This window comes from Ischnura elegans, chromosome 4, assembly GCF_921293095.1.
Source record: "Ischnura elegans chromosome 4, ioIscEleg1.1, whole genome shotgun sequence".
NCBI lineage: Eukaryota > Metazoa > Arthropoda > Insecta > Odonata > Coenagrionidae > Ischnura > Ischnura elegans.
Window position 1 is genome coordinate 107,391,179 of NC_060249.1, and position 1,153,433 is coordinate 108,544,611.

General features: G+C 39.6%; 13 protein-coding genes across 21 annotated transcripts; 4 read left to right on the forward strand and 9 right to left on the reverse strand.

Annotated features, from left to right (window-relative positions):
* Positions 1-15,172: 15,172 nt before the first annotated feature.
* LOC124157865 (mitochondrial inner membrane protease ATP23 homolog) lies at positions 15,173-31,341 on the forward strand. The gene is made up of 7 exons (XM_046532918.1): positions 15,173-15,684; positions 15,769-15,814; positions 15,905-15,986; positions 16,111-16,335; positions 16,430-16,587; positions 23,922-24,044; positions 31,112-31,341. The coding sequence occupies exons 1-6, from the start codon at positions 15,375-15,377 to the stop codon at positions 23,965-23,967; spliced, it is 867 nt and encodes a 288-aa protein (XP_046388874.1). The 5' UTR covers positions 15,173-15,374; the 3' UTR covers positions 23,968-24,044; positions 31,112-31,341.
* Positions 31,342-40,186: 8,845 nt separating this feature from the next.
* On the reverse strand, positions 40,187-58,671 carry LOC124157866 (serine/threonine-protein phosphatase 2A catalytic subunit beta isoform-like). The gene is made up of 6 exons (XM_046532919.1): positions 58,340-58,671; positions 54,139-54,348; positions 52,870-53,133; positions 52,326-52,498; positions 44,312-44,419; positions 40,187-43,292 (listed from the first exon to the last, which is right to left on the reverse strand). Exons 1-6 carry the CDS (start codon positions 58,457-58,459, stop codon positions 43,220-43,222), a joined length of 948 nt encoding a protein of 315 aa, XP_046388875.1. The 5' UTR covers positions 58,460-58,671; the 3' UTR covers positions 40,187-43,219.
* A 3,926-nt stretch (positions 58,672-62,597) lies between these two features.
* LOC124157867 (polycomb protein EED) lies at positions 62,598-73,136 on the forward strand. Of its 3 annotated transcripts, none has more exons than XM_046532920.1 (8): positions 62,598-62,860; positions 63,252-63,394; positions 63,523-63,694; positions 64,074-64,209; positions 66,300-66,463; positions 67,584-67,823; positions 70,735-70,887; positions 72,405-73,136. In XM_046532920.1, the coding sequence occupies exons 1-8, from the start codon at positions 62,762-62,764 to the stop codon at positions 72,603-72,605; spliced, it is 1,308 nt and encodes a 435-aa protein (XP_046388876.1). In that variant the 5' UTR covers positions 62,598-62,761; the 3' UTR covers positions 72,606-73,136. The 3 variants fall into 3 exon arrangements, with proteins under 3 accessions (XP_046388876.1, XP_046388877.1, XP_046388878.1); XM_046532921.1 differs by having other exon boundaries at positions 62,774-62,921; XM_046532922.1 differs by lacking the exon at positions 62,598-62,860 and adding an exon at positions 62,928-63,156.
* Positions 73,137-75,558: 2,422 nt separating this feature from the next.
* LOC124157868 (endoribonuclease Dicer-like) lies at positions 75,559-234,765 on the reverse strand. Of its 3 annotated transcripts, none has more exons than XM_046532925.1 (32): positions 234,386-234,765; positions 228,929-228,961; positions 228,697-228,812; positions 221,556-221,733; positions 219,785-219,910; positions 218,941-219,116; positions 204,603-204,731; positions 198,596-198,756; positions 195,107-195,233; positions 173,668-173,914; positions 170,703-170,827; positions 165,988-166,228; positions 147,423-147,568; positions 145,010-145,193; positions 143,255-143,476; positions 142,505-142,684; positions 139,662-139,881; positions 138,216-138,382; positions 134,437-134,615; positions 126,325-126,581; positions 121,286-121,377; positions 113,248-113,443; positions 108,788-108,935; positions 98,115-98,337; positions 97,432-97,887; positions 86,800-86,970; positions 86,541-86,696; positions 85,227-85,431; positions 83,656-83,876; positions 80,422-80,590; positions 79,641-79,713; positions 75,559-75,936 (listed from the first exon to the last, which is right to left on the reverse strand). In XM_046532925.1, the coding sequence occupies exons 1-32, from the start codon at positions 234,419-234,421 to the stop codon at positions 75,717-75,719; spliced, it is 5,580 nt and encodes a 1,859-aa protein (XP_046388881.1). In that variant the 5' UTR covers positions 234,422-234,765; the 3' UTR covers positions 75,559-75,716. The 3 variants fall into 3 exon arrangements, with proteins under 3 accessions (XP_046388881.1, XP_046388880.1, XP_046388882.1); XM_046532924.1 differs by having other exon boundaries at positions 113,248-113,446; XM_046532926.1 differs by lacking the exons at positions 86,541-86,696; positions 86,800-86,970 and having other exon boundaries at positions 113,248-113,446; positions 234,386-234,764.
* Positions 234,766-238,960: 4,195 nt separating this feature from the next.
* On the reverse strand, positions 238,961-274,950 carry LOC124157869 (ankyrin repeat and LEM domain-containing protein 2). Its single transcript, XM_046532927.1, has 14 exons — positions 274,359-274,950; positions 273,915-274,144; positions 273,473-273,604; positions 270,381-270,508; positions 267,881-268,133; positions 267,440-267,595; positions 263,641-263,891; positions 262,915-263,059; positions 257,868-258,484; positions 255,600-255,849; positions 248,334-248,520; positions 247,026-247,176; positions 241,971-242,105; positions 238,961-239,732 (listed from the first exon to the last, which is right to left on the reverse strand). Exons 1-14 carry the CDS (start codon positions 274,699-274,701, stop codon positions 239,648-239,650), a joined length of 3,063 nt encoding a protein of 1,020 aa, XP_046388883.1. The 5' UTR covers positions 274,702-274,950; the 3' UTR covers positions 238,961-239,647.
* A 2,197-nt stretch (positions 274,951-277,147) lies between these two features.
* Positions 277,148-288,560, reverse strand: LOC124157871 (ATP synthase subunit s, mitochondrial). Its single transcript, XM_046532929.1, has 6 exons — positions 288,465-288,560; positions 283,763-283,820; positions 283,415-283,515; positions 281,434-281,639; positions 278,806-278,968; positions 277,148-277,375 (listed from the first exon to the last, which is right to left on the reverse strand). Exons 2-6 carry the CDS (start codon positions 283,778-283,780, stop codon positions 277,234-277,236), a joined length of 630 nt encoding a protein of 209 aa, XP_046388885.1. The 5' UTR covers positions 283,781-283,820; positions 288,465-288,560; the 3' UTR covers positions 277,148-277,233.
* A 3,950-nt stretch (positions 288,561-292,510) lies between these two features.
* Positions 292,511-297,835, forward strand: LOC124157870 (ras-related protein Rab-4B). The gene is made up of 6 exons (XM_046532928.1): positions 292,511-292,854; positions 292,952-293,032; positions 293,233-293,347; positions 293,601-293,818; positions 296,338-296,433; positions 297,514-297,835. Exons 1-6 carry the CDS (start codon positions 292,839-292,841, stop codon positions 297,636-297,638), a joined length of 651 nt encoding a protein of 216 aa, XP_046388884.1. The 5' UTR covers positions 292,511-292,838; the 3' UTR covers positions 297,639-297,835.
* A 7,563-nt stretch (positions 297,836-305,398) lies between these two features.
* LOC124157872 (delta(14)-sterol reductase TM7SF2) lies at positions 305,399-319,752 on the reverse strand. Of its 4 annotated transcripts, none has more exons than XM_046532930.1 (9): positions 319,656-319,752; positions 318,525-318,957; positions 318,121-318,354; positions 317,771-317,951; positions 316,688-316,998; positions 315,037-315,284; positions 314,825-314,952; positions 309,037-309,159; positions 305,399-306,825 (listed from the first exon to the last, which is right to left on the reverse strand). In XM_046532930.1, exons 2-9 carry the CDS (start codon positions 318,915-318,917, stop codon positions 306,665-306,667), a joined length of 1,779 nt encoding a protein of 592 aa, XP_046388886.1. In that variant the 5' UTR covers positions 318,918-318,957; positions 319,656-319,752; the 3' UTR covers positions 305,399-306,664. The 4 variants fall into 4 exon arrangements, with proteins under 4 accessions (XP_046388886.1, XP_046388887.1, XP_046388890.1 ...); XM_046532931.1 differs by lacking the exon at positions 319,656-319,752 and adding an exon at positions 319,538-319,638; XM_046532934.1 differs by lacking the exon at positions 319,656-319,752 and adding an exon at positions 319,449-319,504.
* A 2,236-nt stretch (positions 319,753-321,988) lies between these two features.
* On the reverse strand, positions 321,989-341,293 carry LOC124157873 (5'-AMP-activated protein kinase subunit beta-1). 2 transcript variants are annotated; one of them, XM_046532935.1, is made up of 7 exons: positions 341,209-341,293; positions 340,676-340,867; positions 339,664-339,827; positions 335,570-335,663; positions 328,518-328,635; positions 324,077-324,186; positions 321,989-322,710 (listed from the first exon to the last, which is right to left on the reverse strand). In XM_046532935.1, exons 2-7 carry the CDS (start codon positions 340,847-340,849, stop codon positions 322,564-322,566), a joined length of 807 nt encoding a protein of 268 aa, XP_046388891.1. In that variant the 5' UTR covers positions 340,850-340,867; positions 341,209-341,293; the 3' UTR covers positions 321,989-322,563. The 2 variants fall into 2 exon arrangements, with proteins under 2 accessions (XP_046388891.1, XP_046388892.1); XM_046532936.1 differs by having other exon boundaries at positions 340,676-340,856; positions 341,209-341,252.
* A 4,198-nt stretch (positions 341,294-345,491) lies between these two features.
* Positions 345,492-916,929, reverse strand: LOC124157874 (cadherin-related tumor suppressor). The gene is made up of 12 exons (XM_046532937.1): positions 909,861-916,929; positions 559,383-559,700; positions 532,659-532,892; positions 514,945-515,146; positions 509,454-509,641; positions 493,343-494,297; positions 370,203-370,383; positions 367,687-367,940; positions 356,141-361,070; positions 349,706-350,459; positions 349,022-349,298; positions 345,492-348,312 (listed from the first exon to the last, which is right to left on the reverse strand). Exons 1-12 carry the CDS (start codon positions 915,315-915,317, stop codon positions 346,163-346,165), a joined length of 15,900 nt encoding a protein of 5,299 aa, XP_046388893.1. The 5' UTR covers positions 915,318-916,929; the 3' UTR covers positions 345,492-346,162.
* A 39,755-nt stretch (positions 916,930-956,684) lies between these two features.
* LOC124157875 (ribonucleoside-diphosphate reductase large subunit) lies at positions 956,685-979,791 on the reverse strand. Its single transcript, XM_046532938.1, has 14 exons — positions 979,647-979,791; positions 979,437-979,525; positions 979,150-979,327; positions 978,899-979,059; positions 978,066-978,268; positions 977,368-977,593; positions 973,967-974,208; positions 969,774-969,975; positions 965,527-965,676; positions 965,225-965,446; positions 964,918-965,130; positions 964,570-964,665; positions 960,746-960,934; positions 956,685-957,572 (listed from the first exon to the last, which is right to left on the reverse strand). Exons 1-14 carry the CDS (start codon positions 979,684-979,686, stop codon positions 957,378-957,380), a joined length of 2,406 nt encoding a protein of 801 aa, XP_046388894.1. The 5' UTR covers positions 979,687-979,791; the 3' UTR covers positions 956,685-957,377.
* Positions 979,792-980,075: 284 nt separating this feature from the next.
* On the forward strand, positions 980,076-990,563 carry LOC124157876 (E3 ubiquitin-protein ligase RNF14-like). Its single transcript, XM_046532939.1, has 6 exons — positions 980,076-980,802; positions 980,890-981,026; positions 986,604-987,257; positions 987,374-987,602; positions 987,714-987,886; positions 990,146-990,563. Exons 1-6 carry the CDS (start codon positions 980,640-980,642, stop codon positions 990,350-990,352), a joined length of 1,563 nt encoding a protein of 520 aa, XP_046388895.1. The 5' UTR covers positions 980,076-980,639; the 3' UTR covers positions 990,353-990,563.
* Positions 990,564-997,171: 6,608 nt separating this feature from the next.
* Positions 997,172-1,006,146, reverse strand: LOC124157877 (splicing factor 45). Its single transcript, XM_046532940.1, has 6 exons — positions 1,005,925-1,006,146; positions 1,005,372-1,005,694; positions 1,004,066-1,004,375; positions 1,001,922-1,002,230; positions 999,013-999,187; positions 997,172-997,314 (listed from the first exon to the last, which is right to left on the reverse strand). Exons 1-6 carry the CDS (start codon positions 1,006,042-1,006,044, stop codon positions 997,217-997,219), a joined length of 1,335 nt encoding a protein of 444 aa, XP_046388896.1. The 5' UTR covers positions 1,006,045-1,006,146; the 3' UTR covers positions 997,172-997,216.
* Positions 1,006,147-1,153,433: the final 147,287 nt, after the last annotated feature.

Below are 1,153,433 nucleotides of genomic sequence, written 5' to 3' on the forward strand. Positions count from 1 at the left end.
AATGTAGTAGGTGTGTGACAGACCTGATTAAAATGCGTTGAGGAAAGGCATTGCTAGAATGCCAGGGATGGAACAAATGCCCTATGCAAGGAAAGGCTCAGATGATTTTCCAGCATTTATATCACTTTCACAATGGAAAAGATTAATGTATATTATGAAGATGAGACCTCATTGTTTAACATCATATGATGAATGGGAGCTTATAGAGTGAGCCTATTTGAAAGGGTTAGAATGGAGTACCCCATCTCTGGTGCATGCTACAGGCATCAAGAGGTCCTCCAGAACCCAATAGAACTCAGCAAACACCAGATAACATTCATTAGCCAAAGCTCTCTATGATTTGTGATGAGACAAGATCAAAGACTCCCCCGCCAAGTAATCAGATATATAGGTAACCTATTTTTCACCAATGGCGTGTGAAAGAATGTTGAAATTGTAAAACTCCTTCATGACTGCTGAAGTTTTTCTCATCCATGTCATATTCTCCGTCACTATTTTGGTCTCACTCAGGGGTGGATGCAGGGTTTCTTTTTGGGGGGGGTCACAACGATACTTCGTAATACAAAACGAACGCAATGATAATGTGACCGTATTAAAAATCTTGCATATTAAATGCGATGGTGGTTGGCGTAACATGGTGAAACTCCTTCATGATGCAAAAAGGTTAAGAAAAGACTTGGCTGTTCCACAAAATAAAATATATTTGCGACCGGTTTCGATACAGCGTATCATCATCTGGCCAAATGATGATACGCTGTATCGAAACCGGTCGCAAATATATTTTATTTTGTGAAACAGCCAAGTCTTTTCTTAACCTTTGTGCATCTTGCATATTTTTTAAGGGTGTGGCGGGGAAGGTGTCCCCCCCCTCCTTGATCAGCCTATGGTTTCAGTGACATTCATAATGCCTCTGTGATATACAAAGCTACAGGAGGAGTGCTGTGGTTTAAACCATCCCAAGATGTTGGAGAGGTAAGGATGTAAGTATACCTCCTTCAAATGAATCATTCTGAAATGTACCTCCACATATAAACCACCCCCTCCTCTAACCAAATGAAACTTTGAAAAAATTCCATTGCATACTTCTAAAGGTACTTCAATGAATATCTTGATCTGCCGAACAAGTTACATGAAACACGCATTACAATTCATTAATGGCATCTATCCTTTCATAAGTATATATGCTATTCATAAGCATTTAATTTTGTTTGATGAAATAACAAAAGACAAAGAAACTATTTTTCATGCAAGGATGATAAAGTTTCATGTTCACAACTTAGGTATTAACATCAGTAATATCATATTTTTTACTTAGAATTTCATACCATATGAAATACATAAATTTTCACCAAATGATACCTAATCTCGATGGAAATGATGTAACTGGATACATCACTTTTGGCGTTATAAATGTTTCATTTAAGTAAAAATATATCACTAGTGATATCTCTTTATTTAAAATTACATAAAAAGGATACCATTATGCTAACTTGGTCAATCTATCGATGAACCATGTTCTGTTTCTCACCCTAGCCCCACTGCCTGATACACCTGACTCCAATATGGTTTTCAGCATCCTCACGCCTCTAACTGAATGCTCCAATAGACTCTCCCTGTCTCCTTATTTCTTTTAGTAGTTCCTTTCCTTTTCCACCATGTCTAGAACATTTTTATTTTTTTACTCATCGTTAAACTTACATTCACTATTCATCTCCATCAATATCATAGTGTGTCAGGTAGCGAGATCTAAAATAGTTCAAATTTCCCCTAATTTGATTGGGAGACACAATATTACGATCTCCAATCAGTACAGGCAGGTACAGAAAAAACTCAAGGGGGGGGCTAAAAACATCTTCAGCTACCTTTACTTTTTTTGTAACAAAAAAAATCAAGTTATATGCAAAGTTTGAGAAAGTTTTATTTAACCTGATTACACGCATATATACAATACAATGCCATCTAATTATATAAAAAAGTTACAATAGTAGTTCTGCAATGTTCCACAATGCAAGGGGGGATGCGCCCCTCATATAAATGTATCCGCCACTGCCTCCAACTCACTCCCCACAAAATCGACCCCCCCCCCCCTCCCCCCAAACTCTTTCCTGGCAATAGTCATCTCCTCCATTCACTCATGGCTCAATAATTTGCATTGCTACTTTTGCAGGTCCAATCGTTAAGTTAATGATGGGATCGCTTAATAATAGAGCTGGGTGGTACGTGAGTACTTTTATGTGTTGTATCGTTAGACTGTACTGTAAATTGCCATTCCAATATTTTACTATATAATTCCTTACTAACTTCAAATTTGAAAATCAGATAATATAAATCGAATAAGCCTTGTTGGTGGATAAAGGGGCTGAATAGCCATTTGTACGCACTGCTCTTGGGTGAGAAAGACAGTCGATTATTTGGTACAACCATAGAAGTTTCTCTATATCATCATTGTCGCTGCAATTCCCCATTGCCATTGCCACTTACACAATTATAACCATGGTATCACAAAAATTAGATTAAAATAGCTATATTTAAAGCTAACGAGCCCATTCTGTGCATTGCTACTTAAAATATCACTAAAATATTCCAGAAGATATCTTGAAAAGTGATGAAACTGTAACAACTTTCCCGCCGCAAACCGTGCATCTTTTCGCTTCGGGTGCGTTCCGAATTTCCGTTCCACAGAGTACGACAGTACGAGTTTCGTTTGGCAATATAGTTTGACGAATCACCACACTATATTATAGCGTGATGGTCGTATTTGCCGCGCGTAGTTCGATCTAAAATAGTAGAAATACTCTGATGGTGAGCAAGTATGTGGCCGATCGAAGAGAACGGACAAAAGTAACACAAATAAAATCATAGAAACACATAAAAAAAGACACTCACAAAGAATCAACCAGACGTTTCAGCGGGTTGACCCGCTATCCTCAGTGTCGAAGGCGATATATATGATTAGAATGAATAAACAAATGCACATGTTAGGTCATTTATCAAACTAATATGTTAGTTCACTTTGAATGATAGACATAATTTTCATAAAAAATTATTATCACTTTGATTACAATATGTATATTTAATATCATATGTTCTTTATTTATCCACTCAAATGGAAGTGATTACACAAAGTTGTGCTAATAAGTGACTCTACCTACAAAACTTGTATAGATAACTACACAGCTGTTGCCAAACGGCTAAGATAAGAAAAGGGGATGCCTTGCCTTTTCGTATATCCCAGCAACATCGAGTAAGCTAATTTATGAATACACGGTATGTAAATTTAGCGGGTTTTCAACATGAGAGTAATGAATATTGTAACGCTAAGATTGACGTTGTTTTTGAAGATGATGGTATCTAGTTGGAAGTTATTCCTACTGTTGGTCTTGTTTCGTTGATGATTTGTATTTTAATCATACGTTTTATCATAATTACTAAGTGTACGGTAAAAGTAAGTAATATAAAGTAAACATACATGGAATTAAATGGTAGTTCTATAGGCCAGAATCTGCGAAGGTTGGTAATGATAATTTTCAAGGTGTTTGTTAGAAGGTTATCATTTTGAGGAAAGAAATTTACTCTACTAGTTAGTTTTAATAATAGTGCTAATTTATTAGAGTAAATTGTACGTAGAATTGTATTGTCATTATAATAATTTTAAAGTATTGTCATTAAAATAATTTCTTGGAAGAGAAAAAAATGAAAACCTAGCTACTATAAAGGTATGAGAGCAATTATGGTTGTACCAAATAATCCACTGACTTTCTCACCCAAGAGCAGTGCCTACAAATGGCTATATTCAGCTCCTTTAGTCACCAACAAGGCTTATCTTAGCCGTTTGGTTATCTCTACAAGTTTTTTAGGCAGCTGGAATCACTTATTAGCACAACTTTGTGTAATCATTCCATTTGGGTGGATAAATAAAGAACATATGATATTACATAATATATTGTAATCAAAGTGATAATATTTTTTTATGAAAATTATGTGTATAAATTCAAAGCGAACTAACATATTATGTAATAATAATATTTTTATTCCACATTATGGTACATGAAATGGTTAATGTCGCTCTCGTGGGGACTACCGATGGTCAGTCGCCCTAATGAGGGTTCACCCTCGACTCCGAGCCTAATCCGACCCTTTCCCGGGGTCCGAGCTCGCGACGGATGGACCCAAAACACCGGGAGGGCCCCCACCCATGTGGGCCACGTGTAGTACAATTTTGATTTTATAGTTCCTCTCGTGCTATCAACAATTTATTGCCTTTATCGTCTTCTTGATGACACCAGAAATACGGTCCTTTTTTGATCGTCTTTCTACGATGATTTTCAAGAATTTTGTCCAATGTGCGCTAAAAGTCCCCTTTTGACTTGGCAACGGCGCAGCCATCATCTGTGGGGTGAGGTGAGAAAGCCCTATCGGGCCCAAAGCGTCCGACAGCCAAGAATGCCAAACTGTGCCCTGACCTTGGATTTGGAAAATTTTATGCTTACTAACTTGAATGTAGGTGGAGATTTTAACATAATTTATATGGAATGGGAGACTTTCAGCTTTATTCGTGTCCTGGCGTGTTTGGATATAATGAGCAGAAGCCTCGACATTTGGTCTACTTTACATTCTTCGATTTCATTTTCATTATGAATTAATAGTCTCTGGTTTACGTTTAGTACCTAAATTAACGGTCACACTTGGTCGTATAAGGAGATTTTTAGTTTCCTTGCCTTGCAATCAGGGATGCCGACTTAGGAAAAATATTGGGGGGGCCCAAACCAGGGATATTGCCCGAGGAAATTTTATAAGTATTTTTATAGAGTTTTATATTTTTTAAGCATTATAGAAGACTCATATGATCAACATTAGAACAGTGATAACTTTAATCTCGATATCTGGACACTCCGGGGAAAATCAAAAGGCTGACACATTTTTTTCTCACACCCATACCGAATTTTTGAGGGGTCTCGGGCCCCCTCAGGCCCCATGGAGTCGGCACAACTGCTTGCAGTATTACGAATGTGATATGATCCTATTTCTGAATTTTTGCTTTGTGTAGCTGCAACCGACAGGTTTTGATTTCAGTCGGGATCTTCCCTCTCGATCTGTTGATAATTCCAAATAAACTAGTAAGGTTACTCTTCAGTCTCTGCAAGGTAAAGAGAAGTAAATGAACAAGTTATAATCCTTCTTTTTCATAAATAGGTGGAAATCAACTATATTACCACATGGCATCCGGGACGCATATCATTTGGCCAGAGATGATATTTTCCAAGATAAGGAAAAAGCATTCATGAAGTAATTTTTATCCGTATCCACAGCTACCCACGCTTTTTGAATGTACTTACTGGGCTTTCTCAGAATGAATGACGAAAATGGATAACGGGTTTTAGTGGTGAAAAGTAATTGTTACGTAGGGCCCCAAAATTTAGAATACACTACAAAGTCATGTAATCTATTTGTTCTGATCCTTGACAATGCCCGTCACCTCAGAGCTGATGCAGCCCAATAGCTCCTTCAGCAATTTCAATGGGACGTTTTCGAGCACCCGTTCAATGTCGACATAGCGCCGTGTGACTTCATATTTACGCTGAAATGAAGAATTGGCTAGGAGGGAAGCGTTTTCAAACGGGCGATGAGCTTCAAGGGAAAGGCAAAATTCGCAGCAAGTCATTGGCGGCAACAACCTATGAAAAAGTATAGTAAAGCTCGTCCACAGGCTCGATATATCCTTAATAGCCGAGACGATTCTGTCGACAGGATACCACAATTTTACTCAACATTTAGCTATGAAATAATTTTTAATCAATCACTTCGTCTTCTGTTCAGGAACCATTGGAGGTTGAAAACATACGGGCCCTAGTAAATCCTCGGGTCCAGACGAAATCCCTTCTCGCTTGTATAAAGAACTAGCCACAGAAATTTCCCTCTACTTGCAGTCAATATTCAGTAAATCCAACAAGGAACACGAAGTACCTAATAACTGGAAAATTGCCTAAGTTAAGTAGTATATGATTCCTTATTGCACGCGGGAAAAACATCTAAAATATTTCGGTTTTGCAGTTAATTTCTCAAACCTTATCCTTGTGATCGTTTATACCATAATAAATTTTCACGCTCATGTATCTCCAGGTTTGTGAACAACTTTTAAAATCCGTATTATTGGCCAAAGTAGGATCAAAATTACGTTTATTTGGAAGCTGTATCAATTAAAATACGAATGGGGTACCACAGAGGCGTAACTATGGGGAGATGAGCGGATGTATCCCCTCAAAGCTTCAGAGAAATCAAAAAATTATTAAAAATTTTGTTTGGATTGGATACATAATAACTGCCTCTGTTTAAAAATAAATTATAAGCGCCAAAATGATGAAAATGCTTTTTCAGGCATGTAATTTTTCAAATATTTTCCTGAACTCCCCATTTCATGGGAGGGGGGGGGGTTACCCCCACTAATCTTCCTCATCCTCCTGCAAAGTATATCTCTAGTTACTCCGCTGGGGTCCCCCAGATGGACCCCATTTGGTAACCAACGTTCTAGACAGAATGTCTGACTGTTTTGAAAATGTTTGAATGTGTAACTGAATCTTTATTAATTAATTATTAATATATATATATATTAATTCTTTTACATAACTAATTTAATTAAACAATTGATACTATTAGGCATTATTATTTTTGTGTCCTGTCATCAAGATTGGGATTTTGGCGATTTTCATGAGTAACATCTAAATCTACATCTACATAATACTCTGCGAGCCACCTCTAGGGTGTTTGGCAGGTGGTGATCAATCACCAGCATGCAGCACGCATTTGGACTCCTACATGCACACCACACCGTCCAAAAAACGTCCCGTATAATAACAAACTATAAGTACTACTATATGCTGTTAGAAATAGAATATAGAATAGAAATTCAGAAACATGCATTAAGTTTTACATAGGTTAGTAGGCTACTCTACAAGTCATGCAATCTATTTACGAGTTCTATTGCTGCCATTATAATCTCTTATTGATCGTGGAAAAAATGACATTCGAAATCTGTCTGTTCTGCAATCTATCTCTCTTATTTTATTTATATGATCTGATCTTCCGTAGTACGTTGGCGTCCGCAATCTATGGTTAACTTCGTCAGAAAAGACACTGCTCTTGAATTTATCTAAAAGGTTTAGTCTATTTTTCAATCTACGGTCCGACAGAGATTCCCATCCGAGTTTATCTAAGAGGTAAGTTACCCTAAAAAGACTATCGTAACGACCTTTCACATACCTGGCAGCTCTTCTTTGCACGCGTTCTAACTCGGTTATTAAGCCTTTTTCATGAGGGTCCCAAACACTGGCAGCGTATTCCAAATGTGGTCTAACGAGGGAAAAGTAGCTAATTGCTCTCACTTTGTCGTCACACTTTCCTAATATTCTTTTAACAAACCCCATTTTACGATTAGCTTGACCGGTTATTTCTCGAATAGATAGATCATTATTGAGTCTAACCCCAGAATTTCACGGATTCAACTGCCTTTAACTGGGTGCCCCAAATGATATAGTTACGCTCTAGGGAGTTATTCTTCTTCCAGAAATTCACTACGACGCATTTTTCCAAATTTAATTCTAACTGCCAAGAATCGCACCAAGCTTGGATAGCAGCAAGGTCATTCGTTAGTTCATCCATATCTTTGCTGCAACGGATTTCTCTGTAAACTACAGCGTCGTCTGCAAATAATCGCAACTTACTCTGCACTACTTCGCCAATGTCGTTTATATAAAGAAGGAATAGGAGTGGGCCAATGACACTACCCTGTGGAACGCCAGAAGTGACTCTAACCTCATTGGAGACTGCACCGTCTAATACTACTCTTTGGACGCGGTCGCTCAAAAATTCTCTAAACCAAGAAATGACATCTTCGTCTAGACCATAAGATTTCAGTTTTATTATTAACTTTCCGTGAGGTAATTTATCAAATGCGTTTTTTAAATCAAGAAAAATCGCGTCTACTGAAATGTTGTCTTCCCCGGAGACTAAAATACCGTGGGCGAAAAGCGCTAACTGAGTTTCGCACGATCTGCTTTTCCTGAATCCATGTTGAGTTCCCGTTAATAAGTTTTGCGCGTCTAGGTGTTTCATTACCGAGCTGACTACGATGTGTTCAAGGACTTTCCAAGAGATGGACGTTAAAGATATCGGGCTGTCATTAGATGGCTGTTCCTTGTCTCCACTTTTAAACATTGGCGTTACATTAGCAATTTTCCAGTCATTAGGTACTTCGTGTTGCTTGATGGATTTACTGAATATTAACTGCAAGTAGGGGGCAATTTCTGAGGTTAGTTCTTTATATACGCGAGAAGGGATTTCGTCTGGACCAGGTGATTTATTTGGACTAAGCGATTTCAATATATTTTCTATTCCGAGCGTACTAATGTCAATAGCTGGCATCTTATGTATACTGGGATTGTCATCGGTCTCGGGTGAGTTTTCAGAAGGCTCCGTAAACACGCTCTTAAAGTAGGAATTTAATAAATTGGCTTTATCGTAACTGCTTGTCAACACATCTCCTTTGTCGTTTCTCAGCGAATATACGGTAGATCGTTTACCTTGAACTTCCCTAGCATATGATCAAAATGCTTTTGGGTTATCCTGTAACTGCTCTACTAGTGTTTTTCTTTTAAAATTCGTGAACGCATTCCTGAACGCTTCCTTCGTGGCGGCTTTAGTCAACCTATATTTTTTAATTATTAGCTCGCGTTCATTAGCGGATAAATCCGTGCTGACTTTTTTCATTTTAGCATGACACGCTCTCTGTCGCCTCAATGATTTTCTCACTTCCGCGTCGTACCATTTCGGTTCGCTGCCTTCTTTTACTATTTTACTAGGGATGTAGGTATTTATTCCCGAAGTTACGAGCGAAAGAAAAGCTTTCCAAGTATTCTCTACATTTAACTTTAATACTGATTCTTGAAACTCGGGGAAAGCATTTTTCAGATGACTCTTAAACCCATCAAAATCAGCTCTTTTAAAAATGAAAACTTTACGCTCTTTTTTAAAGTTTACAGCGGTATTTAGAGAAATTTTGCAGTTACTACCCGATGGTCACTTATTCCTTCGACAGTGCCAACGTTTACTACCTGATGTGGTATATTTGTCGCTAATAAATCAAGAATATTTTCTCCTCTGTTTGGTGCGGATACTATTTGAAACAATGATATAGATGTAAAAGTTTGTATTAAAGCCTCTCAGATCTATTTATCCCTCCCACCAGGAATGAAGCTATAAGTCTCCCAATCTATAGAAGGTACGTTGAAATCTCCACCCACAATCAAGTTTCTTGTAGGATACTTGGATGCTATGCTGTTTATTTGATTTTGAAAATCCAACATTGACGTTATGTGTGTGTAACATGTGATCAAGAAAATTTTTATCATGGGGTTGTGTTTACTTATCCTACTGTCAGTCGTCTCACACTGTGTGAATGTTCTTAGAGTAATATTACAATTATCGCACGGTCCTCTGTCCTGTTTTACGTTCCTTCACTGGTGATCTTTAGTACATGTCGTCCGTTCATAAAATCCGTACATTTTCCCGGTGAAATACTGTTTCGTCGTATCGGACTACGCAAAATTGGTGAAATATGTAAAATATATATCTGTGATTGAGAGTTCGTGTTCTTCACAGTGGTAGTTCTCTGCTCGTTTCAGCTATATCCCTTATTACAGTGGTAATTCACAGTCAAAATAGTAGACTCGATTTTTCTTGATTTCAAAATAGCATTTGATAAAGTACACCACGGGAAGTTAATAATAAAACTGAAATCTTATGGCCTAGATGATCTGATGATGATGTCATTTCCTGGATAAGAGAGCTTTTGAACGACCGCGTCCAAAGAGTAGTATTAGATGGTGTAGTCTTCAATAAGGTTGAGGTCATTTCTGGCGTCCCCAGGGTGGCGTCCCCAGGGTGGTGTCATTGGCCCACTCATATGCCTTCTTTACATGAACGACACTGGCGAAGTAGTACACAGTAGGCTACGATTATTTTCGGACGACTCGGTAGTAATAGACTGCAAATCAGAGATATTGAAATCGTTATTCTTCCCTCGTACTATCAACAATAGCAATGGTGTCTCAATTACTAGAATTATTCGCGTCACTCCCTCGGACGACTCTCTGCATGTTTTGTTTTTCTTTTTAGATTTACACTTACTGGAGTTTCGTCTTCACTGCTGCATGTTGAAGATTAGTCGCCCCCTGCCAAACACAATGGTGCTAGGTGTAGATCTAGAATTTACTAATAGGTTGACTTGTTGTGTATCCTACTGACTTATGAATTCCTTAATTCATGTTTCAGAAATTTTCCTTTTTTTAAGGCCGCTTAACACGGTGAATTTTATTTCGTAAGATCATTCTAATGATCTTTCGAATGACCATTATTAACCGTGTGTAACGGAAATTTCCTGCGATCGAATGATCATTTGAGGAAAATTTTAGGCCTGTTCTAATTTGCTTCTACATCTACATCTACATTATACCCTGCGAGCCACCTATAGGGTGTTTGGCAGGGGGTGATCAATCACCAACATGCAGCATGCAAGAGGACCGCCACATGCACACCACACAGTCAAAGAAATATTACGCACACTAGAAAAATATACATGCTTATTCATTAAAAAATTGCTAATGGTTAGTAATTCCTAGAGCAAATACATGCAAGGTTAGAACTACGAAAAACATGCAATGGGTGATCCTAGCGAGCGTTGCCATTAATGCTTTCAATTGAGACAACATTGCTATCCTTAATAGCACGAGGGAAGAATGACATTTTAAATCTCTCTGTTTTGCAGTCTATTTATTTTATTTTTTTCTCATGATCGCGTCTACTATAGTACGATGGTAAACGAAGTATATGCTTCACGTCGTCTGAGAAAATATTATCTTCGAGTTTCCTAAGTAAGTTAAGCCTATACTTCGATCTACGCTCCTGTAAAGATTCCCATCCTAACTCGTTTAACATACTTGAAACGCTGCACTTTTTGTCGTAACAACTCATCACAAATCTGGCCGCCCTGCGCTGTACTCGATTAATTTCACCTGTTAGTCCTACCTCGTAAGGGTCCCACACGCTAGGAGCATATTCCAAGTGAGGCCTCACTAGAGTCAGGTAGCTTATTTCTTTCACCTTTTTTGGGCATTTACCGAGAATTCTTTTTACAAATCCAAGTTTACGGTTGCTTGAATGATTTCCGTGAATGATATGAGCGCACGGCGTCCACCTTGCCGTTGGCATACACCTCGGAATTTTAAGATCATATTTAAAATTTTGGAAGCAAAGTAACCATATGAAAAGCTCAAATAATAATATGTACTTTGAGAGAACATAAATTCACAAACATCAATTGTCTAAAATGGGTAATTCGGAAATGACATTCGGGATATTCAATGAATAAAAACGTCGTTTTTCTCCTCGATTGCTTAAATATTTTGTGTAATTTACAATTATTAAAATATATTACATGAGATGAGCGCTGAAGTTTGGGTTGAGAGCCCCAATTAATGACAAAATCTCTGTTTATTCGGTGAACACAGTAGAACGAAAATGAGCCGTTACGTTATCTTGGCTCCCCTATGAAATCACAATATTGCCTATCTCTCATCATTGAAGGTAAACATAAGAATTAAATTTCAAGCATTTCCCAATTTGCTTGAATGATTCCGTGAATAATATAAATGATATGGTCATTTGAAGAGTAAGTTTCCTTGTGATCATGTTCTAGAGTGCACTATCTTGAAGCAGAATGATCGTTGCCCTTCAGCGAAAACAACTTATTTTAACTTATGTACTTCGTTACGAGTTCACAAAACGCACGATTTATGAAAGTGGTTTTCCGCTATCAATTCGTACCGTTCTAATCTCTACTTAGTACGTCATAACCCACCGAAAGACGAATGAATTTAATTCGAATGATCTTTCCAATGAAAATTCACCGTGTAAAGCGGCCTTTATGCCTTCTCATCTTGTCTGTATGAGCAGTTGGCAAGTTTTTCCTTTGCATGAATGTGGACGTATTTGTTAGCGTGCAATTTTCAATTCTTTGCAACTTTCCAATTCCCAGGTCAGAACAGGGTTTGCCATTGTTGAGCGTCGAGCGAGAGGGCTTTCCTATCCCACCCCAAAGTTGATGGCTGCGCCGTTGCCAAGTCAAAAGGGGACTTTTAGCGCACATTGGACAAAATTCTTGAAAATCATCGTAGAAAGACGATCAAAAAAGGACCGTATTTCTGGTGTCATCAAGAAGACGATAAAGGCAATAAATTGTTGATAGCACGAGAGGAACTATAAAATCAAAATTGTACTACACGTGGCCCACATGGGTGGGGGCCCTCCCGGTGTTTTGGGTCCATCCGTCGCGAGCTCGGACCCCGGGAAAGGGTCGGATTAGGCTCGGAGTCGAGGGTGAACCCTCATTAGGGCGACTGACCATCGGTAGTCCCCACGAGAGCGACATTAACCCATGAAATTATAACAGCTTACTCCAGCATGAGTTTTTACAAGGTGGAATAAAGGCACCCCTGTGGTAAGGACCAGTGTTGGGGGTGCCACCTCTTAAATTAACAAGTTAACAAATTGAAAGCGGGCTGGAGCGGCCAAAACAAAAGAATATGCCATAACTAATGAGTCAAAGTTCGCTTTTCTTTAACGTGTGTTCCTTTGAGAATATTGTGAAAGATTGAAACATAAAAATAAATGAAAACATAAATACATTAATTATCATGATATATAGAAATATTCCATACACTGTACAGAAATCAGACTAATAACATACAATGTTAAAATATGTACAAAGATAATATTTACAAGTACTCTTCAATATATTGTCTATGGAGAACAACCATATTTTCAATTCACGTAAAAACAACGTGAAGGACTTTATAGAGGTGATATGAAATGGTAGGAGGTTATACATCTTAGTAGCACAATATAAATAAGACCTTCTAAAAGCTTCATTATTCGGTTTTGGAATAGGTAGGTACTCTATTCCATGGGCTCAAGCCATGATAGGAAATATTTACATAGCCAGTGACATTTCTGCCTCTGATAGAAAACATGCGTAGGACTCTATAAACATGTAATTATTTAACACAATTTTTATTATAAACATATAATGTCAGGGGTAAAGGGTATAATTTCAGGGTATTAAAAGGGGTAAAATACCCAGTAATTTAAATAATGGATAAGAAGCGTCATCTCTTTTTGCACCCATTATCATTCCTATTACCTATTTTCTTTTGTGAAAATAAAACTGGATTTAGATTCGAGATATATGTTCCTCCCCAACAGCAAAGACCATACTGCAGTTTTGAATTAACTAGTGAGTAGTATACATTTTTTAGCACAGGTAAATTACATATCTGTCTTATGTAATAGAATTTCCTTAGTGCTGTATTCATGTAATTTTTTAAATTTTGTAAATGATTTTTCCAATTTAAATTCTCATCATTAACAAGACCCAAATACTTTACATTACTAACTTGATTGATTTGTACTATCTTTTCTATCTCTTAAGCTGAATCAAATAAATTTAGTTTTTTCACTCAGCGTAAGTTTATTAACAGAAAACCAATACTTTATCTTGTATAAGTCGCTTTGCATATATGTTCTTTAACAGTTTCTGCACAGATAATCTTTAGATAGAAGGCAGCTGGCACACTTATAGTACAAGCCTGTGGCGCAGCGAGGGGAGGGTTTTGGGGGTTAAACCCCTCCCCCCCCCCCCCAGAGCTCAGAGAAATGCTTAACTTTAATCCATTTTACTTAAATGGATTGATATTACTAATAGAATAGTGTAACGATTAATAAAATATCCCTCAGAAAACCGTAAAACTCACCATTTTGAGCCATTTATTTTAAAATTCCGCAATTTATTAATCTCGCACCTGCTGCTTATCCTGGTGGGTATTCCACACCCCCAAACACCTCGGTATTAGTTGCACCTAAACCCTCCCAGCCTTAATTCCTGGCTGCGCCCCTGATACAAACAACCAATAGAATATTTTCTGTCTCTTAAGCTGAATCAAATAAATTTAGTTTTTTCACTCAGCGTAAGTTTATTAACAGAAAACCAATACTTTAGCTTGTATAAGTCGCTTTGCATATATGTTCTTTAACAGTTGGCAGAATTTTTGCAGAATAAGACAAGGCTGTGTCATCAGCAAAACAGGTAAGTTCCCCATTGAATAGTCCTGCAGTACATAAACTGTTGACATATACTAAGAATAGAATAGGTCCGAGTACTGAACCTTGTGGGACACCATAAAGAATAGTTTCAGGTAAACTATAGCAATCTTTAAATTTTACCAACTGTGTCCTTCCACTCAAGTAGCTACAAAACCAATTTTGAGCTACGCCTCTTACTCCTGCTTCCTTTAGCCTACATAACAAAATATCATCATCCAGTGAATCAAAGACCTTTTTGATGTCAACAAATATGCCTGAAATGCATGCTCCTTTATTTAGCCCATTAAATGATTCAGAGCAAAATTTAAGCAGAGAGTCTTCAGTAGATTTTCCTTCCACAAAACCGAATTGGTTATTTGATAAATAGCTATTTCTGGAAAAGAAACTCAATAAACATTTTTTGACAACCTTTTCTATGGTTTTTGAAAACACCGGCAGCAAAGAAATCGGTCTGTAATCAGTTCGACTGCCCTTTTTGGGAATTGGTATTACAACAGCAATTTTCATACCCTCGGCACAGTCTAAACATATGTTCAGACTGTGCCCTCGGGAAACTCACCCGAACTAAAACTCAGATTTATTACTAATTACAGGAGCTCATATTTCACTAACATATTTTAAAGTAAAGGCTGAAACTCCATCAAATCCGGGCGTTTTTATTTTTTTGATGACATTATTTACCTCAAAAGCAAAGTTGGGTAATGCAATGATTTCACGCAATGTAGTTCTCGCCCTTGGGAAGCGGAGCACCAGCCTAGCACGTCCGACGACTGAACCATAACTATTAGTTTGATAAATGATCCAACATGTGCATTTTTTTTATTCATTCTAATCATATATATTACTTACAATCAGAGTATTTTTACTATTTTAGATCGAACTACGCGCGGCGAATACGACCGTCGCGCCATTGATGTAGTGCGGTCATTCGTCAAACTATAATATATGACAGTTGCTCAACGAAACTCGTACTCACAGTGAAGCGAAAGAGTGCATGGGTTGTGGCTGGAAAGTTGTAGCAGTTTCGTCACTTTTCAAGATAGCTTCTGGAATATTTTAGTGGTATTTTAAGTAGCAATGCACCGAATAGGCTCGTAAGCTTTAAATTTAGCTATTTTAATCTAAATTTTTGTGGTATCACGGTTATCATTGTCTAAATCGGAATGGGGAAGAGCAGCGACAGTGATGATGTTGAAAAACTTCTAGGCATTGATAATTCTTCAGCCCCAAAGACATATAATGAAGTTCCGCCTGTAAATAATGAAACAGCTTCCTCCAAAGAAAAAATTTCCGATAATTCTTCCGTGAAAAGTGAGAGAGTTGAGGAAAAACAGTGGGGTTATGACCTTTACCCGGAGAGGAGAGGACAGAAGTACCAGCCTAGCTGGATGAGCATATTTTTTCGTGGCGAAGGAAGAGAAAATGTAGATAAAATTAAATGCGAAAGGAGAGCGTATTCGTGTGTAAAAAATAGTTGAGTACAGACTTTTAACAGAAGGTATCTGATATGAATACAGTATCCTCTTCCTGAAATAATTTGCATTGCTATTGTTGCAGGTCCAATCGTTAAGTTAATGATGGGAGCACTTAATAGAGCTGGGTGGTACGTGAGTACTTTTATGTGTTGTATCATTAGACTGCACTGTAAATTGTCATTCCAATATTTTACTAATATATTTCATAATTCATACAGCCCTATTGATATCCGGCGTCACATCGCGTGTGAGGTGTGCGATGTTTCCGTTAGTGGTGGATATGATCCATTACTCAATCAGGTACTTTCTTCCGTATTAATTGGATTATTTAAGGATGAAATCAAGAACGTGTAGTTATGTGAGGAAATAAGCCGTTGTTACTTGAATTCCGCGTCATGAAACATTTTTTCCTTTAATACTGCAGGTGGTGATATGCCAGAATGTTGCGCGTTCTGAAGGCATGGTCCAAAGTGTTTTAACCCATGAAATGATACATATGTTTGATTGGTGTACTAGGAATTTCGATTTTACCAACATAGACCATTTAGCCTGCAGTGAAGTAAGAGCTGCTAATCTTACACACTGTTCATTCTTAAGTGCCTGGACGCAAGGGGATGCCTCTCCTTTTCGTATATCCCAGCAACATCGAGTAGGCTAATTTATCTTTCTGAATTTCATCTTGGCTGTTCCGTATGAATTTGATGTATTAATTTTTAGAGTAATTACATCACATCATCTTGCAGGAGTGTGTGATGACAAAGGCTGTGCAGTCAGTTCTAGCAGTGCGAAAAGTGAGTGAATCTGAAGCAGTGGCTGCTGTGGATCGAGTGTTCAACCGTTGTTATGCTGACATGGAGCCTATAGGACGGCGGTGTAGAAGAAATTCCACAGATATGCAGAGGCAAGAATTTGGTTACTTATAGTTATGTGGAATCCACTTATTAATCTTCATTTAGCTTTTTCATAAGAGAAGGGATATTCAGTAAGAGCAAAAAGTCTTGAGCAAGGGTAAGGGCTAAAAAGAAAAACTCTCAGGAGAAAATAAAACTCGAAGCTTTCAAAGTTGTAACTTCTTTCTCGGCCAAAGAGAGAATGGGGAGCAGGAAGGGAGTGCTTTGGAAAAGGGAGGGGGGAGGTCTTTGGGGGGAGAGGGTTGGCTTGAGATGTTCAACCCATGGAAGCTATTGGCTTGCATAGGCCGAATGCACACCAATTCGAGGTTGTGGAGATTGAGGGCGGAGTCAATGGTGGGGAGAGTGGCAATAACTGATACATTGAAACATTCATTGAAGAGGGAGTCTTGAGAAAAAGAATGTGTGGGAATTGGGAGAGATGTGTGGGGAGATGACTGACAGCAGGTGTGGTGATTATTTCTGAGGTTGAGGGGGGTGGTGCATTGACCTGCATAGAAAGCGGGGCAGAAGTTGCAATGAAGGAAGTAAATGATATTGGTGTAAGTACAGGTGGTTGAGGGAAATATCGGGAGGCATATTAGTTAGGGGAGGAGAGAGGCTGGAGGTGGAGAGGATATCTTGCCGGTTTTACATCTTGGATGGTTGCATGGTAAGGGTAGAGTGGTGGTGACTGACTACTGACTTCGATTTTTGAATAGGGTGGGTGGCTTTAAAAATAGTGCATTGATTAGGTGGTCTCTTATAGGTGATCCGTGGAGTAGTAGGGAAAATCTGGGAGATGGATTTGTGGTTGGAAAGAGTGGGGTATATACAAGTCCTTCAGGATATCATTCCAAGAGAGTTCCAAGAAATTAAGTATTGAGCAAAGATGGGGAGCAATTTTATCTGTGCGGGGTTTATTAAAAATGTACAGTTTTTTCCTTATTTATTAATTAAAAGTTTTTTGGTGTGCCCACAGCGGGTAAGAAAGATGTGTAGTTTGGAGAGGAACATACAACTGTTGTAGTGGAGGTATTGCTACTTGCTAGTAGCTTTGATGTGAACCAATGTTTTGAATTTGTTATTGTCAGAAAGGCGCATGTCCACATCTAAGAAAGTGATGTTAGTGTTGGAGATAGAAGAAGTGACAGAAACAGAAATCAACGAAAGCAGATGTGCACTCTAGGAGTGTTTTGGGAGGAAACTATGGGGCGGCCTGGGTTATTTGCTTTATCAATTTTAGGAAGGATATAGATAGATGGTGTGAGACAGTGAAAGAAGGGAAACGTCCGAATGGCTTAGGCCATCGGAGGGACCTTTTGTTTTTAGTAGGGTGTTCAATTCCCTATGGACATCATAATTAGGGTCTGATGAGAGAGGGGAGTAGGAGGAGGAGTATCCTAATAGTCAGCTGCACTCCATGGTATTGTCGCTATTGTCTAGTACAACAACCGTGGAACCTTTATCGGCTGAGTTAATCACTATATTTGGGTTTTTTTGGAGTTTCCTGATTGCAGCAGACTCTTAAGGGGGTGGGTTAAGAGAGGGTAGAAAAGAATCACTCGAGACCCTGGAAAGGAGACAGTTGATGAAAGTTTTGAGTGGGTGGTGGGGTGGAAGAGGTTTGTGCTGGCGGGAGGAAGGGAAGCAGAGTTTGTGAAGAGCATCGTGAATACCTTAGGGTGCATATTGTTTTGCGTGGGGATTCCAGAAAACCTTCCAATGTAGGTTTCGGCAAAAATTCAAAATGTCCTTGAGGACAGTTATGGGGTTTAACCCTATGTGTTGAGGAGAAGGAGAGCCTCTAGTTGAGGACAGAAACTTTAGCAGGGCTGAGCTCCAATGGGTGCGGTAATTAGGGTGATTTGGGTTAGGAGTGCATCAAGGTCTGGTAGAGAGTTTGGGGTCTGCTATGTGCCGCGGCGGAGGTGGGGATGGAGGGGGGAGTTTGAAAAGAGCATCCAAGTTTGGTTTGACACCTATGAGGGGGGGCTGTGGGGTGCTGAGAGAAGCTGGGGGAAGGAAAGGCCCTCATGGAAATGGGAAATGCAAAGGGAGAGAGTGTAGCGATTTCTCACGTTTCCTCTCAAGAGAGAGGTGCGCAGTGACTAGAATTGTGTTAACTTCCTTGAGAAGGTTAGGTGCGCAAAGAGAAATTAATTTTATGAGGGAGACCAGGGAGTTATAATGTTGATTAACTAGCCTTTGATATTGTGTGATGGTGAATCGGCATAGGGAAATCGAGTATTGATATTGATTGAGGGGGGATTTCATCTCAAATCAGGCAGAGGGGTGTCAGGTGACCACCACCGATTTCTCTGAAATTTATATATGTGAAAGCAGTATCCTTATGATGAATAATGATGACTTTATCTCTGCTCAGAACTGAACCGTCATAAAGTTACCGTCCTTTGAACATTGCAGTGTCAGGCCTCAGAGTAAAAAATGAAAAATCACATAAATGCTGATTACTAAGGAACCATGGCCCGTAAAGCAGTGGTTATTGTTTTATTTTGAAGAGAATTCATAAATGCACATTATGGCATAACTTTCAAGTCATTTGAAGCAATTATAAATAAATAGGACTTGTTTAAACAATAAAAATTAGTCATTATTTAACAATTTATTACTGAAAAAGGCCACCTTTAATTTTCTTTATAATTTCTCAGCGGGTAGTTTAAATGTTCTGCTTTCAATAAAAAAAATAAAAAAGGTAGTATTTTTATACTTTTTGTTTTAAGGCATGTCAAAGTTAGGCATGTTTTCGACTCTTTTACACCAAGATTGCATACCTTCAAGGGGGAAAAAAATGCAGTTTCATTCTACTTAGCATTCATAACAGCAAAGAGTTCATATCTGAATGATTGGTTATATCTATTGACTGAAAGCAAGTTCAATCTTGTTTACTTCCATGGCATCCAATGTGTGCAAACACCCACTGCTACTGGCTGGAAACGGTGAATGAGTTGCAATTTGCACAGAGTATTTTTCAATGGCACTTCACATAAGTCTTTCTTCTACTTTGGGCCATGTGGAACATTTCGATGGACCATGTGGATGCATAAATGAGACACTAATGTCATTCTCTTCTAAAGACACTGCAGTGATTTTTGACAGTTATACCCAATGTTAGGTCTTCTGCATATGAAAATTCCCGTCGGCTACACCTGACGTTCTGTGGAGTGGTGGACTGTTTTAACGCATACGACTAGACATCGGCTATAGCCGATGCAAGGGAAGTGACCACTGAGGTAGTAATTGTAGTCTTTGGGGTCACTCCTCAGCAATTAAGTCTGAACCTGCTGCTCATTTATGATCATCCTAACCGCAGGAATCTGTTGAGAAGTGGTTATATTGTCATTAGTTTTTTCAATGATATATTTTGTTGAATACTACGATTTTTTAATACTTTGAAATTAATTCTTCGATATGTTATGTGCATCAGCAATTTTTAAGCAAAATTTTAGTGTTAAAAATAACGTACTTCTGGATTTATAGCCTTATTACCTTGTATTGACTAATTTCGTTGTTATCAACACTAGATACCCGTTTAAAATACCACAATGCTTAAAAAAATATCAGTAATTCTTTTATAAGAGAAAAATATTGCATCTCAAATACAATATTTGGTCGAAAAAAACACTGGTAATGTAATCAGTTGAATGTGAATTCGTGCTATGATAGGGTTTGAGGGAATTGTCTAGTGGCTGGGGTAATGGGCGGGTTCCCCGCAGTGTTGGGTCCCTAACCTGAGGGAAAAAAATAGCAGGGTAACTCCACCCCTAAAAAGAGTTCCATACAGAGAGGTTTAAAATATTCTCATGCTACGAGTATGAGTAGCATGAGAATATTTTAAATATTTTACAGCACTCTTAGCACCGAAAACGTTTTCCAATTTTAGGCACTGCTTTAATTAAACAGCCAGTGCTGTAGGTTTTGTATCTATTCATGCTGAAAAAATGTGTGATAATCCATTGAAGGATGGAAGCTAATGGATGGGGGAAGATGCATCCCGCTTAGTTGGGCTCCAAGGATGGGCCCTTGTAAATGTATGTACTCCTCCTGAGAGCTACGTACAGTGAAGTAAAAATGTTCCTTAGGTGCCTATTGATGGGAAAGCATTTTCCTGGGCATGGGTCTGGTGTTTAAGGGTTAATATGTTTAAATTTATCATATTATTACTACAGAAAGGTATTTTTCTGTCATTCCTTATATGCTCTGTTAACACTGCAGCTACATTGATGATTGTGGTATCATTTTAAACGTCTAAACACTGACTTTTGATGAAAAGTACAATCTCAAGCTCAAATCACCGATTAAATTGACTTCAAAGATTCGATTTTTCAATTTTGATTACTTGCTCAAACTATATAGACTCCACACATTCTTTTATACTGAACTGAAAAAAAAACTTTAAAAACACTTTTATCCATGACTAAACCAAAGAAACGTAACGTAAGCAAGCAAAAATATAAAATAAAAGAAGAAAAATCTAAGAAGTATGAAGAATGTTAAATGTTCTCTAAAAGAGACATCATATGTAAGGAACTTAAAAGTTAATTTTTATCGTGAATGAGTAAAAATATCGTGTTGAAAGTGTTCAAGAATTATTATCAATGAGTATTGACTACAAATGTGAAAATATAAAGAAATACACAGTAGCATTTTCTAGAGTTTGCACTTTCCGTGATATTTATCTTTGTGTTAAATAAATTCATAACCCCAAAGTTTCAGGAAACAACATTGTTACTTCTAATATTGCCTTTAAAGAAGTTGTGTAAATAAGTGCCATTAGTCCGTCAATTCCGCGACACGCGAAATATCGCGAAATCGGTGAATAAAAACGAAATTTCGCGTTTTTTGCTATTTTAGGTGAATTAGCAAAAAAATCACATCTAATGAGTCTAATCTATTAAAGCCCATTGTTTAATGCTGCCGACGTTCATTTTCTCTATCTCACTACGATTCCAAAGGTCAATTGGCTCGTTTAGTCTCGTGCTGAACGCATCCGCATGATATCGTGCACTGAAGTGATTTCTTCACCAGAATTTGTCGTTAAATTTATCACAGCCTCTCTCTTCGATTCCCATGTATCAATCCCGAAATATTTAGAATGAGGCGCTTTCTCACCTGAAGAAAGAAATTTAACGCGGCCACGGAAGAGCAGAAGTACAAGCTCACCCCCCCGGTACGCATCAATGCCGAGAAGTAATTCCGGTGACTCACCGCGATGCATTAGACAGCGTTATTGGAAAACTTGTTGCAGGAAAACCTTGAGTGCGGGTCTAATGTAACAATTTCATAGACTTAAATATGGCCACTGGTTGGGTTGGGTTGGGTTGGGCCGCTGTTCACGGCATGGCCCACAGTATGGCAGAGAGTCGTCTCGTCTGAGAGCAGCCTTGATTTCACGGCGTCATGACGTGAATGGCGGCCGGGGAAAAGTCGTTTTGTCAGAAAGCGGCCTCAATGTAGCACTGCCTGTATTTCACACATTAGATGGCGTACCGCCGGGCCGGATTGAAATGGGCGCCGTGGTGACAGAGATGGCCGTCAACGGCGCCGTGCCATCAACTGCGCGATTCGATTCATTTAAAGACATCCATAGACACGTATGGTTATTTGAAAGCATGAAGCGCTAGCAGTTGAGGAAGGGAAAGAAGGCACGGAAAGGATAGGAGCGGGGGTTCTCCTTGTTACCGAACAGATCGTCGGATATTCGACTCTCCACTGAGCTAAAATGCAAAAGAAAAATCATTTCGACATTGGCCAAATCTAACATCTAATTCTTCAGGTGAGAAAGCATCTCATTCTAGATGTTACAGGATCTATAAATGGGAAATAATTTTTCAAGTTTCTTTGAATCCGATTATGTTTTGTTAAGTGTGCTTCTTTCTCTGCCTTTCCTGACCGATTGGGAACAGCTGTTATCAAAACTAAGCGATTTTGTTGTATGTAGTTCCTGTCCTACCTTCTCTAAACGCCTGGGTGAGGGGTATAGAAAGGGAACCTACGACATGAAACATTTCGGCCAATTTGTAAGTTATACAGTACCATGGTTACACCTTAGCTACCCAGCACTCAATTTGAAAACACCATCGTGAGTGGTTGTGTTTTGCGGTTGGACTGTTTTACATCAAACAAAGGAAAGGAATTTTAAAAGCTAGTGATACCGAGTATTACTGTGCAAAGTTTGTAATAAAAGATTTGAATTTGAAAGATGTGATACATTGTTAAAGTACATCAGTAGCGATATACATAAATGTGCGACGGGACGAACGGAACCCGCAAAACGACACCTATCATTTGAACACACTGGCACTCAGTCAAAGAAAGCAAAGGAGGAGCTTGTGGTTGATACTACTGAAGCATTTTTAACGGCTTTATTTTGTTTAGAGAAACTTGACAATCCAAAAATTCTGGAATGGCTCTCGAAGTATACACATATGAGGTAGTGGGAATTTGCCGTTTGCTGATCATATTCACCAAGACTGCATACTTGAACCATTCATATACCTTGAACCATTTCTTTCATTTAGTTTTATCAGAAATTTTGTGCAATCGAAATTGTGTTAAATGTTATGTAAAATGCTTAATAAACGTATAAATATTAATGAAATGTGTACCATAAAATAATAAAACGCCTATAAATGTGGGAAAATTGTAGCATTATAATAACACCGCCAAGATTTTCTATAACACAGAAATCACATGGTTTTAAAACGAATTTTAGCAAAAAATAAAACCACTTTCACGGACCTCTAGCCATTAGTCATTAACAGGCATCATGATTGTTCCTATTGGTACCAAACTTTCTTGCCTGTATTTTATTCACATGTTTTGTATATTTTTGCAAGAAAATAACATAAAAAACCCTAGGTTGGGCAGAATCACAGAACACACTAAAAAAAGATAAAAAACACTCACTGGTACAAGAAAATAAGTGTAAAGGAAGTGCTTTATTACACACCTCTCGTAAAAACCCATTTACACCATTTCCTTAACATACTTTTTCCCTGATAGAATGAAAGCGCAAAATTTTTGCACAGATTATCTAGTTATCATCTTAATATTTTAATTTTTAATTTGTGATCATGATTTAACCCAATATGTTAGCAGAACATATTACATCAAAAATTACCAGAACAAATATCCATCATGGTTCTTTTTACTTAATAAAATGTAGTGAAAGGTAATTCCATGTGCTTCATACATTCTTGTGCTATTTCAGTTGACAACATCTTTCATTGAGTTGTTCTGAATTTGATTCATTTAATGTAAATAAATTGTATTTACCTCCTTGAACTTTTAAATATGCTCATTATATGATTTTTCACTCCAGGGCTTATGTCGAAGGAGTTCATCTGTTTGGCTACCATGATGATTAGAGTTTCTGCTTCCAGCCTCTATCTGGATTCCCTTTTGACTTTACTCAAGAGAAATGGATGATAGCATTATTCCAAAGGTAAACCATTCCTCCTTGTTGAAAATTGTGTCTAAAGTTGGGATCTGAATTTATAGCTGTGATTGTATCCTTTTGAAGCCATTTGTTTGAGATTCCATTGAATGTATGAATTTCAGATTCTAAATATGGTTGTAATCGTCTATTATCTTCCTATCTGTCAATATCTCATAAAGAGAAGCTTTTAGTAGTGCTGAAATGAAGCATTTTCTGAATGCATTTCAATGAAGCATATACATACATGCATATGGACAACAGAGTGGGAGGGGAATAGTGAAGGGGATTATGGGTGCAATTTGGAAAAAAGAAGGGAATGACAGTCAGTATTAGCGAGGTGGATTTGCTCAAATTCAGAGTAATAGGGTAGTTTCATATTATTTTTTTATTGCCTAAATCGAAAGATTATTACTCCTGGAGTACGTATTTCACGCTTTTAGATTTTTAAATGACGACATCTATTTTTCGCAATTAAATGAAAAGTGAAAATTTTCAAGCGCGCGAAAACGAGACGCGCAAGTATGAATGCCGGGAAATCTCTCTCGGTGTGGCGTATTTCTGGTTCCCGTTGCCATCCTGTGAGGTGACCTTGAGGCGAGTTGAGCGCTGATACGACGCAGGCTGCTAGCGGGTAGCTGAGTACCCTGCTGGCTGGTAGCGCTTGGCTTAAATAAGGATTATTAATACCTTATCAAATGAAGAAAACTTTCCGACCTTAGCCAGTTTTAATAAGTGATTATTAAGACATGTTTCCCTGAGCTATGCGCCTCATGCATGCATTGGTAACCTCAGACGATGTATAACTCCTATCTTCTCGTATAGAAACTAGGTCCCTGTGACATCACGTGGAGTGGCATCGCATGGGTGCCAATCTGGCCCTTTTCAAATGAGGATAAAAATGGACCATTGCCATTCGTCTAAACCGATATTTCTAAAACGAAATAATTTGTATATTATGAATACAGTAATGGTGGGTAACGAATCGCAATCAATGCCTTTCGTTTTATTTGATGAAGGAGACTACCCTATTGCCATTTAATGATGGTGGTTGTGTCCATTTCCCTGTAGTGGCAAAGCTTTTGGAATCTCAGGGCCGGTTTCATCAACAAAAATCAACGCTTGATCTTGGATCAAGTAAAAATTAATCTCCAATCATACTGATTGAGTTTCACCAGCGACAATCAGCACTAATCGGGGATCAACACCCTTGATCAAGTTGATCATAGATTTTCTTTGATCAAATCATGATCAACCAAGATGGCCGAGGTATTGTCATCATTTGACGTGGAGTTGGAAATAATTATTGATTATTTCATCTTATGTGCTCACCAGAGGACCCTGGAAGTTAACACGTATGATATATATGAAGAAAAGCAGTTTTTAATTAAATTTAGATTATCCATGCCTGTTGTTGATTTTGTCTTAGAGCGTATTCATAACAGGATAGACAGAAGAAACAGAAGGAATCATCCAATATCACTCTTGAAACAACTTTAAATAGCTCAGAGATTCTACATAATGGGAAGCTTTCAATTAAATTAAGTAGCTTGAACACACGGTATGTAAATTTAGCAGGTTTTCAACACGAGAGTAATGAATATTGTAAGGCTAAGATTGACGTTTTTTTGAAGATGATGGTATCTAGTTGGAAGGTATAAATGAATACAGTAATGGTGGGTAACGAATCGCAATTTTACTACTGTTGGTCTTGTTTTGTTGATGATTTGTATTTTAATCATACATTTTATTGTAATTACTCAGTGTACGGTAACAGTAAGTTATATAAAGTAAACATACATGGAATTAAATGGTAGTTCTATAGGCCAGAATCTGCTAAGGTTTGTAATGATAAATTTCAAGGTTTTTGTTAGAAGGTTATTATTTTCAGGAAAGAAATTTACTCTACTAGTTAGTTTTAATAATAGTGCTAATTTATTAGAGTAAATTGTTCATAAAATTGTATGTTGGGTATGATACTGGTCACGCCAAATGTTCCATGTAAGTACATAAATTAGCCTTGATTTCATAATAAGCATTTGGCACCTCAGCTTATATAAGGAGTTCACTTTCATATTTTTGTTTCGTGCATGTAAATCAAGTGTAATGACCGGATAAATCAAAACCATTGAAAAGGTGCCTTTAAAATTATGTGTTCCTTCCTTCGCTTAATCGATGTTGGCATTGCGTTTCGGTGATAATTGAGATTTTACACTTTAATTTGTAACTTAACTGGGTGAAGGTAATATAATCCTAGCTGATTGTGTGAATAGTGGCAAAAGATAAAAATCATACATGATTTTTATGTTACTAGGGAAACCGAAGATTTTGGTATTAAGATGAGGTTCTGCTATATTGTGGTACAACAAATCCTGGGTAGATTTTATTAATTAATGGACAAGGGATCAGAAATAATGAATGATGTAGTATTATTTATACACATCTCATGTCATATATATTACACACCCTCATTTGTTAGTCAAATTCAGCTAGGTGATCTCTGTAGACAACTTTGCTGCGCAGGAGTTGTAACAAACCTGTAATAGTGGTTTTAAATTGTATCCTAAAGATAATTAATGCATAGTAGTGTATTATAAAATATCTTTCTTGAATAAGGTGATGTAGGTGAAGGGGTCACATAACCCAGTGTTATGAAAAAAGTTATAATGCTGAAAGTGATTTCAAGGTGAAAATTATTGGTAATATCTTAAACAAGTGATACAGTCCTGCTAAATGCTAAACTGTTGAATACTCAGCATTGTAATAATTATGTTAAGGTGTAAAATCATAACAATCAACAGTTTCATTGCATACATTACTTTAAAACCATTCACAGTTGTGGTATAACCTAAGATGCAAAGAGAATGCAAAGTAAATTAGAGGCATTTTTTTACCATAATTTTCAATGAAGTATAATCAACGATACTAAATTGGTTTTGGGTAATGTCTACTGGTGTTGGATGTACATATATCACATTTTAGTTTACATGAATAGGGTAGTTTCCTTCATCAACGAAAACGAAAAGGCATTAATTGCGATTTGTTACCCACCATTAGTGTGTTCATAATATACAAATTATTTGGTTTTAGAAATACTGCTTTAGATGAATGGCAATGGTCAATTTTTATCCTCATTTGAAAAAGGCCAGATTGGCACCCATGCGATGCCACTCCACGTGACGTCACAGGGACCTAGTTTGTATACGAAAAGATAGTTTTACATCGTCTGAGATTACCAATGCATGCATGAGGCACAAAGCTCAGGGAAACATGTCTTATTGTTAATAATCACTTATTAAAACTGGCTAAGGTCAGAAAGTTTTCTTTGTTTGATAAGGTATTAATAATCCTTATTTAAGCCAAGCGCTACCAGCTAGCAGGGTACTCTGCTACCTGCTAGCATCCTGTGTCTTTTCAGCGCTCAAAGTCTCGCCCCAAGGTCACCTCACTTGCGGCAGCGGGAACCAGAACGACGTCACACGGGGCTTTCCTGGCATTCATACTTAGCCATCGCGTTTTCGGGTGCTTGAAAATTTTCACTTTTCATTTAATCGCGAAAAATAGATATCGTCTTTTAAAAATCTAAAAGCGTGGAATACGTACTCCAGGAGTAACAATCTTTCGATTTAGGCAATAAAAAATAATAGGAAACCACCCTATTGACAGATAGTATAACTTGGGATCTAGATTAGGATCAGCCAATAGGACAACTTCTTACCAATCTATGAGAAAAATAATGCTATGCGATTGCTGATCAAGTGATTTTGATTCTTGATCTAGGATCAAATGTTGGTGAAACAGATGCGAGATTTGAACTCGGATCAGGGAATTTATGCCGATCAACTGATCGTCAATCAGAGAGAGGTTGGTGAAACTGGCCCTCAGTGTTTATGTTAGCCCATTGGTACCTTAAAAGTAATACATGTCCTTGATCCGAATGTTTGTAACTTTATGATGATGTGCATATTTCTCTTCAAAAAGACCACCGTCATCAAAGGTTTGAGGTTGATAAAAATCATGATTTCAAAAATCATTTTTATGGATTTTGATATTTACATCAGATTTGTTAAGCATATTTGAATAGGATTCTTATGATATATCTCCCTGTAACTCTTTCAGCAAACACTGCTGACTACTATGCTCTGTATTAATCGCCATTAATGTATGCCGTAGAATTTCATAGTCATTTTTGCTTTTGGTGGTGGTTTGAATCAATATTTTACCTTTTAATTCTGAAGACATTGTATTATTGGAATTCTTTTAAATGGTCCCCACATTTGTAATTTTATTCTATAAATGTATTTGAAGCATAAAACTGCATAAGATATGATATGGTTTGAAATAATTCGATCCAAAGGTAATATTGAAAAGTGTTCCGTGCAATTATTGTTGGAGTAGCGTGAGAATTATTGGATGATGTATCGGTCACACCTCCCCTGCCTCCTATCCCCTTTGACCACCATCAGTTTGCAGCAACAATTATCATGTTCAAGTTTACAAAATTAATACATTTTTCACACTTACAATGGGAGACCATGTACCTTGCTCCGCCTTTTTCAATGCCGTATTTTTTATGGCCTTCAGAATGGTGAACATATCTCTGAACTAGTAGTGGTTCTGTTGAATGGGCCTTAGTTTGGCTGTAATTAATTAATTTTCATGCTGTATTTTTCACCAGCCATGTATGATTCCAAAATTTTGCACTAATCAGTAGACGGGTCAGGTGGGGTTGTGGTAGCGTACGTGATTCCCACCCAGGGGGCCAGGGTTCGGGTCTTCATCATGGCAGTTTATTTTGTTGTCTTCATTGTGATCATACCGCATCAAGTTTTTTATTAATTTTAGTTGCAGCAAGCATAGACATGAGACAATTTTTTTATCATCATAATGGCGTTTAGGTATTTAAGCAGTGCCATTTCAATCGCGGAGAAATGAAAGCTATACTTGCTACTCTCCTCAAAAACATAGCAAAAGATCAACGGGGGATTATAACAGTGGCTTTTTTGTAGAAGAAATGACATTTATTGGTGGGCCTCTTGTTATTATATTGGAAGGGCTACGGAATATTTTGGGAAGTGGCGAGCACAAGACACATTTGGCATGATTGCTGCTTTTAACCATCTAGTGTGCGCGACTGCGACCAGGCAAATGGCTTTCTTTGCCCATGATATATACATAATATTTTAGCGCAGACCAACCCTTGCTAGTGTAGTCGTATCTCCACATTTGAAATGACACTGCTTAAATACCTAAACGCAATTATGATGATAAAAAAATTGACTCATGCAGCAGTTGACCTCCAGAAATGAGGAACTTCAAAGCAGGTAGGCAGAAAAAGGGAAGGGTGAAACACGATTCTATTATTCTCCTGTAACTTGATATTTTCTTTTGAAGCTTTTAAATTATGGTCTTCGTAAGACGAACCCTGCGCAAGCTGGGGCCTTTTGTTTGATTTCGGAGAAGAGGAAAGCATCAGAGGAGGGGCCGAGGGCTGATGGATGGAGGGGGTAGCGGATTTTGGGAATTGTGCTACATAGTTACTATCCCACGGCATTGAGGTTCTTCTGGTGGGGGTTTTCGGATTTTTTCACCCGATCATTTTCAGTTCCCCATGTCGAACTCTTTTTACCGCTTTAATCCGTGAATTTGATGTAGTTGGTCAACTTGCCTAAAACTTTGCTGCATGCACTAAACGAATAGAGTTCTCTACATTTTTCCGAGACAACTACCAACGACGTGCGTGCGACAGTGTATGGTGTGAAATTCAAAGTATTCGAGTATTTGCGGATACTACTCGCACATCTCCAATAAAAACCTTTCGGCCGCATTCTGCAGCTTTCTTCTTTTTTGGAAGTAGAATTAGAACTGTCCTCTTAAAATCATCTGGCCAATACCCCTCCTCACAGATCCTGGGTACTATTTTGAAAAAGCTTCTTCCTGGCTTCCCTGAATTCTTCAAAAGCTCACAAAGAATATTGTTTTCCCCATCTTTCCTTTCATATCCTAGAGGGCTCTCTAAATTTCCACATCCCATGCCCGAAATCCTCATCCACCACTCTTAACCTCTCTATACATATTCAATCTCACTTCCTTGTTTCCACTCCTATACAGTCCCTCCACGTATTTCTTCCAAAAACTGATAGCCCACACAAAATGCCCTATGCTTGCCTTCTTTAGCGACCTGATTATAACTTCATGTAGCCATACAGCATGCCAACTTCTTACTTTTTTCTAAAATGTATTCATTTGTTCTTACTGTCTTTCCACAAAGCCTCTCCTGCCTTCCTGCTATCCCGCAATAGTCTATTTTTTTATTTTCATATGCATACATCCTTTTGCCTTTATTTTTGTACATGTTCTTCCATTTTCCTCATCATTTCGTCTGTTACCCATGTTTCCATAAGTCCTCTACTCTCTATATATGCATTCAACTTCTCTGTCACTTTCACTGTTCCTCTGTTCAGTTTTAATTTTATCCAACCCTTTCTCTAATATCTGCATATCTTTAGTCTCCTTGGTACTAATCTCCATTAATACCTTGTATTCCCTTCTCTTAGTCCCCTTCAGAGCTGCTGAGTTTCATTTCCTCAACTTTCTCATTTTCCTATGAACCTGCATCTGCTGCAGGGCAACTGCTTGAGTTTTTCATGCTTTCCTAAACTTTTGTCTTTCCATGATGTTCCTATCTGATAGTTCCCCATACCCCCTGGACCATTGTGTACCTATACCGGTAGTCATGTTTGAATTAAGTTTTCAAGGTGAATTGAGCATTCATCCTGCAAAATTCTACTGCCTTCTCCCCCAGTTTTTCTCATTCCTCTTTCATTCCCTCCCCTCCTTTATCATACGGAAGTGTTCTTGCCCCCCATCAGCACTTAAGTTTTCTTAACCAGGATATCCCTTATTATTTCCTCAAGGTGTTCATACACATCATCTATCTCCCCCTTCCTATGGTTGCTTGAGGCCATGAAATTGTATGCTTGTGTAAAATTACTGTCTGACACAATGACCTACATACTTCATTGGCTTTTTTTTATTTTTTGGTGGTTACATGTATGTTTCCTCTCTCTTTACAGGATATTCATGAGTGGCTAGCAGAATTGCTGTGAGTTAATTGATTGTGGATCCTACATAGGTTTGTGCTGTGATAGCGAATTTGTTGTAGTGAAGGAAAGTATAGCTAAGAAAGTACTTTGAGAGACACCAAAGTAACCAGTGTAATATTGCCTCTCTGGGGTAAAATTTCGTGGCTTGAAGGTGTAGTGACATTTTTAAGCAGTTCAAATAAAGCTCATATATAGGGAGACTGTGTCATTGTATTTATATGGCTAATTTTATTTAGCTGTCACTGCTCTTTTCAAGGTGTAAAATGTTCAGAACCTGAATTGTTTTTCATAGTCTCTATTCATAGCACCCTTTCTCTTGGGCTAAAACCTTGTCGCGGTGGAAAGGCTTGCACAAGGAAATAATTAGAGAAACTCGGGGTAAGAAAAATCTGGTAGTGATGGAGGACTGGAATGCTTCAGTCAGGGAAGGGAGGGATGGAAACGAAGAAGGAGATTTTGGATTAGGAATTCGGAACAACGGGGCAGAGATAGCAGAATTTTGCAGGAGATTGCCTTTTCCATGCTTAAATCTCTTAAATCTAACCTACAACTTGAACAACATTGGCTTGGCCTCCTCCCCCCCCCCCCCCCCAGTTTTGATCCTGGGTACGCCCTTGTAAAGAAGCCGTTGATAATGTAGAACATGATTAGAGAAATGGAGGAGAGGAGGAAGTGGAAGAACATTGACACAGAACAGGGCAAAAGAATGTATAGACAAATTAATAATCGATTATGGCGTGAAACTAAGAGAGCAAGGGAGACTTGGTGGAAAAGACAGTGTGAAGAAATGGAAAAGTTTCGGAAGGAAGGAGAGGTAGCCATGTTGTACACCAAATTTAAGTCGCTATCGGGCAGCAAAAAAGGCATGCCATGTCTAAAATTAAGACTAAAGATGGAAGGTTGCAAGCCGAGCAAGAAGAGATACAGAGTAGATGGAAGGAATATGAGCAGGATCAATATGATGGAAGGAATAGGCCAGAGTGATTGACTTTAAAGGATGGAAGTGAAGTGGAGGAGGATAATCCTGGGCTGGGGATCTTGGATGCAGAAATCGAGAAATTGATATGAAGGCTTGGAAAGCAGTGGGCGTGGACAATATCCCATGTGAGCTCCTGAAGAATGTAGAGGGATAGTAAGAGAAGGTTTTTCGAGCTAGTACGCAGGATCTATGAGGAGGGGTGTTGCCGGAGGAGTATGGAAGACGGTTCTAATTCCGCTACCGAAAAAGAAGAAAGCTGTTGAATGCGGAGGTATAGGACTATTAGCCTAGTATCACACGCGGCGAAAGTGGTACTGAGGATATTGAACAGACGAATGGAGGCGAGGGCAGATGAGTATCTCGGCGATGATCAGTTTGGTTTTAGAAAAGGGAAGTCAACTGGTGACACAATAGCGATAATGAGGTCCCTGGTGGAGAGGAAGCTAGAATATTACCAGGACGTGTATGCCTGCTTTGTGGATGTTGAAAAGGCATTTAATAGAGTGAACTGGGTAAAGTTAATGGATATTATCAAGAAAATAAGTGAGATTAGAGGGATAGGCAACTGATTTGTTGTGCGAAAAATCCACAGAGGAAAAGTCGTTTGCCTTGACCAGGATTCTATCCTGGATCCCCCGCTTTCCGGACGAGGGCTTTAGCCAGTTAAGCTACTGAGGCGTCATTCTCCCCTGTGGAAATTTGTGCATTGCGGGTGACTCCCATAAAAGTTAATGCCGTGGCTAGTCCCGGTAGATGTACTTAAATCAGTCAAGAGCGACCGCCTCTATGTGGTCAAAGTTTGGGCTTTGCTCCCCGGCTGTGGCACTGTGCGCAGGATTTTGACTGCTCATGGCATCATATGTTCAGCAGTCCATACCACCTTGTCGAATATAGTCCTCAACTTTCCACAACTAGTTCACAAAACCACTAACCCTCTCCCTTGGCCCATGAAGCTGGCATTTTTGTCCTCTTCAAGACCACACAGACCATAAATCATTTGATTTTAAGGAAAATGTCAAGTTAAACTAGAAAAATGGAAACGTGTTTCATCCCTCCCCTTCACCAACTCACCTTTTTCAGCCTAACTGCCCCAATGCTTCTCTTCTGGATGCCACTTGCTAGGTAAAGATGTCTAAAATGATGCCACTGCTAATATGATAAAAAAAAGATGATGATAAAAAAAAGATGCCACTTGCTAGGTGGGCCAAAGATGTCTAAAATTAGCATTAGGCAATTTGATGACATGCACAAGATTCAGAAAAGATTGAGACCAAACACGACGCATTTCTGACAGTATACATATTTAAATTGTTTTACCTATTATTGATTGACACAAAGCATTCTAGTCACACCAAGGCTACACCACTAGTCAACAATCCAAAAAGCACTTTTTTCAATGAAACAAGCATGATATGAGCTTACTCAAACAAGACGAGACGTATTGGAAATGTAAATGCATATTTACTTCTAATCGTGCGGCTTTGCCTTGAAAGCAATGACATCACAAAATTTCAAAATTGGATTCATTCATCCCTTGACTCCCTCATAGCTTAAAAGACAGAGGCTTCCCCTGCACCAACTCACTACTGGTGACATTATGTTGTTCTAAACATTGTTTGTTGGGTTGTAGATTCACTGATACAATTTAATTTACTAATATGCATATTGATAAAAGTCTTCCTCGGCATAGAAACATTTTTATTTTGATAAGGATTACTCTGGGTATGCCATGTGAGTACACTGAGGTATGATTGTATCATGAGGAAGTGCAAAATCCACCTCACCACTACTGAATTGTTAATGAAACTCAAGTCAGTTTACAATGATAAAGTGACAAAAATTGGGGAAAGTGTGTAAGGAAAATTTGAATTTAGTCAAAAATTTCTCTAAAGATAGAACCCCACTTTCATGTTTAAATGCAAGGGCAACAATTGATAATCCTAATGCTGTCGAGTATCCACCAAGCCCAATGTCTTCATCATCAACAATTTCATCAGTGTCATCCTTGAAATTTGTAAAATTGGTAAATGCTGAGTAAAAAAGTTTTCCAATGCTTCGTGTGCCACCAACTTTAAGCCAATTCATTAATGCCAAATAAAGTTAAGTTCATGAGATAGTTGGCCAAAATGTATCACCAAGCTGATTGCTGAAATGATGTGTATTGGTGGCCTACCATACTATACTATGAGAGGGCCTTCAGCGCCACTGGCTTATTACAAAATAATTCTAAGTGTAACCGTTTAGATCCTGAGTGTGTAAAGATATTAGTGTTATATAAAAATAACTTGAAAGTTTATAAAAATGTTTTGTAATCAGTAACAACATTAAAATATGTTAGACAATTGAAATAGCATTCCTTCGATTTTATGTACTGAGAGGAAACTTGAATAACAATGTACATACTTTGTTTTATAGCAGGAAATTATAAATGCATTAGGATCCGATAATAACCGAAGATCTGACGTCAAGGATCCTGGACCTGTCCATTCCTTGGAAGGAAGTGAATTTAAATATTGTGAGTTTATTAGTTTGCGAAAAAATAATGTTTTAATCCTCACCATTGAACAGAATATTGTTTTTTATTGGTAGAATAGGATGCAACACTCAAAATTAGAAATTGAATTTCATTATTTTAAACCAAAAAGATATGAATGAAAAACACACACGCCAAATTTCAGAGCTCAAATTCGATTTTTAACCGAGATAAGTAGCTTTAAAAGTCCACTAGGAGCTTTGGCCACGCCCACGACGCGAAACGTATTTCTATTGGCTGACGCCGTGTGACGTGTGAACCTCATGAATGCCGCGGGAGTAACGCTTGAAGAAGCCGTAAACACATTGGGTTCGTGGAAATAGTGGCCAAAAGTGTATCATCATGGTGAAAAAAAAAACGTTAATTTTGTTCTGGCTGATTATCGAAATGTACTGACATTATCAACTGAGGCTTGATGAACAATTTTTTTGTCTTAAAACGAATCATTTCATTGAAATGAAACTTCTTAAGATGAAATGTTTAAAGTTTTGATAGAGACAGTAATCACGGCAATTATAGTGGATGCTTTAATTTGTGGACATACCATCGTAAATTCCTTTACTTATTAATGGTTTTTAGTTTCCGGAAGTAAATTATAAAATAAATTTTAAAAATGTCCTATAGTTATAGCTGATTTCTTGCTCTCTGAAGTGAGGAAGTTTGGGGTTCTCTCCGTTTCTTTTAGGATTATCATTCAAATTTCGTTGGAACAGCATTTTCAAAGCAGAGGCCTCACTTTGTTCAGCTGTGCTCCTGATAATTCTTCAAGTCAGTTTCGTTCTATAAAAAATAGTAAGCAGTTGTCATCAAAATGATAGAGTAACTCAGAGATAGGGATTTTTACATGAAAATATCCGTAAGTTCACTTATATTTACATCAGAGTTACACGTACAGTCACTTTCAAAAGTTTAAGGGCAAGGTTTGTGGCACCACTTCTGCTTCTCAAGAAAATTTAGTATCCTGTACTACTTTCGTAGTTTTCTGCTGAACTCCACTAACATTCCACTTGTGAGTGAATATATATTTGCACTCAAAGGGATAAATTATTTTATACTGCAAATTTATCATTCCGCTTCTGTTTATGCAGGATGTAATGATTATTTTGTATGCATTTACTGCATGCTTGAACCGGTTTTCACCCTTACTTTTTATAATACGTACTTTTTGAGTAATTTTATGTTACCAAGGCGGCCAAGTGGCCATCGATTTGAACTGTGCTAGTAAAGGTTGAGGTATCGGGACTGTCTTTCATAATTTTTTCAGCTTTTTCTCTCGTTTTCTTTCTTATTTTCAGGTTTTTTGTATTCGTAATTTCGCTGTCATTGCTAATACGCTTTCATTGAAGCTTATGCAAATTTTTTAAATTAAGAAAAAAATGGTTGATAAAATCATGACGTCGGCATTAACGTACAGTTTGAAGTCTAGCGAGAGGAGTCACACATTACATTGTATAATTTGACTATTATTCTTTTTCGATTGATGATAGTTCAAACTATTTGCTAGTATTCATTCAGTGCGCATTTGCCTTTGGTTTCTCGGTTTTGCTGTAAGATTAGAAAAGTTAAAAAGAAAGAAAAGTTATTATTTACTATTTGTGCATCTATTTATAAACCTGGGGGCACCGAGACTCAAATGTGCTTATTTCTGCTTGTTGTGGGTAACACGATATCGTAGTATTTCCTGGAGTACAAATTTGTGATTATGATGCATTACTTAGTACTATTTGACTCATCACCAGGTTAGCGTCGAAGACCCTTTTGCGTTACAGTTGTTGGCTTTTAATGCGTAAGATAGAAACAAAGAGTGAAAACCGGGGCAAATAAGTAGTAGATGCACACGAAATAATCATTAAATTCAACATAAATTTAAACACAAAATTTAAAAACAACATAATTGCATTTAAAAAGTAAAATTTCCCGTTGAGCGTGTATGTATTTAAGCACATACGATCTTTTGCGATGTGTGGCCAAAGACAACAAAAGGAGTATGGAAACTAAATCTCATTGAGAAGCAGAAAAGACTTACATTAAAATGGCCCTCACAAATTCTATAACAGCCCATCTCTGAAGGAATATGCTGTCTCCGTGCAGCGTCGTACCACCGCCTTCCTCGGTCTGGATCGTTTGGCACAAAAAAATACTTATCTTGTGTTTAACGAGAGGTAGATTCACATTAGGCACACAACAGTAAACGTAAGGTTTCCTCCCACTCATTTAAAATTCTCCGTTTCATCTACCATTTATTTATACTCAAAATAACGCCTGCGATAATGCACTCCTTATGCAAGCAATGCAGACATCATGAGGTTCACACGTCATCAACATGGAGTCGCCCGAGAAATACGTTTTTGGCGCGGAATTCAAGTTGAAACTTCAAACTCTTCTAGGGGCGAAATTATTCAGCGCTCAATGGTAAAATTTGGTGAGAGGCTTTCCTACACCCATTGCTTTATAAATCAAGCATAATATTCAGTAGTGTAATCCCTTCTATTATTTTTAATATGTTTTGTGCTTTTGCTAAATTGTTTGAATCTTCAAGGCTGGATTTACACCTCCTGGAGATCCTGGGTGGGTGCAATGGCATCCACTGTAGATATGCCTGTGTATATGGACTTCCAACTCGCTTTGAATTCCTCCTTCCTCCTCAGTGTCTGGAAGGGGTTGTAGGCGAGAGGAAGTCAATTTGATGAGGTCTATGATCTTGTCTCAAAGGGGATGCTAGCAGAAAGGGATGGGGAAAATTAGAAAAAAAATGGAGGTGATAAAATGATGAAAGCAGGAAGTTTATAAAGAGGACAGAGACAGGACGAGGGTTGTTCAACAAGTCTTTAGAAAAAGGTATGAAAACAAATTATTTTGGGTCAATTTTTTTATATTTTTCATTTTAGTCTCCTTTTAGCTATAAAATTTTGTAAGCATGTTAAGCCGCCAAAAAAATTGAATTTCGGTATGTCTTCAAAATAGGTATTAGTCTGAGTGATGACCTCCTTAGATGTAAAACTTTGTCCGTCAAGCCATTTCTTCAAGTTTTGAGATAAGAAAAAGTCATGGAGGCCAAATCTGGTGGATACGGTGAACTCTGTAATGATTGAAACTATTTTTCCGTGATTTTGGCTATTGCAACCAAACTGGTGTGTGCAACTGCTCATTGTCTTGTTTAAGGAAGGAAACTTCTGTTTCAAATAAGGACGCTTTTCTTGATTTCCACCATCAACCAGTCCAGTAACGATGCATAGTACTCTCCTGTTATTGTTTTTCCCTTTTCCTAGTAACCCATGTGGATTATTCCACATACATCCCAAAATATTGTTGCCATGATCTGACCGGCCCATTTCACCATCTTCACCTGCTTTGGAGCCCGTTCATCTTCAAAATTCCATTGTCTTACCTGTTATTTTGTCTCTTTAGTGTATTGATGAATCCATATCATCCAAAGCTATGTATTGACACAGGAAATCCCCAGGATTACGAAGGATAAGAGCCAAAGCAGTGTCTGAGTTGACAACATGATTGCGTTCATTCTCCACTGTGAGCAACTGCGGAAGCGATTATCGCAATATTTTTTCACACCCAAATTTTCTTGCAAAATTAAAGCAATTGTGCATTGCAAAGTGTCTGTGGCCTTAACTATACCGTGCACTTTGATTAATTTATCACTTCAAACTGTGCCGAGGATTTTTTCAATCATTTCGGGGTTAGACACTTCCACAGGTCATCCGGAACGATGTTCATCTTCATGGATGTAAGGCCTATGTTGGTGGTTGTTTTCGGGAATTGCTGCGTGGGTAACATTTTCTTACTTGACGTTTCACTTCTACTGGGAGCGTTCTCAAGAGAATGGGAAGGAAGCCGTTCTCGTCCTGAGCTTATATAGGTTTCGTTAACCATTTATTGACCTGATTTTGAATTTTCATGGAAGGCGATAGCCATTGGTCATTAGATTGTGCCAGGAACCCTCTCCATATGTGGCTGAGGTTATATCCATCCTCCCCATTGAAGTTGTTTGGCCTTTTCGCTATCTCGACGGATTCATTTATGAGACGCGGATGATATTCTTCTGTCTTCGCCAATACCCACGTAGGGTTAAACATTATTTTATGCCCAGGGCTGGAGGCGTAATGTTCAGCGACCACAGATGCGTCCCAATGATGTAGATGCACGAATGTACTGATAAAGAAAGAGTTTGATTGTCTCCATCATCTTCCACACAGGTAGCATAGGGGCCAGTACATATTGTTTCACTTGTGCCCTCACATTTCATCCTATTTCTCTGTGGGTAATTCATTTTATTACATTCAATGCTTTTGTTGAAAGAAATCCTTCATCGCCGAAACACAGGCAGTTTAATAAATATTGCAAAGTGCTTAAAATTATATTTGTATTATTTGGGCTGTGTTCAGCTTCCTATTGACCTTTGGATGATTCTGATATCATGCTCTATATCTCTCATAACTCAAAGGAAAACCCTCTCCAAAACTCATCATTCTACTTCAGTTTGTTCAGAGGATGAATGCTTTGGCTGTAGGAGGGGGTTCACGAGGACAGGGTTTCTATTGCTGAAATCCTGCTTGGACCTCTTGGCGAAGGTAAAATAGCCAAGTTGTATCTGATCAAGTCATAATTTGCAAAACCTGATCAAGTCAAATCGACTCTCAATAGACATGGAACGAATTAGCAATATGCGAAGTTCAATTTCAGAAAATTAAGGAGGCAGCTGATCCTGTCTTGTAAACCTACTGAGGTGTGGATAATTTTTGCTGCTACTGTTTTCTTAACTTTTTTGTTGATAAAACTTTTATACCTCTTCGGGTATACCTTATGTCTGGTATACACTGTTTGTGGAATTATATCTTTAGATGTGTAATACCTTAGAGTAGTAACATGAAAGTCATGGTATCAGAGCCATCAACTCAAACATATTTCTTACCGTTATGTATGTACCTATTGAGTATTGGCCTGACTTCAATACGGGGTTTAAACTCTCACCCCCTTGTACAGTTTATGATTCTCAAAAGAAAATTCTTTTGGTTGCTAATTCCATGGGGGAAATATCTTTTTCCAAATACTTAATGAGCATTTTCATGTGCACCAGCATTGCTTGTGATGGTATGATTTCAAACTTCATGTAAGAAAGATTGCATCCCAATATTTAACATCATCTCCAACACAAAGATAGCCTGGATGTGCACTCAAAAATACTGAAACCAGCAGCTGCTGACAACAATGGCATTTGCAGAGTTCTTCACCAGCTGCACTAACTGGTGTCATGTTGGTTATCATATGAAAGCTACCATTTGAATAAATTGTTCCCAACCCCAGCAAAGCCAGTGAATGTAAATATGGTCCTAGGGGCAAAGTACCATTGCAATTAAATAATTTATCGGTCCATCCAGTCTCCATCACACTCCTATCTCATCACAACGATATTACCTCCCCTCCATCCTTCCCGCCCCTTGCTGTTCATACACAGCTCCTTCTTGGCTAGCAGAATTATCCATGGATCATATCTTCAAAAATAAAAAAATTACGAGAATAATGGTGATGATAGATGTATTTTCCTAAGTCCAGTATGTAGTTCATTTTAAAGCAATGTAAAATAGAATAATGAAATTAACTAAACATTAGAAAGTACATACAATAATTCATCATAAAGCACATACTTGAGAAGTGGAAATCCTAATATGTACATATGAATGCATATTCACCCAAATAAATAGAACATACTATTAAAAGAGGAATCCCTCCCAAAAGGAAGGATACATGCAATGCAAGGTCAGAAAATGCCTCTACGTCAGTACAATGGTAGGGCAAAGAAGTACATAGCCAATTGAATCTCTTATCAGGCACTAAAGTTCAGCATTTCCTTATTTAATCAGCTTGTTTGAGAGGAGTCAGTGTGAGTGGACATCAAGGTCACTCTTAAACGTTAGACACCTTCCTATAATTTGCCCTGAAAGGACAGGAAAACTATGAATTTTTTGCAGCCAATGTTTCCAAAAAAATCATTTAGCAATCACCTGTTCAAGATAAATAATGGCTGAGGGGTGAAATCAATCAAGCCAAAGGGATGCAGGTCACCTTAAGGCTTAAGGTTAGCGAATGATATTAACAAAGGATTATGAGGGTCTGACCCTCCCAGAGCCATGGCTTCCCCCTGAGGCAATAGAAAATTAACCATTTCTTGAGGCTATGCATGTTTTTAGTCAATGATTAATGCAAGACAGTAAGCCTCTGCCTACCTTTTCTGGTCAACTTCCCTGTTATAACAGTATAATGTTAATTTTACTCACATTAGTTTTGCATAGTGATGTGAAAGTCAGGCAAGGAAATAGAGGGAATTCCAATAGTAAACACTTCATTAAGTGTAGTTCCTTGATTTTACAGTTTTTTATTTAAATAGCAATACTTTAGTCCCAAAGAGCAAAATAATCTTGATTTTACATAGTAATACATCAAGTTTCTTCGGCAAATGCACATGGTGATGCTTTGTTTTAACAGTTGAATATATAACGGCCCCACCGAATCATCGATATTACACCAAGTTTTATTTAGAATGGCAATAGCTGGCTAATGGCATCCGCAACAAGTCAAAGAGGCTATATGAGTACGCCTAGGTTGATATTAACTAACAGGATTATTTAACAGGGTTCATAAGTCTGCCAACTCATATTATGCACGGTATCATCATAATCAGGAAGATATTAGTGTAGTCTGGGCTTGGTAAAAGTTAATATATTTCTGCTAGATGTCGTTGGTATCACATAGTTTTTCATGCTGTCAATGGGCACACCTATGAGAGTGAGCATAGGAAGAAACTTCTATGCAGCATATTCTCTTTCCTATGAAGAGAAAGGTCTAGTGAACCTTATATCAGAGCATTGCAGTAGTCTAGAAATTTTTCATTGGCCTGATATGCCACCTTTCAAAACTCATGCTAATAAGCAGTGCTCTGGCCATATAGTGGACAAAATGACCACTTCAAAATTGGCAGAGAAGCAATGGAGAAATCACATTGTAAAGGAACCATAGCCGTTGTTGAGCACTCCCTCGTTTTGAATGCACCCCATGTTAAATAACAACAGTCAAGAGTGGACAAAGAACGAGTAGGTTGAATAATAAGAGGTGGTGTTCTTACACTGCCTTAATTGAGAAAATATGTCACAGATGGATGAAACGACACTGTACTATGGATAAAGATGGTAGCCATCAAAAATAAGAGAGAAGAGTGTTCATCCCCTTTTCTCTCCCCATGCTTGCTACCATCACTTCTCATTCATGACAACTTGTTTGGTATTTCCAAGCTGAATGGTATTTTTTTTTATTCTCACTGTTACTCTGAATAAGTGTATCAAGTTCGCAGCAAGAAAACTTATCAAAGGGTACACCTCGAAACATAGAAGCCTAAAATTGACAGGCTTGTATTACTGGCAATCTTATGGATTTGTATGTTTAGGGCAGAAATAGATGATTTAGTGAATATTACTCATTATTAGTAGTGCTAGGGAACCTTCTACAGAGAAGAGGACCCAAATACTCTTACATTGAATACAATATCTAACAAAATAATTGATGACTAGGAGTCCAATAAGTCACTATCCAAAACAAATTGCCTGGTCAAATAGCATTTCATTGTCAACATTGAACACAATTTTGGCATTGAAAATTAAGAATTTTTCAACAACACACCTTTAGGACAGTTTGAAGAAATTGAAGAGGTATTGCTTGCATTTTCATGACTTGCCAAAATAACCTGCTTTAAACACAGTTGTTTGTCACATTTGTGAAAATGGTGTGATGAAGACCAAGAAAGGTGACTCACCCAAAATGAGTGATTTCATGTCTAACAAAAAATTCAATGATTAATTATTTCAAAGTTAAAAACATATGGCAGAGTTCGTGAAAAATGATACACAAGAGTTATCCTAAATAATATACACCTTACACATGGACACCTCTTCACCAACTCTTGCTTTTACACAGTGCTACTTTGGTCCTTCCAACTGTGCAAAATCAAGGTTTTATTGTACATATACAATGCATACATTCAGCGTGTCACACTGCTCCACTGGCTGTGGTTTCTTCAGAATGGAGTTTGACCACAATAGTTGAAAATAAATGGGGAGTCATCGCATCTGAGTGCCGCATCCCAATTGGCACCACTCTCACTCTGATGCTCAGATGGTGATGAACTTCCAAGTAATGTGCCATGTGTCAGCAGCAGGTGAGTGCACACAGCACATTCTAGAAGCACTGTATTGGGATGGCATCACAATAAAGGGTCTCTAGCATATCACCTGCTGCAGTGGGTCCCAAGGCATTGACTTCCCCACGTCAACCATTTTCCCTCTTCCCACTCTCATCAGTGGGAGGCCGCATGATGCAGCACCTTCTCTAGGCAACAGCTAGAAGACAAACCTAGGCACAGAATTAAGTCCAAATGTAGCCAACTGGCAGGTCCCATCACAGTCTGAATCAGGGAAGGCAGAGTTGGCTCTGCATTGAATGTTACACCATGCCAGCTGAATGACTTCTCTCCTTCCACAATCAGTAGCTCAGTACCTCCACTTTACAGGAAATAGTCAGGTGTTCTCCGTGTGACATGAGGCTCACCACGCCGTGGTGCAGGGTCAAATTGGAGACTGAAAGAGGTGGTAACAATCATCAATGCAAAACAAACTATGAATAATAATAATAAGTCTACTCCCTTTATAGACATGGAAAAATTATTCAAAGGTCGGAAAAATTCTGATTTCAATGCCAGTTTCATCTGATAACAACATGCAAATTTCAAATACCCACTGAGTTCAATTTTGTTATAATATGGGTGTTCCATGCACTTCACAGCACAACATCTCATTAATGTTGCACTGCCTTGCTATTGCACGTTCAAGATAACATTTGGCATATGAATAATAGGATCGATGCAGCTTTAAAATATTTTTCAAATAAATTACATGTTTTGATACATGAATTTCACGTCAAATGTTACAAGAGTGACTGTGAAGCTTTATTTCATCATAAGAACATTAAGTAGCAGATCATTCAATAGATCAATGTACTAAATTAAATTTACAACAAAGTTTTAGCAGTTACTTTATCTTAATAATAACAAGTTTTGCAGTTGTTATTATACACCCAAGTTAAAAAATTTTAAACAAAAAAGATTTCATTTTGTAACGCAAATATCTCAAAACAATTTTTATAGCTGAAAACTGAAATTCTTTCTTGCATTGTTTATTTTGTTAACCATATCATGTTTCCAGAAAATTGGAAAACTTAGAAAAATAGATGAGCGATCTGACATGAATCACAACTACTATGTCAACACAGGACTAAAATTTGTCTACGCGGCGGACACAGGACTAAAATTTGTCTATCATTTCCAATGAGGCAGAGCCCACCCACCCACATGAAGCTAAACCAAGTGACAGATACAATTTATTTTTTATTATTTTTTTATTCATTTCCATCGCCCCGAAAACAGCTCACAAGGCCTTTTACATCGGAGGGTATAACATGAAACAACAACTATCACACACAACCATGCCCTGGATAGGGGCAACCTACCCAGGCGGGACTCGAACCCGCGACCTTCGGTTTGGCAGGCGAGGACTTTACCCCGCCGCCACCGAGGCCGGCGACAAACTCATATACTTACAATGAATACTTTAGGGTGTCATCCAATTCCATAATTGCAGCTTGGTTTCCACAGCGATAACAATAATTGGGAGCAGAGAAAATTGTGACAACGTTTCGATCATGACACCTGAAAAAATTGAATACAAAAAATAAAAATTACATGTCACATTAAAGTCACTCCAACAACTACACCCATGGCAACCACAGAGGTACATAAGAGAAATAAAAAAATTGCGTGCAGCCTTGGTAAGCTCGCAACACTGCCCCTGACATGCAATGGGCAGCCTGTTGCACAACCTCGAAGTAGCACCATGAACCGCATATTTGCAAATATGCGGTGCATGGTGCTACTTAAAGCAAGCATTATGTACCACTAAAAATCAAAGCAACTCAGTAAAAACACTGAATAAGTACTTTGATAAAAATCCATAGCCAAGCCAAAATGTTTTCATGACATAACTTGCAGCCCAAGAAGTCATTCATTATCTTTTGTGAACACAACCTAAAGATCAGAGGAGTAAACTGTACACTAGGTACATTATTTTTCAGAATTGAGAAAATTTACATTTTCCTGGTCTCAAAATGATCCAAATGAGGTTTATATTCTCATGCTAAAATTGGTTACTTTTAAATAACGGCAACCCGTGCCCCAAGGGCCCTAAGAACTAAGGACCCTCAATGGAATGCTTTGGGGCCAATAAAGTGCTACCGCTATGTGAAGCGTAAAAGTAAAGCCCTTTAAACGTTTACAAGATATCATCCATCGTAATGCAATCCACCTCCCAGGGTGCTACCCCACACCGCGGCACCACTGAGTTATGGCCCACACCACATACTAGAGACTTCCCCTCCACCTTCTCTCCTCCCTCGGCAAAGACTATGCTCCTGATGGTAAAACTTACATGCTAGTGGTACAGAATTGAATATGTTGTTCCTGTTGTGACATGATTAATGTTTATAAAGCCTGCAATGTCAATTTTGACCTTTCAATGCCATCCTATGAAATAGCGTTCCAGAATTACATGACTGTGACGTGACTGACAGAGGGTTAACCCTCTCATGCATGGTGTCTTCATATGAGGACGCCAAATGTCTCTCGCTAAAATGTAACCATATGTAACTGTGTCGGTTCCCTAAGCTCCTAGCAGCTTTTTCATGATGTACCGATCCAGCAGAGACAAAGAAACTTCGTGTTAGTGCTACATTGTCCCTCTTGGAAGTCAGCAAAGGAGTAGGGATAGTGGCGCTGTGATCGGAGCGTGGAAGCTCATTTTCATGCTGTGGTTTCATGGGTCTACAACTAGTGGATTTTGCCTGTGAGTATAAATATTTGATTTTGATGTTTAATTAATTATTTACGGCAATAAGTTAAACAAATTTTATATCTATAAATATTGTTACGGGACAAATGTCATGCGTCCTCAAATGATGACATTATGCGTGTACAAGGTCAAATGCATGGATAGTATCGAGTTTTGTTTATTCCAAGATTTTTACATTCTTACATGCTTAGAAACTCAATGATAATTACTTTGAGTGTTATTTATAATAAGTAATGTTGTATGATATTTACAAACAGTACAAAGGCTATGTACTTATTAGTTCATAATTTCTATTGCCAATTTCTATACAAGTTTTGCGATAAAGTCGCTATTGATCCTTTCAAAGGAAATGAGCTTGCATTAAAGTTATTTTTATCACTTCTAAGTAACTACATGTGACTTGTATTTTTTATAGCAAATATTATAAATTATTTAAATATTAATATTTATAAATGAAGGGAGGCATTATTTGCAATAAATAAAAGAACTCTAGTAAGTCATGAGATTGTAATAATCAATAGAGCTAATTGAGATAGTATATTTGTGAAGAAGACTTGTGGCATGTAAGTTTATTAAATCTGAGACTTAATTATAGGATAACACAACCTACTCAGTTCTCTTGCTGATAGCTACCCAAAAGACCAACTAAGGACGTTATTGACGTAAGTATTTGGTGCTCCAGTTCCCGTTTTTTTTACTGTTTGAAATTGATAAAATTGTCATTCTCTAAAATTCTAAGTATATTTAAGCATTACAATCAGTATGTTGGCTGGAACAATATATATTTATATTCGTCTCCCAAAAAATATTTCATTGATGACCTTGTTTCAATTAGCTAGTAAGTGGCATATCTTCCTCAGCATCGCATATGCATCTCAACTAGATCAAGAAAACGACTGGAGCAGAGTCGGATTGTTGAAATCCTCAATAATGAATAAGAGGATGGAATGGGATAGTGATGGCTCTATCCATGATCCAGGGAACACCTCAGAAATATCTTCTTCATCTGATGAAGATACCGTTGGCATTGCAACATCCAACAATTGTGCAAGTACAAGTCCATTGATATCTGTGAGTTTTGGGCAATCGCCATACTCAGCTAATCGTAATGCAATATGGTTTGCTGAAAAGGATAACCCTTTATTAGGCTCTCCCCATTCGACTTATTCACGGATGATGGTAAACTTCAATGGAGAGTTCCCTATCGATTACTTTTTAGGTGTAATTGCAGAAGAATATATGAAAGATTTAGTAGAGCTAAGTTGCCTATATGCATTTCAGAATGGCAAAGAAAATTTTAAACTGCCTATTTTGGAATTGAAAGTTTTTCTTGGAATTACTCTTGCCATGACGTACGCAAAATGTCCCAGAGTTAGACTCTATTGGTCTTCAGACACTGGTTTGAAACTTTCTTAAGTGACTGAAAACATGACTAATAACAGATATGAAGAGATAAGACGATATCTGCACTTCACACATTCTTGTAGAATACCAGAAGATAACAGGGACAAGTTGATTAAAACCCGGCCATTTTTGGACTTTCTCCACAAATCATTCCATAATTCCCTTGATCCAGAAGAATTACAATCGATAGACGAGATGATAATTCCTTTTAAAGGGGGATCATCCTTGAAAAATTATCTCCCAAAAAAAACCAAAGAAATGGGGATACAAAACGTGGGTAAGGATTGGGGCGTCTGAATATGTTTTCTGTTTTGAATTGTACCAGGGGGCATAAAAGAAATTGGAATATGATACATAGGAACATAAAGGGAAAACAGGTTAAAAGAAGCAGTAAAAAAGTTGAAGGATGTAAAAGACCTAAAGAAAGGTGGGAGTTATCCCATTGCTACTTCTTCAGATGGTTAAACCGTGGCTTGGTGGATTGGCAACAATGCAGTGCATACTATATCATCATACGCCGGAATTCAACCCATAGGAAAAGTCAAAAGATATTAATGAGTATGTGGATGTAAACCGACCTGTGAGCATTGAAATTTATAGCAAGCATATGGGAGGGGTAGATCTCATGGATTCCCTTGTTGCATGGTACAGGAATGATATACGCAACTCAAGGTGGTATATGAGGATATTTTACCACATACTGAAGCGGTGGTTAACCCTTTCGCGGCCGCAGGCGACATATGTTGCCATGCGCGCCTTCCGCTTATAGACCGCAGGCGATCTGTGTTGCCCAGCGACAAGCGTCTTTTTGATTGTTAGTTACTCGGTCATCCGTGGAGCTAGTAACCTGCGGCAAACACTACTTTGTTGAGAAAAATATGATCTACATGTTAGTGGCTTAACACGTGGCTGTCGCGACTTTCCCGGGCACTGGGAGAGGTGGGGAAAGAGTGAGGAGCATACTTAGAAGTCAGTTGCCCACCGAGCTTTTTGGAAGGAGGAACGTACGCGCTTGCCTATACTGTGCCTCTTTGTGCTTCTAGTGACTTTATTACCTAAGTGTGTTGATTTGCGTGGTTATTCTTGTTATTTTCGACGATGGCGCTCTCTCCGAGGGAGATTGAAAGACTTGTAAACGACGGTAGTTTCGTTCTGGAAGGGGATTCCGAAAGTGAATTGGAATTAGATGATGACGAATCGTCGGATAGGGATTTTGAACAGAACGAAGATGATGAAGTGGATGAAAGTGATCAAGAGGATGAAGACAACCCACAACGAATTGCGGCCGGTACGTGGAGGGGCATCCTCAATACAAATGAGGAACCGGACAAAATTCCCTTTCAACCTCAACGTGTTGGGTTTACTGCGCGTGTTGGAGCGTGTAAAGAGGCGAAGGACTTTTTTGAATTTTTTTTTATAACAGTTTATTAGTTACAATAGTGGAAGAAACAAATCGGTATGCCAACGAAATAATTCAAAAGGCAGCTCCAATCGGTAGACATTCGCAGTGGTACGGGTGGATTGACGTAACAATCCAAGAGCTGAAAGTATTTTTGCGGTCATTATGAACATGTCCCTAAACGAAAAACCTACCATCGATCACTACTTCAACCAGGAGGGTCTGTACAAACAGGACTTTTTCACGGCCATATTTACCCGACGCAGGTTTTATCAGATTTATCGCTCTTTTCACTTGGCACCACCCCTTCCTCCCCGTGACCGTTCTTTGAAAACGAGAGGACATAAGGTCCAGAATATAGTGGATCATGTTGACCGGAAATTTCGGGAAATGTTCTCACCCAAAGAGGACATTTCCATAGATGAATCTACTATCGGCTTCAAGGGAAGGATTATATTCAAGATGTATAACCCTCAGAAGCCAACAAAGTGGAGGATCCGCGTCTATACTGTCGCAGATTCTGCAACGGGATACATTGTGGGGTTCGTGCCGTACTTTGGCAAACCGACAACTGATAGCCTGGATCGACCAGAATTGCCTTTCACCTCCCGGATTGTTCTACATTTGATGCAAAAACTTCAGTCTGATTGCGGGTCGAAGGGGCGCCACGTCTTCACTGATCGCTTTTACACAAGTCCGAACCTCGCTAGCGAATTGCTGCTAATATCAACGCACACTACGGGAACTGTGATGGCTAACCGACAAAATCTTCCTCCTGAGGTAAGCTTACTTTTTCAAATTATTGTCAATTTTTATCGGACATATATAATGAAAAGAATCCTATTCTATCAGGTGAAAGGAAAGCAAACCAAGAAACTCAAGAAGGGTGAAATCCTGGCTTTCAAGAAAAACAACACCGTTGTCATTGCCTGGAAAGACAAACGGGTGGTTCTACTTCTCAGCACATATCACGGCGCCGCTACAGCGCAATCGATGCGCTATAAAGCAAATGGCACGACCGAAGAAGTCACTAAGCCGGTTGCTGTGCTAAACTACACGGCAAAAATGGGGGGAGTCGATCGCGCTGATCATTACTGCGCTTCGTATAATTTTTCGCGCAAGTCAAAGAAATGGTGGCATAAGTTATTCTTCTGGATCCTGGAAGTCAGTATTGTAAACGCATACCTACTCTTCAATCTCGTCCAGGAGAAAAAAATGGCGACCCCGGTAAACGATATTTTTTCAAATTATTGAAATAGTTATTTCATGTGTAAGCTATAAAGCAAATTTTACTAATAAATAAATATTTATTTCTGTGCAGATATCGCACCTCAAATTACGAGAACAGCTGATGAAGCAGCTGATCGGTGATTGGCAGACTCCGGTCACTAAGAAACGCCCCAGGTCCTCAGAAGGGGACATTAACAGAATGGATGGGCTTTTCCATAAGCTAGGAAAAGGAAAACCCTGGGATTGCGCTGTTTGCAGCGATAGAAATAAGCCAGGAGGCAGGAAGCAGTCGGGCATCTTCTGCGCGACGTGCCCGTCAAATCCAGCGCTCTGTCCTGGAGATTGTTATAATGTATATCACACACTATCAAAATACCGTAAAAATATATAAAATCAAGGTTTCGAAAAAAATATGTTCCGTGTAGTGTTTTATTTAATATAAAAGGCCATTTGTACGTTTTTAGTCCCTTAGATCAATGGACACACATGCAAAAGTAGGTGTGCCAAATTGTTTCCAAATGTGCCATTGTCATTAAAAGTCTCATTATGCCTTGTTTTGGTTTTATTGCTCTAAAATCTAAACCTCTCGCTACAGAACAAAATCGAGCATACCATTTGAAAGGTAATACATAGCCAAATAAAACTGTAGATACGATAGTTTATTTCCGTAAACTTTGTAGAGACAAAAATGCGCATGAATCACAAAAAAAAACAAACAAAAAAACTAAAAAATATTTTTCTTTGACCCGAAAAAAATATATTTTAACTAATAACATACAACGATTATTATATCAGGGCAAAAGCCCTGAGTCAACGGATTATTGTGATACATAAATCATTATTCTAAGTTTTAATTTAGCAAGGCTAGCTACGAAAAAGTGAGCGCAAGTACCTCACCACTGAGCTAACCCACGTCAGCTATGTGCCACTACTGCAGAGAAAAGCGCGTCAGGCGCGGACGCGAAAGGGTTAATGCCTGGCTATTCTGGAGGAAAAGCAATAATGTACCAATGGATGTACTCGAATTCAAGAGTAGGGTGCAAACGGACTGATTTTCAGTGGCAAAGCAGAGCAATCGAGAAAAAGGGGACGGTCAAATTCATCAAGCTCTTCCTCGCAGCCGATGAAGAAAAAAAAACCGACCCATAAAGGACATAGATTAAGTATATGTGAGCTAAGAGTAAGTATATGTGGCCACTATCCAAAAAAAGTAAAAGCAATAACGCAAATGGGTGACAGGACAAGAGATGCACAAGCAAGACCAGATACATGTGCGGCACTTGTTCTTGGTCCCGCTATTTCCGGATTGTTTTGAAAGTTTTACACGTAATGTACATTCAGGGGCCCAAAAATATGTATTGTTTTAAATGTTAAACATTCTGTAACTATTGCAATTTTAGTATTCATATTTTAAAAATTTTTTTGTAAAGTTGTCATAAATGTTTGCTTGTAATTTTTATGTTATTTTCCTAACCTTGTTGCAAGGTTGATGTAAAAAATATTGAACGAGATATCATTTAAACATTAACAAAATTTAGCAACAAAAACCTGAAAAATATGTTTCTATGAATGTTAAATAAACAATTAAAGACATAACAATAATAAAAGTAGAGTTGAATATTTTTTCTACCTAAAAGATTAATAATTCTAATTCATAAATTCAGCTGATTTTATCACGATGACCTGTTTCAGGCATAATGTCCCCATATGAGGACGTCAAAGTTTTGCCATGTAATGGCAAAAATGTTTATTTATAACAATATTACTTCAATATTATGGTCAATCACACGAATAAACTCGATTTAAAAAATTTATATCGCTTGAATTTAGAAACTCACGCATGAGAGGGTTAAGGGGTCGGTACACAGTACATAGGACGGCATTGAAAGGTCAAAATTGACATTGCAGGCTTTAACAACATTAATCATGTCACAAGAGGAACAACCTGTTCAATTCTGTACCACTAGCATGTAAGTTTTTCCATCAGGAGCATAGTCATTGCCGAGGGAGGGAGGGGGGTGGAGGGGAGGTCTCTAGTAAGTGGTGCAGCGCCATGGTGCGGGGTAGCACCATGGGAGGTGGATTGCATTACGACGGGCAATATCTCGTAAACCCTTAAACAAACAGAAGATTGGCTCTAAAGGGCTTTACTTTTACGTTTTACATAGGGGTTGCACTTTTTTTTACGTTTTACATAGGGGTAGAACTAAACACAAGGAATGTCCTTAATGTTCAATTTGGCATTTGCACAAAAAGTTCTAAGTGTGCGATTGCACTGCACCATCCAGCAACTGAACGCAGACCACTGATATGAGTGGGGTACACATTGCGATGAAGATTCAGGATAATCCTCTCCAGCAGACCAAGAAAGGGTACCTAAGGCATCCCAAGAAGTCCTTTACAATACCTTCTTGGCCTGCTTGGAGCTAACTAAGCGGCAATGCCTTTTTCACACCATTTAAAAACTTCGTAATAATAATCTTCGTCTTGATAATGACGTTGTAACGTTGAAACTAGTAGACTGCAAAAATATAAGGTTGTGGAATAGTACTGTGTTTTTATTTAACCATGAAAACTTCGTTTGTTCGCTTGGGTATAAAAATTAATGCCTTGTTACGTCGTTCACAGGGAAAGGGGTAAAATTCACTAGCCTATCTATTACTGCAAGGTCAACTTACCAGTTGAATCCTTCCATAACCAACTGATGTGCTCTTGACACAAGTGTCAGCCCATTGGAGTGGTTGAAAGTTTCAGAAATATCTTGGCCAAAGGTGTATCCTGCACCTCGTGGAGATATACCCCAGCCACCACGATCATCAGGATCTGACCATAGCAAATCACACATTGGACCCTAGAGAGAGAAAAGTCATTTTAGGAATGGGTCTCCAAATGATAGCTTTACAAAGTCAACACATAAAAGAGAAGCATGATCCAACGCACACTTGGCACATACAAAAAGAATTGGCCATTTTGGATTTTGAATCATTTTCAATTTGGTAAGAATAAAAAAGTCAGTACTACTTAGTATACATATTTGTAGATCATATTCCATAAAAAAGAGTGCATTATTTAAAATAGAGTAATTCAAATTTGACATTTGCATCAAATGAAAAATAAATTCCAGTTTTTAACAAAAATCAAATTATGTGAACACTGGAATGTAATATTAAAAACAATATTGGAAAAGATTAATAAAAAAAACATAATTTTCAATATACAAACCTCATGAGGAACTTCTTGTAGCCTATCCAGAGCTCTGATATGATCTAAGGTGTCTATTGATGGTGAAAGACCTCCATGAAGGCAAAATATTTGTGAGTCCACCAATGCAGTAAGGGGCAAATAGTCAAATAAATCTGTGAAAAATTTCCAAACACTTGCATTTCCATATTTTCTCAAGCACTCATCATAAAAACCATAAACTTGAGTAATTTGCCTTGATTCATGATTGCCCCTAAGGATAGTAATACGTTCCTTATATCGTACCTGCAGAAAGAGTAATGCGAATTAGCCACCAAAAAGTACCGTATTTGTCTGAATACAGCCCCCCTTTTTTTTTCAAAACTACCCATGGTGAAAGTAAAGGGGGGACTATATTCAAATGCATTTCTTAAAATTTTCCCGAAGCTGAAGCCTCAAAATTAGGAGGGGAGGGGGAATTTTTCGGTGATGTACGGTAACAAACAAGAACAATGGCATTTCCTCACTATTTGAGAAATGTTTAGTTTCACAGCTTTTAATTTTCATTATACATACATAAATGTACACTAACATAGAAACATTGCAAAAATAATGTCCAGGATCCACATGACATCATTATATTTTGAAACTAGAGTAAGATAAATGTGACAACTTTCTGTCACTCAGACCCCAGTTTGCAAAATAAATAAGTATTTGTGTGTACAATTACATTACTAAATTCCTTCTAGGGCTGTAGAACTTTAAACTTTATCTCCTATTTACTATTAAAAAATTAAAATTTTTTGGTGACCAACTAAGAGTGCACTAATTTCACTTTTGACTCACATTACTGCAGCATAATCATTCTGCAATTTTGTGGATTTATGCAACAGACAAAAGTCTATGATACACAACAGAGAATTTTCCTTCAAATACAATCCATTTAATTTTCATTAGGCTGGTATTTTCATTTTTTTATTTTTTGGTGCTGAATGTTGTCATACAAATATGTATGTATAAGTTATAAACTCACATTAGATGATTATAGCAAAGTAAATTGCGGATTTATTCATTAAATGTAGAGAAAATCAACTTTTCATACTTCAGTAGGGAACATTGTAAAATAAAAAATATTTTACCAGGATCCTTTTGATTTTTACAAACTCAAACACAATAGGCAATAAATAAGTTTGGTAAATGACCCTCAGGATATGATTACCATAAATGCCCATTGTGACCCATAATAAATGCCTACTACCATCACTTACCAAGCAATTTTTTATTTATCATAATTATAGGAAATGCACTCACCTTTAGGGCCACTAAAAGAGTAACAGTTTCCACTGAATAATATCCTCTGTCAACATAATCTCCCATGAACAGGTAATTTGTGTCTGGGGAACGACCCCCTATGCGGAACAATTCCATCAAATCGTGGAACTGCCCGTGAACATCTCCACACACAGTAACAGGACATTTTACTTCCTGAACATTCGACTCCCTCGCAAGGATTTCTTTGGCCTAGAAAAAAATTCAAGCATCAAATAAAATTTATTGAATAGACACTTTGCCCTTAAGTGAATAAAGTAACAACTATCCACAATAATTATGCCAGCCCTCCCAATCTAGACCCCATTTTTTATGCAAAAAAATGCCTAGTCCCTTTCATTCTATCTCTTAAGAGTGAATCCTCTGTTCATGAATACCTCTGACTTAAGGACAGTACATATTCAATCCTGCAGCCAATGGATATGCATTTGCTTTGAACCTCATGCGTACACACTCCCACTTACAGATATGGACCATCTTTTTGGGAACAATTTTTCTCTCATATGGACACCATCACCATGGGTTTCTCACATATCTCTTAAAAATTGATAAGTTTTTCCGCTAAAAATAGCATTTATGAATTGCTGAAATAGGGGAAGATAGTGAATATGGAAAAACCAGTAAAGATACAATAAAGTGCATGTGGAGGATAAATTAAAGGGAGTTCAGGAATAAATTCTTTGAAATGCTAATCCAAAATGGAAGAGAACCTGAGCTAAATGCATGGTTGCCCATTATTCTTGCATAGAAGTTTATGGATACAACTATAATACAACTTGCAGAGGGGGAATGAACAAAAGGGTGTCCTCGAATGAATTCTAGGAATTGATAATCTCAAATGGATGAATGGAAATGATGGAGCACCTCAAGAAGGCTTTGGTCCTGAGGATAAAGGACATGGCCATGAAAGAGACCCCTGTAAGATGTGCATGTGTTAGAAAATTTTGCATTTCAACATGAAACAGCAAGGCATTAAGGAAGGCATTGATGTACAGTCAAATTTAAAAAAAGAATTATTCACAAAAGGAAATAAGCAAACTAAAATCAATGACATCTTTACATGTAAGTGAGCAACATATTTTCATTTATTCATACTAAAATCCGCAAATGCAAGAACAAACAGTAAATCTGCACATCTATATCACATGTTTTATATCAAGACAGGATCCCTCAAGTAAAACATTATGGAAGTTCAATAGCCCCCTATTCAGATCTCCAAGGGAAGTTAACCGAAGAGTGTTCATCAAGAGAGGTAACATTTCAAAGGTAGGAAAACGGAACGTGAGAGATATCAGAAGGAAACTGAAGGAAATAAAGGAGGAATTGAGAAGAATGAACCTTGATGTACTCGGAAACAGTGAGATTAAGTTGGCCAAGAAGCAAAACTTATGGAGTGGAAGCTATAGAATTATATAAGCAGAATTACCTAATTCTCAGAAAAAGTTCAAAGCTGGATGCGAGTGAGAACTTAGTTGCAGTATAATAAAAGAATGGTTACAATGAATACAGAAAGCAACCTCCCACACGTTGTAGCAGAGCAAGTTTAAATGGCTTTGACAGATAAAACATATGATTAAGTAGAAGAATATAAGAAGATCTGACCAACATATCAGTGGATGACATTTGAAAAAACATAAGAAATGGATTATATGTAGCTGTAGGAAGACTTGGTCCTCGTAGTAGTATGCACAAGAATGCATAAAATAAAGACAAACAAGCTAACTACAAGCAAATAAGAAACAAAAGCAAGAGAAGCAACAGAAATGTGAATGAAAAAAATAATACATACATATTTAAAACAATATAGCAGATGGAAAATTAAAAGTTGACTGGAAGGGTTGCAAAGGCTCAATGACATGAGGGACAATAATGAAATTTCTTTGAAAAAGACAAGGTAAAGACATAAAATATGTTCAGAAGAGTTCTACATAGCAACACTCTCCACAGAAAAGCAATGAATGATGAAAGTTAAATATAAAAGAATCATTTGGAAGCTTCAATCTTGAGATTGGATTCTACTGCTGGCATGAGAGATTCATAATTGAAAAGAGTATCTGTAATCCTAGATATTCCTGCAAAATGAATTAAAAATGAGAGAAGACTTAAATCCAGCTCTACAAAATCATTAATGGAATGTACACTGCAGGAGAGATATTGCTACCAAGGGATTCTGTGGATAACATCATCATTCCAATAATGAAAAAGAAAAGATCAGAGAACTGGGAACTTTAGGACCACAAGCCTGACAATGTATATATTGAAGATTCTTGCTGTACAGATTATTTACAGGAGAAAGAAAAACAGAGGAGTTCTAAGATGATGGCTAATTTATATTCAGGAAAAGCACAAGCACTCCAGAAGCAATATTGACCCTTAGGCAATTCATGCAGAAGGGAAGAGAGAAGAAAACAAAGTTGATGGAGTTGGTGTATTTTGAGAGGGTTAAATTGCCCTCTGTTATGCTGCTTGAATCCAATACTTTGAATTCTGAAAGAAATAGGAGTACACAATAGTGACAGGAAAATTATCCAGAATCCTCAGAAAACTAACCTAAGATGACATCTGGACCCAGCTACCAAGAGGCAAGAACCAGGCAAGGAGAGAGACATGATTGTCCCCATTGATCTCAATGTTGAAATCAAGAAAGCCATCAACAATATCAAAGAGTATGGGCCACTAGTGAACAACCACAGAAAAAAATGGATCGCCGCAATTTATCACTCTGATGGCAGATAAAGCGCAAGGCATGATCAGAAGAAAATACTAGTATATTAACGTTTACATTTATGTGGGCGATAGCTAAGTATAAGCTGAAAAGCAATGATAATAAAAATGATAATCCATGGCCAAAGTGAGTAATAAAAACGATAATCTATGGCCAAAATGGGTAGTTTAAGACCAAATATAAACCAGATAATTTGAGGAGATGAAGTAGATCTGCTACCCAAGTTGCAAATTAACTAGTAATGTACAAAGAAAGAAAAGTCAACGCTATGAGGGCATCCTTCAAAAAGAGGGTATTAGTTACACTTGGGAGTTCAAGTGGGGAAGGAAGTCAATAACGTGCGCATTCAAAATATGATACTAAAGAAGACACCAAATGTATTGATCTAAAGAGTTTAGTGGAAGTGCTACAGGAAGTAGGAGAAGACAGAACAACTCAATCGACTACATCATATGACAGAAACAAATAATGATGATAAAAATTGACGGACAAGTGGGAAGGAAGAAATACCATGGTAGGCTTCGGATGATATACATGTAGCAGGAACTGGAGGATGCAAAACAGAAGAATGAAGTTAGTGTTTAAAGATAAGCTGATACAAAAATCGAGCGAAAATCTTCATCAAACCTACGAATGTGATGATATTTACTGAATTTAAATCTGACTTAATTAATTATTTAACAATTGATGGAACCAATATTAACCGTAATTCAGAGAAAAAGTCTGTAAAGAAGATTGTATTTCTAGCCCGCTGGTTTTCTAACGCCTAGATAGAAATATTCTATTCCTTCAATATTACAAATGATGTCCGACATAGAGTGAATTCTTTAATTTGGGAGCATTCGAATTGAAATTATAGTAACGTAGAAAGAAATGCTGGCCGCCAGGTCGATAATCTCCAGCCTATGGTGAATTTGTATGTATTTCCGTAAGCGGTGGGCCACAGCGATGCTAACTCACTAACAGGCAAACGCCAGCTTTTGAGGTGTCGAGAATGACAGTAATAAGTCAAATAACGGGGTTAAGAACTCAGATGTAAACTTCGAAAAAATAAACAATTGATTATTTAAAATAAATACATAGGACGCAGTGCTAACAAGTCGAATGTAACGATATCAAATACAGCAAAAAAACCGAGAGACCACCACCTCGGCCACAAGTGATACCTCCATAGGGTTGAAAATATAAAATAATAAAATTCTAAAGCCAAGGGGTAGTGTAGTATTATTCCGATGCCATAATGCCCCATCCATCGGATGTAGAGTAACACAGATCATGTTATGTTCTAAATTCAAATAAATACAAACGTAAACAGAGAGAAAGTCCAAAAATACTATGACTACTCGAAGATAATAGCCTGTCTTAACCGTTAAGAAGAGAACGAAATATCCCTCTGTCTACAATTGTTTATGAAGCCATATACACTATGGTACTTAAAAAGAATGAAAAGTAGCTAACCTTGTCACATAGCGTCTTCACTTGGATTTCCGACAGTTGCTTGCACTCATTTAATTGCTCAATCCACTGGTCTAACTCTTTCAACGACGATCTATCGTCCTCCATTGTCATAAGACTCATACCCTCATACCACTCGTACTCATACGGAGACGAGAGGCCTTGGGCGTCTAGACGGCAGAGGGCAGATAGATCGACGGCTGGTTGCAGCCGATTTGGGCGATTCTGGATCACGACACGTGGCACAGTTCTCCATTCCACTCGTAATCGTGCTGCTTCAGACAACCATTCTGCTAGATTGATCCTGATATTTTAACATAAACTTTTCAAAACGTGTATTAACCCGGAAATACAACTAAAATCAGTTTGAAATTTGGACCTTGTAGTAGAGAGGTCATCTATAGGGATTAATAGGAACCAGTGCCTCATTTTCAGAAACTAGAGACCTCTTGAAGCAAGTTATTTTACTAAATGGTATCGGCAAGATATCCGGCGCCAACATTTTGGATGGCCGAGTTAATGAGAAAATAGCATTCATAGATTTAAAAAATCGAAATAAATCGCATGTATGAAAAACATGCATTAAGAGTAATTTTTTGAGACAATAAAAAAACAAAATAAAATTTTCTGCTTTAGGGCAATAATAACCAAATGAAAAATATATAAAAATGACTATGGTTTGAAAATGAATACATATATTGCAAAAACATTAATGGACACACACTGTTAGTCCTGCTTAATTCGAAAATTCCAACAAATGTTGACCAGCTATATTGCTTTCATTCACATTTCAGCAACATTTTTACCAGTGGTGTTTTTAATCGCAACATTGCCATTTGAAAAATATTCACAAATATTGTGCGGCTTGCACTCAACCAAATTGTACTCTCTGCAAAATTTCATGCAGGGCCAGATCAGATCCACCCACCATCATTCTGGGTGGCTCTGGCCAGATACTTCGCCTCATTTGTAGAGATTTCAATAATGTTTTGTTTCTTGGCCCTCCGAGTATAGCTCCCCCAAACATTTTAATATCACACATCCTGCAATAGATTTTCTGTCGTTGATATAGTTTGCAAAATAAGAAACTAATAAATTACAGGCCCAGTAGATGAATTCTCATACAATAAATTATACTAATTTGAATCTATGGGAGTCATATATTCCCTTGCATCAATCATATCAAAATGCACATAATGTCTCTCTTAAGTAATTTTTTCTTAATGGAGCATTATTTTGTTCTTTTCTAGTTTTACAAGTTTTATTATCGAAGTACTTTCTTGGTAATATCTATCAGCCTTTCGCTGATTGGGTGCTTTCCAATTCTTGATTAATTATCTCCCTGTTCACCATTAAGGCCTTCACCTACCTAATTCTTTTCATGCCCACTCACCAAGTTTTCTATTTTCAAAAATATCCTATCAGGGAACAGGGATGGCCACAATATGGACAGGTATGTATTATTTCACATTCATCAGGCACCAGTGGCGGATACAGTGGGGGGGCGCGCGCCCCCCCCTTGCGTGTCCGCATGTATTGCCGAACATTGCAACACCACAATTGTAACTTTTTTATATCATAAGATGGCATTGTCTTTTACATGTTTATAATCACTTTAAATAAAATTTTCATATACTCTACCTGTGACTTGATCATCTTTTATTACGATAAAATTAAAGACAATTCAAGATATGTTGCGCCCCCCCCTTGAGTTTTTTCTGTATCCGCCACTGTCAGGCACATAGCCAAATGTGGATGGGGGACTTTTGGAGTTCAGCCCCTCTTTCCCTAGTCACAACCACCCATCAAACATCTGCTGAGGAGACTACATGCCAAGGGACATCTATACCCTCACACCCTGGTATACAACAATGAATTCAACCTTTATCATTATGCAAAAACAATTTATATACAGCCTAAGGGTACATAAATGAAATTCATGGTTTTTCATCACATGTGAATTGACAACAAAGTATTGATATAGACAACCTGCACAACTAGCTCCTCTCTTTTGCCTGATATACGTACAAACTAATAGCACATGTAAACTATTAATACTTTTGAAAGTGAAAGATAAGAATACATATACCCATTGAAAAAGCTTGACTCTAATGATTTGCTGTGCATGCTTGGGGCGTGGATTTTGGTGAATGAAGACATTGCATTGCACTCACTTAGGGATTCGAATATTCCATTTATAGCCACTATTGAGGGTTCATATTAAGTATGTACTCCAAAGGCCATGCTAAGCCCAGTCAATGTCTCTCGAGAGGGGGAGGACAGAGGAAGGAAAAAGGAAGGGAGGCATCGCCACGATGAGAGCCCGACGACACCTCCAGGGGAAGGATAGGAAAGGAAGGGAGGGGACGAGGAATCCCGCACCGTCACAAAGGCGGGTGGGCTCTACTAACAGCGAAACCAAGCAAAACGCAATTAATGTTCTAACGACCTTGGAGGATCATTCTATGAGGAAGAATGATCAAACGATCAAATCGTTAGATGATAAAGATAAAGATGGGACAGCCTAAACAACCATATCATAAGACATAATGGTATGATGACGACAATCATTATGTTGAAAAGAATACTGACAATGGACGGGCTCAGATGAGATACATGCAGCAGGACATGAAGAATGTAAAACAGAAGAATTATGCTAGATCTAAAAGATTAGCTGATAGGAGGTCTGCATCATAACTAACTAGAGAATGATGCTCAAAGGTTAAGAAAACCATCGCATTTAACTAGAGATTGTTGGTTGTTGCATATGACATGATTTCACCATCAATGGGAGGCAGGAATTAAGGAAAGAATAAAATAAAGAAAGTACCCATACCTTTGAGGTTCACCATAAAAATTTAGAACTCTTATTAAAAAAAAGAATACTATCTATGGAAATTTTACAACATTATTGGTAAAAAAAAAACTTGGGATCATGCCACTATACTACTAAATAAACAAATCCTTTCAATGACAACTGACGTTTGGTTTGGACAGGTGAGGGTACAGTTCACCCATCTTGGTCATTGGAGTAATGTCACACATTAAGGGAATTGAGGGGGGCACTTTTCCTGGGTCATCCAGCACTTTGAAGATATTATTAGAGGGTGTCCAAAGGCGTCACCCAGGATTTACATCTACCACAGTAGCCTAGCATTCCACTGACTTGGTCACTTGCCCCATACTATATCCACATACTTACCCCACAAATTTCTCTTTGATTGTATGATTTACTTTAACTCAGAATAAGTTCACCTAATAGTAACATAGTGTTTAAAACCCGAGACATCAGTAATAATCAAAGCAGGGATAAAGTGATAATTTCCAGAATGTCTTCGTGAGGCATGGAATATAATAACAATAGGAGAATCAAAGGTGGAAGAATTTGAATTGTGGTGATGAAAATTAAATTAATTAGCATGGTGAAGATGAGAGAGTCCTAAGAAAAGTGGGAGTGAAGAGAAGTTTAATGAAAATCCAGCGAAAGATACCAATTGACTCAATTCATTCATCCAACTGTAAGGACATTAATGATGATCGGATGAAGGCATTTATAGAAAAACGACAGAATGGATGTAAAAATATTAGATGATTAAGACGAAAAATATTAAACACACAAATGATTAAGTTTTCAAAGATTTGGAGGAAAAGAAACTTATCCCATGAAAAGTTAAGTATTAAATCACAACAATCCGTAGATTTGAGTGAAGAGCTACTTCATCACCATGAAGTCTTACTCTAATTATTAATGTAATGTGTAGTTCATGCTGAAGTTCCTCTACGCAGTAACCAACACTGTTTGCATCTTTAAGAAAGTTTATCTGGGTCATTAATATCCTTCCGTAATCGTCAAATTTGGTTTAAACAACGCCCAGCCAGCCACAACCAATTGATTAGGTAGCACTACAATAAGCATTTGCTGACTTTAAAATCCCTCGAGAGGTGACACGATTGGGCCCCCACAGATTCACCTAACTCCAAAGAATGCCCAGCAAGAGGAACACGTACCGGCTCATACCGTTGGCACGATTTCATGAGGATTTACCCTAATTCATTAACACGGATATCTTAATTTCACAAAATCGTTTTAATGGGACTCCATTCCAGTATATTGAATCATGAATGTAACGAATTTGTGGTAGTATTCGTGGCTCGCTTCAACCGCTTCACCACGCTGCACAGCCGCCGCCGCTGTCTGGTCTCGCGCCCCGCGCTGTCCTGCTGTTCAAATAATTACGATTATTTTTGTTTTTGTAAAAGCCCGGTTCGCCCAATTTGAAATGTTTTGGAAAATGGCGGAGGCCGAGTTCCACTTCGTTTCACGTTAATGGTTATGTATTCCTTCCATTTGAACCGCGAAGTTCGCCTTGATTGTGAATGTTTTTTGCAACTTATTGCTGAGTTTTTGTAGTTGTGTCTCATATAATGTCTTCTGGTACTACTTGGACGAAATTCAAAGGAATGAAAATTTCAAATGGCTGCTCCGAGCAATCAACTAACACGGAGGAATCGGGAGATGATGCGGTAATGTTGGAATTATCTGAAAAAATTAAGGAAAACCTGACCCGGATTCCAGCCGCCTAAGGTGTGCTGTAGATTTCCTATGAGATCTTTCTTTTCGGATCGAGCTTCATGATTTGTTTTTAATCCGAATTCATTTCAATTTCCACTCTTTCGTTTTGATGAGTTTGGCAGACATTTTAGGTGCTTAGAAGCAGCTCACGGCTATGCATTTGGAAATTAGTGCATCTATGATTGCATGAAGTGAATGAATATGAATTTAGCGCCTTGTGGATATTTTGCAAGAATTTTGTTCATGAGTATTTTTTATTTATGTTGGCCTCTCATTTGTTAACTACTATTCCCATCGTTATCCTGATAGTCTACTTTAGTATCACTCATATGTCATTCACAGGATGAAACTTCAAGCGTAGGTAGTGCTTCTACTACTGACAATACCTCCCGGAGTGAAACACCCACCAATCGTGGACGTAAAGGACGTCGTGGCAGAAAAAAGAGTAAAGTAGTCAACACGATGAAGCTGCAGTACAAATTCTCGTGAGTTGACAGTCATTTTTAGAACGCAGCTAATGACTAGAAGTATACTTTTTTGTTCATTAGCTTTTGTTAGTTCATTAAGCAATGCTATCATGTCGAACATCGATCGTGAAAGAATGTCTCTTCAGTTGTAGCGTGAAAGAAGATCATGGCCAACCACTATTTGGTGCACAATTTAATCATCACCTAAGCAAAGGTCAGCCCCTCATCTTTGCTGCTGTGGGGAGCAATAGGGTTACCGTGTACTCCTGCCCTGAAGGAGGAGGAATTAAGCTACTGCAGTGTTACTCTGATCCTGATGTATCCTTTCCTCGTGAAGTAATCAGTTTGTTTGAATTTTTAAGCTTATGTTGTATCCTAGTTGTATTATTATGATACATTTTATTATTACATTATTTAATACATCGTAGGGCTTAAATTTAACAAATTTCTGCTGCATATTATCCGTTGTTGGAATGCAATTTTCTGAAAAATTATACGACCATTTAAATGTCCTTACAGCTGGATGATTGAATGAAGCCAATTGGTATCTTTCTTGGGATATTCAGAAATTGAAATTTGTTATCTTGTCACACATCCAATGATAAAGCTGAAGTTGTGCATAAATGGTCAAAAGATAGTGATTTCCCGTAATGAGGAGTTGCTATTTTCCTTGTACGTTCTTTAATGTGATATCCAGCTTGATGAAAATTATTACACCTGTGCTTGGTCTCTGGATGAAGAATCAGGAAAACCTTTACTTGCCGTAGCTGGATCACGAGGAATCATAAGAATATTCAGCCCTGCAACTATGTCTTGTATTCGGCATTACATTGGTGAGTTTTTTAATTATTTTACAATTTATTCAGTGGTAAATTATCTTATATGCTGTTGGGCACGATATGGTGGAAGTTCGTAATATTATTAAAAATAAGACATTGCAATATTTCCACTTAGTTTTATTATTACACAATGCATTTCGTCATTACAAACAAGATTATCAAGTTGTTTGTAACGACGAAATGCATTGTGTAATAATAAAACTAAGTGGAAATATTGCAATGTCTTATTTTAATAACAGTGGTAAATTGTTTACCAGTGAGTACAGTACATATTAATGCAAGTAAAATAATTTTTATTGTGGTTTGTATTTATTTTAATGCTGTAGGGTATCATTTGAAGCATATTGAAAGCACTTGTAGTTTGTGACAGATATGAACCTACTTATAGTCTCTTTAACTTCCCATAATAATGTGTGTATGTATCTCAAAATTTACCTATCGAATCAGATATTTACAGTAATGCTTCCTCAACATCATCTGGAAGTTTTCCATAATCTACACACAATTTTATTTGCTAACATTATTTATCATTTGCGAGTGTTGCTTAGGGTCTAAAAGCTGCACGGGGAGTGGTATATTATCTATGGGGAGATGAGGTGATGGTTTCCCCCCCCCCCACCGCCCCCCCTCAAAGCCTCAGAGAAATAAAAAAAATTACATAAAGCTAATGTGTAGTTTTTACATACAATAACTGTATCTGCTTAAATTTAAATATTTAGTGCCAAAATTTTGGCGTTACGTGTTTAAATCTTGGAAATTCATAACATAAGCTCAGACACAAGGAACTCCGATTGTCTGTCACTAACTAGATTATAATAATATGCCTTTATTCAGGCAAGGTTGAGAATAAGAAGTCCCCTCTTCCACCTAACCCCTTTTTAGTTAGATAAGGAAAGACTCCACAAAACAAGAAGAGTAACATCTGTAGTTAGAGAAAAAATTGTGGCAAAATTACTAGTTCAAAATCAAAAGTAATACAAAAACCAATGATGATAACTAATAATCTAATGAGGAACATTACCAATAATTTGAAAAGCTAAGTACAAATCTGTGTTTGCCTGTCAGCACTAAAAATGAATTGAGAATAACTCTCACAAGTCGACCAATGTCACCGTGACGAAGGCCTGTGAGCAAGAGTTCTGGAACTGGGAACAGTGGCAGAGTGGAGTGGGGGATTACTGTGATGTCCAAGTCAGCCGCATCAGTCGAAATCTCCCGGCAGGCACCCGTGTTGACTGGAACTTCTGGAACACTTCTTGCACTTCTTGTCATCCCACCTGGGGTTGGGGAAGAACAGCGTACCCCCGGGTTTTCTCTCCTCTATCTTCTGGGTTGGAGAGACAGCCAAGTGGTGTGATGTATGGTTCAGGCAAGCCATTGGAAGTCAAGGAGGGGAAAGACATGGTCGGATGAGGTCTTGGAGGGAGAGAGAGTTATGATTGGACAAAGTGGAGTACTTCTCACTCCAAACTGGATTCCTATACCTCAGCACCCACTTCTCCTGGATTGCCAGGTGGAGGTATTCCTCCGCCATTCTTGCTATATAAGTCTTGATCTCCAGGTGGGGTGGTTGGGACGGCAGAGCTCGGAGACAAGAGTTCCAAGACTTAGAGTCTCCGAGCCCTTGAGTCGAAGGGCCTTTGCACGAAAAACCTTAGCGGGAGCAGTTCTGCGGATAAGTGGAGGATTTCGGAGGAATTTCTGGGGGGGGGGGGGGGGGGGCAGTTACACTGAAAAATGCCACAAAATGATGCAAAATCTATTTCCAGGCATGTCATTTTTCAGAAATTAGCCTTTGACCCCTCCCTCGACGCCGCCTCAGGCTATCCCATCCCCCCCAAAGCATATTCCTAGTTACGCCACTGCATTTTGGATATTGCTGCTTGTCGGGTTCCTTTTTCTCTTGGTTTACTGATTGTGATGATTTTGTTGGAAACAATGGCTTAGGAATGTTTTAGCTTGTTGCTAGAAATTTTATAATGAAGAAATGTATTTGTTTAGATAACACACCTTGATATGATGAGGAGGGTAATTTTCCATTCCTTTTATGAATATGTAATACCATGATAAAATTTATCTTTCAGGACATGGTCATGCTATAAATGAGCTAAAATTTCACCCTCGAGATCCCAATCTTCTTTTATCTGTGTCAAAGGATCATGCACTACGTCTATGGAACATAAAAACAGATCTCTGTATTGCTATATTTGGAGGTGTTGAGGGCCATCGAGATGAAGTCCTTAGTGCTGTAAGTTAGCTGAATATATATATTAATTTTTACAGCTGGTTTTGGCCATGCCAATAGAAGTTTTGAGCATTTTCAATTCTGATGAAGAAATATAACAAGTCAGTACTTTCTGGGGTGCAGAACTAATTTCAAATTGTTTTATGAAACTGGTTGAAGTAATGTTAAAAAAATTATATTATTTGGTACTAGTAAACTTTGGAATTGGTTGGAGGTGACTATTTTTTCAAGTAAGCGTGTTTCGTAATAATCACTGCAATGGTTCAGAAAGGAAAGACATGCATATAATGTAGTCTAGAAGTCTCCACAATTTAGCTGTAAGTATGGAATTCTCAAGGACGGAAGTTTTAAGTTATTGAAAGATCATAACCTGACTGACATAAATTGGTAATAATTTCACTCGTTAGCTTGGTAAATGAAAGGATTCAATTACATATTTCTCTCTTCAATATTACAGATCATGTTTGCTTTGGCCTACAAACTCAGACATTTTAGTGCTCTTAGTTATGCAGAATGAAATTATTTATGTCATTAAGCAAGAATTGCATTTCTACCTGCACAAACAAATTGTGCCGCTACATGGCATATCCAAAAGTAATTGTGCTCAATTTTTAGAAAATTGTAACAAAAGTTACTAGGAAATATTGTTTTACTAACAATTTTCAGAAAACACAATTTTTAATGATGTTATGTACCTTTATTCTCAACGGACTACGTGAACGGAGGATAAGCTTTTTAATACATATTCAAATAAGTTTTCCACTCCAACTTTTTCCAATGTTTTCTTCTGGCCTGTGCCAGTTTAATTTGTTTTATATCATTATCATGCATATTTTCTGGCTTTAAACCCATGAAATCATGTTTTAAAATTATTGAAATGAATGAAATTATTCTAAGAATGTAAAACAATTGGTTTCCCTTATAATTTCAAAAGACACTCCACTTGCAGCTGGAAGAATTTGAGATTGGGACTCTCATTTCAGTAAACCAATGCAGCAGAAGTTTTTAACCTCCCCAGAAGTTTTTAACCTCCCCAGACAATTACACATTGATTGTTATTTACTAGAGTGCTTTTGTGGGATTTTGGTGGGTATACTTTTAATTTGTATTTATTTTTTTAAAGGATTTTGATCTCAAAGGAGAGCGGATCATGTCATGTGGAATGGACCATTCACTGAAACTCTGGCGCCTTGATAAAGACAAAATTAGAGAAGCCATCCGTGACTCATATCTTTTTAATGCTAGTCGGAGTGTTAGGCCATTTGATTCTGTGAAGGAGCATTTTCCTGATTTTTCCACTAGAGATATACATCGCAATTATGTTGATTGTGTAAGGTGGTTGGGGGACTTCGTTTTATCCAAGGTATTTGCAAAATAACCCTTTTTCTTTGCTGAGCTGACTTATACTGTCCTTGCATAAAGTACAGCACTCAAGTTTATAGGGGCGTATCTCAGTATTTAATTTATTGATTGCCATGAGATAAACTGGAAATGATAGGCAATTTATTTTTGCATTCCTGAAGTATCATTAGCTCAGCACATAATGTAAAAGTTTATACAGCTTTGTGTGAAAATAGGCATTTTATGTATTTAGTGCCTGGGAAATTCATCTCATAAGTTTTCTAGTACTTTTTCATGTATGGGTGTTAGTGTCTGTATAATGTAAAAAAGGACTTCTATTTAGATGTATATCGTTTAGTAAAACTTCATAATTGTTATATTATTTTCCAAAATGGCTGGACTAGAAAAAAATTGTTACTTTTTTTACTTAAACTGGACATTTTAAAATGCTGTGAACTTTATATACATGCTCAGCTATGGGATACTGGAGGTAAAACAAAAAAATAATTATTTTATATATTGTGACACATAGCTGAATAAGGTGGCCCAAATTAATAGAACTGATAAGGTTTTGTTGTCTGCCTTTCATAGTTATGAGGTTTAAAGAAAATTAATTCCCCAAGGCCGTACTCTTTGATGGGCAGATTGCTAATGGGAGGTAATTGCAAACGGGAGGTAATGGCAAGATAAGACACTAACTGAAAATACAAACGTGAAACTCACACACGCACCTCGCGGATTTGCTCAGGGGAACAAATGACCGCGTGGGACACACGCACTCACGCACTCAGGTTTGTGGAGCCCTCGCTCACGACAGTGACCCACTCACACAAAAGAAAAAGACAAAAAAAAACACGCTCTCAGTCACGCACCTCGCGGATTTGCTCAAGGGAACAAATGACCGCGTGGGACACACGCACTCACGCACTCAGGTTTGTGGAGCCCTCGCTCACGACAGTGACCCACTCACACTATTTAAGCCTAAGTCTTAATTGTTTAACGCTGACAACGTTCATTTGCTCTATCTCATTACGATTCCAAGTTCAATTGGCTCGTTTAGTCTCGCGCATAATGCATCAGTGTAATATCGCGCACTGTAGTGATTTCTCCGCCAGCGTTTGCCGTAAAATTTATCACAGCCTCTCTCTTCGATTCCCATGTATCAATCCTGAAATATTTAGAATGAGGCGCTTTCTCACCTGAAGAATTAGATAATATGAATTAAAAATGCGCGGAAAGAAATTTAACACGGCCGCGGAAGAGCGGAAATACAAGCTCACGTGCCTGGTACACGTCTATGCTGAGCAGTAATTCCGGTGACTCACCGCAACACATTAGACGGCGTTATTGGATAACTTGTTGCAAGAAAACCTTGAGTGTGGGTCCAATGTAACAATTTTGTTGACTTAAACACAGCCGCTGGCTGGGAACAGGCCGCCGTTCACAGCACGGCCCACAGTGTGGCAGAGAGCCGTCTCGTCTGAAAGGGGCATGAATTTCAAGGTGTCGTGACGTGAACGGCGGCTGGCAATAATTTGTTTCGTCAGAACGCGGCCTCAATATAGCACTGTCTGTATTTCACGCCGTAGACAGCGCACCACCGGGCCGGATCGAAATGAGCGCCTTGGTGACTACGGCGGCCGTCAACACCATCAACTGCCCGATTCGATTCGTTTAAAGACATCCATAGACATGTATAGTTTTTTTTACCTTTTGAAAGCACAAAACGCTAGCAGTTGGGGGAAGGGAAGGAAGGAAGAGAAAGAATAGGAGGAGAGGGGGTTCTCCTTATTAGTGGTCGGATCATCGGATATTCGGCTCTCCACTGACCTTCAATGCAAAAAAAATCATTTCGACATTGGCCAAATCTAATATCTAATTCTTCAGGTGAGAAAGCGTCTCATTCTAGATGTTTCAGGATCGATAAATGGGAAATAAGTTTCTTTGAATCCGATTATGTTCTGTTGTGTGTGTGATTCTTTCACTGCATTTCCTGATCGATTGGCAACAGCTGTAATCAAAACTAAGCGATTTTGTTGTACGTAGTTCCTGTCCTACCTTCTCTCAACACCTGGGTGAGGGGTATCGAAAGGGAACCCACGACATGAAACATTTCGGCCAATTTGTAAGTTATACAGTACTATGGTTATACCTTAGCTACCCAGCACTCAGTTTGAAAACACCATCGTGAGTGGTTGTGTTTTGCGGTTGGACTGTTTTTTTTATCGTAGTTCCAGCTTTAAATATCAAACGAAGGAAAGGAATTTTAAAATGCCGTAGCGTTTTGGCCCGGCTGAAAATTTTCACTTTTCATTTTATCGCAAAAATTAGATATCATTTAAAAATCTAAAAGCGTGAAATGCATATTCTAGGAGTAATAATCTTTCGATTTAAGCAACAAAAAATAATAGGAAACCACCCTATTGTTGCACATGATGGTGAACATGACATCACCATTGTTATGTAGGTTGCATTTTACAAATTTTGATCCCAAATATTTTGGCTCGTTGGTCACAAGGAACCGAAAATTTCACTGGATTCATTGTACTAATGTAATCTCCCTGACAAGTTGGATTGAAATTTGGGGGCTAAACTCCATAAATTTTCCTTGTTAGTAATTAATTAATGTATTCACCGATTTAACTTCTGGAGTAGTGGCAGTCTTCCTAGTTTTCCACAATAGCATTTCATCTAAATTTTGCATTCTTTACTCTATTGATTCATTACATATATTGGGAAATAACTAAAATAACTAACTGCGGAAGCCTCCGTAATAATTCATTACATATATTGTTGGAATCATTTTTGCAACCATTTTTTCCATTTTCTATATGATACATGTTTGACGTGAAGATGTTTTTTCAGTGTACTATGCATGGTAGCTGGAATTTTTTGTTTTCTTTTTATTATTTTAAAATTATGTTTATTTTCAGTCTTGTGAGAATTGCATTGTTTGCTGGAAGCCAGGGCGTTTGGAGGAGAAGGAGATTCGTCCAAGTGACACCAGTGTTACTATCATTCATAGGTTTGAATATAGAGAGTGTGAGATATGGTTTGTCAGATTTGCAATGGACTTTTGGCAAAAGGTATGAGCTAATAATCTCTCTCTTATGGTTTATTTGACATCCCAATAATAATTGATATGTTTCTAATAAAAATCACAATAAATCGATTGTTTACTGAATTTAGTGTACATACAATAGAAGATCGATAATCTGGAATGCTTGGGACCAGATCCATTACAGATAAACAATATTTCCAGTGAATAGGTCACTTACCTTGATCCAAAGTCACACGATGAAATATTTTGCAGAAGAAAATGGCAAATTAGTTGATTAGTTCTTGTGGGGATAGCGTGAACAGCCAAGCTCTTAAACAGCAATGAAACCACTAAGATATCTGTATTTTTGGCATTGCAAATTTTTAATAAAATAGAAATTTTGAGGAACTTGGGGAAACCTTCCATTGTTAAGATCATTCCGTTATTTGTATTTCCAGATATTTATTGATTTTCTACTATATATTAGATAAAGTACTGCAATCAGAATTTTGTTTCTATCAATGGCCGAAGCAAGTAATCAATCATTCACTATTAAAAGATGGAATTGAATTTATATAAGATAGTGCAATTATATGTTAATTTAAATTCTCTGCAGTTATCCTCCCTCATCATAACACAACATTGGAGCTCACTTAAAATGAATCTGCTTGTTACTCAGTCTTAGTATAATGAAGATCCAACTATTCCAAATCAAAACTTGCCCTTACACCATATAAAAAAATCTGCTTTTAACCAATTGCCTTGTATGTGTGTTGCTAATACATTAGTTGCCACTGAACCCAAAACCCATTACAATCACCACCAATAGACGCCGTATAGTATGACAAAATTTCTATTGTAAAAAAGTTTTTTTGTGAAAAGAAACCCTAAATATTTTACTCATAATATTTCAATATCATCTCTATATCAAAACTTCGAGAGAGATATTTAATCCATGAATGACAATTAGCTAATGAGCTCTCATATAAATCTCTCTTTGAGGCTTCTACTTCTTTTCCCTGACTTGTTGACCTTAGAAACTTCAATTCTATGTCAGTGTCAGGAAATTTTTACTCCCGCCAGTCTCTTAGTGACTTCTTCCCATCTGTGATGTCAGCACCTCCCATAAAGCCATTTTTTTCATTTAGTGGTCTGCTTGAAAAATGTTGATGACATTATGACTGGCACAGTTATTTGCCATAAAAATTTGCCACTTGAAATATTTTTAAATTTAGGATACTCTGTTAGTGAATTGGTGATTCCCATGCAAGTAATCTCTGAAGCATAATGTGTCAGAAGTGTTGTCTGAGTTACTTCAAAAGTATTTTACAAATATATATAGTTTTTAATTTAGAATGGGAAAATACTAAAAATCTGAATTCAAAATCCAAGATGCATTCGGGTCATGTATTTGAAATACTTCCCATCCCTGTTGACAGATTATCTTACATGCTCAGTTGAGCAGACATCCAAATTTTAGCACTCCTCAGTAAAATTTCAAATTCATCTTGGCATAGTAACATATGTTTACAACAGTTACTAAAATGCCTATTCTATTCTCAGATCCTGGCTCTTGGCAATCAAATTGGGAGGACATACGTCTGGGACCTTGATGTTGAAGATCCTGGTCAAGCGAGATGCCTCACTTTGGCACACCCTAGGTGTGTAGCTGCTATCCGACAAACAAGCCTCAGTCGAGATGGAGGTGTTTTACTCTGTGTGTGTGATGATGGAACTATTTGGAGATGGGACAAAGTGGCATGAGGAGATCCTGGATCTTGTATTTCATGGAAAAAAAATTTCTCAGCCCAGTGAATTCTAATGGACTGTGGACTTGGTGTCTATTTTTTTTAAGTTCATCATTCCAATTCAATTGTTTCCTTAAAAATGAATATTGTCCTTAATGTATTTGGAGAATTTTTTATGCTGCATGAAGAGGAATATAACTCTGGCATGTTGAAAGTAATCCATTTCTCTTCTCAAGACATTTGCCAATGAGTGAAGTTGAAGAGGTAAACGGTATTCACAAGTACTGATATAAGTCCAAATTCATACTGGGATAAGGGAAACTGTGTTGTGTTGTATGTGCAATACACAGCATGGTAACCCTTACAAATAGGAGTACATTTGAGTTACAAGTTTACAAAAAGTTTTGTGATGAGTAGATAGTGACAGGTGGTTTCTTGATGAAATGGAATCACCCATTAGTATTTTTTGTCCTCAAGTAATGTGATTGTATATCATGTGAAGATTTACCGGCATAATATTAATATGAAAATAAAGAACTTTAAGGTATTTGTTGACTTCTCCTTATGCAAATTATAAGTCAGTATCTGTATTCAACCTCTACGAATTGTATATTTCATGCAAATAGTATACTTTTGCCTCAATTGCCAGTAGCCTGTTAAAAGAAAAAATTTAAAGTTGAAATCGCGTCCAAAGTTTAATTTTTAATTGTGGTATTATTGATGAAGTCTCAATTTGAATAATAATTTGATATATTTTTATTAAGTTAATTAATTAAAAGTTAAAATTTTAAACTATATTTTGTCCTTCGTATTTATCCGTATTTACTCTAGGTTAGGTCCATCCATTTTATAATCTGGCCCACCCTTGGACCACCCATTTGACACACACTAGAGTCTCACTGAAGCATGTTGGTATCAAAATCAATCTTCTAGGTTCTATGAGTACTATGATTAAGCAGTTTTGTCGTAGGGTCTTGCAGCACTTGCTCGTCACTAGCTTCCAGCCATGTACTGAAATGCAAGTCATCAAGTACATAAGTCATCTCAAACTCTTCCTGATGAAGTACCCAAAAAGTATTTACTCTAATCTCAACAAAGAAAGGTTTAAATTCAAAGGGTTACTTCAAGGTCTCCATTCCTTTCTTAACATGTCTGAAGCTGAAAAAGTGAATGTTATGACCTATAAAAACTTCTTCTAGTCATACAAATCACAAAAAAACAAGATGGCAGAAAACCAAGCCCACAGAAATTTACTTTGTTTTCCTAGCAACCTAGACTGCAAAAACATTGTAGTTCAAGAAACAAGTGGTACCAAGTGGTAACAGTAAAATTTTTCATGTCACAACTTTCCAATCATAAGGCCCACATAGACATAATTTGATTTGAAATGTTCCGCCGCAGTCATATTAAGTAGAAAAAATTATTTTCTAATGGGTGAATAGCCACATGAATTAAAGAAATTAAATCATCTACACCAAAAACTATACTTTTTTGTGCTAACTGAAATTTTTCTATTTTTATATGGTTCTACATATGTAAATTAGGGGTTAAGATAAGCAACCTTTTCAGTATCACAGACTTTAGCAAACTCTCTTCAAGAAAAATTCACAAAACTGCAGGAAAGATCAACAAATACCATAAAATTTAAGTATACACTACTAGCTTATGAACACTTTCGAGAGTTAACATATCTAGAAAACAGTAAAGGGGTTATTTTATCATCTCATACTCATGAGCTTAATCTGTTTTTAATTAGAAATTTTCACCATTCTTCAGAATGTGCAACAGAGATATTTTCAGGTACAAGCTACCCATTGCAGATACGAAGTCATCTTTCTGGTTGGGCAAAACTTCCATACACATTAGACTTCAAATACATTAGACTCCCGATCATCCATGCGGTTTATCCGTGTTGCATCTTATCCATGCATGAGTTTTACGCTTCTTCGATGTTTTCTGCGGTCTTTATAAAAAAATTAATCGGACGCATAACCACTGGGATATTTGCATTTCAATGCAAGGCTACTCCAGGATTATTATTTCCATCAGAATCCTCTTCATAAAAGGGAATTATTTTATTTACTTTTTGGCAAGGAATGTTTCAAGTTTACTTGGACGTCTGCTCTAGCATGCAGACAACGATCAGCGGCAGGGAAAAAACTCTCCATTAATTTTAGAAGATTCTTGAATGGTTTACCAATTGCAAATTAAGAGAAATGTTGTCTACAATATATAAACATATACCTATATTTCATATTGAAAATACTAAATAATATATTGCGAAACTTCGTCCTGCATCAATTGCATACCGGGCAACTTGCGCGAGGCAAGTACGCAGCGTGGTGCCTGAAATTGTAGTTTCCGAAAAGTGTAGTTGTAGTGCCTGAAATTGTAGTCAAAATTGGAGTGGGGATACTGAATTCTCTTACATGTGCAATATGATTCAGACTTACATTGATATAATTAAATAATATAATTAACCAAATTCCAAGATTAAAATACCAAAAAGAACTAGATTTAATTCAACACGGAGACAAAATTGAAAATAAAGCAATGGTAGCCCAAATCTAATAATTCATGAATTGAGAACATAGTAATTAGTGCCAGGCTTAACACTGTATGTACTAAAAAGGTCCACACTTCTAGTGTTAATAGAATTATTAAATCAATTAACTTAAAAGCATTCCCACTTGGAATGTAATTATGGAGAGTTACAGAAGAGCGAAAATTGAGTGAAGACAAATCACCCAGCTAGTGTTTCAAAGGCCCCAGAACTGCATGCATGGAAGAATTTCAATGAAGAAGCGCTACTGGATTTTAAATCACATTCTGTGTATGGGAAATGTAAATAAAAGGAAAATTCTGTTCATAAAATAATCCATTAAGAAAAAGTACGTAAATTTTGCCAAAAGATATTGGAAAAAAGGGGAGGGACTGGGAAGTTCATTAAGAGAAACATTTATGTAATATATATTTAGAAAAATTATTAATTTGATGTAACATTATTTTACAGCTTCATAAGATTTCATAAATGCACAGCTTCAAAATACATTGCAATAAACCACCATTCAAAATATATTTTAACAATTCACAGTCATATAACAGCACAGTCATTTAAAGCATCCATCTAGGAATACTGTGGCTTACAACATTTACCCATTGCACGAAGAGCCAACTTAGCAGCTGCTCGTTTTGCATTGGATTTTTTTTCACCAAAGCCATAGAAAGTTCTTTCTAAGCTACTGGCTTTGTCTCTAACCTTAACTGCAACCATCACAACTGGTTTACTCAAACCTGGTCGCTCAACTTCATCACCAACCACAGCTGGTTTCACTTCTTCAGATGGCCTGAGAATTAAAAAATAAAATATGCCAAGTAAATCTTTAAGAATTTCAAGAATAAGTGTCACCATGAGTGCAACTCTACAATCTAAAACTGTAAAATAATCGCATCTACCAGGGATAGCTTAATGGAAATCAAAGTGATGATAAATGGATCTGAAATGGCAATAGCTCCTTATCATTTAAATAAAATTAAGTATTAATGGAGCTCTCTACAATTTTTAGCAACTAAAGACGTAATTTTCTAACAAAATAATATCTTTCAATATTATAGTTTGGTTTTGAAATCATCTGTTAGAAAAGTGAACCTAGCAAAGCAATTATCAACTGCCTAGCTCATGACCTCCAAATTCATTTGGCAGTTTCTTGTGGTCTTCCCATTGTCATAACCATCTGACGTCAACAACATCCACGTGTGAAACACTAATTCCTTGGCTGCTGCATCACGCAATCGAGGGCTGATATCGTCCTGATTACAGTAAGTCTTCAACATACAAACAAAATTTGTTCCGAGACCTTCTTCATAAGTTGATAAAACTATGCAAGGCATTGAAGAGTGTGGTTACCCCAGAGAATGCAGCACTGCATTATAATGTTGAGTAAACTCATGATTGTGATGAACTGATCTAGCTAAGCGTGCGATGCGCCTGGAACCACAAAAATTTGTTGTCCGCAGGAAGGAAGAACGGGCAATATGCTGAACCGTTCCTGACATCACAACAGAGTATTGATTAGAGATGGGTCGAATAGTAGATTTATCAAACTTGAATAACGAATTCGAATATTAAATCATTGCTCGGATACCTCGAATTTCGAATACATACATATGGATTTGAATTTACCATCGCGTGTGTTTTCGTTTCGTCAGTGCTATTAGTTGCGTAAGCGTTAATAGGGTAGTTTCCTTCATCAAAGAAAACGAAAGGCGTTGATTGTGATTCGTTACCCACCATTAGTGTATTCATAATATACAAATTATTTGGTTTTAGAAAACCCAGTTTAGATGAATGGCAATGGTCAATTTTAACCTCATTTTAAGAAGGTCAGATTGGCACCAATACGATTCCACTCCACATGACGTCACAGGGACCTAGTTTCTATAGGAGTAGATGGGAGTTTTACATTGTCTGAGATTACTAATGCATGCATGAAGCACAGAGCTCAGGGAAACATCTCTCAATAACCACACATTAAAAATACCTAAGTTCGGAAAGTTTCCTTTGTTTGATCGAGGAATAATAATCCTTATTTAAGCCAAGCGCTACCTGCTAGCAGGGTACTCAGCTACCTGCTGGCAGCCTGTGTCGCATCAAGCCTCGCCCCAAGGTCACCTAACACGACGACAGCTGGAACCAGAAATACGTCACACAGACTTATTATTCATACTAAGCCGTCGTGTTTTCGTGCGCTTGAAATTTTTCACTTTCCAATTAATCGCGAAAAATAGATATCGTCATTTAAAAATCTAAAAGTGTGACATGCGTACTCCAGGAGTAATAATCTTTCGATTTAGGCAATAAAAAAATAATAGGAAACCACCCTATTGCACAAAGTATATTAAATGTACATTTTTTCTTCTATTTCCCTTGATGAATGTATAAATAAAAAGGTAATAATAATAAATCATAATAAATTTACCCACCATACAGTGGAACCTTGATCTATCGTTTTTCAGGGGGGACGAAAAAAACGATGAATGCAGAAATGTTTGACTAGGTTGCCTATGCCGCAGGAAACCCAGGATTTTGGCGAGTAATTGTGATTTCCTTTAAAGGATTCAAACCGAAATTTAGCTGATAAATGGAATATTTTAATTTTATGGAAACAATTTCGGCTTAAAGTTGATTCAACTAACATCTCTTTCAAATATCCTAAGGTGACACACCACCTCGCGAAAAAATGATTGCATGCCATCTCAGCTTATACACTGCTACAATGGATTTCTGTCTGATATATATATTCTTATCTACCAAACACCATTTCAGCGGCACACCCATCTGATACTCGACTTCATCCAACTTCTTATTTTCAACAGGTAGCTCGCTCAACCCCCCCTCCTGCTGTCAAGTGCTAGCGGACAATCCAAGGCGTTTTGCAAAATACACACGGTTCTCCACCGGATTTTCTTCAATTCTTTTCAATCCATCTTTGAAAATTCTCACGAGTTAAGCACATGAATTCAAATTGCTAGCAGGGAGAAACCAAATATCTTGAGAAAATATCCCTTCGTCTGTGAGTGTGACAATAGAGATTTATAGCATAACTCATAAATTGTAACTTGATCTATATTTTCGAAAAAAAAATACCACATCGACTTCCGAGAAGCTCTGCTGCGAGGATATCGAGTTTCGCCAGAATGCTAAGCCTCCGTCGTATTTTGACGTTTATTTCCTAGCGTAAAATGCTTAAATAGAGTCAGAAATACGTCGTGTTTGGTCTCATTCTTTTTTAAATGACGCGCACATTACTAATATTTCAATCCAATAAAGGTGTAATTTCAATTGCCGAAAGTCATTGTTAGGCAACTTTTGGGCTAATAGATGACTCATGCAGCAGTTGACCTCCAGAAATGGGGAACTTCAAAGCAGGAAGGTAGAAAAAGGTCAGTGAGGAGAAAGAAAGGAGGGTGATACACGATTCTATTATTCTCCTGCAACTTAATATTTTCTTTTGAAACTTTTCATTTATGGTCTTTGTAATACGAACACTGTGCGAGCTGGGGCCTTTTGTTTGATTTCGGAGAGGAGGAAAGCGTCGGAGGAGGGGCCGAGGGCTGATGGATGGAGGGGGTAGGGGATTTTGGGAATTGAGCTACGTAGTTACCATCCCAAGGCACTGAGGTTCTCCTGGAGGGGGTAATCAGGGATTTTCGGATTTTTTCACCCGATCATTTTCGGTTCCCCACGTCGAACTCTTTTCACTCCTCTAATCCACGAATTTGATGTAATTCGTCAACTTGCCTAAAACGGTGCTGCGTGCACTAAACGACTACAGTTCTCTACATTTTTCCGAGTCAACTACCAACGACGTGCGTGCGACAGTGTATGACGCGAAATTCAAAGTATTCGAGGTATTCAAGACGGTACCTTTAGCATAACTATTCGAGACCTTGAATATCGAATACTTTCTAGTATTCGATGTATTCCAGAATTGGATACTATTCGCACATCTCTAGTATTGATACTTTGTTCAGACTGTGCCCAATGTGCAAGTTCCTCTACGCCACATCGCATCGGCCAACTTTTGTAACCACCAGGAGCGGGACTGAGGTTCATAATTTCTTAGTAATGTTTCTTTTATTATAGATTGTATTAGCCTTTTCATCAGGACCAATGATTTGCTTTGTAAAAACATGAACTTTGTAATAAGGTTGTTTGGATTAATGAGTCTACTGTAATGATTATATTTCAAAAATGTAACTATTACTTGCTATCTACTCAGAGCATTTTAAAAGTAATCGATACTTTTCAGCACATATCCCACATTAGTATAGGTTCCAAAAAAGCTTCATACCTAGTTCATCACAGTTTGGTGGCCATTTGAAAACTCCATAAATGAGAATTTGTACCGCAAGAAGCTGGCCAAGAACTCAGAAAAGTTTAATAGTACTGCCATGAAAAAATAGATACTAAAAACTATGGCATAATATTTGAAATATATGATTAATCTAGCATCTCCTGCTGTAGGAAAATCATAATCATAAGACTTACATGAACTCAACAATGTAATCTGATTCCAATAATTCTCTTACAGGCTGCTTCGGAACTCTTTTCAGGAAGGCCTCTGAAATTGTGAAATGAATGGTATAGCATTGTTCATAATGGCATTTCTTTGGTTATTGCTATTAATGACTGAGTTATATATATAATTACTACACAACATGTTTGCCTTTAATCTTACATTAACTTTTGATCATTAAAACTTTTGGGCTATGTCACCACAGGCAGACTGCATGTCACCCTGCATCTCGGCTAACGTGACCAACATTGGTCGCGAAACATTGGGGCCACCCAAAAATTGACACGGCAACATAACCCACAAGTTTAAAACCAACATGATGAGTATTCGTGAAAGTTTCCATGAATAATTATACAACATGAGATTAAGTATTTCAGTATGATTATAAAAGTATTATCATCTATAGTACACACTTATACCACCTCAAATTATATTTTGATTAGCTTTCACCACCTTCTGAAAAAACCTTTTCACTAAGATCAATAGCATTATTAAAGTGATATAAAAATGACATTCCCACATTATATACCTTTTTAATTATGCTGATCTTTCCCGTGAATGCTACATTTTTTTTTTAATTTTAAGCACCCATTATACATCCAAAGCATCTCGCTCTGATGGCTCATCACTAAGCAATTATCATGTCTAGGAAAACATTCTACATGTTCCGACCAAGTCCATGACTACCACTTTAATTCATTCTACAATGAATGTAATCAATATTCCACACATAAGGATCCAAAAAGGGCTTACCAATTTCATTCTGCATCATAGGGTAAAAGACCTGCCACACAGCAGTGAGAGAGAGCCCTGAATCGAGGAAAATGGCTCCAGCCAGTGACTCCAAAATATCTCCGAGAGCCTTTGGAACCTCAATAGCCTCTGCCAAGAAGCAGTCATTTTCTTCCAAGAGGACTAAGCACTATATGTAAGAACAAGGAAAATAATAACAAAATAAATAGGTAGATAAGGGATAAAATAATAATATTTAATTTCCTGTTGGCTATACAAGTATAACATAGGATTTAGTCAAAAAAGGAAGAAAAGTTTATACAAAAGTTACATAGAAATTACAAATAAATGATAAGCAGTTAAATACATACATAATGATATTAATTTGTCATTAAGATACTCATCAATGCTATAATAGCATTTCTTAAGTAGCAGTTCTTTTAGCTTATTTTTAAAAGTAATATCACTCACTGCACATTTTATTGAATTTGGAACTTTATTATAAACCATAGAGGCTGAGTGGTGAGGACCTTTTCTGCTTACATTAAAAGGCTGATTATTCTGATGGACATTGTCTTTACCACGTGTCCCGTGGTTATGGATTGACGAGTTGGACATAAACAGGTGCCTATTGTTTCTCACAAAAGTACAGCAATTCAAGATATAAACACAGGGGAGAGTAAGTATTTTAAGTTGTTTGAATAGGGGTCTTCCTGGGGTCCTAATTGAGACCCTTGGCATACTCTTGATAGCCCTTTTTTGTATTGAAAATGCCTTTATTGCAGCACTATTATTACCCCAGAATACAATTCCATAAACTAAAAAAGAATGGATTTTGGCGAAGTAGATGAGACTTAGAATCTGAGTTGAGGTAGTTTGGGCAAGTTTCCTGATCATATAGATCCCAGTATTCATTTTATTGATTAATTTGGTTATGTGAGGCTGCCAGTCAAGGTTCATATTGAGATATAAACCGAGAAATTTAGTGGTGTCACAGTGAAGTATAGTGATATTTGAGTCTGTTCTGAGAAGAGGGCTTTGAATTGGTGGGTTTGTTTTATTATGAAAATGAGTGAAGCATGTTTTGTTTTCATTAAGAAGAAGGTTGTTTGACCGGCACCATTTGGACATAGTTATTAAGGTTTGACGGGCTGCACTGCTAGCATCTAGAAAATTGTCACCTATGTTCAGTGTGGATGTATCATCCGCATATAATATAACTTCATTGTTTGGAAAGTTATTATGTAGATCATTTATGAAAATGATGAATAAAAGAGGTCCTAATATAGAGCCTTGTGGTACACCACAATTGGTTGAGGCAACATCAGATCTAAAAGTACGAGCGTTTGAATTGAGGTTGAGGTTTACCTGCACTAATTGTTTCATGGCCAAGCCAAGTAATAAGTTACCAGAAATTTTATTCCTTTGATGTTAATAAAGAAATAAATTAGATCCCAAGAAATTTAAAAATAATAGTAAGCATATTTTTGACCCACTGATTTTGCAAGTGTTTGTTGAACAGGCAAGTGTGCCAGGAATTGAAAAATTAGAAGTAAGAAGGAACAACAACATATGAAAGCAGATGAAAATGCTACTTATTGACTATGGCATATGGAAATGTGTTGCTGGCCAGGATATGGTTCCTGTTAAAGATCATTGTGTGCAGGCAAAGATCAGTTTGGCAGTGAAATTCATCTGTGCTTATCACATTTATCGGTGCTGCATATCTAAAGGGGCTGGGCAAAATCTTAAAAAAGCTATTGGTAGCTCAGGACTGTCACACAAACACACATTAGAAAGACAGTAAATAGGAAAGCACTATGAAAATTTTTTGTTCGATGAATGATTATGTTAATGGCATACTTTCTACTGTGAATCATAATCATTATCATAGTGGAATAAGTTGGCATTGTTGATTCTGATATTAAAGTTGAAGGATTTTTTTTAGACGTCAATTAGAGCCTTTTAAGACCGAGGTGCAAGGTTTTGCATCCACTCATGCTTAAGTGAAAAGTGAGGAAAAGAAAAAGCTTTCCACTGAGGAGCACTGTCAAAGAAAAGTCAACTAATGCAATATTCTCAGGCATCCATCAGACATCAATTGTGTTTCATATGCCCCTCCTTCAAACAAAAAAAAAATTCCCAACAAAATTATTTGTCATTTCTATATCAAAGAAGGACATATACACAGTGCACTAAGTGGAAGAAACTGAAAAATAAAAATTCCTTTCCAAAAAAGTTTTCAAGTTGCATAAAAAATTCTTAGAAATTTGACAGCAATAATGATTTCGTTCCTCTCACTGACTTAAGAATTCAAATGCCAAAAAAATCAGTGATTCCTCGATAGATGGGAAAGTCAACAACCAACATCTCGCTGTGATTAGATTGAAGACCTCAAAACTTCTGTAAATGCTGATATCCTAACAGCTTGCTAATGATTCTGTAATTTCTTGCTGAGATGTAGAAAATGTACCATTTACGTTAAATAGCAATAAGTCCCAGGGTAATGGTACAATTATGAAGATGAATGTTGTAAATGACATTTCATTCTTGATTTAATACGGAGTGTTAAATATAGGTAGCTGTTGTCAGTTTTACTTGAATCATCAAAATGATTCAGTCTTCTTTCTCACATTACTATCATTAGTCATTTGTTTGTTATTCAACCCATGTCATGCTTGAATCAGCTGTTTTCTCTCATCAGTCTTTTGGAGTGTATCATATGTCCTCATAATCTCAGTATATATATGTTAAAGAACTTGTGTCACCTGAAACTTGAGTGTTACATTCATTGCCACCATCCCTGACAAAGACCAAGCTTACACATAATATATAAATATTCACAATTAATCCATTCAATTAGGTAAGAATGAATTTAAGTAATGTTAACTTTTAGAATAGACATTAAAAATGATGTTAACCTTTTCCTATTCAGGCAGTCCAATAAAATCCTTGATTTTGAATATTCCAACAATCTTTTAACAGAAAAAAGTAATTACAACACTTAAAATGTCAAAAGATAAAAAAAAATTGATGTCATAAATTATGCATCTATTACCATCTAATGAGCTGCTGAGAATGTAATAGTCAACTGAAGTTGAAATTTGCTTTCATTCATTATATTAAACTGAAAAAGAAATAGAACTCTCAGCATTTAGCTAATCGGTGTATGTTTTTCTAAAAATATACGTATGTACATTGTAATACATTTTACAAAGGAAGGGCAAATTACTGACTTAAATCTAAGAAACTTACATCTTCAGTGACAGCATTATCTCGCTGAAGTTGGAATTCAACAAAGGTGTCAATAGCCTCCATGAGACTGGGAGATAGATGAAGGAGGTGGCGATGAAGACCATAGCGTACAACTAAGGAAGCAAAGGTGATATTATTCACCAATGCAGAGCGCAGATCAGTCAACTGCCCAGGACTAAGATTTCCACCAGTTTCGTATATGTGGCATGTGATCACAAAATCTGAAATTGGAAAAGAGAAAAAATATCTAACTAGGTAATGATTACTCATTCTCTGCATAAAATCCTTTCAAAGAGGCTTCAATTCACTTTAGAAAAGAGCTGGACTGAGGGAGGATACACTTTGTAAGACGTGCCCAAACCACAACTGCTACTCATAGTGCATAGCCTTTGACTGAATGGGATAAAGTATTATGTAATGTTTTATACTATGCATACATTTCTCAGAGTCGATATTTCGGTGTTCCATGCTTAGAATAAGCATGTATTGTGCATCTATGTTTTAGCATGTTTCAGCCAATGTATCAGGCTGCCTGTGTTTTAGTGTGAGAGGAGTTTGGTATCAGTGATTGAATGTAAAGTTTCCATAATCTGACAATCAAGACATCAATGTTGACGTCTGTGTTTTACTTTAGAAATGCTGTATATTTGCTTGCTTGTTTTGCAGATATTTTGGCAGGCTGGTATTTCATCAGGGCTATTCTGTAAAAGATACATCGCGGCTGCGCTATTATGACGAAGATGCTATTTGGGGGCAATATTATGACCCCTATGGTTCTCTTTCTCAAAATAGTGGCCCTCAAGCAGAATTTGGGGTCGCTTCATACCATACAAAATAACACCAGCATTTGGCTGGCATAATTCCAATTGCGACCCCCAACCTGGCCATTTTTAATGCACGGATCGTCACACTCGATTGTTTCCATGCAGTTGCTAGGATGGAAAAAAATGACCCATCCATTCTATGATTATACATCGTGCACAAATTTGCATGAGAGAAAGGAGAAAGAGATGCGATGCAACAGGAAATATTTAAATTGTAGAGCTGACATGGAGAACTCCAAAACTTCTTTCAAGACCAGATTAAGTCAATATGAAATTTTTCATGTATTTTCTAATTCGTTCATGAAGATACCAAAAACTATTTTTACTGCTACCCTAACAAGGAATACATATGTAAACTAATTGTGAAGAAAAATCTGACGAATACAAAACGTGCTTTACCACGTAAAAAATTGACTGATCCTCAATTAACATTTACATTTTTAGAATTGATCAGCAAATGTATTAAATAAAAATTTAAATGCTACAAGGGAGTTTTAACAAGTTATTTACAGTTATTTTACAGTCATAACAGTTTATTATCAGTGTATCATGATACCAATATTCTCCTCCTAGTAAACCTAGGTCAATATTTACTGTAAAAATTTTCAAGAAATATATTATGAATTATTATTATACCAACATCAAATTATGAATCATGAAGTAAATAATTATATACTCACTATTTCTATGTATGTTATGGTTACGGTTACTTGATATAGAAGGCAGAGCAAAGACTTTCACACTCACCTAAAACAGCATCTCCAAGAAATTCCAACCTTTGATAACACTCAGTAATTCTATTAGGATAATAGCTAGCATGAGTCAGAGCTTGCAGCAACAAGCTTCTGTTCTGAAATTTATAATTGATGGCTTTTTCCAGCCCTGAAGCACCACTCAGCAATGAATTAATTTTCTCCATGGCATCAATATCATCCAGATCATGTTCATTGACCTAACAATTTCAACATAAAACAAAAATTAGCATGAATACATTAGCCCTTGTCACTTTAAGTTAAGGTATCCTGATGTTTCTACAAAGTCACTCAGGTCACATGATTAATTATCTACGTAACAATTAAAAAAATATAATATGAATTCTTCTTTCATGTTATTACATAAATATCCATCTATGAAACAAAACATGAGTCAGAAGAATAAATATTCCACATGGAATATCTCTGCCACAACATAAATGGACATTCACAGTAGAAGAGACATAACCAAAACCTTAAATAACCTTGAAGCATAATCTAATACATACAACAAAGATCAAAGATAACTCAGTCTCTCACTTGAACTACATACATGCATACTTCATTGCTAAATAACAATGCAAAACAGTAAGCAGCACACTGAAAGAAATAATTGTAGCAAACAGCTGTTAAAGGACGTGCTGTATGCCTTATGTGAGACAAGGGATAATCTGTTGATACATGCTCAAACATCGACCACATTTTATGATGCTATTAATTAAATGAAGTATTTTGGAGCTATTAACCAAGAATGAGTTTTCAAATACAGAAAACAAAATAAAAAATTGTGCTGGGTAAGCGTTCAGAAGAGAAAATTCACTATTGGGTTGGAAAAATGAGAATGCATATGTTGGTGCATGCCTTGTTATATTGCCTGGTCAAGAAAATACCATACCCAACTCTCACGAGTAATTTACAACATGACTCAATACTCGACTCAAGATCAAAAAATACTACTCGCACATCCCTACTAAGATGAAATCCAGAGGACACTATCTAAGGAGAACCTTTGGTTTCTTATCTAAAGATTTTTGCCCTCAATGAGTGATTCTATTTTCAAGACACCTTATAGTTCCAAGATCACTCAGTACATGTTGGAAAATCATCTGGACTAATGGAGCTAAAGCTACCTGAGCACATACTTATGCATTAAAAATCGAAGTTTTGAAAATCACTCTTGATAAGAGAGGAGCAATTTTTGGTTAGGCCATCAAATACAATTTGTAAACAAAATTTTAAGAGAAAAATGAGGAGTGAAGGGTTTAATGGAAAGCTCAGGCTCACTGATTTTATAGTGTATAACCATTACCTCAAAATCGGTGAATAGAAAGGTTTTTCGCTTTATAACAGTTGAGCTCTTATTGGCATTAATATAAAAATCTTTCACATTACTGCTGCTATCAGCCACCTCACATTTTTTATAAATTTCACTTAATTCATCTCTTGATGAAGAGATAGCTTCACTCTGGAAGGGCCAAAAAAAACATTAAAAATGTAAGTTCACAGGTCAAGGATTTAGCAATGAGATAAAAAATTCACGAGAAATGATAATAGATGACTTTACTGACATTTACTCCAGATATTTTGCTGAATTTTCTTCGTTTAACTGGACAAGAGCACAAGTTGGCATGTTCCCCATCCCTTTTATAGCCTTTTTCCACAGAAGAATTTTCCAAAATTTCTACGTTTTCATAAAGTCTTCTACCATCCCCTTCTTCTTTAACATCAGAGATGTCTTTCTAATTTTCATTAAGGTCCCAGGTAAAACCGATAACATGTTGAAAAAGGGTTACACAAAAATAATCAACTTTTGAAAAAGACTTCTATTTCAAGTACAGTAAGTCCTCATTTCACATTAATGAGTCAGGTGCAGCATGTTATGTTAAATGAAACTCTTCAAAACAAAAAAAAATATTGTAGCCATAAATCTCTGTAAATTGTAGCCTATCCATCATCCTTTCATAGCATCAAGCATCTAAACATAAGGAATTCAACTTAATGGAGAGAGCATAACAACTAGAGAAAATTTATGGGATCAGAATGACTAGAGGATCAATCACCAATTCTATTTTATTGCTGACTATGATAGACTTTGAAAAATAAAGAAACCCGAGTACGCATTTTCTTTTTTAAATTCATATCCTACTTATCAATCCCTTCTAAATGAAAAATCAACATCCTTAACCCTTTTTCAGATAAGTTTGAAGAGTCACAAACTCATGCCTAATGGACCACAGCTTCTCCCTTAATCCTCAGCCTTAATTATAGGTGCCTCAGCCTTAATGTGGTTCATTGCTTCTTACATTCTTGTGAGTGATTCCTTTCCTCACTGAAAGGTGGATTTTTTTCATCACAACTCATCTTTCCCATCTATCAACCGAATTGCATTGATGGATTGCAATTTTAAGCCAGAGCCAGAGGACTTTTCCAGATACAAGCAATATAAAAGTACTGCTCTACTTCCGCTCATTTTCAAGATTAATATAATCAAAATAATTGAGTCCAGAGCTAGTCTTTAGGTGATTCGAGATCTTAGTTGTAGTGGATGTCATTTTTTCGACCTTGTGATATCATGCAATGTAGTTAAGTAATATTAATTCCATTATGCTCAGGTGACACTTTCAAACTGTCACGCCAAAATTATCATGATATCTTAGTTCTAGCCCTTGAATCAAGAAGATAGCATAGCTTTGATGCATAGCATAGATGCAGAGAACCTGCTAAAAATGGATGCACAAAACTTGCAGGTATGAACTTGTAGGCCACTTCTAGCACTCACCTGATAAGTTAAAACAAGATATTTATGCGTTGATTTTGGCCTAATCTAACTGTCCCAACTGCATAACACAATTTCCCACATTGAAATTCTGACCCATCTCTAAGATATTTGTTGCGTTAGATGCTGATACAACTGTTGTTCAGTTTTTAATGAAACCTTTCCCAAAAAAAAAATAAAAATACCGTTAATTCATTAAAGGGAATGATGAAGTAATCGTAGTGGGATTCTGCACGCTGTTTCACTGAAAAAACTGCATCCCATTAGTCTAAATTCCCTGATTTTTAAGTGGCGAATTTTAATCACTTTTATTTTACTTTTTATTTAAAAAATTTTTCCTTGGGGTAACATCCCAACGCTACATTGCCTAATCAAATAACCGTAACATTCTCTTGATGAAATGAGAACTTGGGCTAAGTACACACGAAATTACTCTCATTTTATGCATATTTGCAGTATTGCTTGCCTTAAATCTTATTCTTGGTTATATATTTGAGGAAATTCATTGCTGCACAAAGGTCAAAAACATTAATTGTTATGAGGTCCAGATAGCCAACTTACAGAGGTAATTCATCTTCTATACCAAATGACATTAGTTAATTTTAGGGATGGTCGAATCAGATACTTTGGATCCAAATATCCATGGATATTGCCCTTCATCGGATACCTACTTTATATCCAAATTGGCTGAAGGTATCGGATCTGAAATTTTAAATTTATCCTTTAATGAATGCAGCGTCCCATTAGAGGGAGTGGAAAGACTTCCCTTTGCATGCGTTGTTGCACAGCAATGCTTGTCATACCCATGAACCATTTTGTTTTATAGCTCTCATAGGGGTTATGCCAAAGAATTTCAGCTGCGGAAAACTTTACTGTAAAATACGATGGGCACATAGTGTGACACTTACAAAGAAATTGAACAACCATCGGGAGAATCTCAAAGCCATAAGTCACAAGTCACATGCATAGTCAAAGCAAAGTCACAAGTGACGTCGCAGATTTAAAAAAAAACCATTGGCATCTCCCCAAGTCTCTGATAATTTTTTTTTCCCTTCCTGAGATCACACAGTCAATAAATGATTATCTTTGAAGGAAAATATCAAGTTACACGAGAGCAATGGAAGCGAGTTTCATCCGTTCCGCATCTCAGCAACTGACCTCTTTCATCTTACTTGCTTCAATTCTCTGTTTCTGGAGAACAAATGCTAGGTGAGTGACTTACTGCACCCAAAGATGTCTCAATAGCTTTCAGCTATTGGCAACAATGTCACAAAATAGAAAGATCTAACATGTTCGTCCTTGACTCCCTCATTAGTAGTGTCGTTCAATGAAAGATGGAGGCATCACGCTCCTTTCCCTCCACCTCTCCTTCACACGCTTCTGCTACCCACCCCTTCCTCTCGCTGAGCAGTCGTCTCATTATGTTACTGCAACTCATTGCACATAACTCTAATTTTATTCTAAACATTGTTAATTGTGTTGCAGATTGTGCAGTTGCAATTTAATTAACTGAAATACCGATACAAATGTCTTTCATTGAGTAGAAACATTTTTATTGATATAAAGAGAAGCATGTGCTTGCATGGTGACGTGAAACTATCGCGAGGAAGTGCAAAATCCACCTCACCACAACTAAAGCATTTGTGGGTGAAACACAAGTCAGTATGCGGTGAGAAAGTGACAAAATTCAGGGGAATTAATGTGAGGAATATCAAAATACAGTCAATGGTTAATTCCTTAATTAAAACCTATTTTCATTTCCAAACGCAAGCCTAACGGTTTACATCATGAGCGTGACAAAAATTTATAGTTTTAAAAAAATAATTTTAAAACTTATAAAAATTATTTTTAATCAGTAAAAATATTAAAACATGCATGTAAATCTAAAAAGAAACTTGAATAATTACTTCGTTTAATAGCAGACAATTGAAAATACTTAAGGATTCAAAAATATCTGAAGATCTGGCTCCAAAAATCAAGGATCCGATCCAGATCCGGGTTCAAAAAAAATCCTGGATATGTCCATCCCTAGTTAATTTAGATCATCAATTAGGTTTGGAGCTAGTGGAAATGAGTTTTTGGAAAGCAATACCGTTTGAGATGTCATTTTTGCCATCATAGGTTATCGGGCGAATGGGGATAACTGACTTCCGCGTAAAGGGTCCACCTTAAAACCTTCAAGGTCATCGATATTCATAGGGTAGAAATGGAGCGGTGGCTGAGTTGTGCATGAATAACATCAACATGTAAAAGGGTCCGGGAGAGACAATGGCTTCATTCCTTCCTAGCAGTTGTAGGCCCTATGCATCTCAGGAAAACAGGGTGGCAGTTGTTCAGTAGTAGAAGACGATTTTGATACAGCCATACAGAGTGCTGATAGCAGACTGCATACCAAGCACTGATAGCACAGTCGCCGCAACATTTTCTGATAAACACGAAACTATGATTACGAGTGGCTCCTTTCCCCCTCAACTATTTTTCAATTTTTAGGAGACAGGATTGTTTTGGATGAGAATGCAATCTAGTTCATTCATTTTCAGAGAAGATAAACCTGGGTCAGGTTTCAAGGCATTTAAAGACCGTTTCTTGTTGTTGCTTGGTGCAAAGGCCTCAGGGGACTCCAAATTAAAGCCAGTGATGATATAGCATTCAAAAAATCCACAAGCAATAAAATGGTATCCAAAGTAGCATTTGGATGAGCAACCCAAGGGTCTGGGTTGCACAAGAATTATTTTAAGACTGGTTTGAAAATTCGTCACCTGCTGGCAACGCATTGCAAACCCCTGAGCTAGCATGTTTTTTTCCTAGATCTTTGCCCGCCCGCAGATAAGGAGGGAATTTTGGGAGCATGTACGAATTATTTTTTGCGAGAAAAAAGTCTTTGAGTGCGTGCTGACCATATTTAAAGATATTTTAAACTATCAAAATTTAATATAAATAAGGTTTTCTAAGGCTATTCACAGAAATATAATATGGTTTAAAGTAAATTTGATACCCAACACCTATGCTACCTAGATACCCAACACCTATGCTACCTAGATACCCAACACCTATGCTAAGTAGATATTGAGCGTGGAATCAATTCTGTTACATCATATAATGATTTTTTGCAGCACATAAGTTTTCAAAATGATCATTCACTATTCACAGTTGAAGAATTCACGGACAAAATTGAAAATAGGTGGATATAGAGCTAAAACTAAACAAGCTAAACAACAAAACATTAACAACAATCATAAGACACACAAGTATCTATTCAGTACTAGTCAGCTAAGATAATTTTTGTGGAAATGTACTTTTAAGGACAGCACAACTTGAGCACTTACTGTACATGAAATAGAATAGAAGAAAATGGTCTCAAATAATTAAAAAGGTCACACTAAAAATAACAACATTGAAAAAGAAGAGGTAAAACAGAATGCACAGTTTTCCAGAGCAACCTATCAGCGAGGATATACACAGTAAACACCCACTTTACAATGGGTTCGACTTATGATAGATTCAACATGCAAGTTGAACTGAATTTACTTTTTAAAAGTTCAAAATTTTCCGTTCTTCCACTTGCACAAATTGTCATCAATTATGTAATTCCACAACTCATTTTTCAACGAAACACATTTTGAACGCATCAACATTTTCATTCTCTTTAAAATTAATCCTGATCCAGAAATTACACCAATTTAACATACATATTTTGAAATTCGCTCTATGATCGGTTCTGTGGGACATATCAATATCGTAAAGTGAGGGCTATTGCTCTCCTTTCTGATACAAGTAAAGCACTGCACTGCAAGCATCACAATAGAAAAATAAATCTTTTCATAATTTGACCAGGATTTTGATAAATTAAATTACATCAGGAATTTATTTTTTTAACAGAAAGAAAAGGTTATTTAATAAACAGTTTGAATGAAAATTTGGCAAATAATGGATTAAAGTTTCCCACTCCACTAACTGTAACAAACTTAAACAAAAAATTCTTGAGATAGTTATATCTACCTCAGAAAGAAGACATCACAAGTTTTTGTCATAATTTAAAAGTAAAAATCAAACTAATACAGAGCCACATTTAGAAATAAAAAGCATTCTGAACTTGTTGATGATTATGCCTTCAAATATTTTATGTAAGCATTTTAGACTAATGAATCAATCTTAATCTGAGAAGTGAAAGAAATAATAAGAAAAATCTACATTTAAGACAAAATTAGACTTTAAAAAATCTTCATGAAACTATAAAAAGGGTGTCTCCAATTCTAATACTTCAACCAAATTTTTTTTTCATCCATTATACTTCCTCAATTTAAAATTCCCAATGAGCATCATTTGGTGCTCAAGGGCAAGAAAATAACACTACATTAGCAGCCAAATCTATGATAAACCAGATTTAGAAAAAAAGGAAAGAAAACTGGAATATAACCAGAATGTATATGCTTGACTTGTGAATTATGAAAAAGCATCTGCAGGAGTGGGCTTAGTATCTGCAAAAATATAGGCATAGACTGGAAAGATAGATGACTCTATCATAATCTGTACACGGCTAAGATTGCACAAATGAGTGTAGCTGATAAAGAATTAGAAAAGAACTAATGATGACAATTGTCATCATTAGTTCTTTTCTAATTCTTTCACAAAATTACTTCACCACCTAACTCCTAGAAGAAACCATAAAATATAGCTGAATGTTAGGCTCAGTAATTAAATTGCTTTTCAATAGACCACATTAATACTAACACCAAGAAAACTGCAGATTATTTCACCCAAAAGCATGTGCAATTTAACAATACAAAACAAACACAATTCCAGCATTACTTCATCAGCAACAAATAATACAGGCAACTAACACGCAGACATGCTAATGCTAATCGCAACAAACAGAAAAGAATTAACCCCAAATACAATTCATCAACTTTTGCAATACACATGAAATTTGGTGATAATTAAGTATACAATTTTAACAATGAAAGTCATGTATTTTGCCTAGTGACAAAATGAAAAACTCACAAAAACAACAGGCTTTCAGAGCTAATTGAAAAACTACAACAGGATCATTTCATCAGTATTTGACATGCCAATCAAACCAACCCTCCCTGTTTCCTTTAAAATTTAATTACTAATTTTCATCAGATAAATATTTTTACTAAAATAATTATATGAAAGCTGAAATAATGAACACAACATGACAGTTGGCTACATCAAAGTTGTTGCTATGGAAGGGCCTTTGTACTATCATTTGCAAAAGTCTTGCAACAAATCGAGCGGCGCCACTTTCGCTCCATTGTCGATTGCTGGCCACCATTAAGTTTGAATGATCACTATCTAGGTATGAATCTTCATGGTAGCTCGGGAACGACTCACAAACGGGTCGTCGTGACACGTGAGACGTAGGAAATCATTACGATGTTCAGTTGAGTAAACGAGCGTAGATGTTGTTAAGTCATCGCGGCGTTTGAGATTATTTTTGTACCCATAGTTGACTGGAGTAGATAATTGAAAATATTTACCCGTTAAAAGAGTGGGTATAACCTATGACGCCTGGCTTCCAATGGTAAACCCCATAAGGCCGGCTGGGGGCACGATTTCGCCATTAGGAACACGGAAATCAACTCGCTCGTAACCCTTTTTTTTAGGGATTCAACGTCGTTCAGGAGACTTTATATTAAGTTGTTGAAATATTTGTTCGATATAGAAGAATTAATAAATGAAAAAAATTAACTGGCAATTTTCCGGAAAAAAACACGACTCTGTCGTCTCCAGCATATTTAATTGATTGGCATTAAATAGTTCTTTACGTAGGTTGAAGCTGATAAAGATAGCTCCATAAGCTTTCTTCTTCATTAATTATCAATTTGTTAATTGGATATATATATTTACACCGATGGAAATGTTTCTTCCGAAAAAAATGGAATTTTGATTGCCAAAAAAATCGCTAGGCCTCATTGTTGCTAGCAGAGTGCACGATTAAGGATTACCATTACATAGGTTATTCCTAGGATTGTACTTAGTAGATCAGCTAGTCTCACATTCTGTCCCTTTCCAACAAAATTACTGTATTTAAAAAACACTGATTGTAGAATACTGAAGCCTAAAGTTTAAAAGTAAAAATCTTCACTTAATTTATATCTTTTTCTATCCCTAAGAAAAGTTTCCGTCACTGCTCATTTACGAAACGAAAAAGGGTAAAATTGTTCTGAAAAACTTTACTGGATAAATTAACTTGGCAGGAAATGGCGAAAAGTTGATGACAAATAGGCAGCATATTACATAGATGGACATCATAATCGCTGCAAAATATCATTCATAATTATCTTTTTAATCAGCTAAAATTGATCTATTTAAGAAATTACGTATATGGAACCTTAGATTATTACGATAGTTCTCATTCCAAAGGTTAATAATGTTGAGCAGTTACGGACCTGTAAAGGAAACCATATAGTACTAGGAATTACATTCACCAGTGATTCTGAATGGAGTTCCTTCAAGAAAACGCAATTGATTCGTCCTACCGCGCTAACTACGCATGATTCCCGTCGCACGGTCATTTAAATTAGAAATTGTTGCAAAAAATGCTCAAATTCAACAGCTGGTACCCTCTTAACATAAATTTCAAAAATAAAAAAACTTTAAAATAAAATACGGCTGAGCGGAGGATAAAAAAATTTTCGGCCTCGGGAAGGACTTGAACGCGGGCCCCTCCTCTTACCAGCCCGAATGTTTACCCACTAAGCTACTTCTAGTTCAAGGTCATTGAGCGGTAATTTTGAGTATTTGTTGCTATTGTAACACTGAGCTCCTTCATGTGCTTTTCCTACGGCTTCTCACTTGAACGAATTTGATCAAAATAATCACTTTCTCGGTATATTAGTCTTTTATTCTTTTATATGATTATAACTTGAGCACGCAGGCTTTCGCATACTCTATGTTTCGGCTGGTTAGTATATACAATAAGAATACAATGATGTTGTCGCCTGGGACTTCGGTATGGTATCGTCTTTTTAAGTTATTATTATTTGTTATTATTTTTCAAACTCGGTATTTGTATTTCTAATGAAGCAAGCGTATACATTCATTACAAACAGAAATTCTGTTAGAATTTGCTTACGTCCTTTTAACTCAACTTGAAAGGTTTTATGAAATGAGCTGCAGTTCCACTGATGCCTTAAACATAAAACGTATTGCCAACAAACACATTTCCTAATATGTACAATGTAACCTACTTAATGCAAGCAGATAATTCAATTAATAATGTTAAGTAAGTATCCTACATTATCCCGAATTCATCAGTGTATATGTAAATGATTGCATCTAAATAAGATAACTTAATCATCAACGACATAGCAGCTTAGAGTTATTATTCGCATTCACACTAATTCAGCAGTAGAACATATTATCAAACAATACCTGTTGAAATCCGACAATCATTTAAAATGGGACTTTTACCTGGAATTAAGTTTTCCTCGTCATACTTTGAATAAGTGGAAAGGAATACATCTTTACCGATTGACGGACGTCGGAGAACTCTGTTATTACTTACGCAACGATTAATGCCGATCAGCTTAACTAATTCATATTTTACGTGTTTGCTCAGATATTTATATGATGAAACACTGGGAATTTCAAAGCTGCCTCGTATCATATGTCATAGATATTGTATTAAAACATCAACCCGAGTCGATAGATGTAAACAAAAGTCTGCCATGTTCACAGTGAACGACTCGTGATTTCCAGCTCTCTGAAAAGAGCTGAGATCACTCAAAAAGAGCCAAGCTACCAACTTTTTAAAATCTCTCCGAGGAATTACCTTCGATCTTTCCTACTGCATTAAATGCTACAATGTGTTTAGGGGAATATCATGAACATTAATTTCACTTAAATGGAAGCGGTCAAATCCCGAGACTGAAAAGGATGACAAAATACCTCAACCACCCAATGACAGGTTCTCCATGCATTGAACCATGAAAACTAGTATTGGATTGTTGCATACACCCGAAAACCATACAATTTCCGGGCACAATCTTTGTGGAGCGAAAGTGGCGCCGCTCGATTTGTTGCAAGACTTTTGCAAATGATAGTACCTGATGGCTCACATAGCTGAAATATGTAATTAGTCCATTAAAATGACAGGGAAATAGCCTCAGGTATTTGAGTAATTTTACTACAATAAAGCTGAATCTGTTGAAATAATTATGAATTTAAATGTTATAACCCATTAAAGTGATCATTCTTTGATAATCTTAATTAGGAACTAAAATATTTTGGAATATGAAGCCAATGAGAAAGTAGAATAGCGATACCCATTTAATTTCATGCTTTCCTAGCTAATCATATTATTGCCAGCTTACATTCTCAAAAAACTCTAGTACAACAACAGTCACATTCCTTCAATAAAATTTTTCAATACTTACACTCTAAATATGAGCTTAAAAATTTACAGGGCTTGATGTATTTACTACTTACAAGCAAAAGTTTAAAAATAGGTGATTAGTTGACTAAAGGCCGTATCACACTAGCGACTGCGACCGCGACTGGCCCGTCGACCAATCAGAGCGAGGCAGTCGACACTGCGACTGCGACTCAGAAGAATAGCCGACCGGCTATTCTTCTGAGTCGCAGTCACAGTCGCAGCCAATCAGAGAGCTCTATTTCAATCTCGCGCGCTTGCGGCAGACGTGTTTGTTTTGGTTACCGTAGCGAGGGAAGTTCAAGATGGTTGTGAGATAACGCTGAGATAATTTCGGATTTTTAAAGTGAAGATGGAAGCCCAGCATATTACATATTGGACCCGAGTACACAGGTGAGTAATAATGAAGTGCGTTTTAACATATTTTAGGAACAATTTCAACAATTGCTGCTCTCTATCCACTCTTTGGGCTTTCGTAAACAAACAAGCCACAAGCAGAAATGTTCATACGTGCGCATGCGCGACCGTGGCGTCGGCCGCAATGTGTGATCGGGTGCAGTCGTAGCCACAGCCGAAATCGCGGTCGCAGCGGCGGTCGCAGTCGCTAGTGTGATACGGCCTTAAGATTACTAAACTCTGACATCATTACTTTAAAATGCCAATCATAATAACTAAGAGCAAATAACAATCAATCAATAAGATTCACATCCTCATTGTCAGTATTTTGCACAGGATTAGACATTTTTAAAAGTAAAAGCATATTATTCTTTAAATCTATTACTTTATCATAACAGGCTCTTAAAATAAATCAAAATGATCAACTCAAGTGCCTAACCACCAATATTTACACCGAAGAAGTCTAATAACATATTTCGCTGATGAAAATAATGAGATCAATATTTTCCCAAAACAGCCTCCACGAAATACGTCATAAGAAAAATTTGATGTTTCGCTCCTATCACATGTTTTTCAATACTTCATCACAGTGAAATATGGACAAGGTCAAAAAAGAGTCAGTTTACTTACCCTAAACAGGCTGATATCTTTTATTTTTTCTGACATCTGCTGCACAGAAGAAGAAAGATTCTTAGCATCTCCCCAGTCTACAACTCCTCCTATTATCTCATACTCGGCTTGGTCCTTGATGATTCCCTTTCTGCCTATTTCGAGGGCTTCCGTTCCCACGAGTTCTTCCCATTTTCCAGCAGGACCATTTTTCCCAAGCGGGAACACTCCAAACCACCCCAACAAGCGAAGAGCTGCTGTACAGCCACCACTGATCAGCCATGCTCCTATTAAGGACTCGACACAATCTGCCACACTTTTATCTGGAACATTTTGAGTGCCAAGGAGAGCCTCAAGAGTAGTTGAAGAAGTCCCCACTGTATTGTTGGTAAGACTCTCATACAAAGATTCTTCTATGTCACGCATTGTATCTCGAGATAAAATACCAGACCGGCGTTCTGTCTCAGGAATGATCAACTAGAAGGAATAAAAGAGGACGTGGAATTTAACCAAATTATTTGGCAAGTAAATATAGATATATATATAAGATATATATAGATATAGATATAAGATATATATAGATATATGAACACCTAAAATATACAGTTAAATAAATCTGTAAAATAGTACCCTAATATTTTAAATACTAATCTTCTACTGTACATATTTTGTTTCTGGTACAAGTAATGTAGCATAATACTCACTTGAAACAATATATTTTTTGTAATTCCTCCACTTGAGTTTAACTTTTCCTTCAGGAAGTTTGGAACAGCAAAGCCAGGGGGAGTCCAATCAGACTGAGGAGCCAAAGCATGCACTTTCATTCTCCCTCCCAAATTTCTAGCCTTGCCACAATAGAAAAGGTGTCTATTACTGATCATTTTTCCTTTGATCATGGTCAGTTTTCCTTCATCCAGAGTTGGATACCTTTAAAAGAGAAGTAATTGTCAAATAATTCTTCTGGCTTGATTATTAGTTCAATTCTAAAAAAAATTTCTCTGCATTCCTTAACCATTTATTAAAATAAAATACTAATGAGTAGATATTTTTTAGCGTCCTAGTATAGGGAAATAGGCGTCCCTGAGGAAAATCTTAGTTTATGGTTACCATTACTCAGGTCATGGAAAAGTTTTCCCCATTTTACAAAATACACTACCATGAATTTACAGAAGAATCTAAAAATAGCTACCCAAAATGGGTGAGGCGTGTTCACATTGTTAGAAACCTGCAGAAGCTTGGTACCTATACTACATAATGATGACTCAAAATCAAACTTAACAGGGCAGGTACTTGAACAAAGTCTGTTTATTTTCAACATATTAGGTTCCAGTATTTTTCAGATGTAAGTTGCACCAATCCTGCACTTCTCAATTCAAAGGCCTGAGCATAAGGGATTTCTTGATATTTTGTGGTATCAAATCAATGAAAATTTCATACCATTGCAAGGGAATTACTACAACTTTACTATGTCGCACAATATCACAGGGCCCAGAAAAATCACATCTGCTAAGATAGAGATCTTGAGCAATCTCAAGACTTGGTTTTTTGAGCAAATAAATCTCAGCATCAAGTGGGAGTCAACAGCAATTTTTTCTCACTCAAATCTAAAAAATTCAAGACTCAAACTACCTTACTTTTCAGTCATCATTGCATCTTCATGCCACCACTATGTTTACATCATGAGTTTGTGTTCCTCTTCCCCTACTTCAGATTCTATTTTTTTATGTTTGTACATGCTTATGCAACTTGAGTGATTGTTATTTTTTATATGCATGAGACCAAAATGGTTGATTTCTTCTTGTCAGGATTAGCTTTCCCTGAAACGAATGAGCTATTTCTATCTCACTGTCTGAGAGAGTGAGTAACTTTCATTTTGCCTTCTATGTATTTCTTCCCTGGTGGCGGGAATCATGCCTGGAGACTTATTTTGGCGAAAACATTGTGCTCCATCTGAGGGGAATTGGTGGAATAAAATTCCTGCTGATGATACTGGTGATTAAAAGCATTCTCGGCAGCTTGCTGCTCTGAGCATCTGCCCAGTAAGCAGGCCTATGGTTCGATACACAGTCAAGGTGAAATTTTTTCCATGTGTTTATGGCAATCACTTCATCTCCACACCACTGCTATAACAAAGTCATGTGTTTGTGTTCCTATCCTATATATTTTGTAAAGACTTCTAGCTACATTATATCATAAATATTTTAGAAAACAAGATGACACACACAGTTTTTCATGAATAAGCACCATTTGTATCAATTTTTATCGAACTCTTAGGGGGTTGGGTCAAGAGCTCCTTTTTTGAAGTAATATGACCAGCATAAAGGATTTAAAAATACAGCCTACTTTTTGCATACAAAAACCCAGGTGGATATTTTCTATGCCAGCCAATCTTTTAATTTTTCCTGCTTTAATAAGCATGGATTCACATACGCAAAGCCTTATACAAATAATGGACTACCTATGCAGACTTGCCTCTGACTTTAGACAGACCACATTATGATCCTACAAATGCATAATAATAAGCTCTTCTTGAATATTTTTAATGCAATTTGTACTATCTCCATGTTGGTAGCACTGCAAATAAGTGAGTAGTACGGTGCGCAATGTAAAATGTAAGAGTGTAAAGTAACATTGGTTAATAAACAGTTATTAAGTACCATGTGACCATGTCTGAACATAACAGTGGCGACGAGGATGGGATACACAACGATTCATTAACTGTAATGGCTAATCAAAAGTTTTCCATCAACATTAAGCCTTTTAATGAATCTGAAGTGTCATGGTCAACTTATGTTACGGTACTAAAACATCAGTTTCGCGCGCAAAATGTTCCTCCAGAGAAGCAAGTGGATTTATTCCTTGGACATGTAGGATTTAACACTGTGGAGTCGCTGATAAATATTTTACATCCAGTAGAACCAGGTACGAGAACATTTGACGAGTTATGTCGTGAGTTGGGGCGCAGATTGGAACCCGAACCATCTTCAATTCGCTCTCGAACGGTGTTTGGTCAGAGGATGCAGCAACAGGGGGAAACAGTAATGGAATACATAAGCGCTTTAAAAGTGTTGACCAAGCATTGTAAGTTCAATGAAACTTTAGAAGATCGCCTCAGAGATCAGTTGGTGGTAGGTTTGAAGTCAGAACGTATCAGGCAGAGATTGTTTGAAGAAGGTGATAATTTGAGGTGGGCCAGGGCTTCTGAGATAGCACTTTCCGTGGAAGCAGCAGTGAGATATGCTTCTGAAGTGAATCAGAACCAAAGTGTGAATAAAGTTCAATTTAAACCTAAGTCAGCCGCTCGACGGCAAGATGGAGTGGTACGTGAGAAGGCTGCAACTATGATCAATCAACTGACGTGTTATTGTTGTGGTGAAAAGGGGCATACCAGACCTAGATGTCCCAAGAGGAAATCTACCTGTGAAAAGTGTGGGAAAAAAGGTCACATTTCTAAGATCGCAACATTACCCGGAACAATAAGGCGATAGTGAACTCCCTGGAGGAACAAGGAAGTTCGGATTCAGAAGAAGATGACAAGGACAGCTTATTTTGTGATTATGTGGTGGTAACTAATTCTGGTAATAAGAAAACCACTTCAAAAGGAAACCACGTGAAAGGTATTTCTAATTGCTGTAAAGCTTCCAAGGTTGGTCTTGTTTCTGAAAGTAAGGTAAATCCAAACATTCAAAATCGATATAAACGGAAAATTAAACAAAAGGATGCGTGGTATCTAACCATAATTGTTGAGGGAAAGCATGTTCCATTTGAAATTGATACTGGTTCCGCAGTTACCCTAATGTCAAACTCTCAGTTTTATGAAACATTTCCTGACAAACTCTTGAAACACAGTAATGTGCATCTGAAAACCTACACAGGAGAAAGAATAATTCTTGTGGGGGAATGTCTGGTAGATGTTAGAGTTAAAAATATCAAGAAAACCCTAATGCTATATGTTGTAGAAAATGATTGTAAACCCATTGTGGGTAGAGATTGGTTAAAAGAAATTCCTGTGGAATGGGAAATAGTGCAAGGAAAGGTAAAGAAAATTGAGAGGGTTGGAAACAATCTGGCTTCATTGCTGGAACAGTATGAAACATTGTTTGACATCAAACCAGGGGTTTTAAAAGATATTGAGGGGAAACTCTGGCTAAAAGAGGATGCCAAACCAAAAGCAATGAAGTTCAGACATCCACCCTATGCATACAAACCCCTCATTGAAAAAGAAATAGATCTAATGGTAAAACAGAACATCTTGGTGAAAGTAGATAACAGTGAATGGGCTACCCCAATTGTTCCAAGACCTAAGGGAGTGGATAGAGTAAGAATATGTGGGGATTTTAAGGTAACTGTTAACCCAAATTTAGTGGTTCCCCAATATCCATTACCAAGAATAGAGGACATTTTCAGTCATCTTGAGGGTGGGAAGAAGTTTACCAAGTTAGATCTAAACTCAGCATATCATCATCTAAAGATGAACAAGGATTCACAAGAAATTCTAACAATCGCAACCCACAAAGGACTGTATCAGTATACAAGGCTAGCGTTTGGTATTGCTTCTGCTCCTGCCATATGGCAACAATGTATGGATCAGATACTTACAGGGATACCGAATTGTTTCTGTTTTCAAGATGATATATAACTGGTAGTTCCGATTCTGAGCACTTGAAAAATTTAGAGTTACTCTTTCAAAGACTACTAGAAAAGGGATTGACCATAAACAGAAACAAATGTATTTTTATGGCTGAGTCTGTAGAATACTGTGGACACATTATCGATGCCAAGGGGATACACAAAACAAATAAAAGAATCAAATCAGTAACAGATTGTCCTCGACCACAGAATGTATCAGAGGTAAAAGCATTTTGTGGTTTTGTTAACTACTACAATAGATTTCTGCCTAAAATTGCAGAGGTTTTGACTCCCATGTATAAACTCTTAAAAAAAGGAACCAAATGGCATTGGTCTCATGAATGTGATAAGGCTTTTAAGAAGGCAAAACAATTGGTGGCATCTGACAAAGTTTTAGTACACTACAACCCAAATTTAAATGTAGAATTAGCATGTGATGCCTCAAGTTATGGCATTTCAGGGACATTATCCCATGTATTTGAATCAGGGGACGATAAACCCATCTCTTTTGCATCAAGGTTACTAAGTGACAGCGAAAAAAAATATGCCCACATTCATAAGGAGGCTTTGGCCATCATATGGGCGATAAAAAAATATGATCGCTACCTCAGAGGTAGGCACTTTACAATTGTAACAGATAGCAAACCGCTCGCTTCTATGTTTAATCCTGCTAAAGCTGCTTCTACCATTGCGGCAGACAGGCTGCAGAGGTGGGCATTGTTTCTAGCCAACTATGATTACAGTGTGAAATACAAACCAACACACAAACACGCCAATGCAGATGGGCCATCGAGGTTACCAGCAATGGATGAGGAGGATGATATTAATTGTGATGTTGAGGACATGTGTAAAGTAAATCTGTTGGAAATGGATTTAAGTCCTGTAACCTGTGAGGAAATTAATAGGGAAACTAAGAAAGACAGGGTATTGTCCAAAATATTCCATTATGTTATTTCAGGATGGCCTGAGACTATTTCAGAGGAAACTAAACCTTATGCCAGGAATAAGCATAATTACTCAATAATAGATGGTTGTATTACAATGCATGGAAAAACTGTAATTCCAAAAGTATTACAGGGCAAAATTTTGAATGAATTACATGAGGGGCATATGGGGGTAGTGAAAATGAAAGCGGTAGCAAGAGATTTTGTATGGTGGCCTGAGCTTAGAAAAGACTTATAGAATATTACAAAAACATGCACAGGTTGTCAAATCACGCAAAATTCTCCGAGTTACTCAAAAAAACATCACTGGGAATGGCCAGAATATCCTGGAATAAGATGGCATTTGGATTTTGCAGGCCCTTTCCAGGGTAGTATGTATTTAATTGTCATTGATGCGCATTCCAAGTGGCCTGAAGTGTTTAAGATGAAAAATATAACAACAGATAGCACAATAGATGTACTGCACACACTCATTGCTAGGTGGGGCATTCCAAAAACTATTGTCACTGATAATGGGCCTCAGCTAACTTCTAGTGAATTTAAGAAATTTTGTCATGAAAATGGTATTCGTCATTTATTTACAGCACCTTATAATCCATCCTCCAATGGATTGGCTGAAAGAGGGGTGCAAACTTTCAAAAAGGCTCTCACTGCAGCAACTAATGATAAAGGGTCAAATAATCAGAAGCTGCAGAGATGGCTTCTCAAGTATCGTTCTACCCCACACTGTTTCACTGGGAAACCACCTGCAGAATTGCAAGTGGGGAGACAACTTCGAACAAAATTAACTATGTTGAAACAAAGTTTCTCTGAGGTATTGAGTAATAAGAAACACACAGATGTATGTACTTATAAAGTATATCATCCTGGTGATTTAGTGAACATCTTAAACTATGGAAAAGGGGACAAATGGATAAATGGAGTGGTTGTGAAACCCATTGGTAATAAGATGTATGTAATATGTACTAGTGAAGATGTATATTGTGTTAGGAATTTAAAACAGATCCTCTCCAGAGAGGAAGGTGACGGTAGAACCCCTATGAAGAACTTAATAGACTCAAAGACTGCTCATACTAGTGGAAGTCAGGGTTCAGATCGTGAGAACTATCTAAAAGGGGATGGAGTTATAGATTTAGGTTGTGAACATCTACTCAAATCGGCTGTGAGTCCACAGCCATCAGCTGGTGATAGTGGTTCCAAGGAATGCATGGATACATCAATAACACAGGCTGATTCATGTATGGATTCTGAATGTAAGAGCTCCCAAAGTGATCTAGTGACCCCTAAAACTCCTGAAGGTGGGACTACCCAAATTTCACTCAGACGTAGTCAAAGAGTGAAGAAACCCAAGATAGTGTTTGATTTGTGACTTTAATTTTTGTTTATGCTGGTATTTGTAACCAAATTTTGTTTGAAGGTATGACATTAAGGTTTTTCTTTTTTTTTTGCAAGGAGGGAGGTGTACTATCTCCATGTTGGTAGCACTGCAAATAAGTGAGTAGTACGGTGCGCAATGTAAAATGTAAGAGTGTAAAGTAACATTGGTTAATAAACAGTTATTAAGTACCATGTGACCATGTCTGAACATAACACAATTAATGTGTTAATGGGATATATTTTTAGTTTCTGTTTACACATTGGAAGAAAAAAAACGAGTTTTGTGTTTAAAACAAAATTTGTCAGCACAATACCATGCAAATTCTGCATATACCAAGTTGGATGGTGCTCAGACTTAATTCATGTTAACACATTGCGTACCGGGGTAAGCTAATGTTTAGAATATAACTTTACCCAATCAAATGTTATGAAGCATCAATTCATTATGAATAACAAACAACGACTGAAAACATACTAACGAATACGTTATTGTACATATATTTTTTAACCTGACGTGTCCTATATCAGTGTACCCCTTGTACATCTAGATCTCTGGACAAATAAACATTATTATTATTATTATTGTACGCTTTAAAATTGTTTAGGTTGACACGCCTAAATGACGAGGATCTTCGTCATCCATCCGGAACGTTCGGGAAAAAAATGACGAGAATTCTCGCCATCTGTACACAACGTGTTATATGGCTCTCACCTCTCAAAATAGAATTCAAATCTAATATCTAGTATCCTAACCAATTTATATACAGTTGAGGACCTTAACACTTTGCGTGCCATGGACGTAATATTACGTCCTGCTAATCCTTCTGAGGATTGCCATGGACGTAATATTAAGTCTTTCCATTTAATTGGCTTTGTATGCGTGAAGCCGTAATATTTCGCCCGTGGTACTTTTCCAGTTTACTGCTTAGGGGTCTGGTTTTTTCAAAAATCAACTGCTCGATGGAAAAAGAGTTCACTTTATGACTTGAGGACGAAAAGTCCTCCATAGCTACCGGCATCCGCATCTTAGGCCACTTAGTGTGACAATTCTTTGGGCCAATTCGTTGAGGGTGCATTGACCCTTTTTGTCATCCAGGATTTATAATGCTTTGCTTGGAAAAATGATTTTTTATGATTTCCATGCTTTAAATAGTTCAAATTGAGCATATTAAAAAAATTATTATGCATGTTATGGCGGTACATCATATGTTGCAACTTTTTTATTTTTTAAAAACAGTAGGTTTTCATTGTTAAATTATAATTTAAAAATTAGCAATAAATGTTACTAAACTCATTTATAAAGAAGAGCAAAGTCCATTTTTATTGAAATGCACATCGATATAAATATATTTTTGATGCTAGTGTTTTAAAAAATGTACGAATATAGTGAAAATGGCTGGATTTTTCAGTAGGGCTTTAAATTTAACAGCCGGCACTCAAAGTGTCAAATCCGGAAAGCCTGGGACCAAAGGGTTTCTGAATTTCCGGTTTTTCTGGATTTCTGGTCTTCAGGGCCTTCCCAAAGGTATTTCCCATTTTTATTAACTCCTCTTTGATTTAAAGTAGGACACGTGAATTCTCCATTTCTCTAAGTCATATAATCAAGGAGAGTGAAGCTGATGACTTGTTTCATCACTCGTATTTTTATATAGAGAAGGGTGTACATTAGGGCGGATCGGAAAAATCGATTTTTTTCAAATCCATCTGGCCCAATGAAAAAAAGTCTGTATTTCTTATATAAGTGTCATTCCTAGTCTTTCGCTGCTGTTAACAAAGTTTTGGAGAATATTTTAGAGAAGCGATGAAATATTTTTTCATCCGAGAACACAGGAAAGTAGCCTACGGTCTATGAAAAGGCCTCTCGAGTGGCTATAAAGGCGTACGAACAATGCTGACGCACTTCTCTTCCATTATGTGTGTTATTAAATGGATATAGCGGTACCACATGAAGTACTAAAACTTACGGAAAATGCGAGTAGACCAAAATTAGGGTTTTATTGAAGTACAAAACTGAAAAATTTTTAAAGGAAAATTTGAAATTATGCGATTTTTTTGTGTGTGTGAGCAAGAAGGAGCATAAGGTTCCCCCTAATGAATAAGTATTTTGAGAGACAAGCGGACGAAACGAAAGATGATGGCTGCTGGATTGAATCCTGAAGAAACTCGACAAGTGAGGAAAAAAAGGGAATCGTAAGAGAGCGTTGAGTTAACATCCTCAATACTTGAACGGTAAAATAGCATCAAACATTTTCTTCATCAATTCATCCGAAGAAAATTAAACGGACGAGGAATCAGCCGATTTATATCTCTACGTTCCTCACGAAATAAACATTAAGGACTAAAGTCAAACTGGAACTTCTGCGGGGAAAATGAGTCTGCCAACTGTGATAGAGGTATATGCAAGAACCAATCAGCAGCAATAATCGCTCTCGCAACTTTAGCTGACGCAAAAATCATAACTTTGTAAGATACATCCAAGGTAGTGTACCAGAATTACTAGGCAGAAAAAGATGCTAATTACCGAGAATACGAAAAGAGACGTATCAAACGATGTTATCAAAGGGTTCCATTTTGATGGAATGAAAGACTATACTCTTGTCTGATAAAAAAAGGCAAGACGACTTATCAATCCAAGTGTGTGGTGCTAGTTGAAGAAACAGGGTCCCACTTTTGCGGGTTCACCTCCCCCGTCGGAGGATTAGCAAAAGTTATAAAATCTGCGATTCTCGAATCCTTTCCGAATGAAAAGTAGATAAACAAAATTAAAAAGGATGTGAATGCGATGGTGCCAAGTGAACACAGTCTAAAAAGGAGGCATCATCCCTCTGCAACAAGCATAATTCCAACATCCCTTGCAGCGTGGGTGAACTCTTCTCGGGATTCCCACCGTGTTAATTTTTCCATAATGACCAAAGTTTCAAGCTCCGAATTGGGGCTCATCCTCAGGGGTAAATGTTTTGTCTCCCGAGAAGAGTTTACCCACGTCATTCGCGGGGAAAGCATAAAATCATATTTCATCCTTGCAGTGGTATATTTGCTAATTGCACTAAGTTGACTTAGAATTGCGACATAAACATTGGGAGGGCAATCTAGGGACCCAATTGTCGTTGTTGCAAGGATGCGTTTGGCGACCAATCCGAGATTTTTTTAATTGCTGGATTAGAATATCGATGTAAAGGACTACCCGCTGATGATATATTGGAGAGAGACCACGGTACCTCCGGTTATATCTGACCTAAGCGCTGTGGAAATTCAAAAATCTATTGATGAACGTTCAAATTTGAAGTTAAATATTCCTTTTATTAAACATACGGACGAGAGATTCGTGAAAGAATTCTCCAAAACTTTGTTGACAGCAGCGAGAGACTAGGAATGACACTTATATAAGAAATACAGACTGGAAAGGAGATAATTGAGTAATTCTTTCGTGATTGTTCCTCCACCGACGATGCTGAAACATCAAATATTAGTTAGACTAACGAAGAAAGACGCACTTGGTGTGAATTTTGGTGCATTTTGGGCGTGGGAGAGGCGAGCGGGGAGGACGCGAGCGGCCTTCAACCAAAATCCATTTAGTCGCAGCTGTCGGACAATACCAGAATAGAAGCGCATATCCAAAGTTCACACATCTTTATAGCCACTCGAGAGGCCTTTTCATAGACCGTAGACTCCTTTCCTGCGTTCTCGGATTTAAAAATATTTCATCACTTCTCTAAATGTTGCTAACATCGATTTTTATAATGCCGACGAGGCGCAAAATATAAGACAAGTCGTCTCACTAAGCATCCTTTTTTATCTTCTACCATCTTCCGATTTATATTATCAAAGATGAACGCCCTCCTAGCAGCACACACGGGATGAATTTTGCTGTATTTGAGGCGTGGGAGGGGAAGGGATCGGCCTGCCGTTCTTGTATCCGCGACGCTGCTTGGGCGTTGGAATATTTTCTTCGCGGGCGCGGACTCAAATGAGGCATTTTGTGGCTAAACGGTGGCAGATACGTCAAAATGCATGAAAAGTTTGCCCTAGAAGGGCAGTAACTCGGCAAAATCTATAGGGAATGACCATAAAATATTACATTTTAAGAATTTTGTCCCTCCCCCCCTAAATCGCATTTGAGCGAGGGTCAGGGGTTCACCTAGAGGTCTCAAATTTTTCAGGCCTTATTTTTGATCGGTCCCACAACTTTTTTTCATTGGGCCAGATGGATTTGAAAAAAATCGATTTTTCCGATCCGCCCTAGTGTACATGCGGTCACTCATCATGACACATATACATACATATGTGGATGCTTATGTAGCAAAGCAAGCCGTGAGCCGTTCCCGATTTCTGGTCTTCCAGGTTTCTGGATTCCGGATTTGAGGTACTCAACTTTATATTAAGAGTATGGATAATAGTTACAGAATAGAAATAAAATCAAACCTTACTTCAGATACAAATATGTTGAAGCAGCAAATTTGAGAAATGAATCTCCCAAGGTCTCAAGCCGCTCCAGATTGATGACATCACCAGCAGTTGCCCCAGTCAGTGCACAAAGGGTATCAGCAAGCTCTGGTCCTTGGCAATCTCCATCATCTTTAAATTTGAAAACAAATTTTTCTGAGATCAGATATGAAAAAAATGAGAATGATGAGAAAATGAGAAAAATTTCGGATTCAGATTCAATCTCTTGAGAAAGGATTGGAACCATTCAAATCTACTTAGATGATGAAATTAAAAAGGAAAGAAGGGCAAAAGGTCATTAAATACCATGGTTATCAAATTAACTAAAATGACAAGAGTTTTTGTATTAAAGACGCAATTGCTAGCAGCTCTCATTGGTTTCCAAGTAATAACCTCATTATATACTGTATAAGCATGTGTAAGAGGCGCACCTTTTTTCTCAGAAATTGCAGGCGAAAATAAGGGTGCGCCTCTTACACAAACTTCTTGTTTCCCCCCTCCCCCTCCCCTTCACCGGTCGCAAGTCCAAGGGGAGCTGAGTGGCCTTGGTTTTCAGTGTGAGTCAGCCATCTGAAACCTTTGGTCAAAAACATGCGGCAGGCAGGGTAGTTTCTCCCTTAGACATATTTTAAAACTGCTCCGGTATGCTTTTCTTGCTCTTAAGCATCGCGCCGTCACGTCGGTACCTCAGAGGTTATCATGGAAAAGATGGCACGGGGTTTTTCGCTCCGGAGGGTGCACTAAATTTACTGCCACAAGTGGGCATCCCTCACCATTTATACTGCAATGTGTTATACGCAGTTTGCATTACCTGAAGTTTCTAGTCTGTCTCGCCTTGTTTGAATGCACTCATGCTACGCTTGTTACTTCCAAAATGGTCATGTTTGGACTATGCTGAATATTAATAGCCTTGTTGTGACTATAAATCTTTGGGTCAATAAATTAGAGCTTGATAAAACTTAAATTCTGTCAGATATGTGTCGTATTAGGTCTCATTCTTTTTTGAACCTCGTGCGAGTAATACAATTATTGAAAGCTATCAAGATATCTTAGGGCTCAGTAGGTGACTCACCTAGCATTTGGCCTCCAGAAACTGGGAGAATAGAACATGGTTGACCGAAAAGGTCAGTGGGTGAGATGGGGTAGGGATGAAACACGTTTCCATTGTACCCGTGTAACTTGATATTTTCCTTTGAGGCAAGTGATTTATGGTCTGTGGGGTCTCAGAAAGGAAAAAAATGGCAGAGGCATTGGCTGATGGATGGCCTCGTGTGGTTCTGTGAAATCTACGATGTGGTTATTATCCTAAGGCACAGAGATTCCCCCGATTATTGTTCATTCTCTTGGGAAGGTTCATGCTATGTGCCTGTCGTGTTTTGCCTTAAAATTTTCCTCGGCTGCAATTCTATTGCAATACTCCTGTGAGAGCTTTTAAATAAAATTATTCGTGAGTAGGACAAGCATTGTAGAGCAATGGCTTATGCAAAGAGAGGATCAGAACTCTTTCTTACTCAGTCTTATGGGACATTGCATTCACGAAAGCATTGATTTAAAATTTCGGATTCAGATTCAATTTCTTCGACGAATTTGGATTCGGAGTATAAGGTGAAGAGCATTATCCGTGGATATTTGGATCCGAGGTATCCGATACGACCATTAGTCCAGGAAATGAAGCTCATAAAAGTGAAAAACCTTGCAATTTTTTCAAACTGAATCGATTTGCACCAAAATTTGGGAATAGACTAATTATACCCCCTACTTCAAAATCTATATCATGCCGAAGGGCGCTTTTTATTTTTTAGGGGTAAAAACTACCCCTAAAAGCTAAAACTTGAAAAATTATATTTTAAAGCTAAATACGGGTAAAATTTTGTTTAAATTATTTGTATAATAATTTATTTTTGTTTGGAAAATAATTTTAAGGCGTTTCAACCCATAATAATCAACCCTTATTGGGGGTTAATGTAAAAAAAAAATATTTATCACATTGTATCTTCTTATTCACTTTCTTACTCCTTTTATTATGTATTCACTTTTTTCTCTCATGATTTTAATCACTGCACAGAAAAGATATAACAATAGGATAAACAGAACAAACTTCGTCATGGTAACATAAACAAATAAATGTACATTTATGTAGACATTACATGAAACACAATCAAACGGAGACTGTATGGCTTCCAGTCTTCCCACCACATGCATGCTCACAGGTAAGCGAGAGCTCACATACTCACACATGTGTATGTATATATACATCTTATGGGTATGTGTGTTTATTTTGTAGCATATTTGAGTGTGTCGTTAGCTTCTAACGTAAAGTACAAAAAGTATATGCTGATTATGAGGAATATTATGCTCTGAATTGTGGATTTCGAATTTTTCGAAAATAAATTTGATTGGTATTTCAAACATAGCTCCTTTATTTTTTATTATAGAAAGTTCATTTAAATTGTATTTTGTAGGGATTTTATTGACTAGAAGGTCATATGAATTAAATTTTTTTCGAGTCATTAATTTTGAAAGGGGAGGGATTTAAGGGTTTAAATAAGGTGGAGCTCCCTTGGAAAAAGAGGTTTTAATTATCAATATCTCACCAAATATTTATTGAATAGAAAATTAAAACACACTTATATATTTGAAAATAAAGAAGCTACAATTTATTACTCTAGCATTTTTTCATATCTCCAGTTTTTTTGGAGTTATTTTGAAAAAAAGAGCATTTTTAACGAAATTGTAGAAAATGACTTTTCACTTTTTCCTCCAATTTTTTCAAAATTTAGAGTTGTAAATTAAAAAAAACTTCTAGGATCAATTAACAATACTTAAATAAAGAGAAATACTGAAGGGCATTGATCAATTTTGTCTAGTGTGGTAATAAGGAGTTGTTTTCACTGATTTTTTCGTACAAAAAAGTAGGGACTGATCTTATTTTTAATGATAACTCGCTCAAATTTCATGATAAAAAATATTTGTTCTCATTATAAGAAAGTTTTTTAAAAACACTTTTAAACAGATTACATAATTTTTCCTCGAAAATTATATTTTTCCCGCTATTTGGTATTGAATCTTTCAAATTTAGCGTATGACAAACAATAGATAACCATCAACAAGTTGTAGCTCGGTCCGAATTGGTCATAAAGGTAATATAAAATAAGATTTTTATTTAATATTTTACAAGCTACAGTTTTGTAATTCACAATTTTCTAATAAAATTAATACTTTTCAAGTTATTTGCCTATAATCGATTAAAATCGTTGATTTTTTCGTCAAAAAACTGTTACTTTCAATCGCTAATAACTCGAAAAATATTAATTTTACGCAAAAAATGGATAGAACATTTTATTCTTAGAATTTATTTTTCTATCGATTCCTGTAGTCAAAATATAATTAATATTTTCCACCCCCGAGATGGGGTGGAAACCACCCCCAGGGTAAAAGCGCCCGTCGGCATGATATAGATTTTGATTCTTGGTATATTCCCTACTTATTGTGAAAATTTCAAGAAAATCGATTCAGTTTGAAAAAATTGCAAGCCAAAATGCTTCATTTCCTGGACTACATCCCAAGTAAGCATCATAAGGTTAAGACTACAAGTTTTCCAATTATTTGTGCCGTCCCTCCCCATCATCAGCCCTAATAATCGGGAAGTATAATGGAACGGAATTATTAGATTTCTGTGTTGATTACTGCACCACAGTTAGTCTAGCCACATATGCAAGTATTTGAGTTCAATGAGGGCAAGAGAGATGTCTGCTTGATGAGCTGAATTAATGATCACCCAAATAGAAACCATTTATGTATAGGCGGCAAATTCACTTGCTACTACAACATATTGCTTTTTTCAAAATCAGTCCAACAGCATGTTTGCTTCTTATTCTCTGTGAACGACTCACTCCAAAGAAAACCTTGGTCAACATTGTCATAGAGAAGAAAAACTTTAGATAAATTCATATCTTTCAAATTTCCAAATTTATCCATAGCATGGCAAAGTGATCAAATTAACACATAACTTCTTTAAGCTCCCTGTTACTCAACTTCATAGGAGTTTGCTGAAATTTTCTACTGTTTTAACAAAAGACTTTTTCCACCCACCATTAAATCTATGGGAGAAAGGTCTAGCATTAGGCTTTTGGCTGGTGTTTTGCAAATCTCCTCTCGGAGAAAGGTGGAATGTTGGAAAGCTCTCTATAGAGCTCTAAAGAATACCGGTTGGAGCTAGAGGAGCTTGTGTGAGCACTGAAGAAAGACGTAGCACCTCTATCTCTTTTGACTGTGATAGAGAATACAGTTGGGAGAAAAGAGTTCTTCAAAGCAGTTTTGTCAAGCTTCACAGAATTCCACTCCTAACACCATTTTATCCCACATAATCAACCAATGGACAAATATTCCAATAAAAAGCCGTCATAAAAAATATACTGCTGTATTAGTCAATACTGTAACTTACCTCTGATAGCCAATCCTTCTAGTCGCTTCAATACATTTTCAGGTATCAAAGCAGGCTTGATTGGGCTCCATTCTGATTGATGAACAATCTTGCTTTCATTTTCTTGAACTTCAACTTTGTGGTACTGGACAACATCCAGTAAACACAAAGAATCAATGTCATGATCCAAATCTGGAGCCTCTATTTGGTTAACTTCCTGCTATAAATAAGAAGCACATCAGAATTATAACGCCATATATTTAGCAATAAATTCCCAAGGGAGGGAAAATTTATAGAGTAAGATATATTTTGCTAAGATATGATTAGCATTGGACGTACATAGTACTCAAAAAGGCTAAAAGAGGGAACCACTCATGACATCAAACAAGGAGAAAAGCTGGCACTGTCTGCTAAAACCTAAAAGTAACATTTTTTCATTGAAATCTTAACAATTTTTACACATTCTCTCGGCATTTGAGCAAAGAAACTAGTGTAGGGTATAAGAGTATTGTAAAAGAAAGTATGAGCGATGCAGTGGTCGTCTCTGATTACTCCAAATACACTGCTGGATCGGAAGACAGACGTCCCTCACAGCTGACAAAAAGACATGGCACCCACATTGACTTTTGTAGTGGTTGACTACTACATTTACAGCAAGCTGAAACTCCCAAGCCAAGGCACATAGAACCACTTATCAACTTTAAAAACAATATAATTACATGAATTTCTTGATAGTCCCTCCTGTCAGCAGATTTCTGAACTTACTGGCCTTGACAGCTATGCAACCAAAAGTACTCCACTCGACATTCGTAATACCACTCGAAGCACTTGAGTCGAGTACCAACTACACGACTTGACTCTTCTATTTTTCAAATGAATCATGTCGTAAACAAATAATAAGTACAAAATATGCAGTTATGACAACAAAAAATTTTAACTCAACTTTTCCTTAATTGGCCTTTACTTTTAATTAGCATTAGCACCCATAAGAAAACTATCAGACAAGTTTTACTATGCTTTCTCGCATGGCAAGACTCACCTTTGAAGTCTTAAGTCTTATGAGGAAGCACATTGAAAAAAGGCCTGTCTCATCTAAATTGTAAATGCCTTTTTGGTGCATACCCTTAAGAATGCTGACTTAAGGAATGTTCCCTCCACTGAGCAACTCTCTGTTAGTTAGACTATTCACAAATTGATTTGTATACAACCTAGTACCTAGTTTTAAATAGGCTTAACCATCTGTTTGAAGCCTTCAGGTCTTCAATTCCTAAACCCATTGGAACATGATGTGCCTTGACCTTAAAAATAACTCCACTAATGGGTATTTTAGATGCTCTGGTGCTCTGAAACCATTCCTTCAAATTTCTTCCAGTTGATCATATTTTGAATACTTGATGTATTTTTGCCTATTTGCAATGGGTCCGCTTTCTAAAGCACTGGTTTCAATGGTTTTGCATCTTTTTACAACAGCGTTCAATGTGGATGTTGGAATGACAAGTTCTCTGGCTAGGGAAACCTACATGTCACTCAACTCTTACCAAAACTTTTATAATGTTTCTATCAACAAAGTTTTCCTCTCTTGTTTGAGGGCAATTTTTTTTCACATCATTTGACATTGTCACAACGTAGGGCAAAGTTACAGTAATTCAAAGGTTTTTCGCTAGCAAATGTCCCAAAACTACCACTAATTTCCATTTCATTCTTCGCCCGGTTGTGGTGCATCATGTTTCTTTTGGCGGCCTACCATAAATGGAGCACCATTTTAAATTGGTAAGCATAAAAACGGGGAGGGCATAATACTGTGGATATATAAAAGTCATCGGGACTTGACGAAAATGTTGCAAATTGCGGGAAAACGCAAATAGCAGGGGTGTAAAAGCAAGGTTTTACTCATGTATTTCGTGAAAGGAGATCTAACATTTTCAGTTAAAAATATAATTTCCATTCCAAAAGCCTCATATACACAAGGAATCTACTTCTTTAATCACCTTAGGAACAAATCATGAATATTTTTCAGCAGCTGTGAATTGAATAAACTTGTTTCCAGCCATACAATTACAGTGTAAATAAGCGCAAATGCATAAGTGCAAAAGGATTCCTGACATTAACAGTCAAGCCACTAAAATTGGAAAGGAAATATCCTGGCATCCAGTGGCGTAACTATGGGGGGAAGAGGGGATAGATCCCTCCCAATGCCTCAGACAAATAAAAAAATTTTTTAAAACAATAGTCTAGTTTTGTCACATAATATCTATCTGCTTCAGCTTAAAGTTAAATTTTAAGTGCCAAAATGTATTTCCAGCCTTCCCGCAACCCTGTGGCTGGGGTGGGGGGGGGGGAAGATCGCCACTTCAGGCCATCCCATCTCCCCGCAAAGCACATGCCTAGTTACACCACTGCTGGCATTCATCATTAACTTTTTATGAAAGCTCAAGCAAAATAAGGCAAACAATTATTAAAATTTACACACTGTTTAAATTATGAATTTCATTGATTCAACTCTGATAATCATATTGTTCACATATATGAAGATAGTACCTATAATAATTGAAAAAAAAAATATCCAAGCACCTATTTATATCAAATGAACATTTAAATTGGATAATGTTTTAGCATTACACCCATGTCTCGTATAGCGCAAGGGATGCGTTCCTTGGGGTCTTTGCGCTATACGAATTTGCGTTATAAGAGAGCGTTTTAACATTGGAAAGATAGGGATGCGTTCCTGGTAGCATAGGTCTTGGGTATTGAATTTCCTCTAAAACATATACAGTGGAACCCCGATTTATCGTTCCCGCATTCATCGTTCGCCACTCCTGGTCCCAAATTAAGTTCCATAAAGACAATGTAATTTTTTCCCGCATCTATCGTTCCCCGAAGTATCGTTTTCCCGCATTGATCGTTCGAAGATCGCGGTCCCGTCGTATAATTTTCCCGCATCCATCGTTTGACAAAAATAAGACGAAGTGTTTACAACGTGTTGTTTATCGCTAATAACGACAGACACAAAGTTTTAATCTTCCCCAGGAGATTTGAAATACGATAGGGAGAAGCTGAGCGCCGTGGGATAGTTACATTATCGCGTTTCCCAAGATCCGGTATCCCCCTCCATTCAGTTCTCGCCTCTCCCCATCTGAAGCTTTCCTCTTCTCCGAAATAAAAAAAGGTCCCTGCTCGAGCAGGGATCGAATTACGACAACCTTAGCTTCGAAAGAAAATATCAAGTTACTCGAGAACAAATGAAACCTTTTTCACGCCTCCCCCTTTCTAGACCGCTGACTTTGTTTTAGCTGACTCGCTTCAAAGATCCCCACCTCTGGAGGTCAACTGCTGCATGAATCACCGATTAGCCCAAAAGGTGTGTAAAAATGAATTTCGGCAATTGGTATTATACTTCTATTATATTGAGATATTAGTGATGTGCACATAATTCAAAAAAGAATGATACCAAACACGACGTATTTCTAACGTTATTTCACCATTTTAAGCAAGGAAATAGTTGGAATAATACGATGGTGATTTCTGGCGAATATCGATATCCTCGCAGCTGATAGTGAGCTTCACGGCAGTTGATGCGGATTTTTTTTTCGAAAACGATGCGTCTGGTTACAATTTACGAGTTATGCTACAAGTCTCACTTGTCTGAGGTGCTAACGAAGCGATGTCTTCTCAGGATATTTTGTTTCTACCTACTAGCAATCTGAATTCATCTGCTCATTTAGAGCTACGCGACTTATTGTTAGAAATGAGTGGGTAAGTTGCCTTCTCTGTAGGATAAAAAATTTGCGCAGTCTTATGGTCATGCTTCACCTTCTGCAGTAAGCTCTGCTTACGCCGTACGCGATAGCATTAGTGCCGAATTTTACCTCGTACGAGTGGTTCCGTACTTTCCAGGGTGGGTTGACTTAAAACCGGCGAGTGTTTTCCGTGTGGGTTCTATAGAGTCCGGTTTCATTTTTATTAAAAAAAATCTTTATTATTATTATTATTATTGTTACAAGTCGACCATAATGTCGGGTGGTAACATAAAATCAGGAAGCACATAATACAGAGAAAAAGAACCAGAATAATAGTTTAAAATAGAAACGAATAGACAGAGACGAATTTCGTTTTATTCTATTTCGTCTTCGGACCATGGCCCTTTCGAAGACACGAGTGAGAACTTTAAAAGATAGACTGAAAATAATTGAAGATGAAGAAAAGAATCCGGGCTAGAAATGCGTGAATATTACAGCACGCCTCGGTATGTCCGCTAGTACATGATGGCAGCGGTAGGGGTAGAGCGAGATCCCTGGTGAAAACAAGAAGTGGGATGAAGCCGAGGATCAGTTGGGCGTGCCGCTGACGATTAACGCCACATTGCCTCAATCATATTAAAAATTTAATTGCAAGAAAGGAACATTTCAAATAATAAACTATTTTTGGCCTTCTTGATCCATCTCATAACCAATTACTGCGACGGCAAAATCGGTTGTTTGAGGCATAACACGCACATTTCTCTTGTAAATACGTGTACTTGAAATGGCATTTGATGGATAAGAATTTTTACATCGGACAAAAATGCATAATAGCAGTGAAAATTCCGAGTGGAGAGAAACATTTTTTAGACGTATTTTAGGCGTGTTCCTTCAGGATATTTGAAAGAGATATACTCCGAATCAACAATATGACCTAAGTTTTTCGATAAAGGAATAATATTCCTGTAATCAGCTAAAATCTTTTTTAAATCCATTAATGAATGTCATAATTTGCAAAACTCCAGCGTTTCCTGGGACATAGGCAACCCGGACAAACAATCCCGCATTAATCGTTTTCCCGCATTCATCGTTTTCCCGCATTCATCGTTTTTTTCATCCATCCCCCTGAAAAACGATAAATCGAGGTTCCACTGTATATTCCCATAAATAGCCATAGAAAACGTTATTTATATAAATGTTTTTAGTTTAAAACATCTTTAACACTTAGAAGCCCAAGCCCGAGCACGGCTCGGGTTGCACATTTCCACCCAGGGACCCGAGCCTGAGCAGAGCTCGGGCTGTCGGATTAAATTACTTAAAAAATATTCCGTGTGATTTTCTCGGTCCCAAACAATGTAACCTATTCATTTAGCTGTCTGCCCTTCTTATATCGACGGTACTGTCATTTAGCGCCTTCTAAATGCACTTTTTTGGATTAGGAAATGACTCCACAATTTTCACCAGTTTTCGCTCTGCGGGGCTGTGAGTTCTTAGCTTACGTGCGACCGCGTTCAACGTTGTGCGACGTATGTGTACATTTCTTGCTGAGATTGGATATTTTTTCATTGGAATATGGCAAATAATTTAGATGAAAATGATATTTTAGAGGCCTTAGAAGAGCCTACCTTGGATTCTGGCTCTGAAGGAGAGATTGATGAAATTGCCGAAGATCCTGAATTTCCTGAAGTGGAGAGACACCCGTGATGTTTTGCTCTTATCGACAGAACATAGATGACATCCAGTTCGGTTCTAGTCCGAACCAAGGAAGGACTTTTGATGAAAAACAAACCAGATGCCATTTTGGACTACAATGTGAATAAAGTAGGAGTGGATAGAAGTGACCAAATGATTGCTTATTACCCTTTCAAACGTAGGCAGCTGAAGTGGTGGAAGAAACTATTTTTCCATATGTTCACCATGGCCATAACTAATGCCTATGTGCTATTCAGGGCAACTCGAAGCAAGGAGCAGAAGAAAAATTTGCATTTGTCAGATTTTATGCTGAAGATTGGAGAAGGATTACTTGAGAAAGGAACAACATTAGCTAAGGAGACATGCTCTACAACAATTTCTTCAAACAGACTTCTGGGTTGACATTTTGCGGAAAAGATTCCAGCCACAGAAAATAAATCACGACCCACTAGAACCTGCAAAGTATGTGCTGACAGGGGAAAAGCCAGTACAGGAAAAGTGACAAAGGAGAGAAAGAATTTGGTGGCGTTCCTGTTGTGGTGTGGCATTATGCATGCCAGATTGCTTCAAACTTTACCACACAAAAACAAATTATATCTTGGATATGAATGAATAACTTGACAAGACACAGTGATATCAATGTCAGGACTTGTTATTTTTCTTCAAAAAGTGGTTGTATTGTATAAGTCATATTCATTTTATTTATGTTACAGGAAGTTCGATCTTTTTTTACATTAAAATATAAGATTTCTTCTATAAAATTCTTGCAAGATAATTTATTTCTCTAGTTATCCAAATAAACCATGATTTTATAAAAAAACAACAAAACCCCTGGGTTTCTGGCAACCCGCATATGAAAATACCCTGGGCTTCAAAGTGTTAAAGATAGTATGCACGCATTTGAAGACTTTTATTCACGTTTAAAAAAATTCTTACGTGCTTTTGAAATTCCCTCCTGTCGTGCGGGTGGGCTAACATCTGCTATCTCAGGGGTTCGTAATGCATTGCCGGCAGTTGTCGATTTTTCAAACCAGTCTAAAAACAACTATTGTGTCACCCAGGCCCTTTTGTCGCTCATCGAAATGACAGGCAAATGCTACTTTGAAGGCCATTTCATAGCTAGCGGAGTTTATAAATGATAAATCATTTTAATTTGAAGTCCTCCGAGTCATTAGCAGCTACGTGAAACAGTCTTTAAATGCCTTGAAACCTGACCCAGGTTTTCTTTCCCTGAAAATGAATGAACGAGAATGCATTCTTTTCCAAAAGAATATCGTCTCGTCAACACTAAAAACTAGTTGAGGGGGGAAAGGAACCACTTTCAATCACAGCTTGGAGTTCATCAGAAAATTTTGTGGTGACTGCGCTATCAACACTTGCAGATTCACCTGATATCGCCGCACTGAAAATACCTGCTTGCCGTTTAAATTCTGGAACCAACCGGAGCTTTCACTAAATGTCTCGGAGCGATTACCACCCTCGTCTTTTTGTACTGATTCACTATGAACTTTCCGTATGTGTAGACTGCTTGGTTGAAGTTGGTGCGGCTGAGGTCACTGATATTTTAACTTCGTCTTTATTCAGAATAAGGCATCGTGCGTTTAAACTTCCGCGCAATACCGCTTTGACGTTCTCCATTTTTAAAGCAATTGACCTCTTTCTATTTCTCTTCTGGGTTTATGGTTCTTCTTGATAACTTCTTGATTTTTCTGCCCGCATTCCTATTTTTTGGCATTTTCTCTTGGTTTTTACTCTGCATGGCTCTATCGAAATCACCACCTACTGCTGAACTGTATTCTTGAGATGCAGAGGGCCTACGACTGCGGGGAGGGAACGAAGCTATTGTGTTTGAGACTCTATAGTGGACCCTCTTATATGTTGACGCTATTCATGCGCAACTCGGCCACCGCTCCATTTCTCCCCCGTGAATACCGATGACCTTGAAGGCTTTAGCGTAGACCCTCCACCTGGAAGTCAATCGCCCGATAACCTATGACAGCAAAAATTACGTCTCAACCAGTATTGCTTAAAAAAAAAACTCATTTCCACTAGCCCCACGCTTAAATTATAATCTAAATTAAGTCATTCTGTTAAGGAGACGAGATAAATTACTTCGGTAGGCCGGCTATCTGGACCCAATGACGAGTAATACTTTTGGCCATTGCACAGCAATGGATTTCGATTAATACATGAACAAAAAAGAAGATTTGAGGCAAGCAATAATATTAATATGCATTAAATGATAGAAATTTCGTGTATACTTAGCGCAAGTTCACGTTTTATAACGAGAGCGTTTAAGATATTTGATTAGGCTGCACTGCGTTGCAATGTTTCCCCGCGGAACGAATTTGCGCTATATCGAAATTGCGCTAATCGAAATTGCGCTATACGAGACATGGGTGTACATATTTACAACCTAATAATCACTTCAAGAGGAATAAGAAAAGTTAACTGCATTGATGATTAGTAAATATTACAGCAATAAATTAAACTCTTCATAACAATTAAAAAAGGCAATAGGCACTGATGATATAACTTCAGACATAAAAAGATAAACCAGAAAAATTTCTTCTACTTAAACGACTACAAAATATTTTTTATGTTACACATAATTTTTGCACTACACTCACCATAGTGTCTTTGAAAAAATTTGCTGGGACATCTAACGACCGGTTCTCTTGTACTTCAACAGTGCAATCAACAGGCAGTCGTTTCCACTTTCCTTCAAAATAAATAATACCGTGGAATGTCAACATATATAAAAAATAATGAAAGGCAAAAGCAATGCTAACAATGACTAAATTATCATATTATTAAAAATACACCTCATTCATTCAAAACTGAAATTCCAGATACAGGAAAAATCATACCTGACCAAAAAAAAAAAAGGTTAAAAAAGAGAACATTCATTACATCATTACATAAAATCATTACATAAAATTTTCTATGGTTGAATGATCAACTGAAACAAACTATGAAATGCACTCGGTTAAATACTTACACAGGAAATAATTCCTAAAAAAATATTCAAATAATACCATAGTTAGAAAATTTTGGAATACAGAGAAATTTAAAAATAAGTAAGCAAGTCATGAAAAAAATTAGTGTAAACACCATTGACGAATAAAGACTGGCAATTATCACCACTTTCAGGCTTAGGAACTCACATTAACTTCTGAAGAGAATGAAACATGTACCGTATATGTCTGAATATAGTCCCCCCTTTTTTTCCAAAAATGCCAATGGTAAAAGTAAAGAGGGGACTATATTCAGAGGGGGACTACATTTGGAGAAATACGGTATGTAGCAAAAATACAGTAAAACCCCATATTTGCGTTATCGGAATTTAAGTTTTCCCACAAATTGAAAGTTTTTTCAGGCTGCAACAAACTTCCTATCTCTCCAACATATGTAGAACCCTGTATTTATGCTGTGTTTTTTTTCTTTATCCCACTACCTGCATCACGATATGCTGACTAAAAAAATGATTTAACCACTAAAACAGTTAATCGTGTATATCAGCCGTTACAAACCATCTTTTGGCTTCCTTTCACACATTTGTATTTAAAAATACAAGAAAAAGAGAGCCATAATGAGAACTATTTTCAGCAAGAATTTGAATATGTCGGGACCCAACAACACTATAGTGTCGGAAATTCGACCTAAGTCATCTCGCTATCTGTCAGTGAGGAAAAGATTCACGATATGAAATGAATGTAGGGATTTTGGACTACCCAGTTATGTAATAATTATAACATATGAACTCAAGTTGGAATGTTTACAACATTGATAAAGTCCATAATTTAATATGATAATGTTTGAAAGGAAAGAAGATGTGATAAATGCCATAACTACAAAACGTGACAGACAACTAGGATCAATTGTGCTGACTTGATTCATCAGCTACTCCTGGGCTATTTAAATTATGGGTTAATTAAATAAATAAAAAACTTATTGAAACTTGCATTATCGCATGCAAGTCACAGTGCATTGCAAAATAATTATACATTCTAAAAATTAAAGCGTAGTTTTCCACAGCGTTGTCTAGATGATGTCTCCATGCTTCTTGGGTTCACCATGTTGATTTTCTTTGCGACGATCAGTCGATCGACCTGAAGACGCCAGTTGGAATGCCGGAGAAACTGTCGTCGCAAAGAAAATCCACGTGGTGAAACCCAGAAGCATGGAGACATTCTAAAAATTATTAAGTTGCTCGACAGTTTGCACTAGTAGATCAGTGAGGTAGTTCAGATACTGGTGTGTTGCCCAATAACCCTCAATTAGTATGAAAAATAGAATTTATCCTGCTTGAAAATGGTAAGGCGACGTGAAAAACAGACTTTTTCAATTGATGACAATATGAAAATTTTAAGGCAAGTGGAATCCCATACTGGTACCTGCATCAATCTAGCGAAGCAACTCAGATTGTCGGTCTCTACATTAGATTTAAACTTTTCTCGGGATTCCGGGCGGGTAAGATTTTATTATAAAAACTGCCAACAATTTTTTTTTGTCCTCCACAACAACAATCAGAACTCTACCAATCCCGCCCCTCCAGATGCTGAGCTTCAATGGTCACTTCAAATATTCATTCAGTAGCCATAAGAATGGGTAACAAGTCGGAACCTAAAATGTCAAAATTAGGGGCTCTTAGAAAATCTTACCCGCATGGAAGAGAAAAGTTTAAATATTCTGTTTGCCAGAAATGTGTAAAATCTTAGTCTCAACATTGAATACCATTGTGGAAAATCACCATAAAAAGACATTTGCCAAAAAAAAAGAGAAATATGAGAAGAATTCCAGGTATGAAGAATTATAATGAATGCTTAAAGAGTTTTTAGGTGCAAGATCATCCTTGTGAATGTCTCATTAATCACAAGTTTAGATGGAAGTGAGAAACTTCAGCTGCTAGTGATTGGCAAATCAAAAAGTCCTAAGTGTTTGAAGCATGTTAAACAGTTGCCAACGAGATACACTGCAAATACCCAAGCATGGATGACCTCAGAAATATTTCAGGATCAGCTTCATGCTCTGAATGTGAAAATGGGGTCACAGAAGAGAAAAATTCTGCTGTTTATTGATCAGTGCTTACCCCATCCACCAAATGTACACTTAAGAAATGTACAGTTAAAATATTTTCCTGCAACTCTACCAGTGTGCTCCAACCATTGGATTTAGAAGTAATCCACTCACTTAAGGTGCATTATCGAAGAATGATTTTACAGAAATTGATACCTCTGCTTGATTGTGTTAAGGACATGAAAAGACAATGAAATTGAGTGTACTGGATGCCTTGTACTACATATCATGGGCCTGGAAACAGGTTACGGACTCTACATTATACAACTGCTATAGAAGGGCAGGATTTCATGTTGACAGCATTGAAGAAATTCCAGCTGACTTGACTTTTGACAATGATACTCAAGACAACTAGTGTAATCTTCTTGAGACAAATTGTACATTTTCAGAGTTTGTCAAATTAGATTCATGTGTTGTGACAACTGCAGTAGGGAGTGTAGATGATGTTTTGGATAAACGCCTAGAGTAAGACGCAGATTAGGAGGACACAGAGGATGAAAAGGCTGCTTTACCTTCATACCAAGCCACAGTATATGCTGTTCACGCACTAAGGCATTACTTGTTCGGTGGAAACTGCAATGAGCAAATAATTGATGAATTGCAATAAATTGAAAATAAAAAGCATGCTATCAATAGACAAAGGAAGCCCAAGCATTTGAAAATATCACACCTTTTTTCTAAGTAATATGTTAAACAATAGATTGTTTCAATGATTCCTTATTGCAAGTAACACTGAAATGTCACTGCCATTGTAATTCTTGCACATGTTTGCAATATCTTCTTTCAGTATTCTCAAATAAATAAAAAATGCTAATCCTCTGTTTCAGTTGATCAGTCAGCCTTTTATTTTCAACATTTCCCAAGCAAATAAGTAAGTAAAAGTGAAAATTCTCCACTTCCCACTACTTGCATTTTCCTGCAATTTTCTCTTTTTTCCTGGGGTCACTAGAAAAGTGTAAAAACGAGGTTTAACTGTAATTATAATAGGGTGGTTTCCTATTATTTTTTTATTGCCTAAATCGAAAGATTATTACTCCTGGAGTACGTATTTCACGCTTTTAGATTTTTAAATGACGATATCTATTTTTCGCGATTAAATGAAAAGTGAAAAATTTCAAGCGCGCGAAAACGCGACGCTTAAGTATGAATGTCGGGAAGTCTCTCCGCGTGACGTATTTCTGGTTCCCCCTCCCGCCCTGCGAGGTGACCTTGAGGCGAGGCTTAGCGCTGATACGACGCAGGCTGCTAGCGGCTAGCCTAGTACCCTGCTGGCTGGTAGCTCTTGGCTTAAATAAGGATTATTAATAACTTATCAAACGAGGAAAACTTTCCGACCTTAGCCAGTTTTAATAAGTGATTGTTAAGACATGTTTCCCTGAGCTCTGCGCCTCATGCATGCAATGGTAACCTCAGACGACGTATAACTCCTATCTTCTCGTATAGAAACTAGGTCCCTGTGACGTCACGTGGAGTGGCATCGCATGGGCGCCAATCTGGCCCTTTTCAAATGAGGATAAAAATGGACCATTGCCATTCGTCTAACCCGGTATTTCTAAAACAAAATAATTTGTATATTATGAATGCACTATTGGTGGGTAACGAATCGCAATCAATGCCTTTCGTTTTCTTTGATGAAGGAAACCACCCTATTGCTAAAATTCCCAAATCAATTCAGAAATTTATGAATAATTCAAAGGAATTTTCCTGTCCTGAAAATTTTAGAATTAATCTTCAGATTTTAGAGTTTTCAAGGGCCCATGGATACCCTGCAGGAATTCTGGTATGTATTATTTTTTTACGAATCCAGTCTATGTATCAAATGAACTGAGCAAAATTGGGCATAGATAAGTTTTAATCACTTTTTAAAAAGACACAATTTTCCTACTTATTATAATGAACATTAGAAAAAGAAATAAAGGAACAACATATATAGTGTCGTTTTCTGATTTATTATTCTGCAATTTTAACCAGATATACTGAATAATCGATTCCTGCAATGGGCAATTACGGAGAAGGGTTACAAGGGGGGTATATGAGAGTCCTTCCAAGTCTGTGGTATGCACGCAATGACACTGTGTGGCATGTGGTGGGCAGAAAGGGGCAGGTAATTTTCCCATAAAATGGTTATGTCATAATAATAATTTATGAGATATTAGCGATGAAACTGGTTGTGTAAATTAATTTTTTTGTGGAAAATTGCAAATACGTTTAAATTTACAATTTCCTCAAAATTTCAATAGCCATGGAAGTTTGTCACCATTGACAGTAATTAGGGGATATGAGATGTGTTAGTTATCCCCCTAATTTTGAATTTTCCCATAGGTTATGTCCCATCAAAATATTTCCCCCACTTCTAACTCGTAATCATTATTACTGATCATCACAGAAGGTATTCAGTGTGCTTAGTCTGTAGGAAAGTACTGATTAAAGTAGGTAACTTGTGGGTGTTTTAGTAGTTCAATATACAAAGGTTTATTTCATGGAGGTTTTACACGGTGATTTATTTTTTTTACCAAATAAGCAAAGTGATTGAAGTTTACTTACTTGGGAAGACTTAAAGTTAAGATTGTTTGTTATCCACATTACTCACCTTCTGGAGGGTCCAAACGAGTAATGTTTGTTTCCTTGCATATCTGGGTTCTTAACTCAGATGCCAGTTGCATGAATGAAAACCTGTGAAGCACTGTGGGCAGAGTGGTTGCCTTTAACCACAGCGTAGCAGGGAAGAGGCGTTTTGTGACCAGCTCAGGTATTAAGTGCTCTTGAAAATCACCATTCTTTAACTGCATTTGCCGTTTACTCAGTGGAATCACAGAAGGAGTATCATCAAAGGGTTTGGCAACACCTCTGGATAAAAAAAAATAAAATTATAAAAATGTAAGATACGTGGTTATATGTAGATTTTTTTTCAGAAAATGTTATAAGAATGCTTTAAATTCAGAACTAATATACTTAGAAACTCATTAGAATCATAGACATTTTGGCAATTTTGAGATTGTACTAACTATTAAAATAGAGAATATGCATTAACAAGAAGTCAAATGCCTATGTCGTGCATTACCACCCTGAAATTTTAGCAACTTTTAGTTGGCTTAAAATATATTAACATTATTATTTTTCTCAAATCCTTTTGGGTTTTATTTTTCAAAATTGCAAGATAAAAGAAAACCTCACTCGGTTTTTATCTGAAAGTACCAAAGTGACTCAAAAGAGCCAAAAGCCTTAATTAAAAATGAACAGCTAAAAAAATCATGGTTTGGAACGTGTGAACATATATGACGGGGTGTAGCAAAAATGATGACTCTGCTATCAACTTTATAAGTTGATATTCATTTCTCAGAATTTATAGATCAAGATCTTAGGTATTTCTAATTTTAGGTCATGATTAGAGATACGTGAAAATCGCACTTTCATTTTTATTTTATCGCACTTTCAATAACAGTTTATCGCATTTTGTAGCGTCTATTTTTTATTTCCATAATGAGGTAGATGTCAATGAAATGTAGTGAAACACAGTTATAAAACAAAATACAGAATATTTTAAATAATTATGTTGTATAACAATAATAATTAAGGAATAAGACGCATAGTGGCAGAGGTGTAGCTTGCCCGCGCCCACTTGTAGTTTGCCGCCACGCATAGTCCCAGCCAACTAGCAACTGGCCAGTCGCTCACATGCTCTAAGCGGTGAGTGTCGGCGGAGCATTAAACTGCACAAAATGCAGGAATTTTGCCGTCGAAAAGGTAAATTTACGTAAAAATATCATAAAAGTCCAGTCATCGCATCTATGTCGCATTTACAGTAGAACCCCGTATTTGCGTTATCGGAATTTACGTTTTCCCGCAAATTGCAAGTTTTTTTCTGGGTCCCGTCATATTTCCTATCTCTCCAATGTAAATAGAACCCTGTATTTACGCCATGTTTTTTTCGTTTTCCCGCCATGTGCATCACGACGTGCCGGCTAAAAAAAATTATTTGCCTACTAAAACAATAAATCGTGCATATCAGCCCTTAAAAACTATCTTTTGGCTTCCTTTCGCGCATTTGTATTTAAAAATCCAAGAGAAAGAGACGCAATGAGAACTATTTTCGGGAAGAATTTGAATGTGGCGGGACAGAACGCCACTAACGTCGGAAAGTTGAACTACGTCATCTCGTTTTCTGTCATCGGCGGAAAGATTCACGATATGAAAGTAGGTGTTTTGAGCAATCGAGCTATGTAATAATTATAATGCAAGAACTCCTGAAGCAATGTTGACAATAATCATGTAGCCTCTAATTTGATACGAGAGTTTGAAAGGAAACCAGACGTGCTGAAACGTGATAAATGCCGGAACTATAAAACTTGTCATCATTTGCGCTGACTTCATTCAACAGTTGCGTAGCGTAGATGGGTTAATTAAATACTTAAAAAAAACTTATTTAAACTTGAATTATCCCATTCACATATAAGCGTATCGCAAACAACTGTAACTTTAAAAAAGTATGAAGTCGCACGACAGTTTGTACTACGCACTTGATCGCTGAGGAGTAGTTCAGACACTCGTGTATTGGCAAGTTATCCTCAATTAGTACGGGAAATAGAATTTATCCTGCTTGAAAATGGAAATTCGAGGTGAAAAACGGACATTTTTAACTGACGAGAAAATGAAAATTTTAGAGCTACTGTCTGTAAAAAAAAAGCAAGATACTCGAGTTTGAGGAGCTCTAGCGTCTAAATCAAGCAATCGATTTCAATCCATAAAAAGCATATTAAAGAGAATCTAGTTCTACGTCATATCATGTACTTTAAAAATTCTTCGGCTCAATAGTATTTCCTGTACTTAATTTTTTCTCGAAAAAGTACCCGTTTTTTGCGCGTAAAATCAAGGTGCCCAACTTTGAGCGCTTGGCATTCCTGTAGTTTTCGTTCCTACAACTTGCAATTTTGATAAAAAGAAGCCACATCTATTACTAGCAGTTTACCGAAAACAAATTGTTTATACTACAAAAATTAACAGAGTTGTTGTAAACAACGCAAACCTCTGCTAACTTCGAAACCAGTGAGTCAATTGAAAATTGATTGGTACTGTTGTCTTCCGTAGAATATTAGTAATGTATATACGTAGATCATACACGTTAAATGTCAGCAGTATATTCAATATCTTTTTATATTTATTTTTGTTTTTAGCTTGATTCAGATATTGCCTCAGGTCAAAATTTGATGTTTTATAGAACCATGTTTTTGACGCAAAATTTTCTAAAATCTTATGAACCATATGAGTTTAGAAAATTTCCAGCATCCCTTAGGATATTTTTTAATTAGTTTTTGGAATCCTCATGACTTCTATAGTAAACCTGCAAATTTTCATAAGAATCGGATGAAAACTATGGCTGAGACAAATTATTTCCCTCTGGAGGTACAAGTGCCTCTGGAGACCGCATTCATTGAAAAACGGCAGTTTCACCAAAACTTCAAATGGTCGTGAAAAAAAGCTATTAGAGATAGCCAAGAAATATTTAACACCGTTTCATTCCTGCATGGAAGGATGAAAATTGCCAAGTTTCATCAAAATCCGAGTCGGTGGGTGTCATGCCTGGATGAACTGACATGGAATGACCCTACAGGAAATACTATTGAGCCGAAGAATTTTTTAAAGTACATGATATAACGTAGAACTAAATTCTCTTTTGTATGCTTTTTATTGCATTGAAATCGATTGCTTCATTTAGACACTAGAGCTCCTCAAACTCGAGTATCTTGCTTTTTTTTACAGACAGTAGTTGATTCCCACACCGAAACCCGCATCGATTCAAACAAATTCGTGGTGAAAAATCGCGATGCCATTGTAAAATATGCAAACCAGTGCGGACATTTATCAAAAAAGAGAATATATGTGAAGAATTCCTGGTAAGAAGAAATAGAACGAATTCTAAGAGAGTAGTTTTTAGGTGCAAGATCATCAAATGTTCCTGCAAATGGTGTCATCTAAAGGCCTGTTTACATATTAAATTAACCGGTACAAGTTAATGTCTAAATTATGAACATGAAAATGCACCGTGTATTCACCCAACTTGTGCGTATGCATGAACAGAAATTAGAACCTGTTCAAATTTGATTCATGCATTCATAGTCGTATTTAGGAGCGGGGGATGTGCCCCACGCAGATGCTTAAAAAATAGACAAAATTTGAATACCGTTATCACAGGAGGATCTATGAGGGGCATGTGCCCCCCCAGACACTTAAAAAATATGCAAGATTTTTTATACGGTCCAGTTATCATTGCGTTCGTTTTGTATAACATGGTATCATTGTGCCCCCCTCGAGAACAAAATCCTGGATATGGCCTTGCTTGTGCCCCCCAGAAAGAAATCCTGGATCCGTCCCTGATTTCCGTTTCCATTCGCTTTATTTTGTGTATTACTCAAGGTGGCTCAATCATTTAATTCAATAAGAATGACTTTGATATAAAAATAAAGAGAATTTAGTAAAGTCATTGTTATATCTTGTTTTTAATCTCAATTAAGACAAGATCTTTTGCCTGTCAGACCCTCTGTGCCCCTCCCAGAAAGAAAAATCCTGGATCTGCCCCTGCCTACATTTGTACATTTCCTGTCCCGTTCCGGTCCACAGAAATCATTCATGCAAGCAGACATTAATGCATCATGTAAACAGGCCCAAAGGCCCTTGAGAAAAAGTATTTCCCCAGAAGATTGGGAATCGAAGATTCCACGGCATTTATAATGGTTGGTTGGATAGATTCAAAAATAGGTACAGTCTTGTATACAAGATGGTGAGTGGTGAAAGCAAAGATGTTAACATAGAGACAGCAACTCAGTGGAAAGAATCTGAATATATTCGACTTCTGGAAGGTTACAGCCCAAAAGATGTTTTTAATGCAGACAAAACAGGATTATTTTTTAATTTTGTTGCCAGCTGTGCTTCAAAGGGAAGCAATGTTATGGAATAATGCTTAGTGAACAATTAAAAAATTAACATTTCCAAAGCCAGTATGTGAATAAAAGTGAAAATTCTCTATTTCCCACAATTTGCATTTTCCCGCAATTTGCACTTTTTTTCTTGGGTCCCTAGAAAAGTGTAAATAAGGGGTTTTACTGTATTTGCGCACATCGCATCTATATCGCATTTGCGATTTTCACGCATCTTTAGTCATGATGAATGCCGGAAAAAGTATACATCCAAGAAAATAATGAAGCAAACTCCCGATTATCCAGGCAAATGATGGGGAGAGGCGGCATGAATAATCCGACAACATGATTAATCCTAACTTTCTCTTTAATATCTTGTAATTTTTATAATTTACGTGCTCTCTTTTCCCCGACTGCAATCTTTTTAGCAGAGATAACGTGATTGTACTTGCATTCCTACTGCTCCACATAAGACCTGGTTTCTAAAAACCATGCATCCGTGGCTGCGAGATCACAGATTCAGAGAAGTGATTTGCAAGAATGCTTCAAAACCGCAATACAATGTCAGAAGCTACACTTTCAGATACCACGCCGCATAATCGCATCTCACACAAATTGCCTGGGATGCAACTTTTGCGGGACATGGATCTGTGATCATTGAGTCCAATTGAGCACTGCAATGCTTGGAAAACAGGAGCACAGAGCTTCCATGAAGGCAAATGGCACGCCATTGTGCAGCAGTGGTTATATGAAACAAGGGCAAACTGTCTATGCAGGCGAGTGCCTTGCTATGATTCATGCTATCACTACTTCCACTTTCCTCGCTGCTTTCACTTCTATTCCCTTCCTCTCCGGTATGACCTTGACTAGTCACGGCTTAAAAATGCCCAAGTGCAACAAAATATCTGGTTCACTTGCCCCATATTCAACCGCATCGGAGGCCACGGCAATAATTGCGAATTTGGGATATGAAATATACATTTAAAGATCATAGATACTATTTTTCTAAATTTAAGAATGGTTAACCATTGAAGAACCTTATAAAATTAACCAAGAGGTGTTTTTTCCTGCCACTCATCGTCATTTGCAATGCAAGAGCAGATGTCCAAGCACACTTGAAACATTCCATGTCAGAAAGTAAAAATAAAAACATTCCATTTTACGAAAGGAATTCTAGAGATAGTAAAAAGTCCAGTGTAGCTTTGCAATACAATGCAATAGGGTGGTTTCCTATTATTTTTTTATTGCTTAAATCGAAAGATAATTACTCCTGGAGTACGTATTTCACGCTTTTAGATTTTTAAATGACGATATCTATTTTTCGCGATTAAGTGAAAAGTGATAAATTTCAAGCGCGCGAAAACGCGATGCGTAAGTAGGAATGATGGGAAAAAGTCCATGCGACGCATTTCTGGTTCCCCCTCCCACCTTGTGAGGTGACCTTGATCAAGGCTCTGAGCGCTGATAGGACGCAGGATGCTAGCGGGTAGCCGAGTACCTTGCTGGCTGGTAGCACTTGGCTTAAAAAAGGTTTATTAATACCTTATCAAACGAAGAAAACTTTCCGACCTTAGCCAGTTTTAACAGGTGATTATTAAGACATGTTTCCCTAAGCTCTGTGCCTCATGCATGCATTGGTAACCTCAGACGATGTATAACTCCTATCCTCTCATGTAGAAACTAGGTCCCTGTGACGTCACGTGGAGTGGAATCGCATGGGCGCCAATCTGGCCTTTTTCAAATGAGGATAAAATTTGACCCTTGCCATTCGTCTAAACCAGTATTTCAAAAACAAAATAATTTGTGTATTATGAATACACTAATGGTGGGTAACGAATCGCAATCAATGCCTTTCGTTTTCTTTGATGAAGGAAACTACCCTATTATCCTGGTGCCTTTGCGTCTGATTAAAAAAAAATAAGGATCAAGGAAAACATCGAAGGGGAGTGAACTCAAACTGCAGCTGGCTAATTGGGAATCTGCTGTAGTAAATACTAGGGATGGTCAGATGAGATACGTCGGATCCAAAGATCTGCCGATAATGCACATCACCTCATTACATAATCGGATTTGAAACCACTGAAAAAATTGAATCTGAATCTCAAATATTAAACTAATACTTCAGTGAATGCAGCATCCTGTTAGAGGGAATGGAAAGAGTTCTGATTCTCTCTTTGTATGCGCCAATGCTCTGTGATGAAAAATTTTATTTAAAAGCTCTCGCAGGAGTTACACAATAGAATTTCAGCCATGTGAAATTTTAGGGCAAAATATGGCAGGTGCAAAGTTGAATCTTTCCAAGAGATTGAATAACCACTGGGGGAAGCACAACAACGTAGGATAGAAAATATATCGCTGATTTAACTCCCTCCATCAACCCTCAGCCTACGCCTCATATATTTTTCTCCTCTCCAAAACCACACAGATAATAAATTAGAGGAATGAAAGTGGGATGAAGTTTACATTGTGCAGATAACATCTAGAAGATCTACAGCTTTATGAAAAATGTGTGGTGTATGAATGACAATAGATTTTCCTCCTTGAAATACGATTACCAACTTTTTCATCAATTGGGCTCCAACCGTCATGAAGAAGAATTGTACCAATGTCTTTTATCTACGTGCACTCATTTTGCAGCAGTGAGATCAAAATTTTGTTTAAAACATGTTTCTTCAGAAGCCGTTCTCCCAACTGAAGGCACTCTTTTCTGATCAGAAGTTAATCTTTTTTTGAAAATTAATGAGTGAAATAGCCAGTTGTTTCAAAAGATGAGTCTTGCAGTAGTTTTTATAACTGATATGTCAATCCCTTTTCACAAGTAAATGTTCTCAAAAAAATTTTAACCCTTTCTAATGGTCTGTGTATGAAACCTGGGATTGAGATAAGCATTTATTTGGGAGAAGTAAAAGGCCACTGTGCATTAAATTCTCGAGTTGATCATTAGACGGGTGACCCCAGCCATGTGGGCCGCAGCCTGAAGGGCCTCTCTTTCCATATTACTCACTTAACCTGCAACTACTAGTATTAAATTTAAGAGTTAAAATTCACTATCGGTTATTATTAACAGTAAGGTATTGAAAGTGCAATTACCTTCAATTGTAGGATTTGATAATTACCGATAATTTTATGCTAGTAGTTGTGAAAATGACATGGAATTTGCGACAGGTGCACATTGAAAAATATGAAGGGGCAAAATTTTGATATTCTAGAAAATGTTGTGCCATTTTCCTTTCATTTACAGGTGGGCTCATCAAGAATATTTTCATGACTTATCTACCTTTGTGATTTACGGACAAAGAACTTTTTCAAGAATCTTTTTGATCACCTCTTTAATCACAAATTTTATGAATTTGATTGAGCTATTCTCACTACTTGATCTTTTACTCAACAATGCATCATTTCAACTGATGTCAACACAAGTAACAAAACGGAAATAAATATCTAATCTTGTGTTGAGGTGTTGCCCACATCTCGGTAACTATTCACTGGAAATATCGTTAATCTAGAATACGTCTGTCCCAAGTATTCTGGATCATCAATCTTCAACCGTATGTTCAAACATCATATTTTAATTGAAATAATAACACTTTCCAACCCATAAAATAAATAACAGGCTAATAAATGAATCTATCTAAAAGGGATGAAAAGTAAAAAAATGGCAACTTCATGAAAATGATATTTTGGGCACACACATGGAGTGAATTTCTAAAATAAAAAATATAAAATGTCTAAGACTGTCACTCTACTGTTTATTCTATAATTATAAACAATGCAAGTCAAATGTAACTAACTTGGGGTGGATGCAATCAATGCGGCTGGATATTGCCTTCACTTCCAGCAAAGGCTTATCAGGATGATTCAGACTCAGATCATACTTTTCCTTGAAATAATCCTCAAAAGATGAGTATGTTGTAGAAGGGAAGGGACTTGCTGCATCCATGTCCTGGCAGATTTTAGTCACTACATAGTGCTGCAAATAACAATTTTAAAAAATTATTAAAATTAATTTGAAATACCAATGAAGATTTCCATTCAAATGACAAGCACAACACTTGAAGTTTACATAAAATGCAAGTGAACTGATGAAAAATATGTATTTACATTCCATTATGGCAGCACAACACAAACACTGTCACATGAGATGGTTCATAGAAAAAGGCTTAAAAAAACATTACAAAGAATCTTCACAATGCTCTAAGAATTAGAAAAAAATCAACAATGATTGCATGTCATCTACCACTCTAATAAAAAATAACAACAACTGTCCCATGCACATTGTACTGAGATTGGATTTTTCATTTCCTATCTTGATTGCTTGTTCCGGAGCTAATTTTTCCAATATCTATGGGCCCATTCCAACGTTATGTGCCAGGTTAACCACACCATGGCACCCGACGACTTGGATTTTGAAGAAACTTCATTCATTTGGAGTGAATTTGAAGTTTCTAGTTTGAAAAGTTTGAAAAAAGCTAAAATATTTTGTATGTAGCTTCAGTAGTTTTTCAGTAACAAATTCTCAAACTTTACAAGGCATCTCAATTTCTCACTATCTCAGTTTACACTTCTTGAGGTGTACCGTTTTATCCAATAAAATTCTTTCTCCCTTTTTTATGCATTGGTTCCTATGAAATTTGTCACGTAATACTGTAAGGGTGTGAGGATTACGGAATAAATTACATTAGCACATCAATTATTTTTTCAGCCCTATAAAAAATTCTTAAAATATGTATTAGCAATATGTTTATAACAAAAACATAGTCAACTATGAATCCCAATATCCAGAAGTTGGCATTAATGAAAATAAATGTTTTTGAATTACATATTTTCGATACTTTTGCAATTTTAATTTTGTATTAAAAAAAAAGATTTCAAAAAGGTTGTTGCATTTTGTAACTAAAATACATTTTCGAAATATCTTGTACTTTCAAAATACATACATTCAAAATCAAAATGCACAGTTTAAACCAATCTCAATTACTTAGCAATGGCTGCCCCTCTGGGACCCAGGACATTTGTTTGGCCAGCTACACAGACAATTTTTTGGTCGAATTACATTTAATGTCGCTGAAATTCCAGCAAATATGTAATAACTAATAGAGTAAGATAGAAATCACACGCTGGGAAGAAAAAAATTCATAATTTTCTTGTCCATGGTGCAATTTTATAAAATGACAGTTTTCCATCAAAAATGGTAAACACCCAATTAATGGTATGATAAAAGTTATGCCCATTTGCCATTATATGGGTACAAGAGTGCACATATGAACTTCCCAAGGATCGGCACACCACGAAAAATGTCACACCACACGCTTTCTATGATATATGTGTAAAAAATGGGGCAGAATTTGAATACATATCAACAGACAAGATCTTATGCAGTACATCACAAGAAGGTCATAGACGTTCATACCTGTGATGGAATTTTTAATTGTACATGCAAGGCACAGACAAACACAGGAGATTCGAATACAGCACAACTATGACCAACTGAAATTTAAGTAACTGACAAGGAGATTATCAACAAAGCTTTATTCAACCAATATATCAGCCCTTACACCATCTTCCTTGCCACCCCACCTATTCTTTCCAATGCCATCATTGAGGACAACAGGATTTCTATGCCACAACCAAAGAGCTTCAATTTGCTAACAATATAGTTCTACAGGGTGTAGAGCCAAACAAAGCAAAAAAATTCATGCATAATTCTAGGTTATTCTTACATGATTACTACAATAGATGAGAATTTTAAAATGCCCAAAATTACTTCAATACTTTTAATAATATTATATTTATGTGCTATTTTACATACCTAATTTAAAGACATACACCTAGTAACAGAAATTTTACACTTAATTTATGAACGTTTCACTCGGCTTCTCAACACATTTGTCACAATTTCAAGTGTTATAGAGATAAATATAAGTTTTTATAAAGAGCTATTTTTAATGTAATCAATATATTTTAAAGCTTACATGCAAATAAGATAGTCTTCACTAAAAAATATTAAATAAAAAATATGAAAAACAAGAAATGGGTGCTGAACTGGTGAAACTTTACGTGAAATGAATTTGAATAAAATATTTTGAAATTCCAGATTGGAGCAAAAATTCAAGAATAATTTATGATAATTCCGGGGATTAAAAATTCATCCATAGTTCCTGATTCTCCTGGTCACCAGAAACCCTGTTCGAATGCATCAGGAAATATTTTGTGTCTCTGAAACTGTTGCCTCACGTCTGAGCCTTCTGCCATGCCATTCTCCTTTCCATTGCCATTTTTCATGAATGATGCTATCATCTTGAAAATTTCAGGGTTGGCAAGTTTTAAACAAATAAAATGTCATAGAAATTGTCAACTATGTTGAGTGGTAGTCATGAATCATCATAATGGTGCTCCCACATCTATTTGATATTAGATAACTTATTCTCCACATAATTATCAGCACAAAATTTCCAACTCTTCCCAAAAGTTAGATATTTCAGAGATCTAGACATCCAAGTTATTGGAAGATTCCAGCATCTGCCCACTCCCTGAAAGAAGGCACCTTCACTTGTTCATTAAGGTGAGCAGTTGAGTAGAAAATGGGTGCATGAAGCACCTTCATTGTCATGGAAATGGGTTCCCCACCAGTTCAGTATTTCCCAGCATATTTAGAAATAGGGGTGGACCTTGACCCTGACTTGTTAACTTAAGAGATGCTGATGAGTAAAATGGGTGAGATAAAGAGGGCAATGCTCAAGGTTGTTGTACCTGTGGCTGAGGGCCTGAAGGTCTTGGCAGTGATTGAATTGTCTACACAACTTTGAACAGGGGAACTAGAACAGGAGATGGGCAGCTGTGCAACCACCAACTGCTGGAAAGACAAATGCTAGTTGAACTCATCTAATGAGATGGATTTTTCTGAATGACAGTGGCCCCAGTTCCCTGGTATGTGAAACTTTTAGGCCATGAAACTGGAATAATCACAATTGCCTATCAAAAAGTTGAGATGTGTTGAAGTGGAGATGGGACACAGAAAATTTCTTCGTTTGCCCACTTTAAGAAGTTATTAAAGAAATGTAAAACCACACCCATTTTTCAGTGTTTTATGAAGGGAAGGAGGAAAGTTGATGACAAGTTAACGTGCTCCAGTTGGAAATTTTGAGGTGCTGTTTTCAATTTACTGATTGGGCAGCTCACTATAGATAGATTGGGCGATAGAACCACTGGATTTAATAAGACAGAAATGGAATCATACCTACGGACCAGCATTGTATTTCATAAGACAATAAAATGAAGGTTTTACAAACTAGAGGTTCATTTACTTAGTTTTCCTTACATGTACGATTGGGACCAGGAGAGAAGTTTGTAAGTTAATTAGTACATATTAAGTTGTTAAGTACAGGTTTTGTAAATGAGAGATTCTAGTGTATTTCATTTCTGGTTTTTCAACAAAACATAATTTATATATTCCAAATAAAGTATAGCAACCTTCACAAAATGAACTTAACATTCTTTTGAGAAGGAATTTAAATTCATAAAATCTCAGGTAATGGAATTTTACAATGAAAAAATAAACACAGCAACTTACCCTTTCAACATAGCTTCCTCGGTACCATGGAGTCACAACTTCATATAAAAAGTTATCATCATCCACTTGTAAATCAGAATTTTCTTCTGGGGAAGGGTTTTCAACAATAGGTAGAGTTGAAAATTTCCTCACTACGTCCCAGTCAATGATCCATTTCCCATTAGAATCTACAAAGCATTCCAAAATAAATGTTTTTAGAAAATTATGATAAAAAAGGGGATGGGTGAGTTTGAATACTAGTTCCTTTTCTTGAGATTGAAACTTGAGCCAATTCATACAAGAACTATAAGAGAAATAAATGGCAGGAAAACCAGTTATATATAAAATATAATAAGTTAAAAGTAAGATTTACAAACAAAAAGTGAGAAAGGGTAGCTAAAGAAAATATGATAAGGCAATGTTATTCTGAAAATATACAAATAGGCTTCCTATGAAGCTAAGATGGCTGGCCACTCCAACACAGAGCAACAGCAATATCAGCCCAATTAAGTCCAATTATATTCTACTATTTCCTATCTCAGTTTCTTAACATGTAATGATGACACTTTTTTCAGATACAGTGAGTCCTTGTTCTACATCACCCCGTTTAACGTCATTTCGCGATAACGTCACGAAAATTTTACGACCGTGATTCGTTTATCGCCCCTTCGCTTCGCGATAACGTCACGAATTTTAAATTTCGCGCAAGAAAAAAGGCGAACTGGCAGGCGTTACAGGTTGTTTGTTTCGTGGGCGGTAATACGGTCAGTCTATTCAGAATGTAAAACGATGTGTATTGTTAATTGTGATTACGGTTTTGGCAAATTTTAGCATCAGAGACATTTCCACGACAATGTCCAAGAAAACAATGTTCACAATAATTTTGGTTCCTGTTACTGCGACGATGTTTCAGCGATGATGATGCCCAGGCGACGCCCGCCCGCCTCAAACCATCTCTTCTATTTCATAATCCCAGTTTGCCCGCCCTCGCTCATTTGCGCCATTTTGATTTCGTTCCTGACCGGTCCGAAAAGAAATTCTCGTAGCAAGGGTAAGGCCATGGACCGGAGCACCGGATCCCCGGTCTGTAGCGTCTGGTAGCATTCATTGGACCGCGAAGCCGAAAAGCAAGTGCGGGCAGATACAAAAATGGAGAAGGATTTACGTCACTGCTGCTATTGTCGTCGATGAAGACAGGAACTCGTATTTATGCCATAGTTTGGCATTCCCATCGTAAAAAATGCCCCAGATATGATACGGTAAAATTTTTTCGCGTAGGAATTGTGAGGTCTAGGAACCGATATTCAATTTTTACATTGTTTTTATGGGATATTATGCTTCGATTAACGTCATTTCGTTTATCGTCACATTTTTCAGGAACGGTAGGTGACGTTAAACGAGGACTCACTGTATTCCAATACAGAACCTGAAGTAAATTTATAGGAGGATTAAATAATATACTCTCACCTGTGCAAGTTGGTGCAATTAAGTAAGAATTAGCAGTATTACTTTTGTCAACAACAAAATACTGCTTGCAAACATTCAGCAAATCAAGAAAGAGCATTACATGAAACAGCTCCAATTCTTTAATTTCGTCGGCAGAAAGAATAACTCCTTCTTTCTCCTGTTCCGGTTCTATCCTGACATCAATTTCACCAGAGCTCATGAAGATTGAGAAATCACATACCTGAGACCAAAAGAACAGTTTCCAATTGATAATTCAAAAAAATACTCCATTTCATGATTAATCAAAGAAAATTAATATACACTCAGAAGCAACCCCACAAATGTTCATGCCATTGAAAGAGATACAAATTTTCCTATACATATTGATAACCTCTATAAAACTAATTTGTTGGGATCAGAAAAATCATGACTTTGCAGAAGGGATTTTGTTCCATGTAGTGACAGCAAAGTGCTTAGCAATGTAAGTTGAATAAATTTGTCAATCTTTCTTATAGCGATGATAAATCATTGTTATTTTTAACTATCGAATACCATGGCTCTAACCGCATGATTTGCAATCTGTGTACTTATAATTGAAATTGTTTTTCTCATCCGTTCTGCCCTATACCTCATTGCTTACTTTAATTATGGTCTGAAATGAAAGGAACACCAAAATTAATGTTTGTGGATTACACATTTTTGAAGTCCTCCATAATTTTTCTGATTATCAAATCAATGCTAACGTTGGAGTACAATTATTTAAGTCCATATCAATTGGCTGTTTTATGCAGCAACTTTGCTTGAAAGAATACATATTGCCTAAAAGACTTACAAAAAAAACGCATAAAATATTCCTTTGAATTCCATTGAAATACCAATAAAAATCTGTTTGTGACTGGCATATGATGGAAATTAGGTGGAGTGAATTAGTTACCATGATTTGAAACATGGCAGTCGGCAATACACTGAGGTCACAATGGCAATCTCAGATGATAATTCATTGACGATGCCTTCATAGAAGCTCAACACTATTAGGATTATGTTGGTGCACCTATTTTCTGATGTGCCAAAACGTAGAACCATCCAAACCATAGAAACATGGTATGCCAGGTAACATTTGAATCCACTGTTCCTCTAGTAATTACCTCTTCCAACTAGAATAAAATTTTAAGCTAAGTTTGCCATTTTTCAGTCCTTTACAGAACGTCTATCATTTAGAAATGTGCGCAATTTGCTGGCTAAAACTATAAATCTGGAATAATTAATCACTAAAGCAAAATCACATAATAAAAGATATCTAATGCTAGCAATTAAGAGCCATTTTCTTGTCACAGATAATTGTAAAACACCCAATAAAGAGTGCCATAGAAAGAACGCCACTACAAGTTAAAGGGGTCAACCCCATTCCTGGTAAAACCTGCAGGAAGAATTGCATTGGCAAAACAGGCAAATCCATGAAAACTTGCCAAGAGGAACACAAAAGAGCAATTTGATTAGGGCACTCAACAAAATCCACTGTAGCCGAACACGCAGCACTGTGACACGCAATCTACTTGCACAATGCAAGAATTGTCACCTGATGTCTGGGATTGGTAAGAGAAGCAATAGAAATATAAGAGGACAATAACCATTGTACTATGGACAACAGCCTCAAAATTAGCAGAATGTGACAGCCGGTACTTACCATATTTACCCGTAGAAGCCACGCACCTTTTTTCCAGATATGCCGGTGAAAAAATGGGTTTGCGCAGCTAACACGAAGCCTCCAAATTTTAATGTAAGCCGCATTCCATTTTCCCTCATATTCTTATCATTTGTTTCTCCAAAGTTTAGCATTAGACCTATGAAACCTTCGCAGGAATTACATTTATAACATTATTTAACCTTAATGACCATGGAAACATAACTTTGTAAGAACCCCGATGCTCGAAGGGGTGTCGCCGATCAATTGGCAGGGATTTTTGGAAGGAAACTCATGGATTCCGCAGAGATGACTTTATTCACCCGTTCACATTATTCGCCGTCACAGGTCTCACTCCGCGACGTTCGTCTCCCAGCGGCCCCCTCCGCTCACCTCCCCTCCTCACCCTTCCCCATCCTCAGCCATTGTCTCTGCCTTTCTCCTAGCTCTGCAGTTTCCCACGGGAGGATGGAATATGGTCACAGGAAGTGAGGGTAAAGCGACCCGACTCATCGCAGAGACAGAAACTCATGACTCGGGAAGGAATATGAAGGAGAGTGTAGGTGATGGCTGGGGGTGTGAAAAGGATGGGAACGGAAGTTGAGTCTGCTGTTTCTGTCCCTTACAACTTTATCAATTTAGCAACGAATCACGAGTTCTTATATTAGACTGCACCCAAAAAGTGTTAGGAAGTTTTTTTTTTCCTCACGGGCCGGACCAAAAATGGGGGTGTGCGGAATACACGAGGGCGCGGCTTACACGCGTAAATACGGTATGAAAAACAGAATCCACACAGTCAACTGTTCCCTGTTCCCACCTTCCTCCCCTTCCACCAGGTACAACACCCATATTTGTATAGAAGCGAAGAATAATCCCTACCATACTAGAGATTTTGATTACCTTGATAAAGTGACCAGCTTTGGTCATGAAATGTTGGGGCCACCCAAACATTGACACGGAGAAATGGCCTGAAAAGTTTTTGATCCCCAATGTGAACCAAAATGAAAGTAATTTTCATGAAAACCTTTATATATTTCCTCAGTGTTGTGCCCCCCAGATGACTGCACTGAAAGAGCGGGCTTTCCATGCAGTTGGACTTGACATGGTATGCCTCAAATTACAAACAAATGATGATAGTTTTATCTAACTAAGTATTAAACAGAATTAGACAAATGCTACTCACTTGAGGAAGCTTTTTAGAGGATAATATGGCGTATCCTCTTTCCATACCCAACACCTTGTATATGGCACATCCCCGTGAATCCTTGGGGGATGGCACATTATATACCGGTGTTTGTTGTATGTGGTAAATGTAGGTTGGTCGGTAGGGCTTCGGTCGACAACCGCTTAAGCCTGTTGACACCTAAAAGAAAATAAGGGATAACATAGAAAGTAACTTCAGACACAAATCAACCCTTAGATACAAGCACCAAGGACACAAAACAAGCCCAAAAACACATTTATTGGCAAAGGATGAAAAAGAAACTTTGTGTTTTCACATTAAATGTTTAGTTACACGACCAAGGTTTCAACGTAAGACGTCATCAACAGGTGAACCCTACAGAGATCCATCACATCAATTTATACCAGAACAAAATCACTACTAAACTCATTATTAACTTTTTGGTATTCCATAATAAGTTTTCTTGGATATTTCCCTATTACTTACACCACTACTTTTTTACATAATGCGACCCGGGCTTCAATGAGTTATCATCATCTTCAGGCGTAAATTATTTTAATTAAAAAATTTCAAAAACTCTACAGTCATACGATGAGCACTCACCCAGCCACAAAGAGGTTGATTCAGCCCACAGTGACTATTAAGCAGACTAAAGTTTTTGCTAGTCCTTATAATTTAAGTTAGCTAACAAGGTTAAAGTTAATTACTTAGAGTAGTTCTTCTTCACATTTAATTCAATAAATTCTATACCTCTTTATTACACATCCTTTTCAATTTCTTTGATCCAGGTACACCATCAATTTTCTCCTCATTTATCCAATTAGGGAACAAGTTAGCATCATCCATGGCTTCTGGTTCATGACACACAGGCAGCAGGTCATTTCTTCCAAGCTCTCCTCTCCGATGTAGAATCGCACATGCAATGAGTCCCACTGCTCTCTTCGCGTAACGTTTGTTATGCATTGGAATACCCTAAGACCATAGAAAATAAAAACAAATTAAGAACTGTAACTTAACTGCATTAGATTGTTGCTAAAAACTCAGAAACTGTGTCGTTGGCCTTAACTTGAAGTGAAACTTTTTGTCATATTTCTTTAAGAAAATAGTAGTTATCAAACACATTGAGACTTACTTTCAATACACTGCACTCTGAAATAACACCTTATCATGCATAAGTTATTTCACCATATTTTTACTTTTGAAATCTTAGAATCCAGATCAAAATTTTCAATAGTACACTTAACAAATCAGAATTTTAAGTTAGGAAGAGTAGGGCTAAGGGAGTTATTTTTCAGATCCATAGGTCAACCAATATATATACAGTAGAATCCTGATTTAACATTTTTCAGGGGGGACAAAATTTAAAATACTAAAAGAGGACCTGCCATTTATTTCAGGTTTTAGGGACTGTAATTAATGGAATGGCTTTTTATGAATAAAAAATATTATTTTAAGTAAATAAAAGGTGCTGCATGCAGCAAAAAATTCATTTATTAAGTGTTCTCCGCCCAATGAAGGTTGGACAATACTATTCAGGAATCAGCTAAAAAAATGGGTAGTAAAAATAAGTAATGAGAGGATGATAATTGTTTTAATGAAATACTTTAAGAAAATTATAATATGCATCAACTTAAAAGAATTCCCACATGGAATATTATTATGGACATTAGTGATTCCATTTTTACGCAGATTCCAGTGGTCTTGAGCTTTTAAAATTTTTTCGGTAAAAGTGACATGTAGGTGACTATAGCATTTCTAATATAATAAGAAAAGGTGTAAGTAGGTACTCGAAAAATCGTCTCGAAAGTGAAAACTGCTCTCAAAGGATGCCAACACAGAACCCTGGATGCCATTATAGCATCTTGTACACATGCTCTGAAGGATGTTTCAGTTATTAACTTCTAGGGAGCGTACAACACCTGGAAAATTAGCCTGCAGAAGTGTGATACTAGAGGTTTTCAGTGATATCTCTTTTAATAAATTTCTTTAAATAATTATTTTCGTAACTTAAAACAAACACAGTAAACAACCATTCCAAGCTATGGCAAAAATTATTTTCATTTGTCCTCAAAGTTTCTTCAGCGATGTTAATACGTTTGCTCTTTTCTACAACACGGAGCTCAATATGTAATACCTACCATTAATTCATACCACATCCATTTTTTTGGCTAGTAGTTTTCATAATGTTTCATTTATTAGTAATATTGCTCTAGTAATATTTAGATTAAGAAAGAAGAGAAACACAACGTTTTAGACTAGATTTTGGCCTGTAGATTATTTAATACCTGGGTGCAAACATGAATGTCATTTCCAAAATACGACCAATCTTATCTAATACCAACTTCTTAGAATTTATATTTATGTCGGGGAGTTCTGTGACTTTAAATGGAGAAACATATCAGTGATTCCAACTTAAGACTTAACTACGATGACAACAAAGACATGACAATTCCGTACAGCAACTCAGGCTAAAAATCAGAACTTTTACCCAAACTAGATATTTACCTTGATAATATTTCTTATTGGGGCATTGATGGGTAGCTGAAGATAAGCCAATTTATTTCTTGAAAAAATTTGAGGGTATCCGGGCAGTTGTTTCATAGGTGAAGACCTTGGAGTTAAAATCTCTTCCATTACCCACAAGGGATACAGCTGCGTAAATTTGTCTTGAGGCAACAGAGCACAATACCTATAGAATTCAAACTAAGTATCAGTTATAACCATGATGAGATACACTGAATGACACTGAACATAACATTGAAGACTAAAAACATAATTTTCTTAGCTGGTATTTTACAGGTACATATAGGAGATAAAGAAAAAACTGAACATGTCAATCAACCCAAATCATTTGACAAAAAATGGGTGTCACTGCTGTTAATTGGAATATTATCACTGGAAAAAATTTCCCTAATAAACTAGGCAATCCTTATCATACTGCATGGTTTGAATTCTTAATGACAATTGATACACTCACATATATTTCATAGCCTTCAATGATTATAACATCAAATTCTATTTACTCAAACTTCCTAAGCCCTGACAATACTACTAATAAATGGAAAATTTTAGCATGCATGAAATATTTTTACTATGAGGCTACCCAGGAAAATATATAATACTAGAGATGGGTCAAATAGCAGATTTCTCGAACTCGAATACCGAATTCGAATATTAAATCATTGCTCGAATATTCGAATACCTCGAATTTCGAATACCTCGAATACTAGAATTGCGCAAAGCATATTAAACGTACAATTCTTATTCTATTTCACTTCATGAGTGCATAAATAAAAAGGTGTACAGTGGAACCTTGATCTATCTTTTTTCAAGGGGATGGAGATGGACGAAAAAAACGATGAATGCGGGAATGTTTTACTAGGTTGCCTATGCAGCAGGAAACTCAGGATTTTGGCTAGTAATTATGATTTCCTTTAAAGGATTCAAACAGGAATTTAGTTGATTTATGGAATATTTAAATTTTATGGAAACAATTTGGGCATGTAGTTGATTCAACTAACATCTCTCTCAAATATCCTAAGGGGACACACCACCTCGTGACAAAATGATTTCATGCCGTCTCGGCATTTACACTGCTACGATGGATTTCAGTCTGATGTATGCATTCTTATCTACCAAATGCCATTTCAGCGGCACGCCCATCTGATACTCGGCTTCATCCAACTTCTTATTTTCAACAGGTAGCTCGCTCAATCCCCACTCCTGCTGTCAAGTGCTAGCAGACAATCCGAGGCATTTTGCAAAGTACACGCGCTTCTCCACCGAATTTTCTTCAATTATTTTCAATCCATCTTTGGAAGTTCTCACGAGATAAGCAGATGAATTCGAATTGCTGGCAGGGAGAAACCAAATATCTTGCGAAAATATCCCTTCGTCTGTGACTGTGACAATAGAGATTTATAGCATAACTCATAAATTGTAACTTGATATATGTTTTCGAAAAAAAAAATACCACATTGACTTCCGAGAACCTCAGCTGCAAGGATATCGAATTTTGCCAGAATGCTAAGTCTCTGCCGTATTTGAACATTTATTTCCTTGCGCAAAATGCTTAAATAAAATCAGAAATACATCGTGTTTGGTCTTATTTCTTTTTAAATTATGCACACATTACTAATATTTCAATCCAATAAAGGTGTAATATCAATTGCCGAAAGTCATTGTTAGACAATTTTTGGGCTAATAGATGACTCATGCAGCAGTTGACTTCCAGAAAAAGGGGAACTTCGAAGCAGGTAGGCAGAAAAAGGTCAGTGGGGGAGAAAGAGTGGGAGTGGGTGAAACACGATTCTATTGTTCTCCTGTAACTAGATATTTTATTTTGAAGCTTTTCATTCATGGTCTTCGTAATACAAACCCTGCCTGAGCTGGGGCCTTTTGTTTGATTTGGGAGAGGAGGAAAGCATCGGAGGAGGTGCCGAAGCTGATGGATGGAGGGGGTAGCAGATTTTGGGAATTGTGCTACATAGTTATTATCCCACGGCACTGAGGTTCTCCTGGTGGGGGAAACCAGGGATTTTAGGATTTTTTTCACTCGATCATTTTCGGATTCCCTTGTCGAACTCTTTTCACCGCTCTAAAGAGCGAATTTGATGTAGTTCGTCAACTTGCCTAAAACGGCGATGCATGCACAAAACGACTAGAGTTCTCTACATTTTTCCGAGTCAACTACCAACGACATGTGTGCGACAGTGTATCGCACAAAATTCCAAGTATTCGAGATATTCGAGGTCGTACCTTTAGCATAATTATTCGAGATGTCGAATATCGAATACTTTCTAGTATTCGAGTATTCGCTGATACTATTCGCACATACCCTTACTAATACATATACATAATACCCTTATATCAACAACACCATGGCTCCTTCCTTACTTAATTATTGGTTCACAATTACCTGTTAATCAATACTGATGCAGATACTAGGTTAACGGATGCACTCTTATCGCAAGAATAATAAGGTGGTATTTCTTGATTATAGAGCTTATCCTTTACCTCTTCATCAGATGGTCCAAATCTATTTTCATTCTGACCCACCAAAATCTGTGAAGAAATAAAAAGAATATGTCAGGGGAGAATTAAAAACAGCAATAAGTGGAAATTTACCATGTAGATGAGGTCAAGTGAATCCAAAAAATAGAGACCACATTAGGCATTAGGAATCATACGGAAATCTCCAGTTAACCATAATTTTAAAGTGATAAGGTAATTTTAGCAATCCTGAGAAATATTTGAATCTACAGTTAATGATTTATTGATGCATAAGTACTACCTCGAATGTACCCTGGAATATACTAGCAACTTTAACATAAATAAATGTCATCATTCTCCATGCAAAATGCCATTCTTGGTGTCTCTCCGATAAATCTCTGATACTCTTTGAAGTTCACTTAAGTGATCAAAGAAATGAATTGCTCTTAGCACACTCTCAGCATGCAGCACAAGGTGACCAACATTCAGAAAGACTTGGACAGTTATAATCACAACACCCTGAGGCAGTTAATTTTATGAAATTAGGAAATTTTTCCCATTTTATCACTTACTAAATTCATTATATAGCTACTCATACACATGGGGAGACCATACTGCGATAAATAATGTTTTTTCCCCCGAAGAAGAGCATAAAATACCAAACAAAGTAGGCGACACCAATGCCACCTTGCGCTAAGATATTGTAATCCAGCAATAGCAATTGTTGCCGACAGAAATAGGAAAACCTTTTAATTCTACACTCTCTAAAATGAAGTGGGAAAACATTAAGCCACGGGCCCCTAGTACACAGGCAAAGGTAATCCCAAAGCTAATAGATGGAGGAGACAATAGAGCATTTTATTACAATTGCCAGAGTTGCAACCTTGACCCTTTGGCTTTGGTGATTCAACATTGCTCTGGTCGGATGTTGGGTAGGAATGAGGAGATGCCACAAGTTTAGATACAAGGCTGCTTTTTGGGGATAAAGAGTTTGGGAAGGCTGAGGCCCATTTAAGTATTTATCTGATGGTGCAGCTAGAATTGCTTTGCTTTGAGGTAGAGAAAAAAATATTAATATTCTATTCATGAGAATTATCATTTATTCAACCTTGAGATCATTGTATGATTCGCCAGGAAATTCAATCAATCGTTACCCTGCTGTGGATCTTGTGGAAGATCGTTTAATGTGAGTGCACATTAAATCATCATTTAATCATCACATTAATTAAATCATCATCACATCATTTAATTGTTGGTGATGTGATTGTGCAAGATTCTTTAGGTGAGAGTGAGTGCATGTGAAAGACCAAGGATATCCATTAGGTAACAGATAGTATGATTGGCACCAGGAAAAGAAAACAGTTATTGGTGGAAGCTGAATCTTACCAGAAATATGATCAAAACAAGAAATGGTTTTCCTGAGATTTTCAAAATCTCAGGAAAACCTTTTCTTGTTTTGATCATATATTGTTTCATAGCCAAAAATATGGATATATAAGTGGTTTAATTGCTCCCTCAGAGCCTGGCTGTCTTCACAACAATCCTGCAACAGATAGTCATCTAATTTGCCGTTTTCTTCTGCAAAATATTTTGTGACTTGGGATACCCAGATGTGATGATTTCGTGGAACATAATTCACGTCATCAATGTACAATGCCTATTCCTAGAAATTTCCAGACTTAAACAGGAGAGGAATGGAAGTGGGTTGAAATACACATTGCACATGCCACACACCCAAAATTACTTAAAATCTGTCCGCTGAAATCTGTAGTTTTATGAAAAATGTGTGGTACATAAATAATAATTGCTTTTCCTGCTTGAAATATCATTACCTACTTTTTCATTCATAGAGCTCCAACCATCATGAAGAGGAATTTGACGTCTTTGATCTACATGCATTCACTTTGCAGAAGAAAGAACCAACATTTTGTTTTAAGTATTTTTTTTTAACCCACAAGTGAAATAGCCAGTTGTTCCAAGAGCCTTGCAGTAGTTTTTATATTGGATATGTCAATCCCTTATCACAATAAGGTGTTCTCAAAACATTTTTAACCATTTGTGTTTGAAACCTGGGATTAAGATAAGCAGAGTGAGGGATTAACATAAGAGGAGGGATAGGCCACGATGTATTACATTCTTGAGTTGGTCATTAGATGGGCGACCCACACTGCGAAGTCAGCAGCTTGAAGGGCCCCTCTCTGTATGAGACATGCGGACTAAATGAAGATTGTTTATGCAGTTAATGCCAATCAGTTTTTCCAAAATGATTTCTCTTAGATAAGCTGTGACTACTAATATAAAATTTATGAGTTAAAATTTACTTTAAGTTATTATTTATAGGAATGTATTAGAGGTGGGATTACCTCTGATCAGAGGATTTGATAATTACTGAGAAGTTTACATTAATGGTCGTAAAAATGAAATGGAATTTGCAACAAGCACGTTGAAAAATATGGAGAGGCAAACTATTGATGCTCTAGTCAGATTGCAAAAATGTTGTAGCATTTTTCTTCCATTTACAGTACAGTTGGTCTAACCAAGATTACTTTAATGACTTATCCACCTTCATGACTAACGGACGAAGACCTTTTTCAAGTGTTGTATATCTTTAATAATCACGTCTTTAATCATAAATTTATGAATTCGATGAAGTTTTTCTCATTACTAGACTCCTCACTCAAAAATGCATTATTTGCACACCACCCATCACCAATGCACATACAAAAAAAAAGATAAAGTAAACTCCAGTGTTGCCTATATCTAGGTAACTGATCTATTCATAGGAAATATTGTTAATCCAAAATGCATCTGGTCCCCAGCATTCCAGAATATCGGTCTTCTACTACATTTGTGCCATTTTACTTGTATTTCCACAGCTTCATGTGATGGAGCCTACTCCTAAGTTTCAGTACCTAGCTATGAATTGTGTGCTACCTACTTCCGACCACTACAAACTACCTACCACCAATTCTACTCCCAAATTTCCATTTTACTTTGATTAATTGTGGCATTGTGACAATTTCTATAAGTCTTATACACAGGATACTCAATGCTCAGATGATGTCTCCCTTGAGCCAATTAATTTAATCAAATCAATTTTCTATGCCAGTTTATCTACATACTACCACACAAGCTATCTCAATAGGCATGCGACATGGTGTAAAGACTGCCATTAAGAATTTAAAAAATGTTTAAATAGGAGGTACTCGACTACTTTGTCCCATCTAACATTTATTAAAGTTCTTCATTTTTTCGGGGGAAAAATTAATTGCTATACCTGTTGGACAAAACATTTCTATTTTTTTACCACAATGCTATGAAGATCACAGACAAAAATGCTTGAATCTTAAATCTGTCCCTTTCTAAACCTTTAAAAATATGTTTAACATTATATTAGCAACTATTTTAGGCCTAAAACATGTTTATATGTACAAAAATGCTATTACCACGAATAGTATTTTCATAACTCTAAACATTTTTTCCCATAATTATCCTGAAGGAATATGATTTCAACCTTAAAAAATATGAGGTGTATTCAGAAAGTAAGCATTGTTTGTTCAAAGAGCCCTCAGTACTCTGTTCATACACACAAGTCTCCTTGGTTCACTGGCTACAATTGACAGCATAACAGTGGCTTTCCCAATTGAATTTTGTCTGCGTGCACTTAAAATGCTTGAGACAATTACTGAACCTACCAACTGTGGGATTTGTTCATGATTTGGTTATTGAACTCATGAAACATAAGGCTGGCTGAAATTTATTATCAACTGCAGAGGTTTACGGTGTGAATGCCATGAATGGACTGCACTGAAAATGGTGAAAAAGTGGGAAAGAAAAGAAATGATGGGCAAACGAATATCTACAATGAGACTTGCAGCGGTCAGTCTTCTGTTGCCAATGATGGTCTTGTAGGGAGTTAATTATAAAGTTTGTAAGAACACACAATTTGGAAAGATAATGGTTTATGACAAATTTCCTGAAATTTCAAGATCTGCTGTGCACAACGTCATCTCAAACCATCAAGGTATTCCCAAGTTTTGTTTCCAAAATTCTTTTTGATGTTTTTTTTTGGGTGGACCTCTCATTCTCACTCAACTTGTTGCCCCAAATTTTGTGGCAGTTACTGGTGACTTTTTCTAAGGGAATAAGCATAGTTTTTCCATAGGCAAAAATAAAATGAAAACTCCTTCACCTCTTCCCTCCATGAACCCTTATACCCTCCACAGAAAAAAATATCCTAATTCCCTAAAAAAAAGGGACCAGCAACAGCCACGAAATGTTGGACAACAAACCAAATAAGTATGTGGTAAACATCTGAAAAAACATCACCCACCATCACCCCCAAGAGCTTCAATGACGAAATGCTTATTGAAGTCAACAAAACCATAAACCTTATTCAGCAGTTCTGTTAAGAGCAGTTCAATCATCCACCATATAGTCCAGACATGGTATCATTTGATTACCACTTGCTCATGCACTTGAAGCTTGAACTAGCAGATGTTTCCAAACTGATAAGTAAGTGAAACACTTCATGCTGTGATGCCTGTCATGATTGGCTGCGCTTTTCTATGAGGAAGGACTAGATATGTCGATCAATTGCTATGAAAAGTGTCTCAACAAACTTGGAAAATATGTGCAATGGTGTTGTGAGATGTGTCCTTTCATGTACCACGAGAATTTTGATTCTAAAAAAACTGATTAATATTTGATTCAAAACAGGGATTACTTTCTGTATACACCTCATACAATAATACCTTTTCTTCTTCTTTAATAAAAATTAGTGTAATTCTGATGCCACTTATTCAAAATAGCTGCCGACACACATTTTTCATTATATAATTAATGGAAAATGAGATTTTCTAAGGAAACATTACTGATGAAACTGTATGATATAAAGGTTACATTAAACATACAGAGCATTAATAAGAACTTGGATGCATGATACAAATCATGACTAACTGCAGGTTGGCATGTTTAACACAGGTACAGCCACTCAAGTTGGTAGAGGCAAACTGATCTCAAAAAACAAACAAGATTACAAATGTGACTTTATGCCATATTTTAGGTTTTTTCAAGTTTATGAAATGATCAAGTCTGGTTGTGAAAGATATTATTAAAGAAAACTAAATGCATATAAAATACTGTTTTAAGAGTAATTGGTGCAATGCACAAAAATAAAAATATAGCTATAACTTCAGGGTAGCTACATTTTGTTTTTAATGAATCCAACTAAACAACCTTCAACTCTACTTTATCTTGACCAAATATAGCCCACTTATTGAGTTATCACCATCATTATCAGTTTTCCACTCTACATACCTTTTTCTCTCTCAACAAAAGATCACAATGCTTAGTAAATTTTTAATATTAAATTTCAAAACTTATCTAGATCCTTAAATAAAGTGCTTATGTACATTCATAGTGTCAATCCAAATCATCATTTTCTATCTGGAGTGGCTTCCATATTTTAGGTTAGCAGAGACTGGGATAATACCATTAATGGTATACACTCAGGGAAAGCTAGGGTACAGAGAAATTTTGGGTGTAAATATTGGATGCCCATTGATAAAATTTTAAGTGTCTTTAATGCCTTACCATTTTAAATATGAAATAACATGATATTGGGAGTAATAATGACGAATCCAATTGTTCTCCGTAGTTGTACCCTAGAGAACAACACAGTAAGCATTAAAACTGGTTGAGTTAAATAAACATTGCGTGGAAAATTACCGAAATCGTTATTACTCCCATTATCATGATAATATTCCACTAAGTTGAACAAGCAATGATTGTATAATAATGAAACAACTTGTTCTTCATTGGCTGTATTGTTTTATATTTCTACGTGGTTTATAATTAGTTCTACTATATTTATCTCACAGCTCAAGTTTGGATACTTTTTCCCATTAAAAGCTTCTTTTCTTCCATGAATAATTCTAATTTTCCATTTTTTTCTCTTTAAAATATCAACACTGCTAGGGCATGAGGAATGGCTACTAAAATGAGGAAGTATTGGCCACTAGTGCAAAAATGATAAATGTGCATTAATTAGACAATTGTTTTCATAGAATGGACTCATTTTTATATTGAGGCGATTACTCATCATACAGATTGAGTGACCTATATACAAATGGGAACTAACTTTACATGAGGCAATAGAAGCAGTATTACCAGGCAAGGGATATATTGATAGTTTTCTCTAAGGATGAGTAGGTCCCTAAATGTTTTCAATTCTAGGTACCGGTTCAGTTCTCCCCCATAGCTTCTCGATACTCGGTTCCAAGGATGAACTCTTATTATCTGAATTAATGGCAAATTTAAATGAAGAACCACAAGAAGTGAATGAAAATAACTTCACGAAAGATGTAAATTAGCAGGAGAGCTTTGAAAAAAAAAATTAAGATCGTCTCCATAATTTTAATGGCCAAGTAAAAAAGTTTAAAAAAACACGTAGTTAATGAATGCATGATCGACCAATGTCACATTACATCAGGCAGCCACTGGTTCTTTCTCCAGGTTTTGATTTAAAAATTTCAAAAAAAATACCCTATCTATTCTTTTCTTGGCAAAAATAATTGCCTTCAGTATTGAACAGGCATCCACCGAAAACAGCAGCGGTCGATGTTGATTTTGAAGGGCAGCTTGGAGCACAGTTTACATACAGCATAGCATCATGATCAATAGTGAAACTCCCCTAACTTCTGGCAACATCATCTATTAGTTTGTTGTAGCTTGTGAGTCAGTTCAAAATGTATTCTGTATTCTTCGATGTAGCTAAAATTGCTGCTTTAATTTACAAATTATTCGCATGCTTCACTGTCACAGTTCTTATAACCTCAACAATAAACTGTTCAACGCGCCCCACGGTACAGCGACACCATGGATAAACTGAGCGGCTGCGAGTGAACAAAAATTGTTCCGCAGTGTTGCATTCTGCAGGATAGCCACACTTTTCGATGCCTTGTATAAGTTTATCAACTTAGGAACAACTCTCAGAACGCATCTCGCTCGTTTGTCGGAGATCAACTGCATATATGTACATGATTCAATCGTAAGACCACTTTCAGATGAAATTACTTTTCCACCAGCCGCCATTCACGGCACAGCACACTACATTGCAGAGAGTCTGAAAGCTGCTTGAATTTCACATGAACATCGGATTTCATTTAAATTCATAACTGTGCAATAGCTGGAAGTAATGCTCACCATGCCATCCAAGTAGCCCACAAAAGTAATTTATCTCATCTCCTAAACTGAATGACTCTACTGAGAGTGCATATGATTAATTAAATTCATTGCCACTGGAAAGGGGTGTGTGGTAGCCTAAAACTTGGCTGATGATTGAAGTGTCCCAGGTGCAAATCCTTCAGACACCCCAAGATTATATCCTCAAAGTACGAGGCAGATCAGGGAAATGAACTGGTCCCCTTACCCTGAATGTGTGAAATTCACATGGCTGGCTTAGTCTTAGGTACGCTCTGCCCTCAACAATAATCCTCCTGGTTGAATCACTGATTAAGTGAGGTGGTGAAAATGTGTTTTGTGAAACACCGCTGTAGTCATATAGCAATAGGACTTCTCCCATAAGGATCCTCACTATAGCCTTACAGGTCATGGGTGATCAATGGGGAGACATGAAGAAAATATTTCTAAGCATTTTTACCCAGATTTTTTATGAGATTTTCATTCTTTGTCAACAGTGAAAATAAATACATTAGCCTTCAGCTAAGCTTGACGTATCCCAGAGATATTCTCCGTCATTCCATGTATTTTTCCAAGATATCAGCCCAACCACATGAAAGGAGGGAATTCCAAAAATGCATATGACATTTTTATTACAAGAGAAACCAACTTTAAGTGAGAGGAGGACATATTTGTAATTTGGCCACATGGACCTGAAGAACTGCAGTGATTCCTCGAGCACCTCAACTACCAGCCTCCAGTCATACAGTTTACAATAGAAGCGAAAACAGACAGCAAAATTCCATTTTTGAATAAGATGGTAAAAAAGAGGATCAACGCAAGTCTTGGCCATGCAGTATAAGGAAAGGCCACCCGTACCGACTGCTACCCGAACACCTACTCACAACATCACCCATATCTGAAGGCTTCACTGGTGGCGACACTCCTGCATCAAACATACAAAATCTTGGATACAGAATCATTGGCCAAAGAAAAGGAAGAACAGAAGAAAAACCCTGAAGATGAATGGATACAAGGAAGAAATGGCCCCGAAAAGGACTGGTAGAAAAATGCCATCGGACACTAGACAAGGAGAAATGCCAAACTGAAAAGCCAGGAACCTACGCCACCATTCCTTAGTAGCCGGCACAAGAGAAATGATCTCCAGGGTCCTAAAGATTCAACTGCATGACAAAAATGAGCCAGATAATTCCAAGACCCAAAGATAGGATCCCACAAAATCTTCACAAAGGGGTATACTGTGTACCTTGTTCATGCAGAAAATCCTATATCGGCGAGATATGCAGATCCATGAATATCCACTTGCAGGAACACAAGAGGGAAAAACAGAATAAGAAATTCAGCCTATCAGCTGTTGCCAAATAAGCCTGAGGTGAACTCGGACGCAACATAAAATTTGACGAGGCCAAAATCATCGAGGAAAGAAGATATTGTCCCAGGCTGATAAGGGAGTCAATTGAGATCATCAAAACACCAAGAAACTTCAACAGAGAAGAAGGATAAGCTTTCTCACAAATGCTTGGAAGACAGTTTTCCAGAAACTAGCCAATCACAGTGCAGCAGCAAGAGAACAAGGGCTTCATGAACACAGCCAAAATGCCGATGTTGGCACTTTGACCTGAAGACCCTCAGAGGAATCCCGCCAAAACTATCATCAACCTCTGACAACCAATGTGGCAAAAACTAGGGAGATGGAGAAATTCATGAACCTGTACACTAGATGGATGGTATGTAACCTTGATTGGCTTACCTTAAGAGGGCAGACAGGACGCACTGAGGGTAATGGGATTTAGAACTCTGAAAAGTGAGCTCTTATCACCACTTGAGTGGCATGCACTGCAGTGAGTGGTACTTTCTGAGTCTCATTTGCCAATGATGATAATGGTAAGCATATTATCATAAAAATACTAGCCACTGTCGAGTGAGTCTACTAGTTTCTTCTTCATCAGCATTCTTCCACAAAGACTGTGCCGGAATATTCAACTCACCCGGCTGTTTTGCCATCACATAATATATCTTTCCCTCTCTCCCTATTCTAAAACCGGATAATTTTTGCATTATTACATTCAATCTAACGGTGCTACATCATTCCTAGGATCCAAAGAGACTACCTTCTTATGCTACATTATCCTTGAATTTCTTCATTATTAAGTGATGATTGAAGACATGAGCTACTCTCCGAGGGCAGTTATTATGATGGTTTGCTAGTAATGCATTGATGACCTAAGCCCTTTTCAACTTTACTCACTATGGGGAGTCTTTTATATACTCAATATTTACCGATTTTCTCCGCTTGCCCTTTTCTGACGAGGATGACTAATGTATATTGTGCAGTTTAGCCGAAGATCCTTCCCTTTAACAATTCCGAGTCTCTGGAAGAGCCTAGAAATTCTTAAATGTAGGCTTCCAAGGTTGAAATTAATCACAGCAATATCTCAGTCTTCAGGGTGAAGCAGCGTCTAGCTGCCACTGTTCACATACCTGGCTGACGTTTCAGAGGCGATGAAGCACTCCATCTTCAGGGCAAACCAAGTGATCAACTGAAGAGAAGTGGTATGCACCTGAGGTATGCAAGGGTGCAGCGGTTAGAGGGTGTGGGCGGTTGCTGGAAGGTTCCATGCGCTCCAGTCCAAATATGATGGCATGTTCTTCCGCAGTATTCTCACTCCTGCCTTTTTAAGGTTGAAGGTTACTCTGGCTGTTTAGCTTCCCAATTATCAGCTTCTAAGTATTGCTGAGATCAAATCCACAGTCTCTATTGAAGCTATATTAGTCTTTATCTATATTGATTGTAGAATTTCCTTACAAAAAAATTCTTGATTGAGGCGAGAACTTTGACCGGGTGAAATTCTATGCTGTGTTTCATTTCTGTGGAATGGATCGCAACAAGTGAATTATTAAGCCAGAATTCTTAGTGACAAATGAGCACTTTAACTCTGGTGCTTTGCTTGAAATTTATTTACCCTGACATTTCTTTGATTGGTGATTGTGCATTTCCTTTTTTGGTGGATACATATCATTTGACATCGAAAAGGGGCATCCATTATTTACGTGAGGTGATTTTGGCAATTTTTGGACCCCCCCCCCCCCCCAGTGAGATTTGGTGTCCCCTAATCTGAGGTTGTTCAAAATGCATATTTTCAGTGGAAATACTTATATCTATGCTTCATTGCATTGTATTAGTTATGACTAGTATCTAAGGTTACTAAGATCGTAGTCTAGAATAACTTTTTACACTTTCTTGCAAAAAAAAGTGATACTTGCCCGGACCACCCTGAATTAGGTGAATATCAGCTTGACCCCTCCCCCACTAAACGCCTCATGTAATTAATGGATGCCCACTACCATAGATATTGCATATTCTGCATTAAGACATGTTGTGTACTATTAAAAACTTCACTGACAAAAGGATGTTTATCTGTTCCTATTTCAGATGAGAAGAGAATGAAAATTAAAGTTCTGACCACTAATCACCACGCAGAAGACAATTCTATCACTAAGAATGGAATAGATAACACATTAATTTGCCTTCTCCAGATAAATGGAAGAACACAGCGAAATACAACTATTCCGCAAGAATTACTTGTCTAATTTTTCCCATTGCTTCCACATCATTGAAGATTTTTTCTATATGAATAGTTTGGCAAATAATTATTCACGTTTCACCCTTATTTCATTCAAACCCAGATCCCTTGGGATAATAAGCGAGTCAGTTTTGAACAGCAAAATTAGCTATGTAACTTTCCCCAATCTCCATTCATCCTGCAGAGAGGTGGAATAAGCTAACAGGCTGTGCAAGCTGTTGTTGCCATTTTTTACAATTTTTTCCTAAGTCCCAACCTTTGGGGATGCTCAAATGTATTGGAAATTTAAAAAAAATATGTTACAATATCTTCAATTAATACGAAAGCCAGAGGAGGAATGACAATCAAAATTTATACATAGTAAAACCTTGGCTACAAGACCTACAGTTATATCATGACCTCACACACACATTTATTTTGGTCCAGTGAATTATGAATTCCATGAATTCCCATATGAACCCATGAATTTCCAACCTCCGTTATGAAAATTTTCATTTATACTTCTTCCACGGTCATTCAAGAAAGATAATCTTACTTCTAGTATGCACATGATGGTGATACAACATGATGGTAAACTACCTCAGTTATGAAACATATTTTTCCAGTCCCATGACATGAAGTACGTCACTTATACGACTTCTCAATGAGCTGTCCTACCAGAAGATTGTGGCAGGCACACAGATTTTAGTCACATGGGCAGAGGTGCTGCATAAACATTATTCAGATATGCTAGTAAAGAATATTAAGTTTTCTATTATAAGCCATGCTGTTTATAAGATATTAATTGTAATTACAGTAGATGGTTGTTAGTCAGGAATTATGACGTATCGAATATTTATCTCTAAAGGAAGTCGTTCTATAATTTTGCCAACGTTATTTTTTCTGTTGCCCCAGCAAAATAATGGCCAAATGAGCCTTTAAAAAAGCCTCCTGTACCATAATTTTGGCTACCAAGATCATTCAAAAAAGATAATCTTACTTCTAGTACTCACATAAGTTGAGTGATTCAACACGATGGTAAAAGCAGCATGAATTGTCTCTTTCTGCGAGCTAACCCCACCTATGAGGGATGAATGGAGCCAGGGGAAGTTGCTTACGCAGTGTACTGATTAAAACTGACTCACCTTGTTTCTCAGTGGGTTCAAATGAAACACGGATGGACCTTGTATAGCTACTAGAGCTTAACTATGACGGGAGGAAAACTTTAATTTTTAACAAAATGAGAGTTAATGAGATTGACCTAGGAGAATAACTTGCATTATCAGTCGTCATATAATCATTGATGTCAAATTTAAGATGTAAAAGATAAGATAGTCCCTTTAGACTTTATAAATATGTAGTACCATTAGAGTGACTGTAATACAAAAAGGGTCTGGTGTTGCGATCAGAAGGGGGAAAGCAAAACATTATGGGAAGATGAACCATGTGGCTTGTGAGTTGAAAGGTCCAGGCACTCCATTCACACAAGAATGCTAATAGAAGCTGTACCTGGTAGATTCAATCTACTCTTGCTAAAATTTTATGGGAATATTCTTTTTTAATATGCAAACATTATAAAGATGGGAGATTTTTCTGGGCTCTTAATGAATTATTGTTCATTCATCACTCACGGTCGTAACAGCAGTTCAGTGGTTAGTTAAATTGCTAACTTCAAAAAAAGGGATCTAAACACCGGAAAAATCTTAATTCAGAATATCTCGGTTCCGTATGCTCCGGATCATCTATGGTATGGTATTTTGAGAGAGGTCATTTGTGCCATGAGGTAAGGGTAGAAGCGATTGGTTGATGGAAATCCAGTGCCGGCAGCAAGCTTGAAATGAAAATTGGCAAGGAGACCACAAGTCCAATCTGCCAGAAAGAGTGTTGCACTGGAAGTGCCTTTCACATAACAGTCACCTAGAATAAGGCCATCACTGAAAATTTTTGTGCCACAGTAAGGACAAGAAACCAGGCCCACAGGGTATGAAGCCAACACTCTGGCCACCACATCAACCTGATCCCCCTGGATTATAATCTTCTACTGTATTAAATTACAGCACTAAATTCCTGATTATCCGGCTGCAGTTTTTCCGTGTTGCGGATTATTCGTGCATGAGCTCACATTCCGTCGATGTTTTCCAAAATCTTTATTTAAAAAAATTGGATGCAAAAGCACCAGAATATTTGCATTTTATTGCAACGCTTCACCCTACTTATTATTTCCATTACGATTCCCTTCATAAAATGGAATTATTTTATTTGCTTGCTGATAAGGAATGTATCTAGGTTACTTGGATGTCTGCTATAGCATTGAAGACAACAGCTATGGCAGGAAAACAACCTTGATTAATTTTACAAGATTCTTCAATGGTTACAAAATCGTAAATTTAAATAAATGTTATCTACGATATTTTAATGCACATTTCAATTCGTTAATGCGCAATTATTGCCGTGACCTCGCATGCGGATAATACGGCCCATGGAAACCAGAGATTTCTTCGCACTCGGGCATGTTTACGCCGTGAATAGTCAAGGTCAAACTGGAGAGGAAGGGAATACATAGTAGAAGTGAGGGCAACGGGAGAGGTGGAAGTAGAGATAGCATGAGTCATAGCCAGGGACTCACCTGCATAGACAGTTTGCCGTAAGCCCTGGTTTCCTATAACTGCTGCTGCACAATGGGGTGTTCGCATGCCAATTGCCTTCTCAGGAGTTCCGTGTTCCTGCTTTCCAAGCATCGCAGCGTGCGATCGCCCTCACGGATCCCATTCCGCAGCAGTTGTGTCATCCCGGGTAACTTGTGCGATACGCGACTGACATTGTAGTTTGCGATGTCATGAAGTGATTTTCAAGCATTTGTGCAAACCACTTTTCTGAAACAGTGATCTTGCAGCCACGGATGCGTAGTTTCCACGTGTAATATGGAGGTAACCACGTTTATACGGAGCGGTATGAATACGAGTACAATCGCGTTATCCATGCTTAAAAGATCTGTGTCAAGATAATAAAGCTCTTTATGATTCTGGAGAGCAAACCAAAATAACAGACAATGTGCGTGAATAATAACAGATTGTTTGATGTACTTAATTATGAAATTTACAATAAATCGAAGGAAATTTTGGATTATTCGTGTTTTCTGATTATTCGTGCCGCCTCTCAGAACCGTTACCCCGGATGATCGGGAGTTTGCTGTATTAAAATAGCCCAACCTTGCAATGCATTAGTGTAATTTTACTTCACAATAATGGGGTTAACTTGGATTATTTTCCTCAGGTATCTCATTTCCTCAATCTCCAATCTTGGTTTGTCTCCAGGTGATAAAATGACTTGCCTGAAAACTGCTGTCAATGAGCCAAATGTTTTCCAAAATTTGCTTCTCTGCAATCATTTAGCAACACACATTATGAAATTTCCCCATAGTAACAACCTTGTGGCTTAGTTCCACAAATGCTAACAATTAGACCAAGACATTCAATTGATAGAACATTGTTCAGGAAGGGAAATTTATATTTCTCTTTAGGTATCATGTCACCTGTGGTGTTGCTGGTGAATAAGACTATTAGGCTTCATTTTCTATCCCCATAATGAGCAATTGCAACCTGGAGACAGGAGATCTGATTGAAAAGGGTTTCACGCTCCCTTACTGTAAAACCTCACATATGAAACTTCCTCACTTATAAAAATTTTTTAGCAGTCCACTGAAAGTTTCTTAACTGAGGTTCTACTGTAATAAAAAATTTCAACAAGTTTAAAATAAAAGTATCATAAATAATTCATGTATTAAATGGGTACATGCACCAATCAACAAAGGTTTTTCAAACATTTCTCAAGACAAGGCAAAACACAAATAAGCAATATTATCAGCAGAGAGAGCTTATAGCTACCAATGTATCCATAAAATAAATGCATGATGACAGTTGATTCTAGCACTCTAAACTGCAACTGAACTTATAACTAAGTTTATGCCAAAAGAAAACCAGGATACCATTTTTTCCAAAATCACCAATACCAAGATATTCTTAGGACTACAGTTTTTGTGTTTAAATGTAATTACAGCAGAGCTTTGATATCCCATTTTAATGCAAGCTAAAGTGGATACTGCATGCATGCTTCTTTACTAAGCAATGTTTTCTTTGGCCTCTGCATCATAATATCTCAGAATATTTTGCACCCACTTCCGAACCTAGTTGTTTCAAAGTGAGGAAGCGAGGAAATAGAAAGATCAATGAGAGTTGGGGAGTGCTTGGGAGTAACATCTAGGTAAGACATGGGTAGAAGACCTGAAAAATGTGCTATTGAATGATGGATATCAAGGCTCCACAGTATTTCACATATTTTTTCAGATATTTGATCATTCTCTAGCACCCACATTCGATAAAAGAATTTGTTAAAATTTAAAAAAAAATCACTAAATGAAATGGTAATAATAAAAGAAAATCAAGGATGCAAAATAAAGACTAAAAAACTAATACTATAACGAAAAAATATGAATATTCCTGGTCCATAAGGAAAAGTTACAGATGAAGAACATTTAAATGAGCATGGTATATAGCTAGAATCTTGCTTGAAAAAAGACTGACAATCTGCTACCAAAGAGAATGTGAAAGCAATGGCGACAATGAGGCCATTAAGTTCCTGCCATGGTATAACTTTGATATTGCAAGGAAATCATTATTATAGATATTACTCAGAGTGATGCACAACAAATTACCTAGAGAGTAATCAGGGTCACACATTTAACCACACACAGTGGTTACAATAACACCAAATACATGTGTACAATGCCTATTTTGCTTTCTACTACAAGTTGCAGTGCAATGTATATAATTCATGTTATCACACCAATTAAATTGCAAGGCATAAAGCAAATGAATGGCTACCTGGTCAGCTAGTAATGGGAGCTTCATAACAAATTACCAATGAGAATGAGCCAGTAGGATATCTTACAATGATGACCATGGAACATGCATCCTAAATGCAATCTAAATTCTCAATAGAAAAACAAAGGTTAAAAAAATATTGCTGAGCACAGAGAAAAAGTATATGCTTAATATGTTATCAGATGGAATATTGGCATGATGGTACCATCAGAGACGAAAAAAATCGGTGAGTAGCTCACATCATAACGAAGACAGATTTTTGGAGCTTACTGAAGAGAAAAAATTATCGAGGAGCAAAAATTCCTTACAAATTATGATGATAAAATTAATAATAACATTTTTAACTTCCTCATTGGTTTTAGTGCTTCACTGAAAACTGTGGTCTGGTTACCTCACCAAAACTTTACATCATACCATGAAAGAACCTGAAAACTCTAAGAACTTGAAAGGGAAAATACAATTTATTGGCTTAAAGAAGAATAAATAAACCAATTAAAAATAACGAACATCAACTGGAAGGCAATAAATACCGTGCAAGTCTTGCACACCATAGGAAAAGTTCTCAACAATTAATAATCAATTTTAATTCCTCATGGTGAATTATATTCATGATATGAACAATTTTATATTAACTTGATGATACGAGAAGCGGTAATAGATGTTAATCATCTAAATTTTTGAAAGTCAGAAAGCCTGCTTTGACCAATGCCTGATAAGTGTCCTGGTATTATGAGTAAAATACAGAGCAAAGGCATTGTAAATTAAAAATAAGAACCTAAAACAGAACATCTGGAAGAAAAAGTGAAAAATATCTCTGTTGAGAGGTTCAGCAAAAGAACATAAATTTAGAACTGTTTTCGAATCCCTTTTTTCAGTTCACAGCATCCCTTTGCCATGTTAAATTATATTCTCAATGCCAATGCCCATTAAATCAGGAAGTTGAAATAGCCAGAGGTCACAATATTCTCACCACTAAGCATGAACACAATTTATCCCTACAAAGATTAGGTTCATTGTCAGTCAAATAGGTGATGTAGATACTTTGTATCAGGTGACACCAATGCGGATCAATAAGGTTGAGAGAGAAAATTATTGATTGAATTAATTATTGAGAAAAGCAGTACAGGGTGTCCCATTTATCTTGACCACCCGAAATAACTTTTTGTCCAGATGTTAATTCAAAAATGTGTTAAGTACATGTTCATTAGCCATCAGGGGGACATTAATTAGCATGATTACCTTCCTTGTAGCTTTGTTATTTACAAAGATATGAACGGCTGCATGTCTTTTATAAATGGCGCCCTATACTTTTTATTTGGCAATTCATTTCCTCTCCTAAAGACTTGTTCAAAAATGTAGCACAGTGGACCATTGACATAAACACAGTGTTATGAAAAATGACTGACTCACTAGCGCTTAGTACAGGCACGCAGGTATTGGAACTACTCCACTTGCTGACGTTGACAGTGAACAAATGAAAACATAGTAAAATGCACACCAGTCATTCAGTCAACCATCGTCCGTTGAATTCCGCCGAATAAAAAATATAGGGTGCCATTTAAAATAGATACCGCTGTTCGTATCTTTGTAAATAACAAAGTTACAAGGAAGGCAATCATGCTGATTACTGTCCCCCTGACGGCTAATGAACATTTGCTTGACAAATTTCTGAATTTGCATCTGGGAAAAAAGTTATTTCGGGTGGTCAAGATAAATGGGACACCCTGTATAGTGATGACTGTGAGTTAAGGGTGAGAGAGCATGAATCTGCCATCCCTCACAGGGGCTTGGGCATATTCCAACTTTCCATTTTTTTAATTTCACTGTCTTTTCCCTAATTTCTAGTCTAAATTTAAAAAATCCCTGATCTTGTACGTATGGCAAAGAAGTGGTAAATAGGTATTTTAAAGAGAAAAACAACAAGGTACATTGTCAAATAAAATAATTAAGTCAAGTAACACCAAGTCCCCCTAGCCGCCTAACCAAGGTAGCAATAAAATGCCCACCTTGCAGTTAGATTGCAGCAACACTTCACTAGCTCAACCACGATTTTCATACATTTGCTACCCCACTGGAGGTTTTCCTTGACCATAACTTAATTTACCCAACATTCTCCTAACTGATAAAAACCCTATAACTATAAATCACTCATTAGTTGGTAGCTTAAGTCAAGTACATTACTTCCATGGAATAAGTAAAGCGAGCCTCATCCATTTCCAGTTAAGCTCCACAGCATAACATTAAACATGGTCAACATAGAAAACTAGTCCACTCAATACCACTTTCATTTAATATCACAGCATTTCTTTGGGAGTGCCATTAAAAAAAGAATCCTTTTTCATGGAAAAAATCATCCTTGGTGGCAATAACATACAAAACTATTACCGTTTAATTGCTTTTCTTTGACGAAAACCAATACTTCAACAATATGCCTAACATATATGATGTCTCTAAAAATTAACTAACCATGCAATTAAAAAATGACAAGGATGACTTATAGAAGGATTGCATACAATGAATTATTAAATTAATCTCAAATTAAGAGAGACCAAATTCGAGAAAGAGGATAAGATGAAAAGCTGGTTCAACAAATTTCGACACTAAAATAAGCAGAATTAATAACAAATAAATGGAATAATGATGATGATAAAATAATTGCTTTCATCTCAGCAACCACTCATTATCACTTTCACTTAATATCACAGCATTTCATTGAAAGTACCATTAAAAATTATTCATCAAATGAGAAGTCACAAAAATCCTCATAATCTTCATAATCAACGGCAAAAATTGGCTTTGGAAGGGCTGAAATAGGCAAGGTTATGGGGCAATTAGGGGGGCGCACCTGCTTCAAGACTGTTTCAACTTGGCGATACTCCTCTAAATTCTTCGAGAACTTATCATTTGTTGCAGGCACAAACATATAGAATTTACTTGTTGAATGGCGGGCCCTGCCCTTGGACTGGACGTATGAACGGAATGTCTTTGGAAGGTCCAACTTCACAACCAAGGAGCATAAGGGGATATCCACTCCTTCCTCCATCACATCAGATGCAATTAAGTAGTTGCACTCACCAGAGCGAAAACTGTAAAACAAAGAACTTCATTTATTGACTTAGAACCAGGCATTCAACACCAATGACATAACTTAGAATAGGCATGGGGCATTGAGAACCTCTACCCCACTGAATAATGAATGAACGGAATGAATGATTTCCTGCTCAGCAAGCTCTGAATATCTTTTGGGTAACCCACGAAATAAGGTAAATTATTCCACTTGGGAAGAAGTGAAGTCACTCCCCTGGCATGGCACGGTAATGGGGCAGCATAGCACCATCTGTGCAGTCGTGAGATTGTGAAGGCCAAGTGTGAGGTGATAAGCACCATGTCAAGGCAATGACGACAAGGAATTGAGAATAAATTTTCCTTTGGACATGAATAAAACGCCACAACAATGAATAAAATGATGTTTTATTCATTGTTGTGGCATGCATTGAAGTCCAGATATAAATTTGCAAAGTACAGCGGAACATCATTTTGACGGCGACAGTAGGCAGTGTCGTAGTCTCTTTCAATATTCTTTGTATGAGTGATGATGTGTGAAATTAAAGACACACTACATTTGCTTCATTTCTGCCGTTACCACCGACACAAGTAAAGAGGTTTAAATAATGCCAGAAATCCACCTTGTTAGGACTCATTCTTAAAATTCTTTGTACATGATTGACTTCACAATCACACGGAGATAACAATAGCAGTGAAAAGTTAGTGCTCAGCTACGCTAAAACCAAAAGGCAACTCATCCTTTGCAGCGCAGATGATAGCGATAGGGATTAGCAAGGTAAGTAGTCTGGCACCGTATGCTGGTGAACAGAGGATGCTAATGCATGACAGATCTTCTCATGGGAGGTTTGACAGATAATAAAGGATCACAATGTTGAGTATTTTTTTCCAAGATTTGCTCTTAGAGAGCACTCTATAGAGTAAAGGATTGAACACAGTGTAACATGTCCAAACATTGACTTTTTACTATTTGCATCCAACAAATATGGGAGAATGGAATCCATTAAGGATGAGTCGGTTCTTAAATTTTTTCGGTTCTAGATACTTGGATCCAAGGATGAACTCTTATTATCTCAGTTAATGGCAAATTTAAATGAACAACCACAAGAAGTGAATGAAAATAATTTCACTAAACTAAATTTTTTCGGTTCTAGATACTTGGATCCAAGGATGAACTCTTATTATCTGAATTAATGGCAAATTTAAATGAACAACCGCAAGAAGTGAATGAAAATAATTTCACTAAAAAGGGTTCCCACTCTAACTAAATTATAAAACTCACGGTTTTTTCAAGGTTTTCACAGCCTAAATGTCGTCAAATTCAGTCTGTGGATAAGGCATTTTAGGCAGAAATATTGATCACGTAACAATCATCAGCCACACATTAACTACAAATTGAACAAATGCGACAGAATATAAGTGCAAACGCAGCAATGAAAGTGCTACCTCTTATGACGTAACCCATCAGTAGTAAAATTCAGGGCCTTGTTATAAGTGGGGAAATGGAAGGAGCAGGGTGGCAGGGAAGTGACGAAGTGTCTGATTTTTCGCTAGGGTCAATGAACACTTCACCAGTTACCGGTCTTCCAATCACAGGCTTAAGGTCAATGTGTCGCCATGGCTCACGGACCAATCACTGCTCTTCGAATACATGTATGTAGGTAAATGCGTGGACAGTGTCTGCACGTGACTCGGCCTTGAAACATGATCCAAATATTGATTTTTTATTTTCATCTGTCAATCGTAGTTCTACAATCTAGTTTGAGAGATTTTTAAGGCTTCATGACGAAATTCACCGCTATTCCCATGTTTTTTCACAATAGACTAAATTCAAGGCTTATTCACAGTTTTAAGGTTTTCACGATAGAGTTGGAACCATGCTGAAGATGTAAATTAGCAGGAAAGCTCTGTAGAAAAAACTTAAGATTGTCTCCATAATTTTATTAGCCAAGGAAAAAAGTTTAAATAACATGTTGTTAAAAAATGCACGATCGACCAATATGTCACATCAGGCAGCCACTGGTTCTTTCTCCAGGTTTCGTTTAAAAAAATCAACATGTTTACCCTATCTGAAGGGCAAGTCTGTAACTCTGTTTTCTCCCAAAAAGGGGAGAAAGGAGCTTCGTGAAGTGCCAGTGCGAGAGCTGTCACCTGCCCGAAGTCTATAGCATTTTCAGGCAGAGAAAGGAGACAATTTGTCGCCTGGGAGAATACTAATTTCTAGAGATGGGTCGAATAGCAGATTTCTCAAACTCGAATATCGAATTCGAATATTAAATCATTGCTCGAATATTCGAATACCTCGAATACTAGAATTGCACAAAGCACATTATTCCTTTAAGCTTCTTATTTCTTACTAAGTTTCTATTTCCCTTGATGAATGTATAAATAAAAAGGTATACAGTGGAACCTCGATCTATCGTTTTTCAGGGGGGACGAAAAAAACGATAAATTCGGGAATGTTTGACTGGGTTGCCTATGCGGCAGGAAACCCAGGATTTTGGCGCGTAATTAAGATTTCCTTTAAAGGATTCAAACCGGAATTTAGCTGATTAATGGAATATTTTAATTTTAAGGAAACAATTTGGGCTTATAGGTGATTCAACTAACATCTCTTTCAAATATCCTAAGGGGACACACCACCTCGCGAAAAAATGATTGCATGCTATCTCGGCTTTTACACTGCTACGATGGATTTCTGTCTGATGTGTATATTCTTATCTACCCAACTCCATTTCTGCGGCACGCCGATCTGACACTCGGCTTCATCCAACTTCTTATTTTCAACAGGTAGCTCGCTTTACCCTCACTCCTACTGTCAAGTGCTAGCGGACAATCCGAGGCGTTTTGCAAAATACAGGCGCTTCTCCAACGGATTTTCTTCAATTATTTTCAGTCCATCTTTGGAAGTTCTCACGAAATAAGCAGATGAATTCGAATTGCTAGCGAGGAGAAACCAAATTACCTGAGAAAATATCCCTTCGACTGTGACAATAGAGATTTATAGCATAACTCATAAATTGTAACTTGATATATGTTTTCTAAAAAAAAAATACCGCATCAACTTCCGAGAAGCTCAGTTGCGAGGATATCGAGTTTCGCCAGAATGCTATGTCTCCGCCGTATTCTGACATTTATTTCTTTTCGTAAAATGCTTAAATAAACTCAGAAATACGTCGTGTTTGGTCTTATTCTTTTTGAAATTACGCAAACATTACTAATATTTCAATCCAATAAAGGTGTAGTATCAACTGACGAAAGTCATTGTTAGACACCTTTTGTGCTAATATATGACTCATGCAGCGGTTGACCTCCAAAGAGATGGGGAACTTCGAAGCTGGTAGGAAAAAAAAGGTCAGTGGGGGAGAAAAGGGAGGGCCCGAAACACGTTTCTATTGTTCTCGTGTAACTTGGTATTTTTTCGAAGCTAAGGTCTTCGTAATATGATCCCTGTGCGAGCTGTGACTTTTTTTTATTTCGAAGAAGAGGAAAGCCTCAGAGGGGGATACCCGATCTTGGGAAATGCGCTAATGTAAGTATCCCACGGTACTCATGCAGCAGTAGACCTCCAGAAATGGGGAACTTCGAAGCAGGTACCCAGAAAAAGGTCAGTGGGTGAGAAAAGGGGGAAGGGCGTGAAACACCTTTTTATTGTTCTCGTAACTCGATATGTTTTTCGAAGCTAAGGTCTTCGCAATACGATCCCTGCGTGAGCTTGGACCTTTTGTTTGATTTCGGAGAAGAGGAAAGCATCAGAGTGGGTGAGGCGAGTGCTGAATGGAGGAGGATAGCGGATCGGAGGAGGATAGCGGATCGTGGGAAATGCCCTAAGGTTGTTATCCCATGGCACTGAGGTTCTCCTGGTGGGGGGAATCGGGGATTTTCGGATTTTTTCACCCGACTATTTTCAGTTCCCCTCGTTGAACTCTTTTCACTGCTCAAATCAACGTATTTGATGTAATTCCTCAACTTGCGTAAAACGGCGCTGCGAGCACTAAACGACTACAGTTCTCTACATTTTTCCCAGTCAACTACTTTTGAAAATGACCAGAAAAAAACAGAATAGAGATTGCATCCAAGGCTTTGGGTGATAAATAATCAATCCTCTAAGGTCACTCTGAGAGAGTAAGAAAGTCTTTGCCCTCTACAAGCCACCACAGTTATGAAATAACCTAACTAAACAAATGATAAAAAGTTAGGAGATGAAAAATAGCTCTGAAGACATCAAACCATATTTTATGAAAAAGGACCTACAAAGGATTTCAAGAATTCAGTATATTTTTATCATTTTAAGATGGCTTGAAGGGAATTGATGACACACGAATCAGCAAGGTTCTTCAATAACATTTTCAGTTTCTTTATTCTAAGTGATTAATGAACTAGAAAAACATAGAAATTCAAACATTGCTTAAATATTTTATACTACCATATGCTCTATCTTGTACTAGGTAAAAAAGGGAGTTTTGAAGGAAATTACTCAATGGCCCAAATACTTACTTCAGTATACTCTCATGATGCCTTCTTTTGTTCACAGACGATTCCATTGAAGATGGATTTGAAGCTATGCCCAATACAAAATCGGGTTTGACATTTTTGAATGGTACAGAATGTTCAGCAACGTGCTACAAGAAATAAAAATTATTAATTCAACATTGGATAACATGAGGGATGTAAAAAACATTCAGAAATAACTATTTCAATGAAATTACAGTATAAAAAATGGAATAGAGCTAATCCCAAAGTAAACTGGCATCCAAGGCAAAGAACATTGGTAGCAAAATAAACCAAAACTTAAGAGTAGGTACCTAAAATTTACACACAATAAGAGTATCCCAGATTTATAACTAATGAATTTGACACCATGTTCAGTAAAATCCCTCTATAAAACTTCCAACATATATATAGTTTACAATGACTACTTCACGTAACATTCATCTTGCATTGGACAAGCGAATGGATGCAAGTAGTAGAATCATTTGAGGAGTTCTTCTCAGGTTCTCAACCCAGTTAATTCAGTCATATAGGCCGACGTTTCAAGACCATTCTCAATGAAAGTTTAATTTCATACTGAACCGAATTGATGTTTAGCGAACACAACAGTAAGGCTCAGGTGTTGTCCGATTGGCTGAAGGTCTTTTGAAATCCTTCATGTGCTTCCCTTATGTTTTTCATGGAGCTGATTACAGGTGTTCATGTATTGCTTAGATGAAAGCCGATATCGTGATTGAAATTTATGGGATTGAGGCGGATCTCGATTCTTTGGGAATAGTAAGATAAATATTTCCACATATACAGTCAAACCTCTTTAGATCGAACCTCTATAGAAGACAAGTTCTCTATACAACGAAAAAAAGATACGGTCCCGATTTTCTTCCCATAAGTTACGTGTATTTTCATCCTCTGTACAACGAACCTCTGTACAGCAAAAAATTCTCTAAAACGAAATAAACTTTTTGGCCCCGAGTCAATTTTTTACCTCTTTAGAGTGAAATAATGAAGTTTGTGATTACATATCCTCCATTTCATTGATATCATTTGCGCTCGAAATAGATGCATTAATTTCTTTGAAAATGGAGTACATATTTCAATTTTTTCATTGCTGAATCTATGAATTTGTTTCCTTGAAATATGATTAATAATATGGATGTGATTAAAGGTTGTGTTGATTGATCATTGTCACTAACAAAGCACTATTACCTATATCTTTCATGTTAGCATCGTCTGCATCAGTCTGCATTTCGTTTTCACATGACGGCCGTCATGCAGAGGATCGATTACATAGGTATCGACTGAAACTATCGACCTATCGATTACTAACGATATTGACTATTTCTGCGAAGTTTCCCACGCCGAGTTAACAGATGTAAGTCCTCGGGAGCAACAACTTTTAAAAGTGACGTTAATTATATTGTCGACGTTAATTATATTGTCAAGTCTCAGAATCCGCGTAGTAGTGAGCGAAAAGTTAAAAGGTACCATTAGCAGTCCATCAGAATGTGTTTTATGGTTAATTTTGGGGATCTTTATTAAATCTTTCTCCAACTTGTAGGGACTTCACAGAATGCCACCAAAAAGAAAGCAATTCATTCTCGAGCAGAAAATTGCCATTTTAAAAGACGTTGACAAGGGAATGAAGAAATTGGACGTGTCCAAGAAGTACAACATATCGCCGTCTTCATTGACAACAATTTTAAAAAAGAGAAACAAAATAGAAATGAGCATCATGTACAACGCTGTGAATCCCACGAGGAAGCGATTACGGGCCACAACTTACGACAATGTTGATGAAGCAACATTGAAATGGTTTTTACAAATACGAAGTTTGAATATCCCTGTCACTGGACCTCTAATTTGTCAGAAAGCAAGCAATTGGCCGTGACTTTAGGTGAAGACGGATTTTGCGCATCACAAGGCTGGCTTGAAAAGTTTCGCACTCGCCACAATATTTTGTGCAAGGGAATATCTGGAGAAGAGATGTCTGCACCGGCAGATGCCATTGTTCAGTGGCAGAGTGGAAAATTAAAGGAGATTATGGCGAGTTTTCCCCCAAAAAATATATTCAATTATTAATATATTGTGATATTATCTATGATATTTTATAATACTCATAACTGGTAGTAACCAGGAAGACTGCTGTATATCTTCTTGAATTTCAAAGTTACCTGAAGTTGTAATATATTTTTATTTATAAAGAATTTTTCAATTTTGTGAGTGAAATAAAGTTATTTGTGAATTCCATAAATAATTAAAAATATCAATTACACATGTCCTTAAATGTGCTCCTATCAAATCGTTGTATGATTGAGTTCAATTAGTGATTGGCTTTAAGTTCTTGCTATTCCTATGAGGCCATATCAAAGTTTTACATGTTTAAAGTAAATTTGACAAAATTTACCATAATAATGTGGGTAATATATCTTATTTAAGTGAATTTATTAATAGATATCAGTCCTTTATTTGCTAAAAAGCTTTTCAGTACTTTAAAATGGGTCATAACTTCTGTACAAGGGATACCTCTGTATAACGAAAACCTCTATGTACAACAAAATTTTTTCTTGGTCCCTAGAATTTCGTTTTAAAGAGGTTTGACTGTATATAAGATGGCAAGTTTTCCAAATCAAGACAAAACCATGGACTTACAACAATTGGTTGGAGAAAGATAACAAATTCTATGATTCAAGGCATGTTTTTTGGCTAAAATGTAAAAAAATTAAAATTGACCATAAAAATTTCAAATTGTTTAGGCTGAACTCTCTCAGGAAATATGCATTGCTTTACTTAGCCATTTCAGGGCTGGATATTGATAAATTAGCTGGCAAAATTTCCACCCAACTGTCATCCTCTGAAGACTTTATTTGATTTCATTTACACTAGGATTTCACTCTATTCCATCCTTTTCTTTAACATTATGTTCCCAACAACCTTTCTTTTATTGAAAATACTACAAGTTGATTAAACTTACCTTTAGAATTTGATAGATACACTTAGCAGCTTGCCGTCTTTCCACAAATATTAGGCAACACGATTTTGATTCCAAAGATTCTTTTTTATGCTCAAGTAAATCTTGAAGCCGTACTGAGGAGCCATCAATAGTGACTGGATTCTCCGTCTTTCTAATTAGTTCCAACAATTGCAAAACCTTATCAGTACTGAATTTTAAAACTTGATCCAAAGGGCTAAAAGCTTCCAGTCCATCATGAATAATTTTCCTGAAAAAATATGAGCAGAATTAGTGTCTAGTTTTTTATACTTAATAACTGGTTCATACCCTGGTGGTGGCATAAATTGTAATCTTCCATACTACTTTTATTTTCCCTTCACCTCATACAAACAATTGCCGGCAATACAAAGGATAAACATTAGGGATGGATAGATCCAGGATTTTTTTCAGATCCGGATTGGATACTTGATTTCAGGATTGCAACTATGGATATTTTCGAATCCACAAGCATTTTTGATTACCCGCTATAAATTTAAGTAATTATTTTATTTTATTCCGGGTGAATGTTATCAAAGGAATGCTATTTAGATTTTCTGTCACATTTTAATTAGAGATGGGTCGAATAGCAGATTTCTCGAACTCGAATATCGAATTCGAATATTATATCATTGCTCGAATATTCGAATACCTCGAATACTAGAATTACGCAAAGCATAATAAACATACAATTCTTATTCTATTTCACTTCATGAGTGTATAAATAAAAAGGTGTACAGTGGAACCTCAATCTATCATTTTTCAAGGGGATGGACGAAAAAAACGATGAATGCGGGAATGTTTTACTAGTTTGCCTATGCAGCAGGAAACTCAGGATTTTGGCTAGTAATTATGATTTCCTTTAAAGGATTCAAACAGGAATTTAGTTGATTTATGGAATATTTTAATTTTATGGAAACAATTTGGGCATATAATTGATTCAACTAACATCTCTCTCAAATATCCTAAGGGGACACACCACCTCGTGAAAAAATGATTTCATGCCGTCTCGGCATTTACACTGCTACGATGTATTTCAGTCTGATGTATGCATTCTTATCTACCAAACGCAATTTCAGCAGCACGCCCATCTGATACTCGGCTTCATCCAACTTGTTATTTTCAACAGGAAGCTCGCTATACCCCCATTCCTACTGTCAAGTGCTAGCAGACAATCCGAGGCATTTTGCAAAGTATATGCGCTTCTCCACCGGATTTTCTTCTTCTTCAATGGAGTATTTGCACTTTTATGTTGAGGCCTGTTAAAAATATCAGCTCGGTTTAATTAAGCAAAATTCCAATTCCTACAATCGTACGACCATGGGTGAATTTTTTATTAACAAATAAATATTCCAAAATGAATGTTGTGCTTAAAGCACTCTGCCGCCATGTCAGAGGGCTTGTGACGTCAATCCCCATAATCAACTGACTGCAGTGCCTGCGATTGATGGAAATCTTGTTTGCTGTTGTTTACGAACACTGAGGTGAATCTGAGGGAATAAATCATCTGTCCTGGTATAAATTAGTGGTATATTTTGTAAAATAATTCTTTAAGTTTGTAGCCATGAGCGAAGATAGATTAATGGCTTGTAGGACAAAATTCCGGAATGAATGTTGTTTTGTTCCGAAATGTGGGAGCACCCGTGTTTCTGCACCGGACAAGATTTTTGTGAATGTTCCCGATAAGCCTGAACTACGACGGAAATGGTTATTGGCAGCCCGGAGGGATCTTAAATCGATGCCATTATCCGTTAAAACTCATTTGCGGTGCTGTGAGGATCACTTCAATGCAAGTGCTAAATCTTTCATGCTATCATTATCTCGGTACCTACCACGTCCATTACAAAAATGATTTGTTTTAGTACTTAACTTTATGTGAGAATTATTCATGAAGTACCTTCATTATTAATGCATGAGTTGACGAAAATATTAACAAAATTCACAAGACTTGGACCTGGTATAACATTGAAAATACGTCAAATATATACATTGACGTAGGATTAATGTCTTCTTATAAATAAATACTTAAAATATCGCAGTTTTCATTCGAAATGTATTCATCAACGTAGTAAAAATTATAATTAGGTATCGGGTGGTTTAATATTGAATGCTACACGTACAATGTATTAATTTTGGATAGTGAGTGGTGCAAACTATGCGTATTTCATGATTTTGAGTGCCTACTGCTTTACATTGTATTCTTCTTAAGGTGCATATACTGATAATATGTGGGTTTTGGAAATTTATAAGTTACTTTTTTCACAAAAATTGAGTCTTGAACTAACATTTACGTGCAGTTTATACCAATTTTCATTCATTATTTTTTGTTTACATGAATATGCCGTTCTTCATTTATAATGAAAGTATTTCATTTGCAATTCTTAAACTACCGTAAACGTTAATACCGCATAGAAATAGATAATAAATTAAAATATTTAACCTAAATGGTGGTAGTAGTGCTAATATTAGTGATGGGTCGGTTCGATTCCTCGATTCTTCGATTCCTCGATTCTTGACCAAAAACCGGAATCGAAAACGAGTACTTGCCAAAGTGAAAAATCGATTCCGATTCCAGTAGTTCTTCAAACCACAAATTTATATACGGCCGCGTTTCGAACAGTCATTCGAATTTTAGCGCCACGTAATCGTAATAACAAAACACATATCTTGGGATGTGCGAGTACTCGAAAATTCGAATCGAGTCGAGTTGTTAGTACTCGAGCGTTTCGAGTAGCATTACGAATGTCGAGTCGAGTAGTTAAGGTTACAGAGCTTTCGAGGCTAGTAGGTCCAGCAATCTGCCGACAGGAAGCGCTATCATGAAACTCATGTAATAATGCAGTTTTTAAAGCCGATAAGTCATTCTAATGCCTTGGCCTGGTAGTTTCAGCTTGCCGAATACACTAAATTTGTCGACGAGGGCGCCGAATACCCAAGGTTCTTAGACTGTAAGAACCTTGCCGAATACCTTTACGCCAGCCGCGGCGGCCGATCGTCTTCCTACCCGGCACGCACTGGTCCGAAATCGGAAGAAGCTGGAATGAAGCCCAAAATGACCTTTTTGGGGATAGAGACTTGAAACTTAGCGTAAATACTAGGGATGGGTCGAATAGTAAATTTCTCGAATTCGAATATCGAATTCGAATATTAAATCATTGCTCGAATATTCGAATACCTCGAATTTCAAATACCTCGAATACTAAACGATGAATGTGAAAATGCTTGACTAGGTCGCCTATGCAGCAGGAAACCCAAGATTTTGGCGAGTACATAATTGTGATTGCCTTTAAAGGATTCAAACAGGAATTTAGCTGATTAATGGAATATTTTAATTTTATGTAAACAATAGGGTAGTTTCCATCATTAAAGAAAACGAAAGGTATTGATTGTGATTCGTTACCCACCATTAGTGTATTCATAATATACAAATTATTTCGTTCTAGAAATACCGGTTTAGACTAATGACAATGTTCAATTTTACCTCATTTGAAAAAGGCCAGATTGGCGCCTATGCGATGCCACTCCACGTGACATCACAGGGACCTAGTTTCTACACGAGAGGATCGGAGTTTTACATCGTCTGAGGTTACCAATGCATGCATGAGGCACAGAGCTCAGGGAAACATGTCTTAATAATCACACAGTCTGCTTGATAAGGTATTAATAATCCTTATTTAAGCCAAGCGCTACCAGCTAGCATGGTACTCGGCTACCTGCTAGCATCCTGCGTCGTAATAGCGCTCAGAGCCTCGCCCCAAGGTCACCGCACTTGCGGCAGCGGGAACCAGAACGACGTCACGCGGAGTTTTTCCCGGCATTCATACTTACCCGTCGCGTTTTCGCGCGCTTGAAAATTTTCACTTTTAATTTAATCGCGAAAAATAGATATCGTCTTATAAAACTCTAAAAGCGTTAAATACGTACTTCAGGAGTATTAATATTTCGATTTAGGCAATAAAAAATAATAGGAAACCACCCTATTTGAGCATTACGCCTCCGTCGTATTTCTTCTTCTTCCCGGTATTTATTTTCCTGCGCAAAATGCTTAAATAAAGTCAGAAATATGTCGTGTTTGGTCTTATTCTTTTTTAAATTACGCGCACATTACTAATATTTCAATCCAATAAAGGTGTAATAACAATTGCCGAAAGTCATTGTTAGACACCTTTCGGGCTAGTAGATGACTCATGCAGCAGTTGACCTCGAGAAAGGGGGAAATTCGAAGCAGGTAGGTAGAAAAAGGTCAGTGGGTGAGAAAAGGGGGTGGGTGCGAGACACGTTTTTATTTTTCTCGCGTAACTTGATATTTTTTGAAGCTAAAGTTTTTGTAATACAATCCCTGCGCGAGCTGGGATCTTTCGTTTGATTTCGGAGAAGAGGAAATCTTCAAGAGTGGGTGAGGCGAATGCTGAATGGAGGGGGATAGCAGATCGTGGGAAATGCGCCAATGTCACTATCCCACGGCACTGAGTTCCTCCCTATGGTAGTTTCATCTCCTGGGGAAGATTCAAAATAAGTGCCTGTCATTATTAGCCACAAAGGACACACGGCAAACACCTCCTCTCATTTTATCAAAAGATGGATGCGGGAAAATGGTCAGTGGGGAGAAAGAGGGAAGGGTGAAACACGATTCTATTATTTTCCGGTAACTTGATATTTTTTTCAAAGCTGAGGTCTTCGTAATACGATCCCTGCACGAGCCGGGACCTTTTTTTTGTTTTCGGGGAAGAGGAAATCGTCTGAGGGGGTGGGGCGAACGCTGAATGGATGGGGATAGCGGATCGTGGGAAATGCGCCAATGTTGCTATCCCACGGAACTGAGGTTCTCCTGATAGGGGACACCTGGGATTTTCGGATTTTTTTCATCCGATCAATTTCGGTTCCCCACGTCGAACTCTTTTCACCGCTCGAACCCGTGAATTTGATGTATTTCGTCAGCTTGGCTAAAACGGCGCTGCATGCACTAGAGGACTAGAGTTCTCATTTTTCCGAGTCAACTACCAACGACGTGCGAGCGACAGTGTATGACGCGAAATTCAAAGTATTCGAGGTATTCGGGACGGTACCTTTAGCATAACTATTCGAGATCTCGAATATCGAATACTTTCTATTATTCGAGGTATTCGAGTATTCGCGGATACTATTCGCACATCTCTAGTAAATACTCATAAATTATTACCGGATATAGATTTATATGCCATTTTACATAAATACGACCCTTTAGTGAGATACAGTGGCCCAAACATGACCAATTTTGCAATGCCACGCGAGATATCGTTTTTCCTCAAAAATCTTTGAATTTATCCAGGTGGTTTTGCGTTGATATGATTTATATGGAATAAAAAACGCAATATTCCTTTAACCTGGTGCTTTGCCTATACTTTCAATGACTTTTGAGGATTTTGGCTCTCATCTGTCTGCTTTTACAACGCAAAATGGCCGACCCGTTTTTCACGTGAAATTTGACATAATGTAGACATTATCTTTCGTTTACGAAAAATATAACTCGGAAAATTTGAATCACAATATAAAGTAGAGATTTATAAAGAGTACTAATTAGAAATATTGGAAAAAAAGTTTGCGACGAAGGAAATAAGAGCGATATTTCAATCGCGCGTCAAGGCTGAGCTACACGCCACGGAACTCTGAGGCTCGGTAACTGAGGCCGATTTTTCAAGTTTTTAAAAACATTAGCCTTGAAAATCGTCATTTAAAGCATGAATAATCGTCTTCATTGACTTTAAACACTTAACTGAGGATGTTAAAAAGGATTATGTATAGATCGAATGGACCATTTAGCGCATTACTCGAGTGAAAATACTAATGGATTGGATATTTTTCGGAACCATTCCACGCATAAGAAATATGGCTCGGGCATTGAAGTAAAGTGAAGAGATTAAGTCAGCATGCTTAAGAGAGAGAAAAATGAACTTTTTTCGTGAAAGGCAACGACCGATACCCTTTTTCCCTTTCCACCTTCGCCGAGGTGAGTCGCGCGGAAGGAGGAGTTTTGACACCACAAGGCTCTTTTAGCCATTTTTATTACTGCGTCCGTCCGATGTGATATTCATTTGTAGCGTTTAGTTTCTTTCTTGAACTTAAAAAAAGCTAGAGATTTAAAGGTTGATTTAGTGACGTGAGAAGTATAGAATTTTTTTAGCTCTACAAAACTAAAGTTTAGTTCTATAGTTTGTTTGCTTCGTCTACTTGAATTCCATGAAGATTCAAGATACAAAAAAATCGTTGATATAATTTTTAATAAAAATTCCAAAGTCTCCGAAATCTTGCAATTTTGGTAGGAAAGTACTTGCTCAGTCACACAAGTGTGTAGCAAAAGGCAATTTTCTGCAGCAGCAATACTGTAACATGGAGACGTCAAAACCTGCTGGCTGAGCATGTAGAATAATTGGTTTTTCTGCTTGAGAATTTGAAAGGGCCAAATATTACATGATTCATAGACGTAGTATGTAATCTTTATTATAGCTGTGAAAATTACTATACTCAGGGCTCTCCCTTGTAGTTGGATACATATATATGGTCGACATATTACTTGGGGTTAATTAATTTCAATTGTCCCTATGGAACTGTTGAAGACACATTAATTTTCATTCATCTCCTACTTCTGACAATAACCATCAACGATCCTCATTATATTTCCCTTCTTAAATTAGGCTATACATTCGTCATAGAAAATTGGAGTAGTATATATTGTAGCATGCATTGCTGTATTGCCTGGTTCAGAAATTATCATACTCGACTCGACTCGATACTCGCGAGTAATTTTCAACTCGACTCGAGATCAAAAAGTGCTACTTGGAAATCCCTCTTATATTCCGAAGGAGCAAACGCAGACTAGGGAGCCTGTGACAGGTATATGGTCAAGATACAGTGATGTATTTGGAAAAGTACCCAAAGTCACCATAGCAAACACTGTTGGAGCTGAAGTGGAAGCTTATTTATTAGAGATGAATGCACCGCCAAATTCCTTCCCTGGGAAATACTGGAAGACTTGTATCTCCTACCCAAGGCTGAAAGTATTAGCGAAGAGGTTTCTTGCCGTACCGCCATCCACTGTGTTCAGTGAAAGACATTTAGCTCTGCAGGAAAAATACGTGATGTAAAATGCAACAGGCTTTATCCTGACAGAGTGAAGATGCTTTGCTTTCTGAGCAAAAATTTAAAGTCTGCAAAAGGAGACTAAATTTGTGAGACATTATTGATAATGATAATATATTATCAATCAACGATAGATATTAAAGGAGATGCTTTTATTTTAAATTTAAACATGAACAGTGCTAATATTCTAAAGTAATACCTATTATGTAACACCACTTTTCAGGTATGTTCTGTTTTGAAATTTAGCTATTTCATTTTAATTACATAGTGATGATATGAAAGATGCTTTTGTCAACTGACTCTAGAGTAATATTTTTTAAAGTGGTTTTCTTGTTACCTGGAATTAAGTGATATTTTTCTTGGAACCTACGGCATCAGAATCGATGGAATCGGTATCGGTAGAATCGGAATCGAAATGTCAGAATCGGAATCGGGATCGGAATCGATAAAATTTTGGAATCGACCCATCACTAGCTAATATATAAAGATGGTAGTGATATGAGCAGTAGAAGTCTGATAAAAAAACAGACCTAATGGACCTGTAATGGAAAATACTGATGATCTCAATTATTTCACAGTTGGAGGAAGATGCTGAAAATTATATGAGGTGGAAGATGATGGGAGGGAAACTCCAGATAAAGAAAGGTGTACTGCCCCACATCTTTAAGTGCCAGGCCAGACCTTCAGATGCACCTTCTGCAGTGAGAGCAGTAATTAAGAAGAGAGAGAGACTACGACTGCTTTCTGATTCTTTTCATCAGGATAACATCAATGCTGAGGAAAATACAGAACCTGTTTGCCATCCTGAAGTAGGCAGTGACTGTGAAAATATGCACCTCCCATTGCATGAAATCTCCACGAATGACAATTGTAAAATGGATAAAGGAGTTCAGGTACGCTTGCCATTCCGGAGTAAAGGAACTCAAACTTCTGGCAGTCATGGATATGATGTGGGTACGTCACCTATTAAAGTCAGTCAAATTTCTCCGATAAAAAACCCAATTTTAGTGAAGAGGGTAGCACTTGCTCATCAGATGATGACTGTTCAGACTTGTCAGTCTCCATGTCTAACTTATCCAGTGATGATTTCATGGATTCGGAGGAAGAGGTTAAGCAGGTAAGGGAGGAGAGTTATAAAGCACTATGCTTTTTTATGGAGAGAGACCCAAAGTTGTACCTTGGAATTTCCCCCACTTCCTACATGGTTTTATCCATTCTTTGCAATTGAGTTAAAGCTACACAAAAAATACCGTATAAGCTTGTGTAAGAGGCGCACACGTGTAAGAGGCGCACCCCTATTTTGAGGAAGGAAGCTATAAAGAAAAAAATTTTACGGTATTTTTTTAATCCTATCGTGCGGTGTTGCATACGTATGCCTGGAATTTCGACAGTTATCGAAATTTCCTCTTTCAGTACTATTTGAAAGAGGAAATTTTGATAACTGCGGCGGTAATAGCGGCATAAGAGGGAGTAGAAAGAGTTCCGATCCTTTCTTCGCATACGTCATCGCTCTACGTTGCTTGTCCTACTCACGAACAATTTTGTTTAAAAGCTCTCGCAGGAGTATTGCAATAGAATTGCAGCCGTGGAAAATTTTAAGGCAAAACACGACAGGCACATAGCATGAACCTTCCCAAGAGATTGGACAACAATCGGGGCAATCTCAGCGCCGTAGGATAATAACCACGTCGTAGATTTAAGACCCCTTGCACACACACCGATTTTGGACGGCCGGTAAAATATCGGCCGTCCACATTCCAATAGTGAACAATGGGAGAGCATTGGAGCTTGCACACGTACCGAACACGCGCCGGCACCGGCTAAATGCCGGTTAGCTGCCGGCCATTGTCACTGTGGATCGCCGTCGCCGGCTAAAAAACATAGCAACTTATCGTTTGACCGGTAAAATCCGGCGTGTGTGCAAGCATCGCTTCGCCGGTAAAATATCGGCCGCCCAAATTCGGTGTGTGTGCAAGGGGCCGTTTTTTTCCTTTCCGGGACTCCATAGGAAAATAGGAAATTATCAAGTTATAGGGGATCAATGGAAACGCGTTTCATCCCTACCCCATCTCACCAACTGACCTTTTTCGGTCTACCAGGTTCAATTCTCCGAGTTTCTGGAGGTCAAATGCTAGGTGAGTCACCTTCTGAGCTCGAAAATATATCTCGATATCTTTCAGCAATTGTATGACACGCACGAGGTTGTAAAAAGAATTAGACCTAACGCGACATATATCTGACAGCATTTAAGTTTTTTGAGCTCTAATTAATTGACACAAAGATTTATATCTAAAACAAGGCTACTAATATTCAACTTAGTCCTAACAGCACAATTTCGGAAGAAACAAGCGTAGCATAAGCGCATTCAAACAAGACGAGACGGACTGGAAACTTCAGGCAACGCAAACTGCGTATATCGCATTGCTGTGCCTTCGCCTCTTCACTTTAAAGGCAACGACGTCACATGCAAGATCGGACGTATTCTTCCCTTGCTCCTTCGCTCATAGCCTCGTAGCTTGAAATATGGAGCGCGCTCCTTCCCCTCGACCTCTCCTTCAGCGCTAGTCCAACAATGAACACACTCGTTCGAATTTTTTAAACCGCAGGTTTTGACACCAATATAATTTTCAGTTGCATAAATCCTCATATTAGCGTCTGAAGATAATTTTTGAAAAATCAGGTGCTCAGCGTAATGGAAATTGCTCGGCAAGACAGATGTTGACGAATCAGGTATGTCCTTCAAAACTACGCGTTTCTATACGTTTGATAAGCGATTACGATATGCAGTATAAATGCCGCGGGATGCCCACTCGTGACAGTAAATTTAGCGCGCATTCCGGAGCGAATCACCCCGCGCGATCTTTTCAATGTTCACCTCTGGGGTACCGACGTGACGGCGCGATGCTTACAAGAAATTCAAACAGGAGCATTTTAAAAATACATCACTAAGGGAGAAACTCCCCTACCTGCCGCTTGATTTTGACGCAGGGTTTCAGATGACTGACTCACGCTGAAAACCAAGGCCCCTCAGTTCCCCTTGGACTTGCGACCGGGTAGGGGAGGGGGGGAAGATAAGAAGTTTGTGTAAGAGACGCACCCCCATTTTCGGCTGCAATGTTTGGGAAAAAAGGTGCGCCTCTTACACGCGCTTATACGGTATCATGTTATACCTCAAAAAAATAAAGTTGAATGACCAGATAAAAATTTTAGGCAATGAATTTGGCATGCACTTTTCAACTGTAGGCAGGAATCTCCGGGAAACCATGCCAAAACTGGCCTCTTTTATGACAGATCTCATATATTGGCCTGAAAATGAGAGCAGACTTAGAACCTTGCCCACTGCTTTCATTGCAAATTATTCCAACATTTCTTGCATTATTGACCGCTTGGAAATAGCTATTGAGAAACCTTCAGATCCCATTCACCAGGCACTCTCTTGGTCGCAGTATAAAAAGGCAAACACAATGAAATATTTGATATCCTGTTTACCCAGTCGGTTTATCAATTACATTTCAGAGGGGTATCTAGGAAGGGCTACTGATGAGGCTATTTCGATTAATTGTGGCTTTTTGGATAAAATGCCTCGAGGAAGTACTGTCATGGCTGAGCGAGGATTTAAAAATTTGGGGTCAGCATTAGCTAGAAGATCATGTAGTCTGGTACCATCAGTTGCAACTGGCCAAATGCTATCACAGAATGATGTACATTTGACCAAACAAATTGCCAGCCTTCATATTCACGTTGAGCGAGTCAGAGGGAGACTTTGCCATCCTTAAACCAACCGCAGTTTTGGACCACAGCCTTATAACTATATCAGACGAAGTGATGATTATAGCATGCGGGCTGGTCAATCTTGATAAGCAGATAGTGAAGGCTTGAAATTTGAATTTTGAAAAGATTGCGCGGATGCCATGAAAGGTATCATTGCGTCAAGTGTGGTGATTGTGAACTTGAGTGACATACTTTACGCTATCTATTTGGAAGTGTTAATGTTTGCATTTTGATACCATTTGTGTGTTATTTAAAACAACTTTGAGTTGATATAACTTGGACTAAATATGCTGGATCAGTGTTAATTTGTGATATAACATTGAAGGTATGAAGGTTTTCTCGTGTTGAAATGAAATGTTTGTAGTTTTATGATGAATGATTCATTAAATGTTTCCTTGTTTCGTGCAATCATTCTTTTTATTTGCCCCTTTCTTCCGATGGAATACACGGTATGTACCTACTCAGTGATCTTATAGTAATAATAAAAACCTATATTGAAGTCCCGTACCGTGTTTGGTTAGTATGGTGAAGTAAATTCAGCATTAATTTGACGGGAAGTTTTGTGCACTGGTAACAACTTCAAAGAGTGTGAGGAGTTAAGTGATGCCATTTGCATTCTTTTCTTGCACTCATGGTAGCAATGTGCTTTTTCTATTTCGTTGTTGCTGTCTGATGCTCTCAAGGGTACTTGCGAATGTAGGAGAGTTATTTTCATTGTAAACCCCATTCTCAGATGCCTACAAAGAGTATTGAACTTAGCAAGGAAGTGAATGAAATGTCCACGGAAATATTTCATTAAAAGTGCATCAATCCCTTATAGCAGCCCATTCGCTTTTGTTGAAAATATAAATTAATTTCAGAACCAAACTTTACGAATCAACATTAGATACCTATCGTGTCTTGTTGTGAGTAATTTAAAAGCAAAGCAATACATTACATTGGTAGAATGATGGAATATTTATAATGTAAAATACCTTACGCTATTGGAACGCATACAGTAAACTCTCGATTAAACGAAGCAGGATTTTACAAAGTTTTCGATTTTACGAAGTGATATTGCGGTCCCGGCGAAAAGCCTATGGTAAATACATGGCGCTATTCGATTATACTAAGTTTCGAATACACGAAATGTTTTGAATTTACGAACCTCGGATCGGTACCCAGGAGCGAAAGGCATTCGTTAATACGAACTATGGCAAAATATTTGTCAACAAAACTAGTTACGCCGGCGTAAGTACCTAAAAAAATCAGCGCTTCCAACTGTGGTTCATTAAAAGTGTGAAATCGTAAATGATAGTGCTTTTTAGATAGAAACTAGAAATAGATAGAAACTTTGGAGAAAAAAGGGTTCGCCTAAAACCTCACGGTGGGAATTTAGGGGAAGTAGGAGTTCAGTAAAATATCGCGACTGACATAATGCCCCTATTTACGTGCCTATTCATAAACATCGCATCGACAATACTTCGTAGTTTAACATGTCAGGAAGGTCGCGCGGGGGATTTCGTACACTCCTAATTAACCCTTTGCACTGCTGTGAACGTACCTGGTACGTTCGCAAGGCAGGCTGCTGTGAACGTACTTCGAAGACTACTTGACTACTTTTCGCCGAAGAACTTCGAAGGGTCCCTAATCTGGGACCCTTTCCTCGACGAGCTCACCCTCGCTGGCCCCTCTCTTCGACCCTCCGAGCCTTTCTACCCAAAAGTGACCGCTCTGACTGCATTTTGTAAATCTATCAATCAATGCCATCATCAAAAATAATTGTTTGCATCGCTCTCCTGCCAATCAGGCATTCAAGTATGTCTCTGAACCGTGTTTCTGCGATGAGAAATAATGATTTTGTAAACTTTGTTAAAATGGCCAAGTTAATAAAATTGTCATTTTTCATCGCAGAAACACGGTTCAAAGACGTACTTTATTTCCTCCACTACAATCGCAAATTGCTGGAAATCGGCCGAATTCCCTTTGATAGCGCATCATGAGGATGTTCTCGAGGTTGGTAATTGATACAACTAGCCTACTAGTAATTCTGCTGCTATAATATCACGGCTAAGGTTGATTCGTTACGCTATACCTTCAGGAAGCTGCAGTGGATCAAATTGCGGAGGAGATTAGAGGCTTAAAAGATGATTTTGAAAAATTCTTGGAAAAAGCAGGAAGAGCACAGCACGCAACATCAAACGATTATATTGCCCTTGACGATGATCTCCGGGCTTGCGACAATGAGACGCCGGTACATACGTCGGAAGAAGCAGTGGCCGGGACTAGTCAGAATAGCAGTGATGACAAAGATGAAATTGAAAAAGTAATTTCACCAAATAAAAAAGAAGTACACGCTGCCCTCCAAGCATTAAGATACTTTGATCTGGCTAACGAGTTAGGTCCCCAATTTCATTCCCATTTATGCAAGTGAGAAACCATTGTGGAAGCGGCGATGGAGAAGGGCAAAAAGAAAAAAAACAACAGCTTTTTTTAGTTACACTATATTTATTTACGATTATGGCGCGACTATTTTTTAGTGCTAAAGCTAAGAAAATCTTTCCTCAATGTCAATGATCCTTTGCATAACTTTCAATACGGCGGAGAAAGGAACACGAAAACTAAATGAGGTGAACGTACAGGTTTTTGCGTGTCATTTTTGGGAATTCACGCAGGTGAACCAATACTTCACACACGTTGAGAAATGACAAAACATCTCTTGTAGGAAAACAATCAAAGCGGATAATAAGATTCTCTCTTTATTTCTCCGATAATGGAAGATGTATCTCCTGTCGTTTTCCAGTTGGAACCTTGCTCCTGTCGGCATAAAAGAAGAGAGGATATGAATATGAACATAGCACTTCACACCCGGTATGAAGAATATGGTCCTCATGAAGAATAAAGTCTTTCGTAGCAAAGTCTGCAAAGATGATGGAGCACAGTATCCGGACGGAGAACTCAAACAGAATTTACTTCAAATATTCGCCAGAAGATATCCTACGTAATTTATGATCTTGACTGAATCTCAATGAAAACAACTAATTGAAAAGATAGCGCATTCAGCTGAAAATACGGAGTAACTCGAAATATTAACTTACGAAGGTTATTATGGAAATGGGTTAAGGCCCTCGTTTTTCTTTTTTTTTCTTGTCACTGAGCGATAGAGGGCGACATAAATGGTGGTTAGGCCAGCTGCCGCTAAAATTCCGTGGGTGCTGGAAACAAATATCTATCTTACGCATACTAAATAGTTGTTATTTGCTCCTAACCACAAATTTATAACATTAAATTCTTATAATAAACTTTGCAATACATTATTTTATTACGTTTTCTAAACTGGTCGGGAATTTCTTAAGCGATCGTTAATGTAGAAGTATGAACGAGAAATGGGAATTTTATGGTGGTATAATTATTTAATGATCTTTCACAGCATAAATCGATAACAAAAAGCCTTTTCTATGAATAATACCGAGAATAACCACCGAAAACATTCAAACAAGACCACTAAAGACAAAAAAGGGCGGAAGAAACAAAAGCGAACATTTTTTCGTGACTTATGAAAAAGGTTTGAAATTGCGAAACTCAATTTTACGAAGTGACAATTTTCCGGTCCCACTGACTTCGTAAAATCAAGAGTTTACTGTAATGTAATATACATGAAACATTGGCATAGCCACTACGTAAATTTTACGTTTCAAGTTTTTAATCAATCATTTTTATTATAAATAACACACAATTAGAGTGCTTCCAAGGATCTAGCGTCATAGATTATGATTTAAAATCGTCAGCTTAGGCCGAAAAGCGTAAACAAAACAATCGTCGGTACGGTGAACAGAATTTCGACCCAGGTTCCTTTTGCAAATTTTCTTGCAGAAAAATGAAGACATATCACGTAAAATTCATGAAATATAATTTATGTATCAATGCTCCCGTACGTTTGCAAACTATACTATGGGAGATGACGTCACGTAATGAATGGCCAATAACAGGTCGTATTACCCTTCAGAATTTTGATGCTAAAACAAAGGTTGTTAAAACTTAAATAACAAATTAATAACAAAACATAAGGAATTTTCAATAAACATATGTTAACTTCAAATATGTATGCACTAAATGGAAAGGCTTTCATGCTTATTCCTCACCCATGCAAACACTCCATTATTTTCAGTCCATATTTGTAAGTTCCCATGAGATAAGCAAATGAATTCGAATTGCTATCAGGGAGAATCCAAATATCCTGAGAAAATATCCCTTCGTCTGTGACTGTGACAATAGAGATTTATAGCATAACTCACTCGCTGTGTTCTGCGCGCTCGCTATGGGGCTCCGCCCCTTAGGAACCCCGGGTCCGGCTTCGCCGTCTACTTTTGTGGTTGTTCGAAGAATTTTAATTTGAATAATCTCACCCGAATAAGCTAGGGGCCGGCTTTGCCGGCCAGGGGGTAGGGAAGCGCCCCATTCATTCCTCGGAATGGCTTCGCTGTTCCTCGTTGAGAGGCGGCTTCGCCGCCCAGGGATTGAGTGTGCCCCCCCCCAGGGTTACCCCACTTAGTCCTCGGAACGGCTTTGCCGTTCCTCGTCAGGAGTCGGCATCGCCGCCCAGAGGGCAAGGGCATTTCGGAACTGTTTCACCGTTATTCATATAAGGGGCGTGGGGTGGAGGGAGCCCACAGCAGCTTCGCCGCTTGGTCATCGCCACCCGAGGGTTACTGAAGCTCCCCCTCGCCTATGCCAGTTACTCCTCGGAACATCGAAGCCGCCTCTAATTTGGACAGCAAAAGTAGCTGATATAAGAGAAGATAATTATACAAACTATCTTCAATAATAGGGTGGTTTCCTATTTTTTTTAATTGTCTAAATCGAAAGATTATTACTCCTACAGTATGAATTTCATGCTTTTAGATTTTTAAATGACAATATCTATTTTTCGCAATTAAATGAATAGTGAAAATTTTCAAGCATGCGAAAATGCGAGGGCTAAGTATGAATGATGGGAAAAGCCCGAGTGACATCATTCTGGTTCCTGCTGAAGCCGAGTGAGGTGACCTTGGGGCAAGAATGTGTGCCGCTGCGACGCAGGCTGCTAGCAGGTAGAAGAGTACCCTTAAATACGGATTATTAATATCTTATCAAACGAAGAAAACTTTCCGACCATAAGGAGTTTTACTAGGTGATTATTAAGACATGTTTCCCATAGCTCTGTGCCTCATGCATGCAATGGCAATCTCAGACAAGCATCTTTGTGTGAGATGGTCCTTAGAAGGAAAGCGAACCATTCAGAAAAAATTACCAGATTTCTTTAAATAAGTTTTATTTTAATTTTGAGAGCATCAGCCATCTAAATTCTATTAAGTTCTATTTATGTTGATAGTGGGATATGTTATTATTTTTATGCAAAAAGTCAATTTCCTGTTTGTTAATTACTATCCTTTTGTTTGCAAAGTCTTGTGTCTGCTAAAGAGCATTTGAGTTACAGGCATCCCCCAAGTTACGTAAGAGATGCGTTCCGGCAGACTATGCATAAGTCGAAATTTACGTAAGTCGAACATTCTGCATTACTGCTTCAGAGATTTCGATCGGCGCGGTGAAATTCTCAGCGGAGAAATGCGTGGTAAATTCTCGGTGAAGTTTCATTCAATTCACTGCGATATTCATTAATTATACCGCGTATTCTTACTTTATTAATTACAAAATCGATAAACATTAATATAGTCTGAGAGTTGCATCTCGTGCATTGCCAATCAAAATGCGTAATATTATTCCCAGAGTTGACCGATCGCATGGATTCGGGAAATTACGGTATGTCAACGCTACATTACTAAACTGAATACTTAAATTGATTCATTATGTTACACTGCGATCTAAGGGCCCAAAGAAAGCATTGCCTACCTACCTATAGTCATTATATCATCTGCCTTTAATATATTACGTTGATCGATGAATCTGGTGGTTTCACTGTCACAGTTAATACACGTAGGAGGAGAGTCTAGGATTACGGGCAAATAACACACAAAAAAATACCAGTTAATTACTATATTCTTACATACATTCACACGCATATACCCTCAATCTTTCACGCACGGAAACATACTTTCATTCTCTCATATCTCAATAAAATAACATGAAATTATCATCATTTGAATATTTACTTCGCAGGAAGCTAATTAAAAGTGAGCTTTTATTCAGCCAACTCCGTCATTAACGTGCAACAAAGTTAGTGGGGAAAAGCTTTCAATGACGCAATATTCATTTACAATTGCACACAATATGAGAGAACGAGAAAATGCAGCTTAATAAAATCTTCCGCCAGAAACATGTAAACAATTACGCAATTATCGTGTGTCAACTTTTTCTTAACTTTTTCGCGGCGTTCATTGCCAGCACTCAAAATTTCAATGCCGTTACGTGGGTACTAAACAATTCTTTTCCGCAATAAAGATTTCTGCTTGAACTTCATTTTCTTTTAATTCCACAGATGGAAATGTCCAAACTTAAGGATACAATTCTTAAATAGTTGAAAGTCGGAGTTCGGGTGTGTATGCTGTGTAACAAGCTGTACGGTATGGGAGTGAGCGCAACCACTTACATCGCTAGAACTGCAAATTTTCACGTTTATTGCTGACTTGGGATTTATAAGCGATTTTTCTACAGAAATTAATGGAAACTCCTTCGAGGAATGACAAAAAAGGGTCACTTCGTTATTTTTAGCACATATAAAAATCGATAGCTATTCGAAATTTTTTCTACCATAGGTTGTACGAGTGAATATCTACTTCTTCGCGCTCGAATTCGAAAATTAACGTAATCATTTGAAATACGGTTATCACTTACGTAAGTACGGATTTACGTAAGTCGAGACATACGTAACTCGGGGGATGCCTGCACTTGTTTTAAAGCTTTCTTTAGTTTTACAAATTCCATAAATTCCTTGGAATGCCCACATATTGTGATATTATCTTTAATATTTAATAATGCTCTTAACTGGCTGTTACCAGGAAGACTGGGATATATCTTCTTGAATTTCAGAGTTACCTGAAGTTGTAACATATTATTATTTACCGTATATCTCCGAATATAGTCCCCCCTTTTTTTCCAAAAATGGCCGCGGAAAAGTAAGGGGGGGGGACTATAATCGAGTGTAATCCAATTTAGCATACTAAAGGTGACCATAAAGTAATAAATAACGGCATTATGGCTAATGTTCTCCGAGTCTTTCTATTTGAGTATATTTATGAGGATTATAATCGGAGATATTAGTAAATACTGCCACGTTTTACCGGAAATTAAGACAATTTTTACCACAAATGTTGTACAGATACGATTATTCCGATTCAAATAGCATATCGAATATGCGTTTTCACGGAATCCATCGTGTAGCCGCTAATTTTTCTTGGAAGAGTATTGTTAGAATAATTCAATCGACACTGATCACTTAATGACGCAAAACAGTAAATAATTAAAATGAAAACTAAACACACACTATCATTACATTAATCGAACACTAGAATTGAATCAATAGTATATGTACCCGTCGCTCATTTAATAACTACACGATTTAAATAATTGCGAAAAATAAACAGATAAAGTGAACCTTTCGTGACGATTTAGCATTTCATTGCGTCCGTAGCTACTATACGTCCGTGCGGTTCGTGTTTACAACCACTGCCTTTACCGCCTTCACAGAACAAGAATGCGCAATAGGTGATGCATTTGTTTCTGAAAAGGCGCAATAATCGACGACTTTAAACCAGAAGCGCCGGCATTACTGCATTTGATCGAAATACAGCGACTCAGCATCGAAAGTGTAATCAATTTATTGAGGAATATCTTCAATTCGTCAGGGTAAATAGGATCGATAAATTACGTCGCATAACGTTTCGCAATTATTTCCGCGATATTTTCTTTATTAAAAATAATTTTACGTTCAACAGTGAGGTGATGGATCAAGTAGAAAGATGAGGATCAATCCTGCCGCAGATTAGAGGCCTTCAAAGACGGAGTTTCGATGCCAATTTAAAAATAGCCGTTGCAGAATACGCCGTAAATCATAGTATTTACAGCGCTAGCAAAGCGCTAATACATCGCGGAAGTCATTTCGGGGGTCTCGATGCGGCAGATTCAAAGACTTAAGAGGAAAATATCGTCGAATTTGTGCGCAAATGCAGAGCAGAAGCTCTTTGTGTAACTTATGCAATGATTCGCGACGAGGCATTGAAAATTGATAAAATTTTTTTTCAGTTTTAATGTTTGTTGGAAAAAGTTTATTTCTTAATTTTATTACTTTGATATTTGTAAGTCCTGTAGTTTAATTGTTTTGCTTAGCAGGCATTTGATAGCAATATTTTTATAATATTTATAATTTATTTAACACAATTTTATTTAGATTTCCTAAATTCTTCAGGTCACTTGGATTTGTGATGACTTGATGGGTGTGTTACACTGGATCTAAGGAAGTTTCAGGGCCAAATGCAATACTGTTTATGGGGTTTAAGTTAAAGCTTATATATTGACATTGTCTGTAGTCATTTGGAAATCAAAAATATTAATAATTTGTGAAGGTTTAAAAAATACAATAGCCTTGGATACTTAAAAAAATTTCTCATTCCTTCATTACATCTGGTTAAGGAACTATAAATTACTGATACATGCAATGGATCACAACATGTTTTAGGTATAGTTATTTTGTTGTGATGGAAAATATGTGAACAGATTTGTTCTTAATCTTCACAGAAAATAATAGTTTTTATCGAATCTAGAATCTTAACTTGCTAACCACAGAAAAATTGCCTTCCTTTACATTTTTAAATTTTTCCCAAAACTGAGGTCTCAAAATTGGGGGGGGGGGACTATATTCGGGGGGGGGGGACTATATTCGGAGATATACGGTATAAAGAATTCTTCAATTTTGTGAGTGAAATAAAGAAAGTTATTTGTTAACGCCACAAATAATTAAAAATATCAATTACACTTGTCCCTAAATGTGCTCCTATCAAATCTTTGTATGATTGAGTTCAATTAGTGATTGGCTTTAATCACAAGAAGGCCAAGGCAATGCGGTTTTGTAAAACATTGTGAGCAAGGAATGTGAGAATCAAGATAAAAGTAGGTGGGGAAAACCTTGAGCAAGTAGAGCAATTCAAATATTTAGGCCATATGTTAGAGAAAAACGGATACAATAGTAAGGACATCAGGAAGCGAATTGCACTAGCAAAGGAGGCATTCATGAACAGGAAGGAGCTTCTGAGAGGATCTTTATCGAAGAATTTAAAGATAAGGTTTGTGACGAGTCTGATCTGGAGTGTAGCGCTTTACGGTGAAGAAACATTGAAACTTAGGAAGGAGGACGAGAGAAGATTGGAGGCATTTGAGATGTGGGTATGGAGAAGAACGGAGCAGGTGAAATGGACAGAGAGGAGGAGGAAGAACGAAGTGCTGGACATGGTGGGTGAGGAGAGGCAGCTTTTAGATGAGATACAGAGGAGACAGAAGGTATGGATGGAGGGAATACTTAGTGGGGAGGGGATGTTGAAAACGGTGTTAGAGGATAGAATGTTAGGGAAACGAGGGAGAGGAAGGAAGAGAACAGGATTTTTACATAGATTGAAAGGGAGTTACAGTGGCCTCAAGGCATGTTTACACGGTACATTAACATGTACGGGTTAATGTCTAGATGCATGAACGTGAGAATGAATGCCAAAATGCACCGTGTTACCACCCAACTTGTTCGAATGTATGCAAAGAAAATAGAACCTGTTCTAATTTGGTTCATGCATTCATACATGTTCCGTTCCAGTCCACAAAAATCATTCATGTAAACAGACATTAACTTGTTCGTGTTAATGTATCGCGTAAAGAGGCCTTAACATTGTATTGAAGAAGTCAGTGTTGGATGGAAAGGGAGGCTCCCAGATTACTTCTATAGTACTACATGGAAACGTACCTTAATCGGTAGAATACTATAATAAAATGTTGATCATTCCACATGAATTCCCTGCACAGCACCTCCCTAATTAAAACTTCCATTTGTATATTACTTAGTTTAACTTCAGTCATCACTCGTTTGGCCCTATTCTCACCACTTTGATGTTTCTCCGCTTACATTTTCAACTACACTGAAGGATGAATCTACTGAGCGGCAGTGGAAAAGAAATCGGTCTGGACTTGGAACCATGAGCGGCACTGGGTGGCGCCGCTCACTGTCGCTCGCCGCTCAAACATATCGTACCCACCCTCAATAGATTTACACGCAACTAAATGGGGCCCGATATCAGATCGGTGCCACTCATGCTGGTTGCCGCCCGCCCCTCGTATCGTACCCGAGGCCTTAATGCTCAAGGATTATTTAAGCTTTTTGTGATTAAAAAAGGAACAGGAAATACTGTGCTTAACAAAGTAAGTTGCTCAAATTGCCTTTTCAGCTTCAAAAAACTTCTTAAAAGAGAAGAAGCTAAAGGTCAATCAAATATTACCTGCGAACTTTTCATCCACCTCATCAATGAAAAGCAATATGTAAGTTAGAGCTATGAGTTACATGCATCATATAAGAATATAAGATTACCTTACTAAAGTCATGTGTGTAAGGAGGCAGGAAATAACTCGCTTTCCTTCAGCAGTATTCATACTCAATTTTCTTCTATGGAGCATAATGTTTGCATATAAAGCAGCAACATAACCACCAAAAATTCCTGGGAAGAAGAAAAAAACTCTGATATAACAGCAAATTATACATAGCAATAATAATGCTTATTCATACCTAAAATTCCTGCATTACAATTAACAACCCATGTTCAAACGAAAAAATGTATTCACTGGTGATGCGTCAGTTGCAAAATTTTAGCAATTCTGATCCCGATTTCAGCATTTTGATTCCTCTTCTGTCAATTTGGATGGCATGAGTTCAAATTAATGTATCACTTAATTACAGCAACACAGCCACGAAAAGTTACTATTATTATGTGAAAGAATATTTTAGCACAAGTGTTATTAAAATACCCAGGTAATTATGAAATACAAGCAATTTATTAATACCTTAATTTCAGAAGAGAACACACCTTCATTGAAATGGTTTTACTTACACTCACGTTTAAAATTTTAAATAAAAACATTAGTTTTATCAGGAAACTTTTATTAAGAATATCTCCTCAATGTCATCAATATCTTACAGATTCAGTCTTCCCCAAGATATCGTTGCTAACGGCTTTTGGGAGCAGATGCGTGTTGCGCTTTGTCGTGCAAGCTTTCACATCCGTTACAGGGCGCATCATCAGGCGATGAATAAAAATTTGGAATTAATTGACAATCAATTCTGAATTTTAATTCATCGCCTGATAATTCACCCTGTAATGGACGCGAAAGCTTGCACGATAAAGCGCAATACGCAGCTGCTCCCGAAAGCGGTTAGCAACGATGCCTCCTGCTGCGATAACCTTCGTTCCAAGTTCCCCAAGATATTTTAAAACTTCTAAATAGAAAGCAAAGCATCTTCACTCTATCAGGACAAATCCTGCAGCACTTTCAGATGCATATTTTTTTCTTCTGAGCTAAATAGTCTTTCACTGAACTCAGTGGATGGTAGTAAGGCAAGAAATTTTTTTGCTGATACTTTCAGCCATTGGTAGGAGAGGCAGGCCTTCCAGCACTTCTCAGGGATAGAATTAAGTGGTGTACTCATCCATGATAAAAGAAGCTACAGCTTCAACAGTATTTATTGTTGCCACGGCAAAAGAAATCCAATAACAGCTAGCATAGTGGAAGAAGAGTGGGGGTATTTTGCTGCCAGGTATCTTGTCCAAACAAAGGTCTGAACTTCGCAACTCATTAAGTGACTAAAGAGAGAAAGATTTTACAGAGTTCGTCCAACTATAACTATGTTAATGCTGAGAATGGTATTAAAATAAAACCAACAGCGAGAGATGAATATGCAGCGAGCATATGGTATCCGGTGCAGAAAGACTTAATCAACGAACTGAATAAAAATCAAAAAAGGCTGTGCAGTTTGTCAAAAACTGCTACGGGTGTACAGACAGCATCACCCAGATGTTAAGCGAATTTGTCTGGGAGCCTCTGGAGACTCGGAGGCTGTGCACCAGGCTTAGATTGCTTGAACAATTGAGAATAGACACCTTTAAGAGTAACACGGAGAGCATAATATTAGAGCCCCACTATATTTCCAGGTCTGCCAGAAGCGATAAATTAAGAGAATTATTTAGCGGAACAGATAGAATTCGTTTTTCTCCCAAACCATAAAGGGTTTTAATAAGTGTTAATTGTAATTTTGCATTTCCTTCTTATGTGTAAATGGCAGGTGTCCTTATACTCCCTGCCACAAGCCTTTTAGGAGCCTTGCGGAGTAGTATGTAGATGTAAATGTAGATGACCTCACTTATACACCAATTAATTTTGGTCCCATGAATGAACCCATGTTTTACCAACCTCAGCTATAAAAATTTTCATTTATACGGCAATCTCAGTTACAAAACGTATTTTTCCAGTCCTCCTGAAATACCTCATGAAATACCTGGAATACCTCACTTTTACAACTTGATAAATAACTGTTCTTCGAGAAGATTGCGGAAAGCGTGCTGATTTTAGTCTCACAAGCAGGCATGCTCTCCTTACATTAAATGGAGATGCTAATAAAGAATATTAGGTTTTCAATAATTAGCTATGCTGTTTATTAGATATTAATTGTTATTAAAGTAGATAGTCATTCATCTGGAATATTGAACTACAGAATGTCTATCTCTAATGGAAGATTATCAAGAATTATAGTGGAGCTATCACCGATAATCACCAACATCTTCATGGAAAACCACGAGAAAAAGGCACTGGATTCGTCTGCGAAGAAACCTAAGCTATTTCTATGATATGAGGATGACTCATTTATGATATGGCAACATGGAAGAATGGAACTCCAGAATTTCCTCAAACACCTGAATTTGATCAATCCTGCCATCCAATTCACAATGGAGGTCGAAGAAAACAAATCTCTGCCCTTCCTGGATGTCCTGATCACGAAAAGAGAAGATGGAACACTTGGGCACTCCGTCTACCGAAAAAAGACCCACACGGACCAGTACCTAAATGCAAATTCTCACCATCACCCACAACAAAAAATGGGAGTGGTGCAGACACTCTTCCCTCAGGCCTACTCAGTTTCGGACTCTTCATCGCTCACCAAGGAGAAATGCCACCTCATCAAGGCCTTCCAAAATAACGGCTTCAATGTAAAAAAAATATATCCTCAAGGCAGCCAGAAAGGAAGAAGAGAAGACATCTACGTCCCTTAAAAGGACCTCTGAGGAGCCCGCACTACAAACATTGAAAAAACCCATACGTGCCATACTGCCTTATCTGGCTGGAACCACAGAAAAAAATGATGAGAATACTCAGGAGACACGATGTGATGACCAGATATGCCTCCACCACCAAGACAATAGATTTATTCAGCAATATCAAAGACAAATAGCCTGAAAGCATCCACGAAGGAGTGTACGATATGAAGTGTGATTGCAGTCAGGCATACAACAGCCAAACGTCTTGAGCTCTTAGCTGCCACCTTCAAGAGCACCGGAGAGCCATTAAAAACAGGTGGTTTCGTAACTCAGCCATCGCCGAACACATATGGAGCAGACCGAAACACAATGCAAATGTGGAAGAAGCAAGATCAATCACAAAAGAAAGATGCTATTATCCGATACTCATCAGAGAAGCCATCGAAATAAAGAAAAACCCAAATAATTTCAGTAGAGAAGATGGCTGCACACTGCCCATCTGTGGGAAACAAGTTTTCAGTGAAAAGAAGAAAGCGCGTCAAAACGAACCGGTCCCTGGCTGAAGGAAAGGTATATCAGGAAATCACCAACTGCATCCTATACCTCGGGCCTGAAGAAGCAAACTGCAACATCTGTGAAACATGTCATCACCTGAGATGAACAGACATCTAGGCACCTTCTACTCTGATACAATGAGGTTTTACTGTGTCATTTATTTACAGTAGATTTAATCACAGAATAATTTTCCACACTCAAGTTCACTGAATACATACCATAATCTTCGAGCATAACCTGGACGTCATTCACAATTGAAGTCAACCTCTTCTTCTCTCTTTCCCCAGGAGATGTATTGATACGATACAAATGTGCTGACTTAGATGGAGACGGCACATCTGGCTCATCACCCAAGCTAAAAACACTACTGTCCAAGTTCCTAAAATGAGTAAATACATATTCATTTATAGCATGACTGCTCAGCTCATGAATCAAAAATTGCAAAAATTCAATAAATTTAGACTTAAAATTGACCCTTAGAAAACAGTTATCAAAAGAGTTTACACCTAAAGTCATGAAAGGAAACACCCAAAGATACTGCACGACAGAAACACCAAACTTCATTCATTAATTAGCACACAACATTTGCATTAACAGAGACAATGGCTTGCAGATACCAGATACCATCATAGAAAGTAAGAGACCAATACAAACTTTAAAAATACATACATTGTATTAACAAACATAGGTCAAAATTCTTAAATATAATCCGTAATTCTTAGCATCACAATAATTTTACTTTCTATCTATCTTACACACATTCTATGCCAGATTCACTGCCTTAAAAAATTCCTTTATAAAATAATAGCCCAAGTCAATGAAAATGCTGTCTATTTTTATCATAATACTTTTTTTGAGTATGTCATCAGATTATTTTTAATCTTAACATGATATAGTAGACTCATTAATACGAACAACATTATTGAGAAATTTTCGCTGATGAGCTTCAATTCTGTGGAATCATGGTGACCCACTCATTACCGCTTGTAAATAGGCCGTGCAGTAATTCCTTTTCTAGTGAAAATTTGATTTACGAACACTTAAAGATATTAATTTTCAAAGAACTAAGGGGTGCCGGAAATTTCATATTAGGCGCCTTTGGAGTTGGCCATTGGTGTAGTGTAAAGGAACTCAAACTTTGAGTACAATCTGAATAAAATAGCAATTAATCCGTTGAGAAGTCAGGAACTGTTCAGCGTTTTGCCTACTCTTCTTTCCCACGGACAGCAAATTTATTTTGGCTCCAGCTGCATCTCCCACCCAGATAAATCAGTTCGTCACCATCGTGAGTCATTGCATTCTGCAGGATAACACACTTTTCGATGCCTTGCATAGGTTTATCAACTTACGACCAAGGTCTCCGAATGCATCTTGTTGGTATATCGAGGATATACTGTATTTGCTTATAATACTATTGTGCATATTATACTCACAACTCTGAAGCTATTCTGCAATGCGACTAGGAGTACAGGAGATTGAAGAGACTTTGACTAGGTATGTTTTTTGTGATGATTCCTGGAAGAAACGCTCGTACGAAGTTTATTATTACAAACCTGCGGTTTTTCGGTTCAGTGAAATTTGTTATAATGAGAATTTACAGTATCATTGTTAACTTTTAGGCCCACAGAGTACATCAATTTTTCTAAGACTTTTACTCTTTGAGTGCCGAGTGTTTCTTTCTTTTGTTATGGCGATGATGGGTTTGGCTGTGATACAACATACCTAGTATTATCCACAATAATTCAAAGTTTTACTCGATTCAAAATAATAATCAAAGAAATAATTAAAAATAAAACTTACAACCATAGCACTATAGGTCAATTGGTTAAATGGGTTTGCAAGGCCAGATGTTTTAAGTAAGAAATCCTTCTGTTCTCTGTGTTCACGCTCTTCCACTTCCTTCCCTCCTCCACTTCTTTCATCCTTCCCACTGTTATCCTTAGCCTCTTTATCTATATTCTGTCAATGCAGCCAATTGACTTCTCAGTGCCTTCGACTATTCAGTTTTAATATTAACCCACCCTTTCTCTACCGACTATGTATCTTCAATCTCCCAGATATTATTTTCCACTAGTTGCTAATGTTCTCTCCTCAGAGTCTCCTTCAATGCTTCTTTGTTCAATTTCCTTGCCTTTCTAAATTTCATGTCTTTTGAATCTTATGTTGCATTTCATGAGCCGTAGGTTGTGATCTGAATCATCATATGCTGCAGGGGAACTGCACAAGTTTTTCACGATATGTGTTCCTAAACCTCTGTCTTACCACGATGTATTCTATCTGATATCTCCCCATATCCCCTGGACTCTTCAATGTGTCCCTTTGCTATGTATGATGATTGAACCATGCATTTGTGACAAATAACTAGTTTATCCAGCAAAATTCTGATACTTTCTCTCCTCCATCGTTCTGCATTCCTAACCCAAATCCTCCTATTTCATTTCCATGTCTCCTTTCCCAACTTCCCCAACCATTACTCAAGTTTTCTCACCTGAGATTTCCCTAATCATTCCCTCAAGCTTTTCATACACCTCATCAACTTCTTCCTACCTACGATTTTAAGGGGACATGTAAACTTGAATCATCACAAGGTTGGTGGGTCGCACCTCAATCTTAATCTTATCGCTCAACTGATCTATACCAACCACACTTTCTTGCCCATCTTCCCAATTAATACTAAAACTTCCCCAGGTTGACTTTCCTCCCACCACTACATTAAACCCTATACCCATCACTTCAACAGTCCCCACCATCCTTCCACCACATTTCGCATAATTATAAGATATCTATCCTCCCTTTTGATATTTTCTAGCTTTCCCGCCCTCATCATTTTCCTCCATGTCCTTACATCCATTGCTATCTCTTTCAACTCCATCTTTTATCCGTCTTTCTTGATGCTGCTGATGATAAATCTCTCCAAAGATTTTGCATGTCGATAACCTGGAAGGCCTTAACAACCTCACTGCTGAAAATTACATCTGCCCTTTGTGGATGGGTCCCATTGTATGAGTTTCTAAGGCTTATTTGATTGTACTCATTGCTTTCAAGGAAGAGATAGTTTGTAGGGTTTCCCAATTCCATTTCAACAATACTTAACATGTGATACCATCACATGGACTACCTTTAGTCTGGCTCCTACCAAGGGCGTATCCAGGATCAAAACTAGAGGGGGCAAGCACAGGTCATTCAGGTTGTAACACAGAAAAGGTTATGGAAACCAAAATTTCAAGAATATTACCACATTTCTCCGAACGGGTGTTGTCTTGGAATTGCACGTCTTAAATGTGCGCAAATACACCCATGCCTCACTTAGTGCAATTTCAACTAGTACAATTTTGATAAAGCACAAATTCATTCGTTGGGGAAACATTCCAATGCTGCTTAGCATAATCAAATGACCTTTAACACTCTCTTGATAAAATGTGAACTTGCACTAAGTACACACGAAATTACACTCATTTAACACTTATTAATAGCATTGCTTGCCTTATATTTTATTCTTTGTTTATATATTTGTCAAAATCCATTGCTGTGCAAAGGGCAAAAATATTTCTCGTCATGCGTCCGGACAGCCGAACCCACCGAAGTAATTTTTCTCGTCCCCTTAACTGAATAACATAAGTTAATCATAAGTTTAATTCATTGATTAAGCTTGGAGCTAGTGGAAATGAGTTTTTTCAAGCAATACAGTTTGAGACGTCATTTTTGCTGTCATAGGTTATTGGGCGAATTGACTACCACATAAAGGGACCACCTGTCCAGCCTTCAAGGTCATTGGGAAGCAGAGGCCCAGTTGCATATGAATAGCATCAACAGGTAAAAGGGTCCGAGAGAGAGTCTCAAACACAATGGCTTCTTTCCTTCCCAGCAGCTGGAGGCCCTCTGCGTCTCAGGAATGCAGTGCGGTAGTTGTTTAGCGGTAAAAGGTGATTTTGATAGAGCCATACCGATTAAAAATCAAGTGAACAATTGCGAAAAATAGAAATGGGACAGGAAAGTAACGAAGTTTTCAAGGAAAAGCATAAACCAAGAAGAGAAATTGAAAGTGATCACTTGGTTTGACAATAAAGAGTGCCAATGTGATATTGCACGTAAGTTTAAGCTCACGACATCGACAGTTCGCACTATTATTCTGAATTAAGACTAGGTTAAAACATCAGTGTCATCAGCCGCACCAACTACAGCCAAGCAGTCAACACGTATACGAAGTTCATTGCTGGAAAAAACGGAAAGACTTCTAATTACCTGGATTTATAATAAACGGTTGAATGATGTTCCTCTAACACAGGCAGTTATTACCGGTTGGTTCCAGAATTTTAAACTTCGAGCTGGAGTTTTAGTGCTACAATATCAAGTGAATCTGCAGGTGCTGATAGCATAGTCGCCGCAACATTATCTGATGAACTCCAATCTGTGATTGAGAGTGGCTCCTTTCCCCCTAGACTAGTTTTTAATGTCGACGAGACGGAATTGTTTTTTAAAAGAATGCAATTTTGTTCGCTCATTTTCAAGGAAGACAAATCCGAGTAAGGTTTCAAGGCATTTAAAGACCTTTTCACGTTGCTGCTTGATGCTAATGCCTCGGGGGACTTCAAATTAAAGCCAGTTATGATTTATCATTCACTAACTCCTCAAGCAATGAAATGGTATTCAAAGTAGCATTTGTCTGTTATTTAAATGAGCAACAAAAGGGCCTGAGTGACACAAGAATTTGTTTTTAGACTGGTTTGAAAATTCGTCAACTGCCGGCAATGCATTATGAACCCTGAGATGGCATGCTTTTTTCCTGGATGTTAGGCCACCTGCTTGGAAGGTGGGATTTTAAAAGCAAGTACAAATTTATTTTAATGAGAAATAACATCTTTTAATGCGTCCCTACAATCTTCAAAGATATTTTTAATTATAAATATTTATATAAATAAGGTCTTCTAAGGCTATTAATAGGAATATTTATATGGCTTTTAAGAAATTCGATACCCCACACTTACACTACGGGGAACGCATGCCTATCTTCCCAGTGTTAAAATGCTCACATATAATGCAAATATGTATAGCGCAAAGACCCCATGGAACGCATCCCTTGCGCTAAACGAGGCATGGGTGTACAGAACTATAAAAGCAGTATTTTATCATACTAGTGCAAACCCTGTTCATCGACATGGTCACTTTCAACATGTCGATCAACATAGTCATCAATGGGATTAGTTTTGCTTTACATAGGTATTTTGTACATCCCAGAGACTGTAATCAGTGTCTGTGACCTTTCTACCCATCCATGCAGTGCATTTTGGATGAATATTAAATTCATTCATTCCCTAGATGGAGAGGACATGAAAGTTTCAAGAAAATGAAAATTCTTCTATGCCAAAGACTTACATATTTAAAAAAATCAAATGCCTAAGCTACCACCCACACTAAAATTTCATCATTAGATATTCACATCAATACCAGATTCACTAGCATGTTGGTGAGTCATAGTGCCCATTGTGATTAAACAAGAGACATTTTCTATTTTTCAACTACAAAGTTTCTATTTTGATAAGTCAAGAAATGGGCAATGGAGAAATGAATTCCATTTCATTCTTCAACAGAATAAGAATCAGTAATAAAGAAAAAAAATTGTGAACAAGACCATTACACAAACTCAATCTATGCCAGGGAAATCAAAATCAATGATTGGCAGTTAGGATATCTAATTTTTTTTCTGTCTTAAGAGAGAGAACAAGACAGGAGCTTTTTTTCATCAATAATAATACCATTATCTGCATCCCTTCAAGTGGCGGTTCATTCCAAAATTTTTTAATAATTTTATTCTAATTCATTTTTCCCATCTTTAGCATCTTTTTGCCAGACTTTCGACAGAGTTGCTAATAGCATCACTCCTCTCACGAATATAAACGAAATTGGTTATGCACAGCATTCTGCAAAATTCATTCCATTTTATTTACACCTTTGGAATGTGTCTTTATGACTAAGTCTGCTGGAAAGTAGTTAAATTGTACCTGTGTGGTTTAATAGTTATATCTTACCTAAAAATCACACTATGCAAGTAGAATATTGTTAGAGTAAAGTAAATATGTTCTCAGGTTACTATGTAATTGACAACAATAATGTTTATATGTGAAGTAAAATAAATGTTTATGGATTCCTAGTGAAGTCCAGAGTCTAAGTAATTCTACCACAAATTAAAGTAAAAACCCAAAAAATATGAAAAAAATAGCACCTTACATTAATAAGTCCCGTGCTGCTTTTAACTCTTCCATCACATCATTTTGCAGTCGTGAAACACCACTGGCTGCATGGTCAGGATATTTTGGTTCAAAATAAATAATATCTTCAACTGGGTTAGTAGAAAACCTAAATTTAAAAGAAAAATTACACCTATAGATAGTATGTTAATACATGAAAAGGTAGGGCTGAAGCAACCCAAAAACAGCCAAAGTAGACCACTGTTACCAACCAGAAAGTAAATAGTAGTTAACACACTCGGTATGATTATGGATATGCATACAATTTAAATAATTGGGTGCAAGCATGTATGGTTTCATCAAATGAAACCATACAAATTACTGTGAGAAAATATAACTATTAAAATTTTTTACCCTCTAGTGATATTTTATTGCAGCTATTTGTAACGAGGCAGTATAATAAAATGAATGATAGAATAACAAACAAATTTAGGTCCAGTCCAACAAAAGTGGGCTGTATCTGCAGGCAAGCCCTCATAGTTCATTGCAACCACTATGCAACATTAATTTGATTAATTTCATTTTAATAGATATAATAGTGGATGGGTGTTGAAAAAAGTGAAGACAATGGCAGTTAAAGGGTGTAAAACAGTATGGGAACTCACTTGCGTGGGAGTTCAAAGGGTGTGTAAAAACACATCCTGAATACCAGACCTGGAAGGGAGTCAGCTGATCGCAGCAAGGGAGAAGAGGGGGGAGAGGGGAAGTCAATGGTGGTCATGGGAGGGAGACAAAAACGAGGAGCTTCTCTCGAACTCTGGAGATAATAGGAACTATCCTTGGTCACTACACGGCGACCTCTTCCAGGGATATCATCTGAGGCTGCCATCAACCTCAACTGGCTCATATGAGCAAAATGCAAGACCTCTTCCTTCATCATCACACAGCTACTTCATCTGAGGATACCTACTCTGGTGCACCTATCAACCCGGAACAAAGTGAGGCTAAAGTTGCCCTTTCAAGAGGCCCTATCCAAGTCACCTTGGTGGCACTCTTAGTATGCAGTTAAACTTTCCTGTAGTTCATCAAAATAATAGATTATGGGTGGAAGGATCTATGAGTCTCACTGTAGTTGTAATTGCTTGGGTTGCTGTCACTTAATGTTGTGTATGCTATTGATGATATTGACAGATATTTGAGTTTCTCTTTTTCTCGAACCCAGCATTAACCATTAGCCAAATGCTTTGTTTTGTGTTTTGTTAATGAAGAGATCCTTTTTTTGCCTTGCTATCCAGTGTTGATTACTGAGACAAATTAAATTCTATTGATTGGATTGTGTTATAGCATACACCTTTCCTTTAACCTGTCTAGTGGCTTGTAAGAGAATATATTTCATGACCCTTGCCCGACATTGCTAGTCTGGTATTAATTTATTCCGTTTATGGGATGGATGGTGTTCAATCGAAAAATATAACAATCGATAAAACCTGATTAATGCAACAACTAGAAGGTCTATCTATCTAAGTATATAACTAATGAGGAGAGACCACATACCTTGCTCCACCTTTTTCAAATGCTGTATATTTTATGGCATTTGGAATGGCGAACACATATCTGAACTAGAAGTGGTTCCATTGAATGGGCCTTGGTTCGGCTATAATTAATTAATTTTCATGTGATACTATTAATAAGCCTTATATAATTCTAAAATAGTGCATCTCTTCACAGTTGGGTCAGTTGGTGTAATGGTTAGTGCTATCGACTCCCATCTAGGGGGCTCAGGTTTAAGGCTTTGTCACAGCAGTATATTTGGTAGACTTCATTTTGATCATACAGCGACAAGTATTTCATTAATTTTAATCGCAGCAAGCATAGGCATAACAGAAATTCTTTTATCACCATAATGGCATTTAGGTATTTAAGCAGTGCCATTTCGAACACAGAGATATGACTACACTAGCAAGGTTTGGTGTGCGCTAAAATGTAATTTTTTAGTATTGCTTATACCATAGAGTAAGTACATTCTAGAGGGCTCACGGCATAGGAGGAAATCGTATCGACAGTTTCAATTCTCAAACAGCAGATAGATGGTCCTGGAGTGGCGAGCAAAAGGCAAGAGGGACCACATTCAAGGTCTTTTCCTGTCCCTCGCCTATCCCCTTTCCTTCCTGCCCTACCCTCTTCCTAACTCTCCGTCAGTCTCCCAAGCATTGAAGGAAGGGAAGACGATGTTTACATCGGCCTGAGAGAATAGGCTCACTCCTCCCAGCAAGCGGAATCGGGACAATAGGCTGGGTCCTATAGGAGGGATTTCTTTCTCGCCTGGTGAGCTGCGTCTTCCACGAATCTTCCCTCTTCTCTCAGCTTGGCTTTCCCCATTACTACTGAAAATAGTTTTACAACATGCAGCTGTGAATAAGTGTTTAAACTGTCTCATGCACTTCAAAGATTGCTGTCCGAAAGCCAAGCAGGAGAAAGAAGGGGTTTTCAGGGGGGTTCCGGGCCCGATTAATACATATATTCGCAAAACTAAACGGATAGTCTACCAGTTAGATAGAGTTACGGAAGTATTCACTCCACCACCACAGATTTTCATGAAATTGCGAGAGGAGATATGCTCAAATATCGAATGGACGTTGGAGGGGTTTTACATTTAGCATTGTAATACTAAGCGAGACAGAATGATTCCTTTGACGAAGTGCTACAGCCTTCCGCATTGCGTTACTGGAACATTTTCAAATTTGAGAGATAATATCGCCCATGGTATTTTGTCAGAAGACATGATACTGAGCCACTTTGTGAAACTTTCTGCACTCCATTTAATAAGGCAAGGAAATATTACCCGTGAATTACTTCCACGCTGAAAATTTGATGCAAAAGCAGAGACACATTTATGATAATAGGAGTTGATGGTTTGGAGATTCTTATTTCAGGAATAAAGGACATAAAAAACGTAAAAGTTTGCGATCAACAATATGCGAAAAAATATACAAAAGAATTCACATTTATTTAAATAAAATCTGCTAGCAATTTTCCACAACATTTTAATGCGTACGATGCGTTTCGGCTCACAGAGCCATCATCTGGTACAAGACACTGTCTTACATATAAACATCACCTTTTTATATTTGAGAAAAGGGGTGGGGGAGGATTTGACATGTTTGAAGAAGGGGTGGGAAACAGGCATACAGAGAGGAGACAGTGGGAAAAGATACTGAAGAGGTAGAAGTAGGTGAAGAGGTATGGGAAATCCACGGGGGGATCCATTAGAGATGTGCAAATAGTATCCGCGAATACTCGAATACCTCAAATACTAGAAAGTATTCGATATTCAAGGTCTCGAATAGTTATGCGAAAAGTACCGCCTCGAATACCTCGAATACTTTGAATTTCGCGTCATACACTGTCGCACGTACGTCGTTGGTAGTTGACTCGGAAAAATGAAGATAACTCTAGTCTTTTAGTGCATGCAGCGCCGTTTTAGGCAAGTTGACGAACTACATCAAATTCGCGGGTTAGAGCAGTGAAAAGATTTCGACGTGGGGAACCTAAATTGGTCCGGGTGAAAAAATCCAAAAATCCCGGGTTTCCCCCACCAGGAAAACCTCAGTGCCGTGGGATAGTAACTACGTAGCACAATTCCCAAAATCCGCTTCCCCCTCCATCCATCGGCCCTCAGCCCCTCCTCCGATGCTTTCCTCCTCTTCGAAATCAAACAAAAGGCCCCCAGCTCGCGAAGGTTTCGTATAAATGAGACGAAGTGTTTACCATGTGTCATTTATGGCTGATAAGGACAGGCACTTAGTTTGAATCTTTTCCAGGAGATGAAACTACCATAGGGAGAAACTCAGTGCCGTGGGATATTAGCATTGGCGCATTTCCCGCGATTTGCTATCCCCCTCCATTCAGCACTTGCCTCACCCACTCTGACGCTTTCCTCTTCTCCAAAATCAAACAAAAGATCCTCGCTCGCGCAGGGATCGTATTACGAAGACCTTAGCTTCGAAAAAAATATCAAGTTACGCGAGAACAATAAAGACGTGTCTCACGCCCCCCCCCCCTTTTCTAACCCACTAAACTTTTTCTGCCTACCTGCTTTGAAGTTCCCCATTTCTGGAGGTCAACTGCTGCATGAGTACCGTGGGATAGTTACATTAGCGCATTTCCCAAGATCCGGTAACCCCCTCCATTCAGCACTAGCCCCCCCCTCTGAGGCTTTCCTCTTCTCTGAAATAAAAAAAAGGTCCCAGCTCGCGCAGGGATCATATTACGAAGACCTTAGCTTTGAAAAAAATATCAAGCTACACGAGAACAAAAGAAATGTTTCTCGCCCCCTCCCCCTTTTCTCACCCATACACCTTTTTCAGCCTACCTGCTTCTAAGTTTCCAGTTTCTGGAGGTCAACTGCTGCATGAATCACCTATTAGACCAAAAGGTGTCTAACAATGACTTTCGGCAATTGATGTTACACCTTTGTTGGATTGAAATATTAGGAATGTGCTCGTAATTTAAAAAAGAACAAGACCAAACGCGATGCATTTCTGACTTTATTTAAGCATTTTACGCGAGGAAATAAATGTCAAAATATGACGGAGACTTGGCATTCTGGCGAGACTGGATATGAGCAGCAGAGCTTCTCGGAAGTTGATGCGGTATTTTTTCAGAAAACATATATCAAGTTACAATTTATGAGTGGTGCTATAAATCTTTATTGTTACAGTCCCAGAGGAAGGGATATTTTCTCAGGATATTTGGCTTCTCCCTGACAGCAATTCCAATCCACCTTCTTATCTCGTTTGCAGTGTAAATGCCAAGATGGCATGCAATCATTTTCGCGAGGTGGTGTGTCCCCTTAGAATATTTGAAAGAGATGTTAGTTGAATCAATTATATGCCCAATTGTTTCCATAAAATTAAAATACTCCATTAATCAGCTAAATTCCTGTTCGAATCCTTTAAAGGAAATCAAAATTACTCCCCAAAATCTTGTGTTTCTTGCTGCATAGGCAACCGAGTCAAACGTTCCAGCATTCATCGTTTAGTATTCGAGGTATTCGAAATTCGAGCTATTCGAATATTCAAGCAATGATTTAATATTCGAATTCGATATTCGAGTTCGAGAAATCTGGTATTCGACCCATCTCTATAGAAAATCCTGGTTGAAAATGACAAGAATGAAAAGTCTGTACCAAATGTTTGGTGAGAAGTGACGTTTCATCCCAATTTTCCTGCACCTTCTATGTTCTTTCATTCTGATAATGGACCTTCTGCCTTTTTGACCAATGTAACCCAAGTTGCATGATTCACAATTAACTTTGTAAATGCCGGATTGATGGATGGGTTCTATTTTGAGTTTGTTACGACACAGAACTTCACCGAGAGTGCAAGGGTTGTAGAAAGAAACATTGAATTTATTTTTGGGGAATTTGTTTGCAAGTCTGTTGGAAAAGTCACCCACAAACAATGACCGGCACCATTTTTTTAGAATTCTCTGTGATGGGGGAAGGTAGCAAAGCTGTGAAATGGCTCGCGTTTTCAACTTTCTCCTGAGGATTTTAGTTAAAGTATTTAAGCTGCAGCCATTTGAAATTGCAATTGATTTCATTGTGGAAAGTTCACAATTGAAATTGACTGCATTTAAAGGTAGATTGACCAATCTATGTAACATAAAATGAAAGGAGGATAACTTTTGGAGGTTGGATGGCATGAGTAACTCAGAATGATTGTATCACTATAGCAAGGGTTTCTGTATACACCAAATTCATGTTGTCACCAACTATGGATATGGAGAGATCGAGGAAGTTTCGTTGCTTTTTGGATTCTATTTCTACTGTGAAGGTAATATTAGGATGTTGAGCATTTAAAAATTCATTTATTCAGAAAATTATCTAATTGTCTGACACTTCCGGTCCAGCGGCAGATGATGTAGTCAACATAACGGTACCAGAAGATGTGGATAAGATAGAATGCCCGAATCAAATAATTGGGAATTGAATAGGGAAGTACACTAGTGTTTCAAATGCACCAAACACATTTTTTAAGTTAGAGTTCAGAATAACATAATGTCGTTAAACCACAGTTTAAATCCTAATATTGAATACTTGATTCGAGATAACCGTCCGAAATATGGAAAAATTCAAAGGCCGCTAAAACGGGTATCCATGTTGAATATTGGCCGTGACGTCACAAGGAAGTAGCAGAAGGCAGATCTACGCCGTTTAGTCCTACAGTGAGTCCTCGTTCTACGTCACCCCGTTTAACGTCATTTTGCGATAACGTCACGAAAATTTTACGACCGTGATTCGTTTATCATCCCTTCGCTTCGCGATAACGTCACGTATTTTAAATTTCGCGCGAGAAAAAAGGCGAAGTGGCTGACGTTACAGGTTGTTTGTTTCGTGGGCGGTAATACGGTCAGTCTATTCAAAGTGTAAAACGGTGTGTATATTGTTAATTGCGATTACGGTTTTGGCAAATTTTAGCATCAGAGACATTTCCACGAAAATTTCCAAGAGAACAATGTTCACAATAATTTTGGTTCCTGTTACTGCGACGATGTTTCAGCGATGATGATGCCCAGGCGATGCCCGCCCGCCTCAATTCGCAATTGAAACCATCTCTTCGATTTCATAATCCCAGTTTGCCCGCCCTCGCTCATTTCCGCCATTTTGATTTCGCTCCTGACCGGTCCGAAAAGAAATTCTCGTAGCGAGGGTAGGGCCTATGGACCGGAGCACCAGATCCCCAGTCTGTAGCGTCTGGTAGCGTCTGGTACCGCACTATAGCGAAGCCGAAAAGCAAATGCGGGAAGATACAAAAATGGAGAAGGGTTTACGTCACTGCTGCTATTGTCGTCGATGAAGACAGGAACTCGTATTTATGCCATAGTTTGGCATTCCCATTGTAAAAAATGCCTCAGTTATGATAAGCTAAAATTTTTTCGCATAGGAATTGTGAGGTCTAGGAACCGATATTCAATTTTTACATTGTTTTTATGGGATATCATGCTTCGATTAACGTCATTTCGTTTATCGTCACATTTTTCAGGAACGGTAGGTGACGTTAAACGAGGACTCACTGTACCACTATTATTGCATAGAAAAATTACTGAATTTGAGGGTGTCCGTTTATTGCTGTTATAAAATATCTTCAGAATATATATGTGGCTGCTTATCTTTTGAGTACATGACTTCATCATTGCGTAATATATTAATATTCATTTACGTGTTAACTTCAAGTTTGGAAAGAGTAGTGCGAATAGCACATTGAACCTTTAATAAATAGATGATGGTATTTATTTTTCGCTGAGTATATTTTGGCACAATGCCGTTTATCATGCCATAACTTTTTTTGTAAGAACTGAGTCAAACTGATAAACCTATTTCAGACGTTTGCTGCAAGACTTATTCGTATGTATTCACGCCGGCCAGAACGTTCACCCTTCGCAACTAGAATCATGGGATGTTAGCCTTATTTCTGTGCTGGTTGGTTGTTGCAATGGTTCGCTGTCCAGGATGGGTTCAAGAAAAGTTGATCTTGGTTGGGAGAAGGAAAATTCCAACGATTTATAAATGGTATACCAAACTTTGATGTATTTATGGTCACTGATTTCTTGAAAAAGGATGACAGATCAACACTCCATAGAAATGCGAGGCGTTAAGGCTAACAAGGGGAGACCACGTACCTTGCTCTGTCTTTTTCAATAAGGGCCTTAGTTAGGCTGTAATTAAGTAATTTTCATGCGGTACTTTTTACAAGTCATATATAAATCCAAAATATCTCCCCTTACCCGATGGGTCAGTTGGGGTAGTTGTAGCGTGTGAGACTCCCACTCTGAGGAACAGGGTTCAAGACTTCGTCATGGTAGTATATTTTGTTGTCTTCACTGTGATCATACGGCGTCAAGTTTATCATTAATTTTAATTGCAGTAATCATATACATGAAACAATTTTTTTATCATCATAATGGCGTTTAGGTATTTTAGCAGTGTCATTACAAACGCAGAGATACGACGACTACAATGGTTGGTGTGCGCTGAAATGTTAATTTTTTTCTTTTCTTATACTGACAGACTTCCACATTAAAAATGAAAACCACTCTTGCAAGAGCACATACAATTAAAGGCTCGCGGAAAGGCACAATATGCATACAGACATAATTAATAAGAACACAAAACGAATATAAAATGCCATATATCTCGAACACTTGTAATTCACATTACTCCAAAGGGAGTTTACTTACTCAGTACCTACCTCAGTACCTAGTACCTACCAGTTTACCTCAGTAGCAGTGCTAAAAGAACCATTCCGAAATATAATTTCAATTAACAAATAGGATGAATTAAAAGTTGATAACCCTGGACCAGGCACGCTAGCGTATAAAATACGTCAATCTTTGAAAATCAAAGATTTTAACATTGAACATATATTCTGGGCTAGAATGGTCTCGTGTATTCCTACAATGTACTTTGACTGCCTATATTACGAGTTTTCAAAGTTCGAGGTATTGTAGCTAATTTTTTAGATCAGCAAGATGAACCCGTCACCAGTGGAGCATAAATTACGCCGCGCGACCTGCCGTGTACCTTTATGTCTGTATCACCTATAAATGTATTAATTTCAACAAATAAAGATTAACTTTGACAAAAATCGTTTGTTATCATATATGCACATATCATGGGCAAAGTACGCATTTTGCCCGGTGGTGTAAAATAACAGTCGCGCCATAATTCTTTAACCAAACTACTTTCAGTTTATACATTGCATAGGTCTACGCAGAAGATGCTATATTTTGACTCAACACACTTTATGATAAGACTAAGGTACCTTTAAAGTAAATTATTATAATATAAATATCAATTTGATCTTAAAATACCTTCAAATGATCTTCAAAACAGAATATCATCAATAGGTAAGAGTCAGGAGCAGCCTTGAACCATTTATTCAGTATGGCTTGTGCTTAAGGCACGGGAATGAATATCTTCTCCAGGCTTTTGTTTCAACGTCGAGATGAAATTTGGAACAAAAAATCATTTATAATTCTTTTTTGAATTCATGTTTTCCGTACTAGCCAACATTTTTAGGAAGCAAACTCCATTGATTCCCAGAAACTCTCACCGCGCTAAAGAAGGTGACGGAATACAGCGATACTCCACTGGTGACAACTGCCTTGTGACGTTACATCTCAATCAAGATGGAGGCACTGTGTTTCAGCGCAACATGAAATTTTCCGACTTTCAAAACGTTTTAAAGTGCATACCCCAGATGCAGGAAATAAAAGTGACTGTACTAATGTTTCTTTTTTAGGCTGAACTTTCAAATTCAGCAATAAAAAAAAATTAGTGCACTTCCCTATTGTCCATAAATATATCGGCTATTACAGGTGAAAGGGAGGACCCCATCGATAGGCTGTCTGTTTGGTGATAAATATTCTTATTGTACAAAAAATAATTTTGGTTGGGACGCTGTTCCACTAGACAATGAAGTTCACAAGACACACTGTTGTCAATGTTGTAGTCTCTCAGTAAGTCTCTCATAAGTAACAAGGTTTTTTGTACAGGTACAGAAGTAAATAGTTTTTTAGGTCAAATGAAACTAGCATGGAGTTGGATGGTAACGTGAGGTGTTGAGGTTTCTGTGACAAATGATGGAGTTATTAATATTATATTTTGGCAAAAAACCAGGCAATTGCCTAAAGATGATATTTAATTTAGGGGCTAACTTATAAAATTAGAGCAGGAAGATAAAGATTTTTTTAACACTTTTTTTTAGAGATGTGCGAATAGTATCCGCGAATACTCGAATACCTCGAATACTAGAAAGTATTCGATATTCGAGATCTCGAACAGTTATGCCAAAGGTGCCGTCTCGAATACCTCGAATACTTTGAATTTCGCGTCATACACTGTCGCTCGCACGTCGTTCGTAGCTGACTCGGAAAAATGGAGAGAACTCTATTCTTTTAGTCCATGCAGCGCCGTTTTATGCAAGTTGACGAACTACATCAAATTTGCGGGTTAGAGCGGCGAAAAGATTTCGACGCGGGGAACCGAAATTGATCGGGTAAAAAAAATCCGAAAATCCCAGGTGTCCCCCATCAGGAGAACCTCAGTGCCGTGGGATAGCAACATTGTCGTATTTCCCACGATCCGCTATCCCCCTCCATTCAGCATTCGCCTCAGCCACTCTCACGATTTCCGCTTCTCCAAAATAAAAAAAAGTCCCAGCTCGTGGAGGAATCGTATTACGAAGACCTTAGCTTCGAACAAATATCAAGTTACCGGAAAATAATAGAATCGCGTTTCACCCTTCACTCTTTCTGCCCCACTGACCATTTTCCCGCATCCATCTTTTGATAAAAAAAAAGACGAGGTGTTTACCATGTGCACTTTGTGGCTAATAACTACAGGCACTTTTGAATCTTCCCCAGGAGATGAAACCACCATAGGGAGAAACTCAGTGCCGTGAGATAGTGACATTGGCGCATTTCCCACGATCCGCTATCCCCCTCCATTCAGCGTTCGCCCCACCCCCTCCGACGATTTCCTCTTCTCCGAAATCAAACAAAAGGTCCCGGCTCGCGCAGGGATAGTATTACGAAGACCTTAGCTTCGAAAATAATATCAAGTTACGCGAGAAAAATAAAATTGGTCTCGCGCCCACCCCCTTTTCTCACCCACTGACCTTTTTCTACCTACCTGCTTCGAATTTCCCCCTTTCCGGAGGTCAACTGCTGCATGAGTCATCTACTAGCCCGAAAGGTGTCTAACAATGACTTTCGGCAATTATTATTACACCTTCATTGGATTGAAATATTGGTAATGTGCGCGTAATTTAAAAAAGAAAAAGACCAAACACGACGTATTTCTGACTTTATTTAAGCATTTTACGCAAGAAAATAAATGCCGGACAGACGAAGAAATACGACGGAGGCTTAGCATTTTGGCGTAATGCTCAAATAGGGCGCTTTTCTATTATTTTTTTATTGCCTAAATCGAAATATTAATATGTACTCCTGGAGTACGTATTTAACGCTTTTAGATTTTTATAAGACGATATCTATTTTTCGCGATTAAATTAAAAGTGAAAATTTTCAAGCGCGCGAGTAAGTATGATTGCCGGGAAAAACTCCGCGTGACGTCGTTCTGCTTCCCGCTGCCGCGAGTGAGGTGACCTAGGGGTGAGGCTCTGAGCGCTAATACGACGCAGGATGCTAGCAGGTAGCCGAGTACCATGCTAGCAGGTAGCCCTTGGCTTAAATAAGGATTATTAATACCTTATCAAACGAAGAAAACTTTCCGAACTTAGTCAGTTTTAATAAGTGATTATTAAGACATGTTTCCCTGAGCTCTGTGCCTCACGCATGCATTGGTAACCTCAGACGATGTAAAACTGCTATCCTCTCGTGTATAAACAAGGTCCCTGTGATGTCACGAGGAGTGGCATCGCATGGGCGCCAATCTGGCCTTTTTCAAATGAGGAAAAAATTGACCATCGCCATTAATCTAAACCGGTATTTCTAGAACCAAATAATATGTATATTATGAATACACCAATGGTGGTTAACGAATCACAATCAATGCCTTTCGTTTTCTTTAATGAAGGAAACTACCCTATTGTTTACATAAAATTAAAATATTCCATTAATCAGCTAAATTCCTGTTTGAATCCTTTAAAGGCAATCACAATTACTCGCCAAAATCTCGGGTTTCCTGCTGCATAGGCGACCTAGTCAAACATTTTCACATTCATCGTTTAGTATTCGAGGTATTCGAAATTCGAGGTATTCGAATATTCGAGCAATGATTTGATATTCGAATTCGATATTCGAATTCGAGAAATCTACTATTCGACCCATCCCTACTTTTTTTGTAATCTATCTGTTGGATCACGGGGGAGAATCACGAATGAGGTATCCTCCAACACATCATCACATTTGGCGATGTATGAGACCTTATTGCGGAATAGCAAATTGTTCCTTTTTTTCTGCTTTAGAAATAATCAAATCTTCTTCATTTACCTTCTAATTGATTGATCAAAATCAACTCGGTTGTGATTAACTTTCATATGGTGAGATGTACTTGGATTAGCAAAGGTATTATAATTATATCTGCACAATTTTGTTTGATGCCTACATTCTCGCGCCAGAGGGCTACTTGTACATCGACTATGTAAAAATGTTTTACATTAGATGGAAGTTTTTTAACCTTCTAAAAACACATCACTAGTTTTTACTCGTCGGGAAATAAGTCCCTAACAATGGAGGAAAATGACAGTTACACCTCGGGAATATCATTAATAGATGACATTTCAGCCACTCAGAGGAAGTATTTCTGGAAAGACTCGTCAACAGATCGGTTGCAGTTCGAAGTTTGGACTTAAAACTTTATGTTGCATTATCTCTGCATTCTCTTTGGGTTTCCACCGCGTCTGTTGGATTTTGGCGAGAACAGTTTCGTCAAAAGCCATCGGACGAATATTGTAATGGATAGCTTGTTATCAAAGATAAAAAATAGGTTTTGGATTGTTACATTGTTACGAAAAGAAATCAATATCTAATATAAATGGAATCAAATATTTTGTAACAATTAATGAATGGATAACTCAAGATTCTAACGCGATGACATATTTTAGCCCACGGATTCCCCATGAGGCCTACGATGCAAATTTTGTTTGCAGTTTTGATTCACAAAACTGCATAATAGGAGGTTTAATCCCAAAAAAGGGAAGGGCGGATAGTTTTGAATTGCCATATTTTTCTAGTGCCGCAACAACTTACAATCGGAATATGCAAAAAATATTCCATTTGATATTGCTGTATAAATGCTCACCACGTAAAATGTATCTTTGGATATTTCGTTTTTCGGCCCCTGGAAGAAGGGATTCATTCATATAATGATGACAAGAGTTTAAGCAATGAGTGAACCCGGGCCCAATTGCAGCCGCTATTTGTTTTACTTTTAATAACCTCCGCTAAATGTAAACTGACTAAGGCTTAAAACAAAACTTTCCTCAAACGACAATGCATCTTGTTATTGACGAGATGACGATTATCACAACTATGATCAGAATAAGGTCTCAAAGGAAGACAAAGTCATACATTCGATGATACCCGCCCCCATATGTAAGACCCAAAGTTTAAGACGAGCCGAAAGAACTTTTTTCATTTTTGACGTGGTAACAGAATGGGCCATTACTCATCCTGCTATCATGCAAACAAATCAAGGTCACCGACCACCCACTATTAAAGCTTAAGTTACCAACTGTGGTAGAGGCTATGACCGTTAGCGACAAGCAAACAGTGCATTGTTTTTCAGTGTAGAGATCCAACCTTGCATTCCTATTTTATTGAAATATGTTTAGACACATAATGTTATAAATAACTTTACACTTCACCAAATTGAGGTAGTTCCTAAATGAAGTTCTGAAACACACTATGCGAAATGTATTTCATTCATTGTTTTGATCGTTCAACGAAGCGATGAACATCAGTAAGATTTATATTGTCTCTTGAAGCGAAAAAATCTTCCCTCACAGAAAATCTCTTCCTCGTCGAAACAACAGCCTCACCTCACCAACCTATCTCATGGAAACAGAGTGGGAGCCTTCTGCGCAGACTCAGGTCAGTAAGGAAAGCCTGACGAGGAGCGGCCATTAAAAATTCATTACGCCCCTTGTAATTGAGATAAGGTTAGAATTCTTTCTCCAAAAAAAAATATAGTTTTATCCAACTTTCATATGCAACATATATGGACCTATATCGTGAGATATGAAAGTTAGCAGGCGATTGATTTTTGCCCTGCAAAATTCCAGATTTTTCGTCCGAATGATATATAAACACACATAACAACGTTGAAACTGAGTTATGAACAAATTAAAGTTTACCAGTATGGAAAAACATGTGCTATAAACGTTTCCTGCAAGTTTCAACTTAATACTAAGAACAGCCTTGTTTGAGGGGGGTAGCAAGTGTAATCTTCATTCTCCGCATTTGAAATGACGCAGAGACTTTACGCCGCTTAAATACCTAAATTCCATTATGATGATAAAAAATTTCTCTCATGCATATGCTTGCTGCGATTAAAATTAATGGAATACTCATTGCCATATGATCAAAATGAAGACTACAAAATTACTTAAGGAATTACTTACAAGAAGAAAGCAAAGAAGACTGGGTAAATAAAGGGCAAAAAATGGGGAACAAGGGAAATTTTGATCTCATCCTCAAAAGCAAGTTGAAAATGAGGTATTTTCTTTAAAATAATAAAAAAAAGCAAAAACATGCCAAAAAAGTGATCAATGATGATGGATTTCTGGAAAAAAAACATCCAACAAGACAAGTAAAAATAGAGACAGTGATAAGTTTCAAGCCCTGCATACCTTTGAACTTGTTTTATATCATCCACAGTTGCTACTCTACCAAGAAATGTTGTTTCTAGATTTTGAATCTCACTCTTAACATTTTTTGCCTTGCAATTACTATTCAAAAGAGTAGCAGATAGTCCAAGAACACGAGGTTGATCTTCTTTTCTGCACACTTCAAACTTTTGCATTACCTTAAAAAAAGGAAATAATACAATTATTGCCTCTTTAAAACACCCATCTAATAGTAAATCATGATGGAAACATTCTAATGTATTATCACTAATAAATAACAACTACTGTTGCAGGATAAAATATTGACCAAGGTAAAAACAGATTTTAAACTCAAACATGTAAACATCAGAATCTCCACATGATGTTACTTTCTAACTGTCAACTAATTCAATCAGCTAAGCCAATAAAAAATTTAAAGAGCACCAGACCACCTGAGGATGAGCCCCAAGTCAGAGCTTAGAACGCTGGCTCTTGCGGATAAATTAACCAAGTGGGAACCCCGAGAACAGCTTAACCATCTTAAATCCACATTCACACTAGGTGAAAAATAAGTCGCAGTGAATACAATGCATACATGCATATATTCAGTAATGCTTTCCTAAAATACTACAGAATACGTCCACTCTAAATAAAATTTCAACATACCCGCTCTACTTCTTTACTAACAGTTCTAAAGCGAATTAGAAAAAGCACAGTTTCTCTATGTTTTAGCCATTTCACAGCCTTTTTTGACTCTGTTAGTAAATCCAGATATGCAATTCTGACTGGGTTCAGCAACAATTGATCTAGATTATCAACGCTCCACCGTATTAATTCCTGCACTGTTGACTAAGTGAAAAAAACTTACCCTGCGCATACAATGATCCGAAACAGCATGGTGACACTCATCAAATATGATCAGGTTAATATTTTCTAATGAAATGAATCCATGGTTCAGCATGTCCAACAATATCTGACAAGTTAGAACAATCACCTGTAAATATAAATAAAATTAATCATAAATACTAACATATTGCCAGTTTGTCTATGATTGATCTTGAATTATGCATATTCAGTAACAAAATATTTGATCCATTTCAAAGAAATACTGTATAAAATTGTGTAAGAGACACACCTTTTTTCCCAGAAATTGCAGCCGAAAATGGGGGTAGCTCTCTTACACAAATTTCTTACTTCCCCCCCACTTCCGCTGTCGCAAGTCAAAGGGAACTAGGGGGCCTTGGTTTATAGCGAGCGAGAGTCACCTGAAACCCTAGGTCAAAAATAAGCAGCAGGCTGGGGAGTTTCTCCCTTATTGACATATTTTTACAATCCTTTGTTTGCATTTCTTACTAGTAAGCATCGCGCCTCAGAAGTGAACATGGAGAAGAAGGCACAGGGTTTTTTGCTCCAGAGGGCACGCTAAATTTACTGCTAGTAATAGGCATTCCACGGCATTAATACTGCATATAATAATTGTATATCAAACTTACAGAAACTTCAGGTGTAGTGGTTAGCATCACTGACTCTCAACTAGGTGGCCAGGGATCGGGGCTTCGTCCTGGCAGGATATTTTGTAGTCTTCTTTTTGATCATATGGCAACAAGTATTTCATTAATTTTACTTGCAGCAAGCATAGGCATGAGAGAAATTCTTTTATCACAATAATGGCATTTAGGTATTTAAGCAGTGCCATTTCAAACGCAGAGATATGACTACACTAGCAAGGGTAGGTGTGCGCTAAAATGTAATTTTTTAGTATTGCTTACTTAGACTGATCAACTTCCAAATCAAAAATGAAAACCACTTCTTGCAAGAGCACATGCTGTCAAGGCTTGCTACGAGCAGCAATATGTGTGCAGATGTAATAAATAAGAATAGAAAATGAATATAAATTTCCATATCTCTCAAACACTTGTAATTCACATTACTCCAAAGAGAGTTTACTTACTAAGTACCTATATACTAGAAGAACCATTCCGAAATATTATTTCAATTAACTAATAGGATGAAATAAAAGTTGATTATTTTTAGTCAACAATTATGCCAAATGTGTCTTGTACTCGCCCATTACCAAAATCTTCTATAGCCCTTCCAGCATTTTAACAAGAGGATCACCTACAAATGTCATTTCATAAAAAAAACCCACTGCTATTGCTCCCCATTAATCTTTCAGTATGTTTTTGAGGGGGTAGCAAGTGCAGTCTTCATTTCTCCGAGTTTGAAATGACGCAGAGACTTTACGACGCTTGAATGCCTAAACTCCATTATGACGATAAAAAATTTCTCTCATGCATATGCTTGCTGCGATTAAAATTAATGAAATATTCATCACTGTATGATCAAAATGAAGACTACAAAATATAATGCCGTGACAAAGCCCTGATGACTGACCCCCTGGTTGAGAGTCTATGTTGCTAACTACTGCACCAACTGACCAATCTGTAGGGAGGTGTGCTACTTTGGAATTATATAAGGCTAGTTAAAAGTACCACATGAAACTTAATTTATTACAGCCAAACCAAGGCCCATTCAATGGAACCAGTTAAGAAATGCCTTTGCCGTTCTGAATGCCAAACCTGCGCGTGATCTCTCCTTGTGTGAGTTAAATAAAAGACATTACCATTCAAATAGTTTACCTGATTCTGCTGTAACTCTGTATTCCAACGTTCAGCACTCCAATTGTCAACATTGAGGTCTCCACTATATTTACCAACATTGAGATGAGTGTGCCTTGCCACATAATCACCCTGCTGAGTCACTAGAGCAACTGTGTTCACAGCAAAGAAGGTCCTTTTTCCACCTTCTTTGTAGGGCCTGTAAAAAAGAAGATTAGATTAAGTGAGATAAATAAAAATTAAATTCAGAAAACAGAGAAAACCAATGCTTCAGTACGATGTAATAATACCCCTAGGGCATCAGGTTTCTCTAATGAAGACTAGTTGCGTTAAGTATGAAAAGGTGCAGGCATTAATGACTTTTTAAGTACAATTCATTCTCCACAAAAGATAAAATTTATCAGGAGCAAACCCTAAAGATGGCTACCTCAATATGGAGCTGTAATTTGGCAGCTAACGGTTAAAAAGTAGGGATCGACGGATCAGATACCTCAGATCCAAATATCCACGGACATTGCCCTTCACCAGATAATTCGGATCCAAATATGCTCAAGACATCGGATCTGGATCCGAAATTTTTAATTAATGCTTCAATGACTTCAGAATCCTATAAGAGAAAGTGTAAAGAGTTCCTATGCTCTCATCGCATGTGCCATCGCATAACGATGCTGGTCCTACTCATGAACCATTTTGTTTCTCTTCTAGGGGTTATGCAACAGAATATCAGCCCTGTAAATTTTTAAAGCAAAATATGATGGGCACATAGTGTGACTCTTCCCAGGAGATTGAATAATCATCGGGGGAATCTCAGCATTGTAGGATAATAACCATGTCAAAAGAAACTATGTCCCAGATGTCAGAAAACCCCCCATCAGCCCTCCATCAGACCATGCCTCTGTGGCATTTTTTAGTGTCCCCCCCCAAAAATTTCTGGTACCCCCCCCCCCCCCAGAAATTCCTCCAAATTCCTCCGAACTTATCCGCAGAACTTCTCCCGCTAAGGACTTTTCGCACTAAGGTTTTTCGCGCAAAGGTTTCTTCGACTCAAAGGCTCGGAGACTCTAATACTTACTCCTTGGCAATCAAGGGGAAATGGGTGCTGAGTCGCTAGTATGCAGTTTGGAGTGAGAAGTATTACCATAGTCCTATCACAATTCTCTCTCCCTCCAACACCTCACCCCACTATGTCTCTCCCCTCCTTGTGTTCCAATGAATATCCCTCTGATTCGACTGATGTCTTCAACCCAAAAGATTGAGGGGAAATTTCTGGCCTGAACGCTGTTCCCCCCCTCCTACCCTGGATGGGATTACCTGATGTTTGGCGGAGCTGAGGGTCAACAGGGGCGATTTTTGGGGCAGATTCCCAGCTGTTTGATCATCGCCCTCACTACCCCTCCTCTCCTTGGAATAATCCCCCTCAACACACTTCCTCGTCATGGAATACCCAGGTCTATTCTGCTCCGGCTCTCGTGGTGGATGGATGGCGTGCTTTGACATGGCCGATTTTAGAAAAGTTATACTGCTGGTATTTAGTTTGGTAATGTTTCCTATGGGATCATTAGTTATCATCGTTGTTTTCTGTAATAATTCTGATTTTGAATACTCTACTTCGAATAGATATTGAACGAAAATAACTCATAAATTATTTTTGGCAATTTTTTTCTTGTGTACTGATTTCTTGTTTGTGGAGTCTTTCTCTGAACCAGCTTGAGACCGACGGTTGGAGTTTTCCCTATGTCTGGGCTTACGTGAACAATATACCAGATTAAACGACGTAATGACACACCTCTGATGTTTTTTTTTTCGTTTGCGAGATCACACAGACCATAAATCATTGTCTTCTAAGGAAACTCTCAAGTTACACAAGAACAATCAAAACCTGTTTCATCCCTACCCTGTCTCACCCACTGACCTTTTTCATCTTACCAGTTTCAATTCTCAGTTTCTGGAGAATAAATGCTAGGTGAGTGACTTTCTTAGCCCAAAGATGTATCGATAGTTTCGGCAATTGGATGACATGCACAAGATTTAAAAAAGAATGAGACCAAACGCAACACATTTTTGACAATATTTTAGTTTTTTCAGCTCTCATTGATCATTTTCCCGCATTCATTGTTCGTCGTTCCTGGTCCCAAATAAAGTTCCTTAAAGACATTGTAATTTTTTTCTGCATCCATCGTTCCCCGAAATATCGTTTCCCCCATTGATTGTTTGAAGATCGCGGTCCTGTTGTATAATTTTCCAGTATCCATCGTTTGACGAAAACGAGATGAAGTGTTTACAACGTGCTTTTTGTGGCTAATAACGACAGACACATAGTTTGAATTCTCCCTATTCCCCCTCCTTCTCCCTATGGTATTTCAATCTCCCCAGGAGATTGAAATACCATAGGGAGAAGCTGAGTGCCATAGGATAGCTACATTAGCGCATTTCCCAAGATCCACTGTCCCCTCCATCAGCACTCGCCTCCCTCCCCCCCTTTGAAGCTTTCCTCTTCTCCGAAACTAAAAAAAAAAAGGTCCCAGCTCGTGCAGGGATCAGATTACGAAGACATTCAAAAGAAAACACCAAGTTACACAAAAACAATAGAAACGTTTTTAACGCCCCTCCAATTCTTACCCACTGATTTTTTTCAGCCTATGAATCACCTTTAAGTAGAGGTCCGTGAATTTCGTGAGACGCGATATCGGGAATTAACACGAAATAGGTAAATAAAAATGAAATTTTGCGTTTTTTGCGATTTTAGGTGGATTAGCAAAAAAATCACATCTAATGAGTATTAATCCATTGTTTAACGCTGCCGACGTTCATTTGCTCTATCTCACTACGATTACAAGGTCAATTGGCTTGTTTAGTCTCACACATAACGCATCAGCATAATATCGCGCACTGTAGTGATTTCTCCGCCAGCATTTGCCATTAAATTTATCATAGTCTCTCTCCTGAAATATTTAGAATGAGGCACTTTCTCACCCGAAGAATTAGATATTATGATTTAAAAGTGCAGAAAGAAATTTAATGCGGCCGCGGAAGAGCGGGAATACAAGCTCACGCGCCCGGTACACGTCAATGCCGAGCAGTAATTCCGGTGACTCACCGTGCAATAGACAGCGTTATTGGATAACTTGTAGCAGGAAAACCTTGAGTGTGGGTCTAATGTAACAATTTCGTTGACTTAAACACGGCCGCTGGCTGGGACCGGGCCGCTGTTCACGGCATGGCCCACAGCATGGCAGAGAGTCGTCTCGTCTAAAAGTGGCCTGAATTTCACGGTGTCGTGATGTGAACTGCGGCCGGCGAAAAGTCGTTTCGTCAGAAAGCGGCCGTAATGTAGCACTGACTGTATTTCACGCCTTAGAAGGTGCAACGCTGGGCCGGATTGAAATGGGCGCCGTGGTGACCACAAAAGCCGTCACCAGCGCCGTGCCGTCAACTGCCCGATTCGATTTGTTTTAAGACATCCATAGACACGTATGGTTATTTGAAAGCATGAAGCGCTAGCAGTTGGGGGAAGGGAAGGAAGCAACAGAAAGGATAGGAGGAGAAGGGGTTCTCCTTATTAGCGGACGGATCGTCGAATATTCGGGGCTCTCCACTGAGCTACAATGCAAAAAAAATCATTTCGACATTGGCCAAATCTTATATCTAATTCTTCAGGTGAGAAAGCGTCTCATTCTAGATGTTTCAGGATAATAATAATAATTTCGTCTTTTATTTTTCAAGCGCATTTAGGACAACATTGTCCTCGCTTACAATTAACTTGATTGACAATCACAAACATCCATGCCCTGGATGGTGATCAATCCACCCAGACGGGATTCGAACCTGCGACCTCAAGGTTAGCAGTCAGGGACTTTACCCCGGCGCCACCGATAAATGGGAAATAATTTTTCAAGTTTCTTTGAATCCGATTATGTTTTGTTATGTGTGCTTCTTTCACTGCCTTTCCTGACCGATTGGCAACAACTGTAAGCAAAACTAAGCGATTTTTTTGTATCTGGCTGCTGTCCTACCTTCCCTCAACACTTGGGTGAGGGGTATCGAAAGGGAACCCACAACATGAAACATTTTGGCCAATTTGTAAGTTATACAGTACCATGGTTATACCTTAGCTACCCAGCACTCGGTTTGAAAACACCATGGTGAGTGGTTGTGTTTTGTGGTTGGACTGTTTTTTTTATCCTGGTTCCAGCTTTAAATATCAAACGAAGGAAAGGAATTTTAAAATGCCAAAAGCTAGTGATACCGCTCATACCAGGGCAAGTGAATTCAGCTCAGGAGGATTTTATGTGAAAGACAGAGTATTACTGTGCAAAGTTTGCAATAAAAGATTTGAATTTGAAAGAGGTGACACGTTGTTAAAGCACATCAGTAGCGATACACATAAATGTGCGAAAGAAACAGGACCTGCAAAGCGACACCTATCATTTGAACACACAGTCACTCAGTCAAAGAAAGCAAAGGAGGAGCTTGTTGTTGCTACTACTGAAGCATTTTTAAAGGCTTTACTTAGTGTAGAGAAACTTGACAATCCAAAAATTCTGGAATGGCTCTCAAAGTATACACATGTAAGGTAGTGGGAATTTGCTGTTCGCCGATCGTATTCACCAAGACTACATACTTGAACCATTCACATACCTTGAACCAATATAAGTTGAACCATTTCTTTCATTTAGTTTTGCCAGAAATTTTGTACATTCGAAATTGTGTTAAATGTTATGTAAAATGCTTAATAAAAGTATAAGTATTCATGAAACGTAAGCACGAAGCATAAAACATGAAGCATAAAATAATAAAACGCCTATAAACGTGGGAAAATTGTTGCATTAAAATAACACCGCCAAGATTTTCTATAACACCGAAATCACACGGTTTTAAAAACGAATTTTAGCAAAAAATAAAACCACTTTCACGGACCCCAACCTATAAGCCCAAAAGGTGTCTAACAATGAATTTTGGCAATTGGTAATATACTTTAATTGGATTGAAATATTAGTAATGTGAACGTCATTCAAAAAAGAATGATACCAAACACGACATATTTTTAACGTTATTTAAGCATTTTAAGCAAGGAAATAGTTGGAGAAACACGATGGTGATTTCTGGCGAATCTCGATATCCTCTCAGCTGATTGTGAGCTTCTTGGCAGTTGATGTGGCATTTTTTTCTAAAATAGGGCATCAGGTTACAATTTACGAGTTATGCTACAAGTCTCACCTGTCATAGTTATTAACGAAGCGATATCTTCTCAGGATATTTTGTTTCTCCCTAAGTAATAGCAATCTGAATTCATCTGCTCATCTAGAGCTACGCTACTTATTGTTAGAATTGAGTGGGTAAGTTGCCTTCTCTATAGGACAAAAAATTTCATTGCGCAGTCATATGGTCAGGTTACACCCTCTGCAGTAAGCTCTGCTTACGCCGTACACGATAGCATTAGTGCCAATAAAGGGCAATGTTTAAAATTTAAATACCCTACCCCAAAAATTTTGTGCGCGAAAATGCTTGGGTACGCTATGTGTCCCGCTTTGTCCCTTCCAAGATATGGTCACTTTAAATTAGGCAAAAAGCATTTCTCATTGACAGATGAGAATGTTTCAAACAGTAATATGATAATAAACATGTTTCTAAACAAAATATGTGATGAAATCAAAATGTCATGAAATAGTTGTAGGACAAAATGACCTGTCCTCCTAAGAGAAATTGAGTTTCCCTACAGCTATTGTTGTCCTTGGTTATGCAACCAAATATTTCACGTATTCGTAAATACATGTTGCTGTCAAAATTAAGAGCTCAGAAGTTACCATGTCACTGCATAATTATTATTATCTTATTGCTTGATTCAGGTATAAATAATATATTCATGCATAACAATTGATTGTTAACCTGCCATTTTGTTTTTTGCATATAATAAGCAAGCCATGCATTCTTCAGCTTTTTTTAAATTTAGGTTTCCTGTTTTATGTGTTTTTGATTCCCAAGTCATTTGTTGTAAACACTTGCAAATATTCATATTACCTCTAAGAATGTATTCTTCCAGATTTTCCATACATCAAAAAAGACAACCCACTGATTTTATGAGCTATCGTTTATGCACTTCTCCTTTCGGCAGAATTTCTAAACAATGATTACAGGGACTCATTCTTACACCCATGCCTCGTAGAGCATTTTAACATAGGGAAGATAGGGATGTGTTCCTGGTAGCATAAGTGTTGGGCATCGAATTTCCTCTAAACCATATACATTCTCATAAATAGCCTTGGAAAACCTTATTTGTAAAAATGTTTATTGTTTAAAATATCTTTAAAGATAGTAGGCACACATTTAAAGACTTTCATCCATATTTTAAGAAATTCGCACATGCTTATGAAATTCCCTCCTGTCGTGCAGGTGGTCTAACAGCTGATATATCAGGGGTTCGTAAGGCATTGCCGGCAGTTGATGATTTTTCAAACCAGTCTAAAAACAATAATTGTGTCATCCAGCCCCTTTGTCCCTCATCAAAATGACACGCAAATGCTACTTTGAATGCCATTTAATAGCTAGAGGAGTTTATGAAATATAAATACTTTTAATTTGAAGTCCTCCGAGGCACTAGCAGCTATGTGAAAGTCTTTAAATGCCTTGAAACCTGACCCAGGTTTTCCTTCACTGAAAATGAATGAACGAGATTGCATTCTTTTCCAAAACAATATCATCTCATCAACACTTCGCAACACATCGCAAGTTCACGTTTTATCATGAGAGCGTTAAAGTTTTTTGATTAGGCTACACTGCTTTGCAATGTTTCCCCGAGGAACGAATTTGCGCTATGCGAGGCATGGGTGTATGGGTGTTACATCTTCTTAGTGATTTTATGGGAATTTTACAACCCAAGAAATGAATGGTGTAAAATAAAACTAAGATATTTTAGGGCCAATTTAGCTTCTAAACCATTCATTCCTCAACTCCCCCCACTCTGATTGAAACATTAAAAAGTATATCAATATTTTATTGCCCTACAATACTGACAGTTGGACTGTGGCAGTAACCCAAGACCCTAGGGGTCATATGATCATGGAATAGAAGTGAAATGAGAACATTTACACAAGATGAATACATTTCAAAGAACATATTAGATATTCAACAGGGCAGTAAAATTAAGTACTCAACGGATGCTTACTTTTCCAAATCCTTGGACATAGCTTTAATCAGCATTACAGCAACAAAAGTTTTCCCAGATCCAGTGGGTAAAAAGAGAATTGTGTTCTCCCTTTCAGCTATACTTAGCAGCTGCACCTGTGGAGATGATTTGCCAAGAAAACTTAAGTTACATTTCAACCAAAATTAGCATGTCTTAATTTGCAAAATTAATACCAATGACTAGACTGAGTAGCAGTAAAAACTATGGTTACCTGATAATCTCTAGCAAGGTATGAATTATCATCCTGAAATAAATAGAAAAAATTTATTACTACCACCTCAATTTTACAAAATTTAAAAGTTTATAAGGTATTAAGGGTTTTGCTTACAAAAATACCACATGAAGGAATTTAAGACACTACAGTAGGTGGAAAAGTCTATCAGGATTCGTACTAACTTCCCATTTTCAATCTCTCCGACTTTTCATTGATTTTGTCCTAATTTTTATAAATTTCCAACTTTATAGCAATGACAAAGTATGTAGTCACAAGTAGGGATTTTTCAGAAAAAAACTGCAAAGAATATTTTGAAATAAAGGCAAAAAGTAGCAGGAGAATTAAAGTCAAGTACATCAGACTCCCGATTATCCGGCTGCAGTTTATCCGTGTTGCAGCTTATCTGCTCATGATTTTTAAACTTTGTCGATGTTTACCGCAATCTTTAAAAAAAATAAAAATGTCACAAAAGCACCAGGATATTTGCATTTTAATGCTAGGCTACACCGAAATTATTACTTCTATACGGCCCAAGGGAACCGGAGATTTCGTCGCACTTGGGCATGTTTACGTTGCGACGGGTCAAGGTCAAACTGGAGGGAAAGGGAATGGTAGAGGTGTAGGTAGCAAGGGAAGTGGAAGTAGAGATAGCATGAGTCATAGTCGGGCACTCGCCTGCATAGACAACTTTCCTTGAGTCTTGGTTTCCTATAACCGCTGCTGTGCGATGGCATGATTATGCGCCTGTTGCCTTCACAGGAGTTCCGTGTTCCTGTTTCCCAAGCATCGAAGTGCACGATCACACTCAGTTATCAGGGATCTGCATCCCGCAGCAGTTACATCCTGGACAACTTGTGAGAGACGCGACTGTGCGGCGTGGTGCCTGAGAGTGTAGTTTCCGACATCACACAGACGTTTTAAAGCAGTGGTTCCCAAAGTGGGCGCTACCGCCCCCTGGGGGGCGTTGCTGTAGTCTATGGGGGCGAAAAGTGCCAAGGGGGCGCCAGAGGGACCTGACAATGTGAGAAACACGAAGGTTCCGTAACCTTCCTTTTGTCTTCGTTTTCAAGCTTCGCTTCTAAAGTTTACTTTGTTTCCCGCACATGGAAGTAATTTAAACCATGTGTTTTCTTACATTTTAAAGTAAGAACTGTTGACAAATATTTCCAAGCCTTTCTTGCACAAGGGAAACGTTTGAAGGGGTTTAGTTTCATTTGGTCGGTACAACTTCACCACACAGAGAACTTAATTATTTATTAGTCATTGTTTTTACTTTAATTATTACAATGTTCCTCATTTGGTTAATTTGTTTATGATTCTGATCATTATTTTAAAGATACCGATTATGGGGGCATTGAGTATAGGTTTATGGATCCAAGGTGGCACGAAAAAGTTTGGGAAACACTGTTTTAAAGCATTCGTGAAGACCACTTTTCTGAATCCGTGATCTTGCAGCCACGTACACGTGGTTTTCGGAAACCAGGTATGATACAGAGCAGTAGACATGCGAAAACTATCATGTTTTCACCACTAAAAAGATTGCGGTCGGGAAAAGAAAGCTCTTAATTAAGCAATCTAAAATAACTGACAATGTGATTAATAATATTTAATAGTTTGATTTATATGAATTATGAAAATTAAATGATATTCAAGTGAAAGTTCTGATTATCCATGTTTTCCTACTATTTGTGCCTCCTCTCCCCATCATTAGCCCAGATAATCGGGAGTATGCTTTAGTAATAATTCAGCACTACCCCTATCCATACAGACAGCCAGCCAACAACATTCCCACATTGCCGCTCAAATGCAATACACGCCGCACTTTCAACCATTATTTTAATCATTTTGCTTCGCCTCTGGAATTTTTCCCTTACCCATAATCTAATTTTCCTGACATTTTATTAACTTCTACGCCACATTTTTTTATTTACCTGAGATTTACGCCTGTTACGAAACCTGATATATAAATAAATATTGATACATTTCTTTCCCAACTGACTGACTTGCGGGTTGAACATTCGAAAACTCAACAAAACTGAAATTGTCAACATGATGTAATCACAAAATTATCCTGGAGGTTTAATTAGTTTTGCAAATACATCATGCTGACAATATCAGTTTTGTCAATTTTTCGAATCTTTAAGCGGGGTCTCGACACTGAGTATTCGCCCCCTCATGATGGCATATTGCACTACTTACATATCTCTCTCCTTGATGCTGCTAGGCCCCTGGCATCAGGGGCACATCTAGGAATTAAGGCTAGGAGAGGTTTTAGGTGCAACTAATACTGGGGTGTCTGGGGGTATGGCATACCCACCAGGGTAAGCGGGAAGTGCGGGGGCCCTCCCCAGAAAAATTTTAGGATAAATATTGAGTTTTGCGGCTTTCTGAGGGATATTTTATAAATCCTTCCACTATTCCATAACTAATATTAATGGATTTTACTTTTAAAAAATTGATTTAACTTGAAAATTTCTCTAAGCTCTGGGGGGGTTTTAACCCCCAAAACCCTCCCTCGCTGTGCCACTGCCTGGCATTGATGATTGGTGCCCTTCCTCAGCATCGGTGTTCAGTCAGTGATTTATGTGGACACCTATAGTAGCACTTTGGAATGCAACAATAGAGGGGGCATGGATGATGGATACATATTGTATCATAGAAAGTCTAAAAGCCCTTCCATACGCGATCACTAACCACACTCATTTTTCAATTTTTGGGTTCTTTAGAATGCCTACCATTCTTATAAACTAGGCCATTCTTTATTTTAGATTAGCTATATCATTGGCCCCTTTCATTAATTTTTCCTTTAAATTACTTTCTCCTTGTATGCGTATATTGGCCATCTGCTCCCTGTAGAGCTGATAGTTGATTTTATATACTAGGTTGTTTTCCTATTTCTTTTTCATTGCCTAAATCAAAAGATTATTACTCCTGGAGTACGTATTTTATGCTTTTAGATTTTTATACGATGATATCTATCTTTCACAATTAAATGAAAAATGAAAATTTTCAAGTGTGCGAAAACGCGACGGCTAAGAATGAATGCTGGGAAAAGCCCGTTTGACGCCATTCTGGTTCAGGCTGAGGCCACCTTGGTGCGAGGCTATGAGCACCGCTACAATGCAGCCTGCTAGCAGGTAGAATAAGGATTATCAATGCCCTATTAAATGAAGGGAACTTTCCAACCATAGGCAGTTTTAATAAGTGATTATTAAGAGACGTTTACCGGAGCTCTGTGCCACATGCATGCATTGATAATCTCAGACGATGTAAAACTCCCGACTACTCGTATAGCATCTAGGTCTCTTTGACTTTCCAAGCCACTGCGCAGACCATTGAGGTATCCAGGTTCTTTAATTCCCATGGCAATTATACCGAGGCTCATGGTACTAGGTGTTAGGTGTTGGAAGTCCTTTCTCCCTTGCATTGCCATCCTTGATGGACTGCAAGGGCCTAACACCTAGTACCATGAGCCTCGGCATAATTGCCATGGGAATTAAAGAACCTGGATAATTTAGTGGTCGGCACAGTGGCCCGGAAAGCCAAAGGCCCGTGGTTCGATTCCCGGTCCAGGGTATTTTTTCTCATTGCAATTCTTGTATAGGTATTTCACAGCCGTTCACACGGCAGGATGAAAAATATTACACGTACCGCTTTGCGAGGCTTAAGTGCAGGTTATAGGCTCTCTATCGGTTGTGACTTCTTGGAAGTCTTTTCTCCCTCACGTTGCCATCCTTGATGGACCGCGAGGGCCTAACACCTAGTACCGTGAGCTTCGGTATAATTGCCATGGGAATTAAAGAACCTGGATAGCTCAATGGTGTGCGCAGTGGCCCGAAAAGCCAAAGGTCCGTGGTTCAATTCCTGGTCCAGGGGAATTTTTTCTCATGGCAATTCTTGTATATTTCACTGACATTCACGCGGCACGATTAGAAATGTTACACATTTTACTTAATGTTCAGCTCCCCCAAAAAGAAAAGCTCCTGGGCAGAGTACACTCCTACGATAAAAGCACCACATGGGAGCGGATTAGCGAGTACGCATATACTGCATCACAAAAATCTGAGCAGAATATTATTTTTTAACATAAGTAGAAGTGTGGTTATAGGACCTTTCAATCATAGCCAAGAGATACAAAGGAATCAGTATTTTTTAATTGTGCTTGCATAGAAAATATTCCTTGAGGATAACCCACATCTAAGTTAAGCCATTCATTTAAACAAATTTAAAGGATGCAAGGAAGTGCATAACAGTTTTGCTCATATGATGTGGAACTTTGAATCGTACAGAATTTTGGAGAGCATAAAGAAAATATGACGAAGATTCACTATGATTGGTTGCTAATCAGAGGATTTCCGCTGTAACCTTTTAAGAACCTTATCCACTTGTTAAAAAGGTTCTCGATGTAATGAATATAAAATCTGGCTATTAGGAATATAAATAATATACTCACCAAGGTGATGATGAAATAAGTTTAAGAAGTTGAGCGTCTGATTCCCTTTAGAGGAATCTGAAATGATTCCACAGCCGCAGGGATTAAATTCATGTTTACCCGGAAACCAATCATCAATTGAATCCTTATGTTTTATATCAATTGTTGAATAACATTTTTATTGTATGAAAGTTGAGACTACATAACATTATGTTAATACCAGCAGACGCTTGTAAATGCTTTGTATAAAATGAGAGAAGGAAGCTGTTCTTCTCCTTCCTTTTGCCTTTTATGGAATCCTTCCAGATTCCTCGAAAGGGAATTAGACGCTCAACTTCTTATACTTATTTCATCATCGCCTTGGTGAGTAGATTATTTAAATTCCTATGAGCCAGATTTTACATGCATTACAGCGAGAATCTTTTCACCAAGTGGATAAGGTTCTTATAAGGTGATAGCAGAAATCCTATGATTAGCAACCAATCATAGTGAATCATCATCATACTTTCTTCATGCTCTTCAAAATTATGTACGATTCAAAGTTTCACATCATATGAGCAAAACTGTGATACACTTCCTCGCAATCCTTTAAATTTGCTTAAATGAATGGCTTAACTCACATGGATTCAATTCTCCGAACATAAATTAGTGGGATTTCTACCTTTTTTTTTACAAAATGCGGCATTAATGCTAATTCGGAAAATATTCGGAGAGCAAATGGATAGCATGAATTCGCCTTCCGAATGCTTTCTTCTTGTACCATTGGCAGGCCATCGACAAGCAATTGGAAAGGATATGGAGAGCAATTTTTTCATATGGGAGGAGCAATGAAGGAGGGGGAATTCCACTTCAGAAACTTCCAAAAACACCGCTGTCGATAGTTGAATTACCGAATTACTAGAGGCATTTCCCCTACAAATAAAGTAAGGCGCTTCACATATCTTTAAAGATATTAACATAAAGGTAAATACATTAATGTAAGATGATGCAACATGAATGAAGTTTTCATTAGAAATGCTTACCTGACTTCCACAAGCTTCCGCAGAGTAGTCCCCCATTTTTCTGAAAATATTACTTCCAAAACTACGAGTTTAATATTTACAGAAAAACTTCATATCAAATCCTTATCGGCTCTCGAAGATAAACTGAACACGTCAAGTACTATCATTGGCCGAAGGTAATACCTACAACTAATATTACCCACCCACAACAATTCAACTGCAAAACATAACTCTTTTGTATTTAATCAGGCCCACAAATGCTTAATTTCAGATTTTATGAAGATATCATTACCCCCTCTCAGCAAGGAATCTTATCATCACAAGCAACATCAACAAACGCACGCAGTCTCCGTCGGTCTCCGTTACTCCATCTGACTCCATCACTCCATGCCCAACTCGCCGCACCCCACCCTCCACAGAAACCAGTGACAGTGGTGACGTGGTAATCAACTTCCTCGAATTCGCCTTATTCCGAAATCCTTCCACGTTGTTCGTTTGTTTCAAAACAATGGCGCTAGTGATATTCGCGGGTCACGTTGCGGTGTCGTTCATTTCATATTAACCGGAAAAAGTCGTCGCATGAAAGGTGTTTCATATTTTTAAAATCCACTAATTCCCGTGCACATATTAAATCATCCCGCACATCGAGTTCCTGCTTGGCGCCAAATTATTCGACTGGTTTTCAATAAAATTTAAAGGTTATATGATATGTTTTTATTGCTCAATTTAGTTAAGCTATTTTAATTCGTAGTTCCTGTTATGCTACATTCGTTGTTGAACCAAATTCGAACGAGAGTCGCATTTGGCTCAATGGAATTTTAAAATGCTGGAAAAGAGAATCCAACTTACACCATCAATCGGCATTTTCCTCCGTACAGAAGCTTTTGTGGCCACATAGCGGTCTAGACTTACAAATCCGGCATCACACCCAGATAGTCATTACTACTAACGGACAAATTTCTTTACAGCACCATCAAGGGATTGTTGAATTTGCCGCAGAGTGCGATTAGAGATAGTGGCGAAGCTTCCCCACTTAGGTGGCGGAGGAAACATCCCGCTTCCGATGTAGAAAGATATCGTGCTCGTTCTTGCTTTCCACATACTCACGGTCTGGGACGCAAACGTGCGTGAAATCGCGTGGGCTTCACTAAGAAAAGAGGTGCATCAGAAGATCGCCCGAATGAGCCCACTGCCGAGTAAATCTCTGCTTTGCAGGTACCCAACTGACTGCACCAGTGGCGCAGCAAGGAGGGGTTTTGGGGGATAAATCCCCCCCCCCAGAGCTCAGACAAATTTTTAAGTTAAATCTATTTTATTTATTTGTATTAAGTTGCGCCTGAAATCCCCCCTAGCCTTAATTCCTGGCTGCACCCCTGGACTGCACCGATGGCGGCCTGGCAACTACGACTGTGGCCGTATCCACCGTGTGGTCCTGCACCCAGAAGGCGATGAGGGACCTGCTCGTGATCATCAACCCCCGCTGGGAGTGGAGCGATGCCTGCCAGGAGCTGTCCCTGCGCTTCACACACCCGTCTCAGCAAGTCGATGAGATCATCATTCCCACCTCCGCCTGCCACTGAGTCCTCGCCCTGCTGCGCCATGCCGCCATCGAGGGTCTCCGGAGGAAGATGTGCGGCAAGCTGGACCAGAGGAAGGCCTACGACGCGCTGACGACTTCGAGGGAGAGCAGCCACTTCATGCGGAGCGGTAAATACACCCAGTTCTGCGACTACGGCACTGCTGAATGCTGCCAGGAAGGGAGCCGTGACCAAGAGGAGGTGCTGGGTCTGCAGAGATGAGGACAAGACGCTGCCACACATCATAAACCACGGCCTGAGACACTCGGGTGCCTGGACCCCTCGGCACGATGAAATCCTAGCGCTCTTGCAGGCGGGTCTTGCCACCAACATGGAAGATGGAGATGAAAAAACAGATAGCAGGCGACCCCTCCCTCCTCCGGCAGGATTTCGTGATTACAGAAGCTCAGGGGGGAGTAATTCACATGGTGCATGTGACTGTTCCCTTCGATAACCGACGTGAGGCCCTTCGAGCCACGAGGGCGGCAACCCAGTGAGAAATGGGTGGTGGAATCCACGTTGAGTGGTGGATATTTGGTGGTGGTGGATATTGAGTGGTTGGACCCACGTGGAATCCACGTTGATTTCAAGTGGATTTGTGGTGATTATCATAAAATGTTAAACAGAATTTCTAATTTGTGGAACTTAACTCTCTGGTGACATTGCGTCATTTATCATCCTGAAACCACGCTAGTTATGTGAAAATGTATCGCACATTCTATTTTTATATAATTCGTGGAAAGGCAGCCATGAGAGCACATGAAAAATCGTAGACACACATATAGAAGGTTTAGATATAGAGGGGTTGAGGTTTTAATGGTTTTAGGACAGCACCAACTGCTGTTTTAATTTTTCCACCAAATTTCCACGTGGGTTCCACGTTGATTCCACGACCAAAAGCACGTGGTATCCACGTTAATTCTCCACGTGGGTTCCACGTGGATTCCACCACCCATTTCTCACTGGGAAAGATCTGCAAATATGCAGAGCTCGCCGAGAAGATACGGCTTCGTCGTAGCTACAGGGTGCCTGTGCACTTAGAGGCTCTGGTCGTTGGACCCTTGGGTAGCTGGGATCCCAACAATGAAGCTCTACTCTGTCATCTCTGAATTCATAGGGGCCGGCTGACCAAAGTCCGATATCAGATGGTCTCAGCAGCCATTAAGTGGATGAGACACATCTATGGAGAGCATGTCTCTGGAAAGTAGCACTACGGTTCTGACGTCTCTGTGAACGCGGAGGTACACCTCAGTGAAGAAGCTGGGGTGGACGCCATCAGCTAAAACCTCCGAAAATTGATTATCACACTCACTCATTTTGCATTGTGTCTATTCCTTTAGAAATTAAATCTTCACGTACATATAATTAAATTTGCTATTAGTTAGCAATAAATAGTTAGATAATACTAAGATTCGTGCTTGTTGACAATGGTAATCCAGTCAATGGACATCATTGCAAAGGGTTGCATGTGCACCCCCTGCCATCACAAGATCTGATGCTGCTCTCTCTCCTCTGCAGGTGGTGTTAGGTAAGAATTAGGGAGAGGACGTGCAGTGAAGACGTGATTTGTGCAGTGAAAGTGAGTGATTGTGTTAAGTACCTGTGTAAATTAGAAGTACAATAACCTGTTTTAATTTGCATTATATCCAACTCATTAGGATGCTAAATCGGCAGTGATGAATAAGTGCATGATGTGTGTTTGCCCAGCCGGTAATATTTGCGATGAAAATAATCAACTATCAATAACAATCAATTATTTAGTCCGATTTTTGCGATTATCTCCCCTCTCCCAAAGATCCGCTATGGATGAAGTGGCAGTGGATCTATTGGGTAATAGTATCATTGCAAAGTAAATAATTTAAATACCTAACGACAGCAAATCTCTCAAATGGCACCCTTTAAAAGCCATTTTTGGATATTATTTTGCCATATACTCTGAGAAGAGTGTGACTTGTCGCTCATGAGGCATATTTATAGTTATTTGCAAAATATATTACAAAAAAATACAAATAATTTAAAAAGCCACATAAATAGCAAGTTATACATGTAAAATCCAAGGCTATTCAGGTAGATAGACTGCATTTCAGATTAGTAGTTTAAAGAACCTTAATATTCATTGGTCTAAAAATCAGTACATTAATACTATTCTCCAATGATTAGGTATCATCATCACGAAAAACAACTAGTATTAAGATCAGAGGAGGTCTGGGGTTATTGGGGGCCCTCGGCTGAGGCTTATGATGGGGCCCCCATTACCAGGGGATTTGGGGGTCCTTCCCGGGAAAGTTTAAGGAAATTGCATCCCCAGAAAGAGATCTAGAACTATTCTATAGTTCTTAACCCGTTCCTGCCTTATGGAGCTCTTTGGGGTGGAGCTACCCTTGTCTTTTCGTCCCTCAGATTTGAGACCCAGCTCAACGGGTCTGTCCCTTACCCAGGCCACTGGACTAGACCCTCTAGCCCTTCCATAGTATGAATCCACAGTCAACTTAATGCATTACCAGGGTTTTATCAACCAAACATTGTAGTTGATTTTCAATAATTTACTCTTCTAACAGAATTGGTCACGTTTTTATTAAGCATTGTGGAATTTTAAACAGGTTTCTAGCATTAATAACAACAAAGTTCGTAAATACAAGGTAAAAATAAGGCTATAAGTCTGTTATTTTAAATGCTAAAATTATCTTTTAAAAATTGCTTGTGCACAGAAAAAAACGAAGAATTCATTTCAAAGTATAAAAACATTGTAGTATGCAATAAAATATATCATTGAAAAACTATTGAAAATATAATTTAGTGCACTTATTCATGACACAAGGAATATAACCAGAAAATTCCACATCTTCAGTATTTTCGGCTCTGGATTGACAAGTAATTGAATCAGTCAGGACATCACCCTTTGTATGAGAGATAAGGGTAGAAAATCTTTCATGGCTAATAACCATTCCCTCTTCAATGTTGAAAAACGGAAACTATCCACTCAAATAAGTAGGTAGTGTGTGAATGAAAAATAGTAAAATTCATTTCCAATTGAGCTTTTAATCAATTCTTGCTAGCTTTGAAAATTATGATGAAACAATGTCTTCATCAAGGGATTTGTATAAATAAAGCACCATTAAGTTATAATTGACTCAAAAAATTATTATATGTATAAGACTCATACTACTTAGATTAAGCTGTAAAAATAATACCAGGCTGGATTAAATTTAAAAAGAAGATTCATCCACCAGTTGTTTCTACACACATACAGACATAGTGGTACATAATAAAGGACAATAAAATTTTTTTGACTACATATAACAATTTGAAGCCACATTTCCATTGTTTCATACAAAAATATAAAATTTCAAGGACTAAAGGCACTGTTTTTCAGTAAATCCTTTTTCATACCAAAAAAAGGCTTTCAATTCCAAGAAAATGTAAAATTTTCAAATAACCACATTGTAACAAATGAGGCATCAGAAAGTGAGAAAACCCACTATGAAGGAAAAACATCCACCCAATATCACCTCTGCAATCACCATGACATTAATAGTAAACATGTATCTCTCCTTGAAAACTTCAAATTAAAAATAAGCCACGAGGCCAAACAAAGAAAAAACTCAAAGACATTGCAAAAATAGAATGAAAAAGTTTATAGAATCAAGATAATCCTTTTTCCTCCATAAACATTAATACTTTAAGTGGAGAAGATTTAACTCATTGATCAGCAGAAGAGAACTTTATCACAGGATCTGACGCTACACTTCCGAGGCTGCTTTATCCACCTTGGTGAATATGGACTGGGCCAACTGCAACAGAAAATCACCACACTGAATAAGATGGACATAAATTTATGAAATCATAGTTTATTTTCTCGAGGTTGCTACTTATGCCTTGATTAAAAACAATAAGGAATCACAGTTGCAGTAAAGTTTTCTCGAGTTTTACACCAGGTCTGGTCCCCCATATCTCCTTCCAACATTCCGATGAACAACTCGCAATTCATTGGATCCAACAACAATCCAATTCATTGGATTCCTGAATCCCTGATGACGATGGGCGAGTTGCTAATCGGAACGTTGGAAGGAGATATGGAGGACCTGACCCAGTGCAAAACCCGAGAAAAGTTTACTGAAATTGTTCACTGGGAAAAAATCAAAAATTGTAGGAATCACGGTGGTCGCATTCAAGGGAAATGAGAGCTCAGAGCATTCACTCAGCACAGGTGCCAACCACTATGTAACATGTGTAATATTTCTAAACCAGCCGCGTGAACGGCGGTGAAATATACAACAATTGCCATGAGAAAAAATTCCCCTGGACCGGGAATCGAACCACGGACCTTTGGCTTTCCGGGCCACTGCGCAGACCACTACGCTATCCAGGTTCTTTAATTCTCATACACTCAGTACCATGAGCTTCGGTATAATTGCCATGAGAATTAAAGAACCTGGATAGCGTTGTGGTCTGCGCAGTGGCCCGGAAAGCCAAAGGTCCGTGGTTCGATTCCCGGTCCAGGGGAATTTTTTCTCATGGCAATTGTTGTATACTATGTAACATATTTATTTTCAGTCTCCCTTATTGGAAGCACTTAACTGAGTGCTATGGTGGAGCATGACATTCGTTAAGCAACACAACATGTCCAATCTCACATGACAATCTGAACTCTTACCAATCAGCGATGAGAACTCAGGCATGCAGTGCCCAGAAAGACCCCTCCGAGAAATGACATGACTATAACTGAGCAAGCAGGTAGCAGTTGCACTCAAAGGAAAATTCCACTGCTATTGTGGTAGTGGCTCTGAGGGCACACTCCCCCTGAATGCACCAAGTCACTCTTGCAGTCAATATTTCAAATACATACAGTCATATCATTTTCCTTCATGGTAATTTACTCTTTGATACTTAAATATTTTTACATGGAATGTTATGGTGGGGCAGATGAGACAAATTGATTTTTTGTGGGGAAATTTTTTCCACTGAATACAATTATTTAAGTGGCATAGCCAAAATAATTTGGTACCCCTGAGCCAAACCTTTACCCTTAAGCCCTTCATGAAGAGGTGGTTCTAATACATTGTTTTACAATAACTTCAACATTTGCTTAAAAACTAATATTTTAACCTTTATCTGGGCACCTTAACTAACTAAAGAATCCAGACAAGCGGGCCCCTTGAGCTCTTACTATTATTTTCGCTTTCTCTCCGAGATTTAGTATCTTCCTGGGTGAATCATTTGCTGATAATGCTAACTTATGTTAGCAATGTGAAATCAGTACACCTGTGTTTATTTTTTACAAAAGTTGGAACTCTGAATACATTATCCCCATGTTCATCAAATCAACTTTGCAGTGACTATTTTCATTTCAGATTTATTTTAAGTGAGAGATATTACTTATAACAACATCTATTCATGCACAACAGTGTGGCATAATATTCTTACGATGGAATTTAACCCTTAGGCTGCGGGAGTTCACGATTGTAGCTGCCAGCCTGTGCAGAAAAGACCCCTGTGGAGGAGGCACACCCTGCTACGAGGGGTGGTCTGGTAGAATTAACCCCTTAGTGATCCTTATGGTGAGAGAGTAGCGCGTGTCCAAGTGCAAAATATCCAGGTAGCAATAAAAATTTTGGATTAATGCCGCAGTCAAAGTGCAAAGCGTATAAAAACATTCCCATACTCTAAGGGTTAATTAAGTTACTCAAGAATATTATAAATTGTATTATTTGGTTATAAACTAATACTTATAAAATAGTTAGGAAAATCACTAATTATAACTCGAACTCGTTATTGCCGATGCTCAGTGAAAATTGATTATTTTCCACTTATTATGACATGCGCATGGCAAATGTTTGCAGCATAACAATACATAGCTGCTTTTGATTTAGGATGCATAATGGTAAGTGAAACTTGTTGCTAATAGGTAGACTAACAATGAGGATGGCCCTTCATTGACATCTGTTAAAATAACAATGATTTTAGGCTAAAGTAACAGTGCTTTGGCCACCTTTTGCTTGTCTCTAATTATAATGCATTGTTTTTCTCACCTCTCTCTTTCCTCATGGGTGTGCATCAACACCAAACTTCTCCATTGATATATATGAGGGAATTCTTTTGGGTTGATGCTGGCAGCCTTTTCCAAAGCATTCAGTACATCTAAGTCTTCCTTACTTGGATGCTCTCTGGTAATAATAAAATATACAGGTGAATAAGTTTGAGCACAATGAAATGAACTTAACCACATTAGACTTCAGTTCTTTTGGAGACATCGGAACGAGCACAAGGAGACTAAACAGAAATATTTTGAGTAAAATACAGAGTTTTTACCATTTATTATATTCCTGATTTATCATGACTTCGGACACCATTTTCTTGGATTGAAGGAGGGGAGAGAAGAGAAAATCAACATACTTCATCTTAGGTGTCAGCTTTGACCACATGAATCACAGGAAAAGTTCCACTGTGTAAAAGTGGCCTTTCGCATCAGTACCAATGACAATCATAAGGATTTTCATCCATCCATATATGGTATTTTGTGGTTCATTTTCCCAATTTTATTATTTTCAGAAGTCTGAATATGTCAACCCTGGGGGCAATGCAGACTTGCAAATGTTGCTAAAATTTACAGCATCCCTCTTAAGCCCTTCCTGGGGCCCTTTTTAGGAAATGCTACCTGGAAATGCCATTCAGTGTCAAATCAGAAATCCCCTTTGGTGATGCAACTGATTCAGTATGCTGTAATAGCTCTTATCCTGACATTACAGTCACAGCAATGCTGAAAAAGTGAATTATTTCACTCACTATGTGACCCCTTCTTTGAAGGAAAGTTATTCATTCCCCTTAAAACAGATGGAATGTGCTAACGTAATCTTCTGTGCAGTAGGAAATGGTAAATCAAGTGTATTTTGCTGAAATAGGCAAATAGATGCCTGCAAGCAAATGCTTTAGCTGCTTAGACTGCATTTGGTTGAAGAAAAGAAAAAGTCCAGATACTGTCTCTAACATTACAATAATATGCAGTTTGCATCCATGAGATGAAGTCGTGCATTGTTGCTGCAGTGGCATTATTAATGAAAGCCTCACACAAATTAAGTACATATCTGCTAGACCAATGTGATTAACCTAAATTGACATTTTGTAGTGTGATATGTACTTAAAATGAACTCATCCGTATTATTTGATTAAGGAAACAAAGTTTCCATTTGGTGGAATTCATGGATGGCCCCACATATTTACAGTTGCTGTTTTACCACGGGTTGATAAATTAATGCGAGAGGGTGAGCGGTGGTTATTGTGCATATTGCATGCAAATATGTAACACAGAACATCATGAAGGGTATGTGAGGAAATGAATGAGGTAGCTACACCATCAAAAATCATCATCACTGGTCAAGAATCTAGGATTGGTTTGACGCAGCTCTCCACTCAGTTCTCCTATCAGCTAATCTATTCACACTTACGTACTTCTTCTCTTTCACATCCTTCTTTACTTGTTCCATATATTTTTTCCGAGGCCTTCCTTTTCCGTTCTTGCCTTCCACTTGTCCCTCGACGATTGTCTTCATCAGACCATCATGTCTCAAGATGTGGCCTATAAGGTTGTTCCGTCTTCTTGTTAAGTTTTTCATGAGGCTTCTCCTTTCTCCTACTCTTCTTAGGACTTCCGCGTTACTAACTCAGTCGATCCATTTGTTCTTCATCATTCTTCTGTAGCACCACATTTCAAATGCCTCCATCCTTGCTTTCTCCGCTTCGGTCATTGTCCATGCCTCACTTCCATACAGGAGCATACTCCAAATGTAGGTTCTTATAAATTGTTTCTTTACTTCCACATTCACGTTTCCCGCTGTAAGCAGGTCTCTCTTTTGGTGGAATGCTCTCTTCGCCTGGGTTATTCTGCTGATGATTTCTTTCTTGCTTCTCCCGTCACTAGTTATCTTACTTCCCAAATAACTGAACTCATCTACCTCTATCAGTTTTTGCTTCCCTATTTTAATGTTAGTCTTGAATTATTTTCTTCTGCTGCATACTGATATCTTGGTTTTCTTCGTGCTTATTTTCAGTTGATATTCACCATTACCCTACCCAAATTAACCAGAATATTCTTCAAATCCTTCTCAGTTTCTGCTATAACGGCTATGTCATAGGCAAATCTTAGCATGCTAATTTTTTCTCCATGGATATTCACTCTCGAAGCCTCTTCTTTGATTTCATTAATGGCTTTCTCAATGTAAACATTGAAAATTATGGGTGACAATGCACAGCCTTGTCTCACTCCTTCTCTAATTCTTGCTTCTTCATAGCTGGGCCCTGATTTTATCACCGCTACTTGGTTTTTGTATAAACTAAGGATGATTTTTCTGCCATTGTAAAGTACCCCAATTTCTTTCAGGATTCCAAGCATTGTTCTCCAATTCACGTTATCAAATGCCTTCTCTAAGTCCACGAACGTTGCCTTGTTCTTTTCCCTTCTCTTCTCTATGAGCAGTCTAAGGGCCAATATTGCTTCCCTTGCACCTTTGTTTTTCTGAATCCAAATTGGTCCTCATCCAAATATTCTTCTGCTCTTCGCTCTATTCTTCTAAAGATGATCCTCGTCAGTATCTTCGACGCATGTGTGGATAGGCTTATGGTCCTAAAATCTTTGCAGTTCTCCGCTCTTTTCTTCTTAGGAATAGGGATTATAATGTTCCTCTCGAAGTCCTTTGGTATCTCACCCGTCGAATACATTTCACTAATGATTTTGTACGGCTGGTTCAACGTCTTCTCTCCTGCATTTTTAATTAGCTCTGCAGGAATATCATCAATGCCAGGTGCTTTATTTATCCTAAGGTGTCTTACAGCTGCATCAAATTCTGATCTTAAAATTGGGGCTTCCATGTCATCGGCATCCACTTCCCTCTCGTTTTCAATAGCATTCGTTCTTAGGCTGCTTCCTTTGTACAAATCTTCCAAATATTCCTTCCATCTCTTCCCTTTGTCTTCGTTTTCAATCATTTGTTCTCCATTTTTGTCCCTAAGGGTATTAGGGTACATCTTACTTAAAGTGGTTCTAGGCTATCCTATAGGCGGCCTCTACTTTTCCATGTTTAAGATTGTTTTGCACGCCTTTACAAATATTTTTCATCCACGTTTCTATAGCCTTCCGTGCTTTCCGACATATTTCGTTCCTTATTCTCTTGTAACAATTCTGTCCTTCCTCTGTTTTCGCAGCCTTATATTTTCTTCATTCTTCAATGAGATCTAATACTTCCTGCGTCATCTATGGTTTTTTCATAAAGACTCTCCTTTTACCAAGAACTTCCGCAGCTGCTGCCTGCAGACTACTGCCAATGGTTTTCCAACTTTCTTCCACTGGTTTATTGGTCGTATCCTCTCCTATTCTCTTCTCTACGGCTTCTTTAAAAGCCAGTTGATGCTGAACCTCCTTCAATTTTTCAACCTGCCATTCAACGGCTTTCTTCAATTTTTTAAATTCAAGGTGGCATTTCATCATAACAAGGTTATGATCACTATCGATATCTGCCCCTGGATAACTTTTGCAGTCCTTCACCTGAATCTTTGTTTCACCAGAATGTAGTCGATTTGGAATCTTCCAAGGTCTCCTGGCATCTTCCACGTGTATCTTCTTCACAGGGGATTTTTGAATAAAGTGTTGGCAACCACTAGCCTGTGCTCAGTGCAGAATTCAAGTAGCCTCTCTCCTCTTTCATTTCGGTTACCTAACCCATATTTCCCAGCTATTATTCCATCTTGACCTTTGCTGACGACGGCATTCCAGTCACCTAAAATAATAAGATTTTCTTCCCCTCTTACCTGCTTGATAACTTCCGCTATATCTTGGTAGATCTCTTCTACTTCTTCATCTTCATAATCTGACGTAGGCATGTAAACCTGCACCACTACAGTAGCTACGGGTTCAGTATCTACCTTCACCATTACTATCCTTTCATTAAACTGCAGGTATGTAGCTTTTAACACGTATTCCGGCGCTCTTTCTGAGCATTACGCCTACTCCAGCATTACCATTTAGCGATCCTGTGTGTATCATTCTGTAGCATCCACTCCAAAAGTCTCATTCTTGGGGCCACATCATTTCGCTGATGCCTAATACGTTGAGGCTCATTCTTTGCATCTCCACCTTCAAGTTCTCTAGCCTACTGCAGGTACGAAGTGATCTCACGTTCCATGTTCCTATCCTTAACATTCTATCACCTTTGGCCGATGTACCCCTTGACTAGTCCCCACCTGGAGATCCGAATGGGGGAAAATTGAGTGGAGTAGCTGCAACTCCTCGGGATAATAATGGGGTGGTTTCCCCTTGCCTTCCACATCGCAGTACTACAGCTGTTAAAGTAAATGTTACCACGCCTGTAGTGAAATGTGTGTCGCTGTACCGACCAGTATGGTCTCCACCTTCACACATATAAAGAAGAGCTGCTGCCCTCTCCCCCAGGTGTTTTTTCTGTACACAAAGTTTTTTCTGTACACTGGAAGCTCATTTTAGTAAATACAGCAATATAGTGACAATTACATTATTACAAATGATCGGGGGTGGATTGTCATAAGGCTAAAGATCTACAGGTAAAAAAATATGGATATAGCGAAGCAAGTAGGCTTGGCCATGGTAAGCATTCGGTGTTATGAGGTATATCTCTACTGAGAGGTGTAGAATACACAACCTTGGTGTTGAACAACACTGACTGATGGCAATGACTGACAAGAAGAAAAGGCAACCTCCCCAATGAAAATATCTGCGGCTTTAAGAGCTAGTATCCAAGAACCGTCCATCTATGGCTGCATGATTGTATGTTATTTGCAGTCACAAGAGCTAATGTTTATTGTTTCCCAGAATTGTGGAATGCGCCGCATGCTCATGAAACTGTAACTGCCTCTAGCGCAACTTTGAGCGGTATGATTGTTTGGTGTGGTTTCTGAAACATGGTTTTTGCGGTCGCATGGTCATTTGATACATCTTACCAATACCAGACGATACTCTGAAATATCAGTGTACTCATTTTTCAAATGACATAACAGTACTAAATCAGGAAGTCCATCAGAAATATTCAAACCTCTTGATTTGAGAGGACAAAATCACTTACCCACCAATGAAGACTTTTGGCATTTCTTCACTGTCAAACATTTCTTCATCACCAGAGGAACAAAGCTCACCATCAAAGGATAAAGGAGAAGAAGGGGGAGTATAGAAGGTATCACTGTTAGCATCTTCTCTGCTGCTATGATCACTATCACCTGCATAATGAGTAATTATTGATTATGAGCTACGAAGAACACAAGCTATGGACAAGTTGGCAATTTTTACAGATATCAGTCACTCTTTATAAAGTGTGCTAAACTAATGACTGATATCCTTATCACTATACTTATTCATGCTGAAAATAACTTAAAATCCTCCATCCATTATTCAAGAAATATCTGTGGACTAGCCACCAGCATACCTTTATAGAGTAACCCCCAAAAGCAGATGCAACCAGTCAAGGTTAAGAGGAAGGGAGAAGTGGAAGTGAAGGAAGTAGAAGTAGGGAAAGTGGAGGCAGAGACAAAGGGCGTAGAGATCGCACTAGTCATAGCCAGGCACTCTTCGGCACAGACAGTTTGTAGGAGTAAATGGAGCAGTGGGAATATGAGTCCCATGACAATATTGTCGCTTAAAAGTTCCGAGGTTGGGTGAACTAAGCTCTCAATGAATCTTAGAAGCAATCTAAAATAATAGACTATGGGCATAAGTAATAATATAGTGTTTGATATATGTTAAATTATCAACATTATAAGAAATAAAAGAGTTGGTTTATCCAACTTTTCTCAATTATTCGTGCTACCTCTCCCCATCACTTGCCCAGATATTCGGGAATTTAACCCCGAAAACCCATGAATATTTTGGCTAAATTTAATAATTAATAAGCAATGTAAGGCAATCAAATAGAGAACAATTAATATTATGAACTACTTCATTTTAGGCAAAATGGATATTCTTCTCCCTCCAAGCACAATAAGTTAAGATTATATAGGATAAAAAATATCAATAACACAAAATGCTTAAGACAATCTTGTCATACAAGTACTAACCAGTACTTGCATGACAAGATAGTATAGATAAGTACTAGCCATAAGATAATACAAAGACACTAATTGTCTAAAAAATACTCAATTATGTTAACATGTTCAGCCTGATAGATGCAAATGCATGCCTAGGCCACATTGCCTAGACTCTGAGGAACGCATTTATGTCTCTGAAAGACCACATTTCATACAACAGAAAACCATCCATTTTTCAGAAACGCTCACAAAATATATTCCAGGATGAATGGGTGAAGTTTTTAATTTTTTTTGGATGCCATTCTAGTAAGATTGAGGTCAAACGAGAAAAACATACATCATAAATTCCATACCTGAATAATTTCTATATCGCTGGAAAAAATCCTTTCGGTCACCCTCCCTAATAGAATCACCACGCAATTCTGGATTTTCAGTTTTTCTTGAATTATCTGGGCCATTTTTGTTTATATCCTCAAGATTTTCTGATAATTTATCAAAAGACAATTTTCTCACAACTGCTGCCACTGATCTATTAGATACCTGTAAAAAATATTGTTAATATGCTTTAATAACCATTATAAAGATCATAGATATTCCATGAATACATATTATATTTAATGCTTTGAATTTGTAAGAAAAAATCATCAGTAAATAATAATAAATGGTAAGTGCTATTATATGGAGCTGAGTTGCCTGTAAAGGTAGCTAGTGCTTTTTTTTCTAGACTACAGAGTAATTTTTACCCCAATTTTTTACACAATTTTTTGACCCCTCATTGATTACAAATCTCATCCAAATGGAAGTCAAATGCAATTAAACACATGATGTATGTACACGATACTAATATTTATAGAGAAGTAATTATACAATGCACCAAATAATCACACAATTAAACTGAAATTTAATTACATTTAGAATAAGAATAAAAAATTAAGTATTTTAGTTGATGAGGTGGAGATGCTCCACAGCATGACTGGGAAATAAATAGACAATTTTCCACTTTCCTATCCAGCAATCAAATATCACAGGAAAATTATTGATTCATTTAACACAATAAATAGGATAAGATTTCAAACAGGAATACAATGTAAGTGAACAATAAAATATGTAAGACATTTAAAAAGAGTAGAAAGTCCAAGTAGATTACAGTCTATGATATGTTATGAAACTGCCACAAGAACTTTAATATTTTCAGTTCCAGACTGTACAGAACAACAGAAATAGGGTGGTTTCCTATTATTTTTTTATTGCCGAAATCGAAAGATTATTACTCCTGGAGTACGTATTTCACGCTTTAAGATTTTTAAATGACGATATCTATTTTTCGCGATTAAATGAAAAGTGAAAATTTTCAAGCACGCGAAAATGCAACGGGTAAGTATGAATGCCGGGAAAACTCCGCGTGATGTTGTCCTGGTTCCCGCTGCCGCAAGTGAGGTGACCCTGGGGCGAGGCTCTGAGCGCTGATATGACGCAGGATGCTAGCAGGTAGCAGAGTACCATGCTAGCTGGTAGCGCTTGGCTTAAATAAGGATTATTAATACCTTATCAAACGAAGAAAACTTTCCGACCTTAGCCAGTTTTAATAGGTGATTATTAAGACATGTTTCCCTGAGCTCTGCGCCTCATGCATGCATTGGTAACCTCAGACGATGTAAAACTCCTATCTATTCGTATAGAAACTAGGTCCCTGTGACGTCACGTGGAGTGGCATCGCATGGGCGCCAATCTGTCCTTTTTCAAATGAGGATAAAAGTGACCATTGCCATTCGTCTAAACCGGTATTTCTAAAACAAAATAATTTGTATATTATGAATACACTAATGGTGGGTAACGAATCACAATCAATGCCTTTCTTTTTCTTTGATGAAGGAAACTACCCTATTTATCACCTTATTGGAACAGGTGACAGAATGTACCCATTTAAAGCCCAGTTACCAAATTTTTCGTCAATCATAGCCTCTCCCTTCTGATTTTTCCCTTCAGAATTTATCCAAAATCTTTTTCAGTTACACACTAACTCCTTGTAATTAATACTGAGCTTTTTGATGTCAAGATTACATTTAAGCTAGCTCTTTCTTTTGCAATGCACATGTATACTGTATAGGTTTGTGGCTGAATTCAAGCTTCCATCTTATAAGCAACATGTCAGAGAGTACCACATAGACCCAAATTATATCCCTGATTTCCAAGAACCACGAATCTGTGGCTGACAAGGGGTGTTCGAAAACTGGGTTTCAGATTTCAATCAAACTTTGTAGTTTAGTAGACCATCAGGATGTCCACAAATCACCAACCAAATGGGGTTATATACCAATAGTTTAAACAAAAATGCAGTTAAACATTTACACGTCTAATATATTCCCACAGAAATGAAGTATTTTCAATTAGGAGCGGTAGCCCGGTAGTAACAATGTTCGCCTCCTATCCAAAGGCCCAAGGTTCGATTCTCTTATGTTGCATTTTTTTAAAATAATTTGTTTCTACTAGAGATGGGTCGAATAGTAGATTTCTCGAACTCGAATATCGAATTCGAATATTAAATCATTGCTCGAATATTCGAATACCTCGAATATTCGAATACCTCGAATTTCGAATACCTCGAATATTAAATGATGAATGCTGGAATGTTTGACTCGGTTGCCTATGCAGCAGGCAACACAAGATTTTGGGGAGTAATTTTGATTTCCTTTTAAGGATTCGAACAGGAATTTAGCTGATTAATGGAATATTTTAATTTTATGGAAACAATTGGGCATATAATTAATTCAACTAACATCGCTTTACCCCCACTCTTGCTGCCAAGTGCTAGCTGACAATCTGAGGCATTTTGTAAATTACAAGCTCTTCTCCACCGGATTTTCTTCAATTATTTTCAGTCCATCTTAGGGAGTTCTCATGAGATAAGAAGATGAATTGGAATTGCTATCAGGGAGAAACCAAATATCCTGAGAAAATATCCCTTCGTCTGGGACTGTAACAATAAAGATTTATAGCACCACTCATAAATTGTAACTTGATATATGTTTTCGGAAAAAAATATCACATCAACTTCCGAGAAGCTCTGCTGCTCATATCGAGTCTCGCCAGAATGCCAAGCCTCCATCCTATTTTGACATTTATTTCCTCGCGTAAAATGCTTAAATAAAGTCAGAAATGCGTCGCGTTTGGTCTTGTTCTTTTTTAAATTACGCGCACATTACTAATATTTCAATCCAATAAAGGTGTAATAATAATTGCCGAATGTCATTGTTAGACACCTTTCGGGCTAGTAGATGACTCATGCAGCAGTTGACCTCCAGAAAGGGGGAAATTCGAAGCAGGTAGGTAAAAAAAGTCAGTGGGTGAGAAAAGGGGGTTGGCGCGAGACATGCTTTTATTTTTCTCGCGTAACTTGATATTTTTTTCGAAGCTAAGGTCTTCGTAATATGATCCCTGCGCGAGCTGGGACCTTTTTTTATTTCGGAGAAGAGGAAAGCCTCAGAGGGGGACAGCAGATCTTGGGAAATGCGGTGATGTTACTATCCCACGGTACTCATGCAGCAGTTGAGCTCCAGAAATGGGGAACTTCGAAGCAGGTAGGCAGAAAAAGGTCAGTGGGCTAGAAAAGGGGGGCGTGAGACACGTCTTTATTGTTCTCGTGTAACTTGATATTTTTTTCGAAGCTAAGGTCTTCGTAATACGACCCCTGCCCGAGCGAATACCTTTTGTTTGATTTCGGAGAAGATGAAAACATCAGAGTGGGTGAGGCGAGTGCTGAATGGAGGGGATAGCAGATCGTGGGAAATGCGCCGATGTTACTATCCCACGGCACTGGAGTTTCCTGGTGGGAGAAACCGGGGATTTTCGGATTTTTTCACCCGGATCAATTAGGTTCCCCACGTCGAACTCTTTTCACCGCTCTGACCCGCGAATTTGATGTAGTTCGTCAACTTGCTTATAACGGTGCTGCATGCACTAAAAGACGTAGAGTTCTGTACATTTTTCCGAGTCAACTACCAACGACGTGCGTGCGACAGTGTACGACGCGAAATTCAAAGTATTCGAGGTATTCGAGGCGGTACTTTTCGCATAACTATTCGAGACCTCGAATATCGAATACTTTCTAGTATTCGAGGTATTCGAGTATTCGCGGATACTATTCGCACATCTCTAGTTTCTACTTTTCAATTTACCAAAGGTTGCTTCTCATCATTATTTCCATGATTTTCACTGAATTTTTTTTTCTGCGTGGAAATCTTTTTCTGTAATGCAACAGCATCAGATATTTTCCCATTTTTTTCACATGGAAGCCTACTATCAATTATGTTATTTCCGTGTCACAACACAAAGCATTTTTACGTTGCACTTGTACTTGGTTTCTTTTTATGTTGCAATATAGACTCATATTCTTGCAATTCAAGTCTAGTTTTTGGAATTTGATTACTTTATTAAGTGAAATTTCAGCACTACACGGATTAGGAAAGGAAAATTATAACCGCAAAGCTATATGTTTTACTCATGAGAATTGTTAATGTTGTTTTGGGGAGAGGTAATATCAAAATTTACCAACAAGATGCTTCTAGGGAGGCTCTAGTTAAAGATGGTTTGTAAGCAGTTGAGCGACCGCTCACTGAAAACATGGATTACCACCCAGAGTGCCGGAAGAGGACACATTTCCTTCCCCAGCTGGCCTTCTTCAGATTTCAATGGTTCTTTACCAAAAATATTTATGAGCCTCTTCACACTTGCATCCATACCTTATCGCAGGGGATACGGAATAAGAGTGTTACTTGCTGTCTTTTGAATTGTGCATAACTTTTAAGGTTTTTATCTTCCAGTGTGGGTAGGTCTTCGCTGATAGGAATAGTGCATCCGCATATAGTAGAATACATTTACACTTCCTCAAGTAATTATACTTCGATTACAGAATTACAATTCAGAATATCAAACATGTGCATTGCGAAAACAATTTGTTTTTGCAACACGGAAATAACATCATTGAAAGTAGGCTTCTGTGTGAAAAAAATGGGAAAACAGCAGATGCTGTAGCATGGCATAAAAAAGATTTCCACACAGAAAAATAAAATTTTCAGATAAAATCATGGAAGTGAAGTAATGATGAATAGCAGGCTTTTGCAAAATGAAAAGTAGAAAAAAAATATGAAAAAAATGCTAAAACCGGTGACTTGATCCTAGGACCTGCAGACTGGAGGCAAACACCATAACCACCAAGGAGCTCATCTTTTATGAGCAGTAGCAATGCATTTCTGAGGGAAGACAGTTGACCTGTAAATGTTTAACTGCATCTTTTGCTTAAACTATTGGTTACATAACCTCACATGGGGGTGATTCCTGAAAAGATCCCGATTGACTACTAAACTACAAAGTTTGATTGAAATCTGAGATCCGGTTTTCAGGCACTCCCCTTGTGAGTGATGCATGACAGCATGATTGAGTGGTATTTGCCTTTATGGGAGCTCTATGCCACTGCTACCTTAGAGTAATGGACAGTGATGAGTATTATGCTAGGTGTATACGACTGTGTTGTGTTTGTAGTATTTGCCTTCTGTGCAACTTGTGCACAGAAAGACTTTATGGTGTGGCTTCATGACTACATAGTAGTCCAAGCAAATAACTTTCCAGGATCAGTAATCGTGCCACCACTCACCACGGATGGGTGATCCTTGGAAATCAGGACTTAAAAGGACATTTTGAGTGTACTGCATAAGCGTGTGTAAGAGGCGCATCCCTGTTTTGAGCATCAGAGCCAAAGAAAAGAAAACTTTTAGGCATTTTTTTATCCTATCGCGCGGTGTTGCAGACTTAAGCCTGGATCTTCAACAGTTATCAAATTTTCCACTTTCAATACTGATAATTCACGCGGCATTTTTCAGCTAAATTTACACGATATGTATGGCGCTCGGAGATAAGTAGGTATTCACTTGTAGCCTTAACCTTCTGATGCTTACTAGGGACTGCCGGATTGGATACCTCAGATCCAAATATCCACTTATAATGCCCTTCACCTCAATGTACTTCGGATCCAAATTCGTCGAAGAAATTGAATCTCAATCCGAAATTTTCAATCATTGCTTTCACCCCAATGCAACACCCCATAAGAGGGAGTAGAAAGAGTTCCAATCCTCTCTTCACATAGGCCATTGCACTACGATGTTTGTCCTACTCTCGTGCAATTTTTTTTTTAAAGCTCTCGTAGGAGTATTGCAATAGAATTTCAGCCGTGGAAAATTTTAAATCAAAACATGACAGGCACATAGCGTGAATCTTCCCAAGAGATTGGACAACAATCGGGGGAATCTCATTGCCGCTAGAAAATAACCATGACATAGATTTCACAAAAAACGGCCATCCATCAGCCCCTGCCTATGACGTTTTTTTTCCTTTCCGAGACCCCAAAAACCATAAATCACTTGCCTCAAAGGAAAATATCAAGAAAGAGATCTAACGAGATGCATATCTGACAGAATTTAAGTTTTTTAAGCTCTAATTGATTGACACAAAGATTTATAGTTACAACAAGGCTACTAATATTCAAAATAGTCCAAACATCACAATTTCGGAAGAAACAAGCGTAGCATGAGCGCATTCAAACAAGACAAGATGGACTGGAAACTTCAGGCAACTCAAACTGCGTATATCACATTGCTGCGTCTTAGCCCCTTTGCTTTGAAGACAACGACGTCACATGCAAGATCGGACATGCTCTTCCCTTTCTCTTTCGCCCTCAGCCTCGTTGCCGAGGAAAGGCGGAGGCTGCGAGCTCCTTACCCTCTACCTCTCCTTCAATACTCTTCACTTATAAGCATTTCAGATTTCTTCTATTTGCCATTCAGTCAAACAATGTACACACTCATTTGAATATTTTAAACAGCAGGTTTTGACACCAATATAATTTTCAATCGCAATAACCCTTATAATAGCATCTGAAGATGATTTTTGAAAAAGCAGGCCCTTAGCGTTATGGAAATTACTCGGCAAGACAGATGTTGACTATTGACCAGGTATTGTCCTTCAAAACTGCACTTTTCTCTGCGTTTGATAAGCAAGCACTATATGTAGTATAAATGCTGCGGTATGCCCACTCGTACCAGTAAATTTAGTGTGCCCTCCGGAGGGAAATACCCCACACGATCTTTTCCATGTTCACATCTGAGGTACCTACCGACGTGATGAGGCATGCTTACGAGTAATAAACGCAAACAGGAGCATTTTAAAAATACATCACCATGGAAGAAACTCCCCTGCCTCCCGCTTGTTTTTGACGTTGGTTTTTAGATGACTGACTCACACAGTAAAACCAAGGCCACTCATTTCCTCTTGGGCTAGCGAATGGGGAAAGGGAGGAGGGGAAGATAAAAAGTTTGTGTAAGAGGCGCACCCCCATTTTCGGCTGCAATTTCTGGGAAAAAAGGTGCGCCTCTTACACGCGCTTATACGGTATACTCAAAGGATAGGTGATCAAGCAGTCTTTAACTCTTTAATTGAGAAGTTTCTCGATAGATTGGGCACTAATAAGAAATTCACATAAAAAAAGAGCAGTGTATATTATGACACTGAAAGTAAATGGATAAAAATAAAGCTGATAGAGTGCAAAGAATATAAAAGCAAATACCAACCTTTGAGTGATAATGAGGAGAAGTAGGCCAGGAACAAGAACATGACTTAGCATTTTCCCACAACAACTTAATAGAATTTGACTCATCAGGAATATCACACTTATTCTGGGAATACCCCTGCATTGCCTGCTCAATGAGAGTAATAAGGCACTGGGCATGCTCATCTACACCGTCAGCACAGTCAACTCTTGAAATACCATGTCTCATGCTGACTCTCCATTCCTTCCCACCAACTCCAAATGGGCCATATCTATAAATTAGAAAGAAGCAAAATTAACACATTAAAATATAAAAACTCTTGATTGCTATACTGTAGACGTTCAATAAATATGAACCAGAACTGAATATTTCACTAGATGAGAACAAAACAAAAGTGAAACCATTTTCTATAGCCCAGCTCGAAGGGCACTGTGAGAAAAAAAGCTACACCATAATTGAAAACCAGGAATTGGCCATCCATATTCAAACACAATGGTCGACTCTTGGGCGAATGTTTTACCAGGATTCAGTCTTTCTCTCCCAGTCACAAAATTGCAGAAAATGCCTCTTTCTAAGTCACTGTTATTTCTGACAGAGGGGATTTGGTGGGGCCACATCCTTGAGGGGTGGGTTTAGGGATGGGGTAAAGTGCTTCCTACTCTTTGGGGTACTTCCGCAAGGGGTCTCCTATCATTATGTTCTCAAGGGACACACCCCAATAGGGAGTTCCTCATCCAATCACACTAAAATGGAGCTTAATTCTTTTCAGCCGTGTATTTTCCAGCTAATTCCTCTTCTCCATCCAAATAGCTCACATTTACCCAACAGCTATCTTCATCGAGTTTGCCTGCCATAAATACTCTCCTAGGAGAATGCAAATGCTTCTTGATTCATTTCATCTGATGAGTTAGGTGGCTTTTTTATTTACGGCCAAGACATCAAGTGCTGAACTCTTTTCTTGGCAATTAAGGTTTTATAGGATTACAGGATTAGCATCGTAAATCACCAGTGATGAGTGTGCTGACTAGTTATTATGAGATGGAATAGTGACATCGATAGATTGGACAGGAAGCAGTGAAGCACCTATCTGTGATGGTGGAAGAGTCAGTAATGAGGGGATTTATATTTTCTAGAGGATTTTCAGCCTTCAGCCTGTTCCATTAATTCCTCCTCCATAAGAAACTATTTTAATACCCAAAGAAAAATATCTGAGGATGGAGCGGCCGAGAAACAGAAGCATCTACTGGTGAGATATTTGAATTTAGGTGAAAATATTAATTCAAAATATGAAGAAAAATGTATTTTCAAGAGCGGGCCAAAGTAAATTAATATGGGAGTGACCAGGTGAAATTACTCTCCAAATTACATGTTTAGAGGCAGTTCAAATCATTCAAATCATCTAGCACGTAAATTTTCATATCACATTCCAGGGATTGCTCAGAATTTCGAATAAGGTGACATTTCAAATTATGTAATTGAATTCAAATTAATATAGTTTTGTGGTATTTTCTTTAGCCAGGATCTAACATGCATTTAACACTTACCGTGCTGACCATTGTACTGCAGCCCGGCATTTCAGTGCTGGCTATTTTCAATTATTTTTCGTAATTTCTTAACAACCAACATTTAATTCGAGAAGAAGGTGTTTGGTATCATTTTAAATATTGAAATTTGCTTTTTTCACTTTTTATTCAGAGGTTAGAACCACTTAGCTAAAAATGGAAAACTAAGACCGACGAAAAAAAACAGATGGCGCATTATTACTCCCGCAGTAAAAATCGAAGGATTTGAAGTGGCGTAATATTATGCCCATAGCACGTAAAGTGTAAATATTACTGAGGAAATCATGGAAATTCTACAAAAGCAACTTCTTAACATATTCCTCACAAATTAAATTAATGATTAAGAACCTATAAGGTACAGTTTCCTTCTAGGAGTTTGGTTGGTGCTCTAATTGGTTGGAGACTAAATAAACTTAGGGAGACTGAATAAAATATTAAAACCCCATAAGTTGGGGATCAAAATGAAGGAACTCAAGGCAAAATACCTAATAATCAAAAACTGGGAAAACAATTCACACGCCTTTGTAAAATATAATAAAAAACACAACGTGAAATACTGGAAGTAAATCTGGATTCATACACAAGGGAGCTTTAAGGAAAATCCTCAAGGGATGAAAACAACAGTTGTGACACAATCAGCATCATTAAATTTATCAATTATTTTGATATGTCATTTTATTTTGCACTTATGCCTCAATATCCAATGATTAAATGCAAACTATCTTACCGTTCCTTCTCCAGCAGCCTATCGTCATCTTCATCGGATGACGAACAAAGGTTTACATGTTTGCCCTGCATTACTCCCAAAGCGTTAATTATGTTGATTGTACTGACTGATGCAGACGGCAAAGCCTCAAGGAGAGCCTCAGCTGCCAAACTGGCCACCCTAGAGTGCATACAACTGAAATCAATGGATGAAAATCTAGGATCATCTTTGAAACTACTAATTAAGCGACGAAGATGGTGTACTTCCATGCCAATGACACGAGAAAAGTCTCTCTTCTTCTCCCCACATGCCTCCCTTAAGATCAGATCAGATATTCTTCGGGCAAATATGATGCATGACTTTTCCACATAGTGAAGGGGTGAGGGACTGTGGCATGGTTGTGACTCTTCAGTTGAATTTGGCTGACATGTCGCATTGAGAAGGGAAGGAGGGTTGTTGGTTTCTTTAGGAGACTTTTTACTTGAAGATAATTGACAAGACTGCATGGCAAGGCAAAGGTCCGACACGGGACTCATCTGTTGATTTATATGGTCAGTGTCCTTCTCATCAGCTATTGCAATGGTAGTCAACCTTTTTGTGTCGACATCAGTCTCTCCAACAATCTCTCCATCAGGTTTCTGAAATGAAGGCATTTATCTATTAACAAAGCAACCATTAGAATACATGTAAATACCCAGTAATAATCAATCACAAGGGGATTATTGCCAGTCACATTTCACAAAATATCAAATTTCTGCAAACAATACATTTTGGAGATCTTTCCCCCACGATATTCTTTGTAAAATTGCTCAACATTAGTCCCTTCACTAGGTATAAGGAAAAATAGAATGGAGTTAATAATGAAATCTTGTTCTGAGTTCTTCAATTAGGTAAGTCAAGGAAAGATAATATCACATGACAACACTATACATATTCATATTGTATATATTTCTTACCTTTTCTCCTCTTATTAATGACTGAATACATACGTGGTATGTCACTAATACAGGAGAAATCATCCTAAATACGTTTTCAAAGATAATCTTACTGACAGAGAGAGGAGCTATTTTAGCCACAAAATACAGATTTATATCATTTTCAATTTTTCAACTCAATAGCTGTGCAAGTGATGGGCCACTTGCAAATGAAAAATATTTATGATAAGAATGAGTATAAAAATGATTCAAAGGTCATGTGGTAAGTCTTTGAGATTAATTATCATTTCCTTTCCTTTCGACTATTTCCGACTTATTTTTTGATGTGAAGTAGGCCACTTGCATAGGAAACATCCATCCAAGATTTTACAAGGACAAAGGTCTTTATAACAACCCCAACTAATTGAGAGTTTATGTATTTTTCTTTCCCTTGAAAAATGTTTATGGTTTGAGAGGCAGGCCACAGGTATGAGAGACATACATGTTAATCCCTGAGTGGGTGAGTGATTGAGATGCAGCAATAGTTTGCAGACAAACGCAAATAATATTGATTTAGTAATTGAATGTGTAATTTCATATTGTGTGCTATATCCATCCTTAAGCAAGGGTTTTTACCGCATTTTCTTCAGTGAAGATTGAATGAACAGAGAAATGGCCATGTTACGATTGCAGCATGCAAGTAAGGGAAATCATCAGAGGGGTTATGGGGCCCTAGTGGCAACTGCTCGCAATACATCAGCTGAGGAAGCCATTAGCTATCTATCCTCTGGCACTCCATTTTTTCAATACAGTTACATTTTATGTCTGCCACTGAATTACTCTGAATGAACGTATTGTAAGTGTCACGCTGACTTGCATTCCCACCATGGTTAGCTGAAGAGCGAGCAGATACATAATGCCTTCCTCCCACCCCTCCCTGCATCCGGTGAGAAGAACGGTGGGAACTGCAAGCTGGCCGATGTGCCGGTGGGAAGAAGACACGACGTTGGGAGCTGGTTTGGAGACAACTTGCGAGATGGATGTATCTGAACGCGAATAAAGAGGAGTTATGGAAAAGACCGGGAATTTGTTATTAATTCCTTAATTCCCTTCCTCGCGTTCCCTCTGCGGCCTCCGGCGGACCCGAGAGACTTTACAGTATTGATTATTCAATTTATTTACAATGATACAATTTTTAGTGATGACTTGATGAGTACTCGGAAAGATATATGTAGTGCAAGAAACTGAACAATGAAATCACGGAGACTGATATGTATCGTAATTATATTTGTGGGGAAGAAAAGAGTTAGGTGCATCATACTGCCTGCCTAAGGTCTGTTCACTTTATCTTTGCGGGTGAGCTGGTGTGGCTTAACCGAGTTGGGGTGAGAGGAGGGAAAGTTTATCTACACGTGACTTTCCCTCTGCCAATCAGCAGACAGTAGGCGTGGTCTAGCACTTCGGAATGTCAGTCGCTCTCAGACCTCCGTCGTGTCAACTTCGTGAATCTGCTAGCTGTGTTGCCAAATCCTTTTCCCTTGCACTCCCCGTTTTTAAGAATGTTACGCCTATGTATGCCTTTCACCAGCAGTCTCGCATTTAGCGGACAATATCCTGGCTTCTGAGATGGGATTATTCTCAATACATTGTATGCATTGTTTTGCCGCCGGGCCCAAAATATCTGTGGCCACGTGTGAGTCACACCTTTTCAGTGAGACACAAGGGCGGCTATGTACATTTGGCAACGTTAAGGTCGCTCCTGCTCTCTCTCTCTCTCGGTACTACCCCTTCCCCTTCAGCGAGGCCCTCCGAGAGTGTCCGGGATCTCACGAAAGTTGACCCGCAGAGATAAAATGAACAGATAATAGTCACTGGATATGTAGTACACAGGCGAAAAAAATTAATGCAGAGCTTATAAGCATTTGAATTCAGAGAGCATGAGAACTCCATAAAGTCTTTATCAGAAAATTTACTCTCAAAAGGTTCTCATACTTATGTGAATTTTCAAACTCCATAATTTTTGTGCCAATGAAATTCACTGAAATGCATCAACATACACCGACAATGAGCAGAGGGCAAAACAGCGAGTTCTTCCCCCAAGTTTTCGTATTGTCTTTACTCTAGTCTCACCTGCAATGAGGTTCACCTCATCAGGAAACCTAAGAAAGCTGCCTACACACTTAGCATTGAAACTGCTTTATCACATATTTGTTCCGCACGTGGGTAAAGCATTTGCTTTTGGACCTAAATGCCTACAGATCAAACCTAGAAAATGGCTAATTGCATTCTACGATCATAACATTTTTCTATCAATTCAATCTTTGCAGAAGAAAGATGGAGAACTCAAGGATTAAAATTCAACACATACCTAATTTGCATAGCCATTAACTCAGTTGACAGAAGAGTCAAGTTTAACTAACTTTACTAAATCACAAAGACCCTATTCAGAACCCCAAACTATTATACGCCTGATGGTTTCAGGCTTAACTTTGTGAAACCTTTCCATTACGAAAAAATTAAAGAATAAACTTTGTTAGGTTCACTAATATATTTGAAAAGCATGACCTGGGTTTCATAACATAGTTACATTGTCAGGTGCATTGATACCTTGAAACCTGTGGATCTATTCAGGCCATTAACGCAAGTCATTCTCACCCCAAGACTGAAAATGGGGCAAACTTCCACTTCTAACAATATAAATATAATTAATTTGCGATTCCAGATAATTCCAGAAAATCATAAAAATGTATGCTTATTAACAACAAATCTTCATGGCTGATATTATGACTGGTCCGGATCATAAATGAAAATCATCTACCAAAAACTGCCAAAAGAGTATACAGCAGACTCCCAATTACCTGCGTGTGGTTTATCCATGTTCTGGATTATCCGTTCACACTCCACAATCTTTATTTTTAAAAACTAAATCAGATGCAAAAGCAACAGGATATTTGCATTTTAAGATATGGCTACACTGGGCCTATTACTTCCATTAGAATTCCATTCGTAATATGGAATTATTTTATTTACTTGCTAACAAGGAATGTTTCAAGTTTACTTGTAAGTCTGATCTAGCATTTCAGACGACGATCAGAGACAGAAAAAAAAATTCTCGAGTAATTTTAAGAAGATTCTTCAATTAGTAACCAATCGCAAATTCAGAAAAATGTCAATCTATGATCATTAAATGTATATTTCATTTTGCCAATGCGCAATTATTGCCTTGGACTTGCATGCGGTTGAATACGGCCCAAGGGAACCAGATATTTCATCGCACTCGGGCATGTTTACGTCCTGACTAGCCACGGTCAAACTGGAGATGAAGGGAATAGTGGAAGCAGATGAATAGAAGTGAAGGCAATGGGGGAAGTGGTAGTAAAGATAACATGAGTGGTAGCCAAGCACTCGCCTGCATAGACAGTTTGCCATAAGCCCTGGTTTCCTATAACCACAGCTGGGCGATGGAGTGATCGTGCACCAGTTGCCATCACGGGAGTTCTGTGTTCCTGTTTTTCAACCATCGCGGTGCACAATCGAGCTCAGTGATCACAGATCCGCATTCCGCAGCAGCTGCATCCCGGGCAACTTGAGCTAGATGCAGCGTGGTGCTTGACAGTGTAGTTTCCGATGTCGTGCAGTGGTTTAGAAGCATTCGTGCAAACCAGTTTCTGAATCTGTGTTATAGCGGCCACGGATGCGCGGTTTTCGGAAACCGCACATCTGTGGCCGCTTACTGCTTCGTGTAATACTTACTGTGTGTGGCAAGGTAAGTATTACACAAAGCAGTAAGAATACGAGTACAATCATGTTATCGCTGCTAAAAAGATTGTAGTCAGGAATGGAAGCTCTTAATTATTCCGAAAAGCAGTCTAAAATAACATAAAACGTGCATCGATAATAATAGATTGATTGATCTACGTAAATGATGAAAATTACAAGAAATTAAAGTGAAAGTTTGGATTATTTGTGTTTTCCGATTATGTATCCGTGCCGCCTCTTCCCATCACTTGCCTGGATATTCAGGAGTTTGCTGTATGTCTCTTACATCAATAATATAATACAATAATGGTTAATTTTATAACAGGGAAACTTTTTACCAAAAGCCATTGTATATTATCTTCTAAGAAATATAACTTAAAATATATAATCTTTACCTTTTTTCCATTTAATATATCAATTAATTTTTTATGCAAGTAACTCTCCAAAATTTGCATTCCCTCCTTTGTGCCAAGGTCAGTATAAACACCAGCAAAAGGCCAGTATTCCTTCCACCCCACATGAAATTCTTTCGCCAGAGCCCTACAATAAAATGAATGACAGTGAATGAATGCTGTATATGAACATTTAAGCATCAAAATAGAAAATAAAGAAAGAACATATCATCATGCACACTAAATATTTATTTTATATAGCTTGATAGTCAAAATCAATGCTAAAAAACCATTTCTTCCAGTACATAAGTACTGATGTCAGCCTATTATGCCATAAGGAACCATAGAATCGCATTAAGTATTGAATGTTTGGATATTAGTTCACTGAATGAGCAAATAGAAGTTGAAATAAGAATGCAATGGTTACAGAACTAAAAGCAGGGGTGGACCTGCAGCCAGAGGGCACTTGCTCCCCCATCAAACCTTCCCCATCCCTCTGGTCCTTCTCGTAACAATGGATATTCCCGACCTTTATTTTATTTATCTCCCGACCCTCCTCAAAACCTTCTGCTTGTGCTTTCTTAAGGATCCTGCATCCACCCCTGACCAAGTGGCATTGTAATCACTATTACAACTTAACATGACTGTTAACTGGACTCTAAAAAATATAATAATCTGGGTCACACTTGCATTCATGATATTACATACAAAATAACTAAAAAAGGATACCTTCCCTCTCTTTCAAGTCCACGTTCCGGATCACATAGCCGCAAAGGAGATCCAGAAAATAGGAAAGACTTAGGAGATGATACTCTACATTTTGGTGTCTGTGGACCAAAGTTTTCATTTTCACGAAATTTGGATCTCAAAGGAGATTTCAGTTTGAGACAAAATTCTTGCGCTTTATCCAAACTCATTGGTCCAGCAAATGCATTAATTTCCTTGGTTGGAGATTTAGGATCCATTTTCATTGCCAGCACCTTGAATATTTAATTCATCCAATTGTTATAATAATTCCACAGCTAACATTACTGTAGAAACACATGACAAATCACAAGGTATATAACATTATAAAGCTGATTCTGTTCATAAAGATTACCAGTTAATGAGCATACATATGCCAGAGGCCATAAACAATAAAGTTGAGGGGGTTGTAGGTTTACCTCGTTATAACCAAACTTAGTTATGCATATGTGGACCTGTTCTTGCGAAATTCAAGTTGAAATTCAAACAAATCTTAATATTCTGGGAATTATGTATTTAATAATTCCATACAGAAAAAGAAAATAATGTCAGAAAGCATTCAGAAAAAGAAGCTACCGTTTAAATAGACCAAGAAAACCGCTATCTTTCTCCATTTCATATCTTGTCGCCTCTGCCAACTTCTATAGGATTCTTCATTGGAGATGCTCAAATAAACCTACCAATTCAAGTATATTTCACACAGTTAACATAGTAAACAGGGAAGAGGTTATTTTGTTATTTCATATTCATACTTTCATGAAACTTGCATTTTCATTGTGAAATTTTCACCATACTTCAGATAGTGCGTCGGAGAAACTTTCACGGACAAACCACCATTTGTAGAAATGAGGACATCTTTCTGCTTGGGCTTCCTTTAAATCACATTGAAATCGTGGTCAAATGTGGAGAGATAATGCTGATTTATCGCGATAGCTCAATAGGAATGTCATATACATATAGATATGACAAATTAGCTACCGATCAATGCTAACCTCTGCTGACATTATTATAAGAAGCTCTTCTACTCAAATATATCAAAAACTTCTCAAGATACTGGCAAATGTTACCATCCATTCTAAATATTTTTGTGGTTGATGAACTTATGAGCCCTCTCCAATCACGTTCCAACAGGAGTGGTCACTGGCATCTAATGACCACCGCATTCATCCAGCCGGACTCAGCCCTCCAGGCTTTGGTTAGCTCTCTAGACATGAGAGGAAAATGACACAGCAGAGTCAAAGAAGAGTGGCCCCATCTACCTACTCCATCATCCAACACCTGTACTCTCGATGTGCCTTATTTCATTGGACCAATGTACCTTGGTCAGTGGGCAAATAAAACCTATTATTATTATTAACCCTCCACAAATCTTGCTTCTCAGCCCAATTTTATTTCAGAGAGAAGAAACGGCTCACTCAAGATCCATAAGTTCAACACGTAGGTAATAATTCAGACATCAAAATAATGAATCGTTTCGCTTGCCTCCCAGAGAACTTGTATGTAATACTTTCTATTACTTTTTAACTTATCTCTATCTAATTTATATTATCAATATGAAAAAAGCAATCGGTGAACTTTAGACTTCTTTGACTTAGGGGGTAGAAGTTCCCTGGCATATTGCATAAGTAAATTTTGCTCATTTTCCAACTGGGCTGAGAGTATGTGTGTGCTTCTAGACTGATAAGAGGAGTTCAAATGCCTACGTTACATTTCTGATCAATCATTCCTGTGCATTAATGAAATAAACCACCAAATGGGGCTGAATGGCAAAATCAACACTGCCTTGGAAAATGGGAATGCGCAGCTGAAGGTAGGAAATGAGAAGGGGGATTTTGGATGTTCACAGTTTTTTCTGAAGGGCGAATTAAACTCAGCGTTGTGATATGCATACATTTTAAGGCGCGGTTTTTTTAATCAGTTCCAAAAAGTCACACGTTCACCATATTTTTCAATATGCTCTCAATTTTCTAATATCCTCGATGAAGTACGAGTGAAATCTGATATTAATTTGGGACATTGGTCTTATCCATCTTATTTTCTATGTCAATGAAAATTTCTAATTTTGTACTTCAACTAAATATTTTTCTTCCTTTCTTCTTGTTATCGCCCTCCATAGTGATCAATATTACATGACTTTTTATACTATTGCACACTTATGTAACAGCACTTAATGCAGAAGAGAACCGCTAGACTCACAAACACGGGAAGGGTCAACAGAGGCTTGGGGAAGGGGTGGCTAGCTAGTGGAAATTGGCTGTCATATTACAGAGGTGGTAGTTTATGCATTCTTATAGTCGGAGAAGAGGAGCTCAGGTGGAAATAAAAGATTTATTCTCGAATGTTAGCATGCAAAAATAATAGAATGGTGACTGGATATTGATAGGGCTCTCAATGTCTTAAAAGAAATATGATATTGCAAGATATGAGGGGTCGAAGTTTGAGATGTTTGTTCAGAAGTAATGGTAGTGGGATTCAAATTACAGAGTGCAGGGCACTGGGTAAAAATTCATAGCTCCGAAACCACATAATAAATTTGAATGAAATTGTGACTCCTCGTCTACCTTAGACAAGGAGTCAAATTTACTATAAAAATAGAAATTATTATTAAAAAATAGAAATACTCATAGTGGCAAAGAGTATGAGGGTTCAAGGTGAACCCTTCCAAGGGTGCCGACTTACAAAAAATATTGGGGGGGCCCAAACCAGGGATCTTGCCCCGGGAAATTTTATAAGAAGTGAGTTTTAAGTTTTGTAAGCACTTTAGACGAGTCATATGATCAACATTAGAACCCTGATAATACAAACCTCGATATCTGGACACTCAGGGGAAATTTGACAAGCCTGACACATTTTTTCCTCACACCCATAACGAATTTTTGAGGGGGCTCGGGCCCCCTCAGGCCCTATGGAGTCGGTGCCACTGAACCCTTCGGGGATACAACACACCGGGGCCAGGAACCAAGCCAATGGTTTATACGCCCGAACACCTGAGGAGGGGCTGGAGAGGAAGGAGAAAGGAAAGAGGGGCCGCCGCGATAGGAGCCCATCGACGCCTCTGAGGTAGGATAGGTGCGGAAGGGATTGGATGGGGAAAAATACTTCAACGCTATAGAAGTGAAGAAGGCCCACTCCATAGCGTAACCAAGCAAATCTATTAATGTTCTAACGATTTCGGAGGATCATTCTATGAGGAAGAATAATCCAACGATCAAATTGTTAGATACTCATAATGGCAGTTAAAACACCACCATTTTTATTTTAAAGTATATCGGAGCACATATTTACTTCCAATTAAAGAAAATTGATGAATTAACTACTCAGCCTTTCGGTGATAATTCTGGAAATATGAAGTAATGTTTTTGAACTAAAAAAATCGGTTAATTAAGAACTGTTGACATTATTTTGGCTAGCATGGCAATGCAGGGTAAATAAAAGACATTACTTTGAAAGCTATGTGCTTGGATAGACAAGGGGTCAAAATTTCATTCAAATATATTATGTGGTTTCTGAGCTATGGATTTTTACCCTGTGCTCTGCACTCTGGAATTTGAATCCTACTACCTCTACTTCTGAGCAAGCATCTCAAACTTTGACCCCTCATATCTTGCAAACTATGAGAGTATGAGAGGAAATATTTTACATGTGTCATTAAATAGGCGGTAGTAGTTAGTGACAAAAGTTTCATTAAAATATGAGTCGGTGAGTGCCATGGCCTGGGTGAACTGACATGGAATGAATAACCCTATTATCTAAAAAAAAAATGAAAGAGTAGCCAATCACTAACCGGAGATGGCAATTTTTCAGGAGAAAAAGGATCTCCAACTGAGGCTTGCAATGATGAGTCACCCGGACGTAAGACAGGAACATAGAAGCAATCCTTCAGTATTTGCCTGATTTCTTTCTCTGCTTCAGTGCCTTTCCCAGCGCGACTGCATATCATCTAAAATATTACAAAAATATAATTAACCATACCAAATAAAATGCAAGCATACTGTGTTCTAACATATAAAATATGCAATCCTCTGAAAAATTCTAATGAAAAAAATGGTAATCCATTGATTGATAAATATCATGAATCCAAATATCTAATTCCCAAAAATGAAACATTTCATTAACAAAACACTTTTCACATATTGTTAAAACATCAAAAAAGTAAATCAGAAAAGTCAAACATATTTTTGATTCTGATGACTATAAGTAATAAAAGTAGAGCACTTAAACGTACATCTTCAGCACTTTCACCAAACTTATTGAGTCTCATGCGGTCACAAGCGGGATAGCTCATTAGCACTTTGACTGCTTCAACTTTTCCAAACTTGCACGCAAAATGTAGAGGTGTCTCATTAAGTCCTTTTTCAGGAGTGTTTAGATACGAGTCCTGAAGATACATAACGCATTCCACAACTGCTTTGTCCTTCACCTCAGAGACAATTCCTTCTGTTGTTGGCATGGGAGATAAAATTTCACTCCCAAGACCCCTAGTGAGAGAATTGAAAATTTTTGAATTCGGATAGAGGTAAGTATTTTTGTACATACCAGTTGCTTACGAATTAAAAGTAAAATGGAAGGAAACTATAACTCCAACTACACCAAATAATAAGCCAAAAGAGTTTAGTCTGTCAAAAACAGCCTAGAAATCTAAATGTAAGGGATTTTGAAAATTTTAATAAGCAAATAATAAAAATAATGAATAAAATACAAAATATTAAATAAATAATAAACAAAAAAAGATTAAAGGTATGTAAAAAGTTGTACTATCCATTCTACAGAAGTATATAGTAGAAGGCCACCATAATGAACATAACCTATAGCAAAATTAACATAAAAATCATTTTTTTCAGATGGTTGGTCAATGTGGAGAAGCATGCAGAGTTCAGCCACAGATATATGGACTTTAGTTTACCCAAATACTATAACAAGTAAATTTTGGTATAGTTATCTGAAGCATTACTTGCACTGAAATACTATGAGCAAACTTTTTTATCCTTATTTTACAAACATTTCTCAAACAAAAATACATTATACGTAAATTGTATCATCAATGCAATGTATCTCCTTGTATTCATCATGGTAAAGCATACTTTTAAATCCCACTATCTTCTGCATACTCTGCATTTTTCAAGTGCACAGAATAATATTTTAAAGGAGGTGATTCTATTAAGCTCTTACCTCTGTTAGCTCATGCAAAGCTTTGGGCTTGTCTGATGTTGATGTTGAAAAATTTTAAGTATTATGTCTGATAAAATGGAATTCCATCATTCACTATTTATTTATTACGTGAAAGTCTACATTCCAAGATTCCCATTTGGTGCAATTGGGAATTGAAATTACTAGTGATAGATAATATAATAATAATTCAAGTCCTCTGGGTGGTTAGTCAAACAGTTCATTATTTTGACGCCCTGAATATTACCTATAGGTGTCAACATAGATGTGCTGAACTTACGCAACTTGAGCGAGCAGTTTCTTCTCTCACTAATAACAGTAGGGTGAGAGTAAAGATTCGTGGAAGTGTGAGAGAGAATAGGCTCAGGCTAAATAAAAATTTCATAGTGGATACAGACAACTTTCATGAATGCATGAGTTCAAGATGGCGAAACTTTTTTTTGTTTACTATCTTAACTGCACGAAATATACTTGAACTAGTATCTATGTTCATTTGAGCATCTCTGGTGAAGAATACATTAAAAGTAGGCAATGGCAACATATGTATATGAAATGAAGAAAGATTTCTCGGTTGATTTGGACGGTAGCTATTTTTCTAACTACTCCCTGCCATATTTTTGTCATTTTCGGGGCATGGCTATAAAATTATACCCAGGATACTACTGCAGTAAGCTTGGTGTGATGGTTAAATTTCACAATGGCAGGCCCACATATAGTGAGGTTTGGTTGTAGCACAGTAAACTTCACACATCCTCAACTTTGTTATATACAGGTTCCGCTGAAATACAAAATAGCAAAGACAGGAAAGCTTTTATTTTCCAAGACAAAGATGAGTTTCAAAATGAGAAATGTACAATAGGGTAGTTACCTTCATTAAAGAAAATGAAAGGCATTGATTGCGATTCGTTACCCACCATTAGTGTATTCATAATATACAAATTACTTGGTTTTAGAAATCCCAATTTAGATGAATGTTAATGGTCAATTTCAACCTCATTTGAAAAAGGCCAGATTGGTGCCCATGCGATGCCACTCCACATGACGTCACAGGGACCTAGATGCTATACGAGTAGTCAGGAGTTTTATATCGTCTGACATTACCTATGCATGCATGAGGCACAGAGCTCAGGGAAATATCTCTTAATAATCACCTATTAAAATTGCCTGTGGTCGGAAAGTTTCCTTCGTTTGATAGGGTATTAATAATCCTTATTTAAGCCATGCCCTACCTACTATCAGGGTACTCTGCTACCTGCTAGCAGCCTGCATCGTATCGGTGCTCATAGCCTCGCACCTACACAGCAGCAGCCAGATTTCACACAGGCTTTTGCCAGCATTCATACTTAGCCGTCGCGTTTTCGCACGCTTGAAAATTTTCACTTTTCATTTAATCGCCAAAAATACATTTCATCATTTAAAAATCTAAAAGCTTGAAATGCGTACTCCAGGAGTAATAATCTTTCGATTTAGTCAAAAAAATAATAGGAAACCACCCTATTGAGAAATTTTCTAACTCCAAAATTAATTTAAAAAAAGGAATAATTTAAGAAAATTCTAACCTTTCCTTAGTCCCATCATAAAGAAGATTTATAAAGGCTGGATTACTAATGGTTTCCAAAATGGCTTCAACCATGGGTCCAGAGCCTGCCTTACATGCTATATGAAGAGCATTATACCTTGATCCCTCCTGAAATCGATATTATAAGAAGAAAATAAATACCGACTAAAATTACACTAATATTAACAAAATTAAAACAAAGGTACAAAAATGCTTCAAGGGTGAACACCTATCATACTGGGGCACAATAAAAATGATGTGATGAGAACTGTACCTCAATATCACCAGTAATACATAACGAGAAAAGAAGAGCTAGTAAAAAACTGAATGTTGAAAAAAAAGACATATATAATTTAAAAGAAGGGGGAAGATCAGAGATGAGAGAGATGAGAAGGTGGGAGGGTACATAGAGGAAAGAATTAAGTATGAACATGCAGATTAGGGCTACCAAAGTGTAAATATAGCATAATTCACAAGCTTTAAAGTATCCATATATGTACAAGTTTTTGAGGAATAACAGCAAGTAAATTAATACAATTGCATGACCAGATTGCATTCAAAATTGCAGTACAGCCAAATTTATCATGTTTACAAAATATGTATCTCATCACGAATTGAAAAGTATGTTTCAAATTGAATGAACTTCTCAAAAACCAAGCTAAAAATCATGAAAGCAGTTAAACTAATAGTGACACGCATGTTATATTTACATATATTTTTATTAGGGATGGATGGATCCAGGATTTTTTTCGAACCCAGATCCAGATCGGATCCTTGATTTTCGGAGCTGGATCTTCAGATATTTTCGGATCCAAATGCATTTTCAAATTCCTACTATAAAACTAAGTAATTAATCAAATTTCTTCTGGGTACATAGAATCAAAGAAATACTTTTTATTTTTACATACACTTTTCAATATTTTTACAGATTAAAAATCATTTTTATAAGCTTTAAAATTATTTTTTTAAACCATAAAACTTTTCACTCAAAGGATGTAAACTGTTACGCTTGCATTTGGAAATTAAAATAGGTTTCAATCTTCAGATAAACCATTGACTGAATTTTAATATTCCTCACATAAGTTTCCCCTGAATTTTGTCACTTTCACATCGTATACTAACCAGTGTTACACCCGCAAATGCTATAGTAGCGGTGAGGTGGATTTTGCACTTCCTCGCGATAGTGTCACTTCACAGTGCACGCACATGGTTCTCCTTATGTCAATAAAAATATTTCTACTGAATGAAAGACATTTTTATCAGTATACCATTAAATTAATTGCAACTGCGCAATCTCATGTTTAGAACAACATTAGTGTCACCTACGATGAGTTGCAGGAACAGAACAAAACAACCACTCAGCAAGACGAAAGCATGGGCAGCAGAAGTGCATAAGGGTACTCCCATATTGAGGAGATAGAGGTCTACCTACAGAGATGTAGTTGGAGGTAGACCTAGTATCACATAGTAAAGAGCTTTACACATGCAGCTTTCCCACAGCCTCGAACATGAGTCAGTCTTCCACTGTGTGACATCAAGTATAAAGGCCACTTGGTTAGTTGTAACATTTTTATAATGTTAAGTGATAGTAATGATGATAGTGACAACATGTCATCAGCATGTAAGTGGTGGCTGAATGGTACGTTCAGTAATCACGAAATCAGTGCTCATCCCGTAAATCAACTGCAACAAGATCTAGGGCAATATCACCATCTGCATTTGCAAATAATTGAATAGACAGACAAATTGCAGGAATACATGACAATTTCACAGAAATGGGCTTTGAACTCATCAATCACAGAGAAGCCTCCCGATATACCTCGTGACTCACCACTTGAAAAGACAAACTCGTTTGTCTTTGAAAGTGGTCTCTCATGACTTCCTGGTGAACCGTGAGGTACACCTGCTCACTGTGTGCATGCCCATAACACGCAATGTATGTGTGTTACCTCAAGGTACCGGGACCTCTACCTCCAACTCTCACCTTCTTACTATGTGAGTACCCTAAAGGACAGGTGGAGAGGAAGGAGTGCACTCCCTGCATCTCTGCAACGAGGCTACGAACAAAGGAGTCATGGACGTAAATGTCAGATCTTGCAATTTTGTAACGTCTTTCCCTTCAAAGCGAAGCTGGGCGACCTATGTGATATATACATTTGGCGTTTCCTGGCCGTATCTTCTTGTTTGACAGCACTGATGCCATTCCTGTTTCTTTGAAAACTGTGCTGTTTGTACAATGTTGAATATTGGTATATTCTTTTAGTAACTAAATAAACTTTCTTACAATCCATTTGAGCTTAAAAAATCCTAAATATGTTAGAAATGCGACACATTTGGTCTCATTCTGTTTTGAATATTGTGCACGTCATCCAGTTGCCAAAAAATATCGAGACATCTTCGGGTCTAGTAAGCCACTCACCCAGCATTTTTCTACAGAAACAGAGAATTGAAGCAGGTAAGATGAAAAAGGTCAGTGGGTGAGACAGGGTAGGGATGAAACACGCTTCCATTGTTCTCGTGTCACTTTTTCCTTCAAAGGTGATGATTTATGGACTGTGTGGTCTCAGAAAGGATAAAAATAACAGAGGTATGGGATGATGGAGGGTTGAGAGCGTTTTTTTTTTAATATGCGCTGTAGTCACTATTGACGTGGTTGTTATCCTATGGCATTGAGATCCTTCTGATGCTTGTTCAATCTCTTTGTAAGAGTCACATTATGTGCCTGTCGTATTTTGCCGTCAAAATTTCCGAGGCTAAAATTCTGTTGCATAAACCCCTACAAGAGCTTTTAATCAAAATGGCTCATGAGTAGGACAAGCATCGCAGTGCAATGGCACATGCAAAGGTTGGATCAGAACTCTTTTCACTCCCTCGTATGGGACGCTGCATTCACTGAAGCATAACTTTAAAATTTCGGATCCAGATTCGATGCCTTCAGCATACTTGGATCTGAAATATTTGATAAAGGGCGATATCCCAGGATATTTGGATCCGAGGTATCCGATCGGACCATCCATAATTTTTATTTATTATATTTTATTAATTAACATGAATACACACAAATAGGAAGAAAGAAATTTGAAACTAATTTACCTGAAGAATAGTTGGAGTATCCCCACTACTGACCATATAACGTGGGTTTTTCCAAACAGTTTCAAGGAATTTGTTTATATCACCCCTCTCAATCGTTTTCCGCAGCTGAATCAACTCTTGTGGTTTAGGGCCCTAAAAATAATATCAACTTCAGCATTTCCAACAAAATTACATCTGTTAAGCGAGGGATTACAGTTTTATTCAGATCAACATTACTGACCACCTTGTCTTAAAAATATGGTTAATTTCTCTATACATTATTTATGCTTCAATAATAACGTAAATTTAATGAGAGGTTTATGATGAACATTCCCCAATAGCTATTATTACAAAAATTTGATACAACCCATGATATCATATGGCATTAATATACCAGATAATATTCAACTATTTCAAGCAAGGGAAATTCAACTAAAAATCTTCAAAATATATTTGGGTATACTTTGAATGAAGAAGTTTTCTCTTCTGTTACTGCAGCTGGCTCGATGTTGTTCGCAGTTAATTCTCTGCCTTTGCAGAGCTCCTTTGCATCTCCTGATGAGTTTACACCCCGCTTGGCGAATGCTTCTGCTTCATCTCTTGAACGAAACACTTTAAATCTTGCATGTGGATAATCTTTCATATATTTCATAACTTCCTTCTTGTCAGTAAGCACACATGACTCCTCAGGCGCTAAACGTAATAGGTAACAATAAAACAAAATGTAACCTTCGATTAATAATCAAACTGAAAGTGACAACACTAAATACCCTCATAATACGAGAGCATTTAATAATAGATACACGTCATTGGGGATAAGTAGGATTTTTTAAGTCAAATGAAAGAACCAAATATGACACTTTCCCTTTCGGACAGGTATGGTTCAATAATAGCAGAAAATGTTTACCTGATGTTGAACAGCCACTCAGCTTTCTAGGTATGTGGATACCGTAGTACGTGAGATTCAAATCTTGTTTTGCTACGTCCTGTTCGCCTGAAACTTTGTTTTGGTCACCACATTCAACTAAACGACTACCAGAACTGTCAACGGAGGGATACCTTCCTGAAGTTTTATCTCCCACATTATCGTCAACTGGAGAACCTTTCAACATATTACGAGTCAGTTTTCTAACTAACAACATCCTAGTGGAGGGTGTAACTGGAGTTCCATCGTAGCCACCACTTTCTTCCAAATACTGACGAAGCTCTTGATCCGTCAGACTCAAAAGTTTTGTTTTTAACTCATCCATCGCAAACACACGAACGCAACACCAATATATTTCAAAACAATTTCTCTCTAGCCATACAAACGAATTTCACATTAATCCATGGTAGCTCATTGGAAAAAGAACTAATCTACGTCATGCCCATGAGCAGAGTCTACAAGCAATTACCTCTAAAACTGCTACCATATTCCATTGATTATTATAAAAACTCGCTATTAATATACAACCAACATTATATTTCTGTGTACTCGTTCGCTAAAATAAAATGTCTTCAATCCTGTATTCATTTGGTTTTGAATTCTGCGATTTTCTAAATGAAGAACGAAATAACAAATACTCCGTAAAGTTGGCACAGATACATTGAAGTGAAACTTGAATTGCGTGAAGTGTACAATCAAGGATGAAGCCGCCTACAAAATTGAATTGAATTTGCGCATGCCAATATGCTTCATTATTACGATATCGGTCTATTTAGAATATTATACGTGATGATTTCAATAAACTTACGATCGTGGTACTATTTCACTCATTTTCATTTGTAGATTTAATTAATGCGTGGTACTTCACCACTTCCTCCTTCACACGCTCTCTCATCCATACATACTTCCCTGATTTTTGTGAGGCTCATGATTCAAATTTTTCCCTTTGCTACGTTATTAATTCCAAAACAGATAAAATCTGAGAATTTTCCCCATATTGCCTTGCCGGCCTCAGGGTGGTAAAGCCCTTATACCTATACCTATACCGGTACTAGGGCCCTACCTGCATTCCACCTTCACAGCAGCCCGGTGCCAACATAACCAATAGTGAGGTGAGCAGCAAATGGTTTATACAGATGAGAGTTCTAGATTTTAATTAACATTCAATTATTTTGCAAATTAATTAACTTGGCAAAATTTCAGGCCTACCAATCATAAAGTTTTGAACCTCCCCTACTTCTCTCTAGTATCAGAAAATCAGTACGTATGTAGAACCATGCTTTATAACAGGTTCAACTTATGGTGACTTCGGCATAGAATCTGACTTGATTTTAAGATTGCTATTTCAAATTTGCCAATTATAGCAACATTTATACATGCAGATGCTCTTTAAACTGATTACTCTAACAGAATTAATTCCAATTCAACATGAGAGGAATTTGCTTTACAATTGGTCCTTTGCAATGATTGCCATAGGCGGATCTAGAGGGGGGGGCAGGTGCCCCCCCCCCCAGACCCATAAATATAAGCAAGATTTTTAATGCGATCCCATTATCATTGCGTGCGTTTTGTATTACGAGGTATCCTTGTGCCCCCACCAGAGCAAAATCCTGGATACCGCCATGCCTCTTCCCCCCCTCTCCACCCCCCCCCCCCCCAGAAAGAAATCCTGGATCCGCCCCCGATGGTTGCATATCGTACTGTGAGAGTCTGGCGTATGTCCCTTGAATTTGATGAACATACATATCCTGATCTGACCCTCACTGGGATAGGTATACAATAATAATAGCTCTGTTGAACATTCATGGCCCCTAAAGGCACAGAATAGTAGGGCAAAGATGGCAAGTAACCACAGAGAAGTTATTATAGGAGTAGAAGACAAAATTTCCCCTCCACTCTAATCCCTCAAGGGGAAGGCACGATGGCTAGTGAGGCCTACACTAGAGCTTTAAGCTGTTTATCTCATGGAATCAAATGCCGGGTGGCTGGCAGTGAGTGCAAGCATTCTCGATGAATTTCGGAAAGAGTATGGTCACTTTCATCCACATATCACTCTCTCCCAGCACTTTGTCAAAATACTCACTTAGGGTAAAAATGAGATATCAAACAGGAATGGAGCTGTAGCAATATTGAAGAGAAATTTTTCAAGATATCACATAACATATAAATTATCACATGTGAAATGTACTACAACTGAATTTTTAAAGGGAAGTGCCAATGCAATCCCAGAACCATTCCCGTCAGCTTTAACGTAAAAAGTATGGCTGACATCAGAACTCAGTCCAGCATTAAAAGACCCAGCAAGACACATAGAGGCTGTACATAGGGTGATAAAAGCTAGAACTCACTAGAAAAAGAATTTTCCTTTTACACAGAGGTCAAATTTGGACTGTAGGCCTGCTATCAGAGCTACACCATGTGATGAGGCATCAACATCTAATGGGAATCATAAATTTGGAAAGATGTTGATGGTGTGACAAAGGGGTGGATATGTACTACAGCCCTACCATTTGCAGAATTCAGAATAAGTACAGAAGGGATAATTTCTTTGCATTTAGCAAGGAAATGGTTCTCTATTTATTGTCACTCATGGAGTGGCTGGCACAAGAGAAAAATGCTTAGGGTACACTTTGTAAGTAATCAGTTGACCTCCAATATTTCAATTGTATATTTTCAGGGTTGCTGAAATCAATCCCAGTAATATCCTAAGAAGTTTATTTAAAGAGCATAATTAATAATAGTGGATACTGAAATCAAAGAAATTATTTCAGTTTTTCATAGCTAAAATTCTTTTATTAGTAGTTATTTACATTTCATAAACACTGTTTAGAGTATTTATACATACAAATCTATCAATTTAATTTTGAGAATTTCCCTCATCAGGTGATGCATAGGGAAATTCAATTTTGCACCCAGGTAGAGATTTGTTGAGCTCCTTCAGACACTTGTCCTTGTTTCTAACTTCAGGAAGGTCATAGAGCAGCAGAGACTTCAGGTTTCTATAAACATAGAGGTAACACAAACCATCGAGTAACCATTGATAAAATCAAAAAAGATGGGATAGTGAATATTTCATAAAACATACTGGATTAGCATGAATCAGAAAATACTTGAAAATGATACAACATCCCAGCAGATTTATGCAATTATCACAGAGATTTTGTCATTGAATACAAAATGTTGTCTGTGTGAATGTTGAAGTTTCCTCAATCCCTGGAATCAGTTTGTTTGCTTAAAACTACTTTGAAGGAACAACACCGTGCCAACTTGCCAACTGCTTACCAATGCAGAAAGGTAATGTTTGAAAACCAGATTAACAGTAATGGGAGGGGGGGAGGTGATGGGGCAAAGCAAAGTGAAGTACATAGTTCCCTTACACAATGGGCTCCATATCTTTTTTTGTATTTTACATTATTTGCTGACATTTTCACATTTCTTATCCCTGTGCCTATCTCTGAGCTTGTTGCTTCTCCACATCACTTTAATTTACAGGAATAATACATGTAAAAATAACTCAGCCTCTTGTTTCAGAGAACATGAGGGACCTGCTGAAGAAGTAAATTTGGACACATTGCCTTAATCTCCTTTCGCTGAAGAAACTGAGTGAAGATCGGGCATACTTCCTGGATTGAGTTGACATCTGGATAAAACATTGAGTCTCTGTCCACTTAGCAAGATTAGTTATTGAGGCAAGTTCAACATTTATAATAAGCAAATGGGAGATTATCTCAGCCACCATAGTTACAATTTTAAGAAAGGTGGAATGTGAGGCACTTTTGTAGAGTACTCATACGTAAGATCTTAAATTATAATCCAACAAGTTAGCTTCCATTAATATTCAGCATACTGCATAGTTATTTAAATTCCCGAATTCACTGCAAAATTAGCATTGAATAAAGACACCATTCCTATAACATTGCCCATGAATTCATTATATCACACGCCTCTCTTTCATAAAGAATTAGAATTTATAGTGACAATGCAAAATCTCCAAGGGACACTTATCAAATACAATGCTACACACGGCATTCAAGTCATATGTCCCTGTAAGGCACGAATGGTGAGAAGGTAAGTACAGATTAAGGAGACTCACCAAAATACAATGTTTTCCTGGGGTGCATACTGGGATTCTCTGCAGTAGAAAAATCTTTGGGGCAAACAGATTGTGACAAAAGCCTCTCCACAGGCAAAATATAGCAATTTGGTGGATTTGAGCATCGGCTGTCTTCCATAATCGAATATGAGGCAGGGTAAGGAAGGAGGAGTACAGGAAGGGGTGGGAATTAAAGACACATGGATAATAATCCAAAGAACAGTGGATGGATAAAGGAATATTTTCCCCTCTGTGCTTTTTATGTACGTATACAGGGCTCCCAAATACGAGCTTCAAAACCTTAAATTAAATTAGAAAAAATTTAATAGTAATTACATTAACTTATCTAGTGAAAGAATTCCATCATTGGTCACGTCCCCACAGCTGCTCACTTGCAAGTCTTTCAATGAATCTTTAACCAGTACGAGATTTTTTAAGGCTTCATCTTCTACATACATACAGCGATGCAATTTGATCTTCTCAAGATGCTTCAAACCACCTAAGAAAAACAAATTACAATATTTGATAAATGAAGGGCCATTCCCATTTCACTTTGAAGTCAATTAACAGCTGTGCAGTACTTTAAAGAATAAATTTTCAACACAAAATAGCACTTTTACCAATAAAGTAGGACACCTCTACAACTTCTATACATATTTGTTGAGATGTAAACAATATCATTTTTATCATACAATAGCTTGATGACAAAAGAACTATCAACACCAATAATTCTTATAATGGTACCAGTCAATTTTACAAGTGTAAATGTCATAAAGTAATAGCAAATTTTTTTCATGCAATAGCATTTGTAATTTCAAAAGGTTTTAGATCGTCCATGACTTTAATACATATAGCGAGGCAATTTCACTGATACAGAAACAAAAATTTAGTGGCCAACTACTTGTATTATTTAAACAAGGAAAACTGATTTCCATATCGGATATAAAAATTGCCCTTCTGAATCAATGTTTCAATCAATCCAAGTTCTTTCCTCCTGATTATCACTGCATAGGGAGATAGGGGTGGGTTTTATGGATGAAAGGTTCAAATATACACTGCAAGGACCTGTCTTAAGGCCACTATACACGGTGAATTCATGCAAATGAAATTATTCGCCAAGTATAACAGAAAAATTTGCCATTGAATTGTCATGCACATGATCATTCAGTGAAAATAAGAACATGTTCTATTTTGCTCACATAATCACGTGATCATTCACCGTGTATAGCGGCCTCTAAGTAGGGTTAACATGGTCATCTTTTGAGAGATCAAGTTTTTATTGCTGTGCCTTACGCCAGAAGCATACTAGTGAGGAGCTTGCTAGCTGGTACATCAGGTTTTTTCATGCTAGTAAGTACATATCCTAAAATGGCCCACATTTATATTTTGGCTAATGCTATCTTGAAAATTAATTGACACTGTTAATTGACAGAAAGGATTAAAAATGAAATGTGATTTCCTTGTAACCCCTACGGAATGCTAAATATATAGTAAGACCTCTATACAATGAGCCCTACCAATGGATAATGCGCACAAAAAAACCTCCCGTAGCGAACCTCGCCATTTACATAAACTCCTCAAAACATAGTCCGCAATTGGACCCAAACATAGAAAGTGCCCCTCCAGAACAAATCATTGCAAAAAAAACACAGTACAGTAGACTCTCATTAATACATACAACATCATTAAGAAGTTCTCGTTATTACAAAGCAATTCCTTGGTCCCGAAGTAAAGGCCCCTGATACAGTGTTGCATTCAGCAGGATAACCACTCACCTTGATGCCTTGTGTAGGTTTATCAACTAACAAGCAAGGTCTTGGAACGCATATTCCTCGTATATCGAGGACTTGCGCACTTGACTCTGAGGATTGTAAGAGTGGGAGATTGAAGAGACAAGAAATTTTGACGAAGTATTTTTTAATTTTTTTCCATGATTCCTAAAAGAAACTTCATACGAACTTCGTTATTACGAACCTACGGGTTTTATGTCCCATTGTGTTGTGCTCTCCAGCTGTGGTGCCGTGCGCACAACTTGGACTGCTAGTTGCATAATATGCTCAGCAGTCCATTCCACCTTGTCCGGTATAGCCCACAAATTTCCACACGGGAGAATAACGCCTCGGTAGCTTAACTGGTTAAAGCACTCGGCCGGAAATCGAGGGATCCGGGGTTGAATCCTGGTCAAGGGGAGTGATTTTTCCTCTGTGGATTTTTCGCACAATTTGCTTGTAGGCATGGTTATTAGAGAGGTCCTTCTAGTGTCATAAAAGCCACGAAAAGGAGTGGAATAAGCTTCTTTTACATGATTTTAATATCTTAATTGCTGACGTATGACATATATAACTCCTGTGATTGTACTTTTTTGACTGATTAATCCAGTTTAATAGTACTAGCCTGCAAGCGGCACACATTTCAAAATGAAAGACTTTCTCCAAGGACTGAAAAGGGGCAAACCTAGCTTAAAATTTTCTGGAAGAATATGTATAATTATGGGATGAACGGTGTGATCTCAAATATAATCTGGCATACATGAGGGTGGTAGTGCATTTTGGCACAGAAGAACAGGTGTGCTAACAGCATACCAATCATATTCAACTTCTATGAAGGCATCATCATCTCCGATTGCCACTGTGACCTCACATTGTCAGTGCATTGCCAAATGCCACATTTTTACACATGGTGACTAACTTGTCCCACCTACCTTCCATTGTTGTTTATGGAAAAATAGTATATACCAGTCACAAACATATATCATATTTGATATATGATTGTGACATAAATTTCTGAAGGGAAGCATAGGAATATGAAATAAGAACTGGAATTTTCTAATACACCAGATAGAAGAGGCAGGTTTTCAAAGGGTTGCATGCATTTTTCATTGCTTAATGATAAAAAATATTTTAGTTGAAATATTAATTTTTAAAGTCAGAATAACATAAAGAAAAAAATCAAGAAGAAACTTACGAAAGTGAAGGAAGCCCTCATTCATGACAGCCGAGTCTGTGGCATCAACCTCTTGGATAAAAAGGGAAAATTTTTCTGGAGGTAGGGAATTGTAGTCTTTCATATATTTTGTTGTTCCCACATACTTCACTGAAGCCCCACACCTTAGTAACCACTCTGCACATGCTCGATCAGGACCTACTGCTTTTATCCGGGATTGATCAACCCTAAGAAGTAAATATGTTAATTCCATGAATCTCTTGATTGAAGCTTTTGCAGCTCATGATGATTAAGTAGACATAAGGGTGTATATAGCACACGATGAACAAGGATTTGAGGTCTCATCTTTAGTGATCCACACTGCTTGTCACATATCTATATGGCAATAGCTGCCTATGCTAGCTTTAATTTAAATCACAAGGGCGAAGTGGAAGGAGAGAGGGAGTTATGTGGGAGGGAGAAGAGGAGAAATTATGAATATGATTGGGTTCCATACATTGCCTATCATTAGCATGGATGCAGTCTTACAAAAAATATTGGGGGGGGGCAAACCAGGGATCTTGCCCCAGGAAATTTTATAAGTAGTGAGTTTTAAGTTTTTTAAGCATTTTAGAAGAGTCATATGATCAACATTAGAACCCTGATAACTCAAATCTCGACATCTGGACACTCCAGGGAAAATCAACAAGCCTGACACATTTTTCCCTCACACCCATGACGAATTTTTGAGGGGGCTCGGGTCACGAATGTCTTTGTCATCAAAATATGCATTGAGGAACCTAAAAATATTATGATGTATACAATTGGCATGACTGCTGATTCAATGGTTGTCAGCTTTCTGTACTAGTGGATAGATGTGGTCCATGTGACTTACCACCTGCAAAGATGACCTTCCAAAGCATTTCATCAAACTAGTATGATACCAGCTGCCAGAGTATTCTTTTATAACAGTTTCCATTTTTTTGAGAATCTTAAAAGGTCACAAATTATGCAATCAGTTGAAAGTCATTACGGAGGTTTTCCATAGCACAAATTTCATACTTCTTAAAACCTCTTTCACTGAACAGTAACAAAGTAGGATTTTCTTTCATAAAATGGCTTACTAAGCACCTCTGTCTCCTCTGCCGCTGTGTGTACAAGTGGTCTACACTACAGAGCTTATTCAGGAGGCACAGTCTGAAATTTCCCTTAGAGGAAGATGCCTTGGTGGTTTAAATGTGACCAACAACTGTGAGATCCGGGTTTGAACCATACTAAGCCAAATAACTTTTGAAAAAACTAAACCTGGATGTAAATAACTTTTCGCCCATGCATGTGACTGCATATAATGCTACTTGCTAGTGCAGTGATATGCAGCTATTTGCTGGTCATACTCAGCATGGTTATCTGGTGCAAGAGATCTACCAATTGAATTGGACCGCTCTTGAGATGGCCTCCCAAAGGAACTTAAATATGATCCTGGAAAGTACTTTCTGCCAGAATAGGCATAAAGCGATCAAAATATTTCTGATGAGGGAACTAATAAATGGACCTTGAGTAATTCAGTATCAGGGCCAACAAATACAAAAACTTCTCATCCGTACATCAATACAGGTAATCTCCATTAAATACAAGTATTTAAACGAAGGAGAAGTATGAACTGTTGCCATTTTGGCACTTTTGTTCGCGAAAATGCCATGTTTACTGGTAAATTCAAGGAATGCATTAGACATAGCATTCTCGAGGAAAAGAATCAATTCACTCCTATTACCTACTGCTCTCAAATCAAAGGGAATACCATGCACTTCAACGTTTTTAGACAGGTAGTAACACACATACACAGGGATGCTAGCAAAAAAATACTTCATCAAAGATTGTACTGGCATGGTGAACATTTCAGACGACCTTCCTCGTAAGACAATATTTTTATTTCAAATCACATATTTATCAATTTAGCTCATTGCAATGACATAACTACATTTTCCGAGCAGAATAAATTGAAACGTCACCTAACTGTGCTTACATGTTAAAGATCCTATTAAGCCAACCCCAAAGATCTCTCTGCGGTTGAATCCCCATCTTAACTCCGCTTCTCAACAGAGCTTCAGGCTTAAACCGGCATAACTATGAACGAAATGGGTAATAACATGGTTAAAAGGGAATATTTCCTGACACAAAGAATTAACCTCGTTAAAAGTTTCCCGTACACACTAAATTCCCACCCATATCATATCAATAATACGTCATAAATATACATTGCGCATTTACAGAGCACAAAATCAGCTACTACGTTTACTTTTTTATTTTCCCAAAATATACACGCGAATCAGTATCTCAATACATTTATTTCATGAAGACTCATTCCCATTACCATGCTCTGCAACGCCATAGTGATTAATCTTCTCGATATTGCTATGCTATTCTTCTATCTTGGGTCGCGGTCCGTTTCACGCTTCAAGCGATTTGAAGCGACACCGCTCTAAAGGCCGGTCCGTTTCATTTCTTCGCTTTGAAGCGCTTCAAGCAAGACGGTGAAACGGACCGGCATTTCAGAACGGCGGGCATTTCGACTTGGGTTGCTAGGGAGTTGTTGAATGAAAGAGTTTGTTTATAAACATGTTATCAATCAGACGTCTCGATCTTACCTTCAATCGCACGGAAATGGAATTTTTTTTCCAATTGCTAACAAGTATTTTTTGATGGCGAATCGGATACGAGTGATGACGCTTGTACAAGTGAGAGTGAGAAGGAATTGGGAAACGTCGATGAGGTGGATTTATTAGTAATTTATGCCATCAAATGATGGAGGCGAGGGGAAATCTGGCATTGAAGCCACGGATTCTATCTTACGTAGAAAATGTGGTGGGGAATTACAGTGCACTAACGTTCTCAAGTAATTTCAAATATTGTCATTGATAAGCCTGATCTTATTTAAAATAATAAATCAATTGTGTGGCGGGCAATGCAGCTACCGTCCATGACGTGCGGGTGTTAAAAAATTCACGGCTCTCATACATTTGAGCCATCAAGAGGAATTCTTTCCCAATGATACCCACATCATTGCAGACTCTGATTATAGAGTCGATGAACATTTGATGGTACTATTCAGAGATTTTACGGGTCTTGATGCGAAACGAAAAGATGAACAACACTGCGGGATGACTTTGCGTCAGAAACTCATCAATACTAAGTTTTCGAGGGCACGAAAAGTAATAAATGATAAAATATTAAGAGACAAATTCAAATTAATTATATGTGGAAAAGATAACGGTATTCATCTTGGCTTTTTGTGCGCTCCATGATAATTGTGAAGAAAGAGGAGGCGAAGCGCCCGATGTAGCTCCAACTGACGTGGAAAGAGTACCGATTAAATTTAATGAAAACATAATTAGGATGAGAGGGGTGAATAAAAGGCAGAGAATCATGATTATGAATTACCTCAGGATTAATTACATTTATATACATCTAAGAAATTAAATAGGTACATTATTTTTATAATACGATAACAAATTACAAGAACTTGTCATAAAAATGCATTGAAACTCTTCTTACTTATTTCATATCAATTACGTTAAAAATATTATGAAAACCCAATTAAAAAATGTCACTGATTTAAAAAAATTAGTTTCTTCATCTAATCTATCACTGTTCTTTGCAATTCCATTTTCTCCTCGAGCCTTTGCCGCTTCTCTTCATCTAATTTTTTCCCTTTCCTCCGTCGCCTTTTTTCTTTCTTCCCTTTCTATTTCGCGCTCCCGCTTGTTATTTTCCTTTTCCTGGGTGATATCTTTCATGAACTCCTCAATTATTACATCGACTCGCCCCTTCTTTGGCATTGCTTGGGAAAAATGAATTGATAGAGATTACCACAGGAAACAATGTCACTTTAGGGACTTCTAACCCTAGTAGCACAATTTGTGTTCAGAGTATGCTCAGGGCATTTTCAACACATATGTAAGATGTGTTCAACACAATTTGAGCACATGCTGAGCATATGTAAATGTCCGGCAAGGCATATGCTCAACATATGTTCAACACAAGTTTTCAACATATGCTCAGAATGTTTTCCACACATGCTCAACATATGTTTTTAACATATGCTCAGCATATTACCCACTTATGCTCAACATATGTTTTTAACATATGCTCAGCATGGTTTCCAATTATGCCCAACATATGTTTTTAACATATGCCCATCATTCTCCCAAAATATGCTCAGCATACCCTAGTGAAAATATATACAGGATTTTTTTTCCAATAGTAATTTGACAATGGGAAACATTTGTTTCTATAGGAAATTTTTATGTTCCTACAGGAAAATTTTATTTTCCCATAGGAACCTAAAATTTTCCTATAGGAACAATCATTTCCCATTGTCAAATTACTAAAGGAAAAAGAAATCCTATGGAGATTTTCACTAGGGTGAGGTTGCATCCATTTATCCCCCTTATGAAAAGTATTCCCTTACAACCTTGCAATACCTATAGATGCACAAATTCTCTCCTTTTTACCGCTCCTGCCTTTCACTGTGGACTTAGGGCATGATGTCAGACCTACACATTGCATTCACTCAAGTTATCAGATTAGCACTTTAAATTGAAAATGTTTAATCATTAATACAACTAAATTTGGTCAAGGATTTGAAATCGCCAATGTTAATTTAAAATTTATAAATGATAAGCATTCGACAGAATAAAGCATTGATGGTACTGATTATCATGTTGTCTAACCCTTCAACATCCTCTTTAGCCCTGTCATCGTACAGCTCTCACCAGCTCCACTGCACATGTGCATCTGAAAGCATTACACTCCACACTGCTAGATTACAACGTACGAAAGATTGAACGAACAAGGAAAAGGGCTAAGGCATGTTTTAGTAACATTAATAAGAATATTGATACATAGGTGGTATCATGAGCCACTATAATGCTTTAGCCCAAATTATTTGTAATTATTAAAGTCTACTGCCACTTTATCCTTTGATGGAGCTCCTACGGAATATGTAATCAATTGGTAGATAATGGATTACATAGGATATAATAGGAGAATCAAGTATGACATAGTTCTGCAATTTGATAATGAAGTAGATTTATTCTAATAAAAAAACATAAGCATTTAACATTATCAACAAATATTTCAATCCTATTCTTTTCCTTGATTTCTCTCAGTCTTCTTCAGGCAGCACGACCATCATAGCCACTCCCCAGTTAACTCAAGAAAGGCACATTTATCAGCACTGCTAAACATAAGACAAGAGTGGAGAGCATCTGTAGATTAAAATAAACAGAAATCAATATTTATCCACTAAACAAGCACTAAACAGCAAAAAATTATTACTTCTTTAACCTGAAAATGGTGAATATTGACATCTTTCATGAATGGTAAATTAACATTAAGTTGCAAAATTTAAAATTTGCATGAGACAGACTAAGGAGAGGAAGTAGCAGTAAGGGAAGTATTGCATCATAAGTTCACACAATATGTAATGTAAAAGTTATTCATGTCAGCTAGTGTATATACATTGGTCTTAAATATCAATAATCCTACAATACATTTCCATGTAAGTCCATCAACATAATACAATTATTGAGAGCTAGATGAAGATAATACTAATAGATTAGTGAGGTCATGAACATTTTAAGACACCGATTCATTTCCATGCAAGAGGGTGAAGTTCTTCAAAAAATAAAAATGTCATTTTTTTGCATGACTAAACAGACATTTCTCATTAACAGATTTTGCATTGCTTAAAATATGTAATGAAATATGGAAAGCAAGAAAATTATGATGAACCTGAGAGTATCATGTTTAACAGAACAAACGGTTCAATTGACAACGACATTAAATTTAATTCCACTATAATGTGGAGCCTTATATTCCATAAAAAATCGCTTAAGATACACATTATGTGACTTTGGTCTCTAATTGTCCATGAAATTATAAATACCAATGCGCATATGGTGTATGTCTTGAAATCCGTGAAACCCAAGCAATATATATGCCAGATTTGGCTAGTATTTGAGGCACGAACCACAGGAATACTGTAGATACTGCATATAAACTCGATTATTTTTGTCCCCTTACTTCTGAGTGAATCGCCTAAGTGCTAAAGTAAATTTTTAGTAATCTGATGGAAAAACTAACGATAGTACGTATCATGCACTCCTTTTGAGCCATCCCCATGGGTTACCCATGCCAATTCTTTGTTTCGTTCCCTCATATCAGAGTGCAACTGTGTTAACATGATTCCTAGTCGAGACTACTCATATTTACTGTTAGCACTTCGCTGCGACAGTTATTCACAAAATAAGTTCGTTAATGATACTTGGTTACAAATTAGTTAATTATGCCTCAAAATGATACCATGAAAGAGCTCTAGAGGGCTAATTCATCATCCAGCGATTAGTTTAGCATTCATGAAATGGTGCTGGTGCTGTTAATTTTATGGCCTTGTTACAATATTAGCATGAACAAAAAAAGAGTTTATGAATAGATTCACAAACGAAATTAGAACAGGCTCTAAGCCTTGACCAAGAATTTATTACTTCCTTCACATTTTATTGTGGCTATGATTGATTAAGCTAATTAATTCAATAACCTAAAGTATCGTCACAGTAAACACACTATTAAATAGAAACATCATCAATAACTATAACGCTAAAGTCATTAACATCTCTTCAAATAATTCATCGTTTCCATTCACTTACTTTCTGCAGATTTTGACGGCCCTTCACGGCATGGCGGCTTCGTTTAACCGATCGGGCATCCAAATTTAATAACATTTTTCTCTCCATTACTTTCAATTATTAACCAAAACCTTTCTCAGCTGCGCGGGTAATATCTTCTATTCCACAGCTTTATTTATTTATCTCACCAGTGCATAGTAACCGTGATAATATCGCAAACGATATATCGCATTCGCTCCAAACACTTCACGTAAATGCTGGGGCGTTTGGAGCTATCAAACTTGATAATTTATGCTCGCTCCCGGGCCCCACCTTCTGTGCTTCAGAGCCCTCCAAAGCGTGAAACGGACCGACCTGAGGCGCTTGAAGCGTGAAACGGACCGCGACCTTGGTGCGAGATACGTATGCATAAAGTGATGGCATTACGCTATATCTTCGAACTTCCCTGAGAGAACGAGACGTTAAAGACACGGATTGTGGATAGTAAAGCCGTGTCCCAACTCGTTAGCCATTAGGCATCATGTATTTAGCCAGCCAGATTCTGGGCAGCCAACCACAAGGGAGCATGAATTGGGACATCCTTACGGAGGTGCTGCCATCTACTGGGCACTAGGCCAATGCAAAACAAGAGATAATCGGAATGATTTGAACAAATGATGAACAAAACCCACCCTAAATTGTTAAAATGTGATTTTGAGTATTAGATGTCGGAGAAGAGTATTTAATCATAATTTTAGTATCTTAGACAACCTTTTTGTAATAGTAAAGTAGGGGTATACTTTCAAATTCGTATTTTTAGTTCCGTATGGTTTTGTTAAAGAGGTTTTAGCTAAGTTGGTGGCGAAATGTTAACGTATATCCCTTTTAATTGGTTTGAAATATTTAAATAGTCTCTCAACCAAGTACTTTTTTGAATTCCTTATATTTTAGCAATTTAATTTTTAGTTTTGTATTATTAGAACAGGTCTATTTAGTCTATTCAAACGGTTACCGTCTGATTTGGGATTTATTTTCTAAATTTATTTAAAGTATGGTTTACGTACAAAAATCAGGTTTCGGTATCATCTTTTAATCACCATACATTTTAATTTTTGTTACTTATTCCGATTCCAATTTCGGGACTTTGTCCAATAACATATAATAATAATTGTTTATTCTTACGGGTGTTAACCTAATGTACAAAAAGTGTTAAATAAGAATTTAGACATAGTGTTACATAATTAAGAATATATTAGAAGCATATAAACATCAATAAGCATTATTTAACACGTTAGAAAAGTAAACGGTAGCAAAAGATAACATGTGATCGGTATAAAAAGTTATAAAATAACATATACATACACAAGAAGCATATAAACATTAATTAGCATTAAAATTAACGCCGCCTTCTCTTTAACTAATTTCTCCGTAATTCTTACACTTCCATTAACGCAATTTCATTATTATAAACAAAATAAAAATTAATAATTATTCGAACAAGTCTCAAAATATCAACACTACTTGCAAACAAGTACTATCCCTTGTTGACAGCCATGATGCCCTTTCTCCTGAAGACGCTTTGCACGCTTTGAATCATGGGAAAAGTGGGGCGAAGGATGCACTCCTCGATGCCTAAATCTGGCGGCCGCGTTAGCTGCCTAAATTCCCTCCCTTATGCTGGCTAACGAGTTGGGACATCCTTCCAAGATGGCGTCATGGCTAAATCCTGGAATTGGCATAGCCAAATGGCCAATTGGGACACGGCTTAAATTTCAATACATCGCCTTCAACTGCCATCAACCTCGTCCAGCATGGTCCAGCACTCCCGTCACTAGAAAAACAAGCAAGCCCAAAGATTCCCGTAGCCTCTCGGGCTACAACAAATACCAACATGGCAATAAACTTAATCCACGATGTAGTGAATTCCCCATCATTACAAAACAATGGTACTTAGGCAAGAAAAATAACTCATTTATTTCCATAGGAAGCACATAGATGAGTTTCAAAAATCCATTTAAAGAAGATGTCATCATCAGTGGCGGTTTGCCCATAAGGACTCTCGGACGCCGCCCCTCCCAAATATTTGAAAAAGTAAAAAAAATAAATAACCATTAATTTAAAATTATACAACTGATTAATCAGAGTGTTTTTTCAGTCCCATACATCGAAAGTGTTGGAAAAACACGAAAAGAAATAGCGCAAGAGGTTCGTATTTGTAGCCGTGGGGCGCTGGCCAGAACGTCCCAATCCATCCCCATGCAGTTATATGGAGAGTGGTAGTGGTGGGGGCCGCTGGTGCTATGACGCGTCTAACGTTGTGTCTTATGGAAGTCTTGGGACGTCGTCCGAAAATGCGCAGAGCGACGAGTGAGTTGACATCGCTGCGCAGGCCGGCGGGCGTATAATCTGGCGTCTACTTGGTGCTGCCACAGAAAAGGGACCTACGGAATCAGAATGGTCACTTTACTGGGTGTAGTTATGCGATTTTAATTTTTAATTACTGGTAGGTATTGCTACAGTAAATAAATTATCCCATTATGCTTGCGTTTTTTGGTCTTTGAATTCCGGAACACATAAAATTCCAACCAGTTAAAGGCCGTATTGACGAAGGAAAACTATTCTCGAGTATTTGACACAGTTCTATTATGATTACGAATTTCAAGAACCTTGGGGAAACTAATATTATAATATTTAGGCCTTAACAATGTATTCATATCTTCCCGATGATTAGAAATGCGGTACCTATTTTTCAGATAAATTTATCAAAAGACCTGCAGTATTAGGAAAAATCAGTTAACATTCCCCACTGATTTATAATTTAGGAAATAGTTGCGTGCGTGATAGGGTGAAGGATTAAATATGATTTAAATCGTTAAGCGCGACTTTAAACAGAGTCATTCAATTAATGTCATGAAGTGCCACGTACAATGCACCTTTTGTGTGTAGGTTCATCATTTTTCTAGCCGTCCTTGTTGTATTAGTTCATGTTCACCTAATTCCTCAGCGGCAGAGCGGTAGCTGTCTGACGGAAAATGCCCACTTGGGTCTGATTTAAGTGGCCTCGAAGAGTTCATATCAGTGCGGAAATCCTTACAGCTCCCATCTGTGGCTCAGTCGAGTCGTCTTCTTTTACGATCTAGAACTTATTTTCTATTATATCATGGCAATGATTTCGAAGACACGGTTATTCCAAATGCGACCCGTTGGCGTCTCGTGTGTTTACCACATATGAATCTTAGACTCAAGGAGATGGTCCGTGACGTCCTTTGTTTGCTTGAATGCCTTTGCTGACCTTAAATTCGTCCCTCAGCTGAATCAGCATTAGTGGACCACGACTTCTATCTCCCTTGAGTCGTCCTTATAGTAACGGCAAGACTCTCGGAAAGAACGGAGTGAAATGAGTTCAGACATCATTTTCGAGGAGTTAATTGTGCGTAATAGCCGATTAAGAAGTTTCTTAGTGCTGTGTGTACATTCAAGAAGACAATTTTGAATTAATCAACAGTGCTCGTTTTTTTAAGGGAAATATAGGGAAAAATTGTCCCAATTCTGTGTCCAGGCACCTTGTTCTTTTTGGTCGTATTTTTCGTCGGCCTATTTTGTGTCGTCCCTTGTTTATTTATAGACTAGTGCCCTTGCCATGTGTTCAATCAGAAAGAAATTGTTGTCCAGCGCTGATTTCAACGAACGTGTAATTGATCACTTTGCTGGACAAAATGAAAGAAGGATGGACTTTTGCAATATAACTAAAGGCCTGTGAGTATTTCATATTTTGTTAAAAATGTGTGAGAAATGTTTAATTGTTGATTTTAAATCATATTGTATTCAAGAAGCAACGCGAACACCGCCATCAAAGTTTACATTTGCAATAGCAAAGCGCGCGCATTCTAGTAGTGTTTGTTGCCTAGTGGAAGTCAGTGACACTCTCCTCCCTCCTCAGGTGTTACAAGTGTCATTGCTACCCAAATCATTGCAAATGTGGTATAGATTTGACAAATAACGCATTATGATTGCAAAGCGAACAACAGAAGTGTATTGCGGGCATATCCGCACGAAGAATGTAGGCGCTAAAACGTATTTTCGTTTGTATTTGCATAATATCGCAGCAAATATATTTTTATTCTTCAAGATCATTGATCAGTATAATCGAGAGTCCGGACTAAGCCGATCCGTATGACCGAGAGTCTTCTGCATTTAGTATTTATTAATCAAGCCTTATTAGGAGAACTAGGTATTTTTGTTGAAAAAAACGGAACATATGGCATCACAAAATTTAATTCCTAGATTGCCGTAAAAACTTAATAAAATACACGAAATATTAAAAAATTATGACCCCCCGGTGGAGTGCGCCCCCCCCTAGCATTTGATTCACGAGCCGCCACTGGTCATCATGCCATCCATCGAACACAAATAGCAAACAGTTAACCATCCTGCAGATTAGGCAACTATAAATGTTTGGGATAAATTTATGTCTTTGCTGGATTTCCAGTATTTAGTGATTTTGTGGTGGTTGTGTTTATGTTTATGAAAATAGGCTGTTTCGGGTTGAGGAATTATGTTAATGGCAATGGCATCAGCCTCAGTTTATTACACTGTGTTACTGTTTTACAAGTAACTTTATCTGTGTGAAACGTCCTACGCATTCAGTTTTTTTAAGAATATTAAAAGGTAATAATAATCACGCGTAGGTCAGATCTTGTACCTCCCTGAGATGATATCCTGGAAAATAACTACTTGAACTACGTGTGGATATTACAACATTTTATTTAAAGCAAAAATACCATGTCTGATTCCTACGGTAAGATTGACATCTGTTTATTATGGCTATTAGAGAAGTGTTAGCTAATATGCGATTTTATTATTATATTTATTTCAATTTTCTAATTTTATTTCAGATTTCTTGTTTAAGTTTCTAATGACGGGTAGTGCGGGCACTGGAAAATCATGCCTTTTGCATCAGTTCATGGAGAGTAAATGTTCGTATTCAACGTTTTCCATCGCCTAATTATGAAAGCATATCTATTTTTCACTCATTCAAGAATTATTAACTTTTGTTAAATTATTAACGGTGTATTAACTTTTCATTTAAATGTAGCTTTTCGGATATTTAACTTTTGGATTCCATTGTAATTTTTAGTGATTGTTGATTTCTCCATTCTATAAATTTTGCTTTCAGTCAAAGATGACAGTAGCCACACGATTGGAGTTGAATTTGGCTCAAAAATCGTTAGTGTGGGAGGAAAATCTGTAAAGTTGCAAATATGGGACACTGCCGGACAGGAAAGATTCAGGTTTGTATTCTTTCGTTACTTTTCTGTCCACTTCTTTGAAATGATCTAGAAATCTTCGTATACTAATGAACTATATTGTTTTAATTCAAGAAGATATTTACATGTAATTATTCATGCAGATTACTGTTACTCGATAAAGTGTATTCACAGAGTTTTATCCAACTTTGTACCTACTGAAAAAGGCCCTTAAATTTTTAATGAATCCCTTTATTTTAACAAGCTTTGATAAACATAATTTACCAACGTTGTGCAGGTCTGTAACGCGCAGTTACTACCGCGGAGCAGCAGGGGCTCTCCTAGTCTATGACATGACCAGCAGAGAGAGTTTCAATGCTGTGGGAAAGTGGTTGGCTGATGCCCGGACTCTAGCTAGTCCAAATATTGCAATACTCCTTGTCGGGAACAAGAAAGACCTTGAGGAAGACAGGGAAGTGACCTTCCTCGAGGCTAGTCGCTTTGCCCAGGAGAATGGTAAGTAGATATGGTTTATAACTTCAAAGGCACATTAAATCATTTTCTAGAGTTATGCATGGATCTCTATTGAGGGTGTAATGTGCACCTGGTCAATCAAGGGCATGGGTGGAAGTCATTGAAGCTCTTATTTCCTCTTGTCTACCTTACGGCAGATGATATACTGTATACATCTGTATTAATTTTGAAAAAGTTGCTTTAGTATGATAATAAGTTAATATATTGTGTATCATATATACCACATAACATATCAAAGATTGATTAAAAAGTAAACTTTGCTGAATTCCACTCAGTATTTATTTAAAAAACTCGGCCGGTTTTGCCCTCTCTTAGTCATTATCAAAAAGGTGAAAAAATCGATAAGGCAGTAATATCTTACATATACCTGTGTGGGATCTCACAATAATTGAACGTGGGAGATGGGGTGGGGGAGAATTTCAAGGATGGTGGTTTTTAATAAATACTGGGTGGAACACAACAAAGTATTATACTTTTTAATCTATCATGCCATCATTCCACAAAGTGAACAACACAACAACTCACTAACAATTGATTTCATAGCATATCAAAATCACATTCACTCTGGTCGCAATAAGCAAAAATACAAGTAGAAGATGACACAAAGATGAAAACACCAAGATTGCTCTGATCACCATTTTTTTCAAGAATGAGCTATATCTATTCTACTGTTTGTGTTAGTGTGTCTCTCTTTCCAGTGGCACAGTGAGGGGGGGTTTTGGGGGAAAGCTCAGAGAAATTTTTAAGTATAATCCATTTTACTTAATTGGATTGATTTTACTTATAGAATAGTGTCAGGATTAATGAAATATCTCTCAGAAAGCCGTAAAATTCACCATTTTGAACCATTCATATTAAAAATTTTCAATTTATTAATCTCGCACCTACCGCTTATCCTGGTGGGTATTCCATAACCCCACCCACCCCGGTATTGGTTGCACCTAAACCTCCCTAGCCTTAATTCCTAGCTGCGCCCCTGTCTCTTTCATTTCCTTTTTCTGTTTGTTTCTTCCCTGGCAGCGGGAATCATGCCTGAAGCCATCTCTTGGCCAACATATCGGGCTACAACTGGGGGAAATTTTTGCATTGACCCCAGGCCAAAAAAAAAGTTAATTTGAGTAATCTCCTTTGCTAGGTGGTCTAAGAATATACCCACAAAGCAGGTCTATGGTTCAATTCCCGGTCGAGAGGAAATTATTTCCATGGGTTTTTTCGATCATTACCATTTTTTCTACTTGAATTGATTGTTTCTGAATTTATCCTGCAATCTGTTAGTCTGCTTACGTTTGATCCTCCTTCAACCTGAAGATTGCTTAGTGCAGGTGCTTAAATTTGAGATCACTCCCGCTCTAAGCCACACAAATTCAGTTCTTCAGGGTTGGAGGTCCAGCTGCTCTTATGTCCAAATCATATGAACACTTTTTCTATCTTTCTGAGGCATAAATCCTTCAATAGATTTTCATATAAGTGTAAAAGACTGTCTAAGCAGTCATTTTTTTGGATAATGCAGTCATTTTTCCCCTCGTATTTTCCATCAGTTTTGTTGTCCACTTAATGCCCACAACTCTCATTCCATTGAACGGTGAACCTCGCATACAGTTATTCTTAGTTATCATTAGACTCATATTGGCTAAACAACGGTCTCAGGAACTGAAACAGGCATGTGCTTGGTGATTGAAAAACTGATAAGGATCACTTGAACTCTCCCTCAAAAGGGTCAGAAAATATCTGATTTAGGCTTTACCTAGGCCTCCTTGCACTGCAAAGATTTTCATATGAACCGGGGTTTCTAAGGCATCTCCTAGATATTAACACGGTACACTTTGGTCTACTGCCATATACTCTTACTTATATGAGCCTCTGTAGACCTTCAAATATCAAATTCAGAATTGGCACCCCCCACTTAGTTAAAGACCAAATGGAGTTGCCAGTATGAGAATCATGATTACCTGTAATGATTGTATGTATTTTCCTTGTAATCTTTTCATTCAAAATAATATAACTATGTATTGCATGTAATGTATGCATTGTATTATGAAAGTAATGATTACATTCTCTGTTTTACCTTATCAAGGAGCCTTGTCTAAGAAGTCATAGAAAGGAAGAAGGTTACTCTCTCTAACTACATTATTGCTTCACTGTCGTAGAATAATTTAAATGCATTCATTGACCGTATTTAAATTTGTTACTTAAAAGGTTGTTTAAAAGATTCATCTGTTTTTATGTCATTTTGCTAACTTCAGTAAGTTTTGTGCTAAGTGGCTGTTGCTAAACAATGCTATTACTGAAATCAAAACATGTTAGTTGGATGACAATGGCCCCACAGTTGCCTCAAATGACTGGAAAAGGTGTTCATTTAAAAATGTCTGGATTGAATTGACATATAATGGGCACCCTAAATTTAATTTTAATATCAAAAGAAGTCATTAATGAAAGCAAAAATGTTTCTTGCAAATTTTAGCTATATCATGTACATAAGTTTTTGATTGTTTTCTTTGCAGATTTGATGTTTCTGGAAGCAAGTGCAAAAACAGGAGCCAATGTGGAGGAAGCTTTTCTGAAGTGTTCCAAGTCCATACTGGCCAAAATTGAAACTGGTGAGATAGAATTTATATCAATGAAATGTATATTCCATTTATTTGTCAAGTATTTGATGGACGAATCTCTTCAAGTGAAGGATGTATGTGAAAAATCGCTGTGTACTATGAAGGTTAGAGGGAAAAACTCAGGCATGGGTGTAGCCTAGATTAAGGTTTTTGCCTTGTTGGGCAGGTTTGTAGTGAAATGTAAAGATCTGGATTTAAAAAATGAACCATCTTTGAGTGGAGAAAGATTGAGGAGAGGATATTTTGAAAATTTTCGATACCTCTGCTGTACAAGTGCTTAACAATCGCCCACTAGATCGAACCCGCTCATCTAAGAGCTTAACAATACGCATGCGCTCAGCTAGCGGTAGACAGAGCACAAACGCTCATCTCCAAGTCTCCAAGCTTCGGAGGTGAGCATTTGTATGGCTGCTGCCAGCTGACACATGCTTATTGTTGGTCTACTAGATGAGCAGTTTTAATCCTGTGGGCAATTGTTGAGCACTTGTACAGTGGAGGTATCAATTTAGTACTGGTAAAGGGCATTAATATTCATTTTCTGGTCTGAATTTCGATACTATGGAGTATAGATCAATTTTATTCCTGCAAATAATATGAATGTATGCAAACATTCTTAATTCTGTTAAATGTGAGGTGCAAACAAGTAACACCCTATATCATGTGTATATTAGAGAAGGAGCCCAGTCTCCCATCCCTTGGGAAGAATTCACTTAACTGAATTTGAGGAATATTCCTGAAGTGTCCTGACAGGCATGAGCATCTCTCATCATCATGGTTATGCTTTGCAAAGAAGCCTAACCAATATTTATAGGTGCTGATGCTAATCACCTTGGAGCATTACCTGAAATTAGGATCTATATGTGCCACTGCCCTAAATTATCAAGTTATTCTAAATCCTCTACTATGTCGCCTTCTCTGCTATAGATTTGCACCTTCAGAGAATATTTGCATTTAGGGAATAAATTTAGCCTTGTATGTGCCCCATCTGGTTTAAATGTTTGCTGTAGCACTTGCAATTATATTGAGAACAATTTATCAAAATAAAAAAATGAAAATGTGGTAATATTTCAGGTGAGCTAGATCCAGAAAGAATGGGATGTGGCATAAAATATGGAGATAGCAGTTTGAGGAGGTTGAATCAACAGCAGCAACAGCCAGCTACCCGTTGGCAAGCTGATTGTCCATGTCGCACATGAACTCAAGTGTCTTATCTTGCACAGATGTTGAATTGGAAGTGAGGCAGCTCTTGTTATGTCTTATTTTTGCCTCTGCTGTGGTTTCCAATGTGAACCTTGAGAACTTTTAAGTATTTTTTATGTTTAAACTCAGAGTTGATGCTATTGGTTGATGTTTACAATGTACATCATCTTTATTATTAAAGTTTTACATAATTTCCAGTTCTCTTTATTAAATGAGGTAAAATATATTATATGATGTTTGGACCAATTTCTTCACATTTTATTGTCTTTGCTGAAATTGAACTCATGATTTAAGTGTTGCTTTTTCCAACAATATTTTCCAAATTAGGCTGTTTAATTTTTTTCAATCAAGGGAATTGTTTCTTTCCTTGCCTTTAGAATATTAGATAGACTAGAAAATTTTGACTATTTAGCCAGAATGTGAACTTACACCAGCTTTAATGAAGCTTATAGCATGAATAGAAAAGACATCTATCTTAAAAATATTAAACTCTGGCTTCAATATTACTTATACTAAGATGTTACTTCTAAGATTTGATACACCTAACTTGGCTCATTGCTCAAACATATTCATAAATGATGACTTAGCGTAAAACTGCATTATATGACAAAGCATGTAGTTTAATAAATTGATTATATAAAAAGAGGAAGTGAAGTTGGGAGACTTGGACCATTGGCCTATCATTCCTCTGCTTAGGTCACTACAACATCATGGCCTCGAGGCATGTTCTCCAGCAGTAAACTTAATGAAGGGAACAGTTGAATACTGGTTTCCTGGCTCAATTATGTATTCTTGTTTGTGTTGTTCTATCCATCCCTCCTACTGTAACCTGGTCATTTGTCTAAAAACTTAATTTATAAACTTCCTTTGACCCCAGTTTATCTTTTTCTTGAGTTAAGGGAAGTACGGTCTCCTCCCATCATCTACTTTGTCTTCAACTGGCAGCTGATGTGAAGATTAAAATGTTTGAGAAATTGTATTTTGTAAGTCTACTCCTCCGTATCTATCATTCATAAGTATTTCCACTGGTTTATTTAATTCTTCATTTCTGTAGTCTTTGTTTCTTAAATTGATTGATAGGTTGATCAGAGTCACCAATTATTCTTTCTAATTCTTCATGTTATGACCATGTGGAAGTCTCCAGTAGTGGGGATAAAACTGTTGGTGTGTATTTTTAAACTATGATGCTGGTTCACCCAAACGAATACTGCTGGACATCATGGGCCAAGAAAATTTTAAGCCATTGATGACACAACGGCATGGGTAAGAGATTTGCTGAGAAATCAAGAGATTTGATGGTCGGCACACCAAGAAGACCACCTAAATGAACCTCCTGAAGTTTTTATTGCAATGCTAAGACCGCAACATTACAATTTTTCACTCTTTGGCACCACCTAACTCCAGCTGAACATATGCCATCTTGAAGAAAGCCAACAATATTTATATATTATAACAATGAGAAAGAATTTGAACAAACCAGGAAAACAATTTCTGAAGACGTACCTCCACGTCTCCAACTCCTCAGACAACTAACACTTTGATAAATAAGATTGCATGATGTTGCATAGCAATCGCAAAGTGAGAAACTACAAGACAGGCGAAGATATTCCAACAGTAGCAGGACTGAAGAAAGCTGTCTAGGAAACTGGCCAGGAAGTGATTGTGAACATGTATGAGTCGAAACTTATGGAAGGGAAAACCTGTTAAATACAGAGCCAAATCTTGCGCTTATATCAAAGGTTTTTCAGAAGTGGCTATCATCCACTCATCGAGGGAAGAAGCCAAGAAAATGAAAAGGCAGTGAGAGTTCCATGCACCATGAAGAAATAAATACCAGCACAAAATATTACAAGAGAAGAAAGCTCTGCAAGTGCTTGGCAAGACATGAAAACAGTCATCCTGCTGCAAAATAAAGTGAAAGCCATAGTTGTTATGGACACTGAAAGCTGTCATAGAATGAATTTATCGGAGGATATATCATTGGATATGATTTCATATGATTGGATTGGATCATGATATTATTGGATAGATCATGAAATTTAAATCGTTAAATATTTGTAACAATAAATTCAAATGGATTTTTGACATTATAGCTGCTCCTTCGCTTTTCCTCATTTTATCCCTATATCTCATTTTCCTCGTGTACACTTTGTTATGTTTTGAGATGCATCTTAACATGCATCAGACCAAATGCTCACCTTCACCCATGACTTCATTAAAACCTGGTAAAAAAGCAATGGTAAATATGTAGGGCATTCCAAACTAGCCACCCAATAGAAACTTAGCTTCCTTAATCAAATCATTGCCTTTCTGGAATTTTTTCCCCTTAATCAATAACCACCTTACCTGTATATACTTTAAAATTTAAGCACTTCGTTATTGCGATGATTAAAGAATGTTTCCTGATCAAACAGGCATCTCTATAAATTTCTGCAACAATTGTTTATATGTACTTGGTGTGAGAGTTCATTTTTCATGTCAGCAGTTGTTTGTGTTCAAATGAATCATATTAAGTTGAAAAAGTCCAAAATAAAATTTATTCGGTGAAAAATATTGTGTTCAAATTGCACTTATCATCCCTATTATCAAAGTTACTTTTCATCAGAATCTATTTTATTTGAATTGAAATTGAAAAATAATTTATGATAATAATCTATGAAGAATCCAAATCTAGTTCAACAAATTGGTTGGACAAAGATTCTGATCGAAATTGGTGACCCAAGGGATGAATATGGGTAAAATGACCCATGCATATTTTTTATGTTACCAATTACCTGCATTTTACATGTGTAATTATTAAAATATTAGCTCCAAAAACTATCAGTTCTTTCAAGACAAGCTAAGGAGTACATTTTGTACAACACCCAAATTCTAAGCATTGACGACAGCAGCAGAATTAAAAAAAATATTTTCAGAATCATTTAGAATTCAAATCACAACCAATTTGTTAAACCATCCCAGGATACAACTGCGTGTAATAAAAAGGTCTAATTTGGAAAGTAATACAGTAGACTCCCGATTGGATAACAGATCAAATTAGGTGCTACTCTGTTTTCCTCAAAAACCTCTCTGCTAGAGTGAAACATTCAAATGATCCTCTCCTACATGATGAGTTAACTTTCCAAAAAAGGAAATATAGAAGACTCTTGGAACATGCCAAAACATCTTATAACAATAAGTCCTGGGTCCTGGCATAAAAAAATAAATCCGAAGTGTCCTGGAATATTTTACGCGAGTCAACAGGGAAATTCCATGAACACATTCTCCCTGGAATTGTACACTCAGAGGATGACTTGCACATTAAATGTTCAAACCTAGCAAATGAATTTAACGACCTTTTTACACTCAAATCATCAACCACTTCACCCCTTCCAATAACTCACTCCATCATCTAACCCTCCCCCCCCCCCCTGGCCTCTTCATTCGCCCCTGTACGGAGCCTGAACTAAGAGCCATAATACATATCTACATTTGCCTGCAAAAACTTCTCAAGCCCTGATGAAATCCCAGGGAAGATATTATATCTTTCTTATACCTATATAAAAGAACCTCGCTTATTTCTTGTTAATGAATCCCTCAGGCAAGGCATCTTCCCATCTTCTCTGAAACATTCAAAAATCGTCCCTCTTTATAAAAATAAGGGATGCTCTAATAACTTAATTAGTTATAAACCAATGGCACTTCAAAATGTTCTGTCGAAAGTCTTTTCTGTAACCAATTAACATCATTCTAAGAAAAATTTGCCCGACTGTCTTCTAATCAACATGGGTTTCCAAAAAAACCGTTCCTCTACTACTGCCTTACTTCAAGCCACTGACTTCTTATTGTCTTCTCTTGACCACAAACAAAAAGCAATGGGAATCTTCTATGACTTTTCTAAGGCATTTATACCTTCTCAACAAAATTAATAATCTGGGCATGAGAGGTATAACTAACAAATGGCTTCACTCCTACCTCATCAATCGAACACAAGCTGTGTCACTCTCCGTGAAGGGTAATAGATATTGCTCGGAGAGTAGTACCACTTCTGTTGGTGTACCTCTAGGGTCCATATTGGGCCCAGTTCTTTTTCTAATCAACATAAATGATTTGCCAGCATCCTTTTCCAATATTCGTAATGCTGAAGTCATAATATATGCTAATGACACAAACATCTTACTTTCTGCTCCATCAAAAAATTACCTTATCACGAGTTCTAAATCTGCAAATGAAATCATTCTTCACTGGTTCGTTGATAATTAACTGAAATTAAACACTGAAAAGTCACATATTGTTTAATTTGGTTGTAAAAGTTATCTGGAAAGTATTTTAATTAAAATTGATAACAAGTCCATTGAGAATGTTACTTCAACTAAATTTCTGGTTCATATATAAGTGGTAATATGTCCTGGTTTAAGAATATTGAATCTTTAGCCAATAAACTTAGCTGTATTTGCTACCTTTTACACCACCTCCGAAACTCTGTTAATGTAGATATCTTACTTACTGTATACTATGGTGCTTTCTATTCCCAGAAGTCATATAACATAATTTTTTGGGGCTCATCACCTCACGCATCCAAAATCTTTACAATACAAAAAAGGGCAATTAGAATCATATTTAAATAAACCTTATGGTGCTCTCTCTAGCCCCATCTTTAAAACTTTGAAGATCCTCCCATTACCATGTGTCTATTTATTATCTCTGCTAATATTTACACGTACAAATCTGGACATGTTTGATATTAACTCCAGTTTTCACAATTATGAAACCAGAAATAGGCAAAGCCTTCACTATAATACAGTGAGGACAAATTGAACTAAATTAGGTCCAAGAGAAATGGGACTCAGAACATACAATAAACTCCCACACCATTTAAAAAATCAATGTGAGTCATTGGTATCGTTTAAAAGGAAGTAGAAGGCATTCCTGCTTGAAAAGAATTATTATTCTGTCATGGAATATCTGACGAACTCCACAATCTAGTGCTTTATTTTCATGTTTTGAAAATAAATTATATGTGAAAATACATACTTGTACTTACATAACATTTCAACTATACATTTCTAATCTACTACAGTAGACTCTCGTTAATACGAACAACGTTGTTACGAAGTTCTCGTTAATACGAAGCAAATCGTTGGTCCCGTCGAAAGGGCCTATCCAAGCTATAGTAAAAGAAACGTTATTACGAAATTTTCGTTTTTACGAAATTACGAACCTATGTCCCGGTCCCGGCAGTTACAATATGAACTTTATTACGAAGTTGCACGCACAAGTCACGGTATTTAGGTGGATATTCACTACACTTAAGTTTCAATAATTGCGCCACGTTTAAGTTATTCTCGTTTACTGTGCCTAAGAGCGTCAATTATGGTTCTTTATTCAGTTTACACGCAACATCATATAACTAGCTTCATTCCTGTGTAGTCAGGGTGCCCTACTCATAACCGTTCGTAAATAGGATGTACAGTCAGACCTCTTCCTATGCACATTCAATTTACGAATTTTCAGAGATACGAGCATTCAAAATTTTCAAATTTGGCGCCTTTCGATTTGGCCGATACGACGCGGTGTGGCGCTGGGAAACTCTCACTGTGATCATGATCTGAATAAGGTATCAATGAAAATGGAGTGATTTTAGGAACTGTTCAACGTTTCGCCCGTTCTTCGTCACCGCGGGGAGCTATTTTTTCGGCTCCGAATGCATCGCAGGCCCCGCTAGATCAGTTCGCCACAAGCGTGAGTAAGCGCATACGTGGAATGCAGTGTTGCATCCCGCAGGATAACCTTACTCTGCGATAAATTACATACAGTCCGGCTGGCGAGGGTTGTCCGATTACGGCACAATAGGATGGGCGGATAATCCTGCGCCAGCACGGTTTAAAGCAAACCGCTGTCCCCCAAACGCACCTCACACCCTCGCCTAGTCATACAACGTTGTCAAATGCATAAACGAACACCGAAATAAGCCTGATCCACCAAAATAAGCCCATTCTTCGAATCACAGAACAAGTGATTATTCCTCTAGGTCCTTGACGCTCGTCGTCCCTTCCGGATCTTTTCTTCACGGAACACTTTGTAAGCGTTTCCCTTTCTTACCTGGCAGCCTTGCCCCCTCCCCGGACCTAGACCATTTGGTCTGTAATTGGACAACTCTCGGTGGCCGGACTGTAATTTTATCAACCTAGGAACAAGGTCTTGGGACGCATCGAGTTTGAATATCGGAGTTCATGTATTCGGGAAGATATCAACCCTCGATTGCGTCATGGCGCAGTCTTCTGTTGAAAAACTGAAACGCATTTTCCTGATTATATTTCTTTCCGCGTAATTCAATCGCGTTTATAATACACTATTTCTTTCAACGATTCCTAAAAGAAACGTTCTTACGAACTTCGTTATTACGAACCTCATATTTTTCGGTCCCGTGAACTTCGTAATAACGAGAGTCTACTGTACATTGTATGAACCTCCTCCTCCTCCCTTTTTTTGACGTGTCTTATATCTTCTTGTAGATTCTAGGACAAATAAATTATTATTATCATCCGGACTAATGATGGGGAGGGACGGCACGAATAATCGGAAAACACAGATAACGCAAACTTCACTTAAACGTCTTGTAATGTTCATAATTTACGTAAAACAAATAGTATATTATTGTTTATGCAGTTATTCTGTTATTTTAGAGTGCTTCCCGGACTCAATGAGAGCTATCTTCGCCAGTTCACAATCTTTTTAGCGGTGATAACATGGTTGTACTCATATTATTAATGCTCCATGCAAGGCCTGGTTTCGAAAACAACACATCCGTGGCTGTGTGATCGTGGATACAGAAAAATGGTTTGCATGAATGCTTCAAAACCACTGCTTGACGTCGGAAACTACATTGTCAGGCACCATGCCATGCAGTCGCATCTTGCACAAGTTGCCCGGGTAGCAACTGCTGCCGGATGTGTATCCGTGATCACGGAGTGCAGTCGTGCACTGCAAGGCTTGGAGAACATGAACACGGAGCTCCTGTGAATGCAGCTAGTGCGCGATTGCTTCCGTTTTACGAAGGGGATTCTGAATGAAATGATAATTGCAGTGTATCCTAGCATTAATGCAGTAATTCTGATGATTTTGCGTCCAATTTTATTTTTTTTATGAAGATTGCAGAAAAAATTGAGCGAGAGTGAAAATCATGCACAGATAATCTGCAACCCGGATAAACCGCAGCCAGATAATCGGGAGTCTGCTGTATAGAGTTAAAGAATACTAATGGCACTAACAATTATTGCTGCTTAAAAGAGAATCCAAACCATTTCACTTCATTTTATTCATTTCTTTATACCATTGGAGATAGAATATTTTATATTGAATATTGATTTCAATTTAGTTTACCTGTTACTAACATGACATAAAATTTTACCAGTTCATCTATAATTTTTAGGTTTATCTTCAGTTAACGCAGAATTGAAGAATGGGTAATACCTATTGTTCACTCACTTGGTGATTCAACCCGGAGGTTGGTATGGAAAGGTGGGGGTAGATCTCACTTCAGACTAAGCCACAGGCATGTGAATATCACACATTTAGGGTATGGAGGCCAGTACCTTTCTCTGGGCTACCTCACAATCAAAGACGTTTTTGTTTACGGTGTCTGACAACTTCTCCCAGGACCCTCCAATCAGCATCCTGACACTTTCCACTAGGCCTCAACACTCCCCATATTTTTCTTACCATCTCCACTTATTATTATTACGAGGCAGTGAGGGAAGGTGAAATGAATTGAATTTGTGGGTCTTTCATCTTCATTCAACCGAATAATGTACAAAGTCCTCATACACCAGCAACCTATGGACAATGTCAAACACTAATAGTGTTACACATACCATGAATGAGCACAGCCCAGTCATATGTAAAAAACAGTTTCCTTCAACGTGTAGATGACATATAATCCAAACACATATGTCCCATAGGGCACAGAATTCACACAATAGCATTTAAATCAATAATACTTTTAAAAGTGTAAAAATTGCCAAAGGTTAAGTTCAATCTTTCTGGGTATAAAAAAGGCAAAAGGCCCATGACCTTAAGATATTACAAAATGATGATTTTCCAGCAACTTAGTACCATGCATATACAAGGTTTTCGGCTAAAGTTATCTTTGCTTAATTTACAACATAATCTCTCAATTATTATTGCTAAGTACACACTTCATTCAAGAAATTTCCTCTTGCAAATTTATGATCAGAAGTTTTGCACTAATAATGACAGCAAATTAGATTCATGGCACAGATTATGCACAACAACATATCGCCAAGAACCAGAATTAGCATAAATCATTGTCCAATACTTTTATGTACATCCCGCATGAAAGAGACAATACGGTATATAAATTACACTTAAAGAATAAGAGCAACTTTGGCAATGTGTCACAGTTTGATTAGATGTAATTAAATATCAGAATTATAAAGAATTCACAAGCATGACTGGTACAAAAGTGCTTAAAAAGAAAAAAAATTGCACATAATACAAAAAATCATAATTTCATGTTTTTAGAACCAATTTGTAATTGAAACTCCACAGCTTCAATACCAATGGTAAAGTCCCAATAACCAGTCCAGCATTAACCCTAAATACACACTAAAAATAACTTCTTAAAATAATGATTTGATGATATGGGGTACACAGTATCTTCATCAATCTAAATGAAGTAAATTCAGTACAATGACAGAGAATAGAAGGAGGACAATTTTTTCCTTCAGTTAGTACCAAAACTTCAAAAACTCTACAAGATATTATAAATGTATTTTAAATACATTCAAAATAAAATTGTTCAAAACATACAAGTGCCACCTTATGATGGTATGTCTTGGCAATAAAACTATGCCATACAAAATTGATTTGCTCTGATTACATTATCTCTTTTTAGCTCTAAACAAACTCACTAAAAAATACTTTTTTTTATCTCCTACCAACTAAATTTATTTTGTACTTTTTCTAATGTAGTCATGGAATATAAAGGCACACACACAATACACACCAGGGTCAATCAAGTTTAGTACACACCAGGGAGAACCCGATATGGTACTCGAGCACAATATCTTTCCCAAGCAGCATTATATCGCTGTAGGCATCTATTGCCATCACGATGGGCACGACACATCAAGGCAATCATGGTGAGGATTGGTGCAACAAAAGGAAGAGGTGAATGGAATCCTGAAATGTACGAAAAAATTGAATAGCCTAAACCAGGAATTATTTTGAAATTTTTCAAATACCGTACAAGCGCATGTAAGAGGTGCACATTTTTTCACAGAAATTGCAGCCGAAAATGGGGGCGCGTCTCTTACTCAAACTTCTTATCTTCCCCCTTCCCCGGTCACAAGTCCAAAGGGAACTGAGTGGCCCTGGTTTTCAGCGTGAGTCAGTCATATGAAACCCTAGGTCAAAAACAAGCACCAGGCAGGGGAGTTTCTCCCTTAGTGACGTATTTTTAAAACGCTCCTGGTTGCTTTTCTTACTTGTAGGCATCGTGCCGCTATGTCGGTACCTCAAAGGTGAACATGGAAAAGATCGCATGGGGTTTTTCGCTCTGGAGGGCACGCAAAATTTACTGCCACGAGTGGGCATCCCGCACCATTTATACTGCAAATAGTAATCGCATATCAAACGTAGAGAAACGTGGAGTTTTGTTGAATATCTGGTTAATAGTCAATATCTGTCTTGCCGAGTAATTTCCATTACGCTAAGGACCTGATTTTTTCAAAAACCATCTTCAGATGCTACTATCAGGATTATTGCAACTGAAAATTATATTTTTTGTCAAAACCTGCAGTTTAAAAAATTCTAACGTGTGTACATTGTTGGACAAAATGTTGGACAGAAGAAATCAGAAAAGCTTATAAGTGAAGAGCTCTAAAGAAGAGGTTGAGGGGAAGGAGCGCACTTCCTTCGTCCTTCAAGCAACGAGATTACGAGCGAAGGAGCAAGGGAAGAACACGTCCAATCTTGCATGTGACGTCGCTGCCTTTAAAGCAAAGGGGCAGCAATGTCATATACGTAGTGTGCGTTGCCTGAAGTTTCCAGTCCGTCTCGTCATGTTTGAATGAGATGCTTGTTTCAAATGGTCCTATGGACTATGTTGAATAGTAGTAGCCTTGTTGTGACTTTAAATCTTTGGTTCAATACATAAGAGCTTAAAAAACTTAAATGCTGGCAGATATGTGTCGCGTTTGGTCTCATTCTTTTTTGAACCTCGTGCGAGTCATACAATTGCTGAAAGCTATCGAGATATCTTTGAGTTCAGTAGGTGACTCACCTAGCATTTGGCCTCCAGAAACTGGGAGAATTGAACCTTGTAGTCTGAAAAAGGTCAGTTGGTGAGATGGGGTAGGGATGAAACACGTTTCCATTGTTCCCGTGTAACTTGATGTTTTCCTTTGAGGCAAGTGATTTATGGTCTGTGAGGTCTCCGAAAGGAAAAAAATGGCTGAGGCATTGGGTGATGGAGGGCCGAATGTGGTTCCATGAAATCTAAAACGTGATTATTATCCTACGGCACTGAGATTCCCCTGATTGTTGTTCAATCTCTTGAGAAGGTTCATGCTTTGTGCCTGTCATGTTTTGCCTTAAAAATTTTCACAACTACTCCTTCGAGAGCTTTTAAACAAAATTGTTCGTGAGTAGGACAAGCATTGTAGAGCAACGGCGTATGCAAAGAGAGGATCTGAACTCTTTCTACTTCCTCTTATGGGACGTTGCATTCACGAAAGCATTGATTTAAACCTTTGGATTCAGATTCAATTTCTTCGACGAATTTGCATCCGGAGTATAAGGTGAAGGGCATTATCCGTGGATATTTGGATCCGAGGTATCCGATCTGACCATCCCTAGTAAGCATCATAAGGTTAAGACTACAAGTTAAAACCTAGATATCTCCTAGCGCCATATATATCGTGTAAATTTAGCTGAAAAAAAGCCGTGTAACATTTTAGCATTGAAAGATGAAATTTTGATAACTGTCGAAATTCCAGGCATAGGTCTGCAACACCATGCAATAGGATTAAAAAAATGCGGCAAATTTTTTTTTCTTTAGCTTCAATGCTCAAAATAAGGGTGCGCCTCTTACACACGTGCAGTTCTTATATGCGCTTATACGGTAAATTTTATAATAGGGTTAGAACTAGCCAAAATTCATAATTTTTATTTAAAACTGAATTTAATATTACAACTATTTTTTAATTACTGTGAACCAATAGTAAAATTATATATTTTACATGCACAGTTCTTTGACAGTCAAGATTTTGCCCATAGTTCCATAATATTTAGCACTGCTGACACTATGCTTGTTGGTGATATAGGAACATAAGTAACAAGGATAATAGACTAGGCACTCCATCATAAATGGAGCGAACAAGTTATACATACCACAAGTTAGGACCCAAGACCAATTGATGATGATATCACCTAAATAATTTGGATGACGAAGCCATCCCCACCATCCAGTGACCAAAAGTTTCTTTCCACGTGTAGTTGGTATAACTTCCAAATCTGAAAATGAATACAGAAGATAAGATCACAATAACATTGGCCAGCAGTTTTCCCAGTTATCATTGACTAAACAAAAATAGTATTTATGAGAATTCCAACAATCTTAATAGCCCTCATTTTCTTGAAAGAGAAGGCAATGATGGAATTAAGATCACAAAATTGTCATGTGAAAATGGTATAGGGTGCAGTTTTACACCAAAATCTTCAGGTACTAATGGTTAAGGACAAGGGTGCACAAGCATGATCCACCATCAGTGCTGTAGTTGGGCCACTACGGCATACCCCCTAAAATCCAAACTCGCCATAAGCGTACCGGTTAAACTACCTTTTTAAATCTGTAAAAAATAGCCCTTCTGTAAATTGTCCAATGGATTTCAGAAAGAAAAATCGGAAATGATCATTTACTTGTTCATAGTTATCTCGTGGCACAACTTGGAACTAATTGGGCCCATAAGAGTTACAGTTTGACACCTCAATCGTGGTCGGATGAATAATACATGATCAGCTGTTGGCGAGATAGTGAACTTGTTTTTTTTTGGCGGTAAATGCTTGCTTGTGTGTTTTCAGTGCCACCCTGTACCGTTGTTAGAATTGAGTCTGATTTGTTGTTAGAAACCATCTGCGTAAAGTGTGTGAGTGCGTGTGAAAGTATGTACATATATCATAATTTCAAAGTAATAATGAGCTGGCTTAACTAGTGAAATAGTGGCTAACAAAAAACTCCAGATGATAACAGGGATGTTGAAGAGAACAGTGCTACCTGTGACCAGCAAGGCCCTTCGAAAAGATCGACCATCTCAAAGGACAAAGATTTTGAGGAGGAACTCAAGATGTAAGAAGTGATTCAGTTATTCCTTCTGGTCAAGTAAGTTCAGTGATTCTGGATTATCCAGAATGCTGGTCGGAGTCTCAGCACAATTACTTTAAAACTGAAAACACCAGGCTAGTAATAAAGGACAAAAAACTTGGTTGTTCTTATTGCGCTCAATCTAGCAGGCATGGTTTGGGACCACAGCAAGGCTCAGGATTAAAACCCCCTAAAGAGTGGGTTGATGGGGAAATTACCTGCTTTGGAAATACTAAAGATTTGCAGCAAAATAGTTTAAGAAAGAAGATATATGAAAATTTAAAAAATTATGAGTCATATGCATGTGCAGACCTGGCTAAGGCTAGTGCTGAGAGCAAACCTTTAGAAACAGGGGTAGATAAAATGTTGGTTAAACAGTGTGAGACAACAAGTACACTGTTTAGGATAGCATATAAAGAGCCAAAGCAAGGAAGACCATTCACCGATTTTCCAATAGACATTCAAGACCAAGAACTTAATGGTTTGGATATGGGATGAGTCTTACATTCAAATTTCAGTTGTACCAAGATTACGGCTCATAGAGCCACAGAGATGAGGAAGAAAATAGCTAATCACCTAATAAAAAATAATATTAAAATGAGTGTTATGGTAGACAAGTCCACTACCTGCAGTAATTTACCAGTACTTGTGTTATGTTTGAGATGTGCCATATCAGAAAACATTGTAGTTCATTCATTTTTTGGGATCTCAAAGAACTTAATGATATGAAATTCAGTTCAATCATGGATGCCATTTTGCAGAATCTTAGTTCTAATGGTTTTTCTCATTCTTACATCAAAGATAACTTCGGAGTCTCGGTTATGTTAGGAAAGAGAAATGGAGTTGCTGTGGCGTAAGAGAACATGTTTCCTCACTTGATTGTTTGGCACTGTGCTAACCACAGACTTGAACTAGCAGTACACGACACGAGAGATTAGGTTCAAGGTCTTACTCATTTCCAATTTTTCTTTGGTAAACTATATACTGTCTATAGCACGTCACCAAAAAATGAAGCTCAGCTTAGAGAATGAGCAGCAGGTGTTGGTGAAAAACTAAATAAATGAGGAAGAATATTAACAATCAGATGGGGTGCCTCTAGTGCTAGAACTGTGAAATCTGTTTGGAATGACTATAGATCTCTAGTCAAACATTTCACAGAAGCTGTTGCTGATGAATACAAGGATTCTAGATAAAGGTCTAAATATGGAGGCCTTTGCAAAACTTTGAGCTCTTCTATTTTTATTATAAATTTAGCAGTTGTATACAATGCTTTAATTGAGCTCTCAGATTTATCTTTGCTTCTTCAAAGTGTTAAGATTTCTATGAAATACTTAATTTCTTATCTTCGTGGACAATGCCGGTTTTTTATCAACGGAAAAATTACAATGTACTTTGGTAGCCAAGAGTTTGTCGACTTAGTTTGTTGAAAGTTACTTTTAATAATGATTGAGAATAAAAAAACGGAAGTAAGATAGCGGAACCTGATTTTTTTTTTTTTCCGGACCAACTGCTGAAGCTTGTTCAGTTGCGCGAAGACTTCGTCTATGGATTACCACTATAATAATATTTTATCACAAAGAAGAGACATAATGATTACCGAAGCTGACAAGACTATAATATGTAGTATCCGTGTACTGGAGTCCATGGCATCTTCTCCAGGTTCTCATGCTGAGGGTGCTACTAAATAGCTAAAAACAAGGTCTTTAAAGACATTACTTAACACCCATAAAGTTGCTCAAATAAATAGTGTCCAGTTTTACCAAAGTCTAGCTGAAAATCTCAAACACAGACTTGTCGCCAATCTTAGCCATACATCCCATACAGGTTCTCAGACCAAGCAAAGCAGCACAGAAAACGAAAAGAAGCTGAGGACTGAAGTATTGTTGAAAGATCTTGCTCTTGTAGCGACAAAGCATTGGCCACAAGATACTGACATAGGTTGTGGAGATAGGAGCATCTCTAATAAATGTGAGGTTTTTAGACTTCAAGAAATGAGAAAATACATTCAGGCATTCAGGGAATATGTGGACATGAACATGAAACCTGAAGACCTTAAAAAATTACTACAAATAATTATTTCAATTCCAATATCCATAGCCGGATGCAAAAGAGCATTTAGTGCTAAGAATGACATTCTCACTAAAAAAGAAACAGTTAGTTGATAGAACGACTGGAAGATAAATTTTTTCAGAAGTGTTGCGCCGCCATTGGAAAAATTTAATTCAGAAATTTTATGTGCAGTCTTGGCTCACATCAGGAATAACATCAGCTGAAGAAACAGCGTGTCAAAAACGTGACTCACTCAACGAAGCCTTCTATGTGTCCGTCTGGAACTTCCTTAAGTGATTTTTGGTGAGAACGCCTCAATTTTTTTCCCAACTACAGCACTGCCCAGCATCTATAGCATATAGCCAGTTTCAATGTTGCATCAAATGGAAAGATGCAAAACCTGACTCGTAGGTTGGATCCAAATCATACAACGAAAACTTTTTACTTGGTTTGACTAACTGGTTCTGAAACCAGAAATAAAACACAGTTTTAATTCATCAAGCACATTATCCAACTTCTATCGGACCCAACCTATGCTGATTGTGTGAGTGGTCATGGCATACATCACAATTGCAGTTGCACCGGTGTATCCTTGCGTTAAGGCAGTGGTTTCCAACCTTTTTTTCCTCCCATACCCCTCTAAATGTATGACTGAAATTATAGCCCCACAAATGTAACTTGCACATTTTTTTTGCATAATGTCACTATGGGTAGGTAATACATTTAGCTATAAATAATTGTACAAATAAAAAATTTGTTTTAAACACCCCGTGAAATATTTATTCATTTTTCCTGATTAAGGGATACTTAATTCTTGGTGTCCACTATTACCGATTATTTTCAGCGTACCCCTGACTGGTTTGTTGCGTATCTCCAAGGGGTACGTTCCTCATATCACCGATTGGGAACCACCATCTTAACCCTTTCCTGCTGGTGCCTACAATAGGAAAACATTTTCTGTGCTACGAGTAGCATAAGAATATTTGAAACCTTTCTGTGTGGAGCTCTTTTTTGTGGTTGGAGTTACCTCTGATTTGGGACCCAACTCTATGGGGTGCTCAGCCCTTACCCCGACCACTGGACTACACCCTCTAACCCTATACGTATTGGCATGAATCCACGGTCAACTTCTTTCATTACCAGCATTTTTTTCAACCAAATACTGCATTTGATTTTTTACAATTTACTCTTCTAAAAGAATAATTAACATTTTTCAAGCATCGCAGAATTTTAAATGGACTTCTAGCATTAACAGCAAGAAAGTTAGTGTACACAAGGTACTAAGACTATAAGTCCAGAAGTCTGTTATTTTTAAAACTAAAATTTCATTTCAACTAAAGGCATTGATTGCGATTTGTTACCTACCATTAGTATATTCATAATATACAAATTATTAGCTTTTAGAAATCCCTGTTTAGACGAATGTTAATGGTCAATTTTAACCTCATTTGAAAAAGGTCAGATTGGCGGCAGGTCGGATTGATGCCACTCCACGTGACGTCACACGGACCTAGATGCTATACGAGTAGTCAGGAGTTTTACATCGTCTGAGATTACCAATGCATGCATGACGCACAGAGCTCAGGGAGACATCTCTTATAATCACCAATTAAAATTTCCTATGGTTGGAAAGTTTCCTTCGTTTGATAGGGTATTAATAATCCTTATTTAAGGCAAGCGCTAGCTGCTAGCAGCCAGCATCGTAGCGGTGCTCATAGGCTTGCGCCAAGATGGCCTCACACAGCGGCAGCTGGAACCAGAATTACAACATACAGGGTTTTCCCAGCATTCATACTTAGCCGTCGTGTTTTCGGGCGCTTGAAAATTTTCACTTTTCATTTAATTGTGAAAAATAGGTATTGTCATTTAAAAATCTAAAGCGTGAAATACGTACTCCAGGCGTAAAAATCTTTTGATTTGGGCAATAAAAAAATATGTAATAGGAAACCACCCTCTTGCTACATAAGCAGTCAATTCCCTTCCCTCGCATTGGCCGATGCCTGATCGTTTGCATAGAAAAATCCACGACAGCTATACCCGACGTCATGTATTCTGCATAAGAAAATGCCCGCAGGCTCCACCTGACGTTCGGCACGAAAGGGTTGAGGTATCAGCCATTTTATACAAACCAATCATAGAATAGAAAAGTAAAAGAGGTAGTAGAAAAGAGTGGAATATTGGTTAACCAGTGAAAGGGTTGTATTAAAATTTTTCTGAGTATTAAGAATTTGAGAATTCAATCACAAAAATAACTAACCAGGAAAAAATATACATGTAATGCCCTACAATGTAAGGGGTGGAAAAAAAGTAATTTTTTAAATAATACATGAAAATACAAGCCATAACATATATTTCGTAAACATGAACATGCTGAAAGAAAAGTTCTACAAGTATTTGGTCTATATTACCAGCATTATAATTTTCAGCATCAATTAATGATATTCAATTTTTGCTATCCACACCAAAATAATTTAAATTTTTTTATGAAACAATACTTAAGCAAGCGCTGATTGTTTTACTTGCATTAGTGGTTATAACTGTGAATAAATGTATCCTTTAGCAGTGTTTTCCATGCATGGTAACCAATAAACTTTAGAATAAAAAGTAATTGAAAACAACAAGAACTTACACATTGCTATAAAAAAGGATAAAAGTTTTCTTTTATCACAATACCTAACTAGAAAAAAATTATCAAACAAATCACAACTAAATTTTCATCCACGTTTCTTGGCTAGGATTACATAATCAATAAATAAAGACCATACTCACGTGCAAGTGAAGGATTCATTGGATTCTTCCTAAATTCATTCTTTTGGGCATTACTACCTCTGTAAATAATGTAGCCAAAGAAGTAAATTAAGGCCACACCACACAACAAATAAGCTGGATAATCCATCCTAGAATGAGAATTATTGTGCATGAAATGGATACTGTCATTAGAATACAATTAAGAAATATAATAAAGGCATCAATATCTATACCTGTTTAAAGAAACATATCTGGTTATCAGTGTAGGGATGAATGGATACAGAGCAGACGACATGCAAAGAAGATATCCTCCTCCCTCAGACATTGCAGAGAAAGTTGTTGCAAACTGATCTTCAAACCAGAGCAGATCTAATGCATATAAATATTGCAAAAACAAACAAGCCAAGAAAGGATATGGCAAACTATGGATGTCAGCTCCGTGGGATAATTTTCCAAGTAGTATCAAGGTGTTCAGGGCAATCTGCATAAGAAAAAACAAATTATAATTTAAGATTCTTCATAAGTTTACAAGTACACATACACCACAATAAGAATTTACCAGCGTAGTCAAGTATTCATATTTTGTCATCAAGGAGACTAGTTAAAAATCTCATTCTTTCCAAATTTAAAAATTGTATCGCAGTATTTCCTCGGATTCAGTTTTTAGATTTGAGAAACAGGCAACTGTGATTAATGTCTACCTTACACTGTCTGAAAATTTCAAGAAGATAGCATAAGTGTCTTCATGAAACCTCATCAAAAACTGAACAAAATATGACTGATCAAGAGGGAGGGATGTGTCCTCTTAACATGTATACATGATTCATTGTCCTGGGATGGAAAGAAGAGCGGTAAATTTTCTGGTAAGTTAACATATAGTTCATCCACTTAAGTCACCACATGTTGGCAAGAGGTGATAGCCTCCTTTTCCTGTATACAATTGAAGTTTCCTACAAGGCCACTGACGATGAGTCAGCAATAATGGAAACTGCAAATACTCCTGTTTTGACAAGAGTGGATTTTACTATGGGTATTCTTAGGGCCTCACTGAAATTCAAAATAAATATTTCATGTGTAAGTACTCAACCCGAGGGTTCTTTCTGGTAAACCAGGGAATGGCAATACGTAAGGCCACTTATCACGATTCATTGTTGGCGTGCCATAATTGGCATCTTACAAGCGTGGGACTCTGTGACAAGTGAGAGTGGAAGTGGATGCTGTAGGGGGGTGAGGCAGTTGTTGGGAAATCACTGACAGATTCTTACACATGACCGTTTTGCACAATCTATGTATTTACTTGAGTTCAATTTTCAGTTTTTGGGCTTCAGAAAATTGAGGTAGAATCATTCCCACAGAGTAGATCCATACTTCATAAATCAATTGAATGGAAATTATAATCACTCATCTAAGGCAATCACAATACATACTAAGTTTCACTCATATAAAGGTCGTCTTACATAATTTCTGTATACATATATGCCATTAGAACAGATGAAAAGTTAGAAAAACAGTGTCACTTCATAAATTAGAGGCATTAAATTGGAGGTGCTAATTCAAAAATGTAAAAACTAGGTTTCCCATTCTGATTAGAGAAAATGGGAAGTTTTGTCAATAAAGAAACCTAGGTTGATAATCTGAAGACATTTAGCAAAAAATGCGACTTCTTGGCATTATTTTCAGCTCTTACCATAAGTGATAATGCAAAATATTTCCATGAACTTAGAGAAATATCTAGAAAACGTCAATCAAAAATGAAAACAGAAAAAATTTACAAAATATGAAAATACATAAGTGTAACTATAATATAGCAAGTAGCAACATTCTATAATGATGATTGCAACTGACTATGAAAATTTCACCCTAAAATACCAAATTAATACTAACCATTGCAGTAATAGATATCCTATGCAAGCCAAATTTGAAGTCAATGATGCCACCTATACGTGGATTCAGTTGATGGCCCATAAAGAAATTGTAGAGCTTGGAACGAGTGATGGCAGCTGGATTGAGTGAAGACACCGGGCAGTTGATAGCCTTGATGACCATAACAATTGACATTAGGATACCCCACAGCACAGCTCCAATCAGAAGGGATAGGAATCCCTTGGAAGATGACAATTTCAAAAACACAGAATTGCACTTCATGAACCAAGCAATCCCAAAAGTGATTCCAGTCAAGAAAAGAGCCACCATTCCTGTAAGGGAAAATTAATGATCCATATCAGCATTTGCACAATAAATGGAGAAATTACATTAATTTCACATGTAAAATATCTGGTTAAGGTAAATCTATGAGTGGTTAATTGAGAATGAGACAGTGAGAAAATATATTTATAATTATTATTAATGCTCTACACACAGATGTGATAGCAATACCCAAATTTATACCCAGACTATTAAATAAAAACAAAATTTCAGAAACACCATGATGCATGTACATATTTCCATTTAAATGAAGATAGGAAGTGAATTTATCAAGTATTTACGTCCAATCCTGGGAATCTAAATATCAGAGGGTGAGTGAAGAGTCCACATGAACAAATTTATAAATTACAAGTGAACTTATTATTCAAAGAGACAAAATTGTGTTCTATGTTTACCAAGAAAGAATCTGCTAGGACTCAATGTTTAATTATACCTAACATGGAATTGGTACAAAATCACAATTAGAAATTTCAGATCTGAAACAAAATCAATCCACAGCAGATGCAACAGCCACCATGAAAATGCAAGACCTCAGATAAGAATGCACTTTTTCTGGCCTAGTAACTTTATTGCCTTATCTCATTTAACCACAAATTCCGCATCTGGCAAGTTTAAAAAATGCTCCTTATACTAAGCCAGAAACTATGTAAAATTACCATCATGGATAAAAAGGATGTGTGTTTGACAACCAAGTAAAGGGTGTCATCCTTCATAAGCTAATTTCATAATATGTACTTCATATAAGTTGAAACAGTTATTTACCATTGCAACGATACTGCCACCGTCCATTCTTGTCTGGAAGGCCATCGACAAGCCTGCCAATAGGTAGGACCGAGAGAATCAGCTGGATGACACAGAAAGCCAAATAAGTTGCAACTCCAACAGGATCAATTTGCGTCCAAAGCCATGGCAGCCAATCAATAAATTTCTTCTCATTCCAACCCTAACAATAAAAAAGAACATAATCAGAAATCTTTGAATGAAAATGAATAGAGGGACCTCACAGAAATATCCCTCCAGAATGGGCAATCAGATGTACATTTCATTTGAAAGAGCAGTCTAGAAGTGTAGCATGAAATATGGTTTTATATTGGAAGAAAAAAAATAGTTACATGTGAAAGACCGATGTGCGCTGTAAGCACTGTAAGTGGCATCAATGGAATGATCATCATCACTCCAAACAGCCCACCAAACTCTCTTGTAAGAGTTATTGGTGCTGATGGTGAGGAGCGTGATTGAGAAACCTCTCTGTAGAAGCCCTTGACAGGAGTGACTTCTCGGTCTCGTCCAAGCAAGAGAGAGGGTGTTGGCTCCTTGGAGACACTCTTTCTATCCTCGTTTTCATTCTATCATGGGGATAAATGTGTAGAATCACGTTCAGAAGTCACAGAAAATATAACCAATAGCCAATTTAAAGATAACAATACATGTAAGTTTAAACTGTTTTAAATATATATAAGAGAAAGCAATAACAATACTGGCAGTATACACAAATGAAATAAATAAAATGAAGCACCTCTGCAGCAAGTCTTCTAGATGAAGTAGAGGATGCGTCATCGTTCGAAAGGAGGTTAACACTTGGAAAAGAAGGAGCTACATGAGCCCTGGGCCTAAGGGTTCTAGTAATCACTTCAATCTTCTCAACTTCCATCTGTTTAATCACAGGGGAATCTTCAATATTTAACTTCTTGGTGGCAGTTTTCTTCCGACTAGGAGATTTTCTGGCAGGGGATTTTCTAGCAGGTGACTTCTTAACAGGAGATTTTCGAGCGGGGGATTTCCTGGCAGGAGATTTTCTAGAAGGTGACTTCCTAGACACAGACTTTCTCGTGGGCGACTTCTTTTGAGAACTAAGGGTATCCCCCGGTTCTTCCATGATTGTCCTCCGTCGCGAGACTCTAGACGACATTTTAAATCCGGTACTCTTGGCTTTCTTCACGTCTTAACACCTGCAAAACAAATCACTTTCAAATATCATGCTGAATGAAACATGCCATTTAAAATATTTTCGGAACTGGGAATGACATAACGAATTTTGTGCATTCGCAGTCATGTTACTCATAAGTGGAAGCAAAATACACTAATTTACTGCTCTTTCATAAATCTCATTCAGGATAGTCTAGAAAGGAAAATTTGGTCCAAAGAATTCAACCAAAACTGGTATATTGTGAACTAGCCTTACTCAATTCAAGAACAACTAATGGCTTCGAATCACCGCATTAAATGGCAAGAGGTAAGTAATACATCAGGTATTGAGGTAGAACAGATATCTATAACCATTCAAATGGCATAAAACCGCCAAACAATTTGAATATTGAACACGTAAACAAGGCATACAACGGCATGAACATAAGTGTACAGCTAAATTGAAAATTATCGATGGAAATATATCACTTGTTGTGCTGGTAAACATTTGATACAGTCGATTACAAACAATTACCAATACGGTCAATGAACCAAAGATCTGTTACGTCCTAAAAAACGCTTACATTCCATTCCTCAAAGGGCAACGCTAGTAAATTCTAATACCTTTAAGATTAGACCATTGGTAAAAAAGTATGTGCTGCTCTACTTATTCCATGGCATTAATTGATATTATTATTACTGAGCATAAACTAATCAACAACAAAGATCACAAACAACATACCTAACCTGACGCCAATATTCTCGCGATTTTGAATAAAACGGATCGGAATCCCTGGATTCTCATTGGTCAATTTGAATGAACGCAAGTATAAAAAGTTGAATTCCAAGAGAAAATTTTTATTGAAGGTGAAAAATTAAGATTAAAAGTTAAAATGTAAGTTTTTCTGCCAAATTTTCATTCAATATATCTTTAAATAAGCGATAAAATATTCAAATATTGAAATATGTAATTCAACTTAAGTGTAATATTGAGTGAAAAAACTCAAAATTATAAACAATTATTTTAGTTTATGGAATTAATTAATGTTTAAACGTATTACAGAATAATGTATAAAATTCATAGTGCTTCTAAAAGCAAAAGTAAAAACAACGAATTGAGCGTCCAAAAACAAAAGATGAGCGGTCAACGGGATGTCGGGGACGCCAACAACAACAAAAATAGACGCCCAGGATGAGGCGTGTAATTGAAGAGAGACGGAATAAAAAAAAGTGATCAGTGTGAGGTAGATGGACATATCCTCGAAAGTAGAGGATTGCATTTAGTTTTATTTTACGAGTTGATTTGTGACGACCAATATCGTGAAAGATCTTGATGCATACTTCCTATGAAGTGAATGTGTTTGGGAGTCTAATTAGGTTTTGGAAGAGAATACTGGGAAATTAAGGGGTCTAAGGTCAGAATTCCGCGGTAGAAAGAGGTTTATCTGTAGCAGCATTTCAGATGATTGGTATGTATTTGGATATCATACATTGCATATGATACAATCAGTAACATACTGGTCTTACTCGGTAAAAAAACCATGATTAACTCAGGTTTTTCCTCAAGTTTATACTCCTCTCCCTTGGGCAGCAATCCTATCCCAGTAGAATAGTGCATTACAATGATCTCAGTGACTGCACTGGTGTCATAAATACCTTTTTTTGTCTCCTAAAATAATAATATAATACGTCCAGCTAGGCTAACCGTTTCAATAAAATCCAAGAGTAAAGGCCTGTTTACACGGTACATAACCCTTACCAGTTAATGTCTACATTTATGATCACGAAAATTTACCTTATAAACAACTTGTGCGAATGCATAAACGGAAAATAGAACCTATTCTAAATTGGTTCATGCATTGGTCCATGTTCCCTGCCGGTCCACGGAAATTGTTCACGCAACACAGACTCATACGTGTTAATGTATCTTTTAAACCGGCCTTAAGAGCTACAATGAAGGATTTAAAGTACATAGTCCACACAATGTTGTCATATTAAAACATAGTTGTATGGGCGTAGGAAACCCTACGAGCCACCTTTTCCCTTAAAACATGTTTCAAAATTGGAAGCACATCCAAGGGGCCTGACCCTTGAGGGTAGGCATAATTAAAGTGAGATGGAAGGGGAATGTGGGACTATTGGAGTGATGGGTACAGCGAGATGTATGATGTTAATCCCTGACGAAACTTTGTAGATACTAAAGGTTTGTGATAGTTTATACTTATAAATCGAAGAGATTTTGTGAACCTCAAAGAAACCCTCTTTAGAGAGCCAATTGCAACATAAGGAGGCATTCTAAAGTTTTCTATGAGATTAGCTGGACGTTTTATGTTGTGCCGCCTCCTAAGGCGATACAGATATTCTCAATGCAAGAATTACAACAAGGGTTTCAAATATGCAAAAATTCTAGGATAACCTGTAGAGTCGTCTACATTTGAGTTTTGAAGAGGATTTTGAAAGTGAAAAATCCTTGCAATCCTCTTGAAAATCGTCTCTTATTTGCTCATTATTTTTGTCAGGGATGAGAAAAACTATTGTGGGGCAGCTTTGGCTTTAAATAGAAAACTGGGTACGAGAGTGACAGGAATAAGGATTCTTGTGATAGAAACTGAAGTACAACCAGCCAACCTTGTGGTAGTTCAGGTGACAAGCAACCATAAAGTTAACCAGGAGATAAACTAGATGAGGTGGAAGAATAACAAAAATAATTAGGAAATATCTATGTAATTGATGGGAGACTGGAAAACTGTGGTATGGGAATGGAGGTATAGGTATGAGAAACGACCATGGGGAGGAAGCTTAGGCTGTCTAACTGTGCTGTCCCTGCCAAACACCTATAACAAGGCCCTTTGAAGGAAAATGGGTGACGAGCATGAAACTTGGAAGTGAATATCTGTGCTTAATAGGCTTGATAGCTCAATCTGCTGTGAATACTTCCCAAATGTCCCTTGCAAGTCCGCATGGAACATACGTAGGGAAGTGTGCTTTTGAAACATAATTCCTAAGGTACTTGTCCATAATTTGAGAGCACCTAAAAATTTCCAAGAAACAGAATCTTCAATAAATCTAAAAAAATTATATAAAGGATGGTAAACTTTATTTACATTATTCATCAATTGTCCTAAAATTACATCATGGGTTTAATAAAACAACTAGCTACACAAATTGAAGAGACAATTTCAAATCCATAATTGCATTTGCAAAAAGGGTAAGATTTCATGGGTGCTTAAACATGTAGTTAATGAAAATAATTGCACATCCCTTCACTTCACTCCATTATTATAGAAATATAATAGATTAAAGGGAGCAATAAGTACATTTCCTTGACATGAGGAACCTCATCTATTCAGATATTGAATAAAATACTAACAAGAAAATGCATCAATCAGGATTCAATACCTCAGCACCATTGAAATTATCAGAGAGAACCCTCACCCTAATTACAAAGACAAATTGTCAAGCACTGCATTAGCTTACAACATAGTTAACATGTGCTGGTAAGTCTCAGAGAAATCACGGTGATTAGTCCAGATCTTTGACATACCAATCCTGACTCGAGCTTTGACTATTCACAAAACTCTTGGAATCCATAAAATTCTACCTTGGTAACATTTACAATCATTTCAAGTTGTGAAGCAAATAACTACATTTTATATTGGTTTGTACAAAAGCGTTGTCACATATTTCTTTCTATATCGGTGGGTGGCACTGAGTACCATTACCCCATCTTTAATGGAAAGTGCATAAAGATGGTTCAACATTACATGATTGGGTTCAGGTAGTAGCGTCGGCTCACACTGAAACAAAGAAGCACATAAAATTAATGATTTCCTATGCACAAACAAATCTGCAGTTAAAAAAGGGAATTTAAGAAGCCCAACAATTTTTAAATACTCGTTTATTTAATTTCAGTACATACGGCTACAAGCCAGATACTGAATGACATTTTCATGCCTTTTTGGCTAAAAAAGTTGTCATTAGGATTGAATTTTATTGGAAACTCCACCGAGAAGAGATAGACAGGACATCTTTCCATGACAAACCTATCCCTCAATAACGTTTCCATTTTGGAAAGCATAGCTGACTGCATTAATTAAATCAGATTTGGTACTTTCCCAGTTAATAAACAAAAGGTATTTTCTGGAATTTCATTCCGGTGGGTGGGTGTATTAACACTTTTTTTTGAGGTCCAAATCATCCTGCAGTATTAGGGTGAAATATATCTTTTCGTTCAGTCAAGGATTTAAGAGTGATAAAGAAGGAAAAGGTAGCAATTCAATAATGCTAATTAGTCAATGCCAGCATGATATAGCACCAACTAATTTTAATAAGACTGGCAAAAGGAAACAGCTTGTAATTTTTCATTAAAATTAGCAGTAATTATTACAGCACCACCACCAATAATTAATTATAGACCTGGGGAGGAAGAAAGGAGATGGCCCACAGCCTTACAAGAAGGAGATTCTTTGTTGCAGCTCTATGTTCCCAAAGGGAATAAAATAATTGAGTCAAGTAATTACGGCAAATCTGTTTTTTTATTAACCAGCTTGGGTGATAGAGAGGGGGAGAAGTGCAGAAAGCAAAACCATGGGTGAGTTCTGTCACTGTCACTACAAGCACTGAATATAAAAACAAAAATAATAACAAGATCAGCACTTAGGAAGTCTGGTGTATGTGTCAAATACAATAGATATGGATAAATCATGAAACTGATAGCATTAATGGTAAAAGTACACTTACATCCAATGAAAGTAAATAAAATACAGTAAAGATGAAAAATATATACAAATAATAAGCCTTCATCTTGCAACTGTCCTATGAGAAGTTACCATAGCACTTCTGTAGTTACTTTTGAGTAAGAATTTATGAGAACATTGTCAATTGCCATAAGGTAACATGATAGAAGCTAAATTCATTCCCAATGACTAAAAGAAGTTGTAGTTCGGGTGCAGAAAAAGTCATTAATTGAGTCACATCACCAGCTACTGCGAGGTACAGCCGGCAGATTATGGAACACTTTTACATACTGACGGTGAATTTTGGAATGCCCCTAAAGGTCACTAGCCAGCACTGCCTTTAGGCATCAGGTATCAAGAGTTTTGACAAATTAAAATAAGTATCTTCGTAAAACATTTAATGATAATGAAGAGCCTTGAAACTTACCGACAATGGAGTGTCTTTATTTAGGATAACTTGCAGTAAATGAGGAGGAAGGATTGGAGGACCACTTTTCTCCCACGGCTTATTAGCAGGTATTTCTTGGGAATACTCTCCTATAAAAAATAAAAGAATTATTTAAAATATTGCATACCACCTCGTCTGATATAGTCCATAAATTTCCACAGGGAAAAATGACACCTCAGTAGCTTAACTGACTAAAGCACTCAGCTGAAAATAGAGGGATCCGGGTTCGAATCCTGGTCAAGTCAAATGATTTTTTCTCTGTGGATTTTTCATACATATGAATTGTTTGACAGAGGCGACATAAGTTCACCTCCTGAAAATCTGATAAATGTAACTCTTAATAATTTGCTAATTCACTCAAGCCAAGAGCTGTGAAACTTCCAAGCAAGAAGGTTTCCAACTCACAACAACAAAATAGTAAAAAAATCTAACTATAAAAGCAGTAGAACGGATACCGCTAAAATCTGAAATGTTCAAGTAGCTGGGCAAAGATTCTTGGAAAGAAACTAAACAAATTATGTACATAGAAGCTAGAAACAACTGTTGAGCACGAAACAACCTGGGAGTAGGTGAAAATCTTGAAAGAGACCTTGAAAAAACTGTTTTGGTGGAACTCTGGCAGTATACCACATGCACCTCTTCAAGTACTCAGGTTGCACTCAAGTATTCAGGTGTATACTACATTACCCAAACACGCACGAGAATGATTCACCCAATTACTTCAGTACACCAATACACAGGGAGGCAGATGGTGTTCACCAAGATACATATTTATGTTGTATCATAGAGTAAGTATATATAGAGGGCTCACCGCACATACAAAATTCGTATATGTTTTCGATGTAGTTCTGAAACAATTAATCAGATGGCGAGGAACAATTTTTTACGTTTGTTGAATTTGCTTGTTCCGCAAGTCTAAAAATATATTCTGAAGCAGAAAAGGGTCGCTATGTTTAGTGGAGACAATGGTTAGTCGATTTTGTTTATAACAATTGTTATAAAAATACTTCCTCGAATTTTGTCTAGTAACTGACTTTTCCAAGTTTATATTCCTAATCCATTTGCCAGCAGACTGTTCTTAGTATTAAGTTGAAACTTGCAGGAAACGTTTATTGAACAAATTTTTCCATACTGGTAAACTTTAATATGTTCATAACTCAGTTTCAACGTTGTTATGTTTGTTTATATATCCTTTGGACCAAAAATCTGAAATTTTTGCAGGATAAAAATCAATCACCTGCTAACTTTCGTATCTTACGATATAGGTCCATATATGCTGCACATGAAATTTGGATAAAACTATAAATTTATTTTTGGTGAAAGAATTGTACCTTTATCTCGATTACAACAGGAGTTATGAATTTTTAATGGCCGCACCTCGTCAGGCTTCCCTTACTGGCCTGAGTCTGCGCTGAAAGCTCCCACCTCTCAAGGAGACGGTTTTGCCATTAGGGTTAGATAGGTTGGTGAGGTGAGGCTGTTCTTCTGACGAGGAAGAGATTTCCGTGAGGGGAGATTTTTTCGCTTCAGGAGACAATATAAATCCTACTGATGTTCATCGCTTCGTTTAACGATCAACATATCGAATGAAATACATTTTGCGTAGTGTGCTTCAGAACTTCAGTTAGGAATTACCTCACTTTGGTGAAGTGTAAATGTTATTTACAACATTAAGTGCCGAAATATTACAATAAAATAGGAATGTGAGATTGGATCCCTTCACTGAAAAACAATGCACTGTTTGCTTGCCACTAATGATCATAGCCTTTTCACCACAGTTGGTAACTGAAGCTTTAAAAGTATTGGTAATCAATTCTGAAGCGTGCCGCTGCAAACGAAGACAAGAGGTATGCATCGGCAGTAGCATTATATTTTTGGGAATAGGGATGGTCGTTGACCTCAATTTGTTTGCATAATAACGGGATGAGTAATGGCCCCTTCTGTTACCACGTGGAAAATGAAAATGGACTTCGGGTCTTACGTATGGGAGCGGGGATCATCTTATGTGTGATTTTGTCTTTCTTTGAGACTTTATTTTGACCATAGTTGTGATAATCGCCGTCTCGTCAATAAAAAGGAAATACAGATTTTGTCGTTTGAGAAAAGTTTTTTTTTGAGCGTGAGTCGGTTTACATTCAGTTGAGATTCTGAAAAGTAAAACAAATAGCGGCTGCAACTGGGCCTGGGTTCACTCATTGCTTAAATTCTTGCAGTCGGGATATGAATATAATGTTCTTTCCATGATTAATATTTGACACCTGTCCTCAATTTTTTTTCTTCCCAGAAAAATTTTTCTTGCAGTTGATGCATCCACTTTTCACCAAGTCTCTTAAGGAGATATCCAGCGAAGTGAACTATTGAGCAATGTTCCAAAGTTAAAACATCTTCTTTAACTTCCACTGTGTTATCCGAGAGAAATGATGAACCACTTGAGCTGTCATCTTCTTCCTCCTCTGTCTCTTGGTCTGCTGATAGCATGCTACTACTAGTAATTTGAAATAGTACAAATTGATACAAATATTCTCATGAATAAGCTAGAGTTTGTCACCCAATCTCCTATCCTTAGGATCCCCTTCCCGAAAACAAATGGTCAAATTCTTTCTTCACCCACTCCTAAACTGACCCCAACCTCCACAGGGTTTTTCTGTCCGCCCACCCTCTCTCCGTATTGTGTTGACCATTTTCTTCCGCCTGCATTCCCTTCCCGGAACCCCTACTAATTCTCACTCCTTTCTCAGCTACACTTCGGCTAATCCTCTCCCCCGCCTCTTTCCTGCTTTGCTACTTATTCCCATCTCTCCATTTCTAATGACACGCCGCCTCTCTTTTTACCCTACCCTCTTTTACTTCTCTCAATCCCCCCGTTATTCTACAGTTAAGTCTAGAGTCCTCTTCCCACCTTGGATTTCCTGTACCTCTTCACTGGTATCTTTTCTCACTGTCTCCACTCTGTATGCCTGTTTCCAACCCCTTCTGGGGAAACACGTCAAATACTCCCCCATCCCTTTTTCAAAGGTAAAAAGGTGATGTTTACATATAAGATAGTGTCTTGTACCAGATGATAGCTAAGTGATCCGAAACGCGTCGTACGCATTAAAATGTTGTGGAAAATTGCTAGCAGCTTTTATTTAAATGAATGTGAATTCTTTTGTATATTTTTTGCATGTTGTTGTTCGCAAACTTTTACTTTTTATATGTCCTTTATTCCTGAAATATGAAACTCCAAACCAAAAACTCCTAATATCATAAATGCGTCTCCGCTTTCGCATCTAATTTTCAGTATGGAACTAATTCACAGGTAATATTTCCTTGCCTTATTAAATGCAATGCAGAAAGTTTCAAAAAGTGGCTCAATATCATTTCTTCCGACAAAAGACCATCGGCGATATTATCTCTCAAATTTGAAAATGCTTCAGCACCGTACTTCGTCAAAGGAATCATTCTGTCTTGCATACTATTACATATACATTAAATGTAAAACCCCTCCAACGTCCATTCGATATTTGAGCATATCTCCTCTCGCAATTTCATGAAAATCTGTGGTGGTGGAGTGAATACTTCCGTAACTCTATCTAACTGGTAGACTATCCGTTTAGTTTTGCGAATATATGTATTAATCGGGCACGGAACCCCCCTGAAAACCCCTTCTTTCTCCTGCTTGGCTTTCGGACAGCAATCTTTGAAGTGCATGAGACAGTTTAAACACTTATTCACAGCTGCATGTTGTAAAACTATTTTCAGTAGTAATGGGGAAAGCCAAGCTGAGAGAAGAGGGAAGGATTCGTGGAAGACGTAGCTCACCAGGCGAGAAAGAAATCCCTCCTATAGGACCCAGCCTATTGTCCTAATACCGCTTGCTGGGAGGAGTGAGACTATTCTATCAGCCTGATGCAAACATCGCCTTCCCTTCCTTCGATGCTTGTGAGACTGATGGAGAGGTAGGAAGAGGGAATGGAGGGAAGGAAAGGAGAGATGCGAGGGACAGGTAACGACCTTAAACGCTGACTCTATCGCCTCTTGCTCGCCACCCTGGGGCCATCTATCTGCTGTTTGAGAATTAAAACTCTCGCTACCATTTCTGCTTATGCCGTGAGCCTTCTAGAATATACTTACTCTATGGTTGTAGTCATCAACATTATCAACAATTCACTAAGGTTTTCAGATCACCTCAGGTTGAGAGATATTTTTCTGCTTGTCTGGGTACTCAAGAAACCAAACAACTACATGGGTATACTACTACGCACTGAGAACGCTTATCTGAGTACTGGAAGACCTACTTGAGTACATTTGGAACATACGTAGGATTTGACATTGGAAGGAACTTTTTCTCATGTAGAGTTGTAATCATCATAAGAATGCAAAAAATTAGTGATGACAAAGAACAATCTCAATTCCAGGTAATTAAACCTTATTTACTCACGTTGCTGATTGCTCCCTGAACTTTCACTGTCCTTGGCAAGGGCCATAAACACTTCAAAATCTGTTTTATTGACAGATACCAAGTTATTTTTGGAACCCATTCCATTATCTATGAGGGCCTGAAAAATTAAAACAAATTATGCTAAGTTAAAACTTAATTTAATTGGTTGCAACTTTTGCAATCATTTTTAATTGAAAAAAAAACAGATTTTTATGAAAATATGTAACAACATATTCTATAATACACTCACTTTGTCTCAAATGAATAAGGAAACACAAGAAAACAATTTTAAAATTTCATGTAATTACAAAAAATTTAATTGTCACTTAATTTATATCCCAAATTATACATAGTAATTAATAACGAACAAGTATCCATGCTTGATAAAACAGTGGGAAGTTTACATGCAACAATATATAAGTTTTTTAGTGAAGTGTATAGTGTGGGTGAAGCTAATGTGATCAAAATGCATATTGTAGCTTTTTGGTCCACCAATTTTCTTCTCCAGGAAATAGTACATCCAAGCTTGATAAATCAGTTAACCAAACTAATGCACTAAATTATTTTTACATTAAAACTCTAGTAAACTTATAGTGCCGATGCATTAGTAAATACAATCGGCATTATTCATTTCTACTTTTTCTCATTCTAGGTAGGCATTTGATGAGAGCTCATGTAGTCTTACATGCTTCATGGCTATGAAGGTGTCCATTACTTTCAACTTTAACATTTTTTAGCTCTCACCCCCAAATTTGATCACAATGCCTCTAAAAGCACGACGATGAAAAATTCTATTGAGATCGACAAATTCCCGCCAAATTGAACGGAAAATACTGTGAAAACCATGCCCAAATTTTCTGGGTTGAATCATCCTTAGGACTGCCTCTAGGAGTCGCTGATGTAGCCGTCAGTAGTTCTGTAAGTCACTTGATACTTAAATGTATTTGGGTAGCTATTCCCGCATGTTATAACTGAAACTGTCCCAATGAATTTATATTTAAATGAGAAGTGTGAACAAAAGAATGGAAAACTAAGAAAAAGTAGCCAAAGAAAATAAAAGTGATGTAACATTTTTTCATGCTGTTTGGGAGATAAAAGTAACGGCCAGTAAAATAGTTTACTGTGAATAGCAAGACTGTATTATTTTAAATAAAACAAGCATGTTGAATGCATCTATAGAGCACTGTCAACATACAGTGATTTTTAAGTAGTTTGGTCGCAGAACACTGCAATGGAGGCTACTAATAGAAGATTCATATCATCACTGGAAAGGATCTCATTAACAAAGATCAGAAAATGAACTCTGTATCACATAACTTTTAGACTGATAAGGACATATCTGGAATAGAAATGAACACCAACTCTCAAATGTAATATATAGCGGATTAATAGAAAAAGATCTATAGAAGAATTCAGATCATTCAAATTGCAATAAATCAAAAATTCAAATCAACGTAAATTTCCTATACAATAGTATTCAATGAGCTTCTTCCATACATTGTTACAACAGTTTATAAATATCTTCCTAGTTGTGACGTAAGTACATACTTAAAGAGTCACATCTCTGAGAATCACAAATTGGAGAAATGTCATAAGTAACTACATGAATACTAAATCTCAGTACTGCAATTAGAATCAATTATGGGCAGAAATAGGATTCTCAGTAATGCTTCGACAAAAATAATGGATGGATACGAAAAAAGGGGAGGAGGATTTGCATTTGATGTGTCAAATTTATTGGGCCACAGGAGATTAAAAATGAAAATTATTTCTCGCTAAAATGTTGTCTATGTTTAAAACTTAGGAAAACTTTTCAAGAATAACTGAAGAATAATATTTTCTGCTCGTTGCAATAAAATATCAATCAAATACAGCAGACTCTAGATTATCTGACTGTGGTTTATCTGGGTTGCGGATTATCCAATCATGATTTTCACTCTTGCTCAATTTTTTCTGCAATCTTTATTAAAACAAAAATAAAATCGGATGCAAAATCATCGGGATTACTGCATTAATGCTAGGATACACCGGGCTTATTATTTCCGTAAGAATCCCCTTTGTAAAATGGAAGCCATCACGCACAAGCTACATTCATGGGAGTATGTTACCATGTTTGTTTTCCAAGCTTCACAGTGCGCGACCGTGCTCCTTGATCACGGATACACATCCCGCAGCAGTTGCACCCCGCGCAACTTGAGCAAAATGCGACTATGTAGGATGATGCCTGACAGTGTAGTTTCTGACATCGATCAGTGGTTTAGACCCATTTGTGCATACCACTTTTCTGTATCTGTGATCACGCAGCCACGGATGTGTGGTTTTAGAAAACAGGCCTCACACGGAGTATTAATAATACGAATACAACCATGTTATCACCGTTAAAAAGATCGCAAACTAGCGAAGAAAGCTCTCATTGAGTCCGATAAACACTCTAAAATAACAGAATAATTGCATAAATAATAATATATTGTTTGTTTTAGGTAAATTATGAACATTGCAAGACATTTAAGTGAAAGTTTGGGTAATCCGTGTTTTACGATTATTGGTGCCGTCCCTTCCCATTATTAGCACGGATAATGGGGAGTGAACTGTAGTGGTTTTAGTGGATGCAAAGACGGATGAGTTGTAAAGCTATGAAAACCTTGAATTATGGGTTCATGATGACAGTAGTAACTTAAAAAAATAAAATGCACTAAACATAGAGTTCATCAGAATCATTGTGTATATTATCATCATGATAAAAAAAACTTAAGCTGATGTCGTTTTTAACGATATCATAGTTTAATAAAAAGAATCTACAGGTGAAAAAAATGAATGGGAGTTCCAATAGTGAATGTATTTTGTAATGTCTACAGTTCTAAATCTTTAAGTTCATATTATTTTCTTGGTTTTCAAAATATACATTTTCAATGAAATAGAAGTACCTAATTAATACATATAATTCAGAAAATATAGCATAGACAACCATGAAGAGATTCATTTTTTCACCTATAGATGGATAGGAGTTTCTTTCAAGAATCTCCTACAATATTTTTAACCATTATAAAGTATTTTACATACCACATAGCATACAGATAAGTAAAATATTTTAATAACACATCTAAAGAAAGATTTAAAAACTCTTTTCCACTGTTGTTACTATTCCAGAAAAAAAAACAAATTTTGTAGTGCCGTTTTGAGGAACATAGGTAACAACAGGGACATAGGGACCCCCTCCCAAAGCCTCAGAGAAATAAAAAATTTATTTATAACTATGGTCTATACTTTTGACATATAATAACTGCATCTGCTTGAAGTTTTAGTGCCAAAATGATGTAAAGTGAATTTCCAGGCATGTCATTTTTCAAAGATTTTCCTGGACCTAGGGGGGAGGGTTGCCTCCCCAGGCCATCCCATTCCCCCCCCCCCCCAAAAAGCATATTCCTAGTTAAGCCACTGCTGCAGTGAACTACAACAAGTCATCCTATTATCGAAGAATTTGCTTATAGAAGACTGACCTCTTATTTAGAGTCAAACAACTTCCTATCACCTTTTCAATATGGCTTCCGTAAGTACAGATCTACCAGTCATGCTATTGCCCAGGTAGTCGACAAAATTTTAACAGCACTAGACCGCAAAACGGAAGTACTTGGCATATTTTATGACTTCTCCAAGGCTTTCGACAGTGTCAACCACCGTATCTTGCTGAATAAGTTACCCTCTTTTGGCATAAGAGGTATTCCCTATCACTGGGTAGAATCATACCTCTCCAATAGATCTCAAATTGTCTCAGTGGTGTCGAATGGTCATAAGTTCAATTCTCTTCCGAAATTTCTGACCCAAGGTGTTCCTCAAGGATCTATTCTTGGCCCAATTCTATTTTTATTATACATAAATGACCTCACCAACTTTGTATCCTCTGCAACTGGTATTCATCCAGTATTATATGCTGATGATGCCAATTTTATTATAACGTCCTCAACTGTCAAAGGGTTACATACAGCAGCCAACTTTGTCTCCGATCAGGTTCTTACTTGGTGTAAATTGAATTGTCTTAATCTCAATGTCACAAAATCCCAACTTATTTACTTCTCTAATTTCAACAAAACCCCTAGTTTGCTTAATGTTGACCTAAATGGAACATGTATTCCACAGGTTGACGACACCATGTTTCTGGGAATGAATATCGATGCGCATCTTTCCTGGGAAAAACTTGTCTCTAATCTAGCTGGTCATCTTAGCTCTAAGTGTTTCCTAATCAGATCAATTAGATCCACTGTATCCATTGATGTTCTTCTAATTATTTACTATGGGGAATTCTACCCCCATTTACTATACACCATTCTACACTGGGGCTCTTCACCCCATGCAGTGACCATTTTTAAAATCCAAAAAAGAGCTATACGTCTGATTGCAAACAAACCATGTAGAACCCCATGTCGCCCTTTGTTTAAATGTCTCCGCGTGCTACCCATTCCCTGTGTCTACATACTTTCTGTTTTATTATATGCCAAGTCAAACTTTAAGGACTTTGCGCAAAACTCGGATATTCATAACCAGGGTACTAGGCAGCAGGGAGACTTGCATATCCCATTTGTACGTACTAAGAAAGCTATCTGTGGCTTTAAAACAATGACTCTAAGGCTTTATAACAAGCTTCCGAAGAACCTAAAAGCTCCCATGAGTTTGCCGACCTTCAAAACTAAGTGTAAAAACTTTTTATTATCCAATTGTTTCTACTCAGTTGATGAATATTTATCTTTGTAACTGCCTTTGTATTTAAACTGCAATTTTGTATATAACTTGATTTTGTATTCATGACGTGCCATATACAATGTATGTACAATACTTGTCGTCTGGCAAATTAATAAATTATTATTACAGTAAAACCTCTTTATATCGTAACGGTGGGGACCAAAATTTGGGCATTTTGATGTATGGAGGTTCACTATAGAGAGGTTTTAGTGATACGCACCATTTTTTAATATCATTCAGAAATGAAAGGCACTACTGTCTATAAAACTATTATATGTATGTGTTTAAACAAACATGCATGGATTAGTGAACATATACCCCTATGAAAAAATTGTATAAAACTTTCAAATTTTTAAACATTCTTATACATTGCCATGACAATGTATAAAAATTTGAAACAGATTTATACAATTTTTTCATAGGGGGTATTTATTACCTATATACATAATAATTACAGAAAGCGAGCGCTATCACATGATTTTTACTACGATTTGAGAGAAAATTATGAGATCTCTTAATTCAACAGTCATTTAAAATGATTAGGATAGTTATATACCTTTGTTCTTATTTACTGTTAGGTATGTTCTCATATGGAATAAAATTGCCACAACTAATGATAAGGGTGAAACATTTATCACTGAAAATGCCATTCCATGTACATAATCGCGGCTGCATTAATGGTGTCTAGTTGTCTCGGTTTGATTTGAAGAGGTAGTTAGGCCGTCTCGGGGGTATCTCCTTGGTATGATAAGTGGAGGTTTTACGATATAAAGAGGTTCACTACAAAGAGGTTTGCCTATAAATTTACATGTAAATCTGACGGGACTGTAGGGATGGTATGATGTATGGAGGTTTATGATGTAAAGAGGTTCACTACATAGAGGTTTTACTGTATTATTATTATTATCATGAAAACTGAGTTAGAAATTATCAATACATAACTAACTCTTACTCTTACTTAAGACAAAAATACTCAATCACTCCTAATTTTCCATTATAATTCCATTCCCATTTAAATTAGGCGTTCAATGTGACTTATGGCCATAAAACCCAGATGAGATAAAGTTTTATGCTTTCAATGGACCCAAATGAAAAAATTTTGGTTGTGAGAGCAATGATTATATCGAAAAATAAATTTATTTTTCCTATCTAAGGAACACCCTAATGCCTGGGTTAGAATTAAAAAATGGATTTCACGATACACATGAATAAAAATGTTGAGGATATAAGAGATGTAGACTAATAAGAAAAGAATATTTATGGTATTGCATAATAGATTATACCCAGTTCAAACGTGTGATGAAAATATTTTACACATCAGTCCTCTGGAAGTTTCATGAAGTAGCATCGATTATCTTTTGCAATAAATGTGGAGAACAAGTTTTTGGTGAATTATTGTAGACTGAGCATATTAAGAAATTTAGTTTTTAAATTCCCTCTCCACTTCCTCCCTTCAAATAATTACTGAAAATTAGTTATTAATAATCATTCAGACGTAGTTACTAGGAGCTCACAAGGATTAAAATAACCCAATTGGTGAATATTAATTAATAATCAATTGCATTAGATTTTCTACAAGACGGTCCTTTACTCCAGTATGATTAACTACGAATTTATGGGTTCTGCAACCACGGCAAGATAATGCAATAGTAAAGTATCGACACAATTCATACTAACCTATTTCCTAATGCCATGAAATATAATAATATACTTCTGAAATTTATCTTTGAATTTAGGAATCAGTTCGTAATATGCATGCAATTCTATGTTCTACCATGAATCAAAATAAATTAATATCAGACAATGTATGCCCCCAACTAATTGGTAGGGCTAGGTGATAGTATGGATAGCTTTCTTTGAGGTTTGATTTGAAATTATTCCACGATTCGATTAAAAAAAATGAATGATTCAAAACAATGAAAACATGTTCCTAAAAAGTTAAACATGTAGTTATGTTTAAAAAAACTGCTCCAACGTAAGAAATACCTCTTTGAATGCAAATATAATATAAAACTTTTTAGAGAATAAACTACATACCGTATTTATCTGAATGTAGTCCCTCTTTTTTTCCAAAAATCCCCACGTGGTAAAAGTGGGGGTATATATTCAAACGCATTTTTTAAATATTTTCCCAAAACTGAAACCTCAAAATCAGGGGGGGACTACATTCACAGGGGGACTATATTCAGAGAAATACGGTATGTACTACATAACTGAAAATTTGTGACATGATGTTGACAACACTAAATTTAAATACATTACGTAGAAGATGCCTGTTAGAATACAGTTGTTGAATTAACATATAAATTATAGCTTACCACACCAGGATCATGCCTCCACTCTCCATCCACAAAAAATTTGTATTGATGTTCTCCTTCTGGAAGGTCGATAATTGTCACAAAATCTCCGTGGCTGAATAAAAACAAGAAAATGATTTTTATGTATTATATTGCCATTAAATTAAAAATAAAATATAAGATAATATGATTCATTCTATGCCAGTTCAACCACAACAAGGCACTGACCGACTAGTATCTTAATGGAACTTGGTAGGGGAGGATTTTTTCCGGAGGGGAGGGGCATAAGGGAACAGGCAAATAATCTTCTCATGCTTGAGATTAAAAACAAGATACAACAATTACTTTACGAAATATTCTCTTAATTTTAATATGAAAGTTATTACTATGAAATTAAATGATCAAGGCTCTGTAATATGTACAAAAAACAAAACGAAAGTAATGATATCCTCGTAAAAAATTTTGTCTATTTTTTTAAGAGTCTGGGGGAAGGCAGGTGCCCCAGTGTCCCCATCTCTAAATCCGCCACAAAATATTTGTATCTGACCAGTGGCACTTTTAGCGACTTAAGTGTGAGTGCACTACCTGCTGTTGATTTAGTTTCAGACTGGCTGCCATTGTATAGAGTCACGTTAGATCAGAATGTTTGTTTTTCCAGGTTAAAAGTAAATTTTTGACGCTTTTTAATGATCGGCATTGCAAAATTTTACTTTCGTTTACAGAGTAATGTGTTATATTTTTGAAAATAACATTATCTGGAGTATAGACACAGGTAAGTGACATTAACGTTCATCAGTTAGTTTTTGTGTGAAAACGTGGTTTTTGTAACTCTGCCATGAGAGGCACATTGAAACATGAATCATTGGGGCACAGTGAAACGTTTCACTCTGCCCCATGAGATTTTAAAATGTACTATTATTGCAAAACTGTTACTTGTTTTAGTACATAATTTTAACTTGTGAAGTATATTCATGTCCTTGCTAAGACCTTTGAGACCTAAATTTTTTTTTTTTTAAGATGTGAAGAATGGTTTGTAATTACAAAAGAACTACGAAAATTGCTTCATTTTCTGGAGATTCGACGAAAGAAGCTGTCAAACTTGTCCAGAGCGGAATGAGTACTCGTGCAGCTGCTAAAATGAAAGGTATCCAACTCTTTTCAGATATGTACGTAAGTCAAAAATGCATGATGGTGAACTGGGAGAACTGAAGTTTAGACCCAATTATGATTGCAGAAAAGTGTTTTCTGTTGAACAGGAGAAGATGTTAGCAGATAACATTTTACAGTGTTCAAAAATGTTTTATAAATTTTTTCAATTGAACAGTGCAGGAAGCCAGCCAATGAAATGGTGGTTGTCAACGAAACTCACTACCCTTCAAATTAGGAGACATGAGAATGAGTGACATGAGAATATTTTACACCTCTCTCTATAGAGCTCATTTTTTGGGGGGAGTTACATACCTAGGCATTCTCATTCCTCTGATTTCGGACCCAACTCAACAGGGCAACTGACCATTACCCTGGCCACTGGACTCGACCCTTCAACCTTTTCTTAGCATGAGTCCACAATCAAATATTGCTTACGATTTTTAATAACTTACATGCATATAAGAATAGTTAATGTATGATTAAGCATTTTAGAATTTTAAATGGACTTCTAGCATTGATAATAGAAAAGTAACAATATTTCTTATCACAAATTTTTCACCAAATACTAAAACACAAGGTACAAATATTTTCACAAAAGAAGTCAGTTAATACATAAAAACACTAAAATTTCATCTCAAAATTGCTTAGGCTCAGAATAAAACAAATAATTAATTTCAAAGTATTAAAAAATGCAACACTTTTTTTCTTTGCAAATATCATTGACTATTCAATCAGTTAACAGTGGCTACCTGTCTTGAGGAAGATCATAAATGAGGACTGAATTTGCATTGAAAAATTCACATTGGCATAGGGGATCTTAAATCTTTTGTTTATGAAAATGCTTGTTGGCTATAGATGGCATTTGGCATGAACGAGTAACGAGTATTGAGAGGAGAACTGCCAAATTGAACAGAAAAATCCTTTATGAAAAGTATATGTGAATGAGTCAGACTATACATTAATGTCCTTGATGGTTACAAAGCTATTCAATCTAAAATACAGGCGAGAATCAATTTTGGCTGAGCAGAATCCAACTTTAACCATGTTCATTTTGCATAAAAATGATAGTCCCTGATATGTGCTTGGAATTTTCAAACATGGGTTCTTACATACAAAACATGCATCATAACCGTTACATGCAACTCTATAGCCAATGGCAGATGCATAATTCAAGGTGCAAAACAATACCAGCAATGGAAGTAGGGAGGTGATAGTTTCAGAGGGCACCTAGGGTCTTAGGTATGAAAAAAGAGCTGAGAGATGTGCAGAAAACATCAATACTCTGGGACCAGAAGACATTTCACAACAAGAAGGCTGAAATAAGTTTCTCAGAAAAACTATGAAACTCCTAAGCATCCATTCAATATCTCAGAATAATTTTTATACGCGGACACCATTACAGCACTCTTAACAAGAAAGATACTGCATTTTCAAACATAAATCTTAAAGACTAACACCACATCACAGTAAGCCCTATTGGAAAAAATCAGCCGATTCCATTGAAAATTCCAATTGAAATCAATTGAAAATGCCAATTTTCAATGGAATTTCCTTGTTTTCAATGGAATATCCAAAAATTCCATTGGATTTTCAAATTTACAACTGAAAATACGAATATTCCATTGAATATTAGGAAATTCAATGGAATTCGAAGAAAAGATACTATTGAATTTTCAAGTATTCCATTGGATTCTCAAATTTTCAATGGAATTCCCAAATATCCTATTGAAATTTCAAATACTCCATTGAAATCTCAAATACTCAATTGAAATCAAAAATACCGTTATACCGTTATTCATATGTTTACGTGCATATGGTTGACTGGGTTATGAACATGCATGTTCATGGACTGGGTTGTGGTCAGTTCTGGTTAATTTTTTGCTTGTGGAGAAAAGACTATTTAGTATCGTTGTTATTTAACCTGTGCTTGATCCCCACAGCGTTGTTTTAGGTCATTCGCGTGTTTCTTCCGTGATATATAGTGGAAGTCTTGATGTGATTGTTGTGCTGTAGTGTGTTCATTTAGTAACGTATCGTTTGCCTTCAGTTTTTTGACTGGTTATACTAACGTTTGTGTTTAAAATGTAAGCATATTTATATAACTTAATTATGCGTACGTGCGTTACGTCGCCGACAAAAAACTACTAGCATTGTCGGAATAGTGTGTATCACGCAGGTTTGTTTGTGTGAAGTGAAATTCCCGTGTTCTTGTATAAACATGAGTGACATGTTTCTGTTGTGAAAAACAAGTTATGTTGGCTTCATGTCAAACCAGAAGTATATTTATCAGTATTTTAAAGAAGCCTTTCTTAGATAAAGACGTGTGAGATATTTGTTGGTGAAGTTGTTATCGCTAATCGCGGAAAAACGTCTTCTTTTCGACAACTATTCAACGTTGTTTGAACTGGTAAAAGATGTGGCTCTCATGGTATAGTTGTTGTTCTGATAATCATGGCAAAACTATACAGATTTTCGATAACTATTCATGATTGTGAGAAGTGATGTAAGATGTGGAAAAGCCCAATTAAAGTTTTCATGACACTGCTTCTAAAAATATTTCAACTTTAATTTTTGTTCACATGTTTTATTTATTCGGGATTCGTCAAATTTAGATGTTAAGTATATTCTACCTTATAATAAGTTTACCATATTGGATGCATTAATGTATTTGTAATTTTTTCAATTGAACTGTTCCATTGAAAAGTGACAAATTTCAATGGATTTTTTTCCATTGTAAAAATTTTCATTTGAACTGTTCCATTGAAAATTTTTCAATTGAACTGTTCCATTGAAATTTGTCACTTTTCAATGGAACATTTCAATTGAATTTTTTCCCATTGATTTTTTCCAATAGGGAGGTTGCAACTTTGAATCACATGCAACACGAAACAGGGTAAGGTAAGCTTGTGTAAATTAAAGTTGAGGGTATGTACTGTCAATTCAAAGAAACAAGATGTTCGCCTTACCTCTTCACCATTGGTAGTGTTTTCCAATTTGAGAAGGTACCACTGATGTAGACTTGTTTCCCACCACCATCCCATTTGAATACAGTGGGCAGGACTCTATCATTCACCTTAGTACCTTCAGACACTGTAGATGCTCTCTGACGTGGTACGCCAAATTCAGGCTCCTGATTGATAGAGGAAATGGGGATAGAGAGGAGAAAGTGAGGAATTTATTACAATTAACCTATGTATCTGAAGTTCAAATTCTTGCTGAAAGAGTATTCAGCCACATAAAAATATAAAAGAGGGTAATTCCAATCCCAGAGCAGATCTTAATGGGTGTTGAGTCAAAAGACCGTAACATACCAGAAACGAATTCATTTTGCACCACCCCGTTATACACAAAACATCCAAACCACATAGCAGCAATACAATTAAGAAATCACTCCTAACAACGCATTTTAAATTAAAATATGAAATAAATAAGTGGAATTTTTAAATTATAAAAAATAGGTATTCTTTGCAGCAGTTTAAAAATAAATAATTATAAGTATTCTTCTTCTGAAAAACGAAATTTTGAGAGCCAACATGCTGTTTCCTCTCACACAACAATATTGAAATCAGCATAGTAGAGAACAAGATAAAAAAGATACTGAACACTACAGATAACCAGAAAATTTCCTTTCTGAATAAAATATGACAACAAAAGTTCGATTGACTTTACGAACTAAAAGTAGCATCACGGTAGTAAGAAGCCAAGAAGCATAAAATCTGATATCAAAGGTGACTGAACTGGACGTACGCGACTATTTAATACAGATCCAAACCGATGATGGAGATAAAACCCCTGGAATACCAACTTAAATAAGTGTACGCTACAGTTACTTACGGCTACTACCACAGCAATAATCACTACACTGATCAACGGAAAGACTACAATAAGATCTTAAAGATAAAAGCAGCCGAGTTTGACATTTGCCATCTTAAAGGAACCAAGGATAGTAAAATGTTGAAATATAAATGATGAAGATACCTGTCCATGACCTGCCGCGTAGTAGGCTTCTTCGTCCTCGTTTGAGTTCTGGATAACTAATTTATTGGGCTTTTTGTCGAATATAAAGGCTTGCCCATCTTTTCCAGGAGATGATGGAGGCATGCCATCACCTGATTTATGGCGATCTCGGCTATTACTTCCAGCGTTTCCCATTTTCTATCTGAAATGGCACTTGGAAGTTTACAGCAGTCGAATTAGAATTCGCTTTTTAACAGGCTTAAATATCACTTGCTAATTGATAACTCTAACGATAATTATTACGAAAGAATTATTTCTTTGCTTAAACAGCATAATCAAAACCTTGCGCCTGTTTCTTCGAGTTGGTACAGGCTTAAATATGTCCAATAAATCATGTCATCAAAGAAGATAGCATTGTACACATAAAGCACGTAATAAAAGACCAGGTCAATATTGAATGCAATGAAATTTCAAGGGAACAGTGAAATAATTATCCTTATTTATGGCGAAACATGAAATTATTAAGCGTACACAAAAAGTCAGAAAATATTTACCACAACAACTGTCAGCTGATAAACGTAACAAAATACCAGCCTGTCGTATAACGATTCACAACTGTTTCTATTTACGAAGGAAATTTAACAAAGAAGATAGCGCTCACATCAAGGCGCGATTTCAAATTAAATTGAAACCATTGTGGAAAATTAGATGAGTATCGCAGAGTTTAACGATTACAAAGGGAAATTTAGATGAAAATGAGTAGCATCTCATATATCTGATTTTTTGGCTAGAAGTTCTTGGAAATAAAATATTTTGTGAATAACCCATGGTGCCTGGTATTTATGTTGAATGTATACCTAGCAGCTTTCTCTGGCTACTGATGAATGAGGCTAAAAAATAACTATCCTGTGAACCTTTTTCTCACTAGATAGAGGTAAATAATAGAATTGGCGATACATGGAAGAGTTCTACATATTGATATGCACCTTTCCTCAGATTCTCCTGAAAGTTTAAGCTGTATAATAATTTGCCAAAGAACGATTGAAGGCAATGACGAATACAATCCAAGACAACCTCATTAAATAACATGCACTAATCACACTCTTCAGAAGTTCTATCAGCTTTAACTATCCAACACTCTCATGGGGTGGCAATGCTAATAATCATTTGAATCTACAGCAATTGGAAGTGCTATAATAACAATAAGTGGCCTTGTGTGCAAGGACCCTAAAGGCCTGGTTACATGGTAAATTTACTCATACAAGTTCATGTATGTTTGGGTGAATGATTTTGGTGGACCGGAACGGAACATATACAAATGCATGAGCCAAATTAGAACAGGTTCTATTTTCTGTTTATGTATTCGCACAAATTGGGTGGTTACATGGTGAATTTTGGCGTTCATTCTCGTGTTAATACATTTAGACATTAACCCGTCCGTGTTAATGTATCGTAACCAGCCTTAACACTTCATAATTGCTGGAAATAGCCAAGAAAGGATGTGGAATATTTATTTTAATAAGGGGTTGGGCTAGAAATTTTGAAGAATGGGCCAAAGGGAAAAGATCATGAGAGAAATGTCATATGTCTCATGCACCTCATGGAGAGATATGCCTCAAGCAGGAACTCATTGAAATGATACATATTTACTAATAAGCATAAATTCAAGACCATCTCAGTGTATCTGATGAATATCACTCCTCGTTACATTTATTCTTGTATCCCACAATATCATTAATGTATAGCTTCTTATCCTGGCAAGTTAGAGGCTTGATAACTCTAATAAAAGGTTGAGGAGGAGGAAGATGATATCAATTTGCATTTAGCTCATGTGTGTTTACTGAGAATTATCCCAGAATAAAGTATATATTTAATTAATATCAGCCATATGAAGTGAAAGGCTCTTCTTAGTGCCCAGCTTGGAATTTATTGGCATAAAAAAGTATTTGTATGGGAAGAAAATAATTTACATGTAGCCAAGCCAATGTTATTGGAGAGATTCAATAGATTCAAACCTCCCTGAAAAAAACTTTGAGATAGAGTCGACTTTTGTGCACTTCCTCCAAATGCATTCCTTCCCTTTCCTTGAAACAAACACAAACTTTTCTGGCTTTCAAGAAATATTATAAATGAACTCCAATTGTCACTAAAAATAGGACAATAGTCTAAAAGCTGTAATACAGTAAAACCTCTTTACATCGTAATGGAGGGGACCAAAATTTGGGCAATTTGATGTATGGAGGTTCACTATATAGAGGGGTTTTGGTGATAGGCACCATTTTTTCATATCCTTCGGAAATGAAAGGCACTACTGTCTTTCAAACCATTATATTTATGCGTTTAAACAAACATTCACGCATTAGGGAACATATATTTATTATTTAATAATTACAGAGAGCGAGCGCTATCACATGATTTTTACCATGATTCAAGAGAAAACAATGTATTATCTCTCTCAATTCAACAGTCACTTAAAATGATTAGGATAGTTGGATACCTATTTTTTATTTACTGTTAGGTATGCTCTCATATTGAACAAAATGGCCACAACTAATGTTTAACGTGAAAATTACAGCATATTAAAGGTATGTAAGAAAAAAAAGAGTGAAAAATTTATTGCTGAAAATGTCATTCCATGTCCGTATTCACGGCTGCATTAATGGTCTCTTGTTGTCTCGGTACGATTTGCTGAGGTAGTTAGGCCGTCTCGAGGGTATCTTCTTGGTATGATAAGTGGAGGTTTTACAATATAAAGAGGTTCACTACAAAGAGGTTTGCCTATAAATTTACATGTAAATCAGACGGGACCTTAGGGGTAGTATGATGTATGGAAGTTTACGATGTAAAGAGGTTCATTACATAGAGGTTTTACTGTATATATCATACCTACTGAGTGAACTGTGATGAAATTAATGTTGACTGTCATCATAAAAAAATCCCCAAAACTCCGTCCTGGGAATCAAACCATGAATGAGGCAAAGCCTTTGGCTTTCTGGGTGACTATCACTGGCCACCATACTACACAGTTTCCTTGATTATAAGTTGCATTGCCATCTTGCCCTTATACACCCCTCACCATGAACGGGATTTCACCGTCATCCATGCAGAAAGTCTTAATTAGATTACGTTAACCACCAAATGAGGCTTTTTCATAAGTGTAATGTTTGTTATTAAAGTAGCTATAGCTGAAAATCCATTCTTCCTTACATTGCCATCTTTGACGGACCCCGTAGGGGCCCAGCATCTCATGTTACGAACCCACTAAAACTTGCCATGAGGATTCAGAAACCTGGATAGTGCAGTTGCCAGTGCAATAGTCCAGAAAGCAAAGTCCAGTCCAGAAAAGTCCAGTCCAATGGTCCATGGCTTGATTCATACCTCAAGAGATTTTTTTCCAATTTGGCAATTAATTTGGACATAATAGCTTGATGAAAATAGGTCTTCCTAGTAGTATGTAAGCAGCATTTCAAGGAGGGGGTGAAAGCCATATGAAGTGCAGTAAGGTATCCCTTTCTTTTCAGTTTACTTTCTATTAAGGGCAAGGTATTATATTATGTATAATATCTTCACTTTCTCATGTAGTACAGGGGATAGGGCCATGATTCCCTAATCTCAGGTCTCATCATTTCATTCTTGTCATCAGCTCTTATGTATGTAATTTAAGAACATTATTGTGTTTTGTTAATTATTACTCTGAGAAGCCAAGTAATTTGAATAGAAGAGCTGGAAAGGAACCCAACATAAGCATAAGTCTGGTATCAGTTAAAACTGCTAAGAGGCCCATGGCTTATAGTGTTCTAAATATTGAATGGTCGAGGTTTGAGCTAGAAGTAAGTGCCTTCCTTGCACTGCTAAAGTAGGAATAAGAGCTAAATAATTGGCTCCGAAACTCTCCTCCATAGCATAGATTTAAATCTAAGGCCCAAGGGAAGGCAACACATTTCTAACCATCAGACCAATCTGATCTAAACCAACTTATTTTTTTCTTATTTAACGCAGAGATGAGATTTTACTTTACGGGTAAGAAAAATTTACAGAAAGGAATTCACTCCTTTTGCAGATTTATATTTAACCCCTTGGCTGCGGGAATCCATGATTTTAGCTACCAGCGTGTGCGGGGAGAGAACCAAGAAATACTTTCGCTCTAACCTGGCCGAGTGTCTCGCAAGGAATGAACCCTTATAATCCATTGTAACCCCTCTTTCTTTCTTTACCAATAGATGGGCCTTCATTTGGGCACTTGTCATAGGCATATTAACAGTGTGGAGCGGGAAGGAAACAATACAAAATGGGCAGTACAATAGGAACTGCCAGGAGGCACCCCCTGCGATGAAGGATGGCCAAGGATAGTTAAGCCGTATTAGCAATACCTACAGTAAGGGAAAGTGCACTTGGGCTCTACCTGGGTAGCAATAAAAATTTTAGGAAATGGCAGTAGGTAGTTGAGCAAAGGTCAAATGTTTAAAACTGTTTTCCCCGCAGTCTACGAGTTAAAATTGGTTCTCGCATCTGACTGAACCTATCCAAAAAGTACCTTCATAATCCAAGAGTTTAACAAATCAGATCCTTAATATATGAATTATTCATTGGTTGTAATATATGTTTCCTACAATACATCAACCCATTAATGCACACTAGAACCATACCTATGGAAGGCAGAGGATTTTCTTGAAGATGAACCAGGGTCATTAACCAGACAAAACAAGACCTAAAGGTAATTAATTCATTGATTCAGCCAGAGCAAGAGGAAATCAGAATAGATGACTGAAAACTTGAATGGTTACACAACTCTGTAACAGCTGTTAGTAGGAATGGTAGCAGAAGTTGATAGAATATATAATATTTCATACATTTTATTAAAACTGTATTTGTTATTTACAGTCAACACATTCATTCATGAAATTTGGCACTACCACTTGTGGCTATTCAATGCTGATATTTTTCCTTCATTAATATTTACAATGGGTCACAGACAAACACTATAAAACACACACAGACAGTGTAGTAAAACAAATGCTATTTACATTATTGACCTATTTCGCCTTTCTCACCATTAGGGTAAAAATATTTTCCATACACAATGGTGGTTTCTGAAGATGTATCAGAAACAGGGGTCTTGTCTTTGCAGAAGGAATAAAAATAACATTCACACAATTAAGTAATATGTTTACTTGCAAGCACACATCACTGATGTCTATTTTCATTCGCTATTCGTAAGAAACACACAGTTTACACAAAACAATTTGTTAATACAAGTCTCGCCAAGTCAGCATCATACTTTCGGCACATTTTTATCTAAATTAATGTCTTTGCCAAGCCTGCGATAACTTGACACGCAAACAATGTTCAATAGCTGCCTACATGAAAATCACTTAAAATTGAATTGTATATAGGCACCTGGAGATTTCATTCATTCTCAGATTTGTCTTTTCATATACTTCTCACCATTATGTCATGTTTTTAAAAACAATTATCTCCCTATTCACAACCACAGCAGAAAACTTTTTCTCACACATATTCTTCTGAGGGTTTTGGAGTGCTATTTGGCAGTCTTAGAGATGCAGAGGCTGTGCGACCTGGTGCTGTGTCTGGCAACTCTGCTATGTCCTTAAAAACTCCCACTAAACTTTCAAAATTCGGACCCCAGTTTAGGAGGTAGTCCCAGCCCAGGGCAGCAGACCCATTTGTGGCTGCTGGGGACCTTCTGTAAGGTACAGCACCTCCACCACTACCCCCTACACCAGCATGTGCTGAAAGTTCATCATCGGAGGCCACTAGGGTGCTCAGAGAGCCACGGAAGGAATCAAACCCATCGTAAGGCTTTGCAGATGACGAGTCACTCTCCCTCCGAACACCTCTCCTCCTCACCACATGCCCACCCCCACCTCGACCACCATCCACCTCCTCATCTTCATCCTCCTCCTCTTCATCATCTTCTTCCTGACCCCTAGAGGCCTCTGTTAACTTGGAGAATATAACATCTCCAGCTCCCACAAAGTCTCTTTTCTCATATCCACCACCACCTCCTCCTCCCCCACCACCACCACCCACAACATTGTTGTTATCATATTCAAACTCGGAGCAGGTGAATGAATCATTCCCACTCTCGTCTGTTGTGGAGCTGTTGTCGGGGGCATCAGTGTGGGCGGTGGCGGCAGCAGCGGCAGCTGCTGCTTCCATCAGCAGCATCTCTGCCAGCTGGTCCTTCCTCCTGGGTGGCCCTGGCCTCCTTCTTGGGTCCTCACTCGAACTGGACACCGCATCCAGGGTACTTACGAGGCTTGAATTCCTGGGCCTCGAATTCAGCCTATCGATCTCCTCTGCAGTGAGACCTATAGTCACCACATTCACACCACTCCCACCTCCACTGCCCCCACCTCCAGGACCCCTGCCTGAGGGCCCCCCTCCCACAACTGCCCCAGATGAGTCGCCACCAGGGCCACCTCCAGGAGCCTTCCGCTTCTTAGTGCCTCCCCCTTGGGAGGATGCATGGGCACTGCCCGAGCTGTGGCTCAGGTGGCTGACAGGACTGTTGAGGCTTCTCTCACTGTCCTTGGCACCTGTGCTCTGCGAAGTAGCAAGCAGGGCAGTCTGCAAAGGCTTGCCACTTATGTCTTGCAGGGTGAGAATTCTTGGGGCCTGCTGGGCAGAGAGCTCGCTGCTGGGGCTGAGCCTTGCTAATGGAGTACTCTGCATCTTGAGAGCAGATGGCGAGGCATCCCTCGCTGTGGGTGGTGGAGGCATGGGGCCTCCCACTGGGTTTGGGCTCTGGCGCAGGAGAGCACTTCCGCCACCCCTGGGGCTGTCCCGCAGATGGGGAGGTGGCGCATGTGGGGGAGGGGCCGACTGCCCGGTGGGTGTAGGTGGGAACCCATGGGGAGAGTGGCGATGGCCATGCTTGTGGTGGTAACCTGTGGGAGGTAGGTGTGGATTCGTCTTGTACTTCCGAACGTTACCATCACGATAGCCCTTGTAATGATAGACAATGTCAATGTCTGAGGGGGCAATGGAGCTGGCATTCTCCAAATCATAGTGCTCTGGGAGATCAGGATCACCAGGGGAGGGTGTGTCATCAACTGTGCCAGCAACGGGGACGGTGCCACGAAGCTGGTGGGCTCCAGGAGATTTGTTCACCACCTCACGCTCAATAATGTCTGGGCGCTGGGGTCTCTCAGCCACTTCTCGCTCTTTGTACTTCTTGGCAACCATCTCTTGGGCCAAGTGGGCACGGAGAGCATCACTGGTCACTTCACCATTCTCAAGAAATCCTTGGGGATCAGAATGCTGACGGACTCCAACTCCACCACCTCCACCAACCATTCCTGCAGCATCCACATTGACAACTCCCCCACCAGTACCCAGAAGTCCCCCTCCATTAGGCTTAGAATGCACCTGTCCACCTTTTTCCTTCTTTTGACGCCTCAGGCGGAATACCAGGAAGCTCACAAGTATTGCCACAAGTAAAATCACAAAGAATACAATGACCAAGGTGATTCCAATGCTGAGTGGATCAGTTGCTGTAGCAGCACCGACAACATGTCCCACACAACCTGGTGACACCTTGCCCATATGCATTACCTTGTCAAATATACTTCCTGACCCATTCAATGGTTGTAGCTCATCATTGACCGTGAAGTTTGCTATGCATCCCTCAAAACCTGCAAAATAAAAGAATTTCAAGCATAAGATGTCTATTAAATATTATAAAATATAATTATTTTAAAAATCCTGTGGTAATTTTCAACATCTAATTAAATCTGTAAAAACACTTCAAACATGAGTCTAATAAATTTAAAACAAATATCATTTCAATTTCCCAGTGAATGGGAATGCATCAAAGCTGAAAGATTTGACATTATGGATTCAAGAATGTTCATTTTCAAATCGCAACATCAGGCATTAAAGCTCTTCTTATATATGAAATTGATAGTGGTGACGATCAATTTGGGATGATGTCCTCCTCATTTTAAGGATACCATTCGTTGAAGTTCAATTGATGTTGACTGAACTCTGCACTCTTTGATTTTTTTGGCTTTGAATTTGATTTGAAAATAAATAGTTTTGGTAACATTATTTTAAAAACATGAATAAATTGTTTTGTTTTGATGATTTTTTTTAAAGGGGATAAGATTTAAAAAAGTAATTTCTGATTTGCAAAGAACTATTTCGGGATTTTGGATTAAAATCTTACTTGTGGTATGTAATGGAATTTTTATAATTGAAAATGAATATATATGTGCAATTCTGAATTAAAAATTTATGCAGATATCTCCTTGACTATTTTTTTCAAAAATGTTATTACAGCCAGAGTATTTAAAGCTCTTTAAAAATATTTCAAAACTGAGCAAAGGCATCAATAAAAATTACCTTGAGCAGATTCTCTAGACTGATACAGTTCTCTCCTCACTCCACCAATGGACAGTGATGTCAAATAAGGATCCAAAAAGTCGTGAACTCCTGCAACTTCAAGTTCATCTCCAACTCCTACACCATCCAAGAGCATCTGCAGGCCTCCCTTTGGCTGAGAATGGAGAGCAACTGAGTGCCAAGTTCCATCTGACAATTCAGGTGATCCTGAGACTGTCATATTGACAGGAGTACCAGCACCAAGTCTTGATGCATACTTGAGCCTTCCCTCAAAAAGCTGCAACAGAACCACAAATATTTACACATATTAGTAATCATAGTAAGAGCTTATTGGATTGATTTTTCACGATGAAAAAAGTTGTTATTACATCCAAACAACTGTTAATTCTTTAGTAATATACTGTGTCAGCGTGCAGTAAAGGATGACAAGGGATATTAATTTGCGTACACAGCCTCACTCTAATGTCAATTTCAGCAAAACATATTTTAATATAGAACACATTCGACAGACACATGAAAAAATCCTTTACTCTTCTGAATTTATAGTTCATGTTTGATCATGAGAACATGGTGTAAGTGCTTGAAGGAGGCTAATGAGTGAATTTAATGGCATGATGAGACAATAATAGCGTTAACCTAAGAGCGGTGTATACATTAATGTGCAAGAAAAATAAAAAAGCTTACCTCGACAGAAGTGAAGTCGTTGTTGGTAGTTGCGTACAGGAGGAGGCCGTTCTTGCTGAGCGTCCTGAAGCGCAGGAATATACTCTTGACTGGGGAAGAAAAGGAAGCCGAGGCTCGACGAACCCTTTTCTTGTCCTGCCTGCCCCACAGCGTGGATCCTCCATACATCGAGTCCAGGAGCTGCATCCTCCGATGCTTCTTCGACACCCGGAACTCTAGGAAGCCGCCGTCCGAGAGGCTGACCGGCTCAAGAGCGGGGCCACAGTTAGGGGCCAGCACCTGCCGCCGGTACTCGATCCCGCCCTCTTCCTCCCCGATGCCGTCGGAGAACTCGCACAGGCACGCGGCCGAGCTCCAGCGGTCGACGCATACTCCCCGATCGCCGCAGTCATGGCGGCCGACCGCGGACGCAGACGATGAGGAGGCGGGAGCGGTGGGGGCTCCCGCCGGTAAGGGCGAAGTCGGGGATCCGACTGGTACCGCGTTGCCTGATGTGGACGGCGGAGACGAGGAGGCGATGCTGTTGCTGCTCGAGGAAGCCCGTCCGCAAGGGCCCTCCCGCGCCCGGGAGCACGTGGGGTCCACACCACGGGATATCAGGGGCACGCTCAGGTTGAGGGGTCGTCCGTTGACGGCCACGCTGTGGATGCAGCCGACGAAGTCATCGGAACGGATCTGCCCGGGCCTCTCGAGTACGGGATCCGCGCTGTGCAGACCACCGAGAAACATTGGCTGGTTGTTGAAGTTCAGAGTACTGTAAAGGAATGATATTACCATTTTAGACTCATCATCATCATGAAGAAATTCATACATAAGGCAAGTAAGGTGTAAATATGACGGGCGATGCCAAACGGATAATAAAGAGGCAGAAATGTATCCATTAATGCAAATTTTAAAAACCATCTTTACTTAGATTACTGAGCCATATTTTCTCCTCATATTCTGCTCTCATCTATTAGAAAACAAATTGCTTTTAGGTGGAGTGAAACATGAAAAGGAGAATAAAGGAGTGCAGGGAAGTAAGTGAGATTAGGGGGGACTAGATAGGGGTTAGAGAAATGGAGATGCTCTATCAAATGGTCAATCTGATAATATCTAGGTCCAACATATTATGTATGTATATGCAATAACATCCAATCCAACAGGAGAACATTGTATTTTTAGTTTCTAAACGAGTATCATAAATCGCAAAATCTGAAAAATAATATTTTAACCTAAAATCCAAGGAAAACGTTAACATAATTCTAGATTCGTGAATATCTTCAACGCCCAGTGCTGCAGTGGGAAAAAAATGTAGGCGGTACTCACCCAAAAATTCCAAAAGCTGAACATGTATTATACATCCGGCCGCGAAGGTATTTTAACCGGTACGCTTATAGCGAGTTTGGATTTTAGGGGGTACGCCGTACCGGCCCAACTGCAGCACTCTCTACGCCCTCATGAAAATGGGCGTTACACCGATGTCTCGAGAAATGTTAGAGAGAAACAATTTATAACCAGCAAATATGCTTTTAATTCATCCTTTTCACAAGAAGGAAAGACGTATTAGATTACGGAAGATGTTCTCAATATAATCTACCCTACAGAGCATAAACGGATGGATTTGGAAAAAATACCATTTCTGGAAACCATTTTTTTTTAAGAAAAAAGTCATTTATTCCAGTCTTACGACATCCTTCCACTCAGATATCGTACAGCAACCATTGATAATCGGTCTCCACGTGTAACTTCATAAGCTGTTGGTTTCAAGTCACCAGTTTCGGAAAATGAAACCGATTTTCGCCTGCCAATTTTAAACCAAATTAAGACTTACTTTTTCTTAACATCAACCAAAAAAGAAAATGAATCTTGTGGAATAACATGCCTCATGCAGTTTTGAACTTCCGCGGAAAGGGTATAGAACGCTGTGTAACTTTATGAAATATGTGGGGAGACTAGCCACGGGCCTTAACTTGATTCGATGTAATAACGTGAAACATACCGTACCGCCCAAATAACAGACAGAAAAAATATTCCTTCGATGATACGGTTTGAAACAATCATCAAGTCCGTCAAACGACCACCCCTAAAGTGAAACAAATATATTCCCCTTCGACATTGTCCGAGCGAAACAGTAAAATTACCCCTAATTTTTCACCCCTTATCTATTCTAAACGAATTTTCCTCGGAAGATTGGATTATTAGGGGGTTTGCATGCCATTGGGAGTAAAGTCCCGCTTAACACTAACTACGGTCAATTTGTCTCGAAAAAGCCGGTTCGAAGAGAACGGAAATATAAATACATAACAAGCTAACACAAAAAGGAGAGGGGAAGAAGGACTTGAGAGAGAAAGGAGATGATGGGAGACGGTGTGATCCTCTGGCGGTGATTTATTTTCCCGAAGGACCGAGATGAGGGACTGTTACGGAGGAGGAGGTAGGCAGGTATTGAAGGTTTTCGGGGATGGGAGAGAAAAGAGCGAGATGGAGAGGAAGGATGAGAGAGAGAGAGAAAGAGAGGAGAGTATGAGGTGTTGTCTCTCTTGATCGTCGAGAGCGCGAGGATGGGGGAGTTATTTGGCCCCCGAGGGGGTCTCCAGAGCGGGCATGTGGAGGAAGACGGGATGGATGGATGGAAATCAAATGCTCTCGCTCCAAACTGCGCTCCGATCGAACGACATCAATCTCCATCTCGGCCGGAGATGTCTCGAGGGAAGGAAGAGCACGAGATGGGCACCCTTTCTCAAGATCCACAGCCTCGCCCTCCCACTCGCGGGGGGAGGTCGACTTTGAAGCGCGTATATTTTTCATCGGTCCCTTGAGAGATGGAGGGGGGAAGACTTACGATGGCACTCTTACCACGCGCGGTATCTCCGCGGGGGAGAAGGGCAGTCAGGGGAGGTGGTGGGTCGTAGGATCGTGGTATTTGGGGAGGGGTGGTCGGATGAAGAGAGGATTAGGAGAGGGACGTAGCTCCGGGGTTGGGCAGGAAATCGGGAGGCAGGGGTGATTGTAGAGAGGGGGGAGGTGGAGGATAGGGGGAGGAGGTAGAAAATCTTGCAAACTCCAACTCCCCATCCGAGAAGGAAGGAAATAAGGAGGGCTAAGGGCACCACCAGCAATTAATTTCGGTGGAGGATGACTGTTGAAAACCATTCGTCCAATTAACCGGAGACGAGTGATTAGAGAATGGGAAAGACCTCTAGGAAGAATAGAAAAAAATCTCAAACAATTTGCTCTTTTTAAAGGCCTATTGCAATAATAAACCCTACCGTTTTCGATTCTCTCGGGTCATCAATGATGCTTAAGAACCAAAAATTGATCGTAGACGGTTCTTTCACCATGTCAATACATCACAAGTTAGGCCCGAACTCATTTCAGAGAAGAAAATGTAAAAGTAATAAATTCCCCGTCTCAGTTTACTCTAAATGTAAATCTGCCATTAACGGAAGAAAGATCAGGTTCGCATACATGATAGTAAAAGATATTTTAATCTAGGCACTTTGGAACATGTAAGTTCCACCGCTGGAAATCGAATCTTTGTCAGTAAGTTGGGACAAGGACAGAAAAATACCCATGGAGTGCAATTTAAATCAAGTAGAATAGATGATGTTCCTACTCTTTACTGCAACACCCGAAAAGAAATGGTTGCTTCCTTAGGCAAAGGATGGTACTCTTTAGTGTATGTACGCCGGAACCTCGCAGGCAATAAAGCATACATGATAGACCCGGTAAACAACAGGACAAAACCTTTAGGAATAGTACTCACAAGTGAGATAAAATAATAAAATTTAAAAGTACTAACATTTTCAAATGATTGTATCAAAGGGGAGACTTTGATGATAGATGTACATTGTACATATTTGATCATATGTAGCTTACACGAGATAAAGTGCCACAGTCTACCCCAAGAACCGGTAACAAAATGAATTTTTGAATGAGTTCGGTATTCCAAGAATGTTTTGGTGATTGAAATTGAGATAACCTACGTTATAAGGCGAGCAAAACTTGTTATTTAAGGACGAAGAATATCGTTGTCCATTGATTCACCTCAAAGGAGAGAGAAATCGAAAAACACTTTCCGGGACAAGCTGAGCGGGGAACTAAAATTTTGCAGCGGTTTCTAAGCAGCGAGTGGTGAATGTGTATCGCCTCATCTCTATAAGATTTTCCGGATGATTTGAAGCGAAGGCCTCGAATATTTTCCTCCAAAATATCCTCAAACCCCACGAGTTTTGTCCGTTAGCATGTTATTACGCGTCGAAACGCTTGGGCGTGCTGCGCCTCCCGAAAAGTATTGGATTAATTTATTGATGGCATTCCTGAGGAAAACAATCCGTCCCCTTGGGGGTTTAAGAGGGGACTGCGGTTTAAGCAGTTTTACTAGGGCCATCAAAAGAGAGTTTACAATGGTCCCCGAGGTGAATGCAGGGCGGATGGATGGGGAGGCGAATGGAGGAAGAGAAGAAGCTGGAATGATGGGATAAGGGAATGACTGAATGAGAGAGGAAGGGGTGGGGAAAGGGAAGGTAATTACGGCTAAGCTCGTCTCGTAAGAAAATTACACATAAATTTGTCCACGTCTGACAACCTCCCCGTCGTATGCAGATGCCCCTCAAGTCGGCCCAAACATAAGTTGGCGGGAGGGTTGAGTGTGGGTTGCGGCAGCCGTCGGGGAGGCAGGCGATGGCTGGAGGTGCGGCAGCGGACGAGCATTTGGAGGTGCAGGCGAGAGAGAAACGCGGTGCGGTCGGGAGCGTGGGCGCTGCATGATTTGTGCCCCCTGTTTAAGCTTTCTGTTTCATTCCAACCATATGACAATAATCACATGGGGAAGCGAGGTATTAAGCAAAGTGTAACGTGAACGAGACGACTGGATAGCCTAGGTTCCTAACCAATGGAACGGAAGGGTTGGAGGGTGGACGGGTTTGGATGGCAAAGTGCGAGTCCGCCATCCCACCGAGGGAGCAGAGAGAGGGGTTAAGAGGTGGAGCCGTGAGTTACGGCTGGCTTTTGATAGGGCTGGAGGGCAAACGACTCCTTAATAAGGGTCTTTGGATGTCTGGAGACGGTGGGGCAAAGAGGATTTAAAAAAGAAAGGGAAGAGGCATTCGCGGAAAGCCAAGAGGTATCGACGACGGTGGGAAGAAGTTCCCGGCGGCACCGATGGGCGGCACTAAATTCCAATTTTCTCCAACATTGACTGAAAATGTATCCTGCCCCGCCTCCGCGAATAGGGACTAACACATTTCAAATGCACGTGCATTAGAGTGTAAAATAACCTCAAAGGGGGGAGTATTGGCGAGTGATTGAGAGCGAATCCGACCAGCCGTAGTTTCGGAACCTATTAAGGACACGGTTTCCAAGGATATAAGGGAAATTAGGCGAGATATCACAGATTTCATGCGCCAGCGATTTTGTTTGACCGTGTCGCGCGTATCTGTTCACAACAATGCGGAGTTAGAGGAATAACAGGTCACAAATGCACAGATTAAACTTCACTGGTGCAAAAACTTTCAAAACTAACTATGCCAGCGAAAAGAACGATTTAAGAAAGATTTAGGGGGGATAAAACCCCCCTCAGAGATGATATTAAGTTTAATCCATTTCACTTGATTGGATTAATATTACTCATAGAATAGCATATGGATTAATAAAATATCCCTGAAAAAGCCGTAAAAACACAATTTTGAACCATTTCTCCGAAAAAATTTCTGGGGGAGGGCCCCCGCACCTCCCGTTCACCCTGGCGGGTATTCCACACTCTCAGACCCCCCGGTACCAGTTGCGCCTAGAACCCCTACCCTTAGTTCCTACCTTCGCCCCTGGGCTGTGTTAGTACAATAAATAATAACTGTGACAATTAGATAATGTAAATTGATAAAAGGGAGGGAGAGTATCGCTATTCGTAAGCGGGGAGAAGAGCAATATGAATCGCTAGGAAAGTGGATTTGAAGAAGGTTAAATGGCATGAATTGGAAATAGAGCAAGCATAAAATTAGGTTTCGAAGGAAATATATGAATAATACCCAGATCTACGAAATAGACAACCAAAACACAGTTTTTTGGACACCAGCTTTGCTCAATTCTAGGACACAAAATAACACTCACAATTAAACTAAATAATAATGCGTCTTTGGTTACTTAATATCGGCTTTACGGTTCTTCGAAGAATGTAAGGGTGAAAATGAAAAATTGGCGGAAGCATGCTATATTTTAACCGGTTATGAAATAAGAAGATGACCAAGAATTGATTACAGCGGAAGAGTCATATAGAATTGAACGAGGCCATCAAATAAGAAGGACAAGAGGGAGGCGTCCCTTTCAAGAGGAAGACGAAATAATGATATAGCTTTACAAAAGATCTCTTCCATCGCATTGCGCCAACGGAAAATTCACTAATGATTGGAAACAGAACTTTTACGATGGAATGTATAATAATTCAATATAACTCACCCAGAAGGTCCGACGTCGTCGGCATAGCAGGATTTGTCTCCAGGCCGGCACTCCTTGCACACGTCGCCGTTCTCAGAGCAGCTACCGACCGCCAAAGAGATGACGCGACCGTTCCTTGTGGCCGTCACCTTGTGCCATTCACCGTCGGACAAGAAGCCCCCCGCCGAGATGGAAGCGATCGCTGTCCGGGCACCGCCGAACGAGAATGTCGCCCGCCCGCCCAGCAGCTCCAGGGCCACGAAATCCGACCTTCCGCCAGTCTGGATTCCGTACCCGTAAACCAGGAGAGCGTCCGGCTTACTGGTGGCGAACACCACCGACACGTCGTTTGTGCTGCCGTCTAGCGCGGGGAAAGCCATGTAGGACAGCTCGTTGAAGCCGAACGTGGATCGTTCGCAGTGAGTACCATGCCGTCCATCCGGACAACTGCAGCGATAGCCGGGCTTGAGCGGTATGCAACGGCCGCCGTGCAGACATGGGTTGCGACGACAAGAATCGGCGGCGGCCGTTTCGCACCGCGCTCCACGGAACCAGGGTCGGCAGAGGCAGAAGAATCCTCCCGAAGGAGACTCCCTGCAGGATCCGCCATTGGCGCAAGGCTGAGATGCGCATGCCGCGCCCTTCTCCACCTCGCACAGCTTTCCTTCCTGACCGGGCGGGCAGGCGCAGATGAACTCGTTATTGTGCCTCCTGCAGGTCGCGCCTGAGTGGCAAGGGTTCGGAGAGCAGGGATCCTGCCGCCTCTCGCACTTCCTCCCAACGAAACCGTCCGTGCACTTGCAAGCAAAGTCGTGTCCCACCGAAGGCGAGGTGAAGATCAGTGAAGAGCTGTCCGTCACGCTCATCCTCTCGGGAACGACATGGATTCCCTCGCTGCACGCACCGCCGTTCTCGCATGGTGGCCTCAAGTGGCATGGTGAGTAGGGTACAGAGAGGGACCTAGAACGGAATATTTGTTGAAGTAGGTCCCGCTTTCTTGCGAGAGCGTCCCCGACGTGCGTTCTGCTTCGGTATCCACCTCCTGGGGCTCGGACTGCGACGGAAACTTCGGTACCGTCGCTCTCCGCATCTCGTATGCTGAATATGACGGGGGTGTCGCCAGAATCGAATACTGAACCCATTAGATCTAGCAGCGGCTTATATGATTCAGCTAGGAATTTGCTGGCAGTTAGATTTTCAGCCCGTATGGTCACGCTGTTGTCGACGGTGGTGTTATCGTAGGCGACAAATTCCACACTGACAGACGATTCGACGTCAGGATACACTCCATCATTGCCCTGCACCTTGAGCGACAATACCATGTTGGGAGATTCAGCCACGTGCTTACTCACATGCAGCTCACAACCACTGGGTATTGAAACACCCTTCGGGACCGAACCCAGAATCTTACAACTGTACTGCCCAGAAGTATCGGCATCATTCGGCCTAATATCTGCGATCTTGGCACCAGAGGAAGAGAATGTGCCTCTGAAGAAATGTACTAGCACTCTGACCATTCGTGGCGTCGATGGGCTATCATTTCTATCCAGTACCACAACACGAACGTCGTGCCTGGCAGTCATTCTCGGTGTTCCACTGTCCGCGACTTCCACCACGAATCCTAATTCTGGCGTTATCTCACGATCGATGCTCCTTGTTGTTTTCACCAAACCAGAATGCTTTTCCACAGTGATGTAATCCTGTTGTTTGCCCCCAACAAGCTCGTAAGTGAATGGAGGCCCATTGGGTGGTAAGTCGGGATCAGCTGCAGAAAGGATCATGACACTGGTGGATGCGGGCTCGTTTTCAAGCACGTACCCGACAGGTACAGCAGGACGGAATATCGGCCCATTGTCATTTACATCCGTGACAATCACTCTGACTTCCGTTGTTCCAGTCTGCGGTGGGGTTCCGGTGTCGATTGCTCCAACAATTAGCGTATAGGTCTCTATCGTTTCTCTGTCTAATCTAGAAGCAGTCTCCAATGAACCAGACTGAGGATCGACTCTGAAAGCTTGTCCTTCATTGCCACCGATGATAGAATAGGCAAAATGATTGTTCTGAGGGCGCACATCTTTGTCTACCGCCGACACTGATAGTACGCGAGTTCCAATGGGAGCACCCTCCGAAACTTGGCCTTCGTAACGTGGTTTCAAAAACTCTGGGGGATCATTGCCATCTTGAACAGATATGACTACCTGAGCTTCATCCGTATCGTTACCTCTAATACTACCAGCATTCTTTGCTAAAACGGTGAGAACGACCCGGTTCTGAGTCTCCCTATCAAGATGTCGCGATACTGTTAGTCGTCCAGTAGATGCCATAAGAGCGAAACCGCGATCATTGCTGGACCCAACAAGCAGATAGAACACTTCTCCGTCTGGCCCTGCGTCTGCGTCTGTCGCTTGCACAAGACCAACGCTTGCTCCAACCTGTGCTGATTCTGAAACTGTGAAGTGGAAAACTGGCTGGACGAACTTAGGGAAGAATTCATTTTCTCCAGTGATATGGACATGTACTGTTGTAGATCCATGCATCGTTGAGTCTGGATTCGCAGCAAGGACGTCCAGAGTGTACAGTGCCCTCTCTTCAAAGTCGAAGCTCACCTTTGAGGTTATTTCACCAGTCTTCGCCCCAATACTAAACCACTCTCGGCCACTACCTCCAACGATAGAATATTGAATAATGGCATTCTTCGGAGAGTCAATATCTTTCGCTTCCACTCGGTAAACTGAGGTCTTAGGAGGAGCATTTTCCTTCAGGTAAGCATCGTAAACAGTACTATTGAATACAGGAGCGTTATCATTGATATCAGTTAGTGTTACTGTCAACATTGCTGTAGCAGTTCTAGGCTCAAATCCTAAATCTCTTGCTGTAACATTAAGATGGTATTCCTGCACGCTATCATAGTCCAAAGAACGTAGTAACGTCACTGCGCCAGTAAATTTGTCGACAGTAAATGCTCTTTGTTCATCTCCTCCGGCAATAGCGTATCGAACGATACCATTCGGCCCTTCGTCTGCGTCGGCAGCGGCAACGGTCAATATTGTGGAGTTAACTGGTTCGTTTTCCGGGACAATCACTTGGTAACTCAGGGCTGTGAACGTTGGTGTGTGTCTATTCTCTCCAGTTACCACCAATGTAACAGTTGTTTCATCCGATTGAGGGGGAGAACCCTTGTCCAGCGCTCGTATCCTGAGAATAAATACTTGAAGGCGTCGAGCCCGCAATGGAGCAGCAACCGTAATCCAGCCAGTGTTGCGCCCAATTGTAAACAGTTCAGATCCATTTCCACCGATCCTTAGGTATTCCACTTCTGCATTGACACCAAAGTCTTCATCGTCCCTAGCAATCACGCGCAGAAGTTTCTGGCCCACTGACGCCCCTTCCGGTACAGGTGTAAAGTACTCAGGCTTCTCGAAAGAAGGAGCGTTATTGTTGGCATCCACCACATTCACAGTGACCGTGCATTCCGATGACATAGGAGGCTTCCCATTGTCCGTGGCACTAACAGTTAGGACGTACTGATTTTCAGGTGACGGCTCAAGGGCAGTGTGTTTGTAACTTAAGCTTCGTTTAGAGAATACTTCACCGCTTGCTGGGTCGACAGCAAAAAAATCCGAAGGATGTTTTAATGCGTATGATATCACAGCATTTGGACCTTGCTTATCCCTATCCGTTGCAGACACTTGGCCGACGAATGCTACGGCCCTTTGAAGCTCTGGGAAGTTGAAATTGTAATCAGAATGCTCAAACTCTGGCGCGTTATCATTCTGATCTTGGATCGTAATAGTTAATGGCGTCTCCTGTCGCCAAGCACCATCAACAGCCACAACTTTCAGCATGTATTCGTCCTCAGCTTCTCTGTCCAAAGGTCCTGCAACGGTGACATTTCCAGTCAAGGGGTCAATACGAAACTTTCCTCCAGGGTTTTCCGTAAACGAGTAGGATGCATTGGCGTTTTCCCCGATATCAAGATCTGAGCTTGTCACCTGGATGACAAACGTTCCTAATTCAGCGTTTTCCGTCACGTTCACACTAAATAACCTGGTGAACTTCGGTGGGTTGTCATTTTTATCAACGACTGTGACAATGACAGTGGATGACCCCGTCAAAGCCGGCATTCCCTGGTCGACTGCCTCTACAATGAGGGTGTATGCGGAAACAGATTCACGATCCAGCTTCACGTTGGTAGTAAGCTCTCCCGTTTCCGCGTCCAAAGCGAAGGCACGGTCAGTGTCTCCACTATCCCTGAGTTGGTAGAGCACGCGTCCGTTGGCACCGCAGTCTGCGTCAGTAGCCCTGAGAGACAGCACTCTCACGGGTGCTATTTCTTCTTCCAGCACGGTTGCATTGTAGAGGGCATGCTCGAACATCGGAGGGTTGTCGTTGGCGTCAGTGACGTTGAGGAGTAGCCTAGCAACCGAGCGAAGAGGAGGCTCGTCCGAGTCCCTGGCGGCGACCCAAACCTCGTAGGTCGGGGCGGTCTCGAAGTCCAACCCTCTCTTCCCTCCGGCCGAAACCTCCCCTGTGATCGGGTCGATCCTCAGGGCATCCCCAACGTTTCCGCCAGCCACGGAGTATCGGATCCCCCCGGAGGGACCAGCCTTCGGGGAAGAAGCCGTAACCCTGGTGAGCACTTGCTCTCTAGCGTCTTCTGGAAGGGTGAACAGCCTCTGGGGGATGGATACACTGGGAAAGAGATGTGATGGCATCAGCTTGACCAGTAGTTCGGCGACGGCGGACCGCGGCTCCCGGCCACCATCGGTGGCCCTGAGTTGGAGTTGGAAGGTCGACGTTCCGCTAGCGCTGAGGTCCCGCGCCGCTTTGATGACGCCCGTCTCCGGCTCCATGGTGAACTTGTCAGCGTCCTTGCCCCCCAGGTGATAAACGATCTTGCTGTTCTGATCTACGTCGTTATCCACTGCCTTTGCACCGAAGACGAATTGATCTGCAAAAACAAAAATATTTAATGAGAACTCGTTTTCGATCGCCTTAGGGAATTAGAATTATAAGGTTTACTCATTAGCGCGAAAAGCGAATCATGGGCATTAATCTCATGATATCATATGATCGACGATCAATCAAACTATTATCTTGTTTACTACAGAATTCTCAACTCCATCAGCAGAATCAGTCAGTCCCAATGATTTATTAAAATATGTTAAGTACTTTTATTGGGAGATCGCACGTAAATTACATTACTGACATAATTCATATTCCTTTAAAAATAGAGGAAAAATTAAGCAGAAGCAATATCGGATAAAAAAAATTATGTTTTTTATTTAATCGATTGAGAAATGCATTACATTTATTTTAAATTAATGACTACCACAACGCTTAAACTGACAATACCATAAATATAAACTGTATAAATAAAATATTTCAACTCTATTCCATACGAATAAATGCTTGCCCGCCTCGCCGATTCCAAATATCATCATCACTTTCTCCATTCACGCGTTCAATAATCTGCTATTTCGATTCATTTAAAACGGATCAAAGAGACAAGTTGTATGCCCGCACTCTACTCGCACTCTATGTATTCTATGAATGAACACGGATCTGAATTCAATTAATAACTGAAATAGCAATGCAATGATTGCCTTAATTATGAAATACACGCAAAGCGCGCGTAATGTGACGGGCGAGAGGTGACTAGAAGACAAACTGCAGGCTACGTACGAAATGACAAGTACACGAAATCTATTACTATGCTTTCTTTTGAATTATGCAAATACGAGGAAACTCAGAGCACTTATTAATTCTAATAAAAGATGGATGAGGGGTACTTACTAATCGCTGAAGGGGATGCGGACGTAACAATGAAATCCTCTTAAAGCTTATTTTTTCTCTATTCGCTTCCCTCCTCCTGAATTCTAGTACTGTGATATTTATTGCTCGCCACAGCACATACCCCGAGGTCACGATTTTCTTCTCTCCCTTCTTCTCCATAGCCTATCCCATCTCAAAATCCTTAGCACATCCTCTTCGTTCAATAGAATTACTGAGGTTAATCGGTTGAGTGGATTTCAACGAGCCGGCAGTGTAAAGTGATCCTTTCTTAAATCCCAAAACCAAACTGCCGCCGTTATTGTGCTGAATTCGAAACATTATTTTTGGTGCGGTCTAAAGTTGAGAGCAGTTGCATCGCTCCTTAGATACAACGGTAGAAATACACCTTAAATCATAAATCGGAAGCAGTAGTAGGTGCCAGTGGCGTAGGTACTAATATTATTGTGAGCCTGAAACGTTACCTCATATATTTACGGTATTTATGATACAATATTAAGTTAAGGTATTTATAACTTACACCATTGACGCAATTTCCTTTTAGGCTTCCTAAGAACATTGGGATCGTCTTAAAATGGAAATTGAAATGCTACATCGTACACAATGAAGACACGATGAAAAGTCTGCATTCACTGTTTAGACCTTCAAGGGTTACAACTAATTAATTGAATTCATGATTGATTACCATTATTTATAATTCCCAATTAAGTTATTCTATGATGTATTTCAAATAACAACATTTTTCTGCAGTGGAATTCAATTTGAGGCATGTGATTTGGGAATTGGGTCCATCATCGATTCGTGCAAAAATACATATCCTAAAATCGCCCCGATCAGATCACAAAACTTGTAGTTCTACGAAAAAAAAATCCTACAGAAATAACCGTTGCACAATCATCTATGAATTAGCTAATAAAATCTATAACCTAAAATGACGATCAAAATTTTACACATACATCAAATACTACTGATCCTGCATCACTGGCCTCGACAAATGTCGTGAGTTTAAGGCGTGAAAAGCAAAACCCTCTAGTAATGGCGGACAGAGGCAGGCGCAATGATCACATATGCATCTGAGCATGCGCATTTTTCCCGTCCGACCTGCAGAAATCAAGGCCCGTTCCTCCATTTCCCTCTTCTTCCCACCTCGCCGTCTGATTTCGACCGCTTATTTTCCCTCTCGGCTCTTCTCACCGTGCGGGAGAGGTCGCGCCTCAAGGAATCGTTCACCCACTGGAAGAATGCCAAAGGATGGTGAATGTAATCCGACACGTACGCGATTGTGGACTCCTTTCTTGAAAGGATAAACCAATTCGCCGTGCGTTAACCAGTCTAAAAAGAACGCCGCTTTTCTGCTGCGGCCGGAGTGAAATGACGATCGCCACACCGAGCCGCTGCCTCCCGGCGATGAAATTCCACGCGAAAGACTCCTCTTGGTCGGCGCGATGTTAATGCCGCATCAGAGGAGGGGTCGGCGGAGGGCGGGCCAGTGACATATTCGTGGTGTGCCGATGAAGTCACCATTCAGAAAAGGGACAAATTACAAGCTCTACTCGCAAACAGATCGCCAAAAAATGATAAATACTTATAGAAGAGAATATGTAATACTTACGACTAATTGTGGAAATAAGCGACTAGTATGATCACATAAACAGCTTGATAGATTTCTACAACTATTTGACTGGGCCCACACAGGTTAAACGAAATCATAGCGTGATGATTGCCCTTGACTGAGACAATTATTCACAGAAACCATGGTCAGCCCCATTAAAATCGTAACGGAAATTAACGAAGTTATTTCTGTGACATAGCTGATGACAAATGTCGGTGAAAAAGGAATTTACATTATAACAGTGATGAAAAATCAGGTAAAGCAACGATTTTGGATGACTGATACGCAAACGATACATACTAAGTAGATGAGCCTTTATGAACAGAAGGTCGGCCTCATGCACTGAAGGGGCACGGAAAAAGAATCTTTCTCTGTAAATAAAAACTCTGAAGTAGGGGAAGTAAAGCCCTGCGAACATGATACATGTCCTAACAGAATCTTATCGGATTCAGATTATCGAATATTTAAAGGTAACTCGTAGAATCGGAATTACGGATAGAGACTCCGTCTGTTGGAGCATAGGACATTATGATCCTTTAAAAGGTTAATAACATTGCAAAAAACATTACTAAACCGGCTTTCATATTAAGGTTCGATGAGATTGCCAACTAAATCTGCTTTTTCCAACTAAAAGAACATAATAATTATGAACATGAAAGTAAAAAGGACAATCTAATAGCGATAATTCATAAGAAAAGTTTATAATAAAAATAAAGTTAGATACAGCGCATATACAATTAAAAATAAATTAGATTATTTAATTTTAGTGAGCATTTGTTGAAATTTGCAGTTCAGGATCAAGCACCTCACACATCTAATAGAAAATATAGAGAGCTTATTGAAACTATAATTCAATCTTAGCTGTTTTATCATTAAGTGTTTTACTTTAGAATTGACATGAATCAGCTACTCTCTTAGATATGATATTTGGAAACTAACTTACTTGAATTAATAGTCATGTACGTGCTTCCGTAACGTTGCTCGTAATATTTTTAAAGCCGCACTTCTGAAGTAAGCCAATGTTGATAGAGAATTACATTTGCTGACTAATGCGAATGCTGTTCCACAAGACTCACGGCACACATTCGTAGGAAGTCGGCGGACCATTTATGAATACCTTTGTCGGAGTTCCTTCACCGTCACTCCCGCACAGCTGTGCTAGACAGAAGACGAGAAATTTCTCCCCGGCACGGTTCTTTCCTTCTAGAACGTCCCATTCCGCGAATATTCGCTGGTCGTTTCACCCATTCTTAAGACCACTCAGCGAGCGATTGGGTGTCGAAGAAAAACGTTTTCTTTCCAATCCGTTACCTTTCTTTTCTCCCTCTTTTTTTCCACACTCCGGGAAGTTATTAGGCCCTAATACACTCGGCAAGAGAAGAAAGAACCAGAAGGAGCTAATTCCGAGCTTACAGCGGGAAGATTTAGCACAGCTCCAAGAGACATCGAAGTGGCCACTAATTAGAAATGACTCTAACCAGAGGCATTCTCCTTACAAGCGGACGTCCACTCGGAACACCGCTCGCTTCCTTCATTTCTTCTAAGGACATATCGCGGCGAGTGTGCAATCGCGAACACTGAAGCGGCTTATTTTATACCCTCAAAACCTTTACCATGCTCCCTCACCCCCGGACCGGCGTTACCCCGGCTACCGAGCGTGAGGGAAAGAAAGACAAAAAAAAATAGCGCGTGCGCGGAAAATACATTTAAAAGGTTGAAATTATCAGCTACTTGTATCTTCGGCGTGAGACCTGCAATTAATGGAGAAGTTGTCTATATTTGCCACCTTCCCCGAGTCTCAGCGACCGACCAACCCCCTCAGCACCCACCTTATCCCCCTCATTCCCCCCCAAGCGTTATTTGTTAGCGCTTGGAATACCGCCGCCTTACCCCGCGCACGGCTCCTTATTTCACGTCAGCGTATTCGCCTACCCCCCCCCCCCCTCCCCCCTGCCTCCTTCCTCCCTTTCCCTTTTTCGCCGTTAATTTTTTTAATCAATCGGCTGCGTCCATCTCGTTTCTCGATATCATATTTCAGGCCTCTTTATCTTCTCCCTCCGCGCAATCGTCGTCCATTACATTTGTATGCCCACATTAACCGCAGAGAGCACGCTTATCCGAAACAAAACACTCGTGTTATAATATAGGTAACGCTTTCATCTTCAACCGCGCCGATGGCTTTGCCGTCGCGACCCACGATAACTCAGTTCAGCCGAGAAGGGAGCCACGGGCCGGGAAGGGAATGGCTACGCTGTTGAATGAAACGAGGTCCTCGTAACATTTTAACTAAGGAGCACTGCATCAGACATTGAAACAAGACATGGAAGATGATTTTAAAAGTTTATACTTACAGTAAAAAATTTTCGCAGTTAAACTTAAGAAAAAACTTTACATAGATCAGAATCAGGGAAAAGAATGCGTGTTGCAACTGATGCTGGCACACACATTTTAGAGAACCGCTTTGGCGAAGTAACCGTTCATACGTCATAAAACATCCGATATACAATAAATAAATGGAAAGAAATGGGATTGGATTACAACATAGCCAAATTTCTCATCTTAAACTAACTAGTCTTCCACTATCGGCGATATGTGCTCTTTTTTTATAGCTACCAATTGAAGGACGTAAATTAGCCTAAATGAATGTCATTAGGATTGCATTCGAAAAAAGGAAAAATATTCCTAAACAATCCAGGGTTCTGAGGATCTTTAAGACGCTGAAATGTGAAACAAAGGCGCCATTTATTTCGCACTCACTCTAAATATAGAAAGCTGTTTCCTCCAGCTGAATATGGATCAAATCACCAACCACTCCAACTAATTTCCTCATGAAATGTATACCAATTTACGTGCTGTTGACTATGAGGATGGGTTATAATTTAACAAACGCCCCGAATAAGATATTTCATGCAATCAGTTTATTAAAAGCTTCTCATTGAATTAACTGCACAGGCGATAAAATCATCACAAAATTACCATAGACAACAAGCTTTAAGAGAATGGTGGCACAAAAGGTCCTCAAAATGCGTCCTTTGATTGGGAATAGGCTGAATATATTTCATGAAGCCGATAAAAGTTTCCATTAAAAATAAAGTCGCGGAAAATCTGCATTACTTCTTCAGATTTCCGAAAATTTTAGGCAGGCGGCCGGATTTGGCAGTTCAACAGCAACGGCTGAATTCAGGGATTGATATGAATTGCGTGAATAGATCAAAACCTCCTTAACGAAAATAATAAAATAATGGCAACTGACGTCCGCTGAAACGATGCTCGGGAGAGTATGAGCCACGAATATTACAGTAGAGCATACTTCTGTCCGCAATTTGATATGATGTCATCCACCGCGCATTTGAGTAGGTTTACGACAGTCGCAATTAGCGACACTGACGGTAGGGCGTTCCGAATTTTAAGGGGATATCACCTTTAATTGAGACTTCTAACAGAAAGTTATATTGGAGATGATACAAACTACCGAAAGCACAACTTCAATGCTAATACCCGCGAATGCAAATACTCTAAATCAAACATAGTGGATAAGTTCATCGCTCTGCGCTCATCGGATCACGGTGAGCATTTTCGGAAACCGATTTAAAAATCGAGCAAGGTGGCACCATAAATGAAACTTTGGCGAAACGGACTGGGGCCTCCTCTATGTAATCCCATTGATATGAATATCAGGAGACCACAATGCACGCTAGTTGTGCTCCACCGAGTTCGCGACTCAAGCCAATCCTGGCGGGCGTCAGTCATGTTATAAAGTTTTTATAAACTTGCTTTGATGTTTGTCACCTTGTCTGGGTCAAATCTTGCAACTCAATTTTAACCCACTTTCCGATTGGTTATCTAGCTGAAGTTTTTATTATAACTCAGAACCGGACGACAATGCAATATTCTAAAATTTTTATCATGATTTTAACTGTATCTTGCTTATTAATCAGAATTTAAAATTTAATACCGAATTTAGTTCAAAAGATGGCCACCAAAATCCGATGGCAGCGATGCAATCATTTTAAGGAACGAGGATTATAGTCATCACAAAAAATGTGTTTGCATGAAAGTTAATTGAAAAATTGATAGAACAAAAGTTTACCAACAAAAGGTGTATTCTTTTTAGTTCGCCATGAAAACGTTTTCAATAAATTTTTTCCATCGCGTAACTTACCTGGCTGTGTCTTGTCCGGGATGTGCACCGTGTACTTGTCTGCGGAGAACTTGGGCGCGTTGTCGTTCTCGTCGATGACGGCGACGAGCACGGGGAGTTCGGTAGAGCGGGGCTCCGTGGGGCTCGAGTCCTTGGCCACCACCATCAGCCTGTACACGGACTTCTCCTCCCGGTCCAGCGGGACGGCCGTCCGCAACTCGCCCGTATCCTCCTCCACCGTGAACCTCTCCACGTGCTCTCCTGTCAGTGTGAACCTGGAAGAAGGTGGTCATGTCATCATGCAGTCATCGGAAAAGAGAAGAATATTTGGGTTCTCTCGGGTGCATCATTAGCACCACAAACGTACCACTCAATGATCATAATTAAAAAAAATAGAACACATAAAATTTACATTTCATGAATAAACACGAATTGCGCGAGCATTGAACATTGCTTTTATTTACGTTTTCATAATAGGCCATTGAGCTTGAAAAACGACAATACACGGGTAGAGGGGAGCAGGATCGCCGTTCATACACAATCTACCCCTTCTCTGATACCCAAAAGTAATCAGTTAGGATAAAAAAATCAGTGACATGTAGATCCGGACTCTGAAGTGTAACCCCACAATTTCGGAAGACTTTGATTACGCGGCCATTGTGCAGCATCGAAATAAATCCGATGTTTTTTTTAATTGGAGATAGTTCCTATTTCTAACGAAACAGTGCCTTCCAGATTTCAATAGTCTTTCAATTTTTCATTCAAAGGATGTTATTTTGCTTTCATCCAAATAATTTGCCAGCAGTTGATATTTTTAAAGATGACTGAAAAGGTGTTCGCGTTTGATAATCAAGATTTCAATGGCAAGGGAACAAGTATATGCATGACATAGAAATAGGTATATAATTTCTGGGAAATGGAATCTGAATCATAGTTTGGGAATAAAAAACAATTCTTCATTTTATATTCCGCATCCTTCTGAATCGAAAATGTTTCCTATTTTCATTTATCAAAGAGTTTAATGTTCGCTCTCAAAGTCAAAGACAAACGACTAATTATACGTGACTATACGTACTTTAAAACTAGTAACAGGTCGTCGCCCCCTAGACTAGTTAAAAATGAAACATGACCTTGTAAATGATTTGTACTTGATTGAAACAACTCTTTTTGATAGATATCACTTCTTAAAGGATAAGCCCAGCTGATGTCTCAGAGGCGGATTCAGAACAAATTTTAGATGGAGGGCAAGTATGATTTTCCCAATACACCACGTAACTAATGGGCTTGGAGGTTAATGAACATCCCCTTGGTGTGTGCTTATTTGCCACAGGTAGAATATGTTATTCGACCGCCTTCCTAAAAATATCACCGAATTCTATCTATGTCCACATACATTTAAAATCATATCGTATTATAAACTGCTTGACGATTTCATTTTGCCACTAACAAATTATTTCAGTTCATTTCACCATGCCACTTTTGAAAGCCCGCCAAAATCTTTGATAAAGAGAATAATAATATTTATCAAAAGCATAGTAAAAACAAATGATAAAAAAGAGGACATGATGTCTTTAAATTACAGCTAACATGATACTTTCCGATTTAAGAGCAAAAGACTTGCAATAACAGAATATTTTGCAATGTGTAAAGGTGGTTTAAGTTTATTTCCTTTAACTGTTTTTATTGAGAAACATTGGTCCAGTACTAAGCAAGCAGCGAGGGGGCATTCCATGAAATGTGAGGCTTGCGGAAAAAAATGTATTCTTGATAGACAATTTTTATTTTTGAGTCACTATACAAAAATATTGAACATGAAAAACAAAAACATAATAAAGGTGAGAATTGATTTTCACGAAAAATGCTAACTTTGAATTCGTCCCATTGATTGAACAAAGCGTGAATTGAATAACCATCACCGCAAAAATGTGATTGATTCAATCTAGAGTTTAACTGTTCCCTCTTATTATGCTACAGTGAATTTTCGCATAAATATTATTCTCAACATGCGTTTTTGGAAATGCAAATTCTTCAAAGAGATGTTTGGTGAGAGAAAAGTTTTCTATCAGGTGGCAGTAATTATAGTTAACAATTATGCTAATCATCGTGTAAAACAGAGTATGACCAAGATTTAATTGATTCATTAGGGAATTTAAGGAAATAACCAGCTGAGTGACCAGCAGCCTATGGTCAATAATTAATCTGCAAGGGTATTTAAGGTGCAAAAATGTCACATAGAAATTGTCAATACGCATTCCTCTTGGCCATCTAAAGCCAACAAAACCACGCAGAGGAATAAAGAGACACGTCAATTATAGTTATAGAACACCCAGAGGAGATGATTCTGGAGATTCGGATACGAATCTCGGTCAGGAAAATAATTTTCCTCTCTGTCACAATGTAATTAGTATTTATGAAAATTTATATCGATTTTTAAAGAAATAAATTTAATACCGATTTATACATGAATTAATTAGGAAGGGCGTAGGAAAGGCCCCTCCCGCAACAAAGAAAATGCGAAAAACCCCTTGGGCACCCACCTTATTTTGGCATTGAGTCCTGCGTCCCGGTCCATAGCCACGGGCCTCAGCACCACGGTGCCTGGGGCCGAGTTCTCCTTCACGGTGGCCTCATAAGACGTCCTCTCGAACTCGGGAGCGTGGTCGTTGACGTCCTGGACCACGATGCGCACGGTTCCGGAGCCCGTGAGCGGCGGCGTGCCTGTATTTCCCCCAGGGGAGGGAAAAAGAAAGAGAAAGAGAGAGATTGTCAGACGGGCTTACCAGAGCCATCAAACTCACATGCACACACGAACACACTGGAACACACACACAGACACAATGAAACAACAATAGCGGCCTTGCGCGGGACGCCCTTAATACACCTCTCTCTCCCACTCTGACTTTTAAAGCGTGAACCAATTTGCGCCTCGAAAATTGGCGAAATTCCCTCTCCGAGAGCGGGAATCGGAGAGCGAAAAAGGCTTCCCTCGAAGGTGCGGATGAGGGGCCGCGGAGAGAAAGGAAGGGTGGAAGAATAGGCAGAGAAATCTCAGGAGGGAAATGTTGCGGGGCAGATACAAGAAGGGAGGAAGTGGACTCTACACACACACGCACACAGACGCGAACTTGCAGACACGCGTTCACAATGCGTTATTTCGATAAGCCTATGCGGACATCCTCATTTTCCCAGCGTTATTACGGAAACGAAAAAACAGGGAAAGAGCTATCAATCACGCTGAGCTGTCTCCAAGACTCGTCCTCCCGGCTCTTAAACCCTCCCATCCTTATGCGCCGACACCCAGGCACAAGAAACGGCGAGACGGAAAAAAGTCAGTCTCTGTTCGCGCTTCATCTAAGCTAATCCATCCTGGGGCTGGTATGCCGACGATCCAAACTCACCCTCTCCGTTGTCCCATTATTTCAAAGTGCCCAGGAAGAGGTGCGACTACCCCTGAAGACGGACCAACGTCGTGATTGAGGTAGGATTGTGTCCAATGTACTCGAATACAGGTACTCTAGTACCCAGGTGGTTCTCTAGCTCTGGGTTCGAGTGGGTGGAGTGGCTAGAGTGTTACTTTCCTACCTGGTGGGCCCAGAGTCAAATTTGGCTGCAGCACAGTATTTATAACGTGGTCGTTGACGTCCTGGACCTCGATCACGTTGACCATAACAGCTCGAGCGCTCTTTTTAAATGCTTTGCGAAGGGTAATTCAAGTACTTCACTCCGTCCTCCTTTCGCTTTGAGCAATTCATACGCCGGATTTCTCACCCTGCCTTACCCATGGCGTAACTAATCGATTCTGTCGATCGCCTCAACCTACTCCAGTTTCGATTCAAAATATGGAATACCAGTTTGTGATATCCAGAATTATGAAGGGAAACGGGAAAATAAGCAAGAATTTTAAATAAATTTTACATGAATCCTTATTCTTTCCCTTATTCGTGAGAATTCAATTCCACGAAAACAAAAGTTTGAATCGTAATAAATAAGACGAAAACAACCGCTACCGTCGTAGGCAGCCAATCATACCCATCACATGATCTCAGATTTTTCCACTGCGATCTTTGTCCCACGTACCAAGACCCGAAATCGCTCTAGTATATGCTTACTCTGACAGCGCGAGTGCAATCTCAGCGCTCATATAACTCCACTCGAGTACATTTGGCACACTCCTAGATTGAGGCTCTTGCTTTGTTTTCCAATTCTTCGTCCCCCTCTCCATCTTGCACATCGCATCGGTGTGAATTTTATCTCCGCTTCCCTGGTCACACCTCTCCGCCTAACCCAAAGAAGCGGCCTCTCACATTTCCACGCAGAGCTAATTCGGATCGTAAAAAATGCGTCCAAAAAAAGGGTCCTCCACCAAGGACGACCCTTAAAACGAAGGTATTCATCCCCTCCATGTCCACGCTATCTCCGAAATTCGACCGTCACCGTCTCGCCTCAACAGCCGAAAATGTGAAACAGCAAGAAAAACCGTCTTGGGAGTCTCGGAGGATGGACGTAAAAGAAGGTATCCGAGAATTGAAGACGGTTTTTCCTAACCTGTGGTCCAAGAGAGCCTTGAAAGTAGTCGGAAGGACACACAAAAACGTTGCGCTGTAACTAATTAAAACCTATTATAAAGAGAACGATATACTTAATGCACAATGTAATAACTTGCTTTTCACAATGACAAAATGGAGTACATCCACCAATTGAAGTTGATATAGTTCATGTCAACCAATTAATAGTAATGATAAAGTAATGACTTCTGAGAACAGCTGTAGTCACTAGCTGTTTGAATTTTGACATGGACAAAGCGCAATAGAAGGGTTGTAACTAGTAGGGAGTGGTTCGTACATAATTTCATTTCAAGCTGAGAGCTCTGCAGACTTACACGTTTTGGGAACTGCTGATTTGAGCGCATTTTCAGCGCTCCAAAACCCCCACTCAAGTGCATTTGTCACACCCTAGATTGAGTTTCTTGCTGGGGGAAACCTAGCTGAGGTGCTAGGAAACAAGTCCGAATCCGTCTCTCGATTCATCACATTCTTATGCTCAACTGACCATTTCAATAAAATATAATTGCTAATATTTTTAAAATTGTCCAATAATAGTTTAAGATCGAGCTTGTTTTTTTGTTATTATATAGTATTATCATTATTTTTCTCATTTACGGTCAGTGAATGGTCTTAGTCGCCAACGCACCTTTTAAAAAAATACTACTGCCGATGTAAGCGCAATCAGTGCGAGCAGTGGCGCAGCGAGGGGGGGTTTTTGGGGGATAAAACCCCCCCCAGAGCTCAGATTTTAAAAAAAGTTTAATCCATTTAACTTCTTTGGATCAGTATTACTTATAGAATAGTGTAAGGATTAATCAAATATCCCTCAGAGAACCGTAAAACTCGCCATTTTGAACCATTATTCTTGAAGAGGCCCCCTCAACTTCTGCTTACCCTGGTGGGTATGCAATACCCCCACACCCGTAAGTACTAGATGCGCCGAAACCCCCCCCCAGCCTTAATTATCAGCTGCACCCTTGAGTGCGAGAGCATAGAGCGAAAGGGTGACTGATTCCACTCCCCAAACCTACGCCAATGATGTGGCACCTCCGATGGGACCACCGCCTACTTCGCCCTCCGGACCACACATCGCGCAGCGCCTCTCGGCCGAGAGCGGGCGCGGTTTTTATCCGCTCACCGCTCCTCCACTCCCCAATCCCGCTCCTCCGAGGTTCGTGCTCGAATTTTCCGAACGTGGAATGCAGAAAAATTCACCCGTGACAAATGGTGGATATGGACGTATTAAGCGAGGGACGAGGAGGTAGGTACTCGGAGGAATGAAAGCAAAAAGCACTGTGGCGAACCATACGCCGGAGGAGAGTGAGGTGGATTGTCATGAGAGACAGCAACAACATGGAAGACATGATGCAGGGAAAAATTAAAGGGAAAGCTCCGATGAAGAGCAAGAAAAATGTACTTCGGCAAAGTCAAAAAGGATAAAGGGGAAAAACCCACAGGAATGTGAACTAACTAACATAAGAAGGAAAGAAATGGAGGACTCCTGTATGACAATACTAGGTTAGTGGAATAATACGTATAACCTAGGGAATTGCATGAGCTGCTTTTGCACTAGCCTAGGTTCCGCACCTCTTTGGAGCCCTAATGACTTAAAATACCCGGGAATTTTATTTGTAGTTAACGAATATTCATGAATACTGAAAATATGCTTCCTCAACCAGCGGTACTAATGCTATGGGAAACAGTGAGTGAAGAAAATAAAATGCAATGGATCCCACCAAGAATGATAGAAATTAATTCACCGCCGAAAACTTAACGAGCATCAAGAAACAAATAATGTGCAGAAAAAATACTCAGGTGCAGGATATCGCTCAAATTACATTAGCGATTATTGAAAAATTTAATCTCAACAGCAATATAAGGGACAGAAAAGTCAGATCGAAAAGGATACTAAAAAAATAATTTTCTGGTTTTGATGGGGAGGGTATGAATCGATAAATACCACCTAATTAAGAACACACTGCCGAATGCCCATTTGGCGAACAGTTATCCATCGACGGCTATGTTATGTTATCGGAGAATCGCGAGAGACCCTTGAGCCACAAAAAAGACCATAGTGGACAAAGAACAAGGCAGGAGAATTTTCAGGACACAGTTTGCGGTTGAAACGGAACACGATGAGGTCACGCAACGTTTCAAAACTTGCGGTTCACGGACAAATGTTCTTTTGCCCGCCCGGTAGTCAAAGAGATGCCTCCGGTGCAAATAATTTTATCTTTCGTTCCTCAAGAGCAGGTCTTTCGCAAGGTTGAAAATGAAAAAAAAATTAGAAAAAAATGTCGTGTTAAGGATCGTGTCATCTGTTTACATCGATTAACGACCACCGATTTTTAAGACGCAATTGAAGATGGATTTTACCCCTTTTTGAGAATTTAAAATCAAAATTTACATGAGGAAGAAGATTCTTTTTAATATATAACAGCGAATCAAATACTAGGATTTAGTGAGAAATGAAGTGAAAAGTGGAAATCAATATATACGGATATTATCTCGATGATTAAACCTAATATCTCATTGTGCAATGGTGCATGGCTGAATATCTGAGACAAAGCGATTTTTCTCCATCCAACATTTCGATTGCACTCCAAATACTTCACTGAAGGAAGTTCGGATTTTTGCATTCTTTCACGATTTTTTTCCCTCTTTTCTCAGCAACATCGCCATTCTTTAATGTCTAATTTACAAGCTACGTGGAGTATCATCGTCGTTGCTGACCTGGTCTCTGATTCATATACAATGGTTAATTACGTGATTACCCAGTAGTTAATAATGCTAAAATAAAAATTGATTGCATCTCCCAGCGTCACACGATGGAGGATCGTGTCATCGAGAGGGATATGCCGAGAGATGGCGTTACGGTAGCCTGGCGGCAGTTTAACATATTAGGGGGTAATAAATAGATAAAAAACGGCAGCTAAAGGCAGATAATTATTTATAGATAGCGTCAAGGATAGTGTTTTATTTCAAATGTATCACTTGAGTGCGTGGAGGTGTTTTTATATCTCATAGATTTATGGTGATGCGGAAATGGAAGATTTTTATTTCCAAAATACGCATAAATGTTGTGTAACGTCTCAGAATAACCTGCTTGGTCAAACTATGCCTCAGGATTTACCTTTCACTTTCAAAAACCACTAAACCTTCCTCTTCCTATTTGTCGAAAACATCCTTGTTTCACCTTCTCAATATGATGGCTCGGTGGAGATGCTATAGTCACTTACTTGACCGAGTTGACTCTGGCAGTCATCACCCAACACTGGTCAGTCGTCTCACGTCAGTGGTCAGTCACAATTTAGCCGTCGGCGGGAGTCGAAGCGCGGGCGGTATGGCCCGTGCTACCGAAGCGCCTCGCTATCCACCGGTGCCATCACCAACAGCTCCTCTCCTTCCCGAGACTTTGGTAATATCTATACTTTTCGCTATTCTAGACGCACAAATTCATTATTACTTTATGTCTTTTCATTGAATTGATTTAGCAATTGGTATTTTACATGGAAATAAACTTTAGGATAAAAACTCTAAATATTTGTGTGTGATTATTCTCTTCCCGACACTAAGGGCAAGGACTCACTATTAAAATGTGCGACCCGAGACTTAAGACGATGGGCCGGTTCGTTACAGATTGTAATAAAAATACATTTGTATCAAGATGTTACAACTCGTCGCTCTGAGAGATATGATAGTCTGCTATTAGAATTATTATTATAATTATACGAAAAGAGGCAGATGGATCATTGATGGGTAAAGTTTCTCAAAATACTGAGAAAACATTTTAGAATCGGTAAAAACGTAGTGTAATTTCAAAGTAAAATACCGCTCGAAAACGTGAGAAATTTCACACAACCGACTTCTTCTAAAAACCATACCTGTATTTCGAAAAATGAGCTGTGGCGGAAGCCAAAATTTGCAGTGAAACGATGCTTTAGATTCACAAAAATATTGCTTTGGAACAGTCTGAATAAAATAAAAAAATCGACTCTTGTCCGCGGAAAAGGGCATCTCAGACCACTGTGCGACTGGTGAAAATCGGCGAAATCGTAACCAATTGGGTACCGTTAATCCCTCGCAGTCAATCTCCCGTAAAATTCTCGCCGCTATCCCATTGAGATGTGCACCCCAGCCCAGCACTTCCCGCCAGGAGACGGCTAGTGGATGCTCTGATCATCACACGAATCGTACCGCAGCCAAATCAACGACCCCGACGGCTGACAATGCGTGGTTCGTGCATGCACTACTTTGACCGTTTTCCGTGACTATTTTACCCCTTCGCCTACTTCCGTTTGCAACAGCAGTCAATTTCGTACGCCCCCATTCCGTCCAATTACAAATGAAAATTTCTTTTAAAATATGTTCTCCATTTTTGTGATGCCCGGTGATTTTCTTTCGAGAGGCAAGTTTTGTTGGGACAAATAAGGCTATAGGATTCGCGATTCCGTCGCGCCATTCTTCATACTACGCCATGTGATGCTTCTGTTCATGTCGAGAGGTAAAAGTAGCAAAAAGGCTTATTCTTACATATCAGATACAACGGTTGTGGTAACTGATATGCTAGAATAGTTAGTTCTGTTCTCCCTCTTTCAGACTCATATGCGTAAATACCTCTGCAAGCTATTCACGCTCAGAACTACTGTCTCCGTCAGAAGAACCCGAGCAGACTTAAACCTTCTCCACATACCCCAAGCACGTACCAGCCAGTACCGAAATTCCTTCCTGATTATATCATCCAAGTTTTGGAATTCATAACCCCCCACAATAATACTCTCCTCCAAATCGGAATCTTTTATAAGGAAATTGTACGAAAATTTAAAGCAGTAGCACTGTTGTTTTGAATTTTAAGAATCTTTGTGCTGATTAATTTGATTTTTTTACCCTTTGTATTCAATTACTCTTGTTTTATATTATGCACATTTCATAATTATTGTATTAATAGCAGAATTTTATCTTTACTTATGTTTTTTTGCTCTTATGGGATTACCAGAGCATGAATCAAACCATTCATTCATTCATTGTAACCTCGGTATCCACCGCCAGTTTTCATGCAACCTCCTTCCCAAAGACGTAGTGATCCATGGGTCTCATCTTCCAGCCACGCAATTTTTTGGGATACACTGTTTATAGAAACCTCTCTCCTTTGAAAATTATGTTCTGGGTATGGCCTGGCAAGACTATACTTTTAATACTAGTCACAGAGAACAAAATTCATTGAAATTAGAGGTAGACTCCAATCCCTCCGAATAAATCCTCCAAAAAATAAATTCAACAGTATGAGGCGGGATGATATTGAGCATGTAAGGATAATAAGTATGTGAAATAATATAAGCCTATACCGTAGATGGTTACTTCTATAAATTTCTCTAGTGCCACTTGTGTCATCTTTCAATAAGGCACTAGGGAGATCCTGAAAATGACACAAAAGCGTTGAAACTAGTTGTGCTCGTGAAGTAAATAAAAGTGGTGAACTGTTTCATATAATTCTCCTCCGAAAAAATCGACCCCCCAATTTTCTGCATTTATTCCACAAGATTCTTCATGAAATTTGAGTTGAGATGATCTCACGTGATGAAATTCTTATTTGAAGTATGATCCAAACGTAAACGTGACTTTCTCGACCCTTTTGAGGTGAACAACGGAACGAGGGATCTAATTATTACAAGTTTGGCTTCACTTTGTTATAAGTATGGCAACAAAAAGAGGTCAATCTTATATTTTCACGAAACTAACGTGATAGCAGTTAGGAATTTGTCAGATCAAAGCAGCGAAATGACCCCTTCCAATTCAACCCCACCACAAATTGTTCTGTATAAAGGCCTTGCTCTCCCCAACCCCCAAACGTTGGCAACTTATTTTACACACGGCCTCTAAGTGAAATTCACGCGTCCCGTTGGTCATTGCCTTGCCATCTCCGGGTTGATTCGTGCTGTCGGCTGTAGCCTCACACGCATGCGAATCGCAAAATCCGCCTTTCCCAAAAGATCCGATCAATTCGGTCACCCATGCAGCCTGCGTGCCTCCGTAATTTTTGCAACGTGGCCTCGAGGGAGGTGGATTCCTTGATCAATAGATTCGGCCCCCGGGGACGGTTGGATGCTGTATACACATGCCATCACGCAAATTCCTCGCTCGGTCCGGTCAGTTATTTTGGGAGGCAAACGACGACGCGGGTTATCTCGGCCTTAAAGAGCTGGAGGGCAGGCAGGATTTATTGGTGAATGTGGAAAGGGAGGGGGAAAATACGGAGTTGGGATGCTTTGCTTTATCCTTCCCGCACACCCATAAAATATATTTTGGTTACAAAATAAAGCTCCCCTTTTATTAGCTTATTATACTGATTTCAAAATTCTGAGTATCATCAGCAAAAAAATGAAGTAGTAAGCAGCATCATGCTGAAGTTTTTTGGGAGTGAAGTTTTTTTTTTAGCCAAGACAATGAGAATTGATTTCTCATTGAGTTAAGTGATGATCCAGGGAATTTGATTACTCCCTTGAAGTCGATTATGTAAGGATACGAGAGAAAAGGAGTAGAATAATTCATAAAAATGTAATCGTTCTATTGACAATAGGGTCATGCAAATCAATCTTGAACTAAGGTATCACTGAAATTGTTGCGCGGTAAAATTGGAAGGCGATGTCTGACCCTCATAGATAATAGTTAGACCGTCGGTAGAACACACAGGAATAATTACTTCAAAAGAATATCACAAAGCGCTTTGGGTACCAAATAAACAGCGTTAGTGTCTTTAGGGCTATATATAAAGTATTTTTTACCACGATTAGCTAGCATAGGCTTTATCATCAATGCAAAATCTACACCTGTTCTCTCAATTCTATAGTCAAGAGATGCAGACAAGCAAGATACCACTGATTTAACCAGTCACTACTTTTTATAGAATTCAGAATAACTACTGGCAACAGCTGGGAAGTTTTCCTACAATACTGAGCAGATACATCAAGATCAACTACCAGGCAGCGGCCTTCCCTCACGAGGTTACAATATGATCACATTACGACAGGTTGTCGGGTATCCGAGATAACTCTAGTCCAAATCTATTCATAGCTACAGGCCTCAAGTTTATCACCATCCGCTCCAAGGCTTGAGCAAACGTTCATAAAGTCAATTTGAAAACCTGACGGGAAGGCTGGGCTGTGACCGCGGAGCCTCAGGCCCAAAAATTATCTTTTTTGTCAATATATCGACACAACTTCCGAGTTTTTGAGCGGCCTATACTGACGCAGAGCCTAAAATATGGACTCACTTGATTGCTATGCATGTGTGTTCTGTATCTCAAATTATACGGGCTCCCATTTTAACAATCATCCCCCATTAGCCAGTCTCTGAACCTTGCTTTCTCCTGTTCCCGCATAATATTAGTTCGCGGCATCATATGGAGACCGGTGGGATCGAACCCTAAGGCGTCGCCCAGACAGTTGCGTGCGTGAAGGACGGGACTTGACCCTTGAATAAGGGAACGACGCACCCTTTTCAGGAGTGCGGGAAACGGGTAGGGTTGAAATCCTGCAGATAATTTCACGATTGTGGGTCATTCAACGCCAAAGAGAACTTAGAACTTCGAGTTTACTTTCAGTTCAACTTGGTAGAAAAATTTCATTCCGGAAAAGGGAAAAATTAACACAGAAATCCCATTTAAACCATACACATATTTTCTTATCTAAGATCGGACTGTTTCAGAAAGTACATATTTTAGCATGGATTGGGATTGTACCCTGAAAATATCTCCTTGTGCTAGAGTCACAAAACACTCGGTCCTTGCAAAAATTCGCTGATTCATCAATTTGTGTCTCACTAAGGACACCTGTGAAGTTTGTGGTGTAGAACGCGCCGATGAGGTATGACTGCTGTACGAACCAGTGAGGGTACATGAAAATAAGGTCAGGAAGGAAGAAAAAGCGTGAAGTTGACGGTTTAATTTGTGAGGTAGACGTCAAAGTATTACACACGTCCTCAGGGCGTAGGGTCCCTGAGGACACTGAGACTCAGCGCCCTGAGAAAGATGGCACAGTTAGCCATTGAAACGTCGGCTCTGATAGATGAGCTCACCAAGTGGGAGACCTGTGAAGAAGTCATCCACATCTCGAGCCAGGAAAGCAAAGTCCTACACTACTACAAACAGTTGGAGAAACTTCACTGGAGAAAACTGCGGGAATAGCGGCGGAGGACGTACCCTTGAGGTAGATATGAGTGCAGCACACAGGAAAAGCATCGAGGTTACGGGGAGATAAGATCAGGAAGGAAGGAGAAGAGTAAAGGAGAAGGTTTAAGTGGTGTAGGAGATGTGAAAATTCTGTGGGTTGAGGGATGGGTGAAGGAGGGATCGAGCGCTGGGATTGGACGGCGAGGATTGAGGGCCGCTCTCCGTAACTATCTTCCGCGCACAAGGGTTCTCTCAAAACGATGCAGATGACTACCGTTCGCCCGGATAATTTGGTTTCTCGTAATCGCGGCAGGAAATGAGTGTAATTCCACGGGCTCCAAGAGTGAGGGAGAGAGAGAGAGAGGTTAGGGGAGGGAGGGAAGATCACAATAGGGGGAGAGAGGGGAGGGGTAGCGCGGAGGAAAGATAGGATACGCTCGCGCGCTGAAGATGGGACCGTTGATGAAGACGGAGAAGAAGGAGGGAGAGCGCTTCGTCTCTTTCTCGACATGATTCGAGGGCGAAGTTTAGATTTCTGCGAGTGCGGCTGAAGTTAAGTCGGTTGGGCCGTTTGGCTTCCCGTCAATGCCCATTGCAGGTTTCTGAGGAGAACTTGGATCTGGCGGAAACAAAATTGGAAGGAAGTTCATAGAAGAGAAAGGCAACTCTAAATTAAGGAGGTTGGAGCGGAAAACTTCTATACAGGTCATTTTCATGACCTGTACAGAAATTTCAAAATTTCAAAATATTTTTCACAAATTGTACTTCATCCACTGAATGCCACGAAATGTTGGCTACTGTAATAATATACACGGTTTTGATAAAATATTCATCTAATATTCGCCGCATCGTAATAATCATGCTCAAAAAGTGCAGGAACGACACCATGTTACTATTTATTTTCTCATGAATGCTGCAAGTAAAGGCAATTCATGCTAGTAAATTGAAAATGGCGCTAAGGTCTGTGCAAATAGGTGGAAAAAGTTTAATTAAAAAATATAAGGCATATAGTATTAACATTCTGTCCGTTCTACTTTTGCTTTTTATCCTCGATTCATGCCACGAAATAGGAAAACCTTTTTAAAACATCACGCGAAAAGTATTTCTTCATAAATCCAATTATAGGTGCCATTAACGAGGATTGAGAAATACAATATTCATTACAATATTCCCGAACAAATTTCTGCCCTGATGGCTCGAAACTTCGGCATGGAAAACCTGACCCGGTGTACGACCAGAGAAGAATTCCTGCATTATTTTCCTGAACACTTTAACATCCACGAAGATCAACCGAAACACCGCAAACTTTAACTTAACTTAAATAAAAACTTTAACTCATGATCATTTTTAATGAATTAATGCATGTAATCTATCATGTAAAAATCGGTATTTTATCACCTTCGCTTTCTACTGAACTTTACCAAAACACTGCCACACTTTTCCGTATCGCTGATACGCAGGGTAGGTTCACAAAGGGTAAACGGAGAATTTAAGAGAAAGCGTACACAATCAACGGTTTTACCAACTGCCTTTTTAAGAGAGTAGTTCTCAGGTTGGTGTTGCAGCCAGAGTGATGGCTTCCCACGCAGTGAGCCCGTGTTCACATCCTGGGGGTGGTGGAGATATTACACGAACTACCCGATACCTTCTCGTGAGCTTCGTAGAGAGCGCTTCAACTACAGTTCACCGCCGGATGAGAATTTAGGCCCAAGTCTGCAAGGCGCCTTTAGTTGAGAGCAGTCTCCGTACAAAGCCGATTTTCTCACCACTTATCCTTCCCTACCCTTTCCAATGGCGCACGTTGGCAGCCTCCTTCCAATCCTAACGTACCAACTTTTTTTCAGGCAGAACACTGAGGTCACAGAAGACGAAAAAAAAAAGGGCAACGCTTCAAATGCTTGCGTGTTGAGACCGGCCCGTTCTTTTTAGGATTACGGCCACCGCCAAATAGCCGATCGCCAACGTTAAATCATTTAGAACCATCTCCTGCTTTCGATTTGCCTTTTTTCCGCCTCTGAATCGGCGGCAGTGGTTTCTTCGAGATCTCTAGGAGAGATACCGGTCGGAGAAGCATCATTTTTTTCCTCGCCCGCCCTGCATCGCGGTGAAGCAGTTTTGAAGGGGCGCCGAGGGGGGCTAGCCAGGGAAGGCGAGAGAGAAAAAGAAGTCCTTGGCCACTCGGAACGCGGTCGGCAACTTATTTTGGCGCCACAGTAGATCTTTTCCCCTCTTATTCGTAGCCCACCCTAACGACCGTTTATTTATTTCGTGTCTTTTTTTTTTCAAACGCTCCCGACATCTCCTTCGCTCATGAATAACGCATAAGGTGAGGTGTTTGATACATAAAATTTCATTTTTCAACTCAAACTCCGACGGCTCAAAAGAGAGCACAAAAGCACAACTCCGTTTTGGGCTACGCCAAATTGGCGGAGAGCGCATCAGAAATGCAAATTTACACCAAGTAAAATCATCTCATACTAAGGAAACACGTTAATTTCCCGACGACAACATATGAGTCCTTGAGAGAGTTTTGAATGGATTGTGCCAGCATGAAATGATAAAAAATGACTACCTTTTTAGCTACTTAAACCTAAAACAAAATATCCAGTGACTCTTTTCGAAATGAAAACAATGATGCAAATACCCATTACCAGTGGATTAGCCAGGAATTTCTTCGGGGGGGGGGGGGGGGGTTAAAAAAACAGGGTACTAAGTAGAGGGTTTTGAACTAGTTTCAACACTTTAAATAATCGAAAAAACTTCATTTGATACAGAAATATTTTGTAAATTAATGATTTTTCAATATTTCCTTTTATGAAGGAAAATAATTACATTGAAGAACACGTATATTAAGTTTGAAGACGCGTAACAGAGAAATGTAAATGTGTTCAAAATATCGAAATCAACACCGTCCTCGTTATCAGTACAAATGACGAATGCAGTAGGTTGTCATGAAATTCATGCAAGTCATCTACTTTCGATGGATGCTTACGAGTATCTTCTAATGCGATAATTATATGCAATTCACATCGTATGTACCTTAAAATTGAATTTAAATCTCCTCTTGATCTTGAACTTTACCGTCTCCATTAATTCCTATAACTTACTAGATCCTATTCCATGTCGTCAGCTATTCTGGCCACTTTGATCAATGGCCATCCCCCGCCAACTTTAGGCTTCTACTCCTAGCTCCTCCCACGCTGTCCTTACCAGTCCCTCAGAATGAACTCTAAAAAACTAAGACTGCGCGCCCTGAGTCATTTAAAAATTGCAGACGGGATGGCCATTCTACCTCTCATTACGCGTCCGATATAGTAGTGTGTCGTTAATGTGATTAAATAACATCTATCGATTATATCAACTCCTATATCATTATATTTTTTTACTTAGAGGTTTTATGGTCATCTCCCAAACTCACGAAATAAAATGTTTTTTAGAAATACTAAAAAAGCAAATGCGTTCTAATTAGTCTCCATATTCTTATTTGAAAGTTTTCATCGCCACAGCGACATCCCTGCTTGAATTCCCATATTGTAAATACATATCGGTCTTCGCCCAAGAATCCGTTTGCTTTCTACTTTAACCTTCCAACGCTCGGCATAAATTTTTCTGCAAGCGATATCCGGGTAAAATCTTTGATATATTTACATAAAGATGTTGTCTTCCATTGAATAGGTTAAAATTCTTGCCATCGTATTTTCATCAATGAATCGTCGATCTCATGGGTAGGGGGAACGCCTCCGAATGCAGAGAAAGAAGTCAGGGTAGCGAATTATTACGTTATTTGATTTTCCTGTAAAACTCATATTGGTCCACAAAAAATTCGAAATGCATTTCATCAATGCAAGGCCAACGGGTATCACATTTGCATCACACATCACATATGCAATAATTCCACCTCTCATTCCACGTCCGATATTGTCGTGCATCGCTAATGTGGTTAAATAGTATTTATCGAAAAAAGTTACGATCATCGCAACGGTCAAAAGCCGTTGTGCCACGAAGATCTAAATAAAGTTATAGCGTTGCAACGTAGCCACAACTCCGTGTACTGTGCGGTTGGGTGCAGTCATGAATGCGGAAATGCGGTCAAAGGCGGAAGCGAGCTAAAAGAAGACTAGAGCAGAACTGTCGCTGGAGTTAAGAGCGAGCGGATCTTAAGGGTGCACGTGGTTAAAGGGAGAGTTTGCGAAAAAATCTTTCACCCTAAGGCAAATTACTCCGCGAGAATATAGCGAATGTGTCACTCATTCGACAAGGACCTCGAGGAAAAAAACGACGCCAATAGGATGGATCACAAGCACGGGAAAAGTCCAAGTACGCAAAGTACAAAAGCGTCAATATAAGATGGGGGAAAAAGCGAAAGAAAGCCTGGAATAATTGGAATCATTAATATTTAGGTCTTCATTAGAAAATCAGTCACCTCATTGGTAGGATTTAATCCATTAAAAAGTACTATGAACGATAAAATTTGGACGCTGTTTTAAATAAAAGATTCATAACCCATGAAAAAGATAAGAAGGAGCGAATTTTTCGAGAATGTAGTCGAATGCATGCCCGTAACTGAGGAAACTGTGATAAAATCCGGTAAAATACAAGTTACACGGGAATTAAAACATATTTTTCATTCTTTCAAGGTAAGGTAAGAAAAGCACGATAAAACTTTAACATAAATTACACATGAGATTTTTTTCTAATTGAGTTGTTCATCGCCAAGCTTGTAAATTTCATAGGAGTAGTTTTGTCGACTCTCCAAGAAGACTATATCACGTCAATAAGGCAAGGCGTGGGGCAAGGCATGACCATCAGATATGAGGGAATACTTGAATGAATATCTTTTCCAGGTGAGAGGCTAAGGAAGATGTATGCGAATGAGAAAAAGATACGACTCGAGAAATGAATAGTTTTAGGATTTAGACGTAGAAATGGGGACCCACGGAGTCTAAGGTAACATTTCCGGCAGATGTCTCAAAGCCAGCGTGCAGGATGGAATTGTAGAGTTTCAGATTACGAGAATGCCTGCGATGGAGGTTGAGATATCTAGCTGAGAAAGGCGACGGTTAAGGTACAATACTCTTGATGCAACACACCCTTTGTTGACCTTCAATTGCGAAGGGTCAACAGTTTGAGGTAGACCAAGTGCATATAAATACGACGAAATTCTCCAGCCCATAATAGGGAAAGAAACGGATTAAATATCCGCTAAATAACTTAAAATTTCACTGAAATTCTCAACGAAATAAATGACTACTTTATTCTCATATTTAATAATAATTCCATGCATACATTAAAAAATGCCTGAATAGCGCAATTTTTGCTATGAAAGCATTAAATCGTTCTAATAAAAATAAACAGTAAATAACATTTCGATCACTCGGAATTCCGTTTACGATTATTATTTAAATTATTAAGATTGGTATTCACCAACTAATTACCTGAGAATCATAATACTGTAATATCAGGCAGCGCAAGGTGAACGTTACCTTCTTTTTCAGACGCCTTCAAAAGGGTTCCTTTGACTTAGGTCCCAAAGAGCCATTATTGGCCACAATATAGACGGAAATTGGGCACAATTTGATTAAAATACTCACGTAAAAACAGCAGTTTTGTAAAGGTACACAGAGCCATCGATTCAAAACATTTCACTGCCCATGAATCTGTCTATGGAATTGAAAGGCTGGAGAATTTCGAGATAAAATTAATGGAGTTCGTTGAGAAAGTGAAATGAAAAATGGCCCGAGGAAATGTTTTTTTTGCGTCCAATAAGGAGTCATTGGAAAATCGCATGGAATCGTAGGATCCCTACAAGGGCGAGTGCAAATTCATGTCGTCAATCGAAGAGATCGAGGATTCATTGTCAATCCATCAATCGGCCACGAACTGCGCCTTCTTATGAAAGGGACGGGCATGCCGGCTCGCGTCAATCCGTCTTAAACGTTCGCAGGGACTTACAAGGTACAAGCGTACTGCCATACATTTATGTCCAGACGTCTCTGGCGCCGGGAGCTTTTTTTCACCCTCGATCAATCCTCGAACTCCTCCTTTTTGTCAATCCAATCCAATCAGAATTTTAGCCGACAGCAGACTCGTACGATATAGATCCTCCATGCTTGGCAATCCGCGCAGTGGACATTCAACTCTCACCCAGCATACAAGGAAATGGATTGCCACGTCATATCGACGTTCTCGCTTGTATGGAATGAGGAGGAAATATTTCACCGCGGGTAATAGCAATGACTAAGTTTTAGGTAACTTTAGAGTTGGGGATAGCTGAAGTGGCGGGGTCACAATCACACGTAAGTGGAGAGTTGATTAATGCTACTTATGATGATATCAAGGAGGATTTTATGACAAAACGAGGACATCAAAATAACAAAAGTAATGGACCCCGAATTAGAGAGAGTAAATCTAAAAAGAGATGATGTGAGGGCCGAAAAAATCAAATTCTATACGATCGTTTCCAAATCATGAATTTTTAATTGAGCAAAATTGTTAAAATATCTGTAGAAGCCTATTGGCGAGTAAAAACTGATTTCCTTAAATAAACACAATCCCTTTCCTCGATATACCGCGAAAATCTAACTATTAGAAAATTGCTCTGCTCGTTGTAATAAGCGATTTAAAAATAAAATTAAGAAAATTCATTATAAAACTGAAATAATCCCCAAAATTTGGCCTCTGAAAACGAATGATTACATTCACATGATGGGTAACAACTAAAGAAAAACTAAATAATTTGAAAAACTTTTCCGCAAATTTTTTACAATGGATATTTGTAATTTCTGTCTCCCTGTAAAGTTGAATCGAGGAACTTGCAAAAAGTTTTAAAGGAAGAACTAGCTGCATTGTGAAAAAAAGACGCGAGTAAAAATGAATTGGAGTCAAGCTATGAATAAAGTGAAATACAATGTAACGTAACAAGCAAGTTATATAAAGTTGAAGGCGCGCAGGCGCACACCCATTCTAGCGCTGATGATATGCAAATGAGGGAGGATTTTCAAGAGGCTGATTCCGGAGTGAGTGAGAATGTGTAGACATACACACTGCCCACTCACCTCCAACTCCGATCCCTCTCGACTCCCGAAGTGATCATTGGCGAAATTCCAAACCAATTGATTTGATTTCCAGGAATCACGAAATCTCCAGCTATGGCCTCCGGGTTTCTCCAAGAAGGCAGGTCGAGAGGCCGGCGCCAACACAAGAATTATTTTTAAGAAGCTGCCGCGATGGCCGCACCTCTTTTGAATCGCTATTCGACACACCGTGGGCTGTCCAAGCGAAAAATCACTGTTACCCAACCGTCCCAGTTTCTTGTGATTCTCCATACAGTTAGCGATTGACCATTGAGAGTTCATACACATCAAAGCGCAAGTGACAATTTTAGAGTGGAATTTAAGAGGGTTATTTTCAATAAGGCATTACTCAATTTTACGTTAAGAAATATTGGAAAAAAAGTTTCACCGGTCTCGCGTCCCACATGGAGTAAAAAAAAACAAATATAAGATACTTTACTAACGTTTTAAAATTGAAATGTGCATGATAAACATACATGAAAATGGAAAGGGATAAAGGGAAATTTCCTCTCCTTTCGTATTTTCTCACAGATTAAGTAATTAATTACAAGTTCTATTTTCTGAAACTCAATATAGATGACTACCATGGAACAATTTCAATTCGAAACATGTAGATATGACAAACTTTATCTCGTTTGGCTACAAAAAAACAATAGAATTTTCCTCAAATCAACAAAGTAACCGGACAACAACCCCAGGAAAAATAATTACTCATTTTGATCAAATATGAATACTATTATAAAAACTTCCCTCGAAACAGTCATGCATTACAAAAACATTCAGAGATTAAAATGAAATACATTTTTGCAGTCATTTCAATTATATTTTTTAAAATTTTGTATTTATTTTTTATTTTATTAATCAAACTAATGGCAATGTTTTTTATTTATTTATTTTTATTGTTTTGTACTTTAATGATTAATTCGCATCAGCGAATTTATTGATTATTTTCAGCCTTTTTTCTGTTGACAATTTAAAAGCAACTCTTACTTCCCGAAAACTCAAAATACTTGCAGCATATTCAAAAGCCTGGCTTTCCCGATGCTGGATAGTATCCTTCAATGACCTTCTTGGGATAGATCATCACCTGACGGATGTAATGGGGAGGGGGGTACGCGGGAAGTTGTGTGGATTACGAAAATAAGGGGTACTCGGGACGTAGTTGGCACTTGCAGGAGGCTGGGCGGGTCGGAGGATGGAGACGAGAGACAAGGGGGATTTATTCCCCTTGCTCCCCCCCCCCCCCCGCAAAATTCCCCTCGCCGTTATCCCCTCCCACCCACACGACCGACGAAGTCATCATACTTCTACCTCCAGAGCAGAAAGACGATGAGGAGGAGGCAAAGAACCACCTCAAACACATACACACACGCGCGCTCCTCACCCATACCACTCTGTGCCCTTGTCTTTTTTTCCCCCTTACACAAGAGGCAACGTAGCAAAAACCCCCAATGGGTACGTCTGCCTGCATTTCAGACCGGTATGAATAATGGATTGGGCCAAAGATTTCGTATTATTCTCCACAGCTGGTTCGTTTCCAAGGGAAAAGGGAGGGGAAAGGGATGGACTAAGTGGGGGAGAAGAAAGAGGTTGTCGAAAGAGGAATGGATGGAAGGGAGTGAGAAGGAAAGGGTTGGGTGGGTGGTGGGAGGCAGGACGTGGATGGCGTGACGGATTCGAAAGGGTTTCGTCGCGGTGGCGGCCGGAGATGAAAAGAGGCGCACGGCGTGTTCGGCCGCCGCCGCAGCGCCGACCCGACGCTCCGGTCCCCTCGGGTCTCACCGTGCGACGCTAACGCTTAAGGTTGTTAGAGCTTCATAGGCTGAAGTCAAGTGATATACTCGGGCTACCTATTATTTACCAACAAAAATTTAACAAATGAAAACAAAATTGGTAATGAAATGTGAGCGCAATTATGCCCTTTAGCACAATGCAAACGTCAGAAATGATTAAAAAAAAGGTATTTTACAGTAGTCAACTTCACTAGTTTCAACACTGCTTCGAACCTTTGCACACTTAGTTGTGGACGAGACAACTTGACTAAATATTCTCAATCTAAGAGGTAAATCCTAAATAAATATATTTATTTATAAACAAAAGATATGTAAGATGCATGTAAAAGACGGGAAACTAAATATATTTGAGTGATTTAGGCGAAGTCGGTGTAGTGGTTTTCGTTTTGCGATGTAGGTACCATACGATCTTGCCAGTTGCAGGCAGTTTAGCGCAAATATCCTTCTTATTTTATCATGAAGTTATACTTTCCCGCACATATAATTAGATTTGTCACAAAATTTTGCTTATAATCAGTGACGTCTTAGCAACATCTTTTTACAAACCTTTATCTTACTCCATAAGAGTCCATGTGAAATTAGCCTAATTTTACCGTCATTTAATATCTCAAGCACGGAATATGGGAATCCCTTTTTCTTTGGATCATTGAAAGTGCGTCCAAAAAATATGTGACCAAAGTTTCTTTAAATTCTTGTTACTTTTAACGAGGCGCTCTAACTAATATTTGTATTTTTAGAATATTCTTCCATTTCTGAAGGAATTATGATTTCGCTAATAGTGGCTCACGTCGCCCTAAGGATGGCGTTGGGTTCCGTATCCCATTAATTCCGTCCCTATCCCCAGAGGCGTCGTCAGGCTCTCATCGCGGCGTCGCCTCCCTTCCTTTTTCCTCCTTCCTCTGCCCTTTCCCTCCTAAGGTGTGCGAGAGTAAACGTCTCGGACTTAAATCCCGGCCCTAAGGGGTCTAACTCCGTGAGCCCGCCCTGGGTACTCCTTTCCGCTGTGCGACGCTAACGCGCGGCCTGCAGCTAAAAGTCGGAGACCAGGCGTGTAGGTAATGAGGAGGGGGACACGGAGCCTTAACCCATCCCGTGAAAAAATTATATCATAAGTCATAAGTGTGCGTATTCCAGACATCCAGGATATAGGGCAGTTTTAATCATAGAGAATGGCATCAAACCTAAAATAGGCGAGTGCACATGGCGACAAACACGATGAAGTCACAGCATGTCGAGGCTGTGGCTGTTACATCCCATTCTTTTTCTCACCCAACACAATTAATAAACTATAAGAATTCATTCCTACTCTATTAGAGCGTGATAATAACGCTAATTACTTAAGGAATATTAGACTTATTTCCTTGAATCCACCATTGATGGATGCGGAGTTGCAGCAGGTTAGGTTCGGGTCAATGAAGGGGCCATCAATACTGCGAGTGAGGGAGGAGAAATTCGGAAGACAACAAGAGTAGGGGCGGAGGGGGGGGGTGTAAGTAGAAGAAAGAAGGGAAAGGAAGTCCTGAGGTCACGATCTCCACTGCCGCAATTCGTGGAGCAACCGCCGTGAATTGGAAATGAATGCGCCACGGAATCATCTTTCACGTGAACCGCAGGGGGTTGGGAGCACGGGCTGACAGTGGCGAGGACGCCGGTGCAACAAGGGAGGAGGCCTGCTTAAGGTGAAGGGGACTGCAGCCGCGCTCAACAGGGGCGGCCATGCAGACGAGGTGGTCGTCGGGTTACCAGCGACCGCGCCGCCGCCCGCCCTGTAACATGCTACCCTCCACCAGGAAGCGAACTGCGGATAGCTGGGAGGAAGAGAGAGGGGCACTAAGAAAAGTCCACCGCGAGTGTTACTTAAGTATTCTAGCGGTTTATGTAGGTTTACGTTGAACATTTTTTGGAATTACCCCGGCCTGATTACCCTCTCAAACTGGACGTCTCTTTTCAAATCTCAGTAACATCTTCTCACTTACATTCAATCTATGAATCCTATTCTCTTCCATCCTCACAACCACTTACTCAATATTTTTCCCTCCAGATGGAAAATTTAATAATCCTATGCAGCAACGGACGGCAAAGCGTGGATGATTTCTCAGCACACTTCAGATAAAAATGAATGTAAAATATTAAATGCACAGCTTTATGCTTATGTTGCAGATGCCTCTCAGTCGATAATTAAATTATGCGTCCAAGTACCTACTCGAAAAAACCTCCCACGCTACAACAGACCAAAGCATCAGCATGGAAGATAAAAAAACATTATTTCTTTGAAATTCGATTTCAAATGTATCCTGAGAAAGGTGCCATTATACTATAAAAAGTGCCATCAATCAAATTAATGATTTAAAAAATGTTTTTTCCCCGTTTTTTTCTCCGAATGTAGGAAAAATAATTTTTTTTAAGTTAAAACGTTTAGTGTTTTTCAAGGTTCTCATCTAAGTTTTCAGCGAAACTTCCCTAATAAGACTACCTCGGGGAAGAAAGTCGCTACTTACTGTACAGTGTACAATTTCCCATTTTGTAACTTATTCTTACCTATGGTACACTTAAATTTTTCATTACTTTTATTCTAAGGCAAGGATGCATTTAATCTCTAACAACGATATATTTCTCGTTTTAGAGTTGACACCGAGGAAAAAATTACTTAAAATTAACGTTTTCCTAAGGTTTTTAACATGATGTCAAATTAGTTCGTCCGTAAAAATGATGATATCACGTTAAGACCGCAAATATTGGTCATTTCAAGTCGAATGTAAACGGCATTTATGCCTTCAATTTGGAATAAAAAGCTGCGTAATCGGAGAGAAAAATATGTTCCCATTTTATTCACTGATAATTCCACGCATTAATAAGCAAAAAACACAAAATATGCGTTTAAAAGTTCTATAATGTACTCCAGTAGTATTAATTCGGCATTGCACATAGTTTTCACTCCTAAGTAGCGGACCAATCGCAACGATTTTTTTCGAACTCTCCGCCGAGGCCGAGGGGGTGCCTCCTTCAGAATACGTTTCAAGAATGATGGGCAATTACGAGAATGTTTCACCAGGATTAAAGTCTTCATTTATTGTACGATGAGATGATACTGGTGGTGGAGAGAATGGGGAAGATACATGTATACAGAGGGAATGAGAAGTGTTTGATGGTTCGAGGTCGGTGCCGACGAGCATGAGTATGAGGGCTTGGAGAGGCGGGAGGCGCATGAAGGTATGCAGGGTCAACTGGGATTGCATGCACCGGCCGAGGGTTGATGCCAAACTGTTGTTCCTCCTCCTCTCTCCGAACGGCTCTCGATGCATCGGGCGGGCTGGGCGGACGACCGGGGTTAAGGCTCGGCGATGACGGAGGGAAAAATCCTCTCGGATGATTCAATGTCCTCATTAAGGCCGGTATCGATGTATTTGTCGGGAATTGCGAAAACGCGCTGAAAAACGGCAAGCCCCGCGGAGGGGCTGAAAAATAATGAGAGAGAGAGCTTTCACTGCTCGGATGTGCGTGCCGAGAGCTAGCTAGCGCGGTTATTCGATCGTTAAAGTCTCTGGGGTTAGCCACGGCTTAATGGGTGGCCTGACAAAGCGTTCAAACGACAAGCGTGATGGATATCCGCTCATTATTACCAAATTTATTATGTGGGACTATAGATATACTTGATACTCCATTATTAGCCACCACCCTTTCGCTCGGGACGCAAAGAACTGCGAATCGATTGCTGTATGAATATGATTCAAAAATTGGGGCCTCAATGATATAAAACGATTACGTGTATTATAAATGGACATTACTGCTGAATATGTAAAATGACGTTATTGGCGTTGCTGCTTGAAATTAATAAATAGTCTAAAACTTAGCAACATCATTTTTAATATATATTTACATACGAAGCTATCTCCTACATTTACACTAATGAATCTCCGAATTATATTAAAATTAAAAACATCCAATTGATAAAAAAGCATCAACAAAAAAGTCATTCATCAGAGTCAACATTTACATGAGTCACTTTCACGCTTCGGCTTCGGGCACGTCATGAAAACACATATCGCAATGAACTCAGCACGAGCATTGAATTCGAAGTTTGCTGTTTTAAAATGAGGGAGTGAGGCATAAAACAATAAATTACGAATTCATCACTATGTTCGTCATGCAGGCGATTCTGGAAGGCTGCCTTCCAACGCCAGAAGACTTCGCGATTCACGATAACATCTTCACAAAAACCCCTCCAAGTTTCAGGGGATTATTGGCACCAATTTCACTCTTGAACGTGAAGGAGATATCACAGTCGTAAAATTACCCAAAAGAATATACCTACAGTATATTTTAGCTCTCGATTCATGGAAGGTGATTTCTACAAAGAAAATGAGAACTATATTCCCAGACTTAAAAGAGGTAACTAGCTAGCCGATATATACGGCGATGACAAAAAATGGCGATTTTAAATATTAGTATACTAATGACACAACAACACCAGCTTGGTCCGCGCATGAAGTGGAAATAAGGATCCTGGGTAAAAATGCCACTTTAAGAAAAATCAATAATTCTCAACAATTTCCATTAACCCAAGGTAAAGAGATATCTATTGCTCCAAAATGAGATTTTCTTCATTCTGCCGCGTAAATAAAGCACGGAGGCATGTACACCGAAAAATATCATTAAATCTTTCCAAAAGAGTTCCCCATTTTTTCGGATTCCATTTTGTGATGGAGTTTAATTAATAAATAAAACGGAGACATGAATGGAGAAACCGAGGATTCATAAAAAATAGAATTTTCAAAATGTCCCAGGCCCAGAAACGAATACCTGAGAACTTACGTGAAGCAATACTAAACAATAATTGAACCGAACTGGTCAATATATAAGCCCGAAACATCGGCGAGATATCCAAACACACGTGCTAAGGGAGAGGTTTCCTCCATCTCCTCATCAAGTACAATAAACTTCCCATTCCCTCCCACCTCAGCAAACTCTTTGACCCGGACTGTCTTCAGAAAAACACAAATCTCTCTTTTTCCATCATTATCCCCACCCAGGGACCCTTTAAAAAGGCATAAAAAACAATCGACGCTAAGAAATCAGAATAAGGATGAAATATAGAAAGTAAAGATTGTGTACGAGATAAAGAAGATTATATGGGATGAATGAGATGGGGAGGAGAGTGGGAAGGGGTGCTGGGGAGAGAAGGGCTAAGTGGGGGGGGGGATAGGAGATGAGGGAATGCAAGTTGGGAATGGGATTAAAATGAGTAAGGGCTGGAACGCGAGAGTGAGAAGAGCATTGGAGGGTTACCGGCGAGGGGGAGAGGGGACATGGGCTGCTGAAGGGAGAAGTGGGAGAAGGAGGGTGGGAGAGCAGTGATCCACGTGTGGTGGGGGGAGGGGGGAATTAGCGAGTGCAAGGCGACCCTTTGGAAGATTCAGAGAAGGCTCATGGACGGTTAGGAGGGGCACAAGGCGATGCAACATGGGAGGGAACTAGGATAGACCCATCTTTCCATTATGGCTGACACGTGCCTGCTGAGCACTCTGTATCCTAAAATATGCGCACTCGGGTCTTACATAGGATTAGCCAGGCCATGGAATTTCGCCATTGGTGCAGCAACACTAATTTAACAATTAAACCGCGATGAGACTAATTTGACTTCGACGAAAACAGTTTTCAGCGTGTGCTCGGTTAGTAATAGCTTAAAAGTGCCTCCTTATGCACCATAAGTTCATGTGCAGGGATAAAAAAATAATTTATGCGTATAAATCGTTTTCCCATATAGTTTTTAAGATAATCGTAATTTCCTTGTGGCACGAAAATAAATTATAACTAATTTTAACAAAAAAGAGTCATACTACGCATGGGAGTTAAAATATAGAGGTTAATTTGAAAGTGACGGGAAATGCATAGGATTTGACGTCAAAAATAAAAATTTAGGAACGATAAAAATTGCACAATAGGCAACTGATAACTAGCGTAGCTTTGCGTGCAAGGAATGGCATGTTAACAGCATGATGTGGGCAATGGCATTCAAGTTCAATTTACACATTATAAGATAATGTAGACAATCAGTACCAACAACGCCATAACTGAATATTTGCTTTCAACGGCGAAAACCCAAAAGTTGGATATTATCAAGGAAGACGATTACTACACGAATGGATAAAAGTGAAAATAAATGCGCACAGAAAAATAAACATTCGTAGATTATTATTTTTGCACCTATTAAATCGTCTACAGTATGCTTACATGGGGGGGGGGGGTTTGCGAATCGCCCACACCGGCCTTTCCTCTCAAATTGGTCCTCTCTTTTCAGCACACAATAAAGCCCATTCCTTTCCATTCTAACGACAAATCCTAATATCTTCCTCCCCTTCTTGTTTATGTAACATTTTCCCCTCCGGATAGGTAACATAATAATCATGAACAGCTGCATACAGCAGTATGAGGTATATTACTCGCTATCTACTAGAACAAGGGTCTTCAACCCGTGGCCCCTGGCCGCATATGGACCGCCGGCTAATTTTTTGCGGCCTCTAGAGGTTAAAGAAAATATTGTATGGCGAACCAAATATCGACTCGCTCGTAAAAAATAAATGCTATTAAAATCACTTTGATTGATTGAACTTTTTAATCAATAAAGATTATTGCACTTAGAAATCGATTTTTTTTCGGATTCCGAAATTCGGATGACGTGAAATCGATTTTTGGCCTTTGCATTAAAAAAGGTAGAAGACCCATGTACTAGATGATTATAGATGCAAGAATCGAGGCCACGAACGGAAAGTTGAAGGCGGAAAAGGTGACGGGTCGCGGTGATCAAGAGTGCGGGGGAAGCTATGTGGAAATGGTGACTGCTGCCATGATTTCTCCCGATACCGCTATTTTCATCGAGGAGAGGAGAAAGGGGCGAAGAAATGAAAAAAAAACCGTTCCCTTAATGTGTAAACCTTGTCCGGTGCAGGGGCAAAATCACCGAAGGGCGCCCCCAACTGCTCTTTCACCGCCTCGTATTCACTCTCTTAGCTGCTCACGCACCATCATCCATACACGGCTGCCAACTACTTTTGAAGGGCAGTCACTAGACACCAGGCGGCTCTTAGGAATTCATAAGAGAAAATACACTCTCGCACTCGTGAATGCTATCACGAGACTCGAGGTGCCCGGACGTTATGGAAGAGGAGGTTCACTGACCCCCACATTTACATGCAGTAATGGACATGAGGACTGCAATTCTTGCACAGCGTTTTTTCAAACATCACTGGGAAATACGCCGGCCTTTCACTATCACGTGGCAGAGGGAAGAGTCTTAAATAATGATAGGTGTCAACCAAAAGATGCGAAGAAAATAAGTGACACCTTAATGAAAGCACAATGTGGAAAATTCTATATAAATATTTTTTTCGCCGGTGTGTTTAGAAAGACAAGTAGCGTCCAATGAAGCCATATGCCGCGTGTTAGTCTGAGGAAAGGTAGAGGCAATGCGAGACATGGACATCAAACGCTAGCGGATGAAGGACATGAAGCTGTCGTGAAATTCCCTGTCTTTTACAATCAAAGAGTACCCCAAAAGGCTGTCGATTAAATAACGGTAAAGGAAAAACAAATACTGCAAGGCAAGTTCAAAAACCCCAACCCTAGATGTCAGAAATCAGGAATATTTACTGTTACCTTACGTTCACTCAGAAAGTGGAATGCTATCTTGAAATCGAAAAGTACGACTTTAGCTAATTTTTTTAATTCACCTGACTGTGTTTGAGATGCTTCTCTTTGCAAATCACCATTATAAATATTGACGTAGACCACGAAGCTCCAATTCCATATTTTCCTAAGATTTTCCTTAATTATCAGCCAAAAAGTATTTACTTCAAACCTTATCACCAATGAGCTAATGAAAACGTTATAGCAAAGACGTAGTCGGCGAAAAATCTACAAAGCTTATTTAATATCTTTTTCAAAATGAAAATTCCGAACTCAATTCATCTCAAGCATTCAAATTTGAAATAAGTGTGATGTGAACAGAACGTTACGCTAAAATGAAATCGCGATTGATTTAACGAAGTTGGCACAACTGGACCTCCAATGCAGCTCATCCAAATCGTTCGATTCGGCTGCCTCTTCCAAACTCCCTCACCCTCCGAAGAGATGGAAAAATCAGCCCCGCCCACCCGTGCCCTATCGCCCCACTCCACATCGGCCCAATCTCTCGGACGCGCGCCGACCAAAACTCCACGGCGAAGCAACAATTAAGAAGCTGCTCGTGTCGCCCTGACGAAAAGGGAAGAAGAGTCGGTGGAAGGGGGGGGGGGTGAAGGGTTCAGGGGGATGGGGGAAATCTCCGCGTCCCCGGCGCTACCGGTTGATGATGATGGGCATCAAAACATCATCAGAATAATTATCTAAATTAAATTTACAGCGATAGTCGAGAGGCGTTTATGTGCATCTGCGCGCGCTTGTGTTTGTGCTGAGAGGACGGGAATGATAAGACTCGTTTATACCGATGCGTTGTAGTGCCGGAGCTCTTCAAATCGTGAGGTGAGGATTAAGAAAGCCATTCAGGAAGGGATTATTAAGTAAGAATTGCACATATTCCTCTCACTTGGTTTCTTCTCAGCATTGAGAATTGACTGTCTTCCATGACATACAGACGTGGCTGAGATGAGACGTCCATATTCATAATTTACCACATCAACAACTTTCCGTGCAATAAGAGGTATTCATCTTTGAGCCCTTGGAAAAGAAAATGAGATGGTATTGTCTTTGAACAAGGTGAACATTTCACTGAATATATGAGAATGTTACGATTAACTTTGTGAATCATACCACCAACAAGGTACATCTAAATTTATGTGCTTTTCATTTTATTAGTCTTCCACTATTGATTAATGAATCTTACAAAACAATAAATATAATAACTTAAAATACACTTATTTTGGTTGAAAACTGAAAAATATGGAACAGTTATTGCTACAAATCAGTAACTTAAAACGCACTCATTCAACTGAAAACAACAAATAAGTAGCAATTTTCGTTACCTACAAAACAGTTACGAATTTCCAATACCATTTTCTAATATAATCACAAAACGTGCGAAGCCTACATATTATAAAAAATTTTTACCCGGAAAAGTTTGCTACGAGGTTTTTCAATCACTATTCCAATAAATATCCCATTTAAAAAGTATTTGACATTACTTTTCATCTAAAAATGACTACCTTAAAAATACTGAGAAATTTACCTGCGGGAACATACTCATTAGGACAGTCTTGAGAGCATACCCTCCACATAAACCCTCCTGAAATGCATTCCGCGCCCTAAAAAACCCCAGAAAAATTCCATGGCAACGAGCTTAATTAAACGGTTTAATCAGTACAAAATTAACCTTATAAATGAAAAAAAACATTAAAATTTCTTGAACCGTGCACGAGAAAGAGCATTTTAAAAACGAGATATGTCCATCCATAAATATTTTTCGAGGCACAAGCGTCCCTGCACCCCCGCTCGGTGCCAGTTTTCACTAAATCCGACCGAGGGACCGATCTTCGTCGTCTCGGACTGTCGAGGGATAAACAACGCCGTTTCCGCCGCTGAGCCCATTCTTTTAAGCGAATCAATTTATTAAGCAGCGATCAGGTCCGCATGTTATATCCCCCGGCCGGGGCAATAATTCCTCCCGCGGCTCGCATCGTTAGTGGGATTTTCTTCCCTCGCACACCCGCCACCACGGTCTGCGACCACCCCACCTCCATTCGCAAGCCTCCCTCTACCCACACTCATAACTATACTATAACTCTCGTATTTATATTCTGATTTAAAGCTTCGCGGCGCTTGATATAAGGTCGCGTCCCTCACATTGATTCTCGCCACGGGATGGAATATCGCCGTGCCTCACACTCCCTTCCGCCCCAGACACTCTCCCCGCGAGTGTTTGTGTGCGTTGAAGGCGGTAAGTCCACTTGAGGGCGTGGTCCCGGCTAATTGGGAGGCTAGGGGCCCGTGATGAATGTCCACCTGCCATCCGCCGACGACGACGCGACTCACCAACAAGATGAAGCGGTGTCACTTTATGTATCGCCCGAGCGCCGTTTTTCCATTATGGCGCAAACGAGCGGAACCGGTGTCTCCGTCGTGTTTCCCCCGCTTGCACGGGCCCAAGACGTTAAAAAAGGCACCGAGGAAGCATGCCCCGTGAACAGATGATTTGAGGCACATGAGATATCCCGCCCTACATTTGTACTTTAGTTATAGCAGGTAAAAATATCATTGTTGCCACCTATAAAACCGGGGAGTAATTACGCAGAAATTTATGTCTGATAAGTTTTTTTTAGCTTCATTGAAGTTAATCGATCAGCTTATTTTAGTGATGCTGTTATATTTTTTATCACGAGAGTTTTTTCGTACCCTCACAACATCTCTGTAATTCACCGCTAATATTAAGAGAATTCACTTACATTTAGCGTGTAGTCAACTCATGAATAAAATAACTCGCTGTGAATATTGAATTTAACGAATATTTCCCTAGTTTCCTTCCATACGGATTATGGGACAAAAAAGTGTAACTTTGCAATTATGCAATACATATTGTAGTCTGAAAACTTTATTCCATTGAAATTTTATCTCAGAGATGTGACATGATAATATAATATCAGAAGAAAATCAGAAGAAATCATAATTATCAGAAGAAAAAAATTAATTATATAAGATGGCAACACAATTTTCTATGTTCTTCCGATCCTGCTCCTGAACCAAGATGAAATCCTCGTGACCTCGGGGTACTTGTTAGAAATACACCGAATTTCATGGATAAAACGCCGACAGCCACAAAAATGTTAAGAGCGAAGGACGTAAATATACATTTTTATCCTTCACTTTACGAACCATTCACCCTTGAAATGCAACACGAAAGTACTATGTTCAACTGCAGAAAGACGCCAGGGGTCCTGGCGGTGGAAAATTCAAATAATTCGCGGTGTCTCCATTCAATTCTCCTTGCACATTCTCCTCTCATATATGGCTATCGTGGGTATTAAGCTCCACCATGCATCTTACGGTTGGATGCACAATAGAAATCTCAGTAAATACTGTGAACCAACATAATCCTCGAAATTTAATCTCAACATTGATTTGGGATTTAAATGGACGTAAAACAAGAACTTCAAATGAAGTACCAAAATAAAAATATTCATGGAAAATTTTAAAAATATAACCAGATGGGAGTATGCACCTATCAAGAGAAAATTTTGAAACAAATGAGCAGGGAAAACGGAGGAGGACTGAAAATCCCTTAAATAACCGCTCAACATCAATTAAAATGATGATGATGATGAAAAGAAAAAAAATATAAATAAAATGAAAAGAAAAACACGGAAAAAATATAAAGAATAATGGAAAAGACAAATAAAAAAACAAAATACAAAAAAATATAATAAAAAGGAAAAAAATGATAAATACCTTATTCAAAGAAATGAATAAAGACAAAAGAAAAAAAAAGAGAAAAGAAATTCCATATCCATCATTAAAATTATAATATAGCTGTTGAATTAACTCACTTATCAATGCAAAGAAAACCTATAAATATACGGTCCAAAATGTATCTATGTATTCAACCCAAAATAATGTATATGTTAAAATCCTCATTAGTTATAAGTTTCTGCTCACACAAACAAAACACTACCCACACAACACAGACAATTGCGCACAAAATATAATCATCTGTAATCTGGCTGGTTAGGGTGAAATAATTCACCGGTACAGCGGGAAAGCGCCTTCGGCGCATCAATTAATGACAGTGAATGAAATTAGCTATAGAGTAGTCTACTTAGGCTAACTGGAGTGACACTGTCGATATTTTTTCTCAAGTCTGAAATAGATAGATCTATTGTCAGTGGAGAAACTAGATTTTGAAAGCTAACGCACACACTTGACCAGTTGCTTCGAAGCAATAATTTTAGTAATGAAAGAGACGCACGTCTCATCATGAAGTACTTCAAAAAAGTCATTTCCGTTCAGCGCTAAACCTTAAGCAACCAGGCTTTCAGTGCATACCTTCACTGGAGCACGAACTCTATACGAGGGTTGTATATTACATCTCTTGAAAAAAACATCTGGAGTGAGTGATGCCTCTCTGGAGAATTTATTCATGGCCTCCGCTTTGGACCTCATACCATTTGCCCACATGGGGCGCTAAATCGTGGTACGAGCTTCGAAGCTCGGCACGCCCGTGACACGTATATTTATTCTGGCTATAGACATATCTTGGAGCCACCGGGGCATACCAACGTATGGGACATATATTCTAGTGTCTGCAATTCCACGATACTAAAACCATTATTCAAGCTTAAAAATCTGAGATCAGCCAGCTGGTTGGAAATTGAATGAAAGAAGACCAGAAGCACCAGTTATAATGAGTGGGACTCTCAACCGGCCATCCATTCAATGGACGCATATGGATCTTTAACAGCTAATTATTCCTATAAGTAGACATCAATTTCAGGAAAAGGCACACGAAAAAAGTTACATACGATAAAACATATCTTTTAGTCCTAAGAATTGAGGAATTAAATCATTTGTATCATTCGATGATGACAGATTTCATAATCGCGAAAAAAAGAAAAATTAATAAAATATTTGATAGTACCTTTGAAAGATAGGTATTAAATACACGAGAAAATCATTTCATCTTAAGTAAATGCCCATCACTTTCATATGCTCAAGACTAAGAGCTAAATTATTAGAGTAAATGCACTTTCGGGAGTAGAAACACAAGTATTTCTGCTACAAATATTCTGCATTAGATGGCAAGTACAGAAAATATTCTAAGAATACGATATAATTCCATTGAGTTAACAATTAAAATTTTAAAGTTTTTTTCCTAAATGGGCTTACTGAAATATGTAGGTTACATACCTACCGAAATTAGCTGCAAAATGGAGTTAACAAAGCAAAAATGCAAAAAAACAGAAAATCAAAATTTATCTGATAGAAGCGGAAAGGTCATATGGAACATTAGTTCGCAATTTGGATACTTCGTTTACATCAGCATGTCCGATATTTTATGTAATTACTATATGAGAGAATTTTCTGAGTTCCGACATACTGGATAGAAATTCTATCCACATTTTTATCAAGCTATGTACATAGAAGTCACACAAGCTCATCATTGAAATATATTACTCTACATACCGTAATATACGTTTAATCATATTTTGTGACGTGAAAACAGGGAAAAGTATATCGCAGAGAGACCGCTGAGTTGCACCATATTTCCACACATATTTTAAGATCAGCTACAAACTTTATCTATAGTAATATTCTTCCATTACTCTGGCGGCATTTGAATTAATTTATTTGTATTATTTTTCATTCGACGCAAGAAAACAGAGATTCAGGTCACAGAATTATCGCCCATTAAAATCAATTCCGAGAAAAAAATAGAGGCATCAGGAAATGAAAAGAAAAAGACTACATTAGGACCACAGAGCAAGGAAAGCAGGGAAATCCTTCATGTTTCACCAACCACCATACAGAAAAACAGTGGTAATAAATTAATTTAGATTACTCCATGCAGTCATCAAAGATAAAAAAACGATACTTCTTATTCAGGCGCACTCCAAGCTGTTAATAAAAATGAAATGCGTGCTTCGGAGGGGGGGAAGGGGTTGGTGGTTGAAGTTAAGAAGAAAATACAAGAGAATTTCAGATCAGACCACGAGAGAAGGGGATGAAAAATAACCGCTGTAAAGCAAGGCAGCCGATCATCTCGGGTCCAACACCTTTAACATGCAGACTCTTGTACGGCCATGCGTTCCCGTCTATTCACGACCGCCATTCACAAAATGGTCGCCTGGGAGGCTTGATCGAAATGGCCGCCGCGCGCAACTTGGACCCCACCGCGCTCCCCACCCCCCTTCACTTCACCCGCCACCGCCAAACAACCCCCTCCCCGCAAGGGCAACCGCGGCAGTATATGGAGGGAGGGAGCCCACCCTACCTCCCTCCCTTGACAGCTAAGCCAGAGTTATGACGCGTCATTATGAAAATGAGCAGACTGTTGGGGGACGAGGTTAGGGCGGAGGGAGTGGTCCAGGATGGACTTGGGGAGTTTTCGGGTGGAGGGGGGTGGGGGAGGGAGGAACGGGAGGCGGATTTTTGAAGGCGCCACATCAAGATATGGTATTGGTTTCCAAAACGTTTTCTTCCGTTGTTACTCCTGATCGCTCGCTACCTCTCCACTTTCACCCGACATCCCTGCGTTTATCCAAACTCCTCCCACTTCGGCGGCGAACAGCCCCATCCTCAAAACGTCGCGCTCGCTCGATGGCCAATCCATAAAGGAGCTCTAGCGCGATGGGCCAAAATATGCTAATGGCGGCAGACAAGCTGCGTCCGCGAAGGGATTTTGCATAGTTTTCACAATAGCTACGAGGGTTCCCCCAGCGACTTGCTGGAATTCTGGAGAAAATTACGGTGGAAATGCAAATAAGAAACATTATTTTTCAAGAAATACAGAAATTAAATCGATGGTAATCTTAAAATAAGGGAAAATTACACTATAGCCTACGCTTACGGTCCTCCTAGAGACAGGTGAGCAGTTAAGAACGTTTTGTAAAAAATAAACCGACTTAAACTATTGCTGAGCCCTATTGCCGATTCGTTTATTCTAAATATGCCTCGCACCAATGCTGCCAAAATATAAACATGGAATGCTACGACAAATGACACTCGGTGCTTCAAAAAGACTGGAAGTGCTAATTGTAGATAAACGAATTACTACAGACACAGGCTTACAAATTTTCAATGAAATGACATGCTATACGTAATCTCTCAAGCAGAGGACAAAAATAGACAAAGCCTTTCTGGGGAACTGTATTACTACCACAAGGAAATACTAATTTTATTGAAAATTTCACAGAGAGTGAAATAGATTACCAATTCAAACAAGATAGGTAAGTCATGAGTACTTCGAAAAGAGTTATACGCTGAAGAAAATATCGAGCACGCTGAAGAGAGAGGAGACAGAAGAGAAATGAAGAGTCTCGCTCCTATTAGCACAAGGCACCACCTTTGCACGAACGCGAATGACTATTTATAAACACCCACGTGCAGTCGAAGATATGTATGCATCCATGTGTGTGTAGGTATATATGTTTGAAGGAGGAGCGGCGATGGATGCCCTGCCGTTTGGAGCTGAGTACGTGTCCTTGTAGACGCTAATCTCCGCTCTCATGTCGCTCATCTGTCATACGGCTTACGAACCCCCCTCCCTCCTTCGAGAAATAAAAGACGGAACCAGGAGGAGAATTTTCGGGTGGCAGAGGAGGCAGACAGCTAGGGGGTTGGGGAGTGAGGGGCCGCTTAGGGCACTTGCGAGAGAGGACACCTTCCTCAGTCCCCAGTAGTCCCCGGGATCCTCGATAAGAGAGCTCACCAATGGTCAAAACAGGTAAAATAACATCGCTCTGTTGGCTTTAAAAGTTACAGAAACAAACCATAGAAATTTTGATCAAATATTGAACTCTTAGAGTGGTTTCAGAAATCACAATATAAAACCAAAATTTTAATGACAAGAGTGCTAGTTCCTTTATACAAGCTAGAACATCAGAATAACACGTTTCGCAAATCTATCCAAATTCAAAATGTACATCTCCACCTTCAATGACAGCACTGTCTTCCTTCATTGTAGTTGCGCAATAAATTTCCGACTGTCCGACCAAAGTACGAAAGAAATAGAGATGATTTAAGATAAATAAGAGAGAAGATTTGCCGAGAACGGATAGGTGTAGGAATTTATCTTTCCTGCGGAAAAGGAAGGACTCTAATAAAATTTAGGCCACATTCACAACGCAACGCACATCTTCATTCCTCAAAAGGTCTGGTATCGTCACGCTCATTCTTGAGTGTAGATGGGATTAGATTTGGGCGGATGTAGAACTGCGGTTGGAAATAAATAACTTAGATCCTTATCAATCCAATGGAGCAAATTCCAGCCATCTGGAAGGATGTGGATCACGGAATTTTGGATGAAATGAGGCGTAAAAAGGTTACAATATAGAATGGAGCAATGGAAGCTAAGAATTGAAACACTATCCCCAAAATAATTGCGATTTTGTCAAGAAGATTAAGTCGGAGGAGAAACCCTTAGGTAAAAGCGGTATACGTGGTGCTTCGGACAGTGATACCTTGAATTAGAACGCTAGAGATCTGTCTTTACAAGAAAACGATGTATTTTTGTAGTTACGCCTTAATGATATTCGTCATTTTGTTTCTGCAGATTTTAGTGCAATTATGAAGCTTCGGAGCATTGTGATGAAGTCATGTCGCCATATACCAGTTTTGTATCGACAGATTGTTGAACGAAGCAAGCCCTTTACAAGACATAAAGTCAAGCAAGATTTTATTCAGAATTTGTGTTCTGAATAAGCATTATTTTTCTCACCAAATTGAAAAAATGAATAGCAAATCGAAATCGATGAGACGAAATAAGTGTTTGGCATGAATGCATAGAGAAATGATATCCTAAACGTTTCCAGAAATACCCTGACGTTATCCACGGGTGATCATCTGATGAAGGAAAACCTTTGCGAAGTATTTGCTTGCAAGGTACATGCAAACGTTGAAACGGTGATCCTATACCTTTCACACTGCAGATCCAAAATCTCTCCTTCCGAGAACACGCTAAAATTCATTCGCGAGACTGGGAAATTCCGACGTCTAAAACAGCCTAAGCAACAAAAAACCCAATGATGTGGGGAAGAGCGTGAAGTGTTGTGCGACAGAAGAGATTGTGCCGAACGAATGGCGAATGGGCTTTGACCTGGGTGGCTCCGGCACAAAGAAAAGGGAGTTTCTTCACCCGATTGTCTCGGGTGTCGGCAATTTTCGATTAGCGATCGACTACCGAGCAGTTGATACAGTCGAAAAATTTAACAGCACATTGGAGGAAAACAGACACAAAAGTAAGCATACCAGCATTATGAGTGGGCTAACGAAGGAGGCTTTCATGATTTCGCAAGAGCTGATGATAGGATCGTAGAGTACGATTGTAAAGAAAAGGATAGAACGATATGCAGTGTAGCGCTTTAGTCTGTTCTGGAGTGGAGCGCAAACGTGAACTCGGAGGAAAAGGGGCGAGATAAAATTGAAGGCATTCGAGATGTGGGTATGGAAAATATGGGATTGCCGGAGAAAAGAAGAAACGAAGTGCTAGACTTGGAGGGGGAAGAAAGAATCTATTAGAGACACGGAGTAGATAGGGTCTGGATGAAGCGAGTGATAAGCGAGGCGGGGAAGCTACAAAACGCGTCTGAGGGAAGAAAGTTAAGTAAGTGGGGTTCAGGGAGAAAAAGATAACATGAAAAAACCACGCTTAACTACGCATCTTAAGTAAAAATTTAAACTGGGAGGATAAGACGAGGTGATCCTCAATTTACTCCCCCTAATCCAACATTCACCCGTAGAGAAGCTTCAAACATGATCGAAAACCAGAGCGTCATCGTCTGGCACGCCCTGGGGCGACTGAACCAGGGGATTGGAGAGGAAAGAAGGGTTTTTAGGCCCTGGGGCAGCATCGCCGGCGACGAGCGGCGGGCGTGGGTGGGCCGCCGCGGCTGAGGTAGACGCGTCGTCCGCCCGCAAAAACCTCACCGACCGGTGAAAACGGGATGGGAGGCGGGAGTGTGCAAAAAAGACAGGGCGAAACCAGGAACGTGTAAAAAAATCGCAACTTGGCACGCAGTTCCGCCCCTGCAGCCCCACGCAGGGGCGGTGGGGTTTGGGCCGACCGAGAAACAAAACGGATCGACCAAAAAGGACAAGGGGGGGCATGAAAGGAAGCGGGAAACCCACGCCTGTGCCCTCCCCGGCACTTGAAGCTCCTTCACTCCCCAGAAAAGCAGGGCCGTCGCTTAAAAAAAAAAAAAAAAAAAAACGGGTGACATTCCGTCGCCGGGCGATGCTTATGGTCTGAGCATGAGGCCACATACGAGTTGACCAGGTAATCAATTTCTTCATCGATTTTGAAAAAAAATGTACATGCAAACACGACAGTGCTTTTAAGAGCTTTTTTTCCTATTTTAAGGAATGTATATCAGTCCCTAACTTAAAGGATTGAACGAAGCTAAGAATTAACAGAGACTCTACATGGGTCTTGCTGGCCTCCACGTTTTCCATCTTCTATGCGTCTTAGGTACTCTTAAAGAAAACAGCGATGTTTGATAAAAAAGCTTGACTTTACTTTTTCTTAGATGCATGACTTCATATCTCAGTAAAGGCCAAAATACAATGTTGTGTGAGCAAGTGATCGCGTGATGCAAAATACGTAAATAATTTGAAGAGAATTGCCGAGGTAGGTAGGGAGAGGAAGAATTCGAGTAATTTTCTGAGAGGATGCAAAAGATGACATGACAGTGATCGCGACAGGAACTAGTTTACAACCCATAACAGTTCCTAGATAATTTCCGGAAAACCACAAATTCGAGGATGTTATTTATACTACGGGAAGGAAACGGCGTACTCGTTGACGTTGTGCGGTAATAAAAGGCTAGGACAATATTGAGTAAATCGCACTCTCCTTCTCCGCACTCGAGTGGAAACGCCCAACCACCATCACCCTCCACTTACAAAGTTCACTTACCAAGAGCACTTGCACTTAAGTGCATAAAGTGTGTAACGCACGTTTGCGCGGCGGCGTCGCCTGTTTGCTGCCCACGCAGCCGAAACGCGTCCCGGCCTCATCTTCCCCAACGGCTGGCCGGCCGCGGAGAGCAAGAGGAGCGTGCTCCCGATGGAAGTTGCACAGGCATAATTCACTCCGGTGGGGGCGACGTTTACGGCGCAATTGCCTCAAATGGCAAGCACAAAAGTGCAGACGGGAAAGACTAAAGCCTCAAGGCAGGGGGAGTCAAGGGGGCAGTAAAGAGATTGAAGGATAGTCTTCAGTTTCGAGCCTTAAAAATATTACCACTGTAAGATCTTTGAAATGGCTGAATGATGCCTCTTTGAAACAATGTATTAACCGAACCAAACTCTTGGATTGGATTCCGAACTCGTTATGCGTTTCATTATGAGGGCTTAAAGGTCCTCAGAGGTAATTTAAATAGACGCGGAGAAGTGGGATTTGAGGCTGCTGCGGCGTTTCACATAATAAAAATGTCTTTTGACGCCAGCAGGGTAGCTTAAGAAACTGTGGTAGCCAAAAGACACCTAAACTGTAAGAATAATCGACACTTTTCTTTTCATTGAAAGTCATTTAAAGAGTAGAGGAACAATTAACAATTTAACTCAATTTATTCATAAGAGTTAGTAAAAAACAGTTTTTGCTAAAATATCCACATTTAAAATTTAAAATATTTATTATGCGGCGATTACTAAGTTCATTTCCCGTACATACTTGCCCACCTTGTGTCAATTACGATACCATTATATAGTTTATTAAGTTTTTAAAGTTCACCGGAATGATATAATCATCCTTTCCACGCCATTACTTATTTCAATGAATCGTGAAATGAATGTTTTATCCTGTGAGATATACTGTTGGGTAATACTCTCCCATTTCCATCTGTTGTAGAAAAAGGAAGATTATAGAAATGAAAAGGGCAATGAATCGCACATATCAAGAGTTACAGAAAAAAATATGGTACGCATCAAAATTCCTCCTAACGAAGACATCTTAGGAGGAAATAAAAGAATCGTTTAAGTTCGCAAGTATGAGAGTGAATAAATATTTGAAAATAGCGATTCAAATAATTATACTAATTGAAATTGTGTGAAGCAAAAAAGCATCTTATGATTCACACAGACACGAATGCTCTTCACCATACCGATATCCAGGAACTAACGTCTTGCGAATGCTAACACGAATTAAGCATCGCCTGTATCGCGAAACTGAGCTATTCCTGATACCAAAGTTATGAATTTAAATTAATCGCTCTGTTGGTCCGAAGGACGAAATAAAAGATTCGACCCCTACCAAGGACTGGAGGGAGCGACATGGAATCACGGGGAGATAGATGATGCTCATCCGGGAAGCCAAATCGACATCGCCGATCGAGCAAATCAACGTCTCCATGGTGTTCCTTCCCCACGCCCCGAATTCTTCTTTCCGACGCAGCAACCCCGTCCACTACACACCACGGTGGTCCACCGTCTGGTTCGGGGGTTGGGGGAAGGAGGAAAAGTAAGGAGGGGGAGAGGGGGCCACATGTAGTATGAAGAGTGGCCGAGCGCCCGATCCGTGGGGACAAGCGGCGGCGGGCCGGGGGCGATTTTGCGGGCTGAGGGCGGACGCCGCGCAGGTATGGCACATGCATGGGCGCATATGCCCCGCATTGATTGGCCGAGGAGGGAGGCCGAATGGATGGGTGGAGCCGAGGGAGAGCGGGGAACGGAGAGGAATGTGGAGTGGAATGGAACGAGCACTTTGGTGGCGTACCTTGGAGATTGACAACACACTGAATTGGGGCCTTGACAACAATGTAAGACGGAAAGACAGCAAACGACAAAAAATAAGGCGACTGTTTGTCTAACTCATACAACAAAATGTTTCAGCTAATGGAGGTCAACTTTACGTGAAGGTAAAAAATGAAGACGAGAAAAACGTTGGATAAGAATAAATTTAAGACTGCTCAGGTATTCAGCAATCAATAAATACCTACATATAATAATGAATAGTTCGTTATGATAGCGAATCCACATACCTAACGATATTATTCAGTAACCCCACGACAGCAACCTGCCATTCGCCATTCATTAAGTCAAACTTTAGGACGACGACGCGACCCTTGAACAATTTTAATTTCATTTAACCCATATCCAAACACTTATTGGACTCAAATCAATATTCACACGAAAATATCCATGCCAAATAACGTAACTAACGAAATTAATGCAATGCCGCGAATATGTGCGCACTTAAAATTAGTATAGCTTCTGGGCCAGAACAACTTCTAATAATTATACTGCCAACCACTCTGAAATTGGAAGCATATCACATACTTCTCCAATAAAATCATATCCAAATAGAAAAGAATATGCCCTTGGAATTACACATTTGGCAGAGATAATTATTGCAAACTGGGTGGTAAAGCCATTGAAGGACATTCTTGAACATTCAAATCATCGTCTCAACTAGCATTGAGTTAAGCTCCTTACACAATAGCAATGAGGATAAACCCAAAGAACCACTGCGCATTGAAATGCAAGAGTCTACACAGTCCTCAATGCATCCGCTGTTCTACACCATCATGAATGAGTAAAACATTCAGGCCACGTACTAAATATATCACGGCAAGATTTTTGAATAGCTCTCTAAATTCCGGTACCTATCGCACGATCTCCCCGCCCATATTTCCCTACGCCGCGCTCCCTTTTTCGTCTAGAAACCTTAAGTTGAAGACTACGGATTTAGATTGAGGGATGGGTGGAGAGGGGGCGGTTGGAGACGATGGGAGGCCTCCACGTCCACCCCCGGACTCCTCCTTGCTCCTAGCGACCCTGACTAATCGGGCGGACAGCTGGCATTGTAGTTTACGCTGCGGAACCTGTCGACGGCCCCCGAGATGAAACCCGAACCGAGGCAGGACAAGCCTCGGCGGTGAATGTCATCGGCTCATCGGAGCGGCAGGGTGGAGGAGGGTTAGGACAAGGGTGGGGTGGTGGGTGGCGGTCTGTCCCTGGGGTGGGTTTGAGGGGGGGGGGGTAAAGGTGCAGGTGGAAGGCTGTGGTGATGAGCGCGGAGGTTAACGCGACGGAAGGGGAGGATAAAATGCAGGACTACCCAGGGCACTATGGCAACCCCATAAATGCACTCCTACTTGCGGGGGCACACGAGAAAATACTTATCGGGGATGAAGTTCAAGCATTTTTTGCAGTACACTATAATTTTTTATCGATAAATTGCACTATTTTTTATCTTAAAATAAAAATAATGATATTACGTGAAAAGTACAAAATTTGAAGCTTGGTTCAATTTTTATTGTAAGTTGTACACCTGTTGGTAAATTTCATAGAAAGGAAGGAAATAAATTAACCCGAAGTCCTGGGGGCGATACGTCAACAAAGGGCATAGGCATTTATAGTGATCTAGACTGGTTACATACGGAAAAACTGCGATATAATTGTGCAGAAAGGAAAACCAATTTTTGCAATCCTACATTCGTAGACTAATAGGAAATTACTTCCTAGGGATCAAATTCAAGTAAATTTTTCCTTTTACATATAAATAAAGCATATCTCGACACAAATATGGGTCTTAGAGTAGGAGAATGACAGCTAAAGGTCATTTCTGCCACGAGGGAAGGGCAGGGAAGGTAGGTCTGAGAGAAACGCGGCGTGGACGTAATCCTGTTAGTAAAGAAAGGCACCTGTGGTCCACAGCTTAATGCTGCATTCGACGGTCATAGTGTTAACTCAAATTGCTAGCCCCACGAACGATCCAAGAGGGGATCGGGCTCTCTAAGACGAAACTACCACCGTCAAGAATCGAACCCATGCCCTCTGTATGGGTAGGAAGCACTTTAAGCCGGACCGATCCTGTTTTTCTCTTTTTTCATCAAGCTCCCTCTATGAAATCGCGAATCTAAAAATTAAATTAATATTTTACGGCCAGCCCAGTTTACATGAATTGCGCACGTGGAAGCCGTGGTCCATAAATCAATCTCGTGATTGCATTTAGTAAACACCCTCACGTGGTCGAATGCAAGGGTGTAGGATCCCAGGATCAAAACTGGGGGGGAGGGTGCAAGCCATGGTTGTTCAAGTTGTAGGTAAGATTTAAGCATGGAGAAGGTGAATCCTACACATCACTGGAGCAACTCGTTAACGATACAATATTTTGGATAGAGTAAACGAAGATCTATACTTTACAAACACACAAAAGTTCCAGCATAGCGCACAAAGAAGGGTCATTTGTAATCTTTTAGAATGCCTATTTCATTATTTAAAAAACGATGGTGAACGGTAGCGCGGGCGGCTCGCGAGATCTCAACACCTTGGATTTAATTTCGAACTTCAGCTCAGAAACATGAGTATAAAGAGCTCACAAGTGTTTTCAAGGATTAATGAGAGAAAAAAAAACACCCAGGATTTACCAAGACTATACTTCCGCTTCAAATTGCATTATTAAAGCTGAGAAAATTTAACCAGCGAAAAAACTTAAACGCTGACAAATAATGAGCGGCAAGCCAACACCGATTAATGGCAATAATGACGAGACGATGAAAAAAATTAAGGATTGAAGAGTGAGTCGTCATTTGCTGATATAACTTTCCGAAGAAGAAGAACGGGTGAAAAAAATTTGAGCGCTCGAAGAAACGTCTTACGCTTCAGGGCCTCATAAATGCAAAACAAGAAAGGAGTGAAACAGTATGAAAGGAATTAGAAAAACTTCAAACAAGAACCGACTCTCTGCTCGACGGAAGCTTGTGTAACTAAAGTCCACCGGATAGCACTTCTCACAAATACGAGATATACACCGTGGGTGGTCGCAGACATTGTGAATACGTGCGTGCATTGGAGCTAATGCAGGATATAATTCCAATAAAGTGATTCTGATTTTTTTCACTAAACGTTGAAATACAACTCTACATAGACAAACCACCCTGCACTCACTCTCATTTCAAGGATCGGCGGGAAATAAGAATTAAAGACATCAGGGTAATTGTCCATTATTAGTTGCTCAACTCGACAGATAGCAAAAAATATACGGTATAATTGTAACTTTAAGAACATGCCCAACTAAATCCAATTCTAAAACCATAAAAGAACTATTTACTACATTTAAACTTCCAATTAATCACCATGAAATAGTCAAGTTGATTAATTGGAAGAACTTCCGTTAGCATTGGGTTGCATCAATCTCCAGGACGTTATAAGCCTGTATTAAACCTTTTCACGCGCACCTTATAGAAATGTAAAAATGATGAATAATTTATTTCTACACACCTTATGTAAAGTGTGTGTAGATATAAATTATTCCAAGGTTAAAAACGCGGACAAGTTTTCACTACTCTATAGGATTTCAAAAAAATGTATATGAAAAAATTACAATACATTCTCCTAACAATTGATGGCCAACAGTAAAAACCATACCATAGCATAGAGCAATGTCGGTGCCATTATATACTTCGCGACGAGATAATTGTGATGGCAATTCAATTTTACTTCGCGCAGCTGGCCCTTTGCTTTGCTTCCATTAAAGGGTTCGAAGTTTATCGCCTGAAATCATTATCGAAAGGTCGGAGAACATAGCAATGCGCCAGGAAATCAGCAGCATCACGTTCAATCCTCGACGATGAGTAACCGCTTGCTGGATAAACGATGGACATCATCTTCACAGCAGGAAATGCGCTCCAAGATTCGCATTAACTGTTTCCCATATTAGACGGAGGACGGCTTTCTCATCGGCATTTAATCAAAACGGTTGATTGAGGAAATAATTATCTTCGCGAATAAACGACCACAAACGCAGAAATGCCTGCATCACGCCCAAAAGTAAGCCACATTTATCACAGCAATTAAAATTTGACCAGGAAATCCCATTCATCAAGACACTAGTTTTTCTTAAGCACCGCGGCACACGAATTATAGATCATATGAAGAGCGTACATCATGAGAATATTCTTTGGATAGTTACAGGTAAGGATAATTTTACATGGAACGTTTTACTAATCACCTCGGCCTGCGCCCATCCTCTCATCGAATTTCTTAATACAATTCGGCATTAATTCACCGCTATTTATTTTATCCATGGACTCTATTTTCTCGTTTCCAAGTAGTGAACGTTTTCAGCAAGGCGGTGTAACAACCCAAACGCCAAAGATTGGAAAGGGATGAAATATCGCCATTTTCTTTGCGATTCATACCACCGGGTTGCAACAATAAAAAAGTAGATGCGATTACAAGGAAAATGCAATTCATGCGGGAAATGTAAAAGGAAGAGGCAAGAGGGATGCATCTACTCGAAGTTAAACCGATCGGGAGGCTTCTTGGGAGAGATCGGCCTAACAATGCAAGCTGCAGGGGCCTAAATCAATGGACTGGGTGCGGAATACAAATTAGGAAAGAGGGAATTATTCCTCTAGCCACGCCGATCTTCAATGCATCACTTTCTCCACTCAAACCTTTCGGGAGGCCTTCCGAATGTTAATTTGATTCCACTTCTCCTGATAGTGGAGTGAGACATCTGCCCCGCTGGTTGTCTCCTTATTCCTTCCATCAGCCCCTGAATAATGGAAGTCAGCTGGGGGGAGGGTGAGGGGTGGTAGTAAGAGAAACACTCAGCTAATATTTTCCGAATTGGGGTAAATTGAAAGCCGCCAGGAGGCGCTATTATCCCCTTCATCGCTCCTCATGTTTGCTCTAATGCGGGAAGGGACATGTGTTACGTCATATGTGTCCCTCGCTCGGCGAGGTCCCTTTCAGGCATCTGCCGATAAATTATAGGAAACGACCAACTCATAAGGGTTTCCGGCTACCCTTACGGCGATCTTGGGTTAAAAAAAAACTCCAGATGATGATAGCTCGCCAAGGCTCACGTCCACTTATACCGTTGAGCTTGATATCTCATTTTGTTTGGACAAGGGACATATTCAAGGGAAACAGGAAAATACTTTCTGGAATATGCATCATAGATTAAACATGTTTTACAAAATTTCAGGCGATTTCTTGAATGGAATACGGCGATACTTTATAAAATAGTGGCATATTATCACATTATGAATCATGAAATATCGTGACAACTACAAGGTGAAATATTTTAGATGCATTTGGAAACGGTTTTTGGTTCAAATAAATTAAAAGCCTAATTTCATACAGGAAACGCTTTACCGCGACAACTAGGTACGCGATATTATCGAGACACGAACTCAAACTTTTCTACAAACACATACAGCCAAAATAATTGCCCTATCTTTCTTTTTGTAGTTCTTGAGCCAAAGGTAATATAAAAATTCCATACTTGAAAGATCCAAATTTATTCGGCAGGAGAAAAGGACGGCTCTGGATATTTATTCTTCCGTAAAAACTGCCACTTATTCATTTTCATGATAGTTATTCTTCTCCTGTCTATCCACTAAATAATGTTTGTTTGAAGAAAGTTTGGGGGGAGCGGCGGGCACAAGCCGATTGAACCGTGAAGACTTACAGAAGAGAAGGAATGTAAGAAATCACTCACACGGAAAGCCTTCTTCTTTCGAAGATCCAGGTCGCGGACAATACCTCGGAGGTAATATACAGATGAGCGCTTCGCAATAACTACGAGCCGATGCCAGCAGTTAAACCTCCCACTTCCGTACTGATTTGTAAAATGGAAAAAGTTAGCTAAAGAAATGCTTTAAAATATTATTCAAGGAAATAACCGTGGAATAGACAGCGAAGTACCTTCATGGAGTCACTCACAAGAGCACGTAAAGACCGAAGATTACCAAGAAGAAAAATTTATGATAGTGCTTTACTAAAATTGCCACAATTTACTTATAAATAAATTTTAACAAAATGCAGGAACTTCTATTTCGCAAGTATTTAATGAAAATGAAATGAAAATGAAAATTGCAATGAAAATGAAATTTCCGATCGAAATTTAAAATAACATGAAAAAACGCTATCGTCGCCAACGCGAGACCTATCTAGCAATCTATGATTTGGCCGTTCAAATTCTACTCACATGCGCAAGGAGCAGACGATCGCCGTAATCTTTATTTACTCCGAGGACAATACCGAGAGCGGCTCGGGTATGGTCGCAGGTATTTGCAAAAGAATCGGAGGCGCACCCTAGTTATCGGAGCACAAATGGATATCGCGTTTTATGCGAGCCGCGGTGGGGGATTGCAAGGGATAGCGGAGGAGGCAAGGTGTAATGGGTGAGGTGAGTTTTCGGGGAGGGAGGGTAGGGGGGCGCAATCAAACTCATTCTCCCTAAACCCATCATCATCGCCCGTAAGTGGCTCTCATCCCTCCGACCGCCCCTCAAGTGTGGCCTCCTCCCCACCCCGAGCGCTAATTGCTTATCCACCACGGCCATGTGAGCTTTAAGGATGACGCGCTCGCTCTCAGCCCAGACTCCCAACCCACCCACCCACCGGACCGTACATACTACATATGCGTACCTGACCCATGTTTTAAGGCATTTGCCTGTCTCGCCTCTCGCGCGCTTCCCCCACCCCTCCCTCCACCTCCTCCTCTCTCCTTTTGCCCCTCCTCCCCGACGACGACGACCCGAAGAGCTTTTATCTCTACCGCGAGAGCCAATGCCGGTCGTATTTTCTCGAAAGAGATATCGTGTCGTTTTCGTTTTTGCGAATGTGGGGGAGGAGAAGAAGGGGAGAGCGAAGGGGGAGGGAATCCTCCACTAAGACGCCCCCTCCCCAGTAGGCAGGAACCTCATCTTTTTCTCTCTTTGTAAATCTCCATTTTTCCCTATCCACTTTCTCTCTTCCTATCACATTCTCTATCCACCTACTGTCATACATTTCGTATTTTCTTCCTATCTTCTGTTATTCTTCCTCATTCCCTATCCAATTTATCTCCTTCTATCTCATTTTCTATCCACCTACATTAATTCATACATGCACTCTAATACATTTCGTGTTTTCTTTCTGTCTTTTGTCATTCTTCCTCATTCCTTATCCGCCTTCTTTCCTTCTCTCACATACACCAGCCTCATACTCTCATGCATTTCGTATGTTCTTTCTCGTGATCAATAAAAAGTAGCGGTTGGAACACAGTGTCTTAAAACATTTATTATTAAAATAATCAAACAAATAAAATAACTAATTATGATTGCATAGCCATTAATGTGTATATCGAAATTTAGTACCTTTTAATACAGAAGTACATTAATATTCTCGGACTAAAACTACACTCAAAGAACTAAACTCGAACTAAACACGAAGTAATAACTTTTATAATCGTGGAAAAGTACTGGTATTTATTTCAGTACGGATAATTTCACTCCATCACGCTTGAAACTTCGGATTTTATTTGTATCTCGAAATATCAACATGGATACTGTGATAATGTTTCACTGTAATGCAGCAGAAGGTACGACGATACTCGGTCGATATGAGATGCACCCACCTTTTGAAAGCTGTCTAATTATCTTACATGAAGGTATGCAAATATTTCGCATTCCCACCCTTAATCTTATCTTAATCCTTAATCTTAATCACCCAGCTAATTTCAACTCGTACCCCTATTCACTTTCATTCCCTCGTCCATTCCCATTTATTCACATTCCAGCCTCTCATTCTTTTTCCTTTCTTTATTTACTTTAATTATTTCAATGTGCATTTCTTTCTATTATACATTATACTTATCATCTTACACTCATCTTTTTTTCTCTACCCGCCTTGTCTTTTTCGCTCCTATATCATTATTTCTTGATTCGAACCCATATTTCATTTTCTTATCCTTTTCTTCTCAGCATTCTTCCTTGCATGGTTCCTTTTTATTTCTAAATTATTAATTATAATAATAATTACTTTCTTTTTACCCTTTTTAGAACATATCTCAGCAGACCATTGGCCAACAAAGAGAGCTCGGAAGAACGTTTTGGATTTGGTGGTCAACAGGGCAAGCAAAACTTATGATAGTAACAGAAAAATTCAAGGAATAACTCATAAAAACTCCAAATAAATCTACGAGTATCTAAAGAAATCAACAGAAATACTCTGATGGTATATTTTCGCATAATAAAGCAGACGGCATGAGTGCGCGAGGGATGATACACCCCTGTAAATAATTTATACGACAAATAAAGACTAAAAACAGAAATAAGGATACAAAGTGACCATTTTGAAAAGCTGCCGAATTTTCCAGAAAAAATCAAATCAAACACATTTTCAACCGTTTTGTGGGCCCTCGAATGTCGAAACTTTCGGATCGATGCCATATTTGTCGACGCTATAACACGCCTCCGAATGCCCCATCGCCTTCCTTACATTTTCTCTTTCTTTCTCTTAACTCGTCCCATGCTCTTATTTTTATCCTCTTCCCCTCTCTTTCTCTTGCCCATCATTTATTCCCGTTTTACTCATTATCTCTCCATATCTCACAATTTCTCTCTTACATTACTTTTCTTTCTCATCTTCCATTCACTTTCATTGTTTCACCTTTCCCACTCCGTCCTTCCACACTCTCTCTCTTTTCCACTATTTATTTCTTCCTGTCCTCCACCCAACTCCTTCCACTCTCCTCCCCGAAGCTTTTAAGTTAAGTACACGATTTACTCTTTCCCGCGTTCCCCCTTCCCCTTTCGGACGAGTCGGTCGGACAAAGAGGAGAGTGTGAGTGCGAGTTGTTTGCGCCCGTCAATAAACCACTTGAGTTATCGTTACGCGCACGTTGAAATAATTTTGCGCGAAAAATTATCGATAAGTTGAGCGCATGTCGTGTCGAGTAAGAGTCGAAGGTAATGCCGCAACAGTCGTGACGAGGGGAGGGGAGGAGTTACCTATCTGACACTCGAAGAAGTCCTCGCGATAGGTTTGTCGTCGATGGGATTAATACGATCGTGTTCGAAGAAAATGACCAATGTAATTACTCAAAAATAAACTCAACATATTTCGCTACCGAGAGAGAGACTTGGCGATAAAAAGCATCACACATTAGAAGACTCTACTTACGCTGAAAAAATAAAAACGGGGGAAGAAAAAATATTATATGTATCTCCGATGACAAACTTATTTTCTTAATTAAAAGATAACGCTATTTGTTTTGGACACCCTATTTGAAGTTGCATGTTGCCGTAGAGAAAACACCCCCACCATGGAGATAGTTATATTTCGTTTATTCGCTCGTGGGTGACCGCTACAAACTACACGTGTTATTGCTCGTCTTATTACTGCAACATGACGAAAAAAAGCCTCGGTTTCTTTCGGACTACAAGCCAATGTACCATCATAGAAGCAAAAAAAAAAATGAAATGCAACGCTGGGGTATGAATTATATTGATTCTCTACCAAACGCTAGCTATTATTCCAAGACAAGATCGATGAATGACAACATCTTCACGGTTAACTAGTCGTGGGGCTGCCTCGTATTACCGCCTAGGACGGCCGAGCCTAAGCGAGTGGACGGGCTCAGCAGTAACTCAGTTTTATTTCGGACATAAAATTAAGGCAATAATGCAGCAGCCAGATTCGTCCGCTTCCTCCCCTCCCCCGCCCCTAAAGCCCCTTCCGCAAACGCATAAAAAGTACTTAATTTATCGGAGTGCACACCTCCTCCCGTCCCCTGGCCTCGCCCTCTTCCCTTTCTTCCCATTCGAAAGGGACTCCTTTTTATCTCCCGTTGACCTCCCTCGCAGTATATGATAGTTATTATGACCATCTCACCCTCCGGGGCCGCTCATGATTCATTCCCCGGGGAGGTTAAAGGGTTTTGCGGAGGGACGGATGGACGGAGGTGAGCTCAGCGGGAGGAGAGAGAGAGAGAGAGAGGGCGGGAAGCACTTGAAAAGCGCTCAGACCAGCCTCAACCATCACCGACACCGGCGTCAACGAACGGAATTGGTCATCAAAAAAAATATCTACTTTTTGACAGTAAATCGACCTCGCGTCTTCCGAGTACTCTTCACGGAAATTTATTTCTTTATTTTATCCCTTCAAAATTTTATTTCTTTATTTTATGTCTTTAAAATTTTATTTAAAATGTTAGTATCTACTTCATTTATTAAAATTTTTAAAAATTTTATTTAAAAAATTTTATTTCTTTAAAATTTTATTTAAAATTTAATTTCTTTATATTATATCTTTAAAATTTTATTTAAAAAATCATTTATTTAAATTATTTTTCTTTATTTTATCTCTTTAAAATTTTATTTAAAATGTCACTTCTTTATCTCTTTACTTAAAATTTTATTTACGTATTTTATTTATTTAAAATTTTATTTCTTTATTTTATCTCTTTAAAACTATAATCGTGGAAAATTAAAAGTATTTATTTCATTAAGGAAAAATTTCACTCCATCACGCTTGAATCATCGTATTTTATCACGAAAGGTTGCAAACAAAGGCGTCCCTCGATCCGCATATCTCGAGAAGTGATTAGGAATGCTTCGGTTATTCGTTTGGCTTATATAAAAAGCTGGTAATTGAAGAATAAGTATGAAAATCCCATCCAAATTACTTTTAAGCCATTAAATTTCACACAATATATCATGTATGGCACCACGTATCTCATTATATCTGAAGTAATATAAATACGGAATGATTTTTGATTTTATATTGCAAAATTTTCCTTTTCCAAGTATTTTTTATTTGATTTTTTCCCGGTGATGCAATATTTCTTTTTCCTCCAAATGTTACTAAGCAAGATATTTCATCAAGACTAAATTAAGAATTAATATAGATGATTCTTCGTCAGATTTTATAAACTTCTTTAACTACATATCGTTTGTTATCTTAAAGAAAAATGAATTAGTAATTCACGTCATCCTTGAACTTAAAAAACTACTAAAAGAGACTAGCTTCATGATTATCGAATATAAAAAATAACATACCTTCGATAATGTAAGGTAGCACATTTTGACGATACACACAGAAAACTAACAGCCATAAATGACATACTCATATGTAATCTTTCATCGTTTTTATTGACAAATCCGCAGCGCGTTTGAATATTTACCATATGCACACACGTCGCCATTAGAGAAGAAATTCAATCAGTCAGTCTCTACCCAGCGATGAATGATGTACGACGAAACATACACAGATTTAAATGAAATAAAATCAACCGCGGTGAAAAATTACGAACAAGACTCAGTCACTTGAACTTAGGTAGCAGATTTTCAAGAAGGGGGCGAGTGAAAAAGATTTCACACGAGCAACCTCAATTTTCAGGAATATTTCCCCTTGTTCCCTCCCGAAGGACGGACGCAAGATGGAGAATCGAAGGTTGAACGAGGAAGAGGAGGAGTGGTTGGGAAAGGAAGGATGCGCTGGCGGCGAATGGGGAAGAGGGCGGGGACATCCTCGGTGCCCTGGCCGGGTTAGTGGGAAATGAGTTATCTCCTTCCCCCCACACGTCCCCACACCCCTAGCGCTGGCGTTCTCTCTCTCTCTCTCTTGGGTCATAAATGAAACTATGATTGATGACGGAGTCGCCTGGGATGAGGGCGACCAACCGCTGGAATTTGCCACCTGTAATATGACGCGGAATGCACGGCAGCAACCCAGCGAGAGGAGGCAGGCGACAGTAGCGGTCATTTCTGTTCCCTTTCTAATGTTCCTTCCTCCCGACGCCCTCCCCCCCTCCCCCGTGGCAAACGGCAGCACCCATTTCCAACCCGTACGAGAAGGAGCCTCAAACCCACCCGACCCGACTTCCTCCACCGACCCAATCCTAACCCTTTGTTCCAAATTATGAATCCAAAAGGTGAGCCTCCGTTGTTTTTCCCGCCTCATATCCGCCCCGAATTTTTTTTTCATGCCCTGCGGAGACGTAGAAACTTCTTCATTCGGAGTGGGGAGCACAACAATGAGAAATTAATGGCCTGGATTTTTCAGCCACGAAGGTGGTGGCATTAGAGGGTTGCGATGGACGGCCTCCGCGAGGAATAATCACGGGCGTTATTCGCAGGAGAGAGTGGTTCGATTCCCGGTGATGATGAGGAATCCATAGGCTACAATCGCGGAGAAATCAAGGATAATGGCCTTCAAAATGTGATGATATAGAAGAATAATAAAGATCTAAGGACGAGTAAGAAATGAGGAAGTCCTAAGAAGAGTAGGAGAGAAGAGAAGCATCATGTAAACCTTGACAAGAAGACTGAACAACATTATAGTCTATCTCTTGAGTCATGATGGCCTGATGAAGACAATCGTTGAGGGACAAGTAGATGGCAAGAACGGAAAAGGAAGACCCTGAACAAAATATATGGGACAGGTAAAGAGGGATGTTAAAGAGAAGAAATAAGTAGGTGTGAAAAGATTAGCTGATGGGAGAATTGAGTGGAGAGCAGCGTCAAAACAATCTTAGGATTGTTAACCAGTGATGATGACATTATAAAACTACGGCATGTACCTAATAAAATCACAGAAACTTTAGATTGATACGGTGGAAAATCAATTAAAATACGCCTCACACAAACCACATAGTGTTGAATTCTATTAGGCAAGTGCACTGAATTCATTTCTTGATACTATCTACTAGTGATTAGATTGACGTCATAAGTACAAATTCAAAATATTTATTCAATCACTACCATGGTTTCAACGCACTGCGTCATCCTCAGGCATAAACATAGTTTAATTTTCATTCAATATGAATAAATTCCATGAAGTAACGCCTCAAACCATTAACTACTAATTAAATTCCAACAAATGTAAAGTACATTGTAAAACAAAATTGTTTACGTGGAAACTTTGCAAATGGAACTTTTTCACGAGATAATTTCTGTTACTGAAGTTAATATGGCCATTGCCAAGACAAACCGAGTTCGATACATAAAAAATGATGCCCACAACGAGTAAAACTGTAAAAAATCATTTTTCGCAGGAGTCTCAAAATCTGATTTATACGAAGATCATGGTTTATATTTAATATTAGAGTCGGTTTGTTTATTACGGGGCCATGCTAAACATTTCACATTCCGGAGAGAGTGTAAGGGATGATCCGACTTCGGTCATCCATCCCAGCATCCCTGCGAACATACTTAGCGAAACGCTGAGCCCTCAGTAGCCGCTGATCATTTCATTGAGTAATTCCCAAATATGAGGAAAAAATAGCATGAGTGGCATAAAAAGTTTTTTCGTCGAAGCGAAATAGCCTTAATTTCCTACATGAAATTTAAATATGATTTGATTGGAAAATAAATTAATAGAATTTCTCCTTAACGTGCGTCAAAATTGAAACCCGAACTACTAATTAATAAAACAAAAACGGCATGTAATTATTTTTCTACAATTATCTACTCATAACAAAATTAAAGAAATTAAAGTCCTTGTGAATGAAATGTGTTTTTTTCTTCAGGACACTGGCACAAAATACGGAAATGAGATGAAAGCCTAGAAAGTCAAAACGCCGTTTTGATGGTAAACTTACATGCAAAAAGAACCGTTGAAGTGACTTTTCTATGATTAGCAATCTTGAGCTAAGTTATTCTTATACTAAAGCTGTTTTAAGCACGTGAGGGAATGCCGTAATCAAAATTTTCACCTCTACTTAATATTTTTTTTCTAAGTGCATTCTAACAACGACTGAAGAAATATTCAGAGCCCATCAAGAGGAATCTTCCGTATTGAGGTTTCATAATTACTAAGCCCATGAATAATGGTCTTATACCGTAGCGCTGGATATTTCTTGCGATTATAGTCTTCGATGAAAGTTCAGATGGCTACCGAGGTCTCGACTGTAATAATGAGGACGATAATAACCCATTAATTATCCTTACCTTCGGATACATCTCCCGATATTCCGCAGAAACTAACTTCGCTTTATTCATCACCTTTTCTAACCACCACATCAGCTTATCGACACTGTCTAGGCGAAGATAATGAAATTACTGCTGGAAAAACACCTAACTGTTCTAAGCTATTCATTAAAACCACTTGCATTGCATTCAATTAAAATTGCAGGGTGCTTCATAATGCATCCCGAAAATTTATGTCCTCCATATTCTCAAGCCCTTTAAAATATTTTCTGCTCATTGAGAGAAAATTCACCGTAATAAGCACGTCATTAACATTCGCTATCGTGAAAGAAATGGGAATTAACTGGATTGCACTGAAGCCGAGAGATTGACAGGCGCTACAGGAAATCCTCAATCAAGAAGGAATTTCCTCCTTCTAGCAAATATTTAAAGATAGAGAAAATCTAAATGATGACTTGCCGTTAAAGTTTCAATGTCTGAAAACATATTTATCCATCAAGTCCAGCATAATATCCGACTCTACGGGATGAAGCTGGTGAGTATATTAAGGTTGCTTAGCATTTTTGACCAGTATTGAATGAAATTGAGCGTGATATAAATGGAATCAACGTCCAGGTGATGCTATAGTTAAAGTCCTTTCTTGTTCACCAGTGTATTATAGATTCTTTTCAATAATAATGAAAGCAGCAGATGTTCAAACGGAAAAACAAGATAAAAATCGCGTCCTCTTATTCCCTATTTTATGGCAGTAATCGGTTTTTAGACCGAATGTCTTAAGAATGAGAGCTTATGTCACAATTTGACTAGCGGAAGATTTTAATGAAATAAACCTTTCGACTAAAACATACTCCACGTTTCCTTAGAAGTGATGGCAGACATTAAGATTTTCTCGAGATAGATGTATGTGCATGATTGCTGCGACTTAGCTCCAATAGGGCAGCCCAAGGTCGATTGGTTTATCCATACATAATAGCTTTAAACTGCCAATAGTCTGCATAAGAATATGGCGGGAGCTATATGCGATGAAGTTTTAATCTCGAGAAAAAAAGAAGAAGCTCTAGAGCGATAGGTCGGCTGCTCATTCACGAGAGGTGATAGAGACAATGAAGAAAGCTGAATTAGCTATGGGGTTTAATGCACACTAGTATTATGGCGAGGCTCAAGGGCGCTCGTTCTTCCCCTAGCACGCTCAATGTCTTAACATTCTTGACCGAGGTAGTCACCAAAACAACAGCATAAACAGAAAAAATACATCATTTTTCCTACATTTACTCACAATAGAAGTACAAATATATTTGTCAAAAACACTATGATGATACCAAGAACTCAATAGGTTTTATTAAGAGCTATACATGATTAGTTTAGTAAAATACAAAAATACCGTCTTAAATTGCCGTTTAATGAAAATATATTGCACCACAGCACTGCACTGTGCAGCAATATTTATAATTCTTAGCTTAACGACCTTCAAATCTACCTTCTTCTCTGAAAGGAACTTACATTAGTTTCTAGTAATGTGATGAATCTCGCACGAATTTACTTCCAATTTCAAATAGTTCCCAATTATAGGGAAATTCTAACTTTCTCGCAAAGAAAATTCTCAAGAGGGAAATATCAACACCGAGAAAACCACATGCTTAACCCCAGTAATCCCACTTAGGAAAGGTATTTGTTGAGAAATAGTCTCTGTAAAAGTTAGCCAAAAATATGAAAGATAGGCATTTATACTGACTGTCATTGGAAAGATTCAGGGCCCTCTTAAATCCGATTTCACGATTGATTCGTGGTTTCAGCTGTGATTGGTGGAATCTTTCAGCTATTGGTCTGGGCCATAATAAGCCAAGTTATGTCGAGTTAAGCAGTTGTTAACGGGGCTCAAGACTCAGAATCGCTCCCCTGCCGGCGCGGTGTCACGACCTTATCCTGATTATCCAGGACCTTACTGAAAACCACGAAGAGAGGCGCCGTGAGAACTACGAATGGGAGAAAAAAAGAGGATCGCACAGGAAAAGGGACAAGATTGTCGGAGAAAAGGACAGGGGAGACGAGGAGAATGCAGAGCGCTCTTCCTTCCCCGTAAACAAAACTACGAACGCCTTCCAGAGAAATCTAAAATTGATTCAGCCCTGAGGCTTTTCCCACGCGCTTCCCAGCACGCGGTTCTGGGACGATGGACGAGTCCAGATGGAGAAGCAATTCGAAGAATCTTCTAACTAATAGGCGAAGTAATAGCCATTCAAGGGCTACGCGCCCAAGAGCGCCACCAATTTCTCCTTTTACGCACTCAATTTAGAATTTCCACCTTCCCTCTGGCACGGTGACTTTCAAATTGAAGAGGTTGCGTGATTCGCCGACTCTCCGTTCACATTTCGGTAAAAAACAGATATAATATGTAACTAAAAAAATGCAAATCATAATATACGATTGATAGTCCAACAACAATCTAAACAATTTCCATAGCTAAAAATAAATCTCTACGTGAGTATAAAAATTCATTATTACCATCAGTAGCAAAAATAAAAAATGCCTAATTCTTAAAGGTATGAAATCAAGTTTCCAAACGCTATATGATTCTTTTATTTTGATTTGCCGCAATACTGAACATACAAGACTTATACCTCAAGGCTCCAATGCATCATATAATACCTACCGGGAAAAGCATGACTATTAAATGGAATTCAATGTAAACCTCACAGATCTGAGCACAACACACATTGACCATTTCATCACCACAAAGCACTCACCGACTTGATCAGGTGAAGCACATTTAGCAACTGGTCACATTAATATTACATGAGATGAAACCGAGAAGGATGAGGAAATCTGGAACTCCGGTTATTGTGTCAACCTTAATTGTTGGTGTTCTCAAATGCCCTTACCACGAGTTTGATCATCATTCTTTGAAACAAATGTTGCTCTTGAAATGCAACATTTTTCGCCAAGTTTTATCCTATCAAACCTGTCCTCAAATTTTCTGCCCTTAAGAGTTGACATGGCACTGGATTTTATATTACTCTACGCTAATTGGAAAGCAAGTGTTTAAGGAATCAGCGGTCGGCGAATATTCTTTGCTCAGTATATAAAAAAGAATATTCCACATCACAGCATCCCTATCACGGAGTACTAAGGGTCGAGATAGTGCGTTGACGAGAAAACAGTTGAACTGTGTAAACTCACACGAGAAACTCCAAGTCGGAGACGGCACAAAAAGATATCCTTAAACTTAACACGCGAACGCTAAAAAGGGCATACCTCCATTAGTTTTTGTGTGCGCGGGAGAAAGGCTGTAAATTAATTGTCCCGTCTCTCCGGACGGGGCCCCAAGACGACACACGTGAGAGCGGGATACAAATAGGAGGTGGACGTCCGGCCACGGTTTTTGCGGAACGCATCGAAATGGGGAAAATAGGCGGGAGATTGGAAGGGAACAGAAACGGAGGCCGAGGGAGGTTCGGGGCAAAAATAAGGTTGTACACGAAAGGCGGCGAAGAGGGGAGAGAGAGGAGAAGTCGTCGGCGGGCAGAGAAGAGACGATCGCCGGTGTGGGCGTTAATTAGCGGCGGGCGGCGATACAAGTGCGATAAGGGACGAGTCGCCCGTCGCCTCCTACCCCACTCCCCCGTGTCCTCCTCCTCCCATTCGTCTTCCCCCTATAGGTGGAGGGATCGCGTGCGACGTTTTAGTCGGGAGGGGGTGGAGGGTAAACGGAAAAGGGGGTGAGACGCTCAAAGGTCGATATTGTCCTCTTCGGAGGCAGTTGACGGCGCCTCGTGCGTGAAAGATGGATTGATAAGGCGAGTCGTCGGCGTGCGCGAATCAAGGATTTCGGATCGGAACGAATTCAATCTATTTAAGGACGTGTCACGGAGAAACGTGGTAATTATGTCACTTCCATGGCGATTTCAAACGGAGGTATCCTGTTTTTCCTGTAATCACGTGATTGAAAAGAATGGGGTGAAGGAGTGACATTTTGACATGACTTAATATGGAAAAAGATGGAATGGATACTGATTTTGAATCGTGTAGTCGCGACAGTACCTTTATAAAAATTCAAAACAAAGGAAAAAAATAATGTTAAATTTTCGAAGGAAATAAAATTATGATGAAAAAATAGTATCGGGCTCGCATTAGAATATCAAAAATAAAAATGCTAACGCATAGTTAAATGACATGAAAATAACACCACTAATTATTCATGCATTGAAATTAGTGTCGCGAAATTCTGCATTCCAGTCGATAAGCATTCTTTCAACCACCAGGAGTACCTATATTTTTTAATTATTGGCTTTTTTGATCCTTAGCTTACTGGAAACTTTTTCTCGACCATCTCACATTAACGGCTGCGGAGATTTGTTTACATCAGTCATCTTCGACCTTTTTTTAATGCAAGGGCCAAAAATCGATTCCACATCGTCCGTAGTGCCACATTACTCCACGTCACTTCACCATCAGATCAATAAAATTATAATACGTATCATAGAGAAAGTATATTTAAGTATATTTAAAAGTGCTATCATCTTTATTGGTTGAAAAGTTCATTCAATCAATGCGATTTTTGATATTGTTTATTTTATGACGATTGTATCGATACATATTTTATATTGTGTGGCGCGATAAAATATTTTCTTTAGCCTCTAGGGGCCACAAGATTAGCCGGCGGGCCACGGGATGAAGACCCTTGGTCTATGTCTTCAAAGATCAGAACAACAATTTTAATCCACCTCTGCCTCACGGTAAAAAAAACCTGGACCCAAAAAACGTCCGTAAAAATAAAATGACGAGCACAAATTTTACGATTAGCGTACGGTGAGGGGGATATGTGGTGGGAACGTAGAGCCAGCCAGCCAGTGTGTGTGTGGGGTTCGTAGCACTCTCCGAAAGGAATGCGCAAATAAGTCCTCGACCCCGTCCAGAGATAACACGGGGAAGAGGAGGAGGATGGCGCCATTTTCGCCGCATTCCCAAAACTCGTCGTCCTCCCCCCTTGTGTCTTTCCAGCGGAGAGAAAAGTATTTTTCCCCCCCCAGCACCCCCTGTCTTGTTGTCGTCTCCTGCGGCCCGTGACAGGCCCCTCCTCCGCGCTTATGAGAACTAATGCCCACCTTCTTTCAAGTCCACTCCCTTGCCCCCACCCCCACTCCCGCACCCCGCCCTCCCCCACCCACATCCTCCCACGACGCCCCTCCCCCTCTTCCGCTCCGCTGCCCCCGCCCACCTCCCTCCCTCCCGCCCCCGGGGGCCAACTTCCGCGCGCATGGCGCAACGAGCAAACCCAAAGGAATGAACGCCGCATGAGGGCAGGTGCTTCCAACGGCCTAGCTCGCGAACGACGACCGTGGCGGGTAACGTTTGCGAATTTTAAGGGTCAATCCTATCAATCCTTTTACCAAGGAACTACATAGAGGAGACCCAATTCTATCCTTCAAAAGGCTGGTCTCAGTTGCCGCTTCGGTCGCATTTTAATTGGTTTTCAAAAATGTCCGCGGCGCGGTGATAAGCGCAATGCGATCAATTTTTTTCAAATATTTTGCATTGTAATGTTTTTAATGGGAAGGAATAGCATTGACAAGTTATGAATTTGATAGATCACATCATCATGTATATATAATTCGGTGTAGATCCCTTATTATACCTTATTTCCCCGTGAAACTGGGATCAATTTGTCCGTCAGCGACACGATTGGCGTCATTTGTAAACTCATTTAAATGCGCGGTGGGTGACAACACATTTAGAGGCAGACTTGAGGATCCTCTTTCGTAGTACTTGAGTCTTTGGCATTCTCCTAAAAACGTTTTTAAATCCTGGAGTAAGTAGTTTAAAAAATAAATATTAGACAATATATTTGAAGCCGTGAATGCCTTGAGTCCATTCGGCAACCATTTGACACAAACCAAGGTTTTGGTACATCTCCACACCAGCCGCAGCCATCGATTCGAATTTCAACCAAGAGTACATAATTACTGAGGATAACACTTATTAATGGAGAATAAATCAAAGCAAAAGCTGTAATATACCCTGCGATATGGACAAAAGATATTCATCCCAAATTTTTGCCAAGTGTGGTAGCCATTAATGGCAACAATTATTCCTGCGGGGACAACCTGCACATTTTCTCATGATCATTGCAAATTTTTGTGATAACTGAGGAGGACATATCCTATGGACACTAATCTCAATTTCAAGTTCCATTTATTATTCACCATAAACGTAGGGACAAAATAAGAATTTAAGTCTAGATAAAGAAATTATGAAAACGGAAGGGAATCAACTAATTGTAAGAGCATTTTACGAGCTTTAACGGAATCAAACAGAAATATCGGAAGCATGCGAATGAATCGAGATTGAAAGTCCGATTCCACGCGACCTACCGCGACCACGACGCCATTACGCATTGAGGCGGTCCACTGGTTAGCTCATTCCATCGATATCATTGCTTTAGCGGTGAATTTATTGCGGGAGGAAGGGATATTTTCATTACATTTATAACTTATGTCGAAGAAGAGTCGGACTGAATTTGAATATTTTTGAAGATATTTTATACTCATCTGCTGGTGTAAGAAATACTAATTTACAGCTTACTAAAAACTGTATTGAAATAATTGGTATTTCAGTGGCAGTACTTGACGGAAAAGTCGACCGAAGTGTCAGAAAATTTCCAGTTTCTCTGTAAATGTCGGCTCTTTTCCGAGGTCACCTGGCTTCACCGTAGACCTTATCTTTCGATTACCTCCCAAGCGACTCTTGATCATACTTAACCCGGGGTCCCTACGTCGCCTCTTTAATGCGCCCCTCATATGCACGGGGACACCACTGCGCCGCTGCACGAGCGAGAAAAAAATGGGAGGGAGGGCGATGAGCGGGCGAGAGAGGCCCCTAAAGGCCCGAGCGAGAGGCACCGCAAACGATCATCGGATGAATAATTCAACTCATCTCCGGCTAAATGTTGGGAAGGCATTTTAGGACGGAGGAATCTCATCCCGGTAATGATGACAAACTGACTTTTACCTTTAGCGGATAAAATCCCTCCCGAGTGGGGCCCTTTCGTAAGGACTCGTCCGCGTCCTCACGTCGATAATTTATCCGCCTCGAATTCGTTCGGGATGACGCTGGCCGTGGAGGCGCACATAAGTGGGGGTGCTTAGGGGGGGGGGAGAGGGTGGGCGTCCAAATATGAAGCGGGCAACAGTCGAACGGCGAGGGCCGTCGACGCCGCAGAGCGGCGGGTCTTCCCCGCGGGGGATTTGGAGGACTGCGCCGCGGGACATCCACCTACTCGCGACCGTAAGACGCCTCGACCCCTGGCACGCCGTTAACGTCTCATTTACCGAGCACAGTTCTCAGAATACGAAAGGGCGATGTTCCATGATTGTTACACAATTGTATTCGATTGCAGTCGATCGTACAAGAGGAAGTTTGAAGCGAGACTAGCCATGGTAAATAACGCATGCAACTGTCTTATAAATGCTTTTCCGGAGTGAATTATTTTACTTTGTCATTTTTGGGATGTACGCCAACATGCGACCATAAAATCCTCTACCCCTTGGGCACCGAAAACGTTATTTACCGAGCGCAGTTCTCAGACTACGAAAGGGAGATGTTCCAGGATTACTATGAATTGAACTCTATTTCAGGTGATTTCACACGAGGAATTTTGAAGCAAGATTAGCCATGCTACATAATGTAAGTAACTGTATTAAGAATGCTATTGCAGAGTGAAATAATTTACGTAGTCATTTTTGAGATTCACCGTAGCGTCCGTTGCGGGCCTTACAATTGATTGCCCCTTATTACCGGCTTCCGAAAAGGACAACTGAAAAATTCCGCATTTTTACATTTATTGCTCTCTTCCCAGTGACGTAGCCAGGAATTTCGTTCGAGGGGGGGGGGAGGGTCTAAAACCAGGGGGAGATGTTTTTTTTAAAAAACGGGGTACTAAATAATGGGTTTTACACTAATTTTAACACTTTCCATAATCTAAAAACTTCATTTGTTAAAGAAATATTTTTTAAATTCATGATTTTTCAATATTTTGTTTTATTTTATGACGGAAAATAATTGTGTTTTTATATTTCGGGGGGGGGGGTTTCGGACCCCCCGGTACCCCCCCCTGGCTACGCCACTCTCTTCCCATTTCTACCTACATAAAAACGTCATACTATCAGAAGAGTAAGCAGGACCCTAAAAGGAAGTAGAAAGGCCGTTTCACTTAAACATTCCTTAAAACAATTTCTGTGGCTCCGATAATTTCATAAAAAAGTATCACCCATAAGCTGAAGTATGTGCTAAAATGACGGCAAAGATGGACGAAAATCATAGAAAATTACATAGCTTTGTCGACCTTGTACAGTACAGGGTTATGTCAGCAAGATTGTATCAGCAGTGCAAGAAATCCTCTCAAAATTAGTCTTTCTTGACTGGCTTGCAATTGGTCGCGACAAAAACATTTCCTCGTAAAAATTATAAAGCGCACACAAGTTTATTTTATGTGCCAGTGCGGCATTAAATTCTTTCACAAAATCAATACTTTCACCCAATCCTATTTTTTTCAAATCAGAGAAATACTTAGCAACTCCTACTCTTTTCCTTTATTTTACAAAACAGTTTTCGTTGGCCTTCATCTGTGCCCACCTGGTCCCCTAAGTTCGCTACCTCATCAATCCACAAGTGTCATTCGGGAATGTCAAAGGCTTATTTGGATGGATCAATGACCCGGACATCAACTTCTCCTCTTCTCACCGTCCAGCGAAAGTCAACCTGAGTAATGGAGGGATTTATAAAATCGATGCCATAGGGCTCAAAGGATTAACAAGTGATGGTCGATAACGTGAAATGCTTGATCAGGGCAGCCGGATCAAAGATTAATCCTGCTTGGTCATTCATTGCATTAAAAGATGCGTAATCATCAAGACACTAGATCACTATAGCCACAGCCGAAATCACGATTTCCCGGTCGTTGAAACAAAGATCCAGTAAGGCCAACTGTTCTTCCACCATTTCAAGAGCCGAATCAAACAGTTCCTCTAATATTAAGACAGAGGCTACATTTAAATAGGCCGCTATAAAAATATAACACCATTATTAACAGATGATTTCTTGGGGTTTGCTGTAAAAGCTAGCGTCGCAAAATTTTATTTGAAATTACAAGAAAAGCAAAAGTAGAATAGAATAGACACTGTATATTTCTTAAAATAAGCACTATCTCCAGTGTAACTAAACTATCGCTTCACCAAATCGATAACACAATTTCCTTAAGTACAGTATGTGCCCAAAAGAAAGCTAGGAAAAACAGCCAAAAATATTACATTCAAAATTAGGCGCTATTCAAATAAATGTGGAAAAAATACAAAAGGTGAATTCTTGCGGTGTCATACTCTGGGTTACTATATCAACTTTGGTAGAATAATTTTATTTTCACTTCATTTTCTTACCGAGGGCCTTTCTGGGACTTGCGGCAATATAAATATAAAAGAGTACTTTACAGTGAAAGATGATTATTTAAAAAAATAACAATCAAGGTTACAATATGGATGAGTAATGCGCAAAGAATGTTAAAAAGAATGTGAAATACTTTGGCAATACCGTCAGGGTTGATGTAAAATACCGTTGTGTAACCTGGTGCGATATAAAAATGTTTATCTATAACTTCACAGTTAAGATCAGTAATCATGAATATATCGAGCAAGATACGGCAACGTCATCTTACTACATATCTGAGGAAGTAGGAAAGATATTTCAACAAAACATCGAATGACCCAGCGTTCAATCCCTAAAAAAATTCACTTGTGCTACCGCCGCAAAAACCTGAGATATTTCATCACACACTTCATATCTTTTCTTTCAAATAATTATTACATTCTATCTTAAAAAACCGAGGCAGGAATGAGGAAACGGTTCCATGGACGGAACTCCCAACGATCGGGCAGCCACGCAGTGGATGCTCAAGACAAGGCAAGAATGAGAAGCGAAATATATACGGATCAGGGCGGGGAGGGAGGAGAGGAAGCACGAACCTGGTCAGCGAAGAAAAAGGAATCGTGCGAGCGAAATCAGGATGAGTTGGGAGAATGAGAGAGAAGAATGGAGGAGGGAGGATCGAGCTGAAGGGGGATCCATTCGTGGGGAGAAGAATCCTAAAATTAATTACAGGGGATTGCATCGTCCGGAGAGAGAGAAGGGGGTGTTGCTCTCCGCGAGCGCCGGGGGATGGAGGCAGGGGATGGGTGTGAGCGTATGCGTCAGCGAGTGTTTGAAACACAAAAAATCGAGGGGAGGGAGATTTAGGCCTTTATGGCGAGGATGATGGTGGTGTAGTTGGCAGCGGGTTCGAATCGTGACAACGGGGACGAGTGCTGAATCATTTGGAATAATTTCATTAGCTCTCCCTCGCTCCGCACGAGAGAGAGAGAGAGAGAGCGCCTTCCTCTTCCTCCGCGATGCCTCAAGTGTTTTCCTATCGCCCCCTCCGACCCTGGAGGGCCACGTAGAAAGGCCCTTTCGGGGTCTCCGGCCACACCCCGTTTCCCTTCTTCAAATATCGTATCCACCTCCCCCCGATAATATCCGGGGGATATTCCTTCCTTGGTCTCACACACCTTAGTTTCCTCTTCCAATAATCTACGACTCACCATCGGCCGTTTAAACTCACGATTTTTCAATTCAAGTATATCTTAATTGCCGAAATTGCATACAATGGAGTTGTAAATGATAACAACCAACACTCAACCGTGGGATTCACAATATACAAAGAATTGCCTCTTCAGAAAACATTGGAATTAAATAAGTAACGAGATAGCATTGACTGGGATTTATCCCCAGGGGAGGAGGAAGAGGAAGAATTCCGAGGAGCATACAAACGTAATTCTGCAATTAAAGTTATTTTAACTCGAAAAGCTGATTAACTGAGTAAAATTCCGGCGATTTCTCCGGGATCATAAGAAATTAATTATTCCAAGCTGAAAACTATGCATGAGGTTGCACCTATGTGACTTTTACAGCTTTTGCGGAGAGGCAATGAACAACAGGCGTGAGCCCCTCCAAGTTCATGCTTTTACCCAATCCACACTTCTCTCACTGATTGTGAGTATGAAGACAAATAGTTTATGCAGTGAGGGCAAATGAAGAGTAATTAAACGCGTAGGAAGGCAAATAGTACACAAAAAGATACATCTAAATCTCTCATTTGGAATTAATATGAAATCGATTCAACTTTAGATAATAGCCATACACAATGCCATACACAATGTATTAGAAATTCAATTAGTAAAAAAGCAATGATGCTTATTTCATAGTTTTTATCAGGTGTATTTAATCAATATGCATAGATCATGAGTTTACTGGAGTATTCAGTCTAAACGATACGGAAAATTACATCTGAAGAAATTTGGCAGGTACGTCACACACGCTTTGATAACGTCATTGCGAGAGACAAAATATGCTCGGATTGCTGGCGACAAAGAAATTAAGATAAGGAGGCGAACGATACAGTGAACTGATGTGAACATTTTCAAAAATCCAAGATAGTCATTAATACTTGCTTAGCATGCTCATACCCTACACGAAATAAGTGTGGAAGATCTTAAGCACCGGTTTTAGCTTTAAAACTTCCTCAAATCGTCCCCAACAAAATAGTCACGCTAACGGAAACGAGTAATGACACACTCATTAGACTTCCTTTCGAGTAATCGTCTTAAGCCAAGGGCATATTCAAGAATGGCGGTCAGAAAATGCCGAGGGCAATCGAAACCTGTACAAATCTGGCGCTGAACTTCCACGAAAGGCAATAATTTCAACCAAGATGGAATGGCGCGATATGAACGGTAGGATGTGATCAATGAAAAAACAGGAGGGCTTTTTCAAGAACCTCCATTCTCAGAGTGTCCTTTTCAAATTAAATTATGGATTCGAACGCTCAATTTGCCTACATTTTTTGCGGATTTATTTTGATTTTCTTAATCGCGGACAAGTCGACACACGGGAATTACCTGGGCTCTATTGTAACTTTCCTTTCGCGAGAGGGATAGAGACACAAGAGAAAGATTAGCACAATTTTTTTGGAAAACATTAATTATTTTTTAAAACCCAAGATTATATAATCCTTTCTTTGACCCAAATAACGATTCTAAAACTAGCATTGAATTGAATGACGTTGGAAAAGTTATCAAAGAGCTCCTCTGCCAAATAGTTCCTCAATTTTAAGGTAAATATACGACTACCAATACGACACATACGACTACCAATAACACGTAAAGCGACAAGCCGTAGAAAGATAATACCCGTTGGAATCCATGCTGGGCTCTGCAGAATGGTTGACGAAACTGCTAAACAACAACACACCTTCGCTGACGCAATCCAAAAGAAAGCACAAGTGAAAGAAGAAAGGATTAAAAAAAATTAAGGATCATAAAGAATGAACCTACCACAATGATTTAATTAGCCAGAAAAATCGTTTGAGTCACTAAAAATTAAACGAGCAAAGCTACGATGTGCTTAAAAGAGGACTTGGAATAACTACATGGAATATTGGCGAAAGAATGGAAGTTACGGTACCACACGCTAGCAAGCCTGCATCCCTTCACTGTAAACTTGGAGATCGTTAACCGCACCCTTAGCAGAAGCTTTGTTGAGCAGCAACCCACGACGCACTGGCCAGAGTTAACCACGGATGGAGTAATCGGGGGCAGGGCGGGGTCTCGAAGGGGGGACATTTTGCGGCTGGGGAGGGGATCACTACGCGTCGTTATGAGGGAATGGGAAGGAATAAAACGGCCTAAGGGGCGGTGGAAGGGCACCGAAGCCCTTCCTTCTCCTTCCCCATCACAGGAACCAATCCTTCGAAGCCGCCTTGGCAGGTCTTTTTCTTAGACCCCGTCCGATCCCGCCAAGCGCTTTTCATTGGGTGTTATACTCGCCTCAAGGTTCATCACTCAAGGCCGCGGGGGTAGACACGGAGAGGGGGCATCGCTACTTTTTTCATTGTTTTTTTTTTTTTTTTGGAACCGCGATTTTTTTCTTGAGGGTTGGGTGGATGGGTGAGGCGATAGGCAGAGATCGAGGAGGAAGGGAGTGGAGGAGGACAGACAAGGGTTACATTGAAAACCTGGGGTGTGGGGTAGCAGGATGAAGGAATATCCTCAGAGTTGAAAGATTGAAGGATTCGGACATGAACACATTGAGTGAAGAAGACTATCAAGATATTAGACTGCCACCCCAAAACTTGCGCTGCGGACAAGGCGAGTCTAAATGAAGCGATCGATACGCTGCCCCGCGGAAGGAAGCGAAACTACTTAGGTAAACATCATTTAAAATGCCTCAATATCACCCATCAGAAGAAAGTATTGATATTTAAGGCTGGAGAGTAAGAATCAAATAGAAAAAACGAATTTTTAATCTGCACCGTAGTGTGCAACGTTGCTGTGTAAACAGTCTTCAACCAAGTGTGCAGGAGAACTATTTCCATCGCGTGTTTTGAGACTATAATAACATACGGGATGTCACTGGTTACAATCGATTCTTTCTACTGACTTTCTTCAATCTATACAAAATACAAAAATGTATTAAAATATCCTTATGTTCTATGTGATTAGCAAATCTGTCACACCTACCTGTCTCCATTCCTCGATAAAAACAAGAAACAATGACGTGAATAACGGACTAAGATATTGACGGAAGTCTTCCTTCACATCTAGGCTTGGGAATGTAAGTATAGGAACGGCAGGAGTGTGCTAAATGTACTCGAGTACTCCCAAGTCACGACTTACGTGTTCCAGCTTACAGGGATTCATGTTATCTCAACCCAGAGGATAAATAAATTTTTCCCTTACCTTTATTCCACATATAATTTAGTATATCATGAAAACTTCAATTACCACGAAATCGATAATTACTCGTACAAATAAGATCTTGAATTGACACATTAAAACAATTGCAACCCTGTTTTCAACTTTCTCCACCGTATGTATTTGCTTGAATTCTGGAGCACCTACCACATTCTACATTCTAATGGAAGGCATGGGGGCAGCGCGGGAGTCCAGCGAGGAATGGAGAAAGGAAAGAGAGGGGGGAGGTATGGGTTGCGGGAAGGGTGGGCAGCGGGCGAGGAAGAAGAATTAGCCAAAATGATAATGGGTGGTATTTACCCTGAGGAGTATCAATGATGCGAAACTCTCCCGACTGTATAAAGCGGTGATTTGTGAGCGTCAAGTAGGACTGACCGCGGGAGATACGGCCGGACGCATCAACGATTCGTCTCATTCCGATGGCATTAATTTCTCGAGTCTTTTGTTTTTTTTTCATCACGGCCCGTCTGCCCCACCTCTCCCCAGCATGCTGAGCGTTTAAGTCATTAGCGCACCGCCGGTCCGTGGCTTAGAATATGAACAGATTGAGAATATTGCGAAAATTAAGCGTCGAACCAGACACCACTATTAAAGTTATATATATGTGGAAGCACAGCCGTAGGCGCTCGTTTGACGATCGCCAGGTAAAGCAGACAGCTTTCAAGAATGCCGGAATAATTTAAACATTTCCACATATCATAAATATAATTTTGCACGAGAGATACATAATGTATTTATAGCTCAACAAACCGGAGGCAGAACCTTCAAAAAGAAAATAAACGTCTGGCGGCTGAGGCCTAAGAAGAATTTTGCTTCGTTTTTTTTTCATGTGCCCAAGCAAACGAAAATAGAAGTAAGAGAGGCGGATAAGAATTAATAATTGATACGAAATGCGCGGCTTGTTGACCACATGACCGAAATATTACGATTTATTCCCGGGCCAACCGACAGTTTTCGATCACAAAAAGAAGGAATATGATAAAACAGCGAGAATGAGGACCTGATGAAAATGGGAACAACAATATGACATTTAGCAGACATGACTTAGCAAATAGATGAATGTGACAGAAGTTTAACTACTTAATATTATCGCATACGATGAAACGGCTAGGCGGAGTAAATATTTGCCCAATCAGAGAAAGATTCCTAAAGACGAAAGACAGAAAAAAATCACCTATAGAACATAAACGTACAACAACAGCCAAGGGAATATGATTGAGAATAACGCACTTTCCGAGCTGAAGGAAATGCAAAACTGAAATAATAGTTAGCTCATTCTAGTTGATGGTGAGGTTATGGCAATAGCTTAAAAATTCTCAAATAATAAAATGAATGAGTTTGCGAGCTCTTCAAAAGAAAATTTCTGCCACAAGTTAGAATAAAGTCGAAATTAAAGAATAATACGATCGTAAAAAGGGATAACTTACTACCCTTTCACGGACTAAAACTCTTAAAATATTTCTCTGATAACTAAAATCGAAGGCCACGATCATAAAGTAGCCCCAGTGAAACTTGAAGCGTTTAAAGACCGATATAAACTTTGATAACTGTCAAACATTCGTCATATGGTTTTCTTCAAGTTTTAACAGCGTAGAGGCAAGAGATAATTCACGAAAATACAGATAATATTTCCACGATTTCTTCGACAGAACGGCGATTTTTGATTTATTCGCATCAATGGGCTATTTATAAGCTTTTCAACTTAATGACACACGGCTCGGGTAACAGCGTCCCGTGAGTGGGGATATGGTGATACGGATTGTCACGCTCTCTTTTGAGACTAAATTTATGGATGACCATGGTAAAATCGACACGTTGGAGGGTGGCGACTAGTTGACAGCTCCCAGGAATGGAGCTGCTTCGTGAAGTTGCGAGTTTACTCCTTTCACGCAACACTTCTTGCTACGCAAACACTCGGCAATTCCACCGTCATATGCACAATATCTTTGACACAGATCTCACGATTTCTCGTTTTCAAGGCAAGAAATCCACGGTGAGTGAAAACTGGAGGGAGATATTCCTACTTTATTTTCAATTAAAATATCTGCATTTTAATGAGGAAATAATACGGTAGCTATTAAATGAAATTTAACTAAAATGTAAATTTAAAATAATAAGGAAATATTACGCACTCCCCAGAGCAATAACATATGTGAGGACTCACCCCGTTCTTCATGAATAACTACGATATTTGCCCAAGTGATTGCTCAGGCGAGCTTTACGATTCGGTTAAGCACGCAGCGGTTCGCAATATCGTGCTGCATTTTTCTGACATAAGGTCACCAGTGCAACGCGAGAGAGTAGTGTCACAGGTTTTTTTTATAATACTTGGAGTTTAAGTAATTTCTTCAATGTTTCACTCCTAGAAAGAAAACAGTTACACCTACTGGATATGCATTTGTATTTACCCTAATAAGTCGATTGTTAAGTAGCCTAATAAGTACACTGTTACTTAGCTAAAACTCATAATAAAATTATTAATCGTAACTAGTTGCATAACATATATTCTTCCTTCATATTTTAATCTTTACTTCTGCGATGAAAGCAAAAGATTAAGATTTTAAAGCGGCTAAAAGTCTAGCTTTTAGCCGCTTTAAAATCCGCAGTACGGCATTATTATGTCATTGGGAAAGAAATTCAACAATGAAACGGCCATGAAGTTTTGAGGGGAGAAATATGCTGGAAATTTTTTTTAGTAAATTTTTTTTCTGAGTAAATTTTTTGCTTTCTTCCTAAATTTAAACCTAAAAAAACGAAGCTTCATCTGTGACCACTGTTTTTTTATTTTAAAAACTTTTATTGGATTTTTACAACACTATATACATACGGGCAGCAAACCACTGACAAGAGATAATTGTCTTCATCTACAAATCTCCATCCCAAGACCTTCTACATTAATTTAAAAAATTCAAGCTCCTTCGGCAGTTTCTTTATTTCCAGATCCAACTGGTCCGTGTTGTGTTGTGGATTGAATCTGTCTCAATCGATAGCTATGATGTACTGACGATCGAATCATATTTTTTGTAATGATCATTCTTTTTATCCATAGTGACAAAAAAAACTAGGTGCCGAGTCATAGCAGAAGTGTCTACCCTACTCCAATAGGAATGTATACGAACAAAATTCATATGAGGTTTCACTAATTGGTTATTTTCTGCGACATACAAAGTGAGGTCATAGTAGATCGTGTTACTAATAAGTGGAAATAATTCTCTTCCATTACAATAAAACAAAACAAGCTTCGTGGAAATTTTGCAAAGTGGAGCAGAATATGCCCGTCACAGCATCAACAAACTGAGATTGTAAGATCCAGGGGCGTAACTAGGAATGTGCTTTGGGGGGGATAGGATAGCCAGGGGTGGCGACGGGGTGAGGGGTGAACGGTAATTTTTTGAAACATGACACGCCTGTAAATACATTTTTACATAATTTTGGCATTAAATACTTAACTTCAAGCAGATGCAGTTATTACAAGTCAAAACTAAACAATATCTTTCAATAACTTTTTTTTATTTCTCTGAGGCCTTGGGGGGGACCTATCCTCTTACCCCCCCCCCCCGCCCCCGTGTTACGCCACTGGTAAGACCTCCACATCCCTGTGAGCATGCGTAGCGTCATAAATCAGTAAAATGATGATCATCATTCAAATGCGAAGTAAATCATAGCCAGGCAGCCTGAATGCACATACAGGACCTAGTTGAAGTACTCCCGGTGCATGGCAAAACTGTTATTCCGAAGACAAAGTTGATACGGTAAGGTCGAACACGATCAGATCGCTCAAACATCAACAGACGGAGATAAGGAATTTTTTTCCGTCCCCAATACTAGTACGTGTCCTCAGATGTATCTGTGAAATGATCCCCATCACTCAAAAGGCTGAACATCATACGCTGCCGGACAACTGCTACCGGAACCGATAAACGTGTGTGGTCAGGGGGGTTGAAAAGGACTGGGAGCAACCAAGTTACATGACAAAAGGAGGTGGGGGGGGGGCGGGAAAACGGCGGAAATCTGGGATCGACTGCGGGTTCCAAAATGACGTTTAAAAAAAAAGAAAATGGGATAGGGGGGTGGGGTGGTGGTGTTGCAAAAAAACAAGTGAGTGGCGAAAAAGGAGGGAGAGAGGGGAGGGTGTGGGAGGGACTGCGTACGTCGGAGGGGAAAAATAGGTGGCAAATTATAAGTCCCCGGACGACATAACCATTCTTGTAGCCCCGCCCACTGCGATTAATGGCCAATAAGGTTGGATGAAGGAATAAATGGAGGAAGGATTGTGGCGAAGTTGGGAGGAGATAAGAGGAGGGGAGGGGGCGGTGGGAGATTGGGGGGAGCGTTCACATATGGCCAGCGCCGATGGGCGGTTTGAGGGGAGGTAGGAGTGGGGGGGGGGAACTTATGAGGGAGGAAGGGGAGGTTGAGCAGTCTGAAAGGGAAAAAAGGAGGAAGAGGGAGCGAGTGAGTGATCGGTGAGCATGGTGGAATGCGGTCGGGCTCTTGATCGCGTATCAAATAATGAAGGCTCACAACGGTGTGTTTAGTCTTATGTTTAAAACCTCGCGGAGGACTACTTTCCTCGGCTTCCGAATTTAACGTCCCACCGGGAACCCACTCGATGATGAAAACAGGTTTCGAGCGCGCCGGAAAGGTATTCCTCATCCTCCACGTTTTTTCGCGACGAAAGAAGAAAGTCGACGGGAGTGGAAGGGTTGAATCACACGCCCTTCCATCAACGACGGATCTCCGGATGTCATCTGAAGCGGGTGAATCTAAGCGCAGATCCCAATCCATACAGCAAGAGGCTGCGTCGTAAACGCAACAAAAATACGGGTATCAATGAAAAAGAGCGATTCAGAGAAGCCAGGCTAAACGCCAAATCCAGAGCCAACTATTTGAATAAGGAAAAAAACTGTATCGGTGATGGTTTTTCAGTGGCATACTACGACTTGTAAAACATTAGTGTCGTAACAATAAAATAAAAACTTCATTAGAAACTACAGCATGATTATTTGCTTTATTAATTAAACGCTTCCACATTGTTACACAGCGATGACTGAATGCGGAGTACCTAAGCTATTCCTTCGAGCTCAAACCATCAGGGATGGTAAGGTAAGGGTAAAGAAAGAGAAAGATTATTGCCAGTTTTTTTATCGCTCCGCCTATTCAACGGTGAGATGATTCGTTGTTTATAGGAGCTAAATCAATTTACGAGAGGTCTAATTCATTACGGAGAGTAGAAATTAGCGGATTTGATATGAAAAATCCAACACGGGCGGGCGGACAGCGTTGCTGAGAGGGGAAGGCGGTCGGAGGAGAGGGGGAATGTGGAGGGGGGCGGAGGGGAGGAGGTGGAGCGGTGAGGGAAGAAGTGGGGGCCCGAGGGCGAAGAAAAATGACTAATAGCTTACCCATCAATTAATTGGAAGCGTAAAACTTTTAATTAAGCCATTAAACTGACCTCGGAGAACAGGAAGTACCGTGACCCGTTCGGAAAGGATCCGAAAGATCCACGGAGCTGAGGATCTCTTCGACGCACTAAGCGATTCGCATTCATTATTGCACTAACAAGTGCCCACCTACGAGTATGGCAGTATATAAGACGATATGACACATAGCTAGCAATAATTTTCCATGCTAAAATGCACAAGCAGAAAAAGCTCTCAAAGAGAAATCATTTGCAAGTAAAGGCCCAAAATATTTGTATTAGTAACGATAAAAATGATCTTTCAGTTAAATCACATAAAATTTTCTTGAACTCAAGTTAAAACAAACTTGCAGTACTTTGCAACGCGTAAGGCGCACACAACTTCGTCAAAACCTCCCTACATCACATCGATTCTACAAGAGACGACCGGAAATCGCTCATGCCATTTTTCACGGGTAGGAAACGATGCAGAAGCATAAGGTGGATTGCATATTGCCAATACCCAAGGCAAAGAATTGACTTTAATTACATGGGAACAGCAGGGGTAAAACGCGAGAAATCGTTGATATTTAGTTATAGTGAAAGAGAACACGTCAACAGCATTCGCATATCACCCTCAAAAGATTCCATAAAAAAATTAGTCACGCTACCGAATAGAGTTGACCCAAAGTCACAATCGTAAGGTATACGAAGAAACATAGGTCGACAGAAGAGACGGTATCCCAATTACACAATACTTGTGAAAATTTTTCCCATGTTTGACTACTTGAGAACCAGCGCAAGTAGCAGATGGAGAGAAGAAAAAAGCGATAAAATAGAGAGATATTAAAATTATGACTAGGGATGGGAAAAATGGTGGAAAAAATTGGGAAAAACGGACGAAAAAATCTGGAGCGAACTAGGGAGCAACAGAGATATGTTGGGTAACAATTGCTCGTGCATACATAATGCATGAATATGCAGATTGGTGGATTAGATGGTGGAAGAGGGGATCCGGGATGTTTGGGGTGGGAGGTGGGGGGTAGTGGAGGCGGGGAAGGGAAGCGGGGATTTAAAGGGGAGGGAAAATTTGGGTAGGAGAGGAGGACGAGCGACTGAATGAAGGAAGCCGGACTCATATCAACATCTCGGACGCCATCTTTAGCAGCGGATCGTTATTAAGGCCGGGGACTTTTTGCCGTTGCCGCGGAGCACTGTCATAAAAATCGGAAAATATTGGAACGGTCCCAATCTCACTTGAGAATATACAAAAGCATATCAGCATCAACGTCGACATATTCCCTGGAATACCACCGCCGAAGGCCTCCGCTCATTTTATTCTTTTCGCTCCAACAAAAATATTGACGCAATAAGCGCACCAAAGCACGTATTTTTAACCAGCGATCGTGATCGCTTGGTCAAAATTTACAACTGCAGATAGCAGATTACATTTTGAAATAAATAGTTGGGATAACGCTACGTCCTAAAGGTTGCAAGGACACACAAGTACTTTTAAAATGCTCCAGAAACTTTATCTCGGGTACATGCTAAATGTCTATTTGATTCAAGAATGGAATGTGTTTCCAATGTGATTTCAGGATTAAATCATCATTTCGTTAAGGAAAGGACATTTCATTAAATCATCATTTCGTTAAGGACAAAAAAATGTTACATTCATTAGACGCTCAAGATTCTATTGACCCCAAGAATATAATATAGAATAGAAATAGTAATGGCACCTAGACAATATGATTTCATGTCAAAACCTTGATTATAAATGGAAACAAAATAATACATCCATTCGAAGAAATGAGAAAAGCCATAAAAGAATAAGATTGCGACGAGTAGCGATTGGAGCAACCTAAAACTACCACGGACCTTTTCACTAACCCTGAAAGAAAAAAAGAGGAAACAATTTCTCATCAAAACAAAAGAATCTTGACTTTAAACGCCCTCTTAGAGCGGAATGATTTGATTTTGTTGAAACCTATCAGGACCGCATTCTCTAAAATTGGCTGGTTCTAAAATGTACTTGGGAGGAGTAAAAAAATGGAAACAGAGTGTTATACTCTTAAGCCGAAGTATTTCAGAGACCGTCGTCTAAATATTCCGATGAGCAGGGTGCAAATAAATAGCTCTTCACCATGCTATCCGACCGCATAAGGCGAGTAGAAAACTTGAACGACTCCTAAGAAACGTAGGCACCTATGAGGCTGAGGTGAGAATATTGGAGTTGGCGCATATACCGAGAAAGGAGGATTGCCTGACGCAAATAACGATTTGGGGAAAGGGGAACGCAAGTCAAGACGTACGAGAAAGACGGGAAGGGGGTTGCGGTAAAAATAAATGGTTAGGGGGATCGTCGTAATGGCTCGCGGAGGCGCCCCTGTCGGCGGCATTATGAGCGCTGCGCTCAACGCGAGGAGAAGTAAAGGGGGGGGGGGAGGAGGCAAAGAAGAAAGAGATGGAATTTTTTGACATAAGTTATGGATTCCATGCGAGCTCCCCCGAGATAGGGATCACAACGGGCGGCGGGTAGTAGCTTGGCGGGAGCGCCTCCTACCGCTGGAAGGAGATTGTGGGAGCCGAAGGAGGATGCAAAAAGAGTGGATGGGAGAGTGAAGCGGGGGAGATTTTGGTCCCCGTCACTATTCCCATGGTTGCTACCCCCCGTCCTCAAACGAAAGGCCGGAGCCAGCCGCGAAGTTAGGCAGAGCCGGGAGGTGGGAGACCGGTGTAAGGCACAGCCGGGAGGAGGGTGAGGCCTCAAAGACAGTGAGATATAGCCGAGGCTGCCGGGATGCTTGCGTGTCTCGGCAAAAGCTGCGCTGCTCGCTTGTCGCACTCGCCTCCATCGACAATAATCTGCCGGACCATAATCTCGTATCTGCGTAAACCTTTCATGACGTCCTTCTTATTATCGCGGAATTCAGTGCGCGTACATTGGCGCACACACGCGCAGACACGGCAAGATTCCGAGATGGCCTTCTTCTCCCCCACCCTCCCACAAGCGTCCAACCGACCAACCCCCCTTGTGCGCGCCAGGGAGCAATTTATGGAACTCCGCCGCCGCCGCCGCCTCACTCCACTCCATTAATAAGGTCATTTCGGGGGGGTTTATTCATGGAAGCTTCTTTCACTGCAGCGACGCAGCATTTTGATACGCAAGCCTAATTCCCTTTCACCTGCACTTGGGAACGTGTAAAGAGGATGGTTCGGCCGACGCGCCTCTCTGAATTCCCGGAACTGATTCCCTGACACGCACACTCACACAAGCTGGCTTCCACTCGACTCCCGATACTTTTGTTCGTTCGAAAGGGGTGGCTTCTGCATCGAGGAGATATGCTCACAAATGCAAGCAATGCTCGCTGTGGATGAAAAGCAGCTCACTAAAGTCCTGCATCTCCTCAGGAAAGCAATGTTCTGCTCCTTCACCGTCAATAAAGGATGTCCAAATAAGAATTTGACCATAAACTTGACTCATTAAGCGTGATCTACTTGGTTATTACAAGACAAAGAAGCATATTTTTGCTGCACAAAAGGGGAAATACAGTCAAATCGATAGCAATTATTTTATTCAGGAAAATGAGACCAATTTCAAGTAAAAATATGTTTACTCGAAAGATCTAGTTTAAGAACTGAATCACGACTCATTAGTCACGTCGATATATCAATGCCTTCAGTTACAACTGAAATAATACGGAAAGACGTGAACATTTATAGGTTAATGAATAACCATAGACAAAATTTCTAACTGCTTGGCAAATAAATATCAATATAATGTAAAAATATTACACATAAAATAAACAAGGAAGAAAATATTGACATAGATATAGAAAATAGAACTTCTTTCACAGTCATTCGCGATTTTTAGTTCCTGGATTAATTGCCTACCTCATCAGGTTCTCCTCATATGGAACATGTGTACCAACTTCTTGAATCGAATCCGCAAATATTTTTCAGGCCTTCCAATGATTTCAATTGCTTACGCTGATTATCACCCATATAATTTCCAGCACGTATCATTCTGAGTTCCACAATGTCGGTGGAATATAAAATGTTTACACCCTCTTGCCTTGTACCTCCTAGTCGTATAAACAGACAATGTGTTTTGCATTCCAGATGTGCTTGAAACACCCACCTTATTCACTGCGGACCCAAGTTCCTAATTTTATTCGCCATAAGGCCGCAGACCCCTTCTTTCGTTGATTTAAGAACAACCGAGGGAGGCATTCCGTGCCATCCAAAATCCGGGACAGGCATGCATTTCGATCCCACTCGCATGAATCGACGAGAAATTATTTTTTCAGGACCACGCCGTGCAAAAAAAATCAACTCTTTCCGAGCATGCCTTTTAGCGAGAGAGCGATAAAAATTGTTCACGGCCAAAGTAAAATTAGGTGCATTATGCTACAAAGTATGTTCTTACGCTAGGCTCCTGCCGACAACTTCATAAAAAATATTACCTTTGCCTGAGTGCCTTGTACACAAAAATGAGCCCCGAAAAAATAAGGGAAGAGGAAAATGGGAGGAGGGAGAGAGGCTATCTTGGAGAAGTGGTAAACCTTTCGGACGCATCCTCCTCCGCTGTCTGGACCGAATGAATATCTTTTATTATTATTATTCCCCGTTATCGCCCAAGCGCTCGCTCTCTTCCTCTCCTCCCGAACTATCCGAAGGGCCGGTCCAGTGAAGCCTCCTCTACCATCTTTACAGTCTTCCCTTCCAGTCCCTGTCAGGCGTTTATCACCTGTTCATCTTTACAACCCCCTCTCGTGCATTTCAGAAAGGAGAAGAAGACCTGCAGAGCTACAGGGTGGACGAGGGTGGGGGACGCTCGGAAAGAGAGAAGATAAAAGAGAGAGAGAGAGATAGTGAGAGTAGAGTGCTTCCAGAAAGTGAGATGGAAAGGAAAATTGGGATATGGAGGTGTGAGAGAACACGAGCGGATTGAAAGTTATTCCGGATACATCCAATATAGAAGGGGAAGGAAACGGATTTAGCTCGTCTTGATGGTCAACTATATGGGGTTTAATTATGATAACGTTGACATTGTGCAATTTATTACGTGGCACATCACTTCGCGACAGCAACCTTCTTTGTGATTTTGAATCTTAAGTAACATTTAGGGTGTTTCATTAACGCTCGGGTGTTTTAAGGGAATGACTAAAATGGATAGATATGTTTGAGTAACTTAGGATAGTAGCATCTTGATGAATCGAGAGCTACTGAACATCCGAAAACAGGAATTTTCGATGGAAATTAATTAAAATTACCTACAAATGAAAATAGGATATCAGAAAAGGTTTATCTCTTCGTGATCGCATTCCGCACTCATTAGAATTTATAAATATCCAACTCTCTAACTAATATAAACTTACCGCGCGGGCAATTATACAGATATTTCATTGTTGCACCTTACCCTTCAAATAATCATTTTTTTTCCAAGTTGGAGATCTGAGGAGGCACTTACCTGGAAAAATAAAAAAAAGATTCTGTTAGAAGAATTTTGATTGCGACACAGATTAGAGATGAAAATTACAGTAATTTGAATGAAATAAATTAAACATACATGGTGCCGATATTCTGGATAATAATATGCAGGCATTATGCTAGGTTAAATTATGGAATAGAGTTACTTATAGCATATAAAAATATTTCTGAGGGCGTGAGTCATACGGTACTTTCTTTAAAAAGGTCATTAAAACGTTAATCATCCGGAATGAGGGCAAAAATGAGAAAAGCACCGAAGTAATCCTTATTTTCCCATGGTAAAGAACCCAATGGGAACGATGCGCTGACGATTCCGTCATTAAGCACTCATCGATTTCCATAATATGCAGCCATATGCCCATCATCACGGGGTGATTGCGACCTTGTTCCGCGCGAATAGTTGAAAACATGACTGTCGCACTAAACGAGGTATGACTGCATCGGCGACCGACCTATCCATCAAAATCCCTCCCCCCGTTCCCCGCACTCAAACGTAACCCCACCATCACAACTACAAACTATTCCCTCGCGTCCCATTCCACCATTGGCGCTTTGCCCGAGCGTAATTAGCACATCTCAACCCCTGGCCTCCATAATTTCCATCCCCGGAGATCGGGCGACGAGAGAAAAAGCTTATACAGCGACACCCACGTGCACGATTAAAGGGAGTTAAACTGCGTGTATTGATGTCTTCGAGATGATGGAGCAGATCGGCTGAGAGGTGGCGGCGGGAGGAATCCCTAATAAGAAATACTTCAACCCCTTCTCTCTCTCTCTCGCACTCACTCACTCAGTGTTTATACTAATCCTATAAATTAGTGGCGCGAGAAAGGGAGGGAGGGAGCAGGAGGAGGCGAAGCACGGACTTGCAAGCGGAAAAATCGCCATGTGGACGAGTAGCCTCCGAGAGAACACCCAACTGAGTGACTCGCAGTGCGGAATTCCAGACGGTTGCGGAGGCTAAATACCTTGCTAACAGCAGTAGCACAACCAGAAAACAGTTGTACATAGGGGTTCACAAAAACAAATAGGGTGATTTTAATCCATTACGATCTGCAGAACCTCAGACTTAAAACGTACTTCAACTTTCTACACAATGTCTCAGGCCCGTGCTGGGCCACCTGGACGTATCCCGGTGCGCCCTCCAGCCTGGAAATCTTTGGTGCCCTCCTGTTCAAGAATCTGACAAATTTTACAGTCAAAATACCAAATTGAGCAGTTAACTTGATTTTAATGAAGTCTCATTCAACACCACAGTAAACACCGTCTTGATTAAACAAAATAATAATTTCAATTAATATAATTCAATCTGGTAAGATTCAATTCAATTGCAAGAGCGTAAGAATTAAAATTTCAAAATTTAGTTATTATATTCCACGCCCCCAGAATCTCTGGTGGTCTTCCCCCTGCATAGTGCTGGCGCCCTCTGGCGATGGCCTCAGGACCGCCCTAAGGAGGGGTCCAGCACGGGCATGCAATATCTTAAACTCGACTTCTGACTGCCCTGAAATCCTCTTCCTCCCTTGAAATTTAGAATACCGACTCGTTCCACCCGCTCGCTCTCCCTCCTCCATTTGCCTATTCCCAGAATCTCCCTGACCAAGCGCTCACCTTTATATCGCCTCTCCTCCCTTCTAAATTCTCTCCCTCCTTCCATCGATTCTTTTTACCTGTCATGCAAAAAATTCACCGCACAATCTATGTCCCATCTGTCTGCCAATTGAATGTTTTACTTTCCCTTCTGGTTAAATCTTTGTTAGTTTTTATATTGTTATTGTATTGTGTCTAATTCATGCTATTGTTTAAAAAATTCACCGTAAATTGACTTCACGGCTATATGTGGAAAATTACTTAAATAAATAAATCGCTAAAATTCAAATGGAGCTTGGTTAATAAAAAAAAGCCGATCTTGGTGACGGCGGGGTGAAGTTCAAGCCTGTCAAACCTCCATCCAGGGGCAGCCAGGGATAACCTAACACGTCTTAAAAGCAAGATTTCTCCCTTTCTCCGCGATATTGGCATTGATGCAGTCTTCCCGGGCTCTATAGCTACTTAAGTTGCCACTCATCTGGTAAAGAGTTCATTACGGGTCTTAAATGTGTTCTATTGCACTGTTTTTGTAAGAAACTTTGAAATATGCTGCAAAAGCTACACTTTTAAAATCACCTGTACTATAAAATTTATTGCTATAAAATAGTGCAATATCTGAAATTTTCACCCCCTTTAATTAAGGACCCATTTTGCAGGGAATAAATCTATTCCAATGCTCCCCTGGATGAAATACTGGTCGACGCTACGCTCATCTTACGCTGATTATTTCAAATCCCCGTTAGATCAGTGAAGCAGCATATTGATTGGGATTCTGCCTCCCGATGAAAGTGCAAATACGTATACCATACATCCTTTATATCCAAAATAGATTATTATCAATTATGCTAATTAACGAAATTAACATATTTATTTTCACGTATTGCAGAAAGAAAAACAAACTAACTCCTGCCACTGTTAAGGCTATTCTCTCTTCAGAGTATGTAAATACGCTCATTCAGTTCAGCTACACCAGGTTGGGTCTAACGACAAAGTGAGTCAACCTTTTGGCACCAGCACAGAACACAAAGACTCATCGCAGCGACATATGAGAGGTGGGGACGATTAAAGAGGGAATATCCGATGAGGAAATTACGGTAGGGTTATTCTCATTCAATCCCCATGTGACCCAAAGGATGAGGTGGGTACGTAGCTACGCCTTTGCCTCAAGATGCCACAACGATCACGCGAATATGATGCATATTAGTCCTTCAAGAAAGTGACAAATGAAAGGGAAAACAGATTGGGAATAAATCAGCTTGGGAAATGAATCGTCAGCGGCTATTATCGCCGCAAATTACCTACGCTACGCCGCACTGAGCCTTAATCCAGAGAAACGCAATTGGAAAATGTAATTCCATGATGGAAATTCATCAGATTCTTAAAGAATTAACAACTCCAAAGCAATTGGAAGCTTATTTGAGATATTTGATGGTTAAAAAAGGAATCATAACCAAGCATAGCTACCCTTTTTGTATCATTACTCTTCGTAAGGCGGGAAAGGCAAAAGGAAATCCTCAGAACTTACAAAACCTAATCGCATAAGTAAAACTGAAGTTAAATAAAAATTGTGTAAGTAGGTGATTATCGTCAAGTAAGCAATCTCATCAAATTAATATACGTTTATTAGAAACATTCTCTTGCGCATGCGCCTTGTTATCAGTGAAATGTAATCTATGGGAGAAAAATACAGAATTATTATGGGGCAAGTTACATATGTACAAACTTTTAGGAGAATGTAGAACAAGAAGTTGTGTCCCTTCCAGTATTTACCTATCGATTGCAAATGGATATATGGCTTTAAAAAAATAACGTTCAACGACACCCACCACTATGCTTCCTAAGAGAGACTACAAGTAACGCACGCTTTACAAGCTCGACCATTATTGATTTCCTTTCACTCTCATGCAACTAGACGCCTCGGGGTGGGTACGCAAATCATCCAACCGCGAACGCACGGGGAAAAGCAACCATGAGCTCGTGATGCAATCCCAACGGAGAAAATGCCCATTAATACGCAAGGACGTATATGTTTACGATAGAACGTTCTATTAGGCAGTAGCACCGTAGAAACAACCGGAAAATTGCTCGCGTTACCAATCTAGTTTTATTCGCAAATACTGTTGAGCTCGATGACTTGAGATGTGGCCTTTTAAAACCTTTCGCGAACCACGCGACATAATAAGAGCATTCAGAAGTGGCAACGCGAGGAAAATGCAAATGGAATCCACGGTGCATGAGGAGGAGTCAACAATAGTTTTTCAAGGGCGCCCTCCTACTAGCGCGACGGCGTGATATATGCCAGGACGACATTGAGGCTAGGAGCGCCCTCTTCGCTCGCTTGTGATTAGTCGCGGCAGTGCAACGTTGTTAACCATCCCACGCACCCCTTCAACACCACCTTCACTCTCTCCTTCTCTCTCTCATATCCATCCTTCTCCCCCTTCCACGCTCCTCCTCCTCAACGCCCCTTTTCTCCCATTTCGCCCTCATTCAAGCCACACCATTCCTGTTGTCCCGCAAGTCGCAACACTTGCACACACTCATGTTCCACCACTGGAGAAATATTGCCGATCATTACTTAATCAGAGTTCTTATTTCTTTTGCCATTGGCGTAGTTTATTTAGCTTCAAATCGATCGGCTCATTTGATGGGAAGAGAGAAATCATGTCCTTCATATGTGTGAGGGGGAAATGTAGGTACCTGGCGCCATACGGGAGGAAGATAATATGCATGGAATTATCATTTACTCTGTCATAAGCATCGATAATACCCGCTCATTATCGGGCGCTATTATCATAGATGCTGATCATATTGGCCCAATCAATCATAAAAGGAGACACTGAGGCGAATATTATGTCAGCCGTGAAATACCAAAACCCCATTACTCATACTATCCATCAAAATTATCTTTATAAAAATATAGCAAATTAACTATGTATTATAGACAATCAAGCTTTTATGCAATATAAATTTGTCTTCATAATAGCTCGTAAAGGAAAAATTGCCTTGATAATAGGAACTTTTTAAATGCCCAGGGATTTTAAAAATTTTTTCCGATCATGTCGGCAATTTTCAGGCTTAAGACGAAAGGATAACAACGCCTTAATCGTAGAGGATCTCTGTTGTAGACCAAAGGAATTACAAAAATCAGTTTATTTGAAGGATAAAATGAAAACTGCTAACATCATTCGTTGTACAATGAGGGAGATACAATACATATTTGGATATTATGGACCTGGAATTTTATAGATTTTACTATAAATAACAATTAGCATCCATCTTTCCAGAACGACGAATAGAGGAGAAAAAGAGACGATGGGATGAATACAACGAATCTCTGTAACATGGCAGGAATAAAATGAAGATATTGCTCACAGTCGTGGATACATTGCAACGAGAAAAGGTCTACTTTGGTGTCAGTGGAACATAAAATGTTCTCAAACATCCTCCGGCCCACGCCGCGCCGCAGGAAGAAGGCCACGACGACTGTTTCGCGACTGCAACGCGCACGAATTTCGACTGCATCACAAAGGAAAACATCCCTCTCCCCAGCAGACGGATAAATAAGGCGAGAGGACCATTCTGTGCGACACTCGAGACCTCAGCACAGAGAGAGAGAGAGTAGGTGCGGCAATAAGGCCCTCCACCCTGACAGTCTGTCCCCTTGTTCTTGCTGCCCACTCCCGAGACACAATACCCACCCATCATCCCTCTTTTGAATCTCTTTCTTCTTCTCCTCCAACTCTGCTCACCCACCCGCCGCTATACCTACCTACCTACCTTCCCAACCCCCATGGGCTCGCCACGTCGGCCCCCCCAACCCCTTGAATTAACCTCTACCTCGCGACATAATCTCTGCGGAATGGAGCGAAGGATCCCAGTGCGCCGAACGCTTCCAGCCACCGGACATATAAATATATCAATCCACCCCGCGACCCATTATCCTCTAGGGGGGGTTCGGAATGCTCGCGTCTCGTTGGTGGGGAGAGGGGATGCGAATCTATCTCCGACGGCTCCGTCTCGCTGTGTGTGCCGATGGGCGCGGTAATGCGCAGACGCACACACAGGCCACTTTCGCTCTCGACAAGACGCGGACGCGGCCTTGGCGATGGAAGGCCGGGGCAAAAGATTCCCGCACCCACCCGCCCCGCGGCCGGGACACGTACGAGAAGAGTCCGGCGACTTCGTTAAAAGCTCTGATATACGAGCTCGGATCGGGCGAATTTGTAGCCGCGTTACAACGACTCCGTAGTTCTCTTACACCCTTCGGCTTGTCCAAAAAGACAGCGGGATTAACGCAGTGCGAAAAAATTGAGATGCATTTCCCCGAGAATTGGGACGTATTGAAACATCTATTCATGAAAACAGCTTAATCTCCATTGATATTTATTAAAACTTCCCTTTGTTTTCCAATCAGACAAGGTCATATTAAATCATTCACTCCAAGACAGGCGGGAGAGAGCTGTGCTTTACATTATATTTCATAGTGTTCCTCATAACTGTGTCGTTGTGTCATGTCTTACTACCCATTTACTCTGTATTGGGACTTGGTTAGAAGCTAAGACGCACGAGCTCGGATGTAGTGAATTGGTAGCTACGATAAGACCACATATATCTGTAACATCATTTGTTTTGTCAAAAAAGCGGTATTTAAATGAAGTGATAAAATTCGCAGGCATACAATCACCTGGAAAACTAAAATAGCATAATCTCTAGTGGGCACACTGCTGTTTATGTCTCCCCGTTTACCTAACTGAAACAGCCATCAGCGATCATCACTATAAAGAACAAATATTAATATAATTCATTAAAGTTTCAATGTGAGTTTTGCCCTTTAAGTAAAACTTTTGCATGTTTTCTTTTTAAATTTATGTACCGCATCATGTACCTTACTTACAATTAGAAGAGAAGACATACCAACGCTTGATGATCTCGTTAGAAGTTCTGTTATAGGGCAAAAAAGCTAAGTAAACAGAAGAATAAAAGTAAGGAAAGCAGTGAGCGAGATCATAAAGATAAGATGCAGATTGAGAGGCCATAGAAATGGATTTATAAAGGTCTTAGAGGAAAGGAAAATTAATAATAAAATAAATTAACACACTTTGTACTATTTCACAGATTTTTTCATTTTAGAAAACCAGTTTCAGCAGGTAAATTTGCAAGTGACCCTGGTAAAGAAACACATATTGAAACTGAAAACGCAAAAAATGCAAACTGAAACCGGAGAGGAAAAATAAAACAAAACATCGCCGGAAAGTAGAAAGCGTATGATCGAATTTATCATTAAATTCCTCATGATGAAGGCCGACGTTACCGAACAATTTAATTGAAAGGAAAACCTTGGAAAAATCATACCAAGGAGTACAAATATACGTTAGGTAATGGGGAACGTGAAAAAATGGCAATCGAGGCATGAAGACATTAGCTGGGGAGAGGGTAGATCGCCGCGCTGCAGTCGACCAATTGGATAGAGTGATTTACATATAAAATCCAATAATATTTTCCGAGGCAATCGACGCCATGGGGAGCGGAGGGAATAGGCGCGGGGGCGGAGAATGCCACTCAACTCTCTCTCCCGACACCAGACTCGCTCCCACTCATTTCTCTACGATTCCAAAACGGAATTTCATAACGCTTCTTCTCAGCTTTTCGTTACATGATTTTTCAATTTAGCTCCAAGTGGCGAAAGGGCAGTTGCTATCCATCCATAAAGAAGCTTCACTTTTAAGGTCAGCGAGTGCGCTTCGCTCTAGCGATAGGGAAGATTGAGTGGCCTCAATTCCTGCGATCACTCAGCAAATAATCAATCATTAAAACGTGTGAGGGAGTTTTTAAATGCTTCGCCAGGTTACACTCACGGGAATAAATCGTATAAAACAAAATGCGCATCGGACATGCTCTTGTGCACAAAGTTTACGAAACGATTTAAGTAATAGTCCTCTTCGCGGCACCTAGATAAAGACGCATGTTTCCCTCGAAGGAGACAACAATTTTTGCACCTGGTCGCACAAAATTACCATCCATTCGCTGGGGCGAGTAAAATATCGACGAGATCACTAGTAAATTTGATTTTCCACCGAGATAGTCACAGGTAGTGCTTAAAGGTCAAACTTTCTCTTTTCTGTCATACTCTTCCAGATTCATTCAGGGGTTTCATCGTTCGTAAGTGAACAAAATGCGTAAGAACATTTTATCGAGCAGAAGTGTATTTTTCACTAGTTTTGATATTCTTATACATTAATATTGCACAGACTTGAATCGAGTACGTGCTCAAAAGTGATAGGTTGAGCGTAGGAAAGACAAAGGTTGAGGGTTGGAGAAACACAATGACTTATGTCAAGGCGGAAAAAAATGACTTCCCGGAGGAGAAATGGCGAGACAGGTACACACACACCCCCTTGTCCGTGGGGAAGCGCGAGTGGGAGTATTGAGAAAGGAAACAAAAATAACGCCGCCTTCTCCACGTCTGTCCGTCCCTGTCTACCCCCTCCTTCAACATCCACATCGCAGTTACACCTCGCGCGCTCACGATAGCTCTTATAATAGTGTCCGGGCGTCTTCTTCTGGGAGGTCCACCGAATGGATGGGTTGGAATGATGGCGTGAGTTCACCCGTCCCCACCGGAGGTCGCCCACCTCACCCACAACGACCAAATCCCTTAAATGAACCCCCTTGTGACAACAACCATCTTCACGATTACTTAAAGGGTATTTTTGGACCACGACTCAATGAGTGAATGATTCAAACACACAGGACTTAAATCGCACATTATGAAGTCGAGTTTTTAGGACTTTTGATAGTTTTAAGTCTACCATCGACATCTGCATAATTAGCCGAGAGCCACCTCTAGGGTGTTAAATTCTTGGTTATGTCTTATTATATGAGAGAGAATAAATATGATATTAAGTGCCTTGCGTACTATAATCATAATTAAATACGTAATATAATCAGCGTCTCTTTCATATAATAAGACCAGTAGTAACAAGATATAACCAAGAATTTAACACCCTTGGGGTGGCTCTTTGCTTATGCATTGAACGGAATAATAAACATTTTACATATATTTATACCACAAAAATAATACATGTACACAAAAAATGTTTGCATGCCAACCTCACAATTATATAAGTAAAACTGACTGAGTTTAACAACTTCTCCCAACATAGGGTGCTTGGCAGGGGTGAGCAGTTTTAACCATCAATTCACCTAGATGCTACATACGTTACTAAAATTAAACTACCACAAAGATACGTGCATAAAGATTACACAACAACAGTTATATACTATGTAAACGCCTTTCACTATGCCACGAAAGTAGTTATGGCCCTCAGAAACATAGTTCGAAAAATAAGGACCTGCAAACATTTATCGACCTGTTATTACTACTTTGCATACCATTCGGTATTGAACGTATGGAGTCAATAAAGTAGGTAAATGCAAGAAAGACCAGTTTTAAATTGTGATGAATTATGTCGCGGTCTTTTATGGCTCGATATTAAATAATTGATTGAACCCTTCTGTTCCTATTTCCCTGATTTTGACATCATCGTAGTATCCGTCAATATGGTCTACTTGGTAATACTCATTACTTCTGGCTATAATTAATTGAACATTTAGCTTTAATCAAAAAATACAAAATCGAGTAAACTTGACTGACATATCTCCTGATGGCATTATTATTCATAATGCATATGATTTACCCTCACTAAAATAAGTGATAGACGACAATGAGCAAAGTTTCATAGAAGATTTTAATTTATACTATACAATTAAAGGAAGAGAAGAGACATGAAGAAAAAATTTAAAGATTGAAACACATTCCGCACTGCAAAACTATGAGCAGAGAACACACATGAGGGATAGAGTACCTAGCAGGTCATGCTATTTAAGTGCCAGTTTGCCTACGCTCTCATACAAAGATTTATGTAGGATATTAAAGGAGAGAGTGAATTTCGATTCTCTAACTTAGACCAGGAAGAGAATAAAGGGGGTTCTAGCACTTTCACCGGTGGGAATTATGGCGTTGTCAACGAGAGAAGGGGAAATCGCTATTTTGAAAACATAATCCACCGCATCGCGCAAACGGGCCCCAATTCATCTCACGCCATGCACTCACTCGGTCATCCATTCGCCGGACGTGACACAGTGAAAAAATCAACCCTCCTGCTCCCACGACCCACGCCACGCACATAATTTCGTGATTTTCCACGCGGCATTAGCGGGGCCCGTCGATCCCTTACTCCCCAGCCCCATCCCCTCCTCTCCGCACTTATGATAATAGGAGGGAGAGATAAGCGGCGCGCCGAAAAATGGCGTCAACCACGGTGTCAGCCGCCATTAGTCTCCAGCAATGGCGTCCGCGCTTGTTATGGAAATACATAGACGCGGGCGAAAAGGGATAATCAGTTCGCCAGGCCGAGAAGAGGTTCTATAATCGTGTGCTCATTGGCTGCATAAAATACGAGGGCGACTACATGACCATCGCATATGAAAGCCTAAGACGAAATACATCCGAAAACGAGGACTGCATTCCATTCATTCCAAAAATCTATATTTATGCTGACGTGAGGACTAATTTCTTTCCATGTTCAACAATTTTTATGATAAGGAAAACTAATGCATTGTTCCTAAGACATTCAAATTCCGTAAGTGAACCTAAAAATCCGAATTCTTGTCAGCCGCCATTTAGACTTGTAGGCGCCCATAAAACGTAAAAGCGATAAATCCAATAGAGTGCTTTCGCCTTATAAGGAGTGAAAAATTATCTGTCGTCATAGACACGTCAAAGGGTAGATGAAGCCCTGAGAAAGATGACATATTTGTAGGAGAAGCCATTAGCACTATCTTCGTAGAAAATCAGCAAACATACTCAAAAAAAGCAAGGTATATTCAGTGAACGACCGCGAGACCTTATGTCGTTTTAAATTTGTTTTGTAGATATATAAAATAAAGATTGTAACAAATAAAGCCGAGTTAGAAACTTTAAGTCGACATTAACATAGGTTGGCTAATATTAATAATATTAAATATTATTAATGTAAAATAAATAAAAAAATTAAATTAATAATATTAAATATTATGATTGGCTAAATAATATTAATGTCTAGATTACAAGTGAAATGAGAGTTCTAAGACGGCACTGTACGACTATGCAGATTGAAGTATGACTAAATCAAAGAATACATATAACCTACTTTAAGGTGCAATTTTACACAAAATATTTCACTGTCTCATTGATGACGTAATTTAAACAAAAATTCTTTCACAGAAAGCAAATACCAAAAACGTGAGTCAGGGATAATAATATCGCCAGCTATCATGACGCATCTCACCCAGAGAATTGAGTGAGATATTGCCCCTAAGTGCTCCTAACCAATTTCCTTTCTTATTTAACTCATTCATAGTGAATATATAAAAACATATTTTTAAAGCCTGGTTATGGGGATTAGAAAAGCTTCTGATGACGACGATAATAAGATGCGGAAAGCCCAACTACTACAGTTAGCCCTAGGCTATTGCTCACCTCACATCTGCGCTAAGCTCCTTGAAACTCTTCCATCAACTCAGCAGCATATGAAATTGATTAATTTCGCCTGCAATCCTTTAAAAAGTCCCTCCCCGCCTGATAACTTATTCTTTTTAGGCGGAGCGCACACTAGCCGACGGACATACCGCTGCACATGAGCGACAAAAACCACACTCTCAAAAACTCAACACACGCGCGCAAAGTAATGGGCTGAAGGCGCGCATCATTTCCCAACAGAATTGCAAACGTTGGGTGTGGCTTATTTGCGAATGCGGTCGGTGGAGAGAGGAAGATGGCAGAAGAAAGGGAGGCTGGTGGTGGAGATGATGGCGGTGGTGGGTAGGGTGCGGAGGAGGAGGAGGGGGGATGGAGGAAGGCAGGCGGGAGGTGGAAGGGGAGGGGGGACGGGAGAACGAGGTGCCCTAAACATATACAGACGTGAATGCATACGCTTTTTTTCCATTAAGGATTCCCGCGGGATGAGATGAGTAGGGAAAGCGAAGACGAATTAGTCCCCCTGATAAATCCTCGAGAGTTGGCCAGCTGTTTCCTCGCAAGACCTGATAAATTATTCGTTCGTGAATCGGGCTTCATGCTTCGTAGTTTATCAACTTCCTCTTTCTCTCCTCCTTTGATCTCTCCAACCAACCTTTTACTACTTTCAAAACCTTGGGGGCCGCCGCCTCCTCCCGTCTTTTTTCTTCCCTCCCCTTTTATTCCTTTCTTTCTCATCCTACCTACTCACCCACTACCCAACAGCACCCCCCACCCTCTTTTGCCTATCTTCCCAATGGAGGAAAAGGTCACGGTCATTCCAGGATCGCCCCGAGGGAGGAATAACTCGCTCCCCTTCATCTATCTCTCCAGTCCTTTTCTTCCTTTCGTCTCTCTCCTCGCCATCCACTCTCTTCGTACTCCCTTAAAGACCGCCTCCTCCTTAACCGACTCCCACTACCCTCCTCTGCCTTCTTATGGCATTGACGTTGATAGAGTAGTACTTTTTAGGGCTGGAAGGGGGACATATTTTGGGATCGCTGACGGATGGGGGGGAATATATCACGCGAGTTACCACGGCGGCGAGGCGATTCGCCCGTTTGCTTCCCTCCTTTGGCATTCTCCTCTGAGCCTCCCTCCCCACTCTACGCCATCCCCCCCTGCTTTCGCCCGTTGAAGTCTCCGGGGCAATTTTAGATAATATATACATTGTGCACCAAATAGAAAATGTATACAAGAGCTCGCAACGGTTTCTGAGCATGGGGCCAAGATTAAAATGCCGAAATAATGATTCGCGATTTTAATCTTGGCCCCATGGAACTGATTGGTCTGATAGGCCGGCAACGACGACAGACTTTTATTCCATTTCGTTTGCTTCGATTAAACATTTCATTGCCAGTAAATTTAACGCCTAAGAAGAAGGCGAATTATCAGGACTATAAAATAATCTATTTACAGGAATTTAATAAGCTTACTTTCTATTTATCATAGTAATACAAAAGTCGGGGTTTCACTGTTGACCTCAGCTACTGGTTACTGCACGGCGAGAATGCGCGTTCTCGTTTGGATTTCCTTTGAGTTGTGCGTTGTCAGCGCCAAACCTCTTTAAGGTGAAGATTAGCGAAATCGGACCTATAGTTGGATGAAAATATGCTCGGGAGGGTGTGGATAATACGGTATAAGATTCTACGGTTGATCACTGAATGTGCTATCTCTCACCACGCATTTAAATGGATTTAAAGAAGCCACCACGTGCGTCACTGACGGTAGAGCGATCCGAATTGATCCCCTTGGGCCTTAACGAACGAAAATAAAATATATCGCGTAAGTCTTCACAGAAGTGGAAGAAAGCAAGATCCATAGATAGTCCTTATACTACCATAATTTCAGTAAGAACGACTTATTGATTGGTATGTAGTCTAAATTTTTGTGATCGATTGAATGTTCTACTTGTAGTTTGGGTCACAATAAGGCAAGACAAGTTAAGTTTTTAAAATTAAGGACCTTCACGAAAGAGTTGTCAACTCTATTTCATTTGTGAGACGCATTATCAAGACTTTTTCCACAAAAGAAAATGTAACTGTAGATAAATTTAGACGAGGGCAGTACTAAACATTACCAATAAAAACGAATGGTAGGTGAAAAGCATTGAGAAAAGGATGACGTGAATCAGGGTCTATCTCAATGATTATGAGCATTGCTAACACTGCTTACAGCCCACAAGCACGCTAACGTATTGTTACACAACCCGGTGGAGAAGATAGAACGGAGAAGGTAGTACACAATGGAAACTAACTCAGTGAGATCAAGATTCTAAATAAGGTAATCACTTTTATGATGGAGGACTGGTGATTTCAACGCTCGACGGACACTTGTCTTGCAAGATCCCAGCAGATGACTTCACGACTTCCCTGATTTTAAACAACCCTAATCTTCCAATGGCATTCCCAATCCCTCACAAAATTTTTCTCGAATAACAAGTCGAATTACGTCATAGCCCATCGACTACTCCTCGCTATGGCGACTTGAAGGTTGAAGAGTGAGAGGCAGTTGGATATTTTCGGTGAGTGTGGAGGGGGGTACCCGAAATCGGAAGGGTGGGTGGCAGCGGGTATTAAGCTAAGGGCCTGAGATAAGAAGATGGATGTCCCAACTTTAAGGTCATCACTTGGGGAAGTCGAGATGACGGACCTTCTTACATTTATTTTTTATTTCTTCGGCTCCTTCTCCCCCCCCCCCCTCCCGTCTGCTTTTTAGCATACCTTTATTTAGGGCGGGGAGCTGGGAGAATGGAATGAGGAGGTTTTACGTCTGAGAAGTTTAACGAGGAAGGGACAGCGGTCGGACCCATCTTGCCGATGGCTCGCCGAGGACCAGGGGGAGACGGCTGGCGTATGGCGGGCAGAAGAGATACTGGACCAAATGGGCATATCTTTGGTGGTGGGCGCGTGGGGGAGTTGACTAACTCCGCGTTCCCGAGTCAAATAAAAGGGGGAGGGAATGGCATGGGGGACTGAGTTAACGACCTTCAAGCGGGAATTTCTTTGCAACGCATGATTGTGTTGGCTTTACAGTGGTGCTTGAGTAGAGGGAGGCACATGACGTTTGCTCGTGCTTTCGATTCCATTCGGGGCGACGACGGAGAAGAGTAGTTATATGACTATAGGACGGGTGGCAATAAAATAGCGTCAATCGCCCATAAAATGTTTCAAGTTTCACGAGGGAAAGTTTTTCATCACTTTCAGGCATACAAAAAGTATTTTCGTCAGAGCAAACACCTGAGTTGTTAAGTTTATTTTGGGAGATATCCTCCAGGATACGTGAAGAGCACATCTGCGGGTTTGGAATTGCGATGCGTAATCGATGATTTAATTTTGGTTTTTCTTCATGTAACTTGAAACAAGTTAGAAGAGAAGAGTTTGGCGGAGTAATAATGTGAGGGTATAAAAAAATTCGGATTTCACTCCAAAATAAAAGTAAGCACACAAGAGTCGAAGATAACTTTTTCTCGAAGTACAGAAGCGGAATTTAATATTTTTCTCGTATCTTTTTAGGTGTGCGTCAAGAATCCTTCGTTCCATTTTTGTCATGATATATGTGATGTGACGCTTTTGCCGAACCGACATTTAAATTTTACCTGTGATGCCACTTTTTATTGGCATAGACGATCATTGCTTTAAGAGCCTAGCGAAAATCACCATTTACGAAATGCCATTTCCAACAAATATAACATAGCCCAATTTTTGTTAATGATAGTCTATCAATAGTAAGAAAATATATCAGGAAGCTTTCATGAAAATGAGATTCACTTTGTTTTCAAAATCACTAAGCCTGTGAGGAGAGCTGCTTTGGACCATCGCAATTTTCTTTTCTAAGCTTAACATTAGCGCTGGGACTCTATTAGTTTTTGTGTATTCATCGACCCTTGCTGTCCTATAGGATACGATTCCTTTTATTTTTGACTTCGATCAAAAACAGATAACCAAACAAGGATATTTCACGCTTCAACACACTTCCACGCAGTGAAGAAACATAACGCTTTACAACTGCTAGGATTGTACTTTTATCTTCCTATGAAAATAGTCTCGTTACAGAATTAATGGACGTAAAGCTCCAGTTTGGAATGTACGAATGCTAGTTTCGAGTTTTTCATCAACGTTTCCACGGCGTTGGAGTCGTCGCGGCGTTCTGTCTGCGGACATCTCCAGACCTCTGGGCATCGACACCCGCGGTTTCCGGCGTCCGGCGCGACCCGTTTGGGCGGGGAGAGCTTGGAGGGAGGGTATGGCGGGGAGGGAAAGGCAAGATCGAGTAATTAATTACAGGTCGAGGGAAGCGGGAGAGAGGGAGGCTGGGCTGTGTCACCCGTCGGCTGAATTCAAGACTCCCTCGTGGACGGGGTGTGCCCCGCCCTCTCTCCCCCTCGAACCTTCCCCACACCCTTCGCGACTCCCGCCCTACACTCCCCTCGCCGACGAACCAAACCATTCACAAGTTTTTGATTCATGATTAAGGGATCGTGATAGGGAGCAGGGATGAGATATCGTGCGACACCCACATGCACGTCTGGAAGGAATACTGATGGAGGGACGCTCATATTTCGGGGGTTCGCAGACGGTCAAGGGTTGCTTCCCCTAACACGATTAATCCTCATTATAAAAGAGGGTGTTTTTTTCTAAACAATGTATAAAATGAATTCGAGTAAGAGGGCCGGATTTAGGATGTGGGTGGCCCAGGGTCCATTTTGGTGGGAGGCCCACTGTATCAAGGTGTTGACATTTTTAACGTAATAACAGGAAAGGCTTGCCACTGGTTGCGTTCACAGCTACATTAACAACGACAACGGATTAAGTGTTTTTTTATCAGCAGCGTAAACCATTTATTAACGTCAATGTTGAGGACTACATGCTAAAAAAATAACCCAGATTCACTTCGAATCCCCTCGTACGCAATTGTTTTTTTCTGTTTTCCGATTTTGTGAGATTTACCTCTATACTGGTGGAAAGAGGCTCATGCTTGGTGGGTGACCCAAGTCCCGGGCCCATTGCCCCCCCCCCCCCCTTCGATCCGGCCCTACGAGTAAGACACCAACACTTTAATCGACCAATGAAGGGACGCTCATATTCGGGAGTTCACAGACGGTCAAGGGTATTTTCCTCTAACACGATTAAACCTCATTATAAAACGAGTGGGTTTTATTTAAAAAAAATATACAAAAGAAAACTCGAGTAAGACGCTATCACTTAAATCGATCGGGGTATTCATTACCCTTTTGCCCACCACGTTGAGCCCACCAGTCTTGAGGATCTCGGTGAGATCCCGTCGAAGATATGTTATACCATTCCCCTCTTTAACCATTGTCACATTTGATTAATCGAGCGTGCGAGATTCTGGCGGGGAAGAAAATGAGTGAAGTACCACCGCATCGGGATTTGATGCGAGGCACGCTCAGATTGAAGGGTGCGGTTGGCATCGAATCGGCGTGGGATGGAGCGGCACATTGTCTCGCGCTGCGCCGCGCCGCCGTTCTTTGAATGGCTGCGTATTTGCACTGAATGGGGCTGGCCGCGAGAATATATTACGCCAGAGTGGGGCGTATCACAAAGCAAACGAGGATTGCGAGAAAACTACTGCAACTCAGGCATTCCTGTTAACCACTTGAATAGAAAGGGGTGAAGTGAGTGAGAAAGCTGAACACTTGCTATTTCTTTATTTATTAAAATAAAAAGGGACTTAATCCGAAAACCAAATGAAACGTGTCAGTCTAGAAGATCATGCACAGCCAAGTTTAAAAACGAGAGTTAACGAAATATTAGAGATGCAATTGCAAAAATATCCCATTTAAAGTGGAAAAAATCGAAGACAGAGAACAATGTCTATTCAAAGACGCTTCCATTTTTTTATTCGCATCTCATTGCCCCTCAATGCCTACTCCATCTATTTGTAGATAAAAAATAGTTGCAGCAATCTAGTCTTTGATCAGTTTGGCTCTCATTCATAAAGTTCACATACACGCTAGAGATGAAAGGCAGTCGTTCATCTATTCAAGGATTATCAAGAATCAAAAAGAACTGACCTAACTAAGTTCAAAGTTATACAGTGTATGCAGAAATGCTTAAGCCAGTTTAGCAAGCTCACTGCTCATACGGCGACACTTGAGGTGTGTCCTGTGATTATAAATATAAGTTTAAGAGCGAAAAGAAATCAAAACTCATGACGAAATGCTTGTTTTTGAGACAAATCTCATCTGAAACAACAAATCAGTAGAGATAGGTCTCTTGGATTGGAAAGAAACTAGATTTCAAGGTGTCGTAACTCACGGCATGCTCGAACAAGTGCCAGCTCTTCCAAAGAGAACCAGAGTGGCGCGCGCATAAAACGATGATTTCATTTGAACTCCCCAAAAAAAGCAATAAATCCACAAGGCCGGAGCATGACAGCTTAACGAGTACAAACGTAACAAGACTATATTACACAAGGCGCGATGTCGTTTCCGGAGAAAGGTTGACAAAACGCGAGAGAAATAATTTTTTCCCAATAAAAATCTTGCCGACGGTAACGAAGGAAGAAGCGACGGTCAAGAATAAGGGTTTATGTTGTAACGCCCCCCTTAAGGGATGGGGAGGAAGGAGGCGGGATAAAACCGGAGAGGAAGGAGAGCTGGGTTCAAGAGGCATCGAGTGAGACTTTGGAGTAAATACTTACAGCCCGGCGACTTCGACTGGAAAAGTTATTATCTCCATCTAGATAGTGAATTGCTGGTTCTCAGATGTTGAGGTTCCGACGGCAAAGAAGATGTGAAGTGGTTTGAGACACAAGTTTCGAGGACAGCGAGAAGATGTTGGAAAAGATCGTGTCGTCGATTGGCTTCGAATCTTGTCGGCCACCCCGCCCACCGACCAGCCTATACCACCACCCCATTCCCCTCTCAAGGAGGAATAAAAAAAATAAGAAATACAATCCTCCCCTGACTGCCGACGAGAATGAGGGGAGGCTCTACGTTGGGCCAGCCATTGACGCCCGCCCCCTCGCGGGCGAATTTGGCGACGTCCCCGTTCAAACTGCGCCCCATACATTTCCCGATTGCGGGAGGTGGGAGAGGAGGGCTTGCGGTGCGACAGGGGGCAAGGCAGTGGCACGAGGGAAAAGCGATACTCATCGATTACTTCTCCTTCCGTGGCCTAACGACATCCCATATGCGGGCCGCGGAGGACACCAAATTCGCAGTGGCTCCGCAGCTTAATTATTATTCCTGGCTTCAGAAGACATGGGGTAGACTATGAAATCTCGAATAACCACCTCTTAAACTCACGCTCCAGGTTTTCAAACCCATCAATCGGGAGGCGATCATCTTCTAATTTCACAGTAAACTAAGGCAAGCAGGAGTTGCTTGGTAATTGTCAATCTCGGCGCCCTACACGTGTGCAATATATTCTTGTATCCAGTCGCATTTAGCGCATATGCGCAGCTTATATAAAGATACAGCGCGGCGAACTGCAAACTGCAAGACGAACTTTTGTAAATGGTTGTCTCTCTTTGTTCACAGAAAAAGTGATGGCACAATTCTTTTACCTTTTATTTGATGATACAGGATATCCACAATAAAATTATAAGTACATTTTTGGGAATTAGCAGAAGAAAAAATGATGAAAAATTATTTTCATCTTCAAGTCATGGAACTTGACTGTAATCATCGCTCATTCCTCAGAAAAATTTGAGAGTAAAGAGAAGAGACAGAAAAAGGATATGCTCTGCGTGATTTAGTAATATTAAGAAAAATAGAATCTGCTGCAAAAACGCCGCTGTACTTTTGAATTTACGATGACACCAGCAACAGTATAGCTTATGATCCAACGCAGATATTACCCCTAAAATTATTGTGAACGATCAAAGAGAAATAAATCGTTTCCAGACGACCTCATCAATTGTCACTGGTGTAATGAAATTGTTTTCTTTTAAATAAAGCAAGGAAATGACCTGAAAAAGTATGCGATATACGTAATGCGACTTATGCGAAAAAATCCTGGGAAATAATGCGACTTGGTCGGTTGAATTGGTAGGTAGATCACCAATTAGTGCTCAGCTGATGTGAGATGAATTACCATGGGGGGAAAGGAAGGATCGATCGAAGCTAAATGGTACAACTTGCCGTCAAATCTCATCTCGATCTCAATGCAGTGTCAACAACGTATTGGATCACTGCCAATTTTTGACGCACGTCCAATCAGTTAAAAACTATTAAGCGGACATTAGCATACAATGGCTACCAGACAAGCACATGCTCCTGCAAGAAGAAAGCTGTGCGCAAGCGTATTTTCTATTCTAGCAAGAAAGTAACTAAAATATTCCGTTGCACCCAATCAATCTCTGTTTACCGAATCTTGACATTTGGGTGATCAGATACCATCTCCAGCACTAATGGAATTGTTTTTACGCCATTTGAAGGAAATCATATTTATCCAATATTTTCAATCAGTCGCTCAAAAACAATATGATTGATAAAATAACTGTTCAGTACAACCTGGAATGTTGGCATCCTGGAATAACTTGATATAAGTCAGCAGCAACTAAAATGACAGTAAATATGACTGAGTTTATTCATGATATAATCGGAGAGCTATGAACATTCATAGAGTTAAAAGAGAAGAATATTTTCAAGTAGAAGGAACTTAAATGCCACAATAGGTAGTTTTGCAATGACTAATTGAATAGTTGAGGAGTACTTACCAAGAAGCTAATAGAAAGGTGCATAATATATCCGTGAGTTATTTAGATTGCATCAAGGATGACTTTTCAATACAATTAATAACGTCTTCAAGTAAGAATTATATGCTTTCTCGCTGATACCAAGCACATGAAACGAACGCCTCATCAATGAAAAAGAAGTTTTTTGTTTGGACAGCAATCCAAGACAATAATAATGAGGTATTAAAATGCAACGTAAATGTAAGTTTCATGGATAATGTGAATAAAAATGCAGGATATACCAAATGTATCTACGAAAAATTAATATTTAAGCCGTATAACGGATGAATTTCCATGAGGCCCTCTTGATTCTTTCTTTGAAAAAAAAAATATACCCAACTGTCCACGGAAATCAAGTTTTGCTTCCATAATAGAATTTCAGAAAGAAGAGTAGTTTCCTCTATAGGCCAATTAATGGGGCGAGAGACCAACGAAAACAGATATAGCAATTGATAAAAGAAATATACAATAAATTGATAACCACGGAATACGAGTGAGTCTCTATTCTGTGCTGACATCGAGTGGACAATAAAGTGCACTAGAAATATCTAGTTTATCTCGTTTGTTTTCTTTGCCTAATTTCTATTCCTAATCTCTAATTCTTTAAAAAAATAAATCACTCATACCCCTTGTCTTCTCACCCCTTCAATTAACGAATTCATGCACAACTTCTTCCGTCGCTAAATAAAACATACATTGGAATAGAGCGGGACATAACTTCTACACATACAAACATGAAGTACCCACTCCGAGACCGCTGAATGCGCCAGCATCACATCAAGCATCATCTGTGCAACGAAAACTTTACTCTCGATTCATAATCTAATTCATACACTCATCGGGACTAGCGAGGGACAGTTTCTGACTGCAATCGGGATAACATGCCTCCCGATACCTCTGCGTTACTGCCCTCGCGTTCTCCTATCTCTCTGCCATCCCAACCCCCCACCCGCACAGAACTCCCCCTCCTCCTTTTGATAGGCAAACGAGGATGTCTTCATGTAGGTGCCCGAGGAATGAAGAGGGTCTCCTTGCGGCAGGATGGTCCTTCTTATCTCACTGCTGCAAAACTGGATAAACCTCCCTTCGAAAAAAATTGAGACGAGTTTGTCCGGTCGCGTGACCGAGTAGCGCTAGGGATGGGGGAGGGTCTTGTGTGCTCCGCAGTCGACGACGAAGGCATGAAAGGGGATGGAATGGAGGGAGGAGGAGGAGGGAAGGTAGGCATGCTCATTGGGGGAGGGAATGAGAGGAGACGGAGGGAAAAATCAAAACCAATAAATCGGAGAATTGCATACTTCTCTTCCCATGTGATATGCGACCACGGTATTACTACCTGCCCTAAATCTGCTCGTTTGTTGCCAATACTTGGTTAAGTATTGAGCGAATGAATTACTTCATCTCGATTGGTCGTATCTTGCATTTTTCGAGACGTAGTAACTGTTTAAATCTTACGCCATCATCATCAAATTCTCAGCGTTCACAGAAGCCTGTATCTATAATATATAATGATGCACACAAGAAAATAGTAACGTCAAATTCACCATCTTAGATACAAGCATACCCTAGATGCAATCAACTCTACAGAATGGAGAATTTTAAATCTGAACTATCGTAACTATTAAGGTTGTAATACGGCACGAAAAAAGACCACTCGAGGGGGAGGGACGCGTACCTTAAAAATTTATTGGCTGATTCTGGAAGCATTATTCTGAATCGATGCTACGTAATAGTTGTGAGAAAATCGAGGGTGTTTACCTCTGGAAAAATGCATAGATCTATTCATATCGGAATAAAACCTTTGAACTGAAACGCTGACATGAGAGTCGGTGAAACCGTTGTCGAGCATTTACTTCAGTCAATCAAGGGTCCGCCAATATAAATTTACCAGGAGTGAACTAGCACTTCAATTATGGGACAATAATACAACTTCAGCAAAAAGAATGACCCAATTTGGAGTCGAACTCTTAACTCTGTGGATGAGTAGACACCCTCGTCTTCCGGGCGGAGGGCCTGTACGCCATATCTTCAGAACAATTTTGGCCGACATAATTAGGGAAATCAATCGATCAATCAAAAATATATAAGAAAATCTATCTCCCTACACGAGGTGCCAGTTTTGAGCACTAGAATAGATATTTGGAAGTAATTTCAACGGTTAATGTGGAGTGAGATAAAGCTCATCGATGGGATCATCCATCAGACATTAACAGCATTGCCCTCTTGGAGCTCTTCCTTCCGAGAAACCTACCATCCGCTGCTACCTGGTTTCTGTCCGCAAATCCCTCATTACGCACAATATCCAGTATTCGGCAACCAAACTGCACTTATGAATGACCTCACCTGGCCGCCTCTATGGGTTAATTGGTAGTTTAATATTTAGGGTAGAAAAAACCCATTGAAAATTTGTTTCAGGCCCTTCAAGATTAACGATTAGAATGGATGCTACTTATGGCAATCGTCTGTAAGTGGCTCCATTACTCTGAAAGTGCTTCAAGTAACATATGATCGACGATAAGGTCACGGTGTAAAACTCCTATTCAAAGTAATATCCATGTAAAAAACAGACTGTCCATGAATTTTGCGAGAAAATAAGGGAAAGAGTGCTTTAAGTAACACCTGATCGACTCTACGGTCATATGGTAAAACTCCCACTTCAAGTCAGATCCATGCGAAAAACAACAGACTGTCCATGCATTTTGGGAGAAAATAATAGAACTTTCAGTTCAAAAATATAGAATTAAGGCATCATTGCTCATGGAAGAAAAACATTTAAGGGGCCAAATCAATTCTCTCCAAAGTGACGCGGTTATAGTTTAGAACACTGCCAAACCAATGGAGCGAAGTGATGGAAAGCACCATCTATCCGCTTCCACCATAGGAACAGCGCAAAGGAAGTACTAAGAATAGGCTGGGATGGAGATGAAATGGATTGGAAGAAGAAAGGGAATATAGTGGGAAGGCGAAAGCGGGTGGAATAAAAAAGTGCGATGCAACTTGGCCGTCTTAGGCGGTAGCAATCCCAATGAAGGCAGGCGGGAGGGAGAGCTGAATGCCTCGCTCGCCTTATAGTGCCCAATTCATCAGGGCGGACTGCTCAACGCCTGGGAGTCACCGGGGCGAATAGGAGAGACGGAGAGGAAGGGGTGAGAATGAGGTGGGGATAAGTGTGGAAAGGTGTACTCACTGGACCACAAAGAACTCCCAATGGCGTTCTTTACGCATGCGGGGATTAGGAGCGGCAGGAACACAATATACTCCGGCACCCGGCGCGATAGAAAAAAAAACAAGAGCCTAGCATTGTCTCTCATACATCAGCGCCAAACAATGAAAGCTACTCCGAATAGATCCCAGTAGGACTTGCATAGACACTTGGCTCCACAAGGGCCACTGATGTGAGACATGCTTCGGGGGGCATGTTGTGTATGCATTCAAGACAAAGGTTAAACGACCTAAAGACAAGAGCGCCATTACAGGAGTAAATGCCGAAGGTAATTTATGAGTGCAAAACTGCAAGATAATTATATAGTATAATACAAAAACATTTGGCATGAATAACATTTTCACCACACATGATTTTTCGCCAGGAAATTTGATATGCTTCCATATCTTCTATTAGAGCCACATCCAACCGTAAAACTTAAATATCGAAATTCAAACTCGAGCTACGTTGAATTCATTAAGGAAGCCATGAGCAGATTTTTTTGTCAATAACGAGAATTAGATACTGAACGATTCACTTTCTTTGTAGCCTTTACTCAAATCGTAGGCGAGAAAATCTTCACCTTAAACATTATCCATAAAAATTTTAAATTAATTTCGTTATTTTCGTCCAATTTTATTTTGAATATTAAAAATAAAACATTATGGAATTCAATGTAAACTTGAAAATTTCTATCCAGTTCGCATCAATGATAACACGAGAAAACATATAATTTAGCATCAACCAGGACGCAGATGAAGAGCAACAGGTAGCCACGCTTGGTAGGCATCAAGTTATGCCAGAAATAAAAATATAGTTGATGCATAGGGATTGTCAGAAGAACACCAAGAAGGTAATTTTTTATCGGGAGAGAGTGCCAAAGCTTGACTAGAGATGAGCAAGATAGTCCGCATTATAGAGGAATTCGTGGAATGCCTGCATCGCGAATTGATTTCTATGCATTAGAGAGGTAGCCAAGAAAAAAATCTATCCCGCGGCTTCATGTTCACATCATGTCTGGAAAGGAGCAAGGAAAGGTGAAAGAAGGTCAAGAAATCGAATGCAAAGGCCCCGGTATCACGAGCACAGGGAATTGAAAAAGGAATGGCATTAACACTATCAACAAAATCGAGATTGAAGGAAGAGGCAGTTCCTACTTCTGAAGGATATTTTCCGCAATTCACCCCACCTCATACCCATTTTCTTCCTTTCTGCACCACGGAGTGGGTTCGGATAGGCATGAGTAGAAGGGAAAAAGCATTTTCCTTCTGCTGGCATGCGGCTGTTGAACTACACAAGAAGTAAGTCTCTTAACCCTTCTCCATCATTTAAGGAGTTACTTCGTGGACGATACCGCTCAGCCATTAGTGCGATGGTCATTGAGGATCGGAGACTAGCCGGCGGTTTTATTCCTCTTATCCAATTTTTAGGCGATACGATGTCGGCAAATGCGTTCCCTGAATACCGCACGAGAGAGTCGACACAAGATCTATGAGAGTGAGCGAAGGGAAGGATGATGGAGGAAGCTCATTGATGTTAATCTCACGTCGCTGTCGGTAACTTTTCTGCAAGGCAATTTTTATTTGTTTTTCAGCAACGATCACGAGAGAGTCTTAAATTTAGCATCGTCAGCGATTACGCAAAGGCGATGAAACAAAAGCCGCACTTTGCTAGCTGTGCGCCACTATCAAGATAGTAATTAAGGAAAAATGGAGTGAGAAGGTAGTTACATCGGCATAAAGGCAACTCCTTATGGCATTCCGTTGTTAAGTTAAAAATATATGAAGTAACTACTACGCCAACATTTCTAACACCTGGCGTTAAATAACCGTTCACTGCAGGCAGTAGATACCAAAGAGGCATAATTGCTGAAGATTACCAACGGGTTAATGGGTCCTTTTCGTCATGCTAGCAGAAATTAACAAATTACTGCGCCGTAAACAAAGGATTAGATGAGCATCAATGAATTTTGCTTAATATTAATATGAAATTAAAGAATCTTCAGTCATTAAGAAATACAAACATGGGATTGTTAATGACATTTTAATAAGTTGCGTTAGTTATCATGCTACTCATGTTCCCATTAACAGCACAGCAACCAACTCGTGCATCCTGAAGTCGCACAAATACTTCAAAACCGGCCTTGATAAGCCTTTAAAGATATTGGATAAAGGTGACTCACTTTAATGAACATTCGGAAAATGTACACCGGAGCGATTAAACCCTCACCCCTTCAATCACATAGCAAGGCATGAGCAGTTCACAATTTTAAGTATGCCAATTATCATGAGCCAAAACACCTTCAATTAAGTTTTTAACGGGGCCCATCATTTGGTAAATTACTCCTGAATTTGCTAAACGACTCTTCGTGGGGTGAATTTTTATGGCTTTGGTGAGCTTGATTTCCGCAATAAATTTACCTTTGCAGACAGTTTTGAATGCACGCGAAGATAACGGGTGAAAATGCGCAATAAAATGATCAATGGCTGCGCTATTTACTTAAAAATGAGATTATATACGAAAGAGTGTCCGCACAAGTTGAAAAAATCATTATTAGCTTGATTGCAAATTGATGTATCGACGGCCATAGGCGAGGCCGCGCCAACGAAGATGATACTCGTCTAACAAAATGCAAAATGTAAAACTTACGAAGGGGACAGAAAACGACCAGTTTAACGGAAAAAGTTCTTGAAAAATAAACAAAAAACATCCTTGAAAAATAGGTTTCTAGAAGAAATCCAGCATGGATTTATTTCGTTAAGATGCATGACTATTCAAATTTTGGGAACTCGGCTGGAAAGTGCTCTCGAGCATTTCTGAAAGAGAAAATTAACTATAAAAAACTATAGATAAAATACTAATAAACAAAAAACAATAAACTAAAAAGATTTCGAGATTCCTCTGAAACGTTAGTAACGGAAACAGCTTTTTTCTAATGATTTCAACTGCTTACGGTTTTGCATAGGAAAGTTGTGATTTCTTCGGGAGAAGCAATTCACAATACCTATTTCATGAGTTTTACCATAAACCTAAATATGTTCCGCACAAATGAATCATATTCAACCGCATGCACCCTTCTTCAAATTGGTAGTAAGCGCTATACTTTTATAATAAATCATCTGATTAGCACAGTTTAGGTAAACGAGGGTGCTAGAGAAACAAGGAATTGCTACATGCTTGGAAAAAATCAGTGAACGCAAAAAAGTGGTAGCGGATTAAAAATTGGTGGGATTAAGAATATGAATTAGTTATCCTAAATATTATCTCCTTTTAAATTCACTTTAACGATTACACTTCTTTTATGAATACCCACTCTTTGACAATCAGCCTCCCATATCTACTAATAGCAGGCGCTATGACCCTGCAGTGCCAGAAAGTGAGCGTGACCAATCAAAACTGCGACAGTTGCGAGCAATGAGGGAGATTGGGGGTTAAAGGTTTGTGATAGGAAGACTGAAGAGGGGGAGGAAGTTAAAAAAATCATTAATCACCAAATACAATGAAGTATATTAATATAGTATCCCTTGAGCTTAAAGCTTGTCGCGACGGAAAGGCTCCTACGTGGCGATGATCCCCTGCACTTGTGGGAGGAATTCACAGTTACTCTCTCGATTGATGATAGACGACTATGCCGCACGGATGATCTACAAGTCCACATACTAAAAGTACATGTTTATGGAGAACAGTCTTGAAAAAGAGTGATTTTTTATTTATGAAAAAAATTATGATCTTCCTCTCCGAAGATGATCGCAAAATTAAGTGGGAGTGCGAGTACTAATTTTACTTTTCATTGGCTTCTGGGAATACCATATCCATGTGCTCAAGGTTGTGCTCCATGGCCCAGGTTGCTACACAACACGTATGACACGCAGATTTTCGTGGATAATAACTTATTGGAAAAAAATCTTACTACCCTCGATATGTGTATCACTCGGCACCTCATCTCACGCATCTACTACAGAAGGACCCAAGCCTGGAGCTCATTCATGAGACATTGATGGCGACACTGCAGTGCCAATGAAGTAAGCGTGACCAATCAAGGGGGCTAGAGTTACGAGAGATTGGGCGCGGGAGGTAGGCGAGAAGACGCTCCGTGGAGGGTGACAAGAGGGAGGAAGGTGTCGGCTGCACTCGAAGCAACGTCAGGGAGGAGGAGGAAGCGATGGAGCGTGACGAGGATGGGGAACCCTTTCAAGGAAGGAGGGAGGCTGGCCGGGAGAGAGTTAGTATGAGATTGGGTAGGCCCGCAATTAATGCGTTTCCCAGAGCTGAATTCGTTACGAGGGGAGCGAGAGAGGGCGATTGTTAAAGCGGGCGGGTTGGGAGATGAATCCGAGGGGAAGGGGAGGGAGGAGGCGATCTTTTCGAGGCGGGAGTGGGAAAAGTGATTTGGGCCGAGGCTCCCATCTCTGCCCTTTCTTTACGTAACACGGGAGGAAGCGGAGAGCCTCCGAATGCGATATGCTCCAACGGTTCGGGAGGAAGTCCCTACGAAGGATTCGTATTCCTCCTCCTTGTGCTTCTCTCTTTTTTTCTCCACCTCTTTCTCCTCCTCACATCGGCTCGTTCTGAAGTGGCTGTTATAAGCTCGCTCTCCGAAGTAGCGAGTCTTCCCGAAAGAGATGAGAGGAAAAAAAGTAACGCGGAGGAGACTTCGTGGAAAGGATCTCCGATCGGAAGAGTGGGCAATCGACGGTCGCCGCAGAGAGTTTTAAAGGAGTTTGGTGCGAGAAATGACGTATAAGTCATTTGCATTCAAAATCCAAACTCTGGTCTTCCAATTTATTCATCAGTTGACGATAGAAGAGGTTTTTATAGGAAAAACATATTTTCAGGTATATGTATTTGAAAATAAGAAATGTTACTTAGACTCTTGCTCGCGATGCTGGTCCACATAAAAAATACAGGAAGACTATAATGTCGCTTTGGAGGAAATTATTTCTTAACAAAAATCCAAAATGTGCTCTTCTTATGGTATTTAATAGACTAACGATACAGAAATTGGGCTTGTTAGGCTTTATTTTCTGGTACTGGAAACTGATAATCAGAATTTTTACATCGGCTCATACACGAATTCTTGTACAGACATAAAGCAAATGTTGGAGGAGTACTATTTATTATCAAAAGAAATTGATATTAAATTCTTCATTAAATTAGAGTTATGATGAAAATTAAATGCACAAACATCAAAGTACTATTTTTATTTACTAATGATGTAATTAATCCTATATGTGAAGTGATGTTGGTGTAACGATAGGGAAAATACAGGAGGAGTACGAATGTCGGCCAGAGAAACAAACAACTAATACTGACAATGAGTGCATCAGACCATGAGATTCATGAAAAAAATAAGACGCAGGAACATGACATTGACATCAATGAATACCATCTTGGAAAAGAAAAATTATTTCCACCAAATATGCGAAAAGTGTTTGTTTTTTTCTAGTTCAGACACGAGGAATCTACTTAAAGGGGAAGGAAGGAAGAGAGTGCTACGAAAGTCGTCGCCGGCTGGGGAGTCATGGAAACATTCAATTTTCGGGCCGCCAGTCGATGGATAAAAAAATGCTTCTTTCTTCCACGAGGAAGTGTTTTGGGAGAAGATGAGAGCTGGGCAAGGACATGGTCGAAGCAAAGGTCGTTTGTCATTTCCACCTTGTGAAAACATTCGCAGGCAAAAAACTGCAACCGGAGGACAGTTCTGTTTGGCTGGGCTTACTATAACGGTACTTCGAGGGATAACCGCAGATGAAATGTGGGTGCATTATGAATCCCGTTGAAAATGCCGCTGAAGCTTGAAATTTTTATAGCAGTATCACCGACAGCCACCAGTACAGAAGATTAAAACCGTCGTCCTTACCAAATTTATTTATGATCTACATACTACCTCGCAAGCCGCCTCGATAGGTGTGTGGTGTTAGGGCACCAGCCGTAAACTAATGAAAAGGATATTCTCCAACGAAGTTCCTTCTTTCATCAACTTAAGTCCTTTAATGTTCGGGGGATTAACGAATTCCCATACCTATCCGTTCGGCAAATTGTCCCTCTTATTTTATCCTTTTTGTCGGACCTGGAAATATAGTGTTTCTTATTAATTCTTAAAATTTCGCAGTGCAGTAAGTATTGATTTATGATCGAACGCACCCGTACACAAGAATTTAGCTCGTAGAATTGATGGTGTCTCATTTATATTCTTGGACAGGCGCACCGCATTCAAGCAATTTTAAAAGGTTTGACAGTATCATTTAGATAAAGCAAATAACGATAGTTAAATATGAAAAGCCTCATTGTAAAAACGAAAAAAGAGTTTAATGTAATAAATTTAATATTTATTAGCACCTTTAATTACCTATGCATAGATTCGTATCGGGGTCATGGACTCAGTATTAGCTCGATTGGATAGAAAAAAATGCTATGCAATATTTCTATTATATTGCTTTATCTGCGACGACACAAATTATAATGCACGATAAGTGATCAGAATTTAATTTCACTTTTAAAATCTATCGCGCTCATATCATTATTTTAACATATTATAAACACAGGGAAATCTGTCGGAAATCATGCTTTGATATACGCCAATTATTACGGAACTAATATAACAGGAATCGCGGCGAGCACCTCAAAATGCTTTATTTCCCTCGACAGAAAAACAAACATTTCACAGTACAACCTTCGCAAGCATTAAAAGCGTTTGAACCCGTCTCCCTCTCACTCACACCGACCGACTCACTCCAATGAAGTTTAAGCACTTCTTTTTTTTCACTTCTTCCTTTTCCACGCACACTCTCCGGGCCAACTTGTGTGGGGAAGAGAATGCCGACAAAGTCTTCGAGAGGCATTCCGTTTGATCGGGCGAGAGCATCGCGGTCGCGGCGGTCTCATTAGGGAAAAACCAGCGGCACAAAAGTGTTGAGGAGGGGGAGGGGAGGAGTTTGGAGGGACGGGGAAGGGGGGATGGGTGGGGTTCAGGGGGTGGGGAGGGAAGGAGGGGTAAAGGGGGTACTTCGACAAAAGAGTACGCGGCGATCAAGAGCGGTGGCGCTACCTGTTGCGGCGGCCGTATTTGGGCTCAAATGAAGGAAAGGGAAGGAATCGGTGCGAGGGAAAGGAAGACGCCTTGCACTCATTAGGGAAATTGAAGTCCATAGAAAGAGAGCCCAACCTTGACTCGGAGCAGCGGAGAAAGTACGGAATGGGGAATCGTACGAAAAGCGGTGTTAAAAAATCCACATTAGTGACGTGACGTGACATATGGTACCAGAGCGGTAAACTTAAAATCGGAAACAACCCTACAATGATATGATCCATTTTGCAAAATAATAATGAACCATGGGCAATATGGGGAACTATCCCATTATGTGGTGGATAAAAATGTTAGCTATGCCCACCTGAATGGTAGTAACTTAAAGACTAATTCAAACAATGACTGACTTTAAACGTCATCTTCAAGTCCCAGCTGATGATAAACGCCACCAATATAATACTAGGTATCTAACTAGTGATTGCACACATCTTTTTTTCTTATCGCGTTACATTTAATGATGATATGATGACTTAATTCATAATTATAAAGCGATTCTGACAAATCTATATTTAAGGAGTAATTGTTAAAACACAAAGCACAGATCAAATCTAAAAATTTTCTTCCACTGCCAGGAGGATAAGGAGACGAATTCGCATGAATTTAGGAGGCCAATATTGGCCACCAGTGCAACAGCCAAAAATCGCTCTACTTAACAGTAACAGACTGCACTAGCTGGTGATTTCTTCCATTTTTCAGGGAGGGTAGATTATGTAGAAGCAGATTGGGTGGAGAAACATTCACTGGAGCATCGAATCGACAAACATCAAATGGACGACTTTTGAGACTAATACAAAAATGCCGTCCAAAACGGATATATGGGTCGCGAAAGGAAAAAAAAGGTCATTCAGGACAGATTTGTGCACCAGCAGCAGATTTCTTCCAGTTTTCAGGGAGGGTAGATGATGTAAATGCAAGTTGGATGGAGAAAAATTCTACTGTAATATCGAATCTGCTTTGGAGACTTACACAAAAATGCCGTCCAAAACCATATCGCTCGCGAAAGAAAAAAGGTCAAGCGGGACAGATTTTGAAACCGTTCATAAGACTGGCAGAATTCCTGTTACGAATCCTTTCCGATTAAGTTTCCATTACTCCCATTACCTCAATAATTCGTCGTGCCGCACAGCAAGCCCTGCATGAGTGCCCCATTGATCCAATTTTTCCACCGATTTTATCAATGCTGCTGTGAGGTGCATTACTTTCGTTACTGGCTTAACTATTTTTCGAATGTATCAACCATAAACTTGATAGTTGATAGGAAAAAATAGATACATATTTCACCTTCTAATATATACGCAAATGACTAAAACAATTTCCAAAGCAACATTAGAGGTTGAATCAATGATTACCTAAACAGAAAATGAATAAATAAAAACGATGAGTGCATACCCTTTATGATATTCAATATGGTGAAACTATATGGCATGGATTGCACGTAACATGGTCTAAAAATGTAGTGGCTTCAATTGATTGGTATGTACACACACATGAGGTACGCAAACCTGATTTTTGAGAGGATAATTATCTATAACAACAGAAAATGTGAACATCATAACAAAGATAATAACAGAGTTATTTTACCACAAATCACACAGTACTGATTCTTTGAATACTCAATCTGAACTACACTCCGAATTTGTACCATAGAATATATATAGGGAAGGCTCCTTTTCATTATAATTAAGTCTGTGTAAACACACTGCATTTGACCCATTTTTGGCAAGTGTCCATTATTCCGGGACAATGGTTCAAAAATTTGTTTGATACAAAAAATGATTTTTAAAGACTCCGATACTAAAAAAATGCATACTGGGCTACATATATCTCGCGTTTAATCAGTGAGAGTGAGATTGCGCTCCAGGGCAATAGATGTTTCGAGGTCTTACACGTTCGTGAGGGTAGATGTATTTCGCCTTATGATTAAAATACAGTCGTAATTCAAGATGTCAGTTATCGTGGTTCACCTTATACGGCTGAAGACTCAAGATAATTTCATCAATGTCACTTAAACTGATAAGAGTTTCCTCAGAAATTGCGCGGATGCATTATAACGTCTCAAATCACCCATTCACGTCAACTAGAGAGGCAGTCACTCTCATTCCACTGCAACGCACTAAAGTACACTAAATAGACCCGTGCATTAACGACGTGGCAAAAGGCACAATCGAAATCCGATGCTTCCCACCCCGTGAGACGGCATGAGCGAGGCGTTATTGTGCCGGTGATGGGCCAGTGGGGGGAAGGATGGAGTGAGTTATACGCTGGCTGGGAGGCCGGCGATAAAACGCCATAGCGCTCGCCTCTCAACCGCCCTAATGAGAGAGCAAGAAAGAAAAAAGGAGGAAGGCGCGAACACCCACGATAATTCGATTTCTGCGTCGCACACGGGAGGCGAATCATAATATTCAACAATCGCATGAAAACACGAATTTATGCCCTTTATAAACGAAGATGGGGGCGCACATTAATTGAGTCCCGGAGTTAGTTCATTTGAGAAGAACCTCTCTCTACCCTCTTTTTTTTCTCTCTCTCCTTCTCCGTGCATTCAGAAACGAAAGGTTTCGTGTGTGCGCACTCGGGTAAGATGGTTAGGGAGACCCAGGAGGAGTGTAGGCCGGCAGTAAAAATCATTAAATGCACTCTCATTTGATGGCAATAACCGGTGCGCTCCGAGCCATAAATATCACGAGGGTAGGGAAAACACGAGCGAAGAGGCGGTATGGGGAAAAGGAGAGACAGAGAGAGAGATTGAAGATGGGGGAAGAGAGAAAAAGAGGATAGTGGAGAAAAACACGAAGTGAGGAGGATGGGCAGATTACGATTTTTTTTAAGGAAAAAAGGGCGCGAGGATTATTCGATGCCGATTGCAAAAAAGGAAGGCGAAGCCCGTGAGAGGATGAGTTGGGGTTGAAGGAGCGAGGGGAGGAGCGGCGCTGCCTCTTTTCATCGCCATTAATACGGTCGCCACTTAATGCGTCGAGAAAAAAAATCGAACTGTTTTGTCCCCCGGAATTTCCACGTGAGTGCTGGAAGCGGCAACGCACGAACGGAGCGTGTTTCTCGAAGATATTCCTCCCACGCTCTCTGGAAATCTATACCCAAGAGAGCAAAAGAAGGAACGGAATCCGACAGGGGTTAAGAAAAATCTCAGCAACACCGTGGAATGATACAATATAGAGAAATACGTAGAAAATAAACGATAAAATAACATATGTATTGGCGAAAGGATAGGTAATACTAATTAAAAATTTTCAAGGAAAAAAACACATAACAGAAATAAGCTAATGAAGACATCCATTACTTGAATTTTCACGTGATCTTCCTATCATGCCCACGGCAGGTGTTGCGGTTCCAATGAAGCACTAATTGAACTCTCTCATATTAAGTTAATCCGTAAATGTTGAGGGGTCACTGGCTTCTTAGAGAGAGTCCGATAAATAGTAAAACATTTATAAAATGCTCCTACTAATGAAAGTAATCTGCCAAATAGACCTCGGGAGCTAACATATACTACTAAAATTTATATCTTGCCGTCAATTCTTTGGAATAATCTTGAACTGAGGCATTGGAAAGAATTTCAGGAAGGTAAACAGATTATTTACCTTCGGGGGAAGTATATTTTTCCATCGTTTATTCTTTTTTAATAAGTTCTAGTCCATTGTGTTTTCGTTGTACCGTTCTGTTACTGAAGTTCTGGCAAAGAGACTTCAGAAAAAGGCTATCATATGCACGAGTGGAATATCGGCATCTAATTTAGAAAAAAACATCGTACCTGCTAAAGCGTGATTTCTCAAAGAAAAAAAGCGCCCATTTGAATGAACAAACGTATTAAAGAACTGCACAATACAAGCAACTGTACATCCGGTACTTTATATTGCCCACTAGATCAAGTAATCTGTACTGTAACATTCCTGACTGGAACTGGGGAGATTTGGATTCGAATCTAGGTCAAATAAAATCTTTCTTACTCTTACTTTGGCTATCACGACAAAAATATATATAATGGTTAAAATGCAACACCAAAACAGTTTTACTTACTTTTGTATTTACAAAATGAGATTAGATACTTGTTTCATCATCCAAGTACCATTCATGTGAGAACCGTCATAAGAAATATGAATCAATCCTGCCCTTGCCAATCTTTTTATTGATGCCGGGATACAATTAACGTTACTTTTATATTTAAAAAATGAATTGCGACATTAGTTGCATCATTCTCGTAGCATTAACGTGCCACCGCCATAAGAAATATGCCTTAAATTTAGTGTCAGAAGAAGAAATTTAGTTTTTTTTTTCATTTTGTTGTATGAATGTTTTGTTACCCCTACACCTATTGTTTACTGAGTTAATTGATTTATTTGTTTATGGATACCTTAATGTTCATTTAGTGCTAGGAAAAGAAATTTCGTTTTTTTCATATTACTGTATAATTCTTCTGTTAACATTATGTCTATTGTCAAATGAGGGTATTAATTTGTTTATTTATGAATACGTTTCACGTTTGCATTAAGTGTTAGCAGAAGAAATTCAGTTTTTTTTTCATATTGTTGTATGACTATTTTGCTAACCCTATGCCCATTGTCAACGAACGCCTTATTATTTAATATTATGATCTAAAGGAGTACATACTCCTTGAACAATAAATAAATTTATTTATTGTGATACCTGCCCTTACCAATCTTTTCATTGCTGCCGGAATATTAAGTTTCATTTTTGCCACATTACAATGAGTTCTTTTCGGGGGCTCACACACACCTCCCTGTCCATTCATTCATCCCTGCTCTCGCACACATTACACCTTTCCACGAGCGGCCGACCCCCCCTTTACTCCATTCCCGAACCAACCGCGCAGCTCCCCCGCCCTCCTTATAACCCCATAACCAATTCTCCCAAAAATTTAAAAAAACCCTCCTCGACATATCAATTATTCCGCCCGGCCATCCGAAAATCCCTCCAAGTAATTAAACGGCCCACAGAGCAGTAGCGTTAGTCCATCCCACTCGCCATCAGCAACACCACCACCGCCGCCGCCTCCCCACCCACCCATTCCTCTCGATCAGCTCTATCTCACATTAGCCGGCTGCTGCTGCTGCCGTCCATAACACGGCCGAGACCTCTCCCAATCCACTCCTCCTCCCTTAAATTTTTTTTTCGTTTTGTTTTCCGAAAATTCGCCCTCGTCCCTCCTCTTTTTTTCGTCTCATCAAGAAAGAAACTTCCGTATTAAGTTTCCTCCCCCCTCAACTCCCCTCCTCGTTCGCCCTCTTGTTTACGTCCCGGGCCACGAGGTGAATGATGCCCCAAGACCAACTCATTCACTCATTTAGGCAAACACAACTACGAAGATGTTTCCGGGTTAAAAGGCGAGTTTTTTTCTTTGACTTTCGAGAATAGGGTGACCTTAGGATATTCGGATTATAACGCAGTTAAATCGTCTACGTTAGGAAATGGAAGAAAAAATCTTGGTTTAATTAAAGTGTCTTTATGTAATTAGGTTACTAAATGATTTTCTGACACCAGTTTCAGGCATATGTTACATAAGAGCACAAAGAACAAAAAGTACTACTAATATGAAGGTTATTTTAATTTTGATTTCCGTTGGCACTTATAAATAAATAAGTGCACGCCATGAGTTTTAAAAATATAAAATTTCAGGCACTTCTACCATGGAAATACATCGTAGGCTACTTTTTGATGTGATCAAAACGAATACCGTTGGAAATTCTACAGCGGCAGATGGGGTTTCAAGTAACAAATTATAAGTACTGATCAATTACGGCTGTATGGCACCGTGGAAATCCAGAATAGAACTAAATTCAGTAAATTTATGACCTATGTTCTGAAAGAAGTAATAATTATCGATAATGAGAAGGGTCCGATTAAATTCAATGATAAAAAAAATAGTAGCTATCAACAAGAGAATAGCACGGAAACTTCAGAGAGCGCAGTTTCAAATAGCCACCAGCAATGGAGATACGAATTGGCAACATGGGAAATGACTCACACTGCACAGATAAGTCAATTGGTGATAACTCAATTCAGGTTTTCGATTTTTTCTAGTTAACAAGATAACAGGGGAAAGGGAAGGCTTGAAAAAAGAGCAGCAGGAAAACCACCTCGAGTGGAATGGCTGCTGATGATGCAATGCTTTGATTTGGGTTAATTGAATGAGCAGTAAATATCCCACGCCAATGAGAACATGAGCGCGGAGGTGGCGAGTGTAGGTACCTTTCTCGCCGCGCAAGGGACGTGAACCCTTGACAATGAAATGTGGATGTTCCCTCCTGGGAGACCCCGAACAGGTACATTCCTTACGGTTACTCTAATCTTGGCACTCCCTTGTCAACACTGAGCCAATCCTTTAACATGTTTTGACAGGGAGAATAGAAATATAAAATTTCTAAAAATTAATTGGACAAAATGTTCTTAATCGAGTCAAAGAATCAATAGTGGACCATGTTCTCTCGGGTTTCGGGCTAGAGAATCCGTAATACCAAACGTTTTGGGTTTAAAAATGTTCCACATCCAGTTCATTAGCTGGAAAAGCATATTAGATCAAGAGAAGCTCATGACGAAAATGAAGCAAGATTTATAAACTGATTTCTTACGTTAATATTCGTTCACTTTCACTGTAAAAATGTCATTAAAATATAATATGATTATGCTATATTTTATAATTAATTATGAATAGCATTTATTGTTATTATCAATTTTATTGTTAACTGTGAAAATAATATTGAAATTGTCTCTATATCTTTTCTCATAAAATTAAGACGATTGCCGCAGCAAAGGTCGTTATTTTGGGCAACGCTTAACGGATTCTTTGCATTGCAATTAAGTTTCAAGATTTATTTCATCGTTTAAAGCAATATATTATCAACATAAAATGCTGAGGTTTCTTCGTCGAGGAGGACCCCGAATGGGAATACACCGTGAGGCGGGCGTCCGTATGTATATAACCTCTCCATTTCACCCCGTCACTCCCCCTTGCGGTCACTTTAAACCTCTCCCGGTTCGAATCCATTCTCCACCCGAGGCCCAATCGGCCCCGAGCATCCGTGCGTGTTCCCTAGTGCCTTCCACGTTCACTGCGCACCCCGGAAAAAGATCGCAGGCCCTGATATTCCGCCCTCCGTCCATAATAAGGTACGCAGCCTCCAGAAGGGCCACCCACAACACCCTTGCCCCCTCCGCCACCAACCCCCCTCTCACCACTCTCCCTTCGACCCAGCTCCAACGTAACGCGCCCCTGAACTTTCTCGAGGCGCCCTTGAATTAATAATTGGATTGGCTGCCGCATTGCCACTTTCTAAAATCGAACGAATGATATCGGTTTAACAATTATGCTGAGACTACATTTAGCAAAATCCTCAAGGGATTACACTAAGGAAAGTTTAGAGTAGCACCTATCGAATAATTGCTTTGAAAATACACGAAAAAACGACGTACTTACGACTTTGTTTCAATAATTGGAAGGGTTTATACCCTTAATAATACCACAATAATATGAGCCATGCATTCGAAATTTATGAAACCATTCATAAAGGACGAAAATAAATTTCAAGTTTCCAACTCTGCTTCACTGTGACTACTGTGTTATATCAAAAACATGTCATTGAATGATTAAAAGGAAAATTAAGACAAAACTATGGCCAAACAAAGAATATGCTCATAATACAAAAACATGCATTCTATACTCCTTAGCTCCAGCGCAGCGCACCCTTCTACTTCTGAGGCACCCTCAAATTATTAATCGGATGTACTGTCGTAGAATCACTTACTACAACTGATGCCGACGCTTAATAAATGTTCCAAGCTTACCACCAAATACCGCTGACACTACCGTACTTTAACAAAAAAACCAAATCCTTAAGGCCTAATAAAGGGGAAAATTTAGAACAAACTTTTATGTAGTTATTACTGCGAGTGTTTACGAACATGTGGAAAGACAAATCTCCGTAACACCTTCCGTATCGACGTAACTCAAATAAATCCTCCATGCGGCCTTGAATTAATAAGTGTAAGGCTGCCGCCGCTCGAAGAGCTACCTTCTGTATTAGGGAAGATGGAATCGATTAATGCGGACGGAATCTTTGATTCTCATGATCCCGAAGGCAGAAGATCAATATAAGTTTCAAGGTCCCCACCAAATTCCGCATATCCTCCAAATAGATAAATCCACCCACATACCCATATGCCCACAACGTGAAAAAGTAAAATTATAGAATAAGTATCTATCGAATACTTGCTTTGAATAGCAACGGAAATAGGCAAAAAGCCATCTGTATCCGTGGAATAAAAAAAAATCTCCACACTCAAATCTCCATTCATACAAGTCAAAGTAATACTACTGCCGGTTGAAAAGTAAATTAAAATGTAAAATCAGAGATGAGAATTAACAGCTATCAATTGGAACCATTATTTTTGGAGCTGATGAAATAAATCCCAAGATTATTTAAAAACTTCCCACAATAATGATGCATAAATGTATGCTCACTACCGCTAACTATCTACTAACTAACAGCCCATAAAATAAACGCAGCAGAAGATTTCATTTGAGTTTTATTAGGCAGGGAGGTGAAGAGGGTGATTAAGAAGGCGAGCGAGGAGCTTGGATGTTAGAGGTGCTCTTCTCCACTGCGAAAGACAGTACCGATCTTGACGATCAATCGAAAAGAAGTTCGCTCTCGGCGAGGGTGGATGGGAAACTGATTGCCTTAGCACCGCTTGGGAATCTTAACACCACAGTCTGCTTTCCTTCACTCCACCAATCCTCATCTCACCCCTTGTTCTCCCTTCTCACTCGTAGCTCCCTGGAAGAAACACTATATCGAAATATATAATGTATAGTCTTCCACTCGAAATGGTTCTTCTGGCAGATAATACATATTGGAGTGGTTCGTTTCCCTCATACTTGATGTTTGATAACTTTCCCGTGATAACTCAGGTGCGTTGGCCAGTATCATTTAAAAGAGTGAAATTCACAATTGAAAACTCATAAGTTAGATGCATTAGGGTTAATAAATGACGACTACGAAGGCGTGATTGAATAAAAAACATTTCGCTAGTATGCACATTGCCTAGAGGACAATATTAAACGCACTGATAACTAGGTACCATTTTGAATGACCTACATACGGATATACTTTTCGAGGGACCAGAGAATTGGTAATAATATCTACGTGAAACGTAAGTGTGAAAAATTAGATTTAGATTAGATTACTTCTGTATAAAATTATGGCCACAAACATTACCACATCTATTCCCAGTCCAACTTCCCTTTGATTTTAGGAAAACAGTGAGGTGGCTACTTCTCGAGACACATAGATTAAGTGGGAAATGTGATGAGGAAAAAAGAAATGAAATTCCAATGAGGTGGACCGAGAGAAACGGACTTGGGGAAAGCCATCAGGATACTGAAAAAAAGAACCTTAATTGGGTAGTAAATGAACTGATGGGGAGTTTTGGAAGGCTACAGACAAAATCTTAGGACAGAAAAAATACGTATGAGTGTACTCTTTGACCTCTCCCTGTGGACTTTTCATCGCCTCTTCCTGTCCAATTCACATCACTCTTCTTTCAAACCGTTTTCGTATCTCCTCTTCGTCGCTTTAATCCCATCGGCATTTTAACTCATTCCTCCAGCCTTACCGTCAGCCTGACCACTTACACCGATATCCATTTCTCCCACAATCCCGTTTTCCCTACTAAAAGGCGCGAATATTACAAAAGGGGATCATCAAGTCGGCCTCTAATTGTGCTGTTACCCTCCGCGCATTTCAATGGCAATGCAAATTTCGCCAATCGCACCGCTGACGGACTAATTGATAGGAGTTTCACGGGGAAATGAGGTTAGTTAGGGGTGTTAACCTAAGAATTTACATTCATGATGATGTGAGTTATCAAATCTTATTACTCATCAATGCTATTCCTCGCATTTGAAGAGACCATACCGCAAAAATATTGGAAAAAGTGGTTCATGTTGTACTCATTACCGCGCCTTGGGCATTTTGGAAAGTCGATTAAAATGAGACCCAAGTGGCAACAGATATCATCTTTCCATGGGATGGAATCGGGTCTCCTCCATGAAGCTCCTTTTCTAAAAGGGCTCAAAAGTCCCCCTCCCATTTCCTAGCTTTCCCCAGCCATCGACTCGATCAACCTGCCGCACTGCTCTATTCTAACCGGGCGACACACTACGGGGCCACGGTACTAGCACCGCAAGGCCCGCGAGCAAGGCGTGAACGCTGGGATTTTTCAAGTCCCGTCCGGAGAGGCAAGGTCGTTGACTGCTCACGTTCAACCACTCCCCCCCTCCATACGTTCACACTTCGAAGTAATTGTTTCCAAGGAATTGATACAATCGGTCTCCTGGTCCGGAATTCACTACGAGATATTCAGCCGAGATCGGCGTATTCCACGGGTTTTTCTCAAAGCGGAAGGTATTATCGTCAGAGCCCTTAGGACGCCAGGGTAATACATGAGATGGGATGGGGAACAAGCTGTCCAGAGTTTCTGAGGATACCTCCACCGAAGACCATTGGTTCTGTCACATGACTACAATGCGACCCCATACGACGTGCGGCGCCTGTATAAGATAAAGGGAAGACGAGACCTTCTTTGGAATTTTTATGGCGCAAATGCTGGCCTCTCTTACGCAATACGCCGACGGAAAATAAATGAGGAGCATAAGCTGAAATACTGAAAATGGAGGATAAATAAGACGGGAAATTTCATCGGCGAGTAACAGCAGAGCACTTGAATTACTGCTTTCTATACAGCTGTGCCTCAAGGAGTTTAAAATACTGTCATGAAAGCGACATAAATCTGCTGAGCAGAAAGTCGAAAGTCGCTTCTAAAACAGGGTGCGAGTACGGATAAGCCTAATAAACAAAGCCCTAATGCATCCAAGATGTCCATGGATAACTGGTATCCAAGGATCAGCCCATTTATGGCAAAAATCCCACTTTCTATGCCCATAAAATGAGAAAGTAGAAAGACCAGGAAATGCCTATTTAACACTGCATTCAGAAAGCTCCTGATTTACATGCTAACTCCGTCCGAAGCAATTTAATTCACGAAATACGGCAGAATATTTTGAGGAAACCATATTCGGTAAAATTGTAAATATATACCCGAAATTCCTCACTTTTCTCCATGACAATCAACCCACAATTATAAGATACGTTACACGTTGTATAACATTTTCTGCTATGGAAACTTTAAATTCGATAAGGACAAAATTTTCCATTTCCTGGAATTTGAAAATTCCCTTTTTGAATGATTCAGTAAAGGAAAAAAACCAAGACCCTTATTGAATGACTGACATTTCAAAATAAAAATAAAACCGTGCATTAAAATTTAGCAATTTTAAGGTCACGAAGGATTAACGCAATGCAGATGTTCAAAACGAAATAACACCAAATTGAAGTTATTAAAATTAGTAAAAAATTTAGTACACTCCATTCCGAAGATCTGGCTTCTAATTACAGCTACGTAAAAATAAAAAAAACGGAAAATTCAAACATTCAGACGACGCCCGCAAACATTTATATTCAACTAAATATATAAAACTGGCTGTGAAAGTTATTTTAAAAAGCTAGAGAGATTGAAACTTCCAGGGCACTTCAACGGCAGATGTCTAACGATCAAATCAACCGCGCATTTTAATTCATTCAACTTGAGTTCAATAAGATAATTCTTGAAAAAATGAAATGCTATAAAACTATATAGCAGCAGGACGTTTGATATACGTCACAATGACTAATATTCCAGTAAGAAAAAAATAGGAAAACTGAATATCTGAAGTAGAATTCATCGTTATATTTCTGACTCCAACAATACGGCAATCTTTGAGGCACTTATTAAGTCTTCAACCCTAGCTGATGAATTTCCCGAAGGATTCAGGTATGTCACGAGTTGGATTCACCCTAGTACAAGGCGTCCGTGGGACAACACTAGGCGTCACTCAGCTTGCATTCATGTGCGTGCGTATGTGTGGGAAGAGGTCGAGGGGAGTGGGTGAGTGGGAGGGGCGAGGGTGGTGGCGGGGACGAGGAAATGCTCTTGGCAGCAGCGAGGCTGGGAACGTGATAGCACGCGGATTGGAGCCCGGATGGAACGCTGGCGGAAAAGAAGAGATTACGGGCATGAGTCTCACTTTCCCACCGCTTCCCTTACCCCGCCATTTTTCGATCTCCGTGCCCGCGCTCACTTAAAATACCCCATTGAAAGAGGTTAGCAAGCGAAAGAACTTGAATTTCACATTAAGTATCAATTCCATAGCATTAAAAATTAATGTAAGAGGAATATACTGAAACACGCCTTACAATTTTTGCCTCCTCGAAAACATCACGGGGAAAGATATTTTAGGGAATTTAATGACATACAATCAAAACTTTACGAATATTCATGGAATTTAAAATTCATGGTTTCATGGATTTTTGCTCTATTCATGGAATAAAGCAAAACATAATATATATTATCATAAAGCATATCAATGGATGAAAGGGATGAGAAATATCTGCGAAGAGTGACTATAGGAATCCGATTTGGAAGGTGTAATTCCCTTGAAACAGTACCCAGCATAAGTCACCGAACACTGCGCTGGTTTAAGCGTGCATATTCTGACGCATTAGCTCTTCTCATCCCGTGGCATGACCACCTAAGTTCTCTTCCAGCACTAATTATATTGCTCAACCCCATTCGTCGACCGTAAGCCTAGAGGTATAAAATATCCAAGTGTTCAAATTCGTAGGTACGTACCTGCTGCACATTCTTACAAGGTAAAAGGTATATTATCATTCCGAACAACCTTAATTTCAATTCAAAACAGATACTTCTACTGATTTTTTTCCTCTGATCAAAATGATCTCTCTAAGTACTTCTTCAACTGGTAATACCTATTTCTCGATTAAAATAGAGTCAAATGCGAAATTATTGTAGTGATAACACGTGTACTATTGGTGTTCTTCGTCCAGATCGGGCAATTCATTTCAGGAAAATTATCATCCAATGACTTATAATATTCATTAGGCATAAATTCTTTAAAATTTTAGCGAATTACAGAATTCTTCACAGATATTATTAGATATTATATAATTCTTTCCTTTGTCCACTCCATCCCGCATGACTGTCTCAGCACATACGAATTGAATTCTTTGCTATTTCGTGCAATATCTGTTAGGACAAAAACACCCACAGTTAAATCACCGAAACTATAACTCCTATGAATCCAGACACAAGTCTGTCCACTCATTCCCAGTCCTTTTTCATCGTGCAGATTGAACCAGGGCAGCCTTTGACGCCTCGACTCAAAGCATTGCGCGTCTATGATGAATTTATTAGCACCTCTGTCCCTTATTTTCTGCGCCGCACAAAAGATTCAAGGAGAGGAAGCCTCCCCCACACCATGCCCCTCTCTGCCCCCATTCAAAGACAAGGAACGGCCGAGAGAGGGTGAAGAACGGAGAAGTTATAAGAGTGAGACGCGGGGTTGAAGCGAGGCAGTCTCCGCCTAGGAGACCAACCCACCCACCCCTTTGATGCCACACTTTGAAAGGTGGCACCCGCGGGATGAGCGCGCGTGGAGAGTAAGAGATGTCGGGCCGGTCGGCAAGATGGATAGAGGCCTTCCATATTGCCGGTAGGGACAGGGCGCGAGGGGAATATGTTTCAATTTGAACGAGACTTCTCTATAGGAAACGCGGCGGCGGAGACTTCAACGCGCGAATGGGAAGCTAATCGGGAATGCCAAAGCGTGTGTTTAAGACGCTTCCGCTAAGGAGGGACGCGGGGCAGAGGAGAAAGGGTGGATGGATGGCTGGCGAGAAGGAGAGGGGAAGAGCGTCTGCGGCTACCGGGTATTAAAACTCTTCCATCCATGCCCATCCATCGGAAGAGATTGCAACAGCGGTTCATCTTAGCCGGGCGGCCTTACTCCTTCCTCTCCCTCCCAAGCCTATTTCCCCCAGCTCTTTGAAGATTATAGGAGGGATACTAGGGTGTCTATCTCACACACTGCTGCTGCCACAACACGCCACCGTAAACCTTTTACTCCATGCCCGTCGTCCCATTACCGCCTTTGCCCGTCCTCAGATAATCTGAACGGATGGATAAAAGTGAAGCGGGACTAGAGCTGCGCGCTGGTGACGAAACCGCGGGGCTATCTCACGGAATTCTTGGGCTTACAGGGAATCGGAGATGTCCTAATCCGGAGAGAACACGCGATATTTATGCAGTAAGACGAGGGATTAATGTAATATACAAATCTGTCGGGGTGGCTTGAGTAGGGACGTATTCATTACGAGTCTAATACGCAGCGTGTGAGTCACAGGACTATATGGAAGGCGAAAAGATCATTTTCCTAACCTCGCTGAATGCTGCCCATTTCCTTATTTGTCAGATTTCAAGAGAAAGCTGGCAGCAACTTCCCTCGCCGTAGCCATTATCCAGCAACAGCCCTAAATATTGTGTCGTGATTGCAACACCCATCCAAGATAATCCCCTCATTGAAACTGCTTTCATTCAAAACAGAATTTATGGTACGAATCAAATGAGTTCTGAATTTAATTATTGGGTGAACTTTAAAATTTCTAAAATCAGATGCACTTCAGAATGATTTTATCTTGTGTAAGTCCTACATGTCCAAGAATGTATACGATAGAATTCCAGCTCACCAATCAGGAAAAAATACATTTTATTAGTACGGCACTGCATTTTTTCTACTGATGATATATTTCTTAATTTCGGATTTCATTTTTTTCATTTATTTTTCATTCTAATGCAAAATTCTACTCTAGAGAAGATATTTTTCAAACTTAACCAATCCTGTTTCTTCTCAGTGCATCAAAAGTGAATATAGAAATTTTGGGTGTACTTACCGGTATCCATAGCGACTAAAGTCAGAATGTATTCCTCCTGAGTCTCCCTGTCCAGCGCCCTGTGAAGCGAAATCTCCCCGCTCGACGCGTTGATCTTGAACAAGTCGTTGTCGCCTTCCTTGATGAAGTAGCGCACCTGATTGTTGGGCGGGCCGTCAGCATCGTAAGCCGAAACGGTGAGCACGGCGGCCGGCAATGCCTGCGCGCCTGCACCCTCGACCACATAGGCGAGGTACGGCGAGTCCAGGAAGGTGGGCGGGTTGTCGTTGACGTCGGCCACGGCTATTGCCAGGGCCGCGGTGTCGAAGCGCCGCGCTTCGGGTTCTGCCTCGTCTTCCGCCCGCACCGTCAACACATACTGCGACCTCCGCTCCGCGTTTAGGTTCTTAGCCACGCGCACCACACCCGAGTCCTCCCCGACGCTGAAGTCCCTGTTGGGGTCACCCGCCGCGATCACGTAGCGCACCCGGCCGTGCCGGCCCTCGTCCACGTCCGTCGCCGAAACCCTGAGGACGCTGGCCCCGAGGCTCGCGTTCTCTGCAACCGTGGCACTGTATCGCCGGGGATCGAACACGGGAGCGTTGTCGTTCTCGTCCAGGACCCTGACCACTATGCGGGCCGATGAGGTTCTCGGAGGGTCGCCGCGGTCCTTCGCTGTCACTGCCAGCGTGTACGTAGACCTGATCTCGCGGTCGATGGGCCCGGAGACCCGGAGCAGTCCGTCCACGGGTCCGAGGACGAAGGGCAAATCCTGGGAGTCGAGCGGGCCCTCACCGGGCTCTGGAGGTGCGGGCGCGAGGGAGTACTCGATGTAGCTGTTGCGTCCCTCGTCCTTGTCGATAGCCTTCACGGCCAAGACGACCGTGTTGGTGGGGATGTTCTCGGCTACGGTCGTCTCGTTTGGCGATATGAACTCCGGAGACATGTCATTCACATCCTTCAGCACGATGGTAACCTGAGGAAGAGAGAAAATAGCATTCCATTAGAATCCAAAACATGTCATATTGCACATATTTTCAACCATTACCTAATTAATATAAAATTAAGTTCCCATGTCTCTAGGTATCCAAAGAAGATAAATTCTGGTATTCATCAGCAGATAAGGCACATGTTTTGGGCATAATCTGCAAAGTGAAATACCGCAATACGTAATTTGATTTCCCTGACGAGAAGGTAATGATTTTGTATAAAATGCGGCACGATATGATTGGAGTTCCACATACTAGCTAAATGAATAATTTCGATATTTCCATAGGATTTATTCGAACACGACGCGCTTTGTTGGTACAACAACATTATCAAGCATTGTAATGTTTCATTTAAGTAATAATAAGGATAATGATCGCCAAAAAGCGGGCAGGATTCTACCAATAAAATAAGTAAGTTAAGAGATTCGAAAGTTTAAGTTCATAAATCCTCCACCAATTCTTCACTCATGACAGATCTTGCATTGCCAAACGAGTAAATAAAGCAGTTTTCCATATCCTTCGCTACAGGAAATAATTGCACACGCTTCACTTGCATTCAAGTCTTTAATGATTCTGACACGGCGGAGACATTACTTTTGATTTTAAGTATTCATACAAACCCGTTAAACCAATCTCAGCGAATGACGGCGACATTACTTACGTTACTATTTAAGGTGGTGCTTAATCAAAAGCCGCCCACCCATCCCTGCAAGAGTATCCTCTTCCATAATTCTTACGAATGTATTATCAACTTACTGGTAATAAAACAGGTTTCAGATGGGCGCTTAAAATTCAATAAAGTCTAAAAGATAACTGACAAACAAACACTTTCTCTGAAAATTAATTTTCTCTTCTCCAGAGGGATCGTACAAATCAAAAGAATGTTAGCGCATAGCTCGCCGGCTTGGTGGAGCTTTTAAATCACCAAGGGCAAACAAACAAGCCATTAACCAAGAGAAGAACCGCTTTCAGTTGCTAACCAAACGCAAACAAGAGCTAATTAGCGGCAACCTGTCACTTTTCGAAGAGAATTACTCTTCCTTCAAATTTGCGAAAATCAACAAAGGTGGCTTGGAAACAAAAACACTTAAAATAACCAAAACGTAACATAGAAGTTTATTTGCTGGCTAAAAAACAAGGCGTAAATTTTATGCCATTCCTTGTATTACATCTTTAAATTTATTTTGTGTGCTCCAAAAAATCGAATGCGAGAGCGATTTGACAAGAGCGGTTAAAATTTTTCATTTATTAAGAATTCCAAAGTTTAAAAACCTATTATTCCACAAAGACAGTTAAATATTTATCATTTATAAACCAAATATGATAAGCACATCGAACTAACTGATAGTGGTAATACTTTTTCAGAAGACGTAGAGACTGTACTATTTAGCTTTCACAGCATTTCCCAGATGGAGGAAAAACATAAATTTTTTAAAGGATAGCATAACATATCGCATGAAAGTCGTGGGAACTCTGGAAATTAAGACTCAAGATTGCAGTAGAGCCTTTGAAATTTTGGCGAAAATTGTCAATTTATACTCTCTATCTCCAGTGTAAACAGAAAAATGCTTAGGAGAATAAATTCTCGTCCCCCCCAAGAACATCTCCCTTAGTGCAAAACGGGAATCCGGTGAAGCTCCCAAGCAGCCGAACGAAAATCACCACGGTGACCCCAACGGTGGAATCTCGTACCGAGACCGCGCAATACTTTACCCGCCGTGGTCAGCGACGAGGATTCAAACTAGAGTCCGCAAGGCCAATGTACTATAGCTCCATTGCTGTCTAATCCGAGGGGGAGGATGTGGAGGAGGGACCTCAGCGGGGGAGGGAGAAGAAGAAGAAAGGGAGGATTGGAGGGGTGGCGGAGTGGGTTGGGCCGCATCGCGACGCGGCGGCGCATTGTGTGTGAGCTATTCCGGATTCAGCGCGTAGAGGCTGTTCGCAGCATCCCCACCTCCCTCCTTTCCCATGCGATTCCCTTCGGAAAATATTTATCCCGCGCGGGGGTGATGCATTCTCATCGCCGTTTCCGGCACGAATGGGTGAGGCAGAGAAGGGAACACGAGAGTAGGCTCGCGCATACACTGCGTCGCCGTTTTCGGGGCTTTTTTTTCACTCCAACGCACCCTTCATTGACAAAAGGAGTACTTTTCCTGACACTCACCATCTCCAACGTGCAAATATGTCTCTACCGATTAAATAATAATATTTTCATACCTATTGCCATCATCAGGGGTAAAAAATTCTGTGAGCTGTTAGACGAAGCCTCTCAGTTTACAACCCTTTCCATGGTAACGTATTTTTCTCCCTGTAGTCAATTGGAGGGCATCTTGCCATTCGTACGAGTCCACTTCATGTCCTTGCTAGGATGGTTTTCATTACATCATCACGATTCATGTCTCCCTAGTAAATTATTCAGAAACAAGGTCGAAGAACCAACGAGATAAAAGTCTTAAAAGTCATGTTGTAACAGTGATGTTAATTTTAGTGAACCACTACCTTATCATTACTTATGTTATGCTTTTAAACAATGAATCTTTGCAAGCAGCTCCCAGAGGATGGTGTCCGTAAATTCTTCGCGAGTTGAAACCAGGACAGTCTTTACATTAGCCGACGCTTCGTGTAAACACCTACTTTCTCAATATATTTTGGGCTGAGAGAATAATTCAAACAACACCCACCCCCATTGACCGAGCGAAGTTTATTGCTTAGTTCATGCGCGAATTTAAAGCATGGCAAGTGGTGAAAATAATATTTTTTCTCGGGCTTTACACCAGGTCATATAGCCTCCCTAATAGTCAACGTTTCGTTGTAATATTTACTCTACCAATATTCTCGGGACTGTGGTAAAAATTCAGACGACTCCCATTCCACTCAAGTTAGCCATGTAATTCATGCACCAAAAGTATCGGAAGTGGTGAAAAGAAGAATTTTTCTCGGGCTTTACACCAGGCCGGTGCCTCAATGTTAGGTAACGTTTCGTCCGGATACTTACTTCAACAATATTCCCAAGACTGTGGTAAAATTTTAGGCGACCTCCATTCCACTTAAGTAAGCGACGTAGTTTATGCACGACCACAAAGTATCGGCGGAGGAAACGGACCTCTTTTGCATGGATTTTCGCGAGAGCAGATGCGACGCTGCGGCTAGACTCCTAGAGAGAGAGAGGACGCGGGTCGTCGTGACTTGGTTCGCATGCTCGGCTAGTTAGGAGAGAAGGGTGGCTCGCGCTTTTCAGTGCGGTCACGTGAGCGCGGGGGCATCCTCTCTCTCCCCTTTCATGCCGACTTAACAAGATCTGCCGGGCCGGGAAGGGCAGTTTCCCTATCGCCGGCCCAAGGGGACGGACATACACACGTGACGAGGACTCCCATGTCGGAGCGGGCGCTCTTCCATTGTCGGTGGAGATGAAACGAGATTGGGAGCGGAATACGGAATGGAGAAAATCGCCCTCCTTCGGCGCAGGTTCATCTTTTTCCCGTCTCATATTCAGAGTATCAACGGAAGTACCGTCCATTTTTCCCATGCTGACTCGTTCAGGTTGGCCAACTACAGCATCATCCTCCTGAATATGAATCAGATGGTCTCATCCGTTCGGCCTTTCGGAATTTTGAGATATGCAGTTGGGTGCATTCTTTGCATCGAGAAACTGGCGCAGCCGATTAAAATAATTGCATTATGATCGACCTCGGTGGGGGCGGGGTAAAGACCTCGCTTGCTAAATCTGAGGTCGAGGGTTCGTATCCCGCGTGTGGGCTTTTCAATATTCAGGTATTGGTTTTGTCTTCATCCCCAAACTAGCCAATGCAAGAAAGGACTTCACAGACCTAATTTCGTATTTAAAATATAGCTACGATTATTAAAATTATCATTAAATACCGGCTGGTTATCATTCATTACGCCGAGACTTCTCCAAGTTATTATAATCCCAAAGTTGAAGCAAGGCAACACGCTGAATCAAAGCTTAAATTATCAATAAAAATTTGCATGATACTAGTTCAGTGGAATAGGGACGACGAATGAAAACGGTAAAATTAACTGCGTATCTATCATATTGCTTTTAGGGTCTCTTTCGCTTAACATCCATGATACCGCTAGATATGATGGCGAGATATATTGTCTTTTTTACCGCACTGATCGGGATGTTTTCCCGATTATTTCCTGTGATTCAATTTCAAAACATGAGTTTACGATAGTGACATTTTTGGAGTCATATTTTGCACGAAAAAAATTAATTCAACACTAAAATGAATCTGTGGGAGATTTTTAGTCGCGCTCACTTACACCCTTTCCAACTGCAAAATGCTTGCGAAGGCTTACCAACGAACAAGAAAATGGAGAAGAGGAAATGCGCAATGGGCCATGAAATGCCAGGACACAATCAGTGCTGTTACGCAAAAAATGTCAACAGAGAATTGGAGAAAGGGAGACTAGTTATGTTGGGACTGTAAATCTCTTAATAGAGTAAGATATTTGATAACCTGGGGACGAGAAGGAAGAGAATAAGATTTATGGATGGATGAAATGGAATTGTGAATTAAATAGGAAAGCTCAATTTGGCAGGAAAGACTGGATGAGGTAATTGGAAAAATACTCCAAGTAAACCTACACTAATAGGTAGAATACTTCATTAGTAATAATAAAATCACTCAAATGGTACCATTGGACATGGCGAAATAATAATAGGTAACACCGTTCTCAAGGACATGATACCATTCGACTCCACTATCATTCCAAAACTACATTCCCATCGAATACCTGTCTTAAACAATAATTTAAAAACAGGATATCCCGCTAACTCTACCCGGTGACTCAGGCATCATTTATTTACGTTAAAAACATCACGCAATCTGAAAGCTATTTTCCCCCACACGAATGTACCGGAAAAAGAAAAATCTCCGAGACCCAGCTGCAAGAGAAGCGGCATAAGCGGACATCAAAATGAACATGCCACACAAAATAAAAGAGAACGCAATGCATCAACAAGTCGCGCGGTGCTAAACGGAACGTCAAATCATCCTCGCTCCCTTCAACCGAATCAACTCTAAATTATTCCCCCTTGACGTGTTCCCCCCGCACGCCCTCTCAACGGGAACAATGCGCCGAAAATGAAGAAGAGTGGTGCCCGACGCCTCTCCAAACAAAAATCCCACCAATTCGTGACTCCCGCCTCGACGTCTCCCGACACCCACTCCTCCAAATATACCCGCGCGCGCATGCAAACCTACACGGGGAAGACAACTCCTTGCAGACGCCGCACTGAAAGATCACAAAACGCCATTCCCCGGCATTCAGAACGCAAATATCCTTCTCCGTCCATCACGTCCACTGACTGAGTCCTCCGCCAAACAACTTCCACGGGTCTCTCGCCTTCTTTTTTTTATTTTATTATTTCCTTTCACACCGTCTCCAAATCAACTCTTCGCGCGGAGCCTCCCCTGAGTAATCATTCCATTTCATTTCACTCCATTCATTTATCCTCTTTATTTATCTAGCGGTCCATCACGTTTATTCACACCCTTCACGCTTCGCGGTTTTCGAGCCCTCCTTGTGGTTGAAGGTTGAAGTTCCAACAGGAATGTTAGCAGGATGAAGAACGGTTCAAGTCTGTCGGAAGCGATGTGGATCGACCAACTGATAGAGCCAGCTGGGTAATCTTTGCGCCTTCGGTTGGCGTCTGCGACCTTGGGGTTAGACAAATATGTTTTTCAGAACGATGTGAGGACCATTCGTTTTAGATGAGGGATTCTTCGGGAGTAACACACGAAGATTTCCGTCTTAAACTGTAAAAATATCAAAGATTTAGCCTCATTGAGAGCAATTTTCAATACCCTTCGCAAAGATCTCGAACTACTTACCCAAATTATTCATTTATACGTCATGGTGAAGAGACGTTTACCTACTTCGATTAAGATGTGCTATAAATCAGTCACTTATTCAGTAAGTCCGTGTCACATTTCATGTGCCTACATTCTACAAATTCCATTTACGTGTGAATAATGGATAGTCATCATCAATTCACTGGTAATGGAATTCATTCAGAAGTGATGAATAAATTAGGCTTCCCGTAAGTAGTCTGATATCGCTGAATGAAGGATCCCACCAAATTATAATGGCTATAACGTTATTATATACATTGAAAACGCCATGGACCAAATGGTGCTAGAAATACTCGCCTCACTATTCTCGTCCCTCTGGAAGCAGACAATGAGTGTCTTCGCCCTTCCTCCTCCGACACCCGCTTTTCGAAAATGCTCGTAGCATGGACGCCACGCCTCATAACGCACAAATTTCGGCCTCGCACTACCCAAATAAGAGGAGCTCACCCCGTAAAAAATAACCGTAAGGGAATGTTCCTCCCCCGCACTTTATACACGCCCACCCTGGAGCTCTTCATCTCGCTGTCCCCTTGTCTCGCAGACTCGCTCACAATAGGCTCGAGAGGAATGCCCTCCCGGTCCACGAATACCATCGTGGGAGTACGGCATTAGGAGGAGTACAATGAACGCAGCAGTCTCGCCTCTTGCTCTTTCCTCACGCCTGGCACTCACTTATACCGTGCGCCTACCTCCTCAAACAACAAAGGCAACAATAATAATAGTAATAATAATAATTATTATAATCACCCCAATTGTATGGCTCAATAGATTAAAATTTAACGAAAAATTAAATTTTAAAAGTTAACGCCACTTTTTCGGCCCAACATTACACATATATCTCGAAAATCACACATGATTAAAGTTGAAACCTAGACCGGTCAAAATTGTTTCGTCAAAACAAAGCAAATTGAGTTTGTTTTTAATTTCACCAAGTAATTGCAACACCTAAAATCATCTATTTTAACGCACAGCCACATATTATCCCAAAAAGCAATTCGCGCTGAATGCAATAAACGGTAAAAGGCCTTTGAGCAAATATAAAATGATTTAATCTATAATTATTCAACAAAGAAAAAAAATCGATGGATATTTCTTTGGACACTGACACATTGCATATTCACAGCAAAATATAGAACACGTTCCATCACTGAGGCATTACTAGCTTCAACTCAATAAAAGTAAAAAAAACATATCTACTGACATACATTTAAACTCACCAGCTCTTCAGCAAATACGTGAGATGACAATAGATTGTTAGCAGTAAATACTGTTATTTCACAGATACTCCGGGGATAAATTTTTCCCACCCGAATCACGCATTTAAGGAAAGTATATAACACAGATTTGGCACGTTCTTTGCAGCATATAATATATTTCCCGTATGCCTTGAATAACTCGCTTTTTCTAAATCCATTTAAACGTACCTAGACTAAAACATAACACTTAATGTCTTGTAAAGATATGCTGGTAATAAAACTTATTCCTGTCATTTACGACATAATGAAACAATAAATCTCTCACGGATAAATAGCCACTCTAAACCCTTGTGACAAATTCTTTCAAACGCCTGCAATTACGAAGTCTGCCTATTCGTTTTAACATGCAATCACCTCAAACACCCAAGTCATTTTCCCGACTTCTTGTCGATCGTAAATCTCTCTCTGTACTTTCACTTCACACTCCAACGCAACGATCTGCGAGATACTCTCAACTTATAATTTTCACATATCTCTGATTATTTTCTTTTATTCACCGATAAAGCATTTTTCAACACAAAAATGATTCATCGATTAATTAAGGTCCTTTAATATACGGCGGGGAGTATTACTTTATTATATATAAGTTTATTTCCCAAAGAATATATTTATAATGGTGATATTCTTTATATTTAACTTCACCGACATTCATGTCCCAACTAGAGACACGGAACTTCTGTCACGAATCAAAGAGAAAACGACACTGCCAACTCTTTGAGTAAGTGCATTAAGGCAGATTGAATAAAGAATTTAGAATTACTCCAGAATTTTAATACAATTCTCAAAATTACTAAACTTACATAAAAAACCGTAGGAGAAAGGGTGCAAGCAGCATTTTATTTTTCTTTACTCATTAAACAAATCAGCTGAATAAACAATTTTTTTTTCCTTTTCCTTGATGAGCCAGAGCCATCTTGATATGGAACTGGGTGTGGAACTCTTCCTCCTTAAGAAGTGGACTTGTGAAATTTGTAAATGTGTGTGTGTGTACCCTTTTACACGGCTTACTGGGGTTATTTTAATCGTAAATTACTAAAACGACCTAACAGAAAAATCTCTATTTTCCATCCATTTAAAAAAAACAAGAACAGAGCTCTCCCTTACCAACTCTGGGCTTCCTTCATCCCGACCATATTGAACTCAACACCTCGCAGGCGCCATCAAGCCATTCGCGGTCGTAGAAACTTAAAGCAGGATTTAAGCGCCACCACAGAATATGGCGACGATGGGTTTAGCGCTAGACGGGAACCACAAGATTCAACTTCAACAGAAATAAAGCCGTCACGTAAAACAAAAATAAAGTCGTATGTTTGTCCGTCTATACCTCGTTTCCCTCCCCCTTCCCCACACTACTCACACTCGCATCGTTTTGTCCCTTTTCCTACTTCTGTTACCCACCACCACAACAGCGCTCCTTCGCTTCCCCCATTCCCTCCTCCCACACCCTCCCAGCTACTCACTCCTGCAGCCTCCGAGAGAGAGAGAGAGAGACTGCTAGGATCCCCTCTGTTTACGCTGGAGGAGAACGCCATCATCCGGTAGCAGCACTCGAACCAACAGCGTTGTTGGCCACCCACCCCCCGGCCTCCTTCACGAGCCACGCATGCCCACCCCTGCAGTCTCCCCCATTTCCCACTTAGCAGAACGTGTAGTCAAAGGAGTGGGGGCGTCTCCTTGTTAAGAGAAGCCGTGGGGCGTATGTATTCATTTTCATGCGTTACTTCCTCCGGGGGGTGTCTGTCTGTCCGTGTGTGAGTGAGTGCGTGTGTACGAGCCTGAGTTAGAGGAGAGAGAAAGAGAGAGGAGTGAGTCCGAGATTTGAATGATGAGTGATTGCACGCTAAATGGAAAAGAACTTCCACTACTCTTTCCGCGGGGTCATTGCTTATGTTTTTTTCTAAATGGACGTTCGTTAAGCAGCTGACGAGCTCCTTTATACGGATCAGAGGATAAAAAAGCATCGTCTTTGACTCTCTACCTCTAAGAGAGCCTGTCGCGTCGCCCGAAATAAAAGAACGAACCAGCATACACTTCTCCATCTTTGGTTGCATCCCGGAACTAAGCACTCCGAAGGCGAACGGATAAAAGGAATGGAATGCCGAATAGCATTTTTAGGTGACAGGTTTTCAAGTAATTAAAATAAATTGCGAGGGAATTCTACCTCATGAAGGAAGTTATGAACGACGACATAATGGTGCATATGCATCATGGTGATAGATATATTCCTTTGAATATTCATCATTGACATTATGGGATAAAAGCAACCAAGTGAAGCTAAAAAGCACGAAATTCTTTGAAATACCAGCCATACTTATACATATATATTACACTATTAATACGAAATACTAAATACAGAATCTTGACGTTAAGAGAATTAGGTTAGTTGAGGTTAAGTAGCAATAAGAATAGTTTTAACACTTCTACCAACAATAATAAAAACATCGTATTTCCTTTCATAAATCTCCCACGGTAAAATGTTTTCTATTCTTAATCAAATTAATAGATTCAAATTTACGACAATGAATTCAGTTCCACAAACATTGGCGATAAAGTGGCTCATGGGCAATCCTGAAAATCGAATAATGAATTTACATTACGTGGATGTAGCGTATCAAATACGCTTTCTGCGACTATTTTGATCATTAAACACCCTTCTTCGACACACTTCCGATGACATGAAGAAGCAGCTTGAAAACGACACCTTGGGAGAGGACGTGTATGAAAAATAAAGATCCATACTGAGATTTTGAAAAATGTCCTCCAGCGGGATTATGAAGCATCAAAGAGAAGAATAAAGATGGAAACGATACTTGGAGAGATTGAAACCTGGGCAAGAGGGAGACAGGCATTTATAAAAATTTGGCATATGAAACTTTCGTTAGCCAAAGCGAGTAAATTACAGCCAGTAATTTTGTATATTCTAGTAACTTTTTATTCTCGTGGACAAAGCTAAGGTAATAAATCATGTTATTGAAATCCTGACGATCAGTTGCAGCCAAATAATTTATGATACGCAGTTCAATGGAGTTCACAATAATTATAATGGGAAAAATTCACCTGGATTTAATCACCCAATGCACTCACTACATTGGAGGCAGAAAGAGGACACGGGCAATGGAGAATAGTTGATGATGAAGAGATGCTGAAGAAGAGGTCACCAGAAGACGACGCCGCGCCGTAGGGCGTAAAAACCCAGATATGACCGACAAAAAATTACAGTAGAACACAGAATCACAAAGTAAAGTATTAAAGGCTGAAAGAGGAGTTGAGAAATGAAGAGGGATGGAAGAATAGGTCCCCTGAAGATAGCCACGAAGTAAGACGTATCTCAGGTATAGAAAATAAAATACTCTTGTGAAACAACCTGAAAGAGGACGGAGGCCCCGAAGAAGTCACCGAAAGAATTATTGAATCTCAAAGTTAAACATTTCGTAAGAAGATGAAAGAGGACATAGGTGCTTAAGAGGTGCCAAAGAAGAGGTCACATCATACTACGTCGAAACCTGGGGCATTAATATACAATCTAAAAGTTGGGGCCTCAAAGTAAAACATTTATGAGGCTGAAAGAGGACTTGGGCGCTGAAGAATTGATCTTCTGAATATGACTTCGTGGTAAGTGGGAATTAGTGGGGGTGGGAATAAATCCTTACTATGGAACCGCAAACTTAAAAATTTCATTTGAAGTTTTATGGAAATAGAGGCGATGAAAAAGAGGCAAGAGAAGAAATAAAGAGAATGCCTCGCAGTACGTTGAAACCTGTGGCATACGTATAAAATCTGAAGGTGGAGCCTTAAAGTATAACATACCATTTGAGGCTGAAAAAGTACTCGGGTGCTGAAGAATAGTTCTCCTGAAGATGACCTCGTGGTAAGCAGAAATTATCGGGACTGCAAATATAACATTATTGTGGAACCACAAACTTGAAGAATTCACTTGAATCCGTGAGGAGTTAGAGGCGATGAAGAAAAGGTGCGAGAAAGTGAGGGAGGGGGTGGGGGCATGCGAAAGAGGGAACGGGGTGAGGAGATAGATAGAGGGAGGGAGAGAGTGAGTGAGAGAGAGAGAGAGAGGGTGGAGGGAGGAGGATCTTTACATAAAAGAGTGATGATGAGAGCTCGTGGAGGAGTTTGCCGCAGCGCGGAGGCGAGGGCCCGGGCAGCGGGGAGAAGGTGGAAAAGTCAAATGAGGGCGTAGGAATGTGTCAAGAGCACACACACGCACACACAGCGGCGGGTATACACGCCGTGAGGGAAGGAGTGAATGGGGAGAATGGGAGGGGAGACGGGAGCTCCGTTTCGCGCTGGCCGAGGTGTGCTTGATTAAATCAAGGCGGGTGGGCGGCCAGGGAGAGAGAGGGGACAGGGTTGAGGAGACCCACCCCCCTCTGCGCCCCTTTAACAATGCCACACTCGGAAATAATACAGGGGTGCGAAAAGGGGGTGCATCCGCGTGCCATTTTTACGCTAGCTACTCCGCATCCGATCGCGTTCGATCGTCCCTCCGGAGAATTTAGAATCTGAAGTCTCAATTACTGAAGTCGTTCACTGTGACTTGACTTGAAGATGTTCAACCAAAATCGGCTTAACTTCGCGGAAATAACATATACTGCACTAATTTTTTTTGTGCCAATAGTTTCGTCACCCTTCGTTATCTTCAACTGTAATACTAAGTTTTAATACATTAAATTTAATACATCTAATATATTAACAACTGAAATTTAAGTCCGCTATATATCCTCGACAACTATTGGTTTTCAAATACATTTAGGAGCTTTGATACTCTAAAAAGCAGTACACTTAAATAACACACTTTGGAATCAACTTATAAAATTGTCTACAAATGCTTTCATTGAAATTAATAAAGGAAATATGTTGATACATTGGCCGCAAAATTCTGTTATCAAATCACTCTGTGGATTAGCACTAATGACTGCAGTGACATACTAGACACAGGAGATTAGGTGAGGGAGCCTTCAGTACACGGTGACTCGTGTTGAAATGAGGATGCTCTGGAGGCTACTATCGAGTGTAATGTCGTGAGATGCATAAATCTGGATGCCTAGGAAAGAGGAAGAGAGTAGGTACGCAAGGGGCATTCGAGATGTGGGTGTGGAGGAGAATGGAGAAGGGACGATGGATGGAAAAGCGCCGGCCACAGTGAGCGAGGAGAGAAAGTTGCTGGACGAGGCTAAGCAAGTGCATGCAGAGGCTAATAAGGGGCGATGGGATGCCCAAGGGAGGAGGGCGCGGCAAGGGTAAGGAAAGGCAGCTAGCTTCATGGTAGGCGTGATGAGAGGGAAGAGGGCGTATTGCTCGCTCGAGAATGTAAACCGTGATAATATGTAGCGAGGAACACACCTCAGAGGTCGTACCGCACACAAGTTTTGGGGAGGACTCCTGAGAAGTCCAAGAAAAATTTAATGCGCAATTAGGTCCTATATAAGGAGTTTTACGCCTTATTGGTGATTGATGTTTCATTTTTCAATTAATTTAGCAGCTTGCGTCCTAATAGAGAACCTCTAAATGGGAGTGGATTCACTGTGTCATTAATGGTCGACTGTCGGTTTCAAAGAGCTGATCAATGGGTGCAACAAAAACGTTTTGTCTTAAGATTAGGATGGGAGAATGTCTGCTCTAAATGATTGAGGTCTTTAATTAGTAAAATTCCATTTAGAGTCAGTAAAATATAAACTTTTCTTCCGAGAGAAATTCTCCCCTCTCCTCGATCCACCACAGAAACGCCGACACTGGTACAAGGAAATGCAGATATCTCACTGTAATGTGCAGACTACGGAGAGAAATAATAGCAGCGATAACCGTACGTGCGTAATACCTTTCCATCGACACTCCAACGCTCGCGGCGTGAATTTTAAAACATCATCGTGAAAAGGGAAATGTGGGTGGTGAGCAATGAGAGGGTCCTCGAGACAGGCAGGGGGATGTTGGGGGTGGGGAGGGGGTAGGAGAGGGGGTCGGTAGCAGGAGAGGGGGTTGGGAGCAGGAGAGGGGGTGGGAGAGATGGGAGTGGAGAGGACGATGATGGTGTGTAAAGGACGCAGGAGTGTAAACAAAGGTGATGCCATTGAGAGGCGGAGATGCAGGAGGAGGAGCGAAGACCAGGGGGAGGGATTTGAGGGGCAGCCGTGAGCATACCGGGTGGCCTTACATAGTACTTGAATCGCACCTCCTGAAGGCGGGCTTCACGCCGCAAGCAAAAATACTTCGCCTTCGGATTCCATGGTGTTACAACAGAGATTGGGTGATAGTCGCAAAATGATAGCAACAGATTCGAGAACGAGAAGAATCAATAATTCGATTTTGCAACACCCATTCTCTACGCTAATAGACATGAATTTAATAACAAGTTAATGGTATAAACAGTTTCGAGAAGGAGAATTTATAATAATTCGACTTTGCAACATCCATTGTATGCGCAAATACGCACGAATTTCATAAGCAATAAACTGTGCTAACTAAATATTTTGGGATACGTGAATGAAATTACAATTAATTTCGACAATTATTACAATATACGCAGCAGGAGATCAAAAATCACCTCTCATCTGACCCAAAACAATTATTTAGCATGCGATACAATACTTGTGAGAAAATCGCCTGATGTTTTTGTGTTGGTGAGATCTATTTGTATCCTTAATTTATCGCTACTGGATGAGGTCAACCTCACCTAAAATCGGGAACTGGACGCTTTTGAGAAGCCTTAAAAACACTTTGTACACAAATATGAAAAATCCAAGTAAGTATTGGGCAGATGTCGCGAGAATTCAGTCCCAAAAAGATACCAGAAGTCGATCTATGTACAGTAAGGAGCAAAGAACCAGGCGTGATGGAAATCGTCTACCCTTCTCACGGGCGTGGAATGCCGTCACTGGGGAAAAGTTAGAAGTGTTGGTGGGAGGGACGAAGTGGAGGCAAACCAATGTGTGTTGTGATGTTTTGTGAGGCAAACTCCGAGGGGGACGGAAAAGGCCTTGAGTGCAGAGGCTGAAGAAGACGGACGCGGACGGGGTTGGAGTGGAGGAGGGCTGTTGAAAAGCTCGGCTGATGAGGACGCGAACGTGTTGGAATGTACACGAAAGAGAGGAGCAGCAGAAAGATGAAAATTTTATTTTCCTCCATCTCGGAGGTGGAGTGGGTGCGAGGACGACTGTGAGGGAGGCAGGTGAGGAGGGGGGGGGAGGGGAGTCGGTGTACTTTACGTGGGTGCGTACGTGGTCACTGTTTTCGTTGTGGCTCTCCCACACTCATCTCCGCTGCTCTCGGGTGGGGTGGCGATGTAGCATGCGATTGGGCGGAGGGAAGCGACGCGAGGGGTGAAGTGAAGGCGTTGTGTAAATATTGCCGAGGTGAGCCAAGTCATCTCGAGGACCGCGTCCGGAGGCCACGGGTCCAGAGGTCCCCCGGACTGCCTTCAGGCTTCACACCATCAACAGGCGCGATTCAAAACCACGATCAGAAAATTCAACCATTTCTTAAGTGACTTGTTGTTGTACTCAATACTTGTTATGCACAATATTTCATGAGAAAATAAAATTTTCAACCTCTTATAACGCAATGTTGCTTCTAAGTAACGTCAAAAATGTATAAATGTTCAGCTCTATTCAGGAAAGATTTAAACTACGCGTTCTTTTTTACTGTTAAGAACTGTTAAAACTGTTAACGGCGAAATATGTTGTCGCCACGATAATTATGATTGAGTAGAAAAATTTCACATTTTTATAAGGAGAAGTCTTAAAATTTAATTTCTCCCTGAAGAAGCTCTGGGATAGAAAAGGTAAAAGAGACCCAACAAGAGGCTATAATTTTTTAGTGAAAAGTATTTTTCACATATAGTTAGTATGTAAAATAATTTATAGACTTCTAGTCGTATAATGAACGAACAAATTAGCAAAATTTAAGCCTAAAAGATGCATACATGTGCTCTGGAATAGAACTTAGTTCATATCGATTTTAATAATTAACTTAAGGAGAAAATAAAATTAAAACCCACCTGCACAGTGGAAGAGAGCCTCGCTTCGAGTGGCTCTGCCTTGTCTGTGGCAACAATTACAAGGCTATAAAGCGACTTAGTCTCCCTGTCCAAGGCGCGGCGCGTGAAAATGGAGCCGTTGGTTGCGATGTCGAAGTCACCGGTCTCATCTCCCGAAGCAATGCTGTACTGGATGCGTCCATTATCACCTAACAAAAAAAGAGGGAAAGAAAATATGAGTCACAATCCAAGTTAGAGAAAAAACCAAGATCCTCCTTGAACAAGCTATTAAATATTGCTGAGCATAAAACTCGAACGCTGTACCGGTACTAATATTTACAGATTGACGAATATTGTGAAAGGGAAATTATGCATACAAAGTGAAACCTTATAGAAGTTATACGCAATTTTTATCTGTTTCCATGGCTCAGGATGACGGATTAATTAGAGAGAAGATTAAAGAGAAGATTAAAGTAGAATCTACTATTAAAGTAGAATTATAGGGGCTGCAGGAAAAGCGGAATAGTAGAGAATGCCTCATGTTGATTGCACGAAAAAGGGCTATTATAACGTATAGAATTATTTCCAATTCAAGTAAATGATATTTTACATAAAAAATGATACAAGCAAGAGGCTTGAATGATTTGGCTTCAGGCTTGGGATTGAAATTGGTTGAACCATTATACGATTCTCGTATGCTGCTTTCGCATCTTTGTAGACCCAATCAAAGAGAAGTACAGGTTCATTGATTTCTCTATTCTCGATGAGACTTCATGAAGTCCTCAGCCGGCTGGATGGGTACCGCGTAGTTGTAGATATGACTCATCTACACGATCGCTCCATACACGACTAGCAGAAATGACAAGTTTATGAGAAGCGAGAAATCAAATTCTTCCATCTTCCACTCATTTCTCCTTCCATCCATGCGCCAATCACTGATATGCGGCATTCAGCAAGGCGATACGAGAAACAAAAGCACGCCAGGGACGACATTTCGCGAAGGAGAGTGCTGTGGCAGATAACAATACTTTAACACGGATATACACGCGCTCCTCGGATCGGAGAGGCCGCGTCAAAAGATTCGCTCAAAAGGCTCTTAAAGGACGTCTCTTAAGTTCGTATGCTTGTGATGTTTGTACTGGCATGCTTACCCTAGAAAGCATTTTTCGATTCCACCCCGGCGAGGGCGATCATCGGAGATAATCTCAGGGCTCCGACCAATAACCTCACGCACGCCAAGCCACCCCTTGGGCGCCCGCTCTCGCCCAACCCTTCAAAATCCTCTCCCGACGCCCACGGTCCCGAAAGGGCACTTCATTTTACACTCACATCTCCTCCCCTTATCACCTTTGATGGGAGTAGGCCCAAGTGGGAGAGGGAGAGACGGAAATATCCTCGCTTCATCAGTCTTCCGGACGGGGGACATATAAAAGAGATGGGAAGCTTTTCCCGCCAAGCGGACGAGAACAATGGCTCTGCTTTCCATCGGTGAAAACCCTTCCGACGCACAGATACGAGAGACCCAATGCTCACGCACCCAACATTCCCGGATATATATTTTTCAAGCTCACCCACTCTCTCTCTCTCTCTCTCTCCCAATCCTCCCCTCCTTATCTCCCCATTTTTTATTTCTCAGTCGCGTCCAATCTCCGAGTCCATACTCTACGCTCTCCGTCCAGTAATGATGTCCCTTCAAACTGAACCCTATTCCTACGGGGCTAGGCAGTGAGAAAGTGAGGAGGAAAGTGCTTTTCGCCATTAGAAAAATGACGCGAGGAAGGCCACGGCGTCAAAAGTCAATTAAAAAGACAACGGTGTTGGAAGTGCATTGACATCCTAGGTGAAGTGTCTTCTAACGATGGTCTGCTCTGGAAAGCTTTGAGGTCTTTTCTACATCCAAAATCTGTGATTGAAGAAGTATTTGGTCTAAAAACTCAAGAATTGCTGCATAAAATCAATCATAAAAACTCCTAAAAAATATAGTCGAGAGATAGTAATACATTCGATCTTTCTCTTTTTCTTCCAAATTTAATTATTTTATCAATTCTTCATCAAGAAAATAGACTATCCTATGATTAGTTGTGTAATATCGTCTGATATGTCTCCATTCAGACTGTAAAAAATATTTTTTAACCCGATTCAGCGATAAGTTGTTAAATATTACAACGGATTTTGGAAACTATCATCCATTTCTCTGGCTCCGCGTATCAGGCTAAAATTGAGGAATATCGGTTATTTCCGCGTCAAAATTGAAAAACAGCTGATGGTATACTTACACTCAAATTTTATTCCTTGACCAACAAGGTTTCAGAGGTTTAGATTCCTTGGTCGTTCAAGAAATTAAATTTGCGTGTAAATTTACTGCTGGATTTTAATTTGACGGAGAAATTTAAATTCTATTTTGGAATGATGGGCCTTCAAGAGAATCCTACAACTGCGTAACCCATGCGATTACTCGCAGAAATCCCGACAGCTGTATCACGTCAATACTTACAATGTCACCGCTTTATTCACTCGCTGTGGACTCGAGCGTATCTCTCCCGCTTCCTTTTTCGTTTCAATACCTTCCAGACGGACACGTGATCGAACCGAAATTCTTTCCACCCACCAACCCACCCACCTTCCCTGTCCCAATCACAATTGTCTCTATCTCCGTTTTTACCCATCGGCCCCCACCCCTCGCAACACCCCCATCCCCTGCCACCCCCCTCCCAACCCATCTCCAAGCAAAACCACTCACACACAATCGATCTACGAAGACGGAACGGCCCGCCACCACCGTGCTCCCTTACCACTCTTCTTATTTTGAAAAATGTTATCTCATGAATTTCAAGTCACTCATCTATCTATATATCCCGGTCATCCAATTCTTTCCTCCCCGTTCCCACACCAATTCCGCCCGGGACTCCTCCGCCATTCCTCCTCCTCTGCCTGTAAAAATCCATTCCCTTTATAAACCTCTCCCCGTAATCTTCTGGGTCCATCTGAGAATACGTCAATGGCCAGAGAACCAGACCTTCTGCGTCCCGCCCGAGACCCCTGGATCCGACCGAGCCCTTCTATCCTCCCTCCGCCTTTTCGTGGCACCCTGAACTCACCATCATCCATCCAACGGACTGAGAACATAACACTTGCCGACCCTTCGCTTGCCTCACTCACTCTTCCTCCCTCTAAGCATAGGTTAACTCGATTGCCACCCCAATGGTTCCTCCGCATTATCTCCTGATGTCTCTCCCACCGTAATACTGAATGCTCTCGTTACCAATGGATACCGTCGCCTTTGACTAGTTTTCGTCAGTCTTACTGCCTTTTGGACTCCATTACGGAGCATAATTAATTCCTCACGCTGTGAAACTAGAGTTTATACTGTACTTATATTAAAATAGGACTATATTTCTTAGTGTTTTCCATCCACTGCCGTTCAAAATTTGGCTTTCCACGCATAATATTTTGGAAATTGCAGTTTAAATACAAAAAAATGTACGGGTATAAAGGGAAACGCACGTCTGAAGGTAGACAAAAATGGGATAATTTTACGGTATAAATTTAATATTTTATAATAAACTAAAAGTAGTGATTCATAGGATAGAAGACGAGAAAAAATAAACATCAGACTCCTGAACAAATATAATTATAAATTATAAAAAAATTTAATTTTAACAATATAAAATGTCAAGTGAACGAAAATGGCTAAAAATCTTCAAAAACTACTAGAATCATAATTATTTGATGCAGAAATTATGAAGCGTTGGAATTTAGAATCTATTTTGAAAAGCGCAGTTACTGTAAACATTCCTTGAATAACTGATCAATACTTGGGCATACTCTCCTCGACTCTAACCCCAATGACAAAAATATCAAAGCATCTATCGAAAAGGCATTAAAGTTCTACTAGAATGAATTACTGAAAGGTCTCCGGAGACAATCTTGAATATAAGAGGGTATGACCGGAGGATTTCGTCAAGTGATCCGACACGAGCGCTGGGAAAAAGTCACGCGAAACGTCAACCCACCGCAACGTGAGAGCAAGTTAAAAAATAGCGGAGTACCGAGTGGAGACATTTCTCCCAACCCTTCCGAGCGAAACCGTGAAAGAGGATGGCCTAGCATCTTTTCGTGTACCCAACCCAATCCAAGCCCTTCTTCTTCCTCAACTTTCAAGGTACGAAGATGCATGAACTCGGCGTGCAGAGAAGAAGGTAGGGGACGACTGGTGATGGAAAACCCGATACTTGAAAGTACATACAGAGATACCACCGTGTGAGGAGGGGCAGGACACTGGCCGAAGAGACAGAAGAAGAGGAGGAGGAGGAAGAGAGATAGATGGTAAAGGAGGATGGAAGGAATGGAAAGAGAGGTGGGGGAGAAAGGAGAGCGTGGAGAAAGAGAGATTGTTGGAGCAAGAGGGAGGGACATTGGAAAAGCAGCGACCGGGGGAGAAGACCTGCTGAGATTGAGAAGCAAGCAGTCTTTTCGGGGGCCATGATCCATCACTGTCTCACTACACCCCCCCTCCTGCCCCTCCCACACTCTTTCTGCCTCCCCCTCCACTTCGCGATTGCCTCTCCTTGGCTTCCCCCACTCCGCAACCGGCCCCACCCCTCCCTCTCGTAATCCCCACTTCACTCCTGCCAGCCCCATCGCTTTCATGCGCACCTATATTGCCCCACCCTACTCCTCCTCGCCAATGTCGACTTAATTACGCACGCACGGTAGCCCTCAACTTGTTAACAATCGTCGAAACAAGATAAAAAAGGGCAATTTCCTTCATTATTACAACAAATTGTTCATTATCTCGTTTTCGAGATTTCTCCCTCTAGTTTTGGCTTGGGGCGAGGTAAGTTGATTTTGCGGAGACACTAATCACTCACAAAATGATTCGTGGAGGTTTTACCAATGAGGGGTGAGCCATAGGCATACTAGTAATGAAGTAATAAATACTGCATGGCGCAAAATAAGCAAACAAGTTAATAGCAGATAAAAACAACTTTGAATGACATCGACGGAAATGCACTAAAATCTTCAACTTAAAAAAGAGCACGAAAATCCTTGAATTTATAGCCCATTTACACAGAAGCGTTCTATGGGTGGCCTGCCCCGTAATACGGAAATTATAAGCCAATATCCTTGATATTACGATTTGAAGTTTCTGAAACTCTGCTCATAAAAAATTTATTAAAAATCCTTGTCTACTATGCAAATCAAGTGAATGCAATGGAAAAATCTTCAACCATGTTGATTGTGCAACCATAATTTACACTCTAATATTAAAAATGTTATAAGAGAAATTATTAAAAACAATTGTGTCCGGATCCAGGTCACACGAAATATGAATCCAAGTAGAGCTATATTACTTACAGCAAAAAATTGGTTTTTAAATAACTACCACAGCACGAACAATTTTTGATTGATCCATCCAGTGATCCACGAACCACAAAGATATTTAGAAAATAGTTATTCATCGAATCAAGAAAACAAAGGGGATATACTATATTTAAACATTGGCACAAACCTGAATCGAGGTCAGTAGCACTAACAGTGACCACGCTGGTTCCCACAGTGACGTTTTCGAAGACCTCATTGCTGTATGACATAGGATCAAACAATGGCGCGTTGTCATTCAAGTCAACCACATTGAAGTAAACAGTCAAAGTGGATGATAGGCTGGGTCGGCCCATATCTTGAGCCTGAACGACAAAGATGTAGTGCTGAACCTGGAAATAAAGAAATAAGATGTTACTACCAACAAACCTCTTAATGAGGAACTTGCATGGGTCGTAGATTGCTCTAAAAACTATTTTGAATAAGTCAAATGGATACATTAGGTCGCAAAAATACCTTCAGTTTCTCCATTCAACATCAAAAGAAATAAAAAAATTGCATTTAAAATCGAGAAAAATTTCTCTGAGCCGACCACTGCGCGAAGACACCCGAGCGTTGCCGAGGCCAGGCGTGACGTCATAGGTGCCTAAACAACCGTAGGGAGTAGGGAAATACGCTGAGCGCATGGTGTAAAATTTGTTTTGAGGGAGTATTTAGCCGCTCATCGTCACTTTATTTTGTTCTGTTATTCTTGGGCAAGTTTTCCTATTGCTATTGTGCCTAGATTATTACTTGGGATATTAATAATGCGGCATCGGGATGATGAAGTACAAGCGTTTCACTTCGTGTGTTTTGGTTATCAGAAAAATGGATAATAACGTTGCCACTCGTTCGAATAGTACACCTGAAATTCATCTACGTCAACATTATACCCCGCAAGCCGCCTAAAACGCGTGTGGCATGAGGTTTAAGGACACCAGCCTTTTTTTAGGACACCAAAAATTGATGCTACGACCCTCATGGAATTTGTTAAGACAAATTATTGCTATACGTCGGCGGCAAATCGAGTTGTAAAAGAAACTTGTAATACTGGAGGATAACGATCGTAAGCTGTGCTGTTGACATTAGAGTAAGCTGTGCTGTTGAATTTAGCAACGCCGGATTAACGGAGAAGGTAGTCCTATCCGCCCTACGGTACGAATTCACAGCAAAACAGTCTGCACACAATCCACATGTGAGATCGCGAATCGGTTCCGCTGCCAACACACACACAAGCTACAACCTATTTCAATAATATAGGTAAATCCATAAACAATATACTAGCATATACCATAATAATATAGTGGGAAATAGGCAAATAGTCTTATCAAAAACTGGATGTCACTATCACATTCTTATATTCATCACGTACAACTTACAATAACAGAACTCGTTATGATGAATACAACTATTTGTTCACTGATTTAAACCCTTAAATTATCCCACACAAGTGACACAGGTGACATTTCTCAAAACTATTCGTTGAAATAATGGAATAACAAACTTCACACACAGTTTTTATTTCAATAGCGTGATCGTGAAATGTCATATCTACGGTGAACAACGGAGATTAGCACGCCACTGACAATTTTTACACTACTGTTAGACATTTATCGATAGCGTAATAGCACTTTTTACAATTCAATCACGATGGAACACTGATAACTCTTGGCCGATATTTTTCAACCTTGTCAAACTTTGTGCATTACAACCACTGGCACTGTGATTATTAGCAGTAGCTTAACGGGAGATGTCACGTTGAAAATAACACTATTTTGGCACAAAAATGTTCCTAGATGTCTCCAATCAGCGAGCAAAAGTTGCATTGACTGGAATTCACCCCATAATACAAGCACAGACAGTCCTAAACGACGAATTCTCCGGTACCTACGAATAAACGGATGAAGTTATTGTATATAAAAGCTAAGCGGACATTAGTAAACATCAAAATCGTTCTAATTACATACTTAAATGAATGATATGCCGTCGATAACATCAACTTACAATTAACGTATCCCCTTTCCAATGGCCGTGGCTCAGACTCCTACAACTATGTTATTTAGGTATTATCAAATTTTTGGTTTAACTGCTCCAGTTTTATATTTTATGCCCTTACTCAGATATTAATATTATAAATAATGCAAAATACGAGGGCTTCCAAGCCTCTATCGTCGGATATTTATCATTAAATATAAAATAATCAACACGTCTAACAAACGAAGCTCTCACAACTGCTGGCAACTATTACAAACAATCACAACAATAGCTTCGCGTGATGTTTAGGCACCTTTGACGTCATCGAGGCTTCGTCGGCAGTGGCTTGGGGGGTGAGGGAGTTTTTCCCGCGCTTTAAAATTCGTTATATTTATCATTAAATAACTCGCGAAGGAAAACTCAGATTTACATGCGGTTTTCTTTGTTGTATTCAGAAAATAATTTTCTGTCCGCCTATGAAATAAAAAAAATTCATGCAAGTTCCCCATTTCAGACCACCCCTATCTTAAATTGACTTCAATAAAATATAGTCATCAAATAATTATTTTCTAATTACAAATAGAATTTACACTATGAGATACATTTCAAAGAAAGCGCAAAATATTCTTTTCCAACGGAGGCCAAATTTTGCGGCGCCATACTAATTGCTATGACATACACAGAATAACATTTTTCTCTTCTTGCAAGTTGAATATTATTCATTATTAGAAAGGAATAAATGCCATATCGAAGACTAAGTTTTAACAACGAGTATCTCAAAAATAGCAACTTTTCAGGAGGGCAACAAAACGATTTATTTGTTTAATTGTATATAATTTTAATTGGAATTAAATACAAAAAGTACATACAACTGAAAAAGAAGCATACATTTGCAAACAAAGAGTTGTTTTTTGCTTGATTTTTTTTCATTAACAGTATTAACTCAGACCGGCCAAATTTTGAGATACATGTTGTTAGATCTTAGCCATCGATATATGCTTTACAATAAGCAAAGCCGAAAGATAGAAGCTATGTTTTTTTCCACACGAGTTATTTCTGGTCCACATGCATAAATTACTCGCAAACACACTGACTACCACAATTACGCACATTGCGGGCACAAATTCTCTGTGATTCCAAATCACAGAAGGGCCGCCATTACCCATGGAGAGTATACAATGCCTTTCACGATTATGGTGTTTTAGAAAATTAATATACAACAAAAGCTAACATCAAACACAAAGAACTACCATGATTACAATTTGATTGAAGGCAGCAACCGCATATGAAAATTGAGATTAAGAGCAAAGCGGATAAGCGATCACTACGGCTAAAATTAGACAGCAAAATTTCAACAGACATCATTTTCACTTCAGAACAATTTTTTCTGTAACGACAAGCACTTTATAATGATGTCGTGACATTGAAGATCGTCGCAAAAATTTAATGACTATCTGTGAACATTTTTCAGCGTCGCATTCCCACACTCGAGAGAAGAGGCTTACATCGGAGCGATATGTCACTTAGCCCGGTTTAATACGTATCCCTCTTCCCTAATTGCGCAATACGCGCAGGCGTATGTGCGCGATTAGAAGGAAGGATGAGTGAAGGAGAGAGAAGAAGAAAGATGGTTTGGGCCAATCTGGGGATCGAAGAGACGGAGGGAGAGAAGAAGATATAAAGAGGAGTCGTTCTCCTCTGCGGACACCTCATGGCGGATCATTAGCGATTGCGTCGAGCAGCCAGGAGCACCGTCAAGATTCCTAGGCCAATCAAAATAGGCGAAAGTAAAAAGTGCTCGGTAGCGGAGGTCGACACCGAGAGGACCAATTACTCATCCGACGCAAGGTCTCTCGCCGCTGACCGCGCGTAAGGGGACTGACTTACTCCCGGCCACACACGTGCTCACGAACCCGCCGTACTTTTTTCACTTATTTCCTTCCCGCTCCACCCTCATCAATCGCGCCTGTACTATGCCTGGGCGATATAACGAAGTATTAGAAAATACCACGACATTGACGTATTTCGGGAATCCTTTTAGTGAGTTTTGACCATTGAAAATTAATGGCTCTCCGATGAAAACGTAATAAGTCACCCAATTACAAAAACAAAAACTTGCATCCGATAAAAATATCACAATTAAATATCGTTGTATAAAATGCGATTAAAATCGCCCCAAAAATATCACGATATATCATGTGATTGATTATATAATCTCATACAACGTGAAATTTTATCAGAAAGCAATTTATTAACAAGATTAATCACCTGATACCATTCTAAGTTGCGATTAGACAATAGTTATCTTTCCGGTATTAGCTATCGCAATCGCCACTGATAGATACTTAAAAATTATTGAAATGCGTTACTGAATTATCAGTAGCACCCAGGCTAACCCTTTACCAACGAGAAGGGTAGCCACACACACCCTCTTGTTGGGCAAACTCCTTCATACATCCAAATGTTAAAACATCCATCTTCTATATTATTTCCACTGTATAGATACCTTTTTCTCAACTTATACGCAACCAAACTCTACAAATGAGGTACAAAAATGCACAGAATTAATCAGACAACATGCGACGGCACATTTTACTCCCTAAATATTGCTATTGTTTCCTAAAATTGGTTTTTAAATGATTAAAAAAAAAAGGTAAATCTTCCTGACGTTAACGGCGCACAAGCTGATACATTTGTTGATTTGCAACAATATCTCGTATTCTTTAAATAACTTTTATCAAAATGCGGCTGATTCCACGTTCAAGTCTCCCGTTGATACGTAAGTATGAGTCATCATGTGCGTGTAACAGAGGGTAGTGTAATTAACTTCCAATGTTGTGTTTAAAGAGGTCTTCTAACCTCAATTTGTACATGAACATTCCAATTAAATTTGTACATAAGACCCTGCCTTTTTTTACTACATTTTAAAATTAGAAACGCGCCTATCCCTCTGTGGACCTGCATTGAAAAGAGCGGGGGAAGCCCGCTGGGAGCGGGCGCAGCACACTCGTCTTGCTTATTGATTCAAAGATACCCATTAAAAAAATGTACCCATTTTCGTGCCGAAACTGGAAGGGGTTCTCATTTTTTAATAGCAGTTCTTTGATATTTTATTTTCTCCCTTCTAAAACCTTCCACTTTGTTTTGTCTCGACGGCGACTGTCTGAGAGAGGATGCGACATGGAAAGATACTCGCCCCATCGGACACATAACACATCCCTACAATCCGCATGATTGGTCTCCTGAGCAACCTCCAACTCACCCACGAGTAAAAATCAAATTATCAAGCTCGAGTGATTCATACAATACGATTTTACGACCGATTTTGAATACACCACTCAGGAGATACACGGAAGTTGGGTACTTTCCTTAATGTAAGAATTGATGAAAGGAATAACTGTTGACTCTTTCATGCTAACGGTATAAGAGATGAACCCACAGAATTCAGCACCTGATTTGTAGTTTTCTACATGTTGAATCAAGATAATCATGCATGAAATAATTATATGAATAGCTTCTCAAAATTAAGCAGGATAAAAAATGCGTTACAGAGAGGGAATAGCAACATGAGTACCTTCAAACTAGCTATATTAAAAAAACGGCAATAGCAACTGCCCCTTCTTGGGAATTACAGTGATAATGCCTTGAACATAATTTCTAATGAACGAAGAAAGAATGTCTTCCAAATATTTAAGCTAAAGTAGCAATGATAGGCACAGCAAAAGAAAAGCAAATGAACTCAGAGAAATACGCAAACAGTTCACAAGCTGTGAAGCTTTTCAAGCATCAACATTCATTAAAAAAATATTTGAACAAAATTATGTAGGGCGTAACAGGTTAGATTACGATCATTCCCCACTTTAAGGCCCAGACGGTGCAGTTGTGGTATTTAACGATGCGATGGGCCATTTAAAACCTTTAATACCGTTTAAATCGTTCTACGGAGGTCTTGATAAGATAAAATTGGAACGACTTTTTAACCTAAGATAATATATGCTGAAATAAAGAGGCGACTCTGCAAGATGTTACATAAACAGTCGGGAATGTATTTTCAAATTGATTTCAACATTACGAGAGGCATATTTAAAAATGAAATGTAGTTTGAAATTATCTTAATTTCATGCACCACGATCACGACTAACAAATTTACTAGAGCCATATGCTTAATAATATATTCCGATTGCATCGAATAATTTGGGCCTGGAAAGGGCAGTATTTGACGCTACGCTATCAGCAGAAACTTGGGATGACTAAATGATCAAAATTACAAATAGTATTTCATGGCTCTATCTCGTTTTCTTATCAAGCCAGTCGAGAGGCAAGCAACAGGCCAGCTAGGAATAAGTGCAGGACGCAAACCGAACATCTTGGCTCATTTACATTTCATTCGTTCTCCATTTCGGTCACGAGAGACTTAAGGATTTCATTGACCTCCACGGAAACTGCTGACCACAACCACCAACCAGTTTTCCACCAAAAGAGATGCATCAGACTTATTACACGGGTAACGATTCCCCGTCATAAATTCTGTCCAATTTCCTTCGATGGACACGATAAATTGATTTTCACGACGCCTAAAGGTATATTTGGCTTTCATGATTTTCTTGCTGACGCAAATCGACTGTAAACCCTTAAATGGACTCGTTGGTGACTTATATGAACATTTGTGAAAATAAAAACTCATTTGATCATTAAAATACACAAATATTAGCTTCATTTTAATGGTAATTATCGAAACTGCTTCATAAAAAAAACGAAAAATTTGGTTGAAAGTTCTTCAGGAATCCATTTTATCATATTACCTTTTACTATAAGTGTAAAATAAAATAATTTTGTAAATTTTGAACTTCGATAAGGACAAAGGAATTTCTTAAATCCACCCAAGCAAGAATGATAGATGGAGTCTGTAGCTATTATATGGATTCAGATGAATAAGAGAACTGTTTGCATCTTGGCTATTCAAATAAAGGTGATCCTTGTCTCCTATGCATAATTAGCTAACGATGGGAGACAAGTCTTTTTTTCTTCCGCTCTTCTGGCGAGGAACGTGTGGGGACCCATCGATATGAAAGGATGGGGCGAGAGGCAGTTTCGAAAAGATAAGGAAGGACTGAAGGAGGAGGAGGAGGAGGGACAGTTAAACGCCTTAATTTGGGTGAAATTGACATCATCCGGTTCCACAGAGGTCCTAAAACGTAGCCATAAACAAACAAAATGATATAATGGAAGGAATGAAAATCATACCGAGCAGGAAACGGAGAGGGAAAGAAGATGATGACATCATGATTGCATTTATTCCAAGATTTACTAAATAGAAAACAGGCTGAGCAGTTCTTCCTGAACAATGAGAAAAGAATGCTATGAAAAGTGAGTGGGATCATTAGGGACTTTAATCGGTGTATTGTCAATGGGCACTGAAGTGCAGAAATATGAACGCATTCTGAAATCGTCTCACCAACATTTCTTAAAAACCTTTGTGAAGAGTAGGAGGGGAGAAATTACTATCACCAGAAAATTAGGCATTAGTATTAGAAATTTTCAGATGGGCCAAAGACGTTAGTATGTGTACCTTCCTATTATAAGAGGAGTATTTTCTTTAGGAGTAAATGAGGAGGTGAGAGAAAATATGGCAAAGAGAGAAGTAAGGATGCCTAAAATACTTAGTCACCCATCGAAAGTACTGAAAATACTAAGGAACCGTCAAACAGCTTTTTCGATATTTATCAAATTTAGCTATAACATCTAGTTGTTTACCAATCTGATGAGTTTTTGTTTCTAACAGCTGATCATTTCAGTAATCAACTGAAAAAGCAAGGGTATACGACGTTTTACGATGTTTTTTTCATTAATATTCTCTAATAATGGCTGATGACGAAAAACTGCATTTAAAAAAATGGGTAAGGACTACTTGAAATATTACTCTTGAACTCTTTCGGAATTAGTATTGAAACCATGGTTGATTTTAAGTTATTACGATATTTTTAGGAAAAAAGTTACTGCCTTAGGTTTTGAGTTGTACGTGACATTATCTTCCCAACAAAATTAGCCAGAAAACCTTTCATTAACATGATAGGATTGTAATATGCCGTCTGCCAATTTTTCACTGAAAACATTTCTCATAGAAGAACTGAAAATGCGAACAGCTTAGAAATTATTCATTGGTAAATACTCGATTCCTTTCTATTTTTACAATTCGAATGCCCTGGTGAGAATTAATGGAGTTGGGCGGCGAGAATTTACACGCGCAGCTCGGGAGCGGGACCGGAGAGAAATAAAAGAGACGGGCGGAAGAAAGGCAGCGACGTCTTCGAGCTCACAGCGAGCAACATTCGCATACACAGATACGCACTCTAGGGGGAGAATAGGAGCGGTAAAAAGGGGCGGAGGGGGGGGGGGCATAGCAGACGCCACAGAGAGGACGGAAGATGAGAGAGAGAGAAAAGTGAAATGGTATGCATTCCTCTGAGATAGTAGGCAGGGGTATGTATGCGAGAGTAGGGGGAGAGAAAGAGTCACTCTGTCGGCGTTAATCATTTCTTGCGCGGTGTCCTCTAGGATCGCGGAACCCCCCCTTCCGTCTTTCTCTCTCAGCATCGCATACGGGGGTCGTCCGCCCCGACCCACGTGCATGCATATACGCGAGTCGCGCTCACAAAAGCGCTCCTATCCTTCTCTCTCTCTTCACCCCGCCTTCTGTCCCACAATGCTCTTTTCTTCCCGTCCGCCACGGAGAGAAGAGAGCGGCCTTTGCTAATTGAATACACACGATAGAGAGGAGGGAGTTCGACTTTTCGGTCGCCTCGGAAGAGAGGGAGAGAGAGAGAAGCGGCACCATTTGATGGCAGACACACACACGTATATACAAAGACGTGGCGACGGAAAATACTCCCCGCCCTCGCCACAACCGCCTTTACCTGCCCGCGGAATTTTCTTTTTTGAACCCCTCCCCCCTCTCGTCCAAACACGCGAGGCGACTCGCTAAGTGTTGCGTCTACTCACCGCGAATATCGGCGGCATGCGAAATCTAACCCATGACCGAGTGCGTATGGTTAGGTAACGCCACTAGCGTGGATTTCGATCATGAGCAAATTCATCGGATAATTTTTTATGATTGTGGCTTCCATTGACGGAACCACGGAATAGGAAATGAAAATTCATATTGAACATTCCACAATTATATTACATTCCACAGAATACCATGGTTTCGACAATACTATGCCACTAAAGTTCTCAGAAATTAATAAATTGAATACATTATTTTCGCTGTGAAAGAAAAGCTTCAAAATATATTTAATTAATGTTATCAAAAGCACCAGGATTCCACAGACAATTTCTTTGGATGGGCACTAAAACATTTGCCGTAATCGTGGTGAAAATATCTGAGAGTAAGTCGGCGTCCTACCTATTACGCTACATATGTGCAAAACTTTTACTTAAATCAGCGTCTGCTATTTGGTAATTTATCGACGATAAATACCACAAGACAGTATAGAAAACCAGATTACAATAAATTGCAAAGAAATTTCGTATCAATATATTAATGATTTTATTAAATTCCTTTGTGGCAAAAGATTCATTTTCCAACATCCGTCAATTACGGCATTCCTCGTGACCAGCAGCCAGCTCCGGACTACGCTACACGGTCGAAAAATCTTAATTTTTGTGTCGTTGATCTTCTCTTCGCATCACCCAAGAGGTTTTGATATTTATGTGGCGTATATATCTCGAATTAACTTGGTGACCTTTTTTATCGTATCGATTACGAATGCAACAACTAAGTCGTGAAAGTTGATCTGAATTCACAACAACAATTTCTTTCATAACATGGTGAATATTTGGTTTTATGCCATTACTACACGAAAAATAGCATTAATTTTAATATGCTGCATTTTGAAAAAAATCAATGCGAGCAATTTTTGCAAAATTTGTTCAACTTTGATGCTTGTAGTTCGCAACTTTGGTATATTTAGTTTAGCAACCTATGAAAAACGGCATATATTGACATGAAATAGCATATTGAAAACAGCAGTGCAAAGATTTCTTCCATACTATAAAACGGAATTGGCCATCTTTGTTCGATTTGAGCCCACTATGCATCTTGTTCATGCAAAATTTGATTCATTTAATTTAACATTTCAAAAGTTAGTTCACGAGCAATGAATACACCAAAAATCTAGCGAATACCTCAATACTCAGGTAAGGAACGCACTTTGGAAGAGAAACAGTAAAAAATACATTTTAAGTAATTATAAGAAGGAATATTAAAAACCCATTTTCAGTTCCCATAAACGGCAACTGCACACACATACCTGGGTTATTTTTACTTTCTGAGAAGAACAGAATGAACGTTTGCTACAAATCATTATTACAAATAATATTTACTGAGAGACGATAAATTTGTCGCTGTAATGAAAAATAAATATCTAATTTTTTCACAGTTAGAAAATGAAATGCTTTCCATGTCACCAACTGGAGAAAAAGGAACGAACGTGATATTACTCATTACTTATTCGAGCAGAGAAAGCACTCGGTAGCCTTCTGAGGATGCATGCAAATGGCGCACAGCGTCCCAGATTAAGGTCTTTCACCTTTGACCATGGCAGTGTTTCCCTGCCCTCCGAGTCACTGCTCGTGGTTATTATCTCACGACGGATGCCACTGAAGAATGCATTCGTTACTTTGTACCTGTAATCTAAGTGGGCTAGTAAACAACTACACTGAGAACTTTGCAATCAAGAAACTGAGCAAACTCAAACGTGGTCATTAAATAGGCTACATATCTGAAAAAAGCCAAATTTAGCTCTCTGTCATAACAATGATACTAGCAAAAATGACCTTCAATAATTATTCATCTTAGTGAACCACTTCGATTAATAAAAACGCAACGCACGTAATGGAAGGCTTCAGATAAAAATTTCAAATGCTAAAATTCAAAATTGTAAAATTTAGAAACCACAATAACATTGCATTACCTCTTCAACATGTTAAATCAAAAACTTTGGAGGAAACAAAAACAGAATTTCAGACCAGAAGACAACCTTCCTCTTCAACTGAAGCTAGGAAACATTTCATTAGGATTGAAGATAGGAAACATTGAGTTCATTTTGCTGTAAAAATGCAGACATAGGGAACTCAAGGACGACTGTGAAAATCATAATACCCTTGAGAACGCGGGACGATAGTTGAATTAATAACAAACTGTATAAATGAAGAAACATTAAAATAATCATAATTATACACCACTCGGAAGGTGGCCTATCGCTTACAGACCCCCACCATAGTCGATATTCCCGTCCTAATAAACAGCCTTGCCCACAAAAGGTATAAGATTTCAACCGCGCGGTAACTTCGAGCATGCGGAACACCCGATGCGAGAGAGAGAGAATCCTTCTGATGGAAACGGCATGCATTGCCTCGGTTGGGGGCTGGCGGAGGCGGGGAGGAGGCGAGTCCGCGCATCGCAAGGCCCTCCTCCCCCGCCTCCGCGAGTCTTCCTGCTCCGCGTGGCCGTTCTCAATATTCACTCACCGCCCCCCAGTCTCCCCTTGCCATCACTCGACGGCACCCCTTAAGAGAGCTCACTCTACCACTCTATATAAAACTACAGATATAGCAGTTGCGATTGGTACTCCATTTTTGTTAAAGAATGTCATGAAGGAGAATGTTTATAAATATCTCCTCGCGTATAACGCATCTAACGTTTTTCCTCTAACGTCATGGGTAGGCAAGAGGAGAAAAAGTAAACCAAGCGTTTGAGCATTCCATATTGTAGGTACCTATCTTTGAAATCATGCAAACATGAAGGACCAATTTTTACAGCTGTTAGGTGATATCTTTCATTTTGGAGCCACAAACTTTATAAGAACATAATGAAAAACGAAAAATATCTTTGAATAGAAGTCATTTTTCCATTAAATATCAACACCAATACAAGAACTATTCTTAAATGCATTACAGATTTTAAGCGACGTCTTTAGTTATTACGAATACATATTGCATCAGAGGACGCGGAAAGATTACTGAAAGCCACTTCCCTCAACGTCAACCGTAAAATGAAAAATTTCTCGCAATGACCGTGCAGATTTATCCCTCCCTTAAAATATTCAATCAGTCAATGTTCTGAAATCCAAAGATTGATATATTGCAGCCCCCCATTCCTCCGTTTCCATAGCTAGTTCCTTTATTTCTACGACGTTCGACTCCAATGTGTCCTCTTTAACTGCTTCTAATATCCATCTCTTGGCCTCTAATGGGGAGGTTTCCTTCTATTATTCCCTAAATTATATATATGACGTCATCACAATGGCGTAATAAAATACCGAAACCAAAAATGGTGTCCCAGCGCCAACGTTAAGCAACGAAAAAGAATATCGTCATCGTCTTCAGCGACGCATTCCACTAAGGTACTGAACCCCCTTACGACGGTAATGCTTGGGGAAGGGCAAGGGTTGGGAGCAAAGGGGTGACTAGTCGCGGGAGGAAAAGGTGAAAGAAAGTACGACGCACAAGACTGTGCTGCGGGGGAGGACGGTGGAACGCCGCCGCCGCGATGCACGCCGTGGATGCTTCTCCTCCTCCCTCTCCCACACACCACCCCCCATTCTCTCTCTCTCTCGCTCCCACCCCTGTTCTCTTCCTTTCGCGGCTTCAACGTCGCATTCCTCTCAGCCAGCGTACAGAAAGAGCGGCTTCCCTCTCACGCCACCACCACTCTCCACGGCGTTGCTCATCTCCCACGCAAAACAAACGCCACCATTACCCCACTACCCTCGCTCGCTCGCCTTGCACTTCATCATTTTTGCGCTCGCGCATCGGCAGAAAAGCATTTGTTTCATCCCTCCATCTGTCCGTCTCCTTCAAACGTGGAGACTTTAACGGGCGACACCACAGAGACTTCAACGGGCGACGCCGCCGCTTAGGTCACATGGACGTGATCGATCCTCGACTTCGTCCGCAGAGAAAAATGCATCCGACCAAATGGGCGTCTTTGATTGAAGGCCAAAGGAAGATTTTGAAAATGTCTGAGCTATAGTCATAGCTAAATATAGTCGAAAAGTACGGCCAATTGCGAAAAAAAACTAGTATTTGAATCGTATTACTCTTGTGTACCAAGCACTAAAGGCATTAATGGGCAAATGTTTTAAAAGGTGTAGGTTAAGAAGACAAGAATAAAATGACTAATGAAACTTTCGGAAAGGAAGAGCACTTTTTAATGGTAAGGAATGTAAAAATAGAAACCTTAGTGGTACGATGATATTGCTTGAATCATTAGGTCAAACATTATTAATCACCAAGAGGCTTTGTAGGCATTAGAAGAAGATAGAAATCTTCTTAGAAATGAAGAAAGGAAGAACTGGACTAAAAATATTCTGAGAAGTAAATAGTTTGTGCAAGATATGACGGAGAGAATGGTGAAAAGTTTAACACTATAGGAAGATGGTCGTTTAACGGAATGACGGAGGAACTTAGAGAAGTTGCGCTACCATTACTCCACTACCCTGGCTCACATTGCACTTCATCATTTTTGCGCATACGCATCGGTAGAATAGCATTTCTTTCATCCCTCCGTCTGACCCTCTCTTTCACCCGGGGAGACTTCAACGGTCGATACCACCACTAAGGACATGCTCGTCGCGGGTACTTGAGCGGTCGTTGACCAAGTCTCCTCAGAAAAATGCACTCTGCCAGATGGAAAATTTTAGTGATTGGTGATCTTGGTTAGAATTCGACTACTTTTGCAGCTAAATTTAGCTGTAACAAATTGGAACGAGGGACTAAACGTAAAGAACTTCTTTCACCTTGGAGCAATTGAATGAGCAATTAAATTTTGCAATTTTCTTTACTGTTATTGGGTTAACCGATTTTCAATGCCCTCTGCATATCATCATTAGATCTCAAACAATCTGAGTGCTAAACAAATGTAATTTGAGTTAAGCTCTAGTAAGAAAATTATTTGTAACAAGATCAAGATGACGGAAATTTAATAAGCTATAAGCGATGTTTGTACTACAATTAATTTAACCACCCGTATCAATTCGAGACCAAAGTAACAATAGATTGTAAGAAAACAGTAACAGTGAGACACAATAACAAAGATTAATGGCTGAAGAAGACTTCAGAAGAAAGATCAGGTTGGTATTCAGAAAATGAACTCGAGATAAAAACTTATGTACGGTGAAGTAAAACAAAATATTAAGCACAAGAAAGGAAATGGGATAGAAACCTAAAAGATATAGAGGGGGAAGTTAAGTCTTACAGTAGAGTTTTCTCGGGTTTCGCACCAGGTTAGGTCCTCCATATCTCCTTCCGACGTTTCGATGAGAAACTCGCCCATCGTCATCAGGGATCCAGGAATCCAATATCTTGACGATAGGCGAGTTGTTCATCGAAACGTCGGAAGGAGATATGGAGGACGTGACCCGGTGCGAAACCCGAGAAAACTTTACTGCAATTGTTCGTCGAGAAAAAAATCAAAAATTATATCAAGTTAACTCTTACTTTCCAGTAGCCACACAGGGAATCGATAATGTTTTGGGGCGAATGGTAGGAAGAAAATAATTTTCAAATTCATTGACAACAGGGATTCGAATGAGCATCTAGGGAGCAAAATAAGAACATAGTCATTTCGAGATACGCCGTAGGGAATGATGAAAGGTATGACAGCAAAAGAGGTTATAGGAAACTGATTTCCATTTCCATTGGCGAAGGAGATGGCCTAATGGAGGAATGACAGAATATTTTTTCCGATTACCACAATTTTCAAGACTATCACCCTTCGACCCACCAATTAAATTTCTCATAAAACTTCAGATGAAAACTCAGGAGGAAGACAGCGGAGGATTTTTCGGAATACTTGGCTTTTTAATCCATCGCCTAAGCGTGGGCAGCCCGGGATCCTGTAAAACACGGTAGTGCCATTACGCACCGAGCACAAGGGCTTCCCAGCAGTCCATCAGTCTTTGTCTCGTGATATCCCCGGAAATGGATTTCAATCTTGAGACGTGCCATCACCGCGAGCACTGCAGGGGCGACACATTAAGTGCATGGCACGCTCAAAGGGGAACGATTTGTAATGTCGCTCCACCGACACAGCCATTAATAATCGTTCTCCCGTTTGGCAGAGGCTGATTTTAACGCCGAGTGTCCCTCTCCGACTCCATTCTTAATTTTTCTCGCTCCTCAAGGATGGGCGTTAATGGCTCCAGCTGTTGACACGCCTCTAAGTAATACTATCTCCCCGCAAGCCTCTCCCTGCCCTCCCTTATCTTGGAATCTCTTCCTGTATGCTTCCTCCTCCCCTCCCAAAACTCCAGCCCACTCCGCACTCGCTTTTTCTACAGCTCCGTTCCTTCCTCCGCCCATCCCCCGACCACTCACCGCTGATCCTCAAGCTCGCCCTTTGGTTCACCGTCGTCGACGACGACGCAATCGCGGGGAGAGGCGGGAAGCATGCATATCCGATAGGGTGACTCCCATTGTGCGCCACGGTGCAGCGGCCGCGGCAAGGAGAGGAGGTGGGCAGAGCATGCGACAGGGGCGGCGGAAGGGGGGGTGAGGGACAGCGGCGAATGGTAAGAATCGAACCCGCAGCGAGAACTGGGGAGATCTTCGCCCGCCTCGGGACAAGTAGAATGAGACAAGACTCCCAACACGGCCTCTCCTTTCCCATTCTTCGAGTCCCGTTCTTAGCATTTCCTTGGCCTTTTGGTGCAGCGCCATTCTCTAAGAACAACAGCCCCAACGCAGTTCCTACTCCACTGGCTACAGTTGTCCCCGAGTATTAAATTAAATTCTGGGATTGTTGATTCAACCCAGTTTTCTTACATAGATTGTCGACGAGTTTCCTTTTGGAAATACATCGATAGTAATAATACGAACAGCTGCAGTAATTTTCAACACTTTTTAATTTGCTCAACTGGTTTCAGTATTTTCCAACATTATCAATAGCTGTCTCTCTCTGTCTGACAATGCTGTGAAACCAATGAAACCGGTTGAGTAAATTATGAAGTGTGGAAAATTACTACAGCTGCTTGCATTATTACCACAGTTCATAAATATGATCATCAATGTCCCATTCTTCGAGTCCCGTTCTTATCATTTCCTTGGTTTATTGCTGTAGCGCCATTCTATAAGGACAACAGTCCCCAAGCAGTTCCTACACCACTGGCTAAAGTTGTCCTCGAGTATATAATTACACTCTAGGATTGGTGATTCAACCCAGATTTCTTCAATACGATAATCAATGATGATTAAGAGATAAAATATTTGTTTTTCTCTTATTTTTATCTAGATGATGTTGAGGGGCTGGGACAGCATTGAATGGTAAGAATTGTACCCGCAGCGAGAACTAGGGAGATCGCCCGCCTCGGGACAGGTAGAATGAGACAATACTCCCAACAAGGCCTCTCTTTCCCATTCTTACAAACCCGTTCTTAGCATTTCCTTGGTCTTTTGGTCAAGCACATTTCTCTACGAACAACAGCCCTCACGCGGTTCCAACTCCACGTGCTCACGCTGACCACGATACTTATTATGCGCCATACCTGATGATTCAACACATGCCTCAGGGAAGTCAATGATCACTAAAAGTTAAAGTTCCGGAATTTTCATGCAACATAAGATTGAGGAATAATACCTAATACCTTGGAACTGCTAATGTTACCCAATCTAATTCATTTTCATCAAATTAAGGGGAAGATTTGTGATATTTTGAAGAGGACAAGTTTTTGCGACTTAAAATCTTCTACAACAAACAGACTAATAACGAAAATTATATTGAGATAGATTTGGGTTATGAGGAACGGAATTCACTGAAAAAATATGAAATGGATGGAATGTAAAGGAAAAGACGTACTAATTACAAAATGCGATTTGTATGAAATGAAATTGAAACTGATCAACTCCACGAAAACATCGACTGAAAAATTCATCCACCGCTTCTTCAAATTATTCCTCCACAAAAATAAGCTAAATTCGATGATTGAAATGGAGTCCTCTCAGTTGAGAAAGGTCCTCCATAGAAACTCGAAATCAATAAAATGAATTTGTAACTTAGCATGCACAAAATAACAACAGAGTATTGAAATAAGCACTGGCAATTTTACACGATTGTAAATGTTCATTCCGGCCTAGGTGTTGATGCTACTAATTCCTCTTCAAGGTAAAAAATGTTCGGAACCATTGGAACCATTTTGTTCCTTGAAGATGGCGTAGTAACATTGAAACCTAAGCCTGAGTTAAAGTTTATAATCATGTAAAATTGCAAGTATTTATTTCGATATGAAAAATTCCATTCCACCACGCTTGGTTCTTCTGATTCTAATCTTAACAACATGGGAAACTAATTTATATCATGGATAGAGATACGTGAAAATCGCACTTTCATTTTTATTTTAGCGCAATTTCAATAACAGTTTATCGTATTTTGTAGCGTCTATTTTTTATTTTCATAATGAGGTAGATGACGATAAAATTTAGTAAAACACAGTTATATGACAAAATACAGAATATTTTAAATAATTATGTTTGTAGAACAATAATAAAGTAAGGAATAAGACATATAGTGGCGGAGGTGTAGCTTGCCCGCGCCCACTTGTAGTTCGCGGCCACGTAGTCCCAGCCAACTAGCAGCTGGCCAGTCGCTCACAAGCTTTAAGCGGTGAGTGTCGGCGGAGCATTTAAACTGCGCTCGGCACAAAATGTACGAATTTTGCCATCGAAAAGGCAAATTTGCGTAAAAATATCATAAAATTCCAGTCATCGCATTTATGTCCCATTTTTTTGCGCACGTAGCATCTGTATCGCATTTGCGATTTTCACGCATCTCTAATCATGGAACATATTCACCGCCAGTAAGGCGGGTTTATGCACTCAAGGAAATGAACCACTTGCCTCTTCGTAGTCCAGCCTGGAGGTGAGGGTGAACACGCCCGACTGTGGATTGAGCGAGAAGACATCGTTGGCCCAATCGGAGACGACCGTGTATGTCACTTGGCCGTTCGCCCCCTCGTCCTCGTCCGTCGCCTCCACCGCTCCAACACGGGAGCCGCGCGCCGCGTCCTCCGCCACGTCGAACGAGTAGGCGCTCTCAGAGAACACCGGGGCGTTGTCATTGGTGTCCGTGACCTGCAATGGAGAGAAAATGATCCATTATAGTAGTGCTTCCTTCGTACCATCTACTTAGTTCCTTCTTCTCCTCTCTTATCGAAGCGATGGGGATCGACCCGAAAGGAACTCATCCTATTATCCATTTCTCAGAAGTTTTAACAAAAAAATATTAAAAGGAAGACGGCAAATGATTTAAACTCATTACATTTGGCGGGTTAACTTCCGAGTGATAAAATAGATTACGGCTCAATTGAATTTTACATCCACTGAATCTTACCAAATGCTGCAGAACCGTTACCGGTAACTCAATCACCTTTCCGCCAGTGTAAATACCAGTTTTTTTTAGTTTAGTCTGAAATATTACCAACAAGATAATTAGCGGTTAATGACGTGAACTTGGTCTTAGCAGAATAGATTGTTAACTAGGTGGAAGTTAAGTATCTAGGAGATCGGTTCAACGAACTCCTACGTTGGATTGAGTGAGAGATTTGTTTTTATTTATTTACGTTATTAACTCGTTAGATGACAAATTACGTATCAAGCAGATTTCATTTTATAAAACTTTAGAAAGTTCAATAAATTTATGTACAAGGAAAAGTTATGAGTTATCTGCGAGCACACTCGTAACTCCAGGAGGAAAGGACAATGTACTGTATGAAGTACAACCGGTGAAAGGTGGAGGCTAAAAAAAATTGAAAACGGGAAGAGACACTCAAATAAAAACGTCAGTTCTGATCATTTCGCGCAAGCATATGTCAAAAGGAAGCATTAAAGGAGTTCAGAAATAAGAGTCAGATTTTAATAGAATGGCATACCGTTATACGCAATTTAAAAAGCAGGGAGTCACTGTCATGCTGAAGCTCTATTGCGGGGTTTAAAATAGTAATATTTAGTTTTACAAATGCAGCATTATTTTGATCTATTATCGAGCAAGAAGTAATAATTTGACCACCAATAACAATAAATTTAATTTTACAAACTACTGTGCCTGTTTAGTAATATTTGTAAGACAGCCTTATCTAGGAAAGCATATACTTTGTCAGCACCTCAAGATGGAGAAACGGAAATCACTTCAGACGCAGCCCTAAAAGAAATCATAACCCAGTCCTGTCCAGCCGAATTTTATCTCCCTTTGAATAATATTTGACGCTGGTAAAAGGACGGAGAAAACAAATCGTGTCATAGAAAAGAAAGAAAGACCTGCCCCGAGCATAAAAAATTCCCATCCCAGCGGCTACCCATCTTCCGCTGTTTATCAATATCGATGGCTGAAAAGTCGATCCATCCCTCTAAGTTTGAAATGGGAGATAAGCGATTAACTCCTGCGTCCTCCAGGAGTTATACACATTATATCCGTAATGGAGCACACTTGCTAGGTAGTGGATCACGTAGCATATTTCGTGAATGACTCGGGAATATGTTAAAAGAGGCAAAGTCCTACAACCAAGCCCGGATAACCGACGGCCGTTTACCTTAAAGTAAAAAACGAAATAGAGCTCCCACTCCACTGAGGACCAACGGAAGGGTGTCTCTTAATGGGCCCATTTCAGACAAGTTTTACCCAGCAGCAAGTATTAGGTAGATATTTTTTAGATAGATTTTCCAGATATTTTTTGCAACTCATGCCGATGTAACAAGTTTTGCCGAACAATATCTTGTGCTTTCTCTGCACACAAAGTGACTGGAATTCTCTAGGATTCTTCACCGGATTTGCTGCGCCATCACTGCTTGTGGCTCGCAGAGTGGATCCGAGAGAATTTTATTCAAAAGTTATTTTACTCCCTTAAAGTTACTTTATTCCCTTATCTCAAATGTAAAACGCATATAAGAGGATCATATGAAAAAAAATTTGTTCCCAAAATACGAAGCAGACAGGATTGAGAAAATTTAGAACTGACTCCTTACTAGTTAATAATCAGCAAGAAGAACTTGCGACGGTGTAGGGAATCAGACCAAAAAAATAATAACTAAGCTGTCTAAAAATTGGGTGACATTGTGGTTTTCTTCCAGCATTTTTCCAGAAGAAAATGGAGTAATTAATAAAAGTAGAATGAACTTTTGATTAAGAGTGAATTTATGGAGAAAAATAGTATACACGTTCATAATATTTGATACCAATGTGAACTTACTTCCATTGGAGGTGAATGATTTGCGGTAGTGGAATTTCTTGGCTGCATTTGAAATGTGCTAACCTGCATTTATGAACGATCATATCCATGTGACTTGCCTCGGATACGCCGCGGGGTGGTCATAGCTTCAAGCTCCTTTGTGACCTTGACATTTAAGATAGCAATAATTTCGTAATTCTTCCAGCCACTTGACGCACTAGTCGACTAGTTCACGCCTAAAATGACTCGCTACTAACACCCACCGCACCATCTGACCCACTTGGCAGTGTGACGAAGCAATTCAATCCGGTATCGTACAAATGCTTCCCAGAACAAAATCAGGACATCAACACTAGATAGCTTAAGTGCAGTGGATTTGAAGTGTTTTTTTGCCATCATTACTCCATTGAAACAACTTAATCATAAGAGAGCGCGCGCTTTGCGCTGATCTCATGTAAACTGATATCATAAGCCTCTCAATAGTGACACGAGCCACGGCGGTGCTGACTAAGACGTTTTACTCAGTCATGGGATAGCAAGCAAGAAAATCGTTTTCTACGATGATTAAGCACAGAATATGCTCGGAAATATTTACTCTATTACTGAACGTTTCTTTCTCTAAGAGTACGAGTGACTGTGTATTTCCCGAGTAAATTAAGCCTCGAAACGAATCATCGCACACAATAGTACGTCGTCCACGGCTTAAATAGACTTTTAGTTTATATTTAGAACATTCACGCCATGATAAGGACAGTATTCAGCACAAGAATGGATATAACCTAAAATGAAACCACAATTAAAGTATGCATTAAAGGACAGACAACTTTGCTGGGGTTCACAAAAACCAACTTCCCTATTATCAAGTCGTTGTCATGGTCCATGGCAACGACTAGCTCAATACCCCTCAGTGATTTAACATATCCAAACCTAGACTGCTGTTACAGTTTTATATGCTAAACTGTAAATATTTGACGTAAAATCAATAAACCAAAAAAATGAAAATCATGACCCAAGTTACAAGTATTAATAATCGTGGTGGTGTTAGGTTTTAGAAGGACAACCCCTATTATGTTTACTTCTGAAATATCGGAAATTAAAGCAGGAGGCGGAAGGGAATGGCATGATAGGAGATAAAACATGCGGTTGCCTATAATTTCCACGGGTAAATATGGACGTTGGATTTAAAAAGTTATTGCTTCACTAAACAATAATCCAAAAATGCTGGAAAAAGACGGGATAACTTAAACGGCCGCATGATAAGAAGAAATGGCCTGATGAAGACAATAATTAAAGGATTCTTTGAAGAGCTGAATGACAAAGGAGTGTCTTGTATTATATGCTTAGAAACAAGTGGATGGAACAAGGATGTAAATCAGAAGATAAGATAAGTTGATTTGAAAGCTACGTCAAAGCAATCTCAGGATTGGAAACCGATGCTGAGACTGTATTCTAAAATGGAATACCACACTGCGAATAGTGCTTGCTCGCTCGTGGACACCTACAAATTCTTCTTGCTTTCACTATTACAAGAACTTCGCCCACAGGACGGAGATTTCAATGACAAACTTCTACGAGTTACAATAAACCGGCTAATGAAGCGAAAAACATCTCCACTCAACTCCTCAAGCATGTGAGGTCAGACGTAAGTGATTTTTGATAAAAGCGTAGGGGTCAAGGTTACCCATGAAGGAGACGTTGAAGCCATGAAATCATTGAAATCTTTATGAAGGGACAGGTCTCCCCGATGACGGATTGATAGTCATCCAGCCACTCCTCCCACACAAGCCGGCCTTTGCGTTCCGAAAAGATCCGAGGGACCCTCGCTGTATCACGCTGAGGGAGTGAGGAGAGGAACCCAAGGCATCCAGTGCGAGGAAAGGGAAAAAACCTCAGTGAGTCCCGGGATCCGATCGGCCGGGGCATAGACGCAAGGGTTACTTGGCGTGGAACGTCGGCGAAAATAAGAAGGATCAAAGGATTTATTGCTTATCCTTCGTCGGAGAGAAATAAAAGAGTGACCCCCTGACTTGCGATGCCCAAAGCTATCGATCTTGTTCATATCTACGTGACTTCGACCATTGATAACCCGGATATATATCGAACCGGAATATCATAAGCGTCTGGCATCAGAATGGCAGCTACAGCTTGAGGTCTTCCTAATGAGGATAGTCCATGGCAATGGAAGGGTGGATTAGGGGAAGAGGATATCAAAAGGAGGAAATATGACCGAGTCGAACTCTTGAGGAACGGCTGTCTGATTGATTGATCACAGGTCAGCATCCGATATGTATTAAAACCGTCGGAATTTTCCACAAGGTATGATCCATCAATCACCTATTCTATGCGGGGTAGGGGACGCAGAACGTTGGTTCCACATTGGCGCGATTTTGGCGTAATAGGAATACAGCTTATGTCCACGGAAATCTCTCAATGATCAGTAATGACTGATAATCTAAAGACCAATGCGATTGTCCTGCTTCATGTACTTGCAGTGTAAGCTCCCCTCACATTAAAATTATCTCGTCATTGCACATAAATGCAATGACGAGATAATTTTAATAGAGCATGAGGATTTTAACAAAGCAATCGTACAGGTTTGAAAATATATCGTTTGATATCTCACCACGTATTATCTTAGAGGAAAGCATAAAAATCAACAATTCATTGCTATCTTTTTTATTGTTTTACTATAAATGTGATATACCTTTACCAAGTCACACCTTCAAACATTCTCCACCCATACCCGAAGAAAACGCTGTCCTGCCGATTGTACCTGTCATATCTATGCATCATTTTCATCAATAATGTATCGCTTAGTGGAACTTCTAAATGCGGCTTGGCGTGTAACTCCACTTGCCTTTTAAAAGCATAAGTAAAAGCATTTGTTATGTTTCGTTATGTTACGAAATGGGAAAAAATTACACATAGACACGTCAAAAAATGAAAAGTTTATCTTTTTTGTGATTATCGATGTGCCTGCAACGGAAAAATAATAATTTTGTTTACATTGATATTTTCCTGAACAATAAATATTTTTCTATCATCTATCTAAATGAGTACATAGTATAGCAGAAAAGTCTAACTATGATATAATTCATTCCGAGTTGGAGTCATAGCCTAGCATAGCAGGATCAAGACGCTAAGGATTTGGGTAAATTTTTAAAAATAAGGAAACAATGATGGAAAGACGGGTAGATGAGGCAAGTCTAAAGAGAAATCAACATCTGCATTCATGTGAAAATGGGGGTGTTTGGTAGTATTCCACGAGCGGCCGTCCTTCTTGATGGCACTGGATTGTAGGGACCAGGAATGCACCGAAAAATGCTCTGCCTTTTCCCAGATTCGAAGCCTGACTGTCGAGATAAGGAAGGCACACCGCCTACTCTAGCGAAGCCATTCCCAGGGGGCAAGGCACGCGGAGAGAGAGAGAGAGAGAGAGAGAGAGAGAGAGAGAGAACCCTTTCTAACCTTTAATTTGAGCGGGATGCTCATTGGCCATTCGGCGCTCGTAAGCACACCCGTTCAGGGAAAAGGCTTTGCGTGCTTCCACCTCGGCGAACTCCCACCGTTGTCATCTCCTCTTACATCAACCTCTTCGCTTAACCTCACATAACCCCCAGCCCGTCCTCGACATGGCCATCTCCTCCCACCCGCTCAATACCGCTCCTTCTCACCGGACCTGCTGCTCGCCACTTCCCCACACCGCACTCTTCCATTGCTTATCTCCATCACTTCTCCCGGGCACATTGTTACACTTGGACCTCGAAGGGCGTCGAGAAATACCGGCCCCTTAGGAACGCGAGGCGGAGGGGGAATTCTAAAAGCTGGGATCTCGTGAGAACGGTGAGTACGGAAATAGAATTTTCTCCGTGACATGAACGGCTTCATTAACCGAAAAAGTCGTATGCAACTGTAAATCTAGTTGATAATACGAACCAATATTAATTTTAAAAATCAATTTCATTGAAAAATTTATGGTAGGACGAAACGAGACTCGAAAAAATTGAACACTCGAGTGAAATGGCCAAATATCCATGTATGAATTCCTGGTTTTAGTGTATGGCAAAGAACAAATTTGACCCCGCAGCAATAAATTTTTGAAAAAAAAAATTATCTCCATTCGATTGGCTCAGAGTGGTAATTTAAACTAGCAAGTTCCATTGAATAGGGAAAACAAAGAATAAGGTAGTTGAAACGGGGCGATAATATATGCTATTTCTACTAACTAAAAGTTGCTTCACGCTATTACAGATCGCATCGAATTAAATTCACCCTCAAAACAAATCATCGCCAACAATCGATTAAAATAAATGCAACAATAATTTTGAGAAAACTATCCATTCACGACGAAAATAGTACCCCAATCCAAGAACAAGGTGGTAAGGAGATACCGAATTATTCCTTTGGAGGGCCACATGAAGGAAACAAAAACAGATTGATAAGATTTTTTCGAGAGCTGAGCAAAGCTGAAATCTTTCCTGCCGCCCAGAATCTCCAAAAGAAGAGGAAGGCTCTCGGGAACCCTCGCGACTTTATCACGGCTATCTCGCAGGTGGAGAGGCCGGCGCGCCTCAAATCACCACAGGTGTTTCCATCTCCCCTTCTGGCCCGAAATCCGAAAGGGAGAATAGGGGTGGGACTGAGGGGTGTCTCCGGCAAGTGGCCATCGGACTCGCCGGCAGAAGAACGGGCGGGGAACGGTGGTGACGACCGAGTCACCGCCTGGCCACGCTCGGCACCTTGCCTGGAGCACTCTCACCGGCAGAAGCCGTCTGTGTACGGACGGCTGAGAGACAACGACTAACTCAAGAGAGAGGGTTAGAACCCAAAATGGTAACTGTGCTCACTTCATTGTTTCTTCAAGATTTTGGAAAAGAAATGATCAGACAAAAATTGTGATTTTCCCTGACATTATTCTTAAGAGGATGCAACGCTCCTGCACGCCCGAACGTATTTATCTTCTTTGATTTCACGACGAATTCCTAAGTGATCGCGAGTCGGCGTTGACTGCTTTAAAAATAAAACTTTCAACTCATTTAATAAATATTAGGATCATATTTTCATGCTTCAGATACTCTGAAATGTTGACGAGGGTCAAGTGCATACACCAAGAAAACATTAAGATGATATCACCAGCTGAAACAAGTAATGCGGTGTAACAAATAGAGCGTTCAGAGAGAAGTGCAAATTTTGCGTGAAAATTAAAGTTAAGAAAACAAATCAGTGCTACTCTTCCTCTTAAAATTTCTTGAGACATTATTGAAAGGATAACAGACTTGACTGAAATATATCATTCGTTCACTTTCCAAATTATTGACCTTCACTATTACCCTACATTTCTAATATGTGTTTAAAGGTCCGCGACACATTCTTCATTCCCCTGACATAATATCCTTGTTGTTACGGAGTTTTAGATAATTTCGAGATGGATTAAAAATTTTCCAGATCAATACAGGATTCAATCAAGTGTTAGTTTTACTTAGCGATAGAATTTCAACCAACTATGTTTAGTGTTTATTCATAAATTTATGAAGCCAATGTTTCCCTGCTCCTGTAGCAGCATCTTTATGCCATTAGGAGTAACGAAACTGAGGACTTTGTAAAGCAGAAAACACAGAAGAGAGTTTGCCAAATTGGTGTGAGCTTATCACTACCGACAACAATCGATAAAATGAAAGTGTACCAAAAGCTTTGAGAAAATTACAATTTATAATTGATTCTAAAATTTGAGGATAATATAATTAAGGCTTTTCTAAAACTTGACCCACAACTTATTAATTAAATAGAATTACGGAATTAAACCAGAAGCTTAGCACTTGTTACTCAATCACCCATCTTTGGTACTACCCTTACCTTTCTTGACCATTGAATCGAAACCCATTGGACAAATACAATGGGATTGTTTGCTCCGACCCCAATTAATACCCCTCTTCGTTTGTGCACATTATGCACTAGGAGCTCTAGGTCTTTAAAAAAACGATTCTATGCGCAGACTACGCGTATCCGTATTTTCATTTCCTCAGGATTCAACTATGACGCCAATTGCGCGGCATTTAATTTTTTGCTGCAAAGACGCATTGCCCGCTTATACCTATAAAAAATATGAATGAGGGGACAATCTCTCTCTGCTAGGAGGCGTTTCCTCATTTCTCCATTCCTGTCATGCTTCACCTTGCACTTGACCTATTCCTTCGCCATTTACCGTTCTCAGATCCATACTTACTGCTCCCTGCTTTCTCGGGCCCTCAACACTGACCTGTGCAATTACTGTTTCGTAAACACGATGTATAGATTTAGTTTATTAAACCTTTGAATGTATAGACTTTCGTATCTTATTTCATTAAAAAAAACGTGTCTACCGTATGCTTCCTCACTTTATCTTATTGTTTTGGTTAATTGACTAACGACACAAGGCCTCATAAATAAAATTACTTAAAAATTCACTTAACGCACTTTTACTATGTAACTTGTAGTACTACGGCTCTCTCAGGTCGAGAGTATCACTATGCGATGACTGTTGGGAGCATGATGCGCCCCAGAATTTGAGGAAAAAATAATTTTTCGTCCAGAGTTAATGCATCTTAGGTATGTCCTGAGACATTAGTCATTTTCATAAATCATACCATTTGCTACAATATTTATACTGATCATACGTATCGCTTAAGTTTGGATGGGCTTTGCCGCAAAGTGTTTTTTTTTCATATTAGTTAGTAATCCGGAGGAAATAATCATTAACGTTCCTGCTAAAGTAACCCTACAGTCTATAATTTTCGCATTGGGAGATGTATCTATGGGGAATCCTAATTTAGCCAACTAATTAAGACGTTCATCTCCCTCTCATTCACCTGCATATACCTATGCATTATACCAATTTCACTAGCTAATCCAGACCTCCACTCGTTTCCGTATCACACATGTGTATGCATAACCGCAAGAATATTTAATCTTTATTTCGGCCTTTCTTTGAATTAAAGACGGTTTTCCTAGGATAGTTCAAATTATGGCAGATTTAATGACAAGTTCCTAACGGAACTATCCTAACTCTAAGAACTCTCGCAATCGCAAGGTGTGTACATACATGTAGGACACCCTAATTTCGCCAGCTAAAAAAGAAGTCCTTTTCCCTCGGAGAGTCACCCGCTAGTATGCGCACCTACCAGAATATTCTCTCCTCCCTCCAAACATGCACATCATCCATTATCTCCCCCCCCCTTTCTTCAAATTTCCTCCCTTTCCTCTCTCCATTTCTCCCTTTCGTATAAAAATATTCCTCCACTCACACACACACACTCACATTCACTCCCGCGACTTCCCCGTGTCTCAAGCGGGCACCGCCAACCCACTGCCCCCCCTCACCCCCTCCATCCTGTCCCTCCCCTCCAACCCTTTCCCTCCCTTCCCCCACCCCTCCTCCGTCCGCCGCATGACCGGTCTTCGAACGCCGCGTTCGGTCAACCACCTCGGCAGAGCACAGGGAGAGCCCCCGCCGCCACCGTCGCCTGTGCTTCTGCCGGCCAAAGCCGTTCTTTCCTTCGTTAGGCGTTGGGATGCTAGGGGAGGTGGGGGATGGGATAGTCAAAGACGGATAGAAATAGAGGGGGGGAGTAGTACAGTGGGGGACACACATTATCCCTGCGTAATGCCGCATAGCCAATAGAGCAAAGGTCAGATTTTTAGGATTTTGTAGGTCTCTAGGATTGAACTGTAGTGTGGACTGTAATGGTGGGTGGAGGGTTAGTGATATCCAAAGGTCATCGGGTATCCGAGGAGGGAATCCCCGGATATTTTTAAAAGTTTGATTAGTTTTTCAATACACACTCTCTTCTTACTTCTCAACCGGTATAAATATACAATTGGAAAATGAAATGAAGAAGTGATAGCAAAAGTGAGTTGTAAGGAAACCTTATGCAAGCTTGCAAGAGTAGTGTAGTGTCTCATTAATTTTGACAATACTATTAATTTGCCGACTGTGATATCTTTTAAGGTGTAGACTCCTAAGCGCGCTCCTATGCATCTTACACTGGAATTTTCCCCTGCATTACGCTTCAATACGTGGGGGTACTTTCTGACCCTGCGTTTATCAAACAGAAATGGAATTCATAGGACAGATAAAAGTAGCTTCAGTACCGTAACAATACAAATTTTGACTATGATACAAAACTTAAATAAAAAATAAACCGCCAAGTCAATGTTTCCTGCCTAAGTTTTCGGCCATTAGAAAGAGGGTCGTGGGCACAATTATCCGTGAAGCATTTAAGGAGCATCAGTTCTCTAAGTGGCTCAGGGAATTTTTTCTAGCTTCACTCGATATATTCAGATTCACCGCCACAATTTAAGCTACTAATTCGATGGAATCAGCCAATAAGCGGTTATGATTCCCACGAAAATGTGATGGGGTGCGGTAGTTTCAGAGTTTCCGTCTTTGCCGCATGAGCAGAATCCAAAAATAACTCATTTGCATCCTTACTCGCAAGTCCTTCAGTCAGAAGTTGCAACATCGAGTCAAAGCTCAAGTCCACGGCAGACGACTAATGTAACGCCCCCTCCCGAATATCCGAGGCGGAATGGGTGGGTCAAGGTGGGAGGGAAGTGTAAAGGAGACGGGTCCTTCCGAACGCCTCCACTGCACGCACTTCCCCCTTCCACTCCAGGCTCACTTTCCGTCCTTCCCCCTCTCCCCCCTCTCCCACCCCCCTCGCCCTACACACGGCGCGTCCCCTAATGACCATAGCGGTTGACGCGTCTACCCGACGGAGATATTCGACGGTGAAAAAAATCACGCGTGCGCTCTTACGCATCGCTCGTCAAGACGTGAGTCGTGGGCGTGGCTTGGTCGAGAGATGCATTTGGCTTCCGTGGTCCGCCTCTTGAGGTGCACCCATAAACAAAATGGGTCTTTGTCTGGGGTTAAGGAAGACACTCGGATCTCTGGAGGAGGCTAACGAGTACTGCCTTAAATTCCCGTAAAAATATAATTGATTGCTCCAGATGTTGCTTGAAGGAAACGTTGGAAATACATAATTGAAGAGTTAAACGTTATAATTATCACATCATTGATTGGAGACTCATACACAATTCGTCTCACCACATCACGGTATTATCTACTTCTACATCTACATAATCATTGATACTACAGTATAATAATCAATGATACCACAGTGGTGGAACGAATTGTGTGAGAGTCTCCAATAAATTAGAATGTGGAAATTAAATTTCAATAATTCAATCATAAATTTCACTTAAAAATCACTACGAATTATACCATGAATATAGCAAAACGGCATTTATTGGTGCCAAAAAAACTTCGGCAGAGGTATTTGTTTTTTAGAAAACGTCAATTAGTACTCTAGAAGTTACTAATGATGTTGAGTTCGTTTTTCCTTTATAAAACATATACAAACTCTACAAAAGAAAAGCAAGGATAACTATATTTAGCAAGGAGAATTTGGGAAACATCTAAAAGTCACGGAATCACACGTATCATGATTATTTTGAGTATCCGTACTGGTGCCGATGGGAGAGTAAAATGTCGCAAGAGCAACTCAACGCGTGAACTTCACAGAAGGTTAGTATGCAGATAATATTCCATATATTCATATTGTATGTAAGTATGTAGATTCCATGCAAAAGCAGAGCAATTCGACTCGCATAACACGCGTAATTAAAAGACTTTCTGCCTATCGGGGACTTCAGAAGAGTCAGCTTTCAAGTCAAATAATTTTTCCACAGCGAGTTTCATTATCAGTGAATATAACTTTGCACCCGTACGCGAGACTGCGAACAGATTCATTAATGTAAGCGTTGAAACCGGTTGTGCACATTATTAAACTCGCTAAGCACTACAAAGTGAACTATTTGGGTATGCTTTTACGCTTGGGTATGCGGAAAAATACAACCATAACTCAGGTATTGTGAGGAAAATATAATTCTCTGCAAACACAACTGTGGCAAGAAAACGTTGCGTTGTGATTTATATTTATTATTCAAAATACCAACAACAATGGTTAGTCGTTTAACCAGAAACATGCATCAATCTTCTTCAGTCGCCTCACGACGACGTTCTCTGGAGGAAGAACGGAACTCGGGGTTAAAAAAAAAAACTTTATGCAGCAGGAAACCCGAAAAACGAGTGTTGGCGGAATAAAAGGCTAGCCGAGGAGGGTGGTTGGAGCGAAGGCACGGAACCATGCGTGTACATCGTTGAGAAACGAATGTGTTCGCCTTGAGCGCTGCGTTTCGATGTCTCTCGGCGGGTGTGTTGCATTGTCAAAGGTTCAATAAACTCAAAGGGGGAGTAAGGGCGCACTCGAGGAGCGCGTGCATCGGAATACGTGGACTCACTGCACTGCCTGGGTGCATAGCGCAAGCACCACGGACGAAGAAGCCTCGAGGATAGATGAGCGAACGCGACCAAACAAGGCGATCACGCTAAAACTAAGCGGACTCAAAGAAACCATTAGAGAAATGCCGCTCGTCAACCAGGCAACGCAGCAAACAATGCATGGACCTCTCGGGTTAACATCCGGGTTAGTTGAGTCATCTCCGACACGTTACGGATGCTGAGTAATCCCATAGTTACATACACATAACAAGGTGACTAAATCTTGAAATACACTTCCGATAGGTTGACCGGCTAAGGGTCAAGTCAGACAATGCCATTAATGTAGAAATTTCAAAATATCTTTAGCCGTTTTCTACTGGAAGTCTTAAAAGGCTTTAGAGTCATGCTGTAACGTCATATACGATGGAATTACCTATTTTAACCGATAACCGTCAAAAGATGAAAGGTCTTCGTATCGTTTTCACTCTTCGTTCATGAATACAGAAGTGGATTGACCAGGCTGAAACAAGTTGAAGCTGACTCAGCTGACCCGAATGCAAGCCCGAGGCGCCTGTGAGCAAAGCAACCCCCGGGAAAAATGAAAATATTAAGAGAATAAGCTCATTCTGATGCACCCAATCTGCTTGACTTATTTGAATGTCTCATAGGGTTCGGAAGTCTAAAAGAAAACTAAGAACACAATTTTCCCACAATCTCTTTTCCGTTATTTCAAGAGTTCTACTGGATAGCCCTCCATAATATGTTTAAAGCACACGACTTGTGAACTCGTATAGACACCGTACAAAACCGTCAAAAAAATACAGCATACACAATCAGAGACTAACTCCCCGACAGTTTTAGTAGTCCTATGTTGACACGAATTTTTCATTCAATACCGACAAATTAATTACAGCAAATGAATATATTTATGAATTGCAAACTTACGTAAGAGAAAACAAGAGCAAAACTGTCAACAAATAAAATATGAAACGAAGATGTGATAGAAGGAGAAAATACCCTCAACGCGTCCTATAAAAAGAGTGGATTATAAGTTAGCCCAATCGTAACTGGTTTTTTAAGTGTAAAAATAGGTTCAAATAGAGCTAAACAAGTTCTGGAGTTCAAACAAGAGCTAAAAGAGCATATAAAGTATTCAATAGACAAATGCAGCAATGCGTCCTTCCAAAAATGTGTTTAACACTTGGAGGTCCATTTCAAGTTTCCATTGCGCTGCCACGCTCATATCTGCATAAGTAAATGGGTGCTCGACATTGACTGCTAGAGAAAAGGCATTCCTGAGTTATTAGGTACGACTACAGAGACAAAAATGGCACGCTTATATCCCAGAATTGATCATAAAATTACGTTTTAATAGCCCAGAGCCGAGTCCGCCTCTGGAGGAAGAAGACATTTAAGGAATTTGCGATCATTTTCGAAGCGTATGTAAGAGAGATATAGCGCGGAAATATGCTTTCCGAGTACCGAGTGTTGCACCCAAGAGTGGGAGACTTAATTAATGCACGAGAAGCGAATAATGCACAGCTGCATACTATGCTGCAATACCGCGACACTAAGAGCTTCATCGCTTTATTAGAAAATGACTTTTCGCGCGCATTCAAGAATTTTTTTAAGGAAACAAAAATCAGATTTTTACATGAAAAATAGAATAAGGAGGAATCAATAAAATAGCTGGTGTAGGTCAATATCTGTCTTCATAACTTATAACCAGATAAGAATTTGGCAAATATATCAATACAGGAAGATACATAGAGTACGTACTTGTATACCAATGCGTATACAAAAATTGTGTAAATAAAAAGACGGAAATGAAGGAAGGATTGTAAAAAACTTAAATAGGAATATAAGTGTACCTTTATTAAATAACAAACATCATATGGTAAAACTATTCTGGAAAATGACTGCTAAAATTCAGATAATATTCTCCACAAAAGATGGCCTAATTTTATTTCAATAACTAAAAACATTTAAATGTTCTCCTGTGTATAGAAAACCATTAGCGGAAAAAAATAATCTCGAATGTTTAGCCAAATTATTAAAAGGTACACAAATATAATTGCATTTCACGAGGAATTTGCGCTCATAAAACCGCAAAGAACTTCATGGATCATTAAGAATTGCGGTACAAGAAAGCAATAAATGAGATTCCTCTCGAATTCTAATTTCCTGAATTCTCCACTCATTAAACAAAAGGATAAAATAGCACCAACATTCCAAAAAAAGAAAGAGAAATTCACGACGGCGTAATTTCAGTGCAATAAAAGGGCAAGCACAGAGTTCTAAACTCCCTGTCAGGCGGTTGGGCACCTGATAACTGAGTACTAACGATAAAAATTTGAATACTAGTCTCGACCAGTTGAAGTCGAAGCTCACTTCTGAACTGCCGCGTGCTCATATAACCCGCCTTCAGATGCCAGCCCACTTGACGCGCTCAAAAGCACTCAAAAAGCCAATGGCAAGAAGATTGCTCGCACAGAATAAACTCTCGCGGGAAGTCGCCATAATGAGGATTATTTCAATTTGGAATCTGTCCGGGGAGAGATAATAAAAACACGCGCAAACAGTCTAATGCATCTGGAATATATTTTCAACGCGGGTGATCTCGGAACCTCCCCCTTCCCTTCTTCCTCTCACCACTACTTAGCTTCCACTCATGACTCCAAGTGTACCATCGGTGACTTCTCGCTCTCGGAAGCCGCTATTTATTTTCCAAGTTCTGTCAATTCCAATTGTCTCACTACTTCAATATTTATATCCGAATACGGCCGTAATTCCTGGCATTTCATTACTCGAATTCCTTAACCTCATCGAATGTCAATCATCACTTAAAATATATGGCAAAGCGACTTAATGATCGTATTTATAGCTATTTTTAAGGGATAAGGGGCGGCATGAAAGTCTTCCATTTCAAACGGCAAGATAAAAGAAGATGAATAATATTTTGCTCCCTTTAGCAATTAAGAAAAGAACTGAATAATTGAAACCATTAGTCGTAGAAGCATTTACCTGCGATTCAAACTATTCACATTATTAAAAAAGTAATAGATATTACAGGTAGGCTATTGCTACATTTGAAGAAACTATATTAATGGTTCTATAATTCCCCTTATTTGAAAAAGGTTCATAATATCGAAAGAAAAATCATAGCTGATAAAATATTTCAATTTAAATAACTGAAATGTCTATTTTATCACAACTGTGCATTATACCACTCATAAAAAATATCGGCACGATGAAAATTCACAGTTCTAGAACATGAAAAAAACTCATTCATTCCGAGAACAACTGGAAACGAAGACTACTCACTTACTCGTCGACCTAAACGTTAGAGTTCTATTTTAATTTACTACATTATAATTCTCTACTTCTGACCTGATTCAAACACCAAGGTTGCATCAGTACAAGGTCAAGGGCTTTTGCTAATTCTGCTTAAACGAAAAAAGCTCCATGAATAGTGATACGTATTAATGGACGTCATCCATTATCATTCTCCAGACATAACTCCCTTTTCGCATGGTTCATAGGCCCTGGTTTAATAAAATAAAGGTTAGGCGCTTTCACTGGATTCGAACCGAGTAACAGAAGATAAATAATTCCAAAAGAAACGCCATAAGTGGCATGAATAACTGAATGATATCAATTGTCGAATTCTAAATGCCCTCTTCCACTACTTCAAACAGACTAGTTTAATCTGGTCTAGGCAAAAGGGTTTCACTGGCTTTGAACATGATGGTCTAACATGCCGAATCCGATAAGGAGCCCGAAGTGAAATATAAATATTAATCAATATAACCAGAAATAAATTTCCAAAAGACCTTTAATACAGATTCAAACACGCTAGTTTGATCTTGTAGAGGTGAGAGGCTTTCAACTTATTCGGATCGGAGAGATGTAAGCGATGATCCGAGAAGGAATCCCAAAATGAACGATAAGGGTGATACGTATGAATGGATATTACAATATCACTTTCCAGAAGACCTTTTGAACTGATTGAAACACCCAATTAAAAATGTGGTCAAGGCCAGACACTTTCACTGGAGAAGCTAAGAACAGGATCCCAAAAAAGGAACGTACGTGCAGTGTTACGTATCAATTGTTTTTACCAATTATCACTTTCAAGACGACCTTTCGAACTGATTCAAACTCTCATTGCATTAATCTGGTCAAGGCCACTTTACTTTCACTGGATTCGAACCTGATAGCCCCAAATGATGACTCGGAGAGGGAACGCCAAAGGGTGATATGAATGAATGAATGTTTCCAATTATCACTTCGCAGACGTCCCTCCTCTAACGATCCATTCACTCTTGGCCCGACCTCTTTCCTTCCTCCCTCCATCCCCCTTCCTCTCTCCGCCGGTGCAGCGTAGGTATACGCACTCCGCCCCACCTCGTTATCCGCGCGACTCGCCTGCAATCCGATGATGGGCCGCGGCGACGCTCGCTCCCTCGGCCGACCCCTCCGAAGGTCGTATCCCCTTCGCCCGACGCGGTCCGCCCATTCTCGGGAAGTGCGATACTCGAATGCAAGGACCATAGGGACTGCATGGATGAGGCCCGATTCCATCCCATAGAAGGATCATTTCTGTTGCTACTTCGGTCGCATTTTAATCGGCTTTCAAAACTGTCCGCGACGCGGTAATGAGATCAATGTGATCCACTTTTTTCTAATATTTTGCTGTCTGGTCTTTGAAAATGCGAGGAATAGCATTGAAGGGTTATGAATTAGATAAGTCACATTACCATTAATGTAAATTTCGGTTTAAACCCTATAATTAATCTTATTTCCCCATGAAACTCGGATCACTTTGTCCATTAGCGACTCGAGTGGCGACTTTTGTAAACCCATTTAAACGCGCAGTGGGTGACAACACATTTAGACGCCGACTTGAGGATCCTCATTAGTAGTTCCTAATCCTAATATTCGTGGTGTGGAGAAAGATCGCGCCACGAAGTTTTAACCCTGGATGGCTGATGCCATTCGGAACCAAAATTAATAATAATTTAAGGCCGAAAACGCAACCTATTTAAACTACAGAAACTTTTACACATTGACCGCGAGTTTGCCCTATCGCCGGATCGCCGGACAACCTCTGACTTCGAATGCTTTGCCTGCCGGAGATTGCGATATAGCGAAGCGATATATACATTTCATATAATGCTTCTACGAATCATCGCACACTTGATAGGTACGGACCAATGTCAATAGAGAGATTGCTTCACATAAATATTTGGTGAGTTAAAATTGCGCAATTGTTTAGGCCTACTTCCAGAGCTATTTCCCACCGAGCTGTCTGGTGACCATTATCTCAAGGCCCTACACAAACACGGAGGGAAGAATAAAGAAGAAGAAAGGACGAAGAAGTTTACTTTTAAAGATAATTTGGGTTCCCTTCAAATGATCACACCCCTAAGACCTCTTGCGCTTTTACGCAGCTGAGATTAACAAAAGTGAAAAATTCTATTTATTAGACTTCAAAAGAGAATTACGTAAGCAATTTTTTATACCAAACGTTCGAGAAATGGATTGAATTCTGCGATTTCCAGCACGATTGAAATATATATGTACATTAATGTCGCTATCAGAATATACGCCACTAACTCGAAGACAAGTAAAAATGCACAGCATAAAATGTTCAAAAAGACATATAAAGATGTCGAAATAACAAAAATTAAGGATAGGAGAGGCGATTTATACTTATTCAAGGGTAGTCTACATTGCAAATGATTATTAGATCGATGTGTAAATAGTATTTCGCTCTTACTGGGATATTATGAAGGAATTCGAAAAATAAAAATGCTTACGAAAATTTTTTAATCCATGAATAAATTTTTTTTTCAAGAGATAGGCCTTAAATTCAACGAGATGAATTCGACAACTTATTTTAAAAATAAATTCCAAATTATGCAATCCCATGAATCATTCAGCGATATGAAATTGGGTACATATATACACCGCGCATTACGTAGGCACGGTGGGAAAGCCTTGGCTCATGGGAGGTACAAAGCAACTCTCGAGCAGAGATGATTCCTCCCTTTCATCATGCATCCGCCCACGTCTCGCATGTTTCCCCGAGCCTTTTCTTTCATTTTTGCTATGCGAGCGCGTTGGTCGCTATGGACTGGGTGTGGAAATGTTAGAGGATCCTCAACTATGCGAGGAGAGAGAGATAAGGGAAATTCCCTTTCGGCGAGAGTTTTGCGGAGAACAACCAGAAATTCCTTGGAGGGAATTTTTCCACTAATCTCCCTATCTCCGCTTTCTTCTGGAGCTTTAGTTTTTTATTCTCTTTTCTCTTCAGTGCGTTCTCTGAAGCTTCCCAATCTACCTATCGCATCCACTCTCTTATTTCCATTGCTTTTATTGTCAATTGCATGAGGTATTATTTCTTAACAGATCACAGGACTATAAGGCTGAACCTAATAATTCTCATTCGAACACAAATAACATATTTGATGCTATCATGGCTAAGCACTTACATATCGACGGAAAAAGATTTCATCAACCGATAGAAAATTTTACCACGGACGAGGTTGTTTAAATGACGCACAATATGAAAGGAATACGAACTCTTCAAGCAAACCTCTATCAAGCGTGCACTGACAATCAGTGGTGAATCCAGGATAGGGACAATGGGGCGGGGGGTTAAAAGAGAGGGGGTTAAAATTCCGTAAGCAGTGGGGGTTGGAAAAAAATTTACCATTCTATCTAGTATAAATTGGATATCCGCCACTCCTGATAATCATGAGTGGATCACGCCAGGACCTCCGAATGAACACAAGTATCATGGTGAAACTATGATTACCCTAACATAAAACACTGCGTTAATTTGATAACATACAATGGTGAATAATGAGAAGGGCTGCGAGATTCCTCAAATATTTACGTAGAATCATATCATCAAACTGGAGAAGAGTCATGGATTTGCTAGAGTTTTAAGTTTCTCTTCCAGCGGACCGATTGAGTGATCTCGTTTCCCGTGCATTTACAATCTGATCCTTTAAATAGCAAATAAAATAAATACATTGATTAAATAATTATGTTTCTTTCTTTAATATAGCGTTTCCAAGCCTGATAAAATCGCAGGTGCATCCGTAAGGATTTCTACAAAGGCCGTGACGAACAAAGAATGCAATGCAATGGTTGCGAGAATAATAGTTGGTTAATACTAAAAAAAATAACCAGGCGTGTAGAATAGTTTGAAAAATCAATGCCCTGATCACTCGAAGTATGACCACAATATATGATGAGTTGATCTCTCGAAGTGCACCAATATACTCGTATGACCACAAGATATAATGAGCAGAATAAGTATTTCAGTGGGAATCATGATTATAGCTAATCTGCCACTTTTTCTCACTTATTGGCGGCTGAACTTCGCTCTTTGGACTAATTTACCTTGCACTAATCTCGTTTTTGGCAATTACAAATTCGAATTTTGATGGATATAGTCTTTATTTCAAGGCAGTTTTTTTTAGTAACACGATCTTTCTCAAGGTTTTAGTTGCTCAATCCGTGAAATCCAGGCCCTATTATTATCATATAAAGTTAAGAGCTTTGGTTAATAGTATGTAACTCAGCATTTCGACATTATTTCGTTCACTTCTATGAAATACATACCTACCCATGTGTAAAGAAGCGTGAATATGCTTACAAATAATTAAGACTACAATTTAAATCACAATATACAGGATTCTTTACCGAAACCTCTACTGAGTACACTACTATCATGATGGTCACATTAGCCTTTCGTAAGTTGATTTCTGGTGTACGTTAGCCATTACCTAGCACCCTGTCCATGTGCAGTTCTCACAAATCGAGTTTACTAGCCGAGTGTTTCCTTTGTCACGCCGTAAGTCTCTCAAAAAGACAAGTAACGCTTCTTCCCTTCGCGAGAGACGACAATCGATCACTCGGGAGGAAATCTCTGCACGCCAAGGACAACTCGATGAGGAAGACGAGGGAGCGAGCCAAGGGACGCCCACGCTCCGAATGCTAATTGTGGACACACCAGAAACCATCGCCACCCTCGGTCCTAGTTTCTCCGCTGCCACGGACCCCAACTCATAAATTACGTGCTATACATTCAAGCTTGTTACGCTGGTTACTTCTTTTTGGAAACTTTTATTCCTTCATTACAATTCTATGAATGCCATAATTAAATCTTCAGTAAATAAGACTGATATTATAGTGGAGATCCGTAATTGAACCGGGAGGTGTTTATAAAACGTGTAGTTTCGATTTTTTAAGTGCTTCTTCTCTCATTCGGTTTAATTTAATTGTTTTTAATGCAAGATTTTAATATTCTGCGATTACATTTCAACGATTTACAATTGGAGGCTTAATTACAATTGATCGAATGGTTCTTTTTAACCCATTAGGGAGCTAAATATAGATATGAAAAATACTTCGCACTGCATTCCGTTTTTTACTGTTTTGCTTTAATGTTAGAAAAAAGTTTCTGTAAGTATTTATTGGCATACAAAAAGTGGGTGGCTGTTGAATACTGATGCAGATGAATTGGGTGCTGCACAAATTCTCCTCTATAAAGGAAACGCATAGCAAGATAGTGGATAGCAAGGATAGTACCGATTGCCTAGCCCATGAAACATAGTCCACAATATCACCGTTGAATTATCCGTCACTAAAAAGGTAGGAACACCACTGACAGAAAGTTTTCAGAAATTTCAAGACAAATACGGAGGCATCAGCGAAAATAAATATTAAAAAGTTTTGCCTTTCCGTAAGATTTATCTATAACTCTGGGAACAGCCACTTGCAAAACATACAGCGTTTGAGGAAATCTCCACCAAAATCGTGATTGAAATTCTTTTCGCCGTATTTTCTAGGTAGATGGCGCTCTAAATCTTGCGAACTTTCAATCTCCTCCTCTCATCTTACCTTTGGCCTAGAATTGCGCTCAAAAAGGAAGATAAGCTAAGAAGATAGTGGATTAGAATGATTTATATGGGTTTGTGTTTTTCAAGACCCGTACGTGACCTGAATAGAAGCATAAAGCGCTCGCTGTATCCGTAATTTACGTGGCATTGTATGAATTTAAGAGAAAACCTTCGCCATGAGGGTTCCGCGAGCTTAACTATAGGTTACTTGATTCAGATTAGAATCCACATCTACTTCAGATTTTTTATCAGTCGACGATTTAAGTGAATGGATTAAATAACTGAAATAATGTAAGATAAAAAAGTCCATGTTGATGCTCATACTCTTTAAGCACAGCCAACAACGCAAACTAAAAGGAGAATTGATAGGAAATCGTGTACAGCTATTCTTCGGAGGAGCTAGTGATGTTTGGGCGAAGCAACATCAACTCCTCTTACATCGCCTAATGCTCGAGAAGCAAGCCACTCGAATGTTCACTCAGCTCTTCCTGAGTTTCTATTAGAAAAATCAACTCAAATGAGCTATACTTAGAGTCACCGATGACCACAAGTGAAATATATTAGTCACAAAATTAAAGCCTCCAAATATTCCCAATATCTCATACAACCCATACTCAGAATTTATTCGATTTTCCTTAGAAAAAAGCGTATTAGCCATTACATAAGTAGCTGAGTCTTAAAGCGCGAAATCGAGATTGCAAAGGCAGTTTAATACCAACACCACGAATCATTACAGGTACTTCCTCGAGAAAAATTTTTAATTTACCAATAATTGGAAATTTCTCGTAAGTTATCGCGCACTTGGGAACTGGAACACCCTAATAACCACGGTGTACTTTATCTCGATCAACCTTAAAGCATTTTACCAATGAAGGCAAGTACGGGTTCACCGAAAACATCATCCATAAATATATTTACGTTAAGATAATATTCCAATGCGCTTATTAACACAAATCTCGGATCACTCTGATGACCATGGCATCTCTTATTGTGATCAAACTTCTGCCCATTTCCCACTCGAGCCTACGGCTTCACAGAAACAATCATGCGTAAAAATGCATTATATACTTAAAATCATCGACGCTCGCTCCGAAACATGGGTATGAGGCGTATTTCTCACCAAAGACGTGGGTCTAGGGAAGAGGAATCAAGATTTTAAAGGCATTTTCACGCTATCGCTCGAAGATATGCATCCATTCCAGTCAGGAATATTTCTGAACTTATTTTTCGAATCTTCACGTTCGTTACCGGGTAGTTCCGAATTGGAACACCCAAAATACCACGATATCCTCTAACATGATGGGCTCCATGCCGATTCTCGAACTTGACCACGTGCAGATTCACCGAAAAAAAACACCCATAAACAAGCATGATATAAAATCCACCACGTCCTCTCCGGAACACGTGAATAAGGCATATTTCTCACCCTATACGTGGCGTGTGGGTCTCGAAGCAAGAAATCAAGATTTCAAAGGCATTGTAATGCCATTGCACGAAGCTTTACAGTGAGCCTTGACGGGCGAGGAGAACTGGCTTTTGAGACACGGGGCGGAAGGAAGGTAGGTAGGTGAAGGAGGAGGAGGCGGCAAAAGCGCGCACTATTCCGACGACGAAGCGACGTCAGCCGGTGCACGAGGCCGTAAACGCCACCCGCCCGCCAGCCAGCGAGAGAGAGCATAACCGCCACCCCAACCCACTAGACCCCTTCGCTCGAATCCTTTTGAAAGGAGTAAAAAGGCGACAAAAAAAATCGCACGCATAAAACGCCACGCCTGCGCACACAACACAAGACGCAATGCAAACAGTGGGAAGGACGGCCACGCGGGATGATAGAGCGAGCGGGACGATTTTTGTGGGCACACGGCAACTCCGGGGCAGCGTGTTTATATTCGTCGACAGCCCGACAGAGTTTACGTTTTTATGACGGGAGTCCCTTCATGATTTATTGCATTGCTTCGAATAAATAAATTATCCTCGACCCGGTGTCGTTCGCCCCGCGTTTATGAAGAGGAATAATTAAACGCGGCCTGGGCGGACCCGGGAGAGCAATGCTCCCAATTTGAAATTTCGAGAATGGCATTCGTTGATGGGCATTTCTCGGTAACATTTCCCTCTCCAATAGAGAAGGTTATTTATTGCGCCGAGATAATTAATTTTAATCTCGAGGAATATAGACAAATGCGCTGGTGAGTTGTGCCCGCAGCCCGACCTAAATTATTTATTTTTTTCTTTTTAGCATCGAAAAAAATAAACTCTCAGTTTTCCAGTAAAATTGGGGTGACTTTTAGACTTAATGACTAGATTTTACAAAGTGCGTATGCATTTATGAGTAAAAAATTCGCAGCAGAAAACTTCGCACCAAATGTATTCGGAAGACCTCAATCCTATCAATAATATAGATGATATAAACATAGATGAATATGTCAACTAAACTTGTAAAGCCCAATAGAATATATATTTTATAGAAGTAAAAAGCATGTTAGAATTGAATTATTGATTTCTTCTTACGATCGTGCATAAATAAACAATTATATATGGTAAGCACATTCGCAAAATTTTCTAATGTACTTCAAAATATGATACGTTACGCTCTCATGGCAATTCGAAGTTCGCAACCACAAGGATTAGTTTTATGCACATACAAAAGCTCACCACCTCTCCTTGAGTATTTCCAAATTCCTGAGGCTACAATAGGGTAGTTTCCTTCATCAAAGAAACCGAAAGGCATTGATTGCGATTTGTTACCCACCATTACTGTATTCATAATATACAAATTATTTCGTTTTAGAAATACCGGTTTAGACGAATGGCAATGGTCCATTTTTATCCTCATTTGAAAAGGGCCAGATTGGCGCCCATGCGATGCCACTCCACGTGACGTCACAGGGACCTAGTTTCTACACGAGAGGATAGGAGTTATGCATCGTCTGAGGTTACCAATGCATGCATGAGGCACAGAGCTCAGGGAAACATCTCATAATAATCACACATTAAAACTGGCTAAGGTCGGAAAGTTTTCTTCGTTTGATAAGGTATTAATTAACCTTTTTTAAGCCAAGCGCTACCATCCAGCAAGGCACTCAGCTACCCGCTAGCACCCTGCGTCCTATCAGCGCTCAGAGCCTCGATCAAGGTCACCTCACAAGGCGGGAGGGGGAACCAGAAATACGTCACACGGAGAGATTTCCTTACCCGTCGCGGTTTCGCGCGCTTGAAAATTTTCACTTTTCATTTAATCGTGAAAAATAGATATCGTCATTTAAAAATCTAAAAGCGTGAAATACGTACTCCAGGAGTAATAATATTCCGATATAGGCAATAAAAAAATAATAGGAAACCACCCTATTATTTCGAAAATCGGCACGGTTCGAGGCATTTTACCAACTGACACATAAAAGGATTAAACCAGCAGTAAATGCTACCATTAGTGCTTCCCTCACGAAACACAATGAATTCCACGAAGAGAAATCCATTCTTTAATTCACTTTGAAGCTTTTTTATCCTAACCCTATACCATGATATATCTAGCAAGGAATGGATCAGAGTAATAATAAAATGAAATAACTACATCAAAAATATTCAGAGATACGCAAAAATGTAACGGAGGGGCAGGTGCGATAAATTCTCAAATATGGTTTGTGAAAGATACGGCTGATAAAAAAATTCTTAGTTCAAGACGTCCAGAAGTTTGACCCTTGAATTACAGCACACGGAACAGAAAGAAGTAGGTACATCTGCTTAAAAGCTCCTTAGACGGGAGACGTAAGCTGAACGGCGATTTGCTGAGATGAGCACAGCTGAAGGAAGATTTGATCCATCCCAACATGCCATCCTCTGCAAGATAAACATTAAAAGTTAATTCTTGTACTCTTCCTATTTTTTCGCCCAGACTCTTCTTGTGTTCCGAAAAATCCCGCAGCGACGGCGTGTTCCTCCGGTCTCCCGAAGCGCGTGGGATGGATGTCCACCTCCCGTTCTCCCCCTCCCCCTCCTTTTCATTCCCTGCGTTCGTTTGACAGTGATTGAGGTCTCTCGACTTATCCTCTCTCTCCAAATCCACTAGCCCGCTCACTCATACCATATCTCCAAACTTCACTCACTCCACCTCCTCTGGCTCCTGCTGCTGATCTTACAATGGCATGAATCTAATGCGGATAGAAATTGATGATTGGTGGATTGACTTCTTGGAAGCTCATGATGGAATGACAATGATTCATACTTTCCCGTGCTATTAGCATGACTTGCGACCAGTTACGATATTTATATCGTATAAAACAGAATATTTTATTTTGGTTTATATTTTATTTCAATTTTGGGTTATTACTTTTTTTACTGTGCTAGTTTAGGGGTGTATACTGTAATAATTGCTGGTTGGTCATCAAATTCTGTTTATGCTTTATCAGGTGAGCTTCCTGCTGTCGCTCAAACTAATTTTTATGAAGTATGTTAAGTTTTGGTTTGCATATGTGCATTTTTATTAATTTCTCTTTCCTTGTTCATTACAAATACTTATGCACTACGGTTAGCTTCAACGATGCTATGGTGATTAATACTCATTGGAATAATTTATATGCCATTTCACATTCATGGAAATAATAGCTTAAATTAGAAAATAAATTCTTAAATATTTAAGTGACTACGGATTCCAGAGAAAAAGACGCTTTATTCCAGTTAAATCGATTTTTAGCATAATTTACTGCTTTCATTTCTTTCCCAAATACATTTTACATAACAGCTTCTTGAAAAAGGGCTGCGATCAATAATGAAGCCATAAAGAGCATAACTCACTCTGCATTATGAATGTGGATAAGTAAACAGAATTCCTCACATTTGTTTACAGAGTGACAAACATTGAAATTTGCTGCAATGATTTTAAGGTGATCGATTTAAATGTTCTTTGATAAAATTTAGGAGCTAATTCCGTCATTGTATTTATTTATCTTTTTTCTGTATTGTATACCAATATGCTATTTATTAGAATGTTTTATGCCTATGCAAGGAATCGAAAATATCCCAAAGAGCATTTTATGACAGTCTCTTCTCTGCATAAGGTCGAAGAAAAATAATTTCGTCTTTTACTCTAATATATTAATTGTCAATCCTCTTTTGAAAATTAGCCGCCTCTCTGTCTAGTGGGTAATAGAGAGGGATGTGGACTTACCTTGATTGTGACGTCGGCATCGGTGTTCTGGATGCCGTCGGACGCCCTCACCACCAGCCGGTACGTGTCCCTCTCCTCGCGGTCCAGCGCTTCCTTGAGCCGAAGTACACCCGTGTTCGCGTCCAGTTCGAACCTCGACTCGTCCCCTCCCTCGCTCGCTACAAGGGTGTACGTCAGGGTTCCCAAGGTGTCCGGATCGGTGGCTCGGAGCGTGGCTACCGCCTGGCCGGCTGACAGGTCCTCCGACACTGTGTACTCAATCGGCGTGTCCCTGAACGAAGGCGGGCTGTCGTTCTTGTCCAGCACATTGATTCGGATCTGTTGGCGAGAGAGAAAAGAAAGAAACGAAATAATTAATAAGGTTATTAATATGACGTGCGCCCCGTTTTTTCACACTCTGACGTGGTCTAAAGGAGCTAATTTGATTTATTTGATTCATCGGGGAAACAAGTTTTTCACTCATTAAGATTAATGAGCGATGACATCGTGGAGGGGATTTTTTTTCAAACTAACACAAACAGAAATGATGGAAATTAAGACGTACAGCAGTTACAACAATGTCCATAGAGGCCGCGAGGGCAACAACGGAAAATGATTCGAAGATCAGGTCACGTACGACAGGCAATAAATGAGAGCTTCTGGATACCCATCTGTATACCGGATAAAAAATTCAGTAGAAAAATATATTCTTGATGCTAATCCAAAATAGCACTGTCATTTTTTCATAAAAACATGAGTACACTAGTGAAAAATAAGTGCGAACAATGAACAAAATCAAGGCAAATTTTACTAATACTTGTAAGGGATTTCTAACGAAATGCCCAATTAACTAACCGCCTAGCGAAAGCCAAAGTTCCTCAGTAAGATTGATTCATTCTTGGAGGGCCACTAGATGAGAATAAAATACAGATACAGTGATGACGAAAATAACAAGTAAATGGGATATACTATTTGCGAGCCAATAGTAATGGTGTCGAAGTAAGACATGCATGCATAACGTATCAATTTGCAGGTTGTCATTCACTCAACACACGCCGTGATTATACTGTATTGCCATCATTTACCTTAAATTCTTCAAATTTATTACGTCGCAATAGAAACTCCCCGGCTGTACAGTCTGAAATTAGCGATCTCACCCATAATGAAATATACCGCGTTCCATTTCACGCCTTTTAAGAGCAAAAACCTTGCCATTCACATAACGTTGCCCTTGGTACATGAATACCAGAGTAGGTGCCATATACCATGATCATTGTACATAAAGATTGCGGAAAAGAAACCAGTATAGTTGGATAATGAGTGAGATCTGTATATAGCTTAGGAAAGTGTTTTATATTTTATTAGTGTTAAACTGTCTTGACGAACACGGATATTAGTCACGGTTTGACGTTCAATACTGCACGCTCAACGAGTCAGTCTTGTATTTAGGGTGAGTAATCGGGAGTAACTAGAAAAATGAATTAACTCTGGTGAACTCCAAAATCTTTACTCGGTACTAACTGAAATTTTCCATACGATCGCATTATTGCTGAACTAGAATTGCATGATGGGAATGAGCTAAATACGACAATTTGAGCGCGAGTGATGCGTCATTGATGAAGGTAAGGTCCATGGTTTTAGGCATATTGAAGCAATGGCAAGATGTGAGGTGTAGGGTGTACGAGAGGAAAAAAAGGCAGTGAAGAGGTGGCATGCGGCGTTGGGGGGGAGGGTAGGACCTGTCCGATAAGGCAGGGAGAGAAAGAAGTGGGGGAAGGGGGTTGGCGCAGCGGGATAGGGAGCAGGAGACACGCAGCGTGGCGGATGGACTCGCTGGATAAGGCGGATTTATTATTTGGCCAACAGCACGGACTCTTCCCATTTCTCTCTCTCGCTTTTGTTTCACCTCTTTTTATTTCAATAAGAACCGACATCGCACGCGGTTATTTTTCAACCTCCTCCCTCTTTCTTTTGCCCAGGTTTTTTCTCTCCATCCTCCCTGCAGAGAAGGAGGCCCTCCGACCACCGGCTGCCCGCCCTTCCCGAGAGGATTCCAAGGGCTCCCACCAGAGGTCACGTTATTTTACGGCGGCCCACCGCCCCGCGTGTGATTGCGTGTCGTACGCACGGATCGCGAAGGGATGGGCGAGATTCAGTTTCCAATGCGGGGAAATACATAATAAGTATAAGCAAAGACGAATATAAAAAAAACTAAAAGCCTGTGCTCAGCAAAGCAAACCCAAATAATATACACGGATGATTGAAGCATACATTTTTGATCACCACTAATTGCTCCTGAAAAATGAGAGAGAATCAGGGACATTTTAAATCATCTGTAATTTTTACTGCGACCGGAAAAGATTTTCCAAAGCTAAAATTATGACTTGAGGATATGAATTGTGAGTACGCATTGAGCTGTAGTCTCGCACGAAGTACTTCAGCGCATTTTATTGGATAAACAAAACTGATTAATAAATTACCTACGACTAGCGGAGCTCAAAACCAAAGCATAGTCGTCTTGCTGCTCTTGTATATCGCTGTCTTCGGCAAAATACTTCCATTTTGTTTGGTATAGAATGTAGCATGCTTTCAAATTTTCACAACAATGGATATGCTTATTGAACCTTCCGAAGATTACTTACTCATTTTACAAAAGTAGTAAATAGTAGCGAATGGTATTGCAGAAGAGAGGCAACTCTCATTTCAACCAGGAAACGCATTCCATAAACCCTTCCGCTCATTCCTCACCACCTTCCTCACCCAGGAACATGCAAATAAAACGCGATCGTTTCCTAGCACCGAAAATCACTTGCGGAACCAGCCCACGCGTCTTTACACCGTCAGCAGTATCAAAAGTTGACCACGATCCCTACTCCTCTTTCCGTATCACTTCCATTTGACTTCTTATCTTGCCAACCTCACGACAGCGACAATCTCTTCGAACGAAAAAATCGTCTTAAAGACGACGAACCTGCGGGAACCTTAAAACTCGCTATTTGCATCCATTTTACATCATCCACTTTCTCTACATCTACTTTCAATCCGTTCCAGCAGCAAGTTGTACTTTCACTCCTTTTTGCACGTGCCTACCGTGCTTTAAACACAAAATCTTCGGTTTTCTTTGCCGGCTTAAAAATTATTACGTTGCTTCAAGTAGCAACTGTTAACCTCAGTTTTAAGGGAAGATATAAAAGAAGCTGTGCTCACGGAAATAACCACGGAGTAGCCAGCGGCGTAGCGGAGGCACCCGAAAGTGCGCATTATGTGATAAAATACAAGGATTTCAAATTTATGCGGATTCCCCAAATTCATAAAATGTGCACGCTAACAAGCTCTTCCTTAAAAGCCAGCAAAGCTCCGCAGAAGAAGAAGGCACCTTGGTAGCATAAGTATTCGTGCTTAAGGTATAAACTCAGGGGATCGTGGTTCGTATCCCGGTCAAGGCAAATGATTTTCGTTTATGAAATTTTCGCGATTAATGAAACTAGCAGTTACTTTCGCAGGTAAAGACACCACTTTATAATATAAAAAAATGAGACATCATGCCCGAAAGAAAAACGCAATGATGAAACAATTATTCCATATAAATTGTAGATTGATGGCAATGTAACACTGGTTCCTTTCTTCTGCGAAAATCGGTTTTTGAGAGATCAACATTTACATCGATAGTATTTTCGTCTGAGCTGAGAAATAGACAAATAGTTAGCAGAAACGTGGGGGAAAATCAAATGCAATTACTTGTGCTCACAGTGAATGCTTTGCGCTCAAGCCATCCAAACGCTCCGTTCTTCCTATCTGAATTTTACGAATCTTCACACGGAGACACATTCTCATTACAAAAAAGACCCTAAAAAGGCCTGTTCAAAACCCAACCACCAGCATAATCGAGAGAAAAAAATCGAATGACTAAAATTTATTGCTGATGACCACAAATAACGAAAATACCGCACGCGGGGAGGGGGGGTGGCTCGTTTTATCAGAAAGAGCCGTTCTTCGCTTTGTTTGACAGTAACGCCAGAGGGAGGCATATTCATGACTTGGAACATCTTAAGAATATATTAGGATAGAAGAATAAACGTGGCGGTCTGAACACACATCTCACGGTCGGCTGTCTTATAACAGAGAGAGAGAGAGAGAACACGATTAGATGGTGCGGGCCCTTACATTCAGAAGACGGGCATGACCGCTGGGAAGGGTTTAGACGTTCGGCGAGAGTCAGAGAAAGAAGAGGAGGGTCCCTTTTTCCTGCCTCCGGGGAGTTTTGAGTTATGTGGGTGTGAAAAGTAATACAAGGTGAAGGGGGGGAGGATACCATAGAAAGGCTGGCGTAGAAGTGTGAGAACGATAGGGTGCTAAGATGCGGAGGAGGAGTTTTTTTTATTCTCGCGAGAGGGAAGTCAGAATTGGAAGAAGATAGGGACTGGATGTGTGTGGGGGAGGAAAGGTTGTATTATGTATTTGTGCGCAGCGGTGGTGTTAAGGGAGTTTAGCCCGCCGGGTTGCGAGCGGGACCGGATTTGGGCTTTCGAGTTTTTAGCGTTTGTATGAGAGGGATGGGGTGGGGGTGTGAGGCGTGAAGCATAAGCAGGGGGGGTGGGAGTGGACGGCGATAAACAAGGAAGGAGAGAGAGTGAAAGGTGGAGTGGGGGGAGAGGATAATAAAGAATAGGAGTGAGGGTGGGGTGGGAAAGAACTCGGAGCGACGGAGAGATCACGCGGGATAGTAGGAAGAGCGGACGCGTTTTATAGGGGGGGGGAGGGGTCAAAAGGGGGGTCGGAGTTTTGGGGGAAAGAAGCGGAAGGGGAGTTGGAATGCAGGGCACGAGATAGGGAGGAGAGATTCGTTAAGCTCTTGAATTGACGTCACGGCAAAAATGTCAAAACCCAAAAAAGAGAGTAACGCAACGTGTAGGTGCGCTACTCCGACGTTACTCACATTACTACATGTGGCCAGTAAATGGGATTTCGCATTCGTCCCGCTGGAGTGTTATGGTGATAGCGCAGGAACATTTTTAAATCTTGAAGATGGCAGGGAAAAAGCATTAGAGAATTCATTGGAATACGCATCGCGAAAATTAAAATTTCCGTTCATTAGCTTGCAAAGAATATTGAAATGCTGGTTAAAAAATACTTTTTGGCCAGCTAAGAAAGCGTAGAAAACAAAAAAATTGCATAAATTTTAACGCATTAAGAAGAATTGCTAAAATTAATCCAATATTAAAAATATTGTGCTGCAAATCAGGGCAAATACTCAAAAGAATCCTCAATACCTACGTCATACCATAATTTGACGGGGAACAGATAATAAGTCATTAAATTTTAAGAATTGAGATGGATAACTTCCACCAATATTCAGAGCCACAAATCCTCCAAAGACCTGAAGGCTATGGACATTAATCTCTAAATGAAGAGGCGATATAAAACGAAGATTTCTTAAAAATTGTGCTTGAAAGAATTTTTTAATGTATGATTACTATTTATGGGAACCGTTCTTGGTGACTCGATAGACATCCAAAAATTAAAAAAACAGAATTACATTATATTAATAAATAGTAAATGCGTATTCACGAAATAGTCCCAAGAAAATTTCTCCACGTGCATAATTTTCCCAACAATTTACACGGCAGAAAGACAAATTTACAGATCTAAAATTAGCCATCGATAAAATATTTACTTCATGTTGCGGAATGTACTTGGTAGGCCTACTTGCGGCAGAGTAAGTCTTCAGAGGAAAGGGTCACAAATGAGCAGATTATTACGGCACTGAGAAGAAGAATAAGATTATAAGGTTTTACCACACCAACTCGTCAAACAATTGACATAGCATCGCTCCATATAATTTAAAATGCAGCATCACGAACTGGGAAATCATTAAGTACCGAAGTACAACAATAGCGGCCATGCGCATTCATTTCACATTATTTTAATTGACTGAAATTGCGAATGCCCTCATAAGAGCTCCGCAATCCAAAATAATTGGATTGCACGGGAAATAAATATGACGCCCATTTCCACGCAGATGATACTTCTCATTCCTACGTATGGGAATAGGCTCCCTTCAGAAGGCTATAAAGCATCGATAGGAAACTACGTCCATTGAAAAGGTAACAACAGGAGAAACACCAGGATTGCTGAGTGACGAGATAGGGCGGAGCCTGTGCATTGCAGTGTGCAAGCCATGGGAAATGGATAAAGCGTGAGGAAAAAAGGAGCGGAACATAAAGAGAGTGAATATTTTAACTCCCTCCCATTAGTGAAAGCACTAGAGACGAGGGAGAATGAGCGCTATTAAACGTACAATAGAGGTTACTAAGGAAATAGGGGAAGATAATACTAGGAATAAGGTCGATAACCTCCTCCCAGGGAATGCCCGAGCAATTTAACGATGTCTTCCCATTCGTTAAGGGAACTTATTATCATTGATAATAAACAGTTTGATCATAACGCGGAGAAAATTTAATGCTGAATATTTTTCAAAAGAAAATATGCTGAAACGACGACCAAACAGATCTAATTTTCTGTGATGCAAAGTTACTGTAATGGAAAATATATCAAATTTATCACTTTGTTATTTTACTCCTAAATATGTTACTTCGGTTAATAATTCATCATTTCCATTATTAAGCGCCACAGCAAATGAAAACTTGGGATAGGAAACAAACCACTACTACAAAACTTCTTAAGAACTATTTATTGAGGCCTTTCATACGGAAAAAGTTAAAGACAAAGTAATCTATTTATATTAAAGGAAGTCGAAAATCGTGTTAGTTACGCCATTTACAACTCGAGAATGGCTGCAACAATTTTAATGAAATTGGGCTCTTTGGATGCTACACGAGTTTTACATCGTCTGAGATTACCAATGCATGCATGCGGCACAGAGCTCAGGGAAACATCTCTTAATAAACACCTATTAAAATTGACCATGGTCGGAGAGTTTCCTTCGTTTGATAGGGTATTAATAATCCTTATTTAAGCCAAGCGCTACCTGCTAGCAGGGTACTCTGCTACATACTAGCAGCTTGCATCGTATTTGTGCTCATAGCCTCGCACAATGGTGGCCTCACATGGCGACAGCTGGAACCAGAATGGCGTCACACGGGCTTTTCCCAGCAATCATACTGTGCCGTCGCGTTTTTGCGCGCTTAAAAATTTTCACATTTCATTTAATCGTGAAAAATAGATATCGTCATTAAACAATCTAAGAGCGTAAAAAACGTACCCCAGGAGCAACAATCTTTCGATTTAGGCAATAAAAAAATAGGAAACCACCCTATAGCTGAATATCCGTGATGGCTGTGTTTCTGTCGACGAATCTGGCAGATTGATTTGATTTCCTCGGAATTTTGGCAATTTCGTGTCATCGAAGGTCCACAAAGTGTACCCGAACATGACTGATAACCACAAAAATCAAAAATGGTTGACTGAGTGAGCAATTTGGGCGGCAATGAACGAAGATGTGGATAGCTTAAACTTCTTAATTCAGAATCAAATCTTTGGTACTCCGCATTCACTCCAATATATTGACTGCGTAATGAACGAAAACGGGTAAGATAACGAAGTCCTTATTCCGATGATTTCTTAATCCCAGCCGATATGTGCTTTGAGTTTCCACGAATTCAATTTCCAATGCGTGTTTCATTCGCGACGATGATTAAGAAACCATAAGGTCAGTGTTTGTGGTCAGAAACTATGCTTTTCTCATGGTCAAAAATATGTGGCATGTTTACGTGTTGGTAAATCATCCGCTTTATTTGTTCCTGCGCCTGTTAACAAAACAAAAACTAGTGTACATCAGAAGGTACTTGACACAAGAGAAAAAAGAAGGCCCAGGGTATACCACGGCACATTTAAGCATGTGGAAGGTTTACGCAGCTTTTGGTCGCGTAAACTTGCCCCAAGAACGGAGCAAGTTTACGCGAAAGACTTGGACCTAAAAACATTTTTTACCGTTATAGGCCAACAACTGAATGTGTAACAGCTTCACTTGATTAACTGCTTTATAAGAACACAATGTCTAAAATTTCCTTAGTCAATACATAAACTTTAGAAAATTCACTGAAAAAATCCCCGTAAATGTGCCTCGGTCTACCCTATGCAGATTGAATAGAGAAAATGTCTTTCAACAAGGGATTGTAACACTTATTTTTGTAGTTTTATCGTTTTTTCATATTTTATTATAATAATTAAGAAATTATTAAAATAAGTACAGCAACTTTTAATTTATAAATGGTGTAACTAAACTGTTCATTGATAATTAGGCGGTACGAAGTTCGCCGGGTCAGCTAGTAAAACATAAACGTCCCGACATTAAAGAAAAACATAAAGACAGTGGACTAATAGCCCCTCATTCAAATAAAAATATTTTTAAGCCTACACATGAATGAGGGAAGTAAAATTCTGGAGCGTGAAAAAATCTCCAGCAAAATGCACGATAGCGAGCGAAACAAAATGTTGCAAGGAAGGGCAATTAGCTTCAAAGGCCCCTAATCCGTGGCCATCCGACCATCTCATTATACGGTATCTCCGAGCAATCCCTCATTCTCTCGCCTACCGTGCTCAACCTCTCCCTCTGACCCGTGCGCCCATATTTGGGAGATTTTGGACGTCAAATTCGTAAAAGGATATCGCCGAACGCGGCGAAAAAGGCACTAAAAATTGAGGTTTTATCGGACGGTCCGATCGAGCGAGGGAGGAAGAAAGGACGCGGGGTAATCGGGCAAGGGAGTCTGCGAGGACACACTGAAGGCGAGGGAATTGTTCTCCGGGAGGCAGAAGAGCAAGTTGGCGGAGGTGATGCAAGGAGGGAGCTGGGACGCTGTACGGGGGTGTGGCGGTTAAGAGACCATCAAGGGATGCGACCACTCTAGGGAGATTACCCCCCTAGGCGACCTACACCACGGCCGTCATTTTTTCGCCGAAGTACACAGTGCAATGCAGCAGTGAAGATTTCTCGGGTCTTGCATTAGGTAAGGTCCTCCATATCTCCTTTCAACGTTTCGACAAGCAATTCTCTCCATTGGTTTTCGGGTTACCTGCGTCGAAGTTGAGTTCTGATGACGTTTCGTGGCCTATGCTGGTCACATCTTCAGATCAAGTCTGAGTTTATAAGGTCTTAAAAATAAGGCTTTTGATTCCATCGATCACAAGATTCTGCTCTTTAAGCTTCAGAGGACCGGAATTCGTGGAATACCACTGAAATGGTTTAACAGTTATCTGTCATCGAGAATGCAGTGTGTAAAAATGGGTGATGTTTATAGTAATTATAGTATGATAACTTCTGGAGTGCCTCAAGGCTCTGTCTTGGGTCCAATCTTATTTCTTGTTTATATAAACGATCTATGTAATTTCAATTTTAGAGGTCATGTGACAGAATTTGCTGATGATGACGCCTTAAATTATTCAGGTTTAAACTGGATTGATGTAAAATATGATATGCAGTCAGATCTGATCAATTTGCGACGTTGGTTTGCCTCCAACAAATTGAATATGAATGTAGCTAAAACGAAGTATACATGTTATAATTTATGTAACAGGTACAAATTTGATTGGGTTTTACATTATCATGAAGAAAATTGTCCTATAAATTTATGCAATAGTTGTTTACCCATTGAACGGGTTTCCAGTATTAAGTACTTGGGAGTAACAATTGACGATTCCTTAAAGTGGAATCAGCATATCAACAGTCTCACAAATGTAATGCGTCACACACTGGCAATTTTTTATTTCATTAGAAATAAATGTCTAGAAAGCTTTACAAAGATAATTTATAACGCCTTAGTACAAAGCAGGCTGAGCTATGGCATTTTTGTTGGGGTGGCACGTATTTAAACTCCTTGAAACCTGCCGTTTTTTTTACAAAAAAGAATTGTACGTATTATTTTGAAAAAGGACAGATTTGAAAGATCCTTCCCACTTTTTTTTCATTTGCGTTTGCTTCCGTTGAGGCATCTATATATTTATAAGGTCCTACGATGTTTTTATGCAAGAAGTGGCAACTCTAAAATATTTCAGTCCCTGCCTTCTCCCTTTACCCTGCGTAAAATAAGTGTGCCCTTACAAGAACCAAATTTGACTTTGTTTAAAAGATGTTTTTCGTACGTAGGACCAAAGGTTTTTAATTTGTTGCTCCAGTCATGCTGTATTTCAAAGTCTTTAAAAAAGTTTTTGCAAAATGCACATTCTTGGCTTCTCACTAAAGAAAGTGTAGAACAAATATTGTTATAAAATATTGATGTAAACGAATTATAAATACTACTTTTGCTGTTTTTTCATGTACGCACTTAAGCTTTGTTATTATAGATTATCAAGCTACCTAACACAAAATGAGCTACAATATATGTAAAGCATAATGTATTATTATTTTGGATGGTAGCCTCAAACAGGTTATCCTTCGCGGCTACCTAAAATTACTCAAATTTTGCTATTGTCATGTAATTTGTGTGTGTAGTAATAGCATTATTTATTATTATTATTAGTTGTCCATCCTAAAACCTGATCTGAAGATGTGACCAGCATAGGTCAATGAAACGTCATCAGAACTCAACTTCGACGCCGCTAACCCGAAAAACAATGGAGAGAAATGCAATCCAGCGCTGCGAAATCCTCCAACAGAAATTCCGACGAGCAACTCGCCCATCGTCTTCAAGGATTCAGGTATCCAAGATGAAAGGATCATTGGATTTCTAGCGAATTGCTTGTCGACACGTTGGAATGACACACGGAAGACCTCACCATGTGCAAGACACGAAGAATCTTCACTGCTATTGGTCGCCGGGATAGAACCAGACATTACATCACAGTGACACTCGCTTATTACGATAATGCATTCCTTGGTCCTAGGGGAAAAGTTTTCTCTTTTATCAAGAAACTACGACAATCTTGGCCACTTAACCGTTTGTTACCTTATTATCAGTAGTTCTTACGTGTGCTCATCACCACATAGTTCTACTGTTGATCTTAAAATCCTTTCCTTTACCGCCGTTTTATGGAAAGGGTTGGACGATGGTTCAATTTTACTGATCTGTTGCTTAAATAAAGATGATTTACGGAATATTAGTGGGAATCATAAGACGCATGGATAAAAAATAATAGGGTAAGAACCAACAAGGAGTAAGAGTGTTTAAAACAGCCATGGTTTAACCCAAAATGTTGTTCAAGAGCAATAAGATCCGTACTTTAAAACAAACGAGCCTTACAAAAATATTAGTATAAAAAATGCACGATTGGAAATCATTCGCAATCTTTCATGTAGGCCGAACAAGAGATGAGAAACAACAGATAACAAAAGAGTATAATGCATGTACCTACTTCGGATTTTCCAGCCTCGATGAATATAGCTGCCGATACAGTAAAACCTATAGTATACTAGTTTCCCGTTATCAAGACCAGAACATGAAATTATTGAACTCACTGCAACTCTAGTGACTCATAATTTTTCGCATCAAAAGGAGCAAAAGTGGCAGCAGGAGGATTGCGAGAAATTTCTCTGCTACCCTCCCTCTCACGGGCGTGATAGCGATTCTCGAGCCATTCATCAAAGGCTTCCGACCTCGCTCATCTCCAGGGAAATATTTACGATCCAACCGAACAACGGAGACAAGAGGACTATCACGCAACCATATGCCCCTCTTCTAACCCGGAGCTCAACGACTGAAAGCAAGCAATTAGTTATGACAATACGCCAGACATTCACGCGCAAGGATATGCATTTAAGACTGCTTGAAAGCAGCCAGAAGCAGTTCCTAACTCGTCGCCTAAGAAAAGGCATTAGCACATTCCCTTTCTTTTCACGCGTTTGAATTGAAGGCAACGCTTCTAATTCACTGTCATAGAAATATTAAGACTGCGAAAAAGCTACGACCTCAAAAGCAATATGCTGGGGCGCAGAGATGTTATGCTTAGAAAACAACTTCAGCCGGTTTGGAAGACAAGAATTGTCTTCAATGGACAGGCAGCGAAATGGGATTGAAGGAATATTTACTTCAAGATTCAGAAAGTCATCGAATCGTTACTCGTTTGAGAAGATCCAAGGAATGATCTCAGACGCGCAATTCTAGCAAGGAGAAGGACATGAAATCTAAATTTACTCATTTTTTACATACTGTAATAAGATTTAGTCTTCGCATGACTATCTACGTTACTTTTGGAATACATAATAATTATAGTGCACCATGCTAACACGTACACTCGTACAGCCTATTACAATGTGGCGTCATCCTCTGGGGACAGGCCCCAGTTATACACATAGAAAGATTATTAGGATTCATAAATGAGCGATAAGGGTATAAAATGACCTAAAATCATATGAATCACGTAAAAGATATCTCATTGGTTATACAGTACTGTCATACGTACCGTCATACTGATGTCCAGTTTTTATGCAAAACCGTTTGACCAGCCTTGTAAAACTGAAGGTTAGCAATAATATTTTTATTACCATTATTTACTTTGATTAAGCTTCAGGTAGCGCAGTTGGCATCCACATATCGATAGGGGAAAGGCACCAAAATTATAGTTAGTCGATAGTTACGATAAATAAAAACTAAATAAAATGAAAAACTAATGTTTTGCCGGTCTAATCTCCATAGTCGAACATCATTTCAGAGAGTGGAATAAAATCACAAAATGGAGCATTATCACAGAAATAACACTAAAAATACGCATAACTACATTATAAAAGTTGATACATGAATATTATATGGAGAAAATATTCAACGCATGGGCATTTTTTGAAAAGCGAATGAAGTAATTAGTAACGGGTGACAGCATACTGGTGACTTTTCGGAGAATAAAAGGGACAGCGGTATGAAGTGATAAGAAAGTGTGGTGGGTTAAACAAACTCATGCTATGGTTATCAAGGAAGAGACCTACCTAGATACGTGATGAACAGATTTTTTAGGATGATACTTATAATAACAAAGTCTTGAACAAAATACAAGGAAACTGTTCAAATCTCACTCACATATGCTTGCACTGAATCGGAAAAATTGCAAAAAAATATCACACCCAATTGCACTTCGTAGAGAAAATAAGTATCGACAGAAAGATTTATATCGACTTCATTCATGATACTACTCCTCTGACTTCCTGCCTTCAACATAAGGTTGATGCACCATAACACTTTATGGAGCAATACTATGTCCGTTAACAGCCCAAGTCGATGTCAATCAGAAAGTAAACAACGAAGTTGCTGGGAATAATTGCCTAGCACCTCAACGTGAAATATCTGCATGGTAAATTAAATTGCGGTCTCCCTCCCTAAAACAAATTGCTGACAACAGAGGAGTCAAGGAAGAAAACCGAGCCATAAAGCACCCGCCAGTAACATGAGGGCGCTTATCTCCATGCCATACTATTGCTTACCATAAGTTGTACTAGAAGAACCACAGAACATATACTGTGATAAAAGAATTGGCAATATTAAATAGAGTGAATTTATTGATGAACTACTCTATGGGCTCTATTTCAGATGGTGCACTCCAGCGAAGTCCTTTCATCCACAAAAAAATAAACGATAGGATGACGCAATGGTTGCCAGCGAATATTTGACTCCCATCTTGGTCTCACAACAAGAAACCATCATCACCACTAGCGATTCAGTCAACGGAAAGGTTTCAATGGCACTGCATCAATGACATAATTACCCGAGACTATCCATCTCTGAGTAACCCCTTACTCGTTTGACACTTGTCAACAGTCTGAGCCTCATTTTCCTCTTTCTGAAACTATTCTCACTTAAAATACTACTGAAAATAATTCTTCCTTCCTTCGTATTTCTGCTTACGAACACAATTATTCCCAAAAATCAATCAAATGAATGAAATTTACCCTTGGGCTGCGGGAGTTCACGGTTTTAGCTGCAAGCCAGTGCAGAAGAGACACCCTGTGCAGGAGGCACCCCTAAGCCACTAGGGCTGGCCTGTAGAGTTTAGCCCTTTAGCGATCTTTATGACAAGGGAAAGTGCCCACGTGCAAGACATCCAGGTAGCAATAAAAAATTTCGGTAGGTGCCGCAGTCAGCGTGCAAAACGAATAAAAATGTTCCTGCACTCTTAGGGTTGAAGTCCTTAACTCTCGCCACACGCCTATTGAGGCGGCTTACAAGGTAGCGAGTGCACACAGATTTAGAAATTATATCGAATAATGAGATATATCTGAATAGCAATCATATTAATTTATTTAAAAGCGGTATTCCTCTCTTGGAAAAGAAAGAATAAATAGAAAGAAAAGAAATAATACAAGAAAAGAATAAATCTATCTGTCGATACTTATTTTCTCTACGAAGTGCATTTGAGTACGATATTTTTTTGCAATTTTTCCGAATCAGTTCAAGCATATGTGAAATGAGGTTTGAACACTCGGGGTAGAAGAGGGAGTGAAGAAGGCGATAGAGCTGTGAAGCACGCGCTATTAACATAGGATAGCCGCACGCTATCGCGCTCATCTTTCCACCAGGGCCTGTATACCGAGCCCGGCCCTACATCTCTCTTTCTGAGCCGCCCCTGTCGCGGCTAACACGCCCCCGCCCACGCCGTGGCTTGTCGCTCATCACGAGAGACCGCAAACGTAAGAGGCCGCACAAGACTCCCGGCCAATCACGTCCCGCTGAGCATCACGGTCGCTTGCGCGTATTCAGGCTTGGGCGGTTTGACATGTGTTCTAGTTCCCCGCAATTTCGGGGCTGCCCTTCAAATCGGACGGCAGGAATGATGGAGCAGGAAGGAGATGCTGGGAGAGCTAAAAAAAAAAAAGATTCCGAATGCTTCGAAGCCTTCAAAGAATCAGCCGCTCATTCCCGCGAAACATATCAGGCACGGAATCAGGGAGGGGGATAAGGGGCTACTCCAAACAGCGTCCCCTACATTCTGTGCAGGTTTTCCAAAAAATCTCGGGTGCCACATATTTTTTTGCCGAACGAAGACAAAGTTTAACCGCAACAATTGCCTTCAGTCATAATTCATACTTTTTACACTATGAATATGCTCATTATTAAGTGGTCCAGCCGTCCATTTTTACAAAAACATTGTCAAAATCGTAAACAAAATTGCTAAGCAACTTGATGACAACCCTGCTGCGACAAAAAACCCGTCATATTAAATTATTAACAGAGCAGTGGAAGTAATTAAAGAAGAATATCAATAATATATGTATATATTCCACGACTTCGCGCTTAATAAAATACTTCACGTCCATCGACTATGCTTCGGATGGCCATGTCTCTATAGATCAGTACAGCCATACACGAGGAAAACAAAACGATAAGAATGACGTAAGGGCTACATCGGGGGAGTTAGGAAGAGTCTTAACCCCTCGAGAGAACAAGCGGCTATGCAAGGCTGCAAGTGACCCCCATAAGAAATGACAGTCGATTTGGTCCCCGATCGCTCCGCGCACGACTCCATAAAGCTTTCCGGTTACAGGTCCACGCTCACCTACACAGCCTTGGGAGCGCCGACACTGATGCGAGTGAAAGATGCACGGCGGTCGAACCACAAACAGAGGGAGGACTGCGATGCTGATCTCCAAATCCTCTAACGCTGCTTGTCGGATAGCTGCGGTGGGACGGGCAGGCGAGGCGAAGGCAGCAGCAGCAGCCATGAAGGCGGGACGAGAATGCGAATCGTGGAGGAGACGGAAGAATACGCGTATGCCAAACCTGTCATATCGATTGAGGTTACAGAAAAATAAGGGATGCAAACCTAGCTTTTGGGAGGGCGATTAATCCAGAAATCCGTCGTCACAGGACAAATCCACGGAAGTAAAAAAATCTTTTCAAACTTTTCCTCATTTTTTGATGATACATTTATTTAAAAAAATAATGCTTCCCTGAGTGGAACCACTTGCTGAAAGTCAAAAATTTAACATTAAAAGGACGACTGAATGGATTGGTCACGACCTAATCGTTCGATTTAACGATACATCGTGATACGACCGAGAAACATACAGCCAGTTAAAATATCAGGAAAATACCAGATAATTGATCACAATATACTGAACTCCGTACAAAAGAGGTCAATATAATGACAACTTACTTAGAATAGTACAGCCACAGCAAATGTTTCAATAAAATTTCAAAGAAAATGTAAAGCTTCCCCTCAGATTATCCGGTCGAAGAGCTATATAGATTAACAGTTGTAAAAGATTTTTCGGAGCAAAATGTCATTGCGCAACCTTTATAAAGATACTCTTGAGCATCTGTGATTTTTTTCATACTTCAAGACATAATTATTCTGTAATAAAAATAAAATACGTAATCGTGAGAACAGATTTAAAGGCACGGCAGACATTATTATAGTAGCGTTTCAATACATTTCAACTTGGATGTCTCCATGCATGATTGCTCTACATTCTTCCTGGAAAATAAGATAAAGTATCACTATTATAATTATACATTCATTTTTTCGATAGGTTTCCTCAAATTCGGTTAAGGCAACAAGATTTAGTAGGTTTTATGCATTGTGGGATGAATTCTGATTTCCAAAAGGGAGATGATTCAACAGAATTTTACCATAAACGAAATGTGTTGTTTGACTTAAGTGTAAACGCATGCCTACACTCATAATATCTCGCCATGAATCCTGTCCTTTCGTTTATGTAAGGTTCAGACTGCGTTGACTTAAATATGAAAAGTACTTGTCAATAACTACCTGTTAACGTTGTTCAATAGGTTTCACGCACGGCTCATACCTAAAAGATGGTTTGAGCCACTCGATTTCATCACAAATAGCAAGTTCATTAATGCGGATGGAGAATCGTACTTGTGAAAGTAAATACGCAGACACCTTTAGTATGCGTAAAATCGGTAATATCTTTCCTCCCAAAGCATGCCAAATAATATTTACGTACACATAAGAAATCTCTTCATTCGAAGTTTACAGAAACCCAAATAGTATCAGGAATCGCGAGTCTCATATTTCACTTCCCAATGTCCACCACGAAGTAATTTTTAATACTTGGAATTTACTGCGACAATATGGAAAGTCAGTACACTAAACTCTTACGCAATCAATTATATCCAGTTATTCCTTTTCCAATTATTCCTTGTATGCGATCATGTTTGTTTACGTTTAATTCTAAAGCAGCGTTGCCAAGCCGAATCTTCCGGCATCCGGTCGTCTGCAGGAAATGCCTGGAAATGCCTGTTCGACGAAAAGTTTTTCTTTTATATTTTAATTATACTACCGGTGACCTATAATTTTAATGCAACCAAAAATTCATAAATGAAGTTTACTACACTCAGTTAGTTTTTCGTCGATTTCTATGGACGGGAAATAATTCTTTTTAAATAAATACTGTCGCCAAAGCGCATGGCTCCTATCTATGCCATGTAAATCAGCTTCTCTTTGCTCACAAATATCTCTGAATTTAGCCCGGTAAGGGGTGTATATTATGATATCACTGGAAAGATCAAGACTTTTTCTTTACAATGAGATAAAAATCATAGAATTCTATGATGATTGATTTTTCGCTCAAACTACCTTAAGGCGAGAAATAATAAAATTACGTTCATGGAAGCAGACAAGTCAAAATTTCTTCAAACGCTCCGATTACTTTTTTTTACTTGGATTCTTCCATGAATTACTCAAATGCTGGCATCTAAACTGAGCGGACAGGAATTTTATTTCACGATCGTAAAGCATTCGCTCCATCAAGGGTCAAGGTAATGCCAGAGCGTTCTTGGGCTCGCAATTGCACTGGCCAGAGAGTGCAACCCAAGGTCGTCGAGAGAGAGATTTCGAAAAGCCGTGCAGAGAAGGAAATGAGGGCGTAAATTTATATTGAAAGGGCTAGGGTGCGACAACGATGTACTAACCGAGACGTCGGAGAAAGAGAAAGAAAGGAGGAGGAAGAAGGAGTAGAGAGAATGAGAGATGTAGGTGAAGAAGAGAGAGAAAGGAAGTCAGAAACACCCTCCTGGTAGGGAGAGAGAGAGAGAGCGGTGTCCTTCGGCCCATGCTTGTTGCGGTTCCACGTAATCTGATGATGAGGGTTGTCCTCCCTTTACCCCCATCCCTCCTCCCCGTCCACCACTCCCCCAGTTTTCCTCCTCCGCACAACCTCCACTCACCCTCCTTTTATCTTTTTCTTCGCTCAAACCTTTTTTCCGACTCTTCTAGCTTGTGAGCAGGACAAATATTCGAGTTAACTCCGCGATAATATTAACTGTAAATGCACATATTGCGATGGGACTTGGAATCATTCACTACAAGTGTATATAATGTTTCCGTTTGATTTATTTAGCCACTTCCTCCCTTCCTGAATTAAAGGCTGGCTTTAAATGCACTAAATTCGGTGTATCTAATTCCTATTCATAATTAGATATTCGTAATTTTCCTCCAAACTCACCAATTTCTAATTTTGAATACAATTTATTTCCACGAAAAAAAAGCTTGATGCGGTTAAAGTAAAAATAAATTCTTCCACCAGAAGAGTCAATAAGGTCTCCGTTGGATTTATTTATTTCCGAAGTCCCCCATATCTACCCTTAATTTTGCACAGTCTAGATGGTGAAATTTTATTTGTTTCGATTAGGAGAAAAATTATTTTCACACCGTGAAATTTAGTGCTTCGTGTGAACGTATTGGTTACTCACATTGTATTTACTACTGATTAGTTCGCGTCTATTTCCAATATATTTCATTATTTGTTCACACTAAATTCTTACTTCGACTCCAGCCATATGTATGTAGCAGTGGCGCAGCAAGGGGGGGGGGGTTTGGGGGATAAAAGCCCCCCCCCCCCAGACCTCCGAGAATTTTTTAAGTTTAATCCATTTTACTTTTTCGGATCAGTATTACTTATAGAATAGTGTTAGTATTAATCAAATATCCTTCACAAAGTCGTAAAAATCGCCATTTTGAACCATTATTCTTAAAAAATTTCTGGAGGAGGGCCCCCGCAACTCCTGCTTACCCTGGTTGGTATGCAATACCCCCACACCCGTAAGTATTAGTTGCTGCTAAAACCCCTTTTAGCCTTAATTCCTGACTGCGCCCCTGGTATGTAGGACATTCCAAGGTAAATCCCCAAAAATACTTACTTAAATGTGTAAATCGCGTTTGGAAGGTGAAATCTACAGCGACGCATATCACAAATATTTTCGTTTTATTTATTATTCTTTAAAAACCGTAGAAACCTACCCCATCAGCACCGACAGAGAGTTTTATTTTTACAGAAATAGACTCGCGAATAATGATGGGGTTAAAACTAAAAACCTTTATCTTTTTTTAAGTTAATAACGACGCCGTATTCTGATATTCCATATTGTGTGTGGTCGCAAAGGTAACAAAAATAAATGCCTGGGTGATATGATAAAAAGAGATATTTATTTATATAGCGTTGTTTGTTTCTATAAAATTCGCTGAAAAGAAAAGGCGTTTCAACAAGACATTAAGCATAAAAATGATGCACATCAAATTTACCCTACAAATGGAGGAGGATATTGTGTGAAATGCTTAAAAAACAATTATTCAAATTGTTGAGAAAAACACACGTTACAGTTATAAATCTTAAAATTCACCAATTAAAAATAGAAATTCCAATTGCACGTCACCGGTTCACTGCATAATGTCTCTATACTCCAGAAAAAATTGGTTCAGTTGACCAGGGAATCCTCCAAATGGAGTTTTTCCGAGTTCATACTCGGAATCAGAACTCGTTCCTCCCCACGAACCCTTTTCACCACAAATCTACCAAGCGACTCACAAGCAGATCCAGCTGTAACATAATTCATTATTTCCCCCCGCAAGTGGCTCTACGCGCACACGACCACAGACAAGGGCATAATGAACGTTTTCATTCACGTGGAACCGGATAGGGGCCTCCTCACAACGGCCTCAAACTTGTAAATCCAAGCCAAGACCTATTAGCAGTTATGTAAAGCTGGAAGATGCGAGCGCACACATTAGGATTTCAAATTCCTACCGCCCCTCCCTCCGGAGCGCAAAAATAATGAGAAAGTGAGGGTTTGTTGGGGGAAGTGCAAGGTGAAAGGAGGAGGTGGGATTATCGACAACGGGGGTCTTAAAGGGGAGTTGGGGGTCAGAGAGCCCGGACGACCATGCACAGGGTGTTGCGAGCGAAAGCAACCCTCTCCTTTCCACCCCTCCCCACTCCGTGTACGTGCGATCCTACCCCCAGATGACCCCTTGACATCCTACCCACAATCCCCACGGGGAAGATGGCCAATAAGGAACCTCACGCGCCGGCAGGAGAAGAGGGCGACCGGCAGGCACACATACCCGCCCCGTCGCCGTCCAACTTCGACAAAACCCTCCGCCCCCACGGAGATGCGCAGACCCGAGCGACATTTGTCATAGAACAACAATTCTCGAGCGCCCGGTAAATCTCCGCGTGGCGTCCGACGGGACGGAGCGTGAGGAGTTTTGCCGTCGCCCGATTGGTCGGGCGAACCGAGGTGCCCTCCCCCCTTCGGCGTGACTCTATAATTTCTCTCCCGCGATGGAATCTCCTCTCTCGAGCGGCGGGGGAAGGAGGGAATGGCGAGACCCATGACGGAGCCCTTTTGAGTTTCGCCGAGCCTCGAACCGGGTTTTTTTCCCCTCCGTGCCATATTCGTCGTCCATATCGCAACGGCGGCGTGGGTCGATAACCCACCACGATTTGAGCGCAATAAATCTGATGGACGCATCGATCATATAACACAATGATAATTAACGAAAATTCTTCGATAGAGGAATTATTCATGATCACCAGGCGCTGAGTATTCATTCCTCTTGTTAGGGAAGGTTACAGTTTAAGGGAAAATTAGTAAGTCACTTTATGACGTGCGCCAACATGGCTAACACAGTCATTTAGTGCAAAGGAAAATAGCGGAGAAGAAAAAGATTCGCGATTTAATACATTCGAAATCGTAGCAGAGCTCAATGGGAAAATGTTTTTAACAGAGTTCAGAAACCTTTTCTCTAGTTTTTTTAGATATTTAAATGCTCTACTTCGTTTGGAAACCTGAGTGATGTTGTAAGAGTCAATGGCAGTTAAATAAAAACTACCAATAATACCACTATAATAAAACCACATCGTAGATACTATCAATTAATCCACTAGAATTAGGAAATACCTTGGCGAATGCCTCTTGATTTTATATTTATATTATGGTGGTTTCACTTGATAGCTGGGAGATAGCGTATTACACAATCCCTCGTCACTCTCGTGACAATATCCAGCACCCCAACATAACTAGCGGTTGGAGTCCCTCAGGTATACTCCCAACCACATCATTTATATAAACGCCGCATTGTTGAAGATACAAAATAAAAGATTCTCAAAACAACCGATTCTCCGGTTACTACTTTTATGTGTAGGTCGATACTCTAAAAACAGCATTATATTCGTAATAAGGCGCGGTGAAGGTATAATAAGTAGTTGTAAAAGGGCATTTCAAAATGGCAAAGCCAAATCATCATATTCCACAATTAGCTGTCTCTACAACACTCTGCCAAGATCAAATTGAGGAATCACAATTTATTGCAGCATAAAATTACCACATTATGGCTACCATAAAAGAAGCATCGAATTGCAGCCTAGGAATGGGACAAGCGCTCAGGATGAAATATCTTTACAGAAAGCCTTATTAGAGGCGTGCAATAGGAAACAGGTGTTAATAACCTCTCTCCCCTTCAAAGAAATAGGTTTATCCTCAGTCGATCACGCCTCAGCTGAACCGACCATCATTTTCAAACCAAAAAACGCACGCCAGAAAACATTTCTAGAATCTCCCTCTGGCTTATTTGTGAACGCATTTTCCCCGCAATAAATTTCCCAATCTCACCTGGTAAACCCACTAGCTAACTCTTTAATACTAGACTTGACCGTCTTCACCTCCAGGGATACCCATCCTTTGCCATAGCATTTACACTTGTGCTTCCAGAGGGGGTTCACTGCCTTGGCGGAAAGCGTTGCTGGAGATCATCGCTATATTATTTTCTTGGCTTAAAGACGGGGATGGTGCACTGATATTCTTCAATATATTCTAACTGTAAGTTGACGATGAATATGTGTGGTAATTACGAGGCGCTAGTTATGTTTTCGAAATATTCAGGAAAAACAGACCTACCACAGTGCTTTTTTCGTTTTCAAAAATACTGCCATGCAGTTTCTGACCTCAAAAAAGAGCCAAAATTTCAGAAACACTGGTAATTCATTTTCGCATGAATTAGGTATGCAATACTCCATACACTCTATGAATATGAAGCTACAGTACGGAATACACGAAATCCTGTATCGATATTTTCATAAACGTTTTACTGGCGTCGGTAAAAAGAACTCGAAAATGCGTTTGCATACCCCATTCTATAGCTAATCATACTCTTAAAACTGCATCATTATACACGCATCACTCATGAGCAGTCTTTTCCCGTGACATTTTTCTCGTTTAAAACTTGTCAAATACTAATTTCACGTTACATAAAGTACACCCTCTTCAACATTTGCCTGCACCTGTCTCAAATTTGTAAATATTACCTCGGCATTTTACAGACGTTAAATTCATTTATGTGACCAAGAGTAAAATGTAAACAAAGTTACTATACACGCCCTGAATATTTGAATACGATGACGCAGTTTCATTCGAGTGATCCGACGCGGAAAATTACGCGACAGGTCGGGAGGGATCCCCCTGACAGGCTGCGAGATATTCTAAAAAAGGCATCGCTCGGATTAGAGCAGTCTAACATGCAGGAGACCCGAGGCACTTGTCCTGCAATTTTTCCACGCATTTATGCGAGCAACATTCTTCACGTTCGGAGCGTCAGGCGGGAATCGTGACGGCTCGTCCCGTGGCGTGCGCCATGGGGGAGAGGGCGCACCTCAGTCAGTCAGTCAGTCGTCAGTCGGGGGGGGTGTCGGTTGGCGGGCGCCGCCCCGCAGCCTTCACCTTCTTCCCCCTCCTCATCCTTGACCGTTCCCTTCACCTTGCCCTCTTCACGCCCCCCTCCCGTATGCACCGAGACCACGGAATCGCATGCACGCCTGCCCCTTCTGCACGCCGCCGCCGCCCTTGCACTAAGTCATGTTTCGTCTCCGCCACGACGGCAAATGGGGAATCTGTGCACCGTGGAATTCTCCACGAATGCCTCCCCGCTTCGTTTGCATGTAACTCGAATTCTCGTTGATTTTAAACTCGCTCGCTCAGGGCTTCGACTAGAAGGTTGGTTCATACAGATGTGGGTAAAGCTGACGCTGCCAAAGTTTCTATGATCATTTTCACACCCTTTTATCTTGGCACATTATAGTAACATCAGCTGGGATGAATATCATTCAATGACGAACCTCTTTAGAACCATACAACCAATTCTTAATCTATTGGACGCAAACTTGAAATAATTTGGAGTAAAGCTCACCCCGCAGAATTTTCTTGGATAATTTTCAAACCCTTTTATCTCGTATGTCTTATTTTACTAACCTTTTATCATGATTATGGTACTAATTATAACCAGCTGGGACGAATATTATTTAATAACCACCCCTTTTAGTATCGTAGAAAGCGATTCCCATTCTCTTGTAAACACAATTGAAATAATTTTCAATTATGTTTTAAATTTCAAATTTAAACAACACTCAAAGTTTATTCGCAGCTGGGCATTAGCGAAAATCATCTTCACAGGTTCCCTCATGGCGAGGAGGATAATTTAACATACTTCGCCAAGAAGTGTATATCAATTGGCACACATTACTTTGAGAGGGTTCAACATATTCAGGGGGCAAAACAACTTCTAGACTTGAGAGAATTCATTACCTCCGCTTCTCTGCGATCACTCGTGATTGAATTATGCCCACCCCTTTCCTCGGTGCCTTGTCTCCCACCCAGTCGTTTCCTTTTCCCTCAATCACCCGTGTTGTCCGTACAACCTCGTGCCAGGGGCGGGTGGTGCGCTGCGCGTCCTGCACCCGGGAGGTCCGTCTCCCTTGAAGCCGCCCATCCCATCATCACGGCCCGCCCGCGACCCCCTTTCCGCGAGTCCCTTCCAACCCCCTACCCCGTCCCCTGGCCGCAAAAACGTGAGCTGCTGTCGCTGTCTCCGGTCCAAGGATTTCGGTCATGGCAATCTTATGGAAGATGGAAAGTGGAGCGCACAGAGGAACAGGGAACTGGAAGGAACTCCACATACATCCTGACATAGGGGCAGAAAAAACTGAAGAGGGTGAAGAAAATCGTGATATTTAAAAGTTGAAAATAAAATTTCTAAATACCAATTGTCGGTAGTGACTGATTTTTATTTCCTTATACAAGATATAAATTCAGTGTCGTTATCGAGTTGGTCTTCAAAATGGCATTGCTGGTGGTCAATATCCTACCATTGGTGGTCAGAATGCTACTGTCTTATGTAAAACTAGTTAAAGAAGTAGGCTCTTTCAATAATTTTTTTCAAGAAGACATAATAATTTTCACCATCGGTAAGGGATTGATGTTTGGTCAGAAGGCAATATTGCTGACCACATCTTCGCCAATAATTTTTTTTTCACATTTTGTTCGCTCACAATGAATTTGCGACACATGCCTGGGTAAGGAAGAAAAATCATTGGTTACTCAAAATAATTTGGTCATTTATTATATCGACGTTACAACAAAAGAGGTGAAAATTTCAAAGTTCTTAGGTGGAAAATACGAATCTTCCAGCTGCATAAGACAATACAATGCGCACAATGGCTTATTTATTCCTTTGCGTCAACGGGCGCTCCTAGGGCTGACTAATGAATTTTGGCATTGTAAAAAAACGTAAGTTCGTAACACGTTCCTAATATTTCAATAAATTTAAATTATCTGGCAATTTTCCAAAATAATTAAAATTCACGACCGATTTCAATACATTTCGCATTATCTTCAGCCAAGTTAATTTCCTCAAAGATTGAAGAAAATTCAAAACGTAGTGAAACCGGTTGTCCAATTTATGTATTTGTGGAAAAGTGCCAGTAACTTCTAACTCATTTTAACATATTTATACTTGGAGTTACGCATATTAAGGGTTCTTATCCAGGTCGGAAGTAAAGACGAGAGCTCGCCTGGTAAAAGGTCGTCTCGCCCTCGCATTTCGCTGAGAGCGTGGAGAGAATTCTACGTCGCAGGAAGTAACAAAAGCTCTCAAGCTCGCCCCTCTCACGTGTCAAACTCTCCGAGGCATCAGCGATGGAGCGCGGGTAGTGGATGCGCGACCGTGCCTTTTGCACACGTATCTAATTCCTTCTCTCCCATTTGGGGCGGCCCCTGTCACCTGGACACTCTTTCACTTACCTCTCTCATTTAACCTCCGACCTCCCATCCGCTCAGCTCACCAACCCAAAAGCCCTGAATCCATCGTGACTCTTCCCTTTTCCCCCTCACCAAGGTCCTCTGACCCCCAGAAAGCCACCATCCTTTACTCCATCTCACCTTTCCTCTCTCCCTCAACTCCTCTCCCATGAGCATACGTCTCGCGATGTGTGCAAATCTTTCCCAAGCAGCAATCGATATCCCCACAACATCCAGACAATATGGGTGTTAACGTATGACATCCGCGTATAATCCATCTTAATCCAATTAACGTTGTATGGATATCTGTCACGTATCCAAAGGATCCGCAAAACAACGTTGCAGTAATGTCCAACAGTGTACATGGAGGTCCATATTACCACATCTCTTAAGGCCGCTATACACGGTGAATGATCATGTGAATGAAATCATTCGCCGTGTATTAGGGAAAAATTCGCGAATGAACCGTCATGCGCATGATCGCTCAGTCAAAATTAGAACAAGTTCTATTTTGCTCGCATGATCGCGTGATTGATGGCATGATCGTTCAGCATGATCATTCACCGTGTATAGCGGCCTTAAGATATCTTCACAATATCTAATGAGTAGATAACGGGTGTGCTTATTATGGTTTTTCGTAATCCCCAGACATACAAACAAAATATTTGTATTCTTCAATTCTATGCGGAAAATATGCTACCTATGGTTACTGGTTTGAAATAAAAACTTTTGAATATCACAACTTGATATTTATGCGACGTTATTTTTGCAACTTGTCGTTGATGTTTCAAGTAAGATATCTTTGTAACGTTGTCAAAATATCCATCGTGCAATAACAACGTGTGTTGGATATATCAACCTCATTTAGATATCCGAATGATATTGTCTGCTGCTCGGGTTGTCTCATTCTCTGCCGCTGAACCGCTTCACAAATACATATTTCCATTACGGTACGTTTCTAAAGTTATTCGATGATTTTACAATACAGAAGTAATCAAAATACCACTGAAAACGAAATGGTTATTGTTGGCAGAGTTATTTTTATTGTTCGCGGGAAGTAGAGAAAATAAGCGTCCACTTCCAGCTTTCCAGTTGATCCGCTTTTGTTAATGCAGTTGTTTTGCAATTACAATTATGGTCACAATTGAGACTACCAGTGCAGCACAGTATTCTTAGGAAATATTGTAATTCCCAACAGCTATAAATTAAACGACAGAAAATTCTAATTGGAGATCACGGATGTATCCATTGAATGAAAGAGTGAAAGTAATTTAAGATCACTGACAGTCATGCAACGAGAAAGATGAGAAACGACATGGCTAACTTTTTTAACTTTTCAAATCCATTTGGATTAGTACGTTTGTAATTATTCCTTAAGTGGCTATGAGCAATTTCCTTTCCTCCCACCACTAAATATGGTTCTTTTTAATGCTGTTCCCAAACGAATTCTAACGAGGATTCCGTAAATAAATTGGAAAAGTAAAAAACTCTGAACTGATAGCCTATCGATAATTCATAATTTTCTACGCCAAATTGCAAATTGTAGAAGTTTATAGCTTCACATCTACTGGTTGGGTAGGTATAAAACAAAATTTTTATTCATTATTGCATTTATGAACTATAATTTAAAGCATTTTCTGGTGATTCGATTTTTTCTAATGGCGGCACTATATTGATTCATATTTATGGATTACACAACTTGCTTAAAGAATGCAAAACATGCAAATACATTATGGGCACCGGGAAATGCAAATATGGCATTCAAAAATGAACGAAATAAAGGTACAAAGACAGGTATGCGGCGGTGAAACGAAAGAAAAATCCGGATATAAAAACGCTATCTATCAAATTCGTAAAATAAAATCGTCAAATTGCACACTGTTTAAAAATAAAAAAATTAACATTTTACAAGTTTACGGTTCCAATGATACTCAATAATTTTAGCAATCACTCAATTCTTTCGCAGTTTTAACCATGCCTACTTAAAGAAATTAGACGGGGAATCTCGAGGCAAAGCCGCCGAATGATCCATGAATATTCAAATTTTCGCGGATCCAAATTCGTAGAGCGAAGCATAATTTCGAGTAAGCATTTACATAGTCATAACATTTCCCCATTTCCATATCCCACCTAAAAAAAAACTTCCACACAATCTCCTCGACTTGGACTGGGGGCCTGGAGGCCAGGATCCCACCGCGCATTGAAGTCTCCACACGGGCAGCACGCCCCCGCTTTGGGAAGTCAACCCCTCCCGCCCAGACCACCCTTACCGGCCGCCCTCTCATTTTCCCCTCTCCCTACTTCAACTCCTTTGTCTTCCTCCGAGAGATCCCACCTCTTCTCCCTCCAAAGCCCACCGCGGAGAGAGGAAAGTTGTACACTGGAGGGACGACCGCCCTTTGGTATACCTTTATGCACCTTCTCCCCCTTCCATCCCAATGTCTAATCCACCTTCCCACGCCCTCTTGGGTCACCCGCACGATATTTATCCGTTTTCCCCCTGAATCAAATCCTCCTCGTACAAGATGGGGTTGGCCGTACCTCCTCTGAACCCACATCTCATCCGCCGCCGTGAAAAACCCTTGAAGCGTTCCCACCGAAAGGGAATTCACCTTCATGGCCCTAAAATTGTTAACTTGTACCGTTTAATCTTGAAGAAACGAGGGGATCTTAATTTTCAACTCTTTGATTCGGCTGAGAATGATTAGATCTTTTCAGAGAAATTGTATACTAATGAAGACTATCCCTCGGTTCTCTATTGGTCAGATGACTATGAGTGTTCGCTATGGTTCACCCAGAAGATTCACTCTTTCACGTAGAGAATTTTTATATTAACTGATACAATTATTGTTGCAATAATACTCATTTCATTATAAAATATTACGGATAACGCGATGAATTAATAAGTCTCAAGGGTATTGGAAAATGTAGAGCAACATGCACCATTCAAATGAAAAAATTCATAAGGATTCATAAACCTGAGAAAGAAAAATCAGACTATTACACCACAATTCAGAAATGTTATGAGGTCTTCGTTTTTGGTTAGACAAATAATAACTACCACCATCACGTATTGTAGATTCTATACGAAAGGAATTATTAACATATTCATAGTCAAACCTGAATTCTAGTCATCTCGTCCGACCATATGATGAGGGCGGAGGAATGAAATTGGAGAGCAAATCCCCTGACAGGGAATTAAGATCACGAAATAAACACAAAAGATATGACCGCTGATTCTTCTGTTGGAGAAATGACCTAGGATACAAATTTGAATGCCTTCTAGCGTTTATTTTACTTTCATAAAAATTGCTATGAAGCGGGGTCTCTGTATATTTTTACCGCTTATGGAATTCGTATTTGAATTGCTGACCTATAAATTCTTAAAAAACTCATTGATCTAACATAATAAAGATAACTCAGACCGAAGCCTTATCGATTGCAAGTCGACGGACAATGTCCCAAACCAATAAATAAAAATGTAACTACAATAGAAGAAAGTCGACTACTTCGTTATTCGCATTAGATCAAGCAAAAGAACCGGAAAAAGTAGAAGGGAAAAAGGAGCTCGAGGTGAAATCAGAGAAAAGAGAAGAGTTGCAAGGAGGAGCAGAGGGAGGGGGAAGAAGAGGGGAGGGAGACGGAAAGAGACATGTCTAGGGAAAGGTTGTAGGAAGGGAACGTGTCTTCTTCCTCGCCTTCGCCCTCTCAGTCCTCCTTACCCTTCACTTTTGCCTCCCACTACCCAACTACCTCCCCCCCCTTGTGCTCTATCAGAAGGGCTCGGAATGTACACGGTCGGAACCGAAGCCAGCCTCCTCTCCACCCGACAACATCACCACCACCCCACGGAGTGGGCAATGAGAAGAGAGGAAAGAAATAAAGCAAAGGGAGAAAGGAAAGGGTGAAACTCACTCTGTGTCCATATTCCGCTCTCCTTCTCCGTATGTTCCAGTGCGGATGCGAGGATGAAGTACCCACAGTGGGTACCCATTAAGCCATTTTTTTGAACGGCTTGAAGAGAATAACTTTCACTGATATAACTGTCAAGGTTTTGACGGACCAATTAAAGGTCAAAATATCGACATATTTTTATCGCGTATTCAAGCAACGTTGGTCGTAATAAAAACGGGGTAGACTACTAATGCAAGTAATAAAGCCCAGTTATGCAGTTATTATGGAAGGTAGGTAGTAGGCATGGAGCGTAGCTGTAAATATCGAGAGGAATGTAAAGGTTTGTTGGATTCCCTAAATAAGCACTGATCGATGACCCTGGCGACAAATAATGACGAGCATCTGCCGAGCACATTTCAGCCCACAAATGCATGGTCTGCTAGCTTGTAAAGAAAACATTATATGCTTAAGCTAATTTCCTCTTTTAGAAGAATTAACACATCCCGAAATAAAATTTACAGGCATCAAAACTTTAAAAAATATATCTTACACTTAAAATTGAACTTACGATATTGATGAAAAGAACTTAACCATCTGCGATTAAATTCCGACTCGAAGAATATATATTGCATAAAAAGTTCAATGAACCCAAGTGTTGGTTGAATTAAACTAAATCCACGCTGTAATTCATTGGAATATATACGAGGCACAAGCCATTATAGTAATGAGGAAAATTATGTCACTTAAGAGCGAGACTAGGCGTATAAATAACACAACCTATGATAAATTTGGATAAAATTTAAATAAAATAGTCACCATCTAAGGAAATATAAATCGTGAGTCATTACAAAACATTAAAATTCGAAAAGGGCGACGGATATCTGGAAATTAAAATGGAGAGTCGAACCTATGAATGTTCATATATGATTCATGCTCGATCACAAATTTTTAGCCTCGACATGATTTGAAAAATTGCCCCTCAATAATGTGCTTTCCAGCGCATCCTTCTAAAGAGAAATATGTTTGAGCAAAATTAGCAATATGAAAATAAGCAGATTTAAGTATCCCGTGTGTAATGCAGAAAATCCGCGTCATAAAAAATATGCAGAAAAAATGAATTGATAAAACAAAAATTTTGGGATATAATTAGCTATTACTGGTACAAAAATTTTCCTTTTCTCCAAAACTGCAATTCATTTATCTCAGATAAAGTGTCAAAACGCAGGACAAACGCAATCAAAAGAAAAGTCATGAAAACATACAAAAGAAGTACTCACGAATGATGATTCATAAAAAGACAAAACTATTGCTAGAAAAATGATCATTAAGGAAACGAAACGCGAAAAAATTGTCCCTAAGGTTCCCGAAGTATGCTGATGACGATGTTGAGCAGATTTACGGGCATATATATCTTGGCTATCGTTTGTTCTAAATACCGCCAGGCCAGCTGTACACCATTCAGCCATCCAACTCCAACGAGTAACCCTCAGCCTCCTTTTCTCCTAAAATACAATGTATCTGAGTCCTGCACACGTACGTGGGCAATGTTACATATACCTTAATATCATAAAAATTTAACATCACTGTTTAACATCACGAGGGCGATGAAAGTTGAAACAATAAAAAAATATTACCAAGCACAACTACCGCAGCCATAGACCCTTTCTTTCTTCACGAAGGAATTTCCGAGGTAAGGCGTTAAGAAACAAAACACCCCTCTCACGAATCGAAACCAGATTCACGATACTTCACGATACAATCGAGCCAGAATATTCATAAAATGAGGGGATAAAATAATCCGACGGGTAAAGAAATGCATCGGATGAAAACGCTGAATCGAAAATGCAAATCAGACCACCACTTAAACAATGCGCTTTTATTTACGGCTCGGGACATAAAAATTTCCTCGGAAGTGCTTGTAGAGAGAGAAGAAAGAATCCATTTCCTCGACCAAAAACAGAATAATGGCCGGGCTTTCATTTTTATTGACCCTCCCACAGTTTTCTGTGGCGAACATTTTGAGACCGCGCAGGTGGCACCCAAACGAACGCCCAAGAGAGAAAAACGGATAAACAAAAAAGGCGATCTCCTACGATTTTTTATGGTCCGGCTATTACATCCATATCGGACCTTTCCTATCTGAAAAACTCAATGGCGCCGTTGTATTCCCAACCCTCTCCGATTCTTACCACATCTCCTCTCCCTCCCTCTCGCGGCAAAAGGAAATACTAAGAGCGAGAAACGGGGATGGGTAGGGAGGCATACATAAAGAGGCGGGGAGGGCGGCGTTGTGTGTAAGGGGAGCGGAGAGCGGCAAAGGAAGGGGGCGGGGTCACTCGAATTAAGGAACTCGACCAAAATGCTTTTGGTTTTATATAAAGTGAGGCCCACGCCTTTAACATCGGTATATGCCTCTCTCTCTCTCTCTCACTGGCGAGCGTGGCCGCGGGGTACACGCGGTGTCCGTGGGGAGGGAGGGAGGAGGTTGTTGGAGAGGGAGGTCCACCCCTCTCTCCCATCCCCCTTTTATCCTCGGCGGTTCTGCTTCGTGCCATCCCCCGAGGCTGATCGCATACCTACATAATGAGAGGGGGACCGCCGCCCGCCTCAGTCTAGCTCACCAATACTCCCCTCCCTCCCCCCTCCTCCCCTCCCAATGCCGCCCCCTTCCCCCTCTCTGTAGTCTGCATTGCCCTCCCTCTTACAAGCACTCATGTAGTCATGAGTATAAGAGTATTCCCTACAACAACAGCGTCAATGTCAGCATTTTCATCGCTATCTGGAGAGTATAAAGTATTTTCTGCAATATTTATCGCTTTCCCCATCCCCACTAGAACCCATTTTGTAGTCAAGAATACACTAGTACTTCCTACACCTACAGTGTCCTTTTCAGCGAAGAGCATGTCTTTATCTATAGAGTAAGGAGTCTTTTCTGCAATATTCATCGCTTTCTCCATCCCCACTAAAACCCCTTTTGTAGTAAAGAATACACAAGTACTTCCTACACCTACAGTGTCCTTTTCAGCATTTTCATCGGTATCTCCAGAGCGAGGAGTCTTTTCTGCAATATATTTCGTATTTTCCCCTCAGGCACCCCTTCTGTAATCAGCAGTTTACGAGTACTTCCTACACCTACAGCGAGGGTCATTTTCAGCCAAGAGTCTGTCTTCACCTGTTGAGTTATGAGTCTTTTCTGCAATATTCATCGCTTTCCCCAGCAAGCACCCTTTATTCAATTGCACTTGACACTCTTCCTACAACTGAAGCGCCTATTTTCCTGGTTATCTGTAGAAGGTGAATATTGAAATTGACATCGGAGGCCGGTAGTAAATGAAATTCTACTATTGGAAATAGAATTAATATACTTTCTACATTCTCTGAGTGAATAAGTGTAAAATTTACATTTTTTATTTCCCAAAATTAATAGTTCTTCTCAGCCTTCACTGCTGTTCCTCGAATATGTACCCTTTTCCCTTTTGAAGATACACTCTTTCTATATATCTATACGATAATTTTTCAATTTTTAGTTGCATCTGTGAAGAGCAAGAAGTCTTCTCCCTCGTTTTCATCACCATCTCTCCTTCAACCACTAATTTCCCCCTAGACATGTAATATGGTATAATTTATTAAAATAAAATACGCAATCAATGACAGATACAAAGGAAAATCGCCTGAAGAAATATTTATTATAGTATGGATTTGGGCGGACGAGTGGTTAGGGTAGATATATTAAATGATTTCTATCGGGTAATTTAGGTAAGCTTCACCACCAGATGAAGGTATCATATGAAGAAGATTTCACAAAAAATGTATACAGAGAAAAATCATTTAAGAAATTAATTGGTAATACCAACGACCATTTTAAATTCAAAGAACACATAAAATGAAAGCAAATGTATGGAATATGCAATTAAGGCACTGTAATTCTCTACAATATCCTTGGAAAACATTGCGTTGGTTCATGTTCACGGGATCTTTTCTTCAAACTGCTTTTAATTTTGTTGGCGGGCATTTCTTTTCTTTCAGCTTTAATTTCATATTTCGACGCACGAAATGAATATTTTGATCAGCTAAATGCGAATTGACGTCCTCCGAGAAGGTATTGTCGAAATATCGGTTTCAAGAAGCGGATAAAATCAAAAATAATGACATTATTGAGAGAGAAATGGCCATGGTAAGAGTTTTAATATTTTTTTAATCAAAGAGGAGACGCGCAAACTCAATTTTTCAGCATTTAAGACAAAGGAATAAAGTTCCGAGACATCACAGTGTGAAGTAACAAATCTGAAGGGTAGGATCGGCTGGGAAGAGAAGGCGACTGCAAGGGGGTGGGGTAGGATGCGAGGGGTGGGGGGAGGGACGCACAAAGAAAGGGATGGGTGGAGAAATAGATTGGGCGTATTTTGTGCCAGAGGGAAATCGGGAGACGAGGGTGAAAAAGATAAAATGGCCGAATCATCGAAGAGTACGCCACTCCTATAATCTCGAGGTCACATCCGCCCTGGAGGCAGGGAGTTTGGGACGGGAGGAGGAGGTGGTGCTGGGTATTTTAAGGGGCCGTGGTATAGGGGGGGGGGTAAGGGTTGGAGGAGCGACCCGCGGGGACCGTCACGTAGGTATATCACGCTCGGCCCAGCGCCACGCATCGCCATGGATGGGCGTGCTGCAATCCACGCTCCTAAAAGCGTCTCCAACGCGGAGGGTGCGGTCGCAGAGCATGCAACCATCTCACCCACAAAATATTAGCGATCGTGATGCAGCCAATCATTTCGAATATCAGGACGGGTTCCGGTACCAGTACAGAGAATTCTCCTCTTTGTATCCAATAAAGACTCGTGCATAAACTGAGGCGTGTTTTCATTGAGTTTTTTTCCGTCTTTCCCTTAGTTTCTACAAAAATAATGATGAATATCATCTACGGTTTAATTTTTTACTGCTGTTATTGTTACCGCATCCAATCCTTTCGCATGTCAGTCATACTGATACTATTGTGTAATCATTTAGGAGTCAAACAGTTTCACAATTCGTTAATTGAAAAAGGTTCCAAGGGGATAACTGGGGTAGTGAGTACGACAGAAGAATATGAAGAGCGATGTAGTTTCTTGCTGCCTCTGATTATCCATCGACCAAAGAGTTCTTCTATTCTGAACCATGAGTTCTTTTGGATTAAGACCAGTTAATACTATCATTCACTATTGAAAGCTTTAATTGTTGAAAATCGTAGGATTCTCCACAACCCTACCCACTTTCAATATTTAAGGTTGATTCTATAACCTAAAATTGCAATTGAAAAAACATTTTTCGTTTATCACGTGAATTCATCATTCGTAGTTACGCAAGGGGTAAACAAAACCTCGCTCGCACTTCCTTATTTTAAACCAAATGGTATTCTTATTGCGATGTAGACGACTAAGAAACTTAAACAAGGGAATTATCAAATGCAAGTTGTTTTGAATGAACCCTTTTTCTAACTTACCCCCGAATCTTTGGGTTACCTCTTCCACTCAAATTGGAGTACGAATATTCATGAAGAATGTGACTGTTAATTAGAGGTGGCGGAGAAATGAGCACTTCTTTCGTATCATTTTCATGACAGGTGAAGGAAAAAATAAATAAATACTTATCTGTCTGAGCTAGAATGGGGCACAACGCTGAAATAATGGTACGATTGAAGGAATCCAAAACGCAAAGATAAATAATTTTCTCAATGATTGAGCAGCAGAAGAAAAGACCGCAGAAAAAAGGCTGTGTAGTATTTCTTAACATGAATTTTAAGCTTCGTAGTAAGGTTAACGAGAGGTACAAAAACAATGACTGGCTGCATTACGTGACATTGTTAAGTTAGTATACTACGCGTTCTAGGAAACCAGCCATTGTTTTTGTACCTCTCGTTAACCTTACTACGAAGCTTAAATTTCTATGTCATCCCCAATATACGCTTTCTACGCGTATATTGGGGATGATATTCAAGTTTCAACAAATTTACTGCACCATAGAGTTCGAGCTTTAAAAAGATGCCCACCTCCATTTCGGGAGGTAAGTCAACACGAGTTTTTAAATTAAAGTATAAAGAAGAAACAGTCACTTCCCGTACTAAATTGACAATTCATAACAATTTTTACAGCTCTTAGCTAGTTCGCCTTCCCTTACATCCAAACCCTCCCATCAATCCAAAATGAGAACCTTTACTTGTACACAAATTCACATAGAGGCAAACTTTATGGCTCTATGCCGAACGAATCACTCTCTCGAACACACATACACTGAAAAGTATAATTCCTTGCTCACGCACATACTCCTCGTTAAAATTTTCGAGGGAACAATAAAGCAATAAAAGAGATCGACGTCCTCCAACATAATGGATTGCTCGCCGTGGAAGCGAACAAGGGACAAGATAACCCTTTGGAGGGGGTGATCCAACTGGGATCGTTTAGAAGGCACGGAGAGAGAGGAGGCAAGCCGATGGAGGAGGGCAGGGAGAGGGGAGGGGAGGGGGTGGGTGGGAGGGTAAGGAAATGAGAGGAGGGGGAGTAACAGAAAAAAGTTCCCACGCGAAAGACACAAGCTCACGGATAGGAAATCTCTCCGTAAAAGTCATGCCGAGGCAAATATCACCGAAAGCAACAGCAAACCCTTTTTAGGATATGGCAGTCGCCCAGAGTGTTCTCTCCGCCTCCACGCACGCAAACAACACACCTCCGTCTCGTCATAGCCCCGAAAATCCACGAGGATGACACGCGGCGGAAAGATCCCCACTGAAAACTCTCATCCAGGGCTTGATGCTTTGGGGTTTCGTTCGTTCCCGTCTCACTCCCACGCTATCTGACGTGCGCCCCTGGATCATGCGCCCTCATCCGATGAAATGGGAGGAAAGAAAGGATATTTTCAGGATGGATACGAGATGGTGTGATGTCGTGATAATTTATTTTAACTCAATTTTTCCCCTAGATGGCAATCGTTTAATTTCAAAATACAACTGATAACTTCAGGCTTTACTTTGTGAAACCTCTCCATATTGGAAATAAAGAAATATAACTTTGTAAGGTTCACTATTATTTTAATATGGGTACGACCCAGGTTTTGATTTATTTGTTTCCAAGTTTAATTTCAATTTCAATTTTTTTCCTGATAGCTCTTAGCTTAAAATTTTAAATACAATCCCCAAACACTTACATCAAAAACTGCAGTACAAAAAAAACCTTAAACAATTTAAAAACATTTTTTTCAAATGCGTACATAATAAATGCCTACTTTCCAAAGAAAAATGATGAATTAATTTAAAAATGAAGCTTAAAAAGTGACTTTTATAAGAGGCAGTGAATTGCCTAACAAAGGCGCAATGTAAAATACATGTCTCATCAAAAAATTGAGCTCATTAGTACTTCTAAAATGCTGGAGAGCGGAGAGCCTAATTTACAGCTTACCAGCCTATAATACAAAATATATAAATGACATATATTGCTGACAGGGTATCGTCATCATTCAATTAATGTCTCCTTCCCGAAATGAACTTCCCTCTTAAATTCCCGGAGCATTCCCGTATTCTATCCCGTTCTATGTAAAATCCTATCCTTCACATTCCCTCGCCTGCTAAAAATTCTCCCCTCGAAAACGGTTTCTAACTAAAAGTAGCCAAATAAATGTTACATTTTCTCGAGGTATTGCATGCCAACCACACGGGCAACAATACACCACCGATGCCGGTCCTGTTATACCTCGAAATAACACATGCCTACTCTACTCTTTTCACAGGCCTGGCTTGACCTGGCACTTCGTTCCTAGAGGCGTGAGGCCGACCCCGATTCTGTCGGAGATAAGATTGCGAAGTCCCTAGAAAATGCTCCGTAGATGCGTACTCCATATTTATTCCTAGTTTTGCACTGCTTATATCTTGGAGCACTATCTGTAATTGTTATTGACTTATTCGTGCCGCAAAAAATACCCTCGTCATGCCTTCGCCAAAGAAATGTTTACGTTCGGCGCGCGTGTCTATTCCCATTTTACTCCCACGCTATTGGCCATGCGCCAAGGGAACATTTGCCTCCAAGCACAACGAGGGGAAATATTTTTCTCATGCTGTCTTCGGATTGGTTCCCCTTGGTTTCATACTGTTGGCCGAAATTCCTTCCTGCCCGTCTCTCCGAACCAATCCCCGCAGCCATCCAACCTCGCGGATCCATCCGTCGTTCCCTCGCCTCAACCAACCCACTTGTCACTCTCATGGACATGCGCAGTATATCAAGCAATCATCAAGCCTCATTTCTTTTTCATAGGGCGGCGGGAGAAATTCAACAGCGCGTGCTCGGTTTTTGTAGCTCCGGGTGGATCGTGGCTCTCAGCGCACCCCGTCATTCGCGGCTGCATAAGAACCAATAAGGAGAGGACTGTGAATTAAGAAGATTGAACTCTCTCCCCTCTTCTTCCAACCACAAACTCAAATTTCCTCCTTCCGCGCCCAACACAGGTCTTCCTCCTCATCCCCGCGGGTCATCCAGCGAGAACTTTTCTAGGGTGTCATGAAGGCCCATCATCGTTCCTCCGCTCGCCCTCAAGGTAGCAGGATGCGAACTTTTTTTCGAAGGAGGACGGACAGTTTTGACAGACGTGTAGGCCGCGTTTAACTGGACGTTTATCCTCTTTAGGAGATAGCAAACATTTTCACGTCGCTTCGGTCACTCTGCCGTAGGATATCCTCTCCATATAATCCACCCACTTCGCCCATTACCCTCACTCTATGGGCCTCAAAGAGAACGAATCGGTGGAAAAAGCGGTCCGAGATCTGGTACACACCACCGGGAGGTTTTTTCGGGAATTCGTAAAGATAACCACGAGATCATCTACAGCGAGGAATACCCATAGAATCAACTACTTACAAGTTAATTCTCATTCTATAACCAGGATGGGAACCTTCTTTAGAGGTCTACAGAACATTTTGGCTTTATGTACATACAAATATGATGATACACTGTACCGCTCATAACATCATTATACGGTACTTTTGTGCCCTATCATACTTTGTTTATTTAAATTCCAAGAGAATGCCTAATAACTATTATGATTGCAATGGAAAAAATGCAATTATTAGGTTTTGGCTGAACATGCCGGTTTTCCCCGTGTTTGACGTAACAAGTGGTGCCATCATTTAGACTTTTTGACTACTAAGTTCGTCCGACATTAATTTTATTTCATACCTTAATTGCATTCAGTTTCCTTCTTGAACGTACAAAAAAAGAGCTGCAATGGTTGATTAAACAAAGTAAGAAATAAATAAAAACGTTTTTGGTCTACAAAGTTCTATAGTTCGTTCGCTTCGTCCACTTAAACTCAATCGAAATTCTAGATCCATAAAAATCGTTGATTTAAATTTTAATAAAAATTCCCAAGGTTCTCAAATCTTGTAACTTTGGCAAGAAAGTACTTGTCCCGCTACACAAATGTGTTGCGAAAGACAATTTTCTGCAAGCAGCAATACTGTAATGTGGATACGTAAAAACCTGCTACCTGAGCATTTAGAACAATTGCTTTATCTACATAAGAATTTGAAGTATTTCATTAATAATTAACGTTCATAATCTTAATTACAGTTGTGCAAATGACTATAATGAGGGATCTTCTGAGCAGTTTGGATACATATATTAATTAAATTTACGACATATTACTACAGGCTAATTCATTTCAATTGTGGTTAATGAACTGTTTAAAACACATTAATTTTTATTCATCTCCTAATTCTGACGCGATTTACATCAGCGCCCCTCATTATTTTTTTTCTTTTACACCATGCTAAGCTTTCAGAATAGAAAATTCACGAGGGATAGAAAAATGGGAATTTATTAGAGCATGCATTGCTGTATTACCTGGTTCACAATTGCCATAGTCGACTTGAATCTCGCGAGTAGTTTTCAACTCGACTCGAGATCAAAAAGGTACTACTCGCACATCTCTAGTGCTATATCAATGGTCGCCGATCAGAAAGTCCAGTACCCCTAGGGAGTGGTAATGTCGAAGACAAATCCTTCTCAAACGCATTCATATACTTGATTTATGCATACATAACCTGAGAACATTTGCAACTAATTCATCTACATTCACCGTAATGAGATCTTGCAAAAAAATCCAACTATGCACTCATCAGAAACGAGACTGTTATAAATTTTAACGACTCTTCCGCAGGCCAAGCACACGGCGTCCCCTAATCATGCGAAAAGGAGAAAAATACGATGAATGGGATGAGCGCCTTTGGCTCCCATTTCTTCCCCGAAAGGAGATGGCCCCATGTTCTTAAACACGTCTCGCACTGATCCCCGAAAAAATCTCCCACCAACCTCACCTTCCTTGGGCCCCACAGCATCCCATTCCAAACAACAGACCCCTTCCCTCCCCTCATAAGTGACCATATCATTTTGACGTTGTGAAATATGCATCGAAATTACAGCCGCGGACGACGCTTCAGATGCGAGCGGTGGGCGGGACCATGGTTCCATATATTACACGCAGCCTTCAAAATCCCTTACCCCTCCCCCAGTGCCTCCCCTCTTTCCACAACCCTCCTCCCCTCCCCTCTCCTACCCTCGAGCGCACGCTCTCTTAATTCTTCCATAAGCTCCACCTATCTCACCGGTTGACAAATGGGGAATCAGCGATCAAAGGAGGAAAAAATAAAGACTTCGGGTGGCCGAAGCCTGGCTTGATCCGCCGTAGGGCCTAGAAGGAAACAAGCCGCACACTCGACGCGCGAAGATTTTACCCTACTGGTCCACCTCTCCTGTACTTCTCATCATGTCTGGAATCGGTGCATGGGCGTACCCAGCGAGGGGCAGCTGCCCCCCCAGAAGCAAACATCTCAAAAGTCTTTAAGCAAAATCAGTACTGAATTGAAACGAAAGCATTCAACAAATTTTCTTTAAACCCACGAAAAATGATATGTATTTGTATCCGATATGTAACTAAAATAAAACTATTTTTTTCAAGGAAATAATATCATAAACTAATGTCACAACTTGGTTTGCCCCACCCCTAGATCATGGCTTCCCCACCCCCCCTAGTTATGATCCTGGGTACGCCCTTGAGTCGGTGCATGAAAGCAGAAGAAACCAAATGGTTTGTCGATACATTTCCCAATAGAAAATGAATATTATAAACTAAAGATTAGGCTGCGGAGAACATTCATGTTGTTCCACTCTGATGATTATTCTCAATTAAAGACAAATGCTCTAAAGCTAAAGCAGTATTTGATCAGTAGTTTCATAGAAAAAATAGATCATAGCATAATTTTCCGTTAATATCTGCGTTCAGAATCCACTACAACCTACACTTCAACTACAACTTCCCAACGAGGGGCTCCAATAGCTTGCTGGTGAAAATTCACAAGAAAATCGTAAGGTCACTTAATGGTTGCGGGAAAGAAAGATAGTGAGACTCGGAGAGTGGTAGAGATAATAGTTTGCGGATATAAAAAGCTACCACGACAAGTACGCAAGGGCATGGACAAAAAAGAAGCAACACATCTTCCACAAGAAAGGATTTTAAAATTTTACCACCTCAACTTATATTCTGCAACTCTTAAGTCAATAATGCATATTATGACCATAGAATACGGTGGAGCTATTACAATAGGAATTTCTTTAGTATTCCAACCTCGTCATAAAAAAATGGATGTTGATAAATTCCACGATAATAACTCTCGTAAGTTTCCAAAAATTGGAGCATACAACTCACAACACCATCCTGTTTCCCCAAATTAGACTGTAGTGACTGGCTCACGATCTCCAACTCCGTACTCACCTGAAAATAATAAGGAAAGACATACGTTAAACATAAGAATTAAAATTACGTAAAGATAATTTACACACACTTTTCTCAACCCCACATTTTAGACGAGTTGATTAGTCGATAAAAATGAAGGAAAAAGGCGAGAATAAAATATGTTTAGTGAATAAAATTGATTGAATGTTTGAGACTAAACACAAAGAACGATTCAAAATGCTAAAAGGAAAAAAGATTATGTCACCTATCACGCAAAGTTCATGAACAGAGCATAATACTAATAATTTTAAAATCAGGTCCGAGTATATGGCAAGAGCTGGCAGACTGCAAATGCAAGTTAATCTCATCGGTTCGGAATAAACAGATTATTCATGAAATGAATTTCACTAATTCCATTACATGCATTTCACTTCACAATTTAAGCACTTCCCAACGATGAGATCCCGCGCCAATATTTTTAGGATGCCTAAGGGAGTCTTTTTATGACTCCGCGTAGTCTCTGCGCCACACCAATTATGGTTGCACATTCGTGTAAATAAGAAGGAATTTATCCGGCGAATTTTATTACCCATTACATCATCCTCGGCTCCCGTTCTTCAACAGTTACTTTCTGCTATTAAATTTTTACTAATAGCGCATCCGTTCTCAAACAACCGCTTATCAGTCGAAAACTCAGACTGCCGTTGATCTATTTATTTTTAAAATTTCATCCATCTCGGAATTTTTCTAGAAAACTTCTAGAACCTAGGGATTCTTAAAGGTTCTACAGGAAAAACATCTCAATACGGTTCAATTCACAAAATGAGGGACGCAATTCAAGGCTCTTGAAGGCAATAGCAGAATTTTCTCGCAGACACCATCCGTATAAATAACACCCATCTCCTATGATGCCCGAGCTTGCGTCTACGAGGAGAAGGACAATCAATGCCGTCCTCACAAGCGAAGCGGCAATAGTCGACTAGACTCGGGCTACCTGTGCACGTTGCGAAAATAGCGCTTTGGAGAAAACCTCTTGCTAGAAAATACTCACAGTTTATTGCTTTACGCCTGGCGCATTGATTATTTCTCGAAACGTCCAGCGGAGCATCCGGAGAGTAGGCATCACTTCAAGACGCGAAGCTCATTAATCTCAACCACCCGATAAGCCTTCGTCCAGGAATGTACAGCCGAGTGATGCTTAGCCAGCTACTTCCCACCTACATTCTCCTCCACAACCGGACGAAGAGGCGTTTTATAGTGCCGGCAAGTATGCTCCCTCGCATACAGCTTGGTTGTAAGGTTGTGGCACTTCAAATAAGTTTTTTCTACAACCATAGTGGATTCGATACGGTGATACATCGCCCATAAAAGCTTGTGTTCAGAGAAGTGTCTGTTTTTTACTAGAAATCACAGCCGAAAAGAAGGGTGAGTCTCTTACACGAAGTTCTAGCCCAGTATTTGAGCAAAGGAGTTTGGTGGAATCGGATGGATTGGCATATGGGGATATGGCGATTCAGGCCCGCATAGTACTGCAAATCACCGTTTTTCCTTATTCCAAATCAGTTCCTTCATTTCCAAATGATTCGTCTTCGCTGAGTCCTTTTATGATCTGCCCGAATTACCTATCGCTTGGTCTTCCTAAAGGCCTAAATCTAAGTCCGTGTCCTAGAGAGACTTTTATTGACTTTTTCTCTCCACTGTGTCTTCAACTCTTCACTGTGTCTTATTACAAGGTCAGGAGCGTGGTATCCCTGTGGCTATAGCGTTGGCCCACCAACCGGATGGTCCAAAGTCTAATCCTGGGTGAAGTCTTCGAATACCCTTAGAAATATCCTCCAAGAGCTAGGAAGCCAGGGAATAATACTGCCCCTATACCATCAATGCGTGATTTCAAACGCCACGGCATTGCTTGGAGTGGATTCAACCCTTAACTATCTAAACTAGGGGTGAGCCGATAATCTTTTTTTTCGATAACCGATACCCGATATTTAGTACCGATAACCGATATTTAGAACCGATAACTTGATCTGGTCCAATATTGCAATCCTAGATAACATAGTATGAATGAATACTTCCTGATTTTCCTTGATGAGGTAAATAAATAAATAACGTTATGGTTGTGGAAAAATTATCGGATATCGATGCTCAGATACCGATATGCCGATAGTCCAATATAGGCCAGTATTTATATCGGGATGAATTATCGGCTCACCCCTCCTAGTATTTACCTCATCAAGGAAAATCAGGAAGTATTCATTCATACTCTGTTATCTAGGATTGAAATATTGGACCAGATCAAGTTATCGGTTCTAAATATCGATTATCGGTACTAAATATCGGTTATTGGAAAAAAAGATGATCGTCTCGCCCCTAATCTAGACCAACCTAATGTTTGAATGAATGAGGAGATGAGCGAGTATTGAACGTGGAATGCGCTCGGGCATGGACGCCAGAGCGCCCAAAACAGCAGTCTACATCCACCGAAAGCCCGCTTTATCATGATAAAATTGGCAATAAAATTCTCGCAAGCAGTGCTCTTCAGTGAGAAAATTCAACAAAAAGTTGGGTAGGAAGGAAGGCAACGAAGTTAATCAGCGCGCAAAATATTCAAAAATAAAAAACACCCACGCGGCCAATCACATTCCTTTACCAAATCCTTTCACTACCCCATTTTACGGCCACGGATATATGATTTTTTTTAGAACGTACATGATTTAATATCCCGACCCGTTAACCCAAAGGTTGACTCGGACAGGTGAGGGTAGAGCTCTCCTCGGAATAAGCCACTGGCGAGAGAATACCACAAAACTGCGTAGGAAAGGCAGTTCCTTTGCTAGGGCCGTGAGAAAAATATTGGAGGGGTACACTGAAGAAGAAAACCCTCGAGAAAGACTAAGAGATGCGCACTCGGGGCTGATCAATAAGGATGCATCAGGGAATTGAAGGTACTAGCCAGGGGTAGAGAAAAATGGAGGGCTGTAGCATACCATTCTTAGGGTTGCAGTGCTGTGAACAAATGAACCCTTCGGTGAAGAGTCAAACGCACTATCCGCTGCGCCATCAAGCTTCCTTCATACTTGAATCGTGCACTAAGCCGAAGGCATGCACTCAACAATGAGATCGCGTTCCGGAGCACAATCTCCATCGGGGGAATAAATCATTTCGCGAGCGGATGCCCGATTTGTCGTCCGCGGGTCGGCCAGCACCACCTCCTTTCACTTGCTCTCATTCCATCCCTCGGAATACGAAAAATAGAAGGGGAAAATAATGGGAGGAGGGTAATTTTCTTTCTTAACTTGCTTTCGAGGGAATCTCTTTGCAGTGTCGTAGAAGTAGGGAAAGCAAGGTGAGAACGTATTTTCCAACATATGCAAGAGAGGGGAAGTCAGTTGAAGGCAAGGTAATAATGATGGCCGCTGATGTTTCTACAGCAGTAGATATGCTCCACGTTACGGACTGAACATTCTGTTTCGGGAGAAAACTGATTCCATACATACTTGGGAATGATGGGTCCGGAAAAAGCGGCAACCGCAGGGATAGAATTCCCATTCAATTTTAATTATGCAGAATGCAACTTTTTCAGGAGATTAGCTACTCAGTAAACATTGATGCGAATGCACATACCAGGACTTGAACCTGGATCTAATGGGTAGCCAATTCACAAATTTATTTAATTCATAGCTATAAACCAAAATGAATCACTATCAATTATAAAAATGTACATTTATGTGTCGGGTATAATGACTTTGATACCATACCGACAAGTTCGAGAGCAACAAGTTGAAAATCAGCAAGTTGGCAAGAGGATGGTTTCTTTCCCTGCACCATTTTAGAGATGTGATGCTCTCATTCACAATGCCTTCTTTAATGAAACAATCTGAAGTCTGATAATTTGCAGCAAAAACAGAATTAAGGCAAGATGAATGACCAAAATAAAGTTTTCAATTGTCAACTGGGGAAGAAAAAATGATATGGGCAGTAAATAACTAACGAACTCTGCGGTCAGTTGGGTTCACATGGAAATTTAGGATTCTAAATCTTCATAATTTGCGGTCATTCATTTAACATCATATCATCTTGAACAGGTAGGTAACACGTTCATGCAGGATACGTCAGAGGACAAAGTTGAAACTAAACAAAAATATAGAGCACAATTAAAAGAAACAAAACTGATACAGTAACTTGATAATGAGCTCTGCCATCGATTTGACTCAACGAAGATTTAAAACCATTTTATATCTCCATCACGGGTTTTTATCCGTTAGCATCCTATTATCTCGAACAGATCACACGTGCATAATTGAAGGAAACGACATAGGCAAACTTTAACAATTTAAAGCTAAATTAAAATAAAAGTAAAACTAAAAACACAAAAAATTAAACTTATGTGACTTTATAACGGACAGTACCATCGGTTGGGCTCCACCATGCCAATGTAAAACTCTGAATCTCCTCCATCACGGGCCTTATCCGTTAACAGCCTATCATCCTGAACAGATTACACGTGCATGGTGGAACCGACACAGACAAAGGGCGGAATGCAGAAAGGGGGACGTGGGGTCACCCCTAGCGGGGTATTTACCCGAGAGGGATGACCTTCCCTTTGAGGGGAACTCCGTCTTCAATACTTGTCATCCTTCGTTAGGGACTCACTGTATCGCCCTCCCATCAATCAATCGCCTCTAACTCCCCATTCCACTCTCCACTGGTTCTTTCAATCACCCCATTCCCCAACCCCTTCACCCATTGCATACTCGTCCACGACAGAGAGAATCGTAACAACTTATTCTACTCCTTACTCCCATAACGAAAATTCCATTATAAAATCGAGGGGACCTAGATCTCTAAGATTCCCAGAAACGAATTAGGAACCAGTAAGGGAAAACAGGGGCATGAAGAAACAGAGAATTTTACCAAGATCTAACAAAAATCGAACGAAGTTTCAAGAATAACTTCCCACGTTATTCAAAATTTCGATTCGCGTTTTGACGAACGCATTTCCCAATCAGGAGGAGACTTCACAATTAACGAAATTAATCTTTTCTTCGGTGTTTTTTTCCCGTAGTCCTACCTCACTACCACTTTTTATCGGGACTTAAGTGAATTTGCTGCTGAATCACGAGGAAATAATATGATGAAGATTTCATTGGTAATGACGAACGAGTTCCTCCACCACGTATCATTCGAAACGGTTAAGTTTTACATCCCAGATACTTATGAATATCACCTAAGGCCCATGAACGCATCCATCTGGCAACCTCACTTTAGAGCAAATCAACCTTGAGTAAGCCGTTTGTTTAGTTTTTAAGAAGACCCACACATCTGTAATTTATGTAACGGTTTGATTTTTAGGCCGAATCTCGAATTCCCAGCAGAAGTAATTTTATCTGATCCATGAGTCGTAATTTTTCCATGGTAAACAATAAAAAAAAAAACACAAGCAAGATTCATCTCCAATTGGAAACGTATTGCTTCAGAAATAAATTATTTTGGAGAAGTGTGTTAAAATTGTTTTCATATGAGTTAAAGTTTGAAATAATCACATTTCTAGAAGCCTTGCCCTGCTTCCCGCCAAATAATTATGAAATGTCTCAGGGGGTGGCGAAATTCGTTCGCTAATTCCAGGGAACTTAGGTTGAGAATATCACCCCTCACGGGCGATTTTTTCTTTAGCAACGGATTACTATGTTTAGATAACTTCTCAGCAGGTGACGACGCAAAATTTAGCATCGCGATTAGAGCTCCACACACACTGCATTGAATAATCCGCGACCCTAATCACTCGACCAATTCCTGTCGGTGCAAATGGCTCGCGTAGTTAAGTCGCCTTCCTTTATAATTACCGCGGGGTTGGCATGGGTCGGCAGATGGGCCTTCGATGGAGGTGGGGGAGGGGATTGAGGGCGGGGGGTGGGGGAAAGGGATTGAAGCGGATCAATCGATCACAGGGATCTGCACGTCGCGGCGTGAATGTGCAATCCTCTGGGAGCCCCTCCTTGGGCGAGCACACCCGTGCGGAAGGAGTATTGCCCATCTCCCATCGCGGGGCAGGGCTCACCAAGTCACCCCGCGGAATGCAACGACCGAAGGAAGACACAATGGGACGAAAGAGTACAGAAAGAGAGAAGGGAATGAGGCTGATTGAGTTGACTTCCTCCATTCTTTCCAGAATTCCATTCCTTCTTTACTCCTTCCAGTAATGGTGTTATCCTCCTCGTTCGTCATTACCAATGAAATCTTCATTATATTTTTTCCTCGTTATTCAGCAGCAAATTCACATAAGTCCCGATACAAAGTGGTAGATCGGTAGGACTACGGGAAAAAAACACTTAAGAAGAGATTAATTTCGTTAATTGTGAAGTCTCCTCCTAATTGGGAAATGCGTTCGTCAAAACGCGAAATGAAATTTTGAATAACGTGGGAAGTTATTCTTGAAACTTGGTTCGATTTATGTTAGATCTTGGAAAAATTCGCTGTTTATTCATGCCCCTGTTTTCCTGTTGTCCTGACGTATTGTATACAATGCATCGAAGTTTGAATTTTTTTACCGCTTGGCTAAGTGAAATGTCGTCATTGTAACTAGTTCAGAGCGTCCTGACGGATGACAGCCTTTTACAGACGTATGGTTAACAGAAATCGCTAACGTTGTTTGTTAACATCAAATTAACCAGAAATATGTAGATATGCCCTGGGACTAAAGAGGTTATACAGTGGTCTTCCTCCCACAAACTATTAGGAACGAAGGTATGGATACTGATTAAATGTATATCATACGGTAAGGGAAAAGGAAAAGTAAAAGTAAAAAAAATTCAATTTAACTGTGGTGTAATCGATGTACTCACGATCGCTGATGGCCGTATGCCTTAGTGAATGCGGTGGAGGTGGACTACCAGAAAATCTTTTCTCAGTTTCATGAGAAATCACTAGGTGTTAATCGAAATGGTAGCACTGTAATTACTTTTAGCTTATTTTATTAAGCACCATTTGTTGCCTGCCCTGAAACACCTACAAATTATTGTCATTTAAAAATCATTTAAGTTTCCTAAGCTTTTTTTCCGCAAATAAAACCACACCCATTGCAATATGGATTTGGAAAGAGTTGATTGGGTATTCCTCCCAAAAAAAATTAGGATAAAAGGCAATAATAGTGAGTAAATTGGTGTAATACAGTAAGGAGAAAGGAGAAACTAAAAAAATTCAATTTTATTGTGGTGTAGTCGAAGTAATCACGACCACGGATGTCCCGATACCTAAGTAAATGAAATGCTTAACATATTACAAAAAAAAATACGATGCCTCTGAGGGCGTGGTTATGACAATTGACGCATAAATAGGCAATGAGGTTTACTAAACATTAACGATTATTAGCAGAGCACATAAATATGTACCAAATATACGTACCCACTACAATATGGGTTTGAGGTAGTTAGGAAGAAATATTTAGGCAATCAATGGGTATACTCACCGATCCTATAAATGTGGAATCTACGGTAGGAATTTTTATGAGTACTTCAGCACATGATAAAACGATAGATACCTGAGAAGGTGGTGCCCGAGCCTATGAGGGGCTTGAATTGCTTTCATATTGCGACCGAAGAAGAGCAAGGCTGAGGTGTTGAGGGGAGGTTAAGGGGGATATAAAGGCTTGGGATGGAGGAGAAGGAAGGGAGAATAAGGAGGAGAAAGCATGAATTATCTCTCGGCGGAGTGTAATGCGAGGAAAGCAAGGAAAGATGGCCGATGGGTGAGTTTGATCCCGGGTTTAGATAAAAAGCTTCGTTTTAACGCGGATGAATAGTGGAAGGGGTGGGGTTAAGAAGCAGGGAGGTTGAGGCGGCAATGGCCTGCGGGTAATCTCGGTAAGATGGAGGGGAAAGGAGGAGGAATGAGAATCGTCCAAGGGGGTGGCGATTGGCGGGGGAAAGGGAAGGTGGGAGGGAAGCGGAGGGGAGTTTTACAACCGTCTAGGGATCATTCTTACGGGATGTCCTCTCGCTAAGGGCGCTGCAAATTATTCTCTCGCCGTACAACAATAAGGATAGGGTTGGTCATTATTGTTGTGGCGTGGTATTTGGGTGAGGCAACTAACATGTGGGGGGAGGTGGAATGGAAGGGTGGAGAGAAACCTGGCGCCGGAATCACCCTGCTCTCAACCAGAGGAAGTAAGGTTATAATGGCTTAACGTCTCATCCGGCAGACGGTGTGCTGAACTTGTTATTTCCTCCACAGTGTACCCAAGCAGGGACAGGGTAGCACTATAGAATATTCGCCAGAGATTTGAACACGGACCTAACATGGGAAAGCCGACACGAGTGATATATGAGATAATGATTCTTTTTTATATATGACTTGTCGCGTTTGGAGCCATCAAATACTCCTGGTGATTTCGACGGGGATGTGGATCACATTACGGTATGCTGGAATATTTGGTATATTTTTCCAAATAACACGCCGGTATTTTATATACGCCGATATGCCGGTATTTTGATATTATTTTCAACAAGCATTTCGGTACATATGTTTAAAATTCAAGTACACCTAATTATTTTCCGAGAATGGTGAATTCCTTTTACCATGGATTTTAATTCTATTTACGACTTTTTTCGTGTAGTTCAATGAATTATTACAATGTTTAATTTAACTAATGTTAATAACTTCCACAACATCGTGCCACATACAATTTAAGATATTTTAATTCTGTACAAAACTATTCCTCATAAACGTTTTACACGGAGCACGTAAATATCGCATCTTCAAATTGTATCCATTTCTCTTAGGGCGTGATATCATTTTTTTAAGATCAGGATCCCTTTTTCCACCTTGCGCCCATGAATTAAAACACTCGATCACACAAATGCACGACTCCAAACAATGCGTTTTTAAAGGCTGGTTTGTATCAGGTGGTGCAATTGCATGCCTTGCGTAAAATGACTTGGGAAAATAGTACGAGAGACGGTCTCCATTTGAGCCAGGTGTAAATTTTCTTTAAAGATGCCGCATTGAGTTTAACAAAAATAAATTTTTAAATTATCATAGTCACGAGATAAATGTAACGGAATTTATTCCCTGCTACTACTAATTATATCTTGGATGTTGATCTTCGTATCATATCATCCACTAAGACGATGCGTTCGCTCTTTCTTCGTTCTGAATATTTCCAATAAAATAAATATTAACCCAAAATTATATTATTATAATATTCAATGCTTGGTCATTAGAGGTTTTTGGAGAAACTTTCAACACCTTTTTCATGAAATGGCTTTATTCTTCAAGTTCGTTATTAGTTAGTGTAAGTGATGAACGAGTCCCATAAATTTACTTGTTCGAGACCACTGACACTGAGAGTTGACTTGAGATTTTGTAGACGTAATATTCCCTATTTAATTTACTTATGTCATTACATTCATCAAAATTTCCCTTTAAAAGTTATCCTCGGAAAAGGTTACGCATCAGTTTTTAGTGCTCAGGAATGATAGTAACATTTATAGTTAAATGACTGGCCTTTCCATTGCTAATATGCATTTGACTCAGTACGGAGTTTTTGTTCGTAAAAAATAAAAGCAAATGAAATCTTAAAATAAGTTCCGCTGTCATAGCGGTAACTTCCTTACACTTTGCTTCATCCATCCATCCTCATTTTTAGGGCTTACAAAGCTACCAGATTAAAACAAGAGGCTGGAAGTCTACTTTTTTCGGAACCATGATCGAAAACGGGTTCTTTAACGGTAGATGTATCTTACCAAAAATCTTTCCTTTTAAGTCCTCTAACACGAGTGATTTGTCATTCGGAGGTTGTTCAAGCATCAATATGTTCACTCAGCCTTTCTTTTCAAGCCCTTTAAAAAATCATCCCTTCCTATTTCCGAGTCGTTGCTTCGCATGAATAGAAAATAAAATTTACTTATGAGACGAGCTCGTTTTTTACGCTGAAATCATTTACACTTAACGGCACGATTTTTTGAAGACAAGAAAACTTACTTTGATTTGATCTGAATTGAGACGTCGAAACTTCGATTAAAAACAGTAATTAATAAAACCCTCTTCTTTACTAACTGCCTTTCAACAAAACTTAAGAAAATATCAAGTTAAGATTTAATATAATCCATCGATAACCATGTTTACTCATCGGGCAGCAAGAAATAAAACTAGTATTCCAAGGTGAATGAGGGTTTAGGGGTATAAAAAAATTAATTTACCAAGGTAAGAAAGATATTGACCAAAAATGACGAATAAGCAAGAATAATTGCCTGTAGATGATAGGATATAATTGAATTCTATTCCACGCTTTTACAAAGATACACATAGAAGTGGCAATAAACGCGTAATCAAAGACAAAGCAGGCTCTAAAGAAGCCTAATTATTATAAATAAACACTGTTGAAACATAAATATTCCCAGAGATCTTATGCTCTCTCGTATTCCATGGCTCCTTTCATTAGACGCTTTCTCTTATTCATCAGGAAAAAACGTTTCCATTTGTCAAGCACGTTAACTGAACGGCAAGGTTTTCAGCAAAATTAAAAATAAATAACGTTAGCGAAATTGAAATCAGATAAAAAACGCCATAATTCCTTTAGAGTCGAGGATATTTCAGAGCGTTTAAATCTGACCTTCTAAATGACCAAGCCACTCGAAGAGGGAAATGAACGAAGAGGGAATCTTCCTCAACTGTTGACACAACGTGAATGAGGCAGCTGCTAATATCTACAGTAATTTTGAAAGAGACGCGAACGCGCGCAAATCAAACAAAAAGACCGAATAGGTTAGGGTAACATGAAAACATTATTTTACGAAGAAGTCGAAGAAAAACTGGAGGCCAGGGAGAGAGAATGAGAGAGATGAAGACAAAAAGCAATTTACTCGAATGGCGTCGGGGAGAGGGAATTGGGCTGACGGGAGCTCGAAACGGAAGGAGTTGAATCATCATTATAAGAGTGGCCACATGATGGATGGACTTGGGGATTAAATATTTTCCAAAGAGTTTTTTTTTTTGGAGCCGGCCAAGAAACAATGGATGTAGTTAGGTAAATTTCAATGCAAACTAAGAATTATACCGCAGAAGGCTGCACTGAAGACGAGGAGTCACTCATACGAGGGAAAAGTCATATCTGATTATAGCAATCTTTCACGACATTATCCTCGTACAACCCTCCACCAAAGCGTCACCTTCTCCTGCGGCCTTCGGTTATACCGCAGCGGATGAGCAGAAGACAAAATATTTAATGAGATTTAGGACATACAATCTTTTAGAAGGATATTAATCCTAAATAACATCGTGGGAAGGAATATTCGATTTAAAAAATTTCCCTCTGCGAATCCTCTGTGGACGCAAAAAAGGTAAAAGATATATTCTTTCCCAGAATTATGAATACGACAAAAGAGATCTATCACAACTCGTTGAATGTGTCTGCGGATACTCCGTGTGATCATTAGTTTGAATTTTATTTGGAAGCGCGATTCTTCAAGGCACTAAATCTTAAGAATTATTATGAATAGCATTTGGCAAGATGTGTTCAATGGAGAGGGTTGAATCGGCTAGAACAAATTCGCTGCTCAGAGGCGGGCGAGCGAAAATCTCACGTGCGACCAACGATGTCAGGTCTTCTTTTTTTATTCACCACCCGCCATCCATCTCCAAAATTCTAAAAGCCTTGACTTTTTTTCAGACAAAGGGCCCACTTATTCATCCCGTCGGTGGCAATTTTTCAACCTCAAAGTGCCTCCCTCCCAATTTTCCTGCTGTAAAAGGGACACGCCATGGAGGTCCGAGAGAAGAGAAATCCTGGACCCTGGTCCTTCTCAATTCTTCCGCTTGGGACGCTTTTTTTTACAACCGTTAAAACGAGCACATGAGCATGCTCAAGGCAAGTGACTGAAATGATGAAACGGCTGCGCGAGCATTCGAGGTGAGGACGCTTTGGTTGCAGCATTTGGCGAACTCCAAGTCCACCTCCATGACGACATCGAGAGCCCTTCTTGGTATTGAGTATCATGAGGGCGCTACGAGAATTTTTAGTGAGAATGGAATACAAGGGCAGAGTTAGAGAGCTTTTGTTGAAGGGGTCAGAGTTATTGTCGGAAGTCATATTGTAGGAGTCACGAAGTGTTATCTTTGCTATTATGGACCTCTCCCACCACGTTCAAGCTTCTAGTTACGATTAAATTAAGAATTATTCTATAAAACAGAGTTTCGTTTATTTTAGACTAAACTTTCAAGAAACAAGCTTTCAAATTAATAAATAAGGATTTCAGTTGAAATAGTCGTGATGTTGAGAGTCGAGAGCCAAAGCCACTGCATTACGTTCCCAATCATCGTAATATGCCTAAAACCTAATTTAATGCTTTCAGTTAATGCTCTATATAGAACTAATATTTATCTTTAAGAATTACCTGAAACTTTAGCAATAGTTTTTTACCAATAGCTTTATGCTACCCTCTATCATTTATTGTAGGATGTTAGATGAGCTAGGTTATGAGCAAAAATAAAACACACAACGGTACACATTGCTGAGGACTGCGATTTAGTCACCAAAGAAACGTAATTGAAAACGTCAAATCATTGAATACACAGGTATTATGAGAGAATCCTGAAAACATTTCGTATAAAACGCCGGGTAAGAATCAAATCTCAGCAATATAAGAACAGAAAATAGTAAATAAAAATGGATAATCATTGATGTAATCATCGAAAACCTTAAAAGACACGTAAAAGTGTGGAGGCTTAAGCTCTTCCGTAAGCCTTCGAGTTACATACCAAATGTTATTCATGATATTTTATATTAAATACTTGGAATAAGAACGGTAAAATCTACACAAGCACCGCTGAAAATTCCGTGCAAAAGCGCAATGTAAACATTTGGAGTTCATCGTTACAGGAAACATGTATAGATTTCCTTAGAGTTTATCATTCATGAATTCAAGAGCTAATAAAAACTCAGAGCAATACAAGGGAAATTTAATTATACCGTATGATGCACAGTACATAGGGTAGTGATTGTTTGACATCCCAGCCTCGCCCTTCACATACATAGATAGCTCGCAGGGCACAATGTTAACGTAGATATGCCGGGGAAAAAGGTCATTGCCATGAGTAGTTTAGAAAATGTCCAGAATGTGACGGAGGATTCCGTTGTCCCGTTGATTAGCCCGTCACTCACAATCTGGTCGGCAGTGGCACTGCGCACTCAGGAATACGGACGCTTGACACGCCCCCTTCCCGCTACAAAACCGAGCGAGTGGGATTGTGGGAAGACCAAGAAGAAGACCCATCCCAGAAGACCCCTACTCGGCTCGATTACAACCACGCTAAAAGGCTCTCTCCCACCTCATGCATATCATTAAAAAGGAGCCAACCAGCACGGCGATTAATTATTTTTCGAAATAAAAAAATAATAATCTCCCAATTAATACGGCAGATAAAGAACGGATGGGTCGTCGTCATGAGAAGCGACCGTTCACGGAGTCAGCGGGGCGGAGGACGAAAGGGGTGGGCGCCCGAAGACGAAAAGACTCCGAGGCCGCCGAAGAAGAAGACTGCGGATCGGCAGAGCGGAGAACTCGGCCCGCCCGGCCAAATGTCACAAGTGAGGCGGCGCGTGAACAAAAACCGCGTCCGCAAATCGAGACGGGCCGAAGAAGTGGGGAGAGGGGGGGGAGAATGAGAGGGATGAAGTGATGATTCCGGGCGGTTGGAATAAACAAACGGGTGGAGAGAGAGAGAGAGAGAGAGGACGAAATGGGAGATGAGGGAAATAAAAAATGAATAAGGCGGCTGGGCGGCTGAAGGAGTCCGAGGTCACCTCTCTCGTCGGGCCAAAAAATGAAGACGTCAAAAGCGAGGTGCGCGGAATGGCGTTGATTTTTTGTTTTCTAATCCATCCCCCTCTGCTTGAGGAGCATATCTACTGCAGATTAATTTTTTTTCACTGATTTATCTTCATCTATCCCGAAAAGAGCACAATTTGGACTTAAACGTTGTTTTTTTCAATACTTAGCAATGGACTGCCTCAAATACCCATAGCTCTAGGTAATGGCAATCTACCCAGTCTTGACTCGAACCCGCAGCCTTCGGCTTCAAATGCGAGGACTCTACCCTTCCGGAAACGTGGCCGGCAAATGGACGAACAGGGTGTGAAACGACGAATTGTATCGAAGAGTAGGAGAAAAAAGTAAGGGAACGGTATGGTGCACCATGCGCCGAAGAAGGATCTGGTGGATCCGTCATGTCACAAATCCCTCAGTGGTTCAATACAAAGGTTGAATTGAATAGGTGAGGGTGAGGCTCACTCCAATATAAGCCAAATGCGTGCGAAATTCACACTCTCAGGGTATGGATGGAGGGGGGGAGGGAGTTCCTTTCCCACGGCCACCTCGTCCTTGGAGGGTTTTTGCTGTACTTTTTGTGTTTGAGGGCTTCCCAAAGCTTCACCCGGGAATATAGCCGGGGACCCTTCGACCCGAAGCTCAACGCTACGATCTTTGGCCCTACATACTCCAACCCATTCCATATTACACATTCAAATGCTAAATGTCCATAGAAGATACAAGCCTGAAATAATTGCGGCAACTTACGCCGGAATTCGAACCGCGACCCTCCAAATGGAATGCGAGCAATGCATACACCGCCCAGCACAATCTCTCATTAATTGACATGACAAAAAATCCCCTGAACCGCGTACTGAACTACGGATTTCTGTCTTTCCATGGGAATCACGGAGCCTGAATAGCACAGTGCTCTGCGTAGTGGCCCGGAAAGCATAGGGGCCGTGGTTCGATTTTCGGTACACTGATTGTTTTTCTCACGGCAATTCATGCAATATTCACCGCCTTTCACGTGACAGAGTTAAAATATTCCACACACAGCGCAATCCTTCATTGAACTGATAGAATGGGTGCACTAGAAGATAAATAAGATAAAGGGTGGATCAATAGTGAGAAGGAAAGAAAGAGTCGAACAGGTGGTGCAAACGAAAGAAGGGTTGAAAGAGAAGCGAAACGTTGGAAACAACGAGGAAGAAAGAGGGTGGGGGAGGCGAGTCGTCCGCTTTATGATTTGCAGTCGTCCGGGTGTTGAGTCGCGAGGCACAACCAGTCTTATCACTTCCTTCACTCCCATTTTTCGCCCTCCCATGGAAAAATAAGAAGAGTCGAGCAGGAGGAGAAGGAGAAGGCCAATATTCCGCGCCTTTCTTTTTTTTCCCTCAACTCGCCATATCCATTCTTCACTCATCTCGCGGTGGAAGAGAAGCCGTCGACGCCCACCACCGCGACCGCACGTATAAGCGCACAAACGAGCCGATGTCAAAGTTGCACTTCGTTCCTTTCTCGGTTTCCCATCTCAAACCGCCTCCATCCCCCTCGCCCTCCTTTCAGTCGACGTCCGGGCCTTACGTCCTCATTCGAACGCTAGCGTGAAGCGATCTGCCGACGCTCAGGGCGATTTCTGAAGACGCAAAATAATGCAAGACTGTCTCCGCCATTATATTCTTCATTTAATTCAGTGGCCATTAAATTAGACATATATTATAAACTATCATCTTGATCCGACGAAACTATAAAAAAACTGAATGGGTAGAACAAACATTTCAAATAAGTTCAACAGATTCAGGCTTCAATTGGTGGAAGTTAGACATGCTTAAATAAATAAAGTGCTACGATCTTTTATTTATTTAAGAACAAAAATGTCAGCCGAAAGCAGTTTATCTACTCAAGTTTTATAGAATGGGCCATCAACCCGTGGCCACAGGCCGCTGGCTACTTTCTTGCGTCCCCTAGAGGCTAAAGAAAATATTCATCTCATCTACGTAATACCCCGCGAGCCGCATAAAAAGGCGTGTGGCAGGGGGTGTTAGGTCACCAGCCGTTTACAGCTGAAAAAAAATGAAGTGCTCTAACGAGGTTGGGACAAGCGTTTATTTAAGTCCTTTATGGCTCGGGGGAAAAACGAATTCCCATATCTATCCGTTCGGCAAAACACCTCTCGTAATTTATCGCTTCTATCGGACCTGGAAATATAGTGTGGCTCTAATATTATGTTAACTGTGTCGCTCTTAAAGATATCCATTCTCCATTGTTCAAGCAATCTAAGCCTAGCGCGCACCCGCCGAGTCTCCAACGGCTCCCAACCTTATTCGCTTAACAACTGGGTAACTGTCTGTACGCCCGTAGAAGTTTTTGACGAAACGCGCAGCCTTCCTTTGTATTTTATTGTATCGTTTCAAACAATATAAAATATATATCGACACTCTCTTCAAGAATAAACAATATCAAAAATAGCATTGAACGATTGAGCATTTTAACCAATAAAGATAATTGCACTTTGAAATAACATTTTTATTTTAATTTATTGATGTGGTGGTAGAGTGATGTGGAGCATTACGACCCTCCGGACGATGTGAAATCGATATTTGGCCATTGCATTAAAAATTCTGAAAACCCCTGGTTAAAAGGCTTAAAAGATATGGTTGGATTTTCATAAATATTGTATGTCCCAGTCGTAATTGCAAGCATATTTAATAATATAAGTCATTATACATGTATGCGCTTTGTGTATATTCATTTTTGTTCAAACAGACAATATCTTCATTCGGCCTCACGTAAGCCATTCGAAAATCACCAAATATTATTATTAGGCTCTCCCCTAAAAAATGAAAGATTTCTAGTTCTCCGCTGAAGCCTCAATATCAATATGTGAGATTTTATGCCGCTATGTTTTTTACAAGTACGCCTTAATCATCTTCAGTTGAACAATGACTAAACTATCTCCGGACAAACGACATAAGGGTAGAAGTGAACAAGAAATTCCGACAGTCACAATTACAACTGCCGATATGAAAAACTAATTGATGATACGATGTAAATTTTACAAAAAATAAAACAAAAGTGCAACATGTAATAGATTTCAAGGAAAAATTAGCATCAATTTTTCAGCGGCAGACTTAAAGATATATGTATCCTTGGCCTGAAATTAATTGGACAATTTCATGACTGGAGACTTCTCAACCTTTGACTGCCAATAAATACCTGGATTTAATTTATTTAGACAGCTGCGGTTTTCTTTAAGCTAGAGCAATTTTTAAAAATTGCATTCACCGTAAGAAAAATATGATCCCCCTCAGACATATGAGAACGTAAAATTGGGAAACTTCAACGACTATACTAAAAAGAGACCGTAAAAACAATCTGCTAAAGAATATGCGCTTATAATACCATATCCTTGCGAAACAATTTTTCATTTTCAAGAGTCAATTGATCGTATATTTTTTTCCGGTTTCCTTGCAGGAAAGGTTACGGAAGAATACGAAATGAATCACACGCAAAAATATTAAAGCACCGAATGGCTGAATTAATGAAACACAGAGTCAATTGATCGGGTATACGTGCTTCGAGTCCTGATCTTATGTCCTTCTATATCATAAAATGCTGCAAAATTAATCTTCAATAAAGGAAATAACAGTATGAGGCACTTTAAAGCAAGAAATCCAAGAACAATTATGCCGGTAGGGCCGCATCACGCTACCATACCGATTTTTATCGCCCATTAAGGAGAAGTTTACCGAGTAATCGACCTGACGCCTATTAATTTTTTTTTTAATTTTGAACATTTATCAAGGAAAGTAATGGAGTTGGCTACGCAAGATAAATTTCGAATGAGCAAATACACGAGCATTTATTAGCATGGCTGGAATTGTTCTTCAATCATTTATTGCATAAATTCTTTACAACACATTATCCAAACCGAACTGGTCTCAGACTGATTGTTAGTCTTTCTAGACCGGTAAGATCAGAAAAAATCAAAATTATGCCCTTGGAAAAGGTTTGATTCTCAATTAGGCAAATTAGTTTACGTTAGCCCTCTTTTCAGTTGTACAAAGAAAGCGTTCAATCAGTTTTCATTGGATTCAGTATTACCATTCAGGGATCTTTTCCTTCCTAGGTTTATCCTGATCTCCAAGATGGCGTCGCTCATTCGGACCCGAACTCGCAATTCATTAATAGAATTTGGTAGATAAAAGGAAAAGTTGTGGCCCATTTACCATGAGTTGGTGACGTCATCAAAGTTCCTGTTCATTAACTTGTTCAATGATCCTCCAGAGAAGGAACCGCAAACAATATTATAGACAACAACAAACCACGCAAAGCCGATGCGGGGAGGGCTGAGAAGCAGAGGCACACTCGGGAAAAACGTTCGTGACGCCATCAACTTCCCCACGAAAGGGTTAAATCTGTCGTTTTTTCGTCGCTCATGACTTGAGAAGCAGGCAACGGATCGAAAATTGGAAAAAAAATGTGGGGAAAATTTGGTGACCGAGCTCACTGTGGCAACAATGACTGAGAGGATGGGCTAGCTTCACACTTGTCCACCGCGGCGTCGTCACCTCAGTCACCCACAAGAAGGCCCACAATCCGCTCCCGCCCACAATCCATCCGAGGAGGAAGAAACTCCCGACGCCGCCGCCGCATTCGTTTATCCGAGTTCCTTTACAAGCCGCCTTCACAACCAGAGCGGCCTTTGTCGCCCGCCCCGTTTCCAGGCGCCGTCAAAGTCTGTCCACCCGTAAGTCACTCACGCTCGGGTTTGGTCGGCGCTTCATCGCTTCACTTTCACGGGCCGCTTGCTGCCTCAAAGGGCACAACTGCGCCCCCTCTCCATGCAAACCACCCCTTTCTCGATCCCAACCCACTTGTCCTTCCCACCGCTTCATTCCTATATCCCCGCTCGCTTTACACTCACGGATGTTTAACGTCCACGGTCGAACCCGTGAGCGCTAGAGCAGTGCCGGGCCGAAAAGAACATCCCCTTCTTCACCCCCGTTCTCCACTGAAAAAAGGGAGGGAACGCCGCTACGGAGTGTGGTTGAAACTTGTACGGCGATACCAAAGTGGAGCGCGAAAGAGGATGATGACATGGGGATGCGAGCAACTTAGAGCAGTGCGTGTTAATTGATGGCAATCGATGGATGAGGATCGCTGGAATGTGTCATCGAGTCAGGCCGCGACTTCATCGACTGCGAGATGTCAAGGGCGTACACGTTCGGAGGCAGCGCCACGAATAGCTCGAGAGAGAGAAGCGGGAAAGTGAGGATCTAGAGCGGACAAGAACAAGCCAGTACGGGAATCTTCCGAGCGCTACCAGACGGAAAGAGACATCTCCTTCTTCACTCCCGCTTCCTCCTGATCCACTGAAGGGAGGAGTGGTAGGAAGGAGAAGATCAGTAAAACTTACAATAATGTTGACCAGCGGCGGACCCAGGATAGGGACTAAGGTAGGACTAGGTAGTGGGGCCTGTGGGATAACCTCCCAGCAGTAAAAGAGGTACGGGAGGTTGCAAAAAGTATGAGAATTTCGACACTTAAACTATATTTTAAGATCGTCTCATTAATAATTTTCGATATAATTAATCGCTAAAAACAAACATTATGTTCATTTTTAGTCATTTTACCGTATGACAAGTTTCTATAATGCGTAAAGTTTTAATTCCTTATTATACAAGGTCCAAAGGAGATATTTCTTTAACCAGTTTTAGCTTAATGGTTTATCTGGGCTCTTCTCTCCAGCATATTTTCGACAAATGAGCAAAATATCCATTTATCCAGCGTAAATAGGATATCCCAGGGGGGGACTAAAGCCTTTCCAACTCCTTCATGGATCCACCACTGAAGTTAACTACTATTTATTCTATATTTACGAATCGAAATTTTGACTGCACGCTCCTCTATTACATTTACCTTGTTGTTTGACATGCGCATGTCGCAACTCGCAACCTCTCGTAGAACACGTTCTGACTTCACCCCAACGTCGCCAAGGCTGGAACACGTGGTATTAGGTGCATACCGCAGTGTAGGGCGGATTGTAAGGAGAGAAGGCTGTGAAATTTTTTTAGCATAAAACCTTTCTACCGCTTAAAGTAATCATATTACTTCCTAAGCAATTAATATTACTGCCGAACACTGTAACGATATAATTGTTACACAATAAAGGCAATTTGGTCAATGAGCCCCAATGTGGTCTCCGGTAAAGGAGAGGAAACGTAGGCTGTTTAAATGTTGGCGCAAGATAAGGCAAAAATCAACGCCCCTTGGCTATCGAACTTCTTACTTTTTTTGCTTTTACGCCAAATCTAGCTCTTTCTTATCATGATGTATATTTTTTAAAATTACTTGCCTTGCCTTTCCTCTTAAGACATAATCCACATACGCCACTAATTTAGTGTGACCCGAAATAATGCAAAAAAGGGTTTAAGAGGGTACCAAAAGATGTGATAAATTCGGAGCATTGCGTATCAATTGATGGCCGATTCACGATCAGTCTCCGATGCTTCTCAAACTCAGAAAACGGGAGCAGCAGGGAGTCTGCGGTCATGCGCTGAGTTAACAATTGAAAAAAAATACTGGCATAGGCAAATGGACCTACAGTGAAGCTAGGTAGTAAAATAATTTATTTTATTTATTTATCAAGTTGTCCACATACAGCATATTTGCCACTTTATAGTGGCACAGTATAGCAGACATAAAAAGTACAACCACAATTAAACATATGGCGGTAGATAAACATTAAAATAAATGGGGGTGTAATCCAGAGGGTAGCAGGAGAAATGGATGGAGAGCGTCGGAAATGAATAATTACTTTGAAGTAAGGGTTCATAGATGCCGATAAAAAAAGAGAAAAGAGTTAAGCAATGGTGTTTCTTATTAAAAGACTCTCTGTGAAAGGTATGGATAATATATCAAACAGCGATGAGGGATCCCTAAATGAAACATATCGCGAAAGATGCAAACTTTAATCTCCACAGCTGCTTCTCCAAGTTTTGTAAAAACAGATTTATGATGCCAGATATTCCTTATCAAAATCATCTTAATTGCATCACTTACAGTACCAGAATTGACCAGAAAAACGACATCCTTGACATTTACTACAGCAAAAACCTAGCCAAAGAATTAAAGCAATAAAATTCGCTACTTAATGTCCAATCGATTCACTCAACTCTCAAAGAAATCGTACATCGAAATTCAATCGACGGCCTTCAAGGTCACCCAATTAATGCTGCAATTCCAACTACCCTCACTGGGACAAGTATTAATCCGATGCCTAAATCCCTCGCAAATTTCAAAATTCCTATATTGGCCAAGGTATTAATTATATTTGAATGAATGTCCTTAAAAACATTTTCACACATTTCCGTTACAGTTCTTAAGAGAAAAATAGGAAGAAAGTTAATAATATAATTCAAAAAAGTAAAATATTTATTATAAGTATTATATCCCTTCTTCGCCATTAATGCAGGAATATACGCAATTGTTATAACTTGTTCGGCCTGATTTTGATATTCAGAATATTAAATGAAATTCTGAGTGAGGCAAATCTCAGCATTCAACTTCATTTAGGTAAAAAACGTTCCACAATAATGCCAGGGCAACTTCGAAGGTCATACAAACACGCAGGGTGATGGTAATGTATACAGCAAGATCCAGCTACCGGTGTCTGTTCACTCATACTGTCTTCCGAGAAAATCCTTAAGCCCGAAGTACCACGTGGTAGCTCGTTCCATGCTCGACAATGCAGTTTCCAAAATCCATCATCCCTTGAAATGCTCACAACGTCAGAGGAAATAACAATGACATATGCACAAAACTATATTCCCACCGCGTCGCAGTGCTGGCGAAGGGAGGAATAGTGCGCATCACGCAGACGTATCCCGGCCTGACTATTCGAAGCCGTCTCGGCATGCGGTGCAGCCAAACGGAAGGAGAGAGAAAGAGAGAGAGAGATGCCTGCTATGCCGCCGCGGAAATAAATGTAATCTTTCCGTTCATCGCCATCCCTTCTTCTAGTCATCACTTCTACTCCCTCATTCTTTTTACCCCGCCGCCATAACGAACTGCTGCATAACTTGAAAGCCCGCCTACCTCCTCCCCGAACCACCTCCAACCGAACGAGAATAAGAAGGCAAAAAAAATATGTTTCTTTTTTCTCTCTCTCTCTCTCTCTCCTTGCCCCAGCATCCTTTCCTTTACCTCAGCGAGATCTCTCCCACTTATTCCCACCCTATCCCGAGAGCACCTGTCAGTCCTCCGCTCTCGAGGTTGCGAATCACAACTACTTTGCCCCTGGAAGGGTCGCGGTCGCGCCGTGTGGTTGCATTGGGGATCCGGGGAGGGGAGACTGTGTTGCGGGAGGGGTTGAAATGTGGAGAAAGGTAAAGGCAGGAATGAAGGGGGACGAGATGTGTCCGTCGTCGCATGCCTTCCACCCGTACAGTAGCGTCGGATCGCAGAAAACGGATAGCCCAAGCGAATTCCGTTCGCAAAATTAAAATAGGATGCCAATGGGCAACGAGATGGAAAAATTTTCATTCATTAGTTATCATCACATCTCTAATTATTATCCAGGCTTCATAGAGTAATTATTCTATAATCAGTTCTACCGTGCTTATTCCAGCTTCGTGGGGGTTTCAAAAACAACTTTGGAATATTTAAGCAAAATATAAATAATGGCAGTTATTGAGCCGTAGAATCAATAAACAAAATCACCATAATTAAGGAATGAGTATTATATATACTCGTGAAAATCTAAAAATAAGATAATTATCATCACTCTTTGTGCAATATGAACTCGGTATGGGCGTGGTAAAACGGCATCAGCTTGAAGGTTAAGGGGAATGAAATTTAAGAGTTCCACAAGAATAATATTTTTCCGACTAGTTCTTGCAACTCCACCTTCATTAAGTTAGCTGATTATGAAATAAATATTGGGTTCCAGAATTGATAGTGGTACTGTCGGTTTTAATGGTCAATATACTTCGAGAGTCTTTCTCACAATAATGCATCCACAACATTACCGCTTTTGAAGGGGTACCCAAATAAAATATAAATAAATTGTTTTTACATACATTCTAATTCCTTACCTTAATGCAAATATACCTACCAGTTAAGTATGAATATGAGTAATTAATTATTAACAACGACTACAGGCGCCGCGGTTCATCAAAAAACCAAAACACCAGAACTCAATAATGTAAGGGTTTACTGGGCACACCATTACGGCAGACAAACATTATTTCCTAAATATACTTGAAACCAACGTGTCACATCAAAGAAACTATATTTTCATGGAATGAGGAGGCATAAAGGCTTATACTGTAGTCTTTTGACTGCACAAGTAGTTTATAATTTTCCGGGTTACTATTCAAACCTTTCCCACACTATCGAGCGATAACGAATATCGAAGTATATGCACTTAAATACCAAAGATTTTGTTGCAAATTTGAAATTAGAGAACAGAATTTTATAAGGAAAGAATTAATTCTTGGCGTTTTATCAGCAAAAAAAATCTTTAGTTTTTCAGTGTATATACTTCGATATTCGCTATCGATCGATAATGTGACAAGTTTTGAATAGTAACCCGGGAAATTATAAACTACTTGTGCAGTCAAGGGGCCGTAGCGTAAGCCTCTACGCCTCCGCATCCTATGAAAACATGGTTTCTTTAATATAACTCGTTGGTTTTAACAAACTTACTAATGTGCTCTTTCATCCACAAACTCCCCAACAACGATTCTATCCACGACCTCTTCGACTCTCAGTTTTTTTTCCTCCAGATCATCCTCGTGAAATTGTGAATTCCTTGAAGAATCGTAAATTTGAAAAACCTTTCCCTCTCTCACTCGCGATGCATACGCAGGAAACACCGCCTGGATGGATTTTTTCTGCCTCTTCCTGTTTCATACACTCAACTCTCCCATTCCTCTGATTCTCCGCTCTCCTCACGAGATGAGGCAACCCGTCATTTTTTTCCACCCCGCCGTAAATAATTCAGAAGGTCCCATTTCATTTCTAACGCGAGGTAAAATCCTGCTGACATCAGATCTATAGTTCAGGCGCATGAAAAATACGAGAAGTGGGTATTTTGCCGGTTAAAAGTTAGAGAGACGGAGTATCAACTCTGTCTACCTCATCTAGTCCAAAGCACTTCGACTTCATGGCAGTTGTCCATTCACCGAAAAATCGGCCTCATAAAAACAGTAAAAAGCTTTAATTTTCATTGAAGCATCTACACATTGATCAAACAAATGCATCGAATTATGACTCTAAAGCTGCCGAATCACATGGAGTGGAACAAGCAGTGGTTGATAAAGACGGGACAATATTTTTCCAATTCATTATGAATATTCAGCTCCATCATGAATGACTTGAAATGAATTCATTCCAATTCCCAAAACTCATATGGAAAAATGTACCGCAACAAACGCTGTTTATCCAATCAAAACATGACTAGCTAAAGTAGGCAGGAGTAGTTCAAACTCCGCAGCTGCGTAATTATAGCGACGCACATGAGGTTTGAGAGCACGAATAAATCGTAGGGGGACGACATATCCCAGCAAAAAGAAACATCAGCCGCAGTGAATATCATCTCTGGCAATACGGAAAATTGGAATGAATATTACTGTAAATAAAGGATAAGTGGCAATAACATAAAATCGCGAAATTTTTATGACTGCTAGTCATCACAATATTTGATGCCGATCTCAGGTCATTAAACTATACAAAGGTTATTCATCTTTTTTTAATGCTGCGGAAAAGAGTTAAGGATGAAATTACCCTGATCCGTTCACTCACATCATACATGAAACCACCAATAGATATAAATTGTTTGACGCAACATTGTGCAAAAGGGAAACAAACAATCGAGGATTTTGGCCTTTAAAATGTATTCGCGTCAATATTCCAATCGGATCACGGAAGTCACCACTCATTCAACTGGAATGAGGAAAAGGAAATAAAAATGCTGGTATTTTCAAGAGGGAATTGCTGGCCACGCAAGAATGCTTGGATAGAAATTGATGGAAGTTGATTGTCAAAAGAACACTGTATATTATACAAATAATTTGTTTCCGTTTTGCTTTATGGGATTCTTATCATTTTGATTTAAAAAGCATGGGTTGGCACTGATACAGAGTTAATAGTAGAACACGGACCGAGTTTTAAATGGCTAACCATCATTAAATAGCTATAATATTTTGGTCTTTGATAATGAAGGCTAATTGATCAAACCTGGGTCGGTGTTCTCTAATGAAAAATTATGTGCACTACTGCATCAGCGTTGTTTTCTTTTATGAACTGAATATAACAGTCAAAATGAATCAACCAAAAATTCATCCTCAAAACTTTCAAGAATCAAAATTCAACTTTCTTCTCTGAATTTTCAAAACAGTCAAGGTGTTTGGTTTTCGCGCCCTAAGTCTATTTTACTTGCTGGCCTAAAGAGGGCAGTGAGGGACTTGCCCCTTATCCCGACACCTGTCGGAATATTTCGTTGATATGTATTGCTTTCCTCGGACCATGAGGCGACGAACCCGGTCTCACTCACGGACGAACTGTCGAAAGGGAATCACCATATCATCTAGACGCCTGACGGTGGAGCTGCTGGCCTGGAAGCCTGGGGGTAAGTCACTCAGTGCTCTCCTGCAGGCCCATTATCTTTTTTTTCGTTTCTTTTGTTTCATACAGTCCACTTTTCTTTCACCAAAAATTATGAAATGTCCGGCATATCAATAGCTCACTCGAATTCCGCCCAATTGCGGACGGAACGAGAGGCACAAGGTGATCAGCCAATCTCAACGCGGTAATCTACAAATAACCTGCATTATATTTATTTATACCACCAAATACACAGATTGGCAATTTTACATCGGGGTGTTTAATAAATTTGACATGTACGAACAGCCATGGCCAAGACAGGGGCAACCTACCCATGCGGGACTCGAACCTCTTATTTGGTAGATAAGGACTATACCCCACCGCCTTCGAGGCCGGCGAAATATACACCAAAATGGCTAACAATTCATTTTTATTCACAATTTCACTTCCATTTTTCCATCCAGTACTCTTTTCTCCAACCTTTCGTTCCCTCCTTCCCATCCCCTCCCCTCCTCACCCACCCCTTCGCCATCTCGTGGCCCTGGCGGGTATTTTGATGAGCGCGATAAAAGGGAGGTTTGAAAGGCTTTCAGGCTTCGCTCATCGAGGAGGGAGACGCAGGAGGGAGGTGGAAAAAGGCTTTGGAGAGCTAAGAAAGAAAAGAATGTTTGATGCATAGTGGGGGATGGGGCAAGGAATGGAGATTGGAGGAGAGGCACAATAATCGGGAAGAGGTAAGGAGGACAAGGAGTGACCAGAAAAGAAATAAGAAAACGGTCGGATGAGAACAAAGGGAGAAAATGGTACACACTTGAACGGATAAGACAATAATGGTGAACAGAAGACTTCGAATAATTGTGTACACACCTACAAAAAAACATTCCTTTGAATCACTTATCTGCGATGGCGTCAAAAACTAGCGCTAATTCGCCTTCCTGGTTCCTACACAATCAATATTACGTTACGGTTTGTCGCGGAAAGTTTCAGTAAATATAAAAATCAGGCTGTATACAATTTAGTACAAAAATCAGGCAGCAGAGTCTGCCTTCATTGTATTCATAGGTGTCACTTTATTAGTACCAGGTGCAGTGAGTAAACTATGATAGTAACGCTAATATTTTGAGCCATAATCTCGAGATATATATCATAAATGACATGCTTTTTAAGAAATATTAAGCAATAGCTCATCTAGCATTTAAAAAAAGAGGTGTGTAAATTAATGAACACTTTGTTTACAGGTGTTCCGATCACAGGCTCAAGATCAATGCGTCGTCATGGCACACGAATAATTGCGCTTAGAATATACGTGTACAGATAAATGTGTGGACAGTGTATGCTCGTGACTGACCTTGAAACATGATCGATACATCGATTTTTCTTTTGATCTGCCAATCGTAGTCCTACAATCAAGTTTGAGAGATTTTTAAGGTTTTACGACGAAATTCACGGCTTTTTCCAGCTTTTTTTCACGGTAGACGAAATTCACGGCTTATTCACGGTTTTAAGGTTTTCAAGGTTCAGTGGGAACCCTTTATATGAAGGGTTTTTGAGGATAAAATCGCTCTTTTATGGCAAAGGATTGTTCGTATCTCGACTGCAATGAAGGAGAAGGACGCAGAAATATGGCGAGCACCGGCAGATAGGTCCGCGTGGGCGTCAAAACCATTACCACATCACACAAGTCACTTCTCTCTGTCCAAAATGCCATCGTAAATGCAAAACAGGAAAAATTTCACGGTCCTTGATTAGAGCCCTTAGGAGAAACCTTTTTGAAGACCGAGGCATACTTTAAAAAAATAAGCAACGACCAAAAATACGTCACGGTATAGCACGCCATTTGGCCATCTCTTTTATTTTTCGTGGATTTGAAAATTCTGACGGCTTCGGGAACCGTCTTCTTAAGGAATCTTAACCGACGCCTACCTGTCGAGAGCCAGAATTAAAATCTGAAATAAAAATAAAATGTAATATCCTCGCAGGATATCCCTTTCTTCATCCGCGCCTCTCACATCTTGTCTCTTCAGGCTAAATTTTCCGGTCAAATCTCGTAGCGCAGGGGAATGAGAGAGATATGGGCCGACGTCTTGGGCCTCGCCCACTCGAGCCCAGCCATTGAACTTTCTCCCCAACCCATCTCCTCTGAAATCACCTTCATATCTACGGGGTTATTATTAAACCTTTTTCGCTACAATGATGACCAAAAGTACACCTCAATGAGAATATAAAGTAAAATTTAGCCGGGTCTTCCACAGAAACGGTCGATAAATACATTTGAAAAGGTGCCTAAAACAAATTGATAAACACACAACAGGTAAATAGAATATGTATATGATTACTTGATGCCCTAAAACAATATCCAATCGAAATTTACGTTTAAATGGTAAAATTTAAGTCCTCACACGAAAATTCTAGATGAGAACGGTCGAGATACAATTTAGATTGGAAAATACGCATAATTTACTGCAGGTTTTCATTCCTATTAAAGAATTATATCACCTTCCGTAACGCCACGCACTCATACACTAATCGCAGTATCGGTCATAAATTTATATAAAAAATTGGCTTCTGTAATAAGATTTTGTACTGACTGACGACTTGCACACCATGAGGTTAAGCGATGCTTTATCTGACACATTTAACAGAATTTTTAACTTTCCCTAGGCATATGCTACACTGTCCTTAAGACTTCTTTTACATGCGATTCTCCAAATAGCCGCACACTTAAATAAGTCTTTTAGCCTTTTCTCCCATAATCTCAATTTCATACTTCAACTAAAGGTTCATCAGGAAGGCATCTGTCTACCTAAACATTTATAGCACCCTCAATAGAGACGACATCTAACGATAGCCGTCCACAAACGAACGGCATTAGCTCACTTTCGACATTGAATTCTTTATTGTGGGCATTACATACCCCCACGTACCTCCCTCACTCCGAGACAAATTTCCGACTACGAAAGCGCTTTGTGGAATTTCGAATACCACCATATCTCACCCTAAACTGACGTCGCAAAACCAGCACATACATGATGACCATAGCCTTTCGAGCGTCTATCCCAGCTTATGATAGCTTTCTTTTTCATCACTTGGCCACGCCCCCCCTCAACTCTTGCCTTATTCCTCCCATCCTTCTTCCTCTCTCTCCATTTTTGAAGAGAGAGAGAGATCCCGCCCCCCCACGACAACTCGAGAGACCATCTCCGCGCCGCGGCGGCCAACCAACTCCACGAATGCCATCGCGGGGGAAGTCGCCCGCGGGTTCCCTAAACCAAAAACCCTTCCCCCCTTCACCGGGAATAAAATATCCCCACCACACATATTATCCCTTCCCAATCTCAACCACCCTGAAGCCACTCCCTGTCCAAAGCCCATGGAACACACACACACAGAGAAGGGGAAAATTGCGCTCCATCAGAAATGCTCAAATTAGATCTCCACCCCAGATGTTGTTCGGTTTTACCGGGGAGGGAGGAAGAGAGCCTCCGGGGTGCATATCTGCTGCTCTCCGCGAACCGAGAGGCGGCCAGGGGAGGGAGAAGAATGCAGGGGGGGGGGGGGGCGTCGACGAGGCGTGGCCTAGAGAGGGGACCGGAGCTGGAAACGTCCGGAACTGCGCCGCGGATTGCTCGAGATATTGCCGTCGTCCTTTTTATTATACCAATCTTTTTCCATCCTCCACGAGACTGCCTCCACCGCCCACCCGCGGATGGCGGATGATAGCCTTCCACTTTTCCAAAATGGAGGAAGACTCCCGTCGCCCATCCTCGAGTTTCCTCTCCGGACGTTTATATCAGAAGAAATTCTTTCGTCGTGAGATTTAAAAAATAAAGTCTTTGGCATTCAAAAAAAGGGTTTAGGATAGGCGGTGAAATAATAATATGATATTACTTTTTTAATATAGCGACTCTAAAGGCCTGGTTACACGGTGCATTAACACGTACAAGTTAATGTACGTTTGCTTGAACGATTTTGGTGGACCGAAACGGAAAATGTAGGAATGCATGAACCAAATTAGAACTGGTTCTATTTTCTGTGCATGCATTCGCATAAGTTGGGTGGTTACACGGTGCAATTTGGCGTTCACTCTCGCGTTCTTACATTTAGACATTAACCCGCAGGTGTTAATGTATCGTGTAACCAGGCCTTAAGACCGACTTATGCATTCCTTACAAGATTTATACATACGATGCGATTGCTATACTGCAGCCCTTAATTTCTCCCAATGCCAGTTGTTTCACTTCCGTTGCGGTACATGGGTTTTTACACCCGAAGATAATTATGTATTATTTGTTGGTGTATAATACGTGTTTTTAAAATCCGATAAAATTCTAAAATTAGTAGGAATACTTCAACTCTACATTTATCTCCATATTATTTTGACCCTTTTATTTATAGGTAATTTTTTTCTCTCAGCTGTCTCTATGTGTCGGGTGCATTCGTCTTGATTAAGATTTACATGGCAGTATATACCGATAATAATGCATCGATCTAAAAAGTCGTGGATTGTAATAAGCCATCATTCTCAGGAATAATTACAAACTGTACTATGTCGTCGGTCATTGAGGGTGAGCAAAGTTGGGGCACGAAATCTAAAAAAATAACTACTCTAATCCGTATACATCTGAAAAATCTCTGGAGTGACTGATTGACTGAAATCTCATCGTTGACTGATTTTATTATAAATTTACCACCGAAAAGATATTCGATCATCACGTGAGTCAGTTCAACTCATGATACCAAATTCTTAAGGAAGAAGTTAATTAAATTCAATATACAAGGAAAAAATGTCTTTTTTGAAATATCTATTGGTAAATTTGGGTTGAAAAACATAATTCCATTAGAAAGCTATTACTTTTTATTTCCCTCAGTAAGTCTTAACCTCCGCAGCTACGTTTTTCAGGATCAGGTAAGATGCAATGCACCGCATTAGTTTCTGAATGTACTAATATCTCAATTCATGTGAAAAAATATTGAAGCACGCCCGAAATTTTGATTTTATAATTAATGAAAATTAAATTCTAGTGATATAATGGCCATCAGCTCAATTTGGAAATTACTCCCTCGATGTAATCTGAAAATGTCATACCAACGCGGATTTTTGTATATCTCACTTCAATAAATTCAAAATAATAATCATAAAAACAAACAACATTCCATACAAGGGCCACTTTACTGAATCATGAATGCAGATGCTAAAATAATACTAAGTAAACCAACAATCACGGTCCTAAGGCCAAAAATAAATATTTATAATTCTTTTACATAAAGCAAGTTCGCAAGCCTTATATGCGAGGTACCAATGATAAATCACCGCATTGCAGTCACAAAAAAGTTTCAACTAAAATCGCGGCCAAAGGTTGGTGCCCACGTACCACGGAAAGAGAATAGGTGCGGCACTTCAAAAGAAACCGCTTGCGGTGTTCAGCCCATTAAATCCTGTCCGCCAATACATCACACGTTTCCTGCCTTCTATAGCCGCAAGTACCTTCTGCTGACTCGTGATCGAGAGTCCATATTCATAAAAAGTAAAAATTGGAAAATATTTAAAATGGAATTGGGGTTCAAAGGAAGACGTATTTTTTTCCGTTACAGATATTCAATTTAAATAACCATCCCTAAAGCCATATCGAAATTAGACATCCAGGGAAATAAGTATTGAGTCAACATTGAGAACGGATATCCATAGGAATTCGTTTTCCCTCGAACAATGGGGGATTTTAATAAATTCTAGGTGGGCCTCATTGTCAGTTGTCAAATATCTCGAACGTGCACCTTCTTTTCTGTCTTTTGTTAAACGCTGGTATCCTAAAACCTACGCCACACGCCTGCCGAGACAGATAGCACGTAGACTCTTAGCGCCATAGTCCACGCATATTTCAAATAAATAAATAAATTATGCATGCATTCACTGATACCAGGGCACGATAACCTCTTAAACTTACACAAAAAAACAGATGTACCTAATTACGAAGGATGTTTTCAAAGTCTTATAGAACGATTTCATGGCCTCAATGTCTTATTTATTCATTTTAGGCAATGTTAAAAGGAATAGAAAAGCATTTATTAGCCTTCCGATCCTCTCCAACTGAGCTATCTTGATCACTTGTTCGGTACGTAATTTATTACCGTTTTTGGTGCAAGGAGGTTCCTCCTCGATTTTATTACGCGATCCCGAAGGGTTTATAAGGTATTACAGAGTTTAACACTTTAAGTCTTCACTTATACTTCCTACGCCACTAAGACGTCAGTTTCTGAGATCCTGCAATGCTGTTCCCCTGAACATCCCTTAAATTTATTTGTTGGACTTTATTCTTATGATTTTCATTCTCGCCTAAAATTTCGAAACGGTTTAAAAATCGCGCGCAAGAAAAACAGCCAAATAAACGCAGTCATCCAACCAAAATGCACATCCCTCGAGAAGAACATGGAAAACTTTTACAATGATACAAATCATTTACTTATTTCCCTGGTCTCTCGAGAATCTCCGAGGCTTTTATATCATTAATTTGTAATGGGAATTGTAGAGGATAATTAAATAGCGGCTGCTTCCTTATTAGTAGTTATCCCCACCAATTCGAACAACAGGTCATCAGGCTAAAATTAAGAGGCTCGACAAAAGTTTCCTTAGACGACACTAGGGTGAGCTGTAGCAAGGTTCATCAGCCAAGACATGCTACGTCAAAAAAATTCCTTGAAAGAACGAGTTACTTCCTAAACCCCATCTCGTCGAGACGACGATAAAGCCACACGTTCCTGTAACTCATAAAAATAACACGGCCTCGCCCCGATCAGTGGATATAACGACCACTTTTGCGGGAGCACGAGGGTTGGCAATTTGATTTGATGGTTCTGAATGACGCTGCATGAATCACATGACCGGTAAAGACGGGTAAAGACTATGGGAAGCCCGGGGGCAAAATTCCCTTCGCGGTTGCCGCCTTAGAAAATTACATAAGAACGGCTATTCTTCTCGTCATTTTTCAAGCCTTAACGTTCAACACGATTATCACCCCCAGTATTTATTATCACCCAAAAATCAACAGGATACCTTCAAGGGATTCTGACCACGATTCAATTGGACGAAGAACTATACCTGTTTACGTTGGTCACGACTCTGATAGTATTTCTCGGGCTTAGAGAAGACCATTAGAGCCGGAAGAAAAGCCAAGAATGAGAACGCATATAAAATCTGAGGGCTAACTACGATAAAAGGTCGGGGAATGCCGTGGGAAACTATGCGAGTATTGCTTATAAATAACGGGAAAATTCTTCAATCTTACATTTGACTGACGTTTTATTCAGATGTCGCCGATTAATTATGGTTCTAAAAACTTTGCCCCGGCTTATTATTAATGCCAAGAAGCATGATACTAAGGAATTTTAATGCACATTAACGAAGAAGTGCACCGTAATTTTCATCTAGCAGCCCAACCATCCGGACGTCCATCCCTTACGGGAGGTGGGAAAAATAAGAATCACTCATTATCACAATCCCTCCCACTCCCGCCACAAACCATCACACGCCTCCCCGCCCACTTCACTTGCTCCGCTCCCCCCCTCCCACCCATCTCATACGTACTTCCCCACCTCCTAACCTCATCTTACCACATGCAGAATTTTGCTACACTTCATAGGGCGGGAGTATTAGGGTGCGGAGGTAGAAGATATGAACAAGGAAATATTAATTGTGAAGTACACCTACGTTATTTTATATCCAGATAATGAAGAAGATGATCCTAAAAGGATTCAGATTCGCATTGAAATAGATCATTTTGGTTTTCAAAAATAAGTCAATGATTAATTGGATTAACGTAAAATGGTAATATTTTATTCAGGTGTACTCAAAACCCATAACCCGACAACACCCTGCCACTTATCTCCTACATCAGTGTCCTACAATCATCAGAACATGGTATGGACACTCAGGGTTATATTTCATGGAGCCCTAGGACATTTTCTATGCATACAGGTCGGAAGCTTTTGTCAATATTTCCCTCTATCTTAAATTATAAAAAAATACCGTAGTATTTTTCTTAATGTATGATCTTAGGATTTCCCGGCTTATCAGGTGCAGAAAACTTTCTCGCGTATATCACCGGTTAATGTTCTCCATACGGGATCGGGTTGGTGTGGTGGCTAGAGTGTTGGCTTCCCAACTCGTCGGCTCGGGTTCAAATCCCGGAGGAGGCAGAGAATTTTCAGATTCCTGCTTGAAGGCCATGTGGAGGATATCTCAACCGTAACACTCCGTCCGTTGGATGGGACGTTAAGCCGTGGTCCCCTTGGCGCCTCTGGTTAAGAGCACGCTAATGCCGACGCCGGGTTTCTCTCCACCCTTCCTTTGATGCCCTTCCCTCATGGCGCAATTGACCTAATGTCGGTCGCATCCTCCAAATACCATACCATGTTCCCCATATCTCCCGAAAAATTCATTCAGAAAACACCCTGACGATGAACAGCAAGTCGCTGCTCGAAACGTCGGGAGATATGAAGAACATTAACCGGTGGAAACCCGAGAAACTTTTCTATTTTTCTGTAATTATAGAAACCGACACATGTTGACAAAGCCCTACTTTACATAACACAGGATATTTCAAAATGATAACGTAAGCTTTCAACCTTGATTCGAAGGAAAAATGACAAAATCTGAGCTGTCGAGAGGGAGTGATGCGTGTTCTTAAGGGTAAGACAGGCATAGGCAACGGAGGGAGGCAATCCATAGGAGAGGTTGGCATGAGAGCGAGGTGGGGCGGATTGGTGAAAAGCATTAGGAGGGAGGAGGCATGGGCCTCTCTAAGCTGTCTGACACCTGTCGTCTTGCAAGAGAGTGGCCGCACCTGGGCCACTTGGGCCTCCCCATTTGGATCATCTAATCTCCCACCCCCACCCCCATCCTATCCCATCATCCCCCGTCATTCAATTCCTTCCCTCTTTCCCAGCTTCATACTGCGCATAACAAACACTCCAATCCCACCAATTCCGTTACAGGCCTACACTCAGGACGCCGCCGCGCCGCCCGCCGAGGTGACCCTCCCAGGACTGGCCACCGGCTGAGGCAGTGGCCCTAAGCCTATGGTAGCCTGCGGGCAACTGCGCCTTAAATTGCATCACGAAACGAACTATTCCTGCTTACTACTACGATGAAATCGCTGGCACAGCAATGGCTCCACCTGGTTTCGCTAGTTAGTGGGCCCTTCTCGCTTCTGTAGCGTTAAGGTGTTTTTCCCCGTCCCATTCCTTCCAACCCTTTCCCTACCCCAGAGGCGTCGTTGGGCTCCTATCGCGGCGGCGCCTCTTTCCTTTTTCCTTCCTGTCCTCCGCCGCCCCGGGTGATCGAGCGTATCAGCAGGATTGTTGGGTCCCAGCCCAGGTGTGTTGTGCCCTCGTAGGGCTCCCCTTGAGCCCTCATTCTTCTTAACACTACGACACCGATCAATCGTAACCCTACCCCGACTTTCACCTGATTATTAAATGATCTAGTAAAAAAGTCGTCAGAAAACTTTCATAATTGCAATTCGAAATCATATTTGCCTCCCCTCGTTCAAGATCGCCTATGCTGGAATATTTTTTTTGTCTGTCCACCAGAAAACAGGAAAGACTCGTACTGACTTAGCAGCTCGCTGCATTGGTTTGACCAGACTCTGACTTTTTGGTCGATACTACGCTATGTATTTGAAGATTGACCTTAATAAAAAATAAGCATTCCCTGAATTTGAAGGGTATAAAGATTTGGAAAATCGAGTATCCTTCTTCCCAGAGTATTCTGTGGATTGCAGAGGACAGCGTAATACTAACAGACAAAATTTTCGGTAGGTCTAAATAATACAGTAATTGAGCATAACTCCCGAGCCAAAGCCGAACATTGAGCTCATGAGATGTTTGATCGTTCCTCATTTTAAAAATAAACATTTTAAGCCAGCGATGATCCTTCATTCAATCCTAAAACCTCCCCTTGGATAATCGAGGAAAACCGTTGGAAAATAACTAAACATCGTATGAAGATTTACACAAAAAATCAAGTCCTAATAGTCGCGCTGTTATCCACGAGCGCTGTGCAATATGTAAACAAGATAAATTTGCGAAGTTATGCAAATTTGAAATTTTCGAATTATCGATGACAATTGAAAGAAATACAAATTGTATACCTGATAAAAATTGATGTTCATGCGGTAGAGGCAAGATCTGGCTTAACGAGGGATATAGGAGTCCTTCGGTGATAAGTATGCCAAAGTCGATTCACTTACTACCCATACCGAATAATCTTTAAGGCAGGAATCAGCCTTGCTATGGTGGCACAACTTCCTAACGTGATCTTTCTCCTTGATTCAGTGCTACTTCATCATAAACCCCAAAAATATGGATGCCTTCCACCCCATCCTCCTCTGTCACGGTATTCTTGCATTCATGTCGGCGTACACACATTATTACTCTCATTACCGGTTGTCTTACGTGATTCTTTATCAATACATGACTCCCTAAAAAAAGTTAACACCTACTTCTGTAATACCAAGCCCCTATCGAAGACTCCTAGCTGATTATTCTTTCTACACCCTCCTACAATTCTCATCCCGAATAACTTCAATCCATTCTATCTGCGTAATACTTTAAAGTTCATTACAACACACATTATTCAACATTAGGTTTTCTCCGAAACCAACAATGTGAAAAATCCTCTCCCATTTTTACCATCTTTCCCAATTTTTTTACGCAAATAAATCTGTTTATCACCTGGAGGGTAATATGCTTTCACTCTATTGTCAAATTGTTATTAACTTGTATTAATTAATATGATTATGTACATACCGAAAGAATACCGAAAAACCCTTGAGTCATCGCACTGAAGAAGGCACTTACCTGTTGAGAAAAAAGAGAAACCATTAGTGAAAATGCGAGGAAATCCAAAAGTATAAAAATATCATTGAAAAAAGAATGGAATGAATGAAATTAAAGTCATCAGACAAACATTATGAAAGTAGATTCATAGCCACTAATTGAAAAAAAGACAGCAAGGCAGCATAAAATTGATTTGAAATTGAAAGAAGCTGCTTTTAAAAAATGACTCCACATCGGATTGATTTGGCACTAATATCACAACGTCCTCATCCATTAAACCAAACATAGAGGAAATTAAACAACGTACAGTTAAAAAAAAATACATTGGGGAAAATGTGAGGAAATTTCCCGACTCCCAGGTCAGTAAACTTTCATTTCTTCCTTAATTCCATCCCTTCCTTCATTTGACCTCCTTCAAGTTTTAAAATATTTATAGATAGTTTCATGGGTTTCACGAAAATACCCCGCTGAAAACCCGAATTTGATCAGAATGAAGCCTGGGGCCAACCACATAACAGTAAACACCACCAGCCACCTCCAATTCCATTCTGTCTCCCTCACCTCGGTTAACCCTTGTTTACTTCCTCATACGCACCATTTAAAATCAAATTCCATCCGCCAGCAGAGCGGCTCTCGACCCCTTCCCAAGCTCATATCATTTAGTACGCCCACTCCATCAAACCTCCACCATTCCCTCCCTGCCTCCCCACGGATACCCAACGCCACGAAATAAGAAGAACAACCCACCCTCGTCACTCGGCCGTCATATCCTACACACACGCCTCCCAATCCTATCCTCATCTCCCTCTTACACTCTCCGCCTCCACACTACACTCGTATTATTCATTAAAAAAAATAACAATTCCTCACCCTCACATCTCCGCGGGCCCTTTTCTTTCCCTCGTATCAAAACCAGTTTCTTTCTTCTCTCTCTCCTCTTCCGCCTTATACTCCAAAGTATGAAACGTCTTGGCGCCTCAACAGGGTCATTTCTGTCCTTCACCCTCCCCCCGCCCCCTTTCCCTTGATTCCCCGTATGTATACTCCCCGTACGCTCGCATATACGAACAATTCTTTTTTTTATTTTTCCTCCCATCCGAATCGTTCTCGCTTTCCCGTTCTCCGCCTCGCCTTAAACTATTCACCACCCTTTCGTCCGACCCATCCACCTCTCCCACTTTTTTCCCGCCTATTACCATCATATCGCCTTAAAAATAACGTCTACCATTCCCATTTTTCCTCCTCGATTGGAAGAGAGGGAGAGAGAGATTCACTCTCCACGAGGGCCTCTCAACCATTCCTCACCTTATTCCCACCTCTCTGCTCCATCTTCCCGTTCGTAGGATACCTACTCACTTCCCATATGTCACTCTAAATTGACGACGGCGGAGAAAAGAGCGGAGAGAATAAGGTAACTACTTAAAAAGTCTCCTCCGCTCTCGCTCGTGGCAATTCGAAGGGGAGAGAGAGAGATGGAGAGGCGAGTATGAGGCGCAGGGCAGGAGATCGAAGGGTGAGGAATCCGAATGGAATGAATAGCACTTCAAGGGATGAGATACGATTGGGTGGCTCAGAGTCGGTTCCGTGAAGACCAAACCCGGAAGGCCCGTCTCCTCAGGCAGACGATGGTAGAATTAAGAGGACGCATCACTCCTTCTCAACCGGTCGTGAATCACCTTATTTTTGGGGATGATTTACGCGAGTAAAACTTTCGCTTTCATCTTAAAAATTACCGAGTTTCTAATATAAAAATTCGCCTGCGATCGTTTGTATCTCGGCTATAAAAATTTTACGCATACAAAAAATATTGAGGTGAAATTTTAAAATTGGTTATGCGTGCTTACGTTTTTAAGGGTCCGCTCCATTTACCGAGAAAATTTCAAGATAGTATAGTGCGTTTTCAATGAGCATTACGTTACGAAAAAAAGACCAGGCAAATGGGAGGGATTCGCCCTCTTAAGGGGTGGCATTCGCTCAAAATAGAAAGTCAGGAGAGAATCATAAACTCAGCGTCAAGGGAACGAGTGCATTTTAGTATTTTGACAGAAAGACTTCAGCTTCCCATGACAATGTGAGCATATTTCTCCTTGGTCCATCCAAGTTCTCCACTTCATACATAATCGTCTCTCCATTTCGAATCCAAATTCGACCAGGTATTGTAGCCAAAATATCCGAACTAGCCCTTTTGACTCGAATCAACGAATTGAAGGGGTGGAGAAGGAGGTGACTCCAATTTCTCCAAGAAAAAATAATTTTCTGCAGTTATGTGCTTGGATATTAGGAGGTTTTTACAAGTATTCCAAGCTACTAAAAATGCATGCTTGAGGAGACTTTTTCATTATTTTTCGGTAAGTTTTCCTTGAAGGGAGGAATTGTTTATTCTCCACACCACTCATATTTTTTTATCTTCTGAGAAAAAACCACTTCCCGAAAAGTTTCATTAATGCATCAGCAATACCATAAACTGTGGAACTCTGCTCATATTTGCACTGTTAGTATCGACAATATTAGTCGAACGTATGGTTATTATTAACTAAACAATGACTCAAGTGATAAAAACCATAGTGATATCACAATTTCATGGCGTATAGGAATAATTAAGGCGACAGAAACTCGTTGAGAGCATAACATATACAGCGACCATATAATATAGTGACCGTGGTTTCTCAAAACCACAATATTTTTTTACCATGACCGTGATGCTCCCATGTTACTGCGATAGTTTAAGGCGCAGAGAGAAATCATCTAACAATTTTTCCAGTTTTCCCAAACACCTCAAAGCTCGGCTCCGTCCATATAAGTTTTCATCTCTAATTTCACGATACAGTGATTCCGGCTGGATGCACAGGAGGATAGTGGAATGATAATTATAATTACGGCGTCAGAGGGGAGTAGCCAAGTGTCCTCGCTAGAATTAGTTAATTATTTTTGCCTTCCTGTTTTAATTTCCTTCTATCAAAGAGAGGGAATGAGTTTCATGGGTTCGCCTGTTGGCCTACTTGGCAAAAAATATTTAAGTTATCCAGTCTTAAGATCTACTTCCTCTGACAACTTGAATAAAGGCCTAGAAACAACGTGCAAAACTCTTAACCAATAAAGAAGGATTTTGTGCTTTCCCGGCGAATGCTGTAGATAAAATCTTAACCAATATAATTACGGAAAGATTACATAATTGCTCGTGGAATTAAGTTTGTGGCTATAAAGTACACCTTAAAAGATAATACTAATTTTGGAAAACACAGTATATTATTTCGAGTGTAGATCAACCTGGTTAAATTTAGGCGATATAGAATAATAATTGAAAAATTTGGCGAAATCCTTTTTTTATTTTATAGGAGGAGGCTTTCCATTGTTATCTCTGTGATTTACGTGACCATTATGCAATCTGTAAGCAAAACGTTTCGTTCTACAAGTGTAGGTACTAAAATTTGGTTCCACCTGCCTCCATCGAAAGAAGCATTATAAATCACAAAATTTGGACGAAATTCAGTTTCTTAATTGAATCAAAACAATCCGTTTTTCCTTGAGTGCCTGGAGATTAAAAAAATCCAAGGATAAATAAATAACTGAAGAATTCCATGCACCATAAGGCCTTCATCTTAATCTGTGACAGACTTAACTGATGCGTGAAAATTCGGGTCTACGTCAATTTGATGGCCAAACATATATTTCACCAGAACAACTCACACCGACACCTAGTTCTTGCATGCTTTTCTTACCGTAAGACTGAATTCACAGTCTCTCATTCTCGACATTAATGCTTACATGCATCGAAGGAAACAAATGAAACGTAAATTCCGTTCGACATTCATTTTTCACTGGCCTGCGTTTCGCTAAGGAGGACTGTTCAAATGGCTCCACGCACCTTAACTTCACGACTCGATATAATCGGGGCTTATAAATAGACTTTCCCAATGACGCATTAAAGCATATCTTACTGACTTTATCTCCTCCAAGAGACGGGAGGAAAGGAGGACGCTATGAGGAATACTATGATTGTGGATTTATGGAGGGAATCCGCTGAGGAGTAAATCATCGCCGTGTCTCGTCGCATTTCAGTTAATTTCGCTGCTTCCCAGCATTCATGAGCGGATGGGGAGGGGGGGGGGGACGCTCCTACTACACGGCACCCACCGCTGGTTATTTATTGCAATGGGACAGCGCCACAAAGGTACGGCTGGCTACCGCCATCTTGCTACCGATTAAAAGCATCCAGGAAAAAAAAATCCTCCTCCCTCCCCGAGGGTCTGCATCACGGTTAATATATTCGGACCTCTCATTCGCAACTGCGAGCACGCAGATACACGCTACGACGTGCCTACGTGCCCAGTCACACTGAAGCGTTACAAATAGCGGAGATAACGTGCTTGGAGAGGTGATTAGGCCCCCGGGTCGGGCACTTGCCTTTTGAATGCATCTCGATTCAAGGGTGTTTCATTTCTCCCACGTAACGGGTTAATGGCGTCGGCATAAACAATGCCACGATTCGGTAGTGCATCGCTTCTAATGCCATTCATAAAAGGCAAGTGGCCAACCTCGTGACACCCGAAACTTATCGCGAACGTCAGACAATCCCTCGCAAACCTTAAGAGGACTGAAAGCCTGACGCTAGCAAACTAATAGCAGCAAAGGTTCCTGTGTATCTCTATGAAAAAATTATGCATTACAGTATCATGGTATAATTATAGTATAGCACAGAATGTATGAACACTTTATATCTAGTTTTTTCCTCACGTCGTAGAAACTTTGGAGGAAAATTTCGAATTAGGCACAAGGAAGTAGAGATTAATAGGCATGAAAACTATCATTTAGCCGGTGAGACAATAGGAAGCTCTAATTGTAAGTCCTTCAAATTAAACTGACTTCTAGAGAAATGAAACGGATCACAATTATTATTACTATTCACACTGGTATTGTGAAAATCCATTTCCAGCGATAAAATAAATTACCTGGGAAATAAGGCCGTTTGGAACATTATCTGAAGAGATCCAGTACAATGACGGTCATTCTAGAAAGAAAAGTTCAAACGTCATATGTGCAATATCAAATATTGCTACTTCCGGCTACATCACAATAACAAAGGTTTCATCAAACTTACCCTTCATGTTTCCATAAAACTGACATGCAACACTCATTTTGCCCATAAACGCTTTAATAATTGACTTATTTTCAGAGAAATGAAATAAACTGCCTTAAATAGTCAGAAAATTACAAGACGCAAGGGTATTCACACAGTAAACTCACGTATTGATGTAATTAAGTCTCTGAGGGGATTGCCAATACAAATCTTCCACCGGATAACCTCAGTTTCTCCAATATATTTCTCAATTCAAGCAGCTAAAAGATACATTTACGAGCATCGTATCTCTTACCGACCTGCAATTACAGATTTATCAAGAAACGCAAAAGAAATAACCCCTCTATAGAAGAAGTTGAAAATAATTGCTCGATGAGTACTGGTGACGGATTGTGCATTCTTAACGGTGCATAAAGAATCTGTTGGTAGTATTTCCTGATGGACGGTGATTGCTTCAACAACGGCCGCTATAATTTTTGACGTGAGAACTATTTCCTACCCTTGTGTCATCGAGTTCCAATTTCCACGCATCCTTCCCATCTCGCATCTTACGTCACGCTACCACCTTAACCATTAAGCATCTTTCACCTCCTCATCCTAATGAGCTATCAAAATAAGTATCAGGTGACTCCTAAGAGCCAATAGAAGTACTTTTAGTTCCTGCAGTCAATACGTGTGCTTTGAGAGACACAGAAAATGCATCAACGTATGAATATTGCGTAAGTTTTGCTAATAATATTATTCGCTGAAAAGTGAATACTTACAGCATGTTAGAGACAATTTATAAGATCTATGATCCATTTCCTCCCTCAGGTACTTGGAATAATACTTTATTCTCTTTACAACCATCTTAGGAACAACAGAACTGTCTTCATAAATGCAACTTTTAAAAATGTGAAAATTAAAGCATAGCAAAATGATAAATTTGTTTTACAGGAATCATTCTTTTTACCAATTGCCGTCCACAATCATGAATTCTGGTGGCATAAGGATCGCCAAAGATTTTTTTGCTGTACATGAACAAACCTAAAATTTAATAACTTTACTGCTGTAAGCACTGACAATCGAAACCTTGTAGAACTAAGAATTAAATATGTGACATTACATCGCAACTATTTTTCGTGTTGGCCCCACAATACAAAATTATAAATCGTTGCAAATCTGAGCAGAAATTTGAGTTATTCCTTCTAAATAAATTCATCGAATCCAGGATTTACGCGGGTGAGTAGGCCCAAGGTCCAGCGACACATCTAAGAAAAAATCCTTCCTCGCGTTCGGGATGGGTAAATATTCAAATAATGAGTGCCGATTTCGTCATAGAAATGTCGGAAAACGTGGACCAAATCACCCGGTTGAAATTCCGACTAGAATTCCAACAGTTAGCTCACCCAGGGAGAGCCCACAGATCTTTCAAACTAGTTTTCCCCAAATGGAGCGGGCAATAGTTGTCTCCATCACCACGGCTGCCTTCCGGGGCCGATAAGGAGGAGGAAAGGAACGGGGAACCTCTTTTATCTTCATTGACTCAAGAATCGGGGGAGCCGCAGGTTATGTAGGACGATGGTAAGATAGGAGGGGGTCGTACAGAGAAAGAGAGAAAAAGAGGAAGGGGTGGAAGAAGACGAGGAGACACATGGTAAAGGGGTGGATTTTTACACCACGTCAGCGAGATTTCTTTTTACTTGCTCTAGCCAAACAGAAAGATGAGTCCCTCACCCAAGGTTGTTTCTCAACCTCCATAGTAAAGGGGAAGGGGGGGAGGTGGGGCGAAGGGGTGGGGAAGGAGGGCGAAAGGAGGTGGGGGGAAGTGAGTGCAAGGTAGAGAGAGAGAGAAAGAGAGTATTTTGAAGAAGAGGTGGGAAACGTTGAGAGGGAGAAAATGGCCCTTTGGAAGAAACCTGTCAAGGGTGGCTCTAGCGGCTGGATTTACGATTTCGTGGAGAAAAAGGGCGTAGCAGTCTTTGACTCCACGGAGCCTTCGCAGCGGGGAGCGAAGGAAGCAAGGAGGCCTATAAGGAATGACCTGCCCGGGAAAGAACCTCGGCCGTGCTCGCTGGATGGAAGGTGTAAAAGACGAGGGAGGTAAGGGAGACCGGGTCGAGTGTGTTCAAGGGGAGGGGAGGCTGAAGATGTTGCAGCATTACACAATTTATCTCGGATTTTCATCTCTACCTCGCATCTCTCCTAGATATTCCGAAAGGATCTCTTCCCGAAGGAAATGTGTTTACCTCGGCCCCGAATAACTTCCCCCGTTGTTTCGGACTCGAACTTAACATTTCTGTTTCGCTCTGCCGTGCGAGCGCGTGTCTCGCTCTGATGGCTTGATACCAGTCCCACGGTGTGGAGCTCTTTCCCAGCCACTGCGCAGGAATTATGATCACGGATTATGAGTGACGTCTCTCCACTCTTCTATGCGGCCCGGCCGCGTTTTTTTTCCTCTTCGAAATTTGATGACGCGTCGCTCACGATGAGGGATCCGTGTTCTGATGTGAACGGAAGTCTCCGCTTCGCGTCCTCCACAGCGGAAGACAACGAAAGATAAGCAATAGTTATTGGAGAAATGTCATTTTATTCACGGCAGAGACGAAGTATAACGGCTGGCGACCGATTGTCCACAAGGGGATTCCAAAAGATAGTTCGAAAACGAAAATTCCAAGTAATTTGCAGGATAAGGGCAGAGGTTATAGTAGGCAAACTATCAATACAGGAAGAATTAAATTAGATTTCATGTTTTCAGTCATACGATAGTCATATCTGAATTACGAGCAGAAAATATTTTTTTCCCATTCAAGTTGAAACTATTTAGGTAGTTTAACTATAATGGCAGAATAAAACCAAAATATATCCATAAATATTTAAAGCTTTACGAGTAAACTCTTCACTACCTGAATAAATGGATAAGTTTACATTTCTAGCGATTTAATTAAATAAAAAGAGATCAGTTCAAGCCTACATGAATGGCCACCGTTTACTTGATCCCATTAATAAAATGAAATGAAGATATGAACAGAGCCACGACTTTCTCATGCAAATTACATTAAAAGATAAAATAAGGATGCCACAGTTGTACTTATTAACAAACAACAACATTTCGGTGACAGATCTAACGATGCCCACACACGAAACCCAACAAAAAGTGATTTGGGGCGGAAGGAAGAGGATTTGACACTTTTTGGGAGAGAGAGAGAGAGAGAGAGAGAGAGAGAGAGAAGAGGTCCCCTCAGACCCTAGCTCATTATCAGGACAAAGATGCGACGAAATAACCAGGCGAGATGCTAGCGGAGTGGAAAACAGTTGTAGGGAAAGGAGGAAGAGGAAGAGGTGGGGGGATACGAGGGCAGGGGTGAAGGGGGACACGGGGAGGGTTTAGGAAATATCAGCCAGGAGGTTCCTTTTTCTTTCGACCCACGCCTTCCGGGAGGAAGAATTATGAAAGGCGCATCCCAACTGACCAACGCGCTGCCCCTTCCCCCTCACCCCTCCCCGGCCGTCTACCACTCAAAACTATAACTCAAAAAAAGGCCCACAGACATGCGGCCCTGCAGGTCGAATGCTGCGCCTCCCCACCCCCCCACTAACGCTATGTTACGTGGACCTCTCTTCTTCCCTCGCCTGGACGTCTGAAAATTATGGTCCAAATAAATAGAAGCAGGGCCAGTATTTTTAGCGTGACGTGAGATGCCCTCTTGGAAGAGATAATGGAAACTGTCAGAACCTGAATAATACGACTAGGAACACTCATTGTTGCTCCAAGTATACATAAGAACTAGTTGCGAGATAAATATACCTCCAAATTAGCACTGGAATGCATAAAAGCATGTTTTTCATGTCGAATACGCGATGGTATGTCTCTTTTTGGCATCAAAATAGTTTTCCCTTGAATTTTTTTAGTATTTTTATTTCCCCCAATCGAGTTCTTCATTCACGATTGAGATGCATTGAAAATATTGCCTGAATGCGGTAGATTGCATTCAAAGTGACTTACTCCAAAGCTCAACTTGAAATAATACGGGGTCTACGACTTCAGACCGTGTACATTAGTAAATGGTAGCCAGAATCTGTGTCTTCCCACGGATACATTTGAATAAAATTAGAAAAAAATGTAAACCAATTCAAAGAAATACTGAATATCTAACAAATAAAAGAAAGGGAAGAGGGCATGAGTAAATCGAATTGAATATCGAGAAATGCGTTTTATCGACGTTAAACTAAAGAAAGAACATTATATCTGAGGATTTAGCTACTCATTGATCATGAAATTAGCACATTTTTTCACTTACTCGTCCAAGCGGTACGTCAGACGGAAATTTACCAATTAAAAATAGTTAAAATATAGGAAGTTACGCCTATAGCCATATTTACAGACTGCCTCATTTAATGTAATTAGCAAAAACAGAATAGGAGAGCTTGAGCGATGCATATGGATAACACTGTCACTTGTGATGAAATTGCAGCGACGAAAGATGAAAGATGGAAATATAAACGCGAAAGCAGCATTCAGAATCGTTCACACCTACTTTTCTGGAAAACTGACTGCCTCTAACCAGAGAACTAGAGGGACATCTCAAGCGAGGACGAGGTTCTTTCACTCCGTTGGCTGACCACCCTGAAGACTTGTATTTTCGTTTCCGTACCAGAACCTTTGAGCTGAAAAATCCTCTTTGTTATTCTTCCACTTCATCGCTTTCCTCACAAAAATCTCAGCCGGTTCAGCTAGGAACCAATCCCGAAAGCATCTATCCTTCTTTCAGCTTCTCGGGGACTTTTGAGCTGGGTCTTCTTGAGATGATCTGATGGGCAAAAAGAGGTCCCTTCCGCTTTTACCGTTTGTTCTTAGAAATAGCCCTGTGCCCAAAAACGAAAACCTCATAATGACTTGCATTTAACACAAGCATGCAGAACGTATCGTGTCGCTACACACGGTCCAACGAAAGTTTCGCTTCCAACCTGGGTCTCTCTCTCGTACCCAAAAAGATATGGAAATATCTTGCTTGCATCAAAATAGAAGGGATTTCGTGGTTTATAGGAACTACAAAAAAGCTAAATGAGAGAATTTGCTTGGAACGGTAACCGAACGCGATCTTGAGAATGCCATTATTTCATAATACGGAAATCCATAAGCGTGGAGAGATAATAATGACTAAATATGAATTCAAACTGCGCAAATGCGATAAGGCACCTTACATTTGAAACATTAAGCGATGAAGGACAAGAACTTTTTAAGAAAATGGACGTTTAACGGTACTATTCTTATATATTGGGCTTAATGTAAATAATGAAAACTTTGACCATCGATTACGAATACATTTAAAATCTACTGCAATGAACCTAGTCAAGTTAGGGAATATGTACGTCAAGGCTTGAACCCATAAAATTCATAAATACATTCCTAAATTTTCTTTCCAGTTTTTCAGAACCAATAGGGACTTAAAATTATTCCACGAAAGCATTATCTAGAAATCAAATTAAAGCCCTCCATAAAATGGCTGCTAAAAATGAACTTAGATATATAACAGGTGGATTCCTGTGGTTACAAGTCAAAAAAAAGTAAAAACACTTAAAATTAGTCCATGACCGCAAGAATGAAATTTTTATTTCCCTTCCAATTAAGCCAGAAATTTCATCCCGGACAACTATGCGTAGGTAAGATTCGAGTAGTGAAATTTTTTAAGTTCCCCTAAATTTGTGCCACACTCGTTAACTCCACCTGAGCCGTCAGACCGAATACGGCGCAGTCATTTGCTGGGAGGGATATGCGCGAAAGACCTCTCTTAAAAACCAAAAACCCTTGTCCGGCAACCCTTTTTCAACCAAAATTTATGTATATATTTATAAACTTATACTGCCTGCCCTATGCGTCTGTTTTTATACCCCTGCCCAGGCGAACGTTTTAATTGGTCGTTGAGGTAGAATATTTCGTCCAGCTTTCTTAATAGTTGACCCTTCCCCTCCTTCCTTCCAGTCCATCCAGATCAAGTAACGAAAACCGGTAGTCTTTTATGAGCCTTTTGCTGGTTATGCTGTTGCCTACCTGCCCATTGCTCCGCTGGTAGTCCGAAGGAGGGATGGGATACATCTTGGAGGGAAGGAAGAGACGAGGTTGGGGGAGGATTGGAGCTGAGGGGGCGGGAGAATAAAAAGGCAGAGGATGGGGAAGAGAGTAAATCTAGGCGGAGGGGGATTCTACAACAAAGTAACAACATACAATGAATTAAACGGAGGAAATGGAACGATCCTTAAAAATATATTTTGTCCTCGCAAGTGGCTAATGGAACGTGTGAATATCTTAAGGCCGTTTTACACTTGCACAATCTGATGTGTGCACGAAGGCGCAGTCAAAATTGCGTCGTGTAAAGTAGTGAATTGCTAGAACACATGAGAGAATGCGTGAACGTGGAATGGCAAAATAGCCCCTGTTCTAATTGAATAGCCCCTGTTCTAAGTAAGCCCGTCAATGCAGTCGCGCATCCACGCCAATTTAGAAATTAATGCAGTTCTAACCTGCGCAATTCCGTGCCCCGAGTAAAACTGCTTTTAGATTATGTGATGGTGAAAAGTACCACTTGACGTTAGATCTTAGATTTTCCCGGCGTATCATGTGCAGGAAGGGTTCTCAGGTTCTCCACCGGATAATTGATATTATGACTCCCGACGTTTCGAAGAACGACTTGCTCTTCATCCTCATGGGATCTCCTGGAATTCTAATCTTCAGAAGATCCCCTGAGGATAAAGAACAAGTCGTTCTTCGAGGCGTCGGGAGGCATGATGCCAATTATCCGGTGGAGAACCCGAGAACACTTTCTGCAAGAGTACCACTATTTTTCTTTATGCAAATGTATCTATTGTTTTTATTTATGTATATACAAATTACAGACGTTGGGTTGCCTGGGTTTGTATAATCTTCTATGGAGGATTGCTGGAGAATAAGGAAGGTTGCTTTTTTACTCTGTGGCACGAATTAAAAGAAACAATTTCTTCAGTGCTGAATGCTGACGTCACAATGGTTTGAGAAAGATTTCAATGACAAATAAAAAGGTGATCGTCTATTAACATCCTCCCTGCGAAGCCACTGAACGTTTTCACCAGCATTTATAGAATGATAGCGAGGGAGCATTCATGGTGAAGCACTTGCCCACTAATCGACAAGTCTTGAAAACTTCGAGCAATGCCAGCTGAAATGGCCCTAGCATCGAGGTGGCAAAGGGAATACCTCTTCCCTCTATTAAGCTGAAAAGAATATTCACGTGTCTTTGGATCTTAGGGTGGGATTAGTTCCACTCTCACCCATCCACACCAACATTCTCGGGGCTGAAGCTGGGTAGCGAGCACAAGTGTATGCAGCTGTCAAAGGATCACCTAGGCCCTCTTTTTAAGACGATAGAGATGAGAACGCTTTATTTAATCTAAACATTAACTCAGGAGCATCTTTAGGCTCTAGTTAAGTTAAAAATATGTAACTAAATGAGGAATTCTGCAAGTCAAGGTGGAAGAGGAGGCATGTGTCACACTGTCCTCCGGCTGCCACACTTTTGTCGCTTCTTGACAAGAGGTTTTGGTATTCGCAGGCGCGTGCGTATATACAACACGCATACCTCGACGCAATGAACGCGGTCGATAATACATCGTATTCGCGTGACCAGGAGAGACTCTTCACAAAAAAATAAAATCGGGTGTCTGGAGAGAGAGAGCAAAAACTTTTTTACGAGTCGGCCATAACTCTTACGGCGTATCTTTCTTCCGTAAGGCTTATCTATATAGAAGACTGGCGAAAAAGACCCCCAAAATTTATTCCGAAAAACGTTGACTTGACTTTCTATGGTGATTACTCCTAATTTTTAAATGAAAATTTCCCCTCACGACATGAAACATTAATCTACTCGAAGCTTAATTCCCGATGATAACACTTCACTATTTTTTTCACTTCCAAGTAACAGTTATTCTAAATTAAAATACTTCAAGTAACTTCATTTCCTACTTGAATACCAAAAGAACAAGTACACTAAGAAACCTATAAAGATAAGTATTTATGGTTTTTCTGTTTTGCGGCAGTCAATTTCGAGAGCCAAGTTTTAGTCTCGACGAATAGGAAGTCGATTTCAAAATGAGGAGATCATTCGAAACGCCAACGTAATTTAATGTCCTTGATAAATATTTATACGGTGATGATCACACTTAAAACACATACATTTCGAGCAAAGCAAATTTTCAAAAATGATGAGAAAATCTTGAAGCGTACAACCTAATCTGAGTTTTAATAAATCATTTCATCCGATTTAAACCATTAAAACTAAATGAACATGCTGGAATGGCAACCTATTCCATTTATTGAAAACAAAAATTCCACACAATTTCAATGACAAATAAGCTATGAGTCGTGATCATGTGGTAGCATAGAGGGTTTTTGATGATGATGTGCTGGAATTTGGATTATAAGTAAGATCATAAACCTACAGCAAGCGGTCACAATCGTTTATTAGGTGCCCTGTATCACCATTAGAAGCAGTTTGCGTTCATTAGCGGGAGTGTAAATGAGAAAAAAACTGGGAGATTCAGGGATCAATGTAAATATCTATTGACTTCCGCAAACTCATTTTAAATTCATACATGAAAGAATCTGGTTGCTATTTGAAAAAAACTTCTCTAATCCACAGAGAATTATTCTTCAATCAATATGAGACAAATTACGAGGGACAAAAAACTCACTTATTAAAGACAGAGGAGCGAAAGAGAAGATCGCAACGAGTTGGGTGGGAGGAAACGAGTCGTTCATCAGCGTGGAAATTCTTCAGGTATGGCGAGAAAATTAGCCGTGAGGCGTTAAAGGGCCACACAAGACCATCACGCTCCCCTAACTACACAGGCGAGGATTCTCGTTTGTCCCATTGTCCGATGCCGATGAAGGAAACCCGATCCTGACCAATCACTTTCTCCCTCCTCCTCCACCCCTCCCCTGCTTCCACGCCCTCCCCTCCATTCCCTCAGCCTTCCACGCCACTCAACACCCCTCGACTGCCGCCTTCTCCCCCGCTTCGAGTCTTGGGAATCCCACGGCCAGGAAAAGAGCGGATTTGCAACATGAACACATGCACACAGAAAGCCCACCGTTGATGAAGATTCCACTCAACGGGGTGGGTGACAACGAAGCAGCATACCTCACCGACCCCATTTTCCACGGCGAATGGAAATCGCGGATGAATAAAACCAGGGAATGTGAAAATGTACAATATTTTATCTTTACTTCCCAAGAGGCCCGTCGGAACCGAGAAATCTCTGAAAAGTAAGAGGCTGCAATTATAAATTCAGGTGATCGAGAGAAAAAGAAACGTAGCCTAATCGTGAAAATATTTTTGAACGCAGGGGCTCTATACGGATAGGCATCGTGAACCGTTCGATCGGCAGATAATATAAGCCTTCGAGACCTGGTGCAAACGGCGGGCGGGTGCAAAAGATCTGATGGACGTATAGGTTGAGAGGTGGTGAACCGAATAACAGGAGGAGAAAGGGACCACTATGCTCCAGAGGAGGACCCTGTGGATAGGCCATTTCATTAGACACGGGATTCCGTGAGAAATTCAACAGAGGGAAAAAAGGAGAAGTCCCCCAAGGAAGGCCAAGACATTAGTACATGCAGCAGATTAGTAAGGGCACAAGTAGGATGAAAGCTAGGGAAAAAAGGAGCTAGCGTGAGAAAGGGAGATTTGGATGGCTGCAGGACAGCAATCTTATGCACAGAAAAGGGCTAGTTAAGAGACTGATGCAGCAGATGATGGAACATAGTGCTTTACAGGACGGAAACGCTGGGAAAAAAGCAAGAGAAAAGACTGAAGGCATTCGAGGGTTTGTGCACTGGTGAGAATGGAAGAGAGATTGACAGATAGAGAAAAACTTGGCGAGGAAGATATAGATATGGAGGATGAGGATAGGGGACAGAACAGTTGATGGAAATTGCTCTTTACTATTATATCACTTGTTAGACTTTAATCACTCTTAAGGAAAAAGAAATAAAGCAATTTCCTTGGATCACGTCAATGTGATAAAAAATATTGTATCATTGATTGTAGGTTTACTTAGAGCATTTCGAGAATCACTCCGACCTGTCTCTCTTTCCACACTAAACTTCCTCTTTAAATTATAACTATTAATACGTAATATGGCTAATTCCCACTAAATGAAACATTGCTTTCCTTCCACAAATTATCTACTCGGTACGAAGTACCAATTTCCAAGGAAATAAATATGTGAAGGGAAACTTAGTATACGTGTGATTTTTGACATTAAGGCTCCGCATAGTTGAGCCTGACAAAATTAAAAAGCCAATTTACTTCACACTATGTATATAGCCCATTATCTACAAGCTACAGAGGAGACTACCTTCGGGTTTCCCGATTACATCACACAAAAATTAAAAAAAAACTATAGCATTTGCCGGCCTCGGTGGCGGCGAGGTAATGTCCTCGCCTGCCAAACAAGAGGTCGCGGGTCCGAGCCCCGCCTGGATAGTTTTCCCCGGTCCAGGGCGTGGTAATTCGTGTACGTTTACTTGTTACATTTGTTGAATACCCCGGTATAAAATGTCCAATAGGAGCTGTATCCGGTGGTTTGAGAATAAAATAAAAATTGAAAAAAATAAAATTTAACAGATAAATTGTGCCAAGCTAATGCAGTATCTTCGCGGTCCAGGAGCGATCTCGCCTTAGCACATCTCCATTGGGTATCTGCGGCTCCTCTGCTTAGTATCATAGCATTCGACAGCGGGAAAAAGGTGTGAGAGGACACGATGGTGGCGGGTCCTAGACAGAAGAGCGAGAAGGGTAAACTCTAATGGAAGACAGATACCTCAACGGCGGCGGCTGTGTTCTTGTAAGCTCTTAATGTTACAGTCGTTATCTGCTACAAACTCCCCCTATCAGCTTAGCGAAGAATCCTCTCCTTCGACCTCCTTACCCTTTACCTGCCCGCAACGCTGCTCACACACTTACTGCACCTTTTTCCCTCCGAGTTTCCCACGTTTAAAAGATTGGTTCTCCCAGCCACCACCCCATCGCTCGACTTCGCCCTCCTCCAACCCCCCCTCAACGACTCAACCCATTGTTTCCAGCTATTGCGACTGAGCGATCTCTCCCCTCCGTCTCCTCACAGAGAGAAAAGATTGAAGCTTTGTATCTTACCATCGAACAAGACCTTATGCTCCCTTCATATACAGTACGAAACTATTTAGCGAGCATAACGACATCCATTTTTGCAATCCAATCATCGAAAGTCAAATTTTATAACGCACTTCGGACTACCCAAGTTGATAGTTTCAACGTCGGTCTACAATTTTATTTGATGATTAACTCCTTTTTATAGCATTGTAATTAAATAATAGCACACTTAACAGCTGGCAGTATTAAGGTAATCGGAGCAGCGAATGGAATTAAGACAACATAAAACGATTTTAAATGATAATGGAATAAAATTTATAGCAAGATAGTTAAAAAGGATCGATTTATAAAGCTTAGCTGAAATTCATTGGCAAGATAAAATTTGCGAATTTCAAACACAGAAAAGTGTTACTTAGATTTTAATATAAACCAACAAAAAGCAAAAGCAAGTAATTGCCTAAACACATTTGAATCTTGGACATCAGGAATACAGGTTACGCATCACGCAACGCAAGATATTTATTCAAATGGAAATCAGAAACAGGGCTGTCTTCCTTTCACCAAAATGTAATCCTCTTTTAGCACTAGAACAAAGGAACTAATGCATCTAGGAGCGCGAACCAATGTGACCAATACAATCAGTTTTCATCATTTACGATTAAAAATTGTGAAGATATTTTAGCTACAGGCGAATCCCTTTCAAAAACACTTCCCCCGTCATAGGGGCTCAAATAACACTTCAAAGACCAAGGTTTGTACCACCGTCCCTTTCCTGTTTTAGGAATTGCTTCCTCCACGTGAAGATAAATATCTCCTTGGAGATGTTCCTCCAGACGCATGGGTTAGAGGGGCACTCAAATATTACACTGTGGGGGGTTTATTCTTCTTATTTGCACTTCTATCCCAGGTATCGACCCTCCCTCCCTCGCCGACACCCCTCTCCCTCGGCCACCCACGCAACAATGCGCACTGGGCGTCAACTCGAAATCCCCCGAGGAGACTACATCCGCCCTACCCTTAATAGCACCACCACCACCTTCTCTCACTCTTGGGTCGTCTTCACTTCAGAACCTGCTTGGGGAAAATCATCGCAACCTTCCCCAACCCACCCACATCCCTCCCAAGTCACAGGAAATCCTTCACTTAGCTGGATGCGGACACTAGCAGAATAACTAAGGTGACACTCCCCACATTGCTATTAGAAGCGGTATGCCAGCTAAGAAAGGTTTAGATTGAGATATGAAGGAGTTAACCCTCGCGTTCTCAACTGCCTTCATCTGAGCGAAAACCTGGAGAGTGATGAAAGACGGTATGAGTAGGTTGCACCTAGGAGACAGCATACACAACAGCGGTCGAGCTGGCTGCAGGAAAGCTGAGGGCAGCTCTGATACCGCATGTAATATGAAATTGACGAGGATGTAACAGGTACACGAAAAGGATTATTTAGAGACATAAAACAGTGTATTCAAATTCAGATACTTCCATACCATCGCGATGCCTATATTAGATGGTAATTAAACACTAAATGGTAAATTTTCACTCAAAATGAACATGTATTTTCTTTAAAACAATGCCATCGAAGGAGTCACCACCTTGTTACGGACAGATCGGAGAAGAGACCCATGCGATCACTTGAGATCGGGGATTCACTAGCCAATATTGGCTATATGAAGAACCCAAAAATCATCCTCATTCACCATTTGCTCCGAGAGCTGAAGGAAGGTCTGGGCAAAGTAAGGATAGGAAAAGTAAAATATATCCACGAGGACTGTGTGAAGAGGTTAATGAAGAATAAAATACGGACGATTCATCGAAAGGTTTCGCATTGGGCATAACTGGAGACATAATTCTGAAGACCGCGAAGGGATTGGGAACAATGGGTTACGAACTAATGGTATGAAAAACCCATAGAACGAAGGGGGAAAAGGGGTTAGTAAAACATGGAGCCACAACAGACACATTACAGGTTTCTATTGACATACAGGTTACCATTGAAGCAACTTGTCGTCGGGGTCATATTTTACACCAAGGTACCGAACTTGCACTGCACTGTAATCCTTGTGAAGCTTCAACCAACACTCTGTCCACCACACCAAACTTATCTCTAGCCACATCAAAATAGCTCACTTGAAGCACTTTTCGGGATTAACTTGGTGGTCCTCCATGGTTGGAAATTGAAAAAGACCACGTTTAGCAATAGCGGAGAATTTGACTTGAATTTCAGTGCTTTGTATACCATACCTTTTGATTATGAAAATACACATAAATACTTCGGAAGAATGCCTATAAATAAAATTATCTTGTATTAATGAAATTTGTTCTTATCAACATCTAACGATGAATCATCATCGGTGGATGCGGACACTCGCAGAATAAATAAGGCAACACTTCCCACATTGTTATCAGAAGCGGTCTTCCAATTACGGAAGGTTTAGAGACATGAAGAAGTTAGCCCTCGCGTTCCTGGAGGACTGTGTGAAGGGGTTGATGAAGAATAAAATACAGACGATATATATCGAAAGGAATGGTGTGAAACTACGTCAAAACGCGGTTCAAACATACATAAATCTCAGATTTGACCGCTACCTCAATCCAGGGCGCCACTGGGCCCGGGTCGTTTCCTCGAAGGATGGTTCCTCCTTCGCGAAATACAGCAGGAGTTCGTCTTAACTTCGCCCCCGATCCCCGGCTCCCCTTTCTCGGACCCTCCCCCTTGCAAGGGAGATGCCACGCTATCCGACACGCCCCTTCCTCCTTCTCATCAGGCCCTTGCAATCGCCGAGGGGTGCCACGCCCCCAGACCCGGCCGCTTCCCATCCCAGGGACCGCGCGCGCTTGCGCGAGCTTTTAGCGTGTGCGCGGCGCGGACCCGTCCCGTGAGCGCACGCCTCGCATCTCGCGTGACGCCCGAAGCCTTTATCCACTCTTCGTTCCAGGAAACGCGGAGCAGCGTACACGACCGACAGGCGAGGGTGTTGGGGGGACCGCGCACGGAATGCGTTGCCTCCGTAGGCAGAAGAGTCACACGAACACGTTACGTACGGTTGTAAACGTGTGTCAAGGGCGAAAAAACTGAATATCTAGGGTCACGCGTGGAGACAATCAATTTTGTTATCAACCCATATCGTCGAAGATGATCTCTTGCATTAACAAATATGTCCATCATGTATATTACACTTCACCGTGATCGGTGGGATTTGATTCCAACAACATCCCGGTACGATAGCGTCGTCACACGATTGAAACTTCTTCGTGGTACTTATTTATGAGTAATATTCGACATTTCTTTGAATGAGTGAATGCTCGAAGTGGCAACAAAGCATTGAGTACTCGTTGTTTTTGTGTGGATCTTTAAATGCATTTCTTCCCCTTAATAAAATTCCATAATGATTTTTTCAATAATCAATAATCAATCACTGAATATGTAATGTCGATATAGCATGTATCCACATGGTCTAAAACCAAACCCTATGTAATATAATCGGGAGAGTCCGATATAAATAGAAAAGGTATGAGAAGCAATGAAGCTTGCATACTACGTAGGATAAACTGCTCCAAATTTATGAAAAGATTCGATCACAAACCTCTGCAAAAAAACATCGAACTTTTGCTCTTCCGCTAGAGTAGACAATAATCTAAGAATAGCAGGTCGGTCAAAGTATTGAAAGATTAAAAGAGCCAAATAAATAAAATTCTACCACTAGGTGAGAAATAATCAATGTATAAAAGGTATAGCAATGAAAATACCTTGTATAACAATTCATAAATACTATGAGAAGGTTTCATAATAGTGTCATAGAAAAGAAAAAGCATTGTGTGCGAGCAGTAGGCAAAATTTGCAATGGGATTCCATTTATTTCCCCACTAAAAATTATATTTTCTAACTGTGATCTTCGTTAATTTCGTCCTCATCTTCATTCTGCTACAGTCATTACAACTGTCGCCTGAAGGCCCATTCTGAGCCGGTCACATTAAACAAAATTCTCTCTTTCCTACGCTACGGTGAATAATACCTAAGCTAAACGTCACGTAAGAAAACTCGGAGGGGGGTGGGGCGAGCTCGAAGATTCCAGAGATAATTCCCCCACGCAACAAGTGCCCCAGCTTAACCAACATACTGCATCTATTAAGACGTGAATAACTTTGTGGTCCTAAAAAACTGAGTAAAATATGAGACCTCCCAATAAGGGCGGAAGAGTCTGTTCAACCTAAAAAAAATAAATAAATAAAACGAAGAACGAAACATACCAAAATCGTTAAGACAAAATACACCCTGCCCAAAAGACCAGTCTTATACTTTTTTAATTTAATCCCATGTCACTTTGACGTAAAATTCTACATTTTCTAATCCTCTTTTCGTTCCACGCCCCCAAGCTCTCCGCCTCCAAATCCCTCCTCCTGTTTCCCGCCCCCTGCCCCCCCCCCCCCCGTTCGCTTCCTCTAAGGGGCCGCGCCCCTGAAGAGCCCGGGGATCATCATTCCAGGGCGTCAGTATCGCGTCCATGTGACTGACAGCGCGCTCGGACGCGCACTCCGCCCCGCTCCGCATTAGCTTTCCACGATATTCTTCCCCACCCTCCCCCTCTCTCCCCACGCTCCCCCCTCCTCCTATCACCCTCTCCCTCCGCCTCCTCTTGTCTTAGCCTCACCAATCCCTCTCAGCTAATCATCTCTCCGCTTCCCACTCGGGGATTTACTATTCCAGTTCGGAGATTTACTATTCTCTCTCACACGTCCACTCTTTGAAGCTTTCTTTGACACCATCCATACCTTTACTAATGCTACATACATATATGACACCTTGAAAATATTTTTCAAGTGTAGAACTAGAGAATGAGACACAAGTATCATAATTTCCTACATCATTGGCACAATAAATATCAAATCGTTCGCGAATTCACTTTGTGGAATGGTGACATGATAAAAGTTGTTATATTCAATATTAATTTGTTACTCTACAGGTGTTGACCTTCAGGTCATTATCATGAGGTTATAGGAAAAATCAAGCAAGAAATGATTATTTATTACATGAATATAGGTTAAAAGTCCTAATATACTTATCAATAATTAGAAAAATGAAGGAATAGTGTCCAGAAGTCGCATTTTCTCGTCTCAACCGACTGTAATCAGAATATCTGGGAAATTGAAATAATTTTCACAGCACCTTAAAGCTACATTTTTATACGTCTGACATTAAGAGTATAATTATTAAGAGCATCACTCCTCAGACTACACATGGCCTTCAACATCTGAGATTGGCGGGTTGTAACTCTAAGAGGAAATTGAAAGTTGCTGAAGCAGACCGAACCCAAACGCTAGAGGTAAGATTCAAGCTTAAACGACTTCGCAGCTACCAGAATGAAATTTTCGATTTCATAAGCGAAATGCAGCCTGAGACGTAAGTAAAAACGAACACTTGTGAAAAATATATACACGCGATGAAGACGTAAACAAGGAAAGTTAAAAAAATTCCTCTTCCAGAGATGTTACATATTCCTCAGCCGAATACTTAATTTTTTCCCAATAATTGGCTAACATCGTGCCAAACACCTCGAAGCTGATTGATGAAAGATTTCAAAGGCGTTCGCATTCAAAAGTGTGGATTTTTCTCAAACAGACACGACGAAGAAAAATCTAATAACGAACAGGATTTGGAAAAAATTAGAATTCGTTTCCGTGGCTCTGAGCACGGGAAGAGCGAGAAGATAGGCAAAGCACGCGAAGGAGAGATAAGACAGGCAAACCGGAAAAGTGGCAACATTCCCATACTTGATTCTTGATTCCCAGTCTCATTCCTATCCTCTGGTTGACGCCCAAGACTTTCTGCTTCCATCAGCCGCCAGGTGGCGCCGCGCTGACGCCGCCCACCACTAGAACACGCGCGTGTCTTAAGCCGAGCGTGCAAATGGTCTAGAGGGCTGCCAACTGTGACTAGGAGAGATACACGATTGACCGACTACGGGATCTCCTTTCCAGAAAAATCTATTTTGCCCCCGAATATTTTCAATATGTCAAGGGTCCGTCATCCTTTTACGAGGGGAGATGGGGTTGGTTGGATTGCAAGAAAGATGGCTCAGGGGCAGATTCAGCATCAAATTTGGTGGGTGGGCGTCTTGACATGGGTCAGGGGAGTATGGAATACATGAGAGAGAGAGAGAGAGAGAGAGGAGTTTCCCCGTGTAAAGTTTTCAAAAATTTTAAAATAAATATTTTATTACGTCTTTGGAGCCTATAAAATTTTTTCTCAGAAACAGTCTACTATAAACACAACTCAAACTTTTCTGACGTTTGGGACTTGTAGCCATGCATTTGCATAAACACTGCCTCTACTCTTTTACAAAGACACAAAAACTATAAAAATAATGCAAATAAAGTTTTTAAATAAAATTTGGGGGGATCATGAACCCTGTGACATCCTCCGTTAATCCGCCACTGACTTGGCTTCCCTGCTCATGGACCCGGGTTCAAATCCTAACGGTGGGGGATATTTCCACTAAGCAACGGTCCCCTTGATGCCTTACGCTATGAGCACGCTAATCTCAACGAAAGGTTTCTCTCCACCATTCCTTCCAAAACCACATCGTGTTCAGGACCTTCACTATAAATCGCCTCCTCCAAATTATATCTCCTCCAAATCTACCTCTGCGGATATTTGGTAGTGGCTACTCGATTGAAAACATTTACCGATTACAAATTGTCACATATATCGTCCTTAAGCGACTGCTTATGCATACGTAATTTTCGACGTTAAGAAGCAATTTTAGGCTATATGGCAAGCATAACTTCATAGATCATACGTATTCTGCCGACACGACTAGGTGATATGTCAAGACATGCGAATTCATGAATGAGTTTAAATTACACACATAACAAGTACATTAAACATTAAATACACCCAATATAAGCAAATTGACGATGCAGAAGATTTCCCCGGAAGTATTTCCTGACATCTACCGGTGGCAGGGAATACGTAAGATTTGCCAGAATCCCCAGGGACGTTTTTTCAGTCCTTTATATTTTCGGCTAACCCAAAAATAGACGGGGGCCATGATACACATAACAATCGCAAATAAAGAGTGAAAGTCAAGAAAAATTCACCATAACCATTCACCGAGAAAACATTAAATCATTCATAGAGCTGCGCTTTTTTATGCTCATATTTTAATAATTGTCTTTTTCAGGCATCCACTTTATCACTATACATCTTATTTGGAGCCTAATTCATACGGTAGGAGCATTATGTTAATCCGTCACCAGAGCAACGAGGCGGTGGAACTCAAGACAATCACTAAAAATCTTACGGAAAGTAAACAATTCAACTTAGGAACTTACAGAATACCCTACCCCTGGTCAAGGCGTCCAAACTAGGCGCAAGGACCCTGAACATTATTAATTATAATCGTAAGCAAAAAGGCAAGGTTAATCCTTTCTACTGAAGCGTCTCTTTAAACTCCTACACTACTTCCACACACGTCTAAAACCAATTAACGTCTCGATTCGAGGTCACATTCACTCGTCTTCCCTAGAAACAACTTAAATTTGAAATGTCAAAGAAATGCGAGAGCTTGGATATTATTGCAGTGCTTAATGGGAAACGCCGATGCCTTTAAAAACACCTTAAACTAATAACTCCATGAATAAATAAGCAAAACATTTTCATGCAACTAGAACTTTATAAAACGACACATTCGTTCGAGAATAGAATAAAATTTCCTATTTAGGAATTTGAATCTACATTCTGCAATCAAATGAGTACGCTTCATCACATCAAACGCACAGGAAACTAGATTACCTAGGCATAATCCTCAAGGACGCGTGAATACCACTTCATCTACGCACTCTATAAGAGGCAACCGTTATTAGCGCGCCTCATATTGCATTTTCATCAACGCCTCAATAATTCATCTAGAACGTCAACGTGATGTCTGACTATTACGCTGTGCTTTAAATAGACTTCGCTCCGTAGGGAATAGAACGAGAGGGCGTCAATAAAACGAAGGTAAATCCAGCGGTCAATTTCCACATTCCATCGCGGAAATTATAAAGTGAGTCCAGCGACACTCGCGCAGTGAGCGAGCCAAATGAACTCGAGTATAGGTATTCCAGTATCCAGATGGATGGATCCCTAACACTCAGATATTTACCCCAGTATCCACATATGAACTAAATTATCCTGACAGGTACTCGAGACCTCATAGAAATACTTTATTATTGTGATAGGTACTCGGGTGGTACTCTAGTACCCAAGAAGTACTCAAGTAACTGCACGAATACATGGGTAAGCGGCGAAATTCACATATACCCGTACTGTAATCGTTTAGGTTATTCATGCATTCGTCCTAATACGCAGGAATACAGGTGGCTGCAACTTGGTTGCAAATTGGTGGACCTCCATAAATTATTTTTTCAGGGATGGTGAAGTAGATACGATTACAGAAAATATTAAGAGAATTAAATAGTGGGGGATATAATGATTAAATTTTCAGTTAAAATCATTTTTAGGGACTGCAATTCTAAAAGAAAACTCCAAGAAAGCCAAATATTTCTTCTTATTCTGTTGCCAGCAAATTTAAATCGAGTAGTGCAAGAGTAGAATGGAGCATCTTACTGAATAATCGACTACCATATGGGCAATATACTCGGACAACTTCACTCAAGAACATACAATCGATACACTAACTCGTTTCCATACATACGCGGCATAGTGCCGACATAAGCAAACGAACACTTTTCCCACAGTCCCGTCTCCCCACAATGGCATTCGGAGGATGAACAGATCGCTCGCGCGGGGCTGATTGGATCGTTTCCCGGTGTCGCATGAGCGGAAGGCTCGCGCCATATGTTCGCGCACGCCACCGTGGTCGCCGGTGAGCGCCGGCGCACATTCCCGCGCCCCCAGTTGCCCCAGTGCCCTACCCACGGCACGGCGGAGCCCACTCAAAGAGGCCTCGCCGCGGCCTCTCGCGAACCGTCTTCAAGTCTCCCACTCGTGGCGGACGAAGGAAATAGACTACTCTCTGCTCTTCAATCGTTACACCTTCACTTTCACGTTCACTGATTTTTTCCTCTGTTGCCAGTACATCTAATAGTGCGCCAAACCAGGAGACGTTGCTGTGATGTGAAATGGCAAAGAGGTATCTTTCCCTTGCCTTATAGTCTGGAGTGGAAAGGGAGACAAACTTTTTGCACGACGGATTAGAAGTTATGTCTAACCTCTCAGATAGACCGAGTAAAAAGGTTTCCTATGACTTCTCACGCCTTGTGTCCCATCAGACAGTTAACTTTGTATGCCGAAATGAAGAAGACAGATGTACTGACCCTTGACATGTGGCTTTGGCGTGGCACTCTCACCATAGCTGTGGGAACTCTATCCCCCGCCAGGATTTAGATGTGTATGGTATAATATAAGACCAATAAATTGGTTATTCTGGGGAAGACACGAGAAGCAGCCGGATACTATGACAGTATAGCACTAGCAGCATTTGAAAAAAGGCTCCCTCTTATCATGACGCTCAAGTCCGTGTACCAATCACTTGGGGAACGACGTACGGCCACTACAGTACAACAGGAGGATGTTGGGATTAGACGTGTGCGCCGCCGACACGGAAAAATGGTCCAACGCTGATTCTGCTGAAAAAAATTAGCTACCAATTTGCGTCATAGAGACTTTCGGCGTTTGCGCCGCTAAAAATACCATCGGACCGCTGATATCGAATTTTTTAATCTCTGCGCACATGTCTAGCTTATATAACAAACTCGAAATTGAATGGAATTTAATTGATGAAGAGACTCTAGTGACTCAGCAACTGTGATCTATGAGAGGAATAAACAATATTTTGCGCCAAACATAAGCCTCAAACTCAACTGAGAAGGGTGAGGCTACAGACATTAAGGAGCTCTACCTTTCAAAGAAACATGGACAATAACTGGTAATTTTCACTTCGCTAGCAAAAACTAAGCGCCAGCCGCAAATAAAAAGTAGGAGTTAATTAGATACAGCATTTAAAAGCGCAGCACAAGAGTATAATTTGCCTTTGCGGAGCGAGTTCGTGCAGTTTTTACTTTCTCAAATCATATTTCATTCCGTGAAATGCAACCCTATGTACAGCTTCCCTTCCCCGGTCGTTCATTACCACCGCGGTCACCCTAACAATGAAAACGTAATCAACAGTAAAATAAAAATTTCGTCACATGCATAAACACAATAGGCACGCTTAAGAGCTTTCTACAATTCCGAACCCGAAACACACACGGAAATGGTTTTTCACAAAGAAAATATGAAGCAGCAGCGACAATATAATGGCAGGAAATGAACAAAAAAAAAACACTGGAAGACAATATGCGAAATAAAAATCCTCAGAGAGGCGACAATTATCATCGCATAGCAAAAGAGCAACCCCAAGAATATTTTAACGGACATCATTCATATCCATTTGGATGAAACTGCCAGACTAAATCAGTTTTGGCCTACGCTTCTGCAAAAACTCCCTCCCGAAGATTTCAGAGAGAGGAAGAATGCTTGCGGAGAAGTGACGTCATAAGACAAAACTATAGACTTAGATTTTCGCAATGACAAATGATACTTGCATTTTTGAATTAACGTTTACAAAATCCTCGCGGCTAAGCTTAAAGTCACCGAATGGGTCCAACAGGTGGCAGATGGCGATTCGAACCCTAGATATAGAGGTTAGCTGCGATATAAGCGGGTTTACCGATCAGCCAGCAGTCGTGGACAAAAAGCGACGGCATTCAGAGGTGGTATGTATTTATCCCTGGGTAAGATAGGCCATCTGAATGATACTTGAAGCCTGTGAAGGTACCGTGACCTGGCGACGGGAGGCCGCTATTAATTATGCCTCCAATCACCAGGGGAGGGTTGCGGCTCTTCTTCATAAGAGTGAGGGTGCATACCACAGCGGTCAGTACAGCGACACTCATTTCACTCCAGGCGTGGTAATATTTACTTTTACGGCTGTAGTACTGCGATGTTGAAGGCAAGGAGAAACTACAACATTATTATCTCGAGGAGTCACAGCTACACCATCCGTTACTTTTTATTTATTTATTGAATTATTCAAAAACAGCCAATTTACATTTAATAGACAAATTAAAATCTGCAGCTTTAACAAATATAAACTATAAAAGGGATATAAAAACAGAAAAAAGGATTCAGAAGATGGCTTTTCGCAGCTGCCTCTTGAATAATAATAATAATAATAATATCGTTTATTTTCGTAGGCACTGGGGCCCATGAGAAAATATAAGTACATCTTTCTACATTTCACATTGAGATAGATAAATAAAAGAAAAAGTAAATAAATATATATATACATATACAGTCAAATGTGAACAGTGCATATCGCCTAGTACATGAAAGAAACAATACAATATTTTCGACAAAAAAAAATAATAATAAATAATCGCACTTCGATATAACACACTAATTACAAAATTTAAGGTGACAAACAAAAGAAATATGAACAAGAGATATGAACATAAGAAAGTGAATATAAACAAGAAATATGAACATAAGAAAGTGAATATAAACAAGAAATATGAGCACAAGAAAGTGAATATAAACAAGAAATATGAACACAAGAAAGTGAATATAAACAAGAAATATGAACATAAGAAAGTGAATAAAAACAAAAGAAATTTAACTTGGGGATAAGGAGGCATTCTTCAGAAACCCATATGTGCTGTGTTTGAACCTATTGATATTTGTACTGCTTCTTATTTGGGCTGGGAGAGAGTTCCATATTTGTGAGGCGGTTACTATGAATGATTTGTTCATATGAGGCGTGTGATGTTTTGGAATATGGAGGTCAATGTTATGATTTCGGGTAGGTATATCATGAACCTCAGATTTTCTAATGAATTTCTCATACAAGTATGGCGGGTAACCGGTCGTTAAGATACTAAAGGCTAGAGTTATTATGTGAAGGGTGCGACGCTCTTTATACTTAAGCCAGTTGAGGTGATTGTAATAGTTACTGATATGGTCCCATTTTTTTAAATCGTAAATAAATCTTACAGCTGAATTCATGGCCAATTGGAGTTTATTATTGTTTGCGTCGTCTTGGTTAGTGAATAAGGCTGTGCAATAATCCAAGTGAGGGAAGACTAGTGTTTTAACTAATGAAATTCGTATGTCGGGTGTAAGCATTTCTCTGGCTCTGACAAGTTGATGTAGTGATCCCAAAATTTTACGCCTCGCATAGTTTGTTTGAGGCTTCCAGCTAAGGGTTCGATCGAATATGACTCCAAGGTTTTTTACTGTTTCCTCATAGGGTATATTGTGGCTACCGAGTCTTATTTTAGGTAGATTTTCATGGTCTAATTGGGAAAAGAAATAATTGCTCCCTATAATTATTTCTGTTGTTTTCTTGTCATTGAGAACCAAATGATTAGCCTGCGCCCAACTGTTAATTCTCTCGATGTCCTCATTGATAAGTGCGATTGAATTAATAATATTGGACGGCGATGAATGACGATAAATTTGAAAATCGTCGGCGTAAAGGTGGTAGTCACAATGCATGAGGACATCAGGGAGGTCGTTTATAAAGAGAGAAAAAAGAAGTGGGCTTAGAACTGAGCCTTGTACCATCCCCACGGGATTAGGGATCCAGTTTGACTGTAGGTTACTACTGACCACCACTGCTTGAGTGCGACCGCTGAGGTAAGATCTAAACCAGTCAACAGCACTCTTTGAGAAATTTAGGGTACTCAGCTTGCGGAGGAGCAATTCATGGCAAACGGAGTCGAAAGCCTTGGTGAAATCGAATAATACTAAGATCGTCACCTGGCGTTTGTCCATTGCCTCACGAATGTCCTCGGTAATTTTTAAGAGTGCAGTTTGAGTGCTATGTCGACCACGGAAGCCAGACTGCAAGGGGTTTAGTAAGTTAGCAGTGGATGTATATGAGCTTAATTGCTGAAATACAATCCGCTCAAATATCTTGGCAAAAGCACATAAAATTCCTATTGGTCTGAAGTCATCAGGTGTAGAGGGCTGAGGGCATTTAGCAATTGGGTGTATAAGGGAGTGCTTCCAGGTCGCAGGATAGTGTGCCGTTTGAAGTGAGGCATCTATTATATTTAGCATTTATTATATTATTTATCTATTATGAATGATCTGATAGGAATTGAAAGATCCAGGGAAGGGTGAGTAGTCGAAATTGTATTGAAAGAGGTAAAAAAGTGATCTCTGGGAGAGAGAAAGACGGAATTTAGGTTGGTGTAGTAGTTGGTTATTACGGAAGGAGCGGGTGGGAATGTGGAGTGAAAAGAAAGGAAGTATTTCTGAGGATCGGTACTTGCCATTGAGAGACATGGATACTTTACAGACATGATAGAATTCTCTCGAGTGAAATATCCCGGAGGTAAACTATTCCCCATTCGGATCTCCGACCGGGGATCACTCGAGAGGGTACATTAGATAAAATCGTGTGAGTAATGCGGAAGTTCTTAGAACATAGATGAGAAGACAAGTCTTATGAACATCTTTGGCAGAAGACGGGACAATTAGAATGAGGACTCAGGGGAGCCCTGCTAGGGTACAACGCACCGGGGCCGGGACCCAGCAATCTTGCTGATACACCCGATCACCCGGGGAAGGGGAGGACAGGAAGGAAAAAAGAAAGAGGCGCCGCCGCGATAGGAGCCCAACGACGCCTCTGGGAGAGGAAAGGGTTGGAAGGAATGGGACGAGGGAAAGACACCTTAACACTATAGAAGTGAAAAGGGCCCAACTAAATAGCGAAACTAGGCAAAGCCATTACTGTGCCAGCGATTTTAGAGGATAATCCTATGAGGAAGAATTATAATCTAGCGATCAAATCCCTAGATAGAAGACGGGACAATTTAATTGGGCACATCATGAGATATGAGGCTCTGATGAAAATTATCGTTGAAGGACAGCGTTGGAAGGGAAAAAGGTCCGAGGATGGCCATGAGAGACATGGAGCAGGTGATGAAGATGTACAGCAGAAGAATTATTTCGGTGCTGAAAGATTTGTCGATAGGATAACTGAGTGGAGAGCTGCGTAAAAAAACCCTAGGATTGATGACGGTTGATGATGATGATGATTACGAAATCAAAGCTGATACCATTAAACCACCTGAAAAAAACACTTCGCGGATACGCTTGCTATCTCATTCAGCCAAGTCTTAAATTACGAATAACTGTCATAACTGGGAGCTCGCGAATCCGCAACAACATTTTACGAAAAAACGCTACCAAATAAAAATAATAACGAGAAAAATAAAATTTTATTAGTGCAAAGATGATTTTTTCTATCAAGCAAACCTGATAACCTGATGGAAAGTGGGATAACATAAAAAACTGTGAGCACACTAGCAAAGCTAAGCGGTACACCATTTCAGATCCGAGGGCGTGATGTTCGGAAGTATAAAAAATATAGCACTCCACAATAATATTATGCATGCCTCGTTGGTGGCTAGAAAAATGAGACGGACACATAAGGTAAAAAAACGCTTCGGCAAAAAATTCTTCATCCAAACATCACTGCACCATACTGAAACAAGTACTTCGCAAGGCTGCAGGGCTCTTGATGAAGGTACGATTAAGAAGCTAACTTCACGACTGAAACCTCAAGACAAATATCATTCATATAACTCGCTTAATATTTTTTGATCGGAGATAACATCCATTGATTTTAAAAAGCATAATATAAGTATACATGCTGATTAGAAATTAGAAGTTTGAGAATCGCGTCTGCTGCATCGCAACAACTCAACGCTTTGGAATTTTCATTGGCATCATTAAAAATATTCGCTAATTCATGTCAACAATAACCCGTAATAAGAAATATAGAGTTATCAATCGACTGTCATTTCAACTATCAACATTTCTTTAATATCTATTCCTCGATCTATTCCCCGCCACAGGAGTGATTGATGAAATAGTTTATCCTTAGGTGAGGATTAAAAATAAGCCATGTAAGCTAAATTAAGCAAGTGAACGAGGCTCAAGTTTTCAAAAAGCAGCAGATAGGTCAGGAAACCAAAACGAAATGCGACTCGTGGAGCGATAGTGATGCTTCTGCTGCGATAAAAGGGTCAGGAGAACGCACGTCCACGCACGTACAGCTACTTTTTACCGCTTGCAGGAAATTAGCCGATCGTGAAAAAGGTGAGCAGATTTCTCCCTCAGCTATTCCACTCCCCCACAGCTCATACACTCGACTTTCTCCGCGAGAGTCATAGTTAACTCCCCCGCCGCCACCTCCTCCTTATCCCGTTTCCCGTGGCGCTTTCTGTCCCAAGCACAACCTCCTGACCCACGGGGAGAATGGACGCGGCTCGCGGACCGCGGCAGAGCAGCATATCAGTCAGGCCTACACAACGCGATGGAGCAGGTCGCATGAGTTGTGGTAACGACGCACGGAGGGAAATTACGAGTGGAAATAGAAAGTTCGCAAGCCCATGGGCTTCCACAAGAATGAGCGATAACTTTTTGCTGCCTTAGGTTGTACTGCTCCAAAATACCGGTAAGCACCTGCGTTCTGGCGAAAAAAAAGATTGCATTCGAGAGGCATGTTAGGAGTACAAAGAAGTCAATAGTTCGTTGCCTGGAAGGCAGAGACCTTAAATGCCTTCGTTTGGAAACAGACAAAGTGGTAAAAAAATAAAACCTCTACATCACAAAAAATTAATTAGCGTGGTAAGCAGCAGAAAAACGAAACTATTTTCTCATTTTTTTTAACTGACTTAATTAGTGACGTTTTGTAAATCAACAACGACACACTGATAGGAGGTAGGTAATGCATCTTCCATTAAATTAAATATCTTCCTCTTTCCGTTACAAATAGGCAAAGACATTCGTGATGTACAGAAAGGAGCATTCGATAGACTAATTACACGAAGTGAAAGGGTACCTAAGAGGTTGAAGATTGAACAAGGTTGTTGAAGGAAGACTTCAATTGCCATGATGCTGAATCCTTACACATAATGGGTACATTACAGTTTTTTCCATAGAAAATGATAATTTCATAAAATTTAAGAATCATGCTTTTCAAAAATGTACAGATCATACACTTTGGTTAGGGTTTCAAATCATTATTATCAAGAACAACTATAAAAATACCATAATCGATTTTATAGCAATGAAAAATTGTCATAACTGCTTCCCAGGCACCATAGCTTACACGAGATAGTTTGAAGAAGCGATTATAAAAAGACCAATAACATTTTTGCTTTCAAATATTCAAAAATTTCGATACTGAAGTGAAAATTAATCCAAAGGAAAATGTCAGAAGACTACAAAAGGTTGTCTTCAAGTATTACAGCCACCACGTACGACCACAATAATTATAGAATCGAGGTCAGAAATAGGATCCATGAGCCCAGTAAATTATATTGCATTGAATATCCACGCACAAGCATCTATCGCGCGTCCTTATCACAGCATACTATTTTACGTCCAAATTTCTACTTCATTAATGGGAGAAAACTCAATTGAAAATCGGTGATTTGAGTTTTCAACCTGAAATAGATAGCTTTAGGATGGAAAAATTCGACAAAATCACTGCATTTACATTTTGGGGGAGGTATCTGATCTCTTTTTTTTCGTTCAGTGATGCTGCCGCCGTATTCAATTTTAGGCAGGAGTGCGACCGGAAAATTGCCGGCATGCTCCAGACGAAATGGCGTTCATAAACCGACATATTAACGGCAAGTCTAGAAGGTTGCCAAACATCTATAGAGTCAAGCCAAAGCCATATCAATAAAATGAAATGATTCCCATTCTTTGAGCGCTGGAAAAAAACAGTCGTTAAAACAAACATAACCACTCACATTCCCCACCCGAATTTCTTTATATGGAAGTTTCAATTAGGAAAATGAAGGGCTACCTTGACTTAAAACATCCCCCGGTTCCAGCTGACATCCTTCATCTAAATAACCTAGCAAGTTCCCACGCAGAGTAGTAATCTTGCCTCCTGAGAGGCAAGAGGCAGGTGAAACTAATATGCAAACTTATAAAATCTCCAGTACGATGATTTGAATCAATGGTATAATTCATTTAATAGTGGAGTTAGTAAACACAAGTTTTCACTCATAACAAAAAGCTCTAACGATAACTTGAAAGCATATATCGCACATAAATTTACTGTAATTCCTTAAAGAGACATAATTTTAAATTAACTTTCTGATTTAGGATTGGTTCTTTGGATATAACTCTCCTTATATTGAGAGCTAACAAATCCTCAAATTTTACAAGGCATATAAAAATATGAGCTAAGCTATCACTTCCACATTATACGCAAAACACTCATCAAATATACGGAAAATTATGGGAAAAATGTAAAGAGCTGTTGAATTCCTGTATAGAACATTTCCCGGGGCGAAAAATAATATTCTCCTTAATTAAAACTTTTTTATTTCAAAAGGCTTGCTTCAAACAAAACCAATTAATATTTCCAATTAGCATTCAATCGATTGGGAATCAGATAACTTACTTCATGATCGTTCCTCGGGAAGGCTCCGAAGCGAATACGCATTTCATACCAAATACTTAACTCCATACATTCGTAAATAAAAAAAATAAAACTCTAACTTCCTGCACAGATGGAAATTGGATGAATGCCGGGCAGTATGGCATTAAAACTATTAGATGAATACACATATCAATCGATATTTTAATAGCCGTCAATCGTGCAATCGCGTCAATTCACTTTTGCAAAGAACAAAGATATTATGAAATCACATTAAGAATCACTTTGCGAAAGACGCAGAATTAACCATGATGACGTGAATAAACATAAGTTATACAGTTTATCAACAGACCACACGACGCGAAGACAATAGTTATTTTCATGCATTTATGTTGCAATTCAATCTTTCTACGCATAGAAAGGAATGGCCTCGCACTGTAGGAAAAATTTGTAGATGTTAAAACGCAATTTCCAAAGCTATATAGCGGCAGCGGGTAAAGCCTAAAGCTAAAATCAACAAATACATTTTAAAAGTAATAAATATAGATTAATGATAGGGGAATATTTTTTAATTTCGCTGAAAATAAAATTCCATTCACTTAGCAGTGGAACGTAATTCATAATAGGGTAGTTTCCTTCATCAAAGAAAACGAAAGGCATTGATTGCGATTCGTTACCCCCCATTAGTGTATTCATAACATACAAATTATTTGCTTTTAGGAATCTCAGTTTAGACGAAAGTTAATGGCCAATTTTAACCTCATTGAAATAGGCCAGATTGGCGCCCATGCAATGCCACTCCACGTGACGTCACAGGGACCTAAATGCTATACGAGTAGTCAGGAGTTTTACATCGTCTGAGATTACCAATGCATACAGGCATTAATAATCCTAATTTAAGACAAGCGCTACCTGCTAGCTGGGCACTCTGCTACCTGCTAGCAGCCTGCATCGTAGTGGCTCTCATAGCCTCGCACCAAGGTAGCCTCATACGGTGGCAGCCGGAACCAGAACGACGTCACGCGGGCTGTTCCCAGCATTCATACTTAGCCGTCGCGTTTTCGCGCGCTTAAAAATTTTCACTTTTCATTCAATCGCGAAAAATAGATATAGTCATATAAATATCTAAAAGCGTGAAATACGTACTCCAGGAGTTATAATCTTTCGATTTAGGCAATAAAAAATAATAGGAAACCACCATATTTGCAAATGAAAGCGCCGCGTACGCTTATAGTCAGGGGATTTGTTGGGACTGCCTCGACGCGGCGCCGTCCTCGATCACTATAGCACTATGCCAACTTGTGAACTCTCATGCGACTTTAAGTTGAGCCCGAGGTTATCACTACCTGCCGACCAATACTCCTCCCCTTTAAAAGCTCGAGGAATGCGAGATATCTTTCTGGAACGAGAGAGACGTCGTTTTCCCCCTCCACTCTCCGATGCAGATAGAGAGATACACGCGCTTGGAAAAATATACTCGTTCGCCACCAAAAGCACTTGATCTGAAATTTATACGGCACGAGAAAAGTTGACAGTCGTCCGGCGGGGATCATTCCTCGTCGCATTACTCGTGTGCCCCGCGCCTCTCGCCGCCTTCCTCCCTTCGACTCGAAAAACCCCCGCCCATGCTTCTCATCCCCACCAACACCCATTTTTTTCCTTCGCAACAGAGAAGGAGAATTCTGCCCGGCAGATGCAGGGTCCCTTTTCCGCGTCTTCCGACGAGGAGCAAGCGAGAGGGAGTGAGAGAGGGAGAGAGTAAAAATTCGCGACAGGCGATAACTTGCAGCGTGCCTCAGAATGTGCATCGGTCGCCGTCACAGGCCCCCGGGGGCATGATGGGGAAAAGGATGATGGTGGCTGAGGAGAGAAATGCGAAGAGGAGAGGATGCGAAGTGGTCGGCGAGGATTTGCACGTTTCATCCCTCCACCGTCCTGGCGTCCTGTCCGCCACGACAACCCTCAATTACGCGACTCGCTCCTCCTCATACTTCGCCGACGCCGCCCCAATACTCAAACCCTCCTCCGCCCTTCTTCTTCAATTTGCCACCCTTCCATCCCCAGTCCTTGCGATACACCACACCGAAAATCTCGTCCGCATACGTCCTCGGCAGCATAATGTATGGGCGTGACAGGGAATGCCGACAATTTATATACGACCAGCGCGTGAAACAGAATCAAATATGTATGGTTGTACTTCGGTCAGTGCTGGTCCAGGAAAATATGTTTCTAATACAGTGGTCCTCGGTGAACATCAATTATGCAGGATAACGTTGAGTAATACCCGTAAGTCAGAGGCAATCACGGAGGGGTTCTAAGCCTTTGTTTTAAGGTTTCACGAGGTTAACGCCTTCAAACGAAGGTTTCAGCATAGGGAAAATTAATAATTGCCCAGGAAGCTAGTGTTTAACATCGAACAGGCTAACAGTCTTTATGCCATTTCCACACGAAAAATTAACTAAATAGTTAAAAATAATGTCTTTATGTTCTTCATCAATATAAACTGAAGATGAAACCCTCAAAAAGAATGCCAGAATACTCTTCTATAGAAATAAATTTATAACATAAGACCTGACTGTATTGTCTCAAGCGCAAGGGAGGAGCGGCAGCATTTAATAGAGTGAAATAGAAATTGGAGATGGAGCACAAGGGCACACAGCAATGAACTATGGCGGCGGGAATGCTTGGGAGAGAAGAATCTGGAGAAATTGCAATCGCCAGCGACGACCAGGCATCTATAAACTTTATTGAGTCCAACTCGTAACTTATGCTCACTTCCCTCCAGCGTCTCCATATTCTGGCACGACCAAAGGAAAGGAAGTCTTTAGTTCGGTTGAAGGGGAGATCAAACGGTTGCTCACAGCGAGATGAAGAAAGATAAGAAATTGCGGACGAGTAAAATGTTGGATCAAAGGATTAAGATGATGTTGTGGAAATGAATGTGGGAGATGGAAGAATTTTGCACGAGTTTAAGGTATGACAGGAGGAGATAGTGGACTGAGCAATGGAGGCGGGGATCGAGAAAGAGGATTATAAGGGAGAAAGCTTGCCATGACAGAACCAAGAAGTGAAGGGATGACCCTAGAGAGAACAACGGTATGGAGCGAAAGCCTAAGGAGAGGGAAAGGCTAAATCGACATTTGCCAGGGAATGGACTATAACAAATAAACGGCTTATGAACAATGAATATTAGAGCGAAGTAATAAGGAATCAGAAAATTTCTTGGCAAAATATTTTACGAGAGCAAATTTAGGAATAACAGGTAAACTCAGGTAGATAGTAGTAAAAACAAGTAGCTGACGTAAGTGTTTTTTGAAAAGCGAATTATTAAAAAGCTTAGAATTTCTAATACACACCAAAAATTGAAATCGAGATAGGTTTTTTGTGGGCCATGAAAGTTTTACATGGTCAAAGAATAGAGCTTGGGGCGAGCTAATATGAATGGCCATCTAAAAGCGAGAGAATTAAGAATAAATTTTTTCGCTGTTGGTCGAAAAAAGGGCAATGATATTTCATTCGTTTCACGTTCTAAGAGAAATTAAAATATTTTTTATCACTAAACACGCTTTTATCTATACCTTGCCAATTTCTAAAATAATTTAAACTTCTTAGTGATTTCATCTTTCCTAATGCGATGTGATATAAAGGTTTACAAAAAATTACGTCCTCCACTAAATGATCAACAGGTCATTCGAGTGGAGGTTGCAATGGTAGTTGGAGGTTGTAAAATCTGTAACAGAGGACATTTTCATTACACAAATGAAGAAAACACGATAAGCTTAGATGAAGAGAAAAAGGAGGGTAACTAAGTGGTATCATTGGCTTACAGAGACCAGAGGTCTATCGCTAAACGACTCACACCCAACGTGAAGATTCTTCGACAGATCAAAAGGAGGTTAAGTGCCTTCAGAACGCGAACGTCGAACAAACCGCGATACACACGAGGGATTGAAGTGCCAATGAAAAACCAACGTTAGAGCTGAAGTAGATACGGAATAAAATACATAGTCCCTGTGAAAATACATCCCCGAGGCCCAGTAGGATTTCTACAGGAGCGAATTTTCAAAAGCCAGTCGCAGGGTTGGAGTGGGGAGCTTTGGTCATATTTTCACTAGAGGGACATCGAGGAGGACGGAGAAGAAGTAGTTCGGAGCGGTGGGCGAAAAGGAGCACGGAAGAGCAAAGGAGCAAAGGAGAACCAGCTATGGACGTGCTCTCTGACGGCGTGTCTTTTTAACATTTGCCACTTTTTCTCCGTCTTAGCATTTCTTTCCTCCCCCCCCCCTCAATCCAAACCGACCCATCACACCCCTCCTTCCGGCTAAATTACCCCCTACCTCCCCCAACCACTTCCTCCCTCATTCCCACCTTCTCCCCCCACTCCCGTCCGCTATATCGCAATCCTCGCTAAGGTACGGCCAACTTCCAACTTTTTTTTTCTCTCTCTCCCTCAACGGCTCCTGCTAACCCGCAGGGATTCCTCCCGAGTTGGTTAGGTATTGCGTTGCATCTCGGGAAAAAGAGAGACAGCGGCGAGATTTTTCCCGCCACCCACCCCCTCCCCACACCCCTCACGGTCGAGCCACAAATAAAAACATTCATGGAGACGCAATGATTCGGGCGAAAAAAATCTTATTTATGTATATAATCTCCCTGTCAACTTCTGTGCATGCAGTCCGAATGTTATGGCAGGGATAAAAACGCAACTGGAGCCATAGCACCACAGCTGCGAAGATAAAATAAAATTTGAACACGTTCTTACCAATTGAAATTTCAAGGGAATAAAATTTATTCTTTATTATCAGAAAAGACTAACAATCGGAGGTACTGCGCTTTTTCAAAGGTGTCAAGAGATAGTAGGCAATCAAGCTGCATTAACAGGACAATTTTTATATACGTTGCACGTTGGGCACTAAAATTTAATGAGGCCAGCTCGGTCTAAAATATTTTTAAAACGCTGAATACCGTGAACGTCTTCTACCTAAGGGATAATTTATGCCTGCTCAAATTTTACGATCCATTTGTTAGCGTTTCTCTTTTTCGAAAATACAAATCCCAAAAATAAACTAAGATGTACTGAACAGCGCGAAATTTGTTTCCAACGTCGTAAACATTCCGAAATACATTTGAATTAATAACAGTAAACCATGATGAAGGAGGGAAGATCTTGAAATCTTAATGCTAGAAAAGGTTAGCTGACAGAAAAAGTTTTCATTTTATTTCTCACTAACGTTAAATCAAACAACGGATGGAAGCAAGCTTAGCATTTTAACAGCAAGAGTTAAGGTACATTATTTTTACTATTTACTAGTCCTGCGTATCCACAAGCTACTTTTCAAAACATTAACAGTTATACTCATAGCTACGGTAAAATATTATCCTCTTAAACATAGGAGCGTATTCATGTAGAAACCCTTAAATGACGACGTGATAAATTAGAATTGTTCGTTTCCCAAGGGTATTGTAGTAATTAAGACTTTTATCACAAAAAAATTTATCACTCATAATCCGCCAACAAATATCCTCATTACTATTTCAATGACATTTTATTCATCACTTATAGTGAAAAATATGGTGCAGTGACTTGATGGCTAAACCGGGGCATTCAGTACTTGCTCTTTAGGTCAACGGTCATCGGATACGGGGACCAATGAGAAAGCACGGACATAATAAAAGAGCCGACAGCAGGTGTCGGTTTTAGCATCTTCTCCGCGATGCGGAAAACTAGCGGCAAACACCTACAATATGCCGCTTAATCCTTTCATAACAAAACACTTTCCGTGTATCTGCTAAGCGGTTCACGGGCCAAGAGATATCCGTATGTGGCGATGCACATGGCCTGCCGTGCATTAAGGGGAGACTAATTGAGTTCTCTCTTTCCTCCCCCGTTCCCACTCCAAGATTTCATCTTCCCCATTCCCTCTCCACACAGTGGGAGCCGCCGCTTGCGACTTTGGAGAGACGTCGCGAGGCCCACGCGAAAAAATGCCACGGCAGGCCACGAAGAGGATGATCGACCGTTTGTTTTTCAATCCATCATCCTGTGCGTATTCTGTTACGAGAGAACCCAAAATGAGAGCAACCAGGAACAACAACGGCTGCCCAAAAGAATGGTAAATCCTCGTACACACGTCGAAGTTGCCTTGCCTTGGTGGTAACTGCTCTGACGGTATTTCAAGAACAATATCCCGCAGTGATTAACAAAGAAGTGTCCAAAAATGCCAAACAGCTTTGTGACGAGGAAAGTGAAGAAACAAAAGAAAATCAAGAGGAGAAAAAATTATTTTCATCACCTCTGGTTCTTGTAATAATATGCATATTTATAAAAGTTTGGCTTCAGATTGCTCCGTAATAAGTGACAAATCGACAAATAGCAAGCAATGTCTACATCCTTTGCCCGAGCAGTTAATTCAGCGTTTTTGTGATCGATACATCATTTATCATAGTTGAATTTATTCAAAGTTGAACTGCTTCAACTTCGCTAATGTATCAAAGCAAGATCGACCAGGTGCAAAATCAATTTCTTCTTTCTTCCCTGATCTTCGCAGTCAATGAAACAGTAGTTAAAGTCCTTTGTTATAGCAGCGAACTTCAACGTGTAAAACCCGCTTAAGGACTTATTCCCCTCCCCTCATTCCCCTCAGAGCACCACACTTGGCTACCCTGGCGTGAAAAAGGGTAAAAGTGCTCACGGAAAGCACATGAATACAGATAATGACCAACGAGAATTCTTCTTGGCGGGGCGAGGGGGAGGGGAAACGAGGCGTGATTTAGAGCGGATGTTTAGGATCACGCCAATCTTCATGGGAAATAACTTTCCACCCAACCGTTTTTTTACAACTCATTCTCACCAAGGCGTTTGCGAATTGAATCAGGCTTGAACGAACGATTAAAGAAATAGACGCCGTAAAAATATATTTGCACATTCAAATAACCGTGACTAAATAATTCCCTTGGACGATATAAAATAGCAAAAAGTAACTTACCGATAAATGTAGGCCAAATATAATAATACCAGCCAGGTTTGGGAATAGTAGGAATAAAAACATGTTATACCGCATCCGATATTTATACATCCGAAACGTCGGAAATATTTTAGAGAATAAGATTAATTTATCAATTTTTCCTGACATGCCAGATGAGCGAGGTGTTACCAGACTACTAACTGGATATTTCACTCTTTGTCATCAGGTTAATCAGATTTATGACAATAATTAACTCGAAAATTGGATACTATGGAGTTTCTCATCCAGTTGAACACCCGAGAAGAATTCATTCAGTTAAATCACCAGGATTCAAAAGATGACTCGTCGCCGATTATTTTAGATTTATAAATGGTAAATGTTAGAAAATGAGAATAGAGTCTGGAACGCCAACTTTTTCGTAGAGAATCTCTTCGAACAGCCTTCGGAGAACCATAATCTTAACATCGAGATAACATGGAATTGAGTCAAATACTGAGCAGCTGCGCAAATGAACTTCTTAAGGCTCTCGTCCGACTAAGTGGGATTAAAATTTTCGACCTGCCTCGGAAGTGGTCAAACAGATGGCTTTGAACAACAGAAACACCGCTGCACTCCTAACCAACTTGCGCAGCAGAGAAGAGAGAACAGGAAACGGTCTCGATGCTGCAAAAGCGCTGCAATTCAAAGACGCCCGCTCTCGGTAAGTAGGGCGACTAACTGCGAGAGCTTGAGTGCGGCAGAGGGCGCCAGTAATTTTTACGACAGCCGCAAACGCATACTCCTCCTTCCTCATCCCCAACCCTTCATCACTATCCCTTGCCTCTAGATGCACTAAGGATCGACCAGAATGTGGCTCAAGAATCGCTATTTCGTAGTAGAATTAATTTACTGTACCTATAACAATAAATTTTCAAAGCAAATATTGTTATCTCCACGGCCTGTCCCCCAATCCGCATTTAATCACAGCATTTTTCACTCATTTATCATTTCATGTTATGAGAAATCATGGAATTTAAGACGGATAAATTCATCGATTTTTTCACGTGTTTACACACCCTTCTGCAAAAGACACGCGATTTTTTGTACTTTAAAAAGTTTATTAGTCACATTTTAATAAAATCAATGCCGCAATGGCAAAATAGAATGAGAAAGTATGTAATCGGTGCATGGAATCGTTACTTTTAATGAAATCAATTCTCTAATTTCCTGAACCGAGAGATATGAGGTGTTTATAATGTTAAGACTCAAGATCGCTATTAATTACAGGTAGATTTGGAATATCAATAAAAAATACTCCTGGTACTGTCATCATGTTTGAACGACTAACGCGTCTAACTAATGCTCAGTTAAAATTCAATCATCAAAAGAGAGACTTGGTGGGTAAGTCATGTTATTCGACTGAGGAAATACGTGGAACCAATGATACACGTAATGCAAGCAAGTCAACGAGAATTCGGGGCAAAAAAAACACGGCAAAGTTAAAAAACTGGCATGAGATCGGAAAAATTGGACTAAATATTCCAGGAATAAAAGACACTGTATGATTACCATGCAGCTGTTAGGGTGTACTGTAGGATTGGATACAACCCATTCACCACAAACGTGGAAATGCCGAGCAATGCACCCGTCAGATGTCACCAATTTTTCTCCGCTGCTATTTATCCCTTCCCCGGCAATGGACAGGTGGGGCAGGCAGGGGAGGATTCGGTGCGGCACGGAAGCAGCACTTGAGTCGTGACCGATAGGGGCGGAGGGATACCATTGCCAAGCGCACTTTCTTTCTCTTTGTCCTTAGACGGAGGAGTATATGGAGGCGGGGGTAGGAGGCAGCACCTACCACAATACAGCGTAGCAAGGGCGTACCCAGGCTCAAAACTATTGGGGGGGTGGGGGGGGAGGGAGGGGGCAAGCCATGGTTGTTCAAGTTATAAGTAAGATTTAAGCATGGAAAAGGTGAGTGAAACCAACATTTTAAGGAAACTGTAACAGCTTTTTATTAGTTTTTAAAATTGTTTGCTTGAAAAAATATTATTTTCCTTAAGGACATTAGCGATTTTTGCTTCTGGGGGGGAGGAGGGTAGCTGCCCCCTCCTGCCCCTCACTGGGTACGCCCATGCAGCGTAGGGAGGTGTGTCTATCGGGGGGGTTAAAGCGGATAAGAAGAAGGTGAATGGCGTAGGGCAGGGGGTGAAAGTAAATCAGGGGTATATCTCTAAATGGAGATCGCCATTCGATATTTTAAACATATAGCGAAAGCGGCGATAAAAAAATATGGAGGCGGTCGGAGGAGGCAGCAGCTACAATACAGTCGAGGGAGGTATGTCTATCCTGAGGAGTACAGCGGATAAGAAGAAGGTGAATCGCATTGGGCAGGGATTGCAGGTAAGCCAAATGTTGACTTCGGAGAACACAATTGTGAAATTTATAACACTATATGACGCGCCAAATTGATGACAATATCGCAATATTTGACGGTGCAACGATATATCGCCAATTTCTAGTAGCACAAGCTCTCTGGTGGAGCTTTTTTCCCCCACCCCGCTCACTCGCGCCGAGCCGTGACTCCATCAGGGTCCACACGGAGGTCCGCTGAAAAACGTGAAGTGGAAATAATAAAAAAAAAAGATCTCGCCGAGGAGGTAAGCGAGGTGGAGTGACTGAAAAGCATGAGAAGGAGTGAAAGAGAGAGAGAGAGGTCGTGTCTTGTGCAGAAAGGAAAGGGAGGAGGAGTATACGTGTCAGAAGGGAGAAAGAAGAAGATACTGGATAGGGGGAGTATATAAGAGTGAATAAAAAAAACGAAATGAAACGAAAATAAAAAAAAGGAAAAGGCAAGGGTGTGTCTCGCCGGGGCGATGTGGCTCACAATGGTTGAAACCGAACCGAGTTATTGGGTCGTTTTTTTTATTTCTCCCCCACTCTTCTCCTGCGGGCGCACATCCCATAGGAATGCGGATTGTCCACATTGCATGGGGAAGGGGGGGAGGGCGTGGGTGGTGGGGGTCGCCAGGAAGGGCTTTTTCGGGGGGGGGGGGAGGGGTGGAGGGAAAGAGTTCCGGATTGACGGCTCTTTGAGAGCGCGGAGGCAGCGAGAAGGAAAGAGAGAGAATAAGAAAGGGAGGAAGTGGATGGATATAAGAGAGAGGAGGGAGGGATAATGAGAGGCGGGGAGGAGGGAGAGAGGTTATGGAGGATCGCTGTTCCGCGCAGTCATAGTGGTCGGGGTGTGCAGGGTGTGAATAGCTTTTAAGTGCCGTTCTCCCTGAGAGTGCAATTTAAGGAGAACGCTCCGGACGCCGCCGCCGCCTTGATGAAAAAAAGGAAGGCCGAGATTTGGAGTGAGCGTGTGGGGTTTGACGATGATATTACGCTCTATGAACTCCGAGACCACTTCCATCAATGCTTCCACCAGCACGAGGTGCGTAGACAAGTTCATACTGAGGAGGTGACCAACTAAAGGTCCCATCCCCAGTATGTGACAAAGAAAAGGTCCTCTAAATGCATCGATCCCCGGTTAGAATAATTGTGAAAATATCCTCCCGATTAAGGTAGGTTTCAATGGAGTATTTTTAAGAACTATTCTGGAAACCTCCCCTTCCTTAATCACGAGGTGCGTTGACAAGTTCACACTGGGAATGAGGCCACCCAAAGGTCATATCCCCATTATATGACTAACTAAATGGATTGACCCCCAGTTATAATAATTATTAAAGTATTCGAGCGATTGAGATAGGTACCCATCGAGTATGTAAGAAGTTTACTGGATGTCTCCACTCCCTTCATGGACTTCTCTTTCCAATTCATAAAATAGCCTACTCCCTTTCATTATATCTAAAAAAATACTATTCTCTTCCTTCCTCTCCCTCGTTTACCCAACATTCTACCATATAACACTCCCATTTTTTAACATCCCACCCCCAATTAGCAGTTGCTCCATCCATATCTTCTGCCTCCTCCGTATACCATGTAGAAGCTGTCTACCCACCCACCCTCACCCACCATGTCCAGCACTTCGTCGTTCCTCCTTCTTTCCGTCCACCACACCTTCTCCATTCTTCTCCACTCTCACCCCTCGAACGCCTCAAGTCTTCTCTCGTCCTCCTTCCTAAGCACCCATGTTTCCGCAACGTATAGCGCCACATTCCAGATCAGACTATTTACTAGCCTTGGAGAAAGCAAATTTCCGCGAATAGTGAATTCTCAGTCACACGATTTCCTTTGAATGATTGTGATATAGACCACAAGGAAATGTTATACGTAATCTGCAAACATATTTTGTACATTTTCTCACCACTGGAGAGACGAATAAAAAAAAGTGTACATATAAGCTGTTCGAGAAAATTCGAATGCAACCCGAAGGTAGATACCAAGTACCATGCTCTACCTGGATTGTTTCTCTATACTTCATTTTCGTCACCAGTAAAGCGCTTTTAAGGGTATGCTATGAAAAATGAAATTGAAATAAAGATTAATATATTTATGAAAGTAGGATGGATATATTCAGGGAGTTAACATTGAATTCGCTTCCTGGGTTAAGTGGAATATAACACAGGAGGGAAAAACATTTCGATATGAATGAATCTTCAGCATTTTTCTCTTAGAATGCTGCACATAATAATCTTTAACTAAAATAATTCAATCACAAAGGTTTTCCGAACCCTTTAATGATGACAGAGCTATTAGCATATACAATCCATTAAATTTTTAGTTTGAGTGCTGCCACAAACTTCATACACAATGTATGACTGAATTATGATAAAAATACATCGGACAAAGGTTTTGTAAAATATCCAATTAGTTGGATCCGTACAAAGAACGAAGACCTTCACAGGGGCTTTTTGATGTCAAATACCAAGGCTGAATATGGAGTGTGTAATTTCATTTAGACAATGACTCAAGAGGTCCTAGGCAGGTGGGAGAAGCACATAATTTAAATACAGAGGAAAGACTTTGTAAATAGGAGGTTAAATTCATCTCCTTCATAATGGATCATTCAAATCAATCCCATACAAAAGAGTGTTGCCGACGCGATAATTCTGATGGCACAAATATAGACTAATTTACATAAACATCACACATTAGGTATGCCAACTTATCACGCAGAGGTATGTTAACAAGCGGGGCTGCAACATATATCAGCATCCATCCCTCAATATGAACGAAGATCAAGAGGATTATATCAGACCTTCTTCGCATTAATATTCCTCCGCTGCACTCACCAGATTGTTCTTTTATTCATAAGACTATTTAAATACTAGTACACCGATACACAATGCTTTCCCCGTACTCATGATTCAGGATTTTTTTTGAGATTCTAATGCGTTAATAAAAAAAATCATTAAATAATGGAGTAACAAGGGGTCCAAGGAAACAAATTGCAATCCGCATTCCTTTAGCGGAAAATATATACCAGGGGTAAAATATTTCTTTGAAAAAAAAATTCAGTTCAGAAACTCATCATCAAATCAATCCCATATATGAAATAAAACATGTGAGAGGCAGAAAGTTAAAATATTTGATAAATGAAAAAAAATGGAGCAAGAATAAAATAATAAGAAGCTGTTTTCAAATTCAAATCTCCGCCTTAACTAAAATTAGGATTTGAAGACCCCATTTTGTCCATTTTAGGAAGAGTAGTGCTAGTCATCTTTCACAGAATCAATTTCGTTCAAAAATACCATTCGAGTCGGCATTTAAAAAGAAAATATATAGATACATATTACGCTTAAGTAATACGGTAAAATCTTTTTTGGATACAAACTGATAATTTTTTCGGTAATGTTACTTCATGCCACTTTATATTATCCCTCTAGTAATTCATGATGGGTCTGTTTACGGAATAGCCACTGTCTTATCGGAAAAATCTTAACTTTCATCCCTTTACTCCCCGATGTGAGTCCTTGACTATTCTCGCCTCCACACTCAGAAGCATGGAGAGCTCAATGCATCACAGCCACTCACTTTGCAGAGGTCTTTGTACTTCTCACCATCCACGCACAGAATCCTTCCGAACTCACAGAAAACAAGCTACAGGCATATACCAATCCACTTCACAAATATGGGAAAAACATTTTGTAACGGTTAGGCATTTTACCTCTTACTGCTGAGAAGTAATGCAGATAAATACTAATACTCATTAATTATCACGAGATGCATTTTAGCATGGTTTTTTATGAGAAAAAGTACAACTTTTTCAGCCTTTAGGTGTAAAATTACGTCAGAATGTGTCCATCAATCAATTGAAAACTTTTACCATTTTTTGTACCATTTTTAAAACTTTAAATAAGGGTAGGGGTACACATTTTCCAAGATTCCACATTCAAACTTGCGGATTAACTTCATTCCTGCGATTTATCGATTGAAAAACATCGAAAAAACTCCTGGCGGGCCACATCAAAACAAAAACCGATCATCTTCCGCAATTTTTCGTACGTATTTTGAATCATTACCGCAGGTAACCTTTCAACGTACCATAATAGGGTATTTCATGATTCCTCTATCTAAAATTATCGTAACCGATTTCTGATAGCAAAAATACAGAATGTTTTCATTTCATTTTTCGTTTACATTGCTTTTTAACCGAGGATTTTAAAATGAAAAATGGAGTAAAAATCACGGCGCGAGGAGAATATTCTTTGAATTTCCTTTTGTACGGTGTGGTTCAGATCACTAGATCCAAAAGTGATGTCATTTTGAAGGCAAAATCTTTTCTCCCTCTTGGGTTACATACGTTCTTTCGAAAATTTGGCCTATTTGCATTCCACCATATCTTGGAGGGAATACAGAAATGCATTTTCTACCGTAAGGCTTTTGCCAAAATAAAACTTCAATTTTTTTTATTTGCATGGTATGCATAGATGACAAGCTCCGACAACCATCTATGTTTAGGCCTGAAAGTTTTTTATGACAATCTATGTCTTCATTATTGCTTTGCAAATTAGGTGGATTTGCAATCTACCATATTTGCGAGAGAATACGGATATTTCCTTGCACACAACCTGAAATTCTTTTCATCCCCATCTACATCTTCAATATCCTTTCGAAAATTTGGTGTATTTGTAATCTACCAAATTTGCGAAAGAGAATATAGATACTTCCTCGCGTAAACCACCTCCTTCCTGGAGTCCCAACTATTCCGTCCAACTCAACTCATACGCGGCGCTCACCCACAACTCTCCCCAGCCTCTCCCCCTCCCTCTATCCCACCTCGCTTTCCCGATAAGCGTAATTCGGAACGAGCCTGACTGCACCGCTGTAATGGATTGAGTGTGTTGGCGGGGAGGGCACACGGGGTGCACACCTCGACGTCCCCCCTGCCGCCGCCGCCGCCGGCTGATATCTTCTGGGAGCCCTTGGAAGCCGCTAGCGACTCCTCATTACCGTCCGACTGAAGGAGAGAGATAGATAGAGAGAGAGACGAAAGGGAAGAGGGAGAGAGACGTATGGGAAGGCAAGGCAGGGAGGAGGAGGAGGGGAAGAGGGTCAGGTCTTGAGGAACGCCAAAGCGGAGTGGGGTGGGTTTGAGTGCAGGGGGAGCGTGGCATGCAAAATAGAAGGGGCGACGAGTGGTGGGCGAGAAATGCGCACCCATCTGCCTTCTTTTATTTTTCCCCACTCGCCGCCGCCAACTTGTCCCTTCGGTTGACTCGCACAACACGATCGTTAGGGAGGAGGGAGGGAGGGAGCCGTTTGAGGAGGGGGAGGAGGACCAAAGGATGGACTCTGCACTACTCGAATGATCCATGGCTACGACATGAGCCCATTCTTGTTTATTTTTTTGGGAGGAAGAGGAAAAAAAACCTGTAGGACGCACTCACTCATTCTCGATCAGTGATCCAGACGGTAAGGTGGGTTGGATAGGTGAGGGTAGAGCTCAACCAGGACTAAGCATAGGGCAGTGAATTTTAAGGGGCGCCAGTTAATTTCCCTGAGGAATCATTCATGGTACTTTCTTCACAAATTGCATCAATCTAATTACGATTTCTCGTATTTTAACCAGCTACTACCGATTTTTCGGTTTACCTTTCCCCATTGATTTCGCCCCATTACACCGAAAATCAGATATATATAGAAATCAGATATATCCGTATATCGGAAATCAGAAACACCGAAAATCAGATGTATCAGGTATTTTGGAGATGAGAAAAAGAAATGGATCACAGAATGGATTCAGCCCGGCCCGGAATATCCCTGTCTGCAAATATATTCAATACATCCCCTCTTATATTCTTTGTATGGGGAGAAAGAAACCTAAAGGGCCCATGCGCCTTTAGAGAGGCTTTCTTTCGTAAAATGCGACTCGCTAATGACTCGCAGCGTTACCAACCTACGATGACCTTCCAGAACTAACTTTACTGGCATAGATGATATCTTACTTATATCATTGACAGGCTAAAATTTTTGTTGCCTTTAGTGACTAAGGTGGGATTCTACGTTATTTTCAGCCAGAGAAGAAGTTTTCAAGTGCATGATTGTTGTGAAAACGATCGCATTTCTACGATTATTTGACACAAAAATGGTTTGGTGAAACCCAAACGGCTACTCAAGTTTAGGTGTAATATCAGGATCAGTAATTTGAAGTACAACTTACTGATTGGAGCTATCATTGCTTTAGAGTTTTTAACAAAGGCATAGTTTGTAGCAAAAATTAAACAGACAGCTGCACAAAGTAATGCCAATTTATTTGCCATAATTGTAGGATTAGGTTTTTAAGAGTTTCTGAGGCTTTATTTTTTCAGGGAAGGGAATACGGCTCTTATTTGCAAGATTTAACGCTTTCCTTAACTTTACAGTTGAGCTTATCACAATTGACAAATGTTCAGCAATAAAATTAGGCTTTAGAACGAGTGAAGAGGGAATGGGTTTTCCTTTTCTTGGCGGTTGAAAGACGGTCCCCACTTATGGATCAAGTCACGGCGGAGACATCTCTCTAAAAATGAGAGGATAAAGAAGCAAACCAGAACATTTATGTGCAAAGCGTTCACAGAACGGCCTCCCTACCCTGACAGACTGGTCGGTATGACCTGTAAATTATCACTCGGACACCTTCTCCGCACGGACACTTTACCCGCAATGCCATCCACGCCAGTCACCATTCGCACCAAATTTATTAGCGAGATATCCTGAAACAGAGAGGATATATCGGGAAGGTATGCGTGTCCTTATGCACCACGTAACCAGGCGGATTTGTATTTCACGCGATGCTGTTGCCAACGAGAGGACCTCGAGTGACATTTAAGGCTCACAAAAGTTTCGCTTCGGAAGGACCATGCAGATTCTAACCAGAAGTGAGACATGACAACATGGGATAGCAATTGAAAAAATAATTCTACGCAGATAATGTTGCATGGGTGCAATGCTCCCGAGAGAAATACGATATGAATAGAAAAATAAGTTGTTGTGATTAAATCCAACGTAATATGACCATAAAGATTTTCATATAAATTAACAATTTTCTCCTTTTCCCTGCATATCAAGTAACCTATTTTAGTAAAGTCTGATTCCGTCAAATGAATGACTTTTTCATGCATACACAAAGCAGTGTTACTCACAACGAGATATTCACTCCAAAAAGAATTAAAGGATGCGTTTGATAAGTGCAGAAATATCTTGCGTAACTCAGTGGCACAAATTTTAAGTTCGCTAGACAAGCATATCTCACACATAACCCTTTTTACTCGGAACGGTGATTAATTAATAAACCCTCATTTGCGAAAAAATACAGAGGAAGAACATTATCCGAGGAGAGAGAGATGAAGATCTTACAAATGTAACTCGCTGTACTCACGGCCCACAGATTTCATCCTTCGCGCCCGAGAGAGAAAGGACGAAACGAAAAAGTTAAAAAAAAAGGGGACTCGACGCGTGGTCAGCATAAATCAGCCTTGACGGACACAACTTGGCGGAAACAGGCGAACGACTAAAATATATATCGCGAGAGAGAGGGGGCGATATAAATTACAACCGGGATAACCACGCAATCCGTTTTCTGGATGTTTATGAGAAATTCCGCAGGATATTCGACGGTGAGACGAGTCCGGTGAAGGGAGAGAGACATAGTCAGACGGACCGAACAGCGTGAGGCCACGAGGTGAGGTGGTTTAATTCGAAAGCGAGGCTTTGATAAAATAAAACGACATTAAGAAAAGGCATATCTTGTCTTGCAAATGTACATGGCAAGGGTGGGTGGGTGGGGGGTGTGGCGCAGTTGGGGCGGAAGGGGTTGGGTGGGGTGGGGCGCGAAACGCGGTCCCACCGCAGCACACCCCGGAGCACCTACCGCTCAATGAGTCGCGGCGGACGGAATAACGTTTTATAGGCGTGGACTGCGATGCCTCCGCGATAGCAGCGACACGGTCAGTGAAATCGCAGGCGCACCCACGTATCTCACGCTGGCACTAACGCCTCCTCCCCGTCTCTTGGGCTTCACCCCGGCCACCCCTCCTCCTCCCTCTGCCCTCAAGGACTCTACACGAGATATTCTCCACATGAGGGAACATCCGCCTTCGAATCTCCGAGTAAGGAGACGGAAAAGGGATTTTTTGACTTCTGTACGTGCGAGCAAGATTGAAAATTCGAAATCATGTGAACTACCTCCGTTTCATTTTAACTGGAAAGACAGCTGTTAGGCTGCCTCCATCGATAGCATAGATTTTTAACAGTGAGCTTATATATTTCGATTGATATCTATGCCCTCCCTCCGCCCACAAGGACTATTAATGAGATATTCTCCACATGGGGGAACATACACCTTCGAATCTCCGAGTAAGGAGACGGAAAAGGGATTTTTTGCCTTCTGTACATGCGAGCAAGATTAAAAATTCGGAATCATATGAACTACCTCCGTTTCATTTTAACTGGAAAGACAGCTGTTAGGCTGCCTCCATCGATAGCATAGATTTTTAACAGTGAGCTTATATATTTCGATTGACATCTATGTCCTCCCTCCGCCCACAAGGATTATTAAGGAGATATTCTCCACATGGGGGAACATAAACCTTCGAATCTCCGAGTAAGGAGACGGAAAAGGGATTTTTTGGCTTCTGTACGTGCGAACAAGATTAAAAATTGGAAATCATGTGAACTACCTCTGTTTCATTTTCATTTGACAGACCCTTTTAAAGCTAACTCCATCTATAGCATAGATTTTAGCAGTGTGCAAATATATTCGATTGATACATAGGCTTTACTCATGGAAGAAGAAGTAGGTATTACGGAAATCTATTTTTTAAGTCTCGAATTATTCATATTTTCCATAATTATACTTATAGTTTTCCAAAGTCTCGTAGTTTCAATGTTGACCGTAGTTTCCGATCACTGCGTAGTCACAAAGTTGACGCATTGACTCTGTTGTAGAGTACCTTCAATTTTCAGAGTGTAACCCAACCCGAGCCCTCCTTCCTCTACCCTCAGGGAATTTTCAGAAGATATTTTACACATGAAAGTCCGCCCATCCGAAACTCCCCCACCAAATGGCATCAATGGGATTTGATGTTCCTTAGCAAATCAAGAATTCGCTCCGCACCACGAGACCGACTTTTTCGTCCTTGGGAGATTTATCAGCTATCTGGGCACAAATCTCATGGCCTTAGGCGTACTTTACAGCTTGACAAAACTTAAAATATATTCCACATTGAGATAACTTTGCTTGGCCTCTAACAATTTCCATTTTCAGTGATGAAAGATAAAAAAACTCTTTCGTTCCAAGTTCACACTGAATCCATATCTCGGTTATCACAATTTTTATTGCAGCGCTCAGCACTTGGCTCTAATACTGATGGCTATGCATTTAAGCAAGCTTCGAGCAAGCATATGCACTTGACGTGAGAGGGGGAAAACACGATTTGGACTTATTTCGTTTCGTTTCGTTTATTCGTTCGCGACCATAATCGCTTATCAATACAATGTAACCATATGGTAGACTATAACACTAATTGAACAATGGAGCCATAGTAAAATGTCAGTGCCCCAGGGCCTATGTATATTCACACTGAAAATTATTCAAGTAGTTTTTTAGATCAGAAAATAGAGAGCGAAAATATCCGAACACGTGGCGGTGGCGTTAGTGACCTACTTCTTATCTCGGTTTGTGCTTACCCTATTGCCTAAAATGAAGAGGCGATCGATTGATTTTGGCATGCAATGACTACGAAATTTTACAGGGACAAATATTTTCCAAGTGATGAAGTCAAACATGTGGTCATTAAATCTCATTCCAACATGAAACCATCGGCTGAAATCGAAGTTGACAAGGGATAAAATGATTGGTTTTTGGGCATATTATATTGAACGTCAGGAAAAAACGGCGCATATATAATAGACGGATGTTTTACATTCGTACAAAGACGTGAGCTCTATAGGATAGGCTGAGAAAAAACCCACTCAAAGGGCGCTTGAAGACTTCCAAGTCAAAAAATACGCGCCATATCCCCGTATCAAATTTGTTGCAGAAAATTATATCAAAAAATAGGTGATGGCCTTGTATTAGGTCGGCATTTATCTATGTCACCAACTTCCAAGGGGATAAGGGTTACCTAGAAACCTACAAAGGGGCAAAATGGGGGAGGGATATTTACATCCATAATAACATAGCTGTTACAATGCGCTGATTCACGTTTCTCATTCGTTGACATCGAACCTGATTCATTTGCCTGGTTATAACCGATTCATAACAATAAAGTGACCAATAATTATAAAATATGTTTGAGTACTAAATTCATAGAGGCAAAATAATTAGGAGTAGGCAAATTTTCTACGGCTGTAGACGAAGGGTAGGGGGGGGGGGCGCAAAAATACTCCGAAAACGGCAGCAATAAACGAACCTTAAGCATCAACATTACTTTTAAAAAGTTAATCCCGAAGTTGGTAGACTGCGCTCCATCTCTTCGGCCAGATTCCACACTCTCTTCACGGGCACATCAAACTCATCCCCTTGGCCAACAGGAGAGGCATGGAGCTTCGTCGCAAACCATTTTCCCCTCCTTTTCCCTCCAACCCTCCCCGACATGATGGAAAGGGATCCTCGGGAGAGAGGACCTCAGGAGGCAAATCACGTGCACATTGTTCGCGGAAATCTTGGGATATTCTGTGATTCCCAGACAACACTCGAGGATACGCTGAGAGAGACGGCTCGCAGTGTGCGCAGGACGTATGTAATGAAAACGGCAACGATAATACCTCCAACAATAACGCTATCTACTCTATAGTTTAGACAAGGATGATGGCAAAAGGATTCCGGACATCAAACGATAGGTGAAAGATAGAGTTAAGAAGAAGCCACCACTTAACCCCATCAAAAACAGAACTGCTTCTCGGAGAAATTAAATTTCAAGACTTCTCATTTTTAGAATGTGAACATCTTCCACTCATTCATAATTATTGTGGCAGCTACATTTTTCGCCATTAAACTTTACACCACGGGAGAACAAGTAGTTTATATCTTTCCTGAATGGGGCCGAAAATGTACACATTTTTGATGTAACTAAGAAGCTACATTGGGTTATAATGGTTTTATATTTAAATGTTTGGAGAAATCACGTATCGATCTACTTTCAAGCATAAAAATAGACGATAATTGCCTTTTTACTTCACCTCGTAACGCAATAGGCATAAGTCAACGCACAAACAACTTTTTAAACTTGGTCTATAATCACACGATATGTTTAGTAGCACTCAGAGCTCATTTGCATCGAACGACTATTTCAGTGATTAGAGCGCGATAAAAATTCACTGGTTCTGAAAAAAATCCTCCATGACTTCTTTCTAACTCGCTCTATCGGCATATCAACACGAAGTTTGGTTTAATAGGTAACAGTAGAGCTCAAACCAGACACTAACCCCTTGTACATAATCCCAAGATCGAGGAAGGAATGGGGCAGTTTCTTCGTCACCACGCGCTTTGTTCTACATAACTAACAGATATTTTCTTCGTAAAGATTATGTTTAATTTTCTGAGCAAAAAGACGTATCTTTGCCCATAAATTGCTTTTGAATATATAAGGTAGAATATTTCTTTTGAATCCTTAGCAATATTCTGCCTCAAACGCTGGAAATATGCTCCACAGCTCCTCAGTGGTACTCACGTATTGAAGAAATGTACTCTATGCACCTGGACATTAGACAGGAGAACTTACCTGCAAAGAAAGAAAAATTTACATCAGTTAACATCAAATTAAATGGCAATAACACAGTTAAAATTGAAGCGATCCATTTTTCTCTAATTACTTAAGGAAGAGCGTATCAGTCTTAAGCTTCAATATCAAGGAAATGATACCAACAGTAATTCCGAAAAGAAGTGGAATGACTTCACCTCTTTATTTATTAGTACACAGCTGTATCAGTAAATATACCATATTTTACCTAACAGACAAATACCACACCCTTCTTAATATAAATGAATCAGAACGAGGGAGTTCGTTTTCCTTGTCAAATAAATAATACATCAGGTATAATCAGGACGTGGACACGAGTTGTATTATTAAGCTTAATAAATATCGATTGCTTGCAGTTAACGATGGTTTCCAGAGTAAAGTTACACTAAATAGCTCATAAAATACCCAAATAGGGTGATTAAAACTTTGTAATCTCTCATTAAACCGCAAATACCTCAAACACAGCCTTCTCTGAGGATCGTGATGATCAAAACTCTGTCCCAGATGCATACGAAATGCGAATGGAGGCATTTTAGCTTAACTCACGGACATTAATAATGACAGCAGTTCAATCGAGTAGTCGTTATCTTTTGGCACGCAAATAAATCATTGGCGTCCCACAAAACATTTTCGAACTTGTTCGAAGGATGCAAATATCGACTAATTACGAGTTGCCGTTTTCTCCCGCACGATAGAGAAAAAAGCTACTTTCCACGTGCTCCTATTCAAAATGGGTCTCCAATATCGGATGTGTTTGCCAATGCACATACGACGAGATATCACTTACTGGGAATTACATCCCCGGTTACCAAGTTGCTTGAGCTGAAAACGCCGAGGTTAAGTAAGTAGGCCATAGTCATTTTATAGGACTTTCCAAACTTATTCGAAGTGCCAAATTGATATCGTAAGTTTCTATAAAATAATTAGAAAGATATGGATCAATGGATCAGTTTTATTAGATCCTGTAAATGGTGCTTTTTTCTAAGTAATAATGACAAAAAGATGAAACGTGGTGTATGGCGGATTTTCTGAGGTGATAAATATATGGCGCCTTCTTTATTTCAGGAAGATGGCTGATTTTTACATGCCAATAAAATAGCGTAAATCACGTACACGTGCTGCAGTATTCAAGTAGTGCGAGTATGTATATCATTACATGAAAGCCCATCAAACAAATAATAATGATTATAGGTGATGGTTTTCCGGGTTTACACCGCGTTGATTCATGTTTTTGCGGACGACAGTTTCGGGCGCGTTCCAGCTCCCGTCTTCGGGTCCAAATGATCTGCAAATCTGCAATCCTTTGCCAGGGAAATGAAGGAGTGCCTGAATTATCGCAACTGTAAATGAACACTTTGGTTACTGGTCTTCCAATCACAGGCTCAAGATCAATGTGTCGTCATGGCATACGGACCAATAATTGCGCTCCGAACATACGATACGTGTGCAAATAAATGCGTGGACAAAGTGCGCTTGACTGACCTTGAAATATGATCGACGTATCGATTTTTCATTTGATCTGTCAATCGTAGTACTAAAATCAAGTATGAGAGATTTTTAACGTTTATAGACGAAATTCGCCGCTTTTTCACGGTTGAATGGGAACCCCCTAGTACAAAATGCATAGCCTGATGCGTTCACTCGTTACATCCATGCATAGAGTGTTAAATATAGGAGTCACACTTTTATTTACTTCTATGCAGATCTGCAGATCATTTGGACCCGAAGACGGGAGCTGGATCACGCCCGAAACTGTCGTCCGCAAAAACATGAATCAACGCGGTGTAAACCCGGAAAACCATCACCAATCAACTCACCGCGGAAGCTTCCGTAATAATAATGATTATATTTTGGGTGGCATAGGTCGATTCAGTATACATTTGTTCCGCTGGAGTAAATTACAATCAAATTGGTTAACTTTCATGACCGCATTTTTTCACATTACGAAGAGAAAATGACATTCCCACCATAATTGCGCCTGATACAAAAGCGAACTATTCCCGAGTACCACTCTGGAATTACCACTCTGTAAGTATTTCTGGGCATATCTTTCACCTGGCTTGCCGCCAAACAATACCGATTGAGTTGAACACGTACATAATAGCTTAGTTGAACTGGCTATTTGAAATGGGACTCGCAAGCGACCATTAAAAATGTCTGCTATAAAGAATGCCAAGTTCTTGCTTCCAACTTGAAGGACATCACCAGTTCCACAATATCAAGAATGTTTCCCATGCCCCATCTTATGCGCGCTCTTTCTAATTTAAACCCTATAACGGAGCTAAAGGAGAAATTGAGAAATCAATTGCATCCGGAAATGACGGCGTTCGAGCGAAAGGAAGTCAGATTGCTGAGCCCAGGGGACTGCATAGAGGGGGCCCAATTCCATTCCATAAAAGGCTGATTTCTGTTGCCACTTCGAATGCATTTTAATCGTTTTTCAAAAATGTCCGCGACGCGATGATGAGTACAGTGATGTCCACTTTTTCGCAGTATTAAGCTTTATAATATTTGTAATTGTGAGGAATAGCATTGAAATACTAATAATTTAATTAATTCACACTATGATGAATATAAATTTCCGTTAACACAACAGATTACACCAAATTTCCCGTGAAAATCATAACAATTATCCTTCAACGACGCGAGTGGTGACTTTTGTAGATCCATTAAAATGCACGGTGGTTGACAACAAATTTAAAGGCCGACTTGAGGATCCTATTTTATAATATTCGTGCGCTGAGCCTTCGGGCTCATGCACACGAGAGCAAATGTGCGCTGGGGAAGAAAGTGGCTTCTCCAACTTAGTCCCAACATAGCATTTTCTAACATAGCATGGAAATACGATAAAAATTAAGGTAAAAATAAATTATATCATTACGAATGATAACCAGAAATAGTTAAAAACAAGAGAGTGGAGAATATTAAGTCAGTGGATTTGACTATTAGATCTATTTCATTTTCGCTATTACACACAAGGTGCATATTCTATCCAGAACTCAGCCAACTACGTTTATGCCATGAACTTGAGGAAGTTACACCAATTTTTCAACATTAATCCGAGAGCGACTGCTCTCAAAATGACATCAGCAGCTGAGCTTTCGGCACCTCGCTTTATTAATTCTTTTTTGCCTCCCATTTTTTTGCGCCACCAAAATTAGTATTCCGCCAATGATGCTCGTGAGCATATATAAATAAAGACCGTTGATATGGTATTCACACTTAAAGTGGCGTGAATCTTCCCCAGTCATGACCATCATTCACGGCAACCAGGGAGGTTTATCGCGGCACTTCTTCTCCTCTCCTCCTCAAACATTCTCTACGCTGGTTGCGTCCCTTCGACACACACACACACTGACTCAAGTGGCGGGATTTTTCACTCGCTTTTCCCCAAGCTCTCCTATTCGTGCGACTCTCCGGCCTCCCTTTCTCACCGGTCACAGTCCTTCGTAGGTGGTGGTGGCCACGCTAGCTAGCTAGCCGCCTCTCGAAAAACCTCTCGCTTGCACAAGGGTTAGAGACATTTGCGTGTTAAATGAAGGGAAAACACAAAGAGCATCACAAAGCACGAGGATATAAAAAAAGAAGAGGACTCGAAGAAAAAAATGGAGGGAGATAAAGCGGGACGAGACGTTGAAAGAAGAAGTTAAAAGAGTGTGGGGGGGAAATCGGGTTGGAGGGAATGGAGAGGGAGTGACGAAGCAAATTCTAAGTTTAATCCGTGGCCGTGTCGGGAAAAGGGAAGGGGGAATAAGCGGAGAGACAGCAGACGTAGGGGGAGGAGAGAAAAAGAGAGAGAGAGCGATAGGGTTGAAGACGGCATTTTCTGAGTCAAGCTCCACGTAGCACGGGGCAAGGAGTACGAGTACGGGCAATCGCCTTGGATTTTAAAGACGTGATGTGTTGCGAAGCTGGATTGGGGGATGAAATGGTGGTGCGGTAAGAATTCACAAGCTTCATCAAAGGGCCAAGGGAAAGTGAAAAATAGAAATAACTTACCGGAATGGTAAGAGAGGCAATGCAGGTTGTCCGTTATAATCCAAATTTTGGATGCCATCACTATTCCAAGTTCTCCACGAAAAAAATCACTCATTCAGGTTTTCATTCAGTCTTTGCATATCTATTTCCTCGGTCTAGTGATGATATATGATGAAATTCCCCAAAAAAACTTGGCCTTAAATACTTCCCTCCGTTTTCGCAATAATACAATGAAATTTGGAGTGTAAATTCCACACAAAAATCATTAACCTTTACCGAAATGCGGATCCCTCGAATTTGGAGAGGAATCTGATTCGTTGGTAGAATGATAGGTAGAGCATCCATATCAGGCGGGTGACTTCTTAGAGACAGTATTATTATTTCGTGGTTATCTGGTTGAATAATACTGATCAACTGATCAAACAGATAATCTTGATGCACTATGTAAAGGAATGGCGCATAAAATATGGAAATAATTAAATTTAATAACAATTTTCTACGGGAAAACGTCTCGTGAATCTTGTTTACGAATGTAAATCACCTAATAACGTAAATTAAAACTGAAAATGAGAAAAAATGTCCCTTATCTCGAATCTTCACAGGTTTAATACATCAACTTCTCCAATGCTACGCTTGAAAGGTTATCTATTCACCACGTTGAATATCAAGCATTCAGTGCTTTCCCAAACTACGCAGCGCTGACGTAACATGTTTCCCAAAGGATTTAAAAACTAATTTAATTGAGACAAAAGTTTTTTAAAACAATTTAAGGCTGAAATGACTGTCACGGATTCCGATCAATTTTATTGAATTTCAAGCATTGAGAAATTACGACAAATGTGGCGGAAAGGATTCCAGATCCACACCCACAGTTGTGAAACTAAAGCGGCCTAAGACCCTTTAAAGAGGCTTACATCGAGGCAAGACAACAAGAGCTCAGCAAAGACCACGGAAGATACAAAGGAAGGATTTTCTCTCACCAATTACGAGAAAGAGATGCGGTCCCTGAGAGACCCAAATAACGATTTCTTGTTAACCGCGGATGAAGAAAATACTACTCCAAAACATTTTTTCTAAAGGCACACAATAAGATGAAAGACTTCATAAAGACGGATAAATAATATCTATTGTCACTTATTGGCAGTAACCACAGATAGCCCTTGAGATATCCTTCTTCCCGTGTGCCACATTGTCACTTACACTCACCCTGCTCCGACATTTTTGATCCAGAAGTCTCTCCTTCCAAAGCAAGCGAGCTCAAGGCATATAATCGTCCGTTAATAGGATGCTTCTTGAGACTTAAAACGTTATACAGTGGAATTTATTCATCGTACGAAGCTCTCGATTTCAAATTACGGACAGGCGCCCAGTGAAACTATTAGAATTCGTTCAAGGAAAAATGTTTAGGCTGAATTCACCCAAAAAAGAATCCCTTAAAATTGCGATGACTGATAGACAACAACCCCATACTTTGAACAATGCGCAAAACTATTTAGAGGGATGACTTTTGCACGCTCAATTATATGTGCGCAATTGGAAAAATAAAAATTCAAATTCCTCCTCTCCAATCGACCAAACGAGTCTTAAGTTAACAGATACATAATACCGGTGGGTATTAAGAATCTGTCGGAGAGGAGAGAGGGGAGGGAAGAAGTCGACAGGAAGAGTGACAGTAAGCCAAAACAGGCGGAGAAGGGGCTAGGGAGAGGGAGGGGAAGTAGTGAAGGATTACTCTACGCCTCCATTGGAAAGTGACGTGGTTGAAATGAGCGCGTCGTGTGCTTGCTTGATTGCGGCGAACGAGATGGAAGGGGACACTTGGGGTGGGATGCCCTCCCCATTTGGCAAAAGAGGAGAGGGTGGAGGGAGGGAGGAGGCGAAGCGTGAGTGAGGATTATATTGGGAATCCTCCGCGAAGGACGACGCCAGGGCGGTTGGGGCTTCCGATACGGGGACACTTTTTTCATCGTCGTGACTTGGGAGAGGGTGCGGCGGGGAAGGATATATTATTCCAGAGGATGAGGCGGAATACGCGAGGGGTTTGAGATGAGAGGGAAGAAAGAAAGAGAGCGATAAAGGCGTTTAGGATTATGTCCAGGGAGTCCGGCCGAAGTAGGCGGGGAAGGCTAGAGAGAGAGGTTGCTGAGAAATGGAGAGATTGAGAGAGTAAGGAGTCAAAGAGTGTTCGGGATTTCAAACACACCGGACTAGCTGTTCATTCGATGGTTTGTCTCGCTTACTCTTGCTGCGCACAAAAAGGGCGTGTGTGTGTTTTGTTTGTGCGTGGGTTAAGAAAGGGAGGAGTTCTCACGGTTCCGTCCGGCGGAAGGAAAAGAAGGGATTAGGAGAGGAGAAAATGCTCTCTTCCCCGATGTCTTTTCGCCTTGACGGAGAGAAAGATGTTGGCGATTAGAGTCTGTCAAGAAGGATAGCGAGGGATTTTTAAAAGAAGGGGACGGTCACCTCTACCACTAGGGGAGGGGGAGAAAGAAAGAGGGGGAGGTAGGTGGGGGAGTTAACTTCACGTACTCCATTCTTACTCCCCTCCTCCGCCGCCCTTGCCTCCATTCGTCGGATTACGTGCTCGAAATTTTTATAAGAGCCAGTTAGATAAATTCCCGCCGCGGAACGAGCCAAATTTATGTTTTCACGGTTGTGGGCAGCAAAAGAGATTACCTTCGAAGAGAGTCAATATTTCTCAAGAAAACTTAATCAATACATACACGGCTATAGCGGTTACTTTCCGAGATTTTACGGATCCCAAATACTTATTTCAAGTTATTGAAAATTCGAGCATCGACACATTTTTGAAAATAAGATAGCTCTGCAGCATTCCAATGCACTTGAGGTACAATTTACGCTCCTACTTAAGTTTTATCTCACTTAAATTGAGCGTTTAAACTGAAGATAAATTGAATAGATTTTTTCATTCCTTCTTTTAATAGGTGGCATTCCATTATCGTTATTATTCTGTATTTTTTACAAAATTGTTACAATTGAAGGTTCAAATTATAGGCATTAACACGATTGAGGATAAAATCATTGAGTTTGAGCGCTACAAAGTTGCAGGGGGTGTTAGGACACCAGCCATTTGCACATAAAAAGGAAATGCTCAAACGAAATTACGACTGGCATTTATTTAAGTCCTTTATGGGTCGGGGGATAAAGAAATTCGCATATCTATCCGTTCGGTAAAATATCTCTCTTGATTTATCGCTTCTGTCGGACCTGGAAATATTGTGGGGCTCTAATATTATGCTCTCCGTGTCGCTCTTAAAGGTATTCATTCTCAATTGTTCAAACAATCTAAGCCTAGCGCACAGCCTCCGAGTATCAAAGCCTCGAGTGTGCATGGTAGATTGAGAACATATTTGCTATCTTCTTCTTTGACATAAACATTTGATGGAAGGCGTAAATGACGACCTTGACGACGTACTGAATGATACAAATTCGATATTTCCCACGCAATTTACCGAGATAAGTTCTCGTGCTGAAATGAGCACATCGAAACGGGTCAGCACTATATACTGTTTCGATAATTCAAAAGTTTAATAAACAGGATTAATGGATACAATGGCATGGGAAAATAATAAATTAAAGAGGGAAATTAAGTTCAAAGTGAATGGGGGACGCAGGCTAAGGTGATTGGATCCAGCGTATCCGGTAAATTACACCAATAGTAATACGTAAATGTGCCCGTCCTTGAATTGCGTTCAGAATTTTCCAAGAAATAAATGACGAAGGGGCAATTACTGGAATGTCCTGGGGATCGAAGCGGAAAGTATTATGAGATTCGGGAAGACTGGCAGCCCATGGCGATTTCGATTTTCGATGTCCGGGCGAGATGGAATGGCCCTCGGTCCGGGAGCAAATGGACGAAGGGAGGACAGGGTAAAATAAAACGAGAGGAAAAAGTAAGAAGACTGGAACGGGAGATGTGCGCTCAGATGTGGGGATTGGATCAGCATCACTGCGTTCGGATGGAATACGAAGCCCCCATCCCCCACCCGGTGTGATGGAAAGGCGAGGCAACAAAGCCAGGCTAGTGGAAGTTAATTTCTTGAGCAACTTTGACAATGGGTCGGCCGGAGACACGTAGAAAGGTTTGGGAAGGACGCGGGGCAGGAGAGGAATATATATTGGGAAAGATGGTAGGGTGGACGAGAGACCGGGGGAGAGGAGATGGAGAAGGCAAAATGTGAAGTGGGGTGGAGAGGAGAAGGGGAAATAATAAGGTTTTTTTGAGATTCGAAGTGAAGCGGGAGGCGAGGGATTAAGGTGTAGGGGGAGGGTGGGAACGGGAGAAAATATGCGAAAGAAAGAGTGTTGGTCAGGGACGATGTTGAGAACGGTTACCACCAGATGTGGTGAGTGGAGAGGAATGCGAACAGGTGAACAAGACGAACGAGGCACTCCTTAATTTGTAATCTACAATACCATAGGCGCATCATCAAAAATAACGCTGGATAAATTGTGTTGCCCCCCGATATCAGCTGGTTTTATAAAAAGTAAAAAGGAAGTACATGTGGAGAGGAGGACGATTTTATATTATGTCTCCGGATACACATAATTTAAAATAAGATTCACTGCAGAACAAATACCTTTCTTTTCATTTAATATATTTAAGAAGTATAATATAAGTAGTACTATGGCTGTAAGAAACTTCGAGGAAGTACACCCTGAAACTATTATTTTATCCTAAAAAAACAGGTTAATTATAAATATACAAAATTTAACAAGTGACATAAGAGCAACTACTCACAATTCGAACAGGACAACAGTATTTCAAAAGTGTTCCTTAAAAATACTCCATTCATATAAATCTTCTCTATAAGTCTCCTGAACACTTTCAAACCACCCAATCCGTTTCCCAATCTTTTAACGGCAACGGAGGACATCAGTAACCTAACTTCAACATGAACAAAAATTACGTGCAAGAAAACGGCCGCAATGGAAGTGAGGGTAACATAATGACGTGGACTTAATTGGAGAATCACCCCAACAGGTAAAAGGCCAAAGGGAGACGCTCATTTTTATTTACGCTCTTTCCGAAGGCAAGGGCAGAGAAGTCGGGAGGGAGGGGGAGAGAGGTCTGGAGGAAAACAAAAGGTTTATCCTCAGAATGAGGTCGCCATGCGGGGGGAGAGCGAGCGTGGGTGGGGATAAAAATTGGGATGAGGTGGCGGCGGTCGATGTTATTCAGGTGTGCAGGTTTAATTACGGGTGAGGCGCCGAGGGTGGCTGGGCCCAAGGGTGGAGGTGAGGGGGAGGACGCGAAAAGGCGAGGGGGAAGGAGTGATCGTGGCGATAATTCACTCTTTCCGAGAGCCCGGCGGTTTTGAGAACGGGATCGGGGCTCACGTAATAAGGCTCTCTCTCCCTCTCTCTCTATACCTCCCGTGTCGATGAACCTCCTCGCCACGAAAGTGAGGTCCATGATGTCAGGCATAAATGGAGTCCACGTTTTGAGTTGGCACTCGGACGGAGGAGGCCAAAGCCAGCTAAGGTCATTTGCGTCACGAGTGTAGGAGAGGAGGGTGGTGAGAAACCTGGCGTTGGCACTAGCCCGCTCTTGAGAGGACTCCCTTCCGACCGTTCGAAATTTCTCCTTTTTTCGTAGCCATTTACTCATTTTAAATTTATAATAATATCTTGAAATTTTAATGGGACATAGAATAGACCCTTGCTAATATTTGTTTGCATCTATGATATTAGTATTTTACAACTGAGAAAATAAGGATGAACATTTTTCGAACTTGTGATTCAGACAAATGTTTGCCTGCCACCTACCCTGAACATTTCAAGACATTTCTTCAGTTCGTCATGAATAAGGGTCGAGCTGGAGTAATGAATCCTATTCGTGAAATAATTGCATTTAAAAATTATTCTAAATTCCATTTTTTTAGCAAAAACAGTGTAAATAAATACTCCTTTCACATGTAACATCCTTGGATTATAAAAAGAAAAGAAGTGTACCCAGCATGCAGATTAATTTCAATGAATGTAGCAAACATTTCAATTAATACTTTGCTCCTGTGCTTGCATCTGCTCACGCAATGGCAACATCCACTGGAAACAACTATAGCACGAAACTACGTTGGCCGTTTACAAAAGCACAACGCCACAGAGAGCTACAAGCAAATGCAGTCGTTGAAGTCACTGATACTTGATAAGACTCTCCAGAGTTAAAAATGACAATATTTAAGCGTACTTATCTGTTTTTTTAAAACTTGATTTCTGGCCATTTAAAAAATCATAAAAGTATTCCAAAACAATAGAGTTGTTTCTTCCAGCCTTTGAAACTCAGGAGGAAAAATATTATTAACAATTCCTAATTTCTAAAAAAAAATAATGACTACCTACTTCTCCCTGAGTTAATGTACGAGAAAAGCTTTATCACCAATTCGATGAACGCGGAAACCTAAACAAAATAGCAACTGAGAACGTATATGAATTTTAATAAATGTCAATTCAGTCTCCAGAGAACGTATCGAATGCAATACGTATGGAAAACACGCATCGCTAGCTTCTCAGACTTCTGAAAAACCAGATAGTCTATTCTGACAAGAAGGGAAGCAAAGGACCAAAGAATTGACTAAAAAAACTTGAGAAAAGTACAAGAGAAATTCGAGGAAAATCAGAAAATAGAGGGAACAGATGCAATAGAAAAAGGACAGGGCATAAGAGAAAAAAAAGGCAAGAGGGTTGACGAAAGTCCAAAGGAGACGGCTAAGAGGAGGAAGGCAATAATGGTTCAACAGTTGGGGGAAGGGTAAAGCATGGCTGATGCGACTGGGATAAATCAAGCATGAAGTTTCCGAAGGATATAAAAGAAGGTAGAGACGGTGAGGTTGTGAGGGACAATGACGAAGGAGGTGCGGGTAACCAAAGGTCGAGGAGGGGCTTAAGGAAAGTTCTACACTGTGGTTACCTGCAATACGACACAGGTGAACTGCCTTTCCTTGCAGCCACTTTTTAAATTTCTAAAAACCACAATATCACACCATAATTCACCCCATAACACGAATTACATATAACAGCACGCACTTAATAACTGTTATTGATTTGAACAGACTTGTGTTAAAGAGATTAAGATTTACCAATCCAAATGATAACCCATTAAAACTTGGTAAAAATTCTACACACATGAAGTCTCGGATGATTTTATTACTGAAGATATTTGAAATCGGAAAGATGTAAGTCGTTAGTAGTTTTACACTAATGTAATGAGATAATAATTTTACGCATACTTTTCACTGACAAACCATCTTAGGTAAGTATTTTTGTTAGAACAGCGCTCAAAAGAAAGGAGCGCACCCCTGCAAATGCAAAAATATTAATCGACATGCGATGCTAATATGCGATATGGAAAGGAGGCAAACTACCCGTATTCATTAGATTCTATAATTAAATAGGTATGGTCGAATTAATGGTTGGCAGATTCCATAGTTCAGCCTGTGATAGTTTCTCCGGGTGAGCGTACGAAATACCGCTATCAAATGCGATTTGGAAATGAAACGATACAGGTCTTCAGTCGTGACCAATACAAACATCGCATCTAAGGAATTTGACATAGTTTCTCAACACGCTGTATGTGAAATCTTAGAGAGACGCGCAGACTAATCTACCTTGTTATTTAATGCTTAGAGCAAGTAGAGCTAAACACCCTTCTTACCAGGCTTGGTAATCGCAAGATTACATTTACAGTACTTTCCCGACTCTGAAAAGTACTCAAGAACTGCATAGATAAATTTAGTTCCCACCCTTTAATCACTCCGAGCAGCCACCTCCAGGGTCAGGCGCGAATTTTCGACGGTAGGGCCTCTTGGCTCCGCTTTAAAGCAGTCGGGAGAGACAGGTGAGTGAGGAAAGTGGGAGGTCAAAGCGGAGGAAATCGAAGAAGCCTATTGAAGGAGGAGGGAAAAGACGGAGGGGATGGATGGGAAGAGAGGAGGGGTTCTGCGGTGAAATAACTTCCCTTTGTGCCCCAAATACCCCGCTGTCCTCCCTCGCTCGACCCCCGGCCTACTCTTCTTTTTCCCCCCGTCGAATTCCCTCTCCTTCCCCGGGCCAACCTTCTCCCATCAGCCCCAACCTTTTCACTCAAGTGCATTGGCCCTCGCAGTTCAATCAGCACGCAACACTCGATTCGTTTCGGTTTTTGAGGCGAAATGAGACGACAACTCCCGAAAACTTCACACACACTAACTCACACACTCACACGCTCTTTTCCATGATGTAAAAAAAGAGGCATAAAAAACGGCGATATGCTTCCTTTGTTGTCGCATCCTCCTCACTCTTTCTTCTCGCAATGTTTCGCTCGCTTCTTTCACGGTCACCTCCCCTCTCCCACCCCTCCGCTCTTTCCCACCTTCTAACCCTTTCACAGTCTCTTTGGAACCCGAAATTTGCGAAGAAGCTGAAATAGAGGGAGCAACCAAATTCAAACGTCACATAAAACGCCACGCTTTAAGCAACGCAGGCTTTACAATTTCACGGTACTCCATGAATCGACATTGATGAAACAGGCATTCCGAGGGTGTAGGGGCTAAACGGAAATGTCTCACGACGCAACGCCTTCAAACACATTTTATTCAGGTTATTTTGGGAAACAAAATACCTGTTAATTTTCAGGTAAAAATGCCAGTCGATACGGAGTGTTTTTTCGATTGATATATACTCCACAAACAGCTAATGGATATTTCGAAACCTTTCATTCAAGTTTACTCATTACAAAGTGAGTTAATCACGCAATAGAACGTGGATGCTCCAATATTACTCTATACACTAGCATGTATATGAGGTACACACAAAAAGTCTCAGCGGAGTAAAAAGCAAGTCTAATCACAGTGAAAAGATGTTGGTCATTTGGACATGACTTCCTTCACTCGTGACCGGAAGTGGAAAACAATGGGGTTAAAGATTGAGAACGGATGAAAAGGAAGAAGGTTTGAGCGCGGACACGCGGAGAAAATCGACGTACCGAAAGGAGACAAGAAAGGGATGGGCAGGGTGTGGAGAACCGAGGCCGTAGGAGCTGGGTCGAAACGCAAGCAAAAAATACCACCGAAGTAATTTCTTCGGAAAAAATAATAAAAGGGGATATCCGAAAGAAGTGGAAGTAGTTTTAAAGGAGAATTTCGCCACGCTTTCATGGGGCTCGATTTTTTAAGGGATTTTAAGGGTTGCGATAGAAAATAATGGAAAAAAGGATAAAAGCGAGTCCCGAGGTCTTCAATCAATCTTTCGGGATACAGAATTGCTTTTGATGGAAGTTTTCCATTCGAAACGTGCCATCATGAGAGCGACAGTATGGAAGTCGCCGCCGCCAGCCCCAAATGCGACAAGGAACGAAATAAGAGTGACAGAGGAATCGAAAGTGAAGGGGAAACATCTCCTTATACGGAACTTAAGGCACCATTCTAATTTCGAACTCCGAAACGATTAGATGTACAAAAAAATAACCCTCCAAGGGTGTTGACAGATGAGGGATTCAAATGTAATAAGAAATTTAATCCATTCGCTTTATAAAGGCAAAATTTCATTCCAGAGTTTCCTCTTTCGTGATCCATAAATTATCTTTCGTAATTTCATTAATTTCTACGTCAAATGTAAATAATTTAGATATCATGATTTACACAACCAGCTAAGAAGTTTTAAGCAAACCAATGAGAAACACACTCTGACAATAAGTAATTTACTGCAGAGAGAAATTAATGAAACTATGCTCTGATATTTTTCCAGTTTTAAAGAGGAACAAAATGTCCAATTAAGAGACCTTCATACATCCAAATATAAAAAAAATCCTATTTAACGACGCCACTATATTCTGTAATAAGTTAACAAGCCTCACACTCCAAACCCATTCGTTTCAATAGCTTTGGGCAGGGGTGCGAGCGGCGATGTATTTTAACACCGCCCTGAATTGCCATCCGAAATACGGCAAAGAGGCGCGCTTCATTTGTAAAACTCCTTTGAAATTCAGAATCAGTTACGGGCCCCAAACATTTTTCTGAGGACTCCTTTAGCTTGCAGACTATGTCCTCGGTCAGTTCCGGGAGGGGGAGCGAGGTGGAAAAGCGGGAGCGGACGGAGAAGTGTGAAGAAAAGAGTAGGAGCAGCAGAGGGAGGAAAATGATGAAGAAAGAGGAAGGGGAAGATGGTAGCGGGGATGAGGATATTGAGAGGAGGAGAAGACGTGCTGCGGAGTCTTTCATGGCATGAGAGGCTCTCTGCCAAATCGTCTTCTTAACCATGAGAGGACTTACACTTGCCACTCGACTGATTCTTTTTCGTGAGGTAGGAATCAATTGTAGAATTATAGTTTTTCCCGGCACATAGTCTGAAGGAATAATTATCGGGTTTCCCACCTGGTTTTGTTTTGGGTAGGTGGTCCCGACGTTTCGACAGCTGAGTCTGCCATTATCTTCAGTGGTAGAATCTTTTTAGAGCCAAATTCTTATCTCTTTTAGGAATCACTTGTTGAAGACATCCGCTATCATCTCGACTCTATCGATTAGGGTTACATAGACGACCCGTCTACATATTCATCTGTATCTCCAGCGTAAAAAATCGGGGGATTGTATTGTGGTTGCCTTTCCATCTATTGGGTCCAGGTGCAAATCCTCGGGGGACGGAGGAGCTTCAGATATCACCCGTTCCCTGATTGTGCCCTTAGTTGAGGACACTTCAAGTTTTGCAAACCTTCCGTCGGATGGAAAGTTGAGCCGTGGTTTTCTTGGCACCCTCCGTTAAGAGTATGCTAATGCCGACGCCGGGTTTCTCTCCGCCCTTCCCTTCCCGCCAATTGGACCACAGCTGTCGGTCACCTTCTACTCAAAAGCCATACAAAGGATTCGAGAAAATTTAACCTCAGTATTTTCTCACTCGAAAAATATTTATATTTTGGATACGGATAAATGTTGACCAATTCTATACCCTGAAATTGATGATAGTGTAAAGTTTTACCTCATTATTTTCTCAATCGAACAATATTTATATTTTAGGTACGGATTCTATACTCCCTGAAGTTGATGATAGTGTAAAGTTTAAACTCGTAATGCGCCAGGAAAAGAGACAAAATATACGAGCGGGAGCCAAGCGCCCTCTTAACTCCAACCTCACTTCTTCCCTCTATCTCCGCCTTCCTTCATCCCATTCTCCCCTTCGCTCTCATCCCAGGAGACTTAAAAGACGGAACAAAAAATGTAACCACCACCTCCCATTCCCCATCTCCCTCACCGTTTGCAACAGCGACTCCTCCCCGCTTACCCCTCCCCTCGCAAGCGGACCATCCGGTCTTTTAATTTGGACCCGGGAAAAAGTCATCATTAAGTGAGGTCCGAGCCTCTTTCTCGGGCCCTAACGCCCCCGCCCAAACGGCTACCTACCCTTCCCCCCACCCCAAACCACCTCCTCACACCACAACAACACACTTCTTGCACTGCCTCCCACCACTCCTTCTCCTACCAAGCGCAAACGCAACACTATGAGAGGGGATAAGGCACTAAAACTGCGACCCTCCCGCCCTCAAGTAATATCTGGGACCATTATTTTTTTAGCCATTGCTGCAACTATTCCCCGCCTTGCGCGGCACATAGCTCACCTTTTTGGCTCTTCCTCTCCCCCATCCTCACATTTCTCGCTCTCATTTCTCGCTCCCCCTCCTCCTCCCACATTTTTTGTTCTACTCTCAGGGAAGAAAACCTCTTCTTCCCCCCTCCTCCCTCGGCTCCTCACTCCAAACATCATCATCCTTCCCTCTCCCCCACACCATAACGCGGGACCCTCCTAACTGGCGATGGAATACCCTATGCTTTTCGGTAGCAAGGTGAGCATATGCTCTTCCTTTTGTCCCCCCCCCCTACAACCCCACACTTCCATCCCGTTCATTTTTCTCCCCCAACCCTCTTCCCACTCCGCTGCTTCGGATCCCCCACCCCCGGAGACTCGCACAGCCCCCCGCCCAACCCACACCGCCTCGGCATAACAGAATAAGGACGCGCGCCGCCGCCGTATCACACGGAGAGCAAGGCCGCGTAAGCACGGGTGCAATCAAGGAAGGGGTCAGGGGATCTCTTTAGCGGCTCGCTTCCCCCCATCGACCCAACTGTGGACAACTCTTCCCACCTCCTGCTCCTTTGAAAACTTTTTAAAGGGGCGAAATATGTTGCCATGATTGAATGGGGGCGTCCGCAGCCGCCGCCTCTCTTTTACCTCGGGACGAGAAAAAAAAACAAATGAAAGGGAGAAAAGAGAAAAATCAAAAACGCAGCCGGAGCCTTTTCCGGGAGGCGAGTAAGTAGGTTTTGAGAGTTGGAAAAAATGACCCGTTCGCACTTCTCTCCTCCACAGTCCATCTTTTTGCCCGCTGACTCGGATCATTCGCTTGTTCTTTTTTTTTGATAGGGTCGAATGGAGTCTTGGCAGACGCGCTTCCTCAAAAGCGCCCAATCCCTCATCGTGAAGTTCGGTCGCGTCATGATAACCGGCGGGGATTGAAATTTCAAGCGGCCATCCTCCAGGAATCTCCATCACTCTTACACTTAGATATAAGCTTAGATTGAAATGAAAACACTGGACATTGTTTTTCTAATGAATATATGCAATAATTCCACCACATGTGGCTATCACTATTATGTTATCTATATGCTTCAGACGCTGATAGGGAAGCCTGTTCTCCAATCCCATTATTAACCCCAGCCAAGTCCGTAGCAAGCGGATGGAGGCGGGTGAAGGGGTTCAATCACTCGCGAAATCTTTGGAATAGGCAGTCTTAAGTTCAATCCCCCTAGGGAAGCCCCCCGAAATATACATTCCCTCCAAAACCACTCCTCGAAATAATTTGTTTTTGCTACGGCTTTGATCCTTGCAAGCGTTAAATCTCCAACTGCATTTCTTTATTTATATTAATATATAACCTATATCCCTTCATTTCGTCGGTAAAAAATTAGCTTCCCTTACGATTCCTCGTTTTTTGGCGTCTTTCCCTTATTTAGTCTCACTACCAACTTCTATGCCATGAGCACGGTAAGACACCAATTTTTTTTCCTTCTCTTTGAGTCGAGAAATAAATTATCTCCTCCCCTACCAAATCGAGTTCCCCTTTGCCTCTTCCTTTCCCCGACTACCTCATTTTTCTCATCCTGCATACCTACACTTCGAACGCCTGCATCGAATTTTCACTTTCTGGGGTCCAAGCTTGAGTACCACATAGCCTAAACACTACATCGACTCATCATCTTACTTACGCCGCACAGTGGGCTAGAATCGAAAAAAGCTGGCCAAAAGTCGCTAGAGTCTAAATAATTGGTAAATTAACGAAACTTTTTACAAATTGTGTATTGTAAAAATACAATTAAACTTATTTAGGATTATGTAGGCCACAATATTGTTTAGAAGGGCGATAACAATTAAAATAGGCTAATGTGATGCGGGAAGCAAACTCTACAGGGGCATGCCTACCTTCTGCTACGGAAATATCAAGGGAAAAATAGAATTTTTCTGCCGTTGAAGCTGTAAAATAGTTGTGCATAAGGTAAATTTTGAGTCCATAAGGTTAAATTTTGAGTTGAAACTTTTCTGGTATGTTTTTCCCGATATGTTCTGATCTTCTAACTTCCTCGTGTCGGGCTCCCAATGTCTCCTCGGAAAGCTGTCCAATAGGAAGAATGTCATGTTTCACAATTCCCGCTCCATGTATTAAAACTTTGTGAATAGTCCCCTCTCTATTTGCCAAGACCTCATTATGTAAATCTTGACTAGTCACTTTCGTTGTATCCATAACTGAGCAACTACTCTGTGAACGTCATTCGGCAATGCGACTAGGAATACTGAAAGGAGACTGACTCGGCTAGAAATGAGCGAGCCAATCGCATAGACGGCTTATTTCGGGAAAACTAAATTTCTATATTGGAAATATTTGCACGTGTTCAAAGTAAAAGAACAAATTTGGGTACACAAATGGGCAGCCGACGAGTGAAAAGGGCTTGGGGAGCGCGCGAACCGTTAGGTTTATTACCGTCTGCACGCGGCCTCCGCGCGAAGGCTCAAGGGTAAAACCGTCATGAAAGGGTACATACCATAAAGGCACCGCATATAATTAGTAGTTGAGTGCAATGCAACATAAATTTAAACCAGTGACAGAGACCATGATAATTTATAATTTCAATATTGAAGAAATATTAGCCAATAATTTCACTAGCAAAAACTTGAGTCAATATTTTTAATCAATTAATACATAAAATAAAAGTGGTCACTCATCCTCTGATGACTCGTAATCACTCTCATCTTCATATTCATCATTCCCGTAGTCAATACGTTTTTTCACTTCTGGATCTAAATCTTCCTTCAATTTACTATTGCGAAATGAAATCAAAGATATCAAGGGATCAGAGGTGAGCAGCAACCTCCGAAATAAATCTTCATTAGTCGCCTCTCTTGATATCTTCCGCGTATTGTGTTGCCGGAATTTCCTAATATCTTTATTTCTCGATTCCAAGGCATCTTTTGAAAGCTGCCCGATGGGTAGAATAGCTTCCTTGGATATATCTGCACCATGAATTAAAAGCTTGTGCACCGTTGGCGGCATATAATACCAAGGGTATTTTTTCACATGAAATTTTGCTGTCGCTAGACAGTATTTTCTGAACTCACTGTGTTTGAGTGCTCGACAGCTTGAGATTGCTTTCAAAATATTTGAAAGCCTTGAAATCAGTTGTTCATGGAGTCCTGAAAAATATTTAATTGACTAAAACATCTCTCTTAATTTCAGCAGCGAAGATTTTTAAATTTTGTAACAGTCGTCAGACTCTCTTACCGGTAATTTTTGCTGATAATTTTGGGTTTGAAAAGAAGCGTCTAGCTGTGTTACCATCGTTTGTGGTGCCGTATCCTGGTTTTGGTACATCTATTATCAGGCCCATTTTCTTTTTGAATAACCTCTGAATCCTTTCTCTCCTAGCCTGCATTTTCTGTTTACTCCCATCACTAACCTTTGCCTTAAATATGAAGTTTCAAAATGAAATCAAAATTAAAATACACGGACAGACACATTACTAATGTATTACAAGCAATAAAAGCTTCACGTAGCTTTAAAATACACTCACTTTCCACTGCTTTATGTCCAAGCGATAGGATATGCGTAAAAGACACTCCAAGCACCGAATATAGCAATGGAGAGGAGATAAGCCAAATGAAAATCGTGAGGTACTGATTGTAGTCCTCAAGTTCTCCAGGTTGTTCATTTCGGATATCCTTGCCCCACAAATATAACACTTAATTGAACTGGCATTAGTAAGAGCATTGCACACCTAAAATAGATAATCATGAGCTCCTGTAGTACACTCAAACCAGGCCACAATAGAAAAACAAAATGATGTCAATGATAGAGGTCTATTACTAACCTTTCCGTCTATCATTGTGAGTACCATACAAAATTTTACTGAAAATTTTTCAATCTCTAGATTCTTAAGCGTCTTTATTTGCCTTTCTATATACTTTTCTTCCTCAATTGAAAGCTTTTTACTTTCCTTAGCCCACTGAAGACGAATCGGTCGGCAATATCTTACCGATAAAGGACAGGGATTGGACCACAAAAAATTTCCTGGAATAAAGTCTTTCATGAAGGAGGTTTATCCGATTTATCATGAGGAGGTTTATCCATTATTTAAAGAAATAATTTCTCTTACCGGAAATATTGCTTTTCAAATGGAGAGGAACCAATGGACTTGCAAATAAATATTCATCATTCAGTTCATCCCTCGTCCATTTTTGCTTATATTGAGAATGCCCCGCACTGCCGTCGAAGCCGTACTTGCAGATCAACGTGCATTCATGTGGAATGGCGATATGTTCCATAGAATCATTTGTCATGGATTCAATGATCCTTTGTGCCGTATGGTTAAGTAACTCTTGTAGGCCCACCTCACACTTTTCCTCGCTGATATGTATTCCATTTGGATAAGTTGATTTTTTTGCGGAAAACACCTGATTGTAGCTGGGAAACAACTTATGCCCGTGATTTTTTGACACATGCCGGATGAGGTTGTACTGGAATTTTGTCATATTCACTGAAATAAAAAGGGAAAGTGCCGTTTCTGGTGTAATTTCCCTCTGAGAATGGTCCTTTTTCCTCCATTTGGAAAGAATTCTAGTAGCTCTTGTGGGAGTCGTCATTGTCACTTCTTTAATTACTTTGGCAGTTGATTCCTTTCCTCGCTCGCGGAATTTCATGGACGCGGCGAATGATAACTCCTTTGCTGATGTACCAGCTCTTAGCTGCTCCGTTTTCCTTCGTTTTGATCTTTCACTAGAAACTTCAAAGTGTAAAGCAGGTCTACCAAACACGGTGTCCTGCGGTGAATCTGTAAAAATACGAATTAGTTACATAGAAAAGCGATTCTATGTAAAAAAAAACTATTTATTAAAAATTTTAATGAACGTACCGTAGGTAGCAGGAAGATATTTGTACACTACTTCAGGGAATTTGATTTCTTCCTCTAGCCATTTGCTATTATTAGCTCTAAAGTAGCTTTCCCTTCGCTGCGCCTTATTCCATTTCTCAAAATATCTTGCGAAAAAATATGCTTGTAGGCACTTCGTCAAAATACCTTTTAAATTAGCATCTCCATTCAATCTATATTTTTCAATCAAAAAATCTATCACAACATTTTTTTTCTCACGTGCCGTGGTACTTTTTTTCTCCACAATTTTGTCATGAAGCTGTAACCGCGTCACTTCTCTACTCTCCATGGTTTCTAACAAATTTAGTATCAAACACTTACTATATGAAATAAAAAATAATCAGGTAATCAGTTCCATCGACAGCCCAACTATCATCAGTCATACATGGGTAGCAAAAAAAAATTGCGGACTCCAACTAGGAATCCATTTTAAAAATGAAAATTTTGCTTACCATTAGCACTGCTTCTCACCACAATGGAGAGTAAAATCGTTTTCGATGAATGAGGAGTACACTTATTGTAGTCACAACGAAACGGAGGCGGGTGCAAGGAGGCTTTGCTTCCCAGGTACAACTATATCCTCCTTTGAAGTGCTTCTAACGTTGACAGATCAATCCAGTGTTATAACACAGCACAGTCACTTACAGTGGATGTTCACTCGACACTCTCTCTAGGACAACTGATGCATGTGTTAGGCAAAAACAACCGGAAAACCCCTAGGGACACTGACTGAGAATTCCATTTGTCGGAACAAGTGGCGGAAAGGGTCGGCAAGAGGCAAAAACGTGTAAAAAGCATAACTTGGGATAGCTACCGATGAATTAGGGGAAGTAGAAAAGAGTCATTACTGGCAAGGTTGTAAAACCGGCATTGTCGGGCCAGTAAGTACGGAGGGTCGCAAATCCTCAACCAGCCGGCGCGGGCGCCTGCCGCTGCACGTGCATGACCTTCCCTAAACCCCTCGACCGCAGCCTGCCCATGATGCTTGAGGGAAATCCGAAATTCTGGAAAAATCTTTTCAAACTCTGTAACTCTGCCCATAACTCTGCTGAGAAACCTCCCAATGACATCCTAATCGTAGAATTGCCAGTCACCAATTTAGCAAGAAACTGTTATCTGCGCCAAGATGTACGTTGAATTTAGCCATTTATAGTATAATATGCAAAAACCAAGGTGATTATTATTCATAAAATATGTATTCAAGTGACTAATGTCATTGAACAGGCACTCCGTCGTCTTTACGCACGGATATCATATCATTTCCTCGCTTAGTCCCGCCGCTGTTTCGTGGCTGCCACAGTGGTCTGAGTGGCCGGGGTGGATTCACATAAATATGGTTGTTAAAATTAGGATCGCAAGTTATCGCAAAAAGTGCATTCTGGACATTGTTCTATATGCTTTTGTCTTTCTCACAGTATAAATAACTCCGTGTATTTCGATGTATATATAAACGATAATTACCGTTAAACATAAAATTTCATAGAAAATCAACACAGTTTTTGAAAAATTATAAAAATATTAATTAACAAGTAAAATCAAACAAAAACTGTCTCTATTCATTTAATGAAGATCAATTTTATGGATAAAAATACTTTGAAACCAATATTCTTAACAACGACTCTGTAATGAAGCCACAAATTTAGCTATTTTTAACGGAAAAAATCAGGTCACAAAAATCTCTCTGACATGCTCTACTTTGACCAGCTGTAAAAATTATATTAACGCATTCTATGCTCTATATGGCACCCTATCTTAAAGAGTACATGCTTAATAATAAATATCAACTATTTTTGGTTGATTTGCGCTAACTTCATTTTTCGACTTTTGGCTAGCTTTTTTCGGTTTTGACCCACTGTGCGCCGCTAGAAACGTATTGAAGCACCATATATTAAATTCTGAAATTCTGGCATCCCTACTTTAAAATACAGCAACAAGGGTCTTGGCAGTCCAGTTCTTTGTCAAGATATGCAAAATTCCAAATGATTCAAATAACACATTTTTAGGATGAACCATAAACGTTGCCTACATATAATTATATAGTAAAATATAACGGCTGGGCAAGATAATGTTGATATCCATACGGCATTGTCTAATACTTTATTTTCGGTCTCAATTCCTCATTGAACACGAGAAATCGATTAATGAATCTTAACCCATGATATTAACAAGAAAAGTTACCTTGGTTGCACAGATATCGGCCGATCAAGGGATAAATAAACGAATAATAGGTACTGTGATGAGAAAAAATGGCAACACATTTTCTAGAATCAACACGATGAAAATAAGTTCGTGTAGGAGGAAGGGAGGCTGCTAAACAAAAATACTGGCTAAACTAAAAAGAATGTCTTCAAATAAATAGTTGGCTTCAATTTACAAACAGAAAACTACTAAGAGATTCATTATAATAATGGAATAATGTATCTAATTATGAACCTCGTTTAGATTCAAACATGATATGTTAAACCTCGAGGAGCCAATGGCCACGATTTAACGGCCCCAAACCGAATACGACGGGCCTAGTAAATACGAGCCAGCAGCAAGGAAATTCCTTCTCATTTAGGCGTACGTCATCGACCGTAAATCGAGAAAACGGAGAGTCGAAAAAAAAAGAGAATCATCACAACGGGGAACAAACGTGAAACATGTTGGTCCTGCAGGAGGAAGGCCGTACAATCAGAGATGGAGGAAATAAAGGAGAGAGAATATAAGGAAGCGGGGGGGGGGGGGGGGGGGGGGAGGCGGCGCTAGGATAGGAAGGTAGGTAGTACCTATAAATAATTTTCCTTCGGCCCTTCGCCTATTACCCAAACTCGCCGGATCAGCCCCGAAAAACTCTCCTACTTGGTTGGCGCTGAGAGCGAAGGAAAGGCGGCTAGAACGGCTGATGGAGGAGGGGGGGAGGGGGCAGTGAGCGGGAAATAAAAATCCCTCCCCAATAACTCCTGAACGTCCATCTACATCCTCTTCCCCTCCGAAGTTCCCTCCTCTGGATGCCTTCTTCTTCCAACCTGGCGGCTTTCGAAACCTTTCCACTCACTGACCGAACCCAGCGGGACGCCTCTCTCTCTCTTCCCGCCCGCCCGCCTCTGTCCCTCGGCACTCGGCCGCTCGCTCGGCCCCAGCGGCCGAGAGAGAAAGGAGAAACCCGTTCCCAGAGCAGTACAGCGGGGGGAGGCGAAAGGGGGGGGGGGTGCTGTGGAGAAGGAGGGAGGGTGGGAGGGAAGGCGAAGACGACGCAGGAGGATGGAGAATTGGGGAGGAGAGTGTGACGAGGGGCTTTTCCGAGTGTGTTGTATCTACTTCTCTATCTGTGCATCCCCTTGTGGTCCCATCCTCAGCACACCTTAACCTCTCGACCAAACTTCGACCCCAGGCGGTTCCTGCCAACATGTACAGAAAAACCTCACTGAGGACCACCCTCCGTCCCAATCTATTCTCTCCGGACGGCAATGTTTATGGGAGCGAACGAATTTTTACCATGAATCAGAACTCCTATTTTGAAGATGAGGAGAAATTCTACCAGGGAACTAATAAAATGGACTTAAACAAAGCAGTGTAATTATTTCCTCTCGATTAAAGATTAAACCCTTTCGGGAACAATTCCTTTCGTGATCTGGGATATTAATGCATAACACAAAAATGGGAATATACTTTCCGCAACTCTTTTGAGACCCTGCCTCGGTGTACAATTTCATCCCGAGCCAACTTCGACCTCTAGTGATCAAAGAAAAAACTTCAGGTAGCTGAGGACTACCATTAACTTTAACAGTGATGAGGAAACAATATTCCAGGCGATAATGAACGAATTCCAGATATCATTCAAAGCGACCAGAATTCTGGGAGGTAAATACAAAAGTAAGATTAAACTGAGATGTATATATGTTTCATCCATCAATGAAATGTCGCATTTATTTAGAAACAAACATTGGCGAATAAGCATACATTCCTCGTAGTGGATGAAAAAGGGTATTTAAAATCGTAAACGGCTGATTTTGAAATCACGGGTGCATACACGCTGAGTACGTGGATTGTCACTAAAACACTTAAAAATCAGATCACTTATTTCATGCAAGGCGTTCATGCATAAAAATGATAAAGAAGGTTCCTCAAGTTCAGAAATAGAAATAACATCAGATATTAATTAGCGGGTGGAATATTAGCTTCCCCATTCATTAGAAAAATATACCCGAGGAAAAAAAACTTTTTCCATTTTTATGCATTGCGAGACATTTAACAATATATTTCGCATGATTGCAATGGACTATTCATTAAGACATTCAATGTAGGCCTTAGCAGTTTTATTTATGATGTCTACAAGTGCAGACGAAAGTCGACACTGAGATGTAAAGTTTAAAGACGTAATGACGAAGAACAAGAGGAAAATACCGCTTTAAATAAATACCGTTCGTGAGTGAGAAGTTAACAGCCAAAATTCTTCTTCTACATAACTTATACATGATACGCATATGCAAATGCGCAAACGAGCTGCAATCAAGGTTAGTAAAAGCGTACGAAAAAAGGGCATTGAAACTCTTCCATTAAGTAATTTCTTTCACAGAACAGGCGACAGGCGGAACATTCGCGGCAGAAACGTAGTGTATAATATTTAGCAACCAATTAAACGGAATTATTCTATGGAATTCTAATCGCCTAAACATAAATTCAGACAGTCCTAGAGGAAAATAATGAAACTGAATATGCCGTAGAAGTTTCCTGTTACAGGTGTTCCCGGGACTAAATTTAAAATTCACACGAGGAAAATATCCCGAGACCTTAGAAATTTGTTAGGCGAAACTTTTCGAAAGAGCTCCATTCCTGAATATTCGAATTTTAAAATTGAATCCAGGACTAAAGGGCGGTAAATCTTCGCTTCACGCCACTCACTCTGTAACCATCCCCGACCCAGAGGAGGCTTTCCACCACCTCCATCACCTACTCGCACGCACAAATCTTCAACGCCAACCCCACTCTCGCTCATTTCCCTCCTTTGCCCAAAAAATGCGACGGCCGAGGGACGGAGGAGATACCACCCTCGCCGCGGGAGGCGGCGGTCCAAGGGACTCGCACACATCCCATCCGCTCTTTCCTCAACAGAAATATATATTCCGGGACGCACGGGGAAAATGTGTTAGCCACGGGAGGGCGGGCTTGGGGTCCAGCTGGAAAAAGAGATTCTCTCTCTTACTCTCCCGTCTATTCCCGCGTTTTCCATCCATTCGTTCATTTTTTTTCAGCTCCGGAGGAAGCAAAGAGGGAGAGGTCGCAACTTCCGTTCGACCCTACAATCGAGTACCGCATCTTTCTTGTAAGTTATTCCACGTTTCAAAAATAACTTTCTTTCGCTAGATGTTGGGAGTTATTCATTCTTTCAAAGATCGTGGCCAGGAAAAATTTTCTAGTGGGGTATTAACCTAGAGGAGAGGGGCATTTCGGGGGGTTCCCATATGACCCACAGTCCCCTTCTTTGATGGCCTTATTTTTACTCATTTTGCGGACACCGTGCTTTGAAACACCGATTTCACAAATGACATCGTTTGCATTGGAAAATCGTAGGTATTTTCTCAATTTATGTTGAGTAACCCGAAAAAACTCAATGTCTTTTGCATCAATATTATCTTTACAAATAACAATGGACAATCATAGATACATATGGCCAAGATGAAAGCAACCTACTCAGGTAGTACTCAAACTCACGAGTCAGGCAAGCGAGAACGACACCCAGACCCTCTGAAGGGCAAAGATGTTCGACTACATGGCATGCGCATATTTTTCCAAGAATATATTTTTCAGCTACCATAGGTTTGCCAAGAATTGCCCGAAATTTTATTCAACCAACGTATTCATCTCAACTTCGGCTTCAGTAATTCGACTAGGTCAATAAAAAAGATTCTAATGAATTCTAAATATGAAAAATACTAATGTTTCATATTTTTCATGATTCTCATGCTTTGACGTACCTTCCATACTATTTTTCATCTAAATGACCTTAAGATTTTTGCAGTAATCTAAAGCTTTTTTCCACGAAAAGACAGCTTAGCCGTAAGAACGTAGATAAAAGTGCTGAGAAGATGTTCTGTTAAAAATGAGAATAGAAAGTCCATTTTCTTATCAAAAATCTAGGAAATACAACTAGAGAAGAATATGTACAGAAATAAGTTCAACTAGAAGTTATTTTTAATATAAATGGGATTAATTTGTTTTTTTTTTTTCGATGAAAATTCCTCAATTAGACCTCTTACAGATTAAATGAAGAATACAAATATAGAGTAAATACATCAGCCAAAGTTAATGAAGATACCAGGAATGTCTGGCTGAGAAGTTTGTTAATATTAGTGAAACCCAATGTAAATGCTAGATTATTTCTGAGTAGCCTCGTAACATGAGTTCCTTTGAGAAATTTTATACCAAGAGCACTAACGAACGCTAATATGCACATCTTCACTTACTCCGAGATGTTTTCATAGCAGATAACACGGTGTAATTAGCTGAGTGATAACGACAACAAAAGTCTCTGGCACAATTTTTGTACGCCGGAGGGTAAAGGTGCAGAACAGACAGTAGATACGCGAAATAAGCTCTAAAAGAGCGCCAAAGATTAAGGCGAATGAGGAGAAGGAATGGTCAAGATGAGTGGTGTGAGAGAGAGAGAGAAAGAGTAAATAAAAGCGAATGCCATTGAAAATGAAAGAAAAAAAGGAGAGGAGAGGCAAGCTAAATGTACGAAGCGAAAGGTTATGTCGGGAATTAAGTAGTTGCCATAGATTAAGAGGATCTGGGAGAGGAAATGAGTGAGGCTGGTAGCGTAGAGGGGCGGGAGAGTGAGGGGACAAGTAGGAATGGAAGGGAAGGGGAAAGCACCTACACGCCAGTGTGGGGTGGACAGAGGGCATTCCGGGACGTTATCGCAGCGCTTCAAGATTTCCGCCTCCACGTCAGTCCCTTCAGCTGTCAACGGTATTAACCGATGCGTGTTTGCGAGAAAGAGGGGGAGGGGGGAGGGGAAGTCTCTCGCGAAGTAGTTGGGGCAGTAAGGCAAGGTAATGGACGGGTAAGGAAGTACATATCAGAGGGAAAGTGATAAAGAAGCACAAGGTCGGAGCCAGAAAGCGTGGGGTAAATGAATGTCTTCGAAATGGACGGCAATTACGAAAGTGTTCTATAGTGGGCATGCGATTAACAATTAGGGAACTGGAAAAAGGAAAAAAAATAATCAACATGGGAGTATTTCAAGGGTAGAAAAGAGGAAAAAAAGCGATTCTTCACAGAATTCCTCATCAACAATTTATCTGGCATACTAAGCTGTTACTGTAGGTATTATTTTCATTACGTTTAATAAATAACTCACGTATTTATTTTTATCAGACTATATTCATTACGCAATCATGTATTTGATTGAACGATTTATTTAAATATCCTCAGATTGGCTACCCCATATACCATATTTATCATCTCCCTTTTCATAATAGCCATTAAAAGATCTCATCATGAGATTACTTATTAATTTTAGCAGGACTCTAAGATCCTACCGCATTGTAGTGAATCAGGAAAGAACCTAATGCTTCCTATTAATCGTTCATAATGATTAAATACTTTATTATTTTTGATACAGCACTATAACAGTATATAGGGCTACTTGCCTCACGACTGAAGTCACCAATCGCATTAGGGGATAAAGGACGCTAAAAATCTATCTTCAGATAAATCAAACTGTACAGGACGAGATTTCGAAGAGCAGCATCTAATAAGAACGAATAAAGAACAAATCAGTGACATCATCAAGAAAGGCTAGTTCAGAGGAGCAAGCTTGGGCGCTCTTACGGCTCAAAACAGGTCCGTAGCCAGAAAAAAAAATTCGTGAAGGTTTTGGGATAGGTATTAAATTTTGGGAGTGTTAATTTGGAGAGGGTACACTTAAGGCCGTATCTTCCAAACATTTCAGGTGTTGAACTCCATGACCCTACTCTCGCTATAGCTTTGTGTCAAAGCTCAAGAATACTGTGGAATACACCAACACTTTTCTTACAATATAAAATTGAAAATTCTGTATTCCTTCGCTTTATTCTATATCGGTATCCCTGGATTTGACGACAAAGCATCAACAACCCGCCAACACTCAAAGAGCAACACAACCACCAGTACTTTAGGAGAAGAAATTTTAAGCGAAAGTAAATCGCGCTAGGCTTAGATTGCTTGCGCGATTGAGAGAAGGTCTCTTTAAGAGCGACACGCATAACCTCATATTAAAGCCCCACTATATATCCAGGTCCGACAAAAGCGATAAATCAAGAGAGATATTTTACCGAACGGATAGATATGGGTAATCGTTTTTCCCCGAACCATAAAGGACTTAAATAAATGCTAGTCGTAATTTCGTTTGAGCATTTGATTTTTATACTAAACGGCTGGTGTCCTAACACCCCCTGCCACACGCCTTTTTACGTGGCTTGTGGGGGGATAGTACGTAGATGTAAATTAAGAACGAGCTTAAAAAAAAACTTTGGCACACACTACTAATTCTCTTCCTACTTCCAATTGGAGTAGGTACTGAAGAGAGCATAAAGAAATGAGGCATGTCTTGACGTGGGAGGAGTATCATCAACACCCAGAAGAAGTAGAATGAGCAGGAGATGAGAACGACACGCTGTAATGGAAACGAGGAATGCGAATTCTGACGAGTTTCCTCCCCGAAGGAGGAGGTCGACCCCACGTTTCGATCGACCTGTCGATCCGATGGCACCCCTTCCCTCTCATCCTTCCGCGAACTCTCCCCCAACCCTTTAGAGAGGCTCTTAGGCCCTGCCCCACCCTCTGAACCTCCTGCGATAGCAGAAAGGAGATCGCCCGACCATGAAATGACGGACAAAAATGGGACGGATAGCCCTCTCCCTCACTGGCAACCCCATGCCTTTTTTTATGCGCTCAATGGAGTACAAGATTCTCAAGCCACAACTTTGTCCATAATGAAACACCTAAAAAAAGTAGTATTCCATGGGGTAAGTGACCTAACGTGTTTAATTAGCTGAAGAAATTTTCACGCGGATAACACTAATATGTAATAACCCGAACGAGAACTATGAGACGGAAATTTTAATTAGGCTCTTTGCTGACGTGTGATGAAGAAAAAATGTTCTTCACAGGCAACGATTTAATCAGTCAAGGAGGACAATATACAAGCCCAAACACTAGTCCAAAACTAAAAACAATAAATACCTCACATCCAGCTTAATGGATTAATTTATTAACTTATCTATCGTATCGATGACCACGACGACTTACGAGTATAAAATTTATTTTAAATCATTCTATTTTCCTGATGAAGGAGGTAATATATTTTAATAGAATAATAACGACCATAAAAAGCAAATGGAAGAACATTTTCTAGCACATAATAGTAAAGAGTTACCTCAACGCCAATAAGAAAATAAGGACGTCGGCAGAAATAGTCAGCTCCAGTACTTGCAATGACCTCAAAGATAGTTGTTCTCAAACATAGCTGTTCTCAAAGAGACCAGATCTCAAAAGATCTTTCATAATGTACGAGCGAGGCGATCTCCTAACTGGGTATTACTGACTGTTACAACAAGATCGATATGGAGACTGGAGTGAACTGAATGAAAGCTATAACTCAAAGAGACAGATCAATATTACTTCGCGGATCTCGTAACTCATTTACTTAACCTACCCAATCATTTTAATTTGGACTCGCCAAAACCGATCTGAAAAAGGTAAGTCAGCACAGATAGTCATTATTTATCATTCCGATTCGTTTATATTGATGCATACTTCAATATGTTAATCGCTATACCAGAAGTAAATATGTTCGGGCAAGCATGATATAATTGCGAGTATAACCCATAAAAAGTCTGTAATGACAAAACTTCCGGAGAAAAATCACTCGCTCCTAATCAATAGTGACAGTTAAACTTTATAACAAGAGACTACAAAGACACAACTTTGAAGGCACTGACTTTGACTTCTTGAATTAAAAAAAATAGAATGAAATTGGAAGATTGCATTTATATCAGCTCCAGATAGAGATATGCACTAATTCTTAAATGCCTAAGTTGGTGGAGCTAATATGTGATAAGTAATTTTATATGGCGTTGCTCATAAAAAAATGGAAAAATGCGCGATGAAAAATTACCGACTTCTTACCACTTTTGAGGCTTCATTGAACATTTACTCTTTTTATATCTCTTTGCCACCAAAATACACGCAAAACTACACGAATATTTATCATAACCGTGGAAAATAACGAAATGGTGGAGATAATTAACAGTACCCGGCGATACCTTGTGGAAATGTTTGATCTCCATGAGAATAAACTATGAATGGTGAACTTCCACACGATTTTATTTAAATACCGACCCGGATTCGACACGTAGTGTCATCATCAAGGTGTATATGGTGGTATACAGTGTATAAGGTGTATATACATCGAAACCGGGTCGGTATTTAAATAAAATTGTGTGGAAGTTTACCATTCATAGTTCATTCCAATGGTCGAGAGATGTCATTAATATTGACAAGTAAGACAGAAAACAGCAATACAACACCGTCAAAGATCAGCAAGGAGAAATTAGTCGATATAAATACAGCTAAAAGAAATAATTTGCAGCATATATTACAATAATTTTAGCCATATCACTAGTGGAATTTCCCGCAAAAAGTACTCCACTCCTAAGCAGTTAAACTAATATTTTACGTTCGGGAGAGAAAGTAAGTTTTACACAGCATCGATTAACAATGCCTAAAACTTCACATGTTCAGCTCTACCAAGAAATCATAAACTCCTGAGGGACCAAAATATCCATTCCCTTCAGATTTGAAGTCCGGTATATCATTCATGAATAATTACCCCGGTCATAGCACTGCGTGTGTAACATGTATTCCTTATCGGGTCAAGAATCCCAGACCAAGGGTATTAAATGATCGTTTTCAAAGAACATGAAATGAAATACATCCCGAAAGTGCGAAACCTTAGTAATTAAGTCAGACAATCCGCAATTATTCATCGCTTATGAGTATTTATCGGCCACAGGAGTTAAAAGCAAAAAGCAGTTTAAGCTGTGGCCTCGTGACTAGGCACGAACTGCCTCGCAGGATACTACCTATTTCATCGCGAAAAGTGAAAGCTACGAAGTCCTCTCAAGGCATCTTTCAATTAACATCAGCGGCTTTAGAGTAACAATCACGGAAGAATGGTGCCAAATGAACTGCGTAATTCTCAGCCTAGCTTAAATTTCTTGAAACGTCCAAAGGGTATAGTGAGTGAATGAATTTAATTAACTCTAGCATTCTATGACACGGTGAATGGAAAGGTAATAATGGACATAAGAGCAAACGAAAGCGAGAGTCTTTGATCTACGGTTACAACACAGTGACTCATTCATTCTATTTTGCAGGATAATAAACTATTAAGTATTTTTAAATTGGAATTGAGAATGTATTCAATGCATATCCATAAAAAATAAACCTACATTGGGAATATTACAATTAAAGCATTTTAAAAAGAATAGCGGTTAAAGAAGTCGCACCATTCATCTGCAATTTTATGGTGGAACATTGACCAATTGCTCTTGGGGAACAAGAGAAAAAGAAATCAAGGTGTGGATCTCTGGTGAATTTAAGTTTAATTTACATTTTATATTTACAACTTATTTTTCTCAATCAAGAATAAAATGTGTTTAAAATGGGTGGAAAAGATTGGCACATTGCGCCAAAGTACTATTCAGTGGATAAAAAATAAACGAATGGAATTAAAGCAACCACGGCACCAAGGAACTGACCAGCTACACTGATTAGTCTTACATGGCTACATTTTAAAGCATGCGAATGTAACTGCTATAATTCTGAGAATTTAGGTCAACTATTGTAACAAAATCAGAGAGAACTAACATTGACCTACATGTATCGAATTTACCTATATGGCCATTTCGTTGCTAATATATGTGGTTACATTGTTTCCAGAATGGACAAACTTAGCAATCTGTGAATAATTAAAATATACCACTATACAAAGAAGTCATGAACTGGCTTTTGCTGTTTTATTTTTGTGATTAAGTAATGCCCATTTCAAAATTTATGGCATTCTGAATTTTATATATTCAGGAATAACTTAGACGAAGTCTCCTTCACAAATAAATACAATTCTAGTGATTTAAACTAGCACACATGCTTTCAACATAATAAAATACTCTGAAAATTACAAGCTTAACCGATATTTCTCGACTACCATTGATACAGAAATAATAAATTTATAGAAAATTTGAACATTAATCCTAAAGGCCATCAAGGTAAAGTATGCACACAATTCGTCAGAACAGTCACCGGAAGATAACGTTGTATTTCACCGAACCCTTGGCTGACAAATACAAGTGATCCAGAAGGTAATAATTTCGTTTCTTAAAAAAATAACGTTCATCACAGATTCAATGACTTGGTGCGGTATAATGCAGATGGTTTCACAACCGACATGTTGACTATCTCCTGAGATGCATTATTGCACTCCTTGTGCACTTCCAATGGAAGGAGTAGGAGAGGAAATGGGGAGAACGAACGAAAACGAGGAGGATTTGGCTGGCTCAAAAGGGGATGTTTATCCGCGAAGCCACACCCTGTGGATTCCACTTTTCGCTCGCGAAGAGAAAAATATCTTCCTCCACCACTCAACAGTCAGAATCACAAAGTAAGGTAGGAAACAGACGAGAGGGATTGAAGAAAAGAAATCAACCCTTCGCCAACCGCCGAGGCTTCCCAGTCAATGGTGGCTGTGGCCGACGACGACTCCGCATGCAAGCAAACGACAGCGGCTACACCAACGCAATATCCAGCGGCTAATGGTCCATTGTGTGCGCGAAGGCAACAGAATGGCTATGCACGGAGTGGGAGTGGCAAACGCACCAAAAGGAGGAATGAAGGAGGAAAGGTTAAAGGGCGTCTCTGTCGAGCGAGTGCGCGGGAGAGAGCGGTGGGAATAAGGGGGGAGATGCAGGAGAAGGAAGAGAGAAGAGAAAAGGAGCAGTTATGCCGAGGGAGCGGAAGGGTGAGCCATGCGCATAGTTATTAAAAAAATTAAACCAACTGAAGTTGGTTAATAACTGATAAAATCAATTAGCTGAATAATAAATTAACCGTTCCTCTTACTTTCATACACTATTTACTTCAGTGATATGCATTCAAGGAGTAGTTACTTCATCCAAACGATTAGATAAACACCACCATTTTCTGCTCAGAAGGATTACAATAATAATGAATGATTTGAAGACATAGGTATTTTTCGAAAAAAAAAATCCGTAATCTCTCTCTGAAGCGCTGTTTCAATTCCGCCGGGTCAACATTTGGAAAAAATCAAAAGATAAAAAAATAATACAGATAAGATATGAACACAAAGCGTATAATTCTAACGTTTAAGTGCTGAAATTCGCGATTTAAAATTCGCTTTCATTAAGTTTTTAGCTACGAAAGATTTCACCTTTTGCAAATAATCTCAATCGTCATTTAAAAAATAATTGATGCTAAGTATGGCGATGCAGCCTCTTTTAATACCTGGTGGACTCCACTGAGCCTCCGCGATTACGACTATTAATTGTAGACGCCATCCTGAACACCTCGAATCATTCATATGTCTCGCTTCCCTTAATCCAATGCCTTCTATCACCGCCTTTTCCCCCCACTTTTCCTTTATCTTCTCCAAGCCTCCACTTTTATGACGTCTGGTTGCAGTCCCTGACTCCCTCGTTCAACTCCTGCTTCCCCAACTCATGGACAGAGGGAGGGGAGAGCGTGAAATGCATTAGATTTATGTTTTTTTTTAATGAGTAAATGGACCAAGAATATGCGACAACAGGAATTAGGCCGATAAGAAAATACTAGGCTTAACAGAACGCTCATGAGTCATGCAAGAAGAGTATTACGTGAAAATATCGTTCATCTTAATAAGAATGATTTCGTTTCGATCGGGTGACAGAGAAATTATTTCCATGAAGTATTCATCGGTAGAATTATATTTATGAAAAAATTGCCCGAACACTCGCAAAGCGTATTCACACGATACATTTACTGCGCTCCCAAACACGTAAACAAGCCCATCATCAAAATTTCAACCCGTACACACCCAAAATTTCGCTAATTCATAATTGCATGTCCTAGAGATAGCGTAACCTAGTTTCGAGTAACTATCTGAGCATTTTTCTACCAGATTCTTGCACGGGGAAAATTCATCGTGGTGACGAGGCTTTAAACTCATGATGAGACCGCTTTCACTGCATTCTATACATAAACCTTATTATCTTCCTCCCACTTCCCCGCTCACCGAACATTCTCACCTCTTACACGGTTTTAAGCATACCCTTGCCGCTAGAGGCTCGCTCCACCTTGTCCCTGCCTCCAACTATTTAATACAAAGGGCTAGGAAATATAATGGAATGAAAATTTTGGAATAAATAGGGTTTGGGTTAGTGTGGTGGCTAGAGTGTTGGCTATTCACCCAATGGGATCGGGTCAAATCCCGGCGGTGGCGGAGAATTTTCAGACACTGCCCGATCCCTGCTTGAATGTTGTGTGGAGGACATTTCAAGGACAAGACTCTGTCCGTCGGATTGGACGTCAAGGCATGGTCCCCTTGGCGCCTTTCGGCAGGCTAATTTCCGGGTTTCTCTCCACCCTCCCTAACCTACCCTTCCCTCATGGCGCAAATGATCTCAGCTGTCGGTCGCCTCCTTCAAATACCGGAATGAAACCGGAATGAAACATTACAGAAAGGAAATTACAGCTAATAAAGTGTTAATATCGAATATCTAAAAACTTTTCACGGGAAATTTCTCGGCGTCACTAGTTGCTCCCGTCCAATCACTACGGGCTCTGTGCAGCATTCACTTTCCATCGCTCTCTCTGGTATGTTAAATAGCGTCACAATACACACGAAAATGAGTCAACGTCTGCGTTTATCTGGGTGTAATTCACGAGAGCGGCCGAAAGTAAGTATTCTTTAGCTGAAAATCAATTATCTTTACCATCAAACAAACTCATGAATAACAGTTTACATTTGACTCTGAAAAATCGGCCTAATCCTCAATTATCATCAATTCATCGTAAAGTTTTTCCCGCGCCAAAATATATCGAATGATCATTTATCGAGGGGTGCCAGTGAAAGATTCACGGCCCCCAGCAGCCCAATCATTTTATATTTCGTACGCACTATTCGTGTACCATAGGACGGGAGGATTATTTTCACGAAAGAACATTTGGGCAGATTTTTTAAACGAAATATGGGGGCTTCCATCACGCTGTTCTTTTTTAATTCGGGATGAAATCTATTCGTGCGGGTCCCAAATGGTGTCATCGCACGGCATACAATGCGATACATGAACGAATAAACATCCCTTTCACTTCTTCCCTCGAAGACCTGCCAACCCTCCCTCCCCTCGGAAAAATCCTAGTCACTTTAATACGGCTTTAAAGGACTTATCCCTACCCGAGACGCCTTCAAATATTCATGTCTCCACTGTCTTTCATCCACGAAGCGACACATAACATGCGGCAGTCTCACATATTATTTTATTTACGAGACACCGGGTTATTCCACCCGCCCACGCACGTTATGCATACACAATCTCTTGTTCACCACGCCCTTTCAAGAGAATAAAACCCAACCGGGCCTGCACGTCTTCCTTAGGCGACACTCCTCCTCTAACAGACGGATGCAGCGTGCTTGCTATAAGACCCCGCTGTTGAAAAAAGTGGCCAAGCCGACACTTCAAGTCTCTTACACCATGGTCTCTACACAACTGCACTTAACTACGTTAAGACCGCGATACATGCCGGTAATAAGTAAGAGCAAATGGTTCGCAAACTCGTTTTCATGATTCTCACGTTCTTACAGTTTCATATTTCACCAGATCATTCACTCCGGAAAGCAGCCAATGCCATAGAGTTGAACATTGGAGGGCTTGAGCCATTAGAATAAATTCTTAATAACTTAATTCAGAAATCACGAATATATGTTAGATTTTGTACACATGACAGTAATAATGGTCGTTCGATAAGGATACTAAGAGAGTGGAATAAAATGGATTGAATTTCCAAACGTCGCGTTACGTCCAATGTCAATTATAGTCATTTATCTAATAATAACTGATTTCTTATTTGTATAGCCTTAAAACAGTAATGAGGGTTCTTTCGGCTATTTCCAATTTTACCTAAGTAAATAGAAACTAAGGAATGTGCACATGAATTTCTTTATTTTCGACGATATACAGTCAGAGACAATCACAAAGTCACGAATTTTAGTTGCCAGAACCAAATGACAAATTTCAAGTTATTCCACGTAGATACAAAATTTTGGAGGGATTAACCATCCCAAAACATTAAAAAATTAAAAAACAAACGAGATATCATTTAAAATAGGCATTTTTTAAATTAAAACTATGGTATATTCTCCGAATTAACATATAATCCCCTATTACTATACCTATTAATTATTTTAATGAGATAGCTTGATTCACAATTCCGAAATTGCATCTAGCAGTAATTTTCAGGGAATATGCTCTCATGAAAGACAATATTCAAATGCTGAAAGAAAAATACTAGGAGATGAACATAAATGATGACGGATATGTGAAATGGGGTTAAATGTTATCGTAACGTGTCAAAAGAGAAAGGAAAACCGCCTTTTATTTACAGTAGCATAAGGAATAAGGGCTAACAATAGCAAATTACTGTAATGAAAATGAAAACAATCGTGTAGTGCAATTTTCATTAGTTAAGAGACCAAATTATCGCAAATGAGCTTGGCTGAAATAGCATACATTATCCGAGGACATGAGAAAGACCTCTCGAGATTGCTTCAAATTAAAGATCATTGTCGTTACCGTTACTGTCAACGGAGATGTAGGTTCACCCAAAAAATCGGAACGACAAGGCAGATAGAAGGCGGCATATAAAAATAGGAGGGGCTAGGAAGAAGGGATGGAACAATGAGAGCGGTAACCCGCGGAAGTTAAGGCTGCATGTAACAAGTTACTTAGCACGCAGTCATGCGCAAAATTACAAAGTTATCTACAGAGTTATTTATACCAAAAACGAAACACAAGGCGAAAAAATTATGAGGCTAAACCGAGATTCGAACCAAGATCTCCCTCTTTCGGAGATTCAAGCTCGAAAATCAGCAAGGATAAATGATATTTTCGAGGTTAAGTTATCCTTGATGTAAATGAAATGAAGGTAATTTTGTAAAAACCAAAACCAGGGTCTAAATTAAGAATAGGAATTTGCAATCTGCGTTTCCGTTTTATAAGAACATTAACACATAGAGAAACGTAATGCTGGGAAATTTGAAGGAAAAGTCATTCGGAGAAGATCAAGGGATACTTCAGGCAGGTCCAGAAGGCCATGACAAAGAAGAACAGTAAAGGATGAAAAGAACTGTCATGGGATAGAAAGATTTTCAAGGATGGAGTACTACAATGTTATGAGCGTACTACTACGATGACTGAAATTCCCAAACTAGGCATCATCATTTTTTGCACTAGATATGTTGAAACACATCCCCCTCATATTTTTATCCCCCCCTTCTCGGCTCCCTCTCCCCTCAACCCTTTCCACTGACTCAGCCTCTCAGCATCATCGAAGCGACCTTCAAAAAAATAAATTTCCCCTTACCTCGGCCGCCGTCGAAGTCTTATTTCGTGTTTATGCGGCGATAAATCTAATATGAAAACTCACGCGCAAAAAAATATGGATCTCGATTGGCATACCCAAAATAATTTAGAACAAACAGCAGGGCGGAAGTTTTAATTTTCGGTGTTGCGCTTCAAGCCACCGCAGAGGCGTTTCTGTTTTCATATTTCCTCCGCTACATGACTCCCTGGCCATAATCTGATTCTTTTCCGACAGTTATGGTCCCAAATGCTTCACAAAGCACTAATCTTGGTCCAGTCAAACGATTTTTTCATGGCAATCTTCATCCTCTTGACGCGCAACCGTCAATCGCTTCAATATTTTAGATCAGGACACGGCAACTGGTGGCTTGCCATAATTTTAAACGGCGAGCACATTAAGTAGCGCTCAATTACCTTAAATATTTAACATAATAAGAGCTCATGAATAGAACGAATTCGATAAAACTTAACAAATAAATTATTTATATACAAAAATATGAGCTTGCGTTAAAAACGTAGCAAGGTCAGTTTGGACGGGCAGCCCACAGGCAGGAAAAAGTTACCGATCCCTATTTTCGATGATCGATAAAAAATTCCTCTGGAGGAAAAGTCTTACTGTCTGAATAATATTCCCCAACTTTATTCCCGGGAGCGCTTCTTTCTTAGTTTTTATCATTTTTTCGGAGGTCTATATTACCTCATAAACAAAGAGACAAACTTCGAAGAATAATTTTTTCAGCAATTTCAGCAGATACCCATAACAATTATGATTAGGGTTATACCAAGGGTCTCTTTAAAAAAAACTTTCACTGTTTTAATTTCCTCATCTTTGTCTTAAAGGTGTAAACAACTTCTTAGAATATGATATAAGCCCTTGCACCTTAAGATCAATTAGAAAGATTCAAATAATACTTTTGCCGCAAGAGTAAGCCACTAGAATAATAAGTAATAATTCTCGCACTCTGAAGCTTAGATAATGAAATAACAAAGTCAAATGGATGACTCTAATTAGTAATTATCCCAATTATACGGAAACAAATGAGAATAGATTAAACTGCCTCTATTTTGGGACCTGATTCGCAGCTCACTTATATAAATAAATAAAAATATCATTGGTAAGGGTGTTTCAGATTTAGCAGGAGGAGCACACACATTACGGGCGTCATTCACGCCCCTTTTATTGGCTCTGATCCATGCCAACTCAAGAGACGACGGTAAAAGCGGCGATATTAGAATGGGTAGAAGGGAGAGGAGAAAGTTTTCTGATAAATGGCAAGAATGAGGGACAACACAGAAGGCTCTGACTAATATTACACGCGCCGCCCTTCGAAATGAATAGCCAACCCACCCGCGCATACGAGGTATGTGTACCAGAGACTCTCGTTTGCTGCGTCAGCGTGAGGCCGTGAATTCATGAAACTTCCACCCCCTTTAGAAATGGAGAAGCAACCTACAATCTATTTTACCATTTGTTACTAATTTCGGACGTAGGCAGTCAACAAATTTATTCAAATGATCAATAAATAAGGGAGGAATAAATAGTCAAATAAAAATATCATTAACTCGTATATAGGATGATAAAACCAGCGATTCCCTATCTAAAATTTAAATGGAAAAACCGTCTACCTATAAAATAATTTTGACGATTGGTTACATCATGGAATCAAAACGCTAAAACCCTCATATTGCACACATCTGCTCATTTTATTAATTGTATTTAAAAATAAGGGACGCAGTCATTCTCAATTCCTTAAATCTCTTCAACTAGACGTAAATGAGATCTGCGACTCATTGAATTGTTCGCTTCGAAAAATGAAAATTCCATCCTGATAAAAGTTGCCATCAGTGTCAATAATGGAATTAAAAATGTTTTCTAAACCGTAATCAGGTGAGCAGAATTTTTAAGGTTACACACTGTCTATTTGCGGAAAAATACTGAAAGCGTGCAGAAATTCCAGCGTCACGACTCTAAAAAGCGTTCCATTAGTTTTTAACTTAATTAAAATGTTAATTAATTTTTTTCACATTTAGGCTGCGTTCCATTACAGTTTTTAACTTGATTAAAATGTTGATTCATTTTATTCACATGTAGGCTGACAGATGTGTGCATAAATAATTTGCTATCGAAAAGTCATCAAGGAAAACAGGACACAAGATCACTAATAATCATTTGTAATCGTCTATCTACTATCGTTTCCACGGGCGTTGAAATCTCCCAAATGATGCTCGAAGAAAGGCACTCGGAGCAGCCAAAATCCCACCTATTATCCCTCCTATTTCTCAGTCTAAGCCAATCATGAACATCTTATATTACATGAGAGTGACCAAAAGTAATATCATTTTTTGCCCCTCACCATCAGCGGAGAAAATTCCTTCCGCCCTTACAATTCAAATTTATCAGCAAGAATCCGCTGCAGCCTTTCGGATTCGCTTCACCGGGCAAACAGCTTTCATCAAATGATTTCCAGCTGCACAGATCTTTAATGCCCGTACTAGACTACCGGCATTAAGCAAGCGGAGGCGCGAAGTGTTAAGTGTCCGCGGATATGTGTGTGAGTGTAAGTGGCTGCGCGTGTGAGCGAGAGAATGGGAGAGTGATTAAGGTGAGCGAGGAAAAGTCACAACTGGCGGCCGAGGTCGATTACGCGCCGGGTTCCGTATTTGTAAGTCCCGATGGTTGAAGCGGAGACTCCGGCGAATGGAGACAACGGGCGGCGTGGGCGTGACTCCCGCTCCCCTGTCCACCCACTCCCTCCCCACGGGCCATCCATCCCGCACGACCACACTCCCCGGCGCCTCATATCACCTTTGACCCGCCATCCCCGGCCGCTCCACCGCTCGTCGCCGTGCTATTCCGCAGACCCAAAGCCAAGACCTCCTCGAGTCGCCCTCCCCGTCGAGTTCAACACGCCCTCAACGGAGTGCGAAGGTCACGGGTACCCCGGTAGTTATACTCCTGCGGTGAACACTTATTTCCGACTGATAGCTAAACAAATCTAAAATAATGTAAACGTAAGATTTCCGCGGAGTGCCGCCGATGTGGTGAGCTGACATCGCTGGTTGCAACAGCGTATGTATGCTTCTTTTTGCAGCAGTTTTCATATTCATGGTCATCTCATGTCAATTAATTAATAAAGTTAGGATCTTCGGTAACAGATTCTTACGTAGATATTGAAAATGTCTTCACTTCACACTTACAATTAGCCCGAGGACACCAGCTAAAGAAAATGACGCAGAATCCAAAGTGGATACGTGACAGAGAGAAACCTACGGTTTCCTTAGACAGCGAACGCTTACTGACACCTTACCTCACCAGTATGGCTCATGAGTAAACTACGTATCTCTACTGGCTGACAATTTTACCGCTTCCTTCTTTGTTGAAAACCGAGTTAATATTCCTAGCTCCTCCCCCAACCGACAAGTAGCACCATCTCTACAACTGAACTGTCAACTCAAAAAAGTTTTGATTATTATGCATCGTAAACAATAAATTAAAATTTCGACTTCCCTTATTGGGTAACTAAATATTTCCTGAAACGCCATGTGCGTATCTTGCTTGAAAGATAAAAGACATACTTTTTTGAAAATAGAAATATTTGTAAATGATGAAAATATTTGTAAATTATGTCACATGCATAAAATTTAAAGTAAACCAAACTATAGGTAGAAATGTATTCAACGGTGTTCGGCGAGATGTCGTGGAACATAATGATACAATGATAAATGAAGAGCACATAGACATGTACTAAGTTTGCTCTTCATTTATCATCATAGGTAAACATTTTCGTCTCTGTTCATTGGGTACCTACCATTCCATGAAAGTCAGTTTTTATGCGACTTCTTACGATCTACTTCACCAATGGAGTACCATCACAATAAACATTTGGAAACGCCTGTATGTTTCTCCATCAACATAAAGTTATTTTCATTGCCATTCGAAAAAAGTTGCTATGCATCCAAAAAAATGGAGAATCACTATCGTAGATAGGTTTAGATTAAAAATAACAACGCTATTAGTCCAGCCGCCCACCACAAGCCTTGCCATACTATTGGGGCCTGAAGAACGCGGGTTCGGTTAGCAGAGGAAAGGAAATGGAGAGAGAAGTAGACAGAGACCCCCTCCCGATGCGAGAGGCCGCTTCAAATAATGAGGAGAGGATGCAGATGAAAACAGAGTGAGTTATGTGGTGACGGCAGAGAAACACACGGACACATACCAACTTTGAATCCATCCTCCCCACCTCTCCCTCTCCAGTCTCTGCATCCACCGCTGAGAGAGGTTCAGGTTTGAGCGGTGGAGAAGACGTCGCGTATGAATGCATTGCGAGAAACCGTGAGGAGAGGAAAAACTACTCCCTTCCACCGATTTACGACAGTTTCTTCTTACCCACCATACTCCTCCTTAGAGAAGATTTAATGCGGTGGGCAGACTAAGATGGTTTGCGAACCAACCGAGTCCGAAATTGAGTCTCCTCCATCATTTTAGCCAAGAATCATCAAGAGGTCAAATTCAACCCATGGCCCGAGAGTAAATCGAGTTAATGAGCTGGTCTTCACAAACGGAGTGTTGATACCGATGAGAATAACACGGATGTAAACCACAGCAACCCATCATCAGATAACTATCGTTTGTTCTAGTCTTTTGTGATTAGAATCAAATTAAATTTGATGAATAGGCGTAAAAACGGATTGAAAATTTAGTGCTTCATGCTGAAACGTCTATATTAGGATAAGTACACTGGCTGGAGTAAATACCGACCGTTTGCCATGTCTAGATATAAGGAAAGATCTAATGATATACTGTTGAATAGATACTCCCTCGTAACATAACAAACAAATAGCCATTATGTCTGAATTCGGTCAGTTAATAGGCTGCATACTGGCAATTAAACACGATGACTTATCCCCAGATTCGGTGATACCTAGCCAGAGCAAGCATACGGCAAAAGAATCATTTATGTACGAGTCGATGGCAAATATTTGCCAACCAATTCGGAGGTAAGGAGAACTGAGATAGATTCGTAAAACAAGAGCTTGACAAGCAAAATATCCAATGGACAAAAGTATTTAAAAGCGATCTTTCTAACTAATTTAATGTACATTGAAAGTGGACAAGCTACAAGAATTTGCCACAGTCCAATTGGCATATCAGCCCAAGTCCGGTTCATGCTTATTTTTTTTAAATATTGGGAAATGAGGGTAAATGGCAATCAATACCCAAATACACCAAGAAGTTTCGGAGAGCTCACATGTTCTGACAAAATTATTTCCATTTAATTCGCTTATTTTCTTAATTTGAATATTTCCTGGTAAACACGAAACGCTTGGAATTCCACCGAGGACAAAAGAGGCCTCCTGGCATCGCCCGGCTGGTAGGAATAGGAAGGCTGTTGATCGCATCCTTATGCGAAGAAAATTACTCAAAACCTTAACTCACTTTTCGTAGGTCCATCTCGTCCCATTACCATTTCAAACCCTCCTCCCTCTCCCACCCTCCCCCAAATTTATGTCCCCTCCATTCCCTCCGCAGACGAAAATTCTCTCAGCATGCGACCGGGCGAGGAAATGTTTTCGGAGAGCTAGCGGGAGGTGGCGAGAGAAAAAGGGAAGGAGAGAGACGAAAAGGTAAGAAAAAAGAATGTAATAGGCCCAAAGAAGGGAGAGATAAGAATCGGTGGAGGAGGCGGTGAGTAGAACATAGGATAGGCAACACTGAGAGAAATTCATATTCGTAAGATGGAAGTAAGCAATAAAATTAATGTTTTTTAGTAGGGGTCCCTGAAATAAATGCCCAATTCATAATAATTAAATAATAAAACAAAACATTAAGTCCTTATTGTATAATATTTAATTATAAAAATAAATACTTAATATATTAACAAATATTTATAAATTCTTTATTTAGTATTATTTAAATTTCTATATTTATTTATATATTAATAGTTTATTATTATTTATGCAATTTTTTTAACTAGGGCCCTTAAAATTAACGTCCTATTGACAGTTAACAGAAAAAATCAAAGCAATTGATGGAGTCAAAACATCTAACGACCCAAATATTTGTAGCAGGACACAAATTATCAGGGTGTTGAGTATTTGAAAATTGCGCAGCTCATCAAAAATATTAAGCGATGATGAAAATAACTGTGAGAAACAAACATGAAATCGTTGTAAATAAAAAATCACAGCAAAATAAAGGTAAAATAATCACCTTGTCCAATTGCGTGCAATCATCTGCCTTGCAATACGATGTGAAAGGGCACAAAGAATAAACGTCGAACGTAGCTGACGAAGAAAAAAAACTTTTTCCAATTAGATTAGTCTCTACTTTTAATATTTTTTTATGAAGTTAGCAAAATTTTGAACTAATGAACTAGTATCAACGGCTCATTTGTATAAATATTTCGAGAGTAAAAATAAAATTTTGCGCTACGTCCACGAGGAATTCCTCCAAACACATTTCTACCAACTATTATAACAGATATATACTCCAGGGAAAAATAGCACAAATGATGAAACGGAGCACCGAGGTGTTTCAAGTTCTACAGCTTTTTCTCGCTTCAAGATCTACCCTTCTACCATTTCAATAATGAAAACAGAATTTGATACGAGAGGGAGTTCTTCCTAGGCTCTTTAAAAAATGAAATATGGAGGTGGGATAAAATACTCGTCTCGGAAAATGTGATTCCCAGCGGTATGCCCCTTCCCACAACTTCCCAATTATATCGCATGCAGTATTTATCGAGTGGCATGCATACTTAAGAAGGGAGAGATAGATGTGGACGGTGGCGCGGGAGGACGCGGCCGAGGGGGTTGGAGGGGGAAGGAGGGGGAGGCGAGGGGAGAGGAGGACGGGTGCAGGAAATGAGCAAGGGTGAGTAAGGAGGATGGATTCGTAGCAGACGGGTCCACTTCATCTCGCAGTAGGCGGCGTCGGGGCCAGCGGAGAAAAAGGACTCATTGCCATTGAAAGATGGTCGGCTGCTCCTAGGGCAAGAAAGGGGGATTTTTTGGTTTCCCCAATGGGCTAAAGGAGTCGGTGGGAGTCAGATCAGATTGTGTAGGTTCCAGGAGTAGGAATGGAGGCGTTGTTGGAGGAGGAGGCAGATAGGTGGAGGGGGAAGGAATTTAGAAGGGTAATAAGGATTTGAAAGAGGCTGCGTAATAACGAAAATTTCATAGACGGACGTGAGGAATCACCTGGTTTAACATCGTAGAAGAAAGCTCCTTCTCTTCTCAAGATGACAACACAGATTTGGTATTTAATTTAAAAAAAGTTACCCTCTAGCCATTCAAGCCTGAGAGAAGTAATGACAATGTACACATATGAAGAAAATTAACAATAATGTTATCACCCCCTGTAATAATATAAGTAAAGATAGTAAAATATGATGCAAGAGGAATTTAGAAGAGTGATGGAATTTGAAAGAGACAGAGGCTGCGTAAAAAACGAAAATTTCATAGACGTACGCGAGAAATCACCTGCTTTCACTCCGGAAATGAACGATCCTTCTCTCCTTAAGATGACTACATAGAATACTTATACATACACCGGTATGTCCAAAATAGGCACGACCGTGCGGCATGGCCAGATGCATGACGATAAAATATTTTTCGAGCTAGAAAGATTAATTATATTGCTACCAGTTTTCATGAGACTACAGCTGGGATAGAAATGAACTCTTGAGCATCATCCAGCGAGCGTGGGGCTGCAAGTTTCCTGAACTGGTAGCGATACTTAGGAAATAATCACCGGTCCCTCCTTTTGACTCAGAACCCCGGTGACAAAAAGGACACAACATCCGAAACCAATGAAATAAAGAATATTTAATGGATTTTGATTTTGATACAGGAAGGAGCAGGAACAACGAGTGGCCACATTATTTCCACGCACTAGTATAAATAATAATAATGAATGAAAAAGAAAGAACTGGCTAGCGTTCCAACCACAGGGGATCTCAACCCACACTCCCTACATCACAGAAAACGATGTAATAACCCTGTCTCTACGTTTCTCCAATTAATTCGGCAAAGATGGCTCGTAAACACAACAACTTCAGCAAAGACAGCGGAGAGGGTCGAGAGGTTGCTAGGCGAGGCAGCTGGGCGATTCTGTAGGGCGCGATACGACCGAGCCGCATGAATTGGAAGGCCATCAAAATCCACAGCGACCATTACGCAACATACAGATAAATTCCATTTGTATGCATCCATGCACAGTAAAAATCACATTCATTAGTAAATGACGCTAATATAAGGTTTTTCAAAAGTAGAGTGATATAAAAAACTCTGGCTTTAACAGAATTCCATGACAGAACCATGGTGGTTATTCGGCTGGGTAACTAGACTAGGTTATTTATGCCCGATGAAACTCAACACATGGTGACCATTTTTAAGAACTCACCCATTAATGCAAAAGTAGAGAAGCTAGGGCAAAACTTGGCTCCAATTGTAACCAATTAATATTTTTTCAGACGCAAAGACTGGGAAATGATTACGTCAAGAAAAAATTTAAAACTCTCAGGAGAATGAGAAAAACTTGCATGAGATAATAAAAAATCCAGGTCAAAAATGCTAAATAATATCAATGAAAGTAGGAACATGTTTTATTGAGTTCGCAGCAGTAACCAATCTATAGTAATTATCTATGCATAAAATACGAAATATGATACAGTTATTGAAATAATTAAAACACCGGCTAGAATCTTAAAATACCGCACGTCGCTAGGCTACCTACAGCATGGGGAATGGATACTGGCAAATGAAGAACGCAAAAGATAGTGAGGGAGAAAGAGTACAGCAGAAAGATTAAAAGTTGGGAAGGACACAGGAAGGAGACGGAGGGAGAGGCAAAAGAATACGCGAGGTAGGCGAGGAGGAGGATGAGGAGGGAGTCCAGAAAGATATTTTGTAAATGAATGCCCGCTGCCTGGCATGAGTTATGCCGTCGCATGCCCACGCGCAGTTTCGCTCAAAAGGACGGTGGGTGAGAGTTATACGCACCGAAAAGAACAGAGAAATATATATATTTATAAATAATAATTTCGGCGACGGTTTGGAAAAAAAACTTTGGGTTATGTAGGTCTAATTTACTAAGCATTATTAATGGGGACCGCCTAAAAGTTTCTTTTTCCAAATACATTCCCTTCTCACGGTTGTCACTGACTAAGCACGTTTCTTCAGTTTATTACCCTCGCAAACTACACAAATTTGGTCGCAGTGAGACGGATGTATACTCGGAGCGTGAAAAGTCATCCTTTCTGCGGCTCAATGAAAAGACTGGCTGTATCGATATCTCCATTAAGACAAAATATTTCTTACTCTGCACCACTTTTAATAAAAAAAATCCCAAAGACATAGTTATGCTGATGAATATTCGCGTGGGTTACGTGAAGCTTGCACGTAACTAGCACCTGAAAATGAGTGAAGGCAGTGGCATTGTAAGCAGCATAAGTGATCACAATAATGCTAAACATGGCAAGACGAAGTGAACTAGTCTTCATTATCATTTACTTAGTGGTAAAACACGTATTCATTGGGATTTTAAAGCAAACGGATTCTTTATAGAAATAAGGAGATAAGCATTGCACGATGATAGATATTATACATATTTACGATAGGCATCTTTTGGTGAAAGGATCAAACTATGATACTATTAGCCATCAAACATTAAAAGATTTTGATATTACAAACTTAGTACTATTTATAGGCATAATAAAATTAAGGGGGAAATAATTGTCCACATAGAACTTACTTATGGCCTTTTAGTATCGAGTGTCCTTCAAATTGACAATGATTGACATCAATCGATTGACAATTTATTTTACCATGGAAAAATCGGTAGTTATTTAATATTTACTAGTTATTACCTGTAATTGAGTAAACTTATCAAAATAATAATTAATTCTAATTCAATGTAGAGCCTATCTCTAACAGCAGATATGGTGCTTTGTTGGTATATTTGTGTAACCAATTTTCATAGGCCTTCGAAAGGGTTTGTTGCATATAAGTTATCAGAAGATTTTATAAGTATTTCCTTTACTTGAAAGAGTCGAAGTTAGTTCAAGATGCGACTTTCATGAATGAGCGATACTCGGCGGAAGTGTTACTATAATTTACTAAAAGACTCCATTTGAAAATAACAGGCTGGAAGAAGAATCATTTTTGCTCGCAGAATGAAACCTGCGGGCAAATTTACAAAAATATATTTCTCATGGCAGATCTTTACCACCAAATACGCACAAAATGTACAGACATAGGGAAATAAAGACATGCTCTAATTTGGATACAAAGAGCATGGCTAATTTTTAACAAAATGCATAGGGCATTCAAAAATTTTCAGAGATCCTTTCGTACGCTAGCTCGAGGCTGAGTGTAGTAGCCAAACGGGTAGCCATTTGGATGCTGATCCCTAGACACAAATACGCGCGAAAATTTTTGATATTGTATGTACTTGATGATGGTGTAATAGCCGAAACCGGTCGGAATTTAAAAAAATATATCGTGGAAGTAACGAAGTGTCTTTTATTGATAATATCTGCTAATTATTATAATATATTCAAGTTTCGATTTAATCAGTTATACAATCTTCAATGTTCGAGGACGGCAAGAGATGCTTGAATGCATGAAATTCACACGCCTTTGGCGTTCGGTTAAGTTTTACCTTTCTCTCTTCATGCGGATCTTCTGGCTAAAACACAACGTGAGTGAGAGCATGTTCGAAAACAAAAATCGTGAGCGCAGATAAAGAAAAGCAGCTCGAAAAGCGATCCCCTCGTTACGCCACTACACAGCGAGCGCCTAGCGGGACATTTAATGAAGTCTCACGAAACAAAAACTGAAGTCAACGGTAAGGTGTCGGTCAAGTTGACAGTGGCACCAGGAAGCCAGAGGGTGAGGAGACTTTATGCCTGCACTACCGGGGACTGCTGCGGGCCTGTGGACAACACCGCCCAAGGTACAAAGCCATGTGACGTCGGGTTGGAGATTGTTTACCCATTATTTTTTGCTGGACTAGGGACGAAGGGGTGCTGAGAGAGGCATGCCGGAGTGAGGGGTAGGAAACAGGACCCTTGTGAGGAGAGATTAGCGGTAGCAGGTAGAAGTCAAACTAACAGGACAACGGTTTCGAGGGTGTGAAGGAGGAGAATCAGGGGTACACCCACCAACAGGGCCACACTAGAGGTAAGCATCAATGCAAAGAAGCGTGCATTTAAGGGGAGGCTAGTTACGTATTCACGTTGCTCTAACAATCAGCAAAAATATCACGCGATGCCAGAACTAAACAGCTAATTATACACGGCGAATAAGCCCTCTTTTCCCCTCACGAGCAAGCATACCTCTAAGAAGGGAAATACGTTTATTTCAGGGCACATTTTATTTTATTTTATTCTCAAACCACCGAATACAGCTCATGTTGGCCATTTTACATCGGGATATTCAACAAATTTAACAATTAAACGTACACGAACAACCATGCACTGAACAGGGGAAACCTGCCCAGGCGGGACTCAAACCCGCGACCTCTTGTTTGACAGGCGAGGACGTTACCCCGGCGTCACCGAGCCCGACCGTGACAGCGGGGTAACATCCCCTTGGCATTACAGTGAAAGCAAGTATACTAGTGAAAACAATACATTATATCACCGAATGTCACGCAATCACGCCCACATATGAAAAGTTACTAACTACGCCATGAAGAAGATCGCCGTTAACACTATTTTGACTGAGATTCCAATTTGTACCTCCATATTGCATCTCAAATACGCTTTCAGTTATTTGGTTTTGCAATAAGTAGACCATGTAATCGGCAATTGAGAGATCCTAGTTCGAAATACGGTCAAGCCAAATGATTTTCTAAAATCTTTACCGTTGGTGCGGATTAAGTCGAAGAGAAAGGATTTAAAAAATGTAGGATCAGCCGTGAAACTGAGAGGACGAATGAAAGAATGAGATTTTGAGTAGTTTAACAAGGATTTCATTAATAGCATGACTATTCGGTTCCTCCTCGAAAAACCTAGGTCACAACCAAACGCAATAAAAATTGAGACAGCCGGAAAAATTTTGATATCTCTTATTTAAAGGCACGCTTTGAAGCCATAACCGTTGAAGGAAAACAAAAACCATCGCTTCAAGTTTTTAAACGCATCTGCATTGCATGAATCATCATTCAACGCAACATCATAAGAATATGCCAGGCACTTACATCCTGCACTAATTCTGATAGATTCGGCAACTGAGGCACTTGCAATGCATGTGCAGACGTAAACCTTGCAGGTATTCACTGTCCTCGCACTTTGAGCACAAACACAACACCATCCCACCACCTTACTCGTATATTAACGCACCTCTTTGCGCACGCCCGAACCTTATAATTCCGCGTCAAAAACATTGACTCGAGGGGTCCTTTAATAAAGAGTTGAGAAAAAAATGAATGAGAGCACGGACATGATCCCTCGGCTACCGTTCAGCACTGAGGGAAGAAGAAGAAGAAGAAGGCAAGAAGAGTTGGTTTACCCGTTGCGAGGCGTCTGCAGGAGGAGGAGGTGGGGTTGAGAATGTCGTGAGACGGAAGCGGTGGAAAGGGGAGGTAGGGGAGGGAGTTGGCGGAGGGGTAAGGGAGGAGAGGAGGGGAATGGGGGGAGGGAGAGTCACTATGCATAATGGCCGGGGGGCAAATTCCGGGACGCCCTTAACCTTTTGTTAAGAGGGTTGCTGAGGCAATGGAGGCCAGTCGCTGCGGCGGCGGCGAAGCGGTGGTTATGAGGAGTCGGGCAGGGGAGATAGGGGCAGTTTTGAGGAAAGAAGGTGTCCGTGTGGTTCCGGAGAATTCCGAGAGAGGCCGGCAGGTGGGGAGGGAGGGAGGAAGGAAACCGCCCCTCCCCTCCAACCCCGTCCCCTCTCCATCGGGACTTCTGATTCGAGGAGTTTAGGGGATGAGGTGCGAGAGAGAGAGGATAAAAAAAATAAAGAAATGTGCCGAAGAATGTAGCGGATGGGTGGGTGTTTATTACGTAGTTATGCTACCTATTGATTTTAATCGACAGTCAATGCAGAAGCACTGACGAAGGATTGTGATGAAAGACGGCCTAATAATTACCTTAACTTAATATCCCTAATTTGTAAATTCCAGTGCACCGCAGCTCCGTTCCCATCGGGAGCGTAATCTACGGTTTGCTCAGCTCCCTTCTCACCCCGAGACTTCTTCCTAATTCCGTTCTTTGACGCGTGCTTGATGAAGAACGGGCTTCGATTCCCGGAATGTCACCATCAGTTTAGACTGACAATACTACACTTATATTCTCTCTCTATTGACGATTCACTAAAAGTAAATCTCTGCAACAGTAGAACGACGAGATGCATCAACAAACATTAAGAAATGAGAGTTATTGGGAATAAGAGAGAGCATAAATAGATGAAAAACGGACGATAGGTAAATTTGAAGGCAAGACGTTCATCTACTTCGTCGATACTTTATAAGTGACAATAGTTGTTCTTAGTTTAAAGAATAAATGTTAGAGGTCCAAGTATATCAAGAGATCACAACCGAAAAAGCCTCCTGCTAAACTAAAGAATCGAAGAAAGCATAATCTCATTTCAATCAATACACCAGTCATGCCACTGCTAGTATATGCGCTAATAGCGATGACATTATTACGACCCACGATAAAGAAAACAATAAGGTTGTGGAATGGGGATAAAAATAAATTGCGATGCATACGATATTATAGGAAAGGTTAAATGCCATAGTTCGGGATGAAATCAAAGTGACTGTAGGTAGACAGAGGTACGCAGCATTCGATGGCTACTCACCAGAAACTTAGCTCTATAAAATGGTGTCACATCTAGAATAGTTACGCTAATCCTCCAGCAAAATTGCTGTAAATCATAGCACTCACACTTTTGCATTCCGTCATGGATGATGGGATCATGATCCGGTACTTACCTAGAAGATAAGGAAGATAGTATTAGAAGGATTTTCAGGAGTTTAAAATATAAAATATTATTACATAAACATTTGTTTTATAATTTAACATAACGGATAACTTTACTGGGTCCTAGAAGGACAACACTTATCTACGATTGATACTAAGAAAATATCCCAGTTGCAAAAACAACTGCCTCACATGCAGAAAATGCCTAAAACTCGTCAAAGTCAACTTGAATTTCTGATGACGTATATTCCAATGAAATAGTTCAGCAGTTAGAATGCTCATTTTTACCTTTTACATCTAAACGCTTGAATGACAAATGAAACCCAACTCTATAAAGTCCAGACCAGGAAGAATGTAATGAAAACTAAATTAATTTGATGGGCAGGTAAACTTCGTAATGTATTTTGGTATTATGATTTAACGGAGGTGATTGTACACTATTATTTGACTAAAAATCTGGAACATTTTTCGTATAAAATAAGGCTGTGGAAAGAATAATGTTGTTATAAATAATATTTCAATGACAACATTAATATTATTTAGAACAACACTCAATTTTCATATTAATAATTTATGAGACTATCAACAATTCTCGACAATAATATCTACAATGTTAATTGTTTTCCCCTGAACCCCATATTTTTATGATACCGGATTTTCTGGAACCTCAAAACGCAACTTTTTCTGGATATTTTTATTTTAAAATGAACTGTAGGAACTGGGCAGGTAAACTTCGTTATTTTTTTGGTATTATGATTTAACGGAGGTGATTGTACACTATTATTTGACTAAATATCTGGAACATTTTTCGTATAAAATAAGGCTGTGGAAATGTTGTTATAAATACTATTTCAATGACAACATTAATATTATTTAGAACAACACTCAATTTTCATATCAATAATTTATGAGACTATCAACAATTCTCGACAATAATATCTACAATGTTAATTTTTTTCCCCGGAACCCCATATTTTTATGATACAGGATTTTCCGGAACCTCAAAACGCAACTTTTTCTGGATATTTCTATTTTAAAATGAACTTAGGAATGTAGTTAATCAAAGTAAAGAATGATGAACGCGAAGAATTAAGTCCGTGACGTGCGTAAAAATAATTCGATCCCAAAAGTGCAGACTGAACACAAAATCGGCATACACTTGGAGATACATTCAACTCAGTTGATAGGATTCCACAAAATTTATCTCTGCTGCGACCAAATTCAACCTAGAACCCTTGGGCGAAATACTGAGAAAAATGTTGAATGTTGGCTGCCATAATATCAGTACTGCGGCTGCACGAATACCCTCACTGAAATCTTTCTTCGGCGCTTTTTTAGAGGCGCTACCAAGTGGAGCACGACCATTTATAATTGCGTCTTGATAGCCCAAGCCAAAAAGTAAGAAAGTTTTATTAACATTTGTCAAATCTAGCTGTTCTGCTCAACCACACCACATTGTTACATTATGTTCTTCGGGAAGATTTACCAGATATTCTCCTGTCAAAAGAAAATTATTTCGGAGCCATTACTCAGAGAAAATGAAACCTGTTCTGAGAAAGATGTTAATGTGGTTTATGGTACGTGAAATGACAAGAGAGGAGATGTAATTGCCAACAAAGCGCCGAAATACGTTTTAGGAGTTATGAGCACCCCTTGACAGAATTCAAAAGTGCCCATGGAATCCGAGCACGCACATAGGGTCCATTCCATTTCGTGATTCCACTTTAAGAAAATATAATCCCGGTACTCACAAGGCTCTCGGATACTAGCGACAAGATTTTTTAATCAGAATATTCATCTCACCTTTGAAAATAAATAGCGTTGCTCGATCGAGTAATTTCACAACTTACAGCAATTACAAAATGAAAAGTCAATGTAAATGATTAAACAGGTATAGAATTTTATTGAATGACTTCTGGTTTTACTGTCACTGGCAATAGAACCTGGGAAAATTGAAACCTACTAAAGACATGCTAGTAGACAATGGCACTGAGTTGCCAAACCCCGGGTCGGTTTACATCCAATAAATGTGGAATAATACATACGTTTGCTAGCATCATAATGATTTATTTACGAATTGTTGAATCAAGAAGTTAAAATAATGAAGGGTCAAGCCTTGGCGAAACCAAGGCCAGGGACAGTATGTGTGTCTTAGAGACTCACGGATCAATGGCTACAACATTAACGAGCGCATAAGTAAATTACACCGTCAGGTGATTACCAGCGAGTATTTTTGCGCAACTATAAACTAACTACACTATCCAGAGCCGTCTGACTAGTTCGCAACAGGATGAAGCCCTTACCACGTATCTCAATGATCGTGGGTTTGACTCCAGCTTTGTTGCAACATTCAAATAACAAGCAGATTGCAAGAGGTTGTCTTTTCATGTTTTCAGAAAACTGATTACGTAACCAATAATAGCAATTTTCAGAAGATCAGAAGTTTAATGCCAAGATGAATATGAAACGTTTGATTCAGTGGAGTAATCCCCAATGCCTTCACATTTGCACAGAATCTAAGTTTTGAGAAGATGAAAAAATCAAAGATAATAAGAAAATATGGAAAAAAGGGAGGAAAAAGGAGACATGATATTGTGATATACACCTAATAGAGTCGTGGCGTCAAAATAAAACTCAGTGGAAATATTGCAGTGTCCAATTTTTCTAATATTAAGAACTTCCACCACATCGTGCCTAACATCATACAAGATGTGGTCTTAGGAGCCAGGCAAAGGCCTTAGGCTAAGAGCTAGTTGGAGTGGGATGAGGGCGTTAGTTGTTAAAGGACAATATAAGGAAACAAGAGCCCTGAGGCTGGAATGAAACAGTACAAAAGGTACTCCTTTTGAAGGACGATTAGGTGGAGACTATATGGAAAACCAATTACTGATATCTCGATTCAAGATATCTCTGTAATAGGCGGGGGGAATGAAATGTGAAATGAGTCTCATGTGATACAGCATTGTTCACAGCACCGTTAGTAGCCATTAGGGCTTAGGAAACGGAGGTTTTTCAAAGCTCTAAAGGCCATCGTGGAAGCGAAAATGATTGTAAGCGGCAGTCGTCTGGCAAGCCTGAAGAAGGGAAAGGAATACTTGAGGGCATAGGCCAGAGGGGAGAGGTCAGCAAATTACACGTAAGAATGCAAACATAATCACACTTAAGGGAACTGTAAAAAGAACTTGTGGGTCTCTGAAGAGTCAGCAAGCTGCGCAAACTATTCCGACAATCTATAATACCAATGGAATGAAAAAAAACAAGTATTGAGTAAATCAATCAAGGATTATACCTACAATAAAGTGGAAGTCTCATGAAAAAAATACAACAAAAATGTCAAATTTTTCACAGCCACATTCTCGGATGCGAGTTCATTGCGATTTGAAATGGTAAGATAACCAATAGAAGGTACACTCATGTACATATCGCTCATTTGATACCACCATAACATCGGCAAATGTAGAAATTAAGGCCCGGTTTTATACTTATTGTTATAACGACGAAAGGCTTGTACATCGTGGTTACATATAGGGGCCTCAGTAATAAACAAGGAATTTCGGAGAATATGTATTTATAAAGCATACATTGAAATAGACAAGTAACCGTTTAAATACTCCCCTAATGATACGTCAAGGAATTTGCAGGAATGGTATTTTCGGGGCATGTGATTTCGTAGTGAATGCTTGAAAGGCACAGAAAACACGACTTAAGAAGTGAGATATGAAACGTGGTAAAGAGCAGTTTCACTTCGCTCTCCGGCGCGGAAATTTACCCTGTTCCACTTTTCTAGCTTTAGTCACGTGGTCGCGTGTTGGAGAATAAAGGTAAAATGTATCAGCTGATGAAAGTACAACCCCGAGCGCACGATATGACTCAGATTTCGTGAGATAATGTTTGAGCGGGAAAGGCAAGGGGCGATTGTCTGATTAGGATAAATACCTACAGTAATAGTTAACACTCACGCCACCAGATAACATAACTTATTAATGGTGCGACATGGAAATAGTAAAGCAAAAACATAAATTCTAATTAAGGTAGTCAGATAAACCTTAAACTAAACGGTTGAAACCGGAGAACAACTTCCCACTGAGAACAAATTAGTATCACGTAATCCATCGTTATTCGACGAGATTATTAAGAATACATTTTAATGTAAAATACACATGTAAATCGCAATTTATTGAGCCTCTTAACCAATTTCTAGACAAAAAAAGATGAAAGAGTATGCCTAGCTTTTATTGATACTCAATCACAATTGATGTTACAATCACGCTGAATTAAGATCATATAGCTAAGGGTACAAGACGAAAAGGATACTGATTAACAGGAATTAAAGAACGGAAGCTAAGCCAATAATGTATAACTACGTCAAAACTAGATACAATGCAAAAGGTGGTTGGCTGCTTTCGGGTTCTCTCCCGCGTCTGTTCCACTCAGGTGACGACATGTTTCGCAAAGGTCCGATGTCGTAACAGGTGACTTCGGACCTGAAGAAGCAAACTGCAACGTTTGCGAAACGTTTGTCGCCGCCTGAGATGAACAGACACGGAAGAGAACCTGAAAGCAGCCAATAATCGACACCACTCCGCGGAAGCCTTCTTCCAACAATTCTAAAGGGTTAAAAAGTCTCAACGCAACCTTACAATATCTCAAACTATCAAAATAGGAAGACGAAAATTTGATAAAAATTCTATTATTATGTTTAAGGCGATTAAAGCCAGCTAATAAGGGGTAAAAGAACTATAAAACAGAGTAGCACTAAACGACACTTACGCTTGAAATAGATTTACGAATAGTCACAAAATTAACGAAAATGCTCTAATGGAGGGACTACATCGATTACAAGCAGATAGATGCACAAAATGAAAGTATGAATTGATCCACATCTTAATCGCTCAATCACCGAGATTAAATTCCATCCTATCCCAGATATCGATAAATACCCCACCACCAGCTAGCTATTCGTGACTGGGCAACATCCGCCAAGTCAGCAGCGGTAAACAACCCACTTCTTATTAGCTGGTCTACAAGAAAGGGAGACGGAGAGGCTGGGCGTTATAGGGGTAGAGAGCGAGGTATCGCAGCGAGGCTGTGAGAGGAGGCAACATTGATAGGCTGACATACTTGCGACTCGTTTAGTTTCACTTCTGCCGAGATGCAAGGCCTCGACGTGCCAAGTAATGGATGAAGCACACCTCTTGCTTCCCTTCATTACCCGAGTAACCAGATATGACGCGTAGCTGCTAGTTGGGCAGCTGTTTTTCTAGCGATAAACTCCTCCACTCACAACCCCATTTTCAGCATGCATTACGTGACAAATCGAAGGGGCACCAATTCAGATTTTAGAAAAATAACGCATTTATCCAACAACGGCAAAAAGTTAATCATTCTATCTGACTTTGCTTAAAAAAATCAAATGCAAGGATGGAGTAGCATTGATGCTATAAGTAATCAATTTCAATTAATGTGAAACCTGTAGATAAGTACCATAAGAAGGTTAGAATGATTAGCGATTTCAAACTGTAATTCATTAAATTACTTACTTCCATTCAGCTATTGAAAATTAATAGTTAAACTCGCCTTTTACAAGTTTATATTCTTTTGATATATCAAGTCCGGGGTATACTTTTGATTGTGAATGCATAGAAAATAGTTTTTTCTAATTCTATTTCCATTTTTTGTTCATTATTTATTAAATGAATTCATGCCTGTAGTACCGGAAGGATTAAAAGTGCTTACAATACTATTACATGAACATTTGTTTCCAGAGCTAAATCAGAAAAGTTAGGAAGCTTGCAAGCCCTTTCCCTCTCAGAAAATTTATTCACGCTAAGTTTCACATCTAATGCCGGAACAAGATAACATGCAACGCTTTACACTAGTTCGGTATCTTTCCTTATGGCTGCAAGATAACTCAAACATTAAGAGGGACTGTAATTAATTTGGACCATGAAAATATGGCCTCACATATGAAAAAGAAATTTCGTTGCGGATGGAAATCAGCCAATCAACCCGCGGAACGCAGGGTGGTGGATGAGAATGCATCGTTTCGCATATTCCGCATAGTTTGAAACATCCAGGATTCACAATACCTTTCCTTCGCTGGTGAGGTTTAAAGAAGGCGAAAAACAACATGAAGAATGCAACCGATAAAATTCTCGTAAAAGTCCAAAAAAAATAGAAGGACGCGATGCGAGGAGGAAGGGAGAGGAGAGAGAGAGATAAGCCGGGTCTGCTCTTGGCTGAATAAGATTCCATCCCTCACCCCAACCTCTTCGCATGCAGACGCAAAGCACAGACCCTCCCCCACACCCCTTACATACACCACCTTCCCCCTCCCCTCTGCCCCTCTCTACGGAGCGGTCTATTGGAAAATGTGGGCCCTGCAATGTCTCACTCAGTGGCCGCCAAACCGAAGAGAGCTCGCCGAAAGACGAAGAGATTCGCATCTGCACGAGAGACGACGACAGCGGCGTTAGAACGGAAGGCGGCGGCGTTCGTGGATGGGAAATAAGGCCAAATTGGCGAGGCTTATCTGCAGAGTCAGTCGGTCGGTTGGGGCAGGCTTTTTCATTGGGGGAGAGGGAGTCAAAAAGGGGACGTAGAAGATTCCTCACGTGTAATCCCCGAGAGGAAAGGGTTTTAAGAAGGTGCCGCTGAGACCACGGGATTCAAAACTAATTCTTTCTTTTCAAATTTTGGCTGCGTATAAAGTTTTATGGATACAAGTTCATAAAAATACAGTACTTGCAAGTTTCAATATTCTTTCAAAGAAAATTTTGAAGTACCTACGCTCTATAGCGAGCTGATCATTCAATGAATACGTATTGACTCACTTCAACCTCCTGTTTCAGTCGACTTTAGCGCTATTAACATTTAACCAGCATATTTTTATTGAAGATACTGATAAAAATTAGCCAGTAACTCAGAAAAAAGAACTACTTATGCGTTAGCATCATTTCTTTCCATCCATTATTTGTATCTTAATTTCCGTGTATTCGAACTTTCAAGCCCCCTCAAAATACCTTTATGGAAGTGTGCTGTTTAAAGATGACTTTACTTGGCCCTTTTTTCCAATAAATCAACCACCAATCAAAGATAGTTGAGTAAAATGTATTTTTCAATGGAGCTATAAGACATTGCCGAGTCATTTTGGGTAGAAATGTCAGTCATTGACATACTGTACCAAAAACACCGAAGATCACACGGTCCTGAAAAAGTGTCTCCTACGGAAAATTTTTAGTATTCGAGGCAGATATTGGTGCTCAGAGAATACATTGCCAGGCACTCAATGGAGTATTATATAAACTGTTAATGGATAAGTAACAATCAATATTTATCTCTAGAGGGTTCAGAAATGTATCCCACGAATCGACAGAGAAGAAAATAAAACACAGATACTATAAGGTTGTAACGTGTAGTAGACCACCGGTTGCAACATTGGTAGGCACAACGCAACATCTCCACTTCGAAATAGCACTCAACGGCACAACAAAGTCACGCCCGAAACAAACATGTCATTATATTAATAGCCTCCTCATATTTCCATCGACATCCTGACGTGACATTCGTGACATGTTCAAACAATGAGCATTGAAGGATGGGGGTATATGTTTCCCCATTGTTTGAGAGCACGCCTGTCCGCCTCGCGTGGCCACCCACACCTCAGCACGCGGGAGAGTGGAGGAACGGACGGTTCCGGGAGTGGGGGAGGACCAAATCGGTGGATGGCGGGGGAAAAAGGAGGGGAGAGATTGAAGAGAAAGGAAGTGAGAAAGACAATAGGGCTACGGCCAAAAAACGATTAAGCTACGGAAAATTTAATGGGGAACAATCGCCTTACACAAAAAAATGAGCAGTGTACAGTCAAATGGTAATGACATTAATAAGGACAATTAAGAGGATGCGTTACCCTCGCTCAACTGATTGCATTTATTCTAACTTTGTGAAATATCGCTGGTTTAATATTCACGCTATCAACCCGGTATTTTTAGGACATAAAGGGAAAACCCTCGACAACATTTATATTTGTCTCAATGTAGACATTTTAAATATAAAAAATACCGAGGCGAAATTTTCAAATTTTATGTACAAGGAAAATGTAAATGAGGGTCTATTCTGTACACTTAGAAAATTTCTAACAGCTTAAGATTGAGACGAGTAGCAAGTCGTGAAAAAACACCGGTCGAACGGGACTGATGCGACCTCTTAACATAAGAAAAGCACATCTCATCGAATACTACTCCCTCACGACACTTCTATAGCGAATCAATAGGTAGGGCCACCAATTGCTTCCATACAAAAAAAAATACCATGGATAAGCCGCATTAAAAATACATCCCATAAAAAATTACTAAACTAAACTACTAAAAACTACCTTTATAGATAAATATTCCACGAAAAAACGAAGACGACGACCAAATAACCCATATATAAACGTATTGGGAATGGTATGTAGCGCTAACATTGAAATAAAGAGAATGGCTGAAAACCGAGATGGTGTCAGGTCAAGGCTACATCGATAAGGATAAACCTTAAGATGAAGAAGAGGAAGTCATTAGTTACACGGACTTCCATCACGACAAGACGGTTCGTATCAATGCTCACTTCTTAATTTTTGTAAACACTGCTTTAAATTAGGGAAAGTAAGTAACATCCAGATACGCAAATTAGTATTTATTTCAACACCCTCTCCAGTAATTCGAGCCTTTGATGGTTCCATTTCCATTTAACAAACTTCTTTTGAAGTCAATTACTGAATAAAGGTAAAACATTCGTTTTGGGCCCACCGGCTGAGATTTGAGTATCTAATACCTTGTTAAAATTGTGAAACAGACTCATATCATACCATTTCTACTAATTTATTAAATACCCTTACCGTGAGTGCAAAACGCCATTGGGATAGCTGCTGAGAAAATTGGAAAGTTTTCAAATTTAAATTTTTTAATTACTTTGCTTCCTTTAATTACATTTTAATGGCTATTTTTTCTATTTAATATAATTTTCTGTAGACAACTGAACACATAAAACTTGATTATTAATTTTCAATCGATATTAAAATCTTGTATCTGCATAAGAGATACTCGCATACGGTGATAACGACAGCGACTTGAAGAAAAGTAACCTGATTGAGGGAAATCAGTGATCGAATGGAATATGGGCAGTCCTGTAATCCATTCAATTCAATTTACACACAAGTATCAACGTAGCTGATGGTAACAACAAAAAACCAGATTTGATACTTATACTCATGCCATATGCAATCGGATACCTTTAAACGTGACTTTACCCTTCCGAATGGAATAGTCGGAGGCTCAGAGGGATTAAAATCAGGAACGCCTTTTGTCACGGAGGAAAGAGGATACCGGCAAAATTGAATGCCGGCGTTCACGGAAATATATTAGTTTTCCCAATTTAGATAGCAATCTATCTTCGGGCAATTAAGACACTACATTCGACCTTCCTTTACCCTAAAGCATGCCGTTAACTCTCAGAGCTAGATAAATATTCATTGAAATCTCAAGACGCATTTAATTCTACCACCTGAGACTAAGAAGCAGAATGTACACCTGTAATGGCTTCACAAAGACGGTCGAACGTAACGTATGTGTTCCACGCTCATGATCTGGGTCACTGAGTGGGTGGCCATTTCGGTGCCAATCGGATTACTCGTACATTCTTATTGGTTTGCGACCCTTTAAACTGTTTTCGTTCCAATAAATTTTCTCTCTTACGCTAGCTGATTTCACCAATAGTTTTATCGCCTGAGGTGACAAACGGAGCAGTGATTGAGAAATTGCTCATTACTCCACTATTTCATAAACAGCTTTCGATATCGAAAATGAAGTTTATCCAATCAAACATCATTTATGCAAATCTATTTCTCCGCTACGCATGACGCTTTCAATAAAGAGATATAATTTATATTTCTTCAAAAGGAGTTACATATGAACCACTGCAGTCAAGGCAATAATTTATGACAACTTTTTAAAATTACTGAAAGAAAATCCGAGGGAAAAGAAAATTTATTTCATTGGTAAACATCACAAAACCTATCAAAAGTAGTAAAGAAAATTTGAAAGCAGCATAAATTATGATGAGCAAAAAGGTTGAACTTAAATATTTACATGGTACTCTTTTGAGCACTACTGAATTATTTACTTAAATTATATTTGTATTCTAAAAAACATCATATTCATTATGGTATGTGCATCCTCTATGGATCTATTGATACGGCATTATAAATTGAATATGCAACATACTTTGACAATAAATTATTGCCTCATTTACATACTTTTTGAAAATAGAAAAACTGTATTCAGGTTAAGATGAAATCGTATCCAAACGGTATAATAATGAGTAAAGAAAGGGGTGAACAATATGGATGGAGCGTGAAGCGATGAAAAACGGTGAAATGTGGAAAAAGGGTGTCGGATACGGAGAAAGGAAAAGGAGTTAAAGTTGAAGAGTAATAGGCCTGATATCAAAATGAACAAATACATAAACACACACACAATGCGGAAACGGGGGTAGGTGGGGATGATGATAGTTTAACGTATATTCTACCTCAACGTAAACCCAGAATAACCATAAGAACAACTGAATTTTTATCAGTTTTAATTTTCCCGGGCTGAAAACGCTACGACGTTAGACGTTTCTCTGCATTCTGCCCGAAGCAAATTCGTTACAAAGGAAAACATGTGACCACATGAAATCCAATTATATTCTATTACATGAGCCACGATGTGATGGAAGTTCTTAATGTTAGTTTAATGAGACATTGCAATATTTCCACGGGAATTTGTGGAAATATCGTAATGCCTCGTGTAAATAATAATAATAATAATAAGAAATCCAAAAATGTTTCGGAAGGAGCAGATTAAATTACTCCGTTCTTCCGATCCCGAGATGAGACGAGCGATGGAAACCAAATGAAAAGGCGGATCCCGCAGCCACGAGAGGAGAGAAGCCAGGGGAGCAGGTTGAGAAGAAAGCCACGCAATGCCAAAAGGGGGAGGAAGAGAGGCGGGTTGGGCGGGGAGGGTGCGTCGCCGTTCGGATGGAGATTCCCTCAGAGACCTCCTGACCCGGTGGTGGGTGGAGCCGTGGACCAGTTCTCGGTCGTCACGAGGCAACGGCGGCGTAGGAGGAGGGAAGGGCTTCAAAGGAGGCTGGATAAGGCAGGGAAGAACACAGAGAGAGAGAAAATGAGAATATGAAATGAGGAGAAGACAAAGATGGGTCAGAGTCGCGGAATGAGAATGGGACGGAGGGTCGAGAAAGGTCCAGGAACAAAAGAAGGCCATCGGCGGCTCAAGGAGGATCGGCAAAGACTGGTCCACAAACTTCAACCCTCAGAGCAAGAATGATCATATGACCCACTCCAACTTCGTTTGAAATCGTTTCAGGCTTGATTTGGTGTTAGTTCGACATAACAATGATAAAAACTTCAAATGGTAATTTCCACACTTAAATTCAAAACTCAACTACCGATCATGATTTCAACATTGCCGGCCTCCTCGCCTGCCAAACCAAAGGTCGCGCCTGCCAAACCAAAGGTCGCGGATTCGAGTCCCGCCTGGGTAAGCTACCCTATCCAGGGCATGGACGTTTGTGCACGCTTGACTGTTAAAAGCCCCAATGTAAACGGCCGAATAGTGTTGTTTTCGGTTGTGTTGAAATACATAAATAAATAACATAATTAAACAAACATATTATGTTATTTTCAAGGTTCACCCTTATTATTAAATTACCGTTTGCGAATTTAACCATGGATTAATCTGGTCAATTTAGTTTCTCTCTCACTAAAATAAATATAGGTGTAAGAATATGATAGTCTTGATAGTGTAACAGCGGCAACTTCTTTAAGCTCCATGTTAATGAAAAATAAAAATAAATGAACTTATGAACGCATTTCAGATTTTAAATGACTCCGACATAGTTTTCCACTATATTACACTTTTTCAGCCAGTATTTTATGGTTAACCCTCTTCATCTCATGGTGAGTGAGCAACAGACACATTATCCCCTTACGGGGCTGTACAGAGGAAAACACTTAACACTAAATTATTTCGCGGTTAAGTAAGCGGAGGTGATACTATATCCGAAAATTAAAATTTTATGCATTAATCTGAAGTTTGGAGTATATAACGTTAATTTTGGAGAAAAATGTTTCAAATTTGAGTGGCATCCATAAACTAAAACTTAAACTCTGTGAAATCTGCTGTCAAACATGAACCCTGCTCCCTAACTCCTATAACCTGTTAACCAGTAATGCATTCTCCGTTTTTTATTAATATAAATAAGTAACCGTTGTAGCAATGGCGATATGAAGGCAAGAGAGAGGGACTGGAGCGTGAGAAATGATGGGATCAAGCGAGAACCTTTCTTATTCACCCTGAGACCAACTTATATCCATTCATTCCAGTCGCTCGTTCATTAAAAGTCCAATTCAAGCGATATGAAATGGACTTGAATAACATAGAAAATATAAATCGATTCGGTAAAAACAATTTTATCTATTCTTATGTAAGACTTGGCTAAATAACCAATCATTGGACTCCGTTTGTTTAGTAAATATTGTTAACCACTTATTACTGCCACATAGTTGCACAACTTCTAGGCTGTATGATACAGGACAAACGATGTGGCCAGTAGTTTAGTCAGGAATTTCGTTCAGGGGGCGGGTGGGGGGAGGGGTCCAAAACCAGGAGGGCTCGGGGGAATATTTTTTTAAAACAGGGTAATAAGTACATAGATGGTTTTTAACTAATTTAACACCTTTCATTATAGAAAAAACTTCACCTTTAAAAGAAATCTGTCGTAAATTCATGATGTTTTGTTCTCTTTAATGAAGAAGGAAAGTACTTAATTATGTTTTCATATTTCGGGGGGGGGGGGGGGGGTTCCGGACCCCCCTTCGCTGCGCCACTGGATGTGACACTGGAGAAATCTAGGCGTAGACGACTGAGATACAAAGGATAGTAGGAGTGGTAGCGGCGTAAGTATTAGGTGTGCAAGAGGAAGTTTGGCGTGGAGATTCGGTATCGTAACGGTAAAACTCACTCTCTCTTCCAGTTTAAAAGGGGAAAGGCGAGGAGATGAAGGGAGATGACAATAAACAATAGGAGAGGGTCAAGGAGGTGGAGGGGGGGGGGATCGGTGCGGGAAGGGAGAAGGTCGTAAGGAAAGGAAGTGGACAGGCGTTAAGATAAAGAGAGGCAAACAAGAGGATGCGATGCGGAGAAGGGAGGGGGAGGGGAGAGAAAGAGGTGCGGCTGGTTTCGGCGCTCGATTTTGGAGAGGGTGCGACGGATTGGCCGGCGGGCCTCAAATTAACCATTGCTAAAAACGGTGGGATGTAACGTTTTAACTTATCTACTTTAATTTATTCTTTGCATTGTACTTTATACAGTTTCTACTTATGATTAATTTCTCCTTATTATTGTTTCCTCTGTTATCTTTATGATACTTCCTTAGTTGGCTTCCACCAACTCGAAACTTTTCGCCTACCCTATCGATGGAATAGGATTAGGCTTAAGCACTTTAAGATGAGAATTTACAGTACCCTGGATTTTGTGATTTTTACTGACACAGGGATGGCACAGGTTAGTAAATAGTACGGTAAAATAGAAGGCATTGCAAAAGGAGCTAAGGAAAATACAAAATCCTCTTCATTAAAACTCCACGAATAACTATGGAAAGGGATATCTTTTCTTATTAAATTCCCCGATGTAAAGATAGTGATTTCAGGAGAACGGCGGCCTTAAAAAGGCACTACTAAAAATGATAGCACCGATACCCATGCACAGCCAGTGGAATTCAAATTACCATTACATCTATTCATGTTCATACTGTGTTTGAAAAGATTCTACCAAGACAATGTTAGCATCGCAAACGGCTAAAAGCCTTGAGATAGCTATGTTTCCAACCATATCATATTCATTAGACACACACAATCAAGATTGGTAACAGAAAGTAATTTGGTACCCCTTTTTAATAGAGATTATTGATGATAACAGCTATTATACACGTGAAAAAAAATATGGTAACCTCACAGCACTTGCCAAGGGTCCCAAACATAATGACTATACACCAAAGCCAGTCATCCGGTACGCCTCGAAGCGAATTTTGGAGCGTCTAAAGCGGAACATTGCAAGGAACGGAAAGATAACTTTACGAGCTGCTCTCAAAGAAACCCTCCTCTTATCCCATCCACGACCGTGGTCTGGTATGGGGAATAAGTAAATTTTACTTCAAGATTCGCGGGATGCGCTCGCTTTCATGATTATTCATCGCCAATCCCTGTATCGATGGTAACCGGAGATTAAAAAGGACCTCCTGCAAAACTTACGAGGAGTGGAGGTGAGCAAAAAATTTTGGAAGGGCCGATTAAAAAAAAAATTAAAATTTTCGGGCCTCTCTGTGCTCGACAAATCAAAATCCGTTGCCACGTGAAGTCCGGAAGAGTGGGATTTGCCGAATTAACGAGAGCAAACGAATCGATCTGCCCACCGCAGGAGACCATTCTTTCTTTACGGTTCTGAGTATTAAGCCGTAATAATTAAGAGGCTAAGGGGCGATAAATCTGCCACCCGTTACGTTTTTTCTCTCTCTCCGAGGTGGTAACCATGGATCATTTTGTTGTTGGGCCTGTAATCGCCGCGAATTCCTCGGCTGATCTCGACGGAATAACAGCGTCGGTGATTAAGGAGAACTGTGATTTGCAAGTTGGGCCTTTCCGCTTTGCTCCAAACTGCATTATTGAAATATGAATCAAGTTATCTACCAATAACTTAGGTTTATTAACTTCCATTGAAAGGTCTCACAATAATGCCTGGAGATTACTTCCATTAAGCAGAAACTTTCCAGCGAAAGAATATTTCCACATAGCCCTAAAGGCTTGGTTAGACCTCAAGGTTAATGGCCTTTGTAAAAGGCGATTACTACGATGGCATCAACGACAGTATATAATCTAACTAACCAATGAAAAACGATGAATTTACATTCATATATTCAATTAAGAAGTAGATATATTTTGTCATCATAGAACACATAACTACTAGTAGACTGGAGGAGCTACTTAAGGAAATTTTGTAAATACTTGAGATGATATTAAATTTCTATCACAGGAAATTTAGCATGGTCACTTTTTACACTCCACACCTTGACCTTGGACGAAATTTACAAATCCCAAACACCCAATGAAAATGCTTGAGATGCTCCTGAAGTCCTTGCATCCATAACTCAAAATCTCAATACAAGTATCATTCAAGGAAATAATGATCACAAAATTACTTGGAGAAGAACTATAAACGGAACTAGGGAGCTGAATCACAGTGTGTGGCGGATAAAATGAAACCTGAGAATAACGTAGATAGTTGTAGATATTTTACTCCACCAAATAGAATTGCAATGCCTAAGTGACGCATCGAATACTGTGCAAATATTTATATAGTAAACCATTTCATCAACATCGGCGGTCAATCACTAAAAAAGAAAAATGACTATCCTTGACAATAGGTAATCTTTGGATGCAAATAACTGGAGATGATGAATAAAATCCAAGGAAGCTTTTACTTCATACATCATTTGCCACAGATTATCATGTGACCATCGAAGGCAGTTCCATGCCACTGATAGACATCAGTGTCCACTGAGCAGCCCTTACCTGAGTTAGATCAATCAAAAGCAAAGCCTAGTCGTAGGATCCCTGCTTCGATTCATTGATCGGATCGTTGAAGGCTCTACTTTATAGAGCCCAGGGTACAACAAATTTTAGTTGCACAAACTGAAATATTCGAGTGTATAATGAGATGTATTCGTGTATATAATGGGAAGTATTCGATTAGAACAAAACTAATTCTGCCGCCGGGTTTTTCTCCACCTTCGTTTTTACGCTTCTCTCACAGAGCAGATAACTTAAGCTATCAATCACCTCCCCCGAAAAGCAATTGCAAACCAACAACGGAACGCAAGAAATTTCGGAAGAAATTGGCTTTCTTTTTTAACTATCGCTGCCCACTCGTATAAGCTTAGCAGAAATGAGGAGCCAAAAACCGCAATGCACGCAAATTTCACGCGCTTCTTGCCCCCTCGATATATAACTTCCTCTTTCTCTCCCTGACAAGGGATCTTGTGTAAGCATCCGTGGCAAAAAAAATAATTCGGATGGAGAACAACCATCGCCCGGTTCTCGCAGCCTCCGCTGAGAGTCGTCCTGCGCAAAAATCGACAATGAGCTATTTCCGCGTTCAATAGGTCGACGAGATATCTCGCTCGTGCATCTCCACCTCCGCTGACTTCTACTCTTAGCGGAGGAGATGGTGGTGCGTGGGGGGATGGGGTATCGATTGCTGGGATACGGAGAGGGGGGTGGGTAAAGACTCGCGGGCCTCATCCGTGGATTTCTCTCTCTCTCTAGCCCAGATGCTGCTCAACCTCCGGACGCTTTCACCTCTCCACCGAGAGCTCAGCACGACAAAGAAAAGAGGCTCGCGGAGAGCGAACGAGGTAACCTCTCGCCCCACAAAACGCCGAATGCGAAGCACGAATGGTCAGGGAAAAGAAAGCCGATTCGAAAATTCTTTTCGAAAAAAATATAGCTACCGTCTTCCGCCAAGGATGAACCGGAAATTAAGGACACGTGGGAAGCGCAATCAAGGAGGGGAGGTTTCGGGGGTCAAAAAACCCCCGAGTCATATTTGCTCCAAGAAAATACGTTCTCACGAAAATTACTGCAGTATTGTAATGATATTTCTATTTATTTAGTGAGACTTATGATTAAATACATTTTAAAATGTATTTTTATAAATGGTTATCATTTAAAGTGCTTTATTAGTGATAGAAAAAGCCTTTTGGTTGATCTTGAGGAAAAAGCCTTTTGGTTGATCTTGAGGAAATAACCCTCATGAATCATTTTCTTGTTTCCCCTCATAGGAGGGAAGTGCTCGCAAATTCTATCACCATAAAAATTAATGTAAAATACAGTGATAATAGTTGAAAAATACAACGAATGAAGGATGATTAAAACTCGTTGGGGAAAAGAAGGTCAAGCATCTCAAGAAAGGCCAAGGTAAATTCAGAAAAAGATATAAGGGCGATGATTGGAGAACGTTTTCAAGGTGTCGCAGAATTATTATTTGCTACGAGAGAAAAGTACGGCTCTGAGAAAATATTCGCGTTAAAAAAAAAACAAATCAAAGCGAGCTGAATTGAAATCTCTCCGTAGAAACTTTTAAGTTCGATCGGACAATCATATGATACCTACCGTAAATTTGGGAAGCTGGAAAAATTATTGTCCCCACTTGTCGAATATTTTCAGCATTTCTATTCTTCCCACCAAAATAATCATCTTCCAAGGCTGTTTAAGCCCTTAAAAACATCTGCAGCGAAATTCCCATAGGAATGAAAGCAAAACGTATTTTGGTTAGTGATTGTTCTATCATGAAGACATTTTCGATCGCAATCTAAGATAAGCAACGAGAAATCTCCGAGCTACATTATATGGATGTAGGATATCAGCTTTAATTTGATTTACTATCTCAAAAGCCTTTATTTATGACTTTTCTGGCAGAATTGTTTGGTTCGAAACCACCTTTCATCAGATTTTTCCCCAGTACGCAGGCGTACATAAACGATGGGACCGCCTCGTCGAAAAAGGATGCAAAACCATCAAAACCTTTAAAAGGACTCCGTTCACTTTCCCGTTCGGTTTCTAAGCGGGTAATAAATAACGAGAATCAATACCGCCGACGTTTCGCAAGGAAGAAAAAGAAGCCGAAAGGCCAAAAGTAAAGTAAAATCGGCCGTTGTTAAAAACATTCCATCACGACATCTGAAGCTAGGAGGAACGCAATCGTTGAAGCTTGCAGCGAAGGCAATTTGAAAGTTAAGAGAATAAGAAGATCAAGAATAACAAAATTCACTGCTGCTGAACAATTTATGGATCTCTGTACTGGGTATTGCTATTTTATGAAAAATTTTCCCCGCATTTAATTATTCTCTCCACGTCGAATGTAAAAGCAAATTTGAGATAAACCACTTACAACTTGTTCATAAACATATTTACTCTCGCAGAATCCATTTCTACCATTCATTTCACTAAATAATTTACACGTTTGCTAAAATTTAAGTTATTGATAACATTTGACTAAGTGCGTGAGAACTGTTAATCTATTAATCGAATTAAAGTATCGAAAACACATGTTCGAAAGACTTCATAGCTATTTTTAAGATGTGAAACAAACCTTATTTACTAATACACATAGCGGTGGATAATAGAAGTCTGACAAGTTACCACTTTGGAAGTACTGTATCTTCGCGTCCTTAAAATGTAAGAACTTCATTTTGAGCATCAGTCAGATTTGAGATACGAAACACTTCTACACAATTAAAAATAATAATTTATGTATCACTCTGGGCGACCAAAATAAAATTATACCATTGAGAATAATAATATAGCAATATTGCCCAAAAGCTTTATGAAAATAGAATCATTAACGATTAGGATTCCAGATTAGGACATTATAGGTACCACTCACTCAGTGATTAAACTCGAAAGTTGGTATTGCTAGATCAGAGTGTAGAGCTCACCCCAGACTATTCTTAGGCATGTGGGTATCACACAGTCAAGGTAGATTGGTCAGTTCTTTTCCCGGGTCACCTCGCATTTTTTCGTTTTGGGGTGTCCGAAGGCTACACACCGGATTCGAACCAGCGACCCTCGATCAGTAGCCCAACCAAAGTAAACGAAATCAATTTCTGGGGATTCATAGATTACTCACAGCTCAATGTAATAATTTTAGATCCAATATTTACAAAGCCATGCCAAATGCCTCACGCGCATTGAGTTTATTCCCATAATGTGAGTATTACAGTCAATAAACTATCATGAAACTCGATCCGCTTCCCATTAATCCCCTTCTCAACTCCTTCATTGATTACATCGCAAAGGAAAGAGATAATGGTAAACGGGCAATAGAGAAAGGTCGGAGGGGATGGGTCTCCACGTAGGTAAACTCTTATGAGGCCCGTTGTCAGGAGATTTTCTTTGTTGCCTGCACAAGTGGAAGAAAGGATCGGAAAGAGAAACATTAGGATGATGGTGATTTGTGGGGGAAATGACGGAGGAGAGAGCGTCTCATCGAGAAGATATTCGGGCGGGGCTCTTGCCTGGCTAGACGTCTGTTTCCATACAAAACACAGAGATCCCCGCCACAACCCATCCGGATTTATAACTTCTCACGGTCGACTGAGGGGATAATAAAATTCTCTCGTTGTCAGGACGCGTGGATCAAATGCTCTTTTAAAACTTGAACAGGATATCCAGTGCTCGCTAGCTTCCTCCACCGTTTACATCTTCATGCACCAGCGAGGAGCTGCATTTAATTTCCACGCCTTGACATTTAGTGTCTTGCACACCCGCTACGCCTTAGGCGACCTATTTCCCAAACTCAGGCCTCTCCGATGTCTCCTATGTAATCTAGCATGATTCTTATCAGACTGACTCTGACGACAAGCGAGAAAACATGGTTCACGTGCAAGAGAGAAGCGTGAAGGTATGCAGTTTCTTAAGTTTAGGCGGTATAGGAGAGTTTAGCAACACTCAAGTAACACACGCCCTCATGGCAAGTTCTGGGATTCATAACACTTTTTCCGAAATGAGTATTACATAATATTTGAAAAATTACTTATTTACACGGCTAAATCTTGAAGGGATAACCTTGGGAAACCTACGCGACGAAAACAAAAATAATGGCATCGATCAGATACCTTACAAAGGAATCTTAAAGTTCACAATGCTGAATTGCATTTGAAAACGAGTCATGAAATAACTCGCATACGCTGTACATCAAGGTATCTGCATAAGGAGAATGTTTTAAGAGAATAATTTCAGAGAACGTAATGAGAGCTTTCAACACCACACAACTCTGCCAGCTTACGTCGGCATTATCATGTCACTGCCTGTGTATAATGTCATTCTCACCTATGTATGAACAATTTCTGAGGACACACATCTCCGACACAATTCGAATCTAAAAAAAAAGCTTGAGGTCGAAAAAATAAAACAGCACCTCAGAACCCTTTTCCCCAGAAACTGGCGCCGACAGAAAACGTTTGGGTGGAATCGGGGGTAAGAGATTAGAGTTATCGACTTCTCCTCGTCCGCTAATTGGCACTGGACGGTCGACAATGTCTCCTCAAAAAAGCTTGGGGCCACACCTATCTCAGACATACACCGCATTTATATCGCCCGGGAAAAAAAGAACTCAAAAGGAATAACTCAGGCACACGAAGAACGATTTGGAAACGGAAAACAACCGGGAGCCTTTAAACGTTTCCGTTTTACCAAATTGATACGTTAAAAGCTATCTCGGAAAACGTTCTGCATAAACTCGTATGATACTCTCCCTATTCCCCCCTTTTTAATCCTAACTTCTCTCATGGCATTTAATTCACCAAGGAGATTTGGTAATTAGGGGGCTTTCGTGTAGTTTTTACATTCAGTCATCGCCTTGCTTGAACATAACAACAGAACTAAAAGTCTCGGTATCCTCAAATTACTACCTACCACAAGAGACATCGGACTTGGTCCACCCTTGGCTGTTTCCACCCCCCCCCCTCACCTTTTTCCGGGCCTTACCCAAAATATCCACCTCCTCCGGGGGCATAGAGGGAGGGCCCAAAGAACGAAGGCCTTCTTTCCCTGAGGAAATGCTTCTTCAACCATCCAAACCGATCCCTTATCTTTTTTTTCTCTCTCTCGGCCTTTTTCTACCTTTATGGCCAAAGGAACCCAACCCACCTTACGGAGCTTCAAAAACTATTGGGATGCCCATGTCTTTCCCCTCCGCCCCACCCCTTCCTGCTAACCCATTCTTCTTCCCCCCTCATCTCCCCACACCCTCCCCTCCACGATCCTCCCTCCTTCTTCCCCATCCCACCGTCCGCCTTCCTACCCGCTGACTCCCCCTCCCCTCTCTCAGCGCAAGCACTACCTCCGTTCTAAATCTCCCTGGAATGCTGAAAAACAAGTTCCGTGGCTACATTCATATTCCACTATTGAAATCACCGTCGACTCCTACGGCGGACAGACGGACGACGCCGTAAGAGTTTCTCTTATTCTCTATCTATCTTACTCAATGTATTCCGTTCCTCACCCTCCATCTTATCCACCATTCTCTCTCTTCCTCTTTCTCTCTCCGCTCATTTGGTCTGATCTCCTCTTTGCGACCTTCGGTCATTACCGAGCCCCGCCTTCTATTTTCTCTTTCTCGTGTCGCCTTCTTCGCCGTAACTTCGACGCCCGCTCCATCTCTTCCTCTCTTTCACTTGCATCCCTCCTTCCTATTGGTTTCTTTCTCCCCGTGACCCTCTTCTTGAAACTCCGCGCTGTTCAGTGTTTACCTCCGCGCTCATTTGTTTTCCACCTCTCCCCGATCCCTCTCCACCGCTCCCAATCGTTGTATCCTTCACGTGTTCGATCGCGATTAGTTGAACGCTATTCTATTTTGATTATTTATTTACTCGTGTACTATCGAAAGCAGCACCATTAGCCTTTTACATCGCTTAGCAATCAAATGCACTCGAACTTCCATGCCCTGGATATGGGCAACGTATCCAGGCGGGACTCGAACCCGTGACCTCTTGCGCGGTGAGCAAGGACGTACCCCGCCACATCCGATGCGGGTAACTTACAGAGATCGGTGTGAATAGACAAAGGTAATGTAAGGTGGTATCGATCTTAATATTCGAGGCGATGTAAAAATCATGCATAGTTAAAAATTTCGTAAAATAAAAACAGAGATGGTACGAAGAGATATCGCGTTTCCCATTGGGTCCAGGGGTTGTTATATACCGACTCCTACGTCCCGTCGCTTCTAATCAATGAATTATTCGCCTAGTAGACGATGGTGGACTACGCGTTCGAAACGTCGAAGTCAATCAACCCCTTGACCCAGTAAGAGACCCATAGATTGCTCTTCCTATAGCTAAACCCTTGAGAAAACCTGTGCTCCCTCTAAAAATACATATCACCGATCAAATTGCGTAAATGCTGTGCACCAAACTTTTAGGATACATTCAATTTTTATCTTTTTAATCGTTAGAAGAAAGGAAACTAGTTCCATTAAATAATTGTCCTGTTGACGAATGAGAATTTTTTATCGTCTGTCTGTCTGGATCTGTTCAGCTTTGAGTATATGATCACTCTCGGTGAGGAAGCCTTCGGGTTGTTCGAAGCATGCTCTATACCGTCTCATGTTTGAGACGAAGGTTGATATAATAATGAATACATAATTTACCATTTCTCTGAGAGTACCTGTATATTTGTCCTAAATTTACCAAGGAATGTATTTCATAATATGTTGGCCGTTCAGCTGAGAAAAAAAATTAAAGACACCAAAACTCTCCACCTGTACGGTCACTTGCCCTCCAAGAAGATGGCTAGCAATTTACTCCTTGAGAATCATGGTGTGTGAGAGGAGGGATGGAGAGGTCAGTGACATTTTTCCTTGAAATTACCCGCCGCGGTGCGTAAGGGATGACCCACTCTAAGTCTAGGTCATACCATGGCCTACTCACAAGAATCCAAGAGAGTGTTTTGCTATAAAGTAATTTCTCACAGCTAAATATTACGGCGCAGTTACATGCTCTTTATTTTTTTAACCATTGACAGTTTTCATGAGCAATGAAGGCTTGCTGTAATTGAACTAAAATGCTTGACTGGACATCGCGACATGATAGAAACGCTATCCAGCAGGTGATACTCGCCCATTGAACCTTGACAACCTACTTCTACAAAGCTACATACACATTTTCAAACGCGTGACCAACACCAGCTTTCCTTTTCTACATTCGACTATGAAAATTTATCTAATGGGACGACTACCACCAACTTATAAATATTACGACTTACAAACTCATAAACGATTCACCATGCAAGTCGGCTTGGCGATAAGTTATTTTCACGACACATGTTATAACAACGAATTCAAGGTCGAAAACCCGGCAAACGCCTCCGGTCGCCAGGCGGCGACCCAAACACAACCAGGGGAATAATTCAAGGCTAAACCATAAACTAGTACTGAGGAAGGAGAAAAAACATGTTTACATGCAGTGCACGCGTTTAGATATGGTTACTTAATACCATACACCTTGTAAGACAATTAGCAATTGGACTTCGGAAATATATTAAAAGTCTGGAACTGTAAAATAAGAAACAGTTCAAAAGTTTACCAATGATACATTTCAGGTATATGCTTAAAGGGAAGCTTGTGACCCAAAAGTCCCCTAGATTTTTGTTACACGAAAATGAGCCGCCATTCCAATATGAATTGCTAAAAGGGATATATATCAACAAGGAATTTGTTTGAATCTATCTTGTAAAGAGTTTTCAAAATATGCTTCCCAAATAGAAAACGTATTGGCAATTTATTCCTACACAATGGATTGAAGTTCTTAATTATAGGTAGACACAAAAGTATTCACTAATATACACTATGGCGTTTGCCAAACTTCAGCCAAACACCCTAGAGGTGGCTCGCAGGGTATTATGCAGTTGTTCAATGAAATGCCACAGCATACGACATATTGTTGCGTTCGTGCGCCTTTTGAAATACCACAAATGCGCCAAAAAAATAAGGAACAATGAAAGTTACTAGTAAAGTAATTTAATAAATGGCTGGAGAAGGTGTTAATAATCGCTGCGATAAGCCTACCTATGATGTGTATGTATATAGCATAAAATCTCACAGCGTAAATGCGTCCAAGCGTGAGTCGCTTCCGCTCATTTGTGAACAAAGAGCCCACCTTCGTTTCAAATGATATGCCTTTTCTAAATACAGGTAGTTCTTTAGCGAAAAAGTTTCAGCGATCAAGATGTCCAATTATCAAAATGAAAATGATATGTTCCAGGACCTTTCAAGGCAAGAAAGTGAGTGCTACAGGCTTGTGGTGGATACGTTTTCCCTTATCTCCACTATAAAGCACAGGTGTGGCGTTCGCGCGCTTTCTGTATTCATAAAAAGGTGTTCTTTTGACATCAAAAAATGTTATTTTCATGTAAACGCCAGTAACTCATATTGCTGATGATGATTCTTAATGCATCTGCTGGTGTTTTTAGCAGCTTTTCTTAGACTCAATAGTTCTTAGAAGAGTTCGTACATCCTTATTCTTCACCTTATCTCGTCTTACGTCATTTACCATGAATGGTGAAGGCACTTGAAAAAGTGCTAAATACAGTTTGGCTGTTATTGGCCGATGGAAACTTACGGCCGAAAGATGTACTGGATACAGGGCTCTTTATTCGTCCATCACAAAATATCAAATAGAACATGAACGTATCGTCAAGGGTTTCGGTGTTAATTTCCGTCATCCCTTCCCAGTTTATTTTTCCTTTCTTCGCAATTATCGAGTCAATGCGTTCCTCATAAATTCATACCTCGACATTTCTCTAATAATTTCTGATCTCGTTCTTCCCAGCTACCACCTTAGCTCTCTTGCATATCGTCTTAAAATCCATGAATATCAATTCTTAAACATTTGCAGGATTTGCATTCATAGGTTAGAGGAAATGCACCCCCATTTTCCAGTTTTTTTGCAATTTTAAAATATCACGCCACGGGATAAGAAATTATGAGGAAAATTGACTTACGGTAGAATAATTTTCAAGAAATACATGAAACTTGAATTTGACGAAAAATTTGTCTTCAATTAAAAATTGGAAAATTTCGACTTTCCCTTTATTAGTAACTACAACCGCAGACTACAAATCTCCGCAGCAAGATTGGACTAATGTTAGTATGTCCCCTGCCAAACACCCTGGTGGTGGCTCGCAGGGTATTTCGTAGATGTAGGTGTAGTATATTAGGCTGAAAAAGAAAGCAAGTTGGAAAGAGTCGCACTTAAAATTCTGTAGGTTGAGCAAGCACGCCATCACTTCCCACACCTCACTCACTCACCACAACCGTGACATTTTTGGGCTTGTTTACACAAAAACGAAATATCTACTGCGCGTTAAAACGCTTTGCTTTCCTTTCGAGCTTCACACCCACGCATCCAGACAATCTGAGGAACAGCTGCGAGGACGGAACAAGCCCTTTTCGTGGAAGCGTTGGGGACGCGTACACCTACTTGGGCGAGGATTTTCGAAAGGCTCCGTGAAACACCATAGATACATGGCTTGAGGGCGAGGGTAGCCTCCTAAGCCTTGCCTCAAGGGACGACGAAAGCAACGGATTTTGAGAAAGGGGATTTTTTCTAAGGAAACAAGACGCTAGAGCTGAGCTTCTGTAATGCCGTTGCTGACCTGCGACAAACGGCATATGAGGCGAGCTAAAATTAACTCCTAAATGAAACATTGAAATTCACACAGTGGGTATGCATCTCTCTGAAAAAATCCTTGCGTAGAACGTATGATATTTCGTTAAAGTGACGTTTTTTGGACTGTGTGGTGTGCATGTGGGAGTCCAATTGCATGCTGGTGATTGATCACCCCCTGCCAAACACCTTAGAGGTGGCTCGCAGGGTATTATGTAGATGTAGATGTAAAGTACATACAAGCAGCCGCCCATCGAACTCAGCACACCATCTCAGTGCAATAGTATCAATGGATTCACTTGGTAAGTGAGGGTAGAGTTCACCCCGGACTCAGCAACTGACGTACCACAACCAATAATAATAATAGGCTTGCAGTCCATTTCATTTCCCAAAGTTTCTTCGTAATCTGCGAACATATCCACCTAGAATGGAACTTTAAGCCGTATGCTCGCAACACAAAGCTAAAACGCTCCATGTTGAAGTTAATCTTTCCTTTAAATATTATATTCGATATAAATGGAAGGTGACTCATTAACCATAAATGACGCTACCACTCATTGTTGGTGCGTCACAGCTCTTCACTCTACTTTCATTAAGGCATATAATTTCCTTCACAGGAGCAATTTGAGGGATTTAGTAGATAACGTCACTATTACAATTAATACTACATATACTCAAGTCGAAGAAGAATTTTCCATTTCAGCATTTTTCCGCTTGCATTCTCACGAGATACAGAGTAGCAGGCGATTGTTATATTATGACTGGAGAGGGAGGTATGAAAACGAGTGTAAATAAGTATTTCTAACCATTATATAAGCTTTACTGCGTTCCGTGGATGCTGCTTTCTAGGAATTGACTCCCGAAAATCATTATGATTAGCGAATGGAAGCTTTAAGAGGAAAAATGAGAGCTTTCTGAAGAAATTATTCTTTTCCCACGCCATATCTACCAACCAATGCTTAAGTGTCCTTGAAATTTGTGAACTCTCAGAAGACTATCACCATCGCTGCCCTTCCATATTCCCTTTAACTCTCTTCCGTTTCCGGCCGTCCTTATTAATTTCACGTCAGTCCACCACGTCCCCCGGAATTTAGCGGCGGTTAGTCCCGGCGATGAGTCAGATAAGAATAGGATAAAATGTTAGAACTTCTTCCTCGAGTTCTTCCGAATGGTGGCTGAAACCATCGGCTTGGTCGACGTCTAACATAGCAATGAATGGACGGAATCGAGCATTCCGACGAAAGAGAAACATTAGCTTCCTCAACGAAAGCAATTAAGGAGAGACGTACTCAATGGTAATCGCAAACAAACATGCACTTAGGGAATTAAATTGTTAATATCAGAATCCAGACAGCAACAGGCAATTAGAAGGGAAAATTTCCAAAGAAATATTATGGCGAGCAGTGTGGCACATAAACGAATTAATAATGGTTTTGGATCACCAACTTTCTATGCACAGCCGAATATTGTTCATTCATGCAAATACGTCCCTAAAGGTGAAGCCTACATTGATATTATGCAAAAAAAGAGCTATTATTTTATTAAAACGACAAATCACATTTCTTTCGGATTAGCTAAGCTGCAGTAACGGGAATTATACTTAGAAACATTGCACACATTTCTAATGGGCATAACATATTCATTGCTTAATAAATTTAGTGTAGTATTTTACAATTTACGCCCTAAGTTGAACGCATGTAAGCCATAAACTATGATTAACTTTCGTTAGGAGTCATTTTGGCTTTAGACATAAATTTGAACGTTGGAGAATTTTCTCCTATTTTTCATAAAAATATCATCTATTAATTTAAACTTCGTTCAAAATTATACAACCCCTAGTTTCACTATCGCAGTTTAACCCAATTTTCGAAATAATCCAAATACTCGAAAAGCTGTGAGATGAAATTGGTGATTCAGCCAATAAAACGCTTTGTGATAAAAAGACTCCGTCATCAAGGTAATAAAACACACCACGCCAAAAAAAATTTTAGTATTAGTAGTGATGACTCTATGGCCAGGCGTCAGCGATGATTTCACATTAACCACAGCATACGGGTTATATCACCAGAGAGGCACTGGTTTATGCCGTTCTATTTTGTATTTTAGTCTTTTATGTTATGAAATGTTTCTTGTCAGTATACTATGCATATGACTAACAATAAGTGCGCTATATCAAGACCTTTCCTCATCCCGATTTGTTCGCTGACGCTAGTTTACATCAATGAATAAAACGTGATAATTTCTCAGCGAATCATACACTTCAAAAATTTCAAATTACACAAATACATTTTCTTCGTACCCAGCCTCTCTAAGGTTCGCATCACCGGGACACGTTTTTAATTTAACGTCCATCGTCCATCACATTTTTGCGAGATTTTTTTTAAAGGAATGGTAGATTCGCATTCTTCCACTACACCGAAAGCTATCTCGTAAGTGGATGCACCAAGCAACGGTACTTCATAACTCCTGGGGAATGACCCACGAAAAATATTTGCCTCACGTCTTTCCAGCTATATCCGGCCTTTCCCTGAGAATACTCATGCCCTTGTAGCAAACATACCAACCCCGCAAACCGAACGATCCAGGTCCCATAGCAAGACGAACACTACCTTTTTCCTGCCCCACAAGCTCCAAGCCTACTCATTCCCGAAGTGTCCAGCTCTTTTCACCGCACTTCCCCACTGACTGACGGATGGATTGATTTACGGGCCAACAAGTAACCGAAAGCCACCAAAAGCTTCCCCCTAGCCTACCCGTTTGCCTTTTCCAATTTCTAAAGGAAAGGAAAAAAAGGCACGTCCCCTGCGAGGATAGCAAAGGAGGCGAGTGAAGGTAGGCAAGCCATCTACTTGTCCCAATGTCCACCAGCTCCGCTAAGCCACCGACCCGACTCATTTTCATTTCCACGAAGGATCCAGGATTCTCCCGTCTCTTTTCGTCTTCCTTTCCCCAACAAGAACCTGCAGCTCCAACCCCTCCTCATTTCCCTGAGTATTTCCTTCCTTCGTTCGCATCAACTTCTCCGTCCGCCTTAAGCTTCCCGACCCTTCTCTCTGCCTGCCATCCACTGTACTCCCAGCATCCGAAATGCCCATTCACTTCCATCAAGATACAGGCAATGATATATCGACTTCAGACGCATAGGGGGAGAGGTGGGAGGGAGTGTAGAGGAGGAAAGATAACAAAAAAAGAACGGAAGACATTAAAAACTTTTCTTAGGCCCAGCGTTTACCTTCAGAAATACCTCCGCCGTTCACATCCCACTGTCACCATCTCCCCTGATTCTTCCCATCTCATTTATCTATTTGCCTCCATCAATTTAACAAGCATAGATTTTTTCTAAAATGGTGGGTTTTTATTTCCTTCCACTCTACATCTCGTTTAAGAAAACAACCGATGTCGAGATAGTCTTCTCCGTTTAATGAGCAGAGTGCCATTGTTATTGCAAGACATATCTAACTACCCACGATTCCTCTAATTCCATTCGCATTGTATCGGAGATGATTGATTGAAAGAGGACTTTGCGACCCCATGATAAGATCTAAGAATCAAAATTAAAGGAAATAATTAATAACAAATAAATTCATGAAAATAAGAGCATCACACGAATATACGGCCAGTAAATTGGGAAAACTAACCCTACATTTTACCTTAAGAAGAAGGGAAAGTGTTATAAAAATACAGCTTTTCGGTGAAGAATCATTTCCTAATGGTAAAAAAATATTCAGAACATCTAAAAGATACGGAAGAAACATATAAACATATCGTTGCCTAAAATCCAAATACTTTGGTTATGAAGACCCACTTATACAGTATAAATGCATAAATAATAGCAAAATCATCATATGGCAAGGGTAAATGAACAAAAAAGAAAATGTCCACAGAACCATATTTATCTTTTGATTTTTCAGGGCGCAACAAATACTGAGACTCTGCTCATATGTTTCAATCTTTAGCAAAAACAAACTATCCAAGCATGGGAATTTACACTTCCTCTTATGGTTACTGCGTCATAATTAAAATGTTTATGAGCACCTCGAAAAGTGGTTTGATCCGAGTATAATTCAAAGGCAGACCTCAAAGGTGTAGAGCTGAAAATACACGATTACATTCAGTTCCTACCGGGCGAAGACACCAGAGAATTTTTCCACCCTTACCAGAAACAGAAACCCCCCCACAGTCCATATCAATTAGTTTCAATGCATGAAAGGATGTGTTAAAGGTCCAACTCGGTACTGAAAGAAGCTATCTCACCCGCGAAAGAGGAAGAAGTATAAGTGCGGGGAGGAAAACACTTACCAGCAGCTGTATGTAAAAAGAAGGGAAGTGTAGAGGAGCAAACAGGGGAGGAAGAAAAGCAGGAGGCCAGCAAACACAGCGATAGGAAGGAGCGGAGCAAAGACGTTCCCAGTAAGCGTAGACATTTTATTACTTTCGAAGAGGCCATCGTCATTTTAAATTTACTGCGGCCACACCCTCAATTCAGTCTTTGGGGTTTGTCAGGGGGATGAAGGTTGAGGGAGGATTTGCCCAGCAGACGGGAAGGAGTCGTGGGAGGAGAGGGCAGTAGGGACTGACACGAGAGTGAGGATACGCAGCGAGGGTCGCCGGGTCTTCTAGCCGACGTGACGCGCAGTTTCATGTCCGACTCGTTCATTCCGGTCCCGTTCACAAAAAAGGAAAGAGCTCGAAGATTCCTCCTTTTTCCAGATGTTACATCCGCCAGGCACACAAAATATAGGCCAGAGCTAATACCATTTTTAAATAAATTAGCCTCTTAACCTGTTATCCGTTAGAATTCTTTTAAATATTTCAGGAATGAAGAATTATGCTCAGGAATCAATAAGATTTCTATGAATTAAAGAGTTTTTATCCATTATTTATCTTTAACTTCTCTGGTGTTTTGAAAATATTCACATTCAATCGACTAGAAAATGAGATTTACATCGATGTCGATCGAGATGATAGAAAATGTCTATGAATTATTACTACATAGATTAGAGCGACAGGGTTTTTTCGTAACGGATTTACATTGGCGTCAAAAACCTTTTATGCATAGCTAATCCGAATTCAGGAAACATAATCAATCACAGAAGCACGGAGATATTTACTACCAGCTCAATTACAATCACTTATTATTTTAAGGTACTATAAATCGGACCATAAGATTTTTTCTCCCATATTGCTTCCTCTAAATTATTATTCACGCATCAAACTTCGTTTCCGCGCGGTGAAATGAAACTACATTTCGGATCCATTCGCTCGAGTGGATCTGTTGTTTCTGAGGAACGAATTATCATATCGGTGGCTAAGTTCTAACGACACGTATCTCAAAAATGGCAACTTTTAAGGAGAGCAAAATAAACGATTTGTGTATTTAATTGTACACTGAAATTGAAAACCAAAAATTCATCAAAATGAAAAAGAAGCATACATTCGCAAACAAAGAGTTGTTTCTTGCTTGGATTTTATTTTTTAAATGTCATCACAGTTTGTTTAAGATACCCGTCTCAAACCGGCCAAAATTGGAGATACGAGCTGTTAGAACTTAGCCATCGATATATAGAATGTATCTTTCCTTCATGCGCATCTTTCGGGACCCGAATGGGCGGCGTGGTGGCCAGGGGATGTTGAGGCACACCAGCAGAGGGTGCGATGGCCTTGGGAGGTGTGAGCCTAGGGGGTGGGGGAGGAAGGTAAAACACCCCGCTCCTCCTCCCCCAACTTGGGGTGCACTTAAATCGTTCCCCTCTCAAGAGCTCATTCCACGGGTTATTGCATTCCTCTTCCCTCCCGCCGCCAATATCTCATCCTCCGACATTTCTTAAACAGCCAACAGTGAAACGAAAACATTGCAATGTGCCATCGAGCACTAAAAATCCCCATCGAAATACAACCACGGCGCTGCTAGCCGGAGGGGTGATGAACAAATTAAGTGTTCGGAAAGGTAAAGTTATTTTCACTCTCGTTCCACGCGAATGGGTCCTTCTTCTTCGGGACTCGTTAAATCATTACCCCACCACCCATAATGATGTTCATTTATACAGAAGTAATGCGCATGAATCTTAAGCCTGTAAGTTGCAAAATTTATCGAATTAACTTTTTCTGGCGCTTGAAATATCAAGGAAGAATGACAATTATATCAATATAAACGATGATGGCGGGAGGAAGAATCAACTGAAATATAAGGCAGGATTGACCAAGGGGTGAAAATTTCCAGTGGATATGAGTTCCAAGAACGAACCTAAAACTCTACGGGGACAGCTACGCATTGAAGTCAACAAAACAACAATTTCAAAGTTAACATTGAATTTCCCAAATTAGCGAACACAAGCTAACGGTCAAGTTGTAAAAGCTTTCTTTTCTGATCCCTGCTTTTCACAACAAATTTAGGGGATGTACACAATCATCGCGGACAAAATATAATAGATTGGCAAGAGTCAAATTATTGGACAAATTAAGTCGAAAAGGGGCAATATAAGTAAAAAAATATATCGAAGCAAGAAGGTAAAGGTGAAAATGGTCTAATGACACTGGAAAATAATATATGGAATGTATTGCATGCATAAGTTCCTTATCCTCTTGGATCCTGCAATAAATGAAAAATTTCAACGAAGAAAGCTACATTTAATACTACTAATACACGATTAAGGTATTTGCGTTAATTATATCGATATATCAAATGCTACATAAAAATATAAGTATGCTATTTGAAAACATTTTAGGCATTATAGCACTATCAGCTGATTTGTATTCATAACGTATAAACGATTACGACGAGAAATTAATTCAGGAAACACATTCTGAAAACAATGTATGGTGGGAACTCAATACGAAGTAGCACCTAATTGGTAATTCAAATTCTAAACTGATTTTATGAAGATAAGTTAAATACTCAAGGAGTTATGATGGTTAAGAAATAAGAAGAGGAAATAAATGTTCGCTAATTGATGCGTTTGACCATTAAAATGCTGAAATAAAAAAGTACGCTAATTGTCAAAAGCAATATTATCCCACATAATAGGCCAAGAAAAGACGCTGAAAAAGTCATAGCAAGGTCAAATATTGTTGGATTTATTGAAAAGGACACCAACTGCGGACTTGAGGTCCTCGCATCACCCACCTTACACCTATTTTCATCTAGAAAGGCAAGTGGGTTAGCATGTAGACGCAATAACTTATAGGTAGCACGAAATACGGTAAATGTAGGACTGATACCATTTAAATAGATACACTAATGTTGGAAATATAAAGTGCCTCACCATTTTTTGGGGAATGCGGGTTTCCGATTGGACGGTCATAATAATCCACCTCAGAATCAACTGCTTGAGTAATTTAAACATCTATCAGAGAGACCTTCCATAAATATTTTATACAGTCAATAATTCCTCCCCGTATTTTCTCGGCGAGAATGAATTCATCAAAAGTACAATCGGTCCTCCTCACTGGTAAACAAGTTATGAAACCCAAATGCTAGAAAACAACTTTCCATTTGCCCTCAGAAAATGCCATTGATAATTCTAGCCCAAAATAAGCGCAAGAGAGACTTCAATCGTAAAAAAATGTCTCATTGCAGAAACAAAGATTGCTAATTTGAAAATTAATACAACTTATATTTTTCCCACGGATAACACAAAGTATTTCTACCGAATATTCTTTCTCATATACTACACAAGAAACTCCTGCAACAAATTTCGTCTGCAATGGCAAAACGACGCAGGAAATAACCAGAAAAGCCATTTTCTACCCAGTAAATATTTCAAAGCGAAAGAAAAACGTCCATTCATGCAATAGATGAGCGGCTGGAAGTATATTCTTAAAAAAAAAAGATAACTAAATTAAGCACGAACGGAATTCCAAGAATAAGATCTTCACCGACCACATTATAGGCAAGGAAATAGAGCAATAGACAAGAGCATCTTACCAACAAAGATGTAATCTATGAATTTATTTTTCATTCTTCGACCGCCTGTCACCTCTCCAAAGAAAAAAAATGCTAGCCTCCTCAAGGCTGTCTGGGGATCAGATTTTTTTGCACCCATTTTTTACGCAGGAGTTGGAGTTAACCGTAAAAGCCGATCACTTAAGTCGGCACCATAAAAATAAACGCAAGCTCATTCTTTCACGACGAATTTCGGACCCTACTATCCCAAATAAAATTTCGTAAAATTACGATGCAGCATTAAATTACTCTACCTTACGACTCTCTTATATGCTTACGCTATGCTAAAGTATCTACTGAATATAATAAAACATATCGTAAAAAAGGTACAACATTAAACATTTGCGGATACAAATCATTACCAAAATAAAAGAAGTAGGAAAAAATAATCCCGCGTATTTATTCTCATTAAGGAACATATTCGGCCAACATCAGAATAAAGAGAATATGGATCACGAAAAATATACTCATGATAACATCAAGAGAAAGGTCGGAGAGGTAGGTCAGAACCTCGAAAAAGAAGAAAATTCCAGTCATATCTGAGGCTATTAATTGACCTTTTCAATCATATCAAATTAAATCTAAAAGTGAATGCAAATCAAGTGTGCTTAGGCTGGAGTTATTCACCTAAGAGGTTACGGAGAAAATACATTTCGAAGAACGTAAGAAACATAAGACACATCTGATCAAAATTAGTTCCGAGATAAATGTATCAAATGATGAATTTGCGAGCAAACTATTTTGGCTTTTTCAAAAATTGGCTCTTTTCGAATGAATTTGGCACAAAAAAGTAAATAGTATGATTCTTCGAACCCATCACGAGACCATATGCATTGCCAACCAGGACTTCTCTCTCCACTCTATTTTCCCCTTACATCTCTCGCAATCCTGCCACTCCCTTCCTTCTCAAGCCTCGCTTACTCACACTTCCTACTCTCTCCATGTCGTCGTGAGTGACTTCCGGCAGAGAAATGATGAGATCTTCCATCCATGCAGTCCATCAGTTAGTCCGCCTAATCGAGTAGGATAGGAAAAAAACGGCCAAGGGAGAACTAAATGTGGAATGGATAACAATAAGACGTGGTTATGGCAATAATAAAGTTCGCCGGCCTCGGTGACGGCGGAGTTAAGTCCTCGCCTACCAAACTGGAGGTCTCGGGTTCGACTACCGCCTGGGTTTGTTACCTATCCAGGGCATGGTCGTTTGTAATTGTTCATCGTCGTTGATTGCAGTAAAATTCCCTGTTGTAAATGCCTATGTGCTATTTACAGGGTGATGTAAATAAACAAATAAATGAACGAGCAAATGCCCTGAAATGGAGGAATAAGTTAGGTGGCCACACACCTACATAGGGAAAAATATTGTCAAAAATTACTTAGTACACCCAATATCCATAGATACGGACAAAGAGGATGCAGCTAAGTTTTATTAAAAAAGAACGGGTAGACCGCTCGCAAACTAATCAGGATGACACCCTCGCGGTAAATTCTTGCCTCTTAATGAATTATTGAATTCACCGCGCAGGAAACCGCGTCTCCCCCACACTCCGAGATAGAGAAAGACGGATACATTTTGATTTCTCAAAGCATTTTTCAAAGACTGAAGTCCACGACGGTGACGCCTGACTTTCAATCATCTCCCCCCTTCCTCATTCCTCGATCTCAACACGCTCGCTCGGCCCACCGATGAAAAAAATGCAAACTACCCGGGCGATCAAACACTTCCAAAAATAATTACCCACGGCTACTGGTTTCCGATGACCGAAAGTATGTTGGCAGGTCCACAGCGCTCTCTGGAGAGGGACTCGTCACATGGGAACGCTGGTTTACGAGCAAAATGGTACGGAATAAACCCAGAACCTTACCGATTTTTTTTAACGGAAGCGTATTAATGTAGAAGGATTTATCGACAATCGCCTCACCTTCCTTCGCTCTCTCTCTCTCATTAAATTTGGGCAAAGACTATTTAACCAACTGTTTCTCAAACAAAGTTCACGTTCTGATCTGGCAATACCATAATAAATACAATTTGACGCTATTTTCGGTATATTTCCACAAAACTATGGATCTGTATTAGTTTATATAATTATATGAAGTGAATGTAATTTACAAATGAAAAGAAACCTTCGTTGACTAATCGAAAAAAATATAAAGTGACTTCTATGGATCGAAACACGTCTTACCAAAGAAATAAATCAGTGTAAGTCAACTAGGTCTTTTTTTCATTTGTGAATATCAACTTCCACATAGTTGACCCTGATACCGTTGAACGAATGTAATTTAATTCACTTTAAAAATGGCATATTGTTAAAAAAATTTGTATCTATAATAGCTATAATTATCTTGTCGATTTGCTTGTATCAATTTATCTTTTCTTGTTTTGATTGTATTACGTAAAAATGGTCCACTAAATACTGGTACATTTCCACGACATAATAATATATTTTACTTACATTGCGACCCTGATGACGAAGGACCATTAGGACTACGAAGCGTAGCATATGTTTGCCCATAGGATGACAACGGCTTTCCTAGTAACCCATGCGTCGACTAAATGGACTTACTAACTTGACTTACAGCTAAAAAAAAGCTTATCCAGAAACCGTAGTGATTTCCCCGAACAAGCACACATGACTGTTATGTCTTACTGGTAATATATACATGATACGGACGATTATTCACTTGTAAATTTAAAGCATGCTTATATGAGGCTGGGAAGCCTTCGAGTACGTGACAATTTTTGTTCAATATTCCACGTTGGGATTACGAAATAAAATTTTTTCTCGCTCTCTCGTCGAAACTGACTCAGCTCCTCACCACCTCCTCACCTCCCCCACGCGGAACTCTCCTCCTTCTCTCCTCCTCCAATAAGGAAAGGGGGCGTTAAATGAATCGGTGGAGGATGATGAAGTGACGATGGCCGAGCCGGCTGGATGAAAAGAGCGGCAAATTAGTCAAGACGGCAAAGGGAGGAAGGGAAGAGAGAAGGCCGCGAATGGGACGCTGGGAAGGGGGCGGAGGGGATATCGAGCGATTGTAAAGGGATATGGCTACCTTGAGGACTTCACAGGCGAAGGACCGGGATAACGGAGACGACCCCATCAGCCGATGAATCCAGCTTCACTCGAGACAGCCACGAAAGAGAGTGGTGCATGTAGTTCCAGTTAAGGGTGTGTCGACAACTGCTGTCATTTCGCTTCCGTCTCAGTCGAGATGCAATACAGGTATAGTAGCAGGCGCATGGGGGCGACCGCCGCCCTCTGAAGAATCAGATCCATTGTTCACGAGTTTACTTTGTGGAAATTCATCGATAGTAATGATACAAAAAAGTTTTTGGGTTGTAAATCAAGTTAGTAAGTCCATTTTGCCGAAGTTACTAGGAAAGTTCTCGTCCTACGGACAAATGCTGCGACTTTTGGAGATCCTAATCGTCCCTCGCCATTAATGTTGCGATGAAAGTAAAACATAATGTTTGACGAGGAGGTGTAGGAGTAGGAAGATGAGACTAACATCTTAGTCACGAGGCTTAGAAAAATGGCGATATTAATATTAAAACTGAAAATATTCATAAAAATGAAGACAGAAATGTAATTTCAACAGAATGCCTGATAGCATTTCCTCAACACGCGATCTCACTTAAATGGAGAAAAACTTTGCACTCCTATCAAACTTCCGCTAGATGATGCAATCGATGTAATTAGCCAATACGCGATTCCCCTTGTCAATACGAGGGTGATATGCTAAAAGCCGAGTTTACAGGTAAAACGATATTTTAGTCTGCTGCCAATTCAAAATCTCCATTAGTATTGCGCCAACGTAGCAAAAGGAAATGGTACAGATAATAGCATAGAATTCAATGCAAAGGTATTAATGAAGCGTGACGAGTGGATATACTCACATTTGTGATTCATCGAAATAGGTTAACTCGCTGATAAGTATTCAAATCTTTGGAGTTTCATTCTCATTTCATAGTAATTAAGGGACAGTAGACAGCATCTGATAGCGTAAACAACGCAAGACCCGGCATAAAAAGGTGTTTTGCAGTTGCAAAGCAGCTATCTACTCGCGCGTGAGAAAATGAACGAAGGCGCACACCGCAATCCAGTTTTTATCAAGTGCCCCGCGCCAATTTCAAGCGACGATGTCTCTTGAAAGTAGGAATGGTCGTCCTTGATCTAGCGTACGAAGTGATAGGTCTCTCCCATCCAGATAGATCTTGACAAGTTCATCCATCTTTCTATCTCGTCAAGCGAGAAACAGAGACTGGCCGGATGCCTCGCCGTTGTAATGTGTCGTGTAGATGGCCGTCGGACACGATTGCGAGCATACTCTTACACCTCGGGCAAATGCATAAACATTTGTGGCAGAATGAGGTCCCATTCGTGCACTTTCACTACAAGTTGTTCTTTAAAATTTATTTCACATCCATTGATTCTAATGGAGGTGCTGAGAACAATAGGAACTCTGAAAATTTCTTTGATCTAGGAACGGAATTCGGAGTTCTCCAGTCGGAAAAACATTAATAAGTCTTCATCAAGCCTTTCCATAAGAAAAAAAACAATGCACATTTCTGATATAATCACCCATGACAATTATATGCTTTTGTAAAACTAAATCGTAGACGATTAGCCCATTCCATGCCAATTAAAAGTATTTCCTACCCGACAAAGACTTGTTGATGGAATGTATGTGCCAACCATAATATCATGAAGTTAATAAATCATGAGTGTTCAATTGTGTCGTAGTTCAGGGAAAGTAAATTATAAAAGTAATTCCTAATATAAACTAAAATTGTGCTTAAAAATTTAAAAAATTCCTCGAAAATTGAAAATATATACGCACTAAGAAAACATATAAAGCAATGACAAAACTTTTGATGCCCTCTGTTGCTCCTCTATAATAATAGAAAAAATATTCCAAAGCAAACACATTAACCAGCTCATACAAATTTAACACAACACGAGTAGGTTGAAGAACTCATTCTGGAAAGATATACATTGTTAATTCACGAATTGGTGTCCCTTGAGTCATACACAAATTATTTATCCATTTAATCCAAGCAGTCAAAAGCAGACTATTCCTGTTGATACAATCAAATAAACGACAAGTGACAAGTTAAAAAAGAGAAAAACGCCATACTATGCATACATTCCGACAGGACTACACAGCCAAAATTACCAAAACACCTCTCAAGGGAAAGGTAAAAAGCCCAGGAAAACTCACATAAAAATTGTAAGGATAGCACCAATGGTCATTAAAATTCCCTCAGGTAGCTCATTTTATTCGTGAGCATCCCTAATGGAAAGATTTTTACAAAATATCCGTTTTCTACTTACAATTAATTATTCAATCGTGGTCATTTCTTCACATGCTTCCTACATTTTATATTTGTTAATATCTATATTTAATTTTATATTTGTAGTCATTCCTTCTAATGTGTCCTATTTTTAACTCTCTATTCCAAAATTTATTCATAATTATTTTTACGAAAGCTTTAGTGATGGGTCTCAATTGCGGTACGGTAGCTATTACAAGTTGATAAAGTTTTATTGTTGATTGCGCCCTTGAGTTTGTTCGTATCTAAATGAGCATATACCACGAGTCCATCTGCTATTATCTACAATATCAATGCAATCCCAAATACTGATCACTTTGTTACCATTGCGTATTGAAATGGGAATTATACCCTACAACAATACATTTATATCCTACTAATGTAGTTTAAAAAGCAAAGTCATAATTGCATTTTCTCACAAGGCAGTTCTTTGGTCAGCGCTTTGGAAGCAAAATATAGAAATGTCAGTATCAATGGAGATGCAGACGGAAATTTTAGGACATCACACGATAAAGCCTCTGGATGGCAGCTTTTAGTGGAAGGGTTCGTTCGACTCCAATGAAATGCGAGGGTTGAGTAGGGAGTGTGAGAGGGGGAGGGGGTTTGGGGGGTGCGTTTAGGGAGATGGAAACGACGCAGATGAAGGCGGAGGGTGAGGTGCGAGGGAGAACGAGCCCATTCGGTCTGTCGGCGGCAGACCTCAGTTCCGAGTACCTCCAGGGCCTAGAACGATTTCCTACAAAACGTTTCTCCGCCCATATCTAACTTACTTCATGCCCGGGGCCCTCCCGATTCCCTCTCTCGGCCGACTCCCACCCATCTTGCGGGGAGGCCATCCTTTGGGTTCGGACCTTCCCCACTCCCAACCCCAACCTCCACCCCCTCCCAAAGGAAAACTCTCCTCCGCCCCTTCCCCCCAGCACTCCTCCTCCTTCTGCTCTTCGGATTTCCTAAAAAAAAATCTTCTTCCCCCTTCCCTTCTTTCCCAAGCCCACTTCATCAACAAAAGGCTCAGGTATTTCTTCGAATTAGTTTTGGAGCGTTTTTGTGGTTCTCGAAGGCCTACCCATCGGAAAGGGTGACGAGGCACGCCGGTAATACTTGAGGATTGGAAGTTATTTGGCGGTGTTCTACGAAAACGGAGCGTGTGCGTACGGGGACATGGGGAAATGGTGGTGCATGGGACGCGAATGATACAGACGCGGAAGACAATGGACAAGAAAGGCATGGTGTAAGAATTCATACATAAAAAGCCGAAGAAAAAGCACCCCCAATTCCCAAGCGATAAAAATAAATCACAAACAGATGATATGATTAAATCAGATCTTCGCTTATAGTGCGATCTACCAGATTGTATGCGCAATAGCATTGATCTATCCTTATATATGTTTATATTTATTGTATCCTTAATATGTATTTCCTCTTCAAAAATTCGACGATCTAAATAAATTTAACTCAAATCATCTGAATGTTCATCTAAAAAAAGTAATACTTAAACGAGAATTGGAGCAGTAACCGAGAATACCGTCTTGGTTCGAGATAAATCCGAGATACTTCCTGATCGCGGGAAAGAGACCCACAGCATTCCCACTTAGATCTTGAGATTTTTTGTTCGAATCACTCTAGCTTCTACATCGCCACTTTCCCGAAATCAAGACGAAGTTCAACTTTCCTTTCTCCTATTATATTCAAGACATTACATAAATCCCAGAAGGACAGAAAATAATTCATGCCAATAATATATACCTATGCCCACCGCATGACCTCTGATACCCTATCATTTTCCGAGCTGCTTCCGCGACCAGACCGTCCACTAGGTTGGGAAACACGGCAGATGGTCGTTGGCGCCAGCCTCACAAATACTCAATTGGAGTCAATCGACGGATGGTGCCGCTCCAACCAACTCATATGTCGCTGGCCACGAGGCCGATACACTTTTTATTGGTATCGGAGGAATTGGATCCAAATCACTATAGCTCTCATCGGAAATTTCAACTTTCCTACACAGTTAAGGTCGGTGTAAACGTTGAAATTACACCAGGACTTCTATTAAGCCAGGGACGTCATAATTTATGTAACCTACCCAGTAAGGAAGAGGATGGCATTAAAAAGGATGGACCACGCTCAATTTTAAAATCGTTCCAAAAATATTTTACTTTAATTTAATTTAAGTAATTAATTTTTACTAATTTTTCGAGGATTAACTAAATAGCTTGGCAAAAGTAATAATACATTAAAAAAGGTAATACAAAATACTTCTTTAAAATTTCCAATTGATTTCTATCATCAATCATCTTGGTAAACCATCTGGATTTCGTGGGTTACTGAAGTTTTCCGGATACTTCCGACTATTGTCATCCACTAATTTTATATCCTGCACACGAATATATTCCAAACTCTATTAATTTCACTTTAGTCGCTGGCATAAATTGCCTGTCGAAATAAAAAAAAACAAAGTATTCCTGTAATATTTATCCGAGCTATAATATGAATCACATAAACATATTCATGGTAAACGTCTTTGTCTTTCTAAAATACTTCCTTATCAACTAACTAGAAAATTTTTTAAAATTTTAATCACGATTAAATTTGATCAGAAAAATTATACCTTACTTACAAGAACAGGTAATTCTTAATGGACAACTTAGTAACCATGTCGTCAGTGGAATAACTCATGGAAACCCGGACGAAGACACTTACCTAGAAAGAAAAGAAAAATAATTAATAAAAACGCATAACATGAAAATTTTGTAAGATTTAAAATAAATCATTCAAAGAATAAAATTAAAATGTAAAACTAAGGGCAAATGAGTAACGTACTCAACGGGAATAAAAATATAATGTTGATTAGAATCATCTATCGTGATATGGCAACTCGGAAGAAAACCCGAAAGACCAATTTATTCTTCGAACAACTACCACCTATAGCAAAAGGCAAAGACAGACACAGAAGAAAAAGAGGAGAAACGACAGGGACTAAGCCACACAGATCGGTTCCCCTCTTCGAAGGGCGAGTTCCAGGAAAAACAACATATCGGCAGGAACAGAAACTTTCCACCTCTTTGTCATGGCCCTCACTTCCTCGCCTGCCTGAAACCTGCCCCACTCCTCAGTCAACCCTCTCGGCTTCAGCCGAAAATCGAACTGCAAGTTTTATCTCACGACCACCCCTCGAAAGCCACGCACTGGCCTCATAGTGGGTGAATGTGAGAGTATAAAAACTTAAGCTATTCATACTATGTATACATAACCTGTCAAACGATTGATATATTTAAATGTAACAGATACGATAAGTCGATGACCATTGACATGTAAGGGAAGAAGAAAAAGCATTAAATACACGCATAACATGAAAATTGTGTGAGGGTTGAAGTAAATTACAACAGGAATAGCATTAAAATGTAATAAAGAGGGAAAATGAGTGACGTACCCACCAAAAAAAAGGCTTGATATGCTATACAATAAAAATAAGGTACTCAACGGGGATAAAAATATAATTTTGATAAGTCATTTACAATTCAACATAAATGCATTTTTATATATTGAAATACTTCATGGCTGGCGAAAAACTGGGGCCGCGTACGATATCCGTCGTGGTGGACAACATTTCTAAAATTATTCTCTTTTGTAAGCATCGAATTGCTCTTCTCTAAATGAACGGGATGCACAAATACTATTAAGAAATCCTGATTTTAATATTTTTATAAACCCATCTAAGCGATATTAATCATTTCTCCAAGTACAGCTTCAAATTGGAGTGTACCATATACTTAGACTTATAGAAAACTCAAGAAAGACCATCATTAGAGGCTAAAACATTATTTATCACATTTTATTTCAATATTAAACAGCGGCAAGTGGCAAAAATATATTATCGCTAAGTTTTAAGTCCATCAACTATTTTTACCTCATACTTGGGGTGATCCGAGTTCTTTCACTGCCTTTTTCGGATATAAATTTATTTTTATCATGTAAGATATACGGCGCCATGTGCTGGAAGTTCTTAATTTAATGGGACATTGCAATGTTTCCACAGGATTTATTTTAACCCGAGGCGATTCGTTGTTAATGATGCTGATTTCGTTATTAGTAACAAGGAAACTGGTCGTGCAGAAATAAATCGCGTGGAAATATTGCAATGTCTCATTTAAATAATTGTTTTTCTTGAGACGATCGAGAAATGACTGGGCGGGACATACACTACTTAAAACGTCAATATCAGCGACGCAACTAGGAATATGCTTTCGGGGGATGAGGCCGCTGCGGAAGGGCGATATCCCTCCCCCCCCCCTCGCTTGGGAAAATATTGGAAAAATAACATGCCTGCAAATACATTTTACTTAATTTTTAGCACTAATATTTTTGGGTTTCATCAAAAAGGCTATGTTAAAATTTACTACATGTCAAAACTAGACAATAGTTTTGAATATTATTTTTATTTCTTTGAGGCTTTGAGGGGGATCTATCCCTCTCATCCCCCACCAAAGTAACGACACTGGTCAATATATGGACACAACGTTGAAATTTGTTCATTGCGCATAGTCCAATGGCAAAACGAATCCAACACTGGGTTGAAAGACGCTGGACCCCACTGCTGGAGTCCCCCCCCCCCCCTAACCGCCTCGGAACCAATACGCCCCCGCAGTCGTGACCCGACTAACAGGAATGCCCGGTCGTGATCGCCCCAGCACATGCACCGAAAAGGCCCCGCCCACGCCAGCCTCTGTGCACCGGCGGCGTCGCACCGCTCTGTGTACTTGGACCTGCGACACCCAAGACGCCCCTCTACCCTTCCCCCACCGACCCGTGAGTAACTCCTCCCGCGGCATCCGATGCATGCGACATGAAAGCCGCGCGAGCCGCGAAGGGGGAAGGACAAGGAATGGGTGCACACCCAATTAAAACTAGAAAGGAATACGAAGCCTGCGGAGAAGTGAAATTGCACCCAAAGGGATTGAAGAGAGCAAAAGGAGAGAAAAAAACACGAACAGGAAGACGCGCTTGCACTGAGAGGCCGAAGAGTTCGACTCAAGCCATTATCTGCTTACTAATAAAAAAATAATTAGGTTTAACGTCATCGGTATTCTCAAAGCTCGCTAATTTATAGAGTACCTACCCGCGGATTGCCCAAAAATGACTTCTTCAATATCCTCTTCGAAAGGTACTGACATTCATAGACTTGCTCTGAGAGGACTAAGAGTGCTACTCAAACCATTATCGGCTACTAATAAAAAAATAAATAGGTTTAAAGTGGTCCGTATTCTACATGCTCTCGATTTAAAGAGTACCCACGGAATTCCCGAAAATCACTTTTCTACGATACTCTCTTCATAGGCTTCAAAGGCAGGTTGACTTCTTAAGTAAGAGAGGGTAGATTATGAGTATGTTGTTAGATTATGTGTATGTATCGTACATGACGCGTAGTGCTTGTTAGTGGAAGTAAAGTTCAACCCTCTGTTGCATGTTGGTGATAGTTCACCCCCTGCCAGACACCTCTGTTGATGGCTTGCTCGGCAATGTGTCGATGTACTTAACTTTTTAACGACTTTTTCCAACGGCACGATCTTGCAAGGTGGATGTAAAAGTTGGTTACAACAGAAAGTAAACTTTGGCTCTCGCTAAGGCTAATCAGGGTCGAGAATGGTTTTCATTAAATTAAAAGTAAGTACATTAAAATCAAATATCCCCACACAATTTTACAGATAAACCTTTTTGAAAAAGGAGTACCAGAAGACAAAATGAGGAGAATGTGAAAGTTATTAAAGTGGAGGAGAGTAACCACAAATAAACGGCACAGAATGCATTCCAATTCACAAAGTCGCCACTAAGTTTAGGAGAAGATTAAAATCGCAATTATTATTTGCTGTAAACTCATCATACCCAAAATTACTGCCGTTGAAAACGTCCGTACATTTCCGCAAGCATGCACCGCGATGATTATTCGCGCATTAAGTGATTTCTCCTGTTAGCGAAACAATATAATGATCACGTCCAAGGTGCAGTGCTCACCCGCGCAGTTGTATTCGCGAGCGTGGGAAAGAGTAAGGGCCGTTCGGGGTGCAAGGGGAGGATGACCTTGACAGAGTCGATTCCCGACATTGCGCATTGCTGGCCTTCAAAAGAGCACCAAAATAACGAAGCGAACAAAGGAGGGGAGCAATGGGAGAAAAACCCAGGGAAGAGTAGACAAGACACCACCACAACCATTCGCACACGAAGAAGAAACGCTCCCCCCCTAATGGAATGCACCCGTAAGTCACGGATTCGAGCAATTCCAGCGAGGGCGAAAGCTCCGTGTCCTGCCCCCGAGGTTGAGATGGGATCGGAAGAATGGGGGCCGAGGGAAAGAGGTTGGGAGAGCAAGCGATGCCGACTGGGCCCCCCTTTCCCCCTGAGCAACTGGAAAAGACCTGCACAGACGCAGCGCGACCGATTAGTGTAATTACAATAATTCATTAAGTAGGTGCGCAAGTGTTCACGATAATTTGATCAGCTTTTTCTCTGTGGTTGGGGTTTGTCTTGTTTATGGAAAATTGTTTCATCCAACTTTTGTCTGATTTGACGATTGATGACGACTTAACTGAGTGGCGAAGCTTTTGCTTACAGAATATGTAGTCTCAATAGCCCGAAATAACTAAGCACAATTCGTAAAAAAATTTTGAGGTCCAGATAGGAGGACTTTGCAAATCTAAGATCCTCACGACTATTATTTTTGTAACTGTCGTACGGTAACCAAAGATCATTCAAAACCGTCAAAAGAAAGAGTAATCAAGGAAACTAAACAAAATAATAAAGGTGATACTGGGACTGAATGAGGAAAGAGGTTTGCCGAAGATGAGAAAGGAAGACGAGATAAGTAGCACGCAAAATAACAAATGCAGGTAGAAAACGGGAATTTCTGAGAGGATTACCATTTACCATGATTACTTCATAATACTAACCTTCTACTTCAATGTTTAGTAATTAAAAATACCTCTAGCAACAAAAGGAAGGGCCGAAAACAGAGGTCAGGGAAGTTGCCACCATTCCTGCAAGAGGTAATTACGGAAATACTCTTCCTATTATAGAGCATTATTAAGCGTATGAGAATAGGTAAATGAGCATCACTTACTAACCCAGGGAAGGAATTATTAATATTCATATGGTATGGATGTAAAAACACTCTTTAACAATAAACATGACAAACCCATGAGAATAATAAATGGGCGATTTCTTCATATTTTTTTTGCACACGCTACGTTTGCTCCCCTGATCCACGATGACGTGATGAGCCCTGATCTATGGTAGACACTTTTTGGGCAAAGAACAAATGGACATCACGATTGGAATGCAGGTACAATAACAGACCATCATTCTGGTCCGTCAACTTCGGATACAACTTTGAAAAAGATGCACGGATTAAAAAAAAAAAGAATAGAATTAAAGCGAGCGGCGACGTCGGCACGTCGAGAGTGCTTCACACAGCAGTTTAATGCCGAAGGGCTGTGAAGTGGAAAAGGTATGGGGCGGAAAGGGGGGGGGGATAGGCAGGTAGGTATCAGATATTTTTAAGTAGGAGGGAATGGTTGCAAATCGAAGGAGTTTAAATGGCGAAATCTTGTTATAGCCGCTAGAGGAAGGTGTGCGCATTAGATGGGGGAGGGAGGAGTGACGGTGAGAAAGCGAATACCGCGATGAAAAGTAGTAAGAAAAGGAGTCGGCGAGTGACTTGCCGAGGGCCATGAGTGTGTTGAAGGGTTGAAGGGGGAGAGGGGGTGGGCGGGTGAGGCGGGAGGGAGAAGAGAAGAGAGCATTAAGGGAGTGAGTCCAATCAAAAGGCGCCGTTTAGAAGTCATTTCTTTTTTTCTCTCTCTCGCAGCCTCCAACTCTCTCGGTCTCTAACAGACTCTACAGCGCACTCATCTCCCTCAGGTTTAATTTCGGATTTAACCCTCTCTCTCTCCCTTCCTTGGGAATAACAAGTTTACACCATTTCCGTGAGTTATTCGATCACTTTAAAAACCTATTAAATGATATAAAAATCTGGATTACTCTCCACACAGCGCAATTAGAGTGGGGAATCTCCGATGAGTTGAATAAGTCTCTCACATTAATTAATTCCTGCGAGTGGATCTCGTTCCTTTCCCCCCCTCCTTGTCCGCGCCATGACATCGGGAGTTAGCACCTAAAAGACCGGAAACAAAGCGGAACGTTTCGTCGAGCAGCAATATGGAATTTAAAGGCAAGAAATATCTGGGTATTAAGTGAGGTATGCGAAGAATTTTCATCGATAACTTGTACGGGTACATATGATCACATTTACTAAAGTTGGTTCTGGTGTTCGGAGGTAAATCCATCGGTGAATCAAGAGTTTGGCCATGAAAAGTGCGAATTATTCTAGTTCTCGAATATAACATATAAATCCATGGTGGGATATTTAGGAAATTATAAGGCTAAGATATTTGTGAGAGCGAACGCTGATTTTTCGATGCATATATTTAAAAGAATGAAAACCTATTAGCAAAGAATTGAAAACTTGCTTGAGGCGATCGCAGAGCAGTTAATTATTAATCCATGGAATTATTAGGTTCTTCATTTCTCCGCAGGGTTGTCAACGATTTCTCAGCGGACACCTGCACGCTGGATCGTGGGATTAAATCCTAGAACAAGTTTCCCAATATATTTAACTATGTCGCATTCGTTATAGTACACAATTAAGTGGTTTTTGCAGCGAGTTAAATTTGTACGCGTGGGAAACAACCTTCTCCGCAGAAATAGGGAATACAGATAGATTCCTCCATACTGCCTAAAACTTCGTTCATTGCAAGATATAAATTCATATGCGTATCGCATGAAGAAGAAAATAACAGAAACGGAGTTCATTAACAGTCATAATATCTTTTCAGTTTTTATACTTGGGTTGAGATTTGCATCGAGTAATTTACTTCCAAATTCGCCATTTAATATTAGTAAAATAAGACAATGCAATATTTCCACTGAGTTTTATTATGACACTACGCGTTTCGTCGTTAAAAACAACATTACCAAGTTGTTTTTAACGACGAAACGCGTAGTGTCATAATATAACTCAGTGGAAAGATTGCAATGTCTTACTTTGCTAATATTAAGAACTTCCACCATATCGTGCGCAACATCGTGCAAGATATTCGCTATTTAAGTTTATTTTTTACGAATTCATCATCAATTAGATTTATCAAACCATTTATCAACCAGTAACATCGAAAACTACAGATATGCGAAGGAAAACGTTCTCTCATTCTTTAACAGATGAAGCACCTCAGTCGAGAAAAAGACAAATATTTAAGGCGTTCTGTTGTCAGTCTTTAGAAGAAAGTTTGGCTGATTTTTTACCTTGACTGCTTAACTTATTTATTCATGATTTCATTTCCATAGCGATTTGCTCGCCTTATCCGAATCTACACATTAAAATAAAATACTGCTATAATTAACTAAGGGGTGGTACATACTGAGATTATTATCTTCGTCCATGAAGGATAATTTTAGATTCTATGCCTATTATGACTAGCGCAAGAACGTCACGAACATTAAATGCCATAATGATATTGCCCTCATTACACCAGCCTGCTGAACAGCAGTTGCCACTTAAGCCATTTTTTGACCTGGTGCCACTAATTACTTCGCAGTCGGATACAGTCTCTGACCCGCACGTAAATGAAATAATAGCAAGCCAACCCGGAACAATCGACGAAATTAATTTGCCTCCACCACCCCCACCTCACTATCTGTCCCAATATGCCTCACTCTCTCTTTTCTACGGTCATCCCCAATGACCTCTCTCTTTCTTTGTTTTCCTCTCTCTCTCTCTCTCTATTACCGCTACTCTTTTATTTTTCCACTCATTTATCCCCTTCGCTCCACACCGACCACCGTGCCTCCCCCGAGTAAGGAGGACTTGTCGCCTCCGTCGTGTGATCTCTGCCGGAGATAACGGTCCCTTTGCGTGCAAGCCGATCATTCTCCACCCCAACCTCCGGCCTCTTTCAAACGGACACCGAAAATTTCCCTCGAGAGTTTATCCTTCTTCCTCCCACTCCCCTGACACGGTTACGTATAGGGCCGGCCTGGCTACGATCACGGCCCGCACCGGAGTGCCTTCTTAAATTTGTACACGACACCCGCCACCCCTCGTTGATATAATCCCCCGCTCAATTTTCACCCATTGACACCTACCCGCCGCACACAGTGCGATTCAAAATAAATAATTTTTCCAGTATTTGGTAAAAATAGTACAAAAAAATTAATTTTAAGTAACAATCAACGTTAGGATAAAAAACACGCGCATGATTAAACCAATTAACTCACACGAAGTTTTAATGAAGTGAAGATTTAATTTGAAATAATTTATAAATCAACACTTTTTCCAGTAGTTTGAACAGAAAGTGGCGACCTTTTCAGTTAGAAAGCAGCACGATAAGGTGTCAAAGATTTAATTAGAACACGACTTCTATGGTATTGCGAATCTTATGTCAAGTTAGAGTGGAAACGTTATTATGTTCTAGATATAATCACTAATAATAATAATAATATTTTTACAACGACTAGGCCAAACAGATTTTTTCATTTTTATGTCCTTGACAAAGCATGGAAGGCTCTATATTTTTACATAGGGTTCTTAAAGTATAATTTGAGGGCATTTTGAAATTTTTAAGCAATTTTCATGCGCGTGTTCTGCTTTGCTTCTCGGTAAAACTACGACCAGTTCAATATCTCAGACAGATCTTAATACTTGGTAATTGAAATATGAAGAGAAAAATAATCTAAAAAATTCAAATATTATGAGGTTTTATATTTTGAGGACTTCAACAGCAGAATTAAAAGTTGATGGGAAGACATAGGGGAAAACAAAATTGCAGTACCCATAACTCGTAGTATTCAAACCTGTGGCTTCATGGCGCTACATTAAATTAACTTCGAAATACATCTAATTTTATCTTTGCCTTTTAATCTATGAACTGTATTTACCAATATAATATTCCGAAAATGTGAAAGATCATGGAATCAGTATTTGAACAGGCTTTTGCCATCCGTTTTCGCGCCTTATTTTTTTTACTAAGAACTAATTTCAATACCATAAAATATAAAATTATTATAAGCCAGGCTCTCCAAATCGAAAAAGTACGAAGTACGAGAATCATGCAAGACGAAGAGAGAGGTAAGTAGATATAAGATAGAGATCATCTCAACGTCTACAGACTTTTTTCATCAGGAACAACTTACGCGTAAAAGTTAACCCGTCGAAGATAAAAAATGAAAGTCTCCCAACGCGAGGACAAAGAGTGGAAGGTAGGTAGTTATTTCTCGGAGAAGGCCCATGGGCATAAGTTAAAGGCATACAAGTCAACTGGGAGGCCTCATCACCTGCCGAAGGTATCCTGGCCCAACCTCGCGGCTCATGAAACACAAGCAATTAAAGACCACTCTGCCGCCGACGGCTCTCCAAGAGGCCAGCAGCAAACGTCAATCTGTCACGCACCCGTTGCAACTGCTGCCGCAGACAAAGGAAAGGTCCACCCATAATTTGAAGGCAGCAGCCAAACCCTTAAGGTCGCCAGCAACCCGAGATTTCTTTATTATTTAAGCATATTATATACATGTCACGGGGTGGGAGAAGATTATGCATATACACAGCACAGGGAAAGGTATCTGAGCGGAAGAATGATCGGTATTCCTGCGAAGGGGCACAAGAATGTACAGTTATACATGAGCAAACGTAGACATGTATGCAATGAGGATAGTTCAGAAGGGGCATGAAGTGAATTCAAACAACGTCAATGAGTAAAGTAAACGCATATTTAAGGTAAAGCAATCATTTGTGAAAGAGAGATGAGTAGCTTATACAATGAGCCCCTTGTACCACGTACCAGCTAATCCTTTGATATCAAACAATTCAGCGTGTGTAGCTCTGCTTTTCCTCTAACATTCTTAACCCTCTCTGTCCCTCGACAGCTTAGATAAAGAATTCCTTTCTCAGTTTCACGTCTAGAGCTAAAATACCCATTGATTTCAATAACAGTCACAATTTTTGTTTTCAAATTTCCTCAGATTTTTTTGGATATGGGGAAGATACATAATTTCGATGCGCATTTACATATGAAAACATATTTATGAATTTTACATATTTATGAATATATCACGAGCGAAAAAGTTTCCGCGTTTACTAAAATATTAAGGGATTGACCTCTCCCGATACTTAATAGAAGAATGCTTAGAGCAGATGATAATGGATGTGCCGGCTTATACACAAGAATAGAAGTTAATATTACGTAGGAGTTACTATTGAGTACAGCCAAACTAGGGACACAAAAAACAACCGATTTTTTAAATGATCAAACCTACGCGTACATATCAAGTTTACTAGTTTTCTCGACATCCATTGACGAAGAAGAGAAGATAATATTGCACCTCGAACCAATTATAATCCATGTCGTCACTTAGATACATATTTTCCATATGATATTCAATTACAAATTACTGCCAACCCAAACTTAAAAAAAACATAATATAGGCAATCTTTAATAACTGAATTAGCGCCAGAAGTGTAAAATTTCCACACGAATTAAAGAACCATTATTCCCAAGAAAGTCAACGCAAGCGCAAATGTTTAGAAGGTTATAAAAATTCCGCTACAAGATTTTAAAATAAACCGGAAAGATGTGAAGACTGGAGCAGGAAATGTTGCCCGGAGCGTGACCAATGGGATTGCGGCGTATCTCGCTTTGAAAGCACTTCCCTCCTTCAGTCAACAGTCCAGAAAATTGACACTCATTAAATTGGGACCATTCCCACAGACAACTACGGCCTTTTCCTATTTAATAGCACTGCCAATTACGCCATGGATCTCCACCGCATATCCCTCCACCAAGCCAACACCAGCCCTCTTTTCTCGAGCTGCCAATATGGGTTATTTTGACGCGATATATATCTAATAATATCGCCCCCTCCCATCGCCACGATAATGACCTTAAGGAAATAGTATAATGGGATAAGTTGTTCATTGCCCCATGACGCCTCCCGTTACGAAAGCAGAGGCAACGGAAAAAAATCGCTGACTGCAGTGAATTGAGATTATTTTCGGCTAAAAAAATCAACGCTAACATCTTTCCCATTCAAAATTTATGGCGTCTTTTACCGATCATTAACTTTACACTTATCCTCATCTTATTCAGTAATTCTAAGGCGACTTTAAAAACCACCACTAATCCGTTTACTAAGAGTTAGTTTAAGCAATCGACGTTTATCTTCAAAAAAATGTTTTTTTTTTCCTTCACAAAATCCTTAATGACGATTGAATGAAGCGATTACCGACGCAATTAACCGGTGGGTCGCAGATTAGCGAGTCACTGGTAGTGACACACCCCAAAGATGTCTTTTTTTTCTTAAACACGGCCTGTTGTAACTGATTTGAAGGGTGCCATACCACTCTCACTGACGATAGTCCATAAGAGAGAACGAGTAATTCGAAAAATTAAATCTAAAGAGAAATTGATATAAAATAGCTTATTAAAAAGAAATTCTCTTTTCAGATAGCTCTAAAATATCCCATAAATCTATATTCCGGAACAAATTGAATAATTCATCTAAACAGTCTGATTTTTGGCATCATTAGTTAAAACCTAACGAATTCGCACTACGTTATCAGAAAAAAGGCCATGGGGTATAAAAATTCCCATTTAACTTATTGTTATTGTTCTTAATCACTACATTCAATAACTCTAATCAGACGATCTCATACGCTCCGTGCATTAAAAAATAGCGAAGTATTTACTTAAATCTTCAGTCCCAGACCGCGATTTTTCATCGCAAATGATATAGTCAAAAGGCCATTATACTGTTGCATTGCTAAAAGAGAGCAAAATAAGTGCAAGTCGAAAAAGTCAACATAAAACGACCGAGTAGCCGAGTAATACGTAACTCAAAGTTGATTTCCACGGTTCCCACCATTTCAGGACGCATGTAGCTAGCAAGATCAACAAAGCGACCTTCACAAATCGGTCGTCGTGACAAAAGACGGTTAAAAAGAGTTAAGCGCGTCATAACGTATGACATATATGAGAAGAAAACTCATATAGCTTAATTTTATGCATTTAGCACTTTTAAGATTGCCCGTCATTTTTTATTGGATTGAGCATGCGTAGCTCAATACTTACAACCAAAAACAACAACATTTTAGGCCATATTAATATTGATCCAATCATTAATCTGAGGGTCCATTTAAAGCATGTGAGTTGAAATATAAAAGAATGAACGCTCTACGGCCGTAAGACAGTTGAAAGAATAAAATTCCCCAAGGTAAGAATACGGCCTTGGGGAATGTTAGTCTTTCAATTTGAGTTAACATCAGAGGCTCAGGATTATTTCCTTCTCTATCGTTTCCCAGGAGCCTAAACAGAATCTTTTAATGCCATATTCTTCCACTGATAGAATGTTTTTAAGAGTCCCAACGCAGTAGACACGATTCTTTCACCACAAGTCTTATCATTCTTTACCTTCACTACCATAAAGAAAGATAAGACTTAAGGTGAAAGAAAACCATACACATCTTCCCTCTTCCATCCTTTTTTAATTTATTTTTTGGCATAGAGAAAATTTCAATAGACCCGTTGCCATATACCAATTTCATCATATACGTGGTACCAATTTACACTAAGTTCGATGGCCATTTATTTCATCTTCCAAACTTAAAAACCTTCATTGTTTATCAGCACACATGCGTCTTGTGATGCCATCCACTGCCATCGACAGTGGCGCCGACTCCATGGGGCCAGAGGGGGCCCGAGCCACCTCAAAAATTCGTTATCGGCGTGAGGAAAAAATGTGTCAGGCTTTTCGATTTTCCCCGGAGTGTCCAGATATCGCGATTCGAGTTATCAAGGTTCTGATGCTGATCATATAACTCTTCTAAAATTCTTAAAAAACTTAAAAATCGCTACTTATAAAATTTCACGGGGCAAGATCACCGGTTTCGGCCCCCCCAATAATTTTTGTCAGTCGACATCCCTGGCCATCGATGTTTTTTTTCGACAGTCTTAACTCATCAGACATGATGCTCTGCAGCAGTGATCACTCTTCCTTCAAACCTTCCTCCACTTTCACTCTCTCTCTCTGCCCCTGGCTTCTATCTTCACGAGCGACCTCCGACTCTCTTGCCTCCCTCTTGCCCTTCTCTCAAAACATCCCAACCCTTGCCTCCCCCACACACTGCTCCACCCCCACCCCAACTCCCTCCCACTCGCTGAGAAATCGTGGTCCCAGTCGGCGGTCGCTATTGTACTCTCTTCACCGACGTCCGCTGGCTTCTAATTGGCCTGGAATGTGGCGTGCCCCTAGCATGGGTATTCCTAAAAGAATGCGAATAAACCCCGGAGGAGGGTAAAGGGGAGGGGGGGCGGCGACGGGGGGTGTGGGGATTTTCGGTGAGAGGTGGAGCGGACATGGGGTGGGGGTGGACCGGGGGGGTGGGTAAGGGTGGGAAGGGGGAGGAGGGTTGACAGCAGTGTGGGAGGAGGAGTGAGACGGGAGGGGAATGTGATGATCGCAAAGAGGGTAGGCAGAGGAGAGAGATAAGAGGGAAAAGAAAGGATACGCATAAGAAAAGGTATCAGTCAAAGACATGCTCACTTCCACTTCTCCCGTCAACAATCAACTGCGAGCATCAGCGGTCCGACTACCATTGGTGATTGATGGATGGAACTCCGCACTAATCAAGGGGGTACCATTCCGCAGACAGCTCTGACAAGAGTTCTTTTTTATATTTTTTGTTTTGTTTACCGAGGATGGCACATTAAGCATTCGTCGAAACACAGCTGAACTCCGCAACAGATATAGTTTTGTACGGAGTGATAGGGCAAAAAATTAAATTTATTGTTGTATTGGTGCATTCCTCGACGCACTTTTAATCTCGAATTTCAATCGCCAGGCATCGGCTCTGAATCATTCCCGTACGTTTATCCGCAGATTCGTCATCAAGGTAGGTACCCAATAAAAAGTCTGGAATATTCCGTTTAAATAAAGGGGAATCGGCACGATGGAGAAAGGAGAAAATTATGCTCTGCCAACATGTTCAAGGATGAGAGCCAAAATGTATTATTATTCGTACATAATAAACGGCAAAAAATAATTTTCCCGAAGAGTAACAGGTGAGGAGGGACTGAATCGACGGTGCCTAGTGACGTTCACTGACTGAGTAGCGGTTTCTTGCAACAACAATAAAAAATAATCCCAAACGCTTAAGGATAGAGCCCAAAGCAAGAGTCAGTAGCCCACCACACATATAAGAATTTTATGTGACTCGTAGCTATGCATATTTGAGAAATATTAATGCTCCACATTGTTAAAGTATTTAGAAATTGATCTCGTGAATCCTATGAATTATCTCCAATTTATAAAAACACCTCGTGAGAAAATAACAGATTTCCACGAAGTATACCCATTATTCCATTGTTAATAAAATTTGTCTTCAGGCATTGTTTCATTTTTCCTTTCATCATCCCATCCTCCAATAAAATTAACAATAATTGACAACATTATTGTAGAAGAGGCGCCTTCCAAAAAGGTTAATAGATTTCTTAATCGTAAAGCCAAATATTATGTTGCAACAAGTATCGTTAAATGGGAAGAAAACGCATAGGTCATTATCTTTCGAGATTTATTAAAAAAGGAGCACAGATTTAAATACCAAGAGGGTACACAAAATGATCAAAGTTATCCGAATTTCCACGAAACTACCTTAAAGAATACTACAGAATATAAAGCGGATAGAGGACCTTGAAAATTCATAAATCTCCCATCAAAACTATGGGTCCTCTCGAGATGAAATGCACGTACGCTCCAAATCGACTAATTTCCCATTCAAATTTGATGTGCATATATTCCGGGTAGACCACCCTCCCGCGCACATGAGCCTCCCCCATTCTCTCCTATCTGCCTCTTCCCTCCCCCCTCACCCTGCCTGAGCCGCAACGCCGACTCACTCCTTCGGAGAATTATCCCATGATCACGCCCAGATAACATTCAGCAGCTGCTTCTTCTACTCCCCGCGCAAGAAGGCAACCGAGACCTCTCCCCCGGCCACGAACACTCGAATAGCGCCCCAGGAATTCCCATTTTGATGGCCGTGAACTCGGATACTCCGGAGATAGGGACGCTTCTGACGCACTCGGACTCATCTCCTTTATGCGCTCTTCTTCTTTTTCCTCCGCTGCGTTTTACGATTTCGGAGAGCAGATGAGGAGGGAAGGAAGCGACTCTGAGCTCAAGAGGAGAAAGCTATGCAGAAGAGGAATACTTAATGTGAATAGCGTGGGTGTAGAGTATCAAAAACTCGAGATTTCCCATTCCCTGTTTCCGAATTCATAGCGTCTGAACTTCGCTTTCCAGCCAGATTTGCGTTGAAGGCACATTACCGTATCATGTTCGCGGCAATCAAAAGTTATATCCACCCAATAGAATGTGGATATATTCTTCTTCTCAGGGCACTCTCAAAAATCACACAGCTAATACGGGGATTTGGCTGTTTACTCCGAGGTCGTAGTATTCGAGGCAGTAGTGATAAGAAAGGCACACTCACACTGTAAGTACTTCTAAACGATACTTGGTGGTATAACTCAACAAAGACTCAGCTACATGCGCGTGAATTTCTCACGCTCACTCGGGGCCAGTTCCTTTCCCTGAGCCATCTCGAAACACAAGATATAGCGTTGGGAGTATACAAAAACTTCACCCGAAAATAGAACTCGGGACCCCGCGGTCGGAATCAAGACCACTCGCAGTAAGTTATCACGGTTCCTAGGAAAGACAGTATGTTCCATTATTCTTCCACAGTAATGATATTGGGAGGACGCATGTGTTAGCATAGCTTATTATCGTATGGAAGAAAGGGTGGAGAGAGACCCGGCGTCGAAATTAACCGGCTCTAAATAAAAGGAACCCTTACGACAACTGTTTAACGTTCAATTTAAAAGACAGCCTATTCCAGAGTCATACCCAAAACAACAATAATACAAAAGAAAACTTTTCAACGAGAAATACTCTCCACAGAGCACTCAGGTGAAAATCAAATTTTAACGCTTTCCAACTAATAAATGACACCGTAGAAATACAGAAATATGAGTATGGTTGCATAACAGGATCAGTGTGCAGGATAGAACAGTTATTATGTCCATGTGATAGTGCCGATGAAGTGAAATCTCTAGATGAATTTACTTGTTGGAAACCAGATGAGATAAAAGAGACCGCAGAAGGAACCATGAAATCCAACCATTGAGATGTATCATTCAACTGCTTAAGTAAGTTCAAGGTAACATTGTAGGAATACCATCGTTTCTACTTCACCGAAAATCGGATGAAAAAATAGTGGGGCGTCAAATGAAAGTACTCCTCATTTTATCGCAGGAGAGGATTGAGCTTCGGTTTTGAAATACATCAATTTAAATGACAATACTTCAAGCCACAAAAATCGTTCCGACGAATAGCAATGAGACGGAAACTATAAAATGTAAACGTAAAACAAAATATTAAAGGATTTTTATAGGCACCGTGAGTTTTACAAGAGAAAGAAAAGAGCATTCCTTCGGAGTTTCAACTTCGGGCATTGTATGCGAGGAACTCGAACCTCGCCAAAACATCAGCAACCATCCGGGGACCGGACATGAGAATAGCTGAGCACATAAAGATATCGAAGGAAAATATCTAGACCGACTATTTAACACCCTCTAAAATCCAAACGCAAAACACATTAATACCACAAGACACCCTTAATGCTTCCATTTTTTATGACTGCATTAACACTTATGCCCACATCGATTCGAGAGCGATAAAACTGTATATCATTAAGGCCATGTCAATTAAAAGAGTGGTCCAGCGGGCAATCGAAAAATACGTTTGGTTGCGTCTCTAAGCATACATAATTAATGTAATCCCGCAATTAAATTATGGCCCGACTACCGGCAGCAAAAAATTATCAAAAATACTCAGTAAAGCCTTTGTTCGTCTGGTCACTAACACACACTTTTAAATGCATGTTTTTTTGCTCTAAAATTAAATGCAGTATCGTGAAATTTACATGTTAACAAATTCGAGTTCAAACGAAGCGATGGTGATGTCAATAATACTCCCCGCAAATTTCCACAGCATAGAGAAATAGCAGATAAATTTTTTGCATGAAAAACTACACTGAGGCAATGAAAGTATACTGAAAAACCTTTCGGTATGTATCCCTCCATTAAAAATTTAAAAAAATCGATAATATATCCCTAGGAACTTTGAGCAAAATTCTGAAAACTGTTTTAAATGCAAGCGATTTAATTCTAATGCGTAGCTAAAAAGGAACAGTGACAAATTATGCGGAGGATGCCCACGACCACCATGATTGGTGATTGGTACCGAAGAGGTGAAAAGAAAATGAGAGAGTAATGGGATAAAAAGGCTGGAAACTGTGAATAAAGGTAAGAAAAAGAAATGTTCATTGTTCTTGGACTCTTAGTCCCCTAAGAACATACAAAGGTATACATTGGTATCAGAGCTCGAGTACACAGAAAAATTGGATACATGCACTAAATGATGTAATAATGGTAACAATATACCATCATATTTGTAAAATTAATTTTTATCATGTAATAGCATTTTATTGAAAAGAGTATTTTCGAAAGACATCAATGATTTGAAGTTTTTATTAGTTCTGGAGAACTATTCCAAATCCTTGCCTAAACGACAGAAAAGGATTTATTAAATGTAGTGGTTCGATGTGGTGGAACGATTAAAAAATCCGGTGACATTCCAGTTGTAACATTTCGATTTTCCTCTTTAGACTGAAAAAATTTCATGATATATTCAGGCTGTTTACAATTGAAAAGTTTAAAAAAAAGGAGGCAAGCGGTAGGAGAGTTCTCAATGGTAGTTGAAGGACACACGAAAAATTCATCCACTGCTCTACGCCGCATAACAATTTACAACACGAACAACGAGCGCCTTCACTCGCTCAACGAGATATAAAGTGGTGCGAAAAGAGTTCCGGCAAAACCCATCGAAGGACATAAGAACACTTTAGGAGGCAACTGATGCTTCTGATAACGAAGAAGGAGCATGGGGGTAGGGAGAAGAAAGAATGACCAGAGGGAAGGGTAAGGATAGGGTAGAGGATGCCCCAGGAGAAGTGGGAAGGCCACATTCAGGATGAATGGGGGCAGTGGCCAGCGGAGTCGATGGGGAGGGCATATTCGAAAAGAGAGGGTGTAGATTGTTACGGGATGGGGCGATTTTAAAGCATAGACAGCTGCCAGACTAAAACCATCAAATACACCACAACAGCTAAATAAAAAGAAATAACTAGAAAATTGAAATAAGTTGTCCTAACAAGGTTCAGATTTTATTAACGTGATGTATATAGAAAACATTCATATTGAAAAAAGAGAAATACTTCATTTTAGTTTGATGAAAGTAGAGAAAATGGCAATAAGCTACCAAATTTTGGTCAGTTTTTACCAAGTTAGTGCGAAGTATTTCCAGTGATTACTTCAATATAAACGTTATTAACAGCTGCAAAGTTAAGCTGGAAACGACTACCTATGTAACTCAGAATTTAAAAACTATGCTCACATTGAAATACAATATAATGGCGTTTTTTCAACGTCGTAATCATTCTCCAAATATTCAAGCCACGCATTCAAACGTTAACCAATACAATTTGCACAATGGTCAGTCAAAGGGCAGTCTTCCCAGGAAATGTTAAATTTCCATCCACGGGCATGACTTATGAGAAGCAAAGGGAACTCCCGTTCTGAGAAATGTAAATGGGTGGAAAATTCTTTTCCTTGAAATGACGTTAATAAGATGTAGACATCAGACTGTTTGAGCAAAAACCGTGAAACAGAGAAAAAACTTGCACTCTTTTATTAATTGTCCATAGGTAGTTCAGCAGCCAGACAATGCAATTTCTTGAAACCCATAATTTCTGAAAATTGATAATCATTTCTGAAAAAATAATCAAGAGATGATTTACCCAATTGTTCGTTGGCCATGAAAATCCTGAACTTACTTGGAACAATTTTTCATCAAATATAAGAAAGCAATGAGAATGTAGGTTTTTTTAGTGATGATAAGGATCAGATCGTTGCCTAAATGTAAACATTTGAATCAACAAATTTTAAGATTGTGGAAATTATGAAATTATCACTCATTTGAGACGAAAAAATTCACTGTCACTCAAAAAATAGTGGATTAAAGAAAAATGGAATGAGGATAAAACAGGCGACCCGGAAGCATAAGTAATGGGTGTAACGATACAATGAGGCCTGCAAAGAACGTGAGGAAAATGGCGTATCGGATAGAGTATGGGTGGCGAGGAACACTGCAGAGAAAAAGCAAGAGGATACAAGAAAAACAGGAGATGCAGAAAGAGGGGGTATAAAAGTCATGCGTTCCGTAATCTGGTCCTCTCGGGTAGATCCTTCCAAGACGAGGAATCGCAATTAACCACCAAACAGTGAAGAGAACGAAACCACTACTCAGGAGCTTGAGTGCAGCATGGAGCCTCTTCGTTGAGATTGTGAGAACGGCTTAATGGTGAAAGAAGAAAGCTATACGCTCCTTTGAAAATCATAAAAAGAAAAAGAGAGTCTCCATACGCTCACTCATGGCGTCAATTTGAGCAGTAACCCCCCTTAGGAATAGCGTAGGAACAGAATTTGGTTTTTTTCGCATTTCGCTAGAGGTCTATTTTTCTAAAAATAATGAATAATGCCTTCATACCTATGAGCCTTCCTTTAGGAAGAATTTCTGAATAAATGCTATTTAATTTAACGTGAATGTGAAAAGAATATTAATTAATGTGCCCTGGAACAACACTTATATGTATAGCTAAAAGATATGGGCAGCCTATCAAAACCTGAACCGGCGACCTATGGATAAATAAAAATGAGGGATCTGAAAGTTGTTAAAGTTAAATAGGTCCATCAAGGTAAAGATGTATATTACATCGAAAGATAACAATTATATCCACCTGCACCATTTACTTAGGTCATAGATGCAGAAGTCAAATTTTTTTACACACCTGCCGAACATCGTGCATTACCGAACTGTGTAACCTGAGAAAAAACTACACAAGACCCCACGAATATATTTCACAGGGTGAAAACTGTCAATCAATTGCTAAAAATATAAATGAGGGTTAACACAATTCAAACGGGGCTTCCTACCATGCCAAAATGACTGACCAGAAACTAATTAAGGTTAAAAAGGTTCAGCGAGCCGGTGAGATATATAATGTCGCTAGATTAACATCCACGATGCTGTCTTCGCTGAGATATCAAAGAGACTCTCTCGCACCACTTATTTCAATCGTACATCCAAATGTCAATTATTTCAAACACACCGGCGCTACTTGAGAGGCATGGAACAAAACATACTAGCATTGGGCATGCCCAAACTACGAGACGCAAGAAGACTCCATGAATATCATTCACCGCGACAAAATTGTCAATCAAATGCTCAGATACACAGGAAGGTCAGCAGAATCGAAACGGGCGACGTGCTACAATATCGAAATGATGGAACTGAAAGTAATTTAAGTCAAGAGGGTTCATCGAAGCGAGGGGATATATTATGTCTCAAGATTTACATCCACGATGCTGTCTCCGCCGAGATATCAATGATATCCTCTCGCGCCATTTATTTCGTCCATAGATCCCGATGTCGATTTTTTTAAACACACCGGCCCTGCTTGAGAGGGATGGTACAAAAAACAAGAACATGGCGAATCCACCAAGACTGACTGAGAGGCTTGTCGAAAGTGAAGTGAAGAGTGGAGGGAGGGAATTGTAGGGAGGAGGAGGTGGGGGTGGGGGAAGCGAAGTGCCCTCGCGGAGGGGCGAAGTGGAGGAAGGAAAAGGGGGGGAGTGGAGAGGGGGGAGGCGGAAGAGGGAGTAGGAAGGCGAATGAGAAGATAAAGTGGGAGGTTTCGTGATGTTTTAAGAGGGAGTGGCCTCCGCAGCTTGATTCGTCCAATCAAATCGCGAAGCGTTCAACAAGAGGCGGGATGGTTTTCGAAAGAGAGGATAAGGTGGAGTAGTAGAGCTGTGAGGAAGAAGGTAAAATGAGGGAGAGGGCGGGGGGGGGGGGAGAGAGTTTGCGGTAGGGGGTATGGCAGGGGGTGAGGGAGGCGCAAGTGCGCTAAGGGCGGGGTGAGGAGAGTCACAGCGGGAGCAGTTGCCTCTCGATCGAGATTCGGTCCTTAGCATTTCCCAGCTGGGGGTGGAGGGAAGGAGGCGGGGGGGGGGGGGAAGGGGGGTTTAGGGGACGAGGCGCGAGGGAAGGAGGGTGACGGGGGTGTAAAACGGACGGAGACGGGTTTCTTGCGAGATAGTGCGGTGCGCAGGGTGAATGAGGCTTCATAAAAGGCGAGGATGGGGGAGGATTGGTGTGCCCGTGGATTTTCACGGGTCTCCGGAACGTCTGAGGCGAAATAAATGAATATTCAGGGCCATCCCCGTTGATGGAAGGCAACAAATTTGCAACAAGTAATTTTACAAATTGATCACAGAATTTATCACGGTGACGAACTCACGTTTGAGGCAGCCGCGCTGCCATGGCTGTAAAGGTGTCTACCTGTTAACCCAAATATTTTGAATTTTGAAAATAATTCCACTTTTTTTATCTCCCACTGAAATTTTTTATGTAGTGACACTGCCACCCTATGTTACAACTCTTTAAAGGCCATTAACAAGGAAATACATGTGTCACGTTGATGGTGACTTGTAAACAGTTGAAACTTAAAAAAAACTGAAACTGAAAAATAAAAAAAACTTTCGGTGGAACAATGAAAAGTGAAGACAGAAAATTTATAAAACAATTCAAATATTTTGATTGGGATCCCATTTTGTGGATTGACATATAATCAAATTTTCAGTACGCTTCTTCCACCATGAGGCTCGTTGCAATTTTTTGACTTGAGCACAGAGGTCTACGTTTAAATTATTGCAGTTTCAATTCAGACGGCAGCAGAATTTGGTTTAAAAGGAATCATTAGTAAGATTGAGAAGAGAATGTAATGTTTATATTTGTAAACCTAATTCAACATTGTGTAAAAGGTCTTTTCTGTTTATGGGTTCAAAGGTTGTCAATGCACTGCCTGAAATTATAAAAAGAGAAAATTCTTTAACAAAGTTTCTTCGCTTAGCTAAAACTTGGCTGTTTACACAAAAAAACATTGATAGAAATTTATAGCAACCTAAGATTCCTGGGTAGTACTTGACAGCAAAGGAGACGTAGAAAGCAAGATTTTAATATAACAAATGAGTTACCATAGCCCACATCAGTGACAATAGAATCCTATTCGTTATATCAATATTAAATATCAACAAAACGTCACTAAAGCGACAACTTTGTCATTCACTTAAAATAGAATGCCAAAGAGAGCTCCAACGTCACTCACGAAGCGGAAGGTAATAAAGCCAACACACATGCTCAATGCAGTACAGGTAAATGCTGCTTTCAGTTAGTTCTTTTTAGGCATAATAATCGAAATGTGTATGTAAATTCCATCTTTAGACTCAAGGCACTCAAAACTTGGACACGTATCTTCATAAAAATATAAGTTGTCAATAATTTTGTAAATTTATAAATCTAAAGATGGGAAAAGTTAATTTATAAACATGTGAGTGTGTATTCAGGCATTCGATATGACAGACATGGGCGCAAAGAAAGAATGACAACATGCTGAAATGGGCATGACGTTAATATAACAAAGATAGACTAATATTTAAACGTCGTATGCATTTAATACAAATCTTAGCTCAGAAAAATCAGTAACCTATGTCTCTCAGCTCCAATGCATTAAATAGATACTTCTCCCTAATATACCAAGGGAATTTTAGTGATATTCATTATTGTCAGCAGTCGTCAAACAAATAGATGATTTGGTATTAGTCTGCTGAAAATAAAATAGAATCCATTTTAAATATGACAGTCGTTGTAAATATCCGCTCCGTTCACATCACGAACGCTGCTTTGAATCGCAATTACGTCTCACATCGGAAGATAAGATCAAGGAGCAATCAGTCTTGAACACAACGTCATTGGAAATATTCCTGATGCCGTTAGAGATCTTTCGCACTTGCAAGAAACTATCGCAGGAAATCGGTTGAGTTTATTACCCGCCCAAATATGGTATGCTTGAAAATTGAAGGACTTGGCTCTAATTTGAACAGTTTTTATTTTGAAAAAGAATAACAAGTGAGTCCCCGGGAAAAAAAATAAGTTTCTGGCTCATATTCAATGTATCAGATCGTCCGAGGACATACGCTCGACTATGGCATTAGTCTCACTACAATTTCTTATCTCATCAAGTTGTGAACAACGGCCCCCTATGATAATTTTGAAGGCCCGCGTGAGATGTTATTCCAGCCTCCTACTCCGGGATCCCTTTTTTATACCCGTCGAAGATGAGGGAATGGAAGGAGGAGGAAATAAAAATATGCTCCGTGATTTTTTTTTCATTCAAACGCAAACGATTTCGATATCAGATGGTGGAGATCCGAAAAAAAAGGGTGGGACCATATAATTATCCGTTTGCCAGCCTGATTTTTCTGTTTCATGCCGGGCCCGACTCAGAAATCGACTCTTTTAATGCGCGGGTCGCCTATTTATGTCGTAGGGGAGCCAATTTGTATACTCCTCCGTTTCACAATTGTCTTAGCAGGATCTTTCCGCTGGCCAATCCAACGCCCCAACCCCTTCTCTGCCACCCCTGAAAACGTCCTCCCCCAACCACCATTCCGTAAATCCAACCTCGCTCCTGACCCTCCAACCCAAGGGGACTGCTTAGAGGAGGCCCATCCCATTGAAGGCTGATTTCTGTCGCAAATTCGGTCGCATTTTAATCGGTTTTCAAAAATGTCCGCGGCGCGGTTATGAGTGCAATCCCATACAATTTTTTTCCAATATTTTGCCGTATAATGTTTATGATTGCGAGGAATGGCATTGAAAAGTTATAAATTTGATAGACGACACCATCATGTATATACGTTTCGGTTAACACCCCAAGTTATCCCTTATTTTCCCGTGATGATCGGATCAATTTGACCGTCAGCGGTGCGAGTAGCGACTTATGTAAACCCATTTAAATCCGCGGAGGGTGACAATATATTTAGATGCCGACTTGAGGGTCTTCTTTTGTGATATTCGTGCTCCAGCATTTCCAAAACAAAAAAAATTACGAAAATCATGCGAAAAACGCATCGCTCATTTTTTTGGAGGAGACGACACAAGAATCGATGGGTATGATGGAAAGGAGTCCGGGAGGAAAAAAGATGGTGAGGGCAGATGCTTCGCACGAGTAGCTGGAGGGAGGGAGGGGAAACATTAATTTCACGTCTGCATTACGGAGGCCTCCCATTGGTTAAACGGGGCGTGCACACCCGAGCTATCGGTCTTAATCTTTGGCCAATTACGTTGTGCGATTCTTGCGGCATGAATATCTCCGTAGACCTGCTATCCCCGTGGGAGGATTCCCCGCCGAAGGGTGGGGAGTTGGTCAAGAGGTCCGAGGATAAAGGAATGGGAAATGATGAAAGGATTGGGGGAGCGAAGCAGATAAGAAGAGGGAGATGAAAACTGACCGCGGCCGCCACCATCAAGCGGAACAGCATTCGATGGCACAGGATAAGGTAATCTTTTTAGGAGTAATTTCACGTTTTTATCTGCATTATCAAAAAAGACACCGAAAGGCAAATCACCATCAAAAAGAAGGATACTCTCTCTAGGATAACCAAAGACTTGGCATAGCGCAGGAGAAATATGCCTTTGGAATAAGGTTAAGTACATGAAAATTTTCACACTATAAGGACGACTTAAAACATGAAAAATTTAGGGGATTTGTGATAATCAAGGGGTCCGTTCAAAATGAAAATACATTGGCCCAGAAGCTTATTCAAGGGTCCGTTGGTCAGCTAGCCGTTCCAGTGTTTTTTTCTCAATGCAACAAATGTAAATTTTCGGCATCTGAGCCATTTTACGATTATAAAATACGGCCAAGTACCTAAAATTGACAAAGGTGAGATCCAGGATTTTTTACATGGTTGATACGAAATGTTGTTAGACCAAATGAGTGAAGCTGGCGTGGAAAATGGAAGGATCGCATTTACTATTGATATTACTATTCGAAAACGAGCAGTAAATTTGCAATTTGTCTCACAGTTTATAGTAGGCCTCTACCCAGGATCTGGGAAATGTTAACGATAGAAGACGTAGGATCTCGGAAAACGTAAAAGTAGAAGAAAACATCTTCATTTTATATCCATCCATTTGGTGGAGAAAATAAATTTTGAGAAAAACATTCTCAGAAAAGAATCAGACATCCCAAATATTTCTTTGACCGATAAAAGAAGCCATCGAAAGCCATGACTTCATAGCGAATAAAAGTTGCACACAGACTTAAAATGGCTATGGTCTGCGCCATAATGAAGGAAACGCTATCCTTTTTGGCGACTAAGGTCACCTTTCCATACATACGACATATATAACAATGAAAATAAAAAGAAATCGGCAAAAAAGGGACGGTGTTTATACCGCCAGCCTGTAAAGGAGTGCAATAAATAACAGTCACGCAGAGTGAGAAGAAAGTAATAGGTGATATCCTTAATTTGTGGCTGGATCGCACAAAATATATCCGGAATAATAGGAAGAAATCCTGGGAAAAGGCAGAGAGCATAAAAAACTTAAGATCTGAGATCACTGATATTTAGAAGAACATAAAGTATGTAAACTAACTGTCTCATAAAGAGACGCAATATACGGAGAAGGTAAAAATAATCAAGTTTGTGACAGGTTTAGTTGAGCCATGATTCTGGCATGGGTGGAGATTCCAAACAGAATGGCAACACTGTAATGGCGGTCCCCAAGGACGTGGGCTTAAAGATATTCTGCGTTGATAGCGTACCAAATGGTAAGGAACGATTCGGCGAGGACATGATAGGAATACGAAGTTGACATCGCACTAAAAAGGGAAAGTATGGCGGCTCCCGTTTCTTACCAATTTTACCGAAATAAAATCTGAAATTCGTTTTACGGAAAGACCCAAAATAATCAAGTCCATTAACAACTGGATAAAAGAATAATTCTACACACAAAATAATGGTAACGAAAAAAATCACGCACAAAATACGAAGCTCACTTAAAGAGATTATTGAATATTCGGAAACAGCGTCGGACGATTCGCAAAATATTGAACATTAATTTTCATTTTTAATGTCTAAAATTGACATTTGACAATAGCACGTAGAAATTAACTGAAAATTCGACCTATTAAGAAGTGAGCTAAAAAAACTTAGACCGAATATACAGCATGAATCAAACATTTAATTAATCAGATACATGTATCAAACTATAAAAAAGCCGAAAGTTGGTGGGATTCGAAAAATTCTCCATCCCATCACAATTATATAGTCATCGTGTTATCAAAACTTTGCGTAGCTGAATAATGCTAAAAAATGTTGAATAATGAATCATAATTATTTCAAATCTATACTTTCTATCAAATGGAGGCGAAGATTCTAATTTGACAATTATTTTACCATCACTAAGAGATAATTTACGTGAAAGACACAATGTCATTAAAACGCGTAGTAAAATATTCATAGTCAACGCTTGGGTATCACATGCGGAAAGTCCCAGGCAGCCTGCCCATACTGAAAGGACATATAAGAACGACATCACTGAAGGGCACTACAATGGCATCTTTATAGTAAGTGTATAACACAAGCAGTGCTGTGGCTTAATCCATGGTCAACCCCATCCTCAGCTATTCAAAACATTTTTCGATCCGAAGCGCTAGGTGAAATCTATTCTCTCGTGTATCCATCGATAAAAATTGCTTCATTAATGATATCTGGTGATTTTCCGGGTATTCTTCCGCGTTTATCCATTTTAAAAATGGATAAACGCGGAAGAATACCCGGAAAAATCGCCAGATATCATCATAATCTCCGCGGAAGCCTACTTGGATGCGTCATTAATCTCCAGGATGCACTAAGCCAAATCGGATGATGATCAGACCAGTAAAAATAAAACTGTAAAACACAGTCAATTCTGAGATTTTACACATTCCCGGCGAACAGAATTTTTAAACTTTTCTCGGGTTTTCACGCGGGTAAGATTTTGTAATAGCACCGATATTTAGGGTGCAGACTCGTTAATCGGGTAACGAGTCGTTAATCGAAACGTCGGCGCTCTTACAAAATCTTTCCCTCGTGGAATCCCGAGAAAAGTTTAAATATGTCAATTCTGAGGTTAAATTAAGAATCGATAAGGCGTTTTTTTTTAATTTGACAATACCTGGTCAGATCAATTTTAACGATCGCAGTTTATTCAGCGTGTAAAATTGGAAATCAAAATTCTTCCCTTACATTAATTCCTGGGAAGCCTAATGGGTGACTGACCGTAGGGTCCAAGATTTAAATCCCGGGTGAAGCCAACGGACAAGCCATGCAAAATCCTCGCAGTGCTTGGTGGCTCATGGAAAGAAACTGCCCGCCTTACTCAAAGGTTGGTTTATAATGCCTGGTTAATACTAGCCATAAGATGATGCAACCATTATTTTATCTGGCGGTGGCTAAAAGTTCTTTTTATTTTTACGGAGGCTGACAAGAGGTTTCAGTTTCACCGCTATGTAATTTTTAAGGCAGGCTCACCTTATAGTCAGCTCCAGCCAGACATTACAGAATGATAAACAAAGATATCGTACTGCTCACTAATTTTATTAGTACTACAGCTCACAACACGCAGTGAGATCTATTCCTTCGTTTGCTTATCGGCAAAAACTGCTTCTTGTCTGTACCTAATTATGCTTGCAAGGCAGTCGAAGCACCTGGAGTGAGCTGTAAAATAAAATTAGTGGGTGGTGCGTTTTCTTTGTTTATCATTCGATATGCTGTTCCGCCGTATCTCTTCGGAAAAGTTGACTTTAGACATTATAAAACCGGCTGTAAATGTGTGTTATTCACACGCTTGTGCCTGAGTATGTGGTAACCCCTACCGGGTAGGGCGTACCCTCATCGATCCACAAAAAATTACCAACCATCGGGTTGAGTCCTAAACAGAGTGACATAGTGCGGTTGCCGAGTGAATAGTTATTACACTACTATTAATATGACTTATAATCAATCAATCTGACAACAGTACTGTCGCTATGAGCACCTGACGAAGTAGCAGAGAGTGTGGTTGCCGAGTGGATAGTTATTACTACTATTATGGTCACTATGAGCACCTGACGAAGTAGCAGAGAGTGGTTGCCGAGTGGATAGTTATTACTACTATTATGGTCACTCATAATCAATCCAACCGACGACTTCGTCGCTTTGAGTGCTCTAGCGAGCTCGAAGTCCTCCCGAAATGTGTTCGAGACGGTTTGGGCGAGCGAGCGGGGAAGTCGGGCGGGCCAGGGCTGGTCCGGGGATGCTGCAGATGCCTTCACGAACAGTGACAACGCTCCCTCCGCGGCGTCCCCTTGATTCCAGCCGCGCGCGTAACCTTGGAGTGACTCAGATGCCAAGGCAGGGGAGGGAGATGTTGATGGGGAAAGGGTTGGCGGAGAGAGAGCGCTAGGGGGGTGGCGGCGGACATCCCGAGCAAGCTGGGTGGACCAAGTGGAAGGGGAAACGGTCTCAGAGACGCTCCCGCGGAGACCTACCCCACTCCCGCCACCCTCGTTCCGGACATCCCGACAAGTCTGCGAAGAAGCCACGTTGAAAAAGCATCAGCCAAAAAGGAGATTTTCATCAAAAATCCCAAAAAAAAAGTTCGACTTTTTCACATGCTATTCGGCATCCGAGAAGAATTTCTTTAAAATATCTCATTTTTCTCTATTTTGCAGAATTGGAAGCAATAAATAACATTTTATGCGAAGGAGCCAAGTTAACATAGATCATAAGCCATTAGGAGCATTTTCCAAAGCTTCCAAAAAATCTGAGACATTATAAAATTCCACATCAAATGAAATTTCCGAAACATCTATCGTATTTGGAATAAAAACTTGAAATTTTGACTTCTTTGTCTACAGCGATACCATTACTTTAAGCGATAAATATTCCTTGTCTTCAGGCATAGAAACAATTCATAAAATTTCAATGTTTTCCCTCTTCATCTTCGACTGCATTTAAAAAAGGTCGGATTGAATGGAATATTTTGTTCTCCGAAGAATTTTTCTCAGCGCTTAAAATACTCTGGCGTAATACATACTGCTGGTCAACATAATTGCCAGTTACTGTAACTGATTCTGGATTCCAATACGGGAAAACTACCGGCATTATCTTTGTGAAGACACTTCACTAAAGAAGAATCAGGTGCCTTAAGAGTTCAGGTACGCCAGGAATCATCCCCGTATCAGATTCGGATGTTACTTTTTTTAATGCCAATTTTTGCCAATTACGAGGGAGCATTCGTCAGATCATAAATTATGAAGTTGATATTCGAGTAGATAATAGCATGCCAATTATTTTTTTATTTCTCCTCGTAGTTCACTGGATATTGTTATTATGAAAGCTTTTGAGTACAGATGACATCTCGAATGAAAGTTGGACACCGTTATATGCTTTTTTGGAAAAAACACACTTCACACATACATAAATTTTGACTTCTGACCATTTTTTAAGCGATAAAGGTGATGTTACTCATTTCCCACCTGAAAATTTATAATTAACCAGCAAGTAACCCAATTAATCCTCCCATTAAAACCGGTCTTACGATGAATTGTCAGATTCCTAAGGCCAATAATTATGAAACGAACTGCAATCATAACTTAACAGTGATTAAATGTGCCATTACGTCATGAATCAACGCAAGAGGATATAATTTTTGAAATATCATTTACATGAAACCTTCGGTTACTGAAGTGCAATAAAAATAACAGGCCACTTCCATAACGTAATATTCTTATTTCATGAGGCAATCACAACCTTCATCACTTCGTTAATAAGCTTAAAACAAAAAAAAATACCACTCAATGGCGCCTTATCACGAGGTACCATCATTGCCACAAATTTAATTTAACAACGGAATCACCCGGAATGAGACCCTCCCCCATTTATACCCCAAGTGGTGACATTCCATTCCCGAAAAAGATCGGACCAACGAGACCACTGAATAGCGGTATAAAATTGACCAAGGGGCGAATTTTTCACGTTTTACGGTGCAAGCGGACGCGTGACTAACAACTCGGGGAGAGATTTGAAGGGGGCGATTCGCATAAAATTACGCGTGGATTTTTCTCCCGGACCGTTTTCCGCGCGAGAGGGAAAGGCAAGGAGAAAGAAAAAGGGGAAAGAGGGGGAGGCGAAAAACATTTGTGTGGGCCGCAGAGGGGTTTCTCCATGAAGAAAAAGGCACGGCCGAGCGTCTATTCAAATAGGCAGAGTTGAGTCCTACAACCCTCCTCCTCCACCTCTGCCTTTTCATATCCCTTTTCCGTCCTTTTCTTTCAGCCTTCGAATCCCAATTATGCAGGAGACCTCCTTATCTCCCCTTCCAATCCCTTTAAGGCCGTCTTAAGGACATATTCTCTCTCAGTCCCTTCCACACCGAGCTTCCCCTCTCTCTCGAAAGAAATCTCACTCGACCAAGACCGCCCCCAAGACAATACCCCCTCTCCCCTCCCTCCAACCCCGACTCCCAAATTTTCGCTTCCCCCTTTTCTTCCTTACCTTCTTCCCATACCCACTCCGCGCCTCCACACCCCCGCCTTCCTCCTCACCGACACTCCTTATAAACGGGGCCCCTCCCTTCTCTCCACCCACCTAGCACGTTTCCCACGCTCCCATGTAAAAAGGCTCTTCCAACGCGGGTTACCCGAATTGAATTATAATCAGGTTGCAGCGCGGCTCCCTCACTGCGGAGTAATTGCCAACTAATTAATCGGTGAATCCCCACACAACAAAGGCTAAATGGAAAAATAAACTCGACGGAAAAAAAATCACCTGAGCGAAAAAATCATTCCGAGCGGTGTTCCGCATAGCACACAGGCCGCAGCCCTATGCTCTTTGCACCGAGTCTTCTTATGATTGTGATAACGAATAATCAGCCCTGAATTATTGGATCAACCCTTTGTTCCTAAGTTTTTCAATGCTCGACGCTGGTAAATCAGTAGTTAACTCAGTCGAAGTGGAGTCATGTTGTCATGTATGTCTATATAATAACCAGTGAGGATATATTATCATCTATGGTACCTACAAATACCTCAGATAGCATTAATAAAGGATAAGGAAAATCAGCATTCATGATCAGCATTTTAAACAACAACGCCACTTTCTTAAATAACGATTCTCGCTGCCTTCCCTCATGCATCAGTAACTATTGAGGAGTCCTATTTTACAAGAAATTTGCGAGAAGTTTATAATTTTTTAAGGAATTTATATTCATACAGCCCCTTCGTCAAGCCGAGCTGAGACTCTAAGTTTACAGAAAGCGCAAGTTATAGAAACGTCATATAGAAAAGATAATGTGTCCCTCTGAGATAATTATGGCAGCATTTATCCCAGATAACCTACTTGTCTACAGTTTAGCTAGTTCAATTAGTAGTCACAGATTTGTTCTTTCTTGATTTTAGACTGAAAGGCAAGTTCAGTATAATATCTCCCTCAGCGATCTTAACCTTACGACGATCTGAGTGCCTTGTGACCAGCAGAGGGAATAAAAACGCATAAAAACTACCAGAAAAAATAATGAGAATCATGACATCATCTGATGAAAACGGGATCTTTGTTGGATTAATACCCAAAGCTTGAGCGTCGTAAGAAGCGTTGATAATATTGCAACGAAAGGTGTCGGTAAAAGACCTGATATACAACACTTCGCGCTTGACATCATATTTTATGGCGAATACTTAACTTTGAGATCCAACCGTAAGAATAAAATAAACTGCTCCAATAACGCAGATAGACACTACTTGTTTCGTCGTCAAATTCATGAAAACGAGTATATCTATGCAATCTCAGAGTCCTTCCGTCGTCAGGAAGGTACGGGGTGGAATAAGCATTATTATATTTATAAATAAGCTTACACATATTATCTTTCAGGATATAGAGGGAGGAGCTGGCCCCGAAGGCAATGCCTTGCGAAGGTGTTTGGTCAGAGGAATAGAGAATTCCGCATTTTATTTGGCCGCGTCGTGAATGTCATCCAGGATATCTGCCACGTTTCCCATTTTAAGAGATGCAAGGAAAGAGAGAGGGAGTGGAGGTGATGGGGTTGCGAAGGGAGAGAGAGAGAGAGAGAGAGAGTTGCAAAGTGTTTGGAGAGAGTAAAATGCTAGAGGTGAGCTGAAAGGACCGGCCATGCCCTCCACTTAGGGAGGAATGCTAATTTATGACCCCATAAGGTCCAAGAAAAAGGCTTTCAGGAGATCCCTCAACCCGCAACTTTAAAAACTTCAGCGTTTGGCCCATTGAGACCTTGTCACATCCAAGGCTTATCTCGAAGCATTCCGTTTCGTGGATGTTTCCCGCCACTTTCTTCTGCACCCCCTGCACTTACCCCGTCTCCCAAAGCCTTAACACCCCTTGCCAGCCTCCCACATTCTTATCACTCTCATAATAAAATGCGATATTTCTCTAACGAGCGCAAGGCTCAGCCAGTTAATGCGGGGATCAGATTTTTAAAAAAAGTTCCGGAACGGGAAGAAGAAATATGAGCCCTTGAGTGCACAAGAAAACCTTCATTTTTTTCACGAAAAAGCTTCAAATATCGTTTTTCACAGCTGTTCGAGGCGCGAGTGGCGGCTAAATAAATTTTAAGTATTACTAGGAGGAGTAAAATTTGTGCACATTATCCTGAGAACGTGATACTAAACAGAAATCAAGCCGGAATAAATTTCAAATATGCACTTACGGCTTCAAGCGCAGCATTTACACCTGGATGTGATACGAGACTAAAGTATTCCACAATGTTCCTTACACTTACTTGAACTAGTAAGGCAAACTACGAACACAGAATGTCTAACTAGTTTCAAGAGACTTCTCGAGTTACGCCGTCAGTTGACAGTCACAATCGGGAAGACTACCACCCTTCACGATTAACGTCTTCCCAACTAAGGCCTACGCAGCGATATAAAAAGTTAAGACTTCATTCCTAGGCCTCCATAAAAAGACAACCATTCCCTCGCGTAAAAATCTGACCTCTGATACATAGACATCTGATCTCTGACTTAACATATACAAGAAAGATTTTCGGCTTCTTCTCATGGGACCAAAATTGACATGAGAAACACTCTGACCTCCGGTGGTGTCCGACTGAATGACTACCACAATAGCATTAGTTTTCATGGAATCGATTTTCATCGGAAAATTTTATAACATTAAATTTGATACTCACGAAGAAGAATCATCATAATTTAAATGTAACCTACTTGTATTTATTTCATTTGATTAATTTTTCCTTTCTCCATAAGAATACTAGAGTTTGGGTAAGAATATTGGACTCGGATTTAAGTTACTATGCAGCCATCTTGGGCACTTATGCATATATTAACTCCGAGTACTTTACAAAATGAATATTGCTGAGTCTACGACTGCAGATACACAAGGAGGCATTCGTCCTCATACTTACTCCTCGTCAAATGCAATCGCCCTGAATGGTAACAAGGATTACACGGTAAGCGCTAAAAATGGCAAAGGACAGAGCAAAGAAACCTAAATGTCGAAGTTTAAAGGATGGAGGTTTCCAGAGAAATGTTGAGGAACGATGTAACAGCTTCTTAAATAAAAAATGGGAAAATTCCACATGTATAACCTCACCTAGGATGAGTAAATGGAACGCCAAGGATATGGATTTATTCGCGTTATATTATTATACTCACATAGGGGGTAAAATTTTCAAGTTGAACGAATTTAACTTGATATGGTTAAAAACAGACTGAGCAATGACTATAACAGGCACAATCGCAATGAGAAGAATATAAACGTGAAAATATAACTAGGCACAGTTTTAGCGTGGAACATGCAAATATTCCAAAAAATTTCTAATTCAAAAAGAAATTTCAAGCTGCAACACAGAGAAGAAAAATGTAAAACTCAGAATATAAAATTTCAAGAACAATTATACGTGGTATTATCACTAATAAAAGAATAGGAATGGGAACAAAAAGGGTTTTCTTAACAAAAATAATACTGTAAAATAATTCACATGAGACCTTAAATCAGCTGACTTTTACCTTAACGATCATTAAATAAATACAAGCAGATGAACAAACGCACACATGCCTCTCAGGTTTTGAAATTTTATCGTCCAAGAAGCGAGAAAAAAATACTCGATTCGCGGGGATCCACGAGCAATACAGAAAGACATTACGACACACTGACAAGCGTACGAAGAACGCTCCCAACACTCATTGCCGTGGACTATCACAACCTGAAGCCTCCAGAAGTTAAAAGCGTTGAAAATCCTCCATGAGTTGGTCATACAAGAATGGTTAAAAACCATACACATGGAGTGACCCCCATCTCCCCTCCACGGTCCACATTTGCATCCCTTCGCCTCCGTACGAATCCCATCTCGACGGATATTTCCCCGACGGGAGAAAGAGGCGAGGGTAAATGGGTACGTACCAACTTGGGGCTCGGAGCAAGACGCCGCAAACGCGTAAGTCATCCACGTCTCCGCGGATTATAAGAGGTAATCTCTTTTCACACCCTTTACCTCGGCCACCTCACCTTCCTCCCACCCTCTCGGCCCACACTAACGCCCTTCACTGATTATGCCGCTGGTCCCCGAGACCTCTTAACCGACACCTAAACCACCCCTTACCCCATTGTTGGCACGGGAATAAAACCCTCAAGACGCTATTCTTCGTGACGGCACCCGAAGGCGAGAGAGAGAGATAGCGAGGAAAGCACAGAGCGAGTACTCCAGCTCCAGTGTAAGGACTCAAGCAGGCACGAGAATTCTTTTCTCTCCCACCCCACACTGTCCCAAAGCATTTTTTCCCACCCAATGCGATCTCACCCCAACCGCACAGCTTTTATAAATATTTCTCAATCTGCCAGTCGCGCCAAACGAGTCATTTTCTTGCATGTTTGTGCGTGCCAGCACGGACTGTTACTGTAGGAGGCGATCCGCCACTGAAAACCGGAGGGAGTTTGACGCATTGTGATGTCGAGGAAAGAAGAGGTGCGGTGTAGGGAGGACGGGGAAGAGATCTTGGGATCTTTTTCTCGTGACACGCCTGCGACGGTTTTATTTAGGGGACGGCGCGCGATGCTCTCTCCGCCGCCTCGATACAGATACCAAATCTCGGGCAGGGGGGCTATAAATTTCTGAAATTATCATCCCAAAGCCTGGTCGTTAGATACCATGTTTAGCAAAACTTCTGGAACTGACGTCTACGACATGAGGCGCGACTACCTGAGTGGACGTAGTCATTGTATTCAAAGCAGAAAGGGAAATAGTCTGCTTCGCTCCCGACGTGGTGCAGTAAGCAGTCTAAAGCGAGCTCTATGAATGGAAAGATTCGCAGAATGACTTTCCCATCGCGAGGCATACTTCCTTCCCTTCGGGGAAGAGTGAGATCTTTGAAGTCAAATTACTTTCGGTGAATTTTCAATAGGTAGCCTACTGCAGTGCCTACCACCACCTTCCTTTTTCACGATTGGCGTTTTTACAGGAAAATGGCCACCTTCTACTTTTTCCTAGACTCTGGTCGGACTATTTCATTTCTCCGAGCTATTTCAGAAATATAATCATGTTCTAGTAGGCTGGACGGGAAATAGCATGTTGTTTCTGCCATGATTAATATAAAATACATACTGAAAACTAAAAAGTAATTATATACAGACACTATTAATAATAAATTAATAACTAAAATTTGTCGTTCCAATGGAGTTGTAAATTCATTTTTCAGCACTCAAAAATGCCAAAATTGGCTGAAATTAAACGCAAGACAACTATACAAAACAACAAAAATGTATTCTTTGTAGCGTACGTGCATGTGGCATACCCAAAAACAAAAATCCTCGAGGTGCAAGGTGGCCCAGAGAAAAACATAGGTCCCCCTACCCTGAACGTGTAAAAGTCACGCGCCGATAAGACAGACACACACACAAGACAACAACCCCGGGGGCAAGGGGAGACTCAACCACGACGAAGACAAACGTGCATGAAACTAAGTCTGTGGCTCTGTCCAACGTAGGCTCTAACCTTACCATTAACAAAACTCTCTGTATACCTTCCCTAAACGCGTAAGATATATGATAAGATGGTAAAGCCTGGATCACACGATGATTTTTTCGTCATTTCCGAGTGATCACTCCAGCGATCACTCGAGTGAACACTCGCAAATGATCGTCGTCGACAATTGTTTTTCGCGATCACTCCAATGATGAGGATTCCCATCACTTTTTTTCGTCACTCATCTGGTCGCTTTTTGTGTCGGTGAAACCGTCACTGAAACACCATATCAGCCTATTATAACGCATGCCCGTATGGAGCGATTGCAGCGCAACGTTTGACAATCGTGGGGACGACATAAGTAAACATAAACACGATATATATTTTCGTGATGAGGTTTCTACGACAACGAGCTAAGATATCGGAAATGATGCGAAAAGCAACGGCTGAAGGGACCGTGTGATTCAGAAAAGTGATCACTCGAGCGATCACTTTTTCGGTCGCGCAAAGCAATCTCTCGAGTGATCACTTTTCGCGACAAAAAATTATGTGATTCAGGCTTAATATAAAAAATATTACATCTATATGCTTGTCTAGAACCACAGGAAAAATTGAGCACAGTTAATTGTGTCAGCAATCGAAGAATTTTAAAAAAAATCCACCGTATCATTGCACGAGTAGATACGGAAAATCGCTCAAGATAATCCTACGGCCTGGCACCCTCTCCCCGGAGTCGTCCACTTCCTCCCATATCCCATTCTCAGCTCCATCTTACACCTCCTGCCGCCAAGTGAGGCGCCCCCCTCCCCCCCTCCGACACCCTCCCTCTCACCTTCAACCCTCCCCGCGCTGAGGCTATCCGCCTGATGAATATTAATCGCGAACGTCCCTCCTGCCGGGTACACTCATGGCTAGCAGTAACGCTCTTGTAGCGTGGTGTGTCTACAGGCCAGTCGCGTCGTAATCTTCATTTGTCACCGGCGTCGCTGCTCAGATGGAGAGGCACGAGAGGAGGAGGAGGAGGCAAGAAGCATTCTAATGGCGGCTCGAGATGCTAAAAATGTCAGAAGAATTTGCGAACACAATAAGCATAAAATTGGGGAGGATTACGGGCATAGAGAGCAATTATGGGTAGAAAGTCAATAACCCGGGGGACGCAATAATCGGGCCAATATCCGACCGAGGGAGAAAGCCTAATGCGAAAACACGAGTCGACATCTTTAAGGATTTTAAAGAGGGATTTTAAAGCGAAACTCCATACAGCCACAGACAAATTATTTTATATAGAAAGAAGGATGTATGAGAGTCTTAACGATCCACGGATGAATGGCCAGTGGACGCAACTATTTAAAAAGGCGTGATCACATCAAACACCAAATCTTCACGTGGCAAGAAAAATTGGAAAAATACAACTCCCAAGCAGGATGGGAAAACTGCAATCTCCATTCTCATTCATCTCTCTTCACGACTATCAAACGAGAAAGTAAAAAATCCCTCTAGCTTTGAAACCTTGACTGCATGAAAAATATAGAGCTAATTATGAACATAGACAAGGTCAGATACCAGAGATTCATAAAATTCACCTCTGGTAATGCCACACCAAAATGTATTACGGTCGCAATACCGATTTTCAGAGCCATTTATTCAATATATACAATTTTATACAACTTTGTTGACATTTCTGTATTAATACGATCGTTGAGAAATTTTAAGCCAGGATAAATACAATATCAAATCGATTTCTTTATCGAAAAAAGTCACGCGGAATAAAAAGTACAATTTAAAAGGACAATTTAAACCCTCATTGTTATTGAAATCATAAAATCTATTTCCATGACGAATGAAATAGAAATATTTTAGCCCGTGGTCGTCCAGCATAACATTCGAAACATTATCACGATGCATGTGCGCAAGAGTGAGGATATTTCTCTTCCACTAACCTCAGCACAGCCACTATTAAAGGCGTCATCTGCAAGGATTCATAAACGTTCAACGGAGAGGGGTCAAGGACAAGTGGGTGCAAGTAATCTGTGGAGAAAAAGCGACGTGCAGGGAGTCTGAGTTGAGGGAGGCACAGAGACAGTGGAGGGAGTACGGTAGCTGGATCGCGCGGAAGATTGGGAGAAGAGGGGAGTGGGGACCACTGTGAGACTATAAGCAAGCCAGAGGAATGTGCCGTGCTGTAACGGCTTTGGCGGAAGAGAATGAGGGAGTGAGACACGCGGCAAAGAGCCGTTCAGCGAGGAAGACATATTGCCCCTGCCTTCCACGATTGGACGAGAGGAGCGTTATGAAAGAAGAGGAGAAGTTTAAGCAAAGGAGAATATAGGCACGCCGGGAGACGAATGGAAAATAAATGAAATGGTTCAATATGCGGGTTCATCTAGGGGACCGGACTAGGCGATTTTTCTACCCTTATCGTTTCGAATGATGTAAAAATAAATGGCAGATGGACGCCAGGCACGTAGCCATGGGGAGAGTTGCGGTGACCAGCCTATCCTTAAATTTTCTATACTGGCAACGACTCCCTTCGATACGATTGCATTAATATTCAGATTAAACTGAGTGTAGGCATTTCAAGATTTGGGAGTCTTGGAGCGTAATAAGTATTTTAAAGCAATGTATGGTTAATTATTGTTTTTTTAATCTGATAAGTAGGCGGGCATGGAGCTCCTTACCTGGGGCCGGGAAAATAAGGGAAATCATGTCCAACCAAGCAGTGGATTCAAGAAGTGAAAAGAGATCAAACTGGAATCTGCGTGTGAGTAAACATCAAACGCCGAAAAAGTAATCGAATAGGTTTATGAAATGCTCATGCCAAAACACCCACCCACGAGACAGACGAGGTCTTCTTCGATGCAAATTTCTGACTTCATGCCAGGCGAACACAACTCTTTTCACTCCAAAAATTACAAGTAACGATTTCGCATTTTCATACGCGATCTTATGCATTTATTGGCGTTGGTGTTGGAGGAAGAGAGAGATTGTGTCGAGGACGGTAGTTTTATTTTTTTCCAAATTCCTTTCGCGCTCATCTTGTTTGCAGAGAGAGAGCCGGATTCGCTGCTCAGCGCCTCGGTGTGTTTGCTGCCGACACAGAAGGGTGTCCGTCAAAGAGATTTCTCCTCCCTTTCATTTATCCACCACTCCTGGGCGTGGATCCAAATATTAAACACATAAACTTATATTTCCTGCCAAATAAAGCCCCGTTGCTTTTGTCGGGTCTCGCCGAGGGAAAAGGACGAGTCACGGGCCTTAAATAAACACGCGAGTTTGCATTGTCACGTTCGCCGCCACCTCCCCCCTTTTCACCCCACCATTTCCACCCGAGCCCAAAGCCCTTCTCGCGAAGGTGCTATCTCCACAATCACGAGCCAAGAGGACTACAAGACGAGGTTTCATAATTTCTCTTCCATATCCTGTTCGCAAGTAATTTCTCTCTATTTATATAGGTAGGCACACACACCAAAATTAGCATTTACAGAGGAAGAGTATCTCTCAGTCCAAGATAGCCGAGCTCCACTCATTCGCCTCTGGGAAGTTAAGATTAATTCATCATCTAAAGTATGCTCCGTTGAATATCTAACCGGTGTAAGAGGACACTTTGCGGTAACAAGGATTCCAGCGACAAACCGAATTTACCTGCGTAATGGCGAGAAATTGAGATTTGACCAGCACAGCGATAAGAATTTCATTGATTATGAAATAATTTGAAGAATATTTAAGGGATCGATTTCACACTACCCTTAACTAACGCGGTTGCAGATTGGAATTTGTCAAAAATAAAGCGAGGCATTTGCATCATTACCTCCATCTGGTCTTTTTCGTAACTACAGCACGCACAGCCACCATTATTTGACCTATTTTAGAATTTAGTTGTAAAAGAGCGACCCTGAAGAGAAATGCATCACAGACTGAAACAAAAACAAGCAAGGAGTTCCAATACTCGATACATCAACGTTGAGAATACTTTAAAGCAGCATTAACCTAATAAATAAAGTGAACAGAAATCAAAGTAATAAGTACAAAATAAAATAGAAAGATAAACCATAACTAATGCTCCCACCACTAAGTATGAAGTCATTAATCACCTGAGGTTTCTCTTAATCCAGAATAGAGTCCTCTATAGTGCCGATGACCTAAAAGATTTATTCAAAAAATAAATTATTAGGATAGGATGATTATCTATCATGAATGAAATACTGCCAAGAACGAATACGTCTCAATGAGTAGAAAGCAATGTATAAGTAAAGCTTAATTATAACTCCTGAAAATTAAAGGGCTGAGTGAGGATGAAGTTACTTCAAAGCATCTGAGAAACTTTGCAGATTATTACGCATGTACTACGTTTAGGGTGGAGGGAAAAGCGAAGCAGCTATTTCATTCCTCAGCCGGTTATTAAGGCAGCGGCCAGCCTAGGTAATTAAGAAGAGAATCTTTATAAGGATTAACAGGTATGCAGCTCATTAAGCCTCTACAAAGGCACCTCGACAATCACACCGTCGAACCGCAAGGATTAAAAGAAGGAATTTACGGAGATTAAAATATAATGGAGTGCTTAACATTAGATAAACGCCTGACTTCTTTTGTTGGAAACAAGCATCGACCGTAAATTCTTGCGCCTTCAGAAAAGACATATAGAAAAAAAGCCATTTTTCAAGGATGCTAACCCTTGAAAACATCCCCAACTGACTGAAAGCATGAGAAATAAAACCAAGAAATCAGTCTAATATGCGCGTTAACTTGTTGGATAATAACTCAAAATCTCGGCACAAAAAGCCTCCCCGGCATGTTTTTTCCGATTTAATCTCCGGCTGAGGACTCTACGCACGGCGAGTTGAGGGATTTTGCTCATGGGAATTGCACCATAGCCATAGACATCTTCATCATCGCGCGCTTTAATCCCAAAAGGAATGGATCTGTCCGAGCGCAAATGCATGGCCGCATGTGCACCGCTAGCTGATTTACACCCGAGCGCAGTCGGGAGCAAGCGGGGTCCCTTTTAGCGGCGAAGTAGCACCTTGTAGCACCGCGGCCTCCCGATTGTCTTAAATTGAGCATGGCATCGGCGTATGGCACTCATCCAGGACTGAGTTTGCACCACTACTCGCTGTACGGGACTGTAAAAAAAGTAAACTAACTCCAGTTATCTAATTTTTTTCTACGGGCCAATGGCGAGTTTCGAAGCCATAATTTGAAGGAAGGCCTATATCCTCCCATACTTTCGCTTCCCAAAAGATGTGTACAGAACTTTAGGATCCACAATTTCTCGAAGTCTATTAGTTCCACACACGGTAAAAATAAATACTTACATACGTCTATGCATCATTTCCCCAGGACAATATAAGAGGCGGAAGTTGTTGATATTCTTTCAGAAACTTCTGACATTCCATTTCCATTAAGCATACAATTATGAAGTTTTTCTTCACAAGGAAAGCCTTTTCTAGCTCTCATATACAATACGATAGCTGGATTTCAATAGCTATAATCAGTGCACCTAAAGGTAGTACATCAAAGACGAATTGGAAAATAAAATGGAAACACACTATCGGGCTTACAATTCATGCATTACCGAATGAAAAAAACTGCTGCCTCAATAAGGGTCCATTATTTTCTTCATACATTGAGAGGTCATTCACGATGAAATGAACCTTCTCATGAGTAGAGTTGAACAATTTAATCCTTATTTAAACTTTATTGAACCATTCGTCGGATATATCCAATCCAAATTTTATCAAATAGCAAACAAGGAAATTCGTTCCAATACCGTGAGAAAATATGAGATAACTTCTCACGTCATCCAAAAATTAATGAAATTAATCGCAGGAAAACGGAAAAACGATTCAACAAGGAGAAAAAAATAAGCAAAAAATATGTGAACATTTTTCTTCCTCCAGCGTGGCTAAATATTCCATCAAAATCCGCCTAGTGCCGCATTAGTTGGCAGTAATGACCGCTCATTCAATTTACCCTCAAAGCAGTATTAAGGCAAATGGAACTCGCGACCTTATAATAAAAGACCCCAACGCGCGTCGCGGCGTGGGCGTTCCTAATCGGCGGCGCGCGAGGGGAACATTACTCATTAATTACTAGGCCCCACCACCACCACCACCCAAACTCTTTCCTCCCCCTCTTCCCCTGTCCATCCATCCTTTCTCTCTGTCTTACTCACGCATGCACCTCCACCCCCTCCACCTCCAAAAACTTCTCCTCCACGCGTACAGAGAAGGAAGGGACTGCGATGCCCGGCCCATCCATTCCCAGTTCCCCTCACATAATCCGCCTTGCCCTCCTCGGGACCCAACTCCTTTTAAAAACTTCATACACATAAGTATAGCGTGTCGGCACCGGCTGATGGATAGCCTTATCAAAAAGAAATATCTCTTTGTGGCCGAGAGGGAAGGCGAGAGGGAGAGACGGTTTTGAGTGAGGCAGATTTTTCGCAAGGTCCGATAATTGATCCGTCCTTCTCTCTCCATCCGCCTTCCTCATTTCCCCCACGCCCACCCTTTGAATGACTTTTACATTAACCCAGCACATATGCTGGATGCTTATAATGCATGGCACTCCATATACTCTCTCTCTCTAACGCGCCTTCAACTCTCTCGATCAAGCCTCGTACACTTGAGATTTCCGCATCGCCACGGCTGTGCTCTTCATTACAAAAAAAAACATCTATTACATGCGCCGCATGCTTTGCAGCGAGGCAAAAGTAAAGAGTAGATAGCCCTTTACTTGCGAGAAAAGGCGAGATGAGATTAGGGCATATTCAATGAGAATTTACTCTGAATAAAGCCGTTGGTGATGTTTTTTCGGGTTTTACCCGCGTACTTATTCGGTTTTTGCCCGACGTTTCGTGGCCACTGCTGGTCACTTTTTCTTATGAAATGAGATTGGTCTTTCTGCAGAGGGTATTTATATGGAAGAAGGTTGAGGCACCACCAACCGCACCAACAGCTACAATGACTCGCGAGAGCTTCAGCCAAGAAATACACTGAAAAAGCCGAATTTTCTGCTTAAGAATCCCTACAAGGCCTTCAGCATTAAAGCAACTAAGGTGGGTGAGATGTACTGGGAGGACATCCTGATTGAACAAAAAAAAAGAGATGGCACTTTTCCACAAACGTATTGAGTAACATACGACACGTGTTGACCGTTAGGTTATTCTCAAGTACACTGTTGAATCAAATAGATTCTTCAACATTAATGGCAATCCAACGTGCATTAAACTGTACCACCGGTCAGGACTCTTTTCATAAATTTGATTGCAATGCCGTGCATTCAGACTGTGGGAATTTACATTCGACGGATGGCAATTCCATTTTATTTTCCGAGTAACAAGAAACAGAAACATATAAATTGGCTCACGTTTTCAATCACGTCCAATATCTTCCGCAATATCTTTCAAGGAAAGGAAGAACTGATCGAGGAGGGACGAGAAAAACGGCGCAAGGGCGCAATTATAAAATAATCCTCATCCGAATGATTGAATAACGGTGCATCGTTTAATGGGAAATGTGATATATGACGCTAAGTGCGACATCAAATGCGAGCGAGACTTGGCATGGGAACAATTACACGTTCTCGTGTTTTCCGGGATTCACAGCCCTACCTCGAGAACATATCACAACACTGGGCTTTACCCTTGTAATGGGGCTTCATAAGCCCATCCCGCTCCCCATATGGCAACAGATAGACTTAAAATGGTAAATAACGGCTGACAGTAGCCATTATTACTGCCCATGACATCGTGAGCCAATAAAAGCAAAATGAAGCCATTTTTATGATCCGAAAGGAGAGGAGTTTTGCAATGCGGGTAAATGCCGCTGATCGGCAACTCTTGGGCTCGGCACCCGCCCAATTAAAACTTCAAGCCATAAAAATTAGAACGGATCTCCGCTTAACTCGACGGAGCGGACGAAAATAACTCGGAAGACGAAGATGCCAGCAGCAAGGTAGTTGACTCCGATATCGACAGCAAAATTCATTCGCTTCGCACAGAGAGCGCCACTGTTTCGTATTACTGGACACTTCCTCCTCCCTGACAACGGTCGCAGTCAGTAGTCCCCCCCATTATAAACAGATTCACGCACAAGGAAGTTGGGAGATTAAAACGATACGGCGTCTGCATGCCTACTCCGATAGATATATTTTTCATTTTTCCGTCTCTACGTGTGGAAGTGTGTTTCTCGGGGTGCGTTCAACTTCGAGCTGGCCTCTGGCCAAGCTCTTCAAGAAGAGGGCCTGGGAATCCGCCCTGGAATATAGGCACTGTTGGAGGATTCGGGGAATCGTGGCGCGATCGAGGGAAGGAAACGTTGGTGGGGCAAAGGAATGGGTGGATCGAGAACAGAGGTGGACTCAGCGGAGGTATTGGAACTACGTGGACAGCACAAGGACGGATGGCAGCGGAGGAACGAGACATGCGTGAGAATGGGACAGGCTCACCTCTTTCCTCGAAGTTCCCCACTCGGAAAACTGAAGACCTCACGTAGAAAAAATGAAAGACGCCCATTGGCAATTATGACTGCTGTTGAAGCTCATATCTTTGGTTTCATCGAAGGACCATTCTTATTCATGGGATGGTTCGCCGTACCCGTAGAAACAGCCAATTCGGTTTCGCGAGGCCATTCACGACGCCGCGATCGTTTTTTTCCTTCCCGCTTCCTTCCGACCTTATCATAAACCTTTTCCAACCCTTCCGTTGGTGTCTTGGCGATAAGGCAATGAGATTCGGACCGAGAATCTATTGGATATAAAACGATTTTTTTCTGTTCCGGGTGAGGGGGATAAAAAAAACTATCGTTACGTTAATGTCGAAGAGTCGAATTTTAACAAAGAGAGGAAATTGGGTTTAGGCATATCATATAGGGTGGGATATTATATCCTTATTTTGACAGAAATTTTGGCTATTGAGGCTGGAGGCTGGATTATAAATTTTCTCATATAGACTTAGCCCCTCTAAATTCACCCCCTAATCAAGCAACACGTCCTACAATATAGTTTTTAAATCCATGAAAATACCAGTCATTATCAATAACAAAAATATCCGATAACAGTTACTATTGCATGTAGAAATACCAATGAAGTTATTTCTTAATTAAGTTATCGCTGAATTTCAAAGGAACCACTGATTACAACTACGCAAAAGCCTTTCAAAGTTGGTATAGCAGAGAGAAGTTACAGGAGAAAGGGGTAAAAATTGAAGCGCTCATGAGACAAACACATTGATGCGGGAGAAAAATTCTGGTTGCATTTATATAGCCCAAAAAATACAAACTAATTTTGTCTAAATAGCATTGACTGTACTGGTGTTCAGGGAGATCGGATAACGCTACTCAATTCTACCCCGCGAAGGCTGCTCACACTCCAGTATTATACAGTAACGCTACATTTTACCTACTCGCCACACCCGCGTAGGTATCTCAACGATTAGAGACGTCCAGCGCCAGCTCAAAAAAACTAAAAGGAACAAAAACGAAGCACCACCTTACGGTCAGCCGGCCTCCTCCGGTCAACTCTTTTGACCCCTAACCGCTCCGAAGAGTCTTGTTTGACCCGACACGTTAATCACTTCACACGAAGACGTTCCTGAGATGGGGAGGGAGGCTTAGCCGACGCAGGGAATTGAAGTGGGGAGGGTGGTCGGGAGACTTGGACGATGTGATAGAAGACAGCTTCTTAAAGGCCAAACGCTGAAGTACTACGTTAAACGCTCCATGTAATTGCTCTTTACACGGTTCGTCACAAGCTCTCCATGAATAGCTAAGGACTTCTCTATAGGGACACCGTTAAGCACTTCTCCCCCGTTTGCGAACGCAAGGATGTTGAATGAACCCGCCAGAGAGCAATAGGTACAGGGAAAAGCTATTCCAACCGTTTTAGGAATCCTGTAGCTTTTCCGTTATAAGGAATGTGTACTGATGCACTACCGTCCACGGCAATTTTTGATTGATACCATTAGTGTATGATCAGACACATGAAAAGACTAAACACCTATTTTCTTTCACTGGATTCCTTTTGCAGAACTTAGATCGGAAGAGGAAAATCTAATATAGCTGAGAGAAAATTGTAGCCTACATAATGTCCCTTATTCTGAACAACACCAGTTCTTCAAGCACGTAATTTAATGCATAGGACTTGATGAGAACATAACCATCACATTTCAAAACACTTTCTTTCAGAGTGCAGGGGTAAATTTTGGCACCTCTGAAAAGGAGTACTATGAACAGGCTCAATGATAATTCAGAAAGCTAAATAAAAACTAATTTAAAGTCTACCTTTCCTTCTATCGTCAAGCCAGCAAGAATGCAGTTGGAAAGAACTCTGGTACTCACCTGCAAAAGGAAAAACAAATATTTTAGTTAAAAATAAAAAAGAGCAATCAAAATATTAAAAACTTAAGTAATACCAAAATGACCTCGTTCTGATTTTTCTAGAACCCGGCTTAAATTATATTACTTAAAGGGATATTTGTGGGTTAAAACCAAAAACATACGTGATAACATGCACAATATCATAAAATAAGCAGCAGCTGAATTTTTAAAGACAAAACACTTACCTTTTCGTCTCTAATTCCTCATTATGAAATTAGGAGCACGTACTTTAAAGCTTTCAAAGATGTTCATATTGAACATTATTTAATTTTTCCGCCGATTAAGATAGGTTTGTTAGAAGTAAAGGTAATAGTAGTAAAGGTTCGCAAAATAAGAGCAATACGGGCAATAAATAATAAATTTTTTATAACTCGTGTGGGAACGTAAGGAAAATCCTAACTAAAAGCAATGAAAAAACGCTAACATAGCTTCAATGTTCGCACCAACTGAGGAGGAGTAGCAGCTGACAATTACAAATTAATGCTCACCACCGGGGAGGTCACAGCGAGTGGAAATATATTGCAGCCATTCGGCAGAATGCATTGAGGGGAGTGGCGGAAAGTATGCGCTATTTGGAAAATGAAAGGAAGTCGACGGAACGCCTGAGTCAGATTAAGCGCGAGCAGGATAAGGAGCAAGAGAAAGAGATAAGGATGCAAGGAAAATGGAGGGCACGGTTAGGGAAAGAAATAAAAGACCGCGGCGAAAGAGTCGGGGAGGAATAAGCTGGATATCTATAGCCCCCCTTTGCTTTTCAATTATTTCCTAGATTCAGAGATGAAACTCGTCCACCCTTTTTTTCCTCTCCTTGAAAAAAAAATCCTCCCCGTCCATCCCCCTCTCATCCAACCCTTTCTTCAAAGGAGAAGGGAAGGGAGGAGGAAAATCTTTCATCTCTCCGATCAAAATAGCTTTGGTGCATTTCGCGTTTTTTGCTGTTTTCCCGCAGAGAGAGATCGCGCGAGGGCGACAGATAACGAGGGGCGGGGAGGAGGATAGGGGCTAGGAGGAGGGCTGGGGCGGCCGGGATGGTTGGCTGCCTCCCCAGGGGTGGTGGTGACTGCCGCTCTTCTCATCCCGCAGGAATAGGGCGAGGGAGGGCGGGCGGGCGGTAGGTGTGAGGGCATGGTACGGTGGCGAGAGCGCCGCTTCTCCCGCCCGGTGGGGTGGAGACGCGAACTGTGCGATGCCAAAGCGACAAGGGAGGTTGAGGGGATGAGGGAGGCGAGGGGCCCAGCGGGGCGTGACCATCGATATCAAACCACACACTTGTGCACCTTCCTCATCTTCTTCCCCCATCTCACCCTCAGTCCCGCCGCTCCCTTAATCCCCGTGGAAAGCGTGACGCTCGAAAAGGAACTAACTACCGATTGGTCCTCTATGTCTATGAGAATACATAACAATACATAACTCCATGTTGGGTATAAAAATAAAATTAAAAATAAACGTAATAATTTTCCGAGTTTTTTTTTCACGAAAGCTAAGAAAACGTTGGCAAAAACATTTTAAGCATGCGTTAATATTCCATACAGTAACTTCGTATATATCAATGCAGGGATAAATGTTATTTTTATATGAAGAAAGAGGACTAATCTTTGCAGTCAATGCGTGATATGTTTCTTTTTAGAGTCAAGAACTACATGAAAGTAGACTGAAAACAGAAAAAAAACTAAATTTGAATTTGTTCTCAACATCAGCACTCAAATTGGCAATATTGCACATATGCATCGTTTTCAAAGAATAGACCGAAAACAAAAATCGCTGGAATGCCAATTTTAAGCTATATTAAAGGATATTTATGCGGCCTCCAGCGACGCTTTCTAGCCAAATAGTTTATTAAGAAGCCTGCCCTCACGTCTTTTTCCAACCCTCCTTTCTCCGTCCAATACATACCACCCTCGGCTGAATGAATGGTTATCAACCCTTACGCAGTGAAAAACACCATCTTTTATAGAATAAGTTTTAAGCTGCACCAAAACCTTATTTCTCAATACTCCATCCCGCTCCTTAGTCCGCGGTCGTGGTCTCAAATAGTTAAAAGCATAAAAACTATTCTGTCCAACTTAGAGCTTAGCCGCGAGACCGATAGGCCACCTACAGCGATTCTTGTTGCATTGAGGAACAAAGCTTTCGACAAAATACCACTATATAGTCATCTAAAAGTCACCATCAATCTTCTACACATAAAATTGAGCATCGGGTACACAGAAAACGAGGTCTGATATTAATGCGTAAGAAACGAAAGACAACCATACTGATTACGTAGTTTTAATGCATTCTAATTACCCAACGTATTCACTAAAATAAAAATGAAATCACAACTAAAATTCTGCAAACTAACAACTGCTAGCAAATTGCAATAAATGCTTCTCACGCTGATTTGAAGAATACCGGCGACTGTACGGCGTACCTATCATGCAAACGGAGGGATCTTAGCATCATATCATGGCTACCTACGGGTGGAAGTTCTCCAGCAACTTTTTAGAATTCGATTAATGGATACTATAATGAAGCTAAGCTATAAGTCCAGAATGGAAGTGGTCAAGCGTTCCAAAAATAGAGTTCACACTGCTTTTAGGGCATAATTTCTCAACTGGTATGCAAGCTGCAACCTTTTAAGCTGAGGCTCCAAAGAGAGCATTGAATCTTAACTGCTTGTTCACACAGCTAATCGAATGAAATGTCTTACATGGAGTAAGATACCGAAGCAGCTTCTTGAGTGGAGCCTTTCCCATCATACGGCAAGCAATGCCCTCCAAACATCAGCAGAGAGCTGCGTGGAATAATAAAATGATCGATGACGCTGTACTCTCACAAAAAATTAAAAAGAACTTCGCACTTTCCAATCCAAAACAACTCAATAATAAATGTCTCAACAGAAAACAGTCTTGGATCTGGAGCTACTGACCGTGACTGCGACAAGAAGAAATGTGCTGTAATGAAATGTATCAATGCATCGAATAAGTTAGCCCCACAAGAAGACACTATAGGTCTTTAGTTAATAGCATGAACTAAAATGCAAGTTTAATAAAATGAAAATTAACGTAAAAACATCCTCTTTACTACAAAGCACAGCATATGGTAGGTACAAATTTTTCAAAAAAATATTTTCGAACTAGGTAAGAAGAATAAATCAAACGAACTAATCAGTGAAATGATTAATACCTTTGTTAATAATTATTTCAATTATTACTATCTACAGAAGAGCCTATAAATACGGACGACCATCTTTCGCTCCTCCAATCGGTGGTAAAGCAATAACCACGGCTTAAAATTTGATAGGGGCATTATTCTGATCCGTGCTCGGGAAGATCGCTGATTGGCTCATCCAGTCGATAGCATTTTTTTCTGTGCGGATGCGAATTTATTATCATATTGCTTATTTCGAAAGAAAATTGTTTTTCAATTCAGTTTGAAACTCATGAAGTTGAATGCGAATAGGCAATTAAATTAAATCTATTTTTAAAAGCTTTGATCTTCTCACTTTTTCATTTTTCTACATAATATTGGCATTCAGAGGAGAGCCTTTTCGGAATATGTACCCACCGCGTGTGTCCATCTATGTAGACGACAGTTTCGCCGGCATAAATTTCGCCTACGAATATGGAAACACGCATATCCCATAAACCTCAAGGCAACACAAAGGAGAACCTCGGCATTTTTCTAAGTGTGCGGAGGAGAATGTATTCACATAAGTACTCTATTTCAAATGAGAATTTGCCTGCCTCGGGGGCGGCGGGGTAAAGTCCTCGCCTGCTACACAGGAGTCGCGGTTCGAGTCCCGCCGGGGTAAGTTACCCCTATCCAGGGCAAGGTTGTTTGAGTACGTTAAATTGTTTACATGTTAATAACCCCGATGTAAAAGGCCGTATAGAGCTGTTTACGGTGGTATGGATATAAATAAATAGATAAATAATAAATTTAGTCTCGATTAAATTTAGCCCTTACGAAGGAGGAAAAACGGGAATTTGATAAAATCTATTTTTAAAACCTTTGATTTATATTACTTTTCCAATTTTCTGCATAATACTGACATTTTTCTATGTCACTGGGATTTCATGTCGATCTCAGCTTTCGGCTACGCATACTACGCAGCCACTTTGAGCGGTCTGAATGCATTTCGTTTGGGAATATAACGACGGGTTGTTTTAGAGCTTTGGAAATGAGTCCCCATGCAGGATTCTGCACCACGGCCGCATCACTGTGGTGGTCAGGTGGGTGATTGGAGCTGCGGGGGTTGGCTGAGGAAGGCACACGGAATCGCAAACCACCCCTTTCTCCCCACACCCACTCCTGCCTCCGCCACAAAATCCTTTCGTTATGCATTATTCAGCTCCCGGCGTTGAACTGCAAAAGGATGCGTCTGCTCTCTCTCTCTCTTCCTACTCGCGTCTAGCCTCCAAAGCCACTCCCTCCCTCACAACGACTACACCTGCAACCAGATCCGCCGCAAGAACCATGGCGCGCGGACTCGTCATGTCTGCTAGGATCGCCTATCCGCCGTGGCCACGGATTGCTGCGGCTAGACACACTGCGGCCGAGCCCTAGTTCCTAAAAATTGGCTACCCCTGAGGCAGGAAATGCATCGCTCCACGGGGTTCATGACTGGTCGAGGAACGAAAATGAGAAAGGCATCCTTCCCTTCACGACAGGCCGGCAACGTGAAATCGAACCTTTGGTTTTCACGAAGCCAAACATGGATGTGCACAAGGAGGCCGCGACCGCATGCTGATATTCTGATATCCTGACCGCATGCTGCAATGTTGGACTGAAAATTTTCACCAATACAGAGGGAGGAGAGTAAATATCGAATTGCTATCAAAGTCGTAAAAATGCCCTCACACAAAGATTCAACCCTAAGGTTGTTTTGGGTTGGAGACGATAGGGACACAACTGACTAAGCCGCTAGCGAGTGAATTTCAGACATACAGTTTAGGAGGGGGGCTATCCCTAACCTTTTGTGTCACGTCACACGTGAAAGGACTTACATATATTTTGAGGTGACCCAAGGCTTTGACTTCCGGAATTTGAACCTGGTATCCTCATTGGCTTTCTGCTGTGGAGATGAACCGTCATGGAGAAAACGACTGGTCAGGCAGAGCACAAAAATACGCACACGTAATAGGCCGCCGACGTGAAATCGGTTTCGGAAATCCTCGGTTTTCATTCAGGAAGTCTGAAATCATGACTACACGCTGAATAGCTGAGCCTTAAATTGGCCGACATACAAATACAGAGTGGGTGGAGATTGAATAATAACTTGCAATCATGAACACTGAAGTAAAAATTCAAGGAATCAATTCAAAATATACGCGACCGTGATTTAAGTCTCAGAAGATTCATAGGTATTGTTTCACTTCGGCAGGCAACAGTTCCTTAAAAAAATCGGACATTCGGGAAGGAAATGCGCTTGCATGGTCCACGAATGGTCAGCTAGCAAAAATGGGAACCATATCCCTCCTTGAAGGGCCGGTAACGTTACATCGAATCTTAGGTTTTCATGGAGCCACGCATCGATAACATAATGATTCCATGACCGCACCCTATTTAATTTTTATTAAAGCTAGCATACCTGAACAGTGAAATTGGATAGACAATGAATTGAGATCTTTAGAAGAAGACGAATGCGGAGAATAAATGAAAAAACAACAATGAGATGGTACTGAAGCAAACTCTTTGAATATTTAAATTGCATCACAATTTGAGAGCACGACCTACTTATTCCGCTATTAAATGAATTTACAAATTATATTATTAAGTCAAGATGGAATAAGGAAGTTGACTCGGATATTTCCTCGAATGCAACCAAAAACTATAAGATATCCACTGAAAATATGTTTAATTCCAAAGATAACGGCTGCTCCAGAGCTCCATCATCCAAATATTCAAGGGTATAAATGATATTCAAAGAATAAAAACATGATCTTTAGTCTTTAACCCCTTCCAATTAGATCAATTTTCCGAATATCGTGCTCCTATTCTCTACGTATTTTTTTTCTGTGGTTCTCTTTTAAATGGTTGGTAATGAAATGATATTTTGTAATCAACGTGGAACTGTGAAATTATTAAACATGAAGAACACAGCTATCGCTGCTCGAATAAAGTCCTTTTAATCCTTCCAATGCATAATGTTTCATGAAATATGAATTATTCATGTATACTACGTATGTTTTAACATTTGTTAAGCTTTCAAATTAATTATATTGTCCCTCTAAATAGTGCTAAAATTATGCAAATCCGATGACGAGATGCACTCGTCATTGCGCGGTTTGGCGTCGAAAGCTCATGACGAGACATGATGACGAGAGTTCATGACAGCTCAAGGGGTTAATACCTACTACTGAAATCGAAGCACTGGTTTTGTCGACCAACTCTAAGCGGCAAACTCTACCTCTCCGCAAGGCTCTACTTCTCCCATTTCATTCAAATCCCTTCGTCAATCTCAAACCTCGCACTTGCTCTCCCTGTGAGGCCTCAGCTGGCCTTTTCTCGCATTCAGTCGTTTTTTCCCACGGAGCCCTTTCCCGCGTTACTTTGTATGTGCTCTCGCGCGGTGATTTGAAATACATACTGATCAAAGGAAAAAAAAAACAAGAAGACCAAGTTTGGAATAGCTACTAAGTTTAGGAGCAAAAAAGACTTATTAGGAAAATCGCAGTGGTTTGAGTTGGCAAGCGCGTTTGCCACACACACTAGATGGCGGATGTGGAGGTAAAGGGACGTGTACACAGGCCAATTGGAGCGGCAACTGCAGAACCGTGGGAGACAGGCCGGGAGATCGATTGAGCAAATTGACGGCATTTGTACTCACAAGGACGTTTTAAACGAGGCACTATAATGCACATACTAATGGACCAGCCATTTGCAGAGTCCAGCGCGCCCGAGAGGAAAACTTTAAGGTAGGTAAGGGCGGCTTTGCCGTCTCGTAAATCCGTAAATTTCGTACTCAAAATTTGCTACTTTACGAAAAGCAATTTTCACTCACCTCAATTCATACGTTAGGATCTGTGCACATTCATAAAACCGCAGGCCTACAACTACATTTGTCCTAAAACTGCACTCACAACCCTCACGACACATTGCAAGTAAAAATTCAAATGCTAAATATGAACAGGCCATCAACCCGGAGTCAAGATTATTTATGAAAGCCTATTTTAACTGGAAGACAACCTTTGATAACATATTAAATATCAGCGCCATATCAACTTTTCCAACGCCATGTGTGAAGGCACAGAAACCTAAGATGGAACGTTTAAGAATATGTCTTTCTCATTTCAGTATTCCTGAGTGAATGTGACTGAACACAAATCGAGGAAGGTTGTCACATACATTATTGCTCAGAAGCTTCAGCCTTGGCCTAAACAGGGGGGGATAAGGGCCCGCGATGGATCCTCAAGGGGTTGAGAAACTTAACACTTCTCCATTTCACCTTCCCTTTCATCTGAATCATCTGCAAAAACATTCCATTCGCGACCGAGAAAACATTCGGAACGCCGCAAAAGGCTAGAAAAGTAATAACGAATAGTTTATGGACATTCAAAAAGCATCAAAATATGTCGCTCTCGACTCCCAATGAAACCTTGAGTGCTGATTTCACTCAGTTCATCATCAAAGGCCCTACCCCATACCATCACCACAATGAAGAGCGTTTCACAAATGCGATTGAATGTCAGCTGAGGCGACGATGATAGACTCTATATCCTAAGGGAGCGTCACCAGCTAAATCTATGGACAGCCATTCATCAAAATGACTAAAGATGAGGTAGCTACGATAAGGAATGATCATTTAATCATTTTGCGAAGAGTACGATACATTTTCAGGGGTGACACATTTTTAATTTGAATTAAAAAAAATCCTTTCTAGGACAGTATTTTGTGGAAAAGGATTTCTAACTTTAAATCAACCAATTTGCGTGAATCAAGTATTTTCGAGATAATAATGAGCACTCTCAATAGAGGCATTCCCTTAAGAAAGAGCAATAAAAACAATCAAAGCGATAAAAACAATCATAAGAGATAATAAAATTTCCGAGGACACATGGAGCATCACTGCTGAGCTCACCTCCACAGAAAGAGTAGACCACGCATTACCATGAAATTACATGGATTAGGGACAGGAAATACTCATACGACATCCGATAACGCAATGCAATTCAAATGGCTCAATCCGCTAACTGCAAAGTGAGGCCATCAATAATGGAACAGATAATCAATAACAATCAATAATTTCGACTACAATGTTCCCCGCCCCGGAAACCTACCGCCCCAGGGAAGCACAGGGAATTTTCAGCTTGATGCGACAGGCAGGAAGGAGGTGTGGGCGGAGAGGGTGGTAGAAACAGAAGGTGCAGGTGAAGCGGAGGCCACGAATATGAATATTGGATCTTCGTCGAAAGTGGGAGCTGCAAGGGAGTGGCTGATTCCCAAACTTCCACCTCAGGCAGATGCCTCCTAAGTTCTCCCAGCCGTCGTAGGTATACATCGTACGATTCGTTAAAACGAGTTACATTTCCTGCATCCGTGTACTACCTCGTAAGCCAACGGTTTGAGAAATGCTACTGTAGAGCATAATGATGTAAAAAGAAAGGTTGTAATATATTTCCACTTTAATGTTCACTCGTAAAACTCGTTTCAACGCATTCACTCGTCATCTTCGGATACTCTTTATCGTTCCGAGTTGTGGGAGTTTTTATACCATAAGCATATATTTTGTAAGCATAATAGGGAGAGGGGTGAGGAGAGGATTTTAAGGCAAGAGGGGCATTAATAATTCCTTTTCCAAATATTCCTCGCGTCGAAACTAGTTGTACGAGTAAAAATTAAAGTGGATATACACTACATCCTTTGTATCTTTCATTTTTCTAAGTAAGCCGCCTCGAGAGGCGTGTTGCGGGAGATGCTCGCAAACCAGTCTATGCGACAATACTAAAATAGTTTAGGTGCGCGATTCGAGAGATTCGATTGCTTGAGTTCGACTTAAAATTTATTGAAGCCCTGCATTACTTCGAGAAATAACAAATATCTGCACCTACACCTTTTATATTCTATATAATAAACCCGAAAAATACCTATCCACAGGGCAAAACATCTCTCTAACGAACACCAATGAAAAGGACATAGGTAATTTTCAAACATCTAAGATACATAAATACGTAGCAGGATGAATAAAAATCAGCCTTCACCCTATTACTCATTAGATAAGATATTTTTTTCCAAATTTGTCATTTTCCCAGACATTCCATTACTTACCAGGAAAAACGAAATACTAAAGGAGTTGCCATCCCACGCATAGCATCGCGTCATTTGAATGGGAATTGCAGGGGACGCGAAATGGGCTGGATCCAGCGTCTATAATCGTGGATGAGATGAGAAAGAAATCTCGCGAGACGTCGTGAGCAAGACGAGAAGGGAGGAAAGTGAGCGGATGAAGGAGATGAGGACGGTATGCGAGAACGCGCCTCGTTTGGAGCACCGCCAGCCAGCATATCGCGCCAGTGAATTACAGTGCGAGAGAGGGGCGCTAAAGGATGAGACATTCCAACACTCCATCTCTCACTTCCCATCCCTCCCACACTAACTCCGACGAAAAGAAACATTTTGGAAAGTGAAGATCTAACCTCCACTTAAACTAAAGCACTGCCTACCCAAATGTGCCCTTAACCTTTCCCATATTCCTACCCCTTAACCCCACTTTCCTCTTCTCAAATGCCATGACTCTTACTTAACTTATATTCAACTTCATAGAGTGTAGTTAGCGCTAACCATAAGATGATACAACCCTCCTCTTTAAATGGCGGTGACTGAAAGTCCTGGTTAGCTTGATGTCTGATATAATACTTCAGGTAACCTGAACTTTCAACCACCCCTAAATTAAGTTGAAGGCTGTATCATCTTATGGTTAGCGTTAACCAGACATTGTAAAACTGGCCCTTAACGTGACAAAAATATGACCCTGAAACAAATTTTCAGCTAAACACCCATGGGACAGCTCAAGCAGCTGGGAACTGTGGCTTTTACATCCAAAGAAATATATCTACTTGGAGTTGAAATTATATTTCAGCTCATACGAACGGTTGGTAAGGCTGCGGTGGACGAAGGAGGTGAAAACATCTACGCAGGAGACTGAGAGGACGAAATAATGGGAGTCGCCTCTTATATCACCTACAGTATTTTACTATAAATATTACAGAAACAGAACCTACTATAAATATTAAATGTCACCTAAATCCTTTGAGGATACCTTGACAAAAATTATGACTGGTCGCGCCAACAGGAATAGATTTAGAATAGGGTAGAGTTTGAGAAAGAAGCAGAACTGCGGGATCGTTTGGAACACCGTCAGCCAGCACACAAGACTTGTGAATTACACTGCGAAGGAGAGGGGCGCAACCGGTGCTAAAGGATGAGATATTCCAACCCCGGCGATCCCTCCCTTCTTCATTCCGACGAAAAGAAACATTTTGGTAGCATGCGCTTCCTCCGCGTGCAACCACTTCGCTCCGCCTTATGGTGCCATACGAGAGGGGCCTGTAAACGACCATCCCCAGGATAACCTTTCCTCTTTTATTCCTACGCCCATCTCACCAGCTTGAAGTACGCATCCCCACCTTCAAGCATCATTCTTCTCCCACGCTTCAACCTCGCTTGTTTACCTTGCTTCCTTCACCTCTCTCTCCCTATCTATCTCTCTCCCACACACTCCCACTCCAGGATTTTTCATGCCTTAAGCCTCTGCCCCCCCACCCTCTCTCTCCACTCTTGACTACATATCTCGAATTGCCTCCTCTCCTAACCCACACCGCCCACCCATTTCCCTTCTCACACCCACGGGAAGTGGTACGCACACGGTGCTAAGTCAAAGGGGTCGGATAAGAGCGCACCTCACCTCGGTGCGGGCAAATGTTTGCCAACATTCCAGCAACGTTTGACATTCGAAGAACACAAAATGTATCCGCGGAGGAAAAAAGTAATGGGATCCTTGAGTTGAGAAATCAATTACCGAGACATACCGAAAAATATTTTCGCAACACTTTTTATGCACTGCTATCACCAAGGAAAAATAAATATTTCTTTGGAAAAGAAAACTCGAAACGAAAGATGAGGGACTCTAAGTTAGGACGAGCATCTGATGCAAAAAAATGTCTTAGTTTACCCGAAGTAAGACGAAAAATTAATCTTGAATAGAAGCGATGAAATAAATATCAGGTATGGAGATATATCAGAAAATATCGACCGAGAACTAAATATTGAATTCGAGTGGATGGCTTTCACCCATATACCCGCGCAAAAATGAAATTTCAAAACATAAAGGAATAATCATGAATGGGATGAAAATCTGCTATATAGCCCTAAATTTTCAATTAATAATGTTTATTTTAAAAAACTAACATTTCGGAGGGTTTTCATTTTACATTATCGTCTCGGGATGCCTCCACTCTCATCCTTATGGTGACTCATAATATACGACGCACGCAAGCTAATTGTAGGAGTAAACTGACAGCTAAGGTCATTTAAACCATTGAAGAATGAGAAGGGAAAGTGTAGAGAACTTCAGCTTCGGCGTCAGTTTCCTCTTGACTAAAGGGCCCAACAGGTTCACGGTCATCCAACATCTCATTCAACGGACGATTACTATAGCCACTCGAAAAGCCCTCCTCTCAGCACTTGGGATTTGGAATTCCTCGGGAAAATTTCCAACACTTCCGGGATAAGGAGGTCCTGAAACCGGGCCTTCTAGACTTTCTGGGCAACTTTTATGCTGAAATCGCGCTCAATCTCCTCATTTGATACCTTATTATTCACGCGAAAAGAGCTTCAACTGTATCAATGGTACCTTTTTAAACGCAAGAGTGAAAAAAGACTATGTGAAGACAAGGTGACATCAACGTGAGAGAGATAAAAGATAGAGCAGGCAACATAGAATATAAAATAAACAGGAAAGGACTAGTTTTTTAGGACGATGGCACGAAATTCACTACTCCCATATCAACATTGTACACAATTGAAATTTTAAAGCCAATTTGAGAAACCCTTATGGATTAAAAAATTCCGCTAACGCCTATGATATCTTACAACAAACAAGGGTCAATTCTGATTCAAATTCAATTCCATGCATAAAGTTTCCGAGAGCAAACGGCCGGGCAGGGAACACAAAATCGTATACTTCAAATGAATAAAAAAATATACGAAATATTTCATGTGTAGAACATCTCGATTCAATGGAGAAAATTCCTTGATAAACAAGCAATACTTACTATAGCAAGAAATTTGTAATGTATATTGGTCATGAAAATTTTAACACCTGCAGTCAAGTCTAAATTTCACTTGGGAGATTAAAATCTGGATGGTGATATCACATCACGCTTTCATCCCTGGTCAGTGCCAAGGGCCATTTCTAGCGCCACTTTAAACGCTACTCAACGGTCCAATGCCCTGACTTAAGTCTCCCATGTTAGTTTCGGCAGAGTAATAAATATTTCAATTCAAGGACAATTAAGGCATAAAGCGATGCTGGCTTAATCATTGGGCCGAAGGTGCTAGAAGAGGAGTGGGATGGGGGGCGGACGGGCGCTTCGTGAGGAGGATGGGGAGGGAGAGAAAGGGGGAGGGGGAGGCAAGAAAAAAGGCCCGAGTGGAAGGGGTGGATGAGGACAATCCCAGGAAACGTGAATAACATTTCGGCTCGAACCAAAATTTCACAGGTCGAGAGCGGCCACGTTATAATCCAAGCAGCCAACATTCCTCATCGAGTATAAATTCTCCCGTTTGGCACTGCCGCCACTATTAAACGTGGGGGTGTAAATTTTTGAATGCCATATAGTTTATTGCTATGCCAGCCTTGAACTGCTGTTGGACTCAAGTGAATGGTGGCGGATGATTTTTTTAGGTGGGCACAAGGAAGATAAAAACATATGAAAAAAGAGACTCTCGTGAGAGTGGGAGGCTGAGCGAATGGAGCTGGGGTGAGATGCAAAGTGGAAGCGAAGAGAAGAACAGGGCGGATGCGGGTGAAAAGTATTATGGAATGGGATGCTAAAAGGGAAGAAAGGAGTACCCATTGGTTTAGGAGGCCGAGAAAAGATGAGGAATGTAACTGAAGCAACAAATACGTGAGACGGGACGGGATAGATGAGAAGAAAGACCAGCATTGAGATTATAGAGAGACTGAGGCAAAAAAAGAACTACACCCGAATATGAAGTATAAATATACTGTACATAAATGATTATAAATAATGAATAAATTGGAAAACAAATAAAAATTTTAGTTTTCTTTTCCATCCGAGAGAAATTTAACAGCAGGCATAAAATATATGACAAGAAAAATGTGAGACAGATCAAAGTGGAAACGAATCTTCAGTATGATTTTCTATACGAAAATATTCATGATCCGGTTGCCCGAGTGGAAAATATAAATTAAAATATGCACAGCAAGTTTTCGTTGGTTAAACGTTAACAAAATCAGCAAGAGTAAAATTGCTGAATTTAAATTAGAAATCCATAGAGAGAGAAAAACATTATAATTGGGAATTTTATCGCCGCCTATCTCTGGCAACTGCGCAATATACAAGCAACAAAAAACCAGTTAAAGGGAATTTATTGATGCGTATCATTAATATAATGACAAGTAAAATGTTACCACTGCGTCAAAGAAACATAAATGCGAGTTAACTCATGTATAATCTATACACTTCCGCAAAAGGTAAGAAGAAAAGGAAATGCAATAAAATGTGCAGCGAAACTTGTAAGAAATTATAGATGATTGGTTTTTATAACGGTTTGTATGATGTGATGTAATTAATCTAGTTTTATGCTTCCAGGAGGGGATGGAGTACTATAAAAAGTTAGAACAGAGCAAATACTCCTACTGGAAAAATTAACACGTAAGTGTTGGCTTCCACCCGGTGGGCCCGGGTTCAAATCCCGGCAGCGGCAGAGAATTTTCAGAGACTGCCCGATCCCTGCTTGAATGTTGTGTTGAGGACATTTCAAGCGCAACACTTCGTCCGTCGGATGGGACGTTAAGAGCAGGCTAATGCCGACGCCGGGTTTCTCTCCACCCTTCCTTACCTACCCTTCCCTCATGGCGCAAATGACCTCAGCTGTCGGTCGCCTCCTCCTAATACCATACCATGATGTAATGCATACAATGCATGCATACATACGTAAGAACTGGGTAGTTAAATGTTGAGGAATAGAAGGTAATTATATCATTGAGGAGAGCGGACCCGAAACGTTGCCACGTTAACAGTTAGCATTTTCGAAGATGCAATTGAATTCGATGTAATAAAGCTAGAATGAAAACCTCGGTTTTAAAATGCGCGATAAAAACGGGTGAGAATTGGTGAGCAATGATTAACATAAAGGCATGAAATATTTTGGCTGGGTGGCAGAATGGTTAATGGATGAAAACATGGTGTAAAAGGGAGGGAGTTCACAGTACAAAGAAAGCTACGTGGGTTTAAAAACACGGCGGAACTGAGAAGGGGGAGTATAAATGGTGTATCTGGAGATTCTATGTATTTGGGAGGCGCAGCAGTGTCGGGAGGAAGAAGAGAAGAAAAGAGAAAGAAAAGATACCCGAGTATGGGGTAAGAGGAGGAGGCAGGAAAGGCGAGATGGCTGAAAAGTTTTGAGGACGTAATAATTTGGCCAACAAACAAAAGGAATAAAAGTGGAAGGGTAGGTGAAATGGTGAGAGGAGAAAATATAATGCAAGGAAATGTTTGTTACCACATAAGAAAAGGTGGGGCTAAGGGTGTTAGCGAACGGGAGAAAGAGCGAGAGGAGGTAGAGGAATTGGCTATGAAGGGAGAGAAGAATGCCGGGCCATGAAAAGAGAAGGGAGGAACCGACGAAACAAGGAATCGAGAGGATTTCATTCTTCGCCAAAGAAGCGAGGAAAAATATTCCAGAATTTAGTACGCAGAAGATAAACTGAATCGATACAATAATAAATGCGTACGTGACGATGGCACAATCATGAGTGAAAGACAAAAGGGCTCCCGAAAGCTCGAGAGGTGATATAAAGTAGAGTGTAAAAAAACGCCAGGCGAATGAAAAATGGATGAATGGATTGATGGACGTATGGAGGAAAAGAAATTATACTCTCTCTTGAGCATGGAAGGAATATATAGAGAGAAAGAAGCACATTTAAGCCTTAACAGCCAGGGAAGAGAAATAGTACTCATTCGCTCAGCTCAACGAGAATAATGTAGTCGAATTAATTATAAAAACTGAGGAGAGAAAATAAATTTCAAGGACCTTAGTGTAGTTTCCCTTGCATAATTTAAGATCTCATGCGATAAACGACATCTGAAGAAAAAATATGCCCCCTTTAGAAGCCACAAAATGCCATTCCCACTCGAAAGTACTCGATACTAATCACTGGAGCAGATATTGATAGATTCTGATGAAAGGATGCCATTTTGCGTCGGCAGAAGAGGCAGGTTGCTTTTCGGAACTCTGCTTCGACTAGAGGACGCCTAAAAGAACGAAATTCGACCAAGGAATACTTGGCTTGATATAATCCGTGTGGTTCAGTCCTTAACCCACAGGTGGTCACGGGGTCGACAATCTTGAGTCCATTGTAAAGGTACCTAAATACCAAATTATACAACTACCCAAGTAATGCACGTACAATAAAGGCAAGAACCCATAAAAAGTGCTCATGATGCTATGCCGACATGCAATGTCCTTAAAGGTAACACCACAACTCAACTTTTATCCACTGAAGTTTTAGGGGTGTTTTACCAGAGCTAACGGAATAACTTTCCTGATACACCCGTAAATACAGGAATAAAAAACCTTTTAGATCACTGATGATCCATTGCACAAAATTTGAAACGTCAACAAGGTGTATGTAGATATAATTCCATAAACAGACATGGTTTTCCAGCTCCAACAGGCTAAATTACTTCACACCAAAGAAAGCAAAGTTCAATGGCTGCCTAAATATTTGTACACGACCGCAATATATTGGCAATGGCGACTTCGGCGACTGGTTAAAGCCAAGTCATTTTTCACCTCACACACAAAATATGTCAGACCGCAGGAAACAAGATAAGAATTGGAGGAATGTTCCGGCTATCCGGAATGGTTGGTTCAAGGCGGCCTCACGCGGATAGATAAGTGGACGAATGGAGGAGAGTAAAACTAAAGAGGACAAAAAAATTATCTTGGTGGGAGGCATGCTATGGGATGGGGAGAGGGAGAGAAAGAAAGACGCTTGCGGATACCTTGAGGGGATGTTTAATAAATGGTTGGTTGAAATTATATGCGGACACAATGGGAGGTAAAGTATGGAGTCAGGCGCGGGCGGCGATTCTAAGATGCTACATGGATAAGGAGAGTGGGGGGGAAGGGGTTATGGGGATGCGGACCGACTGTGAGGAATGAATATATAAGGAAGCGGGGAGGCTGGCAGCGCTTAAGGTTTAGCGGTAGGAAGGAGACAAGTAGGGAGAGATATGATGATGATGGTGAGAAAAAATGGTGGACAGCGTACCTGGGAGGGCAAGAGAGGCGGAGGATGGGGGGAGAAATTCAGATGGGTGAGAGAAAGGGGGAGGGGAAAATATGAGATATATGAGATATGAGAGGTTAGTGGGGAGGTTGAGGGGAGGAGGTGGGCGATAGGGGGCGCAGGACAACGGAGCGAATTGGGGGAGGGGGGATGGGTTTTAGGGCATGGCGGGTGGGTTGGGATGATGCAGAATATGTAGGGGGGGATCGGAGGAGAGGGGTCAAACGCACCGAGCCGCCCAGCGCAATTCGGGCAGATGCTGGAGGGAGATGGTATGAGCACAGATGAGTAATGTGGAATGGGGGCACATTTCGAGATGCGATTCATTCAACGGTCAAACGGAGAGGCACAACGTCACGCCTGTCAATAATTAAAGGCTATAATGCGGAGCGGATACAAATGGAATGTACATTTGGAATAACTGAGATGCAGACTGCCTGAGCGTGAGAATTCGGAGCAAAGGTGAGGAAGCGACAGGCCTATCCTCCCTAGTATACAAAAGGGCCGATTAGGCTTAATAAGGGTATTCAGAGGGCATATGGAACATCATCTCGGCAAGATACAGTACAATGGGCACCAAAGGAAATTTGAAACTTCGTTGGAGATAATTATTGCTAAATTTAATTCTATGTAGTCTGGTATCAACTTCAATGAATAATTAAACTACTTATAAAGTAAATGAAATGAATACCTTGATAAATTCTGTATAAACCAGTTAATTATAGTCAATCGAATTTATAAAATAGAAATAAGAGAAATATTTCATAAAATATTACATAATGGGGCATAAAATCATCCTCAGGTTCTCTTCACTTTCCTATCTTTCTCACAAAAATTATAATAATAATGCAAAATATACTCTGAAAAGCATTTTATACTTTCAAACGAGAACAATTACGCAGCAATGAGCAGGAAGAGTACAAATTACACACGAAATAAACTCAAGTTACCGCAATAAACATTGGCACCACTTCTCAAAGTTAACTACCCTCCAATTAAAGCTTGTTTCCGAAAACAAAATATTAGCCGAAGCAAAAAAAAGAAGGAAAGTTACAAGCAGTGCTATGAGAAATAACATTAACGCAAAGATATATTTAGAGGTCTCTGAAGTTGTCTATGGCATATTATCTAGCGATGTTTTCTCACTTCAATAGACGTTTCTCGGTTCTCTGTTCCAACAACGAGCGAAAATTATTCACAGGATAATATTTATTAAAGAGGCGAGCTTCGCGCAATGTCGTCCTTTCGCTACCGCATTACTCTCTCAAGAAAAGAAATAAATTCTCCAAGAAACTAACTTGACTCACGAGGAAGTCATGAGCAGTCGTTAGCGACATTAATATACGCCGATTACACCAATATGGCGGACTCACCATCATGCTAACAGCACAAACTCTCATTCACGAGCTACGACCTCGGATATTACTGTCGCAAAAGACAATTAAAAATTTTCAACGTCTATTACACGGCTATATTTCCCTTCCATAAAGTTCATCTTTCTTGTCATCGCCTCTATCATTGCAATTCTAGCTATGTCAGCGTACACGGCGATATTGGATTATCAAAATTGTTTACACTGAAATAAGCAATATGTTTTAAAGCCAACTTCTGTATTGCAAACATTTTATTCACCGGAAACGATATGATCTGATCTGATATTGATATTTATATATGATATTTATGATCTAATCCACATTTCCATGAATATTATTAAAATACGAAGAAAACCTAGATTATCCGAAGAAAAAAAATATTCTAGAAAAATTAAAACCACCCCTCACATTTTAGATTAAACGGAGAAAATCTGTACGGAATTGTACGAATCATTGTTTCGTCTTCAATGCCGCCGATACAGCTCCGAGGTGCAAGAGTACAAGGAGTTAACATTGACAGGGATGAGAGGATTACTTCAAACAGAGGTAAGATAATTTCAAAGCACATAGCAGCATTACTATTATCCCCTGTTATGGCAACCAAAAGCTGATACCTAGTACATCATTTACAGTACCATACCCTTTAATAGTCCTAATAATAATAACAACCGGCAAAATAATCTGCTAAGGCCAGTTTTGGTCTCAAATTATAATTCATATTTAGTTTTATATGATTTTCTTTCATTGATTATTTGACAACAGATTTTTTCTGTTTTCCTCTCAGTACATTAATGAAGTCAATTTGAGAAACCTGGGAGCTAAACGAATAATATTTAAAGGCCATCGAAAAATTGGAAACGGGAGTCAGCCAACAGCCGGTCTCACGGGGATTCAACTTTGCATCTCCAGCTTGGATTTACGTGAAGAAAAAGCCAATTTTTCCGTAAAGAATTACCAAAATGCTTGGCTATAAGCCTCGTACTAAAATGAGGATATAGATACAGAGTTTCCACCGCTAAAACTATCAATACGCAGAAAATTATCCTTCGAAGACTAGCGACACAAGACTGAATGGGGTTTACGAATGGCGATTATCAAAAAAAAATTGAACGAATAAGGCTTACGAATAGCGAGTCCTTTGTATCGCGCAGTATTTTACGACCGTGACTGAACAGAAAACGGGAACATTCACGCCGAAGACTAATTGCTGCCATTCATTATATCATCACTTGGCATGACAAAAGGCATCCATTTCATGCAATAAGGATAAATTTCCACGAATCCGTTGAGTCCGCAGTTTAGGCGAGGGATCCAGGCTGGAATTCAAAACGATTATAAGCCTTAAACAATAGAGGGCATTTTAGTGCCTGAATGCAAGATACGTAGCAAAGATAATGACTCTCTTTATATTTCCTGATGTCGAAGACTGCTGGACAGTAGAACAGAATCACAAACAGCTAGCCAAAAAACAGAAGAACGGAAAAAGTTGTATGTAATTTTTAGTAATTATCCATTTGAATAGGAAGTTCAAAGGATTAATAACATCGATTCTAGGCTTACAAGCGGTAAATTTTAAAAACTTATATTTCAAATTATTCAAGAATAATAATATATATTCTTTCAACAGGCACATAAATTATTTGGGAGGGTGGATTTTTTGAAATGTTATATTATCGAAATAGGAACTGATACATCTATAACTTCCCACATATCACTAAAAGCATAAAAACTCATGCTTTTGTAAATATTTTATGGAATTTTTTTAATTCGCCATTTTAAAACGTTATCAGTAAAATTTTCCAATCGAAACGGACATGAACTGTAGGGGATTTAACGCGTACCACTGGGTGAATGTATGCATTATCATATATATTTAAAAAAATGAATGCATTAAAATTACCCAAACTTTAGAAATGTACGTACATAAGAACACGATCAACCTAAAGTAGGAAAAATAATAATTTCAATTCCATAGCTAAATAGATAGAAGTATTAAACAGGAGGAAAAATATAATGCGCGTGTCGTTGGAGCGAGTTGAGGAAAAAGTCTCGATCAAAACAAGGCAACTCCCCTGAATATGAACACCTTTTCCTCCCTCCAACCAAGTACCCATCCTTCCCCATCCATCCATGCAACTCTCTTCCCGGTTCTCTCCCTCTCTCGCCTTCCTATCTCCCACTACAATCGCCTCTTCCTGCACTTGCCCTCACTTTATCGCGCCGATGAATCCTCTCGGGGCGAGAGGGAACAGCATCGTCCCGGACAACCGAAGGCCACGGCGCGGGAAGGGAGGTCCCGTCGGATCCGTCCTTTTGATTATAAATCCCCAGGCAGCGAGCGCAAGGACCACGGCAAAGAGGGGCTCCGAACGTCATCGTCCAACGGACCCAAACATGAGAGCTAAAATGCACGGCCGTCTCCAGGCACGGAGGAAGCTATGACGACTTCGGCACCCTCGATGCTGCTTCATGTTCCCCAAAAGTATTGGGTACGACGAAGACAAGAAACATTTTTCGGGGGGATTCAGTCGAAGTCGGTGGTATATTTTGCCTTCGTGGTGAAGGGGTTACGTCTCCGCCTCCCAAACCGAAGGTCAAGAAGGTCGTCCCACTATTGTACCTAGGTATCTTTTGGGCAGGGGATAGGTTTCTTTGATCGTACATTGTTTAGCACCCCGATGTAAAATACTGTCTGGAGGTAGAGAAAAGGAAATCTATAAAAAATAATTTGAACAAGAAACCTAATAATGCATGTCCGAACTTTTTTAGGGGGACTGGAACCTATTGAACAATCCTACTGCCTAGTTCACCAAACCCATATACTATTGCCAAGCGTACGACTAAAAATTAATTCTGATTGTGAGTGAATGAAATAACCATACGATTTGACACTGGTTTTCTGGTTTCACTGATTTACATTTTCACTGGTTTACATGGCAATGAGCTCAAATTCAAGCTGGAGTTCCGATTCTCCTTTTCACATTAAAACAGGAACATTAAAAACCCTATCAACATAAAATAATTAGCATGAAGTTTAAAATATATAAATTTATTTACCAACGCCTTGCCAACCGAAATTGAGTCAAGGTTCAAAAAGAGAATTAATAAAGCGTTCAGAGTAAATTGTGGCAATAAAACAGTAAACGTAAACATTATATGTAGTCACTCCCCATCAAAACACAATCGTTCTTTCAGATCCAATAAACAAAAGACTCCCTCTCCATATTCTACTTAGCAATCCAAAAACCTCTTTCTAACCTTAAAAGATAACCAGTCTCCACACTTTCCTACCTTTCCACCACTTCAAATCTTCACATTCACTTTCCCTCATCTTCTCTATAACCCCTATCACCTATTTAAGGTTTCCAATCTCGTCTCACGGCTAATAGTTCTCCCTTCCCCTTGTCATCTCTTCGCTTTTCCTTCCCCGGGCGAACGCGAGGACAAGCTGTCGTAATTATTCTTTTTTTATTCGGACTGACAGGAGTTTATTTAGAAGCGGACGCTACAGACGGTTAGGAGCTAAGTGGATAATTACGGCCAAGCGACGAAAAACACTTTACCACCGTTTTGGCCTTCAAAACTCTTCCGAAGAACTGTGCAAATTGATCACGTCGAAACGGGATGCAGAAGTTTCGGGTATATGTTTCGTTTTTTGCCCTATGCACGCGGCGGCGGCATTTTGGAAAAATGAATACGAGCTGAAAGCAACACAATGATCACAATTACATATTCGGAAAATTAGGAGTCAATAAAAACTTATAAGGTAATGCTGAGGAAAATACCTTGCCATTAAACGGCAAGCAACGATATCAAGCCATTATTATTTACTCAAGATCACATAAACGTAGTTACACTATCAATATCCTGTCTCTTGATTTTGAATCAAGAGGCAGGTATACCGTAAGGTTTTTCTGTAAAAGTGAATAACTTTTCAAAAGAATTCTCGCAAATTAAAAACCTGTACTTTTGGTTACAAAAAAAATGCACGAATGAATCTTTTTAAATCAATTTTTAATGAAAAAGTAAAATTAAAAATGAGTATGATGTAATCCACAGTTAACGAATGTCTTAATAAGAAGAAACGTCTTATGAGGTGAAAATATGTTCCACAGCCAGTGATCACAGCCTTAACTACGATTAAAATATAATTTAATTTTGGAGAAGGCTATTCCATTTTATTTTGTTGATAAAGTTTTCCTCGATCAAAATATATTTAGATTATTTTTAAAAATAAACTGCGGGAGTAACTATTCAAAAGATAAACATGAAGATATGCAAATTCATTGTCAGGAAAAGCTCAAATCGAAGCAAACCTTTCGAGACAAGGTACCCGGAGTAACAATTACCAAAAAAATCTGATTCAAGCTATGTGTATATACTATTATGTTTAAAGTATAATACGTATTCTTGCTCAGTATTTATGAGATAATTAACTGAATCTATAACAAATTGAGTCACATCACTCTACGATCAGTATAAAGGAGATTTCATTATTTCTACCTAAATATTGAGGTGGATAGATTCTATTTCGACGACCTGTAGTGATTAGCTGGTAAAATCAGGATTAAATTTAAGCGTGAGGATTATTTCAGTTTGGAGTCGAAATTAACCACTTACTATAAAGAAAGGAAAAAGGCGTCATCCTTAGTGCAAAAAAGGTGCAACACGAGGAAAAATAGGCCAAATGATCTTAGAATGAAGGACCTCAAGTACCTTAAATAAAATTTTTGTGAAGCCATAGCTAAATGAATCTATTTGAGTATGTAAATTCAGGGTAATAGGAAAATTTATCAATTTAAGGCTGAAATGACATGACACAACGCTACAATCCCTCTCAAGAGGTAACAGGGTTCAATTTTCGATCACTAGAATATTCTCGCGAAGTAAACTTTTAACCTCAATCAATTACATCTTAATGCTTAATTAAACGCCGATCGGCATCGATAAGGAAGGAAGCGTAAGGAAACAAACAAAAATAAGTATAAAATTACTAAAATTCTAAAAAAGATGCATGAGTCTCGGGGGTGAGATAAAAGTAGAGATCGATACCACGATATTCCGGATTCGTCCATACAGGTGAACCTACACGTGCCTTTTATGCACATTAAAATTGAAGCAGTTTGTCTCAATATTATACCGGACCAATGATATCAAAAAGGTAACATTTTCACCCGAGGAGCCAATTCATGATATGATTTTGCAATAGTTGATTGGGGTAGCGCGACTCACGGGGCTTGTGACGCTAGTGGTCCATAGCAAGCTCCTTATGACTTCTAATGATAGTTTTTTGATGTTGGATAAAGTAATTTGCACTAACAACGCATGTACAGTTCACGAAACCAAGATTTGTTGCGAAAATAAATATCAAACATGAACAAACATTTCCAACCATGCCCGCCAATTGCCAATTCGATAAATCCGCGAACCAACCTCAGCGAAAATCCTCATGTGCGATTTATAATCTCTTTTTGGCACCTACCGTCCTTCCCTGGAGTAAAAACGAAAAAGGATACATAAACAGGTGGAACTACAAGAGGAGGAAGCACGATGCGGTTGAAAAGGCAGAGATAGAGTGTAAAAGAAAAGAGGCGATGGGAGTGGCGCACGAGGAAAACGAGAGAGAGAAAGAGAATGTGGGATAGATAAAGGAAAGTTGGGGGGCAATGCGGAAAAAAATATAGCCACATTTAAGATGGCTTCAAAAGATTTTGGCAGACGTATAAATTGCACGAAACAATGCGTAGGTGGCTGCGTACGGGAGGGCGAGGAAGAGTGATGGAAAGGGAAGGAGAAGAGGAAGAAAGATGAAGAGAAGAGGAGGAGGGCGAGGAATGAGGAGGAGGAGGTGGGAGGAAGAGCAAAGAAAAGAAGGGAAGGCGGTTGGGTGGGTGGGGCGAACACGAAGAGGAATGGGGAAATGGGGAGGGGGGAGAAGGAGGAGGTAGAGGAGCAATGGCGGGGTCGTAAAATTTTTGAGTGCCATAACAACAACCAAGAGGCGGAGCACTAAAGCTTTATGAAATAACTCTTGTCGGCGCGTCCTTGCTTGCCCTGGCCCCTCTCCCCCTTCTCTGCGCCTACGAAAACTCTTTCTTTCTCCCTCCCCTACCCACTGTACACATCCAACTCCTCGCCTCACTCCCTCCACCAAAAACCCACGAAATCCTCCTCAACATCTTCCCCATCTACATACAGCCTCCTCCACCTCCTCCTCCTCTTGCGGCCGAGACACAGCGAATAAAGCGACGTCATCTTTTCGGGCGTGTTAAAGGTAATCGCCGTGGCCGTGTAATATCCTGGACGCGGGCGGGCGGGTTGGCGGCGGGCGCGACTCTCCTGCTACACCCTCCGCTCCGCGCACCGCTTTCGCGTTTCGGGGACGGCGCACGGGAGCTCTGTCCGCCCTCCCCGCGGCCGACGGGCGGGCTGGCCGCCGCCGACCCAAACCCACCCACCCCCGACACCACCACCGCCGCTATAGGAGCATGAGGCCCGCGGCGGGTCGGGTGCATGATTTACGCCCTGGCCCTCGGTATTAACAATAACGATAAACGCCGAAATATATAGCCCACAGATAAATGCGTGCTGTTACGCGAGACGGTCTCTCTCTCTCTCCTTCTTTTCGTCGTTTTTTTATTTATCGCTTGTGTTTTCCACCACCGGACCATGTTTCCGTGAGCAGCGTGTCCTGTCGGACCCTAACATTTTAAAGCCGACCAAAAAGCGCTAGAGTTTACTGCGTTTGAAAAAAAACACGCACAAACTCACGCACACACAAGAGTGTAGTTACATACAAACCGAGAGCGGGGCTTCCGTTCCGAGGAATAATGACTCTTTGGAAAACCACAGCAAATCCACGGTTAGGGAGTTAGCTTGTCGTAAAATGCAACGCCACGAGGCATTTATTGGCCGGATCGAACTGAAATATTGCGCGCGCGTTTCCTTTACGCCGCTCCCGGAGAGTTTATCAGCTGTGAATCGCCGGGATACTCTTCAAGAGGGCGACAAAAGCTCAAAATTGCACCACCCGGGCTCGACCGAACTTCTCCAGTCAGAAATAATCGAAAGTTTTGTGTCCTGCTAAGAAAAAACCTGTTCTGATGGACCGATGGAGTTGAAGAATTCGAAACGGCATTTCTTCGAAACGAGCGATAGCATCTTTCACTTTTTTTTACTATTAAGTACTCAAGGCGAAAAAAAAACTTAGAAAATTTCCCCGCAGAATTACAATGATACAAGCAAAGCTCGTGTGTATCCCCGGTCGCTTACAGATTCAGTGAATTAAAACGCCAATTTGAAGTTCCTCGAACGACTCTCCAGACCCTTGGATGTCGGTTAGAGAAAAAGGTAAACAAAAAAAATCACCTGTGAATGACCGTTTCAAAACGACAAGCACTCAATAAAGCCCGCTCCCACCCACGAATTAAGGATGAACACCGAGGTATTCCGGTCCTTAGCAAAACTTCTCCACTTTAGCACGTAGCGATGACGACTAGTTTGCCATATAGATCGCTCAAATGCCAACTAGTCGCTCATCACACTGCCACCTACTTTCATCTGATCAGGTTCCAGCCACATACCTGTTAACCGCGTATGTAGCCGGCTGCGAATAAGCACATTTAATATCTTTGATACCTATTCCGTCAACTATAATTTCTATGAGATTATCAAAATTGCTGTAAAAATGTAAATCCCATTCGAATCACAAGAGATGGAAAATAAATTATATGCTACGCGGGGATCTCGAGAATATTTAAGACAGAATAAATTTTTTTCGGAGATTCAGCGGCCAATAAATAACTAATTTCATCATTAATTTACGAAGAAAATTTTCTAGAGTATAAACGACACTCAGAGGAACATTCTCATGCAATCCAACAATCAAGATATTGAAAATTAATATTGGAAGGAACTAAAATTATGACATTTTACGCAATTAATTCAATCATCCTACCAGTTTTGACACTCTCCTGTCACTATCAAAGGATCTCTGATCAGAAAATGAAAATGGAGGATTACACCGATAGCGATAAATTGCGTGAAAAAGACAAAGTTCAAACTTCTTCCAATAAGCTTTACAGAATCGTTCAATCAATTCAAATGGTATTAGAATATACTTCCCATTGGCAATAATTGGATTATTACTTTCAGCGAAACGTATGGATATTCATATCTTGTGGGCCACGGGAGACTTATGAAGCTGTAAGAATATCTACGCGAAGATTCCGCCACCCTCGGATCCGCAACTAACAGCGAGTGCTGAAAATAATGGGGGTGGGCCGAAAGGGTCATGGGAATTGGGGAGGAAGGCAGGAAGAGGTTCACGGGGGTAGGGAAAAAAAAGAGAGACAGACGAGACGGGAGACTAGTTGCTGGAAATGGGCGGAAAAAGGACGAAGCCGCATAGTTTCATCCAGTTCCTCGACATAATTAGGTAAAAAAAATGCCCTACCTCCCTCCCTGACTGCCTGCTCTTCTCTGGGGAAAAATATTTCTCTCAATTTTTTTATCTCTCCCAGCTCTCCTTTCCACATCCTTGGACCTTCATCCTCTCTTCCTTCCTTCCTTTTCCAAACTATCCATCTCCTCTCCTTCGTCCTTTACTCGGAGGCCGCTTTCAACCTTTCAGTCACCCGACCTCCCTCTTCCTTCCCATTTCTTCCCCTTCTTCTTCCCATCGTTTTCACGGCTTATAGTCCCCTCACCGTCCTTTTTCCCCCGACTCGGAAGGACGGGAGCTCTCGAGGGAGTGGGAGCAACGTTTTGGAGTCATTTCATGCAAATAGGATAATTGGGGGAGGCCCCACAGAAATCCGTGTGCGCTGCATTCCTAAGAGTGCCCTCCCGATAAAAATAAGTGGAGTGGAACGGGCACTGCTCCGTGGACGGAGGGTGGGGGGTTGAATATGATGTAAATGGGGTGAGAGGAGGGGGGTGTCGAAGATATAAACAGGGTTGGGCGGGAGAAAGAGATGTATAGCTGGATATGTTTTGGGAGGAAAATATTAATGAGGGGGGGGGGGGGGTTAGGAGAGAATAACATGACGTATCCGTCTAGCTGATTTTCTAAATTTATTACACCTAAGCACTGAAGAGTATAATAATGCATTCACACATTTTGAAGCTCGGAGTGACGAGGCCTTAAAAGAATATTCGAGTCTCTATTCTCACAAAATATAAAACTTAGGGACATAAAATTAGAGGCTGACCCTTTCATGATTTACGGGTTAAAAGTGGCGTCGATTCATTTTCAAGATGATATTTCGCCAGACGCCCTCCGGGCTTCTTCAGGTCCACGTCAGAGACACAAAACTGCTTTAAGAAACTTGTAAGCACCATTAAATTTTTTTACCTCGAGTAAATCCAGGCATTGCCTCCAGACGAAAATATTCCCAAGTTGATTTACGATGGAAAATTTTACATAAATAAAAATTGGGGGTGTAAATGTCACATAAGATTCCTGAGTAGAAACATAATATATCGCGTTCTACGTAGTAGATTCCACGCTAAATTCGCTTATAAAAAGAGTAATATCCAAGGGAAGAGAAAGAAATATTTTACAATGCATGCGTTTTACAATTTTAAAACTAAGATAAACGATTATCACTTAACTCATATTAATAATAAATCGGAAAAAACCGATTGGGAATGAAAATAAAACACATATACCGTTGAAAATGATTTAAAAGCTATAACTGAAAACACTTCGACTTTTAAAATGGCTTAATTAGTAATTTTTACAAGATGAAAATTATGTTGCGTGAAATGACTTTATGACAGGATCTTTCTCATAACGGGTGCTGCAATTACTAGTGGCTTGCTTGTTAAAGTTGTTTAAGGTTTCATACCAGAACAGTCATTACAAAGATTTGACACGAAATAGACTGAGAGCTGCTAGACACTCACAAACCCTGAGGCTTGAGCAATAATGACAAATCGACACGGAAAACAATGTCTTAGCTCATCATTGTTTCTAGGTCCGATAGAAACGATAAAATAAGAGGGGTATTTTGTAAAATGGACAGGTATAGGAATTCGTTTTACTCCGATCAATCAAGGGCATTAATAAATACTTGGTCGGACTCAGTATTCAAATATCTCCAAAGCCTTTATTTTCTTTTCTTGTTATGTTAACAGATGGTGGCCATACAACCCCCGCCACACACCTATTGAAGCAGCTTGAGGGTAGTATGTAGATTTAGATGAATATCGCGGAGCTACTAAACTGTTCATGGTAAAAACCTACCAATTTACCCACGGATTTTTTTGCAAACGCTCAACTTCAAGTGGGTGGGTTGGAACAAAATAGATAAATGGACACGATGAACGCACCTGCATAATAGCACCGAAACTTCGACAGGACGCTACGGCAAACACACCACTACCATACACATATGCCATGTGTGCATGCATTATATTTCTGCTTACTTCCGGGTAGGGCACTCAAATCAGCCTATTTTAGTCCTAAAGCGAAGGAGATATTACCCTGAACTGACATGTCGACTGTTCTACTTTGACCTTTGAAAACACCTGCACGAAACCCTGAGAAAAGGGGGAGGGCATGTTCACCTGCATTTGCGGAGTGCCTCCCAAACCCCCGTCGTGACCTACACGCATCCCTTTCTTTTCCCCACCCTACCTCTAACACTGCCCTCCATTTTTCTCCGCTGATCCAACCGATAAATTGAAAAAGTACCCACAGAGAGGGTCTGAGATGAAGAATTATGGTTTTCCCTATCTATTCATCTCGCGACAGCGTTTCTTTTATTCTTCCTTCCTCTCCTGCCTCGCTCTCCGCCTCCTCCCATCCATCCTTCCTCTCCATCTCGTTTTGTCTTTATTTCATGCGTGACTTCCCCTCACACCCTTCTAACAACAACCCCTTCTCTCCCCTCCCCCCCGCATTACCCCCTAGGCTCCACATCCCTTTTTCAAAAGCATAAACAAACCTTGCCTTGCATAATATTGTCTTTCACCCACGGATGACTTCATCGTGTTACCCTTCATGCTTTCACCGATTTGAATAGTAAAAGGTATTGCTTACTTCGGTTTTCTCCTCCAAGGTTGAAAGGCGTAACGAAATACTTTCATCATGCCCGCTTAGTACGAAAATATTGTATACATTATTAGAACACAGTAATTTTTTACCTTAATTTTAAAAGTGAAATAATAGAAGGTGATAGGTTTTATGAGTTGTTCTTGTTTCCATGATTTTAATCATAGACTGCAATTATGCCATATTTGAGAAAAAATTGTTTCCATCTCGCTAAATGCATTTCTTTATTTGTAAAATAGTTCCAACAAACTGGAGGGCTGGAAAAAAGTTTCTTAAGGAATTTTACCCAAAATGTTTCAAGCCTTTCGAACTAGCATGCTACCATTTATGATTAATATTTAATACCGCAAAGAGCTAAGGTAAAATGAAAAAAATATATTATGAAATTTAACATATGAGAGCAGCCTATATAATAATGTTAGATACATTTTCATTAGTTACATATTTCGTAAATCCTCAATATCTGGAATAAGAAACCGGCCTCAAAAATCTCGTCTTAACACGAGCGTTTATCAAAGGACGCAGTTGGAAATGAAATCAGGCACACGGCCACGAATTGTCAGCGAAAGTGCTAACAGTATGGTTATTTCGTAGATATCACATGTGTTAGCGAAATGAAATAAATGTCCTTCAAGTTTCGTCCTTTAATTTGCCATCCCCGTCGTGTAGAGCCATTTGCATAAATTAACTCCGTCCGCGGGAGGACCGTTGAAGGTATAAGATAAATATTTTCTACTGATTTTGGTGACTGAGACTTACAGCCAAGATTGGAACCATCCACAGCCAAGACTGGAACCTTCTAGATATATCCAACGTGAGCGGACCAATGCTTCCGAAAATGACTATTTATAGAAATCACCATTATCTAATTCAATTCCCCTTCATTGTGACAAAAAAATATCTTGGTCACCACAATATCTGATGTATTAAATTACCACATAAGAATAAGAAACGAGCTGTAGTCCATTTCATTGTTGTAACAAGATGATGGAAAAAGGTTCCCAAATAATATCCTAAAAGATTTTTGCAATGACCTTTCCCTGACGCAGCACAGCGTTCAAAGACCTGATGCAAATTCATCCAGTCAGCTCGGCAGTTATCCCTGATATTTCCCTGGTCTTCTTTTGACGGGTTTTTAAATTCCCTGTTTTTCCTGACAGCTCTGTGATTTTCCCCGGCATATCTGTGATGGCTTTTAAATTCCCTTAAACTTTTCTGTTCACCGTGACGTGCAGCAATACAGCCCAACCAAATTGTCAGTTCTTCAAATACCCTAATGTCCTCTTTTCGTATACCCGAGGTGCCTCCAATACTAACCAATTCATCGACTTTCGACCTGATACAATTTGATCCAGTCATCTCCGTGGTCATCGCTGATATTCCCCTGATTTCCTACCGACGGGTTTTTTAATTCCCAGTTGTTTCTGACAGCTCTGTGATTTTCTCCGGCATTTCTGTGATGGCTTTTAAATTCCCTTACACTTTCGTGTTCACCGTGACATGCAACAACCCTGCCCTACCAAATGGTCAGTTCTTCTAATATTCTAATGTCCTCTTCCTATGCTCACCCCCCATTTCTCCTCCCCCTTCCTCCCCGCCTTCACAACCTCACAAACCCCCCCCCCCGCCTCCTCCTCCACCACCATCTTCCTCCGAAACAGTCCGAAGAGTTCTGTTCGCCTCCTCCCCGATATCCACAACCCCCCTTCCCTTGCATTCCCTCCCCCCTCCCTGATATGCAAATATCCTGCGCCATCGCCTCCACCGCCTCCGGCCTATTATCTACCCCCCCTTCCCTCCCAGCAGCGCCTCCTCCCCATCCCATTCCCTCAGCATCGAAGGCATAGCTTTTGCTTCCTCTCCCCCTCTCCCCGCCATTACTACCACCTCGCCTCTTGCCCAAGTCTCCTTCCCAACACTCCCCGCCCGGCCTCACCTGCCCACCCCACCTCCTCCGCCGCCTTTATATATATTTCCTCATCCCCCCACCGCCACAACCACGCATCGCTGCCGAATCCTTCCTCGACCTCCCTCTCTTTAAGTTGATTCTGAGCCACCGAAGCCGCCGCCGAAGAAAAGGAGAATCCACGGTTCCAATGACGACCGATTCCTTCGACCTCTCGCCTCCTTCCTCCTCTCCTCCCCAAATCCCTCTCTCTCCTTTCCTTTTTTATGTTCTCCCCTCTACGACTTCCTGTAGATGGCAGTGCGGGAGCGTAAAATTATTCTAGACAACCGAAAACGTATCCAAAACTTCCCCAACACTGGTTTTCCTCTTTCCACCCTCTCCGTCTCCTCTCTCCCTCTCTCTCTTTTTTTTCATTAACCTGACGCTTTCTGACATTTTTACAGCACCCAAGTGTGTTCCTCGCCGTCGCCCGGCCGCGCAGTCATCCCAAGAGAGGACACACGAGGTGGGCGTAATAGAGAAGACTTGGAGGGGAGGACACATTTCTCGAACGAGGCCTGAGGCGCAATATGGAAGGCAATCGGAAAGGATGGTTTTCTCCATACTGGACCGACCAGAATATACTCGGACTCAGGTGCATAAAACATCATAAACCTAAAATATTTACCATGCAAGTAATTTTTGGGAATTCGATCCATGAATTACGCTCCACATCGAACCGTAAGGAAAAATCAAATTTTCGCTACAAAGTGTTCTCTTTCGTATAACCGCATCTTCTCACCTGGAGAATGCGCGATGAAAAATTGGCTTGAAAAAGCAAGATCGGTAAGGTAATAACATGTTTTTTTTTCTAGATAAACAAAACCTTTAAAAACCAAACAGTCGTAAAAAATTAATTTCTATAAGATTTATGTGTTTTTCCTAAACGAAATGTGGTAATATCTCAACATTCTGGTAGTAGCAACGCTCAGAAATATGTAAAAATACAGATATATTATTTTCACTCGTATTATTCCAAATGGGCATTCATATACTTAGCTAAATAATTAAACCACGCAATTTAATACTGATCGTTGTAAATGCTGCCCTTTATATAGGTAGGAATACCAATGTTCCCAACATCAGTCAATGAAATTCCGTGACGTGTGAGGCATCTCGGCAGCTGAGGATGGCATACGTTCATTCCATCCGAGCGACTAATATAAAATACGTCGGTCAAGAATTCACGTGACAGTTCGTTTATCAAGTTTACTGCACTTTCAGTAAGAGCTGTCACTACGCAACTTTCCACAAGCAATTTACATGGAAAGAATTCGGGACAAATAAAATGAATTACATTGCACAGTAGAAAAATTTTCCTAACGAATGCCAGATGAGCAGTTTTGGCTTTGATTGGAATGCGATCAAAGAATAAAGGACAATTATACGATTCATAATGACTAATAGCGCGTAATATAGTTCAATTTCATTCACATACATCACTGAGGTCATGTCAGCTCCATGAGTAAAGGAATAGATAATTATTCAACGGTAGTGCAAAGTTATTTTAGATAGATTAATCGGCTGCACTGCCGTTATCTTTGAATGATATAAAACAAGTGTCCGTATCGACTGATTTAATGTGTAGTACCGGAACTTTACGGTTGCCTTTGAATAGAAAGCAACTATTAAGAAAGACTGGTACTAGTGTTCAACAGACTGAAAAGTGTTTGAATCTAAAGCATATACATGAAGCAAGGAAAAGTATAAGTGTCTCTCTTTCTTCGAATTGGTTTTAATTTCAACTGCAAGTCATTTGATTCTATGGTCGTATAAGGGTAATAAAACCTCGCTCCCGCTTTCGTAAACACCACTCGCGCTTTCAAGTAGTACACACATTCACAAACACTGTCACATAGGAAAAAATCACACAAGTCACTTGTCCCCGCGATATGAATATGCGAACATTTTCGCGCAATTGAGTAATTATGGCGAGGGATTAGCGTATTTCAATTAGTCCCTTCGTCTTGGAAGTTTGCCATTTCCCTCCTATATTACCCTGCATTTCCAGTGCAAGACTCAGAAGGAGAGTTTTCCTTTCGTTTCACTCTCTTTTCAATTAAGAGATTAAGGCTTTATAAAAATAGAGCGCGGTTAGCCGCGGCTCGGTATGCCGCCTTGACGGGAATATGGAACGACAATCAATGCCGTTCATCACAATTTCCTCAAATCCCTGCCTTCCCCCGATCGGGAATTCTCATCGAGAAAGGACGTGAGAGGAACACTGGCTTACTGGAAAGTTAAGACTCAGTTTTCCCACGCACCACAAGGAAGAGGGAATTCCGTGGGAGTAAAAAATAGAATCGGCGCTAACCCTTCGCCGTGGGAGGGGTGTGAGGCGTGGGGTGGTGGAGGCCTTAAAATTACACATTTCAGTGTGGGCTCGGGTTTTGAAGGCTTCTTCTAAATTGCGTGTCATAATATATATCGCGCTCCGGACGGCAAATGTTTGCAAAGACAGAAGATGCCCGTGCAAAGAGCGTGGGGACGGTGGAGAGGTCAGGAGTCGGCGGAAAGAATTCTGCGTCACGTAATCGGATTGAGCGAAAGGAATCGATATTTCCAACAGAGAACAGTAACACGATATATTTATACAGTGGGATTTAAGGTCCAACTTAACAACATAAATGGTTAAAAATGATACTATGGCGTGTGGTGGTGTAGGAATTTATGGCGCAGGTTTCAAGAGCGCATATGAATGATTATGAAGCAAGTTTATTAATGAATATAAAATTAAAAATTATGTTTTCAAAACTTTCCCGCCATTTTTGAATCATTGAGGGCAAATTAGTTTAATATTTACGCCGTCAAAGTTATATAATTGCCATATTACATACGTTGAGTCCCAACGATTAAAGTTAACAAATTTTACCATATTATTTGGGTTTCCAAGGCTAATTCTGCGCTACTTGGAGATCGCGCGAGGGTGCCACGGCACCCATCGTAAACACATCGACTATTATGGCTTCAATTTACAAGCATGAATTATACGAATGCCATACTTGCTAACTCAACAAGAGATAGCTACATCTCGAGAGATACATCCGTTATCTTTTGATCGCCGTCACTGACCTCGTGTAACATGTCAAGCGTCTAGGGATGATTTTTGCTTTTTTTATTTAAACATTAGTCTACACCAAACTTAATGCTGTCGTAAAACGTCGGAATGCTACAGCACGTAGCAAAAAAAAACAAGAGCCAAGTATTATTAAATGTTCAATGTTTTGACAAAACCATTGTGAATATTCGTGAAACGCATGGAAGTACAATTCCAAGTCGTTCACCAATGACACTGCCGCGAGTTACTAAGCTTACCTTTCCAATATCCCATATTTTTTTCAAAACCCTTCAACGACTATTACAAAATCTAAATCAGTCGGATCAAGCTCAAGGTTAGACAGCCTCTCGCTCCGAAAATAGTGAAAATAACGAACGGAGAGAGCACGCAGGGGGCCTGGGGGCCGGCACTTAAGGCTCCGGCGAGACGGAGGCACAGGAGCCGGGGACTAGCATTTAGGGGGCAGAGTGAACGGAAAGGGCGCGTTATGCGATCCTATCATTAGGGCGCAATCCATCGATTGCTGAAAGGAGATAAAATACCCCACCAATGAGATAGCACTCGAAATGGCGAAAGGAGAGAGAAGGGATGGTTAGCCCACAATCTTCTGATTCCACCTCTTCCCCAGAGAGAGAAAGAGAGAGCCCATCCAGAAATTCCAGTTCCCGCTATCACCATCGCAATGAAGAATTCTCGAAGATAAGGAATTTTTTACGACTACGCTCTTCACCATCAGCACTTGTTGATAAAGCAATATTCAGCATTCTATCTTTTCCCAACTACGTTTATATATAAAGTGGATGGATGCAATTTTTCTTCCAAAAGTATCCGACAACCTGAAAATCAAATGATTTAGACCAGAGAACACAATTCTCAGAAATGATCCATCCATCTTTAGGTGGAAATATATAAGATTTCAGAGTTACCAAATTATTTAGACAAAAGAAATCGAGGGGTCATCCACTTGTTTTGCTTGTCTGAAAAAATAATAGGGAACAGAAAGAGTTGCAGAGTATTTCACAATATAAAAATGGTGACGTATGAGCGATACTACAAAATTAAACTATGCCTGTGTTTGACGGACTTTCTCAGCAGAAAGATGGGACCCAGTAAAGAAGAGAAGGAAAACACAGAGTTTAAAACATAGCAAGACAGCGGAGCATTTTTATACGTATAGTATGGGATAATTAATTGATGATAAACACAATAAGTGCAACGAACAAAAAAACGTATTTAAAGCATAACTCACAAAAATTTAGAGAAAACATTCAGTTCTTCACTGCACTCTGAATTTGAAAAGGATTAAATTCGGAAGTCGGCAACTGTCCAATACTCCAATATACTAATATCCTTAACACATTTTTCGTTTCAAAATCTACCGTTTTAGCATAGGCAGTGAGTAATGCGGACAGGAATGATTTAAATGAGGTCAAAGGCCACCGAAATTCCCTTGCTAAGCCCCTGGGTGGTCGACATGGATGAAGGCCTGGGAGAAGTCGGTAAAGCCTTGGCCGCGAAGCGATTGTGTTAATGGAATCGTCTTGTAAGCAGCATTAGGCGAATGTCTCATGCGGTTCGATACGCCGGGGTTGGTGAGGAGTCTGAGAATGGGGTGGAGAGGAATGGCAAATGGCGGTGAGGAAGGAAAAGAGAGCAAAATACTAAGGAGAGACTGAGGCATGGTAGAGGACACGAAAGTGATATCCACGATCCCGCTACACAGCCCAAACAGAAGAAATTTGCGAAAGAACTGTGCCGTGCTGAGGTTATTACTACCATAGGAAAGAAATATTAAATCACTTGAAGGTAGACATCACTACACTAGAATAGCATATGATCTGATGAATCGATCACTCGGCAGCGATCGGCTAATTGGCAAAAAAATTACCATACTAAGATAGATATATAATATACTAGACATGTCGACCTCGGTGGCTGTGAAATTAAGTCCGCGCCTGCCAAACCGAAGGTCGCTGGTTCAAGTCCCGCCTCGGTAGATTGCCCCTATCCAGGGAATGGCTGTTTGAGTGTCGATTGTTATTGTTCGTTGAATTCCTCCGATATAAGGATTTTAAATGCACCCTTCTCGCGTGGTAAAGATAAATAAAATAAAATATGGAGATAATAAATGGTATCAAAGAGAATGAGGAGTGATGATAACGAAAGTCATATTCCGAAATTAGAATATCAAGGAGCATTGGTATGTTCACTCACGATAATTTATTGAAGTCCAGCGATTCAACATATTCCTAGGATCAATAAAAGTCTGGAGACAACCAGGAGGTAACCTTTCATACCATCACGAAGGTATTCCGTCAACTAACACCAAATATCATAAACTACATTGAATTGCGGCATACAAGTATTCATTTAAAAATGGAAACTGATTGTGCCACGTTTTAGGCATTATAAATGGAGAAAATTCTGGAATAACTTTTTGCATTCAAGTGACACGGGTAAGGTGGGTCATAAGCAGTGGAAGGTTCATAAAATCGCTTACACTGGAATTAAGAACTGAACCAATGATTAAGGCAGCTCTGCAAACGCGCCGTGCCATAAATAGAACCATTGCAAAATTCGCTAAATTTAAAACAAGGAAACAGAAGAAAGAGCACATACATTAGCTCACTCAACGAGCGGATTAACCCTAAGGTACAAATTTCCACGTAGGTCTCATGTCCGCACACACTCAGGTTTTCAAGATTCTTTGTAACTTTTAACGTGAATAGCAAATGAATTCTCTGCAAGTTAGCTATATGGAAATGGCAGTGCGGTCAACAGAAATAGCTTGGAATAAGTGCCAGCACAATAAAAATATAAGGATTACAGACTATTCTTGTTAAGTACCTTAATTTCGATGGTTTAAAATCCTATGGCTGTCGACTGCGATAGTAATTTTTTTTAATAACATACTTTATAAATACATATCCGTTTTCATTCGCGAAGTCACGTACCAACTACTTTAAACGAAGTGAGGAAGAATATAGAAAATCCCATCGGGCAATGCTTCAGATTATCTGCCCTTGAAGATCAGATCAGCCCTTGCCGCCTCGGCAAAATGGTCTTCAAAGAATTGGAGAAAGAGAAGGAGCAGGAGAAGTAGAGGGAACGGTCGAGAGCGCATACCCTTCGCTGGAAATATATGGGCTTCGCGCACCGTGGAAATCTTGTTCCAGATACGCTATCACTCAATGCTCACTCGCAGCCAGTGGTCTTTCCATCTTCTCCACGTCCGCCCTCCCCGTCCGTTTACCTACTCGACTAATCCCTCTGCATGTGACTCCCTTCCTTCTCGTCCGATCCCCTTTATAGAAGACCATCAGACTCGAGAGAGAGAGAGCCTCCACGTCGCGCGGTGATGGAGGCCATGTTTGATCCCGTTGAGGCAGCTCGAGTGGGACGAAAAAAGTAGAAGGAAATGCGATGTAGGATGGATGAAAAGAGCGAGGAGTGTTCAAAAATATTTCAGCGAGGAAAATGAACTCAGATCTCCGCTTTTGAGCAAGTAAAACGCACTCCTCAATAAAAATTTCAGAAGACGATTTCGACTCTAAAATGAATGTGTAAAATCATATTAGGTTATATTTCAAACAAATACATCTTTAAATCCAACTCAGCATGAAAAGAATAGTCACGCCCTTATCAATACCTGATAATTTGAGAACTAATTTAATTCCCATCGTGGCTAAAGCAGCGGGTGCCAACATTTTGGTCCTTTACGGTATATATATTATATACTTCCCAATGAAGCTTGATTTATGATGGAACTTGTGTAGCTTTTTCCTCTGTTTACAAAAAGGTCCCAATTGCAGCGATAAGTACACAACGATCCATTTATTTAATTAAATCTACTAAATCATATTAAAAATCGCCAGAAGGAGCATGGCCAAGTTATGAATCTGATGGATCAAATCATCACGAAAATAAATTCCGATCAACACCCCGAATTATATCTTATTTCTCTGTAAAAGTGTGATTGCTCTGCCCCTTAGTGACACGAGTTCGAAGGCCGAAACGAGTTTTGTGAACCCATCTCAATGCATTCAACACATTTAATGGCCGAGTTGAGAATCGGCTATTGTAATATTTGAGGCAGTGTTCATTAAAAGAACCGCGGCGTGTTTTTCCGAGGGGATATGATGGTGAAATTTGAGCACTGGTTGGAATGCTCCCGAGTATATCACCCCACATGCCAACGTAGTCGTGCGGATAGCGGCACAGTTTACAATTCAAGACAAACAAAAATTGATCACGATAGATGTACGCTACAACATTTATTTAAGTGGAATGAATTTTCACATTTCGAGTACTATAGCGAATGACTCCGTAAAAGTTCACCACTGGATTGTCAAAGCGAAAGCCGAACAAAGATTGCGGAGCACTACACAGGATCATATTAAAATGTGACATAATGTCTCATCTTGTCCTGCTGAGCCACAGAAATCCGGAAAGGATGCCGTGATGACTTCATTAATTAAAGCGCTCGACATGAATGCGTGGGTGACCAATGAAAACACGGAATAATTCTCGCTTTACGCTGTGTCCTTCACAAAGACCCAAAAGCGTATTCCAACAAGGATATCAACATCCTAAATAGCTGCGAGAAAAACAACATTTATTTAATTTCCTAATCTACGCCGAAATTAGGCGTTTTGCATGATTTTCAATTATTTAACATACCTAGTGAAAATCTAACATATCATCGTCCTCTTATATACGCAGCTGTACGTATATATTCTCTGTGGTTCCACTTAAAACTTAAGGTGACATTTCGTCAATCGAATAATAAAGTTGTATTACACAATAATTGATTTATATATTTTTTAAAAACTCGTATTTTTTCAGGTAAAATCCACTATCCGTCGACATTCGAATCGCCAAACAAGGAATTAGCAACTGAAAATAGTAACTTATTCCCCAAGCGAAAGGGAAAATCGTGAAATTTAAAAATACAAGGTCCTTGGGCATAGGTAAATTTTGTCAATATTGGAAAAAAGGAGCTCCAGATCGAATGTCTTGTATTTCGACCATTCCCAGAGTCATTTCTCCCTGCTTATCGAGCCGGTCGGCATCGCGTGGGCAGAACAGTTACGGCGTCCGCCCCATAATAGGTGGTAAAAACGAAGTCCAATTAAGCGTTTATATGAGAGCGGGGAAGGGGGGTTGGCTGGGAGCTGAGGGTCGCATCCGGCTCGCCTTTCCTCCATCATTCCGTTTCAACTCAAAAGTATCCCCGCCTCACCGCACCCTTCTCCACCAGATTCATTCCACGCTAACCCCCACCCTCCCCAACGTCCCTCCCCCTCTAGACTTTAAGGGTCTAATCTTTACCTCCAGTAATTCAGCTAAGGGATAAAAGGCCACAATAGCTATCATTCAGGTTTTAATTACGCCGCTCTTCGAGTATTGCGGCAATTAATTTGACCCCTAGTCCAAAATTGTCCAGCTAGCATGACCAGCAGCAGTAACACAGTATATTTTATGAAAGAAGTTAGCGCATTTAGCCTAAAATTCATAAGGTGTGAAGGGATAAAGTACCATAAAAGATATCTCAAATGTTTTGAATGAGACTCCTCCTCGGGTATTGCAGAAATCAGTAGACCATTAGCCCAACCATTTCAGGCTGGGATAACAAAATACATTGCATGAAATGAATGAACTAATGTAGTTAAAGAATTCATCTCATATCCGAAGCTCATCACTTTATTCCAATAGAACTTCAGTGAAGGATAATTAAGGATATTTCAGCCTTTTTGCAAGTGCGCATGTTTTAGTAGAGCTTCTTGGTCCACAATGGAAAAAATTAACCCTTGCCAACCGCCTTTGAGGAGGCTTGTAAAGTGTAGATAAACAAGCTCATAAACACTCTAGATATTGCAGTTGGAACAGATGATTTTTTCATAAAGAAAATACTTTTCATCAAAGTCAATACTACGGAGACAGACCTAAATCTCGAAGTGGATTCATCATGAACTTTAAAAGAAAATACCCGTATCTCAAATACAGTTTCAATAAAAATCTACTCTTTCCCGCCACATTTCTGCTTGATGATGAATAATTACACGCATGCGTTCGAAGGATCTTTCTTAAGTGCTCCCTGAAGCGTTCAGAGCTTTAAGATTCCCTCTCTTCCCGGTTTCGCCGCCACTTCACCCAATTAGTGCCCACGCAAGAGTTCAATATCAAAGGGGTGAATTTTCTCCCGAATTTTATGCTCAATGAACATAGGCCTGATTATACACTCTGAAAGTACTCGAAACTGATACAAAAAGGCGATAAATTTGGCAGAACACAGAGGAAAAGCTACATCAGATAACATCTCGGGAACAGTTATACCAAGGGAGTCGGGAATTTCAACGATTGACTCTGTAAATAAAATGGCGTCAAGAGCTAAGAAGCTGTTTAAGAAGACATGTTTCAAGAGCATACTATCGCCATAAAAACATTCTTCAACACTACATCAAGCCATAGAGTAAATATATACTTACTCTATGGTCAAACATAGAACCGGAGTGTCATCTATAAAAATCGCATTCGCTTTGAAAATTGGCGAACCGAATTTCTTCGACAGTCATCTACAGTATATAAAAGGGGTACTTGATGCTTCACGTGAGTTCATTTTGACTCAAATTTCCTTCGATTTAAAACGTTTCCCCATGTACTGCTAGGCTTTGAAGATAAATTTCAATTAGGCTTGAAATTGTGATAATGGATCAATAATAGGTCTATCAGACATTATCTGGAGTATTGCAACCAAGTTTTGATTCAAAGCAAGAGAAAGCGCCAAACAATAAAAATACGACCTAATTTTCGACCAATCTGTAGCAATTACTACATAAAATTCTCACAAACAGCACTACTTTCAACGGAGTCATACTGCATTGATCACAATATAAGCTCTTTGAACGCAATATCGGAAATGGAACCATTTCTTGGCTTCAAAGAAGGCATTTCTTTTGCAACACATTGCTGCAGATGGGTGGAGAGGAGATGTTTGCAGCGGGAAACCCTACCCCTCTCCAATGCAATCCACGCCCACACTGAACAGCCCCGGGCATATTTTCCAGAGAGCGATAATCATTAAAGTGCCGACAACCAAATAGAATTCCTTACCGTATATCATACTCGAAACTTCACCCTGAGAAATATACGAGTAGTTCCCCAATCCGGAGGCGTGCGCGCGTCGGCTTGCAGCGGGGTCAAAGCGCGCAAGTATTTGTTCCTCGATTGATTTTAGTACCCTGGAGAAAACCGCTTCGGCCATAAAGTGGAACCATGGACACACACCTCGGACGTTTACACCAGTCGATTTTATTCCGCCATGCCCATCCACAAGGTGATTCTACACCGCTCTCAGACCTAAATCCTAAACAGTCGGTTCATTCCCTAATAAAACATTTCACGATGGAATTTATACACGCAAGTGCAAACGGAGATAATTTGAGAGGATGAAACATCTTAATAAAACTGTCCGAGTAAAATTATTCAATGAAATTCACAATAAACGCGAAGACACCATAGAAATTAGCAGTCACGCAAAATTGGAAACAAAAATTAAGCACGAGGTATATCGATACGTAAGTAGAGCATGTATCCTGAGCACAAAGAGTTGAAATTGGGATTCCCACTATGGAATAAAGGAATAAAGCATAGCTTCAGCAATTTCATTCAGTATTAACGAGTTTCTTACTTAAGTATCTGCGAAACTTTGCGAATGTTCAAAAGAAACAAGAATAAGATTGGCAGGGACTCAATTATCACTACCACCGATATGTTTCATGATAGTCCGAACATAAAAAACCGTACAGAACATCGGCATAAAAATCAGAGAAAACAGGAAAATTAAATAATCTGGACTATTCTTACTGAGATAATGGTTTTTCTATCACCGATATTTCATAACATAATGAACAATCAGAAAAAAATTCTGCTCCACAGAAGTAGCTACCTCATTTCATAGTCAATGTGTCGTAAAGCTTTCTTGGATCATAAAAAAGTTCAAGGTGCAGGCTCGCTAGAATCGGTGGCAGAAAAGGAGATATACGACAGTGAAACGTTATTAATTGTTCCAGGGATAACAAATGGAACGGAACTTCACGAGGAAAACGAAGCACTTTCCATTGCGGCGTTCCAGTAAGCTCTGTGCCCACACGTGCTTCAGAGTTATATTGGACCAAAACGATGAAAATACTTCATTATAGTTGGGGTTAAATCATGTCTTAGGTAATAGGCCCTAAAGAACTCTTTATGGAGGAAAATGTAAACGGTACATATATGCACAAATGGTTAGCAAGACGCGGTCATGAAGCAAATATAAGAGTTGTGGAAGAAGAATGTTGATTCGAAAAAAGCATTTATGCGCCAGAATACTGCCAAGTGCCAGAGATTGCGAGATGCACATGTCATTTCAAAAGACAATAATTACGAAACTAATGAAATGGAAGCATAAATTGTCGGAAAAAATACCCCTAGAAAGGCCAAGAGATAGGTTTCCCCCCTTTTACATTTGGGGCAGAGAGAGGAGGACATAAGTTAGAATACCATCAGGGTATTTAGGGATCTAGTTTGAGAAAGGAAGTAAAGGAGCGCTACAATACTTTGATCTCAGTATGGTAATACAATAAAAAGTATTCCACCCTTCTCCCTACATTGCAATGCCACAAAGTACATGGCCGTTTTACACGAGGCACGCCTTTGCGCAATCTATGTACGAAGGCGCAGTCAAGATTGCGTCGTGTAAAGCGATGAATTGCTGCAACTTAAGCGAGAATGCCAGGATGCGATTTGGCAAAATAACCCTTGCTCTAATTCCGAGCTCGAATTCTCGCAATTTAAAAAATTTTTTTCAGTGCTAACCTGCGCAATGTGATGCCCTGAGTAAAACGGCCTTAATACACGCCAATCATATGATAGGAAATTTTCCAGCATTCAGAATGCAACCTAAAAACCCAATGAGAAAAACTAAATCCTTGCTACTTTATTCCGGACGAACTCGGGCTGGAGAGGTAACAGGAGCAAAGGCGAGAGGCTGACTCTTCTGTCGAGAATACCCACTCGCGTCCCCCCCGCGTTATATTGGATCGCCGCCGTCTCGGACGTGGGTCGGAAGCCGATCTAGGTTTCCGCCGGCATTCGCGTCCCTCCCCTCCGCCATGCACGCCGACCCCCTCCCCCTCTATTGTCCCCTCATCCCCCCCCGACCACCACCCCTTCTTCTTCCATTCCCCGAACACCAACGCACAAACACACTATGTCTACATCCTACTCCCACGCTCCTTCTTCCTCCTCCACCTCCTCCCTCAACTAGTCCTTCCCAGGGCGAGGAAATGCGTGTAGAACATGCCCATGCCTTCTGCGTTTCCTACCGCACGCTTCTTCTCTTCCCCCCCCCCCTCTCACATCATCCCCCTTCCCCCTTTTACATCTCATGCTCCTTCCTCTTTTCCGCCGGCTAATTACCTCCCTTGTGTCGGCGGATCGGTTGCCATGGAAGATCGTGGGTGGCACGCTCGCAGCTACCAAGAATGTATGGAAGAGACTCATCCCGCAAACCTCCTCGCATCACTCGCTTCTTTTTTTTTAAGAAAAAAGCATTACGCGAGCGATTGTCTTCATCCCGATATCATGCATTTTAAATTCTTCCACATCATGCAATTGCAGCCGATGGAGAGACAAACTTGATGCGGCTAACTGGGAACGGAAAGCAGGTAACATGATCATTAACAAGACATTTCTGAACATTGTCCGACCAAGGTTTAAAAATAGCTAAGCGTACAATTTATTTCAACGTAATGCCCTGCATTGCACACCGCTCTAAATTATGCTGTCACACGCAACGAAGAAAACAAACTTAAGAGTAATTGGTGATACTTGGTGGAAACGGGTGACAGGTAACATGGACACAAACAAGTAGCTTTTGCTTGTACTCTCTGTAGCTAATATTTTCCAGATGTAAGATTAAAAATAAGTACACGCGTAATTTTCTTCAACCCCATATTACCGATACAAACTCCTCAATGCATTATATCCCAGCCATTGGAGGGCACCGGGTGAAGAGTTTTTTTGTTGAGCGAGCGGCCTGCAGCATGGCCAAAAAACATGGCAATTATTTCCTTTGCAAAATGTTTACTTAACCGATCACGGTTTCAGCATAAATCGTGCGATTTACAAGTCGATCTTTGGTCGGCTAATTAAACATTTTTATACGTAAAAAGGAAAGTTTTTTTATGACGGAGAGCGACTCTGCCTTGAGAATCAAGCATTGCATCTCGAGTTCTTCATATTGCATGTCTCAACATAAATTCGTTCGGCGTCGAACCATAGCAGTGACGTGAATGGTGAATACCTTTGTTTCCCTAACTTTTCAAATAATAAGATATTACACTCTCCTAAAATCAAGGACACAAACAACAAGCTGACAGACAGAATGCGCGAAGGCCATCTATATTTAAAACAGTAAGTGCCAGAGAAGAGATATAGGTGTAACCTATGAATCTATTTATGGAGGGGCAGGATAACTATGGCTCAAAACAGGAACTTTTCTGGACGAATGCCACTCCGCAAAAGCTACTTTATTGGCACAGGCCATGTGAGACCTAATCGTTTTCAGCTTACTCTACGTTGAAGCTTGTTATCGTTCTTACATAGAGCAATGATGAATATATTCTTCGTCTATCTTCATCGGGCAAAGATGAACATTCGATTACTGGGATTTAAAGCATCACAGACTTGACTAAGAGTAGAGTCTACGATAAGAGATATTTTTCACTAGGAATCAAGTAATAAATTCAGAGCAGAAAACGCCCATCATTCTCACCCTTTCATCACAAATCAAAAACATTTCCCCTGTAAAAACAGCCGATTCAAATCACGTGATACACCATGAACACCCATTGAGCGATTAACATGGAGATAGCGCAGAAATATTAACAGTTCTGGTAGGGTTAGAAGTTTCTTATAAGAGTGTGCGACCATGGGGCAAGAAAAAATGAGAAGTGAACTTTAAAGAAAGCACGGTTTCGGGAGAAACACAGGCACATATCAATCAATACAATAAAAATTATCTTGTGGAAGGATTTAATGTTCAAATAATTAATAGGTGCACGAGAGAAGCTTCAATTACTATGGGAATCTTTTGCAACTATAGATGCTTGAAATTAGTGCTCAATGACATAGAAATGATAATTTGTCACTAGAAAGCATACATGGGATACTTTTTGTCATTATTTGAATACTGTGGTGATGGTCTGGAAGTTGTATCCAAACAATTTCGGGGAAGAAAAGAATGAAGGAAATAAGGAAACAGGTAAAGGAATGAACGAGGGGTTTTTGAGAAGACTTTATGCCCCGCCGACGAACCTCTCTGGATTCTTCGAAATCGACGAATCCTTTCTCAAGTCCTTGTCGTCCAGTTCTTATTCCTCGTCATTCCTTTCGGCTTCTCTTTGTTACCCAGCATGTAGTGCAGCCATTCTTCGCTGACCAATCATTTTCGAACACTCCTATCCCCATCGCGACCCTCTTACACCACCTCAGATTAGTGACTAATTAACAGGAAACGATTCGTCACAGACTCTTTTTTCCGCCTCCCATAATACCTCCCCTTATCTTTTCATCTGCCAGAACTCTTCCCAACCCCTTCCTCATGAAAACGTTTGTTGACTCCGTATTAAGGCTTGGTTGCAACACAATTCGTAACGGTTTTAGAGTAATATTTAGGAAACGTTCACAAGGGAGATAAAAAAACACAAGTCTCCACCAACTAGTACAATCCTATAATACTTCTATAGCCTTATTCAGTGTTATTAAATCAACATAGAATTTTCCGAGTGGAATTTAAGATATCTTTTAAGACAACTTAAAATAGATTTTGAGAATTAAGAATTAGAATCTTAAGAATTTGAGATATCTTTTAAGGATAAGATACAATTTAGAAATTTGTGGAAATGCTAATAGGAACTGAAAATTCAACATAAAAAGTGGGAAAACAGTATGAAGGCCGATAGTTGTTCGACACCGTTTAATGTTTTATACTGACTTCTCGAAGTAGGAAGGATAGAGGCTAGTACAAAAGGAGCACTTGTTTTCCCTAGTTCCATTGTTTTCATAATCGTTTTCACTATAAAACAATTGCAGTACTACATGTTTCACGTCGTCATTTATAACAGATATGATCGAAAAGAGCGATAAGATTAGGAAGGATATTATATTACACTCAATTAAAAACCATGCAATCATTCCATCACAATAGAGCTAGTATAATTGAAATTTGATAATTGGAGATTACCTTATATTCGAACTTTTTGCCAAGTCCATTTAAGCTTCTATGAAAACAATTACGTACAGCATGATTATTGCAATTTGCATAGTAAAAATTTCCTGATATAAATAGCAAAATAAAGGGTGCGCGCACTTGATACATTAACTGCCTTCATATTATTTCATACGACATGCGTGAGAACACGAAACTATGGTCAAACAAATTCTACAATTCTAATGTTTGAACGATTCGAATCGAAATGAAAAAATAAAATTTTTATTTAACCTCGGTTTCAACACCAGAACAGTCTACTTCAACAGCCAAGTAGTTTAACTCGGGTCGGGTAGTGTTAAAAATTCAGTGGGATTGCCAACATTTTTATATTCCCCACAAAATGAATAGATTCGACCAAGTTGATATTGCAAAAAAAGTACACTTCGTTCGGGTTACTTATGTGGTCCCTGCAGGTTCAAATCATCCAACTTTCACCGTATTACCACCCCCTTAAGGAACCTATCGCACGTTTTATTTATTTGTACGCGACAGCAACAGTTTCGACTGGTATAAAAAAATCCTGATGATCCAGGGCTTTATCATGTAATACGTTTCCACTCTCCGGCTCGGAATTCTGACAAGCTACAGTCCTCTCGTTTCGCATCGTCCCCCGCGCGCTAATCCTCTCTGTCCCTCCTGAGCCCATTCCTTCACTCTTGTATTTCAAATTCTATCCCTGCCCCTCCATCCGGACATATCAGCCCACTTGTCCAGCTTCCCTCTTGCGATCCAAACCAGCCTCTTTCTGTCCCCTCGGCTTCCTCTCTACCTAACCACCCCCCTTTAACCACCCATACCCACCCCCCTTTCCAGTCCCTCCGTCACTATACCCCCCCCCCCCATCCTCAACCCTTCTTTTATACCCATCCCACCAATCCTACCGCGAATCCTCCCCTTTTGTATTCAATCGAAAGGAGCTAAGTTGCGCGACGTGTTCGGAAGTATTGATGGGGCACGGAGAGAGGGGGGGGGGGGCAGGTCTCCGCCGACGGTGCAGGTGGAGGAAAGAGGGGCGAATCGCCTCTCCTCATCCCATTCTCCCCCATTGCCAACCCTCACACACACACACACCGCCACTTCCCCGAATGCCGCCTTTTCGTGTACGACTGCCATCGCGGGGACGAACTGATGCCAACCCGGCACTGCCAACTGTTGATTTGCCATCGTCGATAGGTTGGTATAAATCGATGTACAGGCAAATTGGGCCCCATTAACACATAGCGAAACTACTTCGAAATTTTTAAGTCAATAATTTTCAATAGTGAAGAGAAAACTTTTAATCCAAAATGAACAGTATAAACTTGAAGCTGAGTGTGCACGTTAAACTGACTATACCAGCATTCTAGTCAATAATGACAGATCTATCAATTTATAAACTGATTAGTTATTAAGAACAAAATACCTATTACTTCATAGTTTACAATAATAAAATAGAATAATAGAAAATTAAAAATAATACATAGAATAACAATTACATCACTATTAAAATAGATTTAACTCTTATTTATCATAGCTATTGTGGTTGTTGTAGTACCTTGGTCAAACGAAAGGAGAATTTCGGTGGTGACCAACATCTAAATATAGCATGCTTCACCAGAAAAACACGAACTAGAGGCTAATAAGAGTTATTTTTTATAGAAATAAGTATTTAACTCTTCCTGGTAAAGCCATGACTATCGGAACTACACCCCTTTTTGGCGCTATTGTAAAATAATTTTCAATATTAAGATCATAAAACATTAAAAACATCAAAATATAATATTTAGGGATCAAATTTCCAACTGGTTAGGTAAGGTTTGCCTTTTATCCCCGACATTTCCATGAAACAGAAGAAGGCTAATTGACAGATCCTGTTTTTGAAAAATGCGGAAATCAATGTCAATGAAAATATTTACACCCAGGAGGGCACACGAATAAGAAGGATAATTACATCCTTATCCATCCGTCCAATTGCATCCATACTTCTAAGATTTAATTTCTATTTTCCAGAACCGACCAACTTTCTATCAGAACAAGGATACTATTAAAAAATAAAGGATATATTAAACGAGTAATAAGTAATAACGCCATTTGGTCATTAATTTTAGAGCTTCAAGAAGTGATACTCACTGTCAAAACTAATATACTTGCATTTAGAACCGACCAAAGCCAATTTGGTGGAGGCGGGAAGGGAAGGAGGGTGGAGAGAAACCCGGTGTCGGCGCAAACCCACTCTTAACGCCACGGGGGACCAAAATCCATCGCCCACCTCCGCGGACGGAGTGTAATTCAATTCCCTGGGCAGATTGCCCAAGCGGCGATCGCGCTCCCTCAGATAAATCTACGCCCTCGAAGGGAAACGACCCTCGGGTTCCAGGATTGATATCTAGCATACCAGCCACACCCCCAAGTCCACTCCCAGCCCACCCTTAAAATACAGAGACATAAACGACAACAGTATAAGTTCAACATGCGATGGAAAATGGAGTTCTTCTTAAATTAATTCCGCACTCCTGCTTCGAAGGAAGCGCCCTTTTTTGTCTAGCGGTATTACGGCTGCCACGCAGCTGTGAATGGCACTTTAAAATATTTTCATCTGCTATTATAATTATTTTTGATGGAAGATGAATATTAAATCCTTCTCTATGTTTAAATGAGACTATATAACGGAAGAGAGTCGGAATTAGCTTTCAAATAAAACATTCGGTGTTGCAGAACTAATAAGCTTTAATCAATCAGTGTAAACCCTACTCTGTATTTAGCAGTTGACTAATATCCATTACCGTTGATATTTACCAATGTTTCCGATGGGAATACGCCAAGTTCAAACAGCATAAATCCTATTCTATACCTATCCCTAACTGTATTCCATTTACATTTATATTAACCAATCCGTGGCCTTGCCCTTTATAGACTTATCCTGAAGATGCAAGCAGTTGGCAATGCTCGATGAATTCTACAGCCAACTCCCCCGCGCATTGAGCTCTCCTCCAGAGCCTCCCTCGATGTCCTCCAAGGGAAACGATGAAGGGTAAACTGCCCCTTCTCATTCTACTCCAAGGAGCGAGAGGGGGTCGTTGAAGAAATGTGAGAGGGGGTGAATAGGCAGGATCACAAGGGGATGCCAGTATGAAGGTAAAAAAGGGAGCGGGCGCTCTTCTCCTAGGGAACGGTGACACGGTCGGAATTCTGACCGAGTCAAAGACGGATGGATAAGAAAAGATGGCGAAGGACACCGCCATCCGGAGGGAAGGAAGGTCGTTGGAGAAAAATGCTCTCTAATAGAACAACCACGGTAGCGATGATGCCAATCTTCTGACAAACATATTTACGGTAGCCCACTAGTCACAACATAAACTATATCCATACAACAAGACCTTATTTTTTGGCTTTCAGGGACTTGAGTGCGAAAACTGAACATAATTCTAGCTTGAGAAATGCAGTATCCACGATGATCTGCTACTTTTCTGCTTACCTACGCTACCGTTTGGTGAGCCAAGTGAGCTTCCACTTGATCCAGTAAAACTGCTACCATAAAAAATACTTTCCACTGAATTTGGATATAAATAAGAAAAAGGTGGGTTCAGAAAATTAAGAAAACGAAGCGAGTGTGTGATCGTCTCATCAAAACAAAAATATTTATAATTATAGCCTCAGGATTTGTGATAACCGACGATACAATGGAATACGCGGTATCGCAATCGGCAATATTCATTGCGATTGCCATTGATTTACTGGGAAAAGGGCAACCAAGGTTTCAACTAGTGTCATTACCACGAACCGTGCTGGTGATGGGCAACTTTCGATTAAAAAAGAAAAACATGTAGTAGATGCATCTGACCTTAAAGGTAAAATGTTACATGAAAACGAGGCATGAGCTATATATTTTTCAGTGAAAAATTCCTTTTAATTGAGATAAGTGAAAGCTTTTTTTCTCATTCAATTATTCCTTGCATGGAATTCATTTTCGTGTGTTTTGAACACATCCTGCGCATCACCGGAGCAAAACGCGGCGGCACAGCATCATTTTTTTGACAGATTGCTTTGAAGAACAACACTCCTCGATAACATCAAGCGCACAACAATGGAGAACTCTGTGGTGTAGACGGATGGAACCACCAAACTAGGCTCGGAGCTGACAACAATAAAGCAGCGACCGGAAGGGAAGGGTCCGCAGGTGGCGGTGGCCCTGGGCTCAAGAGCCTCGCTTGTCAAGGGGAGCGGGTGGAGGGATGGGGACCGAAAAGATATGAAATTGAGCGGGGGTGAAAGGTGGGTACATAAGCCTTGGCTTGGCACGCTGGAGGGGGACTGGTGGGCGAGGCTGGCGTCTGTAATGGGGGGTGAGATGGCATTCCTTCAGATCCGCCAATTTCTCACGACGGGAGGAAGAGCAAGGGATGAGGGGCCGGAAGGTTGAAGAGATTTTTGGAAGAAAAGAGGACCATTCCAGGCATCCCACGGGACGGATCCGAGCGACGAGGAGTGGAGAGGAAGGAGGAGAGAGAGAAGGAGAGAAAGAAAGAAAGAGAGGAAGAGGTAGGCAGGAGGGGGTGGGGAAGGTTTGACATTTCCTCCCTCCGACAAGTTGACAGTCGGACTACTTTTCCCCTCTTCTTTTATTCGATTCCGCGCCGGTCTATCCCACCCCCGTCTACCCTTCACACAAACCCTCCCCCTTCAACCCACCTCGCTCGCCTCCACCCTCTTCTTTTTCCTGTTCAACCCTTTATTTAAGCCGCTCTGAACTCCCGCGCGTCCATCTTTCATATTTCCCGAGCCTTCCAGGACAACACTGTGGTACGTACTCCTTCATTCCCGTTCTGGCATTTTTGCCTAACCTTAGTCATTAATACCAGAGAAATGTAACTTTAACACCTATTTCTGCTTTCTTATTATGCAGGTTACAATTCCAATAACAATAAAATCCGAAGATTCAAGCTTTTTTGAGTGGAATTTTACCATACTGAAATAAATATTTGAAATTTTCCACGGTTCTAAACTTTATTAACACCTAGGTTTCAATGTTCCTACATCATATTCAAGGTATAAATGGTGTGTGGTGCATTAAATTTTTACAATTTTTAATGGGAGTGGGGGAAAGTAAGGGGTAAAATGGGAAAACCTCAAGAAGAAAGTGAACGGAATAGAGAGGATTCAAAATCACTAAGGTGATCTTTCTCTTCAACTCAGCATACTTTCCAAGTCTTAGAAAGAAATTCTGACTTAAAATTACCTCCATATTGAGCATCATTTCAGATGGAAAGGAGATTTGGACGATGACGGAATCAGAGAAATATAAAGAGGAAATATTCCAAATGTGGTGATACCGGAAGAAAATACAAAACAGAACGACAGCAAATACTGAGGAACTTCCTTATAGAGTGGGGTGAAAGTGATGTATAAAGGAGAAAGATTGGGAGTGTTCCGAAAACCCTGATAAGAAGAGGAAAAATTTAACTGGAAGACCGATATTAGCTTATTATTCTTTACTTTGAAGATATTGGTTACACCCGTGTCAAAATAAAAAACTATTCTTAATTTATACACATTCAACTTCTTCAACGACCTAGGCTTCGGCAACTACTGCCATTATTAACGATTCTTGGCATCCCTGATACTATCCTGGAAGAGCCTCACTCATGGCCAATGACCGTGATCGTAATTTCCAAAATTACATACTTCACAAAACTTCCGAACTTCATTCTTCGTAAATAGAGTGCCCTTAGAATAGTGTATCATTTCCCTCTAGATCGCTACAGGATTTTTTCTCCCATTACAACTTAAAAATGTCCAAGATGATTTTCTACTTATCCATAATAAAGACATATTTTCCATGACGCCTGAAAAATCATTTCAAACGCCTCCATCTCCGTAGAGACGTATTGCTGCGGAGGATTGTCCTCTGAGGTCTCCCGGTTTCAGCCATCATCATTGTCCGCAGATGTCTGGCAGAAAGATTGAAAGCATCGAAGCACGTGTAACGTACTATCAGCACTACTTCAGGTCTTTCTCCAATAAAGCATCATCCATTCGTCAATATTCAAATGAAGCTAATATCTTCACGATTCACGGCGTACGATTTCAGACCTTGCCTTCCATGAAATCCTACATCTAGTCAAACGTTCGTCCTACTCAGCGTAAATCTACAAATATCTTTCTTCGATTCTCATGTAAGTCTTTAAATGAAACAATCTTTTATTTCATCATACAAGGTCGACAGGTCAATACAAAAATATAAACTAAACTATTAAGCGGACAAAACCTATTATTTAATTTTTCTAGTCAGATATACTATTGCACAAGAGAATAACTTGAAAGGTGAATAAAGATACACGTCTGGAACATTCTTAGCAATCAGTACTCAACTTTCATTGAAAGAAAATCATCAAGGGTCAGGACGAAGGTCAGTAATGTAACGCTGCTTTCATTTTAATAAGGTAGAAATAACATGGCACTAGAAGAAACTCCATCGATAAATATTGAAAGAAGGATTTGAGGTTAAAACATGGAATGTTAGTTGCATAATTTTGAGGCTAAACCTATGCTGAAGAATAAATAATTCACAAATGATTTAGCTGATATGATGCGTTCGTAGAGTTAAAAAATACATCCAGCAGTTTATAAGGCGTGGCTATAAGCAAGAGTTCAGACTCCAAATTATTCTATTGAAAAGCACAATATCCAAACGATCGACCAGAGGGAAATAAATATAAAAATGCACCTATGTAAAGTATTTATAAATCCGCGAGCCGCAAGCTGGAGGCGACCGTCCTTTGCGTTATGACTCCCCTCCCTCCAACCACCCTTACCCCCAGACACAAACCGAGACAACTTTTAAGAGCCACTCCCCAGGCCCTTCCACTGGAAACGACCCTCGGATCTCTTCCAGAATCTCCTCTCCACTCCCATTTTGATCCGGGGAAAACGGTGTCTGCGGGAATGAGATTGTTCCATTGATATAAGTCACACATTTTACGGCGAAAAAAGGCTGAAGCGATCTCGGATTCTTAACCGACCGCCACTTTGAAAGGGAATGGATTGCCCGGACCCCCGCTCTCCCTTTCCCACTCCCATCTTCTTGTTCCCAGACTTCTTTCACTCCTTCGCATCCCACTATTTTCACCTCCTCCTCGTACCAGTTACCCCACCGATTCCATTCCCCCCCCCCCATTCACGCATCAAGTTTATCTTTATTTTCCTATCCCCTTATATCGTGTATTACCCCTTTTTATTTGTCGCCACGCGGAGAGACAACCACACGATACCTGAAAAGCCTCGATTGTGCCACGGATAAGATGGATTTATGTTTTATTTTTGCAAAGTATACGAGCAATGGCGAGGGTCTATTTTTGATTTAAAGCACCTCTCTATCCTCTTAATTTTTCCAGATTTTCATGCATGTGAGATAGTTTACTTTCTTCGACTATTTTATGCGTTGCAATTCCAGTCAACAAGCTTTTTTCTTCGATTAAAGTCTGTCCTCTGATGCATCCCATCTCACACTCCCTACATTCCTGAAGACAGCCATGTTCCAAACTCTCTTCCACTAACCCCAAAGATTCCTCCGTCACATAAATACCCATATAGATTATTAACTTTATAACAAAAGTATTTTCAGCATGTAGTTCAATGATATTTCCCCATGGAGACCTGATCAGAAATTTTTGGTGGGTGTTATTAAGCGCTTCTAACAATTCTAATATATATGAACCACAGCAAAATACATTCCTATAAATAAAATGAGTTATACAGAAGGAACCATCGATGCACGAATCTATCAAAAAGAAAGTAAGAGCTTTAGAAACAAGCTCATAAATACAACCAATACAACAAATTCATGGAATACAAATTGGAATATTATATATTATGGATGAAAAGTCTGGCCTAAATTGGTAAATTGGAATATATAGTATTTTGCTATGCCACTTATTTGTAACACCACTAATTTTGAACCACATCAACAAGGATCTCAATAGTCAGTTGCATAAAATACTACGTTAAGCATAATTGCACAGTAGAATAGAATAGCCACTAACGACTAAGAGAACAAAGGTATAAAAATACCTTTTTTCAAGTTTTTCAAAATGGGTCTCCGAATGATACCGAAGATATTTTAGTAATCTTCCGTTTTGTTGCTGAAAGCCGAAATTAAGAAGTCGAAAGCATTTTATAACTTCCAGGTTTTAGTTAAGCAGAATTATGATATGATTATTGATGTCGATTTGGTCAGTTACTTAACAGACTGTTATATTTTTTATTTGGTCCTCAAGGAATTACAAATAAATACAAACCACTAATAAACAAATTAATACTTCAAAAATACCACAGCAAATATTCTATCAAAATAAGTTTGTCTCATTGTTATGGGGCTACTAAATTGGAAAAAAGGTATATAACCAAGTCGGACGTTAAAATCACTCAGCTCAATCAAAGAAAAAGGATTCAGCCGTTAAAATCACCACATTTCCAACTCCGAAAAACTATAGTTTACATTCCACAACTCGTATATTAATGCTGTTTATCTAGGAAAATAAATCTCCTATAACTTATAACCATTTATTTAAAGTGAAATACAATGTAAATATAACGAATATATAGTAAACACAAACGAATACAGCAAAAAAATTCCCAAGGCTTGAATAAGTAATGTTAGCATCTGGCAACAACAGGGATTCTAAGAAAGGAGGAAGAATGAAAAGAGGGGATTAAAATTATAAGAGTATATGTATGAAGGAATAAAATATGAGGTGGGAAGTAAGAATGAATGTAAAGGGAAGTACGACAAACAAGGAATAGGGAGAGATGGGAGGCTCCGAGAACGAGACAGGTAAAATGTTATCAAGCGAGAAAGGAAGGCACCTGACGATCTGCTCCGGCCACAATCGGGAAGCCTCCAGGCCCAAAGAATCTTTTTTATTATTTATTGCAGTCTTGGAGTTGACACTGCCGTAAAAAGATGGGATACTTAAGGTAGGTGTCCAAAACCCTTCAAGGGGGAAGGCTGAAACTAGATACCTACTATACCCGGCACAAGAATTTTGCGGCCCACAGATTTGTTTTCCAAAGTGGAAGGTAAAAGAACGGAATGGTTCTAAAGATAAAAATTCCTAACATCCAAGACCTTTCCGTCGGATTAATTCAAATGAAAATTTTAGTGCTCGCTGCTGAAGTCTCAGGTGTCCAAGAAAAACATCTCCAAATTGCTACAGCTAAACTCGGATTACAAACAGTACTGGCAGCAAAAAAATAGAGTTTTCAAAATAAAGAGAAAAAAAAACTCAAAAATAAATTCCACCCGATTCCATTAAGAAGCTGCTTCAATCATAACAAAGAGGCAATTAGAAAGATAATTGGATTAAATTGGAAACATATCGGAGTACAGGAAAAAATCGTGCAACATGTCATTGATTATAGAATAGAAAGTAACAAAATAATAGAGATTTTAGTAACTGACATCGTAGATAACCAGCCAGCAAGCTACATATGTAAATTAATCCATTAAAAAGTTAAGAAAACCTGATTTTCAGCTAGAAACCTGAGAGGTAAATTATCCGTTGACTTTGCTTGATTCAATTCCCGAAAACATTAGATCAAATAATTGGTTATTGAAACTTTTTGGCGAGCAAATTTGAAATATGTGCAGTTAGGGGTAGAATTAGCTCATAGTATATTGACGACCTAAGCAACAGCAACTATATTGTGCCGTTACATGTGTTCTACTGTTTCAGAAAGCGCGACAGATTCACGAAGCACCGGGCTAGGGCTAATATAGAAGAAAATTCTAACACTCCAAATTTAAAGGCCTTAAAGTTTAAATCCCGCCTGATTAGGCCATTTGTGTTCCGAGAGGTGAATACAAACGAATAGTAAATATTGTGTTCATTAGATTGCGTGAAAGGAGACTAAAATTACCTGAAGGGAACTTAATTTTACAACTGATTGCCCAAGAGAGAGTTTGATAAAAATTACACCAAATAAATGGCGTTAAATAACAACAAAAGCCCTAAGAGTTGAACGAAAGCAATGGCAGTAAACGAGCCATTATTTTCCAGTGAAAAATATTTTACTGACCAATTTTTCAACACTCAAAATATCCCTTTAGGACATGCAATGGCAAACCAATAAATTTATTTTTTGATACATTAGAAATAGGGTTTGTTTTTATCTTAAAAAAAGGCCCAACCCAGAGAAATCTTTGCTATATTATTGACAAAAAAATTATCAAACTAAGAGGAAATAAGTTCTCTATAAAACCTAAAGATTTGGATGAGTTCCACAAATGGAGCGCGAAAGGCACGTGAGTGAAGGAGTCTCGTTTCCACGAAGGATGAAAGAATCAAAGGGACACGGAGGCAGTGAGTGGGGGGGGGGGAGGAGTTGATAGGAGAAATGAGGAGAGCGCGGGGGAATGTGGACGGCGGAGTTCCATTCCTCCCAAGGAGTCTGTCTGACGATCACTCGGCTCGCGAATCCAGAAAAGACGCCTCGGCAGACAATGCCTATTTTGTTCATAGGGCCCTTTTCCGGCAGCTGGGTTTTTTTCCCTTTTGTTTTGATTCTCTTGCTCCACTAGTTCCTTTCTTTGGGAAACGACAAAGAGCGAGACGCCGAGGGCCTGCTGCTGGTGACCAAGGGGTTGGAGGAAGACGCCGCGACGGCGAGAGGGGGGGAAAACGGGGGCGGCAGAAGGGAGGACACAAGGAAAGAAGGTTCGTGGCGAGTCGAAAGCACGGACGATAAGAATATTCTCCCGACAATGCGAGTGAGCGAGGGCTCAATCAAAGGCTGCGTTATGACATATTTGACAGTCTATACGCATACTAGACAAAAATATATTTACCATCAATTCTATGGGGCATTAATGTGGCTACGAACATTAAAATCTCATATTTCGCCAGTTGTAGCACGCGCTACCCTTATGTTGGCACAATTTTCTCTCTTCCAAAACTCTCCTTATCCTGAGGAGTAATAGTGCTAATCACGGCTAAGCCCAATACCGAGAAAGAAAGGGAAAAAAGTCTCCTCGGGCGTCAAAGTCACTCAGCTCAATCTAAGAAAAAGAACTCTGGCGTTAAAGTTTTAAAACCACATTTCCTTCCACCATCCACCATAAGCCTTTCCAAATTTCCCTTTGAAAGACCCCCAGTGAATTGACTAATCAACTCGGCCTCTGAAAAGTAACCCTGACAAGTCCTAAACTTGCCCGTTGTCCATATTTTGCCGAGGATTCACAAAAAATTAAACATATCCTGGGTTAAAATTAACTGAATCTTGCACTCTTTTCACAAATTTTCCACGGGCATAGAATAAAGCATTATCCCACTACAAAAACATACACCATACGACCCAGGTATAAGTTGATACCGATCTATGTCGTCCCTCACTGATTTTATGATGCTGATCTTTCACGGAATCCGGGGCTTATAATAATTTTTTAAATGTGAATGTCTCTTTCCATTTCTTTCCTAACTTTCTGAAGCCATTCTCATAGCGAAAATTTCAAAAACAGTTAAAAAAAAAGGTGGCTGTCTTAAATTTTATACTTCGATAATTTGAATTTGAGTTCAGAATAAAAAAATAATTTAATACATAAGGTCATATGCTATTTTAGACGCTTGCAAAGAATATTTACTGTAATGGCCTCCTAATAAAACTTTTTTCGCTTGTCTCAAAAAAGAGCCACTAATATTTCTCATAAGTATAAAGTATAACATTTGGTTTTAAATTATTATCATTACATATTGCTGTAAGTGCATTACCTACTAATGCATGGAAGAGATATGAAACAAATGATATACTTTTTGGAAGTTCAAATCAGGGAAATCCATTGTGTTTACATTTCCTTTGATTAAAAAATCAACAAAGTTAACAACAATACAAATTATCGATAGAACAATTTTTGATGCAGCGTTGAGAAAGAAATCAGGAAGAAATAAGAAGGAACCAATTACCTGGATCAATCTGAATTCGTCTCGTCAACTGAAATGTCACTACTTCCCCCACTTGTCCTTATACTACCAATGACTCACTTTACTCTCTCAAAAGAAGATTGTATTTAGAATGATTTAACAATACCAATTGAATACGGCTATAATTATTCAAAGACATTTAAAAAATCTAAATTGAAGAAAACTGTATTGTGAACATATAATTTGCCAGGGAAGACTTCAAAACCAGCTCAAACCCTCACCACGAAGACAAGGTCTCAAAGACACCTTCCTCAACGCTATGACGAAAAAACGTAATCGCGTAGCACAGTAGCAGCGGTGTACCCCAACACATCAAAAAAGGCCTAAAACGGTACCACTCGTACATAAGTGGCACATTGAGAGAAAAACTCAGCCTGTTCCGAGGACGATATAGGAATTAGATGCGAAATACAATAATTAAAAAAATGAAGAAATGCACGATGTTCAGGTGGGAGATGAAAGCTTATAGAACTTGACATAAGATCTAAAAATCAAAGCGATACCATTACGTTTATTTCAGCTCACCCTATTTGTGAGGACGAATCTCCTCCACTAGACCAACTTTTTGTCTCTACAAATATCTCATTTTTTACTTGCTCTATCATCTTGTAATATTCAGGGTGTATCCCTTAGATCTTTGTCAACACTAGCTCGTATCCCAAACTCAGAAAATTAACCTCAGTATTTTTTCGGAGTAAAATGTTAACATATGATATTATAGGATATATGTAAACTAAGGTTTACTCCATATGGCCTCTACAAAAGATGATAAAATAAGGTTTAACCCCATCCCCTATTATCCTAATATCCAATGTGATATACGTATATCCCAACTTCCGAAGTTTTGTCCCAAAATTCCAAATTATGGCCAAGAAAGACTAAAGTAGCACAATCAACAGGTCGCCGAGTGGGCGCGTAAACAATTCGACCGCCAAGGCCCGCTAACATGTCATTTTGAGGGTGCGTCAAGAAACGAGGCTGGATTCCGAGGCACACTCGTAGAGGGGGAAACAAAAGCGGAAATAGAACGCGGATTCAAAAATAAAGAGCTTTTGACATCTATTGGCGCTGTTTTTCATCGGGGAGCCTCGGAGAGGATGTAACGCATATACTCCATGAAGAAAAAGCATGGAATGCATTCCGCAGAGTCACGTTCTTCCGAGTGGAAGAAAGAGAGAGAGAGCGTGTATATACGTATATATGGCCGATGGCACGCTTTTTTTCCCACACTCCTTCCTTTTACACGCTCTCGCCCTCCCCTCCCTACCCTTTCCACATTGCCGTGCCGCGTCCATCGCACCCCCACCTCCACACCGCTATCCCTATCTCTCCTTTGGGCCTTTCTTTATTTTGGCTCTCTCTCTCTCTCCTCCCCTCCCCATTCTTGCCTCCTTCCCCCGCCCCACCTTATTCCTTCCAGTCCCATTCTTTTTCTGAAGGCGGGTGGGATTGCGGGAGGAGGGGTTTGGGGCACACGAGAGGAGGGAAGGGGTGTGTAGTTAGAGGGGGGGACGGGTGGGGAGGCGGGGGGAGGGGAAGAAGAAGGAATGCTGCAGCCGTCGCCGTCACCGAAGTCCTTGAACCTCTGCACGAGTGCTTTCTGATCGATGGTTTCTTTCTCTTCCTCCTCCTCCTCCTTCTTCGTCTTCTTCCTCCTCCACCTCCTCCTCTTCTTCTTCTTCTCTTTCCTTCTCCCTTTCTCTTCTTATACAGCAAGCGCGCACTACCTTATCTCCGTTTGGTAATTCTTGTTTCACCCCCCCACCCATCCCTCCATTCCCCAACTTCATATTCATGCCCATAAAGATTGTCAGCAACCCGATGCCAAATATAAAAAAATAGACGCTTAAATGATCTATTCCTAAACAGTTACGAGGATCACGACTTCAATTTCCTTATTCGATGAATCGATTTCCGATTGGCGAGTGATACAAAATTTCCCACTATGACAGCAAATGTTTGCATGATTAATTTGAGCATTGCCCACGATGGCGCTGGGTCCTTTCTATTCTCCTCCTTCCTCTCCCTGTCCTTCTTCACCACATTTCTCTTTCCCTTCTCTTCTTAACAATGTGAGCGTACTAACACACTTCCCGTCCCAACCTCTCTTTATTCATTCTATCTTCTTTTCCCTCAACCCCATAGGACAAATATGAAAAAAGTCCACTATTGCCTACTCCTACCTACATAATAAAACAATTGTAAACTCCAAACTTATTACAATGTTTACCGACCCAAGTTTCAGAAGCTAAGTGTCAATTTCTACGAACAAGATAGGTTCGTATTAAAATAAGTGAGGAGTTTACAATTGTGCATTATTATGAAGATCACCAACTCCCACAAAGTTTTCGGAGTAAAATGTTAACATATGATATTATAGCAAAATGTAAACTAAGGTTTACTCCATATGGCCTCAACAAAAGATGATAAATCAAGGTTTAACCTCCTCCCCTAATATCCCAATATCCAATGTGATATCCCATCTTCCGAAGTTTTGTCCCAAAATTCCAAATTATGGCCAAGACGATTTCCCAACTTCGGAAAATCATCATTATTATTTCCATGCTTAACAAGTCAATTTTGGATTGGCTACCACCAGCATATTTTTCCACGCAATACTAAATAATGACAAGAACATTGTGGACATTGCCGACGAGGACGATGGTTTCTTTCCCTTCTCCCTCTCTCATATTACCAGCGTGCGCAAGTTACCTCACTAACTGTTCCACCCTAATTTTTACTCATTCTTGAATCTTTATCTCCCCAAATTCATATTCATGCGCATAATTGTCAACTGCTCTCTGCCAAATGTAAAAATAAGACTAGCATCGTCTGCAATGGCGGATCCAGGATTTTTTTGGGGGGCACCAGGATCTGACAGGCAAACGGTCTCCTCATATTTCGGATAAAAAAAACTGTATCCAACAATTACTCTACGAAATATACTCTTAATTTTAATATGAAAACTATTAATATGTGAATATTAATAACTTTTATATTAAAATACAACACTCATTAATACTTTTATTAACAATCTCGTCTATTTTTTAATCGTCTGGTGGCGGGGGGCACGTGCCCCCCCTTAAATCCGCCGATGATCGTCTACTCATACCTATTCCCGAAAATTACGACTGCCTTTTTTCCTATTCGATGAATTAATTTCGACTTGGCGACCGACGCAACAATTCCCAACACAATACAAAATGCTGACAAGAATAATGTGAGCGCTGCCAAAGATGGCTCATACTTACACTCAAAATATTAGTAGACAACAGAATATGAGACAAATTTCAATCGGCGTGGAACAAACGGATAAACAAGCATACTCGACATCCACTTGAAATACGAGTACTCTCTAACGGTCTTCGATTGATATATCTCGGCGAGACGCGAACTTCAAACGATAATGTAATCAACCACAATGCAAAAATCATAGAAAAATTTATTCCTAAGGCGTTTGAAGGCTCAACCCAACCAACCAATCAATCAATTTTATTGGAATCAACGGCATGATGCTACATAAATATTTTGCTACAGATCATGTTACTATCCGGCAGCATTCTGTTCAAAATACTTTCCCTCCTGCACTATGATCATTATATTTCAGAAATATAACTTCTCAGACAGGTGAAACAATTTAGACCTAGATTGATCCCTTAGGTGCTCTATCGATGAGGGGCTCGATGCATAGAGCTGGTCCGCCGATAGGCAATCCGAGTGGACGCATGACGAGGTCTCCTTGTTCCCGCTAATTACAGTGGATTGACTAATTGAGAGATTTCATCGGAAACGATTCGAACATCAGCCTTATTTTCACTCTCCAAGTCTTGCACGGGCATATCCTTACGGCGGCGTATCGTATATCACTCACACTCAGCCGCTTAGCGAGTTAACTCCAACTCTTCCGTCTTTGTCACGTCCCCATGTTCACCACCTTTCCCCTGATTAAGCCAGCAACCGCTTCCGAACCTAAATTATCTCCACAGATAGAATAAAATAGGTCAACTGATCAACGGATTCAAAGCAAACGGTGTGATTGCCTCCCTTTGACCTTAGTTGCCAGTCTCCGACCAAGGAAATTCCAGTACAAACCATTTTGCCCCTCTACTTGTGAACGTTTCAAATTAAAGGCATAACTTTCCTGCACACCACATTGAATATTTACGTACGTCCTCACGAGCCGCCACTTGGACGTGAGGCGTTGGATGAAAGACACAAATTTGACTGTATCAGGCGACAAATGGTGTGAAAGCATTTAAATTATTATTGTAAAGGCACAAGTATTGTGAAAGAATAAGAGAAATGAAAAAGTGCAGCTAAACGATTGGCGTATGAGAAAAAGTTTTGAGCGAAGGGGTGAGCATTATCATGATCATTCAGCGCGAAAGGAGAAAGAAATTCGGCCACCAATCGCTTCGTTCCTGTATTTATTTACCTTATTTTAAAGTTAATGATCTCTCAATTGTTTCTTCGTTTTCAAGGGATCAATTCTATATTTATAATTTCGCTGCCACACTGCACCTTCGACTCCATGAATATGGTTGCAATGCGAGTAAAGCAGTCGCCATAGGGACGAACTCGAACGAGTAGCTGCCTAACCCAGCAACAATGGAAATATCAACACCAACATTTTTTAGTTTCCGCTACAGCTGTGCAGAGCGAAAAATTAAAATTAATTCAACATCAAAGTCAAAAGTAAAACATGAAACAAAAATAGTTCACCTTATCCATGATTTTTTCGCACTTATGCGGCACAATTAATAATAGATGTAAGAAATTAGGTATGGGACGTAAGGACACTACCAATGTAAAGGGTAAAATAAGGTATTAAATAAAAGGGGTAGATAATGAAGGACTTAAAGAAGAAGAACGCCAATAAACTAGCTTCTAAAATGAAGAAAAGGAGGGCTGGACTATACCAATCGTAGGATTTCAGCAGTGAATGAATGCACTATTTTATCGTCTCGAATTCATCTACGTATCGTGGCGGCCAAAAGATACGACCCGTATCGTGGATACGAAGACAGACCCCGAGCCCAAATATGTGACATGAAGATGGCTAAGCGTCATCTTTGATCGCTTCGCAGTCGAGTGGCCAAAAGATCGGCAAAGCGAAAGAAAAAGAAACAACGGTCGACATGACCCGCGTTTGGCTGATGGCTGATGCGAGTCGCCCCGGGACCGCAGAACACGCCCGCGTTCCGCCACCATAAAGACGCGGACGCTGCCGCCGCGATGTTCGGCCCGAGATATGAAGAGAGAGAGAGAGGAAGGTGAGAGAGAGAAAAAGATAGAATAAAGAGAGGGATGGTTGCGAGGAGAAGGGCGGAGCGAGCGACCCGCAGCGGAGGACTCTTCGTTCGTCTCCGTCTCCCATGTGCGCGCACGAATTGTCGTGTCGGTCTGGTCGGGAAAAAGGGGATCCGTTCCGCTTATTTTTCAATCGTTCCCTCTGTCTGCCCTCTCACGTGGAAGGGGAGAAGAGGGATTGAGCAGCCTTCTTTCCCTTCGCAGGGGCGTGGAATAATTTTGTATCGCTGGAGTGGGGGAATTCAGCCCCCCGACGAAGTTTAAGATTGCCACGTGATATTTTTCTCCTCGACGAGCCTAAATAAGTGCTTCTTTTTCTCAGAGTATATATGGAATATGAATCATATTTTCATTCCTGAAAAATATATCTCGCTAATTATTATGAGCATCCCCAGCACTAAGAATGATATTCGTTACTGCCATTAGAAAGGGTAAATCAGGATCTCTAATTAACACAGTTTCGGAAATGCCACACACCGGCTGAAGAATAAAATATGTACATATAATATTATACATAGAAACTTTAAGGCAAACTTTTACAATTGATGGAATTTGAGTAAAATTAGGGAATACTTTATTTGGGCTCTGCGTCAAATCGCGGATTTATTCTTAATTCATAGTATTTTTCTCCACATACACATAGAGAAAGCTAATAAACTTTCTAATGTAATATAGTTAATTCGAGATCGTTATATTCTTCCTCAAGTACTTAACTTAAAACTGTATACTCAATAATTCAATATTCCGCTCCACCATTTTGTCTCCAGTTATGGAGCAGGATTCAACTCAGTGTTCAAATGAGACGAAGAGTTTAACCCATTCCACTTCAATTAATTTTCTGAATATCGTGCCCCTATTCTCCATTTACTTTTTCTGCGGTTCTCTTTTAAATTGTAGGTAATGGAATGATATTTTGTAATTAGTAATCAACGAAGAACCGTGCATTAAAATGTGATTATTAAACATGGAGAGCACAGCTATCGCTACTCGAATAAAATCATTTTACTCCTTTCAATGCATCATGTTTCATGAAATGCGAATACTTTATGTATACTATGAATTTTTTAACATTGTTAAGCTTTCAAAATAATTATATTGTTCCTAAAAATAGTGCTAAACTTATGAAAATCCGATGACGAGGTACACTCGTCATTGCGCGGTTTGGCATCAAAAGTTCATGACGAGCTAGACTCGTCAATACAGCGCAAGGGGTTAAGGGAGAATAACAGTGAGAAAACGGCGGTTGTCAGTTAAAGGTTTTGATCGAATAAGGGAATAGTCCTTATTCGATCTCTATGGGGAAATTCGAGTTTTCTTTCAGCGTATAATAACACATGACTTTGTTGATTAGCTTCCTACAACAACTACACAAATTTGTCGAATGTGACATCGTATCTGCATGAAATAAAATTGAAAATACTTGACCAGCATATTTTTTGGGATACACACACTTTCCACCGACTTCTCCCGCAATAATTTTGGCATTACGTTTGTCTACCCTGGCCACTGATTCAATTCATTAATTCGATAAATTGCTTGGAATCCAGGCTTCAGTCACTAGCTTCTGTGTTTGCGCTCCTCACCCATCACATCAAAAATAAATTAATCTTTCTAATACGAGAAGAGTGCTTCTTGGCGCAGCACATTGCCGAAACCTCAACAAGGCAAAGTCACAAAATACTTAATAACTGGCCTTTTAAGAGACTCTGAGATCCAGGTCGAGAAGTCAAAAACGATGAGAGTCCGTGCGATCAACTCATCCCCACTACCGACCAAATTCGAGAAACTAATTTGCAGCAGACCGACCTACCCGACGAATCAACATGCCTTCAAACACGACAAGTAAAAATGCTGCTGGTCTTCCTGATGCTTTAGAGTTTTTAGCATTTACAACGTTCGCCGAGTTAATGCTACAGTTTAATTAACCGTTATAGGGAAAATTATTTTATGAGTTGTATCACTGCTTCCAAATAATGTCTTGAAACTCGATACGTCCTTCAAGAGAGGTTGAATTAATAAATCATGTATCAAATTTTGTATTTACAAGCATAAAAAAGTACCAATCTAGAAGTTCAAACACGAACAACCAATTTAATCCACATTTAATGACATAATGTGAGCAATCTATATGGTATTAATACGCTTACCTCTATCAAGCGTAAATCAAGATAAAAACAGAAATCATTTTTCAATGCATATGCCTTCACTTTTAGTCATTGACTGGAAGTCTCATCAAAAGCATACCTCCATCGTTACAGGCGAAAAAATATTCATAAAATATTTGCACGGTCAACCATGGCTTTTACGCGCTAGATTTATAGATTTTTATACAATATGAAAAAACTAATAATTCAATACATCGGGAATAATTTTGCAAGACGAATCAAGCGTTTTATTTCGAAAATGTAACAGTATAATGAGGAAAATATTGAATGAATTTGTTATGAGGGAATGCTCACTAAAATAAGAACAGAACAGCGTATCGTGAGTGCGGAGGGACGTGAAAAATAGGGATTATTGGCTGAATACATCAATATGAGTTATCTCGGGGTTTGAGACGGAGCAGAGACACGGTTTGAGGTATCTTACTCATGGTTCAATGCCTCTTGCGCAGTGCGCCTTGGAATAAATATTAAAGGCAAGTACTCTTCACATGACATTTCTTTTTTTTCATTCAAGGATCATACAATGGTATAGCTATTTTTTTACCTCAGCAGGCTTTCAGCGTCTCTTTTGCGCGTCTCTTTTGCGCGAAACTCTCGCGAGCAACATACTGGGCGTGAAAAACAAGACGGATGAGTAGTAGACATATAATAGCGCAGTGTCATTTTCCACCACGGGTAACGCACCCCTCTTAGCTAATGAGTTTTCAAATATATGTATCCACACAACTCTATAGCCTTAATCGCAGCCATTCTGCAACTTTTACGACTGGATAACTTGACGAATGCCGCCTAACTGCTAGAAAAGGTTAAATGTCCAAAAGATAACAGTTGAGCGGAGGGAACCTCTGGAAAAATATTTCTAAAAACGTGAGCAATAGAATAATTAAATTAAAAAATTGTATATACAATTAATTTCCACAATCGATAGCTTGGTATATCAGAACATAAAATAGCATGATTGCCAAAGCTCAATCCAGTGTTCCTCTAAATTTACTCCTTATTTCCAAAAGGAAGAAAACAAACAAGTAGATTATTTTATATCCTTTGCGGTTATAAACGTTACCTCTGCCGCAAAAGGTATTCAATTTAAGTAGTACCTTTAAAATCACATACAAAAAAATAGACACCCTTCCCTGGCATGACATGAAAATTAAACTAAATCGCTGGATTTGAGACTGTACTTAGGTGTAATGTTTTTTTCATGAAATCAACCTATTCGGCATTGATAAGATTAATTTTATTACCAAGTTTAAAATTTAATAAGTGTAGGCGTTTTTACGATAAGATGAAATCCATTCGATATCATTTGTGAATTGCTCCAGCTCGTACATAAAAGAGTTCCGATCCATTTTTACGGGACAGAATTTGGTACTTGAAATCATCTTTACCACCGCATCCAAAGGTATTGTCTATTGTTACTGATTTTACATGCATATTAAGCCGGCAACGATACAAAAAATATAACTTAAATCTAAGTAAGCATCCTCCTAATTTCGCAATAAATGGCAAGAGGGAATTGAGGGCAGGCGGTAGGTAGGTGCTGATTTCTAAAAAATAACTTATAGGAAATTTTCCGATTGCGGGTAAAAAGTCCATCAATTTTTGGCACTGTGAAAAGTAGATGAAGCCAAAAAATCATAATATACCAGCATTTTTATTATGACACAGTATTCAGAGCGTTCTCAACAGCTTACTTTATCTTTCGTACAAGGGACACAAATTTATAAATATAAATTGATAAATAACAGGGATAAATTTAAAATTATCACGCACTTTCTATCCCTACCTTCCTAGTTAAAGTTTCATGGAAAGGTACGGGTTTTTTGACGAACGTTGCGCCACTAACTCCTTCCTCATTCTGCCCTATGCCTTTCTTTTTACATCCTAACTCGGTTTTATGCTTATTTTAAACTCAAAGATATATGATATTTGTAGTATATACGATGCAATGGTAATTTTGCCTAAAACCTATTTCACTCGAACACGGGCTTTGTGATAGACATAAGCCATTTAAACTCGATCCTCGAGTCCCATTATCGCAAAGCGCTGCACGTTGACTACCTCCATTAAAAGATGCGTATTATTAATATTTGGGCTAGCAAACAAGGGAATTTGGGAGTCTATGACGATGGAGTGAGATTACAAGGCATGAATCATCCGCGCGTCACACACGCTAATTTTCATCCATTTTCTTTTATTTTGACGTACCGACGGAATTTACATGCTGAATAACTTATAATTTATGCAAGCGCAGGATGATTTACAGCATACTTATGAGACTTTCGTTCTCTCCCTTCGCCTTCGAGACCAGCACATGTGCTTCTCAGAATATTATGAATAATTTTACAGACAATCATGAAATTCTTCTAAGAATACTTGGCTGAAACTAATGTTGCTGGAGATTATCTTCCAGTCAACCGCTAATAAAAATATGAGTTCAGCATTCCAGCATTATTTAACTCTTTCACACGGCATCTGCTGTCTTTACATACATTGTAAAACACATCATTTTCTCAAAAATGGGTACATGCCACTACAACGTTAGGGCTAGGTTAAAAGGACTTCCTAGCATTCGCAGTAGGATGCTAAATGGCATGTGTAGTATTCACAAACCATAATATCTTGAAGCTGTTTCTTAAGTGTTTCATTCAATAAGAATTCAATTGAATTGAGAGAAGTAAAAATTTTATATTTCTAATAATTAACGACCAGGTAAAGAAACTGCAACAGGTGGCTGGTGAAAGTGCCCTCAAGGGCTCTACTTATAAGCGGCAAAATAAGGATATTAACTTAGTATATCGAAGTATTTGATGGCAGAAGAATGATTTTATATTACCATTTACTACACAGGTAAATATCATATGGGTATGACTTCTCCAGGGCCGTATCATTGATTAAGGAACATCTATGATGGAAAATTTGTCGCTTTCACATAAATAACGTCATCATTCGACCGTAGTTTATTATGTACCTACATTTGTAAATGTAGGATTACAACTTCAAGGATTACAAATTAATTTATCTTTATTTTTTCAGGTTCTATCCCTAGGTGACATTATCGGGAGCATTACTGCCACGTAGAAAAGTCCTTTAAATTATTTACCACCACCATTTCACAATGTATAAATCAAATCCATTGACTCAGTGAATGAACAATTAGAAAATTGATTGAGATCCACCTAATGACGTCGCCCAGCGAGGGAACACTGCTGAATTTTGATTAATGTATTGAATATACCGAATTTTTACTTCAGTATTATAAAACATATACATACTTCGCTCATCGTGAAGAGTTTGCTCGACCCTCATTGCACGTTTGCTTAGAGGTCTTGTCTTGTTTATTGTTTAACCTGGTCCGGCTGAGGCCACAAACTGGCTCCCTCCTCTCTGGGCCAGGGCTCATTCACAAATGAGATTTTCTGTCATTACTTCAGCTCATATAGCTCCACATTGGTACACAGGCAAACAATATTTGTTTGATGTTTCGAATTGATCTTGTTCACTAATTATTATTCAGGCAGTTGATCAAATCAATGTTGATGGCTTGCGCTGGTCAAGTTGTTTCACTGCGTACTATTGAATGCAACACCGCTCAGGGAGCGCAATTAGTATAACATATACGCAAGAAAATTAATGGAAAAATAAGTAATTAAAAGCAATGTAAAAATAAATTCAATGACGGCGAGTAAAATTATAGTGGTGGAGGCAGAGATTTTATTCGGAGGGAATTCATTTTGTTTTACATATGAATCCAAACAAGAGCAATAAGTCAGGTTTAAATATACGAGTGAAACAAAATGGATTCCATTCGAACAAAATCCTTGCCTCCTCCACTTCTATGCAAACGTGCAATGAGGGGGCGAACAACCCCTTTCGCGGCGAGTGACGGCGAATACCGGGACGGGGCGTAGAAACGGCGACTGTCTCGGGGCCTGGATGGGAATCGACAGAATAAAACGGAGACCGAGAAAACGAAAGAAAAAAATTAGGCATGCGATGGAACTTGAAAAGCCTGAAACACGGAGGAATAGGGAGACGTGGAGTTGGAAGAATGGGGGAAAAGCAGCCTCGGTGGAATGTCGCGGCAGCCGCCATGGGACAAAAGACGGGCAACAATCGAAAATGCACCCCATGGAAATTAAGAGTCGAATTCTCGGAAACTCGTTCGCAGAGCTGCTTGCCCTCGAAGAAGGGAATGCTCCAGGAAATGCACCGAAATGGAGAGACACACACGGTCTTCCCAAGATCCACCACGTTTCGAGAAGTGCTCCTTAGTTCGGGTCAACATGTGAAATTTTTAAATCTTCTTGTGAACCGACGCTGACCAGTAGTGATGGCATGAGCAGAAAGTGCAACCTTTCCTATCGAAAATTTTCGCAAACTTTTTCCACAAAAATTTCTACAAAACATTACTAAACTTATGCGGAGGACTTAGCTCCGTGCGATGGAAATGCTCAAGAAATTAAAATATTAAGAAAATACGCAACACGTTTGAGTGTGCATTACTTAGCTGAGATTTGGGTATAAGAGAAAATTTTAGTGTGTGGTTACCTTCCTGAATCAAGGAGTCCTCATATGTTTGGACTAGTTTAAAACTTACTATCGAAAGAATGTAAAATAATGAAATTTGATCGTAGGTTTCCACGGCGATGCCCGTGATGACTTCCATAGTCCGAGTTCTCCAGCTGCGTTTGTTGTATCTACTCAAGGCCGTAGCCAGGGGGGGGGATCAAAGGGGATTGATCCCCCCCCCCCCCCCGAAATGAAAAAAAAATAAACAGATACTTTATGCTCGCTTGGTGCTCACACGACGATATTATATAGCGGCTCAGGGACATCTAGTAGTCCAATGCGACTTAAGTCAATAATTATCCAAGCGAATTTGTAGGTGCAGTGTGTGTAGTTGTAGTGCAGTGTGTGAAATTATAGTGCTGTGAATTAGTAAAGAGATGAGTGACTTATGAGCCTCCTGAGGGACCGCAGAATTGACATCGACACCGAGGAGTTAATTCATTTGTTCGCTGCAAAGAAAGCTAGAAGGCTAAATTCAATTTTTTTATAATACTTTTATATTTTCCTTTAAGGGTTTATAATAAATATTTATATTTTGCCGTATACGCTATTTTATTTATCTTATAAAAATAATTTTATGATTGTCTACTATTCCATAAACCCCCCCAGAAAATATTTTCTGGCTACGGCCTAGTATCTACTAAAAGGTGGAAGGACGGCAAGTTCTTCATAAGGCGGCGAAAAATCAAGACTTCTCATCTCCGACCTGAAGGCGAAAGAAGGATGGCTTTTGAAACTGTTGCCAATCACAAACGACAAAGGCGGCTGGAGAACCCGGAATTTGGCAGTCGACAATGTAAAATAATGTTGTCTTGATATTTATCGCATCAAACCATGCCACATTATTTCAACGAGCGCCATGTTGGGTTTCGCTGAATTTTCCTTTAATTTTATCAGAATTAGGTACAGTTTCTCTCTAAATCGCGCATATCTTACTCGTATGACGGAAAAACAAATGCAGACTTACGGTCCAAAATGAGACTCTTCAAATTCATAGCATAAGCCTCAGTCAGGCTTCGTTCTTAAGACAATATTTCTGTCCACGCCCATCACCGTCGTAGATTCAAATCAGTTGAATTATTTCCATAAAGTCTATCGCGTTTCATTATTCCCTACTTTGCAGGTTGGCATTATTGAAATACCATGAAAATAACTGAGTTTTTAAAATTTCGAAAAAAACAAGTTGCGGCTTGAAGTGTGCTGGAGTAAGTGAAAAAATATCAGGTAGGTATCTATTCTTGGTTTTAATGAAGATGCGTACTATTCGATACCTACTCTGCACAAGCGCTCAACAATCGCCCACCGAATAAAATCCGCTCATCTAGTACTACTAGGGCAACTAGATGAGCGTATTTGATTTGGTGGGCGATTGTTGAGCGTATCGTATTACCATATGGAATGCCGAATATTTGAAAAAGAAATTTAGGACAAAGCTTCAAAGGTTATATAAGGCTTCATATAGCATAGGTTAAATAGCGCTACGGAGTCTCCCTGTGAAGGCCCGCAGTTATAATGCAGCAAGGTAAGCGTTCACCCGGGAATTTAAGGGATCTTAAAGGTTGCCTTTCGCGACTTGCATAGGCAATATCAACATAACCAGGATTAAATACCAAGACGCAATAATTCTCAAAAAATGAAAAACACCATTCTATATTTCAATAATTTCCAGATACATCACGACCAGTGGCGCCGACTCCATGGGGCCTGAGGGGGCCCGAGCCCCCCCAAAAATTCGTTACAGATGTGAGGAAAAAATGTGTAAGGCTTGTCGATTTTCCCCGGAGTGTCCGGATATCGATATTCGAGTGATCAGGGTTCTAATGTTGATCATATGACTCTTCTAAAATCCTTAAAAACTTAAAATTCACTACTTATAAAATTTACTGGGGCAAGGTCCACGGTTTGGGCCCCCCCAATATTTTTTGTAAGTCGGCACCCTTATTCACGACTATTCATCGGATAGGTTAATCTTCCAGAAAATATTTCCTTTAAAGCTAGGATCATTAGATGCGATACGTCTGATTACGATTATCTGTTTGCGATACGTCTGATACGTACGTGCGATTAGATGCCTTGGATATGACAACCAAGATAGGCTTCCTCAAGAGTCTCCATGTCAGTTCCTAAGGTTTTCAATTTCAGGATAGATAGGCTATTAAAAAGAAAATTTCCGTTTCAAGTTAAATTTATCAACATGAATTGATGAAAATCATTCACTAATCGTATGATTCACTGCTACGAAAACGAAAAAACTCGAACTATCACAACTTTTCGAATGAAAACTAATACTTGTGTCCGCAGCTAGGAGCTCGATCCTAGGATTCCCGAAACATCTATTGAAGAATAAATAAAACGTCAAAATAAGCAGTTTGGTTTTATCGAGAGGGGCTATGTGATTTTCGTTGCATTGAAGGAAATAGAATTAGTGACGATTCAATTCGTTATAATTTTCAAGCAGAAATTCAATTATTCAACGAGAAGCCCCAGAACAAAATAAAATCACCTTTGGAAGGGAAAATCAAATGAAATCTATTTGTGGCTTACTATTTTCCTTCCTGATTATGCTCAAAAAAAGCAAAAAAACGGAAAAAGCATTTTTGACGCATGATGAATCTTAAAATTTCCCTTTTGTCTTCGTGTCATCACAGAGGAGTCCTCGGACATTTAAATTAAAGTATTACTCTCAAAATAGAAACCATGGTAATGATTTTTTAAACACCTGCCCATGGTTTTAGTTTCTATTTTCACCAATGGCAGCCTTATATGTGGAACTGTGAGAATCCATGCCTAAAATATCAAGCAACCGGAGAGGTTAAAACACGGGCAATGAAGCAAACCATAAATAGTTTTTTATCTACCTCATTCAATTTTTAACCGCTTTAATTTTTAAAAAACATTTAATTTTAAGTACAATATGTAGTAATACACATTATTAAAGAGCTCGCCCACTACCAGGAAAGATGTTCAGTGTATAAAAGCTCATCTTGCGGCATTCTGAGACTGCATTGAATACTTACAATGTAAAGGGAACACCCTCGTCACCTCTTTGACGTAGTCAAGACTCAGCTTGGTCAAAGTTATGGACAGCCTACAGGTAAATCTATGGTGTCAAAGTTTGTCGGGAACAGGTAGCAAGCTGGCAGGCTGGATGTTAGGGACCAGGTGTCCTCACTCTTGTTTGCACAGTAATACTTCCATCCCGCTGAGCATCAGCTCCGTGTTTGTTCCACAGGGGAGACTAGTCAGCCATGTTGACATAGCACCTTCCTTACCTCGACCCAAGGGAATACCATTCGAATTCCTTCCCGTCTCCCTGTTTTTACGGCCACCATTGTACTCCACCCTACAAGTCTAACGCATTTCGTCCGTTATGTTTCGGCATCGAGGTGGGCCATTGTAAGGAACGGGAAAGAAGAATCAAAAAGCCTACGTTCCTCATGGCATTTAAAAACGTAGACTGGGAAAAATTTAGAAACGGTGAAAATAAACACAGCGTAAAGAGCACGGTGCATCATCCTGAATTATATTTTACGTATTTTTTGGAATTACTATTTCATGACTAAAATCTCTCACCAATGCGTCATTAAATAACCTGTGCAATGAAAATCAATTAATTCCCACTTTAAAGTAATGACTATCGTACTGCTGATAGGATTACATCCCATACGGAAGGAAGTGTAATTTTCTCGTAGATTTTCAGCTCACTACTTTTTCAAGCGTGTAATAAATCGACATTTTTCACTAACAGTAAGAGCTCGTAAGTGCGAGCAGCAAATTAACGGGTTTATGAAGATTTGTAAGAATGCTTTCGAATGATCAATGATAAAGTTTCACTTAGGAACTTAGTTTTGATGGGCGAGGAAAGAGTTTAAAAGGGAATAAACCAGGGGCGAACGGATTTCTACTCATAAGTTAACGTAATTTACTTAAAAATAAAAATGAATGATATTTTTTTACATTTGCTTCACACTAATGATACTATTTCAGAGCATAGAAATATAACTGTGGTCCAAATGAAGGCCGAAATAATTATACTCCACCAACTCTCACAAGAATTAACTGTTAATAAAGAGTACGATTGCAACCACTATATACCATCAATTTTTGTTGCCGACTATCAAAAGAGAGACTAAACAGAACGCAGTGAGGGATAACGTATCATAAGAATATCTTTACATAATTTCTTCGTCATCAACAGCTACTGTCATTTGTTCAATTAGTCTCATTGGAAGATATGAGATTACTAGAAGTAAATCAGTGGAAATTTTTCACCAATTCACAATTAAATATACCTACTCACTATTTTTCCAGCGAGTAATCAATCGACCTTCTCAACTAATCATAAGTGCTCGCAAGTTAGAAACGCAATTTGAGCTAGTCATAGAGATATGTGCATAGAAAATATTTTCGAATTGTAATTGACAAAGCCTCGATCACTCTCTCACGAACTTAAATATTGGTTTTGATAGGTGAGGATAGAGCTCACCTAGGGCTAAACCAGAGGCGTGTTATTCCGTATGTTCAGGGTAGTTTTTTTCTCTGAGACGCCTTAAGAGTTTCTGCTGAGAAAATGCACACGTAAAAAATAATTCATTGACCCAAAAATTGGTAAACACAATTTTCAATGTTACGTGCCTTTACTCCCTTACGTTTATAGCTTAAATCTTATTTCGAACAAAGTTATCTAGGGTCGCAAGTATAATGAGAACTAGTTCCCCGAAACCAAGAGAAAGTAAACAAGAACCGCACCCCATGATAAAAAGCCAAGGAAGGGGAGGTTGAGTTGGTCCCCTGTCGGTTGTCAGTGAGGACTAGATGTCATTTGGTTCTGCTGGGCTTCTAACCATAAAATTCACCCGGCTGAGAGGACACCAAAAGATGGATTGCAACATAGAACACAAAAAAACATAGAAAGCCAAAGATAAGGAGTACAGGTAGCAACCGAATAGAAGCCAGCATTGACACATTTGGGATTTATGGACGGAAAAAACATTTCTTTGACCAATGGGTAATTTGGAAGCGAAGCATATTATTGAGGACAAATTGTCATCCCTTATCAGTGGTTCCTGAAAAATGTCGTAGAAAGGTTTTACCTAATTACGAACCCGAGTTTGACTCATTTAAAAGACAAATCACTCGGGTACATTTCAACCACAAATATCGAAGTTTATAGAAAAAGTATGAACTAAGCAATAAAAAGGTAAAATCATCACAGAAAATTTTTGTTTTTTTCTGTTATGAATATGAGTCATTTGCAATTACCCTTGTGTTGTTTTTGGACTGCATAAAATATATAAATAAAGTTTTCACATTAATAATTAAAAAAACAAGGTCTACCACAATAAAATTTCAATTCCTATCTCATAGAGTTATAACAGATATTCTAATTACTTTACTACAGATAATGACGGTAATCTATTAAAAGAAGAAGCTGCAAGAAGGTAAGAGATGGGAGACACAGAGTAAAGTAGAAACGACGGACATGAGGTACCTAAAGATTTCCTCACTAATATTTGTACTTAAGTAAGGACATTCCGTCATAACTCCTTGAGAAAAAAGTAATTGCGAACTTTACATTTCGCTTTGAAATGGTCTAAACCAAAACTGCTTAACTTACAACTGTACTTAGCCCAATCTAAAATAAACATAGGCCCAAAAATATAATTTATCTATTTTTTTACTATGCATTGCAATAAAATTATGCTGTCTAATGAACAGAAAACAGCGTATTTGAAAGGCCGAATATAAAAGTAACGATTGCATTCGTCTTTGAATATTTTTAAGGTGCAAATCCATCGAAATCCAAAGCATTCGATTTGTAAAGGCTAGGGGAGTTCACCTCAATGGGCTTTGCCATTAATGGATATTGCATACCTCACCATAATACGATCTCAGCTTATGCTTGATATAGGTATCCAGAAAAATTTTATTTTTATGATTACCAGCTCTAAATGACATTTACTTATTTGGAAAAAGATTTCATAATTTTTAACATAATACTGAGAGAAGGCTTTATTTACGACGAAAATCAAATCCTGCAGACCAACTTCACCCTTGAGCTCTAATGGCCTATCTTGTTAAGCTTCTATTGCCAATTCTTTCGATATTAACGCGAAAAAATAATTTTCAAAACGAAGAAAAATTTATTTTTCCCACAATTTCAAAATTTTATACATTTTTTCATTCAATTGCCGCCAAGTATTTCATCATGTAATGTTTTACAAAAATACCATTGAATTCTACAATAAAAAAGCATTCACTCATTAAGGAGCATTTCAGAATATTTACAGTGAGCATACCAGAACTCTTTAACTGAAATATTTTGTACATCTTTCAAAATGCAGCTCGTAATTAAAAAAAAACGCCTCATAAATATCCCGCAAAACTATTAAATATTCATAATAACTCAAGTCAAGATATGAAATTACACATTTTTATACCACGGTTATCACCCAAAAGGGAAGGAGTCTATTAATTAATTTACGCGCGAAAAATGATCAATATTCCATCAATCAATTGAAATGATTCCATTTTAATGCTCAAAAAGCAAAGGATATTGAACCTCCACGGCAATTAACGGATATTAACACGCGTGTTCTTCCCAACTACTAAATCACTTCAACTTTCATGTCGTGAAAAATTAAAAAGTATCTCCGTATCACGTTAATTCTTAGAATGCACATGTAAGAGGACAACACGAGTAAATGAATGTCACACGCCATTGAGCGAGGAAAAGAGCTGGTCAAGACGATAATTCGCTCCTTCACCGTAACTTCCCACACATGGATAGCGGCATTTACAATATGCACCGCAAAAGAAAGAGAATCACGAAGGTGCAGAGTCTTTACTCAGTACTGCGCCAGAAGTTGAGTAAGCGCATGTGAAGGTGAAAAATAGATGGCGGAGTCGAATCGCGCGAGAATATTTAGCTAGGCATGAAGCTCATGGGCGACAGGGTAGGAGGTAAGTGGTGGTCAGTTTTCATTTTACATCAGGAGAAGTTAACAGTAGCCCATTTCTTTATCATCACTCTACTGCGATTACCTGACATTAAGTAGTTACGCCAAATGCCCTGCCAGGAATAATTATGGTATGGTATATTAATCTATTTCCCTAATTCAACAGATGAAATGAAATGTGAGGCAAAGGAACGAAAAATGTCAATTAGGTTGTAGAAGACGAACAATCGAAAAGATATTCTGACGCTAGTATAGACATGCATATAATGGTAGATTTGGCTAATAATGAACAATGTACTAATTCTCATTACGTGAAACAAAATTCTATGATCTTCAAAGGACGAGTACGAATAACCAAAGGTCCCTAAAAAAGAAAGACAACGCTCAACAGTCCAAATACTATTTCAAAGTCTTTATCTATAAAAAGGAACATTTTTCTAGATTAAAACCTTGCTTTTTAAGCCCCTTTCAGAATGAGCGAGATAAGAATCCACTGATCAAAGTTTCTCACAATGTTTCATAAAGAGAAACGGAACCAATAGAATAGTAACTTGATTACAAATATTCACGGTAACATACAAGGTCAGTACTAAGCGTTAATGCATCGGAAAGATTATAACAATGACGGTAATCCAATTCCACGATAAAGTCCCAGTATTTTCAGTCTGAGAGCGACAGCGAAGAATATTACCCATGTTATTTACGGTGCTGGAAATGTGCTAAAATCATAAGCTCAAAAACTAATTTGATTCCCTCCACGAGGCCATTAACGAACAAAATGACCGCACAATCGGTAGAAATTCTTTCAGTAAACTACAGAAGCCCATTCTCATGACTAGAGGATAATGTCAACAGGTAAAATAGCGAATGAAAAGATATAAAGTTCGTAATTCCACATTTATGCATGTTAAGTCGACTTCATGAGTCATTTCACGCCTGAGACAACGAAGTATAAATACAATTTGAGTGAATGAATCTTAATATATGGCACGCCAATCAATACTGTTATGTTATTATTTCCTCTAAAAATGAGATAATTGTACTCCTCAAAAGTTTTCCAACAATGAAATATTTCAACACATTTCTGACACATAATAGGTATTATGCATATAGATAGTAAAAGAAAATACAGTAAAGAATGAGGCCCACAGTAATCCGACGACTCTTTCAATCGTTTGCATGGGCCCGAGTGAAGAAAATTTCAATTTGTATCTCAATAACCGAACAAAAACATAATGAAATGGACTAAAATTTAGAGTAAGAAATCGCGTTCAACGGCCCCGGTCACCCAATCCCTGACGATAAAATATATAAAAGCGTAAACATTTCTAAAAAAGTTAAAATGTCAGTGGCCGCTATCAACAAGATTCTTAATCAAGTTAATTTACTCAATTTTTTACTAAACTTAGGCACATATTAATATACGTTGAACTGCTGAGACAAGACATTTTAAGATACATCAAAGACTCCACTATAATACACTGCAACAAATAAATAGCTAAATAATGAAAATTCTCAAACAGATAAAGTTATTTCAAAGTGAATTAATAACTCTTGCCCTCAATATAATCCTTTTTCTAGAACTGATTAAGAAAATTATTACGCTAATAATCTTAGATAAACAGATTAGTCTGCTTTGACAAAATAAATTAGTAAATAAATTTTTTACAGAAAATTGAAAGAATAATATTCCGTATTTTACTATACCTCGATAAAAAAATTCTGTCCAACATTACAAATATTTTAATTGCGCGTCACTGCTCTTCATTGCAAAACCACGCAACGATATATTTATTATCTAATTTGAGATGCTCACAAAATAACTATGGATTACGGACGATAAGAAGGTTTTGATCTCAAGTCTAATCACAATTTTTGATTGGTGGCTACTTCAAAGGGGCTCAACTTTAAATTTCAGGTTAGAGTACACAAAATCACAGCAATAAGTTTTACTGAAAATGCTTAAGTACAGGATTTTAAGAAACTTTCAAAATGTGGACACGAAACTAATTGATGGAAATCTGGGTACATGCTCGAGGAAATTGCAAGTATTAAACACAGCTGATATATTCCGGCGATTTTAATTGTCATTCATGCGGCTTTACCAAGAATTATTTGAAGTCATGCATTTTATACTAGCATATAGAATGTTATGAATAGAAAAATTAGACTCACCCTTGTTGCTGTTGTTTGCGGAGTCAACGAGCTGACAACCACTGCATACACTTCGACGTCGTAGGCATCAGCTCCTCCTTCGCGGTCCAGAACAACAGCCGTTGAAATCACTCCCAACTTGGTATCGATGTCGAAGAGACGATCAACTTGCTGGAAGATGTGTAGAGAATTCTCTCCAGCACTGCGAGATCCTGTTGCAACCGTCACGTTCGTGACGTAGTACTCAACTTCTGCCAAAGAGTTTCCAGGTAGCCGAGCACCAACTGTGGCTATACTTGTACCGATAGGTTCGTTTTCGTAGATGCTTCCTAACCTCGTCTCGCCGCCTTCAAACACGGGGCCTACGTTTCCAACGCCTCCGACACCTATACTTGAGGGAGCCGTTGCAATCACTGTGACGTAAGCATCCATTGATTTCCTATCGGCCTGGACAGCTTCATCAGTCGCCTTCACAGTCAGCTGATACCTAGTCTCTTCAGGTGGGTCAGGCAAGGATCTCCTGAGGGTCAACTCCCCAGTACTACGGTGAAGAGTAAACAGGTCAGAGTTTCCTCCAACCAATTCGTAAGTAACAAGACCGTTAGTACTCGAATCTAGATCCCTAGCATGCACCGTCATGACATACGCGTCTCTATCAGCCGGCCGAGGTAGTACCGCAGCACTCATAGAAACAAATGTGGGGGCGTTGTCGTTTACATCCTCAACAATCACTGTGACCAACTTCTCGGCAGAGAGCCTCAAGGAGGAGCCTCTGTCGGTGGCTACAACTGTCAATCTAAAAGTATCTACCGCCTCCCTATCAATCGGCAGTAGAGTATGCACCACACCAGTTGTAGCTCCAATACCAAAGTGATGTCCAGGAGGTTCCTGCCTAGCAATGCTATACATAACGCGCCCATTGTCACCAGAATCTGGATCTTCCGCGGTCACTGTAACAATCGGTGTCCTCACAGGGATTCCCTCTTGGATTTGCCGAACTATTGCCGTCGAAGGGAAAGCTGGAGGATTATCATTATCATCCTCCACACTGACACCGAAAGGCACCGTGGTCGATAGAGACGGATTCCCCCCGTCACTGGCAGTTATGTTCAATTTATATTCCCTCAATTCCTCGTAATCTAGCGACTTGTGGAGATAAAGTTCACCAGTAGCCGAATCCATCCTAAATGTATCTCGTCGATTTCCGGCAGCAATAGAGAACGTCACATCACTGTTAAGACCCAAATCAGCGTCAGTAGCTCTAAATTGCACAAGAAGCGTCCCAACAGGTGTCTTCTCAGATACCGATACATGAGTGGTGGTTTGCGTGAATTCGGGAGCATTGTCATTTTCATCCAACACATCGACAATGACAGTAGTGGTAACACTGAGGGAAGCTGACTCTCCAGCATCATAAGCAGCCACAGTCATCACATATCTCGGAGAGACTTCTCTGTCCAAAGATCCAGCTAGCGAAATTTGTCCTGTAGCTTCATCCACAGCAAACCTTCTTGCCTCATTTCCGGACACAAAGGCATAGAATACGTCTCCATTGAGGCCCTCGTCAGCATCCGTGGCATAAAGGCGAAGAACTTGTGTGCCTATGGACGCAACCTCGGAGATCTGTACTCGATATGGAGTCCTAAGGAAACGAGGGGCATTATCGTTTACATCAGTAACGTAAACGTTAACCTTTGCGCGATCCCTTAGCCTCGGTGAGCCATTGTCTGTTACTATTGCTTCCAGTGACAAGACACTTTGGCCTGTCCCCAGAGCTACTAAGTTTTCCCGATCGAAACGACGTAATGTTTTCAAAAATCCGTTATGAGGATCAATCGCAAAATCGTCTGCCACTCCACCTGTGCCTCCCCCAGCCAACGAAAAAGTTAATTCAGCGTTACGACCAATATCCATATCAGTGGCAGTCAGCTTCCCCACAAAAGTATCAGGAGGTTCGTTTTCTCTAACATAAAAGTTGAACGTTGCGTTGAAAAATTCTGGAGCATTGTCGTTTTCATCAATTACATGAACAACGACAGGCACATGTGATGATCTGGGAGGGGATCCATGATCGTGAGCCCTTACCACCAATGCATAGTAATCTCGCTCCTCCCGATCTAATGGGCTTCTAACATACAGAAATCCATCAGGAAAAACACCAAATTTTCCATCTGCATTCCCTTCAGCAATGTCAAAAGCTATCCTTCCATTCTCTCCCAGATCTGCGTCAGTAGCTGATAAAGCGAAAAACCTAGCATTCACTTGGGCTGACTCTAGAATTGATGTTTCATAAGACGTGTGGTCAAATACTGGAGTATGATCATTTACATCTTCAACGGTTACAATGACCGAATGTTTGGACGATAACGGAGGTTTCCCGTTGTCTGTTGCAGTCACCTCTAAGCTGAGTGTCACACCCGGCTCGGCCCTAATAGGTTTGTTCAAATATATAACTCCAGTTTTAGGAGCTATCCTGAATTGCCCTTCCGGATTAGAACTCAATCCGTAAGTAACTTGAGCATTCTCGCCAGCATCCGGATCTTCCGCTTTAGCAAGGTAAACTTCCTGTCCAACTGGTGCATTTTCATCCAGTTTCACTTCATCTCTATCCCTAGGAAACACCGGCGGGCAGTCGTTTTCATCTAGTACAGATACGTGAACTGTTACAGAGCCATAAGCGAGACCCGCTCGAGCGACTGCAGTCAGACGGTAAGATGCGGCAGCTTCTCTGTCAATTCTGTTCCCTGTTGTTATAATTCCTGTTCGTTCGTCGATCCTAAACGCCCTCTTTGAATCACCGAGAGCAATGGAGTACCTGACATTATCCCTATTTCCTCTACCGCCGGATACTCTTACGCGTCCAACTTCCCTGCCCAGCGAAGGTTCCCTTTTAGCATGATCTTCACGAATTTTGAACTTGTATCCACTCTCCGCCGACTCGAATTGTATTTTCTCTAGTCGACTGGATTTCACAATTTCTACTATGGCATCTTCTACTGCTCTTCTGTCTCCCCTGTCCTTTGCCGCTATTCGCAATGTAAATAAAGGCTTCTGAGAAGATGAAAATGGTGCGATGAGCGTCAAGGCCCCAGTTCGTGCTCCAATACGGAATAATCCTGTTTCCCCGCCAGTCTCAATCGAATACTCAACTTGCGCATTTTCCCCTTCGTCGTCATCAGTAGCAGTCACAGTCAGTAATGTAGTTCCTACAGGTGAATCTTCCGGGATTGCCATAAAATATTGCTGAGGATAGAATTCTGGACTATTATCGTTCTCATCATCCACTGATAGCATAACAGTTGCAGTGGAAGACTGTGGCGGTATTCCTTGATCTCGAGCAATCACCCGTATTTCGTACTCAGCAATACTTTCTCTATCCAATTTGGTTCGAGTAGTAAGCTGGCCAGTAACGGGATCAAGAGCAAATAAACCTGGATATCGCTGAGCCACATCAGAATGGAGTCCGTATGTAACACTCCCATTAGTTCCTTGATCGTGATCTGCTGCAGTTAAAGATGCTACAAGTGTACCTGGAGGAGTACTTTCTGATAATCTTACTCGAACACTAGGCATAGCAAATTCAGGCTTTTCATCATTTTCATCCAGGACGGTTACTTTCAAAGTTGCACGAGCCCATTTAGGATTTGGTCCTCCGTCTCTAGCTGATATTCGCAACTCAACAGTCCCCCGCACTTCTCTATCCAATGGTGCCTTAGTTGTTACTAACCCGGATGCTCCATCAATATCAAACCATCTTTGATCATCACCTGCTTCCACAGCATAATAAATATGTGAATTAACACCTGAGTCCTCATCTGTGGCATGAATAGCTGCTACAAATGTACCCACAGGAGCACTTTCGCTCAAAACTGCCGAATACTCACTCTTCTCAAAAACTGGCTCGTGGTCATTGATATCATTAACATGAATAACAAGAAAGGACGTAGCAGAACGAGGAGGAGATCCTTCATCCGTAGCCACCACAGTAAGGTTGTATTTATTTAACTGCTCACGATCTAACACATCGTTGACTCGGACTATATCGAAAGAAGTCTTTCGCTCAAGCCTAAAATGACCAAGCTCGTTACCAGCTCGTATTTCTACTGAGGTTCTTCCGTTTGCACCTTCGTCAAAGTCAATGACAGATACTGCCGCAACTACGGTGCCATTCACTGCGTTCTCGTCAACGGTAGCAAAAGCAGCTGTAGGTGGAAAATATCTAAATCGGATTATGGGGTCGTGGTCATTGGCATCCACCAAATTCACAGTGACGTATGTTCTACCGTCTTGTCTTGGAGAGCCATGATCTCGCGCAAAAACAGTAAAAACGCAGCTCTTCGGACAAGATCCGCCACCTGAACCGATTCCTCCCCCTCCAAACCCTCCCGCTTGTTGCTGCATCTGTTGCTGTTGCTGCTGCGGACAATTTTGAGGACAACTTAGAGTTTCCATCGTCGAAATCACTCCAGTCTCAGGATCGACGGAAAATTGTGTTTCGGTGTCCGCTAAGTAATAAGTAATCTTGGCATTGTCACCAGAATCACTATCTGTCGCCATTACTTGGAGGACGGGAGTGCCAGGAAGAACGCTTTCATTGAGAGAAACAATGTAATCACTATGATCGAAAATTGGTGGATTGTCATTGACATCAAGAATAGTCACATTCACCACTAGAAATCCTAGTTTGACAGGGGTTCCTCCGTCTCTCGCCGAGATATTAAGGCGATAAGTTGCCCTGGCCTCTCTGTCTAACTGACCCGTTGTTTCCAAATGAAGATAGGATGTGTCACCACTAGGATTAGCCGTAACCATCAGCCTAAATTTATCGTCAACATTGCCTGATTCTATTCTATAATCATCTGACATTCCATTTACTCCTGTATCCCTATCAGAAGCCGTATCTAATAGAAGCCTAGTACCCGCACTTGCGCTTTCTGAGAAAGCCACTGCTAAGCTTGGTTCCGGAAATTCGGGAGCATTATCATTCACATCCCCCACAATTATTCTGACTTCAATGGGATACGTCGGCTGACTTGACAGGACAACTAGATCATACCTATCACTCCGTAATGCTTCCCTGTCAAGCACGGCTGCGGTGGTGATTTCACCTGTGGTAGCATTAAGAATAAATTCCTTCGGTGGTTCATTGAATCGGTAGGTGAAATCCGGTTTCGTGGGAATAAAACCGACCCTTGTACCCCGTGGACGACCCTCCAACACTTCTAGGGTCACCCGAGTGTCCACTGCCCTTGACTGCATTTGTTCCTCCGACGCCGCCCTCGACGATGGCGGCGACTGAGGAACTTGTATGAGCGTAGGCGCGGTCATCGGAGACCGTTGTTTCTTGCCCCCTTGTCCCGGCCCTCTTCCCTCCGCGGTCACTAATAAAATTAGAACCAGAAAAGAGAGTATATGTCCCGAAGGACTAAAAATCCTCCTCCACTTGATAGTCCGCAGCATTTTTGCGTCTTGCGACATGCTGCGTAAAACTCCTACCTCCTCACTATACTCCCCCAAATCAGGGGAAGTGATTATAAAACACCAATTATTTGATAGTGCACAGTTGTCATTAATTCACTCACACTCACTCACTAAAAATGTTCAGATGGACGAAAAGAGAGGAAAATACTGATTTCAGGTCCTACGCTCCCATTGGATTGATTAAAATTACCTGCGGAATAGTAAGAGTAGGAGAATAAGGAACAAAGGCATTTTTTTCTGCATCGGAAATACCGCATGCATAACCCGTGTTAAACTTGGATAGGACTCGCATATCTTCTTTGTCATGGCAATACTTTGTACTGCTGGTACGCCAACACTTGCAGAAATTAATGGCAAATGACAACTCGCTATGCCCCTCCAAGGCTTCTTCAGCTAACAACTACTTTTGTACTTAAATGGCACACACGACAGAGAAATATTTGTTTCTGTGGGCAAAGATTACTTTAGGAACTTTCCTACAGCTCAATTCGTTACTACTGCTCCGTGGAATTATTCGAAGCTTAACAAATGTGTAATATCTTGACGTGTAATGACTCTTCTACGCTATAATTATCAAAGAAAATATAACTCTCAAATTTAAGACATCATGAGAGCAAGTTGCAGCACCAACGGAATCCATAGATAAATTCCATCACTCAATAGCAGGTAGATGCCTTTCAACGAATGTTTGTATTATATACATTAATCATGAAATATCTGGCGGCGCTATTGTAGTCATTTCACCGAGGATAAAAACACCAAGAAAATTTACCTGCACTTAGTATCCGTGGAGATAATCCTTTCACCACCGAAAAATAACAGCACTTCACCAGACCTGAAGAAAGGCACACTAAGTTGCTTATATCAGAATGACTAACACTCACTTAAAGCAGCACAATGATTTCAATAGAGGCAACCTTTCTCTTCTTGAATGCCTCCAGTATTCGAGTTGCGCGCTCGCCCGGCCATCCCTGGCAGAGGTCGCACGTTGACGGGCCGGCAAAGCGGCGATTCCCCTGGAGGCAGGAGTCCACTGCCAAGGCGAAAACCAGAGGCAGCAAACACCCGCGGTGCAGGTGCCTGTGCGAGCTTCCACACCACTTCTACGTCGCCAAATAGCCGAATATCCAATAGCGTATCCTCGGTCACACAATCGAAAAACAAATGGCCAAATTCACCAACTACAATATGAACATTCCGCGCCTAATGCTATATCATACGCCTGTCCTAGTCCCGTGTCCCTAAACAAGTTATTCACCACCGTATAAAAAGGCACCCACAACAGGAAATCACCCTGTCGTACACTTCTCAGTTAGGTGGTGTCTAGCGCTAATGCGGGAGCATTGCACTCTCTTTCTTTAAAACCTCGCGACGCCGTAAAACAACCTTTTGCCCCGCGAGAGCACTTCACTCACAGCACAAGGCCATAGACGGCCCTCTCCGTCGTCTCCCTGTCCGCTCGCAGACGCGGAGAACGGAGGAGATGCATTGCTGGCTGTGTATGTATCACACACCGGGCGCCGCGAACACAATCACTCAAAGCACCACACACTTCCGCGCCCCACACTTCGTGTATATTCCCGCATCGACACCACTACCTGTCCGTTCGTGTCCACCCCGCGACCCGGGCACTCGAAAACTCACGGCCACCTCGCTGCTTGGCAGGAGCGCCTGCGACGGTGGGGGGGCGGAGCCTTCTCCTCCACGATCCTCTCAGCCAATCGGCTTCACCCTCACCCGAGGCGCCTGGCCCCCGCGTTGCCTCTTCTCAAAGAGTCTTCAAGAAAGAGAGAGAGAGAGCTCCGACCTCCCCTCCTGCCACCCTAGGTCCCTCCACCTGTTGTGCTCACCGGCAGCGGAGGAATTCTCCGTCGAAAGCGCTGCGTGCTGACAACAAGTGAGGACGAAACCTGAAGGGAAGCCAAACAAAACCGTCTGCGCTGAGCATAAACACTTACGTGTAGTGTCGAGCTAGTGCTGCTTCGCCCATTAAGTATTATGTCTTCTAATAGTACTGTGAGTGGAGAAAATTCTCGTTTATATGACGTTCTCATCCACTATTAAAAAAGTTTTTTGAAAAATCATGAGTTAGTAAGCGAGAAGCAAGTAAGTTAAGCTATCATTTAGAAAGGCTTAAAAAAAAAAAAAATTTAATGCTTGCATAATTAGGTAGGCTTAACCAGCGCCATTCCTTATTATACTAGAATATAATTTTCACAATTAAATACTGTGAATTGCTTTTACTCAAATCATCAGATACAATTTATATTTGAAGGTTGTAGCCCAATGTAATAGGAATTTTTTACATCAACTTTTATGAATTCATGATTCCGTTGACGCCACACCATCCGACATTGATAATGAATTCATAGATCATTGTCAAGAGTGAATTTTAATGATTAAAATCGTGCACAAAATGAAAGATTTTGCCGTGCTTCAAAGAAAAATTGCACGCTCTGGAGACTTTAACGCGTGTCTGCGGAAGGAAGATCGCCTATTTCTACCCGTTTTTTGAGTCACATAACAACAGGTAATTTTGCATACGCAGGCATACAGATTCTTTTCATCATCATTGCCATTTGCTCGGACGGAGACGCAGTCGCATCAACATTCCCCGTACAGCTCTCAGTGCCGGCTAAGAGCGACCGCAGCAGCCCCACAGGTTCTTAAAGGTAAGTCGAAGAGAGAGAGAGAGAGCGAGGCAGAGAGGAAAGATGTGGGAGAACCGGCAACAGGGCGTGGATTCTTCGGAATGGGTAAGGCTCGCTTGGGGTTCGTCTCACCGCGGGAGCGAAAAAGAGCCGAAGGGGAGGAGGGAAAAGAGAGACAGGTATGGAAAAGAAGAGAAAGAAGAGGAGAGACGGAGCTAGAGGTCCTGAAAAGCAGACTTAGAGAAGCGGAGAGAGAGAGAGAGAAAAGGAAGTGGAGAGGGAGACAGTACTCGCCGCCCGCTGACCGGCCTTCGCTGCCGAAGACTCACCAACGACCCAACTCTTCTGTGCTCCTCAACCCCTGCGGCCTCTCTCTCTCTCTCGTCCCCCACCACCTCCTCATTCCCCTAATCTCTAAACCACCCATTTTTCCCCCCCTCTCATCCCTTTTCTCCTGAGGCGAACGTGGATGCTGACGACGAACGCCAGTCCGTGTGGGCAGCAACCTGCGTTCGTTCTCTCCGTGGGCATGTGTTGTTAGGTCACTCAACCTTTTCCCCCTTTCTCTCCCTCCTTTCTCTCACTCCGGCTTACTCTATATTCGTAGACCAAAACAATGGCTACCGTCTATACTGATAGCATTGTCTTCCTGGAAATTCGATAGTTAGATTTTTTTAGAATCTCAGGAAATGCGTAGTATGAACTATCAAGGCATGTCTTTTTAAATTGTGGCCCAGCATGGAAAAATTTAAACGAAAGAAACGTCCCAAAATTAACAGGATTTCCGCTTTGTATTATCTCAACGAGGAATCCTCATGAGTCGCAAGCATACATATACACAATGGAGTCGAGATGACGGAGGATGGAATGATCCTCCGTGGTCCTGGTGGGGTCGAGGGAGGGAGGCTTTCTAGGTAACCGTAAACGATAGCAAACACAGCTCTCGTCCTGACTTCGGAGGACGCTCCCTCCATCTAGCGGGCAATCGAAAGAACCTTCTGCGGCGCGGACTTCCTTCTTTCAACCCCAACTGCTTCTTGTTCTGAGAAACCAGTTCCTGGACACCCCGCAGACAATTTTTTTATTTTTCTTTCTCCCTTACTTTTTCTTCATTCTTCTTCTACTATTCCCTTCCAACCAAATGGGTATCTTTTCCTGAATACGAATTTCTCCTTTATCCTTGAGCCTACCGAAACACAGCCTCGGCCTCCCGGACCGCTTGTCTCCTTGAGCTTCGCTCTGGAAGATTGATTTGTCTGGAATATTTGAGCCTTCTTTTAAAGAGAGAAATGTTTCCTTCCACGGTTCGAATTCAGAAAAGAACGTGGCACTGCTCCACCGGACATACTTATTTGTTGTTTAAAAAGGAGATACGACGCACAGCAGCATCTACCATCCACCATTGCACTGGCTGAGGGATTAGTAAAGCCTAGACATACGTTGATACTTCCCGAATGAAATAAAGTCGAACATGCATATAAATTTGAAATTTTAAAATTTCTATGCATGTTCGTAACATTGTTGTACGTCTTTTTAAAATTTTCAAATCTTAATCTAGAAAATTTTATTCATACTTAAAAAAAAATCCAATGTCAAAATGCTCCACTGACCTGCATAGGGTGGTGATTACACATTATATTTGATGCAATAAATATTTTAACTACTATTTACATATTGGGGATGACTTAGATCTACTAAAAATAAATTCAGCAGTAAAAAACTTCGAAGAGATGCTAAATAAGACCAGCCACATCAATATCTATCGTGAAATTTATTAGAAATAAAAACAATAATATTTCAAGGTTATAAGTATGAGAATACTGACGTTTATTTGAAGCTTCTAAAAATAAATTTACCAGTAAAAAACTTCGAAGAAACACAAAATAATGCCAGCTACGTGAACAAATATAGTGAAATTTATTAAAAGTAAAAGGAATAATATTTCCAGATTAGGACAAGTACGAAATATGCTAATAATTCTCTATAGCAAGTGACAATGAGAAGAGTGGGAATAAATTGACAGAAAATACTATTTAAATAATTATTTCAGTGAAGTAGAACCGAAGGCATAGAAAATAATTACTTCCTGAATATTATATATCAAGTTTAAACAAAACCATTGTGCTAAACGCAACCAACGAAAAAAGTCGGCGATTTTTCAACGGGAGGGATAAACTCAGATCCTTGGGATGCTGCGGAGATATCCCAGGAATATTCTATGGGGATATACCTAATATATATCCTAGTACGAAAGTATCGAATATTCCAGGGATATCCCTAGGATATTCTGAGAAAATTGGGAATATTCTAATATCCCTTCGAGAATATTCTCATCATATTCATAATATAATTCCTCTACTATGCGGGACATTACATGAGATTCTTAAATTTTTCTCTGAGGTAAGTAACACAGTATTAACTATAATTGTTTATCAGAATAAATGCCTGTTGTAATTATTCCCAGGATTTCTCCCATAAGCTACACAGCCCTTTGCCAATGGAAAATTGATTGCACGACGGCAATATAATATGCTTGGAGTCAAATAAAAGGTTGTGACGCTAATAATAAAATTACAAAGGAAACAATGCTTATAGATGAAAAAGTTGGAGCAAGAATAGGAAAACTCACACTTTCGATTGGCTGACCAGATTTACAAAATTAAAGCCAAATGCTGATTTTCCTTGTGCCTTCACCCCCAGCATTAGCAAAATTGGATAAAACTGCAGATTTCTTTGCAGAAAAAATAGATGCACAAGAAATCGCCCAATTTAATGCCTTTCATAAATGATGTTAGCACACCGGTGACTTCAACGGTAGTGATAGGTGGCCAACTCATGGTGCTTTACACATAGAAGAACAAAAGAATGAATTTCACAGTTACCTTGCATAAAAATGCCGCGTAATTTGGTGTGGGAATAAATGTCTCTACATCTATGTCCCGGACATAAAAAATGATTGAAATACAAGTAAATTTATAGTTAGTATAAATACCAAAACTTTTATCCGATTATTTCAAAAACATATCTTAAAGACAAATGTCAAGGAATATCTTAGATTCTATTTGTAATTGGTTGTCAGAAATTAATCACTCATTGCTTATTGTTTTGGCGAATTTTAATTACCGGTGGGCAGCTGAACATTAATTAATAGGTGCCTTTTCTGTAAAGAATAATATCCCATTCATTAATCAATTCCGAGGAGAGCATGTTCATGCATTCCGTTTGAATTGCGGAAAATATAAAATTCAATGAATCAACCCATTGATTCCCAGGTATTTTTTTTGCAAAAATATCTAAAGGCAATTTTTCCATCTACCTAATTGTGTAAAGTTCGGCAAAAATAATAAAAATTCTCATTGCAACATTTCAATGGTGATTATACGGGTCTTTAACCACCCACATGAGTTTATTCAGCTATAGTACTGTTAATGAGATAGCTGTAGGAAAAAGTTACACTTATTTCTGGTTTTTAGATATTACAATTATAATTATCAGAAAAAAGCATTAGGATTATTAAATGAAAAAATTATATTGAATTTTACATTTAAGTCAATGTACCTTAAATATAAAATTAAAAATATTAATGTTGGCGTCATAATTTCGCATAATCATCGTAAACATTTTCTTAATAGTCTTAAAGTATCGAAAAATGTTCAGAAAATAAATAAATCCGAATGAAAAATCTAATACTACTACTATCAGGCATAAAAAGTTCAAAACCGCAGCAATAAAGGAAAAATCGAAGGAGAAAATGGAATGAAACAATAAGAGACTTCACCCTATAATCCATATACAAAAATGATATTTAAAACTAGTATATCAAGGATTGATACCTTTTTTTGCCACTTAGTTTTTTGCCCAGCAGGTTTATTATCGAAGATCTCCCACTAAAGCTTCGGTATTAAATTCACTAATTAAGAGTAGGAGGATCAGTTTTTTTTCTGGGTAGTCTTTCGATTCAGATTGAATTTCTGACTAGCTGAAATTGGCAGCAAGAAAACGAAATATTTCAAACTGAGTCGGAAGACTATTTTTTACATTTCAATAATGATGGCATCAACAACAAGCCAAATATATTAATGAGGAAATATGAAATGAATGCAAATTAAGGCTGAATTTACATTATAAATAATTTCACCGAACCGGAAGCCGAGGTAGAATAGGTATTTCAGTACATAAGTGAGAAGCTAAATCTTAAGCTATCCCATCCCTCGTGAAAAAAATATTGCAACCATAAAAATGAAAGAAGATATTTCTGACAGCCAGTGGTTACTGTAACTGGAAGCTGGTACTCAACGTCTCCTAAAATCTAGCTTTGTAAAACACGCGCAAGAAAAGGCAGGGAAAAATTGTTGGTAAGTAGGTCTCAGTGAAAAATATTTTTCGCGGACGATTTCACGGAGCGGGAATGCATATCGGGGTGTTTACTATGAGGAGGTTCATCTGATTGAAACTTCCAAATATTTCGAGAGGGGGTTTTCAAGCTCTTACTGCTCAAGGCCTCTCACTCACTGTGGTCTTGGAGTATCAACCTTATAGGCAAACGACATTTAAACAATGAAGTGGTATTCGTAAAAATAACAATAATTCATTATTGAAGCCTTATTTAATTGCAAATACTTTATCTTCAGAACGTTTTCATCTGCTGGAAATTATGAAGAGACTATGACACCTTCGCAGTTTCGAAGCAATCTTAGTGGTTCAAATTTCTATTAAGACTACTTAACCACAAAAAACTCCAAGTCTCAGGTACTTACTGAACTATTAGGGCCACTAAATTTTGATGGTATCCTTTCCTAATGGAATAGAACGCGTTATTATTACCTCGTTTTGTTCAGGGGCTTCAAAAAATTCGCTACACACGCCGAACTCTGGACTTAGATCTACTTCCATCTATTGTAACTGTTAAGCTGACACATCACTCCTATGTAATGGGTCATGTTTTGCCATTTTTAGTAACTCATTGTTTAAAAAATCAATTTATCATATTGGAAATTTCAGGGTATACAGAATATGCCTTTTGAAACGCTTGCCTGCATCTCAAATTTAAACACATAAGAAAAAATATGACAAATTTTTCAGAAATGATATGGATTAAATGCTGAAAAAATACTCTATACATTATGAAAAATTCTTGCTGATAGCTGAAATTACAAGAAATGTGTCACGAAAAATGGCAGGTGGAGGGGGAGTGATCTGTCCTTCTAAGCCTAGAAGGCTGGTAATCGAGTTGAGGTAATAATAAACTTATTGAAATGATACCTAAGGAAGCATCTCTCACAAATAATGAGTTGAATGATAAATCAGCGCAAGTATACGGATAACAAACTGAGATCATAGCAGCTGACCTTTCAAGTAAGAAATCGAGGGAGAAGACATTATGTCCTGTTCATAGACAAAGAGAATATTTTCGTTTCCTCTATTCTCAAGAGAGGTTGAAAATACCGGACTGTCTTAAATTTGTTCTACTTCAGAATCAACTTCTTCACCATTATAACCAGCAAAAATTAAAATCGAAAAATTACGCTCTTAAAATTGGCATTCTCTTAAACCAATAAAGACTAGTCCTGCTGCTTTAAAAAAGGCATTGGCCTCCACATTAACTGCCTGGGTTTTCTGAGATAGTTTCAAGTAAAAAGTTAACGTCCAAGAAAAAATTAACATATCATTTAATTTAAAAGTTTTGATGCTCGCCCGCCTGTGAGCTAACTCCAAATATTATGAGACCCTATCCCCTAAGGTGTACGTCTCATCCAGGAAAATTGAATATTCAGCGTCCAGAGATTGTGAAACTCCAACGTAGATTCGCATTACTACCTGAAAAAGGAGCTATTCAAAGCGATATGCATTGCTCACAAGAGTGCCCACTTTCAACCCAGTACCTGAAGAAATTAACTATGGTAAATTTTTAAGCGTTAATATTTGTGAAAAATATTACCAAAATAATTTAATTAATTAAAAAAAGCAAATACCTATAGCGGCTGTTTTTTTCACATATCTTACCGCAGTATTTTAATTAATATCATTCAAACTCCGAGGCTATGAACTTTTGTCAAATGAGCCAGCAGGCTCAACTGAAAATTCTTCAAGTCATTGCAAAATAATTACATTAAGGGGATCACCAAGACCATATTAATTTCACAACGAATAAATATCCAATACAACACAAGGTTTGAGAGAGGAAATGATATTTATCTCAAATAAGTTAGTTAACATAAACACCATTTTGTATCTAAGTTCTATGACACGGTAAAAGCTCACTCATATAGAGACTTTTTTCAACTTGGCAACGAATAATTGCGTACGTAAATATTTAGAAGCTACGATGCTTAAAAGATATTTTTACATGTTGAATAATCACGCATTTGCCATTTATGTGGAAAATAAGAAAAGTTAAGCGCCTCAAAAAATAAATAATCACCGGTGAGTCGAAAACTAATCTAAGTCGGAAAGTAAAATACATGCGCTTACTACAACAAAATATTTGTATTCCGTCAAAGAAGCAGGTATTTCATTTTCACGTGGAACAATGGTATTTGAAAGTGGAAAAATAAGAGCTCAGTTGATTAACGCACCAACTTCACTGTAAGTAAACAATACGAGACTCCTGAGGAGAATTCTTTGTAAATGAACTAAATATTTTCCTTTTGCGAAAGATTCACGATTATATTTTCGCATCATAAGGATTATAAAAAAATATGAGGAATCAGGTAGGAATCGTTACAGCACAACTGCTAATAAATGCCAACGTGGCAGGAAACTTGATAACGAACAGTACAATTCTCCAAAAGGCATGCGATGATTGTGCGTAACTAAATAATTATCCGTTTGGCTGAGTGGGAGCAAAATTGTACGTTCTGAGTTCTTCATGAGGTGCGTGAGGACATGAATCGCCGGCCTGCAAGAAACAAGAGGGGGGAGGGAGGGAGGGGAAACTTTATGACGAATCACGCCGCTAGAGGGTCGCGGTAGTCCCACGGGGTGGGGGAAGGGCACAAGAAATAATAGGCCCGAGTTTCGTTTTTAAAAGGCCCCGCAAAAGGGTGTAGGAAATAAATAAGGAAGATAAGGGAGGGGGAGGGTGGGCGGGGAGATGGAAGAAGGAATGAGCGCGTGTACGAACAACAAAAAGTAATTAGCATCCGTCGCCGTAAAAACGAGAGGCTCGGGCGAAGGAGATTTTTCGCGGCCCTGTTCGGCCTGCATGAGTGGTCGTGGTGGGGCAGGAGCAGGGAGTAGAGTCTGGGCCCACGGTGTGTGGGGGTGGAGTTTGAATCCTCTCTTCGAGATGGTGAGAGATAGAAGAATTTTGGAAGCGGACTCTGTCCGGTTTAAAGTTTTGAGGTTGGGCCGACAACAGAGCAAATAAGAAGGCTGTAAATCGGCCTAAATTACAGTCAATGAACGGTTCAGGATTAATGGTAGAGGAAAGAACTGAATGATTTAAGGCAGTTTTACACGGGGCATGTCATTGCGAAGGTTAGCACCGAAAGTATACTTTAAATTGTGAAAATGCCTGCTCGGAATTAGAGCGCGAGCAATTTTGCCATCTCGCATGAGTTCTAGCAATTCACCGCTTTACACGACGCAATGTTGACTGCGCCTTCGTACGTACGCCAGCTTGTGTAATGGCGTGTCCGTGTAAAACGGCCTTTAGACGCGGAAGAGAGAATCGGACGCTTTCTGATGCTGTTTTCAAGAAATGTCACCTCCGAACTGTTTCTCCATGCCCATAAGAAATATCAATTGGTACCAACTATCTCTTTTATATTTGATTAGTCAATGAATAATTTTCTTATTCCGGCACAGTCGTACCGCAAGCAAACGAGCGATTGAGAGCAATGAGTTCGAGATTAGGAAGAGCTAGTCAGGGCAAGACGCAATAGCAGTGATGAGTATAGAAGGGAACCAGGAGCAGAAATTTGGGGCAAGAGTCGATAGGAAAGAGAGGACTAGTAAAAAGATATCAGGTTTTACGGATAGGCTGACGAAGAATTGAAAGTATAGGTATTCACAGGTTCAGAGGAAAACGGGGTCGAAAAATAAGGGACTGTCGAATGCATCTAATATTAGTACTCTCATGCATAGTAATTGGTCAAGATATATCACCCCCGAACACGTTTCTCCAATTCCATTACAAATATCAATTTATATATTTGATTAGTCAATGAACCATTTTCTTGAAAGTTTGAAATCACTTTTTAATGCGCACAACGAGCAAAATTTAGATTTTTTCGCTACTTATTTGAACATTTCTTTTGACACGGCTCTTTTTTGTATTGAAACCCATGAAAATTACTTCAATAGGTCTTCCAGTAAAGTGAAAGTAAAAATTTCAAAGGCAGAATACTGATGGACTCTCGAAGCCGTCAATAGTGTGGACACTATGGCATCCAGCGATAGTAAAGACGATTGCTATGGCATCCAGCGATAGTAAAGACGATTGCTATGAAAATGAAGGTCAATCAAGAACGTGGACATCAAGGGAAGGACAATCAAGAGTACAAGAACTTCGAATCTAAACGAGATATTAGGTGGGACATATATTTAATAACGCACGTTGAAAATAAAGAAATGTGACGGGGAAAATTAAATGGTAACACATATCTCTAGGAAGAAGAACATTCTAGAAGCGCAGCCCATGGAAAGCAAATTCTGTTGGGTGGGAAAATATAGTAATCGTAAAAAAGTACTGACACGATTAGATTGCATAAAAATGGAAATTAAAGGCAGTGTTTTAACTAGCTGTAAGGCAGTGTAAATTGTTAAAATTATCTTACACATAAAAAAGGGAATTTCTAAGAGATCTTACCTCGCTCCATATTTAATGCTTTTTCAAGTATAATAATGAATGAACGCCTTAGTGCAATAGATTATCATGAAATAAAACTCCATAAAATGTAAGTGCAACGAAAGAAATGTTTTTGAGGTTTTTGAAATTGAATAAATGAGAATGACGAAGATTATCACTCAAACTCAATGTTGATTCCGATTCAGTTGCATTATGAAGTGGTAGCTAATAATTTCTTTGGTAGTATTGCTGTGGAGTGGTTCAAATTATTTTTCTTAATTTTTTTCCTACGGCCTTTATTCTCCTCGATCGATCAAAAATATTACTTTTACGTGAAAAATTCGAATAAAAATGATAGAAACGATGAAATCATGGAAGACTTGAATGTAATGCATAGGTATAAGTTCTTAAGGCACAACAAAACAGAATTGCATTTAAATTTAACATGATGGACAATTTCAAATTGACCATAAGAGTCTCGATTAAATTGACCTTTATTCCTTGCAAAGATATATACAATATCATTTATGAATAAACGCTAAAGAAGTAGCTGAAACAACAAATTTTGCCGCCTCGCATCCACGCATTCTCGCATGTGTTCTAGCAATTCACCGCTTTACACGACGCAATTTTGATTGCGCCTTCGTACATACGTCAGATTGCGCAGTTACGTGCCCAGTGTAAAAGTACATATACTATTGCTAGGATAATGAGCACTGACGGCGTATGATTGTGCTTCGGGAGACATGTTCCGTTTAACACTACAGATTCAGCCACCAAGGAATTGTAATGAACATTCACCACTCACGATCGGTTTACGAGGCCCGTCGGATGGTACATGTCTCGGTATTTTCGGTGAAGTCCATATAAGCAAGAAAGAATATTTTCACCTAATTTAGTCGACACAGACAAATAAAATGTTTACATAGGGTGAATGTACCAATAAATAATACAGCAGATAAGTTTTGATGATGTTTTTTGAGTTTGATGAGTTTTTAAAGACAAAAATGAGCTCACATACACACACACCAAGGATGAAATTCGCCATGGAAAAATCAATTGACTTTACCAGGAATCGAACCCGGGAGGAGGTCGCAATCACGCGACTGAGAATTGGGCACTGCGCTCTCACCCACTCGTACTTCCTCACTGAAGAGAGAATTCCACCCCTATGTGATGAATGCGACTCTCCCATTACTGTGAGACATCTCCTGACAGAGTGTGAGAAATACCGTTCTGTGCGCCATAGGCTGAACACCGGGGGAGACCTAGGGCACATCCTAGGAGACGACCCTGATAGTATCAGCCGAGTCATCAAGTTTTTAATAGAGACTGGGCTAATTAATAGTGTTTCAATTCTAACCTTCTTATCATCTGACTACCCCTTTTATTTTTATGAATGTTTAAATACCTTTTTAATGCATCTTTTAAAATTTTGATTTTATAGATTTGTCGGTGGTGCAAATAACCTTAGTTGTCGAGGCACCCTAACACAAAATACTACTGCTACTGAATCGAACCCAGATATTACATCGATACCCCAGAATGAAGATCAGTCACCACTAAACCTTATTTTTTTGCAAGGCGAATCTCAGACTGGGCTATCCGAACCTGTCGTTGCCGTGTTCACGCTGTGACACAGGAGATGGAGGTCGAGCTTACTAAACCACTGTCGGAGAATAAACCCGTCTTAGTCGCTATACCACGACGGATGGTTTTCAAAGCACTGCATAGAACACGTGAACTTGTACGCAGTCACGCGCAAAGTGGCAAATTTATATGCATCAAGGATGGAATTCGCCATGAAAATGAGCTCACCTGACGGTCACCTCCTCCAAAAACTTTACCATCACCCATGCCAAGACTCAAATATGGAGATATAATAGGATAGTTGAGGTTAGAACCAGGGGCGGATAAAGAATTTTTTCTGGGGGGGCACAAGGGTCTGACAGGCAAACGGTCTTCTCATAATTGAGATTAAAAACAGCGTACAATACGAATAATATACGAAATTTTCTCTTTATTTTAATATGAAAGTTATTAATATAAAACTAAATGATTGAGGCTCCGTAATACACAAAACGAACGTATTGATAACCGTATAAAATATCATGTTTATTTTTTAAGCGTTTGGGGGGTCCCGTACCTCCGTGCCCCCCCTTATTCCGCTGATGTATATGCGAGGACACGTCACTCGCGATCGGACCGTCTTATTTTCTAGCTTATCACTTGTTTCAAACATGTGCTCTAATCTTGAAATTTTCCTGTTGCATATATTTACCCTTGTCAGCATTTCTCTGTATCTCAAATTTGAAATGTTTTTCGGCTTTTTCGCATACGTATTTTTAAATTCGAGGCACAGGCAAAAAGCTGAAAAATGTGATAGGTGAACACAAAGATGACGGCAGTTTTTAACGAGAAATACGTCACGATAAAAGGAAAATCGTAGACAGTCGGTCCGATTTGTTTACGCATGTCCTAGTTTTTCCGCGTTTATTTTTTCATTACATTTTATTTACCAGAAGTAACCACAGCGCTATTAAGAACTGAAGCACCATAATGAAATTACTCTAATTACTGGACCTCAAGTGGGCAACAATAGTCCATCACTATGGAGTCATATATTGATTTGCTTCGGCGATATGAAATTTTATACGAACGTGAGATACACGCCAAATGTGTGATGTAAATATCGAAATTAGATTATCTCAATTCCTTAATATCTTTCGGGACTGTCTCGTTCACATTATAGATTGGTGAAGTAAATTTTGCGTGAAAAGGCCAGCTTCGTGACTGGGCATTTTACTAGAGAAGGATTACCATGGCTGCCGGTAGGATCGGTGTTTATATACCTAATATTTCGCCTTTGTTGTTTGAGGGCGGCGTGGTCTTGGTCCTGCGGCCCAGTGGATGTCGGAGGAAATCAGGCAGGTGGTAGCTCCCTGAAGTCTTCCGGCCCCCACGGGGACGCGCTCCAGGGAATTCACAACTTGTGCAACCACGTCATCCTCACCCATTTCAGTTCTTATTCCATTTTCACTTCTTCTCATTGAAAACAAATAAATCAATTCTTCGAAGACTTCGTCAATGCGGAGGTCACCGGATCGAGCCCCGCTGACAACTTTTTTTTTTTGTTTTTTTTTTCCACCTTTTTCTCATTAAAATATTAATGAAAAGTCATGGTAGACAAGCATATTTTCAAAAGGAAACTTAAAAACAGTTTTTATTGCAAAATATTATTCGAGATCATGACTGATACGTTTGAGCCAGGAACGAATTTAAAGTGCAATCGATACCTCAGTTTTTCATATATCTTAAGAAAGTTATCCTTATTTGTTTCTCTAAGTGGATTCAGTGATTTAGGAACTGTCAATATCCGTTGATCGTGGCATCAATAATGAGATCATGGTTTGGTTATTTTTTCCTATTATTTTACCTTGGTATCGCGATAGCCAAGAATGTTATTTCTTAGTGAAAGCTCTCGCTAGTCATCACGGCTGTATTTCGAGTTTTAGGGCACGCGCACTATGCTCGAGCTGGTCATTTTTGCGGAAGTGAATGGGCAGGGCAGTATTTCAAATACAAGTATTTTAAAATACATATTTGAGATATATTTGTAGTTTGCAATTGATAAAAAACGACCTTAATGCATCTTATATTTTGTATTTCAAATACAGATTTTTGGTATTTTCCCGTTCTAAAATAAAAATACATTTCTAAAATACTTTTGAAGTAGCTCTGATAACACTTCTATAACATTATGCTCCAGATATTACTTCGTTTTCGTTACAATCGTTTTCTTCATGTTTGCAACTATCGTTAACGTGCCAAGGCAGGTTATATATTTTTTAAGATCTCTTAGTTTCCATACAAATGTATTCTGTATTTGGAAAGGTATTTAAAATACTATTTTGTAGTTCGTTACAAGTAAGGTATTTTGTATTTTGCATTTCAAATACATCTGGAGCGGTATTTTAAATTTTGATATTCAAATACTCCTTGGCCTGTATCTTGACCAGCCCTGTGAATAGGTCAGCTTCTCAGTGGAGTGAACTTACAACCGCTCATGGAAGCATATGATACAAAAACGTTGCAATTGTGGTCTGGCCAGAGCGGATGGTCGGCAATCGCTGAGGGCCCCCAAAACTTATACGCCTATCGTGAAGCGTGCGCCCCCCCTGCGGCGCCCATGTTGCCAAATGTTGCAGAAACACAATTGCAACCTTTTTATATCATAAGATGGCATTGCCTTTTATGTGTGTTTAAGTGTATAATCACATAAATTAGAACTTATTCAAACTTTGCACAGTGGCGTAGCCAGGAGAGAGATCCCCTTCCCCCCGAAATATAAAAGCACAATATTTTCCTTCGTTAAAGGGAAACAAAATATTGAAAAATCATGAATTTACCAAATATTTCTTTAACAGATGTAGTTTTTTCAATTATGAAAAGTGTTAAAATTAGTTTAAAACCCTCTCCTTAGTAACCTTTCTTTCGAAAATTTCCCCCTCTGCTTTTGGATTCCATCCCCCCCCCCCCCCCCCGAACGAAATTCCTGGCTACATCACCGTTCGTTATGCATACATTTAAGCGTTTTTGGTCCTTATCGTCGCTAATATCTCGAAAATTGAGCGTTGACGGCTTAAACCGAATCTAAATGTCATGGATATCCATTTCATATCACCTAGCAAAATTTGAACAAGACCTGGTGGTGACTTCCCTTGCGATAATTAAAATACTCGGCGTGAGAAGACATTTGAGGAACAGACGGAGGTAATGACAAAGACTGCAAACTGCTGGAGGGGCTCGGAATAGTTGATACCTCCCTCATGCCACGTGAGGAGACCACCATCCTTCCCTGCATAGATAAACCCACTACTTCCCGTCCCATGGACTGTAACACACACATATGCAAGGGGGAGTCAAGACAGTCGGTACGAAAGTTCCATCCGATGTGACGGCAATAATAAATAATGCCCCGAGCGAAGCATATTTCAATCATCTTGAAGGTTGTTATAAATGGAAGCCCTGGGGTGGTTGAGAGAGGGGGCGAGAACTTGCGACGCCGGAATGGGAGCTATGGGGGGTGGGTTGAAAGATCAAGTGTAAGAAAGGGGGAGGGAGGACGCTCAGTTTTTCCGTGGAATAGGTGGGTGGCTGCTAGCAGTGGCGCAGCGATGGGGGGGTTTTGGGTGATAACCCCCCCTCACAGAGCTTAGAGAAATTTTTAAGTTCAATCCATTTTACTTAATTGCATCAGTATTACTTATAGAATAGTGTTAGGATTAATCAAATATCCCTCATAAAGCCGTAAAACTCGCCATTTTGAACCATTAGTCTTAAAATTTTACTGGAGAATGGCCCACGTAACTCCTGCTTACCCTGACGGGTATGCAATACCCTCACACCCATAAGTATAGTTGCGCCTAAAACCCCCCTTACCTTAATTCTTAGCTGCGTCCCTGGCTACTAGAATATAATATAACTAGATAACCCGTGCGAAAGTTTCGCACTCTCACTTATATTTTATCTTTTATATTTTTGCCTCTTTATGTGACGTTTAGCCATGATTTTATCCCGTTTTAAAATATTTTTTTAAAGTTTGGAATAAAAAATATATATCTCTAACGAGTAATAGGCATGGAAAAATCGAAACTTTTCAGTCAAAGTAATGGATAATTGGTGAAATTTGAGATTGTATTTTCGACACAAGCCGGTGATTCAACGTTAAAAATGTTACTTATTTTATCACTGTGGATACGGTATTAGCGGTTTACCTACGAAATGACAGGAAAAGACCTTTCTGTAATAATATGGATGATAACAATAATTCGACTTTATTGGGCGATTTTGGGACTAGAAAGTACTATCATCCAACCCCTCGTCATACATTTAATATTTGCAGTTTATTGCACTGTTAAGTTACTCTTGAAATTAAATGCAGTCAACCATGGCAAAACAGACATAGAAATACGCTTTTAAGAAACAAAAATCAAAATTCAAAATGAAAGCCGTAAAGTTACATTTGACAAGCAAGGTTACATTTTCCAAGGGTAAAAATGTGAACAAACGTGGGAAAATCCGGAGGAATTTACGTAGAAAAAAACCCATTGCAAGAAAACGCCCACACAAGAAGGGGGGCGTGAAAAATCTGCGAAAACATGCTGAGAAAGAGCTAATGTAAACATGGATGTATACAAATACAGGAAATTACAAGAAAATGTCAAAAGAAAATAAAATTAGATGAAGCAGGAGAAAGTTAGTGTTGAATCTTTCCCACTGTTCCCAAGACGTTACATTTCTCTTTGTTGTTCTTGCAGAAGTTTTATGTGTAGGGCCTTTTTGAAGGAGGCGGGTGATGGTGATTCACGTAGCGTACGATTTGCGTAGAACGGGAAATAGTGCATTGGTTTTCCGCGTCACAAGGGCTACATGAATGAAATGGCGGTCTCACAGCGATGAAGGGCTGAATGGGGTTGATGGGATACTGATCGGGTGGTAAAGTGGGGGAAGAAGACGAGATTTTTTAAATTTAGCTATGTCATATATACTGACTAATGATAATGTAGCAAGATAATTTCGATGTCATTAGATTTTGTTTATTCTCCTTGTAAAAAAAAATACTCGTTGTTTTATAGCTATACTCATATCAGTAACGATTCATATGTAATTGTTATTTATTGTTACTCTTTTATGAAACTTTTACTCTCTACTATTACTTTTGTATGAGAAAATAGAAACTTTAGCGGTGAATATTCAATTATGAAGGTTGCTTCAGCAAAGGTTCTCCTTCGAGGTAACCCACTGTTTTTATTCTCTTACTGTAATAAATTCAGTATTTTGTATTGTTTTGTTCAAAGCAATAAATTTACTTTACTTTGCGTAAGATGGTTTAGTACCAGTGGTAAGTGAGCTGACCTCTGTTACTTATTAACATTTGTGATAAAAAAGTATAAAATAATCTCTTTAGGAGTGTATTTAGGAAAATTATTTTTTTCTTACCATAAATTCTTAAGAGAGCGCATAACTCCCTCTCGACTGGTCGTACTTTATCTCTAATCGCGACGAATTACGCTTTTCAAATGTTGTCACGGTGAACATTTCATGGTTCATTGAGTAAAAAATAAGGGTCCTTCTATTGTATGGCATTTTCCTGCGTATACATTTGACCTGATTGACTGGGAAGCAATTGAGGTAAATCAACCGCAAATAGTAGCTGGGATGACAAACAAAGACTTGGAAGACCTAGCTACGGAAAGATCTGTATTAGAAGTACCTTTTCCCTGCCACACACAAGTGATTGAAAGGATGGTACAAATGATAACGTTGGCATCAAAATCCGTGAGCAGTGCAGAACGCAGGAATGTATGGGCATTATCGTGAATAAGAGACAGAGAAATTCAACCGAAATTCGAAAAAAAATCACAATATAATTTTGTCAGAGTAATTGATGTGCTTACACAATCGTGTCCTTTGAAAGGTTGGCTGGGGGGACACGGGTGAAACTCGATGGTAGCCTTTTCCTCGTGGTGAGTTCTGGGTAGTTTCTTCACAAAAATAGCAGAGGACTACTTAGTGAAATGCTTGGTGTTCAGGTTCTGTTCTTTCTCAGCCTTGGCTGAATTTATTGTTGAAAATAGCTCCACAGGTCCGTTATTCGTCATTATGATTGATGTTAATTTAAAATAATTTACCTTATCATTACTTTTTGTGGGATTATTTGGTAAATTTGGTAAAAAATTAAATTCAATCGAAATAAATATTATTTGACCTTCAATTCAGCCCCGAAAATGGAATTTTAGAAACGTAGGCAAAAATTAGTTGTGTTGTGCGGGTGGTCTATACTCTAATTTTGTTTTTAATTCATAGACATTGCTTGAACCATAGCTTTTGTCAAATAAAATTTAAATTTCATTTTTATAAACTATAAACATGTATCCTTTGTTTTTATCTATTATCCCATATGTACTCTTTGATTTTATCTATTATCCCATATTTTCATAAAATTCGTCTTCATAGCCGTTTGATTCTGAAATCAGCCTGATTTTTCGCAAAATTTTAAACTTTAGAGCTCGGGCGGCAGTGGTTAATATTATCCGATTTGAAAAAAATTTTGTGTGCGAGATCCTTATATTATTTCGCAACTTTCCCGCATAGGGTAAATTTGATCAGGAAAAAAAAAACCTTTTTTCGGCCCACCCTTATATACATGTCACTCGAATAAAATTAAATAAGGCTGTGCAACAAATACTAAAGAAAAATTTGCAAATTTTGAGTGACAGGAGATTTTGTGATGGCATGGGTGTATTCTATATCAGAGGCGGATCCTGAGGGGGGATATTGGGGGCAATACCCTAGCCCCCCTTTGGGGTTATCAATTTACTCTAGAAAAAATGGTAATGTTGTTCAATTGTCGAATATATTCCGGAGAGGAAAACCCAGAGAGAGAGGAGAGATAAATTCTTTTTTACTTAATTCTTTGGATACTAAAATAAACTAAATTCCATGGAAATGAAACAACTTTAAAGTGCTGTTACATGCCTTGAAATTTTCAAAATTTTCGTTAACTCCCAGATCTCACTACTGCTGGTAGATTACTCTCTAAATCCCATATTGTCCCTATCCTGGATCCACCACTGCTCTATATATCCGGAAAATTTTGAAATGGTAGCGTAATTTTTAAACGAATAATACATCGCAAAACATACTGGTACTGGTCAAGTGGGGGTAATTTTTCATCTTAATGACAAATGCATAGCACCATGGCTTGGGAGAGAGACAGGTTACTCAGGTGGGATTCGAACGCACCACTTTTGAAGTAGCAATCAACAGCGTCTCTCCCGCCGACACCGAAACCAACAGAAATACGTCGGGAAAGAGGACTGAACCCCAAACATCTATGGCGCAGGAGCTGTGTGCAGATGCTGAGTTAAACGTGGTCGGTGGGGATTTCGCCTTGAGGTTGCTGCTGCTTGAGCATAGCGATACTCTAATTTCCCCCCTGTCTCTCCCAACGATATGCCATTAAACATTAAAATAGCGATGCATCGTACGTTTTATGGAAATGTACATAGCATCCTATGATACCCGAGGAAATCTTATGACACGAACCAAGGCAAAGGCATACTAAGAGAAAATTTCTAGAGGTTCATTTTGAGGAGGGTAAATTAAGAGGGGAGATTCATTTGGAGGGAGGACTGGATACCAACCGACAGTATTTTTTATATAGATTTTGACTATCGACGATTTTTTCAGTATTTACACAGTAAAGGTAAATATTCTTTTCATAAAATCTTTACTTCTCTTCCCTAACTGAGGAAGGATTGTAACCCTTGACCGTTCCTCCTAGTATCGACCTCAAACCAAAGGCGTTGACATTTTTCTCAGACAAATATCTACCCTCGATTTAGTTATCTTGTTAAAGCCATCTATCATATGATTGTGAACTTTAATCTACCGTATGATTTCTTGTTCACGGATTTAAGTTAAGGCTAAATGACGGGGGTACATGAGCCATGAAATTCCGCGCTCAAATTATAAATTTACTATCATCACTACCAGATTTTTCTTACCCGGAGTTTCTCTAATTATTTCCTCGAGTTGTTCATACACCTCATCTACTTCTTCCCTATGATTGCTAGTGGGCTAGTGTAAACTTGAACCACCACAAGGTTGGTGGGTTGTGCCTCAATTTCTACCACAAGAATTCTATCGCTCACTTGATCTATACCTACCACATGCTAACCCATCTTCCCGTTTAATATTAAAGCTACCCCTCGTTGACTTTCCTCCTCAGTACTATATATAACCCTGTACCCGTTACTCCAGTAGTCCCCACAGTCCTTCCTCCTCACTTCGGATAGACCCAAGATATCTATCCTCCCTTTCTGCATTTCCCTTTTTATATATTTTCTAGTTTACCCGCCCTCATCATTGTCCTCACATTCCACGTCCCTACATTCATCGATGCCTTCTTCTTCTCCATACCCTTGGTCTTCTTATCCTCATCCTTTGAAGCTGCTGCTGCATATGATGCTGAAAGAGATGATGATGGTATGTATCTGCAAGGATTTCTCATGATAAGGACCCCGAGAACCTTGCCCACCTCGCTGCCACCTACGACACCTACCCTTAAGGGCTCGGTCCCGCGATTCCATCCGAGGCTCGTTCGATCAAACTCCATGTTTTCAGGGAAGAGATAGTTGGCAGGGTTTCCAACTTCCATTCCAACAGAGTTTTTTGCGTGACACCATCACGTGCACCACCCTGTCTGGCGCCTACCCTTAGACCTATATGGTATGGGAGGCCCTCCAGGGAAACAGTTGAGAATTAATCCCGCCAGTGCAGTTCTAGGGGTTATAGAAACGCGCAAGCCTTTCCACCCTGACAAGGTTGTAGCCCAAGGGAAAGGGATACTATTATGGAAAGTTAAAAAAAAAATCATAATAAATCTGCTGTAAGCTTAATTCTCCTCCTTCGCGACCGCAACAATTAACAGGAATAAAATTCTCACTCAAAATAAGCTCACCGCTTTAATTCAGACCAAGATACACGCTGTCAGCCAATCAGTGATCTATTCTGTCGAAGGAGGGGTGAGGGATTACGTAAGCTCGGATATTCTCTTTTTTAATCTTGGCCAAATTCGCAGAAACTCTTTCCTATCCTTAACGCTGAGGTTTTGCGGAGAATCCACGCGCCCAAGTTTTACGAAGGGAAAAAAAACTCAATCGAAGATGGGAGAGCGCGTGAAGGGAAGTAATCGTCTGAGCGCGCGGGTTGGGCTGGAAACAAAAGAATGGAGGGGCGCGGTGGATGTAAATTTCCGGAAGATCGAGCGCCGCTGATAGGATCGACCAGGTCGGTGGAACGCTTTTATTTTCATCGTTCATTCATTCATTTCGCTTCCATCCATTCCAAATCAAGAGGATCCATCAAAGGATCCTGAGCCAGGTGAATGATGACGAATTACTGAGAATAGTTTAATATTGAGAGAGATTAATAGAGCATTCCTCGGGAAGTTTGTTTCACCGCCATGGAAAACGAAGGTTTTCCGTGCAGATGTCAATTGAAAAATATCCATGATAGATCTTCAGAACGGTGAGAACGTGTTATAGTGCCATCATTTACAAAGCAATGGCTCTGGAAGTACTCGCTGGATTTATTCGACGTCGGCCTTTGAAGTTGCTCATACCGCCGCATCGCAATTAACGACCGCCAAAGGCTAATAGTTGACGGCTTAGGGATAGCGATTCTTACTCTTCTCAAGTTCATCATTTACTTCGGTTTACTTCCAATAGAGAATTTACTGAGTAAAATTCCTTCTTAATCTTCAATATCCTTACTAGTATTTCATGAAATTGTTTTTAATAGCTGCAACTTTTTAGCATCTTTCTCATAAAATTTTAAGCTGCTCCGGTTGATTTGATGAGCAAGTCAATTAACTACCGTAGTTTCCTTCGTTCCAGTTTTCCCGTTCATCAAACCAATGTTTTAATAGGCTGCAGATATGTTGCTTAAACTATGATTCTTGTTGCTTAGCTAACTTGGCTGAAAGTGTTAAAATACGGCAACCATATAACACATGTATGCTACTATTGACTTCCCATAAAACTTCTTTTTCGTAAGCGAGTTATAGACGATTTCCGGAGTAGTCATTTCATCATTGGATGTTTTGGTTTTAAGGTAAACACAGAAAAGGATCACTTAATGAAGAGAAATTCATCTGCCTAGATCGCTATGGAACAATAGTTCCGCAAATAAATTTACATTTCATGCAATGAAGTTTTTAACTAAACAATAGAGAGTAATTTTTTCTGCCCTTAATGTGTTCTGCTTCATTTAACTATTCAGAAAATAATCTTATTTTCTCAAAATACCATTTATCTTCATTATGCTCTTCAGCTTATCCTTATAGAATAGTTATAGAAAATACGCCAAAAAATTAGATTTAGCTCCATTACTAGCATTGGGTATTTATAAATCCAATTCTGAACTGATTCATTAACGGATTAACTTAGCGCGCTCTTTGAAGCGATTTCAACGGCTGTAACTGGTTTCGTGATTTCCATTCCTTTCGTTTACTCAAGCACACCCGTCCATTTGGCTCCGTCTGCTCTCATAATCCTCTTTAATGCTTTAAGCCCTTTGATACCTTTTGTTTCGTCGATTAGTAATTAATGGTCAGCAATAAAACTAGGAACATGACATAGTAAATTTCTAATTTCAGAGCCAATAGTAATGAATTACTTTGGAGGGAGAGGGATTTACACCTTGACGGCCTATATATTTCCAGACTGGAAATTAATTACATATATCTTTTTCTAAAATAGCAAACGATTGGAGTGAAATATATGTAGAGATAAGTATCATATGCTATAGAGTTGAGCGGCGATTTTTTTGTCCCATTCGCTATACATGGATGAATGAATAATTCAATTTTTTCGATTGATTCCATTATGTCACTTTTTTACATTTTACGAATGGAATGCATAAACGTTTTTAAACTAAAAACAACAAATAGATAATTTTCCAAAAAATTATCCTTATTTCAGCAGCTTTATACAATAACTGAATCCAGATATAAAATCGCTAAATCAGTACGCGTTTTAACATTTAACTAAAGATTTCTTTATCCATTGCAGCTCAGCCAACCTTGAAAAATTATTTAATAGTAAGAGATTGAAATTATAACAATTTTTCGGGGAATAAAAAATTAATTCATTACTTTTATTCAGGAATAAGCAATTATTTGAACTTGTGGCAAGCAAAAACAAATTCCACCGACACGAATTATGACTTTAACCTCTATTAATTCCTTGCCACCATTTTATGTCCACAGCCACTCGACCTAAGACTGTTTGCCCGACAGAATCAGCCGTTCCTCATGTAAAGACTTAGTGGCCAATTAGTGTGAGGTATGGTGGTCTTTCTGAGGTCGATGCGAGAATCGATGGAGGAGCGAAGTGTTGACTGGTAGTGAAACGGAAATGACGAAAGAAAGATGGAAGGTCGGAGAGGAGGATTGTAAGACTATGCGGTCTTCCACAGCCAAGCACGGTAACCGCGTATGCATTTGTACCTGAGAGGGAGGGAGAGGAAGATCATGGGAAGACAAATTGCCTGCCGCAAATACTGCGAAGAGATATGTTCTAATTAAGAATCGAGCGTGTGCTCGTGAGAAAGAGTTCTGACTGAACGTCAGCGTTGAGTTTTCCACTTATTTCTCGAGGATTACTCATTGATTTTCTCACTTAATTTAAGGGCGTAAGATACAGGGGAGAGAACTAAAATTACAAACCCGCATGCAATAGTGGGGTATCATTAAATTCTACCAGTAAATTTTGCTGCACCTGCAAAATTTCGTTATACCCTGCTATTTACGAGAAGGATTCAAGAATGTTCATTTGCCTTTGGGTACACTATTCGGTGCGAATTTTATAATTTTAGTGTAATCTATAGATAGGAAAAGGGAAATAAAAATTTAGTTGCAGTCATCATCCTTAAAAAAAGTGAGGAAATATCTCATGTCTATCGTGCTGCTCCGAGATTCGTCGAACTGACGCTGTTTGATATAATATATTCGTTGATCGGAAGCAGTGTAGTTCTCCTAAAAATCTTACCAGTGTGTGTTATATACGTCCATGCATTTAAATACACTGGCTTGGATTTAGACGGATAGGGATTATCAGATCTTGCACTTTCCACTGTTTTCTCCATCAGCTAGAAAAAATTGTCGATATACTTTTAGGAAGAGCCTATTTGATCGTATGCGATTACAATATGCGAATAATTTTCTTCCTATGAGCGAAGTTGGTTTGACTGCTCATTCAAAACTGTTGTTGCATGAAAACCTCGAAATTCACTTTGATGATATTTAGGAATCTTATATCGCTGTGTGGAGGGAATTAAGTGATATACGAGGTATTGGAGCTAAATCAAACGCTAAAAATACCACATGTATTTTTTTACGCCAAAAGTATTTTTTTAACCTCGTCCCTTTAAGTTGCTCTATGAGTCTTTTTGAGGAATTACAAAAAGGTAAACAGGAATAGGAGTCAATTATTGCTAACAAACTCTGATCATAATAATTAAGAGGGCTTAAAAGTTTATTTTTTTATTAAATAGGCTCACAAAGGTGATTTCAACGACTGTAACTAATTTCGTTCCTTCCATTCCTTGCGCCCATTAGAGCTTACTCGCCAAATTGGTCCCAGCGACTCTCTTCGTAATCCTCTTCGCTCCTTAGTGCCCTTTGATACCTTTCGTTTCTTCAAGTCCTTTGTTACCTTAAGTACCATCTAAACAAGATGATAGCCTTGGGTGAGTACGTACAGAGCGCTTAGTTTGGATGCATACCGTCTGCAAGCTGGGACCTATATCGAATCCATTTCATTTCCAAAAAATTACGATATTATAATGGAAATTGTAAAATTTGTGGGAAAATAAATAATGATAAATAGTTTTGATTATCATCGAAGAGAAAATGGACGGGAAGAACGGAAAAGGAAGGTCTCTAATTAGGTTCGGAGATCATATAATCAATAATGTAAAGAAAGATATATACTCAAGCATGAAAAGATAAGCACTACAAATCAAGACCAGCGGTGTTTCATATCACGCTAAGGTTTAGGAATGGAGCTAGTCACGGGATTTCAATCTTAGCCTCCTGTGGATAGGGAAAAACTCCTTCCTTCCTATTTTGGCTCGAAGGATTATACATCCTGATGGAATTGTTCATTCTCGTACCTAAAGCGAATTCGTTATTAAGAATCCGGAATCCTTGAAAATTCTGAGATTCCTGAGAAAATGAACATTCCGAAATAGTTAGATATAATTTAAATGTGAAGCTACAGTTTTGTGGACTGGAGTTCACCTTTTTACAAAGGAGGTTCCGCGGAGAAATTGAGGAAATTTCATTTCCATGACAATTCCAAAATTACGATAAGTTATATATTTTATTGACTAACGATAAAAAAACTCGGCTTTCATAGGCATATTTTCTGAAAGACCATTAGAAAATCTGTGCCTCGCTGACTGGTGACTCGCTAAGAAGTAAGACAATTATAATCAGAAAGAAAATGCTGCAGTTGCAAAATCTTTTGTGAAGCTCTTTATATCGTAAGAATTATATTAAATACGAGGTTCCACGTAAATATAAATAAAACCGGAATTTCAAAAGGTTAACTGGATTAGTGGTCAATCGGCATACTCTGATCATAATAATAAAGAGAACCTGAAAAATTACTTACGTTTTTTACGCAAAAATAAATAAATAAAAATCAATATAAATTAATAAAAATAGTATGGTGACGTTCTTACGTAGAAAACGTAGTACTAAGTATTACTATTTTTAGTTACCAGCGAATAAATACTGTAATGACAGTCCAATCACATTATTCGTTGAAAATTACGGCACGGTCGGTTAATAAAGCTTGAAAAGCCATTTGTGTATAATTGAACTCTCAATCTATCACTCCCCACATCTACTTTTTCACGTTCAAAAATACTGAGACAACACACGATTCTGTGCTCCGTGTCGCCCAGGTTTTGTATTATTTCTGTAAATAAACAGTCGATTTAAAAAAATTGAGGAAGAAAGTTGGTTATTAGAAAAAAATAATTCTATTACAGTTATTATAGTTAAATATTTTTATTTTGAAGCTATGTTTTAATTTTTCCTGCATATTTCTTAAAACCACGATATTGGTGAATTTATTAATACAAGGCAAAAGTGGGGGAGCTAAAGAGGCACTCATGGGGAAATAATATTGAAAGCATATCTCATAAATGATATGAACTCTCCCGAGATTGAAAGAAGGTTTTCACGAACTCTGTTGCAACATTCCTTCACTTCTCAAATGTTGCCAATTCAACATTAGCTGAGGCAATATTTATGCCTCTCAATTTCTTATATTATAAAATCCCGGGAAATGTGTCCCCTGAGTATATATTCTCTAATCAGAACAAAAAATATTCTCAGCACTAATAAGAGTCATTTGCCGTTTTTTTTAAATATTCTTGCTTATTTATCATATATCGTTTTCCGGTGCTCACCTCTTCGTCCATATTACGGAGGGCCAGCACAAAGCATGTTTTTAGTACAGCGAACTGCATTTTCAGCGCTCCCTCCTGCTATACTTTGAGAAAAAAAATGAACATAAGGTATTATTGATATAATTTAAGACATGGTTTGCTTAAAAATCTTTTTGTAAGCTGAGGGCTATGACACACTTGACAATTTGTGGACTGCAACCGCAACCGCCGCGTGTCAAAACTCACGAAGCGGTTTTTCGAGTCAAATTTCGACTGGATGCTGTGCAAAGAATAACGCTCCTTAAAGAGGCCTGAGAAACTAATTAAACAGGTCAAAATTCGACATGAGTGTAGCAAAAATATTATTTTTCCATTTTAAACTAAATTAATCGTTTGATTAATAGTTTTTAAAATATATAAAATAAAATATGTGTAAAAACTACAGCAAGCTACTGCAATACTTGTGTGAGTCACTATTTCCTGATACCATCTAAAAATGGAAAAATATATTCAAATTCATCTTTGCCTGATTGACCAACTTTGAGCCAGAATTGTCATTAAGCGTTTGGTATAGCATATCACACAATTTTTTTCTCACCTCAAATTGAGGAAGTACGCTGATGGAAAATATGAATTTTCCAAATGAAGGACCACCCTAATTCACATGCATCATAATTGCGGCTGTCCAAAGACATTGCTCTTTGAATATTTTGTGCAAAATGAATGTATCAAGGGTTATTGCACCTTAAGAATTCTGAGAAAATATTTTTGAGGCCTTTGTGCGCAGGAAGGCTCCACGGGGTTAAGGCCTGGGACCATTGAACTGACAAATGAGTTTTCTGTGGATTACTCTATTTATTTCACACTTTTCTTGTCGTCTATTGACAGAAAAAGGAGGTTCATTCGTTCCGCCTAACTTCTTCAATATGTATATTTTCTGTCCTATCGATAACATATCTTACTGCCAATTCTTTGCGTTTGTTTTCGTGGTCGTCGTGAGAAAATAAGCAATGCATCTCAGTCTCTTATATTATAAAACCCCGGGAAACGTGTCCCCTGATTGGGATTGTAACACAAACTTCTCGCATACGTTCCTTCTTTCCACGCATGCTAAAAATGCAATCCAACCGATTTTCTGAGCTCCATTCAGTATTCCAAAATTTCAATGTTCATAAAGGGTTTTTCAAACTATATGTAGTTTTATTTCTTTCAGCGAGTATACTGTCGACCTATGTAACCGCTTAGGATTCAAGAATGTATTAGGAGAACATGAAATAAGCGAAAAAGGACCACCCAGGTCTGTAGATATCAAGGCACAGCCTTGGAGCTAAATGACACGGGTAGGGTTCAACTCACTGGTAGTTTATCACTTCTATCGTAAATTTGTGGGAATGGCGCCATTTGATAGCCACGGGTTTTTTTACGGGCGTATCGATTCACATGTTCAACTACAAATATATCGATTTCTTTTCTCTTTTTATTGGCCTTAATTTTTAATAAGATAAATGTCTCGTAATATAGGTATAAGAATGCTACACAAAATTATTTGCTAACGTTTCGATATATTTTTATATCTTCTTCAGGGCATTGAATGAATATAATTACATTAAATTGATACATCAAGACATGAAAGATTATTACAATGTTTTTGCAATAGTAAAATAAAGGCTTACAATCATTAATAACTTTGCATATCATTCATAGACCTATACTCCGAGTCGTTAATAAACACCACAGGTATGATTAGTCCCATATTTCATTTGTTGGGTCTCCAATTATCATTCAACCACGAGATTGGCTGTACCTATGAATCTAGTCGATAAAATCAGTGTCCTCCTCGCCATCGCACTTATACTTCGAACTTCTTTTAAACTCATCATTTTGATTTTTGGAAGAGAATTTATCTAAGCTCATCCAATTACCCAGTTACTAGTTGCCAATGCTCGCAATCGCTTTGTACATTTTTATGGGTATTCTTTTAACCTCAGCTTCATAGGTATATAGGGAGAGTGCGGTGAAAAGACTGAGTTTGGGAGGGGGCCTTAATGAAATGCCACTTTTCAATTACACTTGATTTGTTACAAAGGAAAGTCCCGTTAGTCGAAACGGTGGCCTCCCCTTGGTCCGCAGAGCGGCAGTGTTCGGGCGGCCCTGGGCATGGAGATGATTTTCTCTCTCTCTCTCTCTCCTCCTTTCGAGTGAAAGAATTGAGGAACGCGCACCAAGTGTTCGCTGGGGGACCGGCCATAAATCGTGGACAGTGACCAAGATGAAGGATCCCCGCCGCAGACCGTGGCGACCTCTCGCCCCGCACCAAAGCTGCTTCGCTCTGCGCTCCGCCACTCCCTTCGTCTATGTGGGCCGGAGGGCGCGGGTGGTACGGGGCAAGCCTCAGGGTCAACCATCAAGTCGTTCAGTCAGCAATATCCTCAAGTTAGCGATATCCGCCTCGATTGTCATTGAGAAGAAGTCGCAAATGGGGTCTCCCTAGCTGTGCCGCATTTTTCTGCGAGGTAAAAGATAACTGCCAAAAATAACTAATGCACCGTTCAGATTACGATTGTCCGAGCGATCGTCCTAACGATAGTTGGGCGAACTAGCAGAGTGAATGCATGTTCTGGCAATAGTTCACTTAGTTCCTAACGTTGCCACTTAACGATGCAAGGCGACTGCATAGAGGAGGCCCAATTCCATCATATATGAGGCTGATTTTCGTTGCCTTTTCGGTCGCATTTTAATCGGCTTTCAAAAATGTCCGCGGCGAGGTGATGAGTGCAATGCGATCCGCTATTTTCCAATATTGCGCATAATAATGTTTGTAATTGTTAGGAATAGCATTGGAAAGTTATAAAATTGTTACATCACCTCATCATGTACAAAAATTTCCGTTAATTTCCCTGATTATACCTTATTTCCCCGTGAAACTCAGATCACTTTGTCCGCCAGCGACGCGGGTGGCGACTTGTGTAAACCAATTTAAATGCGCGGTGGTTGACAGCATAGTTAGGATATTATACTTCACATATGCATAACAAAAATACTTGAGGATCCTTTTTTGTAATATTCGTGTAACGATGGTTAGGCGCTGGGAGACCGGAAGAGGAAGCGACAAGAGAAAGACGAAAAGTTCGTGAAGCTCCCTTCGCTCTATTTTTTTCATGGATTTTTCCAAGCATGGAAGAATATGGCGGGAAGAAAAATTACTCGTTAAATATACACGTTGAACACAGTAATATCTTGACCCAGCATACCTCAACAGCTTAGCTAACCGTCTATTTCTCCTTCACTTTAGATGTCAGCACTGGAGGGCAGCACAGGTTTTAACAATCGTTGTTTGAATGCTCTGTAGTTCCAACGATTGCTGGAACAATCGTAATCAGAGCGAGGCATAACTTGAATCGATATTTCGGATTTCATTTAGCATCCAGTTTGGTTCCGAAAGATATTTTGCTCTAAACCATTAGCGGCTACTGGGGGTACCTCGTTACCACAGGCTCTGAAAATGAGAAAATTGAGACATGAAACGTCGAATTGATACAAGTAACTCCGTCTGTCGGTATAGACAAGAGTGACTTGTGATTTTATTTCATAGAAACCCGTAAAAACGTATAGGGGTTTTCCCATCGATCCATTTATCGGTGCGGGGCAGTTAAGTATTAGTTACCCCATTATGTAAAATGTTAGCCCTTAATATTGAAAAATAGCGGGGTGATTAATTTTATTCCAAAAAAAAGCAGTTTTTTTTAAAGTTCTTACATATATGGTCAGTTCCTAGAGCGCCATCTATAAATTGACCGATGAAAAGCAATAGGATTTCTGAAGTTAGCCGTTCAAAAAACATGAAGTACTCATTTAGAAGTCCTAAAATAGCCGTTTGTTTTGTACAATCAGGTTTATTAGGCGGGGGATAACGAGTTACCCTGTGGGGCCTCGGTGTGGTCGGGATGTGGTGTGTCCGCTAAAGGTTAAGTTTGAAAATTTCGATAAAAACACATGAAACGCGTCAACTCCTCCCCAGATTTTCGCCCAGAATGAACATAGAATTTGATACTTTTCGGTGTATAATAATAATTTGGTACCGTAACTTCAATAAAGATGAAAGTGCAAATATTGCGGAGAGGAAAAATCAGATGCCGTAACTGGGAACCAAATGCGGATCTCCTGAAGTCGCGCCCGGTGTTTTGTCACTTCAGCTGTCAAAGAATCTTTATCTACTGCGGAATAAAGCACCTGGTGCGGATTCGAGAAATCCGGGTATGAATCCGGATCAGGATAGCATATTTTTCCCACTGTGCAATCTCCGCGCTTTCTCTCGCTCTCTCGGCCCCATTCGAATCGCGGGCGACAGCGGAGAAGAAGCTGGTCAATAAACGTACTCTAAAATTTCCAATCAAAGTAATGTTCTGACGGCTGTTGCATTGTAGTTAATTCATGCTCATCGGATTATACGAGGCGAGAGCAAAATAAATAAAGCATAGATGAAACGTACGCCGTTACAGCCTACACTTGCGTGGTGTAACACCATAAATTCACGCCGATGGCTATTCCGCAGTTAATCCCTTAAATATTGGCATTGAAACCTCAATTAGACCGTTACATGCCTACATTTCATCGATTAAATGGCTTATGATGAGATTCGTTGCACCCCGATAAGAAAATAACATTATGGAGGGCTCTCCTGCGTCCTTTTCGGTTGATTCCGTAGACGCCATTGCACCGAAGTTTCTATATAATTGGGGCAATCACTTGATTTTACCGCACATTGTCCTACAATCTTAATATAAATTAAAATTGGGAGGCAGCCCAGTGGCCACGAGTCGATTTAAGTTGAGGGTTGTTTATGTTCTTCATTGATAGCGCGAGGGACACCTAAGAAGATCGCGGAATCGACGAGATATATAATCATATAACTGGCATATTGAGGTTTTAATCACGATATTAATAATTTCTTACACCTCTTTACAAATCATACTTCTGTTTTTGTTGAAATTTGATGATTAAAATTTTATACGTGATAACATTTATATCACGTATAAAATTTTAATTTCATAAATAAATTCAATGACATTAAGATAATATTAATATTTCAAAGAAAATTGAAAAAAAGAGAATTTAATACTTATAAATCTCAGGTTATTTAAAAGTGTTACATTTCCACAGTTTCCTATTTTTCCAATCTAAGCTATGTTCTGGTGGGTTTTGCATTTCAATGTATACGTGCTCATATGATTATATGAGGCGAGAGCAAAATATATAAAACATTTAGAGGAAGCGCACACCATTACAACATACTCGGGTAAATATAAAACGTTCTTGACTCTTGGAAAAACGGATTTCAAGTGGATATAGGAAGAGATGCTTTTGATAAATTTAGATACACTTAAATGAGGCTTCTGTGTACTGAATTTGTCCAATTTTGTCGAGAGGTGAAGTTAAAGCTACTGTGGATGAAACTTTTGGGCACTATTATCGTTCAGTTGTAAATAGTCCGAAAAGAAAAAAAATCAGCGCAGTACTGATACACTAATTAATGTATGGGGAAAAATTGAGGTTGATTCAATGGCAAAATCATCTTAAAAGACGAGAAAATGTAGAAAAAGATTTCGTGAAATATTGCGTGGAAGAAGCATTTTCGCAAAAAGAATTGAATATGCATAACAAATACACTATAATTAACTGCTATCATCACTCACGTACGGAAACTCACAATACCTGTTTCGCCTATGGATCAGCTGATCACAACATACTATTTGTACAAAAAATTTACATGATACCAACATGCCCATTGTGAGCTTAGATTAAAAGAAGCCGTATCTTTAACTCAGAAGTCTGCGATGGATAGCAGGAGTGTGTTATTTATTTCATGGTAATTAATTTTCCGCAAGAGAGCCATAAATCAGTCAAAAACTGTACCGTAACGAACGTGTGCTACCTACCTTATGACGTCAGCATGGTAAGCTGCCAGCATCCAGTCCATTTGGTGTTCACATTTTAATGGGAAGATAAAAAGTAGAGAACGTCAGTTTGGTTCATTGCCTATAATCATAACTTAATGAATTTTACACCATCAAAAGGTCCTAAACACTCAAATTAGAACTAATTGCCATTAATACGCCATGCTGCCTCCGTGAATCAAATTATTCTCATGTGCTTTGATATTTATGGGAAAACAATTTCCCGTCTCAAATATTCAAACGTTTTTCTACATGACGTAAAAACTGTAAAATAACGAACACGGTGAAAAAAGACTCGCCTACCATAATCACCTATGGCGTCGAAGAATAAAACTCCTTTTAGCTTTTATCGGTATCCTATCCTCGATGTTGGGGAATCGTAGCATGTAATTTCGGCGAAGTCTACAAGCACCTCCTGTGAATAAACACGGGGATGTATCATGGAACGGACCTTTAAATAAACCGTTTAGGTCGTCGATGACCCGGCTATCCCAGGGGATTTAAAGAGTAGGATTGATAATTGCTGATAAAGAATCCGTTTGAAAGGCGCACCCTCATTTGTGGATGCGTTAGCGGCGCGCCTCCCACACGAATGTATACAGCATGAACCGAGGGCGAAAAGGGGAGCGTTTACCAGCATCAAGTCCCTTAAATAATAGGTTGGAATGATTCACACTAAGTCATAAAGCATTTTTACTTCGAAGAACCGTGAAAAATTTCTCACTCCGGAGAAAGGTCGTGAATATTTTATTCACGGCAGCTGATCGGAATCCTTCCCAATTAATCAGTGGCTGTGACGAAAGAGACCTTACTGTCTTCGAAAAATTTCCACGTGAAAGGGAATGAAGTTCTCAAAAATAATGAAAATAACAGTCAAAGAGAAGCATATCATAGTGAGCTCATATTCAGCTGGATATATGGGTATGGAGTAGAATCAGTGGTGGATACAAAAAAACTCAGGGAAAGGGGGGGGGGGTGCGCAAAAGATATCTTGAGCTACCTTTAACAAGTTTTACTTTAATCGTAATAAAAAAATAATCAAGTCAAGAGCTAAGTTTAAGAAAGTTTTCTTTAAACTGATAATAGACAATACAAGACAATGCCTTATTATGGCATAAAAAAGTCACAATTGTGGTTCTGTAGTGCGGGCGTACCTACAAGTGACGGGGGGAAGCGCGTATTTCAGAACCTAATATGTATCATCCACAAAGTAGAATGGAGGTGAAACATGATGAGAGAGGAAGTGCTCAGACTTGGTGGGCGAGGAAACTTCTGCAGGAGACGCGGAGAAGCCGGAACGTTTGAAAGCGACCTAAGTGAAATAACTAAACATGCATTCCCAGGTGACAATAAAAATAGGAAAAAAATATCCCAAGTCGGTTCATTGGTCACGGAGAACAGATGGGTCCAGCGGCGCAGATAGGAATTAAGGCTGAGGGGGGGGGGGGGGTTTAGGTGCAACTAATACCGGGGTGTGTGGGAGTATGGAATACAGGATAAGCGGTATGTGCGAGATTAATAAATTGCGGAATTTTAAGATAAATGGGTCAAAATGGTGAGTTTTACGGCTTCCTGAGGGATATTTTATTATTCCTTACACTATTCTATTAGTAATATCAATCCAATTAAATAAACTGGATTAAGCTTAAAATTTTCTCTGAGCTCTGGGGGGGGGGGGGGGGTTTAGTGTGTAGGGGTTCCAAATGCAGTTCGCTGACACATGATAGCTCCTAACGTAACATCAAAACATATCCACATGAATATTTTGGCAGTGGCTACCTTTTTCGGATTATCCCCGAGTTGATTCACAAGGATTAGTCGCGAAGAAATTTTAAGTGGGTGGGACATGTAAACAATTAGTCACTCACACATTACGTACTTCAACGCGTTCGACATTAATTGCAATGGGAAAAATTTCCCTCGACTGGAAAACGAGCCAAGGGTCAATGCCTTTTCTAGTGCCAATGTAACTCCTTTACTCAATATGCAGTGTTGTGAAAATTGCCAGCTATTTTAAGCAGAGATATAGTGTGTAGGGGTTCCAAATGCACAAAAATTTTGGGATAGGTGAGCTTTTGGGGCCAAAAATTTTCTGGCTACAAGTGCGATTTGTTTAGCAGCTGGATGATCCAACCGCGCACTAAGCCTCAGGCGTGTAAATTTCTCACCATGAGGGTTGTGGGGGTAGTTGCTTTCTTTGACCATATAACAACGGGGATTTTCTTTGGGGTATTACCAGAGAGATTTGAACGCCGGAATCGACCGTCAGAGGCCAAACTCCCTCTATCATTCAACGCATTTTATCACTTTCAACTACAAGGGAAACAGTAGGTAAATTGGTTTCTTGCAGAAAAATTTTTGGGACTGAATTTTTGGACACATCGGTGTCATTATCAGGCGCAAATTTAATTACTACACCAATGTGATGAAACATGCCGTACTAAGAAGAAACATATGTGGAGGAAAACCAAACATTTTTGTTTAATTCAACTTCCACCAAGTTAAGCCTCATACTAATAAACGTATTTAAATATCAAATACTTGAAATAAGACGGGGTACATATTAACGTAAAAATCGAATGCTTTAAAAAAAATTGGAAACGTTCGTTTTGGCCAGTAGTACGTTTTCAGCCGTCCGAATTTGCCTAAAGTAATATATGAATGAGCACGAAATTCATGAACAGTGATACATTATCTTCTCCGACCCGGCTTCTTGCGAAGATATTGAGCGGGATCACTACTTCGGCGAAATGAATCGCTGCTGACCATCACGATATTCCATTTCATTAACTGCCAAGCCCATGGAGCACTAAACATTCACCAGTACAGTGAATGCAAGAACGTATCAGTTCAGTCAAAACAAGATATTGCTCCTACAAAAGAAGGCACCGAGGAAAAATTGACTTAGAATTAACGTTTTCCCCCGTTTATTTCAAAATATTTTCATAATGTTTCGATCCCGAATCTAGCGATAACTCGTGGTCATTACCACATGTCCTTTGTTTTCGAATGGAAAACCAGTATACATGATTTTTCAATGAAAAGCTACTATATCAAAAATGCGAACGGATGCTTCCAGTCTTCCCAGTGCGTGAGCGAAAAAAACAACTCAAAATATGCGTTTGTGTATATAATATTAATTACAATTAGATCGAAACTTGAAGCTTATACGTGATGGAAGGTCTACATATTAGCTTTGAAAAACACTTCGTTACTTCCGCAATTTTTAAAAATTACTACCGGTTTAGGCTGCAACGATATTATCATGTACATACATACCATTTACACAGGTAGTAAATGATTGCGGAGGCAACGAAGTGTTTTTCATCGCTAATTAAGTGTAACATAATTGCGACATTTCATGGTGTTTTCATTCCAAAATACAGGTCCAATTGCAGTCATTTTTACGAGCGTAATGCTAAGGTCCCTTAAAACTACATTCCGTGTCTACAGTAATAAATTAGCCGAATGAAACTGACAGGATCAACCCGCCATGATTCTTCCAACCCTCGCATTCCAGAGTGAAAAGAGGAGTGCATTGTGAACGATCGTGTGTGAATAGGATGAGGCGTGTCCAGCCAGTCGGCATGAGGAGGAGAAGGGGCGGGCACTCGGCTACTGGAACTGCGGTCAGGAGGAATGGGAGCCCAATCGCGTCTTTATGAAGGGCGGTCCCGCATCACTGATGCGTCCCATGAATTAATTTCGGGGCGCCTGCTCCCCTCCCCGGTTTTTTTTCACCCGCCCTGCATTCCACCCATCCTCAACTGCTGCCTACCCCTAACCCCACCACCTCCTCACTCGCCCTCCTACGACGCTACTCCGGGCGTTGAAGAGCCTCGGTCAACATACCCGCCTCGGCGCGGTAGCTTCCGACTTTACCAGCCTCTCGCTGGGCCCGTAGGTGTCCGCCGAGTTCTAATTGGTAGCCACTAATCCGCGATGAGGAGTAACTGCGTAAACGATGATTGATTGAAAGTCGTAATCGTCATCTCAAGGAATGCAGCCAAACCCATGACGTGTTATATAATTCATGGTAGTATTCATTACTTACATACTACGAATGTGCTAACGCGGGTAAGTCAACAGCACTGTGGTAACACGAACTCTTGCGCGCTTATGAGATTAAACGTTATCATCGCAGTCCCAATAGGATAAGGAAATTATTATTGGATAAGGCATTCTAGCGATTTCAGCATTTTCTACAGAGATGTTCTGTTGGGTGCGTTACAAGTTAATCTGACAATCTCCATTCATTTTCTTCTTTCATCACTTTGGTAAGCAAATTTCCTTCTAGAGTTCTTTGTTACGTCTTGGGCAATGGAAACATGGACAACTGATGCAAACCACACACTTACACACTAAACAAATGTTATATCTGGGAACCATAACAGTTGACCTGTCCAGGCTACACATCCAAGTGATGCATATGACTACCAAACCCAGAGGTAAGATGATTTTGGTAAATTAGTGTTCGAAATTCAGAGTGGCTACGGGGCTTGGTAACCAGTCTAGCCACGTCACTGGCTACTCTAAATGTAATAACTTCCATAAGAATTTACGCCCAATGACGACTGAGTAGCCAGCAGCATCGCTGGAAAAGTAGCCAGTCCACCTCTGCAAACAAAACCCTAATAGATTCAAGTAGTTTAGAGCATACAATGACTGCAATCAATTCAGGCGATTTATTGCTTGGGATACTTAAAAATCAAGGGAAGTAAAATAGTTGCAAATTTTTATAAATAGTTCTAACTGATTAAAATTTTTTATCAGTAACTGTAAAAAAAGTTTTATTTTCATGGTAATTCCTCCATCTATCCCACTAATCAAGTTTTCGTGGTTGAATTACTGGTACCCTTCAATGCAGAATGAATACAATATTTTGTAACGCTTGATGCTAACATGAAAAACTTCTCCAAAGTTAAACTGAGGGGGTACTTTTGGAAGGAGTACATTGGGTGGACATGGGCGTACCCAGCCAGGGGCAGGGGGTGGCAGCTGCCCCCCCCCCCATTAGAAGCAAAATCCATACTGAAAATGAAAGCATTCAACAAATTTTCTTTAAACCCACGAAAAATGATATGTATTGGTATAAGATATGAAACTAAAATAAAACTTTTTTCAAGGAAATAATCTCATAAACTTATGTCACAACTTGGCTTGCCCCCCCCCCCCCCTTTTTATGATCCTGGGCACGCCCTTAAGGGTGGAAATAATTTGGAGGTACACTTTAATAACATACCTCGGAAACAGAGGGAGGGAGTGAGTTCGGACCCCTTGATCCACTCTGCTTGATACAGGTATCAAGCTCAAGGAAAGGATTTGGCCTTTATGCCTTGCCGGTGAGAAATTCACACTTCCGTGATTTAGTCTTCCGCAATCTACACCCTTGCCTATCATTACAATCCTCCACATTGAAGCACTCAAAAGGTGACAGCATATTTATCATAAAGCTGCATACACATTTATTTGAATGTGGCATATATACCCATGAAAAAGACAGTGCTTGAAAAAGTATTTATTAGAAAATGCAGGCCTCATCTTCCGAATTTAATTTAACAGTAGATAAAATTTATGCCTGGAAATCACTTCACTTTTTTACCAGAAAAAAAAATCAAGAGTAATTTAAGGCTTTTGAAAGATGTACAGCCTATAGACTGATCAGATTTCCTTATTTCAATGTTTCATCTGCTGACACAGATCATCCCTTTCACCACAGATGCCGAACATGAAAAATGATATACATGACAATTGTGGTTCAACAAGATGGCATTATTTCAATTCAATAGTTTCCAAGCATTTAAGAGTAAAAATCATTTCCTTTTGCATATACAGGAACGGAGTAGTAACTAAGACTACGGAAAAAGTATTATTGAGTAACTCTAGTGCCTAGTACTCAAAACTCAGTCCTTACCCATAGCAGTATGGGCAGCAGGTAATCTGACAACTTTACATGAGGGCAGCAAATAAAGACAGGGGTGCAGATAGGAATTAAGGATAGGGGTGGTTTTAGGCCCAACTGATCTGGAGGGGTGTGAGGGTGTGGAATACCCGCCAGGGTAAGCAGGAGGTGTGAGGGCCCTCCCCTAGAAAAATTTTCAGATCAATGGCTCAAAATGGTGAGTTTTGCAGCTTTCTGATATTTCATTGATCCTTACACTATTCTATAAATAATATTAATCCAATCAAGTGAAATGGATTTACATAATAATATTAATCCTATTAAGTGAAATGTATTTATGTAATATAAAAATTTCTGAGCTCTAAGGGGGGGTTTATCTCTCAAACCCCCCCTCGCTACGCCAGAGAATATAGATACAGTGGTGGGGATTTTGGGGGATAAAATCTCTCGCCCCCCCAAGAGCTCAGAGAAATGTTTAAGTTTAATCCATTAAACTTATTTGGATCTGTAATACTTATAGAATAGCGTTAGGATCGACCAAATATCCCCCAGAAAGCCGTAAAACACCATTTTGAACCATTATTCTTAAAAATTTTCTGGAGGAGGGCACAGCAACTCCTGTTTACCCTGGTGGATATGCAATACCCCCCACACCCTTAAGTATTAGTAGCACCTAAAACCCCCCCTAGCCTTGATTCTTAGCTGTGCCCCTGAATAGATACACAACAATCTCAACATTATATTCCCTGAATTTACTCCTGACCAACAAAATAACAACCTGAAGGCTGGTTGAGATAGCCATGGGCATCACTCATTTGTATGATTTCTCATGATCCTCTTGAAGATGACAAATGCATCAGATAATTGAACTATGCATTACATACTTTTGAAAAGTTAATGCCATGACCTACAGCATGTAATCTTTAAGCATTTTCCTCCAGTTCACTTTCTATATTAATAACTAGGTAGTCTTCTAAAGCCTATGATTCCTTTATGTGCACTTTTAATACTATGGCTAAATTATAGCCCTCTCATACTCCACTCTAGATGGCAACTCTGATAATAAAGAGATTCAAATAAAACTTCCCACTTCGAAAATTATCTTTCACACGATTACATTGTGTTTAAAGTTTGCAGAAGATCCCAGAAATTCATTGACATGACGTACATATGAAGTCATTTTTTTAATGATATTTCACACAAGCAAATTGAAACTTGGAAAAGAGCAAATTAACTAATTAACTATACAAAACAACACTCAAATTAAATTTACCCCACAGTTAAATTGCAAAAAAGAAAAATGAGCAGAAATCTATCTTGCCATTTATGTAGTTAGTATGCGTTGACCACAGACCAACTGAACAAACTTCAACCTTATCCTAGGTATTTCTTCCAAGATAGCCTAAAAGTAAGTGTGTAGGTGAAATGGCATTGGTAAAGGCCAAGGTAAAATATTGGAGTATTGACATTGAATTGTGTCCGTTTGCTAAAAAAACTGTTAAGCCATTGCTTTTACCTATATTTGTTTCCATAACATTTCTATGAGGTTTTCAGGAAACTTGATAATATACATAATAAGATTTTGTAAAAACAAACATATTCATTAAAAGTGACAAGGACAAGTAGATGTATTCATTATCCAACCAAGGTAATTTCATGAACTGTACTTTAGCCCATAATATGCAATACTAGACTATGTAAAGACATCTTTCATTTCTAATTGATCTGAATGATGATCCGTTAAGAGAAACATAAGCTAATATGAAAAGTATATTCAGAGTGCAAATATTTAGCTGAAAAGTCAGGACTAAATCATTTTTCTGACAAATACATGCTTGTTTTCCTAAAAACAAAACTCCTCAATTCCATGTTTCAAAAAGGTATGTAGATTTGAGGAGGAAATTGTAAGTTATATCCCAGAAATAATATTGAAATTAACAGCCACTAAATTGTCAACAAATTATGAAATTTGTAAGAGAGAGAGATGATTCTTTTGAGAATCTAAGGGTTTGCACAACTGTCCTCCAGAAAATATAATTTATAAAGTCACATTTTTATTCATCATAAAAAAGAATAAAAGATTACCAAGACAGATCACAATACGTAGAAAAGTATAGAAAATCACAATGAGTACTTGAACAAAAATGTGAAATTACAATTGCCCACAAAAACTATGGGTGATTACATTTAAGTAGTGAAAAAGATTTTGCAACAGAGCAAAACTTCAAAACACAGCAGACTTTAAAACAGACTGAAGTGCCAGTCCACAGAAATATTAAAGCTAAAATTCGAGCAACCTCCAACTTGGGATGAGTTTCCATGTTTGCCTCACTGGAAATAAGTACATAAAATCTCATAAAAGGTAACCCCCAAAAATTAATACCAAATAGGGGCTTTCCATAAATTTTAACATGTTTAATACTAGTCACAAGAGGCCAAGAACTAGTTCTGTGTTAGCAAGTTACACATACACAAAGGGAACAGATCAAATAAAGGGGGGGAGAACTAGGTCACCCCATCCATGTACAATTACAATGAAATGTGACGGATTTCAAGAAGTCTTTTGATTTGAGCCCTGTTAACTAATCCCAAGGAACCATGACAGTAAGTTCTGGACGTTGTTACACAGTAGATTGCCACAAGCAGTTCTTCTTTGATGTAGCCACTATTACAGATGAAAAGGATCAATGGCTGACAGCTTATCACACATACCACATAAATGACTTACTATGATCCACACATTAAGCATTCATCCTTATTTTCCAAGGAGCAAACCATTGCCTTCATGTTCTCTGTTTTCTTAGCTTCAGTACCATTAACTCCATTAGTCACAGCTTTTTGGAGTTTAGATTTATCAACAGTGAACTGAATAGCTGTAGCTGCTGGCTTTGTGCGAAGGTAATACATGCCAGTCTTCAGGCCCTGCAAGATAAGAAAATTAAAATGCATCTGGTATCATTAACCTGTAAGCACCCTTGATAACACACACAATGTACCTTGAGTTGATAGTACCATGTCTTAAACAATACATGTACCTACCTTTGGCATGACCCAAACTGACTATTAGCCTTTCTGGTAAAGTTTTTAAATACATACCATATTAAAACCACTAAACAGATTGAATCTTAGCCTAAGGTGAATTAATTTCAAACCAAGGTGCCTTTTAACGCACTCTATGCACCATTTATCCACTTTAAGGTAACAAACACTTCTCAGAAACAAAGAAGTCACATAGACAAATAACATTACTAATACAGCAACCTTAATTCCAAAAAGTAACTTGATTAAATCAGTCATCAGTTGCCAACATATAAGAAGCCACAAGCCAAATGAATTCTTGGTAGTGATGGACAATATTGTTACATAATTATGTAGTAAATGGTACACAAGAAAACAATTGGAAAATCATTTTATGTCACTGTATATAACTTCAATTTGTTCAAGCATACATTCAGTGATGACATAAGAAATTCACATGCAAGTATGGACAAGATTCCCATCACTAAGTTTTTCATGTGCTACAGCCATGAAATCATGATGAATAAACAAATCTCACAGAAATTAGTCAAAGATAATTTATGCAGATTTTGTTACCGTACTAATGAAATGATGCATGTATTTGTATTGCCATGCACGGAAAATTGGATTGAGATAACCGAGGTAAAAAGAAAAGGAGAGTATGCGTATTGCAGGAGGAGAATAAATGGAAAAATAAAGCATGATTAATACAGTTCATATAAAACCACATGACTAAAAATACTTTTGACCACATTTACAACATCGAGAGGAATGAATTTTACCAGCCAATTCACACACCACATACCATTGTTGACTACACAACCACAGAATTCATCAGGAAGCGTGACAGTGGCCAAACTGATGAGAGACGGATGGCATCAAACCAAGATAAGGATTAGAAAAGAGGTAAACCTGAAGTTATCACTAAGACAACCTATACAGAACTACATATGTGCTATGAATATCACTCCATATGGCTAAAAAATGAAGCATGGTATTCTTAAGGATGATGTGACTATTTATAATGTTTGCCCAAGGGCAAAAACTTGCAGTAAGGACAAAGGCAGTCAATTTTGAACTGAGTAACTGGAAACAGCTTTTACTCCTAAAGGCTTCGAACTCATTCAAAATTCGTACGTATACATTTAATTATACTAGGGATGGATGGGTCCAGGATTTTTTTGGGCCCGGATCCTTGATTTTCGGATCCTGATGCATTTTCAATTGTCTGCTATAAAAAGAAGTAATTATTCAAGTATATTCTAGGTAAATACAATCAAAGGAATGCTATTTAGATATACATACATGACTAAATATTTTTCCGATTAAAAATCATTTTTGTAAGCTTCCAAATTATTTTCTAAAAATGATAAAATCTTTACGCGCTCAGGATGTAAACCGTTACGCTTGCGTTTGGAAATGAAAATAGGTTTCAATCTTCGGATAAGCCATTGACTGATTTTTGATATTCCTCACACAAGTTCCCCAGAATTTCATCACTTTTTCATGGCATACTGACTTGTGTTTCACCCGCAATTGCTTCAGTTGCGGTGAGGTGGATTTTCCACTTCCTCGCGATAGTTTCACGTCACAGTCCACTCACATGATGTAAATGTCCCTTTATGTTAATAAAAATGTTTCTACACAATGGATGACATTTTTATAGGTATATCATTCAATTAAATTGCAACTGCCAAAACTGCAACACAATTAACAAAGTTAAGAAAAACATTTAGCGTCACGTGAGACAAGTTGCAGGAAAAACCAGACGACCACTAAGCAAGAGGAAGGGGTGGGTAGCACAAGTGCATGAAGGAGAGCAATCCCTTCGTCTTTCACGCAACACCACAATGAATGAGGACGGACGAACATTTTAGACCTTGGTATTTTGTGACGTTGTTGCCTTCAAAGCGAAGCTAGCGAAGCGACGTATGTGAAGTATACAGTTGTCGTTTCCGGGTCGGATCTTGCTTGACGGAATTGATGTCATGCTGGTTTCTTTGAAAATTGTGCTGCTTGCACTATGTTGAATATTGGAATGGCCTGGTAGTAACAAAAAAAACTTGTTACAGTCGATTTGAGCTTTAAAAAAAATGAAATATGCCGGAAATTTGACGTGTTTGGTCTCATTCTTTCTTGAATCTCACACACGTCATCCAATTGCCGAAAACTATCAAGACATATTCAGGTCCAGTGAGTGGCTCACATAGCATTTGTTCTGCAGAAACAGAGAATTGAAGCACGTAAGATGAAAAAGGTCAGTTGGTGAGATGGGGTACGGATGAAACATGCTTCGATTGTTCTCTTGTGACTTGATATTTTCCTTTTAAGATAATGATTTATGGACTGTGTGGTCTTGTAAGGAAAAAAAATATCAGAGGCATGGGGTGATGGATGGCTGAGGGTGATTTTTTTTCCGGCGACGTAGTCACTTTTGACGTGGTTGTTATCCTATGGAGTAGAGATTCTCCCGATGGCAGCTCAATCTCTTTGAAAGAGTCGCACTACATTCAAGTTGTATTTTGCCGTAAAAATTTTTGCGGCTGAAAGTCTATTGCATAACTCCTATGAGAGCTTTTAAACAAAATGGTTCATGAGTAGGCCAAGCATCGCAGTGCAATGGCACACGCAAAGGCAGAATTGAAACTATTTCCACTCCCTCGTATGGGAGGCAGCATTCACTGAAGCATAAATTTAAAATTTCGGATCCAGATCCGATGCCTTTAGCGAATGTGGATCCGAAGTATGCGATGGAGGGCAATATCCGCAGATATTTGGATCCGAAGAATCCAATCCCACCATCCCTAAATTATACCAAAATAATTGTCCATATTACACTTAGTAACTTACTTCCTATACTTATATAATGCTCAGAATTAAGAGCACATGGGTGATGCAGGTAGGAAGAATGCTTACATTATCCATCTATACTATAGTGTAAGTCAATTGTGAGGAAACGAGTATGATGGCATCCATGCTGTACAATGCCATGCATCATCTAATATTGAGGTCTTCAAAAAAGTTATGTTCCTAATCATTAGGGGTAAATAAAAAACAAAAAATACACTGGTACTTACAGATTTCCAAGCGTAGAAATGCATAGACGTAAGTTTCCCATAATTTGGTTCAGCAATGTGAATGTTCAAAGATTGACTCTGATCAATATATGCTCCTCTATCTACAGCCATTTCAATAATACTCTTCTGGGGAATTTCCCAACAAGTTCGGTACAGCAGCTTCAAATTTTCAGGAATTCCGGACACATTCTACAAAGCAAAATACGTTATTAGGTAAAATAAACAGCATGAGACCTAAATGATGCAACATATGAGCAACAATACACCCACTCCCTGATTAACCCTGATCCAATTGAGACCCTGCTCAAGCTTAATGCCATTCAGCCCTGCATTAACGCCTTGAAAATGATGCTATACCCCACCATCATAGCCCCCAGAGCTGCAATCAGAATTATTTACTGCCATAAGAGTATTTGGTCGTTGCAGGGAAAACCCCGGTATACTTTAAACTAGTCTAGAGCGAACACCTCTTTGTGTTCTATGTCCGGGCCTGCTCTCCGGCTGTGGCGCTGTGCGCACGATTTGGATTTCTTGTGGCATCATATGCTCAGCAGTCCAGTTACATCTTGTCCGGTAGTGTCCGAAAATATCCACAGGGAAGAATGACACCTCGGTAGCTTAACTGGCTAAAGCACTCGACCGGAAATCGGGGGATCCGGGTTCGAATCCCGGTCAAGGCAAATGATTTTTTCTCTGTGGATCTTTCGCATCCTTGTAACACTTTAAAAACTGAATGTCGCCAATAATAAATTGCATGAAAGAAGCAAATTTTTCAAAAGAGTTCAATCAAGGCTTTCATGACTACTTGGTGAACTTTTCGACTAAATTCTGTGCCTTTTTTCATTTAGTTATTCGTAGTACTCAAATGAAAGTTTTCACTTCCTATTTTTCCGATATGCATTAGGAATGAGTTCTACAAGGCAGCCAGTAAAGAATCACAGTATCACTTGGCATGAAGTTGTAAGCCTAGTGATGTCTTCACCAAGGACATGGTGATGCTTCCTCAAGGTTCACCCTTTCTTACAACTGGCATACGGCCGTTTCCTGTAAAGTCTTCTTACTGTTGTTTTTCCTTAAAATACTTCACGCAATCATAAAATCCTGGATAAGTGTATGTATGTAATTACTGTTTATGCAAGTTGTCCATCACACAAGATTTTTGGTGCATTTGTGACTGATAGTGTAAACATTGATTTGATGGTAATATGAAGCAGTTTCATTTTCTTTGTTTTTCCACTTTTTCAAAGCATTGAATAACACAATTGCATTGGTTGATGAAGACATAATATTTATTGCAATACAGTTGCCTGGGTTGAAATATGTTATGAGTACAGTAGAATCCTGATTTAATGTTTTTCAGTGGGGACAAAATTTAAAAAACTAAATGCAGAAAAACACTAAATGAGGACCTGCCATATTTTTCAGGTTTTAGGGTCTGTTATGATAGGAATGGCTTTTTATGATAAAAAAAAATATTTTAAGTAACTGAAAGGTGCTGCATGCAGCAAAAAATTCATTGATTAAGTGTTCTATGCCCAATGAAGGTTGAATACCACTTTTCAGGAATTAGCTAAAAAATGGGTAGTAAAAATAAGTAATGAGAGGATGACAATTATTTTAATAATAATATTTTAAGAAAATTATAATATGCATCAACTTAAAAGCATTCCCACACGGAATATTCTTGTGGACATTAGTGATTCCATTTTTACGCATATTTCAGTGGTCTCGATGAGCTTTTAAAATTTTTTCTGCAAAAGTGACATATAGGGGACTATAGCATTTCGAATATTATAAGAAAAGGTGCAAGTACCTACTCAAAAAATTGTCATTGCATCAATAAAGAGGGTGAAATAAAGGGACAGCAGAAGATCGCCAATCCCGAAATGTTAAACTACCGAATATCTAGTAAAAGGGAGGTTTTTCTGGAATTTTGCCAACTTAACGTTTTCTGTTGCCTCGGCGAAATGAGGGATTTATGAGCCTTTAAAAAGCCTCCCGTGCACACATTTTGGATTTCAAGGTCGTCCAAAAAAGGAGAATCTTATTTCTAGTATGGGTACAAATCGATGGTGATTCAACTCGATGATGACACCAGATTCGTTGTCATATATCCGTTGCCATATACAGTCGAACTTGTTTAGTACGTTTCTGAAGGGACCACAAAAAATGAAACTAACCAGGAAAACGTACTAACGAGGAAAGTAAAAAATAGCAGTCGGGGTAATTGCAATCTGTGGAAAAGTCGTCATAATTACAATTACTATCGGTAGTTCTCGTAGGATCGCCTTCCTGAACTCTTTTCACCTTTAAAATAAAGAAAATGGGCGCTACATTGAAAAACAATACCATGTGAATAAAAATCACAATGTTTCATAGATTTCCCAAAGACAATTACATGAAAAGCGGCGTCTTTCTCCCGTGATTTATCCTATGTGTATTTATAGAAAGAGGACAAGTAAAGCTAAGTCATTTCTTTTTTGTCACAGCATACTCTGAGAATATAACAACAACCCTGAGTATGTCAACGGGTTGTTTTTCAACATCATAAAAATTGGACAAAATTATATTAACCTTAAATTACGGCAACAGCAGTACACATTCGCTTCTGGGATAAATCCATATCGAGTGTTACATCGATCGATATATCGAATAATAACACGCAAGATTATTAGAATACGACGTAATTACAAGAAGATTTTATATTATACAGTTGAAATTTACTTTAAAAATTTGTTTAATGTCGTCTGCTTTCTTGCCGAGATCAAGTATTTTTAAGCTAAGCTTCGCGTGGAGATTCAGAGCATCGTCTGCTCCCGCAGCAGTAGTCAAATACGCACGCAGTCCGTAGCATTGACGTCGTGCAGTACTGCTTTAGCTAAAGTGGGAATTGGATAAGACTCATTTCTTCATCATGATAACTCGTGCAATAGCAACAATTGCCCACTCGTGAAATTTGTGCGCAATGGGCACTCCAGAGGCAACAGAAGGTGAGGAGCTCAGGGTGGGGAAAATTAGGGCTTCTCATTGGCTGCAGTTTTGCATAGTCAGATAAATTCATCACGTCATAAGAATTGAGAAATGCATTTGGATAAATCACGGTCGAATAAAGATATGTAGAATGAATGCACGAATGTTAATAGCTATTAATAATAAATTAAATCCTGAATTCGGAGCTTTACGACCCTTAAAGAGGATACTGGAGAACGAATTGCGGGTTGCGTCACGGCTAGCAATTGAGCGTACTAACCAGGAAAGCGCAATTTTTTAAAACGTACTAACCAAATACTTTTGCCTGTATTTTGTTCCGATGGTACCGGGACCGAGAGAAATCGTCGTACTAAGGAGGAAAACGTACTAAGGAGGAACGTACTAACCAAGTTCCACTGTATAAAATTATTTCCATGTGGAACTTGTGAAGGTGACATCCAAAAATCTTTATGGAGCTAGACAAAGCAAACAGCAGTTTCATTTAGCACTCCCCTTTCATGGAACAAATTACGAACTTTAATTGGAGAGTGGGTGCATTGATAAAGCCAAGATTATAAAAATAACAATAATCAAGCCTAAAAGTTAAACAATTGGGTACTCAAGTCATATCTTGACAGTTAAATTTACCCTTGATAGCATGAATTAAAATTAAAAAGAAGAAATTTGTGCTTTCACATGATTATTTATTCACACATTTCGGTTCATGTGAAAGCACAAAGTTATTTTTAATTCGAATAATGAATCGCTTTCACAAGGTTACGCCTCAAACAATCAATGAATACCAGCCTCCACCATTTTCATGCTAATGGTAAATCATATTCTAGTCCCAGTACCTGAATTGAACCACCATTGGCAATAATCTCATTCTTCATGGAATCATTCCACAAACCGGACTCTGTGAGATCTCGCAGTAGATGATGATTGACAACCTGCAAAGAAGCAATTTCTATCTATAATGATTATTGACACGAGGTGAAACAAGTTTTGGTTTTCCATGGTAGTACACTGAGGAGACTAATCTGGTAACCCAACAATATTGGATGATTCCGTCATGGTCATTTTAGCAGTTGTTGAGTATTGACAAGAATATACTAAGGCCTAAAAAAATACAGCACATTATTGAACTTGCACTGCACCATTGCTACCCAATGTAATTTTATGAGATTATTTCAATTACTTACTTGGAATTCTCCTGATAAAACCCTTCTGGTGTAAATATTGGAAGTGTATGGTTCTATTGACTCATTATTTCCTAAAATTTGAGCAGTTGAAGCAGTAGGCATAGGTGCCAACAGAAGAGAGTTGCGGACGCCATGCTTTGCTATCTTTTCTCTTAGCTCACTCCAGTTCCAAAGATCTGATGGTTTTACGTTCCACATATCAAACTGCAATATCTTTAAAAACAAACTGTGAATTAGTAAACAACCAACAAGATTAATTAGCCATATAGTCAACAAGTACCTTGAATACAAATAAATAGCGACCTACCCCTTTGCTGACTGGACTTCCTTCGTAAGTTTCATAGGGCCCTAGCTCTTCAGCTAATTCACAACTTGCTTCTAAGGCACCAAAGTATATTGTTTCAAATATTTTCTTATTTAACAGTCTAGCATCCTCACTATCAAAAGGCATCCTCATTAAGATAAAGGTATCAGCCAACCCTTGAACACCAATACCAATTGGTCGATGCCTCATATTTGACTTCTTGGCCTGTAACCATGAAGAACTCCCATCAGTTATCGTCCATCAAAAGCAACGTCTCAAATACCACACTTATTACCTAATCTTACCTCAGGAACAGGATAGTAATTGACATCAATGATTTTATTCAAATTTCTCGTGATCACCTTCGTTACTTCCTTCAGCTTATCAAAATCAAAGACTTTTCCAGGCTTAACATACATGTTCAATGCAATAGAAGCCAAGTTGCAAACAGCAATCTGAAAATTAAATTTCACAAATAAGACGATGACAGCATGGAGAGTACTTTTATGCATCAATTTTCAGGGACATATACCACTTGATACTGCAAACAAGAAAGAACTGGCTGACAAGGGGAGACAAAGTACATACCTGGCACCGCCCTTTTCAATGCCATATTTTTTATGGCATTCGGAATGGCGAACGCATATCTGAACCATTAGTATCTCCATTGAATGGGCCTTAGTTTGGCTGTAATTAATTTATTTTCATGTGGTACTTTTAACAAGCCTTATATAATAATTCCAAAATAGCGCATCCCCCCACAGATGGGTCAGTTGGTGTACTGGTTAGCATCATCAACTCCCACACAGGGGGCCTGGGTTCGGGGCTTCGTCACATATTTTGTAATTTTCATTTTGATCATACAGCAACAGTGGTTCTTATAGTGCACAAGTACTTTTTAAGAAATCTCCCTTTGGAGTAATGAGAATTGCATGTGTTCTAGAGATATGGCAATTTACATTCGTTTTGTGTTTTTATTTATTACATCTGCATGAACATTGTTGCTCGTCACGAGCCTTAATGGCATGTGCTCTCGCAAAAAGTGGGTTTAATTTTTAAATTGGAAGTTGATCACTATACGCAATAAAAAAATTAATATTCTTGCACACACTAACTCTTGCTAGTATAGTCATCATTCGTATCTCCACGTTCTAAATGACACCACTTTAATACCTTAACTCCACTACAATGGTAAAAAATTTCTCTCATGCATATGCTAGCTGCAATTAAAATTAAGGGAAAATTTGCCGCCGAATGATAAAAATGAAGACTACAAAATAAACTGCCATGACGAAGCACCGAACCCAGGCCCCCTGGGTGGGAGTCGATGATGCTAACCAGTACACCAACTGACCCATCTGTAAGGGGATGCGCTATTTTGGAATTACAGTAGAACTTGTTTAGCACGTTTCTGAAGGGACCACAAAAAATGAACGTACTAACCAGGAAAACGTGCTAACGAGGAAAGTAAATAATAGCAGTCGGGGTAATTGCAATCTGTGGAAAAGTCGTCATAATTACAATTACTATCGGTAGTTCTCGTAGGATCGCCTTCCTGAACTTTTTTTACCTTTATAATCAAGAAAATGTGCCCTACAATGAAAAACAATACCATGTGAGTAAAAATCACAATGTTTCATAGATTTCCTGAAGATAATTACATGAAAACGGCGTCTATCTCCCGTGATTTATCCTATATATATTTATAGAAAGAGGACAAGTAAAGCTAAGTCATTTCTTCTTTCTCAAAGCGTACTGGGAGAATATAACATCAACCCTGAGTATGACAACTGGTTGTTTTTAAATAACATAAAAATTGGACAAAATTTTTATATATTTTGTTCGGATGGTACCGGGACCGGGAGAAATCGCCATACTAAGGAGGAAAACGTACTAAGGAGGAACGTACTAACCAAGTTCCACTCTATGTAAGGCTTGTTAAAAGTACCGCATGAAAATTAAATTAATTACAGCCAAGCTGAGACCCCTTCAATGGCACAACTACCAGTTCAGATATGCATTCTCCATTCTGAATGCCATAAAAAATATGGCATTGAAAAAGGTGGAGCAAGATACCTGGTCTCCCCTTGTGAGAGAAAAATTTTCCTTCAAGACGATAACATAATTTTTTCAAATTGACTATGTGATAAAATAGAGGCCTTCAGCACACACTGAATTAAAAAACTCTCAGGTATTACAGATTGCATGAGTAAGTTGTAAAATTTTACAATGAGAAAATCACAAAAATTGGGGGAAACGAAGACAGGATGCAGCGTAGATTTATACATAAACAAGAGTGCTTCAACAGTAATATAAGCCCATTATCTTATGTAGGAGCATGATTCATTTGGCAGTTGATTTTACACTTAATAATAAGCACATCCACCAGGGTGAAAAAGAGATACATACAACAACAGTTTGTGTCAATGTTAATGACAGAGAATGGATAAAATAATAGGCACACAGCTCATCAATAAATAACAGCCATTAAATTCTTGCAAATAATAATGCAAAAACTAATCAATTAAGAACTGTGTACCTAATGTTCAAATTCCTCCAGGGTTATACACTGCATTAGAGCCTTCATATTGGTTAATGTTTTGTTGTCAATGTTAATAAAATGCTGTCAGGTTTGCAGAAACATTAGGCTCTCCACTATTGCTGATATTTCAACAGCCGAGTCATCCATCAATATGCTGGTAACAATGGCGAGCTTTTCCTGGCCGCAAGCCCAACAAATTATCAACATTATACACCAGAAATACTCCAAATTTCCCTTTATTTGGAATACTTTTTCATCACCCTCAGGTCTTAGGTGAGATACAGTCATACAATTTAGATGAAGCCCTAATTTCATCTCGATGAGCTTTTAAAATTTGGGGAGGGATTTATGAGGCTTTAAAAAAGCCTCGAGGTCATCCAAAAAAGGAGAATTTCATTTCTAGCATGCGTACAAGTCGATTGTGATTCAACTCGATGGTGACACTAGATTCGTTGTCATATATCCACGGCCTCATGCAGGTCGAAGTTGGAGCCGGGAGAAGTTGCTTACGCAGCGCACTAATCACCTTGTCCCTGACTCACCTTGTTTCTCAGCAGCTTTTAATGAAATTTGGTTGGACCTTGAATAACGATTAGCTAAACTCTGTTAAGTGAAAAGGTTTAATCTTCAACAGAACTGGATTTCATCTGAAAAATTGTCAGTGCCTCTGAAGTTTGGCAATATTATCAGGGTTATGATGTCGAAGTCAACCACCAAGGGATACCTGCCGGATTTTCATATTTTTCCGCACTCATCTATTTTACCGTGAGTATGCGGTGACTTTTTTCCAGCATGAGCGATTTATTCAGAGTCATGGACCGTGATAGTTCGTCAAAACTCCGATTGTCTTTCTATTTTGACATAAATTAGCACCAGATAGATGAACATATCTTTGAACGAATAGCAATATCAACCAGCCGCATGTCGGTAAATGGGCTCCAGGACATCTAAATTACGATGTAAAATGATGTTGTTCCTTAAGGAAAGAATGCTCTCACTCACGATCATGACAGGGGAAACACTTCCTTGGTTCTTTCGCTGTTCCTCCGTGGAAACTGACCTTGGAATGGATTATAGAAAGAATCTTCTGGTGTACTGTGCAGATGATATAGGGGCTCCTCTTTTGAAAAGAGAAAGTAGCCGACTGGAAAAATATTGAGCTAACAATGGACTGCCCGTAGGGAGTAGAGTTGAAAGGGGCATAAGTCATCAATTGATAACATTACGAAAAACCATTATTGTAGCGGCCCTCAGAGGATAACTTGTGTCGTCAGTCGTCATGAATCATCGAAGTCAAGTTCAGGAAGTGAAGAATAAGGTAGTTTGAGGTTATTAAGGGATGATTTTGCTCCATTTGATCGGATCTGATACAAAAAGTGCCAGGTGTTTGCTTCAGAAGGGAAGCGAAACATTACGAGAAGACAAATCACCCAGCTTGTGAGTTGGAGGTCCCAGGGCTGCGTTTGAGGTAGAAAGCAGTTGAAGCGTTCCCCGGTAGATTCTATTGACTCTTAGTAAACTTTCATGAGACTCTTCTGGTTGATGAGCAGAAATTCGAAGATTTGGATAATCATTTCCATGAACCATCATGAAAAAATGTTAAATCGGGCAAAAAAATCTTGTGCGGGAAAACTTATAACGACCATAAATGCAGAAAAACGCAAAATGAGGAAACACTAAATACAGATAATTTTTACATTGTCCTAATAGGGAATGAATCGGGACTCATAAAAATAAATGCAAAATGCGGAAAAACGTTAAATGCGAAGACATTACATATGGATCCAACTGTATAAAAAACAAAAGAAAATCAGAGCTCTGACACCTGTGAAGCTTGTGATAGTGCTGTTAATGTAAACTAATTATTAATGCCAGACAATTTGGAGACTGAATTAGAAAAAAAACAGAGAGGAACAAACAGAAGCAACCACAGAGAATGCCTTTATAACATTCATCAAAAATTAACAAAGTTACAGAACACACACATATCAACCAGACCATCAAACTTACCTCGTCAGGAGAGCTGTACTCAACAATTTCTGTACACAAATTGCTGCATTTAATGGTTCCCAAATTTTGCTGGTTGGATTTCCTGTTGCATGCATCTTTGTATAACATGAAAGGAGTTCCTGTTTCAATTTGAGCTTCAATAATTGCATACCAAAGTTGCTGAGCTTGAACTTGCTTGCGATATCTGCCCTCTTTCTCATACCTATAACGTAATTTTGATATTAAGATGTTATTCTCATCTGCTTATTTACATCACTAAGTACATCATAACTAATCACAAAAGAGGATTGTTGGAAGAATCACCACCACTATTTGCCAATTACCAGAGAAATATAAGTTATTAACAGAGATTAAAGAAGTTACAGAACCAGTGAATTTTTACATCTTCCTGTGAATCAAATTCAATGTGAAGATGTTTCAAAATGTGACTAGTTTTTACTGCATAAGAAAACATAACTTCATGGAGAATCATGCTAAAGATGAAACTGAGAGTTTAAATTCATTTTTATGCCAAAATAATTAAAAATCTATGTGAAACATAGAAATAAATCACAGGATTACCCAGGAAAACAGCAATCATTTTACAATGTTAGTAGACAATGATATAAAAAAAAGCATCCAATAACACACAATATGATAAACAACTTGACCCACTTTCGTTAACCTAAAAACTTATTATATAACAGTATCCATGTTTCATTAATTTTCTGCCCATCAAAGTATAGGCCCCAAAAAAAAAAACCAAAATATTAGAAGCCTGTGAATCCCAATACGACCACATCCATAAATAATTTTTGGATAGGTGTCTGAGAGAATCAAATTACTTTAGCATGTTCAAAAGCACAAGAGAAAGCTAAAAGAAATCATTTCTCAAGCATTCCCAAAACATGCATAATTTTATAAGAGCATGAAAGTTGCCTCAATAGAAATGTCTATTTTCCACAGACTTCATTGGACCACACTGATAAGAACAGTTTCCTTAAAAATATATGGAGATATGACAGATCAGATGAAATCAAAACATGCATAAAAAGGAGGGAATGGCTAACCCTGAAGATAAAGCTATTTCTCTCCACCCAAATGAAAAATAATTAGTGCAATACAGATTGGCCACTAAAACGAGGGGGACCTAAAAAAAAACCCCGTTTGGGACCTTTTGCCGGCCTCGGTGTCGGCGGGGTATAGTCCTCACCTGACAAACAAGAGGTTGCGGCTTCGAGCCCCACCTGGGTAACTTTCTCCTATCCAGGACATGGTTGTTCGTTACGTGCTCTGGTTAAATTTGTTAAATAATACCCCGATATAAAATGGCCAATGAGTGCTGTATTTGGTGGTTTGGGAATAAAGGGCATGCCTTGAAAATAATTCAGGTTAATGAGTGATATTTATGATTCAAAAAGCCAAAACTTATGCTAGCATTCAAAGATACTAAACTTGCAGAACTCATCCCCTGATACAAAGCAAGAGGACTATTTTTCAGTACGCCCTCTTAATACCTTGAAATTGTGTGGTTCATGTACTCTATTCGAAATCGCACATGTGCATCACTTGTTTTCAATGCGATGCAGAAACAATTCTTTGTTGGTAACACAGTTGCAATTAGATAGATTGTATCATGTTATTTTTACATGTTACTTTAACAGAGGTTTTCATGAAAACAATAGATAATATTTAATGTGAAAAAATATCTTTGTTGCTACCATCTCACTCTGCCTCAAACGAAGGGACCAGCGCTTCCCTTTGGCCATAGGTTTAAATTGCCACATGGTCCAATTTATTTGCCTGGACATAATATCTTATTTTTCATCCATTCACACGGCACCTTAAGCGCAAACACACAAATAAATTCAGAGGTAAGGAAAGAGAGGGATGGGAACATATAATGGAAAAAGGACGAGGACAACGGTGCTGTGGTAGATGGAAAAAGCCAGAAATCAGAGGGTAAAAATGCGGCCAGACTGGGACTCGAACCCAGAACCTCCTGGTTGCCGGCTGGGTGCTCTACCAATTGTGCTACCAGGACGCTTAGATTTACCATGATTTCGGCGGGGGTTTATACATAGAAAACACCCTTTGCTTTGGCCCACAAGAGTAACCAATAGATGGCACAGGGGCAGATCACCACTCACCAACAGAAGAAATGGACAAGGACACAAGAATGAAAGGAAAGATACACACTCACATGATAGCTGAAAGAGAAAGGAACATACATTTCGGGGCACGCTGAGCCTAAGTGAAATAAGCCAATATGGCCGATACACCACTTCATTCATACACACGGTGCCTTGAGCGCAAACATAAAAATAAATTCAGAGAGTAGGAAAGAAAGGGATAGGAACATATAATGGAAAAGGATGAGGACATTCGTCACAGTTTCTTTCTCTTTGCACGACCTTTTTTCCGGGCGTGGACGTATTGCGTAGGACTCTAAAAGACCATTTCCTCATCCTCTCGGACAACACAACCACATCTAGAATTTTCCCACGATGCCCTTCACTCGCCTTTAAAAGACCACCAAATCTGGCCAGCATTTTAAAAGAAACTAAACCACTGTCCAAACACAATATCTCTATTAAACCACAGCCCTCACCCTGCAACCAAGCAAGATGCAAAACTTGTCACATCCTCATTACCAAACCCCTTCCCAATCAATTCCTTGCCTTCCCTCTCCCATCAGCGTCTGACATTTCCTGCACAACAAAAAACATTGTATGCTATATATATACTGCTGTGCCAGAAATGCCACGCTTTTTACATCGGCCTATCTACCACCCCCCTGTGCATCAGAATGAATCGGCATCACTCCTCTTGCAATATAATTTCCGCTATTGCAATATCCTTTCTTTCTGCTTTCTCCCACAATGCTCTATTCGACGAGTGTCACAATTTGGGAATATTCGCCTCCCTCCCCCATCTATCACCCCCTATAGCTGAAGGACCTGGAGCAGGTGTGCATTTCGGCTTCCCATGCGTTTTCTGCACCAGGAATCAACCGCGCCCACTAAAACACAACAAATCCTTGTCAACCGTTTTCCCCCCTCCATCTCTGCCCTCTCCTTTGCACCCTTCCTTCTACCCTCACTTTTCTTCCTCTTCTCACTTGAGAAAGATGGGCTGCATCCCATCAAAAATTCGAAAGAAATGGCGAGTGAGTGAGTTCCCTCCTGTTATTTTTCATTCATTTTTTCCTCTATTACTAAGTGTTTCTGTGTGCCCACCCTAGGGCAAGAAGAAGTTTAATTAAATCGTCCTTTTGGACATCTGCCCCTCCCTTTATGGGCATGAGGCAATACAGAAAGGAGATTACCTCATGCTCATTGATGATGTTGAACAGCTTAAAAGTAAACAGCATCAAGAAGTTGTTCAAACCAATTGTGTGATGTCTATTCTCCTTAAGCAGTGGTCTCCTCACACTTCACTCCACAATTTTTCACAAAACAATTATTCTAGACAAAATAATGTAATAAATTTAAGCAAAAAGTATACCTTACACAGAAAAAGATGACAGAATAGTAACCTGTGAATCCCAATACGACCATGTCCATAAATAATCTTAGGACAGGTGTCTGAGAGAATCAAATTGCTCTAGCATGTTGAAAACACATGGGGAAAGCAGAAAGAAATTATGATTTCTCAAGCATTCCCTGAACATGCATATAATTACAATAACATTAAGGAAGGTTAAGGGATGGACATAATTATTATTCACTAATATTTGTAACTTACATTTGCAAGAGAAAACACTTATAGACATTTATTACATTTCCAGAAATTTACGACGTGATGGAGATGGAGGAAATATAAAATCCGAGTCACTTATAAAGAAATACAAGTAGCATGATTCCATACTTAGTAATATCATGACATAGGAGGACAAAAATTACAACCAGTGATACATTAAGCAGGTTGAGTTGAAGAATCATTAGAATGAGCAATTAACGAGTTACTACCTTTCTTATTTCCAATCTCCTACATATGTTCCATTTTCACTGTTCCACGGAAAACACCTAAAAAATTCATTCCTTCCATTAAATATATAAGCCTCATTTCCTAAGCCTGAAAGTTAGACTTTGAAGTCAACCGCAAGGGTCTTTAACGAGATAAAACGGCTAAAAGCCACAATGTAGCCAACCCCAATTTTAAGGTTAGCCAACCTTGACACTTCATGCATAAACACACAAACATGTACTCACTTAGTGTAGAGTTTCTCAAACTCCTCACCCCAGCAATCTGCCAAACCAGGACTCTCATGGGGACACATCAGGCTCCAAACGCCATTGCTTTCAACACGCTTCATGAAGAGATCAGGGATCCAAAGGGCATAAAAGAGGTCACGGGCTCTCACTTCCTCTTTTCCAGTGTTCTTCTTCAAGTCTAAAAACTCGAACACATCGGAATGCCATGGCTCCAAGTAAATTGCAAATGCACCAGGCCTCTGAAATTTAGAGGTGAAATCTTTGGTTCATCACCCAACAGAAATAAACTTATATGAGGTCAATGAGGCCTGCCTAATGTATTTAGCCATGTTTACATACTGAGTTTACCCATACAAATATGCGGTGGGACAATTGCTCGGATTCATTCATGAAATAAGAACAGTCTATTAGCTGGGCATGCATTTGTGCTTTAGGTGTCTTCATGGTGCAATTGTCATGGAGAATCTGTTCACACATCTTCCCAAAAGGGTAAACGCATAGTGGAAAAACACCCTTTAGGAATACAATGAACCACTAGCATTACAGCATTATACATTAGGGTGGGCCGAAAAAAGGTTTTTTTTTCCTGATCAAATTTGCCCTGTGCGGGAAAGTTGCGAAATGATATAAGGATCTCGCATTCAAAATTTTTATCAAATAGTATAATATTAACCACTGCCACCAGAGCTCTGAAGTTTAAAATTTTACGAAAAATCAGGCTGATTTCAGAATCAAACGGCTATGAAGACGAATTTTATGAAAATATGGAATAATGAATGATAACAAAAAGTGGATACATGTTCATAGTTTATGAAAATGAAATTTGAGGTTTATTTAACAAAATCTATGGTTCAAACAATGTCTACGAATTAACAATAAAATTATAGTATAGACCACCCGCACAACACAACTCATTTTTGCCTACGTTTCTTAAAATTCCATTTTGGGGGCTAAATTGCAGGAAAATAATATTTATTTCGATTGAATTTAAAATTTTAGCAAATAAGTCATCATATGGTAGTAAAGAATCCCGCAAAAAAAGTAATAATAAGGTAAATTATTTGAAATTAACATCAATCATAATGACGAATAATGTACCTGTGGAGCTATTTTCAACAAGAAACTCAGCCAAGGCTGAGAAAAAACAGAACCTGAACACCAAGCATTTCACTAAGTAGCTCTCTGCTAGTTTCGTGAAGAAACTACCTAGAACTCACCACGAGGAAGTGGCTATCATCGAGTTCCACCCGTGTCCCCCCAACCAACCTTCCAAAGGATTACGGAAGGATTGACGCAATGGTTAGAATAGAGGGAAAGTGTACCAGGTGTGGAGTGCGTGATATTTGTTGCACCCGAAAATTTCAGGAGTAATGATTTGCCCACTTATGAAGAGATGATGAAAATATTTTTGTACTCTCGGTACATTGAAGAAGAAAGTTAAAAAACCATTATTTCTGTGCCGGGAATCGCGAAGACTGTGGCTTATGCCATTGAAGGCATTTGGCATAAATCCTCTACCCCAGTTGTTGGATATAGGCAAATTGTTTGACGAATTATTCAATATCATGGAAATAATCGCAATATTCTTCGATCTGTCAACAAGAATGCTTTCATTGATCTGAAGCAAGACTTGCTTTGTCACGCACGTCAGCTTTTTGATGTTGCGGCATGTAAATGGCTTTAGTGAGATTGATTTTGTTTGTGATATTCCTTCTAAAATTCCTAGTTTAGAATGGTAATTCCCTAAGGACAGAGAAGAGGCAGGAAAATGAAGATAGGCGCCATCGATGTGCAGGAGACAAAAAATAGGAAGACGAGGCTTTGCAGGTTGGAAGGAAAAAAGGAACACCCGCATGCTCCACCCTATTATGTCATAACACTTTTGTATGGAAGACTCAGGTGATCAAATGACATTGAACGAAGAGTTATGTGATGCAAGGGAAGGAAAGGATTTCATGGAAAAAGGTTAGTGTAAGTAATTTGAAATTGCCAAGATTTGCATCATCCTGTGAATAATTCTGCAAATCAAACCATACCTCTGCAGCACTTGCATCTGCACACCTAATAGATATCGGGTTGATTACTCAAGGAGTCGATGTACTTGTTGACAAGAACAAAGTTAGAAGGGAAAGGGAAAAATTGCACATGTCTCTTCGGAGGAATGTGGGAACTGTTAAACTGCAAGCGCTTTACTTCAACGAGAGGAAAGACTCTGGTTTCGTTTATAGTCAATCAAAGCGAAAAATAATAGTGGAGGAGCATGTAACTCTCGTTCAAGAGCCCGGTTCACGCTTCTTATGGCATGTCACCCAATGTGGCAGCAAAGCTATTGGCCTCTAAGATTCCATCATGAATTTTCAAGTGGAGGAAATGATCATTATCGATGGACTGCAAGCAATTGTGTGCGATGGAACTGAGGTTAGGACGGGAAGCCATGCCGGAGTAATCAGGAGAATGGAAATGTCCATAAGAAGACCTTTGAATTGGTTTGTTTGCCTGCTTCATTGCAATGAATCGTTCAGCACCGTCAAAAGAACTGATGACCCTGGCAAAATTTGTTATCAAAGTTTACGCTCCAATGCGGTTTTCAACAAAATTGAGACAATATTGGACAAAGGTCCGAAGCATATTATGATGATTCTTTTTATGAAATATATGGATAGAGACATCAAATTACGCCGCTACTCTATAATAATTTTGTTGTTAATTCATAGACATTGTTTGAACCATAGATTTTGTCAAATAAACCTCAAATTTCATTTTCATAAACTATAAACATGTATCCACTATTTGTTATTATCCATTAACCCATATTTTCATAAAATTAGTCTTCATAGCTGTTTGATTCTGAAATCAGCCTCATTTTTCGTAAAATTTTAAACTTTAGAGCTCTGGCGGCAGTGGTTAATACTATCCGATTTGAAAATAATTTTGTATGCAAGATCCTTATATCATTTCGCAACTTTCCCACACAGGGCAAATTTGACCAGGAAAAAAAACCTTATTTCGGCCCACCCTATTATACATGTCTTTGTTGCCAGCAACAGGACATAGTAAATATATGCAAGATTCTGTAGTGAGGAGGATAACATCTCTCTATATTAAGCTTCAGATAAATAATTCAAATTATCACATGACAATTTAAGACTATAAATACCAAGAAATTAATTTTCAAAAATTTTCCTGGTCATAAGTTTTTTTACCATTGAAATTGCAAATCACTAAAAAACCACATTGCCTATTCAATGAATAAAAGGGTATAAATACATTTCAGGCAAAAAGATTTTCTCTTCCGCATGAATAACCATGCAACTTATATAAACACTTGAAAAGCATGGAAAGGAGTAAGGGAAAAAAACAAGGAAAGGACACTTAGTACATATATAGATATTCTGTACCTTATTTCCTCCTTGGTCAACATAACGGGCAGTATTGTTGAACACTCTAAGCATAGGAACTACTCCATTGGAAATTCCATTAGTTCCAGAGATGTAGCTACCAGTAGCCCTTATGCAGTGTATATTTAGGCCAATACCTCCAGCAGACTTTGAAACTAAGGCACACTGCCTTAAGGTGTCATAAATACCCTCAATGCTATCATCTTTCATTGTTAACAGGAAGCAACTGTAAACATAATTAGAACAACAAATCTTATTAAAAATAATTGCTACTCACATCCCAAGGAAAAACTGGATAACCCTACCAAAAACACCTGCCAACATACAGTGGAACCCCAATCTACCGTTCCCGCTTTGATAGTTTTCCCACATTCTTTTTTTTGTCCATTTTCTTGAAAAACAAAAGATCGCGGTTCCAATGTACAATACTTTGCATTATACATCCTTAGTCTGAAAGCCAGACAGATAATTAAAATGAAGATAATTTATTAAGGTAGTCATACTTCAGTACTTAGCTTTCTATTGTGCTTTACCTGGGAAGGAAAGGCAGACTACAGGAAGGCATGCAAGGGCCTGTGGGGATGGAGGAACTGCCAAGGGAAATATTTGGTTGGATTAAAAAATCCAACATAATAACTAATTCTTTGAAATTTTGTTGAGTGGAGATCATAATTTTGATGACTGGGTCCATAGCCTACCTTGAAAGTTGTGGACGAGGTGTGGCAGCATTGAAGAGCGTAGGCGATGCATGAGTAAAAAATCGTTCAGACAGTAGATTATAGGTCTCAATGACTGCTTCTACATCCTCACCATGGACCCCAACTGAGACCCGCATGAGCATATGCTGCGGGCGTTCCACAACTTTTCCATTAATTTTAAGCAGATAAGAGCGTTCAAGGGTCTGAAATATAAATCGAATGAATACAAATTTTACTCCACCAAAACTTTGTTTGCCATGAAATATCTGTGAGCAAAGTTAATGAAGGACCAAAGTATTTTCCACAACAGGGTCAACTACACTCCCTTGGCCTATATACTAAAAGAAATCCTGTAGCAAATTTTAGGGAAACTTTATAGTAGATAAGACTAGAACAATAAACATGTGCAAAGCACAAAGCAAAAATAAAATCTCGTCATTTGATGCTAGATACTTCAGTAGCCGTGAAAATGGGTAGCGAGTCGGTACCCGAATCGTCGGCGCTCTTACATAATATTAACCGTGCGGTATCCCGAGATTTTATACATAGATACTTCATCATGTAAGGGCTTTAACCATTTGAGCTGATCAAATAACCTACTTTCGACAGGGCAGGTCTTTCAAACAAAATAGAAAAGGGTAAGACACTACACTTACGCTACAATTAACTTTCAATCACTCTCTTACTCCAGGCATCCGGTATTGCTGCCTTTTGGACATCAAACTGTCATGCAAGTACCTGCTTGCCATACCCATTTATCTAGCTATTTTATTTTCTATACGGAACGTATCACATCGATTCTCAGCATATATACGGAATATAAAGTACTTTACCTTGAATCCGAAATAATTGTAACTGAAATCCCTATCATAAATAATGGCAGAGTTTAGCTGCTCCGCATTTTTCATTATTACGCCATGGTGATATTCAGAAATCATTGGTGTATTGGTTCTTGTTGCCGGGTTAACCATCTTGAATAAATCATCCATCACCTCTGAAATGAGAGTAAAATTATTTGAATTAACCGAAAAACTGGCGTTGACAGGAAAAGAACATTGTACGCAACGACTACACTACAACTTACCACTGAATGTCTTTTTCGTTTCCTTGTGCAGATTCGACACTGCTATCCGTGCCGCGAGAATAGCATAATCAGGATGCTTGGTGGTCATAGTGGCGGCTGTTTCAGCAGCCAAATTATCCAGTTCGACGGTAGTTACCCCCGAGTAAAGTCCACTTATCACTTTCAAAGTAATAGATGGCTGCGAAAGAATTTTAAACGCAAGGTTAACATAATTCTCGAGATATTGAGCATAAAATACTGATTAGCTAGAAAAAACATCTTTCACAGCTAACAACTCAAAGACCGACCGGGTCGACGAAATCCATATTCAACCCATAACAAAGTTTTTGGATCCTGGATGTTATCTTATCAAAATGAACTTCTTCTTTACGCCCGTCTGAAATTGATTGAAAGAACATGGAATCACATCTCTAAGGAAATATTCCCACTCGTAGTAGCGACTATCAAGGTTGCGACAACACCTAAATAAAACCCCAAAATACGACAAAAACGATTACCTCTTTTAACAACAAACATTTTTCTGCTTTCGGATACCATTTTGTAGAAATATCACACACTATAAGGAACTAATAAAATTATTTCAGAAACAAAACTAAATGCACTTCCAACAAGTCTGACGGAGATAGTGCAACTGGCGGGAAAATTGGCGGGTTTTGCTGTTGGAAAAATACTTAACGTTGATTGGTCACATCTGTTCAGTGAAGATGGTGGAAAGAGAAATACCGATTCCTACTGTTCATACTTATGAAAAAAATATATAATTTTTGCAGGAAGAGGAGTAAACTTTTTCAAAGTTGATTAGTTACATCTTTTTTTTTTTTTTTAAATTGCGATCTTCGCAAATTGTAAAACATGCCTCTCGAGAGACTCTCGATAAGAACGTTACTATCGATTTCAATTCGATTGTATCGTCGATAGCCAAAGATCGCATTCCGTCGCTGATTGGGGATGAAGTTGGCCCAAAATACGAAAGTACTTATAAATCCTTATTTTTCAAACATTTCTTAAATTAATGATGCATATTGCGTTGTACCTGTTATTACGTTATCGTATTATTACCCCTCAGGGCACTTATTTTGCATCAAGGATATTGGTTTAGCACGCCCTTAATTTGGATGGTACTTAACAGTAATACCATGTAATTTTTGGGGGTATTGTTAATGAGACATCTAAATTCTTCAAAAGTCCAAAACCTTTGGACTCTAGGTTTTGAATGAAGAAGCAATTTCTTTACCCATGTGATAAAAGTGTCAAGTGTTGTATTGATATCATTTTCACAAATTCCCTGACCACTTTGTTCGAATTTTACGCCCACTGTGGAACTGGGTAAGCAGCTGTAGAAGGAAGGTTTGTGGAGTTGTTCGTTCTCAGGTATTCCCCATCGGCTGACTTATAAAATATATATGTGACTTAGCAATACAAAGGGTTCCAGTTTTGCTATAGTTATTATATTCGGGGATCATAGTTGTTTTATTGAGTTAGCCTTAGAAATGAGCGACTTGGAAAGTCAGAAGGACGAACTCTTAGCTCTTGAAAGCATATATACTCGTGATGAATTTCAAGTGTTTGAAGAGGAAGGCCTATCTGGTGGAAAGTTCGCTGCCTTATTAACATTGCCATCTCCTCTAAGGGTTTCGTACGAAGAACAGCAAGGTCGGTGCCTTCTAAACTAATGTTTCATTATAATTAACCTTGATTGCCTCTTAATTTACGTAATTAAATAATTATACACTTTTTCAGATGGTAATATAACCGAGAAGAAATTCCATGTGAGATTTTTGCCACCCGTTGTTCTGCAGTTCTCACTACCCACGAATTACCCCTCTGTGTCACCGCCTAGTTTTACTCTGTCCTGCTCGTGGCTTAATAGGAAAACGGTAGGTGACATTTTTTCTCGCTTTTTTAAATATCTCTAATGTCTCGCTAAATGGTTATGGACAAGCTATAAAGTTATAGATCTTTCCAGAGTGTGAAACCATCTCTGCCTAATGATTACCTCTATTCCTAAGAAAAAAATTCTTGACATCAAAGTGGAAATTATTCTTCACTGATGCGAAAGTTAACCTTAAAAAGTTACTGGAAAAGATAAGGCTACTTATACACTCTTATGTAATGGTATGTGAGGAAGAGAACATAAAATTCTTAGTAAGTCCTTACCATTTTTTCCTTGGAAAGAATATATGGCCCTTTTAGCAATGCATTAATATCTCTTGCGAGAGAGCCGTTGCTGGACATTTCTTCTGAGACTCGAGGAGGAAAATGTGGTGAAGATTGGGTCATACCTAACCAGTGCTGAAGTTTTGATGAAAGTAGACAGTTTTTGCCTTTGCCTAATGATTTACAGTTTCAACTCTGAGAAGGAAAATTTCTAGTGGTTTTTAATATATTTTATATGTAAACCTAAGCCTCAGTTGTTCCACGGGCAACCTCATGCATTGTATGGAAAAGAAAAGATCTTGTACAGTCTGCATTCGTTAGAGATAGTCCTCATTGTTTTCAAAAGCTTTACGAAATCAAGAAAATTTCCATTGAACTTTTCCCAGCATGTCTCAATCCTCGCCTTACTTCTGGGTCTTCAGCCTTATGACCCAAGCCCAACCTAAATGTCAGCCCATAATTATCATTTGCCGTTTCTCCTGTTGCTGTCAGGAAGTCTTGATTTACTTTAGGAGGAAGTGAACGGGCGTCTTTGCTGTGTGACTGTCCAGTCAATGTGTTTTTAATAATGCTATTGTTTCTTTTGTCACATGTGGATTACCTCAGATGAAATAACCCATTTATATTGTACTAAGTGTACATAAGGTGTATGTGTAGACTAAAGTGATACACTCAGTTTGATGGGTGGAGGAAAGAACTCGGGTCTTCCGTTAGCTCTCTCATCATCATCACTTGTCAGTAATTCTTACATTGGTTTGATGCTGTTCTCCGGACAATTTTCATATTAGCTAGTATAGATATTTTGACTAACTTTCTCACCCTGCATTATTTACTTTTCCGTAGATTTTATTCAAGGCCTTCTTTTACTATTATTGCCATTCACTTTTCCCTTGGCGATTGCCTTCATCTGACTGTCATGCCTCAAGATAAGGCCAATTACATGTCAAGTATTCCTCTTAAGGTTTTATAGGCTTCTCTTTTCTTCAACTTGACGACAACTCCTCAACAACGTGTTCCTCATTCTCTTCTCTATGCTATCCACATCACCATGTGTGAGTAAGAACATCTAAGACCATAAATTGAAACTACTATTTTCGCATGTAAACCTGCTCTGGCTATTTACAGGATGCTTAAATGTAATATGGCCATTGACCTGGTGGGATTCCTTAAAAGACTAAACGTCCGGGAGAAAGCCTCTGTAACTTCTTCATTTGAAGTTTAAATCATATTTGTTGACACTTGTAAGGTCTTGTGTCAGTCGAATGAGATCAGTCACATGCATACATTGACCACAAATGGTCACTGATCAAAGTTTGCATTTAACAGTTGTAACTCTTTGCATAAACTTGTGTGTAGTTTTATACCTAATTTGAGAGTTTTTCTACTTTGTGCTGTTTCTGTGATAGAAGATCCTATTTTGCAGAAAAAGTATTACTTTATGGAATTGTACTTGTATGGACATTTTAGGGAACACTTATTCTGGGTCACAACTCTGCACCCAAGTTGGAACCTCAGAAATAGAATAAACCAGTGGCCATACAAATAAGTCAGTTTTTAATTTATGTGTTTATTCTTCGTATATTCTGATATTGCAGAAACATTTTCATGAGTTATTTTTTTTTTTAATGAATGCAAGATCAAGGCCCCCATACATATTTGTTGTAGGTATATCAAGAATGAGTCAAATTTTCTCTAAAAATCTGGGTTATATTGCCAGCAATCTATTATTTAAATTAAGTAAGACTGTTTTATGTGTTCCAGTTATATTAAACTTGTTTCCTTAAGTTTTATAATTTTCAATAATATTTTTTTCACAGTAACAGTACATTTTGAAACAGTAGATATGTTCTATTATTATTATTATTAATCGCTGCGAAAACCTTAAAACTAAGACAGTAGATATGTTATTGGTTTTTCTGGTGTTATCAGTGAATTGCAATTTATGTTAAATTCCAATGATGTATTTGAAAATTATAAAAAAAAATTAAATTATCGGATATATTTTACCAGTTTATTGAATCTAGCTCCAAGTTGATCAGCCTACAATTGTATTGTCTGCCTGCAATTTTTTCCACTGCATTGGTATTGGGAAGTTTATGTAAGGAGGCATTTCCCATCTGACGGTGAGGAGTGTCAAAAATAGTGTCCTTTACTTGTTCCTTATTCAATATAAGCCATGTGAAAAGTTTTGGAATGACTTTACCACGTGTTACCAAAAAAAAGTCAATATGGTCTAGTGTTGAAGTGTCTCCAACTCTATGCTCACTCATAGCACTTTGGCATCTGTGGCCAACATCATAATTTGGCTCCTAATTTTTTAGGCTTTTGCCAATGAATTTTATGAAAGGATTATGATACTGTCAATCATCTACAAGTTTTAATTACAGTAGAACCTCACTTATGAAACTTTCAGCGGAAAACCAAAAAAAGTTTCATAAGTGAGGAAGTTTCATATGTGAGGTTTTTTGGTATTTAGCATGAAATCCTTTGCTATAGGGGCTGGTTTGTTTCCAGGATGCAATTACTCATTCAGAGGCAAGAAATTGAAGCCTAATGATCTTATTTTCTCAAAAGTAACACCCCAGATGATGTATTACTTTAAGAGAAATATAATTTTACATTCCTGAACAACTTTACCGACGGTTGAACGACTAGCATTTCTGGTACTAAGCTGCAAGGCTATCACACTGGAGAGATTTCGGAATGATGACACTAAATGTTCCCAGAGAAGCCAATTTTTTAAAAAAGTTGACTCATTAAAAGCGGTTTTCAGGAAATTCATTATACCACCTATAGGCAAACCCCAGATTGGAGATTGAAGAAATGAAATACCTGAGGAAAGTCATCCAAATTAACCATGTAATTTTTTATAGGGAGCAAAATTTCACTAATGCATCACGAAGGCTTCACACCCTATGGACCCGGGATATGGCAGAGGCAGAAAGTTTTCAGAGATGGCTCTATCCCTGCTTGAGAGTAGTGTGGACGGAACTTCCAGTGCAACACACTGTCCGGCAGATGGGACATTAAGCCCTGGTTAAGCCTATCGTTACAACCTGGCTAATTCCAACACAGGGTTTCTATACTCCCTCTCTTACCTCATGGCGCAAATGACCCCAGCTGTCGGTTTTCTCCCTCTAAATACCATGCCATAGATAATATGGAGCACCTGGCAGTGGCGTAATTATGGTTGGGGGATGAGGGGATGGATCCCTCTCCAAGGCCTCAGAAAAATTTAAAAAAATTTTAAACACAAGTCTAGCTTTGATAAACAGCTACTGCATCTACTAAAAGTTAAATTTTATGTGCCAAAATGATGTAGAACATATTAACAGGCATGCCATTTTTTTAAATTTTACGGGAATCCCCATTGCCTCGGAGGGGTGGGTGGTGAAGCCCCAGGTACTACCGTCACCCCCAAAGCATATTCCTAGTTACGCCACTGGTACCCCGGATATTCCGTGACTAAGTTCACTTTTCCGGTGCTTAGAAGACTTTTAAGTGAGCATTTGAAATAATCGCGCAACTGCTGTCAGTGATGAATGGACAAAAATAGATTAAGAGCCCGGAAAAATCTCCCCTCTCAATAATGTTTACGCACTAAAAAAGAATTTTCCCATGACATTTTAGTAATAATAGATTGAATCTACCGGGTATAGCTTCTCTGCCGGCATTCTTCCGCGAATTCAGCGCCGGGAACTTCGACTCGCAAGCCGTGTGACTCATCTTCACGTAATATTTTGCTTCCCCATATCTGAAAACAACACCAGACCGTTTTTTTCTTCGATATAATGGTTATAAGTCATTCCTGAGTCGAAAGGAACTGCCTTATCTCTCGCGTTTTGAATTTGACTTTAATGATTACGTTACTACTGACGACGTGAGTTATTCTCCGAGGGCATTCGTACTAACTCTCGTTCAGTTAAAAAATACACGCTTGCCACCAGGCAGTCAAGGTCAAACTATATTTCATTTAAACCCGCAGATACAAGTTGGGTCAGTTTTGATCTGCGCGCCGCGTAAGCAACTTTCCTCCGGCTCAATTCGTCCCGCGGATGAGGGATTAGCCCGCGGAATGAGTCCACGCATGCTGTTTTTGCCATCGTGTTGAATCACCAACGGCTTACGTCCATACTACAAATACGATAATCTTTTTTGAATGGCCTTGGAAGCCAAAATTTTGGTATGCGAGGATTTTTAACGGCTCATTCAGGTGTTATTTCGCTAGGCGACGGGAAGCATAACCTTGGAAAATTCTAGACAATCTTCCGTTAGAGATAGATATTCCGGATTAACGATCATCTACTGCAGTTAAAATTAATATATAATAAACAGCATCACTCATTATTAAAACTTATTATTCTTCATTGACATATCTATGTCATGAGCGCTCACTACCCCCGCTCCTGTGACTAAAATCGTCGCGCCTACCGCATTCTTCTCGTAGATCAGTTCTCTGACAAGTCGTACAAGTGAGGTATTTTATCACATTGGACTGGAAAAATACGTTTCATAACCGAGGTCGTCGTATAGGTGAAGAGTTTCATAACTGAGGTTGGAAATACATGGGTTCATATGGGGTTATTCACCGGACCAAAAAAAATAGGCGTATAAGTGAGGTCATCGCATAACTGAGGGTCGTATAACCGAGGTTCTACTGTATTTTTTTAGGTATACAAGAATTTGGAATTGCGATTTTTCTTGAAGTTGTTGCTTATTCCATATTTTAGAGAAAAAGTAAATTCTGACAGAGCCCTAATACGGAACCGTAATAGCCCACACCATGTCCAAGAAATAGCTGGAAAAATTTCTTAAACCTTTTTAGGAGATGAATGAGGGCATTAGGTTTGATTCTAATTTGTATGCTCTGGTGGCCGTAACACACAGCACACTAATCGCACGAGAAGTATGGTGATGAAAATTGAAAGCTCCAATAGTGGTACCTTTGGGTATTAAGACCTGTTCCTATTTGTTCCTCATGATTTATATTTGCTTATTGTTGAGGATAAGAATAAGCTGAACGTAATGCTAAAAATCTACAGTTTATTTTATGTATGTAGGTAGTTGGTAGTGCCTTCAACTTCATCAAGAACATTTGGCTGTTTTTGACTCCCTGAAGTTGCATTTGATCAACTAATCAGTGCAATGATGAATTAATTGAAGACTTAATCCCCGAACAGTCATACAGAGGCTTCTTATTTACATAGTCATTTATTTGCTATTTGTTGCAGCCATGAACTTCACTTCTTTGGAACTCACGTTTACATGTATTCAATCTTGCTATTTTTTCTTTCCAGCTTAGCCAAGTTTGTAGAAAACTGGATGAAATATGGAATGAAAATCAAGGAATGGAAGTGCTTTATAACTGGACCCAGTTCTTGAAAGAAGAAATTTTAACTTATTTAGATATTGATAAAGAGTTGGATATCACTAATGTTCTTCATCATTCTGCTGGGTGCCAAAATAACATGAAGCGGAATGCCAAACCTAATGGAATAAGGCCTACAAAAGTTTTGGGTAAAAGTGGGCAAGACAACATTGAGTCATTCGGAGGAAAAATATTTGATAAAGGTGTGGAATATGAGTATACCTGTGAGGAATCTGAAACAGAAGGGAGGGTCAATATTGCTTGCCATGAGAAGATACCAATTCAAAATCTTGTTAATGATAAGCGAGCTGTCGTGGAAGTTTGTAGAGGAACTTCTCTGGTTGACCTACTTAAGGAACATGATGAGCAACAAACCAAAGATTTATTCAACAAAGAGATAATTTCTTGTCAGATATGCTTCCAAGAAAAATTAGGTCAACTATGTGTCAGATTCGACAGCTGTGGTCATGTATTCTGTAAGGAATGTGTGACTGAATATTTTGAAGTTCAAATTAAGGATGGAAATGTGCACAGTCTTAACTGCCCAGAACATGACTGCAAAAAACAGGCATTGCCATCTCTGGTAAGTGAGCAATTACCTTCCTATGCAATCATTGAAAATTTATTTAACCGAATAATGCAATGCAATGCTTATTTTTTGTTTAAATTTTAAGTCATTCCCCTTGTTTTTGCTCTCAGGTTAAGGATTTGGTTTCACCAGAACTCTTTGCTAGGTATGATTCAGTACTTCTGAGCAGTACTTTGGACACATTAACGGACATAATATATTGTCCTCGCTCCTTTTGTCAGTACCCTGTAACATTAGAAGCAGGAGAGAAGATGGCTCATTGTCCTAATTGTGAATATGTTTTTTGTGTCTACTGTAAAATGGTGTATCATGGAGTGGCCCCATGTCAGTTTAAATCTGGTATGTACAATTACATCATTATTTGTTTAACTTAACTATGATAGCACATAACCACTTTAATTCCATGAAATTTCTCGAAGAATGACTCATCTCTCTTGGTTTTATTAACAGGTCTTCAAAAACAACTGGTAAAGCAATATCAGAATGCTGGCGATGAAGAACGTGCTCAATTGGAACAAAAATATGGCAAAAAGCAAATTCAAAATCTTGTCGACACGTGCATGTCTGAGACTTGGATCACTGACAATAGCCAAAGCTGTCCCACATGTCTGTCTGCAATTGAGGTTTGTTGTGTTGTAATTTTTCAGATTGTTTTATTAAGCAAAAATATAGCGAATCTAGTGGTATTTGGGGCTGCTTTATAGCATTGAAAATTATGCCACCATTTTGGTGGTGTAATTCCTATTGCAGCCCTCAAATGGCACATTTCTAATGTGCTGATCATTGGACTCAATTATTTCCACTGCAAGAACCACTGAGAAAGGCATGAATGATACTTTGAGTGCGTATCTTGAGCAAAATGTATTGCGAGGAAAGGCAACAACTCCGGTTCGAAAAGAGAGGATTCAGGGGTAACTTCAAATCCCTTCAAATTTTAAGAAGAAGATATTATTCCATTTTTTTGTTATCTTTGGAAATAGGGACCTGTGCTAGCTATTAGAGCTGATGTTGTCTAAGTGGCTCTCAAATGCACTCAAGTAGGCGTATATGTCAATTTGCATGAAAGAAAGAAATCGTCCATTTTCATTTAGCACGAGCAGACTGGCTCACTTCATTACATCAACAATATTAAAGATAAATCTTCTTGTTCAATTGGCTGATAGTATCTTTGCCTAAGTTTAGGGCTAACCACAGAGAGCAAAAATATTGGCCAATTCCTCCCAGATTTTTTAAAAGCCTATGCAAATTTTTACTTGCGTAGGTATATTTGCATAAATTTGGTATTTAAGCGCAAAATTTATGAGAAGTATATACTCCCCAATTTTCTTTATTTTTCTGTACGTAGTCCTCCCTCTAATTTTGAAGCTTCAGTTTTGGGAAGAAAGGTAAAAAATGCACAGGAATATCGTCCCCCCTTCACTTTTACCACGGAATTTTTGGAAAAAAAGGGGGAACTATACAAATTCAGATAAATATGGTACAATAAGCATGCGTAGATTACCTTTCCTTCCTTAACTCTTTTTCACTACTTTTTATTTATTTTAATGGTTGATGAGTTTGATTTCCGTCGCCTCAGAATGCCAATGCCACCGGATCGTTTAAATCTTCAACTAGGATTTTGGGTAGGCATTTGAATCGAATTGGCTTGCGGTAATCTTTATATAATTGAAAACATTTAAGAGATATATTTTAGTCGTTATTCTTTCTAATAATTAAATTTTTATTAATACTATACCAGTCACTAGACCAGTAGCATTTGCCTTACGATTTGCCTCGTGTCTTGTGCCATTGAGCCAATAATCTTTGAAATATCCCTTGTGGGCTGATTCTCCATACTTAACCTCCCATGGCTTGTCATGAAATTGATCAGCCTGAAATTGTGTATTTTTATAAAGGGGAATAAAAATTATTATTGTTATTATTAATTATTAAAAGACTAGAGAGGAAGATTGAAGATGGGGAAATTACGGTTTCAACAAGGAAGAAGAACCAGGGATATACTAATAGCTTATTTGAGGAAAATTCTTGAAAGGATGATTGAAAAAATAAATAAATCCATCAGCTCCATCTTATCCTTTTCTGTATAACTAAATGTTTTTGTGTACCTACCCTAGGGCTAAACAAAAAATGAAAAGATGGAGTTTAATGGGGATAGTGCGTTCTAATTTTTGAAGGGATACAGCCCATCTTTCTGGGGAGAGGAGAGAATGACCCCTATCACCATCACTTTCAAGTACATATTAAGGCCCTTTTGTCATTAAATTCCACAAGTGACATAAAATGCCAGTGAAACTGTCAACATGAAACAGTGTGGTGGAAACTCCAAAACCATGAGAGAAACTAATTTTTTTATATTATTTAATTATTATATAAATGTAAGAATAAATCATACTACATAATAATGAGATTTCAGTATCCCCATTCCAAGTTTGACCACGACTTCATCAGCATTTGAACTGAAAATTTGGCCAAGCAGAAAGATGACCTCATCTCTCCAGTGGGTGGCTTGTCCCCGAAAATATCTCCAATGCACCGTCTGAAGTACATACAGTGAACATTTTGCAATGAAAACTGGCAAATTTCATAAAAGAACCCCTTCCCTGTTTACTATCTTAACATTGTGAAAGATAGTCGAATAGGTAAGCTCATTTGAGCATATGTGGTTAAGAATTCTTTTGGAGTTGGCAGAGGTGGCAGGCTCTGAGTAGGGAAAGGTAGCAGTTTTCTTGGTGTATTTGGATAGCACTTTTTCACTTGTGGCCAATGTAGTAAAAATTTCTAAGGATTGCTTCCAGCTTTTAAAATCCCCATTGAATTGAGTGAATGAATAAAAGATATAGCATATATATATTTTTCAAATGAGATGTTTTCTTTGGTTTCAGAAATCTCAAGGCTGCAATAAAATGGTGTGCTGGAAATGCAACACAATGTTCTGCTGGCTATGCAAGACGAGACTCAATCCAAGTGCTCCATATTTGCACTTCAATAGTCCCAATTCCCCTTGCTACAACTTACTTTTTCAAGGTGTACATGATGATGATGACGGTGATGACGATGGCTGGATTCTAGAATATGTTGATGTTCTTTGATTTTATTTTATAAGCAATTTTTATTAACTCTATTTCTGTGATGAATTTGTATGTTGTTCTGTGATTATGCTATCGTGAAGTTCTTTTAGTTAAAGAACTCTTTGATATGGATTGTCCATTTGAATGAAATGGGTTATGTCTGAACGAATGTTATATAGTAAAATCTGAGATTATATTTTTGAGAAGTTTAATTAAAACTGTTGTAAAAATCTCTTGCAATAGTTTTTTTTTTGCTGTTGAAGCTTTTTTTGGTTATTTTAGGACTTCTTGTAGAAATATTTACTAAAACTCATGTTTTGGTTCAAGAAAGTGTGCCCTAGACCTGGTCATGATAAAATGTAATTTAACTTCTTAAAATTCCATTACCTACTTTTATACATCAAGTTCATGCGACTAGTGCCTTAATTTTCTTTATTCCTCTTATTTTAGCAGTTGTACTCGCTGAACCACCATTGAAAAAATTAAAAAAGCGATTTGGATATGAAAATCCTGGTTATAAACTGGATTTCACTACGCAGAGTAAAAAAATTAAATATTGCATTTAAATATGAAAATCCTTGTTATATACGCGATTTTAGTACTCGGAGTAAAAAAATTAAAAATATTATATGGATAGAAATTCCTTGATACAAACTCGATTTCATAACGCGGAGTGCAAAAATTTGAAATCCGATTTTGATATGAAAATTCCTGATATAAACTCGACTTCAATACTCGGAGTGAAAAAATTAAATTTATGATTTGAATATGAATATCCTTGTTAAAATCTTGATTTTAACAAGGATATTTTTAAATATTAGCAGTCTCTTCATATTTCTTCCCCTTCCATTTCACCACCTCTCTTTGCAATGACAAATTTAGGCTTTTCTTTGCTTGTCTTCCATTATTTCACCCTTTGATTCATTGCCACACCAAGATATGAAGTGTGACATCTTCTACCTTTTAATATGAAGACTCTGGTTTTAGTAGTGAAAGGACAAGGCATTTTCAGTTAAAGAAGAATGTAGAATCAGGGAAAGGACACAAATGTTGGAACTGGTAAGGGAACAATTTTTTAGTATGGTTTCTAAACTTTCTATTTTTATTTTTCACTTTTTAAGTTGAGTATCCATAAGCTCCTCTAGCCGAAAAGGGAGGGGGACGGCATAGCTAGTTTGGATCCCTCCACCCAAAATATAAGAACACAATTACTTTCCTTCATTAAAAAAAAAACAAAATATTGAAAAAACATGAATTTACTTATGATTTCTGGGACAAATGAAGTTTTTTCAATTTTGAAAAGTGTTAAAATTAGTTAAAAACCAGCTACTTAGTAACATGTTTTTAAAAAATTTCCCCCCGGTTATGGACCCGCTCCCTGAACGAAATTCCTGGCTAAGCCACTGGAGGGGGAGTTGGAATGATAACACTAAATAATGGTAATATTAGCACCCATCCTTGAGTAAGAAGGGCCTTTTCGATTTCTATGTCTTTGGGGGAATCATATTGGACTGCACGTTACTTTGCTAGTTGGCAGAGGAATGACAATTCCATCCCTGTTATGCATTCTCAACATCACTCCAAAAAAGTCATGAACACTTGAAGCCTTTCAGGCCATTGAGTCCCAGTTAGTTGCTTAAGTCAGCAATAATGAGTGTCATTCTATTTCCTCTGACATCATCCCTTTGCCAGGCAACACCAGTGCCTTCCATAAACCTCTCACTGCAACAGGGGCAGAGACCTCAAAAGGTAAACTGGTTTTCTTCTTTTAAAATACAGTGTGTGCCATTCTATCATTGATCTCCAACACCTAGGGCAGGATCTAGCAAAAAAATCAGCTTGCATTGAGCCCCAGTTCATCATGGAGGAGCCAAATCACGATGATAAAACTTTAAAATCAGTGCCTGATATACTGGGGTGCCCATTATCAGTATAAGCTACAAACTTAATTGCTACCCTTAATTACCATTATAGCTGATGCCTGAACAACATGATCATTTTTTTCATCTCTCAGAATGATAGCACAAGTGATAGGTTTTAGGGATCAAAAGAGTGATCGCTCAAACTATCGTTTTCTGAATTACACAATCATTCCTAAAACTCCTTTTTCCATCACTTTTTGTACTTACAACTATCATTCAATTAAAAGACAAGCATCGCATAACAATCCCTGTTAGCGGCTCGGTGTTTGGATTGGCTGAAGGATTGTGCCAGAGATGGAAAAAGGGATGCGATTTCCATCCCTCGAGCCATCGTGGAAAAGGATCACTTGAAATGGTAATTTTTCCCACCATCATTGGTGCGATTGCTGGAGCTGTCCCTTGGAAGGGATGGGAAAAATGATTGTGTGACTCAGGCTTTACCAACTGTTTATGCGGCATATCCATAAACTGGGCATTTTTAAAAATTTAGCATCTTGATCCTTCCTTGTAATCGCTGTATTACCCTTTAGGCTACCATGCTCCCCATTTTTACCATACCAACCTCTGACTTGAATCACTGAGTGGGTGATGTTAATCATTATCATGTAAAATTCAGCAATGGCAGAGTAATCAACGTTGTATCTAGGTTATTCCTTTGGTTGCTTTCATTATCATTGAGGTAGTCACATGCTCAGGACCAGTGGTGCAGCGAGGGGGGGTTTTTACTTAATTGGATTGATATTACTAACAGAATAGTGTAAGGATTAGTAAAATATCCCTCAGAAAGCCATAAAACTCACCATTTTGTCAACCATTTATCTTAAAATTCCAAAATTTATTAATCTCGAACCTACTGCTTATCCTGGTGGGTATTCCATACCCCCACACACCCTGGTATTAGTTGCACTTAAACCCCTCCCCCCCCCCAGCCTTAATTCCAAGCTGCACCCCTGCTCTGGACTACTCTCTACTGCCAGGAGAACAAAAGAAGATCAAATACATAGTCACAATTTTTAAAGCTGCAATGCTTTCCCCAAAATTAACTGTAGAACAATCAGAGCACATTTACCGGGGTGCAATTGATACTTGACACTCCATATTAACTCCCTTCCTAACGGATCACTAGCAATTACAACCACTGTACACTAGTGGTGATTGTTTTCTGAAGATTAAATCTCTTGCAATGGTGGGTGCCTACTCCTAAAGGGACTCATATCAACTGTATTATTTTACATGCTAATCACTGGTCAATTGATGATGCCCAAGTAATCTTCTTGCTTTGCTGGGATCTTGCAATAGGCCATGCCACAGAGTATTACTCTATGGCTGTACTCATTCGGCATAACCAGTACCAGTAACCATAACGGAGGAGGGGCCAGCAGCCCCTTTAGAAGTAAAATTAAATTTAGTTCAAAGAAAGTTTTGAAAATTTTTCTTTGGATCCATGTAAAGTGATATTAGTAAAAAATATGTAATTAAAATATTTTTTTGAGCAAATAATTATAAAATCTAAGTAAGCACTGTTATAATTTTTTTGAAATTTTGGTTTCCATAGCCTTTTCTATGTTACAACATGATCAACCTCTGCTTGCCCCCCTCTCGTTTTGATCCTGGGTATGCCCTTGGCTGTACTTGTACTAATACAGTTCCACTCTACATGAAAAGTATGTCTACTCCCATAAATAATGGAGATCATTAGAGTAACAGTATCCTCTATCATAACCTTCCTCTAAAATTGTACACAGCATAACCCTCAATTCAATGGCATTGATTTGAGGCCTATACGTACTCATCACAATTTTTATGAAGTGTTCTGGCCCTTTTAATCCAACTGGTGTTGGGTTTGCACTTCTGTCAATTCAGAGGCTCACTGCCTGATGCAAGCAGGTGAAAACCAGTTGGCTTGTTGCCCTGCATGAGTCAGAAGGATTCAAAAGTAGTGCCATAAAGGGTTGCTTTAAGAGTACATTGGTAGCACTTTAGGTATAAGAAGAGGATATATATCAATGGAATCTAGGAAGCAACTCTGATGATGCAATAGGTAAAATACCTTCACCAAGGAGGTGGAGTTGAAGAGCCCACTGGTAGATTGAAATCAATCACTTTTACCCTTGGAGTATCATGATGTACTCCTGATAAAAGTGGGGATGATGTCTCTGCCATCCAGCTCATACCCTCAGCATTTATCAAATTACATGGTGGCTAACAGAGTGTAAGCAAAACAATGTAGGGGCGACAAATAGACAATGTATTGTGCTATTTTGTGGAGTTTTCATAACCACAATAGGTATTATTGCATGGTATTAAGCTATATTCGATGGTAACATCAAGTTTTAATTTCTTTAACCTTGTTTTATTATAATTTTACACAATCCTCAGCACAAAAAAATTTTGTGAAATTTGGCATGATCCTACCTCTCATACACTTTGGGATTGGGTTAGATATGGCTCAACCCCTTCTCTCCTAAATGCCTCATGTAACTAACATGCCTGATTATATAGTTTATAAAAAAAATTGCTATGAACCTAATCACTAGATTAGCTTGATTTGTTACTTAGGGAAGTTTACCTAATGACTTAATGAAAATTGTAAATACATAGCTTTTGAAAATTAAGCAAAGAAAAGGTAACACTTGATTAAGAACCAAAACCGATGCCAGGAACTGAACAAGAATTGGAAATGACGAGTGGAACCAATTTACCCACAGAAAATCTTAAAACCTTACTCCAGACTTCATCCTTATGCAAGAAAATGCACGCAAATCTCTGTCCCCCCATTCCCATAATGCCTTGCATTACTCATAATTAAATTAGCTTTGTGCACTTCAGTAGAAAAACAATGAACAGTGACGCACTTTATGTCGACCAAACATGAACCTTCATCTACAGTAGAGGACCTCAAATCCGGAATCCAGAAAACTGGAACGTTTGAAAATTCCTCTGCGCAGTGTTTCAACTTGCCACCTCGAGGCACCACTCTCCAAGCCTTGTTCTGGGATGAATAGGAAGTTAGTACACGCTATGAACATATGCTTACAACCTATGTAGAGATTTCAAATATCGAACACAAGAGCCTGAACACATTTATAAATTAATTAATTGACAAAATATAGAAGCATTTGAACAGATTTACTGTCCGACTAAGGAAGGTATTGATAGATATCGCAACGTCTGCTAGTGAATGATATCAACGAAAGCTATTGGGCATGAAGAAAAAGATATATGTATTTGTTGCTCGTTCTCATCCAGTTTTAAGCACGTATAGTTTACGCTGCGGAAGCTACAGTCATGATTTGACAACTTATTCGGCAAGTTTTTTGCCTCCTTCAACGTACTGTACTTTCCAGAAATCCAGGAAAACCAAAAATCCAGAGAACCTTTGGTTCCAAGCTTTCTGGATTTGAGGTCCTCAACTGTATTTCGATGCAAAGAAAAAGCACTTTCCAAAGGCTATCAAACAATAGCAGTGATGGAAATGTGTTTATAGAATCTCAAGGAGGGTTTATGCAAACTACACCCAAGGAGGAAGGAAAGTCAAATTTGACCTCAGAATGATCCACGAAAAGTCACTATTCAGTCATGACTGTGAAGGTGAATTTTTGTGGTCATTCTGATGTCAAAGTGACGTCATTTTGACTTTGAATTCATTTGTATAAGTTTTCACTAAAAGTGAGAACCTATAAAAAAATTGTCAAATATTGTCCACGATACCCACTCTCCCCACATTCCAACCTGAAGGTTGGTTTGGAAAGGTGAGGGTAGAGCTCACCCCTGGCACTTCACACAACCGGGCATGCGAATATCACACCTTAAGGAGGTGGGCCAGTTCATTTCCCTGGGCTAGTTCTACAGATAATTATTAATTTTGGGGAGCCCAAAGCTTCACCTCAGGTTTGAACTCCTGGGGCCCATCTGCCAATCGTCAGTGGCTACATCCAATAGACCACTCAGTGGCAGAGCCAGGTTTTAGGTCTAAATTTAAAATCGGCACCCCTTAAAATTCTACCCTTCTTCGCTTCCCCTAATGCTACCCCAAGACGTGACTGTGCCACTTGCCCTGGCGATATGTATGTATCGTGAAATATCGCTATAATTAATTATATCTGGAATACGAATTTGAGTTTTGTACATTATCGATAAATGATTGTCCGATAAATAGGGCCCAATAAAAGTATCGGGACCGATAGAATATCGGAACCGATAAAATATCACGATATATCGTCCAATAAAAATATCGGGTGCAATAAATTAACTGAGCCATTAAAAATATCGGAATCGTTTAAATAGTCTTCCGATAAAATACTACGGAACTACTGTTATAAGGTAGAAATATCCTTTTGATAAAATATAAAGATATATCAACCGATAAAAAATATTGGGCCTGATTAAAATCGCCATCTGATAAAATACTACGCTTGATATTCCGATAAAAAATCGCCACTGCTAAAATATCACGAAATATCATCCAATTAAAATTGCTGCTCGGAGGAAATATCGTGATTTATTGTCTTATAAAAGCTGCAGCCACGATAAAATATCGTGATTTATCACCCGATATCAAATCGCGTCGTCGCGCGCGATAAATTATCATGTTTTGGCATCGGGAAATTAGTATGGGAAAATACAGCTATGTATAGGGTTGGCCTTCGTTTATGCTAGACCACAAATCGGTGCGTTGAAAACTTACGTTACAGGATGTCACCCCATCTAACAACTAAGAATGCAGGCACATAATTAGGTTATAAAAATAATTTTCTCTTTTATAATGCTGTTGTGAAGATTTAAATTGGCTATCAGCACACAATCCATAAAACCTGCAAATCCAACTTTGATTTTTCATTGAATTTCAAAATTACTAAACCTTAATTCACCAATATATGCACGTAAAATAGCATTGGGAAAATTAATATCAAGGGAATAATAAAAAATGTGAAATAATTTATTTACAAAAAAACTTAACAGTTTAATCAGCTAGCTCCAAGTTATTCAGTTTTTCCCATAGGTAGAATCCAGCTTTAACCTGCCGCCCACCAAAGTATCGCCCATTCAGGTCAACCACCGCTAAAAAAGAGAAAAAACAAATTAGACAAAAAATATTCCTTAACGCATATACCAAATATCGAATCTTTTCATAAAACAGGTAAGTATAATAGATACCATTAGTTACAATTTACATGGTGAATGATAGCTACGTATCTAGATATGTATTCACAAATGCCTGAAACAAACCCTTAGGTGCATAAGACAAAAACATAAATAGAATCCAAGCTCTCATAGTCCCCTATCCTCTGAACAACTCTACCAGCAAGGGCAGCTTTGAGTAGAATTCAAAAACAGTCAATGAAAACACATACCTATGAATATTACTCATATATGTATGTAGTTCCTGAAGCTGCCAAAGAGAGCACTGACATCATCAAATGCAGGAAAGTACGTGAAAATGAAACTGATGGTAACATTCACGTTAGGAAGAAGGAGGAGAAAGGATGAAAAATTTTATTCTCATAAAAGCAAAACACCCCAAATGTGCAAGGCATAATTATGTACTGATATGAACAATATTAAAAAGAAATTTGTGTTTTTGCTAATGTTGGTCATGACAAGTTCCTTTACACCTTCTTTCTTGAGAGGAACACAGTGTCCTGCACATCATGTAAATGCTGGGAGTTTGCATATAGAGCCATTTTCACACAACAGTAGTAGTCCTAAATATGTAATGATGCATGGTGGTAAAATGAGGTGTAGTAGCTCATTCTTATGCCTGTAACTGCCGAATTTCTATCTTGAACTACCTATTATTGAAATTCAAACAAATGATAAATTACACTTGCAGTGGTCCAATATGGATAAAATAGGTAAGAGAAAAAAACTATGAACAAAATATCAATTTAAACACAAAATTAGTGCAGAAAGACCTTCGAAATGTATTTCTGCAGTAGTTACTAATAAGTAATAATGTACTTCCATGACACCCCTCAACTACACGCTCCCATTGTTAAGCAAGGCTTATTTTCAATTTTCCTCTGACATTCATTTCAACCTCTTCAATGTACTTTGTGGAGTTAAATCTATATGCTAAAAAAATCAGGACAATTAATTGACCTAAGGAGATTGTGATGGGCCCACCATTTAACAACAATTAATTTACCAAAATCATAGACAGAAATCATCATTTCAAAGGATTACAAGAACAATTGCATTCCTGAAGACACAAATTCAATCCATTTTAATGTCTGAGCAACTTCTTTTGAGAAATAAAATACATATGTCATTACCTATGCTATATGGTCACATGCTCAGCCCTCATTTATGCTTGACTGCAGATTGAAACTATCCTTTAACTAACATTTGATATTAATTACCAAACATTAAGAAGAGCAGAGAAGATTTACTTAATCCCAATCCCAGGTCGATAAAATTCCTAATTTTAGTTCAAGATTTAATACATAGCTCTCAGTCAATAGGCTGCAAGTTATGCTGATGTGACATCATGAAATTACTGGAAGATGTTAAAAATTTATGTCAATCGAGTCAAATATCTATAAATCTAACCTACACAACCAATATTTCCTTAATCATACGAGGGGAAAAGTTAATGAACACAGTTTTTGAAACATGCTGGGATAGACCCAAGTCATGCAAAAATTTTAATGGAAGCTTTCTGCTTACAGTAGAGCCCATATTTCCCATATGATAGCAACTTCACAATCATTTCACTATGATTAGAAATACAAGAAAATAAGCAACACTCCCACAAACCTTTTATTGCGGACTCTATTCGTTTGAATTCAACAAATATACGGACAGCTTCATCATGTGGTACATTTGGCATTTCATATATAAGAACACGAATTACATCACCATACTTTGTGTTGCACTCTTCTTTGACTTCTGGCTCCAAATCCTCATCTACTTCTCCAGGACCAACCATATTCTAAAACATGCAAAAATGAGGGAAAACCGGGAAAATTATTAGATTGAACAGAATTCTCACTTAAAATATTATTACTAAACAAGCTCAGAAGTTTAGGCCAAGCTGATTTGCCTCAATAATCTATTTATAAATTAGGGTGGAACATCATAGCACACATAAAATGTAGAAAGATAGTCTCTCGATTAAAGTTTTAAGACTACGTACAAACAGAGATTCCTACCAACAATAAAATATCGTAATAATCGTATAATAAATTTCGTATAATGATACCATATTGTAAAACTCATCACAAAAATGAATAATGGATACTGCCACACATTATTGTATTGTACAGCGGAACCTGGTTCGTCTGGAACCTCCATAGAACATTTTCCTCCTCAGCATGGCGACTTCTCTCGGTCTCAGAACCATCAGGACAAAATACTGGTAAAACTATTTGGTGTATCAGGCTTAAATAGTGGCACATTTCAGCAGGGGCGGATCCAGAATTTTTTTCTGGGAGGGGCACAAGCAAGGCCGTATCCAGGATTTTGTTCTGGGTGGGGCACAAGGATACCTCGTAATACAAAACGAACGCAATGATGATGGGACCGTATTAAAAATCTTGCATATTTTTGAGGGTCTGGGGGGGGGCACGTGCCCCCGTGCCCCCCCCCTGGATCCGCCTATGCATTTCAGCGTAGTACGTTAAATTACATTGCATAAGCAACCTGAAAGTTCTTTTCTAGAATCTTATTAAGGTGTATAAAACACCAAATTCACAAGTTATATTATCAGCCACTGACCTTCTTACTTTAATCCAAATGCATTGCTCAATTTTCTTGATGTGGTGAATGACAATATGCGGCCATTTGCCAGGAGTGTGTGGCTATGCATGAGAACTCCCCATTATTCCCCACCCTGAGCTCTTCACCTAGTGCACATTGTTCTTGAGTGGGCAGTTGTTGGTATTGCAAGGGTACTAACCAAGTTCAACGGACATAGTATTGCAATCCTAACATAGGTATACTGAAGCCCTCCATTTCTCCCAAACCCAAGCTGATTTTTTTTAACCTCCATGAGGCTCCCCTTCACCGTATCCTTCTTGATCAGTCCTGCGGACTTGTCCCTGATCTTTCTCCATCAATTCTTCCTCCCATTAAGTTCCCCACATAACTGCTGTATCTAATTATGAGGCCAATCCACTGTGTTCTTCTCTGCAGTACCGTGACCCATGGATTCTTTTATTCTCCTATTGTTCTACATCTACTCTTTCCTCACCCTATCCACCTAGTATTTATGTATCTTCAGCATCCCCCTCCAGCACCAAGTCACAAAGACCTCTATCCTTTTCTGATAACTCTTTCCGATACGCAGCAAGAGGTAGTGGACTTTTTGCCATGAATGCCATCTTAGCTAGGGCCATGGGCATTCCCAGAATCAAAACTAAGGGGGAAGGGTGGTGGGGGCAAAACTAGACGTGGTCATTCAAGTTAAAACATTTTTGCACAGAATGAAACCAAAATTTTAAGGAAATTATGACAGCAATTTATTAGTTTTTACAATTAATTGCTTGAAAAAATGATGATTTTTATTTTAGTTCCATGTCTTATACTAATATCATTTTTCTTAAAAAAGAAAATTCGTTCATAACTTTTGATTTGAACTAAATTTCATTTTGCTTCAAGAGGGGGCAGTTGCCCCCCTTTTCCCCTGTTGGGTACGCCCATGGCTAGGGCTATTAATATTACTAGTAATGGTGCTCCCAAGATAGGTGAATAACTAATGGCTCCAACCTCTCTCCTTTGAGGCAAATGTTGGCCACAGTCTTATCTTTTCTGTATTCCAGTATCTTGGTTTTCTTTCCATTTATTTTCATAATGTACTCCTGAAAGACTTTCTCAATTTTGGTCATTGAGTCCAGTATGTCTTCCTCTTTGCCTCTGCTGATGGTAATGTCACCTGAGCATCACAGCGTGTTTAGTTCTTCTCGAATCAACTTGATCCCTTTGCTCTCCTATGTCTTTTATTTCTTCATCCAAGTACATACATATTGAAGATTGCTACTAAGAGGTTATGCAGGACCCCTTATTTAATTTTTGCCTCTACATATATTTCTTTCTTCTTGTGCGCCTATGTTGGCCACCTGGGCCCTATCAAGGTAGTAGCTTCCATTAAAGTAGTATAGTCAAAGTTCCTCCATCGCATTGAACATCTTTTTTCAGCTGATGATGAGATAGACAGTGAGCAGTCAATTGATCACTTGCTCAATTTTCATTCAATACTCTTGTGTCATACTTTTGGTGTCGTTTTCGAAATATGTGTGATTAAGTTGTGTAATGAAATGCAAATTAGAACATGGTAGTAATGCAGCCAAGGGAAGAGTGGGGGATAAAAATTGATCATTGTTCATAATTATCCATGAGCAATTGATAGATGTCTTCTGAAACGGCAACGATGGGAGAAATATCCCAAAATAATTTTTTTTAATGAGAATTTGTCTTTTTCACCTCAAAACAGCACTTAATGGACCCGAAATCTCAGAATATGGAAAAAATACAAAAATGACACGAAAAGTTTGAGAGAGAAGTATCTAATGAAAATTGAGTAAGTGACAACTGACTGGTCATTGTGTATCTCATCTACAAATAAGTTAAAATGACTAAACTAAATCATTATTTTCATCAACCCTGGATAAAACAATCACGAGTTGCTAAATTTAGGAGGTATCACATAAATTAAATTATCAGCATACCCTGAGCAACACAACTTTGGATGGATTCTTCATCATCTCCGTTATAGTGGGTTCCGGTTTGGGAGTGGACTGAGCGGCAGCACTGGCTGCAGCTGCAGCTCCAGGAAGACCAGCAGGTGGAGGCATCACCGAAGGCGGTGGCATACTCCCACCAACTGGGCCAACTGCTAATGGGACAGGAGGGATTCCCATGACTGGAGGAGGCATTATGTCCTTCTCACTTATGATGCGACCTCCCCTCTTACTTGTCTTCTCAACCTGCAGAGCCATCGATATTCCCTGCTCCTGTTTGCCAAGACCTTGACCTTCCTACAAAGATACATTGCACACAAAATAATGCAAGGAAGTACAATACATAATTCATTATAAATTCATGTAGTACTATGATGCTTGACACTACAATAACCAGTAAACAATTACTAGCCATTAGAATGAGGGTGTCAAAATATTTAAAAGACTTCCTTACCATGTAAATGATGAGTGTATAACATCAAATGTGCAAATGAAAAAATTTAAACCAGGTCAGTGATCTTGAAGAGTTTTTCGTCTGCAAAAGTGTCTATGTATGGCATCTCGTTACTTTTTATTTATGTATTCAATTGATACATGTATTTATTTATGAATTACTTCTAGTGCCTATTGTTACTTTATAGGCCTAATACATAATAATAAAATGTATCAATATTATTCGTTATTTTTCAATGTGAATGAAACAAAATTTCCTCCAAGTTAGGCCTAAAACTATTACTAATAGATCATACATTACACAGGATGGACAAGAAATTTAAGGCATCTGTACAGACAGTAAAAAAAATACTAGCCATTATTGGACAATATAGCCTGGTTAACCTTTTCCCTACCAAAGACAAAAATATGCATCTGGACGTTTCTTGACCCGGGAGACGAAAGCAGCAAATTTTCATCAGAGATTTTGCTACGCAGGTGAATGAATGCTGAATATTTACGTTTCTTAGCTCTTCCACCTTTATGACGGTCGCAGGTGTGCGATGTCTTTGTTTCAGGGCCCAACACTGCGGGGCTTAGGCTTTACCCTTGAAATCTGGGAGCAGATACCCTGACCCCTTATATTACCCCTCTTAGCGGTGAGGGACTGCGGTCATACAATAGTTTATCCAGTCATTTCGCGAAGTAAATATTTGTTCCTTTCTCAAAAAATATAAACTAGGAATAGAATTATTTGTCTTTTGAGCAGCGTTTACAATTTTTAAACAAAATTCTACGATAAATTATTTCTCGATTTCAGTAAAAATATCAACATGAAAATTGTTGCTGCATTAAATGCATTAATATTGACGTTAGAGCTTCGTTCAAAATTTGACAATTCTCAGAATAAAACGAGGAATTCAATTCCAAGTCTGCAATTTATGTTCAAGCAATAATTATCCGTATAGCTATTTCATATAAACAAAGCATGATCAACCGTGAACCAATGCTACTGGTAGGGTTATAAACACTGAAAGGAGGGAGCCCAACTACCCTCGGAGTCCGAGATAATGCGGAGTCCCCGCTAGGAAGGGTCAAAAAAGGTTGGCGCTGAGAGTGTGTGATTATCCGCAACACCCTTCTTAACGAATATCCTGCAAAAATGCTCCGTACGGAGGTGCTCAGTACAACAGTCATGCTAAGGCGAGAACTCCACCGTCTTGAAAGGGTTAAGAGGAAAGGAAATTGGAACCAATGAGAAAGTGACAAGATAGAAGGATAAGCCACACATAAGGATCGAGAAAACAGCAAAGGAAACACAGTACCTTACTTAATAATGCATATACATGACAGAACAAAGGACCAACGAGGCAAGATTTTTTGTCAATGAGCTTTAAATTGACATTCAAGAAGGGTAGAATAATTGAGGATGTGCTCAAAAAATCAATTTGGGAGGTAAAGAAAGAACATTTATGATTTGAAAACTATGCAAATTGAATTTTCAGGCTCATGCAGTTGGAATGAAAGTTAAAGTGGAAAGCCACAAACTGGAACAATGAAGTGAATTTTCTTTTGTTGACTATGCTCATGTAAAAATTATTACGAACCCTCTTCATTTGAAATATCCATTAATTAAAAAAAATGTGATCAACCCATAAAAAAAGTAATAATGGTTACTTTAATTAAGACAAAGATTTTACCTTGAATCCATACTTGGCCATGATTTTGGCTGCAACTGAGCCACCAAGACCCATTCCATATCCTTCCCCAGTGAACGACTGCCTTGTGCCATCAAACGGACCGCCCATTCCCCCTCCACTGTCACCTTCACCCGAGTTGCCATCGCCCTCTTGCAACGATGGAGGAGGAGCGATTGCCACCCCTCCCGTCCTCTTCTCACCCTCAGTGCTGTCACCATTGGATGTACGCCCCTCATCTTCCTCCTCCTCATCCTCTTCCTCACTTCCTTTCCTCCCACCAAATCCTGTCTTGCGGCGATCCTCATCAAACCTGCAAATCAGAAGAATAAATTATTGGCCTGGGACATAAGTACAGCCGCACCTTCAAAAATAAATAGCTCAGTTGTAGAGAAAAAGTGACTCCTAACCAGTGGTGGATACATATAGGGGATTTCTGAACATTGCAGAACCACAATCACAACTTTTTTGTACCATAAGATGGCATTGTCTTGTATATGTATAATCAGTTAATATACAACTTTCTTAAACTTTGCAGCTTGATTATTTTTTTATTATGATAAAAGTAAAGGTAGCTCAAGATATCTTTTGCACCCCCCCCCTCCTTGAGTTTTTTTAAATCCGCCACTGCTCAACAACTTTTATTGCTAAACAAATTTACTTTCGAATGTCCTCATTACGTGTACATTATTTTATTTATCATGCTACTGGATAGTATTTCCTTTGGATGTACATTCCACCACTGATTATTATGGGCGCCAATGGTATACAAGCCTGTAGTTCAAGGCATTTCCAACAAGAAAAATACTGCGACAATTGGTGTGCTTTTATAATTCTTGATTGATATTGGAATAGAAGAATAGTGAACTCTCATTACTTCATGACTGAGAAAGTTTATTAGTTTAAGTGCCAGAATTAATCAGTAACGATTGAAGCACAAATCCCCTGGGAAGCAATTTACAACAAAGGTTATCATAAATTTTACAGGAATGCCATGAAAAAGAAGGTTTTGCAGGAAAGACAGCTGGCAAACAAGAGCATTCATCATCCAGATACCTCTACGGTAGCCATGCAATGGCTGGCCGGAAATAAGTGGCTGATGATATAAAGTTACACACATCTAAAAAATAGAATTCAACTATATGCAAAAACGCTAATCACTCATCACGCACTAAACAAGAGGGATTCGATCAATATTTTACATTTCAAAAATTCAACCTGATATAATATGTATAGAAATATGAGGAAAATTGAAAGATCAAGGAAAACAAGTTGGGGTGCATGGTATACAATTACTGCAAATTTATACCTCTCTCTTGTTCTTTTATCTCGCTCTTCCTTATGTTTGCGTCGCCTTTCTTCATCTTCTTTTTCCCTCTCTCTTTCTCTTCTCTCGCGTAGTTCTTTCACAACTTTCTCATAGTCATTTGGCCATAATGGATCATATTCTTCGTTTCCATTCCATTCTAAGTCGGCACTGGGGGTAGTTTGGGCATTAGATGGCAAAATTGATTTACCGTCTTTACTTCCAAAGCCTTGCACAGCCCCCGAATCATCGTCTTCCTTCCTAGATTTAAGATCTATCACTGGGGGTAGTACAGCACCTGGCTTTCTACTTTGTTCTCTTTTCGCCTAAAAATTAAAATCATGAAACGAAACTATAAACTTAAAAAATAACACGTAAACACTAACCGCATCCCTGACACAAAAAAGCAATGCTCATCCACATTTGTACCCCTGAACATTTCATTCAGGGAAAGTATAAAAAAATAGTGCTCTAAATTGAGGCTAAATATTATTTTCGTACATTTTACGTAATATTGCCATTGAAGAAATAACAGAATAACAATACATTGACTTGCCTGTGATTGTGCTGTCTTTTTAAGCTGTAACTGAGTTTGAAATAGCTTAATACCTGAAGACCAGCCAGCAACTTGATCTGCCTTCTCTTTGATTGCATCAAGATCGTCATACAAGGACATTGTGCGGATAAAAAATGGTAAATTCAAATTACCCACTGACAATCACGGTAAATTGAAAAAAACACCACAGTCGCCGCTCACGCTTGTAGCAGCTCATTTGTTAACAAGTGCTTCCACCTAGGTGATACGTTCAGCAACAAAAAGGAGCGCCATATCCAAATGATCATTCACATCGTTCGCACAGCGCTGAAGAAGAGTTATTGAAATCCCTTTAGTGTGTCCCAAACTATAATGAAAGGCAGAAGGCATATTACAGTGAAGTAAAAGAATAGCAAATGATCGCACTCAGCCGATAGTACATAATAAACTGTGACCAATGACGGATTATACATGTGGGGGGCGCGTGCCTCCCCTTGCAGGGCCGCCCGCATTGTCTCACATTGTAGAACCACAATTGCAGCTTTTTTATATCATAAAATGGCATTGTATTGTATATGCGTATTATCAGTTTAAATTATTAACTGGCTTAAACTTCGCATGTGACTTAATTATTTGCCGTTACTACAAAAGTAAAGGTAGCTCGAAATATCGTTTGAGGCCCCCCCCTATGAAAAAATTGTATAAACCTGTTTCAAAATTTTATACAATTTATACAATTGCCATGGCAATGTATATGATTGTATAAAATTTTGAAACAGGTTTATACAATTTTTTCATAGGGGCCCCCTTGAGTTTTTTTATGTATTCGCCACTAACTGTGACCAGTTGCTCCCAGACTCACAGGTCCTATGCATGAGGTGTAAGAAATCACATGTTCACTGGTTGGAAAGCAACCATAGATTGTGGAACTTCAATGGATTACTTCTGTAAGCAGTTTTTGCAGGTACCAAGTATACTTACTGCATAATCAGTAGTTACTACTCAAGGTCAGAATAATGCACATGTTTCAGAATTTATTTTCTCGCTGTAATTGGATTACATGAGAAGGGGGAATTAAAATATGTACGTACATTATGATGCTGATCAAAATATTTTATCAAATTTTTATATATATGTTCAGTTGGTAAATATTTTTATTAAAGTATTTTACTAATTAAGCATGGTTTTCATTGAGTGTTATCGAGTTATGGCATTCTCTTCTCCCTTAATGGATTTCTCTCTTCAATTCACAATAAGGCCTACTCCCTCCCAAATAGCGCAAAATATCTTCTTTGGATATCTAGAATATATCTTCAATGTCTTGAATATTTTAAATATCTAGTACATGTCTAGAATATGTCTTTTTTGAGCAGAGACTCTTTAGAGTGTAGACTCTTTTGAGTGGAGACTCTTTTTGAATACGTCCAGTGAAATTAACCGAAAAGTACCCAAATCTTGAGAAAAACTCTAACTGCTATAGTATATGCTTTTTGGTGGATGAATGGATAAAGTTATTGAATGCATGTGCACTAAAAAAGCAAAGGCAACTCTTATTTCAAATGTTTATAAAAGCAACTTAAAGTTGCGATAGCTTCTCTTATAAATATCTGCTAGATGTCTAGAATGCATTGCTAGAATATGCCTATATTCTATGAAAGTACCCAGTGAGAAATGGGTGGTGGCACCAACGTGGAACCCACATGGAATCCACGTTGACTTGTGGATATATGGTGGTGGTGGATATTGAGTGGCTCGACCAATGTGGAATCCATGTTGATTTCAAGTGGATCTATGGTGATTAGTATAAAATATTTAACGGAATTTCTAATTCGTGGAACATAATCTCTTCAGTGACATTGAATCATTTATCATTCTGAAACCACGCTAGTTATGTGAAAAGGCATCGCACATTTTATTTCTAACTTATGTAATTCGTGGATAGGCAGCCCTGAGAGCACACAAAAAATTGTAGACATATAAAATCTGTCTTTTTCGAGTCTATAGGTAACTTAAACCGATGGAAGGGTGATGTAGATGGATGAATACATGAGAAATGGGTGGAGAATGGAGGAGCTAATGTCTAGAAAATTACAAGATATTTTGTAAACATCTAGATGATATTTTGTGCTATGTGGCGCTTTCATGCCATTCAAAATTTTTGAATAATGACATGCCTGGAAACACATTTTACATAATTTTGACACTAAAAATTTAACTTTAAGCAGATGCTGTTATTAAATGTCAAAACTGGAAAATAGTTTCAAATATTTTTTAAAATTTCTCCGAGGCTTTGGGGGGGATCTATCTCCTCATATATATATTTATGACACAGTCAGGTTAATTTTATTCTCTAGAGATTATAAATAAAGATTTGCTTCAATTATGGCACATTTTTGTGGGTAACCTCATTTCCAGGTATTGTACAGATTCTCCACAGCATGTAGGGATCACCATGTAATGATAACCATGAAAACTATTATGGTCATTGAAGGATCTAGTGTTTTCCCAGCATAAGATTGTGAAGACGTCTTCCCACGTTCTCCACTGGGTAAGTAAGATGGCAACTGCAGTAGCTCTTCACTAACACTGGAAAGGTTACACTGGTCCCTTCACACTTGTTGTGCCATTTGTCACCTTAGTGCGATTTTCACCATTCGCTGGACCTCTACCTGGGTACAGGGGCCGATCCAGGATTTCTTTCTAGGGGGGCACAAGCAATGCCGTATCCAGGATTTTGCTCTGAGGGGCACAAGGATACCTCGTAATACAAAATGAACGCAATGATAATGGGACCGTATTAAAAATCGGCCTCGGTGGCGGCGGGGTAACGTCCTCGCCTGCGAAACAAGAGGTCGCGGGTTCGAGTCCCGCCTGGGTAGGTTTCCCCTGTCCAGGGCATGGTTGTTCGTGTGCGTTTAACTATTAAATTTGTTGAATACCCCGATGTAAAATGGCCAACATGAGCTGTATTTGGTGGTTTGGGAATAAAATAAAATAAAATAAAATAAATAAAATATTTTTTAAGGGTCTGGGGGAGGGGGGGGGGGGGGGGGAACGTGCCTAGATCTGCCTATGCCTGGGTATATATTCTGGGTGAAATTGACATTTGAGGATCGACAATGATGCTTTAGCTCTCTCAGTGATTCAATCCCAAAGTGTGTTATGGATGGGTGATCTTACTCTAGACTTAGGTGCGTGAATTTCACACATTTCCGTTTGGGGAGCCAGTTCCTTTCCCTGGGCCATAATGCTGTACACCATGTAATTCTAGGAAATCGTTTTCATGTTCTAGGGGTGTTTTAAGGATTCCTCCAAGATTGGAACCCATGACTCACTGCCAAGCACCCTAACCAATGGACTACTTAACTCACTTTCTTTTCTAATCAGAGTCTAAACTTTTACATAAATGGAGTAAAATCAACTCTAAAAATGTTTATTGAAAATATCCTATCTTGGCGCATCTATACATGAGACAAGAAATATATATACACTGAAAATTTTGGGGTTGTATCTTCAGTAGTTTGGGCTGTGGGTTGATGAGTTAGTGAATCGGTCAGTGAAGATAAGCTGCCTCATATGAGAGATATACCAACATTTTGAGGGTTGAAAATGATGAGATTACTGAAAAAACATCAGATTTTTCTGCTGTACTCACAGCATATGCTCAGTTTTGAGGGTGGAAGTCATTAAGGTTATTATCAACATCATTACCTTCAAGGGCAATCTATTAGTTAAGATATGTTTGCATTGTACATTTTATTAATCATCCTGGCCTATACCCCTCCCTATATTGCATTTCCTCCTTCAGTTCAGCAGTAGGCTGGCTGTTATTCAGTCCTGGTAGTACACACTTCCTTGGTTAACCCTTCATCCTTCCCTTAACTACAGTAATATCATCTCCTCTTCCATTGGCGAAATTATGGGGTTGTCACGGGGGCACGTGATGCTTAAAAAATAGAAAAAAATTATTATACTGTTATCATTACATTCGTTTCGTTTTATGTATTACGGAGCCTCAATCGTTTAATTTCATATTAATAACTTTCATGTCAAAATAAAGATAATATTTTGTACAGTAATTGTTGTACCTTGTACCTCTCAAGTATAAGAAGTTTGTTTGCTTGTCAGACCCTTGTGCTCCCCCAAGAAAAAAATCCTGTCCTCTTCACATATTAAATGATCCATTAACATACAGGCTCCTTTCTATTTATTCCAGTGGGGTTATCACTCCCCACACATGTAAGTCCAGAATGTACTGGTTCCTTTTTCTTATCATGTATCTTTTCTCCTTCTTTCATCTGTATTTGCAAATCTTGAACTCCTTCTACCAATCTACCCTCCTGCCTCAGAATTTAAGTTTCTGCAACATAAATCACAGCTCCTGATGTCAGACAAGCCAATTCTATCACTCTTACATAATCATGCTCTCAACAGCTCCTTCCCATCTTCCTCTAATGATTATGAAATAAACCTCTTGTTATCACCACTGCTATGCCCACTTCCCTCTTAACCCTTTAGTGGCGGGAATTTCCAAATTTTGCTGCCACTGTGTGCGGGACATGAGCTGGGAAGATGTTTTTCTGTCGACCCCGGGCATGTGTCTAGCAGGTAGTGGACCCTCATAATCCGGGAATGCCCACCCAACCCCCTGACGATAGACCATGAATATAATATGTCCTTAGTAATTACGCAGGGACGGAAGACCCACCACCAAATTTATAAGAAAGAGAGACCAATGCGTTCAAATAAGTTTCTCTGGCTAATGAACAACGGGAAGATGAATAAATTCCTAGGAAATGCAAGGATTCGTTGGAATTGTTTTCATCATGAATGTGCCGCCGAGAGCCGGGAGCTCTCTCTCTCCGAGAAGCGATAATCCGGGTAGTGCTCCCCGTGGTGAGGGTGTCCAGTCCTCGAAAGACACCTTAGTGCTCTCTGTCTCTAGGTTGGGCAGAGTTCAAGCAACCGCGGAAAGGACGGCAATAAAATCTTAAGGGTAGGCTGCCAGTGATAAGAAAATCAGGTCAAACGTAGAAAAACGTTTTTCCCGCACTCACCATGCAGACCATTTAAAAATGTTCCTGAAGCCTAAGGGTTAAAAAGGGAAGTTGGAATGAATTTCAAGTAATGAATATAACGTAAAATAGATAATAACTTTGGTTTGACTTTTTTCCAAATAATCAAAAGATTTTCTAGCATTTCTTCAATAGTTTACCCTTGATTGGGCACTCAGACACTCACATCAGGTAAATTTCATAAATAATCAAGAAAAAAATAGAGAACTAGTTAAGTTGAGAAATGATTTGGCAAATAAATTGGAGATGTAGCTTTTTATGACTCCCATTTCAAATAAGGCAGAGGATGCAATTCTTGCAGGTATTTTTTTCCACTTTCTCGAATAACTACCCTGTAAGGTAAGACCTGCCTAAGATGAAGAGCCACAGGAAGTTTGCCAGTAGATTGGACACAGATTGCAAGAAGATGAAGAATAATTTAGAAGGTTTAAGAATTATTCCTCCATATAATATGACAAGATGATCAACTTCTTCCGAACATGCCCTACATTTTTATTGATACGAGAGTGTATGGTGACTTTTTCCACAAAGCAATATCTTCCACCTTTTTACCTTTACCTAATGTAACTACCTACATGATGGAAATAACAAATGATGTAATACAGCATATAAGATAGTATCCAAAGGGAAACTTTTATTTCGTATCTGTCTGTGCATGAAAAATATACAATTTCAAGTACATACATCTTTCTTTACATAAACAGGGCCTAATTTACCGTAAGGCAAAATAGGCACATGCCTAAGGGTGTCGCAATCCAAGGGGCGCCTTCTTTTAGGCAACCAGCAATGATCTGTACTGGAGGTACCTCGAAGTGCACCGCCGTCAGCAAGCTTATTATGTGGGTTCCGTCTGCCTGCAGGTACCCTCTTTGCAATGGCTTTAAATGTGCTAAGATAGGATTATAGCAGAACTTGAACTGCGATGCCATAATTAATGAATTTGCCAAAAAGAAGACAAGAAGGAAACTTTTGAAGTAGTTCTCGTTATCCTTGAGGCAGGCCCTGTCATGTCTTCATTCATGTTTTTAATCTGCACTATAATTTCTCTAGAGGATATTGCAGAAAGATATGCAGTTGGCCGTTTTTGCATTTTAGAGGCTTTTTCCAACTGAAAATGTTGTTCGTACCACTGCTTTTCATGCATTTTAAAATTAGTTAATTTATATTATATTTAGTGCTACTGCAGTTCATTCCGTAACAGCAGTACATAATGTTTTTATTTTTGAAGTTACTCCTCTTTTTTGCTGTATGAATTAAGGCTAGATATTATTTTTGGAGAGGGTATTCATAAAAGGTTTTGTAGCATAAAAGTTAAACTGTTTCATATAGTTTTACTCCAAGCTGTTTTTTAAAATCAAATTGTCTATGTTTTCCCTGCGTAAAAATTCAAGCATAAACTAATGCTGTCAGCCATATATTTATTAATTCCTTTTATTATTCCTTTTTTAGCCAGTTTATTTCTTTTTTCCGAACCTTACCTCATGTGAGTGGCTATGCCATATCATAAAATCGGGGAGGGTGGGGCTCAAGTGAGGAGGGGCGCTCAATGGCGAGGTGCCAATGTAACTTTGGGTAAATCCGGCCCTGTTCATAAAACGCAATATATACCCATAAAAGAACCTGCAAAGTTTAGATCAATATCAACTTCCTGCCATTGTATATATCACTCATTAATCTGCGGCAGCAAATAATTAATTATTCACTCAGGAATATTCACCAAGCACTTTTTTCAACCTCGAAATATACTGTAGGAAATTTACTTTTGGCAAAAGTTAGAATAATGAAAAATTATTAACGATATGTTATTATAAAGTTGTATATATTTTATTTTTGTCCATATCAAATGGAGGAGAATTCAATTTATTGCAATTTTTTTTCTCAAAACCCTGATTTTTCCATGCAAATGTCCTGCTTTAGTAAATTTTGATCTGGTTACCCAACCTCTCTATACAAAATACATGGAGGATACGCATATTCATAGTTGGTCATCCAATTGTTTTAATAACTTAGATAGATCCTAGGAAGATAGAGGGACAGCATTCTGTTTTTTGGAAGTTTAACGCGAACAAGCCAGAATATTGAAGAAGGAAATATTCTTTATAGGCACCCATTTCAATATCTACCATCGAGGAAATAAAAGTGGCCCCTTTTCCGGCCGGCAGTCCCTTGGGACGACATCATGGGGGCCGAGTGGATCGGAATCTGGACATCCGAGGGGTCTTTAGCGCCAACCTCACCCCCCTCCCCACTCACTTACCACTCTCCAGTTACTTCCCTCACCACCCAACCCACCCACCCACTCCCGTGTCTCCTTTTTCACGAAGACTTGGCATCCGAGCCCTTACACTGATTTCCCAGGAGCGCAATCGTATCCCGCTAAAAACTTCTCCTTTTTACCATTCCGTTTCCCTCCCCTATAATCCCCTCTCCCCCTCGGACCCTTTGCCGCAGCAACCAATCCATTCCCCTCCCACTCAAAAAAAAACAACCCTCCCTCTCCTACACTCCTCAACCCCGCCTCACCCTTCCTTTTTTTTCACTTTTTCACGCTCTCGAAAATCCCGACTCCCATAGGTTTATCACGCTCTGGGCACGCGGGCGGCGGCGGTGGCGCTGCGTTCGCGGTTTTATTCACTCCAGTCATCGTCGTTGTCTTCCCGTTGTTTTATTTGGATTCGTCCGCGTCTCTTTCTCTCCTACACACGTCCCACTTTTGTTTATTTTCTTTCACTTCGCGGGCTCCTAGTTTTCCGATGTTTTTCCCCCGGTACGTGGCGATGCAAAAACTGTCGCGATTGTGTGTGGGGGCGACCCGGAGCGGATGAAAATGCGAATGCAGTTCGTTAACGGAGATGGACGCGGGGCACAAATGAAATGGTCCCTTACGGAACGCATGCAAAGAAAACAAACACCTGTCCAGAATTTTTTGAGGCTTATTTCTCGTGAGTCTACCCCTAGTGCTGCTGGAGAATACGATGACCTCCCAAGACCGAAAATCTTTTAACTACGCATTTTTAAGGTGCACATTGTGAGTCTCAAGTATGGAAAGAATAGATATCGGAAATATTGGGTGTACTTACCCAATACAAACAGGAATGTTACACGGGATTTCCACCGGGTCAGGTTCTCCAACTCCATCTCGGCCGACGTTTCGATGGGCGGTTTGTCCATCGTCTTCAGGGTATCGTCTTCAGGGCATGGCCTGAAGACGATGGACAACTCGCCCATCGAAACATCGGCCGAGATGGAGTTGGAGAACCTGACCCGGTGGAAATCCCGTGTAACCTTCCACAATTCTATACGCCGGGAAAGCCTACGATCATTCTTCACTACAAACAGGTTTTCAATGCCTAAATCTAGAAATGCTGTTTCAGTTGACAGAGTTCCTTGAATGTAGGAGGTGCTTGGCTTTTGCTTTAAGTCTGCGCTTTCTATTTTCATGTCACTAGTTCGTGTACTCAGCATCTTCAATTGCTCTTAGAAAAGGTACCTTTGCCAGTTCCGTGGTATTACGGTTGAAAAGTCTATAAGGCTTAAGGATATGTACCTTAGTCAGGGGCAAATGACGTCTGATTCCGAATGGCCGATATACCTCAAGAAGAATTATTGCTTCTATGCAATAATGAAAGATGGTGAAAGAAAACTTGGTCCGTCCTTACATTTCATATTGAACTTTCTGACACCTCAAAGTTATCCTACCGAAATGAATTTGGAATTGAGGAAAAGTAGGAAAACTATGGTAGTTGCTAATCAAAGGAGCATATATTCAAATTCAATTACTGCACTTTTAGTACCCTCCAGAGAGCACAAGCAGGGATGGGGATACAAACAGAGATCCCTTAAAAAATCTCTGCCATCGCCATAATTTGAATCGTGGCCATCATCTTCGGAAGCCAAAACTTGAGCAATTACAAAAACTCGATCCGAGGAAAAAAATGCCAGAAAGCAATACAGGAGGAGAAATCAATTTTATACCAGACTAATTGTAAGTGGGGGCTCTTGGTGGAGCCGTAGTATTTCAGAAGGGGCCGAAGAAATTTTTTAATAGATAGACGCTGAGAACATATAGTAAAAAATTAGAAATAAATGCGATTATCTATTTATCCTAAAAAAATGCGATCACGATTTATGATTTTACGTATCTGTAACATAATCATAGTTAATTACTGAATAATTATCTTATAATGCCACAGTGGGTAATAATTTCGAATAACTATTCGGTAAGGTATTATGTTGATGGGAATGCACCCAAATATGTATCAATACGTGGGCAATGTCCACAGCGAGAGCATTTATGTGATAATTACGTAAGAGGGTAAGAGCATTTTAAGCTAATTAACCCAATAGGACTTTAAAGAGATCATATGTTGACTTAAAATAGGAATTTTTCGAGTGAAATACAGCATAAAATCATTTATGGATGACATGTGTCCAACCAAAAATCCTCATCTCTACCTCTAGCAGTGAACACCCAGAGTTATAAATAGCTAAATAAAATAAAGTTTAACAACAGAAAGAGCGATATGGAATAAATTAAATACTAAACCATTGAATTCTAACACGGTAAAAATAGTTGAGAAAATACATATAATATTTATGGTAAAGCTCATTGAAATGAGACTCAGATAAGCTATGCAAATTTTAAAGTAATGTACAATTGCAAACAAACTCATTGATCAAACTCAAAACCAAATCAATGAATGAGTAGATAGAAATCAATGGGTGAAATCGATTACTTGAAAAATTTTCACAACAAAAGCCAAGAAATGGGGTGTCGATTAAGAAACTACACAGCGACAGGGCTTTCTAATAAGCAATGCGGAGAGATACACGCTGCTTGGGGACAAATTAAATGAATTGGGAATTGATGCTGCGTCTTTAGATAGGAACTACCTAAGTACATTCCGTTAATTCTGGTAAATTTATTTTCCCTCCTCATTTCTAACGTCGACATATAAATCCTAAAAGGAAACGATAAATATGAGTCCATTTAATCTTCTCGATTTGCGGGAAACCTTCCCCTTCTTCTTACCATACGTATAAAAGTGGAGGTAACGAATCGCAGGGGATATTACATGAATTGCCAGGGGCGAGCCAAGCCGGGCGAATAAATAACAGGCTTCTCGCGAGGTCCGATATCTAGTTATCCGACACTTGATGGAACTGCAAAGACGTATTCCCGACGAGACGTGCATCGAAATAGGACCAGCAGTCCTAGTGGTCATTCCTTTTCCCGGCCAGTCTTCTGACCCCTTCAAGTTTTACTCAGGGACCTGAACTGAATGTGTATTTCTAAGGCAGCACGGTGGCAGGAACTTAACAGTAGGTCACATTACTTTCAAATTTACTGTCATATATCACATATTTATTAAAATTAATTACTGCCGAGTCAAATTTGCGGTAATCCACAAGCATACTGATTAATAATAAAGTTTTTACCTTTAAAGCTTGAATTTAATTGACCTTGAGAGGTTACTATACATTATCCTTATTCAATACCACGACTCATGATGATAACGGCGTCATTATCAAGAAATGACTTCCAAACAATACTTGGATACTGTATAAATATCAAGTACGGAAAATATGAAGTTCGTTCGGATGCACTACAAACAATTATTATATTCTAAAATTCATGAATACATTTCTGTTTTACATATCTACGAATACAAATTAACACTCATTATTGCTTCTTATTTGGGATCAAACACAATTTTCCGTCATTTCAATAATACAATTCTTTAACTTCGAATAACGTAATACACCATAACTTTGAAACAGCATACTATCTACTACGTATAACTTGCTCTACTCGGCCTTGCTATCCCAATTAAAATTTCCGAGCAAAGGGAGGAGAATTGAAGTCTGAATGTGCTAATCGAGAATAAGAACTCCCCACATAAATAACAGCTCAGAGTGCTCTATGATAGTCATCTTAATTTTGATAAAAAATAATACAATGGCATCTATTTGGAAGTACGAAGTCTATTATTACAAATAAATAATAACGTATGTATTGTTACTGAAGCAGACTTCTCAAGAGGACCCTTGAGAGTAGATACGAAGAGGACTTCGTAACTTAAAAATCCATGATTTATTTATCACGTGGGAATACCCGAGAATTATTTTATTTTAAAAATATTTTTACCTCAAAGCAATCAAATCTCAAATTAGCTATTAGCATGCTTTGCAATGAAAACATTTCCTTCTCCAGACTGTGGCCCGCAACAGAATTTTGAAGTTATGCAATGAATAATCAGTATCTTGACTTCATTTTTATCTCAATAAGCATAAGATGACATCAAGCCAATGATTTTACGTGACAAAGGATTTTAAGCTGGAATTTAAAAGCACATAATATTTAAACGACAAATACATGTCCATAAATAATTCTTTCAATAAACTGCAATTGTCACTCTATGAACATGCTATTTGAATATATGTTGCCAAATGATATATATTTTTACACAAACGAACAAGGTAGACATATGACAATGGAGACCACTCTCGATTAATTGGAGAGTGGTCTTCATTAGGAAGCACTATTTTTAGCAATTGAATAATTTTAGAACCTGCAACTTTTAGCGCTAAGCAAACTTTCCGATGAATTTTCCGGGAAAACACTCGTGATCATTATCTAAATTACGAGAATAAAATCACCAGCCATCTGCAATAAGTACTCTATCCATCTAAGTTTTAATAGCTATACAACATCGACAGCGGGAGCTGGGAAACTAAAACTAAGAGCGATTTATATTCCAAAATCAACGACTGCCGCTCGAGGCGACTCTGTGGGTAATTTCCAAAACATTTGCGCACGATATTCATACGGTTTCCCGCTTGCGACCGAGGATCATGAAAAAAATAGACACGAACAGATGGGGACACGGAAAAGTGGCTGAACAAATTAACAAAGGCTTATGAAACCCAAATGAATTAAATCGACAGCGGTCGTTAATAGGATTCAAATTCGGATTTTGAAGCCTCAAACTTTACCCGTGACCAGGACAAAAATATAAATTAACTCCTCCAACATGTGCACATCTGAGCTTATTCATCTATTCCTCTGCATTCAAAGCATTGAATTACGGTGCCTGGCAGCGTTGGAAAGGAGTTCAACAGAGGGGGGAAGTGGGGGAAGGGGAAAGAATATGGTGAGGTAGGTGTGGGAGTACAAGGGTATCGGGGAAAGTCAGTGCGTGTACGTTCGGCGAGCACATGTGAGCTTCACCGGTCGTGTTCTCGCGGCAGTAAAATCACTAGTTTTGATCTTCTTCGGCAAAAAACGATACGTCGCTCTTTGCAGTCGCAGAGGGGTAAAAAGCGTATTTCATCGTTTTATCTCGATTCAGGCTTCCACCGCTGCAAATGTTAAGTTGAAAAAATAGCACATCGCAAAAAATTAAGCCTTATGAGACTCTGGAACAATATACCAGACCATATTTAGTTATTTTTCATTGAGTAGTCGGTCATAATACAACAACCACGTGCGGGATGATATACACTAATAATAGACTGAAACAAAGTGATCTATATAAAAGGTTTATATAGATCACTTTGTAATATAAGTAGTACTCGTATGAAAGCAATTTAAAATTGTCCTGTCTAAACAATTGCTGGCCCAAAAAAGTTTAAAACCTAGTAAACCTCTTAGGTAAGTGATTCTAAAATTTATCGTATCAGAGTTTTAACAAATGTTTTCAGCATTTATATTCCGTGATTAATAAAAAATACAAAGCATTCAGAATTCATGGACGTTTAGTTGGATAATTAAATGGATACCAAGCAATTTCAAAATAAAAACCCTCAATGAAATGTAAGATTTGAATTTCAGGTGTTTACTAAATAAACTAGAAGGAGGAAAATTTGTTTTCTGCTCAGCTTTCGGCCTCGCGATTAAAATACGATATCATAATTACACGAATCAACTTCAGTGGAACTTTTCCTCAATAAAGGTAATGTAACGATTCCAATTTTTTAGGTGCATCCGCGGTGTATTCAAATCCATGGATGAAAATTTCAACAATTTTTCAAGTATCTCTTTCTCTTCAGATTGAGCATAGCAATCCTTGTGAAACTATATGTATATATAATGGACATGAACCATAGTAGAGACAACTCAAAAAGCCTTCACCATCAAAATATTAATCGTTTGCTTGGAGTCACAGAATTACCAAGCCAAAATGGTTCACGGATCCGATGATAGTGATACCGAGTGAGCTTGAGAGCTGTAAGGTTTATGATATATGCTATTTGAAGTGGGAGAAAAGTTTGTTCCGATTTGTTTCTTTCAACCAGATGATCGCCGGCGTAAAAGATACTGTGGCAAAGTGCACTTAGCTCTTCTGCAGATTTAATTGTACATTGAATTTTGTAGATGCGCAGATGTGAGAGTAAAATGAGCAGGTTTCGCTGGGATTCGAAGCGAAGGAACACGGATGTTCCAATCGCTCAACCTACGGCGACATTAATGTAATATTTTATCGATGAAACGAAAACCATTCGATCGGGAAAATAAATTCAAGATCGATTCAATATATCAGCAACCCAAAGAAGAAACGAATGCAGAGCTTACAAAGGCTGATGATTCATCTTCCTATATTCAATACTGTAAATAAATATCGCTATAGCTGGCATCCGTGAACTATTTAAGTTTTAAAGATTCTGTAACCAAGTTAGATGGAAATATTTCGAAATTCTTGGAAAATATTAAATTCAAGAGCTGGAACTTAGATGAAATTAACATTTTAAAATCGCTGGTAAATTCATAAGCTATCAAGAACTCGTCCTTCAGATTTGGTGAGTCGGAATAATGTCAAATATTCTATTGCTTTTGAATAATAGACTACTTTACTAGCTTTTCCGCGCTTAAAATATTCTTCAATACCCAGACCGTACATTAAAACCAGTATGTAGTGCTCGGAGAAAAGTCTTGGTAGCAGTCGATGGACCAAGTACTATTTCATCCTCTAGGTAAAAACTGACAGCCTATTACGATTACCTTTTAACCTTTTAAAAGTCCTTTTGATGTTTCTTTTATTATAGAGATAGATGGAGATATTTATCTCCAGGTATAGGTAATACCCACGCCATTGTCGTGGCGTAGTAAGTAGCGACATTTACCACCCACAAATTTTTAACCCCCATATAATGCCATCCCTAAATTTTGTGATCGAGCCAAAAAATTTAGGCCTAATTATTCAAATATTTTCTAGGAAAGACTCGGTATTCTACTCGCGGGTGAATATCCCTATCCACCATCTATTCCTAGCCACTCCTTGCCCTAAACCGAAATATTGGAATAAATACTAGTAATTTTCCACAATTATGAAATTTATTACGACGTAGGTTTCAATGCTACAAAAGCATCTTCAAGGTAAGTACAAACGGTGTGTGGTGTATTCAATTTATACAATTATACTGAGGTGATGGTAGTAAGAGAAGAGAGGAAAACCTGAAAAAGAGAGTGAACGGAATAGAGAGGAGAGTAAAAAAGGGGAGGATGAGGCATGGAAAAACAAGAAAAAGAGGTGGTGTGGGTTAGTAAGGGAGGAAGCACGGGAAAAGCTGGATTTTTTTGGGGTAAAAAATTTCATTTACCTCCAAGATTCATATATGTGAAAAATTGCAAGTATTAATGTCAATATGGAATAACTTTACTCCATCACGCTTGAATATCAAGATTTTATTCAAGACCAAAATGACTCAACCGATTCTGGGCTGTAAAAATTAGGAGCATTTGGGATGAAAAAAAGTCGTGCAGTTTGCTCTTGGTCGTATTCAGGTATCCTGACCACCTACGGACGAAATCCAAAGAGCAAAGGTTGCCGTCCACCTTCTCTTTTCATCGCTCTGCCCGAAAATTTCGACGCAAGCAGCTTGATCTCTCAGCTTCCCACGAGAAACTGTTTCGGAAAAATATTTCCAGCAAGACAAAGGCGAGCTTAGAGAGAGGGGAAAAAACGAGGAAGTCCGAAAAAGCGAAGAGGAGGAAAGGCAGGAGGAAGGCCTGTCTCTCTCCCTCTCCTCGAGGTATTCATCTAAAATTGCCGCAAAGGGGAGAACGGGTGAAAAGAGATAAGAGATAGGACGGGTCGGAGGAAAGGAGAAGGGGAAAAATTGGTCGCCGATACTGATAAGCACGTGGCGCGGTTCTCAGGCGCGCTTTATGAAAAGGCATGGCGGAGGGGGTTGGCTGGCCATCCGGGCACACATTTTCACGAGGGGGCAGTGGCGGTGAGGACCGAGGGAAAGGAGTTTTCCGGCTGTGCCTTGAAAGAGGGAAGTTTACCCGGTTGGGCCCTTTGGTGAGGGCACAGGCAGAGGGAAATATTTTCGGCACGGGACACAGATGGTTTTATAATACGAGAGAGAGGGCAGGGAAGGGTATAGATCGTCATGATTATTATAGTAAATATAAAGCCAACATTTTTGGGCTGCGTAGGCGTATGTTGTTGAATAATCCACAGCAGTTTCGCCAGCCAACGTGCTGGCGTCCTCAGGCGAAGGATGGCTAAAAGCTCGTGGTCCTCTCTTATTTCTAGGATGATTGATTTTTTTCGATGTGCGCCAAAATTCCTTATATGGGAGAGGGTCATGAGCTTGAGTTATCCTTCACCTGAGGATGCCAGTTCCATAGCAGGCGAAACTGTTGTGCATTGTTCAACAGCATACGCGCATGCAGCCCGAAAATGTTGACGTCATCCATTCATCGCCGCGGATACCTGCGAACGAGCATAGTAAATATGAAACGTAGGCACATAAATCTCATAGATTTAAGCATCTCATTAACTCACAGTATACAAAAAGCACATGCCACCGAAATAACTAACTCTGTAGAATTCGCTGATAAGGTGAAAGATATGTATCTAATGAATTCCGTAATGTGCGTCAAGTAGCCATATCAACGACGGAAATTACACCAAGTGAAACAAATAATAAAAAAAACTCAAACTAGAAGTGACTCCACCAAAATAAAAAAATAATCATCACATAAACCTGCCATATGGTAGGTACTGTAATTCCTCTAGATGCAAGATTGATGGAAAACACAGATTTACTTAATTTCGTATGATTTCTGCGGGAATCCTTGTCAAATGCAAGATAAAACAAATAAAATAATAACATTTAATACTACTCAACAACATAATTAAACGTGCATTAACTTATTCTGGAAATAACAGGTCAAGGTAATCGTAAATTGGGATTTGTCAAAAGAATACCAGGAAAGTGGGACGACAAAGTGGCTACTTATTCCTCGATTGACCCCATTTAGAATAAGTTGCCAGTGGTTGGGATGCTCATAAAATAGTCTCAAAAACTTCCTTAGGAGTAAGAACGTGTCCAGGGAAGGGCAGCCAGGTACGTGAAAAGCCCATATCGATGGCTAAGTCCTAACAACACGTATCTCAAAAATAGCAAATTTTCAGGAGAGCAAAAAAAAAACGATTAATTTCTTTTACTTGAACACTGAAATTAAAAACCAAAAGTTCATAAAACTGAAAAAGAAGCATTCATTTGCAAATGAAGAGTTGTTATTTGCTTGTATTTTATTTTTTAATGTTATTACACTTTATTTAAAATACCTGTCTCAAACCGGCCGACTTTGAGACACGTGTTGTAAGAACTTAGCCATCGATATGATAGTCTTGTTGGCGATTCTGACCTCTAATAAAAATCAGGATGGGAATCACTATTAGACTGTAGATTGAAAACTAGACTAAACTTATTACATAAATTCAGGAGCAGTTTCTTTCCGACGAAATTAGCTAGCATATTACAGTACATCAGGTCATAAAAAATAAGAAATATAGACTGTAGAACAGGTAGGTTTTGGATAGTTTTTTTCCGCGATCGATTAGGGACTATGACGGCAGCGTTAGGACTTAGAAATACGTTAGTTGACTGGTAAGTTATCTCACTAATTCCTTATTAAATGCATTTCTCAATGCATACGTCTGAATTTGCCTATGTATTTCTAACGTTTTGCATATTCTATATCTATGAACAGTTGGCGTTCATAAGTAGGATATAGATTAATAATGTATCTTATGTGTCATATATAGCGTACTGTTGCGTAGCGCATGTTCGTGGAAGTAAATTTTAATCCCCTGGTGCATGTTGGTGATGGTTCACCCCCTGCGAAACACCTCTTTAGGTGGCTTTCAGGGTAATATGTTAATGCCATCTTTCAAATATGAGCTACTTAAGTTGCTGAGAAGGAGGACCTGAAGTTGGACTAACATTATTTTATACGAAGTAGTGCGTTCACTTATACAATTTAATATGGATATGAGTACACGAATTAGATTATTTAAGATGTATTAACAAGATTTTCTCATGCGAGATAGGGATCATTTATTAATTCTTTAAGTAGCTATGAATGTAAATTATTCAATACTGCCCTACCAAAATAGGAGTGAACTCATGAATTAAGTAATAAATTGAAAACTTTGGATCCTACAAGCAAAATCAACGTTTTAATAAAGTTATGTCAGTTTTTGATCAGGTCAAAAGTGCTCTTAGGGGAATAAAGGAGAAGACAAATATGATGACAATTTTATTATACACTAATTTTTCCATTTCTAATATGAAACCGTTACAGGACCTTATGCCTCATATATATAAATACCTCAATGGAAGCAACCGTGATGTAGTGATAGAGAAGGAGAGTGGGATGGGAAAGTAAAGAGGAAGGGGGTGAATGGATAGAGGACAGTGGGATGGGAGTTGGAAAAAGCGTTTTTTCCATTTGTTATTTTATTATGTGGAGTGTGAGTTCGCGCTCAGCAAACGATCTGTCCCGCTCTTGTTTGCTTGTATTTGTGCGCGGGCCCGGGGGGATGGGAATAGCTGTCGGCCGTGTTGTAGCGGATGCAGGGAGAGTGTCAAAAGCAGGAGCGGTGAGGGAGTGGACAGAAGGTTTTCGGTTGCCATGCGTTCCCGAGGGAAGGGCGCGATTATTCTGAGTTGGCGAACATACAGAGCGCGGCAGGTTGTTCCCTCCGCGATTACGTGATTAAAACTAATACCGACTCGATCCTTATTTATCGTAAATATAGCTTTCAGCACGCTGACATAACATGTGACTATCTTGTGTACAATGAAATGAGACCACCAAAAAATAAGGTAGGACACCAAATTTATTTATAATTTGCCACTTTTTATGGCAGATGGAGTCAATTTTCACTAGGATAAGGTATTTTGACTTGTGCTTCATGGTTAATTCGCAAATGATTCAGAAATTTGTTTAAAAATTGGCCTAAATTTTACTTTTATGATAAATATGATGTTGTTCTGTACCTATTTCGAAGTACTCGTATTTTTGAGGTATCGACATTAGATCTCTTATTGAACAGTGCGTGGTGTTTATGCAGACAGAATCATCGTAAGTAAACGCCAATCGGCACTGCAGACTTTCCTATGTAATATACCGAAAAAGCCCAATTTTTTGAAAGCACAATAGCACAAAGCAAAACAGAACATGTTTAGGAGTACATATTTGAAATTTTTGCGAACACGATATTCATTTAGTTTCGCGTAGGCTCTAAGGCCCAGCGCTGCTCGTTGACTGTCCATAATCGCTGAATCTGTAAACCAGGCCTCACTGCCACAAACTACCCCTGAACGGGTATATAGTCGTACAAAATAAAATAAACATTCTTGGGCCTTATCATGTGATTTATCACCTACTCTTGACGCTTCCAAAACACTGCTGTTGGCTTCTTCTAAGGGCGTATTGTTGTTTATCAATTCAAAGTTAAATTTATTTTGTGAAATCACGGATTACGAATGTCTAAAACAGGACAAATTATCGCCTGACTCACAATCAGAGTGGTGTCTTTCAAAAAGTTTAGCTGCACCCAAGTAATGCGAATTCTTCCCCTTGAAAGGAAGTAACAACTAACAGGAAGGAAAAAAGGAAGTCTACAACTAAAATTATAATTAGTTCCTCTGTAGTTGCGTCCTGAACTGATTCATCTTTAGGAGTTATTGGGGTCTGTGGAGTAATCGAGCACCTAAAATTACATAGAATTATAAGCAAATCAAAAGCAGAAGAACGCACAATACGAACAAGAGGAGAATTTACACGAATAATCCAGCTACACAGCAGTCATACTACAACTACACAGCCATCCTGACGTAAGCTGAAGTGAAATGCTATTAATTGAAAATGATAGGAAATAATCATAAAAGTCGCACGTGCAATTCCAATACGAGGGCCTGATAACACCTTGTTGCTCCAGCACTTTCAACGCTTAACAGAAAGAGCTGAGAGATAATTTTCAATATCATTTTAAACATTTAAAATAAACATTGCGTATGATACGAGGTTTACAAAAATTTATTTTACCACGTCAGTATTTTTGTAACAAGGTACACAAAATCTATTTCGGAAAAGTTTTATTTCAAATTCGGACTCCTGATCGAAGCATGAAAAGAATGTATCCGGGATGAGCCTCATTAAACAAACATAAATATATATAATATAAATACAAGCCTAAAATGCAATTCATAAACTAATACAATGAAAGTTCGTTAGACGACTGAAATATCAAAGAGGAGTTTTCGCCACAATGACGAAAGAGTTCGGTAAAATGTCGACGATGGATTATCGTGGAAATATTTTGACAAAAATTATCAGGCTGATGCTGTTTGAAAAAATAGCGGTATATCAAGCTAAAGGGTATGAAATGAAAATCATACAATATAAAATCAACTGATTCAGTCAACATAATGCGAGGCATTTAAAATAAGTAATCATTTTACATAAAGACTAGAAGTCACCTTCAGAATATTTTCTTCGAAATGTCCTCATCTAGGTTTCGGATTATTGTAACCTTTTTTGTATCCTTCGATTACGGCTTCTTTCTAAGACTTAGCTTTATTTTTATTGACATGGATCCTCGCAAAAGCTACGACAGCTTTAACTAACGCAATGAAATCTCTTTTCTTCGAGTGACAAACTTTCATTTTCCTGTGTGATGCTGAGCTGCCGCACCGATCACTCAAATTTTCGCGTTAGTTCTTGGATCAAAGCGGAAAACTAAATTACCAATAAATATAAATATTAGATAAAATATTTCATCCTTATCTACTCCAGAAATGGTTTCCTAAAAAATTTGGATTGACTTGCACGATATAACTTACATTAACTTGATAAAACTTGTCCTTTGTAAGTGCATTTTCTCAGCGCAGTACACGAAAAGCCTTGATGGAGGAAAAATGAGATGATTTCTTTATCACAAAATTCGAGATATCAAATAATCCTTAGGTGATTTAATATTCCGGATAAATTATAATGTTCAATTTTTAGCTTTCTTGAAAGAAATAGAAAGTTCGCATGCTTAAACTACGATTGAACACGTAATTTTCCACTTGATTGCCAAGGGCTGATTCTTAAAAATATCTCACTTAAATTCGTGGACTTTAAACTCATTTATAAATATGATTAAAAGATTTACTGAGATGCATATTGTTTGACAGCCTTTGAGATGATTTAACCTTATTAATTAAGGTAATTAAAGGTAAGGTAAAGGTACTGGATTTGTTATGAAAATTCAAAATGTTAGAAAACCAAAAGTAATAAAAAATTAAATTAAAGCTACGAGATAAAACTATAGCTTGAGTTAAATTTTAAAGGAAAAAGACGTGAAAATGCCTTCAATCAATGGTGAAATTAGGGAATTTATTACAATTATCATCAACATTGACTGACAGTTTTTTTCACTAGTTCCTGCCTCCAAAAAAGTATAGCAAAAATGCTCTATAGGAAGAATAGTGTTACCCACAAAACAAAAAAATCAAAAAAATAATGTGAAATACGTATCGAAATTATGATCCCAAAAAGCTCTTCATCAAAAGTTGAAAGATCCATAATGCATGGCTGAATATCGTAGATAATCGGCAAGTATTGTAGTTTCCTACATAAATGGATATATCAATATCCGAATTCTTAAAACTCCAATGCGCAATGTCTTATTTTTACTTCAAAAGTTTATTGGTACAATCGAAAATGATATTAAATGAATTAATGATTTCAACATCAACAGTACTTTTTCCTACACGCGAGGTACTAACATTAGATCACCCAGAATAGCTTCATTCGCAACTACTCCTTTTTGAATCAGTTGCTCTATTAATCATTACTGGATCAGTCGAACATTCAGCTTGTGAAAAACTGCCGAAAATAGAATATGTCGACTTAATTAGGATATGAGCACGCACAATTATGGAGTACAATATATAATTACAAATGCTTTTCTGCTCTTTCTCACTTGTCTCCACTACCTTTTTTAAAGGTTCTTATTGAAATGTTCTAAACTACTAGACGTAGTATCAAAACCATTACCCAAAATGAAATAAATCGTGTAAGGATATTTATCCGGCATAAAAATGGAAACAAGCTTTTGAAATGATCGCAGAAAAAATGTTGGAGTAAAAGAAAAATTTACTGAGTTAAAATAACCTTGTTGCGCCCCAATTTCGTTATATTTTTTCCTTTTTATCGCTGTTTAAACCCATTGACCTTCCCAGGTCTATTGAAAAATACGCTAGCACATTTTTTGGACCGGTATGTATCGCCGGTGTGATCATCGCTAAGCAGCTCATGCTTCGAGCGCTCACTGATCGTCGGGCGATAAAATAATCACCGGGAGATTAAAAGCACGGCATTTTATCCCACTCCCACATTAGAGGATTAAACCCGATTCCTACATCGCGGCACAGCTCGTGTCCGCGGCAAAAAAAGCCCTCGCCATTGGAAACTGTTTTGCGAGCGTTTAGTGTGCGTACGCTCGGGGGGAAAAAATATGTCCACGATTATCTTTTCGCAGTCGACGAGGGCAAGCTGCCTCCCCAACCCACTTCCCTCACTCTCAAATGGAAAGGGCGGACATCAACCCGTTCCCTTCTAACCTCATCCCCAAGCCTCAACACACCCCAACTCTCCCCATTCCTTCCGTCTCTCTCTTATCTATTTCCCAGTCCACTTTTTCCCTCATCCAACCCCTCGGATTGCGTAATCTGTCTCTTTTTTTATGCCATCCGCGACCCTTATCAGGAGAGTTGTAAAGAGTTCAAGGGTTTCAGGAGGGTGAGCAGGACGGAATGGGGAAAGACGTGGGACTCGTGCGGGGCCTTAAACTCCGCGTTGCGGGTAAGGCAGGTGGGTTTTTTTGTCGTGCTTGATTCAGTCCACGGAGAGGTGGTGTGGGGAAAATAGGAGGGAAGGGTTGACGTCGCGGTGTGGGGTGGGTTTTTAAGGGGCTGACCCCCGAAGGTGATGGCGTAGCGAGCGATGATTTAGAGCACGCCTGCCGACAAACAAATCTCCAACAGATGGTCTTTTATCCTAGCCTCCCTCCCGCCCGCGTCAGCCCTCCCCTCCTCGTCCGTTTCTTGCAGTCATCCTCCCTGCTCTCCTTTATCCTTCCCGTCCCGATGATTCCGACTAGCACGTCGACACTGACTCGTACAACGATTGTCTTTTTTTTTCATCCATATATCCCCACTCCTCCGGTTTTTTTCTGCCGCTGCCATGGTTCGAAAGCGTTTAAGGGATTATAGAGGATTGTGCGTCATGTTCTGGCGATTAAAGACCACAGATATTACCCAGCAATATTTCCATTCCATCTCATTTATACAGTGCCTTTCTTTTAGCATATATCCCCACTCCTCGTATGGGGTGACGGTGAAGTGAGTGTATAAATGTCATCCTTCATCAAACCCCCTATTTATTTGCTGATTAATTGCATTCATTTTCAAAGTAGATCGATGATTCTAGTAAATTTCGGGAAAACAAATGTTCCCATTGGATTGAATACTTTTTGGAAAAGTTGCGAGAGATCAGGACTAAAATCTATACACTGATATCTGTCGAATATTAGATAGTGCCCTAGCCAAAAAATGATAGGTATGCTAAATATGCCTATCCATATAAATAACTGTATACAGTAACAATCTTAAACATTAATTAAATTCAATTAAAACAAAGAAAGTGATAAAATATTGTATAAAAATTGTGAACTCAGACGCAAAATTCAACTGAAAAAGGTAGAAAATCAACTTTAGCATTCACTTTCCCACTTTATCCATTGAATTTGAGCATATATCAATTAATACGATGACGATCGCAACATCTTTACTCTAAATAGAATTGCTATTATTTTAATGTTTACCGATAAACTAGTGCTATCTGGTCACTTCAGCTATGAGTGGCATCCGATACGGGCTTTATCTTAGTTCTCAAAATAAGTTGCAATTGGTGATCACGTGAAGCCAATATTATCTTATTTATCACACCTGTCACGGAATGTCATGAGGTTGCTACGCCTTGATTTTATTGATGAATAGCAGTATCCACCCTGAGGTCCTAAGTTTTTATATTTTTGTTTTGTATTACTCTTTTCTCAAACACCCTTGCTATAAAATTGGAAGCCAACTTAGAAATTACTTTAAGAATTTTCTTTTTAAAAATAAAAGTTGAAAGTTAAACGTGTGTAGGACTGCCGCAAAAATCATAAATTTAATTGAACATCAACACTGCGCGTGCATCGCAGCTCAGCTAAAATCCATATTAACGCATGGGGATATGATAAAATTAGAGTAAACAAAACATCGAATTAAAAGTATCTCCCTGAGATACTTGAGAACACCACGGCTGAATGCAGTGTAGTGTCGCGCTACGTAACGGAATTTTGATTGCAGCTTAAGGAACGTCACATAGGTATGAATTCTTGTGGCGTGTGGTCGCACTTTAGGAATAGAGGTTAAACTCACGCCTTCCATAGAATTATCTTGTATTCAAGTTTGGTGCAACTTTCGACGGAAAAACTCTTCTGGCATTCATGCAGGTCTCACAAATCATCGGAAATCTCATCGCATAATTATAGACGAAATTCATCGACTTTGCGATCATAAAATGCAAAATAAAAATTACTCTTAGAAATTTATATATCTGACAAAAAATTAAGATTGAAACGACCACAGAATAATATAAAATAGGATCTAATTATCCAGATAGAGCTTCATTGGAGGACTCAAAAAATTGAAGATTTAAAACAAAAAAATGACAAAACCATTTTTTCAGTTTCGGTACTTCTAGCTACGCTTGCTAAGGCAAAATTAATATATTCTGTAATTTAATGGGGAATGCTTCGTATGAATATTGAGAGTGTTTTTCAGCAATCGGTGCATAAATTCGATATTATTCATCTTTCAAGCATCACTTGACCGATACCTCTCGATAACAACCTTCTTTCTATCATTATTCCATGATAATACTCAAATTAAATTCTCATCTGAATACATCAATAGGGTGCCAGTCATCGAATTTCCAATTAAATATTGTCGATTAATCCTGTATATCACAGATATTCCAACATATTATCAATTTAAGTTACGCGAAGAATTTTCTGGCAAAATTAAAAATTTTATTTAAAAAATTAGGCGTTCAATGATATTAATCAGACAATTCAACATTAAATTCAAATTATGGCGCTTTTGATTTCTGAGCATATACTCAAACCACTTCGCATTCCAATTTCAATGATTCCCATGGCACTTTTACCGACTTCAGTGGTGCTAGGCCGTCGCAATATATAATTTCATTCAAGTTGAAGAAGCAAGGGAGAACGTAAACGGAGTGTGGTGGGGGGGTTGGGTTGGTGATTGAAAGGTCGCGGGTTTAAATCCCAGGCGAAGCTTCAGGCACTCCCAAACCAAGGAAGAGCGAAAGAAACTGGACTACATACCCTGAAAGGGAGAAATCACACGTCTCGATTAGTCTTGAATGAGATATACATTCATCTATTCAAACCAACCTTCGGGTTTTATTACTAAGTGATTGAGGTTGCTTCGGAGACTAATACTAATGAGTTTCGGCATCTTCAAAATATTTTTCTGATCTCTTTTCATCTCTTCCAAGTTCTTCCAACCATCCATTCTTGGATATTATTCTGTGACATCATCTCTCCATAGTTTAATAAGATTCATGGTTGACTTCACTTCGGAGTCCATTAACAAATAATTTCACACACCCTACATGAAAGTTACGTTTGTTCCTCAGGGGGCAGTCATTTTTTCATGTCTTTAATTAAAGGGTATATCCAAAACTCAGGGATGAAAGTAATATAAGCTATACATTAAGACGCTTATTACGTTTTTTATTTAAAAAAATTATTTCAAACACCACCGAAAACAGCATTGTTCGGTATTTACATCGGGGTTGATAACATTTAACAATCAGGCGTTCACAAACCTCCATGCCCTGGATAAGGGTAACTTACAAGGACTGGAACACGCGACCTTTACTTTGGCAGAAGAGGACTTTACCCCGCCGCCACCGAGACCGGTGTATAACATTACGCCAAATAAACTCATTTTTCAGTTTATAGTATCACAGATTTCACCCTAAACCTTTGCATTCGCAAAATCGTACAGTGAAAGGAAAGATAGGTAAAGGGAGAGGGAAGGCGAGGTATAAGGATGCGATGGTCACAAAGATTGTCCAGGGGTATGAGAAAAAGGAACAATGGTGGTGCTAAGGTGGAGGAAGGCTGGGTTTCGTGGAGTGGTGGAGAGAAGGAAAATGGCGAGATGGTGACAACGGGTTTGGCGTGGAAGGAGGGTTGAGGATGGGCTATGGTTAGTTTGGAGGGCCATGCTCGACGGAGGAGGAGGTTGGGTGGAAAGAAGCACTAGCAGGACGGGCGTGGGTGGGAGAGGCTGGGAGTTTGTACAAGAGGGCTCGCGTTAAGGAGTGGTCATTGGTCTGCGGAAGATTGGGGCGGTCGGTTGAACGTGGACGTTTGAGGAGAGGAGCAGAGGGGTGGACGGGACGTGTGCAAAAGAGACAGAGAGGGAGAGAGGAGGGCAAACATTTGTGCAGGGGCTTCAATTAGAGCGCCAGGCCTGAGGGAGTGCGCGGCGGGGGTGGGGTGGGAATGGATGGGGAAGGACGGGGCTGCGTTGAGATTGGGTGCGAGTTGACGGTGACGGAGCTGCCAACCACGGGGACGGCAATGTTCTTGCGCCCCAAGCGTGGTGGAAATTATGCCAGGGCGCCCTCTGACCCGAAAATAATCTCAAAAAGCATTTTTTTTTCGATAATGTTTTTGCGTGGTGGGTAGAGCGCTTCGATACTTATCGAACGGTCTTGTGTTCAAACCTGAGAGAATTCTCCAGTAAACCAACGAGTCCTGAATAGAAAATTAATATTTTTTCCTGAGCTTATAGCACCAATTACGCCACAGACACAATGGATATAAGTTTCACAGTGAGAGTTCAACAATAGTATTGAAAGATTACACAAATTGTTCCTTGAACACGTTTCAAATATTATTATAAACATAGTAGAAGCCATAATATAGGCATATTAGCCGGCGGCGGGGTAACGTTCTCGCCTGCTAAACAAGAGGTCGCGAGTTCGAGTCCCGCCTGGATAGGTTTCCACGGTCTAGAGCATAGTTATTTCTGTACGTTTACTTTTTACATATGTCTAATACCCCGGTATAAAATGGCCAATAAGAGCTGTAACCGGTGGTTTGAGAATAAAATAAAATAAAAAATAAAAATACGGTTCTATAGAATTATTATACAATTGAGTACGTGGCGGTCCAAGGAGTAAAGCAATGTGATATGGGTCCTGGGTACAAATAATGGGCAAATACTTCGGATGCCCTCATGTAAAAAAATCCTAGAAGTGCAAGGTGGTACAGGGAATGAAACTGGCCCCAAGCCTAGTTTGGGGTCCCTGGTTCCAATTTATGAAAGTCACGCGCCTTTGGCTCAGTCTGAGGTGAACTCTACCCTCAAGTATCCAAACCAACCTGCGGATCCAGTAACTGAGTGACTGAGTGAGTGGGGAAAACTTATGGACAGGTCAGCAAATCTTGGTAACGTATTTAGAATGCAATATCTCCTCAAATTTGGTCATCCTGAGGTTGCTGAATATACTGTTGGGCTCTCTTAAATTACACTGTCTATTTCGAAAGGAAATAACCCATCAGAAGTTATATCGATAGCATGTTTCTCTATACCAGTGAAGCATGTACAATAACAGTACCAGAGACATCGCGGAGAGCAGACATTAGAAATGTGATGCTACACAAGAAAAGAAGTGAAAATCCAGGGAATCGAGCGAGTGCTGTGTGGAGTGGGAGAGTAAAGAAGTTATATGGCAACCTTAACAAGTAGACGCAACAACTTAATCGGCCATATCTTGAAGAATTAAGGACTGATGAAGAAAATCGTCGTGGGAAAAGTTGATAGCGAGAACGGTAAAGGAAAGCCTTGAATAAAATATGATAAACACATAATGAAGGTTGATAAAGAATTACAAGAGAGAGAACATATTACATCATAAGAGAACTAAGTTGAAAACTTCTTCAAACCAATCTTACGAATTTAGATCTGTGATAATCACGAGGCAAAATTTATAGCGGGTTGTAAAGAAAAAGAGAGTTTTAGCTCGATTTCTTCCACACATTGTTTAATATATTCATAGCAGAGCAATAAAAACAGAAGTTTAGGGTTATAGCAAGGTGGCAGGTCTTTTAGGAGTTAATAAAACCGAAGTGAAAATCACATTTCAAATTTATTCACTTCTAGAGTAGATTTTATAACCACCTTCTAACCTTAAATAACTTCTTTAAAACCCTACGTATAGTAAATTGATCAGCACACGCGGCATGAAACTGGAGTGGAATAAAATACAAAAAGTATATGGTAGGGTTAATTACTTGACATTAGGCATATTCTATTACGTTACCTCCATTCATGTGACGCCTGCATGTCATACTCCCGCCCATTATTTCTTTCTTCAGGGTCGGCATACGCCAAGGCGTCAAAATTGACAAAAAGGTATGTTTCATAAAAACTCACCTTAAACGTTTTATCGACTTGATAGATTTAATATTCATCCACTCCAATCAAATAAATACTTATGAGTTCCCGCTGAATTAATTTGACTATGGTTGCACCCCAATCATTATTAAAAACAAATTTCAAAAAAATCTACTACAGTAGTAACCAGTAGAATATTTATATTCTTAACTGTTTTTGAAAGCTTAAAAGTACAGATAACTTAACTATTGACTATCGTGGAACTATTAAGTTCGTTTCTAAATTCGAGTGATTTCGGTTATGCCTGTTGACTGCAATTTTATGCTTCTAGTTACCTCAAAATTACAATCGTTGTTAACGAGACAGACTAATTCACATGAATAACCATTTCAATTTTCTGAAACAATGCTGCTCCGAAGTAATGATTACATCAGAATATAACTAAATCTAATCTAAATGGACTGTTTTTGCATGAAAACCATTCAGATATTTTTTTCTGATGATTATACACGATATGTTCTGAAAGTTGGCAACACTTACACCACTCCAGAGGGAGGTGCGGGGGTCGGAGGAGGTGAGGGGGGGGGGACGAGGCGTTAGATAGCGCGTCGCGGTCGAGATAAGGGGTGAGGAAAGATGCGAGCGGGCGATGGGGGCGAGGAAGAGGCGGGGTTGACGGCGGGACACCCCGGTTGTGTGTTTTTTGCGCCCGCCGACGTTGGCATTAGGGTGGAGGCGCGATGGGAATTTTATGGTGGGTGAGTGGACTTGGTGAAAATGGGGAATAGGAATGAGTCGAGGGAGTGACGGGGAAACAGAACGTGAAAAAAATTGTGTAGGCAGCGGGCAAACTTTGGATCCGAAACGTGGACCGTAGGAAAAGTTGGGTTTGCAACAATAGCCACTTTTGAGGCTTGGTGGAAGGGGAGAACGCTTGAGATCAAATGAACGGATATAGTGAAATGGAAAAATAGGAGGAAGGGCAACGTGGAACACCATAGTCTTAAGAAGGAGCATGTATATCAGGTAGTTTGTCAATGCCATTAGACTTGCTAATTAAGTGTCATGCATGATGGAGGAAAAACATACGAGAATTCCTCAGAGAATGACGAAGAGGCCACGTACTTCGAGCAGGTGGAGAAGGAAATGGGGTATGAAGAATCATGGGAAAGAAAAAGAAAAGGCATGGAGTAGGGGGAAATCGAGAGCTGAAATGTATGAACTTTAGGATTTTAATACTGTTTACCGTAAAATAAGATCACTTTCCGTCAATTTATTCTAAATTTTTGTGTCAGTAATTCAATAACGTAAATTATGAAAGATATGATAGTAATTATTAGGCCACCCGCGCATAAATACAGTGAAATGTGTCTTAAGCGGCCACCGAGAGAGTTGAAGAAAAGTGGTTGCACAAGATGGTGAAAACGCTGAATAGCGGTGGGAGATATAAGGTTTATAAGTAATAGATAGCAATAAAATGAATCATTAATTACTTTTATACCTAAAATAGTCATGATTATGAGCCGTATGTTATTAAAATGTTAATTTTACGTATAAATGCCATCGCTATAGATATGAAAGTAGCAATACCGGTTGCAGGCCACGAAGGGGCGGCTTTTTATTAAAATTCTCGATCCCAGGAATACCATTAAAACTGTTATTTAGAGGTTTAAGTTTCTAGATTATATGAAAGCAATTTCGAAATTATATTCCCAGTATATCGGGGAAGTAAAGACCGGATATAGTCCGAAATAAGTATTACCACTGTCCGTTGAAATGGAAAGAGATGGGATTACACTGTATATTGAAGTGAAGAATTAGTTGCCTGGAAGTGTTTATCAATGAAGAGAATGAAAAATCGTGGAAATTATCACTACAAACGGAGGATAATGTAAACCAATTCCTAACTAGATGCGACATACTTCAAATGAGGATATGGACGGAAATGAAGATGATGGTTAGAGTCTCAATCGGTAGAATCCCTCTATATCACATACATTGCAATTGCAATAGAGTTGTTCACTCGCACCCGAAATTGCAAACCATTAAGAGAACTCTGTAGATGAAAGGAAAAGGAAAGCAATGACAAAAAATATCCCTCATCCAGCCATTTCATCATGGCTTAATTAATGGCATGGCATTAATGTATGGAAGGTTACCACAAGCTTACAATGAATTGCTGACATCATTAGAGTTCTGGTCGAGTAACTTGTACATGGAGAACCGCTAATTGAATTCACTCAAAAGAGTGTTAGCAACGACAAATCACGCAAGGACGAAGAGAAGGTGAGAAGAGGTGGCCTACTCGGTAGGAGCGCATGACATCATCAACTCATTTGTTAAAGGGCTAAGGATGTAGAACTTTCGCAGGTGTAATAAATAAACAACTGAAGAACGAACCCATATTTCATAGTCAGTGCTTTAGTTCAATTAACAGCCTTTTACCACAGTCCCTTCAATCGCATTATCCAATATAATTTTCCCCATGTCGACTTGCAGTACGGCGAGCCCGGTGCCTTTAGTGGTGAGTGAGTATAGCTACAATACAGTATATCTATCGTAAATTAGTACGGGTATTTCAAGTTTAAAACCCTGAATCTTTCCGAAGTTTGTTTGGTTAACACACCTAGCGATCCTCTTTTAATTTTGAATATCTCTTGGGGATCACTAATTTTTCAAATGCCGCAGGAGAATGGACACGTGAGGCTGCATAGGTATATCAAATGAGTATGAGCCATCTCTTTCAAGCCAGCCTCAAGTCTTTGCATTACAGGTTTTTACATTTTATAATCAAATGCTGATTTCTGTAGCATATGGTGGTAGATTACCACCATATGCTTCATGAATTTAGAATAGAGTGATATTTTTTATTTAATGTGGTTACCAAATTAAGTAAAAAATATTACTGTATTCTAAAAGACAGGATTCCGCGGTTAAACTTAATCACTGCATCACTGCACTATCTTGGTGTGCGGGTTGAAAGCGCGTCGAGGTGTCACTACTCACAAACCTGGCCGAAGTATTGGAGGCGAGGTAGCACTTCATCTTCTGGGCACACCAAGCGATGAACTGATTTGTAAATCGTGACGACTCAACGCGGTTTCACCCCGAAGATTAAGATAGTGCGTGATGCTGTAGTTATACTCGCTCACCACTTGGAGCGCTGCACAAAAAGCAGGGATAGCAAGTGAAACGAAACGAAAATGTTTCGTTTCGACCTGGAGGGAAACGAAAATATGAGGCCAAGGTTTAGTTTCGTTCCAGCATGAAATTAAAATCACCAAGGTGTTTAGTTCCATCCGGGACGAAACTTTACTCTCAGGAACGAAACTAAATTAATCTAAACTCCGCTGCTCATAGTTAAGTTTCGATCCTAGAAGTTGAGTGGAGGGGGATAAGATGGAATAGTATCGATCCATTACGTGTGAGACAAGCGTAGAGAGGTTAAAACATTGATCTTAAGAATCGAATGGCCAGTTTGCGTTCACCGTTCTTAGATTAGTGGTAAAAATATAATATGTGCCCTGTGAATCTAATGGCGGTAGGCCAAACCTCTATTTCATTCAACCATACTCTCTATTCGGTGTCTGGGTCGAAATTAAACTGTTTGAAGGTGAAGCACGTGGTCCCTTCGGTGCGAAAGATTATCTGCGCTTCGTCCCAGAGTTTTGGTTTAGTTTCGACCCGAAGTAATTTTGACTCCGATTTCGTTTCGACCGTGAGTTTAGCTTTCCGGGTTAAAATCCATTTCGTTTCGTCTCCACATTTCGCTCCTGAGAACAAAACTATTGAAATTTTACTGGTTTTGACTTTCGTTTAGTTTCTATTGCATACCTGACAAAAAGGGCCTCACTTGTCGCGACTGAGTAGACTTTGTTTCTCACCTCTTATTAATATTAATTTTTTACTGATGCCTGTGTTCCTTTATTTCCGTATTTATAACCTTGTAAAGAGAGCCCTGGTCCAGAGGAAGAGGGGGCCGGATTGTGGTTTCATATGGGCCAGGTAAAAGAAATAAATCAAATCAAACCGCGGGGAACTGAAGTGTTATTCTTCCATCCCGGCGGAATACAATTTTTTCCCTCCCTCTTTAAACTATGTTTTTATGTCGCTGGGCCCGCCCACACCGAGGAGTGACACGGATGGCAGTGCGAAACAAAGGGGGAAGGAGGATGCTTTAAGGAAAAGGTTGACGGGATATATAGGAGTGAGCATTCGTGAAACGCTAACGGTAGAGGATTAGCCGTCGAAGGTCGCGACGGAAAAATATTCCTCCTACTTGCCTAACCCCACTATTCCCCATTCCCCTGCACGTAGTTCAAACCCATCTCACCTCCCGCCCAATCTCCTCACCCATAGCAGCCTCGTTACGACACGACAAGAATTTGTAATTATTATAATTTTTTTTCGACGCTCCGCGGAATTTAAAGACCCTTCCGAGAGGCAATTAATTACATCAGGGTCTAATATCTTATCTCGAAGACAGGGCAATTGTATTTACTAAGCCACCGCCCGGGGGCTAATGCAGGAGTTATTCGTTCACCCATGATAAAATGGATTTTTTTGTGACCGCAATAATAGGATATCTATGGAAAAGGGGGGGGGGGGGTCGCCAAAGCAGCAGGTTCCCATTAAAAGAAGTTAATTATTAGCGGTCTGTAACATATCAAACGCATGAATGCTAGGCCAGATGTCGTTATGACCTTTAATAATCCTGCAGACTTTAATTACTACCTCATTATTAGGAAATAAAAGTTAAAAAGTACACAAAATTCAAACTTATTGTTACGATATTTGATTTTTGGTTTTAATTCCACTTGGTAAATTATTTCCTGACCACAATAGTTTGCATATCTGGCATTAATTTACCAGAATAGAATCCTAGATCTCTTATTAGTAATTCTTGGAATTATAGAATATCGAGAAAATTCTTGGAGTTATTAAAAACATTAACTTATTATCAATAATTATTCCCATTATTATTACAGTATTCTACCGATTAAGGTAGGTTCCCATGGAGTACTAAAGAAGTGATCTGGGAGCCTCCCTTTCCTTCCAGCGCTACCTTCTTCAATTCACTGTAAGGCCCTTTCAATCTATCTAAAAATCCTATTCTTTTCCTTCCCCTCCCTCGTTTCCCTAACATTCTACCATCTAACAACACTTCCCAAAATTTATTTGCTTTAGAAAGGAGCGAAGACCAAGAGTTGAACATTTCCTCATCAGAAATATAATTTGGAGATTATATTTGAATAATGCCAATTTGATTGAAGATAATATCCTTCGAACCACACATTTATGACCAAATAAATGAATAGGGACCTTGCCAAAAAGTATTAGATCTGTCAAATAATAATTAGATCTTAGATCGAGAACTATACGTGATACTTGAAACAGCGCTATCATATCAAAATCATGAGTCCTAATTTAATCTTAGCGCAACGCTTTGTTGCTACCCTCGTGGAGGATAATGAGGAAATGGATCTCAACAAAACCCTTAGAGTACAGTTTATATGCTAATAAATTTGGATTATTTATTCGCGCCTTATATTTTAGGCCTCCTAGGGCTATGCTTGAGGTCGCAAATTATTATCCACACCATTTGAGCTGGGAAGTCGTGTCTATAAAATTACATGACATTATTGTGGAGTAGAGAAAAAAATGAATATGATGCATTACTTCGCGTTAAGGGATGGGTAGATTTACCCGGAAAAATTCTCACAGGTGACCCGCAATCATGATTGGGTCGCTGTTTACGAATCTTTGCATTGAGTCACAAGTTTTCGGACCGAAATTCAAAAATCCCGGACCTCTGGGGTGTTTTCCATACATCTCGGAAGGGTACCGAAATCTCCATTAAAAAAAACCCCACATCAAAATCCTGCCTACGCCAATGAAGACGATACAAAGTATTCAAACTCGGCTGGTATCTTAAAATTAAAATTCATGAAGTTAAATTAGCGAGTTTTATTTTTTCCCACCATAGTAGAGTAATAACTACAGCTGAAATTGTTCGTTTAGCAATAACACTGGGATTTGAAACTAGAACCCTCGAGATGGAAAGCCATTACTCAAGCCACCACATCATCCTTATCCTTTCCATTACAGGCAATTTGCGCCGTGAAGAAGGGTAGGGAGAAACCTGGTGTCGGAATAAGCATTCTCTAAACTAAAAACGAAAAAGTTATTAACTACATCTAAGGGCCCCCGCGGACTGGCAACTTTTAGAAAGCAACTATTTCGTTGCTTTGAGGAAGTCCCAATGAAACACACGGCATTGACTGTGGCCCCGCGCACGGGCGTCTTTTTAGTTGCCTAAATAATTGCGTCCGGACCAATTCCGAGGGTGAGTAAACTGTTACCGGCAGGAATAGACCACGTGGGTTTTTTAGCAACTAAATAGTTGCTTTGAAAAAGTTACAAGTGTGCGGTAGCCATAATTGTGAGTGAACCACCTGCGAACCACCTCTAGGGTATTTGGCAGGAGGTGACCAATCACCAGCTTACTTCATGCAAGACAATCCGCACATGCATACTATATGGTAGTAAAAATATTACCTATAGTTAAAAAATTACTTGGACATTCATACAAAGGCGAAATTTGCTAACGGGTAGCAATTCCTATGCTAAATCCATGCAAGATTAGTCATCCCTTCTCATTATCACGTCCACCACAGTACGACAGTAAGCGAAGTTATTTTTTCGTCACCCGAGAAAATATCTTCTTTTAATTATTTAGTATATTTAGCGTATACTTTGCTCTGCGTCACTGTCAATCATCCTAACTCGCCTAACGTATTGGAAACACAACACTTTTTATTTATTTATTTTCAATTACCCCGTATACAGTACATTGAGGCCTTTACAACGAAGGAATTAGCAAAGCACGACACAATCACTCATGCCCTGGATAGGGACCACCTACCCTAGCAGGATTCGAGCCCGCGACCTACGGATTGACAGGCGAGGACTTTACCCCACCGCCACCGAGGCCGGCGAACAGCCCATCGCACAGCTTTATCGTTACAGCTCATCAAAAAGCTCTGCTCTGCACTCACTTGATTTCAGACATCAGTACTACTTCATAAGTGTCCTACACGCTAGCAGCATTCTCCAAGTGAGACCTTAATAGAATCAGGTAGCGTGTCTCTTCCACCTTTATACAGTATTCTTTATAGTGCGAGGAGACTTCACAGAGAATCGTGTCAAAAATGGGTAGTGGCTTGATATCCGATTCAATTGACGGACTGCTATACTTCGACCCGATATATATAACCGAAATCCTTCCATATCAGGACACCTGCACTATGAGGACAAGAGAAAGCTGGTGTCGGCGATAGCCTGCTCTTATCGCTAACGAAAGGTGCCAAGGTGAAAAGACCCATCTAAAGGAGGGATTGCTATGCGCCAAGTGGACTCCACACAGAACATCTTCTTAGTGACATTCACCAATAGTGAGTATCCTCCTGCGTGCTCGTAGTGCTTGTAGTGCGTATCCTCCACACTACAAGCACAACGTATCGTCCATCCTATCCAACGAACGATACTTTGTGCTTGAAGTGCCTTCCAGGCAGGCAGTAATCGGGTTCCCATTGAAAAATCTCCGAGATTGGAACCCGGAACTTCAATATGGGAAGCAGGACATCGCACCAATACAAGCTTCCCCATTTCATCCATTGTTAGTGTGTGCGCACTTGAATGTCTCACGCTATACAGCGCTAAGTAACAGGTGAGCGCCGGCAACCTCATCCATCAAACCGACCAACGGGCAGCGGCGTGGGGTGACGACCCACTTTTATCGCTCTCGATCACGTCCGCTCCTCGCCACGCGGATCGCATCAACCTTGTCCCCGCGCCTTTTTCCATCCGCATACTCCATCTCTGCCCCTGCTCCCCTTCCGCACTTCCTAATTCCTCGCCAGCCCTCCCTCCCATGGACCTCCTCTTCCGCGCGGAAATAATTTTATACGGGGTGGGAGATGGTGGGTGCGAGGGTATGTCGGGGGGGGATTATGTGGGCGTTCAAAGTGAGGGCCGTGATGAATGAACTTGGGAGACTGGCTTGGGGTGGATAGGAAAGGACAAAGAATGCTGCTGGAAGGAATTAGGGGAGGAAAAAGGATGAGAAGGCGCCAGGGTTATGGGAGTTGGGGAAAGTTTATAAAGAGATGGAGAGGGAGGAGGGAAGGTGGATCAAGCGAAAATTACCATTATTTCCACACATTTAATATTTTTTGTATTCTAAAGAGTTTAAAGTTTCACGAAAAAAGCCTAATTTGTTTAAAATCGCGCAATTAGTACAATGCATGCTTTGAAAAATATGTTTGAATGCATTATAATTGATGGCCGTTAACTATACCAAGGAAAATGTATACAGTGCAATACAGGCTGCAGTGCGTTTTAGAAATAAGAAATTATAATTTCACTTACTTCTAAGATAGCAAAGATATATCTGTTGGTCCCCTGTTGGATTTTAATTATTTAAGTAGATGCAAGGTAAATTTTTTATAGTGGGTATCATAAATATCCACTTCCTAAGCTCATCCGAAGTGGATTAGATTTTCTTTCAGTTTAAGTACAGCTATCCTTTAAGAGGTTAGAAATGAAAGCAGCAATTCAATGTAGTTTTATTCTTTTAAATGAGTAGTAGGTCTTAAAAAAATGGATTTTCTGTAGGAAATGATTTAAATTAACATCTACCTGGCCTAAAAAATAATGAAGTTGAATTAATAGTTTACGGAGAATTTTTGACCGTTTTACAGCTTAACCTGTAATTATGGAGTAATTATGAATCTTTGGGACAATGAACGAAGGGGTACACTTTGCTACGGAAGATTCAAGGTTGTTTAAAGTGGAGTAAAATAATTGCTGAAGTACGTATCAAAGCTAGAAATAAAAGGATTATATTAATTTGAATCGTCCTACAAATGAAAAAGATTATAAGGTTGATTTTCCTGGATATGGTTAATAAACAATTGAAGGATATGATTTGGACACGGAAAAATTTAGCAAATAAAGTACACAATAGATTGAAGGGAGTGTAAAAGTCTCCGTATTTGATTTGGTTAGTCAACTGGTTATGATATAAATTAGCCACCAGCTAAGGATAATGAATAAAGCAAAAAATGAAGTGCAAGAATTGTTTAGCGATAAACATTTTACACAAAAACTACACTAAATTAGAAAGAAATTTCCCGTACTTGAGTCACGAAAGTTATTTATCAATTTATATGCAATAACCTAGTACACAGTACACATTGCGTGTTAGACAATCAATCAGACAGATGAATTTCAATCAATTTGAAGAGCATCTATCTGAGAAAAAATTACTGAAAAATGTCACTCTTGAGTGAAATTTGTGACCCCCTAATAATAGTGATCTCTTTTGAAAGAATCGAAAAAAGAAATATTAACATAATGAAAATGAGATACAAGTAAAACAATTCAAAGTTTTTCAAGTCTAGAGCAAAGTTAAAGTCTAATGACACATGTAAATAAGGGTTATCAAGAGCAAGACTAATAAAAGGCAGAGGGATACACTAGGATATGAAATTGTGATGTTATTTGTAGCACAATTAACATTGTAGGATAGGGAGTCCATTAGAATGTTTTTCCTGAAAAAGTATTAAATACGCGCACTGTCTGGGAATTAATCAATATAAAATTCGAAAGTGAATGAAGTGACCCAGGAAATATGCATGAACCTCAATGAACTTGAAATCAAACCATTTATAATATTGAGAATGATTAGACTTTTATTATAGCTACCATTAACCACAATGATTATAGAACTTTGCTTGCGCAAGCTATATCGACTCTGAACATTAAATTGGTAAGAATTAAGAATGTATGGAGAGGAGTTAATATTTTTCCTGAAAGAGGAAGAGTGGAGATGGCTGAAGATATATAGGGAATGCGGAGGAGGAGGCCGTGGTGGTGTTGGGGGGGTGGAGAAATGGACGGATTTAAGGCGGATCATGACTGGAATTCAGGAAGAATATGAGCGGGGTGGGAGTTGCGAGGGAAAGGAGGGGGGGTTTTGGAGACGGATCAAGGGGAGGGATGGGGGTGAAGGAGAGGGAAGGGGTAGGTGGTATGACTGAAAAAGAGGCTGGCATTGAGTGGGGTAGGGACCGGGTTAAGACGGCGGCGGCGGTTCCAAAGGGGAAGAAGACATGAGAGGCCTCGATGATCGCGCGGGTGGGGAGGCTTAGGAGCGGGTCGGGAAATCTGGTGCCGTGGGAGGCTTCGGGGGGGTGGGGGGGATGGGATGGGGACGGTGGGTAAGAAGGTGAAATGGGAATTGAGGGAAGTGACATAAAAATATACATGCCCAAGGAGTATTTTCGGAATATTCAAAATATGTATGTGCACCCATTAGCTGAAGATACGTGGAGGAAAACCGGTTTTATTGATAATATTGTTTATAAATAGCAGGATATTGAAAAACGAAGAAAAATTAGTTATCATTTTAATATAAAATGGTATAAATATTATATTATAGATATATAGAATTTAAACGAATAAAATATAAAGAAACAGATCACTGATATTCACAACTTAGTAGGTAAAAAATCTTAATCAATTTTTAACATGGCGAGGAAGAGGCGATATTTACAAACTTCTCATTCGGCATGGCTCATCATTTCATGAGAAGAATATATCTGCTTGTCAAGTATTGGTGATGTTACTCCAATTAAAATTAAAAAGTCTCCAATTATAGTTAGTTTAATATTATTAAGGTGACCGTTGTGATATATGCACCGCGCCGTTTTCAAGTTATGAAGAGGAATCAACTCTGGTAACTAAAATGACTCTAATCCATATGACTGAAGTTAAAAAAATTCAAGATGTCTAATCAAGGAAATACGTATATATGATTCCTAATTGAAACGGATGTTTTACTCGTAGACAACTTTTACCTTTATCAGCATCACCATTAATGTTTCCAATTCTTCCCTAGTATGATCACGACATTATTCACCCCCTCCTTCCATTTTAATTTATCATTAGCTGATTTGCTTCACGCATGGACCCTCAACTTTCTAAATCCTTCACTTACGTCATTCACTCATTTTTGATGGGGTGTAACTCAACTTTTACACCTGATTTTCTTTTCCAAATATCTTTTCACTGTTATTCCTATGGTCATTTTCTTCCGAGCCGGTCATTTATATAATTTATCAATTTCTGTTAGTATCTCATCTTCCCCATTGAGTTTCTGACATTTTTCATCCGTCCTTACCCTCCGTTGCCCTCTAATAACCACTGATCTAGAGGTCTTAAGAATGGTTTTCATTTCCCATCATGGAAAATATCTTCCCTTACTGTCAACTTCTAGACCTCTGATCAATAAGCCTGATGATTACGAAATGGTACTGTGAGGAGCAAACCCCAAACTGAACTAAAATTGATTTTTAATGAAGATACTACTATTTTGGTTAAATAAAGAAAAAAGTTGAAACCCTCGTTAGTAAATTTCATTGAAAAATAATCTGCACCTAGTCACTTAATTCATTCTATTTTTATTAATCATTTATTTTAGTTTTAATGCACCATAGATAGCACAATTATCATCATTAAAACTTTGAAAACGTCGAAAATCGTTTTTTACACCCCTCTTTCCATTGACAGTGTATTCATTGACAATAATTATTTTCTCATCTGTTCAGTTAGGAAAACAACAAAGGGAATCAGGAAAAAATAAGAAAAAAACTTACTAATATTAAGCTAAGCAAATTATTAAGGCGGTTACGATAGGAAAGCATTTTCAACCAAAGAGAAGAGTTGGACAAAGACCATAATCAATTACTATATGATTCTTACCATGTTCGAGAAGAAAAAAAATTAATGATAAGATGAAGAGTATGACAAAAAATACATTCCTGATCATGCTTTCTTACGTTAAAAAGCTCTTTTCATTGGGGACTGGATATTTGTGTCGTGAATTACTCTTTTACTACTGAAATTCATAAAGTAACGATGTAAAATCGCGGTAATATACGTTTATTGATTTATTTTGAATGGTTTGATAACCTTGTGAGTAGACTCAAAGTTTTTTATCATTTGAAAAACCAACGTATACGTAAGGTGAAGGTACTTAACGCTCTGGATCAAAGGCCGTCCCTTTCTTCCTACTTGTCGCAGAAATCAGCTTTGCTGGAAATCAAACTTTGTGTCTGAATCTATTTCTCTCTATTTCAAAAGTTTTTTTCCACGCTAATTGCAAATTATTTTAGGCCCGAGATCGTACTATCTCATATCTTACTGAGAATAGAGACGGTGGAAAAATTCAATTAAATTTTTTTCATTAAGTTCCTTTTTACCTTTTTATGTTCCACCGCATGTTTACGGAGAAGGAGATAATTTACCGATGGCTGCGTGGATTTCTTATAACGTGGATTTACGTCGATAGACGACACTTCCGATATGTGCACGGCGCATAATTACACGTCCCGATAACACAGATACTTCACCCCAATACAGCCTTCTTGCGCAGTCTACTCCATCCCAAATCTCTTCCTATCCTTGTGGCTTTGCAAAACTCAGCAGGTCCCCGCCCACCCCCCCTCCAAGCCGCGGCGGAAGGAATCCACGCCGAACCCTTCTGGATCTACTAACTAACGAACCACAGCGAAGCGCCTGCAGTCTGCAAGGACGCAAACCGCACGGCTCGGGGCTCGAGAGAGTTAGCATACCCACCCACTCACTCACGGAGTGGGGAGAGCCGCCAAAGATTGGATGCTCGCACGCGTGTATCCCTTGGAGTGGGGTTTTCGAAGGTTCCCTCCGAAGATACAGGGAAGGAGAGGGATCACAGTGTGGCTGATGTCAGCCATTTAGAGTTATTCCTTGCTGTTATATACATAATATAAGTGGTGAAATTTAATAGTTAGAATTAATATCGAAATTTCAATAGAAATTGTGGAATAGTTGGTCTGAAAAAAATATATTCCAAAGTAAACAGGTTCGCGACTGTGGGATAAAAGATATCTACTGTTCTCGTGTGTTATGAATAAAAAAATTGACATCTCAAAGAGGCAATCTATTGGGGTAAAAAGGTGAAATTGATGTCATAGAATTTTTATATTAAATTCTAATAATTGTAATCCAATACTTAAAACCGATTAGTAATCTAGGGTCGATCACAACACCATTTTCATGTCATTAAAGTGCTTGGACTTCAATTTCAGACTTGATTTCTCTAATAACTCGAAACTTGCCCCGGAAACGAGGCTAAGTTCCATTTTTATCATGATCCGAATGGTGTGACGAACATATATAAGGTTTTCGACAAAATTGGACGAAAATTCTAGTAATATCCAACATAAATTACTTAGAGAAAACTCATTACAAGGCATTTGTTATAAAAGTCTCCTAAAGAAAATGTTGATAGAGAGAGAAATTTAACGAATCATGGAAAAAAGCGATTATAAACTGATGAAAGAGTGTTTACTTAGAAATAAAAGAATCTAATGTTTGGAAGGAAATTTCTTAGCTTTTCTACAAAAACACACACTTTATTGCCGACTAGTTTCGGTTACACTGTACCATTTTCAACACTAGTCTTGAAAATGGTACAGTGTAACCGAAACTAGTCGGCAATAAAGTGTGTGTTTTTGTAGAAAAGCTAAGAAATTTCCTTCCAAACATTAAATATGGAATTCTACAAAGTAAAGGCCTCAACAGTTCAGTGCAATAAAAGAATCATTGCGCTTCGCTTCTAGATGATGAGGATGGGTGAATCAAGGAGTTTATGACATTAATGTGCATTATCTATAAATTTAAAAGTAGTGTTGGCATTATTTTCTGGATACGTCGGCCGCTGCGGTTATTCCACGCCAACTTACAATGTTTAATGGAAGAAATATTTAACGAAGAAATGCTTACTTAAATTAATACTTGATCACTAACGACAGTCACATGAATTTATAATTTTATTTGAAACGATTTTTTACTATAACAACAAATTTATTGGGCGAGAACAAACCGATAGTTCCTTACTTTGTGCATCCGTTAACGCTGAGTGTATCTCGTGAAGAGGTGTAAAGAGGTCCGGGAAGTAATGCCCTATCCTCAGGTTATGACTTTTTTCCCACCCAGACCTTAATTTAGTTCTTTTGTGAGTTTTCACTTATATAATTACCGAAAAAATATATGGCTCGGCAATTTTCTCGGCCAACTCTCTATCCGCATATTTTTTTGATCTTCGTTTTTAAGAGCCCATTCTGTTAAATGACTACCCCAATAAACTAGCACGATATGCATGACTTATTAATGATTTTAGATTTTCTCACCTGCGCGTAAACCCGAGTAAAGTTCATTCAAACTAATACGATATTTGTGGTGTTCATTGTGGTTGGCGTTTCAAGGAAATATCTCATCATTGTATTACTCTGGAAGGCTCAATACACCTTCCTCTCGTGTGCATGAGTGGATGAAATGCTGGTCGAGAGGAGTGATGAAATGATGATGATCCGAGATTATGGATCTGGAGTGGAGGAAGAGAGAGAGAGGGAGTACGATGGGTGAGTTGGGAGGGTAACCTGAGCGGATCAGAGAGTGAGACCAATTATTAAACCGAAGGAGAGGCCGGGAGTTATGGAGAGGAAGACGGAAAACCCAGCGCCTATTTCGATCAAATCCCCTTCGGCATTGTCAAGGTATCAATAATGTTATTCATCACTTCATTCAGGGGGCACAATGCAGCACTGAGAATCCGAACAGCAATCTATTATGCCACCGACCCCACTATTTTTTCCTCCTTTCTCGCAAAAAAAAAGTTTTCAGTTTTTATTTTTTATATAAGGAAATGGATTTCAGCAATTCAGACAGGTGTACGGACATCATGAAGATCGTCATGATGAAGAATTATATCATTATAAAATGAGTTTGCCTTAACTCTTACTAAATAGCAAATGAGTTTCTTGGTCAAAGGAATGGTAAAAATTTCCAAAGCCAAAAATATTCGTATGAAATAGCAGACATAGACTACTCAAGCAAAATAATTTATTTGTATTTTATTAATCAAAAGTAATAGCTAAAATACATTGTATTAGCTAAGAAACCATAAATAATAAACATTGCAGAAAAGGTATGTGCCAAAATTGTCAATTTACCACTAAAATTGTTATTTTGATTATATTATAAATTATTGTAAAAATTGTCGTAGCCATATATTTTGTTTAAATATCAAAATTATATCCTTTTTAATTTCAGGCCCTAGTGAAGGAAAATAAATTTCCTAAACGTCGAGTACTATAAAACTAGACAGGATAAGGAAATTTCACAGGATACATGTTCCATCCTCAAAGACCCTAATCTCAAAGAAATAAGGAATTAATAATAAATATCCCTTGTTTTTAAATATTAACAAGTGTACTTATTCAACCCCAGCAATGTTATTTGTACATACCGCAGAAAAGGTGCAAGGACGGAATTCAGTGAAATTAGTTCTTAAGTTTCATGTAGTCGGTTTCTGTATGGTCATTTGAAGACACTTTGTCTTGACGTGCTTAATTCGTGGGTTAATCCATATCATTGCGTGTGACGTACACTAAGACTTTTAAACGAGAAATGATAAGTTGACGACCACGGATGGTGTTCCTTAAAATTTCATTGATATCTTCCTCCTAGTGAACGTTTGTGATAAACCCGCAATATATCCACACTGCGGAATTTGTTGGAGCGCACATTTTATATTTCCTCCTAATGCTCGAAATTGTACGCGTCATTCCAAAAGGCTCGCCTAATCAAGGGGAAAATAACCTTGTGCGCTGGATGCTATTATGAGGCGCCCGACACTAGACGAATCTGTCGGCGCTATTAGTGAAGAACTGTTCGGATTACAGCTCTATTGTAATGATGCCTCAACGATAAAAATAAGTATTTCATATATTCTCTGTTCCATATTCTGTTCCCAGGGATATTTCATCTGATTTTGGGATATTTTCCATAGAAAAAGACTACATTTTTCCATCACTTCACTTTTTATCTGATGTGAGTTGCAGTCCATCTCTGCAGCGTAGTTCTCGGCGTAGCACTATAGGTAATCCTGACAGAGAAATATCCATCCATAGCCTAAATATATTAAGAGCGAGTATTAAGGTCGAGATCAGTATATTAAAGTTTGAATAAAATTGTGCATCATCAATTCACAAAAGATTTCTTCGACGAATGAAGTTTTTTCGACTATGAAAAGTGTTAAAAGTAGTTGAAAACCCTCTATTTAGTGCCCTGATTTTAAAAAATTATCCACCCTGATTTGCCCCCCCCCCCGAACGAAATTATTGGCTACCCTACTGCCCGTGCGCGTCGTTGTATTCATGATATTTAAGGGTGGATGGCGGTAGTTGGTGGAACTTTGTAACATGAAACATAATCACAGATACACTAATATTGCATGTTCCAAAATTATTTTTAATGATCTCACCCAGGTTTCGACACTATACCATTCTCAAAGGTGCAAATACACGAGGACAATTTAAAAAATTGTGGAACATACAATATCAGCGTATCTGTGAAATGTTTCATATTCATGCAATGTTTATATGGGGATAATGCTTGCATCAGACGAGGGAAAGGTGAGGAAACAAAAGAAGATAAAAGAGAAAGAAAATAAGGAAAGGTGAGGAAGTATCGGGTGGCAAGGAGGAGAGCGGAAACGGGCGGGAGAGGCGTCATCAGTTATTCGCTCCGTGGGCATCACACAAATGGAATTTCCGGGTAAGATGGTTTCTTTGGTGACACAGGAGATGCACAAGGACCCGTGGACACACAAACACACGTCCAAACAGCCGCACACGCTCACAGATAGGCGAGGGGAGTTGAAATTCACAGGCTCACATAAACACTTGGCCACCCCTCACGCTCCGAAACCTCACCCACGTGGAGGTGGAAGAAGGGAGGGACGGGGGAGGAAGGATAAGGCGGAAAAGGAGTCAGAAGAAGAGGATACCAAGAAGCGAAAAGCAACACATACATACCTGCTACCAAAGCACAAAAGAGAAATCTCGGGCTATTCGTGGAGGGATTGAGGAAGTTGGAGAGGTTTTTCAAGGGGGCGGATAGGGGGTGAGGGACGTTTTTTTGGGGGTGACGCGCGCGAAAGGGAGGGGAGGAAATCCACCCCCTCCTCCCCTCTGGGATGTACGGGTCAACGGGAGGGAGGAAAGGGTCTGGAAGGAACACAGGGCACAGCCTTCAAGGAGGGACGCCTGAGCATATATAGTTCTGCGCGAGGCGTTGGGTTTATATTGTACCAAGAATGGGCGTTCGTGGATGTGCTTTGAGGACGCTTGGGGTTGTTATGTGGAAGAGAGATGGGAATTAAGAGGGCAAGGGGTACTGTGGGTCCTTTCCTTCCGAGAAAAATAGGCGAGAGGAGGATAGAGGAAGAATTAGAAGGTGGTGTTGGTTGGGGGAGGGGCTTATAATGGTCTTATGGGAACATTCTTTGCCCTCGGAGAAGTCTCCATGGTGTTTGGTACTGGGGGTGGAGTGGTCTCCTATAGCGAGGAGATTTATAAGACGTGGAGCGAGTTAATACGGAGCGGAATAGGACGTGAGAATCTTAAGATCCCGAATTCGCGGAGAAAATAACGTTCCAAGGGCTTCGTACTCTTATCATCCGCACATCAACAAGAAACAGGAAATATCAAACGCATTTGAAGCTGAGAAAACGTAAACCATGCATCGTGCAGTTCCAAGTATTTCATTTTTGACCTACGTTCAGAGTATATATTTGAGCTCAAGATGAGTTAAAAGATAGTTGAATGCTGTGATACCAAAAGATGTTCACAAAACAATGTTTGACGGTGTGTTTTCAACTGTGAGACTTTCCTTATTCCACTGAGACGGTTCAAGAAATTACGAAATCTCAACTTAAATTGCTTTAATACATCCGATTAACATGAGTTGCTTGAGTCTTCAACTCGTGGAATATCTCCAGGAAAAGATAATAGGTACGTTATATTATTATAAAAGTTAAATACATTACGTTAGTTTTTTAAACTAAATTTAATTCAAAATTTCAAATATTTTGTTATATTAAAAATTCAAATAGTTTTTGAATGTGTAGCTATTCCATCGATTTTCCACATTTTATCCTCTATTCGTTTTCCTAGCATTCTATCCATTGTGTTCTAAGATGCATCTTTGCATGCACCAGGCATGACAGTCGCCGCGGCGTCTTTCGACTACGGTGAACTTCCAGTAGTCCACTATCCAGATCTTATCAGAGCGCTTCATTTTCCATTTTCTTACACTAATATTTGCTTTATAGCCAATGGAATTCAATACACTCTAGGTAAAGAAATTCGCTGAAAACTCAATGGAGCGTTAAAGCTCCTAAAACATACATGTGTAACTACAAAAATTTTTCGCAGATCACGCTAATATCGGACGGAGAAATTAAAAATAGGAGCCTTTGCTCTGAAATCATTTCTGCAAAGGATTACTTCTGGGTGGGACAGAATTTGAAGGTAATAATTATTTAGTTGTAGAAAACGTCACTCAATTGGAGGACATGGCAAGGTAATAATGCAGATAATATTAATTCATTGTCATTTGAAGATATCCTACGGAGTGTATAGAGGAAGAAATACTTATTCGAGCAATGATTTCACCAAATCAGCCACTTTTGGCCTCCTGCATTTGTACTGGCTGGTATACCTGGTACCTACACCATTTCATAAGCACGATTCACAAAAATATCAAGGGGCAAACTTTGGGGATGAATTAGAGTTAATAAAATATATTATGAAAAAGAAATGTCCTAAAATTTCTCACTCCATCGCCCACAGTCAGAAATGTGCGTCATGGTTGAGTGCACGAAAACACGCCCACAAGAAGAGGATGGAAATGAAATAGCACAGGCCGAATTACATTTATCAATGCGGAATGCATGAGGGAAAACTGTACGGATGAGTTCGTTTCAAGCATTGGACGATAAAATATCAATTTACAATAATTGCTCAGGTACAGGACGTATATTATTTCTGTGAGGCTCTTGCTTATAGTACTACAACAGCAAAAATGCATGACTAGAGAGACTCATAACTTCCCTTCAAAGAATGAACTACATTTTAATTGAAATAATTCACTTTTCCGACGGTGCTACGGTTCAATAGGGAGGTCCTTATATTTAAAGTTTTAGAATTTCTTTTGGGACGCCCCCCTGTTTTGTTCGATTTTGCGAGAAAATAAATCTTGTTAATTATTTTTGCAATCGGATACCGGGAAAACGTGCCGCATCGCACTTAAAATTTTGATATATTTGGATGTTTTTCGGACATAGAAATTTGTGGTGTATTACCTCAAGTATCTTTCATTTCTGCCCTTTAGTTCCCGGGATACCGCACCAAGAATGAGCGCGCGCCAACCCAGGCAGACATTTTTGGTGGCACGCGGGTTGCATACTAGGGTGGGCCAAAAGAACTAATTTTTTTATTTCGAAGTTTTAATAGCGCGGAAAAGTTGCGAGTTGTAAAGAAAAAGCAAAAGAAAAAAATACCGAAATCGATTGATATCTTCCGGTCACGCATAGACCCTAAAGTTTGACAAAATATGAAAAACTTCATTTTTGCGATTTTTTATATTTTTGAATCAGACGTTTTCGCAATTAATTAGTTTTTAACGTCTTCAAATAGAGCATTAAAACATTGCGTTTTAATTTGGTATAGGTCAGTTGATATCTTTCAGTCGAGCATAGGGCCTAAAATTTGCCAAAGTATTGAAAATTTCACAATGTTACGAGTTTTTTTTCATGTTTTCAATATACTTTCTTAATACAATGGATACTGCTGCATATTTGTTTTTGAACATAAAAATATAGTGTGTTGTTTTGGTGTGAATAAATAAACAACTTCTGGTCGTGAAATGACCCCAATGCTGTTTAAAACCAGTACCTGAAAAAAGAAATTCGAAAACTAAAAATAAGGATCACCCTAATGTTTAAATATAAGAGATAGCACAGCATACTGATCTGTTACATCACCGAAGGGGATTTCCGATTTGATTCTGAACGGGATTTCAAGGCATCACCCGATTGCTGTCCAAGTGACGGATTATAAGGAACGCTGCAAATGTTAGTAACACTTGTCGGTCAGCATCGGCCTTACGGTTTAAAGATTCAGACTGCTGAGGAGTATAAAAATGGGAAAAATGAAAGGTAAAATGTGTGGGCTTTGAGTTTGAGCAAGTTTAAGAAATTATAATAAATGAAATAAACTGGAATTGAAAAACTACGTTCAGTTTTAGCTCTCCCATTTATTATAAAGAAAGTACCACCATTAATCTTCTTGCACTTAAGTTATTTTTAACAAAAATTCTTCAATATAAGTATTTTGGTAAGCTCCATTTAACGACACTAAATAAATTACAACCAAAGACATTTTCCTTCCTTTTATGATTGTGTCGCTTCTATATTACCTACAGAGATGAAAGGCTATATAATACCTGTAGACTACAATCCGAATGCATCTATTTAGCAAACTATCAATTGCAATATGCATTCAGCGTGAAAATTCAGCGAAATAAATCAGAGAGAATATGGTGTACCGACGACATTTATCTTAAAATTAAAAAAATTAATAAATAAATAGCATTGAAAAAAAATTATTTTAGCTGTATTATAAAAGAGCATCTGAATGTACATTATATAAGGCAGATTTAATTCTGGTAACTCGACGTATTTTAAGGAGACTGTCTCATAACAATCTTAAGAAAAATCTTTCATGAAAAATAATACTAATAATAATACTAAAATCAATTGAAGCCGAAGTTAACCATCATTGTAACCAGCATTTCCTTCATGATATTGGCGATCTTGTATTTCACTTTGCATTAAGTAGCCCAGGCACTTGAAGGTCACATGGGCAGTATAGAAGTTACCGAAGAACGATCGCAAATTAAACAAGAAGTGAGCAGAAGGATAGCGGACGGACGTTCGACGAGGATTCAACGCAATGCACGATTGATAAGGGACGAAGCATAATTTGGAATGCTTTCCTCCAGAATCGTGAAGTTCCCCAAATGAAGACACTTCCGCAGGCACGCCGCAACGCGCTTTATAAGCTAGCCGTCCCAATATGTACAAAGGAGTATGGAGGTGGGGAGGATGGGCAAGCAGTATGAGGTGAAGGTAACATGGAGAGAGGCAAGCAATATGGTGAGATATGTGAAAATTCGCTGTACGCTGAGAGATTAACATTTATGCGAAATATAGGCGAACTGATATCAATTTATTATTTCAATTGTATCTTAAAAAAAGAAAAATGAACACAATTTCATTGTAAAATCAGTTCACAATCTACTTTTAGAGCTTAAAATAAATATTCCTTTTTTAAATAAGTTTCAATCATAGTAATGGTTTCATAGTTGACTTTAGCCTCGGTAGCAGTGGGGTAAATTCCTCGCCTGCCAAACTGAAAGTCGCGGGATCAAGTCTCGCCTGAGTAGGTTGTCCAAGGCATGGGTGTTTATGATCATCTATTGTTAAATATTTTTGTGATATATTGTGCCATTTTCGGAGTGGTATAGATTAATATATTTATTATTATATTATATTAAATTAAATTCCTCAGATGCTCATATTTCTCCTCATTTTATGTCTAATACGTCGTTTAAATACGTCTCCATTCATTATTTTTATTTATTTTTATATTATTCTCAAACCATCGAATACAGCTCATATTGGCCATTCTATATCGGGTTATTCAACAAATTTAACAATTAAACGTACACGAACAACCATGCCCTGGACAGGGGAAATCTACCTAAGCGGGACTCGAACCCGCGACCTCTTGTTTGGCAGGCGGGAACGTTACCCTGCCGCCACCGAGGCCGGCAACTTATAAGCGTATAAGCAACAAATTATAAGCTGAAACACCATCGTTGAATCCTTGAACGCCCTCTCTTTGATTTTTTTGGCTAGCAGGGAATGCAAAATATGCTACCCCTCTCTCATTAATAAAGATAAGCTATAAAAATGAAAGCTATAGCCAGGAAAGATATTTTTATCTGGGCTTTAAAATTACTGTAACGAACAAACCAAAATAATATTGCGAATAGATATTTACATGTTTTGCAAATATATGATATTCATTCTGGCATATTTTTTGGATTAAATATTTTAATTGAGATTGATTGAATAGTGGATTGTTATAATTTGATGAAAATAATTGACGTCGAATATAACTATATGATTTTCAGTAAGTGTATTACGAAGTATCGCCTGAATCTATTCAAGGTATAAAAACGTTTAGCAAGAGACTTTAACAATAACATATTACAGGTTTGAAAAATGGATTAAGTGATGTACTTGGCAGCCAGGCACATATTTTCTTTGATCAAATAGCCACATAACAAGTTACGTACTCACATTGCATTCCGCAGAAGCTTCGCTTGCCCTCGCCTAACGTTAGTTATGCAACCTAATAATACTCTTAAGAATGAAGGATATGCATAAACACCAGGAAAAATACAATTTTGCGACGAAATTCCTTGGCGTGTCATTAGCCAGTAATTTCTCATGACGCACAAATAATTAATTTAGCTAGCACAAATGAAAGGCTAAAAGGAGCATTTGTTTTTATCAGTAAAGGAGGAAGTTCGTGCGTATATATCATTGCATTCTTTCGTGCGTAGGCTGCGTATCTTGGATAACAAGTGGAATGTGATTAAATGTGGGATCGGGTTGGTGTGGTGGCTAGAGTGTTGGCTTCCCACCCTGCGGGCTCGGGTTCAAATCCCGGCGCTGGCAGAGATTTTCAGAGACTGCCCGATCCCTGCTTGAATGTTGTGTGGACGACATTTCAAGCGCAACACTTCGTCCGTCGGATGGGACATTAAGCCGTGGCCCCCTTGGCGCCTTTCGATAGGAGTAGGTTAATGCCAACGCCGGGTTTCTCTCCACCCTTCCTTACCTACCCTTCCCTCATGGCACAAACGACCTAAGCAGTTGGTCGCCTCCTCCAATACCATACCTTGATTAAAAGTTTAAGAGAAATGCTTTGTAAATCATGAAATAAAAATATCTAATTGGATCCGTACAAGTCATTCGACATGCTAAAGGGGCGCATTGAATGTAATTGAGGCATCGCATGCCCCTCAAAGCTCACACTGGCCCACAGCAATTGCAATGCACGCGTAGACCGCTGGGGTGGGTGGGAAATGGGAAGGAAGGTCCCACTGGTCCCTCTATTCTCCACTAGCCACTTCTGCTGGCTAAATTGTTGCCAAGAGACTGATCCTACCTCTTGTGGCTTGGTAGAGAGATGGCAGAAAGAAATAACCAAAGTATAAGTGTACCATTCAAGGTCGAAATGTTGAAGACAAAAATTTAATTTTTGAAGAAAGCTCACTGGAACCTAATGGGTGTGATGGCATTAAAATAATAATAGAATTATGGAGATGAAGGTATGGTTTCAATGTCAGTCGAAAGATATGCTGCCTCAAGCAGTGGTATAAAATCAGTAGAATAATGTAGCAGCAACTCAAATTACGATAATATTTAAGAAATCAGTTTTTTTATTTCAAACAGCCACGCTGATACAATAAATTTATTGCAATTTAACAGTCTTATCCACATAAAATACAGGCCTTAAAAATACTAGAATTATTCTGCATTCCTCTATTTATCCTTTTTCCATGGTAACCCATTTACTTCCCAATAGCAATTTTCCCTTATTTTGTATTGCATGATCTCATCGTACATTTATCTCCTAGGCCTTTCTAAATTGAATTATCCTTCGATGTTTTTCTTCGTTTTATTTTTCAAGCAGTTTTTACGTTTCATGTTATGGCCAACTCAAAAGCTTCATATCTGATTTATATTACTCTACAGCAGTCTTACTTCTCTTGCTCATCTGCACAGCACCTCCTTTTTCACTTTTTCCGTCTATTTTAATTCTAAAAATCATTCTTATTTTCTAAATACGACACCGTGATCCTTAAGTTTTGTATAAATTTAAAAGGTCAGGAAAATGTATCATTTCTTTTATGAATTTCAAAAGTACCACATTTTTAGAAAAGCTGGAATCATAATAACCTTATCGGAGAGAATTGCACAGCACTAAGTCGCACTAATGCTATATTGGAAAGCTTTCAACCCGCAGAAGCTAGAGCGATGAAATGTATTCCAGTTACTCACGCAAATAAAAATGCGATTTTACTGCAAATATGTACCTGATGATATACTGCTTTAAAAGACATATAGCTTCGGTTACGAGGCTGGAAATGTGAAAAGAATTTAAATTTGAAAGCGTTTTTAGAATGGAACTGAATAGCCTATTTAAACTAAATTTATAAATAAAATACTATATCACATTCTTCAAGCTCTACCTGCAAAGTAGGCAACATAGGCGCCCCAAAAACTGCATGTGACTAAATTACATAGACTTGCTTCGAATTTTGACCGGGCGGGTTTTTGGCACTGAAGTATTGAATTTAAAACGAAAAAGCAAGCAAGGTAGTTTTGATTTATTTAGTGACTATATAAAGGCATTAAACCACAGCTTCCATCATTACAGCAACGAAAGCACTCATCTGCTCATCAAACTATGACAGAACAGAGGCGACACTAGGCAAAGCCCTCGTACAGTTTCAAGAAATAAAAGTTATTTCAACCGGGACTCGAATAGCGGGCTTTTACCTACTAACGTGAAGACTACTACTCTTGACTTTACGAGGTGAAAAAGATAACACAACTTTACATAGCATACAAATTGCGGCTCAATACTTCCAGGTAATTCCTCGCACACTGAAGCAGAGGGCTTATTATTTCAAGCGGTACTCAAACGACGGGCATTTTAGCTCTACCCCTCTAATGAGGATATTACTATTCTATCAAGATTCCTAATTGTTTTATTTATTAATAGCTGGGAACATTATGGTTCAATTTATCAACTACTAAAACTATGGCACAAAAGAATCGGTAATTTCCAGGGAAGCAATCGCACACCGCCGCTATTAAGAATTATTTCAAGCGGGAGTTGAACCACGGGCCTTTTTAATATACCACTCTACTGCACTACCGAGGTTTCTTAATTTTATTAAAATAATTAGAAAGTGACAATGAGTACAGATGTGTTGAGGGAGAGAAAAGTGGTAATATGTCACTGACCAAGTCGATGTAACAATGAAAACATTGCATAATTCTCAAATCAAATTATAAAACAAGTAGACATACTCCAGACAGCCCCGGCAGATTGGCTTGATGTAAATATTATTTCAAGCGGGAATCAACCCACATCTATTTAAGCTATACCCGGCTAAGGTACAGACTACAACGTTATGAATTCTCATTCCTTTTTAGGAGGTGAGAATATGACAGCACAACCTAGACAAAATGGAGGTCACTTTCACGAATACCTTCGAGCAACAACGCAGTACAAGAATTACTTCCAATGGGAATCAAACCTCGAACCTTACAGCTCTATGTCACACAAAAGTGAAGAGAAATACGCTACCGATGTTCCCAAATTCCTATAACTCATTTAGAGCTATTATGAATCCAGTTGAGTTGAGCGGTACTTTACCTACAACTCAAACTGCGAAAAATAAAGCCTAACCTCGGAACAGCCATTCAACATTGAGGTGTAAAAATAAATTATTTCAATCGGGCATCCAACCACGGATCGTGTAGCTTTATCCCGCTAACGCGCGGACCACTACGATACCGTGGTTTCTAAATGCTCAGAACTCATTTGAAGCCCAACTGAGCTGAGTAGAAAGCAAAAAAGAGAGGGGGATAGAGAGAAGAAAGAGGGAAGATAGCGATAAGTATTGCTGGCTTGGGTGATAGCAGCGTGAAGGAGTGGGGTTGTTAGGGGAGTGGGCTGGGGGAGCGTAAAAGGGAAGAAGGGGGGGGAAGAACCCGCTCTGCCCCCCCTTGCTGATCGATAGCCGTGGTGACTAAGTGGGTATGAGGGGTTGGGGAAGGTTTCCGAGGGTGCAGGGGAGAGAGGGGGGTAGGTGGCAGTGCTAGGGGTAGAAAGAGGGTGGTGGCAGAGGGGGAGACAGGAAGGTGGGGGGGAAGGGTTGCGGTGGCGGCGAGGGAGGCAATAACGGTGACCCAATGAAGGGGCAGGGCGGAATTGGAGATGACAGCCGGCCGGCAGGGCGGGTGCACTCGCTGTGCAAGCCTCATGGGTTGGACTCGGGAAAGAAAGAATCGAGTTCTGCCGTTGAGCATCGATGAATTTACTCGGTAGAAATTTCTACACGTGATATAATATCATAAGCAATAGAATTTGTAATTTTCCACACTTTGGTAAGAAAAGAAAACTTACAGAGTTAGCTTTAATGTAAGAGACTGGCAATTATCGGCCAATATTATTAAATTTTCTTTCCCTTTCACAAAGAGCAGTCAAACGACAATTAAATGGCGCAAAATAAATCACTTAGTAATATTCCACAAAACTTTTATTTTTCCAACCCAGGGTTTCGACTAGTATGCAGGCTGCTAGCCGAAATACTGGGTCAGAGCAATAAAAGTTTTGTGGAACATTACTAGTGATTTATTTCGCACTACAGATGTGTGGTTCCACCGAGTGAACCTGAAAATTTCATATATAGGCGATGAAATGTTTGCCGAGTTCAAATTAAGCTTCATTGAATTCATTTCATGGATGATTTGGCACATGATATATCTCGACACTTACAGCATTATTGGCAATACGCCACTTCGTACTTTCAACACTTTGTTAACAATAAACATCTCTATTCAAATCTCGGTGATATCAGAGTTTTGTAAATGGAAATACCTAAATTTGGTTGTTGTGCAGTGGAAAATTAATGCACAGCACTGATTTCGTCAGATTGGACGTTGTACTGTACTCTATCTTGCGTCTTTCGTCCATAAAAATCTAACGCCGACGCTGCGATTGTGGAGTAGAAGTATTTCGTTGGTAAATTTACGTTGCACATGAAGAAATCAATGAAGTAAGTAACTTACCACAACGTATTATCAAAAGATAACTTCTCGAGAGGAAATCTCGGCGGTAACAGGGATTTTTTAAAGGTAACCTGATCATAATTCGGTTACCAGTGCCACAGGGCTTAACATAAAAAAATCCACTATCCATATATTAAAAGAATATATTTCAGTGTAGTCATATAAAATATATGTTTGTCTTAAAACGTTGCACCTACTTCCAACATGGCTCAGGCTGATGTCAACGGGAAGAAAAATTTAATCCCACTGGAGTGGTTCGAATGAATCGTGCATGAAAATATTTTTAATATATCTTAATATGCAGTAAATCGAACAAAGGTGAATATGAAACGTAAAACGACCATAGACGAAAACGGATAATGGCCAAGAAGCACTTATTAGGACTTCGATAACCCACCAGTATCTATTTGATTGTACGCTTATAAAACTATTTTTTACTTATTATCCAGTGATTTATCAATGTGCGCCAATTGAGCAACATCATAAAATACATACCTCTGACTTTTTCTTATTGTTCAAATCGAATGGATTATTTAGTAATTACGCTCAGAAAATTGCATTAATCAGATGACTATTGAGCTACTTCGTCATAGAGGCATAAAGAAGACGCATTAACCTTCTATTTATAGATTAAGAACTTGAAAAGTACTCCTGAAATTAATTTAGAAAAAAGAATGAAGTGTCAGCAGGTTCACCTAAAGTTTCTTTTTAAAAGTTACTCAATTTTTAAGTGCCTAACAAATTTATGCATCGAAAAAAATGTACAAAAATATTTTCGCTTACACTAAGCCCGGAAGAGGAGAATAGAAGTATGTTGGATGTGCTTGAAAGAGAGATGTGGAGCCGGTGCGTGCGAGGGAGTAGTGAGTTTGTTGGGGGATTTAGATTGCGCGGTACTTGCTTCAGAACATGGCATAGTGAGCATTGTTGTCGGAAGTGTTAGACAATGAGGGGGTGTTAAGAATTCAAGCTGTCCGAAAGCGAGTACATTATGTTAAGATGATTGAGAAAAATGGAGTTAATAGGTTTTCTTTTATTTTCCGTTCAACCAATATGCAGGACGCTAAAAAAATGACGATGGCACAATATTCATACAAGATTTTAAAAGAAAATTTTCTACAATGAAAAGATGTTTCACTTTGCGCATGAAAATTCTTGTCCATCTACAAATTACAATCTTGTTCATTTGCAAATAAATTCATTATTTCCATAACGCTCTAAAACATGTAGTAGGAAAGTAACAATATTATACTATTTTTTTAATTAGCAGAGTAATAATACCGGATAAGGTACCGTGTGAAATAGAAAAGAATGCACTCCTTGGAATAATTCATTTGTAATTACTTAAATCATACCTGAAATTATCTGTCCCATACAGATAATCAGAAAATAAAAATTATGCTAAAACATAAATAAATATGCGATTGAACGCATAAAAGCTGAAAAATATGTCAACAAGAAAAGAAGCTGACTATAAGTTCAAAAGTAAGGATGCAGCAACAATAACAACGAAGAGAGGTGAAGCAGTTCATCTCAATGTGAGAGACACAAAATTCCTTCAACATCCATTCCCCAGCAACAGTAAAAGTTAACGGAATTTAAGATTTAAACCTAAATGCTGCAAGATTTCAGAATTAATAAAATTAATAATTATTTAATTTTGAATATTCAATAAACGACTGTAAAATACAATATAGAAGAGTAGGGAGCACCTGCACGCTGAATTTTATGTGGCTCAATATGATGAGTACTAAATATATTCGCAGATGTGATTGAAAGTATTTAACTTCAACGATAATTTTTGAAAATGTTAAAAAAATTGCTGGAGCCCAGCTTGAATAAATAATTTTTAATATTATCTTCATTGTAGCAGGACTTCAACAAGTTATTTTGTGACAGAATTATTGTATAAAAGGTTAAGAAAGCGTATTTTTACTTTTTCAGTTTAAAAGTTATCGATGGTGGATGGTGTAACAATTTCCTTCATGATGTGTAAGAAAGAAAAATTCAGCTGTTCCAAAAAATGTAGATTATGTATACTACCTTCCATTTAGATACATTGAATGGGGAAAAGTATCATTATTTTGATGATATTTATTCATAAGTTCGTATGCCAAACTTTTCTTTTTTCAATTTGATAATGAATTTGGAGATTCCCAAGCCTAAACAGTCGATTTGAGAGAGGCCAAGCTGCGTGCCTTTTTTATTTACTTTGAGGGTTATCGTAGCAAACTATACCGAGCATATATGAAAAACCGGTCTCGATCCCTGAACGAGTCAAATGAACTTTTAATAAACAGCTTCAACAATTTATGCAACTGATTTGGTGGCTCCACGATAAGAGCAGCCTAGAAGTGCGGTAACCTTGAGTTATTTACCATTTAAAAACTTCACATTGAGGCATGAATAGTTGACGAACTAAAGGCATCGTGGGCAAGGCTCATCACAGTTTTAGGAAATTTTTCCAGCGCTCATTAACTCACTCACTTGGTGATTGAACCAATAAATTGCTTTGGATAAGTGAAGGTGAAGCTCACCCAGACTGCGCCACTGAGCATGAAAATTTCAATGATTTAAAACTTATGTTACATTCTTTTACCATTGATAAAAATCATGATACGGTAAAATTATATGACTCACATGCACGTTACTTAGCTAATTTTTGAGTTATTAAGGAATTAATAATTTGTTTCGAGTCGAATCAGTTAAGTTACATGATAAGTACATGGTACGACGGTCGGCTAACGTATCTGAAAAAAGCATTAATTTAATTATGAGGATTGAATAATCAATATTCTAGGTACCCTACTTTAAATTTTAACGTCGATGGATACCGTAAAACTATGATGGCAACACTTTTTTTAAATATTCATAAAGAGTCTTTGTATTGGATCGTGAAATTGTGGAAGAACTTAATCTTATGAAAACTGAAAATGGTACTCAATGGCCAATGGTTTCGATGATTTTTCGTGACCAAAGTTAAAGGACGCCAATCTCTTTCCTCTTTTAATGCTTAATTAGTTTCTTTTAATTAATTATGGAAATTTTTCTCATATTGCATGAGCGTGAATTTGAAATAAGGAGATAAATTGAAAAAAATTACACAAAAATAGAGAGAAATAAGGCCAGCAGAGAGTGAGATAGAGAGAGAGAGAGAGAGAGAGAGAGAGAGAGAGAGAGAGAGGGTGGGGAACTGTTGCGCTTGGGTCATTCAACAGGAGAGACGGCGAAGGAGGCGGAGGTGGTGGGGAAGGATTGCGGGTGAACAGCCCCGAGTCCAACACACGTGGGGGACGACCCCTGCAACAGGATGCGAAGACTTGGAGCGGGATGGTGCCAAAGGAAGGGGGGGCAATCTACGTCGCCACGCCTCGCAATGGGTCGGAACGACGGGGGTGTGCAATAATTTATCACCCTCTCCCTCAATTATTCAACACGTACTTCGACTCAGATTCAGATGGTAAAATGATCAGGCATCCGAAAACGAAGGCAAATAAAAGAATTAGCATTTTTATTCATGGTGAACCCATCACTCGAAAACGGCTTGCATTGATAGGCGATTGCATCGACGTCTTATGCATGCATCGCTTTGGACTTTCCGGAAATAGAAATGATGCATGCTATGAATTCATCCACATTTAACTACTACTACAAGTATTTCCATAATAGGCGTATGGTGAGAGGTACAGTGACTTCAAGTGCGACAACAACGTTTCATGTAGGCCTTAAATCTGTAAAGGCTTTCTTTTTCTCTATTTCACACTCACGCAAGGAAAAATGGCAAAGAAGTCAATAAAAATAGATTTTAAAGCAGTATGAAGAAATGCGCTGACGGAACGGCATACATAACATTATTTAATTGTTCACGCAAATTTTTAAATCCAGTTCATTGAATTTAGAAAACGAGTTACAAGATAATTCAATCTCGTTTTCCTAGAGCATTTACAATTTATTCCATTTTTGGAAATATTTTTTACTTGGCACATTTTTATATCCGACACATAATAAAAGCAAAAAGACCGCAAGGGTTGTCGTCAAGATTGCAATCATGAAGTTTCTTAAGTGTTTAACTAGAATAAGTGGAATAATCACATATTCTCCCAAAATTTTGAAATAGAAATTTTTCCTTATGAAAGAGTGCTGACACATGGGTTAATTTTGATTATTGACAACTATTTATTATTTAAAACAATAAATAAATGCCTTTGCTGCTGTTTCAAAAATTCCAAGTTATCATATGTCAATAACCCAGCCTGCCTACTCTTAAAATGGAAAGAAACAATCACATATTATTTTCATTTAACCGAAATTCTCTCGTCTGCTTCTATCTGTGTTGATCAAACAGTGTGTATCAAGTGCGGTTTAGTAGTTGCATGAATTCTCGTTTAAATGGTGATAAAATGTCTTTTGTCATCATTTTCTCATTTCTATAATACCGCTGTCCGCTGAGCATATTAGCTTAACCCTAGGATTGACATTTTGGAGCCTTTGCGCGTGACTGAATGAACGGATAAAACTTTTTTTGTGACCAAACGTGATAAAACTTTGTGACCATACTTCGAACATAGCCGCATTATTCTGATGAAGCTGTCAACAAAATGCATCAAAATCAGTTGTATTAGTGGAGAGTGATATTTGAAGAAAAGTAGGTTATGAGAAATATACAAAAAAGAATTGTTATTTACGCAATGCACCCTTTCAAATTTCTCTTCCAGAATTTAAAATAGATTAATATTTTGAAACCGTAACCTGCGTCTCAATTTTCTACATTAATGTTTGCAAATAAATAGGTGAATATATTTACATCAAATTGTTGGAGAAATATTGGAAATCGCCTTATCTTCCACTACTATATTATAATTGAAGAACCAGTTTATTTTTTTTTGGCGTAGTGCATGTGAAGAACGAGTTAAAACAGAGTTGTATTCGAATAATTTTCACATCGATAAAAGTATTATAAATTATTATTATTATTACTGAAGTTATTATAATTAAAGTATCTATCCTAATGTAATTATTGCAACCCTGTATATTTTGGAGATATAAAAGCAATTCGAATTCCATATTCTACAATAATTAGTTTTCAGGTTGATACATTGCTGAATGCACGTAATATTTTACTAATTTGCGCTTGCACTTAAAGTGTATTTGAATTAGGAAGACTTTTATGGCTTTAGCAAAAACACAATACGTGTTCTTCCATGCAAAAATATTAGGAAGATTCTCCGATGACATCGATAATTTTAGTTTTTTTTTAGCCAATTTTACTTTTATCCATTCTGATTGAGTTACACCCATTTTAAGTTATCCCTCTAAAAATTATAGCGATTAAGCCTACAAACACAACTTAAACAGTAGATTTCAAACTTCATGTCGTACAATTTTAAGTCAGTGGAAATTCTTAGATAATTTTTATAAGGCCTCTTGGTTACTAACTCAATAACTCGTTCAGAAAAAAATTGGAAAGTTACAGAGATAATGAAATAAAAATACACAGGTGTGATTTCTCGCACTCAAGAAAATGATAACGTATAGCAAAGTAACTTACTCAGTTGACCAAACGAAAGGATTTCTATACCTCACAAAAGGATATCTCAACCCTCAAATGCGCAGACAATTGATGCATGCGGCTATGTTTTGTGTTAAAGATCAAAAAGGCAAGGGGCTTCCAGTCCCTGCGTAGAAAACACAATTAAATGATCACGCAAACTCTAAAGGCCCACATTATGTACTATGAAACATGTTAAGAATGAGAATTTTCATTCAAGTGGGCTCCAGGTCGTCGGAATCCCTCACAACACAGTTATATTGATGCAAGAGAGACCTCAGAAGAAGAAGAAGAAGAACACAGAACCCAAGGGGATAAGCGTTGGAGAGGGTACAAGCGCTGTGAAAGGCGGGAGGGATTGTGGGGTAATCAGGCTGAAGGATGGAATGAAGAATAGAGAGCGAAAATCGCGGGATAAAGCCCTGACGAGAGAGAGAATAATCAAACGACTTACACGGCAAAAAGGAGAAGAAAAAAAAGAGACGAGCGCGGTAAGGAGGGGGGGGGGGGGAGAAGGAACGAAAGGCACTTAATGAAGACGGAATATCTCTCTTTTTTTATATCTCTTCCCCGATATTATCATTCTTTTTTTGAGTGAGAGAGATGAAAAAAATCGACTCGTCTTCTTCTCCTCCTCCTCTTCTCAACTCTCACCCTTTTGTATTTTTTTATAACGGCCACAGAGCGGCGCTAAAAACCGCGGAGTTTTGCGGAAGGGGAATTGGCTCGAAATTCCTTTTTTTTATTCTTCTTCCTCTTCTTCCCTTTACAGGTCTTCCCGTCCGGGTTCATATAGAGAGGGGCGCATTGATATTATTTTTGGTGGAGGCGGGTGCAATTGGGGGAGATAGAGGAAGAGGTCGGGCCAAGGGGAAGCCGGTGAAGAGGAGATTAAAACGCGTTCGCCTCCGCGTAAAAAAATAAAGATAAGGAGGGGGTAAAGATGGCTCCGAAACGACAATCTCTCCCAGATTGCGATTTTCCCTCTTCAAATAATGGTCAATAAAGCGGTTAGACTATTATTCTTCCGGGAATTCCCTAACAGCTCCCTTTGATGAAAGAATATATCCGTTGACAGCATCCGTTGCTTCGATTCGGAGTATAATCTGAGGCATAAAATGACCTTTTATTCACTCATGTCGTTAAATGCCAGAGCACATGTCCCAAAGACGTCTCTTTCCGTTCATGAGTTGGCGGTACCTCACAAGTAATTCAGACAACTGATCAGCTTTTCGCCTTAGGCGAAAGGTATTGGTGTACACAGGCATAAGTTTCAAGGTGTTTGTGGATCAATCACCTGACCAATTTCACTCGTTTTCGAAATATTTGCGAGTAATAAAATAGAGTCATAACTTATATCAGGGTATGTTTGAGAATGTCAGCATCGCAAACAGAGGATATTTTGAATGAATAATAACAATTTCAAATGGATACATATATGATATACTACTTCATTTAGAACATACCTAGTAGTTGTAGCATGTAGAGAATGAGGAAATTCCAAAGCTACGGAATTATTTACCCATGGAAATTTAATAAGGCATTTGAATATAAATATCAGGGATACCAAATGATGCCTAAAAGAAAAATAATTAAATTATATGCGATGTTTTGTTCCAGTGAGAGAATAATTATTAGGGGAGAGTGGTGTTCTTTGACCCTATGTGTACTTTGGACCTACGCTGTTTTCAGCAATATGATGTTGGTGAAATAAATCATCTGATCAGTTGTACACAGCCTTGCCACTAGAAGTGTCTTCGAGTTGGCGTTTGTCTGGCAAGCTACACATGTCAGTTTATTTAATTAAATGAAGAATTTCACCCTCAAAAAGTAAGTATTTTTGCTTGTCTATTTGTGTATTGTAATGTAATGGTTCATAGAAAACAATGAAACTTAAATTATGTCTTAATACCATCGTTTTTGGTCATAAGATCATGTGTTTTAATTGGACCTTCAGTAAAGACATCAATTTTTGTCAACCATTTTATGCGGAAAGGTACTACAGTATACCTAGGTCCTAGGTTATAAAGTGCACATTGGACCTATATCAAGCGTATTATATATAACAAAATTGACTTATTAAAGAAGGTAAGTTTTTATAAAAAGGAAAACTGTTGATGCTGTAAAAATCGATAAAATAACAAGTTGCTTTATAATTTTTGTACTAACATAAAACATCACCCTACTGACTAGTTAAAAAAATGTTTTATGAAATATAAGGGAATAATGAATGTGTGTGAATAAAATGTGCGAAAAACTAGCACATACGTCAGTGGTCAGGACACCAGAAAAGGAAGAAAAAAAGTTTAATTGTGAATTTTAACCAATAAACCAGAAAAAAACGCCATGCGCTAGAAATAGCCACAAGGGAAATGAAAACAAACGAAGAAAAACATCAAGAGAGGTAAAAAGAAATTTGAAGCTAACAAAAGCTTAATGTGAGCTCAAGGCTGAGATCTTAAAATACAAACGGTGTAAACTTAGCATAATAAATTTCGATTTTACTATTTATTTTTGTTTAACAGTTAATAATTTCATCCCAAGTTTTTTGGGCCAAAGTACACTATGCGTAGGACCAAGGTACACTATCTGCAGTGTACCTCGGTCCTAATTTAATTTAAAAAAATGAAATTTAAATATAATATCCATACTACAGATTTTGAAAAAAAACATGTGTTGTGCAAGAAGATGCAAAGGTTTTACAGAGTATTTTTTGGATTTAATTTTACTAATTGCTTAACAATAAAAAATTAAAAAAAATTAAAATAGAAACAAGGTCCACCACTCTCCCCTACATCTTCACATATGGAATTACTTTGCATTCCGTATCACAACAACACACTTAGATTCTTCCTATAAATCTCAAACTATTTGTATTTGGAAAATATATTTTCTCAGATCATGGGATAGTGATGGTGAGAAGAGGGTGTTCCCATAAACTTACAGGAACACGATTAGGGGGAAATAAAATGGATACAGTCAATGGAAATAAGAAATAATGTGGGAAATTTTCTTTCCTATCATGTAATAAACAGTAATTTTTAAGATATAACTTACCTACGATGTGGTTTTACCGTGCTCTCAACAAGTTCGCTTTACTTGACAACCAGAACTTTTTGCATCTAATTACGCGAAATAAATAAATTTTTTGTCACAAAATTTAAAATTGACTGAATTGCCGATTACAAAGAGAAAGACATAGTTAAAATTATTAGTTGTTTGCATAAATTAAGTAAAACTAAAAATTTAAAAATTGCTTTAGAAACATTTACAAGAATACTTACTTAGAAAATATACTAGACAGAGAATTTTGATTTCTTTCTAAATATTAGTTCATACGCGATATTGTTACAACAAAGTAAAAAAATAATTCTTATCCATTTTAATACTTTATAATTAAAAACTATGGGAACCGGTAAGAGTTCACCAAGATGAACTCTGTGATAACAAAATAAATGATTTCATTCCAACAGGGCAAAACACGCATTTTATCCTTGAAGGCGTCGGATGCATCCGCAATTAATTAATTTAAAATTTTGACGGTGAAAAAAAATGCAGATAGGTGTTCATGAAATGAGTGAACGATGATAAAAACACAAAGAAATGAATGATGTGACAGATAAGCCTGAAAGAGTTTGAATATAATGTAGCCAACCCCTTTTTTTAAACCAAAAACTCGTTTTACTCCCGAAATGGAAGGTCTCAGGCTCAGGGTTCCACGAAATTCGAGACACCAATACGATATGAGCGAACTCATAAAGGCAACTCTCACGTATATCGGCGGAAAGCTGCATTCTCGCATTTCAATACCTTGCGCCATATCTGCGCTTACGCCGACGACGACGGTGACTCGGACAAAATAACGAAGGGCGACAAGGAAAAGCCGGAAGCGGAATACGAGCAGAAATAATCGGGCGGATTCTTTCGGGGCGAGGTGAGCACTACTTCCGCGGAGGGCGGATCGGGGGCAGGATTTGCTGTTCCGAATAGTAAGTGCTTTCCGGCCGTACGAAGAAAAAAATACACCAGTGGTCTGCACCGAAAAAAATAGGAAAAAATATGGTTGTGAGTGGGATACACTCGATTCCGGGAAAGAAAAAAAGAGAGTGGAGAAATGATCGAAAAAACATAGCGGGCGCCGAAATCAAACTCGTTTTCGAACCGCGGCAAAGAAGATGGAAGGAGTGAAGGGAAATAGGGAAGGTTTTTGAGGCCGCGAAAGGAAGAAGGAACGCAGGGCTGTGCTGGGAGGGGGAAAATGCTTGCGCAGAGTCCTCGCTAACTGCCGATTCAACCCCTCCCAATGGAGACCACCCCGCGCCGACGGTACCTTGTTATCGGTGGCGCCGTGAGGCGTCATCTCTACTCCAACCTCCGAACTACCTCCCCCTCCCCCGGGCGTGGGGATCCGCGAACTCCGTCGCGGAGACTTCCCCGCTGCCAGTGTGCCAAACCACCACCCCCCCTAGATACCCTCGAACACCCCTTTTACCCTCTACCCCTTCCTCATTTTTTCACCCTCCCCCTCACGCCGTGGCAGGATATTGAAGGGGTGGAGGCTTTTTGCAGTTGCCTTCGGGCGACTAAGGCTCATCCATCGCATTATAAATCCTAATGCAATTTTTCAGCCGAATGCGTTTCCAGCCCACGTTGCCCCCTCCCCCACAATCTCTCTCCTACGTCTCGCTTCCTCATTCTCCGCCTCTTCCACTCCCTAAAGCCGTCGTGGATTGGAGATACACGCACATAACCACCACCAACACACACACACACACCGGGAGTCGAAAAAGAAATAAACCGGGTTCGCGGTCTTGCTCAATCTGTTCGCGGAGTCCGGAGGAGGCGAGAGGCGGAGTTTAGTCGGAGCGTCGGTTGTCAATTTTCGAATTTGTTTTACAATCGGGCGGACTTCGGCTGTTTCATATTTCCACTTCGGTGCACATGATATATCTTTAGGGACACGTGAGCGCACAGTGACCCCAAAAAACTTATTCATCAAACGAAGTCCCGCATCTAGCACATTAACTGAGTGACGCAGAAAAAACAGCTCTTAACATGTTAACACTCTACCCCCTTTAATTTAATATACATTATTTGGTCGAATTAACCATCATCTAAATTCAAAAATAAGTTTCCCTTTCCATAAAAAGACTTGGCTCTCGTTGAGAAAAAAAGGCATGCTTTTCTTTCAAAGTTAATTTGAAAGAGAATAAAAATTTTTTGTTGCCCCAAATTAGAATTTGATGTTATAAAACCTGTTTATTTTCTCCCAAACATCACCTAAAGTAAGCAATCATTTTGTAAGTGTTGTCGCAATGAATTTTATGAGGGATAAAAATAATATTCAACCTTCAACTTCTGGATACGCCGTCGTTTAAAATTCCTCCGATACGAAAATATCATGTACAGAAAAACGAACTGAAAGACTAACACCTAAAAAAAAGGGAGGAAGATATGTACATGGGAATAGAAAGCTGTAAATGATAAGCTGTTCTCCGGATGGAGCAGGGAAGTATTGAGAACGCGACATGGAAAAATTGATGACAAAAGAATTGGGATCACAACAGCATAATTATATTTTAAAAGAGATGTAGCAAAAAATAAAAATCCGTATTGCATAAAAGTGTATACATTTTAATATACAAAAAAAGGAACGCATGGATGGACTTTTGGACTACTGGATGGACGATTTTTGAGAAAATTTGAAGGCAAAAACGGATGGTGCATGCAAAGAGAAGACGTTAAATAAAATGAAAAATATAAAGATAAGTACTAATGGGAGACTGGAAGGTCTACACGAAGAAAAATGAGGCAACATATTGGACTGTTGACCGGTGTCTTTAGATGAAAGTTCCGATGAATGGTATATATAATGATCATCAATACATTACAGGGAAAACAGAAAAAGAAGAGATGCTGGGGATCAAACTGATAATGTTTAGCTAGAAGAATAAGTGGGGCAGGGAAGGTAAAAATCAATGAACAGCCAATAAAGTCGGCAATGTTTAACGCGATATTTGACTTGATAGGGAGGTCTTCGAAGAGAAAGAAAAGCTGTCTTTCCCAAAATGTCCAACTATTGGGAAATACTTGCGGCTAGGGAGATAAAAACAATCATTTCCTGAAACATTCTTATCATTCCAATATACCTACCAAAATATACGATCTAAAATATAATTTTACGTGATTTCAATCGCTTTAAATCTTGGTATTTACGCCAATGTTAAATAAGGACGACTATAAATTAGTATATAAAGGGTAAATAATAAAGACAAGAGAAATTTAAGGGAAGATTGAAAGGAAACAACAGGAAAATGATGAAAAGTGATTAAATTTTTATTACTACCGGATAAGCAAATTAAATTCCTGGTAAAAAATTTCATCGAAGAGGACTGACTAGGTTAGGATCTGAGAAGGGAATAAAAGGTCCTTGGGAGGCACGGGGTGGAGTGAGATGAGAGGGATGAGCTGAGGAAGACTCTCTTGTATTAAATGCCTGGAAAAGGAGGAAGGGACGAATGAGTCTGGGGCTGCAACGGAAGTGAATGAATGGCGAACAATTATCATGAAAGAGTTGTCTTCGAACTCATTGCAAAATTTCTAGGGCTGAAAAACAGAAGACCTCACGATTTTGTTCTCAGGCCTCTCTCCATCGATTCAACCAAATTTATGAAGCAAGAAAATATTGGGAAGTAGAAACAGAGCAAGTTTTCCATTATTTTGAATTTAAAGTTTCTTTTTTTCATTTATCTGTACTTTTACTTTGAATCATCATCATTAATAAAAAAATTTTTGGCCAACTTTTTGATGTATTTTTATACCATTTTCAGTTTTTTTTAACGAATACGATTTATTTAAGCAAATCATTAGCTTCATTAAGCAGTAAATTGATTTGTGTAATTATGATATCGTATTTGAATCACGAGGTCTAAAGCTGAGCAGATAACAAATGTTTTGTCCTTCCAGTTCATTTAATACCTGAAATTCAAACCTTATATTTAAATAAATCATCACCATCATCATCATTAGTCGACAATCCTAAGATTGGTATAATGCTGCTCTCCATTCCTCTCTCCTATCCGCTAGTCTTATCATGGTAACGTATTTCTTCTCTTTTAGACCTTTTAAAAACCTATCCTATGTAAATAATTCGGGGCCGTCCCATGCCCTTCTTCCCTTCCACCTGTGCTTCTACAATTGTTTTAATCAGGCCATCATGCCTTATTTTAAGGCTGCAAATATCGAAAATCCAAAATAATGTATGCGTGACGTTTCATTAGTGACACGCAGCTTTATATACTATAAATACGTCGCTGTCTTATTAGCAAAGGCTTTTGATCCTTAAACGATTTTTCGTCGAAGCAAATTGTTTTTTTAATTACACGGAAGTAAAATATATAAAGTTATTATGAAATTGATTATCCCTATGACTAATTGTCCTCCTCATTTTAACCTAATTATGGAAAATTATATCGTAAAAATTAAAAGATGACACTGAAAAATATTTGTGGATATTGGGTATAACATTGTGCAATTTAGCTTCAATATAATACCTTAAGAAGTTTCACCGAATATAAGCGGATGACACTTATACTAAAATACACACATTTGCACGCATTTTAGCAATGCCAATAGAAGGAAAGCTTACAAACAAAAAAATGCGTCCCTGCCTTATTAGTATCGGCTTTTTGTACCTTCAACGATATTTCGCCGGGGAAAATTGTTTTTTTAATTACACGGAAGTAAAATAAATGACGTCATCACGAAATTAATTATCCATATCACAATTAGTTTTCCTCATTTTAGCCTTATTTTGGAAAATAATATCATAAACCTTGATGATAAAACACTGAAAAATGTTCTTATTATGAGTACTATTGAATAATAAGCAATATAGCTTCCATATTAGAGCCTCAAGAAGTCTTCCGAATATAAGAGGATGAAAATAGCACTAACATCTACACGTTTTCACGTATTAGAAAATCCAATATTTTATAGAAGAAAAACCATCCGTGTTAATAAAAAGGGCCCAATTACAGAGTACAGTCAATGAATATACGCTGCATAGATATAATATTTTCAAGTTCTCAGCCCATTGTAATTTTCAAACTCGCAACACATCTGACCTAAAATACTGCATGAATTTCCTGAATCTCAAAAAAAAGGTTATCATCTCCGCTGTATATTTTTTATAAGTGGTATTTTTTGGGCACCTTACATCAGTCAATTATCAAACAAAATTCACTATCTAATTGACATCTAGATATTTCTTAACTGTTGATAAATGACACCGCAAGATCAAACAGAGTTGCATGATTTAAAATTTTAATTTGTAAAAAAAATTATTTCGCAGTCACAATTTGCTGGAACGACGCCGTATGAGCAAAACTTGAAGGGAAATTTTTGAAATTATCGTACAGTGAGGCTAACTTATTTTCATAGAAGATCATCCTGGTGAATAAGTAAAAATATTAAAAAATGTGTCTCAAATATTTTGCTCCACGTATGTCATTTAATGAAAAACCAAAAAAAATGTCCAAAGAGATTAAAGAAGGATTTAGGCCTGAGGCAGTATCATGGGAATCGTATTAAGAAAGCAGAGAGAATTTAAACATGAATGGGGCAAAGAGGAAGTCGCTGAGGAGATTACAAGCAGGTATGAGCAGGAAGGAAAAACCAGTTCCACCAGCTATTTTCATAACACAGAAAGCATACGAAAGAAGCGAAGTACATACGTACTCAGGATCTTCCACTATTTACGTCAATAATAATTTACGTTTCCGAAAATCAATGTCAATAAAAATACGATGGTAAAGGATTTAAAATAAATACTTAATGAAATGATAAAAATGCAGAGAATGCTTTAAGAAGTACGATATCACATCTAGTCAATATTCATTTTATTTCAAAGAAGACATCCACCGAAATTATGTCTTTGGAAGTCGATCTCCGAACGAGAATAACATTATCATTACTCTGAGGAAGTGCCAAAGTATATTTGAGAACAAGGAATAACTACACAGAGACTACTGAAGGAACTCAGAGATATGTCAGGGGAATAGCAATAATATATTTAAAATCGCAGCTAGAGAAATTTTTTCCTCACGATTTCAACAACTTAACTACCAAACCTTGCGGTGAGACCCATAGGTAGGGTATTAATGCCACCGTGTGCATTTACCGGGTTGCAAATTGGGGGTCAACCACTAGCTATAAAGATTAGCTCGATTAGCTGCGAGATAAGCGAGTTTACTCGTCGAACCAGAAGTCGTGTACAAAAACAAAACGGCTTTCTAAGGGGTTATTGGTATAATATTCAGAAGAAATGGTAGGAATGGCCATTTAATTATACAGAAACCTACCAATCTATGTCATAATTGAATGGAGACTCAATCAATTGCTTAGGCCACCAATTTTTTCACCTAACTCTGTTTAGGAGAAATTCACTTGTACCCCTTGGCTTCTCATCCCCTCATTTAAATGAATAGAGATGGAGTTGGACAAGATACGACGTTACAAATGTTGAGAATAGGTAAATGCGAGAGACAACTACTCGTGTGGGTGCTTTTTCATCGACGGTTTTTTTCGTCGCCATTCTCTCCCATGTATTCCATTCTCGCTCTCCAAAACACATAGAAAAGTTCTTTTAAACAAGAAATACATATCTTAAACATCGACCAAGCAAAACATACGTTAACATATAAATTAACATAATAAAAAACCAAAGGAATGAAAAAATTAAATAAATGAAGCTCTGTAAAATAAATAAAAATTGAATTGGACAAACGTTATTAAAAATGTTGAGAATAGGAATATGTGCGAGAAAACTAAAGAAATCCCCCCAGAAAAAACCCTGGATCCTCCCTTGAAAGCATTAAGCAAGAAAAACATACGTTAACAAATGAATTGATGCAGTCAAAACCCAAGTCACGAACGAAATAAAAAATCAAGTCCAATAAAATACATAAAAATGGAGTTGGACATGTAAATTCATGTTGCACAAAATGTTAAGAATATGGGAGACACAAGTGCTCATATCGATGGCTAAGTTATTACAATACGTATCTGAAAAATAGCAACTTTTCTGTAGAGCGAAAAAACGATTTATTTTTTTATTGTATGTAATTTTAATTGTAATTAAAAACAAAAAATATATAAAACAGAAAAAGAAGCATGCATTTACAAACAAAAAGTTGTTTTTTGCTTGAATTATATTTTTTAATAACAGTATTAGCAGTATTAACTCAGACCGGCCAAATTTTGAGATACGTATTGCTAGAACTTAGCCATCGCTACGGTTGCTTCTTCAACGACGGTTTCTCACACGTCACCAACACCACTATTCGTCTCGCCCTCCAGACTGCTCATTTCCTCTCCTTGGCAAATGCCGTCGAAGCGCGAAAAAGGAGCAACCGCCGAACAGAGCGCGCCAGTCACGTTCTCGCAAATTCATCTCTTTCTCCTCCTACTCGCGGAATAATGCGCCTCTCGTAGCCTCTCCCTCGCTTCCTTTCCATCGATGCAGAATAAGTGAGTCTCCCTCATTTGGAATCCATCCCGGACCCATGAAGGCTCTTTCGTCAAAAAGGAGATCATTCGTTCATACTTCAATAGCTTTGAGTTTTCACCGTATTAGAACTTATTTGTTGACGATAGTTCCTTGATGTCCAGCGACCTCACATCGAAAGCCGGATATTGATTTTGATCATCTCATGAGGGGCCCAGAAGAAAACGTGCATAGTAACAGTTCTGTTTCCAAAAGTCGAGAAAAATAATGAAAACCCAACTTCAATATTATAGTAGAAATGATAAAAGTTAGTGAATTAGATCCTCATAAACGAATTTTATTACTATATTGATACTTCTACTCAAGACTTAAAATTTAATGGAAATAAAATCGCCAAACAAAATGTGCAATGTGAATCCTATCATATTAACCAGCCAATTATAACCATCGGATCCATCACGTGATCTCGGATTTAGTAATTTTAATCTTGGTCTAATCCGTAGAAGCACATGAAAATTCTTACTCACATTTCTTGGCTCAGTCTGTTTGACATCTTAATGATTTCGATCGCTTCCTTCATCATCTCCGGCAAGTAATTTCTGTTTACAAAGGACTGCCACTGCGATACTTCGATCATTTCAGTTTTTCTCCGAGTGGGGACATCTTTACTGAACACAGTTTCCTGACAATCCATCTCTTAGACTCAAATTTGTGGTTAGGATTTTGACTGCTTAAAAATAGGACATAGGGTACTTTGGCGCCTCGGATATTTCTTGAAAAATTTTATTCAACGAGACATGGGGAAGATATTCGACCCATCTATTCCAGTTCATCAGCAAAATATAATAATTCACTGAGTCCGCCAACTCGAAGGCTGATTTAAAGAGAGAAGATAGATCTCACGAGACTATTTGAGTCTAAATTAAATTCTCTCATGGGTGCTTTCTCAGCACTTTCCGGGAAGCTCTCAAACTCGAAAAATCACCATTGGGCTGGCATAAAAGTTTATAAATTCTGTCCAACCTGAATTTTATGTGAAAGTGAACCTGATACACTTCACAAAGATTCGCAGCACTCTAACTACACAATCATCACGCAGATCTGGTACCTTTTTAGATGTATATAAAATTTATAAAGCTGTAAGAAAAGTAAAAATAAATACGGGAAAAATTTTCATCTAAATACCATAAAGAGGATGAATTTTTGTTATTCGATCTCTTATTTATCGATCATCATCGGTATGCATATGCAGTACCTAAGAAGTAAAGTGAAATTGTCAAATATCACTTTATCTTCTTAGGTACTGTATGTAGTAGGATAAAACAAAATGAAGAATATTGAAAATTCTAGTTCGTGAACTATCTGTTGCATAAAAACGGTGTGTGGAAGAGAGGAGGCTGAGGTTCGCAACGATAATGGACGAAAAAAATAAATTTAAATATATTAGCGCTCCTATCTCGTATTTTTCGAAGTAATCACAGGCGTAATATACACATAAAAATGAAGCTTCTATTGCCTTTGTTTGATCATCCTTCTCGGCAATTTTTCCAGTTTCGTATTTATACAGTGAGTAAAAGAGTCATCCAAGTTATCTTCTATTTTTTGACTTGAATATGTTTGCTACCTTTTGTAGTCTACCAATTTGAACGAAAAAAATATTTATATCATCTGTAATACAATATTTCGTCCATGAAGGACACCAAATGTTGCCACGCTTTTATGGATGAATCGTGGGAATATGATGCAAATATATCGGTAGTTTTCCATTGAACTAATGTACCATTCCTATACTGCCTCATCATTCATGAAGAATCATTGAAAATAAATCTTCATTAATAAAAGTTTAGGCCAGATAGAAACAAAATTCTCAGGGAAATCCTGCAAATATACTTTTCATTCTTCTATAAACATATTTCTCGATGATTATTGACATTAAAATAAATTATTTATGCCATCAGGTGCTAAGGAAAACTTTGAGCAATAAAGCCAACTTTTTTCTGGAAAGATATGGTGGAACCGCATATCAAATGATAAACAAATATATCATATTGCCCTTTTCAATTATTTCACATTTTAAAAGGGCAGTATATCTTTGTTTATCATATTACCCTTTTATGGCAATATGATACCTAGCACTGGTACAGAGCAATAGCGTAGCCAGGATTTTTATGTGGGGGAAGGTTTACCGAAGATTTCGGAGCCCTTTCGAGGTGTATGGAAAACACCCCCGGGCAAAGGGGGTCCAGAGGTCTTCCCCCGAAAATTTTGGGATTTTTGATGTTGAAAACGTGATTTTTAGGACTCTAAAACAGTTATTTTGCACGAGTATTTATTAAAATGAAGTTTATTAAGTAAATGAAGTAAAAGCTTTAAAGACTCAAGGAGGGCGTTATGACCCGGAAACCCCCCCAAACCCCGTGGCTACTCCCCTGATACAGAGTACCTGATACTGATTGCAAGCCAATCGAAACACTTGCTGTAGAGCTGTGAAATACATTTAAGTGGGGTGTATGATATCTTTGTTCAGCATTATAGCAATAGTTTTGATAATTGAGTACAAGCTGTATTTGCTTTTCTTTCATTTTTATCATAAAATCCAATAAATTTTGTTTGAACACTTGATGCACACATAGTACTTAGGGAAATCCTGAAACTATATTTTTTCCTTCGAAAAATATATTATTCAATAATTATTGGCATTAAATAAATTATTTATGTAATTAAGCCAGCATCAGGTGCTTAGGCAAACTTCGAGGAATAGTTTTGAGAAATGAATAAAAGCTACACTTGCACGAGGGAGAGATTTGAACGGTCTTTGACTTTGCACTCCTCCTTCCCAGCTTTCTCCATTTCGTCTCATTTTCTGCGTTACTTACTCGCCCTCACACCAATTCCTCCGTTTCACAGCTCACACTCTTTACATCGTGGCGCAACAAGCACACCTACTAACCTTTCCTTTCAGCCCAACCCTCCCTTCACGCACATTTCCCCATTCCACCTCTACTCCCTCATGTCGCATCATCAACGCGTTTATTCCCGTCCCTTGGTAGGACTCTCGTCACAATTAGCACACGCGGAAAGAGAAAAAGTGTAAAAGAAAAATAATCAAAAATATATAAAAAAGATCCCCATGCCAATCACCACTTCGAGCCAAGAACAAGGAAGACCCGTGAATTTTGTTGAGAGGAAAAGAGAGAAGGTTAGAGTAAGAAACAGAGAGAGAAATAGGAAGACTCTGAGTGAAAACTTTTTAGCCGAGAAAGAAAGAAAAGTACGGGGCCAAAGGGAGAGGAAAAAAAGAGCTTAAAGAGGGGGGATAAAAAGCAGAGATAAGGGTAAGAACACGAGAGGGGATGAGGGGGCAAATGAAGAAAAAGATGATGACGTGGGAAGAGGCGTTGAGGGAAGAGTTTCCATCACTTCTCCCTCTCTGATTCCCACAAATCTTCCCCTTTTTTGAGCAGATTCTCCCTTTTCGTTTGTCATTTGTTTTGCCTTTTTTATGCACTCATCTTTTTTTACATTTAAAAATTCTACTCCCTTAATTTTTTTCATCATTCCCGCCTTCCCCCTCGCAACTCCCGCTCGCGTTGCTTTCATCGCGAAAAAGTAAGTGGTCCTACTGCTACTACCGTTCACCAACACCAGTGCCCACTTCATAGCTTTTTTTCCTATATTTTTTTTGGAGAAAGATAATTTTTCCCCTTTCTAACGCCTTGAGAGGTCTTGAAGAGGAGGGGGGAAGGGTTTTGAGAGGAGTGGGGGATGGTTTGCAATGAGGGAGATGCATGCACTGGCCACTCCACTTTAGTGATCGCAGCAAATTGAAGGCGGACATTTTATTCGCCCCCGGTAAAAAGAGGAGGGTGAGGCGATAGCGATTTGGTGCAGAAGGGGGTAGAATTCCGGCGGATACAGATGGCAAGTATGCAGAAGAAGGAATGGTCTGGTAGAGCATTGTGTAGGAAGAGAAGAAAGAGGATGAGAAAGGTCGCAATTGCCTCTTTTCTGTTATTAGCATTGCTAACACTAACTTTAAAGCTTCGCCCTCCCTCTTTTCACCGCAAAAAGGAAGGAAAACGTTGTTAATTCCTTCATCCACGCACTATGAGAAGGGAGAAAAAAACGCATTGGTTAGGATTGTAAGAATAATGAATAGTTCTCACACAACGTTAAAGTATAAAGCAACCAAATATGCTATATTGACGGCGAAGGGAGCAAAAAAAGGAAGGAATGGAGGCAAGGAAGTGGTGAATGTGGACTCGGATTTCAGTTGATTATCAATAATTTTAATTTTAACTGCGGGAAAGAAATTATATTTCCTTGATTTTCGTGGTTGAATAAACTATCACGCGTTATTCCTACACATTAGAGGAATCAATTTTCTCTTCAGCTTCAAATCATCAACAAGTAAAAAATTTAAAAAGACGCATTAAACTATAAGCACGAAATAGATTTCCACTTTCATCTTAAGTGGAAATTGCTAAGTTTTACCGTATTTCCACAGTAAACTATACCCAGAGGGTTGTGCAGCTACGTATTTTCTTCTGATGGTATTTGGAGGATGCTTAGGCCATTTTTGCCATGAAGTAAGATAAGAGAAGAAAGGATGGAGATAAACCCGGCGTCAGCCTAAAGCTATTAATAATGAGAGGCGACAACAGAGAAAAATGACCTCAGGGATCTACTAACGGACGGATTGCTATACTTGAAGTGTTCCCCACACAGCACACAAGCAGGGATCCGTATCCTTCTGAAAATCTCGGCCCCCGCCCGGATTTTGAACCGAATTTGAAAGGTACCACCTTCTAGTGTGGATCGTTCTCTGTCCTTTCCATTCCGATATTAACCTTATTTAATGACGATACGAAACATAACCACGCTTTATCAGTCAATTCATTTATCCACGAAAAAAGTGTGCCAAATCCACTAAACGAAAATTGTCAAACACGACTTGAAGTCGCAAACTATCCCTTCACGGAGAGAGGAATAGAGAGAGAGCGAAGGAGAAGATGGAAGGGAAAAAGGAAAGAGGGAAAGAGAGAAAGAAAGGATACAGGAAGGAAAAGTACGTAAAAGAATGGTAAGTATGCAGCACCTTTACTTGAAAATGCTCATTCAATTAAAGACTTTTCTCTTCCTAAGATAGCTAAATGTTCAGTCATATACTCAATAGAGGAGCAATGTTAAAATTAAATTAGAACGAGGTTTGATTCGAGGAATAAATAATTGGAATGGAATTGAAAAAAAAGAAATAACAAAAAAAATATTATTAATCAAATGCATGTAATATTTTCCCAGTTCAAATGTAATTTTATTTCGTGAAGCTTGACCATTATTAAGGGGAACCTACAGTATGTAGATACATCACTGCAGTCTTACTCCGTGTGTCTGTAAATCCCAAAGTTTCAAATATCCTTGCTCCATTCAAGACCTATGCCAAACTTTAATGATTGACGTTGCAGGTACATTATTATGGCCTTGTGTAAGAGTGCAACAAAAGAATAAGCCTGAAGTTACCCTTAAAACCGGAAGAACGAAATGATAAGGCAAAGAATCCTTCATCGTAAGAGGAAGCGAGCGTAAGAAGGCGAAGGACGGGAAAAAGAAGAGGAGGGTGGGTGCAAGAGGAAGATGGAGGAATGGGAAGAAGGGCAAAGCAGACAGAAGATGAGGGGTAAGTACGTTGATGAGCCATCAGTGCACTCACTGCGTCGACATTTGAAAAAATTATCTCATACAATTTACAATTCTTATCTTTCGAAAAAAGTACATTTCCATTCATAATACCTATGCAGAATAAACATTCTGAATCCCTAGGAGAAAATGAAAATTCAGCCCCTCTCGCGAAAGGGTAGCATAAAAGTGTTTGAGTTGAATCATTCATAACACATAAACATGGAACCGCGGTGACCTAGCGGGTAGAGCGCTTGGCCTCTAAACAATGGGTTCCGAGTTCAAATCTCCGAAGAAGCCTTTAGACACCTCACGAAAAATCATCGAAGTGGAAGGTGGTCCGGGAAAGGGAACTGGCCCCCTTTATCTTTAATATGTGGTGTTCACGCTCCCGGGACTTAGTCCGGAGTGAGCTCTACCCTCACTTATCCAAACCAACCTTCGTGAAAGTTGAAGGAAGCTACGGGTTGAATCATTGAATGAAAGAGTGAATGCCAATGCGGGTGCGGGTCCAATTTCAAAATAATAAAAGACTGAGTTCTAAATTATGCTAAATTATCTTTAGTGTGTGGTATTCACGCACCCAGGGCCTAATACGGGGTGAGCTCTACCCTCACTTATCCAAACCAACCTTGGTGAAAGTTGAAGGAAGCTATGGGTTGAGTTATTGGATGAGCGAGTCAGCATTCCTAGGATAGTGAAATTCCAATACAAGTGTAATATTAAAATGGAATGAGAACGAGTTTTAACTTCAGTTTAACTCAAGAAGAGGGGAGATACGATAGAAGGAGGACAAATGGAAGAGGACAGACGAGGAAGAAGAGCGAGCGAGAAGACAGCAGGAAGTGCACCGAAGAGAGGAGAGGAGAGGGAGGGGGTTATTACGTATTGGGGTGGGGGGAGAGGAAGTAGACGGGCGGGAGGTGGAGGGGGGAGTAGGGGGAGGAAGGGACGGGGGGAAGCGGGGGCGGAAAGGTGTTCCGGCGCATGCGAGATGGACGCCACTTCGATCGTTGTTCGTGGGTTTGCCGAAGGGGGAGGGGAAGGGGGGTATTGAAAGGGGATGGGATTGAGGGGAAGGGCGGGGGTGGGGGATGTTGGTGTGGAAGTATACCGGTGTGGAGTGGGGAGTGTGGCGGAGGGGAAGACGGTGGGGTGGGGGAACGCGGGCTGTGAGCATGGGGGAGTGGGATGAGGGAGCCGGCAGAGGGGGGGGGCGGACTGCATCTTGTGCATGGGGCGGTGGAAGGTGGCGCGGTGTTGGGTAGCGACTGAAGGGGCGGACAGGGGGGAGGGGACGGTAGGGGAAGTGTAGGGTTGCTGTGCGTGCGTGTGTGTGTGTGTGTTAGGGGTTGCTCTCACAAAAGCCTCGTACCCAGACTCCAAAAGCGTCCCCATCACCTCTTCAACATCCATCTCCCTCTTCCTTTCGTCTCCATTCTCCATATTCTCTTCCACATTCTCTCCTCCAATCCTTCCTTCTTTACTTTACCTCCCCTTTACCTTCACTGTTCTCTTCCGCCGAGTCACTTTTGACCCCTTCTCTCTCTCTTCCATTCTATTTTTTCGCACCCGCATTTTTTGGCGTTTTTTACGTCCGCTTTCATTGCGTCCATTTACCGGAACTTTGAAATTGCTCTCGGCGCACTCGCCAAGCGGTTAACGCTATTAAATATTCCATAACTTCCGTCAATATCTCGGCGGAGCGTGGTATAGTGTTTGGCTGGTAACCGAAGGGACCCGGGTTTGATTCCTTATCGAAGCCTCGAGAAAAAATCTTCGGAACTTGAGGTGTCCCAAGAAGAGGACGAAGCACCTCTAACCTAGATGTGTAATTATTATATCCTCGTATTTCTCTGGGGTGAGCTCTACACACACCTACCACTACCAACTTTTGGGTTGAGTCGGTTAGTGATTGTATCGCGGTCATGTAACGTTGTTATTTTGAAAAAAACTTAAAATCGCGGACCAAACCATTCATTAAAAGTATGCAGAAAATTTCCATATTTTGCCGTGCATATATCGATGGCGTATTATCTATGACATTTTTTACACACGTTAAAAACACCAGGAACGGATAGATTATTCTACATGACTGACTTGTAATAAGGTGAGCATGATAGGCTGGTAGTTAAAGCATTAGGATGCTGACCAAAGAGTGTAGTTCAGGGTGTGTGGTTCAAGAATCCCTTGGAAATCCTCAAACCATAATGCACAAAGTTAAAGGAGCCCAAGGAAAGAAACTAATTGCCTACCGTTATTAAGCTAATGGCTTAGTCAGATATAATCTCTACCCTTCATTATCGAAACTAACATTTGGATCGAAGCTAAAAAAGTTAGTACCAAATATTTCATCCCCGGGCCTGGGTTAATGTTTACTCAAACTTAGTGACTGAAGGAATGTAATGAGTTTCATGAACAAAATTTCGTTTATCACGTAAACGAGGTTTTTTTCTATTTGTCTATCTTATGTTCTCCCAGTAAAAAACGGGAATGGTAGGTTTATAAAATTAATCCGTCGTAGAAATCAATTTACCGATCCAAAAATTTCCATGTTTACTTACTTCAGTCAGAGGGAGTGTCGGTGAGCATAAGTGAGGGTAGGGCTTACCCTTAACTAAGCCACTGGCGCGGCTGAGTGTGGATTTTACACATTCAGGGTTTTGGGGAGGGTAGTCTCTCGCGGCATCAAGAGGAGATGAAAATTTATTGATAGGTTTCTCCAATGAATCGAACCTGGAAACCTTCAGTGGCCAGCGCATCATACTCCCCATCCTTAGCCCCATATTGCTTCTCATTACTCCCGAAATGTACAATAGCACATTGCTTGGAGCTCAGCGGATAGCCAAATTGGATAGGTTTCCGGAATATGATCCCGGATGATAGGCTACTCGTAATTAAGTAAGTGCGAGCGTCATGGTTTAATAACTTCAGTAATTTCATGTCGTAAGGGATTAGAATTTGTTTTTTTCTTTTCATAGAAATGGTGACTTACATCACGCTGAAGACAAAGATGAATTCAGTCCTTAATCGTAAAAATAAATTTGAACATTTTCAAAGAGTCAGTTAATTTGCTTAAAATTTTTATTACAAAAATCTCTACCGATCTACATTGTCGATTCATTTGAAAGTCGGCCGCCAGTTGAGAGTTATACGTTTACAAACGTCTTTTTTTTTTTACATATTCTTAATATTTTCCCTTCTAAAACCATAAAAATATATTTTTGATGAAAATCCTTCATGAGAAATGATTTCATTTCATTATTAAGAGGTTAGTATTTCCAATAATCTATTCATGAATTTTCTTTCAGATTATTCTGATCTTTGACATTCTCGCATAATTGCGCTCTCTGGTTAAAATAAAATTGATGGATTCATTCCTCAATCGTATAATTAAATTTGAACATTTTCAAATAGTCACTTAATTTGTTCAAGGTTCTGTTGAAGTGAGTTTATTTTCAATAAAAAGTTAGTGTCAGGTAAAGACACAAGTATGCTTACTTTCAATTGATTACATTTGGCCATTTAAATTCAACCGAGAAAGCATTCTTTTTTCTTTCCTTATTTTGTCACCAATTCACGTCATACGCAAGGATGCTAATTAGAACTGAAAACTTTAACTCGCAAAGGAGGACACATGGATAGTCTCGACAAACTATCTCATCATCCAGTCGGCCGGAGCGTTTCCTGTACTCCGCTGTCCTCCGGTTCCCATTAACCATCTCACGTCAGTCCGTCGTTTAGTTTTGATTACCAATCTTTCCGTGCCGCCGCTCGGAGCTTTTAACCGTTCATCCCACTGCCGGCGCCTTTCTTAAAAACCACACTTAACCCGCTCTTCCTCCCTTTTAACTACTGCCTCTCACTCTCAGCCAATCATCTCCCCGCTCCCGTTCCTTATTTCCCTTTTGTTTCAAACATCCCGCTCGTCCATTGGCTACTTCCTACTCCTCTCTCTCACTTCCCTCCTCCCCCATCCGCATTCCTTATGACCACCCCGCTTCATCCTAATCCTTCCCCCCAATCACTGCCCCCTGGAATGACCCACTGTCTTTTTACGGCCGCCGCTTTGCCCTTTTCGGATCTTCTCTTTTCCTCGGACCCACGACCACTCCCGAATTCCACTCCGCCGGATAGACACGGCCTCCACTTCCGTCCCTTCCTCGTCTTCTCTTTGTCCCACCTCCACCGCCAATACCATTAAAGGATGCAACGAGAGGGAGTCGTGTCTTATTTAAATGTAGGGAAAAAGATATCCGCTCGAGAACTCGTGTAACCGTGTAACTTTAACTCGGGTGGAAATGCACAACATAGAGCTCGTATCCTTTGCATCTTAATGGTCTCTTTTTTTACTTAACCTACTCATATAAGAGAAGCTAAATTGACCTGAGTGCCAGCTCATTCTCTAAATTCCGCCAATACAACATCTCTCAAGGTTTAATGATTACTCAGTCATGTTTCCTATTCTTTTACAGACTTGCGTTTGTGATTAAATTCATTTTATTGCCGCATAAGTGAATCTTGCCTGTAAATTAGAAGACTATATATAAAATAACGAATAAATCAAGATACAAAACAAAATTAAAGGTTTTACATTGTAAATGCTCTAAAGCAATGTTAATCAAAGAAAAAGATAAGGACAAACATGAGAAAAATAGAATAGCAAAACAATAAATGGCGTTTAAATCGATTAAGCACACAATTCAAAATAGAAATTAACAGTAATAGGTAAAATATTAAATTGAAAATTTGATTAATAACAAAAATACAGGATGCATAATGAAAATAAAATGTATGCAGATATTAGGAATTTTCAAGTTCCCAACAAGCTTGCCGCAAAATATTGCTAGACGAGAGTGGTGAGTAACGAAGTGGGCCAGCAGAGAGAGGCGGTCGAGATGATCAAAGGTCAGAATGGCTTTTCTGTCAGTCAACTGGTGCCACAAGCATTTAAATCCACTGCAATTGCTAGAAGTATTCAAAGTTTCTCCTTTGGTCTGTCTGTAAGGTATTACTGGCACTCAGATTAAAGAGGACAACTTCCTAATATCAAATTTTAAGGAGCATGTAAATAAGTAATCCAAAAAACATGAAAGCGAAGTAAACCTCGTTTATTCAAAAATTTTCAGCACAGATTCATTGAGTAGCGATTCATTATGAGGGAGGAAAGCTATATATCTACTCTTTATTCTCCCTCTTCAAGTCAGCCTTTGGTTTTATAAATTCTCCGTTCCCCACCGAGTTTATCTATTCACTCTACCGAGCCCTCGGTCGAATCCTTCATCCCTCTCAACCCCAAAAACACACCCCTTTTTTCGCCTCCGATCCACCAAAGCCACCCCTTCTATCCGCCAACCGCCCAACCCCTCACCTCACCGCGCACTATTCCCTTATCTCCTCTTCAATTTTCATTCAGCCTTCTTCCTAAATTCATCGCCATTCCGCTCTTTCACTTTTAGGCCTTTTTTACGGTCGAAAGAGGAGCAGGAGGGTGAGGGGAGAGGTAGGAAGGAAAGAAGGGTGGGATGGATCGGGAAGGATGGGGACTAAGAGGGGTAGAGGGCAACCAAAGAGCGAGGATGACTTCGGGAAAGAAGGTAGTGGAGCTGTGGGGAGAAACGTGAGGCAGTAAGTGGGTGGGCTTTCGGAGGTGAAAAAGAAGGGAAGGAGTAGTAAGAGTTGCGTGGAAATAGAGGGAGAGAAAAAAAAGAAGAGAGATTTGCGAAGAGGTCTTAAGGCTTTCATTTTCCTTTCGCCCAAAAACGGTGATTCCTTTACTTTTTAAACTTTTGCCCGCTCTCCCTCCCTTGTCCTTCCACGAGAACTCCCGATTATTTTTTCAGTCCCTCTCTTCCTTTTATTCATTGAGTCGACTTTTGGACCCGACTTTGGACTTAAAAACACGATCTTCCTCATTTTTTTCTCTCTCTCTTCATTCATTTGCGATTTCTCTTCTCTCCCTTTTCCGTCATGCTCTGTGGCCTTTCTGGTTCACTTTATCCCCCAAAAAACATTCTCCTCATCCTCCTCCAACGTCCTCCAGCATGAATAAATTTATGTATATTCATTTAGAGGAGTGGGCGTTTGTTTTTATTCTCACTATGCCTCCTCGTGGAGCCAATATGCTCGGGGTTTTTCGCCGTAATTATACGATCTCCACTGGCCACCCTCTTGAGGCTACCACATTCTCCAGAGATCTTCCTCCCACATATGCCTCGGTTGAAAACAAATTCATGTAGGTAAACTTAGGGTAGAATGCAATTACCTTTGCGTACACGTAAACAATGATCAGTTACAGTAGAATCAGTAGTTATTGCTGATTTATTCAAGTTTTTCAGAGTTCAAAAGTTTAATACATGATAATTCCGTAAATTTTAGCGCCTATTAGTGGAAAATGGTTAAAATTAACTTGTATCATTACTATGGCCAAACTATAGCCTCACTGAATGAAAAAAAGCCATGGAAGCTAAAAGGATTATTAAGTATCAATAAATTCTTGAGTTATATCACAGAGATAAATGGACATAGAAAATACGGAGATATTTATATTCCTTCTTCTTCCCTTAAACTCACGTGCTTGTCAGTCATTCGAAAAATTTGTGTGAAAATACCCGTCCGAGCTTCACCGTTGGCTAGCAAATTAAGCTCATCGAGCCTATACCAAGGAGTAAATTTGAGGACGTACTACCAGCACTAATCACAGGGTGAGGACAGTGTGATACAGCATTGTGGAGGATACATTTATGTACTTGCATTTATATTGTTATTTTTCTCTTGTTTTCACATTTACACGTTTTATTCTCACTGTTGACTAGCTAGTTAAGTTTATGAAGCCTAGACCAAGGAATGAATTTTAGGATATACTAACACCACGAACCACTGGTTGAGAAGACAGGGTGATGCTGAATTTTGGGGACTACATTTATGCATTTGCATTTGTAACGCTGTAATTCTCTTGTATTCACATCTATCTGTTTTATTCTGTCTTCTCGTGGGGCCGCTGGTGTCTGGGATTTCACCGTAATTATACGGTCTCCGATGACCACCCTCACGAGGGCTACCACACTCCCCAGAGCTGCTGCTCCCGCATGTGCTCCGGTCGGTCGAAAACATCCGCCTCGAGCACGTAGCTCTGAGGAGACTTCAAACACACACACGCACGAATTATAGGCGCCGCGGAGGATCGCCTTGGCGCGACGCCGGGGATTCTGCAACCGGGGACCCTTCCTCCCTCCTCCAGCGACTCTCCCTCCCCTGCCCCCGGTCATCCCTCGAATCTACCCTCTCCGTCCCTATTACTCTTCATTCGCCGCCCCGCGCTCATAGTATATAGAACGTGTGGACCAAAGCATTCACACCGTATCTCTTCATTCCTCCGCCCGGCTATTCTCATCCGACCATCGCTTCGCCATCGTCCCTCTACTCCCCGATATCCTCCTCCGCTCTTTTTTAATCATGACTCCGTCCCTTTCCCTCCTTCCTATTATTCACACAAACAAAATTGTGAGGGAGAAAGAAACCTCAACTTAAAATGAACCTCTACTTCCATCTACATAGTTATTCGATACTCTTTAATCCTGTCATAGGTGATTGCACCTCAGTGAAAATTTTGAGCAGCATCTGATTCTGTAAAATAGAATTTCTTCATAATCTCTTACAAAATATGACCGACAATGGCTTTATAAAGCATGTGCATGCTTTTTGCGTTTAAAATAGTGTATATTCACATTTAATAGGAAATATTACCCGAATTGAAACAGTTATAATTTTCGTCAACAGCACAGAAGCATGGCATTTAACTGTGTGTATGCTTCATAAACTTTTTTAGGAATTTAAAAAACTGAATAAAAGCCATCATTGAATACTTTGGTATTAGAGACGAAAGGAATGAGTAGATAACGCATTTATGGAGGTGAATATATGTATATTTTTTTCTTTTTCAAGCTCCTTTACAAAGTGCCTAATACAATAAGTGCTTTAGATATACCTGCTACAAGTAATATTTTTTTAAAATCCCGGATAATTTTTCATTGTTGTCTACCTATAACCTTGATCTGCTAACATCGTAAGAACTTACAGAATAATAAATATTCGAAAGTACTAGCATGTTTTGGTTTTTAAATGACATTTACCTATAAAAAAATTACGAAAAACAAGGCAATAGAAAATGAGTGAAGGCCTAAAGAGGCCATTTTTCCTTAATTCAGACTATTACCTTCATATTTTAAAGACGCATAATAGCCCGTACAGGAAAATATCGAACTAGATATAGAAAATAATAATTTATACGCAAAAATAATTTCGAGAGTTGATACCCTGTTATGAGGAAAAAAACCGTATAAATAAAAATCCTTAGATATTTTTACAGTTTGTATGGAAAAATAATTTGTACCGCTAAGGAATTGGTTGAAAATGAATAAAAATTCACTGAGGCAGGAACTTTTATTGTACCAAACTGTTAATACACCACTTGTGGGAAAAGCGGAGAATAAATTCATTGTAATTCTCGTTCACTAACTTACCAAGTGTTTCATCCAAAGTAAAGGAAGAGCTCGATAGATGAGGGTATAAGTCATACCAGGCTATGCCACAGGAGAGTGAATACGCATTCAGGAAGGGGATCCAGTTCCTTTCATTGACACCTTGAAATGCAGGAATTTGCATTTGAGGGTGCTTCATGGTTCCATCCGCATTTGAATCCGGGATTTTTTTAAATAGCAGCCCGACACTGTATTCGCAGTATCACAACGCTCACTTTCTAACGCATAACCGAAATTAGTTATATTGAATAACTGAACCTGAGAAAATTAGCGATCACTGCGGTGATGCATAATTTATCCGAGATATAAGATCTGCAAAAGTATTTGAAGCATTAAAAATTGCAGCAAAAATCTTTTAAATATAATAAATTCTCTTAAAAATTCAAAATAAATCATACTGGTGACTTATAAGCTACTTTTGTCACCAGTATATAAATATTACACATGACTACATTTGTTTTGCAAGAAATAACTCAAAACCCGTCTTAGCTTTCATCTAATATTCAATGACGATTAATCTAAGAGAAGACGACAATGGGATAAACGTGATTAGGGATAAATGTTCAGCAATTATGAGCCTTCGGAAGGAAACAAAATAGTTTCACAAAGTTTTATCTCACTTCCACAATACAAAAATTACCACAAAATATTAGCAACTAGTCATACCCCAGTTTCAGGCGGTTTCAGAGGAAAAATTGCGGAAGTAATAATATTATTATTGATGTATTTTATCCACAGTTTGCTTCACTTCCAAGAATTTACCCATTTTTAAAAGGTAATGCCATCGAGTAACGTTGCTAAGGCTCTTTGCTCCACCCATGGTTGTCCTGGGTAAGTAGCGTATCGGAGTTGGCGGAGAGATATACTGCAAAACATTACTAGCAAGGATAGATGACCTCAAGGCATGCTAACACTTCAGGCGTCTGCTAAAGCCGCGCTTTCAAGTTTGTACTATGAGGCCGATATGGAAGCAGTTGCAAGAGGTAGATATGGAAAATACAAGTCCTTAATTAGAAAAGGTAACGAAGCTTGTGCCGCAAAAGTATTTCGAGAGGCAACCGCAGATTAAGTGGGGATACTAACCCTGCATTCATAATTATGGCATCATGTTAATAAAAATAATCGGGTAGGAGTTCTAAAAAAAAGAAAAAAAAAAGATTTCAAAATTCTCTGGATATTTGCTTGGAATTATAAATCCTATCAGTTACTATTTTTGAGTGTACGATCATACTACTGGTTTCCACAGCATCCTTTGGAGTTGGATTGTTTGAAAAACATAATTATCATGCTTTTTCTAATCGATTTCCATGATTATTTTGAGAGGTCTCCCTCTTTGTATCAGGTGTCTTCAATTTCCCCATAGCTAAGGAATTCTTTATGATGAAGTATAAAGGTGCCAGTATTTTTGAGAGCCGTTTGATCGTGAGCGACATAAAGACAATACTTCTGTGAGATGATATCAGGGTTCTCTGACGCTTTAGGCGTTAAAATTGTGCAGTCTATATCGAAATAAAAAACTTACGAATAGTACCATAGGAATTAAATTACTATGTAAGATATGAACCTGCAGATGTGATGTGGATGAACGGAATTGATAGTGAACGGATGTGGATAGTGAATTATACACTTTCGCGGAAAAAGGGAAATTGTGCATCACCGCAGAGCTTAAGATTGGGAAATCTACCCAAGCGATCACCTCTATTCAGCGCTCATGTCCTTAAGCTGCCACTATTCCCTGGAAACGAACGTATTCTTCAAACATTCAATGTATGTATATTCCATACCTATCTAATGGCCAATACCAACAGCCAATCAGTATGCGGATAGACATCGGTTGGGAAATAATCTCTCTTAATTTAGAAACTCTGTAGGCTAAAGAGCATCTAAAGAACGATATGAACAGCTCGGCATTATAAAAAAAATGCAGTTGCCCCTGCCCACCTGCAACCAGCATTGCTTCATTCATACCGACTGGCAATGATGTCTAAGTAAAATTTAAGTTTTAAACCTTTGCCAGATAATCAGGATCATATCAATTTGTCTCACGAATGACTCAGTGAATCATTATTTATTTCTCGCCTGTATTGAGCGGTCACCTCATTTATCGGTTACCTTTCTTCAATCCGTTTGGTAGCCACTTAAGACAAGCTTCAGTACGTACAAATAATTTCCTTCTAAAATAACTAAAGAAATACACGGACTTAAGACAAATGGATGCATAAGCAGGCTTAGGCATTAAAAGAAGGGGAAGAAAAGGTTTAAAGAGGCATGAGGAGTAAGACAAAAGAGTTTGAAAGAACTGAAAATATGAGAGAGAGAGAGAGAGAGTAAGGTTGCAAAGAGTGGAGAGTTAATAAAGGGGCGTGGGCTAAAAAGCGAAGAGGGGAATGATAAAGGGCGGACGGTTGAGCAGACAAGGAGACAATTCCGCGCGACGCACAAACACAGATCATCCATCTTGGCTCAACGTACGCGCTCACTCACGCAAACCCACTCGGCCTATCAATTGGCGAGAGGGCGGGGGAAGGGGCCGAGGGAAATGGGCCAAAGGCAAACAAGAGGAGAGAAGGCGAAAGTTGCATAAGGAGAATGCGGAGGAGTTTAACAATGGGAGGAGGACGGGGAAGAGGTGACGAAGGAATTGGAAGTAGGATGAATGATGGAAAAGAAAACAGAATGGAAGTGAGACAGGGTAAAGTGCATAGGTGGATTTAGGGAGGGGGGCACGGGGGAATGTGCTCCCCCCCCAGACGCTTCGTTTAAAAAATAGACAATATTGTCAATACGGTTATCAATACGTTCGTTGTTTTGTGAATTACGGAGCCTATCATTTAATTTGTTATTAATAACTATCATAATAAAATTAAGAGAATATTTTGTATAGTAATTATTGCATGTTGTTTTATTCTCAAATAAGAGTAAACCGTTTGTCTGTAAGCTCTTATGCCCCTTTCTAGAAAAAATCCTGGATCCGCTCTTGGTAAAGTGTAAAAGAGGATGGCGAGGAAAGGTTTGACCAGCAAAAAAAAACCGGAAACATGAAATTGAAGTCAAGAGCGAGAACATTGCTTTTTTCGCGCAGTGGTCAAGCATTTCATTCCTATTCAAGAAATAAGTCAGGATTATACAAAAATTTTGAGCACTAGAAAAAAATGTACGATACCCAAAGGAGGAGATACAAAAAAGTAAATGGAAGAACAGGAATGAATAAAATGGTCGGTATAGAAGATGATGAGTGATTAAAGTTTGGGCATTCCATCAGGAAATATAAAGAAGGAAGAGTGGAGATGTAGGGGAATCAAACGGATATTAAGACAGTACAAAAACAGGCATCGAACAAAAGGGCAGAGGGAGCAAAAGTTTCAGCTTAAGTAGTTAAAGTATTTACTGTAAATAGAATGACAAAACGAGATACATGCTAGAATGGATAAGGATAAACAAATAGAAAATTGAGAGAATCCAGGGCGGTTCGGATCAGAGACTACGAAATTCCCAATTGAATGTAATAAAAATTCAACTTATAAGTGGAAGGAACGCCTAAAATTTCTGATGAATAGCAAACTAAAAATGACTTCACATCCATCTTAAATAATCTTCTGTTAGACTAAAACTTTTTCATGGTAAATCACAGCAAAAATGCTGACAATGATTGTGGGAAGTGAAATGGTAAATAGAATCTTTGTTTACTGATGGGAGTTTCAGGCACAAATGCGGGTGAAGCCTTTGGTCTCACCAAAGGAAATCTCTTGCGGTTCGAGGCGACTAAGAGAAAAAAATCAGCCATCCTACCCCGAACGTGTGACATTCATATGCCTGAGGCTTAATGGGTTACACTCTATCCTCAGCTGTTCTAATTATTTTGCGATTTGTAGCAATGATTGAGAGTTATATGTTATGAATAAGAATTTGTATCAAGTTGTGCCTCGTCAAATTTAATTTCGTGTATAAAAGAGGTAATTGATGAAGAGACTACGAAAATTAGCTCTATTGATTAGAATTATCCCCGAAACTTCGGTATCACAATATTTCAACTCACTGCCGGCTAAATCCGGAAGTGCTTCAAAGGAATTGGAATAAACCATTTTCTCAGCTTAAAGAGGGCAGTGCATATTAATGACCCACACATTGGAAGAAGGTAGGACTGTTGGAAGCAGATATTATTATTTCCAGTCGGATCGAGTAACAGTTTGTATTGTAAAAAAATCTGTTAAAACTTTAAACTAAAAAAAGCAAAAATTGCTTGTACAAGCATTTGGTTTTCTCTTTTACAAAAACAACGGTTTTTTATTATATGGAAAAAATGTTTTTTTTTTGGATCAATAAAATGAATGGAATTGAGTACTTCCGGGAAATCCTTCATAGTAGGAGCTGAGGAAAATTCAACTTCGCTATTTTCACAGAAGTTATAATTTTACATAATTATCGAAAGAAAGAAATTATATTTTTTCAGGTCTTCATCAATCAATAATTGGCAATTCAATTTTATTTCAACTCCCTTTAAAAATATGGAATTTGATTTTAGAATTTTGAAATAAACTCCACTGAACTGAACTGAAAAAATTTTCCACAGTTAATTTAGGTAACTTAAAGTTTTAAATTTAATCAAGTTAAACCTTTGTTCCGACCTAAGTTTCTATGTTACTGCATCATCTTCATGGTAGAAAATGGTTCGTAACCTATACCGGAATAAAATTTCATAATCGTGGATAATTGCAAATGTTTCTTTCAATACGGAAAAATTCCACTCCATCACGCTTCGTTTTTCTGATTTTATTGATATCAGAATTATTTTTTTATGCACTTGCCCTATATTTTTTGGCACCGGGAGAGCATAATAAATAATGGCAGAAGGAAGAAAGGGGTTTGACGGTAGAGTTGCAGGAAGTGGAAGAGTGAGGAGAGGAAGGAAGGTCGATGAAAAGGAGAATGGGAGCGATGGGGGCGAACGGAGTGTAAGTCGCCGGCATCGAGAGAGAGAGAGAGAGCGGAGTGAGCGGTGCGGGAGGTTGGTCGGCTAGAGATATTAGTTCAGCGGCGAGGGAGGGGAGGGAGGGGGAGGGGGTATGGTGGGGATGGGAGGGGGGGGAAGGTGGATGAAAGGGGGAAATGGTTCGGGGTGCCATGGGCCGGAGGAAGGGAGGAGGGGGAGCGGTGGAGGGAAGGCGGATGATAGTGATATCAGGAATAGGGTTTGAGAGGGACCCTTGGAAGAAGAGGGGAAGGGAACGGAAGAAGGTAAAAAAGGGGAGAGACTGCGTTGGAGTAAGAGAGGGTGGGACGATATTTGGAGGAGGAAATGCAATAACAATATGAACGCGGAGGGCAGGAGAAAGTATATGAATGAGAGGGTGAAGAATGGTAAGAGAGAAGACTCGGTCAAAGGCATACGGAGAGTCACACAAAATATAGGAATATTTAGAATAGAATGGGGAGGAGGAAAATAAGGCGAGAGTAATGTGTTTCATTACCAAGAAGAAAGGGCGCAGCCAGAACATAGAAATACTAGGTATTTAAGTCAAACTGGAGGATGAAGTCACGTTCGGTCATGGAGGATGAATGGTGCTCGGGATTAATGTATTTAATGTGGTCCCAAATGCAACATCAACGTCAGATGAAATCAACTCAAAAATGTAGGGGGTATGTAAAACAATAGAAAAAATATAAAATTAGCAAGGAGAGTCCTTGGAGCATTTTCCCTTACATTTCAATGAGACAAAATACGCTGTGAAACATAAAAAATATCAGGCATAGCAATATTGACGACTGTGGAGCAGGGAAATATGTGGGAATAAATTCGATTGTCATTGAAAGCGGACGTGCTGTAAATTCTTAGTTGCAACTCATGCACAGAAAATTAGGAATAAAAGAAAGTTGAGCAAAAACGGTTTTCAGAAGATAAAAACGCATGGGAATAAAGCGGGATAAGAGAAAGGAGATAGGTGGCGGATGGGTATGTAATTTGAGGATCATTAGTTTCAGGAGTCACGTAAATTGCTCCCAGAGAGTAGGAAGGAAATGTTGGCAGGAAGAGAGATGTAGTGGGAGAAGGAGAGGGGGGAGAGAGAGGCGGAGGAGACGGAATACAGGTCGATGAAATGGGATGATGAAGGAGCGGTGGAATGAGAGGGAAGAGAAGCAGGAGATGACGAAAGAAGAGCGGTGGAAAAAGTATGGAAAAAGAGGCGGAACTGGGTGCAAAGAGGAGAAGGCAAGAAGGCGGTTGAAAGCGGAAAGAGAGGAGGAGGAGGATAGGGAATAGGTGATGCGAGGGTTCCTGTGTGTATGGACAGAGGGCGTGGGTGGCGGACAGGGGTTTTAGCGTGTGCCGTGGAGAGTGGTTGGGGGGAGGGGTAGGCCTACTGGTGGAAGGGTGACGGATGGGGGGAGTCCTAACTGACTGTAGTATGGAAAGGGGGGGGGGGCGAGCGATATGGTTAACCCCTCTCCTCCACCCCCACACCCTCCAGCACGGCCCCCGAAGGTCCCCCTCTGCCCCCGCCGCGTGGGGGCGGGGGAGGCGGAGGGGAAGGGGCCCTTCCCCTCGCCGTGGAGGCGGGCGGGGTGTGGCAAGCGGTGCCTCTCAGTCGGCCGCTGCTACTCCGGCACTCAACTAACCCTCTCTCTCTCGCGACTCCTCCTTCTTCCTTCTCTCGCACCCCTCAGCTTCCGCACTCATATTCTATTTATGCTCTCCTCTCGACGGGGGGCACTCCTCGTTGCAAAAAGGTGGTGGGTGGTGGAGGAAGAAGACGCCGGGGAGGGGACCTGGGCGACTGCGGACGCCTTAACCCGCTACCGCACGCATTAAGACTTCCCGCTCCCCGGTCCCTCCGCACGCTCCGCCGAAACCGCCAGTTTTGCCGATTCTGCAACGGAGAAGAAGCCTCGCACCACGGGGCACGGCTCTCTCGCGGGGAGAATGAATCTTCGGCCGGCGCACCGCGGAGGCCGTGTCCTCCCTCTCAGCCTCGTAGCCGTCCGCCGAGTTCCGCCGGCCGAACCGGCCGCGAGCGAAGGGGTTCTCTTTGCGGGGGTGCTCAGACGAGAGGGCCCACGAGTAACTCACTGGGCGGCGATAGAGACGTGCACCACCGGCGGAGATGGGAGGTGATGGTGGCTTGGACTATCCCCTTAGTCGCACACATGGAGCATAGGGTAGAAAGGAGGCCATATAGATTTCGGGGGCGACGTTTCAGTAGAGGGGCGCATTTCGCGTCGATAAACGTGCGAGTGGGCTCACCCTGCGGCTCGTCTCCGGCGACGGGGGAATGGAGGCGGGGAAGAGGGATCGAGGCCGCCTCCGGTGCCGCGCCGTTGGAGGGGACGTCGCCGGCCTGCGCGCCCGCTGCGCCCCCCGGAGTTGCCGAGCCGCCAGCCGCAGATCTACGCCGGACGGCAGGTGAGTAATGCTGAGTGCAGCACAAGGGTTACATCATTTACACCGACACAATACAACACACACATGCCATTGAGACACATTTCACGCTTGAAAAAAAATCCCAAACGAAATCTTCATTAGTTCTATCAGAATATAATTTAGTGTAAACCCTATACTTCTTACTCAGAACAAGATAAAGCAGAAAGAGTCGTCATTAGTCTCTTATTTGCTGAAAAAATTTAACTTAGTGATGATACGAATATTTTTGCAACGGTTGGTGCAGTTGATGGATAATTAATCGTCGGTTTCGCCCCCGCAGTACTCTCGATTACACTTGGCCGTTCAGTGTTTTCACATTTTATTTAAATTTAGTCAGTAAACAAATATCGAGAAACTCTTACAAAGTGCAAAGACTAACGCAGTCCCAGTCCACAAACCAAAGATATCAAATACTCCCGTTACGTAGCCTCAATTCGCTACGGTTACGAGTTTCGTAAAAATTGCAATTTAAATTATTATATGATCAAAGGTTTGCAAAAATGGAAGTAATTTGCTCCGTCAGATTACGTAATTAATATATATAATTATAGAATATACTTTACCTAGTCAAACTTATTAATTCAACCAGATGACGGTGACAAGATAGGCAATAACGTTGGCAATATGCAAATATATAAAACCGTGGAAATCCCGAGAAGACTTTTCGCAAATAATTTTCTGGGGAAGAATAACGATATAATTAACTATTGCACATATTTTTAAAGGGTAGTTATTGGCTATGGGAGTAGGATATGGAACACAGCTTCAGGTTACACTTGATCAAATATAATGGTTCATAAAATTTTGTTGAGTGAGACTCATAGCCAGTGTGTTTCTTCAGTTTCAACAAAAAACTCAGTATTGGCAAAGAATTAAAAGTTAACCATACTTTCAATTCAGTTTTGTACTTTAATTACCATTGAGGTTACACACGCGAAGATGAGTTATCCTCACGCGTGCTTCAGGGGCATTGTAGTATTTTGGGGCGCAGGATAGGAGTACGCGATTGGGGCATTTTATATTCCCGAGCCGAGATATTCCGTGCCGCATCACGTGACCACATGGTCGAGACGCCTTGAGAAACGTGAGGCGAAATTCACACGGACTCGTAGAGTAGGGCGTGTCTCTCCGCTCTGCGGTCGATCATATAACTGTGTGACACCGCCAGCAAATAATTTCGACGAAGAGAGCGCTTCCGCCGCACATCCCCGCCCCCTCCCTACTTCCCGCTTTGCGTGTTCGATCGGGGTGGAGACACGTGCTCGCGCGGGGGATTCCCAGACCCCCCCTTCAAACCCCCCCACACTTTGGGTGTAAGCCGGAGAATAAAAAAAAACCTTTTACTTTTGAAGAACGAGCACGGTGTCAATGAGACTCACGCAATTGTCACCAAAGGCACTCAGCCGAATAAGTGAACGGAGAGAGAAGCCGCCTTTGGAAGCCTTCTCTCATACCATAGGATAAAATATCGTGCACAAGAACGTAAAGTTTTCTCTCTAGGGATTCTTTCGCACATTGCACGCTAAAACGTCAAACATCTGGACGTTTATTCCCTCACATTCACCGCTTATGATTACCTACAACACGCATGAGCTAGTCATAAGTATTAAAACCTCAGAGAGAGCCGATAAATTCTTGATTACATTGAGGTGGCGAAGAAATTACTGAATTTCACTAGAATACTTGCACTACATTGCTAGGGCTTGATAAAGTTAATACTCAAAAGGTGAGACGTTCTGTAGACCTCATGATCGTATATTTTGGGTTATTATTTGTGATCTATTTGTCAAAATGTTGAAGAAATTAACTACTGTCGTAAATACTTGTTTCCATCTTCTTAGCACTAGCTAATGTAAATGTAGCTAACCCTTGGCGAAGAACAAACCGGAATATACCCTGGGGGTCGACAACCCTTTCATGCCTGTGGGTCAAATAATTAATTTGCATTAACCTGCTTGCCGTACTTTCAAGTTGACAAGGTCGCTGTAACAAGTATTATTCAGAAATATTTGCATAGTTGCATTTACTGTAGCTAAGTAATAAAAATTCTCTCTGAAGTAATTGTAATTACAGATTTATCGGTAATTGTCATTTGTACGGGCAGATATTGCATCAGGGGGTGTAGGTCCTCGCCGTTCACATCTAAACTTGGTGTGGTTGAGTACAAAATGACTCGATTCGGGAGTGTCGTCAAATCCCTTGCCTTTTGAGGAGAGAACAAAGTTTCGACGAAACCCACGTTCTTTCGACGCAATCTTCATCGAAAACGCTCTATCGAATAATGGAATGCCGTGAAGAAATAGCGTCTGAAAGCTAATCAATGTCTATAGGAAATCAGTCGGAAAGTTTTGCACACCACTGGCAGAAATCTTGTGCTCAAGAGCTTATCTTGGTATCAGTTGCCTTATAACGGATCGTTTCGGTAAAAAGCTTTTTCCTTTTTACGATGTATTTCAGTATCGATGAGGCATACACAATCATCATCTCAGGCACTTAGCCGAATAATTGAATGGTGTATGCAAATTGTATCTGAAGGCCTTTCCACGTAGAAATATTTCACATCAATGAAGTTATTATTACAAGAAATGAAAACTACTTCTTAATGTATGCATGCAATGTATTGAAAGCTCTGAATAAAGAAAATTGGTTTTATATCAATTCATAAAAATTATCGCACAATTTAACGCCAAAATTTGATCGACTAAAAGCAGTATTAGCGATAGCAGTAGACTCCAGATAGCTTCCTTCTTTTGTCTAGGGTCTAGGGGTAATACGAATTTTTGAATATAATGGTATTACAATCCACGAAGTTATTTGTTGCCCTCAACAGCAGCTAAGAGACTGCTATGGCCTGGTAAAGTGATAAGATAAAGAGTCCGACTGTATTGGGTGAGCATATAAAAAAGTAAAATTAATTTCAGGAATATTCCTTGATTGAAAACTTCTCCGTTCGGTTTCGCAGCTCTTACCTATTAGGAGGAGGCAACAGATGGCTAAGGCCATTTGCACCTTAGAAGAAAGATCGACAAAGGGTTACTTTCAATAAAAGGCGCTGTGAGAACCGCGAATTAATGTCTCATTTAAGTACGGACCGCTATACTCGGAGAGTCCACCACACAAGATCAGGAAGGGCTTTAGGTTTCTTTGAAAAATAAACGCCACTTCCGAAATTTAAAACTAACCTCTTGATGTGAGGAATAAATAATAGGTATAAAAATCAACCCGATACAATCATGCACTTTATTAAGGAGATTATAACATCACTTGAACCCACATGTGATATTAAAACAAAACCAACCCACAAGGTATTAAAAAAAAATTATTCACAATAATTGGAGGACAAAAATCAATAAAAAATGTTTGAAATTGAAATGCATAGGGGTATTATAGCCGTTCTATCTATGTTACCCCCGTCTGGGATGAATATATGCAAAAGCCATCTTCACAAGGATGCCTTAAAACAATGGAGAAATATTCGATTTAAATTACTTCCTTCAACGCGACCCATGATTTAAATTTATCTCCTACATCCCTGCACTCCCATGTTCACCACACTTCTTCAATAACGTTTCCATGGGTGTGTCGCTCTCAGATTATACGAAACTCAATATCCAAATTAGTGATCGGCAATAAAAGAACAAAATCCTATAACTTTAAATCATTACATCGGCTTGTCATATTCCTTACCGTAAACAGTAGTAAAATTTTCCGCACGACAGATAATCAGTCGACCGCGAGACACTATGGCTTGCATTCATTGCGCATGGATGGGCCTCTGTCACCTTTTTTTAGGCAATACTTCAGCGATCTTCTGATTAAGAAGTTATCTCAAACCAAATGAAATAGCAAGATGGATAATATTAGAGAAACGTGGATAGCAATTGGCGATTTCTAGTAACATTAACCACGAGCAGATCGCTCGAATGAAGTATTAATGGTTTACACACTCTGGCATTTCTTCATTTCGTTCCATTGCTGTCACTTTGGCACTCGAAACCTCAATTTTCCGCTGATCACTATCAAGCTATTACTTATCTCGAAGGGGCATTCGGAATAAAAGCAGCGCTTCGATTTTGATTGCGATGAAAAAAAAACATTTGCGGAAACATCGCTCTCGGGCGAGAATTATTCTTCCGGTGAGGAAAAAAAAGGAGGGAGGAGGAGGGGCCGCGACAAGTGATTTCGCAAACTGCTCCCAATATTTTTTCCGTGATGACGGCACTCGATAAAGCGATAAAAAAAGGCGCGAGGGGCGAATAAAAACGACTGCGTGGTTCTGCGGTGAGAAAATTGATTCTAATTTACGAGCAACAGAGAGGGAGGCTAAGAATTCCCGCTCCGCTGGCTTTTGTCATGGCTTCAGCTTTTGTGGGGACGGGACACCGGGGGGTGTGTGTGAGTGTTGGAAGGCGACTCGACGATGGGATGGATGCGGAACGGGACCATTCAGTGCGAGGCAAGGGAAAAAGGGGAATCGAAAGGAATCGTGAGGGGAGAGAGGCAAGAGAATCATATAGAATACAAGCGAAGATTCCTTCAAGCAAGAAGATTGGGATGAACAAGCAGAAAATAACGTCCATCTTAAAAGAAATGATACGTGAATTACATCTAAATTTAAAAAATACTAAATATACTCCACTAAATATCCTGTAAGTAACCATATTTTTATAGACTTTCCCTTTCGAGGTAGTCTAAATTTTCTCGCACAGTTGTAAGAGAAGTCTATTGCATGAAAATAGAGGACAAATGATACCTTACTTCAGAAAATGATAGACGATATGAAATGACGAAATTTTGTCATAAAATTACACACTTTCAAGGAACATCAATGATTTTTTGACACTTGTGGTGCCATTTCAATTTCAATATCTGGCACATTTTGATACACAAACATAATCAGAGGGATATGCAGTAATCTTTGAGGCCATTCTATATATCTATTCCGTTTCATCTATAGTATTATATTACAAACCTGCACGTGATACAAATCAGGAAGGATTCAATTCACAATCCAAAGATTTTAGCATTCACATTTTAACTTTTGCAACGTCTTCGTATTAGCGTTGACTAACCAATTTGAAATAGATAAAAATATATGGTAAAATTACATAAAAAGTGATTTCATAACCCCCTGAATATAAATCATGTTAAAAAAGTCTAGTTAGTTTTTAGGGTCTCATAACATCGAGCAATAAACCCTGAATTCTCATGCATCTGTAAAATATCCTACTCAGGGAAAAGGTATTTAGGAGAGAAATAAATCGGGATAGATTACAGTAAAAATCAAGACGAAATTCGAAAAAAAAATATATATATATCCTTAATTATTAATAAGGATTTACAAATATGAACTCCGGAAGGGACTCAATAATAACGTTGAAAACGGCGGAAGCAGTCGAAGATCACATTGTGCTAAAAATACTAAAGAGCATGTGAAGGAGAAGACTGATTACAAGACTTCATGACACCCGACACGGGTCTTTAAGGCTCATTCCAAGCGTGAGTTTAACGAAGTGCCTTCACCTTTTTTGCCAAGCAAACGCCGGCCGGCACAGAAGAGCGAAAAAAACGGAGTAAAAATTTCCCTTGGACAAGAATATTCTCATGTTTCATTCGTGATGATCTAAGCATTATCTGCTCCTTTCTTTTTTGAATTCAAACGAGGGGACGGACTTCCTGCGGCGCCTCCGTTAAGGGACGAAAGACGGGGGGAGGGACTACTACGGGGAACAAGAAAACGATGAATCGAAGAGTACGAAGGTGTTGAAAAGTGATTTGAATAGATAGATAGGTATCCTTAATTACACAAAAAGATGGAGAAACACAATCGGTCTCATCATGAGATATAAATTCTAGAAATTGACAATAGAAAATGGAGATTTAGACCATATGCACCACGAAGATGCTCCGAGGATGAACCACATTGAGCGAAAGACGAAGGGTTTGAAAGAATTTAATTACGTGTGAAAAGACTAGCTGAGAAAAAAATATGAGGAGGGATCTACATCATACTGATCTAAGAAATTCTCATCGGTATTCACGATGAATGATTCTTACATAGCAATTTAATCCTTCAAATTAAAACATTCTAGTGTAGATAACGGGAAATATTTGGTAAATTTCAAATTGACAGTTATCAAATACATATTACTCGTGTGGTAGATGAAAGCAATCTTCCGCAATTCATATTATAAAAATCAGAAGAACCAACCGTGAATAGAGCGAAAATTTTCCATACTGAAATTTTTTCATTTTTTCAATATTCTGCGATTAATATGATTATTACCATAGCCTTGGAAAATTGTGTTTATTTCAATAATTCATATTATATAAATCTATAAATATACTCATGGTCGCTATCAAACAAAAAATGTGGTTACAAGGAAAAATTCACATCGATAGTGAGATCCTGAGAGATGGGACGAAGGAGTGAATGGGAAGGAGGAGATGAGGAAGAAGAGGGTGGAGGAAGAGGGTGGAGGAAGAGGAGGAGGAGGAGGTTCATTTGGGTCGCCGGCGAACGCGGGGGAGGAGGGGTGGAGTTGGGGACAGGAGGGAAGGAGGAGGCTGAGAATGGAGGGTGAATGGACCCGAGCGGGGGGCGGAGAGGGAGAGGGGGCGGCGGGGGCTGTGTGAGGGATGGTTTCGGAGCCGAAGGTAAATTGGAAGGAGAGGAGATCGGGGGATGGGAAGATCCGTAAAGGGTCTTGGGCGGGGGTTCGGGGTGGGGGTTACGGAGGGGGACTTTATATCGAGGTGGTGGGGGTAGGAGGAGAAGAAAGGGGCGGGGAGTAAGGGCGCGGGGGTGGGAGGGAAAATTCTACGGAGGAGGAGGAGGCTCATTCCAAGCTTGAGAGAGTACGCCAGTGTATTTTCTTGCGTGGACAATGAGACGTGTGTCCTGGCGGCAGTACCACGGAGTGGCACCGTAGCGAACACATCTCCGACGAGCTAAGCACAAGAGCATTCGAAAACTACGTGTGCAATATTCCGAACATAACCGTCTTGGACACTAGTGTTCAGTAAGCACCCATAAGTTTTATTCATGAGATCATTACCCCATGGTGAAAAAGGAAGGAACGGAAGACTCGACACAAAGTCTACCTCTTCATTTCCAGTGCGACTTCCCCGCAGCAGTTAAAGATCCCGTCGGAGAGCACTAGTTTTTCTCGTTCAGTTCACCCTTGACGAAATTTCCGAACGTGCTCGTGTGTTTTCGCCAAAATGAGATTCGCCGAGGAACGGAAGCGGGCGAGGGTGCTCGGCAGGGCGGGAATTTGCTCGAATTTATGCGCAGCACAGGGATCGGAATAATATTACCGGCGCTCCCTCCCGCTTTCGAGTCAGTCTCATCCGCTTTTTTTTTAAAAGCTTCGCCATCCCAAGATTTGCCTGCTGAAAGTGTGCACATGTACGTTAGTTGTCTTTGACCGGTGGTATATGCATCAACTCGAAAAGATCAAGCTATTATTTCAAGTGATACGAGTGAAATTTAACACCATATGTAAGCGAACATGCCACGAAGGTATGAAAACACGAAGTGATTTTCACGCAGAAATTCCGTGATCATATTCGTTCAAGTGAACTCACAGCCGTTCTGGATATGCACTGGTGCCACGTGAAATTCTAATTACGGATTATCAGGCTCTCGAGGGGAGATAAATGAAGCTGAACGGACGAATTATAACCTCTACGGAGCAGAATTTCGCATACGCGATCTGCCTACGCTCTTTAACCTGGTTGGTTTCTATTGAACAAACAGAACAGCTACATTTCATAGTGAAAATACACATTTTTGGGATATTTCCTTGCTTACCACATTTTTCTGTAGAACACTTACACTCATAGGCTAGAAAAATAAATAAAAGTAGACTTAGTGATGGTGGGAGATAATGCAACATTTTTTCCTAAACTAATTATATATTTCTATCTTAATTCCGTAGTTTTGCAAAGCAGTCTTGATATTGTCAAAAGTTTATTTTGACTAGGTAAGTAATTTTAAGACCAGTGATCTCGTAGTGAGTTGTAGATAATAGTTGGCTATTATTGCATGACCACCGTAGTAAAGTATTTTGCTTTTTTGATTGAATGCTTGAGATTTTATTTATTTCAATAGAGAGCAGAGAGAGGCCGTTGGGTCAAGTTTTTAGTTCACATTAATGGCTTGATTACTTGTAATACCAATGCAAAGCGCTCGGTTGAACACGTAATGCACTGATGCCTATGCAATACTGGTAGCTTGTACTGAGTAGTTCTTAGATTAATGGGAAGTATTGAAGTATATTGTGCAATGAAAGTTTTCGACACAATTCGGGTATTTTAGTGCGCTGAAAATACCTTTGCCAAGTAGCGTAGTAAGTGAATTATGCCGTAACTAATTATATTTCTATGTATGTAACTAGAAATAAGTGAAATGCTTGATAAAAATTGTCTTTCAGAGGCTACATTTTTGCATACATTTTTCGTTCCACCCACGTTATAAATATTATTAAGATTATTTGATAAGCCGTATGACGCCATTTGCGGCAATATCGCTAATATTACTATCCTTCTATGCGAAGCTTGAGTATACTTATCCCATTTTATAAAAAAATGCAAAGTATCTTAGAAGTGAGCTATCATTTCCGAGCAGCTCATGAGAAAGTGAGTTACTCAGCGAGCTACACATATTGGAAGAATATTTCTGTATGAATCCGGTGTTTGGGGGAGGTATGCGACACGTAGCTGCTGATAACTTTGATATATCTCTTGCCATTATAAAGAAATATTTAATGCCTTGTCTTAACATAGGCTACCGAATTATGTGTAGAAAAAAGCTTAATTCCGAAAACTATTTTTTGCCGTCCTTAGTATGAAGGAGTTTAGTATTAGAAAAGTAGAAAATGGCATTTGAGATTACTCGCAATACATAAAATATGGTCAACTTCGTAAAGAACTTGGGTAAAATTGACTGATAATTGAAGCTATTTATTTATCTTTTAGCATCTTATTAAATAAGTCCGAAAAAATTGGCGCTTTCTCAAAGAAACAAACATTGATTTTTGAATTCAGATTTCGGGCTTCAATTTCATCGGTTGAAGATTTGTTACACCGTTAGTTTATAAGTACATTTATGGATTTCAAACACACCTAATTAGTTTTTGTAGGTTTTAACGCATGTTTAACTCCTCACAAGAGCTGCCCACATTCGTATTTCGATCGCTTTTCCTATTCAAATTTAAAATGAGAATGAAATACCAGAAAGGCTGCAAAAATATGATATGATTTGATAAAATTTGTTTCTTGCCCAGCAGGAAGAACAAAATTAGGCCCTTGCAACTACCCTTTGCATGCAAGAGATTCAGTTCAATTAGATTAACATGGCTTGGTTATGGGTCCTCCAATTTTATCTATGGGTGCTAGAAAAAGAAAGTTTAAAAAATTTTGTTAAAAAACTTATAATTTTTAACCTTGCGAATAATTACAATACTTTGATTTTTTAGATAAAATAGAGCGCTAATTAACCGAAAATTTGATTCGGTACTTACCTAACATAAATTCCGGTATATGTTCTTTTTATTATCTGGAGTCCTATTAGTCGGAAATGGCCGCCGATGATATTCTTTCAATGAGAATAGGAATATGGAACATTCAACCGTTTTAGCCTATTTTTATACACATCAAAATTCATAGAGGAGGATGGCTTGGTATTTAAAAAGCTTGCAAACGCACCTGAGAGATAATTGGAAAATTTTCGGTTCGATTTCCGTTCAAGAACATTATTTCTTTCAAAGCGAAATTCATACTTGATTTGTTATACTTTTGAATTATATTCGTGTCGTGATTGCGCACAAAGTTACTTCTTTACACAGAAAATAGATTTTTTTATTTTGAATTCTAAAACTGCCAATACATTCATAGAATTTTGTACATACCAATACTAAATTCACCTAATAAGAGATATTGGCGATGAAAACTTTTTATCACACCATAGATTGTGCTATTGATTAAAAACGTTTACTTACAAATTGAGTGGCACAACATTCGCTGTAATAATAAATTGAGCCAAGCTTCCACTCACGTGGCACATTATTCCTAGTTCTAGTTTTGATAACGGAACTTTGACTGAGTAAATAGCGCGAATTTCAACGGTGGGATTATGCGATAGAAAATAATCTACCTCCCAAATATTTTTAAGATATTGCAGTTCACTAAGATATAGCAGTATTTTCTCTGGATTTATTTTCACACGAGGTGTTTCGTTGTTACTGCAAAATTTTCAATTACATCATTTACCTTCTCCCTTGAATAGGTTGAAATGCTACAGGAGGATGGACTGTTTGAATAATATCAATAACTTCCACCACATCGTGCGACATATTATACCAGACGAAGCAATTTGTTAGTCACCAAGAAAATCTCCAGCTCATTTATCCTGTGGCGCAGCGAGAAGGGTTTTGGGGGGCAAACCACCCCCCCCCACTAGAGATCATAGAAATTTCTAAATATAATCCATTTTACTTGATTGGATTAATATTACTCATAGAATAGTGTAAGGATTAATAAAATATCCCTCAGAAAGTCGTAAAACTCACCAGTTTGAACCATTATCTTAAAAATGTCCTGGGGGAGGGCACCCGACCCTGGCGGTATTCCATACCCCCAGTATTAGCTGCGCCTGAAACCCCCCTGACCTTAATTCTTAGTTGCACGTCTGCATTTATGATATTCCCATGATGGGTTTTTGATAAATAATTTGAGTAGCAGGGTACAATATTAACGAATGCAATTGTTTAATTACTTCTGACTAATAGTATGGTATGGTATTTGGAGGAGGCGACCGACAGCTGAGGTCATTTGCGCCATGAGGGTTGGGTATGGAAGGAAGGGTGGAGAGAAACCCGGCGTCGGCATTAACCTGCTCTTAACGAAAGGCGCCAAGGGGACCACGGCTTAACGTCCCATCCGACGGACGAAGTGCTGCGCTTGAAATGTTCTCCACACAACACTCAAGCGGGGATCGGGCAGTTTCCGAAAATTCTCTGCCACCGCCGGGATCTGAACCCGAGCCCACGGGGTGGGAGGCCAACACTCTAGCCACCACACCCACCCGATCCCCTTCTGACTAATAGTGTGGAGCACTGAAAAGCACTTTTTCATGTTACTAAAAATTTTATTTTAATTGCTTCCTTTTCCTTTAGCGTTGATCGTCAGTGACCTCTAACAAGAGCATACGAAATTATGGTGTTATAAATTTGATCTCCATGGGTGTGGCCTTGGAATAAAATAGGGCAATGGAAGGAATTTAAAAAAAAACGTCCAAAATCATACGTGGCATCACTCTATTCGTTGGGAAGCTTTTTTTGGCAAACGGTACCAAACTTTTAACGATAAGAATCATTTTCTGGAGACGTCAAGGTGGTGAACTTCGCCCCGGGCGTAATAATACCGTCGTGTAGCACACAGCATGGAAAAGGCCACCAGATTGGGAGAGGGCGCTCCCTCATCCCACGCGCCGCGAATCGAAAGGAAACCTTACAGATGCTTGCTATCAGCTTTCGTTATAATGCCAACTATTTCGCATCTATTCACCTCCGTCCCCACCCCACCCCAACGCACCCCGAAACCTTGATAACACACTCCCAACCAACCCCTCCCTTCCGCGCGAGCCCCTCAAAATCATAATTGGAGGGTTTCGGCGGCAACCCGGAAATTCCTCCGCTCCCCTGGAAAGTTGGAACTTTCACGGTAGACGGGAGTTCCGCTCGTTGGCACGGAGTGATAGTCGAGAAAGTAGAAAGGGTCGGGAGGGGGGGGGGGGGAAGGAGCAACACAGTTGCTAAGGCACGTCACACGGGAGAGGGGGTGGGGTTGGTGTTAGGGGTGGTGGCGGGAGGGGGTGGCGGGGGTGGGGGGCGTTCTTCGCTTGCGGGCGTTCGATACATCGGAAGGGTGCTCTTTTGCTCCGCCCGGTTGGCTGCTAGGTCGCAAAACCTATCGTCAATTTTAGAAAGGGGATGAAAAGGCGAAAGGGGGTTGAGGGGGTTACATTTGGGGGAGGGAGAGGGGTTGCGTTGGTGTTACAAGTCGTGGCTTCAACCCCATTTCCGCCCCCTCTCACACTTCCATTCCTCCCCACACCATCATCTCACTTTCATCCTCCCAATGACAAAAATTGTACATAATGTCTGTGAGGGATTTTGTATAAGGTTTGCATCCCTACTCTTGAGTATGGTGACATTGGCCAAGGGAGAATAATAAAAACATCATAATAGCATAAAGACTCTTCGGGTTTCCAACAAGATGAGAGAATCCATGGTGACATAAGCCGGGGTCGCATCATCTGCACGCATGACAGGGAGCGAGGGGTCCTCTGAAACGTCGGTAACCGTGGACCCCGTCACCCGGTTGAAAACTCGAGAAGCCATTCACAAAATTTTCCGGCAAAGTATTCGAAAATTCAACATGATTTTTTTATTTTCTGTGAGTTTCCGATATCTCTTGAGTGATGAAGTTTTTTTAAACATGCCCTTATCGAGGACCACGCTCCCTTTTCGGGTAAAACAAAAACGATATTTATGGTATAAATTTTACCAAATTGATAGACAAAGGTATTCAATTTCCCTCGAGCATTGAGGGCTGAAATATTTGCTAGGCTGAAAACAGGCAGAATAATCTTTCACAAAGCGCACCTAAATATTGTTTCCAACAGTCTCTGATAGGTCAACGGGCATTGCCCCAATACCTACCGCCATGCGCCTAATGATGCGGCTTGAGATGTACTAATACCTGTAGATGTAGATTTTTTTGCTTATTTAGCGAAGGATGTATTTCAATTATTCAAATTAATTGCATAAATATTTTTATGCAGCCGTAGAATTTGTACGTATGTGAATGTATTTTACCCATTTTTATGAATGTATAAATAGTTTTTTAATGATTTTTTGCACAAAGAGCGATACAAAGAATACTAATACTACAGTATTCCTATAAAAACACTATATATAATAATAATAATAATAATATTCCAATAATAATTGAAATATCTAGAAAGTAAACCACAAATGCAAATACTTTTTCAGCGTGCCACCATAATCCAGTATTTGGGAGGTGGCCCGAGTAAGGTTGCTTTCAAAACTAAATTGGGCATCATTCTCTTGGCGTTTGTGTCATGAAGGTTATTGGAGCCCCTAAGAGCGCCATTTGATCAAACATTAGATAATGTGAGAAAGTTTAACCGGTGCACCAAACAAAATTATTAAAACTAGCACAAATCTTTGGAAAGTCCCCGGAGTATGCCTCAACAAGTGTAGGTATACATACCGAATAAATTTAGGGTACACGGCAGGAAATATTTCTTGTGAGAGCTTTCGTCTAATCTCAATGCTGTGGTTTTATACATGCATTAGCTTGAGGTTATCGGCGAAGGAAAATATGTGAAATAGATACTACATTTGCGCATGTTGTAATTACTTGCACGAAGACGTAGGAGGGAAATTAAGAAGGCGTATCGGCATTGAATCGGTGGAAAAGAATGATATTCATAGCGTATAAAACAACGGAAACGGCAACAAATCAACGGCAAAATTTCCTGGAAATATAAAGCATTGGAAAGAAGTTGGTATATTCTGTATGGATAATAGAGTATAATTAGACATATACAGTTATATAGGAAAGAAGAGAAGCCTCATATAAACCTTAGTAAGGAAATGGACTAATCTTATTGTCATATCTTCAGGAATGGGCTCAGGACGACCTTATGAAGATAAGGGACAAGTTTATGGCAAATTTGGAAAAGGAAGATCTCGAATGACATAAATGAAATAGGCAAAAAAGGACGTGAAATAGAAGAAATACTTAGGTGTGAAAAGATAACCGATAGGAGAATTGATTGCAGAGCTGCGTCAAACTGGTCTAAGGATTGTTGGCTACTGATGATGATACTTTTTTCAGGGAAATTTTATAAACAGGGAACAAAATTTTCATAGTGGTCCTAAGCCTACTCCACTCACGACATTGAAGCCACTCCGCCTAAAACTACCATCGCAGAACTCCCTCTTCATCTCTCCGTTGACGGATTCTCTACTCCCTCGGCCCCCATAAAACATCCACGCTCTCGCGTTACATCCTCCCGGAGAAAAAGCCGACGAGAGGGAGAGAGGGTGAAGGGTACGAGGCCTCCCCCTCTCGGCCCAACAGCAGTAAATTCGTCAAAGCTCAAAACTCACGACCCCACGCCACACGCAGCGAATCATTAAATTATTTTTGTCTCTTTTTTTAACCTACTATTACTGTCGCTTCTGATACGTGGAGAGGCATCAAGGATGGTTCTTGAGTGTGTTCTTTTATTGAGGTCTTATCTCTTTGGGTTTCACCACCAATACTACTTACTTTTTACTTGACTCATAAGAAAATTTCCAGCGGATGAAAATGGGGAGTTCGGATACGGCTCTCAACAACGGGAATCTTCTGTTATACGGTTCATAATTTCGGTACTTCTCACCGTGTATGTAGTTTTAGCGAAATGGCAATGTGGGGAGCTACAACTGCGGAGACCTGCCCTCCTCTTGACGTTCTATGATCACCCGCACTAAGTCTTCAGAAACAAAAAGTTCAGTATTCGTAAATTAACGAGTTACTCCAATTCCACCAGGAAATCGGGGTAGTAGCAAAATGGTTTTGTTGTTTTCCACGTAAGCTCAGGCTTTACAATTTAATCCAGCGTAGCTTGAATCCGTAAGGTATGAATACTTAAACATAATATAAAAATATCGTTCTTCCTTTAGACTTTCTCTCGTCAGAATCTTTTAATATCGTTTCAAGTGTGAATTGTTCACGATGCACTAGCGTGTCCACTATAATAGGCCATTCAACAATAGTAATAGTAGGTGCTTATTTTTATGAAAGCGAATATTAATATCGAGCAGATATTCAACCTTCCTTTTCATGATTGCATTTTGACCTAGAAATGTCAACGCAAGCAGTAAGAGTGTCCATTAGTTCCATTATTTAGAAATAATATGCCTTTATATTTCGCCTAGTCCTTGATATTTTGTAAGGACCCCTAAATAAGTTAAAAATAGTAGCTAAATTAATACAATAAGCACCGCAAGTTTCATTGTGCAGAAGCCTACTAATATAGCCTTTAATATCAAGCAAATTCATATTTAAAGAATGAGTTAGAACAATAAAACTTTATTTTTAGCACAGTTCTACTCATGTGAAGCAGTAATTAGTAGCTTACTGATCAGAATAAACAACTAGTGTCGGTGAAATTTGAAAAAGTGACACACAGTGAATTCAGTATATTTCACAAGATCGCAATGAATTATCATAAAAAAATTACCATAAACTCAGTTGTTTTATCATACCGACCTCAGCAACTGAATTCCAATACCCAAGTAAAATTATTGCCCTTACAACGAACCAATTTGATAAACAGACTCAGTTGCTGTAACCTAGGTCAGTCATAATTGTGAATTACTGCTGAAATCTACTTATTTATTTATATGATAATGCTAGTCACACATTTTCACAAAATATATCTAAATTCATTAAATCATTTGAAAACCTGTTTTTACCCCCACATTTTTGAGGGAAGATTAGATTGTCAAGTTAAACATTTTATTCCCCAAGTATTTATGCCATGCATCATGTCTTCGCAGAAGATTGGTGCTTAAGCCCCTCAGAGCAGTAAAGGGATCTTAATTATCACCATGATAGCAGAATATAAGGGACAAAAAAATATTACATGATTTCCTGGGTAAAATGCAATCAATTTCAAGGGTCACATAAATTCCTCGAATTTTCCTTTGACAATACTGCTTTCGGTGGCTATATTGTATCAATATATAGAGCCCAAGAGGAAAAATATGTTTCAGAAAACAATGATTTTCCTAAGATCTCAAAGGAAAGCTGACATATTAACTGAGTTCAAAGTAATTGATATTTATTTAGGCATTGCAATGCCGGGAGTTAATTTTTTTCATCCCAAAAAACCTAGCTTAAGATACAGGTTTTCAATTGGTTTCTCAGTTGGCTAATTTATTTGACTAACGATAATTATGACGAGATTTAAGTACACTGAGAAAATTGCGCCCCTCGGCAATTGCGACGATTGAAATCCGGTTTATAAATACCACTGGATTAATATTCTCCAGATACATTCGCCGGCGAAGATAGATTAATACGTACATGCTACCAGAGTTACTGAGCTGCCATGGAACATATCAGGGTTGATATCACTCAACACCAGGGGTATAATGCCAGAGGCGCTCTGAAATTTCCTTTACCACAACCCCTGGTATTTCCCCTGAGTCATAACTAACCGCGTGATTGAATTAGCAATGCTAGGGATCGGAAATGATCTCGGCCGTGGCTAAATGCACCTATAAATTAGTAGCCACTACTCCAACATATTTACTCATATTATAACTCAATATTTTATAAATTTTTAACGCGAGATGCTAGAATTTACCACACTAGTCCGGGGTGGATTGCAATTCTGCGAACATCGTGGATTAGAATGGACCGCAAAACAGCAGTGATTGTCACTCACAGATATTTCGTTGCCGAAAAAATAATGTCAATAATCACAGTGCAAAAAATTGTTTTCCTGCCACCAATGACTGGTTTTTGTGAAGGTTAAAGTATATCACTATCTGAAAGAATCAGTGCAATGTGAAGATATTGAGGTTAATGGGCGTAAAAAATATCCTAACAATTTCGCAAGCAGATTCTCACAAATATGTCGTGTATCTCTCGGAAATTATTTTTCATGCCCATTAAATCTCTAAATTCCTTTCTTCGAATACAACATCTCAGCTTTTCAATGACAGAGCATTACCATTCAAAATGATTTCACTGATAAAGTTAAATCTCACTCAAGATTTCGGACCAAGATGAAAAATATTTAAAGATTTCACCTAGTACCACGAGATAGACGCATAATATCCACCACAAGTACCACAGCTCTAGTCCACCACCAATATAAATGAAGTTTGGAAAATAACAACACCGATGTGAAAGAATTTTCCCAGCAGGGTACCAAACGGATGAACCCTGAGGAATTCGGAGTTCTAGTGTTAAACTGCCCGACCACGAAAGTATCTTAACCAACACTGCCATCATTTCTTCATCCAAACATATTCTAAAAGACAAATATTTCTCTCTCACGTTGTTATTAAGCAATACTGTGTTATGGGATTTTATCATTTCTGCATGCGTATTTGATGCATATGGAACACGGACAATATGGAACCATATAGTTCACTGAAGAATGGAATGATATTACCAGTGTGGGAATTGGACTTAGTGTCATCAGGGATATACCAAAAAGTGTTCTTCACGTTTTAGAAACACCTAGTAAAAATATCCATATTTTACATTTTTATTAAACTAATAGAAAATTAAACTATATAGAAACACTATTAAGGCGGCAATCATATGGATTTAATATTGTAAAGGTAGTTGAACACCAATAAAGAAATAGCTCAAGCATGTAATGAATGATTTAAAGAGGTGAATCCAACATTTTACTATAAAAAGTTAATGATTTAGCATGGACTACAATTGTTGCGCCTTACATGGGATGATAAAACTGATTTTTAAATATTGAATGTGATTTTTTTTCCGAAAGAGTGATAATTCAAGGATACACCGCAGATGCCGTCATAATTATGATATTCACTTAGTCAGTTTGTTCCTGATGCTGTTAAGAGGTTTTCATGAATGAGCTTGTCCTTGATAATCCCAAAAAGAGTGACATGCTTCCCATTCGGGGAAAGAATTGCCAAAAGTCTAGCAAAAGGGAAATAAACGTAAATGGATTCGATTAATGTCCAATAGTTATCGTTAAAATAAAAAAAACGAATTCAAATAAAAATTTGTTTCAAAGAGATGTGGTCTGATTGGAAGGTGGAAGCGGAGGATCAACTGATATGAGATTATATATAAAATTAATTCCGACTAGCATTTAAGAAAAAAATTATTTTTAATTTCGAGTTTCAGCGTTCCAAGGTTCTTTTGCGAACAATAATGTATTCGAGGAAATATCGGCTCCCAGGACTGTTAGAAGCTGTTTTCCGCAGTTAGCGCTTCAAATTTTTGAGATAAGGTATAGTTAAAAGTGAATAACTTTTGGATTCAAAATAATTGTACACCAAGGATAAAATTTAATCAGATAGTTATATCCAAATGTAGAAGTGAAGAGATATTTAATGAAATATACGTGCCCGAATGAAACCATATAAATATTTGAAAGAAAAGTTGATGCACGCAATGGAGGTTCTTTCCATTCTGGTCTTGATAAGAACAACTGACTTCGACATAAAATATAGCATTTTCGAAAACGCAAAACAAGTCCCTGTCTCAAAATCAGATATGAAATAGTGATAACTCGAAATTCTTACGAAACGTGAGCACTGACAGGGAAATTAATTTTACCCCTGTGTCGCAAGAGGTTGACTATGCAAAAAATACGACAGATGAATTAGGCATTTCTTTAGATAACCAGGGAAAGCACAAAACGGTCAGCAAGATTTTAGAGGAAGGATAATTAATTAAAATCATATCCTCTCTCACAATGAGGGGTTATAAAACGTAGGCTCTCGATCCATCTTCACATATTCCTTGCCCTAGTAAATATTTAGAGATATTTTCGAATCATAGCATTTGAGTGTTCATTGCACTCAATTTAAATCCATTTAATATTGTCTAGGGTTTCGTGAAGTACGGACCGGGGAAAAATAGATAAAATCTATGAGAAACACGGGATTCGTGCAGAATATCTTGATGGAACTCATTCCACGAGTCTCTACTAGATATATTTCACTTTGCAACAACCATTTCCTTAATCGCCAGCGTATGCCGGCAGTATGAATAATTTCAAGTGAGGAAAAAATACATTTCTCAGTCAGAATATATGTGTTAACGTTAAATCTACGTTTTTGAGTATCAAGTAAGAGGAAAAAGGCTGATTCAGAGACAGAACTAGTCATTATAAGAAATTTCAATTTTCTTCGTTTAGAAGTTTGATATCAAATTAAAGATTAGGTACCTATGCACACGATTAAGGTGTTCACAAGTGAACTTGCTGAGGCTGAGATGGGTTCAAGAAAGGTACAATACTTTAAGGATAGTAAATATCATCTTGGTGCTAGCAAGATAAAATCCAGAGAATAAAAGAAAAGCGGGGACACCCTCGCAGATAGTAAACAAATCTCTCCAATAGCGCGTTGTATCCGAAGCTGGAGGGAAATAGGGTGCACGGAGGGTGGATAATGAACGGAAGAAAGCCTCAAGCCCCAAGAGATAAACAGATAAAAGCCTCAACGAATTATTCGCTTATTGAATGCTCACTTGGATACCATAATTCAGTATAGTATGTTTTGAAATAAATGAGAGGCATCTGATGAGATTTAGAAGCTATTGTCTGACGGATGCTAACGCGCGATGTCATGAACTTATGGAAGTAATCTTTGAAAGATGAAAACATCACTGATTAAATTATGATTGAAAATAGCTACTATATCGGAAGCACAAGGACAGTCGGCCATTACGTGGAATACTACCTGCAATTCGCCACAGTAAAAGATATCTTCCTACAGAATTTTTTAAATTCCTCCGGAGATTCACTGCTCCCAATAATCTTACGACTACAGATCGCTGTAGATAACTTATATTTTTTGCCTAAAGCCGTAAGTAAAAAGGGGTGGAAAATTATCAGTCAAAAAGCATATATCATTAGGTAAGAGCCAACTCTTACGTAGACCTTGAGCATTGAGTTCACACAGAATACGGCGCAAAATTTGGCAACCTTGATGGAACCTACCCTAAGAGTCTGGACCTGTCTCGCTCCGTATTGCATTTTCATCCTTCCTTTTTCGCGTCCTGTGTTCCTCATCCAACTTACACGCTGCCACTATTCTCTCTACCCCAGGGATGTGAACAGCCACTCTAACCCACACCAGCCAACCCCTGCGGTCGAACGGGCAAGCCGAATGAAAAACTCAGCTGCTCGGTAGCAAGGGAGCACCACATCCACGCTAAGCTCCACCATTCCTCTTCCCACCTCCGCACCACCGATCCCTCGCCTAGCCCCGAGCGAGCCGGACAGAACCCAGAGAATAAAAGAAAAGCGTGGGCACCCTTGGGGAGAGTTAACATATCTTTCTCCGATAGCATGTTGCATCGGAAGCTGGTTGCACGGAGGGTGGACGAGAGGACGGAAGATAATGTGGGTATAGATGGGCAGTGGAGAAGAGATGGGTGAAGGGAAGTTTTGAGGGTTGTGAAGAACTAACAGGTTTGCCATAACTTAGCATCACTCGTAGGTGAAGAGTAGATATTCCGAATAGAAATTGGAATGAATGATTCTCGCCAGCGGAAGTAGTCAACTAGTTTAAAATAGGCATCCTGAATTTTTCCTGTCTTCTTTTTGGTAGACATAAACATTTGCAGACCAATAGAGGGACCAAATATCACCCATAAATGGAAAGAGAAATTCGGGCTAAAATTTTTCATGAAGCCTTGGAACGGTATTCAAAATTTGAATAAAACAAACCGATAGCTGCAAGCACGAACATACGTACAAATTTAAGCACAAAATAAATATATTTTGTCTTATAAAGAAAATTATCATTCAAGGTATACGCACACGGAAAAGGTATCTTCATCCATAACTACTCAATGAGGATAATCATAGAAAAAATGTGGATAATTTATTATTCCTTCATATTTCCAACCATAGCGATGATGATTCTTATTATTATAGCTCTCTGAGATGCTAGCGATGATGATTCTTATTATTATATGCTCTGAGATGCTGAGATGCTCATTCACAGTAAAATAATAGGATTAATAGCAAATGTTCACTATAATTAACCGGCGATGACATTAAATAATGAGGGAAAATTTTTGCCACAGGAATGTGGGAAACCTCTCGTGATAATTTGTCAGATACCCAGTAGAATTTATTCATTGCATATATGAACCTAAAAATAGTGAAAATAAGTTTAACAAGAGGAAGGTAATACCAGGCAGAAAAATCATTCACTGACACCAGTGTGAACGAGGAACATTTATTTTGGCGAGTTTTGAATCCTTCATAAATAGCTACTTTTTTTACCATTCTTTCATGAAGAGTAGGAGTGAGACTGATTTTTGAAAAAAAATAACTGAAGTATAAATAGCGGTGGGCATAAAGGACGTCACGAAAGTATAAAAAAGTCAAAGAGGAAGGATAACTAGTCATGATCTGGATTCAAGTATTTTAACCTTAAGGATTCACGTTCTAGAGGTTTAACTAGTTATGCTTCCGAACCCTTCGCAAAAAATTTTAAATGGCTTTAGAGAGCGATATAATATAATGGAAAAAAGTTATGCCGCAGGGACACATGATCGTTAAATCAATTGATCACAACAGTCGAGGAGCTGACCCCATGCGTTCAATAATGGATTTTGTAAGGGTGCCTCTGACGAAATCCACACGATCATATTACATTGTTGCAGAGCATAGATAAATCGCGTCCTTCAAAGCCACCGTAAATCTTCATGGGGGATATAGGATACTGGCTCGAGAAAAATTATTAGGGTAATATTTTCCCTCTGAAAGAAGTTTTTGATGCATCAGCTGATCAGATGAAATTCACATTTGTAATACATCGCTTCACGTGAAAATACATCTCGTAATTTCATATTGAGAAACTGCCTGATCGCAGCGTTCAAGCACTTGAATTGATTGCAGAGTAGAAAACACTCCTTAAGCTGCCATGACACCCTTCCCTGAGGTGGAATTTTTCATTGCTTCATAAAAATATGCTGAGCTTAAATTTTACGGAGACTCGGCTTAGCGTGGTGGCTAGAATGCTGGCTTCATACTCCGTAGGCCCGGGTTCAAACCTCAGAGGTGGCAGAGAATTTTCAGAGACTGCCCGGTCCCTGATTGAGTGGTATGTGAAAGGGGGTGCTCTCATAAAATTAAAAATTAATTACATGTCTAGATATGTAAGCTAAATTTAATAACGTATGAGAAATATAACTTCACAACTCTCAATACTCTTGTTGCTAGAGAGCTTCAAAGTACGCAAAAATTACTAAATTCTTTCGCGCTACAAGAACCCCCTGTAACGTCGGAATGCGAGTAAGCAGACTCGCTTCATGGCAATAACAAAACAGTAACGACGATAACAAACCGCTACGATAATACTGGTTCATAACTTAAAGGGTGTGTGGAAACAGTTGTGAATAGTTTAATAGTTTTACGGTGCGTGTATTGCGCAATGGTTGACTCCGACTTCGAAAAGACTCATTCTGGGAATATTCTGAAGGTAGATTAATTTAGTAATTTTCTAATAATGTGGAAATGGCCGTGGATAAGAATGACGAAAAAGTAATAAGCGCTATTTTTCATGACTGTGCTGCATCTTTCAGTATGCATACATTTTTAAACCTGTCAATTATTCAGGATAAATATTTCACATGACTGATGATGAAATTGACATTTAAAAAAAATAAATTGTACAGAGAGATACATAGGTTTTTCTAAAACTGGGACAAATAGTCTTCTCTCTACTGGCATCACGTAAACGTATTGTTTACTGGACTCTGACGTCACGATCAGCCAACATGGCGATGGGTCGTTTGGAGCGCAAGATTCAAAGACAATTTTGAAATTGGAATTTTACAAATAATACGCAAGTTAGGGAAGAACTGCTTTCATTGTAATTTTCTGCACGAAGGATTTTTTTATCGCATAATCATCCATATTAAGTGGAATTCCCACTCCGTCCGTCGAATAAAACGTTACGTCGAGGTCCTTTTGGCACCTTTTGATAGCAGCAGGCTAATTCCGACGCCGGGTTCTTTCCACTCATCCTTACCTACCATTTACACATGGAGCGAATGATTTTAACTACCGGTCGTCTTCTCCAAACATCATTCTTGAATTATACGCAGCCCTAATTTCCTAGACAGTTAACAAAATTGTGCTTGCAGATTTTTAAAAGAAGTATAACACCTTCTTAATTGACCATCGGAATGTGCGGTGATTAGGGAAGATAAAGTGTACCATTGGACCAAAGGATATTTGTGGGGAATATCGCGCTAGAAATTCAGTACCTCTCCATTAGGTAACACCTTAAACACTTTATTTCCTTACAGCTATCCCTTAAATAATTTTCTTCTTACCATTCATCATTTCATAGCCTACTGGTTCTCACGTACTTGATCCGTCTAAATTGTAACGAGAGTGGACAAAATGGGCTATTTTTTTAATTTAGATGTTTATTTAAGTCACGTATTCGTTTTTTCTCACAAATCGAACCGAGTTCCTGCAACCGGTTTCGGAGTAACCGGTTTTCGAATAAAATTAAAGTTTCGACTGCGAGTCCATACATGAAAAGGTAAAATAAATAAGCTTTGCAGTTACTTAAAAATTTGCGTAGGAAGTAATAGTCATCTTAGGTTATCGATTTGAAACTGGACAACACTACATGCCGGTCAAATTATTCCTTTTTTCGCATCTTCAGCGTGTAAAATTCTATTATAGTATTGCTTCCATTCAATATCAGGAATTCAAATATAAAGACGAATAAAATTTTAGTACGCTGCTTATAGGCATTACAAAACTACGGAATTACCCCCGATACACATCCACAGGAAGAATGGAAAGCGCTTAGAAGCATAGTAACTGAGGCGAACTAAAGCTGTCGTGTGTTTTTTGATATTTCGGAAAGAAGTCTTAAAAGAGTAAAATAATTTTAAAACATGTCCCTCTTAGTAGATTCTACAAAAAAGCTTGCTGTCAGCCTTTAGAAAATTATATTTTTTTCAGGAAACGGAAGCCCGAAACTGACCTGAAAGTAATATTTACAGCATGAGCTCGATCTCTCTCGGAAAGAAAAAAGGGAAAAAAGTATTTTATAACTGACGCATAAAAATCCTATTAAAATATTTAAGGATTTAAGGATAGAAAGTATTCCAGTATTCATTTTCTCAGAAAATATTTAAAATCAAGACAAACTTTGGATCATAGCCATTTTGTTGTCCACTTTCTTCTTCAAACGGCTTTTTTAAAGTATCCTCTCATTTCTTCTAAAAATAAATTTAACTATTTTCGAAACTTGCAGCAGTTATTTTAGACTCATAATTTACTTGCATAATCGCTACTTTTCCATCTATTTTTGTAATTTTAATTTAATTTTCAAAGTTTTTCAACAGCTATAGGCTTATAAATATAACTAATAGTTGAAACAAATTTAATTATACTCATAGGCGATAAATGAATTATTTCGGTGTGCTATTTCAAATCATTTAAATTCTATGGTTTTGGAAATAAACCCAGAGTTCTAATAATTTTATAGTTCGTGAAATCCTTAAATTCACTAAAATGACATTTAATCCACAGCGTCATCTTACGTACGTACAAAAAATAACTGGATAACACAGCTACCCCATCTACCCCATTCTAATATTTTGCAGATTACTTGCATACCGTAGCATAGGAAGTCATAAAAGTAATGAAACTACATTAAGGTAACCAATCGTCCTAGGCCAAAATAATGATGTAATTTAGAGGATATTAGATTACTCGAAAGGCCATTTAAACCCAATGCAAAATGTAAGAACATTTGAACGATAACACGTAACATTTTCCATTTCAAGTTAATGGCAGATTTGTACCAGTGCTGTGAGGCTCAGATGAAAAACACGATAAAATTTGATAAATTGATTAAAGCAATCATGCGCGAGAGAAAAAGAAATAAAAAATAACTGGATAACACAGCAAAGAGCATGTGATAATGGAGAGAATTATAAATATTCTTCAAACATGCAGGCACAGAAATCGACATTGTTCACACCACGCATTTGTGCGAGCAGCCAGGATTGATGTAAACGGATTTCGTCAAGGGAGAAACATGCGTTTTTTTCTACGTCGGACATCGCGTAGCAATGACACGAAGAAATAGGAGTTAGCCTCGCGTGCATGCATGCTACCAGACTGCGACGGAGGTGTAACCCCCTCCTCCTCGCTTCCAGACGCGATCTGACCCAAATTGGGATAAAATAAAACGGGGGCCGTTTGTCACCCCGTTAGCCCCTTCCCACCTTTCCTCCTTATGCCCTATTCCTTCTGATATCTCTCGCACCACCCACAGCTTTTCGTCGTCCGCTGCAGAGTAGTGAGACGGAAAACAAACGAAGGCTAACGCAGCGCCTCCCGCAAATGCAAAAACGTCCTACCATCTCTATATCCTTAAGGATGTTGATCCAAAAAATTAAGTTCAAATAATTTCCATGAATATTTTATTATACTCCATTAAATGTAGCCCCTCGATTGACGGCAACAAAAATAATGCCAAAAATGCTGAAGATAGCATAAGAAAATCAGAATTTTTTATACAGACCCATTATTTGCCAAAGGACGGAGAAAATTTTGATAAATACTAGTGCTTGATAAAGCATGTGTGTCATTTTGACAGAAAACCGATATAATATTTGTAAACATCTCCAGGGTCCTCCATCGGGTAAGAAAATTAAAGGCAGTAGGTGTTCCGGGCTCAAGATCGCTGTCCATTAAAAAAGAGAGAGAGAAGAATATTATTGCTACGACGAAATGCACAAGATCAATATGTTATAACCTTTCAGTGAATGGTCAATTATCTTTGCATGAAAAAAACTGTGCACTTCGGTTGTAATGTAAGAGCATAATTAAGAATATAGAAAAATTTGTCTCGATACTTTTCCCGCTACCGCCATGTAAAATGTACTGCAAAACTCGTAACATATGTTCGTATAATTTCACAAGGTAGCTTCATTTCATAAGTAGTATAAGAACTTTTTTATGAAAGAATGTCGAAAAACGGATTAATCGTCAAGTCAGATTTTGATTATCCTACCAAGGGTTTGAAATAAAATATGCCATTAACTCAGTTATATAGTTTTAAATAGCCGAGAAACCCGAATAACTTTAGAACAAGCAAATATGCCCCTCAGTTATTAGTTTTTTGGGCACAAAATTCCAAATAGATATCGCCATTTAAATATTTTTTGGGGCAGAAACGCCAGTTATAAGTCAGTTTTTCCTGAAAAAAACTGTATAAAACAACATGTATCGTTTTAATTTAAAGAGTTATACTGATCTTTTGGTAGCTGACCGAAGATTTTGCGCATAGAATGTATGAATGACATTGAAATTTTTTCACTAACACCGTGGAAACGCATATAAAAAATAGAATAGATGTCTCGTAGTAAAGCAATAATTACCTTTTTTCCTAGGAAAACTACGAATAATTAAAGTTTCCAATCACCAATGTGAAGCTTCGAAAAGGGAAATTGTGCGATCTGTAGCAACGCTTCGCGTCGAGGTAGAATACCGCCTTGAATCTCCCCCAGTAGAAACGTTCCCCTCCACCAGGCTGCGTCTCCCCCCTCCTTCCACCGTCCACCTCTGCTCCTCTCTCTATCTCTCTCTCTCTCTCTCTCTCTCTCTCTCTCTCTCTCTCTCTCTCTCTCTCCACGGTCATTGATTTCAGAGATAGTGGTTGGTGGCGGAAGAGAAGGCGTGGGGTTTCCAGTGGCAAGAGTGAGGTACCGGCGGGACGGAAAGGGGAGGAGGAGAAAGGATGGGGACTTACGACCACCTCGGCGGAAAACGTAAAGCTCTAAATGAATAAAAGAGATTGGTCCTCCTCCGCAGTACAAAAACACTATTCAATATGGCATTTATGGGCATCGAAGGCATGCAACGTAAAATATAATGTTAAAATATAAAGCAACCTAAAATTATATATCTTGAAAAAAGCGACGAAGGATGTGTATGAGGAAGCTAAGTACGTATGGAGTGATTTTTCATCCAGTGATTCAACCTGAAGGTTGGTTCGGATAAATTGGGTGTAACTCATCCCAGACGGAGATCAGCATGTGATTATCATATTCGGGGTAATTCCTAGTTGTTTTTGCTGAGTCACATCGTACCTCAAGGAATTTGATTTGGAGGCGTTCAAAGTCTTGACGTGGGATTTGAATCGTATAATCTTTAATTAGCGCCTCAACGCTAGACTCGCCAGGATAACATTTAAATATTCACTCATAGGAAGTTTGAGTAAAGATTTGAACCAATTTTTGAGTTTTTAACCGGAGATTTCGTTCATATGAAAAAATATGAATGACTGATTTGAGTTTTTTTTCACTAACGCCGTGGAAATGCATATGAAAAAATGTGTCCATATATACCAAATAGTATCTTCTCATTCATCAACTCCGCGGTGTTAAAAATGTTCACTTCCGATCACAAAATGAATAGCACTGATTAGTCCTTAATCTTAGTATTAAAACAGTATGTAATAATGCATTAATGAATCTAAAGCTGCGGGATAGAAAATAAGAACGCATAGTAAAGTAGAGCTCTGCTCACTAACACCGAAACCACGTGAAAAAATACGTTCATTTATTCCATATCATTCCATTCATACCATTCCATTCTTCAAAATAGAATTGAACATATTTTTAAATGATGATGATAAATCAATAATCTCTGCCGATATTACGTGAAAAGTACTTGAAAACGTGTTGAAAAATGAATAAAAGTGGCTAGTAGGAATATTTTTTCCTTAAACATAGGCCATAAAATGACTAACCGAATAATAATAACGAAACCTGGTCATTTATGTAGAGATTTATTTTTTTCTCAGAATAAACTGATGCTAAAAGTGCCCCAGCGTTAACGTTGATCTACGACAAGGGATCTTGCGAGGCGTTCCGCGCTGAGGTAGAAAAACCCCGTAAGGAGAAAAAAGAGAGGGCCAATGGGGATGAGTAAGGTGTAAGGCCCGAAAGAAAAATGGATGGTGTGGGAGGCGGGGGGGGGGGGGGGGGCTGAGGTGTCTGGGGTCCCTCTGGTGGAACGACACTCGGTAGGGGAGGCGAGGGCCTAGATAGGGAGAGAATGAATAGGAGGATGTGGCGAGAGAGGCAACACTAGTGCCAATTTAAAAGATGCTGTCCCCGTTACCCGGGAACATTTTGTTTCCCGGCCCCGGCGACAAATTTATTCCCCACTCCCTTCTCTGTCCGCCCTTGCTCTTCCTTTTCTCGGCGGCGGATGCTGAAAATTTCGGCGCCGGGGGCATAGAAATGGCCAATTTGGGGGCCGGACTGACGTTCGCCGCTCTTAGTTGATGCGGGACATGCGTAATCCGAGATAACCCCTGAGATAAGTTGGATGAAGGGGTATGAAGATCTTATTCGGTGGGATCTCAATTTTTTTTACTAATTACCTAACCATCGGATTTATGACTTTCGAATTAACAGATGCAGCAGCGTCTATCTTTAATAGTCGAGTGAGTTCCGGAGGAGAGAGCTGCCTCTATGTGTTGCTTGCTTGATCTTGCTTTATCGATAAAATAATTAAAGATTTGCGTCCAAAAATTAATTGACACGCAATTTCAAAGAGAAATCGTGATTATCTGGAATGAAATTTTACTATTCAATATTTTGAAAGGCGTAAAAGATGCATTAAATTTTCATCAGCTTCTTCTACTAATATTACGATGCTAGTAAATTTGCTGGATTTGAAGTTAAACAAAATATTTTACTTGATGAAATGTATCAAAAAGCAAAGAATTGACTAAAATAAAGACAAAAAATAATTAACAAACGCTTACTTCTCTGTTCAGTCCATCACAAGCATCAGGAAATTTCACGCCAAACAATTGGATTTTTTTTAGGCTTAGTATTTTTCTGGAAAGTATATTTGTAGGAAAAAACGTTTATGATAAAAGCTCCAAGTACCATATATCAATACTACAAACGGGAAGAGAAAAATATATGTGCGTTATGCGAGAAAATAGTACTTAAAAATTATAAATACTACGTCCACGTTGATCCTTTTGCCTCTTTTTACTTCCATTTAATAAATTGTGGCTTGAAGTTTATTCCTAAAAATAGAGTAAGTGCTGACAGTATTTTTCAGGAAAATATATTAAACAAATAAAATAATATATTGGCTTCAAAGAGACGAAACACTTTATTTAGATTAACCAGGCCGAAAAAATGTTTTCAATTTCAAAGATCATGCCCTGATATAATAACCTTACTCAATACATATGAGCATGATTGATAATAGATTGAATTTGAATTTTGAGAGGAACAAACTAAGATGAAATGGCCGCCTTATAAAAAATGAAAATCATGGAGAAGCTACCATTTAACCTTCCTATATCGAAGCTCTTTGTTTCCAATAAAGGTCGCGACTGGCAGCGTCTCATAAAGGTCCTTTAGTTGATAGACCAGCTCTTTTTTCTTCAGTTTCCGATGTATCTTATGCAAATTGCATCTTTCCGAAGTCATACTTCACAAGATGAGCCCCTGAAGCCAGGAGTTCTGGAACATACTAGAAGGTCTTATTCGCACAGAGAATTGTAACATTTTCAGCGTCAGAATAATTTAAATAATTCTGGAAGTGGATTTGAGACACGGGTTTTCCACATTAAAGTAATCTACCAAATAATATTTGAAACGAGACATTGATGGAAATGAAATTCATATTGAATATTGGCTTTCAATGCTCAAAGAGATTACTGTAAGAACATTAAAAAAGGACCATGGAAAGATGAGTAATATTATTGTAAGTTCACAACTGTTTCACTAAGGATTTTCTTCGATGGTTATTAGTACCTATATTCGAGATCAGACTTCGAATACAATGTTAACGCACGCAGCAGTGTGTTAGATTTCTACAGAACTATCAAACGTGTAAACGCTGTTGATCTACAAATATCAAAGGCTGATCATAGAAATGTCAATTATAAGGAATAGTAGACCTCATATATGAGGTCTACTATTTACCTATCTATTTACTATTTATCATACCTTTATATTTACGAAGCAGAAGATAGATAAAATTTGTAACATACATCAGCTCTTAGCCCCAACTACATCAAATATGATGCAACTTTGCCCGCAAACATGGATTATTCTTTTACTCCTACCGGTATTCTAACAAAGTAGTTAGTAGGTACTACACAAATTTTATCTAAAAATTGATAGAAGTCATACATAAGCTATTTATCTTCATTTTACAATGTTATTAATGATTGATGTATTTATAACTTGAATATATTCCTAATTCCTGAAGAAAAATAAGTTTAGGGTATTATTTACCATCTGTAACATCGACCGTTCCGTCTCTCTAATTTCTACTGAAGTAGATCCGATTATATTTTAAATACTCGCTTTGCTCGCTGGGGGGGCTCTGCCCCCCCTAGGCCCCCCCGAAAAAGGCCTGCGGCCTGTTATGCTCACTGTGGGAGGTCTTACACGTTTAATTTGCTACTTGTTACTAAAGGATCGTTTACTTTTAAGCTGGCTAGCTTAGGTATAAGCAATATTTCCACTTTCACGTAAAACGAGCGCATGGTACGTAGGCTACAATATGAATGTAAATATTTATAAAGAGAAACGTTTTTCTGAGGGGCTGAAAAAGTAAAATAAATTTCTATGAGTTTCTTTAACTTATTCAATTCAAATACAAAAAGCGTTGAGACCACGTTCCACTTTAACACCCAATGCATACGTAATATCATAACATAACTACCTTACGTATTACAATGAAAAACACGTTTATTATTTTCCACAAAACTCAACCAAATTCTTATATCATATACGAATAAGATGTAACAGCTGTTCCCCGCTTCGTAAGCGAATTACGTATGGACTGAATATCAATATCTAGAAACAAATGCGCCTTAGCATGAATTGGGGCTAGTATGACGAATTTTATAGAAATATTATTGATCGTGATCGCGAATGATTTCACTTCAGAAATACCTCTATTTAAAGTTTTAATGAATCGGGATATACAAATATCTCAGCTTTAATATCCAACGCAATGCGCAATAAATCTGGTGAGTAACGGATCACAGCCTTTGTTGTACAAGACATTGTGAATGTCAAGATTTCGATAATTTTCACAGTTGAATAACTTAGTCACTCAAGGAAACGTGATTTTCGCAAGACAAATAATAGTCACTCAAGGAAACGTGATTTTCGCAAGACAAATAATTGAATAAGAAATACCTTTATTTGCACTTATCTTCCATTATGTATTATTCACTGCCTATTCACTCCTGCAGCTCACGGATAACATTATACATTAAAAAGGAAATTAACGGAAAAAAGAACGTAAACAAAAATAAAAAGTTATCACCATCACAAAACACGATAATAAAATCATTTTTACCAACCTATATTATGTAAGACTTGTTTAAAAGTCTTTCTACTACAATCGTGTATCGCCAACAAGATACGAACTATAGTCAACAGCACGAATCATATTTCTAATATGGCATTTAGAGCACTTGTTAACTTTGAAGTTAATAACCACCACACTCTCGATGTAATATACCAAAAACAACAACTAATTTCTTACCTTAAATTTCTCCGCTTTTGATTTGAAAGCGCTTTGATTTAAACAGATGTTTGTTCTTGCGGAAAGAAGACGCAAAGAAATAGACACTTCAATTATTACTTTCTTAATTTCCTACCTTATATTTATCAGTTTTTCGTTTCATTTCCTTTATCTTCTTTCCCAATTTAGCTCCTCTTGTTTGCATAAACAAATATGTTGCTATGATTGTTCTTTTGTATGACTGCCGCGCCGCCATTGGAATTTGGTGGCCATTTTTTTAACTAATCCCCATACTCATGAATAGACAGATAAATAATTGGAAATTTAGAGTTTTCATAATTTTTCCTGGGGTTTCAGACAACTTTAGAGGGGGTCTTCATTAGACTTTTTGCCGTATCTCGTCTCGTTCACCCCAAACATTTGTATAGGTGAGTGAATGAATGAATGAATGAATGAATGAGTGGTTGTTAGGGGATTTTATTATATATAGATTACCTGCAAGATATTATACGCACTCTTCAATCAGGATCTATTCAAGAACTAGAAGGTAATGAAAGACCCAGTAACTTATATGCGGATGAAACTACAAGATTTCCGCAAACTTATTTGACAATAATCCTATCGAAGTCTAGTTAGTTATCGAATACAATTAGTAATTTAAAAAAATTGTTAAAATAACTTATTGGAAAAAAACAGTTTCTAGGCAAGATTTGATCGTTAACTAATAACTACAGTTGACGAATTCCCCACGCAGCGATATCCACATGAACATTTTTGAAAGTAAAAGATTTAAAAAATATTATATACCTACTGAAAAAGAAATGCAGAATGGAGAAGTATAAATGGAATAGCGAGAAGGTTACCAGCCCACAATTTAAAACAACTTGTATTATTATTGGACGCACGAGAGAGGCAAAACTTAATTTAAAATAACCAGCGGTAGGAGGATACAAGGTATTCTTGGGGTCACGAAAATATAGCGTGGAAAGAGCAACTACACAAGCATCACATTAATTCTTCATTTCTTATTTTCCTTCGGAAATAGTGCCTGCGCCTGCGATTGTTTGCCTTTGTTTGCTCCCGAAAAAAATCAACCCTCCGCGCTCAACGCGTTCGAGCTGATATTTGCCGTTCCCATCAAGCGAGAGCTTTTCCCTTTGATTGGGCGGGTGATAAAAGGTCCCCACCGTTGGACTGCCGCGGCTGTCGCCGCTCGAAAATGAAAAAAAGAAACAATTTAGATTGACGAAGATAGGTGGCACATCCCGGGCCACAATGGAAATTGAGTGACATCGGCGAAAGATGAATGTCTTTCCTCAATTTTAAACGGAACTACTTTTTCGACGCGGATTTACCGACGATGACGGCGAAGAGAAATAGCAGCCGAATTCATTGTTTGGTTGTGCGGGGCGGACTGAAAGAAAAAGAATCATTGCAATAGCGCTAGTTGCCATTAAATAAAGTTGTCCCTATTGATTCAAGTTCATTGACATATCTGCTATGTTGCTTACTGAATGTGATCGATATTAATAAATAAGAAACGGCATTAGTTGATGAAAAATAATGACATTTTTTGCATAGAAAAATTCTTAACTCCTCTTCAATACCGTAGTTAGGTGCTTGAAGAATCTGCATGAGATATTCAAGCCTGCACGCAAAATGCACTTCTTGTAACATATGGCACTTCTTGGCAATTGAATGTAATAAAGTGATGAAAAGTCTTCCGTAACAGTATGTAATTTAAGTATTGTTAAGCTAATGTGTTAGCATATCTGAGAAAATAACCAAAAGTGATTCTGATGTTTGGCTACTCTGAACCTCTGGACAAAAGGCTACTCTGACGTTTGAATTTTACCATAACTAAATACAACTTGTTTGAATTAATAAATTATAAAGTATGATGACAGAGAAAAACCCATGAACAAACTTAAAAAAATTAGAAGAATGTTCAAATTTAAAACAAAAAGCGTAATTTTTGGAGCAGCCGTGTCACTTGTTTCCGAACTTCGGACTTTTCGTATTTGAGCTGAAGCTTTTTCCTAACGTTCGAAATCCATTAGACCGACATTTTGTTGGGTTGCATGAGATGATAGAAGTAAACCATCAAATTGCTAGAATAGGGTCGGTGAGATGAATTAAATATCCTTTCAATATTTAGCATTAAATACACAAGACAGTCAGATACTGTCGTGCTCTGTAGAGCAAAATGATATAGCCATAAACAATAAATAAACATTTATTAGAAATACACAAATCTTAGACAACCATTTTTCCTCTTTTAAGCTTTTCTCAAATTAAATTCATGCTGTTTTGCCTCCAATTATGGTAAAGGTATAACATTAAAAACGCTGGAAAGGGCTTAAGAGAAGGGGTGGGGCATATTTTCTTCCATTATATAACGAAGTGGGATGCAAGTTTCTCAATGTTCTTGGTACAATAGATTTATATCCGATAGGTAATATGTGTACGTCCAGCTAGTATTTGAAGGGTTAAATGAAAAACAGTAGACGCAAATGCTGTCCACAAAGAAAAATAAACGTGGTCATCCTTTCATATAAGTCATTTGATGTGGGGAACTTTATTGGTGGATGGCAAGTTCTATTAAATATATTAAAAGTGAACGAGAGGGCTAATTCTATAAAATGGTTTTCACACAGTTATAAACGTATCTGTGTATATGTAATATATATCAATGTTTGCTCAAAGAACGAAAATATCACCATTTTATCTCCACGGTTCATTTTGCTAAATCTCTGATCTAAACTCAGAAAGCCAGCGACTTAGACTTAGAATATGCGCTGTTACCACCTTTAATGAGTGAATAATGGAATACATACATCACAGCGATAATCATGTGGTATCGTTTTCATACTATTCCCAGTTTTATCTTTAGCATGTGGCGTTACCTTTCCGGCTGTTAAACACCAGTATTCCGTAAATGTGAGAAACCAGCTGACGACTGGAACGGCTCTATGTTATGGTCAAAGTTAAAAATGCCATTAGCAAGAGTCATAACTAACCTGTGCTCAACAGGGTGTCGGGTGTGCTGCTCACCGAAAAATTGTCCCAATTACTACTACTCCCACCCTCCCATTAGCCGGCGTAGACGCGGAAGCGGAGGAATGATGGCGGAAATTCTTTTAGCTTTTGAATGTTACTTCCCTCCTCTCCACCTCTTAGGAACTTCCGTATCCCAGACGCTTAGGGGATGGGAGAGGGACGGTCTCTCGGTTGCCAGGCAACGGGCAACTAAGACGGTGCCCCCTCCTCCCTCCCCCCGCTATATTTCTTCGCTCCACCCATTCGACCAACCTCCCCCTCTCCAATGTCCCCTATCTCTCTCTTGCCACCCCCTTCCTTCCCATCACTCCTCCAGCACTGCTTCCTCCTCCTCTCTTCCCTACCTAACACCGCACTTCCCCTCATCCTCCAACCTCCACTTCTTCTTCATCTTCCCTCCTCTCTTTTGCCCGCAGCAATGGCCCTTACCTCAAGCCTTACCCTCCACACTCTTCCACTCGCAGCCTAATTACTCATGAAAATGCTTTTCCTTCTGATAAATGTCTGCCAGCAATCACGGGCATGGCCAATCTACAGCGTCTTGGGTTGCAAATTTAGGCAACCGCTAAGGTTTCCGAGGGGAATTAATTTTCCGCATAGCACAAGGGCGAACAAGATTCCCCTCCCCTCTTCATCTGCTTCTCTCTCTGCCAGGCCCCTCTCCCTCCTTCCACTCCCCCCCCACCCGCCCACCTCTTTCCCTTGGCGGTGGAACATCATAACGCAGCCAGATCTTAATTTTCACCGAGTCTTGTGATTAATACTGCTGCACATGATAATGAAATGGAATAAGCAGCTCCACCACAGCTTCTGATGGCACCTGGACCAAGGCGGTTATTTTCTCGTGGTTCACGGTTTGTAAGCGGTACTATTCATGTACTTCGGTGTCACAATATTCCATTTTCCTTTGAAAAGGTTACACGAGCAACCAAGTTAATTTAGAGCAAAAAGTTTGGACTCACAGCTACGTTATTAATCAGAGTCTGAAGTCTAATCACTATCTGCGTTACTATCTCACCAGTTCCCTTGTTTTCCACCGGAATATCGAGAGAGTCAGATATAGGTTTCTTGGTAGGTTCCACGTAGATAAAGATACTATCAAACAAGTGTTTTTGCAATCGTCAAAGAGGATCCATTGAACGAAACCTTACTCCTGACGATATTTAAATTTCAACCTTGTCTATAGAGAGGAGCAATTTAAAACAAAGTGGTAACTGAGAGGGCAACATTATGGGTGTAGATACTAATCATATGCTGGTGGAAGCAGCTAGTCAGAATTATAAAGATAAAAATTGTATTTCACGACAAGGAAATTCTTTTATAAAATATACAGGAAAACAAAATAGACTTTGGATATCTATGGAAAACATGTTTCTCCTATGCAAGGAAAATGAAATAGATGAGCAACAAAATCATACATAAACTTAACATACCAAATGTAAATAAAATTACATTAATAATAATAGCACTTAAGAAGCATTAAAGCAATGAGGGAATGCAGAATAAGAATGCGTTATATTACATAGAGATTTCAGCAGGTCATCATAAATTAGTACAGTGATTGTACTGATTATAAACCTTTGAATAGAATCAGTTATTAAAAAACATGGAGAAAAAGCTGTTCAATAATTATTGCCATAGTTTTAGAGGCCCAATGAAATGGTTATAAAGTAATTATATTCCTTAAATTTATATAAATCAAAAGATACGCTTTCGATAACGGAATTTAAGATTTTTAATAATAGTCTTCCTATCTCTTAAAAGCAGACCAAATCCCGAGATCCCTTTCTCAAAGCGTAGTTTCATCTGAAATCAATTTGAATAGGATGTAATTTGAAGTTTGATTGCAAAAAATTGTCCTATAAGTGACATGATATTGCCAATGGTGTAGGAATTACTCATTAACTCATGATATTCATCGTGGGGACTCAAATGCTTGGAATAAAAGGCTTCAATTTGGCTAAGTAGAATCAATTGGAGCGAGTAAAAATTGATCATGTGCATACATAATTCTAAAAATTTCTCCCTCGGTTGAACACACAAATCCTAGTATTATTCTCTAGGGGGAATCCGCGAAAAATTAGCCTGAGCACAGAAAAAAACCCACCGATCGCGCAAAACGGCATTTTTCCACCAAAAAACACAAGGATACAGAGAGGAGGAGGACTGGAGAGGCCTTAGGATGGGAAGTGGCGCTCGGGAACACTCACACAGCCACTTCACGGGCGCGGCAAAAGAGAGAAGCGTCGCAATGAGACACTTGCAGGGGGCATATTAAACGCGGCCGTGGGGCCGACTCCACTCCAAAGCAAACGGCGGCGCGGCGACGATGCGACTACTCCAGATATTTGCCTCTCCGATCCACACACTCCCGGCCAACTCTCCCACTCTGCGCAATGAAACATCGAGCCACTTGAGCCGCGGTCGCTCTCTCTTAACTCTTCTCTCTCGCACAAACATACTCTTTCCATCTCTCTTTCCATACCTCTCTCAATGTTAAGCGTGGGACGCGCAATGGAGGGGTTGGAAAAAAAGGGAGGACTTGTATTGCAAAGTATGAGAGGGTTCTGGAGTGGTTGTCACGAGGAGGCGATGGAAACAGCGAGAGAACCTAACTACTCAAACGTTTCGAGTGCGTAACTTCGATGGGAGAATACCCGTCATCAATTTTCAATCTAAATTGGCGTTCTCCGTCCCTTACATCTCCATGCCATGAAACAAATGAACGGTTTATGCCATTTGAAAATCACACGGGCAAATTCATTATTTTGAGAAGATGAAATTAGCTTTGGCTCTGGAGTTTTTTGTCCAGCAAGAATCAGTGGCAACAATTTTTTTACGAATGAAATGAACCGTGATGGGGTAACGTAGCTTAAAATAACAAAAAACAAAAAAATGTAATAAAAAGAAATAACAAAATAGAGGTAAAATGTATTTTTATAAAAACTGTTCCTACATTTCCCTATTTTGTGAGGCGAAAAATAAATTATGAGGGGCCTTAGCTGGGAAGTGTGGTAGGAAAGAAATTAAGTGTTTGTAAAATCTACACCGCTGAAAGCACATCAACTCTCTATCATAATAAAGAGGACCACAAAGTTGAGGAGAACCAAATAAATTCCAAAATTTAATGTTTTGAACTGAAATCATTCGTTACGACCTGTTTTTGCTCAACCTGACTTCGTCAATTACTCAAAAAGAATGTAATACAGGAACATAACAACCATTTTAGCAATGGGAAATTATTTCGGATGGTCCACAAAGTAACATGTGGAAAAAGCAAAGTTATTACTCCTACGAAAAGGATTTCCACAAAGTAACGCCCGCTACGTATGGAAATTAATTTATTTAAATCTTTAGGTGAATGTTTTGAACAGTTTTCTATCTAAATCAAGAGAAATAATGAAAATAGTTTAGACAAGAGGGAGCAAAATTTGCAAACTAAGCCTAAAAATTGAGAAATAACTTACATATTGCAAAATAGAAGGAAAGTCAGAGAGATCTCTCGACAAGTAAGCCTGAAGAGAACCATAAAGTAAAACGGACTGTAAATAAAAAAGAGATTGTAAATTGGCTGAATAAGCTGAAGAGAGAAAGAGTGGAGCACGGATACCATGAAAACGAAAAAATCGTGGAACTAAAATACACACTTATTCCAAGTAGCCATTTTTGACACCCAGGGAACATTTAATATAATTTCACTTAAGGGTATGAAAACATATACAGCGATCTCAAAATTACGTATCTTTCATTTTCGATAAATTCACGCACACAGATCTTATTGAAATGCTTTTAAAGGTCCATGAGTATTCCAAACTACGCTCAAATAACGATCAAGTTTGAAATAATTATGATTAATTTCAAGCATAGGTGAGTTAGGACCAAATAAAATTTCTAATTGTACAAAAGCTACAATTGTTCCGCAATTTATTTTACTACAGATTTAGCCTAGATAAAGTACTCCTGGGTTTACAATCGGTCGAGAGAATTCATAAGTATTCAGGAACGTGGCGTACTTCGAAATTTCATATGCTACGGATTTACTTACCCGGCTGCAAACCCGAGAAAACTTATTTCAGTCATCGCGTCAGGAAAGCACAGCATCTTAATTTTTGATTTAGCAAACGTATGGCCCGAGTGCGATTACATGCGGTAGTCGTGATACCTTATACCGTGTAGCTCTTAAATGCAACGGCGTCTGAAAAAGGCTGGCGAATTTAGAATGAGAGGAGTGGAGAATGGGAATGGGAGGGGTTGAATCTTTTAGCGTCTGCATCAGAGCCAGACTCAATTAAGGACGGGAGGAGTGGGAGGAGATAATGCCAGACGAGATACAAGGGAGGATAAAGGGTGGGAGTTTGCCAAATGCTTGTGCTGGAATTTATCCCATGGAGGTTATGAAAACAGGCAAAACGTATCAAAATTACCTTAGATGTTTTGTAAAATTCGGCATAAAATATTTGGCTATTCATATCCAATGAAATAAATATTAATATTACCTAATGATAAAAATTAAATAAGTGTAATGAAATACAAGAAGGGTGTTTGCTTGATAAAAATCAATAGTTATTTGGCAGTTAAACGTTCAGCTCAGGCAGTAGAATCGCTAACAGCACGCACATTCATACTTTAGGAAATCCCGCACAGATCAAAGGCTGCTACTCTAGCGCCTACGGCCTATTGAGGGATATTCCGAGGCAATACGTAAATTTGATTACGAGTTTTTTACCGTGTCAAAGTTACTTGGATAAAAGAGTCGAGAAATTTACATTCCATTCCAAAGTAAAATAAATTGTTTTAAATATAATATTTAAGTTCAGTATAGGTCAGATAAATATCACGAAACCGTTAAAATTATTCTCATAGATACTTTTGACTATATCGGAAAGGATTAATCGCATTATATATCTTATAGCATACCTCGCAGAAATAAAACTTTTAATGCAAATTTTACAACAGAATTTTCAACCCCTAATTTGAATAGGTAATATATCAATGGTGACAACTTTTTTCTTCCATTGATCCAACAAAAGAATGCATATTGACATAACACTTTTCTTAGGGCAAGAATAAATTTTCTGCTTACGGCCACAACTTACACTTATGGATACGGCGGGTTGGAAAAACACACAGAGGGGCACGGTGGGAAAAAGTGACATATAATAAGCATTCCTAGGGAATATGTAGATGAAATTATGTTTTTTTGTTGTGTTGACTTTACTTGGTTAAAAATTCATGAAATTAAAGCCAATTCCATACCTCAGCTGTAGTTAAGATTTTTAAGATCGTATAAAAAGTAAAACAAAATGTATTAAATTTAACATTGTCAAGTTCAGCAGGAGTAAAAAAATATCACGAAACCCTTAAAATTATTATGCGTTTTACTTTTGACACATATGCATCGCAGAATTTATTCCAAAATACCTCGCAAAATGCAGTCATTTAATTCCAATACTACCACAACAATTTCGGCCCCTGATTTGGAGAATATTTCAACGCTGACAACTTTTATTTTGCATTGATCCACCGAACGTATGTATATGGCAGAACAATTTTTCCGTGGGGCGAGCATAAATTTTCCGCTTAAGGCCACAACTTCCGCTTATGGATAGCGGCAGGTAGGAAAAACACACACAGAGGTGCACGATGGGAATGAGTGACATAGAGAAAGAGGGCGGCGGGTGTGAGGGCAAAGCTAGAAGCCGAAGTGGAGGAGGGGGTGGGGAGATGTTCCGCCTGGCGGCTGCAGCAGCCGTAGCCGCAGCAAATGGCGTCGGGTAATGGATGTTGTGAAAGGGGTGCCGCCGGGGTCTGTATGTGTGCTACTGGCGCTCTCGCAAGCCGAGTGCGCCGCGGGGCGTGACGTCAGGGCCGGCGGGGCGCACGCAAGGGAGATAGACAAGAGGGAGTTGACCGTGGTTATTTTTGAAGCAGTGGGTCGCACGTCACTTTTTTCCCCTACTTTTCCTCGCTGATTTACAGAGGCGGGAAGGGAGTAATAAAACAAAAGAAGTGGAGGAAAGGGAGAGAGAAAGGGATTGCCTCGTATTTATGCTGGAGAGGCAATGTTTGTGCCCAAGGTATTCCTCTCGACCGATGGTCAAGTGATGTTTGATGGATGCGTTTGAGCAGAATATACAAAGCGCACATAAAATATAACAATCATCAATACAAATACTTTATTACACATAGGTTCAGGTCTGTATTTCGCAGGAAAAAATTGCCATCCATGATAGCGAATTTTTACTAAGATCCCATGCAGTAAAAACGTAGCACATTTTATTTAGTTTTTATGCCATTAAGGAAAATTTTAATACATCTGAACAATTTTTGCTCTCTTTGTCCCTACATGACTGCTCCATCCTGGTTGCTTTCAGTGTATCGTACGCAGTGACGTTGAAAGTGATACGCGACTACAATAAAAGTGATCCTCTTGCAATGCAAATTCAGTATCAAATGCATCACTAGGACCCTTGATTTGCTTTGCTTTGTGATAACGTTACACAAAGTCCCTGCTTAGACCACGGCCAATATAAACTATCATTTCATGAATAAAAGGGATGAACTCTATGTTCACCATCGACATTTATGCAACACGTAGAACTATATTTTTTTTACTAATACCTGCACACTGAAAATTCTCCTTTCCGCTGTTGCCTCTTGGATAAGATACGTATATTTGAATACGTAAAAGTTTGTAAATGTAATCCATTCCTGTCCACTTAAAAAGGCCCTTTAGTTCCTAAATGATTGAAGCAAAGATTTTTCAGTTTTTGCACCGAGACCGGTCGTCCATGTCTCCATCCAACGTTTCGATAAGCAACTCGCCCATCGTCTTCAGGGATTTTGGAATCCAATGCCATTTCGTCCATACATTGGGGTACATATATGACTTAATCTAGACAAGAGCCTGGACTTCTCCTTACGCAGGTCCTCAAGATGCCGGGATACTGATACCATTCCTACCTTTGTCAATATTAAGAGATGAATACTCCCCGAGGCATGGTCGAAATGCCATTGGATTCATGAATCTCTGAAGGCGATGGGCGCGTTACTTATCGAAACGTTGGATGGAGACATGGACGGCCTTACCTAGTGCAAAACCCGAGAAATCTTTACTTCTATTGTTCGCCGGGAAATAACCAAACATCATATAACTAAATAATTACTCCCATGTCATAATTGTTGATTTTTTCCAAGGTTCTTCCATTGTTCCATTATTTCCATTGTTCTTATCAGATTAAACAAGCCACACAACCTTCGTATATTGCTCTATCATTTTTTGTATCTTAATAAATAAAGTAGTAGACATACAGTAAATGGACAAAGCTGAGAAGAGGCCAAAAAGGAAAGATACAACCACGATTAATTTATTCCACTGAAAGCACTGAAAAGGAGAGCTTTTTTAAATCTTCAAATCATTCAAATATTAGAATTAACGCAGTCTCAAGGTTTACTCCCGAGTAATCCACAAAAATACCACCGTAATAAATACAGTCTAAATGACATATACCCTAATGCTTTCAGCAAAGTGTCGTGTGTATGAGATGCATTAGGAGGAGAAAAGGCAGTTCTTTAGAATTTTAAGCAGCTAATGATCCATCAGTATATGCCTTTAGAATGAACTAGACAAGCAAATCACCGATAAGGAAAAGGAAGGTACAAAAGCACAAGGAAAGTGTGACGGCAATAATATATAAGAAGTTAGCAAATAATTTTCTTCTCAAAATTCATTTTGTATGCTAGTTAGTCTGGTTCCAATGGCATATAGTTAATTAAAAATTAGGAGCACCTTTATTAATGAGCATTAAATATAGTTTTGATTCTTCATTCAGCGTTGTTAAGTCTCTGGTGAAAACAAGATAGATGCTACCAATGAAACTTGATTAAATATTTATATTTACTGTTTTCAGTAATATCTTAGCCGTCTAATATTTAGCGATACCATTTATACTTTACGAAGAAAACTAAAACTGGTTAAAAAACCCAGTGGAATATAATAAAAATGAACTGAACTTTAATAATGATACTATTTTCATCATCCGAGCTACAATACTGGTACATGTAGCTTATTTTTTAAGCTTTAAACAAGGCCGGTCGTTATGTGTTTAACAAATTTGATTCTTACTTATGAAATAATTCACGTACTCCCAACATACGTGTGACAGAATTGTAAAACTTTCGTAGGTCCATAAAATTTTTAGTGGACTAGAGCATGATTAGTGCCACCGAGGTCCAGACATTGTTTGGGGTATACATATTCCATGGAAATAGATCGATTATAATTTGCCGTTGGGGATACACGCTTTATATGATGAACAGAGCCATGTTTATGCTTAAAAAGGTGAAATTGCATCACATTTTTTGTGCATTTTCACAGAGAGATGGCTGATATGTCCAGTATGTTCCGCGAATCCTTGCGTTTGTGGAAGTTGGGTTTTTTTCAATGGCAAAATTAAATTTACACATGCACTCAAATACATATATTTGGGTATTCAGGCAGTAATCTAATCCCCCAACATGTATCACTTAAAGAAAGGGTAGTAATTAAATGCCTAATCGGAGCTAAATGCTCAAGTGGCAAAACGAATAAATGGATAAACATTTGCCAAGGGAAAAATTACCCACGCCCTGGAATCGCAACACGGACCTTTGGATTTGAAATGCATCACTTTTAACGTCATTTGGAACTTAAGCGCAAGGAACTTAAGCATGAAGTTATCTACCGGTTGTGACTACCCGAAAGTCCATTCTCCCTAGAATTTCACCTTGGATAGACCGCGAAGAAGTAACACCATGCAAAATAGGCATAATTGCATATAAGGAACGAAATGATGTGCACAATGCTACTGAATGACATTGGCGCATGTTTAAATCCTCGGTCCAGAAAAATTTATTACGATGGCAATTAATGGAAAGTTAACCGCAGCTCACAATGTAGATGTTAAATATGCCACTAAGAAATGAATGCCTACATGGGAAGATCCTGGCTAGGGGAGGTTACTAGGGGAGCACTCAAAGGGCTTGAAGAAATCTTCAGGATATCGTAATGAAATTCAGTCTTTTAAGATGCAAATGATTTAATGTGCACTTCAGGTATGAGAATGCTAAACCTGAGTAAAGAATTGCTATTAGTATCTAATTGTAAATGTCTAATTGCAAGTTATAGATCACGTATGTAAAGTTGGAAACCTAAGCTTCCGTGCTTTCAGTAGGTTAAAACTGCCAATTATCCACCACCCTAAGTACCATATGGAAACTCGAATGCTTGTACCTGAATACCTTTTGCTCGGAGCGTATTACATGTGATGGGCGAGGGGGCCCAGCTTCCCACACTAAATGTAGACAATGATAAGAACATTAGGATTGGGTATTTTAATTCGTATAATAATGCATGCGGGTATGGACCTGATATGTAGTGACAATCTGGCATGTGCTTTATAATTCGTATATATTTATAAAAAGAGTATTAAGGGGCTTCCTCATTTTAAATAAGTTAACTTATCCTTATATTGACTTTTACCACAACTAAAATCATTATTTTTATCATAATTGCTATACACTAGTATCTCGGGTATATAAGAGTGATCGACTCAGAATTGGTGAGTGAAAATTATCCAACTGAATTGTAAGATTATTCCTTAAGTATCCGCCTCTCGTCACCAAAGTAATACTTTGCCTTGGAGCTAATAAGGGTTATCCCCTGATGGACGAATATATGAGAAAACTATGGAGCCCGTCCCTCCCTCCCCTTCCGAAATGAGGACCTATATACGTATATATGACCCTTGCATATAGTTGACGTGGGTTGCAAAAGTCGCTGTGGTAGAGAGAGAAGCGAGGGAGAAAGTTTACGGGGGATGGGAAATGAAGGCGGGGGTTGGCTCTTGGGGGATAAGAGTGGGAACCACTGTAGGCTTTTAGAGAGGAAAAAAAATGTAGATGCGAACACACACATACTCACACACGCATACATGCACAAAGAAGAAGGTTTTTGCGTACTCAGTGGGGTTGATTTCGTGCTCCGTTGGAACGCGCTTTATTTCCTCATTTAAAAAAAAACAAGAGAGGACATCTCGCTCCGTCCACATAGCAGCGGCTCCCTCTCTTTCTCTCTCTATAGAAGATTTTTTCGCATCCCCACCGTTTGTTCCCTCGGACCCTCTCGAAGTCTCCTTACCCTCCAACGCTTCCTCACCCTTATGACTCACTTCCACCCCTTTAATAACTCTCGAAGTAAAAAAAAATAAGTTTTTTTCAGTTCCCTCTCCTTGAGTCGCTTAGCATTTTTTATGCGAAAAAATAAAATTTAAAAAAAAATTATAATATCTACTTCAGTCCTCTCTCCTCGTGTTTCTGAGTATTTTTGCGAAAAATAAAAGAGTATAAATGAATAAAATTTTTACTTCAGTTCTCTCTCCTCGAGTCTCTGAATATTTTTGTGGAAAAATAAAAGTTTAATAAAAAAGGGGGAAAAAATGACGGAGTCTGAATTTGAAAGCCGTTACCTTTTATCTCCGCCTACCTCCCCTCGAGTGCTCAAGTGCCGAAGAATCGTTTGACGACTGGTGTGGCATTCCGCTCCTCCTTATGACTCACATTTTTCTTTTTTTTTCATCCATTGCGCGCAACCCCCTTCTCTCGTCCCGTCTGCCGATGACTGAGAGTTCCGTGAGGGAGACTGAGAGAAATTGTGAGAGCTGGTGCAGAATAAAAGCGGGTGTTACTGCGAGCGTGAGAAAGGCTTATTCTTCACTCAAGTCCCCCGAGCGGAGCAAATTTAGCGGAAAAATATTTTTTTTTCTAAATGCTTTTATTTTTTTCGCGCGAAGCCAATTTACGAAGAATGATGTTTCAAAAATTTTGTCGAAAGGAAAGAAAATCTCGAAGGGGACTTTTTGGCTTTAGTGCATTTTATGGAATGCATGGAGGGAGCACTTTCTACTATATAAATGCTCCCATATCCTCATAGTGTCCTCAACTTTTGGCTTTTTAGAGAAAACTTTTCCTCTTATTTTTGCTACGTTTCCTTCACGACTTCATTTACTTTGCGCGATGAATCTGAACAATGATCTCTGAAAATATCCGTATTTATTCGTGAATTACAATTATTAGTCGTATTATGTAATGCGAAGGTGAATAGAGCACTAAGTAAAACAGCCAATTTGATGAAAATGGTTTTTAAAATCATGATTTTGCCAATTGGCCCACCTCATTGAGATTTTTGCTGCATGATTTTACTACAATATCAACACCCACTATCGCAAACAAATATCGGTATGCGCGCCGTCGCATTCAGACAAGTGACAATGGTGGCTTTGAGCATTTGCATTCTTCGCATGGCTTCTTATTATTTCTTTTTTTATAAAGCAAATGGAGATGTGTTTGAAAACACAAAGTTGCAGCTTCAACGGGTGTTATGATGCTTAATTTAAAGTAATTGTTAGTGTTCTACGATTGATATAACGTTTTGGAGAGAGAATACAGATGCATATAAAATATTTGATCTTAATAAACGAAACCATATAAATTGTATTTTATACAAAGTTTGTGACGGATAAGCAATTAATAACGAATTAATTTACTTAACAGGCATAGTAATATTTTTGGAATAAGTTTTCGGAAACAAATGGAGAATTTTTGCAACTGATTGACCGCATATTACTCGCAACGATTTTGGCAAAAAGAAACCACTCGAGAAGTAAGTGGAAGTGGAATGGAGCCTGATAATTTCTATTTGCTTATTAAAACGGTGAATAGTTCGTGACTAATGGATAATACCAGAAAAGGAGGATAATATGCATTTTTTAATTGGTAAAGGATTTATCTATTTCACATGAATATTTCGCAGTAAAATGGTAAAAAAATATCATTTATAGAATGCTTATCCGTGGAATTTTAAATATTGATAAGACTCGAAAGACTTCTATTTAAATCGATTCGCATTGCATTGGAAGCATGCGAGGGGTACGGACTGCTTTTTTTTCCAAAACTTAGTCGATTGCAATTTTGTGAGGTAATTTTGGAGCTTAAGAGAGGTTGAAGCATCTCAAAGACTCGCAATTATAATTTTTTGAAGTTGATTTACCAATTGTAATATGAAAGAAGTGGCTAGTAGTTTGATAAAACTTGATAACAGGAAAAGAACTGAAGACGTACCTTTTGACACAGAGGTGAAACTGAACACCATTCTCGCTCATAAACTAAGAAAATTGTCTCAAATAATACTATTCTCCTTCATGAACCGAAGCTAAAAATTTCGCAAACGGGAACACGAGGAAAATACATAAATACAAGATTTAAGATTAAAATCTCACCAACTTGTACCAGCAACACACATTCAGTTCGGGTAGCAAGTTACTAAAATTATTCATTGAATTCACTCACTTTTACTTTCTGCAGAAGATCCACTTATTTAAAAAGTTACTCATACTATAATTCATAAAATTTAACATGAAAAAGAGTCCATTCACGCAAAGTGAAAATGCCTATTTCCCTCGCAGAAATTGAGAGTTGTATTGGAAACTGGCCTTTCATTTTTCAGACAGAGGCTTGAATTAGTATACAACGAAGTCATTTATTATCCCAACTTCGTCTGATTAAAAGGATTATGCTAAAAATCTCGACCTTTGGTCCTGTCGATGGTAATTGAAAAGCAATGCTTTCGTTCTTGCGGTATTCACAAAATAAGCGCACTTCAACGATTTTCAATTTAAATAAATAAAAGATCGTCGCACTTTTCCACAAGATTTTTTAATGCGTACAACGCGTTTTGGCTCATTGAGCCATCTTCTGGTCTTGTACCGAGCCGTGAGCCGAAACGCGTTGTACGCATTAAAAAATCTTGTGGAAAAGTGCTACGATCTTTTATTTATTTAAATATGTCTAACTTCCACCAATTGAAGCTGAATCGGTTGGACTTTCAATTTCTTTGCTCGAATCACCACTGCAAAAATATAGCCACGTCAAAGAGCGACACATGATAGACAAGTTGAAAAAAGTGACAAACTAACGGGCTTTATCTTTTCCGGCGTGGATTGATAATTCGAACTCCGCTCCCCTCGCAGAAATTGCACAGAGTTGTCTTACAAAATTACGTCTTGGACGGAGACCGCAGAACTGTAAGCAACGAGTCCACCTGCAATCCCAACTGCGTTGGGAAAAATATTTAAGGTAAATATCTCGTCGACTAGTACTCAAGGCTATCGCACGGAACTCACCGCGGAATTCTCCGCCGCCGCAAAGAGAATTTTCCAGTTGCGCTCCACGGCCCTCGACGATTCGATCACATCTCTCCGGCCGGAAATCACCCTCAGACGGAAAGGAGTACGCGGAGGAGAGGAGGAGTAGAGGGAGAATGGATGGAGGGAAAGGGAGTGGAGGAGTTGGGGGTGGGAATATCGTCGGGGGTGGAAGGGGTGCTAGGGAGCCGTTGGCGATTGCCAAGGCGCGGGGGGAATTCGAAGCATGGCAGAGGAATGTCGGGCCGTAGGGGGTGGATATAGGCGAGGAGGGTGGGGGAGGAAGGATTCTCAGCGGAAACGAGTGAGGAGAGAGAAAAGCCATGGGTGAGGATGAGAAGTGGAGAGGTTTGCATGGATCAAGATGAGCAAAAACGCAATTAAATATAATAGAAAATAATAAGTAAATGTCAAATGAGGATGAGGAAGCCTGGGGAGGAAGTGCTCACTGTACATTTAATGTCGTAGGTGGATTAAGGAGAGGAAAAATACTATTAAAAATAGAAAATAGTAACTTAATCGCCAATTTGGTTCAGGTTTGGATTCGAATTGGATGAGGAGCAGAAAAAAATAAATCAGGGAGAGGAAAAACACTGTTAAATAATGAAGATTGAATGCAGGCTATCCCGGCGTATCGAATCGCGGAAGTCGTAGGTAGTGGTCGTAGAAGCCCTGTGCCCTAATGACGATGGACAACTCGTTTATCGAAACATCGTCCGATATGTAGTTGGAGAACGTGACCCGGTGGAATTCCCGAGTAACCTTCCACGGCTATTAAATAATAACAAATAATAAGTAAATGGAAAATGAGGATGGTAAATGCTTCAGAGCTAGGAGACACTTAATGTCGTGGGAGGATTGAGGAGAGGAAAAACAGTGTTAAAATACTAAAAACAGTGACTAAATGGCAAATTTGGAGGACGAGGGCAGGCGTGGTATGAATTCAAATCGGATGAGGAGTACAAAGGTGATGAGAGATGGAAGAGCAGAAAAATACAAGTTAATTATAGAAAATAAATGGTAAATAAGAATGGAGATCTCAGAGAAGAAAGAATTCTGAGTGACAACTAGGGGGAAGAGAGAAATTCTGAGGGTGAGAGAGAGAGAGACGAAAAAGACTAAATGGATTTTGAAAGAGTAATAATACGGAGGAAATAAAGTGGCAGGTAAAAGAAAATGCAAGGTAATAGAAAACTATGAGTGGATGGTAAATGTGAATGAGGAGGGCAAGAGAGGAAGGAGTTGGGGGGGAAATGAGACCTGAGAGAGATTCCGCAGGCGAGTTGAGGGCGGGTGTGGATAGATAAATGAGAAGAAAAATATTAAATGGCGAAAGAAATAAAAAATAGATATTACATTGAATACCATGGAAATTATGAAATTTCGTCGACATGGCAAATTCATTTAAAAATCAGGGTACTTTTTCAAACCCTAGTCTTTCTATTTCTTCTATTCATTATGATGATCCACCTGAAATTAAACTTCAAGGTGTATTCATACTACTGAACGCCCCAAATTCATAATACACCTGCAATTTCGAATAATTGCATATTTTTCTTCAAAATAGCATTAAACCTTTACATTCTGTCGAATTTTATTTGCTTAGCTCAAAAAAAAAAAAATACGGCTTTTGATTTTTCATGAATCTCATTTAAATTCAATAATTGAATGATGATAATAAAAAACAAAATTTTATGTATGGAATATAGACCTTAAAAATAAATTATACAAACTCCAAAAATCACAAAATTCAAATTCATAAATTTCACTGACTGCGGATCTTGGACTTATCAGGTGAATGATATCTTTATGGGCTGGCAACCGGGTGGGAATGAGAAAACAAGCCCTTTCGATTACTTGCTCTCCAATAATTACCGAGGTTATTATGATAGTTTATCGATTTTTAACAATAAGGAACGCAGCCATAGGAACATGTGAGCCGAAAAAATGTGTGTTAAACACATGGCAAAGGTTAAAATGAGTCAATTAGAAGTATGGATGAGATCTATCCGGGTCCACGCGTAAGCTTTTACGGTCTGTCCTTAGTCTAAGGACTGAGGTGCTACGAGCACGAATATGCTGCCTTACGGCTTTGCTTATCTAGTAGCGTAAACCATCCTCTAAAGCCAAATAAACTCCACCCAGACGCCTAGATAGCTTAGTTGGTGGAGCATCTGGCTCGAATTTGGGAGATCTGACTCCAAATCCAAGTGAAAGCAAGTGTTTTTACTCTGTAAAATCCCTGCACTTCGTGTGCACGAGATTGAAGATACGCCAGTCGCAGGTCCGCGGTTATTTATTACGATACGGGAAAATTGCACTATCCCGCAGAAAACAATAACAAATGAAGAAAACTCTGCACAAGGCATTGGATTGAGTGCTCAGAGGATGACACCCCCGAGTGAATATCAAAGACGACATTTATGAGATATACTTTGGTATTATTAACAAGATATGGGGTTTAGGTTCTGCATGCATTAAATTGTTCGAAAATTAAATTTGTAGAATTTGTGCAAGGGTAAATAAACATAAACTTGATAACTTTGCCAATTCCACACACTTTATTTGGTTCAATATCGACTGGTTTCAACACGCCAGTAACACTATCAGGAGGAAATACATTGGTAAATAGATAGTTAGGTAGTAAGTAGGTAATTGGTAAATAGATAGTTAAAACCGGTTAAAACGTTATACTAAAGTACGTTAAATGAAGAAAATTATGTAATACAGTAATAGGGTAAACTACCGAGTCATTGGCACTTTAAGGAATTTGATGAGGAAAATTAACTCCTGAGACCGTCTTATCACCATTTCAGTTTGTTCATAACTTGCCTTAGATCTGAGAGACATGCTGCTTTAATTTCCTCATATTAGCGAATTATGCTCTACATACAGCTATTTACTAATAAAAATTGTTTAAAAAGTCCAAAAATCCCTGTTATTGGCACCCTTTCACCATTTATTGGAGTTTTTTCTTGAAATTCATTTATTTTGAATTTTAATTTGTATATATTATTTTCCAGGTGCAGGCGCCATACACATACACAGAAGTTACAGCGATGAGAGGACAACTGGCCTATAAGCATTGTGAGTACCCATTTTATCCACTTATTGTCCATTTACGGAGTAAATAGTTACTCTCTAGCTAAAAAGTCAGAGCTATTGGTTATGACGAGTTCCAACTCGGAATTAAAGCCATACGTAGGGTGCAATTGATTCATTGAGATCTTTTCTTCAGTCGTTATCCTCTATAATTATTGCTGATATTTGCGGACTCAGTCTTTCATTAGAACCAAATGAATGAAAGACTGAGATTTAACTATGAAATATATATTTGGTTATTTAGCTTAACATTACCAAATGTGTTCTAGAACAATGAGAAAACTATTTTTTAAAGAAAAATTCTCATCGCTCCTGAATGTGCTGAGAGAGGCAAGGATCACATTTCACATGCGGAGTGATTTAAAACAAATCATAGCTATCGACGTAGCTCTCCGGGGTGAAGGGGTATCGCAGTGGTAATTAATAAATTAATCGTTCAATTTAAAGGGAGCAGAGGTACAGAAATAGACATTGTCTTAAACTTATCAGAAGTAGATGCTTCTTAATCAAACTAAAATGATAAGGACTAATTTGAAATTCCAATATTAATTAAAATTGTTAATTTTCCAAGTAATGAAGGAGAAAATAAGTCGCAGCCAGAAAATTAAAAACCTCATTTGCTACAAATCATATATAAATACTTCATGATATTCCCTGACTTAAGCTAAAATAGTTCAATTAATTTAGTTCCATTCATGTTTGTCACGCCCAGAATTTTTTTTCGATTACAAGGGCACTATTTAATTTTTGAAATTGAAAATTTTCATTTGAAATTCCCTCTTACATGCTTATCTAAAAGTATAATCCACTCCATTTTAGTAGAATCATAACAATTTATATCTTGTTATCGACAGATTTAAGCGCATATTTTAAATGAAAGGCGATTTTAAGTAATTGATGCAAAATCTACTCCATTTTAGTATAATTATTGCAATTTATATCTTATTATTGACATTCTTTTAAGCTTATATATTTAATTGAAGGTGGTTTAAAGTACCTAATTGATGCCGGAGCTTAAAATTAAACGATATCACGTAAATGGCGGAAGGCTGAATGGGCAATTCACGTGCAATATCTCATATAAAGTAACCGTTCGTAGAGCTGAGTTCCTACAACGCCGTAACCCGACTTACGAGAGCGTAAACTAGCAGTGGGAACAAAAATGCTCTGATGCTGAAGGCGGCACGATTCGGTAGATGGGCCCGATAACGGCGCAGGTTGGAGGAAGAAGAAGGTTTTTCGCAGAGTGGAGTGAGTAGATGGAGTGCGACTCTTGTTACAAAACGCTGCAGGCGTCAACGGCCCTGAGTTTAAAGGAGTAGAAGGCGGGAGGAAGGGAAGGGCTGGGGTGTAAACGGTACCGTAGGGTGCGGGGGGAATGGGTGCGTTATCCTGGCCACGAGAAGGCGTCGTGGGGAACTTGGGGAAGGGTCTGTCGCTGTGGAAGGCAGCCTCTCTGGGGGGTGGAAGGGGAGGCCCTCCAAGCACGGTAGAAGTTTATGCTCCGGCGTTCGCCAGGCGTCTTTTATACGGATTCCAGTGCGCGCGATGATACTTCTTCTTTTTTTTTTTAAATATTCCCGCCGTGCAATATGCATTATGCATATCTGTCCCAGCCAGCAGAGCACTTTATAATTGCGTCGGTAACTTTGTAATAAGCCAACTTGGCTGGAGAAAGGAGAGGAGAATGGGTTGGGGGGGGGGGGGGAGATGTATGTACCGGTGACGACGCCTAGGAAGTAAGTTGATCAAAAAAGGGAACTTCGGAAGCACGAGTTTTTCCTTCTAATGTCTGGAGTACTACATTTGACGTAAATTCGTGACAAGTTACTGCTGAGTTTTTTATATCACGCCGCGCGCGTCATTCAGCCGTCCAACAGCTTATATTGCTGATGTCACAAACATAGGATTAAAAAAATACTTAGATAAATTTTTTTACCGACTTTTTCTGTAGTTTAGCAGAAAGTCATCAAAATTGAATTGAAAATTATTAAGGAACTTATATAATTTTGCTGAAAACTTTAAAATTATATCTTTATTTAAAAAGAAATACAGTTTACGAAAAATTGAATGAACTAAATACCAAACACACTTCAAACAATAAGAATGCGAAGAACAAAAAGAAAAATTTATGAAAGTAAGGCTTTCGTTATCTAACCTATGGATAAGCCTTTTTATAGACTAAGTTAAAAAATTCTTGATCAATTCCAAGGCTGGCATTGAGATGAAGCTAGTTCTTTAGGCCAAGTAGTTTGCTTTTCTTATCCATAATTAGCATCACTGTGGCGTAGTTTTTCCATAGTAATCTACCAGATAAAATATCATTATAGCAAATGTTTTGGATTCGGTATAGACTTAGTTTCGCTTACATCATGTTTATTCTTATGGGCCTCAAATATAAAAGTTTGAAATACAAGCTTCATGTAGGTAATATGAATTTCATTTTTTGGCCTGGACCAAAATGTCTGCCATGATTTGATCTCCTACGCACAACTTCAGAAAAATATACACAATATACATTCCACCTCTAAATTGTGATTTTAATCATTCTCAAATTCAATGATTGAATAGTATGAAACTAATAAAATGATAAAATTCTGAAATAGTCACAAAATGAGTCCAATGAAATAAAACATTTTTTAAATTTTATTCAGAAGCATCTCCTAGGTGGAATAAACTTCTCAGACAGTTTGATTATCAGAAGCGCAATCAAATAAATTTTCAGCACTTACATCAACGCTTAAGATAGAAAATAGGACGACGCAAATGAACTTTCGTGATAATTATGAATTCATGTCTTTAAATATAATTTAATACTAATGCTGCATTAATTATCTATAATATGAAATAGGTATCAATACATTACTGGTCGCCTACAATATTCACTTATTTACCCTAGGAGTTTAGGAGCCAACAATCCTTGTGCAAAAATATTTTGGTATTGCTCCTACGCACTGTAATAAACCTAGCGGGCGTAACGAAGTTTTCTCTTACGTTCAGCTTTTTGTCACTACTTCCGCCCGACATGGATTAAAGCTGATGGCTGGGAAGCTGTGGGATCCGAAACGTCTAAACGGGTCAGGGAAAGGAGAGGAGCCGATGAAGGGATAAATAACTAAATTGATAGAAATATCGAATCCTTATGGGACCTTCAACTTCCTGATTCTCCCACGACTTGGACCTCCATTTCGCCGAAAGAGTTTCCAACTCGATCCCTACTTATTTCTCTACACCAACCCCACCTCCCACCCTTCGTTCCTCGAGAAAACCCTTCGGAAGACACGATACCAACCCCTTCTCACCCTCTCACCCGCGCGGTCCATGTTATTCCCTCCAGTACGGCTTGTTTCCGACTTTCGTTTAACCGAGCCATCTGCGTCTTCAATTTAAATCTGATTTCCCTAATTAAGACGACAATGGGCATAGTGAGAAGGGTTGAGGGGATGGGAGAAAAGGAACCCTTGTCTTTAAGAAGAGTGAGGCAGAGGAGAGTGAAGTAAAGGCCGGGGAGTGGACTGCAAACGGGTGAGGAGAGAGTTGGGAGGTTGGCAGGGGGTGAACTGGCGCTGTTAGAAGTTTCGCCGGTGCTTGGCAGGATGGAAAGGGAAGGTTTCGCGCTCCGGCAAAAGGCTGAAAAGTTTTTTGATGGGATGGGAAGGATTTGTGGGGCATGGCGGTGGAGGGGGAGAGTGCCACGTTACGCAACGGGGCTGAGAAAGGGAGGGGGTGAAGTGAAGGGAGGGTGGAAAGGAGGCTAGAGAGAGGAACGGCAGGCTGTATCGCACGGATGCGGTGGAAAAGCTAGCTATCCCCTCCCCCCTTCTCTTCCTCCCACTCCTCCTTTTAATTCCCCAAGGAGGCAAGGGAGTTATGGAGGGTGGATGTATGGCTTTGGCGCCTCGATCGATGAAACGCTTGTTCCCAAGACTTTCGTTATTTTATTTCGACTCCTTGGGAAAACGTGTTTTATCGAAGAATAGGCTATCTTTCTCGAGATTTTTAGCAGAGTCTCTTGTTATGAGTCTAGCTACAAGGGCTGAATTTGTACTGGTTCAAATAAAATTTCTTCCGAATTGGTGCTAAGGACTGCCTCCGACCAAGGAGCATTTAAACATTCAACAAGTACGTATCCCCCCAAAGGGCGAAATTCCTTGATTGGAATTGCTTACCATACTTTAG

Coding starts and splice junctions, on each gene's coding strand:
- LOC124157865 (XM_046532918.1), top strand. CDS start 15,375: ATGGGGAAGAGCAGCGACAGTGATGATGTTGAAAAACTTCTAGGCATT. Junction 15,685..15,768: donor GTATTCGTGTGTAAAAAATA/GTTGAGTACAGA, acceptor CTATTGTTGCAG/GTCCAATCGTTAAGTTAATG. Junction 16,588..23,921: donor AATTCCACAGATATGCAGAG/GCAAGAATTTGG, acceptor TTTTCACTCCAG/GGCTTATGTCGAAGGAGTTC.
- LOC124157866 (XM_046532919.1), bottom strand. CDS start 58,459: ATGAGTCTTATGACAATGGAGGACGATAGATCGTCGTTGAAAGAGTTA. Junction 53,134..54,138: donor CTCTTTTAGTGGCCCTAAAG/GTGAGTGCATTT, acceptor CTCTTTCTGCAG/GTACGATATAAGGAACGTAT. Junction 44,420..52,325: donor GTTATGGAAGGATTCAACTG/GTAAGTTGACCT, acceptor CAATTTTTTCAG/GTGTCATGATCGAAACGTTG.
- LOC124157867 (XM_046532920.1), top strand. CDS start 62,762: ATGTCTTCTGGTACTACTTGGACGAAATTCAAAGGAATGAAAATTTCA. Junction 63,695..64,073: donor AGTGTTACTCTGATCCTGAT/GTATCCTTTCCT, acceptor TGTGATATCCAG/CTTGATGAAAATTATTACAC. Junction 67,824..70,734: donor GGGACTTCGTTTTATCCAAG/GTATTTGCAAAA, acceptor GTTTATTTTCAG/TCTTGTGAGAATTGCATTGT.
- LOC124157868 (XM_046532924.1), bottom strand. CDS start 234,421: ATGGGGGACTACTCTGCGGAAGCTTGTGGAAGTCAG. Junction 221,734..228,696: donor ATGTCCAAGGATTTGGAAAA/GTAAGCATCCGT, acceptor TCTTTTTTACAG/GCCCTACAAAGAAGGTGGAA. Junction 126,582..134,436: donor ATTGATTGCATCCACCCCAA/GTTAGTTACATT, acceptor TTTTTTATCCAG/AGGTGTTGCCAAACCCTTTG.
- LOC124157869 (XM_046532927.1), bottom strand. CDS start 274,701: ATGGATGAGTTAAAAACAAAACTTTTGAGTCTGACGGATCAAGAGCTT. Junction 268,134..270,380: donor TATGATGGGACTAAGGAAAG/GTTAGAATTTTC, acceptor TTCTCTCACTAG/GGGTCTTGGGAGTGAAATTT. Junction 258,485..262,914: donor ATATATTAAATGGAAAAAAG/GTAAAGATTATA, acceptor CCTTCATTTCAG/AAACCTGATGGAGAGATTGT.
- LOC124157871 (XM_046532929.1), bottom strand. Junction 281,640..283,414: donor CTTAATAGGATCTTTAACAT/GTAAGCACAGTT, acceptor TTTACTTCTTAG/GGTTGATCAATCCCGGATAA. Junction 277,376..278,805: donor CTTTCACTAGATAAGTTAAT/GTAATTACTATT, acceptor CTATGTTTATAG/AAACCTGAAGTCTCTGCTGC.
- LOC124157870 (XM_046532928.1), top strand. Junction 293,033..293,232: donor TCAGTTCATGGAGAGTAAAT/GTTCGTATTCAA, acceptor TTTTGCTTTCAG/TCAAAGATGACAGTAGCCAC. Junction 293,348..293,600: donor GCCGGACAGGAAAGATTCAG/GTTTGTATTCTT, acceptor AACGTTGTGCAG/GTCTGTAACGCGCAGTTACT.
- LOC124157872 (XM_046532930.1), bottom strand. CDS start 318,917: ATGTCGTCTAGAGTCTCGCGACGGAGGACAATCATGGAAGAACCGGGG. Junction 315,285..316,687: donor GGATATCTATTACTGCAATG/GTTAGTATTAAT, acceptor TTTCTTATGCAG/ATTGCCCTGAACACCTTGAT. Junction 306,826..309,036: donor GTCTTGGGTCCTAACTTGTG/GTATGTATAACT, acceptor CGTACATTTCAG/GATTCCATTCACCTCTTCCT.
- LOC124157873 (XM_046532935.1), bottom strand. CDS start 340,849: ATGGGAAACGCTGGAAGTAATAGCCGAGATCGCCATAAATCAGGTGAT. Junction 339,828..340,675: donor ACGCGGCAGGTCATGGACAG/GTATCTTCATCA, acceptor TCTATCAATCAG/GAGCCTGAATTTGGCGTACC. Junction 324,187..328,517: donor TTCAGGGAGCAATCAGCAAC/GTGAGTAAATAA, acceptor TATTTTTTATAG/GAGAGTATTCCCAAGAAATA.
- LOC124157874 (XM_046532937.1), bottom strand. CDS start 915,317: ATGTCGCAAGACGCAAAAATGCTGCGGACTATCAAGTGGAGGAGGATT. Junction 515,147..532,658: donor CCAGGCTGGACTACGAAGAG/GCAAGTGGTTCA, acceptor CTTTATTTCCAG/GTTCAGCACTACATCTTTGT. Junction 367,941..370,202: donor GGACTCAATGCCAAAATAAG/GTGGGTGCCCAA, acceptor ACCTTCTTCCAG/GTTCACACTGACAGGAGAGC.
- LOC124157875 (XM_046532938.1), bottom strand. CDS start 979,686: ATGGTATCCGAAAGCAGAAAAATGTTTGTTGTTAAAAGAG. Junction 977,594..978,065: donor CCTCGTCCACAACTTTCAAG/GTAGGCTATGGA, acceptor TTATGTTTACAG/TTGCTTCCTGTTAACAATGA. Junction 957,573..960,745: donor ATTTCTACGCTTGGAAATCT/GTAAGTACCAGT, acceptor CTTATCTTGCAG/GGCCTGAAGACTGGCATGTA.
- LOC124157876 (XM_046532939.1), top strand. CDS start 980,640: ATGAGCGACTTGGAAAGTCAGAAGGACGAACTCTTAGCTCTTGAAAGC. Junction 980,803..980,889: donor TTCGTACGAAGAACAGCAAG/GTCGGTGCCTTC, acceptor ACACTTTTTCAG/ATGGTAATATAACCGAGAAG. Junction 987,887..990,145: donor CATGTCTGTCTGCAATTGAG/GTTTGTTGTGTT, acceptor CTTTGGTTTCAG/AAATCTCAAGGCTGCAATAA.
- LOC124157877 (XM_046532940.1), bottom strand. CDS start 1,006,044: ATGTCCTTGTATGACGATCTTGATGCAATCAAAGAGAAGGCAGATCAA. Junction 1,002,231..1,004,065: donor TGGCCAAGTATGGATTCAAG/GTAAAATCTTTG, acceptor GTATCTTTGTAG/GAAGGTCAAGGTCTTGGCAA. Junction 999,188..1,001,921: donor CCAAAGTTGTGTTGCTCAGG/GTATGCTGATAA, acceptor TGCATGTTTTAG/AATATGGTTGGTCCTGGAGA.